We start from the raw sequence: 876,082 nt of genomic DNA, 5'->3' as shown, positions 1-876,082 counted from the left end.
AACAACCACATTTCAAATTAAGCATAAATAATAGCTCAGGCTGCAATCCTAACTCCTGGCCAGCAGTGGTAGAGTTTGATGGAGAAGCACAGCCAGTGGCACATCACCAGCCTACTGCAAAGAGGCTACAATCAGGCCTGTTGCTCTCATGCGATTCCCCCTCCTATTATCAGCTACCACTATGACAAGTGGGGGGAAGCTTTGACCCTCCAGATGTTGTCGAACTCCAGCCAGTCCCAGCCACAATAGTCAATGGTCAGAGATAATGAGAGTTCCAGGCCAACAATATTCAGAAGTAAAAAAATTCCTTCCTGTAGCACCTTAAAGACCAACTAAGTTAGTTCTTGGTATAAGCTTTCGTGTGCATGCACACTTCTTCTTCTACTGTGTATCTGAAGAAGTGTGCATGCACACAAAAGCTTATACCAAGAACTAACTTAGTTGGTCTTTAAGGTGCTACAGGAGGGAATTTTTTTACTTCGACTATGGCAGACCAACACGGCTACCCATCTGTAACTGGAAATATTCAGAAGGTCAGGCTTCCCACCCTTATACAGTGGTACCTTGGTAGTCTCCTGCAGCCAATCGGTAGCTGCGCCTTGGTTTTCAAATGGTTTTGAGAGTCGAACAGACTCCCAGAACAGATTAAGTTTGAGAACCAAGGTACCACTGTATTACAATATCCCACCTTTCCTCGTTGTAGGAAGGCAGCTTACATAGTTTCCAGGCTGTCCCCTATCCATCACTAACCAGAACTGAGCTGCTAAATTTCAATAAGGATGCTGTGTCATGTGCCTTCAAGCTATGTCCTTTTGATATGCGTACTTTATGAGTTTTCACTGTTGAGCTTTAATATGTCATTCATAAACTTGAAAATAAATAGCCAAGTTCTAGTCACGCTTTTTGTTAACATATTCTGCTAAAATGCAAACGCCTGCTGTTTTCTTTCTGTCTAGCTATTTTAATGCTATGGCCCGTGGAGAGAATCCTCCTGTAAGAGAACGACCAGATAGAGTCCCTTTATCAAACTGTGCAGAGCTTACACCAGAGCTCTTGAAGGTCTTACACCAGAGAGTAAGAAACATCTCCTTTCCATTTTGGGGCAAGTACATAAGAGGCTTGAGTGTTTGTACTCTACTATTTCATATTGGTTTTGGACACGGTTCCAGTAATTGCCTCCAGTCTTATATCTGCTACTTTTTGTTCACATTGTAAGATGCATACAGACAGAATATAACTATTACAAGATGTCAAGGTTATAAGACTTCTGCCAAAGTACGAAGACTATTTAAAAGATTATTGCTCTTCATAATTCCTTTACTTTTATTACATTCAAGCCTAGTTCCAAAACCATCCTGATACACATAGGGAAGCAATAATTTGTGCACGCTCTAATTTTAAACACTGACTTCATTTGCACCTCATGATAAACAACAATTCATGTATTACTCTGAATGTGCCAATCTGAGCTGCTTTGCTACTCCCTGGGAAGAAATAAACCATAGCTTAACATTACATGCAAACCAGAGATCATGGTTTGTTTTGTTCCAAGCAAACCACAGTCTGCAACCAAAGTTTGTACTTAGCATATTGATTATGGTTTGTTTGGAGCACTACAAACCACAACCCTGGTTTGGACATAATGATAAGCCAGGAATTGTGGTTTGTTTCCCTTGCGTGCCAGGGAGAAGCAAAGCAACCCAGATGGTCATGTTTATAGTAAGTCATCAGTTATAGTTCACCACCCTGTGAGAACTCAAACAATGAATAAAGATGACAACTTACAAAGTAGTAACTTGCTTGTCACTCTCTGCATGCAACCACATAAGAAGCAAGCCATCTATACTAGGACTTGGGGATTTCTATCTGGCCCTCAGGTTTCTCCACAGGCCACTCCACCCACTTTTGCATTGGTCCTGCCCACTGCTAGCATGTGGCCCTCAGAAGATTGCCTAAAAGGGAATTGAAAAGGGTTCCCTACCCATTATCTATACCATCCTCTCAAATGTTCTCATCCCCTTGTTACACAGAAGAAAATGGAGAATCAGCATGACAAAGTTCTCTTCAGCAGCATGACCAGCTTCTTTCTGTAACTGTAAGCACAATGCAATACAATCAATTACTCCAATGTTTAGTTCATCAATACCCAGTTATATCCTGGCATAGAAGCCAACTCCAGGGGACTGTGGGTGCTTGGGCACCCACATTAATATAATTGTGGGGGCTGAGCACCCACAAAGTCAATGAGCAAAGCTGGAGACAGGCAGCCAGCTAGCCTCTGTGGTGCTGCCTCAGAGAGAGAAGCAGTTCAGCTCCACCCTGCACAGTCAGCAAGTGAGGCACCCTTTTCCAGTGTGGGGGTTCGGACGTGGAGGCAGTCTCTCTGCTTCTGAGTCCATGCCCCTCCCTGCAGAAAAGGAGGAAGAGAAGCAGCCGATGCTGCAACATGGACGTGCAACATCATATACACATGCTTGCACGTGGTGCATGTGATGTCACACACACAACATGCAATGTCGTGTTCATTTTTGGAGGAGCCCACATTACAGTGATGGGCATCCACAATCCTGAGGGTGAGATGCCGCCCCTGTAGCCCAAGTATTATTTCTACAAATTAGCTGAAAAAATGCACAACTGGGCTTTATGATTAGAACATGCACATCTTTTCATATGTACTCCGAATCAATATCTGTAGCTTTTCATGCAAAATTTTAATACCACCAGCAGCATGGCAAGCTTTGAATTTCTTCACAAAAATACTAACCAACCATAACTGCTCAATTATTGTACCAATATGGGTTAAATGGATCCCATTTTTGTGTTTTTAAGCCTTTCATTTTGAGCAGAGAACAGATGGAAGAGGATGTATTATTTAGGAAGACAGCGGGTATACACCACCACAGGATTTAGGATCCAGTTAGTGATGCACAGTGCTTCTGTGCTAGTACTGTTTCTCCATTTTCTCCCACAATATATTTACACAAGATAAGTTCCTTACTCCAGAAACAACAACTTGAATTTTAGGTTGTTAGTATCTTCACATCAGCACAGCACTGACACCTGCACATTTGATGTTGGCTCCTATTCACTGGAATTTGATTTCAGTCCTAATAAACTACGGGTCATTTTCAACTAGGTTGTTGGGCCAGCAGGGTGCACCACAATGAGTCCCACTAGCACAATGGGACTTACTCCCCCTCTTCCCCCTGCACCCTCCTCGAATCCCTAGAACAGTGTGCAGGGTGGGGGATGAGATGGGAGATGATTTTGTTTGGCCAGCAGAAATGCTTGTGGTGATGGAAAGATCATTTTAGCACTACCTATAATATTTTATAGCCCTGGAGTACACTTTAGAGTGGCTGAGAAATATACAGCAGTTTATTAATTCAAGTGGCAGATTCGAAGTCATGAAGATTCTACAGGTGTCTGTGATTGACAACCTGCAGCTCAAATAATCCCTAGAAACTTTAGTACTTGTGTGCCCATGAGAAATCAGGCTCCAAAAGCAGACGTGCATCCCAAATGCAGGTGCTCACTCAAATGTATAACCAAATGTGCACTCCTCTGAAAACTATGGTGTGCAGAGATATTGCTTCTCCATTCAAGCACACGCCTATCTTACCCCCAGTTACCAATCTGGGAAGCACCCTGCTTACCTTTGCTTTGTGCTTCCTAGGTACAAGTCTGGGCTTTCCAAGTCTGTGTTCAAGTGGTTACTTATTTATTATTTTCGGCCCTGATGCTTTCCCCAGAAAAACCCATATTTTAGCACTGGATTGGAACAAACGGCAAGCAGGTTTTCTGCAGATTGCTGTTTGTTCTGATTCAGTGGTAAAACAAGGGTTTTCCTGGGGAAAGCCCAGGGACAAAAAACACTCAGATATGAACCTGAAAAGCCCAGAAAGCACAAAGCAACTGGAAGTGTGGATAAACCCTGAAAGGACAAATGCCACCTGACAATTCAAAGGATCTAGAAAAGGGGAAGTGACCTGGGAGATTTGTACACATTTAAACACATTTCAGGCCTCCAGTTGAAAGACAACTGCTTGCTTCCCTTCAGCTGACTCTAGAGAGCTGAGAGCTATCACTAGTGCCCTGCTTTCTGCTCCAACATGAATAGACAGCATGTGGATAGCACACATGTGCATCCCTGTGTTCTTTCTTGTTCTGGGGTACAAAGGTCTTTTTCAAAATATATTGTTGTTTAGTTGTTTAGTCGTGTCCAACTCTTTGTGACCCCATGGACCAGAGCACGCCAGGTACCACTCCCGCAGTTTGGTCAAACTCATGTTGGTAGCTTCGAGAACAAAATATATACTCCTGCATATCTAGGGCATTCTCCCCTGTGTGTATGAATTCATTCCTATATTCTTCTTGTGCCCACAATGACACTCAAAAGCAGACACAGCATACCAACTTCATTAACTGGGTGGGTGATAATATCCCCAAAATAGACATCCCCAGTGTTAGTGGCATCATTTATTCCCAAGTGGACAGCGGCAACATATTGTTCCAAAGCCCCTGCCTGCTTTTCTACATTGAATTCAGGCCCATTCAAGATCCACATGACCCTCATCTGCCTGGTCCTCTTCTTTGGGACACTTAATACATAAGGAAAACCTAGAATTGCTTCTACAGATTGCACAGCCTGCACAAGAAACAGAGAGCTATAGATGCACAAGCCCAACATCATAATTAAACCTTTTCCAGAAATACTACTTCCCAATGTTATGGTTGTATACTAAGGCTGTAATCCTAAATATGCTTACTCAGAAGTAGAGCTTACGTTTGAGTAAACATGTTCAGGACAGTGCTGCACAACTCGCAGTGAAGGGTTTAAAACAACACACTGAAGGGCAGTAGACCTGCTGTGGACACCTCTTAAAAATGTGCCATGTCATTAATTTTTCAACAGCTGCATATTGAATATTAAAACAGCAAAATGGTGGAATAATCTCAAAGCACACGGACAATCAGTGCAGTCTCACAAACTTATTTCTTAAATATTTGCTACTATGAGTTCAAGCACCATCTACTAAATTTGGAATGAACACAGCGAGTGAGACCCCTTGCAGCTTTTGAGAGAAAGGCTGGAATATAAATCTAATCAATCAATCAATCAATCAATCAATCAGATATGGAAGCATTAGCATATTATCCAGCAGTGGGGTCCTAAGATATAAGATATAGTTTTCCCCTGCCAAAAAAAGGGGACTGGGTAAGTCCATTTTCTCCTTCTTGCACAGTAGGAACCTGCAGTAAAAGCAGCAGCCCTGTACTTGTTTTTGCAAGTTTAGAATCAAAGAATGTATATGTTATATAGTATATATATGTATGTATATAGTATATGGTGTAGCCATATACTAGACTAGAAGCAGAAGGTGAATTAGTTCTTGGTGCAGCTGCACCACCCCAGTACCTGCACCCTCAGCGTTTTCCAGCCTAGTAGATGTCAAGTCAGTATAACAGCAGTTTGAATGTCACCTGGTCCATTTTCAAAAGATCTACATTAGGTTTGTGTATGTCACCTCATAATTAAGGCTCAGTCTCGGTACCAGACATTTATGTATTAATATATTGATAAACTGGCATTTACAAATATGCAAGGATACACTGCCTCATCACAGAACTGAGAAGATGCAGACATGATTACATCCTACTTATTTTTTGGGAGGAGTACAACAAGATATCATGGTGCAAAGCAGAACCACAGTTAATACAAACTCAGCACAACATTTTCTAAAACAAGTTAGTACATGCCTGTGGCATTTCTATCTCATTCTTTGCCTGGACACTTAAAGTAAAAAATATCAAAGCAGCAACATACTCCTTCTTACAAAGAACAGAGCAAGGATTCAACCAACATCCCAATCTCCTTAGCTGTATCTTAGTTCTGTGATCTCATACATTTTTATTTATTTTTACTGATTCTACAAAGCAAACAGAATGCTTACCATCTCTGAAATTTGTACGATTAGGAAGGAATTCCTGGCACTAAAGCAGGTGGCAAGATCTAGAGAAAAACAAAAAACCTACAGTCATTTATTCACTTATGATAGATATTGCCAATATTTCTTTCCAGGTGGGCGGGAGGCTGATAATCCACGTAGATGAGCTAGCCCAGATGTGGAAGGTGCTCAATCTTCCTACAGACCTATTTGACAGTATTATGAACGTTGGACACTTTACTGAAGAAATTGAATGGCTCAAGTTTTTAGCCCTGGCCTGCAGCTCTCTTGGAGTTGTAAGTTCCTTTTCTTTTGAATTTCCAATATGTTTAGATTCCTTAAATAATTAGTATTTACTTTTAGTGGGTCTATGTCATGTGGATTATTATTAAGAGCTCGTAGTTTCACTCAGGAAGCAGTGAATGGCAGAACCAGCTGCTACCTAATGGGCCTTACTGTAGCAGCCTCCCTTCCTGTATTTTTTGCAGCACCAGAACAGAAGGAAAGCGAGAACAACAACCACAACTTATTGGACTGTTGTATGAAGGTATTGCCTGGGTTAATGGCTGCCCATTTGTTCCTAATATGGCCTTCCAGGTCTGCTTGTACACACAGAGCAGAAAGAGCTGGGAAAGAGGCTATAGATTTCAGAAGTGGTAGTAGATGGGTACCATTTCAGGTGTAGGGGGAATCACTTTTTAACAAATATTCTGCTGCGAGTTTTTAAAAATACAAGTTGAAAAGTAGCACAGCAAGGAGCAGGCCACTAAAGTACTTTGGTCCTCAGAGTCCTAATTTCTTCTTACTGTGAATGGCAATTCTAAACATCAATTTGAATTGATACAATCCACTGTACAATCCCCCCAAGCTTGGATTCTACCACTGTATTCTGCTGTGTGTGAAGAATTAAAAGGGCAGAGGACATTTTCACATTGCAGTAAATCTGGTGCTGTTGGGAGGGTTGCCATTAGTGGCCGAGTTGTCCTATTCCCTACACTGTACCTAATTTCTGTTCTCTTCCTACCATGAGGAAACCCACATCATATAAGCTTTGTAAAAGCCCTTCTGCCTTAAGATAGTTCACCAGCTAACAGCTACAGTCTCCACCCTTTCTCCCCCTCTTTTCCATGGCAACTGCACAGTTTCAATACTGGATTTTGTTACACCATATTTGTCTGGTGGGCTCTCTTTTGGATGAATCACAAGTAATACCTATCTCCCTTAATAGCCTAGATTTAAAAAACAACAACAACCCAATCTTTACTTTTGCAATCTGAATTATTAAATTGGACCAACATAAGATAATATTGTGTGGATATTTAGGCCTCTCCCTCATTCATGAACTTAAACATATTCCACAGATATTGCTTTTACATGTAACAAAGGGAGGTTGCAAATTTACAAGGAATAAAGCTGGATTGATATAACATCCAGCTAATCATGGGTTGCCACATTCTCACAACATGGTAGAAGCCCTAAGAATCCCACTGTTGCAGCTGTCCTGATGGCAGCTATTATCTGCGGAAGTGCATCTAATGCTATAAAGACGCTTAGCAGTGTGGGTTAACATTACTCTTCATATGACCACTGATTGTATTAATATAGGCTGATTAATGTATCTCTCGGAATGAACTGTTGTCATCTTGCATCCAAAACTTTATCATAATCCATTGTATTTTCTGTTTCTCTCTCCTGCCCTTTAGCCTGTTTTACTAGGGGCACCATTTATGAATCTGGCTTTTTGTGTTTGTGAATTTGTCTGTTCCTGCAGTCTTCTTCCTCACCTGAAGTCATAATCTTATATTTATAACATTACAGTTAGCAGCTGTGGAGATAATTCTGATTTCAGAGAAGATTTTGACTTCAGGTGAGCAAAAGATAAAAAGCAGACAGAGCTAAGAGATATTGTTTTTTTTGTTCATCAGGAAACAGCCATTTACCAAAACAGAGCAACTCAAACATCAACTTTCCTAGAGAATATCTCCTTATGTACAATGTTGTGCATTAATGTATTACTGTTATTGTTACTATAAAGTGCCAATATATATAATTTTTAAGAGAGTATATAAAGCCGAATGTATATAGTAATTGGCTGCACTTTAACGGATATTAAAGTGTGCTTAATCTCACTGAAATCATTAGTATCACAGTAACTCTGCCCTGTGGCCACTGTTCTTTGATACATCTTAGCACATTAAAACTAAACTGCATTTTTGGTGTGGCTTTCCATCATAATAGAGATGTTTATCAAGAAACACCTACCTTAAAAATTTAGGCTTCACATGATTTGTACAAGGCCCTCCACTCCCTTATTATCCTCCTCACAATAACCCTGTGAGGTAAGACTAGGCCAGGAAATCATGATGGCCCAAACTCACCTCAGAGCTTCATAATTGTGTGGAGATTTGAACCTGGCATTCCCCTATTCTAATCACTACACCATAAACCACCACAGCATAGTGGTTTTATCTAGAACTATACTTACCACCTAACTATAATTCTCAGGACTTCTGGCAAAGAAGCTGTGACTGTTTAGTTGAGTCACATAAATAAACAGTTGCTCACTCTTCTGTTTATGGCAGGGGTAACCAATGGGGGCCCCCCCAGACATTTGGCCAGCAACTCTCACCATCCCTGAACATTTCCCAACTGAGCAGGGCTGAAGGGAGTTGGGTCACAGCATCTGGAGGACACCATAATAGCTATCCCTGCTTTATGGCTTTATAGCCAGACACTGAGCTATTTCTTTTTTAGTATTTCTAGAAATGCATAATAACTAGTTGCTTTATTATGAATGGCAAACTTAGATACTAATTCTTCTTATCTTTTTAATAGACTATTGCAAAAACTCTGAAGATAATATGTGAGGTTTTATCCAATGAGAATGACAGTGGACCCGCCCGTATCCCCTTCAGCACTTTCCAGTTTCTCTACACTTACATCGCTGAAGTAGATGGGGAGATTTCAGCATCTCATGTTAGTCGAATGCTGAATTATATTGAGCAGGAGATGTAAGTAACCACAGTATATCTAATACATACAGCTAACGTAAATGTCAAGGCGTGTGGCTATTTGCATCATAGGTTTTACCCTCTTATATGGTATTGAAGTGCAGTAGTTTTTACCGCTATAGGGACAGATATTGCTAAGTTCTAGGGCCAGTTTGTTCACAGGACAGGACATCCTCACATTAAACAGAATAATCAGGACTGGAAAAAATCCCAGTTTGATATACCATGTCTCTAAAAACTTGGGATTGTGTCCAGTTGGAAGCCCCATCAAGGAATTCAAGCTGGTATACATGTTTCTCCCCCTCCCCATTTTATCCTCACAACTCTGTGAGGCAATGACTGACCCAAGGTCACCCAATGAGCTTCATGACTTGAGTGGGGATTTGAATCCTGGTCCACCATGCCCCAGTCCACCACTCTAGCCACTATACCTGTTGACTCTGATACTTAAGAATTTAAAATATTTTTCCATGCCCAGTGTGGTTGCGGGGTCTCTTTAGAAATCTTTTGATCATAATCCCTGATTTATTATAGTTAACACTACTGTCATGGCCACTGATAGCAAGAATTGCTTATTTACGCATACATTTTAAATCCCAACTTTCCTATCCCCTTTGGCTCTATCTTGGGAAAAGTGTTTTGCGTCATAGCATCATGTATTTCAAACTATATATGGTTGCTGCCACCTTGTGGCATTCCTTGATTCACAGACTAATTTGGACTATGCTGCCTGCACTCAGTGCAGTTCTTTTAAATGTGCTTCACTGAGGTAGAAGGAAGACTGGCATCTGGAAAAGATGGTGCTACAATTATTTTTTGTGAGATAAAAGTTTAGAATGTTTCATAAAGATCAAGTATTGCTGGGTGAGCAAACCTCTAATTTTATTTTTTATTTTTATGTTCCCTACACAGCATTGGGCCAGACGGCTTGATCAAGGTGAATGATTTTACCCAGAATCCGCGGGTCAGGTTGGAGTAGTTCTCAGTACATCATACACTGCTATGTTGATAGGAAGAAGACGAAACAGAGGACAGAATAAGAATTACAAATAGGCCAACCTCTCAGTCTCTTTTTTCCCTTTGTGTCCGTTAATAAACAGTTTGGCAAAGCAACAAATAAGAAAGATGGAAACATAGATTGAGAAGGTGCCACTGGAGTAGAATACAGTCTACTGTTAAACTTTCTGGTGCTATGATATACACACGTCCATCCAAATAAATATCATAGACTAACAAATAGTATAAACCTATTATATTAAATATATATTGAGGTCCACCCTTCTCCCCTCTTTTTGCATTTCAAAATATCCGGCACTGCCATGTGAAACTGGAGGGAATTTCAGATGCCTTCATCTGCAGGGGAAAACTTCAGAATTGTTTCCATTATTTCCCTGGGAACAAAAAGGAGGCCTTCAAGTTTGCTTTCCATTAGTGATTGTTGTGCATTTATTCAGATATAGTGCACCCCTCATATTTCAAAAGAACTAGTCTGGGGTTCACTTTCTGTGGTATGATTGATAAATTATAATTGATAAATGATACAAGCAGACAAAAGTGTGAATGTTGAAAAAGTGAAATAAGGTACCCAAGTCTCAATACAGCTAACAGAGTGACTCTAAAAACACATTGTAATATTTGACTCTCTGGCTCTATAAGCAGATTTATAAAAGATGTTTAACACTGGTGTTTGTGAATGTTCGGAGTGATAAATAACAACTTTTTGGATCAGTGAAGACCTGGAAATTTAGAGCTGCTTCCTTGAATACAAAACAAATATGCACCATGTGGGGGAGTTTAAAAGTGCATGTACATTCATTCATTCCTTCATTTAGCATCTGTTACTTTAAAACATATATCATACAAAAGAGAGACACAATCCATTGTTTGCTACACCCTCTAGTAATTGCAGTGGAAATCTGTTTGCCTTTCTAATTACTGCTGGTGTGGGATATGGAAGATCCAGACACTTTATTTTCTTCAATTTCTTTTTTTTAAAAAAAACAGAAAATGGGGAACGTGTGGTCCTCCAAATGTTGTTGGATTCCAGTTTCATCATCCCCAGCAGCCAGTGGAGCTAGAGGTCGGAGACTGTGGATGTTGCAGTCCAGCAACATATGGAGGGCCAGAGGGTTCCTACCTATGTAAAATGTAGACTTAATAAATGCTTCCTTAAGCATTTTTATATATATTTACACCTTTTAAACACTTTTATAATGAGAGTATCATACCTGAACTTTACATGATTTTTTTTTTGGGGGGGGGGGGACCTGATGAATTCCAACTCCCAGGCCTTCAACCCACTGTTACTGTGAGTTCAGCAAGCTACATCTCTGTAGCCCATAAAATCAGTAGGTGGTCAACACTAATTGGAAGCCTCTTTCAAACTAGAAATTTCCCTAGAAAGTACTCATAGCTTGCACAATAAGGATACCAAATTTTAAAGAATGCTTAAAAGACTCTTACAAAAAAGCACATGACAGAAGTTCATTCCAGGGGTGGACTTTGGTCTTTCAAATTTCAGTGGTGCAAGGCCAAAATTTGTCACCCCTCTACCTCTTGCCTTCCGTTCTGCATGGGCACTACATCATACAGTAGTTGTGACATCCTGTGGCACCCAGTGCTGCAGAAGTGCCCTAAATCCATATTTGCCCAGGAACCTGAGCACACAGATTGATAAGGCACCTAACTGGTAGCTGCAAGAAGGGCTTAGGTTGAATGTCTGGTAGCAAGATTGCTCTTTTAAAGACCACTAAATGTAAACAACTGGAAGCAGTTTTACTTTTAAGGAAACAAAAGACAACGACACCTACTGCAAAATAAGTTGCGGGAGATGGAAGGGAGAAGCCAAGGATGGTTTTAGACAACGGGTCAAAAATGCTTGATATCAGAGCAGGTACTAGACCAGATGATCGCAACAGTGAACAGTCTCTCAATGTGGACAATGTGTGGTAGGGTTTTAGCCCTGATTGCATTTGGGTGCCAGAAAGACAGGAATCCCGTTGCTCTGGAGTAGGGGTGGCAACCCTGTGGGCTCCATCAGGCCCACAAAGCTGCTTCCTGTGACTGACCAGCCAGTCCTCTGCCAAAAGGTGCTGTTTATTTTCCTCTTGACCTCCACTAATCCTACAAAGGCATTTCTTCTCCCTCTTGGGCAACGCTGTTCCTAGGTGTTAACTCTAAGGGAATAGTCCTTCCTCTTTGCTAAGCACTAATGCCACCTTAGAGGAACAAGAGACAACTTTGCAAGGTAATTGGAAAGCTTTCTTCCCCATTGCAGTGATGGGCTGGGGGCAGGGGGAGGTTCCGATAACTGAAGAGGAAGGACTATTCTTCCTCCCCATTGCCATGCTGGCCTAGGAGGAATGGAACGTCTCCCAGCCCAATGTAGTGATGAGAAGTCGACAGAAGAGTGAATGTGTATTGGGGAAACTGTATGAACATGTGTATGTGTGTACATCTGCCTGCCTAACTACTTATCTGAATGTGTGTTGGTGTTGTATGTGTGTTGAATGTTTGTGTGAATGTCTGTTGGTCATACCTACTTTGGCCATGCCCACTACTGCATCAGCCACTCGAGGGTTAACCAACTTTTTTTTAATGTCTCCTGGGCCAAAAACTCCTACTCAGAAGCATTCAGCACAGAGGACAGGACACTTCCATTTACACTTCAGTGAAGTGTGGATCCACTGTATGGGCCTTCAAGCACCACTATACTTATCTGTTAGCCCTGGCTCACTTGACAACTACAAACAGGCAAAATGGACATACATAGGAGCTGTAAAAGACTCTCGGCACTCAAGACCTGAGCACTAGCTACCCTTTGGTGTAGAAGGTGCCAAATAACTAGGGTAAAACCAGCCCTGCACAGCAGATGCTGCCACCACTCCTGTTAGTCCACTCAACCTGAGCCAGGAGAATCCTGGGGTGTACACTGAACAGTGTGCAAGAGCTAGATAGGAAAGCAAGAGAGAAACAACCAGAACACTGCCTCTTGAGCAACAAGTCCACATTACTCAGTAGCAGTTTGACCAAGCAGGATTCAGAGCTAAAGTTTAACCCCAAGAAAACACACAAGGTTCATAGAGGTCGAGTAATTAATAATTATAAAAATAGCAGCATACAAATATGAACCCATTACCAGTTAAAATAAGAAAGGAAACTAATGTGTGAGAATACATTTGGAAATCAGAGTACAAGACAAAAAGCAATAAAAGCTAGTTTGCCTGTCTCTAATACTTAACCGCTAGAATGCTAACCGCACTGAAATCCAGCAAGCAGCACCTCAATTCTGGAACTCTCTTTGGGGAAATATCACTGTCTCCCTCCCTCCCTCCTTTTAGTCAACAACTGAAAATGAATCATTTTCACCCAGGCATTTCAGGGGAAATTGTAGGCATGATATGGCTTTGCTTTGTGTTGGCACCAGCTGTTTGAATGTGGTAACAGAAATTGGAGACCAAGCACCACAAAAGTTTCAGATGGGTGGTGGTAAGAATCTACCTCTTAATTGTATGTTGTGGGTGGAGAGTATGAGTGGGTAGGAAGCATGAGAATGAGGTTTATGATTTGGGGGGGTGCCCGAAAGTTGGGGTGCAGAGAAGAGGCTCCCCCTGCGAAGGTGGAGAAGGATGTTGAGGAGCTGGACACAGTGTGTTTCTCAGCCTGAGGCGAACAATAACATCAGTATCTCTCTGTACCTCTTTCAGGCTCGGTAGGGGGCCAGGGAGTGGGTTGCCAGTCTGCTCCCACTGACACCAAGCAACAGCCACTTATTGAAGTGTCTTCCCGGACCCGGGCTGATCCTAAACTGGACTTGGGTGTCTGGAAGCTTGTTTGTTGTTGCCTCTTTCCCCTCTGCTCTGAGGAGTACAAGGTGGCACACCAAAAGGATAAAGAATAATTCCTTAATAATTTGTCTGACACCTTTAAGTTTACTTTCATATGTTGGCACTATTATTATTATTAATAATAATTTGAATACCACCCTTCATCCAAAGATCACAGGGCATTTGACAACAAAATGATAAGACAAAATACGTACATAAAACAAGAACAAATCAATAACTCCTGCAAAAGTAGGTTGATGTTAAGTGGATTTTTAAAATTAACAATATGTATATGCTGCCCAATAACAAAGCTGACTGCGTTGAATTGTTGGAAAAATGACCAGTACCTGTAGGATGTCACAGGAAGGAGCACTGTATGTTGAAACAAATGCTGTGGCGACACAGAAGGTGATTTATTTTATAAAAGAACCACAAGGCTGATTGGGTATCTCCTTAGGCCAGTGGTTTTTAACCAGTGTGCCATGGCACCTTGGGGTGCCTTGAATGATGGTCGGGGTACCACGGGCAACACTGGCCTCTGCCCCTTTTTCTTTCCCTCCCTTCTCTGATGCCTTCTTGCATCTCTGCCTCCCCAAGGCTTGCACATCTGTTTGTTGCAGCAGCCTTGGCTACAAGTTCCCCAGGCGAAGGATGCCTCTGGGGCTGGCCAGTGGGTGCTTCCCAGGCCCCTGTGGGCAGGGGACGCAGCTCGTGGACCAGGGGTGGCGGCAGAAGCAGCAGCTGCCCAGAGGACTCCCAAGAAGAGGGGGAAAGAAAGGAGGCTCTCCACCCACAAGGGAGGGTGTTCGAAAAAGGGTGAGAGGATGCCAGCTCTGCAGGCAAAGGGTGACCCATAACTGGGCTCCTGAGCCCCACAGGAGTGCTGCAAAAAGAATGCAGCTGGTCAAGGGAGCCGTGGACTCAAAAAGGTTGGAAACCTCTGCCTTAGGCTAACACACTGACCGCAGGATGAGCTTCCCGAGCCAAAAGCAAGGGCCCATTCCCTTCTCCCAGCAGCAAAAAAAATCTGTCCTGTTTCAGTGGGGATTTCCCACTCATTTCAATGGCTCCCAGAGGAACGCGTGCAGGACGCCTAATAAACACCGGTCCCACCCTCCGAGGGTTGACTAAGGGACAAACGGGCTAAGCCACGCCTCTCTCACGCTCCGCTTCCTCTATTGGTCCGACTTAGGAACGGCTCTAACCAATAGAATAAACTAGACCGCCGGGCTCTTATTTATTTCCCTCCTACCTCTTCCTTTCCCGCTCGGTCTGCCGCCGCCGCCGCCGCCTCAATGAGAGCAAATAGGGGGCGGGGCTTGAGACAGGCTCTGCCCCGTGAGTAACCGTTGGGCCCGTCAGTCAGCTTGGAGGAAGAGGCAGCCTCTTGGCTGGAAGGAGATGGCGAGGCCGGGCTCCGTAAGGCACAAGGTAAATGCGGGCGGGAGAGGGGGAGCAAACGCGCCCTCCCTTGCCATTAAGTTCGGGCTCTTCGCCCTGAGTTCCCCCTCGTAACCTCAGGGCTCTGCATTCCCCATAACCATGCATGATGCCTGTATGCTTACCGACTCAAGGCTGCAGTTCATGCACCTGATGATGGAAGTGGAGTGGGATCCGCGAACGCCTCTGTTATCGATGCATCTTATTTAGTTCTTAAGGTGCCGCGGGACTCTGCTGCTTTTACCAACAGAGTAGGTAACAAGCCCACCCTTCTAGAATTCGTAAAAGCAGAAGATCTTTAAGCTGATCCCTATTGCTCTTGCTCCTGGAGCACACACGCAAAATGTGATGGTGTGAAGTGTGATTGTTTCTGAAATACCAGATTGTACAAAAATAGTATGAGTTTAACTACTTAAGCATAACCTCTCCTGGTTTGCAGTGGTTTTATTTATTATTAATAGTTATAGAACACATTACCAAATGGTTGAAGTTATAAAGGCTCTTAGTTGGACACCAGTGTTTTCCTTGTTGAAATGGCCAGTTAATAGTCATGCTTGTGCAGGGAATCTGAATTTCAAAATGTGAAGTATTCTGTTCTTGATATTTGCAAATATGGTTTAGTTGATCGATTGAAATCAATTCACAGAGGCCTACATGTTCCCAATGGTTATTTATTCTTTAAAAAGACTCTTAATTGGCTTACATACAAAGTATAGGTCAGACATGCTTCACTACTGTAGATCGCTTTTCACTCTTGAAGTAGAATGAAATTTTTCTGTTATCAGTTCTATGCTCTTATAAGCATTTTTAAAATAAAACATCACTTGCATGCAGGCTTTCCTGTAGAAGATGTAGTCTCTCTCTCTCTCTCTCTCTCTCTCTCTCTCGTAAGCCTGAGGTGTGTTTTCTGTTACACTTATTCTGGAAAACTAATACCAAATATTGAGTGCTTGTTTGTGCAACCAACAGGTACTGTCATCAGGAAGGTTGACAGGATCAGCTAAATTAGCAAGCGGAGGAAAACAGTAAGGATATCCTCATATCTTCTATATTTGTGCAGGTTTGAGCAGTAGCATATTGTTAAAACTGCCCTAAATGTTGTGCTTTTTGCTGGCTAGTTGGGACCAATGCTTGTCTTTAGAAATGAAGATTATAGAATCATCTTAAATTCCTTATCAAATATTACATATAATGCCTTCAAACCTAAGTTGCTTTTTTGATGTAGTTGGTTTTAGAGTTTCTGATACTGTGTTTTAGCATTTCTCCTTTCCTAGATATCAAAGTCCAAGTGTTGTTTTGCATGTATGCTAGAGAGAGAGTTAACACAGCGTTTCTGTGTTTCAGGAATGCTTTAAGAAAAGTGGCACGTCCTGATGCTGATTTTGGCTACTCCCTGTATTCCACAGATTCTGAAGATCAGGTAATGACAGACTATAATGCAAAATCTGAGCAAAGTTTTTTATTTATGCATATTAAATATTGCTACGAAAAGCCACTAGCCCTGGTCACTGTCATCATGTTTCACATTTTCAATTAATCGGGAGAACAGGGCCTTGTCAGAAAGTTATATGGAAGAGGGTAATCTTTTAAGCAGAAGTAAGGAGAAGGGGATGACAGAGGACGAGATGGTTAGATAGTGTCTTCGAAGCTACCAGCATGAGTTTGACCAAACTGCGGGACGCAGTAGAAGACAGAAGTGCCTGGCGTGCTCTGGTCCATGGGGTCACGAAGAGTCGGACACGACTAAACGACTAAACAACAACAACAAAAGGAACCTTTTCTGGATGGATGGCTTCCCATCTGTTAATCACTTAATGCCATTGTGATGTCAGCTCATGTTGCGCTTTGAAGCCCCGATTGTTGGGATTTCAAAGTGCAGTACTATTTAAAATCCATTTTCCTGTTTGCAAAGGACTTTCAGACAGCTCATGTTTGAGTCTCTGGTTTTGTAGGCTCAAACTAGGCCTGGGAGATATATCAATATATTGCCCAGAACCAGTATGAAGAGCAGACCGTGATGTCGGTTTCATTAAGCGGTATATCACTGGTGAAACAGCTACCGCTCCTGAATCCCTGTGCTAGCAGCGTGCGCTGGGGGGAGTCAAATGCTTCTTCTTCCAGTGGGCACTGCTAGCAGAGGGACTCGGGAACAGCGGCGGTTTCACCAGCAATACATAGTGAAACCACCATCCCACTGCCTTCATATGACGCGGAGGGAGAAACAAGCTGTACCGGCGAGGTGCCGATACAGCCTGTTCCTCCCTCTGAATCTTTAAACTGCTCACCTGAGGAGCGTGCAGGTGCCCTTGCCTCAGTCTAGCAATTAAAGGAGCCCCAATACTCCTGCTGCTCACGTGTGAGCAGCAAAAGCACCGGGGATGACTCAGCTGGGGAAGGGAAATGTTCCCTCCCCCCAGCTAAGCTGCACGAACAAGCTGCATTGTCCCAGCCTGCAACCCTGGGTGAAATCGCCTCAGCTCTCAAGGTGAGAGCTGGGGCAGTTTCACCTGGTGTCTCACAGGCAGAGGCCAACGCATCTTGTTTTTCAACATCGCGGTAGATCGCCAAACTGTGGTGTTTGGCTGGCAATACACCACAATGTTGAAAGCCTAATATTGCTTAAACAGAAATGCTTGATCACTTGACTTGAGCAATATTTAACTCATTTGCTACATAGGCCTGTGCCTTGCTGGGAACAATCACATGCAGCCACTGCAGGATTTAACCCAATTATGGCAGCTGACAGGCAGGTAGACATGGTTGGAGGGAAAGGACCTCATAGGTCAAGATTAGCCTGCAGGCCCAAGGTTGCCCCCCCCCCCCCGCTGTTAAGATATGCAGGTCCCAAGCCACCAAGGATTGTAATGAGTATCTTGAATTGAGCCTGGAAACAAACCAGCAGCCAGGGCAAATCATACAATGCCTAGCACTCACGGGCATCCTAGCAGCAGCATTCAGTATTGGTTGTAGTTTCCAACATACACTTTGGAACATTTACTAGCTCACAGAATAAGGAAAGTTTAATAATGAGCCATTTTCTGTGAATGAAAACTGTTTGCATTCTCTTTCATATCCTTTCTACAGGTTGCAACCATTCATCATGGCCTGGATCGCTGTGCGTCTTTACTAAAGGACATTTTGCAAAATGAATCTGAAGGTAGTATTCTTTTTAACTACTTGAATTCAGTTTTCATTCTGCGAGTAACTTACTTTGTTGCTAAATGATATTATTTCAAATGGTGCTAGGGATGGAGAACCTCTGTCAAAAGGCAGGTAAAGCAGCTTTTGTCAGAACAGCTTCAAGACCTTTACTCAGTAAAGTCAATGGTTCAAAGAAGAGGGGTCAAAAGAAAAAAAATATTTCTGCAAATGTGCGTAAAGGAATGGGTAAGATGTTTTTCTTCAACTTTATTTTTAAGTTAATTCTTTATTTTATTATATCCTTTCAGTGTTTCATTACAGAATATCTATAAGAAAATGATAAAACACAATTTATACATTATTCTTTAAAAGATCTGATTTTTTAAAAATAGCCTTACTCTACCATAAATGTTCAGTAGATTTCACCTGCACTAGTAGATCAATTTTTGCTTCATGGAGGTCTAAGTTTTTTGTTGTATTCATCAATAGGACTAAATTACATGTTTCACTGTACAGTCTTTGGTCAAGTACAGGCCACCATGAGTCTGTGAACAATGCAGAACTATATTCTTGAACTATTAGAAAATAGTTTAGACTTTGAGGAATGCTTAAGAATATAACTTACATATTTTTACTTTTATCTTACATAATGTAACATAAAACATAATCAAGACTACAAGCGTATGGCAATGCTTCAAGAGCAGAATTCCAAAACTCAAAAGGTTACTGCTACATCTTTGTTGTTTTAGAATATAACTTAACAGAGTTAAAGGTTATCCTTTTTGCTTTTTGTAGTGCCTATGCCAAATAAGCCAGCATCAGTGAATGCTGCAGTTGTTGAAAAAGACACAACTCCTGTAAGTACAGGGCAACCTTCTCCTCTTCAACCAATTCATATACCTTGCACTCAGCACTCTCCTGTGATGCATCAGAAACTGTGTGAGCATGTGCAAACCCAGATGTCTCTGCTAAACACCCAACCACTGCAAAAATCCAGTGGCATTCCTGAAGTTCCATGTTCCATCGTTCCTGAACACAGTGAGTGGGAATGGCATGATTTGATTTGACAGACGTTGTGGGATGGATATATTTAATCTTAACATTGACAATTTTGTTCTTTATACCTCAATCGATAGCAACATATCAGCCTGTAACAGCATTCAACTCCCGTTTGCCTACCTCTACACCAGCTCTGTCCCCACAGTATGCAGCTAATCCTTCGTTTGTTCAGCCTGTAAGTACTCTCTTAAATTTTGGATTGCCACGTTTTGTTCTGTGCATACTATTGATAAATTTCTACTGTTTTGCCTTCCTTAAAAGTTTCCTTAATACATGTTAAAATGGGGGCTTCTAAAGTCTAATGCAATTCAACAAGTGTTGGTGTAGATGTAGATAACTGGTCATTTTTTCCATTTTTTTTATTTATGGTTGTCAAAGAGGAGGAACCATGATATAATTTCAATTTCCCCTTGGGTATTTGACGACATAAGAGGATGGAGGGGACAACAGGAATGTAAGACTCTGTTAAGGTCAGCAGCTTGTGCCAAAGTACGGCAGATCACATTCAGGAAAGCACTCTATTTTTCACATCACATGACACTTCTTAAAAACATACCTCTTTGCTTAAGCCTTTTCTGGCATTTAATGTTGAGAAATAATAGTGCCCTTTGGATTATCAGCTGCATTTTTTTATATTTTACTGTGATTTATTGCTAGATTTTATCACCTTGTACACCGTCTTGAGGCTTAAGTAGAATTTGCTTGTCACCCATTCTTCTAAAAAAATTTTTAATATCTTTATTGTCATTGCCCCCTTCGGGGACAACGAAATTACTTGACTGCTCCATAAAAACACTAATTAATCAATACAGTATAATACAGCAAGGGAGATTAGATGACTTTCAAAGTCCGGGCTTCCCATTCAGGGCCGAGATCGCTCTGGAGAAGAAGCTGTTCTTAAGACGGCTTGTTCTTGTCTTCATCGTCCTGTATCTCCGTCCCGACGGCAAGAGCTCAAAGAGACAGTGACCAGGATGCAATGGATCTTTTACTATGTCCAGTGCCTTCCTATGGCACCTTGTGGCATAAATCTGCTCTAAGGTAGAGAGTGGGCAGCCAACAATGCTCTCTGCTGCCTTAACAACCCTGCACAACCCCATCCTGTCCTGGGTAGTACAGTAAATACTACATTGGGCGAGCACAATACAGCACAACTGCAACAAATTAATTCTGCAAGCCGAAAGGGGAAAAGAAAGAAAAAAATGTTAAAACAAATCCAACTTCACCTGCTTCAAAGTGAAGCTGTTTTGAAGAACACCAGTACTAAAGCAACCTTTAATTCTGCATATATTTTGAAACACCTGCCATAGATTACCCCATCAGGTTCAACTAATTACTAATACAATATAGGCAATCTCTCTTTGTCTCTCTTTGTGTTGGATAACAATCAAATGGCATAATAGCTTATTGTTAAATAAGCCTTTAAGACAGGGTGTATCAACTGCTGTGCCTTTGAAAGTATGCTTAAGAAGTGGGGAAAGAGATCCTTCATGGTGTCATAGAAAATATAATATTTACCGTATTTTTTGCTTTATAAGACACACTTTTTCCCTCCTAAAAAGTAAGGGGAAATGTGTGTGTGTCTTATGGAGCGAATGCAGGTTGCACAGCTATCTCTGAATCCAGAACAGCTGCGCAGCGATCCCTCTTGCTGTTCTGACTTCTGGGATAGCCACGCAAAGCCTCTTCAGAGCAACGGGAGGAACGCTCCCCCTGCCCTGAAGAGGCTTGGTGCGGCTATCCCAGAACAGCAAGAGGGATCGCTGCTTTCGCTGCGCAGCGATTCCTCTTGCTGTTCTGATTTCGCTTTGCTGGAGAGGCGCTGTGCAGAGAGGGAGAGCTGCACAGTGCCCCTTCAGTGAAGCGGGAGGAGAAACGGAGCCCCTTCCGTTTCTCCTCCCGCTTTGCTGAAGAGGCGCTGTGCAGATTCAGAATATTTTTTTCTTGTTTTCCTCCTCTAAAACTAGGTGCGTCTTATGGTCAGGTGCGTCAAATACGGTACCTAGCGTAATATTTACCTTTATAGTAGAAGGCTACACATCTAAACACTATTTTTTATTGCAACCTACTCATAACTAAGCGTGCAGTATTAACATTTCAGTGTAGAATAAATTATTCATATGCTCTTTTTATAGGGTGCTGTCATTGAGAGCTGCACTCAGTGTGCATCACAGATGGGACTTCTCTTGCCAGAAGGCCACAGTGGCTCCACTTCTAGTGCCCAAGGGCAGACTGTTGCTTCATGTTCTGCCCTGCCCCACATGATCCAGTCTGCTCCAAACAAACCTACGCCACCCACAGTACTTGCTCCAGCTAGTACCATAGAAACTGTGCCCGATCAAGGAAACCACGAACAGCAGATTAAAGAGGCAGACCTAATAAGATGTATTCAAGCACATCTGGCTCTGTTGCAAGCACATGAAAAGGAGAATGGGAAGGTTGATGGAAAGTACCAGGATGTTGACCAAATTCAGACCAAGCCCTTGATTTCTAGAGAAGACACTGCTGAAGAATATAGTGAGGGTACTCTAAGCGAAGAGGAAAACTTGGATGGAGTTGATATGGCACCAGTGAGAGATACAAGCTGTCAGACGAGCTTTGACAAGGACATTTTAAAACCTAAAAAGACAAGCCTTCAAAAAACAGCTCAGAAAGTGAAAACCGTGAAGTATCTTTTGGGAGAACTTAAGGCCTTGCTCACTGATCAGGGTAATATGAGATTTCTGCTTACAATATACCGTATTTTTCGCACTATTGGACGCACCGGTCCATAGGACGCACCTAGATTTGGGGGGGGAAATAAAGGCAAAAAAATTTATTCCCCCCCCCCGCCAGGCGCGGGGCTGGGGCGGGGGAAGCCCGAGCTTCCCCCTCCCCCAGAACGGGACCCAGAGCCATGCCGAAGCTGCGCGCAGCTTTGGCATCGCTCTGGGAGCTTGCGGGGCTGGGGGAGGAGGAAGCCCTCCGCCAGCCTCCAAACCATGTCGGGAGACAGCGGGATGGCGCGCTGCGCCTCTCCCGCTGTCCCCCGAGTTTGCGGGGCTGGCGACGGGGAGGAGCAGGCATCTCCCCCCGCCAGCCTTCTAGCCAAGTCGGGGGACAGCGGGAAAGGCGCGCTGCGCCCCTGCCGCTGTCTCCCGAGTTTGCGGGGCTGGCGACGGGGAGGAGCAGGCTTCTCCCCCCGCCAGCCTTCTAGCCAAGTCGGGGGACAGCGGGAAGGGCGCGCTGCGCCTCTCCCACTTTCTCCCGAGTTTGCGGGGCTGGCGACGGGGAGGAGCAGGCTTCTCCCCCCCGCCAGCCTGCTAGCCAAGTCGGGGGACAGTGGGAAGGGCGCGCTGTGCCTCTCCCGCTGTCTCCCGAGTTTGCGGGGCTGGCGACGGGGAGGAGCAGGCTTCTCCCCCCCGCCAGCCTTCTAGCCAAGTCGGGGGACAGCGGGAAGGGCGCGCTGCGCCCCTGCCGCTGTCTCCCGAGTTTGCGGGGCTGGCGACGGGGAGGAGCAGGCTTCTCCCCCCGCCAGCCTTCTAGCCAAGTCGGGGGACAGCGGGAAGGGCGCGCTGCGCCCCTGCCGCTGTCTCCCGAGTTTGCGGGGCTGGCGACGGGGAGGAGCAGGCTTCTCCCCCCGCCAGCCTTCTAGCCAAGTCGGGGGACAGCGGGAAGGGCGCGCTGCGCCTCTCCCACTTTCTCCCGAGTTTGCGGGGCTGGCGACGGGGAGGAGCAGGCTTCTCCCCCCCGCCAGCCTGCTAGCCAAGTCGGGGGACAGCGGGAAGGGCGCGCTGCGCCTCTCCCGCTGTCTCCCGAGTTTGCGGGGCTGGCGACGGGGAGGAGCAGGCTTCTCCCCCCCGCCAGCCTTCTAGCCAAGTCGGGGGACAGCGGGAAGGGCGCGCTGCGCCTCTCCCGCTGTCTCCCGAGTTTGCGGGGCTGGCGACGGGGAGGAGCAGGCTCCCCCCCCGCCAGCCTTCTAACCAAGTCGGGGGACAGCGGGAAGGGCGCGCTGCGCCTCTCCCGCTGTCCCCCGAGCTTGTGGGGCTCTCCTGAAGCCTGGAGAGCGAGAGGGGTCGGTGCACACCGACCCCTCTCGCTCTCCAGGCTTCAGCGAAAGCCTGCATTCGCACCATAGGACGCACACACATTTCCCCTTCATTTTTGGAGGGGAAAAAGTGCGTCCTATAGTGCGAAAAATACGGTAATTGATTTATACTTCTGTAAGGTTTACTTAATTGAATACCAACATGACAAAACCACATTTGTTTCTACTAATTTTGTCTTTCTTTCTACTAAGGTTTCATATTTTAGTATTTTGTTCCTTTTATCTGTTAGTAGTATGCAATAAAAGGGACGTGGGTGGCCCTGTGGGTTAAATCTCAGAGCCGATCAGAAGGTTGCAGTTCGAATCCCTGCGACGGGGTGAGCTCCCGTTGCTTGGTCCCTGCTTCTGCCAACTTAGCAGTTCGAAAGCACAAAAGTACAAGTAGATAAATAGGTACCGCTCTGGCGGGAAGGTAAACGGCGTTTCCATGCGCTGCTCTGGTTCGCCAGAAGCGGCTTAGTCATGCTGACCACATGGCCCGGAAGCTGTACACCAGCTCTCTCGGCCAGTAAAGTGAGATGAGCGCCGCAACCCCAGAGTCGTCTGCGACTGGACCTAACGGTCAGGGGTCCCTTTACGTTTAGTAGGCAATAAAGAACAGAGACTCCTTTCTGCACAAGGGAGAGTGTTCACATTCTCAATATGGCTGAGTGGTGCTTTTTGTTTTGTAAGAAATCTGAAGTCAAATGTAAAAAAAAAAAATCAGATCTCTTCCCCTTCATTTTCCTAATCACATCTGCTTCATGTATTGAAAACCAGTGATTTACAACGCATTGCTATTCTTATTAAAATATTTTTGGATACTTTCTTGATTAAGGAATCATGTTCCAGATCAGTACAGCATAAAAGCTTCCAATGGAGTTTGATTTGTAGTGGAGCTGAATGTGAGACATCTTTAAAAAAAAAAAAATCTGATGAGTATAGAAAGCAAATATAAGCAAATATAACTATCTGCCTTGCCCTACCTAATATGAATAGGTTATAAAATGTTTCTTGAGGATTCCCATATTAATGTAAGTCTTATTAGATGGGGAAACACCCATGGTGGAATTCTTATTATTTCCGCTTTGTGAGCTGGCAAGTACTGTTCATCCTGGGCAGCAGGTAAGTAAGCAAGCAAGCTTATATGGAAGTAAAGGAAGCTTCTGGAATAATTAGCTGTAAGCAGATGTGTTTAGGGTCATGTTGCCAACATTACACCAGGGACAATAAGGTTAATATATATATACAAGGGTTCTTACTATTCTCAGGGTAAAGTGCTGTTTTTTTCTTTTAGCAACATGCACTGCAAAAACATTAATGAAATTTGTTCCCTTCCTTTGGAAAGGGACATATTGAAGACGGAGCTCTGTCTTAAATCTATTGTAGCGTATAGCAGATGTAAAAGTACTTGGTATCTTTCTTAGGATTGTGAATTTTTATTCTTCCACAACATGTTTTGAGGAGTGCATTTGATTACTCAACAGATTCTTCCTTTCCCCATTATAGATGATTCAGAAATTTTGAGGTTGCTAGGTGAAGTGGAAGACACTGTATCACTCTTGCCTGCAGTTGTTGGAAATGCAAATGTACAGGCTGAAATAGCACTTGCTGTTCAACCTCTCAGAAGTGAAAATGCCCAATTGCGCAGGTCAGTAATACATGTATGGAGGATCAGCAATGGTAATTCACCAGATCTCAGTTTAGAACAGTTAACAAAAGGGTGAATGTGCACTTAAAACAAAAGCATTTTACAGCAAGATTACAATTCTGTCCTTTTTTAAAGGAGTAGATGCATAGATTATGTATACATATAAATTAAGTCTGTTATCTATAAAACAGAAATACTGTATAATAAATTAACATGTCGAAACATTTTTGCGAAACAATCTAAAACTTGTTTATCAATGTTCAACTAAAATGAGTAAGATGCATTTGGGAGTTGAAACATCAGCAGACTATCTTGATATAAAAGTTGGCGCAATCCTTGTTCTCCACCCAATTTTCACTTTCTTGTAGAGTTCATTGTGGAAGAAGAGGGGTCTGCCGGGGGAACTGCAAAAGGCAGTTCACTGCCACATAATGGTTATCCACGTAATGGAACAAAATAGTTCCGTTATCGTGTATAATAACAGTTGGTAATGCTAGTGATAACAACTGTGATCAGTTTGTGTATACAGTGGTACCTCGGGTTAAGTACTTAATTCGTTCCGGAGGTCCGTACATAACCTGAAACTGTTCTTAACCTGAAGCACCACTTTAGCTAATGGGGCCTCCGGCTGCTGCCGCGCTGCCGGAGCACGATTTCTGTTCTCATTCTGAAGCAAAGTTCTTAACCTGAAGCACTATTTCTGGGTTAGCGGAGTCTGTAACCTGAAGCGTATGTAACCTGAAGCATATGTAATCCGAGGTACCACTGTACAGGTTGATAGGACTGTGGTTCAGCCACAGCAAACCTCTCTGCTGACTTTATCAGATCAGCACTGGTAACCTCAGCTGATTGGAAGCTCATCTCAGTTGTAGTCAGGGTTCAACTGTATAATACGCAAGCTGCTGTGGGAACATTCTTGGATTTTCTTTTTGTGTATTGGCATTGTTTTAAAGCTGTGGTGCAATTGTCCCAAGCAGAAGAGGATCTAGCAGAGAATGAGGGGTTGTCAGAATGGATAAAGTTAACTTAAAAGCTGAGGAAGATAGTTTTGTCCCCTCACTTTTTATCAAAACCATTGCCATAGAAAATAGTTGTTAAATGCAAACTTTCCCACCCCCCAATACAAATGAAGACGACTAAGAATATTGAATCAACAGCTGAAGAACCAAGAGAGAGCAGAAAAAGAATGCAATCCGGATAGCAACTATGAATGTAAGTAACAAAGTGTAAAGATTTGAATGTATTTTAAAAGCACTTAAAACAGAATTTGAGGTGTATTCACAGTCTCTGCTGGTTACTCACACTTCTAACAGTTCTGGAAGCAATGCTGTTTTCGTCTAATGAAGTACTTGAATAGCGTACTATATTTACTTTATATAAAGCCCTTCATGTAATAGTAAGCCATAGTTAATGGTTTACCACAAATGCACAAATTATACCTGCTTTCCCTTGCTTAATTCTGTCCAAACTGGAAATAAAGGTTTGTTTTGCTCCAATAACAAATGAAGGATCGTGGTTTCTTTCTCCTGCCCACTAGTAAGAGCAAAGTGTGCATGATTGGCACATTCACAATTAACTATTAGCTATGTTTTTTCATTCTTGTCTACTAAACTGCAGCAGATTTCTGGCTCTAAAGGTTTTCAGTTATGCTGCTGCTTCTCCTAGCCGTTATTCAGACCTATGTCACTCTGTTATTCCATGGTTTGTTTTATGCCAATGATTTTTTATAATGTGTTGTACCCAAAGCTAAATACATTTTCTAAATATGTTAATAATAGATTTGCAGTACATATGAAAGCAGAAACTAGTTAGCTGAAGATTTCCTAGCACGTTCACGTGCTCTTGCGAATTAGCTGCATGTGTGAGCAGAAGATTGGTTCACATTTTGGCTTATTAAGATGTGAGATGCTAATCAAAACATTACCACTGTCTCATTACCTCTCATACGGTTTCACATGAAACAATGCCATTGTATCGTACAACTTTATTCAGGAATGGCTTATTGACTTGATTGTGGAAGTGGTTACATGCATGGTTTCTCTTACAGTTTGAATATTAAAGTCTGTATAGTTGGGTCATACTATGAATTTCTACCATGTACATTATTGTATAGAGAAAAGTAGGTGAACCAGTTAGTGCAGGCAGCGAGTTGGCTGTATCTTCATGATTGCAGCTCCAACCAGTAAGTAAGACATCTTCAGTTTGGCCTAGAAGGAAATAGAAAAACTCATTACAGCTACAGCAGAACAGTTCATATATATTCATCTAAGGACGTGTTGCAACATTCTCTACTGATTAAAATTTCTAGACAGTCTCCAAAGGAAGCCTCGGGCAAAATATATTGCTGTTAAAAATCCTAGAGATTACAAGGGCATGCCACCTATTTATATTTTAGCAGTTATAAATATTTGTTGGAGTTGAACTTGTCTTTTAAAACAACTATATGCTTCTTCCCATAGTCTCGCTCCAGTCTTTGAATATCACATTGCAGAGTCAGTTGAATGAATATATGAAAAGCAATGAGTTGCTGCGGAATAAAAATGAAGAGATCATTAAAATGTTAGAAAGCCAAAAAGAGGAAAATAGAAGGCTGACCAGAATAATTCACGAGAGGGACCAAGAGCTTCATGAAAAGCAACAGCAATATGATATTTTCTCAACAAAGCTCAAAATTGGTGTGTACACTGAGGCACTTTCTGGGTTCATATTTGTTTAATGTAAAAATTACAATTTACACTTCTTCAATGTGTTTCAGAAGCAGACGATATACTGAACAGCACAAAGAGCTTGCAGTACAAGTTGGAAGTTGCTGAGAAAGAAAACCAGATTTTAGGCATAACATTGCGTCAGAAAGATGCAGAAGTGAATAGGTTACATGAATTGACTCGGTAACTATCTTAATTTGCTTGTTAAATATGTATCTCACCTTTTAATCAAATGGTGCAAATAACTAATGTTCAGTAACATTGCCCTTGTCTAACTTCCTTCTTTTAACTTCAGTCCTATGCAGTTAGCAAAATTTTAGGCCCAACACATTTAGAATGAAAAGCTGAAAATTGCATGTATGTTGATCTGAAAGCTATGATAAACTTATTGAAGACTGGGAGAAGTCGCCATATTGGAAAATGGTGGATTCTTTTCAGTTTAAAAGCACCAATATCTCAGAAAATAATAGCCAAATTGAACATTCTCCAAAGATTTTGCAGAATAATTTCAGGTAGGATTTTCAAACTTCAGATTTGGGAGGGGGAACATGCCATATGTTTAGCATGGCAAAGGAACAATATTCAGCTTTTTATTTTAAAAGTTTGGGTCAAGCACTAGTTTCACTGGAAACTAATATTACAACTAGTATTCATTAACTATATAAATTGGCAAAATATTATAGTAGAAACCCATTTCTGTCACTTTATTAGGGAAGAATGTATTGCTCTTGTGACTTTGTTTCAATAATTAGTTGCTCTTTGAAAACTGTATAATGCAAGTAATCCTGACAGTTAGCTGAACTTGAGTGTGCTACACTAGTTCCTGAAACTTGATTGGCTTACGGCTGACATTGAGGTGGTCGTGCTCAGTCTTCTTGGGACTTGATTCATTCACTATAGAATGCCACCCAGAGGGAGAGTCCAAAGGATGTACAGAAGTTCAGAAAATAAAGATAAATTGTCCTTTGTTTTTCTACAGTTAATGGGTTTGAATAATCTCTCTTTCTATCAAGAATCCAATTTATTTAAGACTTCTTTTGAGGTACATTAAGTATGAAAAGATATTGTGTAGAAACAGACAAAGAGAAACAAATCTGCTTAGTCAAGTCTATTTACTTACCTCCAGCTGTTCCGTCTCTCCTTATTTCACTTGAGCTACTTGTTTAATAGAATATTGTTTGAAGAGGGCATAATTTATCCTGTGAACTGCCCTGAGACCTATGGGTATAGGGCAGTATACAAATTTAAACAATAAAAACAACTGCTTCTGGAGCAGGTAGTCTTGCACAAGACCTTTGTTGAAGTTTAACTGATAGTTCTGTCACATATATTTAGTGTTATATCAAGTCTTGCACTGTGGGTGTAGTACTTAGCCACCAGATGGTGTCAGAGATTCATGGACTAAGTTGAAACCTGTCTTGCTAGAAAGGGGGGGGGGGGGAATGACCCTTTACAATTGCCAGGGTGAATAAAAGTTGTCACATTCTGGTTTTTAGCTCTTGTTTTCTCTTGTTGCTTCACCGAATCCAGTTGGGCACCATTACCACACGTTACAGGTAGATTTTTCAGACTGTAGCTCAAACAAGATGGGGGTTGTTTGTGCAACCTGTGTGCATACTTTTGTCTCCTGTTTAATAGGTTGGAACTGAACTATTGAGACTATTCAAAAAGCTTAAATTTTTACCCCTTCAGCTATTCAGGACAGTGGGGAGCAGAACACGTGCCAGGACTCCTCCACCCCACAAACAGCTAATCCTCAGACTGTTTTATTTTTTTAAAAGAACCGTGGGTGCAGCCACAACAGTTTCATGGGCAGCACTTTTGAGTTCAGTTTTTAATGTTTTTGGAATTTTCCTTGAATGTTCCAGGAGAGAGTGATGCAGCATTTAATCAATTTATTTTTTCAAGTGGCAAGCATTCCATTCATAACAATGGGCAAAGGGAGGGGTTCTCCCGCTCTTCCCCAGACACCCATTGCAATGGGTTATGGGAAGCGTGTCTCTTAGTAAAGACTTCCGATTGCAGCATTAGTTCTTCCTTTAAGGCTGAATGGTGGCCGTTTGGCTTTTATTTATAAAAATATTTCTATGTCACTATAACATGAAATATCAGGACATTGCGCAACATTAGAACACAACACAATTAAATTAAACTAAATTATTATTATTACAGTGGTACCTCGGTTTAAGAACTTAATTCGTTCTGGAGGTCCGATCTTAACCTGAAACTGTTCTTAACCTGAAGCACCACTTTAGCTAATGGGGCCTCCCGCTGTCACCACGCGATTTCTGTTCTCATCCTGAAGCAAAGTTCTTAACCCGAGGTACTATTTCTGTGTTAGCGGAGTCTGTAACCTGAAGCGTCTGTAACCCAAGGTACCACTGTATTAATATCAACAACAACAACACATATACCCGGGCATGTTAGGGAGACAAGCCACCATTGATCACTAGTTTTGGGGGAAGGGGCAGCGCTTTTCCTCCTAGCAGTGTTTGTAACTGTGGCCAACTTGGTTTTGGCCCGTGTGACTTGTTGGAAGGCATTGACAGCTGGGTGTATGGTTGTATTTACATGGCCCCATTTCTAGAGACCCCCCTTCACTTAGCCTCTCTCACTTGGCATCCTCTCTCCCACACGGTTATGACATTTACTTACATACACATACACACACACACACACACACACACACACACACAAAATGTTCAGTTTTCTTTTTCTTTTATTTTCAGTGAAAGTTTAAATGTGTTTGCCTCTTTACAAAACTAATAGATAATGTTCTACTTCAATACAATGGTCGTTTGGAAGATAAACTTAAGACAGACCACCAAAAAAGCCCAACCTGCAGTCATAGTTTTTAAGTTTTGCTTAAAAGCTCAGTATAGGTATGACAGTATTACTAACTTCTGTATTGTCTCAAGGTGGACTGTATGCTGAAAGAGGTACAGTATACGATATCTATACCCACAGGCAAGTGGGGATAAAACTACAACCAGAGCCTAACTGCTTGAGACAAATTCAGGATCTTGGATTTTGTCATATTCCTTGTCCTAATTAAAATTAAACTACTGAATTGTTCTCAACAGGGCTCTGCAGGGCAGTATGTCCAAACTTCTCTCAGACCTCACTGTGGACACTGCCAAACCAAAACAGGAAAGAAGTCTGTCAAAAGCACTCTTGGAAATTCATGAGAAACAGCTGCAGGCCGACGCATACCCTCTAAGTGATTCTGTAATGAGCTACCTTAAAAAGTTAGAAACCAGTCCTATTCTGGCAGAGCCTGTCTTACCAAAAAGTAAGATGAAGGTACCAGGTGAAGGATATGACATGAGGGCAACTGAAGACCCTCCTCAAAACAGCCCTATTGCAGGGGAAATAGCGGCTCCAAAAAGCTTTGCCTTTCTAAAGCCTGAAGTTGAAGCAGCCAGCAATTCAAGTACTTTGGTAGAAGGGCATGGGCCGGATGAGACTATTTACATTCCATTGAGTAGCAGTCCATCTCAGAGACCAGCTGCAGCAGCTGAAAGGACAGATACACAGTGTCAAGTTCCCCCAAAACGGGACTGTAACTTTGGGTTGGCCAATTCCAAGCAACCAATTAGGTTTGAGATGCCGGGCAACAATGCAAAGGCCGCTGATAAATTGTATGGTAGCTTTAGTCCCAAAAAGACTGCGGAAAATAAGTCTGAAAGTAAGGGGAAGACAGCAAAGCTGGAGGGAGACAGATGCCAAATGCAGCCAAAAGAAATAACAAATGAAGCTGTTAAAATGATTTCGGACGATCCAGATGGACTTCAGCCTGATAAATTCTTTTATGCTTCTATTCCACATCAGAAAGGAAACACGCAGAAAAAAGGCCCTGGTATTTCTGTTCCTGACTCCAGTTTCTCAACTTTTGACTGGATGTCTGGAAAATCTGAATGGACTATATCTTCCTTTTCAACATTCACTTCTAGAGATGAAGAAGACTTCAAAAATGGTCTAGCAGCCTTGGATGCAAACATAGCTAGACTGCAAAAGACTTTGCAGAATAGTTTGAAAAAAACAGCAAGTCTTTAATGCACCATTTCAGAAGAAGCTAGAGAAATGCTTTCCTTGAAATCTGGTTATTTTATAGCATGTTTGTACTTGTATAACTTTTGAATTGTTGCTGTAACACTTTTTTTTTACTGACAAGACGAAGAGCTGTTTTACTGGCAAAAAATTATTCATTACTTAAATAAAGATTAAATCTGAAATATTCCTGTAAATTTTAATTTTAAAATGTAAATAAATGTAAGTTTTCTAATAAATTATTAATTATTTGTTAATAAATTGATTGAATCTACTGTTTTTCTGTGGGCTTTATTTACCATTAATTTTTCATCTAAACACCACCTCAAGCTTGATTTTGTACTTCAGAAAGTGGTGGACTCTCCTTCCTTGGAAGTTTTTAAACAAATTGGATAGCCATCCATCAGGGATTCTTTAAGCTGTGATTCCTGCATTGCAGGGGGTTAGACTAGACGACCTTTGGATTTCCACACACAATTCAACACTGGAGGCAATTGCCTTCGTTTTTTTCCTTGTTCCCACCAGCCTTTCCTTTCTTTGTTCCCACCATCAACAGACACCCTTTTCACGCATCTGAATATAGAGAGGGAGGAATGAGGGAGCAGCTTTGTTTATATACTTGACCTCCATATATTCACCACAAAGGCCTGAGCAACCTTTGGGCAAAAACTGAACAGGATCCCTCAGAATATAGAAAGCAGCATGGGGAGGTGGGGGGGGGGAATGTTTGCTCAGGTCTTGTAATGAACATGGAGGTTCTTGACACATTCAAAGGACATCTGAAAAGCAATTGAAACCTACCACTCGAAGAGCTTTAAACCACAGCTGGGTAAAAATATGGCATTTAGCCTATATTGAAATGCATTAAAGGATTTTGAAGTTAATTACATTTGAAATAGTGATGCCACCGTGTAGCTGAGGTACTCTAATGTCAGAGAGGTAGCCTGGTTTACTGAGAACCCAGTTTACAGAAACAGTAGAATATTAGCTTATCAGGACTAAATCTTTCAGTGCAGCACTGTAAGGTTTTAATCATACAGAAGTTCATAAGGTGGTGGGTGAGAAAAGATTAAACAGCCTTCCCCTTTAGGGAACATTGAGCTTGATGAAATCAAAAGCTTGCATCACAATTCAGAATCCGATCGAAATCAAAGCAGTATTGTACTATTCCTGTGCAAAAGATGACAGCTTGCGTTTTAGCCCCAATCTTTATGATTCCCATTTCCACACAATTTTTCATTATCTCGGATTTGATTACCATTGTCCCAGCCATCAAACTAACTGAGGCGATGTCTTGTCAGTTCCCATTACCAAGACTGCTGTAATTCAAAAACTGCAAGGTACTAAAATGACTTAACATCATTTTCCAGGTGTAGTTACATAGTTATTTCTGAAAGGGGACGAGAGAGAGGAGGAGGAGGAAAGGAAACTTCCAAAGCCACTGCCTTCATTTCTCAGAACAACTTGTATAAGTTATTCATTATACTAGAATGAGCTTATAAATAGAAGCTTTGTTGTTGAAGCTAGAAAACTTCTACATAGTTAAGTTTTTAATTATAAACAGTTATCCTTGTTAAGTTGTCTGCGGAGAACAGCTGTATTACCAGTACCTCACAGTGAGGGGTGGCTCAAGATACTTGGTTGCTTGAGGGGAATAAGGTCAAGACAAGACTCTGCCCTTCCACCGGTCATCTTTCCATGTGCAGGAGCCAGCTGGACTGGCAGTTGGGACAGGGTCTTCCATTGCCCCTAAAAGCAACAGAATAGGTTCAAGCCAGAGGCACCTAGCTCATTTTATTTCATGGTAGAGCTGCTCCTGTACGTACACCCCCCCCCACTTCCTCTAAGCAGGGCATATCATATAACCTTTCATGGAAAAAAAATGATCAGTGCTTATCAAACTGGGGAATTAGCAGTGGGCCTCAGGGCCACAGCCTGCCTGCTGCCTCCTCCCTCACCTGACTGCCAGCAGAACCCCACCAGCACATGGCATCATCACATATGGAAGTGGAAGTAGGTTAGAAGGCAAGGTGGTAGGACAGAAAAGCAGAGGAAATAAGGGAAATGGACAATTGGATGGATGGACTGGCTGGCCAAGTGTGGAGGAAGGAGGATAGGGATGATTGGGCGGGGAGGGGGGAGGACAGGAAAACAAGCCGTGATTATGATGCTGACGAACCTTCTGACCACACACACACACACACACACACACACACAGCCCCCTAAATCTTCCTTCCCACCTGGTGTCCAGCTGAGCCAGAAAGCTTCTACTGCCCAGCTCCAAGGTAGCAGCTACCTTCTTTTTCTTTGGCAATCACTCGTAGCTGAGTAAGATTGTCTTCCATAAACACGGTTTTAACAATGAGTTCATACCTCATAAGGACAAGCAAGCATTGGGCAGTTTTGCTGAGAAGTCAACAGTAGTGTATACATACCAAATAAAGATGGTTGGGAGATGGGGAACTACACACACACACACCCCAAAATAGGAAAGAAGCAGAGAAGAGAGGAAAACTTATTAAGAGAAAGAAATAGAAGTAAAAAAAAGGAGCACGAAGGAAGAATGAAAGAAACTGGTAGCTTGGGGTAGGTCCAGAGGGCATGTGCTAAGAATGGAAGGAAGAGTGGAGAAGAAAGCATAGGAGCTGCATAAAGACACCAAGAGGCAATGGGTGGGGTGAGTGGGTGAGGACCTATACAACAGCAGCACCTCTGCATAAAATTCTGCCTGAAATGGGGGGGGGGGGGGGTCATAATATCTCCAGAGCCACTATCTCTGTCCTGTGAAAAGCTGAATTGTGGCAGGAAGTTCCATAGAAGGAACTCACAAATAACTTTTTTAGCAATTTGCAAAGAGGGATCAGACATCGAGAGAAAGTGATGCAACAGAAATGGTGCTTCCATCCACAGCCATTTTTTGAGCAGTAGGTCTCAATTTGTATAGCCATTTGAAATGGGCCATGGAATGGTAGAAAGTTTGAGAACTACCACACTGGAGTGATGCAAGTATTTTATTTATGCACTACACAACAAGCAGGACCCCCAAAAGTGCAGCACTGTTAAATGTTTTCTTCCAATCCCAACTGCAGAATTCACATCAGCTTCTTGAAACTTATTCAATATGTTCATAATTTTCTCTTAGCGTTCTCAGCAGCAGATAGCAAAATGGAATCCCAAATAGCTAGAAAGAAAGCACAGAACATACAGAAATTTTAGGATTGGGTATTTGGGTACTTAAAACACAAAGAAGGAAGACACAATAGCTAGACAGTAATCAGAACTATTTTGCTTTAGATATATTTTTATATATACACTGGGGCAACCACTTGGCTCACTGCTTCCAATGTGAATTATAAGGATTGTCACCTTACATTAGAAAAAAACATTTTTAGAAAACCCAAATGCATCTGGCTGGTCCTTATTTCTAAATTTCAAAAGCCTGGCTCTCACATTTGTCAACATCAACATCAAATAGCACCCATCTATAGTATTTAAATCTAGATCTACTTGATAGACCAGTCTAACACTTCAGTTTAACACTTCATGCTTACCTGTGCAACTCCAGCAAAAATCCCAACCCCTCCAAGCATAGCAATGTGCTCTTCAACCCAATTATTCAGTTTTAGAACACACCCCTGGAGAAAGAAAGAGAAAAACCTGATATTTTAATTGCTGCAAGGGGCACCTTTAAAATCAAAGGCAGAGCTTTTTAAATAAATGAAAATCTAAGTTTCACATTGTGATTAAGATTCACACACACACACACACACACACACACACGGGGAGAGAGAGAGAGAGAGAGAGAGAGAGAGAGAGAGTCTTCAGAGGCTCCAGTTCTTTTTATTCCTGCTGTCAAATTATGAGAGAAAGTAGTGACGCCCATTAAATCCAAAGGCACCATTCCTCGACTCCCAACTCCCGCCAGTGTTAGCTAAATCATATCCCCATATCTTCCTAAAGGCAGCAGGTAAGGGGACCATCACAAGAGGCAAAAAAGCTGATCTCCTCTACCCTCCTCCCCAAAATGGTTGATAGATGGGAAAGTCAGCAGTCATTGCTTTTCGTTGCATGGGAAACAGATGGGGAAGCCTCCAAGGGTTAAACAACAAGAACGAGAACCTCTAGCTACAAATGAATTAATGCCTCCCCCTCTTCACGAAAAAGAATCAAGGTGGAATGCAATGTCCAAGCCAGCTTGGAAGGTCTGGAGGTTTTGCAACATTAAGACTCATTTATCAAGCACCAGATCAGGGCTTAGACACAACTATATATGCAGTCTAAAACAATGTAGATCATTGTCTTTTAGAAGTTTTTATCTGGAGAGCCCAGCCATGCCACATTCCTAACCTGGTCCTTCATTTAAGAGCACTTCTGGAGGCTGCTACCAAGAGTGCTGGGACCAAAGTCCCAAATCAGTTTGTGATTTTCAAACACTCAGTGAAATCCAAAAGTTACTGCAACAGAAACAAACCTGGCATGCGAAGAAAGCCTTAGCAAAGAAGTCACTTTAAAATGAACCAGCCCAGAAATGGCTAATGGTGAGAGATTATCAGCAGATATTTCCTTTACGTGAGCCATGCTTCCCTGAATGGGCAACCTCCTTCCTGTCTGGAAGATGGGAGTATAAGTTCTTCAGCATCAGCATTTAGAATCTGGGCAGAGTAAGATCACTGGGAGTTCAGTGGGAGTTTCAGGAAACTCCTACATGATTAGTGATTGTGCTGCTAGCTTCAGTGCACTATGCTTGCATTAATGTTACAGGAATACAATGGAAGTCCCTAGTGCGTACTCTCTCATCACAAGGAGACAAACCTTGTGTAGGGGTATACCACTGAACATCCTGCTATTTAGGTAAATAGGATTGGTTTCTTTTCCCATTCATAACAGTACATGGAGTTTTGCTTCGTCGTATCTGAACACCAAACCAAAGTGTTGGAATTCCAAACGTTCCCCATCAACTTAGAACTCAGGACAGATCTAAAGGATGAGGGTGGTAGCCTGATGTTTTTCCTGCATATTAAGTATTCCAAGATGTGCTGGACACACTGAGAAATAAGATGTCACACCAAATTTGGTTGGGCTCACTCTGGTGTGTGTGGTGGGGTGTACACATTATAGACAGCTACATTAAGAGACAGACGATTTAATGTGTTCTCTGTACGTGCAACAGCTCTTCCTGTTCAGATGCACCGATGTAAAATGTGCACTCTATTTACTCATTTCATTTAACAAAATGTACCCACTGCTTGTGATTTACAAACAGCAATCCAAAACACTCATTTTAAAATACCAGTGAAAGCAAACCTTAGAAATAAATTGTCAAAATATAAAATCGGCTATTTTAAAACACATACTGCCGCATTGAAGGATCATTTGCTTGCAAGTGCTGAATGGAAATTATGTTGCACCTGTAAAAATGCAAGTTCCGTAGGCTGAAATGGTAGAGTGGATATATATTGCGATCCTTTAAGTAAACTGGTCCCAAGCTGTTAAGGGTTTTATATAGTAATAGTGACACCTTAAATTTGGCCTGGTAACAAACTGGCAGCCAGTGCAGATCTCAGTGCAGGTGTTATATGCTGATAAAGTCTCCCTCCTGTCAGCAATTGTGCTTCATCATTCTAGTTTCTAGACCAAGCACAACAGGAGCAACACATCAAGTTCATTGCAGTAATTCAGTATTTACATGTGCTTGGACTACTTCTGGTTAAGCTATACCAGTCCAGGAGCAGCTGCAGCTGCCACACAGAGTTGAAAAAATGTGCTCCTACCTAGGTCTCCAGACACACAGCTGACTCCAAAATCACCCCCAGAATGCAAGTCTGCTCCTTCAGAGGGAGTACCTAGAGATGGGAATTGGCCAATTTCTCAGAGGCGGGAACCACTCACTCAGAGCACCTCTATCTTGCTAAGACAGAGTTTATTTTCCCTTATCTGGTCCACCACTACATCTAGGCACCAGTCTGGGGCTCACAAGGCCTCTCCCAGTTCAGATTTTATGGAGACATAGATGAATGACATCAGCATACTGATGGCATCTTGCCCCAAATCTCCTAATTTCACTCTCAACAGCTCCATATAGATTGTTATAGCACTGGGAATAAAATAGCACCCTGTAGTCCTCTGTAGCAGAACTCCAAGGGAGACAAAAAACACACTCCCAATGTTACTCTCAACTATGCCTTAGTCGGGGGGGGGGGGGTCAAGAGGACACATGGTTGGGCATATAGCCACAAGCAAATAATAACAATTTATTATTTGTACCCTGCTCATCTGTTTGGGTTGCTCCAGCCACTCTGGGTTGCTTTGAGCTTATAGAAATACCTTAATAAAACATTAAACCTTAAAAAACCTCCCTATACAGATGTCCACATCATCAGGTCACATAATCTGAAATCAGTTCCACAACATGTCACAGACTATAGAATTGGATGCTTCCACTGAAGCTGCAGTCAAGTTAATTCAGAAGTAGGGTGACTTTATCCTCACAATGTACAGCCAGTTGTTCACAGCAGGCCCTCAAAGGCTCCAGCGGGTCCTTCCTCCACAATGGGAATCAGCAATCTCTGGACCACCTTAAATAACTCTGCTGGTTGGCTACTGGAGGCTGCAATGCTGGCTGCAAAATGTGCCCATATCACAGACCACACTGCCACTTGGTAGACATGATTATGTGCACTAATCTGTGTTTGGTTGACTTTAGAGGGAGACTTGCACTCTGGTTTTCGCCTGGCTCTAGCCCATTTTATTTGCTAGCACATCCCTAACTGGTTGCCCACTTTGAAGGATATTAGTTTCAAACACACATTTCCCTTAAGAGACAAGACATGCAAGATGTGGTTTTTGACACTATGACGTTTACCTGCTGGTTAATGCCTGCTGTGTTTTTGCTTAGATCTGTGATGCAGTTTTCCACAGGTACTCTGCAACAGCTTATTGGGACAGATGAAGAGAGAGATCCAAATGTTGTGTTCAGCCAATCGGTATAGTTCTCTGCACCACAGCATTGGAACTAGAGTGGAAGGGAAAGGAATTTAGGTTGGTAAGCAGTGGAACAGATAGTGTGGTTGTTGATGAAAGCCTAACAACTCTTCTTGACAACAACAAAAAGTATGAAAAAAGATTCTACTTATACTAATATGCTATTCTGCTAAACAGGTAATCTGAAGGCGCTATGACAATTTGTCACAGCCATAGGGTGAACACTAAATTCTTTTATTCCCATTGTCAGACAGGTTTTGCAAGGGTTTTATTTTAAGCCCTACAAAGTCTTTTTCAACCAAAGAAAATGGTGGGACAGAAAATCTCAAAAAGCAATCATTTTATCATGCCATCTTCAAAGTTGTGCCTCCTTGACTTAGAGGGATTCTTCCTTTTTCTTTCCAGAACCAGTGGGTTTTCTGGTCTAATCCGATAGCCTTTAGATGGCAGCATAGAAAGACTGAAAAAATATATTGTTATTCACGCTTGAGCTTCTTAAATGTTACCAGAATACTGGGCTTCACCATTAGTTCTCTGCTCTTTATAATTGAAAAGAAAGTTTGCTTACCTCTGTCTGTAAAGAGTCCACACCTTTGGTGATCTGCACTTCTTCATTATATTTGTCCAATGTCTTCAAGGTATCGCTCAACAAAGTCTGATGCAACTGCATTAACACACACAGGGTTTTCCAAAGGCAGGAGAAAATAATTTGCATGGAGGGGGGGTAGAGCTAAGGAGAACCATTTCTTTTTATGAAAGGAAAGGACTTCAAGCACACAAGTGGAAGTTGTGTCTTAATCAATCAATTGGACTCTTACTGAGTGGGCCCTTTCCCTCCACTTAGCTTGGCTCCCACAATTCTGCCCGTGAAAGTTTAGGCAAGAACAGCATTTTGTACGCTAGAAGGATCCATCTAAAATAATCACTTAAATTAGGACTACACAATATTATCTTTTCTGTGTAGCAGGTAAGGAAAGAAATGGGAATTCAAACATCTGAGAGACACTGGCACATTCAACAGGTGGATCATTAACAAGTTACAAAGTTCCAAGCATAATTACTAGACTGCATACTACTTTACTGCTTCCAAGCTAACACCCCTTTTGTACATCTACTTGCAACACATAGGGTCTCACTCAAGGCAGAAGCAGGAATGGAAATCCATTTACATATTTTGGTTAAGGAAGCACTTCTTACACTAGCTCTGGAGAAAAAATGGGGACCATCTGTGGTATAGTCTAACATTGTGCAGAAGTCTTTCCCTATTTTCTCTCTGGTGTTTCAGTTTAGTGGCAAACCCTATGAAGACATGACTGGCACTAATGTTTCTTGCAAGGCTTCTGGTTTAACTCATTTGCTTTCTGAGGTCTGTCCACCTTACCAACTGGGAAATGTAGCCAAGACAAATTATTTTCATACTTTCTCCCTCAGCCTTTCTATTCTATATTTATTGAGCACATTGTAGGCAGTTAAAAGCTTACACACAGTTAAATATCCCAAGAAAACTCAATTCAATGCTGAAGATTTAATTAAAAATGGAATGATATGTTATGAAGCATTTATAAAGCAAATATAAAAGAACCACATCAGGACCACCCTCTTAAATTAGAGGAATAACTGGAAGGCCTCCTGTAGGTAGAGACCAACTAGCAAAGAGGATAACCAGGGAAGACTTGCCCCACCAGATTCAATCCTACTTCTATCAACTGAGGCAAATAGTATGTGCTTCAGACTGAGAACATGGGCTTCAGGACTGGAAAGATCTCTTCATTCCACACCAGTTTTGAACAACAGGCCTGTTCCAGTTACATGAATTAGTAGACCACAGCTGGTTTTCAGGCTATTTTGCAGGTGGGATTCAATCACATATTGGCAAATTCAGATTGGAGTAGTCTTCTAAACCTGCTGCCCAAAAGTAAGACACATGGGCAGGTAGGCTATGTGACTGAGGGGACAATTCAGCAGTAATAATAATAATAATAATAATAATAATAATAATTTTATTATTTGTACCTCACCCATCTGGCTGGGTTGCTCCTTTGGGCAGCTTCCAGCAAATACAAAAACTTAATAAAACATTAAACATCAAAAACTTCCCTATACAGGGCTGCCTCCAGATGTCTTCTAAAGGTTGTATAGTTGACATCTGATGGGAGGGCATTCCACAGGGAGGGCACCACTACTGAGAAGGCCCTCTGCCTGGTTCCCTGTAACCTCACTTCTCACAGTGAGGGAACTGCCAGAAGGCCCTTGGAGGTGGTTCTCAGTGTCCGGGTTGAAAGCTGGGGGTGGAGACGCTCCTTCAGGTATACAGAGCCGAGGCTGCAAGCACAAGCTATTGGATTGGGAACCTTTATTTTAAAAGGTTTTTGTTTTATTGGAGGGGGACAGAGAAGGAAAGAAATACCTCCTTGCTGTGGAAGGTGGTAAGCACAGGAGTGTAATGCATCGGTTTGAAATAATAAAATATGTGCCCATCCCACTTACTGCAATTGCCCACTTCTCTTTGAGAATATTGACTTTAGGTAAGACTCTAGTTCTACATCTTTCCAACATCACCCAAAAACTATTTAAGGTGGTGCCTTGTTTTAGCACAAAACTTACCTTATGTCTGTAAGTGTAGGCGGCAGCACCAGCTGTGATTTCAAGTACCAACAGTGCCAACAAAATGCCTATGAACTAGAAACGAAGAGTTGCTTTCAGCTTAAAGGTCATTTTCTTAACAACAACAACAACAACAACAAACATCAGGATTGCGCTAAGTGGTTTTTTAAAAAAAATACTTGCAGAAAATTGCATTGGTGCCCTCATTTTTTTCTTATTTATCTACCCAGGTCTCCCACATCCCCTAGTCTAATTTTAATTTATCTGAGATGCCAAGTTGATTGTATGATGCCTACAGAGCCAAATTCAACATTTTGTCCATTATCACTGGCACCAATATAGATTAAGAGATGAAGTCACACTTAGGAATAGTCAAAATCAAATGGTTGATCATATCCAAGTTCAGTCTTCAGGTCCATACATGGTAAATTAACCTGCTGTGGTTAAAGTGTATACCACTGTTTATATGTTCTATTCTAAAACAACATATTTTGGGGCATGTGTTCAGTATTAAAAGCCAACAGGCACACACTTGGATGGAGTAGTTTTCCCAGCTGAACAAGAGAACAGGGTTTGAGATGAAGAACAGTTACCTACATAGGGAGGATTTTTTTACTTATCACAAAGTATACTCAAAAACTCCTTCATATAAGATATGTACACATTAGCAGCTTAAAACACAATGCATTTGCACATTGCTAAGTACACCAGAGAGGTGGCAGGGATACCTGTTTGGTACCCCCTCCAATTCCCATTCATGAAGTTGTCATCCGCACACACGCTGCCATCTGTGAATTTGCAATGGATGTCTCAAAGTTACACACCTCAGCTTGTCTGCGAATGGAATGTGGTTTAATTTGCCTTTTGGATTGAAGCTGGTTTGAGGGAAATCACATCAAACAGCAGTTTTTCCTCAATAAACCATAGGATAGCTCTGCATTGTGGGTAATGTGGTGTATTCCCAGGAATGGGAATACAAGAGAGGCAGAATAATGGCTAATGTGTACAATGGTACCTCGGGTTACATATGCTTCAGGTTACATATGCTTCAGGTTACAGACTCCGCTAACCCAGAAATAGTGCTTCAGGTTAAGAACTTTGTTTCAGGATGAGAACAGAAATCGTGCTCCGGCAGCGCAGCAGCAGCAGGAGGCTCATTAGCTAAAGTGGTGCTTCAGGTTAAGAACAGTTTCAGGTTAAGTACGGACCTCCGGAACGAATTAAGTACTTAACCCGAGGTTCCACTGTACATGGCCTATGGTCTTCAGAAGGTTTTTACTTGCTCTAAAGACGGGTCATTATACCGTTTGCTCTGAACCTAATCTGTTTTGAGTGAGGGTGGGGAAATCAATTGTGCAAGATTACTAGTTTATTTCTTGCCTATTTCTTATGCTTAGGCAACAATACATTTATTATTTGTGGTTGTCAGGACGGTTGCCTAGCATAGTTCTTCCTGTGGGTATTACAAGGAATTAAAAGAATGGGTGAGAGACCTAAGCGCACCTCCCCATTGAATTACACAACCCAGATAAGAAAGCACTGCAACTTAAAAAAAAATATCAATTATACTATGGCATCTCTTGACCCAGCCCTCCTCTGTGCCTTCAGAAGGGTAGAGGTTAAGATTCAGCTAAATTTAAAGGCCTACTCATGCTTTGGATCCGACTTAGAAATCTGGGTATCATTACTTACCAATTTGATCAAGTTAGGACTGTGTTTTAGTAGAGCAACTTTCCCAAAGGCTGACGAAAGGACGACAAGTGTGCCAATAACTGTTATGATCACAGGGACTTCTGAAGCAGCATCATTTATCACTACATAGATATCACGGAGCTTCACCTGAACAGATACTCCAATGCACATTAACACAACTCCAGAGACCTAGAATGTTAAGAGTCAATAAAAGAAGCTGTGAAAGCTTACTCTTGAGGAAACATGCATATTAGTCACACAGTTTATAATAATAATTTAAAAAATGACAAACAAGCATTGTGTAACTTGTTAAATTGCCCCCTAGTCTCTGCATTAAGGACTGCTTTAATTTCCCCATTGTAAATCTGATTGCAAATGATCAAGCCTTGGTGTATCATCCTGCGTGGGCTGGCTGTTCCTATGTAGAATATAAAAGCTAATTTATATCAGTGCCGTACTCTTTCAGGCTTTGTTTTTTTACCAGTTCTAAGTTGCATCATGGAGGGCCTGGACTTGTACTGCCTTTCCATTTCACCCATACCACCTCTTTATCTCAATAGAAATGCAATCAGTTTTGTATTCATCCTTTTTCTTAAGTTTTGTGTTGCATAAGCACTTCTTTTTAGGAAGGAGGCCAATAGGAAAGTCTGACTTTCTCATTATGTCTCAATACAAGGGGAGCCAGTGTGGTTAAAATGTTGGACTAGGACCTTGGAGACCAGGGTTCAAATCTCCAGTTTGCCATGAAGCTCGCTGGGTGATCTTAGTCTAGTCACCGCCTCTCAGACTAACCTACCTCACAGGGTTGTTATGAGGATTAAATGAGTTGGGGAAGAGCCACGTATGCTACTTTGAACTCCTTGAAAAATGGTGGGATATAAATGCAATAAATATAATAAAAATAAAAAGAAGAAGAATGATGCCTACTAAGAACCCAGTCCTATTGAACACAATGGGTTTTACTCATTGGGGTTAGGATTACAGCCTTATTTTCTCAAAAACTGGGAGTGTATATTTTTTGTTAAACAACACTGGATGACCAAGCAGATTTTAATAGAACTATTTTAACTTGTTAAAAGAGGCTATGTTCATTAACACTGTACAACTTGAAAGGTTGCTAGAGAATTATCTAGAGTACTTTTTACACAGAAACCTTACAGTGACATCTTAAGACTTCTAACCTATAGCAGTTACAAATCTATACAATTATTGGCAAGCACAGCAGTAGAACAACTAAAACAAAACCAGAAGCTGATTGCACACAAACACAATTCAATTTGTAAGCACAAAGAATGTTTCACTCAACAACAAAAAAGTTATGTAATAGATTATACAGCTTCTATTCAAATCACTACATTTCAACACAAAACCTAAATATGCCACTAAAAGTAACTTACCCAATAAAAGAAGATAGCCAGCCAAAAACAAATTTTAACAAATCTTTCAAAATTACTAATCCCTTTTTCATTCATCTTGCTTACTAACTTCTGTCTTACACCTCCTGAATAACCAGTAGTGATGATAGATATACTAACTCTAATGTGCATTCAATTGTTGCACTTGTCACCAATTTCAAGTTAATTATCCTTTTAATGGAAAATGTCAAGTGCTTTATAGAGAGGAACAGGTTTGCTAAAAGTCCTAAATCACTTATTCTGGAGTGGTGTGGTAAAGCAAACTAAATCAGCTGTGGTCACATAATGCATTGCTCCTGAAACAACTTGTTCCAGACTTCTATATGTTGAATTACCAGTCACTATGTAGGGATAGAGATCACTCCTCATGCCTTCTAATTATCAATACCAACATCCATAAATAAATGAAGTAAGACACTTGTGCATAGTCATTAGCTGTGTACAAAAAATAAAAAAAGCAATCTAGATGACAAAAAGTAAAGGGAGTTGTGTTGGCTCTTCAGAGAAATTCAACTTACAAAATAATTGAAAAGCTTTAAAGAGTTCTGAAGTATCAGAAAATTTGTTTACTACTTTCTCTGGTCCTAAGAAAAATATTGTCCTATTGTTGATTTTTCAATCTGAATGGTGATACACTGCAGAATAAATATAGGAAGGAAGCTATCATAAAACCCTGATATTTTAATGGCTGTTATTCTGAAAGCACCTGGGCTTTATCATGGAAGCTGTTGCAGAATCTGAAATACTGAAAAGTTCAGGAATGTTTTAAAAATAGAATAAAGGGTCTAGTTCTCATGGTTGTGGTGAAATGCTTAGAAAACAAGCTTTGCCTACTGATGTAAAATACTGCTTCCATATGCCATTGCAAGGAGACCATGCAGTCCAGGTCCAACCAGTCATTAGTAGTATTCTCGAAGCTTTTCAGAGACAAGAACACCTAATTGTGACTTGCTCTGCAATAGATGCACCAACAGACCATTAAAGCCAGAACTCAAACATTTTTTCTCATCATTGACTTGTCTTAAATAAATGAAGCTAACTTATTAGATATTGTTGTTGAAAGGTGATGCTAATTAGTGTTGTTATCTGCAACCGCAATTGCAGATACAGTATTGACTATTTTTTTAACTAATAAATTAAAGAAAGAAACCAGGCCATGTTCCTGCTTGACCAGAGGGGGGATTCTTGAGTCTGTGCTTTGCTTTTTTAAAAAAATTAGTAGAACTCAGGACTCAAAAGTATCACCGTTTAGCAACCGTCTCTTTCCAGCAAACAACAGCTTGTATTGGCGTGGAATCAAAGCTGGGTGCAAGAACAGCCATGTCTGCACCTGCATGGAAAAATTAGTAGAACTTTCTTGCCAGTGTACATTAATATTAACAGTCTGTTTTTCACTCTCCCCCCCCCCCCGCCCAAGTATGAACCAGCTCCCAGCATTTTACCACTGTGTCCCAGACCATGTCTCGGCTTTTATGCATATGAACAAAGCAATAATAATGGCCAAACGCAGAACCTGGCAGTCCTGCTCTTGGCAGGAGAAAGTCTGTGGGGATGTTATTATTATTATTTAAGCCTACAGAGCTCCAGCCAGTGCAAGTGTTGAAGTTCAGCATTTTTGTGGCTTGCAGGCATTAGAAAGTTAGGCATTCCCAGCAAGCTAGCACCCCCCCCCCCCACACACACACACCGTCCAGCACTCTAGGCATGAGAGTCTAAAGAATATTTTTGGGAGGTTGTACCGTAGTCAACATTCCAGATATCATTGAACTGCAACTCCCATCAGCCTTACCCAGTATGGCCAATAATCAGGGATGATGGGAGTTGTAATTCACAACATTGGCTACCCCTGTTTGTAACCTCTGGCTCCCTTGCTAGGTTTCTGAAAATATTGTTGAAGCTTTAACAGAATGAATCTCTCCCCTCTCCAGGTCTATCTTTCTGTCTTTCATTGCACTCGTGCTGGCAAAGCAAAGAGAGCAACTGAGTAGATAAGAGTCTCAAGCGTGATGCTGATATGCCGTGTGTGGCAATATGAAACAGAGTCTTTTCAGTGGTGGCACCTAATCCACCTTTCCAGGAAATATTCACCTGACTCATGCTTGGGTTGACAGGCTAAGGCTCTGCAAATTCAGAGGGCCTTAGGTTCAGACGACAACTAGCCGTCCTTATTCCTTATCTGGGTATGCTGTGCTCTTTTACTGCTGCTGTTTCGTTTTGTTTGAAATAGCTTTGTTTTTATACGGTTCAGCAAGGCAGCTCAATAGATTCTGAAGGATAATTATATAAGATGGATTCTAAACATTTTTAATTAAATGCATTTAATATAAGTGAATATTAACAGAAAGGGGTCCTAAGCACTTTAAATGTAAGCAATGTGTGAATTGCTCCTGGAGATCTGAGTATTCCAGGTTTCTTTGCTTTTAGTGGATTAAATGTAGAATGCCTAGAATAATATTCTTTGACCCTGATTGTAGTTGATCTCTTCATTACCAGTCAAGCATTTTACATGCAAATCCAGGAATGTCACTATTCCATTGTTCACATTTTCAACTCCAGCTGCTTAGATAATTGACTTCATTTGCGATTAAAGTGTTTCCATAATAAACAAAAGGTTGTACATGCAGTGCCATTTCAGAACCTTTTTACTGCTAGTAAGCTAGAGGAAGAGGCTCTCCTCTGTAGTTCTGAAATGTCTTCAGATTTTGTGAGGCCAAATTGCAGGTGTGCTCCAGCATGACACATGACAAAAAGAAACATTTTGAGTCTAAAAAAATAGAAGAGATATACAAGTTTAGGGCATGAGCCAGTGAAAGTAAACTCCTTACCAGCACATTCCTATGGAGATCTATTCAGAAGTAGCTCCCATTTAATTTGATTGGGCTTTCTCCATGGGCGTAGCAAGGATTTGTTTTAGAGGGGGGCAGAACCAAGTTATTTGCAATGCAGTTGGTCAGTTAGTTAGGTACGTATTTTTATTTATTTACTTGACTGAGGGGGCAGATGCCTCCCTGCCACCCCCATGGCTATGTCCATGGCTTTCTCCCAACTAAACGTGCATAGTCTAAATCCTGTTTACTCCAATGTGAGAATTAAGCAGGTATAAGAGATAGAATTGTAGAGTTGAAAAGGGCCATGAGGGTCATCTAGTCCAACCCCCAGCAATTCAGAAATCTTTTCCCCAATGTAGGGCTCAAACCCACAACCCTGAGATTAAGAGTCTCGTGCTCTACCAGCTGAGCTATTCTTCAATAACACACAAGACAATACATATGCCAAACAGAACAAAATATAATAGGACAGAACACAAGCAAACATTAGATAATGTATTCTCCACAACACAAGCACCACACAGGACACAACAGAATGCAATGCAATGCAGCACACACAAAGAATGTGCAAAATTGTCACACGTGCCATACACTGTATGGCATTATATCCTACAGGGCTGCTCATCGGCGGAGGTATAAACACCTTTAGTAATGGAAATGCTCACACATGTACCAGAACAGTTAGCAACGGCCTTGGTGCTTAGTTGGGTATATATGCACAGAAGTTAACAACACTGGGTGGTATTGTCATGTGTAACCAGGGTTGCCACCCGTCCCTAGAAAAACGTGATCATTTGTTTGAGAAAAGTGTCACCTATCCTGTTTCAACGCCTTTTTCATGTATTCAGTCTCTTCTTCCTCCTTCCCCAAACTATGCAGGCAGAGGGTGGGTCTGGTGGGAGGAGGAGAGTGAGAACCTGAGTGGGGGTTTGTGCGGGCAGAGAGTGGGTCCATGAGGAGGAGAGCTGAGAGCTGAGAGTGAGAGATGGCTGTGTCAAAGAAGTCTTAAATCTACATTGCTCTTGCAACTGTAGTTAAAGGACCCTGCATAAACATCTTCAATTCACATCCACACCACTCCATATCCTGTGGAATGTTATTATTACTAGAGCAGTCATTTTCCTGTTACCTAGAATGGACCCATAGGGGAATGTGGCTCCAGACAAGGGAGACAGGGAGGATGTCCTGTGTGTGATCAGGGAGATGGGCATGACCCTAGCTGACCAGATAAAAGGGCTGGCCACGCAACCATCTCCCCCTTACTCTTGGACTCTTGCTCTCCTGGCTCTTAGCCAGCGCATGGCTCAACCTTCACATGCGATGGAACCCACAAGCAAAAAGTCTGAGATGTAGCTCAGACTTCTTTTCACTGAAACCACAAGATAAAGCCTGCCTTCAGATTACTGCTGTAAGCTGAGTGTGAGTAAAACTTTGTTCTTACTTTTAAAGAAGACTGTGTTGTGTTATTATTATGTTAAGAGGGAAATAAAGAGGAAACGTACCAGGGACAAGCCAGGCTGGATTGCTTAATTAAAGGATTCTAATGAATCATCAGCTTGCTTCCAAAAAGTTGCAAAGGGAATGTGCTCTGCTGTTTACTCACTGGCGTGAGTATTAGTAAGGAGGGATAATATCAAAACAATATATCCTCTCCTACTTCCTTAACATTCTCGCATATCCATTGCTCGATTTTACTGTAACTCATTTTAGGCATCTCTGTTCCTAATCTTCTGATAATCATCTCTGAACTGCAGTATTTACAGTTCAGCTTCAATCATCTGCTTCCCTAAACGCATCCACTCAGTAACTTTATCCTGCTTTTTGTTTCATACAGAAGCCGCTTGAAAACTCTCCTTGGGGTCTGTAGTCTATAAGCTTGGAAAATTGCAAGTACAGTGGTACCTCGGGTTACAGAAGCTTCAGGTTACAGATGCTTCAGGTTACAGACTCCGCTAACCCAAAAATAGTACCTTGGGTTAAGAACTTTGCTTCAGGATGAGAACAGAAATTGTGCAGCAGTGGGGCACAGTGGCAGCAGGAGGCCCCATTAGCTAAAGTGGTGCTTCAGGTTAAGAACAGTTTCAGGTTAAGAACAGACCTCCAGAACAAATTAAGTTCTTAACCCGAGGTACCACTGTATCACCATCAGGCCAAAGAATGTGCCTTAACAAGGCATAAGCCCATCAGGACTTTGCTTCCTAAACATGCCTCTGTAGCAGCTGTCTGAAAAATGTTTATAGCTTTCAAAACAATAAGTGACCAGTTAGGAGCAACATAATATATTAAGGGTCCACAGCCAGGACCCACATCCTGTGCCTTCAATACTGTACTTCCACAATGAGTAAACAACAGAGTCCTGTGGCAGTTTCAGGACTAACAGATTTATTATAGCATAAAGTTTTTGTGTGGAAACTACTTTCTCAAATGCATGTGGTTAGTTTTTAAGCAAGATTCCATTAAACACTTTTTTGTGTGTGTTTGCTTCTGCAAACACAACAACCCTGAAATTGGAGGGTGAGGGGAGCTGAATCATTACAATAAAAACATTTTTTTAAAAACAACTCCAAACGTAATTAACTGACTAACTAGGGTAGTTCCAACTATATACTCTTCCACCTCTATCCCAGTTATGTGACTAGGTAGTTTGTTGGCTCAAACAATGAGCCAGCCTAGGCTGTCTAAGCCTTCTACTGTTGTTGTTGTTGTTTAGTCGTTTAGTCGTGTCCGACTCTTCATGACCCCCATGGACCAGAGCATGCCAGGCACTCCTGTCTTCCACTGCCTCCCGCAGTTTGGTCAAACGCATGTTAGTAGCTTTGAGAACACTGTCCAACCATCTCATCCTCTGTTGTCCCCTTCTCCTTGTGCCCTCAAGCTTTCCCAACATCAGGATCTTTTCCAAGCAGTCTTCTCTTCTCATGAGGTGGCCAGAGTATTGGAGCCTCAGCTTCACGATCTGTCCTTCCAGTGAGCACTCAGGGCTGATTTCCTTAAGAATGCATAGGTTTGATCTTCTTGCAGTCCATGGGACTCCCAAGAGTCTCCTCCAGCACCATAATTCAAAAGCATCAATTCTTCGGCTATCAGCCTTCTTTATGGTCCAGCTCTCACTTCCATACATCAGTACTGGGAAAACCGTAGCTTTAACTATACAGACCTTTGTTGAGGATCACCGCCTTGTCATGGTGAAGGGGCTTGAATAACTAACAGAAGCTATGAGCTATGCCGTGCAGGGCCACCCAAGACGGACAGGTCATAGTGGAGAGTTCTGACTAAACGTAATCTACCTGGACCAGGAACCGGCAAGCCACTCTAGTATCCCAGCCAAGAAAACTCCATGGACAAAAGCCTTCTACTATTCCAACCCAATTCCTCTTTATCTTTCAGGTTCAGAGTTGCTCTTCCGTTCTGCTCTTCAGCCTCAGAACCTGCATAGGTGGGTATGAAATTCTTAACACAAGAACATAAGAAGAGCCCGCTGGATCAGGCCAATGACCCATCTAGTACAGCATCCCGTTCTCAGAGTGGCCGACCTGATGCCTGTGGGGAAATCTGCAAGCAGGACCTGAGCAGTTTCCAGCAATTCCGAAGCATTTCTGCCTTTGACAGTGGAGGCAGAGCACAGCCATTGTGGTTTGTAGCCTTTGGTAGCCTTACACTCCATGAATATGATCCTCTTTTAAAGCCATTGAAGCTGGTGAACATCACTGTCTCCTGTGGAAGCGACTTACCATCCGCTTATCAACTGCACAGCATACTTCCCCCTAACCTTGGGGGGCACTTGGGCAGCTGCCAAAGGTTTCCTTGTGGCTGGGTGTGGAATCTGAATGCAGGAAGGGGGGATCACCTCACCAGATAAAATCCCAGCAATCAAATTATTTGGATCATTTCTGCAGAAAATATACTGGTTTCAGTTTATTGCCTCATCTGCCCCCGCGTTCAAATTCCCTGACAAAAGTGGGTGGAGGGAAGGAATACAGCACTGATACTTTTAGCAGGAAGCTTGGTTTAACGTGTGTGAGGGACATGACAATTCAGATTCAGTTCATTTTCAGTACCGTATGGTACCTGGTGATAAAAGTAGCATGTTCTTCCATCAAAACCCCTTTAGAAGAAGAAGAAGAGTTTGGATTTGATATCCCGCTTTATCACTACCCGAAGGAGTCTCAAAGCGGCTAACATTCTCCTTTCCCTTCCTCCCCCACAACAAGCACTCTGTGAGGTGAGTGGGGCTGAGAGACTTCAGAGAAGTGTGACTAATCCAAGGTCACCCAGCAGCTGCATGTGGAGGAGCGGAGACGCGAACCCGGTTCCCCAGATTACGAGTCTACCGCTCTTAACCACTACACCACACTGGCTCTTTACCCACAAAACCATATGGAACAAATATGGCTGGGTCTAGAGCTTCTCTTCCAAAGTTGCCCTTGGCTCACATGTGAATGATGTCATGAGTTAAAAGAGCGAAGGACAAATATTCAACGCCTGGCCTTATGTACACAAACAAAAGTTATAGCATGAGTGGAATATTTCTAGAGGCTTATCTCCTGTTTGTAGTGTTTACACATCTAACTGCTTTTACAACATGCTCAAGCAAACTTTGCAGTAATGCAAATAAGGAGGTGGGGATTCTTTCCTTTCCTTTCACCTATAGTGATCAGCCAAATGCCCAATACAAATGATAAATGATGAGGCGTGTAGGAGCTGTAGGCAAGGTAATCTCTCAGTGTCTGGTAATCATCATGGTGTAGTGGTCAGTGCTGGACTTGGACGAGGGAGACTCATGTTTACAAACCCATTCATCTATGAAACTGACCAGTCATGTATCTCAACCTAACCTATGCCAGACGACTGATATGGAGAGGAAAACACTGGGGTGGTGAAGAACCTTGCATTGACTGAGCCCTTGGGACAGGAATGTGGAACCTCAGGGCCAGGGACCAAATGTGGCCCTCCAAGCCTCTCTCTCTGGCCCTTGGGACTCTCCCCAGCTACACCCCTCAGGGGCCCTGCCTTGCACTCTCCTTGAGTGCCAATGTGTCCTTGAACTTCTTGCCTGCCTGGATGGGCAACAGAGAGGAATATGTGAGAGTATGTAGAAACCAGCCTACAGTGAAAACAAGATTTTTCCCTAAGCTTACTTTTTTCCTCTATTATTCTCTTATGATTTGGATTAAGTCCAAGCAACTGCAATCCTTGCAGGCAATTAAATTATATTATTTTTATGAGTAAACGTCCTAGGATAAGAGGAAAGCAGCTATATCTCCCCTTGAGAGAGGGGGTGGAGGGACTTCCTAATGTAGAACTTTATTATCTTGCCCATCAAATAAGGCATATTGTTCCTTTTATTTTAGAAGAAGATACCAAACACTGAGTTCAAATAGAAAGGGAAGTAGCAGATGGTCTCCCAGTATCGGTGTTCCTTTTTTTTTTAAACAAGGATTTAGAACCAGTCTAAAGGTGGATAATAGATTTACTCCAACTATGTTTAACTCCCAGAAGGCAAAAGCAGAAGTGTTGGAACCAGCTTAATCACCTTTTATTTCCCTGGTTTTCCGCCCACTTTTTATAATAGGAATTGTAGGTATGATGGGGATGGGGGATGGAGGGACAGGGAACTATATTGTGCATATCAGTTCTATGATAATGGTGTTCCACTGACTCCCATGAGAGGTGGTGTGTGGAATCTAATTTATTGGAAGCTTTTAAGCAGAAGTTGGATGGCCATCTGCCATGCATGATCTAGTTGTGATTCTACATTGGAGGGGGTTGGACTAAGTGACCCCCGCGATCCCTTCCAATTTTACAGTTCTATGAACTGGTTGATGCTTTGCCAGATCTGATCATTTTTAGTAAGAGAGGAGCATTTTGCCAAAATAGTGGGGGTGGATGTGTTATCCTACATTTTCCTTGGGGTGGGGCTCACCCCCCCCAAAGGCAATAGTATAGCTCCTTCTTACTTAACCTAAGGGTGATTTATCTTTTTGTTTCTGCTGCTGCAAGTGGCAGAAGCGGCAACTTGTATTAGTAGCCTAGCCACCATTTTGCAGTGTCCAAATTGCCTTAGCACTGTTGTTCTCTAGCTTTTTTTATTTAGAAAATGGTGGTTACCACTCATAAATAACAAACAAATAAACAAAAATGGAGTGGAGAAAATTCAGAGAAAATTCATCAAAGTGTCCTTTTTCTAAGGTAGTGAGAAAAAGAAAAATCCAGGAAACTTTATCAGAAAAAAATATGAGAAATCTTGGCTCAGCTATAGTTAGAAAAGATGCACTCATTATTTTTTTGGTAATGACTCCTTTCTTGCATTAGCAATAGTCATCCACCCAAATAATGCGAAGGACGCTTCTTTGGTCTTTTTATGTTTTGAGGGGATTCCACCTGTGACAACGACAGCGGAGTCTGTCATTCACAACAGCGCGCGAATGAGCTGCTCCACGCTTTCAAAAGGTGCGCACGCCCCTCGGCTTTCTTTCAGGTCTGAGGCGACGCTGCCTGCGTTATGGATCACTAGTTGTTAGCGGCGTGATCTTCTGTGTCTCTCTCACGCCGCGCCGGTCTGCTCTCCGCTCTGCACCTCCAGCCTTTCCTATCGCATCCCCGCCTCGTCTCCCCCTCCCACTGGCTGCAGGTCACCAACGCTTGTTGTCAAAACTGCGAGCAGTCCGTGCAGAAGGGCTGCTGGCTGCTGCCGCCTCTGATTACCTCCTCCGCCCCCCACCCCGCTTTCAGCCACATGCACACGCACAAAAACCGATGTCCCGCCTGCTCCCAACTCCTGCAAACATTTCCTAATAAGGCTCCCCAGGCATTAAACAGCCCACGTTTTCGAAAGGGGCAGCCTTGGGGAGTTAAAAGGGAGCCGTCCGGACCGTGTCGCTGAGAAACTGAGCAAGCGGGGACGGAGCGAGAGCGCGGGGGACTGAGATCCGGCGGGAGTTTCTAACTTGACTGGCGGCGGCAGCAACCAAAGCGATCGCGGTGAGTCTCTCCCTCCCTCTTCTCCATTGCCTCAGATGATGCGGGTCTCTTTTCCCCGATTCTGGTCACCTTAGGCTAAATGCAGGCGAAGAGAGATTTAACAATAATAATGGCTAGAGAGCGGTAGTGAATATGATGCGCCTCTTTCCACGTTGAAACGTGGGCTTTGGTTTTTTAGCCATCCTCCCTCAGTGCGTTTGCTTAGTAACTGAGGCTGCAGTCCTTCCTAACCAATCCTTTGTAATCCTAAAGCTGCAGATCTGCCGTGGGAGCAAATCCCGTTTACCACAGGGGGAGTTTCCTCCAGCCGCACCCCCTGTAAATCTGTATGAAACAGTGCTGCAATCCTTCTAAAGCCTTAGCCCTGCTTGGCTTACTGGGATTTACTTCCGAGGAGACGTGCTTTTGACTCGCGCTTGCGCGTTTAGTTTAACAGATCTCCCCCACCTTTGTGGACCTTTCAAAGAGGGGTGGGGTGGCGGGCAGAGAGTGTCCCGCGGCTGCAGCAGCAGCTCCCCATTCACAAAGATGTTTTCTCTCGCACCTAATTGAAAAATCCCAGCAGCCGTCTGGTGGTGGAGAATGAATGCAAAGGGGGCGGGGAGAGAGAGGCGGCTTGGGCTGGTGCAGCTATAGCTCTGGCCGGGCGTGCGAGGCACAAAGCCTCTTGGCGTTTGCTTTGGTTTGTCGCTGGCTTGGTGTTGGAAGTGACTGTCTGTGTGTGAAACGTGCAGGTTGCCTTGGAGCAGTGACTTCCTCTTAATTAATAATGGCGCGAGGGGGATTGCTAGAGCGTCTCTGTGGAGGGAGCGTTTGAAGGGAATCGCTGAGGTGACGAGGAGGGATCTTGGTTGGCGCGCAGCTTGGGAAGAAACTTCTCCGGTTTGTTACTTGAAGCCTCTGGCTTTTATTTATTTATTTCCATAATCTGTGCAGCGAAGGTCACCATTACTCCTCACCCTCTGCCTGAAATGTACAACTTATGCTGCTGTTCCCCTTTTCAACTTTCTGAAAGTATCACCCTGTAGGAGCCTCGATGTGTGGGAACAATCTGAACTGACTCATTCAATTGTTACTTCTGTCTCAAGTGAAATACTAAGCCAGAAGTCTGTTTGAAAACAACTCCTCACATGACCTGAAGGGCCACATTCTCCCACCCAACACATGCCCAGAACCAGGCACCATCCTTCCTCCCCCCTCTGTACAAATCCCATCAATTGTTCTGAATCATTTTGATGAACACCAGTTCCCCAACTTCTTTTTCCTGGTGTCTATGATCAACAGCAGCTGTTTTGCTTCCTGAATATCCCACTATAATAGGTTTTAAAGAGGATTCACTATCTGGGACTAATGAAAAATCTGATGTATTTCAGTCACAAATTCACATAGCAAAGAATATTGACTTTTGTGCATGCTTGACTTGAACACATAAGGAATTATTCTGGGCAATTCTGGTCATACTTACATGGGGATAAGTCCCATTGAGCCCTGAATTGATGGTTTTATGGGATTTACCTAGGAAAAGACATGCATAGAATTATACTTGCAAGTGCAATAGCCTGCTCTTTGTGCCTTTGTAATATTGTATTGTATGGAGTGTTGTTAGGTGTTGTGTAGGCTGCATTGGAACCAGCAGAAGTCCTGATAAAGTCCTGACGAACACGAAGCTTTCTTTGGTGACAATAGTCACTTGTACAGAATACCAACACCTCTTTTTTTTGCTGCCCATGACCTCCGTTTTGTGCTGACACCCATGGCACAAAATATATGAGTACTTTCACCTTTTTTTTTAATAAAAAAACAAGGTGCAAGTACTCATATATAGGTGTGTGTGTGTGTGTATATATGTATATATGTGTGTGTGTGTGTGTGTGTGTGTGTGTGAACACTGCACAAACCTGCTTTACATAGCAAGGAATAAAAGGAACTAAGAACCAATGTCCTCTCAATCCAGTAACCTTGACTGAGTGATATGGAAGAGATGGGGAGCAAAAATACCACCTTCAGCTGAAGTCTGTTGAGATACAACATGTTTCCAGGGAGCAGGAGCTATGTGTACTTGTGCATGTAATGAGAGTGGAATGCTACGGCCCTTTCAAATAGTATACTTTTTTGCCATGCAAGTGGTGCCTACTAAGCAAGGACTCCTGAAGCAAAACATAATGTGCGAGCCAGAAGTACATAGTAATCACTCTTGGGTGCACTGGCTGGGGAAAGTGCTGCATTACTTTCAGGAATTGCTGCTAGCTGTACTTGCCATTAACTGCAGTATATCTTACATTTCTTCAAATGAGCATGTGCCTGAAGTTGGTGGTAGGTATGGAGAAAAAGTTCTTGGGTAATGGTCCACTTACATGCATTTTAAGGGGACTGCAGGGTCTCTGTGCAGGGTCTGTGTGTATCTCCCCGCCTTTGCCTCACCATTTTCATTTCTTTCAAGTTACTAGTGAATAATTTGCAGTAGGACTACTGTAGCCCTGGGATGCGGGTTGCGCTGTGGGTTAAACCACAGAGCCTAGGATTTGCCGATCAGAAGGTTGGCGGTTCAAATCCCTGTGACGGGGTGAGCTTCCGTTCCTTGGTTTCTGCTCCTGCCAACCTAGCAGTTCGAAAGCATGTTAAAGTTCAAGTAGATAAATAGGTACCGCTCCGGCGGGAAGGTAAACGGCGTTTCCGTGCACTGCTCTGGTTCGCCAGAAGCGGCTTAGTCATGCTGGCCACATGACCCGGAAGCTGTATGCCGGCTCCCTCAGCCGGTAAAGTGAGATGAGCACCACAACCCCAGAGTCAGTTACGACTGGACCTAATGGTCAGGGGTCTCTTTACCTTACTGTAGCCCTACCATTAGGTAGAGTAAGACAGCCTCCTCCAGCAGTGTACGCAGCACCCCCTGCCACCAATTCCCCCTGAGATAACTTACAAAGCACCCTCTAAGTTTCTCTGTTGTGTGTGGGAGGTCTCTGTCCTTCTGCTGGTGTAAGACTTAGCTGCCAGTCTGGCTGGATTCTGTATGTGGAATGGCTTAAGTGCTGTCTTGTCTTTTGCTTCAGGCATGATTATGTCTTCTGTCTATTGCAAGGCATAGAGGGGCAGGCTGGATGTAGCTAGGGGAGGTCTGTTGAACCCTATCAGAATCCTCCGTGCACAGGAATAGTTTTCTGCCTGTTCAACTGTTATCGTGCATGGAATTATTTCTGTGGGTGCAAAAGTGAAAATTTTATGTTGCAATACGTTCACGCTGCTTGTTCATGGATGATGCCATGAGATGGATTTTAAATGGATCCTGCTCATATAATCATCCTGGCCGGAGGGAAGAGGAAGGAATATAATAGATAATACTGTATAACAGTATTTCGTCAGCTGTATACATCCAGGATGAACCCATATTCTATAGGTGCAAAATAGAATTGGCACTTCGGTCTTTTAAAAAAGTGATTTTCACTATCTGTATGACACTAAACACTGCCACTGCCTGTTGGAGGAATTCAGTATTGTGCTAAGGGGATCATTCCACCAGTGCAAGCTTTCTGGCTTGCAAGATGGAATGATTCCCCTTTCCTCCTCTAGTGTGCTGTTCCAGGGGTTCTCCCAGCCCCCCAGCCAGTTTTGGGGGTGGGGAGGAGAGAGGGAAAAGCCCCACTACACAGGTGGAAGTCATTGTGCAGGGCTTCCACTGAAGGGGCCTCATTAGTTGAATCCCACTCAATATCTCTTACCTCCTCACCAAAGTTGGCCCTACCATTAGGCAGAGTGAAGCAATTGCCCTAGGTAGAAGATGCTGTGGGGCAGCAGTAACACCCTTTCTAGCTGCTGCTGCTGCTGCTGCTGCTGCTGCTGCTGAGCTCCCAGACCATTCCCAACTGTTTAAGATCAGACCCATGTGTGCCACACAGGCTTCCATGTACCCCTTAAAATAGCCTCCTGCTCTCAGGTGCACTGGAGGTCACTGCCCTGTTGCCAGTGTTGAAGTCCAGTCAGCTTCTGCACATGGAAGGAAAGGCACTCGACTTTGCCCTTTGTCTCAGGCAGCAAAACAGCTTGGGTCAGTGCTGGTTCTCATCTTTCTTTCTCATTGTACTCGGCATACGGCTGTTGAGAAACCTGTGAACACCCAGATGTGTAGCAGTTCACTTAAACTGACTGAAACAAGCGCTGATCCTCGATTCCTCACTCGCTAGGATGATGCACAAGAAGCTATGCTGTAGAGTACCTGCTATTGACTTTTTGGGTAGACTTGCAGCATTTCTCAACCTTGGGTCCCCAAATGTTGTTGAACTACAACTCCCATAATCCCTAGCTAGCAAGGCCAGAGCTCAGGGATGATGGGAGTTGTAGTCCAACAAAATCTGGGGACCCAAGGTTGAGAAACACTGGAGAGCCTTTAATAATTTTACTCAGGTTCTCTTTATTTCTTCTGCCACAGGACAACTCTTCTTTGGTTGATGGTTTCATTGTACAGTCATACCTCGGGTTGAATACGCTTCAGGTTGAGCGCTTTTGCGTTGTGCTCCGCGGTGAACTGAAAGTAATGGAGCATGTTACTTCTGGGTTTTGCCGCTTGCACGTGCACAGACGGTCAGAATGACGTCACGCGCATGTGCAGAAGTGGCGAATCACGACCTGCGCATGTGCAGTCGCGGATCCCGTTCGCATCCTGAGGTACCACTGTATAGTTTCAGAGACACTAAACATAAATATTTTAAACAAGGTTGCTTCTGTGCTATTTACAGCAGTTCAACCTACCGAAATCAGTAGATAAAACAACAGAGTCTTAACAGATTTAGTTTGCTCTTTGATGACCCGCTTTTTGAACATACATTCAGATCAGTTTGCAGGGTTGTTATACAACAGTCATTGTTTATTGAGCCTTTATTCTGATTTTTGTGTGTGGCTTTTTCATCTTATCATCAATTGTTATCTGACACTTTCCCATCACTTTCCTTACTACAAGAAGTTCATTGAGGTGGGTGGGGAGAGAGAAGAAGGCAAGAGTGCCAAATCTGCTTTAATTGTGGGATCTGGATTTGTTGGTATGTGATTGAACAACCATAAAATAGTAAGAGTCGGAATGCAGCATTATTATCACCAAAACTGTGCTTTTTCTATATGCTTCTGGGGTTGATATTGCCAATTCACCACCCCTGGATGGTTGTTTCTCTCTGTGGAATTGCTGCCAGTTCCTGGACATTGGGGGTATCATGGCAGTGTTTTGGGAGTGAAGGTGAGAAATTTAGGGTTCTATAATCCACAATATTTATTTATTTAAGAGAAGCATACACTGTCCAGGGCAGTGTGCATGAAAATAAAAACACCCATCAGAAAGTGAAAATCATGATAAAAAAACTATAGCAGAATCTACATGCAGTTTCTACCTACCCAATACTGAAAATAGAAGAATGTGGGTTGCTAGGCAAGTCTCCTTGGGAAGGGAATTTCACAAACAGGGCACCACTGCTAAAAAGGCATTTTCTAGGGTTTGCTGCTTGCCCTCTCCTCAGGTGATAGGGCATCTAAAGGAATGCCTCTGCTGAAGGAAATCTCAGTACATGAGCAGGGTGATATGAGAGTAGCCATTATACAAGAAGAAGAAAACTCTAGAACGTCAATTTCAACAAGAGAACTGGGTAGGGTGTTTTATATGGAGTAGAGCGCCTTTAAAAAATTGTGACTACAAATAATAAGTTAACTTTTTTTAGTTTTTTAACCACTATTGTACAATACGCTGTAGCTAGCAAGCCATGGTCACTGCCCAGTGTTGATTTGCTGACATTCCAGTCCTATTATTCTATAACTGCTTTGCAAGCCCCTTTCATTTCTAGCCAGATCCAACTTTTTCAGTTTGGTTGGTGTGATGGGTAAAGGGATGTTGATGAGAAAGCTGCTGTGAAAACAGATGCTATTCTGATGCCCTATTCAAACATGTACTTACCTTGGTTGGATTTAAAAAAATAATTACATCAAGTACATCTGCTGGCACTAGATTACTAGGAAGCGAAACTGATGTACATTCCATTGTGAAATGTTTACTGTGAAACAAGCATCCTGCAAATCGTGGGGAAAAGAAACAAATAGTCCTAGATAAAAAAAATTAAGACTATTTTAAAGTTATTAAAAGTTAATTTGCATCTTTCAGTTCAATAGTTCTCCCTTATATAACAAGTAGGAGTGGGGGGAAATGGATTCAGCGCAAGTATACATTGAGTTTCCAAAACTTAAAACATTGTGAATAATTATTTTCAAGTGATTTATGCCATATCAAAATTTACATGTAAAAGTCCATAGAAGTTTTTCCTGTCTGTTGTTATAGCAGAGCTAAAGAAAATTTGGAAGTTTTGATTTTGATGAATTCCAGTGGCGTCCACTGGATGCAAATCCCTTCCAAAAAAACTTTAGTAAGGAAAATATTCTTGTCTGCTCGTGAATTCATGCAGATTTTGGCTGCTTAGTAAAAAATAAAAAATCCTTTCTATCATGCAGTGTATAGGAATTAAGATCTGATTTTTTTCCAATCCAGATGTTCAGCCTTGTGAACTGATTTAGCTGACAGAAGCACACAGGCCCTTTGCAATACGTTTTAATTATTGTTTCATCTTTTTGAAATGTTATTGTCACCCATCAGCTATCTTAAAGTCTTAATTTAGAATTACTTTTGCATTTTATTTATTCAAAACTAATTGTCATTAGCAAAAGAATTCAGTCATGCAAAAGAATTCAGTCAGAACATGTCATGCAAATCCAATTTTGCCAGCTTTATCTTACTTTGTCAAACACATATTGATTTCAGTGTAAGCCCCATGGTTTCAGATGAATCTACTTAGTTCCAACTAAATATGTTTAGTATTATATCTTGCACAAAGCTGTGCAGCCATTCTATTCTCCCTCCACTTGACAAATGTTTGTCACCTGAGGAGGAATCTTTTTTGATTTATGATTTAGGAAAATTCCATGAATCCCAAAGGGATGTGAACACTGCTATCTGCCTGATAAATGTTACCAATTTGCTGTTCTAGTTCCTTTACTGGTAAGAAATTACAACTCCTGTTATCATTGGGGGGTTTTTAAAAATAAAAAAGCAAAACAACTGTAGCGCTCAATGCAGAGCTAATTGTGGCTGTGAGGCATGATGTGAAAACAGGTGTCCTTGAGGTCATAGATTCTTGTTTCTTGTGCTCATTGGGCCAGATGTTGCACTGATTCGTCACCCATAAAGCCACATATTTTAACTGTAAATGAATAGTAAATTGTTAACCAATAGTGCGGTAGGAGAGCTGAAAAAAATTCACTTCTGCCAACTAATGTGCCCCTTTGGTTTCAGATAGTACATGGGTAGACGAGTCTAAAAAGCCCGGAACACAATTTTTCACAGCTCATTCGAAGCGTTTACTTAGCTGAGAATCGAGTATACCCTTCCAGAGTGCATGCTAAATACATTATTTCTGGTAAATGATCCACCCTAGCTGCTAGAGGGCTGTGAAAATTTCTGTCCCAGGCTTTTTAGATTTTTCTACCCATGTACTATCAGAAACCAAAGGAGCATATTGGTTGACAGATGTGAAATATATGGGCATTATTTTCAGCTCTCCTACCCCACAACAAGGGCCAAACTATAAAGTATGTTATTCACACTTTTTAAAAGCTTGAAGTGGCCATTTTAATTTTGTCAAAGAAGCAAACATGGGACCCTGATCCAGATCAGATCCCCTCTTTGGTTCCATCTGAGAATTGCCCCTTCCTGTATGCAATTTGATCCCAGCGTTGCTGTTTATGAGTACGGAGGGACCAATTTTAACTGGAAAACATGGTGAGAGGGCTTCATATCTGGATCAGGATCCCATGATTACTTTTTCTTCAGAATAAATGTATTCATTTTCCTTCTCTCTGGACAAGGAGTTGCTAGCATTGAAAGCTGAGAGCTGTGGGACAGTCTTGCCTCCCCATGGAGTGAAGATTGGGTATGAAGAGTTCCAAATTGTGCAAGAAACCTATGTGCCAACAGGAGGCTGCGTCTTTACCCCCATGCATGGGCTGAACCAGGGTTGGGCCAGTGAATGTGGTCCTGTGCTCCCAATCCATGCAATTATTAATTGCGTGAACTGAATGCCTGAGTAGGGCTTCTCTTGCAGTCCAATCCTATGCAGACTTAGTCAGGCGTAAGCCCATTGATTCCATTGAGTTCTACTAGAAGCTGAAAGCTGCAGTGTTTCTCAAGAGAAATGTGGGAGAGGACAGGCAAAGGGAAAGTTGTGTACATTCCCAAACACATCCTGCTTAGAGCAGTAGTGGACAGCTTGGTGAGGTTCTGCAGCTCATCTGACTTCTGGTCAGTTGCATTGTTGCTGCTCCCTGGGAGGTAGGAAATATCAGTGAGTTCTCTACAAATGTACTAGTGCTAGATTGGTTCCACTGGTGCATTTGCAGCAGGGCAGCTGACTGAAGGCCAGGGGAGTGGCACCACCCCACCATGCTGTGCACTACTAGGCAGAACTTCAAAATGTCCCTCAACTCATTTGCTGTTTGCCGGTTCTTGCCAATTACTGACAGTCATAGATACAGTCATTAATTCCTGATTACAGCTCCATGATATCCATACTTAGTAGAGAGGGAGGAATCAAACTCTTTTCACAGCCTTCAAATCATGCCAGCGCTATGTACTTTACCAAAGTTTCTGGGTGTTCTGCCATTTCCACAGGAGATTATTCATTCTGAGGTCACGCAGATCAGAACATCCTTCGAGAAATGGGATTTGTTGACCAGTTAAGGTTCAAGGTCTCCTACAAGCTCTTATCTTGTGTTTTTATCTGTGATTTCAAAACTATGGTGTGTTGGATCTCCTATAGGAATGTGTGAAGACATGAACAAACAAAGTGATTGCCCAGTATCCTCAGTAAGGGGGGTGGGGTAGAGATACATTTGTTTTGGAGGAGGTGCGGGAACGGCTTAACTCTGAGCTCTTGGCTTTGTAATGTCATGCACATAAATGCTTAGGAAGAAGTTTCTATCTTTCCCTCACAGCTGTGGAAGCCTCTCAGACTCTGAGAAGCTTCTTTTTTTGGTACTGTCCATATTTATACAGCACACAAATGTATATGCCACTGTGTAATACGGGATAACAGAGATTTGTACTGAAACCTTACCATGGAGAAAATAATATAACAAAGGATGTGCCATTTCATTCTTTCCTTCCCCTACAAGAATTCATATTGCCATGCACATTAATTGCTTCTATTTGAAGTGGTGAATTAAACCTACATGCTATAAGCCAAGTTGGGAGTCATATGTCTCATTTTAAATGAAAGCAGACTCTCGGGACTGATCCTGATTACTCATTATTTTACCCAGGCCTTTCTTCCTCTCTTTTCTTCTCCTTGAGGATGCCTACAGCCTTAAAATACTGATGACAACTTGATTAATGTGCAGGAGCGCGTGTGCCACTGCCTGTACAGTGTAGCAGTGATATAATATCCAGGTCTTTTTGGCAGGCAGACTGGCTGTGTGGGATGTAGCTTTGGTGGGAGGGTGAAGGGTTAATAAAGTGGCTTTCTTTTAAGCTAGTCACAGCAAATCAATACCACTCATTGCAGTTGCCATGCTAAAAACCAGTAGCTTTGCGGTAACTTTAACTTCTGTGGAAGGCCAGTATGTATTGGAAGACTGTGCAGTGGCATGACTTTATATCACAAATGAAAGCTCTCTTAATCCTTAGAAAACCAAGACGTAATACCTCATCATCTTTCAGCAGGCCTAGTGGATATTTACCTTCTCACTGGCTTCTGTAGACCATGTGCTTGCGGAATGGAAATACGCCAGTTTTTCCAATTGTTTTTTTTTTTAAACCACAGATCAGAAATGATTATGGGGTTGTTGTTTTAAGTCTCAAGTTGCCAGATTTATGATGAAAATGGGAAAAAATCTCAGCTTTCACTTAAATGTATAGGAAAGATTTCTAGTTTTCTTTTTTTTCTTTTGGAGAAAAATGTAAGACGCTCAACCACTTATGGGCTGAAGTAGGGGGACAGGCAGCTTTGGAGTGGGGAAGAACACATGATACAGGGATGTAGTGAACTTGCCTGTTGCGCAAAATTATCTAGCATCCGCATGAATGTGATGGCAGCTGCTAAGCCAGGCTTTACAGTGAGCATGTTGCTCTTAGTCAAATTAACCAACTATTTTGAAATTATTATCTCTGGATGTGAAACACCTTTAGTCCACTCCTTAAAAAGAGAAGAAGAGATATGGGGAGCTTTGCAAGCATTTTTTGACTAAGAGTAAGCCCCACTAAATTCAGCTGGGCATACATAGAAAGGTGTACATCTAATTGTATCCTTGGTCTTAACGAAAGTAAGATTGCTATCTTTCCATTTGCTTGTCCTATGGTTTCTAAGCCTTTTAGCATGTTTTGCTTATTGCTATTATGATCTGAGTGTCCTTTCCTCTGCAATTAAGAGGACCTGAAACTAGAGTTACCAGCTCCCCACCAGGGTAATGCTGCCATGCCTTTAACAGCTACATGACAGATAGAAATTCAACAGATGCTCTCTTTTTTTAGGACAAAGGTACAGTGACAAGAAAAGCTTTCCCTATTAAAATTCCCACATGTTACGAAGCTGTTAAAAACAGAGGAGCCCTGCTGTGGGGGGTGGGGAGGTTAAAAGACCAACCAAAACTTTTTTTAAAAAAAGTAAATTGGGAAATTTGGTAATTCAATGAGAACTGGATGAGACAAGGCTACCCAATGTATTCAGTTTGCTTACTCTACACAGCAGTTATATAATGTCCATTCATACTGTCAAACATAAAAATTACACAACCAACAATTCAGAGCCCATGTACAAGCTAAATTGTGTATTTTGACTTTAGGAAGACAACCATCAGTTGCTTGAACCTTCTTGCTGGCAAACCTTGTACATTCCTGCTACATTCCAGAAAGCTGATATAATTATTCATGTGTCCTTATTTAAAATGGCCATGTCTGCTAACAGCTGCTTCAGCAAACTCTATGACTTACAAGAGATAATTCATTCTAACTATGGTTAATTTTTCAGTCAAGGTACACTTCAGTCTCTGTAACTGGAAAAGAATGAATAAAAGAGTTAAATATATAATTTCAGTTGTATATAAGCTCTGAAAAGATACAAGATTTTTTTTAAAAAAAAAACATATTTGTGGAATAGCTGTTAGAGTAATAAATTGACATGATATACAAACCCTGCCACCTAGGGTTACATGGTGCAGAATTCCAGCTGGTATTAATGGATACAGTAGTTTAATGTTGTCGTTTAGTTGTTTAGTCGTGTCCGACTCTTTGTGACCCCATGGACCAGAGCATGCCAGGCACTCCTGTCTTCCACTGCCTCCCGCAGTTTGGTCAGACTCATGTTAGTAACTTCGAGAACACTGTCCAACCATCTCGTCCTCTGTCGTCCCCTTCTCCTTGTGCCCTCCATCTTTCCCAACATCAGGGTCTTTTCCAGGGAGTCTTCTCTTGTCATGAGGCGGCCAAAGTCTTAGAGCCTCAGCTTCACGATCTGTCCTTCCAGTGAGCACTCAGGGCTGATTTCCTTAAGAATGGATATGTTTGATCTTCTTGCAGTCCATGGGACTCTCAAGAGTCTCCTCCAGCACCATAATTCAAAAGCATCAATTCTTCGGCGATCAGCCTTCTTTATGGTCCAGCTCTCACTTCCATACATCACTACTGGGAAAACCATGGCTTTAACTATACGGACCTTTGTTGGCAAGGTGGTTTGCAACAGTAGTTTAATAGGGGGTGGGAATTCTATTCATTCTTTCAATATTGCATTTCTTCCCCTCCCTTCCTCTCAAAGGAGCCCAAAGTATAAGCAGCTCCCAAAGCAATCGGTGGAACTGTTATTTCCATTTGTACTAAAAGCTTGCATCTGATTGGCTGGTTAGTTCAAATCAGTATTTTGTCACGAAGCCCTCCTGTATTGCCCACTTGCAATGCTGCAATGACAAAAGAAGTCACAAATGGCAGAATTATCTGTGGGGTATACCTAGCAGTCGATTCCTTAAGCCCTCTGTCTCTTGCCTTGAGCACTGATTTGGCTTCTAAGTATATATACCTATTGCCTACCTGTTACCTCCATAGTATGCAGACCCTCTTGACCATTAGGAAATTTTTTACATTGTTCTATATCTGATTAGTTCCTCCTTGCCTCAGTTACCTAACTCTCTTCTCCGTTTCCTCAAGCCACCTACCCTTACCTCTGGTTTCTTTTTTGCAGCCCATTTATTACTATGTACATTTCCTTCTGTCTCTTGCCCCTGGGTGTGTACACATCAGTGGCTTAAAAAATGTCAAGGTAGTTTCCCCACACCTGCTGCATTTCAAGTCACATTTGCACCTTGTTGTATACACCTGACAGTGGGCAGGGATGTCTTTACCTGATGTGCATTATCTGCTTGGTTTCCCTCCCCTATAAACACCCCCCCCAATTGATGAGGCTATCACCTATGCATGCACAATGACTGTCTCAAATGTGCATACCTCAGGTTAATTGCAAAGTAAATGTGGCTTGTGTTTTCCTTGCAGATTTAAGCTAGTTGATGATCTGAGCCAGAGTCCACTCCAGGTCTTGTTTTTGCTGACTGTATAGAGCTTCTCCATCTTTGACTGCAGAGAATATAATCAATCTGATTTCGATGCTGCCCATCTGGTGATGTCCATGTGTAGAGTTGTCTCTTGTGTTGTTGGAAAAGAGTGTTTGTGATGACCAGCTTGTTCTCTAGGCAGAACTCTATTAGCCTTTGCCCTGCTTCGTTTTGAACTCCCACGGCCAAACATGCCAGTTGTTCCTTTTATCTCTTGAATCCCTACTTTAGCATTCCAATCCCCTATAATGAAAAGAACATCCTTCTTTGGTGTCATTTCTAGAAGGTGTTGTAAGTCTTCATAGAACTGGTCAATTTCAGTTTCTTCAGCACCAGTGGTTGTTGCATAAACTTGGATTACTGTGATGTTCAAAGGTCTGCCTTGGATTCGTATCGAGATCATTCTGTCATTTTTGAGATTGCATCCCAGTACAGCTTTCGCCACTCTTTTGTTGACTATGAGGGCCACTCCATTTCTTTTACGGGATTCTTGCCCACAGTAGTAGATACGATGGTCATCCAAACTGAATTCACCCATTCCCGTCCATTTTAGTTCACTGATGCCCAGGATGTCAATATTTATTCTTGCCATCTCATTTTTGACCACATCCAGCTTACCAAGGTTTATGGTTCTTACATTCCAGGTTCCTAAGCAATATTTTTCTTTACAGCATTGGACTTTCCTTTCACGTCCAGGCATATCCACAACTGAGCGACTATTCGGCTTTGGCCTAGCCGCTTCATCAGCTGTGAATCTACTTATACTTGTTCTCCGCTCTTCCTCAGTAGCATGTTGGACACCTTCCAACTTGAGGGGTTCATCTTCCAGCATCATAACTTTTATATGCCTGTTGTCTTTGTCCATGGAGTTTTCTTGGCAGGTATACTGGAGTGGCTTGCCGGTTCCTGTTCCAGGTGGATCACGTTTGGTTAAAACTCTCCACTATGACCTGTCCATCTTGGGTGGCCCTGCACGGCATAGCTCATAGCTTCTCTGAGTTATTCACACCCCTTCGCCACGACAAGGCAGTGCACCGATTCAAAAGCCAGCTGTGGGAGCACACTAGGACAAGAGAAAATTATAATGTGTATACAGGCTCAGTGTGTCAAGACTTCATCCCAGTCATCAGCCTGGCTCTTTGACGTTTTAATGCCAAGCAAATGGACATATTTTCTTTCCCTCACAGAATCTGGACTGTCAACTGTTTAGCTCCCTGAGCAAGTCAACATTCCATTCCATCGTATCAGCTGAGCTAATCATTGTCAGAAATTTCAACATCCCAAGCACAATACAATGTGATTTTATATTGAGTAAGGAAACCTGTGATTGAACAATAAAAGCAGCTTGCTTATCAGCCATAAATCTTAGAAAAGTATAGTTGTACACAGGTCATTGGTGCAAAATAGTTTCTAGCCTTTTGGAAAATAAAAATTCAAAGGTTAGCTTTTGAAAAGGTGCAGTTTAAATCAAAATAATTCCACTTTTGGTTGTGTAGTAGTGAACAGAGCACTAAAGATAGTGAGCTAGCATGCAAGGAATCGGGTTGTGTCAGAACTCTAGGACTGATGGTGGGAAAGTATCTTTTGAAGGCAGAGAGCGGGAAGAGAGAATCCGAACAGAATCTTAGATTAGTTAAGGTTCACTGAATGGCTTTGTTGAAAATTCAAGAAGAGCATTTAAATACAGAAGTGCTGATGAAGGTGCAGGGCATCACAGATCTGTTTCCATAGTGATGTTGTTCAAACAGAAGCTTAGAAGTGCATTGAATATATCTTCTATAGAAAATGGCAATCTTGGGGAGGCACTGACATTATTCGTTAGGTCTCCGTGACTGGATGGATTGTAAGGGACCATCTACACTTTCGTTTGTCCTATGATCTCAAGTCACGGGTCTGATAGGGTTGGGGGTTTTTTGTCCTGGGAAACCTGCTGTTTACTGCTCAATTGGAACAAACATCAATCCACAAAAAACCCAGTTTAGATTTGTTCTGATTCATCAGTAAACAGCAAGTTTTCCAGGGAAACTGGTGGGTCAAAAAGCCCCCTCTTGAACCCTTGACTTGAAATCACAGAATGAAAGAAAGTGTGGATGGGCCCTTGTGCAGTGTTCCCTCAGTCTTCTCTCTTCTCCCCTCTCCTTGGAAGTACTCTGGGCAGCAGCACTGCCACTCCTGGTCTCTGAGCTGATGCCCCCCCCCCGCCCCAAAGAGAGGTGCCTCCTCCCTCTGCCCACAGGGGCCTGGAAATCACCCACTGGCCAGCCCCAGAGGCACCATTTGCCTGCGGAGCTTGTAGCCAGGGCTGCTGCAACAAACAGCTGTGCACACCTTTGGGAGGCAGAGATGCAAGAAGGCATCAGAGAAGGGAGGGAAGAAAAGATGGACAGAGGCTAGTGTTGCCTGTGGCACCCCTGACCATCATTCAAGGCACCCCAGGGTGCCATGGCACACTGGTTGAAAACCACTGCCTTAAGCAATTCCAGACTGGGAAAGATACTTGCTTAAAAGGTTTGTTGAAAGAGGAAGGTCTTCAGTAGGTGCCAAAGACCCAACAGAGATGGTGCCTTTCTGATATTCAAGAAGAGGGAATTCCAAACGGCAGGTGCAACAACACTAAAGGCCCGATTCCTACATTGTCTAGAATAGACTCCTGATTAAGATGGTATCTGCAGGAGGCTCTCGACCTGCAGAGCACAGGTGATTTATCTTCTCCTTCTCTCCCTCCCTTGCAAAATGCTCAAACTAGGAAACTTATTTTGTAAAAAAATCGAAATCAGTTTAGGAAACCTTTGAAATATTTGGTTGCTTAAACTTGTCTGAGGTGCTATTCTAATATTACAAAGTGGTTGTTAACAAAACCCAACACTACTGAATGTAAAATAAAATAAAATAATCAGTTACAAGCAGCAGAAGTGCAATAATTTGTTAACGTCCACTCTTCTGGAGAGCTGTGGATCGCTTCCCATGCGGCAGTAGCCCCTTCCTCACTGGCAAATCAACTTAGACTCCCGTTTCTGTTGTTGTAGTCAATAGGAAAGTGGCTTGCTTATGTTCTTGTGCCAATCACAGAGGTTTCAGCTTTACTCACTTCTCCATGATACACTATTTGGGCCCTTCCAATAATGCCTTGATCAGGCTTCCCCATTGCCAACGTTCCCCAATGTGTGGCTTGCCCTCATACAAGCAAGACTATGCTTTTCCTCTCATGTTACATTAATTGTGTGAGGCAATAACACCCAAATACCAAATAAGGCTGTCGTACCTCCCAAAATCCCCTCTTCCACAATAGCCACTGCTCTAAATGTTGAATTTGATTTATGGGGTTCTGGACTAAATTTAGCTTCTGCGCCAAAGGCAATAACTCCTCGATTCTGTTTCTTAAATTACCTTATAGTTACTTCAGAAGGCAGCTACACTGATGCTTTGGTAATGTGCACAAATATTTTTTTATATACAGTGGTGCCCCGCAAGACGAATGCCTCGCAAGACGGAAAACCCGCTAGACGAAAGGGTTTTCCGTTTTGGAGGTGCTTCGCAGGACGAATTTCCTATGTGCTTGCTTCGCAAGACGAAAATGTCTTGCGAGTTCCTGCGGGGTTTTTTTCCTTTCTCCCCCCCTTTTCCCAAGCCGCTAAACCGCTTATCAGCTGATGGCTAAGCCGCTTAACAGCTGATGCTAAGCCGCTTATCAGCTGATCGTTAAGCCGCTTATCAGCTTATCCTTAAGCCGCTTATCAGCTTATCGTTAAGCCGCTTATCAGCTGATCCACTAAGCCCACTAAGCCGCTAATACTGTAGCACTAATCCGCTAAACCGCTAATGGGCTTGCTTCGCAAGACGAAAAAACCCGCAAGACGAAGAGACTCGCGGAACGGATTCTTTTCGTCTTGCGAGGCACCACTGTATAAGTTAGGTGATTCATTGCCTAAACATTTTGTAAACCATCAACAACCTTGCTTATAGCCTAAACAAAAGGAGATCTCAGGATTTTGCAATGTGGGTCACATCATCACTGAAACAGGGGAGTTGGGTTCTGAAGCACATTGCTGCCGATCAGTTACTCAGGCTGTTGTTGTGGTGCAGGAAGAGGGAGGCATGAGCTGTAGTAGCCAAAACAGGAATGGGGGATAGGAAGGGGCAACTGGATCAGAACAAAGTTCTATCTAGTTCAGGGATGGGTAAATGGTGGCCCTCCAGACACTGTTGGGCTCTGGCTCCCATCAACCCTGCCTTCATGAGAATAGAACTCAACAACATCTAGCACCCCAACCCTTATCTAGTATATTGTTTCCTGTTCTACAAAATAGCCAGCAAGACGATTATGGGAAGCCCATAATCATGGCATGAAAGCCTTTGCCCTTCCTGCTTCTGAACATGGAGATTGCATTTACCGTATTTTTCGCTCCATTGGACGCACCAGACCATAGGACGCACCGGACCATAGGAGGGGGAGAACAGGGAAATTTTTTTTTTCTTGTTCTCCCCCTCTAAAACAAGGTGCGTTCAAGGTACATTCACCAGAGCTTGTGGGGCTGGCGGTGGGGGGAAGCGCTGCTTTCCCCCACCGCCAGCCTCAAAGATCTCTGAAGCCTTTGGAGCGCAGCGCCCCGCTGCCCTGCAGAGGTTTGCACGCAGCCATCCCCAAGCTAGAACAGTGAGACGGAGCCCTCCGTCTCGCTGTTCTGGCTTGGGAACAGCCTTGCTAGCTTCTGCAGGACAGCGGGGTGAAGGCACCCCGCTGCCCTGGAGAGGCTGTGCGCGCAGCCGTCCCCAAGCTAGAACAGCAAGACGGAGCCCTCCGTCTCGCTGTTCTGGCTTGGGAACAGCCTTGCTAGCCTCTGCAGGACAGCAGGGTGAAGGCACCCCGCTGCCCTGGAGAGGCTTTGCGCGCAACCATCCCCAAGCTAGAGCAGCGAGACGGAGCCCTCCGTCTCGCTGTTCTGGCTTGGGAACAGCCTTGCTAGCTTCTGCAGGACAGCAGTGTGAAGGCACCCCGCTGCCCTGGAGAGGCTGTGCGCGCAGCCATCCCCAAGCTAGAACAGCGAGATGGAGCACTCCGCAGTGCTCCGTCTTCCTGTTCTGACTTTGGGCTTAGCGGCGCAGCCTGCATTCGCTCTATAGGACGCACACACATTTCCCCTTAATTTTTGGAGGGGAAAATGTGCGTCCTATAGAACGAAAAATACGGTAGCTATTACAGCCAGTAAATGCTAATAATTCGATTTTCCATGGAATTGCTGGAATCATTCTAAGGCTGTGGTCACCACCACATATATGGCAGCAACTTCCCTATTTTAATTGTGCATTGATGGGAAAATATATATGGGGAGGGATCTTTCTTGAATATGTTGTCTATCTATTTCCTTGGGTGCCCCTGAACTCAAGTATTATGGGAGAGGGAGAACGTGTTTATTTATTTATTTAAATGCTGCACCTTCCAATACAAAATAACCAAGGAGTTCTGTCTATTCACTTTCTCCACACCACATTGGTCAGTGTAGGAACTGGCTGTATAAAGGAAGAAATGGCTGAAGGAGTGGAGGATCCATGTGGGTATATTCTCTCATTGAGATGTTTAGACTGGAAGGAACATAGGCACTCTTGTAAGTTTATTAGGGCACTTTATTTCATAAAGTTTAGAGAAGCAATGCCCTAGCTGTTTTACAAAATCATATGGGGGCAACCTAGACATTTGGCAGAGACCTAAGTCTGGGAATGTGGTTTCTGCCCACAAACATCTAAAAGACAATGGGGGGGGGGCAGAGAGAGTTGCAATTCTGGGAGTAGAAACAGTGAGTGCCCACATCTGTTCCCCTGCACTGCCCTTCTCATGCTGCGTTCAAGAGTCCTAAGTGCTTCTGTTATGAAGTTGTAGGGATTCACTATGCAGAGGAAAAACACATGGGTGGTACCATAAAGGTTTTGGGATGTGAGGAGGTGTTAGCTGCTTCCTGTCAGATTATAGGCTAGTGGCTGCATTCTCTTCACATCTGTGCCTGCGCGCTCTGCCTATCGGTGGATGCTCAGAGGATATGATCTGTCAGTATCAGGAAATAGAGTTAGGTTGCTTTGTTGCAAAACAACAGCTCCCCAATAAAACTGTTTAAACATAAACACTTAAAAAGAAAATAGACTTGGAGCAGATTAATGCACACAGCAGAAGTGAATGTCTAGGGAATGAATGTGGCTTAAGATGAGTTTGACCCTAAATGTTCACGAATGAATAATTTGCATCTGTACTGGATAGAGCATAGCCCATGGTATTAGTTCAGGGAGGGCAATCACCCCACCGGGGGGTGGGGAGGGATGGGGGGAGTGGGGCTAGTGGCGTAGAACTTTGATTAAATGTTTCTACTTGAGTCAGTCATACATCTCCCACTGGTCCACTTTATACTTTCAAACTCCTGGACGCTGTGTCTAATGCATTCTTTTGTATACTTAAGTTTTGTCTTCTTGCCCAGATTTGGCACTGGCACCACAGGCAGACGGCAGGAAGAGAGAGTGAATATATTTTTTCATTTGAAGTGAAGCCACACCAGAAGATGTTATGTTTAGTCTCTGAGCCTCATCAGTGCACTGGAGAAGTTTTCTTCTGTTAGCAAAACACTAGAGATATGAACCACAGTGGAAAGGCTGAGAGGTCAAGCAAATGTTCTCATCCCTGCTTTCTTCATTCACTCAGAGGGTAGCTGCTGCTGCCACTGCTAGATTAGTTCTTCAATGACTGAAGTTAAAAAGGATCATTCTTTTCAGCCATTCAGCCTGGTTCTTCAGGGTGATGGGAAGCTAATCAAAAGTCTAGACCTCCCAAAAGTTTTGTGGTAGAATACTAGAATGTAGGTAAATGGCAGGACAGCTTGAAGCAGGGGGCGGATGAAAATCTTCTCCTGAGATAAAAAGAGCACTTCAGGTGTAAGACGTATTCATCATACTAGTTAGAGATTAAAAGCAATAATTTTTTTGAGTTTACTAATAAAACCCACAACCCACTTGAACAGTCTTAGCAACTCACTTCCTGATCATGATCAGGATCAGATTGGGAATCGCCGATATAAAGTGTGCATACATTTATGTCCTGCCTTGTTGCCTGTTAGACAACAGGAAAATGAAGTGTAAACAAAATAATACTGAGAGCACAACAAAAAATTGGTGCAGTTGCAAAAGAAAACCAAAGTAACATGATCCAAATAGTCAGAAAACATCTAGAACAATGCTCAATTATCACTTATCCCTAAGCTCTCTGAAAAAAGTGTCTTCACTACCCTTCTGAACCTAAGCAGTAAGGAAAGCCTGGGTGCCACTACTACGAAGGACCTGCATCATGTACACACCTTACTTCATTTGGCAGAGGAAAACCGAGCAGGTCATCTGATGCTGACATGTTGCATCTTGCACATTGCCTGTGCACAGAGGAAGAGCTTCTTTGGCATTGCAGCACTCACATAAGTAGCCGTGTATGTGGATTAGAACAAATATTTATGCCCATTTTTATCTATGTGCTACCTCTTAATCTTGGATTATCCAGATCAGGGGATCTGTGGACATCCAGATGTTGTTGGACAACCATTTCCACCACCCCTGACAATTGCTCATACTAGGTGGCGCTGTTGGGAGTTGGATTCCAACAGCATCTGGAGGACCACAGATTCCCTGCTCCTAATCCAGATAATAGAAGCAGAATAATAATATGCAGGTGGTGCCTATAGGATATCTCATGTCACATGCTATAACTAAAAGACACACTGATGTCCCGTGTCACATGCTATAACTAATGGACACACAAACATTGATTTTTGTGGGCTTAAATGTGCCTGACATCTGATTATTTGTGATGATATTCTTGAGGTGGCACTGTATTTTGATTGAGAGAGCATTTGTTTATTTTTTTGCTAGTTAAATACACTAATCTAGTGCCAGCAGTAAAATGCTTTTTGATTAAACTGAAGGGACTGGTTATGCTTATTTATTTGTTTTAATCCTCTGTAAAAATCTTAAGTGAGCTACCCTTTTGATGTGTCTGGAATTACAGTAATTGAAGGAATCTGTCAGGGGTCCTGTTTCATGCTATTACAGACCTCTAAATTACTATCTTGAAAGATTGCTGCAGCCTAGGAGTTTTCATTCCTTCAAACCAAGCAGCTAGCTTCAGACCTCAATCATTCTAATTACAGACAAGTAATGGCTTGAGATTATTTGTAATAACCCTAAATTGCTCTGCATTTCTTTAGAAGACTCCACTATTTTATAATATATGTATATTTTGCAGGACAACTGGTTGGTAATTGTGTTAGGCTTGAATTCAGTTAAGTGACCGTGCACTGTAATAGTTTGAATGGTCTGGGCCAGTTCCAACATTGTTTTTCCTCTACTCAAGGCTCAGGAAGTGAGGAACAAATGGACGGATACACCACTTTCCCAATGCCAAAATGGGCATACACAAAGTCTGACTCTACATTTCTTTCTAGGCTTCTTCCAAGGTATTAGTTTTATTATCATTAGGGATTCTGAGAAGACAACCAATTTCTCTCTGTCTCTCTCTGTGTTTTTAAGAACTAGGTATAATTGAACTAAGGGACACGGGTGGCGCTGTGGGTTAAACCACAGAGCCTAGGACTTGCCGATCAGAAGGTTGGCGGTTCGAATCCCCGCGACGGGGTGAGCTCCTGTTACTCAGTCCATGCTCCTGCCAACCTAGCAGTTCGAAAGCAGGCCAGTGCAAGTAGATAAATAGGTACCGCTCCGGCGGGAAGGTAAACGGCGTTTCCATGCACTGCTCTGGTTTGCCAGAAGCGGCTTAGTCATGCTGGCCACATGACCCGGAAGCTGTACGCCGGCTCCCTCGGCCAGTAAAGCGAGATGAGTGCCGCAACCCCAGAGTCGGTCACGACTGGACCTAATGGTCAGGGGTCCCTTTACCTTTTTATAATTGAACTGCTTTGCTCCTGTATTGTCATGAGTCCTGTAGAAGTGTCATAAATGGGATGGTTGGATCCTGAGGACGAATGGGTGGAACTTGAAGAGTTGGAGCTGAAGGACCCTGTGGGGTGGGATCTTAGTGGGGTCTGTAAGCTGCCTTGAGTGCGGTCAGGGGAAAAGGTGGGGTATTAATATACGGTCCCCCACGGTCCGTTTCCTTTCTCTTTGCAGCCCCAGACACCTGCTTCTGTTTTCTTTTCTGGAGTAGAGACAAGTGTGGTGTCAGCTCCCTAAAAAAGGTTGACAACTCTGGGGAACCTTTCCTAAAAAAAAAAGATCAACAACTTTGGGGAACCGGGGGGTGCACTGGGCAGATCTTTGTACCCTGGCGCCGCATATGCTTAAGACAGCCCTGTGCACAGCAGTGCATGTGGCAAGTTGTGTGTGGGCTTTGCATTCTAGCCGTTATTTAAATATACAGCAAAACCAGGAAAAGTATGTAGCAGTAGTCATATCCAACAATTTATCCAGAAAATTAAATATGTTTGAATGCCTGCCTAAGAAGGAAAGATCTCACCTGTCTTCTGCCTGGCAGGCTTCCTTGAGAAGGGAATTTCACAGTTGTGGTTTCATGATAAAAGGTCTAATTGTAAAGCTTAAGCACTAGGGGCACGTCTTTCCCTATACACCTCAATGGTTAAGGGTAGGGGCAGGGGCATTTTGAAGAATTGGTTTTAAGGTAAGATTTATGCATCGTGGTGGTGAATGTCCACAAGATCATTTTCAGGCAGAACGAAAAGGTTTCAGTGTTATTTGTGCTGTGCAGCTGCAGGTCTACTGCTTTTACAACCCAAGTATTCTAAAATGTGTTCTCAATTACCTTGTGCATATTTTAAAAGAATTAAATTTCCATCAAAGGGTTTTACATACTGTTTGATGTTACTGTGTCTAAAGATCCTGATCAGAATAAAGATAATTTTGACTGTGTTCATATTGTTCCATTCCAAAATATAAGCTTCCTTTTGTCTGGATTGTGGCTTTCAAAGGAGGTTGGTTGGTCTTTTTCATGTTGTGACCTCTGACATCTCCAGTGGATGTGAACTGAAGATCTAGGTCTGAAACAACATGACTGTGGTGTGGCTTGTGTGGGGTCTGCAGATGCTTTGTGTATCTTGGTGTTCTGCAAGTTTTATAGCTCTGGAGTTCAAGAGAAAATATTGCCTCAGCAAGTGGAATTGCTTTGGATCTCTAAACTTCCCTCAAAGAGGTTTCTTAGCACCATAAGCCGTACTGGCCACCCTTGGTGGGTGTGATGTACATGTCAGAAGCTTCTCTACAAGGCAGAAATGCACCTGCCTATGAATGGCTTGAGATAGGCAGCCTTCATTGAGCTTAGTTGTATAACTGACACCCAGGGGCTTCTCACATGACAAGTTAGTGTGGAAAGGCCTCCCTGGAATGTTTGAGAACTTTTGCACTAGTGCAAGCAGCCAACACTTATGGCACTTAAAACATTTCGTGCTCCACTTCCTAGAATACCCCCATTGTGGGCTTGATCTGACGTTTCTCTTAAATATATGATTGTTAAACACCAGGAATCACGAAGATGCACATCGTTTGCTGAGTTCTTAAAATATCTTCATACATGTTTGGCTGGGCTATTAGAATTTTTCTTCTCAGAATGTGAATGACCCATAGGACATTAGTTAGGTGAGATGTGGGCTGATTCTGAACTCTCCTGCAGTCTGTTTTTGTGTGTGTCCTAGGAAGAAATGGAACCTGTGGATCGATTCTTACAAGCTTTGGTTTCTTTTGGAATAATCTTTGTTGAGTTTTAAAGGTAACAAGACAGAGGAAAAATATTAGAACAAAACAGAAATCATTGGAGAACAAAAATTAGGCATAGGTTTCAAATAAAGTGTTGCTTCCTTTGATGACTCAGTAGGTTTTGGGCAGAGATCTTTCCTACCAAATGCCAAGAATTGAATCTGCTAAGTATGAGCTATGGCCCCTTCCCAACTATGTTTTTTTGGTTCCATCAATTTCTTGACAGGAAGTAGAATCATTGTTGATATACCAATGCTTTTTTGTAAAAACTTTGTAATAGTTGTACATATGAACACTTATGACCCTTGTTATTTATTTCATATGTGAGCTTGGCTTATATGAGACCCAAATGGTGTTATTTGTGTGTGCTGCAGCTACACCCACAAATCCCATACGAAATTTGAATTAATCTTACTATCCATTTTTTAAAGAACAACAACAGTACATAAAGAATGTAGAACTCAGTGGTTTTTGCCTTGGGAAAATCCAGTTTATGCCAATTTTACCCATTCTGTTGTGATATGGTGACATTCCACTATTATACTTATGTCTAAGAAATACTATAGTCATAGGGTCAAGGTAGATGATAATTAAAATTAAAGAGGATTCTGAGTGCACATTAAGGGTCAAGTAAGATTACTACCTGTCAAGGGAGTTAAAGAATATGATTCAGCCATCTGTTAAAGAACCAGTCTATTCCAGAGTTTCCAGGCAAGTGGTACTTCACGAGGCCATTTTATTACAATACAGAAATCAACATTCAGTGAAACATAGAGTTGATTTTCTCTTGTTCTTGTTACAAAATTAAGACTTATTCCCAGGTAAGTGTGTATAAGATTGGCATCTCAGTCAGAACTGAAAAAAACTTAGGGATCACACACAGATCTCAAATTTAGTATAGTGACACTCATACAAAAGCTAGTTTCAACCCCTAAGAATCTCACACATTTGGTGTTATCAGTGTTATTTTCTGTCCCTATTTCAGCTGTCTTTTTGTATTTACTAGACATACACACATTATGAAAGCAGGTTTCCCTCTTCTGTGCCAACCCATCGCCCATTTTTGTAATTTTATCAAAAGGGCCTCTAAAGTGATTTCCACATGAAGAAAGGTAATGCAAATAAAGGTTTGGACTGCAGCCTAGCACACTTACCAAGGGAGTAAACCCACTGAATTCAGTGGAACTGAATTGACATGGATAGGATTGGGGTATTATGCAGGAATAACAGGCCTAGTTCGTTTACCAGTCCTATTTTATTTATTTATTTAAGGGAACCAGAGTTTACATAGCATTAAAGAGACAAGTGCTATAAAAACCGTGGGTCAATGCGTCTAGTTGTTAACTAGAAGGTAGGTGGTTTGAGGCCACCCAGGGACAGTTGTAGGGTCCCTTCCAGGGGGACCACTTTCAGGGTTCCTTCCAACGCTACAATTCTATGATTCTGTGAAAACCTGAAGGCTCATTTAATAATAATGCAAAAAACAAACCTACTGTAAGGAAAGTGCCTAAATGAATATGCAAAAGAAACTCAAACTCAAGTACATATACTTATTCCACTATATATACTGGTAATGCGCCTTGCTTTGCCTCAGAAAGTAGATCAGATTCATTAAAGCTTATGAGTACTGTATTCTGAAACTTCTCTGATTTTCTGTCACTTTGCTGAAGACATTCCTTGTTTACATATGAAGCAGTTAAGCCACAGGAAAACTGTTTGGGTGAAAATAGTAGTTTCCATTTTGGGGCAAATTGCCATTTCAGGGGAACAAATTTTATGGAGGAAATGGCATGGCTTTCTCTGTGTGTTTGTATGTAAGGATTAACTCCCCTCCCCTCCCCTCCCCAGTCCAGATCAGGACTCTCTAGTTGTGGGTTTGTTTTTTAAAAAAATAAGGCTATAAGGTAATAGAAATACAACCACAGCTTTTCCAGAATAGAGTTTCATGCTGTCTGTTAAAGTACACATAAAGTACAAATCAGATTTAAGGAAGGTGCATGTACGTTAATTTCTCAGCAACATAGCCTACTGTAGGTGCCTATCTCAGATTATGGTGGTTACGGTCTTCTTCCTCCTCCTCCTCCTCCTGCTGCTGCTGCTGCTGCTGCTGTAGTAGTAGTAGCAGCAGCAGCCTTCAGTATGATTTGATGGAGGGAGTGATTTGCCAGACACCCTTTGCTGGAAAAGTAATCTACAATGTTGGCAACCAGCTGTATTTCTCAAGCAATTACAGGTGCTCCTATTGGCTTTCTTGTGGCTGGGATTATAGTACTATGCAGTTCTTAAAATATTGGAGGAGAAAAATCAGTTTTGAAGATTTTAAGCAAATAATTTTCCACTGGGTCCCATGCTGTTGGCAGGTTGCCCAGCTCTAAGCTAGCTAAGGCAGGGAGAAGAAACTGCTCTATCAGTTATACCCATCTGCCACCAACAGAATAATGCTGACTTGCACTGGCTTGGCCAGTCTCTTGCGTTCTTGGTAATTGCTGGGTGGGAGGATAGGGAGCTAGTAAAAAACAACTCTAGGAAGATGTGAAGAGGGCAGTTGGGTAGCCACTTGTGTTCTACACAAAAAAAATGCAAATACATAAAAAATGCAAATGCATAAAATTTGCTTATGTTAATTTACATGCATAGATGCAAATTTGGCAATGACAACTATAACTAAAATAGAAATATAATACATCTCACCATAATGGGAGATACTGTGAATAGGTGACCAGTATCCTTGCTCAGTCTGCTATCCAGAGCCACCTGTCGATCGGCAACTTCAATATCCCTGCCCTATCTCGGATTGACCAGCCCTTCAAATAGAGGACTCATTGCACGTCCACCCTCAAAGGAAGCTTGGTTAGCCAGCCCCAGAAGGAAAAGTGTATGTATGTATGTGTGCTTCCTGCTTCAAATGACACACCCATGCTTTCTCTGATTGGGCAGGGAGAAAGACTGAAGGAGGCAGCAATTTGAGTTACAGAGTCTCCTGTCCCCATAGCAGAAAGGCAGCTGAAGTGGGAAAGCATCGTGGTACAAGCCAGGCAGAACTTCAGCATGGTACTCTAGATGTAAAGAGAGAAACTAGAGCCAGTGAGTAAAGTACTGTAACTCCAGAACTCTACTCTTCCTCTCTTACTTTTATTTTCTGTTTTATTTGCCCTTCATTAAAGAAGCCCCACTCCATGTACAGGGAGAGAAATAAGTCACCAACACATGAATGCTGCCAATCCTAAAGCAATTCATGGGCTCTTTCCAAGACTCCAGGCATATCTGATTATTTTATGACTTCACAACATCATGGTATAAGCTTCCTGAATGCATTTTATTACAATCCTGGCAATACGTGTGCAACCTTTTCTTTTGTAATCTGACCTGTCTGTTTTCAAAATGAAGGCTTTATGTGCAACTCTAGTTGCTCAGCAATTGTATGTTTGTTGACCACTTTAACCTCTAGCATGTGGACGTACGTGTAAAAGGAACTGGTATAGTTCAAAACTCGAATATTAATATTCATTTTCCATCTCATAGGATGATGTCATTTTAGGCACACTGTAGGATACTAATAGTGCTGGAGAGGTTAGGGTTCCAAGAAATAGAAAGATCTGTGAATGTATTGCATAGTTCCAAGAACTTGATGTATTTTTTCCCAGTATTCAAAATCATTAGCACTTTTCTCCTTTGGAGATTATGGGATGTCAGCCATAGTACCAAATAACAGCAAGATTTAGTGGGATGTGTACCTTTTTTTACAGGGTTCTTTTAGCTATGTTGTTACATTTTGAGCCCTGATTTCAAAAGGCTTCTGAGACAGGCTTCTATGGTTCCCAATGGAGAAATGCAACATTTTCATTTCATTTGAGGAAACACAAAATCCACCCCTCAACCAAGACTGATAGTTCCTTCTTTATTAACTTCCTGAAGCCTAAATTATACCTGCAGCCAGGCAGGCAGATGCGTAGCTGCTTCTATTACACCTGTATGAGGTCAGCTTTGTGGGCTAAGCTGTTTATGCGAAGCGGCTTCTGACACCGCTCTGGTGATTTCAGGTATGCCACCGTAACCAAGGGTTTGGTTAGTGTGGTTAAGATTGTTGCAGACACAAACAGCTTGCCAAATGAAGTTGTCTGTAATGTGGTTATGTACCAATCAGCAACCCACATAGGCGAGCTGCCTGTTTGCACCAGGCCTTACAACCACCAGGTATTAAGGAAAAATTTACTTCCATAGGCCCTGATGTGAGTCTGGATTAAAGACTCATATCATCTCTAAAAGAAACAATACAGTACTAGAAAACATAATACCTGAAACCTGAGCATAAAATGTTGCTTTTTATTGATCGGGTCCCTGCTACATCTACCCTAGTATTAGATGCTCTGTAGGGCAGTAACTCTGCAGGGCCATCAGACAAGGGGCTTTTCCAGCCTTGCTGTCTGATCTCATTTCAACTGGAAACTGAACCCAGGACCTTGTGGATGTAAAGCATGTGCTCTACCATCGTTCTGTGATTCCTCCCGTTGCTCCATGTTCTGAGGCAGTATATGCTACTAAATATCAATTGCTGGTGAAAAACAGCATTAAGGGAGGGGGAGAGGTTACCCTAAAGAGGCATATTAATAGGAACGCAGCCTGCCTCACTAGGAGTTAGGAGTGGTAAATCTGCCTCAAATTTTAAATTTTCTACTCAGTATTTATTGACATAATGGCTTTATAAAATTGAGATAAACAGCTACAGTTTGTATTTGAAGCTGTCTATTTTTATTATGGGTGAATAGCACTTTAACTTATGAAATTCTTTAAAAAAGCTAGAGAGCAATTTCTGTTTAGTTAACATTAAAAAAACACACACACACAACAGCAACACCTTTTTAAGGACTTGGCATTCCTGGCAAACATGTGGTCAAAATTACGCCCGTGTCTGTATCTCGGAAACTTGTATTTTATTTAGTGCATAGTTTCAAAATGACCTGCGTCAAGTTCAGAGGAAGATGTAACGTGAACAATATGCAAGTAGATTCTTTATGCATGTGGGATAACAGATGTGTTTCTCCTGGAGATATTTGAAGGGTTTCTTGGCTTGTCTCATTTGATCTGTTGAAATAAACGCCGATTTGTCTGGTGAATGACATGTTCTATCTTAAGTATATCGTGCAGAGTTCTTCTGGCATCCTCTCTGGTTCCTGACCCCTTTTGAATGTGTTGCTCAATTTGTTGGGGGCTGGTGTAGTGTATCATAAGAAAAGTCAAGGAAAACAATCCCTTTAATTGTATGCTTATACAGTACTGCAAAATGTTTAATTCAAACTTTTAACAGTAAGGATTACCTGCCCTTAGAGAACACCCCCCCTCCCCGGGTTGCAACAGGAAACCACCTTTAAGGATTATCTGCTTCATTTCTGTATCAAGAGTGACTAAGTCCTATTTGAGTATTATCCCCCTCTCCCTAACAGAGCTCTTGGGTAAAATGGCTTCGTAGTTTGAAATTGAAATGATGAGAGTTTGCAAAGCTTTTGGTCAAAACATATTCAGTGGAAGGGAAACACTTTCCAAAAAGTGTCTAATTTCCACAGATGTGGAAAGTATTATTATGGCTAGTGCCTAACGGTAGAATCTCACAACACACATACTTAACAATCCTTGCCAAGGCTCTGATCTAAAGGCAATCTAAGGCCAATGGGGATTGTTCCCATTGGCTTTGTCGCCATTTAGCTGTGATTTTGGCAAGGCAGCCGGGTACTGTTTGGCAAAGTATTGAGGTAGCTGTGGCTAATATAATCAGTACTGAGCAACACGTCCTTGGCCATCATATGCTTTTAGAAAAGGTCTATCGATACACAAAATAGCAAGGTTACAATGTTTGTAGAAAGCGTTATAGAAAGTGAGGTGAGTGTGATCACCACCTTGCTTAGAATTTCTCACTCTGCATGGTTTATCATGCACATCTATGCTTATTGATAGCACCTATATTTATATAAATATATCTACAGAAATGCCTTTATATAAATACGTAATTGTACCTCTTACTGGTGTTCTTACATCATATTGGTAAACAATAAGATGATTTTTACTGCAAATTGGCCTCTCAGGGTAACTTTATAGCAATTTGTACTACATCGGTTTAAGCAGGAAACATTAGTAAAGGAAAACAGCCATGCAGTGTAGAAGGAGGGGAAAAACTTGCGGTAATGGACAAGAAACCAATTTCCCACTGTACTAGCCCTTTGATAAATGAATTGCATGAACATCCCTACCATAATGATGTCAGCATGCATACCTGTCTCGGTTCTTATTCTAACCTGTTGACCTAAGTGATCAAAATTAGGAATGTATGACCTTCTTTAGCTCATTTAAACGGGTTTGTCTGGCACTTATACTGCAAGGTATTAAGAGTCCACGGGTCTTGCTATTTTGTGTATCTTCTCTTTCTACTGTCAAGATACAAACATTTCTTATGCAATTATCTTTCTCTCAACTATAGTGCAGTTGGTAGGTGGGCAGGCCTTTTTCACTGGGATTCATAGTAACTTTCATTGATTTTTTTCATACTTTCCCAGGAGTTGGTCACCTCCATGAAGTATGAGCAGTTAATGATTAATTAGCACAACCAATAGATTAGGTAATGGCTTTGAGGGGGGGGAATAAATATTTGGCTGCGACCTTAAACACACTTAGTAGGGAGTAAAACTCATTGACTTTGCTGGATAAAACATGCATAGGATTGTGCTGTTCATTGATCTAAAAGTTAAAATTGTCATATGACATGACAAGGTGGTTCTCTAGTAAATATGCATCTTGATATTTATTTTAAAATATTTTTCTATTAAAAGGTAACATAATTTCAATGCAAGTTATATAATATTGAAGACATATTCTGTAGTTTTACTTTCACTATATATTTCAGTATCCTATCAAGCCGGATTTTATTTGATAACTAGACAAATTAAAACTAGGCATCACAATTGACAAATGGGAAAGAATTCAGTGGAGACCCAGAGGAATGACAAGCAGTCTTCTCCAACCTGATGCCCTCAAGGTGTTTTGAACTACAGCTGTCACCATCCCTGACCATTGGCCATGTTGGCAGGGGCTGATGGGAGCTGGAGTCCAACAACATCTGGAGTGGGCACCAGGTTGAAGAAGACGTGTCTAGAGGGCAAGTGGGGAGGAGTTGCAGGAAGCGTGGAGCTTTTGCTACGACCAAAAAGATTGAATGGAAATGTTGACAGTTATCTAACATGAAAAAGGGTGTTAGGAAGAAGAGGGGAAAGCTTTTGTTTACTCTTTCTGCTATGGAAAAGGCAACAAGCAAATTGGCTTAAGCTGCGGGACAAAAGGCTCACAGTGGATATTAAACATCTACTTGTCATAAGAGCAGTTTAGTTGTGTGAAAAACAGCCTGAGATAGTTGTAGAATCTTTCACCTTCGAAACTTCAAGGAAGAGCAGGAAGCGACTTAGTGTGTGTCCAGACTCTGCTCACCGTGTCTGTATGTCCAGAGTCTAGTTTATTTATTTAGCAAGATTTATATACCACTTGACTGTTAAAAAAACCTCTAAGTAGTTTACAAAAAGAATGTAACATTAAAATTAGCAATAAAAACAATTAAAAACAAGAATAAAAAAATTCAAAAGAAAATAAAAATCAGCAATAAGTCAAAAAGGGGTTAAAACGCATGTGAACTTTTTTTGCTGCTGCATCACACTGTTTAGGCATGTGGTCTACAAAGAGCCCTAGAGCCTTTTCACATGTACTGCTGGCAAGCCAGATGCCCCCATCTTATATTTATGCAGCTGTTTCTTTCTGCCTAAGTGTAGAACCTTACATTTATCCCAACTGAAATTCATTTTGTTAGTTTTGGCCCAGTTCTCCAATCTGTTAAGGTCATCTTGAATCCCACCTCTGGCATTAGCTTATGGCATTATTGGCCAGTAGGGCAATAGGGCATTGCAAACTTTCCCCTCGTCTGTTAGTATTCCCTGTGTGTGTCTCCAATTATCTCTGCCTCCTTGCTACCTACCCTGCCTTGCAAATAATTCTGGAATATATATGAAAGTCAAAATTACTGCTGTTGCTAAATAAATAAGCAAAAATGAAATATTCTAACAATGCATAACAATGAGCATAACTTTGTTCTGATTGTGGAAACTGGGTTTCTGGGATACAGAATTTTGATTTGGGAGTGAAATGTAGTGAAAATCTAATTGAATAAAGTGAAACAATCCCATTTAAATTGGTTTCACAATCCCAAAAACTCAGACTAGCACTTGTAACCCATCTTTCTGCAGTGGAGTGCGGAAAACCACAGTCACGATTATTTTGTAAAATGTTAAATTTCATCAGTATCAGGGACTTAACTCTGTTCAGCAGCTGTCTAGAAAAGCTTCAGATTGCAAAACCCAAGCATTCCAAATCTATTCCTTGCACTCTTTTATCATCCTTATGTATCTGTATCCCCCACTTTATCAGAACAAAGCTCATCTTATGTGTTGTCTGTCACGTCCAGAATCCAAAATTCAAAAGAACAGAAGAGGCCCTGTTAATGTTGCTTCTGAACAATCTGCCCTGCTACATCTAACCTATGGCTTTACTGGAAACATCTGGACATCGCTTTTGTTGTTTAAAGCCTTTGAGAAGCCCTGCCTTACTTGAATGGTGACCCTTTGGTGAAAAGAATGCATTGGGCCCACAGAATGAAGGAAGGATATAAAACAGATTCAAAACTCTTTGGGGGCCAACCTTGCTAGTTACTTACAACTTGTGAAGTTAAAACCTATTGTACTAACATATATGGAGTTCTTAATTAGACAGGTGTATTCTTGGCAAAACAGATAACAAATTAACTGAAGCAGAGATGAATTAGGGTGGGTTGATATGGGAGCTTTCAATCTCTGTCCATAGCCAGAAATTGTGTGCTGTTGCTGGTGAACTTGGGTTGAGAAGTCCCTTAAACCCAGCAGGATGGGGATGGGGAGCCCAGTGATAAAAGGATGTAGTATGTGCATCTAGGGGCAGAACCTATGCCTTAATCCAAGGCAGGTTCTTGGGACTACCTGGGCCACCTCCCTCACTGGCTTGCTCCATGCCCTCTTTGTTTGCCTGCAGAGATGTATTGCCCTGGCCCACCCCAGCTACGGAAGGCATATGTCTGATAGTTAAGTCTTTACTGACAAAAGAAGCACTTGCAGCAACTCTTGCGGTGGTTTTAGGGTTAGGGTGGGGAGATTGTCTTATAGAAGGCAAGCTGGCTTACTGTGGGACAGCTGCAAGGGTAATTCTGGCTATACACAATTTACACCTATAAGCACAACTCTTGGAACCAAGCCCTCATGTTATGATGCGAGTTGCCTGTACTGTATACATGTTTATGTGGAGAAACTTGTCCTTGTGAATTGTCTGTCAAACTTGGCAGCATCGTAAGTGCAACTATTCTAGTGGAGAATGACACTTGGTAGGTGGGTAGCCAGTAGTCACAACCTAGTATGCTTTCTAATATGGAAACTGGTTACGATGACTTATTTGAAAGGAGGTGAGGGTGGGAGCCTTGCCTTGGGCAAAAAAGGTGATGATGACCTTGAGCAATTGGTCTTAGATACTATTTCAGTGCTGTGACCCAGTCTCCTGACCTGGTTACCTGCATATAGCTATCAGATGAGCATGACATACCTTAGGCTTAGTTCCAGTGAGATCAGATATAGGTAGAAATGCACTGCCAGCCTTCCAGACGTTGCTCCAGAATGTGTCCATGGACATCTCAAATTGGTTCCATGTAATCTCTTAAGTCCTATAGAGCAAACGGAAACATCTTTTTGCACAAAGGAACAGATATATGTACCTAAAGGCTATCAACACAGTTAAAGATGCCTTCATTTTTACTTGGGTACCCTAGTGTGATGCTAGAGCTCAGCTTGCCCATGGTTTCCATATCTTTGAAATGCAGGTTGCAATGCCTTCCCCCTGCATGCTTTCAACTGGCATTGAGAGGTTTAATCCATTATTGTGTGTAAAGGGCTTTAAGGCCCTGGGTTGGGTAGAAAGTGCTATTTAAGAGCTTAGTGGTGCTATTATTAAAGCAGTTTATGGAGCTTACAGTCATTGACTACAAGGCTGAAAACAAGTCTATACTCAGTGGCAAATTTCAGTTTGTTCAAGAAAGACTGGTCCTCCTGCTGTGCTGTTATCTGCCTGGCATTGACTTGTTTTGAATATATGTACCTTACAAGAACTGTTGGAAATGAAATTAGCTCTTTAAACACAGGGAACTTCAAGTTTCTTCAGGAAGCCTCCCCTTTTCTTAAATATAGCTGAGATCACACAATATCCTGACAAAGAATCTTTTCCCAAGATGAACTGGGTAATGGCACATGGAGGTAAGTGCAAGTAGTCATATTGGGTGAATTACAGAATTGCTGTAAGGCTCCAAACTCCAAGCAAAAGATCCTGTGTTGAGGGTTAGTTCTCTAAAATCAGATATTCAGACAACATGCAACTGACATTTACGGTAAAATAATTGTTGATTTTTTAAGGAGTTGGATTATATTTTCTAGGTGGATGCCTTTATAATAAGGAGATTTAGCAAAACTTAGGTTGTTCCTGCTTTGTGAGTTTTCTCTACAATAATGAAAAATCGCAGTGAGATGCTTGCAGTTGCAGACATTACATGTCTGTACACAACAACTGGGCTTAACATAGTGTAGTTGGAATTTAAATGTTCTCAGTTTGCACCCCAGCTGTCAGGACAGAACTATATGGGAAGGCAACAAATCTGAGCATTAGACATTAATATATCCCAATCCTTGGAGGGAGAAGAAGCAGGAGATGCATTTTTTAAAGCAACATGGGTGAGGAGAGTAGAATCCTCCCTGCAATATTTCACACACAGCTTTAGTACAAGAAGTGTTTTTGGTTGGGGAGAAAAGAGAGAGTGCCTGTGGAGAGGTAAAGAATCTGTGGGTTAGTTTTACCCGTTTCACTCCTATCCTTTATTGCACCTGCATGTGTACTCACTGTGAAACCAGCTGGCCTGTCCACTGGAGAATTTGGTTTGTCACATCCTTTGGGACTCATGCAGCCCTGCAAAGTCCATTCTGTCTAGGGAAGGCAGCTGATGAAGAGACAGGATCCCTGCACCTTTAACAGTGGTTGTGCAAGCTACACCTGCTGAAATGGCAGCATATTAGTTAACAGTGCAGGAGTGCTGACCTCTTTTTCATTTGGCCACCCTAAGTGTCTACAACACATAGCATTATTTTTGAGCCAAAGAGCCTTAAGTTCACTTATTTTGTTTAGCGAGGCTTCTTTTTTGTTGTTGTTGTTGCTTTCTTCAAAGGGACTTCCAGAGGTGTGATTTCCTTAGTAATCTCAGTGCTTTTTTCTTTTAACCAATATGTTGAGACACATGCTAGGCATCCAAAGCATATCTGCACAAGAGACTAAAGCTAGTTTCATAGTCATTCCCTTGTCCTAGGAAACTTCGCATTTCACTCAACTAACAATTTCCAGTAGACTTTGGGAGAGACTCTGATGGTTAAAGAGATATAAAACTGGTGTTTGATGGCTTTATATGCCTGAACAAGTCAGGTCAACTGTGCTGCTTGCTTTTAGTTCATTTCTACCATTCTAGCAATAGCTCCCAAACTGCTGTCATGACAGGTACTATTTCTTTAAGATATTGCCTATTTTACTACCAGGTTTTCAGCTACTATGCTGAGGAACCTATGGCTCAATTCTCCGCACATTTACTTGGAATAGGTTCTCCAGGGCTTACTTCAAAATAAGTGTGAGTGGAATTGCCACAGAAAACATGTACCTGATGGAGGAGAAATTCAATTTGTTTCCACTCAAAGGCAAGGCTAACCTAATTCATACTCTGAAACACAGCCATCTTTTGAAATTCACACTTCTTTGAATTTTGCAATGCAGTTCTCCAGCGAAGGAATATGTACAGAAATGCTTATAATCGCCGTAAGGTGTTCATATATTAGTGGAAATAATATACAAAATTGCATTAAATTAGGGGAAATTGCTTTGCAAAAATGTGATATCAGGGCAAATTGCATAGAAAAATGTGTATTAGGGGAAACTCACACTAAAATGCTGATAAATTTTCGTGAGGATTTTTTTTTTTAATGCAAAGACTGGAAAATGAGATAACCTGAAATTGAGATTCTCCCACTCTCCCTTTATAGTTAATCACACTGATCTCTGTGGCCTTACTTTTGAGAAATCATGCACCTTGCTTAGTCCAGAAGCACCCTAAACCTCAGTTTCTGGTCTGTAAAAATGAGAATGACAGTAATCTACCATAATGGTAGCAAGATAGCTGCTGTAACCAACAAGCAGAAATTAATGCACTGAAGGAATGTTGCCTATTTTCCATCCCATCTCAAATGACATCTAACTTTGTGGTGAGACAAAAGGAACCAATGCAAAGTTTCCCATGAAACTCAGGTGTTTGCTTGGGAAAGACTGCATGAAGGGAGGCAGTCTGGAACTGGTAAATGGTATTGGGAGAAGGAGGACTGAAGCTACACAGAACCAAAACCAGCAGTGTGTATTCAATGGGTCTTTCCTTAGTTAAGAATAAATTCTATGTGTTATAAGATGGGACATCCGGCATAATCACTAAGACTTAAATTGCCCTGTAACATCTCCAGATTGTTTCCTCCTTCTGTCATGGTGTAGAATCATAACATATGTTTCTGATGCAGCTGGAGTATTTGCCACCACAAATGCCTACGATTCCCTCCTCACTTTCCTCTGGATTCTCATGTTCTGCTTACCATATGGATCTCCCACTTGTTTCAATTTCCATTCTGCTTTTATAAAATAGCTCTTGAGTATAGAAGATTGCCTTAAAAATGTGCTGTGTGCTTCACATTTTATCTGCTCTTTTAAAAATTATTTTAAAGCTTACAGCTGTACTTTTTTCCTCCTCTTTGGTCAATACTTGATTTGCTACTTCCTAATCTGCTGTTTCAGATTAGGCATGCAAGGATGTCCTGGTTTAAAATTCATTTACAGCTAAAGGCTCACCCCCACTTCCTTTTTGCCCTGTGCTTCCCAGGCACAGGCCCACACTTTCCCAGTCCTTGTCCAAGAGCTTTTTCTTTTTCTTTTTGCCCTGCCACTTTCCCCAGGAAACCCAATCTGCACCACTGAATTGGAGCAAACAGCCATTCAGGTTTTCTTTGACTTGCTGTTTGCTTTCATGGGGGAAGTGGCAGGGAAAAGAAAAGCGCTTGGACACGGACATGGAAAGCCCAGACCTGTGCCTAGAAACATGGAGCAAAGTGTGGATGAGCCCTAAGTGTTATTTGGAATAGACCCATTGAAATGAATGAACATGACTAAGTAGGCCCAATAATTTCAGTGGACCTACTTTGCCCTATATGTAGAACTCAGTGGTTTAATCAACATTAATACATCCATGTAATTTGCACTTAAAAATCCAGCAATATCTTAACCTCTTCAGGCTTGGCAGAGAGATATTAATAGTGGAGTTCTTATGCATGTCATTGTCTACTCAGAAGTAAGTCCTTGAATTCAATAAAACTTACTCCCAGGGAATACAATTACAACATAAGATTGAGCAAGAAAATACGTTCTTTAGGAAGCCATGGGCAGTGTAGCCATACCCGCCACGGTTTCCAATTAGAAACACAAAGAATGCGTTCTGTTGCTCTTCAGCCCTATTGGGTATAACCACCTTTGTTTACCTACATTTATTTTCTTTTTTAAAAAAAGTCTGTGCATGTGCAGCCATGTTAAAAAATGGTATCTAAAATTGAAAATTGGAGATGAAAAGAGTGGTGGCGCCTGATAGACTTGGCACAAGGCTACTTTTAAAATCAGCTGTGTCTCTGCCAAAGCACGGAATTGACAGGTATGTATAGCTGCATTCCTAGACTACAACTCTGCTCTCTGAAGAGTGATGGGGTCTGTGCACGAGACCACTATATTCTTAGAAAGATTATAATACAGTGCATACATCTGTATGTATAATGGTCGATTCCTAACAAGGGCCCTGAAATTGCACCAAAGACTACTTAACTTGCTTCATTCTGAGTTTTTACAAACATGGATGAAAACATGCTTTCAAGGCCCTTCCTACAACTTTTATTATTACTTGTCAGCTATATAATTCCTTTATTTTTTTTGAAAAATAAATAAATATGTATTTCCACAAGGCTGTCACCCTAACACTGGCAGGATGTGTTATGGCGTTGCACCTTCCTTACAGACATGTTACTCGAAAGCAAGTTGTAAATTCTTCTGCTATAGCTCCATAAAAACCTCTGAAGTGGTTAATAGTGTTGCAACTTGGAGATTCTTCCTATCCCTCTAAATCTATGTATGAATCTGGCATGTTGAAGAGCTGAGGAAAAATAATTGAGAGATTGTTGTGTCCCTTGATTCAGCAGCAGTTTTATAGATAAAAGACAAATCTCCAGGTTATAGCTAGCAACTCTAGTAGTAAATGTTCTTAATGACATTTTATATTGCAGTCCAGAGGGAGGGAAAGAAGGTGGCTTTCTTGAGGTTGCACTGTAATAAACCACACAAGTTTTGCGAGGGGAGCCTTTCCTTGTTACTAATCCTAGTAGAGCTGTACAAAATAGAGCTTAGGCGGACAATGCACCAGGTGGCAGTCATTTGACCTTACCTAAAGTAGTGCAACACTTAATTGTTTGGCTGATTAGCATAAAGAAGTGTGCTAAGAAGGGATTGCGGCAGAGAGAAGATGGGCGTTTGGTATGCCTCAAAAGAGAGCCTGGAATCATTTACAATGTGTAGTATCGGGGTACTTTTTATGAGGCAAATGTTTAAAAGTGCATCTTTTAAGAATGATATATTTACTGGCAAGCCTAATTGGGGAACGGATGCTTCTTTAAGAGTCAGAGGGTGGAGTCAGATTAGTAGAGATGGCACACACATAAGGCAGGATGAAGTGCCCACCTCAGATGGCAGAAGTGCAAAGGCATCGCTCCACCACCAAGGGGGAGATGTGCGGTGTTGCCGTTCGTCTCCCCTACCCATGGGCAGAGAAGCCTAGTGGGCAGCAGTGCTCTGAGGGGCACCCTGACTCCCATGCAAGCTCAGCAAGAACTGGGGTGTGACTGTCAGAAGTGGGGGGATACAGTGGGGGAGCAGAAGGCAGCATTTCCTGTTTTGCCTTTGGTAGCTAAATGGGATGGGCCACCCCTCCAGATATCTTCTAATCTCAGAGCACTTGATTCCTTTGTGCTCTGCAGCTGAGCAGATTACGCTGGCTCTCTCAATAAGCCAAGGCAAGCTAAGGCTCCTCCTGTACCCTTACAGTTGTGTGGAAGTGGGAAATTTCTGAAAGCTGCATGCAGCTTGTCATACAGAGGTGAGTGAAGCTAAATCAGCTGAAATGCTTTTGTCTTTCCCATTGTTAAAGGTAGAGGTATTCTTGTCCCTTTTGCAACTAGTCGTCCTACCTTGTGGGTGTAAAGGAACCAGGATAATAAAATTTCTAGCAACATTTTTGCCAAGTTTTCTAATATATGTTTGGGCCAAGCAGGGACTTACTGGATTTTGTTATCAACATTTTAAAATGTGAAATACAGTAGTTACATATATACAAGCAACAACCAGTGTGCTTTTCTTTCCCATTATTAAGGAACAATACAAAACAGCAGCAAAAATCCACATTGCAGTGCTGTGGAATGAAGTATAATAATAATAATAATAATAATAATAATAATAATAATGATGATGATGATGATAATAATAATAATAATAAAAATAAATAAATAAATAATATAAATTTAAGCTGTAAACACTGGCTGCATCTAAGTTCTGTCTTTCACCTCTTTTTCTGACTGGGGCAAAGGAAACCTAATGTAATCAAACAGCTATGTAGGAAGCCGACAGTACATATTTACCTCCTGCCACAAATTTATGGTGAGAGCAGCTAGTTATGACTTAATCTTTTCGTTTCCTTCCTTTATTTCTGCATGTAGAGAGGCCGAAAGTGAGGGGAGGGTGTGAAGGCAGTGGGGCTGGGCTGCAGTTTCCTGACAGAAAATGCTTGAAATGTTTTCAGCTTGTCTCGGTATTAGAAAGATTATGGCTCATAGTGTGAGAATTTGTAAGGATCTGTGTTCTTTTTAGAAAGGATTATGTTGTGCATCTGTATTTTTTATCTTTTTGTGTGGATGTTGTGCCATATTCAGCAATGTAATTATAGTTAATGTAGTTTTTGCTTGAAGACAGGGTTATCTAAAGAGCTGCTGTGAGGGAATAATCTGCTATTTAAAGAATGTCTAGTTCAGGGGTTGTCAGTCTGTTTGGAACAGTGGGCGTATTATGAATTTTGTGAAGGTGGGAGCGTTTGTCCCAAAATAGCTGCTTTGGGGTGGGAGTTATGGCCACAACAAACAAACAACACCCGCAACAACTGTATGCTTGTGATGGTCTCTCATCCTGGAGACCATTAACCAAATTATGACAGGCAGGAGAAACGGCCAACCAGGGAAGAATGTGGATGGCAAATAGAAAATTGGAAGTTTTGCTAGCAGATAGGGCCTGACTACGGAAGTAGCTAGGTACGCTTAGAGATTTGGTAGGCAGGATAAATCTGTTTAATTTCCTGAGGAAAAGGTCCCCAAAAGGGGATAGAGGTGCTTTTACAGGAAGAGTAAAAGTGGAAAGCCCCATTCTAGGAGGAGATAATTTTGATAGAAACACTTCTGTTGTGGATAATTAAAAGTAAAGTTCTTCTTTCAACCCGAAACAGCATTTTTGACAGAAAATAAGTACTGTGCCTTTAATTGTGTCACTTCCATGCTTTTTATCCCTCTTTGAGTGCTACTTAATAAAAGTACAGTTTTCATTTCCATCATGCCCCAGCTTTAATTTACACCTAGATGAGGGAATAAGTCGTCACAGGGAGCTTCACTATCAAGAGTCCTTGTGGGTTTATATTTTACCTTAACACATGTAGAGAATCCCTGAATTCTTTGTTGTTTTAGGCAGGGAATGGCCAAGATTAAATCAAACCAGTCATGTTGCCCTGCTCCCATCTTCACTGAGTGTGTCACAAGGCTTACTATGGGACATCAGCTACATTTTTCTTTCTGGTCCTGATTGTGGATATCATACAGTGTTGATTTTACACATCTACACCCATTTATGTTGTTGCTTCTAATGGCAATAGGGAACATTTCTCAATACCAGGAAAAATATACAAGGTGGTCACACCACACTCACTCTCGTTTCACAGAAATTGCTTATATTGCCCTGTAACTTCCTTTCTAGCAGGCCCTGGGTCTTGCTTTCAACAAAAATGGTTTAAGAGTGCCAATTGTGGATTCATAATTAAATTTTGAGCAAGTCCACCACATATGTAAATCTGTGCCAGGGATTAAGCAACCTCTCTAGCATAATGGTGGAGTAATGTACTGATGGTACATTATGCGTACAGGCATAATGTACCATCAGTGTTAGAAATTGAGATATGAAAGCTAGAAGCTAAATGGCACCTTAAATGTAAGTTATGGGCACTGCAACCAAGTATCTAAACACACTTTTTATAAAAAGAATACAAAGCTGAAAATGAATGAACTGCAGCTAAAATGTTTGTTAATTTTTCACAAGGTCTAATCCTCATCTGAAGACTACAAAACTGCGGCTGGAAGTGGGGAGCCAGAAAAATGTACTCCTTTCCTTCCAGCAGTGCCAGTTTTAATCTGAAATCTTAGGCATAGTACTGCACCCAGAGCTCAGAAACTGCTCACATTAATGAAATTCCCTGCCTAAAAGAATGGGAGTTTCGAACGTTGTGTATCATCTGTAGACAACCTTTATCATACCTTCTTGAATTTGTTTAGATGCTGTAGTGATTATAGGTTTATTCCAGTAAGCTTTCCAAACATCATCTTCAAACTCTATGTTCAAATCAGTTTTCCATACCTGTTGGAGGTTAAACATACTTTCTCCATCCATATCAAATACCGAGTAGATAGGGGGTCAGATGCTTTTAAACTAGATTTTCTGAAGCAGTTTACTCTTGGATTTTCTTTATTTTAAAGGCTAGTACCCATGTTACATTTCCCATTTTATGACGCTTCCACGTTAGAACTCCAGGTGACCCTTCATGGGGTCCCAGCTAAGTTGTTCAGACTGCTTAGCTTCACTATGACTGCAGCATCATGTGCCTTGGACATGCATTAAGAGACTGTGCCCTGGTTTTAGTAACTCTGCTGTGTCTACTGCAAATATGAATGTTCTGGACTGGTGATGTACATTTAAAGTTTCCCTTAAGAATTACTTCAGTACAGTGGTACCTCGGGTTAAGTACTTAATTCGTTCCAGAGGTCTGTACTTAACCTGAAACTGTTCTTAACCTGAAGCACCACTTTAGCTAATGGGGCCTCCTGCTGCCGCCGTGCTGCCGGAGCATGATTTCTGTTCTCATCCTGAAGCAAAATTCTTAACCCGAGGTACTATTTCTGGGTTAGTGAAGTCTGTAACCTGAAGCATATGTAACCCGAGGTACCACTGTAGCACATTTGAATACCTTATTTGGGATTTCTGACACCTTTTCCCTTACCAAAAGCAGCCGTAGCAGAGGAGATCTAACTCTTCCGCCCCATACCATTTTCTTTCTGAAAATAAACCCCTCACTCAGCTGCTGTTTATATCATTATTAAAATAACATCTATTTTGGCCAATGAGGAGTAATTGTTCCTGATTTAAATAGGAATAGTAGGAATAATAGCATAGTATAGAACTGTGGGGTCTCTTCAATTAATAAAGAAAACAGATTAGCATTCCTTAAAAAGAAAAGAGGAACTGGAATACGAGACATGAGGCCTTTGGCAAGTCTCCATCTCACTTTACATCCGCCGTGATGGATATGCTGTCATGAAAGTGACTGCATTACATATTTGGGGATGGCTAAACCTTGGAATATGATTTATTAAGAAAAACAGACATGGCAGAGTGGAAGACTGGAATATAAGCCTTCTCATGTGAAGTTCCACTCACCCTCTTACTTTAAAATTATGGACATGAGTATGCATTACAGAAGACTCCAGAGTTTTTATCCACTAAAAGAGACCTTTATGTTGTATTACTGATATTTCATCCATTGAAGGTCCTATGCTTATAGGGTACAGGTAGGCTTATGGATAGGGACGCAGGTGGTGCTGTGGGTTAAACCACAGAGCCTGGGACTTGCCAATTGGAAGGTTGGCAGTTTGAATCCCCGCGGCGGGGTGAGCTCCCGTTGCTCGGTCCCTGCTCCTGCCAACCTAGCAGTTCAAAAGCACGAAGTGCAAGTAGATAAATAGGTACTGCTCTGGCGGGAAGGTGAACGGTGTTTCCGTGTGCTGCTCTGGTTTGCCAGAAGCGGCTTAGTCATGCTGGCCACATGACCTGGAAGCTCCCTCGGCCAATAAAGCGAGATGAGCACCGCAACCCCAGAGTTGGCCACAACTGGACCTAATGGTCAGGGGTCCCTTTACCTTTAGGCTTATGGATGAAAATATTTTTCTTTCTCAGGTGTGGGTAATGCACTGAATTTTTCAGTTAGCAGCTGGTGGGTGGAGGGTAGCAATCTTTTACCTAGATTTCAGAGCGCTCATGGAGAACTTGAAAATGGAATCCAGGTGCCTTTATGCATTCCTTCCTGTAAGCCAGATTCTATCCCATTCCGGCATTCCAGCCTTTAGCATGCTTGTCCTCACCCTAGTGTCACCTCTGTAATAACTTAGCATTAACAACCTGTGGTTGTGGAGCCCCTGGCATTCCTCATGACAAGGCATGCGATAGCTTGGAGAAAAGCATTGGAGCTATAGTTGTGTGTGTGCACATTCAGATAGGTTCTCTAGGTTTTGTGACTGCACAGGGCAGAATAGACTAGGTAATGTTTAGTAATTGTACTGTGACTTTTGAAAACAATTATATGTGTGAAAAAATCAAAGTGGATTGTCTACTTTTCTTGGGACAGTCTCATGAATGGGATCCAAATGTGATCTCAGACTTTTATTTTACTGGAAAAACAAGAAGGGAAATTAATTTCTTGACTTAAGGTCCACATTTTTCCTCCCTGTGAACTAGTGCTTTTGTCCTTTCCCTAATAAATTGATAATTGCCTAAAACTGCACAAAGTTGTTGATGATTATTTTTTGTGTTCGTGGCTATTGCCTTATAAATGTCAGCAGATGAGGACAGATGTGTCGCTTCCTGTTTCACATACATTTCTGAAAGTATTGCACATGTAACATGCCAGAGACCCCCACCTTTTCTTTTAATCGTTACATAAGTCTTGTTCATTAAAAATTCATCACTTACCCTTTTTAATGACGTTGTACAGTATTGAGGTAGAAAACAGTTTTCAGCTCGAGGTTCCCATTCCCTTGTGGGAAACCTTCAAAGGGCCAAAACTGGCAAAATTGGATGAAGCAATGAACATAAATGTTAAATTTGTGCAGTAAGCTAATCTGTATACTCTCACACATCTTCTAACTTCCAAGCAAGCAAGCAAGCAGAATTATCAAAGTTCAAGGACACATTTGAGTTAGGCAAAAACACACTGGAACAAGGCAGGGCTTGAGAGGGTGGTAGCCTTGGGAGAGCTCTGAGGGCTAGGTAGAGAGGCCTCAGGGGGCTGGATTTGGCCCGCATCCTTGATGTTGACATTCAGTACACCCAGTGTCACCTGGAGAAGGCCACATTCACACACCATATATTTAAAACACTGATCCCATTTTTAAAAAGTTATGGTTTCCACCAAAGAATTCTGGGAACTGAAGTTTGTTAATGGTGCTGCGGCCCCTATCCCCCTCACAGAGCTACAGTTCCCAGATTCCTTGTGAAGAGGGAGTGATCGTTAATCCACTATGAGAATCATGAAAGAAGTTGCTAGAGGCACTTGGGGCAGTGGCCATTACATACCTGAATAAAAAAGGGTGTCTGCTTTGCTGGCAGGTAGATATCCAGCTGCTTAGTTACCCAGGTGGCCAAAAAGCTTAATTTGTGTGGTATTGCATGTTTTAAACATTTTAACCTCTGTTTTCCTTTTTTAAAAGAGATTCCTCCTGCTCTTACTGTGGAGAAAATCTTCATCAAAAAATATTTTAGCAGCCTTTCTTCTAGTAGGCCTAGATTCCCCTGCTTGCAAAAGGCAAGAGAGCCTTGAAGTCAGTGCAGAATTTAAGAATTGCATTACTAAAATTTGGAAATAGCTGTTGCAAGACACTTGAGGGACCAACAAGTAGATGTAGGGACTGAATGAGACTGAGAGCAACAAGAATAAAAAGCAAGTCAGAGCAAGGTTCAGTGGGGTCTAGAATTCATATTGTTGACGAGTAGTGCCACAGCAAGGCAAAAGCTGTATTTGATTGTGTGGAGATTTATAAGGGGATTCAGTGGTTGGTATGGGATCACTATGACTTTGACCTAGCAGACATTAAAAATCACAGAGAAAAAATAATCTGCAGCTTTCCAAATGCAGCTGCATAGTTGTTTCTGAAACTCCTTTGCTGATGATTTGCCATCACATTTTGTGAAATCAGTTTGTATAATCAGTGAGAAGAAAAGGCACAACTACTGTAGGCATAATTCTTGGCTTTTGGTTCATTTCCCTTCCCCATTGTGAGGCTTGCTGTTGCAAAATTGTTTATAGTACAGTTAATTCTTGTCTGTCCTGTCCTGGAAAAGCCATATAAATGGAGACAGTCCATCTTTAAAACCACACTTTTCGTCTAGACGATTGTATTTATTTATTACTGATGCAAGTAGTTTTCAGGTTGCTGGATTCCCCTCCACCCCTTTCCCATTAAGCTCTTGTGGTTATTATTTCATAGTTGCTTTAGCTTGGTTATTCCTCCAGTTTTTCACACACAAGGAGGGATCAATTATTTTATGTGTTCGGTTTCTTTTTTAAAAAATTCTCATTGGTCTTGCAGCCAAGGGGTTTCCAGAGCAATGGTGTCCTTTTTCCTATAGGTTTAATGTCTTCTTATTGGGCATAATACTGCAAAAGTTGAGCACGTTTAATTTGCACTGATTTGGATGAAAGAGATTTAACACTTCAGTGTTCTGAGAAACAATTGCCTGTTTTCAGCTTTTATCCTACTTCCTTCTCCCTCTGAAATAAATAAGACTTGGGTATTTAATTTAATTTTCTCTGTGGTTTGACAGTGCCCCTATAGAAGTAATAACTGGCATTTGTACTTCCTTGTTTTTCATCTGCTTTTAAAGCTCTTAACATGGGGGATGTGAAACTGGTAACGACTACTAGGATCTCCAAAGCCACCTTGACCCTGGACCACTCCTCTCTAAAGTCTCCTGCTCCAACAGAAGCACCGGCGTTTACTTTACCTCCAAGGAATATCCGGGTGCCACTTGGAAGCACTGCCAGGTTTGAAGGAAAGGTAAGGCAAGCTTTCTGGGTGGGTGCTTGGGGCAAAGGGGGACAAGAAAGTATCCCAAGTTGAACTCAGGAACATAGAGGGACATGTTCACAGCAGGAAAAAAGTACTCAGCAGGAGTACTATTCACCAGTGTTGTGCACTTGAGAAATTGGAAAACAGCCATTCTGAATTAATCATTTACCTGGCAAGAGCCTTTGGTGCACAATCTGAAATGACCTAAAGGTGTCTCTTCCTTGAATTAAATATATGTGTAAAAAATAATACGATTGTCTACAATCTGTTATGAGCAGCTCAAAATGAGCCCCACCAGTATGTGAAATAGTAGGCTGTTCACTATATGGTACTTTAATATTTACGTTTGTATCCCATCCTTCTTCCATTGAGCTCGAGGTGGCATCCACAAATGTGCATTACCTACACCTACACTGTAATAAGCATTTGAGTTAGGCTAGGCTCAGATAGGGTATTCCTAGCTAGAGTCCAGAGTGATAACTACTACACTACTGTTTGCCCACGTGTGACTATCAGCTGATCCCAACACTGAGTATTATGCTTTGCATTCCTGTTCTTCGGAAATATATGTACCAACATATTTTGCCATATGAGGGTTTGTCATCATGGGTAATTTACTACTATACAAGTTTAATTCTCTTCTTTTGTAGACTGAAAACATGTAGGTTCAGACCGTGGCTGGTCCAGTGTCATCCAGTGAACTTCATGGCTAATCAGAGGCCAACTTAAATTTGTTTTAAAATACCTGTCTGAAACTACTAGCAATGCAGCTTTTCCCACTGATGATATTCCCCATAAAAGTTACACAACCTTTCCATGATACGTACAGATGGAGTCATTATTTTACATTTTGGATTTTTTTGTTTTAGTAGGTTTTGCAATCACACCTTTGTATCCTAAATTGTCCAAGACATAACATTGTGTATGTGCTGTTCAAAACAACATCTCTTTCAATATTGCAGCAGCAACAACAGAGAAGTCCCTTTTAATAACTGGCTGCGGACCACATGAATGGGGAATTTTTAAAAAAACATAACTTGCTCTCTGTATGCTATTTGCTTACTCTGCCTGTATGGAAAGACCAGGTGTGACTATGTCTAAGGTGGGATTTTGACTTGGGATTGCCACATTTGACCAAGTTTGTTTTTTATTTGATTGATAGCATTTACCGAAGTGCAGCTGTTACAGTACCTATAACTATATAAAGTTTTCTATCAGAAAAATAAGGAGCAGATGCTTTGATGGATGGTTACTGATACTTGGCTTAATCACACAATATAAATATTAAACTCTACTTGGGCTAAAACAAAAATGGCTAGACAGGAGATTTTCTTCAAAGAACTCTTCCGTACTGGAATTTATGTTATCAGAAAGAACAAACATTTTGAGACTCCAAGGCAGGATATAAAGTTGATATTGTAAAGATCTTATATTCTCATTTTAAAAAACCTGATGATAAAAATCCCACAGAATCAGATCTCTGTTATTTTTCCCAGTGTACAGTATATGACAAAATAATTTGCATGGAAGCAGAACTTGAAAGAGAAGAAAAATGCAGAAGAAAGTGACCTCATAAATCCAGGGCAACTGAAGTAGAGGTGAAGAACAAAATACTGTATATCTTTTTTAAAAAAGCAAAAACCTACAATCTTTCTGATAACATGGATAGTTTCTTTTTAAAGCAAGATGTGTAGTGTGTCTTTTTTTTCTTTAAGAAATTTCTCTATGAATTTACTAACAATAAAAGGAAATGTTTTGTGTTATTCCATGTAGAACATGATGTTGTCTCTCCCTAAATCCTGGCCCCTGGGGGGGGGGGAGTTACTGTTTTCATTTGTTCCTATGTTATTTTTGTGTTTCTATATTGTAAACCGCCCTGTGATCCTAGGATGCAGGGCAGTATAGAAATTTAATAAATCATAATAATATGCTTCTGAGCTCTTTGTAACTGTGCAGAATAAGGAAGGGGGGAGCTCATGACCCTGAGGCTCATGCATGTAATGCTAAACCACAGTTTAGTGTTACATACAAATTAGATCAGTGCATATGAAAGTGCAAAAATGACTTCCACAAGAGACACAAGGTTTTTAGCTATGGCCCGTCTGCTTCCTTGATATTGGGAAATTCTTATTGCTGATATTTTAGATGACAGAACCATGGTAAGTTGCCTTATGGAAGTCCAGTACAGTGGTACCTTGGTTTACAAACTTAATCCGTTCCGGAAGTCCGTTCTTAAACCAAAGTGTTCTTAAACCAAGGTGTGCTTTCCCATAGCAGCGGGGGACTCAGTTTACAAATGGAAAACACTCAACAGGAAACGGAACATGTTCTGCCTCCAAGGCAAAGTTCACGAACCAAAACACCTACTTCCGGGTTTGCAGCATTCTTAATCCAAGTTGTTCATAAACTAAGCTGTTCTTAAACCAAGGTACCACTGTATCATCTTCTTTAAACTACTGTTGCCAGTAATAAGTTTGGCTTTATAAAAGCAGAAATAAGGAAGGAGCATTAAATAAATGTGAAGGTGTGCATGTAGGGATGCCAGCTAGCCACTGTTTTACTGGTTCAGCTACCTCACAATGACAGGTACTTTTTAAAAGGACTGGTTGCATACATCTCAAAAAAAAATAAAAATAAAAATAAAAAAAAATCTGACTGCTTGTTTCCAGCTTTGAGTGGGCAGCAGACCAATTCCCAATAGAAATTACAACTCTAGTGGATTTTTAAAAGATTACTGTATAAACAATGTGCATTCTGTCCAAGGAAAGAGAAATTTAAACTTTGTAGTTTCAAGGGAAGTACTGGGGGGGGGGGGGGAGGAGCCAAAAAAATGACCACTAGTCCATAGTGTCTAGAAGCGAGAGCTGGGTCTGACTATATTCCAGGTAAAGCATTTTGGAAGAGTCTTTAAATCAGCAGAAGAAAATTTTGTGTGTGTGTGTAATATCGCTTTAGAATGGACCTGTGAAAAGGCACCAGTCTTTAGAATTTACAAGTGCAGCCTGCTACAAAGCTTTCTATTTTCTCCCTTAATGATCCATCGGTGTTCTGTTCCCAGTCATCACCACTTGGCGAAGTGAGATCACTATTAGCTATTTTTCCTAAAGGTTTTTGTACTTTTGAAAACCTTGATGTGCCCTGAAGCTTGACGGTACCTTCTTCTTGCTTGTGGGTTGTGTTTTGTTGGCTACACAAACAACAGCACACGCAGCTGAACATTGGAAATAGAGGCATGCTGATCTATGTTTGTGCTCTCTGGCATGGCTGATAGCTTTAACTCCCTCTAAATCAGTAGGCTGTTGAGAACTTGATGCTAACCAGAACAAAGCTATCTTTGCAATACAGGCATTCTTTTGAAGTGTATCAGGAAATGGGAAACCTTACACTGCTCTGAACCTGTGCCTGATATTAGGGCTGCATGTTGTCTCTGCCATGTCTCAGGAGAAAAACAGTAGCCTGGCTGTATGAGAAGGTATGAAGATGATGAACATGGTTCTTTTTTCCAGTCTAAAATTCATTCGGCATTCATTTATTTATTAGTTTGCTTAGTTTAATTATAATTTTCTGGAGAGGGGGTACTTTAAGGAACCATTGTCTCATTTATGCAACTGTGAGACGTTTTTGATTCCTGCATAGGAAAAACAGAAAAATTCTAATGAGTACAAAATCTGGTATATAGCCCTTGCTGTCAAATAAGTAGTGTGCCTGTCTGGGCTGCACAAATGCAAAAAGCTGGGTTACCAGAAGCCACTAGTACCGATAAATGATTTCTCAGTGCACTTAAAACATACTGCAATCCTCACCTTAATGTTCTTATAGGACACCAACAGATGTTGCAAGAGAACCAGTATTATGGCACAGGCTTATAGCAGGTCCTCTATAGGGACCCACTAAACACTTTGAGAGAAGACATGCTTCAGCTGTGATTTAAATGCAACCTGTGTACAACAGCATTTCCCAAACTTTTAAAGTCACGGAGTTGTTAGTTGATGTTTTATCATATAGCAAAATTTTGATCCAAACTTATTTTCCCCCATTGAAAGTCATTAAAAATGGAAGTTAAATACTGTTTTCTCAAAACAGCACATACATATCTCTGGCATAAGGACAATATTTTCACCTAGCACCTACATAGGCACTGAACCGAATGACAGTAGTATTGATGATGGAGGGTACTTTTAAGCATTTGGGCATGTTAAACATCAAGTTTCACTTCATTCAAAATGCTACTTTCCCCACTAATTTCAGAGAACTTACTTAACTATGTAAGCAAAAAACAATAACAAAAAAACATAGAGTAAGGCAAAACATTTGAGAACAAATTCAAAGCAGGTATTGTAAGTCAACAGTATATTACATACATACATACATACATATGCTAGTTAGAACTTTTTTTTACAGTTGCAAAACCAAAAATGTCACCTGGCATCGAAAAAGAACGATAAAGTATAGCTTGGGAACTTAGATTCTAATGAGTGGTATGGGACTGTTTTGATTTGCACAATGTGGCTATCACTGGTTAAATTTGGGACAGCTGCAACCAAATATCTGGCTCTGCATTGAGGCGTGATCTGTAGTTTGTTTTAGTAGCTACATAGGCAGAGAACCCTGATTGTACAATAACAGCCCCTCTTTGGACGACTCTTCAATATGCACCCTCATTGGTTGCGATGCAGCAGGTGGCTATGAGGTGCATAACTTCAGTGATGGCACCCTGGCTGTGGAATACTCTCCCTAGAGAGGATCATTGGTGTGAATCTTGCTGTTATTTGGTTCCAGGCAAAGGCCTATTTATTTCCCTAGGTCTTTTATTATGTCTTAGCTTTAAGTCGTTTTTATGCACTGCAAATGCTGTATACATGCTTTTATTGTTGTAAAACATTACCTTTCTTGTTCTGAGCCACCCTGAGAGTTGCCTGTAAATACCCTGGGTTGCCTGTAAATACTAAACTGCCTGTAAATACTAAATTGCCAACCTCACGTCACAGACTAAGAGATGACAGCTTATCAAAAGCCACCAGCAGAGTCCATGGCAAGATGAGATTTAACTGGGGAAACCTTCGATTCATATAGCAGTCTTAGCCACCATGTTACACTAGGAGCTCAAGATCTTTATGCCTACTGAAGAACTTCGTAAAGCTTGAAATCTTGCAAAATTTATTTGATCTTTAGTAAAGATATTTTTAAAATTTAAACCTAACAACATTTCAACAGGAACATTGTGATTAAACTATCCATTCCGAAAAGGGACAGAGGAACCCCAATTTTACAGCATAACAGAACAGCTTATTAGTTTCTTTCTTGAGTTGCTTCTGGTGATTTTTTATTTATTTTTTTGTCCTAGTGGGTTTTGCAACACAAACCTGCTGTTGTTTTTCAATAATCTCTCTTCCTGTGCCAGAGGCTTTTCCTGAAATGAATACTTGAGCATATCATAATTTTCCGGACAGATTCCTGAACTGATTTGATAAGCACTGAAAGTAGTTCCTGGATTATTTGCTGTGCTGATGCTTGGAAATAGCTTGTACTGAAGGACCTAACCTGCAAACATTCTTTTAGAAATTTCATAGAAAATATGTGTGGAAAATTGCAGGTGCCCTGGGCAGCTCCTCAAGTTTCACTTGGAACTAATGCTATTTTATTTCACAAATTTAAATATGTCATGAGATAGTGCAGGCATGCAATTTTTGTCATCCACATTTAAGCATTATAAATTTCTAATGCCTGGTATATATTCTCCAGTAATTCACAGGTTAATTTTGGTTAAAGGCATTCTTAGTCTAATGTCTGACAGCTTTGCCCTTCTCTGAATGGGCAAAGTATTCCAATATGTGTTCCCATAGACAATTGACATAGCTAGTCAACAACTCTCATGACCTGGTATCACGTGATGTTGCACAACAGTTTGCACAATTGCTTTTTAATGGGGGAGAATCCAGCAGCTAGCTGGAAACACAAAGTGGGAAATGCTGCAGAAATATAGGCACAGATTTTGCTCAGCCCTACTTGCTTTTCAGGGTTGGTCAAAGGAGGGTATAAAAGTTCCACCTGTTCAAAGGATTGCATAAATAAAGGACATACTGCCGAGAGCTCTGTAATGCTTAAAAAGGAAGATAGATGTTGCCTGCAGCGTAATGATTTATCATGACAATTTACTAAAAAGTAACCTTTTGCTATAATTCTGTCTGAGACTTGTGCTAAAAACACCAAAGAGCGTTTTTTAATGTCTTGCATCTATGTGTCCATTATGAAGAAATGCATTTCCCTCCAACAACCTTCTTGCAACTCAATTCTGAAAAATCTGGTATTCTGAAGGGACACAATTCTGAGATAAAGACCAAGCAAGCGCTATTTGGGAACAATTGAAGTCCTGTGCCTTTTAATATTATATATAACACTTGATTCTACAACAATCACTGTGCAGGATAACTGTAGAAATGTGATAACATGAGAGGTAAAAAGATCCTATACACCTTTGGAAAAAATAGGATTTCTCTTATTTGCCTTCTGTTTCAGGAAATTGAAACTTTTTGCCCTTCCATATAAAATAAAACAAGTGTTTTTAATTTGCAGGGCACAATTGTATGAGAAGTATTTTTAAAGTGGTACCTGAGTGCTTTAATATCTAAAACTGCACACCTCTCAAGTGGAGTGTCATGAGTTGTCTTACATCAGTAGTGACATTGAACAGCAAGATTTATTTCTTTTATCAGATTTGTACCCTATTTTTCCAGCAAGCAGACAAGTTGACGTGCCTGGGGAGAGTATCTCATTTTAACTTCATTATAGCCTGTGAGGTAAGTTAGGTTGAGGTAATGGTGACTTGCCCAAGATTACCCAGTGAGCTTCATGACAAAGCAGGCATTTGATCCTAGATCTTCCTGGTTCAGTAAACAAACTTGGCTCACCTATCTAATCACAACATTAGTTGCATTAGATGGACAGGGAATTAGGCATTCCCAGCAGCAACGACAAGTTGCAGCAGAGGTATAACCAGGATGGAAAAGGCATGTGTTCCTTGAAGTTGAAGGATTGCAAGTGTGCAATCTGTACAGTTAACCTCTGTACAAATTCACAGATCTTTGTTCCATATGCAGGTTTAGGGTTACATGTGTATGTCTTAAATTGGCACTGACACATTGGTGGTATGCAAGTGCAGATGAAACGTTTGCACAGTTAAGGACTTAATTTGAATATTTTTCCATCTCAAGGTGTTCCAGCCTAATCTCTAAATATACATAGTGGAAGCTTAGTTAGCTACACCTCAACATCTTGATGTTGCTATCCTTATTTGAGACTAATTCAGCATTGCAATATGGTGATCTTTCCATCAGGGCAAGCATTTGGGTTTGCCAAATGGAACGATCCCTCCTCTCCGTCCCCTGTGTGCTGCTCTGGGGGTTCTCTGGAACCACCCAAGATAACTTTTCGCAGAAGGAAACGGGAAGACAGTAGTGCAAGCAGACGTCCTGGGGCAGGGCTTCTGATGGGACTCATTAGTGGAATCCCACACATCTATTCATGCATATTCATTCCAGTTTTGCTAAATAGCACTTATGTAATACTGTATATTTAGTTGAGTCAATATATCACATCTGACTCCTACTTGCATGCGGTGATGACACATGACTTTGGGCCCTGAAACCATTGGGTGCATCCTCCTCTGAGGCAAAGCCCAGACAAGCATTGTGGCCAATGTATTGTATTTTTATTGTATTTGTATGCAACCAATAGCTGACTGTAAAGCAGCCAGGGGAGGAAAGTTGGAGGAAGTAGGAAGTAGAAAATTGAAGTGTGGAGGAAGGAGTGGCCAAGGCAAATGCATCTGTGGTAGGGTCAGCTGCTGAGCCAAGTAAAGAAGGCAAGAAAAGAAAGGTGATGAAAGCCTAAGGAAGGTGTTGGATGAGATGATGTTGGCAATGGAAAGTGGGATTGTGTACCTGGAAGACAATATAGAGAACAATGGAGCAAAGCTAATTGTGAACAGGAAAAGGATGTCAGAAGCAGCACTTGTTTGGAGACTTGAGCTTTGCCGATCATCATAGCTATGTTTTCTTGTACATACTTACCATTTGTTAAGAATCTCTTTCTAATTGCTGAATAATATAAGAGAATCTGGATTACACCAATTCCAAATCTCCAGCTAACTCCATTGTAATTATGATCCTATGCATACATTTTCCGGAACATTTTTGCTGTCTCCTTTATTTGCGAGGACAGAAAAGTACTATAGTTCTAAAATGTCGTTTTGTCTTAGGACAAACAATTCAAAGCATGTGCAGCCACTTTTAATAGAATACTGGAATAGATGTTTTTGCTGTGTTCAGATTAATGTGCCATGGTGACTAATGGTAGAATCAACTTTTGTGCAAGAGCCCTACCAGTTTCTTGTAAGGAAACCTGCAAAACAATAAGATGATTGTCAACAATATGATTTGCAGCTGCTGTCTGCTTTTCTGCTAACAGACCATGTCTTTTGTAGATAGCTCATAAATACTTCACTGTTGGGAGTACTATAAATGTTGGCTTAGTTGGAGCTTCTCCACTCATCCTTGGAGTAATTTTTGTATTTATTGGAAAAGCCACAGCTTCCACAGTGGTGGTTCATTGCTTTGGCTTCAGGGGCTTTCCAAACAGACCTATTTTTCCTCTGCTGTTGCCATTCTCCTGCATTTTGTCAGTTCATTCATCTGTTACCTTAGTTAATGATGTGGAGTTTCTGTTACTTTATATGAGATGAGAGTGAAAAGCCATGAGGTGAGAGCATAGGATGTTCCCTTCACATTAAGTTACTTGAATAAGGTACTGCAGTAGATGAGCCAGGTAAAATAGAGCACGAGGGGACCAGTAATTAAGATTATAAAAGTCATTTGAGGCTATCCCAGAGAGTTTGTCCTGTCTCTGTTTCCTGCAGTGGAACTAGCCAGACTCCCTGTGGGTAGACTAAGGTTTTTAGCAGAGGGCTCTTCTGGGTAATGCATTGCCCCTAAGCATATTTCAGAGCAATTATGTTTTGATAAGTACACAAATTGTGACCTGGCCTGACTAGCCTTCCTGATTGCCATTGAAGGCTATGGTTTTTGTTCTATTGTGTGATCAGGCCGGGAGCAACAAGAGGCAGAGCCTTCTTGATGGCTGATTTGAAAATCAGTTGCATTTTTAGATGGTGGTTGAAAACTTTTTAAAATATATGATCTGTGGGTTTTTTAAAAAAATACTTAAGGCCCATGGTTTTAAAATCTAAATTGTTAAAAATATTGTTTATGAGTTATGATTGAGATGAAATGCCCTCCTACTTTGCTGCTCCACCTGTGGGCGGTGAAATGGGAGACATCCCTCCACAAACAGCTGCCATTTGTTCCTCTAAAGGTTCATCAGGGTGACACTACATGATGATATGGTGTTTCTGTTAGAAAGATTTCTGTGTACCCATGTCATCATTCAGGGGCTGGGTGGGTTGGGTGAGATAGTGGCTGCCAGTAAGAGTTGTGGTGGCAAAGGTATGCCTCCTGAGCTTGTTCTTTCAGGTTTCAGACAAGCAACCCCTAAACATGGGTGTTCCAAATAGCCATTGTGGCTAATAGATCTGTTTTCCATGACTGTTCCTAGCCTATGGACTCATTACCTAAAATAGATGGATAAATCAGTGCAGCAAAATTTACTTCCATTTGCAATGAAAGGGAAACAGAGCTAAGAGTTCCATGGGATGAAGTCCTAAAGCACACAGTTAAAGATGAGGTAGAGTCAGGCTACTTAGATACAGTGTTGACTAATAATTCAATAATGTTCTGATTTTGAGGGCTTTTGTTAAAGACATTGCTGAAATTTTTCCTCTGCTACTTTGGATTGCTTGGGGGAAGATCTCAGTACTGTAGTGGCATTCTTCAAATGTGAACTCCCAAAGCAGTGATTTATTAGCACTGCTTACATATGGAATAAGAAACTTAAGCAATGCCAGATGTTGAGACAAAATATGACAGCTTATGCTGCAAGTTGAAGCATGCATTTGATCCTCTCTCTTTCAATGCATGGATGATTTTGAATGAGATAGAGTTAATTCCCCTTTTGAGTTGAATGATGATGTTAATCTAAGCCATCTAGGATTCTAGACCAGGCATTGTTAAGCACTGGGAGCCATGTTAGAACATAGGTAAATAGCCCTTTACCATATTTTGCTGCTATCAAGCATGCTGTGATTTTATTGTGTGCCATTTCTGGTGTCATATTGAATTTGGAATTTGATTGAAAACTTTAATGGCTACTTAAGACTCGTTGATGACAGTGTGTGTTTGCAATAATTTGTGTGGTTTCCAAACATTGAGCAATGAACATAACTATTGAATGAAGACATTTATTATTTTGTAAGAAGAGTCCTAGGTGTTACTAGTCCCAATTGGGCAAGTTTTCAGATTCATGGGTTAAGGTAGGAAATTCCAAGAACTGAAAACCACAATAGGTTAGAGGCAATTCACGTGTCATCTGGGACACTGCCTCTAAAGATTAAGTTTATATCCATGGTAGATTTCTTTATTTATCGTTATTAATATGTAGCTTCATAAAAAATATAAGCAGCTTACACAAAATGATACAAGATATTCATTAAAATGCCAATAAAAGCAGTCCTTAAAAGGGTTGACAACTGAATTTTTTAGTGTAACCATGTGATTATAAAGTCAGCATTGCAAGCAAGACAAAAACTCTCATGCACTTGGGGATATATATTTTGTAAACCTTTGGAAACTCGTTCTTGATTAGAGCTTGAGAAGGGTAATAAAAAGGATCATGGTGTTCAGAATGGAAGAAACTCACCTTCTTATGACATTGCATGTTGTACTGGTAATGGTACAGCATGTCTTGTTACTCTTCATTGGGCTTCTGAGCAGAAATTCACTGCAGGAGTTCAAGGTCTATGTCATTTAAATAGGTCTTGAAATATTGTAACTAGCTTATATGTGTTTAGTCTACTTCTGGTTTCAGGTTAGACCAGAAACAGTTTGTTGTGGATGTGGGTTGAAAATATATCAAGATTCTTCCATTATCTGAAGTCTGTACAAACCAAGGCATTGATGCTGTCATTTATTGAAGAAGAAAGAACAGTTGCAAAATATTCATAGAAAGCCCTAGTAGCTTTTTGAGGGGACTTTTTAATGTTCTGTGGAACTTTCACTCAAGTTTCCAATGCTCACTGAATTCAGGGCCAATTCAGACATTACGTGGCTGGCTGGATGTTCTACATATCCACAATGTGTTTCCTGCTGAACCCCTTAATACCAAAAAGGATATGAGTATCTGTAAACCTATTAATATTACAGTGGTACCTCAGGTTAAGTACTTAATTCATTCCGGAGGTCCGTTCTTAACCTGAAACTGTTCTTAACCTGAAGCACCACTTTAGCTAATGGGGCCTGCTGCTGCCGCCGTGCCGCTGAAGCACGATTTCTGATCTCATCCTGAAGCAAAGTTCTTAACCTGAAGCAATATTTCTGGGTTAGTAGAGTCTGTAACCTGAAGCGTATGTAACCTGAGGTACCACTGTACTACAATTTATTAAGGTCCCAGAGCAGGCTACAACAGTTAAAACGCAAGAGTCCATACAATTGGGACGCTGCAGTTGGCTATAACTCAGTCCCTGTCACATACGCATTATGTGTTTACACACATAGGGCCTTACCGCACTTACTAGTGGAGACAGGTTAGACAATCAGCATGCAATGTGAATTGGTCCTTACTTGGAAGTAAGCTGCATTTCAATCTTTGTTCCTTTCTTTTGGGTGAAAGCAATCCTCCACCCCTTTACTCTTAGGAATCTGTAGGGCCCTTGTAAGGAGTAGACAGGGCTATAAATAAGGGCTATAGCCTTAAGCTGCAGAGCATTAGATAAGTGGATAAGTCCTCACCCATTGTGGATGTGTTATTAAATGCAGATGTTTCTGCAGAGCCTGAAAGAGTTACCAGAAAAATAATTTTTTTATTTATAGAAAAACCTGCTGCAGTTCTGGAATTGGTCCACCATCGGCATCAAACTGAGGTAACTGGCAGCTTGTTTTAGAATCGCCAGACATTTTTATGGCAGGAATACATCTTTTCAGTGCAGGGGTTAGTTCCATATGAAATGTGTTTCAAACTCTAGCTTGAAATGTAAATCCTCACAAACAGAATAATTCGCCACTTGCTGCTTCTCCTTATTCTCCTTTCCCCCCCAAGTACTGTATCAACTGATGCAGCTGCAAGGCAGTGTGGGCTAACGAAGCTCACAAAAACGAAGCCCTTTGTGCATCAATCAGCCTCTCTCTGATTTTCTTAGGAAGAACTCTCTCATCCTTTTGGATGCATGTGCCCCTCCTGCTGTTATTCCTCAAATTGGAGGCTTGATGTTTGCAAAATAAAAACACATGGAAAAAATTGAAATGTAGCTTATGTATGAGGGAGAGCCAAAAGATGGTCAAAGAAGCCTGTGAAACTAACCGTAAGTGAAGAATTGGATAGGAATGACATAGTATGGTCCAATTGGAGCTAAGGGAAATTAGAGTGATATGTTCTATCATGAGGGAAAACTAATAATTTGGTATAGCATCCAGAAGGAGAAAGGCGCAATACTTTGTGGCCTGTGTTATTTGAAATTGGACTGGATGATAGGAAGAGATTATAATATTTTCCAGGGAGGAATCTACCATCTATTTGTTTTGTTAAATCAATTCCTTCTCCTGCAAGCACTTCTGACATTGGTGCCTGCTTTTATCCAAACCCCTCACTGCTTTTGACACGCTGTAATCTAGAGAATATGCTTGGATCTGCTTTATTGTGACATTATTAGATTAATACCAATGGCAGTGCCAGAGAAACCTGAGTTATGCCTTAGTTCATTCAGTCTGCTGTTAACTGCCACTTCAGAAAATCTTTAGTTTTCTTTTATTTTACACCAGATGATGATAAACTGCGTGATTGCTTGTGTGAACATCAGGAAGCTAAGTTTCTCATTAGTAAATTAGCAGAGGAGAGGACAGTGATTCCTAATTCTGGGTTGTTACCTTCTAGTGGATTACCAGATCATTGTAGGTCTGCTCCACCCTTCCTATGGTGTGAGGAATGTTTGCCAGTCTTCACAAAGATTATTGTTATAGTATAGTATTTTCCCCTAGTTGCAGAAGGAAATAGCTAAGACTGCAGCTGGACATTGTATTGTTATGCTTGTCCTTGGAGTTTAACATTCTGTGGAAACTTCTCCATGAGGATCGCTGCTCATGCTTCAAATGTACTGCATCCCCATTTACAGATGCATTCCCATGTTAGCTGTTTTCTACCATGGACAGCCCTGGAACCCTTTTTTTGACTCCTCCTTCCAGTTGATTTTTTGTGTGTTCTTTTCAGTTTTCTTTACAATAAATGAAATTAAAACACACACACCATATTTGTTTATTGTGGGGAACAACGTATTGTTAATTGGTGTTGGTATTTGTTACTTTGTGAGAACTTTGTAACTGCCAAGGACACCACCTGGTGAATAATTTTTTTTATCCTGTTTATGTCGTAGCTCAAAATAACTGTGTAAATGCATTGAGTGCGATGGACTATATGTGAAAAGTTTATATCATTTCCTGGACTACATGTGATAAGCTTGTATAATTTCCCAGGCTAAATCTGCTGGTTGAAGAATTGCTTGATAAAATGCCATGATGACCCATTGACACTGGTCAGTAGGTAACTTTGCATGGTCTTGATGGTGACAGTTCCACATCTTCACATTATTAAGGGGTATCTGCTGTTTAGAAATTGAATAGCAACATGCAGGAGAAAAAGTGCGTTAAAAAATCAGATGTTCCACTAACTTCCAACCTTACTGATTGCTTAACTAAATTTACAGTTTTCAGCTCTAGTTAAGAATGTTAGGCACTCCTCTTGATTTATTCTGTTGGAACGAAATATATGGTCCAGTGAATATTTGAAATTCTGAATGTTGTCATTCGGAATGTAAATGTTGGATTTATTATTTTGTATAAAATACTTATGTCTTGTATCCTATTTGGATTTTAAGGAAGTGTAACAATCAAAATGTGTATCATAATATGGACTGAAATAAAACAGAAAATAAAGCTCATTCAAAGCAGAAATAGAAATAACAACAATTTTTAAATGTCTGAATGAATCAACTTGTTTTTTGCTTCGTGCAAAACAAAATGTAAATCAGGCACTCTCTTTAAGGAGGGCATTCTGTAACTAGAGTGCAACCGTTGAAAAAGTCTTCTCCTTTGTGACTGAGTAATGTAGCTTAGATAAAGGCGACACCCTGGAGAAGACCCTCAGCAGAAGATCTTAATTCATGGACAGGTTGGTATGGAAATAAGTACTTCTTCAGGTGTTTGCCCCCCAAAATTGGGAGAAATAGCTACTTTTGGATATTCATGAAATTCATTTTGGGGAAAGTTCAGCTTTTATGTGTGATAAAATGTTAACCAAATTTTGCACACACACAGTGTTACACATGCACACTTAACACTCAAAAGACACAACCAGGTTTATTTTTCCATGGGTGGTATTTGACTCTTTCTAAAGAGGCTGATGAACATTGCTTCTTCTAAATGCCTCTCATAGTGAATGCATCTGATAATGAGGCTTGCAAATGTCATGCTACAATAAATCTGTTAGTCTAGACAGCTGTTTGACAGTAGAATATGCTCTAATAATTTTGGCTCATGATTCTGCTTCTCAGAATTTCTCATTTCTGGCTTTAAAATTTCAAAAGACAGAAAAAAGCTTTGTCTGGGTAGCTGCCTGCTGGATGCACCCAATAGTTTCTTTTCTTTTTCTTCAGGTTTTTGCCATTTGGCTCAAAACAGTTTGTATGTGTTTAACAGATATGGCTTTAGAAAATACTTTCCACTGGCTTATGAAGTGTTCTGCATTTCTTCCAGATAAAGTCACCTTCTGTGTTTGTTTCTCTCTCCCCCCCCTTCTCACTCCCCACACCACCCCCAATCTTTCTGCACCCAATCTTTCTAGGTCAGAGGCATCCCAGAACCCCAAGTCACATGGTACAAGAATGGGCAACTTCTGACAGAGGGAGAGCGCTGTGTAGTGGACCGTAGCATTCGAGGGCTTTTCAGCTTAATTATAAAAGGGGTGCAGGAGGAAGATGGTGGGCCATACACCTGTGAGGCCCGGAATGCTGGTGGCGTTCGTCAGGTGACAGTAGAATTAACAGTGGAAGGTAAGGGTCTTTCCATTCTGTTGCATGTTATGTATAGCATGCTTTACCCTGGTAGCAAATGAACGGAGAAGTAGATTGAAAATACAGTGGTACCTCGTGTTACATACGCTTCAGGTTACATACATTTCAGGTTACAGACTCTGCTAACCCAGAAATAGTACCTCGGGTTAAGAACTTTGCTTCAGGATGAGAACAGAAATTGTGCTCCGGCGGCGCGGCGGCAGCAGGAGGCTCCATTAGCTAAAGTGGTGCTACAGGTTAAGAACGGACCTCTGGAACAAATTAAGTACTGAACCCGAGGTACCACTGTAAGCAGGAAAAGCTTATAAAAATGATAAGGCTTTTAGTAAGGCAGAAAATGAAACGCTGGCTATTCCTATGCCTTCCCACCCAAGGAGAAGGAGAACATAGGCACCAAAGCTAAAGTCATTCCACATTGATAGTACAGTGGTACCTCCGGTTAAGTACTTAATTCATTCCGGAGGTCCGTTCTTAACCTGAAACTGTTCTTAACCTGAAGCACCACTTTAGCTAATGGGGCCTCCTGCTGCTGCTGCGCTGCCGAAGCACAATTTCTGTTCTCATCCTGAAGCAAAGTTCTTAACCCGAGGTAATATTTCTGGGTTAGTGGAGTCGTAACCTGAAGCATATGTAACCTTAAGCATATGTAACCTGAGGTACCACTGTATCAGCTCTCTGCAACGGCTGCCACTAAGAACAGTGCTTGTGGAATGTTGGGGATCCACTTTAAGGCTATGTTTAGCTGCTGCGAATGCAGATGACCCCAGTTCCTGATGGTGTGGCCTTCTGTTGAGTAGCAGGACTGGATGATTGGCCTGATCCTCTTCCTCCTCCAGTCTGGCCTGTTTCAGCAGTATCTGTTTTGCTTTTCTTTGCAAATATTTATAATACTAATACTGAGGTTTCTGTTCGTGTTTTGTGTGTGGCTTATTTGTGTAATAAATCATCCAGATGCAGCGCCTTAGAGTGTTCAAAGTGGTTCATGCTGATTATCTCAGTAATTCTTAACAATAACCCTATCAGGGAGGTCAGTGCTACTATTGTGATATTATCATGATATTTTCAGGTCTTCTTGAGGGGGCAATGAGGGGAAGTGTGGGCATATGCTAGCTATCATTGGCTCCTCCACTGCATGCCTGTGATAAGCTTGCAAGCGAATGCTTTACTCATGGAGGCTCTCCACGTAATTTAGAACCCCGGAGATACTATAGAGAATGCAGAACTAACTGGTGCATCTCTGCTCTGCGCCACATCAGGTGATAAGGAGGCCTGGGTAAGGCTGTAGTGGCTTGCCTTTGGCTTCCTGGTGAGATCACCTAGTGCAGGTGAGATTTGAGCTGGAGGCAATCACAGCTCATTCTTTACCACTGTGCTTTTTTATTTATTTTGTGCTTGAATAAGAAGATATTATTATTTATGGAAGCTTTTTTTGCTCAGGCTTCCTAGGTCAGTTCATACTACAGTACTGTTCTGCCAAAAGGGGGGGGGGCGTATTCACCATTTAGTTATGTTGGCTTGGGATAATCCTGCCCATGTCCAGTAGATGGTGCTAAACATACAGTTAATAATACATTCCTCATATCTTGACTCTTGTATAAAACAGTTTTCTTGTCTTTATGGAGAGAAATAAAAGGTAACAAATTTAGATAGGTGAGCTTAAATCAAAATGGACTACTTTTGGAAGTAAATATAAATGCACTATTGAAAAGTAGTAATTTTAAAAATGGCAAAGGACATTTCACAGCTTGGTAAAGTTATCTCTTTGTATATGTGGAGAAATGTTAGTGAAGAGTAAGATAGCTTTTTGTTTTTATATATGGGACTCAGTTTTGGACTCCTGTTTCGTTGGTTGAAAAGCACACCACACCAAATGGCTCATCCGTTACTACTGGGATCCAAGGCGTTGTGGCTTCTCCACCTCTAGAGTATAAATATATAATATATATAAACAGCAAATATATAAACAGCAAAACACACATACATGCAAGACATGGAACTTAAATGCTTCCCCCATTTGCCGCAGAGGGAAAACATATATTTATTTTTTGCCACCTTGTATCATATATTTTACTAGAAATTGATGGAAGGATAGCTTTTTAATTTTTAATTTTCTAAATCTATAGCCAGTGTCCCTAAATCTGAAAGAAATTGCAGCCCTGATTAGTATTTTTATTGTATTTCTTTCTTTCTATTTTCTGCTTCCAGGATCTGTTTTGAAGAAGTACAGTCTGCCTTCTGGTGCCAAAAGTTCTGGGTAAGAATTCCAGTGGTTTTCACATTTCTAGAGCGGAAGAATACTGATAGCTTTTGGAATATGCACACATTTTGAAATACTTCCCCCTCCACGCTTTATTGAGCAACATTGACCCTTGCTATTAGCAATATCAATTTTGCTCAAAACATTCCTTGCAACTAGGACAGACTTACAGAAAATTGCAGTACATTTACCAGCCCCTTGAGGCTTCTCAGCTAACAGATTATTCTCTCTTTCCACCTGTCTACCTTTAAGGCCAACTAGATACCAGCTGAAATGTATGAATGCATGTCATGTACCTTTTTAAATTGTAAATAGTAGTGTGTGGTTGCGGGGGGGGGGGGCAGGCAATAGCATCATGTCTCTCTGCAAACTGCTGTGGGCATGACAGGAATTTGTGTGTGTGTGTGCCAGCGAACACTTTCCTCCTGTGGCTAATAGCAGTTTCAGGGGTGATTTTCCCCACATGCTGTGCTCCTGAGCAATGTATTAAGTGTATTGTTGCTGAGTCTAAGTAGCCCACTATTCTTTTCTTTTTTCAAGTTAAAAGTGAAGGCAAGGCAAGTGAGGCTCATAGCAATTGTTTTTCAACTCATGCGATTTCTGAGACCATCTGTATTTCTAGTTGCCTACAAAAATCTTCACCATGACCTTATTTTATTCAGAATTATCAAGTTGCCCCCAAATTGTCGTCTTTACATTGATGTGACTGCTCCTTGGGCTGAGGCCATATGTGGTTTTTCTTAGTGTTCTGATACGTTGTGGAAGCAGAAAGAGATGGGCACAACTTGTTGGCTTATGGGTAAGCTGTTGTGTGAAATGCACATGGCCCAAGAACGTTTGTTTCGTTTGCTTGCCTGAAAACCACAGCTTCAACTTCATCACCCTTGATTATCTCCTGCTAATGTGTGGTTGTGTATTTGCTGTTGAAATAGGCCTTGTCCTATTTGCATGGGTTTGGGTCATGCTATAGTACTGGCTCATATTTCAAGGCTGTTTATGAATGAGAGCGGCCAGCTCAGTTGACTTGGTATTGATGATTTCATCACTGAAGTAGCTTGTTCTTTGAGTTTGAGCACAGATGGGCCAACACTATAAAGATGTTTTAATGCTGGTCATTTAACTCTGCACCTTAAATGTAGTAGCAGGCGGCTGGAAGGCCACTTCCAGCTTTTGGTTTAGAGTTGCTTTTGTAAACATGTTAATGGCTGAATTTTCAGAATTGCAGGTTCTATGAATTTTGATTCTTAAATCTTGGGGGTCTGGGGCGGAATTTAAAAGATTATGGTGTAAAACAAACCTCATCCATCAACTAGGTGTCCTCAAATCACAGAATTCTTCACCTTGTAATTTTTTTGTAAAAGAGGGTGTCTCTTGGGTTTTAAGATTTGGAGGGATTACTAGTAGATCACATGGCTGCACCAGTTGACACTGAAAGACTCTGTAGGCAAAAGGGGGGCATATCCTACGTTTCTGATGTGCCAGGATTTCAAATTGATTCCAAAATCCAGCCAAGCCAAAGAGTGAAAGAGGCATGGCACCTGCAATTGCTACAGAATAAATTCCATGTATGCCTGCACCATAACTTGCCATTGAACTCCTTTGTAGGTGCCTGTGTTAAATTTTTACAGAAAGTATGCATGCAAGCTTTGCTGCCGCATAGAACTTCCATTGTGGTTCTTGATGCTGAAGGACTGGCCCATCTCTGTTCTAAATGCACTTGTTTATATGCTCTGCCAAACAATGATTGGATTTTCTGCAAAACTATGTCTGACTTGGGCCCCTTTGTAAAGAGTATGACTACCCGCTTTTGGATGAATTGGCCAGAGGCATCTAAATTGTTACAGAAGTCCAGTTAAGTTAGGGTGCTATTTATTAGAGAGTTAGGGGGTCTGTATTAGTTCCTTTAGTTCCTATTTTATTCTAAACGAAGTTGGGCAATTTCTTAGATAACTGAAGGAGAATGTTGAGAAGATCACCCAGTTCTGCTGGAGGATTGTTACGGAAAGATAGACAGTTTTATCAGATGTTGGATAGTGGTGATTCTGCTACGTAGTGGAATATTCATGGACATCTGTCCAGTAAGAGAACGTCTATTGTATGTGGCAATTAGACTGTTCATTGTTACTTATGAACAACCAGAGCTGTCAAAGAGCATGCTTGTATGTGTTGTGTGCATATTAAATGAAGGCATCTGGCAAAATGGTGTTCCATTTTGGGAGGAACTTATGGCAATGATCATTATGTAAGCAGCTACCCTGCATTCCTTTTGTAAGGGCACTCGTGACCTATCAATCAGCATTGTTCCATACTTTTCCATATATCCAGTTGTTTACTTTATATCTTGTACGTAGGTATGGATAAAGTGCAAAATGCAATTTCTGATTGTGTCTGGTCTGAAGGGAATTAATATACAAAATGTGGTACATGTTCCTTTCAAGTAGTCAAAAGGGGTGGCTGGCAAAGTTCAAGTCTTCTTCCTAGTATTTTCATATGACATATGCCCTCTTCAAACTTGATGAGAGGTACATGCGTTATGTAACTGTACCTTAGAATTTTTTTAAAAGTGCAAATAGGTTCTCAAAAAGGACACCATATTGTCTACCCGCAGGGGTGGGGAACAAGTGCCCCTGCAGCTATTGCTGAACTCAACTCCCACCATCCTCAGCCATCATGGCCAATGCCTAGGAATGATGGAAATTGTAGTTTAACAACATTGGGGGCCACAGGTTCCCTACTCCAGTCTACTGCCTTCATTGTTTTAATCACCTGAACACTGTTCCTAAATCACATTTAAGTAGCACAATTTAAGAAGTAACAATCTCTTTAAATATAGCGATATTAATTACTGAGCTCTGATAAGACTGTTTCCTTTCCAGTGGTAGAGTTACTGTTCCATCGGTAGAGCAACGACCAAGCATCTGGGGCGAATGCCCACCCAAGTTTGCTACAAAACCCAATCGGGTCATAGTGCGAGAGGGACAGACTGGTAAATTCTCCTGTAAGATAACAGGACGACCTCAGCCTCAAGTCACTTGGTTTAAGGTACAATTACTTGAGAGGATTTCCAAATTCACCTTTCCTAAAGGGAATGAAACCCAAAGCCTTGTTTATTTGAACTTGTGTACTTTGAAGTATCTTTAGCCACAGTTTTGCTTGGCCAGATTTTTTTAAGGAAAGTATTGCAATAACATTTTAATTAATCATAAATTTATAAACCTTTATATACTGAGAACTCAGAAATGGCAACTATACTGCAAAATACATGATGGAATTCAACATTGCAATCTTTCAGTCAGTGCAAGCATTTTTGCTTGCCACACGGAACAATCTCACATCTCCCCTCGTGTGTTGTTCTGTGAGTTCTTCTGACCTTACCTTCCAGAGGAGATTTGGGGGAGGACAAGGGGGGGGGACCCCATTGTGCTAGTGGGAGTCCTTGTACTGGCTTCTGCTAGCATACCTGGTTAGTTGAATCCAGACCATTGTAATTGAGACTGAATTTAGTTTGCAAACTATTTTGCAAGGGGTAGGTTTTCAGGCTGCGGATGAATGGGTGGCCAGAGCATAAAATTGAGGAATTAATACTCACCTAGATTGTGGCATCTAGAACAAGATGCTGAACCATGTGCAGGAATTCGAGTCAGACTCTCTAATCTGGCAAATATGTCTTTTGACTGAAGAATTCACAAAGTTCTGGCTTTGGGTTATGTCAACTGAGCCTTAAAATGTCCATATTCTGAGTGTGTCTTATCCGTGGTGTAAATCAGATTATCTGGAATGCCTGAGGTCTGGTCGCTTGGGAGTATTCTAGTAGTATATAAACATGCCACAGAGAGCAGTGGGCTGAATTGTAAAAGCAGAAAAATAGCAAAGGATGAGGTGTTAATCTGCCAGGCATTGATTCCCACCCCCTCTACCATTAATGAATGTATCTGTTCACCTTTGGTATTTTTCATGATGCATGCAGGGTGAAATTCAGGTGCAGAAAAGTGATCGTTTCAACATGTTTGAGAAAGCAGGCATCCAGTTTTTGGAGATCCAGAATGCTCAGCTGGTCGATGCTGGAATTTACACTTGCACTGTGATGAATAGTGCTGGGAAGGCTTCTGTGTCTGCAGAGCTCATGGTTCAAGGTATGGTTAAAATAGACTAAAAGGGAAAGAATGCAGGCATGCCAGCTAAAAGTTTTCCGAGAGTTGAGCCAATTCCTCCCCATCAGTCCTCTTCTCCCTCCTCCTCCTCCTGCTTTCTTGAATGATATTTAAAACGAGGTCCACACTTGCAGTTCAGCATTTAGATTTTTTAGAAAAGCCTTGTATTTTAATCTAGCGGAAATGAGCTGCTGAAAGATCCAGCATGTTTAATCTTCATTTATTCATCTTGGAAATCCTGAATGCACTTAATTACAGCAAGTGAAAATTATATTTATTTTAAGTGAAATTTTGGCCCCATGCGTGTGTTTCTTTCTTTCCCCACCTCTAAATAAACTGGAAAGCTAAACAAGCATGTTATTTTCTAGAAGCTTTACTAGCTTCTCAGACCTGAGAATTGATAGGTTGGTGAAGGTATAGAGGGAGGAGAGGGAGGTTTCTATTCTGCCAGTTCTCAAAGGACTTCTCAGGCAGCATGCATGCTTCTCACCATTTTTATCCTCACAATGATTAGCTTCAATAACGAGTGGGAATATGAACCCAAGTCCTTTCTAACACTCTTAACCATTACGCTACCACTAACCCCACGTGTTTAACAGGTGGCTGTGGGAAAAAGTACAACTGGAGAATGGTGTTCTGCGTGTTGTAATTCTGCCTGGTGTTCTGCCTTCTGGCTGTATGAGAATTTGGGTCCAGGTATTACCAGCCCATTTCCAATATTTCCATTCACTACACAGCTCTGAAACTGGTGTCTGTGTGTTCAGCTACCCTGGCTATCTTTCTCTTCTATTTCTAAATACTGGTCGGCTTCCCACTTTCAGAGGGTTGTTGTTAGAGTCATTCAGACCCCCTAGACTTTGATTACAAAGAGAGCATTATATATTTAGCATACTTGTCTTTATCAACTCATTTTACAACTTCAAGCCCTCATTTGTAGTCCTTTTCATTACCCCACAGAATCAGATAATAACATAAACTGTTACACAATTGGAATTATTGTTATTTTAAGCAAAACCATGTAGACCTCTTGTATAGATAAGCTCTTTCCAAGCTCCCCCCGCAACCTTATTTTTCCACTGGGAAGGGGAGTAAACGGCCTCTTAAGTTGATTGGATCATAAAGTGCTGCTTCATCTGTAGTGACAGCTGAGTGTTTTCAAAACTTCTCTAGATTATCTGATCATTTTTCAGCTATAGTGAAATTCTCTTGTTCTTTCTTCCTCTCTCTCTCTCCAAAAAAATAATTCCACAGTAATATTTTTTTCCTAGACTGGGATGCACCCAAAGATGCTGTAGATCTTTTTGAATCTGGGACATTTGAAGAAATCCCCCCCCCATTATGTAGTGTTGTTGTTGACTAGTACATTTATATGCTGTTTACTACATAAAATGTCTCAAAGTGAATTACAGTTGCAATAAACATGCAGATACAAAGATTTTAAACAACATAAAAGAATTAAGCAACGTTATTTACTAAAAGTACTCCTGCCCTACCCTACCCTACTAAAGGTTGAACACTAAAACAGGCTAGGGTACCATAATGCCATATGATCCCAATTAAGAATCAATGCCTGGATAAACTGGAATGCCTTTACCTGACACCCAAATGTTGATAATGATGGCACCAGGCACACTTCCCTGGGGAGAGCATTCCATAGCTGGGGAGCCACCACTGAAAAGGCCTCTTCTTGTGTTGCCTTCCTGTGCTCTGAGTTCTAGTTTATTCCCTTGACGAATATTGAATTAAATCATGGAGGATCAGAAAACCTATTAAACTCAACACCACTTGTGGTTGTATTCTGGGAATGTCAGATTCTGCTCCATTATCCCTTAGCTTAGATGTTTTAGAATTATACAGCTGCCTAAGGTACACACACTTCCTGTGGATATTTTATATATTTATTGCATTGATAAACCGACCTTTTCTCCAAGGAGCTCAAGGTGGTGTACATGGTTCTCCTCTCTCCTCGTTTAATCTGCACAGCAACCCTGTGAGGTCACAGGCTGAGAGGCAGTGACTGGCCAAGGTCACCCAGTGAGTTTCATTACTGAGTAGGGATTCGAACCCTGGTCTCTGAGGTCTAACCACTACACCACACTGTCCCTGATCCCAACTGAGCACTGTAATTTAATGGGGGGAGGTTGTATGAGGTTTGCAGCATGAGGCAGAAAGGCCTAGGTAAGCGGTTGGTCAGGTTTTCCTGAGGGCACACACAGCAGTAGCCTTTTGCTTTCTGGAGCACAGGATTTAAAATGTGACCTGGTTTCAAAATGGTTCGTGGTTATTCAACATCACCTATATAATCTTGTCTCTGAATTTTCTGGAAAACACAGTTGCAACCAAGGCCAGTCCCAAGTTTGAGTGGAGGGCCCCCTTCTCTGTCAGTAGGCCCTGCTGCGCTTAGCTGGCTACAGTGGCAGCACTGCAAGCAGTGGGCCTAGTTTCATCATTTAACTGTCCCACAGTGCCCCAGAGCAGTGCTTCTTCGTGGGCACAGGGGGAAATGACAAATGTGGCTAGATCTTGTCACCTGGTGGTACAGAACAGAAAATGAAATTAAGAGGGTAGAGTGCAGGCATATGCTGTGAGCTCAAGTAGCGCCCTGAGGAGGCCAGATGCTGATGCTGATCCTAGCCAGAGCAGCAGAAAAAGATGAATCCCTGCTTAGGTCTTGTGGTCTGAAGGCAGGATACCAGTCAAGTAAGTGACAATTAATTAAAATGTGAAACAGAAGGTGGAAAGAAGCCAGTACAGAGGTACAGCTTCATCCCTGTTTGAGGTAGGGATGAAAACACCAAAATATTCATATTGTGACCATAAAAGGCCTTGAATCGTGATCATGTTAGAGGCAGTGAGTTTGTGCTTTTCAAATCTAATCAAAACCAAGAAGGCAATCCATGGCCACGGGGGATAAAACTTGAGGATGGAAGTCAGCACTCAAGCAAAGGGCAGTATACAGCTCCAAAGCACAGTACAGGCATAAACCTACACCAGCGCATATGAAATGACATTCCTCCTCTCAATAGTTAATGTTGCACATAGCTACATTTCTGCAAAGGTCCACTGCAATGGGGGTGGGATGTTTCTCAGCAATTTTTCTAAGTTTCAGTTGGTGATCTCTTGCTGAGTCAAGGATAATTGCGTTTGTGATATTGTATGCAATTTGGATATGGCTGTCATTCAAAACCTCATTTTAAATATGCCCAGAAACCATTTTCCGCAACTATTTAAAAACTGAAGAAGGAAAAAAGACTTAGTTTGGGATGGTGATAAATCCCACCAGTATTTAAATTCAACACTTGGCTTCTAGATGAGGACGAGATGTTTTCTTTTTTCTACATCACTGTGCACTCATTCTGGAAATAGAACAGAAGAGGCGCTGAAGATATCTCCAGTCTGATTGTTATGAGCCCTGAGGAAATGCCTTGGAGAAGCTGGTCAAACCAGGATGAGGGGTGGGATGAGCTCAAGCAGTTAGAGGATGATGATCCTAGGAGGGGTGGGGTGGGGGAGACCCAGTGAGCCTGGATGGGCTGTGTCAGGACCTGCAAGGTATCAGAGTAGTCAAGGGAGGTCATGGCAGGTGGTGAGTCTGAGGATTGACCTGTCACCAGGCTGGCCCACAACAGCTCAACCTGAAGCCCCTTCTCTGCCTCCTGCATTGCTGAGCTTTCCTCTCTACTTCCAAGCTTTCAGAGGTGACATCAGGTGACAAGTCTGGATCCTAGCCAGGACTGTCTCCACCGCCACAAGAGGTGCCCAGCCCACAAGAAGGATGTTTCATTTGCTTGCCAAGCCTAAATATGCTTTCTCACCCTTTATAATGGGAACCCAGAAGGGTGTGTGAACTGTTGGATCAATGTTATAGCTTGCTTAGCTATGACTTATACCTGCGGTGCCTTTAATGCTTCTCTTGCCCTTTGTATGGTACTGATTTGAGCACCCAAGTTTAATAATAATAATAATAATAATAATTTATGATTTTCAGTTATATACATTTCAATTGTTTCACAGTCATTTTAACATTTCAAAACTCTACTTCCTCCTCTTTCTGCAGTTCCTTAAATTTATTTTTTTATCATTTCCTGCATATTCTAAATTAACTTATTATTTTATTCATCTACTTTAATTAAATACTCTTATGAAACTGCAGGTTATTACAATAATCCTGCCAATGTCCTTAGCCCTGAAATAAATCATTTGTATATGGCCTTTCTGAAAGTCCCAGTCTAACAAGGGTTTAATCTCCAGGGGCTTTTTTCTTCCCAGTCCCAGAAATAATTTGGTTGTGGTCACCTTATCATTTAAGTTAGGCAGGCAAATATTTGTGTGGCTGGAAGTGAATTGTGTTTTGCTGACTCAGGGACAAGTGAATATAATGTAGGGCCACCATGAATTCTCAGTAATATCAGATCTTGTGTCTTGAAAACAAACTGTAACATATATCCTCTCCTTAACATTCCAATATCATATTTTTATAATATCTTTTAATGCTTCATCATTTCAGGTTCTATTAAGAAAGACGTGCACACTCATCCTCCTTGGTATGTTTTTCAACTCCCTCTACCCACATTTTGATTTTATCCTTTTAAGAAAATAAACAGTAGCCTATCTTTGTATGTCACAAGTCTTTCGCATTGTTGAGTCCATATAGCCTAAAAATTGTTTACAAATTCCATAGGATCCCTCTTCTAATCTGGATATTCCACATGTGAGAAAGAGAATTTGGAGATAAATGCTTAATGGGGCTTCTGCTTCGGTTTGTGTAGGTCCCTTATGCAATGTAGAATCCTGATTTTCCAAGGTTCTGAGTCTCATGTGGGGACCCAACATAAGTACAGGAGGCTCCCTTCTTCAGACAATCACCCTTTATGGAGGGTGATGGAAGGAGGGGTGGAACTAGCATGCTCCTCCCCACAGTCCTCACCTCTCAGGTGGACTATCCTATACTAGAAGAATGCCTGAATAAGGCTAGGATTTTCTATGGTGGGCTTCCTGACTCCTTGTGGATGCAGGTCATATAAGAAGTTTAGTAGAACCACAAGGGGTAGGGCTCTTTGGGTGGAATTTGCTCTGCCTGGCCTCCCTGCATCTGCCTGAATGTGTTTTGATATGAAATGCAAAGATACTGTGTTGGGTGCCCAGGGTTCAATCCCATGGATGCTACTCCCAAGGTAAGGAGAGCAGAGAGAAAAGCAGGGAAACTCCCTTTGTTCCTGACCGCAGTGAGAAGGCTGGACTGTTTGTTGGAAGACTGACCAGCCACAGCTGCAGTATGATGTTGGAGGCCAAGGATCTGTTAGTAGCCATGAACGCTTGGATTGCCAGTCTTCCAACAAGCAGCACCACAGTGAGTTGATGCCTCTTGGGCCTACTCACTGTGAGTATATGGCACATACTTTAAAAGTCAGGGTAGCAGGGCTGATTAGGACTGTGGCTGTGCCTTTAGTGGCAGCAGATAATAGGATAGAGGAGATTTGGGGTGCTGTTCCTCCCTTTCTGTTCTATATATGAGGCCCTGAGACTTTAACAGTGGGGGTGTGAGTTATTACTAGCTGAGTGGTCAAAATGTACGGTTTAATAGTAGGCTTTGATTTGCTTCCCATTACCACAAACCTTCACACCATGGGCTCATGAAAGAACTGAATATTTCATAGTAGGTTCTTAATAAATAAATAAAAAGAATTAAAAACCCACAGCTTAGAATATTTTAAAACTCCATGAATCATCCATTTGGCCACGTGCTGTGAAGCTTATAATTATTATAGTTACTATTGATTACTGATAAAGTGCCTAAAATTGCAAGGTGCTGTGAAAAAATTACACCAGAAGGTGTACATTTTAAAGCTTTTTAGTTACAGAAGAACAGCAGATAAATGGTGCAGCAAATCAAGTGCCTATTCAAGGTTTTATTTCATTAATGGATTTCTGTGCCACCTTCAGCAAAAATCCCAGAGCTAAAACCAGTGACCCAAGGCACAAGAGGCCTATAAAGTTGCCTTACACTGAGTCAGTCCTTTGGTCCACCCTAGTTCAGAGCTGTCTACTCTGACTGGCAGCTGCTCTCCAAAGTCTAGGGCAGGGGTAGACAGCATGGTGCCCTTCAGACTACAAAATGTATCATACCTGACCATTGGCCATGCTGCCTGGGATTGATTGGAGTTGGAGTCCAATAAATCTGGAGAGTATCACACTGCCTATTCTGGTTTAAGACATAGGTCTCCATTTTGAAATCATTAAAGTGTAGGTGCTGAGGATTGAACCTTGGAACCTTCTGCACTTTAAGCTATGGTTTCTCCTATCCCTTGTAATGGATTAGTTGGTCTTGTAATAGATGGCCTATTTCATTCATGTGGTAGGTGCAGGATTGAGTGCCTGAATGTTGTCCCTGCACATACAAGTAGCATGTCAGGAAGAAGGTTCGCACACTTTATATAGACTACAGCTCCTAATTTTCTTTCTTTCTTTCTTTCTTTCTTTCTTTCTTTCTTTCTTTCTTTCTTTCTGCACATGATACATATAGCCTGCTTTAAAAAAGATTAGTAAGCCATTTTAAAGAGATTTGAAGAAATGCATGCAAACATGATGTGAATTGTTCTGTGTACTTAATAAACTTCCCTCCTCTCCTTAGCATGCCAACAAAATGCAGTACCTTTACAAAACCCACCATCACAACCAAAGCTATTGAAATGTCAGAGTTCAGAAAGGCCACTAGCAATGGAATTGCTAAAGAACTCAAATCCACTACCACAGAACTTTTGCTTGAACCCAAAGAAAGGCCAGCCGCAAAGAAAGAGATCCCTCTCACTTCATCCAAAGAAGCCAAACAGAATCAACTGGAACAGGTGAAGGAACCCCATATAGAGCCGCGTAAAGAGGAAGGGAAAGGTTGCAGAGTCCTGCAAAAAACATCAAGCACCATAACTCTACAGTCTGTTAAAGTACAAACTGGACCAAAGGCACAAGTGAAGGCAGCTTCCTCTGGGCAGGAAGATGATGGGAAAAAGCCAAAGCAACCACTCACAACAGGCGGGCAGGCTGCCCCGTCTATCAGGCCAAGTGGTTTGAGGACTAAGGAATTAGATGACCGTGTTGGATTAAAGAAAAGCATAACTGATGTAAAGAGGGAGACTCAAGGGATCGCTCCCCAGTTTGAGTGTCGCCCACAAAGCCAAGAAGCACTCGAAGGAGAAGTGGTTACATTCAGATGCAAAGGTAAATAGGAGAAAGGCTTTGCCCACAGTTGCAACAGCAGCATTAGGTGGTAAAATATTGAGGCTAGTAGAAGGATCTGTACAACTTTGCAATGCAGGAGGGGCATCAGATTTGTGAATGCTTCTCCATGATGATAAAAACGAAAATGCATAAAACACCTCCCTCCAAGAAGAAAACTAGCAATATAGGGAACAAGCTGGACTAGTCCCCCCTGATCCTGCTCAATTTGGGGGGGGGTATTCAGAACTCCTATCTCCAACCTGCTGGCAGAGGAGGGAGAAGGGAGTGCATGTATGTGGTTTCTCTGTCTGTGAGTGGTTTCACTGCGTGTGTGCATGTGGTTGTGGTATGTGTGTGGTGCTAATTCAGGCATAGGCAAACTTGGCCCTCCAGGTGTTTTGGGACTACAACTCCCATCATCCCTAGCTAACAGGACCCAGTGGTCAGGGATGATGGGAATTGTAGTCCCAAAACATCTGAAGGGCCGAGTTTGCCTATGCCTGTGCTAATTACATCTTCTTTAAATTGGAAATGTACCCACAGGTCCCCAAAATGTTGGGGACCTGTGAACTGGATGTCCCATTGGATAGTTTCCATCATAATTTTCTATTGTTGCCTTAAGAATTTTCAAAACTAGCTTTTCTCCAAACAAAGTGTCGTGTCATGTGTCTTCCTGCTAAGAACACAACAACCCATTTCATTCTGCTCACTATATTCCAGCCTGATGAACTTTTTAGTTTGCTTAATGATGGGTGACCTCTGTGCTTTTCAGTAACTAGAAGGTGGCTGGCTTCTATTTAAAGCACAAGTAGCTGTACTTTCTGGCCTTCACCCTTCTGGACCAGCGGTGGATATGGCCAAAAGTGGGTGAGGCTACCCCACACTTTCATACCCATAGACACTCTTTCATGCACTCAACATATATATGTAACATTAATATATTTTAGTAATAATGCACCTGTGATGAACTAGTTTCAGGGAAACCCAAGGCAAATGTTGAATGGTTCAAAGAAGGATGCCAAATGGAAGCAGGAGATGAAGTCCAAATATACGAAGAGGATGGAATCCATTGTTTGTGTCTGAAAAAAACTCAGTTGGAAAACAGTGGGTCTTACCGCTGTACAGCCTCCAATGCTCAAGGCCAGGCTTCAACCAGGTGGATATTAACAGTAAAAAGTAAGTACATTTTTGGCGCATGATTAGCACAGATGATTGTTTCATGACTTTGTGTCAGGGTGAGTGGGGAAAGGTTAAAGCAGTTTTATTTAAATATAATAATTACAAAAACCTATGAAGCAAGTCATCCATAAGGGCCCACATGATACAGATTGTTACGCAATTATTATGAGTTGGGTAAGATTTCTTGGAGACCTTGACTTAATACATAACATGAGTGATTGTTTCTTGATCTGGGAGTTTGGGCTGTGGGAATGTGCTGATTTGACCAGACCACTCAAGCGTTTGGGCCCTGCATATTTAAGAAATAAAAAGAGTGCTTCTTTATAACAATGCCAAGCAGTCATAGCTGCTCCACATTTAAAAATAACCTGGTAGGAGATAGCACTTATTTTAAAGTTTGTAGTGAAAACTCTGTAATACACTTTTGGCTCTCAGAGCAGTTAGTCAAAAGCTAGGCTTTCTATAAGCAAGGAAAAATCAATATGTCCAGGGAAAAGAATGTGGATGATGGGAATAGACAGGGAGCAGAGTGTCAGGGAAGAAAGAGGTTAACAAGGGAAGCATTAAGCATCATCTCCCTCTTGCTGACGCCAGCTTTTCTTTGTTGCAAAGCAACCCTCCTGAGGACACTTTGCAACAGAGGGCTCATGCAGACTTCCACTTGTACTGCCACTTTCCCCTGGGAAAACCCAATTTTTGCTGCTGAATTGAAGCAAACCTCCATCATGTTTTCTTCAGATTGACATTTGCTTCGATTCAGCACTAACAAGCGGATTTTCCCAGGGAAAGCGGCAGAGCAAACAGAAAACTGCTCAGACCCATTTTTTCTAGGCATGGGACAAGCTAAAGTGTGGACGAACACAGAGAAGGGGCTGTTGGGCTAATGGTATCCATGAAGCCTGCATTGTGACCTGTCATTTGGTGTTTATACGTAATAGACTGCAACACTTTATGAAGTCTTTAACCAATGTGACCTGACATTTTGACAATGAAACTTTTAATTATGTATAGCTGGTAAAACACTTACTGTTTTGCTGTCTATTGTGGGAATTGCTTTTCCATTCTGAAACAGGTTACTGGTGCTGGATTTTGCAAACCAGTGTTTCTAGTGTATCTTCCTTTGCTTTGATTTGTAGGGCCCAAAGTGAAGGATGTCGCTCCTCATTTTTCCACCATTTTGAAGTCATGCAGTGTGAGTGAAGGACAGGATTTTGTGCTTCACTGCTTAGTTGAGGGTACCCCTGTGCCTGAGATCACTTGGCTCCTCAATGGTAAGTCTTGGTCAGAAAGAAATGGCAGCCCTACTGTCTGTTTCTTGTAACATTGCTAACACTTTGGTTACCAGCATCTACATACGAATTGGGGCAGTCAGTCAGTGAGGGGGTAGCCAGGGGACTTTGATCGGAACATAGGAAGCAACCTTAAACTGACTTAGATCATTTTCCCATTTAGCTAAGTATTGCCTGCACTGACTGGCAGCAGCTTTCTGGCATCTGAGATCACGAAGCGCTGCCACCAGTTGGTGTACAGAGCTAGATGGACCAATGGTTTGACTTGCTTTAAGGCATCTTTCTGCTTTCTTATCAATGGAAGGTACGCACAAGCTGTCTGAGATTAGCAGAGCAGTTCAGGGCAGATTTTTCTAAAAAGGCTGCTATCCCATCACAGTTGCCTAAAATATGTGGCACAACTAAGATCTGGCAAGGCGTTCTGGAGCGAGGAAAGAAAACATATTTGCTGCTGTTTTGAAGTTTGTCCAGTAGAGGGTGTTTTGTGACAAGGCTGCATTTTTGTTGTTTGCTTGTATGGCCATGAGCTTTATTGCAACAGAATGCAGATTTTAGGAAATGAGACTGAATGTTTCCTTAGTATGTAAATAAGATTTACAAAAATATAAAACAATAAAATCAATAAAAACATACAAAAGTTAAAATACTAAAAACAAATTAAGGTTACCTAAATTTTCTAAGCGTCGGGTTAAGCTTGCCTTAACAGGAATGTTTTTAGCAGGCACTGAAAAGAATACAACAAAGGCACATTCTTGATCTCAATAGGCAGGTAGTTCCAAAGTTCTTGTGGTTGATTATCAAGAAAAGTGAATATAGTACCGTATCTTCTCATTTCCTCCATTTCCGGTATAAATCTTTGGTTAAAAGGTATGTTCTTAATTACCAGAAGAAGCACCCTGCAGTCAGTGCTGACTACTATCCAGGGGAAGATCATACCCTCACTGTATGCAGCACTGTGGAGAAAGCCCCTTCTCTGCTGGGCTTCTGCAGGCCATGATACAGTTAACAGGGCCTCCTATTGCTGGTTGCAGTAATCTGGCTGGTTTTGTAGGTACACATATTGATCTAAAGTTGTTATCATAGGGTCAGCAAATCTTCTTAGCTATGATCTTATTTAGCTTTGCTTTAATGGAGAGAATGCATCTTATCTTCAGTGAGTGCCCTGCTGCATCTACACATCTGACGGCAGAGGTGTTTCACTGAATATTTTGATTCTTATCCCTTTTGTGAGAAGGAGCAGCTCAGTGGTAGAATGCAGGAAATCCCAGGTTCAATTCCCAGCCTCTCCAGGTAGGTCTGGGAAAATTCCCCACCTAAAATCCTGAAGAGCCACTGCCAGTCAGTGTAGACAGTGCTGAGCTAGATGGAGCAAGTGTCTGACTCAGTAATTGTGGACTGTCTTTAGTTTATATGCATTTATTCAAATCTGTAGGTTTTCTGGTCACAGAATTCCAGACAATTTCTTTGTAAACATTGAGGAAGTGGCTCCCTGAAAATAAAGCCCACTGAGTCCAGTTGCTGTCTTTCTTAAGTAGTCCTATTCTTAAGGAATACAATTAGCTGCCTAGAACTGCCACTTGCTGCCTTGCATCCCTACACAGAGGCTGTATTCAGACATAACACAGCTTTGCAAATCATGGTTTGTGAGTGGCTGCCAAAACAGGATGTAAAGCCATGATTTGAAGCTGGTTTGCACAGTTTGTTTTAACTGTAGATATGTCTGAACTCATACATTGTTCACACGTCATAATTAAGGCTGGTGCACCACAGAGGTGAGAATGAACTGAATGAATACTTAGCAGAAGGAAAACAAACCAGACAATAAATTCTGCAACATGGTTTCTTTGCTCTGCGTGTTCGGATGTTCAAATGATAGGGTCAGTTCTTGACTATGATTCGCACAAAGCATAGTTTTGTGTGATGTCTGAATTGAAGCAGAGGTAGTTTGTTCTGAGAGTGGTGCATTGCAAACTTTTAGAGTTCATGAAAGTCCTATCACTTGGCCATTGTGGCCTTGTGGGGTTAGCACCTTGGAAGGCAAAGCTTCTGCTCTGATCAATGACCTTCATTTATACTAGTTATAATAACTATATATTATGTCCCATATCGCAGACAGCATTTTGCTCTTGTCCTGCTTGTAGGCTTTCTGTAGGCATCTGGTTGACCACTGAGAGGACAGAATTCAGAACTAGATGGATGTGTGGTCTGATTCACCTTGGCTTTTCTTGTTCTTACATTTTTGATGTAGACCTACGTAGACCTACCCTACAATGGATGCACCCCTCAGCTGCCCTCCAAATTTATTTTGTACAATAATTTGTGTCTTTAGTCTTCCACATATTCTGTACTATGCTTGTTGAGAAGGTCTAATGGGGAGAAGGAGAGTTATTTGAGTAACTAGCTTTCGAACCATTTAGGGCTTTGGAAGCTACAGATTAAAACCTTAACCCCAATTGTAAGCCAGCAGGCGGTGATGGCTTTCAGCAACAGAAGTTTAAGAAACATGGAAATGTGAAGTGAAAACAGGGACATTATGTATTATCTGAAAGACATAAACATGTTACTTCCATTCCCAACTCCCAGAACTTGCCAGTAATTCTCATCTCTCTCACTTCTGATCTTGATACATAACTGTTTATACATCACTTGGAAACAGACATGGGCTAGCTTATAAACTGTAGTTAAACTCTGGGATTTCTTGCAGCTTTTCAGCATATACCTTCTAGAAAATAATTTTGCTTAAGGATTAAGTTGGCTAATTGTAATATCCTCATGAATGCAAACAATCTGCTTCTCTCTGTCATGGAAGGATACATTGCAGGAAAGGATAGCTGTCCATAACCAAATAAAGGAGAAAGTTGCATTCCTTGTCCATCACTGTTAGTTCCAGGCATGCTTAATGGTGCTCATGGTGAAATGGTGAGCAGTACAGTTGCAGTAGTAAGCTTGGTGTTTGGAATTTCCAAATTACATTTGACTCTGATCCAGTGGTCATTTAGATTGGATAAACGTCAGTTTATTTTAAAGAAGGGTCCATAATGCACAGAAGGCACTTGCCTGCTGGGCCAAAGAGGTTCCCCACCATTGCCCTAAAGCCTGGGCAAAGAAGTCTATCTTGATCTGATGCTGAAAACAACAGTGGTACAAGGCACGCCTTGGAGGGAAGGACATTCAAACACAAGCCACAACAGAGAAGGTCCTTCTGCATCTTCGTTACATCTAGGTTGGCTTACTGCAGCTTCCTCTAAATGGTGGTACCTTTGGAATGTCTTTGGAAGCTTGACTTGGTCCAAAATGTAGTTGCAAAGATGCTGGTGGATGTTTGTCCATATGATCATGTTACACCCACCCTACAATAGCTGCTGTGGTTCCAGTCTGCTTTCATGCACAATTGAAAGTGTTGGTGAGCACTTCCAAAGCTCTCCCTGGCTTAGGCCCAACATACAGTAAAGAATTACCTCCTCCCATATCATCCTGCCCACTCTCTAGAATTAGAAGGTGAGGCCCATCTTCGTACCCTTCCTAGAGTAGAAGCACAGCTGTATGAAACAAGAGAGAGGGACTTCTTGGTGGCAGCATCCAGATTATGGAACGTACTGCCCATGAAGTATGCTTGGCTGCCTCCCTAACTGTTAGCCACTGGCTACTGAAGACCTCTGTATTTCAGCAGGCTTTTTTGACGTGGCAGATAAGCTTATACTATTTTAAACTGCTAAGTTTGTCTCTCTTTGTAAATGTTACACACCCACACCCACACCACACAATTCTTGCATGTTATAATGTATATTTATGCTAGAAGGGGGATGTAAATGTGCTACAAACATACATCTACATCAAAAAGTTGCCATGAGGCTAACATGCCACCCTGAGTTATTTGGAGGAAGGCCAGAAAACAAGTGTTACTAGTGAAACAAGATTTCATGTTAAGGAGACAGAGGGCTGTGTACGAATCTCTGCATGTTTACATATGTATGTAAAATCTCTGCTTGGTGTGGACTTTACGCATAATAATTCACAGTGGGTATTTCTATAAGTTATTTAACAAAATGGTACAAAGAGTTGAAGTTAGCTAAAGGACTGATCCTATTGGAAACTTCTTTTGCATTTCAAATCTGTATAAATGGATCCCTGTGTGACTGAGAAGCATTTAATCCTTGACTCTAATGAAATGGTAAGGCAATGCGATGAGCTTAAAGCTAGCACCTGGCAATTTACGAAGTATGGGTTGGTAACTGGGATGTTCAACAATTTCTTGATTCTCTCTCTCTCTCCCCCCCCACCCCACTTCTCTAGATTGGCCTATTCAGTATGCACATTCTGCCTTTGAAGATGGACTTGCAAAACTGACTGTTCAAGATGCCTTACCAGAAGATGATGGGGTGTATACTTGTTTGGCAGAAAATAGTGCTGGAAGGGCATCCTGCAGTGCTCAAGTTACTGTCAAAGGTGAGTGCCCATCTTACTTACAGCTTAGAAGAAGCAAATATGGATTAAATTGAAAGCAGTAGCTTTGGCCTTTTTTTATTGGTAAGAGATTGCATGGTGTAATTGATGATGCGGTGTGGTGATCAGAGAGAATCCTGTTGTATCTTGGGAGTCTGGCTGATACATCTTCATACTTCTTGGGCCACTTATGAAATTGACAGCATATTTTGAACCAATAAAAAACGATTTCTGTATGCTTACTGATTGAAAAGCCCTTAGCTACATATTGACCTTATTAACAGCTCTCAGTCAACTTGATAAATTTTCATTGCTGAAACAGGCAACCTTGGGCATCTTTGATTGGAATTGCCTTTTTACAGATCATTTTTTTCTTTGCAGGTTTTATTCTCAGCGCTACTTAAAAGTTGGAATTATAATGCAGGGAAGAGTGTGATCAGCAATGATAATTTGAGAAAGAATGACTCAGCCCTGATGGTAGAGGCTAGAATAGTTTCTCTTGCACTCCATTTTTAAAAATTCTTTTATATTTTGTAGGTTGAAATTAGAATGTTTAAGTTTTATATCTTAGTCCTATTTCGGAGCTCTCATGAACTCTCCCATCCAGACAGACCACATTCTTAGTTTTATAACTAAGAAGGGAACGTAACCAGAGATACTACTGGCATTTTATTTGTATGCCGCCTTTCCAAACCATGCTCAAGGCAACTTACAACATGAAAAAATACATAATTACAACATAGAAAAGTAGTTATAATAAATAAAACATCAAAAAATACACAGCCAAATTGAACACTTGCCAAATAAATCCTAATACGATTTAAAATAAAGAAACAAAAAAATTAATATCAATAACAGCAACACACACCCCAGCAACCCCCCGCCAACAATACCCCCAACCCAAGAGTCTGTTCAGCAGCCTCAGCTCTTGCAGCTGTAGTCAGTAAGGCCCCACCCTCCCAGGCCAGGTGGGAAAAGTCCTGCAAGGCAAGGAACAGGTTTTCTAGGGCTCACAACCAAGATCATGTGTTCTCAAATTACTCTGGTTGGTCTTCCATTCATGTGTTGCTGTTTTGAGTGAATCAGCACTGTTCATGTGCCACCACTTGGGGGGAAACCAACACACACTTCCCAACCACATTATGGTCAGCCAGTCATACAATTAAGCAAACCAATGCAGTTAAACAGAACTTAATCTAATCTAATGAGGACCTCCTAGACCACCTAAGGCTATCCAGGGCTTTTTTTCACACAGAGCTCACCAGAGGTCAGCTCCAGCACCTCTCAGGTGGATGCCATTGCCATTCTAAGAGAACAAGTTAATGGTGAACTTGGGCACCTCTTTTTCTAGAAAAATAGCACTGGATGTCAAAGAATGTAGTTTGGCCTAAACCTCCCACCCACCTGTCAGTCACCTGCCATCATATGGCTTCAGGCACAGGACATGTAAACCTGCAGGGCCAAACTGAAATGAGCTCCCGATTCTTCCTTTTCAACCACTAGTAGAATTCAGAACGTGAAAATTTGGCACCTTCTCCTGTCATCTTGCGGTGACCAAAAAAAGCACCAAATTTAAAAAGCGCTGAACTATAGCTGGAAAAGAAGAAATAGTTCACTTAAGGGTATGTTCCCAGTGTTTCCTTTGCTGCCATTGCCCCAGTTGCATTCAGCCTATGGCTACAAAGGAAGAATCAGGAGCATACTTAGATTGTGCTCCTCATTCACCCTTTACAAGCTGTGAATCACCTGGTCATGTGATGTTGTGTGATTGACAGCCTTGCTCACCAGTCAGTGTTCCATGGAAAGTTAGCTGGATCCAGTCCTTCACCCCTGGTATAAGTCATCTGTATGTTTCAGTTGACCCTACCCAAATTTACCTGGTTCTGTTCTGAGTAGAGTTTGTTTCCTGGATTTTTGGTGTGCTTTTTATGTCATTCTACTTATAGGGATACGTAGACTAAATGGAGAATATTTTTTACAGTAATAGACTTAAGTACTTTAAATGTATTGAGAGCCATATGTTTAATATTTTAACAGATTTAGGGCATCCTGTTAAAACCTTATTAGTTTGCATTTGGGTTTTATTTTTGCTGCCTCAGATTGAGATAAACATGGATTTTTGTGCTGAAAATAGGCTTGAAACTGGAATTGAAGCTTCAAAAATCTGTGCACATATTCCTCCCATATCTTTAAAGCTCCCTAAAGAGTACTTGTGGTGTAACACTGTATAATATACAATGTGCTGCTGCTCAGGGCTTTGGCTTCCAAGGGTTGGGGAATAAGCACCCACAAATCAGAACACAGATACTATAAAGGGATAATATACTTGAAGTGTTTCTCTACTATATGACACATTTCTGTCCCACAAATAGCATTCCCATGTCCAATGAAATATCCCATTTGTTGGGGTCACAGAGAGCTGGAATTGATATTTTTGCCCCAGCACTTTTTGCCATGTTTTAATTTTCGTAAGAGGCAGAAGAGAAATAATGAGTAAACCTTTGGTGTTAGAATTTGATGATAAAGATTTGCATAAGACTAGTATTTTAATCCCTTCATGGATCACTGCCTTGCCGTGGCGAAGGGGCTTGAATAACTCAGAGAAGCTATGAGCTATGCCGTGCAGGGCCACCCAAGATGGACAGGTCATAGTGGAGAGTTTTGACCAAACGTGATCCACCTGGAGCAGGAACCGGCAAGCCACTCCAGTATCCCTGCCACGAAAACTCCATGGACAAAGGCAACAGGCATATAAAAGTTATGACGCTGGAAGATGAGCCCCTCAGGTCAGAAGGCGTCCAACATCCTACTGAGGAAGAGCGGAGGACAAGTACAAGTAGATTCAGAGCTGATGAAGCGGCTGGGCCAAAGCCGAAAGGATGCTCAGTTGCGGATATGCCTGGAAGCAAAAGGAAAGTCCAATGCTGTAAAGAAAAATATTGCATAGGAACCTGGAATGTAAGAACCATGAACCTTGGTAAGTTGGATGTGGTCAAAAATGAGATGGCAAGAATAAATATTGACATCCTGGGCATCAGTGAACTAAAATGGACGGGAATGGGCGAATTCAGTTCGGATGACCATCATATCTACTACTGTGGGCAAGAAACCCGCAAAAGAAATGGAGTGGCCCTCATAGTCAACAAAAGAGTGGCGAAAGCTGTATTGGGATGCAATCTCAAAAATGATAGAATGATCTTGATACGAATCCAAGGCAGACCTTTTAACATCACAGTAATCCAAGTTTATGCACCAATCACTGATGCTGAAGAAACTGAAATTGACCAGTTCTATGAAGACTTACAACACCTTATAGAAATGACACCAAAGAAGGATGTTCTTCTCATTATAGGGGATTGGAATGCTAAAGTAGGGAGTCAAGAGATAAAAGGAACAACTGGCAAGTTTGGCCTTGGAGTTCAAAACGAAGCAGGGCAAAGGCTAATAGAGTCCTGCCAAGAGAACAAGCTGGTCATCACAAACACTCTTTTCCAATAACACAAGAGACAACTCTACACATGGACATCACCAGATGGGCAGCATCGAAATCAGATTGATTATATTCTCTGCAGTCAAAGATGGAGAAGCTCTATACAGTCAGCAAAAACAAGACCTGGAGCTGACTGTGGCTCAGATCATCAGCTTCTTATAGCAAAATTCAAGCTTAAACTGAAGAAAGTAGGAAAAACCACTGGGCCGGTAAGATACAGTCTAAGTCAAATCCCTTATGAATACACAGTGGAAGTGAGGAACAGGTTTAAGGATTTAGATTTGGTGGACAGAGTGCCTGAAGAACTATGGATGGAGGCTCGTAACATTATACAGGAGGCAGCAACTAAAATCATCCCAATGAAAAGGAAATGCAAGAAAGCAAAGTGGCTATCCAACGAGGCCTTACAAATAGCGGGGGAGAGAAGGCAAGCAAAATGCGAGGGAGATAGTGAAAGATACAGGAAATTGAATGCAGATTTCCAAAAAATAGCAAGGAGAGACAAGAAGGCCTTCTTAAACGAGCAATGCAAAGAAATAGAAGAAAACAATAGAATGGGAAAAACCAGAGATCTGTTCAAGAAAATTGGAGATATGAAAGGAACATTTCGTACAAAGATCACCATAATAAAAGACAAAAGTGGAAAGGACCTAACAGAAGCAGAAGACATCAAGAAGAGGTGGCAAGAATACACAGAGGAGTTATATCAGAAAGAAATGGATGTCTCGTACACCCCAGGTAGTGTGGTTGCTGACCCTGAGCCAGACATCCTGGAGAGTGAAGTCAAATGGGCCTTAGAAAGCACTGCTAATAACAAGGCCAGTGGAAGTGATGGTATCCCAGCTGAACTATTTAAAATTTTAAAAGATGATGCTGTTAAGGTGCTACACTCAATATGCCAGCAAGTTTGGAAAACTCAGCAGTGGCCAGAGGATTGGAGAAGGTCAGTCTACATCCCAATTCCAAAGAAGAGCAGTGCCAAAGAATGCTCCAACTACCGCACAATTGCACTCATTTCACACGCTAGCAAGGATATGCTTAAAATTCTACAAGGCAGGCTCAAGCAGTATGTGGACCGAGAACTCCCAGAAGTGCAAGCTGGATTTCGAAGGGGCAGAGGAACCAGAGACCAAATTGCAAACATGCGCTGGATTATGGAGAAAGCTAGAGAGTTCCAGAAAGACATCTACTTCTGCTTCATTGGCAAACTATGGCAAGTTCTTAAAGAAGTGGGAGTGCCTGATCACCTCATCTGTCTCCTGAGAAATCTCTATGTGGGACAAGAAGCTACAGTTAGAACTGGATATGGAACAACTGATTGGTTCAAAATTGGGAAAGGAGTATGGCAAGGCTGTATATTGTCTCCCGGGTTATTTAACTTATATGCAGAATTCATCATGTGAAAGGCTGGACTGGATGAATCCCAAGCCGGAATTAAGATCGCCGGAAGAAATATCAACAACCTCAGATGACACAACCTTGATGGCAGAAAGTGAAGAGGAATTAAAGAACCTTTTAATGAGGGTGAAAGAGGAGAGCACAAAATATGCTCAACATCAAAAAAACGAAGATCATGGCCACTGGGCCCATCACCTCCTGGCAAATAGAAGGGGAAGAAATGGAGGCAGTGAGAGATTTTACTTTCTTGGGCTCCATGATCACTGCAGATGGTGACAGCAGTCATGAAATTAAAAGACGCCTGCTCCTTGGGAGAAAGGCGATGGCAAACCTAGACAGCATCTTAAAAAGCAGAGACATCACCTTGCCAACAAAGGTCCGTATAGTTAAAGCCATGGTTTTCCCAGTAGTGATGTATGGATGTGAGAGCTGGACCATAAAGAAGGCTGATCGCCGAAGAATTGATGCTTTTGAATTATGGTGCTGGAGGAGACTCTTGAGAGTCCCATGGACTGCAAGAAGATCAAACGCATCCATTCTTAAGGAAATTAGCCCTGAGTGTTCACTTGAAGGACAGATCGTGAGGTGAGGCTCCAATACTTTGGCCACCTCATGAGAAGAGAAGACTCACTGGAAAAGACCCTGATGCTGGGAAAGATGGAGGGCACAAGGAGAAGGGGACGACAGAGAACGAGATGGTTGGACAGTGTTCTTGAAGCTACAAACATGAGTCTGACCAAACTGCGGGAGGCAGTGGAAGACAGGAGTGCCTGGCGTGCACTGGTCCATGGGGTCAAGAAGAGTCGGACATGACTAAACGACTAAACAACAACAACAGTATTTTAATCTTAATGAAGAAAGTATTAAGCAAATTCCTATCAAAGAGCATTACAGTATATTCACCCATTACACTTTTAGATGTATTCACCTAATTTCAAAAGTCACAAGACAGTTGGGGTCTGGCTAAGACTGAGGTTTGTGGTTATGTAATGTGTGAAGTACTATCAAATTATCTTATGATACTGCAGAACCTTTATCATTTGAAATTTGGTATCAGAATCCTTGTATCTGAATTCGTTGTGCCCTTTCTCCTGTGTTATATCCGTCTGAACAGCATTTGTGTCTGCCAGATGTCTTCTTTGATCCTTTTGGATATGCATTGCTTAAATTAAGTATGTCTGTGTTTGATATTATCCCACAGAGCTTGTGATCTCAGCCACCCAAGAGATTAATATTTTATCACCATCCAAGAGATTAATATTTTTGCTCATCAACTCTCCTGACCACCACCACTCTACCCAAATCTTCCTTCCAGGTCACATTTTTTAAGCAAACACAAAGTGGGGAATCCATGTTTGCTAGTGCAATGCATAATAACTCTGCCCTGAAGGAGATTATATAGTGACTGCTTTTTCTTTTTAATTTTACAGTTACAATGGCTTTAGAGTACCTGTTGCTTTTTCACAGCTGCTGCTTTATTTCTGTTACATTACCTTTTTGTCATTTAATTCAAAGCGGTGTGCATAGGGTTCCCAGGCAATCTCCCACTCAGTCATTGACCAGCCCCAGACCTGCTTAACTTCAGTAAGGTGTCTGCTTCAGACTATGCCCTGGGACTTTAATGTATAAATCATTTTGCTTTCAGACACCTTGGTGATGAATAAGTCGTAGCAGCAGCATCTGCTGACAGGTTTGGGGGAAGTTTACCTGCTGCTAAGTGTCTTTAAAGTGGCCCACACATTTTCCCCCTGCAGAAATCTTTCAGAGCTTTCCTTGTTCTTTTATTATTATAAAAGAGAACAAGAACTACTGAACTAAACCAAGGGTTTTGACATTAACTGTCTTGTAAAAGGCCCATATAAGCAGCTTGTAAACGAAATGGAAAATAACATAAAGAAAAGAAAGCATGCCTTTATAAATTCCATGGGATTATGGGATCAAGTTCTAAAACTGAAAGCATATTATCAGCACAAAAGGAGATGTTCTGTCAAATGGATGTAAAAATAGCTTGTGTGTAAAGTGCTATCTTTACCGATCTTCCTGCTACCAGGAGTATGACCATCCCTACACTGCATGTCCATGTTACATTGTGTTTTTGGAGGTGTTACATACACCCTGGTTAGCAGTTGTGTTGCCCAGATCTGGGTCATTTTATGCTATAGTATGCTATAGATTAGGGTCTCATCCAATGGGGAGCCCTTATTCTGAAGTAGTGCATGAATGGCAGCTACATATACTGTGTTCCTTTTCAGTTTCCTGCAGCTCACAACATGATGCATTATATCTCTACATACGACAAGTTAGTAGGGCTTTGTTTATAGTTGTGGCCTGCATGAGAGCAGAAGCTTGGCCTAGAGTATAATTTTTACTTGCCCCACAGCAGATGTCATATATGATGTTAGGTCTGCTGCAGCTCGGCCTGACATCACCGAAATGGTCCTATGGGCCACATGGGGAGCCTCATTACGCCTGAGGTTGGGGCAGCATGACCAGTTCTGCTGCACTGAGCACCAAGCCTGGGTGCACAACATGGCATCATGTAGTGAACTGAGCAGAATGGAAGGTGAGAGGTGGTGGGGGTACCAAATTTTGCCATTGCACAGGGCACCATTGAAATTTGAAAAACCAAAGCCCTGCCCTGCCAGAGGGTCAGAGGTTCCTCACTGCTGGAGTAGATGATGGCTGGAAAAGAAGATAATTTCATTGTATGTGTGGATTTGTTTGTGCACCTTTGTGCCCAAATATTGCATTTATACAAGAAGGCTTGGTGTTGTGACCTAGGGTTCACCCCATTAATTCTCACAATGATTCTTTTAGGAAATAAGGCTGGGAGATGGTTTCTTTCTCAGTGAAAGAATTCAGCAAAGAATTGAATTATTGTATCCCTTATCCAAGATTCTAATTCTTATCTCCCTCACCACACTGGGTCTCTGTGGAAAGATCTCATGGGTCTCTGGAAGGATACTGCTCCACAATGGGGGCTCTGTCTCCATTTATATGGCCTTTCTCCTTGACATAATGCATGTTGTGCATAATTACCTGTTGTGCTTTAAGTACCGTATTTTTCCTCCCATAGGACGCTCCGTCCCATAGGACGCACCTAGTTTTTTTTGGGGGGGGGGGAAATAAAGGGGAAAAAATTTCCCTTTATTTCCCCCCCAAAACCAGGTCGGGGAACAGCGGTATGGCAGCGCTGCGCCTCCCCGCTGTCCCCTGAGCTTGTGGGGCTGGCAGATGTCTGCCCGGCACGAGGGGCGCTCTGCTTCAGGGCGCGCCAGGTGGCAGGCTGCTATCCACAGCGTGGGGAGCCCTGCGGGAACTCCCGCAGGGCTCCCCACGCTGCGGATGTCTGCCCGCCGCGCTGGGCGGTCGGCTTCAGGGCGCCCCACGCGCCGGGCGACAGGCTGCTATCCGCAGCCTAGGGAGCCATGCAGGAACTCCCGCGGGCTCCCCAGGCTTGCTGATAGCTTCCTGAAGCCTGGAGAGCGAGAGGTTGGTGCGCACCGACCCCTCTTGCTCTCCAAGCTTCAGTGAAAGCCTGTATTCGCCCCATAGGACGCACACAGATTTCCCCTTCATTTTTGGAGGGGAAAAAGTGCGTCCTTTTGGGCGAAAAATACGGTATATTTTTTTACTCATTCATGCAATCAAGGGTGCAATGTGCATGGTTCAAACGCAACAAAATATGAAGTGATACAATGATTTTATTCTCATCAAATGAGACTTGCTCTTATTGATGGGATAGGATTCACACGCTACATTGAGCAGTTTGCATTTTTGTCATAGTTATAGATTTATTTATTTTTGTTACTGCTTTTCATCTGGTAGCAGTTGCCCCTGGGCGAGGAGCCAAGTAGCACAGATCACATCCCCAGGCTTGCAAGGATGCCATTGTAGTCTCCAACACTTTCCTGATGAGGGAAAGATATACACCATGAGGGATGATGTTTGCACTGCACTTTCTTCTTCTTACCTTCTTTACCTTCAAGGCTAGAAGCCAGGGAGTAGCCACAGATATTTATATAGTCTACCCGCATTAAATGTTTGTGTTGGGTAGCCATAGTCCTCATAATCTGATTATAGCAACCATTCATTGACCAGCAGGCAAGCAGATTAGAGTCACCTGAAAGCTTTTCCCCTGAGAGGCTGCTGTGACCAGTTTATCACAGCAAGAGAGGAGAGAGACATTGCTTGCAAAACCTGTTTCAGGAGCAAAATACAACTTGGTGTTTTCAGGTAGGCTTCCCTTCTGGATGTCTTGGAGAAGTGGGTTTATTCTTGTGTTCGTTTATAGCACTGTAAAAGCATGTTGCTTTCTTGAGTGGCATGCTAAATCAAAATGCTGTGTATATATGTTGTAAATTAATGTGCACTGATTTTTAAAGCAACTCTTTTGAATATGTTTAGAGTTTAAGAGATAGCATGTGTGCTTGAGTGTCACACCTATTATGTAGGAGGGGGATTATTGGTTTGTTTTTGTTTTATTATGTATTTTGTGTTGTCATATTGTCTTTTTTGTTGTGAACCACCTTGTGAGCTTCAGGTGAAGGACAGTTTGCAAATAATACAAATATTATTATTATTATTATTTATTAGTTTCTGTCATCTGCCAGTGTTCCAGGACCATCCAGAATGCAAAACATTATGTTGCATGTTACTTTGTGAAGTAATGCTATTTATGGAGAACACTGAGCTTTAATCTGTCCATTCATGGGAGCACTTGACAGTCTGCCTTACAGTAATTGCACTAATAATAATAATGATGATGATAATAATGATAATGATGATGATGATAATAATAATAATAATAATAATAATAATAATAATAATAATAATAATAATTTATTATTTATACCCTGCCCATCTGGCTGGGTTTCCCCAGCTACTCCTGTTGCTTCACCTTACAACCAAACAATGTAAGGAGGTGCATTTGATCATACTCAACACTAAAGCATGATAGCAGACCCTGTAGTTGTAGCCTTCATTCATACAAGAACTCGAGTGACCTGTGTAATTATCACATGGAAAATGGCAACTTGCTGTTACGTAAACTGTGCAAACATGTTTGAGGCTGCATTTTGTTTTCTCTATGTATGAGTGAGTAACAGCCATATGTCGACACACATTTGTCAAAAGGCTTTGTTGTATATTGACAATGCTCTGTTGGAAAGCAGCTTCTTAGATTTATTTAATGTGCACGTCTAAGCATGATGTGAGAATAAGTTGTGTAATGAAGCACTGTGGCATATAGATATGGGAGTTGTATATAAGAATACACCCTTCGTTTCAGACAATGAATTTTCTATTCTATGTTTGTGGGGAAGGTGTGTGCATGTGTACAAATATACATTGAAATAGTACCGTAGTTGCACTATTGTTGCTTCTGTTTGCTTTTCCCCTCCATTGAAGTGGGCCCAGATACTCACTGTGATAAAGAGAAATGCACATACATTCTAATGCTGGTTTAGTTATCAGTCTTGCCTGTCCTCCAGTCTTTGGAGGAGCTGCTTTGCCTTGTTTATTTTTTGAAGCATTGATTCACTTGAACATTTCTTTCCTTAAAAAAGAAGTTGCAAAACTGTTCCAAGGATTATGGTAGGTGAGGTGGTTCATGATGTCCAAAGGCTTGCTAGTCAATGTTATTCCCAGCTGAAGTGCCTGGCACACTGCAAAAACTGGCTTTCCTTGAGCTTAACCTGGGACATGAAGTTGCATCTTTTGATGAATGCACTTCCAGAATTGCTCCACTGCTCAAATTTTGTTTTACTTGTATTTACCTTTAGCGTGTATAACTTTCATAAAGTGAGCAAAGTAGCCATATAGAACTTGCACACACCTATGAAGGACCATATAATGGATGCTTCTAACCCTATAAATACAGTGGAAGCTTGGAAGTAGAATCAGACTAGCAGTACTAATATGCTTCTTTGTAAATCTTAGTAAATCTCTTTCCATTATCATATTCCAACATTCATATGTTTTACTGGCAGCTGTGTGTAATTTTATTAGCTGAAAGACAGTACAGTACAAACTTTGAAATTGTTACAAAATGGCTGAGGTCCTAGCTGAAAGCCTCAGGCCTTAGAGATGGGACACCAGGTTCCTTTGCGTAGATCAAGAACACAACATGCAAGAGGGCCTAAAATACATTTGTTATATAAAAAAAACTTGAGAGAAGCCTGCTAAAGCTAGTGTCGTGGTTCTGTGGGGTTTTGTATGATTTGTTGTTGCTTGTTTTTAGTGAAACATCAGGTTGTCTGAAAAGGAAAGTGAACAGGAGAACTTGTGGCATGAAGCTGAGAAGCGGTGTTAAGTAAAAGCAGGTCCTTGTAACTAAATTTTGAGAAGAGAAACTGTCTTGCTCTAATGGGGAGGGGGAGTAAATGTGACTGGACAGTATGATGTTGGCTTCATGTCCGCTAGATCCACACATTCACATGTCTTATTTACCTTATTGCATGGTTTGACATGTCAGCTTTAGAACCAAGAGTAGAAACTGAAATTGTTTGTTTTTTAACTTGAACTAAACATAAATCATGGTGAAGTTTTATCAAACCAAACCTACAGTGACTTGTTTTACATTGACTTTCTGCTTCACACTTCCTATGTTAGTTTGATTTTTGTGATCATTCTGTGACGTGGGGCGTGGCAGGGTGGGGCGTATTCTTTTTTAACATTGTAAACTGAACACCTTACTTATTACAATGGTACCTCGGGTTACATATGCTTCAGGTTACATATGCTTCAGGTTACAGACTCCGCTAACCTAGAAATAGTGCTTCAGGTTAAGAACTTTGCTTCAGGATGAGAACAGAAATTGTGCTCCGGCAGCGCGGCAGCAGCCGGAGGCCCCATTAGCTAAAGTGGTGCTTCAAGTTAAGAACAGTTTCAGCTTAAGTACGGACCTCCGGAACGAATTAAGTACTTAACCCGAGGTACCACTGTACATGGTAGTAATCCACAACCTAATTGAGAACTGGATCACTTTGACTGTACAATCATTTTCAAACTCACAGGGAGGAGGATGTGAGGATAGAAATATTCTTGGCATCCTTTCCTGACCAGGTTCAGTGTGAGCAGACATGCTTCCCCTTTGTGCATCCACTCCAAACCTGTGCAGAGAACAGAGAACGCAAGAGAGGATGAAGTTTCAGGGGCACTTGTGCCATCAGTGAAACTGATTCCTAAGAGAAAGCCAGAGCATGTCTGTGTTGTTGCCTTCCTTTTGAATTTCATTTCTAGTGGAGCACAATTAAAGGTTGAGGGGGTTGGACAAAATTGCTTTGCAGAATTAATGGTGGTGGGGTACCACTTGGCCATTTGTGATCTATGAAATGAGTTAATATGATGAGGTGGAGTACAGGGATCTGCCCTATACTGCAGATTTTGAACAAAATTTGGAGTTGAAGTATTGGCTCCTGCTGTTTCCTTCCTTCAAACTCAGTTTTGTATATGTCTCATTTGGTTTAAGAAGCATAATAATTTTCTATGTATTTCTTCTGGCTACAACTGAACACTCCTGTCCTTCCCCAACCAGCTTTTTTTGATTCACTAAGAGACAATTTGCAGTTCTGATAGTCCCATGAGTATTTCCTATGTTTACATCCATGCTTATTTATTTGTAAGATACTTATAAATCAATGTCACATAAAAATGTCATTATGGCACACAATAAAATAATTAAAACTTCATAAGATTATAAAATCATAAAATACAGAAGAAATGACCAACAGTGAATCAAATTAATTCTCTAAAAATGCTTGGCGAAACAAAAATGTTTTTGCTGCCTTTCACATGGAACAACTCAAAGCAGCTTCAAGTTTATTAAGGCTATGTTGTTTAGAGGTACCTTCCTTTAACAGGAGGCATTGCAAGATAAATATAGCATGGTCCTATATCGCAACTAAAATCCTGTCTAGTGCACCAGCCTACTTTGGGTAAAGGCAGTCTTTGTTATTGCCACTGCCTGTTCATGCATTGACAAAAACCATATTCTAGATACAGCAATATTTTTTTTTGACTCTTGCAGGCATGGCCAAACTCAGCCCCCCAGATGTTTTGGAACTACAACTCCCATCATCCCTAGCTAACAGGACCAGTGGTCAGGGATGATGGGAATTGTAGTCCCAAAACATCTGGAGGGCCAAGTTTGGCCATGCCTGCTTTAGGGGAACCTTTTTGACTTTGGGAGCCAGGTCTTTATCTGGCACCACCCCACAGGCTAACCTCCTGTTAGACATGACGTCATTATGAAGTCACATGATTGACAGGAGGGTTGTTTTGCCCCTGCCTCTATATCCCTTGCTCAGGATTCCCAAACTTTTAACAGCCAGCTAGCTGTCATGTACTTTAGAATCACAGCTCAAGGGCTGTTCCCAGCCTTTTGCTTGGCGCTTTGGGAAGTGCTGAAAATGGGCCTGGCAAAGCATTTCTTTCTCCCCTCCCAATCAAGAAAGAAGGAGCACAGATGAAGGAGGAATGTCCAAATTTCCCCATCAGTGTAGCAGTCAAATCGAACTCACTGAATATTGGACTGCCTTTAAAGAGACAGATCCTTCTAAAATAAGCTCAACTCAGTGCTAAAGAGTATTTTTTATACATTCTTTAAATGCTATCACATAGTTTTGCAAGGACTACAGCCATGGGGGGAAATGTTTTAAGTTGGAAGAGGCTGGTGCAATTAACATGACAATTTCTGGGCTGCTTGCATTTCTCTTGATTTAAGCCAGTGGATGGCAGGTTGAATGACACAACTATGCAGCTCCTGCTCAGTTGTTGGTTGTCTTGTATATATTTATGAATTGGGGAGAAGATTCTCTGTCTAAAAGGTATATCATGTAATGCAACAAGAAGAAGTAGCTAATTAATAGAAATCTGGATGAGTTTGCATGTGTACCCTACTACACTTTATTTCAGAAATTGCCTCCAGATTTATTGTTTGTATCTGTAAAATTGAAAGCTGAAAGGAGGGTATTCATGAAAGAAAGAAATCTTATCAGTGCATGTTGATTATAATAAGACTTCTATATTTTGCAACTTAAAAATAATAATCAGATAAATTTTATATTCTTGTTCCGTGAAGCTGTTTTTTCTTTTTATGGAGCTGACAGTATTAAAGCATTAAAGCACTGTTAAAAAGTGGAGATTGGATGTCAACCAGAATGGAGATGAACGCTGTGAAGTATATAATCTTATTTGGAAGCTGTTCTGTGACTACTTGGCTGTGTATAATTGTGTTTGATTTCTCCTCTGTGAGCTTAGCAAACCAGCACTTTGTGAGTTAAGTCTTTTTCTGCAGTTCAGTTGATTTATTGGACTCAGAGCCAACACAATATTTTAATCACCATAAATGGTCAATGTTGCTGAGCATGTGTGTCTGCAAAGGATTCAAGCTAGGCATTATTTGGCTGCATTATTGTATGGCTCTGGCAAACAGATTCTTCTGGTATAATTAGATCTTTTCCAGAAACTAAACACTACAGAAGATTATTCACATTATACTCACTTTAGACTCAGTTAAATACGATGAGAATTTACTGACAAATAAATAAGATTGCTGTTTGGCTACTTTTGAACCAGTCTGCTCTTGTTGTTTGTAGGGCTGGTTGTTAGCCTCATGCTATTCGGTGGTATCAGTTCATTTGAATGTAAATATGCAAATAGGCAATCCCAGCTTAAAAGTGTCCAACCTAGAAATAAATGTGAATTATAGTTTGAATCGAGTGTTAAAGTATTATGAGCAGCATGCATTTCCCTCCCCCTTGCTTTTCCTTGTTTCAGTAATGAGCTACAGTGGTGTCAGCAAAAGTTCAGTCCCCCTCAACTTTCAAGAAAAAGCTTGAAGCTGGACCAGTTTCTCAGAGTTTCTGTGTTTGCTAGATATGCTGGTGGTAGTGATATTCACAGGAGATTTAAGAGCTAAGAATATAAATGTTGCCATTCTTGGCCACAAGAGTGGCCCATGGCAGTTCTCAGAACTAAGAAAAACTACTGAAGCTGTTGAGATAAATCAGTACAGTGATTATGTTATCTTTTGTTCCGTGGATAAAATAGAGGGCATGGGGAAGGGTAGCTGTACAAAACAACAACAACAAACAGTCCTTCCCCATACAGTTTGGATACCATTTGAGTGTACTTAATAATGACTATAAGAGAATGACGAGTTACTACTGTCAATGGAGATATGCCCATAAACCATGTGTTGCCAATATGCACCCCAAAGTTACAGGAACAGATTTTGTGAAACCATAGAAGTTGCAAGTCAGAGAACAGCACTTCTCTAGATATGGGCTAAGGGATGGTCTCATGTAATTGAATGCTTACCTACTAAGTTAACCATCATCAGCACAGACTGGTAGATGGAACAGAAGGGGCTATGCAGTCATCTGGTAGGCTAAGCATGCAAGGGCCCTTTGAAGGGCTTTTGTGGAAATATGTGAGATGAACTTTGTACAGTGATGATAATTAGGATTTATAAGAATTCCTAAGAACATAAGAAGAATATGTCTGGATTAGGCCAAGGGCCCATCTAGTCCAGGTTTCTTGTTCTCACAGTGGTCAACCAGGTGGCCATGGGAAGCCTTCAAGGAGGACCTGAGTGCAACAGCAACTCTCCCTACTGGTGAGTTCAAAACATCTAGGCAGCTTCTTGGTGTCGCTTCTTGGACTATGGTAGTGGAAAGAATGGGTTGCATCTACTGTTGGTCCTATTCAGAGTAGACCAATTGAAAATAAAGGACATGAATGAGCTTGGTTCGTTGATTTCAGAGGGTCTACTCTGAATATAACATAGTTGAATAGAGCCCATTTCCTCTGCCACCCACCCTGTAAACAGAAAGTCCATCATCAGTAGGTTCTGTGGGTAGATTAACCATTTAGTTAATCATGACAACAGCAATGTTTTGTGGATTGGCTACTAGTTAAATGTGTGATATGTGGGTGATTTGCACTTTGACTCAGAGTGCTAATTACACCATGAAATGCCCTTCAAAAGTAAAATAAATACCAGAAAATTGAATAGTTTCTCCCCTCCCCCCCATAAGTTTATTGTTTTATTTTTACTCTTCTACTGTGAAAAATGCACACTGTAAGTGTTAGGCTAAGTAAAAAAAGGTGTATTTACACTGGATATTTGAATGGGGAGGAAGGCTGTGTGGTCATGTTCATGCATTCCTTTTTGTTTTGATTCCCAGAGGGATTTTGTTGTTGTTGTTTAGTATAGACCACGGGAATCTTGGAGTTAGCACATGAGTCAGTTTCCTTTCAGCTGGGCATTTTCTTGGTGATACTACTTACACTTCTGGTTTTGTAGCAAACATCAAACTGAAGGTCCTGGGAAACTTTAGTGTAAGTCATGCTGTTAGGTCAATTAAGATTGAATGCAGGCTGCTTTTTCTGTGCATGATGAGCCTCACTTCCAAACGTGGAAACCTGTTTTTAGGAGGAAGCACTTGAAAACTTTAATCTCTGTGGAGCTCATCCGTGAAGCATAGTTTGTCTGACTTGCAGTGATAATGCCCACAAATGAAGTGCTGGACCTCTTCATTCAGATCCAAGTTACTGCATTATATAAAATGAAATGTTGTGTGGAAATTAATTGTGAATGTGTGCCTTTATTATTTTTTTTAAAAAGGATATGGGATTTTAGAATTTCCTTTTTTCTCTTTTCTAATCTCTCAAGCTAAGCATGGCTCTTTTTAGACCAGTAATTGGAAGTGCTGCTTCTCATTTCCCCCATTTGAAATCTGAATCTTGTGTCATTGCAGCTTTTGAAAGATCTGAAGGGATAGGATTAAAACCAGAAGGAAGACATGCATGTACAAATCATTGAGTTTTTTTGTGTCAGTAAGAATATACCAACTGCATGATGTGGAATTTAATAAAAGCCAATGGGAGCTTTTTCTACTAGTCTTTTGGCGTTGGTTACATAATTTTACCAAGTTCTGTGTATGTTTAGAGCTTTGGAAGTGTTTTATACATGTCTGAAGTTAGTGGTGCTTACACCCAGGAAACTGGGTTTGGGTTTGCTGTCCCTCAACTCAGAGTAGCTGATGTTAAGTAGTCCTTCAGTTTTCTGTTCTTTGAAACCTAGATTGTGTTACAGTGAGATTAAGATTCTGTTACTGATCTAGAGATTTGGATCAAATCTTCTTGCTGGCCCTTCATATAACCATGTCTAGATATGAATAAGAGGATAATTTAATCCTCAAAGCATTTTTGATGGCATGTATCCCACTTAATTAAAAAGAGAAAGTTATGGACATATCCATTAATGAGAAGAGTTTCATACAGGGCATAGTTGGGAAACTGCTAGTAGGAATATTCCCATGTTAATACATCCGAGACAGACTAAGGAATAATGACAAATGGTTAGTGGAAACATACTTTTTTCATAAATCAGAGAGGATCTTTGTTTTGGTAGCAGAAGAGACGACTAAGAGCCTTGTAGTATCTTTAATGACTATATATTGTGGCATTAGGTGTATGAAATAGTTGCCTGAATGGGGTAGGTATATAGATTCTGAATAAATAAGAAAGAGGTAAAATGTGTTATTGCATTAAGTGATCTCAAAATGTTAAGAAGTTGTGCAGAAGTTGTGTTTTCCCTTTTGTTCAGTACAATAAGACTGAATAACCTATGGTACAGGTGTTTTATCTGTCAATCAGCTTAAAGCTGTTCATTATAAAATTGTCTTAAGTAAGTTGCATTATTGCATGTATGTTTATAATAGCACTCATTGAGTACATATCTGTTAACATGCTCTTATCAGAAGCTTTTAAAAGCCTCATTTTTCATGTTTCGTTACTTTCTTTTCAAGTAGACCATGTCTGGAATTCATATTTTTTCAACCTTAACATCAGTTAAAGATTAGAACCAAATTGACCTAATAATGCAATTTAGCTCTTCTGATTGGGAATTTTAAACCTCCTGTCAGGGAACTGCCATCGGAAGGAAGGGAAGTGAAAGGGCTCACACAGGTTGGGAGAGACTCAGCAGCTGAAGAGGGAACCAGTAGGGGGAGAGGAGCTGAGCTGAGGGAAAGGGAGCTGGAGGGATGGCTCAGAGACACTTCCAGCGAAAACAGTGGGGAGGTTTCAGGACCTCCTGTAGGGACACCCACTCCTCGCCGGAAACTGTCACGCAGAGAGTCCAGAAGACGTGTTTCCGTTAAGGAGCTTTTATGTTGGAAGCGATTCCGAAAGCAACCACTGTCGGAATCTGCCAGCGACTGACGGAGCCATGTTTAAGGGGCTCCGTTACAGACAGAGGTTGGCAAACTTGACCAAACTCTGAGGGACTAGGATTTTACACACAAGCAGCTCATCGTCCCATCACACCTCCCTCCCCCTCATAATGTGAATATAGTTAGTGTTAAGGAAGAGTATTATGCAATCAAGGAAACATTTTCTTAAGTATTTGTGGGGCTTGCTATTGCTCTATGTAGGATTGTGTTCTAAAGGCTGTAGATTTGGGTTAGCCCTCCACTTCCCTCCTTCCTGTTACTACAAAATAAAAAGGAGCTGGCGAAAGCATTCGATTTCAGCCAGAGACCACAGGCAACCTTGCTTCCTGAACGGGATTTGCATGATCATGCTGGTGTGGGTGGGTGTCCCATCCTGTCCCACCCCCCACCCGCCATGCCACAGCAATCATGACTATTGTAGTTTTCTGAGAGCAACTTTCTTTGTTGTGGCTGTTCATATTATAAGTACATACTCACAAGGCACAATCCTATGATTCCTGAGTGATTGTCTCAGGGGGAAACAGGATATTTCAGGTCTCTCCTAGCTGAAGGTGGCGAGAGAGGTCCTTCCTTGAAAAGGGAACTCTAACCTTGGAATCCTCCTACCTGCGGCTTCCAAAAGGTCTGCAGCTAGTGCTTCTCCTACTTTGAGATGACAAAAACTAGATGTGCTGGGGATTTGCTAGGAATGTCCTGGAAGAGGTTGTGGATCCACAGAATCCAAATCATTTTGTTTCACTGATGTGCCCCTGGAGCAGTGGTATTGTATATTTCCCTCCTATACTTCTCAATGGAAGTAAAAAGCTTTGGTAAATAAAACTGTTGTAAAAGGCCTAATAAAAAGGGAAAAGCTACACCCTCTTTAAAAAAATCCTCCCACCCTCCCGTTTTCTCTCTCTCTTTCCCACATTATTCGAATTTAAGGCAAAAAAATTAAGTATGAGAGAAATAGATACACAGCTTTAGTCAAGATTGCATTTTTTTAAAAAATCAACAAAGAATTTTCAACAGAAAAATATGTTAGGGGGCTGTTTTCTGTTTCAGAAAGAAAACCCTCTGTTTCATAAAACTGCCTCTTGCTGCTGAATCAACAATAGCAATGGACTTTTTTTCATTGGAAATGGTCCCTGTCCCATTCCGTTTTTGTTCCAGTTAAAAAGCAGTTTATTACTTTGTACAAGTCTTTCCTAATTTGAACTGTTGTCTTGTTTGTTCAAGCAGAAAAGAAGAGCAGAAATAAACCTCAAAGAGCACATCCTGCCCCAGTCAACAAAACCTTCCCTCCAATCTTCCTAAAAGGCCTAAGTGACCTCAAGGTGATGGATGGAAGCCAAGTGATTATGACAGTAGAAGTTTCGGGTAAGAGCCAGTGCTTATTAATGGATCATAGTCACCTGTTTTGAGGTTTGACAAGGCTACTTTAACCCAGCAGTTTCTCCTCTTGGTTTCTAGGCACTTTTTTATATCCCAGTTTTTCCTTCTAACGTTTGGAAAGTCAACATTTAGGGAGGCTTGTCCTGGTCAGGAAATTTCATGCATATCTTCAAGAAATTTGCTTATTTTAAACATATTTTGCTCTTAACCCATCCTAAGACTTCAAAGATTAGGCAGACAATAGGGTCCTTTCAGACAATATGTTTTGTGTGGCTGGGGTTTTAATTTTAGTTTGCACTGGGGCATTATCTGCCACATATGGTATGTTTTAAGGCCAGTGCTGTAACCCACCCACAGCCCAGTGGAAAGTACAAAAAAAATCCGTATAAACCCTTCTTCCATCTGCATGGAACAGATAGAGTTTAAAGAAAGTGCAGTGGATGGTATTTCCAGCCACTGTCTGCGGAGTGGGGAAGAGTCATTTAAAATGTGTAAAAAGGAGGCTATAGAGAAATCTTTATCTGGAATTTATTACATCTGGTGTGCTTTGGAAAACCAGAATTGTGGATGTCTTTATGTAGGTGCATGTGCGACTGCAGAGGAAGTGGAAGGGTTTTTTTTTGGTGGGGGGAATATCATTGTTTACCATGGGGCTGTAAAGTAGGCTAGAATCTGACAATTCCATAGTGAGGAAAGCACAAAAAAGAGACTACATGCTACTTCTGCATATGCTATTATATAGATTTTGCTGCGGACATTTCCATAAGAAGGGCAGGACTGCAATATGTGCATCACCCCTTCTGAAGGACAGATTTGCATAAGATTTGCATAAATTAATGTACATGGATAGATGCAAATTTAGAAATAAATATTATAATGTAAATAAAAATAACAATACAGAGGGACGGAGAATCTGTTGTCAGGTGAGCTGTGTGCCTGCTCAGCCTGCTGTCTGGATGCAGACTGAGAATGGACTACTTCAGGGCTCCTCCCTTCATGGGATTCTTTATCGATACTCAGCAGCTGGACTGGACAACCCTTCAAATAGAGGACACCATCAAATAGTGGACTGTCCTCTCACTGATCTTTCAATAGAGGACTGCCTCCTGTAAAGAAGTACACATGGCCATCCTAGTATGGGGAAAGTAGAGCCGAGGATAAGAGATGAAAGATGGTGCAGAGACTTGTGGCTCCAGGATTCACAGGAAAGCATAGGCCAGCAGGAGGGTGGTTAAATAGCTAAACCTAAGTGCCATTATATGCAATATGCCCTCAGTGTAATTTTGAGCTACCTGAATGTAGCTGAGAATAGGTCTATTTTAAAAACCTATGCAAAAGGAAGTCAAAGTGAGTTGTTTGTTCCTCCTTATCTCATGACTGCAGTTGGCCTAGTAGAATAGCTCGCACGCTTCCGTTGTTGCTTATGGTTTATCTCAAAGCCTTGTGTTTTGTTGTGGCTCAGCTAACCCGCCTCCTGAAATAATTTGGCTGCACAATGGGAAAGAAATCCAGGAAACGGAGGATTTTCATTTTGAGAAGAAGGGGAATGAATATAGCCTGTATATCCAGGAGGTATTCCCTGAGGATACTGGAAAGTACACCTGTGAGGCTTGGAATGACTTAGGAGAAATTCAGACTGAAGCAACACTAACTGTACAAGGTAATCATTCTTTTCTGTCCTTCTCAGCATTATTTAGCATTTGTGACAGCGACACAGGAAAGCATTCTGCTGTACCCGATGAATGACAGTTTCAAAGAGAGAGGAGAGAATTCAAACTTTCCCCTTGTGGTTTCATTTTCTGCATAACTTTCTCAAGAATTCTGCGTATTTAAAAATCTACTCTAATCTCCAAACCAGGAAAAGTATAGCAGAGTATAAAATCAGAATATAAGGATGTATGTAAAGGTTGTAGATTGCGTCTGCAAAAATTTTGGAAAGCTAGGCACATGAGTGTCAATAATAAGCCAGGGATAAGACAATAAATGACTGTTATCTTCAGTACCAGAGACTGCATACCTCTGAATTTCATTTGCTGGGGAGCATGAGGAGAAAATTGCTATTATGCTTGTGTCCTGCCTGTGGTAGGCCACTGTGAGAACAGGATGATGGACTAGATGTGCCCTTGGTCTGATCCAGCCACACTTTTCTTACACTTCAAGAAACTTAGCAGACTGTCAATAATTAATATGGCATTTTAAGATCAAGTTACAGTCTGCATTCATCTGTATCACTGTTATGTCTCTACCTTGTGGATCCTCTCCTTTGTGGATAAAGTAACAATATAGATAGATGGATGGATGGATAGATGATAGGGTGGGGAGTAACACAGTATTATTGGAGGTGTTCAATTTCACCATGGTTGACAGGATCAAGTATTTCTTTAGGCTTTAAAGTTTAAAATTTCTGGAAATCTGCTTGGCCCAGCTTATACCGAAACAGCCTTGATATTATCGTAAGTGAGCATGAGGAACTAATCCAAAAGGGAAGTGTAGCCAAGCCACTAAGGAGCACAATGAGTGATTGCCATGAATTTTTTGTGGACAGAAAAATGCAGATAGGGAAACCAAAGCAATCTCTACATCAGTATCAGAGGGGAAAGAAGAGTTAAAAGGAGTGCTCGGTAAGGTAACTGCACGGATGATGCTTGTTGGAAATAATTTATTTATAAAAATATTTATAGACCACTATATCACCATACTATATTTTTGTAAGGAAAAATGTCGTCACATTGCAGTTCATGTGGCTGCTGATACATGGCCATGGCGACTGCACCATGAGGACAGAACAGCAGGCAGGAGGTGGAGGCAGATAGGTGAGCAAGCAGGGACAAGCGGAAGGTAACTGGAGGCAGGCAGATGAGTGTGGCTCACACTTTACAAGCCTTCCTGCTCTCCTCCAGGGGCTGCCACTGGTTGGTTTGGAAGCTAGTGTGCGAATGAGCAGGTGAGCAGAGTGAGTGGGGTAGGCCACCACCAACAGAAAGAAGTGTGCTTTTCTCCTCTTCTTTCCCAACCCCCTTGCCCGTGGCATCAGTGAAAGGGGGTCTTGGGGCAAGCTATGAGAAGAGTTGGGAGCTTGGGGTAAACGATGGGAGGATGAGGATTAGCAGTGCCTTTGTTGTATTCATATTGTCACCTGCTTGAAACATTTTAATTTAGTCATTTTTTTTTTATGCAAACAGGTTATCTGTGTTTTAACTTTTTTTTTAGCTACTGCCATTTTTTAACATTTTCTGAACATCTTTAAATTTTCTGAACATCTTTAAATATGTTTTTACTGTTTTATTTCATATTTTTGTAAATCACTTAGAGGATTTTTTTTACAATCAAGTAGTATGTAAATTTTCTTAGACACAATGGAAATAAAAATTGGTCTAAAGGCGAATATATTGTTCTTTACTGTCCCTATACTAGAGGCCATGCAATAATTCTGTTAAATGGCACTTAAATTCATGTTGTTTTTCTTCCTAACTTAAACTTTGGACCCTTGGAAAACTTGTTCAGAAGCCAGACATTCTTCTGGCTTTTATTGCCAGGATCATAAAAATAGTGGATATCTGCAAATACAAACAAGCCCTTAAAAGAAGGCTGATTCTCTCTAGATAAATCTCCCTGTTATGGCTGTACTCACTAGTAGAAGAAAGGGAGATACCCTTAGCTAAGGCCCCAAGCTTTATTTCCCTCCATTGACTTAATTATGTGTAATCCCAAATAGTTTTTGCTTCAGTGTTGTGAGTTGCTGTTCAGAACTTAAGGTGCCTATGTTTGATTTTCATAACATTTCAGATGTTGACTTTTCCCATTCCTTAGTTCCTCTGAATATAAGAAAGGAACCAGCAACCTGAAGATTAACAGTATTAAGATTCTGAAATGGAGAGTTTAACCCTTTGGATATTCCCAAGATGGTAGTGGAAAGTAATTCAAATGAGGATAGCAATTCTGGTCTTTTGACATAGGTGTTCTCTACTGGTGGTCAACCTTTGAAAGCACAGACAAGAAGGCAGAATTTCTAAATGAATTATTTACTACAATTAAAGTCAATCTGCTCAAATCCATGGTGGCTGTCAAATCTAAGACATGTTCACCTACTTTCACTATTCTTATGGTGACACTTTTCTCTCCATTCAGAGTCAGATTAATTTTATACAACCACTGTGGTCATGGCCAGCAGGTGGGTCCATCTCCTTTGCCTGAAAGGAAGAAAAAATGGAGAAAGGAAGAAAAAGGAAAGAAGGAAATGTTCATGTGCATAAGAATTTCTATTTTTTTTTTTTTTTACTGAACTCATTGTGTTTCTACCTTAGTAATTCTAACAGGTGCACTCCTGAACAACTAGTTTCAGTCATGGCCCAATATGATGTTCTGCAATAGTGTGAGAGAGTCAAATTGGTGTTCAAATGCTGATGAGACTTTGCTGAGCCAGATGGATCCTGGTCTCAGATCCATCAAGGCTTAATGTTGTTTGGGTTAGAATGGCTACCAGAGTTTCCAATGTTGGTTTGGGAGGGGAAGAACTTTGATTCTGGACTTGCACTACCAGCACATGCTAGGTTGGATGTGCTAGACTATGACTTTATGCACATAGGATAGCTCTCTCTCTGGATGATGAAGCACCTGTGCTGTGTACAAAAGAAGAAATGATGTAAATTAATGTGATGTAAATACAGTAAATTAATGTGAATCCTAAGATAGTAACTTCAGGTTGAATTAATCCACTTAGCTGTTTATATTTTGAATCACACCCACCTCTATTACCGTATTTTTTGCACCATAACACTCACTTTTTTCCTCCTAAAAAGTAAGGGGAAATGTCTGTGCATGTTATGGAGGGAATGCCTACGGGTGGCATGCCTACGGATTTTCCTCCTCTAAAAACTACGTGCGTGTTATGGTCGGGTGTGTGTTATAGAGTGAAAAATACGGTACTTCTTTCAGCTTTTTCTTTTTTCTTTATTTTTTTTATAAGACATTTATTAGGATTTTTTAAAATATTACAATAAAAAATGAAAAAGAAAAAACATACAAAATAAAAATGATTAAAAACACTCAGATTTTCCATTGCTTATTTTTCTTTAGCTTGTTTCCCGGACCTCCTCATACCTCCCTTTTTTGTATTCCAGTTCAATTTGTTGGTTCAGCAAATCCTTACCCTCTTTATTTATCCTAATCTTTGGTCTTAAAATAATAACATTAAATTTTTACCTCTTAATAACCCCTTTTTCATATTCCCTTAAAGCATTACAGCTAGAAACCACTTAATTTCTATCCAACATCATTCTAACATTCATTAATTTTACAGTATTTCTGTAGATAATCTTTGAACTTCTTCCAATCTTCTTCCACCGACTCTTTTCCCTGGTCTCGGATTCTGCCAGTCATTTCTGCCAGTTCCATATAATCCATCAGCTTCATCTTTTTTCTTTATTTTTCTTCCAGAGCCTCAGGATGGCATTCAGCCATGGTTCATTAGCAAGCCAAGATCAGTGATAGCAGAAGCTGGGCAGAATGTCCTTATTTCCTGTGCCATTGCTGGAGATCCTTTCCCCATGGTTCATTGGTTCAAAGATGGGCAGGAAGTGATGCCAGGAGCAGGATGTGAATTCCTGCAAAATGAAGACATCTTCACATTGATTATAAGGAATGTACAGCCTTCTCATATTGGGCAGTACGAAATACAACTCAGGTACGTCAAGTGCAAAGTTATACGGTGCTAAACAGATTTATTTATGCATGCATGCCATTTCTAGGCCACTTAAGGTAAAGGTAAAGGGACCCCTGACCATTAGGTCCAGTCGTGACCGACTCTGGGGTTGCGGCGCTCATCTCGCTTTATTGACCGAGGGAGCCGGCGTACAGTTTCCGGGTGATGTGGCCAGCATAACTAAGCTGCTTCTGGCAAACCAGAGCAGCGCACGGAAACGCCGTTTACCTTCCCGCTGTAGCGGTACCTAATAATAATAATAATAATAATAATAATAATAATAATTTATTATTTGTGGTTTCCCCAGCCACTCTGGGCGGCTTCCATAGAAACCAAAAATACACTAAAATATCACACATTAAAAACTTCCCTGAACAGGGCTGCCTTAAGATGTCTTCTGAATGTCAAATGCCAGGTAGTTATTTATCGCTTTGACATCTGATGGGAGGGCGTTCCACAGGGCGGGTGCCACTACCGAGAAGGCCCTCTGCCTGGTTCCCTGTAGCTTTGCTTCTTGCAATGAGGGAACCGCCAGAAGGCCCTCGGCGCTGGACCTCAGCGTCCGGGCAGAACGATGGGGGTGGAGACGCTCCTTCAGGTATACTGGGCCGAGGCCGTTTAGGGCTTTAAAGGTCAACACCAGCACTTTGAATTGTTCTCGGAAACGTACTGGGAGCCAATGTAGGTCTTTCAAGACCGGTGTTATGTGGTCTCGGCGGCTGCCCCCAGTCACCAGTCTAGCTGCCGCATTCTGGATTAGTTGTAGTTTCTGAGTCACCTTCAAAGGTAGCCCCACATAGAGCGCATTGCAGTAGTCCAAGCGGGAGATAACTAGAGCATGCACCACTCTGGCGAGACAGTCCGCGGGCAGGTAGGGTCTCAGCCTGCGTACCAGGTGGAGTTGGTAGACAGCTGCCCTGGATACAGAATTGACCTGCGCCTCCATGGACAGCTGTGAGTCCAAAATGACTCCCAGGCTGTGCACCTGGTCCTTCAGGGGCACAGTTACCCTATTCAGGACCAGGGAGTTCTCCACACCAGCCCGCCTCCTGTCCCCCAAAAACAGTACTTCTGTCTTGTCAGGATTCAACTTCAATCCATTAGCCGCCATCCATCCTCCAACCGCCTCCAGGCACTCACACAGGACCTTCACCGCCTTCACTGGTTCTGATTTGAAAGAAAGGTAGAGCTGGGTATCATCCACATATTGATGAACACCCAGCCCAAACCTCCTGATGATCTCTCCCAGCAGCTTCATGTAGATGTTAAAAAGCATGGGGGAGAGGACGGAACCCTGAGACACCCCACAAGTGAGGGCCCAGGGGTCTGAACACTCATCCCCCACTACCACTTTCTGAACACGGCCCAGGAGGAAGGAGCGAAACCACTGTATAACAGTGCCCCCAGCTCCCAGCCCCTCTAGACGGTCCAGAAGGATGTTAAGGTCGATTGTATCAAAGGCCGCTGAGAGATCCAGCAGAACTAGGAAACAACTCTCACCTTTGTCCCTAGCTCGCCGGAGATCATCAACCAGCGCGACCAAGGCAGTTTCAGTCCCATGATGAGGCCTGAATCCCGATTGGAAGGGATCCAAATGGTCCGCATCCTCCAGGCATGCCTGGAGTTGTTCAGCAACCATGCGCTCAATCACCTTGCCCAAGAATGGAAGATTTGAGACTGGGCGATAGTTGGCCATACTGGCCGGGTCTAAAGATGGTTTTTTAAGAAGCGGTTTAATGACCACCTCTTTCAGCGGATCTGGGAATGTTCCCTCACAGAGGGAAGCATTCACCACCCCGCAGAGCCCATCGCCCAGCCCTTCCTGGCTTGCTTTTATTAGCCAGGATGGGCAACGATCAAGGAGACAGGTGGTTGGTTTCACACGTCCAAGCAGCCTGTCCACACCCTCGGGGGTAACGGATTGCAATTGATTCCATGCAACTTGACCAGACAGAGCTCTGGCACTCTCCTGCCCCAGCCCTGCTCCCATGGTGGTGTCTAGCTCCTTCCGAATATGAGTGATTTTATCTGCAAAAAACTTTGCAAAATCGTTGCAGGAGATCTTGGGGTCTTTACAAGGCCCCGGTGGTAAAGGTGGTTCCATTAAATTGCGAACCACCTGAAAGAGTCTCCTGCTACTATTTTCTGCAGATGCAATAGAGGCGGTGAAGAAAGTCTTCTTTGCCGTCGCTATCGCCACTTGGTAGGCTCGACGTTGAGCTCTAACCTGTGTCCGGTCAGATTCGGAGTGAGTTTTCTGCCACCGACGCTCTAGCCGTCTCAGCGATTGTTTCATCGCCCTCAGCTCCAAAGAAAACCACAGGGCTGTCCGGGCTCCATGCAATTGGAGAGGGCGCTTCGGAGCCAGACAGTCGATAGCCCTGGTTAACTCCGCATTCCAGCGGGTCACCAGGGAATCAGCTGAAAGGCCATCAACATGGGATAAAGCATCCCCTACCACTCTCTGGAAACCATTTGGATCCATTAAGTGGCGGGGGCGGACCATCCGAATTGGTCCCACCTCCCTGCAGAGGGGAAGGGTCGCAGAGAAGTCCAGTTGCACCAGGAAGTGATCTGACCATGGCACTTCTTTTGTTTCACTTTTATTTAGTGTCAGATCACCCACGTCACTAGAGGTGAACACCAGGTCTAAGGCATGTCCATGACTATCAGTTGGGCCAAACTTATTCAGGGACAGCCCCATGGAGGCCATGCTTTCCACGAAGTCCCGAGCAGCCCCTTGTAAGGTCGTGTCGGCATGGATGTTAAAATCCCCTAGGACAACCAAACTAGGTGATTCCAGGAGAAAATCTGCCATGACCTGAAGCAGCTTGGGCAGGGAATCCTTGGTGCAGCGGGGAGGTCGGTACACCAAAAGGAATCCTGTACTGCCCCTATTGCCCAACTTCCAGAACATGCACTCAGAAAACTGGATCTTCCCAGTAGGACGCCTGGTGCAAGCTAGTGACTTCCTAAAAATCACAGCAACCCCCCCTCCCCGCCCACATGACCTGGGTTGCTGTGCGTAAGAGAAACCTGGTGGGCAAGCAGCGGCAAGGACAGGCCCATCTGCTTCCTCCAACCAGGTCTCTGTCACACATGCCAGGTCAAATCCTCCATCCACAATCAGGTCGTGGATGGCAGTGGTTTTATTCATCATTGACCTGGCATTACACAGCAACACCTTCAGGTCATGTGGGTTTCCCCTGTTGATTCCAGTATCCATCCGGTCAAGGCCAGACCCGGAGGTAGGGATAGTCTTCAAACAACGACTAAACCTGCCTCCTCGGTAATGACATGGTTATCTACTTGGACTTTGACATCCTTTCATACTGCTAGGTTGGCAGGAGCAGGGACCGAGCAACGGGAGCTCACCCCGTCGCGGGGATTCGAACAGCCGACCTTCTGATCGGCAAGTCCTAGGCTCTGTTGTTTAACCCACAGCGCCACCCGCGTCATTCACATTTATAAGTTGTGTACATGAAATGTAGTCCTAAATGTGAACTATAATACATTTTAATAATTTATTAATGAATGGTTATTTTCACCTTCCCAGAGCATGCATAAGTAGTCATGGAAATTGACATTGTGGGCATTATGTTTATATTTGTAGCAGCCATTGGGATGTTTAGCCCAGGCTTGCTATGTTGCAAGCATTTCGCAGTTGCTGCCTTTTCATACCCTGCTTTTCACATTGGCCTGCTTTCAGTGGATCTTTAAGGCTCAAACTACACAGAATGTGGGGTTATTTGTTTTTATTCTTCTGCTCCCCATTCCTTTATTACAAATGAAAATCAGGCAGTCATTTTTTTCTGGTGAGAGTAACTTTCCAAAGTGGCATTTTAACCCTCAGTGACAGAAATACAGGTAAAGATGTGATCTCTTGCCTTCCCCCCTGCAGGTGAAAAACCTTTGGGTAGGAGATTTTGTCTTGAAAATAAGAAGCGAGGAAAGGGTTAAATGGCTGTGTGTGCTCCCCCCCCCCCCTTAATTCTGCTCTGGCTTGCAGACTGTCTAGGCTGATTTTATTTTATTTTTTAAACTCAGGGTAGGGGGAAAGCCATGCATAACATTGTTGTGCGTGATAGTAGGTGGCTCAAACTGGGCATTCTGCCCTGGTAATTTCCCATAATACAAACAGGGGGATTCGCTGCTTCACAAAATTGTTTGAAATGTTTATGGACTGCAGGTCAAAAATTTGTTTTTATATACTTCTTTTGGCATGGACAGACTTTAGGCTTGCAGACCTGGCTTCATTTTTTTTTTAAACTGGAACCCTGACGTTCACCAACCAGTGCCATGAGCAGAGTAGTGGATCAAGGAGCAGAGCCAGTTATTTACCACTCTTCATGAGCCATTCCCTGGGATGACTTGAATATATAACTGCAAATCTACATCTGAGTTAGAATCCTTGAACTGTAGTAACAGCCTGTCCTTTTGTGGGGAGGGGGAAAGCAGTTTTTGTTGTTGCTGTTGTTAAAGTTTGAGAGTCAGAAATCTTTGAAAAGCTACTGCAAATCATCTAGAAATCTAATAGATCCCAGTCTGCCTTCTGACCACCCCTAATTCATTGGTATAGCGTGGAAAGAACTCTGTCCTGTTTGCAAAAGCCTATCAAAGCAGTTTATAGTATTTACAGCATTTATTTGCCCACATATGGATCCACTCACCACTTTTGTAGGATTTGAATTTAGGTATGTTCTTTAAACATTGTGTCAACTTAAATGTTTTTGACTGGGGGAAAAACAACTCATGTTCAGATTCTTTTTCCTCCAGGCAAGGCTGATCAAATGCTAAAATATATTCCCTGGTATGGTCTTAAGAAAAGCAGTGGTACAGCTTCATACTGATAATATCATTACACGCTATTTACTGTGCTTAGATGTATTGCCTTATTCGGTTAATATTTTTGATTTTGTTTAACCTACGTGACTTTTTTTGGCCTGGGATAACTTTTAAACAAACTGTCTTGTGCTACCTATTTAGTTTTAGTTAAATCCAAAAGTTTCCTGTGCAGCCCAGTCCTATTCATGGAACTCACTAGGAAGTAAGTTCTACTGTGGGGGCTTTACTTTCAGGGAAGTATTGTAGTCTTAGGGTTACATCTTAAATTTTACTGCCCCAATTCAGTGTTCTGTGGGTACAAGTTTTTGGTTTTCATTTGCTTGTTTTTTTGAAGTTTCCACCTTACATATTCAGTATGGAATGTCTAGGAAGAGGAGGTGGGACTGCAGTTAGTGGGCTGGTGGGATTCTGTTGTGTTTGCTGGATTTAGAATAGAAAGTGAAGCTGTGTTGTAGAGATTTAAAACTGAATCTAATTAAGCTTTGAAGGTTCATAGAACTTGTTAAAACAGTTTTTGTAACTCTAGGGAAGGCGACAATGGTCAGTTGGGATTGGGAAAACATTGGGGCTTTTCTTCTCTGCCTGCAATTTTTAATGCCCCCCCCCCCATTTCCTCCAAGGAAGGAGAGTTCACCACGTCCCGAAGGAGTCTGTCCCACTGTTGAACAGCTCTTAACATCAGAAAGTTCTTCCTGATGTTTAGTCAAAATCTCCTTTCTTGTAACTTGAAGCCATTGGTTTGAGTCCTACCCTCTGGAGCAGGAGAAAACAAGCTTGCTCTGTCTTCCATGTGATAACACTTTAGATATTTGAAGATGGCTATCTTCTCAGTCTCTTCATCACCAGGCTAAACATACCCAATTCCCTCAGCTTTTCCTCATAAGGCTTGGTTTCTAGACCACTGCACACATTCCAGCTTGTCAATACCCTCCTTAAAGTGGTGCCCAGAACTGTACTCTTGTTGTGATCTAACCAAGGCAGAATAGAGTGGTACTATAACTTCCCTTGATTGGGCGCTGTTGATGCAGCCTAGAACAGCATTAGCTTTATTTGCTGCTGCATCACACTGTTGACTCATGTGAAACTTGTGGTCTACTAAGACCCCTAGATCCCTTTCTTATGCACTACTAACAAGCCAAGTGTCCCACGTCTTATATTTGTGCAACTATGTTTGTTCCTGTTACTTTGGGCCCAGTTCTCCAAACCATTAAGGTCATCTTGAATCCTGAATCTGTCTTCCCTGGGCATTAGCTACCCCTTCCAAATTGATGTCATCTGCTTCACAAAAAAGGGGATAGATTTGCATTAAAATTGTGTACATGGACATGCAAATTTAGAAAGAAATGGTACAATTTAACTAAAAATACTATACATCTCACCACAGTGAGGAAAGCTGAGACCAGGTTGCTGTCCAGGTACTACTTATAAATGGGCAGCTTCAGGGTTCCTGCTTTCCCATAATAGTGATCTTTATCTGTAGAGCAGATGATCAGGCACCAAATGGGTTGCAAATGACCAAAGTATTTTGTGTAAACACGTTGGTGTGTTCTGTGTTGAGCTTGAGTTTGCATTCCAAATTGCCTAGCTGTAAACATGCCATCAGTGTGATTTAAAATGACTTGAATCTAGTTCTGAATAGACCTATTTGCAGCCTGTGAGCTTCCAGATGACATTGCTTCCAATTCCCAACTGCCCTCACAGCCCCAGCCAGTGTGGCCAATAGTCAGACATGATCGGAGCTGGACTTAAAAGGACCACAGGTTCTCCATCCCTGGTTTCGATCGTATGGTCTAAGCCGATTATGTGGGTGTAGAAGATAGTGGCTTGATTCACATTTAAAATAAAATGTTCAGCAGGTTGATTTTAGTCATATGTCTCTGTTCTGAAGGTTCTGCTAAATCCCATTCATTTTGAAAACATAATGGGATTTGGTTAAAAAAGAATACTCCAGGAGTTTCTCATGTTCCTATTTCTACATCCAGTGCCTTGAGAATGTTTCCAGAGAGATAAATCTTTCAGATAATATTAATTAAAAGAAAAACTTCCAGGCTAGTCATGGGGTTGGGCTTATAGTGGGAAACCCTTAAAAATCCACCCTCTGATAAAATATCTCCTCCTTCTTTTAACTGTTGGCAAAGGGCCAGTCCATCTTTCTTTTCTTTTAAATGAATGCAGTAGCATTGTTTATAGAGTTGCCTGAAGCCATAAAATCTGTGTTGCTTCCCCCCTCCCCCACTTGGCATCTCTTGGGGGAGATGAGCCATTTTGAAGATGTATCTTCTGTGAAGCATAAAATGGGGGGGGGGGGTTGGGAAAAGGGGAAAGTATTTTAATGACTTCTTTAATGGGAGTCATTTCCAACAGGCATCTCTGGCATTCCTCTGCAAAAGGAAGAATAAGTGCTCAGCACCATATATGGTGACACTTTTATTTTTTTTATTTTTTTAATATAAACATGCACAGACTGAAACAATCTGCAAGGGAAGGAGAAGAGGGGGTGGGGAAGGGAAGAGGGGTCCCTGCTTTTAATATCTTAGTGTTAGGAAAGTTAAAAGTTTGGTATTGTATAAACAAACACAGGGACAAGGCTTGGAGAACTTTTTAAGCATTGCAAAACAGTGCTTTTCCCTTGCTTGGAGTTCACAACTTTTGATATTTATTTTCCTTCAGGTTGCTTGTTTTGGAGGTAAAACACACACACCCCAGCCTTTATTTTGAAGCTCATTAGCAATGGCTCAGTGTGCCTTTCAAGCAGGGAGAAAAGTTCCAGGGGTGGGGAATATTGTTTGTTTTTAGACAGTGATAGCAACTTGGATGTTTACTGGGATAGTGGGCTGGGTGCGGGGTGAAACCAAGCATAGTGAGGGTTGGGTTTGGGTGGTTTGGGTATGTGGTTTGCTCAGTTTACTTTCTGATTTTAACTTTTTCAGAAACCAAGTTGGAGAATGCAGCTGTCAGGTGTCTTTGATGCTGAAAGAAACTTCCACAGGAGAAATACACAGAGAGTAAGTGCAATTCCCAGGGACTTACATGGGTGGGTTCTATTTTTTGCTTTGCTAATTCTCTTACCTTTTAGACTCAAGCTGGCTGCTGTTCAGCCTAATCCCCAAATGTGACCCAACAAATTGTTTTCATCACACAGCTGAAGCAAACTGTACCAAGCCAGTGTGGAGCACTTTTTTATTTTATTATTTTTTTGCATGTGTGTAGCCTTATATGGTTCCTGAAGTCATCAGTGATGCAGTTAACTAATGGAGCAAGTTCTTCTAATCAGCCTTCTCTTCTATAAACATATTTTGTCCTGGCTCTAAGGTGGTTCCTTGATATTTTAAACCAACTCTTTGCTTGCCCTTTTTCTCTTCTCCCTCCCCTTCTCCCTCCCCCTTCCCTGCAACCCTTCTCTGCTTGCAGTGGGAGGCAGACGGAACAGAGAGATGCTGATAATCATGATGCACTGACATTTGGAAGCACTGGAGACTTCAGAAAGAGTACTGGTGAAGTCCAGCAAGTTGAGGAAGAGCAGGAGGACGTTCGGGGTGTGCTCAAGAGGCGAGTAGAAACCCGGGAGAGTACAGAGGAGAAGCTTAGGCAGCAGGAGGCTGAACAGATTGACTTCCGCGACATTTTGGCAAAGAAAGTCAACACCAAAAGTTTTTCTGAGGAGGAGCTGAAAGAAATTCCAGCCGAACAGATGGACTTCCGTGCTAACCTGCAGCGGCAAGTCAAGCCCAAGACCTTGTCGGAAGAGGAAAGGAAAGTCCATGCTCCTCAACAGGTAGACTTCCGTGCGGTGTTGGCAAAAAAGGGTGCCCCCAAACCTTCATTTCCAGAGAAGGCACCTGCCCCAAAGCCAGCTACCCCAGATTTTAGGTCTGTGCTTGGCGCTAAGAAAAAAGCACCCACTGAGAATGGTGACCCTGGTGCTCAAGCCCAAAATGCTAACGCTGTCCCGGATGTGCAGAAACCCAGCACCCACCCCAAAGTGGCCGATGCAAGTGCCAACTCCAAAAACCCACCGGTATCCAAGGCACTGGACACCCAGAATGCCAGCTCTAAAATACCATATGCTAACACTGTTTCAGAAGCCAAGGATGCTAGCCCCACATCTAAAACACAGAATGCTAGCATTAACTCTGAAGCCCAGCTTGCCAGAACCAACTCTGAATTGCCACATACCAAACTGAAGGAGAAAGAGGATAAGAATGACAACAACTGCAAAGGTGGTTGCCCACCGGTAGTCGATGGAGGAATAATTGAAGAGAAAGTAGAGGATAACAAAAAAGAGCAGCCAAAGGGAACAGCACCATCATTTACCGAAAAGCTACAGGATACTCATGTTGTAGAAGGTGACAAATTAATCTTGCAGTGTCAGGTTTCCTCAGATCCACCTGCTGCTGTCACTTGGACTCTGGATGGGAAAGTCATCAAATCGTCGAAGTTCATTGTCGTCTCTCAAGAAGGTAAAAGGATGCAAACAGCAAGGCAGCCGTGTGGCTTACTGCTGTTATAGCCTACTTCTTTCATTTTTGTTAAGTAATTTTTGCTCTTTTTAACTTGTTATGTATATCACTATTTTACTGCTAGCCCTGTAATTGATTCCAGATGTGTTTGTTGCTGGCGTGCTGGGGACAAGGAATAGTCTTATTAAACATGTTTCCGGCAGATCAGCATCTAACAACTTGCAGATGCAAGCTGAATCGTCTTCCGTTCTTGTTTAAGTTATATTTAAATGTGGTTTTAGGATTCTGAAATCCAGTATCTACTTAATGAGTATTTAATTGGAAACTGGTCTATAGCAAGGGGATCATATCAATTTCAGTATCTAAATTCAGATATGATTCTCCTATTACGTGAACATTTTTGCATGACTCTTGCTGAGTCGTGGGAACTTTGGAAGGAAAATAAATGAGTTTGGGGTAGAATTATACTTTAAAACATGTTCTGGAAATGAAGCCTGGAAAGGAATCCTCTGAAATAAGAGTGCAAGTGACTTGACTCTTAGTATGTTCAACATAGATGTTTTAAATAATTTTGATACTAGTTGACAAATACAATAGTAGCATACCAGAATTCAGGAAATGCTTTATTGAACAGAACATCCTGTTTTCGTACTGTTTTTAGGGTCAGTGGTGACACAAAAGTTCTCTAGTCCAATTCTCTGCATAAGAGTTAGGAATGCTTAGCGCAAAGGATTCTAACAATTTATCCCACACTGTGTATATGCTGATGTTTCACAGAGGGAGGGAGGGAGATTGATATGGCAATTGCCACAGATACCTGGAACATGCAGAGTGGATTTAACCAATCAAAATTGTTCAGGTGCCCAAGTCACAAAGCACCATTACAGGTTAATGTTTTAAATTGGAACTATCTTGAGGCCTCATTTCACCTGAACTTTATAAGGGCTTGGTCCTGCAACCACCCTTTTTAATACAATTGTTAATCACTGGAACAAGTTGGGTTGTGGGGAGTAGGAAAATTGGTACACATTTAAAACAACAGCAGTAATAAAGTTGAGTTTCTAAGGAGTGCATGCATAGTGCCTTTTCCTCACAATAGCTAAGGTCAGTCAGGCTTTTAATGTGGGCCCTCTTTCTGTGGGGCCTCATCCTCCCCATTGCCATAGCTGCTGCTGCTGCTGCTGCTGCTACTTGTTGGTCAGGTAGAAGGTTGGTGATTGAACAAGCAGGTAGCAGCTACTCTTCGTGTTAACTTGGTGCTTTGCAATCGTAAGACCCCAGGTTCCATCCCCAGCATCTCTAAGAAAGACTGGGAATTTCCTGGTCTGAAACCCTGGAAATCCTCAAGCAAGGTGGACCAGTGGTCTACCTCCACATTCCTGTGTCTGTGTTTGCCATTGCTATTGCTACTGAGCTGCTCATACCAAAGAGTGGGGGTGCAAGGGAACAGGTGGTAACAGGAAGGAACAGGAGCAACATAGCTGCGGTTTTTTGAGGTGGGCCCTCTAGTGGGCTATATGGCTGGGAAGATGCCAAACTGTCCCTGGATGGTAGCTGCACATCGGTTGGGATGCAGAGTGAAAGAATGCAGGCTTTGCCCTGGAATTAACCAAGAGAATTATATCTTTGCTGTTCTGCACAGGCCTTGGCAAAACAACTGTCTTGTCATGTTGTGTGATGGAATAACAAGAGGAATGCTATGTATTACTGAATTTGATGAGACCCAGTTTTGATGTTCTGGCAAGAAGTGATGTGTTTTTCCTCGTTGCTGAACTGCTGTTGTGCTACACTTAGGCAAAAGAAGCCAGACACATTGCCTAAGTGAACTTGTAGTAATAAATGGTAGTATTCAGTGCTAGTCCTGTGCAAAGTAGACTTATTGAAGCTAATATTCAAGATTCACTTAATTCCATTAAGTCCTACTCTGAGTAGGACTTAATTGACGGAAACCCGAACTCTTCCTTCACTTTACCACATTATTATATTTTGATAGCCACAAATCACCTAAAAGTTTAGTTCTCTGAAAAGTGCAGTAATTTGTCAGAGAAATACAACAACCAGGTCATTGTGGAGGTGGTGATAGTTACTCCGACGTAACCATAATGAGCGGAATCCAATTGGTCTTCCTAGTGCAGTTGCTCCAGTGTAAGTTTCTGCTCACAGAAGAAGCAGGGGGGACTTATTCTTTGATTCCTCCTCTTCCCCTGCTGCTGCATCGCCCCCCCAATTCTGTTCTAGAGGGTTGGGGTATTCTCCAGGAAAGATGTTCAGGGGGTGCTGAGGGAAATGCCAAAAATCCTCTTCCCTCTTCTGTTAGTAGAAACCTCCCACTGAATTAAAAGCCCTTGTGCTTGCCACAAGGGCACTAGTTGGAAACAGACTACCGTAATATTTATTTATAAAAATATATATTTTTATGAATAACAATTAATTCTAACAATAATGTTTTATTTTAAGTCTCCTTTTTTAAATCACAGTGTCCCTACATCTCAATGAGGTGGTAAATCTGTACCTGGGCTGTGCCACTTCAGGTGCCAATTCGGTCAAACACATGCATATAGAAAACTAGATATCTGGGAGGCTAAGCTAGAATCCTTACTGTATTTTATGTTGAAGGAAGAAAATGTGTATGGAAGAGCTTTCCATCAAGTGAGCCCCTGCAGGCAATCTGTGATGGTACAGCCCAGGCGTAGGCTTATCACCTTAGTAAGAACTAGGTGTTAAGCTCAGTGTCCTTGTACCTGAGGGTGCAGTGGTTTGAGAGGAACAATGTATCATTAGACAACTCAGTGCTGATAACTGTTCAGGCCGGTATGTGCATCAAGTTGCCAGGCACTTGTGAAATTGCTTCTTCCATTTGCAGTTGCTTTGCAGTGCTCCCCCCCCCCCCCCCCCGTGCTCAGGACAGGCTAATGCTCAGAGTGGGTTAACTGGATGTTACATATGAGCCCAGCTGTGGGTTTGAGATACAGCCTCAGTTCCTGGCAACAGAATGACATGGAAATAATGGTTATAAATAGCAATTTTTTTGTTTATAATTGTATCCTGAATTTTCCAATGTGTAGTTCATAGGTTACTGTCCTAAAGGTAAACATTCCATTAGCTATTTTATCTGACTTACAGTGCAAGGTTCAACTCACATCTGATGAGATGGATAATATACATCAGTTAATCCTTAGCCTGATAATTGTATTCATCATAAAATCAAGATGGTGTGTTCCTTTCACTGTGAGTTTGTCATGGAGCATCTACGTCAGGCATAGGCAAACTCGGCCCTCCAGATGTTTTGGGACTACAACTCCCATGTTCCCTAGTTAACAGGACCAGTGGTCAGAGATGGTGGGAATTGTGGTCCCAAAACATCTGGAGGGCCGAGTTTGCCTATGCCTGATCTACATGGTGAACGGTATAATCTGTCCACATTTTTAAAAATTCTGTTGAAAAATGGCAAAGTTGTCACAGTTCTAAATTTTTGGCAATTTATATAGAACCCGTCACTTCTAATGAATGTCATTCTCTGAAATGACAGCTTATAGGGAAAGCAGAGGGTCGTTTTATTTAGAGTTTTGCAGCTACGTGGCCACCCATCTTATAGTGGCCTGAGTTTCATTATCCTCTGACATCCAGAAGAAACATCCCAAAAGTATGGTTGAATGAAAGCTAATTTGTAACCTAGCACAAATAAAGGCATCTGCATCAGCTAAAGTGAGCTCCTTAACTTGAACATTTGAGGAGTGAAGTTGTCAGCACTTTAACTTTTCCTTTAAACCAAAGTTTTATTGATTCTAGAATAAAAGAGAGAACAAATAAGCATGCATTGAAAAGTGGGACATCAATATAATTTTATTTCAGAAAGGTGTCAACCTTTCTTCAATCTCTCTGTTTATTCAAAACAAGAGTTATGGCTATTATACTTCACATTCCAAGTTCTTTGTGGTCGAGGAGAGAAATTTGAATCTTTCTGGAGGCATCAATGGAAAAATGTTCAGCATATTAATTACTTTGTGAAATCTTTTTTGTGGTCACTTTGATTTGTGCTTATTCTTTAGTGCCTTGCTTAGAAAAAATAGGGTTAGTGATGCCAATATCGCTTATGGAAGCTGCCTTGTTCCTGGTCAGACTACATCTGGCCCAGTATTGTCTCATTTGACTGGCTGTGCAGGGTCTACCCTTAGTGCAGTCAGAAACAATATAATTCTCATCCTTGAGTCTTTTGGCATCTTGCTGATTCAGTGGACCTCACTGGCATACTTTCTTTCATTACAATAGTCTTTTTTGGTATGGCTTTATTGTACTTCTCTTTGGCTCCCCTTTTCACCAGCCTTACATATGTATACATTAGGATAATTTATTTTCACTATGATTTTCCCCACTGAAATGTAATCCTTTCTTCGATCTTTTTTTTTTTTTTTTTTGCATCTAACTCTTGCATATCCTACTCTATTTGTCTGTGAGTTTCACAGTTTAGCTACCTCATGGAGACTAGCAGGCAAATCCTCCTGGAAAGCTGCTTACCCAATAAGCAGGAAAGTTGAATCTGAGTTGCAAAAGTTTGGATCTGTCTATCTATCTGTCTATTGAAAAGTTTGATCTTGTGGTACAGGAGAGAAGAAAAAGCTGGGCCAGGAAAAGGAAAAGCAACTCCGTAATTCTTCAGCCAGCTTAAATCCTTAAACTTTGCTGTAATAGTACAGGAGATGTCAATCTACAGGTAGGAGTGATCAACTGCATCACTGAAAGGCCAGCCTTATGTAGCCTTTCCTATTGTATTCTAGCTGAACTACCCTATCTCAGAAGCTTTAAGTTTACCTCTAATTAGGGAAGGTGGGGGTGAGTTTTGATTGTTTACTTTTAAAAGTGCACCTGTCTAACTCACACTTCCTGGAACAATTTGAGAATCAAAACACAGTCATCCTTCAACATTTGCACTTCTCTGAATTTTGCAGTGCAGTTGTCCAGCCAACAAAAATGCACTGCAATGCATATAATAGGGTAAAGAGTTCACATATATATATATACACACACACACACACACACACACACACACACACACACCATTATCCCACAGACCTTGTGGGGGGCCGGACTATTTTTTTTTTTTTTTAATGAACGAATTCTTGTGCCCCACAAATAACCCAGAGATGCATTTTAAATAAAAGCACACATTCTACTCATGTAAAAACATGCTGATTCCCAGCCCATCCGTGGGCCGGATTTAGAAGGCAATTGGGCCGGATCCGGCCCCCAGGCCTTAGTTTGCCTACCCATGGTACAGAGAAATCTATACTAAAATGCTGGTGAATTTTGCTGATGAGGACTTCTTTAAAATAATTCACAAACTAATTCGGAAATGTGGAGATTGCAACGCAAGATTGGAAAAAACAGAAACTGAAGGAAATCAAAATGGGCAGATTCACTCATCCTACCTCTAGTGACCAGGGATTCCTTGCACATGGCAATATATACATCACTCACACACTCTCTTACGCACCCTTTTTATAATGAACTACTGTGATTAATCATAACATAAAGCACATAGTACATCATGATCCAAACACAACTGTAGGCATCACTGTATCCATGCCCACTTGCTTATCCTGGAATTTGGTGAGGTGAAAGGGAAACCTACTTAGTCTTCGTGCCTTGTACAGCTATTGTTTTAGCCAATCTAAGAGCAACTTTTAATAATCTTTGAAGATAATCTGCCTGTTCATCCTCTGCTAAAAAAAAGGTTGGTGCAGTAGGGAGAAGACTAGTTAATGCTGCTTGGGGTTAACTCACCTTAATGGATTTAATTCTTACAGAGCTATTTTGGAGCTGTCAGTGTATTCTTTGTGCCCAATGTCCTCTGTAGAAAAATATTCTTCAGAATCAGGCTTTAGGCTTGTCGTTGATGCTCTCATCCCAACCTTTCATTTTTTATTTTTTATTGGTTCTAATTAACACTGCTTTGTAACAGTGGGATTAGTTGGCCAATTAATTGATTACTCCACTAACATATATGGTTAAAGAAATCATAGTTGGCTGAGCAGATGACAGCACAAATTTTAACAGGCAACAATTACGCATTAATCTAACCTTAAGTGGCCAACCTAGTGCCTTCCAGGTGTTGTTGGAATACAAATCCCATGACCCCTTTTTGCTGGCCGTGCTGGCTGTGGCTAATGGGAGGTGGAGTCCAATATATGGAGGGTGCCTTGTTGGATCTGTGTATACAGCATAGGTGGACTATAAATGCTACACTCTTGATGGATTGACAGTGGAAAGTGCCATAGCTGTCTTATTGAAGATAATGATATTGTTATAGACTACTACACATTCTGATATGCAAGTGATTACTTTGAAACATTGGCTGGCTGTTGTGATTGTATACAATTCATTCTAATAATTCTGCTTACATTTATATATGATTTCTTAGCAGGAGAGGTTTCTGTGCGACCTTGGTTTTTTTTCATTTCTTTGATGTTCTCAGTTTTCCTGAGCAGATGTTATTCTCCTTGATCTTAAGTACTTTGGAAATCAGCAGAAGGATAATACACCTGCCCCCAAACCTTAAGTGGGTGGATAGATTTAGGAATACTTCTTGTTGATAGGCTGCTTTTGGGAATGCTTCCTATGATATAGTACAGGCATCCCCAAACTCGGCCCTCCAGATGTTTTGGGACTACAATTCCAATCATCCCTGACCAGTGGTCCTGTTAGCTAGGGATGATGGGAGTTGTCGTCCCAAAACATCTGGAGGGCTGATGTTTGGGGATGCCTGATATAGTAGAAATGAGTTCATGGAATAAATATAAGCTGTTTCCCCTATAATGATTGCTAGGGTTCAATCTGGAGAACATGCACTTAACCTTTTCCAGATTCACCATTAAGGTAGGAACTGGGGTAGCCATAGTTTCTGCTACTTGTTCATCTCCTGACCTTTCATCTGCCTGTCTCTGGCACTGAGCAAGACTCCATGTTTTCCCTACTGCAGGCAAGAAAGAAGGATGGATGAAAACATCAGTAGAGGAAAAAGAGGAAGCACCTATGGTTACTTCAGCTTCCACCTAACTGTTGCGTTTCAAACTCAACATGTTTTATCTGTTGTTGCAGTCTGGATCTGGCACCCCTACCAGTAATAAATACACATTTTTCATCATGTGTCCATTATGAAGATTCATCCTCATAACAGAGGGATTCACCCTAGTTCTGGTCTCAGAGTGTACATAAGTTAACACAACGGTATGCAGCTGAACCCTATGTTACATGGTAGAAATTAATGCATGCTACATTTTAACATGGGCATGTTTCAGCAATAAAGTGTAAACTGGCCCTAAAGCAGTAAAGATGTCTAAGCTGAAATCCACAAAGTTGTTTACTTCTTCGCCCCAGACTTAATTGACTTCCAGATTTCAGCATCCTTTTTGGCATCCGCTGCCTTTTAAAAACTGCTCAGGGTACACGAACTAAGTTATTGCAGCTGGAACAGAGGGAAATATGTTTTGCTGACAAAGATAGGAAAGTAAAATATAGGAGCTATCCTTGTTTTGAGGCTCTGCATATTTGTTTTGAAGTTCACTGGCTATCATGCGGCAAGAACCATAAATATTTTGCCAAGTTTGTGCTATTTTGGTTAAACCAAACATCTCCACATAAGCCCCAAACTCCAGGGAGAGTGTCTTAAAGTGTTTAAGCCTCTGAACTCTCCAGACAATTGGCTCCTTCCCACAGTATTGCCATGGATATTCCAACAAGTTTCCAATTATAGGCATTTTGAACACGTTTTTTGTGTCTAATACACAAGTGTATCTAACTCTATGCATTGCAGTGCTTTCTTCACATAGACATGTAAACTTTATGACACACAGTTGGCTGACAGCTATATAAACAGTTTGGGGGCGGGGAGAGGTCAACATTTACAGCGATCTTGTTATTTTCCCTCCTGGGATTTCATTTTGTAAGGTGCCAAAAATTCAGAATTCCCAGTGGAAGTCACCAGACAGAGCCTTCCTCAGAACTATGAGAAAAGAATCTCATCTCTGGAGGTCAGTGGAGGCTTTTGTAGAGGAAATACCAAATGCTTCATTGAGAGACATTTGGCCTCCCATCTCAGGGAATGAAGCAGTTGCCTATGTCACAGAAAGCAAAACCCTCTTTGGAAAGTTTCATGTCTCTAGTAAATATATCCGACTTGCTTTTTGTTTGTATATCTAGTTAAGAGGAATACTTGTGCATGATTCAAGACAGATTTCAAACACATGTCCAAAGATAACATTCTACCTCATCATTCTTTTATTACATGTGCACTGTGGCGTACAATCAACACTCTCTTGGCTTCATTAGCCTTTAAAGTTCATAAATTGGCGGTAGGTTTGTTGTAACAAAACACAATTGTTCTAGAGCAGGGAGTGAGGAAGCTAGGGCCCTACAGAGGTTGTTGGACTCCATCTCCCATCAGCTCCAGCCAGCATGGGACTGTTGGGTTTGATGAAGGAAGTTGTAGTTCAATAAAAGGTTTTCTATCCCTGCTTTGAAGGTCATGACTTGAGAAGAAGGAGCATAGAGTTTCAGTGCATAGACAAAATGGGATTGGGAATAGGATTGAACCATTATGTGTAAAGCAGAAAGGAGCAATATATCAGTCTCTACCACAGTTTATTGTTCTTCTGGACCTCTAATGTTCTTAAATAAAAACAATCTGAAACAATAGAGTCATTTTAAAAAATAAAAATGGCTTCATTCTTAAAATATGTACAGTACAGCCATACAGTTCCGAAATTCACTCACTACAGAGGTGTGTGTGGCATCTTCATTATGTAGTTTTTGTTATATGCTGAAGATGTACCTCTTTACCCTGGCACTTGACACCATACCCAAAATGTCTAAGCTTTTAAAAAGTACATTCTGTTCTATGACTGATTACAGACAGCATTTGTTCAGAGAAGGTAGATGATGGCCCACCGGCACATGTCTTAATTGTTTTGGTTCCACTGTGGTTTCTGGTTGAACATTTTTTTGCAATTGCTGTTCGACTTAAGACAATAATAGTACATAAAATATACATATGGACCCCCAACCTCAGTGAAAGTGGCTGAATGAAGTCACTTTCGATTTCTGTAAAATATGTGTGCACAAGTGAGACTGGTCTTTGTTTGCAGAAAATGTCTGTGAAGTTCTGTAGTTTTTCTGCTAACACTTTGGTTTATGTAAATTTGACTTAGATGATTGTTTTGGTCTCATCAACACTTCTTTGAGTACAGTTCATTTTATTGTGGATTGTAAAATCACTTGGCAAGGTGGCAGAGAACATAGCTTGGCAAGGTGACAGAGAGTATAGCCTTGATTAACCTCCTAAAAACTCATATTAAACATCATACACCTGCATGTATCTTATGCTTGAAACGTTCAATATATAGGAACTAACATGGTGCTATTAATAAGCAACCTCACCATGTGGCTGGTCTTCAGTTTGATGCAATTATCACTGCTCCAGTGATGTTTGCAACTTCTGGAGCATTGCTGGGACTGTCAAAGGTATCCCGCTAAAGCATCCAACTGGCACAAGGATTTCCACTTGCACAACAGAAAATCCCTACTTTCTCTTCCCCCTCCCTGTGAGACCCTTAAATCTGTGTGACCTTTAAATCTGTCCCCCAACCCCACAGAGCAGATTTGAAGAGGGCATGCACAGAAGTGGGAGGAGGTGGGAGAGTTGCATTGCACAAATGTAAAATCTTGTGGTGGTTGGACTCATTAGTTGGATACTGCACACCACACTATTACTTGATTTGCAAATTATCTCATCAGCCTTCTCCATGTCTCCTGGTATGTTGGAATCCCAGTTCACACAACAGTTTTCAAGGTACTGAAGAAGTCATCACACTGTGATATTCCCACTTCATTTTCTCAATGATTTTTTTGGTGGGTTTTTTGGTTGTTGTTGTTAAAGTACCTTTTGGGGCAAACTTGAAAGGCATCTGGTTTTAACCTGCTTTCTTTGTCTGTTCTGTACATTTCGTCTCATGAAAATGAAGTAGCTAAGATTTTGAGAAATAAACACATTGCTGAATATGCGTGACTGTGCTGGAAGGCAAAAATGCCACTAAAGATTCCTGCTTCACAACCAGGAGGCTAATGTGTTGATGCTCTTGCTGAAGTGGACCAAATCAGAGAGCTAGTGGGACCACATGTTTCAGTGCTCACCCATATTGGGAGGCAATTAGCAAGAATCCTTTTTCATGATATATGAACTTTTTCTGTGTTCACAGAGCTGTTGTAAGAAGAAGCACTAGAATGTGTGAATTTCCAGCATAGGAAGCTACCTTACACTGAGTCAGAGCATTCTGTGTTGCTCAGTGTTGTCCACGCCACTTTTCTTCAACCTTGGGTCCCCAGACGTTCTTTGCTTACAACTCCTTGACCATTGGCTGGGGATGGTGAGATCTGTAATCCAACATCTGGTGACTTAAGGTTGAAACAACTGGCAGTAGTTTTCCAGAGTTTCAGACAGAAATCTTTTTCAAGCTCTGTCTTGAGATGTTGTGGATTGAATCAGGAACCTTTTGCTTGCATATGCCCTGCTACAGAGCCATGGCCCTTTGCCGCCCTTCATAACAATACATCTGGATGTAGGGTGAGGAAGGAAGAAAATATTTATCTTAAGACTGCTTTGCCTATGAATATGGAATGTACCAAGATAAGTCTTAAGATATATTCCTCTGTATTATTTCAGTTAGCGTAACACTAAATAAAGTTGTAATGTTAACAGTGCTGTATTTCCATAGGCATATTTCAAAGGACCTACAGAGCTGGGGGGAAAAGACTTTATTCACTATTGCAAATAATTTATTAACTGTCATTTTTTTCCCTACAAATGTATCTGGTATTCGCTAGACTGATTGTGGGGTTTTATTGTTTTATTATCTGAATAATAAATAAAAATTTACCAGAAACAAACAGTGCTGTGCTTTTGTCATAAACAATGCTCGGTGGCCCCTCCTAACCTCTGTTTCCTGCCCATTAGGATCACTGTGCTCACTAACCATTGACAAGGCCTTCCCTGAAGATGAGGGCCAGTACAAATGTATAGCTGAGAATACAGCAGGAAAATCAGAGTGTGCTTGCAACGTGTCGGTGGAAGGTAAGTAGACTTTCCCCTCCTTATCCCACCTCAATTTCTGCTATCCTCACCCTGTTTAATCTGATTCTGATTTGTAAAACCACGAAAAGGTAGCTTTTTCTGCTTCTTTCTCTTCTACACTCCTTCCATGAAAATGTTACAATTTTTAATATCTAAAACCAACAGTGAATGAGCCACATGGAGCTAAACAGTGTCCACACCATTGTGTGTCAACTCCACATTCAGGCTGCCAAAACTGTGCGTCTGAATTGACTTTAAAATCCTCTCTGCATACATTTAAGTTCACTTATGATAGTTTCTGTGGCATTTTGAAACCATATCTAAAAAGCTGCCTTGTAAGCAATGGTGTGTGCTTTTGAGGCAAAATTAAATAAATAAAACTAATATTTAACTTGCTCTTGTTCTGGTACTCTTATCGCCAAATGGAAACCGTGGTGAAATTTTTACCAAAGATGGTAGCAGAAAGAGCTCCATGCTGTTGTTGTACCTACCACATTGCAGTCAACAGCCTGCGCTAATGCTCACTTTCACTATGCAAACAGACAGGAAAGCAAACAGCAAAGACTTGTCTTGAAGCAAACGTGGCTTCTGGGGGTCACTTGAGCTGAAAACAGAACATACGTTCCTCGTACAGTGTTACCTCTGGTTACGAACTTAATTCGTTCCAGAGGTCCGTTTTTAACCTGAAACCGTTCTTAACATGTGGTTCTAATGGGGCCTCTCACTGCCCCCGCGCCACCACCGCACAATTTCTGTTCTCATCCTGAAGCAAAGTTCTTAACCTGAGGTACTACTTCTGGGTTAGCAGAGTCTGTAACTCGAAGTGTTTGTAGCCCGAGGTGTTTGTAACCTGAGGTACCACTGTAAAATGATATGTGGGCAAACCCAGATTCTCTAAGCCCTTTATTTATTCACTTCATTACTCTTATTACATTTAGGTCCCACCCTTTGTTCATGTTGCTCAGGCCAGTATATTTGGCCATTTCCCCCGCCTCCCGCTTTATTCTCATAACAACCTTGTGGTTAGGTATAGAGAGATTATATGACGGGCCCAGTGAGCTTCATGGCTGAATGAGGATTTGAGCCTTTGCCTCCACAATCCTTATCTTACACTTTAACTGCTATGACTGCCATTGGCCTGATCCAGCAGGCTCTTCTTATGTTATTAAGACAGAATTGATTCTCTGATTCATAGGCTTGGAGTTGCTTCACTCAAAATTTCATCTGTTGTCTTATAAATTCTGGCAGTCCCTTCTTTTTTTGTTATGGGACAGTGAGCAGTTATGTGCTGAATTCCAAGGCATTGATGGTATGTCACTTGTTGGTGTCCGGTTAAACATCAGGGGAATTAAGTACTTCTGGGCTTGCTCTACTGTGTTCTCTTGCCGAGACTTGTCTCCCTATTATGTAGCCGTTCAGCCATTTGCAGATAATTGCCAAGGAGGTGAAATCTTGGCAAAGGGCATTAGACAAGATCCTGGCTGTTGCAAAATGGGCTACCAAATCCTTAAAGTCCAAATAAGGCAGACACATCATTAGAACAAATCAGCTCCTTCAGCTACTTAAACACCCTTCTTTGAATGTGTATTTTACATCAGCTGTCTAAAGAAACTTGAGTAAGGCAATAAACTCTGCTCATAGTGATACCAGGATAGTGCCTGGGTCACTTTTATTGTTCCATTGGGTTGTTGTGAAGACTTCCTGGAAGTATCTAGGACATCATTCATCTTCACAAAGGCAAGAAACTCTGCATTTCTGTATCTAACCAATATTATGAAATTTTGCAGTTGCAGAAATTCTACATTACTCATTACAGTTGCTTCCTTGTTGTGATATTCTCCCTGGGTCCATCTTTTCTATAATATTCAATTTACTGAGTTCAGAGATTAACAAAAGTTAATACTTAATATAACAGCATTTTTGCTTTGGATTTGCTAATCTGGTATAACATCCTACTGCCTTTGGGGGGAGGGGATGGTATGTTTTTAAAAAGAAGAAATGGCAGCAATATATATTGAAAATGATGCCCCATCAGTTCTGTTCTACAAATGCTGGTACCATGATCAATATAAGGAAGAGAATATTTGCTCTGTGGCTGAAGACTTCACAGGTTGAACAGGAAGGATGGAATGGATATGAATGATTTTTGCTATAATACGTTGTCTTAACGTGGTGCACATTTTGTTCGCCCCATTGCTGTTCCTGGTTAAGAAGTTTTTTAAATGATACAAAAGCTTACAGATTTTGTTTACCAACTGAGTGTACATTCCATGCGCAGTAATATCTCTTTCAGACTATATTTAACTTTCTGGAAACACTACTGTCTGCTCCCAGGCTTGGTTTCTATCTTTATTGTAACAGCCTGCTACCTAGCCTTGCTATATTTTTGAACTGAAATTTGATTAATCTTTCAACTTCAGCATAGTGATCTTATTTTATCCCTTCACTCTAAACCCTCTTTGGTCGATCCCTGTGTTTTTAAAATAGGGAGGCCTCTAGTTGGGGCTTAATCAGAGTAACTTCATTGGAAAGTTGCATCCTACTAAATTGTTAAGATTAGCCATTGATGTTTAATGGAGTTTTGCGCAGAACATCTATTGGACAGCAGATGCAGCTATTTTTATTCAGAATGTAGCCTTTCCAAACCACTGTGTGCAATAAGTCTTGTTTAAACATCACAAAAGCTAACAATTTCCATCTGCTTTCCACCTCAATCAGAATAAAATTAAAAGAAGGAGAGGTCTGTTTCTCTTGCAATCATTGCTCTTTAGTTCTAAATGCTTGTTGTTGTTTTAATTGTTAATTGTCCTTTTTCTTTCCCTCTGCTTATAGAGTCTTCAAAGCCAACTGAAAAGAAGAGCAAAAAGCCAAAGAGTTCACTCTCTCCTATGCTTGCAACAGAGAGTAAGTTGTTCTGCTTTGTTTCCTTTCGGCTGAATTTGAACAGGTACTTTAGAAAGTAGTTGGTTCCGAAGATGATTGTCTTTATTGTGACTGAAGCTAGGGGCATACAGAAAGAGGGCAGCAGCATCAATAATGAAAATCTGGTCCTCCATTTACATATTTGTATGGGTGGTTGATGTCACCTCCTGCAGTGATCATGATAAGCCTTCTGCCCAGGTGAATCTTCTTGATATCATGTTTGTATGATACACAAGCAGCAAATTCCCCAATTTCTGCATTATATAAACTCATTGTTATGGAGCCACATGAGCAGAAATCTTAGGCGTACTTGGGTCATCATGAGGGTGGTATTCCTCATACAGTGCATACAAAAGTATCTTAAGTAATAAAAGCCAAGAGGTGGAAAAATGGTTTTAATAAGGGTGCACCAAGCCAAATCCTTGTGTATTTAGAACTGATTTTTTTTTTTTAATGGAATTGCTTTGTAGTTGGTGAATGCAAAAGCAGTTCGTTGTTCATACTGGATATGTTGTCTCCAAAACTGGCTCAGGTGTTTTGTTTTAAAGATATATATAAAACCCATCCCTAAATTTTGGCATTGTTTCCCCCTTTTCCGCTCCATATTGTCAGATATCCACAAACTGTCTTGTATACCCTTGCTTTTTGGAACATCTGAGTATTATATTTATATCTCACCTTTCCTCCAAGGGACTCAAGGTGACCTACAAGCTCCTCCTCTGCTCTATTTTTATCCTCACAACAACCCTTTGAGGCTGGCTAGGCTGAGAGATAATGACTGGCTCAAGGTCATCCAATAACCTTCACTGCTAAGCAAAGTTTTTAATCCTGATCTCCCAGGTCCTAGTCCAGCACTCTAACCACTATACCACACTGGCTCTTTCAGCATGTGAATAGGTCTACTTTGCCCTCTTTTAGGGTAGTTATTTGTAGGTTTCATCTTAAAGGAATAGCAGGCTGATCATTCACAACTTTTGGTGGTGAACAGAACACTTCCTTCCTATTAATGATGGCTGCAGCCCTAGGATTGTTGCCGGGAATCAGAGTTAAAAACTTGGTATGAATCAGTCAAAGGTGATGTATTTTAGTTGGAATAACAAGACTAAATCAAACTCTTGAACCAACTCCAGATTCCATGGCTGTGTAAACAAGACCTCTATAGCAACATTCTTTTACCAAATCCAGTTAAGATCAAGGGAAGAGTTTTTATTCAATTTAACATCAAAGGGAAAATAGTAACATTATACCTGTGTCTGAATAATGGAGAGAGAGAGAGAAATCACTGTTAGCTACTGCATATATTCTTAATTCTTGGTGCTATGACTACAACTGCTGCTGTTGAAGGTCTCGTCTCTCCCGCCACCCAATATTTTATTTGAGATTATAACAGAAAGACAGTTAAAGTTCTCTTAGACATCTTGCATTTTGTTGAGAATGGCTGTCCTCTTAGTCACTATTTCACTGTGTAGCGTAATTGTCAAACTCTGCTGAGAATGAGCAGGGGGTACAATGAAGCTGTCATCTTTCGGCTCCTCAGAAGGAAAAGGGGAATCTCCTAAAATGATTATTAAATTAACAATGTCCATCTATTCTGATGTCACAAAATGAAGAAATATAATATCGGTAAATGAATGACTCGCAAATTCATTCGTGTAAGCTGTAGCCACTTAGATGCTGCCATGTTATATAAAGGTTACCTTTTGCTAGAAAGTGCAGTACAATGCTCAGATGTGGCCGGATTATTATAATAAAGAATGCACAATGTAGAGAAAGGTAGTCTTGACATTTGTAGATTTGAGTGCACCCTGGGTAGCCAGTAATCTAGTCAGGAGAATCAGTGGTGCTTGGTGCATATTTGATACTGAAATAGTTGAATTTCACCGTTCAAAACTAAATCCCACCTTTTCCCCATTGCTGCCTCCTCTACCCCACCCCAATCTAGTCTCTAAGAGGGTATTTTTCAGAACATCCAAAGAATCTGGAATCCTTTTGCACACAGACAACAGAGCAGCTTAGTGTAGGAATGGTGTTTGTCAGGAGAGGTCTTTACAAAATCTCCTCACAGGTTCAGCAAATGCAGGATAGGAACAATGGAATCATGCCTGCTGGACAGCCCCTCCATTTCTAAGGCACCTGCTGGCCATGACCCCTGGCAGCCAAGCATTTGGCATTGGTGAGAAAAGGGCCATACATATATACAGCTCCTTCCCCAGTTCATGAACTCTGGCTAGTCAGGGTTCCCAAATGGATGGTGCACCTTATATATGTACAGTTTATATGCTATATTCAGTGATGGCTGGTGCCCCTTGGGACTGTTAGGGCAGAAATCTGAGATGTCAGTAGTAGGTAGAGCCGGAGCCAATGCTAAGCAGAGCCAATGAATTCTAGTTTTGTCCCCATCCTTCCTGTTGGGCCACCCCATGGAATGGTTGTAAGAAAGAAAGCAGCCATGTGGGGGCTGGCTGAGGGCAGACTGAGGTTGGTGGGGCAGTGCCCTAATGGATCAGACTTCACTGCTTATATGCGCATTTGGGCCGCTTTCTCACTAAAGCCACAAGTATAGCTATCTAAGTCAATCTTGCATCACTAAGGGGTTGAGTCCTTCAGAAGTTCTAGTTACCATCCATGGAAATTAAAATATAGGGACAGTGTTAGATCATAGACTCATAGAATCTTAGAGCTGGAAGGGACCCAAGGATCATCTAGACCCAAGGATCATCATCTACCCCCTACAATGTAGCTATTAATCTTGTAATTAAATTAACCTTGATGTAAATTATTGCTACTCAAGCCTACTTATTGTCATTTTGTTCTCATCTTATGGTGTTTGTGTTGGCTTTGTGATGACTAATGGGAAGAACTGTTCTAAGTAAAAACGGCCAGAGTAACCAATTTTATGGGTGTTCATATTTGAACTGAAATAAACAGTATTAAATTGTTACTCTTTAGGTTTATATGTGATGAAGAATTTCACACTGAGATGGATTCAATAATGTTTATGCCATCTCACTACTAAAAACTCAGAAGTTATGTCTTCCTTTGATTGGTATAAACATAAAACCTCATTTTGCAGCCTGCTTTCTCCATATTTTTTCATACAGTCCATGTTCTTGTATGAAAGGTTCTTTATGATTCTCTCAGCAAAAACCAGATAAAGGCGGTAAAGGTTTATTCAAACATTAATATTCAGAATAGAGCTTAGCAGGTATAAGGCACTGGGAGAGCAAAGGTGTTTTATAAGTCTCCCTCAGCCACACTCTGCTTCTGAATCGCTGCACTACAGCAAGTTTCAGAGAAAATAACCCTTAAGGCTTCAAGTAATTGTGTAGTCCACCCTACCCCAACCTGGTGTCCTCTTGATGTTTTAGACTACAACCTCCATCAGCCCCAACTACCATGGCCAATTGTCAAAGATGATGGGAGTTGTGGTACAAAACATTATTATTATTAACAGTAATAATAAAATTTTGAATTGCCTTTTACATATGATTCAAGGTGATTTACAAACACCATAAAAAAGCTGCTACTGTTTTTTTAAAAAAAAAAAAACAGTAAGAAAACAATTGAAGATAGGTTTTAAAATAATACAAAATGAACACCTTGGCAAAGACCTTTTCATTTCACTGTCAAAACAAAAGTGTCTTCAATTTCCAGGAAGTACAGGCAGTGGGTGCCTGCTGCCATATCTCAACAGGGACAGCCGCCCTACTGAGTTACTACAGAGTGGGCTTCTGGAGAATGCCAGGTTGGAAAGTGCTGATGTTGTGTGAACTAGCCTGCAGGATGCCACTCAAAGGAGCTTTCAAGTCTTGGAAGTGAGCAAGACTGCTACACAGTCCCTAAATTTGTATAACCAGTCCTCAGGAAGATGGGCTGTACAAATGTTTAGGCAGTTCCCTTTTATATACTTTCTGTAAGTCCTCTTATCTCCAGCCTAGCCCATAGGACTCTTAAGCAGATGCAGGGATAACATGGAAAAGTTATCAGTGACATAAGCTTACTGTGGGAGAGAGCTTACAGCAACTAAACAAACTGTGCCTCAGATTTATCGCAGTTTTGTAAGGATGACTTTCTAGACTTTGCTGATCTAGACTTACTCCTCATCAGGGAGTAAGCCAGGGGTAGGCAACCTAAGGCCCGGGGGCCGGATGCTGCCCAATCGCCTTCTCAATCTGGCCCACGGACGGTCCGGGAATCAGCGTGTTTTTACATGAGTAGAATGTGTCCTTTTATTTAAAATGCATCTCTGGGTTATTTGTGGGGCATAGGAATTCTTTCATCCCCCCCCCAAAAAAATATAGTCCACCCCACCACATGATCTGAGGGATGGTGGACCAGCCCCCTGCTGAAAAACGTTGCTGACCCCTGGAGTAATCAAATGATCCCTGAGCAATATGCCATCTATAGCCCAAAGACTGCATAGTTCCCTGAAGTCTTATTTTAAAAAACAGTCTTTTGGGATTTTTGTCCATCTCTGAGTGAGTAATGATTAGGCTACTATGCAGAATTTTCTCCAAATATTTTGCACCACTTTTGGGGTAGCTGTCATTTTCCTTTCCGTGCTTCCTTACAGAGGCAGGGTACAGGGTATTGTGGAGGATATATGCCCAAACTTCATAAGGTGAAAGAACCACCAAGAGGGCCCCCTCTGCCAATCTTAACCCTCAAGAGAGTCTGGAGGGGAGAGAGTATTTCAGATATTTGGGGCCTGAGTCATTTAGGGTGTTAAATACTAATGTGAGCACCTTGACCTGGACTCAGAAATGAACTGGCAACCAGTGCAGCTGTTTTCAAACATGAGTTACATGAGATCTAAATGGAACTTTAGCCAGTAATCTGACCGTTGCCTTTTGGACCAACTGAAGTTTCCGAGTTGCCTTCAAGGGCACATTGCAGTGACTCAGTCTGGAAGTTACCAGAGCATAGAGTACAATGGCCAAGCCATTTCTGTCCAAAAGGGGGAGTAGCTGGCAAACAAACCATAGATCGGAAAAGGTACTCCTAGCCACCAAGCCCACCTTAGCCTCTAGTAGCACGGATGAGTCCAGGAACACCCCCAAGGTATGGACCTACTCCATCCAAGGGAGCACAACTCCATCCAGGACAGATCACCTTCTGGACATGAGGACTTGGAACACATAACAGCTATGTCTTTTCAGAATTTATTCTCAATTTATTGGTTCATCATGGCCTCCCAGCAGCTGTCTAACTCCTCAATTGTGTCTCCCAATTCATTTTAGGGCATATATTTTTAAAAAAACCTTAAAATCTTAAGTCCCAGAGGATGCACTCCCCTTTTTGTGTTCATTGGGGGGGAAATTATCCCAACTGTTTAAAACAGTTCACTGTGTAATGTTATTTCTTTTTTTCTGTCTGTCTTCCAGCAATCAAAAGAACGATGCTTGGGGGTATCTCATATCCTTAAGTTAATAAATCTTCATGCTGACTACTGCATAAAATCTGTCCGATTTTATTTCAAACAAAAGTATTGGCTAGGTTATTCTGTGCTCCTGCAGAGAGTTGTTAATATACATCACCACTGACACTGTCCAGAACAAAACCTAGGGAAATCTCCATTGTTATTTCTTAGACCTGATATCCTGGCTAGTGCTGGACTGAATAATTCAAGCTAACAAGTCTCTGTACTTTTGCTGGGTAGGGCAAATGCAGGATTAATCTTTGGGTGGGCTTGAAATAGTGACCTTGGGCCAGTCACTGTCTCTTAGCTCAACCTACCTCACAGGATTGTTGTGGGGATTAAATGAGGAGGAGAACCATGTAAGCCACCTTGAGCTCCATGAAGAAAAAGGAGGGATATAAATGCAATCAATCAATCGAAGAGCTTTTTGGTGTGTGTTTTTAATGAGCGGGGGGACGACGACTTTGGGACAGGCTTAATTAGTGCATTAGCTTCCCTCTGCAGCTCAGTGATATTTCCTGTGAAACTTAAGAGAGAATCCACTATAGGACTGCATCCCAAACACTGTCAAAGGAGAGACCATCAGGTTGCTAAGGCATATCCAACCAGCTGCTTGAAGCAGCGGCAAAGCTTTTATTTAAAAACAAAAAACAGCCAATTAATCATTAAAGGTAAGCCTGCCCAATCCAAATATCCTTTTGTGTTGCCTGCCCCCCCAACTTGCTGATATCCCCTCCCCACTTTCAAGAGGAGAAATGGTGAAACTGGTAGTGGGGTAGAGCTTGAGTCCTAGCAATGTTCCATTGTTCTTGAATTATTAGACAGACGTTTGCAGTGCCAGTGTACAAGGATGTCATCAGTGTAAACATGTCAAAAGTTCCTCCTCATTTTCATGAGCTCCACAGTGGAAAATATATATCAAGCACTTACTTTAACTGGCCGGGATTAGCTCTCAGTAGCCAGAATGATCAAAGCCCTAGTCTGTTGCTTGCCCTTCAGAAACAAAGCAAAATCTTACCCAGGTGGAGGAGTGGAGTTTACAGGTGTCATTTTAGGCAAATGTCTTTGCAACCTAATCACAAAAATGTTTTGATTTAATTTCCATTTCCTATTTCTTAGGGATAGAACCAGTAGTTCTTCCAAGCTCCAATTATAAAAGCATTAAACATGTCTGCGGCCATAGTTGATAGCCAACGTGCTGCCTCTGACCACTTCCTATTGTGGACAGGGCTTAGAGGTGTGTGCCCAATCACTTTTTAGTAATGGAGTCTTCAGCACAGCATCACCACTTTCTCCCAGAGTTCTAGAACCTGCTGCTTCCCACACTTGCCTTTTCCCAGCTCGGCATCAATATGTTTAAGAGGATGGCAGCAAAAGTTCCATCGTTGCTCTTTCTTTTTTATTTCATTAGCCTGCAACTTTATACTCTGTAATAAAATATAGTTGCTATAAAAATGTAGAAATAAAGTAACAGCTTCAAGTAGGACCACCACCACCCCTTGCATAAAAACAAAATGCCACTGTGTTCAAGCTCCTAAACATTTAAAATACGTTTTCCATGTTTGAAAAGTCATTGGAGTGGAATGGTAGTATTGTCGTTGTAACTTCTGAGAATGAACATGTGCAACATGAGGAAATGAACAGTTTTAAGGCTGAGATCTTGCTTTCTAGGCCCTGCACTTATTGTGACAATTTGTGCTTCTTGATAATTATGTAGATAGTGACAGGCAAATTACACTGCAGAGAACTGTAATGCAGAAATGGAGTTTGCTGTCACATTTGTCCCAGAGAACAAAATATAGAGTATGTTCCACTATTCAGAGAGCTTGTGAAATTTCCACTTTGAATAAGATTTCTCACAGACCCAGGAAAATTCAGAGAAGTGATTTAAACAGAATATGGTTTTAATAAACAACTTTGGTATCAACAGGTACTTAGAGTGAGACCTATCATGACCAAGTCTTCTGTTTGGGGGAGGGGGATGAACCTGAGTTGGAACTGCTCTAGATTCTGGTATGTTGGAACTGCTAGAAGAAACATGGAACAGACTTGTATCTAAACTGTATCCAATGCTGCACAGAACTCAGGCAAATCAATAGTGTGAGAACTCATTTTACAAATAATCTTCAAAGTGGGAAAAATAACAATTCTCAAGTGTTGGTCCCTCTGTCTGAATTAGTTCTACAGTGGTTTGTCCATTTTATTTTCTTATGGGTTAGATCATTGGTGGGAGACTTCTGGCCTGTGGGCCAAATTAGGCCCACTGGCTTCCTAGTTTACCCAAACAACACGTATGATGTCAGGCAGAAAAGTGCACACCAAGCTCATTCATGGTCATTCATTCCCTTCTGCTGGGGAAATGGTGTGCTCTTTGAATTACAGCTAGAAACGCAGGATCTCTTTTGAACTCAAGCTGGGGCTTCAAAGGAGGAAAGGAAAGCTGAGAGCACACTTAGAATGTGTTCCAGCTTCTTGCTTTGAAGTAGAATCATTTGATGTCATGTGATTAACAGGTGGGCCACCCCACCCACCTGTCAAAGCAGCCTGTAGAGGGTGGGGGAGTTTTGGATCTGCCTTGCAAGTTAGATTAAACTCCTGGATTAAATCTGCAGATCTCAGTGACACTTGGAAGTTGATAAAATAGAAAATATTTCCTCTTACCCACCACGTTTTGCATCATAACTGAACCAGGTTGCTTTTCCTCAAATAAAAATTATTGTGATTGGACTTCCTATCTAGTTTCAGGGGGAGTATACAGGAAAGTTTCTGTAATGGGCTTCTTTCTTTCTTTCTTTCTTTCTTTCTTTCTTTCTTTCTTTCTTTCTGATAAACAGCACCTGGTCTAGAATTCCTTGAGGCTATTTTCATTGTGAGATGAGCATCAGTGTGGCAAACACCACATTTTAAGGCATTTTGAACATATGCCTGGCTTATTTGGTCACTTGAAACAAAGAAAAAGGGTCAAACACTGATGAGATAGTGGGGATGGTAGCCCAACAACATCTGGAGCACCAGGGGTTTTCCATCCTTGCTCTAAACCAGTAAGGAAAATGTTCTGGTTGAGCATGCCATTCCTCCTTGGCAAGTATTTAAGTTTATGCCAGGTATGTTACTTGAATCTCCGCCAGCTTATTATGCTTTATAGTTTATGCCATTATGACAAGCTGTGACTGAGTTAATACTGGCAAAGAGCAGGATTTTCCATGAGGGCTTTATTTACATTGCATTCTGCATAGTTATCTGGGGACAGGCAGAAGAGAAGGGTGGTTGTTATTGATCGCCACATATAGAAGTTGATCGTGACATCTTTTCTCTGTGTTACACAACCCACATGGCACAGTGAAAATTGCCTTTTATTTCCCCCACTCCTGAAATGTTCTTTTCTTGTCTGTAAATGTACAAACTATGCTGAATTGCCCATGTCATCTCAGTGAAGGTCAGCCTAGAGATCCTTCTAAAATGTGTTGTGGTTTTCTTTCAGCAGCAGGCATTCCTCAAACATGGTTAACCCATTTTAATCAGATTAGATGTTTTGCTTTGCATCTAGTTCTTTATATAGGCAGGAATTGCTTCATACAATCTTATTTCCCTTTTCTTTCCATTCTGTTGCTGCACTCTTAATATGGGCCTAAAGTTCCACTTAGAATTATCAGTGCATGCACTTGGTATCTTCTCCCCAACCAATACCCCCCTCTCTTTTTTATATAGTTCATGTGTATGAAGCATATGATAACAATAGGATTCACACCATTTCCCAAGAAGATAGTAGAGAAATCGAAGGTCAATGAACAAAACAGCTTTAGATCCACCTGGCCAAAATCTGAGAATTACTAAGAGTGGGAGCAGATTGTTTATGGCAGAGTTTTCTCCTATTAGTCCAGTATTCCCCACCATTTTGAACTTCACACAGTGCCCCAGAGCTCCTAAAAGCATTGTTCTTGGTTGCAGTGGAAAATTAAAAATGGTGTGTGATTCTTAGACACAGTTGCTTAAGAACACAGGGAACTGCCTTATATGGAGTCCATCCCACTCTGTATTTTCTACAATTACTGGCAGCGGCTCTTCCTTAACTGGAGATGCTGGTGATTGAACCTGGGCCATTCTTCATGCAAAGCAAGATCCTGTACTGCTGAACTCTGCCCACCCAAATAGCAGGGGTGGGAAAGAAGGCGGATTGCATCATGACATGCCCATTTCCCAAAAGGCCAGGATGCTAATTTAATCATGAAAAGAGTCTTACTAGATCACTAACTCAGTTGCAGACTCTGGAAGTTCTCTCAGTAGGATTTTGCTCAGGAGATGCTTGCACTGGTGAAAGGGGAGGAGGTGATTTTCACCAAATACTCCTGCCCTTGTAGCTCCCATGCACACCACACCACAACTGCGCTGATGAGTTACAGCACCTTCTGGAATAGTGTGTTTGACTGGCCTTCAAAACTGAAGGGGAAATCAGTGACAATAGTCTCCTCTTTCTTGCTTGTTCAAAGCTCATTCCGCAAATGGAAGGAGCCTTTCATTTACATAATGCAAGTCTAGACCCAGCTGTCTGAAAGGTAGATACAGTTTTATGTTGTCATATTGGGAGAACTGGGCAGGAGAGGAAAGGCAATATGGATGCTAGAAATGCCCTCAGAAAACTTGGTTGGAAGGTTTTGGTAAAAGATAATAATGTAAAAGGCTCCATTATACCAAGGAAAGGCCACTAGGGGTTCATCAGTGGACTCATACTGCCCAGCCCTCACTGTTGCCCTGCCCTGCCCACCCCTACCCCACTCTGGTACGCAGCAGCAATTCTGGTACCAGAAAGCCCAGATCCTCGTGCTGCTCCTCCCTGACCACTATTCCTACTTATACCAATGTAACTCAGTATTGCATACCCTGATTGGCAGTGGCTCTCCAATATTTCAGACAGACATTCCCAACATGCTGGGTTTTGAACAAGGGACTTTCTGTATGCAAACCAGATGCTCTACCACTGAGCTATTGTTTCTTCAGCTTCCCACCATACAAATAGACTGGAGTATTCCGGGAGCAGAGGCTATTGTTGGAATGTATGGCAAAGTGGAGAGGAAGCCGCATGGGACATGAGAAATCTTGGCTAATGATAGTTGAGGATTTTGAGAGACCTTGATCTGACTCTAAGGATGTCACAGCAGTGACTAATACAGAGTGGGCACGGGTGTTAAATGGCCCATGGTGTGCAAAGGCATCTATAATATGAACAGTACTTTTTCCCCTCTGGAAATTAAAGCTATAGCTTCAGGTAAATTTCCTTGAAATTTCCTTGAATTCTTTATTCCTTGAATAAAGAAGGGCTTTATGTCTCAGAAAGTATGGGCTGTCCTGTGAGTGCAGCTGAAGTTTGAGCTGCTAAATGGCTAGCATTTTAAAATATCAAGCTGCTTATTAAAGAGCCTAAGTGTGGAGATTTAGAAGCTTAGCTATAAGCTTTTGTTTTGAAAAGCTTTGCAGTGGCGTTATTGTGCAGGGGGGAGGAGGATGGACCACTGCTGAAGTCATTAAAAATTTCTGGTTGTTTGGAAGTAACCTCTCAGGTTTATAGAAGCGAAGCTAGGGAAAGTACAGGAGAATAAGCTATCCCTTGTGCTTGACCACATTGGTAAAATTTCTAGTGGAAGCAGGCATTGGTAGATACTGAAAGGACAATGGGGCAGAAGCCTATGACACAAATAAGCATAATATTTACATATGCTAATATATATAAAGAGAGAGAGAGAGAGAGAGAGAGAGATGACGCTGGGAAATTAAGATGGTGGTGGGTATCTGAGGTCTCACCAGCAGTGCACTTTGCACTGTGCTTAGCTATAAGTAAGGATGGACAAATCTGTCAATTTGATTATTTTTATCAAACATCTGTACCTGATTTGTGGTGGAGTTCTCCTACAGCTTGGCAGTGTGACAAAGCAGGAGGCCATGGTTTCTCTAGGTGAGAGGACTCTCCCTGAGGTAGTTTGACAGAGAACATATAGACAGCCAATCTACAAAATAAACTCTCCCCCCCCCTTTTTTTTGCACCAAACCTCCCTGAAATCTTTTTCCATCTTGTGGGTGCTTAGAATGCAACTTGGCAGCATCAAAAGATAGACAAGCTCTTTAAATGTGAAGTGGATGGTTGGCTGGATGGTTGGTTGGAAATTGTTTTGAATTGTCTTGCACAAGAAGAAGCAGCTAACAAGTTTAATAAACTAATCATCATCATCATCTGCACATCCCCAAATCTACTTTGGAGGACCTTCAGCAGAGTGTGGGGGACAACAGTGTTGTGCAAGAAATCCTTGCGTTGATGGAACCTTAGCCTTAGCACTGCATTGAATGCAACTCATAATGACAGGAAGACTTGTGGATACAGGTTTTGCCCAGATAGTCTCCAGCCTTTACTGCAGTTATATGAGATTTTTCCACTTGATCATTTTTGTGTGGCTCAGACAGTGCAGTGAGTGATTTCCTGGGAAGGAAGGAGCAGTTGGGAGTTTCGTGTTACTATTTTTAGTAAAATGCCTGAAAAGGGAAACGAGAGGGAGATCGGGACAGACACAAACACAGACGCTTCTGAGCATCTCTACTTATGGGACTAGTATTTGCACCATTTGCAAAATGTTCCATAGCTGCAAACCCATTTAAAAGGAGCCTTTCCCCACAGTAGGTGTGATTTTCTCATGCCTAAAATTATTCTGCTTCAATATCAGCCTTTTAATGCTTTGAAAATCTCACCCCTTAAAAACAAACGTACAGGTGATTAGTTACATAGCCGCATTATAGGAGTATTTGTCCCCCTTTGCTCTCAGTCCTACTCTCGACAGGAAACAAATGCATTCTGGGGAGGCTGCACCCATTTCCTCTCAGGGCAAAACTACACTCATTGCATTGGTACTTTGTGTGTATGGAGCTGCCAATATAATTTTATTTTTTGTAAAAGCAACAGTGGGGGGCCCCTGCTTTGGATTGGAGCCATGACGTGGGGGAGGGGAATTGGATGCTTTCTCCTCATGCCGCAGGGGACCTGAAACCAGAGTTGCCTCTGCACCATTTGCTATTAGCTATGTTGGTACTTTTTTTTTTTAAGTGCACAAGTTTCTACCCCTGGCTGGTAGGAATAGCAGGGAGTTGATCTGGTTAGATCTCATAATCCTAATCCAACAAAGGGATTCCCAGTGACTTTTTTACAAAAGTAAAATGATGTTGGGAGATCCTGACATTTGTTACAGTGCCATGTTTACACAGTTCCCTTTTGCAAACAGGCAGCTTCTACTTGTATAGTGAATTCACATATTTTGTTGTGCTCATCACAAAGTTCATCTACAAACCCCTCTCTTTGTTTAATTAGGTGAGGCAACAGTGAAGAAAAAACCAGCTCCCAAGACTTCACCCAAAGCAGGTATTGGAATATTGCTATTAATACAGACAAGAGAACAGTAAACAAATGCAGAAAAATTACCATGCAACACACTTTAAACAACCTTGTTAGTTGTACCCATTTGAGTTTGATAGCTTGACAGTTCAGGACAATGTTTCTCAGTTACCTGTCTTCTTTTGTAGGTCTATCAGGTGTGTGTTTGTATCAGTGTAATACAATATGTTGTTTTAAGGCTTAGACACACAGCATTTTCAAGAGATTGTGCAGTTCTGTCAGACCGGAAGTCTTAAACTCCCTCTCATTAGACCTCCCCAAGTTAAAAGTAAAAACCAATTATAACTGAATAAAGTGACTTTAGTTCAAAGACTAACCAAATTCTTATCCCAAATCAGATTTTTCCCCCCTGTGCTGATGGATAGATTTCTGCCCCATACATGCCCTTACTCACACTGAACCAGACCTGGAGAATTCATAACCCATCAAGTCAAATGCTGTTCATCAACTATAAATTAGGGCTAATGATTCGTGCTTAATGAGTGTTTTTGCAGTGCCAGGCAGCTAAAAAAAGCAAGAGGCTTAATGGACGTCTGGTGGCCCACAAAAAATGCCTGGTTAGCTGCATTCAATTTGGGACTAGAGATGGGTGAGCTGTCCCATAGCTCCCTCAAATTAACTCAGAAATTATCTGAGATCTTCCTCCCTATAGGTCTGGGAAAAAATCATACACATCCTTTTTAGCTTGCATCATCTGTAGAGGGAGATTTGAGTGACTACATAGACCAAAACCAAGGGAGGAAGTCCAACCCCCTTCATTACGGACACTTTAGGCAAGAGTGCCCTCCATGGAACCCTTGTTTGTTTTTACCATAGGAAGCTATCTTTATATGCACGACTTATCTACACTTCCCTTTCTTCCATGCTTTCCAGGCACAGTCTAATGCTTCACAGTCTAATGCTTTAAAGCTATGTGTCCAAGTGCTCTCTTTTATTTTCCCTTTCTTTTTTGCTCCAGTGCTTTCCCCATTAAAATCAACTCTTTTAAAGCTGAATCCATGGAAAACTCTAATTTCTGGTTGTTGCGCTTCAGCTTTAAAGAGCATGTTTTCATGGGGAAAGGGGAAAAAAGAAGAGCACTTGGACACAGAGCTTTAAAGTGTGGACCTGTGCCTGGAAAGAGCAAGGCAAAAGGTAAGTGTGAATAAGCCCAGTCATATCATTAGTCTGTCTAGCTCAGTGCTACCTACGCGGAAAGGCTCGCCAGGGTTTCAGGAAAGGTTCTCTCCCAGTCCTAACATGGAGATGGCAAGCACTGATCCAGTTGCTCTACCACTGAGCTGCAGCTCTTCCTCATTTGTCAGCTCAGTCTTGTCTCTAGAGACCTCTATAGGGCATCTCCAAGACTGAGCTGAAATTGCTGCCTTGTTATCCTGTAATCCTGGTAGAGCTGTTGGTGTGCTTTACTTCTAACCCCCCATCCCTGGCTTCACTCAGCCAGGAGACTGGGCTCCTTTTTGCTGGGCTCTTTTCACAGGTGAAGCTTTGAAAGAATGGTTAGATAAATGGGAATAGGTTAACTTACCCATCTGGATGCATTGACATGATAACTTTGAAAAGTCTGTCCGTCAGCCCAAGAAGCAGCCCTGCATCAGTGAAAAATGGAGGAAAGCAGAGCCGCATAGATGTAGGCACACTTTTAATGCCTTAATTGTTAGCTTCCTAAACTCAGGGCCAAGAACTTACCCCAGTGAGAACCCTACCTCTAAATAAATCCTCCCTTTTTGCCAGCTCTTCCCCCCCAGATTGTTCAGTTCCCAGAAGACCAAAAAGTTCGGGCTGGTGAATCGGTGGAGCTGTTGTGCAAAGTTGCAGGAACTCTGCCCTTAACCTGTACCTGGATGAAATTTCGGAAGCAGGTAACACTATCTTTGTTGCTGTTCTTTTGTTCATAGGTTGCATGATAGAAGGTGGTATCTGAGAATAATGTTTGCATATATGGAGTATTCATGTTCACCCAGAATCATATGTTGCACATGGAACCGAATGTCATCTATTTTCCTACACAGCAACTTGCATCTACATCAGCTGGAGCAAGAAGCTTTTTATCCTATGAAATATCCTAGTAATGATAACTCTGTGGCACGTTTGTCCATGCTGAATATTACTGAAAAGTCCTAACTAAATGTGGTGGTAAAACAGACACCAGGGCAAAGGTGTAGTTCAATAATGACTTGCTGTTTCCTTGAAAGTAAGGGCTAAGCTACACACAGTGCTAAATGCATCACTTAAGGTAGTGATTCTTTTTTAAATGGTCAGTGGTAGGTAGCTCCCCCTCTTTGCCCCCCTCCACATGAAGATTAGGGCCATCGTTTGCTAGGAGAGGAGATTGAACCTCCACTGTCCTGTAGTTTCAGTCCCAGCAAAAACATTCTCCTCCCATGCTGCTATTAGTTTAGGAAGAAAGTTACTACAATGGGAACTTCTTTCCTGGAACAGCGAGCAGGTTTTGTGTGTCTGATTTTGTTGGGACTACAGCTACCAAGGAGAGTGGGTGGTTAAATCCCCTCTCCCAGCACAATACAGTCCTGATCACACACTATGCATGCCATTTAATATTTCATAAGCATTCATGAAATTATAAGTGATGCATTTAGCAAAGTAATTGCTTGTGGATGGCGTTTGCCTCCGTGAGGCAAACATAGCAGTAATCGTATGTTATCTTATGCAAATAAATAAATTCTACTGATCTTCTCCTCCCTACGCTGCTCTTGAGAGATCCCCCAGATATGCTTTTTTGTCCCATCACAGCTTGTGTGGAGGCAGCCAAATATAGTATTCAGATCTTGGCTTACGGATAACTGTTGCTTTGCCTCAGGGTGCTGACTGAAAAGCCAGGGATATGATTAGACTCGTTATTATTTCACTTTTAGGATCAGAGAGAGATGTCTGCTACACTCTGAGGTTTTCTTGTCATTAACCTCTCTCACTCTTACATTTTTGTAGTTTCATTGCTCTGTGTTTTTCTTACGAATTCCATTATTTTCAACAAATACGTCTTCATTTCCTTCTTCTGCCCCATTCCTTAGTACCATTTTGGAATCTAGAAAAATCCCTTGTAATTGCCTTGGAGGGGTTATACATTATTATTTTTAGATCAGTGTTAATCCAGTTGCTCCCACATGCTTGTGCCATTTGAGCGGAAGGGTAAGTGCTTGGATTTTAGCTACACTTTTGTACCACTGCATAACTTGTGTTCTATGGGAAAAGCTTGTATACTTTTTTTTTTACTTTCTGGAGATCACACATAAACTGAGTTTAGTCAGAGGTAGGAGTAATACAAATGGTTTCTGGACACCTTTTGGGGTCTCTTTCCTTTATTTTTATCCCATTTTACAGCCAAGTATTGGTTGAGCTAAGAAGCTCAAAAGTAAAGAGAGAGAGAGAGAGAGAGAGAGAGAGAGACTCTGCCTTCAGTCTTAACAAACTAAACAAAGCACACAAGGGAAGGGGAATGGAAGAAAAGGTAGAAGAGAGAGATCAGTCCATCAAGGCCAGAATGATGTGGCAAGCTGTATCAAGTTTGAGCCAGGCTGGTGTTTCTGCTTGGACAGTGGTTGGTGGCTTTTGTTCCCTTTGGCTGACGGATGGAGCCAGAGTGTCCTTTTCGCTTGTTTCTGCAGTCCCAGGGCAACAGACAGCTGGAGCTGAGTGTTCTTTCTGGCAGGGACATTTTATGATGATGATTTACTTGATTCTCATTTGTTAGCTTTTAAAATCTGTTTTATGAATGCCGTTTTAAATTTTTGTTTCTTAGCCACCTTCAGTTGTTCAGTTATTAACTAGAAAGGCAGGATATAAATATTCACAATCGAGAAATAGCTCTAAGTCCCTTCTATAAAAGAGGATGGCCGTTTGTCCTACTTTACAGAGAGCAGTCCTCTATTTGAATAGCTGTCTGGTCCAATGTCAGTTTAAAGGTTAAAACAAACAACAGTGATAAGAAGTAAGAGAAGGAACCTTGAAATTGCTCATAACAGCATGTGGACAACAGATTATGCAGGAACAGAGGTTTTTGCTGAGCCTCTTTTGGCCATTTTGACTCATGTCCACAGCTGGCTCATGTCCACAGCTGACCACTGAGCTGACAGTATGATCAGGAAGCTGCTTTGCCAGCAGCTCCTGACACAGGTATTTATGAATTTGCATACATATGAATATGCAAATATGAACAGCTCTGCCATCTTTTGTTTTAATTTTTGTTGAAGCATTGCCTTTTCTTTTGGTAATGCATATGTGGCCAGCCTAGTGCCAATTCCTGGGCAGCAATAAACCAAGAGGCCTGCTGCTTGGGGATATTTCATATTGAGACCTAGGACTTCAGTGGCAGACAGTTGTACCAATCTATCGTTTCTGGTATGGTCTATGTAACCATAATGCTTCTGTTAGGCTTGATACCCCAATAATCTGTTCTGTTAAGTGGAATGATCACCACATTGAATTCCTGGCTCACTCAATACCTTTTCAAGATTTTCTAAGTTTTGCTGATCATACCAGATGTAGCTAAATTCCATAGATGACTATGTCCATACTACAATCACATGGACCGAGGGAATCCATTGGTGACAAGTTCATCACATAAAAAAAAATTATCTAGATTGTATCTAGATAATATCTTGATAACAATTTCAAGAATGGTGTGTGATTCACATGTTTACATTTCTTCCATTGCACAGAACTAAAGGAGTCTGAGCTTCACGTTAAGGTTTGCTGAACACTAGTAAAAAAATGTGATAAAGACAAAACAAAGCCTGTTGAGAACTGAAATCCTCTTGAGATCTTGTGAATTTATTACTACTCCTACAGGATCAGCTACAGGAAGCTAGTTTTTGCAGTCTTTTGCCAGAATAGACTTTGTTACTAAGACCTTCATGATTTTTTTGTTGTCTCAAAATGTACAGCAGGACATGCCAAACTAAATAGCCTTCATTTTTAATGAAACTCTGGATGAGCTGGAGCAACTCTTATCTAACAGGAAGTGGAGGGGAGGACGCTGATGCTATTATCTATTCTCATATTTAGAACAGACTGTGCTGCTTAAAAAAAAAATAAGTATCTAACCTCTTGCTTGCCCTTATTTTCTAAACTTCATGAAAATCAAGTTCTAAGTATTCTTGACATTTTTGACCATGATTCTCATCTTAGCTTCATAGAATTGTAGAGTTGGAGGAGATCCTGAGGGTCATCTAGTCCAACCCCCTGCTATGCAGGGATCTCAACTAAAGCATCCATGACAGACAGCTATACAATCTCTGTTTAAAAACCTCCAATGGGAGCTCATTCCATTGTAGAACAGCTCTTACTGTCAGAAAGTTCTTCCTGGTGTTTAGTTGGACTCTCTGTTCTTGTAACTTGAATCCATTGGTTCAGGTCTTAGCCTCCAGAGCAGAAGAAACCAAGCTTGCTCCGTCTTCCATGTGATAGTCCTTTAGAGTTTTGAAGAAATTCATGGCCAGTCTTGCTGTTTGTTAGTTATAATTCATTTCTGTAAAGTGGGTACAATGTTTTGAATGTACCCAGTTTGATGACTGAAATAACTATTTTACACAATAAATAATTTTGCCCAGTTTTATTACTTAAAACATACAGTATTATAGGAACTGCTTGACTGGTGACCTAGGCAACTAGAAAGGGGTCTAAGAGAGCAAACTGAAGGGTGATATCAAGGGATACGACAGATTGATGAGTCCTGCCAAACATACGAGTCCCACTTCTTTAGTGTTTGGCAATTCCTTAAATTGACTTTAAATTATATTTTCAAAATACCTGCCTTAACCTATCTCTTTAATTTGGCAGATCCAAGAGAGTGAACACATCAAAATTGAGAATGCTGAGAACAGCAGTAAGCTAACTATCTCCTCCACTAAGCAGGAACATTGTGGATGTTATACTTTAGTAGTAGAAAACAAACTGGGCAGCAGACAAGCCCAGGTTAACCTCACCATAGTAGGTAAGTAAACTGGATTATTATTTTTGTAGTTAATGTTGATAAGTGACCTGGGCTCCTCAAACTTGAACCAATGCAATTAATTATGGAGGAGAACAATGAATGATTATTTTCCATATTTTTGGAATCAGTTTATGCCCTAGTTTGTGTCCTTTTTTGGATGGAGAGCTGCATCACAGAATTGAGAGAAGTGTAAATATTGTGAGATAACTGTATTTCAGTTTGCGCGTTTCAAGAAATGTGAATTGGGCAGGTTTGTATTAAAATGTGAACTGAACAAAATTTATCCCCTATTCTCAATGGTGAAAATGAGAACAAATGTATTCTTCCTTCAATAATTTCTAAAGGTCACTTATAATTGAGTAATATAAATTGTAATCTTGATAATTAATGATTGATAGCACTAGGTCTGATATTGTAAAGACATTTGTCTAGTTAAAGGCTCTGATTTTTACCTCATTCTTGGCAGTCGAAACCCTCCTCTGGAAAGGGTCATAAATGTGAGTTGTTTTCAGGATATATTTTCCATACCCACTAGGATCTAAATGCATGTCACCTGGGTTTTTTAACCTAAAAATTAGCAGTATGAGAGCTACATATAGGTATAGTGGAAAGTCCTTCTGTTGGGGAAAGAGATTCATTTAGCATGCCAGGGAAAGTTCAAGCCTTCGTTTAGAATCAGTAGACCATCTAACTGTTATATAAGAAGTAATAATACACTGTTGAATCTGTGCATGAGATCATTCTTATTAGGGAATCCCTGCCTTAAAAGACTAAATGTAAGCAATTGCTGTGATCAGGCAATCGCCTAAGCAGTCACCTTGAGAGAAGACCAGTTAACATCATCTCATAATATTAGGTGCTTCGCTTTCCAATGCACACCAAATACTTTGAAGGTCTAATAATATGGGATGACTCGGGATATTACCAGTTCTTAATTACCAGTTTTTACTGTGGTAACAAACACAGGTGGGTTAAATAGCCTCGAATTAACTTTTATCTCTGTGCCTGCATAGATGAAGATATGTTAACCAAATCCTCACCAGTGCTACAGCTAACATATGTATGTCTTTCAACTGACATTAAAAAACCTAATTTGCCGCTTGGAACAGACCAATAGATATAATTGCATAGCTAAAAAAAGCCCAATTCTGCCTAATGAATTTGACCTGATGATAGATACTGGAACTAGAAAAAGAAAGATACCAGTGATAAAGGCTGACCACCACACTATTAATTGTTATCTAATCATCTATAGTTTTTAAAGTGTTACTGGTGGTTTTGAAAGCCTTAACTCAGGGGTCTGCAACCTTTTTCAGCCGTGGGCCTGTCCACCATCCCTCAGACCATGTAGTGGGCCAGACTATATTTTTTTTTGGGGGGGGGGGGATGGAACGAATCCCTATGCCCCACAAATAACCCAGAGATGCACTTTAAATAAAAGCACACATTCTACTCATGTAAAAACACCAGGCAAGCCCCACAAATAACCCAGAGATGCATTTTAATTAAAAGGACACATTCTACTCATGTAAAAGCACACTGATTCCCGGACCATTCCCGGGCCGGATTGAGAAGGCGATTGGGCTGCATCCGGCCCATGGGCCTTAGGTTGCCTACTCCTACCTTAACTGATACATGTATGGCCAAATCACAATTAGGGTCTTAATGTATTTTACTCATAAGTGCTACTTCCCCCCTCCCCCATAAAGGCAGATATACACACCACAGCCTTATACAGAACCCAGAAGGCAATTAGCATATACAATCCCAAAAATATAAGCTTCTATATAAAAAGATGACGTCTATAGCGCTCATTGTTGTGCAGAAGAGCTTATGGGCACAATCTACTCCTGGTTGTGGGAAAAAGCAGAGCCTGTAAGTTTTAGAAGCAACAACACAAGCAGCACGATCACTGTGGTGTATTGAAATGACACACAGAAGCTCTCATGGAGGATTAAAAGTGGAAGTTCATTGACGTCAGTATATTGAGAGAAACTGTTGTTTTATGAGGGGAAAGTTCTTTTCACTGAAGAACCTGATAGCTATGTAAAGATGGATCTTAAGTCCTTTTTTTAAAAAAAGAGAGTTGCCCTTTCCCCCTTCCCATGTTTATGCTAAAGATAGAATTCATCAACATCTATACAGAATAATGCTTTTAAATTACAGCCCATTTCCCCCCTTGGTAATATAAGCTGCATGGTACTTTTTTTTCTAATGAAAGCAGAGCAGTTTACAGTCACACACACACACACACACACACACACACACACACATGCCCTGAGAGCGGTAACATAGAGTTCAGTTATGGCCTTTTATGGTTTCATTTTTCTCTCGCAGATGAATCTCAAGTGCAGTCTTTGCCAGCAATGTCGGCATGGACATCATCCAGCAGGCTTTAGCAGTATATTAAATACCTTCTGTGGCTAAATAGCCTAGCCCATGGAAAGGAATTAATTGTTGCTTTATGTCTGCTCTTCATCTGGCAGGCAAATATCACAATAGCTAATAATAGTGTGGAATGGTAATATGATAACTCAAATTAAAGTAGCCAAGGTATCTAAAGAGGACTACCTTGAGCGTGGTGCTTCCTTTCTGAAGCAAAACTTACCTCCTGATAAGTCCCCGAGTGGAAGACACCCAGTCAGCAATCATGGCAGTTGGGACTTGGGAAGCTGTAAGCCAAAGAAGCAATAGCTTCTAAGTTAAAAAGTGAAGATATAGGAAAGAAGTCCCACTAGCTGTATTATTAAATAACTTGTATGTCTCCCCTCTCCCAAACCGTACCTAAGGATCCCTGTAAGAAGCATTTCATTTTATCTGAGCCAGTGTAAGCATGCAAAGAAGCATTCAGTACAGCACTCATGAGACTTGCACATATATGCTTTGAAAGTGCCCTCTGATCCAATGGTCCCTGCACATGTGAAACTGGTACATCAGAGAGAGAGAGAAAGAGTGTGTTCACACCTAGTCTTTTCCACCTCAATAATAATTTATAATAATCATCACAATAATTTGTTATTTATACCCCGCCCATCTGGCTGGGTTTCCCCAGCCACTCTGGGCAGCTTCCAACAGAATATTAAAACACAATACAGTATCAAACATTAAAAACTTCCCCAAACAGGGCCGCCTTCAGATGCCTTTTAAAAGTAAGATAGTTGCTTATTGCCTTGACATCTGCTGGGAGGGTGTTCCACATGGCAAGGCTCCACTACCAAGAAGGCCCTCTGCCGGATTGCCTGTAACCTCACTTCTCACAGTGAGGGAACGGCCAGAAGGCCCTCGGCGCTGGACCTCAGTGTCCGGGCTGAACGATGGGGGTGGAGACGCTCCTTCAGGTATACAGGACCAAGGCCGTTTGGGGCTTTAAACACCAAGTTCCATGTGTTATACAAGACTACAGTGAAAGGCCTGTGCATGTATACACTACACACACACACACACACACACACACACACCTGCCTCACAGTTCTATAAAGAAAAACATCTTAAAAACATTTTATCATCTGTATCTGGATAATTTTACTTGGTGCTGAGGCTTTGTGCTCTATATTAAAGAGAGGTAACAATGTGGTGCATATTAATAGGACAGTGCAAGACTACTTAAATATAGCTTTAAATTCAAAAGTTGATTTTGGATCTTAGTCCTCCATATCTAATCAGTTCATACCGAAGAATAAGTAAACATCCGTTCTCTTTCAGCAGAAGGCAGAGATCCACTGGTTGTTTCAAGTCTGTTAGTACTCAACCGCAATACAAATTAGTCACAATAATAGCGGCCATAATACATCCATTTGCTTGCAGTGTTTCCAGATGTAATGATTTGTCCCTGTACTTGAAGTTGTTATGAAATGTGATTGCAGGAATAGTTAGTGGGACATACATTATTTTTGGTCAAAATCACAATGCCCTCTCTCAACTGCTTTTTAGATTGTCAAGAGGGAGCCAGGTTCCCACATACAAGTCTCTGCTGAAGGCCTACACTTTGGCCTACAGTCAGTAAGACTGATGTTGCCCTCCCTGCTCAGATGCTGAGAAAGAGACTTTGAAAGACTCTGCATGTTGAAAATGAAAAGTTGGACCATAAGGTTCTAAGCAAATACGAAATTATCCATGAGATCAAAGATGTATCAGATTTTATCCAAAACAAAATTTCCATTGTTGTTACTATTAAAATTAAATTATATCTACATAAACAACATTTACTTAAATCAAAAACCTACCCCAAAATAGGTTTTTGTATAATATTTACAGAGTTTCTTGTTACAAAATCAAATAAACAAATACCACTTTAGATTGCACATGTTCAGTCTCTGGACTCAGCTACATTCAGGCAATTACCGGTATTTTGTTATAACTGTGTTATAAACATGCAACACCAGATGGTGCTGTTTGAGCCTTCGTCAATTTGATTTTCCATTATGAGCTTAAGAATGCGTTTTCCTGTAATGCTTTTTTTAATGTGTCTAGATCCAACCTCTGTCTTTCTTTTACTTAACAGTAACATAACTTGTCTGTTTTGACATCAATATGCACCAGCTGTATTTGGAGCCAGTTCCACTGACGTCATAAGAGCACAATAGCCAGAGTGCTGGATCAAACAAATGGGTCATCAAGTCTAGCATTCTGCTTCCCACAGTGGCACAAGCAGGTTACAAAACCCACAAGCAGGCTATAAAGTCAGTAGCTCTGCATTGTTGTTGCTCCCAACAGCTGGTGTTACATAATGAGGTGTTCTCAAAGTAAAGGAAGGATTGAACTCTGATTAATAAGAATACACACAGAGACTTGAACCAGCAAGACTTTGGGAAGGGTGCGTATAATAGTCTCTCTCTCCCTCCAGCCCCTCAGCCCAGGTCGTTTTATTCACAAAAGAACTTTTTACAGAGTGTTCATAAGAACCAATCAGATTTCTTCTAAGCATTTCAACAAACCCCACGTGGGGAGAAAGTTAAACTACCAAAACTAATTAAGCACGCAGATTTCTGGGGTAAGCAAAGAACAGAACTACAAAGGAGAGCATTTGGCAGCCCTGGAGGTGATAAACAAGCAATATACATGATAAGAAGGATGGCCAGGAGGACAGCGATCATTATCACCTTCATGTGAGATCTGTTTCCTGGCCCCATGATTAACATCCTGGGATTAACCACCACCGACAGAACAAGAACAAACACTTGGTGCAGTTGGAGGTAAAGCAAAGTAATAACATCATGGCTCTGCAACTACTAAGTTGGAATTGTAATGGCCTCAACTCCCCTCGGAAAAGGAAAAGTGTTTTTCATTTATTAAAAAAGGAACAATTGGACTTGATTTGCTTACAGGAAACACACGTGATAAGTCTACATAGGAAAGTATTGATTAATAAAAGATTGGGACAGGAGTTTATATCATCTGACAAAGTTAAAAAAAGAGAAGTAGTGATCTATGCAAAGGAGAGACTATCACCGAAATTCATTTTTAAAGACGATCAAGGAAGATTTGTGGCAATTGAAATTCAAGTTCAAGGAGAGAAATTTTTGATAGTAGGAGTTTATGCACCGAATGAGGGGAAATCTGAATTCTTTAAAAAGTTGCATGAGACCTTAATGGATTATTTGGACTACAATCTGATCTTGATGGGGGATATGAATGGAGTACTATCTACAAATATGGATAAGGCACAAAGACAGGTAGTCTGGATTAACATACCAGAAAAGCTACATCAAAGAAACTGCCCACTGTCTTTGATGACCCAGGATGCCTGCCTGTCTAAGTGGGTACGTGACTTGTGAAGAAAAAGAAATGGAACAGGGATGCAGAGGTGTGGATTGATCAAAAATCATATCCAAATAGTTTAAACCCAGTCAGCGCAATGGTTTCATTGCTGACACAGATGGCTTACTCTATATTTGTTATAATTCCTCATAGCAATCCCACCTGATCACTACACATAAGAACATAGTATCATAGAATTATAAAGTTGGAAGGGATCCCAAGGGTCAACTAGTCCAACCCCGTGGCCATCCAACCTCTGCTTAAAATCTCACAAGGAAGGAGAGTCCACCTCTATTCAATTCTGCTTTGTGATATACTGCTTCTGAACTTGGGCATTGCCATCACTAGTAGACATAAATAAACCTCTACCACATGTTTAGTAATCCTATATTGGTTTGGCCTGCTTGCTGCTATCCACTGAGCTGAGCAGCTGCTGCATTTTCTTTCTTTTCTTTTAAGCAGAATTACCTTTGCTAGTAAAGCTGTAAGGTTGTGGTGATGTTCAAAAAACTGATGTGTTTATAGCATGCAGCCAGCAGCAGCTAGCTTCTACACAGCCATTTCAACACATAACAATGCAGTTACAAGTCCAATTAAAAAGAATAACTGCTGCTATTGGCTCAAGAGACTGTGCAACTGAGCCATTACTTAGTAAATATGTTTAGGATTGTTGTGTTCAGCACTAGTGAAATAGAGGCTTTCTCACAAATATGCAAACATCTTTTTCTGTTTTTGGAAAAAACTCTTAGTTGTTGTTTTTCCAAAAAGGAAGTTTGGCATCATGATAGGTTGCCCTTCCATCTCTGGGTGATCTTTACTGCTCACATACTTGACTAATGGATATGTCCTGATCTTAAATTATTTTTCCTGTGTTTGCCTCATTACTTTCCAGTGTGCATCTGTCTACTACTTCAGTTTTTATCCCCCTTCAGAGTTACTGTCTATATTCTCTCCTTTTACCTTTCTTCATTGTTTTTACTTTGTCTTTCAACCTTATAATTATTGTTGTCCCTTTGATTCAGTCATAAATGGTTTATTTCATTGAACTCAATGGACTGTGTGGCAAGCAGTGGATTCTGACCCTTATTTTTTAAGATCAGTTCTGAGAAAAGATTCTTCTGAGCATATAGCATCCATATGCAACGTTAGAATTAGTTTTGAATTCACCAACTCGGTGCCCTCAAGATGTGCTGATTGGGGCTGATGGGAGATGTATGAAGTTGAAGGGCACCAGGTTGGCAAAGTCTGGTTTAGAGAAAAGCCAAATATACCTTTTTGTACCTCAGGAGAAACAAGACAATCTATAAGTGAATTATTCTAGAGTATTCCCATTAAACTTATTAAATGTGTTCCAGTGTAGGTGAGTTGTGAATTACAGTAATCATTGAAGAGTAAACTATTGTTCCAAGACCTTAGGTGTCTGAGTACCTAGGCTCCTAAAAACATAATACTGGCATTATTTCAGCTCTGTTGTACAATGTTGGCTCCTGCTCTTGGGGTGAGACCTTTGTATAGCAACAACAACTCTGTTTAGCTAACGTATTCATGGTTGCCTGTATGGTCTGCTGTGGGGAAAAGCTTTTGCCTAGCAATCTTAAATCTCTGTACCTTTACACACAGAAGTTGGCACTGGCTAGGCTAGAAAAGCCAGACTTAAAGCAACATAGTGTGGCATGATCTCTGTATGCAGCATATATATTAATGTTCTGTACCCAGGAAGACAAAACACTCTTGCTGCCTTCTAAACCAGGATGACCAACGAGAAGTGCCAGGTAGCAAATAGTCCTGTTGGATCCATGGTTCAAATTAGTGATGGGTGAAGGATTAGGCTAACAAGGCTATAATTTTCAGGTCCAGCTATAAATTCTTAACCCATACCATACATACCCTGGTGTTTGTTGCACTATATGATGGCTGCAAGATGTGTACAAAGCAGGGGTGGGGAAGCTGTGGTCCTCCAGATTGTTGGTAGGGGAGCATGCCTCCCATGTTGACTGAGGCTTGTGGGAATCAGAGTTCAACAACATTTGGAGGGCCACAGCTTTCCCATCTCTCACATAGAGCATGTGAAGCAGGGTAATCAGCAGGAGTTCTCAGAGTCCACTTGCAGAGTCAGTGCCTGTCTGTAAGAGAGAGAAATGGGAGCATGTCTTTGTCGGCATATAACACATTTTTATGTGTGTCCCCCCCGCATCTGTAGATAAACCTGATCCTCCAGCAGGAACACCTTGTGCTTCAGACATAAGGAGTTCTTCCCTCACCCTCTCATGGTATGGTTCTTCATACGATGGTGGAAGCGCAGTGCAGTCCTACACTGTGGAAATCTGGAATACAGCGGACAAGAAATGGACTGATCTCACTACATGCCGCAGCACTTCTTACAACGTCCAGGACCTGCTGGCTGACAGGGAGTACAAATTCAGGGTGCGAGCTGCTAACGTGTATGGGATAAGTGAGCCAAGTCATGAATCTGAGCTAGTAAAAGTGGGAGACAAGCAAGAAGGTAAGTTTGTTGTCACTTGAAATTTATGTTTAATTACGATAGTATATACCATTTGGTTTTTACTTTGGCAGCTTTTATGCGTAGATCACCTTTTTCTTCTTAATCTGGGGACTGGGTGCCAGACTGGATAGTACACACAAGAAAACTGAGTATTTATGCTCTTGCATCTCCCCATGGTCCAGTTGGTTAGAAGATCTGGGTGGCTTTATAAAACGTAGGATTCAAAGAATTGAAAAAGTGAGTGTGCATGCATATGTATGAGAATATTTCATAATCAGCTTCGGCGTTTTGGAAAAACTGTTTACCAAAAAGAGGAAAAAAGCTTGCAGGCCAGATTTACCAGTTCTTGTGGTAGTGGAAGCCAGTGCAACGAGTCCTTTTAGTATAACAGGACTTCCCCTCCCTCCTCCCCCACATGCCCTATCCAGATCTGCTTGGGAGGGTCAGGAAAACCCTCAGAACAGCACACAGGGTGGGGCAGGGGGAGGAAAAGGGAGATAGTTCTATCTGACAAGCAGCAATGTTTCGCACAACATTGAATTCCACTCTGTCTTGGAGTTATGTATTCTAATTGAATCCCAGTTTCTGACATCCTATTGTTGCTGTAGTGGTGTAGTACAGAAGGGCAGGTGAACCATGAACTGTGACCTGGAAATTCCTGGTTCAGATCCTAGCTCAGCCACAAGCTCCACATGTAGCTTGGAGTGGGGGCATAGTGACTGAGCCAGGCATGTTTCTCTTGTGAGGCTGTTCTGTAATTCTGGTACCCTTTTATCCTTACAACCATCATGTAAAGGTGAGTCATAATTATTATCTCCTGTTGCAGATGGGGCTCTAAGGCTGATCGGCCACACATTAAAAATCATTGTGGCGCAAGCTTTTCTAGGCCATTTCATCATTGTCTCTGGTTCCCAGAAGCTTGTGGTACAATAAAACGATAGCTTTTAAGGTGTCAGAAATCACAGCAAAGAATCAACTGCAACAGGCTAACATGGCTACCAATCTAGAGGCTGTGTGCACACTATACCCTCAAAATAAATTTGAAGCACATTCTTTCCCTCAAAGAATTCTGGACTCTTTGGTTTGGCAAGGGTTTCCGGGAAATGTAACTCTATGAGGGGTTAACTACAGTGACCAGAATTATTTGAGGGAAAGAAAGGATATCGTGTGCATGCTATGAGTTGTTTTATTCAGTACTCATGCTGCCCTTTACAATAACAGATTAACACTAGTAGGGCTACCTCTTCCTTCAACTGTCCTACAAGCCATTTTAACAGGCCTTCCTATTCGCCCCTCCTTTTCTGGAGGTTCTTGCTCTTGCCTTCCTGAGCACAGATTGCTGGACTAGTTAAAAAAGGAGGGGAAATGAACCACAAGTCTCTCTTTCACTGCACCCCTGCTTCACATGTCTCCATTAGTGAGGAAGAAAGCATGGTGCTGCTACAGATGCCAAATTGTGGGGAGGGGAAGTCCTTTCCTCATACAGAAATGCCCTGAAGGCGAGAAAGTTACTATATGTATTATTTTGCCCTAATGTTTTCCATTCCGAAAGACAACCTCTGTAAAAGAGAGGCCAAATATAGCACAAGTCATATCCCAGACGTCCACATGTTCCAAGAGTGGAATTAAAGGGGGGTCTTGTGAATTTCTTGCTACTGATGTATAGGGTTTTTCCTAAGAGCCATGTGTGGCATTGGAAGGTTCAGCTTCAGTTTTTAAAAGAGAGATAGTTGAGAGTTAGGTGACAGCCCTTCCCCCAGTTTTCTTGCATTCAGTCCATGAAGAATGGATTATGTGTTCCAATTCCCTCTTCCTGTTTTTAAGTATGTTCTATATATAGTACTTTGTAGGTTTAATTTACTTCGGCATAACCACAAAGAGTTCATAATATTATTCTAGAGTAAAATAATAGAATAAAATAACAATGCAATTGTTGAGAGCTATATGATACTATTAACGTCAGCTCCTAAGCACATAGGATTTATCCAGCTTCTGTTCATTGAGGATTTCAATGGAGGGACATCACACTGATCATCAGAATTCTCCTCTCTTATATGCACTCAATATAAGTAGAGATTTTCCCTCAAAGAGAGAATGGAGCAGAAAATCTGGAAAGTGGCAGCTGGGTGGCAGTACCCATTTCCCTATGCTGTGATGGCCCCTCTCTTTCACTGGAGGAAGAATGTCCATTTAAGCCTCCCTAATTCTGTATTTTGCAGTGGCACATATACATGAAAGGAAACACAGTTATAATAAATTTAAATAAACTAAAGGAGCAGGACATGATTCAACAATGGGCCTTGGCAGTTGCCCATGCATGCCAGTTGCTGATGTCATCCCTGTAGCCTTGTCGAGAGACGAGGAACTCACATACAGAATTCAACTTTTAATCCTTAAAGGGGGGAATAAAGATGGTATGAGAAGGCATTCTTTATAGACATATACATTTATATTTGGTTATAGGTCCCAAAGAAGAAGAAGAAGAAGCTGAAGGATCTGATGATGGTAAGAAATTGCTCTTTCACCATACTATGTTTGCAGTGCGTGGGCCTCCTCGTAATCAGATGTGTTTTTTCCCTGCCAACTTCTAGAAGAGAAGGAAACAGAATTTGACTATCGGACAGTGACTATCAATACAGAACAAAAAGTTTCAGACTCCTACAATGTTGAAGAAAGACTGGGATCGTAAGTGTAGCAATATGCATTTTCTTCTAAGCATGTTTTCTTGACAGTTAACTTCCATCAAAATCAATGTGGCTGCGCTTCAGAGAAAATACGTTTAGGATGGGAGTGTTAATGTGAAACATACCATGAGTTCTTTCTGAGAAATGTATCACACGGGGCATAGCTTGTCCATGCCCCCACCCCAGAAATACCAATTGGCTATTCTAAACCCCACCCCACTCCAGTTTTTTTTTCCTGGTTCCACCACTGGTGGTTCCTTCTACAGTGGTACCTCAAGTTACAGATGCTTCAGGTTACAGATGCTTCAGGTTACAGACTCTGCTAATCCAGAAATAGTACCTTGGATGTCAGGGAACTGACATTGGAGCAAGAGGCGAAGGGGAGGCTCCTAGATGATGCTGGCGAAGGACCCAGCAGCAGGGGGAGAAACAGCTCAGTAGAGGGGGAAGCATTTAAGCGCAACACCAGGGATAAAGGGGGGCAGATGGGGGAATCGGAGAGAGGGCTCCAGGACTCTTCACTGGAACTCAGTGAGGAGGGGACAGGTCCTCCGCTACCCACGCCCTCCCTGCGCAGAAGACTCCCGCGCAGTGAGAGGAGGAGGAGACTGGGTGTCAAACAACTTTTATGTTGGAAGAGGTTCAAGAAACGCCCACTGACGGATTCTGCCAGCGACTGAGGCAGTCACCATGAGAAAGGGCTGTGCAGTCAGAAAGGTTTAACAAGGCAAATTAGCCTAGAGAGGCACCAGTTTACGCACGAGTAACTCATACTCATTACATTGGGTTAAGAACTTTGCTTCAGGATGAGAACAGAAATAGCGCGGTGGCGGCAGGAGGCCCCATTAGCTAAAGTGGTACCTCAGGTTAAGAATAATTTCCGGTTAAGAACGGACCTCCAGAACGAATTAAGTTCTTAACCCGAGGTATAGTCTAACCTTGTGAATGAGTTTCTTCCTTTCTTTCACGGTTCCTAGATGGTTTCAAAATTGCCTGTGTTGAAGAGAGTACTCAAGGCTTACAAATATATAAAACCAATTTAATTTGTGTTTGACTGAACAGCACTGTGCAATTTTTATGGTTTCGTTATAACTACTAGAGATTACGAGATTCAGCCTTTTGCCTTGCCTTTAGGAGAGATTCCTTGCTGCTAGTGGCTATAATCCCCAAAATATATGAGCTATGATGATACTGCTCAGTGAAGGCCAGTTGTAAATCACTGAAAATTGCCTCCTTCCAAGGCCCTTCCATTTGCAGAAGTGCAACTTTGGATCTAACCCATTAAAATAAAACACTGTAAGACAAAACTAGCCCACTTCCCTATACACATCTGAAACAGAACAACCATAGTTAGTGCGCCAAATTAAGGAGCTTCAGAGCTGGGGTACAATACTTGTGAATGTTTTGTCCCGTATATCAATCCTCTTAACTTGATATGGAGCAGGACCTCAGTTGACTTTCTAAGAGCATAGGTAGGTCCATACAAGAGAAGGTGGTCTCTAAAAGTAATGAGATCCCAGGTGTATCTCATTTGGCATCTTATAAACTAGGTGCAGGAAACCTTTGGCCTGCCATATGTTTCTGAACTACAGTTCCCTTCAGTACCAGCAAACATTACCAGTAGCCAGGGGGTGATGGGAGTTATAGTCCAGCAACATATTGGGGGGGGTTATGGAGGGCCAGAGGTTCCCCACATCTGTTCTAATGCTTTCTCCAGACATAGCCCAATGCAAGTAAATAAATAAAATAGATTTCCCACAGAATCAAACCAACATATGAATTAGAATTAGTTTTGCTAATATGGGGAGGGACCATTGCTCAGTGGGAGACCACATGCTTTGCTTGCTGAATGTCCCAGATTCAGTCCCTAGTGTTTCAGTTAGAATGAGCAGGGAGCAGGTGATTGGGAAGATCTTTCCTGAGACCTTGGTGAGCTGCTGCAAGAGTAGATAAGACAGAGCTGCAGAGTTACTGGTACGGAGTCTCAGTGATGACTCCTGTCCATTGGGGCTAGTGGGACAGAAGGCAGGGAGCCCAAACATGGAGCCAGAGCCAAAGAAAGGTGGAGCCAACTATTTCTACTTTTGTCCACAACATTCTGCTCCACTAAGTTTTACAAGGGTAGCACTAACAAGCAGTGCCACTCCCTTGACTGGTTGTAAAAAAAGCAGGCAGGCAGGTGGAGGCTGGCTGAGGGCAGACTGAGTTTAGTGGGGCAGTGCACCATTTCTCCTAATGGACCAGCCACCACTTCTTTGTATAAGGCAGCTTCCTATGTTCCTCTGTATTGCACCATACACCCTAAAATATGTGTTTGTGTGTGACTCAGGGCATATGGTCTAAAACACAGCAAGTCCTATCTTCTGAGTTCAAGGTCACATTAATCATTCCAGGACATCAAAAAAGCATGTTCTAATGCTTTCAGCCTGTGTTGTGTGCTGACCCTCAGACGCTGAAATAGCTTAATGTGGATTCCTCTGTATTTTGCAGGGGAAAATTTGGACAAGTCTTCAGACTTGTTGAGAAGAAAACTGGAAAAGTTTGGGCAGGAAAGTTTTTTAAAGCATATTCAGCTAAGGATAAAGAAAACATAAGGCAAGAAATCAGCATTATGAACTGTTTGCACCATCCAAAACTCGTTCAGTGTGTAGATGCCTTCGAAGAGAAAGCAAACATTGTCATGGTCTTGGAACTGTGAGTATAAATTAGACTATTGTTACTTTCCCATAACAATGTTATTTTTAAAAAATCTAATGAAGGCCTCCTAGGTCTCTTAACATATCTACAAGTTCTTCTTCCTTTGTTCTTCACAGTTTTCTCATTACAGTGATACCTCGGGTTACAGAAACTTCAGGTTACAGACACCGCTAACCCAGAAATAGTACCTCAGGTTAAGAACTTTGCTTCAGGATGAGAACAGAAATCATGCGGCTGCAGTTCAACGGCAGTGGGAGGCCTCATTAGCTAAAGTGGTACCTCAAGTTAAGAACAGTTTCAGGTTAAGAACGAATTAAGTTCTTAACCCGAGGTACCACTGTAGTCAGATATTGCATTCTTCACTGATACACCCTTTAAAAATCAGATAAACTTGAATTTGCTAAGAACCACCACTAGGAATACTTATGTCCTGCATTTTGCCGAAGTATGGCTGCATATCAGTGGTGATCAATATGGTAAGAAGATGGCAGGAGTTAATTCCCTCTGGAACCACACATGCACCCTCAACAACCAGGAAGAATTCACACTAGAGGGGGAGATGGTATTATACTGGAAGCTCTCCTTATCCTTGCAATCTCCTTTCTATAGGCAGTCTACAAATACTTTCTCTGCCAAATCTGAAAGTTAAGGAGGTTTTTGCCTTGGCAATGTTTTTCTGGCTTCTTTTTCAACTACTTCCCATACTCACTCTCCTTACTGCCTCCAGCTAGCATGAATCCATTTGTCCTAGCCGGAAGCAGCGGAAGTAACAAGGATAATTAAAGATGATCATTTGAAATGTTGCATGTCTACAGGACAGATCTGTCGCAAGTAGATTAGGGATGTCGCTAGGGTACAACTCCCATTTTCCCTTACCATTGGCCATGCTGGCTGGGGCTAATGGGAGCAGAAGTCCAACATCCTCTGCAGTGCAGAATTACTGCTGCTAAATGATACCCCAGCATTTTCCATTTTCTGCTAATCCTCTACATTATGGGCCTCTTTGGATCAGAGTTTTTATGTCACAGCCTTTTTAGGCTGCATAACTTGATATCCACATGTTTCTCATTAGATCACCTTTTTTCTTGTGACAGTAGTATTTGGGAGGAGGTGATTCAGCTTGTTAATTTTCCAAAATGTTGGACCAGAAGGATCCACTGCTGTTGTTTCTTTTACTCTGTTAACAAGGGGAGGACGTTGTACATACTTTTGTAAACCAAGAAATCTTTAATAAAAAATACATTAAAAAAAAATCAATGGAGCAAACTGTTAAAATAATTTTAAGCAAAAGGGTGCACACAATTCCCTTCCCTTTGTTGCCATATGTACAGGGTGCATAAAAATACAGCCCAAAAAGACATGAATCAGAGTTGGAATCCTTATTATGCAATTTCATTGCTTGAACAGAAGATGGTTGTTTATTTTTAGATTTAAACCTTGACCAAGTTGGTGATAGTGGGTAAAATAAATTATACAGTATAGGGTAAGAAAATAAAAGAAACAATCCTACTTAGCATGGAACTGGGAACTGGCAGTGCTAATGGAAAATAGGGAGAATGTATGAAGTTTGCTGGACTGCGTACAGCTTTGCACAACATTAATTTATTTTGCCTCCTGAATCTTTCCCCTTCAAAAAGAAATTAGAATAAAGTACATGATTATAAAGAATAATATGCAGTTTAGCATTAGCTTCTCACGCACTGCAGTTTCAAAGCCGTAGAATATTCCTATACCTTTGAATCTCCATATGTAAAAGGTAAAGGTAAAGGACCCCTGGACAGCTGAGTCCAGTCAAAGGCAACTATGGGGTTGTGGCGCTCATCTCACTTTCAGGCTGAGGGAGCCTTTTCTTCTGCTACAGTAGGAAATCTAAAGTAGGGGTATAACTAATTGATTGTATTAATCCATTTAGAAAAATTTAATCAACTGAAGAGGTGTAGTGATTAATCAGGCATCCTATTACTTTTCTAAAAGTATCTGTTTTTAATATGTGCTTATAAAAACTGGAGGTGGTAAGCATCATTTTAAGAGGCAATCCCACACTTAAAATGCCTGTTGTGACACTTGTGTGCACCATCTAATAGCAAAGGCAATATAATTCCTAAATTAGAAATACTGTGTTTTCCCATATACAAGTCTATGCTCATTTACTTAACTTACTGTTCAATTAATCTATTAAGATGAGTTTAGAATTTATTTTAAATTATATCCGGTTTCAAATGCCATCTGATGTGGATGGTCATGTACAGAGAGCATTTTTTGTTCAGCAAACCCAGTTCTAGTCAGAATCCAATTTCTCTCTCAAGAAAAAAGAACTTGTGTATGTTTATATAAAATGATTTCATAGAATAATAGAAGTGTAGAGTTGGAATAGACTACAAGGACCATCTACTCCAACCCCATGCAATGCATGGAACTTGAACCCACAACTCTGAGATTAAGAGTCTCATTCTCTACCGACTGAGCTATCCCAGCTTGATATGTTTTGCTTGAAAGAGTTGGAAGTTTTGATAAATGTTTTGATAAGGAATAACTGAATAATGGCTCAGGAAACTGGAGAAAGATTAACAATGGGGGAGGTCCTTGAGGAGCTGCGGGGGAGAAATAGGAAAGAGGTGAGAGATCAACTGCTGTTTCCTGAAATCAGCTGAGCAGGGCAAATTTCAGGGCCCTGTGGAAGTCACAGTGAAGTACCTGTGCCACCTTTTTTTTATTTGCTCTAGTGCACAGAGGGATTGCATCTTACTGGGCTCCCAGAAAAAGGACCCAATAATGTGATGTTTGAGAGTAGGGGGGAAGACTGGGTGAATGTTGGGGGACATATTAATGGTTCTGCATTAAACCACTCTACTGGTTCATACCCCACCAACTGTATTTTCATCCTCCAGAATAAACCACATGCAAACTGTCTTCATGTGGAATTTTACCAAACAATAATGTTAATTTAAAAACTTTTCTCTTTTGAATTATATTTTAGCGTTTCTGGAGGCGAACTCTTTGAGAGAATCATTGATGAGGACTTTGAGCTAACAGAGAGAGAGTGCATTAAATACATGAAACAGATCTCAGAAGGAGTACAGTATATTCATAAGCAGGGCATTGTTCATTTGGATTTGAAGCCCGAAAATATTATGTGTGTCAACAAGACTGGTACAAGAATCAAGCTGATTGACTTTGGGCTTGCACGAAGGCTAGGTAAAAACTCTTGAAACTGTTTTAATAACTAAGACCTATTTGATAGGTATTTGATTGTGTGTAGATGTCACAAGACCCAAGCATTGTATTTAATTCAGAACTTGTTATCTTCCCATATTCCGTATGGTGTGAGGCAGCCTTGGAGCCAAGTCTGCAATGATGGGCACTTCGTATGTACATTTCCTTTCCCCAGGCACACAGTGATCATATCCCAGAGGTTCCAAAAAGTTGGAAGAGCCCATGTGAAAGCCTTAGTCCACAACTGTGGAGTATTTGCTATTGTTTTGCTAAGTATGGTTCATTAAATATGGAAACTGGAACCCCTTTTATACATTTCCCAGCCTACCCTCCTCTTACATCCCATAGGACAATAACTGAGAGAAGCCTGTCAGCCTTTGCTCTCTGATTTTAAAGCTTTATGTGCCTTTTCATTGTATTTTCACCAATTAAAAAAAGGAGGGGGGAAACCAGTGCAGCTAAGCTTCTATGCTTTGATGTCATTTAAATGAGTTAAGATCAGTGATCCTTTTGCGGTCAATTTCTACAGAGAATTAGTTGTCCTGTTTTGCCAGGACATGCCAAAGATATAGCAGGATATTTTTCCTGACCTTTTTTGGTATGTTTAGAACTTGTATGTGGGGGTTGTGATGCTTTCGCCTCATGTGGGGTGTCTTCTTCAAGCATTTCTTTTTAAAAAAGCATTTTCAGAAATTGATTTGTTCTGCACAGTGCGCTGAAAGGGCCAGGGCCCTTTACCAATTCTACCATATGCAGATGGTAATAAAATACATGGCTCTGTCTTGGTCACCAGCCAATTTACATTGCCAATCAAGTCCTGGGCAAAAAATGTGGGACACTAGCCCTCATAATAAAACAGTTCAGCATAAATAAGTGTCAGTTTTTGTTTCACTGTCCACAGAATTCTGAAGCAGAATACCTCCTGCTTGAGGAATTCTCCTGGTTATTATTATTTTTTATTATTTGTTAAATTTGTATACTATCCTATACCTGCAAATCTCAGGGCAGTTCACAGATTAGTTATTTTGAGAAGCAAGATGATGGTCCAGATGAATATTTGGCCTAATCCAGTAATGTTCTTCTTAGCATTATTAGAAACTGGAATATTTTTTGGTATGACGGCCGCATTTGAGGCTATCTTGTTCTGACTTTACTCAAGAAAAACACATGAGGCCCTACGTGCACCACTACCACATAGTCCTGTATTAGCAGCTATGTCCATTCACTTTCCACCTCAGTGGATTGGAAATTATTTGTATAGTAGGAATCGTGAGTTTTAACTCCACTGCCTCTTTAGAAAAACAGTTTATCCCATTCCCCACCTAAAAGTATTGATGAGCAAAATGGTGTTAGAGCCCAGTGTATTGAGTTTGGACATGGGCAATCAAGTTCATATCCCAGCTTGGCCTTCTAGCTCACTGGGTTGCCTTGGACAAGTTGCAGTCTCTCCACCTAATTTCCCTCCAAACATTATTGGAAGGAGGGTAAACGCTGCTTTGATCACAAACAGCTGCTTGGACTGATACAGGGCATGTTCAAGTCTGAAAGTATTTCTCATTTTGGAAGATAGGAGGTATAGTTTTTTTCCATGCTATATATATGTATAACATTTTTTCCCTATTTCACAGAAAGTGCAGGTTCTCTTAAAGTCCTCTTTGGGACACCAGAGTTTGTGGCTCCAGAAGTGATAAACTATGAGCCTATTGGGTATGCTACAGACATGTGGAGCATAGGAGTCATCTGCTACATCTTGTGAGTACTTGCTGCTGGGCCAAATCTTGACCATTTCTCAGTCTCACTGATACTTATCTCCTATGTTTGTTACCTGCATTCCCATGCCTATATGCTGCAACAGAGCCAGACATTTCCAGTAGGGTTATTTGATTCTAGAGTATTTTCCCCAACCCACCCTTGCTCTTTCTTCAGAGTCACCTATTGGTGTGTTAATACTCTAGCTACGTTATGGGAATGTTATATATTCTCTTAATTATGCTAATGGTTTTTCAACTTATTCCACAGATATATTCATTAACAAATTTCACAGTTGCTTCCTGGAATTCAGCTACCAGTAGCTGCAATTGACCACTGTGAGATTTTTGTAAAAATATTGTATAGTAATAATAAAAGAATAAAGTAATAAAAATCCCTAGCAATCCAATAGCCAAATTACTTTGTCCAGTGTCATTTAGACAAGTACTTTTCTTGATTCATCTTACCACTGCATTGTAAAAATATATCACAGTAATTTTTACAACAATATAAAAACATAAAACCAAAGGAGAAAGTCATAAAAGGTTAAAAACCAGTTAAAAGCAAAAATAAATTAAAAACAAACATCAAGAGACCATTGTGTCAGGCAGCAAAATGTCTTGGGCTTGCCATGCACACTCTCTTGGTTTCCTGCTTACCTACAGAGCCAATGTTAGGGCAGTGAATCATGGAATTGTAGAATTGGAAGGGACCCCAAGAGTCATCTAATCCAGCCCCCTGCAATGCAGGAATCCTGTCCACAGCTGTCCCTGGGTAGGCTTGAACCTCCCACCTTCTGGTTAACAGCCAGCTGCAGTGAAAAACATCTTTTTGGGGTTGCTGCAATCCTAATGCTAGAGTAGCTTATTCAGATTTACCGTAGTATTTTTGAAAGGGAAACACAGCTTTGTTCTGGCCCTGGATGCTTCTAGAAACTTAACTATGCCTAAGGTTACGTTGCCAAGAAGATGCCTGATCTAAGTAGCTGGAAAAAATCTTTCCAGTAAACATCTCAGTGTTAGTTGTAATAGTAACTGTATAGCTTCAACCCCAAATAATTTCTCCGAAGCAGACACAGCTCATCTTTGTCACTCTGACTTCAGTACTGCAGAAAGGAAATTGTTTCCATAATTTGTCAAAGTTTTGTTCCATTATTGCTTTACATGGCTATTATTTAAAGCTGAGATCAGAGCACTGGGGCATGAAGATCTGTGATAAAGATGAAAATGTTTTAGGGATAAACTTCATTAAAAGTTCCAGCAATCTCCCCTCATGCACTTCCTGTTCTTCCACTTCCCAATTAGAGAAATAAATACTTGCTTTTCCTGGAAGTATTTTTAAACCAGTTTTGGATTTCATATTTCCTGAGACCCACATAACACACCACAGCATTTGAAACCACCTTAAATGTTGACAGTCAGGTTTGTATCATCACAAGACAGAATCAGCATTGATGTGCTTTGATCGTGGATGAACACTAATCCTCAGAATATGCGTTGGCTTGCCACAGGAATGTCTCATGATGGATTGGCTACCTTAATGCACTTAATGTACTCCATTCACTCTGGCACTCATCACGGTCCCCCGTGTGCCAGAAGAAGTTTAGTCATGCTGGCCACATGACCCAGAAAGCTGTCTGTGGACAAATGCCGGCTCCCTCAGCCTGAAAAGTGAGATGAGCACCACACCGCATAGTCGCCTTTGACTGGACTTAACCGTCCAGGGCTTCTTTACCTTTACCTTTTTTCTGTGTCAGTTTTGCTGGTGCTCAATCATAGGCCCATTCTGTTCCATTCTTTGCAGACTTCATATATAAAAAGCATGAAAAATCCACATGTAAGTTGTATGCATTTATTGTAAAATACACATTGCTCAATGCAGTTCAATGAATTTCCCCCTAAAATTCTGACACAACTGTACAATACATGTTTTTGTTGAAAAGCTTTGGGGGCCAAAACCATAGTACTAAATATGAAGAAGCACATAATCCAACTGATAGTTTTAAGCAAATTTGGGAATGTTGAATTGAGTTGGTCTGGAGCAAATAAATTCCCCCTTCATCGCTAGTAATGACGTACATTGCTTTTGTGTATGCTCTTAGTAAGTACTTTCTGTTGAGGGAAAACATCCACAACTAAAAAAAGAGACCATCATAGTTTTTTGGTTCCCTCTAGTGGGTGAAAAATAGAATTATTATTTTTGTTCAGCAGTTGACAGATTTCAAACCCAACACTGACTAGCAGGGGACACATCACATTATGATGTTTTTCCTGCAGCTTGCCTACAGGGAGATTTTGGAAGCATTGTGTTTACCTTTGTGTACATACAACTGTTGGATGTATAGATTTGCAGATAATAAATATGTGTGTTCCTCATAGGGTTTTAAACTCAAAACTTCGATAATTTTGAAATGCTCTTGTTCTTTTAAACCTCAGGGTCAGTGGACTTTCCCCTTTCATGGGAGACAATGACAATGAAACTTTAGCCAATGTTACCTCAGCCACCTGGGATTTTGATGACGAAGCTTTTGATGAGATCTCAGATGATGCCAAGGATTTTATCAGCAGCCTTCTAAAGAAAGATATGAAGTAAAGATACCTTATGTGCAATTCCTTTCATGTTGCTTTGTTGACATGATTGCCTCTCATGAACTTGTGGGGATAATTGCATAGAAGCCTCAATATTATAACAGTTCTGCTATCTGTATGTTCCTATGCTGAAGAACCATCATTGAATCAATGTTGACAAAATTTGTGGAAGAGCTACACTTGAGTGCTTGTCTAGTCTTTTCTCTTTATCCGTGCCAAAGTTGATATACTAGTAATCCAATAGGCAAAATATGTACTATATATGCTTTTGGGAGAGGTACTGTATGCCATTTTCATATTTAAACAAATTCAAGCCCCAAATTCTGCAAAAGTATATATGAATGGCTACTGTGAAACCACATTTTAAAATATAAAGTTACAGTGGCTTTAAATAATCTCCTATAAATAGTAATAATCCATGTTGCCAATTTACTAGCATATAAAGTTTACAGAGATAATCAAGTTTATCCGAAGGAGTGTGTTATATGCAATATAATGAGCACTGCTGCTCTGTCACTAAAGAAGAACATGTATGTTTGTGTAATTGAATACATCTATTCATGTTGCTAATTCATCAGAATTTCTATTTCAATAAGCGTACTGTTTATGTGCATACTATTTTAAGGCAACCATTAGGTCATGTGTGAATGATACCTAAGTTATTCTTGATGGTTTTAGTGCAACTTACTCCTTATACTGTTAGATGAATGTGCCCACTCCGGCAAGAAAATGCTGATCCCAGTGTGTGATGGGAGTATCTTTCTCTCTCTCTTTCTTTCTTTCTTTCTTTCTTTTATTGATTTATTAATTGCCTTCTAAACAACCATCTCACAGCAATTTACACTAAAGGTGATTAAAAACATGAGTTGCAAACACAATAGACTATCAAATACATTTAAAGACTAAAACCATACTCATGGTAAATGCCATTGGGAAAGCCTGTGGAACAAACGTTTTCAGCTGTTTCTGGAAAGTGCAGATAGTGAGCGCCTGTCTTATCTCACCAGGTATGCTATTCCACAGAAGGGGCATCCACACTAAAAGCCCTGCTCTGAGTGACTTCAGTGTGGGCTTCTGTGATCTTTGGAACTTTCAGGAGAAACTCTCCTGCTATCTGCTATGTGTATAAGGTCTCTCAAGTAACCTGGCTCTGAGCTGTATGGGGCCTTATATGCAGGTACCCAGTGGCAGATTGGCAGCCAGTGTGAATTTCGCAAGCAGAGTGCTATATGCTGTTGGTAGTTTTCCCCCACAAACAATCTAGCCTACAGGTAAAAAGGTAAAGGGACCCCTGACCATTAGGTCCAGTCGTGGCTGACTCTGGGGTTGCGGCGCTCATCTCGCTTTATTGGCCAAGGGAGCCGGCGTACAGCTTCCGGGTCATGTGGCCAGCATGACTAAGCCGCTTCTGGCAAACCAGAGCAGAGCACGGAAACGCCGTTTACCTTCCCGCCAGGGCGGTACCTATTTATCTACTTGCACTTTGATGTGCTTTCGAACTGCTAGGTTGGCAGGAGCAGGGACCGAGCAACGGGAGCTCACCTGTCATGGGGATTCGAACCACCGACCTTCTGATCAGCAAGTCCTAGGCTCTGTGGTTTAACCCACAGCGCTACCCGCATCCCTAGCCTACAGGTATCCATAGGTTAAATGTGATTTTTATGCCAAATGTTTCTGCAATTGGTACTTCTGGATAAGTGTGCCTTCATCCTCTTGACAGTATGTGTCAGTCTCAACAGAGAAGGGTGTTGAAAGGATGATACACCTGGTAGTACGCTGTGTCCATGAACAATGAGTTCCAGTTTGTTCTAAAAGTACAGAGTCACACAGCTGAGCAAGAATAATTCCTTCATCCAGGGATTTGACTCCTGGGTCAAGGACTGATCAAGCTAGGGTAGGAAAGAGTGAGCAATCAATCAGGCACTCACATGAGTAACAAACAACCCAAGCTAATTTAAGGGAAGATTGTTTTCTCATCAATGAAGGTATGCCTAACAGAGGCACTATCTCGCCCTCAGGATTGTGGGTGCCTGCCACCGTAATGCGGGCTTCTCCAAAAATGGACGCGACATTGTACATGGTGCGTTTGATGTCATATCCACCACATGCAGGCATGCGCAAGTGATGTCACACATTTGCACTGTGGTGGCGGCCACTCCTCTTCGTTGTCCTCCTCTCCGCAGCCAGCGAGACACCCTTTTTCGCGGGGAGGGGCTTGGACTCAGAGGCAACTACTTATAGGAGATAATCGAATGATCCACGCTGTTCATGGAAAAAATATAGAGAGCTCAATTGTATGTTAATACAATAGCAAGTTCATTGCAACCCTGACTTTGTTTTCTCTAACAGGGACCGGTTAGATTGCTCCCAATGCCTTCAGCATCCTTGGCTGCAAAAGGACACCAAAACCATGGAAGCCAAAAAACTATCAAAAGATAGAATGAAAAAGTACATGGCTAGAAGAAAATGGCAGGTAATATAGTGGAGAGAAAAGTGGGCTGCAGGTCCCCCATACCTTCCATTTCTAAAGTTCGTGATGTGGGGAACGATGTGGGAATAAAGGGCCTTTTGTTATGAAGAACATACATATTTTGCAGGAAACATGTTGGAAGATGGGAGAGGTAGATTTTCAGTTACCCTTTTCCTAACCCATGTCCTGCAAAGCACATAATCACTGAGTTCAAATGCATATCCTGTACAGAGCTTGTGGGAAACGTCTCCTGAGATAATAATAGGAAAATTCTCTCTGAGTCCTCATTTTGGGGCAATTGAAAAAGACTGAAAACTGCTCAATGCTTTTATTGGAAATAGCAGCAAAGAAGACAGGGAAGGTGGGGATCGATGTTCATACCCTTCAGAAATGTGGGTGAAAAGTTTTTCTATGAGGTTTTTCTGTTGACTCCATACCTGTTCATTTCTATTTCTCCTTCTGTTCTCGTTCCTTAAATGGAAACTTTCCAGCTGCTTCAGTAATGCTCTGGCTTCCTGACTCAGCAAGCTGCCCAATACTGGCTGTGGAAATCTTTGCTAGGTATCTTTGTCTCCTGATACTCATCAAATGGCCTGACACAATTGTGTGGTTTCTTCACTATGTAGTTTATAAACATTTGGGGATCAGTAATCACAAGAATGGATTCACTAAGCATTTCTGGGTTAAATTTCAGAAAACAGGGAATGCGGTTCGTGCAATAGGAAGACTATCATCTATGGCAATGATATCTGGCCTGAGTGGGAGGAAGTCATCTTCAAGCTCACCAACAAGTCCTGTTAATGCAGAAAAGACAGAAGCTGAAGGTACGAAAATGTTGATGTGGTCTGAACACATACTTATGTGTCCTATATGACTTCCAAGATTTGAGCAGATATTTTAAATCCATAGTAAACAGTATGTACAGCCCTCGGGCCCAATATTGCATGTGATATTGTTTGATGTTTTGCTTATAATTTAAGTAGAACTTGTAATTAGTAACCGGAATATATTACAACACTAATTATGAATGTGTGTAAGAACGAAGTTTATGTAAGTTTGAAGTCTTTAAATTAGTGTTTGTGTAAAGACTGTGTGTGGGACATTGAGAAAATAATCAAGATCTGTGTGAAACGAAATGAGCAACAGCAAATAGTACATGAAGGACTTACTTTAATCCTAACCAGTAAACAAGTGTTGATGAAGCCAGGTGAACTGCTTTGTTAGAGGGGAGGGAATAAGCATTACTACGTACTTCAAAGCATCAAAAGAGCATTAGAAGGCAAATGATTAAAGGAGGCTTAGTTTTTATGAACAGAATAATTAGGACAGGTGCCTTGGACTCAAGTGCTGCACTGCTATGGGAAACAAGCCCCTCTTGGAGATGACCAGGCTGTAAGATCTGGACTCCATCTAAACTCAGGTGTAAATATGAGAATAAATCATATTTCTTAAAGCTACAACAGTCTCTGGTGAATCTTGATTCTCAATGAAACACAAACCCTGGGTGAGCCTGGAACCTCCTGGAATCTTGCTACCACTCGGCAGAGAGTTGGGATAGAGCCCAACTTTTGTTACCATATACAGTACTGTATGTTCAGCACAATTGCCATGCAGATCCTCCTGAATAATGAAAAATTACCAGGACATGTTCCTGGAGGTTGCTTTACAGTGGTACCTCAGGTTACATACGCTTCAGGTTACAGACACCGCTAACCCAGAAATATTGCTTCAGGTTAAGAACTTTGCTTCAGGATGAGAACAGAAATTGTTCTCCTGTAGCGCGGCAGCAGCAGGAGGCCCCATTAGCTAAAGTGGTGCTTCAGGTTAAGAACAGTTTCAGGTTAAGTACAGACCTCCAGAACAAATTAAGTACTTAACCCGAGGTACCACTGTATTGGTATTTAAGATCTCAGTGTAACCTGGGAAGATCATCAGTAGACTGCTACAGCCATGACAAGATGCTGTACAGATGGGACACATATACGTATCCGACACACTGGCTTTATTGTCTTTGTGGTGCCTGTTGAAGACCTTCCTTTTTCAACAAACTTTTAATTGGAATTTTTTATCCCTGTCTGTATCTGGATTGGGAATTTATATATGAAATTGTTTGTTTTTGTTTTTATTGATAAATTGCTTCAAGTAGTTTTATTGGAAGCAATTCATAAATGAACATATAGATTGATATTGAGCCCTTTAAAAATAACTCTCATATGCTTCCTTTATGTAAAAAAGAAAAGTAATGTGGCATATAAACAACAATAAACAATCTTAAACAGCAGTCTTATTATTAATATCAGTGTTCTGAAAACACTTATTGAAATAGTTTCAACAACTTACAATGTGATGTGATGTACATGTTTTAAATTGCAATTACCTTAAGCCACAGCCAGCATAGCCAGTGATCAAGGATGATTAGAGTTGTAGTTCAAAACATATGAAGATCATCAGGTTGGAGAAGGATGAGTGTGTAGTGATCCATTCTGTGACTGCCCTTGAAAGGCCATAAGCTAAGATATCCCCCATATGACATCATGATATCACTACACAGCTAACAGAATAGTTGCTATGATGGATCATCATTAATGCTAATAAAATATTTTTGTTTGCACAAGCACGGAGTAATATTTACTGGGAAGTGTCCCAAGGAGCTCACACTTTTTTCCATGTAAATTTGTTTATGATTGAACTGTGAGAATGCTGCTCAAATGAAATTATGACCTTATGCTACTGAAAAATAGCTCCACCATTAAAGACTATCATGATGTGCACACAAAGCAGACTTCCATGAACTTCTGCACTGTTGCTGAAAGTAAAGGAAGACTTTGATGGTGATGATTAGGCCACTAAAACAAAGATCCTTCGCCAGAGAAACTTCTATATAGGTTTAATGGATCTTTGTTTACTTTGTCTAGATGAAGCTGCTAGTGCTCTCCTGGAAGCAGTTGATGAAGAAAGGTCCCATGTGAAGCCATATTTCTCTAAAACAATTCAAGATATAGAAGTTGTGGAAGGCAGTGCTGCTAGGTTTGACTGCAAAATTGAAGGTACTCATCATAAATTTGGATTACTATTTTCTGCTATCAACATACCATCTATCTCTGTGTTGCTTCATCAGTGTTTTTCACACTAGTATTTTATCTACCCATAAGCCACTTTATTTTACTCTTCAGGTACATCTGGATGCTCCACTAAATGGAATCACGTATTAATAAACAGTTATGCCCAGCTAACCAGAGACAGAGGACACAGGCTGTGTATTTGAGAGAGTTTCAATTGGAATTATTATTATTATTATTATTATTATTATTATTATTATCATCATCATCATTATTTCTATCCTGCCCATCTGGCTGGGTTTCCCCAGCCACTCTGAGCAACTTATAGAATATATAAAAGCGTAATAAAACATCAAACATTAAAAAACAAAGTATCTTATACAGACTATAACCAATAAATCTATAGAAACATAAACATTAAAAAAATCCGTTTACATTTATACCCAAATTAAAATAAGTGCCAACCCCAACTAAATATTTAACCAACCCCAACCCAACAAAAACAAAACAGTGGAACCAAAATTAAAACCGTTCTAAACCATTTTTGCCAGTTGTTCTAGCAATATCCTTCTGGCCTCCCAGGAGTCTCTTTTAGCTGTTCATGGTGAGTCTGGGCCCTGCCCCCTAGGCCAGGTCCTTGCAGAAGGGAGTGGTCTTCCTTCTAGCACACTCAGCAGCCGCAATGAAAAGCTGTTCTGGAAAAGAAGGCAAGCTCCTTCACAGAATGTGCTGTGATTGGTCATGCTCAAGTTGTTGAGTGTCTAAAAATGGCTTCAAAGTGCAGAGACATAATACATAATCCTATGTTGTTCCATGCTGATTGTTTTAAGAGATTGTCATGTGAAGTGAGACTCAATCTTTACACTCGATCTTTACACATTCAGCTAGACGTGTATGTTCCAAATTCACTGTTATCTCCAAGTGATTTGCAATATGTGAGTATAAACATAGACATGGACTAGGCAAAGAGAACTAGCTGCCACTTTGGCACGTCTTATTGTAATATATATGTGTGTGTGTTGTGCTGCAGTTTGAGTGACTGCCAGTAGGCGCAAGCTGCAGGATACCAACAGCAGGTTGGAGCGAATGGGCAGGCAGGTAGCCCAGGCAGGCATTTCCAAGTTACCCCTGCCATAATTGTTGCTGTCACTGCCATAAACTGCCTACCCTCTTGCTTGCTCACATGTGTACAAAACAGCGCAAGGGAAGCCTACGGTCTGAGCAGGTAGCCTGGCTGAGAAAGTGCAGAGAGCAAGCAGACAGCCAGGTAGGTGAACAGCCGAGGCAGGATGGGCCGTTGAGCAACATGAGTAGAAGCAACAGTTCCTAGTGTCAACCAAAATTATGTTAACAGATGCACATGTGCACACATATCCCTTCCCAATATTACAGTGTATCAGCCCCTTAACATGAACCAGTCTTTTAAGGATAAGCATGCAAAAATAGTTTTAAGTTGCTTGACTTGTTGCACCTGCTGTTCTTACAGGTTACCCTGATCCAGAGGTGATTTGGTACAAAGATGACCAATCTATCAAGGAGTCCAGGCACTTCCAGATAGACTATGATGAGGATGGCAATTGCTCTTTGACTATTTCTGAAGTCTGTGGGGACGATGATGCCAAATATACCTGCAAGGCAGTTAACAGTCTTGGAGAAATAACTTGTACTGCAGAACTCATTGTGGAAACAATGGGGAAAGAAGGGGAAGAAGAAGAGGAGGAGGAAGAAGAATGAAATCAGGATGGGGTAGAGATACGGAAAATTATCCAGTAAAAGACTGTTTTTAAGGCTTACACAGTGTAACATTAGGTCATTTTTTCCTGTTTTTTCAGCACAGTCAGCTGATAACATGTTTGTTTTATTTATGGGCATTAACTTGAATTCGCAAGCTTCAGTTTAGTTTAAGTTAAGGCATCAGTTGCATTGCCCAAGCAATCAATGTGAACAACACCATATGAAATGCTAATCTGCAATTTTAACCAGAGTCCACAATTTATTTGTTGAACATGCTGATCAGGAGAGGGGGACTGAACAATTGCGCTAATTGTTCCATCAACCAATACGACAGCTATGGAGAACTTGGAATACTTCAGAGCCAATCCTCCCAATCATGTCTGCACGTAAGTCTCCTAGCATCAGTGGATCTTATATGAATGTATTTTGAGAACACTGAGCACAATCTAGCAGAAGGCTTACCTGCAAAGGGCCACTAAAAGAATGAGAGCTGCACAGAATAACTTGTCAAGCATATACACAACACAGTTATTTGCCATCATCCCGTAGAATGTTTGCAGCATATTTATAAGTGAAGACTCCACCACAGCAGCATTTCAATTTCTGTATCTTCTTTAGTTCTTCCTCTGAACATTATCATTCATAACTGTAATTCAGAATAACTAAATTTATGCAATATCATTGGAAGAGAATGAATTAAGCTTAAATCTAAGCATTTCAGCTTAAATGTAGTGTAGTTTTCCTCCTCTGAACACTAAATGAACATTTCCCCATTAATTTGTTGTTGCCAGTTGAGCAGTAGATCTTCTCCTCAGTTACTCTTTCTCCAGACGTGCCAGTTGTTACCATGACATTAGTAAAAGCAAGAATAAGCTGGTTTATGGCAATTTCCAACCATAACAGCTGGTACACTCAAGATTTGGTACTCAACCACAAACTATCCAAAATGTTGTGTAAGCATTGGTGTGACAGCTTCTCTTGACTGCCTTACCTGTAGGTTATATAGTAATTGACTGGCTTTCTCCCCACAGCTGCCAAACAGAAATGGTAACCAAAAGCAGTCCTAGGTTACCTTACATGGTGGCAGATTACCGTGTGGGCAACCAAGATAAATACAGTACTTCGCTTATTGAACTGAAAAGACATATGCTGCTGCAAAGCAATATGTTGTGTAAAGTCAATGATCGTGTGCCTGTGTGGTGCAACTCTGGTTTGAAACCAACTTCCAAAGCCATGTTTTAGCAGTATCTGTGAGGCTAATGACTTAAAATTGAAAATCAGCACAATCAATAATAAAATGTGATTCTTCCTCAAACTGATTAACACATTTAGATTTACTGACATTGCTTTTCTTTCACAGTTAGTTGCAGTCCAGAGGCCATGAAAAGTTACATTTAATCAATATGCCCACTGTAAGCACATCATTCCAGTTGTGTGGCTTTTCCCTCCCTCACTTTATTTGTAAGATGCAAACATTTTAAGTGTAACAGTGACTTCTTTTTTTCTTAAAAAAAGTATACAATGAAGCTTACTTTAGCTTACTAAGGGAGAGGGGAGAAATTAAGTGTACTTTAATACAGATGTATACGGTATCATCTTTTGATTGTTTGATATTGCCTAATGTTATGTGTTCTATATTATTTGCTCATCTGCCTGTTGGAATGCAACATTCTATATATGAGGCTCACTCACTATTGCTGTGAGTTTTTATAACTGCTTTTGCTGTTTCTTGCTAGGAGGAGGTTACCATCGTGTCTTCTTTTTGAATGGATAAAGAACTTTTATTATAGTAAACACAATAATTGCCAGTTTGCCACACATTCTTATAAGGTTTTTAGTATTATTTAGTGCATACAGAGCGTTTTGTCACATTTTCAATGTGTTAAGAAAACAATGGGGTGTATTTTTTGTATACCATAATTAAAAATATGCCAATGATTTCTTAAACCAAAAGAGTTGCAAGATATGAGAACACTACAGCTGTAGTTACTCACAATTTCTCAATAAAGAAATACCACAAAGCATGCTACCATTTGCTCATTTGTTTAATCTTATACCCAGAACTTTTATTGCAACATGGTTCTCAACTTTCTATGATCGTTGCTCTTGATTACACATCACCTAATTTTCATAAATCCTACTTACTAATAATATTTCCCATTTGTCAAGCAAGTGTAGTAAGTTATTTTCTGGACCCTCTTCTGTCCAGACACGTCTCCTTCATCAGTAGGTGAGGTAGTTCATATGAAACTCCATAAGGGACACTAAAAATATCTATTTATGCTAGAAAAAAATCCCATAGAAGCAACTTTTATAATCACAATAATTTTAATGAACAGAAGTCCTGGATGCTTTAGTTGACATTCCTAATTGCAGGGGGTTGGACTAGATGACTCTCAGAGTACCTTCTAACTCAACAATTCCATGCTTCTACAGTGGTACCTCGGGTTAAGTACTTAATTTGTTCTGGAGGTCTGTACTTAACCTGAAACTGTTCTTAACCTGAAGCACCACTTTAGCTAATGGGGCCTCCTGCTGCTGCTGCGCCGCCGGAGCACAATTTCTGTTCTCATCCTGAAGCAAAGTTCTTAGCCTGAAGCAATTATTTCTGGGTTAGCGGAGTCTGTAACCTGAAGCGTATGAGCGTATGTAACCTGAAGCATATGTAACCTGAGGAACCACTGTATAAGGTTAGACATGATGCAATTTTCCCATAGGATTGCTTCACACATTACAAAATTTATTGTTGTATTGGAAATTTGTGTGGAAATTATAGGAAGGTTTAGATATTATGTTTATCTATCAGTATTATATTTGTATATCAACATTTTTCATTTGCAGTAAATATACTGCAATTAAGGCTGCTAACCAAATAAACAATATTTGTTTTAGTTAAATAGCAACACACACAAAATCTGTATATTACTCAAAGGCCAAAACTTTAACACAAAAGGCTGACTGAGATACTAAAAAGAATGTGAAACAGCATGCAATTAATGTTACCTATTCTGTCCTGAGACCTCTCTCAATCATGCTAGTTTTCAACAGAACTCCACAAACCTCTCATACATAGATTTATTGAAGAGAATCAAGGCACATGTAGAAATATTACTCACATTCCAATAGGCTGTTCTTTATAGAGTTCATGGAGTTATAGAAGAAGGAAGGAATTCTAGGAGGAAGGGAGATTTCTTCCCTCTGGGCAGAGCCAATGGAAGGGAGGTATTTTTCTGCTTAAAGGTTTTAATTAATCAATTTACCAGTAAAAACTTGCAGATTCTAACTACTATTATTGATTTTATTTTTACAATTTTACAAAAACAAAATATCAAGCAACATTCAACTAGAGCATAGAGGATTGGGGTGACAATGCTGTTTAATATGCTGTTGTCTTTAGAGAGTACACATAGTGAATACTCCATGCAAGTTCGTAATTGTAAGAGCCACTTATGTGTTGTTTGGTAGCTGCACCATTGTTAGACCCATGTAAATGGATAAAGTGTGAAAGGTAAGAAGGTAAAGGACCCCTGAACAGTTATGTCAAGTCAAATTTGACTATGGGGTGCATGTGGCGCTCATCTCTGCTTTCAGGCCGAGCATTTGTCCACAGACAGCTTTTCCAGCTCATGTGGCCAGCATGACTAAACCGCTTCTGGTGCAAAAGAAAACCATTCGGTAAGGCTCAGGCCACAGTGCCACCCAAGTCCCCTTATGAAATGTGATGCTGTAGTTCAGAAGGCTTTAACCTCTTCAGACCAAGCACATACATGCAGACTCAATGTTTATTTGATTGGCACCCATCTGTCCCAGGGATACAAGGTTACAGGGCGACTATGCTGCACCTCAGATCGGGCTACAATCCAATTGCCTCAAAGCTGGCTGGGTGCCCCTGGTGTGGAGGTAGGCATTATTTCACAGCTATGCAACCTTCACAGGGTGGCTGCAAATCTAAAACTGGATGGTCACCATCTAGACCACTTAAACGTCCTTAGGAGGAGAATGGCACATAAATCCTGATAAACGGGTGCTTATAGGCTTAATTCTGTGAACAGCGTTGGGGATTTCGACAGCTGGCCCAACAGCAAACGCAAGTAGTACGCAAGTGGAATACAAACCTAACCAGTACACGCCTTTGCATTGCAATTACCTGGTAGCGGCAGGTATACATTTATGCCACGGTAGGTTTATGCTGCGCTTGCTGGTTTCCTAAACGCCCCAGCCCGGCTCTCTGCCACAGGGACAAAAACAAAACATCCTGTGCCAGCCGCCCGCGGCGCTGGACTCTGACCATGGCGTCACTTCGCCCTGCCAGGTGGAAGGAGGGGCAGCGGCCTCACACCCGCCCCGGAGTAGGCGGAGCGCGTCAGCCGCAGGGATAGGCCCGGCAGACCCCGCTCCTCGCCGCTTCCCTTCGCCGGCGCTTTCTTCTCAGCGCCGCCTCTTTCCCCTGCCAAGTGGAAGTAGACACGGGGGAGGGGGCAAAGGCAAAGCCGCAGTCGCACCGGGTCGCTGGAGGAGAAGGAGGAGCGCTGCCGAAGAGAAAGGAAGTGCAATGGCGGCCTTCGGTGGCGGCGGCGGCGGCAGCCGTCGAGCGGATAATGGCTACGGGATCAGTGGGCAGCAGCAGGCGGGCTCCCGGCGGCGGAAAGGCCCCGGAGCCTTGGCCACGGCCTACCTGGTCATTTACAACGTGGTCATGACAGCCGGGTGAGCGAGCGCCGGTGCGGTGGGTGTGGGTGTGACAGAGAGGATCTTTCCCCTTCGTCTGAACGGAACCAAGAAGGCCTCCTTCCCTCCCGCTCCCTATATATATATACCCTCGCCTCAGCCTGCTTGCTCCCTTCTCTCCTAGGGTGACGGGGGTGGGGGGCTGGCCTAGTGCTGACCTTGGCCTCTGACAGAGCAAGGCAGGTCTTCTGTAGCGTTCTTGGCTGGTATTGGAATAATAGCAGCTTCTGTCCCTTTTGAGCCCCTCTTTTAACTGAGGAACATTAATGGTACTTTTCACACACACCCCACACACTTTCAACAAGAATAGACAATTATTGTAATAATGTGTTGGTGTATAATAATACTGTAATAAAAATGTATACAGTACAGTGATAAAGTGGCTGAGGCAACCCGGCCAGATTGGCAAGGTAATAATAATACAGTAATAATAATGTGTGCCATACTAAATGACTTGGAATGGTCACTGGAATGCAATGCGTATCCAGATAGTCATAGCGCAACACAAATACTTGCTCTAGGCTAAGGAGTCAAGATTGGCTGCTGTTCTTCGTTGATTGTGACAGTTATGCTTTGTACCCATTGAAATGTGTGAAGCCGGCCTGGGTGTGTCAGTTCCTGATACCTTGTGTACAGCCCATACCTTAGTCTGCAATATGCCTATATATGATTTTAAATTGGTAGTGATATTTGAGCATTTCAGTAATTCTAGGGAAGTGAAAGTTTTGTTAATTCCTAATAAACTCCCACCAATCATCTTCATAGTAATGTGTATAGTAAAAAAATTGTTAAACTTATATTGCTCATAAATGCATTCATGTTTTTCTGTGTTGGGCATCTTTTCAGAATAATTATTTGAGGTTGTGTACTTTAGTAACAGAGTACATGTACAAACAAAATGTATTTTTAGCCATCTCCTGAAAAGACAAGGTTTGCCCTGGTTTAGTGCAAAGGTATGTTTAAAAGCTGCAGTGAAAAGCATATCTGCATATTAACTGGGTACATCAAATGAAAAAACTACATATGCAGTTTGGAAAAGAAATGTTTTACAGTTGTTTTACAGTATGTAGTAATGCAGAAGATAGCATCCTCTAATATCCATCCATCATAAAAGGTTGCTTAATTTGATTTTGCAACTAACACTATCATTTTTAATCATTATACTTACATCTAATTGCACCAGATATAACTGCTTCTTTTTAATCATTGCTTGGTACTGGTAAAGAGGAGAATAAAAACTTAAAAATCATTGCTTTATGAGCCTTTATTTTTCTGATAATGCAATGTTACTACATTGTATGAATTTCATCTCCTGTTCTTAGAATGTAACTAGATGTGAAAAAGCACAGCCAACTCATTAAATGTGGGTCTACCCAACCATACATAAAGTGGGTGCCCACCACTACCTGCAGCCTACAACAGCCCAGCTGAGAGGAAAGTGACAGTGAGGGGTAGGTTTCAGGGAGGCTAAGTACAGCCATAGCAAAGGTTTAGGACTAACCTGCCTGAATGCCTTTTTGCTCTTAAAACCAGTCTGTTAACATCTGCTTTATAGGTCACTGGGCATACCATAATTTTTTAAAAAGAGGATGAGTAAACAAACAGCAGAGGTGGAACAGGACTTACTGCCACTGCCTGATTGTTCACTGTCTCTTTGCAAGGTGTAGCAAAGCTAAGGAAGAGAAGCAACCTAGCAACTGTCAGTAGTGATGGTGAGGGGGTAGGCTCCCTGAGGAATTGGCATCCAATGAAGGTGTCTTGCCCAAAGGCCTATTAAAAACCTAGAGCGGCACTAGTTCCTGCTTTCAGTCAGAAGATCCTTAGTTGTTTTTCAATAGGCATTAACAAAGCATTTGCAATCTCTCCTTTTTTCTTCTAGGTGGCTTGTTATAGCAGTTGGTTTAGTCAGAGCATACCTCACCAAGGGTAGCTACCACAATCTTTATTATTCAATAGAAAAACCTTTGAAGTTCTTCCAAACTGGAGCTTTGGTTGAGGTATGTGTACCAGGGAACATGCCCTTCTAATTGCAGTGAAATAAAGTTTTGTCTTTCCTATGCATTTCATTCATTAACTTGCTCCTGCATTGAATTCTATCCCTTTTGATAGATAGACCACTGGTAAGTATTGGTTTCCTTCATTACATCAGAAGTGAAATCTGAAACATGAAAACAATAGCATCAAAGAGAATTTGACATTATGCAGTGAAACTATTATTTTCAAGTTAATTTATTTTCTGAAGTTCTACTCTCTGGTGATTGCCCCTCTGCAACCATTCTTAAATAGCATAATTTTAATTGAAAAATAGGTTTAATTACTTTACATAAATGTTGAAATTTTCAGCACTAAAGACCATTGCCTAGTGCCTTTGTTCCCTTTACTATAAAACCAAGAGAGCTTTGTAGTTTTACAGAAAAGAAAGAAAAATAGTGGCTGATGGTTGTGGTTTTAGACATTCCAAGAAAGGCAAACAAATGTCTCCCCATAAGGTTCCATGAGTCGATAGAACCAAAATCAATAAAAGGATGCCATATGCATATGGTATAGAATGTGCGAGTTTCCTCGTCCCCAGATCAATATTCCTTTTGTGAAATTGTTAATTTGTCTATAAGCACAATGTCCCATACTTCTGAAAATTTTCTCACTTTTTGCAATCACTAATCAACTCTTCTAGTTGCAGTTAATACATGGGGAATAAAGTATTTATTGGTTGTGTTCTTTTTTCTTTTTTTCTTTTTTAAATTTATTTTTATTAAATATTTTCTTGGTTTACAAAAGTACATGCCTTGTCTCTTTTTTCAGGTTGTACAGTATTTCTTACAAATCAGTTACATTTGTTGTGAAACATTAGTGTTGAGTACAGTATAAGGTTGGGGAAGAAGAGGGGGGAGAGGAGGGGTGGTGAGGCTTATATTCTTTTGTATAGTGTACATGTGGGGTTCTGTGTCAGCATCAACTGGGTAGGTTCTCTTTCTATTTGTTTATTACATTTGCTTGGTAGTGAGAGGTATTGTGGGGCAGGGTGTGGTTAGTTATCTGTGGTTGGCTGCAGTGGGATTTGCTTGCATTTGTGAGGGGGGGAGGGCTTGTTGGTCAGGTAAGCCAGATTGATTTGTATGCTGCTGTCAGTGGATTCTTGTTGTTGTCTTGTTGGGCTGTGCATGTGATAAAGCCATACCGGGGTGAAGGCATCCTCTTCTATTTGTCCCCATGTCAGTTTCAGTTTATTGGTTAAGGCCATTTCCCATACAATTTGATACCATTGGTCCAGGCTTCCTCAACCTCGGCCCTTCAGATGTTTTGACACTACAATTCCCATCATCCCTGACCACTGGTCCTGCTAGCTAGGGCTCATGGGAGTTGTAGGCCAAAAACATCTGGAGGGCCGAGCTTGAGGAAGCCTGCATTGGTTCATGTTTACTCTCTGAGAGTACGTGGGTTATAAGCTCTTTATAATGTGAGTGGTTGTTATGATCTTGGAAGATGTTTAGTAGGGCCAGTTCTGGAGTGTTTTCTAATACCTTTAGTTATTTTGCATATCTTTTGTAGGACCGCTGCCAGAAGGGTTGGAATTTAGGGCATTCCACATACCACATGTGGAGCTATGTGCCTGTGGAGGTGCAGCCTCTCCAACATCTTGGTGAGGTTCTTAGGCGTATCAATGCCAGTTTCTGTGGTGAGTTTCAGAGGGAGTTCCCTTTTGGCTGATATGGTCTTAAAGGGAGGTTTAGACCACATTCTAGTCCATTGGGTGGGGTTAATTTCATAGCCTGTGTCGTGCTCCCATTGTTCTTTGATTGCATCAAGGGGGTTTGTGGGATTATGGAGCAGTATTTTGTATATTGTGGATACCATCCCTTTGCTGTGTCCCTCTGCTATCAGGAGAAGGTTTTTGAAGATGGTCAAGGGCCTAGTGGCTGCTGATTTTACTGCTGGATTGTTTAAGAAGACATGTAGTTGATGGTGTGTTAGTCAAGGTATTTGGGTGTTCCTTAGTTTGTCTTGTATTTCTTGTTTTGATATTGGTTTGTTGTTTTTGTAGAAGTCTTTTAGACAGTGTAGGTCTTTGGCTTGCCGGGTTTTTATCTGGAGGTTTTGAGCTGCATGTTGGAATAGTGAGTGATAGGCCAGAGGGGTTAGTGGGGATGGGGATTTTCCATTCTGTGTGAGCCTGTTCAGTGTTGTGGGGATTTTCTTTAGTTTGTTTTGAAGAAATGGGTATGCTTCTTTTGGGAATGTTTTCGATGGTGTCTCTCTCCAAGTGAACCCATTGTCTTGTCTTTTCTTCTAGAATATACGGGATTATGTGGCGTACTTGGTTGGCGATGTAATATGATTCTGTGTTGGGGCTTCCCCATCCTCCTTCTGAGGATGGGAAGTGCAGGTATTTGGGGCTTATTCTTGGCTATTTGTGTGAGAAAATAAATGAGTGTAGTTTTTTTCTGGGGGAATCCAGATAGGGAGGGTTTGGAATAAATAGTTACAGATGGGTAGCCGTGTTGGTCTGCCATAGTCGAAATAAAAAAATTCCTTCCTGTAGCACCTTAAAGACCAACTAAGTTAGTTCTTGGTATAAGCTTTCGTGTGCATGCACACTTCTTCAGATACACTGAAACAGAAGTTGCCAGATCCTTCTATATATTGAGAAGGTGGGGAGGGGTATTACTTAGAAGGGTGGTGGGAATCGGAGATTGGCAGATAGCTGAGATGAGCCTGTTGACGACTCTTAACGACTGTAATAGGTCTTACAGGAAAAGGCAAGGGGTGAGAAGGTGAGAAATGGCTTAGTCATGTATAATGAGATAAGAATCCGATGTCTCTGTTCAGACCAGGTCTCTCCATTGTTTTAAGTTTGGTAATGAGTTGTAATTCAGCAGCTTCTCTTTCCAGTCTATTTCTGAAATTCCTTTGCAGTAAAACAGCTACAGGATCTGGCAACTTCTGTTTCAGTGTATCTGAAGAAGTGTGCATGCACACGAAAGCTTATACCAAGAACTAACTTAGTTGGTCTTTAAGGTGCTACAGGAAGGAATTTTTTTATTTGGAATAAATAGGTTAGTTGTGGGAGGGTGATCATTTTGATCATGGCTATTTTGTCTGAGAGGGTGAAGTTGGTGTTGTTCCATTTCCTCAAGTCTCTGTTGATTTGTCGCCACCTGGGCTTGTAATTGTAGAGGCATAGTTTATTGAGGTTTCTGGATATTTGAACCCCTAGGTACCTGAATTTGGTGCTGCAGAGTTTTATCTTTGTGATGTTGGTGAATTCCTTTTGGGTATGCAGGCAGAGGGGGAGAGTGTTGAAGGACATAGCCTCAGATTTTGCAAAGTTTACTTGTAGGCCCGACCCCATTGCAAATGTGTTGAGTTCTTTAGTTAGGGTGGTTGTTGTGTTTATGGCGTCTGGTGTTGTGAACATCAGGTCATCTGCAAAGAGCCCTAGTTTGTATGTTTTACCTTTTATTTCCACACCCTTGATATCTGGGGCTGCTTGGAGTCAGATTGCTAGGGATTCCAGGGCCAAGATGACTAGGACGGGAGACAGTGGGCATCCTTGTTTTGTGCCTCTTTGTATTGCTTTGGTATTGGAGTCCATATTGTTAATTCTGCATTTTGCTAAGGCTTGGGAGTAAATTTGTTTGAGGGTTTGTAGGAAGTTGGGGCCAAATTTCATGTTAGTTAATACTGCAAATAGATAATTCTAAGCAATCAAAGGCTTTAAATATGTCTAGGCACATGATCGTCAGTGGGAGTTTGGTCATTTTGCTGTATTCTATCAGATCCAGCAGTTTCCTAATGGGGGTCTGTTACGTTGCGACCAGGGGTAAAGCCTGCCTGGTCCAGGTTGTGTAGGAAGATTTTAAGTGATTAGCCAGGATTGATGTGAATATCTTGTAACCTTGGTTTATCAATTAGATTAAGTGGTATGATTCTATTTTGAGGCTATCTTTGAGTAGTTTTGGGAGAGAGACTATTTTGGAAGACGTCCAGGTTTGGAGATGGGGGCCCCTTTTATGATGTCGTTAAATAGGTGGGTCATGTAAGGAATCAGGGGTTCTTTGAATCTTTTGTAGAATTCTGCTGTATAGCCGTCTAGGTTGGGGGCTTTGTGTAGTTTCAGGATTTTGAATACTGTCTCTATTTCCTCAGGGGTGATAGGGCTGTCCATGAATTCTTGTTCCTCTGCAGTTAAGGTTGGCATGGTCAGCCCTGTTAGGAATCTTCTGATTTCCTGTTCAGGTGGTGTTGTGGGAGATGTATAGTTTGGCGTAAAAAATCAGCAAATTCTGAAGTTATTTCTTCTTATTTTTTAGTGACACAGTATATTCTTGTTTTGAGGAATTTTTCCCTGCATCTGTTTGCTCATAGTCTGGAGTTCTTACCTCCATATTCATAAAAGCATTGTTTTTATTATTTTTATTAATAAATGAAAACTAATGGTATTAATGAAAAGGTGGTTGTGTATATAATTAAAAAATGTATTGGTGGTAATTTTGATTCACAGGAAGTTTTAATTTCACTGCAGGGCCCATGAGGCCTGGATATTGGGTTCCTGGGTTAGGGCTAAGGCGGCAGTCCCCAGAAGTGACCTTCAATGGTTCAGGCCTCCTGCATGGACGCCATTACAGTTCTTCAAAGAAAATAACAATAAAAAATAAAATATATTTCAAAAATCAAATAAAATAAATAAGTTAATTGATTAATTAATTTCCAGTGGGGAGGTCCCGCGTTGCGTTTTTTTCCTGGGGTGGTCTCCGGTGCATGGTACCCCCCCCCCGCCCTCAGCCTGCACTTTTCATGCCAGGCACCGGGGAGGTAGGCTCATGGTTGGGCCTGGGCTAGGCTGCGTGATTCCTCATGGCCTCCCTGGCCTTTCCAGTACCCTCCTACTTCTCTCCCTTGGTGGGGGTGGCAGCAGTGGCTACGGCAAGCTGGTGTTCGGCCGGGGGGGGGGTGCTTTTTGCTTATTGTTTTCTGTTCACCTCTGGAGGCCTCCAGGCCTTGGAGCTCTGCTGGGCCGTTGAGGGGGTGTTTTTGGTCCCGGTGGGGCCATGGCTACTGGGGGGGCTGGGGGCTCTGTGCAGCCTTGGTTATGTTCTTAATCTGAGGAGTAAAGTAAGATAGTAGGGCTAATTCTGGTTTGTAGCAATTGTCCCATCATTTGATTAATTTTTTGAAAAACTTCCCAAAAGAAAAGCAGACCACCGCATGTGTACTAGAGAACCAGGTAAATTGTATTACCACCAGCAAAGGTTGGATGTGTTATGATTAATTCTTTACAATCTGGCTGGGCACATGTACCAGCGATGTGCTATCATTAAAGCATTTTCTTGAGTTCTAACTGAGATGGAGCTAAATGGTAGTTTATTCCAAATTTGTTCCTAGAGTTGTTCCTCTAATTCTTCTCCATATATATATATCATTTTAGTCTTAATGAAGTGAGAGGAAGGGCAGCCAATTGTTTGAGGATCTAATATAGTTGGGAGATTATTCCCTCTCCCAGTTGGTTGAGTGGAGTAGTTAGTTGCTCAAAACTAATTGAGTTGTGTAATGCTTGAGTCCTTGGCTGATTAAATGCTTGGCTGATTAAAAGTCTTTGTTTTTGTTGACTTTATATGTTCTTTTTGTTCTAGATTCTGCATTGCGCAATAGGTAAGTTACTGGATTCATGTAGCTTATTCACTTTATTCTTTTTTTAAAAAATAATAGCAAAAATATAAAGCATGATATACATTTCTAATTTCACACTTTTTCTTCTTCCTAATGCCTATTCTAAGGAGGATTCCAAACCCCACTTACAGTGTACAGGAGGGAGCGGAGCTGTACCTCTGATTAGCTTTTCTGGCCAAGGTAGCCTCTTGTCATTGCCAGCCTCCCTGTTCTGCCTGTAAAATGTGCTGAAGGTGGGAGAGCAAAAGGCAGGATACCCACTGGCAGTACCCAGAAGAAGCACCCTAAATGGGGTGTTCTGAATATGTGGCAGGGCTGAGCCAGTCCAGGAGCCATTGGAGCCTGAGCTATTTCAGTGCCATCCCATGAAAGCATTGGGCCCAATCACTGTACCAGCTCCATGCTGCCACAACAGTCTATCTCCTGCCTGATGATGTGGCAATGGCCTGACCACTCTGTAGAACATCAGGGTAGGGTGGGGGAGGTTTGAATTGCATAATGAGTGTGTCAATATATGACTCCAAAGTAACTTGCAAATTCAGGATGTAATACAGGTTGTTACTACATATCAGAGTGCTCTGTATCACCCATCTATATTTGTTATTGTTCCTGTACTATCTTTGGAAATTTCTGCTTAACAAAACAAGGCTTGGTTTTGAGCAAAAAATGATGTGTAACAATGCCATTCTTGTAAGGATACAAGAATTGCCTTGCCGGATCAAGCCATAGGTTATTTTGTTCTGTTCTTGGCACCAACAGCAGGCAGAAAGATACATCTGGGAATCTCACAAATAAGCCATGATGGAGATCGCTGATCCCTGTTGTTTGTCCCCAATATCAGATGTTTAAAAAGAAACAGACTCTGAAGAGGTCTGTTCTCCTTTAGGTTTTCTAACCCTTTTAAAAAAGAAAAAGGGGTGCCCACAAGATGGACATAATGTTTGGTGTCTCTCAGACCCCAGTTTTATAAAAAAAATCCTTCCAGTAGCACCTTTAAGACCAACTAAGTTAGTTCTTGGTATGAGCTTTCGTGTGCAAGCACACTTCTTCAGATACACGCCATGGTTCCAGTTACAGATAGGTAGCCGTGTTGGTCTGCCATAGTCAAAATAAAAAAAATCCTTCCAGTAGCACCTTTAAGACCAACTAAGTTAGTTCTTGGTATGAGCTTTCGTGTGCAAGCACACTTCTTCAGATACACACGAATCTGAAGAAGTGTGCTTGCACACGAAAGCTCATACCAAGAACTAACTTAGTTGGTCTTAAAGGTGCTACTGGAAGGATTTTTTTTATTTTGACTATGGCAGACCAACACGGCTACCTATCTGTAACTGGAACCCAGTTTTATAATTAGGCTTGCCACTGACCCCAACAGCACCATGAGGATTTCAAGCTAAGCCCCCAGAGAAGATATGCTGGCATCAGCACAATGAGGTAAGGCAGGGAACCTTATGAATTATTTCAGACCCAAAGAAAAAGCAACAACTTTCTTCCCCTTACAGCAAATAGGGCCCTCTATAATTGCATTTGAGACTCTAGCCTTTGAGACTCTAGGCACCAACACAGGAGATAAAAAATAAAAACAAAGACCTTGCTACACAGTGAAAAAGGCTGAAATATGAGTTAATGAATGACTTGGGAAGAACTGCCAAAACAGAAACTTACTGACTGGAATAAACAACAGCCTCTGAAGCTTTAGACTTGTCAGTCAACAACAAAATGATTAGAAAGCTATTTTTAAAAAGGCAGTGCAGAGTGTAAAGAAACATCTAGAGAAGATGAAATATTCAAGATGTGTGAATGTACATGGAATTATAGAGGAAATATGTGGACATTAGACCCTCCATTATTAACTTCTTTAACATATTGTGTCTTGACCTGAAACTGGAAGTTAATAGTCTGGAGCGAGCTCACAGAGCTGTCAGACCGAGACCCAAGGATTCTTGATAAAAATAGTAGTAACAACAAGTTTCTTGTACCCCACCCATTTGACTATAAGAGCTTCCTGAAACAGGACTGCCTTCAGATGTCTGCAAAAAGTCATATACAATCATACCTTGGTTGATGAACGCCTTGTGACTTGAATGTTTTGGCTCACGAACGCCATAAACCTGGAAATGGGTGTTCCGGTTTGTGAATGTTTTTTGGAACCCGAACGTCCGAAGCGACTTCCGCGGCTTCCGATTGGCTGCAGGAGCTTCCTTGGTTTCCGAACATTTTGGAAGTTGAACAGACTTCCAGAACGGATTCTGTTCGTCTTCCAAGGTACAACTGTAATTGCTTATCTCTTTGACATCTGACATCTTTCCCAAGAGACATTTGTCAGGTACCTATTTGTCAGGTACTCAAAAAAAAAAAAAGAAGAAGAAGAAATCTAACGCAAAAAGTGAGAACCTTACAAAACCTACAATATAATAGTTTATTATTGTTTTACAAGATCTGGCACTTGAAACATCTAAAGAAAATACGTGAACTGTGCCCCTTCGCACTAAAGATGTGGAATGCATGTTAACAATGGTATATTGTAAAAATCATTTTCGGAACATGTGATTAAGATGAAGGTTTCTAGAGCAACAGGGATCACCTGAACCTTAATATCCCAGCTCAGTCACTGATATCATCAGCAGGAGTGTTGTTGGTTATTCCCTGAGTGGGTAAGGCTCATTTTAAAACAACTTGAAATAGAGCCTTTAGCATCATCACTATGGTTTTTTGGATACCAGAGATAGAGATTCAGCAGGTGCCTTCTGTTGCAACTTTTAAACACCTGTTGAATCTATTATATTCTACCAGGCCTATGTAGGCAGTTGAGAATACACCTTTCCACAATGGTTCTTTGACTCCTGATTTTAATGTTTTATATTGTTTTTACTGTATGTTTTTATGTCCTTTCATTGTAAACTATTTTGTTATATTTCATGAAATAATGGTTTATAAATATTTATATAAATCGAATAAACTGAGGATATAGACCAATATAAACTTTCTTTTCAGGAATTGTTCCCTCTTCTGTTGTGCTAACTACTTTCCAGGTGATGTCAAGAGTTTTTCTGACATGGGCTGTAACACATAGTGTAAAAGAGGTAAGTTAAAAGAGAGCAAGAAAAAGATCCATTTCTTCCCTAGAACTAAATATTTGTACTCTTTTGTATATTTCCTGTTCCTTTTACTGGGTCCACTGTGTGTGTTTTTGGTGGACACCTCAGGATCAGCTGTTTTTGTGAGATGTGTTTCCAGAACTCTTAATTGTAACATCTGTGCTGGCTCCTTGCCCACTGATGCAGTTGTATCTTCCCACCTACCGTGCAGATAAGGTAGTGTGGAAAGAAGCATGCAGGTGGGTGGGGAATGGAAATGGAAATCATGTAAAACAAATTAACTAGTGAACTTCTTTTCAAAACTTTGGACTTAAAACTTGGTTTAAGTTGCCTGTCTTTGCCATTTTCAGATAGCTATTTAGTATACGTGAAACAAGATTCACAGTTTTCTAAGAGTTGGAAATTATATATGTAGGTCTGGTTTAACTATTCATTGTTTGGAAAGGGACAGTGCATCAAAAGTTCCCACTTTCATGTCAATCTCTACACTTTGGTTAACTGGGCTGTTACTTCCTGTAATTTTATTTACATGGCTAATATAGAAACACTATTAAAAAATAAAAAGTATCCATTTGTGAGAGACACCCTCACTGAATATAGGTGCTGGGTATCATGACCAATATTATGGGTGCATTAACAGATAAAACTCCCCCTGTTTTCACAGTAGAGGTCTATGATTAACTGCTTATGGTAGCTTTCTAAAATTTCACAGCTGCGAGGTGTTTTATTTTTGTGGCAGCTGCCCAGTGTCCACTCTCCCCAACCAAGGATTCAGAGTGAGGCAGCACTTCTGGAACAAAACTGTATGTTTATTTAATTATACTTTAGGGAAGTTTAACGCTTGGTGGTTTCATAAGGCACACAAGCTTGGTTTAAAATACACACTCCTTTCAGAGAAACTTTTTAAGCAGCAGTCTCCTACAAATCAAGTCTCAGGTAGACTTTTCACCTAAAAAGGCTATCAAGTTCTAAGCAGCAGCATCCACCCACTCAGCCCCTTCTAGGATTTAACTTCCTGTCAGGAAATAAAAACTGAGTTGCACTGTGTAGCTAACCCCACTCAGTGTGGACAGTTTAGGTTTTGAACCATCTGACAGTCCCTCTCCCACTGAGAGTCAAATCCCTATCTGACTGTTAAACTGGCAGCAGCTCACTTAAAGGCCACGTTTTCCTGATTGGCGTTTGCTTTTTGCTGTTGTACAAGCAGCATGTTGTAGCCCCACTTGACTCAAAGGAAGTGTAACTGTAGGACAGAGGAAGTGAACATACTTTCCAAATATCCAATATGCAGCATTTTATATGTGCAAATAGAATCCAGATTATTTCTAACAGGTTAGAAAACAGTTCGAGTAATTTGGCAATAAAAATAGTCAAAACTGTATTGTACTCTATCAGGTTCCCAAGTATCTCAGATGAAGAGTTAGTTGACAGGTTCACATTAGCATTCCTTTCCTTGTGAGATGAGTGTTAACTACATTCTTAATAAACAAAAAACAAAAAAACTTTTGCTTCCCCCCCTCCCCCTGAAGGAATACCTACATACCTGAGCTCCCTGAACAAGTTCAGCTATTACGGATTTTGTAAGATGATATGTGGATGCATGAATAATGTGTGGTTTTTTTGGTTAAATTCTTCTTAGGTTCTTGAATGAGAAACTTTTAATGTTTTGCTTGCTTTCTCACATATCTAACTCTTTCTTGAAGAAGAAGTCTTACATTATTTCTGATCAAGCCTAATCAAATGGTGTTCCGGAATCTGAAACATGCATTTTGTTGTTTACATGTTATTCCTTCTGGATTCTTTGTTCCTAATATTTAATAGTAATTGCATGGGGCAGTTCAGTAATGTTTGAAGGATGTGCTTGCTCTTATTCCTGGAATGGTCAAGTTGTTAGCTATTTCTTTGCATGTTGTAGCCTTTCTGCTACTTGATATCTGAAATCTCAGGCAAGTTCACTAAGCATCAATCTGAATGCTGCTCATGCTTATTAAGAGAAAAGTGGAAAATAATCTAGAGCAGGCATCCCCAAACTCGGCCTGCCAGACTACAATTCCCATCATCCCTGACCACTGGTCCTGTTAGCTAGGGATGATGGCCAAGTTTGGGGATGTCTGATCTAGAGCATAGTTGAGAAATCAAAAACAAGTTAGTGAGGAAAACTGTCAAAATAAGACCATATCCTGTGCACTTTATTTTATTCTTGCCTAAATCTGTATTGGCAAGAAGAATAAACTGTGAAAAGTATTCTGTTCATGGAATGCTAATACAGCCAACACAGTCAATTAAGAAATAATAAAGCACACACATTTGCTGGCTGGCAGAGCAGACCAGGCAAGTACCAGGATGGTGCAAAGCCAGCCCCTCCCTGTTTCTCTTGAGTCTTATATAGGAAGCTTGCGAAGCACAGGGTACTGTGTAATTCTGAAGTTGGAAATTGTTGGCTATAGGGTTTTCTAGGAAATGATTTTGTGTGACGAGTATGTAATGTCATGTTTGCATGGGATGATGCATCAAGCTTAGTTACTTTGTATTACCAAATGATGTCCTATTTATACCTTCATACAGAAACATTATATACATCATGAACTCTGGTGAAATTAGACATTATGTCAGCTGTTATGCCTTTGTTTATTTTTCATTTAAAAAGCAGGCCAATGGTAAATGGTTTTAAAAATATACTCCGTAATCATACTATGAAGCAACTTAAGGTAACTTTCTCAGATTTTTATGTTGTGTCATTTCTGAGCAACACTTAATTTATGTGTATGCACAGGCATTCTAACCTTGAAATTACAAAGGAGAAGGCAAATTACATAGAAGAGTATTATCCCCCCCCCAATAAATATTTCTGCTTTCCTGTGGACCTGAATTACAAAGTTTGAAAAGGTAGCTTTAAAAGCTTGTCATTTTAGAAAGTTTATAATTTATTTTCAACTTACAGCAACTGTATTTTTCTTTAATAGGTACAAAATGAAGACTGCATCCTCCTTTTTGTTGTTGCCTGGACAATCACAGAGATCGTCCGTTATTCCTTTTATACTTTCAACTTATTGAACCACCTTCCTTACTTCATCAAATGGGCCAGGTAAGGGCATTAAGCACTTCATGATTATGAGCCTGAGAAACTATACATCAGTGGGCATATTTCCCTAATAATTGCAAAACAGAAATATCAGTCCTAGAAAATAAAGAGAATGTTGACATATTTATTTTATTCAAAAATTAATAATCTTCATTTTCATAAAATATATCAAGGAGTCTTACAGCATATAAAATACAATAAAACCAATCTATCAATATATATAAAACACAGTGTAAAACATCTGTAAATACTGGTTGAATAAAGCAAAAATGCACATTATGAAGGCCTGTCTAAACAGGACAATTTCAGAAGACATCTGAAAGAAGGTAGGGGTGGCTCCTGCTGAACCTCTAGTTCTGGAGTTCTACAAGACAGGACCTGTTGCACTAAAGGTTTGGTCCTTTATGAAGGCCAACTGAACCTCAGGGGTATAGGGAACCATCAGATGTCCATCAGAAGATCCCAGTGATAGAGGTGGAGTATAAATGATTAGATGGTCTTCAAGGTACTTCGGGATCAAGTAATTGAGGGCTTTGTGAATTAACACAAGAACATTGAACCTGACCAACTAGCAAATCGGCAATCAGTGCAGCTGTCTTAACATCAGAGTAACATGTTCCTAGTATTCTCTTTCTGTGAGCAGTCTGGCCACTGTATACTGCACTAGTAGCAGCCAGAACCACTGTATACTGCACTAGTAGCACTGTATACTGCACTAGTAGCAACCAGAACCACTGTATACTGCACTAGTAGCACTGTATACTGCACTAGTAGCAGCCAGAACCAAAGGCAGCACCAAATAAAGTGCATTACAATAATTAAGTCTTGAGGTTACCAATGCAATACAAGTTCACAAACTTGGTGTCATGAACTGGCTGGATGCAAATAATGGTGGGATGAACCAGCTGGGGAAGTCCCAAGGGAAGAAGGCTCAGAGCCCAGGGATTGGTGGTGGGACAGTGGTGAGTGATCAGAGGGAGAAGACTGGGAGGAAGTGTTGGAAGCTAAGTGGTAGCAGGGCTTAGTGAGCTGGGAGAGTCTAAGTCCAGAATCAGAGGCAGAAGCTGAAGCTGAAGCAGGGGAGGAGGGATGCCAAGAGGCAAAGATGAGTCTGGCTGATGAAGAGGCATAGGTGTCTCCTTCTCCTGCTGCAACAAGTTCCCCTCTACCTTTATCTCCCAGAACCAGAAGAGTAATGAAAAGGGTGGAGGAGAGGTTGGTTGCACGTAGGTGCAGTCTCTTAATTGCTTGGGAAAAGCCATGGAGAAAAGGTAACTTAAGACAACTGTGGGGAGGTGGGGACTTTTAGTCTCAACAACTGATCTATGGGGCAAGACCTTTCGGGGATGAACTGCTGTGCTCATTAGGCTTGACACTCTGCCAAGTCTGTGCAGATGCATTATTGCTAATAAAGAGTTAGCTTCAACTTGAATGGTGTGACTTTGGTTCAGGACCAAAAGTATTTGCTTATGTTCTACACATTGTTAACATTTTCTTGTATAAAATAATATTTTGTACTTTGGAATACACTTGAAATATAGTTGAATTAATGAAAATATATCTTTATTGAATAAAAGTCCTAACTAAGCAAAAGCTAGTGATCCTCCAAGTTTTATTAGTTTGGACAATCAGGGACAACTACAGAACTGGTTTGCATAATGCTCATCTATAGTTTTGAGCTACATCAGGGGTGGGGAACCTGAGACCCTCCAGATGTTGTTGGGCTATAGGTCTCATAATCTCTGACCACTGGGTATACTGGTTGGGGCTGATCGGAGTTGGGATATATATACTGAGGAACAGGTGCTGCATCTCTGCTATGTGCAGCAGCTAGAATAAGCTTGAGTGAAGTTAGAGGAGTTTAGTTTAATTTCTAAAGAATCCTGTCTAAACAAACTAACTTCAAACTATGGGATAGAAAGTGGAGTTGTTGTTTTCTAAATCACTCTCTCTGAAGGTACTATTTGGCATGAGAGACAAGCTTCCATGGGCACCAGTGGGATCTTCCTTCAGGTGCGAAATAGCAGGGCTCCAGTGCAGGAGCAAATAGTTAAATTTCCTTCCCTGTTCACAGTGGCCCCATTCTTGATGAATGACCCCCCAGCATCTGTTATTTGCACTAATATATATAATGTCATATAGAAAATATTACGTTGCATTGTATTAGCAACCTTTTCATACTCCTAGTCTCATGTACTCTGCAGTTCCATTGAACGTAGTGGATCTTACTTCTGAGTGAACATGTGAAGCATGCACACAAAAGCTCATACCAATAACAAACTTAGTTGGTCTCTAAGGTGCTATAGGGGACGCGGGTGGCGCTGTGGGTAAAACCTCAGCGCCTAGGGCTTGCTGATCGCATGGTCGGCGGTTCGAATCCCCGCGGCGGGGTGATCTCCCGTCTTTCGGTCCCAGCTCCTGCCCACCTAGCAGTTCGAAAGCACCCCTAAGTGCAAGTAGATAAATAGGGACCGCTTTATAGCGGGAAGGTAAACGGCGTTTCCGTGTCCTGCGCTGGTGCCGGCTCGCCAGAGCAGCTTCGTCACGCTGGCCACGTGACCCGGAAGTGTCTCCGGACAGCGCTGGCCCCCGGCCTCTTAAGTGAGATGGGTGCACAACCCTAGAGTCGGACACGACTGGCCCGTACGGGCAGGGGTACCTTTACCTTTACCTTTAAGGTGCTACTGGAAGGAATTTTTAAATTTTGTTTTGACCACGGCAGACCAACACGGCTACCTTCTTGTAACTTTGCATATCTGTGTTTTTGTTTGTTTGTTTTAGGTACACGTTGTTCTTCGTACTGTATCCAATGGGAGTTTTAGGAGAATTGCTCACAATATATGCTGCTCTGCCCTATGTCAGACGGTCCGACTTGTTTTCAATTAGTTTACCTAACAAATACAATTTCTCCTTTGACTACTATACATTCCTGATCTTGACTATGCTATCTTATATTCCACGTAAGTATAGCACTAAGTTAAATGCTTCCACCCTTGAGATCTGTAGCTGTTAGACTAAAAGCAGTTTAAAATGCCTGGAAACCTATTTTAGCTGTACATGTTTCAGTGTTCTAGAATGAGCAAGTATTATAAAAGGTGGGTTTTCAACAGTGAAAAATAGCAGTAAATTTAAATGCACATATCCTGCATCACTGAGGCATAGAACAAAAGCAAGTTTTTGAACTATGTTTTAATTCTACAGCTGATTTCCCTCTGGCACTTGTGGAATTCTTGTTTCTCTTTATTTTACCTATAGCCATCTTTTTCTATTTATTCTCTCCCTCTTCTTATAGCCAAATTAGGGGATGAAAGCAAAAGAGAATATATATTTGTTTCAAGAATGCTAGTTGCAACTGATCTTTTTTTTTCAATATCATGTGCAGATATTTTTATCATAGTTATCACCTATTAAAACTCAAAAACTGTCATGACCACATGACAAATGTACACATTGCAAAACGTACAAAAGCCCTTAGATGAGGCTCTCTTTCGTGCATTTCATTCTAGTGGTTTCCTAAGGTCAGCTTGAGCGCACAAGCTTCACATTGTGAAATAGAACTGCAAAAATAATTGGGTACATAGAGTGACCAGTGAAAGTTGCAAATTTTATTGGGCTTTCAAGGAAAGATGATACATTGCTGTATTTGTGCATGTATCTTACCAAATCAATATTTTCTCACAGCAAGATCCAGTGTCATTTGAGCAGAAAATTAATGCATCTGTTTGTTTCACAGAGCTATCTCAGCTTCTGTGTTTGTGTAAAAAATATTCATTTTTGTTTTAACCAAGTTCTGGTATAGAATAGAGAGGTATACAAATGAATATTATATTATAGAATTGACTAGCTGGCTAAGTGGTGAGCAACAGAGACACTCTGACTGTGTCTAAAGGTAGAGCAATGAGTGTTACTTGAATAGAACTTTGTAGAAATCACCTTGCCATTAAGTTGAGCATTGTCATGTACAATGTTTCATACATTATATCTTGCAATTAAAGATGGACAGAAGGGAAATGGCTTCATGGTCCCTTGGTTGACAAGTAAACAATCTTTTATTTTTTTGGGGGGGGGTTCCCTCCACTTCATTAAAAGAGAGCAGAAAGTATATGTTTGGCTTTGGGGGCACTGATATACATGTGAAAGCCCTTGAATACATGATATTAAATTGTGTGTAAGTTAAAAAAATACTAACTTTTATTTACATAATTCTTTTCTGTTTTTCAGTCTTCCCTCAGCTGTATTTTCATATGATACATCAGAGAAGAAAAGTACTTTCCCTTCCTGAAGAACACAAGAAATCCGAGTAATTACAGCTTTTGTTCACAGCTGTGCATATAGATTTACATGTTTCAAATGTTTATAAATAATACAGAGTATTAAAATGAGTTTTCAAAACAAAAAAGTTTGATAACCTACTAAGGATATCTTTCCACACTGATATTTATTTTAATTTTTAATTTTTAAAACATTGCTCTGTGAAACTGCATTTTTGGCATGTATCTTACCAAATCAGTGAAACACTTATTCTTTTATTTTACCTTTTAATTTATTTATTAAAAACTTGCATTATAATGTCCTTATATTGATGGTATGAGTGATAACAATAATTGTGGTGCCTGAATTAGGATTCCTTTATTCCTTAAAAAAAAATTGCATGCTAGATACTTACGTGTATTGTTGTAAATAGAATGCTTTTGACAGTTTTCTAGAACTGCCATGGGCAGACTAATGAAGTCCCACAAAAGACTTTTCTGACTCTAGGTCTGGATGAGGTGATAATCCTAGCAATTCAGGGCACAAACTTAGAGAGAGAGAGCTGCATTACAATGATTGCAGCAGTAACTCATGTAATTGCACAACTGATTTTTTCCCCTCCAGAGTGGGGCCTTAAAAATAGTGCAGTGTTGCACAAGAGCATGTGTTCTATATGTGCAACTTAATCTTATTACCTCAAGCTGGGATGTTTCCTGCTGTTCCTGAATGCTCTTTTTACTTGTTTTCTTGAAAAGGAAGGCCCAGTTTTATTGAAATACTCAAAATATAACTAATTTGTAATTGACCTGGATGCTACTTGAGAACTTTTTATGGCTTTGAATTAGCTGTCCAAATACATCAAGTAGCATTTGGCAAGCATAAGCAGATATATTTTCAGCATCTTGACAAGTTATCTAAAAAGCCTTTTCTTAAAATGAGCTTGTTTTTAAAGTTTTAAATGTTTTCAAAAGCATCATTAATTTTGTGTCCGAAAAGTGATATTAATGCTAGTAAATTCAGCTTACTTTAGAGCTTATTTAGAGAATGGCTTTTTTATAAAGGAACCAGGTGAACATTTTTTATTAAATAACTTGGACACTCTGGGACAAAATGCAGCTTGTTCTTTATGCACTTCTTGTTTCCTAGTTATACTGGAAAAACATTAAAAAATTCACCAGTTCTTAAAATGACCTAGGATTCCTTCTCTTTAAAGATAGCTAAACTTTAACCTTTAGCTCAGCTGGTACCAAAAGAAAATAAATGATTCATCATTTTATTGTTGTGTCTTTGGGATCCTATGAAGAATATCAGTGCACCAAAGTTGTTCATGCTTCCTGCAGAGTGAATCATAGAAACTGTTATGGTCTAACTTAGATATTCACTATTTAACTTTATTCCTATCCTATAACTAAGAGTGGTATCCAGGATTTTTCACATTCATTCAATAAGTCCAATTCATTTCACATCACACTATCACATGCTTTTGTTCTGCTGCATTTAGAAAGACAAAAAAAGAGAATTGACTCATTTCACTACTTTGGCATTCCTATTAATCATCTTGAGTTAAGATGCACTCCTCTTGCAGTCAGCTCTGTTATTTCCTTCCATTCTGATATCCACTGCCATTGTGTTGTTAAAAGAGGTTTCTCATGAGCCAGCTCAGCCCACCGGTTCCATCGACCAACACGTAGCTTGGATCCTGCAATTGCCCACAGCAGTTTGAAACCTGTGGGTGCTGCCTGGCTTTTTTTTTTTTTTTTTTTTTTTTAAGGTTTCTCATAGTAAAATCTATAACAGCTTAGCATTAAGCAGCAGCTTATAGTCAATGGTTAGAGCTTACATTGTAGAGAAAGTGTGAGGACACCTCCATGATATAGTTTTGAGGGAGGACAAGGGTTTCACATTAACCCATTTATTGTACATGCCCTTATATGAATTTTCCCACAGAACACTACCATTCTAGGCTATGATGGTTGCAGGTTGAGTATGAGCCTTGCAAGTATAATTGGGCAAAGAATCTTAATGTTCCCCATGTAAGTAACTTTGCATATGGTATCCTAGGAAAAAGTAAAAGCTATGATATATAACTGCATTATAGGAGCCCAGCAGGACAAAGCAGCAACGCTCCTATAATTATAAGGGCTTTAGGTACACAGAGAGTGGTTGTCTCTTGCTTGTGCTCAGCATTCATCTTCCTGGCAGGGAGGGAATCGAAACGAACTACAGAGTTCTTTACCACTAGCCAGATGCTGCTTCTGGTCAAGTAATGTCCATCAGTACAACTTAGTTCTGCCAAAATCAGCTTCTAACCTTGGCTGCAGCACTTAAGGGCTGCTTTACATTGTCTGTGGCAACAAATTTGATTTATTTGTGATTCACATCTGAAGTCTGTCCTGCCTTCCAAACACATATACTCACTATCACAGTCATGTGGCTGAATGCACACTGTTATCACATGCACAAATTTAACTGTAAACCACAGAGCCTAGGACTTGCCGATCAGAAGGTCGGTGGTTCAAATCCCCGCGATGGGGTGAGCTCCCATTGCTTGGTCCCAGCTCCTGCCAACCTAGCAGTTTGAAAGCACGTCAAAGTGCAAGTAGATAAATAGGTACCGCTCCGGTGGGAAGCTAAACGGTGTTTCTGTGCACTGCTCTGGTTTGCCAGAAGTGGCTTAGTCATGCTGGCCACATGACCCGGCTCCCTCGGCCAGTAAAGCAAGATGAGCGCCGCAACCCCAGATTCGGCCACGACTGGACCTAATGGTCAGGGGTCCCTTTACCTTAACTTTCTTCCAGGTGAAACAGTTTCTCAGGTCACTGCAGTAGTCCTTTGTCCAGTTAAATATTTGTGAATTTGTGTAGAATCAGTTGTGAGCATATTTTGTAAGCTGCTTTGAAAGCCTCTCGGGGACCATAACGTAGGTTATAATTTTTAAAATAAATCTGACTATAGCTTGATAAGACATACTTTTTGGCATTTATGTGAAGTTCTGCCCCAAGTTGCATAGCTCTTTGTTATTAATTTATGCTGGTCCAAATTCTATATTCTTGGAGGGTTCTGGGCACACGTTCCTTTTCAAGCACTCATTTGACCAGAGCCTCTTAAAACTTTTGGCTCTGTAGCCGTTACTTTTCCATTCCACTTCATTCTGTCAATAGTCTGCTGTGTCCTAGTTTTTCTGTGCTTTCCCAAGATACAAAGGCCATTTGATCTTCTACTGGTAAAACTCTGCTTTTGAGGCTTATTGTTATTATCACACACAACAACCTATGTCTAGTAAAGCACAAGAATTGCCATCCAGTTCACATGACCAGTCTCAACTTACACATCTTTTTACCCTTAGACAATTTGACAGTGAAAACTATTTTTGTAATGGGATATAAATCTGATCCTCAGTATATCTTTTTTCATAAAATGTTGGCTGTTATTAAATGTGTGAATGAGACATTTTCTATATTGCCACATCACCACAGCTTCATCCTGCACCTACAGTACTATTGTAGCATTTAAAGGCCTAGTTCCCAATAATACTTTCTGTGCAGTCATTTACCTAGACACAATCATGGCTGAAGATCAGATAGTAAGAAACTGTACATTCAGCCCAATTTATATGATGCCAAGCCTTTAAATATTACAGCAATGCTGTGTGATGAAGCCATGGAAAAAGAACTTTTCTCTGCTGTAACCTTTTGGGCGTCATATTTCTGTAAAACAGGAATGTGAAACATTGCTCGCTGTTAGGTTTACCTGTTGCTATACCCAAGGCCTTGCTAGTCAGCTTGATGTGTACTTGTAACAGTTTTGTATTTTAATATCTATTACTTCCCCTCCCAAAATGGATTGCTCACTTGGTATTTACTTCACTCAGTCTGTTCAATTTCCTATCCTTAGTGTGGCCTCTCCTCTGTGATACACCTTAATTGTAGAAGAGTTAATCTGATACCTTTTTACGCCACTCATTAGCAACACTGTGAATTGGGAAGAGTTTGAGCACAACCTCCAGACAATTTGTGAAGGCCAGAAAAGTTGATGTGGCTGGATGTAGATTCTGATATGTGGGTGTAGGGAGAGAGAGATGCTTGAGGCAATATAGCTTTTTGATAGCTTGCAGATGTAGTAAAAGCTAGAGAATTCAACAAGCTTTATCCTGAGAATTTGAGATAGAATTGGAAATTTGAAGTGAAAGTGGCCACAGGGTGAGAAATCTAATAGATAAATAACGTGACATTTAAATAATGTTTAAATTAAATTTAAGGTTTTCTGTAAGCTTTAATAATTTACACAAAACTAGGCTTTTTGGAAAACTAGGCTTCTAGAACAACTAGTTGCTGCTAAAACGATCAGACATGCCCCTTTTGAAACTATGTTGTGGGCGAAGCCCAGTTACTGCTGCCGACTGCTTCACTGACTCAGGATGGGATATTTAAGCCATACTCTTTCCATACTGCTACATTCAGAACTGGCACTGTGGCAGAGAGAGTTCTGAGGTAGAATTGGTCGTGTCAAGCTCACTCTAAAATGGTGGACAATCAATTTCAAATTAGAAGTTTATTTGTGGAGTACATATTATACAGTCCTCCAGTTTGTGGAGTACATATTATACAGTCCTCCAGTTCTTACCGTTAGCTGTCAAACTCACTTCCTCAAGGTACTGCTGTGGAAAGCTCCTCTGCATAAGGGGAAGGAATTGCAACACTCATTTTCTGACATCTATTGGTTGGGCTTCTCACTGGACTATTCTCACAGACTTTTCAATCCTGGCACAAATAGATGAATAGGAAAAAGGGGGTATACCCAGCCAGTTAAATGGAAAACAAATGACTAATCAATGGAAAACTTGTACCAGCAGTCAAATATGAAAATTAACCAGAAGCAGTACTAAAAAGGAAGTGGGATCTCTAAGATGAGACCAATAAATTGAAGAGTAGAATTATTAGACCTCTACTGTTTATGAGGTGGCATTTGCAGTTTCTGTGCACCAGGTCCACCTGCCTGGGTTGTTGCACATGTGTTCCAGTAATTCAGGGATAGATGCTGCCAGCTGATATGGTTTGTAGCTGAGTTTTTACAGAATGTTACTGAAGAATCAGCAAATTACTCCTACTTTATTCTAAAGCTGCCTTCTCAAAATGCATGTAATGTTCTGATGAGTATTTTTAATTAAAAGCATCCTCAGGAGGCAATTGGAACAGGGGAATGGTATGCGGGAAGACAGCATTTAACCTATGCCTTGCAGACTATTTTGCGACTAAGAATTGCTCCCCTCAATTTCCCTTTCCACTTTAGGATGAAAATATGCAGTTACCAGTTTTTTCACAGATTGGATGAGGAGGCAGGGGGAAGCAGCAAGGGGAGAAAATTAATAAACCTTTTGTGAAAGGGTTAAGGAGGAAAACATTTGTTAATGACTACAAGGTGTACTTAGGTTTCCAACTCAGACTTGTTACCAGGACTTGAATTATTTACGTGCTAAGTCAAAAATAGTTTTCCAGTGCCTTAGACTATCACAGAAGGTAGAGCAGTGTAGTAAACAAAATAGAAGACTGAAATTGCTGCTGTTGCACTACAGCCTCTCAATCAGGCTGAGCAAACAATGATAACTCGTGGGTGCACGTGGATTGTTCCCCAGCTCATTGATTGAAAAGGCAAGCTGGTGGACTTAGGTCTCTATAGGCATGTCATATCGTTGTAGAGTGCCTAGGGCATGATCAGTGTGATTCTGAGACTACCTTACAAATGGCTTATTTAGGTTATCTGTATTCCATGTACTGTATGTTTCTCTGAAGATAAAAATCCATGGTAATTAATAGATCCACTTCTGTAAATAAGCTCCCTTTAAAAAAGAAAGGAAACATAACATGAACAGTCCCTAAAGTGAGTTTTGTCTCTAGTTTGAAAGTCTGCATAATGTTTATTTGAGTTGACAATGTAACTATTAAGATTACTTGCCTTATTCTTAATTCCTGTAAAGACAATCTTTAGAATGTGAATTAGGACAGAAGTATTGACATTTTAATACACTTATTACTTCGTTCATAATGCAAGTTCAAAATTCCCTGCCCCCCTTTGATTAGAAATGAACACTTAACTTTGAAGTATATATTTTCAGATGTACTTTACCAAGTTGTTCATGGAGCTGTGTGTGGAGGGGGTGTCAGCCTTTTTTATATAGCATAGAAAAATCCTCACATTGTGGTTATAAATTTCTCTTATGCATGTATGGCAAAACCACAGCATATTTGCTCACACCACGGTGGTCTGTGTGATGTACATAATATCTACTTAAACAAGGTATCTAGTAGCTTTTATGTGTTAACTTTTAGTTCCTTCAAAGTCTGGAATTACATTTGAAGAGACTACAGTATTCCTTACCACAAGATAAAAATTTATTGAGAAATCCTGTTGCAAAATAAATTGCACATATGACACATAGTTCTATTAAATAATTTCATTTCACAAAAGAGGTTGGCATTTGTGTGGGTCAGTTTACAAAGTTATTGTTAAGTTTCAGATAATTCATTGATACATTACTGGGTTTTTATGCATTGTCATGGAATTTGATAAAATGTAATCTTTTGTACTTTTTCTATGTTGTGAAAAATACTATTGTTATTTTATAAGTAATTTACAATGTACATGTTTTCACGTGTTTTGAAATTTAATATTACTGGGGGCTCTGAGAGAACTTTTTATGCATGTTTAAAAGATATTCCTACCTTATATGTAGAGAAATGGTTTCTATGTATATTGTATTTGTGCAACCTCTCCTCCCCCCAACTATTGCATTATGAAATAAATTAGTTGTGTCTTCTTACACATAGAGTACTGACAGTTGATATTTAAGCACTGTAGTCTAAAATATTCTGAATACTCAGACTAAAAATGTGGTATGGTAATAATTTTCTATATCCATTAAAGGCAGAGTATTTATGTCATTTTGTCAATTGTGGGGTCCTCATGTGAAATGTTGAAACCAATACTTCAAAGGCCTTATAGTTTGTAATAGAAATTATTCATCCTAGTAAGCAAACTGAAGCTAGGATGTTTACCATGAGCCCTTCTTGGTGTACGATGGTGATGATTCTGCTTATTTGTAGAAGTGGCTTCTTTTAGCCTCCAAATAAAAGCTCTATGTGCCAAAATGCTTAGATAAAAATAAGGCACTTCTACACAGCAGTTTATTGGGGACTTGGTGCTACTCATGAATGGAGGTTTTGTACAGTATCCACATGATTACTATTATCAAATGAGCAGCCTATACTTTTTTGCCATTTAACCCAGTTTTCACCCTACCGTGGACTATCTTTTAGTATAAAAAAACTTATTCATCTGCAGTCTCTGCTGGTGTGGAAGCTCCTTAAGGTCTGTTTGGTTTTTGGTAGGTGGTTTATCTTGCATGTGATGTTTTATTAAGTGTTCTGTATCTCCACAACCCCTAACTGTTGCCACTTCCTCTTTTCTGACAATGATTGTTCCCATGATATAGTCAAATTCTTAAAATTGGGGGATGTCCACCCTTAAGAAGGGTTGCCACTTCTTACGCAGCAAAAAGGAATCAGCTGCAAAAATCTGGGTATGGTCTGCACATGCATGAGGCTACCACGTTGCCAAAGCCTAGCTGGTCTGGTTTTCATCCATGCCTGAATGAGAGGCCACTTGAGAACCACAAGTACACTAGACTGGGTTCTGTGATGTCAGGAAAAAACAACAACAAGCTGCATGCATTTTCCATGAATATAATCTTCTAGAATCATCATAAATATTACACAGATAGAGACTCTTACATTTTTCATGTAGACGAGGCAGACTCAGTTACACCTGACCAACTGTTCACTCCCAAATGTTGGTAGTATATTCCTTCCCTTCAACTGCTGCAACATGGCTAGAGACAAAAAGAGTGTGTGCCAGGGGCAGATCGGGCCAAGATTGCCCATTCTCCCATGCTGTGAAATGCTTTTCCATGACAGATTTGGCAAGTATCTTCTCTGCCAATCTCTATAAGATTTTTTGTTTGTGTTAACAGGCATATTCAGTGGTTTAAACTTTTTAAGATGAGCCAGTGATTCTTGCAATTATTCTGTATTTTTATGGGATTTTATGCTTCTGGAAATTTTGTTATACACCACCCTGATATTTATGTGAGAGGCAGTTTATAATCTGTTTTATATATAAAAATGAAAAAAACCCTAACAACTCATTTCCAATGATAGGAAATTGTAAAAAGAAAGACCTGGAGAAGGGGGTGGAAGAAAAAAGGAAATATATCATTGCTCTCTTTTTTTCTGCCCCATGACTCACTGCACACCTTCAGATCCTATACTTTTGTTTCTTCCCATTCCCGTCCTGTTCCCCCACTACTCTGTCAATTAAATTTGCAGATAAGACAACCGTTCTGAAGCAGAAAGTACATTTTCTTTGCTTTTTAGGTGATTCATGCATGTGTTGTAGGAGGCATTGTCTTGGAAAAGTCATTTTCTCTTGTGAAATGTAATTTTTAAAAGTAGTAAAATATAATACATTATAAAATTGCTGCCTGATTAATTGGTCATATTTTAATTGGTCAGCATGTTAAAGATATTAATATAAACATGAGAACATTCCATGTATGCTTAAACAGCTGATGCAAGAACTTAATTAGTATAAATAAAAGAGACAAATAGCTAAAGCCACATTTACTGCGGTTTTACTTTGCAAAATGTATATCCTCTTCTAGGTGCTGCAGTAATGTCTTAGGATGCAATCCTAACCACTGTCACTATGTGGAATGGAGTGGTGGGGCCTCTGCTACATCTGCAGCCATGCAGAAGGTGGGAGGGAAAGGGGGAGCAGGTAGATTCCTACACTGGCCTGGATTTTAACCTGGATTTCATCATTCCTAGTCTGACACTTTTAACACTTCACTACTCTTATCTCTTCCAGGTGTTTGGTTAACTTTTGTGGAAAGGGGCAGGTAAAGAAAATGCTATTTATCAGAATGCTGACAATACTACTAATTAGGATGATGGCATTCCTTATTAGCTGACACTTCTCAGTTTACTGTATCATTTTTTTTTGCTATGAAACTCCTTGCCTTCCTCAGTGACAATGTGACCCATTTCCATTGCCACCATTCTCTTAGAATACCTTTAAAGCCTTGCAGTTTGGTATAATAGGTCCAGATGTGTGATAGGCACAAACATTGGAGAAAGGATGAAAGATTAAGCATAATTATTTAAGGGAAATTATGTACAGAAGAGAATACTGATATTTACATTGGAGTCTTTAATGTTTTTAAATGTAGCTGACTATACCATCTAAGTGGCTTTTACCTCAGGCCAAATTCCCTAAACCTCCCAAGCTAAATTCCCTCACACACTGGTCCAGCTACTTGATATAATCCACTTCTGACTGACCCAAAATCTCATCCATTTTTACTCCTGGGAGCTTGGACAGTTTTGCTGACTTTAAAAAATAACAACACTTGTGTCATCTTCAGATAGGACCTGTATATACAAGGCTGCATTTTAGCCTAAACACTTGTGATAAATAGCTTAAAACTCAGGCCTCCATAATCCACGTTCACTTCAGTTTTCTCTGCCTCTCACTTCCCTCTTCAGCTGTCTTCCCACACTGCCTTTCGCAATTGACATTCCTCACTGAAAATCATCTGATTGACAGTTAACTGTCCAGAACCTCCAACCATTCAGAGTGTGTTGTCTCCCAGACAAATCAGAATTAATTTATCTTATCCAAGCCTTGTCTAAAAATATTAAAAGCAATCATCGTATTTTTCTTTCACCAAGCAGGTTCCGCTAAACAGACCTTAAATGGGAGCATAAGCCCAAGGCCTCAAACTTTGATAATAACCATATTTTTTGCTCTATAAGACTCACTTTTTCCCTCCTAAAAAGTAAGGGGAAATGTGTGTGCGTCTTATGGAGCGAATGCAGGCTGTGCAGCTATCACAGAAGCCAGAACAGCAAGAGGGATTGCTGTTTTCACTGTGCAGCGATCCCTCTTGCTGTTCTGGCTTCTGAGATTCAGAATATATTTTTTTTCTTTCCTCCTCCAAAAACTAGGTGCGTCTTGTGGTCTGGTGCGTCTTATAGAGCGAAAAATACGGTAACGGTATACTCTGACATCAACAGAGCTCACTGAAATATTTTTTCAAAGCACAAAACATAAGCAGACAATCCTATCCAAATAATTTATCCACATGCCCTAAATGTTGTAACTCTTCTTCTTCTTCTTCTTATTATTATTATGAGTTGTGGGTGCCAGGATTTGTGGGTGCCAAGTTCTAAATTCTTGAGTCTTGGTGTTAGAATTTATCCAATGTTAGAGTGTTAAAACTTGTGGTCAGACGCTGGATTTACCAAATTGTTAAAATACAGGCCAAATCACTTTCCTGTGTTCAGGAAATTGCCTGAGAGAATGGGCAATTCACAAAGCAAAGACTCGGGGCCTGACAGTAGATGGGTATGAGCCACTCTTTCATCTGGGAAAGAGTTTGCAGAGACAGAGCAGGGTTGAGTTTTAGGATTACAGTTGGCTGGGAAGAAAGTTGGAAGCAGAGAAGGCGAGCCATGGCTGGTGTCACTTGAATCCAAAGCTGTGGGGGCTATGGAATAAGCAGGACTCTCTTAGGGTGTGAATGCTGTGAGCCCCTCCATGGTAGGCTCAGGTTGTATATACAGTATGTGTAAATAAAACATACATCATAGAGACACCCCAGTCTCAGCTGTGCCTCATTTCCAAAAGGAAATAGGAACCCTGGGTAAGTGCCTGAAACCCCTGGATTCACACCACTTGGATATTGGGGTAGCAGTTAGCAATAATAATAATAATAATAATAATAATAATAATAATAATAATAATAAACAAAGCTAAATGGTAGATGATGCTGGGGATGCTTGATGCAAATTTATTTCCCTGTCTCTATATGGGACTGGCCAAATCTTGAAAGAGATTTGAAGTTTGACCAGAACAAACAACTCCTCTGGCTCTCCAGCTAAAAAAAACAAAACCACGAGGTAGCACCAAAATGCCCAAGAACCGCAGCTGGCAGTCAGAGTAGGCAATACTGGGCTAGTGGTCTGACTCAGTAAAAGGGAACTTCGTATGTTTCTCCACGCAGGTTGCTCCTCATTCAGTCTAGGTGGGTATTCTAGCTGTGCTTACAAGCACAGAAATAATACAATCAGCGTAGAAACAGTCCTTAGGCGGGTGATTCCTATTCCGCCCTGCTGTGATGAGGACGCTTTCCTCTAGATCAGGCTAAGCGTCAACGCCCCCGAAGGAGTTAAAACTACACCAGAGGAGGGCCCCTCCCCCCCATCCCAGCTCCTCGCGCGCGCGGGAGGCGGCCATTCTTTAATTATTTATCTGACTCTGATTTTTTTTGCAGATGCCAGCTGCAGCCGCGGCTTCCAACATTCCCCGCCCTCCTCCCTCCTAACTGGGCAACCTATTGGAAGGGAAGCCGATTCGGCCGCCCAGCTCCCCGGAGCCCGCGCTGTTAGCGGAAAGCGGCGGCTGGTCGCCAGCCAATCGGGCCGAGCGTGAGGCGGAGCCATGCCGGCCAGTAGCTTCTGTGGAAGAGGGGCCGTACAAAGCCTGGTTTTGAAAGGGGCGGGTTGCCTCTCTCCTGCAAAGAGGAGCGTGTGAGGGAGCGAGCGCGCGCCGGGCCGGGCCGGGTGAGGCAGCCGCCGCCGCTGCAGCTTCGCTGAGGGGAGCCGGTCCTGTTATCTGCTAGGAGAGGCCGAGGCGGCGGCGGCTCTTCGCGGGAGGTGCCGTTTCTCTTTGCAATGAGCTGAGGACCACTCTTCTGGCTGGCTGCAAGGGGGACAGAAGGCTGCCCCCTCCCTAGCCCTCCACACCGCACGCCGATACATTGAGAGCCAGTAGAAGCAGCAGCAGGAGGAGGAGGTGGTGGCGGCGGCTGGTGGAGTGTGCATAAGCAGTACGGAGTCAGCCTCGGCGGGTCTTTTTCCATCCCCTCCCCTCGTTGTGGAAAAATTTGTGTGGTGCTGTGGGGTTCCCCCCACCCCGCTTTGTTTTTGTATTTTGCATCGCTGTTTCGGCGAGAGCGAGCCGTGCTGCTTGTTGCTAGCCCCTGCAGTGGAGACAGCGCATCCTCGCATTGAGGCAGCAGTGCAACGTCGGCTTTTTGGCGGAGGACTCCATGGATCTGTTCGCTGGAGAGATGATATAGACGCAGGAATCTCTCCTCTTCTGATCACCCACCTGCGCCTCTTCTTCCCCTCCCCCACCTCTTCCCCGCCGTCCTTGATTTGAATCACCCCGTAGATCTTGTTTATTTTTATACATTCCCCCCCTCCCATGTGCCATCCCAAGGGCAAGCAGCACTGCCGTCCCAGCAGCCTCAGCAATCCCACCCATTTGGTTCATTCGAGCAGGGAAAAGGATGATGCCTCCGGCACTCCAGTCTCCGATTTGAGTCGAGAGCTTGCAATAAATACATTTAACTCAAGGCTTCGAGGGCTTCTGCTGTATGCCACTCCTTCCCCATTGCAGCAATGTCGTGTTCGCCTTGAGAAGGAAGAGCCGGGAAAGAGGGGTGTCTGGGAGGCTTGCTTGCTTGTGGTTCTCCAAGCCAATTTGTAGGGCCACCTTCCTTAAATAGGAGGGATCAAACAATGACCCAGCCGGCTTCCCAACGCCTCCAGCGCTGCTGCTGTGGCTGCCCTCTGCACCACCTCTCTAGATGACCAACAAATAAGCAGTTGCCCGCGGGGCAAAATTAAGAATGACGGTACTGGGTCGTTTTGCTCCGCTTCCTGGAGAGCGTTATCAGCGACTGAAATATGCAGCCTCTTTAGGACCTTTCTGACCAGCAGGTCCCTTTTGCGGCGGCAGGATCGCCTTGACCTCACACTGAGAGAGGAATTATCGTGGTGGCTTTTTCCCTGATGATGCATTTCGACTGGAAGGTGGTCTTTGCTTAAGGTGCGGGAGAAAACAAAACCCCAGCTGCCTCCATCACATTTGCTTTTCTATGCATGGAAGTCGTGTTTCAACAAATGGCCAAAGCACTGGGGACTTGTGAAAATGACAGAGTGGGAATCCTCACCAGAGTTCCGTAGGTAGGGGAACTTGCCTCCCAGCTCTCAGTGGATCTCTTTAAATTCTGGTTGAAATTTTTTTTCTATTCCCAGCAGCCTCTGGAGGGAAGGGGAATTCAACTGGCTGGCGAACCAGTCACCTTAAGGGTTTGAATTCCTTTATCACTGAGAACTTTGTTTTATTTGGACTCGGCCAGGACTCACACTCACACACACACACACACACACACATGTCTTTCCTCTGCTGCACCTTCCACCATCGGGTGAGAGAAACTGCTCAGAAGTGTTGGTTCTTCCTTGCTATGAGTGGAATTCCTTGTGATTTTATTTCTCTCCCTCCTACTCCTTTATAACTTGCCCCCACAATCCCTCCCCTTCTCTTCTGCCTTGGCAGGGCATGTCCCGCTCCAACAGTGTGAGCCCTCCGGGGTTTGCAGCTTCTGCTGTGCCCAGGGGTGGAGGTGCGGAACAGCATCGTTCTGCCTGGGGAGAGGCTGACTCCAGAGCCAATGGCTATTCCTATCCTCTTTCTACCAGGGCCTCAGTAAAAAAAGCTTCCCGTATGGAAAGCAGGTGGAGAAGTGATGAAGACTACGAGTCACCGAGCAGCAGGAACCACGGGGTGAGTGGCTGCAGGATGATGAGCTTCAGGTCCAAGTCTGCCTGGCAGGATCATGGGGTTGACAAGCGCCAGCACTCTCGCCGTGCAGGAGATCCATCGCTTGCCATGAGTCCTAGACGCTATGGTGTGGAGCAGGGTGAGGTGCATCCACGCTGTGTGGAACTGGGGCTAGAGGAGAAGCGGATCAAAGCCAAGATTGATGAGTTGGAGGAGGAGGAAGAACTGGATGGCGAAGGGCGGTCTGAGATGGTCTTCTCCATGGGCAGCTGCTGTGGTAGCTTGCTGCAGATCTTCAGGTCGAAAAAGTTTCAGTCGGAGAAACTGGAGCACCTCTACCAGCGCTACTTTTTCCGTCTTAATCAGAGCAGCCTGACCATGCTGATGGCAGTGTTGGTTTTAGTGTGCCTGGTCATGCTGCTCTTCCACACCGTTCACGGCTACTACCAGGTGCCCTATGTGGTGGTGCTGTCCTTGGCCATCCTGCTTATGGTGGCTCTGGGTGCTATCTGCAATCGCAATGATTTCCACCAGGACCACATGTGGCTCATGTGCTACTCTGTCATTCTGGTGGTGTTGGCCGTTCAAGTGGTTGGCTGCTTGCTGATGCAGCCCCGAAGTGCCTCGGAGGGCATCTGGTGGACTATCTTTTTCATCTACAGCATCTACACCTTGCTGCCAGTCAGGATGAGGGCTGCGGTCATCAGTGGTGTGGTGCTGTCTGCCATCCATCTGGCCATTTCTCTCAAAGTCAATGCAGAAGACAAGTTCTTATTGAAACAGGTAAGGCTGGGTTTTTGGATGCTTTCACAGCTTCTGGTTGCTAGTACAAATTTGGACTTGGTTCAGTTTGAGAAATAGTTGTTTTCCCAGGAATTATGCAGCTACCAGCTATTATTGTGGGGACTTGATTTATTGATTGCCCTGAAGTGTGATGCAGTTATTAATGATGACGATCCATGTAATCACCTGAGTTTCATTCCCAGCGTTTTTCATGGCTTCACACTGAATGATATTGTTTGCCTTGAAAATACAAATGTTAAAAATATGTTTACTGTTATGTGCCTGAAATTCAGGACTGATTTCACTAGAAATCACAGAGAAGTAGAAATAAGGATTTCCTAACTTGCTGCAAAATTTAGCTTCTTATTGCTGAAGATATAGATTAGAATAGTCTAGCTACTTATCTGCTTTGTAGCAATTAAAGCGGCATGGGAAGGTATCCTTACTATTTACTATGGGTGGTATAGAGTCAAAAAAATTACATTTCAATGCACCATTGTCAGAAATGACATTTTTTGGATAATGCATTTTTGCATTGAACCTGAAATTCCTGCCTCTGCAGTGCTTGGAAAAGAAAGAAAAACTTCTGTTTAAATATGCTGCATACCAAAGCTTCAGAGATGTTTTTTTCAGCAACCAAGTATACCAGGGTTGTCTTTCTGTTTAGTAAAAATAGCAGTTTCTGTGTGGAAGTGCGTGTGCACATGTGGGTTGCTTATAGCTTTAAGAATACCGTTTCCACTTTAAAAGTTGTGTGCTGTTCTGATGGGTAGGCATTCACTTCATAAAGTTAGGAAGCAGGTGTTAAGATTACCCTGTTGCAGTATTGACTCTCCACACACAACTACAAAAGGACATGTGAGTTAATATTTAAAATACTCAGTAATACATTGGTTGGATGCATTGTACATAGCTCTTTATGTCCTGAGGAGGTAACATTTGAAATCTGCATACCAGGACCTGCATACATATTTACTGCCTTGGGTGCAAAAAATTCAAAGTATCCTGTGAGAAATTTCTCCTTAAACATGACTAGATTATATTTTGCTGAATACTGCTTTATTTGCAAAGTATTCATTCACCTATGATTGATTAGCATTCAACCACAATTGTATAGATAAAGTAACTAGTTTACAAATACTTTGGTAAGAACCATCCATGGGGAAGCGGGGGAGAATCTCTTTGGGTAGAAAATTGGAAGTCCCTTGTGCCTGCATTGTATGAGGAACCCAACGAAGACATGTGCTGTGTGTTTATATATCCATTACTTTAGGAATTGCTGGCTTAAGCAATTTGGGATTGTTTTATTTTGCCTCCATCACCTAAAGAGAACACCTAAAGAGAATCTTCCCATACCTATTATTCATGGACATTGAACAGGCACATCCAGATTTCTTACAAGCTCATAGCTAAAAGCAGCAGCTGCAAGCCATCAAATCCTTGGTTCAAATCTCACCTCAGTTATGAACTCATTATGAAACTTTAAACAAGCTGCTAAATCTCACAGCTGTGGCCCTCACCCATCAGCAATATAAGAATTATAATACTGGACTACCTCATAGGATTGTTGTAAAGTTCCTGGATAATTGGCTCTCATTTATTTACTTCCCCATTTAGTACAAACATAGTTCGTACTAACATATAAAGTGGTAAACTATGGTGACCTTCTGAACCAGAGTAAGAAACCATAGTCTGATGGATGTAATGGTGAACTGTTCTGAATAGGAGGAAAATAAGTTTATCTAAATGAATAAAGCAGTAGTGAAGGAAAGGAGGGGCCCAGGGGGATCGCTGGGCAGCACGGGGGTGGGGCTGTAGGGAGACATGGCCTTTGGTGGGTGTCTCAGGCACTGCAGGGGGGCAAAGCCACTGCCCGTCCCTCAAAACATCAGGTATGGAAGGTTTGGTGATTTATTCCAAAAAAAGCTCAAAAATGGTGGCGGCTCCCCAACTGGGGTTGCTATGCCACTGCATAAAGAGAAGGGACAAGGGACTGTGTAAGCCAAGACTGACCTTTTAAATGACATACTACATTTTGATGTTACCTGTGAACCTGCCGAATGTATGTGAAGTATGTGAAATGCTTGAAACTTGCTTTGTGAAAAATAAGTGTTGCTAGCGAGCAATAACCTGCAGCTTCTAGCTATGAAAATGTGAGCCATCTGTGCTATCATTTAGTGAACTTTTTATTAGCCAGGTTCATGCTATGGAACAGGTCTTCAAATCTAAGTCTATTTTTTCCACACACAAAAAAAGGTTTGTAGCGATATCTATTGTGCGTTAAGGCTGTAGGCAAGAGCTTATATTTAGAGCCATCTGATACTAAAAAATCCATATTGGCAACTGCCTCACAACTGTTAGCAGGCATTTTTGTTACCTAGGCTGTAGCTTGTTACCATGGAAATCTAATTTTTCTTTGACACTGCCCCACTGATGCATACATTTCCTTTCGTTTTCTTTCTGGTTTGTGGATTTTAAAAAGCGTGGAGATGAATAAAAGCTAAGTAAATCAAATTATTTTCATGCCTTTCAGCTGTTGCTATTTTTGGTCTTCAGTTCATTCTTTCCTAATGAAATCCTTATCGATAAGTTGCTTGTTGAGGGGTTATATTGCTATTGATCAGTAGTGAAACTAATGGCTGATGCTGCAATCCTTTTCACACGGTAAGGCCCGTTGAAATCAATGGGAAGACATGCATAGGATTGCACTGTGAGCAGCTAATAGCTGTGGCTTTATTCGAATCAATGGTTATATCTAGAACAGGTAGGTGTGTGTGCCCCTTCTTTTAAGATCCTCTAATTACACAACAGTTACAAAGACCTCTAAAGTTAGAAACATTTGCATCAAGCATTTTATTCTTCACTTGCTTTATTATCTAAATCTACCATGTCCCCAAGAATCTAGTGTGTCATTGTAATAACATAAATATAAGGAGGGAAACTCTGACAAGATTCATTAGTCTTTATCATAACTCTTTTTTTCTTTCTTTCTTCAAAATTCCTTGCATGTTTTTATTTCAGGAAGAATCTCCAGGTTCACGTCAAAGTTCACTTTAGGTGAAAGCTCAGTAGCAGCACTAAACATTTCATCTTTTTCTATCTTCTCACCGTTTGCTGCTCCACAGAATTCTACTGGAATACGATGGGTGGTAACCAACCCCATTTACATTAATGGTCCTAAGTCAGTCACGGTCATTAATTTCTATGGGTCTATTTTTGAATATGACTGGATTGTATTCCATGTTAATGTGTATGAGGCAGATTCAGAGCTTAACAGGCTCTTGTACTGTTAGTTCTTTTTATGGCAAGATTATGTTTGGTGCAGTGCTGAAGTATCTAGGCATGCATCTTGAAGGATGGTGCCAATATATAGTTCACTGAAAATTAAAATGCACCACACACATCACTTTGTTCCAGGGTAAAAGCAAAATATGAAGGCACTACTTGCTTGCATGTAAGTTTCTGTGTTAGGGCCATATGCTTTTTTTGTGCGATATAGGAATTAACATTAACCTAATATTAGTCGTTGGTGACCTAGAATAAGGTGTAGTTAGAGAGTCATAGCAACTGTACTTTTGCTTCTTCCCTGCCCTTTGCGTTCTTATTCTAGCCCTTTTTCTTTTCCAGCAGAGTCCTGATAACATAGTTTTCAAACAGCTGCACCATCATGTGTCTTTGTTTTATAATTATTCTCTGATCCAAGCTAGGCTCCCAGCTGTTTAGACCTTTTAACAACAGCTGTGTCACAACAATACTCTATTTTAACGCTCTCTGACCTTGAAGTCTGAGAACAAGCTACATGTGGTGTCTCTTCACCCTACAGGCTTGCATTAATTAAACATATTTGATCCAATAGTATGCTGAGTAGCTTTACTATGGGTGTAATAATAGCCTGCTTGTCCCTTTGTGAATGGATGGAAGCATGCATGTGAGTTCACATGTGCCACATGCAATCTGTAAGTGGTACATCATTCACACATACAACTCCCTCCAAGAAAGCTTGTCTCTGTTTTGGGAAAGAGTGAAGCTGCCTGTTCTTTCCAGTGAAACATCAACTGACATTCCAGATAACCATCTCATCAAGGTGCTGCTTGTTGAGTAAGATCTAATTGGATTGTAGTGTTGCAGAATAGCCTTAATAGTAACACAGCCATGATTCATGGACACTTCCTACTGCCTGTCTATTTTTGCTGATTAGGAATCAAAAATCTGGTTTTTGTCTCACTTGAATTGTCTTTTTATGCTGTAGGCCAGAGGTTGCCAACCTTTTTGGGCTAGAGGGCACATGTGGACTTTTGAGAGAGTGCAATGGGTGCCAGTCCTAAAATGGCATAATACGAAATGACTGCCACACCTAAAAGAGCAGAAAAAGACAAAGTATGCTGTGAGCATCTGTTGCCCCGTCTATGCATCGGGAGGGTGGGTGGGGGGATATCTATATTGCCACTGTTACACCTGCTCACAGAGAAAAACTCTTCGCACCTCTCCGCTGTTCATAATGGATGGCAAGGTGGGCCATCCAATATCCTGGCACCCAATAAAATGTGGTATGTTTAAGGGGACATATTCAATGCAGAAGAGGCTGAGGTAGTGTAAACAGGAACTGAGCAGGAAAAGCATTTCTTGTGGCTTTTTGAACCAATATTTACTTAGGACTTTTGTGAGTGTCTTAAGAAGTACCGGTGAGCACACTGGTGCCCTTGGGCACCGTATTGGCAATCTGCATGCCAGAATTGAAGTTCCTGTCTTAAAAAGATGTGTGTCAGGGAGGGGAGGGACAGTCTGTGATGCTATGTAACAGAAATAGAAGTGTCATGGTGTGCCTTATTTTAGAAATGTTGAACTGAACTTAATTTACTGCCTACTATTAACTGTGGCAAGAAAAGCTCTAGAGTTGGCATTCAGCAGACCATCTGAATATTGTCAGTTAATCACCTATTTGTCTCTGGTTAAATACAGAGAAGCCAAGATTATCCTTCTGCAGGAAGCAAGCAGCCTGTCTTTTTAATTGGATTGTGGTTTTATCAGATAGGAACGAGGGCTTCCTTCTATCTGGTGGTCTACACATATTCTTCATTGTGATCCCTTGCTCGGTAGTAAAACCCACAACCACATTTAATAGCTGATCTTTGTCTTCTAAACTTTTTTATAGTTTAAAACAAAAATTGCAGTTGTGCAACCTGGGTTTTCTTCCCCCAGGACAGTGTCTCTGCTGCGTCTCTCTGCTATCCCCAGCAATGTCTCTGTGTCTCTGTATGCGAAGTGTTTATCTGTCCCCTATCTGCGGAATGTGTGCCTCCATGAGTGTATGCACGTTTTTGTCATGTGATCGGTGGAGGAATAGCCAGCCCTTAATGGAGCCCTGAGAGAGGTTAGCCACCTCTGCTTTAGAACATATTAATTTCATTATTTCACAACTGTTGATTAACCTTTGCAGTTAGCACGTCTTTCACTCTCTGTTAGCATTTTGCTAAGTTAATTCTTTAAATACTTGGTAATGATATTGTCCTTTGCAACCAGCCTTCCCCCACCCCCCCGGCCAAGCGAACATGCTCACTGAAAACTGACCCAAATTAATTGAGACACTGAGGCATTGTTTACTTGCCAAGTCTTTAAAAGGGAACATCATTCTATATCTGAATGGATAAATGATATCTTAAAAATCTGTTTATAAAGGGCAATTACGGTATAGATACAAAAGTCATATGAATGTCATTCTCACCATCACATAAAATGAGCTCGTTTCTGCAAGCTCACTACAGAATAGCTTGTGCTCTTTGAATTTGATGACTAGGGCACAGATCATAGAACCAAAGAGTTGGGAGGGACCCCAGCTGTCATCTAGTCCAACCTCCTGCAATGCAGGAATACTGCCCACTGCCATACCTGGGTGGACACAAACCACCAACCTTTTGATCAACTGCCAGATGCGTAGCAACGGTAAAATGCATTCTAGATCATCCCAGAATCTGACACTGAAAAAGATGGCACATCTAGAATGGGTGACATTGGTTGAGATGTTACGGTAAATCATAGTTCAATATTATGCATGTGAGCTTGTGTCCTTCCTCCTCCTCTAGTATAGCCATCTCCATTTTCAAATAATTGCCGTTTGTCACTTTGTTCAGACCATGAGCTACAGTTCGTGTTTTAACTATGCCTTATCTGAACAATTCATGATTATTAACCACGGCACAAAGTTGGTGTAATAAGAAAAGGGGTTGCTCGTGCGTAAGTTGCCGCCACTCCTGGCTAGGTTGCCTGGTTAAACCTTTCCTGTCCGGACAACCTTTCACTTCATGGCTGTCTCAGTCGCTAGCAGAATCCGTCAGTGGGCGTCTCTTAAACCTTTTCCAGCATAAAAGCTGTTTGACGCCAAGTCTCCTCCTACTCCCTGCGCGGAAGTCTTCTGCGCAGGGAGGGTGTGGGTAGCGGAGGACCCGTGCTCTCCCCGCTGGTCTCCGGCGAGGAGTCCTGGAGCCCCCTTGCCGATTCCCCCATCTGCCCCCCTTTATCCCTGGTGTTACGCTGATTTCCTTCCCCAGCTGATGAGCTGCCTCTCTCCCTGCTGGGCCCTTCTCCAGCATCACTTGGGAGCCTAGCCTCCGCCTCTGGCTCCGATGTCAGTTCCCTGACAGTTGGCTTGTTTGGTTTATTTACAGTTTAGATTGATTAGTTTATCTGTATTCATACATAATTCCAAATCACAGTTAATTGAGAATGGAAGTATATGCTTCTGATCTCTTCTTTATAGCTGTGTGGGACAGGGAATACACAAGCCCAATGTTTCCTGCATATAACATAAAACATTGGTTTAGCTTTGCATGCAAACACAAAAACATGTGAGCTTCATTGTCCAAATGGACACTCTTGACGGGTAATGGTGTTTTTTTTTTGGTGTTTTTTTGCATAAGTAAGTGAAACATAAGCCGTATCTGTTAAGATCTCTTTGGCCTCTATTTTTCTCATTATTACATCTTATTTTTCCAATTTCTTACTGTTTCTGCATTGAACTGTTAAGCTGTGGATTTAGGTTACCTTTTAAAATGTTTTGCATGGTGCCTAGTTTTTTTAGTTCCATGGGAGTAATAAATAAATGCAGTAGCAGTAAAAAAATAAGTTATTGTAGAGTTCAAACTTCATTTGCAAGAAAGTTATTGTCTATTATTTATTAGCAATTTACTGTAAACTTTAATAATTGGTTTATTGCTGCATCACAAACAAGGCTATTTTTTCTTGAACCTGTATTAGGTTTAGTTAGCTCTTCAAGCAGTAATAGAGAAAATTATAGCTGGGATAAGAGTACCAAGGGCGGAGGGAAGCAATACAGTGGTACCTCGGGTTAAGAACTTAATTTGTTCCGGAGGTCCGTTCTTAACCTGAAACTGTTCTTAACCTGAAGCACCACTTTAGCTAATGTGGCCTCCAGTTGCCGCCGCGCCGCCGGAGCACAGTTTCTGTTCTCATCCTGAAGCAAAGTTCTTAACCCGAGGTACTATTTCTGGGCTAGTGGAGTCTGTAACCTGAAGCGTGTGTAACCCAAGGTACCACTGTACAACTGTTTGGGGAATGTGTACTTCGGTCATCAGGGCATTGCTTAAATGAGTTAAGCTAACAAGTATAATTTGCCTTCTTATTTTACTTTGTAAATTGGGAGTGACTTTAAACTTGTTATCGTTTGTAGCTTGTCTGGGTCTTTTTATAAAGCTGGAACATTTCTGGAATGTTTTTTTTTCTTGCCTTGGTCAGTTCAACAACGGTTTCTTGAGTGCCTGCCATTAACTGAGCTTGGCATGCAATTAACGCAGGAGATTTTATTTGAACATTGTAGACTAGACCAGTTATCAAACAATTGGACTTCTTGGTTGCAGTACTGATGACGTGCTAAAACTGGTCTGTGTTAACAAGTTCATGAGAATCTAGGCAAGAGACAGGACTGCTTGTCTTCTGTGGTGTCATGTCTTGTATCTGCATCTGCAAAGTGTTTGCGTAAGAATGTTGGTCACTTAATGGCTGCAGCATCAAGTGGTGACATGTGTGAATGTGCCAGGAGCCTCTGCATGTATATGAACAAGTTAATCCATTGAGAAGTGGCATATTATGAGATTCTATAGAATCATTCAGCTATAGTCAAAGAATTAAGCCTTTTTTTAAAAAGGAGAAAATAAATGGTTATAACTGCACAGATTCCCTTTATAAGTAAGTGATAGTTCATTTTTTTATAATCTTAAAAAATGCAAGACTTCATATTTTCCATATAGGCAACTGTGTGCGATTTGTGACCCACCAAGCCAAATGCAGCCCATCAGTTATATACGGCAATTCCCCAGGGCATTACAGATGCCCTACTTTTGCTGACTGCAACTGCAGAACCTGAAGGGAATGATTCAGACCCTGGCTCTCCACAATGCATTGTGAAAAATATTTTTTTTAATTCAGTCTGTATTAATTTGCTGCATTGGGAATATGGACAGTGACCAAAAGCCAGAGCCACAACTAAGAGAGTTTAACATTTCTTAAATACAGTGCTTTTTTTCTGGAGGGACACAGGGGTACTCATTCCTCTAAACATTTTGTGAATCTAAGTTTGGCCTCATTGAGGGGCAGTATTTCAATATGAGTAGGAAAATGAAAGTACCCCCTAAATATAATGGACAAGTGGTGAAATATTGTAGATACCTATTTAAAACAGTGAAAGTATGATTCAAAATAAACAGTGCATTAGATTAAAATGATTATAATACAACAGATGAAATTACTACATTGAGGCTATAGCTATTAGCTGCTTAAGGTAGATCACAGACGAAAAGTGAAATATAAGAAAGCAAACATCATTTTAACACCTTCCCTGCAGTCCAGCTAATTTATGAGCAAGAACAGTGAGAATGTTTCACTACATCAGGGACGGCCAACTCCTATGAGACAGCGATCTACTCACAGAATAAAAACCTGGCAGTGATCTACCCCGGGGGGGGGGGGTTTCAGGGCAAAGCTGTTAAGTTTTGTTTTTTTTAGGGAGGAAAGTCCCGTTTTTGGGGGGGGGGGGGTTGAGGCAAAGTTGTTGAGCTTTTTTAGGCAGAAAGGGGAAAAGTTGCTCACCTAATTGTCACTGATGAAACAATCAGCCTCACTTCAAAAACTCCTTCAGTTCTGCAGATCATGGGGCAAGGGGGCAGGGCAGGATTCTATTTTAACACCTCTAAGGAAAGGGAGCCAGCGATCGACCACAGTCTACCAAAACCTGTTGGACATCCCTGCACTAGATTATAGAGGCAGAAAAGCATATTGAAAGAAGACAGGAAAAGTTACTTGAGTGTATATATTCCCTTTACGTTGAGAGAGACTTGGGATCTTTGGTGAGTAATGAGTTTAAAAAGATTGTAAATTTGTAAAATATTAACCCAAGGTATCAGAATTGTGGTGGCTTGTCCATGACGATTGGAAGAAACAAAAAGATAGGCTACATTTTTCTTATATTGTTGCTATGTGAGCCTATTTGTAGCCTATTTAAGGCCTCTCCTGGAAGCAGACAAGCTTGCCTGATGAAATGCAAAAAGCACAGACCCACTCTCCATCTTCCAAAAACACTAAGCCACAATAATAGAACGTGTGACCCAAGAGCCACATGCAGCCCTCGAGGCCTCTTTCCGTGGCCCTCAGAAACACTTGGTGCTCCCCCCCCCCCGCCAGCCCTTGTGCTGCCTTTCCAAAGCCAACTAAGCAAAGTGCTGGGTTTGAGGGCTCTCACAGTGTCCTTTCCAAAATCTAGTTAGCACTTTCCCAGCTTTGAGGAGGAGGTGAGAGGGTTCTAGGACCTGCCAGAGTCTCAGGCCTGCTTCCTAAAGCCCTGCGCCTTGCTTAGCAGGCTCTTGCAGTCCATTTGGTATATAAAGCTGGATCACCCTGCACTTCAGGGAAGGTGCTGGTGGGACAGGAAGTAAAATAACCATGGAGGAAAGCCAATGTCAGCTAAAGGTTGTATGAAAGATCAGGAGAGCAAAAATGTGGGCTCTCCCAAACGTTATTTGTAAAATAGGTCCAAAAATCTAGGAAGCCATTACTCTTCATCTGCCCCTTCATGCATGGTCAGTTTATAATAACATTCAGATCAAATCTTTTTCCTATAGGAGGAAAGAGAACAACTCATGCTGGCAGGTTCACATCTTTTTCTAGACTTCTTTTTAGACGTCAGCCTCTGCAAAACGTTAAAATGCACATGGGAAGGCAGTGTACAGGTCTACAGAGAACTCTTTATGTTGAATGGCTGATTAATGCTGGTGCACGGATATTGTTTAGGAGTTATGGGTGGGGTTGTTTATTACGGTTTAAGAATTGATGCCTGAGTTTGATCCCCCCTCCCCCCCCCCGTTCCCTTTCCCTTGCATGTTGTGGGGCTTTTTTGTTTTTGTTGTTAACTGTATGATATGGGCAAGAGCTGCCTTCTTTTAAATGACACTATGAAATCCAGTATGGGAGCCTTTTTGCAGGGAAGAAATGCTCTAAATAAATAACTGATTTCTTTATTTATAAATATATGATGTAATCCACCCTGACGTTTCAAGTGAAGGCAGGTAAAATATATAAATAAATGCAATATGTCACAAGCTCCACAGGACTGAGTGCTGATAATACGTATGACCATTTATTTTTCATTTTAAGATTAATGTAAAGTCTGTGTCTTTCAGGTTATTGCTGTAATTCAGAGGAAGTAGTAATAAAACAGCCTGTGACACTGTCTTTGTTTGTTTTGGAGTAACTAGTCAAAAGTTCAGTGCTTGTACAGTGCGCTGTATTGCAGAAATTACTAGTTCTCTTTGGTGGTTTTTCCAAAATAGTATTTGCTATTATTTTAGCTTTTATTTTTGGACAGATCTTACCTTACAGTAATCTAGTGAACCCCTTAAATCAGTATTTAAGCAATGATCTACCCACTGAATAAATCCCAGAAACATTAACTGATCCAAAATGCCATGCTCATCTATTGTTGGGTAGAAGTTTCAATAGGCAGTATATGATCAGCTTAAAGTGGCTTTATTGGTTACCATTTTCTTCCCTGACTCAACTTTTAAGGTGTGGGTTTTTCCCTTAAAGCAGGAATGGGAATCTGTGGCCCTTTGGCAGTTGTTGGTCTAAAACACCATCATCCATGGCCATTTTGGCCCTGCTGGTTGGGCCTGATGGGAGTTGTAGTTCAAACATTGGAGAAGGGGGGAAATTAAAATTCTTGCAATCTGGGTTCTGAGTATCTTGTCATAGTTTCCCCCTAGGATTCGCTTGTGCATTGTTGTTGTTGTTTAGCCGTGTCCGACTCTTCATGACCTCATGGACCAGAGCACGCCAGGCACTCCTGTCTTCCACTGCCTCCTGCAGTTTGGTCAAACTCCTGTGCATTAATAGCAGCTAATGCTCTGCTTCGAATACCAGTGATTGTTAATATTATAGATTTTGGGGTGGACACCCCTGAACCCTAGAAATTGGTAGGATTTTGATTATTTGAAGTATTGATGGGAAGATTGGAGGTCAGTGGAAAAGTATAGGCTAAGTTTTCTTTCCAAGCCCAGGGCTTCACCTGGGATAGAGGCATTAACTTAACAAAAGGGATTGATGGCCCATCTGAGAGGCTGGGTCTGGGCAGACAGAGGCTGCCATGGTGATGGGGTGTGGGTTGGAAGTGTCAGGAAAAGAAAGTCTTTAGCAAGGTGTGTTGGGAAGAAGGGGGGGAGGAGTGGGATCCATCTTGGGTAGGCTGGCTGAGAGAGATGTCATTGACTGCAGGGCACTGGTGAAGGAATGGGGAGGTGGGGGAGAGCACTGCCCCCAGCACCATGAGGGGGTACCATCGCAGCTGCCACCCAGATATGCGCCATGCACCCCCCACAGTGCCGGGTGCCATGCCCCCGCAAACAGCGCACCGCGACCCTGTGGGTGGCATGCCACGCCCTCAGGACGCACGCCATGCCTCCGCCCCCTCTCTGCCCTCGGTGCCAGAGCATGCAGCTTTGCCACTGCTCCAGGGTTGCACTGCTGTGGGGGACAAGCCCCACTGAAATGACCATGCTGTAAGATCTGGACTCCCTCCATTCAGAATGAAGGTGGGGGAAAAACATACTGCTACAACACTCTTCACTGTGTCTCAATTCTCCAAAGGGACACAGACCCTGGGTGAATGCCTGGACCCCCACGGAGTCTTGCAGAGAGTGGGGGTGGCACCCAACTTTTGTAACAATATTCTATATTGTCTTCAAGGAGCAAGGCAGTTTTTACTAAAGTAATTTCCCCCTCCGTTTAATTTTTATTTTATTTTTTGCCACCCTTGCAGATCTGTCTGCCATGGTTTTTAGTTGACACATGACTTCTTTCTTTTTGCAACAGACAATGGGAATTCTTTGACTCACCCCACAAACTTCTGAAACCTCCAAGAGTGCCTGAAGTCATAGAGAAGTGTTGACCTGCTCTGTAATGTAAAATTTGAAGTGCATTAGTCTGATGAGACAAAAACAGTGATAATTGAAGAGGGGAAATGAACATTCCCTATTTAAAACAGATATCCTGTTCCTAATGAAGGCAGCTGGACAAATGATTTGTCCATCTTGCCTGTTGTTAGTATTCTCTATCTGCGATGTCATGTCTAGGAAGCGATAGAGAAGAGTCTCTGACAATGTTACATGAACTTTGTGTAACAGGTTTTTTTCAGCTGCCACACCTAAAGAACCAGAACTGGAGAGGTGAGATAAGCTTTCTTGTCTTCATCTTTGGAATAATGTATGCATGTATGTATTACATATGCATGCTTTCTTCCTTTGATTAAGCATTTCCTAGATTGCTATTTGTTTTGTCATCTCAGGATGACAACTATGGAATTGGCTATTATCCAGCTTTTGCAACACTCCAGAAGACAATACATATATATATATATATATACATATATATATATATATATATATATAAAACACTGTAATCTGGGAGGAAAGGGAGGGATTTCAAAGGTTGCATAATCTGTTGTGCTATTGCTTGTCTAAGATCGCTGCCTTATAAAACAGAGTGCTGCTAAAGCAAATAGAAGCATAGCTCAGTTGGAAAGCAGAAATGACTGAAGTGTTGGGTAGTTCTGTATCTCTCAGATAATGCAAGCAGCAGGTTGTTAACCTGCTACCAGAGTAGCCTCTATGCTTCCATGAAACCAGTCACTTCTCAGAAATATTGAAGAGAGCAATGTCTACAGGACTGAGAAAATGGTTTCATCTACAGAGGTATTCGGCTACTTCAGCTGGCTTAATAGTCATTCCCGCAATTAAGTGGGGGGTGGGGAGACAGAGGATGCACCAGGGATCTTTGATGGATAATTATTCAACACCAGAATATGACTACATACAATAATTCAACAAGCAAGAGAAACATCTCAGGTGGCTATATCTAAACTAGGGATGGGCACACTTGCAAATGCAGGATCTACTTTTCTTTTTACTTAGAACCCTGAGATCTACTAGAAAAGAGAGAGGATGAAGTGCTGAGTTACTGAGGAGCGAGTGAATTACGGATGAGTGATTAATTTCTCATATCTGTCTCTGGCTATTTTGTTCTCGGCTACGATGCAGCTCAGGCCTCTTGGCTAGGGAGCTGCTGCTGGAATGAAGGAAAACACTGCTCTCTTCCACTGTTGTTTTTATCCTATCACTTTCATCTCCCCACTATTCTATTTCCTTTTTCTAAATCTGCTTAGTTATTTGTTTGATGGTTGGGGGAGGGGGAGCAACACCATTAGGGAAGGGAGGATTTTTTTTTTGAAAATTTGGTGGTGGCAGTTTTTATCCTAATTTTAGACAAGGTGACTGAGGGTTCCACTTCCCTTTTTCCAGCTTTTAGTGGCTCCAAGACACTACAAGGCCCTCAACATCCTCCCTGCCACATCCTTCTTGCCATGTTTCCAGGTTCAGAATGTCTTTGGGCAATGCCTCTTGACATTGCATGTCTTTCCCATGGGCGCTCCCAGAAACTGAAGACTGCAGAGAAGCTCATGAGCCATGGAACTGTTTTTTAAACTGTAAACCCATTTTATTGTTTCAAATACCTTTTCTGTGTCTTTGTCTAGTGAGACGCTTTGCAACCTCCCACCTTCCCACAATGCCTGGTATTCAAAGGCATGCTACTCCTGAACATTTTGCTATTATGGCTAAAGGGAGGTGTTTCCTTGTGATGGAGCAGATAGGAGTGGCTCTCTGTTGAAGTTGAGGCAATATGCAATTGGTATAAATTGGTGCAGGATAGGTTAGCATCCTCATTTCTTGAAGGTACAAGCCATCCTTGCCTGGTGTTTGCTGCCTGTTTGACTGCTGGATGGCTTTGGAGCAGCAATCCCATGTTGTTTATTTAGCAATTATATTATGTACGCCAAAATCGGTAAGGTTTCTTTTGTTTACAAAAGTGAATTTAGTTAGATGCCCTTGATTATAATTGTACTGCGCACTTCTTTCTGACCTGGCATTAGATTTGTCAGAACTTTAATTTGTGTTTCTACCTTTACACCCTGTAGTCTCTGCCTGGCTTATAATTAAATCCTTCTGTCAAAACCAGGCAGTCAGAGATATTACACGGCTTGTTTCATTATTTCTCCCCGGGTGCCCAAAGCTTGCCTCAGGGTTTGGGGATTTTGTGAGAAGACAGAGCAATAATGAGTTCCATGTTTAAATGAGCAGCAGCTTTTAAGGGGAAGTCCACCTCTCTGTTATTTTCTTTTTTCCAGAGTGTTGCTGTTGTGTGTGGAAGGTAGACTCTGGCCTTCCCACTCTATGTAGCACTCCCTTTTAATATATTAATCAACACTGAATATTAATGGGTAGCTCTTGTTTACTGATCCAGCTGTAGCTCAGCACTTTAAAATCCTGCTGACTTAAGTGCAAAGAGATTCAAGCACATGTTTGTTTACAGACTGATACATTTGTGTATTGCCCTTTGACATCAGTTTCCAGATAAAATAACCATCTAAAAAATAAAATGACAGGGACCACAATTAAAAGTGGGACCAAGAAGCTTAAGCCTGGAATAATGGAAAAGGACTTTGCCTGGTGCCAAAAGGATAACTGCATAGGTGCCAAACAAGCTTCCCAATGCAAAGAATTCCCAATGCAAAGAGTCCCACAATAAAAAATGTCCAGTCCCTGGTTGCCCCCTCCAGGTTAGATAGGAGGAGGAGGATGTCATGGGCAGGTGACGGGTCCATGTGTAGGTTGATTCAGGAGAGGATTTCCTTGGAGGTACATTGTTCCTAAACCATGTAGGCCTTCATAGGTGAGTACCAGCACCTTGTATTGAGCCCTGAAATGGATCATGAGCCTGTGGAGTTCTCTCCGACTACATGAGATTTGAAAATACTTAATTTTTTATTAGCTTTAGTATCTATGTATCTTACAATGTTGTTGCCTTGGTTTTTTTCTGAGAAAGACATCTTAAATCACCATAGTGTGTGTGTGCTTACAGTTAAAGCTGTCTTATTCATATGGCTTTTGATCTATCCAGAATGATGTGGCTGAACTGGACAAGTAAAACGATCCAATTCATAAATGTAATGCAAGACTGAAGAATCCCTTGAACATCAACCTTGACTTTCTAGTAAACATAATGTGAGGCTGCCACAGTGGGAACCTGTGCAGTGTAGACCGACTTTGCTCTGTCACACACGTTTTGGAGATCCAGATTCAGGCACTATTTCCCTATTTCACAAGGTTGTTGTGAAGTCAAAATTTGGGTGTGAGTGTGTGGAAATGCTTGTAACATAAGTTGATATGCCACACTTACATCATTGCATAATTAGGAGTATATAAATAATATCAGTTATCAATTGGGGTCATCTCATGCATGGGTGTTATAGATTTGGGTTTAGTTTGTGTAAGAGATTCTTTTTAGACAGTATCTTGGCATTATCTTGCCAGGTGGAGAGTGGAATCTAAGCAAGTAGGGGAGTCTTAAATTTATTGCCACTCCTTGGCAAGGCACTATGGTAGTTAATAAATGTTGTTTGTATCCATTCTGTCTATTGAATATAGTTTTTAAACAGTTGGCCGATTCCTTCATCTAGTGCAGGCACGTCCAACTCCCAAGAGACTGTGATCTACTCCCAGTATAAAAACACTGGCAGTGATCTACCCATGGAGGGGGGAAAGGGGGAGCAAAACCAAAGTTGTTAACCTTTTTTGGGGGACGGGACAAAACTAGTTATGATAATTAAGGGAGGGGGGAATCACTCACTGAAAACTGCGACACTGCGATTTAGCCAGCTTCCGTATCAGATCTTGCTGCTGCTGGAAAAAAAAAAAAGAGAGAGAGAAACAGAGAAAATGCCAGGGTGCAGACATTAAATGCATTGCATTTGGAGAGCAATTGCTAGGGAGCACGCAATTGACAGCAGACATCCGGGGATCGACCTGTCGATCGTGATTGACTGGTTAGACATCCCTGATCTAGTGCAATATTGCCTACACTGCCTCGCAGTGGCTCTCCCGGGTTTTAGATTAGAGTCTGCCCCTGCCCTACCTGGAGATGCAGGTGATTGGACCTGTAATCTTTTCCATGCAAAGTGTATGCCATGGGTAGGCAAACTAAGGCCCAGGGGCCGGATCCGGCCCAATCACCTTCTAAATCTGGCCTGCGGACAGTCCGGGAATCAGTGTGTTTTTACATGAGTAGAATGTGTCCTTTTATTTAAAATGCATCCCCGGATTATTTGTGGGGCCTGCCTGGTGTTTTAACATGAGTAGAATGTGTGCTTTTATTTAAAATGCATCTCTGGGTTATTTGTTGGGCATAGGAATTCGTTTGCGGTTTTTTCCAAAATATAGTCCGGCCCCCCACAAGGTCTGAGGGACAGTGGACCGGCCCCCTGCTGAAAAAGTTTGCTGATCCCTGTATGCTGTACAACTGAGCTATTGCTCTTCCCTTATTTCTCTCTAGGTGGACTGCAGAACAGCAGTGTTTTGCAGCACAGTTTAGCCAGCAAGACCTGCATTCTGAACTGTTTGGTAAAATTAGAAATGCCAGTGTCATGAGACTGGACTGTCAACACTTGTTCAACTTTCTACATAGAGTAACAGTAATTCCAGGTTTCTCTTGTGGTGCACTTAAGAGCTATTTATTATCCCAGTCTGGCAATTAGTAAAGCAAGTGCAAACAACCCAGGTGTATTCTGGTTTCTTAATGTCTGTCTCTTCTTATCTCTAAATGAGTATAATTGAAGGAGGGTCTCAAAGGAGGGAGCTATTTTGAATATACTAATTTAATTTACCTAACACTTTATGTGATGCTGCCATCTGTTTTGCTGCTACTCAAGGAAGCTGGCTGTTTTGTTGAAGTGATTTAAAACGAAAACATTGTGGGGCTCACCTAATGGCAGGAAAGTTGTGGCTGGATCACTGGTTTGATTAGATATCCAGGAAAAGTATGTTTTAGAATCATAGAATTCTGCAGGGTCATCTAGAGCTCTAATTTTGTCACACTTGTTTCTGACCTAGCCTCTAAAGAGCTGGTGTGGTGACCTTAACATTTGGCTGGTGCCCTTAAGAAAAGATGGTACCACTGTTTATTATTTGTATTCCTCCTATTTTGCCTCTTTTAAGTTGGCAAACTCTGGAATACTCTCGGGGACAGGCAGCTATTTTAAGATATGAGTTACTGAGGACTGCATGTTACTGAATGCTAATGTTGTGTTGATAGCTTTAGTAGAATACGTGAGTATTGTCCATCTATACTCATGAGTGTACACGCCATCCTGCAGATCACAGTGAAGGCCTTTAACAAAACTACATTCTATGAGACACAATGAAACATTGTCTACAAGGCCAAGAAATCTCTTTTGGCACTTCTTCCCAGATCTGTGTTAAACTGGATCATGCTTATTGTTTCCATGGCCACTGAGGGCATAAGCAAGGTCTCCTTTTAGAATTTCCTCTATAAAGTCACCTACTTACCTGAATTCTAGCTAGGTATGTTTTTGCTCATCAGCAATATTAAATTTGCACTTAAAGAAAACAACAACAACAACAAAAAGCACTCAACTCTTTAAAATCTGGGAATAAAATTCCCTGTATTTGACAAGTCAGTCCTTTGTCTGTGGATATGGTAAGAGTCCAAATAGGGAAGGGCCAAGTTTCTTTGCTTTGCAGTTGCAGTATTGGGATGGATGGGGCGTGTTCAATCCTCACCACCTTCCTCCCAAAGTAGTTGTGGCTGAGTGATGCACATCTCATGCTACCATTTTGCCCCCTTAGAAGAGAGGTCTGCCAAGTGCAGTGTCTCAACTGACTAGGCTGGAAGTTAGCCTTAAGGGAGTTGTCTGGCTTTAATGCTTGCCGCCCTTCAGCCTGGGTTTTAAAGTAGGAAAATTGGGCTTGGATCAGACCTGCATTTAGATGTGCTTCTACCAAGTCCCCCACCTACCCAGAAAGGATAATTTAAACTACAAGAGGCAGTGCCCCTTTATGATTTAAACCATCACAGGAGGGACTGATTGGCTTTTCTCCAAGCCAGATTTTTACCTCCTGATCCTGGGATAATGGGGCACAACAGAGGCTATGGTGTCTTTATGATACATGGTTTATTTATACATAAAGGTAAAGGGACCCCTGACCATTAGGTCCAGTTGTGACCGACTCTGGGGTTGCGGCACTCATCTCGCTTTATTGGCCGAGGGAGCCGGCGTACAGCTTCTGGGTCATGTGGCCAGCATGACTAAGCCGCTTCTGGCGAACCAGAGCAGCGTACGGAAACGCCATTTACCTTCCCGCCGGAGCGGTACCTATTTATTTACTTGCACTTTGACGTGTTTTCGAACTGCTAGGTTGGCAGGAGCAGGGACCGAGCAACTGGAGCTCACCCCGTCGCGGGGATTTGAACCGCTGACCTTCTGATCGGCAAGTCCTAGGCTCTGTGGTTTAACCCACTGCGCCACCCATGTCCCTTTATTTATACATACATACAACCTAAACTTAGATGAAGGGATTGCAGAGCATTCACATTGTAAGTGGCCCCAGCCCCCCTCGATAAGCGCAGCATTTAGAAGTGTGTCTCTTTGTTACAGCTTTTTCCAGTCAGCCCATATTGTGTTCCGCCCCTTGCTTCTCTGCTTGTCAAGCTGCTGGCAAAACTGACACTTTTTTTCCTGTTCACTTACACCACCCACCCTGAAATCCTACACCCCTTAGGCCTCTGCCCCCCAATGCACAGCTGGGCAAGTGACTCTTCTCCTTTTCTGGCTGTGTTCTTTCTTTCTTGATGGTTTCTTGTGTTTTCTGCTTTATTCCTTGCAATAGTGTCACTTTGTTCCATTTGACTCTGGCAACTCAGGTATTTTTAAAAGTAATTATGTCATGTTGTTTATGATTACAGTGGTGCCTCGCAAGACGAAATTAATCCGTTCCACGAGTGTCTTCGTCCAGCGGTTTTTTCGTCTTGCGAAGCAACCCTATTAGCGGCTTAGCGGATTAGCGCTATTAGCGGTTTAGCGGCTATTAAAGGCTTAGCGGCTTAGCGGCTTAGCTGCTAAAAGGCTATTAGCGGCTTAGCGGCTTAGAAAAAGGGGGGGGAGCGGAAAAAAAATCTCAAGACTCGCAAGACATTTTCGTCTTGCGAAGCAAGCCCATAGGGAAATTCGTCCTGCGAAGCAACTCAAAAATGGAAAACCCTTTCGTCTAGCGGGTTTTCCGTCTTGCGAGGCATTCGTCTTGCGGGGCACCACTGTATGTTAATCATGTAAGGTACACTGCTAGCATTGACAATCCTGTGGGTTCCCACATTCAATCAGATTAAAGGGAGATGACAAATTGCTGTGAGTTGCCAGATCCAATTAGATTAAAGGGAGATGAGGACAAATAAGGGCAAGGAAGGGAAGGGCAAAGAATGGTGTTGAAAAGCACAGTATTAAAATAATGTGGGTGTGTTTGCAATGAGAGCTAAACGTTGCTGAAAATGGAAAACATTTTTCTACACATCGAGAAAACAAAACGAGGCAATAGCAGTCCTATTGTAGACTAGCTACAAAAGAATAAGATGTCAACACATTATTGCTGAACCAAAAGTTTTATCATTAGCTAAAGTGGTACCTCAGGTTAAGAACAGCTTCAGGTTAAGAACGGACCTCCGTAACGAATTAAGTACGTAACCTGAGGTACCACTGTACCACCTTGCTACAGGATGTTACTATGCACACAGTATCAGCAGCTGTTTTGGGTTTTCAAAATACAGTGGTACCTCTGGTTACATACGTTTCAGGTTACAGACGCTTCAGGTTACAGACTCCGCTAACCCAGAAATAGTACCTCGGGTTAAGAACTTTGCTTCAGGATGAGAACAGAAATCGTGCTCCGGCGGCGTGGCAGCAGCAGGAGGCCCCATTAGCTAAAGTGGTGCTTCAGGTTAAGAACAATTTCAGGTTAAGAACTGTTAGAGTTAAAATAGTTTGGGAGGAGAAAAACTTCAGCAGCAATTGCCTGTTTTCTCCTCTGGTATCTGCCCTCTTAAGGACATAATTGAATATCATTGCTTTAAAGTTCTGTCAAAAAGGATGTTGGTTTTGAGTTTCAGCAGGCTTGAGATGATCTGACCTTACTGTTTGCAGTATGCCTGTACAGTGATCAAAATATTTTTTCCTCCAGCACAACCACAATTAAGAGAAACAAGAAAGGCTGCTACAAATTGTGGAGTTAGCACAGTGAGATCATTTCTGTCAGAACTTTGAGATATACATACCCTTCCGGGTTTAATCATTCATTATCCTTTCCCTAATTGAGGCCTTGACCCAGTTTGTGGCTTAGCTTGGGCCCTCTTGTGAATTCTAAATGGCAGTAGGCTGTGTGTCAGGAGATAACGCATTCGGGCTCTAACCTCTCTGTCATACGAGTGATGAGAAAATTAAGTTCAGTAAATACAATCTGCATTATATTATGCATTCAGTTACTCTGAGTGAAGCAACCATTTGAGGATTGGGAGAGAGAATAGCACAGTAATGGGACATGGGAAGGAAACACAACATGATGCCACTATCTCCTGTCTGTGTCCTTTAATTGAGCAGATTTAAATGACAAGGCTGTTCTGAATTCCCTCTTTTTACGAGGCTTCAGGCAGTTCCCATTTATTAGTGATTAATATCTGTCTCTAAAGATTGTACTGTTGATACAGTTGTGTAACAGACACCTAGGCATTGTGAAAATAATTGCATCTCATTACACAACAGATGCATTGTGTAAAGGAGCAAGGCCCTATAAGAGCCTGCCTCAGGGATTCCTTCATATTGGGCTTTATTGGGTCTTGCTTGGCTTTCCCAGTACAGGCCTTAGGTTTGTCTGTACTTTCATTTACATGCTAAGTTCATGAGTTCATGAATTTTGTTATTCATGTGCAAATCACCTGGATATTCTCCCGCCACACTCACCACACAAAGGAAATACATCACTGAAAAAAGGACAAAAGAGGAAAACACAGATTTGTATAAAACTTGTATGAGCTAATTTATGCATATAGAAACGAATTAAGAAATAGTTGCTATAATTTACATAGAACAATTTCACTGTACTGCAATAGACTGTGATCAAGTGACCTGCATGTCTGTTAATTGTACTGTCTAGGTGCTCACTGTTAATGCTGATTTTGCTTTGACAGCTTCCTTTGTTTCTTTCTTTTTTTACAATCAAGCGGTATATAAATTTTACATAATAAATACCGTTCTGTTGCTAAAGTCAAATTACGTTTTCCATATCCTTGGATTACACAGAAAAAGTGGCCTTTAATATATCTGTTCTGCTTTGGGCTCTGCTGAAAACAGTTGCAGAATTCCTGATGCAAAGCAAAATATTTAGAGTTTATTATTTCCCCAGAAGATTGGGATGTAAGGGCTGAGCTGTCTGTCATTCAGAAGATTATGAACAGTAGGGTAGCCAGTCCGATCTTCTCATGAGGTGGTTCTAACCAAAGGAAAAAGCAGTTCACTTAACTTTCAGTTACAGAATAAGACCAACTTTTGATTTTTCGAGAAAACATGTTTATGATGTGGTCAGGGACAACAGACACAATCTTCCCCACGTGACTAAATCTCTGCTTAGACCACTACACAAGTTAAATAGCAACTGCATTGTTAGCAATGATCAGAATCAGCCTAGGTGGGCAGCTTTGCAAGCTTTTTAGAGATACAGTGGTACCTCGGGTTAAGTACTTAATTCGTTCCAGAGGTCCGTTCTTAACCTGAAACTGTTCTTAACCTGAAGCACCACTTTAGCTAATGGGGCCACCGTGCCACCAGAGCACGATTTCTGTTCTCATCCTGAAGCAAAGTTCTTAACCCGAGGTACTATTTCTGGGTTAGCGGAGTCTGTAACCTGAAGCGTATGTAACCCGAGGTACCACTGAAATAATAGTAATAATACAGTAATAGTCTTCCTTCCAGCACTCAAGGCAGCAGCAATCTCCCTCCAGCCTCCCGGGAGCCTCTTTTAGTTGTTCAGGGTGAGTCTGGGCCCCGCCCTGGTTAGGTGGAAATGGGCCTTGTGGCAGGGAGATCTGTGTAGCTTTCCTCTTAGAATGTTTATTAGACAAAGTGATTGGTATGGCTCAGCTTGAAGTGCTGATAGGGATCAGTCCCATCTCTGAAACTCCCTATGAGACTCTCCGTTGCCCAGATTTGCTAGAAATGAGTACTCGGTATTTTGACTGGCCCTAGATTATTTTTTCAAGTGAATTGTGTCCTTTCAAACTGACTCTGTCTGATCTAATGCTGAAAATAGGCAAAACATTTATCTCTGCTTTTCATTTGCCTTTTGGCTATTAAATATGAGATTTGTGTGACCAACCATGTCGCTGAAGGAAATGAAGGGAAAATCCATTGACAAGATTTGTAAATGTTGTGTCCTAGTCAGTGGAAATTCAGGCTCTGTTTTTAAGTGCTTATTACCTGAGATGTTGTGCACCTCTTGTATCATTTGGAGGAAACTGGTACCTGAATTGCTTATATGAGAGTGTGTTGTATGGGTATGATGGCTTTTTACATTTGAAAGTAAGAATTATTCAGCTTTCTCATGAGAAAAAACAAGAACCTAGTACATTCTAGCCAGGAGATGTCAGTCCCTGAATAATAAATTAATGACGGCAAAAAAGGCAAGGCAAATGCGTTGCTTGCTTTGCTCTTGCACCTGTATTGATATTGTCACAGCTGCCCATTTTAAACATTGCTGCTTCGATGAGATTTTAGCTGTGGTTTATGACAGCCTCCTGAGATGACTAATTAGGATTAAAGTCTCCATAGGCCAGTGAGTGTGGGAAACATTTCTTGGTCGCAGATGTGAGCCTTGTTATCACAGAGATGTATAATAAAATAATAATCAAAGCCACAGGGGATGAGAACACAGTGCCTAGGCAAAGGGAAATTAAGAAGTGAACAGTGAAACAGATGTTGTGATTTCTTTGTAGGAGTGGAAAACTGCCCAAAATACAGCCCTGGAACTTATTTAGTATAAGCAGCTGCAGCATACAGTCCAGTTCAGATATTACAGTTGCAGTTCATTAAAACAAACCAGGATTAAACAGTTTTCTGATAGCTTGACTAATCATAATTGGAACGAACCACAGTTACACAAGTTTTGAGACATTACAAGGAACTGTAGCTAGTTTAAAAGCAAAAGCTTTTGACCTGTGCAACTAAGGAGATGGGCAGGTGTATGAGTCTGAGGCTTATTAATGTTTCACCCGTGCTTGTTGTAATGCAAAAATGTCTTCATAATGGGGGAAAAACATATTTCCTTTCAAATATATTTCCTTTCAAACTACTGCAGTTACTCTTGCTTCAGATGTGTGCAGGGCTGTAGCTAGGTGGTTGTAAGGTGGGCCCCCGCCAGGGGTGCAGGGAATGGGGGGGAGGGCAAAATCAGCTTAAAATATGTCCATAAATATTAATATTGATTATTGCCTTGTAAGAAATGGTTTTAAATAGAGGGTGAATTGAATGGGTAAAAAGGGGAGGAGGGTTGGAGGAGAGGCGGAAAGAAGAGCTAATTTGTCCGTGGCTAGGGTGCGCAATCTGGACGGTTCTGCCAGGGGCGCAAGGTTACCTAGCTATGGCTCTGGATGTGTGGAATCATTCAGTTATGCACCACCTATTGCTGGGGAGGGAAACAAATGTAGACTAAAAGAGAAACAGAGCAATTTGATTATTCATTGTGTTTTACACCCACCAACCAACACTCAACAATCATTGCATTTTACACTCACCAACAGCGGATTGTATAAGAAGAGGGCATGGTCAACTGTGCCTGTGAACATGTGCCCTGTGCTTCCTAAGTTTTTGGAAGTATGTACCTAAAATGTAATATTTCTTTTGGCATACATTTAGTTGCCCATCTGGGTAAGAGTTCTAGAAGGGTCCTAAGTTCATAGGTCAACATAGAAGTTGGTTTTCATCTTCCTGCTATAACAGTCCTTTTTTTCTTTAAAAAATTGTTTAGGGGCACTCTCATTTTCCTACCCATATTGAAATAGTGCCCCTCAATGAGGCCAAACTTAAATTCACAAAATGTTTAGGGGTATGCGTCCCCCAGAAAATATTTATATATAGCACTGCTGCTATATATAAATGGAGGCAATGGATACCTGAAAGCAATTTGGAGTGAATCCCTTCTTTCTCATCCCGCCCTGCCCCCGCCCCCGCGCCCGGAAAGTGACTTCTGAAAGGTGGGAGAAGTAGAGTTTGAGCATGTGACCCTAACTTGTAGACGAGGAGTTGGGAACCAGTGTGACTGGGCTACAACTCTCATCAGCTAGGGCTGATAGGAAATATCCAGCAATATCTAGAAGGCCACAAGTTTCCCATCCCTGCTAATATATACAGGGGATGAAATGCCCCATCTTTTTAGTGTGTGTTTACTTGGTCAAATATTGAATACCACCAAACCAAAAGTTGCCATCTACATTTTGTAAATGTTAATATGAGAGCAGTGGCAAGGTAGTTGAGCCAGTTTGACATCCGCACATGTATGAGCACTATTTGTTGCATTACCCTGACAGCTTAGAGAGCTTATTGATATGTGAATAGCAGAGTTTTGAAGATTCGACCATCCCAGTTCAATCTCTTTATTTTTTGAACGAAAAAGGGACTTCAGTTATGTTTCGTGGTTTCATTTTTCTGTGGCAGCAATCTTTAAATAATGGAAGTCTTAACCACAGTCTTTATGCTACAAATCATGTAGCATAAGGACTCTAGTTAGAGAAATTACATTTTGTTGTTCTGCTTATCAGCCAGTGATGGATGTGACTTGATTTATGGTGGTAACCTAAGTTGTTTGGAAATGATGCCACCATGAGATTCTGTATGCCTGCCAAAGTCCTCTGAATTATGAGTATCATAAAACAAATCTCTTCAGTCACTGGAAGAAACAATTGAGAATGGAAAAGGTCAAAGCTATACTGTGAAACCTGCGTACCTTAAATAACTTTTGTGTGTCCTTTGGTAGGAGTGGCTGTTTTCATGTTTGCTTAGAAGCCATAAAACAAAATTACTGCTGCCCATTGCCTGTAATTCAGAAAGCAGCTAGCATTTGCCTGATGATCTTGGAAAACCTAGTGAGAGAAAACTGTTATATAATGAGGTTTTGCTATATGTATATTTATGCCTTTTCTGATTCTGTTGGTGCTGTAAATGAAAAATATGGATGATTTAAGTTTAATGGTTTGGAAATGTTATTTCTTTTTGCTCCACTTTGTGCCCTTTTGAATCTCTTTGCATCCTCAAGATATTGCCCTGGAGATTTAGAGTATGGTATGATAATGGAGGTGTGTACAACCTCAAAAAATTAACATATATTTTAGTGGTTGGAAGACTGATTGCAATATGTGGCACAGTGATGAATCAAGCTGTGATAAGGCCATGAATTTCATACCCATAGCCAAGGCTACTTGTTCACCCTAACCGGTTATTGTGATCAGTCTAGACGTCGCCTTTTGTAGTGTTAATTTCTGGAAAGGTATTTGGATACATAGGGTAGAATCTCACATTACCAACAACATTTCCAGATCACCTGTATTGATGTTCAAAGTAATTGAATCATAGTTTAGAAATACGATCTTTTGCTCCTGAGTTTTCTAAAGCTTTCCTGAGCTTTGCCATCACATTTCAGGGCCTCTGTAACCCTCAGGCTATTTTTTTTTTGTTCATTGAAAGCTGAAAGATTTTAAGAACCCTAAAGAGAGCCCAAAGGGTTGCACACAAAAATGCTTTAAGAGCTGCATGCAACTCATTTGTTGACAGGTTGTTAGTCTGCACAATGGCTGATCGGTCTATAGTTTGACTTCATATACAGCAGGCATGTTGATCTACTCCCACTATAAAAAAAACTGGCAGTGATCTACCCATTGGATTGACTTTTGTTGTTGAGCTTTTTTGGGAGCCGATCAATAAGGATCACGTGATCGACCAGGGATGCCCCACGATTGACCGGTAGATTGCGAACGACAGGTTGGACATGCCTGCTTTATAGCAACAGATTTACAGCGTAGTCCTATTTATGTTTACTTTGAGCTTTGTCTCACTTCAGGTGTTCAGTTTGCACATGTAAAGGGGCAAGTAGATACGTTGGGGAGCCAGCACCACTCCCTTGATAATGCGGAACCCGCTAAGCACACTTCCCAGTCAGTCAGGGTGCCTATCCTTTTGCTGAAAACTGCTAAACTTGCGTAGAACAGTACTCTTCAGACAATGCTGATTATTCATTGGCCAAGGAGAATGCAATAGAACACAACTCTGTAGGGGCCCTTAGTTACCCCCAGTTGGCAAATGAGAGAGAGACCCTATTTATTTTGGATCCCTGTTTCAGTTTAGGATTGGCCCCTTGATTGGAGGTGTATGTGAAATGGAAATCTCAAACCAGATGCTGGCGTTTTGGCTCATTACATCTGTTTCCGAAAACAGCATTGTCTTCCCCCCTGCAAATTATCAGCTGTTTTCAAAAGTGCTTGTCAGTGTATCAAACTGTGTACAGTCTCACATTCCTTGCTGCTGTGATTATGACAGTACTTTCAGGCCTGGCAGGCATTGTCATCCGTTCATGGATGTAAGGATAGTGTAAGAATATGAGGCAGCAACGGCTATACCTGTCCATGGGGCAGCACACCCAAGACAGGAGAACAGAAGTTATTATGGGGCTCGTTGTGGCGTCAGACAAATGCAGCCCTGCATATAAATAGTGAACTTGTAGAAACATGTTGCCTCATTTAAAATGTAAACGACTTGGATAGCTGGAAATAGAAAAGTTAATTCAGATTCTCTTTAATAATATGTTACTGTTTGCAAGATGTTTTTGTTTGTTATTGAATTCTTTTGTTTTTACTATTATTATTTTTTATTAATAAACAAAAGAAACCAAAGATAAATAACATAAAGAAATACTGTTATAGCAGGTGGACTACAGCATAAGATTGGACGTTATCACTGAATTCTTGTTATACATGTATCAAAGCAAATCTTTGTTATACCTTGTTTATTTGTTAATGTTTGCACTCAATTATTCAGAGTTGCATCCTAAGAGGTACTGCTATTATAAAATATAATTGGGGGGAATCTAAAAATATTACTAGTCCACCCCCCAGAATACTAAAATCCTCTTTGCAGACATATTTATGTTGGCCCCTACTGTTCTGAGAAGGAGCAAAACAACCCAAGTTTATAAAACTTCTGTGTTCAGTCACCTAGAGACAAATCTTACCCTGCCACAGGCAATCATTACAAGCTATTAAAAGCCTGGTACAAGCATTTAACTGAGAACGAGAATGTAAACCTGCTGATGTGGGGGAGTAAAACAACATTTTCAAAAGGGATTCTATACATTTAATTTAACTTTGAAATATACTTTTGAATATGTCTGTTCTGCACATGTAATGGATTGCATACTTGCCACATTGGCTCAGGGTTCTGCACTATGAGAGGATGTTAATTGCATGGGGGGAAATGCCCCCAAATAGCTTTGAGTTTTTATTAATTTTTTGCACTAGTCCTGCACAACTTGAGGAAGAAATTACTATGATTCCTCTGCATTTTTGTTCTAAGTAACCTTTCTCCAGTTATTATTTTTTACATAACTGTTTCAAATGGAAAGAGTGTGTGTAGGCTGTGCAAAAAGTAGATTGCCTGTGTGTATTTCAGAGGAAACCAACATATTGTATATTGTATTGCATGGTAACGGGGATGACGTGATGCATACAGGGAGCAGTATGAACTTTCACATAAGCAGTTCTGTAACAGTCTCAGTGGGGGAGCAATACAATTTGTCTTTGGTTTGAGCCTTTTAGCTGTATCTTGTGCTTCTTTTAATTAATGGGACATAAGAACTGTCAGGGTAAAAACAAATGACTAATCTAGCATAATATCGTGTCTCTACTGGTCTTGGGATCAGATAGATGAGTATGCAGGAATGTAACAGTTGTAATCCATCTCTGCTGGTGATTCCTTGCTTCAAATGAAGAACAACTTGTTTAGTGTTGTTCACTGTGTCTCTGGTGGAAATGGCTGTGCCACTGTTAATGGGTGCTGGTGGCTTAAATGACTTGTGGCATTCTTGTGTATGCATGGAGTTGGGTATGTCTAGAAAAGAGGAGTCTGAGAGGAGATATGATAGCCATCTTCAGATATCTAAAGGGCTGTCACATGGAAGGTGGAGCAAGCTTGCTCCAGGGGCTTGCTCCAGGGGCTAGGACCCAAACCAATGGATTCAAGTTGCAAGAAAGGAGATTCCAACTAAACATCAGGAACAACTTTCCGAAAGTAAGAGCCATTCGACAGTGGAGTGGACTCCTTCAGAAGGTTGTGGACTCTCCTTCATTGGGGTTTTTAAATCAGAGGTTGGATGGCTATCTGTCATGGAGATTCCTACATTGCATGGGGTTAGAGTAGATGACCCTTGGGTCCCTACCAACTCTATGTCTTGTGAACCTTCTCTGCTTCTTCTCAATGGCACCAAGCAGTGTGACCTTCCCTGTCTGCTCCCCACCCCAGCAAGTGTTTATACAGCTTTACTTGAGAGCATCCTGCTTGCTCAGGGCCTGGAGAAGAAGTGGACAGATAGATGTTCATAAAGTAAGCACAGAAATATGTGTCCTTGACTTGAGTGACCTGACCATGTTCAAGTATGTTTAGAATGGCTTACCCAGAAGGGAGAGTGGGTCATAATGAAGATCTGCTACAGTTACTTTGCATTGCGCCCTCTACATAGGGTTCAAGCCAGAAGCTTAGATTTCTGATAGATCTGAGTATTATCAGCCTTCTTATGCATCATTTGCCTCACAAACACTGGTGCACATCAAACATTAACTTCAATGCTTGAGCAGAAGGTGAGAGAACCCTTGTGGTGTGTTTATGGGAGTTTCAAATGTTAAAAACACACACACACTATATGTAGTTCTTTACATGTCATGTCCTCAAAGAAAAACTTGATTGATTCATCTTTTGAACTATAAAGGTCATGAACACAAACTCATCTCAGATGCTTGCCAGTACCCCTTTTATCTGTTAGGAAAGATATCAGAAGTAAGTCTTTCAGTTTAGTAGGAGTATGTGATTTTAACTATAGAAGAGTTTTGTTTGTGACTAGAAAGACTTAAAATATGTTTAAAGGTGGCTATATAAAAGCGTAATATCTGACTTCCATCAGTATCCCTGTTGTTTGTAAAGTAGAACACATTACCAAACCTTTATCCCACCGGAAGTGTTCCTGGCTTTTAATAAGACATAGAGGTTAGGTATTCACACACACTTTAGTCTCAGACCTCCAAGCTACCTCTAAAGGGGAAAACCTAATGGTGCAGAATCAAGTGAAAACAGACAGGGGACGCATCAACAGGCAGACAACCCAGGTAAAAAAACAGCAGTACATAACCAGCTACTGGCACCTCCAATGAACAAAGAAATGGTAGACTAGCTACTTTCTAATTCATAGGAGTATTGCAGTCATGAAAGACAACACTTTACATTGGTGTGTGAGCACAATTTTTCTTCCATTCATGGAATGACTGGGTTGGATTCCACCCATTGTGCTTTTTGTGATGTTATGTGATTTGAAAGTCCTCTCTATGCTGTTAATCTGTAATGGCCAAGTTGCACATGTAAATCATGTGTGAACCAGACTCTTTCTCTTCCCCGCCCCCTCTTTTTCTAGCTGCAGACAAATATGGCTCATGTTCTGCAAAATTTCTGTATGTAAATGAAATTCTGCTTTGGTTTAAAAAATCTCACTATCTACTTATGTTGGATGTGCCCCAAGCTCTTTGGGAAAACAGGATTGTATTCTGTATAGCTAACCTAACACAACCTCACATTTTCCAGTTAAATGAGAATATATAAATAAAGCAAGTTTAAAAATGCATACAGCTATTTATGTCTTCCCTGTGCATACTATGCTAAATATTTCTGCAATTGCTTCGTTAAATCTTACCAAATACAATACTGTATAGATATAGCATTTCCCCACCCCCACCCTTCCCTGCTGAAACAGTTTCATTTTAATTAGCTGTTGACATCACACGGATTTGTTCCATCTCAAGATGTGTAAGACCTGTAAGCTCTGCTCGCTGTTGAACAAAATCTGATGAAACTTGTAATTTTAAAGAGGGAGTACTTTCCAAGGTCAGAGTTGTGCATATTGGAAAAATGTATTGCATATGTGGGCAGTATTAAATGGTTGGTGTTGGACAGTGCTTACTATGTTGAGTTTTTAGTATTGCAGTGTCCCTGTGTAAGGGGCCTGCTTGAGAGAGAGAGAAACTGGGAGACAAACGAGGTTTGTCAATGACAAACCTTGACTTCTGTGAGTACTAGTTTGCACGTAACATTAAACCAAACTATATGGGTTTTTTCCTCTTGGCTCCAGGCAGGGAAGAGCAAAATGGAGGTGATTCGATAGTGGGTATCAGCACGTTGCTTGTTCATGTTAAGCCACAATTTATTTCTTACTGCGAATCTGTGTGTGAACTGTATGAATCCAAATTCTTTACAACTTCATCCAGGAGAAGATTCAGTAATATTGAAGGTGTAATTAAAATATTATTGGGGGGGGGGCAGGGAGAAACAATATATATATATATATATATATATATATATATATATATATATATGAAGTGCCCAACACTGCCCAGGAATTCAAAGAAACATACAAACATTGTGGTTTTAAAATGGATAGGGTACCATATTTGTTCGAGTCTGATGTCCCATCAAATCTAATGTGCACCTCACTTTTCAGAACCTTGAAACCAAATAAAGTATTTGCTGGTGAATGTAAATGTGCCATCAAATCTAATGTGCACCTTATCTTTCACAGCGTAATTTGGCAAAAAAAGCTGGGCATTAGATTCAAGTAAATAAGGTAATTTGCATGCACATTCACACATACCTCTCAACCCAGGTGCAACATGACCAACAAATGGGCAAAATCACACTAAAGTAACTTTGGGGTCTACCATTTTGATTCAAAATGATGCCTGGTGTCCCAACATCAATGAATATCACTACTCCCACCTCATGCCAAGTTTGGTGACAATATCTCAAGAGGTTTCTGAACCTATAAATAAAATATAAAGCGGATAATATCAACAGTAGCACATGCTAACTGCCTAGTTCTGTCTCTAATGGTCCTGATAGAAGTGACCACACAACTGGATATAATCAAATCCACAGAAGGTGTATTGAGCAGGAGGGAAGCATGTCACACTCTTACTTAGTAGTAAGGTTAAACATTCAAATGCTAGTCTCTATTTCTTGTGAAATAATTAGATGATTTGAATGGGCTTCCAAGGTTAGGCTATAATTATTGTCTGATGGACTGAACTGCTGGAAATAGGTTTTGAGTCTTAGTCAAAAAACCTACTCCATAGGTGGAATTAACATATAACCATTCTAATTAGAATAGGCTCTGTCCTCCAAAGGATGCCTGCTAGGCAAACTTAATTATTCTCATTGCAACTTGCACAAGAGCCAAAGCAATTTCTACCTGTTTCTTCAAGCATCAGGGATGGTCCAACAGCCAGAAAGCAAATACTGTACAGATTTCTTGCTCCCTGTACTAATAGTATGGAGCTCCCCCAGCTGTTTTTTATTTCCTATAGTGCAGGCATAGGCAAACTTGGCCCTCCAGATTTTTGGGACTACAACTCCCATCATCCCTGACCACTGGTGGAAAGTGGTGGGAAGGTTAGACACTGAAAAGTAAAACTCATAAAACATTGCCATTCTCTGTGTCTGAGATAGTAATGTCAGCTGCAGGAATCATCTTGTCCATTTGTCATTTCACAAGGTAATATTAATTACAATTTATAACAGATTCCAATGTGCTGCTCTCTCTCATGATTTTACATTGTGCTTTGGAATAGCATGGGAAATGAGAGGGCACCCAGCCCTCAATTTATTTCTGTGTCAAACCCAACAAAACCAGAAGTGTTTGTGTACAAAACAGAAGAAATTCTTTGCTAAGAATAGAGAGTATGTTGCCCTGTTCACATCTTTCAGGAGTCTATTTTTAGTCTCCTATGGAAGATTCAAGACCTGGCACTATTTTGGAAACAAGAGAGAGTTAATTTCACTTTTATGGGCACAAACATGTCAGAACTAGATGAGTTCCCGTCTTTGCTGGTTATTGACAGTGGTATTATCTCCCTCACTTGTCCTTGATGTTCCACCTAGACAATTGACAGCGGGCCAAACTTGACATTACCTTGCCAAATGCATTTTCCTCCAAAAGCATTTTATTTTAAAAATCCTATTTAAATAAAAAAACCCCTGGCCTTTTTGATTATTTTTTTTTTTAAAAAAACCATTGATTTTTATCCACCCTGGACTCTATCATGGATGTGGAGCCCTAATTTCTGTAAAAGCAGGTTGAGTTAATTGCAGCAACTTCTCTTAGCCAGCTGTACCTGTACCTAGAGTGATTTGAGCTTCATTCCTTTCTCAGCAGTAAATACTTTTGGACTTTTTGCAGACAACTGCTGAAAGGCAGTGCCTTAGGACATACCACCTTAGGTATTTGGAGTGAGTTCTGGAGGCTTGCTTTTAGAGCAATGCATTGCTAAAGAGGGCTCTGGAAGCCCTGTGCTTTTGTTTAGGTTTAGAGGGGTTGCTATTTATTTTGACTTAGTTTTTAATTGCTTGGGTATATAGTCCTTCCCTGTGTGCCCAGAGGGCTCCCCTTTTGATTTAGTGGTTATTTTCTGAACCAAAAACACACACAGGTAACTTTCCAGGGTACAGAGATGACTAGGAAGTCTGTTTGTTGTTCCTATATCTCCTTAAAGCTTGTGCTCCTTCACTCAGTCAAGTTACAGGAGCTCTGTAGCTCCATAATGTGATCAAGTGGAGGCAAACTGCTGGATGGGTGTATGGGAGATTTGGCCAGACCTCCCTTTTCCCATAATGCAGTGTTTTGCTGCCAGCACATCCTGAGAGGTCAAGAGTAGAAAAGCAGGGCTCTTTTGAGCCCTGTGGGGATCCTCCATATGCAATGTAGTATACTAGATGTTTAATTATTTGCAAGTGTTTAACTTTCTGAGCACTAGAGGACTTAATGTTCTATTTGTGTTGAAATATTATGGATGCTATTGGCATAAGCACTCTTTGGCAGTTTAAAAATGGCTCTGAAAGCTTTTAGTGTTTATATTTCAAGAGTAAAGAAATCTTCTCAAGAAGCAAGGCAGGTTTTAAAATTTATTAGAGCTGGTTCTGTTGTACAGGCAATGAACTAAAACCCCTTGTACTCAGCCTCTGAATCCTTGCTCTGTGTCTTTCCCACCTTTTGGAAGTGTGCTTGGTGTGGTGGGGTCAAGAACAGGCCCTGAGTGCTTTTCTGTGCATTCTCAACCTGCAGTTTTGTCCTTCACTACCATTTTACAGAACATGTAGAGGGAAGCATGCAACTCCCAGTGAATCCTGTGTGGAACTTGTCCACACCTTCCACACCTATGAAGCAGTCAGTGAGTCCATAATATAGGCTTCCATCACTGTTCTGTTTCTTCCCGTTCTAAGCACCCATAATGTTGGTTAGTCTGGGGCCTGTGCACCTTCCCTTAATGTAATCCTAATGGACAATGCTGGTTGCCACAGCCTTGTCCATCAACAATATAACAGCTGGGAAAGTTACACAGACCCAACTCCTTCCTTCAATATAGGTAAGTTGTACCCACCCCCCCCCCCCCAAGACCTATTTTGTGATTCTTATGGTTCTTTAGTTTTCCTTGCCTAATGTCTTTGTCATTTATGGTACAGAAATTTGTCTTTCTATTTGATCTGCCTACTTTGAGACTTGAGACAAGAGTTGCTAATATTTGTGTTCAAAAACTCTTAGCTCTGAACAGTTCTTTGTTGATTAACACAGTTTAACAACAGATTTTGTGTAATGCCCATAGTTGCAGTAGTTAATGAATAATGGTTAAACAGTGCTTTCAAAGCTGTAATTGCAGTTCTCATTACGAGGAACCTGGGGTATAGTTAGCTTAGGGCTGTAATCGTAAACACAAGTACTAGGTAGGAAGTACATAGTCCCATCAGTGGTACTTACTTTTGAGTAGGCAGATTTTGGATTGAGCTGCAAATGAATACAGAATAACATAATCATGTTTCTTAATACATTCTCTATTTTGCTTTAAGTAAGTTTGGAGAGAATAAATAATGTTTTCCTTTACATGAGTTGGGGAGAATAAATAATGTACCTCTAAAACAGACTAAAACTGTTATATATGGGTTTCCCTGGCCCACTACAAAAGCATCCTGCCACTTCCAGTTCATAATCTAGATTCTTCTTAGTGAAATTCAGTCACCTAACAGTCAGTTATATCACCATTTTTGGATTTCAGCCAATACATTTCCTCTGTGTGTATGTTTTAAGTTGTTTACTTATAAGAAGAGCAAGCTAAGCTTATTAATTGGTCATATACTTTTCCAGATGGTGATAAAAGTATACATTGCTGGCCAAGATTGGCTTTGGGTCTTTTACTACCCCACCTTCCAAACCCATGGGATTTCAGGTAAACATGTTGAAATCATCTTGCAAGTTAGACAATAACAGTAGAGCAGGAGAAACTGTTGCCTGGCAACCAAAGGAGATGCTACCCAAAGACTTAAGCTGAACAGTTTTGTGTTTTGTACACACTGTGGTGCTGGTGGTGGTGCAACTTTTTAAAGGCAAGGAGGACAGAAAGGGAGTATGATTCATTGTGATTAAATGGAAATGTCTTACTTTGTGCTGCTTCAACTTGAGCAAAACAAAGAGGTGTGTATACTGTGTGCTTTGTGCACCTGCTCTTGCACTGAAATACAAATTTATTTTATTTATAAATTATTCCTTTTTTACAGATCTTCAAAATATGCTCATTTTTACTTACACATTTTCCAAACTCAGACTATCAGTTCCAATATACATGTGTGTGTGTGTGCGCGCGCGCGCGCGTGTGAGCGCTCTAATGTGAGCTGGAAAATGCACAATGTGACCTCTTATTCTGAGTTAGCCATTTAATACTTTCATGAGCAGAGCAAACTGACCCTGATATTTTGCCATGTCAGTACTTAATGCATTTAAACAGCCTTTTTAAACATTAGGGGGAAAATGAAATGATTGTTCGAAGTAGCTGGTTAATTACAGATTTTACAATGGGTTTCTACAATCTTAAGATTTAAGGGCGCTTTTCCTTTCTCAGTGGTAATGTTTGGAAGCACCAGCCCCCCCAAAAAAATCAAAATCAAATTATTTGATGTCTTCAGAAAACTCTGAGCCTAGGAACAGTCAAAATTTGAATGTACGCTTGTTAATGTTTCTATTGAAATTGCCTCCTTTCATCATAAGGGCAGGAGCCCTGAAGGTATCACCTTAAATATATTCAGACCACAAGCTTTCTTATTTTACAAATAATGCCTTTAAAATGAAATATGTTGTTCCAATGTTTTGCTATACTTTATAAGCATTTGGAGAACCGAAAAGGGAGAGAATTGTAAATTCATTGTTCATAGGGGGAAAGTGTTTAGAAACACAGCTAGGTCATAAAAAATACGACTTTCCCAAGTTGTTGATTCCAAAGCCCCAAGGCAAATACTGTACAATGATTTTTTTAAAAACAGAAAAAGTGTTTTTAATTTAATTTTTACTTTTATAACACACTTCACATTATTTCCTTGAAATTTGCTTGTCAGAAGCCATACTTCTGCTTGAGATGTGAAAGGTTTGTTTTTTTAAAATAATGTAGCAATTTATAATGCAGCACTTTGCAATGTGCGTTGGAGAGATTATAAGTGGGCAACAGAGAACTTTCTTTTAAAAAATAAAACTTGCTAGTTCTAAAATAACTTAACATTTAGTATGGCAGTGTCTTTTGAAAAGCTGTCCGCCCACTTGAATCAAAACTTTTCCCGGATATCTTGTGAAAAAACAGGAGAGAGATTATCTGCATATCAATTAGGTTGCTTCTTACTCATCCAAACAATAACTTCCATGCGCTGAAATGTATATTAAGATGATATCAAAGTTTAAAAGCAGGAATGTTGGGGTGGTGCCATGGAGCCACCCTCCTTAGCAATGGTGTTGCTGCCTCTTAGTGGGATGGAGGCAGGGCGGGGAAACATGGTGCAGTTCTCCTGTGCCGTGTTCATGCTGTTATTCCTCTCCCTTAGTTCCCCCATTTTTTTCTTTGTACCCATGCCCTTTCATCATCAGGGTTTTTGCTCACTTATTTTTATTCCCTAAAGCTTCTTTTTGTACTTCTGCAACCACAGGGTTTCCTGAGGATGCTGATACTTCTCCCCTCATAGTTCAGAAAGAGCAGTACTCGGAGAAATCTATTTGCAGTTTCGTTTAATCCATTTTGTAGCCCGGTCTGTTAAGCCCTACCATACGGGAGCAATAGATACAGTGGGCAGCTCTAAGTGCTGGTGCAAGGAGGTGTCTTGCTTTGTCTTTGCAATCAGTGGCACTGCTTTGAGGAAGCACATAAACAGCATAGCTTTGCCTCCTGCGATACATTTGCCTCATGGTGCAAGGTTGGTTATGTGTTGGCCTGCATATTTGAAGAGCTGGCATAGCAGCTAGTTCTTTTCCAACTACTAGTGCTTTAATTCACTATCAAGGGGTTAGTCAGTTGTATTTAAAGAGCTATCATAAAGTTGGATAATGCTAGTGCACTTGTCATACAAAGGGTGTTGCTTTGGTTGATATGTAGGCTTCTATTAATCTATGGTAACAAAATATTGCAATAGGATCAGGTTACCTATCTCATTTATAACCAGAGACACACACTATTATGTGTAGTATTTCATTTGCTGCTCAATAGCAGTGTTATTTGGATGGCATACAAAAATAAATATTAAAATGCAATTGTCAACAAAACAATGAAAAGCAGAATTCAATTGTCCGTGGCAGTGTGTAAAACTGTTTAATAAGGTGCACATCATCACTAAAAATATAGTTCAGATTGCTAATGTTCCATGGATTAAAAGTGCATAGATTTGAAAAGATTAGGAAAATTAAGGGCTTATCTGGTACTGAAAAGTGTATAGAGAAAGTGTCAGCCATGTATCTCTAGAGATGGCATCCCATAACCGAGATGCCACCACCGATACCTTCTCCCCAATAGCCACCAGTCATGCCCTACTTGGTGAGGTCACCTAGGGAAGGGCGTCTGAAGATGATATTGTACAAAGAGCTGATTCCTCAAGTAACCTGGTCCCAAGCCTTTATGAATTCCTCCTTATGTTGAATCTGTTTCATGTTACTGTTATAAAGCTTTGCCAGTCTCATTTTATCCCACTATCACAGTCATGGTGGGAAGGACAACAAAGTGCTGTCAAACAATTTCCTGTGGCTTTCTTTTGCTTTTGTAATATTCTGTTTGACTTTGGATTTTTGTTTGAATGTAATAATTTATCTTCACTCTCTGTGTACATATAATCAGTTTTCACACTTGACATGTACAGATATTTATGTTTGCCTTTGGAGGCAGGTGTTCCTCTGGCCACTAATTCATTACTGCAGCAACTCCCAAACGTTTCCTGTGGGAACCACTCTTTCTCCTTTGCAGTGTTTTGAGCACTGCTGTCTTGTAAATGGCCTGAGATGCACTCGCATAAAACACGCTGTAGGAACATGAAGTATAGGTATGCCTTGCCTTTAAAGCAGAAACAATTCATGGTTCTCTGGCTACTGTATCTTGCTATTTATTTATTTGAGAAAATTATATACCGCCTTTCATGGCAAAGCCATTCAAACATGGCTTACAGGCATAATTAAAACAATTTTAACATTGCCAAACAGTTTTACTCTTCTGCAAATGAATGTGATTGAAGTACATACAGCAGTAGTGTAGCAGGACACTGCAGGATTAGAATAAGTGTAAAATAGCATCACATGGCCAAAGGAAAGTGCTTTTTTGTATTGCTCTTTGTCCCTCCACAGCTCTCTGTATTCTCACTTGATTGCCTTGCAACCCTGAAATAGAAATTTTGTCTCCCTTTTCAGTCCTACTTTAGCTGATCTGTTGTGAGCACGCACAAGTTTTACTTTCACAGTAACTTCCAATTTAATATTAAATATTATATGAAATTGCCAGAATAGAGTTGGCTTTTATCTTGGCATATTCCTTGTCATGCCATTACGCTTTTGGGACATAGCCGCTGTCCTTTGTTTCCATACTTCTATAAAGTGTTATTTGAAGTATCTTATCTTCAACATGTTTCTCTCTTTTAAAACACTAAAATACCAGCCCTAGTGTTACACCAAGAAATTCCAAACATGCAGAATCATAAAATACCATTTCTACTATCTCTCTTGAGTGGTGGAAAATATTACACAACAGAACAGTATTTCCCTGGGAGAGCCATAATCACAGCATCAGAGCAAAAGAAAGAAACACCTTTTGGGAATTATTTCCCTTGTAGATGTATGGTTGCTACATCTTTATGGCCAACAGTCCTGTGGCAAATCAGAGTTCCACTTAAGTGTAATCCAGTGGCCTCCTAGTGGATAAGTTGCATATTGGTTATGATGGGCCCATTCCTTAAGCTGGCAAGAAATTCAGACACTCACTGCAGTGGGCTTACTCATTTCAGAACTGCTGGAGCAGCAGAATAAAGTAGAATGGCCCACCAGGAAGCCAAAACATGTCCAGCCAGTTGAGGAGTTGATTGTCAAATAAAAGTTAGTTCTCAAGGAAATGAAGGCCTTGGGAAGGATGGGAAACAAACAAACAAACAAACAAACAAACAAACAAACTCAAAAGTAAGTCCTATTGAGTTTGGTGAGACAACTCCTAGGAAAGTGGGGTTTAGCCTTACAGGGTTCCTGAGCCTTGTTTTATTTTTATATTCTAATGGTTTTTACACTACTGTGCATAATAGTTTTTGGGTTTCCCCCCTCATTTATATCTGTAAGTGTTCTTAGTTAGTTGCTTTGAAGGACTCTTGGTGGAAGACCAGGATGTGGGTGGCACTGTGGTCTAAACCACAGAGCCTAGGGCTTGCTCATCAGAAGGTCGGTGGTTCGAATCCCCATGACGGGGTGAGCTCCCGTTGTTCGGTCCCAGCTCCTGCCCACCTAGCAGTTCGAAAGCACGTCAAGTGCAAGTAGATAAATAGGTACCGCTCCAGTGGGAAGGTAAACGGCGTTTTTGTGTGCTGCTCTGGTTCGCCAGAAGCGGCTTAGTCATGCTGGCCACATGTCTGCCGACAAACACCAGCTCCCTCCTATAGAGGGAGATGAGCGTGCAACCCCAGAGTTGTCCGCGACTGGACCTAACGGTCAGGGGTACCTTTACCTTTACTGGTGGAAAACCAGCCTAGAGATTTACTACATATTTTAGAAAGTTGTTTGCTGTGCATTTGCACACCTCTTTAGATGTTGTAGCCAAATTTGTATGATGGTTCCTCAAATCATGAAGCAGGTTTTCATATACGGTATGTTTGGATACAATACAGTTGGGTGCAAGTTTAAATCAAGAATGTGGACTGACCATTTCAAAATGATTTCCCTTCTGGATAGTTGATCAATTTTCGACATGTATTCATGCTTAGGAGACAGTGTGTAGTGCTGGCCTCCACATGCAAAATTTGAAATGGATGCCATGGCACCAACTCAGCCTGTCTCTCTTGTATTGTAAGGTAGCAAACAGTTGCAAGCCAAAGAAGAGCCAACCTAGCTGATGGAGCTAGAATTGGTGACATAAGAGAGCGTGAGAGACATGTTACTTGACTTCTGTTGTGTGTGAGATAGAAAGTGTGTGTGATATGGGGGGTGTTGGATTAGTTTGTAAAAATAGGTATTTTCTGGATGCTTAATATATTGGCAATGCAGTGCATTTGTGTAGGTTGATAGTTGCCCTGAAAGTGAGTTCTCTGCAATGGATTCACTGGTTTCCTTAGAACTAGCCTCACCCTTGGTGTTCCCCATTAGTAAAATGGATTTTTAGGATTATGCATTCTGGACCTCACAATGGAGGTCTTTGATTATTATTTTTAACCTGTAAGAGTAAATTTCACTTTACTCTATGTGTGAAATTGATAACTGTGCCACAGCCAGAAGTCATGAAACAAGATATCTGTGGAGTCTGCATATAATGACCTTATTTGCACAGCACACTAAACCAAACCAAACTCTGGGAGAAGAGATTGTGGCCATGACCGCTGCACTCCATCCTAGTTCCTTTTGCTCCTGTGCTGTGTTATGGTTTAGCTGAGAATATTCTCCAAACCCAGGCTCATGGTTTATCTCTTCCAGACCAAACCATGAACTCTAACCAAGGTTAGTTCTTGGGTTTACAGCTAGTGGTTTGCCTGAAGGATAAGGGGGGAGACATACCATAATATTTGGTTTCGATGATTCACTAAGCCCAAACCATGGCTCAGTTCATGGCAGCTCAGCCAGCAGCAGGAAGATTGGCCACAGTCTCTTCTCTGGGAACCTAAGCCATGATTTGGCTTAGTGTTACATTCAAACTAGCCCAAGTTGACATTGCTTAGCCTTAGATTATGAGCCTTACAGACCAGAGTATTATAAGCATGCATTGCCATGCCCTTTAGACTATGTACAGTGTATTTGTGTGGCTCTGCTATAAAACAGGTTCTGGATTATTGAAATTAATTTATATGCAGATTTACCATGGTAGGCTATGCCCAAAGTGCCTCAGAGTAAACAATCAAAGAAGTATAAAAACACTGCAGCAATTTGAAAAACAATTAGTTAGAAAACTTCTCAAACAATTAGGATAAAGTCAACAATCTGATGAGCATGATACAGCATAAAGTCCATATTATAGTGAAGCAGTGTCAGTCAAACTTTATAAATATCAGGTACAAAATCAAGATAAATCTTAAAACAGGGGGAAAGTAACCCATAAGTTGCTGCACTCTAAGCAGGCAATGCAGGCTGGCTTAAATGCAGTTGGCATCCTGTGGGTGGGGTCTAGATCAGGGGTCAGCAACCGTTTTCAGCCATGGGCCGGTTCACCATCCCTCAGACCATGTGGGGGATGGACTATATTTTGGGGGGGAAATATGAACGAATTCCTATGCCCCACAAACAACCCAGAGATGCATTTTAAATAAAAGGACACATTCTACTCATGTAAAAACATGCTGATTCCCGGACCGTCTGCAGGCCGGATTGAGAAGGCGATTGGGCCGCATCTGGCCCCCGGGCCTTAGGTTGCCTACCCCTGGTCTAGATAGTTCTTTGCATGCTTCGTTGTCTCTCCTCCAGTGCAACAGCAATGGGGAAAAGCTGGAGAGAGAGATGGCAAGTCCTCTTTCCCAATCATCCCAAGTTTTCTGGCTGCTGGGTACTGTAGTCTTGGAGCTTTCCAAGGGGTTACAGTAGCCTAGCAGGAGAGTTGTTGCTCAAAGCAGGAGGAGGGCACTGAGCTGTGGAAGGCTGCACCAATGGCAATGTTTTTCATTTATGTATTTTTTAAATACTAAGACATTTAACATGGAAAATGCTTTGTTCCCCGTGACCCTAAGCAAAAGAGAGATTGATTTTAAATTGTTTTAAAGAAAACTGCATGCTATTTCGTTTTTTAAAAGATAATAGCAAAAAAGTGGCATGCAAGAGATAGTTCTGTTTCAGCAGCAGCACCTATTTTTCCACTGGCAAAGCAGTTGGTGTGGCCTCTAGGCTTTCTGAGGGAAGTATATCACTATTAGGTGCTTAAAAAGGTAAAGGGACCCCTGACCATTAGGTCCAGTCGTGACCGACTCTGGGGTTGCGGCACTCATCTCGCTTTATTGGCCAAGGGAGTCGGAGTATAGCTTCCGGGTCATGTGGCCAGCATGACTAAGCCGCTTCTGGCGAACCAGAGCAGCGCACGGAAACGCCGTTTACCTTCCCACCAGAGCGGTACCTATTTATCTACTTGCACTTTGACATGCTTTCGAACTGCTAGGTTGGCAGGAGCAGGGACCGAGCAACGGGAGCTCACCCCGTCGCAGGGATTCGAACCGCCGACCTTCTGATCAGCAAGTCCTAGGCTCTGTGGTTTAACCCACAGTGCCAGCTGTGTCCCAATTAGGTGCTTAGCACCAAGCAAATATTAACTTTCACAGTCTAGTGAACCTCTGTCAGTGCTTTTGATAATTGTTCTTTATTAAGAGGTGTTGTTAGACATTTGTGCAGTAAATAATAAGTGTAATGCCAACCATTAGGAGCAAACCAATGCACCCAGTCAACAAATCCACCACACCCAAAATGGTTGTGTAGCATCCCATTAAACGCGGGAACTCACTTCTATAGGATTTGATAATGACCTGTGATATAACTAATTCCACAAACAGGATTTGATGAACTTATGTAGTGTATCTTCTAATGAGGTTAGGGCACCTATCTTTTAACTGAGGATTGATGCCTTCAGGCATTATGCGAGGGCCTTTAATTCTAAAAGCAAAGTGTGGTCAAAGTGGTTTGGAAACACATTATTTCAAAACAGAAGTGCCGGGGAACGCAACAAATGCATGTTTGTTCAAAAAACTTCCACCACAATTTAGAATATCTGTTTTTACATTCATAGTATACCCCCCCCCCCCTTTTAACCTTTCTCTTGTTATGTTTAGTTCTGCCTATTATAGATTGATTGAACTTCATTCTTGGCAGTGTGATCATTGGTAATCTATACAGTGGTACCTTGGGTTACAAACAACTCGGGTTACAAACGCTTTGGGTTACAAACTCCGCTAACCCGGAAGTAGTACCTCGAGTTACAAACTTTTCCCCAGGATGAGAACGGAAATTGTGTGCCAGTGGCGCAGCGGCAGCGGGAGGCCCCATTAGTGAAAGCGCGCCTCAGGTTAAGAACGGTTTCGGGTTAAGAACGGACCTCCGGAACGAATTAAGTTCGTAACCTGAGGTATCACTGTACTATCTTGCAGATTCAATCCTATGTACTCTTACCTAGGAATAAGCGCCACTGAATTTGGTTGGGTTTTATTTCTGAGTAGATATGCATAAGATCACATCATAAATCTCAAAGGAAGAATCTGAATACCTACATAATGCATTTAAAACACATTCCTTTTAAATGTCCCCCTTTAGATTATTGTCCAAACTAAGAGAGTGAAGTTCTCCCATCTGGTGTGCCTTGGGGGCAGTGTTTGAAATTAGCTGGGCACATTTTGCTACTGGCGTGGGTCAAATTTCGACCACATGGAGATCTCTGGGTGCCAGGTTGGCAGCTGACATCTCCTTCTGGCTGGCTCCTCCTGCTTTTTTAAGCAGGTAAGCAGGATAACTTTCTCTCTCTCTCTCTCTGAGTACATGGTTTACCCCCTCCCCAGTTAATCCCCACAACAACCCTGGGAGGTAGATTAAGAGGCTATGACTGGCCCAAGGTCACTCAGTGAGCTTCATCACTGAGTGGGGATTTGAACCCTGGTCTCCCTGGTCCTAGTCCAACACTAACCACTACACCACACTGGTTTTCCAGACGACTTCTGCTATGGGGCAGCTACATAAATTAAGCAGGGTAAATTAATATGGGGAAAGCAAAATGTCACATAGAGAAGGATCTGAAATACTTTCCTTCAAGCTTTAATTTGTTTTATTCTGGATTGTTTTATTTGTTGTTTTAATGTGTTGTAAACCACTTTAAAAAAAAAAAGTGGTACAGAAATGAAATGAAAGATAATAAATCTCAGGGGGGGGGGTGCACCTAGATAGTCCATTGTGGCTACCGTAACCTAGGTTTAAGGTGCCACTTGGAAATTAACTTACATATATGAGTTTCTAACATTGCTTGGGGGAGTCCTTCTTCACTCTATCCAGGCGCAGAGTTATTACTAATAAAATAAGAGGACTTCTCTGTTGTAGTCTGGAAGGCAAGTGAGCCATCATTACACAAATAATTCAGCCCTTGATAGGAGGTGACAGTTATTCAGCATCTTTGCACTCAGGGGATGAAAGTAAAATTGATGAATGCATGACTAAATCTAAGACATGCCTTTTAATTTTGCCACAATAGAGAGTAGGGGAAAAGTCAATTAGGAAGTACAAGAGAGGATGTAGCTGGCAGGCAGTCTTCCCTTCTACCTAGTCCCAGCTATTCTCAGGAACAGCAAGCCTAAGACAAATATAGAAACTCTGAAAACCACTTATTGTATTTTTCTGGAGAAGCATTTAGGTAAAATGGGAATTAATTTATTTCCTGGACTTGGATTGCAAAGAGAGGAAAGGAGGGGAAAATCTGAGAATATATATATAGATGGGAACCAGCACTACTGGCCGTGCATTTTTAAAAATAGCATATTGGGTAGTGAATCCCTAGAGGAATGTGTTTTGTCCATGGCTCTTACTAATTGCCTTCATGATGAATTTCCTGGTTGGATGCTATCAGGGTATTTCCACAAAGACACTATGGATTTTAATGTAAACCCTACAGAAAATAATTTTACAAGAAATGGCTAAGTGAATATAGTCTCCTGGCAGTCAAGAGTCATCTAAAGGGTCGAGGAAGTGGGGGGTCTGACCACCTTTATCTCACTGGATTTAGCTGGGGAAATCAGCATTGTGGCTAAGTGAATACCACATACATTACACTTTACCTTGCCCCAGGACCCTGGAGTTGAAATGCAGCTGCTGTGTCCCATCTGTTCTGAAGGGTCTTCCTAACTCTCCACAGTTGGATATCATCTTATATATGCTCACAGGTGTACTAATTTATATTTCCAAAATTTGTGGCTTTATGTAAATCCAACTTGTTCTTGCATTACTGATTTTTTTAAAAAATCATCATGTTTGGCTTTTAAAAAGCAATAAAGATAAAAGCACTCTCCTTCCTTTTCACCCCAAGCAATCCAGTATCCTTGCATTTCTTTCTTTCTTTGGGTTTCTTTTTCCCCACTGGTCAATTCTGCAAGTCAGTACTATGTCTGAAAGCAAGGATTTGATTTTCATACTGTGTAAGTTCAAAAAGCTTCCCAAAAAACCATTAAATTGACCAAACTAGAAGATTGCCTGGGCTGATTTCACAATGGCCAAACTTTTCATTCAGGTATGGTTTATTATTTAACATGAATAAGCCTGGGTGAGCCTCAGATGGCCCCAGTAGTATGGCAGCCAGGCAATTTGGAAGTTTTCACTTCCATTTTCAGTCACATTTTTGTGTTACTTGTGAATACTAAGCTATGGTTTATTGAAACAAGCCATACTTAGAAATGAAGGTTTGAAGTTGGTGTGCTTCAGCAAACCCTATTTAAAATTAACTGCAGCTCATCTATGTTTGGGCATAACACTCAACTTAAATGAAAGCAAATGCTGCCAGTCGTATCCTCATAAATACACTGTCCCCCTTTCCCCAGGCTCATCCACATTATGTTTAACAAGACCAGTAAATGAAACTGGTGATAAGTTGGTGGCTGGATTGCAAACACTGAATTTCTTTGTAACAGTATTCAAATAAACCAACCTTTAAAGTGGCATTATCTTGTCCTATAGTTAGCATATTCTGGCTGCAGGTTCGGTTTCTTTAGGAACTGCCTAACAAGTGCCTTTTCCCCCCAAGGAGGCTATGACTGTTCCCACTCTCAAAGAGGAATTTACCAACCCTTGGGCATCCAGAAATCTTCCTATTTCTTGCAGTAAGACAAGATGGGCAAAGGTCCAGCACACAAATAGTTGGCTGAACCTGCCCAAGCACCTCATCCACACCCTTGGGCCTCACTGACTGAAACTGATCCAACAATGCTGGATCAGACAGTATTCTGGACACCTAGTGGAACTGCACTAAATATGAAGTCTAAATCATGACAGATGCGAGGGACTTTATCTTCAAAATGTCCTGCAGAAAGTTTACAGATACATGCTTGGGGCGAAACAAACTAATAAACAAAACCACTGTCACAAATTTCACCATTACAAGTGGTAATAGTTCTTGGATGTGGTCTGAATTGTGTTTTCTCCTTGCACCAATGTCAACAACAGGTCACACGAGGAAAATGCTGTTCTGGAATGGTTTGAGTCCTACTCCTCTTATATTTCCTTTTCTTGAGGGAAGGGAGTTTATTCCTGAGGGAAGGGAGTTTATTCAGATTTATTATTAGTGCAGGAATTTGAACCCAATAATTTTTGTGCTTTCCAGTTTTGAGTCTAGGTAATTGTATTATATGTAACAGTATTATTTCTAAGCCAATTTCAAAATGTTCCTGATGATGGAAAGCCAATATTTGTAACCAAACCCTAAGAATAATGTAATGCACATTAATGAAGTAATGTGTTTTTAAACTTAAATGTTTTTAAATTAATGAAGTGATCTTTTTAAAACTTGTAAATCTTCCCTGCCCCCTTTGGACAGTTGAAAATTATTTACTTACCTTTGCTGGTAAATGTTAATCCATTTCCTTTTGTCTGATAGTTTGGGCAACGGAGTTAGAGATTTAGGAGAGTGAGTTATTGAATCGAGCTATTGGTAGGCATTTGAATATTGCTTTTATCTGAAACACTTATGGTTCTAACAAAAGGGGCGTGTCCAGTGTTCGAAACTCCCATTGTTCTAGGCGCATTTTGCAACAGGTAATTTCATTAGCGCGAGCAGTTTCTGAGCTCTGGGCTCAGTACTGCGCCTAAGATTTCAGATTTAAACTGCAGAGTGGAAGGAAAGGAGGACTTTTTTCTGTCTCCCCACTTCCAGCTACTCTCTGAAGACTGGAGAAGAATATTCTTAAGAATATTAGGGGGGTGGGCAGGGGAAGGAGTAGACCATGTGAAAAATGAACATAATATTTTAGCTGCAGTTCATTCATTTTCAGCTTTGTATTTTTGTTATTAAAAAAAACATGCCTAGACATTGTTGTGCCCATGACCTAGGTTTAAGGTGCCGTTTAACTCCTAGTTTTCATATCTCAGTTTCTAACGCTGGGCGTGTCCTGTTTTCCACTTGAGGCACAATAGGAAGTGCTGTCTTTCTGCCACTACCTACCTGCTCTTGCTGCCACTGTGTTCCTTGCCACCACAACATGCCCCACTGCATCTGCCGCTGGTGGAGAAGCATTGCCGCTGCCATCAGCACCAATATCAGGCAAGACCACAACTCTTCCAAAATGGACGCAATCTTACCCAAAATCTGCACCAGTGGTGGCAGTGCTTCTTTGCCTCAGACAGAGGTAGTGGGCAGGCAGGGCTCCTGTGGATGTGCTGCCTGAGGGGCTTCTGAAGCCCCACCCTGTCTAATGGCTGGGCTGGCTCTGGGTTTTAGGTTATTCCTGCTAAATGAGTAAATCTGCGAACTGAAGTGCAATTGAGAACATCATTACTACATGAAAACTCTCTAACAATTTAATAAAAATATAGAATTTTGCTGCAATGGCCAAAAATGTTCGGGGGGGGGGGGCAGGACATAAAATATTGACATTATTTGGTTCATCCCAATGATTCCCCTCCCCAAAGAACAGTGGCCTTAAAATGGCCTCAATCAAGAAAATTATAAAGAGATTTGCAAATGACCAATGTATGCAATTCAATCACATTCAAATATAAGAACTCTGCTTCTGTTTATCAGCCAGCTGTTTCTATTTCTCATTAGATGTGTTGTTTGTTTGTGCTGAATTTGTATTTCATAATGGAGTTTATTTGCTAACTCTAGTCTAATACTGTTGTCTTATTGTGGAACTCTCAATCTCTTTCCAAATGTCAGGTTCAAGATTTTTTTTATATAAAAGGGGGAAATACAGGAATTGGAAAAAATGGACTTGTCTGCCATGTAGCAATTAAAATATTTTAACCCAGTCAATTACAGGTGCATCAGTATGTTCCTCATACACCTTTGAAGTATGTGTGCATGTGAATGAGAGTGCACACAGGTAATCACACCAGGCCATTTTGAGTACCTTCCATATTCCTGCCCATCCCACCCTCTCTGCTTAAACCCATTTACCAATGGAACATCACAGCCAACTTAATGATGCCCCCAAAATGTCTTCCATGTTTTCATATAAAGAACACGTAGCCTACCATGGATGTTACGGAACATTTGCAACTGGGTCTTGGCTGATTTTCTAATCAGTAGATGTTGGCATTTACCAAGTTTCTAGCATCAGCTATCATATATTATATACATATATCTGTTTATGTGTTGAAACATATATATTAACCTAATGGAAGTTGAATTTCTTGGAAGTATCTAATGTATCTCTGAAAAACAAAATAAAAATAAAATAGTAGTAGTGGTGGGAATAACAATAATAAATAATGATGATGACGACAACAACAACAACAACAACAAGAAGTTCTAGAGCTTGGGGGGGGGCTAGGTTATGGGGTTGCTCTGGTTTGTAATTTTTTTTACTGAGTCCTACCGAGTTGACACAGACTCTTAAGAACCTTAGGCTTTGCTGTATATCAGAGGGAGAAAAAGAAAGGTTTGAAAGTGTACCACTTGGATTGTGCTCATTACTTGCAGAGATATGCTATATAGCCTAAGGAAGAGGCTTCACCCTCTACTAGCTGCTAATTTCTGTAAACATATTAAGGAGCACACACTGGGGTGCAGAAGAAAAAAGGCAAGGACAACAAATGCAGCATGGGGCTGGCGAAGCCTTCGGGGGTTTTGTTCTCCCCTTTCCTACTCTGAGTTAGGCTTTTAATAGACCTACTGTCTAAGTGGGAAATATACTTTCCCTGGCATGGAACACAGGCATGTAAACCGCTTTCTAATTGAATTTTTCCTTTTTGTTGGTGAGATAAAATGCCCTACATACATCAAAGGGATGTCTTGGTTGCCTAGCTGCTATGTCACCCAGTGGCAAAAGCTGAATGCAACACAATCTGTGTACATAAAGCTTCGTTTTTCCTGACCGTTTCTGCCATGCATTGCTGGAATGCCATTGTTTCCTTATATGTTCATCTGATGCTCTAAATGAGTGCATGAAAGGGAAAAAGTACATTACCCTCAGGGTTTGGGGCTGCCATGTGCAAGATCTGTTTGCATTCTCACTTCCACCAGAGCAAGCTTAAAGCTACATTTTCAGTGGCTATGAAATGCTGCAGGCAAGTTTTTAGTCTACTGCTTTTGGCTCTCTCTCTGAATCCTAATGAGTTTCTTGGTCACTTCATTTGCTGGAACTTAATTTACAGGAGCTCTTATTTATTTCCTTTTTGTGGCCAAGCTCAGAGAGGTCTCTAAAGGTTATATTGCCAAGTCCTTCCTTCCCACTTCCCATGTATTTTACCTACAGAGATGAACAGATGCCCCAAAGGACAATAACAGAAAATTCCATATTTTACTATCTAGATTTATTTGTTGGTGTTTAACACATGCTCATCTGAATGAAGTTTATTAAAATGGTTCTCATCAGTGTCAGACGTGTGTGGCCAAGATGATGCACATATCTGGCTTATTTGGCGTGCCTGCCTTGACATTTTCTGGGAATAGTTTCAGTACACCTCCACTTTGGTGGCTTGATCCAGCATTCCTAAGCAAATTTTGCTGGCCCTCATTGATTTTGACGGTGAGAGCAAAAAGGAAATAAAAACAGATACAGTACAGGGGTGGGTGGAGCCCCACTAGTAGTACAAGTATAAATCAGATGGATAATTTTATGAGACGTGATGTGGTGAGCTCCCCCTACTCAGTTGGATCTGCATGGTCAGAGAGGGGGGGGGGCTGTGTGGGGGTAGCCATACCAACTGCTGGCATGTGCCACTCCCCCCGAAAGGTATTCCAGAGGGGAATGCAGTCCTTAAGCCATAAAAGGTTACCCAGTCTCCTGCAATATAAAATTTATTGAATGGTCATTTATGTGATACCTATAGATCCCATAGTTATGTTAGGATGCAGGCAATGCCCAACTTATGTTGGGGTTATGTCCCAAGGCACCACACACTTAAATGAAATAATGCATATTTGAAATACCATTGAGAAAGCATGCAAACACCTTGTTTTTCCTCTGCCCCATTCCATCCCTTTTAGTAATGTTTTCAGGTCACTTCTAAGGACAGTAGCAGTGCATGTCTGACTCTGTCACTGGTGGTGCACCTGTGGCCCCCCAAAACCTTCCTGCCCTGCACCTGCCTGATAAACTGTAGGAATTTCGTTGTTGGGAGATTGGATTCCGGCCCACTGGATGCTTACTCTAAGAGGGATTATTCTGAGTAAACTGCAGTTGACCTGAAGGGCATTCATTAACCTGCATTTCTTCTTGTCAGAAAACTGGAGCTTCTTCCCACCTCTTCCGCTCTCCCTCCATGCCTTGCCACATTTATAGCAGCTTGTGTTGCAAGAGACTGTGGCAAAGTTGTGGCTATCCTTGTAGCTTCTGCTATCGCTTTATTTGTAAACTAGTGAGATCTTTTGAATGGATGTAGTTTATGCAGATTTCATCATGCCGTTTAGAGAGACCAGCTTTCTATTTTAGGATTTTACACTTTCATTCGACAGCATGGTAAAATCAATAATGAAATGTGAAATCAGTAACAACTGTGAAGTGTGTCAGTGTCTCACTCTGTAGTGCTGAATAATCTCTCTTGTAGCTGCTGGTGTCATGCAGAGAAAGGGACTTGTTTATAAACGATTAGTCCACAGGGTTAGGGCCAAGAATTAATTTGCATGGAAGTTCTCTACATCCTCACATGTGAGAACCTTTATATCGCTTAGTGCATTGCATCTGGTTAGCCATTGATCAGTGTTAGCCAGGACAGTGTATCTTATTTTGGTGCTATGCTCAGATAAACTAACAGACAAAACCTTCCTTTTGATGAAGTAAGGAATTTTCCTTTGGAAGAAGAAGAGGAGTTTGGATTTGATATCCCGAGTATTTCTGGTATAGTCTGTTGAATTCCAAGGGACAACTACAAGGGATGTTGGAGGCAGGGTAGGCACAGCTGGTAAGTGTAAGGGCATCGTTTAGCTTCCCCTGCTGCACATAGAGGAGAGGTAAGGGAATCACCCCTTAGATATTTTGTACATCTCATGCAGATTTTCAGCAAAAGTGCAGCTACAGTAATGCCCTCCAGTTTATGTTGGCAGCTCTCCTGACATTTATTTTAAAACAGTGATGTTAAGAGATCTTGGTGGTAAATCAATGCTACCCACAAATTTAATTTTCCACCTAAAATTATAGAGTGCAAGCCATACTCTCTTGAAGTTAGGGTGAACACCATGAAGTAGTGCTCAGCGGTAGAGCATCTGCTCTGCATGCAGGTTCAATTCCCAGCATCTCCAGGTAGTGTTGGGAGAGTTCTTGTCTGTAAAACTGTAGAGCTTCTGCCAGGCAATACTGAACTAGATGGCCCAATTCAGTATAATGTAGCTCCCTATGTCTTGTGAACTTCTTGATATTTCCAGGTGATCTGTGCCCTGTATTCTAAATCAGGGATTCCTCACTCTCTTGGGAACTTTAAACCAGCATTTTGGGGTCTGGCTTTGCACATGAAAATTTGGCTCTATTATTCCCCTCCCCAAAAGGTTAGGTGAGACTATTTATAATTAAGTGTATTATTACATATGTTATATGTGTGCCTAGCCCAAAATTGTTCCACCCATTCCTGGCTTTTAGGGGGTGGGGTGGCATAACTGGGGTTTACTTGCACAGAAATTTACATGAACCTTATTCAAATATTATATCCATTCATGGACGTCTGATTTATCTGAGCTGAGACAGGCATATCTAGTGAAAGGATGGGGGCACATTTTCTTGCTCTCTGATTGATTATGGTAAAAAGGTAAAGCAGGGTCTCACCCAAACCAGGGCAGTCAAATTTACCTTAATGTTGTTGCCAAACTGCATTGTAAATGTGGACTTTGAAATTATCTAAGGGGACACTTAATTCAAAGTGCTATACTTTCCCAATCTTTAACTGTCATCAGAAAGGTTTGCATATATATTAAGCGATGCCAGGCATGCTTATTCCAAGCAACAATTTGGAATTGCATTGGGGTTGGGGTTACTTGTGTCTCATCAGTGTCAGGAACCTAGTTTGGATATCAGATCAGTTTCAAGACCCTGTAACTTGTGTGTCTTTCATTTGCTAAAGATCGAAGCAATTCAGTTGTGAGACCATGGGGGGAGGAATTACCCAAGGTATGTGTGGTCCATGTTTTGAGACAGTATCCATGCCCTCTTTCCCAAGGGCATCTTGCTATCCACTCTTGGAGGCAGCTGCTGGGCTGAATTGGCCTTGTGCGTTCCAGCAAGTCATTTCTTAGTATTTGTATTATTAGATAAGCTGCACTGCAGTTCTCCCAAATCAGATGGTGGCAGCTGTTGCTGCTTCTTCATTTAATTTAATAATTGTCAGCACTTAGTCATGGGTTGCCTAGAAACTATTATCCTGTCTTTAACTATCTCGAAATGTTTCAGTGGTAGATATATCTGTCATGCAAATTCTCTCGCAGCATGCCTTCTAGTTAATTTTAAAATGAAACGGCTTGGTCAGGCACACTGCAGGATTGCATAATGTGTCCTCAGACCATGCTTATGGATTTCCCACATTAAGTCTGATTTAGCCTTGGAAGTGGTCCTGAAGAGTAATCACTAATCAGTCACAAATGCAGAGGATGTACAGATGGTGCCCATACGTGGTCCCCTGGGCTTATGTAAAATAGAGATCACTATCTCCTATGTTTCTCTGTGAATCTAAAGATAAATGGAGAACATGTTTTAATGAAAGTATTAAGAGAGAAAATGCGTAAGTTGGGTACATTAAGAGGTATTGCTGTTGGCTGATTTATAAGTGTTTATCTCTCTTCCTACTAGGTACAAGCCTTCTGATCCCCAATCCTTGCAGAATTAAGTACCTTTCATTGACTAGGTGTGCAAACTGTTCCGAGGTTCTGAGGGCCAGGGAAGGAGAGCTAGCTAAGCAGAAAAGACAAAAGTATAGCTAATAGAAAAATAGACTTCCAGGAAAGTGCCCGAACCCATGTTGGGAGCAACCAGAGTTTCGTCTAGGAGAGGAATAGGAACCTGGGTCATAAGAAACAATGCAGAAGTCGAAAGCAGACAATGAGGAAAACTGTGTCAGGGTCACAGGAAATACAGAGCCGGGACACAAGGCCACACGAACCTCCCCCCACTCCAATAACATTTTGTAGGCCACCAAGTCACCTTGACACAGCAGGTCTTTTTAGGACAAGACAATTGCAGCCCTAACTTTGTTGGCGATTGGAGAGGGACCACTGAGAAACTTTCTTTTTCCCTGACCCCTATCTCTAGGCTCCTGGGTGGGGAGGTTGGGGGGAGAGAACCAGAAGACTCAGAAAAGCGTAGCCACTGAGAAAGATTACTAAATATGAGTGGAAGCTATGCAGCCTGGTGTCAATATTGTCTCCCATTTGGAATGGAGGAGTAAAATAGATGTCTATGAACTGTAAGAGTGCTTTTGTCAGGGCTGGCACAAGACATTTTAGCACCTGAGGCAGACCCAAAAATGCACCCCCCCCCAAAAAAATTTGATTGATTCAAAGATTTAGAGGCCATCTTTCAGGTGGAAAGCAGTGAATGCTTTCCAAATTAAATATTCTTGAAATAGTTCTTGAATTTAGTTAATACATTTGGAAATGGGGTATATAAATTAAATTAGGACACCTGAGAAAATAACAACTACAAAAACAACACCAACACCGCTGTCCTATTAAAAATGGCTGAACACAATAATTTCAGTAATGGCAATAAAAATAACTAGTTTAAGGTAACTGATACAACAAAAGACCCAATGAAATAAAAGTAAAATAGAGTAGATATACCTACACTCGGTGCAATAAATGTATCTGAAGGAGTGGTGCTCAAGTTAAAGGCCTGATAGCATTTGGCTACCTGACAGATGATGGCAGGGGCCATCAAAACCAGAGGTCAACAAAAACAGAAAGGGTATACAGTGGTACCTCGGGTTAAGTACTTAATTCATTCCTGAGGTCCATACTTAACCTGAAACTGTTCTTAACCTGAAGCACCACTTTAGCTAATGGGGCCTCCTGCTGCCGCCGTGCCGCCACCACACGATTTCTGTTCTCATCCTGAAGCAAAGTTCTTAACCCGAGGTACTATTTCCGGGTTAGCGGAGTCTGTAACCTGAAGCGTATGTAACCTGAAGTGTATGTAACCCAAGGTACCACTGTAAGCTCAATAGTTTGTGAAGTTTCTTGAAGTAGCTGGGAAAAGTGAGGAGCTATGTCATAATCATGTTAACCAATAGGGGGCATTTTCAGTCACTCTTGATGTTTGTAATTTTATGAAAACTTTCAGAGCTAGAGCATATTATTACATACATATTGCGTCTCTCAGTGTGTATGTTTATGTCTTAATAATTGTTGATAACATACTGAATTATGAAATTTAGATGAAATCTGCTATTGCTGAATGAAAAATCTGGGAAGAAATTTGACAGGAAATAATTTTATAAGCACACCTTATTTGAATGTGGATTATGACTTTCAGATCATTCCAAATTCATGATACACCAGGAGAACCTGGAAATCAGGATGTATTTTGTAATGGTAACATGTGAAGACCAATCATGAAGGTTTATCTTATTACTCGTCCACTTCCCACATCTATAGCCAGTGAGGTTAATTACAGGATTGGCCTTGTACACATTATTCAGGGCAATGACTGCATGTCAAGTGAGTTTTTGAATCCTCTGTGCTCAAGGAATGCTGCATTTCATAATATTTAGGGGTGTGCCTTCTCTCCCATTTAACCATAACTGAGCTAGGGTTGAAAATTTTGCCCCATCTGCTAACATCTGTTTCACAATTCTCTGCCTGAATCTTAGACAAGACTCCACAAGAAGGGGAGAAATACTTCTCCATTAGCTAATTGGCAAACATGAGATTCAATCCAGTGCTAAAGGAACAAACTGCACTTTCCAGACAGATAACAAATATATTTTCCTGGGAGTTTTAGAGGACATTATCCTAAAAACCCAACTGTCAGCTATTTTCTTCCACCTCACCCTGCTTCTACTGCCTCCTTTTTTAATGTATCATCTTAGGTCTATTCAGATATAACTAGAGTCCTACACCGCTAGCACTGCACACTACATATTCAAACTTCATGTGCTAATTATACATTAATCTGTTTCACTGTATGTACAAATGTAAGGGAAGCTACAACAGACTGTGGCCTCTTAGCATGTGGATATACATTGAAAAAGATACACGTACAGTCATCACGTGGTTTGCACAGGGATGAAACACATCCCATTTGAATGTGCCCATATTTCATTCGCATAACTTTTTGTTTCACACACCTCTGTTTTAGCATATGCAGTTTGCATATAGAACTGCTATCAACTGATTACATAATCTTAAAAATGAAGTATGTGCTAAAGTATGCTAGCAATCTGGTAACGTGCTAGATCACATCATAGTGTGTGAAAGACAGCAGTATGCCGTTTAGCAAACATCCCAGCAAAGGTAATGCATTTTACAGGCTTGAAAAACAATACTTTTGCTTGAGGCAGCATTCTGTTCTGGACTATTTAAACTGGGGATTTGAGTTGTCTGTGCTAAATGTGCAAAATGTATCAATTTTTTATTTATTTCTGCAGTTCTGCATTGTCAACGTAGTCTTCAAGCTGAACTATTGTAATGCTCTTAAATGTTTCGTTAATCCTATTTTGAGGACGAAATGAACTGACTTAGCAAAATTGAAAGCTCTTGTAATTTAAGAGTGAATATTCAGAAAATACACAAATTGTATCCCATTACTTCAGAAGGTACATCAGAATAATCTTTATTTGCATCAGCCACTAGCCATAGCAATAAAGTAAAATAAAATGTACTGAAGATAGAGGTAAAAACTTAACTATACAAAATACACTATGGAGGTTTACATCAGTAATCAAATAATAGATCTTATTCTAATTGTCCCTGCTAAAATTTTTGCAGTTTTTGCTGTTACCTGATTATCTTGATCTCCTAGAAGAAAGGACACAGTAGCAACAGTTGAGCAACCTGGTATGGATAGTAAAGAAGGTAAAGGGACCCCTGACCATTAGGTCCAACCATTAGATCCAGTTGCGGATGACTCAGTAGAGGGGTAGGAACCTCACTCCTCCAAACCTTTATAAAGAGTGCAAGCTGGAAGCACATGAGCTACTGATGCAATACTTCCATCTATACATGGACATTACTGCTTTTTCAGCGGAATTTTTTTGAAATCGACCCTTAAGTACAGCTGAGGGCAGTATATTTAACCTTTCACAAGTGAAAGCACATCTGTATTTTGGAATTGTTAAATTCCAAAATAGGATGCCAAAGTGTCAAAATGACTAGGTGGAAAATAACCATATCATGGACAAAATTTCCTTATCGTGGCCAAATTATTCTGTCGCTCAGTATCATATAGGTGCTGTCTAATTAAATTAGTTGCTTTAGTGAAGCTCAGTGTTAATAACTACTGTGGTGATAAACCAGAAAAGTAAAGCTTTTGGTTGACAATTTTAGTCCAAGCGTGCTCATGACAATCTTGTAATACTAAGGGTAGTAGACCAGTGGGGTTTAAATTTAGCCAAAGCCAATAATTAAATGTCCTACCTAGACCGAATCTGTAATTCAACAAAGGAGAGATTAGCCTCCAGGCGCAATGAAACATTTGGAACACAGGATGAAACAGAATTTTTTTTGCCTTAGGAACTTAGATTGAACAGTATCTTTAGATCCAAGGTGAGCATCTGTCCAAATCTGCCCCATATAATAACTCTGCTAGGGGTTTAGCTTTAAACACTTCAAACGCTGATGGTATGTGATTGCCATCTTTTGTATGGAAGAAGCATGTCATAATTTTGGTGCTTTAAGATGCTTTTTCCTTTGCATGTTTCTGATGTGCTCCCCATGACCCTGTTGACTGAAAAATAAGGCCAAGGTATTTAAAGACTTAAATTGTTCAGTCAGCTGATTATCCATATACCATCTATGGGCCCTATAGTTTATTGAAAACACCGTGACTTTAGTTTTCTTGTAATTCACAACCAGCTGTGTTGTATCCCATTATGAGATCTTTTGGACAAGGGTCAAGTTTCATCAGGACAAAAAACAATTTCTAGTAATTAATGAATTACTAATTTCATTATACAATCCATCCTTTATTTGTTGAACTTTTGAAGAACACTGTGTATAGTTCAGCTAACTTCTAGAATTGTTTACACAATTATTCAATCCAGAGGATGATTAAAGTGTCAAGTGGAATGTCATATATATGCAGGGCTTTCCCCCACCCCCAGCAGGTTGGCACTATTGACATTATAAAAGAACAAAGGAGGTGTTCATGGTGAGTTCTGGCACCTTTCTTTCTAGAAAAATAGCTGTGTATATATGTATAATTAACTTTTCTCTCAACATGATTTCTTAAGGAGCATCACTTTGGCAATCCAGTGCAGTTCGCTTGGGGTGTGATTCATGTTATCTCCCAAAGCAACATAGATGGAATGAGGATACCTGTTCTTATCCCTGTTTGCAATTTGTCTATTTCAGTGTAGGAAGTAGGTGATGAGCTCTACAAAGTGTACATGTCTCATTACTATAGGAGAGGTTGAATTAATATTCTAAGATTCTTGCTATCTTCTGCTCTCATTTCTTTCATGAGATGGCCATACATACTTTCAAATCCATTGTTTATCAAATGAATCTGATGAAGTAGGTTGTTGCCCACAAAAGCTTATGCAACAATGTGTTAAGACTTGAAGGTCCTACAAGATTCTTTGTTGTTTTGCAGCAACAGACTAATGTGGTTATTCATCTCTTGTGTTCCCCATGTGAATGACTGTGCACCCACCACACAATTAAAGTACACCCCCACCCCAATGTGCAACTATACTTTATTAAAGCTGCTGAGAATTGTAGCTCTGTGAGGGGTAGAGTACAGCTCCACGTTTCTTTTGGGCGTGAGTGTACGCAGTGTAAATGTATTGTGCATGCACAGTTCAAATTTACCTCCCTAGAGGAAAATGTTACATTGGTAGGGTAAGAAATCCCTCATGTGATATTATCAGCCTTAACAGTTGCATTTGGATGTATTTTTTTTCCCCAGTTTCCCCACATCACCTGGTACAGGTGATGACCATTTAAGGCATCTCCAATTGATGCATGATCCAATTGATGCACAGGTCCTTTTGGACCCAGAAGAGGGCGGAATGGGGCAGAGGCACTTATGTGCACTCCGCTGACACATGCAAGGGGTGGGAATGGAACCCCCATGTGAAATGGTCGCCACATGTATTAATTAACCTGAGAGGAATATTTATTTATTGTTGCATTTATATTATACATTTCCACCAAGAACCTCAAGCATGGTTCTGCTGCTTCCCCATTCCCCCCCAGCAATAGCCCTGTGAGGTGGGTTAACCTAAGAAGCTCCGACTGCTCCAGAGAGCTTCCTGAATGAGTGGGGATTTGAACTCTGGTCCCAGTCCAGCACTCTAACAAGTGTACGGCGCTGGTTTTCTATACAGAGAGCATATTTTTTTACAAGTCTTGCCCTGCCATTATTTCATTAGCTATTTTTACAAGGCTAGTCAGTGAATTCAAAGAAGTAGCAATAGAAGAAATGGCACGTGGCTCTAGCGCTCGGTGTAACTTAAGAAGAGAGAGACTCACTTCCCTCCTGGGTTTATCCATAAGCCTCCAAAGCTGCTTTGGATGCATGTGAATTGGCTCTTTAGTCTAACCTATATCTTGTCAACTAAAGCATGCCTTTTGATTAATCGCCGTTCCCATCTTTTCCCTCCTGTAGCATGCATTTGACATGCTGACATATTTCTTCATGGGAGCTTAAATGTTTAGACATTTCACAGTAGGTACAAAAGCCTTGTAGGTAAAACCAGCCTCTGAGATACTTAAAAAAAAAACCATTAAAAGTTCAAGCAAGAACAGAAGCTGTGGTTCCCTTTTCTGCTTTAATTATTCCTACTTGTTGACTCATTTGCGCTTTGTACTTGCACTTGGCAGGAGCGTGGGTGAATAATGCCTCTCTTTAACTTACTTGTGTGAGTGCTTGCTTCAGTGTGAAATGGGGTTACAGTGGAACTATTGGCCTGGAAGGAAAGTTTGAGAATGTAACAATTCTTTGCCACTGTGACATAGTAGCTGGGGTTGATGGGAGTTGGAGTCCAACATCTGGAGGGCATCACCTTGGCCATTCCTGTGCTGTGGACATAGTTTATGATAAAGAAATTCCATACCCCATTTTATAAAATCGCTTGCATCCACCGGCATCTTGACTCTGCTGTTATAGCAAATGAATCTCAAGGGGGGTTCGGAGCATAGTCTAGTCCTGTTGTGTTGGATGAGTTTTCGTTGGTAAGGATTGAGGATGTGGACCAGGATGCCTGGATCGGTCAGGCCAACCACTTGCGCTCAGAACCCTTGCCCCTATTTACAAATAATAATGTAGATTAATATCCTTCTTTAGGGGCTATCCAGTTTACACATGCCTATTTACACTATAATGCTGTGTTTTGTCTTTGAGACTCCTGAGGGAAACTTTAGAGAGAAGCAGAAACTTGACTGGGGGGGGGGATCGGTGCCTCTCCACATGTTCCTGGACTACCTTTCCCATCATCCATGCTGACTGGAACTAATGGCATTTGGTAGTCCTGTTAAGTAATTGCACTACTATAAAATCATGGTTGCTGCTGGTTTCCTCCCCAGGTAGGAAAGGCAGCAAGAAGGGTATGTATCAAGAAATTGGGGGTGGGTGGGTCAGAACCACAATATCCGCAGGGTCAGTGTTCAAGCTTTTGTTCCAGAATGACTAGTAGCTAGTACACTGCTTGTCCACAGTGACAAACTTCATGAACTTCAGCACCTGTTGATAAACAGAGTCAGAATAAATTCATATGCTGCACCTGTCCCATCTGCCTTTAAAAAAATCTGCCACATTTTCTAGATGTGCATTGTTTAAAAAATAGTTTGACAGAGAGGTTTATTCACAGTAATTATTTAGGCAACCAAAACAGATGGGACAGGTGTGGCAATGAGGAAAAGAACATTTCAAGATATGTTTATTGATTGTACAAGGTTAAGAAAATGTACTTGTCTCTAGACTCTTGACTCTAAACAGGTTTTGCACATGCTTAAAACTAAGCTTATGTTGGGTATTTAAAATAACAGAAGATACTAGAAAAGTACAAGGTTTTTGAGAGTTTATCAAACCAAGGAAGATGCATATTTTGGTATGTATGTGCACATACAGAGATATATAAAAAAATCAAAATACTCAAACTTGATTTTTTATTTTTAATACTTGTATATGCACATTAGCAGCAAACAAACAAAAACACTAAGCCAACAATAAATGAGAACTTATATAGGACACAATCCATGACACAAGGCTCCATAGCGATGGTTCTGCTGATTGAGTTCTGTAATTATTTTATTATTATTTATTAAATTTGTGTGCCACCCGTCAACTCTAGATATCAGGGCAGCTCAGAACATAAAAATACAATATAAAAAAATACAAAATGAACTCCATTTTATTCCTGTAGCAAATATATTTAATAGGCGGAACTGTCTATTGAATTCAAATTCACACTAATCTGAGCAATATGTATATAATAAAAAGAGCTTTACTCTTAAGAGAGAGTCATTACAGAGCTGACCAGATGTTTACACCATTGGGTATTAATCTCTATGGACACTGTTGCTCTGCTCAGTGAACTGAGCTGCAGCAATTGCTTAGTATTAGATGTGGAAACATGAGAACAGGAACAAGGTAGGGTAAGCCAGACACGCTGGTTCAACACTTGTCCTTGTTCAGCCTGGTTGGCACAGAAGGAAGACATGAATATGGGCCGGATCCACATTGAATCACATCCATGTCACAAAGAATGAATTGTGCAGCTGTAGACCAAGTTCAGCCACATATGTTGTCAGCATTGTACCGATAGTGTTTCCAGTTCTCCTGGGAAGATAATGAGGGAGGTGTTTGGTAACTGTGAGCTTGCTGAATAGAAGTGACACAAGACTTTTTGGTACCTGAGGCAGAAAAAGTGAAGTAGTGCTCCTACAGTGTTAAAAATGTCTTAAACTTTCTGTACTTGGATGGTACATCAGATTTTGTCACCTGATGTGATACCAGTGATTTCATTTCCCACCCCTTATTTGTAACTGCTTTTAACATAAGAGGATGGGGTTTTTGGGGGGGTGTTTGTTTTTGCTGATTTACCCCTCCCCAGTGAAGCCCCCCCATTCCCTAAAATTGTGTTTTAGAGAGATTGGGATGCAAGAATACAACATTTTCTGTCTGGTGTAGTTGGGTAGATTGAGCAAATGTAGGCAGATTTGTTTAGTTTGCATAATACTATATAATCTGTACAAGTCACAGAATGTATTTAGCAATCCCCCCGCTGGGCTCAATTTGGAATCAGGCTTGTTAAGAAGAGGTTGTTTTTTTTTCTGTTCCCCCCACCACTCCTGTTCTTATGCTGCTTGAAATCTATTTTGAGGTGGAATAGAAATTTACAAAGGAAAGCTGTGTGCTGACTATTTAGAAAGATTGTTAAGGAAAACTGAGATCCAAGTTCTGCAATAACAAATGGGACTAATTTGCTTCTCTTGCCTCTAATGCATCTACCTTTTGTCTAGCTAATATCAGTGCTTTTTGAAACTGGTAATTGGGATGAGTTGGTATAAGGGATTCATTCAAACAAAGCAATAATTTCAGAATGTTTTATTTCAGCACATTCCATGAAGCTTCTCACTGTGAGGGAAGATAAACTTATATAAGTACGAAAGTTTTATTTAGCCAGAGTTTGCTATAATAATAAGCAGTTATATTGACATTCCTAACCCCTCACACTCACACACATGGTTCCCTCCCCTTTCATTCTTCAAGAAATAAAATTGATTTAATTTGACAGCTCTAGACATTTTTTGCCCCTATAAGGAAGTTCAATTCATTTCAACAGAAAGTTCCACCCCTTCCCATCTGAATGATAGCTTGACTGGGTGAGCCCTACTGACTTTAGCTTCCACTCAGGAATTCAACATACCACTGTTTGTTTGAAAGACAGTGTTGCTGGTTCTTTGCTGATACAGCTGCAGTATATAGTTTGATTTGCAAATGTGAGAAAAATCCTGCCCTCCTCCAAAAAAATAAGAAAAGGAGTCAGGGAATAAATAGATTGGTTTATTCTTTCCCGAATTATGAGTTAAATTGGATCCATATTACATCACCAGAAGTGTGATGGGATCCAACCCTTCCACATATACCTCCAAATCCTCTCCCAAGCACCCACCTGCTAATATTGAAATTGAGATTATAATTCTTACATTCATATTGGTAAACACTTTGAGCTGCCAAAATTCATAAATCGGGTCTTTGGAACTACAACTTTTGATGTCATTTCTAGTTTAGTTAGAAAGGATTTATTCTGAACATTCAGCTCATAAAAACTATGGGGTGTTATTTGCCATACCTAACAATCAAGCTTTGCACTAAATGAAACCATGGCTTAGCATTAATGCAAACATATGTGGGATCAAAGAGAGAAGATTGCGTCCACTTTCCTCCTCCCTGATAGCTGTACTGCTGTGCATCACTGAGCTATGCCATGTTCGGCTTATCAGATTGTCCAGACTAGGTTTCATGGTTTACCTTTTTGGGGCAAACAGTCTGTACGCTTGTGCTTATCTGTGGTTTGGCTTAAAATGATGTGTGAAGCAAGCTACTAGGTATATACAGAAGACGAAACTACATTGCAAATGAGTATGCATTACACAGCCAATGAGGGTGAAAATGGGTATGTATTACACAGCCATCAGCTGCAGTTGTGTAGGTAAAATGTGTGTGAATTGTGTGGGCTTGCAGAGTGCAGTGAGATAGCAATTCTAGATAAGGTGGTAGTTTGAACACACACACACACACACACACACACACACACACGTATACCAGTAGGAGAGGAAGGAAAACTGGTACTATTCCCTGGTTGTGGTGACAAGAGACTATGCTCTCCTGGACATTTTCCTTTTTCTCTTGTCTAGAATATGGCAAGTGATTTATGGTGCTACAAAATCTCAGTTCAGTTTTTTTCAAATTAAGTCCATCTCTCATAGTTTTTGTCTCCCACCACAACTCTGGAACAAATTGCGTAGCAAATCCTTCCAGGCCATCTCATTAGTAGAATTTAGGCTCTGAGAAAATACCCTATTAATTTATTGTGCACCATAGGCACCAACTCCTTGGGGCCAAGGCACTTGGAGGAGCCCCAAATGTTGTTTTTTTGAGAGGGCAGGCCCCCCCAATGTTCAGAGGGCGGTGAAGGGCGAATGTGGAGCCAGGTGCAGCTTAAGTGGTTGGCAACTCCTCCTCCTGCCATGTACAAGCGGGACGGGGAAAGCAGCCCCCCGCCAGTGGCACAGCAGGAGGAGGAAGAGGAGGCCAGTACTGGAGCTGAGCACAGCATGGCGTGGCTCAGTGGTTGGCAGCTCCTCCAGTTGCTGCTGTTGCTGCCAGCACTAACCAGGGATAGCTTCCCTTGTCTTTCCCTTGCGCAGCAGGGGGAGAGGGAGGAGTGGAGCCTTGCTGCTGTCATGTTCAACTCTGGTTCCTGACACCTTGCAATGTCACACTTGTAACATCAGGATGTTGCATTGGGCCCCCACAATCTTTTTCTGAAGTTGGGGCCTCTGTTCTGCACTTTAACGTGGTTGTAATTGCGTTCCTGTCTTTTGCACTGGTTCTATTATTCTTTTAGTTGTTTGAATTAATTTGTTTTTATTGGCTTGTTCTATATCATTATTGAGTGCCTTCTTGGCAGAAAACTGCTTAATAAATTTTATGCATACATACATACATACATACATACATAAATGGGGGGGGCATTTTAATATGAGAGCAATGGCCATAAAGAATTTGTCAGAAGTGAGCTTAGCAGGTCTTCCATCATGTGTTTAGGAATTTCTGTCCCTTGTATAGCTCTGTGTAAGTGTAGTCTTGTCCAAACTGCCCCCGCCTTCCCCATGCCATTTTGCTTTGCTTTGTAGCTGACAATCTAGAAATTTTATTTTTTAAGAAAATCAGTAAATGTTGCAGATATTGCTATAAGAATGTACTTGATTAAAGTTAATATGATTTGCTTATTTGGTATAATATTGCTTCATCACTTCTCTCTTTGTGCATATTGCAGTGCAGAAAGCGTTTTACAAACCTTACTTACCCTCACAACAGTTCTGTGTGATAGAACTATAGGATGAGTAACTTGGTAATATGATATGCACCTGGTGTCCTATATGACCTTCCTAGTATTGGAATTGAACTTGGTTCAGCTCCCACATCCTATCTTAGTACTTTTGCTAGTATACCTCAGTAACGTACCGAGTTACCGTATTTTTCGCTCTATAAGACGCACCAGACCATAAGACGCACCTAGTTTTTGGAGGAGGAAAACAAGAAAAAATATTCTGAATCCCAGAAGCCAGAACAGCAAGAGGGATCACTGCGCAGCAAAAGCAGCGATCCCTCTTGCTGTTCTGGCTTCTGGGATAGCTGTGCAGCCTGCATTCACTCCATAAGACACACACACATTTCCCCTTACTTTTTAGGAGGGAAAAAGTGAGTCTTATAGAGCAAAAAATACGGTATGTACCGTACTTGTTTTCTCAATGTAGAATTTTGTTGAGGACACCTGTATGAGTCCTCTCCCCAGTCCGTTCCAGAACATGTGTGATACCAACTATAATGTGATACCTGTCATAAGTTGTTCGACTGCAACTTGCACCATCCCTGACCATTTGGCAAAGCTGGCTGGAGCCAACGAGAGTTGTAGTCTGATATCTAGAGGGCATCATGTTAGCCACATCATGTCTTATGGCAATTATGGTAGCCTCAACCTTTCAATACCATCTGCTGCTAGTTGCTTAGCTGCTCTTCTATCCACACTAGTCCTTTTCAGTCCGTATCTATCCTCAGCCCCATAGAGTTGTACCTATGTCTCCAGCCATGCACTATGTTATTTCTGTTTAATGTATAGTGCCTAGAACCCCTGCTGTCAATAGGAGCAGTAGATAGAAATGGATGTCCAAGGCATTGCATCTTCTCCAGCCACATCATCATGGACATCCCAGCTTAAGTGAAAAATCAGATATGGGGCAGTGAATATCAGAACAGCAGCCTTACTTCTTTCACCAGCCTTTCAAAAGCTTGCTCAGTTCTTTTTTCTTTCACTTCTGGTTTATTATTGGAATTGTTATTAAAAGAAGCCATGATTCATGTACGGAAATATTAAAGAACATGTTTTAACTGAAGGCATTGTTTTATATTCCCTAAAAATATTTAATCAGCACATACAAAATTTCCATCTGGCATTTCTCTATTTGAAAGCTTGTCTGTCACAGTGGGAATTAAATGACTTTTGAAAAGGCCAGTTGTATCCTGGGTGTGCACAGTAGTTCTCTTTCCAAATAGTTCTAAAACAGCAAAGCAAAAGCTGATTGCAGTGCTAGAATGATATAATTTGTCGGAAGCAGCCTGTAGAAACTAGAAATGTAGCTTCAGCTGTATACTGTATGGGCAAAGTATTTTGCAACTGCAGCAAAAAGTGTTGGCCTCAACACTGGCATTAAGGGTTGAAATAAATGCAGAATGAGCCGTTAGGATTCAAAATCACATACGTAAAGCCCTCAATGCGATTAACGCACACAAAAATTACCGTAGATTCTGGCGTATTAGGCGACTGGGCGTATTAGACGACCCCCCAAATTAGCAGCTGCAATTTGGGGATTTGTCTTATAAGCCCAGTCGCCTAATACGCTGGGCAGCTCCGCGTCAGGAGAAAGCCGCCAAGCGTGGAGCTGAGCCTGCCGCTCGCTGCTGCTGCTTCGGAGCCGCCGCCGCAGCAGCGGGGGGGGGGGGCTCCGCTCCGTTCCACCCATACCCGGTGTATAAGGCGACCCCCGACTTGTTAACCTCTTTTCCGGGGTTAAAAAGTCGCCTTATATGCCGGAATCTATGGTATTAATGTGAGTATATTCGTTAGGAAAAAATGTGTACCTTGCAGAGCATGTGTTTATTTGCTTCCATCATTTGCACATATGGCATATACCTTTTTCTACAGGGTTTTAATGCTCAAGTCAAATAAAGGCTACACTGCACATTTATGTTTAACATTCAGTGTTAAGCTATCTCTCCCCTTTTACTACAGTGGTACCTTGGTTTACGAACTTAATCCATTCGTAAACCAAAACCGTTCTTAAACCAAGATGCACTTTCCCTAATGAGGTCTCCCGCCTTCGGTGCCCTTCCACCGTTCGGATTCCATTCTTAGACCAAGGTAAAGTTCTCAAACCAGGACACTATTTCCGGTTTTGTGGAGTTTATAAACCAGATCTTTCTTAAACCGGACTGTTCTTAAACCGAGGTACCAGTGTATTACATGTTGTGCAGGGATCAGTTCATTCTGAAAATGCAGAGAGCCGGGAGTGGAGCCTTATCTCTTACTTTTCCAGTGCATCAGAATTAAACCCTACCCTCTTTTCTCAGTGGCTAGAAGGCCAATGGGATGCGCCCCCTCCCCCCAGAAAACACTCTTGACATGAATTTTTGTGGCCTGTGGGCACATTTGGGATTTTGGGACATTGTCATAAGCCTTAACCCCTCTTGGTTCCTGTCCTATCACTCACTGAACAGAGAAAGCAGAGTATGTGATTTCCCGTGAGGTCTGTATAAAGTCAGATTCAGTAGAATTAAAATGGATCCTCTTGAATTTGCCTGATTTCACACACTATAGAATATCTCACTTCACCTCTGTGCAGAATGTACCTAGAACAGAAATTTATTCTTTCATTTGTAGTAAAAGGTGGTTGACACTTCTGCACAATACTGAGACATCGTTATCACCTTGGATAGTGTTGTGAGAAGGAAAACCAAGGAGTGAGATTTTGATTTCTTTGTCCTGTTAGAAAAATACTTTTTTCCAAGGCTCATGAGTTAGTTTGAGCACAGGACTGATGAAATTTAATTAACCATGCTTTTCTTGAAGCTAGGTCCTGTGAGCATCAGCTGAATCAGATTATGTAATTCCAAATATAGTTGATATTTGACCACACTGAGTACTTAAGATGAGTCTTTGCCTTGAGGTATTTTGAGGTATTTCCAGGTTTTATAGTAGGGGACCTAGAAGAGGAAAAGGAAATGAATATTTCTTCTAAAGAGTTGTCTCTCTTGGTTATGTTATGAAAAAATAATATAGGTATTGTGCTACTGGAATGTAAACTTCTATTGATACTATTGGGGCTTGGCTTTTGAGAATTTTGAAAAAGTGCCAAGGTTGCCAATCACAAATGATTGCAGCCAGGGATATAACATAACTGCCACCTCCAGTGGACCAAGAAAAGGTACGGGAATATAAAATGGTGCAAAAATGAGGGGAAATCTGCTTTGCTTTACTTTACTTTTCTTTGTTAACAAATTGTTTGAAAACCTTTTTTCTTTTCCAGACAGTGTTAAGACTTGGCTGCTATGTTGTCTGTTGCTGGTGCTCTGGTGTAGATAGGAGCTAGAAAATGAAAGCGAACTGTATCCAGGAATAATATTTGAATCACTACGGACAGCCATACACATGCATAGTCAAACATAAAAAGACATACAGTACTTAATGCCGGATGGCAAGTATTTTCTTTTTCTATCTTAATGGAATAGAAAAGAATAGAAATGCTGGGAAAATACACAGAAAATACATAAGACAACTCACTAGAGCAGTAGTTGAACCCTCATGTGGCTCTGAAGGGTAGGACTCGAACTAATGGCTTCAAGTTACAAGAAAGGAGATTCTGACTAAACATTCGAAAAAAACTTTCTGACAGTAAGAGCTGTTTGGCAGTGGAACAGACTCCTACAAGAGGTGGTAGACTCTCCTTCCTTAAAGGTTTCTAAGCAGAGATTGGATGGCCATCTGTCATGGATGCTTTAGCTGAGATTCCTGCATTGCAGGGGGTTGGACTAGATGACCCTTGAGTCCCTTCCAGCTCTAAGATTCTATGATTCTATGTAAGATGTGAGTTACCTGTACTTATCTGAAAGTAAGTAAATAAAATATTGCACTTCATGTACAATATAGCGAAGCACAGTTAAAATGAACCCGATTCTTTAAAAAATAGAAATGGAATATGAAAGTTCAAAACTGTTTTAGATTTGGCACACACCATGAAGAGTCGGACATGACTAAACAACAACAACATAGTTAAAAATGGGCTTTGGGGTCTAGATTTATTGCAATTACTGTTAGCTGATTAATCTGGTGACCTTGCTGCTAAGAGGCAGATAAAAAAAATAGCAGTGATTAAAAAAAATAGCAAAAGGGTTTCTAGGTGAAATTGAGTATTTAATGTGTTAATTGTGTAGTTAGGGAAAAATGAGATGGCAGACGTTAATGGATGGAAATAAATTGCTTAGATTAGTCCACATCTGCATCTTTGAGGGGCATCGCCTTCCTTTTTGGTCTACTGAAGAATATGGTAATTCCCTTAGTTGAGTAGATCAAAATAACCCAGCATTGTAGCTGCAACAGTGGCCAGCGAAGCTTCCAAGGTCATGACTCCCATTGCATTTTTGTGTTAGTTTTGTTCCACAGGCATCTATTACAGTTACCAGTGGTAAACCATTTGATTGTTAGCTATCAAGTCTAATAACTATTTCTATACCTAATTGTCATGATTTTGAAGAATTTACCTACTAGCTGTTGTTATATTGTGGAGCAGTGGAACAATTTATTTATTTCGTATGTTTAGGACAGTGGTGTCCAAACTTTTTTCAAAGAGGGCCAGATTTGATGAAGTGAAGGGTCGTGAGGGCCAACCAAGTTGTTGACTTTTTTTTAGGATTGAAGAGGGGTTTTTTAAGGATTTTACCCCAGGAAATAAACTGCCACAGGGGCCGGATTAAACTGACTGGTGGGCCATATTAAGCCCCCGAAATGGACTTTGGACATGCCTGGTTTAGGAGGATTTTTATCCTGCCATTTCAGGATGTAGAAACAGAGAGGGGAACTGCAAGTCAAGCTTCTGAATATTTGTTGTCCTGCATTTTTTTCTCTGGTTACAAAGTTGATTGTTTTACAACCTGAAGCAATCAGCAGTCGTAGAGAAGAGAATCTGGGAACAAGATTAAATTAAATCCATTTATCAGAAGCTGAGGTCTGTGTATTTAGGTATAAATAAATAAAAACAGCAAATAAATATGTCACTTTATGAAATGAAAGTAACAAGCGAAGCCCTTGTAAGAGGAGGAAGAGAGAATAATAATTACTAGTAAAACATATTGTGAATGTTTCGCACTGGCCTGCTGGGCTGAGTTGAGAGTGGGAACTATTTCATTAAAATCTTCTCAGAATGGAAAGACACAACTCTTCTTCCAGCTTTCGCAGGGGATGTGTGTAGGTTGTTGAAGCAAGACAAGATTGTGAAAATGTTCACAATGAGATCCCCAATTGACTGGAATCACTGTGTGTCTTATATAAGAAGGATTTCCCTCACACTAAATGGGCTTTATTTGCCATTAGTTATATCAAACAGCAACAATAAATAGCATTGGGATGTGATTACACCCAGTACATGACCCCTGATTGGCTGGGAGTATTTGAGGATGAATGTTGTACGTGTGCTGTTTAAATATTATATAGGACATGGTTGGAGAATCTGTGGCCTTCCAGATACACAGTGGTACCTCGGGTTAAGTACTTAATTCATTCCGGAGGTCTGTTCTTAACCTGAAACTGTTCTTAACCTGAAGCACCACTTTAGCTAATGGGGCCTCTTGCTGCTGCTGCGCTGCCGCTGCACAATTTCTGTTCTCATCCTGAAGCAAAGTTCTTAACCCGAGGTACTATTTCTGGGTTAGCGGAGTCTGTAATCTGAAGCGTATGTAACCTGAAGCGTATGTAACCCGAGGTACCACTGTAGTTAGATTGCCATTTCCATCAGCTCCAACCAGTATGGCCCATATATCTCCTTTTCCAGGTATAGGGTTATTTGATGCAGTGTTGGCAGGGGTTCTAATCTGTACCATGTGTATAAGTGGTGCTGTTTCCCATGCAGATGTGAGAAAAGCTGCATCTGCCAAAAAACACACATACCTGCCCTCCTTTCCACGAATATTAAAGGTATTGGAGCATTGTTGCCTTGTCTTCTTTTAATCTTTTGCACCACTTGCCAAGATGTTCATAGCCTGCCCAAGTTTAACTTGATCATGCTGCTCCTGGCATGGTTTCTTTTGTCTCTGTTTGTGATAGTTGATTCTTTCTTCAGCTCAGTTTCCTTTTTGGTTTCTGGTTTTCATCCATCACTATTTCCTCACCAGAGCTTTGCCTTGTCAGGGTCAAATAGGCACATGTGGAAGCAGCATTTCCCAGTGGACCAGTCAGGGTTAGTGTGGTCATTGGTTTGCCTTTGTAGCTTGCAGACACTGAGGCCAGACTGTGTTAAAATAAACTATGATGGTATGTTCAGATTTTGGTAACTATGGTCCTTTTATTGGCTGCACACCATCCATTACCTATCAGCTATTTTGCCCATTGTAAAAAATTGAAACCAGACCCCATTTACCTAATCTTTGTCATTGACTTTACCTCATATCCTGACAGCTGTTTTTTCATCTGCTTTGGATGAATAATAAGAGTATAGTCAGGCCTATTTTTGGTAGCAAACCTTAATTTCAGATCCCCAAATAAGGCACAGGTGTGGCTATTTGTCCTTTCTCAAGACCTCCCAACACAACTGAGGTATTCCAAAAAGTTAATTTTGATTGCATTAATTTAACACACAGTTCTCCAATTGATCGAATTTTAAATAATATTTTAGAACTGAGCTACCTGATTAGCAGAATAAGATATGATAGCTCTTGTGAGACTTTGCCACTTTAGATTATAGAGGGGACACATGTTTTAATGATGTTCCCATATGTTAGAGGTACCTGCTTACTGTCCTTCTGCTTGTGTCCTGCATGAGGTGGGAGTAGCAGGAGACTGATAAATCCCTCAGCTGTATGACTAGATGGTGATCTGGCTGGGCTGCTAACTAGGTACACCATGGTCCAGATCCCATTCCAGGAACCAATCAGTGATGCTGGCTGGTCTTCAGAGAGTGGGGCCACAGAACACAGCAGAGGAAGAACCTCTTCTTTCTGATCTGTTCCTGCGATAGAAACTGGGGATCTGGCCCAGGTTTCAGCACTGTTAATCACTAATTTCTCTCCCACAGTGTACTTATCACTTTGCTATGGACAGAGATTAAGACAGCTGATGTGGCTAGGAAAGAATTTCATCTATGTTCATGAATGGCTTCAGCGATGCAAGACTTTTGCCATCCTCATAGCAATATACTTTGTGATTTTAAAATTATGTCCATAGTACCACCACAACTTTCCAGCAGGCCCTGAGGTAATTAGTCAAGATTCATAATTGGGGTAGGTGTGGGTGCCCCCCCCCCCATTCCTCCATGGGGACTCTCTTCAGGGATCTTAAAGGAATGCCTGTGACACACAGAGATTGAAAGTGACAGTCCACAAAATATCAGTCCACGCCAAGGTGGGCCCAAGTTTGCCTTCTTCACACTAATGTTTCCCAGCTTCTGGACTGGGTGGTTGTGTCGGTTTGCAATTGGGTTGTTGGGTGTTTGGATCCCTACCATATGCTGCACCAAACTGTAAGATCTAACCAATAATTTTGTGTTCAGGTAGGTAGCCGTGTTGGTCTGATGCAGTTGAAATAAATAGAAAAAAATTGTCCAGTAGCACCTTAGAGACCAACTAAGTTTGTTCTGGGTGTAAGCTTTCGTGTGTATGCACACTTCTTCAAATACACTGAAACAGAAGTCACCAAACCCTTATATATAGTGGGAAGGTGGGGTGGGGTTTTTCTCAGAACGGTGGTAGGAGATAATAAAAAATATAATAATTTATTATTATTATTATTATTATTATTATCCACAAAATATCCACACAAAATAATTTTGTGGAGTTAGATAATTATTGCTCTGCCAGACTGTTTCTCCCCTTCTTGCTGTGGGTACATTAAAACTCTGCTTAGAGATAACTAGTACGCCAGGGAGGTGGCTAAGCTACCACAATTTCCTTAGGCATGCTACTTTTCCAAATGTAGGGAGTTTTTCTTTTCTAAAATAAAGGGAAACGTGTCTTTCACTCAACTGCACAGTTTGTGCGATTCTGCTGATGGGGTTGATTTTACTCTTAATTTCAAACCACTGCAACACAGCTCAAGAGTAGTGAGTAAAGAAGGTGCAGTCCTATTTTCACAAGTAACTGGATATGATCTGTTTTCCCCAGATAAATCAGTGCTGTTTGTGTAGCTGCTTTGGGAATGTGGGATTGTAAAGCTAAAAAATTCAGTATTGTGGCAAACGTCAGCCTTCATGCCATTTAGGATAAGGATTTTCAAGCCTGTTCTGTACCAGACCTTAATTAAGTTATTCTGAATGTAAACAAACGTTTGTTTGAGTTCTAGTTTTAGCTCAGTCACAAGAGAAATAATACTCCTTAAAGGCAAGTTGTTTGTTTTTGTGAACCATCCTAAGTGCTCTGCTGAAGGGTGGTTATAGAAATGTTTTCAGTCAAATAAAATAGAGGACAGGACAGGGCAACCCGAGACAGTTGTTACCTGAAATATTAGGGAAACTTAGTTGTGAATTGAGATGTCAAATAATGTTCTCCGTCTTAAGTCATCTGGAATCCCTGCGATCTCTTCCCAAAACACTGAGAGGATTATTTGGGAAGTTTTACAGTTGCTCAGAATCTCTATAAATATTACCCTGCATGAAATTTTACATATATGTTCCTACCTTCATAGTTCTGTCTTTTCTTGAAGATAAGCCCTGTCCTTTGAATCTAGCCTCCCTATTTCCAGATAGAGAGATGGATGTCCAAGACTTGGTGCAGATCAGTGTTTTTTGCAACATAGGATTCTGAGTGCATATGCAGGGGTTTGATAGCACCAAACCTCTAAACAGAGGTGTTTTCTTCCTCAACAAGGATCATAGCTTTTAGATTTCTCTTCCTTCCCCCAGCTTGCATGTCTCTATGCAATTTACAGACAGTACTGCTGAAATATTAAATTCAATATTAAGGGGTTGGGTTGTCGAGCGTTTTTTGTTTTTAAATAAGAATGCTTTTTTAATGTGTTTGTTTATAAAGCTAAGTCTAGGAATGAACTACATCCATGTTTTAGCATTTGAGATCCAACCTTTTTGTTTCTTCCTCTCTCAAGCATGCCAACTCCCTTGCTTTGTTCTAAAGACCCTGGCACTGGGATTGTTTCTGTTCTCTGCAGGAACCAGATGAGGCCCAGTACAGCTGATGGGTTCAGAACACACAGGGTGAGACCTGAAAGTCATTTTGATTGTTTATGCTTTGCAGGAACAACACAACAAACGAAACGTCCTGGAATGCCTTGTTCTGTGCAGATTCCATTATAGAATGGAATCTACCCAGTAATAAAGTTCTTATCTGCTTCCATGATTGATATTTGGGCACTGGCCACTTTGCTTTCAACTTTGAGTGCCTGCCTATTAATATGAATGTCATCTACTTTTATTAACCAATTCATGAATTTCTGTATCCCCCAAGCAATGTGTAATGTAGGAAATGGATGCCTCATGTTTGGATTCACTCACCTAATTTAGACAGCAGCATAAACTGATTGCGTAGTTGTGTTGCTTTGCTTGTAATTGAACCCACACTTAAAGCTGTGGTGAGAGTTGGCAGGAGTGGGCTTATCAATATAAGTTAGGGTGCAAATTGGGCAGGTTCGCATGACCACTTGAGTTTGGGGCAAACAGTTCTATTCAAGTGACATTAACAATTCTATACACTGTGTACCAGATATTCTCAATTTTTCTGCCCCTGTGGCCCTTGGGAGGATTGAAAATTACAGAAGTCCTCCAACCACAAAGTGACAGGGCAGGGTGAGTGGTGAGTGGAGGCAGAGTTTACATAATCAGCTGACAATTACCAACATAATTTTCTGTTGACATATGATCATTCTTTGGAAGTTCTCTAAATTCTTTGAGACAGCAATTTCCATGTCTTATCTATCTATCGTCTATCTATCATCTATCATCTCCCCTGCAGAGGACAAGCCTCTGTTGTGAAACACAGCAGTGCAGTCCTACCATTAAGTCCTGCTGAATTCAATGGGATTTCCAGGTAATGGAGGTTAGTTAACATTTGCTTTTATGTTCTTCTTGTGTGCTTTTCTGGGGGAAATGCTTTGACACCCCCAGATGTTTAGCAGTGCAGGACAGAGGAAGGAGTGGTTAAGAGGTGCATGCCATTGCTTAGTTCCACCTTCTCTCTTGGACCCCATCCCATCCCCTGTGATCACATATCCACCCTGCCTTTCTTGTTTCTGGTACCCAATGTCAGGTTGCTCTTCTGTGATGGAGCAGGGAGCTATTGCACCTGGACTCAGCCAGCAGGAGACCAGAATGGAAAGAGTAGTGGGTTGTGAGAGTGGGAGTGAGTATGTGAATCAAAGGTGTTAGAAGACACAGCAGATGTCCCAGGCCACTGCGTGAATGGTGGCCTCCATCCTGCTCTTTAAATATGGAGCAGGGCAGGAGTGTCAAATGTTGGGACAGTGTATTTGCTTATCCTAGTCATGTATCTTAGAACTCTCCTTATAGACCTATGAACTGTGTATCCTGCGACCGTGTGCTGATTTCTTAAATAAAGGTTTCTGAGTACTATGTCTGAGGTTGGGAACCAGGGCACTCTTTTAGTCAGCTACTTGATCTATCCATCAAAAGGTCCATATATTTCATTCCCCCACCCCCTCCAACTTCACATGCTCTCTAACCAAATCCCACTGTCATGAATGTGGCTAGCTGTTGGTGCTGGCACTGGTCCAACCAAAAGCCTATGTTATATGAACGGGGCATTGCAGGTAAGTGAGGAGGCACTGGGTGGAGGAGGCTCACTAATGGCCCATGGCCTACCATTTGAGAAAGCTGCCATATGCAGTTTCCATAGCAGCAGCCAGGTAGTATCAGTGGCTGGGACAGATTTGACACTTGCTCCCTGTAAAAAACAATTGATCACTCCAGAGGCAACTTCTGGAATGTGTGTTAGTTCTCAGTGCAAATTTTCTCCAAATTGTGATTAAGCAGCTCTTTGGTGTCACCTTTAACTGCAGTGAAAGTTAACCTCCATTTCAAACTGGCAAAGTTTGAAATAGGTTTTAGATCCTGTTTTAAGGGGAGCAGTGATCAACAGATGAACTGCTAAATGGAATTTGAGGAGGAAGGGGAGGGTGGAATTTGCTCTGGAGAGATGAGGGGCTATGAGGAAGGAACATGTGTTCCACAGGCTGGGTGGTTTATGATAATAGTGGGTTAGCAAGGGGCCAACATTTCATCTACACTGGCCTTTTAAACCTGGACCATGTTGTTCTTTTGCTTTATGTTAAGGGTACATTTCTGGATTCACTTACTCGTTTTATTTTATTTTTAAGAACAAAAGTGTTGCCCGTTACATGCATAAAATGCTGTTGAATTTTGCATGATTTATATGAATACATAACTGGATTATAGCCAGAATCTTGAGAGCTCCAACCTAGCTTTAAAACATTCAGTTTGACTATAAGCTGGAACTTTGTACTATCCAGACTTCTCTGTACAGCCTTTGCTATGTTTGAAGGAATGCAGTCTTTCTCCTTGAAAAAAAAAATAGATTGCTCTTCATGCAGTTTTTCACAGCTGTAAGGCAAAACATGGCTCACTTTTGCTCTTTTTTTCTTAAGTTGATATTCTTGTTCTCCCCTCCCGACAAAGCCATATAAACATTATTGCTTCTAAAAGATAACAAAGTTTTGATTTGTCACTGTACAAAGCTTAGAGATTTCAGATTTATCCATAAAATTAATTTTTCAACAACTGTCCCCCCCCCCCCCACTCTCTCTCATATAGTAAACTAGTACTGAGGCTGACTGAAGATGATTCATTGGTGGAGACCAATTTTAGTCGCTGGGTCTGTGTGAGTTTCATCTGCACTGGCCTTTAGGGCACAATTGCTTATTTTTAGAGGCTATTTTTAGTTCCACTGTGTTACTGTAAAAGGCAATAAAAAATACCAAATGTTAAAGATGGCCATCCTTTGTAGCTTTAGTTTATAGAAGTATATGTCGTCTTGGATGCCCTTCAGAATGTCAAAAGGAAAGATGGGCTGAGGTGTTTTGTCACATGCAAATTTATTAAATGTATTAAATAAATTTAATTGGTTAAAGGGCAGACGATAAGACTTTTGGCATTTTGCACTGTATGACTACATACATCAATCCAGATTTACACTTGCTGTCCTTTTCCACTTCAGTCTGTAATCAATGGAAATGTAGACACTATCATCAAAGATGAAAGATGCCTCTATCACTCACTTTCACTATGAGATTGTAAACGTCTATGGGTTATATCCAGTGAAGTTGTCCCATTAGCTCAAGAACTTTGGTTTGTGCAATGGAACTTCCTTTCCCTCTCCTCACCTTGTGTGTTTCCCTAATTATTCTCTGGAGGGTAGGGGGAACTTCCAGAACAGATTTGCTGGGGTTCATGGAGGTGAGGAGAAGGAGGGGGAAGCTTCATAGCACAAGCCAAAGTCCTTGCAAATGGAACAACTTGGTTGGATACAACTCCAGATTTTCATCTCTATCTTTAACATGGGGAATTAAGTTACAGATGAGTAGCCGTGTTGGTCTGCCATAGTCGAAATAAAAAAATTCCTTCCTGTAGCACCTTAAAGACCAACTAAGTTAGTTCTTGGTATAAGCTTTCGTGTGCATGCACACTTCTTCAGATACACTGAAACAGAAGTTGCCAGATCCTTCTATATATTGAGAAGGTGGGGAGGGGTATTACTTAGAAGGGTGGTGGGAATCGGAGATTGGCAGATAGCTGAGATGAGCCTGTTGACGACTCTTAACGACTGTAATAGGTCTTACAGGAAAAGGCAAGGGGTGAGAAGGTGAGAAATGGCTTAGTCATGTATAATGAGATAAGAATCCGATGTCTCTGTTCAGACCAGGTCTCTCCATTGTTTTAAGTTTGGTAATGAGTTGTAATTCAGCAGCTTCTCTTTCCAGTCTATTTCTGAAATTCCTTTGTAGTAAAACAGCTACTTTGAGATCTTGTATAGAATGTCCTGGGAGATTGAAGTGTTCTCCTACTGGTTTCTCTGTTTTGTGATTCTTGATGTCAGATTTATGTCCGTTTATTCTTTGGCGTAAGGTTTGGCCTGTTTGTCCAATATAGAGAGCTGAAGGACACTGTTGGCATTTGATGGCATACACAATGTTAGACGCTGAGCAATTAAATAGTCCCGAGATGGTATGTGTGATGTTGTTGGGGCCAGTAATGGAGTTGTCCGGGTGTATGTGGCAGCAAAGTTGGCATCTGGGTTTATTGCAGGCTCTGGTGCCAGTGTCCGTGTTAAGTCTGGTTGTAGTATTATTGTGGGTTAGGAGTTGTTTAAGATTGGGTGGCTGTCTGTAGGCAATGAAAGGTCTTCCTCCCAGAGCTTGAGAAAGAGAACTGTCATTGTCCAGGAGAGGTTGTAGATCTCTGATGATGCGTTGAACTGTTTTAACTTGGGAGCTGTATGTGATGACTAGTGGTGTTCTGTTATTTTCTTTTTTGGGTCTGTCTTGCAGCAAGTTCTCTCTGGGTATCAGTCTGGCTCTGTTGATCTGTTGTCTAACTTCATCTGCTGGGTATTTTAGTTCTGAGAAGGTTTGCTGTAGATCTCTTAGGTGAGAGTCTCTGTCTGTAGAATTGGAACAGATGCGGCTGTAACGTAGTGCCTGGCTATATACAATGGACTGTTTGGTATGTTTGGGATGGTAGCTAGAGGCATGTAGATATGTTTGTCGGTCAGTTGGTTTACGGTATAAGGTGGTGTCTATGCGTCCATCCTGTATTTTTATAGTAGTGTCCAAAAAATGTATTTCTTGCATAGATTGATTCATTGTAAGGTTGATTGTGGGGTGAAAATCATTGAATTTCTGGTGAAAGGTGTCCAGGGTCTGTTGACCATGTGTCCAGATGATAAAAATATCGTCAATGTATCGCAGGTACAAGAGAGGTTTGAGTGGGTAGGAGTTTAGGAAACGTTGTTCTAAATCTGCCATGAAGATGTTGGCATACTGTGGGGCCATGCGGGTGCCCATTGCTGTGCCGCTGATCTGAAGGAACAGGTCATCACCGAATTTGAAGTTGTTGTGGGTAAGGACAAATTGGCAGAGTTTGGTGGCAAGGTCCGCTGTGGTTTTATCTGAAATGGTGTTCCTTATAGCTTGTAAAGCATCGTTGTGTGGGATGTTGGTATACAGAGATTCCACGTCCATAGTAGCTAGTATAGTATTGGGAATTAAAAGTTCTTTCCTTCAAAGTACCGTAGGTACAGATAAATAATTATTGAATGTTACAATCCAGACACTAAAACAGGGGTATCCAATGTAGTGCCTTCCATATTTTTTGAACTACAACTCCCATAATACCTAATCATTGGCTTTGCTGGCTGGGGATGATGAAAGTTGTAGTCCGGGAACAGAAAGGCTATCACTGCACTAAAGCAACAGTCAGTTTGCTTGGTTCTTGGTTGTTCATGTCTTTCTTAATATCTGTTGTGCATGGACACTTAACATCCTGACCATTTGCTAATCTCTAAACCATGAGTTAGTAACCTGTGACCCAAGGATGAGAGGATAGGAAAATTCCTTATACTAAGTCAGACCACTACGGTGACTGCAGCATCTCTTCATGGTTTCATTTTCCCAACCCTGCCTGGAGATGCTAGGGATTGAGCCTGGACCTTCTGTATGAAAAACAGATGTTCTGCTACTGAGCTATAACTTTATCTTTGGTCTAATTTCATGAAGCGTGGCAAGGGGGGGGGGTGGAGGGCAAGCAGGTGGCAAAGGGAGAGAGAAGTGCCTTTTCATTTTGACCCTGCCCAGTGACTTTGGCCTTGTCCACCACTAGATGGATTCACATTTAACTGTTTTGGGGTGGTTCTTTTACTCCTTAATTTCTCCCCTAACATTTTGCTGTTCTGCAAACTTTACCCAGGCCTGCTGATACCACCCTCTTGTGTGTGTGGGGGGGGGGGTGATAACAAGTTTGTTGGTGTGTGAGGGAGGGAGGGAGGGAGGGATGGGATGATATCCTTTTCCCATCCCTGTAGCTTGGAAGAGAGTAGCCTACAGTGGAATCCCAGCTGCAGCAGAAGCCTGAGCTAGGTTCCTGCATATACAAGAGGCGTATGATACTTTAATAGTAGCTGTCAGATAACATTAGGACATTGTTGTCACAAATAAATCGAGCAAGAGCTACGAGCTACAAGAAGCCAACTGAGCAGATACAAAAGGGCAAGTTTGTCCATTGGTATTCACTAAGGCTACAGAGAGAGCTGCCTGCTCAGCTGATTGCTGATTTTACTGTTTGAGGTTTCAGAGCATGAACTGGTAGAATCACATTTATCTACCAATTCATTTTCTTTTCTAAATTGTCATAAGCTCAGTTAATGATTTTTAAAAGTGAGAGTATGTTTGCTCAGCTCGTGTAACTACTGGGCATGTATCTGAAACAAGCCACTCAAATAGACTTTCCTTTATAGAATCTGACCTTAGAAACCCTTCCTGCTTTCCCTATTTAATGGGCACAGTATTCTCAACCCAGCATAGAATTGGATGCTTTGGGAGGAATGGAAGACCACACTTAGGCAAACTTTTTGGCATGTCAGACTCCCCTCCTTCAGTCTTACCATAGTTTCCTAGACAAAAGGGGTTTGGAGGCAGGGTGCTAGGGTGATGCTAAAAAATGGCAGTGAGGCTGAGCAGTTTGGTAACACACTATAGGAGAGTCTCAGTCATTACCGACCTTCGAGTTGCAGACCGGTTTCTTTAGTTTTAGACTTCTTGTTTTTTGAAAATGGAAGTATTTGTGAAAAATGATCACAGTGGCTATCTTTAGAAACAATTAATCTGATATATTTAGTTCAGGTAAAAGATTCATTTTGCTTTATTATCCCACTGGTAGAAATTCACATTTAGAATCAAACATTCATAGAGTTAAAGTTTGCAAATACAAAGCTTAAAAGTAGAAGCTATTTTGCACTCTAGACTTGCAGAAATACCAGCACTTCAGCATTTAGCATTTTGAAGTCTATAGTACAAAACTTCAGATTGCAGAATTGAGGCTTCAGAATGTTATTGCAGAATTGACATAACTATAAGCTATTTGTACAATCCTAAATGGAATATGACACCCTGAATTCAGAGACTGCATCTAATTCAGAATTCCCTTTACATTTTTGTTTCAACTGCAAAGGAAAAGTAGACAGTTAAATTCACATTGTTTATGAACATCTCTTAGTGACTTTTACTCTTTTAGTACAAAAAAGTTAGAATGTTATACCCAGTTTGAGTTTTTGCAAGTAGTCTCCCTTTAAAATTCATCTAATTTACGATGACTGACACATTCCTTATATTCCTCATCTGACAACTCTTTTGTGTCATGTTCAACTGCTAAAAGATTTATTGTGCATAATTTGACAGGCTAACGACCAAATAGGAAATCATGTGACTGTTAACACTGTTCATGAGATAAAATTGACTTTCTAGCTCTGTCGGTTAAAATATGGGAAAATTTATGCTTTTGAAAATCTTTTAGAATTTTAAACAATGTTTTCAGTCTCAGTAGTGATAGCACCTCATGTTAGACTCAAAATGCACGAGGCAGATGTAATTTCTAAAGACATTCTTTTTATGCTCACAGTGTTCACACAGATCATTCTTTCCTGATGGGGACCACCTGATCTGTTTTGTTGACACAGTGAATGTGGGATACTCTTAAAAGTTGAGGCCCCAACTGATCAGCTGCCTGGATTTAATGTCACAATACTCTGTGACATCAAAGGGTATGAAGTCAATAATCCTTTGTCTGCCTTTGTCACAGCTGTCCTGATGCAAGAGAGGAGTATTAGTGCCTAGAACATTGATGGCCAAACTTGGCCCTCCAGCTGTTTTGGGACTACAACTCCCATCATCCCTAGCTAACAGGACCAGTGGTCAGGGATGATGGGAATTGTAGTCCCAAAACGGCTGGAGGGCCAAGTTTGGCCATCACTGACCCTAGAAGAAGACAGGTGAGTATTTTAAGGGCAATGAGAAACTTTTTGACTCCTAATTCCAGCGCCATGAGCATCTTTCCCTAGTTTAAGTAATCTATTCACAATACTAGTTGTGGGTTCTGTTGTATTCAGCTCACAGTAGACCCTTTGAAATTAATGGACCTAACATACTCATGGGACATGTGTGGCACTATGGTCTAAACCACAGAGCCTAGGGCTTGCCGATCGAAAGGTTGGCAGTTCGAATCCCCATGACGGGGTGAGCTCCCGTTGTTCAGTCCCTGCTCCTGCTAACCTAGCAGTTCAGAAGCACGTCAAAGTGCAAGTAGATAAATAGGTACTGCTCCGGCAGGAAGGTAAACGGCGTTTCCGTGCTCTGCTCTGGTTCACCAGAAGCGGCTTAGTCATGCTGGCCACATGACCCGGAAGCTGTATGCTGGCTACCTCGGCCAATAAAGCAAGATGAGCGCTGCAACCCCAGAGTCATCTACAACTGGACCTAATGGTCAGGGGTACCTTTATCTTTAACATACTCATACTAATTTCAGTATGCAATTTCCAGACACTGGATAGACCTTTAAGTCCTTTCTGGCACAACAATAGACAATAGGTACAAAACAGTTCAAGAAATAGCCATCTTTGAGAGATTAACAAATAAACTATGCTAATAGAACTGGTTACCTAGCGCTACATTGGGTACAGCACCAAGACTCTGGGAGCAGCTATAGGCTACCACTAACATGATGAGAAGGCATGTGACTGCCACCTTCGGCTACACTAAGGTCTGGACTAGACAAATAGCATATCACATGGTAAACTCATTCTTAGACTACTTCATATAGTAGATGTGGGCACTCAGAAAACATAGGCAATTGGCATGTCAGGGACGTGTTTAAGTTACTCTGAAGGCATGTGAGGCCTTGGTCCTCAGGGCTTAGACGAGAGACCACCTGGGAATCACATGTATACCCTGTGTTCCATAACAGAAGAAAGGTGGGATATTAATGTAAATAAAGAATACATCTCCATGGCATCTGGTTTCCTCTCTGCACGGATTTGTTTATTTTAATTGGGGAGGGGCATTCAAACATATTGCTCCCCACCAAGTGTCTACAGTGGTGCATGTTGGACAGTTTGAATAGACTACCTATGTTTATAAGAGTAAATGTCATAAAAACATAGTTATTGTGCACTTATCCCCTAATCTTTGCGTGTATTTGTCTGCTCGGTATCATTCTTCATTAATCAAAAAATAAAATCTGCACGTATTTGAGTATGTAAAGTTCTGTCTTTATTGCTTAATTAGCTCTGCTATGCATGCCTCCTCATTATCACTGTTGGAAATAGAACCAGGTCTGGTGTATCTGGTGAGCATCAGCTGTCGAAACAGAGTTGAAAGCCCGCAGAAACAGCTAATGTCAAAAGTGTTTGAACTACGACACGATTCTTGGCATGTCTTACACATGTCCTAATATGCCTTGATTTGGCAAGGGGCCTGAATATGTTGTGTCCAGCCAACCATGCAAAACTGCATCACTTTTTGGAAATTATATCCTTTCTCTTGCTTCCAACTCTTCCACTTGCTGCTAGAATCTTATCTGTTGTCTTTTTAAAAGCCACTAATGAGCTCTCAGTTTCTTTGCTTCCCCCGTAACCCTCCTCACCTCAAGTCAATTAGTTCTTGCAAGAACACTGCTGTGGAAAAATAATAGTTTCCCATAAGTATAGTTATACAATATAATACATCTACCGAGGGGGGTTTATGTAGCCAGCTTGCATTGTAATCAAGTATCGAGGTTACATGGGGCGGGGGTGGTGATGGAATGGATAGAAGAAGAAGAGGAGTTTGGATTTCATATCCTGCCTTTCACTCCCCTTCAGGAGTCTCAAAGCGGCTAACATTCTCCTTTCCCTTCCTCCCCCACAACAAACACTGTGAGGTGAGTGGGGCTGAGGGACTTCAGAGAAGTGTGACTAGCCCAAGATCACCCAGCAGCTGCATGTGGAGGAGTGGAGACGCGAACCCGGTTCCCCAGATTACGAGACTACCGCTCTTAACCACTACACCACACTGGCTCCAGGATATTCCTAGATCTCGGGAATATTCAGGACCCTGGGAGCCTAGATTCTTAACAGTTACAGGTGTACCTAATCCTTTCACCAGCCATCAGTATCTTAGTCTTACCTAGATATGGAATGAAACGGCTTCCTCACACATCTATGCACCAACAAGAAACTATGTAAGGAGGAATAACTGTGAAGTGAGGGACTCCTTTCAAGGAAAGGTGGGTGTGGATGTCATCACCACTCTGATGGAAACCTATTCCACATCCCAAATATCGCTCCACATGAGGGTGATTGGAATGAGAGTTGGCACTGTAGGCAGAGAAGGAATCCTGAAGCTCAGGCTCTAAAAGATGTGTATTCCCCCCTGCCGTCACATCCCCAGCTTTCTCCTTTCTCTGCAGATAATCATAGTGAGAAAAAAATGACTTCTTGTATGTCCTTTCCTTTATAAGAATTGTGTCGAAAGGGGGTTTGGGTGGGAAATGGATGTAAGGCAGCTGCGTGAGAAGGAGAGAGGCTGTACCTTTAAAGCAGTATCATACCACTTTAAACAGTCACAGAGCTATAGTTCGTAGAGTGGTTTCACAGGCAATCCCTCTTCCTAAGGAACTCTGAGAACTGTAGCTCTGTGGAGGGAATAGGGGTCTCCCCCATAACAACTCTCAGCACCTCTAACAAAACTACAGTTCCCAGATTCTTTGGAGGTGGCACAGCTGTTTAAAGTGGCATGATGCTGTAAATGGCATAGTCCGCAGCTGAGGCCTAAGATTATAGAATAAACTTCAGGGTGAGGCAGGAAGTTGACAGCGGCACTCCCTTATAAGACACAGCAGCCTGATCAGCCTGGAACAAGCTTTGATTTTGAATTACCTTTCATGTTGAGGCCTCACCAGTTTAATTGCTGTAAGATGTTCTATATATTCTGACAGCTCCTCTCTGAAGATGATTTGTTTCACTGTATGCTTCTGTGATCATTACAACACTTGCAGCCCTCACTTTTTTAATCTGTTTGTCTCTGGCATGCTTGGTTTGGGGTGGGGTAGGTATGTAGTGATAAGAGGACAAATGCCCAATTAAACATAAAATTGTTTCTGATGTATGTAGTCCATGATGATAATTAGTTTCAGCCGCTTTCAAATATAAGGTGGCAAATAATGTAAAGAAAATGAATAACTATAAATAAAACAATACAGTGCAATAAAATAGTCAAGTAAGTGAATCTTTATAAAAAGAATGAATGTATCATGAACAGAATGGAATTTTCTTCATAGAATTTTTTTTTTTAATTAAGGCTACACTGCTTGCTTGTTGTCGCACAAACTGTGAGTAGGGTGATAGTCAAAGAGAATGATTTGTCCATTTGTTATCTATGGAGTTTTGTACCTGAATTTGGGTTTCCAACATGGACCATCCACTTTCAGACCAAACAGGCCATTTTCAAGTGCTGTGGTCAAACTTTTCAAAACTTTGGGCCCGATTCAACTAATGGGTCCTACCGGGGAAACCTGTGCAAAGACTGTGGGGTTTCCCCTTGTTGCCCTGCCCCGAACAGTGCATTAGGAGAGGAGAGGGGAGATCATTCCAGCAGGTACGTAGAAGTACTTTTACTGATGGACTGATCTAGAGCACTGCATTGACTTCGTCTCACAGTTTATTTGCTCAGTTGAAATAAATGAGGCATCATAATGCAGGGTGTTTAAACACATCCCATTATTGGAAATATCTCCCCACTCCCCCCTTTTTTTTAGTTTATGTTGGTGGTACTTGAAAAAGCATTTTTTGCTGAGAATGAGACAAAAGAAATGAATATATATGTCACAGGCATTTACGCCTCCATCCTACCCTATCTACTTCCTCTTAAAAACCACCTTTAGCCTCCAGCTTTACAGAAGGAAGCTGTCCCAGTGTAAAGTGCATTATCTTTGAGACAATCAGAGCAGTAGCAGTTTATGCAGGCCTGTGCAGAACTTGTCCAAGGCCCGGGGCTCGAGTCATGTTAGAATAAAGTTATAAACTCAAACAAAAAAGCAGCCGGTCCCTGGCAGGGCCTCCCAGATGATTTAACCCTCCAAGGTCTGGGACAAGTGTACCCGGCTACCCCACCCATTGCACTGGCCTGAGTTGATGTCACTTTTAGAGCTCCTTAAAAGGGATTTTTGTAGAACATCTTGTGCAAGAAAGTCAGATGAGAAACAGCTCGTCTTATTATGTTTTGTCTGATTCAGAGCTCAGATGCTTTCTGTGGAACATAAGAATAGCTGTTCTAATTTGGTCCTCATTAGTGTATTTTGTGTTTGTGTACTTGGAACACTTGTATTATAATAGTAAAAGCATAATTTCCCAAGAAATTGCAGGGCAAGAGAGGTCAGGGACTTGATGCTGTCATCCATTGCATCCTTGTTCAGGCAGGATTTTCCCTTTTTGAAGACTTCCTGCTGGGTTTTATTCTCTATTTATAAACGTTGAAAATTAAACTGTCAAGTACAAGAGATCTGCTAAGAAAATATTATTTTTTTAAAGTAGATTCCTGAAGGACCTTTATCAGTTACTGTCAGGGCTGGCCCAAATTATTTTGCTGCTTAAGGCAGAATTGCATGTGTCAACCTCCTCTCCCCATCTTCCCCTTCCTCTCCTCCCATATACGCAGCTTCAAAACCTGTTCTGCACGGTTAGGGGACCCCCTCCCCAGAACAGATTTTGGAGCGGCACGGAGAGCTCTCATTGTGCAAGTGGAAGTCTACTTGCATGGCATTATTTCACCCAATAACAACAAATTAAAAAGCAACAATTTGCTGAACTTTCACATTGCCTAAAATCAGATGCCTGGGGCATCCACCTCATTCTGTCTACGGATAGTAATGCCCTACAACGAAAGTATGTTGTACATATCAAGAGTTCTTCTTCCTGAAGTCCTGGGCTCCTTTGGGAGGAAGGGCAGGAGATAAATTTACTAAATAAACAAGAGGGTGATCAGTAGCAAAGCTGTGGTCAGATGAAGTTGATTAATACTACTGGGGAGGGGTTGGTGAAACACTCATTACGATTTCTGGCAAGATATGGATATGGAAAATAAGTGAAAGCAGTGCATAAAACTTCAAGACCTTTGCATTGGTATCACATCTTCAACCATACCCCTGAATTTTCTGGCTTTCATAACAGCATTCAGTTCCCTTCAGTCTTGCCATTGGTAGCTGCTGATCTTAAATTACTTTTGCAAGTACTCTTTTGTAAGTAAATGCCAAACTAGATGAGATGTTGGCCCTTTTTGATTTCATCTCCCTCCGTCCCTCTCTTTAAAGCAACAAAGGAAGGTGGGCTTGGATTGAATCTGTATCGTAGGATGATCAACTTTCCCCCTATTTTCATGCTGTAAATTCTACTACTAATATACTATTTGTTCTTTTAGGGGAAACTATGGGTAGAAGAGTGTTCCTATCATGGCAAAACTATCTGTGTGTGATTAAATTAGGAAAGTGGCATGGAGTAAAATCATTAACCTTCTCCCGCACTATGGTCTTGATAAGAGTCAGGGTCTCAGCTGCTGCTTTTAAAAGGAATTAAAAGAGATAGATGATACAATTACAGATCGCCAATGTCTCATCTAGTTTGACTCTAAATTTGTGCCAAAAGTTAAATATCATTTAACTTGTTTCATAATTTCTCCTGGTGCTCCTATATATTGATCAATGTGTTAGGGTCAGTGCAAGACCTCTTGTAATTTTCTTGGTGATGTATTAATCAATTTTCTACTCAATGAAAAAGTGTGTCATTAGCCCACTAATATGGTAAAGCTGCCTGCAAAAGACATACAGTGGTACCTTGGGTTAAGAACTTAATTTGCTCTGGATGTCCGTTCTTAACCTGAAACTGTTCTTAACCTGAGGTACCACTTTAGCTAATGGGGCCACCGCTGCACAACTTCTCTTCTCATCCTGAAGCAAAGTTCTTAACTCAAGGTACTATTTCTGGGTTAGCGGAGTCTTTAACCTGAAGTGTTTGCAACCCAAGGTACCACTGTATATCTGACGTGTATTTGTTTAAATTGTCAAAAAATTACTTTGATATTTTCATAATTGGTATTTATCCGCTAGAATTAGTACAAATCAATTTTAATTTGCAGATTATTTGCACATGTGCTATATCTCTAGTAACTGTGTCTTCACAGTTTTAAGTAGGTTGGAAATGGTAAAGTTGGAGTAGGACTTTATCTGTAGAGTATCAGTAACTTCAGGTTCATTACCATCTCCCCAACTTTCTCATTGCTATTGGTAAGAGCTGGAAGTGCGGAAGAGTGTGTTTAGAGGTAGAGCCTGCAGGAAAGTAAGAGATTAGTGGGGAGAGGCCACTGCAGCTCAGTGTTACAGCACATAGTTTCGCACACAAAAGGTCCGGGGGTCAGCCCTTGGTATTTCTGTTGGAGCTGCTACCAATCAGAGTATAATCTGTTAGATTGGCCATTGGTCTCATTCTGTTCAGTAACATGTCCAGCTGCCCCTTAATGTTGTGATCGCAGTGGAAGGGCAAGGCATACGTTTTCTTAAAATAATAAATAAACAAACTGGGGTCTTCTACATGTGAAACAACCACCCTGTCTGTTCACAGTCCACTAAAGTTCTCCTTCTTGAAAGAGTAATGCCACATGGATTACTGTCTCCAGACACTAGCCATTTGGAGACTGCTTTATGTAAGATGTATCATCCATCTGCTGCAAGTGTTTTCAATGTACTTTTTCACTCAAAAGAAAATGCAAGTGGGAGTACATATTCCTATCACAAACCAATTAATGCATCACCAGGGAAATTAGAAGGAGTCTTACACTGACCCCGATACATTACTCAATATGCAAGAGCACTAAGAACATTTTATGAAATGTGGAGAGACATTTAGCATAAATTGGGTGTACAAATGAGTGTTTGGAAAATGGACTTAAGTTAAGATAAAGGAGAGATGTTGCAAGTGGCAAGCCAAAGAAAGAAACTGAGTGACCTTAGCAAGTACCATCCCTGACTTATTGGCCATGCTGGCTGTGTTTGATTGGACCTTGAGTTTCAAAGCCATGAAGTTGTGCAGAACCATAGCAAGTTAAGGGTGAGAATGTATATTTTTTTTCAGGTGATCATTGCCTTTTCTTCCCCTGCTGCTCTCAAAGAACTTTATTTTTCAGATATGTGAGTTGTTTGCTTTGGGTTGTCTTAATGAATAGCATTCATGCTGTGACACACCATTTCTTCTTATAATTTGCTCCTTTTTATTAGGCAATTATGTAACTGATTACATGCCTGTGTTGTAGAGTGCCTTGGGTAAACTCATTTGATTTGAAGTGAGCACAGGTTTTTTTGTTTTAATCTAACAAACTGTTTGAACTCCTGTCAATAAGGCATCAAGGCATTTACATGATTTCTTTCCATGAGCCCAGCTGGCCTTTTTAAATCAGCAAAAACAGTTGTAGTCCATAGCTATCAATGTTTCCCTTTTTTAAAGGGAAATTCCCTTATTCCGAATAAGATTCCTCGCAAGAAAAGGGAAAAGTTGAAAGTTATGTTGCAGTCAGGTCCTTCCTGAAAGATTCCAGAGCTTTGTGGGCGGCAGAACAAACTTACACAGAATTCTAGTGACAGAGAATCTGTAATCCTCCTGAAGTTTTTGAACTCCAGCTAGTCCCAGCAACATGGCAAAAGGGCAGGGATGCTGAGAGATGGAGTCATCAAAGTCTGCAGGGCTACAGGTTCCCCATTCCTGTTATAATTGCTTCTAGGATTGTGATTCTGTTCAGTGGCATTGCAACTTCTCAGACCACCTTTCTTCCCACTGTTACAAAATTCCAAAATCCATATTAGGAAAATACGTTTATTAGGCCAAACAATATATCACAAAATAGGGTTCAAGCCTTTGGGTTCTCCAGAACTCATCAGACTAGATGATAAACCGGGGTGGGGGTGGCACGGACTTAAATTCAGTGAATCATTGCTGTAGCTGATTCCGCTGGGAACAAAGTGTAAGTAGCATGTTCTGGATCCAACACTTTTGTCTGTTCTTCTATCTATATGACATATGTAAAATCTTTATTTAAAAATGATAGGGCATTTTGTAGAAAATTGTCTAGGTAGAAAAGAGTTATCTACAAAGTGTTTTTTCTATAATTGTAACTATGTTGAAAAGTCTCCTGGCTTAAAAAGTGCCAGGATCCTTGCTGTTTATTAATTAGAGAGGTTGATTATGGCTGAGGAATGTGGAGGTACTCTGTAGTGCATGAGTCAGTGAAAGCATCTCTTAGACAGCTGTTTCCCTACACTGCAAAAGGAGAACATGCAGAGTTCATAATTGCAGGAGACAGCCAGCTAATGAAAGTCCTCAAGAACATGGGATTTGTACAAACTACTATTTCAAAGCAATCTGTATGAATCTTTGTTGGCGATGTCATCTGAGATGATTACTTTGAATAGTCTCTGCGCATCCGGCTCTCTAGAAGTAAAGTGCTTTGAGGCATATTCATAATTAGTTGCTTTGTATCATGACTATCTAATGACTTCAGCAACATCAACAAGCAATACAGAGCAATGACAAAATGCTAAGTGTGCATGAATTTCACTGGAGCTGTTTTGTGGATTTTTTCTATAATTTTTCATACACAATTCTTCTGGGTATATAGAAACTACAGTCACAAAAGCCGTATTAAGAATTAAGTGTGCACAGGGAGGTCCTGGGGATCAGTCCACTAGTTCTTCCTCCTGTTGTCATTCGGTGTTGTGAATCAGGGAGCCTCCTGTACTTGTAGAATGTGGATTCTAAAATGTTCAGAGAGACTCCATGAGTACGGGAGGCTCCCTGCCTCACAGGGTCACCCTCCAACAGGAATGGTGATGGGTTTGTGGACTTAGCATGCTCCCTGTGTTGTGTGTTTGCTTCACTCTAATACTGAATGCCTGAAGAGGCATTATGTGATGCTCTCCAAGGTCTTTTGTTGGATTCCACATTATTGACTTGGTGTTTATTGGTACTTCCTGTACATATTTTTACTTTTCCATCACGTTACATGAAGTCTGTGAGGTTCAAGTGTTAGCTGGGCTTTCCAGTATAGTATGAATATTGACTTTCCATGTCTGCAAAGACCCATTCCTGTATGCCAGAAATTCTTAAGGGGAAATTGTCTGGTATTAAGAGGAAAATTGTCTTCAGCCAGGCTGTAGATCCTGGAATTTCTCAGGAGTCGCAATAAGAGAGAGAGGTCAACCATGTGCAGGCAGCCTGCTAGTTTACTCCACTGGTAGATAGGCTTCATATCAGCTGTACCTCTAGAGAACTGTTATCAGGGAAAGATATTGAAAGCAGAACTGGTTGTCAAGAGAAATCTATTAGAAGTACAAGAAATGAATAATGGGAGAGCCTTGAATCCTTTCAAAGTTGTCAGCCACAATGCTGTATCTCTCCATGACAATGTTACCTTGCACACTGGCAAGAAATCAGTTTCCTCATCTTTCCACACTAATCCTGGATAGTGGACAGCACTGTATAATATGGAGTAGAACATTATTTTAGAAGACTACAGGGTCTAAAACCTCAGGCAACCAATAGAAGGGAAAATTCTTTTCAATAGGAAATTTTCCTTGCTGTAAAAATTTATAATTATTTCCATGTATATATATTGTTAAACTAAAGGGGGCAGCAGTAATGCAATGGAGCATTCAATATTTTTTCTATTTTATTTTGCAGCTGATTCCGTTGCTAAATTCACTGACTAAGCTTCAGGTCCATGGTCCGTATTTGGTATCATGTCCCTTCGATCCAACTGCCGACTTTTCTAGAAGACTTGACCACTTAACATGTGTCTGTAATGAGGATGTTCCAAAATTGCAGTCCTTAACTTCTGCATAACAAGGCCCTGAAATGGAAACGGATCAAAAATAAAACTGCCAATATCAAAATTCCTTTATGCAAATCCATGCTGCAACCAGAGCTTGGAACACTATGTATAGTTCTGGTCCCTATATCTCAAAAGTATATTGTTGTGTTGGGGAAAGGTGCAGTTTGAAAAAGGCAACCAAAATGATCAAGTGGCTGGACTTCCGGGGTGGCGCCATCGGCAATGGCGGACTCCTTCTGAACTGGAGGGACTAGCTCCGCGCGAAACGGGTCTTTTCCGCTACGGCGAAGTGGGGACCCTTTTAAAAATCACAGGCGGATGAAGCCTGTGACCATGGGACTCGGCGGGCACCCTTAGCGCCCCCCCCAACCTGCAAAGGAACTCACTAACGGGCTCCGAAGCGAAGGGGGGAAGTGGCGCGGTGCTGTGAGTCAACTGCTATTTCCGTGGAGCGAAGCCGCATAGCTGTTGCCGGAGAGCGCTGCCTTTTTCCTGGGACAATTTGGCTTCTAAAATAAGCACCCGTGAGTACTTAAACTTTGAACAATTGGACTTTAAATAAGGACTTGCGAGCAGAAAGGAATTGGATTTAAAAATTTACTTCAATTTGGTACTGAAACGGGAAGGTCTAAACAGGAAGTCAGCCTTCCGTTTCTTTGTAGACAGAACAAAGCAAAGACAACGTAACTAGAGCTCAGAAAATCGCTTCTAAAGGATCGGCTTTCATCATTTAAAATCCTCGAACCCCCCTTCGGCAGCAGGAGAAGAAGGGGGATCTTTTTCGGACTGTTTAAACCTGCAGAAGTGAGTTTAAAGTAAAGTAACTTTCCACCGTCCTGATCCTGGAGCGGGGTGTCAGGACTGACGTTTGAAGCTCATTGACCAGAGACAAACGTTTTTGACAGATAGCTAAAAGAAGAGAAACATAGTGATTCCACTGTTTCCTTTCGCATTTTAAAGGAACAAATATTGACAAAATATCTCAAAAAAGAAACTTTGTTGCAAGAACAATTAGAAGTTTTCCCCCTAGAGGGAGACTGGGAAACTGTAACTAATTCCAGGGAGCTTGCAGCTGCCACAGATTACAATCGTGGGAAAAGGCTTGTGACCTTGTAGGACAATGTATTCAGAAGCTCTGTTGTGTGCTCTCTGCAAAATAAATGCTCTACTGGAACAGTTAACTGAGAAGACGGATTTGATGACTAATGCGGTCAGAATTTTTGAACAGGCAGTGGGAAACTATATGGAGCCCACCCAGGAATTAAATCAGGAGTGTGCCCTGACAGAACAGATGAGAGAAGAGGATGTTGCGGAATCTTGGGCGCCAGAGATGGAGGGAGCTGCGGCCCAGCAGGAACATGAGCTTTTGGATTTGACAAATGAACTTGGGAAAAGCCAGATTAGGAAAGATAAAGTTTGGACTGATTTGGAAATGGGGGGTTGGATAGACCCCCCTATGCAGGGATGTTTGGACTTTCCGAGTCTGGCAATGGGCCGTGAGATGTCTGGAGCTGTGGGGGCTCTCAATTTTGGAGGGATTCTGAAACATGTTTTTAAATACTACATGGAGTTTACTCTGGACTATGGAAAAGGGGCTGATTTGTTGAAAAGGGTCAAAAACATTACCAAGCTGGAGTTCCCACGAGTGAAAGGTGAATATGAAGAAGAGCTGCGGAAGGGACATGGAAGGGACTTAAGGGCCTTGGATATAAGGTTACCAGGTTAATGCGCTAGATCGATGGGATAAAAAGGACTGACAAAACCCGGGACCAGGAGGAAGGGACGCTGGATGAAAATTGGATTGTTTCTATTTCTTTCTTTTTTTTATCACTAGGATTGTTTTATAAAATTGATGACTGTTAGAAAAATGTTGGAATGAAATTACTTGGCTCTAGCAAAAATGTTTAAAGAATTAGGCAAGAATATTATGGTTATGAGAAGTGGGTAAAAATAAGATTTAAGTTTTAAGGTTTTTTATAAGATAAGATGAAAATAGATTAAGGTAATGTAATGACAGAATATTATGAAATATGGAAAGGATTTGCTGCAATAATTATTAACTGGGATACAAAAAAAGGGAGGAGGAGGAGGTCAAAGAAAGAAGGTAATGAAAGTTGAAGATTTGAGAATATTGGTTTTATTTTTATCTGTTTGTGGTGTATTTTTGTTTTTTGAATTTGTATTGTTGGATGTGGTTTGTTTCCCCCCCTTTTTTGTTTTTTTTCTTTTTTCTTTCTCTGCTTTGTCTTTTTCTGTAATTTTAAAAATTTTCAATAAATATTTAAAAAAAAACCCAAAATGATCAAGTGGCTGAAGCAGTTTGCCTATGCGGAAGGGTTACAACCTTTGGGGCTTTTTAATCTAGACAAAAAATAATGTTTGGACTTTGTGCAGGTGTATAAAATGGTGCACAGTGTAGAGAAAGTGGGTAGTCATAATACTGGAATCCATAACCATCCAATGAATCTGAACAGTGGAAAATACATCTGCTTGCTCCTGCACCAGTTTCTGCAGCTTAATAACTTGCATTGTTATTCATGTCACAGGTAAGAAAATAACAGAGCTTATCTTGACACCATCTCTCTTTTAAGCATATTTTCTGCCTATAATTGTCTGTTGAATGGCATCTGGTGTTTGAATAATCAAATACAAATGTAGCAGAGTGGTGCAGCATATTGACACAAGATGGTGTTTCGCTCTGTTTGTGGTGACTGTACAGTACCAGGCTTTTTTCCTCTGAATTACTACATAATAGGGTTACTCTACCTATTCATTTCAGTTTTTAAAGCAACAGGATGAAACTGATGAAAGAGTTCTATCTTTTGAAATGAAGAAAGTATCTTTGGAGAAAAAATAAAGCAAATTAGATACAAATGTAATTTGGCAAAATCTTTCCTTTTTATCCAGGCTTTTTGCCCTTAATTTGAAGAGTTTCGTGTATTTTCAGGTTCTTTTATGGGATAGGACCTAAGACCTGTCCTTTATCTTTGTAGTAGTGTTTTCGGGTTTTATTGATTGGTTGTCATACTTGTTTTTAGAGTTTCAGTGTTTCTGTAAGTCGCCTTGAGTCATTTGTGTGAGCAAAGTAACAACACCAACAAAAATGTTTGCTTCAAAAACACAGCCATGAATTTCACTGGTTTATGTCATATTCTGTCAGCCTAACTTGCCTCACAGGATTGTTGTGAAGATACAAATTGGGAGTGAGATTAGTCATGTATGTTGCCCTGGGCTCCCTGGAGAAAGGATAGGAATAAAAATTTAACAAATAATCTATAAACTACCCGTGTTGATGTCAGGTGTGTTGGCCCCTTGCTGAACTTTCATTCAGGGTCTGCAGTCTCTGCTTCTGGTTCAGAGGTTGTTATCATATGGGTGCTGGGGGTTCCCAGTTCAGTGGTGGTGCTAAGGGCTTCCATTTGGTAACAATGGTCCTTCAGTCTCTGAATCTGGGTCCAGGTCACTGCTGGCCTCTCTGATCACAGCAGCTACCTTTTTTTATGCATGATACCTCTTCATATGATTCATGCACGAAAGGAACTTCTGTAAAATGAGGACTAGTACATACATTTATCCCAACTGGCAGAGAAGGGATATCAGATGTTTTCGTTGGTGGGATTGTAAAAATAATGCCCTGTGTTTCTCTGCTGTGTTTTTTGAAAATGTTTCTTTAAGCACCTTGTTTCAAATGAATACAATACCTTCTCAGACCCAGGCAGAGAGACTCCATATGCTTTTGTTGCCCTGCTTGACCTCAGTCATGCGGATTTTATTCTGAAAACAAAATAATCATGTGAAAAGAGAAAAGGAGTGCAATAGCTGCATCAGAAGAATCGGATCATGACAGTATGGCATAATTTACGATCCCATGTAATAATATGGCCCAGTGTTTATTATGCTTTAAGCTTTGGAAATGGGCAGCATGTTGGGAAGTTACCACAGTTTTAGAAACATTGGTCTATGGCAGTGGCTTTCAACCAGTGTGCCATGGCACCCTGGGGTGACTTGAGGAACATGCAGGGGAACCCTGTCAGGGCATTCTTTCATATCTTCCAGTCCATATCTTTGCAGTCCATATCTTCCTGAATTATCTGTCTCTCTCTTTCTCTCCAAGGAACATTCAAGGGAGCCAGTAGCTTTAACTTGCAGCCCATTATCTTCCTGCATCTCTCCCCCACCATGTTTATCTTCTTAAAATCACCCCCTCCCCCCCAAAAATCCTCCCTGGCTTCAGTAACTAACAGTTCCTTAATTTTACACCAAGGGCTTGAGAAATGCAATAAAAATAGCAGAGTAGCTTGATGGTGTGTGTGCTCTGTATGGAGGGATTTAAAAATAACCATGAGAGTGAGGAGTGTCTTCTGGGTTTCTCTCTCCTTCTACCCCAACATCCCTCCCCACTATTTTCTCTACCTCTCTCCACAGGCAACACTCCCCCCCCCTTAACAGTCACCCAGCTTTATGGGGAAAGGGAGAATGTTGCAGAAAAGAACCATGTCTCCATGTGTGTCCTGCGCTGCGTTTCTCGCTTTCATTCTCCACAATAACAAAACGTTTCTGCTTCTGATCTTAATCTTGTTTTGCCTTCTCCTCCCCATGTGCACACTAATTTCAGGAAAGGCAGGCTGGGGCTGCCATGTGGAGTATGTCAGCTCAGCCCTGCAAAGCAGCAGTGTTGCTTGGGTTCCCATTGGCATGTGTTCTCCCACTTAGGCACTTGCCAAAAACATCACCCAAAAGAAGGCAGGGTGAAACGGGGGAATTCCCCCTTACACACAATGGAACCTGAATGTAAGTGGCTCCCACAGGTTAGCCGCAGAAAGAATGTGGTTGGCCAAGGGAGCCGTGGACTCAGGAAGGTTGAAAACCACTGGTCTAGGGGATTATTCCAAAGAACTTGGGAAAGGTGAGTTTTGAGGAAACACTGGAAGGAAGAAAAGTAGGTAGGTAATTAAATACCTGGGGTACCTGTTCAGGGATGTAGTTATAGGCATAAGGTACAGCAAAGAGAGAAAGGCCAGAGTCCTTTTAGGGAGCGGGAAAACTTCAGACATTGTAGGGTTGTGACTGGCCAAGTGAAGATTGCAGGGAGATCACCTTTATGTACAGCTAAATTGTACAGCTGTTGTGTGAATAACATGACTACCAGTGCACTCTCAGTAATTTTTTGACAAAAAGTCTTGTGTTCTTAAAAATCCTTTGGTGCCCCTATCTTTTCTAGTTCAGGTGCAGTTCCTGTATTTCACTCGCAGCTAATCTTGAGCAATGTTTTTAGTTATAGGTACGTTAGAAATGAGTCAGATTCCATTTAATTCCCTTAGGAATCTCAGCTTCGGTTTCCTAATTGAATTTCATCCCTTTACGATGATGAGAATTAGTATTGTTTGCTCTCAGGGGAGGGGGGGCAGAAAGCTCATTTATAAGACTTTCAGCTCTTGTCTCACTTTAGTCAAGTGTTGCATGAAACACACACATATACTGTTTCAAGAATGGCTACTTCAAACTGTTTTTGGGTGCTTTGCCACCTTGACTTTGCAGAGAATTACAGTAGAGTGATTTGTATAATCACTGTTCTTAGTGGTGTGTAAAAGGCACTAGAGACATGGAGGGTAGTTTTTCAATAATGCTGTGTGCCTTGAGTAACTCATTATAATTAACTGCTGTGTTGATGGGAAGACTTGCCAATGCCTTCCCATGTTATGGGTCTTTGATTGCTTGAATATATGGGCTCTAGGGGGGAAATTCATAGCATGTGAAAGCTATAAACAAAGCAGGGTGGTATTGGGTTTAATTCAGCGTAAATAGATACTGTAGGGCAATGAATTACCATATTGTCAGTTTTACACATTTAAAGATGTATGCAGATGTATAAAGATGTATGCAATCTGCTACACATAACTGCACAAGGAAAGGAGAACAGTCTGCAACACATCCTGTAATCTGCTGTGCTGTTGCTCACTTCTTGCTTACTAGTTTTTAGAGTTCTCTGTGAAATTGTTATTCCTCATTAAACAGTTTGCAAAGTTTGTACTAAGAAGCTACATATTTTCAGTGGCTGTCCTACACAAGAGTTAAAATCCATTCTGCTGTGTGAATTTTGTTAGCAAATATGTAAATGTGTGAATATTCAATAAATATTTGATATTCAGAATCAGCTGCCAACATTTTACAGCATCTTACATATAACAACCAGCATTTAACGGATTCTCGCAGCTGATACACAGTCAAGTCCATATTTGACAGCATCTGACAGCTAATGCAATAGCATTTAATAATCTTGTACTCGCTTTATTTATTCCTGGCAATCAGTCAGAAAATCTCTCACATTAAATAGGCTGCTTTTTTCTGTTTTTAGGATGTTTGATTTGATCCATTACTGTTGCTTATGAATATTTTTAATACTGTTTTACGTTTATTATTATACAAAAAGAATAAAAAGATAAAACATCTTTGTGAGGCGAAAAACCCCACCCTTATATGACATTGATTCTATGATTTTTCTCTTCCTATAATTAGTAAAAGGATGCTACTCTATAGTAATTTTTATTTGTGCTGACTTCTCTTCTTTAAGCTTATGTTTTTGTTTGCTTAGGCAACTGAGCTTCAGTAATTGCCAAATTTCTTTACATATAGATGGTTTAGTATTTCTCTCTCTTTGCCATTACAAATATTGAAGCAAATAAAAGGTTTGAAATGAATGGGTGGTGTGTTTTTGATATGATCTGCTGAGTGAATTTTAGTACATTATTTTAGCATCTAGCAATATTTTGTTATTGATCATTCTCTTACTAACCATCTTAACTTTCATCCAGAATTTACATATTAGGTGGAACATCAACACCTAATATGTAAATAATTTACTTAAGGTAAATTGTATCACCAGAAAACAATTTTTTTGTTTTTTTAGATGTTAGTCAATTTATTTGGCTTAGAATATCAGCACTGTTGTATATAATAATAAATAATAATAATAATGATATGTATACAAAGAAGATGATATTCATTTAAGTCAAACTCAAATCACTGGATTAAAATCAAAATCACTGGATATACCTTGGTTTGAATAGATGTATCCCATGCTGAGCATGAGATCATTTCCTGTCATGCTTTAAAATTATTCCCACTCTTTAAATCTTGTCTGCAGACAGTTTTTCCGGGTCAGGTGGCCAGCTTCTGGCAAACCAAAGCAGTGCACGGAAACGCCGTTTACCTTCCCGCCGGTGCGGTACCTATTTATCTACTTGCACTTTTTGTCGTGCTTTCGAACTGCTAGGTTGGCAGGAGCTGGGACCGACCAACAGGAGCTCACCCCGTCGCGGGGAATCGAATCGCCGACCTTCCGATCGGCAAGCCCAAGGCTCAGTGGTTTACACCACAGTGCCACCCGCGTCCCTATTATATTGTTACATTACTGAAATAGCATAAATTAATTTTAAACTACAGTATTAACAATTTTAAAAATAAGCTGCTTTCTTTGCTTTGTAATATTCAAATCTATCCATCCATACAATTCTACCTTTACATCTTGGATTTTATAAAATTCAGAAAGATAATGGCTTGGATCCTAATATATGGAAATTCCCAGAAGGAAAGTTCCCTGTCCCCTCCTCTCTCCTGCAGCCACTTGCACATCTGAAAAGCCTCCGGAACAAACTCTCTCCAGACTAACTATGAGCTGTGATCTGGGTTTAAACAACACACTAAGCAAAACTTTGGCTTACTGTGCAAAAACCTTGGTTTGTAGCAAAAAGACTTATGGAGAAGCAAAGCAGTTCTTCTCTAGGAGTCCACTTACTCACATAGGCCTGCTAAACCGTGGTTTGGCTTAGTGTGACATGTATTCTCAGTCTTTAAGTCTTGCAATGATTACAGCTAAAGTTCCTTAACTTAAGACAGATAATTGGTCAGACATAAAATGGGCATGAAATTTGTGTATTTATTCCTAATTTCCCCTTCATATCTTTATATATTGTTTTAATGTACTTTGAAATATTGCCTTTGAGTTTCTGTTTCTGTAAAATGCAGAACAAATGTAGCTATTCTAAGTAACCAACTGATTTATACTGTTTTAGTGATATATGTGAGCCACTTTGAAGATCAAATTTGTGAATAGATGGGATATAAATTCCATAGCTCATTTGCCTGGAAATAATATTTTGCTGTGATCTAACAGCTGAATCTCATCAAGAAAGCATGTTTCTGGGAGTGGGAGTATTTGGAATGAAATTAAAAGCCTTTCTGTCAAAGAAGTTGAAGCGCGACTTTGAAATACGAGGGAAGGAAAAAGAAAGGCTATCCTATTTTCAGCTCTCATGCCATATATGCAAATATCAGTAAGTGCTAATAATTATAGTCATCCATCATATATTTTATAAAATTCTGAGCTCATCGCAGATTCCATGAATGTTGAAACATTTATGCAGTCGGGCACAATAATTGAAGGCATCTGAATGTTAGCAGGCCAAGATTAAAGTGTTCTAATGAAGTGCCAATGCAGTAATGGCATTCTAAAGAAATACATGTCTAAGGATATGTTAAAAGGGCAACTCGGTAGGTTGAATGTCCTTCTAAGGTTCTGCCAAGGAACATTGAACTAAAACACTTTTAAGCAGAGGCACTTTGCCTTCAAGAAACTAGTCTATGTTAAACATAGTGCAATAAGTAGAAGACCACAATCAAAATTTCAGAATCTGAGAAAGGAGTTTGGAAGTCTACACAAACCCCTTTGTTAAAACAATTTTGATTGAAGGAAGGAATAATTTTCTCTAGCATAAAATGCCCTTAACAAGTCGGTATCATTTCTGGTAAAATGAAATAACACTGTGGTCCTTTCCCCCAGCTTAGTTCCTTGAGGGCCGCCCCTCTTACAACCATTCTGTCCCTTGTCACTGCGTTTTTCTGCATCTACCTGTAACAGCCACAGCCAGAACTTGAATGCAGGCTCCCTCAACAGGTGTACTGCTTCACAAACTCAAAACAACACTTTCTTCCTCAACAGCCCACCATTCTCTTCTCCTTTTCTGGCCCAACTGCCCCCACCCCCCAACTGTCACTTTCCCATTGTTCCATATTCCCTTATAAGTGATTTCCAGGACTCCCCAGAACTGCCTAACTAGCTACATTTTACTTACAGTACCCCCATTTTCCCTAGTCAACTTGCTGTATGAGGTATACAGTACTACCTCGGGTTACATACGCTTCAGGTTACATACACTTCAGGTTACAGACTCTGCTAACCCAGAAATAGTACCTTGGGTTAAGAACTTTGCTTCAGGATGAGAACAGAAATCGTGCTCCGGCGGCAGCAGGAGGCCCCATTGGCTAAAGTGGTGCTTCAGGTTAAGAACAGTTTCAGGTTAAGAACAAACTTCCAGAACAAATTAAGTACTTAACCTGAGGTAAAAAGGTAAAGTGACCCCTGATCATTAGGTCCAGTTGTGACCGACTCTGGGGTTGCGGCGCTCATCTCGCTTTATTGGCCGAGGGAGCCAGCGTACAGCTTCCGGGTCATGTGGCCAGCATGACTAAGCTGCTTCTGGCAAACCAGAGCAGCGCACGGAAACACTGTTAACCTTCCTGCCGTAGCGGTACCTATTTATCTACTTGTACTTTGTCGTGCTTTCGAACTTCTAGGTTGGCAGGAGCAGGGACTGAGCAACGGGAGCTCACCCCATCGCGGGGATTTGAACCGCCGACCTTCTGATCGGCAAGTCCTAGGCTCTGTGGTTTAACCCAGAGCGCCACCCGCGTCCCAGTAACCCGAGGTACCGCTGTATTAAAAACCAAAACAGAAGCATTAAAAAAAACCTCATTGCAAAACCACATGATTATACACACATCATCTGCCACATAGCACCCCCTAAACCTGCTCTAGGTTCCATCCCCGCAATCCTCTAGAGCAGATTTGTGGGCAGAGGAGAGGGCAGGAAAATTATATTGCAGAGCTACAAGTTGTTGCCTGAGCCTGAGATCTGACCTTTAAAAGCAAAAATGGTATGCAGGAGCCGAATCTGCTTGCTTTTCCCTATCTTAACTACCTGCAGCCCTATATGCAAACACTTTTCTGTCATCTGGAGCCACTTTTGGTTTCAAGTCTTTGCAGATGTGCAAAGAGGGCAGTCAAACATCACAACTGATTTACTAGTTAATGTGCTGGCTGTCAGGCTGTAAACCAGTTTTGGGGAAAATATTATTGAAGTACCGGCAACTTGGGGAAGAGACACCTGCTGCTCTACTTTTAAAGAAAGGAGTTGATGAGAATTGGAATCCAACAGCATCTGGAAGGTTCCTCATTACTGTTCTTAACATACTAGCCCCTTTAAATTACTTAAACTTTGCCTAAACATCTCATTGGGTTTGGAGAGGTAGGGGATAAGTGATACAACAACTCCCAAGGATTTTTGAGATATGTGTGCAAGAATCACCATGGTCTGCTCATCAGAAACCAATCAGTTCCTCCAAACTGTCACACTAGCTTTATTTTTCCCTGATTTTTCTTCAGGCTTAGATTAGACATTAAGTATAGACTATGGCATCAGATTGTAGTGTACAGTGGTACCTCGGGTTACATATGCTTCAGGTTACATACACTTTAGGTTACAGACTCCGCTAACCCAGAAATAGTACCTTCAGTTAAGAACTTTGCTTCAGGATGAGAACAGAAATCGTGCTCCTACGGTGTGGCGGCAGCAGGAGGCCCCATTAGCTAAGGTGGTGCTTCAGGTTAAGAACAGTTTCAGGTTAAGAACTGACCTCCAGAACGAATTAAGTACTTAACCCGAGGTACCACTGTAGTTATATATGTGTGCCTGATAGTAGACTAGGTTAGGGCCGGGCAGAAAAAAAGATATAAATCTTACGTTAGATCTCTGAGTGATTTGCAGTAGATTGGCAAGGGTTTTGGACTCCAAAACAACAGCTGCAGAAAATGATCCCTGTACCTGTCACTACCTTAAATTACATTACTGAAATGAGGTGTGATTAGAGTAATCAAAAGTGGACTTCTTTGTGGAAAGACTGGGATATTTGCCCATCTCTGAGTTAGGTGCTTATTCATCTCCCTAATGGGATTCTTTAAAACTTTCCAGAACTCAGATGCTGATGGCTATTGCCGTGTGTATGACCATATTTTAAAGCAAAGCAAGAGGTTTCTTCAAATCTGTTAACCAAAACAGCAGGAAAATATACTGTGTCTGGCTGCCTATGTGACCTCTTCTGTAAGCAGGACCAGAGGATAAATATTGTTACTCTTTCTGCAGCTATTGACTTCCATAAAGATAATTTGCTTAGAGCAGAAGACAGTGATTACATACATGGTTCAGAAGAGGGCATTCTGGCCTTGGATCTGGTGCTATTCTTACCCTGGTTTCTGGACTGTAACCAGTTCTGTCTTTCTCTCCTTCCACTATCTCTTATGCAGCTGGTGTCCAACATCCTCATCTTCATCTGCACGAACATTGTAGGTGTGTGTACACACTATCCAGCTGAGGTGTCCCAGAGACAGGCATTTCAAGAGACCAGGGAATGCATTCAAGCTCGTCTACATTCTCAGAGAGAAAACCAGCAACAGGTAAAAGAAAAATGATGGTGATAATACATTCAAGGATGAGGGGTTTTTTAGCTTGATTATCTTATTTTATTTTATATATTTTTGTGGTGAACAAATTTCTGGGCTTTTTGTGTGGCAATATGGGTCTTGCATAGGAAGAATACAGAATGTTCAAGTAATTCTGATTGAAGTTGTGATTTGATAGAGACCTGGCTTTTGCTGCCATTTGTGGCTGCAGGAGAAAAGTTCCCAGGACTATAATGATGTTCTCCAAGGTTCAGCTGTGATCATTGCTTAGGCAAAGCCCAAGTCTGACCCAAAAGCTTTAATATATCTATCAGGTTAGGAGAAATCAGTAGGTGGTCTGTGGGGTGAGGGAGGTAACCATCATGAATTGGGGAAATATCCTACTCCTGAGAACATTTTGATTTGCAGCACTGAGTAGTTTGCCAAAACTGTGTTCCTGGTTCCGGTGTTATCACAGAACATTAATTTACTTCATCAGCTTTAATTAGTAGCATCCTTCTGTGAGTGTGGTTCATGGTAGAGTGTCTGTGAGCTATCTATTTAATTTGAGAGCATCTTTAAGATGCATGTAGAGAATTGTCAATGATCTAAAGAGGACTGATGATACATCTATAGACAGAAATTAAGTCTGATTCCACCCACATTGCACAGATGCATGTTTTGTTATCCTGTACCCAGCTGCCCAACTCCATCTAATGTAAATAGATAAAAGGAACTTGGAGATGCATCTAATCCTAGTCCTACTTAAAGTAGACCCATTGAAGTCAATGAACATGACTTATTTAGATTCACTAATTTCAATGGGTCCACTCTGAATAGAATTTAGTTGGCTACAAGCCTTTGGAATTCACTTTTAGAGACTCACAAGTATGTAATAATTACTTCTGAAACTGAGGTATCAGTGATTCATATGTCACCTTTTGAACCCTTTTGGTTCTAATGTACACAATAAAGATTTTAGTGCTTTTTTAATATCCTGAGAAAAATGTGTTACTTTGCTATCTTTCTGCTCTGGTTGTTTTGGTCTCATACAGGGACTGAGAAAATGCACTACTGAGAATATGAAACTGGTGTTTTCCATAGCAAACGGTTAAAATGTGAAAGTCATCTATGCATGTTTATGCATCTTTAAACACATGTACTTTGGGCCCATAAAATTTCCCAGGTGCAACCTTTATGAACAATTGTTGTGTAGTGCAATGGAGAAGATTATCTTGTTGTCATGTGCAAAGCAGCAAAGTACACAACTTTCCAGTAGCGAGATGGTGCTTCTTATATTATTTGGCCACAATTCTCTATCTAGCTAAGAGGCAGACTCAGAGTGAAAGATAATGTGGGTTTACTGGACTTCTTCATCACAGAGGACACTAGTTCTTTCTTCACTGCCTCCAAGCCATAGGAGCCAGCAGTTACAGAACAGGGCAATGGTCCTTAAAAGAATACACAGCACCTCAGGGATGACTGGACTAATAGGAGTCTTCAGAAGGCTTCAGCCTGTTGCTGAGACAACAGCTCTTCCTAAGTGAGTCCTCGCAAGCATTGGCTGGTGTGAGCTCTCCAGGGTGCTGACAAATTACCCAGCCCATAATCTGGCTGGATTTGACTGGACATCCCTTGCTGTGACCCTGCTTTTTAGAATATGGCTTCTTTCTTATCAGCATTAACCTGACCTCCACTGGGACTGTAAGCCAGAAGAAGGCAGGACAATGCTCATGCATTTCAGTATCAGTAGAGAGTTCTGATCTTCAACCTTCACATTTGACACAAGAAATACAAAATACAAAAGTCATTTGTTGTCATTTCTTCATAGTTACTGAAGCCATAAACGTGTATTAGAAATTGGATTTGCTGCTACATAACAAATAAATGAAGCCAAATTTCATGAATGATATTTTGTCCTATGGCCTACAGAGCCCGTGGAATGGCCACAAACAATGCATAGTCAACATGTATTCTGTGCACCACCAACTCCGTTAAAACAGCTACCTTTTGATGTTGCTAACATTGGAGAGTCTAACTTCTATGAATGGAAGTTAAATTGGAACTGGAGAGAAATCTGATGGATTATGACTTGCTTAATTACTGAGTAGAATAGGATCTTACATAAAGGCTGGCTTTATGGAAAATATCCATGATTCTGCCCATTCACAGCAGAACTGATAGCTTCATTTTGTTTATATGAGATTAGAAGAGATGTGTGTTTGTGTTGTTAAATAGAGAGCAGGCATGTTAATTGGCTCATCTGTCTAACACCACAGGAGCGCCTCCTGCTCTCCGTACTTCCTCGCCATGTTGCCATGGAGATGAAAGCTGACATTAATGCCAAAAAAGAAGATATGATGTTTCATAAAATTTACATACAGAAGCATGACAATGTCAGGTAAGTGCAACGGTAAAGGCGTGGAATGAACCCATAACACGGTAGCATGTTTTAAAAAGAAACGAAACTAAAGCAAACAATATGTATGTCTGAGAGGTAAGCATAAATGGAATTTCTTTGTTTGCCATTTTTAGCAGCAGAACTACAAATCACAGATATATCTTTAAGGGAGAGAGGGAAACAAAATTCAAAGCATCTCCAAACAGACTTCAGGCCTTGGTGTGAGTTTAAGGATGACTTATTTAGTCTTTTCCTGCCTTCCCTTCCCTTCTATAAAGTTTGTATATGAGAGTAGAGAGTGAGAGACTAATCTTTGCTGGTGTCACATGTAGGGAAAACCATGCACATAGGAGGTAAAACAGATTTGATTTGTCTTTACGTCTTGTTGTTTAATCATTATAGAAATAATTTGACGTTCTTATCTCAAATGTCCATGGAAAGTGAAGTTTCATTTTGAAAGTAATACTTTATCTGCCTAAGTCATATGCTGAGTAGACCTATTGAAATTAATGAACATAACTAATTTAAGTCATTTGGTTTCAATGGGTGTACTCTTGAGTCAGATACAATCCTATGTCATCTTCTTCTTCTTTTTTAAAGCCTTTTGAGTCCTAAGACTCATAGGTTATTTGAAAAATACTCTAATAATATTTTCTAGCCTAGGCAGCAAGTGATTTCATGCACTGATAATCTGATTATCTTAATTTGCACTAAAAACTGTGTGTTTGCCTTTAAAATGACTTGGTCCCAGTGAGTCAAATTAAACCAGTGCACCAATACTCAAACTATTTAAGCAGAAATTCTTGGACTGACTTAATTAATCATATCAAATTAATTGAAAATTAATCAGCTGAAATCAAAGCAGTACAGCATAACTGATCTATGCATTTCAATCTGTGCTCTTTAATTAGAAGAAACTTGCCTTAATTGGCCTTGTTGACTCCAGCATTATATACATTTGACACTTTTCTGTGGTATTTGAAATGAGACTTTCAAGATCAGAGTCCCCATCCAGCATCCTCACTGGATTTAAACCTTATTTATTAATGTCATCTAAACAAACAACTAGTTTTAAAAGGAGGCCAATTTGCTGAGATGAAGAGAGAACAATTAAAGATGAGAGAATGGTCACAAGCTGGAGGAGGTTTGAAAAAAGATAGCTCAGAAAGGGAACATAATTATGTGCGTCTTAAGATAAACAGATGAAAATGTTTGCTGTATTTAGCTAATTGTGCCAACACATAAAATTGCGAGTTTTATAGTATCCTTATATCTTAAATATTGTGTAACTTCTCCAAAAGGTAGAGATTTATAACTGAGGAGGGTGAATATATGCTTTCACATGGTTTTCTTATCTGAGTTCACATAGTTAACTGCTGACTTGTAAGTAGCCATTTTCCTGGTGTCCAAGTTTTTTTCTCCCTCTGCCCTTCTCAAGACATCAAAATGTCACAACTAAAACAGGCTATTTAAAATTTCCTGAGGCCAGTAATTTCTGTGGCCTTCATTACAAGGATAGGTGTACATAGGAGACTTGTAAAAAAATCAGTTTACTGTATCTAATAGAAACAAAATTGTTGTTGTTATTTTATTTGTACCCGGCTCATCTGATTGGGTTGCCCAAGCGACTCTGGGCAAATATAAATATATAAGCAATAACCCTAGACACATAGTTATCCTAGTTATGTTTGGTATGTCCAGTTTGCCTTTAATAAAAACAAGGCTCTAGACTTGTAATCAGAAAACAGGTTAGACATGTTTGGGTAGTCACTAGCAACAGTTCAGAAACCAGATATGGACCTAGGCAAATGTTGAGAGGCCAAGTCTATCTAGTTCCAATACCAATATCTGACCTGCCTGTCTCAGCATTACCATTTCTTTGAAACTCAGCGTCTCGGTAGCATAACAAATGGCCCAACCCAGGTATAGTTGTTATACTACTGGAGTCAGCCTCTCTGTGGTGAGTAATCCTGGTCCATGACATGTATAGGACTTACTTACTGCATGGAAGTTGGATAATTTCACATTGAACTCCACAGTCCTGCTCCGTATTTTTTTGTGGAGAGCTATAGTGACAGCTATAGACAGCTATAGTGACATGCTGGCCACATGACCCAGAAGCGGCTCCCTTGGCCAATAAAGCGAGATAAGTGCAGTAAGTAGGGCTTTAAATAACAAAAAAAAACAACATGTCACACAGAAGGAGGAGGCAGTTTTCAGAAGTATCCACTGATAGACACTATGACCTGTGCTCTGGCCAATGTGTATCTGAAGTTGTATTGGCAGTGTGTGGTGAATAGGAACAGATGGGGAGTGGGGGAAGCAACTGAGCAGGTAACAACAACAAACAATTAATGACTAGAAAGATTCAGCACTAGCTCCCCCCTCCCCCAAGAACAAAAGTAGCCCTACTTTTTTCTTTTTTGAGTTTGTAAATTTTATTTTCAGTTTTTGAAAATTTACAAATATACACCTTACAATCACATACCTCCAATACATATTAGACTTCCATCTCCCGTTTTGTGGTTTCTTATTTAAATTTTTAACACTGCATTTTCCACTTTGCTCCATTTTTAAATTATTATACAGTTAATCTTGATAATACTCTTAACTGCTTGATTTAAGTTAACCCTACTTACTAATGCACTTACTTGCATGCCGCGATTTTTGAAATATACCACAAATGCTCCCCACTCTTTAATAAATTAGCTTTCCTCTTGGTTTCTTACCACACCTGTTAATTTTGCCATTTCGACATAATCCATCAATTTAATCAGCCATTCTTCCTTGGTTGGAACAGCATCCTCTTTCCATCTCCGAGCAAATACCATTCTGACTGTGGTTGTAGCATACACAAATTTCGAAGGTCCTTCGGAATTTCTGTATTAACTATCCCTAAAAGAAAAGCTTCTGGTTTTAAAAGTATCCCTACTTCAGCCTGATATAAACGTATACAGTATCTCTCCGGTTGCTTCAAATCCACCTTAAAGGTTGCTCAGCTAATGAACACTGAACTGGGTGCAGTCCACCTTTCATGTATGGTGGTCCTCCAGGAACTGAACAAACCTGTTTTTTCTGTCTTCTAGGACTGCAAAATAGCAGGCTTGTTAGCTATTAGGTCGCTTACAGTCCATGCTTGGGGCATTGCCTTTGGCTTATTGGGCCACATTGTGAAGGCTTGCCCTAAATTCATGCTTCAGCAAGGCCAAGCTTTTGTACCTAAAATATACTTTGAGCAATCACTTATTTCTGGTTCCATACCTTCACCTGCAATTTTCTATAATTAGCTACAGGTTCTCTAATGCATAAATGTAGGTTCCTTGCACTTATAATCTGCACACAGGGACCAGCTCCATATTTACACAAGGTCCTCTGAGCTGGCCTGCTTAATCCACCTTTTTCACACAGTACATCGTTAATCAATAGAACTCACTTCCACAGGAGGGTGTGATGGCCACCAACCAGATGGCTTTAGAAGTAGATTTGACTGATTCATGGAGGAGCGGACTACTGATAGCTACCACCCACGATAACTCTGCTCTGCTTCCACAGCTGGAGGCAGCTATGCACCTGAATACTAGTTGCTGGAAAATCCAGGAGGGGAGAGCACTCTTGTGCTCAGCTGCTGCTTGTGGGCTTCCATTTGAGACACCTGGTTGGCGACTGTGAGAACTAGATGGTGGACTAGATGTGTGGCCTGAGCCAACTGGCTCTTCTTATGATCTCGTGGTACTCTGCTGGTGCTCCATAAATGCTAGCCAGTGCTTTGGGCTGGCAGAAGGTGGGCGCCTCAGTTGAACAGGGTTTTGTGTCTCCTCTAGAGATGTCTCTTGCAGAAGGTTCCCTGCAAGTGTTTGCTGGTGGTGGTGGGAATGGGACCAGGAGGTGGCATTGGTTAAGTTACACAGCAGAGAGCAACCAGAAGACAACGGCTCCCTGTGACCTTGGCTGGTTTAGAAACCATGCCATGCAAGGGAAACATCAGGTTGGGAAAGTCCTGCATTCTTACGCATCTGTGAAAGCCACAGATCCACGTGTGCACACAAAAAAGGGCACCCTCTCCAACCTCTCCAGTTGTAATGCACACATCTCCTGGCTAATCCATCTCTGAAGCGTCTGCGGAACACCAGTCACATCTGGCAAAGCACACAAATGCTCTAGTTAATCCAGGGTGTGTGCAAGGAGCAGTTCTGGACACCTAAGTTTTTTCTCGTATGACAAGTGGATACCAGGGAACAGTCTAGAGGTTCAGCTAGGCCCATCACTGCTTACCTTTCAGCAGGCAGCTTCAACTTACCCTTTTTCAGCGTGCATTTTTTGCTGTTGTCTTTTACACTGGGTCTCTGACTGCTAATGTATCAAGATTGTGGTTTTTACTGTTGATGATTTTGGCTTTATTGTTTCTAATTTTGTTGTTTCTAATTTATTAGCTAGCTTGAGTATAATTTTATAAAAATAGAGAGATAGAAACATTGAACATAAATGCATAAAATAAACAAACTCAGGAATGCGGCAATGAGAATTACAGTTCTAGGGGTAATTTACCCAGGATTTCCTGTCATGCCTGCTCATAAAATATTTTAATCTAGTTGCTGTTACAGTGTTGCGTAAGTAGAAGTTAGTGATGATGTGAAATCTATCTCAGGCTCATATAGTCACTTGTGATGTGAATTATGACTATACAGTATATTGACATTTCATGGGGAAGCAAACATTCCCACTCTCAGAAAGTTAAAATGTGAGAAACTGCTTTAACACAAAAACAGTCTTGCAGCAGAAATTGATCTTTGCCTACATCTGTTTGTGAAAAATAATGGTCACTGTCAAAAAAATTAAAATGGGATTTCCAGGAGCTCTCAATTCACTTTTTAAAGTAAATAACACAAACTGCACTGTTAAAGCAGTCCTTTTTTTCCATCTTGGACTAGTTTCTGGCAGACATAAAAGCACTAAGATATGCATAGGTTGTTTTTACCTCGTGGTTTTCAGATGGTATCCCATTGCCACAATAACCCCTTAATGGTATCTGGAATTTGCCAAATCTAGTCATCCTGGTACTATGAAAAGAGGTGTCAAGCTCAATAACAAAAATTGCTCACCATTTATATGCCTCTAAATTTTTCTCACCAATGTGTTCTTTTTAGAGGTTGTACCCAGATGCAATGAGAATGACAATTTCTGTTAAGGGGTGTTGAAATATACTTTGATTAAGGAGAAGCAGTTGTTGTCACTGTCAGTTAATTAGAATGGCTTGAAAGGTGGAAGTTAAACCAGCATTTGCTGGAATACAGCAGTGGACTTGTCAGCTCTGTAAATAAAATACACGTTTAGCTTTCTAATGTGGTTTGCTTAATGTACCAAAACATACCAATTTGTTGCTTCATTTATCGCTGTTTAAATCCTTCTAACAATGTAGTAGTAAGCAGTGCAATCTGCTTCAGAATCAGTTTTTCTGGCTTCCAACCATGGTTTTTTGTTTTTTTGTTAAATCATTTTTATTAATTTTCCAATAAAAAAAAATCCAATTAACATATCAAATCATAGTCCAATTAAAATAAAAAACTAAAATTAAAAAAGACCATGGTTTTTGACTTATATTCTCAATGCAGTTATAGAGCAGTATGGAAATTTAATAAATAATAGTAATAATAAAGTCTGTCTGTAGAATGGTTTTTATTAAATTTGTGTGTAATTATACTGGGTGTCCTTTGTTAAAGATTAATAAAGTTTGAGCGCAAGGGGGGGGGAGTGTTACTTGTATACCATATCTAAAGTGTCAGTAAGGTAAAGGTAAAGGGACCCCTGACCATTAGGTCCAGTCGTGACCGACTCTGGGGTTGCGGCGCTCATCTTGCTTTATTGGCCAAGGGAGCCGGCGTACAGCAAACCAGAGCAGCGCACGGAAACGCCGTTTACCTACCCGCTGGAGCGGTACCTATTTATCTACTTGCACTTTGACGTGCTTTCGAACTGCTAGGTTGTCAGTATAAAACAGCAATAAAACAAAAATGTGTAGTAGCCAAACACAATCCATGACAACATTAAAAACTAAAAAGAGTAGACGGTAAAACATAAAAACAGCATTGAAGACTTAAAGAACCAAAAGGTCTTCACATCTGACCTGAGCAGTAAAAGAGTTGCTACTGCTAGGGATCTATCCATTTTGGTTTCTCTCTTTTCCCCTATTTTAATTTCAGTTCACCACTTTTCCCCATCAGTTTGCAATTTCTTAAAAAAACTTCTCAGCATTTCTTTAACATTTTCAGCATTTTCATGCACATTTCTCCTAATCTACACACTTTTGTATGCAATTTTTCATAATAGAATGCTGTTTTGTACATTATTTTCAGTAACAGATGCACTTTTATCCACTGCTTTACCCAAGATACAAATTTTGTGCACCTTATTTGGTGAGACAAATGCATAGCAAAATTTGGAGAGGTGTCTTGTTTGGAGAAGCACAAATGAGGTGCCATATTTTTTACTCTATAAGACGCACCTAGTTTTTAGAGGAGGAAAACAAGAAACAAGAAAGCAACACAAAGCCTCCTGAGCGAAGAGGGAGTAGCTCTCCCGCGGCACTCAAGAGGCTTTGCGTGGCTATCCCTGAAGCCAGGAGAGCAAGAGGGATCGATGCGCACCTATCCCTCTTGCTCTTCTGGCTTCAGCGATAGCTGCGCAGCCTGCATTGGCTCCATAACACACACACACATTTCGCCTTACTTTTTAGGAGGGGAAAAGTGCATCTTATAGAGCGAACAATATGGTAGGTTCACATTAAAATGCATACTAAACCAAATTCCCTCCATCCCTAGGTACCACTGATTACATTTGCTTGATAATGGTGTTCTGCTGCTGAGGGCTCTCCCAAATATCCTGTCTGTTGGCCATTCATTCTAGGCTAGGCTCATTCATGGCTAGGCTCTCTCTGGTCTTGATTAAGCATTTATTCTGATTCCATTGCTGGGAGGTTATACAACAATGATAATTCATCCCAATTGACTTACTGGGTATTTATATATCTTCTGTTGATCATTCATTCCATCCTTTTCAGTACAGTTCCCCATAATAGCAAATAAAAAAATCAATAATCAGTTTTTTAGAGCAGTTGTTTTGTTGCACTAGGGTGTCAGAATGATTTAAAGTTAAAGGGAATTATTTCCCAGCAAGGCAGGTGCCTTAACATTTTTCGGATGATGATAATTGTTTGGAAGCTCCCTGTTAAGCCTGGAAGTGCAGCGGAGGCCTCACACTTGCTGTCTGTAGCCTGCTTATTACTCATTGCTTGAATCACTGGCCCCGCTCCTTATTTCCCCAGATAGAGGGATACAATCTTTCATGCTTATACCAGACTGTGAAAAAGGTACCCGCACCTAGCAGCAGTCATTACAATAAATTGAAACCAGCTTCAAAGGTATATTATAGCAGAATGAGCAGCTACCGGGTATCAAAGGAAACACTTTCAAAGTAGTGCTGGTGCCAGATTACTCCCTCCTGGAGATACGTGACATTATAGAAAGCACTTATAAGAACAAACACTATTTGTTAAATCATCAAATGTCCTTCAAATCCAGAACTGCACACTATTGATCATTTTACAATAGAAAGACATTGTGACCTGACATCTGGAAAGGGTGTCCATTGATGGCACTTGCAGTAGGTGAGGTGGAAGAATGCCTTGCCTAAGAGCATGCTTTGTTGCTTCAAATATAGACATTTCACAGCCCCACCAAGGAAATGAGGCTCTGCTGTGCCTTTGTTATCAACAGGGAGCATCAAACTTGTGCTCCAATTGAGACTGGATGGGGCTGTCTGGACTTCAAAACCAGAAGAACATACCAACTGTTATACTCGGCCCACCACAACTGCTTTCACACTGAGTGCATATTCAGCAAGAACAGCTTCTTTTATGAATTTTCTCCTTGATTGTTCAGTGTGGCTGGTTGAGAATTGAGCTCAGTTGGTGCTGACCAATGTTGTGGGCAGCACAGCGGTGCTTATGGTTATTTATTTATTTGAAATGTATGTGCTGTGTTTTCAACATGGGATCAAAATGGCTCACTAGAGAGAAAGATTAAAAACTACGTTAGTAATATAATTTTTAGAAAGATAAACTAAATGGCTATATGGACTGATTGAGGCAGATATTATCTGGTTAAAAACATCCCAGTGGCATTCCATTGTGTCAAAAGCTGCTATGGGGCCAGTATATTGACTATTAATTCACATTGACTAATAATCACTTGTTTCACATTCAAGCACCTTTAACTAAAACTAATTCATCCAAGAAGATGGATGGTTTTTCTTTGGGATGCTTCCACACTAGCGTACTATTCTGGAATTGCCATTATTTGTTCCTTCTTTACTGCTTTCTCTTCTTTTTGCCAATCTAATTTAGGCATTGTGTGTGTGTGTGTGTGTGTGTGTGTGTGTTGTAAATAAATAAATGTGCTCAGTGCTTTTTTCAGGGGCACTGAAGGGTATGCAGTACCGGCACCTCTTTTGTTGTTGTTGTTATAAAGTGTTGCACTTACTGTAAGAACTTCATAGCACCTATTTTTCTAGGAGGGAAAGCACTGCATGTGCTTATGTGCAAATAATTATGTGCAAACAATATTCATTGTTATTACACTGTTATACGAATAAACAGTTGAATGCAGTGATTAGAAAACTGCCTCTTAGGATTCTATGTAAATGTAGGGGGAAAACTGCCTGATTTGTTCATTTGGTGTTGTGTGGAATCATAAAGTTCAAATAGGAATTCATGCTGTGCAGACTCTTCAAGCATCTCTATCTTACAGATCATTAACAGAAAGTATGCTGAGAACCTTGGTGGTGCTTTTAATTTCATAAGCTGTGAAGGGCAACTAAAATATTAATAGAAAAATTGCAGTTAACAGAAAAATTGTCAAGATAGTAGCTCTGCAGCAATGGTCAGCATTTTGGTCTTTCCCAGCATCTTGTTGAAGCTACTATTGCTGGGAAAGACAGCTGGCCTCAGAGCCCCTGAGAAAGAAAGAGCTATAAACTCCAGATCAGAAATAGCTATTTTGATAATATTTTCTACTTGAAAGATGGCTCCAGTTGAGAGACTGTGTGAACATTTATGCCTGTTAGAAAGTTGTGAATAAAAACCAGACAACTAACTACATCTTGACTTTGAGAACTTCATTGGAGTATTGGACTAAATCATTCATTCCCAACGTGGTGCCCTCTGGGTGTTTTGGACTACAAATCCCATCAGCTACTTGGAGCATAACCAGTGTTCAAGAGTGTGGGGAACTGTAATCCAAGACACCTGGAGGGTATCAATTTGAGGAAGGCTGGGCTGAACTTCCTGTAGCCAATCAGAAGCCGCACTTTGGTTTCCGAACGTTTTGGAAGTCTGAAGTTCTGGAAGTTGGAAGTTCTGAAACGGATTCCGTTTGACTTCCAAGGTATGACTGTACAAATCAGTTGGAACTCCAAGTGATTATTTAATACAGCTCCTGGTATATAGACTGCAATAGCTAAGTCAAAACTGATTTAGTTCACTACTTCCACCATAGACAATTTACATATAATAAAAGAAAGGGGGGAGAACTTGAGTATAAACATCTCCATTTGCTTGTTTTTCATCGCTCAACTATTGCTTATTATTCTCTGAAAAACTCACTGGGTTAAAACAGCTTAACTTTAAAAGAAAAGAATAGAATAGAATAGAATAGAATAGAATAGATACACGGTTTTAAAAGTATTATACGTGAATATACCATAAGCACAAATGTCTGTAATAAACATTAATGTACTAGGTTGCAAAATACACAGTTGACCCTAGTGCTTCTGCTAACTAGGGTTGACAGTTTACTAAAATAATATTTAGAGATACAAGATGCATTTTAATTGTGATGATGCATGCCTTCAGATAGTTCAGGCAACCCACTTTGGAACCCTGACCAGTTCTTAAAAGTCTTTTTCAATTACATGGAATAGATTTTTTCTTTTAATAAAAACTGCTGACATATTAAGACCAGGAATAAGAAAGTTGTACAATGCTTCCGGAGCACTCTGCTTCTTAGTCAAGGCTTGAATTTTGTTGTTCTGTGGCACTATAAATAAAGATATTAGCATCAGTATGTAAATAGGCTTCTATTTTTGTTCAGTGCATTGTTTAGGAAAACTAGGCCAGTTATTCAGTACGAAATGTTTGCTGTGCAGCACTGAGCCTTACCCGTTTTTTCCAGCTTCTTGCTTGTAGGCTTCTTGCTTTTCTGCAAGATATCTCAATTGTGCTTTATTTAAAATGGGGCTGGCTGTGGTAGGCAAATCTAGATTTCCGGAGACTTTGATGATCCTTTGAAACAAAGAACCAGCTCTTCTTAACTGAGCTTTTGTGAGGGCCAGGGTGGTCCAGTCAGTCAGTGCTTGACAGTGCTGTTTGCTCAAACGCCAAAAGCAAGTCTTTACCGCTTATTTTCAGTCTTTAGTCTGTAAAAGGCAAATAATAAGACTTGGCCAGCAGGGGTGTTGCAAAGAGGAACAAGAGCTTAACTGATAAATGACAACGTTTAAAATATTGTGATAGAGAGGTGACACACTCGAGCTGGCCTTCTGGGTTGATACAAAAATCTCTTTGTTTGGAAACATCAGAACACTATCATTACGCCAGGAGTGGGCCCAGAGACTTCTTAGAAGGCAATTGATGCAGTTCTGCTCTTTAAGTTAGGAGGGCATGGCCATATACGTTGCTTGTGTATAGGGTGCCAATGTGTCCTACACTACAGAGGACAGCCTTTTATTTGAAGAGCTGTCCATTCCAAGTCCAGTTCAAAGATAAAGATCCACATGAAGGGATAGCAAGGCCCAGAAGTTGCCCAACAGCTGTTACAGTAGAACCTGGCAAAATGAACAGGCATAAAAGTCACCTGATTGTAGTCTGCTCCCCATTGTGGTGAGATAGACTGTATTTCTATTTAAAGAACAGCATTTGCTTCCCCCCCTCTAAATTTGCACCTATACATATAAATTAGCTTTTAGAATTTTTAAGCAAATCTCTGTCCTCTTTTGTCCACACACACAGCATTACCAAAAAAAGAGAACACCTAGGAAGTCGTGTTGGCGTTTCACTGAGCTCCTTAAAGGAAAAGTGACATATAACTAGAATAAAGGAAGGCAGGCAGGCAGGTGGTGGTGGTGTGTGTGTGTGTGTGTGTGTGTGTAAATTATTGTGTTACAGTGCAGTCATAACCCTATCTACTGGGGCGTGCTATTGAATTCAGCTTGAGATTTCATAACAAGTAATGCAAGAAACAGTAAACGGAACTCCTAGACCCACTCTATAAGGTACAAAAATAACTTTTTCATGAATTGAAATCATAATGTCCAACTCATCAATGTGAGATGTATAGATGCTCTATTTATATACTGTTTATATGTGTCGGGGGGTGTTGGGCATGTGACCAGATCAGCAGAAAGTTGGCTTTTTGTTTTGGAAAGCACAGTGGGAAACCAAAACTAGGAAAGACATTATATAAAGCTTGTTTTATTCTTTCGCTCAGTAACATTGTGTTGAACTAAATTGTTCCATCGATATCCAGCTGTCTTGTCATTGTGATGGGAACACTAAGGACCTCAGTGATGACAAATAGTGTTTGTGTATCTTCTCCTTTTATATAACTTCAGGTCTTTCTCTTGCACTCAAAGGACTATTTTCAGATCTGCTTTTATATAGTTTATTTTCTTTAAGATTTCTGGCTTCCTAAGTGGTCATTTGATTTCATGAAGAAACAATCCAGCATTTTATCTTTATTTTCTGGTATAGCTTTTATTTATCTTCCTGGGTCTGCAAATTTAACACCAGCAGGTAGCTTTCCAAGCACAAGTTAGTAGAAGAAGTGATTCCCCTAAATTATCCATTATTCTCTGAAAGGCCACCATAGGATATCTTTAACAGAACTATACTGTGCTTAGTTTAAGCTTCTGTAAGTTTCTCCCAAACCATTCAGTGATTTTCTGGTAACGTTTTGCTAACTGTAGCTACAATTATTTATTGTATGCAATAAAGTTGGAGATCAAAACTTTTTTTGATAATTAAACAACTTTTTAGAATAATTAGGTCAATAACGTCCTTAGGAGGACAACCAAATTTAAGCACAAATTCGACCCACAGCTGTGAGGCATTTGCGAGCTTTTTTGCGGAGAAAGTCCTGTTGCTCCGCCGTGACCTCCCTGCCAATTTAGATACAGTGACTGAACTGGAGGCCCCTCGACTGACTTCAGGTCCAGTGTTGGACCATTTCAATCGGATACTCCCTGCTGATGTGGATAGATTCCTCCAAGTTGGTAGGCCCACCACCTGCCTCCTCGATCCGTGCCCATCTTGGCTGATTAGGGAGTGTCCAGATGTTGCGCGGATCCCCCTGGTTGAAATTATCAATTTGTCCCTTGACACGGGGACATTCCCAGGGGAACTGAAGGAAGCAGTAGTGTGTCCACTCTTAAAGAAAACTTCATTAGATCCCTTAGACCTATCCAATTACCGCCCAGTTTCAAATCTTCCATATCTGGGTAAGGTAATTGAGAGAGCAGTTGCTGAACAGCTTGGTAGGTTTCTGGAGGAAACATCGGCTTTAGATCCATTTCTGTCCGTTTTCCGTCCTGGTTTTGGGACCGAGACGGCTCTGGTTGCCCTAACAGATGATCTCCGTAGACAACTGGATCGAGGCGGGTCAGGACTTCTGATCCTTTTAGATTTGTCAGCAGCCTTTGACATGGTCGATCATGATCTTCTGGACCACCGCCTCGCAGATGTAGGGATACAGGGCATAGCCCGTAACTGGCTGTGCTCTTTTATCTCTGGTCGGGGACAGAGGGTGGCACTAGGGAGGGAAATGTCGCGCCATTCCTTGGTGTGTGGAATGCCGCAGGGCGCAATTCTCTCCCCGATGCTTTTTAACATCTTTATGCGCTCCCTTGCCCAGATTATCCGGAGCTTTGGGCTGGGCTGTCACCAATATGCTGATGACACTCAGCTCTATCTGCTGATGGATGGCCACACCGACTCGGCCCCGAACACACTGACCAGATGCTTTGAAGTTGTGGCTGGATGGTTTTGTGGGAGCCGATTGAAACTAAATCCTTCGAAGACAGAGGTCCTATGGCTGGGTCGGGATGGCATGGGGATGAGGGACCAACTCCCTTCTCTTGCGGGGGCCCAATTAGTGCCATTGCCTTCCGTTAAAAGTTTGGGTGTAATCCTTGATGCCTCCCTTTCCATGGAGGCGCAAGTTACAGCAACAGCCAAGGTGACATTTTTCCACCTTCGCCGCATCAAGCAGTTGGTCCCTTACCTTTCCCGCCCTGACATGGCCACAGTGATCCATGTGACGGTCATCTCCAGGCTTGACTACTGTAATTCGCTCTACGCGGGGCTGCCCTTGAAGCTGACCCAGAAACTCCAGAGGGTGCAGAATGCTGCAGCGAGGCTCTTCACGGGGTCTCTGCCATGGGAGCATATTCACCCAGTGCTTTTCAAACTGCACTGGCTCCCGGTAGAGTACAGGGTCAGATTTAAGGTGCTGCTTTTGACCTTTAAAGCCCTTCACGGGCTAGGACCCTCGTACCTACAGGACCGCCTCTCCCGGTATCCCCACGGAGAGCCTCAAGGTCCTAAACCCTAGTGGTCCTGGGCCCTAAGGAAGTTAGATTGGCTTCAACCAGAGCCAGGGCCTTTTCAACTCTGGCTCCGGCCTGGTGGAACGCTCTGCCTCATGAGACCAGGGCCCTGCAGGATCTGATTTCTTTCTGCAGGGCCTGTAAGACAGAGTTGTTCCGCCTGGCCTTTGGCTTGGAGCCAATTTGATTCCCTCCCTCTCTTTCTTTTTTCCTTTCCTTCTCCTCCTGCGATGAGGCTACATTTTAATATTTTAATGTTTCAATATTTTAATGTTGTATTTTAATTTTGTTTTTAAGTTGTAATCATTCAACTTGTTTTTATTATTGCTTGTAAGCCGCTCTGAGCCCGGCCTTGGCTGGGGAGGGCGGGGTATAAATAAAAATTATTATTATTATTATTAAAAGTAGTTTAGAAGAAAGGGATTTTCCTGAGACTGAAAAATTAGCACTAAATAATAACTAGTTCTTCTAAACATAATTCCTTGTAACTTCATTGATAGTTTTCTAATTCTTTTGCTAATGTAAATTAAGTTGTATGTGACTGAGGTGTCTAGGCCAGGGGTCAGCAAACTTTTTCAGCAGGGGGCTGGCCCATTGTCCCTCAGACCTTGTGGGGGGCCGGACTATAATTTGGGTGGGGGGAAATGAACGAATTCCTATGCCCCACAAATAACCCAGAGATGCATTTTAAATAAAAGCACCCATTCTACTCATGTAAAAACACGCTGATTCCCGGGCCATCCGTGGGCCAGATTTAGAAGGCAATTGGGCTGGATCCAGCCCCCGGGCCTTAGTTTGCCTACCCATGGTCTAGGCACTGCCATAAGAAAATATATATAGTTTTTTTTTCTTATGGCATTGGAAATTTTTAAGCATGTATTGGATGGTCATCTGTCACAGATGCTTTAGTTGAGATTTCTGCATTGCAGGAGATGGACTAGATGACCCTCAGAATCCCTTTCACCTCTACAAATCTATGATTCCCTAGTATGGAATTTGCCTTTTTCCACTCCTGTCGTACACTGGGTTGACAACTTATTCAAGCTATCTACTGTGACCCCAAGGCCTCATTCCTAGTGTGTCACCCTCAGTTCAGACCCCATGAGCATATATGTGAAATTAAGATTGAGTGGGACCAGATAGACCTCAGGATCCCTTCCAACACTACAATTTTATGATTCTGTTAATTCTGTGAAGTGCAACTGCTATATTTATTTTACAAGGTTAGAATCATACAGTTAAAATAGAAAGGCTTTTTCTAAAGAGTGGTATTCTTTTTGTGAGCATTCATTGTCATGATACTTAAATGGGCACATTTGAAGTTTCAGTTAGCCGAGGCAGATGAAATTTGTACTCATGATCATCAGGCAGAAGCAAGAAACCTCTAGCTCTGTTTGTGGAGGCAAAGACATAAGCTGGTGTAGTTATTTTGCACATGAACTTCCTTGTGATATGTCAACATGGATATCTTGGGAGGTGGTAGAATCCTGGGCCAAAGAGTACTGCTCTTCCTTTCCACAAATAACTTTTCTTCCAGAGAGGAATTTTGCACACTCACATATTTTCTGCAGAAAATCTATAGGTGAATTCCAATGGAAGACAACTAAAGCAATTCAGTTTTACTGTGTCAACATATAAATAGACCATTGCATATGTAGTCATATGCAAGGTCAGATCATTGCTGGAAAATCTCTGAAGCTATCACCTGCTGTCTGTCTGGATGATGCTGAAGCATGCTTGTTTTAATGTATTGCAATTTCTGTGATGTGCCATGGAAAAAATTTATATACCCATTATTATGGAACTGTTCTGGTATTAGAAATACCCCCCCCCCCCGAAGTCCATGTTTCAGATCTCATTTCAGCCACACATTGGTCTTAAGGCAAGCCACTGTTTCTCAACCTCAGCAACAGGACTCAGCAGTACTGATCTGCTTTAGAAAATGCCACTAATTAAGTGGACTCTAGCCCACTAAAGCTTAATCTGTAATTAACTGGTTACTCTTTAAGGTGCTATGAGTTAAGTACTCCAAACACTCTAAAATGCTCTTTGAATAATTGGTGCCTGTTTCCGCCCTGTACCTTTTCTCTTGTGTGTTGTGTCTTTTCAATTGCAAGCCCGCATAATTGTATGAAAGCCACCCTGAGAGCCTTTTTGGCTGAAGAGCAAGGGTACAAATGCTCTAGATAAGATCAGAAAATAAATAAAGATTGAAATGTAAAATGGAGGGAGCTAGTCTTGACCCATTCTTGGCTTTAATCAGATCAATAAATAATTACATTAGGGTTTTCTTTGGCTATCACTCGTAGCCAAGTAATATTGTCTTCCATGAACATGATCTTCACTTACAGTGAGTCCGTAAGTGACTATGGAGGCCAATTCTGGATCCACACGTCCTTCCACATAGAAAACATAGGGTTCCAAACAGAAGTTGATCATGTGAGGGTTTACCAAACTCTTAGCACGTTTCTCCCTTTCGTCCTGAGTTTGAGCGTCTTCAAAGTCCATGACACTTTTGGTAAAGTCTGTTCTCCAACTGAGTGCTCGCAGGCCAGTGTTTCCCAACTGTCGGTGTTTATACAACATTTTTAAAGATTTGCCTTGAGAGAGTCTTTAAACCTATTTTGTTGACTACCAGCATTATGCCTTTCATTTTTAATTTCGGAATAATAGTTCCTTTGGAAGGTGGCTTCCGGGGTGGTGCCATCGGCAATGGCGGACTCCCTCTGAACTGGAGGGACTAGCTCCGCGCGAAACGGGTCTTTTCCGCTACAGCGAAGCGGGGACCCTTTCAAAAATCACAGGCGGATGAAGCCTGTGACCATGGGACTCGGCGGGCACCTTTAGCGCCCCCCCAACTCGCAAAGGAACCCACAAACGGGTTCCAAAGTGAAGAGGGGGAAGTGGCGCGGTGCTGTGAGTCAACTGCTATTTCCGTGGAGCGAAGCCGCATAGCCGTTGCCGGAGAGCGCTGCCTTTTTCCTGGGACAATTTGGACTCTAAAATAAGCACCCGTGAGTACTTAGACTTTGAACAACTGGACATTAGATGGGGACTTGCGAGCAGAAAGGAATTGGATTTTAAAAATCTATTTCAATTTGGTACGGAACGGGAAGGTCTAAACAGGAAGTCAGCCTTCCGTTCTTCTGTAGACAGAATAAAGCAAAGACAACGTAAACTAGAGCTCAGAAAATCGCTTTGAAAGGATTGGATTACATCATTTAAAATTGTGGAACCCCCCTTCAACAGCAGGAGAAGAAGGGGGATCTTTTTTGGACTGTTTAAAGTGAGCTTAAAGTAAAGCAACTTTCCTCCGTCCTGATCCTGGAGCGGGGTGTCAGGACTGACGTTTGAAGTTCATTGACCAGAGACAAACGTTTTTGACAGATAGCTAAAAGAAGAGAAACATAGTGATTCCACTGTTTCCCTTCGCATTTCAAAGGAACAAATATTGACAAAGTATCTCAAAAAGGGAAACTTTGTTGCAAGATCAAATAGAAGTTTTCCCCCTAGAGGGAGACTGTGAAACTGTAACCAACTCCAGGGAGCCGGCAGCTGTTTACAGATTACAATCGTGGGAATAGGCATTTGACCTTGCAGGACAATGTATTCAGAAGCTTTGTTGTGTGCTTTCTACAAAACAAATGCCCTACTGGAACAGTTACATGAGAAGGTGAATTTGATGACGACTTCGACTAGAAATTTTGAACAGGCAGTGGGAAATTTTGAACAGACAGTGGGAAAATATGTGGAGCCCACCCAGGAATTAAATCAGGAGTGTGTCCTGACAGAACAGGCCCAACAGGAATATGAGTTTTCGGATTTGACAAATGAACTTGGAAAAAGCCAGATTTGGAAAGAAAAAGTTTGGTTTGGCTTGGAAATGGGGGGCTGGATTGACCCCCCTATGCTGGGATGTTTGGACTTTTCAAATCTGGCAATGGGCCGTGAGATGTTTGGGATTGTGGGGGCTCTTAATTTTGGAGGGTCTTTGAAACATGCTTTTAAATACCATATGGAATTCAGTGCTGAATATGCAAAAGGGGCTGATCTGTCGAGAAGGGTTAAAAATATTGCCAAGCTGGAGTTACTACGAGCAGGAGACAAGGGAAAATACAGTTACAAATATGAAGAAGAGCTGCGAAAGGGACATGGAAGAGACTTGAGGGCCTCAGATATAAGGTTGCCAGGTTAATGGGCCAGATCAATGGGATAATAAGGACTGACAAAACCCGGAACCAGGAGGAAGGGACGTTGGATGAAGATTGGATCTGTTTGTATTTCTTTTTTCTACCATTAGAACTGTTTTATTAAATTGATGAATGTCAGAAAAATGTTGGAATGAAATTACTCGGCTTTAGTAAAGATGTTTAAAGAATTATGAAAGAATATTATGGTTATGAGAAGTTGGTAAGGATAAGATTTAAGTTTTAAGCTTTAAGGTTTATTTTCTTATAGAAAGATAAGATCAAAACTGTTTAGGGTAATGTAATGACAGAATATTATGAAATATGGAAAGGATTTGCTGGGATAATTAATAACTAGGATACAAAGAAAGGGAGGAGGAGGAGGTCAAAGAAAGAAGGTAATGACAGTTGAGGATTCGAGAATAATGAATTTGTTTTTAAATGTTCTTAAATTGTATTTTTGTTTTTTTTCCTGTCTTTTTTTTCTTATTTTTGAATTTGTATTTGTATGGTTGGAAGGGGTTTGTTTTTTTTTCCTTTTCTACTTTGCTAACTATTTTTATTTTGTATTTTCTTCTGCTTTTATTTTATGTTGTAACACTTTGAAAATTTCAATAAATATTTTATATTAAAAAAAAATAGTTCCTTTGGAAGACAATATTCAGGCATCAAACAACATGACTAGTCCAACGAAGTTGATGTTGAAGAATCATTGCTTCAACACTGGTCATCTTTGCTTCTTCCTGTACACTGGCATTAGTTCACCTGTCTTCCCAAGTGATATGTAACAAATTTTGGAGTCACCATTGATGGAATCTTTCGAGGAGTTGGAGATGGCATGGTCCATTTTTCAGTAGTACAATAGCTTTGTAAACAAGCATTTTGGTTTCCCTGCAAATGTCCCGGTCCTCAAACACTCTGCACTTCAATCGGGAGAAAGCTGCACTCGTAGAGCTCAGGTGATGCTGGATTTCAGCATCAATGTCAGCCCTTGTGGAAAGATAACTGCCCAGGTAGGAGAAGTGATCAACACTTTCCAATGTTACACCATTGCGTTAGATTTGTGGCACTGCAGAGGGGTTGTTTTGTGCTAGTTGGTGCAGCACTTTGTTTTTTGGGATGTTGTGCAATAGGCTAAGCTTTTCGTATGCGTCTGTGAATATATTTAGGATGGTTTGGAGGTCATCCTCTAAGTGTGTACACACTACGTTGTCATCAGCATACTGAAGCTCTATGACAGAAGTTATGGTGACCTTTTTCTTTGCTTTCAGCCTGCTCAGATTAAAGAGCTTTCCATCTGTTCAAAAAATGATTTCTACTCCAGTATGGAGTTTCCCTTCGACAAAGTGTAGGATCATGGTGATGAATATAATAAAGTTGGGGCGATAACACAACCCTGTTTAACACCTGATTCCACTGTGAATAGTTCACTTTGAGAGTCACTGTTATCTGCAATTGTTGCTGTCATATTATCATGGAGGAGCCAAAGGATATTCACAAATTTATCTGGGCAGCCGATTTTGAGAAGGACAGTCCCCAGGGCATTACGATTTACAGTGTTGAAGGCCTTTGTCAGGTCAATAAACACCATATACAGGGGTTGGTTTTGCTTTCTGCATTTTTCTTGAAGCTGTTGAGTGGTGAACATCATGTCCACTGTCCCCCTAGAAGGTCGAAAACCATTTTGGGATTCAGGAAGGGTAGCCTCAGATATTGTTAGGAGATGTTTTGCTAAGATCCTTGTAAGAATTTTGCCAGCCGCAGCTAATAGAGATGCCTTGATAGTTTCCGCAATCCATTCTATCACCTTTTTAAAAGAGATTGGTAATTTTGGCATCCCTGAAGTCTCCTGGGATCTCCTCATTAGAGTCATTGAGCTTGGTTTATCTTTTGAACATCATTTTGGTGTTGCGGTATGCTGTTGAAGCTAAATAATGTTAGTTTGCAAGGTCATGTATAAAAAGCAATGCAACTTGGAAACATACTGTGAGCCTTATTATTTCCTCCTGTGGATTATGTAGTACAGTGAATATTATAAATTTTTTTATAAGAAAAATAAATCAAAGGTAAGGAGCATAAAGAAATACTATTACAGCAGCTTGTAAGCAGCATAAGCAGGTTGGACATTATTATTGAACTTGTTCCAAAACATTACCCAAAAAACCACCAATATTTTCTTAAACCTGTTAAGATGATTGACATGTATTGTTTTGTAATCAGTTACAATGGTCCAAATTTCTCAGTTGATTTCAATATAGTAAGAGAGATGTTTTGCCTCTCAATTTTTAGCTGTTATAATCTTAGCAGCAATTATAATGTTGGACATTATTTCTTCCAAGAGAACAGAAGAGGTGGTTCAGCACCACCCTACCCTTGTCTAGTTGACTGTGCTGTGAGAGTCATTGCCTCTAAAGCGATCTCTCTCTGTGTCCATTGTCAAAGAGGGAGATACAATAAATTGCCCCTGGGATGCCCTTCTAGGGACCATAGGAGTGCAGCGCCTCTCTCTCTCTCTCTCTCTCTCTCTCTGTGTGTGTGTGTGTGTGTACACCCACACCATCCTTCTGTTGTGAAAAGAAAGTTCATGGTGATTCACAACATATTAAAAATAAACAAAAGCGGTTTCACAGAACGCGTAACAGTGGCATCTAAAATATGGAGGTGATCAGATGACCATACACAGTACATTTCAAATTACTATTAATCCTCAATAATTATAAACGATCAATAATAAATTCAGGTGGAAAGTAGTAGAGCAGGAGTTGAAAGGTCCTCTGGTTTCTACCTACCCAGTGAAGTAATTTCACAGGCCTGTGAGGCAGGGATTAGTCTTTTGGAGGCAGGGCTTTCCTCACTTGGTTTAACAGCTATTCTTGATTCTGCTATAATCATTATTATTAACTTGTGAGTATCTTAACCTGTTAATATGATGAGCTTAAGCAATGCTTCACATTTCTGACTCAGCATAAGTGGAAAGGGATGGGGAGCACCTAGTAATGGTCAGCTGAGTCACTGAAACAAAAGTACAAAGCAGTGTAAGTACAAGTATGCAACCTTTATTTTTTTAATGTTAATTTAGTGGAATCAAATGAGGTGTATACTAGTATACTGGTCATCTATAAATGTAGGTAAAGTTGACCATGTTTTTATTATATGCATTTTAGTATTTTGTGTAAAAATGTATTATAGCCTTGTAATGAAAAAATATGTGTGGGTGGGTGGGTGTTGTGCATCCCATTGACAACGACAATGTTGATAAATTTATATACCACTTGGTATAAACTTGAATCACTATATCATTTGTTAAAATTTAAACTTATCCCAGAATGGCATAGAGAGCTATTAAACTGAGCATATTTAAAGTACTGATTTGTGGAATGTAAAGCAGATATAAACTATGCATTGGTCCGAATTGTCTTGTGCTATATCTTCAGTCACTTGGTCTTCTTTGTGGTCATACGACCCCTTTCATGTTAAAACTCAGAGCACAAATAGCAAAGAAGAAAACTAAGAGCCATGCAATATATGCAGTTTAGCTAGCACAGTCAACCCATTGAGCTCTTACACACAGAGCTTTTTTTTGTTTTTATTGCTACCTGGTCAGAGATATTTGAGACTGTATCTGAGAAACAGTATATAGCCTCTCTCTTGTCGGGCTGCCCTGATAAATTCATCAAAAGAGGATGAATTATAGGATGTCTCAAAGAAGAAAAAATTACACAATGGAAAAACATATATTAAGAGTTTTAGGGATTCTCACCTATACTGAAACTGATTTCTCAATGGTATTTTAAGGAGTCCAACATAGGGGCATGCTCTTAGGGATAAGGAAAGTTCTGCATAACTTTGTAGATGGCAGAATGAATGAGAAACATTTATTTACCAATACCTGTGTTTTCCACTGTTTTCTTTCCCCTTTACTATCCTTGCAGCATTCTCTTTGCCGACATTGAGGGCTTTACCAGCCTGGCCTCCCAGTGTACTGCCCAGGAGCTGGTGATGACGCTGAACGAACTCTTTGCCAGATTTGATAAACTTGCAGCTGTAAGTTTTCTCTTCCTTCTGCTTCCCCAAATGTATTATAATGGTGCCTTTCGCATGATGTTGCTTTAGACTTTTGCAAAAAATTTCATTGCCTTAAGCGGCAAACTGTTAACATCCTGAAGTAAAAGTGTTTATTTTTCTTCTTATTGTTTTGCAGGAGAATCATTGTTTACGTATAAAAATCCTAGGCGATTGCTATTACTGTGTGTCTGGGTTACCCGAGGCAAGAGCAGACCACGCGCACTGCTGTGTTGAAATGGGAATGGATATGATAGAGGCTATCTCGTAAGTACCAAGCACCACAGGGAGGGGCAGTGGATAAATAACAAATATATATTGTATGTGTGTGTGCTTCCAATTAATTTTATATCTTGTAAATCATTGTGACTGTTTCATACCAGCAAGTCAAAGTCTAGCTCCGACCAAATGTTTGGGTGGAATAGGAGAGAGAAAGCTTCTGGTACTGGGGGAAAGCCCCAGATACAAGTGCAATAAAGAAGACTGGGTGGGGGGGAGGACATTGTTCCACTTGCAGCAGCTGTGGTATGACCCACTGAGTACTTGTCATCCCTGCACTATACATGCAGCAAAGTACTTGTGCAGCTCTTCAGCACAGGGAAACACAACACTAGAGAATATTTACTTGATTTGTCAAGTGCAAAAAAGAAGGAAACAAATGTATGAAGCAAATGTCCCCGAAGAAGAGTGTATGCTTGAAATATCAATATGATGAATGTTTAAGGAATTTAAATATACTGGAATTGGAGGGGGGGACCTTGCATTGTCCCTCCCCTTTTGTAGTTCTACTTCCTTCATGTTGGTTTTTCAAGAAGTCACTTACTATTGTTTGGAGTCAGTAAAGCAACAAACTGACCATGGTGAAGTTTTTGGTAGCAAATCCTCAGTGCTAATTTACAAGTATCTTATTAACAGCGGCCTATGGAAGTGCCAAACCTGTAGAATGGAAGAAGCATATTTGGGTCATGGGTTCCTATTAGGGCAAAGTGGTGGTACAAACGGTGTGTTGTCACCATTTTCCAAGACTGCATACAGTGGTGCCCCGCAAGACGAATGCCTCGGAAGACGAAAAACTCGCAAGACGAAAGGGTTTTGCGGTTTTTGAGGTGCTTCGTAAGACGAATTTCCCTATGGGCTTGCTTCGCAAGACGAAACGTCTTGCGAGTTTGTTTCCTTTTGAAGCGGGAACTGGGCTGGCAGGGAGCGAGCGAGGGAGCGACCTACCTTTTCCAGAGGGATCCTCTTCTGAAGAGGGCACAGAGGAGGCAGGTGGGCTGGGATCCAGCGGATCTGGCTGGGTCTCTGTGCCGCCGCCACCTCTGTCTCTCTTTCTCTCTCCCCCTCCCCACGTGGCTGCTCCATTTTGCCCTAACTGCGCGAAGGCAGGAGGAGGCGGGACAAAGGAGGAGGAGGAGGAGGAGGCATCCACTGCGCTTGGGCCGCCGCGAAGGCGCCTTTGCGGGGGTGGGAAGAAGCCGGGAGCAGCTGCCGAGACTGTGGGGAGCCCGGCGGCGTGGCGCAAGGTAACTGGGGGAGCAAGGGAGAGTCCGCACCGGGCGCTTCGTGCGTCCACCCTCGGTTCCTGGGCTCGAACTTCCTTTGGCACCTCGTGGAGAGAGAGGGAGAGGAGCGGGCTGGGGCTTTGATGTGGGACGCGGTTTGGCGGAGCGAAGACGCGGCAAGGCTTGGCGACAGAGGAAGGGGGGCTGTTTTCGTGGGGAGGTGGGAGGGGGTGCCTTTGCCTCTTCCCAGCAACAGACCCTCCAGGCTGGGGAAACTCCTCCTGCTGGGGAGCGACCCGCTTTGTGCTTTGCCCGCTATCCCATTATAATACAGTACCAGGGTGCATCCGTGCTTCGCAAGATGAAAAAATCCGCAAGACGAAGAAACTCGCAGAATGGATTAATTTCGTCTTGCGAGGCACCACTGTATTCTGGCATACATGTCCAACAGCCATGCTTGCACGATGGTGCAGCTGGTTCCTGTCATGCAGATAGCAACTATGCAGGGCCCTGATCCAAACTGGGATCAAAGTGGGGCAAAGCTGGTTCCTGTCATGCCATGGACTGGATGCAAATTCCCCTCCCGAGTCTAGGTAAAAAATATTCTCACCAAAGTGCTCAGCACTTTGCTGAGCTCTTTAGCTTAGCTTGGCTTGTGCAGATGCTCCTTGTGTCTAGATGGCTGCTGGTGTTACAACTGGAATAGCTGCAGTTAAAGTTCTCTTTGATCGTCTGCTTCATGCTGAAGGGCAGCTTGGGCAACTAGATTAGGCAATTAGATTGGGCAACTAGATTGGTGAGCATGGCAGTGACCCAGCTAATGTCCCCAAACAGCTGTGTGCTAAGATGCCAAACCTGAAAAAGTAAGGACATTATGATCTCTTTTGTTTTATGTTGAACTTCTTTGCCTGAAGAAGAGTCTGTGGGTGGTCAAAAACTTGATATTTCACACGATTAAAGGCTCTGTTAAAGATACTGAGCAAAATCCCAACAAAGTTAGGGGCACCTTGAACTTGCATATGCAAGCAGTTGATTGTCATCTTAAATCATATAGATTTCTGTATGACATAGAGCAGCAACTTTTCTTTGGATTGCACCTATTCTTTCAACCAGTACTTGACATCTCCATTTCAAGGTAAACAATCTGCTTCTTAGTTATCCTTTCAGCTCTTTACATGAGACCTCCGAGTATAGGCCGGTATATAAATTCAATAAATAATAATAATAATTTCCACGAAATAGATGCTGAAAAGCTACGAAAGCAAAATAGTGCTGTGTTAATGTTTCAGAAGCATAAAGAGGATCCTAAAAGGACCAGCAGTTTTAGTGCTTGCCATTCCAGCATTCTGATTTTTATTACCTTCGCTTGTCTGAGAAGCATTCTCTTTTCATCAGAGAATATGGAGGAGGCAGTGAGAACAAAAAGTCTCTCACTCCAGATTTAGCAAAGAGATAAGATTGTTGAATCCTTTTCATCCCACACAAAGTGGGAACCAGGTTTTTCAAAGCTGACAGGGAACAATTTGTAAACAAAAATGGAGTGCCCTTCAGTGCCTGTATCGGTGCTTTATATAAAACACACTGCTGCTCTGTGGAAATGCCACAGAGCCTTGCTTGCAGCCCCAGTGAATTAGAAAAAGCACCACATTGTATCAGGGCCAAATTAGAAAAGATTCATAGTGGGATGGGGAGGAATTCTGTGGGATTTAGGCACCTCAGGTGCATTCATATATACTCCCTTTGAAGTAAGTCCCATTGAAGTCAGTAGGGCCTACTTTTGAGTAGATATGAACAGGTTTGCACTGAATGTTGTCAAGGACAGTTTTGAGAAATGCAACAATTGCTTGGCCTGATGTGAGCAGCACTAAAATAAACAAGGACCACAGCTTAGATTCTGCCCTCAACAACCAAGGCTTGATTCACATACTTTGTTTTGCTGTATGCACAAACAATCCTAGCTATCCTCAGGTACACAGCTATGTGGAACACCATAGGATGAAGATGAAAGCAACCTGTTTGGAAGTGTTCTCACTGCATTCATTTTATCAGTATATTCCTTGTGAGGTAAAAGTTGTGAAAAAATGATGGTGCAAATTTTTAGCAGAATTCGGCATGCACTGTGCACATCACTGATAGACCAACATCAACGATGTCATCAAGAAGCCAGTGTGGTGTAGTGGTTAAGAGCGGTAGTCTCGTAATCTGGTGAACCGGGTTCGCATCTCCGCTCCTCCACATGCAGCTGCTGGGTGACCTTGGGCCAGTCACACTTCTTTGAAGTCTCTCAGCCCCACTCACCTCACAGAGTGTTTGTTGTGGGGGAGGAAGGGAAAGGAGAATGTTAGCCACTTTGAGACTCCTTAGGGTAGTGATAAAGCGCGATATCAAATCCAAACTCCTCCTCCTCTTCTTCTTCTTCTTCTTCTTCTCCTCCTCCTCCTCCTCCTCCTCCTCCTCCTCCTCCTCCTCCTCTCACATCTCTGCAGCATTTTTGCTCTCAAAAAGAAGTTTGTCTTTATTATTAATAAAGCAACTAATCAATGAATAACCATACATGTGCCTTTTTTTAAAGTGACAGGGTATCTGCAGCATGAAGGAAGGGGCAACACTATAACTGAGCCAGTGTTTGTTTCATACAAATGCTGTCATACAAATTGTGAAGCTAGGAGAAAGTGAAGGTTACAAGGAGCTCCTCTGATTGCACATTATGTTTGAGGGGAAATGTGCAGCCAATGGTTACACTTTGGCTGATAGACCTCCTGTGAATTATGTTTTTATGTTGCATTTGTCTTCACACCTAATGTTCAGTATGAGGTTCACAGGGAAAATAAATGTCTGATGTTATCTGATGCCTGGAGAACACTGGTGATCTAAGATCATAGCGTCCACTAAGGGCCAACCCCAGCCCCTGGAACGGATTTCCTAGAATTTGATCTACGCCTGTTCACCACAAGCCCTAAATTCCTCCCCCTGTTGGTTCCTGTCTGTTTCCCAGTTTCCCCAAAGCTTGGAGCAGGAGAGCTTAGATCATGCAAATGATAGAAAAGAAAATTTGAAAACCACTTCTGAGCTCCATGACCCCATTCTGAACGGGGGCCTGACAGCTGTAAAACTTCATGGGAGAGCTGATCACAGATCTCCTGGTGTCACATGTGGTTTGTTCTTAATACAGTTGCATAGAAAGCATGTCAAGTATTCTGACTGCTGCACACAGCACTATATCAGAACTCCCATGAGTTGTGTTAGCAGTATGATCCTCTCATTACAGATGTGCATAGGGGTTGGGGGAGAGGCACTGAAGCAGGAAGAATAGAGCTTGATACAACCTTACGGGCAGCTAAGGCAAGAGGCTTGACCGAAGAACCACTCAACTCGCTCTGCACTAGGTCTATTAAATTGGTAGCTGATCTGAAATGCCACCTTCCCATGTCTGCCAAACCTTTCCACCAGTAAAGTTGCATTCTGCAAAGAAAAGGCAGAATTGGGGGAAGCAGAGAACAAAATGCAGTTTCTGTCTACAATGCGGTCATGCTTGATTCATTAGACAATCCGACCCATGACATCTTCTCATTCCACTGAAGTTCACTGTTACTCTCTGTACAGCACAACCATCCTGGAAGTGGCTGAGCTGTGGCGGCTCCCCACAGCAGCCATAACATGTCCAGTGACAGCAATCACGAGCAAGCATTTAAGGTCTTTCAAGGCCAAGAGTCGCCTCAGTGGTTTCCTCCCTAATCCCTAGATATAATTTCATTGCAAATTGCTGTGTTCTTCCAAGTAAACTTTTGCCCTAAAAGGCAAAACCCCACAAAGGATTCCAGTGATAATTTTGGGAGCAAGCTTTGTACATCTGAGAGCTCATTAGCATTGGAGCCTGTTGGGAGTAACTGAAGAAGACAGACCTGTCTGCTCTGCTGCTGCAGCAGCTCAGTATGTCTTGCTACAGTGAATAATTCACATATGTATTATGTTTCATCTCTGGAACATTTGATGCCTGGTACTCTGTGAATAAATTGAGAGCTCTGGAATCTTGTTCTTTTTCTCTTCACAACATGGCTATTATGTTTAATGAGGCTCTGAAAGCTGGCAAGTTATGTCCAGCTTTGGTGTGGAAATCAGAGGCCAGAGCTCTTTGCAGTGCCCCAGATATCCCCCCCCCCCCACAAAAAAACCCTGTGCTTTGAACTGAAAGCAAATTGACATCCTTGGCTAACTCCTCCATCCAGTGATTTGTGTTGCTGGTCTAGCCAACCTTCACAGTGTGGTTTCTGCCTTACCTAGTGAAATATAGCATTTAAGCAACACTGTATGTGTGTGTTTACATTATTTTTTTAAAAAACTGAGGACAGTCTCTTAGGTTCAAATTTGTGCCCTCTTCAATGTCTTTCATTCCCCCCCCCCTCCTGCATCCTTCTTCAGATTAGTGCGGGAGGTGACAGGTGTCAACGTGAACATGCGAGTTGGGATCCACAGCGGGAGAGTTCATTGTGGAGTCTTGGGCCTCAGGAAATGGCAATTTGATGTGTGGTCAAATGATGTCACATTAGCTAATCACATGGAAGCAGGCGGCAAAGCGGGGTAAGAGAGTCCTACCTTTGAAGTCTACTGTTCTGTTTGATTTTGCTCCAGTAACTTCTCTGCAGCCTCACATTAATACATTTACCCTTTAATTATATTCTTGGATACAGGAAGTATGGACGAGCAGTTCTACCTAGATTCGGGCAAATTACTAACTTTTGATGTTGCGCTCTCTGTACAAAAGGAGAGATGGGAAGTACAGCGTGTCCAAATTAAAACTTCGGATGCCATTTCTTTGCTTCTTCCTGTTCATGTCTGTTACCAAAAAGTGGACTTTAAAATCCTGATCTGGCTTATAGAAATGGTATAGCACAAATGGTGCAAAACTAACTCCTCTTTCTCTGGGTCTGATCTGCCCATGTAGCACAATGCCAGCCTCAGGAGGTGGTGTATTCTACACAGGGAAAGGATTGCTAAAATTATGAAATTTAGAGCTGTGCTGAATGTTCACATGCAAACAATGTAACAAAAAAAAGTCTGGTTTGGCATGACACACTAAACCAGGGGTTGTCAACCTGGTCCCTACCGCCCACTAATGGGCGTTTCAGGGTTCTAGGTGGGCGGTAGGGGGTTCTATGGCACAAGCTGAATCCTCCTTCCATCGAGCACTGGTGGGCGGTAAGGAAATTTTACCATCAAGAAAAATGCATTAGTGGGCAGTAGGTATAAAAAGGTTGACTACCCCAGCACTAAACCAAATGGTTGCACAGTCTGACTAAAACAATGCGACCATGAGGGTTCTTGGAGAGGCCACGTTTTGCTCTTCCTGAGTCTTATTTGCTGCTGTGTCATGCTAAGTCAAGGATGTTGTGCTTGTTGTGCAAAGCTGGGCCATTGTTTTCTGCTTTCACCTGGAAACAGAACCTAAATAGGCATGTACCTGAAAAAAATGCAAAAAGAGGGGATGCATCCCCTCTTTTTGCAAAGTGTGAAAGTATTAATAAAAAGCACTTGCACACACCATTGCAGCTTAGCCCTAATGAAACTACAAATCATGGTCACCAACACAAGTTGCTCCAATATTTTATTCCATTTTTATTCCATTTAAAATGTTTTTGCTCTGCTTTTATCTCCCTGGAAATTGAAACAGTTAACTACAATACAAGCATCAGTAAAATATGCATGTGTGTGTGTGTGTGTGTGTGTGTGTGTGTGTGTGTGACTAATAGAACCCCCCACTGTAGCCTCATTAAATTTTCAGTATGTATATGTCCCCTAAAAATTGTTTAAAAAGAGACGTATCTACCCTTTTCTTGAAAATCTGAAGTCAGGTGAAGGGCCTCTTTGTAAATGAGCCAAGAAGCCTTGATCCTAGCTCTCATGGGATGTCTCTTGACCATATCAAAGAGAAGAGGGATAGTTAGGAGTGGCAGTGAACCATTGCCTGTTATTGGTGAGCTGGGGTGGCATAGGTTGAATGGTTGAACAAATAAAATAACAGTTTAGTCAAGGGATACTTATAAGCACAGGAAAACATAGGCATAACGTTTGTTTTTATGTTATTGACCTCTATGTTAAGCACAAAACTGTGGAACGATTATAGTGGCAGGGTAGGATTTCAGTACAACTTGACCATTCCATTGCATGTAATAGTTTTCTCTTCCAGACCGCTTCTTTCTCAGTTCATTCAATGATTTTTATTATTTGGTTGCCTTTTGTCTTCATCCAAGGCGAATCCACATAACAAAAGCTACACTGAACTACCTGAACGGTGACTATGAAGTTGAGCTTGGTTTTGGAGGAGAACGTAATGCTTACCTCAAAGAGCATAGTATTGAGACTTTCCTCATTGTACGATGCAGCCAAAAAAGGGTAAGAGTTAGCCAAAAGTTATAATAGGTTAATAGTCCAGCTGTGCCATATAAAAAGATGGTACCATAGCTACATACCCATGACAACCTGCTAAGCAGGAAGTGGAAGAGTCCATGGTGTAAGATGGTTCATATTGAGTTCATGTTGCTCTCACTATTTAGAGGATTAGATGCTCTCCTTTCTTTTGAGGAGTTTGCACAAAACCTGTATCCATTTATCTTTTGTCATCCAATTATTTTGCCTTGGTACTATTATTTCAACCTAACTCCCTGGTGAGTCAATCAATGAACATTCTGGTTCCTCGTGATCTCACTAACAATGTTAAGCACAGAGAAATCAGCTGCAACTGTATGAGATCAAGGCAGGAGGTCTGTTTCCTATGGTTGTTCACTTTCGCCAAACCCATCTTTGGTTCACTCCTGAACACAAAATGGAGGCTAACAGTGAAAACTTTATAACATCACCCTATGTAGAGATATTTTATGGGCAAACAAACAAACAAATGTCCTTCAAATACCTCTCTATAGGCTGTATCTGGATTGTGTCCTACTAAACTTGGGTACAGGTTGCTTGGGGTTTTTTTTTCTAAAAATGCAGCAATAATGTAATCGAACAAAAATGTTGAAAGTGATGTTTAGAGCAGAAATAGTTCCATCAACTCCTAGGAGTGCAAGTCAATTGTTCTCCAAGTGGTGTTCTAGAAATCCACCCAGCTGAACAAACAGAATGATTTCTGAGATGACTTTCATGTGATCCTAATGCAGCAAGATAATCAGATAATCTTAATATCTCAGACTTTATGAATTTCAGCCAAGTTTGAGTCCAGTTCATATAAATTTACTCTGTTACAATGTTGCTGTTGGAAAAACAAATCAGTCTAGAAAGCACCACTTAGATGGATTAGAATGATGAAGCCTACATTGCTTTGGGCAAAGTAGCTCAGAGGGTGTCATATATGCATGAACATGAACTGAGTGGCATGTCCACAATTTACACAGCAGAATAGAGAGCTTTAATTGAAATGAAGAAGAATGTGGAACAGAAAGAAGCATAATCAGAGACAGAAAGATGTTAATTTTGTCTTTTATCTCAGCTTAGCACAAAGAACAGTCTTCAGAGCTAACAGCAATGCCTCCTTCTGTACCTTTCCCTATCTGAACCCTGCAGGCAGTCTTTCCCTATGCTGTGCTTGCAGTGGAATAAATAGCTTTACATCTGTTCTTTGCTCCAATTTGAGGAATCTCCCATACGCATAGCTGAAAGAGGCTGATGTTGGTCCATGGTAACACTTAACATTTGAAAGTACAAAAGAGCTAATGACAAGGAACAAAGCGTTTCTAAGACTGCAATCTTGAGTTTCCTTACCATAAGAGGCTTGGATACTTATGAATTGTCCTTGTAAATCATTCAGAGTTTTGGGAGAAACCTTTCCCTTTGTGTAAAGGGGAAAAAACAAACTGTCTGAACATAGCGACCTTTATAAATATTTCAGCATTAAATTAGGGAAGCTCAGATTTTAATCTCAGAAGGTTCTTAAAGTAGATTGTTCTTCAGATACTTAAAAATAAATATGGCGCACTCCATTTTGTATCCAGAGCTACAAATCCAGGCAATGACAAAAAATGCTACCAATCATTTCCAGACAAATAACAGTGAGTTGTACCCTGAGCTTCAGGACACTATTAAGACAGATGGCCTCATTTTTAGGAATGGAGCATGTATGTCTACAGTTTCAATTTTATATGAGCTGCTAGAAGTTTATTGCATTTTTCAAGAGAATGGTGACTGTGTTTGTCAGCACTCGAAGTGAATGACTTCATTTGCATAAACTTTTTACAATTAGCAGCAAAGTTGGCAGGTTTGCAAAATGTGCTTTATTTAGCACAAGTAGCTTAGCCTGCAGAAGCTGTAGGCTTCTCTCCCCTACTGTGTTTTATCTGGTGGGAACTGCAACACACCTAAGACAATTTGTGGCCCATTGCAAGAGTTCCTTTTATTGACTTGGAGGGCTATTACATCACTTTGTTATAGCCATAGATAAGTGTTTTCCTTTTATCTGTTCTTAGCTATACCCCACAGTAGAACTGCCAATAAAAACACCCTCGCTCCTGCCCCAGTACCACCCTGGACCCTGTGGTTGTAGCTCACAGTAAATCTGGAAAGAGCTCAACCACAAGTCTGAATTCAGACAACATCCTAAATCAAAATGCTAAATCAAACCTTTCCTTAGCTTGCATGCTGTGCTATGGGAGTTCATTGTTCCCCCTAAGGCCAAGGCCTGGCGTAGTGTGGCATGTGGACCAGGCCTTTGTCTAATGTCCTTTGTCTAATGTCTTTTAACTGGTGCTAAGAGTTGTGGGCTTGTTTGGTCGGTCCCTCCCCCATTACTGTTATAGACAGAATAATATTAAAACAACACAAACAGAATATAAAAAGAATACCCTCCAAAACAGAAATGTGAATTAACAGTGCAATTGTGTTTACTGAGTTGCAGCTTCGGGACAGGATTCAAACAATGGTTCCTGCTAGCAGAAGCCCATGCAAGGACTTCCGCTAGCATAGCTGGACTTTCCCCTTCTGTCCTTCCTCCAAGCCTGCAGAATTGGCTGGGGTGGCGAATGCCTGGAAGAACCCCCAGAACAGTGTGGAGGGGGAGGAGAGCAGGGGTTATTCCGTCTGGCAAGCTGAAAAGCTTACACTCACAGAATGATTGCCATTGTGCTAGGTGGAAAGTCTCTCTTTGTTTTAAATAAACAAATGGCTGCACTGGTTTCATTTGATGTCCCAGAATATATCAGATTAGCCTTTATAAGAGTGGTAGCTGTCCTAACTAAGGCATGTCAGAATGGGTACCGAGGGAAATATGCTATCCGTGCTCAGCTGGGCTGGTCTTCCATCTGTCTGCACTGTCCCAGCGATAAGACCAAGAGACCCAGTCCACTCTGAATGTTCTCCTGAGCTGGATTGTTATTGGTATTAGAAAGTAAGGAGAGATTAAAAAAAAAATTGCTCCTCCATTTTCTCCCACATCCTGCTCCACTGAAGTTAGGACTGCAGGATGTACTGGCAAACCCTGAAATGAAGAAACCTCTTGAAATAATACAAAGTGTCTTTCCTAAGTGCTCAAAGCATTTAATACACATTGTTCTCAGTAAGTCAGAAATATGATTGTTAGAGAAAGTTCATGATATGACAGCTCTTATCTGTGAATAGGAGGGTTTTATAATGTAATGAAACAGTTTTAAAGAAAGATAAAGGCTTGGTTTTATGGCAGCTTTTTAGATAACTACTAGTTGCAAAACCCCTAGCTGAGCTATAATAAAATGTACAGGCAATGTCATTTGTTCATGCCATGCAATAAATATTTAGCTGCAGATTACTGATTTGCTCTTTCTTCCTTTTTTGGCATCTAATGAGATATATTTTTAAAATCTGTAGATGTAAAATCAGTTTCAGCTGGAAGGCAGAAATAGACAGACTAGGAATGTAAAATAAATCATTGTGGCTATTTCTGAAAGGAAAAAAGCCAGCTAAATACATAACTAAGTGAATTCATAGTATTATATATTTAGAAGCACTTGAACCTCACTTTCGGTCATAATGCAGCATTCTGGCACTAGACATCTGTAGTTGGAGCTCTTCTACATTAAACAGCACTTTTTGGATGCAGAAAAGAGAAGGCATGATTATCATGGGGTTCAATTCTCCTTTGCTGATCTTTCTGTGATTTGCCATTTATGACTTTTTTGTTTAATGCGGCCATGTTCAAATTCTTCTAACAAATTTTAACCCTAAATGTCTCAGGCTCCATATATTTGAAATACTACCTCCTTCCCTATAGACCCTTTTGGGTGCTACAATGGGTGGAGGGTGCCATCTTGGGATGGCGGCCTGGAGAGGCCATTATCCGTGACAGTTCCTAAGTGGTGGAGCTCCTTTCCCACACCTTCATCATACAGCTTTCAGCGAGTGCTGAAAATCCACCTCTCCTTTACCATGGCTTTTGACACCTTATTTCTGTAACTTTTGTTATTTTAAACAAGCTGTTTTTAATATTGTGTGATACTGTGTTTTAATATTAATATTATGCTTTATTTGTTGTAACCTGCCAGGGGACCATAGGGTGAAGGGAGTGTAATATAGTGAGTAACATGAGAAGAATACTTATCACAGCCATCCAGTCTTAAAGATTTTGGTTAATATGCTGGTTGAGGATTATAAAGAAGTTAAGACAGGGTTTAGGATGACATATAGCCACTGAAATGTTTCAAAATATAATCTCTTTACTATGTTCTTCTTTCTAGAAAGATGAGAAAGCGACAATAGCCAAGATGAATCGTCAGCGCACTAATTCCATTGGCCACAACCCGCCACACTGGGGAGTAGATCGTTCCTTTTACAACCATCTTGGCAGCAACCAAGTTTCCAAGGAGATGAAAAGAATGGTAACGCTGTTCAGTTTTATGCAGCATGTGTTGCTGTTGTGTGTGAAGTGTGTGTGTGTGTGTGTGTGTGTGTGTGTGTGTATGTAAATATATATTCCTATATTTAGTCTATGGTGGCTGTGGCATTACTATGTTAGGGAGCAATTGGGGTACAAATCAAACCAGATACAACATGCTCTGTAAACCCCGAGCTCATAAACAGTGCAGTGGTTCAAACTTTAAACAACAACAACAAACAACCCCCAAGTAATACTGTTTCTAAAAAATAGTGTCCTTCACGTAGACTGTGAGGACCAGCCAGAGGGTTGGATTGTATCTCATCAGTATCTGCTGCTTGGCTCAGGACTGACTGAAGGCAGCAGTAGGAAAAGACTGGTACAACCCGAGTTGCATCAAACATCTGCTGCTAACACTTACCCTAGACAAGGCCATTCCTACTACACAGTCTGAAAGGTAAAGTAAACTGTATACTTTACCTTGCATTTTCAGGGGGGGGAAGTCTCACAAACAGCACTGTCTAAAAGGGAATGCGGAATGGCTTACTAAAACCCATTATGTTTCTTGCAAAGCAGTCTACGTTGGGTCTACCCTGTCTAATCTGTTTTTAATTTATTTCTGTTGTTGTTGATCTCCCTCCTCCCCCAGTTAGATTAAGCAAGGGTTTCTCACACAATGATGATGAGGCAGAAGATGAAATGCAGAGCTCTTCCAGATGACCTGTTTATTGAGCATTCATCTTGATTTGCTTGGACAAATCTTAGGGAGAGGTTAGACCATGTCTGGTCTTTGTTGAAAATTCATTCTGATTAGTTTGCAAGGCGGTTATTTGAAAATGAGCATTCATACTGATTTGTTTGTGTGGCAGTCATACTTCCCATTAATCATTCATTCATCCCTGTCATTTTCCTAACCATGAGAAGTCCACTTTTAAAGTGGGTGTGTTGCATCAGGGCAACTTTAATCCAGTTTAATTGTGCAAACCTAATTTTCCAGTATGTGCTTGAATCCTTTTGGCAAAATACTGGCAGTCTGGAGGCAGCCTCAGCACAGACAACAATTAAAGGGAAAGTTTCACATTAAAGAATAATGAGTACTTTCACCAACGGCCCAAAGTTCAGTGTTAAAATTCAAAAATGTACTGTGAAAGTGGCTTGTGGGCTTGACTACTGGGGAAAACACAGTACTTGCTTCAGCTGTATAATCTGCTGGTCAGACATGAAGCAGGAGCCCCTCACCCATCTTCAATAGAGGTATTATTGCTTAGCTGGGCAATGCGTTTAGGAGCCTAAGGACTGCCAAGAGTGGCACTGTCATTCAAAGCTCAGCCCAGCCCCTTTTAGAAATGAGAGACACCACATTCCTGGGTGTAACCCACCACTAGATAAGAACATAAGAAGAGCCTACTGGATCAGGCTAATGACCCATCTAGTCTAGCATCATGTTGCCACAGTGGCCTACCAGATGCCTGTGGGAAACAGAATATTCAGCAGAATTGACTTGAACTCTGTGAGTTCTTCTTAGTGTGTCCTGTGGATGGTCCATAAACCCTTCCCCATTGGGTTGGAGGAGTCAAACAGATATGGAACTTGTTCTTTTGTTTGCCACAGAACACCAGGTGTTTCTACGGTACAGTGTCCAAAACCAACTTAAAGTGCGGTCCCATGAATATTTACTTGGAAGTGACAACACTGTTGTTCAGTAGGACTTACTCACAAGTAATTGGACCCAATTTTGACTGGATAAGTTGCCATTATGGGATGCGGGTGGCGCTGTGGTCTAAACCACTCAGCCTAGGGCTTGCTGATCGGAAGGTTGGCGGTTCGAATCCCCGCAGCGTGGTCAGCGCCCATTGTTTGGTTCCAGCTCCTGCCAACCTAGCAGTTTGAAAGCACATCAAAGTGCAAGTAGATAAATAGGTACCTCTCCGGCGGGAAGGTAAACGGCATTTCCGTGTGCTGTTCTGGTTTTGCCAGAAGCGGCTTAGTCATGCTGGCCACATGACCCGGAAAAACTGTCTGTGGACAAACGTTGGCTCCCTCGGCCAGTAAAGCGAGATGAGCGCCGCAACCCCAGAGTCATTTGCGACTGGACTTAACTGTCAGGGGTCCTTTACCTTTACCTTTAAGTTGCCATTATAGGAAGTAAGTAAGTAAGTGGTGATAGAGTGTATGTGTGTGTGTGTTGCCGTATCTAATCAAGACGGGAGCAAGCTGCTTTCTTAGAAGGTTTATATACTATATTTATTCATAGTTTAGTGCTGAGCAGCTTGAATACCCTCTTGGTAGTCATATTGGGAAATTCACTGGACATATCTTAGCTGTGAAATACACATTCTCTTTACATGCTATTTATATATTTTGCTCTCATGTTACGTTATGATAGATTTATGGAAATTATTGACATAAAAATGTAACATTAGAAACAACATTAGAGCAACTCGCAACCAAATTTCTTGCAACACCCTGGTTTAGAGGATGTAGGCTTATCATTCTGCATGCATCAGGAAGACAAACAAGGTAATAAATCCTCAAATTACTTACTGCATAGTAGTACTATTGAAAATAAGTAGGCTTATTAACAGAAATGTACCCTGAGGAAAACAAAATATTGAAAAAGCAATATCAGATTCACCAGTGCTTTTTTTTCTAGAAAAAGAGCTTTTTTTAGGGGGATCACCAGCAGTGCTACAAAGAGTTGCCGGAATGCACCAAAAAGGTGAAGGAGCTCTGTTCTGGTGAGTTCCAGCTGGGAAAAAAAGCACTGAGATTCACTTCTATTTTAGTATTCTTATTATCATACCCACTTGTTTCACATAATGTTCTTTCAAATACCTGTCCCTGAAGTTTCACATATTAACTGTGAATTAACAGAAGGCTTTACCCAATAAATCTATTTCCTTTTTTAAATAATGGTACTTTCGAAGATAAAGATACATCTACATTGCACACTGACTAGAACATGTCTCATATTAAAACCAACTCCACAGCATGTGGGGGAATGAAAATTATGTAATTAACTTCATCCAGGTATGCAATCCTGCATATCCAAATTAAGAGCATGCTTTTGAACCTGCATCTCTTTCAGAATATGGCATGAGACATAATTACCTGTAATGCTGATTCTGTTTAAAATAAGATGGAAAAAGCAGAGATTTCTACTGGCTGTAATTGAGTTGATCATATAGCACTGTATGTTTTTGCAAACATATTGCTATGAGTAATTGTACATTCACTATTATGCAGTTTAACCAGCTTGGATATATTTGGTAATATGGCTTAAAAATGAATGTTGCTGGTGTTTTCCTCCTCCTTTCTTATTATTTTGCTTTTATGCTCATGCTTTTCATATGCAGTTTTGTCAAGTAGGAGTAGCATAATATCAGTGCAGCTGCAGCCTTTGTTCACGTAAAACCTCTCTTGGCTTTTTGGTCATGCAAACTCACAAAGCATGATGTGATTAAGAGATTCTAATCAAGCTAGCATGTAATTATAATTAGATGTTTCTTTCAGTTGGCATTAGAAGGGTGCTTGCATCATCCTATTCATAGAAAAAGGGTAGTTGTGCCAAGAGGTGTTGTGCATCATGTTGTTAATTAGAGTTTGCTATGTCTAGCTGGTGATTCAGAGGGAAAACATTATTATTTATTGTAATATCAAACTGCGATTTTTTTAAAAAAACCCATACCCTCCACTTTGTACATGGTATGAGTAGAAGACATCTTTGAAATGTGAAGATGGAGCAACTTTTCTCTCTTTAACTTAGTTACGAATGGATATTTTGTGGGAATTGCATGTTTCTGCATCATAGCATTAGCTCTGGAGAATCTGACACACAAATAACATGCGTGATTTGTGTTTCTTACAGTGAAAAATGTGGGGATTTGTGTACTGAGTATGGGCTCAGTGTTGTGCTAACATTGTACTGATACAAAGAAGAGTTTATTGGTTTCCTTTGGCTGACAGCATTTCAAATATGCATGTTGTGACTAGTAATTATGCAAGCTGGAGGGAGTATGATAGGCTGGAGAAACGGTTAAAACAATTAAGGATGATATCATTCTCCCCCTATTTTAGTGATTTTCAAATATAACAAAACTAAAAGCAACAGCAATTACATTATTTCCCAACCCATCCTTCTCCCAGAAGTATAGAGATAGTGTTAAATTATAATTAAAATCCAAGACTTAAAGTGATGCCTATAACAAGAATGAATCAAACAAATGTATCATTCAACAATGTCCCATGACAAGCTGGTAGAGGGTAGCCATGGGCAATAGATTGTGCATATTTGATAAAATCAAAGGTAATTTAATAGATGCAGTTGTTATCCTTGGTATCCATATTCATTTCCCTTGCCTACTGTTTTAAAATACTTTTCCCCCTTGTTTTTAAAGCATCAAAAAAGCTTGCAAAGTGTGTTTACCAGAGATGATACTGGAATGAGAATGCACATTGCAGGGAACAATGCTTCTATTATTCCACCTTCAACTTTCTGAAAAAATTATCTCTGTTTCCAGCCATTGTTGTCTTTCTTTGTAGAATATCGTTTATTTCTTAACAGTTCTCTCTTTGCTCTTGGAATAGTGAAGACCTGTGTTTTATGATTAATTTGCTTCTTGATAGCTCCACTAACTACAAACCTGCAAATCTCTATGCCCCACTCCTACTTCCCCCAAAAAACCTATGCCAAAGCTGGTACTGTTTCATGTTACAAAACCCAAGTTAGGAGTTTATAATTAATCAAACTTTTCTTAATTATGCTTCCATGCAATTGTGCAATGCACTAGAAAAACCAATAGTATCCATCACAGAAAATTACCGTATTTTTTGCACCATAACACTCACTTTTTTCCTCCTAGAAAGTAAGGGGAAATGCCTGTGCATGTTATGGAGGGAATGCCTACGGGTGGCGGGGGGGGGGATCTGTTGCAGTCGTGAGCAGAGGATCCATGGTTCCCCTTCCTTCCCTCCTCCGTGGCTCGCTTTGAAACAGCAAAGCGGGAGAAGAGCCGCTGAGTGGGGAGGAGAGAGGGACAGAGCGCCTGCTTCTTTAAAGGAGCAAAGCGGGAGAGGAGAGGAGCCGCTTACACGAGTGTAAGCGGCCCCTGTCCGGTTGGTTCCTTTAAAGCAAGCAGGCTCTCTGTCCCTCTCTCCTCCCCACCCAGCTCGCTACATAGCAGCAAAGTTTTTCACCTCGCTAAGCCGGGGAGGAGCGGGGAGGAGGAAGAAAAGCAGAGCCTGCTTGCTTTAAAGGAGCAAAGTGGAAGAGGAGAGGAGCCTTCTCCCCTTATACCCCTCTTCTTCATTATTAGCAGCATCCTTCTCCACCCACCCCATGTGTGCTCCTTGTCCCTTGAGCGCTTTTCCTTCCCTCCCCACTTAAAACGTGGTTACAAAGCACGGATCCACATGGATCCTCAAGATTTTTGCACTGGGTCACCCCAAATTCACCATCAGATCACATAGCATGTCCATGGCTACATCTTGCACCAAAGAAATCACGCACCCACTGTTGCCTGGGGCCGCAGTGGTGCAAAAACGTGGTTATAAAGCATGGAGCCACATGGATCCTCAGGATTTTTGCATTGGGTTACTCCAAACTCACTGTCAGATCACATGTCTGTGGCCACAGCATGAACCACAAAAATCATACATCCACTGTTTCGTTTAGAAATTTTTTTTCTTGTTTTCCTCCTCTAAAAACTATGTGCGTGTTATGGTTGGGTGCGTGTTATAGAGCGAAAAATACGGTACATACCAAATAAGTCATAAAACAGAAGTTACTTAGCCTACAGTGCAAAGCAAACATTGCTAAAGTAGCAGTTTATCACACTGGGTTAAATAAAAGAGTCTGAGGTCATGAACACGCACCATCTGCAGGTATATGAGTAAAATAACTTGCTCAGCACTCTCAGTGCTGTTTTCCAACACCGTGGTTATGTTTGGGCACAGTGTTACGCCAAAAACCATGGTAAAACATATTAGTTCACAAACAGTTCTAACCCTTTCCCTATGGAATCACCTTGTGGGGCTGCATGGGATTTGAGGCAGCTGAAGCTGGCTGGTGATCAGCCCCAGGTTTCACAGCACCTCCTGGGCCCCATGTGTGGTTTTATATTACCTCCCTAGAACAAACCTTCACTTGTTCAGATATAATGCTAACACAGTTGCTCCATGACTTGTTTTCCCGCTGGAGGAAGACAGGAGTAAAATACTTCACTGTCTCTTGTTGCTTGAATTGGTGGGGCAGGTTGCCCCATGTGTGAGAGAGAATCAAGAGTTTCATAGTTGTTGTCTCTTACGTTTTTAATGTAAGGAAACTGCTTATTAAGTTAAAAGGAAATACGACCTTTCACATGAGATACTGTTCTTATCTCTTTCCCTTGTAATTTTACATCTTCATGCTGTTCATCAGACCACAGGTAGCTGGCCTACCTGGAGCATCTTCTGGTTCTTTCTCCCTTTTAAGCATTGCTTCATGTCTCTGTTTCTAATTTGTAGCTTGGCTTGCCCCCTCATCCGAAATCATCTGTTGTTCCATTCTCCTGAACTTGGCATTGATTTGCAGCTGTCACTAACCAGCCAAGACTGGACAGCTCACCTACTTTGTTTCCATTACTTTGTTTCCAAATCATGATCTTACTGTCCAAGATTATGTTAAAGTGTGTACTTCCACAAATCCACAGGCCCGATTTTGTTTGTATCCGTGTGTGTGTGTGTGTGTGTGTGTGTGTGTGTGAGTAAAGGTGACAATTTGAAAATTGGCTTGAATAAAGAAGCTTTATATCAGGGGTGGGAAACTCTCCCCCTGTGAGCCAATCAGAAGTTATTTCCAGGCACCTCTGAGCCGAGCTTAATGGGTGGGAACGGCTGCTTAATTGTCAATCACCTGACGTTATGATGATGTCAGGTGACCCATTTTTACCTGCATGATTTGAAATTGAACCATACAGGCAAAAAAACTGTGCTGCAGCACTTCCCACACACTGACAATCAGCTGTTATTTGGAGCTTGGAAAGTACTGCACACATGACTTCAGCACTGCCAACACTCAGCTGATAGTTGGCACGTAAGAAGCACTGTACAGACTCCGCTGATCCATGGTGCTGGCAAAGTTCCTATTGTCCAAATTCTGCCTTTACGTTTCCAGTACCTGATATGACATCATAGAATCATAGAGTTGGAAGAGACCACAAGGGCCATCGAGTCCAACCCCCTGCCAAGCAGGAAACACCATCAGAGCACTCCTGACATATGGTTGTCAAGCCTCTGCTTAAAGACCTCCAAAGAAGGAGACTCCACCACACTCCTTGGCAGCAAATTCCACTGTCGAACAGCTCTTACTGTCAGGAAGTTCTTCCTAATGTTTAGGTGGAATCATCTTTCTTGTAGTTTGGATCCATTGCTCCGTGTCCGCTTCTCTGGAGCAGCAGAAAACAACCTTTCTCCCTCCTCTATGTGACATCCTTTTATATATTTGAACATGGCTATCATATCACCCCTTAACCTCCTCTTCTCCAGGCTAAACATGCCCAGCTCTCTTAGCCGTTCCTCATAAGGCATCGTTTCCAGGCCTTTGACCATTTTGGTTGCCCTCCTCTGGACACGTTCCAGTTTGTCAATGTCCTTCTTGAACTGTGGTGCCCAGAACTGGACACAATACTCCAGGTGAGGTCTGACCAGAGCAGAATACAGAATATCAGATGTGGGGCAAGTGAGTGTGACTTGACCGAAACAGTCTGGCAGGCCAAATGGGTTGGAGGTTCCCTACCCCTGTTTTATGTGAACAGCCTTTCTCAATTTTTATGGGTTGCTTTTCATACATAGGTTATATATGTGGAGGGAGAGCAGTGGCAGGCCACATGCTTTGCACACAAAAGATCCCATGTTCAAGTCAACAGTATCTCCAGGTAGGGCTGGGAATTTCCCCTTGGAAATTCTGAAAAGATGCTTCATCATCGTAGACAGTACTGTTCTAGATGGGCCACCGCCCATGTTTCTTCTTATGTCAATGGCACCTCCAGTATGGGTTTTCCTAAGGAGAAATGCTGTTGTTCCCCTTAAAAAGCAACAAATGGAGAGTGTCCTCAGTTGTGAAAGATTCTTCTCTCTTGTAGCAATGTTTGTTGCCATGGTTTCCTTGATGGTGGTGTTGTGGAGTGGGTAATTCTTTTTCCAGGAGTCTCGGCACAGAGCAATTGAGGAGCTGTCTCCTGAGCATTAGCTAGCCAAAGTGGAAGAGATCTGGAAGTGATTGACATAGAGATTGTGTGCCAAACATGAGTGTGGCCAGTGTCTACCATCAGCTTTAGGAAAACCTCTGCTCTGAAATGCCTTCACTGTTTGTTGCTTTAAGGGTTCCTTTTCCCAGTCCAAACAAAACAAAGTAGACCCAGGACAAGCTAATATTTACCAAGTAGCCAAGAATCATATTTTTGGCATATATCTGTGAGATATACAGAGGAGTTTAGTTCCCACTCTTTTTTGGGGGGGGGGAGGTTGGGAGAGTGCTCTTTCCCCCTTTTTATGCTAGTGTCATGTTTCTGAACATAATCAGGGAGATATTTTTGCAGCAAGATCTTTGCAGAGATGAGCAGTTGCTGTTCTGTTCCCAAGGTAACTCAGAAATTGTTGGCAATTTTGAATATTTCAAGAAGGGGGCCACTGAAGGACTGGTTTGCCCAAGCTTCTTTCTTTCTTTCTTTCTTTCTTTCTTTCTTTCTTTCTTTCTTTCTTTCTTTCTATACCTGGTATCTGAAGAAGTGTGCATGCACATGAAAGCTTATACCCAGAACTAACTTAGTTGGTCTCTAAGGTGCTACTGAATCAATTATTGTTATTTTTTACTTATATTGATTGTTTGAATTAATATAAACAAGTTTGATTGAGTTAATTAATCATTCAGAATGCACTGGCTGGTATCAGTGATGATTTCAGTTTTTTACAAGGTAAACATCCAGATCGATCTACCAGTCAGTCACTATTTTAATACATCATTTGTAAGGACACATAGTAAAAAAAATGAACCACAGTGCATTGTGGAAGAGTTTTAGATAGAACAATATGATGTTTACATCAGCTGGTGTATGGCACATAAGTTTAAGTGACCAACTTTATAGCCTTTATGTTGAACTTTACAAAACATTTCTATTCTTTGACTCATAACTGATAATGTTGCCTTCTTTTGGCATGACTGTTATCACCGTGATATGGACAAATGGAAGTATTTAGTAGGGTAATGGTTCAGAATTCTTCATTGTACTTGAGCTCATTCTGCTAGCTAATTTGTATATATTTTTTTTTCTTTTCAGGGTTTTGAAGATCCAAAAGACAAGTAAGAGAAAAAATATAATTGATTCCTCTTTATTATAATGTGAAATTTTTCAAGCTGGCCATCTACAAATTGTGGAGAGGACCTTCTCGTTATAATACATCACCTTAAGTCACAATTTTCCTCATTCAATGTTTATTAGGTTTTGGAACTTATAAAGCCCATGTGATGAATACATACATTACACCATCCTGCCACTGGCATTATCTTTTGTTCTTTAGGGAAGCTTTGATGAGCCATATTTTTAAAAAGGTTGCACGTGTAGAAAGGCTCTTAAACTGGGTGTCACCAGTATGAGAAATTCAAGAATAAGCAGCTACGGAGGAGGGGGGGTTAACTAAAAAGAAAGTGAGAGGGAAAAGAAGAGGAACTAACTCTCAGCCTTACCTAACTCACAGGGTCATTGTGATGATTAACTACAGCAACCCTGCATTCCTGTACAACTCTGTTTCAAGATGGACACCAAGCACTGTTTGGTTTCATTCTCTGTGACACATCTAAAGTATTATTTGGAGCACTCCAAACATTTTTTTCACATGGCACAAAGGGAAAATGGAGGAGAAAGTTAATAGGTGGGGCAAGTGTAGAACTCTATTAGCTCTTTTCTGCATAACCTCAGAAGTTCAGGGATGCCACAGATTAACTGCTGATTGTCGCCTACAAGAGCCCTGCAGAGATTGCCTGATGTAAAGTCCTGTAAGGCTACTTCATGTTAAAGGAGGGGAGCACTTGTAGTTCTCTGACTATGAAGGATGTGACTTCATTGCCAATTTGCCAGAAAGGATATGCTTCTTGATTAGTCAAAACATAAGCCCTGCTGCTGCTGCTGCTGCTGCTGCTGCTGCTGCTGCTGCTTGTATTGTTGCTGTGTAGCTCCTGATCCAAAGATGGGAAGTGGAGGAGGTAGTGACTTAATTATTGATCTCCAGCTTTTGTATCTATGTGCGCGTGAGAATAAAAGTAATAAAGAAGGATAAGGTAATAGCTGGATGCCCCATTACTTTCAAAGTGTATAAAGGAATGACGAAATAGGAAGGAATCATCTCTATCACACCTAAAAAGAAAAATGTTGGAAAAACCAAGAGTCCTTTTTAAAGTGTTGAATTCAGGATCTGTATAACTCCTTCTTCCCATTTAGTCTACTTTCAACAAATCTTTGAGATTTAAAAAAATATTATTTCCCCCCTCTCTCACAATTCTTAATTGCTTTCATAAGACTAAAAGCTCTATAAAATAACTGTGGTAAGAGCCATTATACAAAGCTTAATTAAGAATCATTTTCCAGGAAATATGCCCTTCTTTTGCAAATTTATTAACATGGGTAATTCCCACTAAATGTCTGGGCCTTCTTAGGATCTTTAACCAGTTTCTTTCTTTGTTTGTTTGTTTATCTAAATCTTTTACCAGATCAGACTGCCTCAAATTAGTAATAATCTTTTGTGTTTGAATGAAAGTGCTTTTTATATCATACCGTCTTTCCCCGAAAGTAAGACATCCCCCGAAAATAAGACCTACTTCCAGTTTTGCCTCTCATTCTAATATAAGGCATCCCCCGAAAATAAGACCTCCCCAATAATAAGGCCTCCCCGGAATATAAGGCCCCTGAAGCTACCATAAGGTGTCTGACCCCTCTGGACCGTAGCGGCGGGCGCCACCACGCAGCTCACTGATTGGCTGCAGCGCAGCTGGAGCTGTTCAGGCAGTGCGAGGTCTCTTTAAATCAGAGAGCCCGCGCTGCTGCCTGCTGCTCTCTCTGCCCTGATGGAGTCTGGCTGACTCACAATTAGACAATAAATGTGTACCGTATTCTTCTTCATGGAAAAATAAGACAACCCCTGAAAATAAGACCTAGCGCATCTTTGGGAGCAAAAATTAATATAAGACACTGTCTTATTTTCGGGAAAACAGGGTAGATCTTTCTTGTGATATGAAAATCACATATGAAAAAATAACTTCAATTTAAAGTTTTTTGTCTAATGAATGCCCTAAATTCTGCTATTGTTATCAGGAAAAGTTTATACCGGGGATTATAGTACATCTCTATAAACATATTTTATCTAGATTCGTGAACAATAAAACTGGCTTTAATAAGCATACCCTATCTAATACTTAGGTTGCTGCTGTCTGTAACCCCAGTATACAAATTAGATTTGTAATGGCATCTGAGGAATTTCAGATATGAGTTATATAAGGCAGGAGTGGGATGGGAGGCAGAGAACTCCAAATTTATCACCAGTTGCCTAATTAAGGGTGTTTGTTAAAGCAGCATTTTTATTAGAGATGCCAGAGAAGACCAAGTGAAGTTTGTTTGGTTATGAAAATCTGAGGTGAATAATACAAGATCTAGGCTGTGCAGTTGTTTGCTGCCATTTTATTAAAACATGGCTTGTGCTAAATGAGAACATTCATGGCACGGAGGTAAAATGGCTTTGAAGTCTCTGCAAAGGATGTGAGGTAGAATGTTATAGGTTCTCTTCCATGTGATGTGGGTGAGATTTTTAATGTCACCCCCGCCTCCAAATCAATGGGTGATATAAAGCACCCTACCACCTATAGATATTGATAGTTCCCCTGCTGTCAGGAAGAATGAAGGTGTTGGGGAAGGGAAGGAGAACAGTGTCTTGAGGTAGCGGGAAACATTCCCTTAGAAGGGATCCATTCCTTGGGGGACAAACAGCTATCTTCTTGTGCAGCCCCCCAGGGCACCAACTTAGATGGATTTAAAAGAGAATTAGACAAATTCATGGAGGGTAGGGCTATTGATGGCTGCTAGCCATGGTGACTATGCTCTGCCTCCACAGTTGGAGGTAGTAACGCTTCTGAATGCCAGTTACTGGGAGCCACAGAAGAGGAGAGTGCTCTTGTGCGAGAATCTTGCTTGTGGGTTTCCCGCAGGCATCCGGTTGGCCGCTGTGAGACCAGGATGGTAGACTAGATGGTCCATCAGTCTGATCCAGTTTGTTCTTCTTATGTTCTTTGAAACAGAGGTAGTTTTAAAAATGTAGAGATCCCTAACTAGATTGCTCATTCATTTCTTAATAAAAGAACTTTAATTTTCTTAAGACAAATTTCAATGATATTTTTAACATGGTTAACTCACTACCCAATGCTTTATACTATTTCAGTTTTCCCATAGCAAATATTAGATTTTGACTGTGAAAAGAGCTGGAATTCTTTACTCTGGGTGCGATAAATCGTGATAGCATAATACATTTGGTCTTATTATTTGACCTATGAATTATGAACATAAAATCATCAACAAGTTCAAAAAGAATTGATACTACCTACCATTCATAAGAGGTATACAGCAGCCTTGAAGTAAAACTGATTTTGTTTCCTTTGAGATGGAGCTTGATGAAACTCTTCTGCTCTGCTGAACAAGGTGGCAAAATAGAACCTTTTTCCTCACAGGGTTTACAGGGCATTGTTTCTTATCAGATGTGCAAAGATCCCTTGAACATATTCTGTAGTTATGAGTGTGGCTTCTAAAGAGGTCAGTAATACTATTTCTCAAGGCAGGCAGGTTAATATCGTAGCTTCCCTCTGTAGTTCAAGAGGCTGACAAAAGAAACCTAGGTGTTTTGTCTTCATTATGATCTCTGTGTTGCTACAGTCGGGTTGACTTCTTTCATATGAAGTCATCAAAGCAGCAGCACTGAGAAAGCAATGTGGTCCCTGCATGCTTGGGTGAGCCCTGCAGTATACAGAAGGACCATTTTTGCAGCTTAGAGAATTCTGAAGGATGTGTTTCTGGGCCACTGCTGTTAGCAGGTGAGGATACACTGCAAGGTACCACTTGTAAATTTCCTGATAGCAAATAACAGTAAAGGGAGATGCTTACTGCAATTCATGAAACGCAAAAGACTGCAGTTTCATAAGTTGTCACTGGGTTCTCCTTTAGGGTCAGCATAATGTGAAGGCTTATAGGGCACTGATGAAGCTTGGAAAGGCAGCCTTACGTAGAATTACAAATGCCGCCTACATTGCTGCAGAATAAATTCATGTTTCCAAAATGACAGTAGAATTCTTCCTTCAGACTGTCAGTAGAAACCCAGCGTAGGCTTGCAATAGGCAAAAGTGACGAACTGATTCATCCTTTGGGTGACACATTGTTGAAGGCTCTTCTGGTGTAAATACCCAGGCTGACTGGTCTCTGCTTTATAGGAATATCCAGGAAAGCATGAATCCGGAAGATGAAGTGGATGAGTTTCTAGGCCGCGCCATTGATGCAAGGAGTATTGACCGCTTACGTTCTGAACACGTTCGCAAGTTTCTCTTAACATTCAGGGAACTTGACTTGGAGAAGAAGGTAATATTCCTCAAGAAGAGGTGTGTCTGTGGAGGTCACTTAAGAACGAAACCAGACAGATGATGGTGACAAATCTGTATCTTTACAGTTGTAAAATCTGAATCGGTGCAAATCATTTGTAAAGCAAGGGGCATGGTTTAAAGCTCAAGAGAGGCATGTGAATCAGATGCATAGACCCACCCCCAAAAAACCACCATCTCTCTGAAAGCTGCTTTCCCCCCTCAGCTCTTTCATTTCCAGTATTGGAGCCCATTGGGGAGAGTGGGTAAAAATTCCCTTTGGTATTCAACTGAGGTAGAGAGGTTCACAGTCCTCTCCCCACACACCTTTTTTTTAAAAAGCTTTAAATTGCAACCCCCAGTCCCCACTTCTCACACAATTTGTGAAGACTTTTTAATGATTTCAGTCTGCCACTGTCATTTGTATTTCGGCCCTCAATAATCTTCTTTTTTTCCTTCTTCTTCCCCAGTCTAAACATCGATACTTAATGAATTTATATTTCCCTACTAAAGAACTTTGGCCTCTTATTACATACCAATGCTTCTCAGGTGTCTCCTAGATAGCAAAAAGCATGTTGTCAGATATGGTGTATTCGGAGACAGTATTTGTACATTAATTTCAGCTGCTTTTCCAGTTGTTTTATTGCATTTGGTCCTGGGCCATGAGCATATTTGAACAGGTGAGGAAGAACAGATGAGCTGCTTTTCTTGAAACTTTGCATATATCTACAATGCTACATGATATCTCAGAATTCATCATTCCTAATAAGATTGCTTCTACACATTTTTTCATAGTTTTTCCCTTTTAGTTTCCAAGTTTGTTAAAAAAATTGCCTGCAAGCAGCCCTTTTTCCTTGTTATTCACTAAGAGAGGCCCTAGTGAAGGAAACCTTCAGCAGATGTTTGAAGAAGGTGATCGTGGCACTGGGTATTTTGTGTGAGAGATATGTGTCCTCCTATCGAATATATGAATTTGTAGTAATTGCCTATAAAGGTAGTATCAGCTTATTTCCATTTTATAGTCCCCTGTACCACTGTCAAGCTAACACAGCAATAAGGGCAGAGGCAAATCTGTTAAGAAATGCAAGATTCAGAATGGGGGTATACCATGAGAATTCACTATCTAATACATGATTCCTTTCCTTGCAGTACTCCAAACAGGTGGACGATCGATTTGGTGCATATGTGGCTTGTGCCTCCATAGTCTTTCTCTTCATTTGCTTTGTTCAAATCACAATTGTGCCACAGTGAGTAGATCTTTATATCTTTCCTTGCACAATCCATCTTACTTTTTACTATCCCTGGCTTCTTTGCACTAAAGTGAAGTAAAATTCTTTCCCATAATGTGTGCCTGTGTGGCAAACTGCAGTGCTCATTGTTGACATTCATTTACTTTGGTATTGTGATGTAATATTGGTTGTTACTAATATTATAGCTTATGTCTACTTATTTCTGCCTTTGAGAAATATGATTTAGTCTATTTTCACATAAATATCACAGGAAAAGACCCTCTGGGTGCTTATCTAGGGTACTGCGCTTTGCAACATTGTACTCTATGCGCAGGTTGAAAACTCAACACCTGCATTCAAAATGAATCATGAACATAAATAACATGCATTCAGCTTTGACCATAACGCCTAAACTTGCTCAACACAGAATACATAATCAAAATAAAAACAGAAACAACCAAATAACTCCCCCTCATGATGTATAGCATAAAATATTCTTATAGTGATATATCCTTTTCATCAATGAGGTCTGGCTATACCATTGTGGTATTGACTCTGAGTAGTTTATACATTTTGGATACTATTTCCCTTACTTGCAAGTGTTATAAGTATCTATATCAATTGTTCGAATTCTGTTATTGATCCAATTGCTTCAGTTTTAACCAAGATTGAAACTAAAATGTGTTATTTGATGCTTTTGAAACAAATCACTTTTATGTTTACCAATGTGTTTTTTTAATAAATTATTTCCTGCTTTGCTGTTTGTCCTTTGGTACAAATGTTTTAGTCCATGAAGTTTCTCTTTCCACTCATGGTATTATTTGTCATCTTCTGGATCTTAAAATATTGATGGAGAAATGGTATGAGTGGAGTGGTTTTTTATGCAAGTTTTTTGGACTACACCTTGGAGTTTTGCATTATCAGCAGTAAAGGTGGCTGCAATTCCACCAAGAAGCTGGGTTCAGGAGAGTGACAGGGAAGCAATGTGAGGTGAGGTAAGGGAGTGTGGAGATGAAAAGGATGGGAAAGTTAGTGGCAGGAAACAGGGTGTGGCTGAAGTCACTGTGTCCCCCCACCCCCCACATATGAAACTTCTTAGGCCTTTTACTGCTGCTTTTATCATCCTGGCTTGTTCTTCTTCGAGGCAAAAGAAAAAGCACTGTGCAAGGAGAGGCAGAAAATCAGTTCCACAAAGCAGCAGGAACCAAAAACATGTAATCTAAAATTTAGACGGCTCCATCTAGGAAAACTGAAGAGAAATCAAAAAGAGGCTTGCAGCTAAATTTAGGTCGATCTCTTCACTTTAATGTGTGATTAAAAGCTACTAAATTTATTCTTTCTGGCTTAGCTCAGCATCTCTGAGGCTTTAGATCAGAGGTCTGTGATTTCCATTATTCTTCAGTAATCACTACTGTTACAGGATTTGTGCCTTTTCTGAGCTTTTACAGAAATGGCCCAGTAATCACAGGAATAGGGACCTTTGCCATGTTCCTTGAAGGTGCAACACACCCATCCTATGTAATGTTGGGAAAGCATCTATTGCTGAGGCAAGGTCTGCATTGCTGTTGGCTTTTTTTACAGATGAGGCAGACTTTCCAGTTTTCCTTTCTGACCAAGAAACAAATTTTTTTTTGAAGCTATTTTTACTTTGGAATGACTTTCCATTATGTGCTACATGTGTCTTCAGGTGCCAGGACTTAGTGGATCCTAGGATTACACCCCTAGAGCAGCACATAGGGTGGGGAGAAGGGAAATTGTTCTGTATGGCAAGCAGAAATTATTGTTCTGACTGAATAATTGTAATTGTTCAACATTGATTTCCACCCACTGCCTAAAGATTCAGTGTAACATATTACACATTGCATAACTATATATATATATATATATATATATATATATACATACATAATCATTTCTAGTTGTCTTAGCTAAGTAACAAATATGGCAGAAGTTGGGCTGGCTCCAGAGTTTGCTTTTAAGAAAGATCTCAAGCAACAACCATATACTGGGTCATTCCCACAGGCAAGTGATCTGCCTACACACCCCTTGCAATGAGCACCTGCAGATTTCATCACTTTGATAATTCTTAGTACCCTTCACTTCTTGTCTCCCAAACGCCATAAGAGCAACAAGAAAGGTAAGGCAGGGAATTGTGCTGTAACGGTGTAAGCAGTATATTCTCTCAAGGAATGGGGACTGCTGCCAGGACAGTGGAAAATTGTATGCAAGCAGCAAGACCCTCTCCCTCCCAAGTATGTGTCTGTTTGCATCAATGATATGATGCTGTTTCCCTGATGGTCTCTGTAGTGACAGGAGAAAAAGAAAGTGGATTAGATTTGAGCCGGATCCAGGGCTCATCTTGGCAAAGCCCTCAAGCATCATGTGCTTCAGGCATGGTAGTTTGTCTGGATGTTGCTAAGGCAATCCAGAACAACATGATCTTGGAAGCTGCCTGATGATAAGACTTCGGTTATATTGGAGAATGCAAAGATAGCCACAAAAATGAAGCAATGTAAACTAAGGTATTATTTGCTGAAACTGGAAATCCCAGGCACATCTTACTGTAATTCAGTTCACAGGGTTGTAGACTGTGAAGCAGGACTCTAGTTATAATTTTACCCATAATAAAACTGTGGTGTAAAAAGGCCAGCTTTCTACTTAGTGGTGGTTCAAAATAGCAGAGGTGTTGACAGTAGTTTGGCAGCCATGTCTAGAGTCCGGAATCAAAATACACACTGCAAAAAACGATTAGCAGCTAATTTTCACTTTTGCTCTAACAGCTTTGTGGGGAAAGTGAAAGCCATCAAGTCTGAGCTTCAGGGCAAATCCTTGGGGAGGTCATTTTCCCAGCTAAACTTACCCTGCAAACTTACTTTGACTTTAAAGCAATAATGCTGTCATTACTTCCACTGCTGGAGAATTCTAGGAATTGTGGTTTGTTGAGGACACTCACAATTTTCTTTTAGACAGCCACTAACTCTTTCTCACAGGACCACTTGGAGATTGGGGTGGCATGCAACAATATTAGACTGATTTATCTGCACCCTTTTTGGTTATCCAGAACTCCAGAACTCTTCATCAGGCAATATGCCACACAAAACTGGGGTGAGGGGTGGGGTGAAACACAGGGAAAATTAAGAAGTAAAAAATTTAGACTGGATGTTGACAAAGCTTTCTAGTTAGGCAGAGAGCAAGAAATAAAGACAAACACTGCAGTCTTTATATCGGCAAAATCAAAAATAGGAAGCAGCCCTTGAGTCTTTATCCCAGAATCCTGGGTGTGTAGCCTGATAACTGTAACACCTAGCAGAGACTTGATCAAGGAACTAAATATAAAAAATTACCTTATGGCTGCACTATCCAACCTGATTATTGTACAATTCCCCCTCCCCCGTGCTTTGTGTAACTTTTTACGTGATTAAATGTTCTGGAGAACTCAAAAGTTTGCCATTATTTTGTGGCATTTTAATTGATCTTAATACAGTGGTGCCTCGCAAGACGAAATTAATCCGTTCCGCGAGTCTCTTCGTCTTGCGGTTTTTTCGTCTTGCGGTTTTTTTGTCTTGCGAAGCACGGCTATTAGCGGCTTAGCGGCTATTAATGGCTTAGTGGCTTAGCGGCTATTAACGGCTTAGCGGCTTTAAGAAAAAGGAAACAAACTCGCAAGAACTCGCAAGACGTTTCGTCTTGCGAAGCAAGCCCATAGGGAAATTCGTCTTGTGGAACGACTCAAAAAACGGAAAACTCTTTCGTCTTGCGAGGCATTCGTCTTGCGGGGCACCACTGTAAAGGTATTGCTCAGCTGTGTATTTTAGAGGTTCATAACTTCATTTGCTTTTTATTTGTAGTGTACATATTTGTCTGTAGTGCAGACATTCTCTAAGAACTGCTGGGACAACCAAATTATACATATAAAATGGCTCAATTCAGACATAACCATCTTGGTCTTGTAAACCATAGTTTATCAGACAAAGAATGAGGCTTATGCCCACATGCTTCCTCTTCTCTCCTCTCTTTGCATGTCTGGTTTCAAGGAAGACTTCTGCTTTGTAAGCAGCACTTAAACAACAGTTTCCTGGTTCACACTTCACAGAAAACTAGTTTAAGAAAACTTCATTGAAATTAGGTACTCAAGGAGAGATCATTCTTGGCCCCCAAACCATGGATTATCGGACTGAAATCATTATGTCTGAACCGGTTCAATGTTTGTGATATTGTGTGGCAATGGATATATGTGCGTTGAGCACTGTAAATGTCCATGAGATACTGACCAAAAGCATGGAGAGGTTCAGAAATGAAAACTCTCAGCAAAATGGCAGTGATAAATTTATTACAATCAGCAGGAAAGCCACAAAAGCCTGATGAATATATTAGCAAGTGGAAATGCTCTTTGTAGTCAGGGAAGAGCATGAAACCCAGCTGGCTTTCATGTGGTTAGCCTTAATGTTACCGTGCGTGATAATCATTGTTGTTGAATTATGGATGAGGTTGAGCAATAGGAAGAGAAGGGTGAGCCGGTTTTGTTTGTTTGTTTGTTTGTTGTTTTTAATAATAAGGTAACATGGAAATGTTTCACTCATAAATGCTATGCTAAAACATGGCAATGACATTCTGAATTTAAGTGGAGGTATTACTCTGAATAAGCCCATATAACCTGGATTCTATATGGTAGCTGGGAAACCAATCTACCCAATACATAGGTATCAGTACTGGCACAAGAGAAAATATTTCCTCCCTGCTCTGGCACTACCAGGTCCTGGCCCCACCTTCTGTGCTGAGGTGGCAAAAGTCACTGTCATTGCTGTGCCACTCACTGTTCAGTTAAAATATTCTAACCAATGCAACTGGGCCACACACTGGACCTTTTTTCAAAATTGGAAGGGTGCAAGAAGGGGAGATGAAGGAAGAGACAGAACTGTCTGATTTTACCTAGTGTTCTGTGCACCATTGAAACAGTTCCCTTCCACTAATGTGACATACCAGCCAGGTTTCATACCTCTACTACACTTAATGCAAACATAAGAAGAACCTACTGAATCAGGCCAATAGCCCATCATAGTGCAGCACCCTGTTTTCACAGTGGCCAGCCAGATTCCTCTGGGAAGCCCACAAGCAGGTCACAAGTGCAACAGCATTTTGCCTGTCTGTAATTCCTATCAACTGGCTTTCAGAGGCATAATGCATCTTGACGGTGGAGGTAGAATTTATTGCAACATGCAAGCTCCCCTCCATTTAAAACACGTATAAAAATTCCAAGGACTTCACAAAAAAATGGAATGCTACATGATTTGATGATCAATTAGCTTGGATAGCAGTAAAACAACATGTAAACACTTTTTTTAGTTATACTCAATAGTCATAATTAATTTATAGATGCAAGTTGGTACAATAGTCACTCACACATCTAAGGGCCAAAGTAGACCTGGTGCTGGGGGATCCAGAATCCAATCCCTTTTATTTTATATTCTATACAGCTACACAAGGCAGAGAGGCCAAATTAGACTGGGGAAATAGCTATAGGGTGGTGGTGTGTAGAAACGAAATTCTGCTTTCCCCCACTCCCAATTTGAAGCTACTGCTTGCCCCTCAGGAGAAATGTAATCTCCACAAGGAAGATTTGTTCTTGAGTAAAACCAACAACAATCCATGATCCAGATGCAATGCTCAGGTAAATATTGTGGTTTGCTGCTCCTGCTCTCACACTATGAAAGGAACATAGTAGAGTGATCTGTGCACTCACAGCAAGTTGTTAATTGTGGCTTACTGTGGTGTATGAACTGGGTTATTGATGCAAAGGAAGTGGCCAGAATTTGTTTGGGTATTTGCTCTGTTTTTCATTTTTCTGTTGTTGTTTTTCAAGTGCTTGACAAATAATGCATCTTTAGATGTTTTAGATCATTTTAAATAGAACCAATGAGAATGAAAATTGTATCCGGATTTTGGAATATAATGTAAAATTCTGATTAAGAACAGTGTGAAATGATTACAGTGGGTTGCAAATATTTCTTGCTCAAATTTACTAAGCTGCCATCCAGTTTTGTTGTTCACTACCAACTTATGGATTGACCTACTCTTAATCATAAACCTTTTCTTTTTTCACTGTTGGAGCTGTTATCTCAGGAGGGTGGTGCTTCCTCCTATATTTCTTAGCTAACATAAAGAGAATAGTGATATTGTGGTTTTCTATCCTCTATTCCTGCATCTTCCAATGACTCTACTATGCCTCCTTTCATTTGTTACACTCATCTCACATGGCTGTGTTTTCTGGTTTCAGCTCTGTGTTTATGCTGGCATTCTACCTGACCTGTTTTGTGATCCTCACCACAGTAATATTTGTTTCAGTCATCTACTCCTGCGTAAAGGTGAGTGGTAGTAATTTGATGGTATGTGTCTACTCAGAAGTAAGCCCCATTTAGTTCAATGGGATTTATTCTCCGGCAAGTGGGTGGTGATTTGCTCACTATTTTGTGGCAATTTGATTAGTCTTCATAAAGACATTGCCCTGCTGTGGATATTGGATCTCTTACCTGTCCTTCCCCATAAGGTCCCAGATTACAACAATATAAAAATACAACATTAAATCCAGTAAAAACAATTTTCAATCAGAGGAATAGGATGGATTGTGTGTGTGTGTGTGTGTGTGTGTGTGACCAAGTAATACATACAGCATACAGTGATAGCTATACCATGATGATGCTAGACACCTCTGTGGGAAGGGAATTCCACAGTTTAAGGGCTGACACAGAGAAAGCCCTCTCTTGGGTTATCATTCTGTGTACTTCTGTCAAAACTGCCAGAACGGCCTCCTCTGCTCATCTTAACATCTGACAGTCTGTAGGTAAGGAGCCAATAAGATAATTGGCTCCTACATCATTTTAGAGCTCTAAACAACAAAGTGAATAGAAACTAACTATTAACCAGCATAGTTGTTCTAGGGGCTTGAATGGAGCCTCAGCCAGTAATTGGCTGTTGCATTTTGTACCAGTTGAAGTTTCAGGATTGAAGGTACCCAAGCATGGAGTTCAGGGGCTGAGTCACGAAGGACCAAGGCCAGAGCTGGTGAACCAGTCAGAGCTGGAAACAGGCCTTCTAGTCACTAAGGCCACTTGAGTTTCAAGTAACAATGTTGGAATCAAGAGAACCCCCAAGTTGCGAGCTCCCTCCTTCCAGAGGAGTGTAACCCTTTTGAGAAGAGGCCATCTCTCCCCCCCCCTTGAACCAGAGAACTTAGAACACATAATACTTCTGTCTTATTGGGATTTTGCTTCAATTTATTGGCCCACACCCAGCCCATCACCACTTGCAATCACTGGTCTAGCACCTGAACTGCCTCTCCTGATTCAGATGGAATGAAGAAATAGAGCTGGGGATCATCAGCATATTAATAACACCTTGCTCCAAATTTCCTGAAATAGCATGGCTGAGCAACAGCCTCCCTTAAGTAGGAGCAGAACCACTATTACACAGAGTCCTTTGCCTTTTTGTACTCTATAAAGAAAGCATTGTCAGTACTTGGAATGCTGTTTGAATTTCTTTCCAGTAAGAAAAAAAAAACCAGCTAATGGAAAAGTGACTAGTAGTGACTCATGAAATACCTAGTGACAAATCATACAGCTATAGTTATAACCTTTATTTTGCCTTGGTTTGCTGATTTCAGTGCTTAGGCTCTGAACTATTGCCCTAGCATCCAAAAGTATTTTATTGCTGTCAGTACTGAACTTCTTGATGACCCATTCTGACTCAGCTTCCACATTTCTGAGATAGGCTGCTATTTGTAGGAAATTAGCTTCTATTTCAAATACAGTCTGGTTTGCTAATTGAAAACATACTCTTTAAAGGTGTCATAAAGAGAATAACTAGGTTTTGTGCTTAGACTATGCTTATTCTTAAGAGATTTAACCAGTTTGTTGGTGTCTCAGAGAGCCAGTGTGGTGTAGTGGTTGAGAGTGGTGGACTCGTAATCTAGGGAACCGGGTTTGCGTCTCCGCTCCTCCACATGCAGCTGCTGGGTGACCTTGGGCCAGTCACACTTCTCTGAAGTCTCTCAGCCTCACTCACCTCACAGAGTATTTGTTGTGGGGGAGGAAGGGAAAGGAGAATGTTAGCTGCTTTGAGACTCCTTAAAGGAAGTGAAAGGCGAGATATCAAATCCAAACAACTCTTCTTCTTCTTCTTCTTCTTCTTCTTCTTCTTCTTCTTCTTCTTCTTCTTCTTCTCTTGTCCAGTTTAAGAACATGCTTAGGTGATCAGTGATAGGGAGGGCAGCCTGCTTGAGCATAGTAGTTGGCTTGCATATAATTCTAAGCCATGGTTTGTTTGATCATTCAAATACTGTCCAGTGATCTAGCTTTGGTTTGTTTACTGCCGACAATCCATGATCTGAAGCCATTTTTTTTTTGTTTACTCACAAACTTTGACTTGCTTTAACTATGACTTGGTATTATATGCATATCCAGCACTCTTTCTTAACCATAGTTTGTTTGGCTACTTCATCTTAGAGGCTCACCAACCTACAAAGGCCTGAGGCAAGAACATCTGAAAAACAAAACAAGTTTACACAGAACAAGTCATGGGACAACTTGTGGTTCATTCATGGCTTGTTAAACACCAATAGCTTATTGTTATGTGTGAACCAAGCTAGAGTGTGACAGTTAGGAATTTTATACCTTCTATATTGATTCATTTTTGTTTGCCCCCTGCTGCTGCATGATTTGGGTGTCCTGTGTAAATTTCAACAAAGGTGATAACTAGATTGCAAGGCCTGTCCTGCAGGGTTCATTGCTTGTTACCATCATGACTCTACTTATTTCATTTCTATAACAATATCAGTCATTGATTCTTGTCATTTGCTTCTTAGAGTTTCCATTGCTGGATTTTTAAAAATATCGGCCTTCTGTGGGTAGGGCCAGGTAAGAACTTTGCAGGTTAATATCTAAGGAGAATTGAACACCCTGCACATCAGCTGATGTGCATGCAGGAAGTACCCTGCAAAGTAGCTGAACCCGTGGGATTGAACTCCTTGTGCATCACATGATGTGTGGGGAGTTCTGTCCTGCTTTCTGCAGTTGATCCACTTGTGACTCTACCTGCCCCACAACTGACATCACATATGATATCAGGTGTGAGGCAGGTGTGCCTGGTTTGGGAAAAACAGCCTCATGGGCAAAATGGAGAGGCTTGGCAGGTCAGACCTGGTCCACACGCTGGAGCTTTTCCATCCTTGACTAGTGGTTTATGACCTCAGATTTTGTATTCCACATTCCAGAGCAATGAAAGGTAAATGTTAATGGGCAAATGGTTTTTCATACATTGCATAACATATTCTTTGCCAACAAATCTGGGTTTTTCTACTTCAGCTAGACCATTTTGAAAAATGGTTTCCAGATAGTCAAATAACGAGCAGTTAGGTTGTCAAATAGAAGAAAGCAGTTCAAATGCTGACATTTTCCAAATCTGGGATTTGATGAATTTCTGGATTACATAAATATGTAAAATTCTAAATACGTAATTAGCCAGTCCTTGCTTCAGAGCTTGATGGGAGTCTGATTAGGCTGAAAATCCTTACAGTACTCTAAAAAAAAAAATTGTGCAGGCAGAGGTAGTATGAAAAGCCTGCACCTCATGCTGCACATAATTTAAACTTTCTCCTTGTCTGTGTAGAATAGGGTTTGACTGTGATTCATCTGCCGCATTGAGAACTACTTACAAGCTTGATTTAACCACTTGGAAGAACATTGCTAGATTTTTATTATCATCTTACAGTTTATTGCTATCTTTTATTATGTCAGTGCCTGGTATGATAGATGATCTCCCCCCTCCCCACCCCAACCAAAGAAAAAATCTGGTCCAGTGATTTTAGATAGTTCTGTAATGGACACAGGTGAAGGCAGCAGCTTAAAAGAGGCACAGGATTGTCACAAGTTGTATCTGTCTCCTTTTGTAATAGGCACCAGCTAATCAACCCTCCTGTTCATCAAACAGCTTCATAATTGTGCTTGTGTAGGAAGGAAAATGCAACCCTTCTAACCGTGCAATAAAAAAAGGGGGGGGGAGCAAAAAGGGAGAGGTTGGCGTGGTTAGTCATTGCTAAAAAAGCAATACACAAGCCATTTCTCACTGTCTTCTTTTAAAAAAGAAACCACTTAGAAGCCTAGTTGGTGCGATGATAATGATGCATATTTGAGCTGCTATTTGTCTGTGTCTCAGATTTCTCTCTAGGGATTGAATTGGGGAGCATTTTGATGAGGTGAAATTAACAGCAGGGAAGCCTTTTAGTTTTACAGAACTCAGATATCTGAATTCTAGAAATGTATCCTTGTTATCTCCTTGCATGTGAGATTTGAGTGCTGTGGTGGGGTGAGCCACAAACAAAAACCTATTGGAAGAAGATGTGCAGGAAGCAAGTGAAGGAAAATATGCTCCCCTGAACTCACCAGGTCAAAACTTAATATCGGAAGATAATCTCCAAGATCCCAAACTCACTGGTTAGCCAAATACCATTTAGAGTTAATTTAGTTGAAGTTGATGATTCCTGAACAGCTCCTGTAGAGTAGATAAATGTAAGTAGATCCCAGAGGGTCACAAGATTCAGTACAAGCCAAACTCTGATGGCTTCAAAAGGTGATTAGACAAATTCATGGAGGAGGAGAGTATCCATGAATACTAGTCATGATTACTATGCATTACGTCCAGTATCAGAGGCAGTAACAGTTGCTGGGGAATCAAGAGCAGGAGAGTGCTGTTTAGCTTGTGTCCTGCGTATGAGTTTTCCATAGGCATTGTGAACACAGAATGGTGGACTAGATAGGTCTTTGATCTGATGCTTTAATGTTCAAATCTCTGGTGCCTTTGGACGTTTGAAGACATTTGCCAGTGTTATTGACTACTGTACAATTCACTGCTGCAGTTGTACCTATTGTCCATCTAAACATAGTAAGAGGTGACATGAAGATAAAACTCAATTCTAGCTAGAATATTGGAAGCAAAACAGGTTATTTCAAAATGCATGTTTATATATCCATTTATTCTGAGATCAGAATCGGATGTTTTGTTTTGTTTTGCACACCATTCTTTCTGGTTCTAATTTAGAAACCATTATTTTAATCAGGGAGCAGCAAGTCAGTATGACAAGTTAGCCAAGCAATTATGCATTTAGCCTTTCTGCTCCGAAAATTACCTAGAGGAAGACAGATGTTCAGTGATCTGGCATGTCAGCTTTTGTACTTTCTAATGTGTATTGTTCTTTAGTGTGCAAGATATTTATCCAGAATCATGATTTCAAACATTTTGCTTTCTCTTTTTTGACCAGCTTTTTCCAGCTCCACTCCAGACTCTCTCAAGGAAGATTGTTCAGTCCAGGACCAACAACACCATAGTTGGGGTCTTTAGCATTGTATTGGTTTTCCTCTCAGCCTTTGCCAACATGGTATGTTACACTGGTTGTTACTTTTATTTAGCATCACTGACCTATCAGTGCCCAGAAGCTGTAGGGTACAACAGAAAGCTTAGCTCCTTGTGTATGTGTGACCAATAAAATAAAAGTAGGCGTGGGCTCAGTAATTTTCCTAATCCTTCTAACCAGTCATGGTTACAACTTAATGTCTCCAGTGCGTTGGCCAATATTATGTCTTTAAAATAGACAGGATCAAAGCAACGCTAATTGTTTCACCTGCAAATGGAGCACTTTCTGGAAATTCCCAGTGCCAGTTTCATGGTATATTAATTAGATGGGTTAGACGATACTTGGGATGTGGGAAAAGGTAGATGATGTTTTGCATACCTGCTAAGCTGTCATTACAGCCGCCACTATTTAACTGGTGGTTTATATTGTCAGGCCCAAGAGCCATCTGTGCTGGACCACTTTGCCATTGTGCAGAGAAGCATCTTTTAATGCATCTCTGCCCTGAGTACTTTCCATTGTAGTTAGCTGTTTTCTCTTTTCCTTGCCTTTCTTTTTGTTAATCTCTTCCTTTCTGCCAGTTCACTTGCAGCACTGTGGATCTCCGTGATTGTGTGGCTGCAGAGTATAACATCACCCCACGTGAGGTGAACATGTGCCATATTAGCTACTCTCCCTCCAATTACAGCCTGGGGACAGTACAAGGATTATGTGCCAGCTCCCAGCCAAGCTGCAATTTCCCAGAGGTGGGTGTGTTTAAGTTTTAAAATTCGTACAAACTATAAGTGGCCCTGTTTTATTCTGAATGAGACAGTTAAAGACTTAGCCCACTGTTATCTGTTTCAGCTGTTTTCAGCTCCTCTCCATTGTCTTCAGGTAGAGAACTTTTTCCAGGTAGAGGTTCTTTCTAGCCCAGCTACTTAAAGGTAACGGGTAAAGGGACCCCTGACCATTAGGTGCAGTAGCGGACGACTCTGGGGTTGCAGCACTCATCTTGCTCTATAGGCCGAGGGAGCAGGCGTTTGTCCGCAGACAGCTTCCGGGTCATGTGGCCAGCATGACTAAGCCGCTTCTGGTGAACTAGAGCAGCGCACGGAAACGCCATTTACCTTCCCGCCGGAGCGGTACCTATTTATCTACTTGCACTTTCATGTGCTTTCGAACTGCTAGGTTCACAGGAGCTGGGACCGAGCAACGGGAGCTCACCCCGTCGCAAGGATTTGAACCGCTGACCTTCTGATCGGCAAGTCCTAGGCTCTGTGGTTTAACCCACAGCGCCACCCGCATCCCTTAGCCCAGCTACTTAGGATCCTTTAAATGAGAGATTACAGGTTTCAGACCTAGGGCCTTTTGCATACAATATTCTTTTGCCACTGATAATGTGTCAAACCAATTCTACACTGAATTCTCAGCTTTACCACTCCAGACGATAGGTGGGATAGTGTTATTATTCAATGCTGCTACACACCAGGTTTAATGTAGCTGCAGTTTTATACACACTTACCTTGGGGGTTGGTCCCACTGAGGTCAATGACACTTGCTTCTGAGTAGACATGTAAAGAATCACACTGTTCTGATGCGCTCCTTTATAATTAAATACCTAAACAAACTTTTAAAAACTGGGATCAGGGAGTGGCATTTGAAAAATATAAGTCTTGATCTGAGGTGGTTTCTATGAGTTCGCAATGCCACCTTCATTATGCATCTTACGTAGAATTGACTTTGGAGCAGCTGACAGCTGTCACACAAAATTACAAGTTAATGAAAACAAAGATGCATTAAACACGTATGCATATATGATGTGTGTACATTCAAATAGGCTTGCATGCACACATCTTACAGAATAAAAGGTGGACTTTATAGTAGTAATGGAGGACTTCAATTACCCGGATATTTGTTGGATGTCAAACTCAGCCAAGAGCATAAGGTCAAACAGATTCCTCACTGGCCTTGCAGACAACTTCATTGTCCAGAAAGTGGGAGAAGCAACAAGAGGAACAGCCATTTTAGATCTGGTCCTAACCAATGTTGATGACCTGGTTAGTGGTGAGATCCTATGGACAGTAATACTAAAAGGAAAGGGAGCTCATGATGGCTGGGAGTTTGTTAAGAGGGAGATAGTAAAAGCACAACTTCAGGCAATACCAATGAGATGGAAACATGGAAGGTGCCTAAAGAAGCCAGGGTGGCTATCTAAAGAACTTTTAACTGAGTTAAGATTAAAAAAGGATGTGTACAAAAAATGGAAAAGGGGGGAAACCACCAAAGAGGAATTCAAACAAATAGCCAGCACGTGTAGACACAAAGTCAGAAAAGCTAAAGCACAGAATGAACTCAGGCTTGCTAAAGAGGTTAAAAGCAACAAAAAAGGCTTTTATGGGTATGTTCGTAGCAAAAGGAAGAACAAAGAAACAGTGGGGTCACTCAGAGGAGAAGATGGTGAAATGCAAACAGGGGACACAGAAAGGGCTGAACTCCTCAATGCCTTCTTTGCCTCAGTCTTCTCCGATAAAGAAAACAATGCCCGACCTGAAGAATTTGGAGCAAATGATTCAGCAGAGGAAACACAGCCCAGAATAACTAAGGAGATAGTACAAGAATACTTGGCTAGTTTAGATGTATTCAAGTTTCCAGGGCCAGATGAACTGCATCCAAGAGTATTAAAAGAACTGGCAGATGTGATCTCAGAACCACTGGCAGTCATCTTTGAGAATTCCTGGAGAACAGGCGAAGTCCCGGCAGACTGGAGGAGGGCAAATGTTGTCCCTATTTTCAAAAAGGGGAAAAGAGAGGATCCAAATAATTACCGCCCAGTCAGACTGACATCAATACCAGGGAAGATTCTGGAGCAGATCATTAATCAAACAGTCTGTGAGCACCTAGAAAGGAATGCTGTGATCACCAATAGTCAGCATGGATTTCTGAAAAATAAGTCATGTCAGACTAATCTGATCTCGTTTTTTGACAGAATTACAAGCCTGGTAGATGAAGGGAACGCAGTGGATGTAGCCTACCTTGATTTCAGCAAGGCATTTGACAAGGTGCCCCATGATATTCTTGTAAAGAAGCTGGTAAAATGCGGTCTTGACTATGCTACCACTCAGTGGATTTGTAACTGGCTGACTGACCGAACCCAAAGGGTGCTCATCAATGGTTCCTCTTCATCCTGGAGAAGAGTGACTAGTGGGGTGCCACAGGGTTCTGTCTTGGGCCCGGTCTTATTCAACATCTTTATCAACGACTTGGATGATGGACTCAAGGGCATCCTGATCAAATTTGCAGATGACACCAAACTGGGAGGGGTGGCTAACACCCCAGAGGACAGGATCACACTTCAAAACGACCTTGACAGATTAGAGAACTGGGCCAAAACAAACAAGATGAATTTTAACAGGGAGAAATGTAAAGTATTGCACTTGGGCAAAAAAAATGAGAGGCACAAATACAAGATGGGGGACACTTGGCTTGAGAGCAGTACATGTGAAAAGGATCTAGGAGTCTTGGTTGACCACAAACTTGACATGAGCCAACTGTGTGACACGGCAGCTAAAAAAGCCAATGCAATTCTGGGCTGCATCAATAGGAGTATAGTATCTAGATCAAGGGAAGTAATAGTGCCACTGTATTCTGCTCTGGTCAGACCTCACCTGGAGTACTGTGTCCAGTTCTGGGCACCACAGTTCAAGAAGGACACTGACAAACTGGAACGTGTCCAGAGGAGGGCAACCAAAATGGTCAAAGGCCTGGACTTCCGGGGTGGCGCCATCAATAATGGCGGATTCCCTCTGATCCGGAGGGACTGGCTCCACGGGAAACGGGTCTGTTCCACTACGGCGAAGCGGGGACCCTTTAAAAAATCACAGGCGGATGAAGCCTGTGACCATGGGACTCGGCGGGCACCTTGTGCGCTCCCCCAATTCGCAAAGGAACTCAATTACGGGCTCCGGAGCGAAGAGGGGTTTGTGGCGCGGTGCTGAGAGTCAGCTGCTTCTTCCGTGGAGCGAAGCCGCACAGCCGTTGCCGGAGAGCGCTACCCTTTTCCTGCGACAATTTGGCTACAAAAACAACTACCCGTGAGCAGATCAAATTTGGACAATTGGACTTTAAACAACGATCTGTGAGTAGAACGGAAAATTGGATTAAGAAATTCCTCTTAATTTGGCACTGAAACGGGAAGGTATAAACAGGAAGTCAGCCTTCCGTTCCTTGTAGATAGATTAAAGCAAAGACATGGCAAACTAGAGTATAGAAAATCGTTTGTAAAGGATCAACTTTCATCATCTAAAATTACTGAACCCCCTTCGGAAGCAGGAGAAGAGGGGTTTTTTTCCGGATTGTTTAAACCTGCAGAAGAGAGTGTAAGAAAAGTAATTTTCCACCGTCTTGAACCTGGGAGCGGGGTGTCAGGACAGACGTTTTTGGGAAGTTCATTGACTATAGACAAATGTTTTTGACAGATAGTTAAAAGAAGAGAAACATAGTGATTCCATTGTCCTCTTTCGCACTTTAAAGGAACAAATATTGACAAAATATCTGAAAAAGGAAACTTTGTTGTTAGATCTGCTTTAAAAAAAAAAGAAAAAGAGTTGGATACAAATAGAAGTTCTTCCCCTAGAGGGAGCTTGTGAAATTGTTATTAAACTTGAACTGGGGAGCTTCGCAGCTGCAACAGATTAAGACCGTGGGAATAGACTTCTGACCTTGTATAACAATGTACTCAGAGGCTCTGGTGCGTGTTTTCTGCAAAACAAGTGCTTTATTGGAACAGTTACATGAGAAGACGGATTTGATGACTGTTGCGATCAGAAATTTTGAACAGGTAGTGGGTACCTATATAGAACCCACTCAGGAATCAATTCAGGAGTGTGCTCTGACAGATCAGATGAAGGAGGAGGTTGTGGCTGGACCCCGGGAGGCAGAGATGGAGGAAACCGTGGCCCAGAAGGAACATGAGTGGTTGGACCTGACGAATGAACCTGGAAAAAGCCAGATTTGGAGAGATAGAGTCTTGATTGGTTTGGAGATGGGGGGCTGGATAGACCCCCCCTATGCAGGGATGTTTTGACTTTTCAAGTCTGGCGTTGGGCCGGGAGGAGTTTGGAGTTGTGGGGGTCCTCAATTTTGGAGGGACTTTGAAACATGTTTTTAAATACCACATGGAGTTTAGTGTGGACTATGGAAAAGGGGCTGATCTGTCGAGAAGGGACAAAAATACTGTCAAGCTGGAGTCTCCACAAGTGAAAGGAGCAGAAGACAAAGTAAAGTACAGGTATAAATATGAAGAAGATCTGCGGAAGGGACATGGAAGAGACTTAAGGGCCTCGGACATAAGGTTACCAGGTTAATGAACTAGATGGATGGGGTAGAAAGGACTGACAAAACCCGAGACCAGGAGGAAGAGACGTTGGAGAAGATTGGAGAAAGTTTCAAAAATTTTATTGAGGAATGTTTTCTAAAATTAATGAGTATTAGAAAAATGTTGGAACGAAATTATTTGGCTTTAGCAGAAATGTTAAAAAGAACTATGCAAGAATATGTTATGGTTATGAGAAATTGGTATAGATAAGACTCAAGTTTCAAGTTTTAGGGTTTTTTATAGCAAGATAAGGTTAAAATAGATTAAGGTAATTTAATGACAGAATATTATGAAAAATGGGAAGGATTTGCTGTGATAATAACTAGAATACAAAAAAGGGAGGGGTGAGGAGGTCGATGAAATAAGGTAATGACAGTTAAGGATCTGGGAACACTGGAACTGTTTTTAAACTTTTGTGGTTTATTCTTGTTTTTTTATTTTGATTGATTTGTTATGTGTTTTGTTTTTTGCTTTTTGCTTTTGATTTCTATCGACTTGTATTGTTTGATTGTTGTTTGTTTTTTCCTTGTTTTTTTCCTTTTTTTCTTTTTATCTTTTCTGTAATCTTAAAATTCTTAATAAATATCATTTTTTTAAAAAACAACAAAATGGTCAAAGGCCTGGAAACGATGCCTTATGAGGAACGGCTAAGGGAGCTGGGCATGTTTAGCCTGGAGAAGAGGAGGTTAAGGGGTGATATGATAGCCATGTTCAAATATATAAAAGGATGTCACATAGAGGAGGGAGAAAGGTTGTTTTCTGCTGCTCCAGAGAAGCGGACACGGAGCAATGGATCCAAACTACAAGAAAGAAGATTCCACCTAAACATTAGGAAGAACTTCCTGACAGTAAGAGCTGTTCGACAGTGGAATTTGCTGCCAAGGAGTGTGGTGGAGTCTCCTTCTTTGGAGGTCTTTAAGCAGAGGCTTGACAACCATATGTCAGGAGTGCTCTGATGATGTTTCCTGCTTGGCAGGGGGTTGGACTCGATGGCCCTTGTGGTCTCTTCCAACTCTATGATTCTATGACTTTTAACTGCCAGAGGACTTAACTGCTGCTGAGGCTTGGTGGGTCAGGCATTGTGTGGGCCTGCTGGAAGCCCAGCTAGACAAATGTGCCAGTCCCAGTATAAGGATCCATTGAAGGATGTTCAGTGGCACGCTGGACCTAAGGTACCCTCAACCAAAGTTGTTCAGAACCTTATATTAATTGACATGTGACATAGCAAAAGAAGAATAATTAAAATAAGTTGATGTGTAACCTCATTCTTGCAGCACTGCTTAATTGATGTTTGCTGTCCTTTACTGATTTGACTCCCGTTTGTTCTCTCTTCCTCCCTCCACTCCATTTTTTTTCTCCTTTTCCGCTTCCCAATCCCTCCTCTCGCAGTATTTTACCTACAGTGTCTTACTGAGCCTCCTGGCCTGCTCTGTGTTCCTTCAGATCAGTTGCATTGGGAAACTCATTTTGATGTTGATTATTGAATTTACATATGTCCTTATTGTGGAAGTGCCAGGGCTTACCCTCTTCGATAATGCAGATCTTCTGGTCACAGCCAATGCCATGTAAGTTACCCTTAAACCTTTGTAAGTTGTTTTTATATATATAAACCTAGAGAAAGGTCACCAAGTTCAAGTTTTAGTAAAGCAGGTGAGGAAGTAGACTGTTTCTGGACTATACCATTTCGGAGTACCAGTAGGTTCTCACATGACTGAACACACTTTCGTTTAAAAAAGTAAAACTTGCACATAGGAGTTTAAGAAGTCAAGGGTTTTTGCCTAGCCAGTTTTTTATGTGAACGGTTTTATTGTTTTATGGGAGGGGCATTCAGTCATGTGAGGCCCCTACCCAGGGTCTAGAGTGGAATAGTCCAGAAACAGGTTCACCGCATCATTTGCTGCTTGGGAAAACCAAGTCAATGAGTCCATGAAAACAATTTTATGTAAACAGAAAGAGTGTGCAGCATCAACAAGTGAGATAACACTGGAAGTCATTTGAGAACCCTCTATTAGTTCTTGCTCTTGGTTCTATTTTGCTGGTATCTACAATTTGAATGTCATAATCTGCATGACTGTTGCGCTCTCAGATAAGGGCCAAACATGTATATTTTGCATCAAGTAGGAGGCTAGTGCCTTAGTTGTGTTGAATGCTAACACATATCTTCCTTTTTAAACATATTTACTCATTAAACATTTTTCATTGTAGGACTTTGGCTTGTTCACTAATAAGCAACACTACTTTTATTGGCATTATTTGTATGCCTTATGATTTCCTTAATTCCCTTAAAACATACCAAACAACCAATTGGATGAGATCTTTTCTTAAGCTAATAAAACAACACAAGAAAGAAAGAAAAAAAGGCCATTCTGGTTGAACCACAGCTGTGCCCTTCTCCATTTTGGATTGCTTAATTCTGATTAATCCACTCAGGTGTGATTTCTGCCCTTCATATAAAAAAGAAAATTGATAGCAAATTAGGGGCAGTCATTTGAAGGGATAATCTCAAAACAAAACATCCTTTAGGCATTTTATACTGCATGGAATTTTGATAAGCCAGGAGCAGACTGAATTAGTGCACTTAAAAGCAATTATTTGCATCACCTCACAATCAAGATGTCAGTAAAAAGGTGGAGTAAATAAGCATCTTTTTCCCAGAAATAAATTTAGGAGCTGCAGTCTTACCACTCATTAAATTAGCTTTGCTTGCTCTGAAAGCTCCATTTATTGTTAGTCTTACTGTGTGGTGAACCACTTACGGCTCATGGGAAGTATTTAGTACATATGCAGCCGCCACAGTCTAGGTGCAGATCTCTTCCAGATGCAGGGAATATTATCCTATATTAAATTAACTGGGCATCTGTCTGATCCATCTAATTATTCTGTATATGACATGCACACTAATTAGCAAGATGCACAGATGCTTCTTTTCTCACACCCCTATACAAATTTACCGAAAACATAAGACAAGAAAAGGCTGGTGGTAAAACTTAGAGTGCTCCTGCCAGCCAAAATGAATTGCAACCATGCAAACAGGCCTGGTGTCAAACTTCAGGGGGCCCTCAGCATAGTCCATCTGAGGCCCCTGTTCCTGTCACACTGGAGCTCCTAGAGCTCTCATCCTCCTCCTTGTGGCAGCAGCTATGCCGCCAGTCCCTTTCCTCCTCTTCCTTAAAAACACACAATACAGTCATACCTTTGTTTTCGAACAGCTTGGTTCTCGAACGTTTCGGCTCCCAAACACCACAAACCTGAAAGTGAGTGTTCTGGTTTATGAATTATTTTTGGAAGCCAAACCTCCGACGGGGCTTCGAATTGCAATCAGAAGCCGTGCCTTGGTTTCCAAACGTTTTGGAAGTCTAATGGATTCCATTCAACTTCCAAGGTATGACTGTAGTGGCTAATTCAGTGGTAGCTTCTCGCCACCTTGGGATGAAGAAGAGTCCTTGAGAGCCAGGAATTCTGGGTAAGCTGATTGTGCTGCTGCTGTGGTTTGCCATGGCATCTAGGAAAACTTTTTTTTTTTTTAGAATTTTTTTTTTAATCTAAATTTGAAAGGCCTTTTTTAGCAAACTGCAGCAACAGCACTGGCATTTTCCAGGTCACCTTTCTCAGAGTTCAAGAGAGGCAGCAGGCTATGCAGTTACCATGGATGGGAGCCAAGTTGGTCCCCAAGAAGTGTCTGCATATATCCGCCTGGATCTCATGTTAAGACCCATGATGGGCCTTTCGAAGCCCTGGGGCCATCAACCAGTGCCCAGCTAGGCTAACTGCTGGCGCCAGGCCTTCCTGCAGCAGCCATGTGGGGTCTGAATTTCAGCTGGAAGACGACAGCTGCTTTTAAGCAAGTTCTACTGACTCAGTGAGTCAGTAAGTAAGATAGATATAACAGAGTTAACGTGGAAAAGCAGTTTTTGAATTGTCACTGTCGGATTTTATGGTCTGTTTTTACTTTGTTTCTTTTCTAGAGAATACTTTGTTAGGTGACTCATAAACTGAACAAAATAAAAAATAAATTTAAAACGAAAGGGCAGAAGAACTGGAACAGGAGCTATGTTAATTGGATTATAAAGTATCTGGTTCTGCTGGAGTGATCTGGTGATACGACTTGGATAAAAAATTCTGACAAAATACAAGAAAAAAATGTTCAGTGAATAAATATGAAGGAACTAGATTTCAAGGCACTCCCTGCTTCTCCAGTACCATCTAGAATGAGACAGTAAATTTGCAAACAAAGGGTAGAATCCAGCTTTGTGGGGGCAGATTCCAACTTATCACGTTTTATCTCCTCTTTTCTGCAGTCTCACTGCAGAATTCCCTAAGTGCAGAATTCCCTGCACTTGAATCCCCTAATTCAAGTTAGGGAATGAATTCTTAGGAATTCATTCCCTAACTTGTCCAGGCAGCTTTGTTTTATAACATCCTATCTAATGTGCCAACTTTCCTTGACTCCTCACTTCAACGATAATCAAGCTCAAAGTCAAAAAGCGATCCTCTTTCATTGTAGCGAAAGGAAAGTAGAAGAAAATTTTAGGAAGTGGTTATGGCTCCACATAGTGTTCAAAGTGAAAAATAGTAGCACTGATTTTGTGGAGCAGTTGATTATTACACTCAATCCTAAATGTCTTTATTTTAAAATATGTGGCACCCTGGATTCCGTGGAACTCTGTGTAGGTGTAAGAACTTTTTAAAAAAGAATGGTGATCTTAACCATGTTTGGAAACATGTTCCATTGAAATTGCAGCAGGACCTGCAATAAAGTGAATGCTTTGAGGCTTTGATTCTAGTGTCACAAGGGGCATTAGGGATCCCTCCTGTTGCTGCAATCCATCATGCATTTCAGAACAATGAACACAGAGACATATAAAACAACTTCCCTGTAATTTAAATGGAGTACTTTGCACACATGTTCATTTGATTAACATCAGGCAAGTGATCCAGAAGAGACATGGACCTTTGAACTGGCTGAAGTATTAGAGAGGCACTTTTGTTTGGATAGCATTGGAGCAGTGAAATGTACACCTTGATTTTAATCCAAAGTCAGCAGTTCCTTGCCAGCTGGGAAGAATACTGAAAAATTAAAAAGGCAGCTTGTGCAACAAATAAGGGAAACAGCATAATCATAATAGTAATGAGGAGGAGGAAAATTTTTATATCATATCTCATTAGTGTTCAGACTTCTTCACATATATTATTTCAGTATTCTTTAGAAGATGATTGCTTGATAAGGCAATCTGAGCTCTGAACCAGGGTGTTCCTGGCTCATTGCTTATACTCCTAGCGGTATAAAAGTAAAGGTAAAGGGACCCCTGACCATTAGGTCCAGTCGTGACCGACTCTGGGGTTGCGGCGCTCATCTCGCTTTATTGGCCGAGGGAGCTGGCGTACAGCTTCCGGGTCATGTGGCCAGCATGACTAATCCGCTTCTGGTGAACCAGAGCAGCGCACAGAAACGCTGTTTACCTTCCCGCCAGAGCGGTACCTATTTATCTACTTGCACTTTGACGTGCTTTCGGACTGCTAAGTTGGCAGGAGCAGGGATTGAGCAACAGGAGCTCACCCCATCACGGGGATTCGAACCACCAACCTTCTGATTGGCAAATCCTAGGCGCTATGGTTTAACCCACAGCGGGAAGGCACTAAATGTGGAATTGGGAAGAAAGCAATGGCGTCAGTGATTTATAAATATAGCATAGCAATCTATGTACATTGTCTAAAACCTATCTCTTGCTATTTCAGAGTATTTTCCAATGGGACTGAGAATGGAACATGGTGAGTTACTGAGGGGGCAGGTAGCCTGAGGTTGCTTTAAAAAATATTAAGTGGATTCAGCCATTGGTGGGTTTGGGTTGTTGCAGACATAATGTGGCTCATCCTTTAATGGTGCTTAAGGGATATGGGATGGGCACACCCCTCTCTTCTCAAACACAAGTCCCCTCCCTTGCTGTCTGAAGCACTGTTAACCATTTTGAATGCTTGCCAGAGTTTGAATTTGAAACAAACTTTAAATGCAAATTAACGTCAACCACAGTTAGTAGCACTGCTACCTAGCCTTCGTTGTATTCAAGGGTAGGAAAAATTTGACCTCATAAAGGCAGGGAGAGTGTGAGAAAAGAATAGAATCTAGTGGTCTCTCACAAATCCCCTATGATTTAGTAATGGAATGCATTGACTCTGCTGTGGCCCTTTGTTTCCCTTCCTTGCCTAAGAGGCAGTTTTGATACAGTGTGCCTCACTTCTAGAGCCATTGAAGCACACAAAAAAGATTGCTGGGGCAGCCTCGTGCAAAGTAAAAGATGGCCACCTGGACTTTGCTGTTCACGCTGCATCAAAAGCAAAAACTAAATGATTCAGAGTTGCACAGAATAAAATAGTCAGTGGATTTTATTGGTCAGCAGCTAGAGCCCACCCCTTGCTCAGCCTGTTGCTACACAAAGAGGTCAAGAAATTGCTTGCTTTGAATTGTACGTACTCCTCCAGTTTAGCAACTGGCATCCTAGAACATCCAGAGATTTATATATTTTCTTTTCCTGCATAGTCCTCCAAGTGTGTCCAGGGTGGCCTTGAAGATTGTGACTCCCGTAGTTATCACTGTTTTTGTCTTGGCGGTGTATCTTCATGCGCAGCAAGTGGAATCCACAGCAAGACTTGATTTCCTCTGGAAGCTTCAGGTGTGTGTTTTTGAGTGTAATTTTAAAATGCCATTTATAATCAGCAAACAGTTGCTATTCACGCTGTTAATGCGTTATCGTACTGTGCTCATAAATTATATCGAGCTAGAAGCACTGGCACAAAGGAAACTCCTATGGTATCAATTTTAGCTGAGGATCACAAGGATTGTGCTCTTAGTTTTGTTTTATATTGTATTGTAAAGAATACTGTCCATGCATGTGTGTATCCATCCCATGCATATAGTTTGGACGGAGGCACCCTTAGTGTGCGCAAAATCACATTCTGTTGCTAGCATGTATTGATGGGTTACATCTTAGACCTTATACCAGTGGTTCCCAGCTTCTTCTTGGCCATGCACCACCTAAGCAACTCTAAAATCCTGATGCCCTCCCCCATGACATATAATTATGGTATTGTTCAAAAAGTGAACTCCTATTCATGAGGAGGAAGCCTAAAAGACCATTAACTGTTAATAACCCATTCTTGAATTACCCCCCCCCAAATTAAATTGCCCCCCTAAGCAACTCTAAAATCCTGATGCCCTCCCCCATGACATATAATTACGGTATTGTTCAAAAAGTGAACTCCTATTCATGAGGAGGAAGCCTAAAACGCCATTAACTGTTAATAACTCATTCTCGAATTATTAACAGTTAATGGCCTTTTAGGCTTCCTTAAAAATCTTAAAAATCAAATTGCCCCCCTGTGGGGCATGTGCCCCATGTTGGGAACCACAGCCTTATACAATAGATGCACAACTTACGCAAGAGTTATTTTCCAGGGATAGCAAACAAAGCCAAAATTGCATAGTCAAAACAACCCTTTAAAAACAATTAAAGTCTATCCAGCCACCTCTGCTCTGTCTCCAAAAGCTGCACACATACTCTCAAGGCCACTACACCTTGCACCAGGGTTAATGCAATGGCGGGTGTGATTGCTGACATTTCCCCCCTGCTCTCCCACCCCCTTATGGTATCTCCCCTTGCCCCTTTTTTCCAGTCAAGTCCATAGAGCTGCAACCGCTCAAGCTAAACACGCAAAAGTTGTGTGTCCACTGTTTATGCTTCCAGTCCATTTGCCACATAAATGAACCTGAGTTGCAGGCTGCATCTTTTTCTCTCTCCTCCTCTCCCCCTTTTCAGGCTACTGAAGAAAAGGAGGAAATGGAGGAATTGCAGGCCTACAACAGACGCCTTCTCCATAACATCTTGCCAAAGGATGTGGCAGCCCACTTCCTTGCACAGGAACGGAGGAATGATGAGCTGTATTACCAGTCATGCGAGTGTGTGGCTGTCATGTTTGCTTCCATCAGCAACTTCTCAGAATTCTATGTAGAGTTAGAGGCCAACAATGAAGGAGTGGAATGCTTGAGGCTTCTCAATGAAATCATTGCTGACTTTGATGAGGTGAGCAAGTTTTCTTTTTTTTAAAAAAAGAGTTAAACCTCAGTGTGGTCTAGTTCATGCTTAACTGATTCCTGCATTGCAGGGGGTTGGACCAGATGGCCTTTGGAGTCCCTTCCAACTCTACAATGCTGTGAATCTATGACTGACCCTTTTGTATTGTCCTGATGCACACAACACCAGTCGTCTCTGACACTTGTGTTTTCTGTGCTAGATTTCTTTTATATGCCAGAGGTATCAATAGAAATACAGTACTACACTTTTCTTTCCTAGAAGTACTATATACTGAAAGGTGCTGCTGAGCCTTTGCAATACACTCCTAAATAGACTCTTCATCCATGGCTATGGGTAGGACCCAGAAAGCTACCTGGCTTGCAAGCCTTCCTCAGCTCATAGATCTAGTTTCCTAGTTCTTGGTATCCTGGTCTTTTGACTTAATTTCCTGGTCAACAGCTGTTTTAATCACCTCATGCTCTGCTCCCATGGATCTGTGTAAGTGCAGCAGTCGAAACAATAATTTGTCCAGGTCAGCTGAAATGGTCTCATGCTTGTGCAGAGGCTCCTAGGAAAGTTCTACCTCCTCTATGATTACCAGTTACAGTGGCACTGGCCACTGTTGCTTTTATTACTCAGAAAGCTATGATTAAAAGTGCAAATGGTCCTAACTCAGTTACCTGACAGCAAGTACTGATACACTCATGCCAGGACGTGATGTAGATCCAAACTGAAAGGGCATTGCATCCCATGACCTGACATCCTAGTGCAAATCTTATTTTTCTTTCCTTATCAATTTGAAGAAGCAAAAATAGGGTCTAAGACACCATCATGTCTATGTGCAGGATCAAAACAGTTCATGAACTTTCTTTTCATATGGGAAGCACATTAGAACATGTGTTATGCAAGCTACAGTGTGCATGATCATATCTGGGTCTTATACAGATCACTCAAACAGTGTATATTGATTTACACGTGTCCTTTTCAATAACTTCGTTCCTTTGTTGCCTCTGCAGATTATAAGCGAAGACCAGTTCCGACAGCTGGAAAAGATCAAAACTATAGGCAGCACATATATGGCTGCTTCAGGCCTCAATGATTCCACCTATGACAAAGTGGGCAAGTCACACATCAAGGCCCTGGCTGACTTTGCAATGAGGTTAATGGATCAAATGAAATACATCAATGAGCATTCGTTCAACAACTTCCAGATGAAAATAGGTAAATGCCTTTGTTACGGTGTTATGGTGTTATGCTTCTGGAGTATTTCCTCTGTGGTTAAAAGTGCAAATGCCACGTGTTAATTGGTGCTGCCTCTACTGAATTAAATTAGCACTTAATGGAGTATTCTTGATCTGCAGTGTTGGTTGTGTTTCCTGCAGAAATTTGACCCCATTACATAACATTCCCAACTGGAGGTTAGTAGCCAATTGAACATGGGAAGATCTAAAGCCAAACAAAATTAACTTTCTGCCCACATTAGTGCTTTAGAAAGGACATGGCTGTTAGAACTGTTTTGTTGTGTAGAACACTGGAAAACTGTTTTTCCTATTTGAATCTGAAATGGATAAATGCACACACACTTGAAGTGGAGGCAGAGCAAGAGCTCTTTCAACCTGATCCTGTAAGGCCAATCCGCATGCATGCAGGTGCTTGACACTGGGTTCCTTCATTCTTACTGGATTCCTAGAGCCATCACCATTGTTTGGGATGAACTGAGTCGAGCACCCGTACTTCCTTCCACTCAGTCAAAACCGACAAGGCCAGCCATCTTGCATTCAGGCCCCTTTTTTGAAGCTGGCCACTGTGAGAACAGTATGCTGGACTACATGGGCCTTTGGGCCTGATCCAGCAAGTCTCTTCTTATATGCTACATTTTTATCTCTTTCACTGGGAATGCCTCAGGTTCAGTCAGTTGATTCACAAGGATGTCTGGAGTGAGGCTTCTTACTCCAGGTATGCTCCACTCTCCACAGACCAACTAAGCTTAGAATGTAATGTGTAAATTGAGAACGTCTGCCAAAGAAGCACATTTTATAACATTTTTTATAGATCATTTATTTTGAGTGTAGAGCATGAGTGTTCTTGGCGCACTGTTACTCATCTTCATAATTCTGGATATCAAGATACAGTATACTGATATCAAGTAAAAAATAAGCTCTAGTGAGTTTTCTGAGAAGCAGTTAGATAGTGTAGGACAGGGGTTCCCAAACTGTGGTCCCCAAGCTTCATTCAGATTGTCTGAGGTGTGCCTGTGAAGAACACTTGCTGTATGACTTCTATGGAATTCAAATTGTAATACAATAAAATTATATATATATGCAATAAAAATGCAATAAAAATCCTACAGCATCTAGCGTGGTGCATTGCAATTGCTACAACAGGCAGAGAAATCATCAGTGTAGGATATTTATATGCAGATATCACAAATTTCAAAGCCCACAAATCTTTGATATCACAGATTTCAAAGACCAGGGTAGGTAGCACTGGATGAATTTACCTCACTCTCAACTGGTAATGTTTCAAAGTCTTAGAAGTGCTACACACATTACAGCCACCATATGGAGTCTGCTTTAAAACTTTGTTCATTTATAATAATACCTGATCATAGAATCATGGCACGTTTTGTCATATAGCCCTCAAAAGGTTGGCCATTCAAAAATTAGCTATGGTCAATTTATGCCTGGGGAGGAATCAGATAGTTGCAGTTCTCCTGCATATGTGATCTGGTAGTGATAACTTATAAGATGTACTTTATACACTCATGTCTAATTCCATACTATTTCTTTGCTAGGGCTCAATATTGGCCCAGTAGTAGCTGGGGTCATAGGCGCACGTAAGCCCCAGTATGATATTTGGGGGAATACTGTGAATGTAGCCAGCCGAATGGACAGCACAGGAGTGCCCGACAGGATTCAGGTGAGTCTTCTTGGCACCTCTCCTCCTCCCTAAAACTTTTTTTCTCTCTTATGAGTATTTACACAAGCCACTAGTAGAAGTGAGAAGTAATCTATATGTACATTTTATGTATTCTACTTGGGGGTAGATATTTACCACCCCAAGCAAAAACTTTTAACCAAGCATACAAAATATGGCAGCTGACACATGAAGTCACTTCAGATCCATGTAACTTGTCCTCCTTTCTTACTTTACATATTTCATGTTTTATCCAGCTTAGTGATTCATCTCTGTGTTGGGGGTAGGGGGTGAAATATGAAGGAATCTATGTTATCATGTAATATGGAGTCCAGAACAGAGCTCCTTGTGAACCTCTGCATCTGTTTCTTCTTTTGTAAACCCCCCCCCCGAGTATTTTCATGTTGTTCTTGCTGAGCAATAACCAGAAGATGGGATAATTCACCTTGCTCTGATCCAGAGATACATACCTATGTGATACTGTGCTTTGAACACTTAGCCACCTAGTACGTTATTCACGCAGTTATAGTCCACACTGTTTATTATCTCTTTGAGAGAGATGGCCCAATTTCAAGCTAACATGGATCATGCTCACAGGGTGGGAAGAGAATGGGAAACTTGATCCAGTCTCTTGTCCTCTACAACAGGTGATTGGCATTGTCAAAGCTGAAAAACAAGATACTGAGAGAAACCAAAATTGATAGATTCACCTATTCCTTCTCCTTACTCACATGTCTCTGACTTGCCATTGTCCTTTTAGGAGCCCAAGGGGACGTGTGAATACTATGAGTCTTTCTCTGAAATGATCTGAAATTCACTTTTAATGTCATCAGCCCTTTTTCTTATGGGTGCAATCATAGTAATTTTTAGTGAAATGACAGTGCTTCTTCCATCAGCGCTGCTTGAGAATACCAGACTTGTGTTGAATTGTGTCAATTGCAATTTATTCAACTCTTTTCTGATCCATTCTTTTTAAAACTCCACAGGTGACCACAGACATGTACCAAGTTTTAACAGTCAACAACTATCAACTAGAATGCCGAGGGGTTGTTAAGGTCAAAGGTAAAGGAGAAATGACCACCTACTTCCTAAACGAAGGCCCCCCACTGGCAAGTTAACAGCAGTGGGCAAGAATGACTCAAGAATGGCTCAGTTTGATTTAAATACAACGAGTTGGTAAAAAAAATCTGCTGCTGCTTAGCAGCGAATCTAATACCAAGGCACAGTTGAGTATTTCATATGATGCCTTCCTAGCAGGAGTGTGTGCAAGAAGTGGGGGAGGGGGGGACACAGTTTGGGCTATGTGGCACACCATTCGGAAGTTACCTAGCACTGCTGTGGATTTTTTCTAGGTTGAGTGTAAATGAATTGACCAAAGATTTTTTGCTGAATGGAATTCGAAATGAAGACGTGGATTTGAGATCTTCAGTGAGGCTGCTACACAGGACTTAAGATATTTAAGTATTTATTTGAAGCAACACAATGTTTTTTACTTGGTTGAAGGAAAGTTTGATTCATTGCAACAAACGGACAAAAAGGAACAGCATTACTCTGGAAAGGCTGTGCAGTCCCATAGTATTTCTGGTCTATGCTGTTAACTCCTTGAAGTGTGCCACTGTTCTCTTATTAGCTGTTTGAGTGGACTTTTGAAATTAAAAACACCACCCACGATTGCTCTACAAAAAGGGCCTTTTTTAATGACATCACCAGTAATGGTTTTTTAATGGAAAAGATGCCTTGTTATGTACTCTTGCCATCCCTACCCTTACACAGATAGGAGGTTCCTTCTTTTTACCAGAACTGATATACTGAAAGCGAAAGGAGAGAAATAGTTCTTAAGGTGAGGGGGAAATGATGCTTCAAGCATATTTATTAAATGAGGAGGCCTTCTCACTTCTGTTCAGCATATTTTGGTTTACACATGAAAGACTAGCTGCCAACGTGAAACACATGGAGAAACACAGGGAGATTTCTCTGAAATGTGTAGGGTTGTTGGTTTTGAGGTGCAGTTTTTTGTATTTTTTAATATGGAAGATTATGAGATCTAAGAAACACACCAAAATTCTATATTTTGAACGTTCTGTGTATTAAACAGTTGCCCCAATGGAGCAACAGCGATCTATGTGTAGCTCTGTTGTAGTGAAGTTCACAGAACAGCTGTTTGAAGGAGACTCATATCCAGAACTGAGCACCCAGCAAAGCACCTGTCAACTGTTAGGCAGGACAAGAGCAGGGGCACCTTGACACAATCCTGAATCCCTTATCAGGCAGTCAGCTCTTGACACAGAAGCTGATAGTCACAGTTAGGAAGAAGGGAACGAGCACCCAGGCTGAGTTCAAGCACTGTCGGAAGGTTGATCAGGGCTATGGGATGTTTCTGCCCTGCAGCTCTGTTTGTCTCCATGAGTCCAGCAATGGGTGTGAAGTCTTCTGCTGAGCTCACAGTTCTTTGGATCGGACGCCAGGTACATTGGGAGGTGTACATAAGCTATAGAATTGTGTGATATTCTTTTCATTATCTCTGAGTTGCAGACTTGGCAGTTTTCAAATAAATATTGTACAGTCCAGCAAACAAGCTGAAGTAATAATAATAATGCAGGGGCTCAAGTTTGATTTTTTAAAGAGGAAATAAAGTGAGGAAAACCTACAGTTAGACAGAGATGAAATAGGAAGAATGAGAACAGCTGTGCTCATTCCTAACGTCAGAGGGAGCTGAATGCAATAGGTAAATTGTGTATTCAAAATTCTGAAAGTTATTTGACCAAGGGTATTAAGCCTGAAGCCACTTCAAGTGTGCCTCTGGACAGTAGCATAAGAGGAACAACAATCAAATCAAGAATTTCTTTTTGAAAGAATGTTTACAGTTTATGTAACAACTGCCTGTACAAGTAAGTGCCGCTGAATATTACCTAGAAATTTTACTCTTCTGGATTGATATTGTGGGAGCTGAATTCCATTTCATATATTATGAATTTCAGTTTGAAGACTTTGGCAAGTTTTTTTTCCATAATAAAACATACGTATTGATTGATTCTCTAAAGATATTGATGTGGCCTATTCTCCTGAACAATACTTATTTTTTTAAAAAGAGGGGGACTGTTAATAAATGTATAAGTGAGTTAAATACATTTTCAACTTTTAAAATCAAGGTCCCCTTCATATTTTATTAAAAAGTATAAAAGCATAAAAACCTATATTTTTATATTTCAGTAGGGGAAAACTTTTGATATTGAATTTGGCAATTTCAAAAATGACTCAAACATTTTGACACATACTTTTTCCACTCTTCTCAGGGCAGAATTTCCATTACCTAATGATTACCCAGCACTGGCAATTATGACATTGGCGAGGGGGCGGGGGTTAGTGTCACCTTTGACCAAAAAATAAGGTAAAATCCATGGTCTCAGTGATATGTGTAATATTGCTATTAAACTGTTTCAGACTAGAGTGTCAGTAGCATCCCACTTTCCTTTCATCCCCTCCCTTTCTACTAGGGCACACCCTTGGATAGTATAGTTGCCGGATTCCTAGAAAACTGCCAAGTCTGTCCTTGTACTATATTTTTGAACCTTTTCAAGAAATGCCATTTGATTTGCAAAGGTCTTTATTTACACAGTACTGCAGCTTGTTCTTCATCACCTTCCACCCTTCATTCTTACCGTCATTTACCACTTCCAAATTTTAATTAATAGCACAATATAGGATCATTTTGTTTTAGGTTTGCCTCCTGCTTTGAAATGTGCATTCTTAACATTTGAGCAGACCACCTTGCGCAATTGTGTTGTCAATTCAGTTTTCAGTTACCTGTATCTCTGACTGTGATTGATGACTGTGTCAGGATCATTTCAAGGGGTATGCAGTCTTTTTTCTGGCTCTTGCAAAAGGTGATACAGTTATGATTTCCCATGGAAATTGCAATCTGTTTAAGTAATTTAACAATTATATTAAAACACTGTTTCACTTGTGAATGTTTCTATTTATTCATTAGAGTCTGGTTTGTTTTTTAAAAGCTACAAAAGTAGGAATGTAATTTAATGTTTTGTGGCGGGAGTGACAATAGAATTTTGTGCATCACAACGGTATGATTCATCAGTTCAGTAAGGGCAGCTCCAGACTTGTGTAACTTGTCCCAACAAATAGTCCTGCTCACGTATGAATTTCTGGATGATATTTTGTGCCTGCTGCATCACAGAAAGAAGAGAAAGGACTTTGTACAATGGTTTCTCTTCACTTCTCTGCAACTGGATGAAAAATGGTAAAATATTCAGATGAATACAGCGAAGGTGGTTATTAATCTCAGCCCCTCGGTTCTAAATGAAGGAGCTGATTGGGATATTTCATTTGTATGTCAGATTCAACAAAACTGTATTTTAGGGAGAACTTTGGCAGCTGGAAGCAGTAGGCTGTGGTCTAGTCCTACTCAACTAATTGAGCTAGTAGTTTTGTGTGTGTGCACAGGAGCATAGCCATCTGCATTTAAATACAGGTCTGGGAAATTTAGTACAGATGAGCAACGTGGTGCAGAATTGGATTTACGTAGAAGTGCCCAATTCAATCTATGTTACCTGTGCATGTAAAGGAGCCTTCACCCACATATGGATCTCCTTCACTGGAATGGTAAGTCTCTTCTGTTTGAAATTATGGTGCTTGGCTGTATATTGTTAGGATAAAATATTCTGAAATCAACTGGTTATATTTTCCGATCACTGTAACATGTTTTCTTCTGTTTTAAGATAATAACACAGGTGCCCAATATCTCTGAAGGTAGTCTCTAGATATTGGGAGGGAAGGTTGCTGGCTCAACAATAAGGGAGAAACTCATCCTGAACTCATATTGAAGTCATCAGTGGGGTCCCTGCATGCTGCTTTTCCTTGTGCTAGTCCCTGTTAAGATGAGTGGGGAAAGCAGACAGGCAAATTGCCCTTAGTTGTTAATTTTGCAAGCACAGTGGTGGTCTCCAGCACAGATGAGGAACATTTTAGATGTTCCATGCGAGCTAAGAGTATGGTCATGAGCGCGATGTGCACTTAGAAAGCATGGGAGCCATTACATAACACAACATTAGGGGGATTGCTAGATATAGATCTTTTCAGTTAGGATAATTAAATCATTTGGTATTGCATAACTCTCAGCATCTTTCCTAATTCCGCGCCCCCCCCCCCCCCCCCATTGGGCTACAGTCCAGCACGGTCACTTAATGGGACTTACGATAGATAACACTGTGTTCTGTGATGGGATTTTTTTTAATCCTTAAACAAATTCTGCTAGCTTTTCACCCTTGGATTGCGTGCCTGCAATATGCATCTGTAAGCATGTCAGTGCTTCTAGTCACATGTATGAAATCCAAGATGAAGGCTTACTACTTTTTGGAGAAGTCAGAGCCTCAGCAAAGTTGCATGCCCTGAACATCTTCATGCTCAGGCCTTGGGTATGACTCTTTACAGACATGAAAGTATTTAGGGCAGGCTCCAATTGCCTATAGTGCTAGCTGTATCCACCACCCCACAGTATATATCATTAATGTCCCAATCTTGAAGTGTTGGCTGTGATAAACACCTTCATTTAAAAAAATCCACAAAGACCCCCGTGTAAGTTGCAGTGACCTCACTTCAGAAGTCTTGACCATCTTATAGCTGCTTCTGCATTTATTTATACAGCACTTTTATTCTACAAAGCACTTTACATTTTCATTGAAATGATCAATATTCCCATTTTGCAGCTAAGAAACTGATGCCCAAAGTCATCATACGCAGTGTCCCATGGCAACCAGAGTGAGTCTTTCCCTCATTTGGCAGGAGGAGTTCCTTTACTTGTATTTTAAATTATCATGAAGGTAAAGAAAACATAACATACAAGAACAGCAACTAGACTAGGGCAACTGGAAGACCCAGTTTAGGACTCTTTGTATGCCTATCATGATAAATGAACAATTTGTGTGTATCGTTATTAACGTTTGGGTCTACAACAAATATACTTGGGCTACTTCACACATTACTTGCATGTGGTTTCAAAATAATGTCTGAACTCCAGATCTAGGGCCTGATCTGCCTCTACCCACACCCCCAATAAGCTTCATCCATTTTGGCAGCAGTGGCAGAAAGAAAAAAATAGACCTATTACTACAGTGGGTAGAGCTCACCACTCTGATGTGGGTGCAAATCTCCCTAGAAATCATTTGATGAGCAGGGAGAGGGTGATTAACCCTTCCTCTGCTGATCTATGTAGATGATGGAGCGCTTATGTGTACATGCAATGGTTTTGGGTGGCCACTGTCCAGAGGTTAGTCAAGGGTGAAAATTGCCGCTGGGACAAAAACATTCAGCCACTTCTGGGGTACAGCATCTAATTCGAGGGCAGGGGTGTTCCAAGTAGTGCGGGAGTATACCGATTGGGTAGTCTCTGCCCACTCAGTATTGTCCTATAAAATAATGCTTTAGAAGTTATTGTAGTGCGTAAAGCAGCTTAGGATTCATAGTAAAACTAAGACTAGACAATATTGTTGCCTACAGAAAAAAACTACCACTTTTATGTAGGTGACATCTTACAATTAAAGACTAGGAGGATCATAAAACATTAGAGATGTGGTAGGTAGGACAATATAACTTCAGTCTGGCATCATCGCTTTCTTGCTAGAATCTCTACAGAAAGTTTTCACACTGAAAGCTTGGGGCCTAGATCAGTGGGAGTAGATTGTAGAGTTTATTAAATGCAAGCATAAACATAGAACAGGCTTCTCTTGAATCTTAAGTTTGTCTCTGAACCCCCAGCTGCTAAAATCCGCACAAACCCTGAACGACTTTTATCTGGACATGAGGAAACTTCTGCAACTACCTTCATTGCGAAGGCATTTTGTTCTCATGGCTGCTACTTAACATACAGGATGCAATGCAATCCAGCAGGTTTACTTTTCTCATTAAGGTGAGATTAGTAGGGTTGTATCCAGTCATAATCCTCAAAATGAGGAAGGCTCATTGAGTCAGCAAAGGTGGCCACCAATGGAATAGGGAAGGAAACATGGGGTCCCCCCCCCAATCTCCCTCGCTGCAGCTAACCCAAAATCTGCTCCAGAGGGTTAGAGGAGGGTGGAAATGAATAACCATCACCCTCCCTCATTGGTCTGCTGATGGCAGGCTATTTTGGTCCACTGTAGGATTCTGTCAGGTTGCTCACCTCTTCTACAATAGATCTGTTGTCCACAACCAGTACTTTTAATTTCCTTTGTTCCCAGAACAGTTTTCTTAGACAATTAAATTGAAATTAGTAGAAGTTAGGCTCTTTCCTAGATGAGGCTAGTCAACTTCTTTTCATCCTTCAAGCATTAGAGAAAAGCATTAGAGATTGCTATTGGGGCTGCAGAAGAGAGAGGTCACTTTCCAAATTTCTTTCAAAGCAAATTACACAGAAAAAGTTGGGGAGGGGTAGAAACAAAGCAATTCAGAATGAGCACTGCACTAGATGGTAGGCCTTTGGGGCCCAGGAACTAATCCCCATGAACAGATGGTTCTGGGTTAGATTTTAATTAAGGAAAATGCAGACACACACCATTAAACTCATGTGCATCCAATAATCTCGCATTTAGAAATTCATTCATATTGAACAGTTTGTTAATATGCAACACCATCCTTTTATTTCAGCCTTTTCTACTATCTCACAAAGGCAAACCTGGTATGGGACTGAAGGAATCACTTGATATGCAGAACAAGCTCCTTGCCATTTTCATACTTCTGGATGTGGAATTTTCATGCTGCCCCTCCAAACTTCTCACGTTGCCCTTGAGGTACATTCTCCTGCACAGGGTTTTCATTTGTCCCGCAACAGGGTCCTGAACCATTTCCAGCTCTTCTTTGAAGAAGAATTTCTCTGTCATTAATGCCCTAAACTATGGGAAGCGTCTATCTTGCAGAAAAGTGTTTCATTCCTGAGAGGAATACTGCTTGGATCAAGTTTGCCTTGAGACTTGCTGGAGGACAACCATCACACATTGTAATCAGGGGCCTTCCCTTGTGGCTGCCTCAGTCGGATCTGTAACGTTGAAAAAGCGCTCACAGTCACATGAAAAAAGATCTGCCAGAGGTTGCGTAGTTCATAGAGATACATGTTGCATAGGCAGATTAAGCCAAAACTTAGGAAGGATTTGATGTTCCGCCAGCCTGTGCAATACACAAACAGATAGCACTGCAAAGGGAAAAAAAGTCACAAGGATGTAAGTAACCTGTTGAATTTTCTCATATTTCTATAGCAAGCGGCATCCAGCTAATGTGCCAAGAGACTTCTTTCATACCTTTCCACTCAACAAAGGTAAGAAGGGGAGTGCAAGTGTTACCTCCACAGTATGAGCTCCCGTGACAAAAGCTATGGCTTTCAATTTAAATCTACTATTTGCTGTGGCATTTTAATATCTTATCAAATTACCGTTGCCCAAAATTTGTGCAATCTAGTACAACCCTACCATAGGTGGAGGTATGATCCAATTTCTGAACATCTGTCCCGGCCCCCTGCATCTTGGAGATGCAGTTGAAGTCTACACAAGAGTCTTCTATGAGCCATATGAATCTTGTATAACCTCTTAAAAATAATAATAAATATTTAAAATAAATAAAATACCACAGCAGCTGAAAGTAAGCTGCCTGTTACCAGCTATTTTGATTAAATATTACCTGAAGCAACAAATATCTCCACTAAGAAGATACAATATGCTCTCGCAGGAAAGTTAGCATAAGCAGCTTACCTGCTTACTGCATGGCCATAAAATCATTAATGAAAATACAGAAATTTTCAGCAGGCCTGTGCAGAGGGTGTGGGTGACCAGGTACACTGAGCCTCAGGGTCTTAGCCAGGGGCCTCCACCAAGGACCAGGTGCTTTTTTGTTTGAGTTTATAACTTGATTCTAACAATACTCGGACCCTGGGCCTCAGACAAGCTCTGCATGCTAAGAAATCTTAACCAAAACATGCAGGCAACAATCTGTCATTCTGTCCCATAAATTCCAAAATAAAAGCCCAGTTTGACTTAAGTTATGCCTCATCAAGGACTAGTTTGTGTGATATTATGAGATAGCATCTGTGGGGAGGGGCAGAAGACGTTTCATATGCAGAAATTGCCAGATAGGGCTCAGATAGACCCTGGAAAAGCAGGGCCAATCTGTGGATACACTAACAGCTCCACAATAGGCCCAACCACCTTCAGTTTTCCCTGCCCAAAATTCAGATACTTATCTATTGTGACAATGTGGGGGAGTCAAGCCTCTGTTGCAATCCACCAGCTACGTACTTTGTAGACTTCAATGCAAATGCCTACAAAGGTTAAACGAGTTGCAGTACAGTTCACCCACTACCAACTGAACTCAGAAGGAAACTTTGAAATAAATCTATTCACACTCAACTAATTTTGGAAGGTATGAAAGAACATACCCTAAGTCAGAAAGGGATTACAACTTTTAAAAAATCATTCAGACTTGTAAGAGGAAGATCCTACCTGATATAAACAAGCTGCTGTGCCAAGGAAAAAGGCAATAACATAGCTGAGGTCCTCTCTGTCGCTCTGGGGGGAAAAATGGTCTCCTTATTTAGTAACCAAAGTGTCAGCCAAACAGCCAGCACTTAGGTCATGATAAATGCAAGGCAGTAAAACACATTTAACTGCATTGCTTAAGTAATAATAGCTAAATAGGTATGTCTACATTCATTTAGCAAAAATCAAGTGAGTATTGCCATCTGTTCACCATCAAATTAATGTTATTTTGCATTTACTGAAATTGGTATCTGAAATATTCCCACTAGACCACTTTTTCCCCAATGTACAACAGCTATCATTGGGGGAAAACTCTTCCTCTCTTTAAATGCAGATCAGCAGAGATCTCATTTTAAGACCAAATGGGGTACATGCGTGACAAGTGCTAAACTCCTCCCCCCCCCATCCATTTTTTATCTCCCTGCAGCCTGTCCCCGCCAATCTTGATTTTTCTCTAGCCAGACTAAGTAGAAACACTTGGAAATAAAAATTCAGGAGACAGACTATGAAGAGGAAAGCTAATGTAGGGCCTTAGCATCTCTCACAAATGTGCCCCTTTTTCTCTTAAAACAAGCATAATGTCCAGCCCATTTTCAGCGATTGCCACAGATCAACATTTAAAGAGACTGATCTGCTGCCATCACATGCATCCACTAGATGGTGCTCAGCTCCTGCAAAGTAAAAAATAAACGGGTAATGAAGAAAACCCACAAAGAAGTATTTACACAGATGGCGGCTAAATATTATACAATATACTTTTTCCTTAAGTTGTAATATCTAACAGTTGTATGAGCAGGAGCTTTGGATCTGGGAGATAAGGATTTTGGTTTGTTTCTCACATTACAGAAAACCTGACTTACCAGAACATGTGTGCACATAACAAAAGCAATTGTTACACACAAGCAACTATTTCTTAACTGAAATATGAGTTCCTTATGAGAAAATGAAAAGACAACAATGGCTGTTGAAGACCACTTTCAAAAGGAAGAACAATAAAGACTAGAATTGCATGCAAATCAGAAGGTTCTTCAATGATAATGGGAAAGGTGTAATTTCTAACTGTAATCTGTGGGCAATTATAGAGTACAAGTCAATATAACTTTATGTTACATGCTTAGTGGAATATTGAAAAATGAAATAAGACCTCAAGGACATCTCATTTGTTATAACCGTTGCATGGGTAGTAATAACATTCATATATTACTTTCGTATTATATTATAATTTAGTATCCTGAGCCAGAAGAGAAACCCAGAATAGTCTGTGTATAGTTCAAAATGACTTTTCGAAAGTGTATTTTAAATTTCACTGAAAATATTTACATTTTAATTGAAAAGAAAAAGTGATGCAATTCATCTGAAATGGGACTGGAACTCACACCTGCCATTTAGCTCAGCTGGTTAGAACATGGAACTGATAACTTCATAAGGGCCAGCTGCAAATTCCTGCATTGCAGGGGGTTGGCCTAGAATCCTCTGAGTCCCTTCCAAATCTATGATTCTAGGAGCTCCCAATGTGTAGTGCAGTCCTCCAAAACATTTTCCCAGAGTGGAGAACATAGGAAAGAACAGTTCTAACTAGTGCGTCCAGAGCTTTAGCTTGGATTGCTGTAAGTGAACAGTAGAACTTCCCAGATCCTTCTCTCATCATCTTTCTATGATCCTCTCAATACAGAATGTATTTGCAGCAATCCTGTGTTCTAAAGCGATTCACTGAGAGAAGGTACTCCATCATGGATTTCCCTGATGCAAGAGAACAGTTCACTGGCCATGTGGATCAACATCCCCACAGAAAGCTGCTTGTCCCCAAACAACCTGTCACATGATTCAGTGCTATCACACTGAGAGCTTTCTCCACCACCAGCAATGAATGTCGTTGACATCCACGGCAGGCAGGCAAACTCACCATGTAAACGGCCCAGAAATGATGGGGTGGTCAGAAACACACCAGAGAAAACCTACTTCTGTTGTAAAGTTTAATAGCTAGACCAACTCAAAGAATCTTATTAAAGTCTACATGTAAAACATTCTGGACTTCTCTACTGGCTCAGCTTCCCTACAAAAAAAAGCTAGTGACACAGGTCTGAAACATGTCAGTAACAGAAAGATATATTGCTCCACCAGCTGAGATGTCAAACAGCTTAGCTCAGAAGGACAAACCCAGCCTGCAGGCCATAGTTGCCAGCCCTCTGTGGGAAAAGAGGAGTTTCTCCTTATCCAAACAATATTCAGAGAGTGATTTAACTCTACCACTTATTGCAAGAGCATTTTTAAAAAAGAAATTGATAGGTAAGTCTTCCAAGACTGGGCTTTTGTTTTCCCCTGCTACAAAGTCATAAACATTGCTACAGTACCTGCAGAAGACTCTCTATGGCATGAAAACCACGAATTAAATTCAAAGCCCCACATAAAAGGCTGAGTAGAAAGGAAACAATCCCTGACAGAGTCACAGGTTCCAGTCGCTGGTGAGGGGCTGGAAGGCAGAGGGGAAAAAACACTTATCAATATTTAAAGATGTGTTCCTTAATGTTTGAGCAAAAAATGTTAATGCTATTTTTCAGTGTCTTCCTGCTCAAGATTCTGTAACTTAAACGAGAAAATACTCATAAGCTTAAGAGACTCCTCCATTTTGAACTGAGTACGTGCTTAGAGAATATATAACAGCAAGCTGAAGAAGCATAACTTCACAGAGCACATTGGAAAAAATATATTTTGCAAGAGCAAAAACTGAAACTCTCCAAAGCCTGGTTAAAAATAAGTTTTGAACTAATGCACCCAAGTTCTTCAGTATTAGGCTTAGATTGTGGGAGCACAGCTGTAAATTTCCAAAATGCAGAACGAGCTGGTGAATTTAGTCTTCAATTAGCCACTGAGTAGTTAAGTCTCACCCTTGAAATAGGGCTCTCAGAGTTTGCTTTTCTGCTCTACTAATGCATAAGTTACAGCTCTTAAAGAATGATTTATAGCAGACCCTAAACATGCTTACTCAGAAGTAGGGGCTCAATGGTACTTACGTGCAAGTAAGTAAGTGCACAGAAGTTGACAGCCTGGTCCTTTTCCATATTTTTAAATGACAGCAATGTGGAATATTACAAAAAAATGAAAAGTAATATACCCATAATTGGTATTCTAGGAGGCAATGAATGGAGTCCATTCATCTCCTAAAAGTCTTCCAAAAACTATTGTCAGTTTAGCCTTCTCCAGCACTTTTAGCCCCTTAATCAGACACTCCTTTGTTTCTCACAAGGAAGTCCAATTGATCCTAATGGACTTCCTCCCAAGTAAATGTACATAGGCATAGTGCCTTAGTGTATTTGCTAAATGGGCACTGTGAAGCAGAAGGAGAGGTAGGCTAAGTATGAAAACTTCTAGCTTCACTGGCAGATCCACAGAGGGGCCCACTGCACAATTCTCTTACAAACTATATTGACGCTAAAAGATGCGGAGGAGGTGGCTGAAAGTAAGCATTTATGCAGACATTCAAAGGTGCTACTGGAGAGCCAACGGTACACACAAATGTCTGCCAATTCATAGTGAATGTGTGTACAAGCAGTTACTGTGCTATTCCGCAACAAGTGACAGAAAATGAATATGAAAAAACAGGGCAAAATCCACAGTAGTCTAGGCAACACAGAGAGAGTGACAATGAGGTTACTGAACCATATTTAAATCATTCTGTTTAAATCAGTGAAGTGTAAAGGTGCCAACAATGAAGTTAATGAGCTGGAACATTAATATTGAGAGGGGTGTCATTCCATGTTGTTTGCATTGAACAGCTGCAGCAGAAAAAGGCTCTCCAAAGCAGTTCATAAAGTCAGAGAAAGCACAGCAGCGACAAAGGGAATTTCTCCAGAAGAAGAAAACTAGACTGTGTGAGCATCATTGTTTCCAAACTCTGGAAGGAACACACTAATCTGCGCACAGCTTAGCTGTTGTTTGGAAGAAACATGTTTTTTAAAAAATACAGATTTCTATTCTGCATGTATTTTACTCTAAAACAAACATGTCGGAATAAACAGATTATATGAAATAACAATTTCCATCAAACCTCAGTGAGCTTCATAGTTAGAGACTGGCTTCCTCCCTACATTCACGTCCATCGTTCTAATCCAGAATCACATATTCTAGAGACAAGTGAAATTTTGCAGTGGCTTTTTACTTATATTCACAAATTCAAGCTTGTTGATTGTTACAAGAGTGGAATAATATGGTGGAGCCATTAGCAAGACCTCAGATTTAGCAAAATTTTAGGATCAAATTAGATATGTCATTTGACCTTGAGGGAAACAATGGGACCTTTCCTCCCACTGCAAACTGAAGGTGCTGTGTTGTGGGTGGGAGAGATTCTAATCAGGAAAGCAGCAGGGGCAAAGGGTTAAAGTAGTCTCTCCATGCCACAGTCCTGATCCAGAATAGGCCCATTGCAATGCCCATTTATTTTATTTTAAGACAGGCTAAACAACAAGAATGACATCTAGTTTGGTCCCAAGATTTACAAGACTGGTATAAGCAAATTGCTCCAGTTTTGAACCTTCCAAGCAAAATTATGTTTAAGGAAACAAACTCACCTGTAGATATTTTCCCAGTACCTTTGTATTCTGGAAGAGGTACATGTGGATACCCATTGGCTGAACCCAATTCAGACAAGGAAATTTGATAAGGTGGTCTCAGCCTGATTTCCGTCTGCATGTCAGCAAGGTTTATCTTTGTCGACAGAGACCGTGGGTTGTTATATCTCTGCTTGGTTCTCTGAATGAAATTATCTGTGTAAAATTAAAACAAAACCCCCTTAGACATATGTTAATAAAATCATCTGAGACCCCATGGCTTTATGGGCAATATAAGTCTCTGAGACACATTTAAATTCATTATTTGGAATTCTTACATCCATTGTGGAAGGTTTTAATATTGTTGCTACTTTCTAACTAATATATCATGGGCTAATTAATTTTGCAGCACCAAAAAATTAAGCACTAGGAATCTAATTATAAATAAACTAATGACTCATGCACTGACAAGCCTGAAAGTAGGGCTAATATAATTAATGAATTGCATTTTGTTTAGCTTTTCATGCAATTCAGAATATATTCTTACAAAATAAAACAATAGCTTGTTCTGAAAACAAGCCTGTTTTACTTCGACACACATGAGAATTAACAGCATCCATAATGATGAACTTTCTTTCCCAACAAAAGCATACGACTATACATACGTAAGAGCAAAATACGTGCTTAAAGGGGAAAGCCTACAGGCTTCTTCATTTTCGACATATTCTTAGGGCATCTGGAATCTAACAAATTGGGGGAATCCCCAGCACAGCACACAGGGGGAGGAGAGGAGGGACTGTTGCATCTGGCAAGCTGAAATGCTTGCATACAGAACATATCTCATACATAACACAACAATGAATTCCACCCTGTGATTCCACAAAAAAATAATAATATCCTTCCTGGTTGTGGCATCACCTCTGCCTCCCTTCCTAGGAAGACCTACCTAAACCCACCGCTTCAAAATGTCATTAAACAGGTGAAAGCTCTCTTTTGTTTTTGTAAGGTGCTAGAAGAATGGGCTATATATCACAGTAAAGGTTTGTGGCTAAAACAGTGGTTATGTTTAGATTTTAACTGCTAATTTTATTGTGTCAGCTGAGTAATAATAATAAAAATGCTTTTTGTAAGCCACCTTGAACACTTTGGGGTGGAAAGATATGTTACAGTTATATATATATATAAGATCTAAAACAAGTCCATCATTAAAGAAAGTGGTGAATCCTCTTTACCGAACTCAATGAAACAGTATGGTCTAACAGCTGTATTTGTCTTCATCATGTTGTATGTGGTGATGAACTCCTTTTGAAGCTCATCCAGGAAACAGAAGGCCAGGACACTGGGGTAATTTTCAGTGCAGAGCATCATGTAACTCACTCCCAAGGAACTAATAAAACTACAAAACAAAACAAAACATTTTAAAATGTGTTTAATGTTTCAGAATTAAATTCATGCATCTACAGCTTGACTAGAGCAGCTCTCTGTGCTGTAAGAACAAGAAAAATGGCTCTGAGTGTAATGAAAGCATCATTATTCATGAGAAATTGTAACATTGTTTTCAAGAGGAAAGGGTCCCGGGTGTGTCCCACCACAAGTAAAAAGTAGAAGAGTACAAGGATTTTTCCTCTCTAAAGTGGGAAGAAGGAAACAGATCAAAGAGGGCAGGTGGCTTTCCCCTCTTTAACCTCTGAATGTTTTAATTATTGGTTGTGCATAAAAGGACATCTTCATTCCAAAACCCAAAACGAAAAAGCTCTTCAGAATTATTTTTATGAGCCAGAGAATGAAATCCTGCCCTAGCAATGATGCTTCTTCGTCAGTATTCTGTGATGGCATTACAGGAAATCATCAGAAGCTGGAAAACTCCCCAGATCTAATTGAAATTCTGGCATATGCTTACACTCTTTATTTATTAAACATTCTGTTAAAGCACTGCATTAGTTCATCATTCCTTGTGCAATTCAAAACAATAATTCTAGGACAATTTTAGGTGCATACTGTACATCTGACACTTTAAAAATAATTAGACTGATATACTGATATACTAAACACCAGAGATTTATCAAGAGTACTTAGGGAAGTTTGTTTATAAAGGTCAGTGCCAGAAATGTACACATCAGATAATAATACGAATTATCTAATTTTGAACTGTGAATATTGATTCTCTCCCCAACTCCATTTGCATCTACTTACAAATAATTCATTCCCCATTTGGTCTAGGGCCCACTTAATTATTAAGATCATGAAACACACAAACTGTAGCGCGCACACAAACTCATTTCAAATAAACCATTCCAAAGTATGGTTTTGGTACAAGAAAAATGAAGGCAATGAGAAAGGCTTGAAATTTATGTTTTCAGCTTAAAGATACACATGGTTTTATGGCTGCTGTACACTGCTGTAATTTAATCCAGATAAACATAGTCCATCTAGGTGAGCATAAGGCATGCTGGGTTTTTCTATAACCTACTGGACAAAAAGAAAGCACTGCCAACAAACTCATGGTCTTAGACAGAAAATATATTGAAGTCTGTAGGAAAATGAAAGAAAAACTATAGGCAGGAGTGACCCAACACTCAGCAGGTGAAGTCCCAACTGATATGCTTCAAAAACTAAAGGTAAACAACCAATGGAACAAAATGGCATAATGTGCTATGACATCACACTACTGCTCCCACCATGTGTTCACAGCATATTTTGTCCCATTAGATTCATTTCATAAACACTTCAAAGGAAAAGCATATCTGTTTCCAGAAGGGTAGTCCAAGGCTTGGCTGCCTATGATATACTAGGGTTTATGTCAGGCCACTATATCAAGATAATCACTTGATTTGCCTTCTGATTAGTCTGCCGTTATATGCCTTATACATCCACCCACATGGTTCAGCCTGGACACTGAGATCCAGCACCGAGGGCCTTCTGGCAGTTCTCTCACTGCAAGAAGTGAAGCAACAGGGAACTAGGCAGAGGGCCTTCTCGGTAGTGGCTCCCACCCTGTGAAATGCCCTCCCACCAGATGTCAAGAAGATGAGTAATTATATATCTTTTAGGAGACATCTGAAGGCAGCTCTTTTCCTATGTTTTTATATGTGCTGGAAGCCACCCAGAGGGGCTGGGACAACCCAGTAAGATAGGCAGGATGCAAATTATTGTTATTATTATTATTATTATTATTAAGCAATACTGAAACAATATTTATTTTACTGTATTTATAACAATTAAAATTTCATTACAATTAAAAACTGGGGAGCATTGAAGAGCTACATAAAACAGATTCTCCTCTCCCCACAAAAATGGGGATCCGAACAGACAAATTTAAAATAACTAGAAGACTGGCAGAAGAAAAATGTCTTAACCTCTTGTTTTAAAGATATCAGAGATGGGGCCAGTCTAACCTTCTTTGGGAGGGAGTTCCACAGTTGAGATGCTGCCACTGGCTCTGGCTCATGGCAGTGGAATGCAAAACAGGATCTCTGAGGATTACTACAATTTATGTGCGTACATATATGAGGAATGAAGCAGTTGTACAAATGCCTTCATATTTAAGATTTATGAAAATACATCATCATTTAAAGCTAACCTAGTTTCCCCCCCCCAAAAGCAAATAGTTGTTTCACTCCCTATTATAGCAGCCAACAGTTGTATGTGAAACAAGATAAAGTCCCAAATAAAACTTACTTTAGGTTATACAGTCCTGCATGAAGTGTGCATCTATCAGGAAGCTGAGAAAGTCTCTTTGCAATAGTTTTGAAGTATTTTTGGCAGTCCTGCACACCAACGTTTTGCTCATAATCAGTAGAAGCAGATAGAGGGAGTCCATCTCTCACACGGACCACCGAGGCAGACAGGATCATGGACATTGCCAGCAGGCACAAGGAAAATCTGAAACAGAACATACATATAGAGTTTGATTTACCTTTGCTTTCATTCACTACATTTCCAGTAAGTGTATTTCAGGGTTCTAGTAAAATCCCTGGTTCAACCTCTGAGAATATCCCATCTGAAACTCTGGAGTGCCACAACCAGACAGTGTACTATACACAAAACTGAGCTAGTTGGATCTGACTTCCTATGCACCTAATCCTATTTCTTATATTCATATGGCATTTAGCAAACCATCACAAAAGTAATTCTGTCTCCACAACTGGGGGAAGAAGAGCAATCACAAATTGTTCCAACCACAAAACTGCATCACCACTGAAATATATATAAGTGGGCCCTGCAACAAAATGTTGTAAAGTGTTTCTGTACAATATTCCAGCCAGCCATAGCCTCATCCAGGCTGCTCTATTCTGTTTCACCCACTTTTCCATTCACTCACTCACTCACTCACTCAATGAGTGACCACTAAGCATACTCAGCCTTAACTGAACTGTTTTGTGGAGACTGAATGTTCCCTAAGAATTTTTTGCTAAAGACTTTTGTATGTCTGCAAACATTGGGGTTCTCCTGAACATGCTGGTGCCTCCCCTCCTGTTTCACAGTGTCCTTTGCTTTGGCTGTCATCCTGCTTGCATTCATTTATAACTCCTGCAACAAATATTGCAGTGTGGAGTGCTCGTTCTAGCCAGCCAATCAATCATGGCCTATTCCAGAACAGTCCATTCCACTTCCCCTCCGCACTAGTTTGCATTCCCCAACTCCAGCCGTCAACCAGCATCGCATGGTACACTGAGCTGACTTAGCCTCCCTCCTTTAAACACAGAGCCTGCCAATACCTTCCTCTTTTGCTTTTGGGGCTACATAAGTTGGAGAATGAGTTTGCTCTTAGCATATGGGATTTGCTCCTAGCTGGATATTATTCCTAGCTGTGAGATATATGATACTTCATAATATGTGGAAAACAGGAAGAGCTTATTAAAACATTCATAATGCAGAAGGTATCTCTAGTAATAACTCATAGCAGGCATTTAAAATGCCTACTAGGCAGTCTTTTTGTAAAATATCCCAAACTGTAATTAAGAAACATTCAAGTTTCTCTTTAAAGTACTCATAAAACTAGGAGAGCATTGTGAAACTTACCAAACAGAATGCTTTTGGTATCTACAGACTCCCACAATTCCACTTGGGCACTACCCTAAAGTCGGTCAACCTGGAGAGCTGGGCAAGGATTATCACAGTTTGTGAATTGTCATCTGCACTGCTTCCCAGCTCCAGGGTTGCATGCTGTTCCCTGAAGATGCTGCAAGTACATTAAAGCAGCAGCACTCAAGTACACTCAACCGCATGTACATTTCTCTTTTCCCTTGGGAAAGGCCAGTGGGTGGAAGACGGATGTCAGCTGGAAAGAAGGTGGCAGGAGAATGATAGGCAGGGAGTGGGCAACTAAATTTTTTGACATAGCTGCCAAGCCAGCCCAAAATTGTAGATCAGATGCAAATATGTCACTTATTCACTGAATACCATAGTCTGCCTGCCCAATTTCTTATGCATAGTGGTACAAAACACTGCCCTGAGAATGAATAGTAGCAAGTTACTTTTAAATGCCATTAATGGAACAAAGCCACGTTTAGCTCAAACCACAGCTCATGAACCCACTTTTAACAATGGTTCGTGCCAAGCCAGTTTGCAACCATGGTTAGAAACATATTTGCAAATTGCAGTATGATACAGTACAGATGTAACATGGGTTAGCTTTGAAAATGAAAGGGAGAGGAAAATTCACATCCAAGAGGAGAAAGTTGTGTCTGAACCTATGGGGCACGCATGAATTCTTAAACCATTATGAATGATTAAGAAGGATTATGAATGCGCCAGCCAAAGTGTTTAACACAAAGCTATTTTTGTCAGCTTTTTTAAAGAAAACAATGGTTGCGCATGGAGACAGATGCAACTGGAAGTACCAGTGTATCCGTTCCTCGAAAACAAACTAAAGAAAATCCTCACAACACTAAACAGGTTCACACAATCCATGCTTAAAGTATGGAAGGAGAAAGCAGGTAAAGTGCCCCCAACCCGATTAATCCCCCTGGCCACCACCCACTATTCCACCATGCAGCCCACAGCTTCCAAACAAAAACATGGCAAGTCAAAGGTTTACACAGCCTAACATACTTCTACAAAAATGACAAACCCATACTAACACAAAAAATAAAAGACAAACTAGGGGAAACTAGGTGTCCCCTAGTTTGTATACCCTAGCTGACCCAACACCAACTGCACACCTTAAATAACCCAGCAGTCAAAGGACTCTGAACACCTTCGATAAACTTCTAACAACATAGGGACATAGCAAGGGGATGAAATCCACAATATACAAACTACTACTCAAGACGCTACAAAACTGTGTTCAAAACTCTGTTTAAACTATGGTCTAAACCACCTTTTAAGTCCATCTCAACCAAAAGAAGAGAACTGACTTTGAAACTAATTTATAGCTGGTACCTAACCTTGGGATGCGGGTGGCGCTGTGGGTTAAACCACAGAGCCTAGGGCTTGCTGATCAGAAGGTCAGCGGTTCGAATCCCCGCGACGGGGTGAGCTCTCGTTGTTCGGTCCCTACCGGTAAATGCTGGAGAGACTGCACCACTACAGGCACATACCTCTGAAAACAGAGACGTTGCATGTACCCTTGTTAACTAAGAAAATCCTTTAATAAAAACAAATTTTAAAAGGCAATGTAATGGTGTGTTCTGTAAGACACTAGAACTAGACTAGTTTTGTTCATGAGGCTAAAATAGTTTAACTGCACATCTGTCAGTATGAATGGCCTGTAATTCACAGATGCAACATGTGTTCCAACAGTTCACTTACAAGATTGCATACTGTATAAACAAATTTCCTACAATAAAAAAGTCCATGAGTTCAGTCTTAATACTATTCTACCTAGAAAGAGATTTTTCCTCCTATCCTTATCCAAATTTCCATAAATCAAAATTAATCTTACCTGTGAAAACAAAGTATAATTCTGGTGACCTTATTATATAATGCAATTTCTGTTATTTTGAAACAATTCTGCAACGTATAAAGCTAGTACAGAATCTCCTTTTCTCTCAGTAGGTTTTTGTATTTTAGGACCAGAGATACAAAACAAAACAAAATCCCAAATACTAGGGAACTGGAGGTAGTCCTTCACAGGACTAGATCTATTTTACAAAATCTTCCCTAAATCCTGGATAAACAGCATTCATTTCCTTTGAACTCCTATTTATGCAAAGGCAAATTAGTCACTCTTCCAAAAGATAAGCCTCCCTAAAACCGGCAAGCTGTTTTCCATGCATTACCAGATGATAGTAGCACAAAGCTGTATTTAGCTACAGCCCTATCTCATATCATTAGTCAAAGGGGTTCTAAGTGAAACCGTGCTCATACCTCATTGCATGATATAAAATGTGCTTGTGGATTAAATTCGCCTGTGAGCTGCTCCTCTATTATGTATATCATTTGAGAATGCTATTATCCTGTTATCTCCATCCTTACATCTTGCACTTTTAGAAATACTCTGGTTGCTTCCAGATGAACTGTTTATTGAGCATTTATCCTTATTAATATGCACAAAGATCGTGGGGAGGTTAGAAGATGTTGGCTACTTATCGAGCATTCATTTTGATTAATATACGGGGAAGTTACATGACATCAAGCAATCATCATTCTCCACTTTCCGGTGCATCAAATCACTTTCCTTATTGTGAAATGTCTGATTTGGGGGAAAGAGTGGGTTTGTCGTGCAAGAGTCCTCATCAACTTGAATTGCATAACTTGGATTTGCCAGTGTGTGAAATAATAGCAACAGTTTAAAAAGCTCCATAAGACTACCATATGCGCTGCTACCCACAAGTAGAGCTCCTACGAGTATAATCATCCCCATTGTTTTCTGTGGGGAAGACAGCTCCACTCAAGAGAGTGAGGACATCTTCGCAGGCTGCAGCACTCCATATTTGCTTTGGAGCACCACTCCTCAATCACATGGTCAGTTTCCTTGGCATTACACCTCCAAATGTGTGGCTAAATTGGCCTCTGCTCAGGGATAAACTATGCAATGTTAAATGTGTGTCTGACTTAAACTCCTCTTAAAATGTACTAACCATCCACTGGGGAGGGGACTGAAAATCACTGGGATCACAGCAGATGTGGAGCATTCTCCAGGTGTGCTCTCTGCATTAAGGGAAAGCTCCCAAAGTGCTGATGGGAACTTTACAGGTTTTCACGAAATTATTTCCATTGTAACTGCAAGGCAGAAAATGGGTAAAGTCTCCCTCCACATCTCCTCCATCCCAATATTTATCAGCCATCCAGACAGCTGCTAATAGCATTTTTTAAAAAATCTGTATGTTAAAGGCAAAGACTGCCATATCTAGTTTGCCCCTCAGAAAATGAAACATGCACAGCAAAGTGTTGAAGAAGCATTGCAAGTTGGTTCAGAGTAAGGGTGGCTTACATATCGGGATAGAAGAGGGTCCGGATATATATATATATATATATATATATATATATATATATATATATGAGTGATGGGAGACCCTAAAAGTTAAGCTGTCAGTAATCTTACAGAAATATATTTGGGTGAAAATATTTAGTACTCAGACAATTTCTATAAATTACTATCACAGTGTTGTCTAATGGTAGCGAAATAAGTTCAAAGCAAGATGAAAGAAAGGTGGCTTTTGCAGACTGTTGGGGGACATGTTTGTAAGAACAAAAAACTTATTGGTCACATATTCTGCTAATAATATAACAATATACTTAAGCTCATATTTCTCCAAACCAAAAATTAAGTTTAATAACACATTGTGTTCAGTGGGGCCTACTCCCTTGTGAGTGTGTTTAGGATTATGCCTAAAGGTTTTCTGAAACAACTATTCCTGAAAGAAAAGGGCACTGTTACAGCTATACTTCTATTTGCAACATACTGTACTGGAAAACTAAGGAGACAATTTCTTTTTCCATCTCTGAAAGAATGGTATAGAAAATTATGGGGCAAAGAAATCATGAATAAAATTACATAATGTATTTTTGTGTTAGAGAAGAGAAACAAAATTGATGTGTTTGGAGAAGAATGGAAATGGCTTAGAAACTGCGGGAATGCTGAACGAAGTATTATTAAGCAAAATCCTTTCCCTTATTATAAGGTTTCTCCTTTAGTGTCCTTATGTTTGTGTTTTAATGATTGTTTTCCTATTTAAATTTGAGATGTGTATGAATACATCCTTTTAGAAAACTTTTGGCTTTCTCAGAAACATAATAAATAAAGTAATGGGATGCATGACAATTGCTTTTAAAATAATACTGTGGATAGACAGCCTGTATTATGGTACATAGTGATACACAGAAGGCAGTAAATCATGTGCCAATACTGGCAGATATTACAGTTGTCTGGCTAACATTTTATTATGTTGTTCTTCATAAGCCCACATAGGCAAGTATAATGGCTGAAATCTGTTATTTAATAATGTGTTCAATTGTGTTGACTGGCAGTCCTTTCAGCAACCTAAAAGGGGCTTGCATTAACAACGGACTGTTATTTTATTTTTCATTATTTACAATAAAATAGGCTTGTAGTCAGCCACTTGCCTATTTGTCTCATGGTGACTAACGGTTGACTCCAAGGTCCCAGCTGAATCTTCATTGCTTTGAAGTTATAACCACAAATACAGCTGCCATAGCTCTTAACCATATTTTCACTAGGCTATGCTCACGTTTCCAGTCTCAATACCTGTATCTTGAAAGGTAGAAGACAGCCCCATATTTTAAGGCAAGGATAGGGAACCTGTAACTTACTATCCAGATGTTGATGGACTAGAACTACAGTTGTCCCTGACTGGCTGAGGCTCATGGGAGCTGGTATTCAACAGCATATGGAGGGCTATAGGTTCCCTATCTCTGAGAAACACCAAAGCTAAGATCATATGCACACTTACCTATGAGCAAGTCCCACCTAGAAGTCAGTCATTGTATTGCCAATACAGTGGTACCTCGGGTTACATACGCTTCAGGTTACATACGCTTCAGCTTACAGACTCCACTAACCCAGAAATATTACCTCGGGTTAAGAACTTTGCTTCAGGGTGAGAACAGAAATCGCGCAGCGGCAGGCCCCATTAGCTAAAGTGGTGCTTCAGGTTAAGAACAGTTTTAGGTTAACAACGGACCTCCGGAACGAATTAAGTATGTAACCAGAGGTAGCACTGTACAAGTTGGAGCCTGGATATCTGAAGGAGCATTTGCTTCCATACATACCTACTTGTTTGTTAAGATCATCAAAGGAGGCTCTCCTAATGGTGTCGCCACTGGCTGTGGCACAGAATGCGGCAACCTAAGCAAGGGCCTTTCTTGTGGTTGTATCCGGTCCACAGAACTCCCTCTGCCTTGAAATATGCTTGATGCAGATTGTGCTGGATTTCAACACCTGCTTCAGACTTAGCTCTTTACCTCAACCTTTGCTATTATTATTATTATTATTTCATTTTAATAACTGCTTGCTACGTAAGGACTTCCTAAGCAACTTGCAAAATTTTAAGAGCATAAACATAAAGCAGAGCATAAAATAAGGAAAAGTAACAATACATAACAATTAAAGAACCCTATATTCCATAAATCAGACCCAGCTTGAAATAGTATTTATTGCTGGCTGCAGTGGGTATAATTTTATAATGGTTTTAATATGTATTTTATCCTATTGTATTTTGTGAACCGCTCTGGTTTTACTTAGCTGAAGACCAATATATAAATAGCTTTAAATAAACTAACTCATTCTTTGGGACTTCCTTCTGAGTACATATACACAGGATTGCACTTAAAATCAAACTACGGTACATTTATCAATCCCACTGACAGTCAATAAAAATTTCAGAAGAGTCAAATGAAAAGTTTTTTATAGGACAAGATAACAATGAATCTCATGTAAACCACTGAAGGAGGAAAATTATTTCACTTTAACACCATTTTTAACACTGCAGCACCATTTATTTGCAACAACATGTAAGAAATAGAGTGATGTCTCCTTGATTGAACAACTTCCTCTTAGCAAACTAAGAGGAATACACTTGTAGCTTTTTGAGTTTACACTATAGAATAATGTTACCATTTGAAGAGAGTTGCATTAATGTAACCTCAGGGATACACATCTCAGAGTACCATATGGCCAAATCAGTAATTACCACAGTATTATTACATTCATTAAGCAATAACAGCATGCTCAAGAAGCTGAGGCCTAACCCACAGTGGTAAGGAAGAACTTCCTGGCATGTACTCCCTCAGGATGTGGTGGACTCTCCTTCATTTCAGGTTTTTCAACAGGCTGGATGGCCATCCATTAGGGATTCTTTAGTTGTGATTCCTGCATTGCAGGGGGTTGGACTAAATGACCCTTGGGGTCCCTTCCAACTCTTCAGTTCTATAATTCTATGATTATACTGTACCTTTGGGACACGGGTGGCGCTGTGGGTTAAACCACAGAGCCTAGGGCTTGCTGATCAGAAGGTCGGCGGTTTGAATCCCCGCAATGAGGGGATGAGCTCCCGTTGCTCGGTCCCTGCTCCTGCCCACCTAGCAGTTCGAAAGCACGTCAAAGTGCAAGTAGATAAATAGGTACCTCTCCAGCGGGAAGGTAAATGGCGTTTCCGTGCGCTGCTCTGGTTTGCCAGAAGCGGCTTAGTCATGCTGGCCACATGACCCAGAAGCTGTCTGCGGACAAACACCAGCTCCCTCGGCCAATAAAGCGAGATGAGCGCTGCAACCCCAGAGTCAGCCACGACTGGACCTAATGGTCAGGGGTCCCTTTACCTTTACTAACCACTTAATAACTTTCCACAGCCATACCTACAACAATTGCCCTAAAACGTCACAGCATTCCCCCCCCCCCAGTATTATATTAGGAAGGCTGAGGGAAGGATTCCCTCACCCCCTTTTATTTCAATAAATCATAAAGCAACAAACAAATAGTCTCATTAAATCCTCCACTAGAAGCACCCTGCATGGAAGGGCAAGGGGGGAAAACCAAAGGGCACCCTTCTTTTCCACAACTACCAAGAGGCCTTGCACTCAGAAATGCAGTTTTTAGTGGTAGGCCTAAAATCCTAAATACACATCCCTTCCCAAAGCTCATTATGCGAGAGCGCTTCATTCTCCAAATCCTCCCTAATACGCCTTTTGCCAAAACCCTAAAGGGGGGTATGCGAATCACAAACACACACCCAGCTACATTAGCTCAGGTATTTAAGGGCAGAGTCACTCCCTCTCCCCTCGCCCCCGCCTTGCCCTCTGGCACAGTTACAGCGCCTTGAATTGCTGCATGGCGGGCAAAACATCCAACAGCTGCAGCGTTTCCCTCCCACCCCTAGAGAGAAAACTTCCCCTGGTGAACTTCCACCTGGTCAAGGGGCTCTTGAGGCACAGAAACGCCACAAGGGAAGACCAAGCAGCAGCAACTGGAGGCCGCAGAGGTCCCCTCCCAGGTCTCGAGGGCCGTGCCAAAGGGCGCAGCAGTGGGGACGTCCCTGGGGAGGGAACCCTATGCCTGCTCCCTCCTCCACAGGAAGGGCGCACCTTCGCCCAGGCCCACAAAGACAGGGCCCGCGCTCCTACGGGCAAGCTGGCTCAGTTGCTAGGCAACCACTCGGGGCTGCAGCGAGCGCGCGGAGAGGGAATCGGAATTACCTTCCTTAATCGACCCGGCAGCATCCGTAGCCGGACCGCGGCTCCACAGCCTCGCGCATAGCGTTCTTGGGCGTCTTGACACGTCACACTCAGCAGCGCTCGCTTGTAGAATGCGACGTCACATGACGCCGCGTAAAAGTCGCCATTGCTCTGCGGGGGTAAGGAGGAGGAAGGCGTTGCTTAAGCCGCCATTGCTTTGTGGGGATATATGGCTGCGGGAGCAGCCATTGGTCTACGCAGTCGCGGGTGTGGTCTGAATCTGCCTATGGGAATAATGGTGGAACGGCGCAATACTGCTCAGAGGTAAAGACCTACTGAATTGCGCCCAAGTAAGTGGTGCCGCTGGCTAATTAAATTGCCGAATACCTTAAAAAAAAAAACCCGCCCGAGAATTTGTATAATCCAAACCATGATTTTGGGAGGTTGAAATAAAAACGGTACATTTGGATTTGAAACTAGGAGGGATATTAATTGGTTATAATCGTATTGTCTTTATTAGGGACTAGCGCCTTTTGAGATTTCGGGGTTTACATGGCAATTGTAAATCGAAAGATCCCAAAAGAAATAAATAAACTACTGTATACAGTTAACTGGATATTGATTAGTACTTTCTAAAACAGTAAAATATAATTTGAGGTGTTGCACAGTAGTATATGGATTTTTTTTTAAAAAAAAAATAATTGTAATTGACCTAGCATACGAGCAGATAATGTCATTTTAATAAACTTTCATGCCCACACAAAAATGCTTTTAAACCAAGAGCTAAATCCTTAACATCTTAATTATCTTTGAATAATCAACACTGGTGGAAATGAACCAAGATGGTTCCGTTCATAAACTTCCTGCAATATATGTAATGACATGTCTTCCTCCAACACTGTGTTCTCAAAATATTGTCTGTGGCCTTTAAAGGTATGCTCGGATCCCAACCTGAACTGAAGAATGCACATCTACAGTATTCCTTCATTCTAAGTGTGTGGAGACAGGAAAGGAAAGGTATTCTGTATATGTCCAGAATTACTCACTATATTTATATCTGTGGCTATACATGGACGAGTCTGAGAGCTAAGGCTATGGGGCCAAAGCCAATACTATCTGCAAGAAATTATTTCCCCCTACACCACTGCAATGATAGTCCTTTCAGTACTGTTTGATAGTTATTATATTAGCTTTATGATTGCTGAGCCTAATATATAAACCACAGGCACAATTTTATTTTATTTTTAAAACATGACTTAGAAACTTTTCTTTATTAAATCCGAGTGGTCTCTCCACAAATCTAAAAGCCTAACAGTCTGGTTAAGGGTTTATGGAGAGCATTAGGATGCCTAAAGGCATAGTAAAAAACTGGTGTCATAGCAAATATTTCCCATTGGGGTGTGTCTGCTTTCTTTTTATGTTGGGATGCTATGGACAGACATAAAGGTAAAGGTAAAGGGACCCCTGAACATTAGGTCTAGTCGCGGATGGGTTGCGGCACTCATCGCACTTTATTGGCTGAGGGAGCCGGTGTACAGCTTCCAGGTCATGTGGCCAGCATGACTAAGCCGCTTCTGGCGAACCAGAGCAATGCACAGAAACACCATTTACCTTCCCGCCGGAGTGGTACCTGTTTATCTACTTGCACTTTGATGTGACTCTTCACTTGCTTTTTTTGTTTTTTGTAAAGCCACTCTTTTTTTAAAAAGCTGAAAAATTTAAAAGGGGAATAAGTGGCCTCACAATGTTGTAAGCAGCTAGCCAACCCAACACAGCCAGGTTCAGCTACAAACAGGATGGTTTTTCCTTAAGGAAAAGGTGAACAAAAACTGATGAATACTCATCCACAGTGGACTCACAACTCAAGTTACAGGTATCTGGATGCACACTTAGGCTGCAATCCTAAATGCACTTCAGTCCCACTGAACATTCTAGGACTTACTTCCAAGTAAGCATCAATAGGGATGTCAGTAGATGACCCATTCCCACCTGCTTTTTATCCTTTTTGTGATAATTTCCGAAGTAAAATTCAAAGACAGTGGTAGGATTTCCCTATATAATACACTGGGAGAACAGAAAAACCTAAGGATGAGATGTATGACAATACTTTTATTCAAATATTTTCAATATGTACCTGTTTGTTTTGATTTTCTGTACATGTTTGTATTGCTTTCAAAGCACCAAGGTTGATGTGTGCTGTGGCTCACCAAGAAGAAGAGTGTACAACCTGCAGAAAAATTGACAAACTGTCAGGTTCCTGTTGGGGAGGAGGAAGGGGCAGCCTTGCCAGCATTTGCCATCTTTTAAGAATAAAAACTACATATGTGCTGCTATGATAAGAGTGATATAGTAGGTGAGTGCTCAACATTATACTACAAAAGTCCCCCTGAAAGAAAGAGAATCTTTAATATGCATGTGTAGCTAAGGCAATTAGCTCATGTAAACACATCATCATGTATGTCGTGATTTTGTACGTCTTTTAAAAGTCGAAAAGCATAAAATTATGCTAAATTGTGTTTCTGCTGTTTAAACATGCTTTTTATATATAACAAGTATGTTTAAAGTAATATTCCTCCAAAATGTCTGCAACATAATTTTGCATACAGAAGAGGAACCACAAGAAAATATTCAGTCCATTGATATCTATATTTTTTTAAGTATCATGACAAACTCGTTATTTTATGGTGTATAATCTGTTATTGTCAAACATTGAAACTGCTGCTCAGCACCACTGAAGTCAGTGGGAAATTTGCCAGCAGCATCAATGTATAGCAGCTTCTATATAACCCAAGCAACCAGATATTTTAGGGTGTTAAATGTGCCAAATATATCCAGAATTAATTATTTGGCAACAGCCTCACAGGTGAACTATGCAGACATTTTTATTCTGAATGGAACAGATCTGACCAAAGATCACAGTTAAAATGGAAACTGTTTTACCACCAATTATGATTGTTGTGAATTCCTCATCTCTAATATGGAGCTATTTGCTTGTTTGTAAATGCCTAGAATAATTTTTCTTTAAACATTATATAAACTTCATATATAATCATCTTTGGAAGAGAAGTCTGAGAATCTGTACTAATTACAGTGGTGTTTTTTCTTATACAGGCAGTTGTCCTTGGGGAGTGGAGCTCGACCACCTAATACATCTCACAAAGGCCGACAAACAATCTTCAGATCTCAGTAACTCCCCATCATAACTGAGCTGCACTAGATTTGAACTGACAACTTTGAAGAAGGATTCTCCATATCCAATTAGCCAGGTCCCTGATGAGCTCAATGTTTATCTGAAAGCTCTGCCTTCTGAAGTGTGATGAGAGGATTCTTCCCTCCCATCTGCAGCTGGGTTGCAACTTGCCTGCACTCCCTTCTATCAAATAAAACTTTTATTCCATTACTCCTCATCTCATTTCTGGCCTTCTTGTTCTCACAGGAGACCGTTGCCTGCTTAATTTCTCCCTCCATCTAAATCAGTGTTTGGCCATGTAATTGAATATATTTAATTGTAGAAGGAATTTTGGCTATTTGCTGATTATATTAAAAGGACTGAGAGCTACATTCAGCTCATCAAGCTAGGCTGAGCTAGAGTTGAACCCTGGGGACCCCCTAATGGCTGTCAACAACACAGAAAAAGCCCTTCAAGGTTCTGCTTCCTGCCCTGTTACGAAAGAGGAAGGCAGCTGACATTAGGCTGGACTGGCAGGGAAACAAGTCTCAATGGGCTGGCTTTCCTCCCTCAAGGGCTGGCAGCAGGAATGGAGGGAAAAGGCCAGTCACATGTCCATAGAAGAATGGAATAAAACTCCCTGTTACTAAGCTATTGAGGCTCTCTTCCCTTCTTCCTCACAAGTCTCCTGCCTTCACCTAGAGCCAATGTAGTGCCCTCCAGGTGTTGTCAGATTCTAGCCCCATCACTCTGAACCATTAGGCTGTGCTGTCTAAGGCTGATGTGAGTTGCAGTTCATAGGGCTACAACAGGCATAGGTAAACTTGGCCCTCCAGATGATTTGGGACTATAACTCCCATCATCCCTAGCTAACAGGACCAGAGAACTCAGACCTTCTATTCCCCTTTCAGCACCCTTAACACTTCCCAGGATCCTTTGGGAAAAGCCATGACTGCTTAAAGAGGTACAATACTATTTTCTATATATGGTGTGGATGTGGCCCTAGAGTCTCACAGTAATGAGAGAAGACAGGCATTTTGATTGTAAAATAATTATAATTTTTAAAAATGAAACACTGACAGGTAAACTTTCATAGCACGTGACAAAGAAAACAGGAAAGGCCAGGGGTGAAATTCAACACTGAGCTCTTCCAAGCGTTCAATTTGTCCAAGCATTTCAGCTTGCCAAACAGAACAATACCCCTTTGTCCCATGTTCTGCTTTGGGAGCTTTCCTGATGCCCTACAAGCTAATTTTGGGGGGTGCAGGTGGGGTGCAAGGGAGGAAAGGGAAGGCCCGGCTGAGCAAGTGGGTGTTCTCATGCAAAGCTTCTACTATTTACAGGACTGGTGAGGTGAATCCCACCCATGGTCTCTTTTTATTTCCTTTTAGAAAAGTGGTACTATTTTATTACCCACTCAGACTTAAAGATTAAGATTAAGATAAATTTATTTATTGTCATTGTCCGTATATACACAGTATACACAACAACGAAAATCAAACACCCACCCAAAGACCGGGTTCACATACACATTTGCACGTATCTCCAACACTCTCATCCTATTCAGACATAATCTATAAAAACATATCATACTCCAGAATGTAACATAACCTATTAAAAGCATAACATAACCTAAAAACCTGTCTCATTCCTTCCTACTCCCTGCTTGCTATTTCTTGCAACTGGCCCTGAGATCATTATTTAGTGCAATCAGAGCTCTTGGATAGAAACTATTCAGAAGGCGTGTGGTTCGTGTTTTCATTGTCCTATATCTTCTGCCCGAAGGCAACAGTTCAAAGAAGTTGTGAGCAGGATGGGTGGGATCTCTCAGGATATTGTGTGACTTCTTCAAAGTGCGAGACGTGAAGATCTCATCCAGGGTTGGTAGTTGGAGCCCAATAACATTCTGGGCAATTTTAATTATTCTCTGTAAAGCTTTTTTATCCGTTTCAGAGCTGCTCCCATACCACGATAATATACTATAGGTTAAGACACTCTCGATGGTACTGTGATAATAGGACAGAAGTAGGTGCTGAGATAGATTCAGTCCCCTGAGCATTCTCAGGAAATACAACCTCCCCTGCACCTTCCTCACAACCATATTAATATTTGCAGTCCATGAGAGGTCCTCAGAGATGTAAATGCCCAGGTATTTAAAACTACCAACCCTCTCCACCTCCTCGCCATTTATGTGCAATAGTAAAAAAAAAAAAAGTTTTAAAAAAATACAAAATCATTTATGCACATAGGATCTTTGTCAAATGAGAAAGGGAGAAGAGGAATAGCTAAAAAGAAACTGGACAAATGATGGAACTAGTTCCTTGAACTAGAGAGAGTAGGAGTGGGGAAAGAGTACCCAAATCTAATAAACAAATTTAAGTGTCCTTTGAATCTCCTCACCTTTAGTCCCTTCTTCAAAACCATTTGGCTGAGCTAATGATATCTACCCCCAAGGGTCTTCCCTTCTGAGTGCATTTCAAAAATTTGTTATAAGGTTAAATACAGTTGTAGAGTGCAATAATAACTATGATGGAGAAAGAAACTAAGAAGTGCTGGCAAGGGAGAAAAATTGTTTTCACATGAGACTGGAAATGAGATAGAGAGTTGATGAGGCGGAGAAGTGGCCACCACAGATGATAAGAATGTCAGCTGTGGTGAGACTGTGTGAAGGAGACTCTGTAGCAAATGAACTCTGGGAGTAAACAGAAGTGAAGTCTATGGTAGTGGAGAATATAGAATTAAGCCCTGTAATAAATCTGAGAACCTTGCAGCTGGTTTAGAGAAAGCTGACATCCAGCCTTTCATTTTCCTCTTGTGCAATGTAAGGGCTAGGCAAAAGATAATTTTCCTATAAATTAATACAATAAAATGACCTACATTCATCAACAGTCCCATTTATGCTTATGACTTTACTTCTTTCAGTGCATATGAATGTGTGTGAATAAAAAGACTCGTCAGGGGAAACCATTCCTATTATAGATAAAATTATGTAAGCTGGGTTGTGTGTATTCCATTCTTGCAAACTTCAAATTCTGCTGAAAGGTAATCCAAATTCTGCACTAACAGCATGATCTGCATCCTCTCTATACATGAAGCAAATTCACCCATTTTTCTCATTTTGTGCAGCTTATATTCCCCATAAAAGTGCCAAAGTGCAAAAATCTGGCACTTTCCCATGAAATATTTCATGCTGCTGCCACCACCCCTCCATTCCTGCCATGTCTCCATCTTCGGTATCAACAAATACTCAAGTAAGCCTACGTACCCAAATGCCCCATAGCAAATGAAATTATGCTGTTTCATGACAGGTGACATGCTGATATTTTCAAACATTAATAATTAAACCATATGACATTAACCAGCCATGGAAAGTGACACCAATGCTACCCTGTGCCTACATACAGGCGAAAAATGTACAATGTTTCAACCGGGGTTCCAATATATGTATGTGTGCCATGAGCATCTGCTTACCAATTGGCTGCTCATTGTGTCTCCCAAACGTGCTGTACTGTGTATTTGCAATCTCTGATTTAGCATCAATGTCGTAACAACACATCTCTATGTATTTATCAGGAATGCATGTGGTAGTGTGGAATGGTGAACCATGGCAATTGAACATTTTTACTTGAAATGCTGAATTTTACTTTTACTTTAATGTATTAACATGATTTTAAATTTTCATCAAATGTACCTGTAATTTTGTTTTACTACTTAATAATGACACGCAAGACAATAATCACAATATGAGCAACCTGCAGATGAATCACAATTGCCTAAGAACCAACCAGGGGTGCCAACTTCAATAAAATATTGGGCGGGGCTAGGTTAGCCCCGCCCTGCATTATTGATCACAAGCACACCATTTGAAGGGCAGTGCCCATCAACTTTGAGGGGCCCAGACCCCTCAAATATTTTATTGGGGAGGGGGCGGAGGGACCTCAGCCCCTAGGAGTTGGTTCCTATGCTAAGCACAAATACTGTGAAGCTATGAAGAAAGATGTCTGCACTGTAAATACATAGCAGCAACATAGTTACTGAACCAAATACTGCAGAAAGACACTATATATCCTCATTGGTTTTCAAATAATTAAAGACCACTGTCTACCCATTATTTCCACTCACAATTTCCAATTTATTTCCATCGTGATTTCTTTTCATGACTGTCAGCCTTGTTACTATTAGAATTGCTGGCTGGCAGGTTTTTAAACACTCAGTCCCTGATGATTTTAAATGGACTATTCCTTAGAGCCAATAATTTTTAAAAGACAGTAATCCTTGTTATAGTGTTTAGGAATAATATTCTCCACATCAAAGCACCAGGTAGGACCTGAGAACATCCAATGACCCTTTCAATTGTATGAATCTGTTAAGGAGTTGATGTCACTCCCTGGAAAAGTGGAGATGACAGGAAGAGTCACTGGATAGCAACTGAACAGGGGTTGGTTAGAATGACATTTTTATTACTACAGTTTTATCCTGTTCTTCCTCTAAGGAAATTCAGACAGCATGCAGGGTCAGCACCTCACCACCAAGGCAGGTCACCAGGTCAGCTTCAAGGCCAAGTGGGACTTTGAATTAACTACTGCACCACACTGACTCTTATTGTAAACACTTGGTTCTTTAGTGTATCAGCAGAAAAATAAGGATATCTCGATTCTTCCCAATGACAGGGGACAAGCAGTGGTCCAACAAACCTGCTACCATTTTTCTTTTCACATCTAAGTGCTCAACAGAGAATAGTAAGGGAGCTTATGACCGATGTCATGAAGTACTGTAGATACTTGGGGTTCTAGCACTTGCAGATTTAGGTTCAAAACAACCTGCCCCCCTGCAATGCTTTCAATCATTACCTGCATTTCTTAACGAAGATTTCAGTGGGTTGCAGAAGGCTGCAGAAAACAGACCCATTTCAAATGAATAGCCACTTAGGGGCTAATCACATATGACTTTCTGAATCTGGAAAAAGAGGGATCAAGTCTTGCTAGTGAAGCTGCTAAAATTGAAAAATATGGGGCCCATAAGGCAAATTGACCCATCTCAAAATACACAAATGCATTTCAAGGTGAGGTCCCTCACCCCTAAAAATGGCCTCCTACTCATAATTTACATGAAGAATATTACACATTTATGTACCTATTTGCTGCCTATTGTAGTTTCCAGTCCACAGTCCAGGCATTCAGAAAGGCAGCTGCCAGCTGCTGTGTTGGCACATGTTTGTTGATAGCTGAAATTGACTTGGATGTTATAGAACAATATCCTGACTCCTGAGTCCTTTTGACTGCAGCAATCAATCTACTCGCAAATTTCCAAGTCAGAAGAACTCACATACACCCCAAGGGCAGGGCATGCATCATGCAAATGTGACCTTTAAAAATGCAAATCATGAGTCCAGACTGTTGAAGGGGAAAATTCTCTCATAAACAACAAGCCAATCAACCAATTTGCAGGTTGGGGGGGGAGTGGGGGGCATGGCTGGCTGCCAAAGAGTCCCTGGACCAAAAGAGAGAGCAGATAGCAAGGTTCAAGGAAATCTGGGATAGACATGAATGCAGTATTCATGAATGCAGCTGGAGGAGAAGTGAGCAGAGGCTGGAGAAAAGGACAGTGAGTGAAGGGGTGTCATTTTCTCACCCACATGGACCCCCCAGGAAGCTCACCAAGTCTGCTGTACCTGTGTGAAGACGGCAGATGACTGATGAATAGGACACAGCTGTGGGCAGCCTGAGCTTGTTTCATGCACCTGCGGGCCTGCTCATAAAAAGCAAGCCTAAAGTAAAAGACTAGGGTGATATCAGCTGTTTGGTAGAATCATTATTCCTTGTTAAATTTTGTGGGAGAGTTGGAACTGATATTGATTTATATGCATTAGTAATGATGTACTAATGCAACATTTCCCCCCCCCCCATGTAACTGTTCATTTTTGTAAAAATTTCTTGTTGTCTAATGTGACCTTAGTTTTCCATGCACCACTTAGAGATAATTTAATATATTAAGTAGTCTAAAACGGTCTAAGTAAAGAAATGAATAATATTCTGCTAAGGTGGGTGCAGATTGGTTACTTGGCTAGGAACCAGTGTTTAGTATGTAGGATCTGGAAAAGGAAATGGGAAGTGAGGGTCTAGGGAAGGATGAGGTGTTTCCTGACTTCTTATACATTTATAATTTATTTGCTACACTTATATCCCTCCCTTTTTATGATGCAACTTGGGGCAGCCAGCACAGAGTTCCCAGGCGACCTCCTACCCAGGCACTGACCAGACCCAGAACTGCTGCTTCATATGACTTTAAGACCATACGTTATCTTCCAGACCAGACTATTCGTGGTGGCGGGTGAGGATCTGGAACTAAAAACAAATCTTTGTCTGCAAAGCCGGTTGAAGAGGTGAGAGAACTGTACCTTAAAGGCCCTTGTGGTGGTCAACCTTGGGATGGGGTATAGAGTGTGTGAAGCAACCTTATTCCCACACAGACTATTTTGTCCTCTTAAGGGCTTGGGGGTTGAATAAGAACGGAGCTAGAAAACATTGCAAGGAAGAGGAGGGTGCAGTGCACAAGCTGAGTTACTATCTGAATCAAGTGACGAGAGAAAGAAGACTTACTAGACCCGCCATTTTCACAAATAAATCTGGACAGTGGTGCACTTGGGTAATTTCAGACCCCCCCCCCCTATTTTCCAGGGATGTCTATGATTTAGAGAATCCGTCCCAGTTTCCATTTTGTACCCAAAATGTCCCCCTTTTCCTCAGGATATCAATTTTTTCATTGGAGAAATGTTGGAGGCTATGGAGTTATCCGACCCCCGAGCTGTCTAAGGCAATCCTATATAGGCAAGGTTTTTTAAAAAATGTTTAATGTTTTATTATGTTTTTATATGTGTTGGAAGCTGCCCAGAGTGGCTGGGGCAACCCAGTAAGATGTGTGGAGTATAAATTGTAAGATTATCATTATGGAATGGGACGTCTCTATTTCATCAAAGAAGTGTTGGAAGGTATGTAATTTCACCCTCTGGGCTTAGTATTCTCACAGGGAAGCGGGTGGGCTCTTCAGATGGCAATGGGATTATAGCTACGTGGCATATACAGTCGTGTGTAAATAAATAAACCAGCATGTATTATATTCAAATTGCACTACGCCCACCCTCTGATCATCCCACTGGGTGGTGGCCCTAAACTCTATATTCCTGCCCTAACTGCACCACACAATTCAGAGAGGAAACCCATCTCTGCTTGTAGAAGCAGTAGCTGCATTTTATGGAAAGACTCTTACCGCAGTGTGGCTCTGAATCCTTGTGCATGGCAAAGGCAGTCTTTCCTCACAGTGCATCTCTCTTAGCTTGCAAAGCAACAAGCTTCCGTTAGGGTGATATATTATTAGTATCGTTTCATTTTCAGGGTCACAGGCACTCTGGCTGTTACACAAATAAAGCAGGTCTGTTTTCTTTTGGTGATCATGTAACGGGGCCGATCCAATCACAGAGGACTCTCTTTGGGTCTTTCCACCCACCACTTGCTTTCTTCCTTCTCTGGGAATGAAATTGAATCCGAAAACCACATTAATACACTCCTAGCTCATACAGTCCCTTTAGATTTCCTGCTACTGTAATGGAACACATTGACAGATTTTGTTTACATTCAGATATTTTTGGAGAGAGAAAAACTCATTCCAACCTGATTGTTTCATGTATCATTCTTCCCCACCAAACTTAATTAGATTTCATTTAAACAATTAAAGTAAATGAGAAAAGCATTCATTGTAAATAAGATTGCCCCATAAACAATTTATAGTCAAACAGCTTCATATCCCTAAGGCCAGTAAAAATAATACCTGCAGCAAGCAATGCACAAGCAGGAAGGGGAAAATAGCTTAGGAATCCAAGGATAGAAGAAAATTGCTCAACTGTATTTTTTAAAAGGGTTTCTATCCCTCATGCAAATTCATCAGAACTTGCTAAGGTGACTGGTGACCAGGATATTGGACTTTTATCTCCTTGCATATCTTATGACCTCTCCACAAACTCAAGTGCTTTCCCATTTGCCACCATATATGCCCATACCCACGCTACTCCTCTCATATTATAATTTTTGATATATAAAATCACTCATTCTCTCATTTTTATTTTTCTTCTACAAAAAAGCAAACAAAATAAATGCACAACATCCAAGTATATATATATTAAAAACGTGGAATCAATATTCCAGATTCACCCTTGTGAAAAACAGTAAGGTAAAAAGATAAGTTCTTCCATGAATTTAGTGTTGGATGAGTCAAGCTAAAACTGCATTGCCCAAGCATTCTAATAGGTGCATTTTGCAGTTTTAGCAGTTTACTGATATCTTTACCCTTTTCTTCTGTATAGCAGATAACTAGTCTGAAGCCTGTTCCATTTCCGAAAGAAAAAGAAAAGAAGTCTGAGTTGGTGGGTGATGGCTTGTCTTCTAAAGGCTGCACATAATTAATAATTCAGAAATATAATTCATATTTATTTATTTTTCCATCAGAAAGAGGCAAGCAAATTAAACAAACCTAGGAGAAAAATGAAAACTGAGTAGATGTACACAGACACTTTGCTATAAGGGTCCTTGACTACCTTTAACTCTGCCAACAAAGCAGAATTCAAGGTTTTGTGCAAACAGTGTATCCTGCTTATCTTGCACACCCTGTCATAAAAAGGCACAGGCAAGCTGCTCTGTTTGAGACAAAATAATGTTTTGCAGACCCTTGCCCTTTTTGTGTCCTCCCCCTTTTTACAGTTGTTCAGCTGTGCTCCCCTCTGCTTTACTTTTACCAAGCTTGCCTCCAAAATAAAAGTTTCCCCAAATAAAAGTTGGCATCTTCCAAGAATGCAATTGCCATGTCACCACCCTCTCGATCAACGCCCTGCAAAATGGGGTATTTGTAAGTGGTCGGTAGCTGTCATAGACTAGCACTATGCCAGTGGCTCTTTAAAAGACGAGGGGGGACTACATCACTGGCACAAAGATGCATTAACCACCCACTACACCAAAGCATCCAGGCTCTGCTAGCTAGATTTGATGAATCACAATGGGCAGGGATTGAGAGGGCATATAGCCAGTCATAGGTATGCCTGCAGCAATGGGGTTATCACATGTGGACTGGAAAACAGAGGAGGAAGGTGCCCCTTATTGGCAGGAAAGCTTTCAAAGCCCTTGGCTGCTACTATGTGGTGTTTCAGCCAATCAAATGTGACTCTATGAACTGGGCAAAGGCAGAATAAATTTCTTTCTAATAAGGCACAGGAGTTGTAGCTACAAGCCATTTCCTCGTGTGAAATTTCTACCTACTGCCAGGTATGGTTATTATTTATATAACATCATCAGAGTGCACAGTACTGTACACAGTACTACTGGCGCTAGCGAAAGGTCCCTGCTCACAAGGAGCTTACAATCCAGGCAGTGAGAAAAATGCAGAAGCAGGGGGAATAGAAGGTGAGTGAGTTGTGTTACACATATTTAAAGTGTGCTGAAGTGGGTTTTGAGGAGGGATTTGATGGATGAGAGAGAGCGAAGTAGAAATATGTTCTTGAGTTCCATTATGAGTGTGCACATAAAGAGAAGAAGAAGGGGCACACAGAAAATTGTGAGGTATATCCAATACATATGACATTGAACTAGAATTGCATGGATAAATTGAGCTTTACTGTAATAGGCATTCGAGTGAGAGCCCCAACTTCATTAACATGTGCAATTCTGCATGATGATCTGATTAGCTATTACAGATCATTTAGCAGCAAATGTATAAAGGCACCACATCCCACATACCAAATATGTACACAGTTAAATTGAAGAAAAGCAAGAGAAAGTGTAATGATAGTCTGGTTTATTTGCAAACAGAGGTCTATAATCCCAAGCAACAGAGGGTAATTTATTTCCATCTGTGACATCTCTGAACAGTTTCTGATAGACAGGCTGAATCCCTCTAATGATAGAGCTGATCTGTAGGTTTTTGGGCCTCATAGTGCTTCACAAAATTAGAACACCCAAAATTTCAATATTCACTGACGGAGGTAGAATTTTCAAGAGAAACGTGTAGTTGGTTCTCGAGGAGCCACTAGGGGCGCATCGGAAGATGGCTGACAATAACATCTCTCTGACCCACAGGGGGTAATTAGGAGGCTGTGATGGGAGTAAATAGCCTCCCTACCCCCCCAGGATTATGGGGGGGGGGCTGCCCGTGCCTGCTATGCCCTATACCACGCCCGAATTTGAGGGGATGGGGGCACTAGGCAGAATGCCCCCCTGTGGATCTCGGTGCTCCTGGACGCCGTCCCTGATCCGCGCCGCTAGCTGCAAGAACTTCAAAAGGAACAATTAGGAAGAAGCGAATGCACATATTTCAAGGAAGGAGGGGGAGTAAAGACTGCTAACTGAAGAGTTCTCTGATATGCAAGACGAGTCGGAAGAATAAGAATCAATCATGAGAAGACAGCTAAGACTTGGTATGGCAAAGGGACTGATGGGGAGGGGGAAAAAACCTTTCTTTCTTTCCTCTATGTGATAAAACAAGAACCCCCCCCCCACAAGTCAGAAATGCCGCTTTAATGACTTAAGCTGTGGATTTACGTCTGTGTGGAGATAATATTTCTAACCAAAGCATGTTTTAAGAAGAGCGTGGAAAGTTTAAGAGCTCTGGAATGACGCAGTTAAAAATACCGTTGCCATATTGGTAAGCTCTGTCGGAGGACTTGAGTCTGGGAGGAGGAAAAGAGCTGTTTTTATACTGTGGGTGAGACTCCTCAGTGGGACTCAAAAACGACAGATCCTGAGATTAATGATGGAAAGAGCGATGTTATTTATGAAAGTGATGATATATGGAAACCATCACGATATGAGGATTGGTCGAACGGAAAAATCCACACAGGATATAATTGGTGTTTATCTGCTTAAGGAGATTATCAGAAGAGATCATAAAGAAAAAGAAAAATGTACGAATAAGATGAGATGTGGAAACAGCAAGATAAGACTGGATAGAATTATGAACTTTATTTGGACTGATTTGGATATGAACGCAGTAGCAAGAAGATGATCGGAATCCCCCTTTGAAACTTGAAATATGGGTCCCCTCAACAAAAATTTAAAATTCAGCTTTGTAATTCGGAATTTATGTGATGTGATTTGATTTGATTTGATTGGTCGGTTAATAAAAATTTAAAAATAAATAAATAAATAAATACATAGTTAGTTCTCTGCCCTATGTTTTGCTCATAACACAAATGCAGAGAACACTTGTAGAGGAGAAACACATAGTCCATCTCCTGCCTACCAATTCTCCCATGCAAATACTTTCCCACAGTTGTTTTTAAAGCTTTCCCCTCCACACCCCTTGCTCTGAATTAGTAATTCAAATTGTGAAATTAGCAAATGTTTTCAGCGGAGAATAAGTGGGCATGGAGAAGGGTTTTCCTTCCAATTTCCAAATTACCTCAGCAGACGCAGATCTCAAAACACACCCTTGGCGTGATACCATGTAGCTCAGCCCTTTGCAGTGGGCAGTCATGAATGAGCAGCAACTGCCATTGAGAAATCTTTTATATGTGATTAAATTATTCCAGCTCAAATGATCAGGGATAATTTTATCCCATGTAAATTCAATAAGCACATTATGGAATGTTGTTTATTTAGTGATTTACCCTCATGAACCAATGTGATCTAGTGGCCAGAGTGCTGGACCTTGACCCCGGAGAGTAACATTAAAATATTTGTCCAGGCAAGAAGCTCACCATATAATGCTGGATCAGTCCATCTTCATCAGTCTAATCTACCTGATATGGTTCTTGGTAGTCTATGCTGAAAGAAGCAAAGTATGGATACATGGGTTATGTAACTCTACCCCCGTGAAATAATGCCTATGTATGCCACTACCTGGTGGAAGAAGAGCCAGCATTATACTGTACCAGCCAATTTCTCATAGCTTGGATATTATTTATCCCAGAACAAATCTTTGAACATTTCATGTTCACCCATGTTTGTGTTGTGGGAAAATACAGTTATGTAAGGTGGCAGCAAAACCCACAAGTGCCTCCCCCCTCTGGTAGTAAAATAATAATAAAGTAAATAACAGACTTCCGGGTTGGCGCCATCGCCGAATGGCGGACTCCCTCCGAGCTCCGGAGGGAGCCTGCTCGGCAGGGGCTGGGTCCTACCGCACCGGCGATGCGGGGACCCTTAAAAACCACGGCCACGGAGGCCGTGGACATGGAGACTCGGCTGGCACCGCTAGCGCCCTCCCGACTCGTGAAGGAGCCTTTTTAAAGGCTACGGATCGGGTGCCGGGGAGAAGCGTGGTGCTTTGAGTCCTCTGCTATCCCTGCCGAGCGCAGCCGCATGCCATCCGGCGGAGAGCGCTGACTTCTTCCATTGAAAATTCGGACTTCTTAACAACAACCCGTGAGTAATTTGGAAACCGGGTTCAAAAGGAGAAAAAAAAGAATTTTTTTTTTCCGGATTGGACACGAGCGGGGGGGGATCCAAAAAGGAAGTCAGTCCCCCTCCCTACTGTAAACCTTCCAAAACAAGGATGGGGAAACCAAGGTCCAAAAAGATTTGTATTGCTGACAAAAACTAAGAATTCCACGATGGGGAACTACAAGAACTGTGCTGGAGGAAGAATTGAGGGAGAAGAAACGTAACCCCCCCCCCTGGGAACCGGGGTGATTGAAGAGAGAGCCTGGTGAAAAGAGTCGGAGATTTTGACAGCTGTCAAAGTAGCTGTCAAAGTCGGAAAGTAGAGAGGATTTTATTATGAGAACTTTGCTGGTTAAATTTGTTACAATTTGCTATAACTCGTTAAAACTTGGATACAAAATGGCGAAAACATGGATAACAATCGGACTTTTGGACTAGAGAAAACAAAGTTACAACAATCCCCCTAGAGGAGTTTCGGGACATTACAAAGATGGTCGTAAGTGGAAAAATACCATTGGAATTTTACAGGACTGGTTATCTTCTGGGAAAGCTGCAAAACGGAAATAATATTTTGTCTACAGGGTGTTCAGCTAAAGGAGACAATAGAATTTTCTATTGAAGAAAGGAAGGGACTGAACGCAAGTTTTTGTTCCTGAATAACAATAATCCCTGCAGAGTTACTAAGCTTCTGAATTAGAACGTTTCAGCAGCGGAACAAGAGGAAATTGGACTACAACTTGGAAAGAACAATGGGGGGAGTTTTATTAAAGATTTGAAGTTAAGTGTTTTAAAAAATAACTATAAAAAGAAAAAGCCAGCAAGGAGTTGGGGGAAATAGGTGATTTATGGACTTTAAGAATTCCAGGCGGATAACATGGTTTGGTGGTCAGGGGGAAATTAAACCGGGGACAGGGGGGGGAGAACTAAAATCCAAAGGCTTGTCAACTTCTTTTTTCTGAATTGGCTCTTTTTCATCTATTATATTTTTTATTTCTTATTTCTTATATTTCTATTGTGTGGGGTGTCCTTATCATTAAAAAAAGGGAAATTGTGGAATGAAAATGGGGTGGGCCCTGGGAGAGAACTTTTGTCTTTTATTAAGGGTATTGATGAGGAGTGTATAAATTTTAAATTCGAATAATGGTCTAAACAAATTAAGTTTCAATTAGAACTGAGAGCTTGTGGAGCCAACAATATGAAAGGGGAATATGGTAGGGGTGGGGGAAGGGGGGAGTCCCGGAAAGTGGATGTATGAAAATAAGGCTTTGAATGTACTTTAATCCTTACTTTCTGTATTTTTGAAAATCTTAATAAATATCATTTAAAAAAAAATAATAATAATAAAGTAAATAACAATTGGCTGTCCTTTCATGACACCTAAAATCAGCTGCTGCACCCTCATGATTGTAGGGCTTGTTGTAGCCTATATAGCAGAAACAAACTTTTTTGGTATGAGCAAATCTATTGGGATGTTTGATCACAGAAAACCTGCCCCAAGGTAGGTTGTCCTGGGCATCTACAAAATCCCTGTGCTTTTAAAACCCAAATTCGATGAGAGAGTTAAAAGGCTTGCAAGACTTGAAAATATTTCAGAAACATTTACATAATGTCTCGGAGGTTGGTATAGACATTTTCTAGTTCCTTACAGGTATCTGTCCCTTGCATTATTAAAAGGTGACACACAATTATTACTCTATGTGCTACTGAAATGTAAAAACTCATATTGGCAAGTTTCTTATGTTATTTTAATAAATACATGCACACATAATGGCTTCGTTCTCTTCCATTGATCTGGTTCTAAGGAATATTAAGATGAATGCCAGTAACCTACATATAGATAGTGAAATATATATTTCATGAAAATTTTTATTTGGAAATGCTACTAAGGTCAAAACCTGTAAAATCAGCCATGGTTTGGCAGAATACCTTGCATATCGTACTGAGAAGAGAAAGCTATGCTGTCTTTACAGTTGTGCAAAACCATTAATATGTTATCTATATAAATTCATGCATGGATGTACGTGTGCATACATCTATGTATACCATATACTAGCTAAGGGCCCATCAATCATGAAGTGGTGGGTAAGGTCGGCCCTTTTCCTATGCTTATGCACCACTTCTAACTAAATCCTTTACTACTCCATTCCCACTCACTACTACCCCCTATTTTCTGAGCAGAGAAGCAGGTAAGGGGTTGTTGGTTGTGGGAATGAATTAAGAAAGCCAGCCTGCTTTTCTAGACCAGAGTCTATTCTGACAAATTCACCAGATGCTTAGGGGGTGGCTTGTGGGGAAAATCAGATGCAGAGCAGACACTCTGCCTCAAATTGGGCAGGCCATCATGAAAAGAACAAGGATTTTTACACTACCTCAAAAGACTAACACGTTTGTTACAGCAGAAGCTTTCCGGTATTGAAGTACCCATCATCAGTTGCATGGAGCGTTTTTCTCAGTTGGCAGGCATATAGGTGCAAAGAAAGAAAGGTCAGAGGGAAATTAAATGGGGGGAAAAATCAAAGTGTGACAATTATGTCAAAGCTTAGATGTATGTACAGTGAACTCAATGTCCTTTCAAAATGCACATTTTATTCTCTTGAACAAACACAGCCCCGGTATCCAGGCCAGGTCTTTTGTTTTAAACTAGCCTTTGAAATATAATAGTTGCCCTGATCTCTGCTTTTAAGAAATCAGCTCACCAACAGTGTTTACATTTGAAATAGGAAGGACTTTGGCTTTGATCAGCACAGGAAGAACAAAAGTACAATTAGTCCTAAACTGAGGCATCGATTGTAGCTTTTTCCCACCTCCACCAACCCCTCTTTTCGTCTACAATAAACAGACATCGTCTGTGGATTCCAGTGCCATTGGCTGTGTCTATATTTGTATTAATTGCTGAGAACTGCAGACATTTATTAAAAAAAAAAATTTTGGAACTTGCCAATGGTGACTTCATCTCTTGGGATTGCTCCGAATCACAGGCTTTAGTGCATGTCTAGGACAATTGCTCACTGTGCTTTAGATAAGTAATTCTTTTCAACTGGTTACTCCACAATGACATGAAAATTGTGGAATCCAATTTTCCCATTGGGATATTGTAATGGAGTCTATTGGCCTTGGAAGATCTCCCTTCCTTCCCCTGTTTCAGTTAACGTGCAAATATAATTTACATCCTATTTATAGTTTCATGACCCATTTCATTCTCAGCCAAGATGTCTTTTGAGTGAGATGATTTTAAACGAGATGAACAATTAAACTCTAATGGCCTGCAAAAGCTTTAGGCACTACAAACCACTGTGCATCAACTTGAACTCCTTAGCTGTTTAATTAGAAAAGGCTAGGCCAAAATCCGATGTGAAATCCACCAAGTTTGGGGTGGTGGTGGGGGGGGCTAAGTGAAGAGAGTTTGGCTTACAAAGTTTAATCTGCTCTACTCTTTATTAAAAACTTGGGAAGTAACTTTAAAAAGAAATTAAATGCAAACTAGTACAGTGGTACCTCGGGTTACATACGCTTCAGGTTACAGACGCTTCAGGTTACAGACTCCGCTAACCCAAAAATAGTACCTCAGGTTAAGAACTTTGCTTCAGGATGAGAACAGAATACGTGCTCTGGCGGTGCAGCAGCAGCAGGAGGCCCCATTAGCTAAAGTGGTGCTTCAGGTTAAGAACAGTTTCAGGTTAAGAACGGACCTCCGGAACGAATTAAGTACTTAACCTGAGGTACCACTGTATTTGTATCCTTTCATACAAAACAATTTCCAGTGCTTGCTCCTTAAATACATACATACATAACTACCTACCTACCTACCTATAATCTATCTATCTCCTGGTACTTCCATCTGACTGCCTCTCAACACATGCACAAGTTTTTCCTAAAGGGAACTTTTTTTCTCTTTAAAGGACTATGTGCCTTTTGTCTTCTGTCAGATTTGTAGGAAGCTTCCCCCCTACCCTGCCTGAAGAAATTCATTTTAAGGAGTATGTCTTCATGTATATGCAAAATATTTCCTACAAGAGTGTCTTATTTGTTTGAAGGAAGGGAGGAAGGAAGCGACTACAATGAAACCACTGGGCTTATTCAGTTTGATCCAAACCAACCATGAACAGAGTTGTGCTCATGTCCACATGCTGAAGGGGAGGAAGGTGAATTGTGCAGATTCCCCCTGTTTGTAAACCCCCAGGAAAGCTGCTGTGGATGACTGGGGGACCCTCCATGTGGGAGGTGACATGGGGACTCTTTTGGGAGGAAGTGCAGAACAGAAATTTAATAAAGAAACCAACAAATAAAAAACAGATAATGCTGGGGCAAATTACCTCCATCCCTCTTGTGGTGGGGGCCTCCACTGCATCTCAGTCATTTGTGCAAATGGAAGGAACCATTCCATTTGTAGGTGAACACATCTTGATTCAACCATAGTTATTTTCTGCCTTCCACTCTGGCAACTGGCAAGGAAGATTAAATGCTCACTCAGCCAGTGAAATGTTGGCCAGCTGTCAGTCCTACTTTATGGCTCCCACGGGCCAATATCATCAAGCCACAAAGAGAAGGATTTGTTGCTGCTATACCACAGAAGTGGAACTCCCTTGAAACTTAAATACCACAAGTAGGGATCATTGTGCATTTTGTTCAGTCCCCATTTTAAATCAAACAATCCTAACAGCACTTCCCAAACTAATATATGGATCACAACAGCTTTCTCTGATTTTTGTGTTGCAGTTCTCAGTTGGGAAAAGTACCAAAATACATTTTAAAATGTGCATTTTAGGTTAAAGGAGTAATTTTTGGATATATACTTTACATAAAGTGCAGATTTTTCATGTGGTTTAAAAATGGAAATATAGTGTGGAAACATGTCTGAACGGACTTACGGACATAGGAATGAACACGTGTGAAACTGTCCCAGACTGGAAATAATGATCTGTCCATCTCTACTCACAACTACATCAGCCTAAGAACAACAGAAAGGAAAAATGAAGATAGTACTAAGTGGTAAGGACAGGTTCTATAGAGAAAAGAAGGGTGGGGGGAGAAACACCATTCATTTTCCAGACAGCTAATTGTCTGGCTAATAGGAAAGTTCATGCGGAGTCTAATAAAAGAACCTGTTTGGCATGGAACCATTGCTTAGATTTATGTTATGGTTAACAAGCTTACTACCACACAAGGCAAATCACCCTATCATCATTCACTGATTACATAGCAGGGGCTCCAGCAGATTAATGAGTGCCAAATACATAGAAGCAATAATTGGGCCAGAGAAAAAGCAGGAAGTGCATTGAGAATGAAAAGCGGAGTGGGAACTCCTGTGAGGTCTCCTCCCACAGTCTCCCTCAGCAGCACAAAAGCACACTGTTTTGAGAGTTAGTGTTTCACTAACAGAGCGAAGGCCAGGAGAAAATCACATATGATTTTAAAGTCTGGCAAAGCACACACACACACACACACACACACACACACACACATATACAGAACAATCAAACTAAAATTAAGCATTATTCCCATTGAGTTTAATTGAATATATTCAAGGAACCATGATGGGAATGTTGCAGCTCCACTGTTGGGCGGTAGGATGCTTCCAAATACTATTTGCTAGGAATCACACATGGAGATGATGCTGTTGCCCTCAGGTCCTGCTTGCAGGCTTACTGTAGGCATCTGGTTGGCTACTGTAAGAACAGGACTCTGGGCTCATGGGCTTGGGCCCTGATCCAGCAGGGCTCTGATGTTCTTGATGTCAGCAGCACTTAAAACACATAACTTTGCTAAATGTCCAGGTGGGAAGGATGCCCCCCCCACGCTTCCCCTCCCAGCTGTAGATCACCTGAATGACAACTGTGCTTTACAGCAGGTCATTAATGCAGACCTCCCTGCTGGCTAGCATTCAAAGGAACACATAAGAGGAAAACCAGGCCACTGGTAGCTTGTTAAAAAGTGAGAATCCACACCAGAGAAAATGTGGAGCCCGAACAAGAGTGAAAAGAAGTAAGATCAAGCAGACAGTGAGTAGAGATTGTTTCTCCACTGAGAATACTCCAGTGACACTCTCGGCTTCATACATGCCGTTTTACGCATACTACATTCAAAAGTGACAGTGTATGTGGGTCATATCTGTACCACTACTGCCCCCTTTCTATGCATGAATCCTATAAGTATTCCAGCAAGTTTGTTAGAGTTGCTAGATCCAACTTTCATTGCTAAGGGACACCCCAGATTGATGATGTGAAGTAAGGGAATTTTTATCTCCTTTGATGGAGCTGAGACTATTATGAAGGAAGGAACATTCCTTTAAAACCCTGATCTTTCTATAGGTGATCCTCAAGCAGAACCCATCTCACAGAACCTCTTCAGGTGACCTACAGTGCCTCTGCTTGCACTTGAGAAGTTTCTACAAGGTTGTAAGGAAGAACACCAGATTTCAGTTAACCAATGGGCTCTAATCACTTCCCATGCACCTATGCACTCTTCTACAGCTTGTTATTTCCTGCAGGATAGCTTGGTTGGTAGAGCATGAGACTCTTAATCTCAGTGTTGTGGGGCTCAGCTCCATGTTGGGCAAAAATATTCCTGCATTGCAGGGGGTTGGACTAGATGACCCTTGTATTCCCTTCCAACTTTACAATTCTGCAGATCTGTGTACTGGCAAGAAGCAGCCCAGGTAGAGAGGCTGTGGGTTTTATTTCATTACAGATTTCCCGAATTTATCTGCATCTTCCACCAGATGGAGCAGAGGAGTCAAGAGAAACAGCTTTACAAAGACTCTTTTGTTATTTGTAACTTGCCTTAACAATTAGGCAAGACAGTGGCAAGGAGACTTTTGTTCTTCCCCCACAGGGACTTTGAAAACATGGAAGAGGAGACTGGAGACCTTTCCGGTGTGGCTAGCGAGAACGGCTAGCAGAAATGGTTTTTAGTCACCAGCACAGCAGCTTCAGGCAATCTGGCCTACAAAATGTTGAATAAAGGCAGCAATTAGAGCATATTTTCAATCTTTTATTCTTTTTGATCAATTTGGAAATCACAAAAAAATATAATAAATCCCATGGAGACACAATGTCCAGATCACCCTCACCTCACAGAATCTGCACATAATTACGGACTTTTAAAAGCTAGTTCTAGTAATGCTGTTATTTTCTTACATCACTGACAGGGGCTAAACAATTTTTTTTTTTAAGCACAACTTGCTTCTATAGAATTCTAAAAAAAGTATACTTTCCTTTTGTAGTTAACTCACATAGACAAGCCTTTGGAACGTAAACAAGTATTGTTGCATGATGTTTCTTCATATCAAAAATATCAGTGCCTCTGTCAACAGTCAAATGGAATGCTTAGCAAATACGCAGTTCCTATGGTCAGATCATAAATTAAGTAGAACCTTATTTATACCTGCACTACACCACTCCTATGCTTACAGGAGCATTGGACAACGTGAGAGCAAACACATACACTGAGAGACATCCGGTGCTTGATATGTGCCGAATGCAGAGACATTTGTTTGAAATAACCCACACATTCTATAAAGATATGTAAACAGTACGGCAGATTAAAAAAACAAAAACAAAACAAAAACCACCACTACAGTCAATTAAGATCTGAAATGGCCAATCAATGCTTCTTCATTATTTCCCTATTATCCCTGAGCACCTTAAAAATTGCCCCCCCCCCAATCTCTCTAGGAAGGAAGTGTAACCTAGCAAGACCGCAAGAGTATGTCCCAGTCACAACTAGTCGTCTTACCAGTTTGGCACTGCTGAGCACAACTAGAAATGCACACACACTGTTCCTGGAAAAGGCCCCACTTACAAGATGCTTGCGTGATAATTGTGGCAGATCTGTCATTCAGACTCCACACACTACCCTGTTCTGGCAGATGTCCCATTAGCCATGCAGAGTGGGAGTGAGCAGTGCAGGCTGATGTCTGCTTAGTACGTGGACTATAAGGACTGAAAGTGCACTTAATCACACCTGGTTCCTGAAATAAGTGCTGTGCACACAAGCGCTATAACTGCACCTGAAGAGGCTTGGGGCAGAGTCCACTGGGACCACAAAGCTCTGTCTGTTTCCATGGAACTTGCTCCTGATGGATCCATTGCACCTTCCTTTCATCCTCACCCTCCAATTTTTAAAAGCCATTTCACATATAATATTCTTCAAAAATTAAAAAAAATGCAGAAATCACCTTGTCAGGAAAAATCACTATCAAACCTACAGATTACAAAAAAGATTGCATAGGAGTATCAAATGGGCACAGGTGCATCAAATGGAGAGAAAACGCTCTTCTTTTCGTTTTCCATAACAGAATATGGCAACAATGATGTCATTTATTTTTTTCCTTTTAAAAATCAAATGATCTCACTTTATTTCAAAATTGTACAAAATGGCAAATGGCTGTTTGTAAAAAAAAACCCAAAGTCTCTCTTTTTAAAAAGATGTGGAATCCCAGGCATTGTACCAGTGGCCCTGAGACCATTCACAGTGCAGTGGAAATCATCGTGTGAGGCAGAAATTACAACTCATCTTTCCTCTTCCCTATCTTTTCATGGTCTCGTTCTCTGAGCGTCCGCATGAAAGTCGAGAATCCAGACTCCTAGAATGTGAGAGGAAAGAAAGGCATTGGTTGCATAGTGAAACTGGAACACAGGACTCCAACTCATCTTCTACAGGCAAATGAACATGCAGTAGCGCAGGGAGAGGTAAAAGGAGCAGGTAAGGCAGGTCCTTGTATGACAAGTGACCATTTGGTCAGAAACTGAACACTTCCCTTAAGTAAAAGCAACACTCTACAGCATCATGGTTGCTCTGAATGGATGGATGGAGTCAGAGTGGGAGTTAAGTGCTTCATCACTCTTCCAGAATCCTATGTGAAGGATGCATGGTGCGCACTGCTGCTGCTGCCTTCCTCTCCCCTGGCTCACTCTTGCCACACAACTTTCCCCAATTCTAGTCTGCTAACACCCGCTCCTGGTCTTGGCTCACTATTTTCAAAAGCCTCCTGCCTCCACCACTAGAAACTGTATAATCTTCCTTCCTCAGAGTGGTAATCTCACAGTTTCAGTCCCCACCCTGCCCACACCTGATCATATGTCCTTCATTATCTCAGTCCCCTCTTAAAAGCTTCCTCTGCTGCCGAGCCATTTTTGAGATGGAATAATCACTACAAGGAAAAGCTTCCAGCTAAACTCATCAGATGATTAAACCGCCTTGTGAAGGCTCCCCAATGTGAAAATACTTGAAAGGCGTAACCACATTCTGAAACAAGTCATTATTAAAAATGAACATGAAATTTGCAGGGCAGGGGAGTTCTGCTGTTATTCTGCCATGTCTGTGAGAATTCTGCAGCAAAGAACTATGCCTTTAATCTGCAGCATATTGTCTCTTTGTAAGTGATCAAAATAATGAGGTCATGCTCCCAAAACAGTGAGAGTTTGAGCCAAACTACCACAGAAGTCTGTAAGCTTTTCCATTAATTTCCAAGGGCTTTAGATTAGACCTGACAACTCATCTGATCTATTTGGGCACATGATGCAGAGGGAATGGAACCACTGCTATTCTGTCGGCTGCATCTGTCAATTTTAATTCAGAATGTTCCGCATCACTAGTTGCGAAATTTGAGATCCTAGTAAACACCCCAAAGAACTAGCTTTTGATTAGCAATGTACCTGCTATTACCAGTGTTATCCGAAACACATTATCCAGCCCAGTGAAGCTGTGTGTGATGTTTCTTTCTCCATTTCTAACAAAATGTCCAATACCCAAGTAACTGTTGAAAAGGATATATAACTACAATTAAAATAAGCTCCCCCACTCTTTTTTAGTGCTCCACTTCAAGATGTGTTTAGCAGGTCCTGTTTTCAACACAGCAACATTGCATTGGTCTGTTATCTGCCTTTCTCCAGGCTCACTGCAGTGTAGAAGCAGTCTGGGATCCAAAGAAGTTTAGGTGCATGGATTTATTGAACAGCAGCCACCATCACATGGTCAATTATTACTTTTAAAACTGAAGGGACCATTAATACTGCTGTACGATATGGGGCCTGTGGTTCAAAGACTGGGGGTGGTATCTAGTGGTGACTGAGAGAAGGAATTCATCAGCAAAACAACCAGGAATGTAATTTTCTGCGATTTCCCCTTCCTCCTACATCTATCTTAAATCTATTCTGAATGGTTGAAAGACCTCAGATAAATATTCTACTGGGCATGCCCTGTGCCTAAAGCAAGATACCTCTTTGGAGCCCTGTAAGACAGATGAGCCAAAGTAAGTGCCATGAGTCCCACTGAGACTTCACAGGGAACGTTCTCTTACACTGCATATGAGAAGCCCAGACTACTTTTTTAAAATAAGAGCTAGTAAGAGATTCTATCCTTATTTGCAATGTAATAAATACAGCCTTGCAACATATGAGTACAATGACAGTATATTAGCAATTTGCTGCTGTACCAAAGATGCACTGCTAGAGTTACTCTCAACAGGGATAACACTACCTAACATAAGCTGAAATGTTGGCCTAGGAGGGAAGAGACTGGGGGGAGGGCAAGTTGCTCATCACCACAAATGGAAATATTTTTAAACTAACGGAAGGATTTAACAAAATCTCCAATTTCCCAGTAAGCACTTGGCAGTTACAGTCTCCTCTGAGCACATAGGTTCCAGCTGGGTAGAGGGTGGCAGCCCTCTGCTAGTAATTGCGAGAATGAAGATGGAGAGGCACTCTGTACTAACTCAGATGTTAAGAAACGAAAAGGACAATTAAACACTAGGACAACTAGCCAGATTCCCCACCCCCAAAGTGTGATTTTGAAAGAGCAAGTGTACACTTGTTTTTTTCTTCCTTAGCCAAACAAAAAAGATCTGTTGGTTTTCATAAATCCCTTTACTTTTGTAAGCGCATTTATAAAGCCAAAGAGATGTTGTGGCTTAAACTCAATTCCCTGTTATTTATATTTAGGCGGATAAAGCTTCATTCTAAAAGCAAAGCACAACACTTGATCCATGACAAAGTTTACAGAATGGCTTAGTTCATTAAGGATCAAATTGTGGAGGTGTTATCCTGACAGAATTCCCACATGAACAACCTGTAAAAAGCCTCAATGAAGACCCACAGGATCGTACCACAAATCCTCTCTTTCTATATATCTACAGATTTTTGGTACCAGCAGCAATAATATTGCAGCCAAATGCTTCTCAACAGTGTTTACTGGCCATATTAATATACAAAACAATCTTTCACATTAGGTCCCCATCTTCTCCAGGCAATTGTTAACAACCTAGCTACGGACCTTTAAACTGAGCAATCTCGAGTAGCTGGTAAACTTTTATCTCCTCCATTTCAAGATACAAGTGAACTGCTAATAATATATCTCTGCAAAACCTGAAATGTAAGGAGACATCAAGGTCACAAGCTAAAGGTGCCCAGTGCAAACTGCCCAGAAAATGTGGGTTTTGGTCACAAAACAAAACCAACAAACAATCTATTATCATTTGGCTGTGTGTAGTGAATTTCCAAATGTGTACAGGGCAACCAGAGGCTTAGATTCCTAATGAATATGGAGAGCCCATTGGAACAGCTTCTGCACTACATTGGCTAGGAGTTGATGTGGAATTGGCAGGCGTTCAATTTTTGCATTTTCATTAGTGCTAAATTTTTAATAAATTACAAGAGTCAAAATAAAAGCCTCCAAATTTTTCTACTGAGTTAATTCCAGATGCTAAATGCATGCATTATGTGTGGAATAAGGTGACACAGTCATGAGGAATTCATAATGGAAGCATTAAACTCATTGGCAAAATAACTGGCTCTGTATTGCGTCCCTGTTGTTGCTGCTGGTGATTTTACTGTTTGCTGATGAAACCACTTAAAAAAGATACTCCCTCCCCACACCAGTACATCTTTTAGAACAGCACCATGTACTTACCCCTCTGTCTCCATTATATTTTTCTATAAATTTTCCATAGTTGTAGTAGTTAAAGGTTGGGTAACCATCCACACCTTCCTGCTTACACAGGTCGTGGTTCTGTTCTTTGGCACAGTCCACTGCAGCATAGGCAATCTAGCACAGGAAGGAAAAGCAGATCAGCTGTCACCAAGTGTGATCCCATTCTATGGCGCTCAGATACTTTAAAAATGAAACATGCAGTTTCACATAAACTAAGATATGGGAAATATTTCCAAAAGCTAAGCACTACCAGAATCAGAATTCTGTGTTCTTGTTTTGCCAATTCCTGAGCATAGGTGCTCAGGGCAGATCCAGCACCTTACCCCCCTGTGCATTAGTGGAAAATCCTTCCACTTGCACACAAAGGGATGATACAAAGCCACTATTTGGTTGAGCGAAATCACACAAACATGTGGGCTCCTGGACATGAAGTTTCCTGCTGCGGCACACTAAGCTGTAACCAAGGTTTGTTCTGAAAGGATCCTGACCCTTAAACTACAGCAATTCTTTAAGCGCATGAAGAGCAATGTCACTGCATCTCATAGAACAACTAGATATCTATCTACATACTGTACTTAGTTTCATTGATCTCCTGCTCTACATCCAAACATTCTCTGGGCAGGCAACAATGATATTCAATAAGACAAAGTAATCTCATTTAAAGTCACAGCAAAGCACAATAAAAACAGGACGTGAACAGTTTCACATTAAGCAGGCCAAAGCTCCAAACAAACAGACAGATTAAACAGTGGACGGGAAGGCATTCCAGAGCAGGGATGCTGCCAGGGGAAAGGATTGCTTACGTGTAATTCCCAAGGTTAGGACATTAAGGAGAGCCTCCATAGAGGATCTGAACTCCCTGGACTGCCACATACCAGAAGAGGATTTCCCTCATGCAAGTAATCCAGGGCTTTTTATGCCATTTGTAAAACCTTGAATTCAGAGTGGAAATGGATTGGAAACAACTGCAAATATTTAAGAACTGGAGAAAGATTAATCTGACTGGAGACTCTGCTCAAGAGATGAACCACCACATTTTGCACCAGCCGCAATTTCCAAGCGGTCTTCAAGGGCAGCCCTGCATAGTATGTATGGCAGGAATAAAAATGAAAGGTTATCAGAGCATGGATTACTGAGGCCAAGCTACTCCTGTAGCTTCATCATATGCCTTCTTCAGTTGCTACATTTTACCTCCACCTTGCCTCCAGCTGAGTTCAAGCTGGCATAAATGAGATGTTCTCATTTCATCCTTTAACGTAAGGCCGAGAGGTGGTGAAATCCAACTAGTGCCTTTGCATGAAAGAAGAGCTTTGGCTCAAGGCATCAGCTAATGAAAAGGGTGAGGGGATTTCTGTTGATTCCACTGTCCTCATGTAGACTTCCATACTACTTTCCACCCTGTTCTGGAGGGTCCCCCAACAATCTGGAACAGATTTTCAGAGGGCACTTTTGTCTGCAGGTAGCAGGGGGAGGGGAATTGCCTGCTTTCCTCTTTTGCTGGTGGACACACCTCTGCTAAATCAAGAGCTCTTCTGTGAGCGCATGAGGAACAGATGGATTCCACCCAGTGATATGCAACCCAAAGAGCTTTGTGGATGAGTGGAGACTGAACTCCAGGTCTCCCCAGTCCAAGTCCAACCCACAACCCTCACTATTCCTAAACCATCAATGGAATAGTCAGAATCCAAATGACAGGGATAGGATGGGGAAACATCAACACTGAACCAACATACAGAAATAATGTAACTGGTTCAGGAGCATGCGTTCAGTTCCTAGAGGCTGGCTATAAAATGGGCTGGATGCAGATTACTCAGAACCCAAGGCAAAGTCCTAACACACAGGTATTATATGCTTGGCTACATGACTGGGTTCTAGCATGTGAGTATGAGACAGTGGCTAAGAATGTGATCAAATCCTACCTGAGCCACAAATTTACCGCATACCCTTAGCCACTATTCTGTCAGGTCAGCTTACCTTCTAAAACAGGGGCATAAAACTGGCCTATCTTCCAAGGCCACCAAAGGATTACTGAGATTACATTAAGCTCCTTTGAACACATTTTTAAATAAAAAAAGATACACTTGAAATATACATTTGAAAGGTAATGCAAAGTATTATCATATGCTGCCTCAACAGACTTCATTAGAGCTGCTACATTATGTCTCAGGAAAAGGCCTGGCAAATGTTAATTCCTAAGAATTATCCTGCAATGCTCTGCTCTCTCACTAGGGCTCTCTAGATGATTCTTCTGCCTTTAGCGGACACTGATAGGTCAACACTACCGCAACAGCACTTTCTAAGACTATACTGCTATTAATACACATTTGCTTCACTACATCTGCCAGGCTCATTCCTGTAGAAAAGTCATTTGTTCAGTTTTAATCCCGTTTAAATACAGATATGGGAACCTTCTACTTTAATTTTATTGTGACTGCTGGCTAGAATCTATTGAAGGGAAATTTAATGCAGTTTTAAAATTTAAGATTCCATTACACTGCTTCTTTTAGACTATCTGCTCATAATACCCCACTCTTGCCTTCCGGGCTGTTATTGAGCCGCAGTCCCATAATTAAATGTCATTTAATATTCCATTATGACCTCTAACTTCCTGGTGATATGCAGTAAACGTTACACATGCACCTACAGCGGCATTCTTACTAGTTATTAACAGCTCTGGACAAGTCATTGTCTTTCTATTCCATTTGTTCACTCTGTGCTCCACCTAATTACTCCCTTGCTTGAATTGTTGCTGCCTTTGACTCTTCTTTTGCTCTTGAGCCATCTACTGCTGGGCAGTGAGCAAGTGTTGCTTACTTGTCAATGCAAACTCATCTGCTGGGTTAGGCAAGCTGGCCAGTATCTTGGCTGGCAGCAGCAAAGCCAGTTCACTTCCTTTAGGCATACCTAGCTGGCATGTGACAGTTAAAGTTATTTCCACTTAGGATTGTCATTTCCACTCAAAGTGTACGTTCTCAATGGGATTGTCCCAACACAGCTGACTGGCCCTTTGGAATTCTTTGTAAATGTTTAACTGACAAATGCTCCTTCTCTGTGGATAATGAAGCGGTGCAGTCCCTGAGCCAAAATAAGAGAGAGAGAGAGAGAGAGAGAGAGAGAGAGAGAGAGAGAACACGCAAATGCTCAGAGAAGCGTGCAACCCAACTGAGGAAAAGCTCAGTCAGTCTCCTTATACACTCTTTGTAAACCCTTCCTCAGCCCATCTCTTAATTTTCCCAGCTGCATTATAACCCCTTAGTGTCTCTCAATAACCAGCTTATGAACAACTAGCAGAATTATTTAGGCTGAGTCCATACTTGTTATTATTTCCCATAGTAGGGCTAGGTAGTGTGATGTCCTCCAACTGTTGTTGTCCCATCAGCCTCAGTCAGCATGTCCAACAACATCAAGAGGAAAGATGTTGTGCACTCTTATCCTACACCTTTCTCTATGAAGGGAAGATTCATATTAGAAGGAAAAATAAAATGAGATCTGGTGAAGGGCTGGCAGCAGCAGGAGAAGATAGGTGGTGGCACTTTTTGTTTTGCCTCAAGCAAAGAAACAGGAGGCAACATCTCCAGACCAGAAACCTAACAAATCAAGCAAGAGAAAGTGCACTAATAACACTACCAGCTGATGAAATAGCTACTGTATGTTCTACTACTATTAAGAAGTAGAATTGCTGGTGAAGTCCTGGAAGGTGCTGCATGCTCAAGATTTCTTGAAGCCTGAGGTCAAGGCACTTCCTTAGCCATTCATGTGAATCATCTGAACTGTGGAGGCTGTGGAAACCTTTGTAGCAAACCTTTGCTAGCCTGGCAAGGATTGTCCTAGATTGTTCATGTCTGCCTGTCCAAAGATTCATGCAGCCAGCAGTGACCTCTCATGGCAGTACAATCAGAGTCTTTGACAGTCAGAATCTATGAAGACATGCATGCTTTCCTGGCTGCCAAAGGCTTTCACTACTGTCTGCACAAACAATCTGTACTGTCTGCACAAATGGTAGCCACCAATAGGAAGAAATTATGGAGGCTTGCAAGGCCCCTCAGTACTTGGTTGTGAATATTTCCTGTGTCCAGGAAAGTCCTCTTCTTTTTGGATATCAGAGGGTGGGAGCAGTAATGGATTAAAATTTGGCATGGCAGGGAAGTCAGCCAATACATGTTAAAATATATTTTGCATGGAAATGGCTTGTTTTTGAGCCACAAGGTAGCTTTGCCCATCTCCACTTACCAACAGTAGCAGACCAAATAATCCCAGTGACAGAAATGTACAAGCCACCAACTATCATTTGAGTGTTAACATTAAGACGAATGCTAGCACATGGCATGTCCCCAGACTTAAGAAATATTATTTACACAACAAAGATAAGCTCACTCAAACTGAACTTATATAAGCATGTGCCCAAGAGATCAGAAGCAACCAGCAATTACCATCATTCTTAAATAGCTGCCTTTCTCTCTCTCTCTCTTTTTTTAAAAAAGCCACTATAGGGAAGGCTGCTACTTATCTAATTAACACTGTAGCTCTTAAGATATCCAGTTGGTGTATAGTTAAATCTTGCTCAGCCTCTTGTTGATTTGAGCAAACACACAAAGTGTGTTTTTTTATCATTGGGACCAAGAAATCCTTTTATAATGTTTAAGATTACTGTAATCAGTCCTTTTTTCTGGGGGTTCTCAAGGGTACACAGTACCAGCACCTTCACACACACCCCACCTCCACAAATGTTAAAAGTGTGGCACTTATTATAACAACTTTATGGTGAGTTCCAGCACCATTTTTCTATTAAAAAAAGAAAGGAAAGATCACTGACTGTAATTCACATCATTAGGTCCCGTTTTTTTAAAAGCCAATCTAGGTTTGTACTTCACATGCATTGAAGCTGGCCTTGGAATTCTAGGCTGCATCACTGAAAACAACAACTCAATTTTAATCTATTTCTATTTCACACAGCACTTCATGGTGGATCCAAACATCATTTAACACCCATTTAGCAACTTTCCACATAGAAAAGTCAACCCAGTTTTGCTAAACTCCCACAACAGGGAAGCAGTGATGCTGGGTTTCATGTAACCAGATGTGACAAATAATTGCATTTCATCATGCAATTAGAGCCATCATCCAGCAATTTTTAAGTGGCCACTGCTGACTTTACTGTCACTTGAATCCACCCTTGGCCATCTCACAGGTAACACAGATGTGTGAGTAAGCAAAAATACCCAAGTCAAAATTTAGAAGTGGTGCAGCCGAGATTTATTGCACAAATATTAAAACCCAGAAGTGAGCTTTGCATTAAAAAAGAGACTCCTAGTGTTTCTGAGCCATTGCATCATTTCCTCAAAATAGTTATTTGCTTCTTTATGTTACGATTTAATGCTTAAGATTCTCACTCTCTTTTAATTTGAGAAAAGTTTGTAAGCTATATACTGCCTAAATTTATATACTGCTTGATTGTAAAGAACACCCTCAAAAAAACACAAGGTGGTTTACAAAAAGAATGCAATTATCAGTAGAAACAGCTATTTTAAAATTCAAATAAAATTAAAATCAGTGAGAAGCTAAAAACAGATTAAAACACATGCAAACATTCTACTTATCTGGGTAATGTTTTTAGCAAGCACTGGAAAAAAATACAATGACGGTGCCTGTCTGGTGTCAATAGGCAGGGCATTCCACACTAAAAGACTGATTGTGGAATGAATATTATGCAGCACCTGTAACCGTGCCAGTTCTGCTGATCGAGTAGACCTATATGGGGCAAGGCGATCTAAATATCATTTATTTAGTTCATTTTCTATTCTATTCCTTCTCAAGGTCCTTGAGCAGGTATCAGCAGCTAAAAAGGAAAAGAGGAGTATATTGACAAAATACCCAATTACGTTTTATCAGATGCCTGTTCAACCCTAGATGTTGAACGCCAACCTGAAAAGAATTTTTTACAGTTCTTCTGGAAAGCATTCAGCCCTGGAATTTCACAGACCTCTAGGGAAAGAGTTTTCCGTCTTGCTCTTCAAACTAAACACACGAATGATACCGTCAGAAAGCTGTTCTTGGTTAATTGCACGATGGTACAAAAGGAGAGCAAGTGGTCTAAGGTATGTAGCAATGAATGAAGTACTCATTAATGCATGATTTTACCATACAGATGCTTCTGAATTTACCCCCTGGTTAATCAGGTAGCAGCAGTGGCTAGGGATATTTTGTGACGTGCCCTGGCTCAAATGAAATCTTCTTTTTTTGCCTGTTGGTTAGAACACTTTGTTCTTTATAGAAAAAGGTGTTTTGGACAATGAATAGCTAAATTGAATTGGGGGGGGGGGAGGAAAATGGCATGAAATGGGAAACAAATTTCACATTTTAAACGTTTTTGTGTGTTTAGTTTTTTTCCGGCAATGGACATATAAGTGTAAACAATTATTAATAATTACTTTTCATTAGAACTTCTGATAACTTGCATTCATGCCATATATTTTTATATGTATATTTTTCTTGATGCTCAAGTTCCTAGCTTTATCACAGTGGTGATTAGAGGTTTTATCAGGAGATGATTTTCTGGCTGTTTAGCAGGGTTTTTTATTATAATTTCACAACTCCCCTGAAAAAGAACGTAAATTTGAAACACACTCGGATTTCAATAAGGCTTTTGTAACACTGGTTACAAAAATAAAAACATTATCTGCACTGCCTCTAGTCTTTATTGTCTAAATGAGAAGTTTCTTTGAAATGTGTTATTATTATTATTATTATTATTATTATTATTATTATTATTTAGTATTATTATTATTATTATTATTATTATTATTATTATTATTATTACCATAGGAAAAATAATAAATTCCTCTCTAGCAACGTCCTTGGGAAGAAATGTTCTGCTAACTTTTCATAAAAATCAAGGGTGAGATGCAAAAGAGAAGGAAGTATGCACCTCCAAGACCTGTGAATTTTGCCACTCTGAGATCTTGTATTGTACAAGTGCATAGTCTGGTTGTGATGATGTTAAAGTGGCCTGAAAACATCAAACCATTTATTTGTATAGGGACTTTGCTGATCTTACTCCAACTGCTTTGCTATTCCCTTGATAATTGGGAGGTGTTAATCAACAGCAGCAAAGCGTCACCATATTAAGTGGATTAAAATCATTTGATTTACATACTACATTAGCAGCTTTTGTTTCCACTGCTCCCTACGCCCCCAACTGAATATATATTAAATAGAAAATGAATAAATATTTTTCACAATCTGTATCCCAGAAGGCCAATGGAAAGAGGAACTGGCTGCAAATATATACACATTTGTTTGCCTCCAAGGCAGTCAGATGTCAGCAATATTTCCACAGAAGTAGGTTTCTTTTGAGTTACCTATTCAGGGGTGAAACAGAAATAAATGGAAGAATAAATGATCAAGTGAGCAGTAAACAAATTCAGCAAAAAAATTAAAAAAGACTTTTTAAAGGGGGGGGATGACATTGGAAAATGAAAAGAAGCAACTCCTACCAGCACTTTATTTGTAAAACTAGGGCTCCCATATGTCTGGGATTACCAGAACAATACCGGGATTTCAAAAGCGGAAGTGACGTCGGGGGGGGGGGCATTTCTGGAAGGCATTGGTTTGTCATGGCTCCCAAGTCAAGTAAACTGAAAATTTTGGGGTTTTCTGGAGTTTTTTTTTTTGGGGGGGGAAGCTCAACAACTTTCAGATTTTCCTGAGAAGCAGCTTGGGGTGTCCTGGTTTTTACTCTTTGAAATATGGCAATCCTACCTTATTCACCAAGCCTATATTTAGAGTATGCAATGTCTGAGAGAGCAAGTCAAACCATTGCCTCATGTCCAGTATGAATCTGGACTCTTAAAACTTTGCACAACAAATAGGGATTTATGCAGCTTCTGCCCTGCCCCTGCCGAAAAGTCCCCTTGTGTAGGAAATGTATACTTTTTGTGCCTTCCACAATTTCCAGTTTTAATTTAAATAATATGAAGCACTCAGGAAAGACATGGGTTGTGATATAGGACCATCAGTGGGATGGGGGAATTGGTGCAAATCAGGGACGAGCACCTTGTATGAATAAAGCTGTCACGGGAGAAGTGACAAGTATACTTTTTCTTTTTTGTGGAACTCTTAAGTGGAAATAAACTAACTGAAGAGCACTGAAAATTTAAGACTACTACTTTTATTCACAGAAAGTGCTCCATTCATTTCCAACACTGAATACACTATACATGTGTAATGACAGTGAAGAGACTGGGGAATCGCCTCCCTACGTGTGTGTGTGTGTGTGTGTGTGTGTGTGTGTAAACATTGTATATACCTGGGCCTTGGATTAGAACCGATGGCTGATATAATTTGAACAGTAGCTGCTGTGGTAAGAATTAAAGCAAACCAGCTATGCTGCTGTTGTTTTTTTAAAAAATAAATTCAAAAAGATTACCCACTTCTTTGTGTTCAAAATAGATGGTTTATTGTAGCTTCTAAAAAAAAACCCCATCGTCATTCACGTTGTTAGATTCAAAAGGAGATGTTGAGTTTCTTGAAATGTGAACATTAAACTGTCAGTTCCTCAGTGCCTTATCTGAAAATTGCAGCTAGTAAGTCCCTGCCTCTGTGGGATTTGCAAGAATAAGTTGGAGAACCATTTTCAGCACTATTCATATCATGACTTCTTCAAGCGAAACATATTCCAGGAGAGCAGTAAAACACAGCTTTCTGTTCTAGAGTGATTTATAGATGCAACTGTGAGACGTCTTTGGCCCGCGTTGTTATAGTATCTGAGTGCTTCATATTATTTAAATGCACTTGTATCTACATGATCCCTTGTATCACTGACAGCTGATATAACTGGTGGTTAAAACACTCAATCTGTATTCCAAGTGGCAATATATGTTTGAGTCTGAGGCCAGAACTAGCTATTTTATTACATTTATGTCTTCTGTCAAAAGCAGCCGCTTTATACCCCCAATTTCTCTGATAATATAAGCCTGATTTGGGTGCTGAATCCCCTCACTTGCAAACAAGCATGTGAAGAGAAATTAGGTGTTCTGCCAAGCCCCACCCTCTCTGGCATGTCAACTCTACACAGGTGTGAGGGCAAGGGCCTGAGGGAGGCAGCCTCTTGTACTCATGGACCTTGGCCACAAGATTAAGAATCCTGATTGTTCAGGGTTCAAAATAGTGGGGGGAGCATCAAGTAGACATTTCTCCTCATGTCAAACCTTTGTCTTCATACTTGTGGAAGGCTCAAAACTATTGAGAGAGTGGGTTAGTCTTGGCAACACATCAACCCTTACTCTCATGTTTTGTTTTACACACAAGACTGGGTCCCTGAATAGGGCTCTAGTAATTGTATGATGTGACATGGTCATAATCCATCTTTCCTTAACCCTGAAAACAGCCATCAATGAAGTGGAATGGGGGTGAGGCCTCATAGTTGCCAAAACCATTCAGTTCTGGCCTTACTGCAACTCTATGGTCATCACCTGCTTGATACATCATAATAAGGCAAGTTAAAGCGGTCAGATCCGGCAACACGCTGCAATTATTCCCTCCCTTTTTAAGGAATCCTTATGAAATCCTTGTCTGTCAGATTCTCCTCCAGATTTTAGCATTCAGTTTTATAGTTTGACCATCCCACAGCCAACTATGTATAAATCAATTATCTTCTGAAGGTGTGTTGGAGTAAAAATGTGGAGGAGCGTGGAATGAAATGATAAAAAAGGTAAATACAAAATTTAAAAGTGATTTTGGGTGTGTTAGAAATTACAAATAAATATAGACTAGCTTTAGGGTTGTTTTTTAACTTCAACACTCCTGTGCAGTGCTATTTTCTTTTCCTTTTCAGAATTGTTCAACAGAACACCTGGAGTATTTTTTTGAAAGAGGGAAATTGCACACGGTACCTATCCATGGGTGGTGGCCTCTGTCATGAAGTCAGAATTGGGTAGTAGCCAGGAGTCTAATGGGGTCATGTGTGATCTCAGAAATGGGTCAGTGTGTTATTACAACGGCTTGTCAATCCTGAGGAGTACTCATCTTCAGCACTTTAAAACAGAGATATTATACAGTACAGTATAATCAATATTTCTTTTTGTCTTACATCTTTAGTCGCAGGGTTTTACACCTCGACTCTTCAACCAGATTTCCTTCCTGGTCTAGCAATTCGAGCAAGCCTCTGCTAGTGATTATTCGAACTCATATAAGCAAACGGCAAAGAATTAACTACATACTCAGCTTCACTTCGCTTAAATGACTCCATTACATGCAGACTTCAGGGCCAAAGTTCAGGCCCCCACGGTCCCTGTACTTGGGTGGGTAGCTAAGCAAAATAACATGCTATGCTCTCCACTCCCCAGACGAAACTATAAAGTGAGGAGCAGTTGATTGTGGGCAGGGGAGGAAGCTGCACTGTGCCTTATGAAGCAAATCACTGTGCAACCCAGGTTCCAGTAGCTCATCAACTTCCAGCTGCAAATGGCAGGCTGCTGGAAGTTCAGCCAGTAAAGTGATGCACGGCACTAGCCACTTGGTTGGTCAAAAAGGTTTTTTAAGAAAGCACAAGCGGAGTAGCAGCAGCAGTGGAGGCAGGAGAGAGGAAATAAGAATGTCCCTGCTGACCAAAAGGTTTAAAATGTGAGGCAGCAGAAAGGGGGACACCATCATAGAAGTGGAGGTAGGAGAAAGCAGTGGGCCAGGACAACAGTGGTGGAAAAATGACCGGAGCAGTGTGGGCCCTTTCGCAGAGGACCCCTGGCTCGGTGCATTCTCAAACCTTGAAGTGCCTCTGGTTTACACCCATACCCACACTCACCCACCTCTGTCCAGCCTTTCCCCCCCTCTTTTCACAGACTGCCTTTCTAGCTACCACAGGAGCCTGTAATAATAGAAGTCTCCTGCAGGAGCACTTGGCCTTTCTCCCATTAAAATATGTACCACCACACATCAGCTTATTGATTCAAGGAAATAAATCTCTGCAGGAGCAAATATTGACTTTTGTTATGAAAATGGAAGTGAATAACTAACTGAACATTGATTTTGGAAAGGAATGAAAAAGGGCAGGTTTTTAATTTCTCCCCCCTTCCTAAGTGTTCTTTTAAAAAGGATAACATTTCAGTCGGGAAAAGAATAGCTTAGAAAGTAGTCAACTAAAGATGACAAATCTCTGCTTACACAGAAAAGGATGTTGTTGCCAAATGACTTAAAGGTTGGGTTCTGCATGAGGCGTATTGCAAATCTTCTATTCCCTGACAATGACTGTTCTGTTGCTTTATTTCTGTTAAGTATTATACATCATAAATACAGCGCTTCTTGGCCAAGCTAACCGTGGAGCCTCGAGACATCTTGGGATTTGCAGGGGCCTGGTAGAAGGCACAAGGGGATTTCCAGGAGATCAACCTACACTTGACTGTGAGGGCTGTTTAATATATAACATGGCTGTGACAAAACTCATGGTTGTCACCAATTTCAGGGAACCAAACCTAATTCAGTCTCGCTGGAGAGTACTATGACGTATGATCTGTACTATGATGGCCCACTGGACCTGTAAAGCCAAAGACAGGGAAACCAAGTAGTAGGTGGCGTCAGAGCCAGTGGCAGGCAGAGACACCCCATGACTGGTTTTAAGAAAGAAAGAAAGCTGCTCGAGGGTACATGAAGGTTAACAGGGCAGTGGCCATTCACCCTAATGAGCCAGCTTCTTCTGCATCTGTATAAGACATGCATCTTGCCAACACATGCTTATGTACACGGCGGTACCTCTGGTTACAAACGCTTCGGGTTATGCATGCTTCAGGTTACGAGCTCTGCTAACCCAGAAGTAGTTGCTCCTGGTTGCAAACTTTGCCCCAGGATGAGAGCAGAAGTTGCGTGCCAGAGGCACCATTAGCAAAAGCGTGCCTCAGGATAAGAACAGTTTCAGCTTAAGAACGGACCTCCGGAACGAATTATGTTCGTAACCAGAGGTACCACTGTATACAGAAAACATTTTACAATGGCATCTTGAGTTTGGAACACTTAGAACTAATTCAAATTTTTGGTTGTTAAAATTAATAAATAATAAAGAGCATGAATTTGCCAAGTCCTGTACACACTGACAGTCCCTTCCCACAGGATAACGATTTAGAAGACATGTTGCAAAAAGGGATGTAGGGGTGGGAGCAGCAAACAAGCCCAAATTATCAAAGCTACATGGCAGTTCTTAATAATGATCAGCTTGGATGGAAACAGTTAAGGGAGGGAAAGAGCCAAATGATAGCTGATTGCTCAAAGAATCCAGCAAGTTTGGGGCACGGTTCCATCTTGCCTTCTGCAGGAACAGAATTGATTTCATCACTAGATAATCCTTATGCAAAATGCCTCCACTAAAATGCATTCTCTACTGATGTGAGTGATATGAAAATTCTGACCTGGTGTCATCATTTGAAACCATAAATAGGAAAGCATTCTTAGATAGAAAAAAAAAACTTCCTCTGAAATACTGCAGGAAGAGAAAAAGTTCACAGATATGGAATATCAAAGAAAACAAGCTACTGAAAGTCTAGCCTTTTGTTCTTCTTTTAAATTAAACCTTACTGGGTTTTAGAGCAGTTATTTTGGAGCCCTGTTCATTTTCTCTGTAGTGAACTGCAGAGCAACCAGTCCACAAAGACACTTGTGTAAACTTTACAAAAGAATTGTTAAAAAAAGAAGTAGCTGCAAAGAAATTATCTAGCACTTGCATTCCTGTGCTGTGCTACAGCCTCTGTAAATTATCCATTAAGGACATTAGCAGACCACAAGAAGTACTTCAGCAGAATTGGATTGTGTGTGATTGAAGGAGGAGTCCAAAATTATCAATCTCTACCACCTTGAAAAGTCAAGAGGGGGAAAAACAAAGCTGTTTTTCCTGTGTGCCTGGCCTTGAGGAACCCCCACCAAACTCAATATTCTCAATTTGAACTTTGGTTCCACCTCATTAAATTTTATACCACGGCACTTTAGCTGTTAACTACCACTGGCTGAAATAAGGGTTCCATCCATCAATCATCATCTCGAGGGCTAAAAGACCCTCTCTCAATCTTCAGCAGTTTTTGAACAATCAGACATTTTACCCAACGGAAGGATTGAGCATGTGGAATTTCACCCATCTGTTTAGCAGCATTCTTTGATATTAAGCACACAGACATCCTGGCAGGGATCTCATTGGTTGATAATGACCCACATAGTTCCCTCTCCCCAAGTTTGTGGTATTCACACACAAACACACATAGCAGCCATGGGGGAAATAGCATCTCATGTGTGGAAGGCTTTATTTGAAGGAATAAATGGTTTTGTTTATTTAGAAATTGCTTCAAGGTGATGCATAGGAAAGGATTCCCTCATTCATTAATAAAGGTGCAGTAGATGCATTGCTTAGCACTGATGGTGTGGGCAGGGGGAAGCTGGGTGCACACTAAAAGGGTCAGGACCTTATTCGTTTATTCATTCTACAGTATCTTAGTCAAGAAGCAGACCCACAAAGTAAATATCAGCCAATCAAAACATTCTTTAAAAAGTAAGACAGCCATGTTTCATTTTTTCAATATATCAATTAACACAATCCGTTTTCTCCCTCTCTCTTCCCCTCCTCAGATAGTAAAGAGCCTTTCACAGGAGTCCAATCCATCCATCCACCCATCTATCCAAATGTTCTCTTTGGGTTCATAAACTTAACACTTGACTCCCCAGGCAGAGGAAATCATTTCCAGGTGCACCCCACCCACCATTATTTGTGTGAGGAGGTGTTGGCTCCGCAGCACAACTAGGAAGCATGCCTTCTGAGGCACAGCCCATAGACAGGGAGTTGCATCTTGGGAGCAGCTTTTCTCCTCCTAAAAAACCTCATGAAAAGTAGGAGAGAAGTGGATTCACTGCAACTTGTTCTTTGCGTTTCTTGCTACTGAAGGGGTAAGCTGTGATGTCCAGTTCCTTCTCTCAGCCTATATTGCTGCAGTTACGAGTCCTGCTCTAGTTCAGCTCCTATCTCTGGTAGCAAAATGCTATGCATCTAATCTGCATTTAATATAAAGTCTTGGGGGAGGAAAGTGTACCTGCTAGAGTACTTCCTCGCAATCTTTTTTTGTTCCTTTTAAACAATTCCTGCCCTTTTAAACAACTCTTTGCAAAGTTTGCCTGAGTGGGGTTTTTGGTTTTTTTTACTGGCCTCAGTAAAACTTCTAGTTACGTGATCAACAAACAAAGTTGTTACTACCCTATAAGGTAGTAAAAGAATAGCTAAAAACTAAAATTAGAGGGCTTAATAGAAGGCATATAAGCAGCTGCTCAGTCAGGATGGGGAGCATCCACAATCTTGATCAGGGGAATCTACAGTTATCTGAGCTCTAAAATGAACGCCTGGAGGCCTTTTACCTCTCTCTCGAAACTTAAGTTAGCAGGGCCACTGAATAAGGCACTGAATTATGTGCTAGAAGACAGGGGGTTTTTTGGGTGGAGAGTGAGATTCCCCCCATCCTGAAGAGTTATCTGAGAAAGCCTGTACATATTGAGCCAATTCTGCATCAAGCCATGGAAGGTCCACTGATTAATAAGGACAACCTGAAAAGCAGGTGGTCTCTTTCAGCAGCAGGATCAGCTGCACTAACAGCAGGAAGCGAAGCTCCAGAGTTTCTCAGGTGTCGTATTTCCCTTCTTTGAATCTTGGCCTTTGAGTTTGAAATGAACTGTATGTCTCAAGTTGAGACTGAAGAGAGAGAGAGAAAGTAGTATATCATGGGAGAGTAACATGAACTAAACCACATTTATTTAAACAACAAATTAGGAGAAATGAGTGGAATTTGTTAGCTTACTGCAGGGATGGGGAACCTATGGCCCTCCAGATGTTGCTGGATGATAACTCCCATCATCCCTGACCACTGCATATTTTGGCTAGGGCTGATGGAAGTTGGAGCCCATCAACATCTGGAGGGCCACAGGTTATCCACCCCTGGCTCACTGCCTTCACTTTAGATGATAGATTAATGTATTCAGTTGTTTTGTCACTGCTTTAAAGCACAAGCCCAGCATTTCACCATTTTAAAATCTGGATAAAAGTTGTTAGCAGAAAAGGATGGCTGTGATGTTCTACATAACACCTTAGAAACAATCCAAAATGGGATTACCTTTCGATCTTCTTTAAATAGTTCTGCAGCTGTTGTGAAATGGGGGATGGAGTTTTTACAGTGTGGGCACCCTGTAGATTAAGAGGAAAAACAACATTAATCATCAAATTAGTTTAGATATTCTTAGATATTCAGTCTAGCTGCACATGGTGGCAAGTGAGGCTTTGGGAGTGTGCAAATCTGATTCCACTTGAGTGGGCATCACCACTGGGTCATGTGTTCATACACGCGTTATCTTACACTGGGGTGGAAGGATCACCGATAACAGCCCACACATTGCATATTTTCATGGTCTCAGCTTGCACATACCTGGAACTGTGGTCTCCACCCCACTACATTAAGGATATTACCATTCAGCTAAATGTATGAAGCTGGCCCAAAACACAAAGCCACCAAGTGTGCAATTTCACATCATTTTAATTCACTGAAATATCCTAGGGTTATTTCATCAGCATTGCCTAGTAGTACCAACCTATGAACTGTACATTACATTTGTTATAGAAGATGTGAGGGGTAAAGTGAGAAGTTTGGGAAATCTGGCACACGCTTCCCCTTGGTGCTTGGGAAAGATGGCGATGCCCGTGCAATCTTCCTACCCACATTGCAATATCTTCTAGACTGGAGGTAATTGCCTTGTCCTATTGTACTTGCCCCATGTGCTGGAGTTTATGACCATCTGTTCCTAGCTTCTCTACAATCATCAACCTTTTGTTTTTATCACAGCTATCTTGAATTTGAACAGTCAATCATACCACAGAACCAAAGGACACCACACAAGTACGTCAGATTCTATTTACAAAAAAATAAATAGAAACCTAAGGCTGGAAACAAAGAGGAAACCACAGCCATTGCTTTTGAGTGAGAGAAATGTGAATTGAAAACCAAATAGTTCTTCTTTAAAGGAGGGCTGTGCCCTCTTCTTCAGTCTCCTAATTCAAAGGCTTTGCATCACATTTATTCTAAGCAACTTTCACATAAGTAGACTACAGCAGTTGTCCCTCTTGCCAGTGCTTCTCCTTCCTTGACTAGGTTCCCTACAGCTTTCACTGCTACAGCTTCTCCTCCTTTGCTGCTTTAAAATCTCCCTGTTTCTATCAGCTAGACCTATACAAGTGTCTTTGCATCCTTCTCCTGGCAGCCCTTGATCTCTGTGTACAGAAGGTAAAACGTCTGGTACGTAAGGTACCACTTCTATTTCATTTTGCTTCTATACACTCTCTAAAACTGGCTCAGGAGCCAAACATCAATTAAGACCCACCTCTCTATAATGAAAGAACTTGCTGCCCAACTGAGTGCCTCCCCAGCTTAACAGCAGCGGATTGTGAAATGTTGCTTTTACTGTTGTTAGCTGTGCCACATGCACATATAGGTGGCACTCTTCCCCTCTCGGTCAGCACAGAACAAAACAGGCCTGATCAGACAGAAACTGAACAGTAGACTATGTTTATGGAGACTAGTTTTACCTATTCGCAGATGGACAATGAGTGACACAAAAAAGGCTTCTCGTCTTTTCAAGCCCTTCTCTTTGAACAGTAATTGTGCACTGAGGTGACACCCAGTAAGAGGCAGCACTATTTCAATTAATTCATTTCACTCTCCTTAATGGTTCTGCTAGGGCATTAATATACTAAAGAAGGTGAAACAAGCGTGAATTGACAGAACTCCTCTCAGAAGTCACATAATAAAGGAAAATGACAGCTGAAGCGAGTCTTTATCAATGCTTAGACATTGGAACCTAAACAGCAAAACCCCTGAATTCTTGAGCAGTAGGGCTGGGAAGCAGGCTAGACTGCCAGGAAGCTGCTTCACAGATTAGCCAAAGGGAAAAAGGCTCTTTTGCACATTATAATATATAGCAGAAAATTGGATGCTCAACTGACAGAGCCATTCTATGAGCTCTGGTATGTAGACTTGAGGTGGTAGAATTTGATACTTTATCACTTGCAGCCTGAAGTGAAGGACTGTGTTCCTGAATGCTCTTCCATGTAAAACACTCACTTCAGAGGAACCAGGGAGCATTCAAAAATACCAAAATTTTACCACCTCTAGATTTTCAGTACATATACCATTTGATCTGAAAAGGGATGTTTTCCTTGTTTGTATGAGGTGACATGCCACAAATTAAATTTATAGGCTCCTGGGCACAAAGGCTTAACCATAAGCTAGCTTTCATATGGCGAGAGGAACTATTACGCTAGTTCAGGCTACTCAATAATGCTTCAGAAATACTCATTTATAAATAATCTTCATAGGTTTTAACTGTTTAGACCTCATGGTGTATTATGAAGCAAAGCAAATTACAACCATGCTCACTAGAAGAATAACATTTAAAGAAGCAACTTGCACATTTTAATGCACAAAGATTCAACTGCTAGGTGTTTTGCTATTGTGAGATTTTCTGAACATCTTACTGAAAATCCAATCTGAAAATCCAATACCAATCAATGTGTAGAATTGCTTGATGATCCTACCATGTTTACCTGCTATATGTTTCACGCTGTGCAATATTCTGACTCATCACAGACATCTCCAAAAGATGACATTGATTCAAAATAACTATGAACAGAAGTTCAGACAACAGTAATTTGTTTCTGTTTTCCTAGTGACAGACAAACATTTTGCAGGAGCTGTCTCTATAATGTAGAATGAATGACTAAGGTTGGTGACAGACAATAGATTCTAGGAAAGACAAAGGAAGGATGCTAGATGCATTACTGTACTTGGTATATACATGTACTTCTTATATCCCATAGAACAACTACTGCAGATTTTTGAGACTGAAGCATGTTTATCAGAGCTAAGAATGAATATACATACTTATGCCATGGCACCTTCAACTTCTTGAAGTGGAAAAAAAAAACATGTCTCCAGCCATTGTTTTCATACACAGCAGTCATCTTTTATTTTATTTTTTTTAATGATATTTATTAAAGTTTCAAAGAAAAAACATTACATAGATAAAAAGAAAAGGAAAAATACAAAAAATACAAAATACAAAATACAGAAAAAAAGATAAAAAACACTTAAAAAAAAAACACATCGATCTTTCCATAATTTACATTTCATTTCCTTACTTCCCTGGCTTCCTCACACCTCCCTTTTTTGTATTCCAGTTCTATTAGTTAATTCAGCAATTCCTTTCCCTCTTTGTTTTTATCTTAATCCTTTAACTTAACATATTATAACTTTAGATTCTCATCTGTTAACACCATTTGTACATACACCTTTATAACATTGTTGCTAAGACCACTTAATTTCATTCTGACATCATTCTAACATTCATTAATTTTGCAGTATTTCTGTAAATAGTCTTTAAATTTCTTCCAATCTTCTTCCACCGACTCTTCTCCCTCTTTCTAGTATTCTTGACTCTTCTCCAGCTTCTTTCTGCAGGTCTTCTCCGTGATCTCTCAAAAATCTTTCTTTGTCGTCCTCTGATCTTATTTTTATCTTTCTTCCTTTGAAACTAAAGGAAAGGCCTTGGGGGAATTCCCACCTAAAGATAATTTTGTTGCTTCTCAGCAGGGCAGCCAAATCTCTATATTTGGATCTAAGGTCCAAAAGATATTTCGGAATGTCCTTAAATATCTCCACCTTTGACTGATGTATTTCCAAAGTCTTCTGAAAGTGCAGACTCAAGATTTTGTCTCTCTCCTCTTTTGTTCGGAGGGTGATCAAACAGTCTCTCACCCTGTTCTTCTTCCCTCCTCTTCCAAGCCTAAAAGCGCTCACTATCTTAAAGTTGTCCTTTTCCAAGTCTGAATTCCAAAAGTCTGCAAATTCCTGGGTAAGAAAGTCAGCCAAGTAGTCTTTCTCAAGTTCAGGTACGGCCCTGATCCTCAAATTCATTTGTTTCTCCTTCAATTCAATCGTAGACAATATTAACCAGTGGTCTTCAAGTTGCTTGTGTATCGGTGGTATCCTTTCTTCTACAGCAATTGCTATTTCCTTTGCTTCTTCAACTGTCTTTCAGGTCGAAGTAGATTCCTGTAGTAATTTCTCAATGGTTTCTGTGTTAGTATTTACCTTCTGTCCCAAATTGTTAATACTTGTGGTGTTTTGGTCAATTTTAACTGATGCTTCAGCTACTTGTTTACTTATTTTTTCCAGAGATTCATTAATTTTACCCAGTGCCTGAGCTAAAACATCTTCGGATGCCATTCCTTTGGGTTTAGTTTGTGCCAATACAGCCCCTGTTGGTAAGCTAGAAGGGCCAGAAGGGCCAGATGTTGATGCTCTTCGCTGCAGCCCAACGTCTGGGCGAAATGATCTACCAGACCTCGTTGTTCTTTCCTGAAGCAACTCTATTTTCTCCTTTCCATTTGCCATAACAGTCTAGATAGAGTCCAAGGTCAGTCCCACGATCAGGATTTGTTTTGAAGTGGAAAATTCCCCTGGCCCAGTTATTATTGTAACAGTTTCAAACTTCCTCTAAGGGGACACAATAGCAGTCCGAAATTGTTACCTTAAAGTAAATAACCTTTTTTCATTTAATCCCCGCAGTTCATAAAATAGACGACAGTTTCAATTTTCAGTTATTTTCCAGTTACTTTGAAACCAGGAGAAGCCAGCCAGAAATATTGTATCTCACTTGTATCTCACTTGCAGAGTTAGCTGTCAGAAAGTACTTTCACCAATAGCGCATTTCACAGTACGGCATTCTTACTGTTCATTGGCAGCCCGTTCCCAGGGCTTAAGCGGTGGATTTTAGCTTCCTTTTCTCTCTTTTTGCAGGGAAATACAGTTCAAACCTTTCCCCCCTCCTCTCCTGCAATCAAGGGGGGAAATTGCTTGTTTTGATGATAGAATTATAGTCCTTTACAATCGTCTTTCAAGGTTTTAGCTTGCCAGTTCATTGCTTTACTCTATTTACAAAGAGCGGAAGGCAGACTTCCTGTTTATGCCTCTCCGCTTCGGTATCAAATTACTTCTTTATTCTTTGTTCTCCTTTAATTCCCAAATTAGCCTACTCACGGATCGTTGTTTTGTAGCCAAATTGTCACAGGAAAAAGGTAGCGCTCTCCGGTAACGGCTGTGCGGCTTCGCTCCACGGAAGAAGCAGTTGACTCACAGCACCGCGCCGCTTCCCTGCTTCACTCCGGAACCCGTAATCGGGCTCCTTTGCAAATTGGGGGGGCGCAAAAGATGCCCGCCGAGTCCCACGGTCACAGGCTTCACCCGCCTGTGATTTTTAAAGGGTCTCCACTTCGCCGTAGCGGTACAGACCCGATTTCCGCAGAGCCGGTCCCCTCCGAGTCAGAGGGAATCCGCCATTACCGACGGCGCCACCCCGGAAGTCCGACAGCAGTCATCTTTTAACAGCCACTTCTGCAATGCTACACCCTTTTCTTCCCCTCATATGTTAAAATTGTGCTAATTTATTCAAGTGCAACAGGATCTATCTTTACAATAACTATACCTTTAGCCAAAGGTATTTTTTCCACTTTACCACATCATCCGAATGTGAAGTCAAAATGTCAACATATGAGTTTTTATGTACCCACACAACTTCTATGCCCAATGGGGCATTTTTACTGGGCTTTCAACCTCTCTCCAAACAGAACAGATGTGAATCCTGTGTTGAATTCTCAAGGAATTAAGAAGTCATCAGAAAAAAAAGATATGGGAAGAAGCTCATTGAATGGAACAGTAGAACTTCATCTGTTACAACTGACAAGGGTTGCCAAGTCCAGAAAACTGGATAAAACCCAATTCAGACTTTAATTCTATTTAAAAGACAGGCAGGCTGACAAGAGGATTAGGGATTAAATTTTCACATCCTCATTTTCTCCACACCCACGTCACGCCCACTATCACATTTTTAATCTATTAATACATTTGCAAAGATTTTAATTTCCAAAAGAGAAATGCTCTGTAACAGGAGTGGACAGGCCATGCTTGTGGGACCTACTGGGGGGGGGGGGAGAAGCTTGAACCCTGAGATTTACCAATCAGAGCAAGGTGCAAAATACCATACAACCACTTGGCTAAGCACATGCTCAGCCCAGGAATTTGTGATCAGTTTCAGAACAAGCTCATAAATCCTTCCACACAAAAATCTACTCCTGGTTTTCCCCCAAGCCTTTCTTTCAGCAACCAGAGTGGGAGAGAAGAAGCCCTTTTGTGTTGCTACTGATAGGCAGGGAGTTGAAAGCCCTTGTCAATCCATTACAAATCACTCAAGAGATCTACTAATAAACTCCAATCCAGCTTCTACTCTACAAGTAATGTGCCCAAGTACAGGGATGTCTTTAAAGATAGCTTGGAAGACTTCAGAACATGTATAATGCAGCTGTCCAGTTGCTTGTGGGATCAGGCGATCAGAGCCACCCTTTTTTGTTTAATTTAACATTTATATATCTCTTTATTGTAGTAAAACATAAACAGTTTACAAGAAATAATAAAAACAGTTAAAATTAATAACTAAAATTAACAGTACAAGAAATGAAAACATGTAAAAAACTACATTTTTGGACAGAATTATAGATTACGTATGATAGAAAAATCTAAAATATAAACAAGTGAACATCTGGAGTGCCCATTTGGCTTGATATAAGCATTGACATAAAGGAGGCCTGGATATTATGAAGACTTTCATGTAAGTTTCAAGGGCAGGGCCCTGTGTGGTACGCTAGCAATGTTCATGGCTGGTTTGCAGTAAGCACTAGACAACTGGATTTGATATAGCCAAGAGAGGCTCCCCTCATTAAAATGACAGGTTTAAAATTTACATGGAAGATGATTAATTATAGGCTGAAGGACGAATTTAAGAAGTACAAATCTGGAGTAGGGGCTGTTTAAGATCAGGATATAAAAGCACAGATGGTTTGCATATTTTAAGAAGGCCAACCAAAAACGTCAAAAAGGAAGAGTACAGTACAAGGGTTTAAAAGGAGGCAAAAGGAAGTGCCTTTTGAAACCAAGAATACTCTCTGAACAGGAAGCAGATGGGAGTAAAAGAAACCTATGTTGTGCAAATTGCTAAGGAAAAAAAATAGATGGGGAAGAATAAATAAGGAGGACCATACTTCAAAAGATTAGTCTGCATACCAACAGGTTGCATACCCTACTTGCAGTGAGATGGCATTCTACAGCTGAGATCCTTTTTTCCTGCTATAGTACAGCCTACAGCACATGGCAGTTCTGTGGCTGCAGACAAATTGAACTACATTAAATGCCCAAATGTATTTTTTCAAATAGCAAGTCTACCCAAACAATGTTGTGAAGTCATCTCATTGAACAATGCAGATGAGGATTGCTTCTGCAAATGGACAGGGCCATGCTTTTGTTATCGTTCCCAAGTAGCAAAAGAATCACTGTTTGGTATGTCAGGAGAGCTATAGCCAGCTGCTTCCCTAAACTCACCCCTCACACAACTGTAATTTATCTTGCCACAGTGTATCCCCCCCCCCCCCAGGTTTATTGCTGCATTCTAGAACACTGATGCACAAATATTACTCTGAAGCTTAGGACATTTTGCATTTACTCTCTTGAAACAGTAATGTCAGCAGCAAAACACTTAATTTCCATACTGTCTGCACTACCACTGTAGGAGCGAAGTGCGGCTGTCCCTAACCTATAAAAGGATTTCTCACAAAGCTGCTTCCAGTCAGGTACAAACTCTACAAGAATGGAGGCAGACCCAGCAGCAATCCAGAGGTAAACTTCCTTTGTGAACACACTCACAGCTCCATGTAGCTTTTAAAATTAACTTTTTAGCACCACTTTGCATAGGAGTCACTTACATGAACCATCCAACATGAATTCCAAAGGTAGATTGAGACGCATTGATTCTAAGAACATAACAAGAACGCTGCTGGATCGGATCAAAGGCTCAGCTACTCCATCATTTTGTTCTCTCAGTTCCTAACCAGATGCCTTGGGAAGTCATGGCCAACTGCAGGGCATTATCATCAGTCATCTGTATATGCCTTCCTAGTGACTTACATAAATGAGGTTGTACTTGATGTTATATTAAAATGTTACAGAAATTTTCTTCTGAAAAAAAGCAGAAGGGTTTTTTCCTGGAAAAAGCCAAGCATGAGCATCAAAGAAAAGTCTGACTAATTCAGAGACAGTAAATCATTAAGCATCTACCTGCTAGTCAAAGTGTTTACAAGAACTAATAGGTGCTTGCGCCAAAGAGCATTCATTTCACTGATTTTGTAAAATATATGTGGCAGACATGTACTTTGCTGGTAGACATTAAAAAATATTGTGTATATTAGACATGTCTACCAGTAATATACATGTCTGCCACAAGAGGACAAGAATATCACAGCAAACAATAAATATATATTTGAAGGTTGAGAATCTACAACCTAGGAGATGCACTATTAAGGCTCTCTATATTCTATATTAATCAACTTTACCGCAAACATTTAAATAGGAAAAAATCATTATTTTCATCAAATAATATATAAATAAATAAATAAATAAATAAATAAATAAATAAATAAGAGCTTGCCAATTTTATGATTCTGGTTCCATAAAGCTGGTAGAGTTTTGGTGTTTTTTAAAAAAAGGAAGTTCCCCATTTTAAATATATTTATTTTGCAATAATTGGACTTTGCAGTATTGGTGCATTTTCCAAAATCCCATTTGACTATTCTCCTGAGTCAAGCATGATTAGGGGGGAAAAACACTTCCCTTTACTCTATGGAGCAGGGAACTAAAAATTGTGTGGGACAGCATTCTGCCACCCAGCTTTGCTGCCAGTCTCCGTTGCCCCTAGAGGAGGAGAGACACTGGTGACAAAGCTTTGTGGAGCACCTCCCCTCTTGCCAAGTCAGCAAAAGTGGATGTGCTTTGCTGCTGGGCAGGAAGGGTGTTTCAGGAAGGAAGCCCACCCCCACCCCCGGCAGAGCCTTATGCTCCCTCCATCATGGGGGTGGCAGGGGGCATTTTGCTTCTGGTGCTGAAACATTTTGGGCTGCCCCCAGCTCTAAGGTTCTAGGTGGAACTAAATTCTGCTCCACAATGATGACATTAAAAGCAGGTATTGTCGTGGAAGCAATATGCTTTTGTGAGCAAGCCTCAAACCCCATATCATTTAAGGTGAGTCACTAGGGCTCTGTACTCACAACCATGAATCAGAATTTGTATCAATATGCTGAAACCTAACACTTTTAAAATCTAGTGGCCTGATAATTATCTGGCAGCAGGAACATGTTAATGGAGAAGTGAATCATTCAGGGGTAAATGGTGTCCTTCCATTGCTGAATCTAAACTGTCTGCCAAAGAGAGGCATTCATATATTTCAAAGCTTTTTTTTTTTTATAATAATAATATTTATTAAAGTTTAACAATTACAAGAAAGAAATAAAAAGAACAATTAAAGAAATTACGATACTTCAAATATAAAGAAAAAAATAGAGAAAAAAACAAAAACAAGATACAATAAAAAAACAGTACAGCAGCTCAATAAAAAAAGAAAAAGAAAAAGACGTGGGATTCGGCTGGCACCTTTGTGCCCCCCCTACTCGCGGGGAACCCCGGTTTCGGGGATCCGGAGCGACGTGGGGTGAGTGGCGCGGTGCTTCGAATCGACTGCTTCTTTCACGGAGTGAAGCCGCATTGCTGTTGCCGGAGAGCGCTGACTTTTTCCTGTGGACAATTGGATTTTAAATAACTGCCCGTGAGTAGAACGGAAAACTGGATTAAGAAATCTCTTTTAATTTGGCACTGAAGCAGGAAGGTCTAAACAGGAAGTCCGCCTTCCACTTTTGTAGATAGATTAAAGCAAAGACACGGCAAGCTAGAGTTTAGAAAGTTGTCTGTAAAGGATCAATTTTCATCATTTAAAATTACTGACCCCCCTTCGGAAGCAGGAGAAGAGGGGGGATTTTTTCCGGATGGTTTAAACTTGCAGGAGAGAGTGTAAAGAAAAGTAATTTTCCACCGTCTTGAACCTGGGAGCGGGGTGTCAGGACAGACGTCCTCGGGAAGTTCATTGACTATAGACAAACGTTTTTGACAGATAGTTAAAAGAAGAGAAACATATTGATTCCATTGTTCCCCTTCGCATCTAAAAGGAACAAAATATTGACAAAATATCTGAAAAAGGAAACTTTGTTGTTAGATCTGCTTTAAAAAAAAAAAAAAGAGATGGATACAAATAGAAGCTTTTTCCCCTAGAGGGAGCTTGCGAAACTGTTATTAAATCTGAACTGGGGAGCTTTGCAGCTGCAATAGATTAAGATCGTGGGACCAGACTCTGACCTTGTACAAGAATGTACTCGGAGGCTCTGGTGCTTGCCTTCTGCAAGACAAGTGCTTTATTGGAACAGTTACATGAGAAGACGGATTTGATGACTGTTGCGATCAGAAATTTTGGACAGGCAGTGGGTACCTATATAGAACCCACTCAGGAATTAATCCAGGAGTGTGCTCTGACAGATCAGATGAGGGAGGAGGTTGTTGCTGGACCTCGGGAGGCAGAGATGGAGGGAATTGTGGCCCAGCAGGAACATGAGTTGTTGGATTTGACGAATGAACCTGGAAAAATCCAGATTTGGAGAGATAGAGTCTTGTTTGGCTTGGAGATGGGGGGCTGGATAGACCCCCCTATGCAGGGATGTTTTGACCTTTCAAGTCTGGCTTTGGGCCGGGAGGAGTTCGGAGTTGTGGGGGCCCTTAACTTTGGAGGGACCTTGAAACATGCTTTTAAATACCACATGGAGTTCAGTGTTGACTATGGAAAAGGGGCTGATCTGTCGAGAAGGGACAAAAATATTGTCAAGCTGGAGTCTCCACGAGTGAAAGGAGCAGAAGACAAAGTAAAGTACAGGTATAAATATGAAGAAGACCTGCGGAAGGGACATGGAAGAGATTTAAGAGCCTCGGACATAAGGTTACCAGGTTGATGAACTAGATGGATGGGATAGAAAGGACTGACAAAACCCGAGACCAGGAGGAAGAGACGTTGGATGAAGATTGGAAGAAAGTTTTTAAAAAATTATTTAGGAAAGTTTTGTAAAATTAATGAGTATTAGAAAAATGTTGGAACGAAATTATTTGGCTTTAGCAGAAATTTTAAAAAGAATTATGTAAGAATATGTTATGGTTATGAGAAATTGGTATAAATAAGATTTAAGTTTTAAGTTTTAGGGTTTTTTATGGTAAGATAAGGTTAAAATAGATTAAGGTAATTTAATGACAGAATATTATGAAAGATGGAAAGGATTTGCTGAGATAATTAACAACTAGAATACAAAAAAGGGAGGTGTGAGGAGGTCGATGAAATAAGGTAATGACAGTTAAGGATTTGGGAATATTGGATCTGTTTTTAAATTTTTTGTTTATTTTTGCTTTTTGATTTTGATGTATTATGTGTTTTGCTTTTTCTTTTTGACCTTGATTTTTATTGATTTTTATTGTTTAATTGTTACTTGTTTTTTCCTTCTTTTTTCTTTGTTTCTTTGTAATCTTAAAATTCTCAATAAATATCATTTAAAAAAAAAAGAAAAAGCAAAAGCAAAAAACATTTAAAGACAAAAACATTTAAAAAAAAAAAGCTGACGTAGGTGCATACTAAAGGTAATCTCCTTTTAGGTAATTAAATCACATGCAACATTTTAAGGTTATTAAATATTTAAAGCAAAAATCCTGTTGTACAAGAACTAAAAGGTTTTATGAGTGCAAAACCTGACAAATTTATCTTTAGGTTTTAGTGTCACAGTTGCTTTCTAGCCACACTTCTTGCCTTGCTAGTGTGTTCAAGTCTATTAAACTGACTCATAACTTTTGGAGTAGGAGTAATGTTGAAACAAGTATTTTCAAGGGCAGCTCCCCAAGTACTAATTAATATATGTGAGCAAGAAGAACAAGGATTAAATAGTGACTGTACTAGCTGGAAATCATTTCACGGGTCCATCTGTAATGAAAGAAAAAGTGTACCAACTTTTACCAACCTCATGCCCTCCAGATGTGTTTGCTCCATTAAGGACAAACCAATTGTCACTGAAAGCAAATTCTGTCCATCACCAATATCCAAAGAAACAAACTATAGGCAGAGACATCTACAATTGACTCTGTCTTAGATGAAACAGTGAGCAGGCACTCCAACTGCACATGTCCCTCCAGCTCCACCAAACACATAGCTTTTGGTGTGAACCAAGCAGTCCATACAGAGGCCCATACACAGCTACTGATCTGGTTAGACCAGCGGTTTTCAACCAGTGTGCCGTGACACCCTGGGGTGCCTTGAATGATGGTCAGGGGTGCCGCAGGCAACACTGGCCTCTGTCCTTCTTTCCTTCCCTCCCTGTTCTGATGCCCTCTCGCATCTCTGCCTCCCAAAGGTGTGCACAGCTGTTTGTTGCAGCAGTCGTGGCTACAAGCTCCTCCAGTGAATGTTGTTTTCATGGCTGGCCAGGAGCTGCTGGTTGCCAGGAGCTGAGGCAGCCTCGGAATACTTTGGGATAGGAAAAAAAACTATCAATTGGGGAAAGTTGCCCCAAGAGCTTCTGAATGGGACTTGTATTGAGGCACATGACAGCTACTTTGCAATGGTACCAAGGTGTACCTTTATAGCAGCAAGAAAATTACATAAAGAAACAATCAATTTAAAAACCTGAGGCACATTATTCTGCTAACAACACCCCATCACAGTATTCTGAGACTCTCCAGGGGGTCTATGAAAGGTAACAAAAAGCAGAACATTCATATCTTAACATGTCCAATTTTGTAATTTGGAAAAAGAAAGCTTTCTGAAAAGCAGGGAAAGATAATCATTATCTCAGGAACAAACACAGCAGTTGTTTAGCATTAATTGGTTCAATACAAATGCAGCCAACAGAAGGGGAGTAAAGGGGGTAGGTTCTGGTGCCCTCCATCTAGTGCTCATAGATCATGGCTGCAATTATCCTCTTAAAGGGGTTTCATAAGCCAACTATCATTATTTCAAGTTAACTGAAATTTTCTCTTATGATTAATAAAGCGAACTGGATATCAGCTTTGTGCTGCAAATCATCTACAAGAAACATCAATTCCATGCACCCTGTAGAGGTCTGCAAATTGAAGCCATTCAAAAAGTTAATAATATTGGCAATTGCCATCCTTATGCAGCATTTGGATGAAAGGCAAACTTTTGTCTTCTTGTTTCTTTCTTCTTTCTACTAATAGAAAGCACTTTTGTTCTTTGGCTTAAAAAAAATCTAGGGAATATAACTATTATTGTAATTGGAGTAGAGCAGAAATGGGAAACCTGCAATCCCCCCGATGTTTTTGGAGTCCATCTCCCCACAGGCCCTGCTAGCATGTCCAGTGATCAGGGGTGAGCTGCAGTCCAGAAACATATGGTGAACCACAGGCTCCCCACTCCTGGACTACTGCTAATGACTCCTGCTTACAGGATTCCCTGCTTACCCTGTCCTTAAATAAAAGGAAGAATTAAAGAGGTGCAGCTTTTCTTATCCATGTAAGGAGAAGTGGACGCTTTCAGAGTTCTCCCTTCCTCAGAGCTATCAACAGTGCAGAAGCTTTGCTGCTCTCCTTTGCATCTAGTCAATGGCTTGGTTTGTATGTCACAAACCACAACTGAGCTAAATCCATGATTTAAAGGTGAATGAATATGCTGTTGCACAGTGCTACAACTGTGGGTGCTTTGCCCATCCCCTGCTCCTGCTGCACTGGGTGCTAAATTATGGTCTGGCTTAGTGTTTTATTCAAACCAGAGTTATGGTTTGTTCCTCTCCCAACATACCCTGAGGTATAACCAAGGTTTGCAACCATAGCAGCAGGAGGAGCGGGGGAGAAGTGAGGTGCCTGTGATTTCAGCAGTGTGAGCCAGAAGGCTGCGCATTCACCTTTAAACTATGGTTTAATTATGTTTAAAGTAGCATGTGGAAAGGCTATATATCCATAATAAAGACTGGTACATAATTATGTATGGTATCTGACAGTTATTTAAAAACACCATTTTTGTCTCATTAGATAGTCAAGTAACTAACTGAAATCCTTTTCATGCAGGTAACAACAAAATTTAAAAGTAAAACGAAACCTGTATTACTCCTAAGATTATTATTATTATTATTAATAATTTATTTATTCCCCGCCTCAAGGCAGCTTACAGATAAAAACAAGAACTGCTAAAAACATGGGAAAATCAATAATCAAAATACTATTAAACATAGAATTAAAACGATATACATATATAAAATCTGTTTAAAACATACCAATAATTACAATAAAAGGCCTATTGGAATAAGGAAGTATTCACAGTCAGCAGGACAGCAAGGAGGGAGTCAGTCTAACTTCTCTAAGAAGGGAGTTGCAGTGATTCATGCTTACTAATAAGAGTTGGGCCCCTGTCGTAGACAGTTTCTCTTTCTAAATAATAATAATAATAATAATAATAATAATAATAATAATAATGTAGCAGGAAACCCCCCCAATCATTCAGTTTGTACAAACTTCACACACACTCACACTCACACACTACATACGCTACGCTTTCTCTATAAATTCATAGAAAATCAACCATACATCGGATTTGCACTGTTCCACTTTTATTTTACTCCATGAAGGAAGGACTACAAAATGGGGAAGGTTTGATACAGGGCAGCCATAATCCCTTCAGCATACCAGCACATCCACAGGAGCCCTGCCCAGTTGCTATGCCAACCCTGATGGTCCTAGACAGAAGACCATCAAGATCACAAAGAACTTGCATATGGGAGTGGATTCAGCACAGACTGGAACAAAGGACAATAATCAGCTCTTCCCTCTGGGGGCAGGAAACTGCAAACTCCCCTCTGTCACCTGGAAAGTACTCATGGGGAGGGGGAAAGGGGGAACCAGCCAGGTGACAGGACACTCAGGTTACCACCACAACTCCTCCCTCAACCCCTCCTTTCTGTGATGTATGCATGATGTTTCTGGGGGTGGGCTTGATCTACAGGATGGGAATTTCAAAAGTCTTTATAAGACCTTGCACACTATTTTTCTGTGTCCTTCCTCTCTCCTGCAAGTGAGGGGAGCACCCTGTTGCAACAGTTCAATAAAGGCCAAGCCTACAGGCTGCTGTTTTGCTCCAAGTTATCCTGGTTGGTGTCTTTGTTTTTGCCCAAGGGAGCCCTCGGATTTTTCCATTAATAATAATAATAATAATAATAATAATAATAATAAATACTAGAGTGCTGCTTCTTTCTGGTCTTGTTTTCATGCTTCCCATCAGCATCTGATTGGCCACTGTGATAACAAGGTGCTAGGCTAGGTGGGATTTTAGTCTGATCTAGCAAAGCTGCTCTTACATGGTCTTCTGGAAATGAATGCATGCCTCCCTCCCCTCTTATCTTATGGCTTTCACTTCCAATATTCTACTAACTAGAATTACTTGTTTCATCAGAACTTGGGGGAACGCTGGTCGGTTTAAACCATGGTTTGTTAATAAATTAGGATCATAAACCACTGTTTCATCCTATGAGTTCAAATGTAATGAGGAATTCTGGCCATTTTAAAACTGGAAGTGAAAGCCTTCAATCACTTCTTCACAGCCATGTCAGAGGGGAGAGCATATATTTTTGGTGATCATGAGCCCAAGATTCACTGCTGCCCATGTGTTGTGTTGTTCTGGTGTGCTATCATTCATTACATTCTTGATGCAGGCAAGTGCTACTGTTCAAATATGAGATAGAAGAAGAAGAAGAAGAGTTTGGATTTGATATCCCGCCTTTCACTCCCTTTAAGGAGTCTCAAAGCGGCTAACATTCTCCTTTCCCTTCCTCCCCCACAACAAACACTCTGTGAGGTGAGTGGGGCTGAGAGACTTCAAAGAAGTATGACTGGCCCAAGGTCACCCAGCAGCTGCATGTGGAGGAGCGGAGACGCGAACCCGGTTCCCCAGATTACGAGACTACCGCTCTTAACCACTACACCACACTGGAAGTTGGATAGCTCCCCTTTTCGCATACAATGCTAAACCATGGTTTAAATTTGCTTGCATGGGCAGCAGTGAATCTCGGGCTCATGCTCACCAAAAATATATATAATTTGGCATTGAATATTTGGCTTTTTTCATTGTATCATAATTTGGAATGTTTTAATGTGGTTTTAATTGGATTGTTAAAATGGAAAATTTAATAAATATTATTTTTTTCTAAAAACAACAACACAACACATGCTTTGTGATGCTGCATTGGATTAGATGCTGATGATGGTATATGTATCCTGGGCTCTTTTGTGCAGGTGCAACAAGTCTTCCAATTTACATGGATTAAGCACCAACTGGCCAATGCCAGTTGAAGCAAACAAGGGGTAGTGAAGTGCAAGTTCTCTTGCACTGAGAAATGGACTGCACTCTGATGAATGCAGATAAATTGCCCTGTGGTTTTAGGCACGAGGGCAGCTAGAAGTTAAAACTTCAAGTACTATGAAAAAGCCAAATGCAGAAATGGCATTGCAAAGGGAAACAGAGAAGAAATTTGACAGTGTGCCAGTTATATTACCCGACTATTATTTATCATTATCATCATGAGACACACATAGTAAGAGCCCTACTCTATCCTACTTTGTAATCCATTTCACCTTTTTCACCCTTTCTGCTATGGGTAATCTATTCCTCTACTTAGCGTCCTATTTCAGAAGGTTTTCTATTTCATTTCCCCATGTCTGAAATGGGGAATAATAGACAATCGTAGGAGTTCCTAAAGTGACTGAATGGGAAGGTGCAGTTTTATTAAGTAGCCATTGGGATCTTCCATGAGATATCAAATAAAGATGCTATACATTTCAGCAACTATTTGTGGGGATTTGCCAGCTGCAATTATACCTGCACCAACTATTCGCCTAATTAAACCGAAGGCTTCAGAAAGCATCAAAGAGTTCAAGCAGATCGAAAAACAAACCCTAATCACGCAAGGCATTTGCAACTCTTTATTGAACACAGTATGGTGGCCTTGGCTGAGGAGCTTCACTGACCTGGGATATGGCTCTGAATAGGAAAAGAAAATTATTTGCTGGGCCATCTTAGTCGTTCTCCTTCTGCACTAAAATAAGCAAGTTAGTGGTAATTGGTAGGCATAAAAACCCCGAGAGGCTCCGTGATTGAGAAAGAGATAAACAACGATAATCTATCAAATTTAACAGAAGACACATTACCAGTGGAGAAAAGGAACCGTCTCACTACATGTTGATTTGTATTTGTTCGGTTTCCCTAATAAGTATCTCACTGCAAGCAGAGATTTGAAATATTCAGTAGTTACACCATACAGTGCTTGATTAAGAAGAGGCTGTGTGTATATGAGTGCATTATATATCAAAGGTACCACATGCACTCGTACATTTTTCTGAAATAAAACTTAAGAGTCTCAGAGCCTCATGAGCACAGGAAATATTACAGCAGATGTAAATACATTAGTTATAGGATTCATCATAGCATCAAATTAAAGGTATTTCCATTACTAAATTAAGATCTGTAGTGGAGTTTTTATCTCAAAGGTTTTAAGAAACACATCCAACCAACTGCAGCCCACTTTACAGTTCTGAATTATGACAACTCATCTCAAAATTCATTGTCATGTTCATGCCAGACAGTTAAACCATATGTCTTCCTTCAAATAATTCTGGGAACTGTAGTTTACCCCTCACTGAGTATAATTCCCAGAACCGTTAAGCAACAGTTCCTATGATTCTTTGGGAGAAGCTATGTGCTTTAGACACGTGGTGTAGCTGTGACACTGAAGACCATGAAACACTTTCCTCAAAATGGTCCTGCTAGAACTAAGGAAGGACAGACGAGTGTTATGAGTAAATGTACTGGAGAAATAATTTTCAGGGGGAAAGTTGCATACATGACCATCAGCGTTTTTGTGCAATTCAGTGCACTACAGAACTAGCATACATGGAGCACAGCCAAAACCTTCTGAAGTTATTAAAACTACAAAGCTTCAGCAAGCATTTGGGCTTAACCAGATTGTGGATTATGCTCTTCATTGTTTCTAAAAGGCAGCGTTAGAATTTCAACTGCTTGGTAGCATTGCCATAACATTCATTTAGGAATTTTGAAGTTCAGCATATTTCTACATAAAAGCTAAAGTAATTATACTAAATCTTCAGAACACCAATATGTTCTTCTCAGCTACAGAGTGGCTCATGTTGCTGCAGAACAGGCTTCTTACCTGCAGTTTCTTATTTTTCTTTCAAACAAACAAAGGCTACACTCCGAAGAGAGCAACCCTGAGGCCACAGGTTGTATCGAGGAGCCCTCTCTAATGTCAGGGAGACAGTTCTGATGTTGGACCTACCTTTCCAATACAGTTGGCTCCCCCACAGTGCTGGCCCAATCAATATCATGAGGGCCAAATTAGCAGAGAATTGAGACGCATTTCTGAGCATATCTAAAACTCATCCTTTAAATGAGCAATGGACTAATACTTCTCAGAATGCACTCATGTCTAGTTTGGTGTAAAAGCACTGAAAAGTTATTATTCTTTCTGCTGTACTCTATGTACTTGCATGATTAGAGGCAATTCAGATAAGCATCTACTCACATGGAGCATAGAACATCACAAGAGCGTGTTTCTTTTTCTTCAGAGATTCCCTGAAGTCTTCTCCTGCTAGATGGATTACACTTGTTTGCCTTTCTTCCCAAGTTGGTTCAGGTGGAGGCGGCGCCTGTGGACTGAAGATTGAATAAAATAATGTTTTAGCTTTTTTTTTTTTTTTTACTGGTAAGAATAGACGCAAAATGCCAAAGCCTTCTTTGGAAGAACTTTGTCAAACTAAACGTTTTATTAAAAAAGTTACCTGTCTCATTTACTTAGAACTGATTCAGACATCATGATATACCATGGTTTATCAGGGTTGAAATGATTGACAGGAAGCCTTGGAATTTGCACTCTCCTTTCCTTTTCCCATGTGGGTGCAAAGGAGAAGATCAGAAGCTTTGCCCTGCATTTTCAATCTTCATCAGCTTGTCGTTTTATCCAAACCCAATAAAAAAATAACTTCAAACTACCTATTATGATTCAATAAAGCTTAGTTAAGATTAACCACAGCTTGGTGAGTTCAGACATCGTGCTACCATTAGAACCTGATATCCGGAGTTAAACATGTTTCCTACTACACCAAAAGCAACTTAGTTTCTTGCAGCCACTGAATTGTAGCTCTGTGACAGATAAGACATCCTGTGGGAACCATGTCTAGTTGGAGAGTCTCTCACTATTCACCGTATTAGTATTTAAGGTATGTATAGCTGAAACGCTTTCATAAAGCCATAGTGAAGCTAAATTAATTAAACTTACTATAATGATCTTTCAAGAACCACAGATAATAAAAGTGCAAAATACTGTTAATTAAAACTCAGATGCTCAAAAAGTAGAGGGTATATGCCTCAAGGCACATGTTTCCCAATTATATAGTTTAAATTCCAGCACTGCCAAGTAGTTTTCAAAACACTAAAAGGAGTCTTTTTATGCACTCTTAATGCCAACCTGGCAAATTTAAACTTTTTTTCTACAAACCATTAAGAATTCACACACCCTCTCCCCAAAGGACACTTTTGTATTTTCCCCTGTTTTCAACTCATGAATTTACCATTTGATTCAAAATGATGCAATTTGCCCTTGGCTAATTGGCAGCTTTCATAATGAATAAGATCTGTAACCATCAACAAGAATGCCACCACCAGTAAGTCCTGCCTCTTGGAATTACACAGTTTTCAATATGCATTAAGCTTAGGCTCAACACATTTTTCTACATCCATCAAAGTGGTGGGCCTGTTAGGGTTTGGGGCAAAATATGTTATTTCCCCCAAAAGCAAATATTTATCTAGGTACAAAACAAAACAAAAAGCACATGTAATAATGTTTACCTGCTGCTGTCAAACTTTACAAATTCACTTAACAGTCCCTTGTAAAAAAAAAAAAGGAAGACAATTTTTTTCTCTTGGGTAGCTGCACAGTGAAACGCAAGGTACTGGGTTGCTTCAAATATAATGTTTCCAGTCTTCCAAACCAGTGGTGTGGGAGCAGCCCTGTAGCCAGTGTAGGACTCTGCCCCCAAGTTTTTTTTAATTGTCTAATTTTTGACATGCCAGACAATGTCAACCTCCATACAAAGGATGACAACTTTTTTTGTTTTAAGCATATGAGTGGTTTAATAATAGGGGCTTCTGAAAAATTGATACAGGGCAAGCCTCATTTGAAAAAGTAAAACTCACTCAAGAGTTTTACTTAAGTAATAATAGGGTTATTGTGATCATGAAAAATCTACCCTCAGGGAAGGTATTGAGTGGACAGACTTTAGCCTGTAGTAAGCAATAAGAGTTTGTTTATTCTGCAGTTTTTGTGATGAGTAGAGCAGGACTGGGTACTTATTGCTAAATGTAAGGACTATTTTTGTGACAGTACTCAGCAGTAGCAGCACCTCTCTCTCTCTCTCTCTTTGTCCCCATGGCAGCTAAATGGTGCCTCATCAAGCATGGAAGGTAGGCTACAGGGCTGTTTGGGAATCTGTTTTGGCTTTGTGGTCCAGATCCCTGTCAATTCCTAGCCTTGCAGGTCAAACTGATAGATAGGTGAGGCTGCCGAGCTGTCAACTGTCTGACGTCACAATGACATCAAGGGATTGGACACTTTGAAGTTGGGACTTCAAAGCAGAAGCCCACCCTGCATGGTTTAAAATGCCCAGGACTTTGGCTTTACCACCCATCGGCTGGCAAGCGACAGTGACAAAGCCTGTTTCCCTTGCCAGTGCACAATCAGGAACAGCTTTAAAGACTCTTGACTGTGCATTGACAGCTCTGTTTCTATGCTCCCCCCCCCCCCGCATCTTTCACCACATGTGACATGAGGTGTGAGTCAGGTGGTTTGGGGGCAAATGACCTTGTGGGCTAAATCTGAACCCCTGGTGGGCCAAGTTTGGCACAGGGTCTGGAAATTCCCCACCCCTGTTCCAAACCATAGTCTGGAGGATTAGGAATGTGATGTGGGGTTCCTGTTCCTCACAGCTGCTAAGTTTCAGTTTTGGAGGCAATCTATGTTTCGTGCAAACTGCAGGAAACTATTATTTGTAAAACACTATGTTTAAACAAAAACACAACCAGGGTTTTTTGAAACAACCCCAGATCTGAGGGAAGTCGGCCATATCTTCCAAGGCAAAGTAGCAAGGAGGGTGTCTCTGCTCTGTCCCATCATATCCTTGATATGCTTATAAAATATATTGAAAGATTTGCAAAAAAGTACAGAATAGCTAATACATTTCCACTGTGGCAGCAACCTTCCTTCTCCCTCCCATACACCATTCACTTTTGTGTTTGCTGTTCTCAAGCTACCTGAAAGCACAAGCCCATTTAGTTTTGAAAATACTGACAAAACTACCTCCTGGCTAAACATACCCCATGTTTGTTTAGCTTTCTGTGGGACACCACAGTTTGAATTGGGGTGTTTTAAATAAAGGACTTAAATGGAAAGAGATGGAGCTGCTAAAAACTTCTTTTTAAACATCTTTAAAAAGTAACCATCTGTGGCTAGTTGTTAATCTTGATAAATCTTTGGTGCCTACCACTTACTTTTGGAGCCATTCAACAATTTTACTCTTTGTTCGGAGGTGTGGCAAAGTATATTTCTCTTCTCCATCCTGGAAGTACTTGAGTGTTGGAAATCCTGATATATGAAACCTTTCTGCTACAGCTTTGTTGACAGTAGCATCTACTGCTGCCAGGACACCTGGTCTCTGCAATATAAAAAGTAATACCTGTAACTACAAATCACTGGTTGTGAAGCTTAGGAAGAATTCATAGGCCAGTCATTCAGAGCCCAGAATGGGTTTTACAAAGGAAGTGCAAAGCATACATAGAAAGGTGTACTTGAACCTTTCTATCACCACAAACAGCAGAACGGTTTAATCAGTTTTGTTAAGACAAATAATGTTTTTCCATTTTAAGGGTAAATCTTTATAGGAAAATTTCCATCCAATCTACTAAAGCATTATTGCTATATGTTGCAGAAAGGGAGAATAAAAGCTGTGAAACTATTAACTGGCCAACATACATTTATTTCAAAAAATTTATACACCGCTTGATTGTTTAAAAAAGAATCATAAAAGGATAAAACAAAAAAAAAAAAAATCAACACTTGCTGCACATGTGTAATGATGGGATGACCTAGCATGGCCCCGAGCCTTGAATGAAGAGCATTTACCCAGCAAGACTTTCCATTTGTAGCGCAAGACTCCATGATGGTTTTTCCTGGGTTTGCAAAATTCTACCCACCTTTATGTCTAAAGTCCTTCAGCCATTAAACAGCAGGTAAGAACCCCTCCCCCTCCCCCAAATATAAAGATACTCCCAGAACATAGTTAACAAGTGCTCAAATTATGCAGTGAGGTCAGCTCTTGTTGCATGACCTATTAGTGCATGGTTTTAATTATACTAATTATAGCAGTCGTGCCTAACTCTTCTCTGCAATACTGGAATGCACAATAGGTAGGCAGAAAATCAAGTCAAAGTCAGTAACACCTGCTTAAATAGAAGGGGAGAACACCCTTATTAGTTTACAAGTGCACAGCGTTAAATGTAAGCCAATGCTTTCATAGGTTTGTGTTATACATGAAATCTGTAATTAATAGTGGGGACAAAACATTTCTGTGCAGCATTTGGGCTCAATCATGTTATGTACAATGCAAGGCTCTACGGCTGAATATATAAACACCCTGTGAATGTTTTGTTTGTGTTTAAAGACAGAATGTTCTTGCTAACAATTCTGGCAGAGCTCATGCATTACCGATGAGCTTCTACTTTGGAACCATCGCTTTTGCAGCCCCTTGGGAAGATGAGAACAGCTGAAATTCTTGCAGTAAGAAAGGAGAACAATTTTTATGATTTCATTTATTTATTAAGGATAATTTGGAAACAGAGTAAGAAGAGGGAATTAGCTTACATCACTGTCTGCGTGGAGCATCTCAGCGGCGTTCTCATATTCCGGCTTCATTTTCTTACAGTGCCCACACCCTGCCATAAAAAAAAGTTTAACAGAACATTTTTCTTTACAAAGGAAATCGATCCACTACATGTTTCAGAAAAAAATCAGAGAGCTGCCTACAACTAAGTTATCAAAAATCCATTTGCTCATGTAAAACATGTTGATAGTTTATGCATTAATCTCATTTGTCTTCTGCTTTGCAGATTTTAGATTAGCATTTCAATGCTGCATTAAACTTCTGTTTAGTAGTAAGGGTTACAATACATATGCTTAAAAAAACAACAAGCAGTTATTACAAGAAATTGCAAGTTATATTGCAAATTTAGGCAGAGATTATTAAAATGCAGTACTCATTTTGCTTACATTATTGACAGGTAATTCATAGAGCATTTTTCCTCAGCATACAATGCACTTTTTACCAACATTACCTCAGCAATCTCTCCAACACCCCAATAAGGCAGGCCAATTATCATCTAGTTATTACAAGTAGAAATAAGGCTGAAACGTAAGTGTGCTGGAGGGCACTCAATGAGTTCATGACTGCCGTGAAATTTGAAACAGGGATTTGCTGGTCCACAGCTCATTCTATTAAACACTACACCATTCCGGATTTAAGATTTAGAAACCAGTAACTGATACTAGAGTAGGCACTGTGATTAAGATACATCTCTACATCACTAAAGCTTATTGCTTTGAGATGCACTTGGGTGCACACTAGACGGCCAACTTTTAATCCTGGGAACTGTACATTAGTAGTGCCGTCCACTGGAGTGTGACAAGTCGTTGGCTATGGCTACCCTGTTACAGGTATAATTGGCCTCTTGCTTGCAGTCTGCTGGCTCAGAATGGATCCTTCATCTTGTCAGTCGAATTACCTTACACAAAAACTGGCTTTGCCTACGGGGAAAATGATAGCACACGTTCTACTGCCTCCTAATAAATTATAAATTTCATTCTTATACACATACCTCACCTGACACACATATTGCAAGGGCCTTCAGTGATAAAAATAAAAATAAGTTCTGTGTTGGATGGGAGAGCAAAGAGAGCAACATTATCATCCCAAGTGCTTCTTGGACCACATCAGTGATACATCAATAGCACTTCCAATGTCTGCTTCCTTGGTCTGCCCCCCCCCTCTTTTAATTGCAGTGGAGGGCACCCAATGTTGTGCTTCTGGGATCTGTTCATGCTTGTATTCCGCTTCACTTCGCTGTAACACACAGTTTCATTTCGCCCATTATATACGTATCTGAAATTGGGTTTGGTCTGGCTCTTTAAAATATTGAGTAGCTGTAAAATGGAAAAAGTGCTATTCCCTCATACATATAAAGGCTACTAACCCCATCAGGGAGCAAATGGATCATAAAAAAGGCTCATTTACACCCATGTAATTACACCCATGTAAGCTTTTCCCACCACAATCCATGTTTTAACAGATGTGCTGGTCTCTGCACTGATCTATTGACGATGATGATGCCCACAGGCCTAGTTAATGCACAGGAATGTTTGGGTGGGACTAACACTGATGATACAGAAGTTTATTAGATAAAGCAGTAGGAATCAGTTAGTTTCTTCCACCCCACCCCCATCCACCACCAACACAGGACCTGCCCTCAATTATAGACCCTGAGGAGGGTTAACAAGCTGAATAAAACATATCAGCGTACATTTAGGAATTTTAATCTTAAAAGGTTTTCAATTTGTACCATATTTCTCCGCCTGTTTGACCACCAGTTCCAAGAAAATGGGAACTAAAGTAAGCTGTTATAACTTACAATTCACTGGTTGCTAGCTCACCGAGCAAAATTTTATTTTACGAAAGCTGTTTCTTTGAGCCAGCCAATGACTTATGTATTATATATGTGTGGCAAGTGAGCATTTATGGCTATGTATGGCAAGACTGAACACCCAAGACTGGTTCAGTAATAAGTATAGTAAATGGATTTCACAGTTCATGGTTAAAATAAGAATTCAGTACTCTCTTTGGGAAGGGACTGGCAAGTTATTGGTGGTTTAGAAAGGGCTGTAGCTCAATGGGTTGAACATCTGAAGGTCTTGTGTTCAATATCCAGCATCTACAGGTAGGTTTGTGAAAGTCTCCCGTCTAAAACCCTAGAGAGACACTGCCAGGGAGTACAGAGAAAACTGAGATTGGCCGACTCTCTATGGGGCAGCCTCTATGCAACATTACATATAAGCATTCTTGCCACAAAGAAAAGCACGTGGCGGAAAAAACTACATAAATCCAAGTGCCTAACACACTGAAAAGAGAAAACCATGGACTCTGAAATGTGTTCCACAATTAGTAGAAGGGATGGAGATGATTTATTTGTCAGAAACTAATATTTCTGCCTCATTGATGGAATCGAAAGTCTACCTTATACAACAAGACCAAGGCCAAGGCTCCCTTTGGCTGACAGCAATAGCAGGGGACTGACCATCTGTTTCCAGGGCTTATATTGTAAGCAAACAGCTTACCAATGTTCCAGAGCCTGAGGGCAGGTAATAAGCTTACAGTACTACAAGCTGGGAAAATACCCCATCAGCATAATTATTTTTATTTTATTTTAAAAAATTCTATCTCTGTCATCATAGGCAATCTCAGCAGAGAAAATACATGCCATTAAAAGCTACAGTTCATCTCCCACCTGGCGCAGTGCAGTCTACTCGGTGAAAGAAACCTGGAGAACAGCTGGTTCTGATCTTACCAATTTTCTCCGTATTCTCAAGTCAGGAAACTGAACAACTAGGACAAAATTTGTCATATATGCTACTGATTCTTTTCTATAAACAGGGGCACCCTACATTGTCTCTTTGACTGTACAAGCTAGCTAACTCTGATCCAACAGACAATTTTGAGTCCCCCAACCTTGTTAATATTTAACCCTATGCCTTTGTTCCATACCTCCATGTCTAGGCTTTCCAGACTTTTGCCTACCCTTCCTCTCATGGGCTGAGATTCAGATCTCTATGTCTGCAAATAATTTGCCTGCTTGAATCCTGGATGTGCTTTTAGAATATGCAAATTAAATGTATTTCTAAATTGTGCAATTTATCCAGAGTATAAAATTAATATTTCATTTCTACATACTTTTTATAAAAAAACAGCAAGAATTTACGCGATCACAACATTCACTACATATTATCACTGTGAGTAGAAGTCAGGAAGCAAAAGTGGGTGAGGATACAAGAATCCTCAGTTCCTTGCACGATTAAATGAACAAGGAGACTGGGCTTCCCCATTATAACAATGAACATAGCTACCATTGTTTCCCATGGTAGGCATAAAATTTACACTGGAAAACAGTTTTCAAGTAATAGCTTAACGTCACATTTCATTGCAATGAAGAAATGCAAACTGGCTTAGCTATGATTCGCGTGCTATACAGCACAGCCCTTAAAATGTAAAAGCAAAGCATAACTTTTTATGTGGAGGAAACTTTTAAAATTCAACAGCTGCAGCTTAGATTATTATTATTTGGGAGCATAATCATCACCATCACTTGAAGGGTTCTGAAACAGAAATCCCTGCCCTACAGAACAGGTGCTATAGGAAGGCCCTGACAATTCTGAAGTCAGAGGTTAGGTAGGAGTGAAATATGTTTGGTTGCCAGATGGCTGGTATTCTGTCATGCACCTAACTTTTGCTTCAAAGCTCAGCTAGGCATATTGTCAGCAAACATTTTTACAGAACTGATATCCCTTTAATGATTTTTGGGAAAGCCTAGTCAACAGAATATGTCATACCCTGTTAAAAAAAATCAAACGTAACTACTGAACTCTTCTGTACTAAAATAGAAAGATTCACAGGGCTGGACTTGAGATCTGTGTTTGGGAACTCCACTGACATCAGGCACTTTATTATTCAATTTACACCCTATGGAAAACACACACTATTCTGGCTGGAAATTATTACATTATGAAATTTAAGTGTTTTTCTTGCATCAGGGATGGTAATAGGGATAATTGGTCCCAGTTGGGTGGGGAGACAGACTAGATAATCTTGCAATGTCTCATTTCTTCCTATAATTTTCTTATTTTATCATGACGGGTGTTTATCCTCATGGGTGGAACAGGCAGATACACAGAGCCATGGTGAATGGAACTGATATTTTCTCATTAACAGGGAGCCCTAAGGCAAATCCACTCCCCTCATCATCCACTATTCTATGCATGCCTGCTAAAACCTTTCAATTCCCTTGCTACTGCATGCAAACTTAACTCCAGAAAGAATAAAATATCTGTTCAATGTTCTGCTTTGATTGTTCTTGAAAATGCTAAACACTGAATCCTCCCAAACTATGAGAGAGTCACACACAAAAAACACCTAATCCCAAAGTGGTGTACATCCTACCCAACTACTGCTTTATCCATCTCTATACAGATATAGATTCCTTGCTATAAAGCTCCTCTTGCTTTTTTTTTAACAGAACTCTCCAAGCTGCCCTTAACCCAGATGCTGTATAATATGTTGCATAAGGCTTGCTAGGATTGTCCAAGTTTTTATAGCAAAACACCTTTGATGTGCATTATTGAAAGAGATGCCCTTTTTGTTAAGTGAATATTGACATGAATGCAGTAAAAGCCAAAGACCAAGAAAGTGAAGTGACATATTCTGTCCCGGGAGGGGAAGAGAAAGGTCAAAAATCAAGTGCAAGGACACCTTCATGTCAGTTGCAATACACTAACATAACCAGTTCTTCCTCCCAGCTTGCCTGGAATATCCGAGAATATATAAAATAACAGCATAACTGGGAATCAGGATTCCCAGAGTATTATTAGAATTAAATCCTTGTTCAGAGTTGACTGCAAACAAAGACAACCTGTCTCTTGGACAGGTATATATACACAATGCCACATTTAGCCTTTGGCTAGCAATGTTTGCAGTGGTTATATTTATTTATTATTTGCATTTATAAACCTGCAGTGAACTGGCTCTTCCTGCAGGGCAATCTCAGTGTTTAACCACATCATTCTGCTGCAAGTGTATACCAGCCCTCAGATTTACAGGTCTGCAATGCTCTTTGACTTATCACTGGACCACATATGCAAGAGAATGATGTGATAGGATGGACTTTACCTGTTCAGTCTGCAGGTGCATAATCTCTCTCTCTCTTTAAAAGAGCAAGTGTGGTGTAGTGGTTAAGAGCGGTAGTCTCGTAATCTGGTGAACCGGGTTCATGTCTCCGCTCTTCCACATGTAGCTGCTGGGTGACCTTGGGCTAGTTCTTTGAAGTCTCTCAGCCCCACTCACCTCACAGAGTGTTTGTTGTAGGGGAGGAAGGGAAAGGAGAATGTTAGCTGCTTTAAGACTCCTTCGGGTAGTGATAAAGCGGGATATCAAATCCAAACTCCTCCTCCTCTTCTTTATGTAGTTCTATCATCAGGGAATTTGTTATATGGGCGATTATTCAAAATTGGAATCACAACCTGGTTTTGAAGTGGTACAGTTCATTCCACCTCAATTTCTCCTGAATGGGCAGATAAAGCCTAAGGCTAGGTTCTGGGATACCCATGGTTGCATAGCAGTAATCAGCAGCACATTCCATTGCCAAGTTTTGTGGAGCAAGCACTCTCAGTGGCTGCTTAAGTTTGAGGCTGACTTACCTTGTCATCTGTCAAAGCCTGGAAGGCTTCCAGAGGAATGTACTTAAAAAAAAAAAAAGCCCACCTAAGCATTTTGCCATGGATCAGTTAAGTACAAAGTAAAAATAAATAAACAAACTAATTCTGTGAGCCACAAGAGGCCTAATGAAAGATCAATAAAATATAAATAAGATACAGACAATAATTCCTATAGGAAAGGACCAGCAATATGACGAAGGGACCACAGTTCAAGCTGTAGAGCCCATTATTCATACGCAGAAGGTACCAAGTATAATCCTGTTAAAAGGCTCAATTAGCAGGTGGTGGGTAAGACTTCTGCAGAGCCAGAGACACAATATACATTACTGAGCTAGACAGACCAACAGTCTGATCTGCTACAAGGCAGACCTGCATAAAGAGATGCCTATAGCTTTCATATGGACATTGGGCATGCTTTAAACAGGTTTACTTCCTCTTAAAAAGATATATAATAGTGTGTGTGTGTGTGTGTGTGTGTGTGTGTGTGTGTGTGTGGTGTTGTAGCTGCTGCTGCTGCTGGCATTCGTCTGTCTCAAGACAGAATGGAGTGCTCCTTCAGGGTTGAAGTCAAAAACCTGCGTTAGCAACATCGAAGTGTCCTCTCTGGGGCGCAAGTCTGGGCAATTTGTATGGAGGTCTTGTGCTGATTCACGGATGTGATCCAAAGAAAAGCAGAGCAATATGTTTGGCACCAGCCTGGCTGCAGGAGTTGCCAGAAGGAGGTGTACAACTGCCTTAGGGACTCCATTCTGGAATCTGGATATGTGTAGGGTTTGCCTTTTCACCTCCCAAATAGATCCCGCAAGGTGGTGGAGGTTTAGGATCAGAATTTTCCATCTCCTAGATGGGTTACCTTCCCACATTGATGAGCCCCATCTGCTCCTCACTTTCTCTACAGCATGTGCAGAAGCTGTCTTCTTGGCTCTTGGACCCACTGTTGGTCTCCTGTGCTCAATCTACCAAAGCCTGATTTCGCATGCAGGGTATCTATTTGTATCTATCTGGATAATATTGAGAAATATATTTTAATATTTACTTTTTAAAAATTTGTGGCTATTGAACTAAAGTACAAAGTATGCCAACAGCGATTAATGGTTGAAATTAGGACTGAAACCATTAAACTTTATGTACTAGAAAACTGTTTTTCTTCATCTGTCTATCAATTCTTACTATTCTATATGTAGCATTTTCTGATTGTAGAATAGCTAGTCACATTGCTAGTTGTCACATGTACTTGCCACATATACGTCTCTCACATTGAGTGATTATGGATTAAAAAGTGTGTTCACAGACTCCTCATTTAATTTTTGGCACTGCCTCATCCAGGCTATGGCCTGAAGCTAGAAGAATGACACAGACAGGAAATACAGATCACCATCAGTCTCAAAGCAGATGGGAGAAGACAGTATCTCTGACTTCTGTACCCTAGCAACACACTGACTTATGAATGTAGAATCCCAAAACACTGATTATTAAATTTGTTCTATTGACAAGCTACTTGGAAATCGTTAGCATTCATTAGCTTGCTTCCATGTTCTTTGATGGCTGCATGCCACAAATATTTCTGTTAATGGAATGAGAACACAGGTTTAAAATGTGCAATAACCATTTCTCCTGGTCTTACCAAACAGGGAGGAAGGATGTACAGAGTTAAAATGGGTATGGGAGTGGGGCACAAGGCCTCCAATTATATTCCCCACGCAAGTACTAGGCCATGTCCATTGTTCAATACTCTTGTTAAGTATTCCCTACATTTGAGGATCGTTCAGCAATGTTTTTGGAAGCAGCATGAATCCAGAGAGAAAGGAGTGCATGCTTGTTTCAGGCAAATGCACTTCAGGTTCTTATTGCTCAAGGACTAGCTAGGGGAGAGTAATGGGCAGCTCTACAGGCAATGCAGCCTTTGAAGACTGTAAGCCTTTGGAGCCTGATATTTAACAGCTCATACATTTGTATGCATTTCTACAAAATTAAGAGGACTGAACAGTTACATGTTTAACAAACTGAAGCCAAAGAGTAAGCTCCAAATATGGGTTTGTACTTTTTTTTAAAAGATGCTAACCACGTGACTGCACAAAGAGATCTGTGCAGCTTGAGAGTTGTGTGTTAATGGGAATGCACTGAAGATTTTTTCAGCCTCTCTCATTGGTAGAATGAGAGGTTTCCATGGGGATTAGGTCCCCAAAGGGAATTTAAACAGGTTTGAGTATTCCTGCTATACATTCCACGCAAAATAAGTTAGCGACTCACATCTGGCAGCTGTACAAATTACCTGAGTGCTCCTTAAGACCAGGTTCTTTAAAATTCGGTGAGAGAGGGGCTGTAACCATGTTCTAACCTGCAGGAAAACTAAGCACATCAATAGCCTATCCTGTACACATCTAACCACCGGTATGTGCCTACTTCAACACATAAACATAAGGAAGGATGTGCTGCCTAAAACAAGCGGCAGTGTTGGATGGTCAGGGCCAGTGGATTGGGAGGTCAGTTTCTTTACAGATCAGTTTCTTTACAGATTACTTGAAACTTAAGCAGCGGTCAAGCATTAGCTTTTTTTTGCTGCTGCATTACACTGTTGACTCGTGTTAAGCTTGTGGTCCACTAAGACCCCTAGATTTTTTTCATATGTACTACTGGCAACCCAGCAATTCACACATTAGTTCACATTCACATACTACTTGACATAATCCAAATTATTGCATGTTGTAGTGAAAACAGGGGCAAACACCAGCACAAAATCCATGATGCACACTGATGAATATGACCTGAAGAAAATTCCTTCTTGCAAAACAGGAAGCACAATCCTTATCAAGAGAGTTCTCTTTGCTCTCTGTCTGACTAATTTATAGCTAGAGCAATCTCGAACATAAACTTCTCAAGAATCTTCATTTTAAGATGGACCATGAAAGACAGAGGGTATCTTATACGGTCACACAGAACATTAGAGAAGAAAAATGTGCAGTCTTAGGAGCTCAGATAAACCATTAAAACTATACTCTCTTTTCTATCCCATATTCCCACCAATGTTTTTAAAGAGCACAACCAAATTCTGTCATATTAGGAATACAGATAGAGGGATAGAAAAAAGTGAACCTCCAGTTTACAAAGCATTGTTACTGTCCAGATGGGTCTCTTGTTTCTTGACTTGAATGATCCCAACTGGGTCACCAGATTAAAAACTATAAGTATATTTTTCACGTATCCTCCAATTCCATTTGAGTGTATTTCTACCAATGTTCTATACAGGCTGTTGCTGTTTGCTGATCCATTCCTCATATTTGTGCCAGAAACCCTTCCTGCTTTCTCTGTCTCATGCTATGCTCATTACACTCTATGAATACAGCTCTGGCTGAGGTACAATTTTGCACTGCAACAATGAACGCTAGTAAAGCCTTAACGAAAACAAAAAGATACAATTCCTTCACACTTACACAACATCATAAACCATAACAACTACTTCTTTGATGCGTTTAACCTTCTACATTTCAGACTGCCTGGAAATAGCTAGCAATTTCACAATACACCCCACTGGGATTAAAATAAAGTGTACTGAAATGCCAGAAACATTAAACATTTGGATGCACAGGGAAAGCATCCAAATGTCAGGAAAGAAACAGTCTTCCTACCAAAACTGTTCTTCACATGCATATGCTTTAAATACAATGTACAGTAAGCACAAATATCACGTTGCACGTCACATATGACAGAATCTGACCAAAGATTTGCTGGTGAGATGCTGCTTAATGGAAGAGCCAGTTCACTATGATGCAAGACACTGTCTAAGGTTTTATGAATGGAAATAACCATAGCTGTATTTCAAATTAATTGGTATTACACACCAGGCAGGAGAGGAAATTCATTTTCAAAAGGTATAAACATATAGCTGCTTTAATGACACAAAATAGTTTTATTGGTACATCAGTCATTAGAAGCACCTAGGTAAAGGCAATAAAATTGAGCTGCAAGTTTCCTCCAGACTTGCAATGTACAAATGTTAGTTCCCGCAAATGGAGGCCCCCATTTCCAGATTCCGGAGGTAAATGCACACTGATGATTAATTAGTAGAATTTTTCTTCAATTAGCCGTTAACTGGCCTGTTGGGAAGGGTCTATGGGATAATGGAAAGCTTTTTCTTCTTAAGATCTTTGGATTTCCCTTTCTTCTGGGTGAAGACTGCTACAACAGAACATGGGCTAATGAGAACAGTGGAGCATGTGTATTACTGAGTCAAATATTATACTTAAAAATAGACTTAACAAATGGTACTACTGCACAAGGTGTGCTTGGTTCAAAGCAAGATATGAGGGTAATCAGCCAAAACAGGGATAAAGGAAGCCAGAATCACTATCAACAAACTAACTGACTAGGGCAAAACTTCTACTGTCTGAGAACCCCCAAGGTAATTTCATTTGACCCAACCTGATGGTAGATCTATATTACACAGACCAAGACAAATTTCACGTTATTCTTCTACACTAACAATGCAAAGATATGCCAATGTGATGAGTGAGTGATGGGCAGGCTAATCTGACTTAACTGCCTGTATATTTCACTATCCAGTTGTGATCTAAGCATGTGGTTGCTGAGTACTCATGACATGAAATCAGCCAAAATACAACCATGTATTGATTCCATCTGAGGCCTGTGGGCGAAGTGGTTTAAAATGTTAAATATAACTATAAAAGGGTATTACAGTTTTATACAGGATAAAACAAGGCTCTGGGGATCATGCGGAACTGGAGCAGGAACTTATAGAAAAAGGAAAAGCTGAAGGCTCTAAATTCCATACAGTATTGGCAATGGAATGGCAGGGGAAGGAATACAATTTACTAATCATTGCTTCTGATCTGCAACTGCCTGTTCATGTCAGGCACTGAAATATTTTATGACTTGGTTTTTTCTTTCCTAGTGAGAATTTAGAGACAGACAACGAAAACCTCAGCAGATGAAAAAGGGTGTTGCTGGCATTATGGATGGAAAAAAGCAGCTATGCAAATGAAACATGTCCGGGAACATGACTGAAAGAAGATCAGGTAGCATTTCTGTCTTCAGCTGATCCAGATATAATATTAACCAATTCTAAGGAATTGGTTCCTTGACAAGTATTCCTTGACTGTTGAGTCAGCATGGTAGTTAATTTGGGGAAAACATAAGAAAATGTTAATGAAGGCAGAGATCTAAATTAGCACATGCAATCTATCTCCCTAATGCCATATGGTGCAGGTCATGCTGTGGACTACTTTTCTGACAGCCTTTGTTCATTATTCCCTTTTGAGTAATGAGTTTAGCGGGGGAGCCTATGTGAGAAATAAACCTTTTATACCTTTTATACCACACCTTCATGTGTGTATAGAGATAGGTAAGACCTTATGGATTCTGTTTTGCACACTGGGGCAAAAGATGCAGCAGTCCCTACCGTATCTGAAAATAGTTACAGAAAGATGCAGAACCCAACACTAATGATTATATCACCACCACATTTCGTATTAGAAATGCAGTTCTTTTGCTTGAAAAACGTAGCCCAAAGATAGTAGTACACAAAAATAGTTTAAAATTCCATGTATATTCGGAACATAATTATTCCTTTACAGAATCAGTCAGCATGTGGAATGCTGGTCAGAAACTTGCATTGCCAGCACAACAGGGGGCAGAAATGTAATGATAAGCAATGCCCTCTCTCCCAATCTCTTTTCAAGAGACTCCCTAACAGATCTAATAATTGAGGTGTGTGAATTACCACTGTACACACAGGTGTGGGTGGCTTTTGTGGCATTAATGAGCATTAACTGATCATACATCCACACTCCTTATCTACAAAGAATGCATATTTTAAAGGGAATGAGGACGCTTAGTTACTTTTGACTGCAGTCTGGAATGAGTGATTAGCAAAACAAACAAAAATATATTTGCATGTGCTGCAAAATGATGACATGAAAGCATTTGATCCAGTTTAAATACATTTCTGAGTGATGAAATTGATGATTTCAGAAATTGATGCATTATGGAAAGGACACAAGAAAGGAAGCTTCTGGGCTGAGTATTTAAGAAAATACTAGGCACATTCTGTACCAACAGTGCCTTGTTCACACAGCTTATTCTTCAGTTCAACTATGCATGCAGGCCAAATAGTCTAGATCATGGCTACTGCACTTTGGTTTTTGCTAAAGAACTTATAAAGCTGCTTTAGATCAAGTCAGACCATTGGTCTTCTAACCTGTGCTATCTACTCTGACCTTTAGCAGCTTCCCATGAATTCAAGCAAACATGTTCCTAGTTGAACTAGAGATCCTTTTAGGGGGAAATGCCAGAGACTGAACCTCAGACCGTAGCATACTCACTAAACAACAGCACATCCCTCATTTATATCCAAGTATCATAATTTGCTGAACCTAAAATATTTTGTACTCAACAGGTCCACATCCTCAAGCCATAGCACCTGTAATTCATCTAACAAAACAGGACTAGACCTCTTGAGATTCACCTTTTCTAATAGGAGATCATCCACTGAGTCCCTTCTTCATGTGCCTCCTCCATAAGAGGTCCAGAGGGCGGCAGACATGAGAACAGGCCTTTACTGCAGTGGCTCCTTGCTTGTGGAATGCTCTCCTCAGAGATGTTTGGCTGGCACCTTCACTATACACCTTTAAACAGGTCTTTGGCTGATGGACATCGACGCCCTTTTAAATGTGGAAGGGAGGAATTATTGCTTTGCTTTTGTTCTTACTTTTATTATGTATTTTTTAATATATTGTAATTTTATGTTGTGAACCACCCTGTGATCTATGGGTATAGGGTGGCATACAAATAGAAGAAGAGGAGGAAGAGGAGGAGGAGGAGGAGCAGGAGGAGTTAAGGTCCTGGTGGAGATAAGCAATTTCATCCTCAAACAGCTTTATGAACAAGCAGGCCACCATCAGTTCCATCCTGCTCTTAGGTTCAGGCTGTACTAGTTAGAAACGCACCTCCACATGTGAATCAAATGGACGAGGGAGAGCTTACTGAAAAGTGACCTGGTGTTCAGCTGCAGCATCAACAGGCCAGAAGGCTGGCTGATAGCACACTCTAATTCTTCTGTGTAGAGAAGGGGCTAGCATGCAAAACATCCACAAACTGCCTGTGTTGCATCCCCTGCATCTGGCTTGCCCCTCCTCTCTTACCTCAAGCTCTCCCCAAGTGATATTATCCCAGGCACATGCCAGCAGTTTGTCTCTATATGTCTCCTCAGAGAAAATGTAAAGTTCCCAGGTGAGGCCCATATCAGCTGGGAAAGATATGGCCCCCAATCCGCAGCATTTGAACCCAGGTAGGGTTGTCAATCAGCTAGCAGAGGTGAAGCAGGCTTCTCTGCTGGCCTATGGTGGGAAAGGGCCAGCATCTTCATGACCAGGGAGTGCAAGCAGCTGTTGAGCAGAGCTGTCTGGATCAGCACTTAAAAATGGAAGTTGCTTCAATAATTTAAAATGGGGAATGTGGTGCACTGTCCAAAGTAATAATGCAATATGCCCAAGGTATCATGCACAATATTCAGTGTCATATAATCAATAATATCACGAAGGAAGCATGGAAGCATGGAGACATTTACACTCCACAGAATTAAATCTTCAGGTGCCCACAACTCTAGTAAAAAAAAGTGACACTCATGTTCTCATTCTTCATCCAGCATAGCTGCTCGGTCCTGAAAGCACTCTGTTTATCCAGACCTAATACTTCCACTGCTTTAGGTTATATGACTCTTAGAAGTTATGGATTAAGGGAGATAATAAACCATTTTTATCACCCTCATAGATTTGATTAGGTAACCCATCAAGTTTTACTGCATAACTCAGTTGTTCAGATTTTTATTATGTTCATACCTTATTTACATGATCTTTTGCTATAAATGTGCATTGATTTTTTTCCCCAGATGACAATCCTCACCTAAGTCTTTCAAGAGCTGAAGCAGACAAGGGCACTGCCTTATAGTCCAAGTTATTACTTATACACTATGGGAAGGATGTTGCTGCTGGTGAACTGTGAACAACACTTGTACACAAAGTGTGAAACACTGGGTTGGAGTCAGAGTTACAATGCAATCCTAACCATGTCTGCTCAGGAGTAAGTCCTACTGAATTCAGTGGGGCTTACTCCCAGGTAAATGAGGCTAGGATTGCAGGCTCCCACTCATACAAGTGGCCCTACACCAAATATGATTAAGTCTGGAACCAATCCATTTTGTTGGAACTAGTTTCTCAAACTATACCTCTGGGACTGATCCATAAAAAGTATACTAGACTTTAGTTGAGGTTTTTCTTGTGAAATGAATTGCAAAACAGTTCTAACCTTTCCACCTATATGAAAGTACTTTAAAAAATCACTTCAGATTATCTCAGAACCCATAAATCCTCAGACTTGGAGCTTCCTTGAGCAACTTCAAGGTTGTTAGACATACACAAAGGTGTTTGCTTTGAGCCTATATTTAAGTCTTTACTGTACGTGACTGGTGAAAAGGGACCTAAGTTACTGGGATCAAAGGACTATGGGCCAGACCCAGTAATATCGTTTTTTTGTAATTACAGGTAATTACAGATGATGGAAGAATGGGCTGTAGATGGACAATCCACATCACAATGGGATTGTATTAACATTTCTACAGTTTACTCTTGCCTGAGGGTTACAATTCTGCTGAAAATATGCAAAATGTGCTCAATTACAGTATGCTGAATTATTTGCAAAATACAAAGCTTATTACATACAAAGCTTTTAACAAGATGGACAACAGGGAACACATTTGCCAAAAATGATATTACTACCGGGGCCCCCTTGCCCATGCTAACTAGCTATCTTATATAGCTGAACTGTTTTTAGTTTGTGACTGTTACTGTGGTAGAAAAATGCCTTTGTGCCTTTGCTCTGTGATTCAGTCTTTAATTAAGCTTTGGCATTTGCTCGCTTTGAGTATTTCACTTAGCAACCTTGGTGCTCTCTTTCAAACAAGAGTACTTGCAAATGGAATGCCTTGTGTTAACCAACCCACTGTGTAACCATCATTCCTATGCATTAAAACAACAACAAAGAGAAACTTGTATTATTTTAATCTAGAAGAACCTGGCACAGTTGAATTTTGCATGAGAGTGCAAGTGCTTTAAAATAACCTTTTCAGGTTATGAACTAAGTAAGAATGCTTCCTCTCCATAACTATGTGGACTTTATCATTATCTGATTAGTCCAGACAATCGGCAATATCCAATTAACTAGTTCTGTCAGGATTTCCACTTGCGCAACTCTGCCCAATTTCTGCTTCCTTTAGACCTCCCTTCCCACCCTGGTGACAGAAGAGAGGCCTGACCAGAGAAAAAAAGAGGTATATCACATAAAAAGGGCCACACATCCTGAGGTAAAGCTGGAATAGAATCCTGTCTAAAATCCTGCAGAGCCACTGCCATTCCGTCTAGAAAATACAGGGTTAGATGGAATAATGGTAGGAATTGGTTTAAGGCAGCTTCCTACATCCCTAAAACAATGGAGAAATCCAGGACACAGCAGGGTGTCAACAAGAGATAGCCCAGGAAAATGAAGCAGCAAAGGCAGGACCATCTAATGCCACCAACATTATACAGTGGTACCTCAGGTTACATATGCTTCAGGTTACAGACGCTTCAGGTTACAGACTCCGCTAACCCAGAAATAGTGCTTCAGGTTAAGAACTTTGCTTCAGGATGAGAACAGAAATCGTGCTCCGGCGGCATGGCAGCAGCGGGAGGCCCCATTAGCTAAAGTGGTGCTTCAGGTTAAGAACAGTTTCAAGTTAAGAACGGACCTCCGGAACGAATTCAGTATTTAACCTGAGGTACCACTGTATAAGTTCTGGGAACTAATAGGTCTTTGTTGGGCTATTTTTTGTTGGGTCCATTGTTGTTGTTGTCTTCAGATCTGATTGACATTCAGCTTCTTAACTTTGCTATTACAGGGAATGGCAAATAAAATACTGACACATCTTTGAAAATGTCTGCAATAACTACAGAACATATAAGGCTTTGAATCAAGCCTGAAATATATTATCACTAGATTATTAGTATGGCGTTTATATTTGCAACAGGTATACATGGTATGTCTGGTACTGTGAGTAAACATAAGATACAGAAGCTCAGCACCTAGATAAATCTACATTCAATGCCATCCAGTAAGCCCACAGCTCAAAATCTTTTCAACTTGCTGATGGGAGCCCTGCCAACTTCGTTAATGCTCCTGCTGGTGGAAATACATGGGGGTTTGAGCTCCACATAGCTTATGCAGGATGAACAGCACACTGACAAACCTCTTGTGGACCAGCCACTAGATGGGGAGAAAGGCACACTTGATTTCCACAACTTAAAATGCATCCCTTTATTATTTCACCAAATGAATTGTTTGCATTTAATAACAGATTATGCACTTACAAGCTCTGTTGCTAACTACCTTCCTACCCACAATTTCATCACCGGATGTATAAAGGGTCACCTCTCTCCCTGTGACACCTATCCTCTTACATATGTGTGGTGGGCGTTGGGGGTGGGGAGCGTGTGGAGAAATGTAATAATGTAGGCCTGATTTGTGGCAGAGAGTAGGGTTGAAAGCAACCCTGTGGCCTTTGCATGGCTGGTTTGTCCAATATGCTGGGTACCATGAAAATTACTGGGCCTGATCTACCCAGAAGGCTTTGCAGATCTTTGAGTCATCACCCTGTGCAAGATGGACCCTGGATGCCTCCATACCTACAATGCCCTTCCCAGTATGTTATGACTTGTTTTCTCTTTTGAATCATACTGCATTGTGTGTGTGCAAGCAGAGCCGCCTTTCCCATTGGTCTTAGTGGTTTGTTGCGCCAGGGCGCCGGCCTCTCAGGGGCACCCTAGCGAGTAGGCGAGCTGCGCGGCTTTGCCGGCGGCCTCCCCTTTCCCTGCACGCCTGCCAGCTGCGCCCCGCCAACTATATGGCTGGCGGGGGTGCAGCTTCCTTCCTAAGCCTGCGCAAGAGCAGAGCGATCCCCACAGAGGCTCAGCTTCCCTCCCAAGCCTCTGCATTTGCTAAAGAAGGCCCTGCTCCCAGTCGTTGTCTTCCTCCGGCTTCCTGGCGAAAGGCGGCGTGCAGCCTTCCTGGGCTGCCTTCTCGGACACCCCAATGCTGGAGAGCATGTCTGCCAGCACGTTTTCCTGCTTGATCGCCACCACCATGCTGGGGATCGGGACAGTGGGGGAGGCAGAGGACATTTTCCACCGCCCCCTCCCTTGGAGTTGTTGGGGGGGCACCAGAAGGATCTTTGCACCACGGCACCGGATATGCTTAAGACGGCCCTGTGTGCAAGTGAAGACAAGCACATGTTACTCTTGCATTGTGTTTGTTATCAGATATTCTGAGTTGTGGTGTGTGTGTTAAACTACCTCCTATGGAACCCACACTCGATGTACAAGGCTCTAGCCTGATGAGTCAAAGCCCATCAGACTCTTGCCATATCCACCAAAATTCAACTGGTTCCATCTCTGACCTGCCAAACACTCACGAGGTCCTACACCTAGCAATCAAAACCCATCAGTTATTCACCCTAGCTTAATCTACTGGCCATGAAAAATTTAAAAATACATTAGTGATTTTTAAAAAGTAAAGAACTGTTTAGGGTGGAAATAGTAAACATACAACAAGCCCATACAGAACTTGATGTTTATTTGCCCACCTCTCAGGTAAGAATGCTATAAGGTTTTTCAGTCTGTCCCTACAATACAGGTAAGTAAATGGCAGCAGCGCATGAAAGAAGCAGCAAAGCTCAAAAGGCAAGGAGCATAATATTCACAAGGCATGTCAGTTGAAGGCTTGAATTGGGCTTAGAGTGAGCCAGAACCAATGATCAATGCTGAAATACATCAGTGGAATATGTAGCAAAGAGCTTCTGAGTATGTGCAGAGAGTATCTCCAGCTGGAACTGGAGTCCAATAACGCCTGATGGACCAAAGGTCCCCCCCCCCCATTGTGAATGATCATAATCTACCCTCACACTCTAGGATCGGAGGATAAGGGTTTTCAGGTCTATGCTCTGGCATTCTTCACAAGTTAACCAGTGGGGGTTAAGCAGGCACATATGAACCAAGACATTTCTGTGCCTAAGGCTGGGGAGAGAATCAACGATTTATTTTTTTTACCCCTGTGGGGGTAAAAACCAGTCACAGAATGAATTGATTTGTCAAATTGAAAGAGAAGGGTGGCAGTGGTGGAGAGAAGAGCCCAAGCAGTTCAATTTGAATCCCCTTAGCACCCTTAAGCGCCGCTTCCCATTTTAACACAGCAATTGCGGCAAATTGCATTGTCCATAGCTATGCTGAGGAGAGACAATTTCATAGGGGAATTTATGTTATCTAAACAACCAATATTCAAAGAAGCTTGCAAATGCTAAAATGTCCCACCGCATGCTATGCTTGAGAGCTGTGAAGTGCAGTTTATGTAACCAGATCTAAGCAAGAAATTCTTTTGTGTAAATGCAGATGCACCTTGGGAATGCCTGCTGACAAGCAGTTAATAGCTCTGGATATGCACCTGTGATTTACCTCAGGGCAAGATATTCCATCTTTTCTCTACAGGATAACATCTCACACATGTTTTAAGCTTTCCCCACTGAAGTAAAACATTTCCAAGGCATTTTAAAAAGATCACTACTATTTATAGACTCTCAGATAGTAGATTTGAAACACGCTTGTTTTTCCTTGGTAAAAATGAGGAAGTGCTCCTGACATGGATTTAGGGAGAGTAGAGATCCATGTAAGAAAGAAAAAAAGATTTAGTAAAGTCTTGCATTTTAGGGTCGGACCCTAGTGTTGTTGGTTGTTTTTGTCTGGAACCATCTTAGGACATGCTTCTGCTTACTGAATTTCTGTGCAGCGATACTGTAATGGACTCGGGGTCACTGGGAGAAGTTTGCTTATTTGTTTGTTTACTTAATAACATTTATATTGACTGTAATAAAACAAAAACCCTCAAAGCCGTTAATCAATCAAAGCAACTTTCTCCTGGATCAAAATGGGTGACCTTAAGACCTACAAGTGGTTCAGGTACTACTGGCATTGCACCAATTATTACTTATATCTGAACAATAATCCAGTTGTAATTCCTCCTTGGCCTTGGAACCAGAATGTGCCTGTTGTTAGTCACTGTGCGAAACCACGACAAGCTTCACTGACCTGGTAACTGGTGACTTTAGGACAGTACAGCATCTGAATTTGTACTACTGCCCCTTGGCCAGGGTGACCAAAACTAAACTAATGGTCAATGCACCACTGAAGTTCACATGCTATGCCTTGCCACCTCAGTTGCCTGATCTGCTTGTTCTACCTCAGGCAACTTTATTTACAGCCATATTAACTTGGCCAGATAGATTATGGTTACTAGGCTCGGAAGTGTAAATCTCTTAGCCCTGTTAGCTTGTCACAAATGCTTCCTCCCCCCACAACCATCACGTAGGGAATGAAATACAGCCGAGTGCTCCTTTTGCTGAAGAGATCGCCAGAGGACTGGGGAAACTGGGTCAGACACAGCACACCCTTTGATGTGCTGCCTCTCAATCAAATCCCCACCCCCACAAATACACAATCGTCTTAGAAACAAGAGCTGAACCTTCCTTTCACTACTGTAGTGTTTGCGGTGGGTACAGACTGAGCTCAAAGGAACATATGTGAGCACAATTCTGCAACACACACAATATAATATGCTCTGGGGGGGGGGAGCACAAAAGGTACCTTAAAAAAATATTCCCAAGAGGAAGAATTGAGGGAATTGTGTATGTTTAGCCTGGTAAAGATGAGACTGAGAGGAGATGAGCTAAAAGGTAAAGGGACCCCTGACCATTAGGCCCAGTCGTGACCCACTCTGGGGTTGCGGGGCTCATCTCGCTTTATTAGCTGAGGGAGCCAGCATACAGCTTCCGGGTCATGTGGCCAGCATGACTAAGCCACTTCTGGCGAACCAGAGCAGCGCACGGAAACGCCGTTTACCTTCCTGCTGGAGCAGTTCCTATTTATCTACTTGCACTGTGACATGCTTTCGAACTGCTAGGTTGGCAGGAGCAGAGACCGAGCAACGGGAGCTCACCCCGTCGCGGGGATTCGAACCACCAACCTTCTGATCGGCAAGTCCTAGGCTCTGTGGTTTAACCCACAGTGCCACCCGCGTCCCTAGGAGATAAGATAGCCATCTCCAAATATCGAAAGGGCTGTCACATGGAAGATGGAGCAAGCTTCTTTTCCTCTGCTCCACAGAGCACAACCCAAACCAGTGGATTCAAGTTACATGAAAGGAGATTCCGATTAAACATCAGGAGGAACTTTCTGACAGTAAGAGCTGCTTGACAGTGAAACAGACTCCCATGAGAGATGACAGACTCTTCTTCCTTGGAAGTTTTAAAGCAGAGGTTATATGGTCATCTGTCATGTATGCTTTAGTTGAGATCCCTGCATTGCAAGGGGTTGGACTAGACGACCCTTGGGTCTCTTCCAACTCTACAATTCTACAAAGTGGGCACATTAGGACACCGGTGTATATGTAGCCCCTGGTTTACTGTTTAAAGCTTCACAAACAGGTAAAATGTCAGCTTCATTCCTCCCTACTTCTGCTGGGAAAAACAAACCACAGTCTCTGACCTAGCATTATGGTCAAACCAGGGATCATGGTATGTTGCTCTCCAAACAAGCTACAATTCATAAGCCAAGAACAAACCTTGGCTACAGAAAGTAATGGTAAGCCAAGGATGCAAACCATAAGTTACGGTTTACTGTGATGTGCAAATGCTACCAGTGGAATTCTATAGAATTTAAATGGTAATAAAATACAATATAAGAAATAAAAGCAACAATAAAAATACAATTAAAAATCACACAGTATTTTGCACAGCACATTACAATTGCCCAAAGAGGTAGAAAATCATTAAAGGATCCACCAAGTCCCTCAACAATCTTGCAAAGGTCCATTGGTGGAAAAAAGGTTTGGGAATCACTGTTCGAGGGTATGACATGAAAATCAAGTTGTGTGGAAAAATAATGGCAGCATCTAATCAAACCACCAAGGCACCATCAACTTAAAGTATGTGAAGAATCTTACCACTGGAGAAATCCTCCATGTGCCATGAAGTATATATCATTTCAGAAAATGGCCCTGCTTTACCATTAAGTCAAGGTGAGTTACCCCAAATCTGTTCCCTGAGCTGGGCAAACATTCAAGGACAGTCAATAGCACACTACACAGTGTATTATGGTATCTTTTACCACCAGGGGAGTCATTCTAATTTTCTTCCTCTGCTACCAAAATGTGTTGGACCTATGCTAAGGACAGTTTGCTCTGATGTGTGTCAACGAATTGTATTGCACTAATGGACCCTTAATATTCTGCCCATCTTACAACTTTGTAATCAAGTTACCACCACAATTCTGTCTCCTCTCCAAAAGAACACTCTATGAACGTAAGATCTGTAGTGTATAAACACAATGCAACTGTATACTAGTTTTATCGCCAGGTTACTAACTCCAAGTCAGTGCTGCAAATCTCGTATCAAAATTCCCATTAAAAGAAACAAATTAGGTGCACACTTCAGTGTACATGAAGCACTCTTGGCTTTGGTTTGATTTTTGCTGTTCTCGAGCTAGTAAGTTTGCAACCTTTCAGGTGTCCCAAGGATGAAAGAAATATGAATAAGCTCATTGTCTTTGCTGCATTGCTTTCAAGGAAGAATCTTATCTACTTATATTTGTAAGGTGACTCCATTAGTAAATATAAAAAGTGTCTGGAGAAGATCTTTTAATCATGGAGATAACTGTTTATGATAGCTGTCTTCTGTTAATTAACTTGCATATTCACCTTCACTTAATGTTGCCTGCAGGGGATTCCTAGTAGAAAAGTGCTTCTGCATCCTGGCAGCAGTGAAATCTGCCTGTTTAGTAATCACTAGCTATTATCCTTGCCATCAGCAAAAAAATGTTCTAAATGTGTGTTTTTTTAAAAGGAAGACATTGGATTGAATCCAGACCTGCTGTTCTGCAAATGGCAGGGCTCCTTCCGTTCATGGCTCAGAACAAGCAGCAGGAGGAGATAGCTGCCAGTTTCCCCTGCAGACCACAACACCTCCCATGCTGTTCCAGAGAGCCCTCCAACCCTCTGGAGCAAATATTTTTGTGGGGCCAGGGGCTGAAAAAGGGAAGGGGGAATCTCTCTTTGGTCCACAGGAGTAATCCATTCAGTGGAATTTTGTTCTCTGCAACTCAGAAGCTACAATGGTTAGTGTCCAAAGTTCCATAAAAGCTTTTTAGTGTGCTGTACTGCATAAAAGAACTGGATTTGCCACAGGCAGTCTGAGCTGAAATCCTGATTCATAAACAAGCATTCTGGCTGAGTGGGCTTGCAAAGTCATGATGAGCCTAGGCCCCCTCTCATCTGTAAAATGGGATCACTATGAAATACGATAACCTCCACAGGGTCGTCCTCCATCCTTATGTCATAAGGATGACATAATTGGACATAAAATACATGTAATAATTCAATGAATCTATATCTAGTTTAAAAGGGGGTATTAACATAGCACAGCAAAGTTTAAGTAATCATTTAGACAATCATTTAGTGAAACCTGAATGAACTGAAAACCATTTTATCTATTCAGTAGGATCAAGTGCTAATCCTTTATTTGGTCTGTAGCACTTCAGGGGATGGTGTATTTGAATGTTCTCCTGTATATAAAAATATACCCTAAACATATGGATGCAAATCTAGCATAACAGAGAGAAACCGAATTAATTTGCTTGACACCTTCAAGCTGTTTGACAAAATAAACTGGGTTCTGAATTGAGTGGTTTGTTTTCCAGCTCCAGTGCTAAAATATTTAACGTCTACATCTTTCCTTTTTTCATTCGTAGACACATGGGAAACATTAGTACAGAATGCTTGCGGTTTGTCCCGTCATAGGGCCAAACCATAGAATCTATTGCATGGATACTGTCCTGAACATTCATAGCAGGATTGGGAAACTATAGTTTCTAAGGTTCCTAGCAACCCTGGATTCAGTCACCAGGAAACCCTGTTGGATCAGGCAAATGGCTCATCTGGTTCGGCATCCTATTCTCCCAGGGGCCAACCTGTGAGAACCTGCCTATGGGAAAACTGCATGCAGGACCCAAGCACAAGAACATGCTCCCCCTCCTGGGGTTTCCAGCAACTGGTATTCAGAAGCATACTGCATCCGACCATGGAGGCAGATCATAGCCATCATGGCTCGCAGTCACTGGTAGACTTGTCTTCCATGAATTTGTCTAATCCTCTTTGAAAGCCATCCGAGTTAGTGGCCATCACTGCCTCCTGTGGGAACGAGTTCCGTGGTTTAACTATGTGTTGCATAAATAGCTACTTTCTTTTGTCTGCCCTGAATCTTCCAACATTCAGCTTCATTGGATGTCCATGAGTTCTAATGTTATCAGAGGCGGAGACAAAAAAAACCTCTCTCTATCCACTTTCTCTATGCCAGGCATAATTTTACAAACTTTTATCATGCCACCTCTTACTTACCTTTTCTCAAAAGTAAAAAAATAAATAAATCCCAAATGCTGCGACCTTTCTTCATAGAGGAGTTACTCCGACCCCTTGATCATTTTGGTTGCCGTTTTCAGAACCTTTTCCAACTCTACCACTGTCCATTTATTCCTGCTCTATGCTCCCCGCAACTTAACCAATTCCTGATCCACAAGAGGTCCCCTCCTCTTATTCCATGACATCTAAGCTTACTCAAGAGTCTAAGTACACTATGTGAACCAGATCATCTCTCAATATATTGGTGAACAATAAACAAACAAAAAGATGCAGACTCACATGGTGCATAGAACATCACTAAAACAGAAGGATGCTCCTTGGTGAACTTGTCAAAGTCATCATCTGTTAGGTGGTAAACAGCATTATCTTCTTCTGACCAGGGAGTCTCTGGGGTCTGTGGCTTAGGTGGCTGAGGACTAGAAACAAACAGGTAAAATTTAGAAGATGCTACAAGGAGAAAAATAGCAGCTGCCTTCGCAAACTGGATCTTAAGAAATTAAAAAGATTTTGTATGTGCTAACTTGATGAAGAGGTTACCTATTCTAAGAGGGTAGCCACTCCCCATGCCCACCCACCCTGATGGCAGAACAGTTTGCGGGGGTGGGTGAGAGGAAAGGGGAGATTGCTATGTCTGGTGAGGCGAAATGCTTGCATTGAAGGAATAATAACAACAGTGGAATGATGGATTCCCACCATTTCCCCACCCTTGATGCTATGATCTTAAATTTATGATGAGTTGTAACAAAAGGAACAAATACTGAAGGTTTTGCATAACCCAATTAAGGTTAAAGATAATGAAATGAAATTAAGGTACAAGACAACACTGCTTGCTTTGTCAATATAAAAAAATAATAATGGGTGTTTGAATATTAAATACCATTGAAGAGTTTTATCCTACCAGTGTAGTAACACCAAAATTAAAGACATCAAATGGAGTACCCTCCAGCTTACACTCAAACTACGGTACTTATTTTGCCCCCAAGTTCTAGAACTCTGATGAGTCACAAAGATGCCTCTCCCTTTAAACACTTGGGGGGGAAAGTGTTTACTCAGTATTGTTTACTTCCACCTTCTGTCTCTTACAGTAAAATACTAAGCACATGGAGTACCTACTACTCAATGTGGCTAGTGGACTTCACGTTATTATCAGAGCTGCTGCTGCTTTCTGAGTTGGATTTCCAAAACTTTCCTGGCAATTCAATTTCATGTTTTCAGCCAGAACCGCAGCATCCTTGGCAATTTTAGGATTCCAATTGTGCACAAGTGGTTTGGGCCGTTTACAATAAAATTGTTCAAAGAGTATTAGTTCCTTCAAATCACTAGAAGTACTTTAAGAAGGCAGGGACTGTCCCCTCTCGCAAGGAGTCATTAATTCTTCTGATTAAGCTATATATAGATCTTGTTATACAAAACAAATAAAATGAGGTAAAGCAGCCTTGGAGCAGCCTTTTCTCCTTTCTCTTTATATCTGTCCCCAAGGAAGGGTGCTTTTTGGAGACAGAAAAAATGCAGCTGGACTTGAAAAGTATGCAGGAAGACAACAGAAACCTGCGGTGTTAGGCCGCCCCCCACCCCCTGCCAATCCCGAATGTATTTTGAATTCAGGAATTTCATATCTTCAGCTTTCTTGCAAAAGGGAAATCAGTTATCTGTCTACCTTTTGCACCCTCAGAGCACAAACATCACAAATTCTTGGTTTTTCACGCCACTCACATGCAGTAATAAGGCAGGTGCCCCAATGAAATAAACAGAGATTCTGTGTTCACAAGTCCTTTGAGAATCAGGGCTGATAAAAGCGTTATTAAAAAAAAGAACCACCCCTCCCCCCCCACTATCAGCCTCTAACAGAAGGCTGAATTAATTGGAAATGTTATTTGTTCCTGTTGTTCTTTTTAATTAGGTTTATTATTTCCCATATAGTGCCTACATATGTTGTCCCATTATTCAATTACACTTTCCAGGCCTTCTTGAGTCACTGCCACAGAGCACTGGACTACCCCATATTACAGACTCCGTTGAGTAATTCATTACTATGCCTATGTGCAGGTCTTACACTGTATACAAATTATAACTGCAACCTCAATTATGGACAGCTTCCAACTAAAGCACGGCTTCTGAATAAGAATTCCTCTCCCCACCCCCACCCCCCACAGCATATTGATTTCTTTTAGGGGAGGGAAGAAAAGCGGCTGCATCACTTTGCCTTCTGGGAAATTATTAAGTGTGCATTGGAAATTAATTGAGGACAAACAGCTGTCTTTAGCTCTGGACGACTGAAATATCAGCCAAAGCCCAGAGTGGCTTGTTAGCAGAGATTATCACTGGGAAGAGTCCGCAGCTGTTCTGCTTTGCCTTCAGTAGCTGTCGCAGCACTGATATAAAAGCACTGCATATTGCAGGGATTATCAGACTATAATGTAGGCAGATTGGAGGGAAGAAAAGGGGAGGGGGGCTCCAGACACTTCTAATGTTTCACATGTGGTAGCCAAGAGATAAGGGCCTCCATGCAGAGCCAAAAAGCAAAGAGAAAAGGTACAGGTGATGAAGGCACACATCATTGCGAAGGGGCGGTAGAAGAAATGCTATCTCTCTTCCGCTCACGGGTGCTGCTTTCTTAACAGACCAAGAGCGACATTAATTCTAAGGGCAAAATTTCCTTCCTTGATCCACACAGTAGGTACTCAATGTGCTGAGTATTCTACTGTAAGAGACAGCAGCCATACAATGTCACTGAACCATGACGCCTCCAGCTCTGTTAAACACCTGCCTCATCCCATCTACAAAGCTCTTTAGCCAAACAATTGGTTATTGGACACATACCCCCTACCCTGCGCTCCCAGTATCCTAGGATGTGCAGTCTCCACAGGCACAATAATCACTTTTCCCACTGATAATTTAGCAACCTATTTACATGGATTCAACGGCTACATAAGTTTGTTCCTTCGTGGATATACCTAGAAGTGCACAAGGCAAGACTGTAAACACCTAGGGATGCCCATGTACATTTCCGCAAAATGAGAGGCGGAAAAGCAAAAGATGAGAGCATGATTAAATTAGGAAAGATTCCACAACTGTCCACCCAATGATTTGTGAGGGATCAAAAGATTGTGATGCTGCCGAAACATTACAACATAACAGTTAAGAACATGTGCTATGAACTAGATGTGTCCATGCAAACAGGAACTCTTGGAGTTGCCTAAGTCAACTTCACTGTCTTCTCAATCTCACCTCTACTCTCCAGTCTCTAGTTTGGGAATAGCAACAACAGCCTCTACTGCAGGACATTATTAAGATGAGCAAAAGGATGCATATGAAGAGCTCTGAGTACTTTATATAAATTCCTATTCTAAGTAGTGGCATTACCATCGTCCAACACCCCCATCCCTACCCCACCACAGCAGATCTGCTTACACAGTCCAGATCACAATGCACTATTCTCCATGAGCCTGCAGAGCAAACAGTCCCAAAGAAAGACAGGAAACCAAATATGTAGACATGTCAAGGCACAGGAGCTGCAAGTGCAGGCAGTATACAAAAGCCCATCGATGGACTTCAGTGGCTCATAGCTTGTGGAGCAAAGCACACAATGAAACACAACACACACAGCATTATAATAAAGAAAGATGCTTTATACAGAGTCAGAGCATTGGGTACATGTAGCTCGGTACTGTTGACACGGATTGCCAGTGGCACTCCATGGTTTCAGACATTCTCTCCTGGGGACTGAACCTGAGAACTTCAGCATGCAAAGCAGATAATCTAGCACTAAGCTATGGCTCTTCCTCAAAGGCTGCCATGAAATGGTGTGAACAAGCCCATAGGTTCTTGCATGCTTTCTGTAACTTATGCTTTATTTTCAGTCCAACACCAAATTATAATTTTCCTCCGATAAATATCAAACAGCTTCACTAACGATGCTCAAGACCTTGCCACAAGGTCCCAGTGTCAATCAACTCTGCTTAGGTCAGATTTTTCTATCTCAATCAAGCATCAAACTTGCCAAACCTATAAATATATGCCAGTGTTTGCTGCATTTTGTTTCGTAATCAAAAACTAAAATGTCCTTCTGGCTATGCTGAACACAACATTAGATACTAAAAGCAAAAACTCTAGTGTCATCCTATGAATCCTGTCTTGCCTCTCAATTTGGATTATCGTTCCTACACACCACTGAGTCCGTCTCCTTTCCCTGGTAAAAGATACTGGAACAAAAGATTCACAATCTCTCAGTCAGAGCCATTTCAAATTGTCTGATAACGGAGGTGTTCACAACAAGGGAATGGAAATTTTAAAGTCTGAGGTTTAAAAAATGAAGGTTTTGACACAGATCAATGGCATCCTTCCGATGTCCAGAAAAGATAATAGGAGAATTGCAACTGGGAAGATACTGCAAGTATGAAATAGAAAGCATGGAAACTGAAGCAAACAACCCAGGTTCATCTTTAATAGTTCAGTGTGATGCTTTTATTTGCCTTTGGAGTAGCGATGAAGATGCTGCTATTTGCAAGGTGTGATACTGTTTATTCAAAATGCAGTTCTCAAAGATGTAGGAGATACATTTCAGACACTTACTCTTTCAGCCATTCAATGATGTCCTTTGCTGTAGCACCATAGTTCTCAAAGTTGAACAGGAATTTGCCCTTTCTATAAATGCAACAAAACAAGGTTTGAAATATAGGAAAATGAACAAAATACATGATTGGTATTGCCATTATCTACATGCAGAATAAGCAGAGACATACTCAAAGTAGCAAATGGTTGGGTATCCCCGGACATTGTATTCTTCTTTTATTTTTTCAAATTCAGCTGAGTAGACATTCATCCCTGCAAGTACCTGTAATGACAGAACCAGAAGAGTCTTACACCAGAAGCAGAAGGATCTTTTGAAGCTGTATTTTATTGCAGTACCGATTATATTTTATAGGAATCTCTGCTTGCTAATAAAGCCACAGAAAAGTTTAACACTTGAAAGCCAATAAAACCATGGTGGCGGTTCTCACCACCATGGGCTCATCAGGGCAAGAATTGATAGGTCTTAAAAAAAAACCCTAAAATGAAGTATCTCATGCTTTGCCATGTGTGCTGGGGCTTACCATTCTCCGTTACAGCAGAGAATGAATTGTGCGCTCATATAGGATTTGCAGGCAGGAAAAGTTGGGGATTCTTTTTGATTTAAGCCATAAATCACTTACATAGATTATACAGTAGGGATGGGGAACCTGCTGCCCTCTAGATATTGCTGTACTACAACTCCCATCACTCAACTACTGGCCATGCTGAATGGGGGTGGTAGGAGTTGGACTCCTACAATGTCAGGAGGATCACAGATTTTTTTATTCCTGCCATGGCAGTTAACATGGAGCTTCCTTCTCATGTAGAAGCTTGGGAATAGAGAAGGGGGAAACAGTTTGCAGTGGGGGGGAGGGAGCATAGACATACATGGCTCATTGATGTCTAGAATCAGAGGCCCAGGGATCATTTTTAAGTGGTCTGAAATGCACTGGCTACTTCGAGAGCCCTTGTCTTTCAGCTGCTCACCTCTCTTCCACGTGTACTGTAAGTGTCCATTAACAAAGATGCTCTCTTTTTCTCTCATAAGAGACAGTGCGAACATCTCACAGATGACCTCAAGAGAAAATACTTATTTCAAAAGCCTATTATATATTAGCCTGTTAATGGATTCCTTTGTATTATTAATCAGGAACACCAAAGGAAACCCCATGTGAAGTTCACTGTGCCATTAACATGGCAAAATAGAAGGGGAAATGGGCCCTGCTTAGGAAACACTGATGGTCTTTTCACATATTATGCAGGGGGGTGGCGGAAACTTTTTTGTTACTTGAGTGTCCAGTTCCAGCTCTTTTATTTGTACCTGTATGATACATGTATTTGCAATTACGAATTTCTAATGTTCAGACCTCATTTTTCTTGATGTACACAAAAAAAAGTAACGCTTGTAAAGATCCTCAGAATCGGAGTGGTTTAGTGGGCAGAGTATTGGGCTTGGACCGAGGAAGTCAAGAGTCAAACCTCTGTTCAGCTATGAAGCAATCTGGGTGGTAATAAATTGCTACCTCTCAGCCTAAGATACCCCAGGGGACTACTGCAAAGAGTCAGTGTGGTGTAGCAGTTCAAGTATCGACCTAAGACTGAGGAAACCAAGATTCAACAATAACTCCACACAGTCATGAAACTTACTGGGTGATCTTGGGCCAGCTACTATCGCTCATTCTAACCTACCTCCATGCATATAAAATTTGATCACCCAAGAGGAAGTTCACCATTACAAACACTCCAGCCAGGGGAATGAGCAGACCTTCTTGAGCTTGCTCATTTTTCATACCTGCTGGAAACACTACTGCTAGAATATACTTTGGAGCCTTGCCTACAGCCACAGCTCTTTAATTTATCTTCACAGCTGCAGGCCTGGTGCCAGGCTCATCTTTTACTGAAAAGGGAGCAGACTTTTGCCCTGAAGGATGAGGAATACTAGAAAAAGGCATTTGGATACAGAGCTTGTGACTTGCCATCCTCTGCTCAGAACAATAAACTACCAACTCTGCTCCTCCAAAGCCCCAAGCACTTTTAAAATGAAACTACTCAGAGGATTGGACTGCCTCTCTCTGGGTCTAAGATTTAGACGCAAGTCATCTTGTAGCTATATTCCTCAATGGCCAGTTGCTGAAGATACAACTGGAAGATTAACTCTTGATTAATAACACTGAAGGCTTAAATCCCTTTAGCAGCACAGTGTTAATCTAACTGCACCCACTTCACCCTCCCCATCCAAAAGCAGGATTTTTCTTTCACATAAAATGCTGCTCAGACCAAATGTGCTTGGAGGTAGTGTGAAATAAATCTTAAAGCAGACCGTTCGCTTCAGAAGGTCAGCTGTTGCTCAGAAAGCATTAGGGTTTTTTTTATATATATATATACATAAATAACAAAAGCAAACCTACACACAGAGTCTTGGTCTTTCCCCAACCCTTATCCACCATTCTGAGACATCAACACCTACTTTGAACATCATCAAACAGATTAACGGGGAAACCCTTACATCAGCAACCTCTGCATTACAGATTCATGAGGCTGCTTTTACCAACTAAGCAATTCCCTGCTTCTACTCAAGAGCTTTCAGTCTTGTGTTGTGTATATAATTCCTATCAGAGAAGAGTGCTAAGAAAGAGGGGGCAGCCCCTCTCCACACACACCCCGCCCCAGTTTTATGCATCATGCAAAAAGGGGCAAGACTGCAGGGCAACGTCTTGAGATTTTGTTCATTTTACAACATAGAGCTGGCAAGGCATCAACTTGCCTAGGTGGGGGGGATAACCCTTCCCCCATGAAATCTACAGTAAACACAGTCCTAAAAGCCTCACCGCTTGTATTCATTCCCCAGTCTCCTATCATCATGTGGGGAAAGGAGCTCTCCCCAACCTCCATCAGGAATATGGACTATAGATATGATGATGCAACTAGAGTGCGTATGGGCACTGCACCTCTCCCAATAGGTAAAGGTAAAGGTACCCCTGACCGTTAGGTCCAGTCGCGGACGACTCTGGGGTTGTGTGCTCATCTCACTTTACTGGCCGAGGGAGCTGGCACTTGTCCGCAGACAGCTTCCGGGTCATGTGGCCAGCATGACTAAGCCGCTTCTGGCGAACTAGAGCAGCGCATGGAAACGCCGTTTACCTTCCAGCCGGAGTGTTAACTATTTATCTACTTGCACTTTGACGTGCTTTCAAACTGCTAAGTGGGCAGGAGCTGGGACTGAACAACGGGAGCTCACCCCGTCGCAGATATTTGAACCGCTGACCTTCCAATCAGCAAGCCCTAGGCTCAGTGGTTTAGACCGCCACGCCACCCGTGTTCCCATCTCTGCCAATATTTAGCTACAATTAACTGTCAGTGGCAAGCACCATGTGGACAGAGGGCATGAAAACAATATTAGGTACTGATCAATATTCATTACCCAACAGTACAACTACCAAAGTGAATACTGTCTCTTGGATTATGATTCTTTGAAGGTTTTTCATGACTATGTTTTGTATTGTCAGTTTCTTTGACTTCTTTGAAGGAAAAAATGGGATGCCATTTAAAAACTAAATATGGTAAGATCTGTTTGCATGTTGCAATAGTTGTACAGAAAGGACAGAAAACACCCACACACATGAAGCTGCACAGAAACAAAAACAAAACACCAGAACATTCATTAGTCTTGCAACTCCTCTCACTTACATACATGCCTTTAACTTCTGTGGATGCTTGCTGGAAAGATGGCATCATTCTTTTGCAAACACCACACCCTAATATATGAGAGAGAGAGAGAGAGAGAATGAGAATTAATGACACCATTAAATGCATCTGCATGGACATCAAATGAAAAATGCCCCTACATTTCCTATCATTTCCACTGAGTTGGAACTAGGGAACTTACAACTTAAAACACACAGAATTATTCTTGACTTGCCAAGGTCCAGATTTTAGGCATCTCCCATTGGCCCTATATTCTAAAGCCTTGTACACCTGAGACGGACCCCAAAATGGTGCCCCTCTCCTCTCCAGGGAAGAAGGGGTGATGGAAGATCTACATCAGGAAAAGTGGGGGGAGATAGATTGACATTGGGATTTGCTGCCCCAGTGGATCCTGCCACCTGAGGCAGTAGCTTCACCTTGTCTTGTGGGTGGGCTGGCTCCAAGTATGTCTCTTTGATGGCTTGTTCTAACTGCAATTTGCTTTTTGTTTTTATAAATGCCATACAGCCGTGCTGCATCATTTAAACCATAGCATTCTGATTGGTATCTCAAATGCTGTATCTAGTTCCCCACTTCACAATACTCTCCACATCATGTTTGAAGTGGTATATGCAAATCTCTTATATCAGCTCCAATTTCCTTCCAGTGAGAAAGCAAAAACTAGCCTTTGTAACTGAAATGTCTAGTGTTGAAATGATGACAGTATTGGGGAAGATAAAAACTGGACAAGTACGAATCTCTCTCCTACCCAATATAAAAAAGAGTTAAGTTATAGAATTCTTGGGGAGTAACAAGAGTACTTTCATCTCAAAGCAGATGCCCAGTACAGGTATGAATATTCTCAAACTAGCTGAGGAAGAGGAGGAGAAGTTGGTTGGTTCAGTTTTGAAACTTGCAAGAATCCAGCTATTTCAATTTTGTACACTGAAGAAGAATCCTTTGGAGCTTGCCAAGCAACAACAAAACCAGGCCAGAGTCTCTATTAACCAAATATGTCCTAATTCTACCTAAGACCCATTGTGGCAAGAAGAATATAGGACTTAAGGGAGCCTATTCTGGAATGATACAGTTAGCCGAGCCTACACATGTCTAGTGATAGGGACAGAATCCATAAAACTTGACTTACTGGAATCAAAGTAGAACTCAGAAATCTTCAAAAAGGACTCTGTAACCTAAGTTAAGTTAGGTCCTTAGAGATATATAAACCCTTATTTTCATAGCCATTATTTTATATCAACCTTGTTTTATCCTGTTTTTAATTCACTATTGATCTGTTTGCAGTGGTTTAGTCATCTTGTTAAATCCATTTTGCTTTATTTGGCTGAGTAACTGCTTTGCTTATTGTGCACGGGTTCAATTCCGACCTCGAGGCCTCCAAAGCAACCCAGGGTACGCTAATAGGCTCTACCGGCTTAATTTAGACGAGACAAGCCATAGGAATTTAACTGAAGCACCTTTCATCAAATTAAGCACACAGAGATAAAAAAACAAGCAATGGCAATGTTGGCATGATTACTAAGAATAGTGGTAATTCAAAGAGCCACCTTCATTAGGACCCAGAAGCTTATGATGCCAGACTTTGAAGACTTGTCAGTAAAAGAGAGAATGCAGCCAAGTCATCATCTGGCTGTGGAATGCTAGAAACTACATGCATACAATGCTGAACAAATCAAAATCACCTTGCAAACTGGCACTTTCTTCTAATACTAAACAGAACACTGTGGGAGTAGGAAGCAGAAGTTCTTACACAAAGGATGGATACTGACTAAATTGAGTGACTTCTTGGACCATATAGCCTAGCAGCCTGCATCTGCTGCTCAGTATAGAAGGCAAGCCAGAAAATCAGCCTTCACAGTCTGAATAGCCTAAAATAGACCAATCCCACACAATACGTTTTTGTTAACATTATTGGCTTATTCTAGAACAGGTAAAGGAAGGTCCTCAGCCTTGACCTGTCCTAATTGTTGTCTGTAGGACATTCAAATATTCCTGATCTTTTCACCACTGTCTTGTGACCTCTCCTTTCTATAAATCTTAAAACAAAACAAAACAAGGTTCTTGGATACTGCTTGAATCCTAAGCAGTCCACTTCTCCCTCCCGGTACACTTTTATACACATACACACACTTAAAAGACATGCAACAAAATAAAACAAAACATTACAAAAAAACCAAATAACCCTATACCTTTGTCATTGCTAGCAGTCAACATTTACATTCTCATAAGTTTGCACAGCATTTCCTAATTGGCATGTTTTGTTGGCACACATCTTTCCAAAGGCCTTTGTGTTTGAGGTGCTCATCTCTGATTATCCTGATTGCTTATGTGCCTACTAAAACTATCCCATACCACATTAAAAAGTGTCATGATTTCTGTTACCTCATAAAGCCACACTGAAACATGCTATTTTTCCAGCTAATACTATACCCCACGTGATTTAATACCATAACTCGTAGTAACACACCTGCATTTTTCGCCATTCCAAGTCTAGATGTTACTAATGGGATAGTGATTAGACCCTTGGTCATTAGATTTTTATTTGGCCTGACAAACAAATGACATAAAGCTACTTATGGGTCTAGGTGGACACCACTTGTTCTATGATGACAGTTCTTACACTCCCTTAGTCACTCTGAAGAACTGGCTCCAGTGGTTTTAGATTCTCACTTCTTTTCTGGATGAGTTGCCTATAGATCTTAGTACTAACTGTTTCTTTATGTATTAGATCTAATCTCATGATTATAGTAGTCAGCCTCTCACTCACTGCATTTCTAACCTTTAAATACACTATGTTTCTCTTGTAGCCATTTTCACTGAATTGCAGACCATTGTACAGGAAAGCCCTGAGAACAAGTCTTTCTCAAAGAATTTCCTCACTTAATTTGTTCACAAACCTCTCCTGTTGCAACAGTGGGGTATTTAGAATCCACGCTGGATTTTTGTGTGGCTTATCTTCAGCAATTCTCATTATTATGTTGCACTTTTCATCTGAAAGAAGAGGAGGCCCTTCCTGAAAGCCGTCATCTTGGCTGGAACCAGCTCAGCCCCACCTTCCACCCCCACTTTCAAGTACTTCTCCACAAACAAGATCAGGCAAATCAGAACCCAACAATATATAAATACATTTGTAAGGGGAGACCTTTGTAAGCATCTTTAGTTTACTAGACTTCAATTAGTGGTTTAATTTTTGTCTTGAGTATACCCAGAACACCAGCAGATCAAACTGTCTATACTAAAAGTTATAAAATTGAATGAAAACTGGGGAGGGAGAGAAATTTTTTAAAAGCTACTAAAATAGTAATTCGGCTCCTCCACAGCCATCTAGAAACAAGGAAAATATTGCTGCCTCAAATGTTTTCCTGCTTCAAAGGAAAGAAAACTGGAAGGAGGCAGAAAAGCAGTGTGTCTGGGGGGGATAGTTCAAACCAACTGAAGGGTCAGATGATGTACGTTGAAGGAAAATACTTTGTTGTTAAAAAAAAAAGTTACTTGCTAGAGAGTAATAGTATGAAAGTGTTCTGATGCTATGGACTCTCCCTGAATGAATGATTTACAGGCCTAAAGCAGGCTTGAGAGCTTCAAACCGATATAAAACAGCAGGCGGTTGCATTACATCCTGCGAGCCAGAAAACAGCGGCCATTCAGAGATAATCCAAAAATTCTGCCGTGTTTGCAGAAGTTAGTAGGCTTGTTAAGAGTAAATCTGCATAGTTGAAAAACATGCCATCACATATAATTGTCTGGGAGCCACAGGCAACAGCAGCCTTAATAATAAAGGGAACCAGCATTATAGAGAACACTCACCCAAGGAACAAACTGGAGATTGTGAAACATCAGTCTGAGCAAAAGCAAAAACTGGAAGGGATAAGCCATGTACTGCAACACCAATTCCATATGCAACAAGCACAGGATGGTTTCCTTTCTACAACTTTAGAAATTTACTCTCTTTGGTGATCAGTGGCTAAAATGCAGTAGTATTCAGCCTTGAAAAGGTGAAAACAATACTAGCAGCTATTCTACATGTCATCTGAAAGAGCCATAAAACAGCAATAGACAGAGGGAGGATACATACATATCCTCATGAGGATGAGCAGTAGTAGTAGTAGTAATACCTGGCCCATCTGATTGAGTTGCCCCAGCCTCTCTGTGCGGCTTCTAAAAGAATCAGCAGCCCCGACCCACCTCGCTCCAACTGCCTGCAGAGATCATATGTTAGGGTGTCCAGAGCCATCTCGGTCCCATGACCAGAGCAGAAGCCGGACTGGAATGGATCCAGAGCCTATATTTCATCCAGAAATCCACCAGATATACTCTTATTTAGCCATATTTACCATATCCTATACTTAATTGTTCCAACTTGCCCTTTTTAACAAAAAGTAATAGGCATGCACTGGTATAAGTAGGAAAAGCCTTTGAATATGGAATGATATAAATATTACTATGAGCCACTTTACACATCAGCTGTGTTTGCCAAGGAAACACCAGTGCTTCTCACAATCCATGTATAATGGATGAATTGAGGTGTTTTTAGGTCTATACCAGTGGCTCTCAAACTTTTTTATCTGGGCCACTTTCAGAATGAAAATTTGCTCACACTACACCAATTTTTTTTTACTGATAATAAATTGGAAAACAAAAACAAAACAACTCCTAGCAGTGCTTGATTTGTAACATAGAACTAGAGTTGCCATACGTCTGGATTTCCTAGATATTGCCGGGATTTCAAAAGTGGAAGTGGCATCTGGGGGGAATTTCCGGAAGGTGGCGGTTTGTCCTGGAATTTAGGCAAGCAAACCGAAAAATCGCTTTTTTGTGTGTTGCAACAATTTTGGGGTCCTCCTAAGAAAAGCTCCTGGTTTTTACTTTTTGAAATATGGCAACCCTAATAGAACACAACTACTTTATAACATGATAATGGGACAGCCATAAAGTATTAAACAATGCAGCTACGTAAGAACATGAATCACTATCAAAATGAAATTGTATACAAGTTTCTTTGATTGTTGTTGAATCTTCCCACCACACTAGATATCCTCTCCCGTCACACCAGTGTGGTGCACCACACCCTTTGAGGACCACTGGTCTATTGCATTCAATATAATGAAGAGATTCTATTTCTCATGTTCAATACAGTCTCTATCTCATTTAACAAGGTTTCAAATGACAAAAGCAATTATGTTCATATCTACCCACCCCACGACAATAGCCAGTAGTGGAAGAGAAATGTAGGTGCAAACTGAATAGCAATAGGCAAAACAACAAGCCACTAACATTCTGCCAGATGATAGATGGAAGTAGATCCTGCAGTAGATGAATAATGAACAAGTTCAAGATTGTACCTCAAAGGCATGTCTTTTTAGATGGGCAGTTTGGACATATTCACAGCTAATAAATTAAGCCTCTAGATTCCAGTTCAGACCCTTAGGTTCTGAGTAGTAGATGGGAAGAGAAAAGTACTTGTGACATGCAAGTCTTTCTTAATAAAGATAATGAGTCCAGTTATCTGTGAGCCTGCAATGGCATGCGTTCATATCTAAAGCGATGGTTGCATCTGACCTGCACATGAACTTCCTGTTGGGATTCAGGCCCTCAATGATTCTAATGGTGATCCATCTGATATTGACCTCAAGCTTCCCCTACATCCTCCTTTACTGGTTGATTACTTTGAGCCAGCAACATCTGCCCAGGAATATTTAAACCCACCAGAAAAGGGAAATTGGAGAGGCAGAAGGGAAACTCCCTATTAATCTATCTGAGGAAGGTGAATAACTAGACTGTAGATCTTGGACTGACAGCTCAGATATCTCTGTTGAGAATCTGTATCAACCCAACCACCACCCAAAGCTGTCCATTCCCTTAGAGGGTTCAGTGCAAGGTCATTCACAGTGTACAACTGAAATCAGAGCATTGTCTCTATATTGATTGCAACTTCACTGGTAGGGTTCTTGTAGACATCAGTCTCTAATAAAGTTTGAAAGCTAAGGAACCAACAGCTGCTGTCACTGGGAGCTATCCAAGGTCCTGTGCCACTTAATTCTAGCGAGCTCCCTGCTAATCAAGATCAGCTTCTTCTGACTTCGTCCAGCAACTTGCAAACTCAGCCAGGCTGGAACAGTACAGCTCCCTTTGTGTGGTCAGTCTATTTGTTATAATGGTGGGTCAATATGAATTCACATCCATTCATTTTTCAGATGGATTAAGGCTGGAGCAAAGAATGTTTTGGATCTGGTACCTCAGGCTTCCTAAACTCAGTTTTTAGAACTGAGAGTACAAATATGAACTATAACGGCAAGTCCAGCCAAGTGTTTTTCCTCTCTCAATAATTTAAGGAGATTGCTCCTAGAGAAAGCAAATATCTGAAATATTCTTGTGCTATACTGTCAGCATTTACACTGAAATTTGGAGAACTGAGCTAGGAAGAATGTGAAGTGGAAAAAATCATCTGCTAATTGATAACCATATGGCAATCACATACACATGAAATTGAATTTAACAGACAGTCCAGACTGTTTTACTGGACCAAAGGATGAAAAAAAAAGAAAAAAGAAGGATTTGAGATCTTGCATATTAGATTACTTCCAGGGGGCACAGAACATCAGCATATTAATTACTTACAGGGGGCATAGAACATCAGCAGCAGAGGCCTATCTTCCTTCTTCAAAAGTCTTTTCAGTTCCTTAAAACCCAAAGAGATAAACATGCTATAATTAGAACCCTGAATTTAAGAAACAATATATCCCCACAGATTTCAGGTAAAATTTTCAAGCACATATAGTCTGGATTACATGTGTCAATATATGGAGTAAGGATTGGTCTGTATTAGGGGCTTGAATAACAGAATTTACTGTGCCAAATTTAAGGCCAACAGGTTGATGAATTGGAGGAATTTGCTGCATTTAGGTGATAATCCAAGTAGGAGTGTTGATAAGGCCCTGGGTGTTTTACACCAGGTCCCTTCTCTTTTTTTTCAAAAAAAATGCAAAACTTTTTAAAACTTGCTTACAGGAAGTGTAATGGGTTTATGCCTTTTAAGAACATAGTAAATACCTCCATATCCAAGGTTTCAAACCCATGTTTTATGAGCAATCGAACATGGCCACTATTCACTATTAACATACATTTATGAGGCCAAGATGGGTCTCTTGTTTTTAAGCCAAGACATGGCACAAATGAACTATGGCTTAGATTTATTTTTACTATTGAGAGAAATGCATTATCTCACAAACAAACCATTTATCTTTAATATGTTGCTTTCAGTTATTTTAAAGACAACAGTGTGAGCCTGCTAGAAGCAGATGTTTGCAACCCCACAGTAACTACAACACAACTCCGTATAAGTGGAATATTTCCACAGATTTACAAATGAAGCAAACACATTGTTTTCCTGCTGATATGTTTTCATAAATGCAGATAATCCAAAATAAATTAATGGGGCAAGCTTCCAGTGGGATTTACTCAAAAGGGGTTTATTCAGAACATTTAAGATATATCTCATCTGTGCTGATGGATTTATGAGCAACTTTACACCCATATTGGATTTTTGTTCTTTGTGTATTCTCATCACTGTATTTTACCCTATTTATAGTGTTGCATTGTGACTTTTTTGTTGCTGTAGTTATAAGATTCCTAGAATATTCTTTAGGGAACCCATCAAATTTGGTTGTTTTCTTCACCCCTTTCTCAGCTTTATAGCCAAGAGAATATGGAGCTGAAGGGTATTTAAAAGTAGATACAAACATAATTTTCTCCTCCAACTTTCTAGCTCAGCTAACTCACAAAAAAGCTAACCAAGGCCCACTTCAGATGTAATAGGAAACCATGATTTCCTGCTAAGTGGATGAACTGCAGCTAGCCTCTCACTCCCGCAAACCCCTTTTCTCCTTTGTGTTCAAAATGGAGAAGACTGGAAGCAACTGCTTCTAGATTCAAATTAATCACAATTCCCTGTGACATCAGGATTTAGGGAGCTACAATTTGTTTGAACTGTATCTGTGGTGTTTTTTTTTAATGTAAATACAAGTCAGAGTCTGAAACCACAGTTTCATCCTGACTTTGCCCCACTAAATCACTGTTTAAATGAACTACAGCCACCCAAGTTTCAACATCACAGGGAACCATAGCTTGTTTAAAATTGAAAACAGAAGGTTTCACTTTCCCTCTCATGAGCACAAAAGGGGAAGCATGTGAGCCTAGGTTTCACCAGGGCTTGTGCAAATATCAGGAAACTGTATCTAAATTGGGCTGGGAAAATAAAGATGTTGTTCTCACAGGAGCTACCAGGGGAAGCCTATGTGGTACCCTCCATGTGTTGCTGGACTACAATTCCCATTAGCCCCAACCATCATGTCCAGTGGTCAATGGTGATGGGAGTTGTAGTTCAACAACAGCTGGAAGGCACCATGTTGTCTACCCTTACAGTACTTTCTATCCAGAAACTGCCAAGTAACTGTCAAAAAATAGACAAGTATTATAAATTAGATGAGGTATGCACCTCTGGTTGATTACCCCAGAACCACAGGACTGTTTTCTTCAATGAAACAGGCACCCCACTTTTATTAAGGACAGAAAAATCTGCTTGTTTCCTTTCAACACAAACCAATCCAGGGCTATGAGGGACTATAGGGATGGATTTTTCAGAGCCAGTATGATTAGAAAGGCAAGATGAAAATTTTAAATTGAAAATGACCCCAGGAGAGATTGTAATAGAGAACAGAAAGGTGAACATTAAAAATTAATCTTCTTACAAAAACTGAATGCCAAAGTAACTGTTCCTAATACCAGAATGAAAGCTAAGAAACTGAAATGACTCTATGAAATACCAGCCAGAGACCAATCAATTAAAATTTAAAATCAATAGGGTGGGTGGGAGGGAATACAACACACATTGCTCAGAGTTTACCAAGAAAGAGGAGGAAGTAGAATGATGAAACTAAATTTCTGCAACAAAAGTAGGTGTATGATTTAGGACTGTTCTCTGCTTTTATGAATTAGCTGCTATTAAATCAAAATAATTTGATGGCTAGGGAAGCCTTGCTGGGCTTAAACAGCCTCTATCTGCTGCATGTGAGATCTCAGGTAACCTCACTATCCCTTGCCATAGTCCTCATTTGCCCACATTAAGACTGAACACACCATCATACATAGTTTTCCTATTGGTCTTATAGTGTCCTGCAACTCAAAGAGCTTTATCATGACCCTTAAATATCTGCCAGTGATTCAAACCTGTAAGCCATCAAATGCATCTAAATTTTGGTTACCATGCCAGTCCCTCCACAGCTTTTAAAAAGGATGGCACGAGAGCACTCTGGGGAGTAGTCATTTTCCTATTCTGTCACTTAGGCCAATTAGTACCTTGCCAAAAAAGCTAATTCTGCTCCAGATAAAATATTAATTGTGGATTCTATATTTTACCTCAACATGTTACAATCCAAAATGTTCCAACCAACCCCTGCGGTATGACTCAGAACCCATTTCCCATGGGATAATCCAAACAGAGGAATATTCCCATGTTTAAGATGTTTGATCCATTTTAATTCACGTTCTGTTGTATCCTAAGGATTTGCTGGTTACATATACCAATTTTGAACTTCATATATAAAAAAATTAAAAGTGCATTTGCATCCTTAAACAATTCACCATTTGAACCATCAGTTCTATAAAGGTCAGGGTGATAGTCAGTAGTCCATCTGTAGGAGCACAGCACACTGCCTTCAATGAAATCAGCCTGCACTCCACCACTAAGCAACAACCCTTTGCTTTTCACCCATTCCTCATTCTATCTCCATTTAAACTGGATCATATCACCCATTTAATCACAGCCTTCAATGATTAATATGCTCATTTTGCTCAGCCTTGATGCTGGGTTCAATTCAAAACTGTAACCTGTTGTAAAAACCTACAGGGTTATCATACTACTTATACCATAAAGATTTATAACGATGCCAGAACCAACAGGTGTGCCGAGCATAAACAAATTAATGAAGTAATAGAAGTCTGAGGGCTTTGCTTATGTGATACCCACGTGATACCCAGCCATTTATCACAACTGTTCCATGTTGCAAATATTAGTGCAACTACCCCACAAGCCAACTAGAAAACTGTAAAGTTCAAGGAACTATCAGCTGGGAGAGCACAAGTTATATTTGGTGCCTAGAGTGGCTGATGCAGTTAAGGCATGCTGCAAGGGGGTATGCACAACATGCAATTGCAAAGCATCTCTCTCATGTCCTGTGCAACTTCTTTGGTGCCCTTAAAGCATATTAGCTTACAGAACAGAGTAACAACATTTCCCTGATTTTCTCAAGCCCATGTGAGTGCAAAGGGTTCTGCATTCATTACATGCAGGAGTTAATTTTGTGGAAGAACTTTGTTTTGTTCCAAGCACTTCACAATTCTGGTTAACATACCTTTTCACTGTCGATGTGGACAATGTCTTTGGCTTCAGGATCTTCCTCCCACAATGGAGCTCCTTCTGGATCCTTTAGAAAGGCCACCATTGACTGTACAGAAATGGAAAGACAAAAGTTTTTAACCCCACAACAGAACTATCACCAATCCTTGGAATGCTGACTTTTCCATTCTACTTCCAGTAACAACATTCATTGGTTCACCCTTGCACTTCAGACTTCTTTAAAAAATAAAAAGAAACCCAAGCAGCAAAGTTTTTTAAACAGATTCCAGAAACCTTTGGCATAAGGATTTTTTAAAAAACAACACTTTTTTAAAAAAACAACAACAGGTGAATATTGTTCTGGAAAGCACTAGTGTGCTATAAAGGACAGAAGCCTACCAAATTGCTCTCAGATGTTTGGGATGGGGGAAATTTATTTTCCCCAAACCATACAAACAATTTTTTTAAAAAATCATATAAAGTGCTGCTGGCCCTCCCAATTGTTCTGAAACCAAATAAAAAAGATAGGGAAACAGTTTTTAAATCTACGAAAAATAAGGAGGAAATTAGTAGGAAGGAATTAACTCTGATATGGATTGGACAAATGGGGTGTGAGATGCATAAAATGAGGTGTTGGCTGCAAGTTGCCCACCTGTGATCTATGTTATCCCACTGCTGTTAATAGCTTCTAAATATCTCTCATGTAAAACAACAATACTATGTCTGCTGTGTTCTAATGTAGGGTTGCCATATTTTAAAAAGTGAAAATCTGGACACAAAATGGGTATGTCCAACAAATTACGGACATAACTGGACCAAAGAGAAGAGGACCAAAGGGAGCAGAGATAATGTCTTCTTCAAATTCCATGGAAGTCTAAAGGTACAGTTCGTAACTTTTTAATGAAAAGCTGGGTCCACAAGCAAGAGGACCCCAGGCAATCTTCCCTAACAACCCAGCTTTCAATATTTTTGTTTCCTTCTATTTTCAGTAGGTGATCAGCACAGTCCTATGCAAGTTTATTCTTAAGACCTATTGTATTCAGTAGAGCTTTCTGTCAAGTTTGCATAGCATTACACCCTTAGACTTAGTGTGTGCTCCCTCACCAGTTAAGGGTGCTGGGAAAGTATTCCAGACACCAGAGAGATATCAGGCTTGTTTCTCTTCTGCCCAGCGTAGGAACCCTGTGTGTTTTAGTGTGCAGTTGAGCCTCACACCCCTGTTAAATGAAACAAACAAACAGTTTGTTTGTTTCAACTAGCTTAGTAAATTCCTAGCATATTTAGCAGGTGTTTGAACAGCACTGGCTTTCTCTTTTTATCTAACTGCCAAAACTAACACAAGCTACTACACATGAAGAAAAACAAACAGGAAACATTGATTGCAACGCACACCAGAATGTCAAACACGAAACAGTGTGCTGCCATATATGTGGTCTTGCCAGCGCTGAACTTTCCAGTGACAGACAGCAACAGTCTAAGTGGATAAATATGCTCCACTTTGCATCAAATTAGGTCCACAAATCCAGGAGCTGGACATTTGTGTATATAGCAGGCCTACAACTTACGCAGGGTTTACGTTCCAGGGATTGTGTCTAAAGCCAAAATCACATATGGTCAAAACCTACTGGGTTCAATGGCGGGTGGGATTGCCAAAGTCATTTCCCCCCAGAACCTCACCTCCTTTGTAATTCCCCCCCCACCTGCGTAAAACTGAATGCACACAAGTTAAATGTGTGCAAGTTGTGGGCTCATTGTACATCACACCTCTTGATTCTTTTTCCTAACAGAGGTTCAGAATGAAGCTTGAGGTACTATTCTCAAAACCTGGAATTGAGTTTGCAGTCGAGGCCCTTCAAACATTGATGGGCTACAACTATCACCATCCACGACTATTGGCCAGGCTGGCTGGGGCTGATGTTAGTTGTAGTTCAACAACATCTGGAGAACCACAGAAAAGTTCCCCAACCCTGGTTTTCAAACTAGTTTGTGATGCTGTTGGAGAAGGGAGGGGTGGAGGGAGGGAGAAATTCCAAAGCTCTGCTTGCACATATGAAAGGGTTTCTGTGTGCTTAAGAGGGCTCTTTGGATTGCAGCCCAGGAAAGAAAGAGTGCTGGGAGCAGCGTGGCAGCCTCATTAGAACAGCACACCCCACCTTACTGCCAAATGCATTTTCATATTGTCTTAAAATGTAACACAGCAGATCTAGAGAGCTTTGTTCGCTATTACTGATGTACTGCAAAACGAAGTGTTAAGTTAAATCTGTTAACAGTTTTTAAAATCTACACACACTTGAAGCAGCAGGGTCACAGAAAACAGGAATACCCGATTAAAAACAAAACATGTTCTGAGATACACATACCTAAATATAAAACAATATTAAATAATCTGCTATTTTCATGTGTTCTAAGCCTTCTCGGCATTACTGAACAGACTGCTTCTGTTTCCTTCGCTACCCATCGTATTGTACTAGTTAATTTTTAATTTAGGGATTAGGGAGCCAGATTTTTTTCAAAAAAATATATTGCATAAGCAACTAGTTATTTTAGGCACTTTATGAATAAAACGGAATATGATGATGAGTGTCTTTTTAATGTCTATTCTCCAACGCAGCAACATTTCCTGTGGCCTAATTGTATAGTGAAAAAGGTTCCTAAGGACTGATCCACACTTACCTTTCTTCCGCGCTTTCCAGGAACTTTAAAGCTCCATGTTTGATTGAGCACCCCCCCTCTTTTTTTTGTTCCAGGGCTTTTCCTGTGAAAACCCATGCTTTAAAGCTATTCGAGTTTACTGAGGATTGCCATTTGCTCCAATTCAGCTTTAAAGAGCACCACCTTTAAAGCCACCTTTAAAGCCACCTCAAATGGCTTTACAGGGGGTCTAGGCAAGTTACTAGATGAGAAGTCTATCAATCAGTGTTAGCTGACTAGGACTTTGGCAGTATGCCACTGAATACCAGTTGCTGGGAAGCAGCAGCAGCAACAACAACAACAACAACAGGGAAGAGCAGTTGCCCACAACAACAGGGAAGGGCAGTTGCCTTCATTCCCTCCTAGTGGGCTTTCAGGACGTTTATGGTTGGTCATTTTAGGAAGCAAGGTCACCAACAAGATGGACCTTGGTTTCATCCAATAGGAATCTCTCTATGGGCAACAACTGCCACTCGGGTTTCCATTTTAGCCTCTATTATTGCTGCGTAAACACAAACTACATCTATTTCCATAAGAATAATTCCACCTTTTGATCGATTTTATATTCATAATTTTATTGGAGGGATTTAATAACTGAATGGCTTTTTTTATTGTGGTCTGCCCAGTGAGCATTTATTGATTAAAAGGTGCTATAGGCATTTGAAAAAATAATTTGACTAAAAGGGAGGGGAAACAGCCCAAATGCTTGACCATAACCTTTTATGATAACTTCTGGAAGCAGTCGGGTTCACAAGCATGTTAACCAGATCTTGTCATTGTTCAAGACTCATGCATCAAGCTCTTCTGCATGCTTATTTTAAAGATGCCTCCTATTAGTTTGACATGTCATATTTTTTCATCATATTCTCCCCTGAGAAGAAGACAACAGCTATCTTTGGGGGAAAGCCCTACTTCTGGGCATGGAGTCAGATTCTAAACTTTATCTTCAGAGAAGGAGGAGAGGGGCCTTGTACAAGCCTGTTTCCATCATTTTAAAAAATGGAAACAAAAAAGGAAGAGGGAGACAGTCGGTAGATAACACACCAGATGGGAAATATCAATCCCAGTGGCAGCCAATGAAAGCAACTCCTGAGGGAAGGCAGAAACACACACACTCTCTGCTCTTTTCTGCTTGGCAGAAGCCAGCCAGAGGCTGCCAGGAGTGCTTGGGCTGATGCTGTACAGGCACCTGCCTAAGAGCACCTAGCTCCAACAATGCCTAGAGCAGCTTTCCCTCCAAACAGGGCAGCTGAGGAGAATGCAGGTACCGTCCCTCTGGAACAGGGAAGAGACTTTCACTGCTTCTAAACCCCATAAGGAATGTGTAGTGTGCGAACACTTTCCAACCAACTGATTAATAACACACATACACTCAATAATTAGAACAACTTATGGAGTCATTTTACACATCACTTGGGAAGACAGGCTAATGACAAACTAATATCAGTGTATTGGAAAAGCAAAAATCACTAGTGTTGAAGCAATGATTCTTCAACATCAGCTTCATTGGACTGGTCATGTTGTGCGGATGCCTGATGATCGTCTTCCAAAGCAACTACTCTATTCCGAACTTAAAAATGGAAAGCGTAATGCTGGTGGTCAACAAAAGCGGTTTAAAGACTGTCTAAAAAATGTAGAATAAACACTGACAACTGGGAAACACTAGTCTGTGAGCACTCCAGTTGGAGAACAGCCTTTACCAAAGGTGTCATGGGCTTTGAAGACACCCAAACTCAGGAAATGTGCTAAGAGGAAGGCACGCTTGGCAAATCCACACCATGATCAACTCCCGCCCGGAAATCAATGTCCCCACTGTGGAAGAATGTGTGGATCCAGAACTGGCCTCCACAGTCACTTACGGACTCATTGTTAAACCGTGTTTATGGACGACAATCTTACTCGGCTACGAGTGATCGCCAAAGAAGAAGAAATCTATTAATGAAGTACAATCTGCAAAATGTGGTAGCAGTCGCAAAACTAAGTCTCCTCTAATAAGGCAGGAGGAATCAGTGTTGAGACCTGGCAGTTGCCACTAGCTTCAATAATGGTGCTCAAATTTCGTTACTGCCACCATACTGTGAACTATGAGCAAGCCAGGGTCTGTGCAGATAAATTTATCTGTTTTGTTCTGTTATAAAGGCCAGAAAGAGAGAAATTTACGCAAAGCTTCACAATTTATTCACTTTGTATAATGTCTGGGTTATGCACTGCTGGCTCCCCTCCCCTATAATGTTTCCTCTTAGTAATTCTTCCTAAGGCAAACAGCGCCAAACACTTCAGCCTCCTCTTATAGGGAAGGTTCCCAAATACTTCCAAAACTAAACAGAACTCATTTTTGTTGAATCTATTCTGTCGTTTTGAGTCCCTCCAATGACTTTTGGGGAAATCCTCTAAGTGCTGGAGAAGGTTGAAGGAAACACACCAGGTGAATTCAGGTGAGTATCTTCCGATTTGTCAATTTTTTTGAGGCTCTTCTGGAGTTTAAAAACGCCTCCTACAATCATTTCAGGAACAGAGCCAAGACCTCCTGAGCTACTTTTGTGAACAAAGCTTTTTCTTAAGCCACCATGAGGAAAGGCCTCCTATTCTAGGAGTATTCTCTGGTGTTCTCTAGGATACCCCTTTTCTCTGAAAGCTGCTTCAAAGGGCACTTCTCCTTTTGCTCTGTTCAGTCTATTATGGCCGTGCAACAAAAGGAAAGGAGGCCAGTTTGCCCATGCTATGTGCTGGGCATCTACCTAGGACTTTAGTCCATGGTTGCAACCATATCTGAGAAAAGGCCACTTCCTCTCTTTTCCAAGCTCATCTCATGGCAGATGAAATAGAAGGGGAGAGCATTTTCCCAATCACTGCCAGGGTAATGCTATTAGATACAAGCTGGCACCAAAAGGGATCTTGCAGCAAGACAAAAATAATTTACAACACACATACTAAATAAAAACCCCCCTTTATTTGTTAGCAGATTGCAACGAAGTTCACAATTTATACTGCAATTTAACAGTGTCTCTATCTAGTTAATCACACACAGCTTTGCAGGATGTTTGCCTGGCAGATGTGCAGGAGATATGAGAATGGAGAGAAACCCTTTAGGTCACCCAAACAGCTGTTCCTGAAATGTATGGGGGGGAAACCATCCAAATATAAAGCTGTAAGCATTAACATCTGTTCTACACCCAAACACATCTCCCTGTTCAGAAGATTTCAAACTACTGTAAATTTACCTTCAGTGTGAGTGCTCTGTTATATTCAGTGTGAAATGCGCCATCCCTGTCAAGAAACAGTATGGGGAAAAACAGCAATTAATTTTAGGAGTGCTATTAGAAAATCATGCAGCTGTTTCCTCTGGTCTGGATAAATTAAGTTTTCCTCAGCTTGCAGGGCTGTGGAAAACACAGCCATCAAAAACAAGTTCTTGAAGCAACCAGGTCTCTAATGGGCAATCACTTCCACAAAGCCTTAATGAGAGCATTTAGCACAGGCTAGACTTGGGGAGTGGCAGTTTCAGGGGGCAATTTCTATTTGCAACAATGCACTGCTATATTTATGCATGTTGGTTCCTGAAGAACAAAAAACAATCACATGCTAAAATCTCCTGAAATCAGTCAGCTAGGAAACCAACCTCCAACTGATTTAGGTAACACAGGTAGGGATTGTCTCATTAAAAAGAATTATGACGGAATACTGGAAGAGGAGACAATGCTTTCTTTAAGTATGGGTGTAATTTTTCAGGGGGTAATTTCTTCCCCAAACTCATCTGCATTAAAAATACCCCTACTGATCCCTAATAATAATGTGACGAGTTTTTCTATTTCTCTCAGGCCAGGCAGATGGGGAAGGGTTAATTTTCAACTCTTAATGCTGACCCAGACTACTAATATTAATAACAGTGTATTATGCAATCACACACACATTTTTATTCGGGGAACTCTCCTGAGTATGTAACATGCTCTTTGATATTCACAACAAAACTAACATTATCTATGTATGCACCAGTAGATACAGTGCAATTATGTCTAGGAGTTTACAACTTTATTTGCCACTTTTGTGGCTCAGAAAGCCTCTTGGGTAAGTTCTAGGCTTACTTCAAAGCTTGAAGCTGTGAGGGGGAAGGGGATGACCCTGCTCCTCCTTGCCTCCACAGTTCAGAGGAGGCTTGGGATGTGTTTTGGATCCAGCTCCAAGCTAGAAGGAGAGGCATGTTTCTTGACATCTGCATTTGACAGGCGCTTCAACTGCCTAGCAAACATACAGACAAAGCAAGCCTGCCCGCTTCCCTCCAACTCTAAACTGGAGGGGGTTGAAGGCTTGCTTTCCCATTGCACGGAACTCTGAACCCTCCTCCAGGTTTGGGATTGGGACAGAAATTGTCTCAGACCTTGTGCTGCATTTCAGATGTATGGTGCAAGGTCAGAAAAAAAACCCAACTGTTGAGGAAGGTGCATGGTTCCGGCAACTGCAAGAGATAAACAAAAGCATTTAATATTCTTAAATATTAGCAAGCACTAAGATCTTAGTGGGACAGAGTGCACCAACAGAAATTAGCTTTCAGCCACCAGCTCATCATAGCCAACCAATACCATGTTGCCTGTCCATTAAATGTCCATTAGCAGCCCAATTTTGGAATGCAGTACATATGAAAATTATTATCTCTGCCTTATGAGCTTTTGTTCTTTTTGCATAGCCACTCTGGGCTGTATGGGGAGGGGTAGCTCCTTCTGGGGCAGTTTGTCCACCTTTGGTCCCCACTCTGCACTCAGCTCTCACCTGTGGCTCCTAGAAGCTGTCAGCGTGCAACAGCAGCTACACCCTGGGAAATGGCTTTGACTGGCTGGCTAAACCAGGTGAGGGTAGCCGATGGGCCTCAAACCCTCGTTGATTTAGGGACTTGTCCTGCATACAAAGACAGGCTCCGGTGGATTGAGCAGACAAGACCAATAGTGGGTCCAATAGCCAAGAAGGCGGTTCCTGCACATGCTGTAGAGGGAAGTGAGAGACAGATGGGATCATCAACCTGGGAAGGTAGCCCATCTTGGAAAAGGAAAGCACTGATACTAAACCTCTGCTGCCTTGCAGGGTACCTTTAGGAGAAGATAAAGCCAATGGCAGCACAGCCACTCTCAACACATTATGTTGCATTCCTTGACAATCTTAGATAGGATTGTAATTAAGCAGTATATAAATTGTCTCAAGAAATAAAATAAAAACCCGTTCTTGCACGTACTTGTAATGCAATAACTCTACCCCTTTCTCCTTCAAACTAGGGTCAACTTTCATCTTCTTGCATAGTTTTCTGCTCTCTGAATCACTGCAAGAAAAGCAAACAAAAGCATTTGATATATTTTTTAAAATATTAGCATTAAATTACACAACATTAACTACATGTGAACAATTCTAGTTTAGCACCTCTGCCGTAATTACTGATAATTTAACCTAGGACACAAGCAGCAGCATGGGACTGCAACATTCAGGGATGCTTTAGTTGGATTCCTGCACTGCAGGAGGTAAAACCAGATGACCCTTGGGGTCCCTCCCAACTACAGTTCTATAATTCTATGATGCAATCCTAAACACACTTAGTAAGCTGCACTGAGCAGAGTGGGACTTACTTCCAAGTCAATATTCAGTGTTAGAATAGCTGGGTGCAGTCCTGATAGCACTTCTTTCTGACAGCCTTCTCCCCAATGATTCGGTTGCTAAGAGTTACAGCCAAAGGCAGCCCCGTCCCACACTTCCAAATCATAGCACAAGGCAAGAGGGGTGGACAGACTTGCTCAGCAACACCAACCCACAGTTTTCTGTAGCAACCAAGCCCATGTCAACCTTCCCATCCCAGAATGTGCCCCACAACATGAAGATAAAAAGAATGCAACACAGCCACAAATCTGCAGAATGATTTAAACGCGAAAAGCTCTGAAATTGGCTTCTCTGGGAAACAGGCAAGATTAACATCTAAAAGGACACCATAAAACGGCTGGAATGCCATGAATGAAATCCCGGGGAACATTTTACACATTTCCCAATACATAAATTTGTCACAAAGTTAATTGAGCAAGTAAGAGCTGCAACAGGCTAATGAAGGAGCAGAGAAATGCACTCACACAGGAATCTTTCTCATGCTACTGCACCATGTCTCTTTATCTCATGGCAGCAGTTGGTGGCACAGGTGATTGCAGTATGATTCAACTGCTCTTTCTGTTTCTGTCTCTTTAAATCTATGGGTGACATTTATTATTTAGTTTTACTACTTGCCTCAAAAAAAATATCTCCAGGTGATGTTCAAGTTTAATATATATATATGGGTAAAAACAAGGTCCACTTTTCCTCTCCTGCTAAATCTGCTCTGGAGGGTTAGATGAGTCCTAAGGACAGGTTTAGGGGGCACATGGCAGGAGGAGGTGGAAGTTCTGTTGTGTCAGTGGATCTCATTTCCTGTATTCATATACCCCAGTTTGTGCTATGTTGAATTCCACCCAATACAGTGGTACCTCGGGTTAAGAACTTAATTTGTTCTGTTCTTAACCTGAAACTGTTCTTAACCTGAGGTACCACTTTAGCTAATGGGGCCTCCCGCTGCTGCCACACGATTTCTGTTCTCATCCTGAAGCAAAGTTCTTAACCCGAGGTACTATTTCTGGGTTAGCGGAGTCTGTAACCTGAAGCGTCTGTAACCCAAGGTACCACTGTACAGTAGAATTGAACTTTAGAATCCTAAACAACCCTTCAAATCCAAGTCTGGAAGAAGAAAAAGAAGACAGGAAAATCATTTCACACATGGAAACAGCCAAAAATACACCATACACTGGGGGTGTTAAAAGTGGGGGGGGGGGGGGACCTCCCATTCTGCCAGTACAAATCTTTGCACTGACGGCACAGTTACGTAGCACTGCACTGGCTACAAGCCAAAGTTAATTAAAGGGTCACTTATATCTGTAAGGACACTGATGGATACAAGACCACCCCCAAGCTATGAATTTGATCATTTAGAAGAAGTGCAATCCCATCCAGAGCAGGCTGAACCCTGCTCATCTGGAGAGAGGAAGTACTTATTCACAGAGCTAACCTCAGCTTGTTATTCTCATCTTGTCCTTTACCCTAGCCTAGCACATTCAGCACTTCAAGTGGTTTTAATGAAAAGTTGTGTGTCACCCACATGCTGGCAACAACTCACTTCAAATCCCCAAATGACTATGCTCAGCAGTTTCATGTAGATGTTAAAAAGAATGGGAGATACGATAGACCCTGCAGGACCCTGTGGCACAAACACCACTGAGTTAAGGAGAAATCCCCCATCACCACCTTCTGGAAATGGTCATCCAGATACAAGCAGAGCCACTGCAACACATTACCACCCAGCTCCACGGAAAATGTATAACCATTTCTAGCTTTCACACCCGGCCTGAAGTACTAGGAAACTGCCTATAATATTGATGTATATTTGCTGAAAATGCCTATATTGTCAGAAGTATTCTTGGTAGCATCCCTGAAACTACTCAAAGAATATACAAATATCAGATAAATAGTCACAACCTGTACAAGGAGCTTAACAATAGGTCAGTAGGTAAATGAATCGTAGGAGGCAACAAGAAGAAATGATGTACAGTATGAAGGTGTTGAAGAAGCCAGTAGTGGCATCGCGTAGACATCACAAACACCCTGCATTTGCCTGAGAACACAGACACATGCAATTATATTTGTACATGTGTGAAGGGTATGCGACACCAGGGAAAATAAACTAAAATAGAATGAACTGAAGAAGTAACATATAAAGAAATACAGATATATATGGGGGGGGGGTAGGCACAAAGTATAACCAGACAGTAAACAATATCAAATGCAGATCCTAACCTACTTGTTCACTAAGGCTTAATTTCTAGAATCTAGATGGTATGCTGAGCGTTCCTGGAGGCCAATACAGAACAAGAGCCATGAAGATCTCTCCTTTGGGTGGGTGTCGGGGGCATGAGGGCTAATGATTATAATCGGTAATGATGAAGTTCCACCCAGTCTATTCTTATGGGATACTGGGAGAAAGTGGGGTGGGAGTGCTGGCTTTCTTCTAAAGAACACCACCACTCATATATTCTACATGAGATATATAAAGACCAGAGAGGATGTGCCTCTATTGGAATTAGAACCCACCTCATCAGTTTTCCCACACTAATGCTCCTAAGCATTCTCAGCAGAGACCACACAGTCTCACAGAACATGTGGACAAACTGAGGGCAAAAAGGATCTGTGCTTTAATGCCCATATAAGATTAAACTTATTTGGGCTCTGCTTCAGGCAGCAAAATGTCTTGGGCCGGAACTGCTTTAATCTCCACTGACTTTGCGGATAACAGCTGGTTATGGATAAATCCTGGCTAATACCAAATCCTTGTTAAGGTTGGTCCTGACATAAGGCCAGTAGAAGAAAATATGGGATAATTTGCCCAAGAGGCAGGTATAATCCTGCAGCCTAGCCTGGAAGTATTATGTCTTAGACTGGCACAAAGTGGCAGGATGAAGAGCATTAATAGCAGGGCCAAAGACGGAAGAGGCATCTTCAAAGATTCTTGGATCGAGTCAAACTGAAAGGCACAGAGCAACATGCATCTGCGCACCAATGTGCCAGCATGGACTGAAATTGCTGAGCACACATTCAACACTTGAGAAATGAGGAACTGATTAGGGCCATTCCCTACACGAAGTGCTGCTTTTGCGGTTGCTGGCATTCCTGTTAATTCTCTCGACATTTTCAAGCTGTCTTTACGGAAAATGTGAAGAATGAACAATAAATAAATTAGCACTATGTTGCAGATAAGACGGGAGAGAGCTTGGGTGAGAAGAGTTCAGCACATACCCTGCAGATGGTAGTTAGTCTGAGCAGGAAGACTGTAGCATATAGAAATGCATGATAATCAGCTGTCTGGCATGCACTGACATTAGCATTTTAAAGCACTAGCTAGCAAAACTAAGACACTAAGACAGACTTCCTCACTTAAAGGTGAACGCTTTCACCCATTGAAGCAAAGCTTGCAATCTTGCCAAGGCAATGGCTTCTCACATATAGTGCATGCCAGACCACACGGTCATCAGAAAGTAACAGCTGACACTGGCTAAAACACCATCCTGTCCAACACAGACCTCCACGAATTTTGCAGTGTTGTACACACTGTGATGGTGGCCCATCACAAACTTCCACCTTTTTCTTAGATCTGCTAGGGCACCAGGTGATTCCTTAAGCAGCAGATGTTACCACCAGTACTAAAGTCAGCTTTATGAGGCTGATCTCATTATCATCTTAAAATGTGGAAACAAGGAGGAAACCGTGTAGTTCCAGTACACTGTGCAAATCGTCTCTTTAAAGCCCCCCAATTAAATACTACACACACAGCTAAAGTTAACTTTTCACCAGTGTAATTTAAAATACACAGAAACTCACTCACACCAGGGTTGAGAGACTGTGAGCAAGTGGGGGGAACAGGGGAGAAGAAGAGCTGTTTAACCCTTTCTTTCTTGGCACTTTATTTTCCTGCTCAAAATCACCACCTCCCCCAAAGCATGATTTATGCTTTTCCTCTATAGACAGGGAACAGAAGTTGAGAGAATTTAAGTGCCAGTGGAAAGTGCTAAGCAGCTTCGTCCCTACCATTATTCTGCTTAAACACAGTTGCCTGACACTTCTTGATTTTTTAAGCTGGTAGTGGGGTGATAAAACACATGGCTGCACATACTAACTAGTTTCCGTCTAAGATCAGTCTTGCAGACCCAATGGGGGTGTACTTTGTACTGAAGGAGTACGGTAGATCATGGGAGAAGCCATTTTGTCCCCTCTCTCATCTAACGCCTTATGAGACTGTCCCAGTGCCATCTTTGAATGTGGTGGATCAGCAGTAATGCATGGCTACTGGGCAGCCACCCAAAGCATCTTTTATCATTTTCAATTACATCCCAGAATGAGACAAGTCATTCAATATTTCCAATCACTGGGTTAGTTCCAAAGGTTTCCTTCGACATGTGGGAGCTTCTTTCCATCCTCAGAAGGGCTGTTTTACAACTTGTACTAGAGCACTACATGAGAAAACCAAAATCAAATATATTATTTTACTTGATGCAAACGGAAGCAAAACAACTGCTATAGAACCTAGCCAATTTTAGCACTACACAAATAATTCCATCAGCACCTGTGCAAGTGTTTGCTAAACAGTGCAAGCAGCTATTTTCCTGTATCTTTGAATCCTACTCCTTTAATTTGAAAAGAAGTCACAGCTGTGCTGACTTTAGCTGCTAAATATATAGCAATTTAGCGCCCACAGAAGCAGTTGAGGCCCAAATCAATGCCTAATTTCCCATTCTGATCTTTTACCTGCATTCTAACAATGGTTTGACTGTCCCACGGATGGTGATTGAGAAAGATTATGCAGTGGAAGAAAGCAGGTTATTCATATCCTTTGAACCACATCCTTCCAGAGGCTGTTGACGGGTACTCATAAGTGTCATAACTCACATTTATTATTATTTTTATTCAATTTCTACACAGTCCCCTAGAACTGCCCTTGAAACCACTTACAAAGCATAAAGCACAACAGAAAAATACATAAAATGCATCAATACAATTTAAAACAAGATCACAATCCTTCATCACAAAATCCTTGTTAAACAGCCCTCAGGCAGGAAAAGTTTTTTCTGGACAGAGGCAACAGGCCTTTTTGCCCTCTGGATTCAACCTCACCTTGAGAAAAGCATCTTTTGAAATCTCATAGTCTATATACATTTCAGGGGAGGATAAGGAAGCACGAGTGTGGTTTGTATCTGATCTAGACTTAACACAATGCAAGCGAGTATCCCATCAGGTGAACAGAGGCAGGGCTGTTCCAACAGTACATGAGACACTTACATTTAAACCTGCCAGTATGGATTGGCTATGGACAGAATGACACAAACCGAAAGCCTGTTCAGACACTCAGTCTCCTCTTACCTCCGCATAGATTCTTCCTACCTAATTATATCACAAGGTCAGAAAGAGAGCTTTCAGATAATATGTGTACAACTTCTCAGTACACATATTACCTTCCTATATGCAAAGAAACCAAAAGTGCAGCTCAGTCTCACCACATACTGCACCTTGAGCACATTTTGACTGAAATGGCCATTTTGACCTCCCTCCCTCCTGTCTTCCGTCCCCTTTCCACAGATGCCAGAAAATAAACTACCTTACCAAGCATCTGCTTCAGGAAACCCTTTCTGACAGCATTTGGTTAATGCCCTCCTTTATTCTGAATAACAATGTAATAGAAAAGCAGAATCAGTTTTCTGCTCTGAGGAGAATGTCTTTGGATTTTCGCCAACATCCTCTTAAGGAAAAACACCTCACCTCTAGTGTGGAAAAGGGTAATTAGGACAACAGCTCTTGTGATGGAAGAATGTGTATGTGAGAGAAGGAAGAAGGGAAGTCCTTAATAGAGTTTGTAACTCTCTTGATCTCAACACCCCTCCCTTTTACCTATAGTTCAATGCAGTAGAAAAATGCAGGTAGGCTTGGCAGAGACATCAAAATTGTGCTCTTGTAAAGAAGGAGGTCAAACAACTTTTTTTTAAAAAAAAACCCACATTACCTTCAATTCACTTACACTCAGTTATATATTTCCTAAGGTAGTAATTCTAGCACCATATATTGATATTAAGAAATACAAAACTCATACCTTTAAACATAATATATTCTATAACCCAGTTCAATCTGAAAAAAGCACAACTAGTGTATTGGTGTCTATTTTTTGCAGCCATAACTAGGAATTTTATAATAGTGGAAACTGTTAACAGTGTGGCTCCTTCTTAAACATCTGCTGTTAATAATAGTTGAGCCATGTGATCCTTAGATCTAAGCACAATTGGAAGTGCCACAGATAATCATTACGCCTTCAAGTAACAACTAGAGGTCATTATGGCAAAGCTTCTATAAATGTACAACAGAACACAGCAGCCTTGGTTGAATACCATTCATCTAATTCAGAGCAGCATCTGTAAATACAGAAGGCGGCTGCCCTCATGTGATTAATCCCCAACCTTGAAACCACAACAGAGTTGCCAAAGGACAGTGAGAAACTATCCATTTGGAAAGAATTAGCTAAATATTCATGCTTTTATCTCAGAATGCTGTTCCTAAAATAAAAACAGAACTCTTTGTGGTACCAATTCATATATTACAAATTTCTGCATAAGTTTAATCACTGTGTGGCAAAGCAACAAGTATTTAATAGTGTATCAAGTTAGATGTGAAGGTTTGTGTTGCTGCTGTAGCCATGTTTCTTGGGCGGGGACTTGTTATTAAGTTATTAGAACTTCAGACTGAGTGACAATAACTGCCTTTCTGGAATAGACAAATACATCATCTAACAAGCTCGCAGTCTATATTGTTCAAAGGAAGTCAATTTAACAGCATGGTAAAAGCAGAAACCTTATTGCATAAAGACTATCACCCCCAAAATAGTTGGGATATGTTTTAGTGATGCCAAACTTTGTACTTTCCTTGCTCAGAACACAAACTCTGAAGACTTGTAAAGTTTGTCTCCAATCCAAAGTGAGCACTACAATCTTCTCTGGCTTGGACTGTAATGAAACCAGAGAATATCTTCTCTCTTACTCTCCCAGTGACTGCAACCGAGGTGCACCTCGCTACCTCCATTTTAATATGTAGTTTACTGAAAGTGCCTAACCTCCTTTGACACCAAAAGTCATGGAAATTATGTGACCCAGAATCATGTTTCCTAAAGAACACTTCTATGCCAGAATTCTAGCAGATGACCAAGTGATTGAAGTCCTCAAGTAAGGCCTCGTTGCTAGAATAGGCAAGTGGAATGGGGGAGTGGGAGATGCGGGTGAGATCCTTGAATGCTACTTCAGTCCCAGTGATATCATCAGAAATACAACAAGGTCCAAACTGGACCTGGAACAAAAAGAGCCATTTTCAGATTTGTTTAAATTAAATTTGCTGGATGCAATTCTGAATCAAGATTGTGTTTGCTTATCACTAGTGTTGTTTTTCAAACTTTGAAGCCATGACTAGAAGGAGATTCATTGGGAATTTGGACTCAATACACTTGGCTCCCCCCCCCCATCACTTCCCTGCTTTCTAGTAAACTAGCAATTTAACTGAAAATATAATTAGCAGTGTGTTGAACAAACCCTCTCATTGTGCTGTGGAAGAGGAGGAGGAGGAGAGTGCTATGTAGATCCTTCAAATGCAACCCCTTCCCAAGCAAAACTCGACAATCCTACATATGTCTACACATCAGCTAGATTGGGCTGGCACTGTGGTGTCTGAAAGCACATACAGAGGATGTCGTCAAAGGGTCCATGTACTTTTCCCTGTGTCTCAGATTTAAGATCCTCTGCCAGAAAAGGCTCTTTGAAAAGATCCAACACATTATTATTTTCTCCATATTCTCAAAGCAGCAGTGGTGGCGGTATGCTTTATGAAAGAGAAGCTAGGGAATTGTGCTAGGAAAATGAAAAACATATTGGCTTCTGCTCCAGCTTCAGGGACTCTTTTGGTGTCCCTATTATTGCTTCTTCCTAATTCTGTGGTAGTAGTGGAACCAGTAATAGCAATTCATATTTATATGGATCCTCATGGATTAATGATATTAGGCCTTTCTGTTTCAGTCCTTTATGACGGGGAGGGAGCACCACAAAGGAAGTGTCAAAATAAAGACTGCAAGAGCTCTTCCTTGAAAAAGGAGAGAGAAAGAGAGAGAGAGAGAGAAGCAACCCCTGTATGATAATGGTCTCTTGCTTCCACACATGGACAAAAACAAGAGAACCCTCCCAGACTGAAATAGAAAGACCCAAACAGGCAGATAAAGAAATGCCAGCCTGAAGTCTATGACTCATCTCTATGCCTCCGAGACACAGAATCCAACAACTGAAGATTTCAATACAGCTGTATGCAGCTCATGTCAAAATGATTTGAAAAGGAAGCACTGATGGGCAAAACAATTATATTGGGTGTGGCGGGGGATGGGGTGGAGAAAAGTAAAGAGAAAAGACCAGGGAGATGTGAGTGACAGAAAAAAGAGCTCTCTTTTCCAGATTTCTTTTTAAGGAAATGAAGAAATGCCCTACTGTAACTCAGCCTGCAACTAAGCTTGAGCAGGTACAGATGAAACAACTGAACATTCCTTCCCTGTTTATCCCTGCCTCCACTTTCCTGTCCTACTTCCTCTGTTGTCATCCCCCACCCCAATCAAATATTAGATTGTAATTTCCTTGAGACAGGGACCTGTCCTGTTGTACTCTGTACAACGCCATGTATACTGATGGCACACAGTAATCATAATCCTAAATTTATGAATGAATGAATATGGGCACAATTCAGAGAAAAATGGGCATGCTTAAAAGTTACTGAATTCAATGTAACTTAAATGTGTGATAGACAAACCTGTTTGGAAAGCAAATAATAGGATAATGAGGTTAGGGAAGCCAAGCATCAAAGTAATTTTGGTCTCAATGTGAAGATTCTACAGGTATCAGTGGTATTTACTTTGGTGCAAGTCTGAACAAGACTTCACCCCTCATTAGCAAACAATTATGTTAGCAAAAATTATGCTCAAGGAAACTCCTCAGATTAAATCATCTCCTGCTGAGAAAAATCATCTCAAATGCATTGCCTGAGACAGTTTACAATCTTGCCATCAGCACTGCAGCTTTCCCCGTGGAAACTGCTGTGATAAGAATACCATTTGAAGATCCACATTAGTAATCTATGGCTAATTAATTCATCATACCAGTTAATGACTTTGGCACTGAATGAGGACACTTCTTCGCTTTGCAATACCAAGAGCTGTTTCAACTCAAAGACAACAGACTAGCAAGTCAAACACGAGGCAGGTGTCTTTGGATGTCAACCATAAGGAATGGAGAGTACAACTCAACAGCATAGCATTCCAGCTGTGCAGAAACCAGCGTGCTATAACAAATGGCATTTTCCAAGGAGAGGCATGTTAATAAGTGAATCTCTCTTGAAATCGACACCACTGCACAGAAATAAGCAGTAGGTTAAGGAGAAGTGCCAAACACAGCACAGGATCTCCTGGTGAAGAAAGACAGAGGGACTTTCATCATTTTAAAAAGAAAGAAAAGCTCTTTCATCATAGCCTTTTAAAACAGCTGACAATCCAATTCTCAAGCATCTTGACAGAAGGAGCTCTGCTGGCTTCAGTGATCCTCTCACTTGCCAAAGTACTTTGAGGATCAGCTTGGTAAGAGAATGGTCCTGTCATTCAATAAACTTGCACATATGTCTGGCTATGTGTGAGAAGGGACAGGAAGATGCACATATTTAAATGCAAACATTTTTGATGTCCTTTTGAGTTCTAGCTTTTCATATATAGTGGGTCGGATCCAGGCTTTACATAAGTTCCACTGACAGGATGCTTCGCTGAAAGATATGGGGTGGACAAAGGTTGTTTTCTCTTATTCCTCTTCCAACCTGCAGTCCACTGTTCCCTCAGAAAAGCTGCTTCCGAGGCTTGGGGCGGGGGGGGTGCCTTCTTGAACAGGATGGGAGCAAGGGCACACTTTGGTATTTCAAATTTCAGTGGCACCCTGTTCTGCTCAATTCACTACGTCCTACTTATGGTGCCCCCTAGTCTTGGCGCTGAGTGCAGTGGAAATGATCGTGCTGCCGTAAATCCACCTCTGATTGGAGGTGGGACTGCACTAACAGTCCCTGGGATACAATCCAATTTTCACACGCCTTACATGGGGCACATGTACTAGAAAGAAATGTGAAAACTGGAAGAAACCATGGAAGAATCAACTTCCAACACCATCACCGCCACAGTGGTAGATTCCACAAAATGTGTAACTAGACTCCAGGACAGCACAGAAAAGCTGCAAGGAACACAGGTTGCCCTGAACTTAATTATACAACATCATTCAAGGGCTTTAAAGAAAAGGCACAGTGGGGAACGCTTGATAGCCAAACTTTTAATTAAAAAAGAATAGTCCTGAAAATTCAGTCAATGAAACTTTAGGGAAGAATTAAAAGGAAAAAGTCTAAAGCAGTGCAGCACAGAGGAATATGAGGTGAGGACTCCTCAGATATGCATAAGGATGAGGTGACCTGGGCATCACTGACTAACTGACTCAATGGCTGCAGCACATGTTCTTATTCGTGCTATGGAATCAGTCTGGAGCAAAGTAATAACACTGATATCAATACAGGTCCTATAAACCAGTTATACCTGCTATGCAATTTTCCTCTCCTTTAAAAAATGGGCGCAGTTTCCATAAAAAAAGAATCTATATCCCTTTTACTAGAGGCTGTTAAGACCATGTACTGCAGAGAAATGGAAAGACCTCAGCCTTCCTACACTAAAAATTTGGTACTTTAAAATATGGAGCATAATAATGATTGAGAATTTATTCAATCAACGGCAACTCTTAGGGAAAAGGCAAAAAATGGAGGGGGGGCAAGTATTTAGATATATGGATTCAATTTCTGACATGCCAAAAAAAAACCAAGTCAGTAGATAGCAAACCTGAATCCTTAAGATGCTTCTGGGAATATTAGCATAGGCAAAACATAAGAGATTCTGTACACCCCATGCGATTTATGACAGAAAGCCAGAACATTTAATTCTGTCTCCTTTTTCGTTTCTCCTCTGTATAAAATTTCAATACATTATAGTGGAACAATGAATGCAACATCAGTGATGTATTTGTATGTGTTTGGGGATGTTTCAAACACTGCCTAAACATTAAAAGCTTCTCTCCGCATTGCCTCAAACCCATTTTGCAGTGCGATTCTAGATATTGTTATGAGTTTGGGAAGGGGGGGGGAGGAGAGGCTGTATGCAGAGAGCCTTCTGACCCCTGGAACCAGCCACTCTAGCTTCTTGATGAGGTGATCTTCTAGGTGATGGATCGTTAGGAGAACAAAGGAAAGGGTCTCTGTGTGAGATGACAATTGGGTGGAACCCCCTCCCTTAACTCAAAATTTGTTAGAAGGAAAAGCCAGAATTGAGTAGCAGTGATGTAAGCTAAATCAGCGTTTCCCAACCTGGTACCATCCGGATGTTGTTAGGGTTCAATTTCCATCATCCCTGACCATTACCCATGCTGGCTAGGGCTGATTAGAGTCGGAGTACAACATCTAAAAGGCACCAGGTTGGTGAAGGCTGTACTAAGTGTTGTTCTCTCTTTGCCAGTATAAAATTTTACATTGCCCACTCAAGTCTTTACTAATGGAGTAGAGAATCATCCTACTAGCTGCCCTAACTCTTTTCTCTTTCCCCCCAAATCCTTAGTTATTCAATGAGTTCAATTTTAAATGGCTATGAATTCAGTATGTTAAGCACAAACAATATTAGTTTTTAGAATTTTCCATATGCTTTGACTGAGTTAACAGCAACTATTATCCATTTCAACACAACAAAGCTTTTATTTAAAAAATGCTTAAACACATAATACTAAGGAAAACTTTCAGCACATGCTGTTTGACATAGCCTGCATGAGCAGGAACAACCAGTGAGCCTTGGACTTGAACACACTCTCCTCCCTCTCCTCCTCCAGTGTGTGCCTGCAAGGAAGAGTATGAAAATTTGTTCTTGGTTAACCACAGTTTGCCAGGTTGTCCAGGCCTAAAATTGTGGTTCACCTTCAAAACGGTTAGCACAATGTGTGAATGGGACCGATTAATGCATTGCCTGCCCCTTGGTCACTGCATTGGAAGAATGCCACTCTGCCTAGACGACCTCATTCAGAAGTCTACCTCTGGGTCAGAGAAGAGCCCATTTGGTATTATGTGCACATCCTGGCACACTGACTGCAGTGCTTAAACATTTACCGAACTGCAATGACGAACTGCACCTCCAGCCCTAGTGGTTAGCCTTTTATTTCTAATCTAGATCTAATGCACTGGATTTTCCACAGTATAATGGGAACATTCTGCTTAAAACTGACAAGCAACAAAAAGTAGATATCATGCGTACACTGTGAAATCTCACCAGACATTATTAATTCAATATTCCAATGTCTCCTCCTCTGCAAATCATTCAAACATCAGACACCTTGGGCAAGGACTCTTTAATTAAAACATGGGAAGGCTACAATAAGTATTTCTGTCACATCATTTGTGGGCCTTGCATCCTTAGTTGAACATGCTCTGTGTGGATTATGCAGAGAGCAACACGTGGAATGAAATGATGGGTGGTTCAGATTTAAACCTATCATTAAATCGTATTACTGTCCTATAGGAGATAGTATGAGGAACCTCTGGTCCTCCAACGCTATGAGACTCCAATTCCCATCAGTACCAAGCATCATGGCCAATGGTCAGGATGATGTGAGTTGCAGTTCAGCAAGATCGGGGGGAGGGGGCCACAGGCTTCCCACCCCTGTTGGCTGGGATGCTCGAGGAATTTATTCTGTGAATTCCAAAGTGAACTGACCTAACCCCCACAGGCTAATGTGTGGATTGAGCTTCTTCAGGTTCTGCACTTCTCCCAAAATTGTTATATAGCTCTAGACTGAAAAACACACCAAAATGAGTTACAGAATGGTTATTTTAGGATACAAAAGGTTTTGAAATGCATACACTGAGATAAAATATTTAAATATATTAATGTAAAAACAGGAAATAGCATTACTATGAATAAATACATGCAAAATTGATGCTGACTGGTAACAGACTGATTCATCCACCCCTAGATGAGGGTATACCAAGTATAGCTACATTTATAATTAAGGCTTCCAAATTGAAACTGCCTTTTAGAGGGTTCACCAGAAACATTTGCTGTTGTGCACAAGGGAGATGTTCACTGAACACAACGTCAAGTGCCCTTGTGGGTTTGAAGTTAAAAGCCCTGCATGCATGGGGACCTAGAACATGGACAGAGTGCCACGTGAAATATCCCAAAACTTTTTGAAACAAAAGGGATTGGGGTGGGGGGTGGGAATCAGCATCTGTAGTAGCAGATAGCCTGACCCAATCTGCAACTATACAGAAGTGTAAGAAAATAAGAATCCTACTGGATCAGATTGAAGGCTCCCCTCAAGTGTGGGTTGGGGTTCATTATCAATACTAGGCAAACTGTTACACTTTAACACAGTGACTAAGGGACAGGCAATGCATTAGCTGGCCCCTTTCAGACACTGCACTAACCACAGTTAATGTGTATCATAATTCTATGCCAGGACAACACGGCAAACTGTGGTTAACCAAAAACATGGCAAACTGTGGCTAACCAAAAACAGAAGATTCCAAACTCCACAGAAGGAGAGGGGAGCAGAGCGTGTGTGAAAACAAGGCTTGCTGTGGCTGTTTCTGGTTGTGGTATGCAAACTGGACCAATGTATAGCTTACCTTTTGTCCCACAAAGCCTTTATGGCAGGTTCCACTATTGCCACAGTACAAGCCTTTCAAGTGAAAAGCAGTGATGAGAGGGACATAGTGGCCTTTGTGGACTAGATACATTGCCTGTGCTTGTTTTAACTTGAAAACCTAAGCAGTGGTGGGACTGTTCCACCTTCCAAAACACATAGGAATCCCAAGAATTACACCCATAAATATTTTCTAATGAACACACAAGGAAGAAGTAGTGCCACAATTTAATTTACTTCAGGATGAACAACAAGACTGCACAATAAAGAAGCAGTTTTGAGAATAGCTCCGTGGACAATGCTGGGATCAACAAAGAGATAATAAAATGATGTCGCCTGATAATAGCTGGGGCAGCATCTTCCTTTCTCCCAAGTCAAGAGTAAAACAGTAGCTATAAGAAACAAAACACAGCCAATTTCATAAAAGGCAGAGCTGTCATCGCTGCAGGGAGAGCAGAAGGCAGCAGCCACACAGCACAGCATGCCTGCCAGCCTTGCCAACACACATACACACACAATGTTTCTTTCTTCCCCTGTTCAGAAAACTCGCTATACTGTGTGATATGAGAAGCAAAGCCAAAAAAATAAATAAATCTGTGCTACTGGGAAAGGAAAACATAGCAGCCAAACAAACCGCTCCTTGTCAATATTTATCAAACAAACTGGGCATACACAGTAAATACCCCCCAACATCTGTGTAATTTGCTCCTTCAGCCTTGAGATCCTTGAGAAGGAGTTGCAACATGTGTTTGAAATGGGAGGGTCTCTCTGTCTCTCTCCTCAGGCACCTCCCTGAAGCAATTCTTGTTAAGACTTGTGGTTTCAAAGTGCCTGCAAAAAAAGCTACCGTATTTTTCGGACCATAGGACGCACTTTTTCCCCTCCAAAAATGAAGGGGAAATGTGTGTGCGTCCTATGGAGCGAATGCAGACTCCTCGGCTTCAGCGATAGCAATGCGAAGCCTCCGAAGCCTGCGCTCCGGAGGCTTCGCGTTGCTTCCGCTGAAGCCAGGAGAGTCTGCTCTTTGAGGCTGGCGGTGGGGGAAAGCAGCGCTTCCCCCATCGCCAGCCCCAGAGGATGGGGGGCAGCGAGAAGGCGCGCGACGCCTTGCCGCTACCCTCCAACCCGGCTTCGAGGCTGGCAGTGGGGAAAGCAGCGCTTCCCCCATCGCCAGCCCCAGAGGATGGGGGGCAGCGGGAAGGCGCGCGACGCCTTGCCGCTACCCTCCAACCCGGCTTCGAGGCTGGCGGTGGGGAAAGCAGCGCTTCCCCCATCGCCAGCCCCAGAGGATGGGGGGCAGCGGGAAGGCGCGCGACGCCTTGCCGCTACCCTCCAACCCGGCTTCGAGGCTGGCGGTGGGGAAAGCAGCGCTTCCCCCATCGCCAGCCCCAGAGGATGGGGGGCAGCGAGAAGGCGCGCGACGCCTTGCCGCTACCCTCCAACCCGGCTTCGAGGCTGGCGGTGGGGAAAGCAGCGCTTCCCCCATCGCCAGCCCCAGAGGATGGGGGGCAGCGGGAAGGCGCGCGACGCCTTGCCGCTACCCTCCAACCCGGCTTCGAGGCTGGCGGTGGGGAAAGCAGCGCTTCCCCCATCGCCAGCCCCAGAGGATGGGGGGCAGCGGGAAGGCGCGCGACGCCCTCCCGCTACTCTCCAACCCTCCTTTGGGCTTTTGCGGGAGATGGGGGAATTCCCCCACCTCCCGCAAAAGCAGGCAAAAGCCGCGCGCTCTTTAAAGGGGCTCCGCGGCTTTTCTAGGAGGTGGGGGAATTCCCCCACCTCCTAGAAAAGCCCGCAGGAGCCGCACACCCTTTAAAGAGCAAGCGGCTCTTGGGGGCTTTTCCCCAAGGAGGGAGAAGGGACTGACTGGCCGAGTCAGTCCCTTCTCCCTCCTTTGGGCTTTTGCGGGAGATGGGGGAATTCCCCCACCTCCCGCAAAAGCAGGCAAAAGCCGCGCGCTCTTTAAAGGGGCTCCGCGGCTTTTCTAGGAGGTGGGGGAATTCCCCCACCTCCTAGAAAAGCCCGCAGGAGCCGCACACCCTTTAAAGAGCAAGCGGCTCTTGGGGGCTTTTCCCCAAGGAGGGAGAAGGGACTGACTGGCCGAGTCAGTCCCTTCTCCCTCCTTTGGGCTTTTGCGGGAGATGGGGGAATTCCCCCACCTCCCGCAAAAGCCCGCAAAAGCCTCATGCTCTTTAAAGGGGCTCCGCGGCTTCTGCTGGCTTTTCTACGAGGGGGGGAATTCCCCCACCTCCTAGAAAAGCCTGCAGGAGCCGCACACCCTTTAAAGAGCGCGCCGCTCTTGGGGGCTTTTCCCCGAGGAGGGAGAAGGGACTGACTGGCCGTTTCAGTCCCTTCTCCCTCCTGATCGAAAACCCGCAGGAGTCGCGCGGGGCTCCTGTGGGCTTTTGCGGGAGGTGGGGGAATTCCGCCACCTCCCGCAAAAGCAGGGAGAAGGTCTTGGAGTAGCGGACAGGCTGCGTGCAGCCTGTCCGCTGCTCCCAGAGCTGCGGGGGGGGAAATAATATTTTTTTCCCTTGATTTCCCCCCCTGAAAACTAGGTGCGTCCTATGGGCCGGTGCGTCCTATAGTCCGAAAAATACGGTAAGTCATTGGGGGCTGATGACAGAAAGACACACCAAGGCATTTCCATATTGTGGGAACTCTCGCAAAGTTAACAACTAAGTAAACAAACCAACATAGAACTTTCTTTCCAATAATGCCATGAGAAACAATAAAAAATGCAGAAAATGAACCCTGCCCAAGGCAAAACACTGACACAAGCTTAAATCATTGTTTGATTTGCAACACATTTCTCCCAGTTACTATTCAGATCCAGCTTCTTACTTAAACACAAACACACACTGAATCTTTTAAAAGATTTAGCAGTTTCTGCTAGGACACATACAATTGTAGTGTTGGAAGGGACCACAAGGGTCATCTAGTCCAACCCCCTGCAATGCAGAAATCTTTCACCTGACGTGGGGCTCATGATGCAAGACAGCCAACAAATTGAAGCACAAAAGTATATTATGGGAAAGCATTAGTGTTTCCCGAGACATATCAACAGCCCCCCTAAAGGTTTGACTCCAAAGTTACATGCAAGAATATAAGACAGTGATTTTGCTGAAGGGCATGTAGTGACATTTAGTTAGTGGCACAACATTGTCAGACGCTACATAGAACAGAGAAGCAATGTGGTTCCTGCCAAGAAGGCTCATGATCTAAGTTCAATAGGACAAAAGTGAAGGAGAGGACATGACCTGAAGATGGAACAGTGAGGCTTGGGGAGGGTCAAAGTGATACCAGAGGTTTTAAGGAAAGCAGTTGTGTGAGAAGCAATTTAAGCATGGCAGCTAAGGTCATGTTCACTTGAACAGTTATTACAGTTCGAAGAAGTCCACAATGGAAGTAAAATCATTGAAGGAAAGGAAGGATCCACTAAAGGGATCTCACTCTAGAAAGAACAGCAGAGGAACTCCTGGGATAGGGGATACTTTAGCAGAGTAGCTTCTAAAATTCTGAATGGGGGAACAATGTGAATCAATTGTGAATCCAAATTCATTTTTTGATACGGCGAGCAGAAACTGGAACCAATTACTTTTTTAAAATGAACTTGCCAGGCACTGATCAGACTATTTTTAAACAAGATAGTTTGGACTTTGGAGTCAGTGCAAGACCCAACACATCCTCAGTGCTACTCTCAAATCTGCTTTGCGAATGAAACAATCCTGGAGCCATTCCAAGAAAAGTACTTTTGCAGTTCATACAAGTGGCATGCAGCAAAATTCATTAAGATGGGGATGGCTAACCTGTGGCCCTCCAGTTGGTGTTGGACTCCCATCAGTCCCAGCCCATCAGCCCCAGTCAGAAGGGCCAGTGGTCAGGGACGGATGGAAGTAATAGTAATAGTACAGCAGCATCTGGTTAGCCAATCCTACATTAACGCAGTATCTGTAAAGCACACTTAAAGGCTCGGGAGATCCCAACTATATTATGAATTATATTTAATAATCAGCTAAAAGAGATTCTCAAATAAATTCCAACCACGTAATAGAAGCATAGGAAATTCTCCACAAGCAAAGTAAAGGCGTAACAGAACGTTCAGTGCCTTACCACTGCCTATCCTCCTCTCTCAAGGATATGCTGAACATATACAAAGATGTACTTAAAGATGATGCTTCTCCCCTTAAAATGGTACCCTAGAAGGTGCTAGAAGCACACCAAAAGCTTATATGCACTGAAATCCTCCATACTCCTCTGACAGAGGGAGAAACAAATAACTTAAAGATTACTTGAATGCAGGGAGAAAGAACCTGTGCCCCTCCCAAGTGCTGTTGTACTACAACCCACACAATCCCTGATAATTGGCCATGCCGGCTGGGGCCGATAGGACTCCCAGGAACATCTGGAGGGTCATAAACTTATCAACGGCATGTGATCTAAATCTCCCAGGACGAACGATACCTCTCGGTCAGAACATTGCAGGTTTTATCCCTTTGTACGGTTGTTCTCCCTAAAGCGAGGGGTACCGGGAAGACCACATAAAGCAGCAGACCAGCGTGTAGGGGACAGAGGATGATAATACTGCCTGAATGAATGGAGCCAAGGAGGAATGTGGTAGTTACAGAGTGCTGCACAGAATGGCAGCAGGTGGCTCTGCCTGTGTGATATTAGTGTCAAAACCTGCGGATGCTGAAGTTAGGCATGTTAGAAACAATATAGCAGGCAGGCCCAATAGGTAGATTGTGACGTCTGTGGTAGATCACAGACTCCTCTAAAAAAAGCTTTGACCTGAACCCTAAAAAGGGGGTAGATCACTCCGTTAGTAGATCGCAGTCTCTTGGGAGTTGGCCACCCCTACAATACAGTGGTACCTCGGGTTAAGAAGTTAATTCGTTCTGGAGGTCCGTTCTTAACCTGAAACCACTTTAACTAATGGGGCCTCCCGCTGCCACCGCCGCGCGATTTCTGTTCTCATCCTGAAGCAAAGTTCTTAACCTGAGGTACTATTTCTGGGGTAGCGGAGTCTGTAACCTGAAGCATCTGTAACCCGAGGTACCACTGTATAGGAAGCCGTGGGGAACAAAGGACAATGCTTTCTCCTTGCCACATAAAGCACACAACGGCAGCAAAATCTTGCTTGTTTAGACATGGGCAATTCACCAGGTGGGAGAAGGGAGGGCACCATATTGGGCAGGACATTACATACCCGCAATCTATCCATGATATAGTACCTCGGCCTTTCACCGCTTGGGCTACATCAGATAATAACCTGAGTGAAGTGTCAGCAGCAGCCGCTGGAAAAAAGAGCAAAATAAACAAACAAACAAATAAATAAATAAATGTACTGTATGTATTGAAACAATAATTAATATCCAGTGCAACTCTGCAAAATTCTTTGCTGAAACACTTTCACTAAGTTCTCCCTGCCAGAAAACAAACAGTTGCCAGAGGCAGCATAGGCTTTTCCCTCAACATTTTACTAAGGGCTGGGATCCAAAGAGCCACTTTAGATATGCCCAAGAATTTGAGCGTGCTCAGTAGGATTTTAGATTCTTCCTTCTTTGGAGACTCTGCTCCATACCACACACTGTTTCTGGATGTCAGTTTCAAGTGTGGTTTACCATCTGTCATGGATGTTGTTGAAATGTCACAAGCCCAAAACCTCCTTAGGTACGTGGTACAAATTACATTCACTTTAGGTCAATGAATACAGTAAGGCAGATGTGATGAACCTTTGGCCCTCCAGATGTTGCTGAACTACAGATCCCATCATCCCTGGCCTTGCTTGCTGGGGCTGATGGGAGTTGTAATACAGCAACAATTGGAGGGCCCTATCTGCAGTAAGGAAACTATGTTTGCCTACCTTTCATCATGCTGATCTTCATGGCTAAGCAATTTCCTCTCTAGCTTTTAGCTTCCCCAAGCAAGTATGTCCCTGCTCCCATTCGTTTCCCCTTCCATGTGCTTGGGCAAGTTTCGACACTGACAAGTAAGTTTTTGTTTTAGTCAGTCCATACCAGGACACCAAGAACAGAGTCAGCACAGGTTCTAAGTAGAGGCCAGTATGAGATGCCTCCGTGTTTATTTGGCAGCATGAGACAGTCTCCCACCCCTGAGCTGTACTTGGGAAGATACAGCCAGAACCAACCGATGTTCTGAATCAGGACCCTGCTGGTGTTCAAGAATAGCAAGAGTCAAATACGAAGCTGCTCAATGTGCATCTAGTTGTTGTCCCACCACACCATGCCCATCTCTCAAGTCCCATTAACTGGACAGCTCTCCTACTATTCTAGAAACCTTATATCTGATTCATTGGACAAGCTCACCATCCTCAATGGCAAGATTGAAATCTGAGCCATGGTGATGAGAACAGGGCAAACAGTAAGATATCTTCAGACATATAAAATATATTTTCTAGGGAGGGAAAGTTGAACTCGGAGAAGACTGTCCCCTTTCCTTGCAATTTTTACTCAAGTAGAGTTTTGCATAACATTAGTTAATATTTTTACCACAACTGCATTTAGCTATATCGTTAAGTGTGAATATTTTACATATGTAAATCTCCTCCATGTATTTAGAGAGCTAATCTTAGCTTCTTTTCCATTGCTTAATGTGAAAAATCTGATAGATTGTTTTTAACAGTCAGATTCAGCTCCGATATGTGTCATGCATCAGATATGAGGCACATATTTTTTAAATAAAAAAATGATAGTAAGATAACGTTTACAGAAATCTTTTAGGAAATATTCATGTCCTCCTATTCTGTATGTTTGGATATGCTGTTAGATACTCCACTTGAGAGCAAAAAAACAAGACACATAGGCTAGCATTGCTTTAAAATCCTTTTTCAAATTCAGAGAATGAAGTTAGAAACCATGTTGCAAATTGAACTTTAAGAGTTAGTACAGAAAGACAAGAGCAGAAAATGAGCTTGCTATTCTACCTTATGCTACCAATAACATAAATATTTTAACAGCAATTAGGTCACACGAGCATCCATTAAAAGCTATTTCACTTTCCAGAGAAATTGAGGAAAAGTTTATCCTTCTGCTACAAGTGCCTTATCTGAATTTTAAAGAAAATCTTACAGTAGAGAGGTAGGTGAAGAGGAACAGCATTTTCACTCTTCTCCCCTGCTACTATCAAACCCACTGTTTTAGAATGCATGGATAGAGAGAATCTGATACACCGTCATAGTGCTGTGAGGAGAGGAAGACTCCCAAATACCCTTCAGGAACAACCAGCAGGAGACTCCAGGGGCTCAGACTCCTACACGGTCATGTGGTTCCAAAACAGGTGAGAGGCAGCTCACACACAGTATGAATTGAGGACGTTCCTTCTCAAACATAAAAAGTGAACGTTATGGGAAAATTGTAAAGGCAGACTGACAGATGTGAAGAGGAATTCTAATTAGCACCTACATAATCCCTTCATTTAAGATAGTTCTTTTCCACAAACAACTTCTACTGCAGAGAAAGGTAACTTGGTTTACATTATATTAAGAAAAGAGGTAGCAATATCCCAACTCTGAAAGATAATTCCACTCTACAGATTTGTTGAGCTATTCCTTGTCGATGACAATGTGCATTGTTTTGCTGATAATTAGCAATCCACATTATCTTGCAAGTTATATATTTACTTTTAAAATATAATTATTAATTAGTGGGTATACTGTATGATATAGTTCTGGATTTCTAAATGCTCAATGGCCTTTCTAGATCAGATTGTTCCCATGTGGTGTCCCGATTTTTTTGAAAATCTTACTAGCACTGTGGGCCTTTTTTATTATATGCAATGCACAAATGAAATTAATTATATTCTCTGATAACCAACAGCCATAGCAGACCATAATGTTTCTGCTTTCTACTTGTGGCATGCTGCAAATAGTATGATATACATCATTCTGTATTATCAATAAAATGTACTTATTATTTAATTATTCACTGCTATCAATGTGCATTGTGCTTTACAGTGTACATAAGGTCAGGTCCTTGCCTCCCAAATCTGAATTTGACATAGGAAATTATACTGGACACAGTGGGTTTAAATTCTGCATAAGAATGCATGGGGCCACTATTAGTTACCTCTTCTGGAAGAGCCATAAAGACCAAAAAACAAACAAACCCCACATCAACAGGAGCAGACAAATGTATATGCTCCTGGACGGCACTCTAACAAGATAAAAAAGTATTTAAATATCAGTGACGTGTATAAAGAGATGAGCAATGAAAACTACTCTCTGGGAAGACTACCCTCTGTCAGAGGCACCATCTCCCCAATATCACATATGCTAGCTTATGTGTGCAAAATCCCACCTGACATTTATTAAAGGGGAGTGAGAGAAAGGGATGGGTGTAGTAACAGATGACAAATGGAGCTATGCAGTCCCTTAGTGGTGGAGAGGCCATTTCTAAGTGTTGTTCACCACTGGTCCTTCCCTAGTAACTCTGAAGAAGTTTTTTCATTGGAACAAGTGTTTCAGGACACTTTATAGCTGAGTCCTGTTGAATTATTTTGACTTTGATATTAGCACAGACATTACTCCAAACCATGGTTTGTATTTAGAATCTGAACCATGTACTGAACTTCCAAACTCACAGGCAAATCATGCATTATTTCCACTTGTTTGCTTTCATTTTCTGACAGCTGAGCAATCCAGGCTCTGGGGGGAACTGTGGACATAACTATTGTTTGTCAACTCCGACAGCACTCGAAATCACAAACCCACTTTAAACCATGGCTGCAGCTTCTGGTCTGCTGGCCAATCTTCTTAATCATAGTTTTGGAAGGTGGCTTAATCAAGCATCTGTTCCCTTTCCTGTCCCCTCCATTATCTAATTAATCAATAGAAATTAGTAAAAGAGTCCTGCCTTAGTAGCAAGAAGAGATGAACCTCAGTCACTTAAGATTCCATAAAATTCTGCCCTTTAATCTAATTATGTTGCAGTCAATGTAATATATTCTAAAATCAGATAAGTTAAAAAAAAACCTAATTCTTGAATAAGCTTCCCCAAACAAGCTACTTGGGAGAAGCAGCTCTCCCCCTTTCAGAATAAGCAACAAGGGGGCTTAAGCCTAAGAGCAACTGAAAACTGTGTAATAAAATTTAAAAACCAACATCTCTTGGCTAGTTCCTCTTCCTCACCCAAAGGGGGGGCTCAAAGAGGGAATAAAAAAGCATTAAAGAGACCAATTTGATCTAATTTCCAAGCTAATGTGCAGATCATACATCTCCTGGCCAAGTAAATATCACAGCCATGAAATATTAGGCGTAATTAGCCTTTCTGCACACAGTGCCCTAAATGGACCAAGCTCTTGCAAATAATCTTGCCAAGAGCAGCTCACAATCCAGTACAGACAATTAAAAAGAGAGAGAAAGAAAGCAGAAGAAAAGCTGTACTATAGAATCAGGGATGGAGGCAGAAGGAGGAAACCAGCAGAGAAAAGAAGTTGATTGTAACTGAAAGAGACAGCAAGTGGGTGGCTAGCAGACAAGAAGTTAAGAAGGGTATTTCAAGCGGAGGTGAAGCATAAGAAGATGCAAACGGAACAGACCAAAGGCGGGGGGGGGGGGGGAGAGAGAGAGGGAGAGAGAGAGAGAGAGAGAGAGAGAGGAAACAGAAGGATAAACACAAATGCTGGTGACACCAACTTGGTGTGTGGGGATGCTTGTATAACTAGGCGTAGAGGAAGGAAAATTGCTCTTTTTCACACACAGTGTTTATATATTATATATATATATGATAAAGGGCAAATAAAACTATTGCTGAGAACATCCTTGATGTGTGTTAAGAGAATAAAGGGAAAAGAAATGGTATGAAGAGTGCCTCAAGGCAAAAGAGTGGAATGACTTGTGTGATGTTAAGCCGAAAAGCTCACCAGATCTGCCTCCATCTGCGCTTCTCGTTATAGGACTGCTCTTACAAAACAGAAGCGATACATCATTTTATTTATAAAAGTTATAAAATTTAAAAAAACTTATTTTGTTCGGTGTAAGGACAGGAAGGAAAATAGCAAGAGAGAAATGAATTCATTCCTGGGGGGGGGGGGGAATCCAAAGTTTTATCAGCAAATGCTTATATCAGTCTGCAAAACAGTCTGCTGTTTATCAGATATACAGTATATAAGGTCTGAAATCAAAATTTAACTTTTAAAAAATAATAATAATCCTAAACCTTTGCTTGTTTTTTAATGAGCAGCACTCACAAGATTTGGAATATAGCACCAACACATTGTTCCGTGTTCTCAGGAGCTTCTTGAAGTCCTTCTGATCACTAATTTTCTCTATCAATGGGGACATCTTTGCTGATAATAGGCAGGCTGGAAAGATGGTCTGCAATGGAAAGACAAAGAGAAAAACAAACAGGCACATTACTATTACGACACAACCTGTTTGCATGACAGGGCGCAGCAGAGCCAAAGGGGGCTGAATACAAAACAGGCAGCAATAAAACATGCGACATAAGTATGGGGTTAAACAGGCCACAGCTGTATTGATTACAGATGTCAGCAGGTTTTGGCATAGGGAATGGGTATGTATCCTTAAATCAACCAGCCCACCTGCGAGTTGTGGATCAGCAGGGTTGATCAAGGTTACAGGTCACCCTATGACATGAATCAATTCCAGGAAACCTCCATAACCACCATTTGGGGGTGCTGTGGCCCGTCAGTCCCCAAGTTGAGTGTCCGGACAAGTAGCTCCTCCCCAAGCTCTATAACCAGTGGAAGAACAAAGTGGCAGTAACTTTTCCTGCCAACTACCCACACTCTTGCACACTCCTAGGGTGAACCTACACACAGGAAAAAAACGCTATAAATAAGCCAGAAATTAAATCATTATAACAAAAGGGGGGAACTACGTAAGATCACATAGAAAAGTTTTCTGCTCTACAGCGCCATCTGGTGTTGCATGTTTATAACACATTCAAAACACTGTTTTTTGACTAATGTAGCCGAGTCCCTATTTAACCATGGTTTGGTATAGCATCACATGTGAACTGGACCACTGGTTCTTAGTCCACAACCTGCCACATGCCTTCCCAGACACAAAGACCTACCTGAAGTCTAAAAAATGCAGATATGAGACAAATGTATCCCTAAACAGGTAAGCAAGTGAAAGACCCACTGTAGGGTAGGGGTGGGAAAGAAAGCAATGCCCAAATTTCAAACCACTATGAGTCATAGGACTAGAAAGCCATCTCATAGCAAGGCAGAACACTGGTTGACCTTGCTCAGTTTAGTCTACACAAACTGGCAAAGGCTCTCCAGGGTTTCAGACGGGACAATCCCAGTCTTACCTTGACACAAAACATGTGCTCTCCCAATGACCTATGTCCCTTCCTCTGCTTGATGCAACAAGCAATCCTGGGACACCAATGGAAACAGACCCCAAAGAGGTCATGGAGAAACTAAAAGGGTTTACAACGGGGGTACAACAATCCCTCACACCATCCAGCAAGGTAGTGGCATTGGTTTCCATTAGAACTGCATGGTAAATATATATTAGACACAATTAAAAGGCCTAATGGGGGCACTCAAAACAGGTTCCTATCAACCATTAGGGAACCCAGCAGAAACAATGCTATGCATGGCCACAGCTTCTACACATTCCTGGAACAGGTATCACTGACCAAAAATAGACATCACCTGTATTCATCATCTTCAGAACAAAAGGGTTAGCGAGAAAGAGTATGCAGTAGCAAAGGATGATTTTTCAGGGATCAATATGAACGCCAAAAAATCCCACTTTATTTTCATGGCAATCAACATTGCTGTTGGAGGCTATAAGGGATATTGCAATTATTGCATTGTCTGCCTCCCAATGTCTGTAGGCAAGCTGTTATTGAGTCTAACTCTTGAACAAGAGACATACATTCTAGCCCTGTAGTCTATTAAAACACTGTGTTTCTCCTGCAGCCTCTTCACTTCCCCATTCAATGCTATTACTTAGTGAAAGCCTCCCCCTCCCCAACTATGTGTTTTTAATATCCGCTGCACCGGTTTGGAGCTATGAAGAGTGAAAAACTGAAGAAAGTTTGAATTCAAACACCTCACACAAAGAGGTGATCAAATAAGACGAACAGTAAATGTGTAACTTTGAAATGCAGCCCTGCATGCACTGATATGATGGTAATACACCAGGGATGCTGAACTGAGGGCAGCATTCCCTGTGACTTACTCCTCAGGGAGTCACATACCAGGAGCGGAGTTGGTAGTGGCCAGGGATAAAAGTGGGCAGGGCAACCCCTTTTCTCCCCAATATCCCTCTTCTCTCTCTCTCTCTCCCTCCCTGCCCCCCATTCTGCTGTCCCAAGTTGTCCCTCACCACATGTGACAGTAGTCTCTCATTACACACAACCTGCTCAGACAGAATATATGTGACCTGCTGCGCTGCCTAAACCCCTTTGCCGTTCATGTGATTTCTCAGGGGAAGTGTGCATTTTTGGAGGCCAGAAAAATGTGCTGCAGCACACTCATTTCTTTAATGTGTGATTACAGGAACAGTTCTGAGAATTAACATGCCGTGTCTGTAATTAATGCTTGTTCCCTTCTTTTAGCTATGAGGGGGTGTCCAGTATTACTTTCTGCCTGCTGAGTCTAAAAGCTGGAGTTACTTACTTTAAAATGCAGTGCTTACCTGCTCAAAGCTTCCAATACACTGCGGGAAGTCATGTGTCTCCGGAGAGTAAATAGCACACTATGTAAATTAGGATTTTAATACAATCAAATGGATTTTAACCAAGTCTCACCATCACCAGATTCTGTAGCAAAATCCAGGTGGCCTTATTAAAAGAGATGCTTATTGAGGCAGCTTGGAATTACTCCTCCCAAAAATGGAAATGAGGCAGTGCAAGTTTCAGTAGAGTTTTGCTGCAGCATCATACACCCCCTGGGGGAAACACAATCTTAGGCACTACATGTCTCCACACACTTGTGTCTTCTGTGTCACTTCTGTTGTATGACACAGCTTGCAAACATTAATTCCTGTCAAACAGTGTTTAAAACATGAATTTATATCCCAAAAGCAAATTCTGCCTTATGTTATACCCCCAAATGATTCATGCAGTAACGGAGAGTTTCCTCAGTTTCTGCTCTGAACCATAGGCACAGGTGCCATGCCATTTCCCTTGTATGGCGGGCCTCCAAGTATCCCACTGGCACTTGCTGAATAAATCACCACCATTTCCTCTGTATTAAGATTAATGTTTTGCCCTGTCGAGGCCACAGAACCTAAATGTTCACTGCAAGTGTTCTGTGCTGGCAGGTGGAATATGGAAATCTGCATATTCATGCTTAGGCCTCTGCATCAGATATTCAGTAGGTGATCGAGGGCATCCCAAGAACTCGTCACCTTGAGATAAGCACTGTGGACTACATGACATTTGCAAGTTGATAAGAGTTAAAAAGTCGGATAATGCAATTCTCTTTTCAGAAGCAGCTCCGTGCATTAATTCAGACATCAGGCCACACTCCTCTAAGCAAGACACTGGGCTTCCTCTGTAAACAGCTGCTAGGAGTTGTCATTAACTCACCTGGGACTCCATGCAGTTGTAATGTCTCTCTCACGTGAATGAGGAACAGGAAGCATAATCTACTTAAATCTTTTCCCAGAGGTGTGAGGGGATCCATCTTAATAACTCTGGAGTATGACAAGGGTGATAGGTGTTATTTTTGACCAATGGCTTTTTTAGACATCCTTCTTCTGGGCCTTGAGAATGTCATGAGACCAAATGCTCTAATATTCCTCTTCTCCCCTTCCCACCCCTCATTGGTTAGGTTTTTTATGTCAGTTAGTAGGGAGTGCCTGCCAAAATATTGTGATTTTTAAGTGGATTGTGTGTTTTGTGAGCTTGGGCCACTCACATAAAATACTGGGCAATTCAAAATGACGTCTTCATTCAAAGTGGAACCTGGTATCCAGACATTGATGAAGGCTGCTACCACAATCTCAGGAACCCTCATGCTGTGTGTGGCAATGGTATCTTAAGAGGTGGCCAAATCTATGCCAAAAAAACCATTGACATCACACCAAAGTCAAATTTCAAGTCCACCATCTTGATTCAAAATGGCACCTGGCACCCAAACATCAACTTATACCCCCCCACCTGCAACTCAGGAACCCTCACGCCAAGTTCAGCAAAACTATCTTGAGAGGTGGCCAAGACTATGCAAAAAAAAAATAGCATAGTCACCAAAGTCATGTTTTAGTCTGCCATCTTGATTCAAAATGGTAACCTTCACCTAAATGTCAATGAGGAATGCCATCTCTACCTCAGGGATAATAATAATTTATTTATACCCCGCCCATCTGGCTGGGCTAAAAGATATTATTTTCTTTAAATGGACAGTGTAATTTGAGAGTATCACACTAAGAATCAGGTTAAGTCATGCCAAAGTCACATTTTAGTCTGCCTTCCTGACTGAAAATGGTGCCTAGAATCTCAATGCTGACAAAGACCACAGCTCCCACCTTGAGCACCCTTGTGCTAAGTTCGGAGATACCAATAAAATGAGCACAGTCATGACAAAGTCACATTTCAGTTTGCCATCTTGATTTAATATGGTGCCTGGCATCCAAATATCAATACAGACCCCACCTCACAAACTGTCTTCTGCACCTGACTCTGGTTCGTAGGTATTGAGGCTCTAGCAAAAAACAAAGTACACCCAACAAGCCTGAATTCTATGTTAGGCTTTCAGGGAGCTTGTATTTTTCAAGTCCCAGGTAGGAACATTTGTATCTCCATATATAGCTTTTCTCCATGAAAAAGTGTGAAGGTAAGAATCTAGTTCACTGTCAGCTTACAGAACAAGTAAGCCTAGTTCCACCGAAAGCTCTCTGACCACTGGTATTGGTCAAGGAGAGCAATTTACTCCATACATTCTGTTTTTGATCACTACATTACAATGCAGATCAACTGCTAGGACTGGCATTTGCAACCGTTAACCCTATGGATGGAATATACACCGTATTTTTTCGTGTATAAGTCGCCCCATGTATAAGGCGACCCCTATTTTTTTAACCCAAAATTAAGAAAATGCACTATGCTTTATCTGTGTATAAGACGTCCCCTTATTTTAAACGTCAAAAAATTAGGAAAAAATATAGTCTTATACATGGAAAAATATGGTACTTTTCACTGCCATTTACTTTCATTAAAAAACCCTGCAAATTCCTCTAACATTAAATCCAGGAATTTCAAGTAAGTTAGATACAATTTTAACGTTAAACTGAATAATGAGTATATTATTTTTTTGTCATTTTAAAAGACCCAGACAGAAAGAGCAAAGAGGAAAAAGCAAAAACCTCTGGCCAAATACATCAAGACTAGTATGCTACCAAAGGAACACACTTTATGAATGCTGGGATATGACTCAAGGGATAGAGTCACACTACATTGTTTGCAAAAAGACTTCACAGAAGGTGCTACAAGCCAGTCTAGGCAATAAAAAAAAACCCTCTATTCATTTGTTTTACACCCAAGGTCACAGAAACGGATGAGCACATGTTACGAGGTCAGGAAAGTTGACACACATTTCTGGAAAGGAAATCTGTCTGCTTCTCCTGTGAAGCTCATAACAAGAAATAAGAATCGGACACAGCTACTGAAGCTTGCCGTTCGACATGTGCAAGAGCACACATCCACAACCTGTAAAGTCAAAAATTAATTTTGTTGAAGGCATCAACGCAATTGCAGCTTTGGAATCCAGTTTCTGAATTACTGAAAAACAGTGCTTTTAAGAGCATTATTACAATTGTTAACATTTGTTAGATAAACAGGATCACATCAAGCCGGAAATGATCTGATGTGGGTTCCAGCTGAAGAGGGCATCAATTATTCTTGTAGGTATACAGGAGATAAAAGTGAACAAGCTGTTAAAAGGACTGCAGTGGCAGTAATGGCTTTCCTCCCGTCATCATGTGCATATGCACTGTTGCTGAGAGCTGCTCTGAGCGATGAAACATTTTCTGTCTCTGCAGTCTTAGTCTCTCAGCCCACTTCTGCAATGCCCCTGTGAAGGAACTCATCAACATTTTGTGTATGAATGAAGGAACATTTTTCCACCTCTGGTGGACTTGCCCTAAAGTGAAGGCGTTCTGGGAAATGATTTATAATGAACTGAAAAAGGTATTTAAATATACCTTCACTAAGAAACCAGAGGCCTTTCTTTTGGGTATTGTCGGCCAAGGGGTGGTAAAGAAGGACCAGACACTTTTTATGTATGCAACAACAGCAGCAAGGATACTACTCGCAAAGCATTGGAAAGCTCAAGATCTACCTACACTGGAAGAATGGCAGATGCAACTGATAGACTACATGGAACTGGCTGAGATGACCGGCAGAATTCGCGACCTGGGAGAAGAGAGGACTGAGGAGGATTGGAAGAAATTTAAGAATTATTTACAAAAACATTGCAACTTGAGTGAATGCTAAACAGGATGCTAGATCAAAATAACTGAGCACCACTAATTTAGATGATTTTAAGAAAATAAGTGAGATTGAGAAAATATAACTCTTTTTGAGAACTAGAAGATTATGAAATTTAGAAGGGATATAAGAATGCAAATAAGATAATAAATTGCTGACAAAATGTTATAACGATGAAAGTGGGAGCGGGAGATGTGAGGAAGTCCAAAGAAAATGTGAAATTATGTTAAGATATATGTTACATTGTTTATTATGTGTATTTCAATTGTAAAACCCAATAAATATTTTTTTAAAAATAAAATAAAAAAACAAAACATGTATTAAGGAGGGCCCTGAAATCTTCCAATACTTGCTGCTACAGGAAGGGCTTCAAAAATTAATATGATTTAAGTTGGGAGCTGTATAAACCTCAGAGGCAGTGCATATATTTATATGTGATTATCTGTTCCCATATTAAAATTTTATCTGGAGATGGTTAAAAACAAACAAACAAACAAACAAACAAACATTTTGTGTATGAAATTGTTCACATCTAACACAATTTATCTTACTGTTGAAGCAGAATGCAAGCCAGAGGTGTCACTAGTACTACCTTGTTCTGTTTGCTTGGATAAGTTTCACACCGTTTCCTTCTCCAATGGTAACAGAAGGCTTGAGGAAGTGCGTACAATCATATTTCTTTTGGATCCTTGCCGATCATGGATGGTTCCGACTGAATGAGAAAAGAACTGGCCCTATGCAGAAGAGTATAAATGTGCCCTTAAGAGAGAAAGGTGCCATCATCTCTTAAGGAAGTAGCAATCAGGCTCATTTTGGATGCATTGCCCCACAATCAGTGGGGCAGCTACGCATAGCTGCATTCAAATATCATACAAATAACAGTTTGTTTATTCATCCAAACCAGACTACTCAAACACAATGGGTATCAAACCATGGTTTGAAGCTGGTTTGCAAAATGCAGATTATGCTAACCATGGTTCACCATTGTGTCAAAAATCACAAGCCATTGATAGTCCACAGTTAAGATTATTACACAACCTCAAGAAACTGCTGCCCCATGGAGACAAGAGATGAAGTAAATTGATGAGCAGTTGTGAGAGGAACACACAACCAGGGTGTGCCTGCTATACATCTGAAAGCTCAAACTATGGTGTGATTCTGGGTGGCACAAACCTTAGTTTTGCACAATATCTGGATTGACATGGCAAAATAAGAAGGGACTTCAAAGCACTTTAAACTATGTGCCAGCCATACTTACTATCCCTAAACTCAAGAATCAAAACTCATTTATACCCGACTTGGTACATATAATCAGATTCTGCAGTTACAAATTATTCACTTTGTAAAGGCCTGAGGGAACATAAGCTCTGGGATTCATGTACTATATTCAGATTGAATGACTCTGGGGTGTTAAAACCAATGTGCAAGAAATTACAAGACTACCACTTTTATCTAAAGTGTTTTTCTCTCTCTCCTCTTCTTTCCCTGATCTTCAGAGCTGAATAATTATCAGGTTTTTTTAGATTTTCCATTTAGCCTTCAGGGCAATATTTATTAGTGAGATAGTCCCTTGAGTTCTTCCATTAAATTTTCCAGCAATCTCTGTAAATTGTAGAATTGTTGCTCATGTAGGCATTGAAAGACCTGCACTTGCCTGCATTCCAGATAAACATGAGAACTATTTGACGTTGGTTAAAAAGATGCAGGGCTTGTGTAAGGGTGCATTTTTCAAATTTTAAAAGCTGCAAAACTGGCTTACACTTGACCAGGGCAGCAGTGTCTACACAAAATCTAGCTCACTTTTACAAGCACCTGAAAAGCTCACCTTATGACATGACTATTGTAATTAATTTATCTTGATTTTCAACCATTCACAACCTGTTCTGGAGGTTTCACACAGTAACTGTGATGCCCAGAGAGCTGTTTCACTCACTGTAAAACGCTAGCGTGCCCAGCAGGTTTCCCACATCAAGCTGGTGACTTTCCACCATATGCAGGGTTATAGCATTGTTGGACTTAAGCTACAAGGCCTTGAACTCACATCACTGTCTAGTCATGAAGCTAATTGGATGGTCTTGGGCAAATCACTCTTTCACAGCCACTTTATTTTCTCCTTCTTTCAGGTCATACTGGGCATTCAGCTAAATGCTGAACTCTGCAAAAAGTGAGAGCTAGAAACCAAAGGGTGGTACCCTCCATTATTAGGAATGTATATGTTTTTGGAGCTGCTCTGATCACAAGAAGGGATTGCCACGACATTTTTCTTGGTTCCCCAATTACACAATACACTGCTTAACATGAACAGGCTATGGTCACGTGTCAACAAAGTGGGAAATGAGTAGCCAGTTACAAACACAGAAACATTCTGCTCCCTATTGCTGCAACCATCTTGAGCCTACTGCCTTGCTGTTTTCCAGCTAGGAACAGACCAGGTGTTCCAAATGACCCACAGCCCTCAGATTCCCTGTACAGCTCACTCTCAGCTAGTGATTTTGTCTTATCCGCTTCACTGATAATGTGTGTAAGAATCAGCTTGACCCAACTTGGGCCCTGATGGGGTTTTGTATGCTAAGTCAAGCTCCTGACCCATAGATTGTAAACTATACACAGAGACAGGAAGCAATTACACTACTAGAACAGAATTCTCTGATGAGCCACACTTAAGCACGTGAAGTGCAAGATGTTTGTAACCTTGTTGGCCCTGCAGACTGACACACATTTTAAGATGTAGCAAGCTTTTCTGAAGCAGCAGAGTTTTCCTTCAGGCACTCTAGACACCAGCACTTTACAGTAATAAAATGTGAAAGCTTAACTCTGTATGCAGATAGATGTAACATTTCTGCAGCAGTGGGAGACACTGCCCTGGAAACACTACTGGGGGTACAAGACAACCCCATTTTGACAGCTAAGTATTGTTTCTGCTTTACCATCAATGCCACAGAGTAAGCTCAATAATGAGGTCTCATCCGTGTAGTAAACCAACCTGCTGCGTATCTGCAAGCTCAAATCTTTTTCTCAGCTATCAGCATTCCATGCTCTTGACTGGCAATGACTACCCAGGATCTTAGATATCTTCTACATCACCGGCTACCTGGTGCCAAGGAGTGGGCTAGGCTAGAGACACTTCTGCACATGAAGCTTGTGTTCCACCATTGAGCTATAGCCCCTCCCTTCAGTTTTATATAAACTCAATTAACATGCAGCTCCTTGAACACTGTCAGAAGAGAAGGGTTTACCCTCCACATCCCACTCATTCTCAATGAAGTGGTCTTTGCAAGTTGACTTGGTTTTTTTTCCTTCCTCCCATACAAATTTTTCTTTTTCCTATTCAATACCCACACTTTTAAAATGCAATTGTTGGCAAACCAAAAATTCTCCATGCCAAGGCAATCTTGGCATCATTTTAAAGCTCAAAGCACAGATTTGGGACAATCTAAATCATTATGTTAATATGCACAAAAGCTAGGATACATATTAAAATACCTGAATGACTGGAGCACCTAAATCATATTTTCAGTCAAAGTAATTTGCCTTGGTCATATAAGTTCTAAGGTCAATATATCAGATATACTCATTTTGGATTAGAATACTGTGAGATGCAATATTGGTAAGTTGCTTCTAGACTGGAGAGAAGTAGCATACTTGGGAACAGATGCAGGTATCTGTGGCTTACCTATTTTGTGTCACTTCCTTGAATAACAAACTGAGAGACTAGACTGAACAGAGAGAGGGAGACGATAATGTTTCCTTGTGAAGACTATGCAGAGCAAAATAGTGCCACCATCAACTGCTAAGTCATTTTGATGGAAGTACTGAAGGTAGCGACCACAGACAAGGGGAACAAAAGAGGAGGGAGAATGTACAAAATGGCGTAAGCCACTTACAGGTCATTGAGAGAGCCCAATAAACCACCAGCAAAAGGCACTCAAAGACATAAGTATAGTAGCACCCCATTCTTTTGATCAATCAACTTCAAATTGCATATCATGTTACACTGAGTGACATAACAGAACCCCACCTGTACATTTTTGTACATGCTTCAATGGATGTCACATGCAACAAAGCACCACAGCCTAAGACAGATTCTTAAAAGTGAGCAACAGAAGTATCCCCAAACCAAGCACATTTAATTTAAATCTTCACACAAATAACTACCTACAGCTCTGCCATTGTAGGCTGACCTAAAGTCATTTCTCCCCAAATCAAGATAGAGAAGGACAGAGAACACACTAGGATTTGATGGCATGCTTTTCTGTCCTTTTGCTCATCATGCAAACTACTCCTGACCTTGTGCAATAATTGCTTCCTTTCCCATCACAAACGCTCCCTTCCATTGCTATTTACATTCTGAGCTGCAATCACCTTGATCACTCAACCATCAGTAACAAATGTCTCCCGAGACATAAAGCGATTAGTAGAACAATCCCCAGTTTTTGTTCATGATTAATAGCTAACACTGTCTGAGAATTCTCCAGACAAAATCACCCATGGAGAAACAGGAGTAGCGCCACAACCCCCGCCCTAGGAGATGCAACCATTGAAAGTAAGGGTGGAACTTCTAAATATGGGGTTCTAAAATTCTATTCTAAAATCTCCTGATTAAGCCAAAAATTATTGCATTTTAGACAGTTTTATTCCACCATTCATCTGACTTCAGGGTGACCATGTGTTATCCTCACTGCTAGGTAGAAACTTTTTCTACGATCTATTCCGGCAACCTTCCAAACCATGGTTTAGAGCAGGCATGTCCAACCGGTCGAACGCAATCTAGTGGTTGATCTACCCGGAAAAAAGTAAAGCTCCACAACTTTGGCTTTCCAAAAAAAGCTCAACAATTTTGGTCAATTTATAATGGGAGTAGATTGCAGTCTCTTGTAAATTGGACATGCCTAGTTTAGAGGATTGAAAATGAGCCATATATTCACACTGCCTTCACATCCATTACTTCTCTCTCAGTTTTCCACCACAGTTTGAAGTGGGTTTCTGATTTTAGGTTTATAAGCATTAACCGACTTCCGGGGTGGCGCCATCGCCGAATGGCGGACTCCCTCCGAGCTCCGGAGGGAGCCTGCTCGGCAGGGGCTGGGTCCTACCGCACCGGCGATGCGGGGACCCTTAAAAACCACGGCCACGAGGGCCGTGGACATGGAGACTCGGCTGGCACCGTCAGCGCCCTCCCGACTCGTGAAGGAGCCTTTTTAAAGGCTACGGATCGGGTGCCGGGGAGAAGCGTGGTGCTTTGAGTCCTCTGCTATCCCTGCCGAGCGCAGCCGCATGCCATCCGGCGGAGAGCGCTGACTTCTTCTATTGAAAATTCGGACTTTTTAACAACAACCCGTGAGTAATTTGGAAACTGGGTTTAAAAGGAGGAAAAAAAGAATTTCCTTTTGATTTGGACACGAGCGGGGGGGGATCCAAAAAGGAAGTCAGTCCCCCCCCCTATTGTAAACCTTCTAAGACAAGGACGGGGAAACCAAGGTCCAAAAAGATTTGTATTGCTGATAAAAACTAAGAATTCCACGATGGGAAATTATAAGAACTGTGCTGGAGGACGAATTGAGGGAGAAGAAACGTAACCCCCCCCCCCTGGGAACCGGGGTGATTGAAGAGAGAGCCTGGTGAAAAGAGTCGGAGATTTTGACAGCTGTCAAAGTAGCTGTCAAAGTCGGAAAGCAGAGAGGATTTTATTATGAGAACTTTGCTGGCTAAATTTGTTATAATTTGCTACAATTTTTTAAAACCTGGATACAAACTGGCGAAAACATGGATAACAATCGGACTTTTGGACTAGAGAAAACAAAGTTACAACAATCCCCCTAGAGGAGTTTCGGGACATTACAAAGATGGTCGTAAGTGGAAAAATACCATTGGAATTTTATAGAACTGGTTATCTTCTGGGAAAGCTGCAAAACGGAAATAATATTTTGTCTACAGGGTGTACAGCTAAAGGAGACAATAGAATTTTCTATTGAAGAAAGGAAGGGACTGAACGCAAGTTTTTGTTCCTGAATAACAATAATCCCTGCAGACTTACTAAGCTTCTGAATTAGAACGTTTCAGCAGCGGAACAAGAGGAAACTGGACTACAATTTGGAAAGAACAATGGGGGGAGCTTTATTAAAGATCTGAAGTTAAGTGTTTTAAAAAATAATTATGAAAGGAAAAAAACAAAAAAAAAAAAACCAGCAAGGAGTTGGGGGAAAATAGGCGATTTATGGATTGTAAGAATTCCAGGCGGATAACATGGTTTGGTGGTTAGGGGGAAATTAAACCGGGGACAGAGGGGGAGAACTAAAATCCAAAGGCTTGTTAATTTCTTTTTTTGAACTGGTTTTGTTTCATCTATTATATCTTTTATTTCTTATTTCTGATATTTCTATTATGTGGGGTGTCTTTATTATTAAAAAAAAAAGGGAAATTGTGGAATAAAAATGGGGTGGGCCCTGGGAAAGAAATCTTTGGCTTTTTATCAAGGGTATTGATGAGGAGTGTAGAAATTTTAAATTCGAACAATGGTCTAAACAAATTAAGTTTTTAATCAGAATTGAGAGCTTGTGGAGCCAACAATATGAAACAGGAATATGATAGGGGTGGGGGAAGGGGGGAGTCCCAGAAAGTGGATATATGAAAATAAGGTTCTGAATGTATTTTAACTTTTTACTTTCTGTATTTTTGAAAATTTTAATAAACATTATTTAAAAAAAAAAATATAAGCATTAACCACACTTGGCTTATTTGGACATCAAAGCAAGCTATGTTCAGTGCTGAACCAAAAACTGAGAGGCAAGCCTCACACAAGAGGAGAATAGTCAAGCACAATTTACAGTTCTACACACTATAGCTTGGATAACTGCTTGGCTAATAATATTAATAATATTTTGCTACTTACACCCTGCACATCTGACTGGGTTGACCCAGCCACTCTAAGCAGCTTCCAACGGAATATAAAAAACACAGTGAAACATCAAACATTAAAAACTTTCCTATACAGGGCTGCCTTCAGATGTCTTCAGAAAGTTGTATATGGTAATTGTTTATCTCTTTGACATCTGATAGGAAGGTGTTCCACTCACTGGCCCAGTATCACTCAGTGTGTTTCATAGCTGAATGAAACTCCTCAGTCCAAAACCCTAATCCAAAGTACTACTATGACCTCACTAGTGAATGTTTTGCTAAGAGACATCCCTCCAGGGAGTGGAACAGTAGCTCCTGAGGGCACCCACTGAAAGTTGAGATGACTGTCATCATCCCCTACCACGGACCATTCCAGCTGGGGCTGATGGCAACCGCAGTCCAACAGCAACTGTAGGGCCACACAGACATCACTAATGTAGAGAGCTGACAAGTATTTATTGAATACTAATGGTAAAACATGAATGTGGATGAAATGAAAGAGACTGAGAACAAACGAAGAAACTCAAAGCATGCAGAAGTCCTGCTCCTAACCATGGAAAGTTCTGAAACACACCATGAAGGCCAACTTAGCTACCACCTTTTTATAGGAAGGTGGAGAGTCTCAGGATTCTCTTTAACCGAGACATCCAGATTCTGTGTTGTCTATTGTGATCAAAAGGCATATACATTTTGAGACGCCATGTCTACCAGGTATGTTACATCAAACAGCACACTTCAAATAAGAATCTCAGCTTTTTATCTAGCAAAGATGATGTCTAGCTTTGATATAACTCAGTTCTTGCTAAGTTTCACTGTAGAACTCTCTGTAAGTCAAAATCTCTTAGTACTGGGGAGCAAAAAGCCCTCCCTAAAAAAGCCCATCCCTTTATTGGGTCTCATCTCAAGGCAGTTCACTTCATTATTAAAGCACACAATACAAAATCACAATTAAAAAACGTCAATTCTAAAATGGAAACAATCTCGTGCAAACATGGAGCCAAGCTTAGCAGCGCTAAATCTGATTGGAAAATCCTGTTGGAACAAAAATGCATATTTGTCTAAAGTCATCCAAGGATGGGTATGTGGGAAAGCCACAACTTGGACTGCTACAGAAAATATTATGGGTCAACATTTGATGAAAAAGAAGTTTTAGGTTGGTAAAGAACAATAAATTAGGAGTCATTTACCCTGCTCATGCTGGTTGCCATTATACTAAACGAACCAGTTAAGTTATTGGCTTCTTGTTTTCTGTGAGGCACCCTTGCATGGTCTGCCAACGATTAAAGATACAAATACCTTGTCAAAAGCCTCCATGTTCCTGACAAAGGCTACTTATCTCATTCTGGTCTTAGAAACATTAGCAAAAGAAAAAGCTATCCAGAGCATACATGCCATATGCTTCTCAGTCATTTCTAAGTTGTCCCAGGGGTCATGGAATGGTTGCTAAGCAACTGCCCTTGTGGTCCCTTGTAGCTCTATCCTTACCATTCTGTCAGGGTTATGAAAAGAGCCTCTCGGATGGTTGCATCCAATGCTCTGCAACTCCACTCATGCAACAAGGCTCCTCTCCTCCACCAACATGCTCCCAAAATCTGCTCCCAAGATCGCCCAACTTTCTGGAGGGTGTACAGAGGACTACTACAAGGTTGAGGAGGAAAGAGTTATGTTCTGCAAGTCTCTTGTGCTAGTAAAACAGGAAAATTGGGTACTGTCCTGAAATTTCATGACTACATAGTACATGTTAGAAGTAACAGAGAAGCATATGGCATCTATGTTCTAAAGAGGCTAATCCCCCTTTCCTGCTGCCAGAATAAGACTGTAGTTCCTGACAGAAAAAAAGACATTTGATAGGGTTCCCAAGGCATCTTTCAGTGGTAGCAAGCTGGGCAACAAGAGGCCAGTCACTGATACTACATGGCATAACAACGATCACTTCATTCAGATGTTACACCAAACCATAGTTTTATTTTTATGACTGAACCTGTATCAGATCACAAACCATGACTTGTGAGAAACTGGCAAACAAAGACACCAAACCACAGTTTGAAACTGGTTTGCAAACCATAAGCGAGCTGACTGTGGCTTGCTTTTTTTGTCTAAATTGACAAACCATTAACAAACCAGTGATAGTCATTGCTGTGAACCAAAAGGCTGCTGCTCACTTCATAAGAAGTGAACTTATGAAGCCAAGTGCTGAGCAACTGGAAAACAAAACTACAAAAGTAGCTCTAACCATGACTTGTCTTTCCTGTATTTTGGAGGTCAAATGACAGTGTGGATCCTTAGCTATGGTTAGTATAAACTATGTTTTGGCACAATATCTGAATGAATCCAGTTTCTAGTGACCAGTTGAGTATAATCAAACTATTTGGTTGATGGTGTACAGAAGCAGTAAGTCTAAGAGCTGTTTACTGCACTATAAAGTAACATAAATGAAGTACAATTTACTTTACACACACACACAAACACACACACAAAGCACCATGAATGCTAGCAAATAATTGTTGCTGCAAATTATGTGAGAAGGGTACCTTTTTTCCTGATGCTTTGCTGGCAGAGGTGTGGGGACAAAGGTTCTTCTAAAACAGGCTTGGCCAAACTTGGCCCTCCAGCTGTTTTGGGACTACAACTCCCATCATCCCTAGCTAACAGGACCAGTGGTCAGGGATGATGGGAATTGTAGTCCCAAAAAATAGCTGGAGGGCCAAGTTTGGTCATGCCTGTTCTAAAATATATGTGGTGGACCTGCACCCAGGTCCACATTTTGGCTATTGGAAAAATATCTAAAATTACTAACCAACCAACCAACCAACCAACCAACCAAAAAGGGCCCTAGAAGTAGCTCTGATAAGCTTGTTTATGGGGGAGGATGCAGAACTGCTAAATAAAAATATGATAGGATACCTTTTGGTTGCGATACAAACAACCGTTGCTAACTTCTGGAATGACCTAAAGGGGTCTACTTTGGTCCTGGTATAGTACCAAATAGCTGTAATTGAAAAACTTACATACAAGTTACAGGCACACTAGAAGGAAAAACACAAAGGTGCATTACTGGCTGTATTACTTCTTATTACTTTTACAAATAAATATGAAAATGGGAAGGTTCCTAAGGAGTTCGCTACTTTATGGAATTTGTAAACCCCAGTTCATATTAGACAGGCCCCATTCCTGGATAATTTTAAGCAGGCCTTAAAAACTCACTTCCATATTCTGGCCTAGTAATTTGGCCTCAGATGTAGGCCAATATTGTGGGTTGGGGTCTGGTGGCGGTACTTGCTGTATTATGCTGGATGATTTGGGGGCTTGCTGATTTTAACAATGTTGATTAATTATACTATATTGAAATGATTATAGTGTTTTAAATGTTTTACTGTATTTTCTATTCTATTTTGACTGTCAGACTGTAAACCACCATAGGAAGAATTACTGAAAGGCGGCAAATGAGTGTATTTAATAAATAATGTGTGCAATGTGGAGGACAAACAGCAAAGATATTCTATTTAAAGTGGCATTTCCAGTAGTCACCCATTTGTAATAGAAGGATAATGCAACTACAGGGCCACTGAGTCACTGAATAGAGTTTACCCATGAATACACAGTAGTTAAATGCTGAAAGGCGTTTTTTTTGGGGGGGGGCTGTTTAGGAAACATGTCTAACCATAGTATCTGTTGCTACAAGTTCTTTCAAGGCTCTGGGTAGCCAATTAATTATGCTGCATATTGCCAATTTTAAAATGCTTAGTGAAGGAAAGCCAGCACAACTATTTACTAATTAACAAATTATTGTAATATGGTCAATTACCTGCACTGACTAAATTTTCCCTCTATGTATGCGGAATTCAGTTCCACATCAAACTCAACACAATATTATTTCATTAGCACTCTGGTTAATATTTGTTCCAGATACCATTTGTAAAAAGAATATATTTGTATAATTTTAACAATTAGGGACAGTCAGAGGGAAAAAAGAGAGCGCATATGCCACATTATTATGTTAGAAATTAGTTTCCATGGAAGCCTAGAGCTACTCGATGAGCATATTAACACACTAATGGGAGTCAGTGATGGGAACAAATTACCCCTAATAATACTTAGCACATATACAGGAAGCAATGTCTTCAAATGCAGCACCAATATTAACTAATTAACCCATATAACTCCCCTTCCAGGTTGATCAGAATTACCAATATTTAACAGGAAGAGTAATGAGCAGCCAAGCTAGCCACAAAAGCCAACTGGTTGCCATCTTGAGGCAGATTCATAATGGAGTGTTATCATGCGGTGGCCTATGCTGACTGTTGGGAAGGTTACAGCCACAACTACAGCCAATCCTCAGCCTGACTAACTAAAATGTATCTCCATAACTGGTCATTTTTCAAAATCCAGCACTGAAGAGCATAGAAGTAGAATCTGATAAGGGGGCACAAATGTATCCTGGAAGCACAGAGTTCCACTTCCAGGTTTCACAGCATGAAAATTAGTACCCAGTTAAAAGAATGTGAGATTTCAAGCAATGTCCTGCATGGTTTGTCTAAATAACACACACACACACACACACACACACCCTACTGGGACCAATGCCAGTGGTTGGAGCTTGTGTACTTAAGCTTCTGTTGTTCCACAGTGAACAGGCTGCTATGTAGCTGATCCATGTTTCCATCCAGGAGCAGAATAGCCTGGCAGCAACAGAAGTTCCAAGTCCATAGGAGACCGGAAGCTCTGGGGCAAAAATTAAAGCTACAAATCTATAAACATTTATCTAGATGCCCCAATGACTTCAGTGGTACTTCCAAGTAGACATGTATAGGATTGTACTGTAAGAGCCCAATAGTAGCAGCTTTTCCGTGCAGGCCAGAGGCAGATACCTGGCAACATAAATCCATAACACTTAGACAAGTTTCTCTTAAGTCCCCACACATTTTTCCTCAAGGCACTCCAGCAGTTCTTGGGAGTCAAAGATGTATGTGTGCATAGCTTTATTCAAGCCCCAAAGAACAGCTGATAGTCCTGAAAGGAGGGGATCTGTAGGCCAAGAAGCAATGGGAGGATATTATAGAGAGACAAAATATAACGTGTCAAGGGCTGTGCCAGACAAGAGAAGCAGATGCAGTGCACGCAGCACTGAATGTTCCGTTGCTTGTACTTCAACATGCACCAGTGATGTACCAACCACGGTGGTCAGACACGGAACTAATACGTTACAACCAAGATGAGACTTCCACAAATTAAGACCCCCAAACACATTTCTTGTGGCAAGAGCTTTTGCAATGCTCTCATTTATGAAAAGTCTTGGCTTGCAGGCGTCTCAATCAAATCAGGAGCCTTGTGGCACCTTAAATGTTAACCATTCATTGTGGTGCCTCAGGAATTTGTAAGATCTATGAAGCCATATCTTTAGTTGGCAGACAGCATAACAGGGCTTGAAGACCATGACACAAGGGAGACCTTTTGTGTTATTTCTAAACCCAGTTAAAAGGTATATAAGATACCGATGACTGTACCCAGTAGTGATAATTACTGCTAATACAATCTTCCTAGGGCTGCTTGATAATTTAACACATTGGGAGAGAAATACCTGCTCTTAATTAAGTTCTAAATTAATAGAATCAAACTTGCCAATATATTCTAGTTCAATCATTTCAGGCTGAAGTCTCCCCAACAGGCAGAAGTCAAGAAATTGGAGAAAACACACAAGGTCATAAAACTAAGAACAGCTTTAGGAACAGCACTGCAATATTCTTTGTTTTGCTGGTGCATTTCAAACAAGTTGTTTCTACTTTGCTGCACTGATTTTAATAGCAGATAGGGCTTGTTGAACATTACCAATTTGCACTTATCTACACTGTGCTTCTCATCTCTGAAAAATGGATTAAACTGGTATGTCAACAGAAAGTCCTTCTAATTCAACAAGAATATGCTACAAATAGCAGTCACAGTAAACACTTTTTATTGTTATTTTTTTGATCTTGACACTGTATTATTAGCACTGTTGCTTATGGTTCTTCAAAAGTCTTCATCATCACAATAATGATAGTCACTGCAAGAGAACTACAGGACTCAATGCATTTAACACCAGGGACAAGGAAGTGGGTGACAAGCACCTGAACACCCAATAAGACAGTGCCACTGAAATTATGCAGCCTGTGATACTGACTGCTATAGAGGCCCAGTCCAGATTTCCAAAAAAAAAAATGGAAACCAATTCTTTTTGGATTTCTTACATGAAGAATGCATGATAGGGACATAGCTGTCAACTTACAGATTTGAAAATAAGGGACCAGCAGCCTTGAAAATAAGGGACCAGCAGCCAAAATAAGGGATCTGCAGCCTCACCTGTTCCAGGCACTCCAGTCTTCCTGTCCTCCTGCAGTCTGGTCAAACTCATGCTGGTAGCTTCGAGAACACTGTCCAACCAACTTTGTAACCAGAGGTTCAACTGAATAGAATCTGAATCACATGCACCACAAGGCCTATGCAGCCTCAAATTAAGATGGCTCCCCGGCCTGGCTTTGCACTGCAAAGTTTGCAGCAGCACGTGCACCAAAATGGCGTCCAGCATTCAAAAAACCCCTCAGCTTGCATTAACTAGCCACACACAAGGCATGCAAGCTCCACCCCCCCCAGTCGTTCTTAGACTTCTTATTGGGTGAGCAACACAGCCAAGCAACACAGTTGGAGCCTCCCTCCTCCCTGGCCGTCAGGGAGGGAGGGAGAGGAGCTGCTTCCTTTGAAATTTAAGGGACATCATTTAAGGGACATTTAAGGGACATCCATCAATAAGGGACAGCAGCGGGACATGGCGCTGGAATAAGGGACTGTCCCTTCAAATAAGGGACACTTGACAGCTATGGATAGGGACTGTCATTCAACTGAAAGTGTTAACTTGGGCATCTGACTTTTCATTGACGGATTGCTTGATTAAATTTAAATGCACTTACAAAATGCGAAGCCAACAAAGGTATTCTTGATTAATCATGAATGAAGATGACACTTCCGTGATAAAACTTGCAAGACAAGTTACCACTTTGTGTTGAAAGGCCAACTTAATGAATTCCTTGTTCGTCAAATTGGGAACATGAAATGCTCTTGCATTAAAACATCAGTGGCAAAAGGGCTTCCAAGACAAAAACAAACAACTTCAGGGCAGAACCAAGTACTGCAAAGGATCCTGATTTAAAGGAAATATTAACATCGATTTCAGCTGAGAACTGTCAGCCTCAGTTGCTTCTGCCACCTGAAAAGCGAACTCTCTGCTTAGTTTTGTATATAAATGGAAAGAAAAGGGCTCTTGGGGTTAAGTCTCTTATGAACAACAGGTATATGTCGTAAAGAAAGAAGGAAAAGAGTAATGATAATCCTTTGAAAAACCATCTGAGGTGGAAATGGGAAGAGTGTCCTTATGAATACTACTGGCACTGAGGGAATCACCATGTATTTACAGCTGCAAACTTTCATCTATTCAGTTGGCATGATCAACCAACCAAAGTAAGGCTTCCCTCCCACATCAATTAATTCAGGGAGCCGAGTACATCATTGAGGAAAACACACATACACACACACACCTGCACAGATCCTAACTTTGAAGAAGCAGCTAAAACAGGCACGCAAATGAGTCCTCAGAAGTCACTAGCTCACCTGCCAACATACCACGGTACTTTATTGTTTATTTGCAGAACCAGTTCTCTGCCTTTGGACAGGTGGCCTCATGGGGGCTTCCAAAACAAATACAAATAAGAGGATCAACATATCAAATTAAAACTATGAAAGAATGAGAAAGGCAACACACACAAAAACAACAATTTGGGTGGGTGCTAAAACTAGGAGAAGGATCCAATAAAAGCCTGTGAAACCTGGGTGGGCTTTGCCTAGCACCTAAATGTGCACAATGGAGATGCCAGGCAAGCACAAGAGAATTCAAGAATTTGGAAGCCACCACAGAAAAGGCCATCTCTCATGTAGCCAGCTGCCAAACACTTTGAAACAAACTGGAAGCCAGTGAAGTTAATGACAGAGTAATATGCTACTGGTATAAAGTCAAATTTAGCTTAAAGGAATAGAACTACCAGCTTGTGTATACCTTTCCCACTTGAAAGTGCTCCTTACTTACCACATGTAGATCAGTCAGGTTGTTATTTGCCAGCCTGAATTAGAAATGATCGTTGTTTTTAATTGTTAGTTTGTTAGGGTTTATTAAAATCTTCACATTTTTACAATCATATTCATTGCTCACTTATGCCACCTTTTCATAGTTAAACCATGCTCAAGGTGGCTTACACCATGAAGATTTATTTAATTTCAAAAATATAACAAAAGTACTCCTAAGCAATAAATAAATAATCAGGAAGTACGGTCTATCATCAAACATACAAAAAATTAAATAGCAAATAACAGCAGAAATTAAGCATCTCCAAAATGAAAACTTGACACCCCCAATAAAACCCTAAAAAATACTGCAACTCTAGGCACCCTAGGAATGGGTGTAGCTGTGGAGGCAGGGGGGCAGCTACCCCCTCCAGATCAAGTAAAACAATAGAAATACTTAACTAACTGACCAATCACATCGGTTCTGCCCCTCTAACAAGGTCCTCCCCACCCCCCAACAAAAATCCTGGCTGCACCCATGGCAACAGGAACTGCAGGGCTCACAGCAAAGATGGCCTCTAGCTTCTCCATCAGCCTTGGCTTTTGTAGCTGGAGTCAGTCAGGGCCCTGTCCTCCCAGGCAGGTGGAAAAAGGCTAGCAAGGCAGGAAATGATTCTTGCAGGACTGACAGCAGTGACATAGTTCTGTCTCCCCCTCCCCACCAAGACTCTGCCATTTGTGATCCCATTATTCAGTGAACTGAAAAGCTCATTTTTTTCTGTAAATAAAGTCAGGTTAGATGAATTTGCAGCTCCTGTGCCCTTGAGAATGCAGTCCTATACTCATCACCCAGGGAGTAAACCCTGCTGAGCTCAACAGCACTTGCTTCTGAGTAAATATAAATAGAATTGAACTATGATAATTGTACTGTTAGAATCAATTTGTAAATCATCAAAGGAGTGGGACCCTCACGTTTCTGAAATCTAACCTGCATCTACCAACAACTTCCATATCATCTTAGTCAAGTGTTTCACAATCTCCAAAATAAAAATCCTAACACTGCATCACACATCCATGATGCAACAGTTAGCCAATATCAAAATACTATGGAGAACTCTGGATTACAGTTGAAAAATTAACTCATCTGCTCCTATCACTGGATGCACCATAACATTCCTTGCTGGTTATGTAACTTTCCACATAGCATTCTCCGCTAGCTTTCAAAGCTTGGAGGAATCTTTTAAGGTCAAATCCACCTCTGTGCTCCTACACAAAGCCAATAACCGTTTCTGACATTTTTGATAATGTTGAGAGCTATTGTTGACAATATTCATTCTCCTTAAGCAGTTAGCTTATTTCACTGCCTGTCTATTCTTAGATACTCTTCAGGATGCATAACCTAAATCTTTCCTTTATCTAGAACTTATCCCTGACACACCTGGGTTCAAATTCTAATTAAGTAAAAAATTTGCTTTGTGCCTTGAGCTTGTTACTACTTTACAGCCACTGTGGCTTTATTAGAAAATGTGATTTAGGGTGCTATCCTATATATACTTACCTGAGAATCGCCTTCACTGAACTCAGTGAAGCATACTTCCAAGAAGGCATGCACAGAATTGCACTGTACAAGTGACCTACTTCGTAGGCAAGCACACCACTTTACAAATTACGGAGAATAACTATGGTAACAGCACAGTTTTTCCTACACTTTTAACTCACAGGATCTATTAATGGAATTCTGTTTTTCTTCCTTACTTCTTAGTCTGGGGATGAGGAACTGTGGTCTTCCAGGTGTTGTTTGACTCCAAATCCCAGCAGCCCCAGACAGCATAGTCAACAGTCGGTAATCGTAGTTCAACAAGCTATGGAGGGCCACAAGGTTTCCATTCTTCTCTTGCCCCATTAACCTAGGCATTCTAGTTAGTCTGCCTCAGCTCCTGACCATTATTACCTTAAACCCACAACTTGAAAAGGTGGTGATCTACACAAAATCTTTAAATAGCCCAGCATCTGACAGTCACTGCTATGACAACCATTCATACAAATCAAAGTTATTATTCACCTTCACCCTCATGATGTCCACCTCCTGATGAAAAATGTGTTCTCCAGCTTATGGCCACACTCTGCTAAATACAGTCTGACTTTTACTGAAAGCCAGAAAACTAAGTCTTCCATTTATTACAGCAGGAAAAGGGAAATCTATAAATTAAATCACAACTTTCTGGTTGCATCAAGGTAACCCATGAAAGGTTTATGAAGAAATCGACAATAAAATATTTTAATTGTACTATTATCACAATTTGTCAAAACCCTTTATTAGTTACCCAGTCATTAGTGTTGAAAGCTTGCTTAATACTTTTAACAGATATACATTGACTAATACAATGGTTTTTAGCCCACATTTTAAACCAGACCATTCTTGTAAAGGGGTTATTAAGGTGGAAGGCATTGTCGTAAACTGTGTTCACTTCTCAATTTACCATATTTTCCCATGTATAAGGCGATATTTCCCCCCAAAATTTTTAAGTTTAAAATTGGGGGTCATCTTATAGAAGGAATGTTGCAATTAAATATATAAATAAATACATGCCGTCATCCATATTCTTTCCCCCCAGCCTCCCCTCACTATTGGCCTCACAACGAACCCTGGACTGGTACTCCCCCCCCCAGCAGCCCCCACTCCGGACATTGTCCCTTCTACCCAGTTCCCTCAGCCGCCCCCTGGCTACCCAGACCCCCCCCCCATTCCCCAAGCACACTCACTCAGGCAGCTCTGGCAGTGTTCGCATCTGCCACCGCTCATGGAGTAAACAGGGTACAGACCGTAAATACTGAGACAAAGGTGCAACACACAGGCGGGAGAGCAGGAGCTGCAGCTACAGTGGAGTTACACTGAGCTGACAGGAGCAGCTGCCATTACACAGCTTGCCTCACTGTTTGATGTTTAAATATACAGTACTAAAAATACCGGTGTTTTGAATATTTAATAAAATATCAAAGTTGTTCTGTGTTTAAAATATTTATTTCTTAATTTGGGGCTCAGAAAATAGAGGTCGACTTATACATGGGGGTGTCTTATACACAGAAAAATACGGTAGTATCTTTTAATGTTTTCCTAACCATGGCTGCTTTGTACTTTTTTACTTAATGGGAAAGTGGTCATTAGATAGTCTCCCTATATCTTCTGTATGAAGAGGCTACCATACAAGCTCTAAGTCAGTCACTCAAGAAGACTGGCACTGCCACTGGAATCCGTCTGTAGCCAATGATATCAACTTGCACGTAAGAGTGTTTCACGTTCAAAATGTAACGCTTCTTTTAAAATAGTTGTGATAGTTTACAGAACTTTAGGTTCTTCCAGGCCAGAACCTGCCGCTCTATCATTCACTTTGTTTTTCAGCTTTGAGTCTCAGGAGTCAACTTCCTCCTAGCGCTCAGTCAGCTTTCCAAAAGTGTGTTCATAGTTCTGAGATTCAGTGGGTAAGTTCACATGACCATTTCAAGATGGCAGCTGAAATGTTTGAAGCCATTACCTACGACTGCTCCAGCAAATCTCAAAACATGTCAACATCACAATCACTACTTGGAAAATCTCAGAAACATACACAAGGAGGCAAGCAATTTATCACCTTGCAGAACATGTCAAAGTTTGGGGGAACACTCTCCCCACACACCCAGCAATTGTAATAGCTTCATTACATCAGCCATCATCTCAAATGGCTGTATGAATCCACTCAAATAGAAAAGTAAGGAAATTGTGGGCACAGGAATACCATCACTCCTCTTGGCGTTTAAAGAGAAGCAAACATCAACTTCTTACCTCTTTTGCATTGTGCCATGCCATTTTTTCTTTCTTGTCTGTACTACTCAGCTGCTTTTATTTCTTCAGCGAGGGAAGTTTGGTTGCCTGTGTATTCCTGTGAAGTTTCTGTACTTTGCTTCTGTGTTTATCTTTGGTGAGTGGCCTGTAGGGTTGAGGGGAAAACTCTACTCTCTCCCCTCACTTTTGAGAGACAAAGCAACTACGTCAGAGGAATCTAATAAGAGCACAGCAGAACCTCAAGAGAACACCCTCAGTTCCTTTACAGATGTTCTGCCAAATCAGGGGCTCAAGAAGGAAGACAACAAGTTGCTGTTCAATTGGTGAGGTGGGAGATTATCATCACTGAGGGAGGAGGGGAGTCTGCTGGAATAATGGATGCAAGCAAGCTATGACATTAAACTAAAGTTGAAAGGTTCTTCAGGAGTCATTTTAGCTAACTCTTATGTACTGGAAGGATGTCAGTAGATATAAACCATCCTGACATACACACAGACTCATGTTCCAGGATTCCAGATTCTACTTTCCTTGGAACCATTCCACTCCTCAGTTTATTTTCTACTGAGATACTTCAAGAACTTAAAACTAAAATCTGCTGTGCTGCAACCAGGACTTACTGTGTTTTGTCATCCTCAGAGAGAGGTTAAAAAAACCTTTGAATAAACATTTCAAAACAAAGCTCTCCCCCCCCTGCTGAAAAATTCATAACTGTCAAGTTCTACTTCAAGTACATTCTGTTTTTGAAGAAGAAGCCAAGAATAAGAAGGTTGCAGTTTAGTGTCTTCTTCTTTTTAAAGCATTTTATTCCCTACATCGGACAAATAGCCGAAAGCTTAATTGACAGAAGGTGTCCTCCAGCATGAAACAACTTCAAGGCCTGACTCCAAGCAGGAGAACACACAATAATTATGGAAGTGACTGAGTTCTGCTGGATCTCTCAGCGGCGTTTGATACCATCGACCATAACATCCTTCTGGACCGTCTTAGGGGGCTGGGAGCTGGGGGCACTGTCATACAGTGGTTCCGCTCCTTCCTCCTGGGCCGTGTTCAGAAAGTGGTGGTGGGGGATGAGTGTTCAGACCCCTGGGCCCCTCACTTGTGGGGTGCCTCAGGGTTCCGTCCTCTCCCCCATGCTTTTTAACATCTATATGAAGCTGCTGGGAGAGATCATCAGGGGGTTTGGACTGGGTGTCCATCAATATGCAGATGATACCCAGCTCTACCTCTCTTTCAAATCAGAACCAGTGAAGGTGGTGATGGTCCTGTGTGAGTGCCTGGAGGCGGTTGGAGGATGGATGGCGGCTAATGGATTGAAGTTGAATCCTGACAAGACAGAAGTACTGTTTTGGGGGGACAGGGGGCGGGCTGTGGAGGACTCCCTGGTCCTGAATAGGGTAACTGTGCCCCTGAAGGACCAGGTGCGCAGCCTGGGAGTCATTTTGGACTCACAGCTGTCCATGGAGGCGCAGGTCAATTCTGTATCCAGGGCAGCTGTCTACCAACTCCACCTGGTACGCAGGCTGAGACCCTACCTGCCCGCGGACTGTCTCGCCAGAGTGGTGCATGCTCTAGTTATCTCCCGCTTGGACTACTGCAATGCGCTCTACGTGGGGCTACCTTTGAAGGTGACGCGGAAACTACAACTAATCCAGAATGCGGCAGCTAGACTGGTGACTGGGGGCGGCCGCCGAGACCACATAACACCGGTCTTGAAAGACCTACATTGGCTCCCAGTATGTTTCTGACCACAATTCAAAGTGCTGGTGTTGACCTTTAAAGCCCTGAACGGCCTCGGCCCAGTATACCTGAAGGAGCGTCTCCACCCCCATCGTTCTGCCCGGACGCTGAGGTCCAGCGCCGAGGGCCTTCTGGCGGTTCCCTCATTGCGAGAAGCAAAGCTACAGGGAACCAGGCAGAGGGCCTTCTCGGTAGTGGCGCCTGCCCTGTGGAATGCCCTCCCATCAGATGTCAAAGCGATAAACAATTACCTGACATTCAGAAGACATCTTAAGGCAGCCCTGTTCAGGGAAGTTTTTAATGTGTGATATTTTAGTGTATTTTTGGTTTCTATGGAAGCCGCCCAGAGTGGCTGGGGAAACCCAGCCAGATGGGCGGGGTACGAATAATAAATTATTATTATTATTATTATTATGAGCACTAAGGCTCCTCAAAGTCAGATTCTAAGCTTTTGGGTTAAATATTTTTTCCTGTAGAGAAGTGGCAGTCATATTCAGCGGTTCAATTAGCTACTCGAACTACACGATCTCAAGCCAAGAACACAGTAGGATAATGCCCTTTTAGTGAGACTATATGCAAACACTCAACACATACTTCCACATGGTGAAAACAAAAGACCAACAAAAGCAAGAAGCAATAAAGGGGGAAAGAATCCTGTGCATAAATAACATGCTACTTTAAGCTAAAGCTGCAATCCTAAGCAAACTTGGAAAGCAAACTCCATGGCCTGGTTCACATGACATGCTAACCCAAACCTTGGCTTAGCAAGACTGCACAAGCCTTGGAAAAACCTAGCCATTATGTTTTTGCGCCTTGAACCCAGGTTCCAGGAGCCATGTGGCAAATATCTCAGTTTCTAACACTGCTTCCAATGTTACAATTCTATGATCTTAACTATGTTGACTGACTGTAGCTTGCCCTTATAAGTCACTTGTGCCAGTATGCAAGGAGAAAGACACACAGTGAAAATGGAAATGGTATTAACCATAGACTAAGGCAGAGTTGTTTAAACTGTGGTCACCAACCTGGTGCCCGAAGATCTCCATGTAATAGCAATTGGACCCGTGCCAGTAGCAAAACACACCTGAGGAATTTCGAACACTCGCTACAATGTCCTCCCTAGGAGCTTGAACACTTGTGTGGCATAGCTTAGCCTAGGAGGGTCTAGGTAGAAGAAGAAGAAGAGTTTGGATTTGATATCCCGCCTTTCACTCCCTTTAAGGAGTCTCAAAGCAGCTAACATTCTCCTTTCCCTTCCTCCCCCACAACAAACACTCTGTGAGGTGAGTGGGGCTGAGAGACTTCAAGGAAGTGTGACTGGCCCAAGGTCACCCAGCAGCTGCATGTGGAGGAGCGGAGACACGAACCCGGTTCCCCAGATTACAAGACTACCACTCTCAACCACTACACCACACTGGCTCTCTGTAAGTAGCCATACAGACAGGACTGTACTATAAGTAACTCAATGCTTGTCTAGTTGCAGATCACCCACTTGAGCACATGGCAATAAGTGATAGTTTCCCCCACCCATGCCACAATTTTTTGTTGGACAAGAAGAGGGGAGAATAATTGTTCCAGATCATTTCCTAAATTGCCAGTTGTAATCCTCAGAACCTGCAAGAATTTGGGGTAGGGAGGGGGAAAGACTTGAATATACTTAATATTGCACTCAGTGTGCAGTCCTGTAAATGAAAAGTTACAAACACATACACATATTTGAGGATTTTTTTTATAGCAACAATTTTATTTGTTTTACTGCCTTGCAAACAGGACCTGCACCACTGTACAAGATGCAGCAAGAGTATCAAATATGTATTAAATTATAAAAAGCTAAATCTGTTACAAAATGATGCCAAGCTAATACAGGTATATAAATTCAAAACAGTACAATTTAGAAGTAGCATTTAATTGTATACATTGTTGGAGCGAAATTGGCTGAACCAACCTAAGCTCAGCATAAGAGTAGCAAAGGAAATCTGGGGCTAGACAAAGAAGATAGAGAATAATAAGGATAATCTGCAATAGCATCGTGTAATTTAACCTTATCATGTAATATTCACCTCATTTCAGAAAGGGCAAGACTGCAATAAAAGGGTTCTGAGAAGAGCGACAGGACTTGCATGTCTGAGAACAGATCTTGAACAAGCCTAAAAACAAAAGGCCACAGTGGGAATTTTGCACATGGAAAAGGTAAGAAGATGTTCCCTTTCAAGAAGAGGGATCAGTAGCAAATATTAATATTGGGATAGGGTATTGATTCCTGGTTCAGAGTACAGGAGAATCTTTTTAACAAAAACTGCAGAACCTGGCAGGCATTGAAACATACAGGATGAAAGAGCAGCATGGAGGACTGTAAAATAGCCATTACAGAAGACTATCTGAGTCATACAGATGATAGTGGACGCCCTATGTTGAAAAACAGCACCATTCCATCATGCATCAAGTAGCTCCACTTTCGCCAACCTTTTAAAAAAAATAGTTCTGCCAGAATTTGATGGAAGGAACTGAAAGTCCAGATTAATCCAACTCCTATCCTACATAGTAATAGGATCCAACCCATCAATCACCCCCCACCCCAAAATACCAAACTGACCCATATCCAGAAGTTGGAAACTGGAGGAGCAAACTTACATCATTCTGACTCTTTCAAGAAGGCTTAACCCACCTTCTCTCAAAACCAGACTATACTAGTACTATATTCTACACGCAAAAGTGACTCTTTTCTTGGGGGGGGGGGGGAATCCAGTTGGGTAACAAAATGTTCAGATCTATGTAGTTATGTTTTTATAAGGAAAAATAAACCTTTATTTTATTATTAGTTCTACCACCATACAAATAGGGCAACCTGTCTGCACTTGGGAGATCTAGAACAAGAAAATCAGTTCCCACATGCAATAGGAAAAGGAGAGTCGGGAATCAGTAATAAGGCTAAACAGTAGAATCCAGGTCCAGGAGGCACATCAAACTGTGATACTAAAAGAGGGTGGGAAGTAAATACCAACCACTTGGAAATGATTAAACAAAATCCTTTTTCAAATAAGACTTTCTGCAAAGCTCTGGAAGCTGACTGGAAGAGTGTGTACTCTTAGCAGGAAACCAAAATTCATATAACATTTCCTGTTGGACATATGCACATTTGTGTTAAGTTAACCTAATAAAGTAACATTGCAAGCAATAACCACAGGCTCTTTCTTTGCCCAAAAGTTTCAGTCTTTCTCTGTTGAAATTAATTTAGCATTATCCCAAACAGCAGATGAGATAGTAAAGCTGTATCTAGACTGTGCCACTTCAGAATAGATACTCCTCCCTACACATACACAGTTTGAGCCTTCTCCCCAAATTTCTAGTTTTCTATCTACAGGACTCCTATTAAGGGACCCTTCCATCATGAAATCCCCCACCTGTGTGCGAGGGCATTGTTGCTTGAGTTTTTGTTTTTCCTTCAAAGCCAATAAAAGTGTGTCAGAAGCAAGAGGTCAGTGAAAACCAACCACCCAACTCTTTTTCCATGAATGGCACAGCATTTGTGTCCATCACACCAAGACAGTTGAGTGGGGGTTGCAAATAAGGATTGGTGGGGAAGGGAGCGGGGGGAAACGGCAACACAACCATAATTATACATTTTGTTTGTTGCAGGCAAATTAATGCACTGCTATCCTGTCACTCTGTTTCAGAAGTCCACATCTGACTGACTGAGCAGGTGTAAGAAAATTAAGAACTTACCTAGGTTATGATTATTTGTCAGGGGAAAGAAGAAAGTCTAATTTCACAGGGTAAATGAAAAGAAGTATTTATGCAAGCATTCATGTTAAACAACCTTCTGACTTATTCATGTTAAGCCTCTTTAAAGAATCAATTAAGAGTTGTAAAAGCTTTTTTCCCACCACAGAAAAAAGCTCCACTTTAGCAGCTAGTGTTATTAAACCATTTGTGGTACTGCATCCATTTAAATTATACCATACCTAGATATTTCTGAATGTGCTGTCATAAAGCTTTCCCACTCAATGCCCAAAACTTCAAGGTTTCCTCTCTCTTTTTTCTCTCAGCACATTCAAGGAGAACTCATATTGTGCAAAGTGTACCTATGCATACAGAGATCTGAGAATTCTCAAGCTCATGATTTTAATGCCACCCAGTCATATCCATATAATCATCCTCTATAAGGAATCCAAGTTACATGTCACCATGAACGGATGAAGTCTGAGTTTAAACCATTTACTGCAAAACCTAAAATAATCTGGTATGTCAGACTAATGTGGATAGCCCAAACCCTGTCTTCCAAGCACTAAAAATGGAAATGATTTATTATTGACAACAGACAGTTCAGATTCTTCTCTGGGATAACAGTAGGCATTTGAGAGTTGAGAGGAGCCATAAGGGAAGTCTGCAAAATTCCAGTGGAAAAAAAAAACACTTTTAAAAAAATGTTTCTGTTTTGAAACGGTGGTAGGAAAAACACAAGAGAATTAAGGGAAGTGGAAAGCAAACAATGATAAGTGCATTGCACGGCAAGCAAGGTCACAGGAATTTGAGCACCCATGTGAGCCTTAAGTGTCAACCCTCCATCCTTCCTCAACCCACCTCTGAAAAGGAAATATTTATACATTACTGAGCTATATATACACACATCTCTCAAGTCATCTTATCTCCTAACTCTGTGACTTTTATTCTTTTCACAAAAATGAAGGCTGCAATCCTAAACACAATGACTAGGGAATGAGTCCCAATTTACTCAGCAAGACACACTTCAGAATAGCCACACCTAGAATTGCAAGATGTATAAGGTAGCAACCCAGCCTGTATGCACTTGGGAGAGAGTCCCAGTGGGGTTTATCCTTTGAGTAAACATGCAGAGGACCTGTCTGTGCTCATTTCACTCTTGAACCCATTTTCTGAGAGCAGGTTGTTCAGCAAACAGTATTTAGGCTGCTGTCCTTCCCTGGGAGCAAGTCTCCCTGAACTCAACGGACTTGCTTTGGAGTAGAATAGGATTACACAGTTACATTCTATTTACCCCTGAAATATTGAACTACAGAAGAAGTCTTGTTTCACCACGGCACATTCAGTTCGTTGCTTTTATTTCTATTTAAAAAAGAAAAGGGGAAAGGAAATAGGTCGATTGATATTCTGCACAAAAATTTAGTTCAGAGCTAACCATTTGAATTAACCCAATCATTGTCGCCAACACTTCTCTCTCCTTCCTCACAGAGTAGGGGAATGACTTACACCTACCTACTGTAGAATCTCAAGAGAGACAGAGAGAGAAATAGTAACAGTGCTGCTCTACAGGACATATTGTATAATCATCCCAGAAACAGCAATGTAAAACATGCAGCCGGAGAACCTGAGCTCGGGACTGATTAAGGACCCGAGCGTTAAGTGGCAGTGGAGGCATAAATCAGCCGGCAACTAGCCTGCCTTGGAGCAGCCGGGTTTCCTCCAACTCACCAACAACCGGCCACGGGGTTCTCGCAAGCGTGGCAGGCAGGAAAGGAAAGGAAAGCAGCGCGAGCCTTTGCAAGCAGCGGCTCCTCTCGTGAGGTATTTGCACACACGCACATACACAAACCCCGCCTGCCCGCCCGCCCGCTTTCCAAAGGCCGAAGAAGTTTTAACTTCTGCCACCTAAGCAATGTGAGCCTGCCGCTTTCACTTTGACAGGCGAGCTGTGTGCAAACACACAAGCACACACACAGCCCGGCGCCTCCAGAATCACCAGTTCTCACCACCACCACCACCAGTGTACCAGCCCAAGTGCCCCGGACAGCTCGCCCCCGCCCTCCGCCGCCCCGCGCGTCCTTCACGAAACGCCCCTCGGCAGCAGAAGCCGCTTCCCAGCAACAGCCACTTACCAAGAGGGCCAGCAGCAACATCCTCCCTGCGAAGCACTTCGTCCTCCCAAAGCTGCGCCCCGCCAGACCCATCACCGACTGCCGCTCGCGCTGGCAGAACGAGGAGCTGCTGGCTCCGGCGGCTGCGGCTGCTGCTGCTGCTGCTGCCACGTCTGGCTAGGCATGCGCAATCCACAGGGAAAATCCTGCTACACTGGAGCGGAGCGCGGAGCGGCCGAGGTGCATGCTGGGAAGCGTAGTCTCTCCGGCGGCTCAGGTCGTTGGGTAACGGGCGTGGAAACAGGTGCGAAGAAGTATCGGATTAACACGTCTGCTGCAGGGTATAGTCTAATCCGAATTGGCATAGGAAGGGGGCGGGCGGCGGGCGTCCTCCGTGGGGTAGCAGTAGATGCTTCCTCTGCAGAGACTAAGAGCCTGAGGTCTGAGCAGAGCAATCGCTGCTTCAAATCTCATTCTGACTGGTAATCGTCTCAAAATAACCGGGGTGAGCAAAGTAGAGGGGGGATGTAGATGCTTGGTTAAGATTTTGTTAGCATACCTGGAAGGGGCCAGGGCTTTTTCTTCATGTTTTGTAAATAAACACTGGGGGTGGGCATGCAAACTGCTTGTTGGTTTAATATGTCTATGGACATATCTCAGCTTATCATTTATATTTATTTTTTCTAGAAACTCTTCTAATCGTGAACATTACAAAAAACGAAAACAGCAGCAGTTTCTTGGTAATTTACACTGAAATCCTGGCCATGTGTACTCAGCAGTAAATCCTTTTTAATTCAATTAAGCTTATTCCCTGGTAAAAGGAGTTTAGGACTGCATCCGTTATTTTGTGTAAACATTACTGGTTTAAAACACAGCTAGATTGTTCTTTTCCTCAAGTCGGGCTGAAGGTAGTTTGTGGGGAAAGTGTATTGAAATGCAGTATTTCATAAGGAATAATAATAATACTCTGGGCGGCTCCCAAGAGAATATTAAAAACATGATAAGGAAAACAACAGGGCAGATATGGATTGTGGCAAACGTCATGTGTACACTGCTTCCCAAGCCACTGTTGGGAGCACACTGGGTGCAGAGTAAACAAGGGTGTGTACCCAGCCGTCATTTCCCAGTGTTACAGTTAGACCAGCCTACCTGACTGGCACATGTACAGCTTTAAGAACCCCACTATAAAATCGCAGGCACCTTGCAGATTTGTTTTGAAAAGCATCTCTGTCGCACACATGGTGCCTCTCACATCTCCATAAAAGAGCTTCTAAGCCCCACAGAACAAGCGGCCTCTCACAGAATTGTATACAACAAGGCACCCCACTGCTCCATGGCAGTAAAAACAAAAGAACACCCAAGTGCCAGACGCTATCAAACACCTCAAAATGCTTCTAGCATAGCCATGCCTAGGATGGATATTCCCTGCAATATCATAGTTCTGTAAAACATTACCTTCTACATATATCCCATTGCACAAATACCCCTAAAATGGCAGAAGCACTTTACAACCTGCATTATAGCATGCCATTAAATTGAGTACAGTCTCTTCTAATTGGCAACAACTCTCTTCCGAGGTCTCAAGCACACACAGTCTTTTCTAGCCTTGCTACCTCAAGTCCTTGAACAAGTAGCTCCAGGTATTGAACCTGGGAACTTATACATATCAGCCCCAGCCAGCATGACCCGTGGTCAGGGATGTTGGAAGCAATAGCAAAATCTTGAAGGTACCAAGTTAGCTACCCTGTATGCCAGGAATAGAGAACCTGTGACCTTCCAAATGTTGTTGGACTCCAACTCCCATCTGCCCCTGCCAGCATGGCCAACGGACAGGGATGATGGGAGAGAGAGTTAGGGTTGCCACCCGTCCCTAGAAATATGTGATTGTCCTTTTGGGGGAGAAAAGTGCCCCCTGCCCTGTTTGGACAGGATGCCTTTTTTCATGCATTCAAGCTCGTTCTCATCCTCAAAACTGTGCTAGCAGAGGGTGGGTCCGATGGGAGGAGGAGAGGAAGAGCCTGAGCAGGAGTTTGTATGGGGAGGGTGGGTCCATGAGATTGAGAATAAGAGCAAGGTTATTGTGGGATGGTGAGCAGAGAGTGGGGTGGGGCCAGGAGGAGGAGTTTGAGAGAGAGGGTTTTTGTGCAGGCAGAGTGTAAGTCCTGGAGAAAGAGGGGTGTTGCTCGGGCCTGGTCTGTCTGTCCACCCAGTGGAGAGCAGGGGGGATTGGGAAGGAGTTTATGCACAGACAGAGGCAGGTAGATCAGAGAGTGAGTGCTTTTGTTGTCGTTTTCATTGAATAAACCACTGGAACTCCCATGTGCCATTGTAATGGATTGCTTTGAAGTCATTTCTGCACCCAGTGAAGTAATTTTTAGCCCCTCAATCCCTTCCCCCGCCCTGTCCTGTCCTGTATTTTGCCCGACCTGTTCTTATTTTGCCTGACCAACGGTGGCAACCCTAGCTGGAGTCCAAAGGCACCTGTAGGGCCACATGTTTCCCAAACTTGCCATATACGCATATAAAATGAAAGAGATTGTGAGAATGTGCTTTGGCTGCTCTGTTAATGACAGGGGAACAGTGTTAGGCATCCCAGATCCATAGTCCAGATACAGGCACAGGAATGTTCTGATTTGCAGGTACTTAAAAACTAGGGCTGCCATATGTCCGGATTTTCCCAGACATTACCAGGATTTCAAAGGCGGAAGTGACATCTGGGTGGCGGTTTGTCCTGGATCTTCGGCAAATAGACCAAAAAACATGGGGTTTTTTGTGTTTTAATAAAAAGACAGCTCAACAACTTTTGGGTTTTCCTTTAGAAGCTCAACAATTTCGGTGGTTTCCTAAAAAACTCAACAACTTCTGGGGTGTCCTGGTTTTTACCTTTTGAAATATGGCAACCCTAAAACAGGCTTAACTAGCACCTCGTCAGGGAAATTTAGGAGAGTTAGCTGTATTCAGCTAAGTCATACTCGGACATTACAATAACTTGGGACTATTGATCTCATTGATCTCCAAGTACGACTGGATGCAACCCAGAATGTTCAACCCAACAGAAGTGTGTTGAAATGGGAAAAGGCAACAATCAAGCTCCCCAATTTTGTACATAGAATCACTAAGAAAATTTGAGTTGTGTAATGCAAAATTCAGAAATGAGTAAATATAGAACCAAGGAAAACTTCTAGAAAGTCATTATTATTACATTCACTATGCATCCACTTTTAAAAGACATTATTTTGATTGCTAGCCCACCCAAAAATGAGGGCTAGGGACCAGTTGCAATTCTTCAAAGTAAAAGCATATAAATTATTCAAATAAAAATACAAGCCACACAAATAAGGTTTTAAAGAAATAATATTAGTGTCTGAGAGCCTAAGGGCAGGAGTTCTGCAGCATGCGGCAGCCATCAAGGATTTGTGTCTATATAACTTGGCATAATTGACATACTAGAAACACATCCATGAAATGTTAATGGGGTGCTTTCATTTGTTCAGACACCCAGATTAACACATTTACTTAGAATGAAGTTCCACCAATTTAAATACAACTTTATTTTCAAGTATGACTGCTGGCCTAGGTTTCTTACTCAGAACTACGTACAACTGAATTCAGTGGGGTTTACTTATGAAGAAACATTGTTAGGATCATATTGTTAAGATGCTTAAGAATGCACCTTAAGATCCTGCTAAGTCACACACAAGCTCCACTAAATTCTAAGGGATTTAACTCCCAAATAAGCATGCTTCAGATTGCTTCAATATTGTGGTATGAAACAGGGAAATACTTGTGCCATTGGGTTCCACCATTAGCAGCTTTGTTGGTTAAAAAGTATATGGCAGCAAGGCGATTGTGCTTTTAATGCTATTAGTGATGTCTCACCAGCCTGGTATACATTTCCACTGTAGCTCACAGTGCCAAATACATAGTCCAACACGATCATAGCTTTTTGCCATTTTTTCTAGTCCTTGGGCAGGCTTGGAGAAGGAAGATACCCTCAGTACAACCTGTGTCAGTTCTGCTGGTGTGTGAGAAGTGGTTTCATTTCAGCCTTGATTATGTATTGGGAACTCTTCAAAACTTCAAGTAAACAAATGAAGCACAGCCTGTCCAGAATCAATTTGTGTAACCTTCATTTTGATCATTATATTTGAATGATCATCTCATCCCAGATAACTAATTGGTACACTTCCCAAATCATAGGCATGCAGAGAGCAAGTAATGTCTGGCATGGCCAGTAAGCCTTGCTAGGAATACTAATGCCTAGGTAAGTAATTGAGTGTATAATGTAATTGGTCACTGCATAATCAGGAAATTTCTTAACCTACAGCCAAACAGTGTGTGAAATAAGGGTAGGGAACTTGCAGACATAGAGATGTTGCTGGTTGGAGTCCAACTCCCAATGGTCAGGGATGATGGGAGATGCAGTCCAATCACATCTGGGTGATCACAGGTTCTGTACTCCTGTTGCAAAGTGTCAACAGTATAGATTTGTTAACCTGTCACTGTAATACCCTTTAGATCTTATGAAAGTGAAGAAAGTGAAGCCATTACGAGTAATACTATTGGTACATGGCTCTTGGTTGCATTCTATGTTAACTTGACTTGTGTATGTTTATTGTCTCAAATCACTAAATATTTTCTTTTTGTTAATGGTGCCCGCAAATGTGGTGAAGCAACAACACTGCTAGCACATTTGCAAAGCTAAGCAGGGTCTGGTATGGTTTCAAATTGGATGGGGAAACGTGTTGAGATTCCAGCATTGCAGGGGGTTGGATGAGACGATCCTCAGGGGTCCCTTCCAACTCTAGAGTTTTATGATTCTATGAAATCAAGCCTACCTTGTGTGACATTATAAAGGCCAGTTCGAACATTACCATCTGCACTCACAAACTGCTTTCTATGCTCACATGGAAGACTTCCAACCATTTTTGTATTACTAAGCTCATTGTTCATATAAGCATCATACAATGTGTGCTAAGAAAGCACACAGACTTTAACATTTTGGAATCTTTGAGACCATGGTATAGCAGAAGTCTATAGACTCTCCGCTGACATGTTATGCCCACCTCACAACTATAGATGCTGGCAAGTATAAAAGTGGTGCAACATCTGAATCAGCCCCCGCCCCCAAACCAGGTATAATTCAGTGTGATCCTTAGAAATATTGGTTACCTGAGCATAAAAACTGCATGCAACCTCAACTGTACTGGTAGAAAACTGTCCATAATTCTTGCTGGAAGAGAAGAGGAAGCAGATAATAACTGCTGTTAATTCTCACTCACACATACACACGTAATTAAAAATAATACACCTCTCCGCCGCTCAATATATAATATTGGAAATGCAAGTAGAGAAATTCCTTGCTATCTACATAAGTGACTCCTTTTACACAAACCAAAAAAATAAAATAGATTCACCTGGTAACTCCCAGACACTTTTAAACAGATTTCCATTTGTATTATACAGACACAATTATCCCAGCCTGTGTGCACTCTTCTGGTTTCCCATGGATTTCTGAACCTTCAATGATTATCATAACTTCTCTTTGATTCCTTTGTGCCAAAAAATGCTTACATCTTCAGATGCTCTATAGCACAGTCGCTGCTCTTAAAGAATGCAAAAGCAACCTCAGTATGAAAAATTTGCCAAGCTAGGTTGGCAGGACGGCTTTTATCAGACCGGAAAGCAGAAATGCTCCCTGCAATAGCAAAAAGAGAGAGAGGGGAGAGAGCATCTTTCAACACAAGAGTGGCTTACTTTACACGGCAATTCAAGGAGACTGCATCTGCAACAGGGAACAAAATCACATCATGTTTTGACAATTTCCAGCTGTAATAGCACCTAGCTTTTACACAGTCATTTCCAACCAGAGGCTTCAAAAACTATTCAGATAGGATATAATTGTCTTTATAATACTTGTGCAGGTTGGAAAGTGGACCAACGACAGCAATTCACACAAACTACGCAGCAAGTCAATAGATAAGGCAGCTTCATTGAATTACAGCCCTGGATCAATCTGTACTAACATGTTGCCTTTATTTTTGATGTCTTGCTTTGGTTGTTTCCTCTCATAATCACTTAGTTTGTTTTGTGTGCTTCCATTATTCCACTTTGCCTTTGTTCTCGTATGCGAAGTCTGTTATTGTCGAAGTTCCCTTCCCTGTTTTGTCAGTTTTCTATGGATTTCAAACCCAGTCTTAGATTTGGCACAGTCTTTCACAACAAACTAGAAAAATGCCCTCCAAATGGTTGGCATCTGTATGGAAATATTGCCATAAATAATGGTTTGCAGCTGAGTGGATGGGTGATGCCCTATTTATGACCAGTTCCTCATGGGGCCTGCTTCCTACCATTCACATCCACACCAACAGCTCTCTTATACCATTTAAACTGTAATGTGCTCCCCCCCCCCACACACATCATGCCAGGAACTATAATTTGTTACAGGTGCTGGGAATTGTACTTCTATCTCCTAACAACTTTGAGCACCCTTAACAATATAGAGTTCTCCATATTCACATTCACTTTAACAGCCATGTGGGGTCTAAGAGGCTTGGATGTGGATGTGATTGCTCCCTTGGACATGCTTGCCTTGATCTGCTGCCTAATCAGCAGGGCTGGCCCATCCATAAGGTAGGCTGAAGCAGTTGCCTTGGGCAACAGAAGTCCAAGAGATGGTGTCCCATGGGCTCACCACCAGCTGCACTGCCTCCACTGTGATCTCACTGGAGTCAGGTGATTGTTGGAAATGTAATGATATGGAATGAACTTTCTATCATATGTGATGGACCTGTAGAATAGCTAAGGAATATGGTTTATCTTAGTATTACCTCCCAACATAGGTTCATGACTCATTGGACACCTTGGCTGACACTGTCACAAGAGCAGCATCTTCATCACTGCAGAGCCAAGCAACTTTATCCTGGAAGTGCTAAGTCAACCAGTTCCAGCTAGACACTGTGTACTGCAGAGATCTGGCCCCTGTCAGGAGTGACCAACCTCCAGATCACATAGAAGAACTCCACTGGGTGGCTACTCAAAGATACAATGGAAACCATTGCTGTATTTCTTTATTTCTTGGTATAATTATTATTTGAACTAGAGAAAATTGGTTCACATTAATTATTCACAAACTTTATTCCAACTAAGCCCACAGGATTCCCATAGACAAAGATTATACGTACACCAACAATGCATAAATGCCTAACAAGATTTTCAACATAGCCAATATTAAATTAGTCAGTAATGTGAACACAACAACCAGTTCATAACTACTATTAAAATGCCATACAAACCTGTGTCTCTTATAAGGTACAACCATGACTGAAACCTTAAAATGTACTCTCTGTGTACCCTGTGCTTCCCCTCTCCATTACTATCAGGCATTATTTCTAGAATATGTTTACACAATTATCCATTGTGATCGTCAACCAAACAAATTTCATCAGATGCCGTTTAATGTAGGAGAAGGGGGTCCTGCTTTTCCTGAGCCTCCCAAAAGCAGCACAATAGACCTGATCAGTGTGTAGGCATCTCAAATAATTATCCTGATCCCGCCCCCACCTGTAGAAAGCTCCCACAAGATAGGAAGAGCAAACAAACAGCTTACTCAAACAAAGGGTGGAGGTGAGTTTCTCCATTCAGTCTGCACCACCAGAGCTCCATCTCCTGCCTGAAGAATGTGAATCGGGGCAACCCCTTAGCATGGGATAGAGCACATTAGGCAAAAGCTTCCTGCATTACATAGGCTTTGACTAGATGACCCTCGTGGTCGCTCCCAACTCTACAATTCTGTGATTGAATCTATGAAGGAGAGTGCCTCTTCTCTTTTCTGTAGTCTCCAGACTGGTATGGTCACTGTGTTATTGAGTAGGTCTGGTGGTCAAGGAGGTGACTTCTCAGGCTAAATGGATTTTGAAGAAGGCATCCATGACAGCCCTAGCTTAGGTTCCCTGGGCACTGGAGCATTTGCTTGAGGATCAGGCACCCAGTTAAGTTGTCCAGCAGAACACAGCCAGCTTATCCTCCTCTGACTCTTAACTCAGGAACAGGGCTGTGACAGCAATGTCCTCTACAGCCACTTCTTATTAAAGCGCTGGTGCAAGAGGACAACTAATTAAATTCTTCTCATACATATTAACTGTTGGATTTGCTTTTAATGTTTTAATCATGACCTAGATGCCCGGTTTCTTAAACGTAAATAATGGAAGGTACTTAATCAAGAATCTCTGTGTTATTTTGAGGTTGAGGAATGTGTGCTGAAGGTTTGCAGTTTGCTTATTTCTTTATGTATGAATCACTTCCATAAAACAACTTAAAGTAATTTAACAATAAAAGCACACATAACAACAATTTCAAGTCTAGTACACCTACAGAGTGGGATAAGAAATCTTGTCTTAAAAGGCTTGTTGGAAAAGAATGGTCTTCAATAGGTGCCAAAGACTTTTCTAGAGACAGTTTGACATATGCTTATTTTTGTTGATATTTTTCTTATGGCTTACTACAATTGCAAAGACAGAATAAGTTGTAATGTGGGTTTGGGAGGGAGAGTGAAAGAGATATTATGTACCTGTTAAATTCTGTTCTTTAAAACAATTCCTCAGCACAGAATTATATTTATTACTTAAGAACAAGACGCTGGGAGTTACTTTATAATGAGTCAGGCTATTAGCCTATCTACTCCATTGTTCTGTGGCCTGCACAAGCTTCCCAGGGTCTGAAGTAGGGGCCTTTCTTTATCATTAGCAATACCAAATAATGAATGATCTACATGAAAGTGTGCTCTCTCTACTACTGAGCTATCGATCTCTCATGTAGGTTGTTAAGACTAACAAGGGAAAAGAGAGAGGAACTGGTGTTGAAGAGAGTGCATGATCCTATGTTCTGGCTCACAAATTGCAGAAATTTGTTTGCAAGGAGCCAGCACTACATATGAAGAGGGATTGCCCTTTGTATACAGTTCTATCTATTTGTGCATGACCAGCATCTGGCATGGAAGCTGTAAATTAATGAGCTCAAAAGGGAATACAGGAATAACCCAGAAAAGGTTCAGAGGAGATTCTTCTATAGTCATTGGCATGTCTCTTTCTACCTGGGCCTTTGCTAGGTTGTATCTTACAACTGGGTCTTCTCCCCCTCCTGCGTAGACGCCTGGTAAGAAAACTGTCCAGCAATCAAACAGGTACTCCTGTGACTCTTCCACCTTCACTTCTGTGTTCTGAGGTGATGTGGTAGAACTGGGGAATGAGGCAAGGTTTGAGATGTGGGAGGAGAGGTGCTTGGGGGACCCAGGTGAAAAATTATTGAGATGGAGCTCTTCAGGCTGCCTTTGGACTACTGCAGATTCATTCAAGCCCTCAGTTGGAGGGGAGATCTCCACAGAGCTCTAAGTGTCTTCCCAGAGTCTTGGTTGGATGGTCCTGCTACTACTGTGTTCTTTGTTAATTCTGGAATTATTTTCAGGAATATCGAAAAGGTTAAGAATTAAAAAGTCTTAATTCCATCACCCTTTGATGGAATTGCCATTCATGGAAATGGAGGGAACCATCTATGTTACTCTAATTTCTAGTCAAAACAAAAAAATTCCTTCCAGTAGCACCTTAAAGACCAACTAAGTTAGTTCTTGGTATGAGCTTTCGTGTGCAAGCACACTTCTTCAGATACACTGAAACAGAAGTTGCCAGACCCTTCTATATAGTGAGAAGGTGGGGAGGGGTATTACTCAGAAGGGTGGTGGGAATGGGTGATTGGCAGATAGCTGAGATGAGCCTGTTGACGACTCTTAACGACTGCAATAGGTCTTACAGGAAAAAGCAAGGGGTGAGAAGGTGAGAAATGGCTTTGTCATGTATAATGAGATAAGAATCCAATGTCTCGTTAAGAGTCGTCAACAGGCTCATCTCAGCTATCTGCCAATCACCCATTCCCACCACCCTTCTGAGTAATACCCCTCCCCACCTTCTCACTATATAGAAGGGTCTGGCAACTTCTGTTTCAGTGTATCTGAAGAAGTGTGCTTGCACACGAAAGCTCATACCAAGAACTAACTTAGTTGGTCTTTAAGGTGCTACTGGAAGGAATTTTTTTGTTTTGACTATGGCAGACCAACACGGCTATCTAATTTCTAGGTTACTAAAATAGTTCTAGACTGGCCTCTTTGAAATCTTGCCCTAATTCAACATTATATAGATGGCTTACATGAGCACAGTCCTTATGGGGTACTTAACCCTACGAAATTGTCAGCACTGTGATTTTCAAAATGAAGCATTCAGTCCTGTATTTAACAGGGAAAGTTTATTTATTATTTGCATCTTGGTTTTCTTTTCTTTTCTAGTACTCACCTAAGTAATTAAGAACCCCATAAAGTATATTCATGTAGCTGAGCAGTTCTCTGACTAATGAAAGGGCAGTCAGTCCAGTTTGGTATTCAATACTGGTATGCCTAAATGTTGTTATTGCCTTATTTTTGGCAGTAACACTGGATATTTGCCTCATTCCTTAACAATGCGTCATTTCTCTCCAGAATGAAGCTGTATTGTGGTTACTGCCATCATGTAGCCAGTCTCTGCCCTTTGCATTTCAGATGTGCTAATTATTTTGATATTCTGGTGTGCTGCCAACCGCTATTGCAAGCATTCAGTATTCCCTTGGCTTTATTGTCAGTTCCTGACTTGGTGGCAAGCAGCTATACAGCAGCGTATATTTTGCTTTCACTAGTTTACCAGAGGGAGCAATAGGGATACACACATTCATCATTCCCAAGACGTCAACTTATAGGACACTATACATACAGTTCTATAGGAATGTGATGCACCCTCAGGTTCTTTATGCAAAACACATGCACCCTGTCTGAAGTGAGACAAAAATAGCTGCATGCATATCAACAAACTCTACCAAAGCTCTTTTGTTTGTCATCTTAACTACAGGGAAGAGTATTGCATTCCTCCAGCATTCTTTGCAGAAGCACAATGCAAGCGATCCTTCCCCGTCTCTGAAGGAGTAACACATTTAGAAAAGTGCTCATAAGGCTATCATGAGAAGGGCAGGATAAGTTGGACGTTCTATATGAATTTTCACCAGACTACTCAATCGTGTGAATATTGAGAAAGAAAGTGACCTTGCAATGCCTCACACACGTGAAATAGGATCACATAGATCAGGCCATTGCCATAACCTTTCTTAGCTTCATGGCAAGTCCTACTATTAGGTAGAGTAAGGCGGAAGATGCTGCAGGGTGGGGAGCAGCAGGGTGTTACAGGAGGATGGAGAATATGGCCTAGTAGGTTGCCTGAACCCTCCTTGCCAATGTTGAAATAAGATCCAGTTTGGTCAATGTTTGAGTGTGGAAATGTGGGGCGGGTGCCATCTTGCCTTTTGCCTTAGGCAACAAAAAGTATTGGGCTGCTCTTGACCATCTTATTTGGAATGTAGTAAGAACTTGAATTTAAAGTGCCATTCTCTGTGCGCATGTATGCTTTGTCAGTGTCTTAGCAATTTTTCTCCATGTTGTTGTCACCATCTCTCCTGGTATCTACTAACTACTCCTTGCCTGGCCTCAGTAGGAAACTAGCTGCCTTCTTCTTGGTAGGCTTATCCTGCACATTCACTGTACAACAGACACTATGGGCAGATCTACACACATGGTTTATAACGTTAAGATGGACACATTGTGTTTTGCTTGTAATGTTAATATTGTAGTGCATTATGACAATGTGATGCCAGAGGGTGCTGCAGAGCAATCAAGAACCGGCAGTAGCGAAACTGTGTTTGGACAAACAAAAGGTAAGGAACGTTTTGAATTTACCAGTATGCCCTGTGACATTTTAGAATGATATATCTAATATCATGCTTATAATATTTAAAAGGTCGGTGAAGATCCAGCCTATTTCATTTAACTTTAAGGTGCCTGGGATGGATTAGAACATGCAGAGCTTCCGAAGCTCCTACACTGTTCCAGTCAATTTTTTTCTCAGACTGTCAGTACTCTGACTGTCAGAACTCCTTATTAAATTCTGCTAATGACAAGATAGTAAAACCTCAGCAGTATTTGGGAGTAAACCTGGTAACATGGACCCAGAGTGTCAGGGATAGACAGTATCTGAAAGCCCCAAAGTCACAGTATGGAGTTAAAAGGATACACTGGATTTATTTATAGAAATCAAAATTGGCAGGGCATTGAAAGGAAAAGGAAGAAAAGGAACACCCAATTTATAGAAGGGGAAAAGAGAAAAATGGGTGACCTGTTTATAGAATTGTATCCCTTCACAACAGGGGTTTTAAATGTACCCTTGAGTACTCCCACTTGGTGTGTGTTTGTTTGTTTTTTTGAAGTTAGGTTTGCAGAAATAGCTAATATTTTAAATGAAAAGGTAAACGCTACAAAAAACCCAAACACACACCTATGTACATGTCTGTGTCTTGGGGGGGGGGGATCTATTTCTTAGTGAGGAAGACAGAGCAGAACAGAAAGAAAACTGGAAAGGAAAAAAGGAATACCTTCCTATCAATGGAGGATGTCGTGGAATGGATGGATGGATGCAGAGGAGTGGTGGAAACAAAACAGCTCAGGCCTAGTGATCACAGCAATTACTCCCAGTAGGTCTTGCCCCAGTGAGGCAGTTGAGAGGAGAGAAGGGCCTCTGCCTCCTGGCCCCCTTCCTCCCCAGCCTCCGCTTTAGCCTCGGGACCTCTCTGAGCTGATCGCCTAGTAAGCTGGGCTGTGGTGTCTTGCCTGCCTCAGTCTCTTAAAGTGCACTTCCCACTATTCTCAATGCCTTGGAGCCCGCCTTTTTCATGGTGACGGGGGCACCTTTGGTTCTGGTGATGTGGGCACTCCCCCTGGCTCCTGTGAACTGGCAGCTGCCCCTTCAACATCCTCTGATGTCCCTTGAATCCTTCCTAAGTCCCCAACCTCCCCTTCCCCATCTTCAGCTTGTCCTGGTATGTACCAGTTGTAGCCACACCCTTCCTCTTCACCAGTATCCTGCCAGCTCATGACAGTCTTGCTTATTATGATTGTCTTTCCTGGAGCTTACACAGCTCTCCATGAAACCAAAACTCATGCACTGCACATACACATAGAGATCATCATCTTCAGCAGAGTCCCAGGTGGAATCTATACACATATAAAAACCGTTCTGAAAATGCTTTTTAAAAAACATTTTTAAAAATACATCGAATTTCCCATAAGTCTCACTATCACCATCTAGCGTCACATTGTATATTGCACTTAAAACACAAAACGTTTTATTTGCAGCTGTATAGCTGAGTCCCCAGGGACGCGGGTGGCGCTGTGGTCTAAACCACAGAGCCTAGGGCTTGCCAATTGGAAGGTCGGCGGTTCGAATCCCCGTGACGGGGTGACCTCCTGTTGCTCGGTCCCTGCTCCTGCCAACCTAGCAGTTCGAAAGCACGTCAAAGTGCAAGTAGATAAATAGATACTGCTCCGGCAGGAAGGTAAACAACGTTTCCATGCACTGCTCTGGTTCGCCAGAAGCGGCTTAGTCATGCTGGCCACATGACCCGGAAGCTGTCTGCGGACAAACACTGGTTCCCTTGGCCTATAGAGCGAGATGAGCGCCGCAACCCCAGAGTCATCCGCGACTGAACCTAATGGTCAGGGGTACCTTTACCTTTAGCCGAGTCCCCAGTGCCACAAATGTGTTTTTTGAGGTCCACACAATCCTTAGAGCCCCTTCTCATCCCAGTACCATAAACTGGCCTATTTGCTGTAGCATAATAATCCATAACTAAAGCCTCTCATTTGTGTGCGTGTAGTTTTTTCTGATTCACTTTTCTTGCTCTGCAGCCTGTCCTTGGTCAATAAATCTCTCAAATTCCATCCATTGTCTACCTTTCTAGGTCCCAGAGATGTTTCTCCACTGTTGCTGTGTCCTTCTTTTTATGCAGATGCAGGGAGCGTCTAGGGAGTCTTCCAGAATCACTACCATCCTCTCATATCTTGTCATTTCCAACCTACCCACAACTTTATCTGCACAGTCCAGGAAAGAGGGCACACAGAAAGCAACAGCAGCCCCCACATCCTCCAGGTGCCTAGTTTTGTGTCTAAGCATCCTTTGAATCCACCCTTCTCTGTTCTTTGGACCAAACTGCCACCTACCACTCATTCATTTTGAGTGGTGTGCATTGATTCCAAGCCCATATTATGGTTTTGGTCAGCCCTGGGCAGTGCCGTCTGGCTTGCCTGGGGAGTCCAAGTTTGCTCTGTCTTGAAAACCCATTGCTATACAATAAGGGATTTTTAGTAGCTCCTGCCTGTGCTCTTCTAGCACCAGAATCCACGGTGCGTGGAACAAGGGTCAGAATGTTTCATGGACCACTTCCAAATGACTCTGGAGTTATCAGACTTTTCTGTGAATATAAACGTGCTGAAAAACATTATTATCCCATGTTCTTCCAATTTTACTTATTTAATTGTACAGTACCTGTGTGTGTAGGATTTTGTGTGCACATTCACATGCTGAGGCCTCTTTGGAAACTTACCATGCGTATCATGTCTACACCACTGAGTGCATGGCCCTCAATTGAAAAAAGAGGAGGAGGGACAGCTAAGTGACGAAGACAAGCAATGAAGCTAGTATGTGTAGGCATAGTGTTCTGGGAGATATAAACTGGGAATAACCCTGAGACACTAATAAAACACAGGCCAGCAGAACTCTTACAGAGCAACAGAATGGAGTGCAGATGTAACCAAGTGGGTCATTGGAATGAGTTCAATTGCTCCATGTGTGACAGAGATAAAGCAAGCTACTTTAACAAAATAAATGCTTCAAGTGGAGAGCTGTATTTAAAAAAATAAAAATAAAAACAAAGCGATGGGGGGGCCTGGATACATTCTTAATTTATCTATGGACAAAGGGTAATTGGCAGTGCTTAAAAATGCATGAGTGTGCAGCAAATGTTCAGCCTTCTGAAACAGAGGTTGACAGTGAACAATGCTGTGGTTGTAGAAGTTTACATGCACCTTTGTCTATATCAGGGGTGCAGAAACCGTGGCCCTACAGATGTGGTTGGTTGGACTTCAGCTTCTATCAGTCCCAACCAGCATGGCCAATGGCCAAGAATGATGGGAGCTGCAATCCAGCAATATCTGTAGAGCAACAGGCTCCTGCCCACATTGATATAGCCAGGGACAGGTTTATATACATGGTTACTTTAAGGGAAACTGGTATTTTGTAAGGCATGCCAAGAGATGGCACAGTCTCACAATAATGAAAACTACCAATCATGGGTTAATTAAACTGGACGAGGTTAAAATTGCCAAACACTAGCAAATTTATGTGAAATTAATGAAAAGATGTGTTGCATTTATGCTGACTGCAGGAAGGAAAGAATTCCCAGCTGAGAAGGAAAGAGCCCAAAGTGGGTACATATGTGGGGTTTGTGGGTGGGCCACATGTCCACCCATGTTCTTAACTGGGCAATCATGTTTAGCTGCTCAGTCTTACTTAATAGTGTTCCCTGTTTTCCGAGCAGTGGAGATTTCCAGGGCAGCTCTGCAGGGTCAATTTCCTTCAAATGAGAGAGCTCTGGAGACGGATAGCGTTTTGTAATACCTGTTTCTGTACAAATGTACAACTGAGAATTGAGCAGGTGGCAAGAAAGCAGGTACAAAGCCGCATTCGTGTCAAAGCAACATCAGCATCTCTGGGGCTTCAATTTTTCTGCCAGCCAGCTCCAAATCCTCACTACTGTTTTTTATTTCTCTGGATAAATATAAACTGCACAAAGTGAGCCTTTCAGTCTCCACACAGGCAGGTGGGTGAGCTCCGAATAGTGACTGTCCATCAGGGAAGATGAATTAGGACCCTATTGTTCACTGGGGTGGAGGGGTGCAATGTACAAAGCAGAGAAGTGACATGGCACCCCTGCCCTGAGACCTTTAAATCAGTCAGATATGACAAAGGTAGGTGGCGTGAAGAAGGGGAGGATTTACCGGTAGCAGAAAATTCTGAAGCTGTGAGACTGCAGAAGTATGGTTTGAAGAATATAAAGTAACTGAGAAAGAGAACTTGTTGAAGGATGATAGAGAGAGACATAAGAAACAGTATAGAATCATAGAATTGTAGAGTTGGAAGGGATCCCGAGGGTCACCTAGTCCAACCCCCTGCAATGCAGGAATCTTTTGCCCAACGTGGGGCTTGAACCCACAACCCTGAGATGAAGAGCCTCCTGCTCTACCAACAGAGCTATGGGGGCATTCAGCCACTGGGTAACTTTGGGCCAGTCATTATCTCCCAGCTGAACCTACCTCACAGGGCTGCTGGGAGGATAAAATGGAGATGGGGAGAGCCAGGTATGCCATCTTGATCGTTTTAGAGGAAACCTGGAATTTGAATGTAATAAATAAATATGGTATTAGGCCACCAATTTGAACAGCTTTGCAGGGAATTAGTCAAATTCATGGAGGATAAGGGTATCAGCAGCTACTAGTCAGAATGCTACCTCCAGGATCAGATGACTTCTGCCACTGAATACCAATTGTTGGGGGAAAGCAGTGGGAGATGGCTCATGCCTTCTTGTTCTGCTTATGGAGTTCCTGTAGGCAACTGTATGACCATTGTGGGTCACAGGATGCTGGACGAGATGAACCTTTAGTCTGTTCCAGCAGGGCTCCTCTTGGGTTCTCAGATCTGGGTTGGAAGTCCTTATCCAAATGACAGACTTTAAACCAGCCTCTAACACTGGACAGTGAAAACCCATGCTTGGGGGGGGGGGGTTCTACTGAGTTCCAAGGGGCTTATTCCCAAGTACAGTGGTGCCCCGCAAGACGAATGCCTTGCAAGACGGAAAACCCGCTAGACGAAAGGGTTTTCCGTTTTTGAGTTGCTTCGCAGGACGAATTTCCCTATGGGCTTGCTTCGCAAGACGAAAATGTCTTGCGAGTCTAGAGATTTTTTTTTCGCTTCCCCCCCCCCTTTATCTAATCTGCTAAGCCTTTAATAGCCTTTAATAGCCTTTTAGCAGCTAATCCCCTAAGCCTTTAAGCCTTTAATAGCTGCTAAACCGCTAATAGCGCTAATCCGTTAAGCCGCTAATAGGGTTGCTTCGCAAGACGAAAAAACCGCTAGACGAAGACTCTCGCGGAACGGATTAATTTCGTCTTGCGAGGCACCACTGTAACTATACATAGGAATTCAGCTTGAAACACTTTCGTCTTATTCCCTTGGAGAGTAGAAGAGGCCTCCAGGAATGTATGTGCCTTTGCAATCTGAGCATTGTCTTTGTAGGTATATTGACTTTTTTCTGTTTATGGGGGTCACAGGAGGTATAGTGGAGGCCTCTTGCACCTAAATGGTGAAAGAACATCTGTGAACAATCTTGGAGAATAAAACCTTAAGAAAAGTATAGTGACATCTGATCCCATTTTTCATATATATATATATATATGCCAATTTTTAATTATATAATCCAGATACAGAATGAATGGCAGTTGGGGAAAAGCGAGTATGCTAGGTATAGGATGGTGGCCAACAGGGTGGGGAGAAGGAGGGTGGATTTTGCAAAGATTTATCATAATCTCCAAGGAACTGGGGGAGGCTGAAACATACAGGAAATTAAAACCATTAATAGTTGGCAAGAACTGCAGGGCAGAAGGTTTACATGTGAGTCAGGGCAACTTTATGAAAGGAGAGCCCTGCTCAGTAATAATAATAAAACTTAGGAAGTGATGTACAGGGATCTAGCGTGGGGAGTAAATGTTGAGTAAAAGGCTTGCTCTGCTGTTAATCAGCATAGTACATTGACGAAATTACTTTGTTTTTATATTTGCTGTGTGGCATCATCATCCTCATCATACTAATAATAATGAGTTACTTCATTCTCTCAAAGCTATGGTGAGAATGAGTTAACTTTTACAAAATACTTCAGACATTATTACAGAAAGGAAATAAAAAACATATAAGGGAATGATGGATGGACACCAAGTCAGGTGACTGAAGCTTTTATAAGAGCTGAACACACTTAACTGATAACAAATGAAACAAATGTAACATTAGTGACTTTGAACCAATGCAGCTACATCCCGCAGGAAATATGGATGACTGGCAAAAATGTTATTGCTTCCACTAATTAATGTGGGTTTCCCGTCCCATGTTCTGTTTCTTGCCCTTTGGTCCTCTCTTCAGTTTTCGTTCTTTAACACTAGTGTGTACAGGATCCAAAGAATAATGGATGAAATAAGATCTTAGGAACCGGATCACACGACTTGTTTCCTGGTGCATATGCATGGTATTTCCCACAGTGTCCAACAGGATGCTCATAATCAGGGCTTTGAGATGTTGCTGAATGACAATTCCCATCACCCTTGACCGTTGGGGTTGGAGAGTGATGGAGTCCAACAGAAATTAAGAGACCACACCACGGCATCCTGGCCCTTCCCATCCAACAAATAACTTTTACACACAACTCAGTTTATGCCAAAAGCTTTAATATGTAGATCAGATTAGTTTAAAAGGCAGGTTATAGGTTACAGAACTAAGCAGAGTCACAAGAGGCTAAATGCATGGGATGTTGGTCCAACAAGTGACATGCTTCCTGCACCTTCCTTTTGAAGAGTGGGGAGACACAGCTTTACTGCTGGAGCCTGAAATTCAGCAAGTAAACAAGCGGTCTTTCAAGGGAGATGTAGTTCTGTGAAGTTTGCTTGTGCCAGCACTGGCAGGAGGAGGTGCCAAAGGCGGCTGTTCAACAGAAGGCAGTAGACCAGGAGGGACAGGAGTGTAACAATCTTCTGGTAGCCCACTTGAGCCTTCAGCAATATCTAATTCTCCACACACCCACACCTGGCCACTGGGTCTCTCCCTGGGATCAGATACCTCTTGAGGCTCAGGTAACCTGCGACCCACTGAGTCCCTACCCAGGATCTTCCAACACAATCTCTTCAAGCTTCTCCTACTCCTCTGGCTCTGACCAACCTCTCCGTGATGCTTTTGTAGGACTCAAGACACATGGGTTCATAATCCCTGGTTTTAAGGCAACAGCCTTCTCTGCCGTTGCTTCCTATTTCTATTCATCATGTGCAGCCTAACCTTCATCATATGGTCCCAGGGTGGAAACGCATCCAATAAATATAATAAAATAAATAACAAACACTATACAACTGCACAAGAATGCCCTAGCAACTAGGATTAGGAGCACACTGCCTCTGTCCATGGTTTGGAACATAGTGCCATGACTAACAGCCAATAAAACAGTTCCTTCCATTAATTTGTCTAATCCTGTTTAATGTCATCTAACATATTAGCCATCACATCTTATTGCAAGGAATTATATAGATTAATTAGGCACTGTGTGCAAAAAAAAAAAAGTGTTTTATTTTCTCCGTGCTGAATTTGCTGCTGTTCAGTTTCATAGCACAGTCCATGATATAGCAGCAGCCTTGGCTGAAGATAAGCAGGTCAGTGCCTGGATGGGAGACCAGCAGGGAACCCTTGAACTTCAAGATATAAAAAGACAAGTGAATAATGCAGTGAATAATGAGTTTATCTGAAGCCTAACTCAGGACTGACTCAGTTTGGTACCCCATCCCCACAATGCATGTTTGCGTACATACACATACATACATACAAAAAACCAACACTTACGCACACCTCAACACATTTATTCATAAAGGGCATAAAAAGTAGACAATATATCATTTGAATACAAAGGAATCCTAATAAGTATTATGACTGTATGACCAAAGGAGAAATGAACATCCATTCCAGTAAAAGCAAATTGTCAAAAGTAGAACTTCCATGTGCAGCAATTGTCTATCTGAGGTCAGGTTTTGAATTGGATTTATTTGGTCACAAGATCATTAAAAGACTGCATTTCCATAAGATCAGCTAGAACTGTTTTATCCAGAGACCAGCATCCCTGAAACCCAAGGATATGGCGCTGCCATCCTCAGACTTGGAGGACTCCAAGACCCAGTGAATTCAGAGGCTTTGACACCATAGGAAGCTACTTGAGTGGGCTGGGCCTCTTTAATTAAAAAGGCATCTTCTAGAGCAAGTGGGGCTAACAGTTGAGATTTAGCTGCTTTTACTACACAAGACTCAAGTCTCCAGAGCTCTAAAGCAGGCTTCCTCAACCTCGGCCCTCCAGATGTTTTTGGCCTGCAACTCCCATGATCCCTAGCTAGCAGGACCAGTGGTCAGGGATGATGGGAATTGTAGTCTCAAAACATCTGGAGGGCCGAGGTTGAAGAAGCCTGCTCTAAAGCAACATCAGAGCCCTAGAACTCTATACTCAGTGAGTCTTACCTCCAGCTTGACCACTAGTTTGCCTCTTTTCAGACCAGACAAGGCACTGCCTCAGCAGGTGATTTTGTGTGTTATTAAAGGGCACCAAGTCAGCAGGTTTCTTTAAAGCCTATTTGTTGTTTTTGCATTTTTGTTATAAGCAAGGTGTGGGAAAGAAATGTTTATGGGATTTTTTTTTTGCCTCAGGTGCTGAAAAAAACTTGGCCAGCCTTGGGTGTTTTGGAAAGTATGGGATATCATGTGCTGTTTCACCTCAGTCAGCAAAATATATTGGGCAGCTCTCAGTGAGAGGGGATCAATTGTGCCTTTTTAGCATTAAAAAACCAACAAAAAGGATTTGGATGTGGTAGTCTGAGAAAGTCTGCTGGGGTTTGGCATTGGAGCAATATACTGTTATATCAGAGGATTAAGGGAATGTGTCTAGCTGATCAAAGATCTAAACCTGATGAGTTGCTTTTAAGACAAGACAGTATTTCAACAGTGAGTGTGTTTTACAGGCTCTTAAGAGCCAGGTCTCAGCTGAATTTAGCTCCAGGGCCTGTTTTATATGTTAGATTGCAACCATTGGTAATTTTAAGCAATCCTAATAATGGATGGCTTCTGGCATATGCAGAGTGCCTTTCACCACTGAATAAACTGAAATCTATGTATTAGGCAACAGAGGAAAGGTTTCTGGGTCACCAGGTCACTCAGGGTGTTACTTGCAAGAACCAGTATGAAGTGGCTGCCACAGACTGCTGTTCTTGAAGCAGGGAAGTCAGCTCCCGCTTTTGGGGGGGCTGCTTTGCGGGCGGGAATTTGGGTCCTTTCAGCGACTTGGCAGTGGGTGGAGGAATGCAGCCCACGTCAGGAGGCGGCCCAGCCGTGTCACGCCCCCCGGCCAGCCAATCAGGTTTGCCTGGAGGCGTGGCTATGACTGTTTAAATTGTGGTGTGGCCAGGGAAGCAGCCTCCTTTTGCCTCCATTCTTTGGATCTCCCAGCCCACCCACCCTCCTTTATTGCGTGGATTGACTTTGGCCGTGCTGTGTCGGTTGCCTGGTCGTTGGAGCCGGGTAGGAATTTTTCCACTTGGCAAAATTGGCACTAGCCATTTGGTTTTCACCTACCTAGTAGCAATCGTCACAACTTTGTAAGGTTAGGCATTGGGTAAGCCTCATTATGGGAAGGGAGGTTGTTGCCTCCACCTGCCCCTCCTCGTTAAGGGTATCCCATTAAAGGGATCCTGGGTTTGGTTCCTGTCCAAGGCCTGGGCCTGGGCTAGGGTGACCCCATCGATGACTCTGGGGGTGCTCTTAATTGATGTATATCATAGGGCTCCTCCTTCCAGTGGTTGACCCTTATGAGACTTCCTGCAGACAGGCGGGAATCAGAATATAGTCTTGCTTCACCCAATTGCCTTAGCCAAACTGCTCACATCTGTAACCAATAAAGTTGTGGCCTTATTTATCCCATTAACCCGATATACTTGTGTTTGTGTATTTATTTCGGAGGGGGCTGCGGGGCCCGGGGCCTCGCTACACAAATGTATTCAGTTGTGAAACTCACTGGAATACTGTGGCCATTGCTATCACTCAGTCTAACCTATCTCACAGTGTTGATGTGAAAGAAAACTTGATCGTCTGAGATAATTGAAAGAAAGGATAGTGAAAGAAAGAATTGACTTAAGCCTCAGAATCTTTCATTTTAGACATCAAAGACTGTCCTTGGCCATGGGCAAAGTCAGGGGGGACTGCCCCCCTAAATAATAAAAATCAACAAAAATCAATGCAAATCTGAGGTTCTGTCCCCCAATAAAAGCCTGACCCCCCAAAAAATCCTGGTTATGCCCATGTCCTGGGCCAATGTGTTATGTGGAAGTAAATTTCAGGGAATTATTTATTTGTGTATATTTACTGCGCACCACAGTTTCGAAATAAAGCATCTATGAGACTTGTGGGAGTCATAAAGCCACGGCAAAGGCTTGTAATATTGCAGGGTGCCCCCTGACCTCGGCTGACCAGCACTCTGAGCTTTACAATGTATTGGAATGTATTGACCTTAAATGGAGTTGTATTTCCTCTGGGCAGTGATGACCTTATATGGTTTGTGGGTGGGTTAAAGCCATGACCGGATGAGGTAACGTGAGACATTGAAAAACGGCCATGCGGCTGGAAAGAGACAAAGGATAATAAAAAAGCTACGGGAGGAGAGAGAAGTTCGAAAGGAGCTGCTCATATCATCCTGAAAATATTGCTGGCTCTCTGTGTCTTTATTTTATGCTAAACTGCGCCATTTGTAACGGCTGGCTCCGACAGAGACTATCACCTGTTAATCACTCAACTGTTCTGATTTTGGGAGATGCCCTAGTTCAGGGATAATGAATACTTTTTTGATTGTACTGGTACTATGGAAATCTGAGTTTGTGAACTGGCACCAAAACAGTAAAGCATGATCTTTGTTCTGGCTAGAATAGATGTATAGCACCTGAGACTGTTCTGGTGATACAAAGGTCACTGCTGCAAAGGTCATGGGCTACTTTGGAGAAAGTGGTTGAAATGGATTATACAAGTTAAAGAATTAGGCTGCTTAGAGCGAGACCTGAGAAGACAAATTGCAGCTTCACTGCTTATAACGTCTTATAACGTTTAAGAAACACCTCCCAATTTCAGTGAGTTTGGTAACACAGAGATCTTGATTACATTGTGTTCAAAGTGCTTCTTGCTCAAAATTCCTGTAATTCACTCAGAGTGTTCGATTGTTCATTGACATTGCAAGGCAGTGTATTAAGGAACAATGCCCTGCTCTTGAAAGGCAGAACTCCTGAATTGTATTTTTTTAAAAAGAAAAAAAGAGGCCACTGGAAAGCTGCAGGTTGCCCTTTTTTAATAGGGTGTCCAACAGACAGGATAAAGTGCCTTTTTGTCTTTAAACCATGTGCTGTGATGTCTATGCTGAATTGAGAACATGATGCTGTGCTGGGAAGGTTTGCATGTTATTAATCACTGAATGTTACAGCAGGAAACCACTCTGTTCCTGCATGAATTTCACTCTTTGCTGCAATCATTTTTCTTTATCTGTGGCTCAGATCACAGGATACTGCATGCAAGGAGGAAGCTGGGACACTTTGTTAAGATTATGTATAGTATATGGCATTCTACCTCATTTTTAGGTAATGTAATAGGTTCTAGTGTCATGCAGGTGTTTTGTTGAGTTACCCTGACAGAATAATAATCAAACCCCTTATTTCCCCCCCTACCATTCCCACAAATGAGACTGAGATTTCTTCATAAAACGATTCCATCATCTTCCCTGTGCAGCTGTAGTTGTTCTCTGCTCATAATTGTGTGTTTGTGTCTGTGTGAGTGAGAGAATGGTGGAGGCATGAAGGAAAAAATACAAGAATGGTTGAACCACACTCACTTTCCCCTGCAGCTTTAAAGGTCAGTTTTCCATATGGCCTTTCCTGTAATTGCCTTCGTACACATCTTGGCTGACAAAAGCTGAGGATGAATGCCAGTGAATGGAGCACTATAGTATTCCTGAATGTTCTCCTCTAGCGTTGACCAAGATATGGTTTGGACAATATCTGGATCTGACTTGGCAAATGCAGATTCCTTATTGGATGACTTCAACATCAAGTGATGAGCTGCCTTTATGAAATTGGCATAACAAATTAAACACCACAGAGGTTTTGTAGAACAATTCTTCCCCACACATATTTAGAAGAAGAAGAAGAAGAAGAAGAAGAAGAAGAAGAAGAAGAAGAGGAGGAGGAGGAGGAGGAGGAGGAGGAGGAGGAGTTTGGATTTGATATCCCGCTTTATCACTACCCTAAGGAGTCTCAAAGCGGCTAACATTCTCTTTTCCCTTCCTCCCCCACAACACACACTCTATGAGGTGAGTGGGGCTGAGAGACTTCAGAGAAGTGTGACTAGCCCAAGATCACCCAGCAGCTGCAAGTGGAGGAGTGGGGAAGTGAACCCGGTTCACCAGATTACGAGTCCACAGCTCTTAACCACTACACTCTTCTGGCTCCCATCAAGGCACCTATCTGCAACTAGGAATAGCACTTCATGCATCTGATGAAGTGGGCTGCAATCCATTAAATCTTATGTCATAATATTTTTTCCCCCACAATCCAAAATAAATTTTATTTAAGATTCGGCAATAACAATAAATCAATAATAACTAATACATCAATTCATTACAGTTGACCATCTTTAACAATAGTTAACAATCTACAAAACATCACTTTGAGTTAGTCAACTTTTCATATTTAGCTTTATCTCTTTCTTAGCAAATGTGCTGGTCCAGGGGGGAGATTACTGTGGGGCGAGGTCCAGGACCTGAGCTGAGGGTCGGCAGACAGTCCTCCATGGGCGAAGTGGGGTCCACAGCGAGAAGCTGGGCAAGGACAGGAACTCTGGGGGAACAGGACTGGATGCTGGCCGAAACAGCTCTTCAACGACGTTGCTCCCGCAACCTGGGACCGGGCTGACCGGCCTTTATCTTCTCTGAGGCCAGGGGCTGTCCCGGCCCCCAGGAGACCCGCCTCTCCTGGCCTTAAGGTGAGCACTCCTCCTGGGAGAAACCAGTTCCCTTCGCCTCTCTGCCCTGAGCCTCTGCAGTTCAGGAGAGGCTGAAGTGTTACTGGACCCAGGGGGAGACTCACCTGTAGGCACTGAGTCCTCAACCACCTCCGGAGCCAGAGTGGATTCACCTGGTGCCTGCTCCTGAGGATCCAGCACAGGTGCAGGTGCTTCAGAATCAAGGCCCTGCCCCAGCTCAGCTGGCCCTGGAGGCGGGGACTCCTGTGCAGGCTGGGATTCCTCTGGTTCAGCCTCTGAATCGGATTCCCAGGCCATCACAGCAAATCAGAAAGGAGACCAAAAGAAGAAAGCGAGAAGAAAGAAAGAAAACCAAAGGAGGAAAAAGGGGAGGGGGGGAAAGGGGGGGGGGAGAAGGAAAAAATATTAATAAAAAAAATTACAGAAAGAATAAACACATTTAACTTCCAATTAGACTCATTGTATTATTATTTCGAGGGTGGCGCTGTGGGTAAAACCTCCGTGCCTAGGGCTTGCCGATCGCATTGTCGGCGGTTCAAAACCCCGCGGCGGGGTGAGCTCCCGTCTTTCGGTCCCAGCTCCTGCCCACCTAGCAGTTCGAAAGCACCCCTAAGTGCAAGTAGATAAATAGGTACCGCTTTATAGCGGGAAGGTAAACGGCATTTCCGTGTGTTGCGCTGGTGCTGGCTCGCCAGAGCAGCTTCGTCACGCTGGCCACGTGACCCGGAAGTGTCTCCGGACAGCGCTGGCCCCCGGCCTCTTAAGTGAGATGGGTGCACAACCCTAGAGTCGGACACGACTGGCCCATATGGGCAGGGGTACCTTTACCTTTACCTTATTATTATTTCTATTGTTCTGTCACACACAGTTCCAAATTACTGTATTACCTTTTTTCTTTTTATCAGATACCAAAAACATTATGTTTCTTATTTTACAAGAATCATTCTAGTTCTGCCAGGAGATGTTTATTATTACAATAGCTTTCTAGATATTCTTTAATATTTTCCATTCTTTCTGTACTTTCTGTTTTGGTTAACCTCTGACTCTCCCTGTCATCATGGCCAACTGCAGATATTCTATCATTTGGACCTGCCACTCATTTATTGTAGGTGTTTTATCACTTTTCCAGTTTCTTGCAATTAAGATCCTGGCTGCTACTGGCATGTACATAAAAAGTGGTCTAACATCTTTTTTTAATTTCTGGTGACACTATACCTAGGAGGAAGGTTTCAGTTTTTTTCTTAAATGAGAACTTAAATAACTTTTTAAATTCATTATAGATGTTATTCCAAAATTCCTTAATGGCTGTGCATTCCCACCAGATGTGCGTATATGACCCTATACTGTCTTTACACCTCCAGCAAGTTGGTGATCGATTTTTATACATCTTCACAAGTTTTGCTGGAGTGTGGTGTCATCTGTATTGCATTTTCATAATATTTTCTCTGAGATTGTAGCATGCCGTAAATTTAATACCCTCCCTCCATAATTTCTCCCATTGATCCATATAGATGTTATACCCTAGGTCTTGCACCCATTTCACTATTGTCCCTTTCACCAATTCTTCTTTCACCTCCCATTCTAAGAGGAGATTATATATTCTTGAAATTTATTTTCCTTTATATTGAATTAATTCTTTTTCAAATCTAGATGTTTCTTTTGCAAGACCTTCTTTTTTATCTAAGCTCAATCTTTCATTTATCTGAAAATATTGTAGCCAGTCTGTCAAATGTCTCCTAATTTCTTCAAATTATTTCAGTTTGAAGTTATCATTAATTTCTTCTATTAGCACTCTGTATGTGGCCCAGTCTCCTTGCATATTTTTCTTTTTAACAGCCAATTGTGACAGCTGAGATATAAGACACAGGGAGATGACACATCACAAGCAGTGTCAGCTGTCAGTAACACTGTTCTTATTATACGTTATCCTCCTTTTCAATAAGAGAATTCTACATCTTTTTTTTTTATCCAGAAGATGTATTTCATAACATCTACCTGCCAGAAGTTATGCTTGTCCTTCAATATTTCCAAGTAAAGTTAGAGCCTAAGGCCTGTAAACCCTGAGCTTTTACTTTTGAGAAAAGTGATCCAGACAAGAGCAGCAACTTACCGTACTTGTTGTCTTGGAAACCAATGCAGTTGCATAAGTTGTGCTAGTTTAGCCTAAAATGACCTCTGCTACTCTTTTGCCACATGAATAGCTTTAAGATGATGGGCAAGAAAATATAAATAAATAAATAAATTAGGCAACTTGTCCCCGGGCATTTTGGGTAAACACTTTCAATTTGTTTGTCTCATAAGAAAAGTGGGTTGCTCTTGTTTTCAAGCACCAGTTCTCTTCCTCTGTGGCAAAATTATAATTAAATCTTATTGCTGTTATGGTTGTCTAAAAACAATTCCCTGCATACTAATGGATGTTTTATAGAATAGTGCCCCTAGGGCTCACATTTTTACACTATATCACCAGCATTTTAATTCTGAGATCCAAACCTATCACAAACCTTTAAGATGATGCCTATTCTGTATGATATCCAGATAGGGACATAGAAAATAGAATTAGCGGCCCACCTGATCACTCAGGAGAGCTTACCCTGAACATATTTTGAGTGAACATCTAAATGCAGCACCTAAAGCTATTTTTGGTAAGCAATGAAGTATTGCTTCATTAACAGGGAAAGATAAGAAAGCCAGACTCCTCCTATTTATGCTAGTCCAGAGGCTTCTTACAGCATGCTGTAGTTGCATTCCCTTTTGTGCCTCAAGAAGGTTGTATGGCCTGAGCACAGGCAGTTCCAGGAAATTCATAGGTCACTGAGGGAAGTTTGTAGTGATTCTATGTGTAGCATGATGACCACACTTGATTCCTTTTGGCTAATCTATCACATCCTTCTGGTGGTGACATTCCTTGTCCGCAGCTGCTTATTTGCCAAACTCTCTGTTTATCTTGTTTCTCGCTTCCATTGGAAGCCATACCAGTATTCACTGTCTTATGAATACACTAGATAGGACAGCTTAGCCGCAGGATCAACAGACTCCCATTTGATATGCAACTTGCTAAAATGTTAACCATGTTGCACAACACTTATTTTTTATTTTTTTTTAAGAGTATGGTGTTTACTCAATGCCTCCATGTTGGGGCATTTACCCCAAAAGACTTATCATATGTCCTGATTGATGTTGCTTTTTGAGTTAAGATGCCTCTCTAAGCAAAGACTTACCTGAAGATCTCTGAGGAAAGGGAACTTTTGTGAAGGTAGCATGGAGTCCATGGCTGAAACGCTGGCAGCCACCAGGAGCAGCAGGTGTGTAAAACAGGTGATGGTCCTGGGGTTGCATGTTGTGAATGGGCATCACCCCCAAAATTTTAACTAACTGGCTGAAAATGACAAGAGTGTACTGCCAGATCCAACCTGCATCCCTGTAGGGTGGACATATGCAGCACAGTGACTGCCAATAGATCCTCAGTGCTGTGATATAAATATATTTCGATTTCAGTGAATGAGTAGATTATTCCAGCACTAAGCAGGTACAAAGTAACCATTCTTCAGCCACTTACAGTAGTTGAATCGGGTAATGAACAATGCTTTCTGAATAAATATTTATGGTTGCTTTGTTAATTTTCATCTTCTAGCACGGCAGAACTGAGGGGGTTTATTGGAATGATTGTACATGACACCTGGAGAGGGGAAGAGCTTAGTTAAAATGGCACCAGTTGTCAATCCCTATAGATTTGTAATTGTCTAAATGTAGAGACCCCCTCTCAAGGAATGTTCTCCTTTCTTTTTCATCCATCAAACCTGTGTGTAATGCTACAGCTGGTTGCAGGAGAAAGCATTTCTCTTCTTATCACTGTGTGGATCCAGTGGCATGAACTACTGCTGGCTAGTGAATTATAGATTTTGGCCTGGTGGGGAGAAGCACTGGCTTTACAAACTACAAGTGATTTGCAGGTTCTCATAAACCTGGGATGATTTCTGTTAATCAAATGGAGCATTTTGCAACATCTTGCCCCCTACCCTCTGTCCCCAGTCTGAGATGAGGTTCAGGGGGGAAGCCCCATCAGTCTTTTATTCCTGCTTGTTGGAGAGTTGATGTGCAAGGATGCAGATTGTTTTTCTTTGGTTCAGAGTCTCCTGTGAAAGATCCTGTAAGGCAGGGGTCAGCAACCTTTTTCAGCCGTGGGCTGGTCCACCATCCCTCAGACCATGTGGTGGGCCGGACTATATTTTGAAGGGGGGGGGAGAACAAATTCCTATGTCCCACAAATAATCCAGAGATGCATTTTAAATAAAAGGACACATTCTACTCATGTAAAAACACACTGATTTCTGGACTGTCCACGGGCCAGATTGAGAAGGCGATTGGGCCACATCTGGCCCCTGGGCCTTAAGTTGGCTACCCCTGCTGTAAGGCCATGATGTGGTTGTCCTCGTGTCGCAGGGAGGTTAATTTATTGCGTCTGTTTCAGATTTTTTTTTCCTGTAGAAGACAAAGCATACAATGATAGCCCATGGGTGTGTGTGTGCCAGCTTTCAGGATGGGTTTCAGAGCCCTGTGTGCTCTTTCCAGGTTCTCCACATTGAGTGGCAGGTCTGGGAACAGGGTTTTCAGCCATTGCACGACAAAACTTGTTTGGTCTATTTTCTCCACTTTTTCAAGAAAGCTGTGAATGTGAATGTTGCAGCATCCATTGAGATTTTTGACGTCAGCTAGTTTGTTTCTCATGTCTGTGTTTTCCTTCTGGCAGTGGTGAATTTGTTTCTCTTGTATCTGAGTCTTCTTCTCCAAGGTGGTAAAGGTGCTGGTAGAGTCTCAAATTTGGAGTTCAGTTATTTGATCTGCTGCTCCAGTGGGGTCATTAAATCCCTCCAGGTTTGGCACAGCGAGTCCATTACGGAGGTTTGGATAGCTTCTGTTATTTTCTATTCAAGTTCCTTCAGGTCTGGTTGTGGTGGTGTGCGATTGCTGTGTGAAGTCGCTGCCGTTTCTTTAATTTCCACCTTCTCCTTGATCATTTCTTCGTTGTCCCTGAACTTGACCGTGTGTGGTTTTGCTTTGGGGTTAGGGGTATAGTGTTGGTCTGTTTCACTTTGCATCGTGGGTTCCCCTTTCATTCCCCCGAGGGGCTGGGTGTTTCGGTGGGGTTCTCAAAACTCTGGGGTCAAGCGACCATGATTGTCATGTTTGAGCTGGAAGTACAATACTTTTTATTTGCTGATATTAGTTTTAACTAGCCTCTCTTCTCTCTGACTTCTGCTTTATCTAAGCACCTCCAAAGATAGCTTTCTCCCTAGAACAGGCTGGCTGATTTAAGAGCCTCTCTCAAACAATAGCAGTAAAAAGTCGGGGGGGGGGGGGAACTACCACCACAAATTCTTTTAAATCCTGCATCCTTGTTGTTGGTGTTTTTTTAAAATTGTCCCTCCTCCTCTTCCTCTTTCTTTCTTTGCTTTGTCTGCCTACCTGCCTCTCCCTTTCCCCTTCTCTCTCTTGCTTCCCCCCCCTTCCTTCCTGAAGTGTGTGTGAAAGTTCAGCAGCCCCATGCTACCTGAGTCCTCTCTGTTTCCGCAAGTGACAGCTGGGGAGTTTGCAGTGCCTGGAGCGAGCTTGTGATTCTATTTTACTTTTAAATAAAACAAAATATTTAGAAGAAGTCTCTTTTAAAAACAGAAGGAATGAACAAAACCGAAGATGGAACTGCTGCTCACCTGTGCAGTGGTTTAAACCATAGCTGTCAACGCTTCCCTTTTTTAAAGGGAAATTACCTTATTCCAAATAGGATTCCTCGCAAGAAAAGGGAAAAGTTGACAGCTATGGTTTAAACTGCGTCAGAAGACCTGTGGGACTTGAGGGCCGGGGAGAGAAGAGTGCCTCAGGGAGAAGCCACATGGGAAACAGGGGCAAGTCAGGCTTCCCTTCTCCTGGGCACTGCCATCTTCTTCTTCAGTGGCTGTTTTTTGAATATGTGGACTGTTGAGCCTCCACTCATGACCAGTGCCCACTTGCTGGTGGAGGAAGAAGTTTGCGCAACATGCGTCAAGCCATTGGCTGAGCCTCACTGCACAGCTGCCCAGTTCCCTGGGGCTTCTAGTCCCAGCAGGCTGCCAGCAAAATCAGTCTTGAAACTGATCCTGCACATAAATATGTGTTGTCACGCAGTTCCTCCAGCTCTCCTGGTTTCCCTTCGGCAGCAGCAGCGACAGTGCAGTGGCAACACAAATGGCCTTGCTGTTGCTCTTCTTATTATTTATTATTTTCTTACTGAGCTCATGGAGGCTGCCATATTGCTGCTGTTAACCCCAAATCTATATGTTCAGCTTCTGACTATTAAATAAAAAAATGTAACTACATTGTATATGAAGTACTGAAAACAGTAACTTCCAAGGAAATGCATCCTATCTGAAACAAGGATTTTTTAAAAGTTGGAATGCAGGTTTAAAGCTTTTTTTGTGGGTGAGGAAACTATCACAACTTTATGACTTTAAGCCTCTATATTACTTGTAGTGTGGCCTGTAGAATGAAAGTAAGGCCTTCAAATATATAATGTTTATATGCCCATTATATGGGGGATCCAACAGATTCATTGTGCTTCTCTGACCGTGCGGAAGGCAGGCCAGTAGCATCCATAACAAAATAGTCTCCCTCCCCCGCCCTGCATTGAAAGGCTGCATAAGAACACATGTACTCCACCTAGTGGTTAAAAAACGAATCTAACATTTATTTGTGCTTGCATGAACTCTGCAGGAATTTGGGCTCTAGCAGACAGACCTGTTTGCAGAGCATTGTCTTGTTTGGGCTGTTGGAAATAAGGATACAGTGTAAAATATAGGACATGTTGTCGAGGAAACCGTGTAATTTAAAAAAGAAAGAAGAGTGGAGAAATTAACAAAAAAAGGAATGGAATGGTTGGAATTCAAAAGAAAAATGAATGCGTCAAAATCTATTCTGAAGTGAAACTAAGGGATGCAAAAGCAGATCCATGTTGACTGTGATATGTGCAATTAGCATTCCTACAACCTGTTCAGCATATGATACAGTCAACAAAGCAATTTCTTCCAAACCACTGGCAACCAAGCACTGAATGTGTTATGGGATTGCCCATTATGTGGTGAAAATACAAGTTGTTAATATTTTTAAATTGCTTCTGCAAAGGAAATGCTTAGGAAGCAAATGGTTCTGCAAATGTCTCTGCAAATTTGTGCATGGGGGGGGGCACAGTAAGGTGCCTTATACTGAGTCAGACTCTTGGTCCATCTAGCTCAACACTGACTGGCAGCAGTGCTTCATGTTTTTAGTCGGAGATCTGCCCCAGCTCTGCCTGGAGATTAAACCTGGGACCTTCTGCTTGCCAAGCAAACTGGTTTAGCAATTTTATTGTGTTGTGCACCAATTCAGGTGCCATTTTCACAGCAGATAATGAAATATATGCAGGGGCAAACTTTGGTAATATGGTGCCCGGAGCAAGGCTCAGTTCCCTGTGCAGAGGAACTGCCTGCACCACCCTAAATCTGGTGGTTTTCCCCCAAATAAGTACAGACCCCTGCAGTTTATCAGATTGAATCAAGTTGTGCGGTTCTTAGAATACTGTTGCATATTTTAATTTGTAAAATTGTGAATTTCCTTTGTCACAGCTCATGTATATTACATGATAAAGGGTTGGTGACTCTAGTTATTAGAACAACAGTGTTTTGCTTTGCCCAGTTAATGAAATTGAGCTAGAATTGACCGAGAAGTCAGTGAAATCCAGTCCAATGCCCAAATGCCAGTCATGTCGGTGACAGAAGACCTCCTCTGGTGTAATTGCTGTGATGGTGATGAGTTGCATGGCTGCAGGTGCCAAAGCAGCTGTGTGGAATATTGTAAGAAATGGCATTATTGAGTGTTCCTTCATGGCATAGCTGTGGAGTTCACTCCAATTGGTCCACCCCTGCCATGCCATGCCTCACAGTCCCCATGGCCCTCATCTTTATGCTGCTGCCTGGTCCTGGAAAGTGGGCATTCCTGCATGTTCCTCCACATGAAGCATGGAGTTGTAGAAGGTGGGTGTGTCATGAATGGGAATCTTATGGTGAACTCCCGTGTTCATTCTCCTGTTAGAAAGTTGATATCTCAGCTGGGATATCTCAGCTGGGATATCTTCTCCACTGGGAGAAGAACTGGACCATGGAGTACTCTTTGCTCCTCTATGCCATCCTGGCACAGGTCCTACTTTAAGGCCTTGTAGCTGGGGGCTGTGGAGCTCCTGATCAGGGTTGGCATGTGTGGTTCTGGGTCTGTGGTGTAATGACTTCACAGGGGCACCCACAGCCTCTGAGTTGTGGAGCAGGCAATGGGCTTCTGCCATTGCCAGGCATTTTCTGAGTCTGTGGGGCTGTGGCTTCCTGAGGGCACCCCCATAGTGAAGTGTTTAGTCGTGCCTCTCCAGGCCTGTCTGGTTCTGTGTTTCTTCTGAGTTTGGGGAGTGTGATGTTGCAACAGAGATTTCCTGGTTTAGCCTGCATGATTTGACTTCCTCTGTGTGTGGGAACATAGGTGTCCTTGCTAGCAGAGTCTCTGACTGGGGTGGCATCAGCAGTGTATCCAAAGTGTCTGGGAGTGTGCTTATGGGATCAGATTAGTATCTGGAACCATGACAGATCATGTTTGATATCCAAGAGCCGCATAAATGTGGCATTTGCTAGAGGGATTGGCATTTCACATGGTGTATCACCCCCTCCATGTTTAGAACAAGAATGGGAAACCTATGGCTCTCCAGATATTGCTGGACCATCAGCCCCAAGCAGCGCAGCCAAAGGTTATGGGAACTGTGGCAACATCTGGAGCAACATCTGGATCACCACAGTTTAGCCATCCTGCATTACACATTAAGCTTTATTACTACTATTTGAGAAAAGGTGTGCTATTTTAGGATATTTGCTTATGAAATAACCTTTAATTTTTCATGGCTTCAAGAAAAAGCCCTGCCAAATACCAGTGAATTAAATAGCCAAAAAACAAATGCATAAGAATCCTGAATTCATATTAGTGCCTTTTAAATGGCAACGCTTGAAGAAACTGTTAAAAATAACACATAGCAAATTGATTACAGCACAGTGCACTCATTTTGCTTTATTATTTGCACTTGTTATCCAGGTTGTAATAGGGTTTTTAATTGCCTGCTTCAAGCAGCGTTAGGAAGGTACAGATAACAGCTTAAGAACACAGCAAAAATATACTTCACTGATTTGAGGGTGCATAGTTAATGAAGCTGAGTTGATTGTTTTATTGTGCAGAATTAACTGGGACAAAGTGATCAATAAGCAAAATTATGGGTGAAATCCCCCAATTCAGCAGGTTTAAAGTTTTGTGATTATTAAACTTAAATGGATTATTTTTAAACATTTTGATTCCTGGACACATAAATATAAGTGAATAAAGAATAAAAATGGGTCAGAGACTTTAAAAAAATGTACTAGTACGTCACATTCTAGCACAGGGGATGGGTAAGCTCACCGAGACTGCAGTCCTTTACCCACATACATGGAAGTAAGCCGCATTGAACCTATTAGGGATTACTTCTGAGTAGGCATCATGAGCGTAGCTAGGGGGGTAGGGAGGGGCAACATCAATAAAATTCAGTAAAATACATAAAAAACTGAGGTTCTGCCCCCCCGTAACAAAAGGCCTGCCCCCATAACAAAAATCCTGGCTATGCCCATGGTAGGCATGCCCAAGATCAGGCACCCCCAAACTTGGCCCTCCAGATGTTTTGGAACTGCAACTCCCATCATCCCTAGCTAACAGGATCAGTGGTCAGGGATGATGGGAATTGCAGTCCCAAAACATCTGGAGGGCTGTTTGGCCATGCCTGCCCAAGATTGTACCATGAAACAATCCTATGCATGCTTACTTTGAAGCAAATTCAAAGGGTCTTACTTCCTAGTTAAGTGTGTTTAGGATTGTTACCTAAATGGCTTAAATGCACATAACTCTCTGCTGGATTGGAGCCAGGGGTCATATGTAAACTTCATAGCCAAGGCACCACATGAAGGTCACTATTATTCCAAACTTATGGAGAAACTGAGGCAGTGGCATTTGCAAACAAGTGGGTGAGAAAGAAGTGTACCCCCACAACCCATTTGAGGAAAAACCAAATAAGAGTGGCATTCAGCTTTCCTTCCCAGGGGTGGGAAACTGTACGCCTGAGGAAGAAATGTGTCTTCCAGGCATCTCTATTTGGTCGCCAGAAGTCTCCCCTTGCTTCTGCACCCTGAATGTTTTTTGTCTGGCTGGAAGGTGTCGTTGAACTCTCACTCTGTCTCTTGCTTCTACTGGATGGAGAACAGGGAGCAGCGTGTGAGTAGAAGCATAAGAGGTGAGATTTACGTTTGCTGTTCCCGCCACTTTTGCCTTTGGCTCCGCCCACCGCTAGCATGGCGCCCTCGGTGGTTCCTCGGAAGGGGAGGCTGATCTCCGGCTGGAAAAGGTCTTTCCGCCCTCCTCCCCCCAGTTTAAACAGTGGACCATTTTACTGTGACTAGGGTCCCCCCTGCCGCAAATGGACCTTTATAATGCGAATGTTTTCCATTCGATATCTCTGGAATGTGTGGGGCGCAACAAACTGTACTCCTCCATTCTCTTCTATGCGCTGTAGGGCGGCTTGTTTTCAAAAGGTGGCAGCAGCAGCAGAGAGGCTGGCTTTGCTCCTCAAGGCTCCCTCAGAGATGCGTTATATTCGGATGGGTCCGTATGCAAGCAATGCAGGCTTATGTAGCACCAAGGGCTGAAACGACGGGAGAGGATTTGCAAGCCAAATCAAGCGTGCCTGGGATTACAGCTTTAAAAATGTGCACAACTGTGAGACTCAGGTGGGGAGCGTTGCCCTAGATGAGCCTCGGGGTCCCTTCCAACTCTATAATGGTATGATTCTGTTCGGAAGTAAAACCCCGTTGAGTTCCCCGGGGGGGGGGGTGGGCTTACTCTCGCGTAAGTGTTCGCAGAATTGTAGCCATCAAAACACGTTAAAAAATTGGAAGCGAGTTTCTCTGAAACCAACACAATTGACTTCCAAGTGGAAATGATTTCGGGATCTGTTCGCACATTGTCCGGGAGGGGCGGCGACAGGAGCCTGTTTTCTTCGCTGCTTCCCAAGCGCCCCCTAGGCACGATGCCCAGAGCAAGGTACACAGTTTTTTCTGTGCTGCAAATATATATTTTCTCCGTTGCAAATGGGCGTTTTTTTTGTTTTACTTATCGATGCTTTTTGTGTGCGCGCGCTTGGGTGTTCTTCCTATGGATTTTCTAATCGTTCCATTAAAGGGGTTGACTCGTCTCTCTAATACCGCACCTCCAAATCTGACCTAAGAGGTAGGGGTGGGCTGAGGCGTCTCTTTAATTAGCCCCTTACTGCCCTCTACGGTCCACGTTTCTGCTGCAAGCCGAGCTCTTCAGCGCTTTCTGCTATCCGTGGGATTGCAACACTGCCCCACCTGCCCATACACTGAAGGGTGGGGGAAAGAGTGTGGATAGCTCCGGGGCAGCGTTTGCTGTTGCTTTTAAGGCGATCACAGGGCAAAGATCTTCTGTTTATTTTACAAGGGCTCAAGTTTCCACTCGCTGGAAGTTCCTTGCTCTTTCAAGCCGCCTTCTCACAGTCTCCAAACGCTTCTCCCCCGCCATCTCAGTCCGGTTTCTCCCCGGGAAGCAGCAGCAGCAGCAGCAGCAGCAGTTCTCTCCCTAGCTATATCAGTTCTGATTTCGAATAATACCCCACGCTTAAGGAATTAAAAGAAAATGCACATTTCGTAGCCTGCTTCTTCCCGCCCCCCCCCCGCTTCCCTTTGTATTTCTGTCCTTGGTCATTTGCCCTTTTGTAAATCACCCAGCACAGAACATCCATGCATTTGCAAGGCAACTCGTACTGTCGGGCTTGCCATACAGGCAAGGCAGGCGCGGGAACGGGGGTGGGGTAGTAACAGCGGCAAACCACGCGGTCGGTAAATCAGATTCGGTATAAGCGATCGTTCTGGGATGTAAACGGGGTGAGAAAAACTGATGAAAATCTCATGCACTCAAAACAGAGTTCAAAAAGATCCCCAAACGTTATTTCCCAAAGAGGCGCTGGCCGGATTTCTTTAAGAGCCATTATCAAGCTTCGGCATATATCTTAATTCCCACGACCAGGGTTGTTGGTGGGGAGCTGCGCGTAAATAAGTGCCCTGTTAACTCTTGAATTGGTTAGTTGACATCAGCGCAGAGTGAGAGCTGGCAGCCCCTTTTGCTCCCTCCCTCCTCCCCTCCCCAGCGTCTCCGTCTCCTCCCCTCCTGATGGAAAAGGGTTGAAGCGTTTCTGATAGGAGCCTGGACTGCTCCTGGCTGGAAGGGAGAGGGGGACAGAAAGAGAGAAGGGAAACAAGGAGGGTGGACTCAAGCCGAAACTCCGAGGCGGCTGCAGTTCGCAGCGGACCCTACTTGCTTGGCGGTCATCGGGACTCAGGAGGCCCCCACGGCAGCTTGTAGGATTCGCTGGGCTTCCTCGAGGGCTGTTGTTTTCCTGGGATCTTCTGCGCGACCCCCCCCCCCACCGTATTACGTCTGCAGCCGCGGTAATTTCCTTCAGTGTAAAGATGTGCGTGTGAACGTTTGCAAAAGCTCTATCGCCCTGGAGACCTCAAACAAAGGGTAAGTCGAACCGCGTCCACTGTGTGAGTGGTGGCATGCACGCGAGGGGGGAGAATATTTTAAAACATGCTACCCACCCTCCGCATTCGACGTGCATGAAGAAGTTGCAAAGTTTAGGAACTTGGAGTTGTGGGGGGTAGGGGGGAGGAGTCCGGGGAGGGAGGGAGGTGTAGTTGCCTCGGCAGAAGGATGGAGACGCAAAGCCTTTTTGTTTGAAGAGCGAGTTTGAAAGAAAAGCTTTGCTTCATTGCGTGGCCTCGTCTGTTTTAGTCCCCTTTAGCAGCAAAAGCACAAGGGGAATGGAGCCGGGCTGGCCGTGGTGGTCTGTTGTTTGTTGTCTTAATGGCTTCTGGGGTGCATTGTAGTCTTGAACGTGCAGTGTACCAGGTTAAGGGGTCCCCTGACGTCCCTCTGTTCTCCGCGCACTCCCTGCCCCCCCCCCGGCTTTAGCGGCGGTTGTGGAAACCAGGGGTGGTCTCCAAGCAGTTGAGACGCTGAAGAGGAAATTAACTAAAAGCTCGGTTAGTGTTGCCTGATTCCGTCTAAATCTCTCCCCCCCTTCCCATTCCATTCGTGGGGGTTGTAAGCAATAAGATAGCTTGGGGGTTACATTGCAGGGTGGGATGCCTGGGAGCGAAGGGTCTGTCGAGAAGAAAAATATATTATTTTTTTCTTTTCTTTCTGTTTTTGTTCACGTGGTAATTTGCCTTTGTGGTAGGGGTGGCCCATTAACTTTCTGCTCACGTCCTGATGAAGATCAAAAGCGGAGGGGAGAGAGGGAAGCCGAGAAGCTTGCAGGGCTCTCTGGTTTTATGCATTGTTGGAAATAAGAGGAAGGGGAGCGGATAGAAGGAGGGGAAAATCCTAAGTCCAAACAGATCTTAGTAGATGCAAGACATGCACCCTCTTTCCCTTGTCACTTTTATTTTTATTTAAAGTTGCTGATTTAGATCTCTTAACTGTTCCTTCCACTTGCTGCATTGGTGTGCTACTTCATTCAGAATGTTTCTACTAAAAAGCAGGAGGGGGTGAGTTGTAAGAGAACATTTAAGAGCCTGACAGCTCTCTCCTGCAGCAAATTCTTGACGCCTGCTTGTTTGGGACAGGAGTGGAGGTGGGAGGGAGGCAAAGTGTGAAGATCCATATCTGCACAGGTTTATACCATGCAACTTTGAATTTAGAAATCCATCCTTGCACTTTAAAACAAAATCCATCCCATCCTCACTCTGCTCAGTTTCCAGGCATGTGGACTTTCAGCACTTGGTTTCTCTGTGGATTTTGTTGGGGAGGGGGGGGGACAGGACGGGACAAAATGGTGTAATGAAGCCTCCGTTCCAAAATCATGCTTATTTTTTTTTTTTTTTAATTCCCCACAAGATCATGTTCTGACTGGAAGGCAAAGTTTGTTTCTGCCCCCCTCCCTCAATTAATTCCTCTTTTTCATGGCATTGATTGAACTGCAGGCAGAAAAGGCATCCAGTTGAATGAGATTGAAGTCTGGCTATCATGTCTTTCCCTCCCTCCCCATCTCTTTCTAAATATTTGGTTATTGAATGGAAGGGTGTGGGGTGCCTTGGAAGAAAAAGGGTTCTAGCTAGTTCTTGATATTTTAGGGGAAGGGAATCTATAGAATTGGTGAGTTGTGCCCATCACAGAACTGCTTGTGGAGGAGTTAAACTTCCTTCATATGTCTGATCTACAAGGCAAGAAGAGTATTCTAGTTGGCAACTGCAGAGAGACTGGGGTGGGAGGTGAATAATTCTGCTGATATTTAAGCAAGTTACTCAGGGTTTTTAAATAGCTGCTTCTTTTTTCAACCTCCTCTTGAATCACATGTTTCTTTCCTTCTGACTGAAACTTTCCCCTCCTCTTTCAGATTGGATTGTATGATTAATAGACTCTGCAGAGTACAGTGGTACCTCAGGTTAAGTACTTAATTCATTCCGGAGGTCCGTTCTTAACCTGAAACTGTTCTTAACCTGAAGCACCACTTTAGCTAATGGGGCCTCCTGCTGCTGCCGCACCACCGGAGCACGATTTCTGTTCTTATCCTGAAGCAAAGTTCTTAACCTGAAGCACTATTTCTGGGTTAGCAGAGTCTGTAACCTGAAGTGTATGTAACCCGAGGTACCACTGTAAAACAGATCAGGCAGGGGAGCGTATGCGTTTAAAGCCTTGAGTGTTGGATCAGTCAGCAGCGGTGGTATTATTCTTATTATGATAATCATTCCAGATGTATTTGTTGTTTGTTGTCCTGACATTCCTTGTTGGGTTGGGGTATAACTTGGTAGTACCATCAGATGTTGTGCAAAAATGCTTTCAACAAGTTCTGGTGGCTTTAGTTTCGAGAACAATTTATTCCGTTGTTGAAGTTTGCATTAAGAATTGCCAGGCTGCTCATACTTAACACACTGTTGTGTTCAGGGATTGCTCCTTATTCCCATATATGACAGGCTGCTGATTCTAGAACATAAGGTGTGGCCTTGTTTTTCAGAGTTACTGTGGTCTTTGGCACTCAAGCAGAATGAACACTGTGGAGTCCCATATCCTTGAATTTCTGCTACCATCTGTCGTCAGGTGTGTGTATTATGAGTGCATCACCAGCTCGCACTTCTGCAAAGCTTGATAAATGCGTGACAAACTTTGTCTGGAGATCTGTTGGGGTTTCATCATTTTCCTTGAACACGTTTTGCTGTGAAAAAGATATACCGACTGTGAAAAGTTTTAGTGGAAATCTAGGCTGTTGACTTTGCTTGGCAAAAGGGGGCAGCATCAAACAGCACCTTTACCATCTTTTGAGTGTCTGTGTATGTATTCCATCTTAAACATTGAATAACACGTGCAGATCCTATTATTGGCTTATGATTTTTGGATGATCTCACTTGGCCCATGTTTTTTATTTTAATAGTACTGCTCATCTGTGTAAAAAGTTATACAATGAAGACATTAGTTTGTTTTGTAAGGGAGAAATTACTGCTGATTACAGAAATGGAAAAGCTAAAAACAGCAGCAAATAAAATCAATATGTTCAGCAGCAGCAGAATCAAAAGCTTGTTTAAAAATGGGATTTTTGCTAGTGAAGCTCACTCTTTATGTTCCCACTTGATTCTTTCAGTCTGTGGAACAGACACTTCTACAAGTGCCATGCGATGTCCATTATGCACATGCAAGTAATTGATCTTTTAGTGTGGTAGCCCCCTGCCTATTGACATTAGGAAATAGGCAGGCACCACCACTATATTCATCTTGATACCTGTATTTTGACAAAAAATACATCAGGTTGATGTAATTTGACAAAAAATACATCAGGTTGTTTTTAATGTTTGCTTTTATTGGTATTTTTAATCATTTTAATCTAGGGGTCAGCAAACTTTTTCAGCAGGGGGCCGGTCCACTGTCTCTCAGACCTTGTGGGGGGCTGGACTACATTTTTTGTGGAGGGGAATGAACGAATTCCTATGCCCCACAAATAACCCAGATATATATTTTAAATAAAAGCACACATTCTACTCATGTAAAAACACGCTGATTCCTGGACCAGCCGCAGGCCGGATTTAGAATGTGATTGGGCCGGATCCGGCCCCCGGGCCTTAGTTTGCCTACTCATGTAGTAATCAAATGCATAAGAGTTTTTCTGTTGAGTAAGCAGTAGATATATTTTGTTAAATAAAAGGGAAGGTAACCTAAGCACTGGGGGTAGAGAGTTTTCCACATACAGTACAGTATGAGTTGCCACCATAGAAAAAGTATTTTTGTAGGTAGTCATGGACTTAGACTGCAATCCTACATCTCTTATCTGGGAGTAAACACCACTGAAGGCAAGAGGGTTTGTGTGTTGAGTAAATATGCATTAAAAATTCACGATAAACTCATTTAAATCCTTGGTTAAAATGCTGTGTGGACTGGGTTGCAAGAACGCAGAACAAAACCCTCAATTTAGTCTGTTCATAAATTATCTTCCACATAATTTCTATCATTTCTTTTCACATTAGAAAGAGAAATGAATGTTTTGTTCTTTTGTCCTTAGCATCTTTTGAGAACTCATTTAATTTCAGCCTAGCAGGATGTTATTGATCAAGCACTACTGATCTATCTCCCTCCCCTACAAACCTTAAAGTGCATTTAAATGTTTAACTCCCTCTTTACCAACAGAGTAACAATAACAATTATTCTTATTATGCAAGCAAATATTTCACAAATCTGTGGTACAAACAGCTTGGAAAATTGAAAGTGTATTGGTGTATGTGTGTGTAAAAATAAATCTGTTTGCTAGTCTTATTTTGAATGCTGAACTTTGGCAAACTCCAGGCTTTCTTCATCAGACACAGTGTTTTATTAAATGCAATTCACTTGCCCAACTTTACAGGATTAGTTTTTGGATTTCACATCCTGAGAGGGCCTTGTCAAAACCTTGGGACTGCTTTCATTGTTTACTTTTAGTGTATCTTCAGCTTTTCTATAATATTTACTCTGAGATGCTCTACACAAGCCTGATCCAAAGTGCATTGAAGTCAGGGTAGGTATCCTCATTGTTTTCCCCCACAGGATTTACAGGATTTATGATCAGACCATAAGGACATATGCATAAAGAAGGCCTCCTCTGTTTCTTGGGTTTTGTAATGGTGGCCATGTTGATTCTGGTTTTGCTTTAGGTTGGTTTTTTACTAGTTCATTTGTTCTAGAAGGCTGTTAGTGGCTGTCTCATTCTTCCTCCTGGGTCTCTGTTCTCTTTGCTAAGCCCAGGGGTCAACATATTTTTGGACCAGTAGGCATCTACACTACTGAATTATGAGAGAGTACTGTGGGAGCCAGTCACAAAATGGTTGCTATGAGGGCATAGCATAACACAACATGGCTGCTGTGTGGAACATGGCATAAAACAAAATTAGACTACAATCATGGTGAAACTTTTCCATATTAGAAAACACTAAGCCTGTTTAATTTCTGCCTGCCATACAGTCTGTTAAGGGCAAAAGTGCCCAGTTTTGCCCAATGCCAACCCTAAACCAAAACCTAGGCTGCCATTCTGTACTCCCTGTGTTTTGCATTAGCCTTTTTGAGGGAATACTGATTGTGGAGCTGTATTGGCAAAAAAATAACTTATAAGCAAACCCACCACAGAAAAGATGCATCCTGGTTGCTAGGGGAGAAGAGACGACAAACTATGGAGATCCCAAGGACTAGATGATAAGAAAGAAGCAGGAAAAGTGCAGTAAAGGCGAAGAGGAAACTGCAGATATTTAGGACTCCAGGGATTCCTGTTGCTTGGTGTCCAAGCAACTCACTTATCAATCATAGCTCTGATGCCACTCTTAGAAAGGTTTCTGCACACATTTCTTCATAACTTGCTATCTGGGGTGGGTAGAGACTTAACTCTTTAAAAAAGGAAGATGAAAGCTTGAAGTCTGGAGTCTCTGCCTGGGGGTGCCAGTGAAGGCCATCCCATATGCCATGGTGCCCCTGGGTGCTGTGTTGGTGACTCTTGCGTAGAGCATGCCATGGACTAGCAGTGAACAGTATGAGAGAGTGAAACAGGATCTGGAAATATCCTGATGCAGAATCCAGTGACTCCACTTTAAAAATTCTGGAATGAATGGAGGAACCTACTCCTAGGTGAATGCATAAAGGGTAATAAAGAATATAGTGCACACTCTCTTCGACTTGGGTTGATCTACATACACAGAGACTGTAATTTCAAAGAATTTACTGGTCAGACGTTTGAAATCTGAGCTGAGTAAACATATGTCTAACAGGAAAGAAAAGTTATTTCCCACAGATAAGCAGCTTTTTTATAGTCGGATTTAATTTTAATATACCAAACTGAGAACTTGGAATTCTCCATATATTCAAAGCTCATTTTGGCATTTTCAGCAAAAATTACATCATGGATGTAATTGAAGTTAGAACTGTCTTGATGACATTACAGGGGAAATTTAATAAGTTGCTATCAGACTGTCACAACATGGGGTCCAGCTTTTTGCTTTTGTTCCCGCTACGGTCAGGTTAGGTGCCCATGGGAAACCCAGAAGCGCAATAGTTCTCTTGCTGCAGAGGAACAGGAATTTCAGAGACTCGTGCTTTCTATTTCTACAAAATAGAACATCTGAAGTCACTGAGCTTGTATGTAATTATTAATTCATGCGTTCATTTTTCATATTTATGACCTTGTAACACCCAAGGCGACATACAGGAAAGAAAACAACTGTTCTCACACTAGCCTGAATTCTCAGGACTGTTGGCTATAGATTGCTTTCTCACCAAGCGATATATTTTGCATCACACTAGCATCCTTCCAGTAAGTTTCAATTTAGTGTTCTCAGTTGTTTTCTCCCCCTGCTGATGGAGCTTAAGCTTCTTCCATGGAAATGTGTGAATTTCCCCCCTTTTGCGTGGGACCTAGAGGCATGGAAAGAGGATGTTTGTGTCATTTGCACAACCCCTGTCGCTGCTTTCACATGACATAGATAAGCAGTGGCCTCTTGTTATCATTCATAGCCTTTATAGCAACTTCACAGAGCAAAGTGACTTACAGTCTCTATGCCTGGTTTCTCGGGGTGACGTCTATGAATATTATTATTTTGCAAATGGGCAGCCAAGACTTGAGAGGGAAGGACTTGCCCAATGCCAAACAATGAGCCAAATGGGGGTTTGAATCTGGTCTTCCTGTGTCTACCTTTCAGCCCAACAGAATGCGCTATCCCCTGATAGACCTCCTTGTCAAGGAATGGTGATAAAGCAAGCTACTACCTGGATATCTTAAGTGTGCATTTTTACTGAACAGCTGGAGTCTGCCTGTTCTGGCTTGTGGGAGGTAGTGGGGGGGGGGTGAGGACTTTAGCAGCACACAGGGGCTCTGCCCATGCATGGGTCAGAAGCTGCAGCCGTCTAATTTTCATTATCCTGATTTACTACCTGAGTGCCTCTCAAAGGTATTGCAGTGTGGTACAGCTGCCCTTGCGCTTATCATTTATCATGCCTGGAAGGGTTGCACTCTGCTCTTGCAATGTCTAGCTGGAATTTCAAACACAGTACGTACCTGTTGTTAATTTGTTTCCCGTCCCTCTAAGTAAGCAGAGAGGGATCAACTCTGCAAAAAGCAAGCCTCTGATTCTGTCCTGTCCTGGTCAGTGCAAGCTTTACTGCTGGAATGCAAGAGGCTCAGCATTCCTTCCTTTCCAAGAATTGTACTCTTCTTCACAGTGAATAGATAATTATTCTAAATAACACCTTACAACAATATTCCAAGTTAGTTCCCAGCCTTTTTGCTTTCTACAATTGACTATTCCCTAAATGAACTGCAAAGGTAGCTGCGGCAAAAGTTAGTTTTTATGATATTTATCTAGTTCAGATGTACTCTGCATCTCCCCTGGTTTCTTGTGGTGGTGGTGGGGGACTTGTAAGCAGTTGTATGAACTTCAGGATTTCCCCATTCATATTTTCATTTACCAATGCATATACTTCATTTCTGAATCACCCTTCCTCCCAATGGAGCCTAGGGTGATGCACAGTATAATAGAACAGCAAAGTACATCCAATAAATAAAACACATAAATATCTATAAAATATCATAACCATGAAAATGCAATAACCAGCTGCAGCTGTTGGGCGAAAAGGCAATCAGCAACACATGTGGTTTTGCATTGCTTAAATTCTCTTGTCCTTCGATTGCTGCTTTACTATGCCACTATCTCAAGGATGGGAAGCAACACCCATCATTCTTGATATTGACTATGCTGGGCTTATGGGAGTCGGAGTCAACAACTGGAGGGCCATAGGTAGTCTATCTTGCATATAGATATTTTCCTTTGCTTTGTCTGCAGATATGCAATGATAAGCAGTCACCTGACAAGGTGTCCTTGTTTGATGTACAGGGGAGGTGAGAACCATTCAGTTAAGTAACCCTCCATTTACAATCTAAAGAGATGTAGTTGTCCCGCATGATCATCTGTTCATATACAGTGGGCCACAGAAGTAGAAGAGCAAGTTGTGCTTCCTCTTTATCTTTCCCTTCCTTGTGGTTATATCTGATCAGATATGGCTTGGCTTATGCAGTTGCTGGCAAGCTCTGACCTCCAAATTGACTTAGGTACATACTTGAATTAACACTTAATTTAGGGATGAGACGTGGTGTGCCTTTTTGCTTACGTTACTGAAGAAAATTAGAGGGTAGGGTTTAAAGTGGTAATGTGGGATAATTTTATTGTGGCATTTTTTTTCATAGTCCCCAAAAGGCTTTGCAAAAGTTGGCAAATTCATTTTACAGATGGCTTGGGTGGTTCTTGATCTGTATAAAAGTGGCTGATACAGTGGTACCTCAAGTTACGAACTTAATTCGTTCTGGAGGTCCGTTCTTAACCTGAAACTGTTCTTAACCTGAGGTACCACTTTAGCTAATGGGGTCTCCTGCTGCCGCTGCGCCACCGCCACGCGATTTCTGTTCTCATCCTGAAGCAACGTTCTTAACCCGAGGTACTATTTCTGGGTTAGCAGAGTCTGTAACCTGAAGCGTCTGTAACCCGAGTTACCACTGTATATTATTACATTCCAGCATTTGGGCTCATAACAAATATAGTATTTTCCCTTGAAGAGTAACTTGCTAGCTGTATGGTGTGGTTCAGCACCAGGAAAATACAACATAGTATTTTAATTGGTGTTTGCTTTCTCTAATATGTCTTTGAAATACTGAAACGTCTTAGATTTGGAATGAGCGGTTCAAACCTACTTATCTTGGAGTTGCCTTGTACGGCTAGGCTTCGCTGCATTGCCTTTGAGAATTATGAGTTCATTATACTACTGCAATGTTAATGGCACTTTGTTTTCTTTAAATTTCTTCTTCATATTTATTTATTGATTCTTCATTTGGACACAATTTCCCAGGTAATGATGGCACTGAATAGATGGAGCAAGTTAATTTGTAGAGGCCCGGCAATAGTGTGCTGCCTTCCGTTTCTGTCTGAGAACAATTACGGTGGTAGAGTTCAAATTCAGAGGCACCCAGAACTCTAAAATACTCCAAAGAACAATAGGACAAAAAAGTCAGGTTGCCATTTTGGTTCTTGGAGCATATTACTAGGGCTCCATTTTCACTCTTCCTGTGCTTCCTCCAACCTGATCCTTTCCTCATAGCACTCCGCTGCATACACATTCATGGTCATTTTCCTTCTCAGTTCTGTGGCGTCATGATTTCCATGTTCTCCTTCTCCACCCTTCAGCCAGTCTCTCTCTCTCCCTGAACTTCATTGCCTTCCACTGCACTTCCCACTACTCTGCCATGTTTCTCTTGGTGATGAGCCACCCTCTTGTTCACCTAGAGCCTGCCACGTGTGTGGGACCCGTTCTAAAAGCCCAGCAGAGAAAGAAGTGGAACTCAATGTACTGATGCTTCCCCACAAGCCTGCAGTGTATTATGGGACACCAGGGTCTGTAAAAGTCCTATCCCATCTCATGTATTGGCGCTGTCAGGTTGTATTATCATCCAAATTAAATCTCTACAGAACAAGATGATCGTAACCAGCAGGACTATGCATCAGGAGCAAAGGGTATCTGCTGCTGCCAACAATGGCTAAGTTCTGAATAGAGGACGAAAAGCTTGAACCCAAGGGACTGCTCTTTACACATAATTTCCCGCCATTTTATTGAATATGCACTGCCCGGTCCTGGATGTAGTCTTCTGATGTATGGAAGTGCTATTAAAGCACTATATTTTATATTGTTGCAAGTTTCCCTGGTGAAGGATGGGTGATAATTACTGCTACTGTAAAGATAACTATCTTATTCTTCATATTGTTGGAAAGGTTTTTATTTTAGCAGAAGGGTGGATAAAATAAGCAAGTATAATTTATAAATGAGGGTGACATTTGCCACCTGATATTGTAAATTATTATATTATTATATATTCATAATTTTAAAATATAATCCTGTGCAATTTTCATGTTCACTGTACTTCCCTATGCACTTGGTGATGAGAGGATGGAAAAGTAGCTTACTTTAAAAAGATGAAAGTGGTTTGACTGAGGCATCACTTACAATATGACCAATACACATTTAATTGTCCCATTGTTGTGTCTGTTGAACCTGGTTTTGCAGGTTTTTGGATTAGCCGAAAACCTGCAAAACCTAATTATTAGAGGCTTCTTATTTTTAAACTATCTTTAATTCTCTGAAAAACTACCGTCTGTCTCTGCAGCCTAACCTGAGCTATATTGGATCCATACTTGGTTCTGGTGGACTAATAAACAAATACTAGCGAGCTGGCCACTTTAGATATAATTTCCATTTTTACATCTAAGCATGCAGCCAGCCAGCATCTGTTTAAAATGTACTGAAGTAATTTAGGCATCTTCTGTTTATTTCCAATGGCAAAGCTAACACACCGCTTGGTTATGCTGGGTTGAGAGACATAATTAAAAGCCAATAGATCGTGAAAAATTGCAGGCTTATCGGAGCAGCCGAGCCAGATGAAAAGCAAGTTGAGCCATGGCATGTTTGCCATTGAGGTGTAGCAGAAAGTGCATTTGGAAGAACGCTTCATATGCTGCTTCGAAATGGTGCTTTCCTCATGACCAGCTTCTGGAACAGATTATCATGATTGTAGGAAGCACTTCAAAGCAGATTGATGTGGTAGGATATTTCACTCAAAACTTTGCCTTTCACAGAACAGAAACTGCAGATGCATTCGCAAGCTGCACAGGTCCAATAACAACACTTATTTGTGTTTTTTAAAAAAGGACCACTGCAGATTCACACTATGCAAAACATAATTTTAGATTTGCCAGGAAGGAAGAGAAGAAGCTGTCTTAGAATATGAGGTCGGTCTATTTGCCCTACTCTCTGCAGGGGTTTGGACAGAGGCCTTTCATAATACCAGCCATTTGGACCTTTTAACTCCATACGATTGAGCATGGGACCTTCTGCTTGCAACGCATTTGTTCTTCCACTGAGCTACAGTTCCTCCCTCTGGTGGGAGGGCTAGTGTTGCCGAGTCTAGTTGTTGTTGAGTTTGTGCTTAACTTGTGCCTGTGCTGCTCTGCGGTGTGGCGTGGTGCAGCCATGATGTAAGGCAAGGGAAGGTTCAGGCAGGACACCAGGTAGAGCCTAAGCAGGACTCTGGGAGAGGCAGAAATCACTCTTAAAGGAACAAGTTGAAACTGAGCCCTTGTATAGTAATGGCAACAGGTGCAGCCTGATGGTCAGCACAAATTGTGCTGCAAGATTCGGCCCAGCCAGTGTTAGAAACTGAGATGTGAAACTAGGAGCTAAATGGCACCTTAACCCTAGTTTGTGGGTGCAACAGCAGAATAATAATGTTATTTTTCACATGGTCTAGTCCTTCCCCTGCCCAACCCCCCTAATATTCTTAAGACGGTCTCTTCCCAGTCTTCAGAGAGTAGCTGGAAGTGAAGAGGCAGAAAAAGGTCCTTTCCTTCCACTCTACAGTTTTAATTGAAAATCTTAGGCATAGTACTGCGCCCAGAGCTCAGATACTGCTTGTGCTCATGAGATTCCCTGTCGTAAAATGCACCTAGAACAATGGGAGTTTCAGACACTGGGCCCAGCCTTCTCTAGTAGTCTCCTACTGCAGTGGAGGCTCAGGTCTTCCAGGGTATGCTGCAGTGGAATCCGAGGATGGCAGTGCCTCATCCTCAGGCCAGGCAGGGGGTACTAACCCCACATGTTCTTTGGGTTAGCAGCACCTATAGGCTCCTATAGCACCTATAGGCTCCATGCCCTTCAGGTTTGGAGTCCTCATCTCTATCTGATGAAGAGGACTCCACCTTCCAGTCCCTGACCTGGTCTGGATTGTGCCATTTCACAGTTGAAGTTGGGACCATATGGGTGAAAGTTCCTCCATGTGAATTATCTCCCCAACACCTAGAAAGTGAGCATGTAGGGGAGAAGGCTATTCGTCCGGTTAGTAGTTTTGCCACTTTGAAAAGGGCCTGGGAGCCAAAAAATGAAGGAGCTCAATCTCTGCTCTACACATCAAAAGGAAAATGTGGGTTTGCTATAGACACAAAGCCAGGCTGTGTTGGGTTGTTCAGGATACTGGTGTCTGCTGGTAAATAACCAGTGAGGAATGCTTGACTTGGCTGCTGCAACCTTTGCCAAGGAAAGTAAGGCAAGTGCAAAGAGCAGAGATGTAAGCTTCTTTAAAGGTGGCTGGTGGTTCATCTCAGTCCCAACTTAACTTTCTGTTGCAGTGTTCAAAGCGAGGATGACAGAAACTTTTTTATATATACAAATTCCTGTGGTGCCATGTCTGAGTTCTCTTGCCTAAATGAAATATGCTTTCGGCTGTTTTTGCTCAAGCTGTTTGCTGACATTAGTTAAATCCCCCTAGGACTAATGTTTACAGATGGGAAAAGTAGGGGAAGTAATAGCAGCTTAAGTGATTTGCTCAAGGCTGCCCATGGATCAGTGGCGGAGGATTAACAGAGGCCTGGTTTCAGTCAACTGTGGAAAGGAATCGTGCCTTTTTAGTTTGGTGGAACAATATAACTGGAGTTATTTTCTGTTCAGGTGAATCTGTGTTGTTTACGATAGCAAATGCACTGTTAATTCAGCATAGACATATATCCATCCATCCATCTACCTACCTACCTACCTACCTACCTACCTATCTCCAAAGAACGGTAGTAATGTGCCTCGTTACTAGATAGACGAGCTATCATACGCTTTGGTAATTTTTAAAAATATATGAATAAGGCCTTTAATTGTCTCTTTCAAAAGTTGCAGTTTTGTTCAGTTGCATGTCATGCTGGTAAATCACCCTTAGTTCTCTTTAAAACCAAGCTACAAATATTTTTCCACAATTTAATTATTTTAACATTTACTGCGCATGCTTATGCACAGTGGGCTCTGCCTTGATTATTAATAACCATGCTGTGCTCTTCTGTACAGCTGAGAGACCCCTAGTGGTTGATTTATTTCACTTCAACTAATAGTATACCATTGCTATTTCTGTTCCCATGTGGCTGCATCCTATCATAGAATCATAGAGTTGAAAGGGACCATGAGGGTCAACTAGCCCAATCCCCTATTGTTGTATGTCGCATACTTAATTCCTTATTATTTTTCCAAGGGCGCTTCTGCTTATACAGTAGTGGGGGAGAGGGGCTGACTGGTTTGGACAACTTCATCAGGGACTTCTTACTATTCATATTCCAGGATGCTTTGGGAGAAATCATGACAACTAGACTGGTATCAGACCAATCTAAATTTGTAGTCTAGATATGCCTTTGGTGTTTCAAACTGCTTTCTCTTGTTCTACTGCCTCCAAATAGCCATCAGCCAAAGGTTTCTCAAACGTTGGTCTCCAGCTGTTGTTGGACTACAACTCCCATCATCCCTAGCTAGCAGGACCAGTTTTGTTCTACTTGGTTTCTTCACATATACAAGCACAAGTTGCATATTGAGGGAGAGGCAAAACACTTCCACTGGGTAGCAGATCTCCTGCCTCAGATTGGCTCTTCGTAGAGAGGCACTTGGCCCCCTAAGCTGCTCTCAGCTCTTGACTCCAAGCTCGCTTTTACTTCTACCTCAAACTGCTGCTTCTGTTTTTATTATTCTACTTAAAATCTAATTGTACATTCATATATACCTCTCTGTAAACTTGTACAGACATGTACATTCATGTAAAAAGTAAGCTAGCAGGCTAATAAAAGGGGAAAAGAGGGGAGAGAGTGAATTTGTAATGAAGAGGAGGAAGTTTATGTTTGAATATTACACTGGTAATAGCTGTTGCAAGACATGGTAAATGAAAGCCACCTTTTGATGAACCTGTTTATGTGGTGTTTATAGTCTGTCTCCCATAGTAATGTTAGATAAAATTGTGATGTTTCATCAAGCTGCTCTTTCCAGGCTTCACACTTCCCCAAATTAGTGCCCTCCTGTTGTTGCTGGACTACAGCTCCTGACCTCTGGCCATGCTGGCAGGGGCTGATGGGAGTTGGAATCACCCAGTTGGAGAACGCTGCTGCGCACCCACAGATAGCTTACATCAACTCCTCTTCCATTAGCTTGGGGTAGGGGATTTGGAGATTGAAGAGAAGGTTCCAAGTTCTGGTGAGTTTCCCATTCTGGAGAAATTCTGTATACCAAGAAACCATCTCCTTAGCAAAGTTTACTTTAAGGAACATCCACTAACTATCACACCCTCCACACTTAACCCAGGCTGCTAAGAAATCTTAATGTTGCTTTTTTGAAAAAGCTGAAGCTGTGGTCAGTTCTTTCCTTAAAACAACTTGTTGTGAAAGACTCGACCTCATCTTTATCACATGCTTCTGAAAACATGGAGATACAGTGGCGGAGCTTCATGCTTCGGCACTGGGGGGGGCAGAGAGCAGGAGGGGTGGGGCACGGTGCCCGCAGGGGAGTGGGGCGCGTCCTGGGGCGGAGCGTGCCGCCTTTGGGGGCATGCCGCCCAGTGTGTGTGTGTGGGGGGGGCACCTGCAATGGCACCCTGCCGGAACTGCGCTGCCGGGGGCGGTGCACTCCCCGCGCAGTCCTCTTCCTCTGCCAGTGTAGAGATACAGTGCTGAGATAGGGAAGGTTTGCCTGCTGAATATGTGCCGTGCAGGTATTTTAAGTTGCAAAACTTGCATTACTGAAAAGGTAGTCCCCCTGCCTGTTTTATTTGTTGCACTGTACCTGGAGTGGTCAGGTTCTGTTTACATTAGTTGCCCTCTCTGTCTTTTTGTTGAGCGCATGTTCATCCTGACGTTTGTGGTGCAGTGGTTATAGTATTGGATTAGGACCTTGGAGACCAGAGTTCATAATGAAGCTCATTGGGTGACCTTGAGCCAGTCACTGCCTCTTAGCCAGGCCTACCTCACAGGGTTGTTGTGAGGATAAAATGGGTGGCGGGACGGACGGACCATATTTGCTACATTGAGCTCCTGGAGTAAAGGTGGGAGCTAAATAAAACAAATGAATGAATGTAGATGCTCCCTTCCTCTCCAATATCATACCTGACTAGTTGCTTGGATAATAGATATTTCCACTCCAGCTCCTTCCTGACCTTGCCACTAGTTTAAAACCCTGCTTGGAACTAGTTTTCTTTAGCACACGTATATCCTTCAGCAAGTGCAATGTAATCTACTGAATATGTAGCATTTGTGTTGATCCATAATTCATATTTGTTCTCAGAGTCAGTGGATTCCTCTGGTGTAACCTGATTTCCTAGTATTTGTTTGTTTAATAAACAGCAGAATAAACAAGTTGGTGGGGAGCAGCAGTTGTTAGGGTTTGTTGTCTTCTTTGAGGGTTAGATAATAAGCACACAGAGTGAAGGCTGTCATTTTTTCCTCTTGTTGCCAAATAATGGACTGCACTAATGCATTCACAGTCTGAGGATCTCCAAGCAGTGTTTAAAAACACTTTAAGTTGTTATTCAAAGAGGGACAATAGCATCCTATAAACTGATGAGGAAGCACGATTCACATCATGGGCCTCCTGAGGCTTTTTTGTGCTGCCTGAGTGTTCATTGCCTCTCTGGGCTCTTTCAGGATGAAGGGTGGGATATACGGTAAATGGAATGAATGAATGAATGAATGAATGATGCAGTATATTTCTCTTCTCATGCACCCCCGGCTTATACCTTTTCTGTGGTTTGCCATGTGTTCATTGTCTACTTTGGAACCATTTTGAAAAAAATTATTGGTGGCTCCCTGACATAATCCCAGCCAATCGGGGTTCAGATTAGGCAGTGAAATTCAGTCACATTGGCTGCATTACATTTTATTTACTTATATTTTAATTATTTTTTATATATTTATAACCTGCCTTTTTACCTGATGGGACTCAAGGCAGCTTACAAATGTAAAAAGAGTAACTAAAAAAGTAGAAAATAATAATAATTAAAAAGCAATTAAACATTAATAGAATTAAAGCTATATGCATATAACAAATGTGTTTAAAACATTCCAATAATTACAATAAAAACAGCACCACTTTATTGGTTATGAGGCAAAGCTGGATCCAGGGTAAAGACAGAATTGGCTGCACACTATTGTAAGGAAGCTGTCAAGATTGGGTTGCATTGTGGTGTCAGAGAACCAAATTGGTGTGCGAGCGATCCTTACCCTAATTTGAATGGATAGACCTTTTTGCCCATCTGTGAACAGTTTCTTAAATGGAGGGTGAATTTTTTTTGGTGTGATTTTTGAACAACTCTACATAATTCTGGAAACTTTGACATTTGGCATCCAGGGATTTCATATGGAAGTCATAACTGAGCAATGCGAATTGCAGAGGCTCTTTGTCACTGTGAATTGTGCCGCTTCCTTTCTCATAAGTAAAAGGTAGAAACCAAAATGCTACTAAGATGTCCAGTGCTGTGCTTCAAAGTACAGTGGTAGCCGTAGCTCTTTTCTCCAATCCACTTACTATAATCAAGTTAGTAGGGCTGCCAACAGACCTCCTCTTTGGCCTTCAGCATCACCCAATTCTGCAGTGATCGGCAGGCAGAAAGCTGTGGTTAAGAATACATCTTTCCACAATAGTTATTTGATGCCTGTTTTCAACTTTTTACATAGGATTTTTACTGTCTGGTTTTATGTAAACCACTTTTTCTTTGAAATTGTATTATAGTAATATTTTAACAAAGAATAACAGTGCTGAAGCACTGTTGCATGTGTTGGGTCAAACATTGGCAACCCTACTAGGCAAGAAATTGCAGCAAGCTAGGCAGACTGATCTTGGGCCCAGGGGTGGGAGAAGAGGAAACAAATGTCACCCTTCCTTATCCACTTACACTTCACATTTAGGGCTTGCGAGGTTCTGAGATGCAGTCTGTGCTTTAGAGGCGCATCCAGAGTATACATCACTGCAGCGGCTATTTCTTTGTATAAAAGAAATGCATACAAAAGCCTTTGAAGCAATAACAACAGTGAACTGGAATGCACTCACACAGAAAGTGTTCCATTACAGTAAATTCTGTCTGTCTGTGTGTGTGTGTGTGTGTTTTGTGTGTGTTATAAGAGATTCTGGGTCAGGGTAAAGAGTAACAGAGCATGCTGCACATTTGCAGAAGCAGCTATTACCACTTTGTGACAGGTGGAATTGATTTTGCAGTTAGGTAAGAATGATTCCAGTGTGGCTTTATTGAGCTCATTGGCACCTGTTACTAGCAATGTTAAAAAGGTTAAATGCTTTGCTTGTTAAAGCCGGACATGGCCAACAAATGGGAGTAGGCTAGAAGAACAAAAGGAACTGTCTGTAATAATCTTTCTGGAATGAGTTGCAGGAGCAGAGGACCTGGCTGATGTATTAGAGATGTTTGGTGATGCTGTCTCGGTTCAGGGGCTGGACTGTGTGACCCCTGACACCTAGCCAACTATGAGCAGTTATGTTCTGTCGCTTGGCATTTTCAGCGCAGTTCCAGTTAAATATTGGCTGTCAAATAGTGTACTGTGGTATTCACAGACGTTAATTCCCATAGTGGGTTAGTGCTGCTGCCCTGCAACCTGGACACTGGAATGTGCACTTTGAAATACCCTGATTCACTGACCAGATAGTCAGGAGTCACCTTGTCTGTTTCCTGTCCTATCCCTTGTCTGCTGTGGTGCATTGTGCAGCGACTGAAGGAGGATAATAGATGACAGGACTGTGGGCGGAATGAGCTTTTCATACCTTGTTTTTAACATAGCACCAAATTAAATTGAAATGCATTTGACGTCTCTCTGCGTTGCAAACTGGAAAGGGCTACCTTGGATTCTACCCAGCATGCACTGCTCCTTTTTCACGTTTACCTTTTTCTGGGTGACGCTGCATTAGAAAAACCTCTCTAGATTTGGCTATACTTTTTTCTGATTATTGCTCTGTGGTGCTATGTACAATAAGAGACAGCAAAATTGGAAGGGTTATTGATAAGCATTCCAGCTTTGCTGTTCTGTGATCTGCACGTATGTGGCCATTCCAATCCTCCTAGTCCTTAAGGTTAAAAATCAGAGTGACACCTGCATTTCCCATATGAGAGTGACGACCAGAACCATTAGCAACTTCACATATCTTTGGCTACCTCGGGCCCACTCTTCCAAGCTGAACAAAAGCCACCAATACCAGCACTTTCCTAACACTTGTTTCTAGCAATTGAACATTTTATGGATGCCTTCAGTCTGAAGATCAATTGCCTTTGCACACAGCTTTGACAGACTCACATTGCAACCTTGCCAAAGGTAAGGGGGTCTATGTCTGCACCTGTCTGGGAGGTTACTGTGAATCCTATGTACGTTTTTGAGTTCATGCGGAGAGGGAAAGGGAAAAGTCAGTATAACAGAAGCCTGACAGCGGGATAATGTGCACAACGTCCCTCCCAAAAATGGTTGATGTGGCTTGCCATGTGTATCTTTGTGAACCAGAAACAAGTGGTCAACTTCTGTAGCTACTGCTGGCCACAGGCCTCAAGCTCACAGCTATTGAAACCGGGAGCGTGTGAGCTCTCAAGTCCCTTCTCTCTGTGCTGTACCATTTCCCAGATCCAAGGGACTATAAAAGTCTTGCCAAGTCTTCGGTTTTCAATGGCTCCATGTAACTCTGATTCCCTGAATGTGTCTTAGCATTGAAGTCACTCACCACAGTGACGTCTCCCATTCACTGCTTTACAAGCACTCGCCACAAAACTCTTCACTGTTCTGTGACCTTTTGATAGTTCCGTCTTTGCTTTGAGGTGGACAGCTAATCACTGTAGCCGTCAGTACACATGATGTGTCCAGGAGGTCTAAAATGCTATGTCCTACCTCTCTGCTACCACAGGTATGCAACCAGACTATTTTATTTTATTTATTTCTGTCCCACCCTTCCAAAGGAACTTGGGATGCCAAGCAACAAACCAGCAAAAACTAAATTTAAAAATCAAATGAAAAATAAAAAAATTAAAACACATGAAAGCTGTTCTCAGATTTGTTCACAGTATTAAAGCTACATCTCACCTTGGAATTGCTTCATGTTTCTTCTCCACCCACCACTCTCTCTCCAAGACTGTTGATTGTTTTCAAGGCTGATCTATATGGCTACAATGTATGATTGATATGAGTGATATCACAATAGCAGAACAAGTGAAAGGGCCCTAATTCAATTTTTTAGAAAAAACAAGCTTGTAAAAGTTACCGTATGGGGAACTCCCGCAGGGCTGCCTAGGCTGCGGATGTGTTCCCGAAGCGCCGGGCGCTCTGCTTTCAGCGCGCCCGGCGCTCCGGGAAGCTGGCTGCTATCCGCAGCCTAGACAGCCTTCCTCTCACTCTCCAAACTTCAGCGAAAGCCTGCATTCGCCCCATAGGACGCACCCAGATTTCCCCTTCATTTTTGGAGGGGAAAAAGTGCGTCCTATGGGGCGAAAAATACGGTACATTGCTGTATGGTGAACTCGCAACTTGTGTTTGAGTAACATTCCAGGGATAGTGTGTATACGCAAAAACATGTACAGTCATACCTCGGGATGAATACGCTTCAGGTTAAGTATTTTCGGGTTGCGCTCCGCGGCGACCCGGAAGTAACGGAATGCGTTACTTCCATGTTTCGCCGCTTGTGCATGTGCAGACGCTCAAAATGACATCACGCGTATGCGCGGAAGCGGTGAAACGCGACCTGCACAGTTGCGTGTTACGTTCGCTTCAGGATGTGAACAGGGATCTGCAACGGATCCCATTCGCATCCAGAGGTACCACTGTATAGTCAACCACCCCTTTGAACCGAACCTTCTGGAGCTGCCACTCCAAATGTGTCTTACCCTCCAAGCAGTGAAGAGTGCTTTTAAACTCTTTGCCTTGCTTACTGGGCTCTGGGAGGTTCTTACGAGATCTTGTGGGGCTGTCCAAGTTCCTGCAAGATCTTGTGAGAGCCTTTCAGAGCCCAGCAAGCAAGTCTGAGAACTTAAAAGCTATTTCCATGCCAGGAAAACCCGGTGAAAAAAACAGCTTTTAAACTCTCCACCTTCCTTGCATCCATTTAATTTGTGTGATTTCAACCGGCCTGTCTTCAGCCACAAAACGTTTCAATTGAATGTGTTAAACGTGCATAAGTTGCGTGTTACCTGTATTATCAGAGCTGTTGTGAACAATCTCCCCAATTCCCTGTTTTTAAAGATGATTTTTTTCCCATTGCTTACTGCTTTTTTTGTTTTGTTTTTGACATGGCAACACTTTGTGCTAAGTTTTGACATTCTTATTTCCTCATAGAATATAAGAAGCTGCCTTAGGTTGATCAATATAACCTTTTATTCTCTGCCCTGACTTGCAGTTACCCATCTGGGTTTAGGCAGAGGAATTTCCCAGATGTTCAGAGCACATCTGCTGAACTATGGTCCTTCCCCGTTTTTTCTTAGCCTGTACAATGCGAGCAAAAGTGCAAATCTCATTCCTTCTCCAAATAAACCTAGGTAACCAATATGGGCATACCTTGTTTACCCTCTGCTCTCTCTGTTGCCTCCCCTGTATTGAATTTATGATGGTTAACTCCGCAGGTTAGGGGCCTGTCTGTAAATTGGGAGTAGGGAACCCCTTTGAATCCAAGGGCTGAAGTTCTCAATTTGCAACCTTTCAGGTGCTGCCTGCTGCTGATGGGCAGGACTAGACAAAGGTGGGTAAATCAAGGAATGAAAGTCTTGATTTTGGCACAGTAGACTAACTGTCATGCCATGCAAAAATCACAGGTTTGCTATCTTCTTGCCCCCACCCTCTCCATCCAGGCCAGCAGAAGGCATTATCACAGTTCAGGGACATATACCAGGCAGGCAGAAGCATTGAGGAGGGCTGGGGAGAGTCTCATGGCTAGATACAGTGGCCTGGGAGGCCACATTTGACCCATGGACTCAAGGTTCCTTATCCTGCAGTGAATAAGCCACATAAATCACATTGGTGGTGCAACATAAATAATATAGGGAGGAAACAAGGTTAAGTATGTAATCTTTATAAGGCAACATAATAGTCGGAGTTGGGAATTCCTTCCTACGAAGACAAATTTTTGAATTCCTTCCATGTGTTTGACCATTGCACTTCATTGATTCCACTCCCTCGCTGTAAACCCTTGGTTTGCTGCCTTCCTCTTTGTTCTAAGGCTATTACTTGCATTCTGCTTCAGGAAAGAAAATAAGACATTTCTGCCATGAATGGAAGTGCCAGTGCATTACTGTAATTAGAATTGTAGAACTGTAGAGTCATCTAGGAATCACAACTAATTTTGGCTTGTATTGTTTTATTGTTATGTAAATTTTATGCATTGTAAGACACTTTGGAACACAAATTCTTGAGGGGAAGCAGGATATAAATCAAGATAAGGATGAGGAAGAAGAAACAGCAACAGTATACAGTACAAATCTTCCTTATAAGAATAGCCTTTTCACTTTTATGTTCTTGTGACATGTAAACAGCATGTTGCTATCCATTGTGGTACTTGGAATCTTCAGCTATTGAGATTGTTTTGCAACTTCAGGTGGTCTGTATTATAGATATTATACAGCTTAAATCTGGAATTGATCACACGACGTAGCACTCAGTGTGCAATTTCAACAATGTGGTTCTGTATTCAACTGACTGGGATCCATCCATCTGCTCTGAAGCAGCTGGACCACACTCGGTTAAGGGCAGGATGTGTCTCTTTCTCTGTCTCTCTCCAGGGGGTAGGCGTGCTGCTTTTGGTGTTCTCCATCTGCAAATGAGCATTTTGGCTGGCTGCGCTAAACCTCACTTAATGAGTGGAAAAATGCATATTGGGCAGTCATCAAGGGTCTACAAATGCGGTCACCGTGGTGACTCCTCCTCCCTCCCCTCTGGCAATCATCCTTTTCTACATCTGACTCCACACTGCACTTCAGAGACACATAGACGCTCCAAAACACAATGTGTTTGACCTTGGCCTTTTAATCCCAAGCCTGGACTTGCACGATATGTGTGTTTGTGTGGCTTCCCAGTGTGTGCCAGATGACGGAGGGTGATGTGTGGGACAGAGCCCATGATAACCGTGCAGAATGCCTGGCTATACAAGGCCAGCTAACACATGGACTTGAGTTGTTTGATACCTTTGTGAGAATTGTAGGATTTGTTGGCATGATACATGATCTGTGATAGAGCAGCTGTTCTGGCATGAATATATATATATATATATATATATATATATATATATATGGTGTCTCCCATCAGGTTTGAATGCTGTTACATTTGTATGTGCACATTCTTCTAATGCAGGGGTCAGCAAACTTTTTCAGCAGGGGGGCGGTCCACTGTCCCTCAGACCTTGTGGGTGGCTGGACTATATTTTGGGGAAAAAATAAAAATGAACGAATTCCTATGTGCCACAAATAACCCCGAGGTGCATTTTAAATAAAAGCACACATTCTACTCATGTAAAAACACCAGGCAGGCCCCACAAATAACCCAGAGATGCATTTTAAATAAAAGGACACATTCTACTCATGCTGATTCCTGGACCATCCGCGGGCCAGATTTAGAAGGCAATTGGGCTGGATCCGGCCCCCGGGCCTTAGTTTGCCTACCCAGGTTCTAATGCATTGTCAGATCTGCTTCTGTGTATCCTGTGTTGTTTTTGAAAGCTGGCATCACAACACAGTTGTTATCACTAGGTTTCATTTTACAGTGGTGCCCCGCAAGACGAATGCCTCGCAAGACGGAAAACCCGCTAGACGAAAGGGTTTTCCGTTTTGGAGGTGCTTCGCAAAACGAATTTCCTATGTGCTTGCTTCGCAAGACAAAAATGTCTTGCGAGTTCCTGCGGGGTTTTTTCCTTTCCCCTCCCTTTTTCCCAAGCCGCTAAACCGCTTATCAGCTGATGGCTAAGCCGCTTAACAGCTGATTGCTAAGCCGCTTATCAGCTGATCGTTAAGCCGCTTATCAGCTGATCTTTAAGCCGCTTAACAGCTGATCGCTAAGCCGCTTATCAGCTGATCCGCTAAGCCCGCTAAGCCGCTAATACTGTAGCGCTAATCCGCTAAACCGCTAATGGGCTTGCTTCGCAAGACGAAAAAACCCGCAAGACGAAGAGACTCGCGGAACGGATTCTTTTCGTCTTGCGAGGCACCACTGTATCCTTTTACATCTGGGTTTTGCAACCCTGTATCTTTTTTGAAGTAACGTAGTCAGAGAGTCACTGAGTGTCTTCCATAAAACTGTTGTTCTTTGCAGATAGTTTGGAGGGGCATATTATTTAGGGTGCATGTTCAGTCCATGCTGGGTGCTGGCCAGTCCTGTTGGTTCTCACTGTTTCCCTGCTTGAACTGAGAGTAGGACCACAGACATAGCCAATGCTATCCTGAAGCTGTACATTTGGGCTGGCATTTGTGGTGATTTAATGTACTTCTGTTACAATGAGCAGAGGAAACACAATAACATAGGAATTAGCCTTATAATGAATTGACCTTGGGATCATAAGCCTGTAAGCAAGATGAATTCTGTTGCTGCTGAGCTATGGCCCTTCCCTAAGATGCCTCTTTTCATTTTAAAGAGGCTTAAACACATGTTGTGTTTTGTGCATTGTTCCAGTTGGTAGGCTTCCATTGGCCACTTCTCTTTTTGTAGCAGTAACTGGCATCCCACATGAGAAGGAGCCATTGTTATCCCAGTTTTTTTTGCATGTTTATTGTAAAATAAATCATACATCAGAAATACGTATGTGAACCTTTGCTACATAAAATATTAATTGTGCCTGTGGAATCCACTCTGTTCAGCTGAAAGTAGATTGAGTTTTTTCAGAAAGAAAGCAAATGTTGGAATTTAAGTAAAGTATTGATATATCTGACATCCTTCTCATAATGGAGTCTTGAATCAATTTCCTTTCTTCTTTTAGTGCTTTGACGCTAAAAGCACAGTTTCTTACTTGGAGGAGTATGACTGATTTCCTATCCAAGAACTTGTTCAGATAGGATGCCTTACTGTACAATATCCCTATAGGGGAATGTAGGCACCAATATGGTTCTGTTTCCTATATTGCGTGCTAGGGCCTTCTTGTAAGTACACGTTCACTGATGCGTGTTGCTCCCTCATGGTTTGCATCATTAATTTTTGATTTGAATATGAAACACCTATTGTGGATCAAATACAGAGCTTTCATGTTGGCTGATATTTCCTCACATTTAAAACTGTTCATTTGAGGCAGATCACAGATTCAGCTGAGAGTTAATAAGTGGTGAGATAGATATTAAGGGATGTACATGCATTTGGGGGGAGTTGAGCATTGAATAAGAAGATATGCCTTGGGAAACCTGAGTTAAGCTAGCAACCATTGTATTATTTAAGGACCTACTTTTAATTTTTGAACATTTTGAGAGTTTTGGTAGCGCCTGCTAATGAGATGGTTTGCCATTAGATGCAGGGATGCATTAATCTGAAACTGTTTAGCCCAGTTTTCATAAGTGAGATTATATGCACAGCACACACCATTTTCTCTAAAAGTGATATACTGGGAAAGATAACTTTTAGGAACCAAGTCAATAGGGTAGTGCAGCATTCTTTCATATGAAAAATAATAATATCACATCTTGCCAACATAGGATTCCTTTAAAAAATCCTCTCATTTATATCCTCCCCTGCCTCTTGTGAAGTTTTACCCATTTTATCCTCTCCTAACACCATGAGGTAAGTTAGGATGAAAGACCGTGGCTGGTCCAAGGTTACCCTGTGAGCTTTATCCTGCCAAGTAGAGGATTTGAATCTGGGAGCTGTCTTTTGCACAGTTTGGTGGAAATATGGAATACAAATGCGACAAATAATAATAAAAAAGTAGGACTTTGTCAAGTGCTTAAGAGTCAACAGTTTCGTCTTACTTCAATAATACCCCTCACCCTGTTCACTGTTCTTCACTGCCCCGCTCATTAGCTGTTTTGACACCATTAGAAAACTAACAACCTTGTTATAATATTGGTTTGTCCCAACCAATCATGGATGTAACCAGCATGATTTTTAAAGCTATTTTCCCCCAGTTTAAAAATACTGTTTTTTACCTGTCCTTCATTAGAGGCCCCAGGGCAGGTTACAACAATAAAACATACAATTATAAAAACAAATAAATCATTGCAATGATAAAACACATAAAACTAATCAAAAAGAGGCACTGTTAAACTAGTCCAACTGGATAGATAGTGTTACGTGACAGCATCTTAAAGCCCAAAGCAAGGGAACTACTTCCTGTCTTCATTATGAATTAGTGAAGACTTTAAGTCTGCTAGTGCATGAAGATTTGAGTTCCTCTTGTTGCCAAATGCAAGGTTATATTTGTTGCACGCTCAACCAAATAACCAAAGCAGTTTCATGGCTGGTAGTCTAGACCAGGCACCCCCAAACTCGGCTCCCCAGATGTTTTGGGACTGCAATTCCCATCATCCCTGACCACTGGTCCTGTTAGATGATGGGAGTTGTAGTCCCAAAACATCTGGAGGGCCGAGTTTGGGGGTGCCTGGTCTAGACTCTCAAGTGAGGGATGAATGGATAGATGGGGGCTGTACAAGAAAAGCTGTGTACGGACACCTGAGTGAAGAAACTGGAGCGGAGCCATGACAGAATCAGAAACTTTGTAAAAACAGACTCCATTGGCTGCTTGCGTCACTTCGTCCCTGTTGAATTTTCAGACTCAGGACCCACTTTTAACCCAAACATGCATTTGGGGAACCATTTCCTAATCCTTTACCATTTATTTGCATGGTAGTAGTGCTACTGTTGTGACTCACCTGGGATCAGACTGTGACCCATAGTGGGTCCTCGCCCCACAGTTGAAGACCAGTGCTCTAACACGTGTCCCTTGCACTCACAAAACAGGAACGTTCTGCCCCACTCATTTTCTTGGTGCCAGATGTTAGCACATCATATTTGCACACACTTCGTTTAAACTTGCCAGTGGTTTCTTTTTTAGTCTGAAATAACAGGAATCAACAAATGAAAAAATGCTAAGTTGCTGTATATTAGTCAACCAAGTGATTAACATTACGGTACATGCAAGTTAATATATAGATACCAGACAAGTCACTTTATAATCTTTGAAAAATCATCTCGCTTCCTTGGCTTTAGATGCAGAGAATTGTTTACAGCAATTTAGTTAACATTGAACAGTGTACCGAGGCAGACAGCTTTTGACTTAAAATCTGATTAAAAACACCTTATTCAGTCAGTGATTAATTGAGTAATGTCTCTCACTCTAATCTAAATGTTTTATAACTACAATTCTGGTCTTCCAGGAAAAGGAGCAGTAGATAGACTTGGCAAAATGCATAGCTGCATTTAACATTTTGTTCTGTCATTCTGAGAAAACCAGCAAAGTGGGTTCTGACAGTTGATGAGCAAAAGGGACTTTGCTAGGGAGCAGTTCTATTAAAAGTGCATCTAAGTGACTTGCCTGAATGATATCACTGGAATGGCAAGTGATGTTGTTTTATATTTGAGACTATACCACCAGTTTACTGCAGCCGAGCAGTCTATGGCAGTGGCAAGTACTCTGACACTGCAATCTTATGAACGTCTACTCAGGAGTAAGCTCCACTCAGTTTAATGGAATAGGGCATAGTCCCAGCTGAGTGAGTAAGCTGATTTCAGATAGAGTAAAACTCATTCCCTTCATTCTTGATTTCAAAACTGCACAAAATAAAGTGTGAAAAAGCCACAGTGAGAATGTGGTTTACTTTGGGTGGGAAACTGATATATTTCCCCATTCAGAAGGAAGCCTGCATTTTTCTACCTGCTAATGGATTATGAACCAGTGAAAAAAACACAAAAAAGATGCTCAGATGTAATTACTGTACATTTTATACAAGTCCTGAAAGCATCCGTTAGAAGCAGAGATCGTACATTTTCAGCCCATCAACCTAGTGGTCTGTTAGCATCAGCTCAGAGCTTTCTGAGTTGGCAAGCAGATGGTGTCTTTTGCATTCCTCCAGCGTCCTAGCACTGCCAGTTGGATCTTTGAAAGGCTCATTAATTTTACTCACTGTTTGGCAGTAAGACCTTGCTTGTTCTTCTCTCTGTTCCTGTTTTCTGAAACCTGGATAGTTGTGGTTTTGTATGTTTGTTTTCCCCCAGTTGTAGTTTACTTGTTGCTTTGATATAACATAGCATTATTGGTCTTGCTGGGAAGCCAGAATGGAAAGTGGGGCTGAGCAAAGAGACAGTGGTTTGCATTCACTAGATTCAGAGTTATTCAACCTGCACAGTGGGGGGGGGGGGGGACAAGAGTTAAATATGGTGTGGGTGCATTTTACTTTTCGCTACAGGTGAATGGCTGATTCAATGGCTGTGGGATATGACACTTTTCTGAAGTGGAAATGCTGGAATGAAATATGTGGAAATAATGGAAAGGCATTGTTATTGGTTGGATTGCCAAGCGTATAGAACATGTCTTGCTGCAGCAGAACCAGCATGACTTTTGCAAGAATAAGTCCTGTCCCGCTAACCTATTAAGGATTATTTGAGTCAGCCCACTATGTACTTGAGTAAACTTAACAGTCATGGAATAAAAGCAGAGGTCCTCTTATGGATCAGTAACTGGTTAAGGAATAGGAAGTAGAGTAGTGATAGCTGGGCATTGTGAGGAAGCTCAAAAAGCCTCTCCAAACAGAATGAATGAGCAGTAAAAATGGCAAATACAATTCAGTGTAAACAAGAGTAAAATGATGTACATTGAGGCAAAAAAATAATAATCCGAATTTCACACATATGATATGGTACAGTCCACTCAGCCTTCTCAAGGTTCTAACATTTTGCAGTGTGTTTAGACGAGGCATGTACTTGGATTTACTTAATGTTCTTCTTGCATATGTGTATAACAAAGCCCATGCTTTAAGATACTTGCAAATATTATTTTTCGTACATTTGCATCCCTTACTTCCTCGGTTATGGAGCCCAATGAGGTGTACGCCATGCCCAGAGGTCACCCATCCAGACACATGGTGGTAGTCAGCAATTATCACTCAGAGTAGACCCACAGAAACTAATGGAGCTAAGTTAATAATGTCCATTGACTTCAATGGGTTTGCTCTGAATACCACTCATGAACTGGACTCAGGCTTCCTTAGTTTCAGCAAAGTGATATCCTCATATGCCTTCAGACCATACACTGGGAAACACCACTGAAGGATTGTTGTTTGCCTACCTATTTAACTGCTAAGATATGCATTTGGAAAAATTGCAGAAGTCTTGTTCGCCACCTCAGCAGTTCAACAGATGATAAATCACACTCCTGGTGGGTTATTTTTTAATAGTTTAAGATAGTTTTTAAAGGTGTTTTTCTGTGCAAGGCAAGGTTGGAATGTGCACTAATAAATGCGTGCATAAATCTTCCCCACATTATAGTTTTACTTTGGGAGCAGTTCTTTAAGTAAATATGTTAGCCTTGGACACAGCCCTAAGGCTACTATTGATTCAGTTGTACAGTCCAGCGCTTATAAAAATGGAACTTCTGCCAATGTGTTGAGTATGAAAGGAGGGCACTGTGTGTTGAAAGAACAGCGGTTCTTTGTTTCACTGACCTAAAGTTGACTGGATAAAACTTACTTCACATGTTGAGGCAAAATCGCTTTCACAGAATCTACAAAGAAGCTGGGAAGGCATTTATCTTAGTTTAATTTTCTTGAGGGCACAGAGTAGGAGTCCAGGTGAAAATGGGGCTCATCCTTCTCTCTTTAAAGTAGGATCGTGAGCACAATCACTTCTGATCAAAGAAGTGCCTGTTGAAGAAATTGACTATGCTTCTTGCATTAACACAGTTTTATGGTGGCTGTCATCTCCTACCTTTTGTCAGTGCAACTTCATTCACTCCTCTATCTCTCTTTCTCTCTTTCTTTCCCTCTTCTCTCTCTCTCTTTTAATGTGTCTCACAAATCAAGGTGAGATGGCTGAACAATTTTGTCATGTCCTTTGCTCAGACTTAAAAGAACGCTGTCAGCTATCAGTGAAAGGAAATTGGGTGGTTCTGGAGTTTTTGCGGACCACCTGTGCCCTGATTGCATAACGAGAGCATTGCTCATTATCTTGAGCAGAGTTGGTGTGACCAATGTCCCCAAGGCTGTTTCCTCAGGCTATTAGCTAGTGATACCCAGAACATTGCCACTTTCACAAAAAACAAAATGAAATCAGGTGTGATAAGCTTTTAGAGGCAAGGTGCCGCTGTTTGTAAGACTAGATATACAGTATACTTGGCTAAATTTTGTGAGGCCATCATAGGGCATCCCTGAATTTCCCATTTCCGTAATGTTTTAGAAGGAAGCTGTGTTAGTACTATTTGATCTTCTCAGCCACCATCCTCATACTGGGCTGGTGTTGCTGACATTATATCAGGCTGTAGCAGAGGAATAGTAGAATCATAGAATTGTAGTGTTAGAAGGGACCACGAGGGTCATCTAGTCCAAACCCCTTCAGTGCAGAAATCTTTAGCCCAAGAAGAGGTGTTCTGCGCCTTTTCAGTTCTGTGTGGCTTAGCAGCTAGGCTTACGAGGAATAATTTTCATCAGCTAGAATTGGGGTCCTGAGATGTTCATCTAGGGTTCTGAAGGCCAAGATGGACCTGGATGATGAATGCAAAACAGGTGGGTAGACTACTTTGATGCCGAGTCAGTGCACTTAATTTGGTTCTGTGCTGCTGGGTTTTGTTGCTTTTTCGTGAGCTTCTGTGCCTGCTTCTTGAGGGTTCAGAACATTTCAATTAAAGATGTTCAGCTAAACGTTTTGTGGTTTGCAGAGTAATAGGAACATTAACAGTAATTGGAACATTAACTTTGCGGTCCATATGTATTCCTCTTCACACCACACTACTCAATTCTTAATATAATTTACTGTTATTAAAAGCCAAGCACATTTGGAAGATGTCATTCTGGAAAATGAAAGATTACCTTGGTATCTGGGTTTTTGCTGTCCATGTCAGCTGAATATTTCTCGTGTAGACTTCTCAGGAAACAATGAGTCCATCTCTTTACAACCTTCTGCTTCTCTGGCCAGTTGCTTTCCCAGCTATCTATAACGCAGTTGACAAAGTATTTGGATTTAAGTCTACAGTCATACCTCATGTTGCGTCTGCTTCAGGTTGTGTTTTTTCAGGTTGCGGACTGCTGAAATCCGGAAGTACTGGAACGGGTTACTTCTGGGTTTCGGCAGTCGTGCATGCGCAGAAGCGCTAAATCCTGCACGGATCACATTCGCAACCTGAGCACAACCTGAAGACTGTATTTGTCTTCTTCTGCAGCCACCACATTTCCTGTGGGTGAACTGGTGCTTCATTGTGGTACACACTTTCAAGAAGGGGCGGGAAACCTCTACGGCACTGCAGATGATGTTGGAATCCAATTCTCATCAGCCCTAGCCAGAACTGTCAATTGACATGAATGTTGGAAGTTGTAGTCCAATAACAGTTGGACAACAACGGCTTCCCCATCCCTGACTTAAATGTACATATTCTGTTGGCATGCACCAGATTCTGTGGGCAATAGCTGCCTCCTGACTGTTTGGAGACATCTCTCTTCTATTTTACTTACGATGTTGAGAACATACAAAACTGGAACATGCCTTCCAACCAACACACAATTTTCAACATAATTCATCACTGGATCTAGTTTTAGTTGAAACATTTTCTCAGTGACTTTTAACTTTGTCTTCCTGTATCTGGCTGCCTTTTTTCTTCTTCACACATCTACTCCAAATGGTAATATACTCAGCACCTTCCTTCTTCTTCGTTATAGGCCTTCCACATTTTCCAAGGTGGTAAGTACCATTGCATACTAATCTTAAAGCAGTTTCCCCAGTACAGTGGTATCTTGGTTTACAACCATAATCTGTTCCGGAGGTCCGTTTGTAAACCAAAACAGGTTCTAACCCAAGGCGAGCTTTCACCAGTGGAGCCTCAAAAAAAAAAAAAAAAAAAAAAAAAAAAAAAAAAAAAAAGGCTCGTAATCCAAAAAAAGGTTGCAAACCGGGACACGCACTTTCAGGTTTGACATGTTTGTAATCCAAAACGTATGCAAACCAGAGTGTTTGCAAACCAAGGTACCACTGTATTGCAGTGTTATTGTGAAACAAAAACCACTGATAAATATAAACTTCCATGCTTCATCTGGGACTTCCATCTTTAAATCTCTATCCCACTTCCTCACATGCACTTCCCCATCTAGTTTCCGAGTATTCAGTAATACCCCATATATTTAACTTATTTTTCTCACTTGCTCCTGTTACTTCAAATTCTGTTAGTTCTTGGTTAAACACATTTTTTTCATTCTGTTTCATCAAAAACAATTTTACTTCTGTATATTGAAAAGATAGCAGTCTTAGTGCATTAACGCACACACCTGGCTCATATGCTACTACATTATTGTTTCGTACCAAATCTTAGCATCTGTCTATATTTTTCTGCTGCCATAATTTGAATTTCCATAGGTATCCACCTGGGTTTAAGCTTTCATACCTGATTACAGAACCAATTGGTGAGATGTTAGGTGCTAGTTAGGACCTAAATTTATCTCATGCTTCCAAATAGGTATTGATTATATAGTCCTCTCCTTTAAACATCATGCTCGCAACAGAAAACACTGGAAATAACCACTTGCTGACATAAATAAAAATAAAAAAGTTAAAATAGCGGTCAACTCCACAGGGATTCGGATATGTAATTTGGCACATTTTACTAGAGAATCTTCTGATATTCTATTTTATGCAACAAACAATCTTAGTAGTTGTGACCGTGGTTTATATTGTATGTGTGGTGCCTGATGATTTTTATGGTTATTGCTGTTTTTCCTTTTGTTATTTTTCTGAATGATGCCATGGCCTATGGCTAGCTCAATAAAAGTCTGTGATGATGATGATGGTGATAAATAAAAAAGCACCTCTTGTCTGAAATTGTGTTTTTTCAATGGAAGCCTTCACTGATGCAAGCTACCGAAAGGTGATAACTTGCTGGGACCATGACATGGAGAGAAAACGTTTAATATTCCCCTTCCCTGTGTCTGCTTCCCACCCCATGGTCCTGAGGTTGCTCGGGCTTCCCACAGTTGCTTATTTACTTAGCAAAAAACATGCATGTTGATTGCTTTCATGTAATGGCAGCTTCATTTAGTTTGGCCATTAATTCCAAGAACTGAAGGAACTATTCTTACCTCTGTGAGTGTTGGAGTGCTGTTTGTGGTCACACACCATTCCGATATGTTGAGTAAAGGAGGCTTGCTTAGCTAGGACTCTGTTGCTCCATATTGTGGGTGGGAGGGAGGGATGAATAGACATTCTGTGGCTGTAGGTATTTGAGGGCTCTGCATACACATTGCTTTCCTCCAATGGAGATTCAGGAGTCATGCTGTGAGGCATGGTCTCTTCCTCTGTAGTGAACGCTGTAGGAGTGCTTGTCCTGGCAGTGATGGTGGTGAAGATGCCCAGTTGAGATGGACTATGTCAGGAAGAAGTGTAAGCGATATGCCCTCCTTGTGTCTGCTGTTAGTGCAAAGTACACAAAACCCACATGCCCAATTGCCTTCTCCCCAGTTAGACATCAGGGCAGAGCTGTAGCTCCATGCTTCTCATCTTGAGCTATGAACACTATACTCACCCATAGTCCTGGTTACTTGCTTTGGTTGGCTGGCACTTGTAGTGACCTCCAGTGTAGGGTAGTAATGCCATGCTATTATTAAGGGTGAGACTCAGTGACCACAGGAATCCACCTAAGCTCCATAACCTAGCTACCCATTGTGCTGGCCATGTACTACTGACATAACGGTTGTTGCATAACACCTGTGCCACAGTAACACCATTCTGATATAATCATTGTAGCGCTGGCATAAGTTTGATCTGATCTTTGCCCAGCAGATGCAATCTGAGGATTGTACTGCAGACCATTGTTGCAATCTACCTTGAATATGGTTGTATTTGATTGACAGAAAATGTGATGATGGCTTAGTGGAAGTAGCATGTAAAACACATTGGTGGTATGATAATAACAATAAACATTATCCTCCTAGGAAAAATAACTACACATTACTTTCATTAAACAGTGGTGTTCTATTTTCTCCTTTCCATTTGTACAGATTTCAACATAGCTTCTTGAAATAGCTCTTTAAAGTGTCTATTCTCACCCCCACTCTGCTTTTTACGTATTGGAATATAATTGAACTGAATGAAATCTATGCAGGCACGAAGCAGCAATTACTCAGCCGTGCTTTTTTTTTTAATTCACAGAAGTAGTTTAATCCCCACCTCCCTGCTTGAACTCTAAACGCCAGTTGGTAGTTTGAAAGTATAGATCATTAAACTAATTAGGGGCTTTTGGAGTAATGTCGAGCAGTTTGACAACCTGCAGAAATACACAGATGCCGAATGGTGTTAAGAAGCACTATGAGAGTATAGAATGTACAAATGTAACATTATTTGAAAAGTGAAGCCCCTTTGTAAGTTCACTCAACGTGCTTTGTTCAAAAGAAACATTTTCTCTCCAGAACCAAGTTTGCCAAAATGTGTCTTGAGTTTGCAATGGAGCATGGCTGCGTGCAGTGATTGGCTGGCACATGGGATGTCACAAATTTTATCTTCTCCTACCCACCAGTATAAAAGGGAGATTTCTCAAGTATTTTTAATGAAACAATGTATGTGGGGTTTTTTCATATAAATAAGATGAAATTCATACAAATAACAGATAGCTCCTAGGGAGAAACACCACCTGCTGAGCTATAGAGCTATAGAGGTCCCTGTGCTGCTGAGACCACTGTCGCCATCACCAGCTGCAAAAGGAGAGTCCAGAAAGACCAGAAGAGCCATGAAGGAACACGCCCCCTGGCCAATTTTGGTCCCATAAGCCATTTCTGAAGACAGTCCTGGCCATGGGGAGTAGTGCAGCCACCCAGCAAGGCTTGCCTTGCAATGGAGTGGGGATGGCATGGACCTGCCCCCCAGCCTTGCATCTTCCATCCGGAATGGAACCGTTTCTAAAATAAAGATCTAAAATAAAGATACAAAAAGTTATATCAATAACAGCAACAACCCGCCCTCATAAAATGCCCTAGCATCTGTTCAGCAGCCTCAGTTTTTATAGCTGGAGTTGGCCAGGACCCCACCCTCCCAGGCCAGGTGGAAAAAGGGCTTGCAAGGCAGGAAGCAGGTCTTCCAGGACTCAGTCAAGACTCTGTGGAGGTGTTTGGCAGGCTAGGAGTACAGTGGTACCTCGGGTTAATAACTTAATTCATTCTGGAGGTCCGTTCTTAACCTGAAACTGTTCTTAACCTGAGGTACCACTTTAGCTAATGGGGTTTCCCACTGCCGCCACGTGATTTCCATTCTCATCCTGAGGTACTACTTCCGGGTTAGCGGAGTCTGTAACCTGATGTCTGTAATCCAAGGTGTCTGTAACCAGAGGTACCATTGCAATAGCAATGGGCAGTCTGTCTTTGAAGACAGGTTGCCTTCTGTTTCATGAATGCCAGGGCTTATGTGCTCTCACAGTTCACCCATTGTTGGGAATTTTTCTTTTTAGGTGAAAGCACATGAGCATGTTTACTGAAGAGCAAACATGAGGCTGTTTATTTAAAAAAAGAATTTCCCATAGAATTGAAATTGGGTAGAAATAGAAGCTGCAATCTTGTCTAGTTATTTTCTCCCACTTCATTGACTTAGATTGGAGATGGAGAAGCAGTTGCAATTAAGAAAATGGTACAAATGGAATTTCCTCCTGCAGTGAAGCTCCTCCCCTGTCCATTAGATTTGAGCAATTAAAAAAACTATTGAAGCTATAGATTACAGCTGGTACTGTAGTAATGTAGTAAGCGAAAAGCTGCTTCATGGATACCCAGTTTAAGGAACATGTAGATATTCTAAATCTGATGTCTTTGAGCCCAAATCTGGATTTTGGAGGCTTGGATTTGGGGTGTTTATACTCGAAAAATCTGATGTAATAAATTCAGGAGTTCAACAGCAATAATGAATTTGTTTCATAATGTGAGATTTGTGTATGTATTTGTTTTCTCCAAACATGGGTAGTACTGGGGCATAACTTCAAACTAAGCTACTTCAAACGAAGCACCTTGGTGTAAGAAGAGGGAGAAAATACCAGGCTAGGAATAGCGCCATGTGGTCCTTTGTGTAAAATTGTTTTGGAAATGCTAAGAGAAATCCAGATCCACTGGAAATCAATGGCAAAACTCCACCAGATTTTGTTCTTAAAGCCTTAGACTCGCACCCTCAATGTGTAATTTTCAGTGAGGTTATTCTATTCACAATCACATGAAGAAAGCCTCTTCATGAAGTCCAGCTTTGTTAGTAACCAGTCAGAATGATCTATTTCCAGGGCGTATAAAAAATAAATAAAATAAATTCTTGTGTGGTCTTTTTCTTTAAAACCCTAACAAAGCAACAGTTCTCCATACAAATGATAGCCTGCTGGTGTAAATAACTGCTAACAAAAGGGTACTCTTCTGTTGTTGTTGTTGTTGTTGTTGGTTGTTCCCTGGAGTTCTTGCAAGTTATTAGCAGGAATGTAGTACATAATGGCTGTTCCTCAGCAAGGTGTCACTGAATTCCTCTGGAGCTGATTTCACAGGTGAGATGGCAGGTGCTAATTCATGAGGTGCACAGTGCCTCTCGTCCTCTTCAAGCAGGCACCCAACAGATGCCAGGGCAAAGGACCAGAGCCCCAAGAGACCTGGCTGCTTCCATTGCTTCTGTGTTAGCTTTGTGCATTTCGGCCATGCCAACTTTGAGGGAGGCTCTGGTCCAGTTTGAGCTCTGGGGTGAAGCCAGCTGTGTCTGCAGGCTTTTCCTGTGTTTGTGGTGATGTCAGTTTGGCCCAGGGTAGTTAAACTTCTGACAATATTTCAACTAAGACCCTCTTTTATTCAGGGGCTTAGAAGCTTGCCATAAAAGTGTACTCCATGCTGGTGTTTAGGCACACAGCAGCCCCTCAATAAAGTGTCTGGGAGCAAGGTTTCTCTCCCTGGCCTCAGTATTGTTCTTGTCTTGCAGCCTGTTTGGAGGGAGATGAATTTTAAAACATCCTGGATTTAAAATAGAGTGAATTCTTTTTTTTTTTTTAAGGTACCCACCTGCATGTCTGATATTAGCACCTTCTAACATTTGCGTCACATCAGACTGATGCATTAGGCGTAATAAAGGAAATTTGCTTCTAGGGAAGTTTTTGGTGTCCTGCTGTATTACTTGCCATTGGTGTATGATTCATGTTAATTGTGAGCTGGTATTCTTATATGGTTGCTCGCTAATTGAGACAGTGTTTGAAACTGGAGAATTCCTTGGCATTGTGTGTGGCTGGCTGCACCTGCTGTTCAGGATTTTAACCCTAGTGTACGCACATAAAGAATGGCTGAGTTCAGATAATTCTCTCGCTACTTAATAAGCAAGAGGACATCTCATCACGTTCCTCTGAAAAGCATTGAGGGATCTTCTAGAACGGCAGAGAATGTGGTGTGGGGATGGCAGCAAGACAAGGGAGTTGGCAAGATTTGGAAGGAGCATACTTTGCAAAAAGGGGAGTGCTAATTGCTTGTGCAAGTCACTTTGTGGACTCAAGCCAGTGATATCAAACATACATACATACATATTTTGATTTCTATGCCGCCTCTCCATAGTTAAAAGAACGCTCAAGGCAGCTTACAATGTGAAAAAAGACACACAATTACAAGCATAACAAAACACCAACCAAATCAAACAAGTGTACAACCAAATCAAACAATTTCCACATAAATAATAAGATCTGAAACAAAGATAGAAAAATTAGTACCAATAACAGTAACAACCTCCCGCCCCGCCCCCCGCCACCAACAAACTCCCCAATAAACAACCCCCAAACAATTCCCGGACCCAATAGTTCTTTCTTCCTTAATCTCTGAAGAAAATTTTATGTAGGCTCACCTGTCATTTGCTGACATGTATTTTAAGGTTACAACTTTTATTTCTCTTAAATATATAGTGAAAATGAAATGACAAGTCATGGTTGTTGGGATTCAAGTACAGTATTGTGCTAAAGAAAAACCCAATAGACTGAATTTTGCCTAACATCCATTAAGTCACACTTTAGGAGATGTTTTTTTGTGTGTTTTAGTTATTCACTGATTGATTTTTGTCCTATCTTGATTCAAGAATGAAGGCACTAGAAACAGAAAACTAATGAAACTGAGAGGGGGGAAATGACACTTCTACACAGTGTAAATTTATTGAAAATGAAATCATGCACCATAAATAATTCCTCGTAAATGAAACTCTGCTCTATCTATCTTGTCTTGTAGGCACATTTTACACTGACTGTTAGATCTAAAGAAGCAAACTCTACCAAAGAAGATACATTTTATAATTAAATTTCTCATTAAGAGTTACCACAGCAGAGTTGGGTTAAAACATACAAACATTGGCTCTCTGTAGAGTCCCTGCATGTCTGCTCAAAGTTAGTTTCACTGATTTCAGTGGTACTTACACATGGATAAGTGTGCATAGGATCACTGTCTTGGTATTTGAGAGCCTGGGGATTTTGCATGCCAGCGCTCTTACTGGGAACATTTTTATTTGAAAGAAAATGTTTATTCTCAGGACTGATGCCCTAAGTATAGCTCAGTTGGCAGAGCATGAAACTCTTAATTTCAGGGCTGTGAGTTTGAGTCCCATGTTGGGTGAAATATTCCTGTATTGCAGAGGATCCTTGTGGTCCCTTTCAACTCTACAAATCTATGATTTTATGATTCTGTGACCATTTAGGTGTGGTGTAGCCATGGAAGCAGAGGCAATGTGTGGACTGATTGCGTATCTTCAAGTAGGAGTTGTTCTGGTTTAAACAGAATGCACTGTGGGAGCTGCGCACAGTTACTTCTGTGAGTGGGGTTTTCCAGAAAAAAAATGGATTTTGATTCCCAACCCCCTGCGTCTATGGCAGTTTACATCAGGCAGTTTTCTAATGCCCTAGTGCAGAGCTTTCCAAACGGTGTTTCGCCTGCAGTGTGTAGGTGTGTTGTGTGAACGCTCCCCGCAGTCCTCCTGGGGCTGCAAAGGGGTTAGTTTAACCTTCAGTTTTCTAGTAAAACTGAATTAATGTGTCGTGAAATGATGCATGTCTAAAAAGTGTGTCACCAACATGAAAAGTTTGGAAAGCTGTATCCTAGTGAGGGATCTGATTGGGTATGTTTCTTTTCCTTGCATTTAGTAAAGGCTAAACAATGGAAAACTGCTAAGCTTGCTGAATATTGTCCATTCATTGTTACTAATTAACTTATAAAATAGAAAAATAAAGTACTGGAAACGTTCAGTTTGGGGAAATTATCTGTTCCATATTACTGTTAGATCTTTAGAATCGTCATTCTTTGTCAGTTTGGAGCCTGAATATGGCAAATTTTCTCCTATGTATTTTACCTGCTAAGAAGTCATTGGATTTGGCAGTCATCTGTCCTGGGATGGATTTAGTTTATCCTGATTTAGATTGTAAATGACCCCTCGGGCATAAGAAGAGACAAAGGGGTTAGCCTGCTGCATGCAGGCAAGAGCATGTCTTGCGTAGGCAAGGGTGTGCTTCATTAAATGGCTGAAGTTGTGGTGACTTGTTGCACCTTCAGCAACCGAGTTCATTACTAACCCCAAATTGAACTCAGGTTTCCCGTGTCCCAGCCCATCACTCTGCCTGCTTGACCATGCTTGTGCTCTTCAGGATTTTACAAAAGTGATGCCAGTAAATTCTTCTTTTGGGCAGATTTCCATAACTTCAGAACAGGTGTGTTGGATGCAGTTTATTAGATGCATAATTCATCCACTTTCCTGAATGGGTGTCTAATAAGCAAACCAGGAGCACTTGGAACATTTGGAAAGTCATTCTCCCTCATTTGTTTTTTCAACCTGTTTTGCTCTCTCGGCTCTTCCTACCTTGACCTCTGCCACATGAAGGGATTGTGTCTGTCATGGAACAAATTGTATCTGCATTCCATAGGTGAGTTCCATTTATGGGGAGGCACATGCTGGAAGAAAAGGAAGTATTTCATTTGTTATCTGCAGCTTTGCTTCCAGTGGAGTTCGATCCCCCCACCCCAATTTGGAGGAGTTTCCATTCTTGTCATTTCCACCCTCCATCCACCCCCACCCTCTGATCAATAACTTCGTTCATTTCACTTATTTGTGTTTTAAAACCTATTACTTTCTCTTGTAGCGGAAGGGGGGGGAGGAGAGATGTTTTATCATTCTGAACCTCCTTTATGCTCCACAGCTTACATGTTATCAGGATGTTATTTATTTTTGTGTCACCAACAGGAGTCTTACCCTCCCCCTCACGGTAGAACTGCAATTGCATGAATATTATAAAGAGCAAAAATGGTAGAAAAGCTAAGCAAATCACATTTTCTTTCTGAGGGTGTTGGTGGGGAAAGAAATAGGCTGTTTGCACCAGAAAGTATGTTCATGCCTTTCTGGTTGCTTTTAAACATAAATGGAAACTGCAGGTGTGCGCAGAGGGAAGAGGGAAGCTAACCCCATAATTGCAGTTGCTGTTTAGTGCAGAGGCTTCTAGTTTCAGAACTTCTTGCAGGTGTCCAGGACTAGAATGATTGGATTTTTGTGCCCGTGTGCTGATTTCCTTCTCTGCCTTGTATTTGGAAGCAGTGATTTGAGATGCATATTCTGCATTTAAAGCTTATCCGACCCTTTATATATCTGTCTTCAATGTAGTTGTGTATACCGTATTTTTCCGTGTATAACACGCCCCCATGTATTAGACGTCCCCTATTTTTGGGGATGCAAACTGAAGAAAATGGCTCCCCCTGGTTCGTTCCCCCTCTTCTTGCTGTCCTTGTTTCCCGCAGGCAGACAGCAATGTAACCCAGCAGAGCCTGAGGCAAGGAGGAGGAGGAGGGACGCCATTGCGTTGCTATGAGGTAACTCCCATCCTTCATACGCTCCTCCCCCTCCAGCCACGGACTGACTCGCTCTGCCTGCCTGCCTGCCTTCCTCACCAGTGATGGGCGGCTCACGTGCTTTCTTATTTATTGATGGAAGTGGGGGAGGGGTCCAGGGAGAAGAACATGAAGGTGGCAGGCAACGGGCAGTAGCAGCAGCAGCAGCAGCAGCAGCAGCTGAGGTGAAGTAAGGCGGTGAAGGCAAAGGACAAAGAGGGCAGTGAGCACAGATCATCTCCTCCTTTTCGTTATTATTATCCTTCAGTTCCCCACAGAGGGAATGGCTCATGCTGGGCCTCGGGAAGCGACGAACCCTTGCTGGGCACCTCCGGCTGCAGAGACGGCGACAAAGGCTGGTCTCTGGTGGCAGCACTGGTGACGCGGGATGCGCTGTGTCTGGAGATCACTCACCTGTCCGATCTGCGCTGTTGCGCGTGCGCACAAAACCCGCCTATCAGCTGTTCCCTTGCAGCCAGAAGCCGCAGCAACAGCAAATCCACACCAGCTCTTGTCTCAGCCACCAATAACACTGCTGACTATCTCAGGCTAGCAGAAGCAACAAATCCCATGACACCAAAATGCCCTGACCATGGATAAGACGCCCCCCACCCCCATTATTTGACATTTGTTTTGAGGGGGGAAACCTCATCTAATACACGGAAAAGTACGGTACCTATTGCAAAATAAAGCTAGAGCATTAAAAACACAGATTTTCAGCAAATAAAAATTCCCTGTTGGTACATAGGAGCTATAGGGACGCGGGTGGCGCTGTGGGTTAAACCACAGAGCCTAGGACTTGCAGATCAGAAGGTTGGCGGTTCGAATAACCCACGACGGGGTGAGCTCCCGTTGCTCGGTCCCTGCTCCTGCCAACCTAGCAGTTTGAAAGCATGTCAAAGTGCAAGTAGATAAATAGGTACCACTCTGGCAGGAAGGTAAACGGCGTTTCCGTGTGCTGCTCTGGTTTGCCAGAAGCGGCTTAGTCATGCTGGCCAAATGACCCGGAAGCTGTACGCCGGCTCTCTCGGCCAATAAAGCGAGATGAGCGCCGCAACCCCAGAGTTGGCCACGACTGGACCTAATGGTCAGGGGTCCCTTTACCTTTACATAGGAGCTATGGAGATAGAGGGTAACGTCTTAACATTTTCCAGAGTGGGTAGCCATGTTAATTGCTTGCACAAAAACAAGAAAACAAAAGGAAAACAAATATCGTGGAAACTTAATAACTAACAGATTTGTTGTGGACTCCAGAATGCCATCAGGTACAAGAGGCATTGCCTAAGTTGCCAGATACACAAGTTTCTGAGCCCACAGACGTTGTAAACAGTGGGGCAGAATAATTATGAAATGGAGGAGGAGCTGTATGTGAATTTGTACCTCCTGCAATTTGGTTGACATTTTGCCATTTACAATGTTTTTATCTCTACCCAGGTGTGTGCCTGTACCTTAGGGTTAATGCCTAGATCCCGAAGCGTTGGGCCAGGCTTCCTTGATGGGAATGAGGTATCAGATGTGCCAGAAGAGAGAGGAGATTGTAAGCTTACCCCTCCCTGTGAAGTCCACAGAGTTTTGTAGTGTATCAGATACTTGGAGGTAAATTGAACTCTGGCTTCTGATGGGTTTTTATGTTTCTTGATTCAAGGAAATGTGGCTTGATTTTAAACAAGGCCTTTTCAATACCCATCTTCGTTGGATCTAGCCAGGACAAAGAACTTCAGTAAGCACCCTTGTAGTTATGACTATAAACTCTGAGAACGTCCTTCTCCCACAATGAATTTATTTATCCTTTGCCCATTTCAGCGGTATGGCCAAGGCAGATAGAATCCTTCCCTAAAGGGTTGCCTGCTCTCTTTATTTTAATGGTCTCCTTGGAGATCCAAGACACAAATGTGCAAAGCACTGTCAACATTAGATAAGAGCTACCTGTTTTACACATGTTTGTTCATCTATTCCTTGAGGGAAGCTTGTTTTCCTGTTACAACTGTGTGAAATGCTCAGCATATTTTACACACGTGAATGTGAGAAAACATGGAGTTGTTTCTTGGTTTATTTACTGAAATAACTTTAAATGCTGCTTCAACGGTTTTGGCAGAACCACAGGCAAATGGTTTAATTCAGGTGACAAGGAAAGGAGTCCTGAAAAAGTTTGACTTTAACAGAACATTCTGTAAATCATATGTTTGATGGGGATTTCAACCAAGCCCTTTAAATAAATTTCCATGGCATCTTACAAAAAAAAAGGCAACCCAATAAAAACAGTTAAAACCACACAGTACTAAAAGCATCAAATCTAAAAAGATCAGTGTAAAAGCAGTAGCAGTGATACAACAGATTGGATTAATAGACAAGTCATGGAAACGATCTCAGAATTGGCAAGAGGCAAAGTTTCCGGAACAAAAGCATTCTACAGTTGGACACCACCACCAATAGCTCCTCCAGTGGCAGAGGTGCATGAGAACAACCTCTACAGAAGATCTTGGTGTATTTTGGTGTTCCAGGTGTGGTTACAGGCAGTTCATATGCTACCTGAAACATGTCGAGCAAGATGGAATGATCTCTCTCTTCACCTTGAAGCTGTCCGTAGCATGAGAAGCATTTTGTTCAATGATTTGGCATACAGTTGGTGCCTTTCAACTCATGGAAAGGCTTTTAATCCAGCAAATGTATTTGCATCTGTGAAAGAAGAAAAGAGAAGTTTTTTTTGGGAGGAGTGCAATTTCCTCTCTCAGCATTCCCTAAAGTCAGCCTCAGAGAATTGGGGGACCCTCCAGAACAGGATAAAAAGCAGGGGACTGCAGGGAGAAGGGTGAATCGCCAAATATTTCTCTCTCCCCCCCCCCCTTTGTTAGTGGAGTTGTCTTTTGGATCAAAAGCCCTTTGTGAGTTCAAGGGCTCCAACTGGATTCCATTGATACCTACAAGGGAGTGGGGCTCGTAGCTCTGGTAGCGCATGTGCTTTGTATGAAGAAACTCCCAGGCTCAATTGCTGGTATCTCCAGGTAGAGCCTGGGAGAGACCCCTGCCTAAAACCCTTGAGAGTTGCTACTAGTTAGTGTAGACAGTATTGAGCTTAGATGGCCACGTGGTCTGATTTGGTATTGGGCAACTTCCTATGTTCCTGATTGGGTTTGTGTTCCTTTCTTACTCACTGGGCAGGTTGCCTTTTAAAGTCAGTTCATTGCTCTGAAGCACAAACTCTGTTTTCCCTCGGTTTACTTGCTCTTTGGACTTCAGTTCAAATTCTTGTTCCCTCATTGGGCTACAGGGAGATTCATTACCTAAAAGAATTTACATTTGCATTACAGTTCAAACACACCATGAATTCCGTTGGCATATTGTGTGTGTTGTTTACGCCTTTGTGTATGACAATCTCAAATACACTCAGTGTCTCAAACACTTGAAAACCATGCCACTGAAATAAATGGGAATATTGTGGGGTACATGATTTGAAGATTGAGGTGTGAACATAGTTGTGGCTGTCTTTCTGTACAAACCACCATGTAGTTCTCAAATGTATCTTGCACCTTTCTTTTTAACTTTTTATTATGTGAATAATTAGTTTGGTTTTCTCCTTGTAAAATTGAAGTTCTGTGATTTTGTGACAAATAAATGCACATTCTCTGCTTACTTTTCAAACTCTGGTTCAAGATGGAGAAGGTGGTTTGATCTTGCAAAGAAAGAAAGAAAGAAAGAAAGAAAGAAAGAAAGAAGAAATATAATAAACCAAGGCAACTTTTGACAAAAACCAGACTTCTTTGTATACTCTCCCAACTGGTCCTGGAGAGGTTTAACTTTTTGTGTTGTAGTCCAAGGAAAGGAAAGAAACATGTTGAAGCTTTTCCGCAATCTTCTGCCACTTGATTGGAGACAAATAGCATTTTGTAAGCAAACTGGAGAGGCTTGCTTGATGCTTTCTTGCCAAACATTCAGGAGTCTCAAGAATTCACTGTGTCAGTGGAATACAATTCTTTGAACCACTGTGTTAGTTAAGAATGCTTCCCACCCCCTCTCACATCCTTGTTCCTTTACTTCTCCTCTCTTGGTGAGCTGCATATTCCTTTTTAATCCGGAGGAATGTAGCAACATCAAAATTCATTCGCCCACAAATGATTTGTCTTTTGTGAGATTAAACAATATCCCCATTGATGGCTGGGTGAATGAAATGGAAAAAGCCACAGTAGTGTTAGGATGGGAAGCGTTCTATAGAATAACTCTGTGTTTGTGTGTGTTTTAAAGCGGCAGAGAATGAACAATGCAAAGCCCATTGTTAGAAGTCCAGGAACATAAAGCTATGCCATGTTTTTTAAAAGAAAAAGAATCCACTAGGGTCAGACGTTTAATTTAAATTCCTGTCTTGGAGCTTTGTAGGACCTTTCGGTATAGACAAATAAAAAAACCTGGGCTTTGACAGAGCAATATATTCAAGCTTGGTTACACTGACCTTTTCTAATAAGAATCCTTTATCCAAATGTTGGAGGTTTCAGGACACATAAGATGAGGTACTTCACACAGTGCATAGTCAAACTATGGAATTTGTTCCTGTAAGATGTAAGTGATGGCCACCTCCAACTTGGATAGCTTTAAAAGAGGATTAGACAAATTTGTACAGGCTACTGCTACCTCCAGTGTCAGAGGCAGCATATATCTTAATACCACCTGCTGGAAATCATAAGTGGAGAGAGTGCTGTTGAGGGCGTTGACTGACCATTGTGAAAATGGGATTCTAGACTAGATGGGTCTTTGATCTGATCAGGTCTCCTCTTGTGTTCTCCTCAAATTTTCCAGTGTACAATATGCTGCCTTCTGTTCCATGTTTGAAAGCTGATGTCACACTTACTAACATGGGCTCCTATCTAATATAGATGTAATACCTCACAAACGTCCTGTTCCTGAATAGTTTATATATGTTGAAAACTGTTTGTGTGCACAGTAAAGGGACCTGATGCTTTAAAGTTTAGGTTTGTTATTCCGAATGGGCTACTCTTCCTCAGGCTCATTTGACATTGTTGCTCAGAGCCCTGAGGTATAATAAACTGAGCGGAAGACCCGCGTTGAATTTCTCTCAGCAGAGAGTCAATACTTTCCCCAGCTCCCTGTCCACCTCAGTTACTGTCTGCACTATTATTATTTTGTGCACGGTTAGCTTAAGATGACATTTGATGCCTAGAGCTCTTTCCTTTAATGTTCACTTTGCTCAGATTTGTCCATCGGTTGTGTCAACAAACACAAAGTTGAAATCCATTAAGATCTTATCGTTGCCGCATAAGTGATAATGTAAGCAAGCCCTGAGGTTAATATGCTCATTTCAATTGACTTGGGTTACTGAAGGATTAGACCCAGTTGTAAATCTAAGAGGAAATTATTGGTATGTGTTTCTGTAATTGAAATCCAGAGACAACGTTGGCTTGAAAGTAAGTCTGTATGAGTCAAATTAAAAGGTTTAATGGAACCAGCTCTGTAGAACTGATAGTGAAAAGCCATAAAAGATTCACAAGTCAGAGGTCCATACAGTCTTGAAAAACCCTCCAGAATTAGCTCAGTTTCTTTAATCTGCTTCCACCACTGCACCACACCTGTAATATAAACTACACGTGTGGTCTCCTTTTGATAGAGGAGCATGCCTGGTCAGGTAGACCATTATATCTGCCACTCAGTTATTAAACAAGAGTTCTATTGCTCTGCAATGCTAAATATAAAGCTGTCTCATTTTTATGCTTCCTTGCATATTTCCAAACTTCAGTGACTAATGTAGTTATTAAAAAACCTCCAGTAAGCAACCTCTACCCCTTCTATTTTTTAGACGCACATAATATTAATTAATAGCTTTTGCTGCCTACAAGTATGTTCACCTTTTAGCTGTTGCATTTAAAAAAATGCTTTTGTCTGCTAGATTAAGCCATGAGATATCTTTTTTCTTGCATGCATACTTTAGACTGCCACTTCTTAACCCTCTGTTTGATAAGTTGCAGTAATGAAGCCGGCTTGTTTTTAGACAAAACTGACTTAACCACTCCTTCGATAAGCTAAATTGAGCTCTTTAAAGCTTCCTTGCAAATACTGTATTGCCATCCTGCTCTTCGTGTGATTTCCTGAATTTGCTAATGGGATACAACCTAGTTTTGTTGTCTCAAGCAGCCTCATGGATGTCAGTCAACCAGCTCCAAAGCCATCTAACTGTAACCTCATCCAGCCTACATTTCGCCAGCTTGTCTACAAGAACACCATGGGGGACTTTGTCAAAAGCCTCAGTGTGTCTTGATTTCAGTATGTCCACAGCATTCACCTGATCCACCAAGCTTGTAACTCTATCACAAACAAATGAGATTTGCCTGGCATGACACATTTTTGAGAAACCTATACTTGGATCTTAATAATCACAGCATACTTTCCAAGTGCTAACAGACCAACTGCTTAATTATCTATTCTAGGACCTTTCGTGGTATTGATGTCAAGCTCACCGGTTAGTAGTTACCTAGCCTTATTTCCCCCCCTTTTTGAATATGGGGACATTTGCCTGCCTCCAGTCTGCAGGGATCTCACCTGTTCTCCAAGAATTCTCAAAGACTGTAGACAGAGGCTCTGATATTACATCCACAAGTTATTTTAGTACCATTGGGTACAACTCATCAGACCCTGAGGATTTGAATTAGTTTAAAGTTCACCCTCCTGACCTCCCTGCAACTGCTGGCTACTTGTGTATACTCTTCCTTTGTTATATTCCCTTTCTTCCATTGTCCTTCTTAAATATCAGCTCATCTTGAAGCTTCTGGTTTCTCTAGCTTACCACTTTTCTTTCTAGTTAGAATTGTCTGCATTTGTGCCTTAGATATTTCACCTTTAGGAAACTCCCACCCATCTTGGACTTCCTTCTCTTTGAGTGTATTTCTGACCATGGGATCTCACTCAGTAGTTCCTTAAGGTTTGTGAAATCAGACTTCTTAAAGTCTAAAGTGTGTGTCCGATTACAGTCAGCTTTCCCCTGCCTCTGTATCACGAAACCCAAGAGGACATTATCTCTGCCTCCCAAGGCTCCCTGTACTTCCACTTCGTCGATCAGTTCCTCCCTGTTGGTGAGGACCAGTTCCAAGATAGATGATTCCCTTGGTGCTTCTTCCACCTTCTATGTTTGAAGCACCCAATGTCTTCCCTCTCCCTTTGACATGGTGGGTCGGAGGTTCTGATGTGGATTGGGCCATGATAACAAGGGAGGCTGATTAAGCCATTGCTCCTGCACCCCAGCCCTAATCCAAATTACTGCCTTCTCAGAAAGAAAAAGACATTGGGAGTTCTAGACATGGAGCTCCCACATCATGCCTAGTTTTACCCTAGCTAGCTCTTTCATCTCCATGGAGCATGGAAAAACTTGATGGAAATGTTCTATAAAAAGAAGCTTGACATTGTACCATGTGCTTGAGATTTATTTTGTTTCTCTTTTCTGAGCCTGTTTTGAGGAAGGCTTGCTGAAATCCCCCCCCCCCCCGCATTTTGAGATGAACAGTGCCAGTTGCAAGACACTGTACAGAGGATGCAACTTGTCAGCCAGCTGCAGCTTGACATCCATATGCCTCCTCCATTAAAAGAATACGCAGATGGTGCTAACTATACATAACTAAATCATGCAGATTAACTGCTGGCTGTTCGTTGGTAAAACCTCTTAGTATATCTTTACTTAAAGTATTGATTTCTTGAAAGCTGATATTTATTTGAATAAGGAACTTTTGGCTTATGGCATCAGACTTTATTTGAAGCAGATGAGGACGATGACATATCAAATAGGGTTCAGCCTTTTGCCCTAAAAGCATTTACTGTGAGCTCCTTGTCCTCTACTTGGGTCTGCTTATGTTTCAGATAAGCTACCTGATACAAGATACCACAGCAGGATGCAACCTAAGGTGTGTACGTGTGGGACGGGGGGAAGGGGGTGGGGTATCAGCCTTGTATTGTATGCTGTAGTTATTGTGCTTTGTTTGCTCTTTGTGCATTCAGGTTATTAAAATTACACCTGGTGTATAGCTATATTGCATGATTTGGTAGCTGGAACGCAGATAACACTTGGATTATTGGGTGTGACGTATTTACATTATCCATTCAGCAAGATCAGATATCTGATGTGAATTTTTGTGCAAGTGTCTGAGTGGATTTTGTAAGCCGAGAATAAGTTTCTCTGCCAGTGGCGGCTCCTATGTAATCAGGGTGAATGTGTGCTGCTTACCTTTTGCTTTATCACGGTGCGCTCCACTGGAGCGTAATGAGCATGTATATTGGAAATTGCTCATTGCATGTACAATAGGAGGAAAGAGATAACTGCGGATGGAATCAGGAGCCGAAGAGCGACAAAACTTGGTGATCTTAGTTCCTTTCTATGATACATTTTAAAACGGACCTTTTATTTTATTTTGATTATGCATGGCAGAGATACTTATTTGGGATGTTGGGGAAAGGGCCTCGGATCTCTTGGTTTCATATCGATATGTTCTCTTCAGTAAATGTCACCGTTCTATTTTAAAGCAGACAGTTCTCTATTTGAAGCATTGCCTTTTCCAAGTCTGCTTTAAAAATAAGGAATCCTAGGAATGGAGAGCAAGGACCCTAAAGTGGCAAACCAGCAGTTAAACACCCTGGACAGCAGACTCAGCAGGGAAACAGATCACCTGGACGTGGAATCATAGAATTGTAGAGTTGGAAGGGACCTCAAAGGGTCATCTAGTCCAACCCCTCAGAATGCAGAAATTTTCTCACAGCCACCCCTGGGTAGGCTCGAACCCCCAACCTTCTGGTTAACAGTCAGATGCACTGACCCATTGTACCACATGATCTTTCCTACTATGGTGAAATATATTTCATTTCCATCTACATTATAATTACAAATCCATTGCATTATGCCTATGAATTGGCACCTGCATATTTGATGTAAAACTTTTGCCTCCTTTTGGTTATTCATAAATGACCATGCTATATCACATCTATTTGTTTGGGCTTGGATGCAGGGAAAAGTTGAATGAGTTAAGTTTGATAATGCAGCAGGAGAAAAATAGTTAAAGGTGGTGATATGAGTTGGGGACATATAATAATAATAATAATAATAATAATAATAATAATAAACCTTTATTGTTACCACCACCTGTGTGCAGTGAAATTAAACGAGCCCCCCCCCATACACTCAGTCTTGTTCGCGCTCTGTGTGCTTGTCAGAAGTCAATTACAGCACTATTTTTTTCCATTCAGCAGCCCAACAGCCACGGATAAAAACTGTTGTTTAACCTTTTGGTGCGGCTGACTATACTTCTGTATCTCCTGCCCGAAGGTAGGAGATTTAAAAGGTGCTGGCCAGGGTGTGAGTCGTCCCTAAGAATTTTCCTCGCTCTCCTGAGGCAGCGGTTATCTAGCGAACTCCGAGGACGGCCCATGATGTCATGTGCTGTATTCGCCACCCTCTGTAGGGACTTCCTGTCTGTGGCTGTCAAACCAGCGTACCACACTGTTATACAGTATGAAGGGACACTTTCTATTGTGGCCCGGTAGAATGAGATCATCAATTTTTGTTTGATATTGTTCTTTCGCAAGACCCTGAGGAAATGGAGTCTCTGTTGGGCCTTCCTAACCACCTGGGTTGTATTGATTTTCCAAGTGAGGTCTTCACTAAGGTAAACTCCCAGGAATTTAAAGGAAGAGACTCTTTCCAAACACACACACACACACACACACACACACACACACACACCCCTGATATACAACGGGACTACGTAGTTCCTCTCTCTTCCTCTGAAAGTCCCAACACCATCTCCTTTGTCTTGCTGATATTTAGATGCAAGTTGTTCTCTAGGCACCATGTGTAGACTTTTTGAACCTCCTCCCTATACGCTGATACATCTCCACCTGTAATTATACCCATTATGGTGGTATCATCTGCAAACTTAATAATTGCAGTGGATTGGTCAGATGAAATGCAGTCATATGTATACAATGAGTACCGGTAGGGACTCAGCACGCATCCCTGTGGGGTGCCAGTGCTGAGCTTCAGAATGGTAGATATAACAGGCCCAATCCTCACTATCTGTGTGCGATCCCTCAGAAAGTCTTTAATCCAATCGCAGATGGTAGGGGAAAGTCCAGGTCCATCAGCTTTTTAATAAGAATGTCTGGAAAGATGGTATTAAAAGCTGAGCTATAATCAATAAACAGCATTCTGACATAATTTCCCGGTCTCTCCAGATGACTCGCTGCAAGGTGAAAAGCTGTGGCTATGGCATCATCTGTTGACCTATTTATCCTGTAAGCGAGCTGATGTTCATCAAAATCCAGTGTAAAACATGTCCTAAGGTGTTGAAGAACCAATCTCTCGAAGCATTTCATCACTACAGATGTTGATGCAATGGGTCTGTAGTCATTTAGGCAGTTAATTGCTGTTTTCTTTGGGACTGGGACAATGGTGGCTGCTTTTAAACATGGTGGTACACTAGCAGTCTGCAGGGAGATGTTAAAAATCCTTGTCAGGACCCCTGCTAGTTGATCAGCGCAGTTTTTTACCACTGTCCCCAGCACCCCATCCGGACCAGCCGCTGTTGGCAAATAGATGAATGGCTGCCTTGAAGGAAGGAAAAGGAAGGAAGGCTGCCTTGAAGGAAGGAAAAGAACAGCAAATTTGGCAAGATCATTGAAGAAATTACAAGGGCCAGTGGTTCCAAGACGAATCAGAGTGGATTTCATTTGGACATCAGGATTATTTTTCTTGATAGGAAGGACAATTTAAGAATGGGAAAAGGTACTTGGCAAGATAGCGAGGCTTGCTTTTGCTGGTGTGTGTTTTTCTTCTTAAGGTGATTGAATGGATATCTAGCAGTGATGAAATTTGGAGTAGGCACTGTTTCCTGTGAAACCTTTGCTACCATATGTTGAAATGTATTTATTTTTAAAACTATTTATATACTGCTATTTCATTAAAAATATCAAATATTTGTGATTTTGGTCTCCTGAGAAGTAGAGATTCCTGCTTCTAAAATATCAAAGCTGAGACTTAATTTTATTTATACAGTAAATATTCTACCCGTTGCCTTGCAAGACTAAGGAGTGAACCCCCCACAAATCCAGAGTGGAGTGCCTAAGATGGTTGAATGTCACCTTGTAAGCCTCTTTCCAGTGACACCTGCAGCCAAGCTGGTGCCAAATGTATTTCCTTTGAACCACATCAGTGAGGCTGAGAGGGGGGTCTTACTGTTTGGGCAGCCCAGGACCTCCGTACACACTGCCTAGGCTTGTGCCCCAGGGAGGTCACTTTTGTGTTGCTAATGCATCAAAAACAACCGAGGAGGTAGCAGTTTATGAGTTACCAGTCTCTGCAGCCACGGCAGGCGCTGTGATTCTTCAGCTGTTTGACTTCACCCCGGGAGGTACACTCCATTGTCTCTTGAGACAGGTGGATTCCAACAATTTCTACCCTTCCTCCAAGAAGCTCAGGGTGGTGTACAGGTTTTCCAAATTCCACCTGAGGAGAGGAGAGGAGAGGAGAGGAGAGGAGAGGAGAGACTGGCCCATGGTCACACAGTGCTTTAGTGGGAATTTAAACTTTGATCTCCTTCACTGGCTCTCTACATTTCATGGGGTAACAAGAGCCCCTCCTCCAGAGTTCCACTTTTCTTAAGCTGCCCACTTCTTGTGCTGCTTTAGTTGTGCTAGCTCAGGGACATCCAACTCCCAATAGACTGGAATCTACTCACAATATAAAAAAAACTGGCAGTGATCTACCCAAAGTTGTTAAGCTTTTAAGTTGTTGAGCTTTGTTTTTGTGTGTGGTTTTTTTGTTTTTTTTTTGTAAGGAGATTGCTGAGCCAGAGATCGACCGGGATCTACCAGGAACACCCCGCGATCTACCTGTTGGACATGCCTGTGCTAGTCAAATGTTTTTGCCTGGATGACCTTTTCAGTTCATTCTGTTTGGGTTCAATCACTCTGCCACGGTTGACTCAGTAGAATTTGTTTGACCAGTTAACTTGGTGGGTAATCCTGCAAAGCCTGTTTAAGTACTTTTGATACCATGGGCAGGGTTGTAGCCTGTGAGATTTTCCATTGAAAATGATTTTACCCACAGATGCATTCTTGTACAATTCTGTCCACAGTTTTAGAGAAGGGAACAGAGGATCCAAACTTGGGAGGTATGGAATATAAACCAGTACAGTTATACCTCGTACCTCAGGTTACAGACGCTTCAGGTTGCGTTTTTTCGGCTTGCGGACCGCCGAAACCCGGAAGTACCAGGATGGGTTGCTTCCGGGTTTTGGCAGTTGTGCATGTGCAGAAGCGCCAAATCGCAACGAGTGCTTGCGCAGACACAGGTTGCGGGTTGCAGACGCTGCAGGTTGCGAACATGCATCCCACACGGATCACGTTCACAACCCGAGCGCCCACTGTACTGAAATACATACCATGAGAGGTGTTGCTTGGGGAAGAACATGATATGGCTAAATAAATAATTTCTTGAGGATTTCTAAAATACAGTGGATAGTTAATACTATGCACATGAAAGACCACATGGTAATTGCCTAAACTACCTTCTAAACAGGGTATTTCAAGGCTCTCTTGGAAAAACGGTAGACGACTGCAGAAATTTTTATCTTTGGTATACACAAAAGGACCCCATGCTGAATCCCCCCCCCTTGCCTTTAACTAAGTTATAAGGTTAAACTTCAAACACCCTTGGCATTTATTAAGCCAATAAAAGGAGTGATTAACCTATCACCTTGTGCGAGAGATTGATAAAGCAAATCAGAAAAATTGCATATCCATTAGCGACATTGACTATCTACACAGAATTTTATTTTCTTCGTTTGCAACAATATTTTCATTGGTAAGCCATTATATTCTGCTCGTGTTCAGTGACAGACCCTCCAACATCCTTGCTGCTGTTTGACAACGGAGTAATTGTTTAATTGGGGAAAAAATTATCTCTTCATCTCCATTCATTCGTGGCATTGATGGAATTGCACAAACAAGGGTTGCAAGTGCCTGAAAGTGCCTACTCAGTTGACTGTTGTTTCAGCTTCTACATCTGTGGCTCAAAGTGATATTGTGCCTTGGTTATCAGACAGTGGGTGAAGCTTCCATTTAAAACCTGATACATGTAATCAGAAAGGCATAAAGCTCTTCTGCCTATCCCACTCACGATCATCTCCTGTCTATTCCTGCCCCCGCTCCACACTTTCCGTATGTCATCTGTTTACCCATCATTTCCTCTTTCCTTGTTTGTGCTGGGGATGGGAGAGCAAAAGACAGATCTTAGTTTCTGCCAGAAATCACTGAAGCTGAGCCCTGACATTGTTTTCAAGGCCAGGGCTTGACCTTGGACCATTAAAAATATGAATTGCCCCAGAATGGATGTTGGGTACATTCATTTTCTTCTATTATGACCGAGTAACTGCAGAGAAAAGCCTTGTGTGCTGGGGAATGGTGTGGGGGCTTCCAGGTCAGAGGGTGTGTTTCCACATAAACATTAGCTCCTTTTTTCTTCTTTTCTCCCACCCTAGAACTTTAAAAGAGACTGATAGTGCAGGACTGATACCCAGTCCAAGGTAGATGCCTTCAAATGTCTTCTAAAAGTCAGATAGTTGTTTATTTCCATGACAACTGATGGGAGGGTGTTTCACAGATGTGGTCATCTCTCTCTCTCTCTGGGGAGAGAATTCCATAGGTCTGGGGCCACTGCTAGAAGGATCTTGTCTCTGATACCCACCAACTTTTGATGAACCTTTCTGAATCTGAGACACGTCCCTAAGCCTGGGTGTGCTTACATGGGTGTGTAGGCTATACTTTGAAAGGGCAGACAGGCAGACTCTGAAGCAGCTAGGCTAGGGACCACACAGAAAGGATACAGGAAGCCCAAGGCATGAGAGTGGCATAAGCAAGACTGGAATCTGGCTAAGGGAAGGGCTGTAGCTCAGTGGCAGAGCATCTGCTTTGCATTCACCCCCTGGCTTCTCCAGCTAAGGGTAGGAATGTCTCATGCCTGAAACCTTGGAGAGCTGCTGCCAGTCAGTGTTGACAATACTGAGATGGCTCAGTGGTCTGACTCAGCATAACACAACGTGCTGTGTTCCTCTTTTCCTGTGTTCCAAGCAGAGAGAGAGGAACCTGTTTAGGAGAGGAACCAAGACTGGAATGAACAAAGTCATGCTTTTGTCCTATCTTATGCAACTTTGAATGCCTTACCTCAAAAGGGACTAGCGTGCAGATAAGGTGGCTTTCGGTTCAAGTTCTGGCTTTTTCTGCTGATACTTAAATCAAGTGAGCATTTAAACATGGCACAGTCCAGTTATACTTAAAGCATGGGATGAGGTGTATTTATAGACTAAATGCGGTGTGCAACGGACATTACAACAACAATAGTTTTGACACGTTGCATTTCTGTAGCATGATCAAGACTGTAATTTGAAGGATAATTTTCAGGCCAGAATCTGACTCTTGCCCACACAAGATGTATGTTATTTTATATCAAAGATGAGAATTATTTAAATTAGCTGCTATCACCAGAGTCAATTTTTTTCTTTGTAGATAGGCCTTGTATGAGGCATGAGCTTTTATGTGTGTATATGTGTGTGTACGCAGACACACTCTCTCTTGTAAATTGATGTTTTGCAACAGAGGGAGAAAATGTAGCCTTTGAAAAAAAATACGTCAATTTGACTTTGCAGTGATTGATTTCAGATAGTTGCTTGTTTAATTAGCATGTCCTTGAGGAATCAGACTTGCCGCAAAGGAAGCTGTATTACGCGTTCAGAGACTTGACATAAAAACTACCAGCAATCCGCTTTTGACTCAGTCCATGTCCAATGGGGCTTGGATTTAATATCCTATAAATTTTACAAATTTTAATTATTTGTGTGACGAGTAACACAGCAGGGTGTTAAAATTAATCGACTTCAAGGAACTTGCTTTCCATCGTTGATGCGTTTCAGACCTGGCTCAATAAATAATTCCCGATCAGTGCAATTCTTAACATATGTGCAAACCTGCTTATTTTCATTTTTATTTTTAACGGCCTTATCAGCTTAAGCTCTGCTCTAGCAAACGGTAACAAATGCCAACAGGACCAGACGTATGTTTAATAGCCTCATAGAGCATCCAATTCCTCCCCTGTAGGCCAGGGCAATGGCAGCTTTACCTAGAGGTATATCATGAGTGAAATCGCTGCTGCTCCTGAGCCCTTCTGCCACCAGTGCCCAGTGCGCCAAGGGAGAAACAAGCTGCAGTGATATACTGCTGGGTGAAACGGTCATCTCGCTCTGGCCCTCATACCTCCCTTGGCTGCCCATGTGGGCAGGTATCCCACTTCTCCGTTGAGAGGCACACAGCTGCCCACCCCTCAGCAGAGTAGCACCAGGTGGGGGGGCAAGCTGCCTCGTCCTGCCATGAAGCGCTGGGGTGAAACCACCTCAGTTTCGAGCAATAAAAGAAATGAATGTTTAATTGTTGTGTTTGGCGATATCATTATTTTGTTCCAGTTCTGAAACAGGGAAGGCCAACATGTGCTAGAGAAAGGAGCAAACTAAAGGTAGGTTATCTGTGTTGATCCTGGTCCAACTGCACTGGCTACCAATCAGTTTTTGGGCCCAATTCAAAGTGCTGGTTTTGAGCTATAAAGCCGTCAATAGCTCAAGACCGCAGTACCTCAAGGACCACCTCTTTCAATATGAACCTACCTGGACCCTTCAGATGCCCTTCTTTGTGTGTCTCCTCCATAAGAGGTCCAGAAGGTGGCAACATGAGAAGGGGCCTTCTCTGCAGTGGCTGCCCGTTTGTGGAATGCTCTCCCCAGGTGTATGAGATATACCTTCATTATACGTATACCTTTAGGCATCAGGCAAAAACGTTCTTTAACCAATTCACTTTAAAAATGTGTGGGTGGGGGCTTGTTACTGGGTTGCTTTGTTTTTATTTTGATTATGTATTTTGTGTATTTATATTGTGGCTTTATCCTATGAACCACCCTGAGACCTGTGGGTGTAGGGTGGTATACATATTTAATCAATCAGTCAATCAATCTGTTTGATGGTGACAAAACTTGCTCTCGTTTTCCTCCCTCCTATACCTGTAACGGACGCGGGTGGTGCTGTGGGTTAAACCACAGTGCCTAAGACTTCCGATCAGAAGGTCAGCGGTTCGAATCCCCGTGACGGGGTGAGCTCCCGTTGCTCGGTCCCTGCTCCTGCCAACCTAGCAGTTCGAAAGCACGTCAAAGTGCAAGTGCAAAAGCACATCAAAGTGCTCTGGTTCGCCAGAAGCGGCTTAGTCATGCTGGCCACATGACCTGGAAGCTGTACGCCGGCTCCCTTGGCCAATAAAGCGAGATGAGAGCCACAACCCCTGAGTTGGTCACAACTGGACCTAATGGTCAGGGGTCCCTTTACCTTTACCTTATACCTTGTAACATACTTTTTAAATCCTAATGGCTATATGCTTATTGAGCCGTTTGTGTGTGTGTGTATACTCTGAAATCCCCGTTTAATGTGGGGGGTTCCTGTGGGCTTCCCATAGGCATCTGGTTGGCCACTGTGAGAACAGGATGCTTCACTTGATGGGTCTTTGTTCTTGAACCAGCAGGACCACTCTTACATTTTCCGGAACACTCAAGAGAGTGTACTTTTGCAGAATAAGAGAAGTTCCATTCCCTATTCTTAGGGTTGCATGTAAAATTTGGGGAAGCTGGAGTAACCTGTGGTTGAGCATAGAAAAGAAGTATGAGGTGTCTCTCACCCTGAACAAAATGAGCACACAAAACGGTGAATTGCATCCAGACAGAGTGAATCCTTTCAGGCAGGGAGTTGTGATTTACTGATTCACTGCCTGAATACCAAATGCAAGAGTGTGATAGCAAAGAGGCTTTGTTCCACTGGGTGCGATAGTGAAACTGATCCAGGAGGGAAGCAATAATAATTTGGTACCATTTGAGGCAGAGTCTCATTTCATTTACACCACTGAAACACTGCTTGTAATTTACTGGCTCCTGGAGTTTTGAATAAGCGGAAGAGGTGTAAAGAGTGTAATGAGCATTTTAAAGTATGTATCTGCTTGTTTAGATTTCTAACACGGTGCCAGTGCATGAGGACTGCTTCAGTGATAGCGGGAGAGCACAATACAGAAAGGCCTTATCAGTCAGCAACATAAAATGTAGCCTGCAAAATTGGCCAATTCTTAAACTTGGAGAGAGTTGAAACTTCTCACTAAATCCTCTGATGTAGATCACCTGGAGTTTTCTTTCTTTTTTTGCTGCAGTTAAGGTGTAAAAAAAACAAAAACCCATAGTGTTCTGACATGCCCTGTAGGGCTTGCCAACCCTTTGGGGTTGATACATGTGGAATTTTGAGAGTGCCATGGGCGCCAGCCACAAAATGGCTGCTGTGAGTACATGTCATAACCCAAAATGGTTGTTGCATCCAAAAGGGCAGCAAAGGGGGCAGGACCACAAGATGGTGAAGGCAAAGTTCCCCCCACCTGAACTGTCCCTCCTTCACTGGAGGAGGAAGCCACCACATCAGCCGCCATTGTGGTTGCTCACAGAGAGAAGCTCTTAGTATCTCTCATGTGTCCAGAACAGAAGGAAGGATAGATGTGCAAACTTGACAACCAGTGAAACAAGGATATCTGTAAGGCATTTTACTAAATGCAGGACAGACCAAGTGATTGCAAACAGTCACTTGTGCATTGTGGATTTTTGAGAATATGTTTACAGTGACCTTTAATGGGGTCCATAGGGAGGTCCTGGGGTGTGTACTGGCACCCATGGGTGCTGCTTGAACACACACACACCCCATCCCACGTACACTTATATATCAGGGAAGAGGACTGCTGTCCATTGCTGTATTTACCACTTTTATTTGTTAAAGTAGGGTAGGACCGCACAGGAACTGACTATCAGCCCATTCTTATGATACACAGGGGTGATAGTAATAATGTGTGCAGCCTTTTTAGCCTGCAGAGTGCTTTACAGTCCTCATCTGTTTCATTATGACAGCAGTCTGATTGCAGGCATACATTGTGGCTGAGGACATGAGTGTCTCCATGCTGCAGATGAGACCGAAATTAATCATTAACCTGAGCTTCAAACTCTGTTCTTCCACATCCAAACCCAGTTCTCAAATCTTTTGGACCAAAACTGGATTTCTGTTACTGGTGCTATATCACTGGGGTTGAAGCTGCCACTTAGGCTTCTCCCTCATCCATCATGCTGCATGTTCAGGTGGATTTTGTCAAAACTACAGACCACTGGTTAGATTTGAAATAGTTCAGTTCCAAATAGCGTTGTTGCCGTCAAGACTGAAAAAGCAAGCCTCTGACGGTGTAACATTTGGCTTGTCTACTCGGAAGTCAGTCCCATGGATTTCAGTGAGGCTCATTGAAAGTGGGTATAAGATTGCGTCCTTAGATGTATTTTTAATGGGGCAATTTATCCTGCCCTTGCAGAAGCAAGCAGTGTGCTTGATGAGTAGTGTCAGTTGGTGTGATGTGCCCCTGCTGTAATCTTTTCCACATCTGAGTTTTGGGAGCTCACTGTAGTGTGATAGTATGAAAGTTTTCAGGGTAATTAACCGGGTGCATGACCTAAGGGCCCATTCCACTTAATCTCTCCATTGACTTTGGTAGGTGTGGGGGTCAGACCAAGTCATAATGCAGTTCACTTGTTCATTAACTTGCACGTTAAATGTAGTGCCCTCCCCCTTTCCCATACTGATGTTATTTAGGGTAAGGTGACCAATCATGATAACAGATTGATTAAGGTTAACTGGATAAAGTCATCTCAGTCATATTTACTACTAAACTAACTGTCCAGGGAGGTGAATTAATGATCTTTACAGAAACCTTTTAATGGTTATTTGGCCACAAGGTGTGATCTGATTTGATCTTTTATGCAACATAAATCAGTTTAACGGTTAAGTCCGTGCAGCAAAGCCGTGGAATTTTAAATGAGGCCTCATCAAACGAAGGATGATTGCAACCTCCCCCCCCCCGCCCCCTCCACACAGAGATGTAGAAGAAATAGGGCAGGGGTACATTGCAATTAAATGGAGGGAGCTATAATTAGATAATGCTGGGTTTGTAAAACAGGCTCAGCGCGGAGATTCATAGCAAAAGCTGAGAATCCGCTATTATTAATTCACAATATTGTGGAAGGGGGGAAAGTGTAAATGGTCACTGGTCAGGTCAATTCCATATGGGAAAGGAAGGTAGTTGCAACATAGGTTTTGCTTGTATCTATTAGCCTGGCTATTTTAAAATCCAATTTAAATTGCAAGTGAATACGGCTTAAGTTTGGGGAGACCAAAACCATTATTTAAAGCATTGTTGCTGAGCCAGCAGGGAGGAGAGGAGGAAGTGTATTTCCCCAGGACCCAGAAGTGGGATGGGGAACCATGTGGCTTTCCAGATGTTGTTGGACTCCCAGCAGCCCCAGTAGCCTGGTGAATGGCGAGGGATTTGGGAAGGAGGAGAAATCCTTCTTAAATGAGAGGCGGAGTTAGGCTACTCTAAAATGGATTAGAAAACCCACACAAAGAGAGCACACTCAAGCCTGTTAGGCATTTTGTTGCTAACAAATAATGCTAAATACAGGTCATGGTGTCTTCTACTTTTCACAGTTCACATTTGCAATGGTTAGCTGCAGATATGAAGCCATAGAGTTGACAGAGAAATTGGTGGTGAAGGCCAATGCATGTCCAGGGTAGGCTGAATCTATGCAGAATTCAAGTTAAAGGTTTGGCTAGGTGAGTTTTTTGCCCTGTCAGTGAAATGTTTATTGTACAAGGTCCATTAACATGAGCAGAAATATACATTTTCTGATACTGGACCAGGCTGTACTAACCAGCTGTTAAAGGTTTTGCAGCTCCCTGATGAGTTTCCTCCTCAGGGCCCCTTTTATGACTGACTGAATAGTTGTATAACCTTCTGATGGGCTCTGAAGGGGGCCTAGTCTAGGTGGAACAGCTCTGCGTGTTAAGTTGCAAGGCTTTTAGGGCAGAGGGGTGTGCAGGTCTGTTTATGCAATGTGCAAAAGCTCCTAATAAGATTCCAGTGAGCCCTCTGGCAATAGGTCTGTAGGAGGCTGCCAGGTAGAATAAGGAAATGATTTGTCTGAGGGTTATTTGGAGTGTAAAGCACTCGCTGTTTCACTTTCTGACCCTCAAAATGAGAGTGGCTGGATCTTTTGGTGCAGAAGAAATCATAAGAGACCATAGGCCTCAAGTTTCTTGCCAAGGGAATTGGAGATAGACGTATGTACACACACACACACACTGTTGTGTGTGCTGAAAGTGCCCGCCTCTCCTGTTCAACCATTTGAAAGTACTGAAGAGGGATACTGAACCAGAGGACTCTGCATCTATATGGTAGACTTTTGTTATGCCCATGAACAAACAAAATCTTAAGACAATTGCTCTGATTAAATACCAATTTATTTCGAAATACTTGACATTTATTACTTTATTTCTTTGGGTGCCTTTCTCTTTCCCCTGATTGGCTGTTTCAGGGACATTCAATCTTGCTCTGTTGTGGTTTCCCACAACTCCTCCTTTGACCTATAAAACTTACAAAGTGGTCAGTTCCATCCTTTCCCCTCTCTTGCCTGGCCAAAGCAATGGTCCAGTCATATTTAGCTTTATCTCATGTTCACTTCTATTTGTTTTGCAAATCAATAATTTTTTTTTTTTTTAAAAAGTGCATCTGCTGTGACTGAGTTCTCAGATAAATTCTGGTGTGTGTCATGTGGCTGGGCCAGGGCTAAAAGTGTGGCACTTCTTCTGAGTGAACGTGGCACTGTCCTGCCTGTGAGTAATGCACACACACAATTTCTATTGCCCTATACTTCGGAAAGGGACGCGGGTAGCGCTGTGGGTTAAACCACAGAGCCTAGGACTTGCCGATCAGAAGGTCGGCGGTTCGAATCCCCGCGACTGGGTGAGCTCTCATTACTTGGTTCCTGTTCCTGCCAACCTAGCAGTTCGAAAGCAAGTCAAAATGCAAGTAGATAAATAGGTACTGCTCTGGCGGGAAGGTAAACGGCGTTTTTGTGCGCTGTTCTGGTTCGCCAGAAGCGGCTTAGTCATGCTGGCCTCATAACCTGGAAGCTGTACGCCGGCTCTCTCGGCCAATAAAGCGAGATGAGAGCTGCAACCCCAGAGTCGGCCACGACTGGACCTAATGGTCACGGGTCCCTTTACCTTTATACTTCAGAAGCATTGTGAGTGACTCTAAATTACAACGCAAGACAAGATGGCCAAAGTGACGGTCCCCAGCTCTTTTGGGCTACAACACCCACCAGCCCCAGCCAGCATAGCCAGTAGTCAAGGATGAAGGAAGTTGTAGTCCATAATTATCTGGAGGGCACCATGCTAGCTACCCCTGATTCAAGATCTCTGATGATCCTTCTCTGACTTGAAGCTTAAGAAGGGGGTGGGGAGCGTTGCCCATGCTGTGGGTGAATGACTGAATCTCTGTCCTCTCCAAGACGTGGAGAAGTGCAAATCCTCATCATACTCGCCAGAGATGGAAGGAATGTTTGCAATGGAATTTGTGGAGCCCTCCTTACTTGGCAGTAAGCCCTATTGAACTCAAGGTAAACAGGCATAGGTTTGAGAGTTTGTTTAGACTTTAACACTGTGCACTTTGAAATCCTTACTACTGGGGGGGGGGGGGGGCTTCCCTGTATGCCAGGTTGTTTGTGCTTATGAAGATCCACCAGGTTCAATGTGCCTTTTGGAAATCATTCCCTTTGGTTTTCCGTAATAGTGTGAAAACTGTCAGTGAATAGGTTGTCTGTGTGGATTGCAAGTGGCCCTTGTGTGTCTGCTTATTTGTGTAAATTAGGCCTTGATGGAGAGGGTTATGAGATGAATAAATCTAGAGATTCAGCAGGGTAACTTCTAAAATTCAAGCACTTTCAGGTCCTTGAGCCACCAGAACTGCTTGAGAGGAAACAATTGCTTACTATTTCCGAGCTGATGTTTATCAGCAGAGCACTCAGTTCAGTCTGAGGTACAGGCATTTCTTGGCCTGAGGCTGTTTCTGAATTTGATTATGTGTAGCAGAATCAAACCATGGTTGGACATGGAGTAATATTTCAATTTTTATCAAGGGACATATCTTTTATTCTGGCTTTTTGTCATTCTGGGAATATGAAGAAAAAGCAAATTAGCTCATTCTTTCAAGGTAATTAACCAGTTATGTATTCTCATTTGGTTTAGGAATATCTTTTTTCCCCCCTTCCCCAAGGTCAACCTTAGGACATTTTCCACAAGTTATGCCAAAAATCATTTTTTAAATTTCACACATCTCCATGATAATGTTATGGAAAGCTCCATAAAATTGCTGAAAAGAAGGGATTTGGAGAGGTGGTATCAGTAGGCCAATGACACCCTTGGCTCTGTTATTCTTTTACACTGGATTCTAAATTGGGTTCTGAATCAGTGTCTGAGAATAGGAATAGATTGTTTGAAGGCTAGTAAACTAAAGCTAATTTTTCACATGGTGGAAGTGTTTCAGGTTCAGTGTCTGTGGATGCCATGGATGCAGCTTTGTCACTGGGGAACCAGTTGGCAACTATGTCATGCAGTGACTTTCGTTGGCTTAGGTCGTTTCACTGGCTACAACTCCCTCTATAACTGTAACCTATAGTTATAGGTGCCCTGGGAGCCTCCAGATCACATTATTGAAATGGGTTGTTCCTGGGGCTGACCCTGAAGACTTCTCTGAAACTTGAGTACAGTGGTACCTCGGGTTACAGATGCTTCAGGTTACAGACTCCGCTAACCCAGAAATAGTACCTTGGGTTAAGAACTTTGCTTCAGGATGAGAACAGAAACTGCACGGCAGCGGTGCAGCGGCAGCGGGAGGCCCCATTAGCTAAAGTGGTACCTCAGGTTAAGAACAGTTTCAGGTTAAGAACGGACCTCCAGAATGAATTAAGTACTTAACCCGAGGTACCACTGTAAATGCAAACTACCACTGCTAGGATACTTGTTGAGGTCACCTGAAATGACTGTATCTCACTAGTTCTAAAACAGTCATGCTGGTGCTTACCATTTAAAGCCCTTAATCGTACATGAGTCGGTCCAAATGTTGCGCCTTTTCTTTGCATTGCTCTGGGGTAGGTGGTGACTGGAGACAGGGCATCTTTAGTCATGGCTCCCTGCATGTAGAGAGCTTTCCCCCACAGATGCCTGACTGGCGCTGAATTTGATGCCTTTTCAGCTTCAGGTGAAGTCTTTTTCTATTTGTCCAGCATGACAATATGTTGCTTAAACTGTTTTAATCAACATTTATACCTGTATACCTGTATACCTGAAGGAGCATCTCCACCCCCATTGTCCAGCCTGGACACTGAGGTCCAGCGCCAAGGACCTTCTGGCAGTTCCCAGTGCAAGAAGTGAGGTTACAGGGTACCAGGCAGAGGGCCTTCTCAGTAGTGGCACGTGCCCTGTGGACTGCCCTCCCAGCAGATGTCAAGGCAATAAGCAACTATTTTACTTTTAAAAGACAACTGAAGGCATCTTCAGGGCCCTGTTTAGGAAAGTTGTTAATGTTTGATGCTATATTATTTTTAATATCTGGGGAAACCCAGCCAGATGGGCGGGGTATAAATAATATATTATTATTAATAATATTAATAATAAATAATAAATTATAATAAATTATTATTATTATTAGGTTCATAGAAGTTATTAGCTTTGCTGCTCTGGTGGGTTTTCAAGCTATTTGTTATTAGCTGCCCTGGGAGGGTTGTAAGAAATGAAAGGTGGCATACAAATGTCTTTAAATAAATCCATCATGGAACTCAAGGAATGGTACATGTGGTCATCTGTCAGAACACTGAACCGACCTCCTTAGCTTCAGCAAGGTGTTGACCTCATGTGCCTTCAGACTATATCCTGATACCTGCAAACTCCAGATTGTTAAAGAGCAATGATCCTAATGCAGAGTCTTACAAGACTCCATTTCTCAATTTCTATTCTTCCCTCTGCTGTGTATATTTTTACCAGCTAGTCTTCTGGAAGAGGACCTGTTCTCTTCTCCTTTGGCAATGAAGTTAGTTGAGAATCCTTTGCTGATGGCCTTTGTCAAATCCAAGGAGCTTCTGCTGCTCTGAGATTAGGGAAGCAGTTGTTCTTTTGTGCCTGTCAGACACACTCTCACTTCACCTGCTTGCTTTGCCTGCCTTCTGAGTTTCTACCTACTTGATTGTTTTTTATTGCCCTATCTACCGCTGCCTTGCTGGATCCTGGATAATTTAATGTACTGAGTACCTTTGACACGTGTGTGTGTGTGTAGCTAATTCAGTAAGTGAAAAAAATCGAATTTGTCTCTCTGTGTTCATGCCCCTGGTGTGTAGTGCATTTGGGAAAACACTGAACCCAGCAATGTTGTCAGTCCCCTTAGGACATCTTATTATTAAATATGTATCCTGCTTTTCAAGAGATGTTCTCAAAGCAGCTTACAGGGAATATAAAATACAGTAATACCAACTGGGCATTAAAAAACTCACTCTTAAAATCAGTAACACCAAAGTACTATAAAATGGAGTAGTTTTTCGGTTTTGACTTCCAGCATCCTACAGATCAAATGCCTGGAATGGAGTGGGGGGGACCAAAGCGTTTCCCATGACCCCCTTTAAAAGGGGTCACTCAGAATTGAGTTGGATTCTCTCCTGTGGAGCAAATTCCACTAACAAAGAACCACCACTGCTAAGCTTGTTTTTAACCTTGGAAATTAATGGCCACTGTTGCAGAAGGGCCTGACTGATCTTTCAGTTTCAATTCACAACATAATCACTTCTTGCATTATGTTTTCCTAAACAGGTATATACTAATATAGGAAATTAATGTGTGTGCATAGCTATCATACTTGTTTTACTGTAGGTATAAGCATCGGGAAGCTTTAATTGGCTGTAGGTTTGCACATAGCAAAATAGGCACACACATAAACTTTGCTGTTTTCTCTCCCCTAGCCAGTAGTGTGATGATAATTGTCATCATTATTGTTGATTCAATTTCTTAACTGCCTTTCACTCCAGGATATCAGGATGGGTTACAGCAATTTAAAAATACAATATTAATAACAGGTAAAAGAAACAGAATTAAAAGAATATGGTGGGTCCTAAATATCTATCTATTTATCTATCTCATATGCCAGAGGCCAGGGTAAAGAGATCTTTTTGGTTAACCATAATGCACTGTCCATAAAATGAGTGTGCAACAACCAGATTCATCTAAATAATTAAAATAGCCTCCCCCAACCTGCTCCCCTCCATATGTTGTTAGACTCCAGATCCCATCAGCCCCAACCAGCATGACTAGCAGACAGGGATGAAGGGAGTTGTAGTCCCAATATCTGGAAAATGCTGAGTTGAAGATGGCTGACCTAGAACAATCTGCCTTATGCTTTGTGGTTTGCTGTAGAAAAAGAAGGCTAGAAGTGAGTCTGACCGCAAAACAAAATGAATTATTCTGCAATGATCATGAACACTTACGCATCACCATTTTGTATCTGTTGGTTGGTAAACAGCATGTGATAACGTCCAAAGCTCTATTTAGGATGGCAGCCTTTGCTCTGGCTCGGGTGTCAGTTGTCATCTTGTTAAAATAGCCTGTGAGCTGACCTGTCCCCACCAAATACTTCTCTGAACATCTAGTAATCTCCATTTCATTTGCTCTTTTATCACAGCTCTTCTTTCCAACTTCTTCATAATGTCTACCGGTTTTGACTTCATTTTTTCCAAGCCTCTCCCCTGAGGAGTCTCTGCACATACTGATATATGAAAAATTGATCATTTTTCTCTCTTCTGTGAGTTTTTGTTGGAGGAATGTGTACACCTCCTCTTCCCCTCAAGAGACATACACTTTGCATTTCATTTATATTCTGTGCCTTTAAAGTCATGTCTTCCACCACCTTCGTTTTGTCATATCTCTGCTTGTTTATTCCTTTTCCAGGCCTGGTTCCATCACCCCCTAATAAATTAAAGGCTTGGAGAAAACTGTGGCTCACATTATACCCCATCATTCTGAAACAGTAAAATAGCCAATTTTAATGGCGGGGGGCGGGGGATCTCTCCATAGAATGATGTAAGATGATTTCTCATAACCGTCGTATTACCGTATATACTCGAGTATAAGCCGACCCAAATCTAAGCCGAGGCACCTAATTTTAGGACAAAAAACTGGGAAAACTTATTGACTTGAGTATAAGCTGGTTCACCACACCACAAACCTGGTGGTGGCGGCAGCGGATGAGGAAGAACAAGCAGGGCTGCTTTTGGGCTGCTCGCTCCTCCTCCGCTGTTGACAGTGGGAGAAGTGGAGGAGGAGGAGAAAGGAGCAGCCCGAAAGGAGCAGCCCGAAAAGGTGGCGGAAGAGGAAGGAGAAGCCGCTCGTCCCTCCGCCTCTGCCGCTCGCAAGAGAAGGCATAGGAGTCCAGTTGGGAGAGGCACAGTGCAGCGCCTCTCCCAGCCGCGGCTCCTGTGCCTGCCTTTGCTTCTTTCTCACCGCTTGTCCCTCTGCAGCCGCCCGCCTCACTCGAGTATAAGCCGAGGCAGGCTTTTTCAGCATAAAAAATATGCTGAAAAAGTCGGCTTATATTCAAGTATATACGGTATGTACATTTTTACAAAAAGATTTCTCAAAACTATTGCAATTAAATAAGAAGTCTTAACTTGGTTCACCTGTTAAGTGCTATAGTGTCTCTTCTCACCCCCTCATGCCTGAATGTCTGTGCTAAAAGAAGAAAAATCAGTGACATTTCTTTTCACCTTCGAAGATTTTGCAAGTATTAAAATCCTTGCAACTTTACTAGGGAAATGAGTAGGCGTCATCGTTTCTGCTTCACAAGTGGGAACTCTTGAGTCCGGAAGTGACTTGGCAAGGTCACTAAAAGTGAGTGTTGCAAAGCATTCTTGAGTTCCAGATTACTCTCTAGTGGAAGGCTTGAGTAAGCCCTTGCCGATAAATTCATAGGGTTCAACTACTTTGGGAACCATGAGGTGTCCCTATTTTTTCTTTTTTGCTAAGCCTTTACAAATGTTAGTTTGGAAAAGGTTTTAAGGGGTTCATTTCCCTACATTTCTTTTCTTGTGGTCTGTGTCGCTACAATGGGAGTTTGGATGTTGCCAAGCATTAAATTGTGTTTGGGCAATCTTAGCTCTGCTCAGTAAGCTGAATTACATGCTTGCACATACAACTCTATTGTGAGCAAACATCATGAGCAAAACAAGGGAGTATGGTAACAGCTTAGAAACAAGCCAGGATAGTGAACCATAGCCTGAAGTTGCTTTAATATCCTGGCATGTTCCAAAGTCAGTAATCTTTTTTTTTCCAGTTTGGAAGAAATTTGAAACAATGGTTAATTAGTGGCTACCAGCTTTAGTTGAGGCTTTCATGAAGAGAGGGACATAATGGTTGTATGCTTGGGGGAAAGGTTATTCACATCTCACTTATTGCTCCAAGATATGGTTGACTGAACCAGCCCATTGTCTTAACCCCCTGTATCCATGGATAGACAAATCAGTCTGTTTCTAGACAGTGCCACTTTCTCATGTACTCATTCATAAGTCTTCTCTGTCCTGTTTTCACTTTAATATCCTTTTTAAAAAAAACCCATCAAGTTTTATCACAATAAAATAAGAATTTTGTTCCCATGAATGCATGTATCAATGTTACTCTCAAATATGCAAATTTTAAAACATTTTGGTATGTTTTATGAGCTGAGAACTGTATTACTAAATTCTTGGAAATTCAAAGGCTGATTATATTCAGATGGATGTAATAGTCCAGGAGCTGCAAATTAGGTCACTTCACTCAAAAACAAGAATCAAACAAAATGCTCTTCCACCCTTAGTTGGATGTTTTGCATTGCTATGTTTCTAGTGCTTCAGAGAGTTTTATCAGTTTTATTTAAGCCAGGAAGAGTAACAAGGACTACAAAGTCCTAAATGCACAGTAAGAACTTATGGAATACATAATATTAAAATGAATGAACTATACATTTGTTTGGGTGAGAATTTTGAGCAACATTTTTTATGGTTTTCTGTACCCATGATGATTTTATCCATTGTCCCTGTGTTTAGCCCAAGAGCATTAATTGCTTATCACATCAGCTTATTTTTATATATTTAGAACCATAATGATTCATTTGTGGCCATGCATGCTTATCTAAAAGACTATAGTACCCTGATTCTGAGCTTACAACAGTCTCCCTCAATGGGTTCCGAGTGACTGGTGTTGAAAAGTTATTGGGGGAAATCACTTGCCTTGAGAGTCATGGACTGTAACAGAAAGTTGGATAAGGTGAGACTGTAAGAGGGCCAGTAATTGCACACGAGAGACCACTGTGACTTTTCTGAATCTTGATCTATTGTCAAGAATGCTGAGAAGGTAGACCAACATGTTTGAATGCTCTTAGATTGAAGGCTGTGGGTAAGTGAAGACACAAATGTCGCTTTCTTTTCTTTTTCTTTTTAGTCTATTTGTGGAAACAAGGGATTTTGAGTGAGTTTGGGTATGGTAGGGCTAGACTTTCAAGCTTCATTTATGAGTCATTGGAGGTTATATGAAGGTTATGCGGAGTCTACTGTGGAATTCAAGGACCAAAATCAAGGCTGTACTATTCACTGCCTCTGTACTTCTCATTTCCTTCCTTTTGAATCTTTGAATGTAATTGCCACCCATTGCCTATTATCAGTGGGCTCAAAGCTTTACTTAGTTACACTATGCTTGCAAGTGTCATACTGACTTGCTGCTACATGAAAAATGTCAAATCTTGCAGCATCTTCATGCTAGATTTTGTCTGCTTTGGAGTCAGATGCCATCATCTTCTCAAAGGGAAAAACATGACTGGAATACAAGCTTGCTTTAAACAGATACTTGGAAGTCTTGAATGGGTTGGATTTAAGTTCCTATGGGGTAAAGGCTTCATCTTGCCTGGATACTGACTTTTCTATAGGCTGGTTTATGCATTAGTGAAACTGATTGTTCTATACCCAGACATCACACCACTGTTCCTGTGCTGTGACATGTTATATCTATTGCCATGATCCTTATATATAAACATAGGAGTGGGAGGTTTATGCAGCATCTGTGCATACCTCCATATATATTTACTGCCCACATCACAGATTATTTTACACCAGCAGTAGTGGGTGTGGACTCTTGCACTGCTGGGTATGTAATATTCCTGGATCTGGAACTGGTACATGACCTGCTACATAACTCTCTTCCTTTTTGGGTTTCAGTCTTGTCCCCTGGCTGGAACTGCTGGTTGAGATAGAACATAAACACTCCCAAGCCCCATTAAGTGCATTAGGAAGTTTAAACACGACCCTCTGTTATTTAAGATACTCATCTTTAAATTAGTGGGATCTAAAAGTGCTGCATTCTTCCCATATTATGGTAGGATAATTTAAGTTGCCTCCCTGTGGAATTCGGTATAGTACATGTCAAGAACTATACGTGTACAGTTCCCAGAATTAGTATATGGTTTTCTTCCTAATGGTAAACTCACAATAACAAATCCTGATGTCTGATTGCTGAGCAAACTTCAAAAGGGATAGTGTTGGCTGATAGCCCCGCAGTACTGCTTTTCGTTTACTCTGCTGTTGCTAAATGAGCAATGAAGTATAATATCTTGCTGTACACATTCACTGAGCAGATTTCTTTGTAATGTAGTAAGTGAAACCTTATGTATTGTGTCGTTTGACCACTGTCATATTTTCAGTTTCCATTTTTGTTGTTATTTTGACATTATCAGGGACCTTGTTCTATTTCCGTGGGAATCATAGTTGTTGAATAAGATCATTCGGTCTTTGGCTAAGCTGATTTTTCCTGCCAGCCTCCAGGATACTGGGACAGTGTGTTTTCCCACTGGAAAAGTACCCATTTATTTTCAGAGCCTGCAGCTGTCTCAGCTGGACAGTGAAAGAGGCATAGATTGGCTGGGATTTGACATTTTACCAATGTCTCTATTTACATTTAGGGTTAATCTCCCCAAACCTGGTTCATTTTTTAAAAAGAGGCTTTCAAGATCAGAACATCTAGTATACTGTTCCCATGAATGCTTTGTACTGTGAATGTGTTTTTATGCAGGGTTTACAAGATTACTCACTGGGAATATTTGTTCATTTTGACCTTCCAAGAATCTTGGCTGAAGCAGTACATCAAATGTGAGGATTCATATCTTCTCCATCTTGGCCAATAGCCATTAATAATATTATTTTCATGCACTTCAGACTACTTGCACTGTTTGGTGTGAATATAGCTATATAAACTTTGATAAAACTGATTCTGTTTATATTGTTCTAGTGAGTTTGCCTGAAAAAAGAGTTTCAATGTTATGGCAACATTGGGGGGCTATACTTTGACAGAAAGCATCAGTTTAGCATCATAAATCTTGTACCCTCCAGCTGTTTGGTACTACAACTTTAACTTGGTTGAGGCTGATGGGTGCTGTAGTGTAAAACATCTGGAGGGCACTGGGGTTGGGGAGTCTTCCTTAGTTGACTGATAGGTCTGACCTTATAATTAAGTCTTGATTGGTTGTTAAGGTTTCATATGTGAAATTCTTAAGTAATAATTGAATTGTGTTCCTTTTGCAAAACAACTCATATTGAATATGTTGCAACAAAAATAAAAAATGTATACACAAACAACATTAAATTAGAAAATTAAACGAGAAGAATTATTCAGACCCAGTTTAGTAGCTACATCTATTCCCCAAGGTGGATTTTTAATTGGATTTTACTCAAAGCTGTCTCATGTGAAGAGCTTTTGCTGTCAGTTGTATCATTATGAACAATAAAAGCACATCATTTTCAGACTGTCCAACTGTGCCTTTTTAATACATGTTTTTATATCATTATGTGCATATTCCTCGTTTGTACTGAATATGTACCTGATTTTTGAATTTATGTGCCACTTGTGCTTATTTGGAATGGCCTGCTTTCCTTGGGACAGTACTGAATTTTGAAATCTTGAAACCAAGTGTTTTGAATTTTGCAGCTCAGTAGAAGTAGGATATCTAAGGACAAGAATTTGCTTCCTCCTGTATGTGAGAAAATGCATATTTTAAAATTATTATTTCTACTTTTCAATTAGACCTATATTTGACTTGTGCATTGTCACAGCAAGCAGTACTGGTCTACTTGATGTAAATAAAAGTTTCTTATGTACTGAGTAGCAAGGTAATGATTCAGGTAGCTGGGTGCCTGTACAAAATATTGTAAGAATCAGTGCTTAGTCTGAATACAATTTTATCAGATCTAGAAGTTGATTACGGGAGAATCCCCACTTATGCAGGGGTTCCATTCCCAGCCACTGCGCACATCGGCAAGATGCATGCCACTCCGTTCTGCCCCCCCCTTTGGCACTGAAAATGGCATGCATGTCAGCGGTCACACGCATGCTGACCGCAAACAAATGGGGAGGTGCTTGTATATTATAATGCAACCACCTTAATATAAATAGTTGTTAATTGTTTTGTACAACGTAATCAACATTAAAGATCGGTAGATACAAATATAAAACAGTATACAAGAAATAACAATGGAATAATAAGGAATGGCAATCTCGCAGCTATTTGCATGAGTAATTCGGTCCTAAAATGCTTTTTAAGGAGACATATCCCACTTCTCTATCTCTCACTCTCCCCAGTGAACAGTTCACTTCTAAATATCTTTCAGGGGTTATATGTCACTGAAAAGGAAGTTTACTCTTAAAAACATACATTTTATAATGAAAGTATGATTTATAACCACCTTTGATCTTCTGAGAAGGAGCTGCAAATTACAGGGCCTTTAAGACCCTAGATGTTAATGGGAAAATGAACGGGAAAGAGGAACAAATAAACTTCATGACCTTTTAGAGCTTTCTCTCCCTATCCAGCTATATTCACAATCAAGTGGTCCATGTCAAAAAGTGTAGTTAATAGTTGCAAGCAAAGTGTGTTTTGGGGAATAGGAACTCTACAGTGTCATCGTGTTTCCTAGAGTAGCTTATCTTACCTAGAATTCTTGAAGATTAAAATCTCCTGTCACCACATTGATTAAAGAGAGGCTGTTTTTGGAATGGTTTTTTTGAGTTAACATCTTGTTCAGATTAGGCAGGTTTACACAATTTATCAGCCACCATGCTCACGGAAGCCCACCAGCCATGTTGTCTAGCCCTCTAGGGACTTGATAGATCTTCCTGGGTTTTTTGGGTGGGTGGGGTGTGGGTGGGCAGGCAGGGAGGTCTGACCATGCCTGAAAAAACGAGGTTGACAACACCTAGCAGACTTCTTAGGTATTTGAAATGCAGTTAATGTAGTTTATGCAAGATATCATTTATGTGGAGCTGAAGGGATAGGTGCTTGTCGAAGCCCACGGCACTGATTATTAAGTGTGTTGGATCCAACACTTTGGTATTGCCTGTCAGGCCTTCTCCAAACGAGATTTTGAGTAGGAAACCTGAGTACAGTTGACTCGCGACTTGTGTGAGGGTTATGTTCAAGGGATGACATATAAAGCTGAATTTGTGTATAGTCAAAACAGCCCTGGAACTGCTCCCACGCAGGCACCCCTACCTTTCCAAAGCTGGTGCACAGGGTGGGTCTTGACCGCCACACAAGCCAGAGAGCTTTTAAGCTGTTTGCTTCCTTATCAGACTCTGGGAAGTGTGGTGCCCCAGCTGCTGCCTTTGCTTCGGCACCATTGTGTGCTGGAAACTTTGAAAGCAATCACCCCAAAAAAGCTCAACAACTTTCCGCCACCGCTGATTGTCCGGACTTTCACTTCTTATTTAGAGATTTGTTTTCTTAATTTTGGGTTAAAAACAAAACAGGGGTCGTCTTATACATGGGGGTGTCTTATATATGGAAAAATACAGTATTTCTGTGCCAGGTTTCCTCACAGTGAAAAGAGCTTTTAGGCTTTCCTCCGTGTGTGTGTTTAATTTGCGCAGTGCCAGTCCACTGGCTGTCAAGTTTGTAAAGCTGCAATCACACAGGTTAAATGTGCACAAGATGTGAGTTAACTGTACAAATAAATGGGATGAGCATCTTCATTTGTAATTGCACACTTGTGGTTTTAGTTATTTTAAAAGATATCTGAACCGGGCTCATTCCTTTTCACAATAGAGTGTATTTTAAAGAGTCAAAGCTGAATAAATTTACATGTATGTACCTAGAGGAGGCACTATCATGAACAGTTTGACAACTCCATTCTGAAGTACAAACACACCACACACCAGCCCTCATTTGCAGCAGCCCAATTTGTCCATGAACCATCTGCTTCTTATTTAGTATTTAAATTGATCACCACTAGAGATTTAATACAGTGGTAGCATCTATTTGTTCATCCTTTTGTTTTTGTAAACAATTATTCTGTAGTGTTTAATCAAGGATGGATTTTGTTTGATATGTTATGAAATTGAGTTATATCTTGTGCCCTCTAAAGTTGATGATGATTTTTGGGAATCCTGTGCAGCATTTGTCCTATTCTCCAAAGTTATGCAGAAGTGCTGGGTATTTCTTTGATCAAGAATGTCCTTTAAAGCTTCCAGCTTTATAGGCAGTTGACTAATTGTAGACTGAGAAACAACAGATTTTCAGAACTCCCATGTGTGAACAAGTGTTCTTTTAGAGGAGAATTTTTGTCCAGTGAGTATGCCCTAGAGACAGTCTTGGACTTTGTGAACAGCAGCAAACTGTCTTCATGCTGCTCATCAAACCCTGGGGTAAAAAAATGAGACCAAATTGTTTTAAAGACTTGCCAGGAATTTTGTCAAGGGTAAAACAAGATATCACCAGGCAATTAAGTCTAATATTTCTTTGATGTACTGTGTCTCCCTAAACAAATGCTGGAGCTATAGTTCTTCTATATAGCTATAGCTAATATTCATCCCTTACGATACTACCTGCGAATTATAATTCCAGGTGTTGGCCTTCACCCAACACCATGAAGTGGTGCTTTAGGAGAAAATGACATCCTTTGTTAAATTTGGACAGGGAACTTTGGCTCTTCTGTCTGGGTGGATGGTAGAGGAAGAAGATCCGCTTCACCCAACAATTCAGGAATCTAGAATGTGGCACAGGTCTTTGGCACTTCCTTTTCAGAGGTTCTGCTGTGTCACAGCTGGCATTTAGCAAAGCCAGTACCAAGTGCTTTCCCCTATGGCAACATAGTCCATCTTAGAAAAGTTGTAGTGCTGGGTGAATGGGCCAGGGACACTCTTGAGACCCCAACCTGCATTGTTCCATTTGTTTATTGCACCATGATTTCCCATTTTTGCTATGAGAAGTAGCTTGTAAGTCTCACATTGAGGTGTTGACCAAGCATGAGGCCTGCAAAGCTTTTTAACAATATACCATAATAGCATCAAATTATCTGAGCTCATTTTCTGCAGGCCCTTCTGAGTTCTGTATGAGTTCTGTACCTGTGCAGAGCAGCATCTCAAAACCTTCTTTAACCTGGAGTTAAAGAGCAAGGGTAGGGGTGAAATCTCTGCGGTTTCATGGACACAGCACAGGGGCTTCCCAATGGAGTGATGAATGCTCTCTTCTTTTTTCTTCAGCTCTAGGAGGTTCCAAGATTTGTTTGGCTCAAGACCCAATAAGTGTGTCTCCAAGATGACTATTTGAAGAACATCAGCTACAGTAAGCAGTCTGTCTTTGGATATATTTGCTAAAGGTAGCACCACATACACAGGATGTTGCTGTAAGAAGGAGCTTCACTGTACCATCTCCAAAATATGCCCCAGCTTCAGCTATGTGTTTCTTTTGGAAAAAATAGACTATACTCACAGTAGAGCAAAGTTGCTATTCTGAGTGCAAGCTGAACAGTACTAAATAGGGATGATTGTGTGTGTGTGTGTGTGTGTGTGTGTGTGTGTGTGGTTGAAAACTACAAAATGACTAATCATTGAAGTATTCTACAATTAAGTTCAGTTTCATGTCCTGGCCTGTATATTAACAGCTAGATGAGTTCACAATAAGATGTCAGACCAGCAAATGAGTTTGATGTTAAGGTCATGTAGATTTTCCAAATAATAATTGTGTCAATGAAATGGTTGAGAGTTACAGAATGTCACAGGCATCTGTGCAGCCCTGGATATACATATATTATGGGTTAGTTTATTTATAAATTTGTATACCACCCTTCATCTGTAGCTTACAGGGCGGTTCAAAATATAAAAGCAAAGATAAATGCACAAAATGCACAATAAAAACAGGAACAACACACACACACACACACACACACACATTTCCCCATTCTTTCTCCCAACAGAGGTCATCATACAAAGTGTCCAAAGCAGTTTCTGGGCCCAAACTGGGCCCAAATCCCGACAGAAATTCAGTTTCCTCCAAGAGCTCCTGGATCTGGTCCATGAACACAGCTCAGTAATCTTGCTCAAGAAGGGGAGGTTGGCCTTTGGCCAGTAATTGCTTAGATTTTCTTAATCCAGAGAGGGTTTCTTGAGGAGTGGTTTTACCACTGCCTCATTTAAGCAGGCAGGGACCCTCTTTCACATGGAGACATTAATTACCTTCCTGGCCCAGCCAGCTGTCCACTAGCCAATAGGGGTAATTAAAGGGTAATTATAAATCTCCTAAATCATACTAAAAAAACATTGCAGCAGTGTGCACTAAAAAGTACAATGGAAATCATTAAAACATCATAAAATGCAGGACAAATTGACCAACTATGAACAGGATTCTCTAGAATGCTTGATGAAACAAAAATGCTTCTCAACAGGTGGAGAAACTTCAGCACTCCAGTTGCTTGGCTAATTTCAATAGGAATAATGTTCCAAGGTATTCTTTGGAAAGCCAGGTGCTGAACGGGCTCCAGAGTGTTGGAGAGGGTGCTCAGGAGTGATTATGTTGATATTTCACCTTATCCTGCCATTGTGAGACTAGAGCATTGACAGGATCTATCCCTGGAAAATCTCCCAGAATATTCAGTCGCTGAGGGCAGATGGTCTGAATAGACCTCCACGGCTGCAGTGTGGGCTGCAACTCCAAACTTCACCTTAGACAAGTATTTTGCCACTGTACTGAGCCAACCACACAGGTCCATTGTGAACTGCTCTTTCAGATCTATGGGCAGTCTGAAGAGTGTTTGGGGAGTTGGAAATACAGTATGCTAAGTTGGTGGAAGGGCTCCTAGCTGTTTTATGAGGAACAACAGCTTTCTTGGTGCGTTGAACTTATCACTGTTGCAGTCAGTGCTGGACTAAACAGACTTCTGACAATCTTTATGTTCACCAGGGCAGAGGGCCAAATGGCAGATTGCTTCCTGCATTCATTTAGCATTCCAGAAGTTGAATTCCCATCCCTGTCATGCAATAATTCTTGTGCTGTGGATTGTTTTAGTTTCAAACCCTATGGGGATTGCCTATTTTTAAATTATTTTGGCAGTGATGCAAAGATCTGCAGTGGGGCTCTGGATTCTTCCCTATCCCAACCCCCTGCTCCAGAGACCAGCACCCCACATTGATTGACTGACTGCTCTCAATAGGAAAACATTTCAAAAGTTGTTTGTCAGTGGGTGAACTGCCATGGAACGGGCAGGAGGGCGTCAAAAGTTCTGTGGGGTTGTTTTACCTGTAATTAATCACTCAGCAGAAAGAAACCCATATAGGTTATGTGTGTACACTTCAAATAATTTTCTGTCTGTCTCCATCCAGGCCTGTAGCCTTTCTAGAAAGTTGTGGGAATGACAACAACAACAAAAAGTAGGGGGCAGTTTATCTAGTTCACAGGCCTTTTAAAGACAAAATCACAAACTTTTTTATTTAACTCTCATTTTTACAGCCATACTACAACGTCAAAAGTTTTTACTAAGCAACTTCAGCAGGTTTCTTCTTAAAACAACACATACTGTCAAATATGTGTTGTCAAAACATTTCTTCATCTCAGGTATAGCCTCAATTGCATGTACATTTTGATAATTGCATGTACCAAGTAGAGTTGGTGATTAAAGCAATTCAGGAACAAAGTTTTTCACATAAGTTCTTTAGAGATTAGAGCTTGAAAACCAGCTGATAAACCTTTTATGACAGATCTCCATCATATGATTGGGCAATTAGTTTGTCATAATTTGACTGTAAGCCAGTCAATGTTGACAAAATTTCAGATGTTATATTTTAAGCACTTTGTGAACAAAGCTCGTAAATTGCAACACATATTTCTGTCGGCTTCATGCTTGCAAGTTATAGGCAATGGCCAATTAAATATGCGTTCAAATGATGCATGATTGCACACACGCGCATGGCGCCGAACCCGGAGGTGAACCGAAAACATCCCTAAACACGCTGCTAAAAGAGTGGAATAGGGCCACGGTGTGCTTATGTGCACTACGCCAATGCACTTGGGGGTTGGGAACAGAACAAAATGGTTGTTGACTGTAATCAGAGAGCATTGCTATATTTACAATACTGTGGTACCTTGGTTCCCGAACTCAGTCCATTCGACTTCCAAAATGTTCACAAACCAAGGCGCGGCTTCTGATTGGCTGATTGGCCCCAGAAACAATACCGACAGCCAAAATGGATGTTTGGCTTCCAAAAAACGTTCGCAAACTGGAATACTTACTTTTGCGACATCCGGGAGCCGATTTGTTCGGGAGCCAAGCTGTTCGGGAACCAAAGTACCACTTTACATTGTTTGTCCCTAATCTCATAAGCTAGCAATTTTACACAAGTACTTTAATTAATTTGCTTCATAATAATTTCTAGAATTATTTTAGTCATGATGTGGATTACTTCGTATTGGATTTCAGTGCTGACGTGTTTAGCATTTGCAAGAATTGTTATCACAATTCCTAGCAATTTTTGATCTTTTTTCATAGAAAATGCAAATAACTGTAAAAAGAGCCAGCTTGCCTCTACTCCTAATTGTTCACACCCTGAATCACCCCGAAAGACAATTGATTGACATCTAAAAATTGAATTACTTCAACAATACACTTCACATAATATTGGCTATTTTTAATCACTTGTTACACATTTTTTTCTGAATTGTTTCTTTTGTTATCCAGAGAATTATCCATCATACTTTTATGGGCTATTGTATATTTAAGGAGAGAAACAAAGGCCTTCTTATTCTTATTTATTCTTATTCTCATTATTAATTAAATTTGCATATTGACCTACCCTGTACCCGTAGATCCCAGGGTGGTTCACAGCTCAAAACTACAATATAAAAAATACAAAATATATAATAAAAATAAAAGCATATATAACCCCCCTTCCACAACACATTTAAAGGGGCATCAGATGTTGTCTTTCTAAAAATTATGCTAGAAATGTAATTATTATTATTTTCTTAAATGGGGAGGGATTTTTTTTTTGGGGGGGTAGTCTCCCATTTATCCCTCACTACATAGAAATCCCACCAGCTGCTATTTGCATCTAAACAAGAGAGACCAGCACCAAATACCATTTAAAACTAAAGCTAGCGATCAAGTCAGCTGGAAATGAAAGAAGCATCACATTTCGGCTGGTACTCAGTTCACATCCTGTGCATATGCACAGTTGTTGAGGGGGATGTGTCACACACACCTTCCGTAGATTAACTTGGCACCTCTGACAATGGCTATTCTTAGCATCACAATTCCACCACTGTTATGCTTTTAAATCTCCCAGATAAGTACTGCATGTACAAGACAGCACCGAACAACACAACTGCCTTAGCGATGAGTTAAGGGCGGAAGGAACAGCACAGTGGTGGTGCTACTTACATAGACCAGACCAGGTTACATGAATGTTTTTTGTTTGTATGTTCTCAGCTTGCATACTGCTGAATCCACTTACCTTTTGAGCAATCTAGGACTATTGATTGTAGGATGGTATCAGGGAGTCCACAGTTCATAGTACACATTAGGACATGCAGGTGGATCCTGCACATGTCTGAGAAAGGATGAGTTAAAGGGAGATAACGACAGAGGTGTATTGTTTTATAAAAGGTGTGTAGAAAGTAGATAGGAAGCAGTGTCTGATCCGTCTCTCATAATACCCAAACTGGTTATCCAGTCACGCTCCAGAAACTCAGGACAAGACAAAAGGAAGTCCCCCTTCGTACAATACACAATCCAACTATGGGTTCCACTCATGCAGGATTTAGCAATGGTCACCAGCAGGGACTGCTTTAAAATGAGGTCAGACAAATTCCTGGAGAATAAGGCCATCGATGGCTACTACAGATACTATGGTAACTGTATACTACCCCAAAGATCAGAGGAGCCTTGCTTCTGAAAACCAGTTTGCTGAGAAACATGGCACTCGAGTTTTGCCCTGCTTGTGGGCTTCCCACATGCGTCTTTTTCATGAATATGAGAACAGGATGCTGGACTAGAAAAGAATCAGAAAGATTGGATACCCTGTCCCCCCTTTTTTTGTTTTTGTTTTTTCCAGGCCTTCCCATCTTTAGTCTGGACCATATGGACCTTTGGTGTGATGCAGCATTGCTCTTAGGTTCTTTCTCAAAAGTCCCACAGTAGGAGTTACTCCAAATTTTCCTAGCCTGCTGTCCAGCAGGTGTTTGGGACTCTTAATTCCCACCTGCCCCTGCCAGCACGTCCAGTGGTTAGGAATTATGGTAATTGTAGTCCAAAACATCAGGATGGTGCCAAGCTGGGGAAGTTTTACTCCTAATTGACTACAGGGTTGCATTCTTCACTGCTTTGTATTACTTTTCTATATTTGTTGTTGTTGTTTAGTCGTTTAGTTGTGTCTGACTCTTCGTGACCCCATGGACCAGAGCATGCCAGGCACTCCTGTCTTCCATTGCCTCCCGCAGTTTGGTCAAACTCATGCTGGTAGCTTCGAGAACACTATCCAACCATCTTGTCCTCTGTCGTCCCCTTCTCCTTGTGCCCTCCATCTTTCCCAACATCAGGGTGTTTTCCAGGGAGTCTTCTCTACTCATGAGGTGGCCAAAATATTGGAGCCTCAGCTTCACGATCTGTCCTTCCAGTGAGCACTCAGGGCTGATTTCCTTCAGAATGGATACGTTTGATCTTCTTGCAGTCCATGGGACTCTCAAGAGTCTCCTCCAGCACCATAATTCAAAAGCATCAATTCTTCGGCGATCAGCCTTCTTTATGGTCAACTTTTCTATATATCTTCCTCATATTGCAGGCTATACACACCTGCTTCTTAATAAATGATGCTATTTACATGCACTTTGTGCTTGGGTTTCCAAGTAAATGCACAAAGCTACCCTGAGTGGAGCACACAGTGAGAGGGAAAAGTGTCACAGACATTAAGAAGTGCCATCAAAGCCCCTTAGGAGCACAGTTCAAATGAAGTGTATCAATCTTTCTGCCTTTCTCACAAACACACACTTTGATGCAGTTTGCTTCTAAAGCATAAATATTGGATCTGGGTGTGAATTTCGTGGTGTGGTTTTTTGAATTGATTTATAGGAGTGGTGCTGAACAATAAAATCTGGAGTGCTTGCTCTAACCTTTTTTGCCTAAAGCTTCTGCATGCTTGTAAAATTATTGGGTTCTTTTGAGCTCCTGTTTTTGAAACCACAATAAACAAGCGCTAGTGAGAATTAGAAGGGATCTGCCTAGATTTATTTATTTTTAATTTGTGTTTATTAAATTGCCATGAATGCTGATTAACCAATTTTCCTCACACAGTGTTTATTTTTTGTTTCAGCTCTTTGCGTGCAAATGAGACCAGCCAGAGTGTTTTTGATAGATTGTGTGAGAATCTGGCAGAGACCATAGCACGAAATGAATGACCCTTTATGGCCTGAGTGAAATGTTGCTTTTGTAAGGCCTAATTGTAAATTTTGACCATTTCCTATTATGATGTTCTTTCCCCTTCTCCCTGCTAGCTCCTTCCTTGTCCTATTCATTTTATTTATTTTACTGCAACCCATTAACCAGGTCAGCCTCCAAACAGCAATAGCTATTTTCTCCTACAGTTTTGCTTTTGTCCTCTGCAAAACACTACCATACCTATAATAATATAAGATGTTATTCCATAGATAACCCTGTTGAAGGAGGATATTAGAGATGCCTGATTTTCTCTACTGACATCCTCCAAGCAATATTTACTATCACAGTTTATTGATTTACTGCTGTGCAGCTTTCAATCCTTTCTTCTTCTTTTTAATAGAGTTGATAGCTTTTTTTTGCTTTTTTTCGTTTTTATACAGCCATGACATACACTTGCACCTCTCCATCAGGATTTTATGTGCCAGCTGATTTTTAATAACTGCATGGTTGCTGCTAAGATTAATCCCTCTTTACAACAGTGCCTCTTTCCTAAAGAGCCTTCACAGCTGATTAGGGCCACAAATAACTCGTCAAAACAAAGTTGGCAGTGTTCGATGTGCTGTGAGCTTGCAGTTATTGCCCTTTTAATGATGCAGTGGTGTGCACTTCCAGCTGTGCAGCAGCAGTGCATGGTCCCTGGCAGCTGTTAGATAGCTCATCAAATAGCTGTTGAGCATCATCCCCTATTTGTCATAAAACTAAATGTGCCACCAGGGTTAGGAGGCTATTGACAACTGCTCCTCTCTTGCTTTACCATAGCTACCTTCTGACATGGTAATTAAGGAGGAGTTATTGTTGGCTTATAGCAGTTTTTGTTTCTTCCCCTTTCTTTAAAAAGGAGCTGCTGTCAAATTATCTCTACCAGGAGATGTGAAACTTGAAATTTACTAAGCTAGCCTTTGCCCAACCAGTCATGTGATCTGTATAGCTTGTGGCCACCAAATCAAACACAGCCCACCAATCATGTATTGCTATCCACCAGGGGCACAATAAACTCCCATGTTTTGGCTACCTGACAAGTCTTTGGCAGCCCTTTCCATTTTTACGGTCCCTTGAAAGGAAGTTAAAACAGCCTATTGTGCCTTTGCTGGGACACCAGAGATGGTTGGTCAGCCGAGTTTGACTTTGTTGGCTAATGTAGCTCCAGTAGGAAAGGGCTTAAAGGTCTTTGTGTCAACTATCATGAACAAATTTGGAAACGACTGCAGTTTAGACTCCTGTCTAAAGCAGTCTGACTCGTGGGTTCCTATGTACCCTGCCATAAGCCTGCTTTTGCCCTTTTATCCTGCGTCCACATTGGTTCATTGATCTGACCTGATCACTTGGCTTTAAGCTTTGCTCCAGTTTTCCAGTTTCTGCTTTTGGGTTTCTGTCAAGGCTGATGCGTCTAGTTTAGGACTTCATGCTTTGTGTTGCTGCCTCAATCCCAGATTGTCCCTTGGTTGTGGTTTAGATTCTGATCTATTGACTCTGATCCCATTATGATTGCCACAGATGGACCACAGATTCCCTCTCTTTGACTCCAGGAAATATTCCTCAAATTTTGCTATGCCACTTGTAGCCTGTGGGATTATACCGTATTTTTCGCCCCATAGGACGCACCGGCCCATAGGACGCACCAAGTTTTTTTGGGGGGAAATAAAGGGGGGGAAAATTATTTCCCCCCCTGGCGCTTGTGGGTCCGGCAGTGGGGAGAAGCGCTCTTCTCCCCGCCGCCAGCCTTCAGACCAGGTCCGGGGACAGCGGGAAGACGCGCTGCGCCTCCCCGCTGTCCCCGGAGCTTGCAGGGCTGGCAGCGGGGAGAAGGGCTCTTCTCCCCACCGCCAGCCTTCAGACCAGGTCCAGGGACAGCGGGAAGGCGCGCTGCACCTCCCCGCTGTCCCCCGAGCTTGCGGGGCTGGCGGCGGGGAGAAGCACGCGTCTCCCCGCCGTCAGCCTCCAAACCACATCGGGAGACAGCGGGATGGCGGCGTTCCGCCTCCCCGCTGTCCCCCGACCTTGTGGGGCTGGCGCTGGGGCTCTCCTGAAGCCTGGAGAGCGAGGGGGGTCGGTGCGCACCGACTCCTCTCGCTCTCCAGGCTTCAGCGAAAGCCTGCATTCGCCCCATAGGACGCACACACATTTCCCCTTCATTTTTGGAGGGGAAAAAGTGCGTCCTATAGGGCGAAAAATACGGTAATTCTGTATTGGTGGCCTGCCTTCTCATGTCATAAATAAATAATAGATTTTAAGTCTCCACAGTTCTGATTGTTTTCTGCTGTTTCTATGGGAGTGTATTCTTGGCCATAAAAATAGATTTTAGAGTAGGCTTGAACTAGTACTATTGACTTTAAAAACTTATACTGCTTATTATTGGTTTTGGAGGTATTTTCTTTCTTGTAACCATGCTTGGGAACAGGAAGAAAAATGTGTGTGTGCATATATTAATTATAAATTTCCCTTTAAGTAGTACACATATTTGTATGCATTTGGTCAGTTAATTTGTTTTAAGAATTTTATTTCTTTCCCTGAAGTATGCTAAGAGTGTGATGTCGTGGTTAGGGTGTTGGATGCAGGTGGCACTGTGGTCTAAACCACTGAGCCTCTTGGGCTTGCCGATCAGAAGGTCGGCGGTTTGAATCCCTACGACGAGGTGAAGTCCTGTTGCTCTCTCCCAGCTCCTGTCAACCTAGCAGTCCGAAAGCACACCAGTGCAAGTAAATTAATAGGTACCACTGCGATGGGAAGGTAAACGGCATTTCCGGGCGCTCTGGTTTCCTTCACAGTGTTTTGGTTTAGTCATGCTGGCCACATGACCCGGAAAACTGTCTGTGGACAAACACTGGCTCCCTCGGCCTGAAAGTGAGATGAGCGCCACACCCCACAGTTGCCTTTGACTGGACTTAACAGTCCAGGGGTCCTTTACCTTTACCTTTTACCTTAGGGTGTTGGATTTAAAATCTGGGCACAGCCAATTCAAATACCTGTCCAGCCACAAAGTAGAATGGGTAACCTTGGCCACAGTGCCCATCTCTCAGCACAGCCTATCACATAAAGTTGTTACAAGGGTAAAAGGAACTTCTTGGAGAAAAGGCACGGTAAAAATGTAACCACAAAAATGAGAATAAAATGTAATAATAAATAAGAAGCTGTGAAACAGAGAAGATTTTTGGGTGCTGGCATTGGCAGGAAGCTTGCACTTAAAAGCACCACATCTCATTTGACTGAAAAACCATCTACCTCTGCCCACTCCTTCATAAGCAGCTGCCCACATTTGCTATTGCATCCTGTTAGCAGCAACGCAGAAGAGTTTGGGTGACAACTCTCATTAAGTTGGCATGCCCGGTGAAAATGTCTTTGCCACTTAGGCTTCCTACTTGCAACGTGTGCTGTTTCTGTCGGGCTCTGCTGTTATTTATAGGGCACCTGTCACAATCGTGTTTAGAGAGAAGCCTTGTCTGCGTTTTATGCAAGTTCCCTGCTTTTTTGGGGATGGAGGAGGCAGGATTCTGCCTGAACAGGGAATGCATTATGCAGCAAATCTTATTTTATTTTGTGGGAACACACATTCAAATATGGAGCACATGTTGCGTCTTGTAACATTTCCTCCCGTTTGTAGAACATATGTATTTATTGCCCATTGCCTAGAAGTGGATAGGATGTGTGCTGGTTTAATGTTCTGCAAATTTTTATCTTCAGTACTACAGACCAATGAAAGCATGATTATTGCTACTTGAGCTCGTTTATAGTATATTTCATTTTCATTGGTGAAGTGCCAGTGTGAGATGGCAGATTGACATTCTGAGTTGCTCTGTGCTTTATGTTAAATCTCTTGCTATAGTGTGCCAGAGCTTAATTTATTTAAATATTTGAATCATTCACACCCCCTTCCTACCCTGCCCCCCCCTTTGGAGGACTGAGTCTAAGTTTCGCTGCAAATGTTGTGGCTCCATCTTTTAACTATTTCAGGTGCGTCATCTTAAAACCCAAAGGTGTTCTTCAGAGAACTGAAAGTGATTTGAAATCAAATTGCTACTCATAGTGGCCTGGCTCGGATGATCATTCCAGGCTCCATCAACCACAGTGTATGAAGCTATGAAAGAGTCTTTGTGCTGAGTGCTTCTTCCACGTCCCACCCCTTCATATGCTGTCTTCACTTCACAGATTCTGATTTACGTTCACCTAGAGTTTCTTGTTATTATTAGTTAGTTTCTTGTACTAATAGGAAAACCTGGCCTTAATGTTGGTTAGCAAATCAGACAGGTTAATAGGCATTTCAATATTTTTGTATTGTCTCAAAGCAAAATCCACATGACCATTGTCCGTAGCGGGTCAAATGATAATAGATATGCACACTATGAAAAACTAAACTTGTCTCAAATCACTTTCAGTTCATTAAATCCCCCCCGCCCCCAACTTAAATCTCTTGAGTTTAGGCTGACCAAATTAGGAATGGATTTTTAGAGATTAGACCCCAAATCATATAAGCTAGATATTATTTATGTATTTGTTTCTATGTTACCCTTCATCTGAGGTTTACGCGGTTTACGATATAACAGCTTGTGCCCCATTTTAAACCTGTTCACCTCATTTTTATCCATGTGAGTTGAGAAAGTAAGTGGAGTAATATGTCAAGTTACCCAAGTCAGACGTTATTTCTATTAACCTTAAAGACATTTCTCGAAGTGCCTTCATTAGCTAGTATTTGGAGCCTATATTTAACTGGGCACAGTGCAGAAATGCTTAGACTGCACAGTCTTTGTACAATTCTGCTTTGTCTTGGCTTGACACTAGCTCTTGGCTCAGTTTGCCAAATATGATTCTGCAGCACCCAAAACCCAGCCTAAAAGCCCTGATTAGATTTCAGGTAGAACTGGGTCAGGCAGTAATGTATTGCCATAGTAGCAGCATTTTCAGGAGTGGGTGCATATTCAAGGGCAGCAAAACACTCAAGGATACAGCTAAGTGAAGGTGAAAATAAACAATCAATTAAACTGTGGTTGCTGAGGGGGAAATGTCTCCACTGCTGGTTCTCATTGTGACTAGCCAGGTAAAGAGCACGCTGTTCTGTAGGTTCTAGCTCATTTTTGATAGCCACGTTGATGCATAAGGTAGCTTCTTCGGGGCGCAATGAGGGCAAGAATATGCATGGCCTGTCTTAATGTGATATTGGCAGAATAATGTACACCTGAAAGGTGTATGTCAACACTTTAATTTGTCCAATGTCTAGAAAGTGCAGGTGTGGACAGTTTTCAGTTTGCCCCGCTGCTTTTCCTGGGAAATCTCCCTCTTTCCTGCTGAATCATAGCAAATGTTAATCTGGAGGAAACCCAGTTGATGTTTGCTTTGATTTAGCAGTAAAGACGGAGTTTTCCTGAGGGAAAGCAGCAGGCCCAAGCAGTAGTGTGGATGAGCCATTACTGTGGCAAGGAGCAGGAAGAGAGGAAACTGTACTATCTGACCTGCTTTCCTTTTAGTCTTAATCTGGTGTCTCTGAAGTCCACAATATTTCTGGTGGATGCCATTAAAGTAAGGCCACTCTAGAGTATTTATTTATTTTTTATTTGTTGGTTTGCATTTTTGCCTGTTTAATGTACTCTGTATATAAACTGAAATGGCTGGCAGTGGATGCAAATATCTATTGATACCTTTTCCTTTAGCTTTGTTTTATTTTAAGACAAACGGGGCAACTTCTCCTTCCTCTTCACTTTATTTTGTAAGAAGCCTCTACTTAGGTGTGTATACTTCGATATACCCGTATCATACTGACTGGGAAATGCAAACAGTTAATCAGAGAGATGCAGTGCTAATGCTACACCGTCAGTATCTTCCTTTGGGAAGTGACAGCTTTGAAAATCGCCTTAGTGAGACATGCGGTGACCTTGAACATGCCTTACTTCTTTACAGTGTGCACAACACAAAATAAATACTCAGTTCCTTTTTGAGATTTGTCTCCTTTATAATTTTGACTTTTGGGTTGGCAGTATACTCCGTAGTGCATTTTTGTATGCAAGGATTACATCACCTTTAAGCCTCTCTTGTGTTGTTTATGTTTACATCTTATAATGGTGAAAATGAAGAGGAAGAAGTGGAGGAGAGTCATTTATAATATGAGTGGGCATATTAGCCAACACTACTTTTACACTTTTTCATCACAAGCCCAATTGAAGCAAGAGCTGGAATGCTGTTTAGCAAATATTTTTCAAATAAATAAACAACCAACCAACCAACCAACCAACCTCTGGAAGTAAGAGGAGAGTTTGCTACAATAGATTTTAAACAGCTTTATGACTCTGCTGGTAAATATGTGTTTAGGGAGATATTAAAATGCAGATCATCAATCGGATAAGGCATAACATCATATTCAGAGTTATTAAGGTGTATTGGCTGAATGAATTTGCAGTCCCTACAGGAGTGGATGTAGTAAAAGTCTGCGTGAAATGGTACCAGGTGCAGAGGAAGCATCTTTAATTGAGGTGCATGAGTTAGAGTCCCAACAACATCTGGTGGGCCAGACATTCACCACTCGTCCTGCAGCAAGTTATCCAAGCTGGTTTCAACTTTCTGTGGGCTCCTCTGTGATTCCTGTGGTGCCTCCTCTTTGCAGCTTCTTTCTCTGTTTCTCAATCTCTTACCCCTCTGTTCTGTGGAAGTCTGCTGTTGGTTGATGGGTGGGGCTTCCCTGCTCACAGCAATGGGGGAGAGAGGAGGGCAAGGTAACACCATCCATGTGATGTTGTGAGTGGAGAAGAGGAAAGGGGAGCAGTGAGGAGACTGCATAACTTCTGCTGCTGACCTGCACGCTGCACTTCACATGTGGTCCTCCAGATGTTTCTGGCTGACAACTCCCAACCCCAGGATGATGGGACTAAATATGGAAGACCACAGGGTCCCCATGCCTTCTGGAAGCTTCCTATGTATGCTGTTTGGAAATGACGTCTGGTATTGGGTGGAGGGAACATAGCTGACTACCAGCTTGTTCTAGGCACAGTTCTAAGGTAAAGGAACCCCTGACCATTAGGTCCAGTCGCGGACAACTCTGGGGTTGCGGCACTCATCTTGCTTTATTGGCCGAGGGAGCCGGTGTACAGCTTCCAGGTCATGTGGCCAGCATGACTAAGCCACTTCGGGCGAACCAGAGCAGCGCACAGAAATGCCATTTACCTTCTCGCCGGAGCGGTACCTATTTATCTACTTGCACTTTGACGTGCTTTCGAACTGCTAGGTTGGCAGGAGCAGGGACCGAGCAACGGGAGCTCACCCCATCTTGGGGATTCGAACCACCGTCCTTCTGATCAGCAAGCCCTAGGCTCTGTGGTTTAGACCACAGCGCCACTTGCATCCCACTAGGCACAGTTCTAACTGCTGGTTTTGAGGTCTAAATTCATAACAGTTCAGTATCTGAACTATCTTCCAATTGGATATCTATATCTATCTATCTATCTATCTATCTATCTATCTATCTATCCATCATCTATCATTTATATTCCACCCTTCTTCTAAGGAGCTCAAGGTGACATACCTGGTTCTCTTCCTCTCAATTTTATCCTCACAACACCCCTGTGAAGTAGGTTAGGCTAAGATATTGATTGGCCCAAGTTTACCCAGTGAGTTTCATGTTTGAGCATTTGAACCCTGGTCTCCCAGGCTGTAGTCCAAAGCTGTAGTCACTACACCACTTTTTGCATAATATTAAGGCTTTTGTTGTAGACCCAGCTCTGAACTTTCCTGCCTTCTGACGTGAGGGACCTGATTATCAGTGTCAGGGCCTTATTGTTAGTGGTGCCCTGTTTATGGAACTTCCTCTCCATGACCATTCGCTTAGCACCTTTCTTTAGTGATTTTGGCAAATACATCTCTTCATACAGGCATTTAGTTCTGCCTGAACTTTAAAGGTCTTTGCTTGGATTAATTTTGTTGCTGCTTTATTGCATGTAATTATGCCTTAATATTGGTGAACTGTTTTTGTTTTTCAAAAGTTAGGACGGGAAGGAAGGTAAGAAAATTTGACCTCAGATTGGGAATTGGAGAGATCCTTGGAGCAGGCATTCTGGATGCCTTGGTATGCTTAACAGCTTGTGGTGAGACAGAAGACAAACAGGGACTTTGTATGTACATTCCATGCCAACACGAATGTTCTGCCACAAATGTCAGGTAGACTTTCCAAGTGTTGACATGGTGTGTTGTACATATAAAGTCCCTGTTTGTCTTCTGTCTCACCACAAGCTGTTAGGCATATTAAGGCATCCCAGAATACCTGCTCCAAGGATAAGCTACTTAGCATCCACCGAAGATCCTGATATTGTGTCACTTTATAGGAGGTTGGTGTGGCTCAGGTAGTTTGCCATTGCTCTGATTCTTCAAGTTAATGTCATCTTTCCCCCTCCATTATCTACCTCCAGTAGATTGTCTAATATATTATATAAATATATTGTACATTTTACAAGAAAAAACACCAAATCTTTGGGAGAGCTGCTTAATTTTTTGAAACGAGGGTGGGAGGGAGAGAGTACAGTGGTACCTTGGGTTAAGAACTTAATTCGTTCTGGAGGTCCGTTCTTAACCTGAAACTGTTCTTAACCTGAGGTACCACTTTAGTTAATGGGGCCTCCCGCTGCCGCCGTGCCGCCAGAGCACAATTTCTGTTCTCATCCTGAAGCAAAGTTCTTAACCCGAGGTACTATTTCTGGGTTAGCGGAGTCTGTAACCTGAAGCGTCTGTAACCTGAGGTACCACTGTATTAAAAATGTTAATCTGTTTCTTCCTGTGACCCCTTGGAATGTCAGTTTGTAACCACTATCTTCACCTCCTAGCATCTTTCTTTGGTACCAATTTACCATTGGCTTGGAATAGTCCCTGTAAATTCTCCAACTTTTTGTGCTTTATTTTGGTAAGATTATTTACAGCTGCCTTGCTTTGTCTCCAGTCTTTCAAAATGTGTGCATCTTTTCCAGAGGATGTGCTAGGCTAGTGCAGCTTGTGCAGAATGAAGTGAGAATCAGTGACTTGTAAGTGTACTCACTGAAGGCTTGTCTGAGAGCCAGACTGATGCCCTCCACGATAAGCTGCCAAAGTGACTCTCAGAAGGCTCTGGAGGGAATGCAGATTCGTTTGAATCATTTCCCTTAAACTCAGATAGGGAAATGTTCTTTCCCATTAAGATCAAACACCCACAGTTCTCTTGTTTCAAGAAAACACCTTCTGAAGTTCAAACCCTGAAGATCTTACGATGATTTTCTTAATTAGACTCTTGCTTAACGAAAGAATTCAATATGTTCGTGGGAGGACTTTTGCTGTTTCCCACCACCCGCACCCTGAAGATACCGGGTATGCAAAAGAAGGAAGAGTGTTAAAAGAGAACTGGTTTAAAAGACCAGCACTGTAAAATTGAAACAGTAGGATTCGGCAAATGATGGTGCATAGGAGTGATGGTGGCAAAGTTGACACCAGCTATTGTTGTTTAAATACTTAGAAGTATAACCACGTACTGACTAAGATATGCTTAAACAAATAAAGAGAAAAATAAGACTGAAAATGAAGCAGTCTGGTTAAGATTTCTTTTAAAATATAGGCTTTTCACCATTTTCTGTTGATGAATAAAATTGAGGCGGTGATGAGCTTGGCCAAACAAGGAGCTTCAACTTTATTATTGCTTTAACCAGAATAGACTGCCTGCAATTCTTTGAAGAAGAATATAATTGTTGCAGGGATAATGTTCCACAAGGGGACAGAAGGAGGAAGATCCCTAAAGGTTACTAAATCTGCCTCTTTTGTGTCTGACTTTGATGCATGACTTTCCTTTTCTCCTCTCTCTCAATCTCCTATCCTTTTCCTTGGGAACTTCAGTATTTGTGTTGGAACTGTCTGTGACTTCTCCTGCCTGAATGCCAGTCTCTTTGCGGCGTCTTTCCAGCACCTGCAAGTTCTCTCCTTGGTTTTTACAGCAACCTTCTCCAACCTACCTCTTTCCGTATGTTTTGTGTCGGGATGATGTAGTCCAGCAGCATTTGAGGACGTAAAGTTAGGGGAGAGTACACACTCTGGCCATCTCTCATGTGACCATCTTCCCCTTTCTATTCTCAAACCTGACCATATTTGACCATGGTGTGGAAAGGAAAGGGAAAAGCAAGTCCTCTCCTACAAATCCAAAATATCAGTACAAGGCTTCTATTGCAGGCTAGCTGGAGCCTTGAACATGAGTGACAACTCCTGCCAGGGGCTAGGATGCACTTTTGATTAAAGTTTCCCCCGTGTCTAGTAGGTATTAAGAGTAATATAAGTAAAATGTGGCTACAATGCAGGAAAACTTGTTACAGTCAAACCTCGGTTCTTGAACAGCTACGTTTTCGAATGTTTTGGCTCCCGAACAACAAAAAAACGGAAGTGAATGCTCTGGTTTTCGAATGTTTTCCGGAACCTGAACATCCGACATAGCTTCCGTTTTGAGTTTCCCTATTGAATTGAGGCTTCCGCTTTCAGTTTTTGAATGTTTTGAAAGTCGAACGGTCTTCCGGAACAGATTACATTCGAAAACTGAGGTTCCACTGTACTGAAAATTAGAATAGAGCAAGTGGCAGTTGACCAGAACCTGCGGACAAGTAAACCAAAATCAGATTATCATATCCTTGCTTAATTAAGCAATTCCAGCCACATAGGTCATAAACAGGGATACACCTGCATTTCCTGGTAGGACTGGCAGAGACCACTGTTAGAAATCTTGGAGAGCCATTGCCAATCAGTGTCAGCAATCATCTGATTCAGTATAAGGCAGCAGTCTATGTTCCTGAGTGAAAGTCTCATGCTTGCCTTCTGTGCTCATTAGTGAACGTATAGTAGTGTATATTTTGCTAAGGATGCTGTGAAAGGTTAAGAATCTTGTCTCTCTTCAGCAGTTGAAAGCAGAAGAGGAAGAGCTGTAAGAGAGACTCCTGGAACTACAACTGTGCTGTGGTTTCAGAGTAAAAGCACTTAATAGTTTTTTCAGGTTGGTGTTTGAAAAGCTTGACACTCCCAACAGGGTGTATTTATGCAAAACATGGTTACATTGCGAGGTGTGCAAAATTCCAGTGGGTAGGTTAATTCATTTTGTAAGGATTTACTAAATACCTTCCCAGAAATTTTTTTGATGACAGCTGCTTTGATTAGTTTCACAAAGTATGTGTGGCAGTCTTCATGACAGTAATACTTATACACATGTTTATAAGTAGGGAGCAAGTTCCATGTGAGTGCAGTAAGGCTTCCTTTTGCTTGAGTAGAAAGTCAACAAAAATATTTACTCTAGCTTTCCTTTTTTGAATATAGGATGCGTTCAGTATAGGATGACAGAATCATAGTGATGGGTGAACTGCCTTCTTTTCTATGTGGAAACAGGTAATAGAATTGGAAGGGACCTGAGGCTCATCCAGTCTTACGCCCTGCAATGCAGGAATATACAGCTGTCCTTTTATGGGAATCAAACCTGCAACCTTGGTATTATCAGCACCATGCTCTTACAAACTGGAAAAGAGCCCCTTTAGGTGCATTTCTCCAGTTCTGTTTGTATATCTCAAATGTAAGGCTCCAAGTACAATCAGTTGATATTGCACCCAATTGTTATGCACTTGGCACATTCACTGCTGAATTTAATTATTTTAAAAACATTGTTAATTCTTTTTAAACCGCTTTTTATTGATGATGTCAAATATTTATTGTAAACTGCTTAGAGATTTTTTTTACATTCAAGCGAGATATATATATATATATATATATATATATATATATATAGATATATATATAGATATATATATAGATATATTTTGAAGCATGTAATTATGAGTTTGGGTAACATTGCTACAGAATACTATTTTTATTCTGTGAAAGTTTCATGGAACAAGACAAAAGCAGTCTTATTTTAAAGATACAGTACATTTTCCCAGTCTTCTTAGTTCTACACAGCTTTGGGTACACAGACTAGTTGCCTCTCCTGCCCCCAGTTTTGTATCCCAGAGGTTCCCAAACTGTGATGCATAGACCAGAAGTGGTCCATGAACTTCATACAGGTGGTCCACAGCCCTGTCTTGCTTCGACTATTCATATTGATTTTTAATTGTATCTTTGTTGCTCCTTTTATTTCTTAAATAGCATTATATGGAATGCTAATTGTAGCAGACTAAAAAAAATAAGAAAAATAAAGCAATAAAAAAATACAATTAAAACCATACAGCTTCTGTAGGGCATTACAATTACTGCAATAGGCAGAAAAATCATTAAGGGGTCTGCCAAGACCATCAGCAATTTTCAAGTAGGCGTGTGGGGGGGGGGGGGACTTTGGGAAGCACAGTTGTATATGAATTTCACTTTCTCTTGAGTCCGTGTAAATTGAATAATTTCCCCTTTACTGATTTGGAGTGTGCTTTCAGGCCAAGTTCAGTTTATGGGATGAATTTTATCCCAAGTGTAAATTTAGCTGTTTTATTGTGTAAATATCAAAGCCACTGATGTTGCACAAGGGCAGATATGGACCAATAATTTTACTGACGTTAACAAAACCATGAGCAAAGCAAAACAGATTTATTCCTTTGTGGCATAATTATCCAGTTTATGTTGCTTCCTTCTTTTTAAATACAAGGAGTCTCCCAACACATGCAATTAATGAGATTTCATGAGGATACAATTGGACTGCTGTGCCTGCCAAATGTTTTTTCTTCTTCTGAAGGAGTTAATGCATTCTTTTTTTAGGATTGGAAAATATTGTTTTTTAAATATTAACTCTTTTGAGTAGACATGTGCAGGATTGCACTCTCAGGTGTCACTTTACTGTGAGAGGAATACATCATGCAGTATGTTTCATTTAATCAATGAGCTCTGTAAAATAGGTATTCATTATTCTAATCTGATGGCTGCAAAAAGACTCAGAGGGGCACTGATATCAGTGTGTAGACAATGATAAACAAAGTTCAAAGCTTCAAATATAGTGAAAATGGCCTCTCACTGTTTCGACACGGGAGCACCTGAGGCAATTTTCCTGAAACATAAATTCAATTAAAAACTAGGAAAATGTAAGGAAATATTAAGCAAATATTCACCTATTCACCTCTTGATTGCCATCATGTCCCCTGTTCAGAATTGAAGCACACCATGATGATCACCATTTATGACCCCATCTTGGACCAGTCTAGAACCAGTCTTGAATGCATGAGAAGAGCATATTGCCAAACATTGCTGCACTCTTTTGGGCTAATGCCACCCATGCATTAAATGCAAAGAAGTTAGTTTGGCACCTCCATCAATACAGGGTCCACTTGGGCACTCTTTAACTGACAGGCTTTATCTCCTTAAAAGGTGGGGAGCATTCACATGACAAAGGCCCATCTGGTTGAACCATCTTATACGACCCTCCCCTTGTTCCATTAGAGTTGTTTTGACAAACCAGAATACACTCACTACGTATATAAGTTGGGCACCTGTTATAAACAAAAAGAAAATGTGTGAAGAACATGAAGTAAAAAAGAAAAAACCCACAGAGTTCCACATTCAGTGTTATATTTAGAGTAGACCAACTGAAATTAATGGGTCCGTATAGTTAAAGCTATGGTTTTCCCAGTAGTGATGTATGGAAGCGAGAGCTGGACCCTAAAGAAGGCTGATCGCCGAAGAATTGATGCTTTTGAATTATGGTGCTGGAGGAGACTCTTGAGAGTCCCATGGACTGCAAGAAGATCAAACGTATCCATTCTGAAGGAAATCAGCCCTGAGTGCTCACTGGAAGGACAGATCCTGAAGCTGAGGCTCCAATACTTTGGCCACTTCATGAGAAGAGAAGACTCCCTGGAAAAGACCCTGATGTTGGGAAAGATGGAGGGAACAAGGAGAAGGGGACGGCAGAGGACGAGATGGTTGGACAGTGTTCTCGAAGCTACCAGCATGAGTTTGACCAAACTGCGGGAGGCAGTGGAAGACAGGAGTGCCTGGCATGCTCTGGTCCATGGGGTCACGAAGAGTTGGACATGACTAAACAACCACCACCACCACCACCACCACCTTATGGCTTAGCCTGGATATCACCCTCATTGATTTGCAACTTTCTAAATTAAAATTCACACTTGCACAGAGTCAGTGCCTACTCTGTTGCAATATACCATTTAACTGCTGCAGTCTTCTTTCCAGTACAGTGGTACCTCGGTCTAAGAACAGTCCTGTTTAAGAATGATTCGGTTTATGAACTCTGCAAAACCGGAAGTAGTGTTCCAGTTTGCAAACTTTACCTCGGTCTAAGAACGGAATCCAAACGGTGGAAGGGCACCAGCGGTGGGAGGCCTCATTAAGGAAAGCGTGCCTCGGTTTAAGAACGGTTTCGGTTTAAGAACGGACTTACGGAACGGATTAAGTTTGTAAACTGAGGTACCACTGTATTTCTTTTTAGGAAGTGTCAGGAGTCTTTTTTGTTCAGATACAATCGACTTGCCTGCTGCAAAGTGCTGGAGGAAAGAGAAGCCTTTTTCTAAAAGTGCTTCCTTCTTTGACACCTCTTATCTTGTTGGCCACTGGAAGATCCTCCATCCACACTGGCCCATTTAAGTCCCTGAACCATGGTTTAGCATTACATGAATGACCAAGTATGAGCTGGAAAGGACAAACTGTGGCTAGCTCAGGCTATGGTTTGAACAAGGTAGAATTGTAACAAGCTAGGAGTATAAACCATGCTTTAAACAGTAATTTAACCCACAGCTTGCCCTTCTTGTTAACTGAGATAATGAAAAATGAGATGCAGACACTTCTCAACTTCTCTTCGGGTGAGGCGTGGAGCACATCAGCCCAAGACTCCTATCACACAGTACTAAACTATGGTTAAGTGATAGGCTGAAAACGTGTCATTATGTTGGTCTCCCAATATTTTTTAAAAAGAATGATGTTTAGCTGTGCTGAAGCATATTAGAATTGTATCATACGGGTGGCTCCCTGGGTTGGTCAGTCAATATGCTTCCCATGTTAGAACATCAGTAGAATTTCTCTATCAGACTTGTCTAACTCAGTGCCAGGTCTCTTGAGCATTGTAAGGGTTAGAAAGGATGTGTCTTAGGAGCTGTTAAGATTAGAACTAGGGGCTTTTGGCTTTTGCGCATCTCCCCTGTGTGGTGGTCTATTTGAACTTGGGAGTGTGTTCCTAGCACGACTTCTGCCTACTCAAGCTGGCATTGTTGTTTCCTTGACAGGAAGGGCTATGTAAAATTGGCTTGTTGGCCTGGGATCTTGCCTTAGCACCTCCTGGTTCTGATGGATTTCTGTGTGTTCCTTGGCTCTTGGCTCACTTCTAATAATTGTGCATTGCTCATAGTATTTTTACAGAATTAGAGGGCATGTTATTTTATTTTTTAATCATTCTGGATGTAGAAAGGCAAATCTGCATGACTGCTCTGACTTGAGAAAACGTTAGGAATGATAAAAAAAAATAATTGGCAAAACCAGGAACAAACTCAAAGGTTTCTGCTGCCTGTCTTCTGGAAAGAGATTAGCCTTTCTTAGAGCATCAAGATTTCTTAGAGCATAAGCATCATTTGAAAGATCACAGATCTAAAGATGTGGCTATGGATATGTAACTCTGATGTAGAGATATCAATAACTGAATGAAAGAAAAGGATTTGACCTGAAATAACATGAAAGAGTAGTTCTCACTTTCAGCTCTGCTGATGTCAAAGCAAAGTAGCTCTGTCTTCCTCATATTTTCTCCAGGGATCCGAATTTTCATCCTAAACTTCTAAATTACTCCAGCAGCTGTTTGGAAATTGTTTTCTATTCTAGCTGTCAGTCATTCCTGTACTCATCTTGATTATATTCTGTTCAGGCATCTGAGAATACTGCATAATCTTTCTTGATGGTACCCAGAGAAAACAATGTGAGCAGGGGTGTATTTGGTAGTCTGACGGGTACTCTGACGGGCATTTTGGCTAGAGACACCAATCTGGCTAAAGACACGCATCATGCAGGAATTACTTTTATTTTCATGCTACTTCCAAGCGACAAAACTCTTTTGGGGGGATATGCACAGTATGTTCATCTCCCAGGGCACATCTCCATCCCTCATTAGCATTAAAAATGTTAGTCTTCCATGAGCCGAAAGGAAAATGCCTCTCAGCCACAGAAAACGCACTTGCTCCACAATGGAGTTCTCTGTATGATTCAGTCCTTTTTACAAAGGAGTGGAATTCCAAATAACTGAGCTCAAGGGAAGTGAAATTTGCTAGGACAAAGGCTGCTATTTGTGGATTGTTTAACTCATGTTTATAAAGTCCCTCTCATAGTAACTGACCCACGGCTGATATTTTGTTGCAACAGTAGAGAAACCTTAGGTGCTCCCGATGGCTGCAAAAGTTCTTCGGATATGGTCTGATTTTACTTTTATTATTTTATGGCACTGGAATGAGTAGTTATGAGGCAGAACCTCCATTTTGCACAGCTGCCTCTCCTTCATGGGGCTTCTAGTTGTGTCCCATTTTTCTATAATGCATTTTTTCTTTTGCTGCTTGACCTTTGAGAATAAGTATTTCACATTTTGCAGAAATCCAAATGCTGCAATCAGAATAAAGCACGCAAATCCCAAACAGCTTGTGGCAGAATGCATGTATTATTAATTGAAGGTGCAAAAGGAAGTCTGTTTTCAAGAGATGACAGAACTCCTGCCTTCTCAAACTATTCTTCCATCTAATTGAATCAACTTTATCTTGTAAGTTGGACAAACTTGGATCGCTTTAGGAAAGGAAATGAAAAAGCTTGGGCTCCAGGGAGGAGGGCTTCTTGTAACTCTTGATTTAGTGTTACAGTGCATTTAAACTCTATTGCAGATTAATCTAACCAATAGAATCTGAAGCCAGGCAACTGTCCCTGCAGAATTCTGGCTTGGAGTCCTGAAAGGTAAACCTATCAAGAGCACAAAATGTAGGTCCAGTGCTGCAAATCCTCAGTCTTGTCTAAATAGTCCCACTGAAATTGTCACAGGATTCCTCACACTTCAAACCTTCTTGGCTTTCATTTTCTTTCTTCTCCACAACTTTGTGTGTGAAATATCATTCTTCCTCCTCCCCCCCTTCCTTTGAAAAGCAAGCTTTAGCTTTGCTCAGCATAAAGTAAGGGCCCTCCTTGATGGTTATCCAAATACACTAATATCTTTATTGAGAGGGATTCGTTTTGCCTGTCAAGTTCAGTTTATTATTATTACTATCTCTGACTTACGAGTTGGCATCTTGGGGAAAACATGGTGCAAAGCAGAGTTTCTAAAACTTCCGGCAGCTGAGCTACACTCTCCCACCCTGGAGTTAAAATTGGTCTTTGTATGAAGCATCTAAGTCACATTGTGTGTGTGTGTGTGTGTGTGTGTGTGTGTGTGTGTGTGTGTGTGATAAGGGAGGCATAGGTGCCTCCTGTTCTACCAGTCTTGGTAAGCCTATGAACTGGGATTTTGGTTCTTTGTCTTAGTGCCTCATCTCTTATGAGCATAATAATTATTTTGCTCACCGTGTAGCACCATGGATAGCCTTAGTCCTCTTTGAAGACATAATGCATGTGTCTTCCCCCATCCCCTTATTGTTCAAAGCAGGCAGTGAATGACTAAAGCTGCTCCACAGTTATGTATTTCCACTTAAATATACAGAACTGCTGGGGCCTGGATAGATCTGATATTTGGTCTCATGGTAGCTTAGTGGAAGAGTAACTGGTTTGTATGCAATGGTCCTTGGTTCAGCCCCTGGCATCTCCAAGTAGATCTGGGAGAGAAGTCTGTCTGAAAGCTTGGAGAAGTGCTGCCAGTCAGTGTAGTAGACAATGCTGAGTGTTCTGCCTTGGTATAAGGCAGATTCTTACGTTGCCTGGTATTTCTACAGGATGTTTCATACATTATACGGCTGCCAATATGAATCTGACTACCAGTATACACTCAACAGAAAGTTGTAGCCAGTCCTGGTTCCTTAATGAGTGCAACTACACAAGATGTTTTTGTGCTTGCTCTTTTTGAATCCACACTTTAATGTTACTAAATGTACAACATGAGATATGATGCTTGAAGTGACTCATTTTCTTTTGAATCCTATTGTTTTCATGCAAGCACAAGGAGAGCAATTTGCCATGTAGGTTATTTTGTATTGACCCCTATTCTCACTTTCAGAACTACCTTGAAGTATTTTTTTTTAAGAAAAACAGCCTAACAAACATTCATCCCTAGTAATGAATTACCATATGGATACATCTTGTAAAGAGATTATCTTCATTCATTTCTTCTTATAAAGTTCTCAGAAGGGAAAGCATCGTCCCAATGCACAGAAGCAATTTTTCTTTTCAATGGATCCTGTGACTCAAATCTAAAGACCTCTGCTCTCTGAGGAATGCTTTCCAAATGTTTACTTACTTCTTGATTCCTGATAGACAGTTTTTGTTTTCAAAAAAAATCAGGTGAGCTGCTGCTTTTGAAAGTTATACTGCTTTATATTGTTTGAAAGATGGGTAGCACTGATTAACCTAACAGCCTGCATTTTCTCTGCAGGATTAATATTGTTTCACCTTTTCTTCTTCAGATTTTCAGCCCTACCAATAGGCAAAGTAAGGCAGCTACATGAGGTGGCAATATGCTGGGTAGGCATGTGCTGGGGTAGGGAGTGGTGGGTCATTCCACGTCATGTCAACATGGTCATGTCACCCACCGTCTCAGATTTTGATGAAATTTAGTATACACCCTTCCCCTATGGTTGAAAGAAACCCTCTTAAATTCTTCCCCTCTGTCTCAAATGGTTTTAATTTTATAGCACTCCAAAGTTTCGTGAAATCTGTATTGCCTGTCCCTCTTAAGACCCTTGGCACATGTACATTTTATTTTATTTTCTCCATAACCGAGTAAGAGATCTCTTTGAAATTTTACACAGAGCTCAATAAGAGGATGACGATTTCAGGAAAAAATACACCAGCACTCAAAAGATTTTATAAATGCCTATTTTGTTTTTATAAATGTACTTTTTGGGTGGAAAACATAGGTTTAGAAAACCTCAATTTTCAGGGTGTGGGTATGATGGAATCCAAAGTTTTTGATGTTGATAATTATTGCAAAGACATGCTCTTTCTCGACAAAGAATGAAATTTATGGGTTTTTTATTCCTTGTAATGAAAATGTTACGTTTTTTGGACATTGGAGGGGGGGAATGGCTACTCGGTACAACTTTCCTACAATCCATAGGTGTAATAAAAAAAATTAATGAAACAAAGTTGTTCTTCATAAAAATTAACATAATATTGGTTATTATAAGTTTTTTCCAAAACACCTTTCCCTTCACAGTAAGACATAATATCTAAGTGGGTAGAATGGAGCGTGTTCCTGCCTCCCCCCCGCCCCTTTAAAAGAAAGCAAACGTGTTGGCTGTGAAATGATTCAAGGACTGGGGGTTTTAGGCAAGACTGCTGGCAAGATGGAACCATGACCACCAAGCACCTTGGCACCTGACATTCTACATTCTAAAATATGCCCTGGCTGAGCTTTTTGAGTAGATTAGCCAGCTAGCTGACTGGTTGCTAGTTTCTCCCAGGAGGAGTAGGACAACCAGGTTATTGGAATTATAGTGAATGCCCATGGAAGGTATTGATTTGGAAAGATGAAGGTTGTCCCTTTTAGAACAGGAAAAAGGGTCTTAGGATGATATTTGTAGCGAATGGGTCTGATGGAGGAGCAAGCCCTCTCCCCATTTCAGCTCTGCCCTAGGCACAAATAAAAGAACCTGGTTTATGAGCGTGAGGTAAAATAAATCTTACCAAAAACTTAACTAGTGACTGGGGTGAGTTTTCTGATCAGGCACAGCATTTATTGTCTTCTGTGATGTTTTTATTGTGCCCTTGCTTCTAATTGGATGTGGGGGGATTGGTTTTTACACAGCATCCTCTTGCATAACTTGGCTACATGCTGCATAGCCTCCCTTGTGAAACTGTGTTCCTCAAAAATGGCCAAAAAAATCTTATCAGTTGTGTTTCACATTAATAAAAGAATTGTTTTGGTTGTGCGATTCCTTTTCATCGCTCTTTCGCACAGATTAGCCATGTTTAGTAGTATGAAATTGTCACTTAATCAGTTCATCAGGGAGTTCTCTACTGCAGAAGTGACAGAATCAACGTGGAACTGTTTGACAGGGGGAAGGTTCCTAATGAGAGAAGAAGGTGGGGGGTAAAGGAGTTCTCTGACACTTATATTTTGAAATATAACTAAGCGTGATTTATCTCCCTTTGCCAGTGTCTGCTACCAATGTTCAATTTACATTAATAGCTGTGGAAATGACAGTTTTTACTGTCGTATGCATTGGCTTGTTATTACGGCTATGCCTGATTTGACAGGACAATTTTTCTATTATTGTTATTACTCATAATACACACACACACACACACATTTTACACATCAACTGCCTCATCTGATCACCTTTGGCATGTCAGACTAGTTAATTTACGCATAATCATATTTTGGGTTTTAATTCTCACAACATCAAACACCCACAAGGAGAAACAAATTAACATTTAACCAAGGATGCATTTAAGAAAAGGCAAAGCAAGAGAGAGAAAGAGAGAGAGAGAAATTATCATTTTAGAACTGGGTGTCTGCTTGCATTCCTATTTTTGTGGATGAGTTATTTATTTATTTCAGAGCTGCTGGCAGATTGTATTTGCTCTCCAAATAGGTTTGCCTCAGTGGTATTTTTATTGTTCCCGTAATTGAGTGTGCTGAAGAAAAGGGCTCTCCCCAAGTTTACCACATCCGTTCTAGCCAAGTATAACATGAGTGTGATTTATGGGAAGACAACAACCTTGGATCTCATTCAATCATATCATCAGTTTTAAGCTGCCTGCCTAATAAGTAGCAGGCTTTCTCTCTCCCTCCCTTCACCCCCCTGGCCCCCTTATATGACTTTGTCTCCAGATGGTTTGGCGTGTTACCCAGCACGACGACAATATTTTTTCCATTTCTCATCACTTTTGTTGCAAAAGCGTCTTTCTTGCTTTGTGTAAAAGTGTTACATAGAAAGGGGTTTGGGGAGCCCTGTCTTTGGGCTTTCACTGGTATCTAAGGAACCGTCTCAGATACGCGGGCTAGAAAGCAAGGCCTTGTGTCAACTTATGTTTTATGCAAAGATGCCCATCCAATTCATGAAAAGTGCCGTAGAGTTCATAAGGAAGGTGACTTAGCTCCCAGTGTAAAATGGAACATTACTGCTTTGGTGGGGAGGGGGAGGGGAAATAACACCGACTTATTTGCATATTTATTTATCTTTGTGATTTTTCTCCCACCGCATAGCTTCAAAGAGGTGACAAAAAAGCCATAAAAGGAAATTCAAAAGATCAAATAACATATACAACTCATTAGAAAAGCGTCTATAACAATTGATGGCACAAAAGCAGCAAAACAGGTCCAGTAATGTTTTGGTGGTGCTTGAGAAAAATTAATAGGTTTTCCAGATGCTTGCCAGGATTTGCTGGTTGTTACCAGTTGCTTAAATATTAATACAACATGGCCTATGAAGCCTTTCTGGTTGAAGGCACACGTCAGAAAGTTTTTCCTGATGTTTGGTCGGAATCTGCTTTCTTGTAACTTGAAGCCATTGATTTGGGTCCTAGTCTCCAGAACAGGAGAAAAGAAGCTTGCTCAGCCCTTCATGTGACAGACCTTTAGGATATCTCCTCTTTTCCAAGTTAAACATACTCAATTCCTTCGAGCATTCCTCATAAGGCTTGGTTTCCAGACGCTTGGTCGTCTTGGTTGCCCTCGTCTGCACACATTCCAGCTTGTCAATATCATCCTTAAATTGTGGCGTCTAGAACTGGACACAGGACTCAGGTGTGGTGTCACCAAGGCAAAATAGAGTGGTACTATTCCTTCCCTTGATCTGGACTCTACACTTCTGTTGATGCAGCCTAAAATATCATTAGCTTTTTTGCAGCTTCATCACACTGGCTGATGTTAAACTTGTGGTCTACTAAGACCCCTGGATCTTTTTCACATATACTACTGGCAAGCCAGGTCCCACCCCCCATCTTATATTTGTGCACCTGGTTATTCTTGCCTAGATGCAGAACTTTACATTAGTCCTTATATGATTTTGGGAGTTAGGGCCCAGTTCTCCAATCTGTTAAAGTCATCTTGAATCACGATTCTGTCTTCGATGACATTGCCCACCCTTCCCCGTTGGGTATCATCTGCAAATTTGAAGAGCATCCCCTCAATACCTTCATCTAAGTCATTGATAAAGATGTTGAACACCTGCTGGCCCAGGTCAGAACTCTGTGGTCCCCCATGTGTCACTTTTTCCAGAATGATGAGGAACTGTTAGTAAGCATTCTCACTGGTTCTCACTGGCATTCTCAGCTGGTTCAGTCAACCAACTACAAATCCACCTAAGTGACCTTGTCCAGCCCACATTTTACTAGCTTCTCTGCAAGAATATATTGGGGGACATGGTCAAAAGCCTTACTGAAATCAAGATACACTATGTGCAAGGATTCCATTGATCCACCAAGCTGGTAGCTCCATGAAGAAATGAAATGAGATTCATCTTTGAAGCACCCATGAGTGTATGGCTGCAAAACATACCCATTAGAGAGAGTGCTCTAACTAGAGCTATGTTGCCAAAATAGCCATGGTCTTTCTCTGCACAAGTGTTCTCTTTGAGATGGACATAAAAACCAGACATATAAAACCACTCTGAATTGCGCTTTTTCTTGAAAGCAGTGCACTTTTTCCTGTTTCTGGGGCCTTAGTTTGCTTTAGGGGTGGGCAGAGATCACGACTGAGATTTTCGGAGCCATATGTTGCCATAGTTTTTTTTACTTGTTTTTTGCTTGAAGCTTCTCCTTTTCTCTAACCAGAAAGCAAAAAGTCACCGAGCCAGATGATGTTCTTGCATTCAGTGGCACTTCACGATTATTCAGTATTCAAATAGTAACAGTGAGAAGCTATGCGTGGGGTAAGGGATTATTCTACTTTAGTAGGAGTGTTACAATCTGTTACTTTGGAAATAGTTCATTGCTGTTCGCCTAAATGTTGTGTCCCAAACCAATTAATGCTAAACCATTGAATAATTTCAGTGAATTCATCCCTTGTTTCTTTCTCATCCTCTACTTATCCTTTTCTTATCTGATATGTCTTTTGATGTTTCAAGCCAGAAACTGTCACATTTAAGTAAAATAATTTACTTAGTTGGCATAGTACTAGGAGAAGTAGGAGTAGGATGTATGACTGTTGGGGAATTTCCATATTATAAATGTTTAATAATAATACATCAGAGTCTCAGTGTCTCTTGTCTGTCTGTCTTCTATAGCTGTTAGTTTGTAGAGCTTTCAAAAGAAAAGACCCAGAACCTATGGAAGACTCTGGTGCACACGTGTGTTTCAACAGGGGCTTTCAGCACCTACCTTCAACACTTTGTATATCACCTGACACACTGAGCTACATTTCTCAAAGGTGCTGCTTGGCTGTAATCCAAGTATTGCTGTTTGACTGAGCTATTCATGGGTCCATGGGCCAATTAATTCCACCAGGCCTTAATCAGAGGAGGAAAATTTGTGGTCTCCAGATGTTCTGGACTTCATCTCTCATCTATCCCAGGCAAGGATGGCAGGAGTTACACTTATGTGATATCTGGAGGGCCACAAGTAAACAATATATGAGGGTCACCTTGTAGCCTATTTTATGAGCAACTTCTCTTAATTTGAGATGTTCCTGCCAGAGTAAGCTTCTGCCCTCTTTCCATGCACATTTGGAATGTGACCTCATGTTCATCTTGGATTCCTCTACCTGCTTCTTCTGGACTTCTTGAACTTCGATCATTGCTTTTGGAACTTTACTTTCTGCCTGCCTTGGATTACGCTATGTTCCTTTGGCTGCTTTGCCCTGGGCTAACCCGGTCCAGAGGAGGACCTTCAGTAATCCCAGCTTTCCTGAAGACACCCTAGAAAAATGCTGAAAGTGGGCATGTTGTTGTTGGTTGCTGTTAGCATCTGTGTGCCTCAAGAGACAATGGACCTGCTGTGGATCCAGAGTCTGGTAACTCATACTGCTGCCTCCCACATTGTTTTTGCTGAGTTAGCAACACCAAAGGGAGGTCTCTGGGGTGCAAACCTGGGGTGTGTATATGGAGGCCCTGGGCTGCTCAGAGGACAAGATCTCCCTCTTGGCCTCGTTGATATGATCCAAAGTAAAGCAGAGGAATGCATTTGGCAGCGGCTTGGCTGCAGGAGTTGCTGGAAGGAGGTGTATGGTTTCAAAATTAAAAGTAGGTTGTATGTTGCAGACTCTGGTTGGAAGGTAGACATTGACTCTGCAAAGACTGAAGGCTCCAGGATTTATTAATGTCTTGTATTCCACACAGGGCTATGTTTGAAAACTGATGTGAAGCTTAAACTGCTGCAGAAATGAACAAGAAACATTTTTTGGGGAGAAAAATGGTCCATAAAAGTAATGCTCATTAACAGACACATTTTTGCTGTCAAGCGTAATTCAAGGTGATTAAAGTTCAAATTGCCTGTGTACAAAGTGGTCCTTCTCCCTGCTTTGGGGGATCTGTGGATGGAGGAGTTGCCCAAGATACATTTGCTATCCTAATTCTTCAATTTTTGTTCTCAGGAAGCTTACATACGCCCATATGTGCTACTAGACATCAGCTAAGACATTTTATTTAAATTGCCCTTTGGACAATGATGAATCCTACTCTGTTTCATCTGCTTTGTATATGAATTATTTTAACTGCAAGTTTGTTTTGTTCACATTGTACAGTTCTATTGATGTGAGCACCTTGTGGTAGGTAAACTGCCTGAGAGATCAAGCACAATTATAGACTCACAGAAAATTACAGCAGCTTCTCTGCACTTCAGGCTTGTATCTATATCAAAGAGTCAGCAGAATCATGTGATGCTTAAAGTGCAGGTGGAAAATTTTACATTCTAAAAGTTCCCCTGTGTAAAGAAAACCAAAACAAAACCTGTTCATAGAAAAATAGCACACTGGAGACCAGCCTAGGCTAGAACCTTTCTTTTCCTAAAGCAAGCTTTCTGTGGGCAGGGAATTTTTGGTGTGGGGCAACATTCAGATGTACTATCACACCCCAACCTGGATTCTAATACTCTGTTCTCCAAGTACAATCTCATTTGAAAAATTGGAGGCCCTTGGTAAACTGAGCTGCAATGCAGGCTGTGTTTGCTCCTTGAATGGTCATCAGAGAGTTTCACATTTTTCTCATATTTGTTTATTCCTTAAGATTATTTGCCAAGTGCTTTGAATCACCGTTGAGAACGCGATGAAATTCTAAATGAGCTGTGTTTGGTTGAGTTGGATACAATACAAAGGTCACATATGTTTCTGTTTCCTGTGTGGAGGAAGATAACTCTCTAAGAATGAGATGTTGAGAATGAATGTGCATGTTAACTAATTTGTATTTTTCTGCAGAACAAACCACGGCATGTAACCACAGTTTGATGTGTGCTAGAAACTTTCCAGCGAGTAACATGTTGGCCAAAAGCTAGAACAGCAAGCTTCCAAATGAATTGAGCTTATTTCTTACAGTCTGTTCTGCACAGTCCTTCAGATAAGAATCCCAGAACTCACATTTTATCTGGGCTGGGGGAGCCAGTGGCCCTCTATATGATGTTGGCTTCTCAACTCCCTTTAGCCCCACCAACAATGGCCATAAAATGGGGGTGGTTTGAGATGTAACCGCCCCGTAACATCTGGAAGGCCACAGGGTCCCCACCTTTGATTTATTTGTTCAAACAACAGTCTGCAGTGTGTGATATAAAGTCTCTTGCACCCTAGGAAATTTAGTATGTAGGGTTGTGGATTTTATAGTTCCATACTGAAACACAGTGACCCAAGGTCTGCAAGAGTTCTTATAGGCAGGGATCATTATCTCATGGTAACTATCTCTGTTGAACCCTTAAAGAGGAGAAGGAAGAACATAGACACAGTGATAGAGGAAGTTCTACCGTATTTTCCCTAGTCTGTGAAGTTGCCTAGTGTTGGATGTGTCTGAAGTCAAAGCAAAATTAATGTAGGATTGGAAATGCGTGTCTGGAAATACTTTACTGGAGAAAGGGAAACTTCCTAGAAACTCACAGAGTTTTATTGTGTATCTGTGATTTATAAATTCCAAGACATTCCCCCTGTTTACTAGGAACCTAGTATTTTCCAATACTTGTCTCTGGTACAAAAGAAATTTGCTTTTGAGGTTTTTTTTGAGGGGGGGTGCCTTATTAAAAACATGTTGTTGTGTGCATTTTTTGCAGTAGAGTTGTCATTTTCCCAAGTTCCAGCTTCATCCGCTCTGAGATTAAACTTGTGCGTCAAAGGTGGAGACATCTTGGCTGTAGACGGTTTGGCATGCTTCAGCGCCAAGACACCATGCGACACACCATCAGGAAGAGACAGTTGATTGAAGAATGGCTAAGCTTTCAGAATAGAATTGTGTCTCTTTTTCCATTTGCTAAATGTTGGAGGAGAATGACATAACATCCATTACATTTTTACTCTGTTCTGCTATTTTTAGCATTCTTTATTTTCGTTGTGCTTTTCTTTTCTTGCAGGTTGCAACAGGATTACAAGAGAGCACGGACCTCGAAATGACATGCTAGTGATGCAAAGACAGTGAGTATTTTGAGAAAACCAGTTTTCTATTTTTAAAACTGTAATGACACCCTTTCTAGATTTGGACTTTTGTTTCCAAATCCTTTGACTTAGGCTCTGTCTAGATGGTAGTTTCTTCCACAGATGGTTTGCTGTTACAGCAAGAAACCTGAAGCAGTGGAGAAGAACCCAAAAAAGAGCATCTCATTCATGGGGGGTGGCTGGGGGGGGGGAGAGTAAAGTTTGTGCTTTTGTATTGTCATTCATAAACACATCCTCCTAGGTCTGCTATTGTGTGAAGTGGGAGGGATTAGCACAGAAATCTCTTTGGTTTCAGTTTAGCTGTAGATGTCTCATATGCTTCATTGTAAGGGCTGCCTGAGGCAGACAAGATCTCTTCTCTCTCTCCACCCCCACTGTCCTAATATTCCACATATAGAAGTTGCTTAGATTGGCTATTGTATCTGAGGACAGCAGGTTAATTATGGGGGTGTAGATCAGGTTGTGTTGTACATATAGCTGTATCCTCCCAAAGAAAGGAACACATGCTGTCTCTCAGCATTTGCCACCTGAAGCAGTCTCCTTATTGCTTAATTGTAGGGCTGGCCCTGTTCGTTGTGTCTCACACCTTCCTACTTACTCTCTGGCACAATCTTGCATACAATTAAAAGGCTCTGTTTGGAACCAGTGATAGGCACTGAAATTTTTGGATGACCACATGATATCTAGCGGTAAAGGGCATAGTCATGTGATCAATGTATCCAAATGACTAACTCTTCCCAAGGTTCATGCACAGTTATTAAAGGGATGATGAGGACCCAAATCATGGATTGTATGTGAACAGAGTATCAGGCATGTTCTTTCTTCAGTTTCATCCCTTTTAAATCGGAACCAGTGATGGCAGTGAAGGTCCTGTGTGAGTGTCTGGAGGTGGTTGGAGGATGGATGGTGGCTAACAGATTAAGGTTGAATCCTGACAAGACAGAAGTACTGTTTTTGGGGGACAGTGGGTGGGCAGGTGTGGAGAACTCCCTGGTCCTCAATGGAGTAACTGTGCCCCTGAAGGACCAGGTACACAGCCTGGGAGTCATTCGGGACTCACAGCTGTCCATGGAGACACAGGTCAGTTCTGTTTCCAGGGCAGCTGTCTACCAGCTTCATCTTGTACGCAGGCTGAGACCCTACCTGCCCGTGGACTGCTCACCAGAGTGGTGCATGCCCTAGTTATCTCCCACTTGGAGTCCTGCAGTGTACTCTACGTGGGGCTACCTTTGAAGGTGACTCGGAAACTACAACTAATCCATAATGCGGCAGCTAGACTGGTGACTGGGAGTGGCCACCGAGACCACATAACACTGGTCCTGAAAGACCTAAGTTTTTAATGTTTGATGTATTTATCGTGGTTTTAGTATTCTATTGGGAGCCACCCAGAGTGGCTGGGGAAACCCAGCCAGATGGGCGGGGTACTAATAATAATAATAATAATAATAAACATAATAATAATAAACATAATAATAAACAATTGGATGGGGTATTATCATCATCATCATCTCATCTCTGACTCCACCCATTTCTCAGCTTCCTTCAATATTCTCTGTCTCTGACATTCCTCTTATGCCACTTGTTTTTCTGCTCACTCTTTCTCTCTTTCCACATGTTACCAAGGCAGCAGAGCCTGGGGATTAGAACCAATGATATTCACCTCTTCTGGTTCTTTGACACCAGTGTACACCAGTGACTACAATGGGATGCATTCCCACCCACCTGCCCAGGTTGTTTGTGATTTCAGAAAAATTGAGTTGCAGCAAGATGCCTCACCACTACATTATAGAAATTGAGTAGGATTTAATTAATGCTGCCATTTATAGCAAGTGCCTCATTAAGTCAGGTAGGGTCAAGAATACTTACATGGCTGCTCAGTGATATCTAAGGGCTGTCCTTTGAGTTTTATGTAATCCAAAGCTTGGATATATATTAAGACTTTGATATTTGGTTTAGTTTTGAATGTAGTTTGGGTTTCTCATTGGTTTGTTAAATTTTAATTGAATGTGACATGTTTAATTTGTCGTTACCTACTCTTGGCTTTTGGAATGTAGGTGGGGCTATCCGTTTAGATAACCAATTAATAAATCACCACCTCTCCAATTAATATGCATGAATTAAGTGGTTGATTATATATTTTAGTCAGTTTATCCCCCAGTGTGTTTTACTGTGCTGCTTACTTAATGTACTCATTGGATCTCTATTTAGTTCACTCAGGAACTCAGTACAGTCAATATCTTGTAATGAAAAACCCATCGATTCCACCTTTTATTTCAGTCCCAGTTGATGGCTTTCATCAGGAGCTATCAGATAACTCAATCACTGGCCCATTGAAAATTGTGCTTTAATCAATGGGTGAGACTATTTTGCTTAAGGGAGACTTTGGGAAAAGTCACAAGGAAAGAACACAATAGGGGGAGAACTGGAAATACAAATAATGCTGTAATTGAATCCTTTTGCCAGCATTTCAGACCTTGTGTTGATTTTTATTGTCTCCCCAGAGTAATACACTAATTCCTCAGCCACTTCCACAGTTAAGTAGAAACTGAAGTCATGAACTTGCAGATGCTTCACTTGTAAGAGTGCCTATTGTCTACATCCAGGGAAGAAGTGATTTTTTATGTCTTGATCGCTTCAGACGCCATGTGCGTGGGAAGATTGGGCTTATTTTGTAGTCACTCTCAGCACACAGTAATTTGGCTGCTCCTGTCTGAATCAGTATCTTACACCATATGACGCACATTCATCTTGACTCTATGATATTCAATGTTAATTATACCCACTCATTGGAGTCAATGAAGTTATGTCCTTTGAGTTCAATGCATCTATCCTGAGTATTACTTAGTTGGATACTCAGTTTCTTCAGTTATTGGAGATTACAATAATTTTGAAAGAAGAAAAAGCGTAATTCTCAATGACAGTGTCGCAGCTGTGGAAATCCTTCACTACTGAGATCAGACTATCCCCCACATTATATCTGTCCAGATGGCAACTCAGTACTATTTGTTCAAACAGGCCTATGGAGCACAATAAGAGTGACATCATTTGTATTTTTCTTTGGACTTGTATTTAATGCTCACTTCTGATGTACTTTTATTTTGTTTTTAATACTGTGTCTTTGCTGTTAGCTGCTCTGGGTTCTCCTGAGAGTAATGATGAGATATAAGGAATAACAGAATTACTTGCATGTAGAACATTTTCAGTGGTGGGGCTAAAAGCAACTTCGTGTTGGCATGGACATGAGTCTGTGGCCAACAAGGGCAGGATTTTGCAAGTCAAGCTTACAGTGACATTTTAAAATGTTGTGATATTGGTACTCCCAAACTTTGTTTCTTTTCCAAGTGTAGAGATCTAAAGATGGTTTTGTATTGATAAACACTGCTTTCCAGACATTAGTTATCCATATTTATGCCCCACATATCTCCATGTCCATGGAAACACATAAAATACAGGGTTGGTCTTTTTTGTTTTTTTTTGATAAACAGAGGTGGCTGCAGTGTTTTGAACGTTTCACAGAACACTGAGATATAGAAAACTCTGCTGTATAATGGAATAGCAGAAGGAGCTAAGAATTTAGGGTTTTATCCAATGGTATTTGTCTAGTGATGGAAAACCCTTCAGTTCAATGTGACTTCCATCATTGGATCCAGGAAGGAAGGTGACGTTTTGCATATTCATTCTACACCTGCACCTCCCCACCTTCAGCCTGTACTTGAGGGTTGTGGCACAGCATGGAAAGTGGTGTGGTAGGCTTCCAATGCAGAGGTGAATTGGCTAAAATAGTCTCCCTCCCGGTTCTGCTGATGGGAGCCTCTGCTAGATCAAAGAGTTTTTCACCAGCAGAAGGACACCACTGAATACAACTCATCGTATATGCACAGAATTTGATCCACAATCATCATTCTCTGACACCTACTTCCTAAATAAAATAACAACTGAGGTAATTACAACATTTGCTAAATTGATATCTACTGTTCCATCTGTATCACAATTATCTTTTAATCTGTATGTGTGATTACTTAAACAAAATACAAGCTTCTAAATGAATATTCATTAAACACACCCTATGGCTCATTTCCCTGATGGGTATTTTAAAGATTATGCACTCAAAACATTTTTAAAAGCACAAAAATTACTTGCCCCGTGGAATCAAAACAAGTTTGGGCCTTTTTCTTGCAGAAACCCATTTCTGGTTTTCAGTACCACATTTTATGGGAAAAAATTATTAATAAAATAGTAGACTTGGTTGTGGTTTATTCATGTAAAGGAGGAATAGGAATGAAATGGTAGGGATCACAATATCATATGTTGCTGTTTTTGGAAAGTATGTTTTCCTCCATCAGGTAAATTTGTACCAGAAACTACAGATTAGATCAGAATTACATTGGCGTGGCTAACATAAAAATCTAAAGGTAAAGGACCCCTGACAGTTAAGTTCCGTTGCAAACGACTCTGGGGTTGCGGTTCTCATCTCGCTTTATTGGCTGAGGGAGCCGGCGTACAGCTTCCGGGTCATTTGGCCAGCATGACTAAGCCACTTCTGGCGAACCAGAGCAGTGCACGGAAACGCCGTTTACCTTCCTGCCGGAGCGGTACCTATTTATCTACTTGCACTTTGACGTGCTTTCGAACTGCTAGGTTGGCAGGAGCTGGGACCGAACAACAGGAGCTCACCCCGTTGCAGTGATTCGAACCGCCAACCTTCTGATCAGCAAGCCCAAGGCTCAGTGGTTTACACCACAGCGCCACCCGCGTCCCATACGGCTAACATAGATAGAACTATATGGGAACCAGTGCCATAGAAATAACTCTAGTTGATCTTTGAAACTGTAGAGCAGCTATTTTGAGGGGTTTTTTGTGCCATAATATCCCCATCCTATAAATTGAATGTGTGAATTGGCCATTAGTTCACTAACATCTGCTGAGTTGTAACTGACCTATAACAGCCCATCAGAACACTTTTTATACTACCAGTAAGAATTCTTAAAATATATTTATTTGAAAGGTCAACTCTATGCCATTTATTAGAAGAGTAATTGGATAATATTTTATGAGGTTCTAAAGATTTGGAGGAATTGAACACTACTCATTATTTTCCAAGATGTATTTTTAAAGCAAGAATCAAGGAAATCCTATCCTATCCTAAACATTTCAGTGTTTATTTGAGATGTGTCGTACATAGGTTTGAACTACATCTTCAGTGAGTTGTGTAGCTATACATTTACACACACACAGTGGGAATAGATGATAAACCCTGATGATAAAATTATGATTCTTAAGAAAAGAAATAGTGCAAAACTTGTTTATTGGAAAGAAAATGCTGTTGCAATTCACAGATGTTTAGTTTTTAAGGGAGCTTTTTTTTGAGAGAGAGGCAATTGCTGGAGCCAAATCACATCCCTGTATTTTTAGGCACTGTCCTATTGTCTCAGAAGAATCAAAGTTGTGGAAAAATGACTTTTTCTGATATTGATGAAGCTTTAGAAGGATCTGGCAATCACTGCAGTCAGAACTACACAAGATAAAATAAAGCAGTCTGCAGTGCAGGTGTTGCTGGCTGTTGTGGACAAAAGTCAGTAATAGGCTCTTGAACTAAACAGGGATGTAGGTGACATCAAGTATTCTCCCTCCCCCTTAAGTTATGCAGCTGAGGGCTGAGCCAAAATGGGGGGGGGGGTACTTTAAAAAAAATACTTCGCCCTTTGTGAGGAAACTGTGGGAAGTTGTCGTGAAACACAAGTAGCAAGCTTAGGGCTAGTTAATGCATGAAGGGGTTAAGAGCATAGAATTGTATTCTTAGACTCAGCTAGGTCATGCCGCTCACCTAGAAGGAAGGAAGTTAAGTTTTCTCCTTTGTTCATTTTCTTTCACCATGTGATGTGCTTGCTTGCTTTTAGCTCAGACTTCATACTTGGAGGTATTTCACTATATTTTGTATCCCAAGTTTTTTGCCCGTGTTTGCTTTCTGTTGCATGGATAAATGCTTGAAGCTGACCTTTGGAACATTGTAAGTAAAACATTTTAAACTTACTAAGGTGTGTGGTCTGTTCAGTGCTAAGAAGGGTAGGATCAGGGAAGCTCTGGTAATGGGCTAAATGTGATATTAAAAGCTTTAATAGCCTAAATCACACTGCTCCCTGCTTTTGTGACTTTTTAACTCTGCTGGGGGTTCTCCCTTGCTGGAGTGTGTGTTCAGCCCCACACTTTGGCTCTAGGGATCCATCCAATTCTTTTATTAATTACCCCATATGTGTGATCTATCTATCTATCATCTATCTATCTATCTATCTATCATCTATCTATCTATCTATCATCTATCTATCCACTCCACAGAAAAACGCTTTCCCTCATTTTGGTAATCTTTTAGGGATCACACAAATAAGTGAAAATTTTCACATCTGGAGTACTTTTATATAAAGTCCTAAGTTTTAATTATGTTGTGGTCTGCCGTTATGTGATATTTGATCATTAGAGTACGGTGAATTCACACCTGCATGTTTAGTCTTTGATTACTGCTACATCAAATGCTGATTTTTCTTTCTCTTCAACTACGGTTGCAGAGCAAACCCAGCTAGAGCTTCTATATCATTTGACATCAGCACAGATAGCATAATGCTTTTCTGTGGAGAAAATTCACACTTCAGATGCAAGTTGAATTATGTACATGAATGTGTGAATCAGCTTTTAGTAGCCTTGTTACTCTGTGACTCTGCTATTAAATTCTAATTTTTAGTCACTTTTATGCACCATCCCAGGACACAGATTTTTCCTGCTGTCTGTTTTCAGATGCAACAGGCCATACAAGGTTTGTGTACCATTAAACCACTCAAGATTTTGTTTTTCCTGATCCGTGCGTAGTAACATCATTAACACAGGCAAATTACCACACTTCATTGTACTGTCTCCATGGTACATTAAAAGCCTTTCCTCATTGGTAAAATTGGCCTATTCTTCTGTAAAATGAGGTGTCCATTGGCAGTTCTTTGGCAAGTTGCACAGACTGTTAAATGAAAGGGAAAGTGACTTAATGTGGGAAAAGAAATTAAATGTGACAAGTGCAAAGGAAGATATCAGAGAACTGATGACTAAAGTCTCCACTTATTCCTGTGAGTGTGTGCAGGCATGCGCTCTCTCTCTCTCTCTCTCTCTCTCTCTCTCTCTCTCTCTCTCACACACACACACACACACAGAGTATATTTGTTTTATTGATGATATTTCTATTGGGAATAATTAATGCATTTGCCAGACATTTGGGGAGAAATGTTTATATGAACTAAGCATTCTTTTAATTTCTAGATGTGGTCTCCCACCCCCCCCCCCTGGTAGCTAGCTGTTTATTTTTATAGCCCTGTAAATAGCCACCTTAGCTTTGTGCTTAGGGACTGGCCCAGCCCTGGAAAGTGTTGCTGCATTTTACAAATAGTTTTTCAATATCCTGGGATATTGGTCTCCATCCATGAGCTAAAAGAAATGTGGTCCCCCCCCCCCCCGCTACACTTTAGCTGCAGATATTTTGAGAACTGCTGGGTGAAAAGTGATAACTCAGCCCATCACCTGTGAGCCCCGAGTGATTTCATGGAGAAATTGGCAAGAGAAGGCTTTCCAAGTTAATCAGCAATGTCACACATACAGGTGTGAGCAAGCAATCACTGCAAAAAGATCTAAGTAGGAGAAAGTTTTGAGTAGTTTAGTGACAATTGAAGGCTTCTTAGAAAAGATAGCTGAATGCTCCCTGATCTGGCTGTGGGCCATATGCATGTGTATGCAGGCTTCTTCTTGTGTACCCCAAAGCTGGATGGGGAATCGGTCTCACCATGTGCGATTCCTCAACCCAGCCCAGCAGCAAGGGTTGTGCACACAGCCCTGTTTGAGAAGTGGAACTCTTGCCAATTGGCTCTTTGGAAGGGTGTGTTGTGTGTGCGCAACAGCTGGTTGAGGGTTTCTCGCCTTAAAGTTATCCTCCAGAGTTCCCTGAATGCTCTCCTGTTCCTATTTTTTGGTCTTAATTCATGTTTGAGGGGGAACCAGTAGTAGGAGTTTAAAACAACAATGAAGAAACAAAACCTTTAATTGTGAGAGGCTTTACCTTTTTAAATCCTGCCGACTTCTATATTTGCACCAACTGTTGCTGCCTCTCCGTTGGCTTTTCCTTCTAATTACTACGTTCTCTTTCTGTATTAGTTATGCGGGTGCTCCCTGTGAAATTAGGACTCATGCAGTAAGTGGGATGACAACATGATGCTGCACAACCATTCATGTTTGTTTGTGCTGAGTTCAGTGAGGGTAAATTAAGCCAATAGAGAGAGGTGAGTGAAACACAGAAGGGGGCTGCCCAAAATCCTGATGATGAATATTGCTGCTCGTGCAAAACCCTGGCTGATCCACATGCATTTTGTTGAATTTGAAGTTTCGGCAGGAACCATGCAGTGAGTGTAAAGGGAAGAAAAGAGGTATAGTACTTTCACCCCCCCTCCCCTGGAGCCCCCCCAACTGAATTTTTCCATAAACATATTGTGCTCTTATTTGAGAAAAAGATGAGATATTTTGGTTGAATGTTTTCATATATTTTTTAAAAAAAACACTATAGTTTCTGCTAGAGATTCTTAATACAGTATTAGAAATAGAGGAAACTGCCCTATATCAAGGCAGACCATTGGTGCACTTAGCTCATTATTGTCAACACTGACAGGCAGGGAATATTTTCCAGCCTTAATTGGAGATGCTGGGGATTGAACCTTAGACCTTCTGCATGCAAAGCAGATGCTCTACCACTCAGCTATGACCCTCCCCCAAGAGACTGCAGTGTCCCATGTTCCTGTGAGAATAGTCTCAAAAGAAACTACTCTGTTTAAAGGTTTGCCAAGATGTTTCGGTTCTTCCTTTTCATGCTAGCGAATGTACATGCAGACTAGCTGCTTGGCTTTGAGGAGATACAGCTTATCTGCAGAATCTGCAGCTGGCAGGGACTTCCATAAATAATTTAGGGTGATGTTATGTATCCAGTGAGATCCCACAGTTGAAACGTTGTGATGTTAATTACTGATGCATGGCTTAATTACATCACGGACATGTGGCAAGCGATGTAGCATGGGCCTGGACGGCAAATCAGGGAATGTGCAGATGATTACACCACTGGGTTGCATGCACTAATTTGAAACAAATTGGAAAACCTCTTGCCACCCTCCCACCCATTTTGTAATTGACCAAAATCAACATGAATGTGGGTAAACAACTTGGGGCAGGCCCCCTGATGGTGTAGCTTTGATGGAGAGGCTGTTTGGACTTCAAATCCTATAATTAACAAGCTTGGGCCAGTGACTCCTCCATTGGCCTGGGTACTGCTGTTTAAAACTCCAATTGCATCCCATAATCTAAGATGATTTAATTCTATGGACATGTTTTCAGTAATTCTATGGACATATTTTCATCAGCTTTCAAAAGTGTGTTTTATATTTCCATAATACAAGGGGCTTCTTTTAATGCTCCGGTTTTCAGACGCTGTTTCAAATAATATGATCTTTTCTTAGAGCAATGCCATAAACAATAGGAATAGTTCTTCCTTGTACAAGTAAAAGTAGGCTATTTCAGCTGTGGCGCGGTACTGACATTAAAACTCTGCTGCATTGTGAGTCAGCTTGACGTAGTTTATGAATATATTACCATTCCTCCTCCACATAAGGGAGCTGGATTTAAGAAGAGCCCCGTGAGTGTTAAGCAGCTGTGGGTTTGTAAGTCCAGGAATGCACATTTTCAGCAGATACATCTTTATGAAAGTTTCAGAATATTCTACTCTGCTTCTCCCTGAAAACTTACACTGGACCAACTTTGTCTGCGTACACACAGCATACATCTAAAGCACATGGCTTTCCCCAGAGAATCCTGGGAGCTGTAGCTTGTTATGGGTGCTGGGAATTGTAGTTCTGTGAGGGGGCAAACTACAGTTCCCAGACTTATTTTAGGGAAGCCATATGCTTTAGATGTATGCTGTGTGTGCAGCCTAAATCAAAACAGAAGCCTATCCAAGTTTACTGTTTTGAGTTTGCCTTGAGATTGCCTCTGCCAAGCCTTTCCATCTTGTACAGATGGTGCCATTAAAATACACCAAATACCATACAGTGGTACCTCGGGTTAAGTACTTAATTCGTTCCAGAGGTCTGTTCTTAACCTGAAACTGTTCTTGACCTGAAGCACCACTTTAGCTAATGGGGCCTCCTGCTGCCGCTGCTGCACAATTTCTGTTCTTATCCTAAAGCAAAGTTCTTAACCTGAAGCACTATTTCTGGGTTAGCGGAGTGTGTAATCTGAAGCATATGTAACCCGAGGTACCACTGGGCCTACCTTAAAAAGTTTGCTTTTTCTCTCTCTCGTGATGCAATTTTAATATGCTGCTCTGACACAGAAAGAGATTCTGTGTTAATTACTATTTTTGCAGGGGACTCTAATATCTGCTGTTGGTGGCTTGACCACCCCCTGTTAGGGAATTACTAGCTTTCTGTACTTTGCACTTTAATGACCTTTTCTTCTCCCACTGAATTAAATGGTTAAGGGAATGGTAATGTCTTACTGAACCAAGTGCTTATTGACACAATGCATACTGTGTGATGGTTACATGGTGAAGCAGCCACATGTTGATGGGGGGGGGGAGTGATGATGTCTCAAGGTCATGGGTTACCTCCTCCTGTGTGGACAATTTTCTGAAGTATGGGACATGCGAAAACTCACAAGACAGTTGAACGTGGCAAAAATGAAATGAAATGTGGTGGTTTCATAATGTATGCCGTGTAAAAGTTATAATGCGAATTGGCCCAGTGTGGGAAGACACAGAATAAGATATTATTGCAGACACGTGCATGAACTACTTGCTCTCATTTCCCTTCTTGCTTATTTTCTGTATCCTACAAATATGGTACTGATATTTCAAGACACTCTCTCTCTCTCTCTCTCTCTCTCTCTCTCTGTGTGTGTGTGTGTGTGTGTGTAAGATTCCTCTTACTGATACAAAAATAAAACTTCATTATAGTCAATACTGCCCTGCATTTTTGTTTTGTTTTGTTTTTTAACTGCCCAGGAGACCACGGCTAGTACTAACTTGAGGGTAATAACACCGTCTCTGGGTTTTGTCACAGAAATTCAATTAAGAGGGATTATAAACACAGTTGTAGGCCTGTTTCATTTACAGTTGCAAATGAAACACAGGCCACACACTGTTAGTTTATAGAGAAAGGGGGTGGGGTGTAATTTTGTGTGACTCTGAGTCGAATTACCTGAATGTTCCTTTGTATTGTAAGGCTTTTCACTGGGGGTGGGGGTGGCAGACCTGGGGGAATGAAGGAATAGGTAGTGGAAGGGCGGGAAACAGAGTAAGAGGAAGAAAGCTGTTCCCTACTGTTATTCAGTAGGAGGCACACTTCTCATGTACACATAATAAACTCCCTGCAGAGGTTCATTCCTCCTTAGAAGCATCTCCCAACAGGAAAGATTGAGGAGTTAGTTATTCTTTTCCTAACAAAGAGCTTATTCTGTTTCCTAGCCCTGAGTTGCATTCAGCTTCCAGATCCTGAGTGAGAGAGGGAGGGAGACACAAAATTACTTTATCCCAGGCTGTGCAAGCCAACTTCCCTCTTTTCCTTTTAGCTTTTTATTCTTCTCTACCAGCAGCTAATTCCCCTGATAATGTAGGGAAGAGGATGAGTAGAAGCAGGGGTCACTTCCACAGCTAGAGCCAAAACATATTGACAACTGGAGACAATGCCTGTCCCTTGATGGAAGCCCTTCTCTGAAATCATGAAAAGACTTTGGGTAGCAAAGAACAAGGTTTGCTGCCGTGCGACAAAAATGTGTTTGCATCTGCGGAAAAAAAATGAAACGCAAACTTCTTCCCCCTGCCAGCCCCTCCTAAAAAGTTTGGCAATTGCAGAGTGGAAGCCCAGACCAAATTCTCTTCCAGCTTCAGAAACACAGAAAACAGTTCTACCCATATCCTTCTATAACAAAGATGAGGTTGGACTGAATGATACTCCTTTAATTTGTCATCAAGTGTTGCCTTGACAGATAATTCTTAGATTGTTCCCAGTTATATAAGAGTTTGTAGCTAAGGCTGAGAAACTTGTACAGTACGAGCCGTATTGACAGTATAGAGTGTATGTGGCGGTTCACAGTTCGTTATGCACATGTTTGCTAATGTTTTTGGGAAATACTACAATTGAACATTTGGAAATTCTAGCAAATCCTTGCTGTTCAAGGAGGAATTGACTAGCATGACCAGTGGACAAGGGATCATGGGAGCTGTAGTCTAGCAACATTAGGAATGCACCATATTGGCTATCCCTGATATTTAAACTAAAAAAAACAACTACACATGAAATAGAAAGCAGGGATTTTCAGAATTACTGGTCTGAATGGCAGTGACAAATGTTGATCATGGTCATAAGAGCATCATGTCGGATGTGCAGTTCACCATATTGGTGGCTATGCTACAGGGATTAGTTGCATAAAATTAAAACAGTTGCTGCAGTTTCATTTTACAGCAAAAGGTTGAGAGTTAAGGCTACTAGGAAGGGAGTTGGGCTGGTGCAGCAATAAAACTGCTAGCACATTTGCAAAGCTAAGCAGGGGGCTGGACTAGATGACCCTTGGGATACCTTCCAACTCTATGATTCTGTGAGTCTATATAGTCTCCCTTAGAACCTCTTATTAAAGCTCATTTTGAGAACCATTTATTTAACAACTGCTTCTTTCTGGCTTTTCATTCTTTTTACAGTGTGGTTATTTTGTTGATATTTGTAAAGCAGAGTTTTAATTTCAGTTATAGACATCCTCAAGCCTTTTTCATTAATTACATCTTCAAGATCCACTACAGCTCTTTCAGGAATACAGCCTGGACCATACCATCAATTAAAACATCCTTTTTGCAACAGCATTTGGGCCAGATGCATATTTAATTTCTGAAAGGCCCAGGATGATCAATGTTGAGATAATCTCATTGCTTCCCAAAATACAGTTCCTTTATAGCATCGCTACATGTAAAGCACTGTACTTGATTTAGACATCACACAAAATTGTGATAAAGGAAATTTAGCTGCCATTTTGTTCCTTGACTGAATTAATGAACTATAGTTTGTTATTAACCAACAAACCAGAATTTTAAACCATAGTTTAAAGTGGTTTTGCATATTACAGTTGGTGCTGTATCTAAATAGACATACAATAGTGATTGCTGTTGCTGCACCTAAGGAGAGCATTGTACCTGCAGGCTAGAAGAGTGTGAAGCAGACAAAATGAATACTATATTCATAAGCTCAGACTAGATTGTAAGCTATAACTTCATTGAGACATGCTTGCCAGCTACCCCCTGCTTTCTGCTCCTCCAGGGCAGAAGAGAGATCTGAAGCTTTCACTTGATTCATTGATCCACCCCTCGTGTGGAATCAGAAACTTCCAATCCCATATTGTTACAAATTGTAGTTCGCCACTTCATCTGAGTAGACAAACTGGTTTGCAGACAGTCACAAATTGTAGTTGGCTCTGATGAATCAACAAACTGTAGCTCACTCCTAACCAGGACTGGAAGTTTCTAATTGCCATGTAAGTAGAATGTCAGGAGTTGCTGCGGCTGGCTTGCAAGGGAGCCTGTAGTATATGACCCACATACAGACCTAATATCTGGCTATGCCAGGCATAGGCAAACTCGGCCCTCTAGATGTTTTAGGACTACAACTCCCATCATCCCTGACCACTGGTCCTGTTAGCTAGGGATGATGGGAGTTGTAGTCCTAAAACATCTAGAGGGCCGAGTTTGCCTATGCCTGGGCTATGCACTTTAACATCCTTAGGTCCTAGACTGACTCCGCCTTCCCAGGTTATTGGGTCCCCCGTGACAGGAAGGACTGTAAGAGAGGCTTCTGGTCCAGTTAAGTTTTAAAACAAGGTCTTTCTGAGCTCTAGAGTGTTCACTGGTTTGACATCTAGCAAAATTAGAGCATGCTTGAAATGCATTTATCTGTATAAAAAAAGTGACACTTCTGAAGTCTGGATGAGTAAAAGAACGTTTCATTCTTGAAACTGTTGAAGGCACAGTGAGATGTTAATGACCCATCCTCATGTCTTTTTCGCCCTATGCTCAGAGTGGATATCGTGCCTGATGGCAGAAGACTTACATAATTAAATGTAGTGCTTAGGGTCGTGATTTATAATATAAATTTATTTATCCTTTCTTTAATCCCATTTTTAATGTAATTCTTTTACATGCAAGGGACAAAGAATAGAGGATAGTAACCTGCCTGAAGACCTCAGCTGAACTGGCATTTATGCCCAAATCCACCCATTTGTCTGGAAATATTGATCTCTTCCCCCTGCCCTTTTCTGTCAAATTTGTTACATACTTGAGGCCAGCCTTGAGTTATTCTTGGGATAAATTCCCTAAAAGTATTAATGAACGTATCTCTCTGTGATCAGCTTGTGCCACCTCTTTTGCATCTTCCGCCTAGAAGCTTCTGTGCCTAAGACCCTGAAGAGCAGTTGTAGGAGTAACCAACACTGGGCCAGATGATCTGATTTCCCCTTATGTGAAATTCTTCAAGTTCAGTAGAATGAAATAGACCTTCAGTCCATTCCAACACTGACTGAATGGCCTTCCTGTTATCACCTCATTTTGTGGCTTCAGAAGCAGTGATTTAGCCTGACCAGACCACCATGGGTCCTAGTCAAAGAGAAGGTGCATCCCAATAAAGAATTGACCTCAAGGCAGATATATCCAGATAACAAGCCCAGTCACAGGCTACAAGCAGATTTGATGGTGCATCCCACCCATGGGTGGCCCATTAGTTGGACCCAAATCATATTCGCCTAGATCCCCAGTACCAGCATAATGTTTCACCTTGAATTTATGTATCTTCCATTAATCTCATTTGTTTTCTTCCATTCCTCCAAAGTGACCAGAGTGACACACAGAGTGTTTTCCCCTTTTATCACCAGTAAGCTTTGGGGGAAAGAGTATCCTAAGAGGATAGTGATTTGCCCAGTGCCACAGAGTAAGATTTATGTCTAAGTTGGTATTGGAAACCAGGTTCCCCCTTGCTCCAAGTCCATCATTCTATCTTCTTTGGCACATAGACTCTTGCTGGCTCTGGGCTGTATGTGTTGTGAGCCTTTGGCCATATCCATGACTGCAACTGCTTGAAAGATCACAAAGGTGCCAGGCCACTCCTTGTGACTCCTCCTCCACTGTTCTCCACATGGTCAAATTCTTTAATACTGGCCCAAAAATGCAGACTAGCACCTCATCTGCATGTCTGAATTGAAGGTAATTAATGGTGTGAATGTGACCCTTTGCAGATGTGGTCTGGACATACCCCCAGTGTATTTGCATTCAGCAGACAGTGGAGCAGCATATACATATTGAAGCATCTGAAAAGAGGGATGGGGGACAGTTTGTTTTGAGGGGATTATATATATTTATATAAAATGTATTATTAGCATGCCTGGCATGAAATACAATTTTTTATCAAACTGCTGGGAAACTTGTAAACTGGGGGATGTATTTAAGGTCCATGTACTCCTCATGCGATTATCTGTGGTGTCTACAATAGGCTCTTAATGATGTCTGGCAGCATTGCTTTCTGAAACCCTTTAGTCGAGGAGTAATCCTCTGCAATCGGATGGGGGGATCAGCATTGAGATGCCTTTTGAGCTGAGTTTCAGAATCATTTTGAGCTCTTCTTATTCGGGGCTAACCGGTTTAGCACAAGCAGGCACCAGTTCAGCACTTTATCAGGAGCTTGCTGCCTGCGTCTTCTTGGAGCACAGTTTGTTTACACAGCAGAATTGGTGGAAAAAATAGAAATTGAGCCATAAAGCTATATAAAGTGCAGCAAGTATGCCTTGGATTGGGACTCCCTATTTCCAGCCAAATAAATAATGATGATGTAGCTAAGAGGGAGAGGAATTTTGTTAATATGAGAATAGATAACTCTCTGAAGCTGTCCTGCTTAAACAGCTGCAAGGAAGAAGGGCAGCACAAAATACCCAGATGTGTTTAATTTCACAAAGCCTAAGGGAAAATGTGAATTGTTTCCTACACCCAGCTTTTAAAGACACCATATTTTTAAGGAAGGATTGTTCTAAAGGAACTGAAAAGAATGTATGAACTGCAATCCTATGACTATTTATGAATGATAAGCCCTGTTTATGTCAGTAGTATATACTAAACTATTGTTCAGTTAATATATATGAAGTCTGCTACTATCCCAAGAGTCCTAGTGTGGTTGCATAAGGGTTTGTTGATGGGCACCCCTCTCAAAATGACTTGGAATAAGCCAGTGATCCCCCTCCCCCGATATACAGAGGTACCTCGGGTTAAGAACTTAATTAATTCTGGAGGTCTGTTCTTAACCTGAAACTGTTCTTAACCTGAGGTACCACTTTAGCTAATGGGGCCTTCCGCTGCCGCTGTGCGATTTCTGTTCTCATCCTGAAGCAAAGTTCTTAACCTGAGGTACTACTTCTGGGTTAGCGGAGTCTGTAACCTGAAGCGTCTGTAACCTGAGGTACAACTGTATCTGCTTATTCCTAGTCAATTTAACTAAATTTTAACTTGGTTGGGCTCTTTAGTTTTAGAGGCATGAAAAGTTTACTCCCCCCCTCCAAAACTCAGAGGAGCCTTTTGTACTGCCTCTTTAGCCTCCAAGCCTCTCTGTCATCCATGAGTTTCCAATGTGGTCATAGAAAGGAAGGAGGCCTTTCTGTACTTTTCCCCTGGTCATTTGCTGCTGATATGGCAGCAAATGAGATGCAGGGATGGGGGCGGGGAGAGTTCTTCATTCCATTTTTCACAGTGGACTCACCCAATCTGGCACTCCCAAGCTTGTTTACAGGTCAGAACGCAACTCCCAAAGTGTACACTTTTCCAGATTTTGTAATACATTTTTTGGTGCACAGAAAATGTAGCAAACCACAAAATGCACCCTGCAAAAAAGCACTGAAAAAGCACATAAAAAGTGCACACAAAATGTATCCAACAGGATGGAGCAGAATTCAAACAGATGGAATGGACTAATGATTGAATACTAGTGAGGCTAGAATTGGGCAGAATTAGCTGCACAGCTCATTACTAGCTAAGGGCAGAAATGAGATGGTCTCCAGTCTACCCTCTCTCCTAGTGCTACCACCAGAACACCAGCAATGTGTGTTTGAACTCAGGAGTGGATGGGAGGAGCTGGTTGAGTGTGGTGGTGGTGCTTGCTTTGTATTAGAGATGATGAACATCGCAAGTCTACAAATTTTTATATTCCAAGCTGGGAATTGAAGAAGATTGGTGGCCTTTATACAAGGGTCAGGCATCTCATTGAATATCTCCACCTCCTTCAGTGCTAATGCACTGGTGATTTCACTCTAGAGTTGACCCTACATTTTTGCTTCATATGACACAATCTCTTGAGGTAGGGAGATGTCTCTTCTTAATGTGCCAACATGTGTTTTTCCTGGATGCATCTGACTTATTTCCTTTAAGGAGGTATTTTTCCACCTGGGAAGTGGGTATAAAAGAGTTGCTAAAGACAAGGTGGGGATTGATATAATAGCTGCTACCTGAATAATATGGACATCTGAGCAGTATTTCTATAGTTCCTCGAGGCAAGAGGGAGTTTCTCAAACGAAGCAGGTTGCAGGCAGATCTAGCTCAAACTATTAAATCCTCACCCCTTGAACATGTTGGAGGTTCTTCTTATCCAAGCTGGGGAACTGATTCCAGATAAGAAAGTGGACAGGGGCCAGAGGCAGACTTTGAAATGTGAAATACTAGGTAGCTGGAATGATAAATAGATAGATTTCTGGGTGTCACTCTGGTGGCAGTCTCATGGCAAAATAAAAAGTGCCGTGTGAAGAACTGATTAGGAGAGAAGAAAGAAAGAGGCATGTTGGTTGTCTGCTTGCTTTAGGTGTTGAGAGACTTTTTAATCTGTAACATACAGCAAGCCTGATTTCTCCTCCATCCATCATATTTTGTCTACACATGAATATGATGGCTTGGTCGAGTTCTGACCTTGGATGGGGAACTTGAATTTGTTGCTGTAGGTTTATGTGAGCAGAGAAAAAAGGAGTCAGAATGCTAATGTGGATTGAAACCTCTGGAACATACAGAATCAGAAGCAAACAGAAACAGTCCATTTTAATAGAATTAAAGACCAGCAGCATCCATCTCCTTATCACATAAATAGCTCTAATGGAATAGCATATGCCTTCATAGTCAGTTTTGTACGGCTTGCTCTATTTCATATTTATGAAAGTAGCCTTCATTTCTTTCTTTTTTTGAAAATTCCCTAGTATGCTGCCAGTCAAACTGCTAATTTAGATTATTCTAAATGTTAAACATATGAAAGGAAGCTGAGGCCTGCGATGCTCCATTACTGGAGAAGTGGAATTGCTATGCAAACGGAGTCCTGAAGTTCACAGAATGTGCTTTCCAGGGAGACAAATCGCAAATCAGCTTAATAACAAATCTCTGACTTGTAAGATGACAACCTGTGTGGAAGTGTGACCGCAGGTCTTCGCCGTAGCATGAATCTCATGCTTTTACTCCTAGCAGGATTTATTATAACAAATCACTAGAGAGGAAAACTTTCTGGGTTATATGACATCCTTGTGATGAATGATTCTCTCTTTCATGAATCAGAACACCAACACACACACACACACACACACACACACACACACACTTTCACACAAACAATGCTGTGGGGTGTCATAGGGCCTCTGAGGGGGAAATGCAGACATTTCCCTTGTCTGAAAACAAATTTGAAGCACAAGAGGGGCAGCACCCATAACAGCAGCACAACAATTTAGTAGGGCAAAATGTAGAAAAGCTGATTCCCAAACATAGAATTTTATGGCCGTATCTGTCCTTGCTGTGCTTTGCTGTTGCATAGTCTCTGCTTCATGGGGCTAGAGCGAAGGCAAAGTGCCTCAGGGTCACAGAACCACAATAAAGCCAGAGTTTCCTCACTGCTGCACATGACTGCTCATTCTCCCTCACTATCCCTTGAAACCAAGGTCTGGAGACGTTCCTGCTTTTGGTAAAGATGGGGTCTTCAAGCTGTGCTCATGCAACATGTTGTTATTGTTATTGTTAGCATTAATAACAACCCCAAAGTGCAGTAGCAGGGTGTTAAATCACACCATATCCCAAACCAGGAAACACTAAATAATTAGGAAAAAGAAATGGCGACATATCTGTATAAATCGAAACATCCATATTTCCTGAGCTGCCTTAGATGCTGATCTAAGCCCAAAGCATAGGAAATAAAATCCCACCAGATGACACAAAAATGTTCTGGATCTTCCATCCCCCTGAAAGCATGCAGCTAATGTGTAATTCTTTTTAGCAAAAGCCATAGTCCATAAGTTATTATGCTACACAGTTAAATTCAGATTTTTCAAAGTTATCCATCGCTGGGCTATTGAAATCCTAGTTGCAGCTAATATCAGTGTCAAAAGCTCTTTAGAGTGACAGGCTTTCATGTTGTCCATCCACATATTCAGTAATGACAGTTGTGGGGATTTCATTATTTTGGATATTTATTGATATAGCTGGGACCAGAATTATGAAGCCTAAAGGCATTCCCATCAGAGATGGAAGAACGTCCCTTGGAGCCCATAGCATAGTTAGCATGTATGTTATGTAATATGAGACATCTGCACAGGTGTACAATGTCTCATGCAACATTTTCTACTATGTTGGAGGAGTCCGTCCATGGCTCAGTGATTGAATGCCACCTTTGCCATGTATCAGGTCCCTGGTTTCATCCCTGGCTAAAGTAGCAAAGGCTCGAAAATCCATGTGGGTCCTGAGGTATTTCTAGGGAAATGAAAGTGATGATGATTACATTTATTAATCACTTTCATCAGCAGGTCCCAGCGTAGCTTACAATTTAAAATTCAGAATTAAAAACAGTTAAAACCAATTACAGTCAAAGGAATAGGAAGGGTCTTAAAAATACATTTTTCAGGTGTCAGAAGCCAGGGTAAAGATGGCAGGTAGTTGGATCCTCAGCTGGCCCTGTGATTTGCTTTACAGTGCACTGCGTCTTGTTGCTGGCTTTCTAGTGTTCACTGTGCGACCAGTTAGTGTAAATAACAAACTATTGGTTGTCTTTGTTGGTTTAATGTTAGTGCTTCTGAAATATTTGACCACTATTTAGCCAGCCTCTTGCCCAACCCAACTCACCCTAGTCTGCCAAATACTGCTCCTCTGACCTTCCAGATTCTTCTGGGCATTTCCTGTGACTGGCCAGGTTCTGTTCTAGGGTTCTAGTCAACTTAGTCATTGTGTGAGATTGATATCTACCACTCACAAGATCGAATTTTCCCTCCCTCCCCTATATTCCAGAGGTTACCCCAACGCTTTGTAGGAGATTTGGTGGTGGTGTGGAGGGTGTAGAGCAGGGGTCAGCAACCTTTTTCAGCCATGGGCCAGTCCACTGTCCCTCAAACCATGTGGTGGGCCAGACTATATTTTTTGGGGGGGGGGGATGAGCTAATTCCTATGCACCACAAATAACCCAGACATGCATTTTAAATAAAAGCACACATTCTGCTCATGTAAAAACACGCTGATTCCCAGACCGTCCACAGTCTGGATTGAGAAGGCGATTGGGCCGCATCTGGCCCCCGGGCCTTAGGTTGCTTACGCCTGGTGTAGAGAGAAGGGAAATTCTTTTGTGGAAGTGTAAGTTATTCTGCTCATGCAGTGATGGAGTTAGATTCAACCTCTAGATCTGAGTTTCCGGTGTCAGTCCCTGGTCCCACCTGAGGGAATGAGTCAGTTTTTGAAACTAAAAAGGGTAAGAACTCTTTCCCCCATGCCCACTCATTCGTATTCTTTATTCTTCCTTTCTTTTGCATCTTTTCATCCTCTTATTATACCCATTCTCTGGGAATTAATTTCTATTATTTTGTACCATAATTTTATGCCTGTTGAATTAAATGTTGTTGTAAGTTAAAGTGTGGCCAAAGTTTGATGCTGAGGTTACAAAGGCACCTTACAAGGTTTTCAAAGGCTCCCTAGAACTGTATTTACATGGTTTGTACCATATTCTGGTAGCCAAATATTACTCCTGGCATATTTATGAGTTTCCATTGACATTTCCTTTGTGTTCTCATTAGCAGAAACACTAATGATAAACTGAGTTGCTAACAGGTAATCATTTTTACCAATAGGAGATGTTACCAACAAACGATGAAATATTTGAAAGTGGACCCCCCCCCTTTAAGCATTGCCTGCAATTGTCTCACTTATAGTTACTTTTGGCACAATTTTCAAGAATAAATCCCTATGATCTTTTATTTAATTTATTTCCTCAAAGCCTATTATCCTGGCAAGATTTTTTTTAATACAGTAGCACAGTGTATATGTTGGCATGCATACTATCAAGCTGTATTTTTTAATGGCCAAGTGTAAGCTGAATGTGCATAAGTTAAATGTGTGTAAGTTGCAGATGCACTGTATTATTTATTGAATTTGTTAAGTTACTTTATCTTGCTCAGGGCAACTCAGAGCAACTTAGAACCAACCCTACATGATCTTGGTGAACCCATGTGACTATGTTATTATTTATAAAAACATTGAAGATTACAAATACAGATGCTATGTAGGATGCTAACCATGAGAAACCAATAAGAATATTGCTTTGGTAGTGAATGAATTAAGCCAGAGTTATTACCATTGCAATGAGAATTGCCATGGTTTTGCTTCAAGGAAATAATATCAGAGAGAAATATAATATTTGTTGTCCACATATGAAGGTTTGTGTAGAGAGGTTGAAAGGCTATTCCTATGGGAAAGATTCTTAGTACTCCTCCTTCTTCCTCATCTGGATTTATCTCCTGCTTTCCCACAAGAATTTGTGTCCAAAGTGTCTCACAATGCATAAAATATACAACAAACAATAAAACAATACATACCAAACGTAGATAGAAACTTTCCAGTAAGCATTTCATTGTAATACACAATGTCAACCTAACACCACACAGGGTACATTTGGGTGTCCCAGCTGCCTAATCCTTCCCAGTCCTAGAAATTGTCCTCCATTTTCTAACTGAAGTCAATTAAAAACATGGAGCGATCGAGTTGCAATGATCTTATGGCACTGTGTACTTCAGCTGCTTTTTGTGCATGCAATTATCTTATTACCTCCCTACTGCCCAGTGTTTTGTTAAATTGTTAGGCAATTCTCAGCAGGCTGATGAAATGTTCTGGCTATATTATTGAAGCAATTATCATCTGAGATTCTCCGGAGGGCTCTTGTTATATTGTTAATAGAAGGTACTTGACATTGGCAAGAAAGGATTTTAGTGGCAAGGCATAACATTGGTCACCCTGGGTTGAATTTATGGCTTAGGTTCAATGCAGCATGTTGCGCATTGCAGATGTTGACATCCCTAATGTGGGGTGTTAAATAAACAGGTGTGGCCTACGTTGTTAAAAAGAGACATGCAAGATTCACAGGAAGTAGGACTGGTTTCGGCTGCTAACCAAAAGCAAACTAAATGCAGTCCTTGAATGTTAATGCCCCTACGTAGCTTCCTCCTATTCCTGGTGTTCATTGATGAGACATCATGGAATGCTATTACCTTCAGTATGTGTACACATGTTTTGTGGAACCCAACCCTTGAAATGATAATCTTGTTACTTATGGTCCCACATCACTTTGAAACACTAATGAAATACGTGTTAATTTGTGTTCCCATTTTGCATTACCTTTCATATGCCCTTCCTTCTACAGCTGTGGTGGGGAACCTGTTGCCCTCCAGATGTTGCTGGACTACAGATGCCATCCAATTATTGGACGTGATGGGTGGGGCTGATGGGAGTTGGCGTCCAACATAATCTGAACACAGATTACCCATTCCCGTTTTACAGCTCCTTTGATGACTTATCCATGCCAGTGGTGTGAGCACCCTTTGCCAATAGTAAACATTTCTCTGTAAAACATATTTCTTCTGCAAATTGAGTTCTCTGTCTCCCTGATCAGAGTCCCTTCCTGATGCTTAAATGAAGAGCATGCTTGCCTGAAGCTAGCTGATTCCATTTGGAGAGCCTCAAAATGGCTTGACACCAAAGGAATTTTAGGAACCATGCAGGTTTGGGAAACCCTGCTTGATACCCCCATTTCCCCATGCAGTGGAGAAAGTCATTTGCCTGAATTTTTTTTGTCCCCCCCCTTTTTTTTATGCTTATTGTCAACTTCAGAAGTACACCCCTCTCTGTACTCTGTAAAATTTACAGTATGGAATCTGATTTCCTGATTTATTTATAAATTAATACAAGGATCAACACTATTCAGATGATGTTCCAAAGTGATATGCAACATGATTAAGACATCAAAACAAAACAAATCAGAATATACAGGCAAGTTACATAATAAGAGTGACTGAGCTAGCAGTCAGCAATCCACAGATATTTGGGTGAACAGGAATATGTTTAACTGCAGGCAGAGGCATGTTACTGAGGGTGCCAGTCAGCTCTCCAAGGGGAGACTTCCACAATGCTGGTGCCACTGCAGAGAAAGTCCCTTTTCCTGATTGATGCCAGATACATCATGACACCACCAGAAGGGGCTCCTCTGGAGAGCTTAGTGCTCAGGCAGGCTCGTGTGCAAAAAGGCGTTATGTAGGATAACTGAACCTCAAATTGGCCTTACAAGTCAATAAGAGAACATTAAACTTTAGTCAGTAGCAAATTGGCAGCCTGTACAATTTCCTCAGGAGAGGCATTACATGGGATGTGGTAAGAAGCCTAGCTGCAACATTCTGCATTAGTTGCAGCTTCCGAACCAAGTCTAGAGGCAGCCCCATGTAGAGTGCATCGCAGCAGTCCAGCCTTGAAGTTACCAACCTGTGGGTCACTGTGGCCAAGTTTATCCCAAAACAGTTACAGCTGTAGTTGGTATACCAGTTGAAGTTCATAAAAGGTGCTCCTAGCAACTGCAGCTGCCTGGATCTCTGGTGAGGGCTTCAGGAGCACCTCCAGACGACAAGCCTGTTGTTTTAGGTGTGATCCGTCCAGAACAGGCAATGCACCTAATTCTTGGATTTGAGAATTGCTCACCTACAGGGACTCTATCTTGTCAGGATCCAACTTCAGTTAAACAAAGGAGGGGGAACCTGTGGCTCTTCCATGTGTGGTTGGGCTCCCAACTCCCATCAGCCCCAGCCAGCACAGCCAGTGATCAGGGTTGATGTGACTTGTAATCCAACAACATCTGAAGGACCATCAGCACCCCACCCTTGCTTTCAACCACTGCATTACTGACATTGCATAAGGATTCTCCTTCCTTCCTGTTTCTGTGATTTTGCAGTATTATCAAGGACTACTTCCTCTGTAGCCTCTGCCAAAAGGCGTAATATTTAGCATAGCTAATGTCTGAATCAATTTTGCTCTTGTGTTTGTAGATTTTATGGGGCGATTCTGAGTTTTTAACTAAAGCGACTCAGCATTTCCATTGTCATCATCACTTTTAATTTGTATACCGTCTTTCTATCTTAGAATACCCAAGGTGGTTTACAAGCTGAAGAAACAAAGAATGTACACCTTATAACAATCTAATGCAATACAGAAATGTGTTACCTACATCAAATAAAGGACTGGAGGGTGGAGCAAGGCAGGTGGAAGAAGGCCTTGCCTGATGAAGTCTCTCCCCTCACCATTATGTGTAGCAGCAATCCTTAACCTGGTGTCCTCTAGGTATTTAGGACTATACCTCCCATCAGCCATAACCAGCATGGCCACGGGTGGGTGAGCTCCAGTAATTCTGATCCCCAAGCAGTGTCAACTTGTTTATTGTTGTAAGTTAGACTGCACTGGCTGTAGAATTATAATGAGTGAGAGTTTGTTTTTTCTCTTCATTCTTTCTTTAGTCATGGCATCAAGTCTATCATTTCTGCTTGGGCTGCCAAGTAATCTTTTTAGAGAGCTGGCCTGTCTTGATGCAGAGCTTCCTGGTGTTTTAAACTGTGTCAAATCCCCCAGGTAATTGGTTTCAGCTGCTAAAACATCTCACCTTGTTTCTAATCCAGACTTTCCCCTTTTCATCTCCTCCTTACTGGATCTTGTTATGTTTGGGCTTATGTACACACTGGGACTGCAAGTTGAAGTTGTATCTGGGAAGCTGCATCTTCTGAAATAGTCACACAATACTGTTACACCCCCACCCACCCACCCACGATTTGCGTTCCAAATGGAGATGGGATTATATGTCCATCTCTAGGAAATAAAAGCTCTGTTCAGGTGTTGAAAGCTTCACACAATTGGAATAACATGAGGGAAGAGTGGGAAAGAGCTTCATGTTGAAAAGTGAAAGTTTGCAGCATAATCTGCTCTATGTGTGTGGGCTCTGCTCATGGTTTAGTCCAGGGGTAGTCCTGGGAAAGATGGAGGGCACAAGGAGAAGGGGACGACAGAGGACGAGATGGTTGGACAGTGTTCTCAAAGCTACAAACATGAGTCTGACCAAACTGCGGGAGGCAGTGGAAGACAGGAGTGCCTGGTGTGCTCTGGTCCATGGGGTCATGAAGAGTCGGGCACGACTAAACGACTAAACAACAACAACAAGGCAACCTAAGGCCCGTGGGCCAGATGTGGCCCAATCACCTTCTCAATCCGGCCCGCGGACGGTTCAGGAATCAGCATGTTTTTACATGAGTAGAATGTGTGCTTTTATTTAAAATGCATCTCTGGGTTATTTGTGGGGCATAGGAATTTGTACATTCCCCCCCCCCTTCAAAATATAATCTGGCCCACCACATGGTCTGAGGGATGGTGGACCGGCCCATGGCTGAAAAAGGTTGCTGACCTCTGGGTTTAGTCCGCTGATTGTGCAGTGGGGAGCCCACAAAAACAAAGCAGGCTTTGCGTTGTAGAAGTTTGCTTCCAGTGCTTGGAAGCCTGTGGAACTGGGTGATGGGATTACAGGCCGTGAGTGAGGGGTCTGGGCCAGTTAGTGTGTCTGTGCTTTACCTCTCATTGGCTGAGACCTTGAACAGCCTGACAGGGCTGAAGTGTCTCTCTTTTCCAGGTTTTGTTCAGTCTAGGGATGTATGCCGATAGTCAGGAAATACTTAATACAACTGTGTAAATTGCACTTCCTGTGCCTCTCTACCTGGAGGTGTCTGGGTATGAATTTGTAACTGCTGAGTTTATTTCCCTTCCAATCTCCCAACATACATAAGCCTTTTGTATGCATAGGACTCAAAAGACCATGAGGACCCATTGGGATTTAACTCTTCTTGCATCCTTAAAGTAGAACTTGACTATTGTCTTATTTGAGTTTCAGCTGAAATGAAGTGAAGACTATTATTATTACTTCCTTGAGGAGGAAGCTTGTTTGGCAAGAGGAAAGAAAGTAGGGGGTTTTTTTAGCTGAAGAAGAAGAAAGTTGTGTTGTTTGCTCTTTGTAGCAGTTTTTAGCATGTCACCAGCCTTCAGATAATGCTGAAATGGCGTTTCCCTTGTAGGTAAAGTATCTGCAGCTGTTCTTCATTTATGCTGTGCACTGTTGGTGTGTTTGGAGTTACTTGCAGACATGCTTTGAGATAGGACATATTGCATACCTGTTTAATTCAGATAGCATAGAAGGCTATTCACCTTCTAATACTAAACAGGCAAGAATCTGTAGTAAAATAAGCAACAAATTTGTTTAGTGTCCTCTTAACCCAATTCAGCTGTCTTTACTGGAATGCGTTCTGTTGTTGCACTTTTGGAAGATTTATTTATTTTTGGGATTTATATCCTGGCTTTTCGTGTATGTCTTAAGACAGCTACAAAAATCACATCATAATAAAAAACAAAAGCAGAACATTAAAACCACTAACAAATTACAAGATAAATCAGCAGATTATAGAAATACCAGTAACAGTGAGCTGATGACTAAAAATCCATAAAAAGGCAGCCAGCCCATTAGAAAGGAAATAAACAATTTCTAAGCTCTTGAGTGCATTGAGAAGTGTGACATCTATTTATTTAACATATTTCTTAACCGCCCTTCATCTAAAGATTCCAGGGTACTGTACAAAAGTGTGAATAAAATTAACTCACACAACAGAGGAATACAATGTAAAACAACAATAAGCATAAAAAAATTTAAAAAGCTAAAAACAGATAAAAAATAAATTTCAATGATCTTTTGCAGTAAAAAATGTCCGGAGAAATAGAAAGGCCTGGTGCCAAAAAGCTTATAATACCAGTACCAGACATGCATCATTAGGGAGGACATTCCAAAGTCAAGGTGCCACAACAAAATACCATCTCCTTTGTAGAAGTATTGCTTCCACTGCTAATGAGTGGGTGTCTGCAGAAGATCTTGACACAAACAATGGGAACAAGCATCTTCAGATGTTTGGATTCTAAGCTGTTTACAGCTTTAATTTATGAACGAGCACTTGAATTAATCTCAGAAGAAAATAGGCAAGCAACATAGATCTTTCAAAGTAGATGTAACGTGAATATGAACCTGTGAAAAAATTAGCGCCAGTCTTTTAGGGCAGCCCCCATGTATAACATACTACAGTAGTCCAGCCAGAAGATTATCAGTGCATCGCTGAGGGCCTTCTGGCGGTTCCCTCACTGCGAGAAGCCAAATTACAGGGAACCAGGCAGAGGGCCTTCTTGGTAGTGGCACCTGCCCTGTGGAACACCCTCCCATCAGATGTCAAAGAGAACAACAACTACCAAACTTTTAGAAGACATCTGAAGGCAGCCCTGTTTAGGGAAGCTTTTAATGTTTGATGTATTACTGTATTTTAATATTTGGTTGGAAGCCGCCCAGAGTGGCTGGGGAAACCCAGCCAGATGGGTGGGGTATAAATAATAAAGTATTATTATTATTATTATTATTATTATTATTATTATTATCTAGAGACAGTCACAGCTAGTGAACCAGAAAACCTTTGGGCTTGCATCTGTGAATGTATGTATGTCTTTTGTATGTATGCATTACAAGCCACAAGTATCTCTTCAGAAAGTCATACCAGCCTAGTGCTTGTATATATTCTCTCTATCTCCCACTGTCTGTCTAATCATAGGGTACAGGGTACAGGGAAGTAGTTCTCTGGGCATTTCCAGCCACAGCCAAGGGTGACTGTTCATGAGTTTGACTGTTTGTCTTTTGTTTGGGCCACTTTGGCTTCATTTAGCCATCAATGGTCATCTAGACATCTCTGGCCTTGTGTCCACTTCCTCCTTCTCTTCCTCCTGCTTCATTGTGTGTTAAATTGTATACTATGTTCTTCATCTGTGTGTGTGTATGTGTGTGTTAACCATACTTCTAGCTTTATTGGTGAGTTGTACTAGATAGCTTTTTAAAAAAACAACAGCCACATGGTTTTGTTGTAAGGTACACTGCAGACCATTGTTACTGTGTTTTTAAAGGCATCATTGAACACTGATTAGTAGTCCATAAAATCCTTGGTTTCTTTTTTAGTCACTTTCCATTTTTGCTTGTAAAAGTTTTTTAAATTTGGAAAAGTGAGGCTACGGCTTGTTTTTGTGTCATTTCACTATCTTCTTAGAGTAGCTAAATTTGGAATCAAGACAATAACAACAAAAAGAAGAAGATAGTGTACTTGGAAACGTTTCTGTGCTGTCCTGACACCTAACAGAAAAGTGATGGGGTGTGGAGTGCGAAAACTCAGCACTGGGAAAGTCTTGATGACTGACCAGCATTCTTCTCACAGCCATCATGACCGCACATACATTCCTGAGCCGTTGCTTCATTACTAGCGCTCGCTTGACAAGTGCAGAACATGCTGAGGATCCAGCCAACTTCAAAACTCTTCCACTTACAGCTGATGTCAGGCAATGCCCTTTAATCCACTCCAGCTTTTCTCTGTCCATTCAGTTATCTTGTAGATCATGAATAATAAGGAATAGTTTGTTTTTCCCCTCCATGTGGAAATGAAGAGAATTATCATATTGTTGCTGGGAAGGTAAAATCCACTTTACCAAGCTGTTTTCTCCCCCATGCTTGGAAGTATTCACTAGTTTCCCAAACAGCAGTCAGCAGATTTGCTCATCTTCCCCCTTATTCCTTCATACAGCTTGCTATGTTCAAGACAGTCCCAGGCTACCTAAGGAGAAAGCAGTTGCCATGTACCAGTTGCAAAGTAGTGACTGGCCCAACAAGCCAGGTTATGGATTGTAGCTACTGGCTAGGTACCGGGTGTTGGTTTCTGCTTTCCTTCACTGTGCAGCGAAAGGGCTTGTCACGAGACAGGTGTTTACATTCCACAGTCTGTACTGTTGGAGTTTCTCACGGGAAAGGGAGGCTGGATGTGACGTACACTGGTTTCCTGTTTTTTCACTGTGTGATTCTCTCCGAGCTGTTGAGGAGAGAGGATGCATTTTTCTGCTCCAGCAGAGGCAAGATGTCTTTCTGTAATATACCAGCTTTGAACTATAAATAAAGCAACCATGAGTATGCAGCACGTACTCCTCATCCTTCCGCTGGGCACGGGACTCTGCTTTAAATCAACACGTGGTTATGGGCCCAGAAGTCGAATCGGAGTGCCGGCAAAGGATCGGAATGCAGAGGGACAGGTCGGATCGGAATCTGCTCTGCGCGTAAAAGTGATTGATGAGGTATGTGCTACTGCTCCGGGCAGCCTGCCAGCTTCTAGTTAATGGCTTTATGGCTTTATGGCTGGACTTTGAACTTTTAAAGCCGTTTTGCCGGGAAAAGGCAAAAGGCTCCCAGGCACAAGTTACTATGCTGGGGAAATCGAAAGTAACTTTTAAGTGCGCTTTTGGAATAAGGCAGCTGCAGCAGTGATGCAGCAAGATTTAAAGCAGCATATATGATGCTGAAGGCTAATGCCAGAGTCATGATGGCCCTTCAGGATGCTTGTGGGATTCCTAAGCTCAACAAGAAAAATTACGCGGACTGGGTTCTGTATGCAGAGGCAATTCTGCGGAAAGAGGGTTTGTTTGAGGTGATTACAGAAACCCCCCCAGTTCCAGTTACAGATGCATGGGAAGCTAAGGATTCCAAAGCAAGGGGAACTCTTACATTGATAGTATCCCCAGAAGAGCTCTGTCTATTGCGTGATAAGACCTCAGCCAGAGAAATTTGGGACTCTTTGAGAGAAGCTCACTTAAGGACAGAAGCTGGATCCACTATGTTTTACTTTAACAAGCTGCATAATATGGCTCTTGCTGAAGGTGGAGATGTGCGTTTACATCTGATGGAGATGCAAAATCTGAGACATGAGCTGCAACAGAGAGGACTCAACTTTCCAGAGGCTGTGTATTCTTTCATGATACTACAATCTTTGGGTTCAGGTTGGGAGTCTGTTGCAACCCAGATTGCTGTGCAACCAACTGCTCAGCTGACAGTGGACTTTGTTACTGCCGTGATTTTAAATGAAGCAGATCGCCGGGGTGCTAGCTGCATGGGCAAGGGGGAGTCTTCACAGACGTCATCCCATAGTGCAGTGGAACCACCAGATGGCGCCAAAGCTTTGAAGGCAGTGAAATGCTACTCGTGTGGACGTCTAGGCCATATGAAGAGGGAATGCAGATATCCCAGGGCCAAGACAGAGCAGCGCAGCGAAAGCTCATCGCGCGGAAAAGGCCGAGGCAAAGGCAAAGGTCCGGTGTCTAAGACAACGCAGCACAAGGCTATGGTTTCACGCTTCACTCCAAAGGTTGCAGAGGTCCAGAAGACATCTAGATCTTTCTTCGTTGTTGATTCAGCGGCAACCCACCACATGTGCAACGATAAGAGACTGTTTGTGTCTTTTACACCGCAGGAAGGTGCGATTCACCAGGCGGATGACCACACTATTCCCAGTAAAGGCTACGGAACTGTTGTTCTTCACAGTTTGGACTTATCGATACAGAATGTGCTTTACGTGCCAGACGCCAAACATAATCTGCTCAGCGTTGGACAGCTGAATGAGCGGAACATTGACGTTTCCTTCAAGAACAAGAAGTGCATCATCACAAAGAAAAATGATTATGTATTGCATGCAGAATATGTTGATCGTTTGTTTGTTTTGTATTATGATGATGTTGAAAAGGATGACACTTGTTGCATTGCAGGTTCTAACAAAAGTTTGCATGCAGAATGTATTCATGATTTTCACCGAAAATTTGGTCATTTGCATTTTGAGGCAGTATCTAAAATGCCTGCCTTGGTTGAAGGTATGACTATTAAACCCTGCAGGTACCACATGAAGTGCAAAGCATGCGCAGCAAACAAGGTGAAAATGGCTGCGAAAGGTAAGGTGTCTAGTAGGCAAGCTACAGAACCATACCAGGTTGTTCATGCTGATTTGGTTGGACCACTAGCGCCCTCTTTGGGTGGAAATAGGTACTTCATGGTTCTCATTGATGCATTTTCCAGATATATTTTTGTGTACAATCTCAAGCAGAAATCAGAGGCTTTTCCTAGGTTCAAGGAATTCTGTGCTTGGTTGGAAAATGTGCACGGTAAGAAGATAAAGACTCTTTTCACTGATCGCGGGGGGGAATTCACTTCTCAGCAGTTTGAAGCTTTTCTGACTGAGAAAGGAATTCAACACGATTTGTCTAGTCCTCGCTCGCCATGGCAGAATGGACTTGCGGAAAGGGCAAATCAGACATTGCTTCAAGGGTTAAAAACCTTGCTGCATGATGCCAATCTTCCAGAGAGTTATTGGGCCGAATCTCTCTCGTGTTTTGTTTACAGTTACAATCGCAGGTTATCTTCAGCGATTGGTTGTACCCCCTATGAGAAGATGTTTGGCAAGAAGCCATACATCAAACACATGAAAATATTTGGTTCTGACATGTGGATTCACTCACCACAAAATTCCAAGTTAGACAAGCGTGGATTGCATGGTATCTTTCTAGGTTATCAGAAAGGGTCTTACAGAATAATGATGACTGACTCTAAGACAATTAAGCTCACGAGAAGTGTTGAGTACAATGCAAAGTGGGGGGAGAATGTGGGAATTTTCCAATGTTATCCTGATGACGGTGATGAGACTGAGGATAGTCAAAAGCAACCACAACAACCCACTGATGAAGGTTCTGAGTCTGAATCTGAAACTGAATCGGGTGATTCAGAGGATTTCAAGAGTGCGAAAGCCTCTATGCGACCCTCTGAAAGCTCTGATCAAGAATTGGAGGAACCATTGTTCACAGTAGGTCGTTTTTCTCCTAAGAAGGAAGAGGAGAGTGTTGAAGACTTAAGGCTAATTCGTAGGTCACAGAGAGCCACAAAAGGCAGACCTCCAAAGAGATTTGCTGATGAGTTTGCTACGATAGCAGTAACAGCTGTTAAAAGCTCCAAGAAGGTATTTGAACCTTCAAGTTTCCAAGACATCCAGGGTTTGGATTCAAAGGAAGCTGAGCCATGGTTAAATGCCATGAAGGCTGAGCTTGATTCCTTAGAAAGGAACAAAACATGGGAGCTAGTTCCAGTAGTTCCAGGAATGAAACTGCTTGGAAGCAAATGGGTCTTCAAAGCGAAGACAGATCAAAATGGCAAGATAGTCAGACACAAAGCCAGATTGGTAGCCAGAGGTTTTGCACAGGTACCAGGTGAAGACTATCACGAGACCTACTCACCCACAGTGAGATATGAAAGCATTAGGCTTATGCTCAAGCTAGCTGCAGAGGAAAATCTACACATTAGTCACCATGATATTAACACAGCTTTTCTGTACGGATCTCTAGATGAATCACTTTATATGCTTCCACCTGATGGCGTACAGGTAAAACAGGGATTTGTTTGTGCTCTGAAGAAATCCCTTTATGGTCTCAAACAAAGTGCACGGTGTTGGCACACAAAACTCACTGAAGTATTGTTTTCTCTAGGTTTTCAGCAAGGGAAAGCTGATCCATGTGTATTTGTCAAAGAGGAGGGGCAAAAGAAACTGTACTGTTTGTTTTATGTTGATGATTTATTATTCTTTTGGAAAGATGTCGCAATGTACAATAACGCCCTAGCTCAACTGAAAGAGCACTTTGACATGAAAGATCTTGGTGAGGTAAACAACTACCTATCTCTGGAAATAGAGAGAGATCAAGATGGTAACATTCTAGTACACCAATCACGGAAAATTGCTGATGTGTTAAGCAAACTAAATCTGATGGATGCTAACCCTGTAGACACACCAATGACAACAGGTTATCAGGTAGATGACACTGAAGAAGCATTTTCTGACACTACACTGTACAGAAGTGTGCTAGGCAAGCTAAACTTCATTGCCAGATGTTCAAGACCAGACATTGCTGTTAGCTGTAATTTGCTAAGCAGACAAGTCAACAATCCTAGTGTCAAGGATTGGAAAGCTCTGAAATGCATAGCGCGGTATTTGAAAGGCACTATGCATTACAGACTGAGATTTAACAATCAGAAGTCTGGTGGTCTTGAGATATTTGCAGATGCAAGTTTTGGAAGTGACACTACAGACAGGAAAAGTACGTCTGGAGTTTGCTACATGTACAATCAAGGTCTGTTTGATTGGTCATGCAAGAAGCAAACAACAGTTAGCTTAAGTACTTGTGAAGCCGAACTGAATGCACTGTCTTATTCACTTAAGGATTGTGAATGGTTAGTACAATTGTGCAAAGATATGAAAATTCCTGTCAAATGTCCAATCCAGGTTTACCAGGACAACAAAGCATGTTTGGCTTTGCTGAAGTCTGAAGGTTGTAAGCAAAGCACGAAGCACTTGCAATTAAAGTTGCAGCATACTAGGGAATGTATTCAGAAGGGACTCGTAACGGTGTCCTATATGCCAGGTAATGAAATTCCTGCTGATGTATTGTCCAAGATTGTATCAAGGGATCAACACTGTACCTATGTGCAGAAGTTGGGTTTGTACTGATATTGTACGAACACGCTGCCCAGTGATGTTCACAGAAAGGGGGAGGATGTTGGTTTCTGCTTTCCTTCACTGTGCAGCGAAAGGGCTTGTCACGAGACAGGTGTTTACATTCCACAGTCTGTACTGTTGGAGTTTCTCACGGGAAAGGGAGGCTGGATGTGACGTACACTGGTTTCCTGTTTTTTCACTGTGTGATTCTCTCCGAGCTGTTGAGGAGAGAGGATGCATTTTTCTGCTCCAGCAGAGGCAAGATGTCTTTCTGTAATATACCAGCTTTGAACTATAAATAAAGCAACCATGAGTATGCAGCACGTACTCCTCATCCTTCCGCTGGGCACGGGACTCTGCTTTAAATCAACACCGGGTACTAGTTGTAATCACCCCAGAAGGGTTATTCTGTTAAGTTGTGTGGAGGGAGAGGGATGTCTTAGATCCCTAGGTATAGCTGGGATTTGCTGGGGCAGATGTGCCCAGAAATGTTATAAGACAAAGTTGTGGCTCAAGGCCATGGATTCTATTGCTGTTTGCTAATTCTGGCCTGACATCTTGCTAGCTTTTGACCATTAAGTGGCTATTGCCATTTCTTTTCTCATGTACAACATGACAGTACAGCTAAGAAGTCATTGAGAAAAATAACACACAAATCTTTATTTTTAACACAGGGTTAAAACTTTCAGTATTCATTGGCTCACCTTCCTTTTCCTTTTCCTTTTCCTTTCTTTTATCTTTCCCATAGTTGCTTATGTTCTGTGTCATGTACTTTGATATTTTTTGTAGTTTCCCCCCCTCATTACTATTAAGGAATTTTCCTTTGTAATGTTGGTTGTCTATATTTAATTTATATGTACCTGTTTATATGTACCTGCTTAAAGCAAAATAAAAGTTAAAAAAAAAACTTTCAATTTTCAGTTGAGCGGTAATTTAAAATGCTTCTTAAGGATGGGCTATTTACATTTCACTGTCTGTTAAGAGTTAAGAGTGCTGCCCAAATCTTAAAACATTCACTTGGTTGTATCATTTGTACCAGAGAGTGTCCATACAATGCCAGCAGAACACTATTGTTTCTGATGCTGTCATAACACAGGTAGCATGTCCCATTCTATGGGTAGTATTCATTTTAGTTTTCCTCAGAGTAGACCCATTGTAATTATGGGTCCATTAGGTCCATTAATTTGAGTCAAACTAAGCTGAATATCACCTTAAGTATTCATTAGTTTCCACATTGCTTGGAGTTAGGTTTGTTAGAGGACTACTGTTTCAGTGCTGAGAAACCATCTGCTATTGTCATGTAGGAATTGGAAAATTGTCTGCTTCCGATTGTAGCCTAGGCCCACTTGAAGCATCAGGTGAGTTGATCAGATGGCTGGTAAAATGGTTGTTTCCTTGTTTCCAACAGGGATAGGCCATATGGCCTACTCTGGGTGGTACGAGACATGGGATTTCCGCTTCAGGCTCACCCAATATAAATGCCAAATTTGTTCCATAAAAAGAGAAAAGAAGATACATTATTTTTCTTTTTTTATTGTTACTGCTGAGTCCAGGAGACCATAAGGCAGCCTCCCTGGTCCTGTGGAGAAAAATGCTATAAATATTGCAGTTATAGCCTTTGATACCTTTGGGATAAATAGTATAATAAAAATTAGTCAATGTCCTGCTGCTCAAATAATCCCCCCCCCTCCAGGTTTCAGAAGAAAGAAAACTCTTGTGCTTCAGAGAAAGAAGCTGACCAGCCAACCAACCAGTCTCCTAACTGCCTCACATTCAAAATGAGAGTGTTCCTATTGACAGATGGACTTGTGAATGGCTGACATTTTAGCTGCTGTTCCTAACTCGTTGATCCTTATATACCTTGTTGGCCATATTTTTCATTGAGCAGAGGCTGAAGGATCAGAAATATTCTGTCCACTTCCTCAGTGCTGTATAACGGCAATATACAGGTAAAAGTCTTCTTATGCTTTCTCCTTTGAGTGATCAGGTTTCTGTCTATTTTAAACCATGTAGCTGTCTGATTCTTTTTGCATGTGGGCTGATTGGGACAACATCTTCCAGCAGATCTGGTCCTCTCTGTGGAGCAGTCCACGAGCAGTTGTGTTCTCCCAGCCTTTGCCTTCCGAATGTGGATGTTGTGTTCAAAATCAGCTTACATCTGAAGGTCTAAGTTGAATGGTTGATTTCCCAGAAAATATGGGGGAATCAATTGAATAACTGAGGCTTGCACATGTTAGATTTGCCTGCATAGGCTGACTAGATGGTAGAGGCAGGGAAGGTCAGGCATATCCAGCGGCAGAGGAAGCCTCTTGGGTGCCTGGGGTGGCGCGCCCAGGGGCGGGGGGGACTGGGTGAGAGCAGGGCAAGCCACCCATAGAGGCGCGTTATGCTGCAGGGCCTCTGGAGCTTGCCTCCTCCCACTCAGCCGCCCTACAGCTGGGGGGGGGAGGCAGTGGGCTGACCGTTTGGGCATCGTGGAGTCTGCATGTGCCCAAGCCACCACGTCTCTCCCAGGAGAGACTCGTGGCTCAAGCACACTGCAGGCCCTGCGGTGAGTGCCGATCAGCATTTTGTCACCCCCCTCAGTGGTGACACCCGGGGCAGTCCGCATCCACCGCACCCCTCTTCCTCCACCCCTGGGCATATCCCCATTCTGTTGCATGCAGATATATTGTTGGAACTAGCCTGACACCTTGGTTTGTGCTGATGAGTGATGCATATGGGGTTCTGGCAGATCCTCTGTTGCCCTTCATATTTTTTTTTGGGGGGGGGGCAACACAGACAACCTTGGGTGGCTCTTCTGGAAGGAACTGCACGTTACGTCCAACATGAGAATAATATCACTGTGCTTAAGTTCTTCATCATAACATTTAGGCTCACTCACTTGGTGTCATTTCATCTCCATGTTTTGTATTTTCTTACACCCCACTTCACATCGTTGGCTTTCTGTGTTGAGAGTGACAAAATGCTCAATATAATGATGGTGCAACAAGAGATAAATGATTGTACTGGGCGAGGTAGAGAACTCAACATGGTGTGCTGTTTTCACCTTAATAATGGTTAGTTCCACTCTGGGTCTCAGCTTCCTGCAGAAGAAAATGTCTTCTATATGTAATGGAGATGGGTGGGATTCGGATTGGGAGCTCTCCCATGTGGAATAATAGAGTGCTCTCAAGTAGGGACCCTATTGAGCCTGTTTCATAGAGCCTTGATAGATGCTTCAAACACATCTGTTTCCTTATAATGGTAGTATACTCATGTATAGAAATTCACCTTCGGATATTTTAAAGAAGCGGCATTGGCATCAGCAAGGTGCCAAAAAGATGTGTGCTTGTTTAGTCTAAACGCATGCAGGCACCCCACATTACAGGCAAGCGCGGTTACCAACCTGCATTTAGGGAAACTGTCACGTTTGCTTCAGCCTCTAAGTGAAAAGCTGTGCAAGTAATTGGTAGAGGAGGCAGGTGCGTGCTTGGGGGCACGGTGAGCTAATGGGAGACTGTTTAGGAGTGAAGGTGGAAGGGAGCTGCGAATGGAAAAAGGAGTTCAGGCAAGGGAAGACCCTTCAGAGTCCTGAAACACTTAGGAGCTTAAAAACTGACCTTCTATCCCTGAAGCATTGGTAACTCAAACTGTGCCGTAACTGCAGTTCTCTGAGAATGATCTTGGTGATGTGTCTGCCGCTAAACTTGGCTCTAGAACTAGGAATTAAATATGACTTTCAGGTTTGTCTCTCTTTTTGCCTGTGAATTATATACAACTCCGGGGTGGTCCCCCCCTGCCTTTCCCCCCTTTTCTGTTTTAGTAATAATAAAATTCATCATTAGTGTAGTTCTTAGAAGATGCTTAGGTGCTAACAGGGCATGCTATTGGCAATTCTTTTTCCAGCCTAAGCTTGCCAGATCTAGTGAAAGCAACTCCAAAACACAAACATCTCCCATGCATGGAACCAGTGGTGTCACAATGGGGGGTGAGGGTGGGGCGGAAGCCCTGGGTTCCATGTTTGCGGGGGTGACAAGAAGTCACCCCGCGGGGGCTCGCGGCGGCGTGAGCAGCCATCATGCCGCCGCCGCCACCTTTGGAGGAGCTGCGAGCAGAGGATCCCGGCGCCGGCAGCAATCCGCAGTGTCATGTGCATGCACTGTACGTAGCGATGCTGCACATGCACTGTATAGCGGCTTGCTGCCAGCGCCACTCCAGCGCCGTATGGACAGTGCTGGGATTCTCCGTTCGTGGCTGCAGCAGCGATGGCGGGATCCCGGCACCGTCCGCACGGCGCTGGAGTGGTGCCGGCGGCAAACCGCTATACAGCACATGTGCGGTGTCACTACATACAGCGCATGCGCCATATGTATTGACGCGACACATGCGCCCTACGTCGTGACGCCCGCCCCCGCCTTCCTTCGCCCCTGCATGGAACCTCAATATCCACTTCAGGTGTCTTAATGGTTGTTCACACAGAGGTGCCTGTGTAACAGTACAGACTGTAACTTAAAATTAAAAAGGCAAGGGGAGGGGGACAGACCACCATAATCATGGGGTGCATTCACAGCCGAGACAAGGACATAAAATACTGCCTTGGCTTCTGTTTTTATTAATGTCTGTATGCACCTGCACCCTTGGTAGACTTTCAGGTCCCACCCCCCAAGATACCCACTTTTTGGGTTTCCTGTTGCAATTGCATGAGCACAAACAAGCCGTTTCTTTAAATTAAAAAAAGTTTGTCCACTTTCTCTCCACTTGCTTATCTTCTTACGTGGTAGGCCATCTAACAGTGGTTATTTCTTTCTGTTGTTTTACAAATACAACTTGGATCCTTTATTCCCCCCCACCCAAAAAAAAATTCTATGGTGTCAGGGTAGTAGCTGGCTACAAGCAGCTCCCCCCGCCCCCGTTTTCTGATCCCTAGCTTACTTCCCATTTACTGCTTTTATGCAAAATCCAGTTCCTGGAGGCCTAATATGGAAACCATTTAGTATGTTACGACTTCACTGTGGTGCTGATGTAGCTAGGGGTTATTTTCAGGTGTGTTCCTGCTTGCAAATCACAACCCTTAAACAAATATCTGTTCTATGCTTGGAGGCCAGGTCAGAAAAGGTACTTGATCACTCTGGCTTCAGAACTAGGATTTGGAGAACATAATTTAAATAATAATTCAAAGTCCTGTAATGTTTCTTTTCTTTCTTTTAAAAGTACAGTAATAAAAAAAGAATTTGTGATTCAAATGAAGATTTCAGGTTATTAAAATAGGCTTTAGAGGCTGTTAATAAATGAGAGGTTTTTAATAAATGATGAATGTAGATTATAATATGATGGAAAAGAGAGAGAATCTTTATTAATTTTGACACATTCCACATCCCCCCCCTCCAAGTGTTTTTGTGCTTTTTTGTAGCTGGAATAGTGGGGGGAAATGTGACACTGTGCTGTTGGAATAGAGTTTTAGTTGGGCACATCACTGGAATGAATTTTGTGGCCCAGTTACCAACTAAGATAGAGGTAGGAAACTCATGGTCCTCCAGAAGTTGGTGGGAATCAGTGCTCATCAAACCCAGCCAACATGACCAATGGTCAGGGATGATGAGAGCTGTAGAGTTTCAGGTTCTCCATCCTTCGTCTGTGCAAAAAAACATTCAGCATCTGGGCTGCTTTTAATGAGCCTAAGAACTACTAAGAAAGAAGAGTGAAAATGGGCAAGAATGAGTGGAGGAATACCGAGGGTCCCAAGGGTAGCCATGGCAAATCAGAAGGCACCTAAGGAATATACTTACCTGGGCAACTAATTTACATTAAGCCCATGATGGGGGGAAAGCCAACAGGAGAAAGGTCAAGTTAAAAATGAATTTTGGTCAACTTGCTGTGCTTGTGTTTTTTGGCTATTCTTGCTGACCTACAGAGAAGCAGGGTGGTGGTGGTGCAGAATGACACCCCCACCTTTTCATTAGATATATCACTTTTTGTTACGCTCTAACATGAATGTTGCTGGGATGGCACCAGGCTTGAAGGCACTGCTGAAGTGGGTACCTAGCAGTGGGGGCAATTTCCTTGCCACCTCTCTGATTTAAAACACAGACATGGGAAAGTAATTTATTCTGCTGCTCTTTATTATACCTGATTGATGACTGCAGGCACTCATTAGAGAGTGGACTGAGGAAAATATAATGCGCTTCGCCGTTTTATGTACGTGCAGTTCCATCCTTCAAAAGGCACGCTAGCCCTACCTCATTTCTCTGACTTATGGGCACCATGGGCTTTCTGTTTGGAGGATTTACTTGGGCAGATGTTAAAGAGAGCTCCTGAGTTATAGAACTGGGAGATGCAACAGCCTGGTACTGATTTCAGCTTTCAGCTTTTAGCATCCTCATTGGAATCCACTACAGCAGGTTCTGATGTCAGATGCCCGTATAATACAGTGTTTGATTTCCATTACAAAATGCTGATTGTTGATGTTCAAAGGCAGGGGCATCGAACCCTTAAACCGCCTTAAAAATAGAATTTGGATTTTAACTGAAATTTGTTATGTTAGCTTGGAAGCTGTCAGCCATATGTGGAGCGTAATCTCTGCCAAGATTTCGTCCCCTGCAATGGACAAGATACTCGTGTGTTGAGGCAATTATAAACCCATAAACGAACAACCGTTGTGCTCAACACACAGTGGTTTTGTTCCTCCCTTTTGCACAATAAAACGAACAAGCCAGGAAGTCTTCAGTTAATTACAGTTTCTCGGTTGATTAATGGCTTCAGGACAACTTCAAGACCTGACTTCATATCCTGACTTATTCCAGAGTTGTTAACCATAGTTTCCCTACTTGGATGAAGCAGGCCACTACATTGACATGAAGCCTTCCTGGCTTGCTTGCTGGGGGCACAAGGTTCATTCATATCTAAGCTTATTAAATGGAGGTATCATTGTCCAAATGCAACAGCTTGCCTTTCCTTATACATTGTATTGATTCATCCACCACTGAATTGACTTTTGACAATTGTAGTTACATATTGGGAAAATTGCTTCAGACAAATACGCTTTTGAAAGCTTGAGGAGCTTATCGGTGTGCCCTCATAAAGTGAAATTAGAAATGCCTCAAATAGGCTTCCTGTTTCCTGTGTGTCAGGGGATGGACGCCTCTCCCAACACCGCAGAGAGAGACAGATGGAGATAATCAATAAATGATGGGGAAACTGCATTTTCTGCATTCCTCTTTGGTTGGAAGAGGAATCTGGCTCTCACCTGCAGTTTTCCTGGTGGTCTGACACTCACTTTGCCATGGAATGTGAGGGCAGGCAAAGGCACTGGGTGCATAGAGTACTCCAGCTGCCCCGACCCCCCCCCCCCCAATTACATTCCTGGAAACACAGGTTATCCTGCTAATTGGGTTTTTTTAATTGGAGTAAACTACAGGCGCGTGCTAGAGGTGATGAGATAAGAAATTGTGAAAATGAACCCAGCTACAAGGATTTAAAAGGTTTGGATTGGGAAGGGATTTCATTTGGTGAAAGGGTTTGCATATGTCAAAGTTATATACAAGCAGGAAAGAATAAGGATTACAGTTAGAGTTCCACACTTGAAACTTTATAAATAATCTAATACACCAACACGAATGAAATCACAAGATGGTAGCTATTATATAAGGCATTATTATATCCGAATGGAATGGAAATTATCAAGGTTTTGGAACACAGAACCAATGTAGAAGAATGAAGTCATCAAATCTATCACACAGTGAGGCCCGTTTGATTTGAAATTGGAACAATTGGCATAAATAATTGTATTAATTGGATAAAATTGGTATTGTTATAATGAGGCTGCTATTGGAACGATATTGGAAAATCAATAAAAACATATTAAAAAAAGAAATTTCTCAAATAAATAAATACTATGCTCTCCCTTATTGCAAGGTGGGAAATGGGAAGCTTTATTCCGATTTTCCTGCAACTGAAAACAGAAAAGATGGCAAGGTTTTGCTGTACTTCCATCTTTTTGTTCTTGTCCATGTTCTTGTCATCTCAGTTCTCTTGCTGCCCTTTCTTCTGCCCTCCCTCCCTCCCTCCCTGATCCTGGTCAGGAAATGTGTTGCTTATAAGCAAGTCCCAAATGTCAATGTTGTCTTCTCAATGCCCTCCTTTCAAGACTTCAGCCTTTCAGATTCTGCTGCAGAATCTCCATCTTGATAGAAATGATTTTTCAGAATATTTGGACAAATGACCTAGAAGAACTTTGTGCAAATCACCTGAACCATTCAACCCCTTTAAAATATTAATAAAATATAGGCTATTTTCCAGGTCCCTAGTAACTGATGGGATTCATTACACCTTAATATACCTGCTTTTCTTTAATCTGATCTGTAATTACTGTCGTGTTGCAGTAGCAAAGCTGTAATGAAAATTGAAATGGCTTCCTCTTTAGACCTCTATTTTTGGCTGCTTTTAGATAAATTATTTTTTCTCTGAGATAAAGCACTTGGAGCAAGAGAAGATTGGCTTCTAGCGATTTGGATAGGAATCTTATTGCTAGATTTTATGATTGTGAAAAATAGAAAGCAACCTGCCTTGAACTTCTTCTCCCCTCCTAGTGCCTTTTTATAATACTCATTTTCTGTTTTAAAATGCAGACAGCTGATGGAATTTCACATTGCCAATCCCTCATTGGAGACTGCTGTTTCCTTCTTACTCCTTTGATCCTTGGACTTGTTTTTCCTGTATCCTCCTCAACTTTTTTCTGTCTAACCTAGCCTTCCTCCTCCCAATCTTGCCAAGTCCTCTTATTCTGCCCCTGTAGGTACTGAGTGGTTTTCAATTAGACATTGGGTGGCATTCAACTTACATGCCCTGTCAGTTCAAGGACTTCCACATCCACAATGGGACTTTCCCTCCCTTGTGCTCTGCACGCTCCCCAGTTCTGCTTTAGAGGGCTGGAGAAACCCAGATAACATATTTAGGGGGTGTGCAGGAGAAGGAGAGAACATCCTGTCACACAAAGTAGATATCTTTTCTCTGGTTTACTCAGTGCTATGTTGGATACAGCCCATTCTCTTCACAGACTTGTTCATGGCACATCTCCAGTGCCAAATACTTTTTGTTGACATCTAAAGGCCCAGAGGTAGATGGCATGATTGTGGACAGGTTAAGGGTCAGGTTGAGAGGCCAAAAATAGAAGACATGATAATGGGCAGGGCTGGCAATCAGATAATCAGATCAGGCTAATGAAGTGAGGAAAAGAAAAGAAAAGGAAGAGGGAAGTTTTGCATTGTTACTCAATTTGACATACTGCTTAGACTGAAGAGCCAGACCTAGAGCATTAGGCAGCCCAGGCAGAGTTGGGGGCAGTTGGGTACACCTGCCCCCAGCCTTGGAAGGTTAAGCTGGCCAGAGGGCCCTGCCAAGGACTGCCTGCATTTTTGTTTGAGTGTATAACTTTATCCTAACAAGACTCCTGTGCTGGGCTTCAGACAAGTTCTCGACGGGATGGCAGCCCTTGTCTGTATGGAAAATCTCACCATAATACTCAAGAGCTGTAAGACTCAGACAACTAGTACCCAACACTTCAGTGTAGGTAAATATATATATATATATATATATATATATATATATATATATGAATCCACTTTAGCACATTCTCTGCTAGTGTCTCTCTGAGGATTTTCTGTTATTAAATAGAAATGCTGTCTGGAGAGCCTGATGCTGCCCAAGAGAGGACGTGTTGCTAAGTAAAAAAGGATTCCAGTAGGAACACTTAATTGAAATCCTATCTGTCTTTTTAGGAGGACTGGGCATGTGGGGCAAGAGGCTCCCTGACTGTGAATAATTTTGAAAGCTGCATGGGCAGGACCTGTGCCTTCTCACTTTAATTCAGAATAGCTGCCACTCAGAGCATCCCAATTTCCTAACATGGTTTAGAATCACAGAAAGAAGAGAAGAAAGCCAGCATTTAGCACTGATTGCATTAATTTTAGATGTTAAAATATATTAACAGTGCTATCTTATACATGACTACTTAAAAGAAGTATAATTGAATTAAGTGGGATTTATTCCCTGTTGAATGCCTATAGGATTGGAACCTAAAGCTTTTTCATTTGTGATGCTTACCCTTAATAATAACATTTATCATGTATATCGTGTATTTCGGATACTTAGTGTTTCACATGTAGTTTCAGAAATCCTTACATCCATCCTGAAAGGTTTTCCTTGGGATGAAGAATTTTACTTTCCTCCTAAATAAACTTTTGATGGTTTTAAAATCAAATGTTTACATTATTATTCCACCTAAACTTGCTTTAATAATATGAACTGCAACTTAGTTTATAATATATAAAATGGTACTCTCTATGGCATATTTTAAAAATATCTGAGAATAAAAGCCTGGGTTTTATCCAAACAATCATTATAACTGTAGCTGCCTAAATCTATCCTAGCTTTGGGCATTTGGGAGAATATGGGGGGGGGGTGGATGTTGAAAATAGAAATCATCAACATTGTAGTAAACAAAGGAATGTTTTATTATCTGGGCTTAGAAAAGACCTCAGTGTTATCATGCAGAAACAAAACAAAAACAAAAAACATTCATGCATAAATTCAGAGAATACTTGTAAAAAAAAAAAATCCAACAAAGTAAGAGTAGCAATGCATTCAGATAGTTACTTATACTATATAATAGAGTGATATCCAATTGTGGCATTGTACTTCTGCAAATGAGACTCCATGACCTTCCTCTGGTGGATTGGCATGAAGGTTGCAAATGAAAAGAAAGGAAGGAAGGGGAAGACCTGTTGTATCTGGTAGTGTGACACTGGACTCCCCATAGAACTTCCTCTGTTGGTAATTGCCTGCAGATACAAGGGTTTTATTAAATCTTTCTCACTAGCTTGGTGATTTCTTCTGCTGGCAAAGGCAGGCGGAGGAGCAACATTGTCATGTCTGAGACATGATATATTGAAGACAGGGTCGTCCTGTGTGTTTTTATGTGTGTGTGTTTCGGAACTAGTCAGTGTTCAGATCCTTATGAGATTTCTTTGGAGGAAGAAGAGGATCCATCTAATGGGGAAGCGCATGCTACTGCTGCCTGGGGTGCGTCCCCAAGGGGCAGCAGCACAAGAACAGGCCTTTTCTGCAGTGCCTCCCTGCTTGTGGAATGCTCTCCCCAGGAAGGTTTACCAGGCGCCTTCATTACGAATAATTAGGCCCAAGGCAAAAACATTCCTCTTCTCCCAGGCCTTTGTGGTTAATTAACCAATCTATGGCATTTTAAACTGTGGGCTATTGTTTTGTTTGTTTTTATGTTACGTATTTTTGTGTTTTAATATTGTAAACTGCCCTGTGATCCTTGGATGAAGGGCAGTATAGAAATTTAATAAATAAATAAAGATAAATATGGCTAAGCTGGTAGATCTTAATAAGAAACAGTAGAATGACATAGATGTGTTTAGTTGGTTTTTTAAAGACTTGAACTGAATATTTGCTTCTTCCAAAGCTGTACCTAGGATAGGATGAACAAGTTAAACCTTGCTTGGTTCTAACCCCCTTGGAATTCAGGGGCATTCCAGTCCTCTGAAGCTCACTCCTCCATCTCTGTTATTATTTCAGTTTTGAAAATCTTTGAGAGAGAGTAGCCAGTGGCATCCTTAAGAACTTTGCTTACTTCAGGGATGGGAAACTTTGGACCTTTGGATCTCGCTGGGTTGTTGTTGGACTCCAACTCCCATGAGCCTGAAGCAGCATAGCTAGTGGTCAGAGATGATGGGAGCTGCACTCCAGCAACAGCTAGTGAGCCACAGGGTCTCCCATCCCTGCTTTACTGTTTCACTGTCTGGGTAGATATCTTGCAGCTTCAATATTGCCATCTGTTACATTACATCACTGGCATTCGTTTTCAATCACATTGCCCAGGTACTAGAAATATTAGGACTGCAGCATCAGACATGTTTGGGGAGCACATTGGGACTCATTTTTGGGTAAACATTCGTTGGATTGCAGTGTGGAAGAGATTGCTGTCTTGAACCTGTTTATATATTTATAGATTCTGTATAACTGCCCTTGGCTGGTGCTGGGTTTTGCCTGTAACAGAAGTAGTTATATGCTGAAGACTGGCACCTCCAAAAGGTTTTTTCAAAGCATATTTCAGCAATTCAGTTTAGGCTGTTCAGGGGTTTGGGTTTTTCTTTAGACTTTTCATTTTATGTATTTTCCAGCAGCTGCTGCCCTTTAATATTTGCCCGTTGTACTGAAATCAACAGCTTGGCCCCCTTACTGGATGTAAGCTTTTTCCATTATACTATTCCTGTCCTAGGGGAGACAAATTGATTTCCAATAAAGTGGCAGAATGATTTTTAAGATCCCAGCACTTGCCTGTTTGTTTGATGTTTTGGTTTTTCATTTAACAGGTTGCTCTTCACATATTGCCTCTTCCAAATGACTTCTGCCTGCTCTGTGTGCAGTGACTGCAGTTTCACTAACTGTAGGTTGTTGCGTACTTGACATGATGGAATTTAAGCTCTCAAAGCTAGCAGTAAGAGAGAATGTCAAGAGTCGCCATTTCTTTTGTTTTTATCTCCAACTTCTGGAGGTTCTTTCCCTTTCATACTTGCTTCTAATTTCTTTGAATTTTACATATTTTAAAAACTTTAAGGTGCCACAAGTTTTTTTCTCTCCATTCTGGAGCAGTGTTAACTTCCAACAATCTGTTTTGGCTGTAATAATCATAATAGTGCAGTCTAGGTTAATGCATTGACCCCTCCCCCCAAATACACTTTCTTCTGCATTTCTGTACACATCAAAACGTATATCATCAATGCCATACAGTGGTACCTCAGGTTACTTACGCTTCAGGTTACATACACTTCAGGTTACAGACTCCGCTAACCCAGAAATAGTGCTTCAGGTTAAGAATTTTGCTTCAGGATGAGAACAGAAATCATGCTGTGGTGGCGCGGCAGCAGCAGGAGGCCCCATTAGCTAAAGTGGTGCTTCAGGTTAAGAACAGTTTCAGGTTAAGTACGGACCTCTGGAACGAATTAAGTACTTAACCTGAGGTACCACTGTATTAATTTTCAACAGAGATTTATCTTCTTCCTCAGTCTTTTCCTGTCTGGCAGCCAGACTCCACCTGGTCCATCCAAAGATTCTAGAAGCAAAAAATGAGCTGGCAGTTCTCCTTGTAAATGGTTGGGTGTAATGCTCAGTCGAACACAATCTGTTCCGTCAGAGTTACATTAGCTTGACAACGCATCAACACTAAAAATGTGTTAGTAAGCGCACATATGATTGGAGTTGGAAAGACTGTGACAGAAGTAGCATTACATCTTTCATCGTTTCCGCTTCTAATCGTTCCCTTCACAATCTCACCTTTCTAATGCTTCTGAAATGCCCAAGGCATCTAACAATGACAAAATTTGAAAACTATAACAATTCAAATTAATGCAAGAGATTGGGAAGTGTAATCATCAATAGTGCCGGAGCCAGGAAAAGTTAAATTCAAATTTTGGTGAAGTCAGATGCCTGCCCAAACTCCCAATTTTAAGCTGGAGGCTCCTGGGGTGGAGACTGTCTCAGACCGATTGCTGCAACATTGCTTTCATGTGCTCCCATCAAACCACATCTCCTATAGCAATGAATGTACAAAAGACTTCTCTAATTGACCCAAGTGGATTGGCACAATTATATTTGAGGTCCTGAAGTCTATGGTCCAATAAGTATCCTGATCCCAGCTTGTTTAGGGATCTAAATGCAATAACCAACCATTTCAGCTTGGAGACTGGCAGACTTAGTCTTCTATAATTATTTTACAGTACTTGCAACTTCCTTGGTACTTGAAGTCTGGACAATCATAACAAGTGAGTTATTACTTTCAATATCATAATCTGTAGCTTCTTATGAAAGGCTTTACGTTCTAAGGGTAAAAGCTTACATCCGGCAAATAATAAAAGGATTGTTGAGAACACTGCAGTTTCTATGGACTTTTATTACGTTGCATGAAACCAGTAAAGGGAAAGTGTGTGTGCTTTGTCTTTCAAAAATAAATAAATAAAAATGTTTAGAGAAGAAGTGTGATCTTGGAAATACACATCTATGTTACTATGGTTCTTTGTGGCTTTGTTATTTTTCAGGACCACATGCTTCACAGAAAGGTACAAGGAATCCTGACAGAAGGGATTTCAATGACAGGAGGGATTTTGTCTTCATAATACCGTTGAGTGGCCCATGTCCAGAAGCTAATAGTTTACTGTGAATACACTGATTTATGCTGTTTTGCTCCCTATACTACTGTGTGGTAGCAACAAACCAGGATTCCTAATTTAGCATTACAGTGGTACCTCGGGTTAAGAACTTAATTTGTTCTGGAGGTCTGTTCTTAACCTGAAACTGTTCTTAACCTGAAGCACCACTTTAGCTAACTGGGCCTCCCGCTGCTGCTGCGCCGCCATGCGATTTCTGTTCTCATCCTGAGGCAACGTTCTTAACCCGAGGTACTATTTCTGGGAGTCTGCAACCTGAAGCGTCTGTAACCTGAAGAGTCTGTAACTCGAGGTACCACTGTATGTCTGAACCAGCTATCATGGTTTGTTTTGCTCAGACAAACCATAATAACCATAATAACAAACCAAGAACAAACCTTGGCTACGTATGTGGTTTGTACATAACATAAAGATGGGAATTATCTCATGCAGTTAAAGCAGTCCAGATTGGTGCATTAATTATAAGCCATTATCTATGGCTTACCATTATGTGCAAATGAGGCCTATATATCTGCCTTCCAGTTCAGAGCATTGAGGTTCTCCCCCTTTTTCCATTCACTTAGAAAAGTCATGATTTGAAACTGGCCAAAACAAATAAAAATATCTGATATTCTGACCAGCCAATTAAAGTACGAGGCAAATATCCTGTCAAGAATTCTGTCAATTATTCAGTTGCCTTGGGTCTCCAACATAATATCTTCCTTGGACTGGGTGGCTGTTCTACTTCATTCTGCTAAGCAATGTATAGCTAATATACCGTATTTTTCACTCTATAACACGCACCCGACCATAACACGCACGTAGTTTTTAGAGGAGGAAAATCCATAGGCATGCCACCCGTAGGCATTCCCTCCATAACACGCACAGACATTTCCCCTTACTTTCTAGGAGGAAAAAAGTGAGTGTTATGATGCAAAAAATACGTAATTCTTTTTATTCGTGTCATTTTACCACTCTGTGCTATATATTAAGTTTTGGTTTATAGGTCCTGTGGGTTCAGCAAGTTGTTTCAATAGAACCCTTGGAGAATTCAGGCTTGGCTAGCAAGTAATATTTGACTAAAATGCCCAATTAAGTCTGTTCCTTCCAGATTAAGGTCCTATTTCTTAAACACCCAGAATACAAGAGTTGTGATAGTTATATTTCTTCACATCTCATTGGTAAACTTTGTATGTCAGGTTGTCATAATAAAGCCTGATCTGTTGTTTTCCTTGAAGGTAACAAAGTGACCATTCAATTGTGGTTAGTGTGTGATATGTTTATTATATGTCACCTTGTCTCTTATCAGTGGACTTAATATATGAAAGCAGTTATGGCTGAGTCCATCCTAGCAAAGGATATTCTATAGCCAGTCCATCTGGACCTTTGTAAGGTAAGACTATAGACAACAAGGCAAAGTACAGTGGCAGCTTGGAAATGGCAAAATATGGTAGGCAAGGCTTTTGGAGAGTGTTTTGGCTGCAGATTGAGGAGCTGCAATAAAGTCAGATAAAATGCCATGTGAATGGCCAGATGAAAGTGTTTAGTTCTTTCCAAATTTTGAGTGTACTCTAGAACTCTGAGGTTCTGCTGGCTGTCTCTCACTTTGTAGTTAACTTAAGTTTTAAATAGAAGTGCAGTGTAATAATATGAAGTTTGGACAACACTTCAGATGATAATACATTTGAGTTTCTCACAGGGTGGCTATTTTGATAAATCAGGATGGGGTGGTGGTGAAGATTCAGGCCTAGTTCAGATATTAGCAGCTACAATCTGATTAATCAAGGTTTATTGGACCAGGGACAAAACATGAAATCACATATTCCCTCCTTTCCTTCTCTCCTTACATGCATTACTTTGGCAAATATATGTTGGTTCCTTAAACCACAGTTACCCACAATGTTTAAACTCGGAAGCTGTGGTTTAAGGACTTTCTAAAAATCAGCTTATGAAACTAGGATCTGAAGCTGCTATCACACCATGGCTTGATGGTAGCCCTTAAACCACAGTTTTCTGCTTGAATGTCATATGGTTCACTGAAGTTGGACACATGAATGGAGAAATCTCATGGGTATATTTGGCTGAGTCCTAGATTGTTTTGTCTGAACTGGATCATAATGTAGAACTCTCACTTTGTGTAGAACAGTTCCTAGAGGTTTGTGTGTGTTATACTTCCAGACCTGGTTGTTTGGAAGGGACTTGATTGAACTTTATAAAAGTGTAAAACGTTTATCTTCTCCATTCTGCCAACTCTTGATCAGAAGTGAATTGTAAAAGATAATCCTGATTATCTGCTTTCTTCAATAAACATTGTTTCCCATCAATTTTACTATTATTTTTTAAAAATACCCAAACAATAGTGACTGAACTAGTGTATTTAAAATATGTGTAAGGTCCAGACTGTTGTAAAATATCCTGTTTGGACAGTATAATATATGAGAACAGCCAATTATTTTAGCTATTGAGGTGGATTGCAGTACTCTAATAGGAATCATAGTGCATGTGTTTGGACCAGGGTTTGGACTGCATTGTGAGATGAATTATATAGAAGAAGTCCTTTCATTTGTTACAGTAGCATCTAAGGAGTACTTCTTCATAGTTTCTTCCTATTCTACTTTGGAAACCTTTGTATCTCTCGAGCCATGTAGGTGGGGCCAGTTTTGTCTTTCCTTCTCACGTGATTGTTTCTAGGCAATGTTTGGGTGAGAAGTACCTGCACAGTTCACCTGTGCACATGTTCTGGGCAGCCAAATGACCTATTTGTGTATGAAGAGAAGCTCCCTTTGGTGCCAGTGGGGATGCACCTTGATATGCATATAGCAGCTTCCAAGAGGCAATTTCTTGTTGAGAGAGTGAGAGAGAGAGAGAGAGAGAGAGAGAGAGAGAAGGAGGGAGTTAAATTCCCCCTTCCTGCCCCCCATGTTCACGAGACTGTTCTGGCTTCCCCAGGGTTGCTATTTCTGAAACAAAAAATATGCACATTAATTGCATTTGTGTAATTAATGCTGTGGCTAGTTTGGCCCTTAACATTCTGCAAAGTTTGTGATTATTTACAACATTACTCTTTATACCACGATGACTACTGGGTAACATTCTTCCTTGTCATGGTTATTCAATGAATTGTGGAGCTGATGAGTGTGTGGTGTTTGACTGTTATCTTAGTAGGTGTCTAAAATGCATTCTGTGATGTCAGGAAGCAATGTTTCATGTATAGGTGAAATTATTGGTTGGGAACCTGCTGCTATACCATTCACTACCAGATTAATGGAACATCTGAACAGCTGCCACACAAAAAAATGGATGACATTCCTGAATCATTCCCAGGGGGATTTAGTAAGGATCCTGTCTAAATATATAGAAAAAGAGGAATACTTCTTGTCAGTTCTAAGGAGGAAAGAAAATGAAAGAGATGGAAAATGAAATGCAAATTGTCCCTTTTCAGGGGCTGGGTCTTACAAAACCTTTAGCATCTTTCTGTTTGCTGTTCCTTCCAGATTGTTAATGTTACTGCTGAAGTCTTCTTCCCTTTGCAATTTATAGGCCATAATTGTTTTCAACCTTCTTACTTGACTAGAGGGAAGTAATGAGGAGAAGGTAAAGCATTAAAAGTGGATGAGGGACAAAACCCCAAACCACAGTAGTTCAGGATAAAATAAAAAGTGAAGCCAGAAAGTGGTTAGGCACCAGCTGCTAAAAACACTTTGCTGATCATCTTACTGTTTTCTAACTGAAGATGCAGCATCTCTCTTGACCCTTGTCAGCTAGCCAAGCAGAGTCAATATGCAGACCTGGAAGCAATGCAAAATCCTCATCATTGAGCTTTTTCAATAGGATTAAAGTTGAAAGAGACCAAAGCCAGAAACCTGAAATTAGAATGCTTTACTCAAACCAAGGAATTTTGCATAGATTTGCTGAATTGGTACACTTCTACTTGTGTTCCCACCCCCTCCAGTTTTAATATTTCTGTATAGGAATTAAATATGAGTATGAGCATTTATGGAGAAATAAGTGGATGCAGGACATCCTCCTCCCCCCCAAAAATGGTAATTTCACATTCTTTATAGGTTAAATTAGACTTGTAACTCTAATTATGAACCATGGTTACAGATTCTAGACCCTGGCATATATTGTATTCCATTCCAATATATAAAGTTGCCATTATATCAGGTTAGAAGATTTGTCCTTCTATTCCAGTATTATCTGCTCTGACTGTTAGCAGCTCTCCAGGGTCTCATGTAGGACTTCCTCCCTCATTGACTATGCAAAGTGCTTTGTAAAGTTTCATGTGCTGGGGATTGCCCCTGCAGTTTTCTATGTTCAAACTATGTGTTGTGCTACTGAGCTATGGCACTTCCAAAATCCTTTAATTCAGCTCACTTGCAGCTTGGTTCCTGAATAAGCACAACCTCCATGACTGCAGAACATGGAACATATTTGGAACATCCCTACCAAAACTGAGGACCATTTAAGATCAGATCCATAAAAATCCTGCTTGATCTGGAAGTCCTGGCATGGCTGCATTGTACCCAGCTGTAACTAAAAGTGTAAAGTGGCACAGATCCAAGAGAGCCTACTTTCCCTTCTTAAAAGAGAAGCTTGGAGATGTGACTGTGAACCAGTGGCAGTGTTCTAGCTTTCAGAAAAAGTAGTCCGTGGACTACTCATTTAAGACTATCTGAGATCCTGGCTACCACCACAAGGAAGTCACCTATAATTTGTTTCCAGCTGGCTTTTACCATCTATTTTGGGCATGGATCCAATTTACAGTTGGCCATCCACATCCCTATAAGTGCTATTTCTGTCCAATGGTAGACAATAGCTGTTAGTCAGAATAAGAGCCTAGATGTGCCATACCCTAAAATAACTGTTGCCCATTCAAGAAAGAGATAAGCAATTCCCCTCTTAAATCAGGAAAATTTAGGAAGGTAGAAAATTTATCAGCATTTAGCATGGAAGGGAATTCTGGTGGACGACAGAATCTTCATAGCAGGGGGAAAATATTTCTTTTGCAACTTTTCTCAACAAGGGTAGGGATCCTTCACTGTTCCCTTTTCTGCAGTATTCACCTCAAGGTTATTTTGTCAACAATAGATGGGTGTGTGTCTGTGTTACTGAAGTGTGGGGAAAGGATTTCAGAGAGTGGCTATGTCAAACTAAGCCATCAACAAACAAAGTAAGGATCCTTATGACGTAGCTGTATCTTAAGGTTTTCAGAACCCTGTAGACTCTATAAAGCTCCAAAGTTGATTACTATAACTTGTCTTTTAGCATTCAACTTGTTTTAGACATATGACCATATACCCCTGGAAAAAACCTGAAGGATGAATTATTACAATGGTAGTGTGCTGATATTATTAGTAATAAAAGCAGCTGTCTCTAACTAATTAAAAATCATGTCTTCATAGTGTGTTCCTTTGCATGTTTTCTCTCAAGTAGGTGACTCTGTGTTCAAAGGGGTTTACTCATAAGATTATGGAGTTAAGGTGTGTCACACCTGAAATATTGGACCCAAAATTGACCCCTTACTTTAATATAAGCATCTAAGATGTTTTCCTTTAAGAAGCTGGTTTTAGAATTAGAATTGGTCTGAGACCAATATATTCTATGTTTTTTTTAAAAAAAACTGTCGTGCTAATGGATAAAAAGTTTTTTTCTTTATAGCACCTGTATTTTGATTTTTCCATGGAAGCCATAAGGGCTGGAAACCTGCTTCCCCCCCCAAATAAAACTTTCTGAGGTTCTGCCTAATAATTCTACTGGATAGCATTCTGCAACGCAGCCATTGTTGTAACAATTTTTAAATATCTAAACTTAGTGCCTTTTTATCAGGGTAAAACAATCATTCTTAAATGACTTTGAAGTTTCAATTACATATGTATCCCAGGGGGACACAGTGGTGACATTGTGCTGATGCATTCATAATGAGGTTCTTTGACAGGAAAGGTGGGATTAATAACAATTGGTGTAAGACATGCTTGCTTTCTTGGGAGGGGAGGGAAATGACAGGTTTTTTAGCACCTTCTGCTTCATTCTTGTATGTCCTCCTTCAAACACATTGAAATAATCACAGAGAGATTACTGTTGCTCCAAATAGGCAGTGTGTTCCCCCTCTCTTTCTTTCTGCTTTCCCAGCAATCTGCATTAGAAATAAACCTATTACTGACAATAACAAAGCTGTTCTAGCAATCTTCAAGGTAGGGAGCACCTTACTCTAGAGGTTGGTTGCTTGCCATCATGTGAAAACTTATTTTCTCCAAATGGTCGTAAGAATGATTTAAGATGGTAGAGAAAGAAAAGTAAATGGGTGCCTGGGGATGCTTGTAGGTTTCAATTTTCCAGCTTCATCAGAAAATTGTCACTTTCGCACTGCCTTTAGAGTTTTCTGTATTTAAGTGGGACACACTGGGGATTATTCCTCTCTGTGTATAATGGATATCTGGGTTGGAAACTTTGTACCTCCACCAATTAGCCATCTGAACCAGTTGTTCCAGGGTGCTTCAGAATCACAACAGGGATTTGAGGAGTAAGTTACTGTGAGGGTGTGGAAGCATCTAACATTAAGGGCATCTGCATGATCCTAAAGTTAAAACCATCTTTATTGGGAATCTTGTATTTACTTTAGAAGCCATAAAAAAATTCTATTCCCCTATCCCCATTTTTAAGGGGTCTTCCATTCCTTAGTGTGGTAAATTCAGGAACTCTGCATGACAGGCCTCATGCACCCACTTATGGAGAGTCCAAAATTGAAGACAGGTGTGCCGATCCATTGTATACATACACTTATGCACACCCCCTAAGAGAACATAGTATAATACCCAGTTTATTAGGATCAGCAATTGCTACAGCCTTATGACTTCCCTAGGAGTAAGTCAGTGGTGCTTACTTCTGATTTTCTAGGTCAAGGTTTCCCAAACTTGGGTCTCCAGCTGTTTTTGGGCTACAATTCCCACCATCCATGGTCACTGGTCCTGCTAGCTAGGGATGATGGGAGCTGTGGCCCCAAAACAGGTGGAGACCCAAGTTTGGGAAACCGTACCCTAGGTTTATCTTGAAAAACACATTTAGTTCTTCAGCAATCTGAAATTCACTGTTCACCTTCTCATTAGTATTCAAACGATCTCCCCCTCCCCCCAAAAAAGCATTACCATTAAGCTGTTCACATGAAGTAGGAAGCTCATCAAAGAAAAGAAATGTCTGGCTTGTACTTGGTTATTTTCCTCATTCTCTGATCTTCTCTGTGCCAGCCTGTCACAAACAAATTTGAAAGTCCTCATTCAGTTGTCCAAGCAAGGAAAGCCTATCAATTACCCTGATGCTCCAGCAAATGATGTCATCACTTAGGCTCTGAAAACTAGGTCCCAGAGCTGTGCACCTACTCTGCTGTACCACTAATTAAATTATAGGAAATGCAGAGAGGGAGAGAGACTAGGGGGAGCCTCTGAGGTAATCTTAGAATAATTTTTGAAGGATATTAGTTAATATTTCATACAAGAAACTCAGGTAGATGTCAGTGCCATCAACATTAGTATAGTTGTCTGGGTCTCTGTTTCTAGCTAATCTGTAAATTTGTCCCCCGGGGTCCTGTTGTCTGAAGAGTGGCAAGGGAATTCAGTGGGGTTGTCTTGAAAGAATGGAGTAAGAGAGATTACTGTATGAGCCAAGAAAGCCCTTGGGAGGAACTGTAAGTGGGGTGGTGAAAAGACAGCATGCTTAAATTAAGGAAATTTGTAAGAGTGATGGCTTTCATCTGCTGTTAAATTATTCTCCGAGAGGCATTTCATTTTTCTTTCCCTTTCACCATCAGGTTTCGCCAGCACAGGAACATAGCCTTTGCTCTGACCACCGGCCCATCTAGTTCAGTAGCAGCTGCACTGGCTATCAAGAGTTTCAAGATAGGAGTCCTTTCTAGCCATACCTGGAGATTGAACTTCAGGCTAAGCTACCAATGAGCTACAGTACTGAACAGTCAATGGGTAGCCATTTCCAAAAGAGGTATCGGCATAGAGGCAAATGGTTTTTTAGAGTGGATGACAGGATTTTGACCCGGTCTTGTTTGCTGTTCAAATCAGTGGTTTGTCCCAATGTACATAATAAGATCATGTAAAAAATTTCACTTAGGAATGTATAAGCTTGATGTGAACAAGTAGTTTGGCAGCGGCTGTCCTTTTTGAAACAAGCTCTATTTATATCTTTTGTTCAACAGTGTTTGTTAAGTGATCTTCTCTTTGGTTCGGTATAAAGTACTAATCTTAAAGTTGTGTGACAAGCGAAGAGTCGAGAACGCTAACATTTCCCAGGATTTCAAATATTTCCCCATTATATTAGTGAGATAAAGGAACCCTTCCTGCCTTTTTTTAAAAAATCATAACGCATCCTATTTGAAACCTGTGTGACACATTTGACAGCTGGGTGGTGGCAAGTAACACACTTAATAGATGTAGTTGGCATGTTGGTGTTTCAGTTCTGCTCTCCAGCTAGACAGATGGTTTTTGGTTTATAGGGCTGAGGGTGAAAATTCTGCACAGTTGCAAGGCGACTTGGCCACGTCCACTGTTACTAATTATAATAGTCCTTGGTAATTAGCTGCCAGAGGCTTATAGACAGATCTTCACTGTTGGTGTTACCGTTTTTGGTTTTTCCTACACAAGCGCAGAGCAGATTGTTTGGGTTGGAGTTTGATGATCATAGGTGTCTAGCATCTGTTCGGTGCTTTAGCTTGTGAGATCTGCGAGATTGCTCTCTTAACAGTTTGTTCAGAATGTCACAAGGAGGAGATGAAAGAGGAAGGACAAGAGGCCCCTTTGCAGCTGACTTTACTGAAGTCTTTGCTTAGGGATGGCACCCCAATTTTAACTCGAATGTGTGAATAATAGGTACCGGCCTTGGCTGTTCCCCTGCAAAATTGCTCCAAATATATGTACTGCCAATAAACACAAGCAGCTTGACATGTGTTGGCTGTCACCATAGGGAGCAATTTAAGGCCTTGCTAGGCAAACATTTTGTAGTTCAACAAATCTGGAGTTGTTGCTTATTTCTTAGCGGGGATTTAGGTGATGGGAAAGTAAGTGTGGATTGTGCTGAAGGATATGCATGACATTAAGTATTGCATTGGCTGAGTTGGGTATATCTCTGCCCAGGTCAACTCAGATGTATTCAGACCACATCAGTGACCCAAGCAATGATAATGTGAATTTGACTTTATGGTAGTAGTTAAATATGTGGGGTCACATTTGCTACCAATGTAATTTACCTTGTGTCCCCATATGTTGTTGGACTACAATTTCCATCATCCCCAACCATTGGCTATGCTGGATCGAACAGCAATTGAGTTACAGTGATGTAAAAGGGAGGGTTTGTGCTCCTTGATTAATACTGAGTTTGCAAAGAAAGAGCATCTGAGCTTGAAGTCCTGAATTGTGTGGGTAGCTTTTGATTGCTGTCTTAGGCAGGTAGCAACTGACAGTGGAAAACCTGTGCGTAGGAGTTAGCTAGAAGAATTTGGGCACCCACTTAATTTTCCAGTGTGAATTTGGTGAAGAGAACAACTTTTAAACATGAAAAACCAACATATTCATTACTTTTGTCTGATGTCAAAATGCAAGTCAGCCGCCAGAAGGAGTTGCTTAAAGTAATCTGTGGTTGCAGTGCCTAACCAGATCTTTCAGATACGACAATGTTTGTGAAATATACTCGGAGTTGGGAGGGGATTTCATGCTCTTTATTCAGCTCATAGTGGTGAGGAGGAATGGAAGTTCCCCCAGAATGCCTTCTTTATATACATTATTTACACAATGGGCCCCACGTGATTGGCTCTTCTGGGATTCTCCTGTAGGCCAATCAGGTTGCGGATTCACTTCCACCTGGAGCTGGATTGGGTGGCTCCTGTGGACCAATCAGACTGCTGAATTCTGAATCCTATTGTTCTAGGACCAATCAGACTTCTGCATTCTGAATCCTAGGACCAATCAGACTGCTGCCTTTTGGATCCTACATAACACCTTGTCTTCTTCCTGCTCTGTGTGAGGTGATTATAACATCCACTCACATCCACAGGATTCAGTCATTTCTACCTCCACCCAAAGCTAAAATAAGATGTATTCCCTAAATTTGATCTTTACTGGGGAAGACAAGAACTGACTTCTTATTTTTTGAGGGGGGCAAGGAGGAGGTTTTGCGTTCAGGATAAGCTCTTCTGATTCATACCATTTGTCATTAAAAAAGCTGCAAGGGAATCCATACCCTGTGCACTGCTACAATCTGTTTGATGCCAGGTTAAGAATCAGGCCTTTTAAAGGGGTTGCATTTGTTTGCCATTTTCTCAGTTGCTTTTGTTGTTGTTTTATGATGGGTCTATGATGGATTAGGCTTTTATTTTATTTTTGCTGTTGTCATTGCCCAGTGCCCTGGAAGCTAACTGAGTGAACGGCACTCTCCCTTTGTCCCAAACTGTATGGGGCTTTGTACACTCATATCAGCACCTGGTAGCTAATCAGCAGCCAGTGCAATTCTGTCGGCTGCGACATAACTTAATGGCAATAGTCTGCCCAAGTGAGCAGCTGAGCTGCTGCAATTAGCAATAGCTGCAGCATCCTAGCCAACCTCAGGGGCAGGTTCAAATCAACTTTCAAGATGACTGGGACCACTCCCTCTTGCAAGGATCCACTTAGTCATCCCCTCATTAATAAGCCAAGAGGGACCATTTTCTTTTGGTTACAAATTCCTTTGGAGAGCAATGGAACTTCCATCAAGTCACTCCCAAGGAGACTTGCTCTGTTTTATTCAAAGTATATAGTGGCAAGAAGCACTAGCTGCTCCAGGCTGTGAGCTTTGCAAAAGGATTCTTCTTTAAACAAAATAGACAGAGGAAATGCTGTAGCCCTGAGACTGACCTGTAAGTACTTTGATTTCTACTTTGATTTATTTTTAAGTACATTTGCATTTCTGCATGGATTTGAAAGGGTTTTCCCTTTAAAATCTGCATGGAAATGGGACAGACTCAGTTCCTTCCTCAAGTAGAACTGGGGTGGATTGGACTGTAATGGGTCTGTTCATCCCTATACTCTGTGCTTGTACGTCAGAAACAATGATAAAACTTGAAGTCTCAATTTAGCCTCATTCACCTGCCAGATCATAGAGGCTCCATTAGTTGCCTTGGTACCCTAATAGATAATGTTGTCCGTCATTTTGTGAAACCAGAGCTAAATTCACTCGTCTCCAGTCACCCACCTAGTACGCCACTGCTCAGAGGGTATTCCCAGTCTTCCAAACCATGGTTTGTAGAATCAGCTAGTGTGACATTTGAATTCAGCTATTCCATTAGATCAAGGGTGAGGAGCCCCCTTCCAGATGTTCAACATCTTCCATAATCCCTGATTCTAGGCCATGCTGGACAGGAGTTCAATTCCACCATCAGGAGGGCCACAGTTGCTGAGAATCCCACCTCTAGGTCGCTTTTTTGTTTTCTCAGTAGGTTTGAATAAAAAGGTGGGGGGTGACATGGCAGGCCCATATCATAAAGTCCTTGTGTGTGCTACCTGTCAGCTTTGGGCTGCTTGAAGCCACTGCTAAGCCAGGAAGTGAAAAGGAATTTACATAGAAAGAAAGGAAAATCCATATCCAGTTTGCTTAAAACTCAAACCAAACAAAAGGACAAAGCTCTGTACCTCAATCTTAGCCTTGTGTTTAAAGGAGCTGTAGCGACTTTGTGGAATGGCTGCAGCAAGTTGTGAATAATGCATGAAAGAGAGAAAGCGGGGGGGGGGGGGGTTAGAATTGCCTCCCTGGGCCTAGGGAGAATACAAACAGCTGTGCTGTTTAGCTCTGCTCTGTATACACAGCTACACAATACTCACCGGGGAGAGAAAGCGTATCAAATCCAAAGATTCCCCCATGACTTCCTTGCCTACTTTGATACTAGCCTGGAAAACGGGAGATGATATATTTTTGGTCACACACAGCCTCTTATTTTTGACGCTGCTTTATTTCCTTTTTTTCTTTTCTGTTCCCCCAGGCAGCCTGCCAACCAGAGGTAGAGAGAATTAGAGTCTTACACGAGTGACCCAAAATTTCATTCTCATATTCTCTTTCATATATATATATATATATATATATATATATATATATATGACGTTGATGATTCATTTTCTCCCCCAGCCATCTCCTTTCTTAATATTTGAGGTGTCCTTAACACACATGAAAGAATAGCATTAGCCGCTTGGCAGTTGTTCAGATACAGGCTATGAAATGGATTATTATCTTCATTTCATCTGTGCAAATCGGGAATTCTTCCACTTATTTCAGTGCAATGGTTCCAGGTTGAGGAGGAGATCGATATAAACAGTCGCTTCACTGGCTCCCTCTACCCTTTCCACACCTACCTCCTTTCTCATTTTGATCATCTCAACAGCAGAATGATGATTGTGCCAGGATTTGCAGGTGGCTTGGGAAATTGGACTATGTAACATGTTCAGCAGGGACTGAGCTGTGGAGGACACAGAGGTGTTTTGGTGGACAGGTCTTCCAGGCTACTCTCACCATCTCTTCCCTTCACTTCATATGTATCTTGCAAAAACCTATGCAGGGCTGTTTTTTCAGCCAGAACTCACCGGAACACAGTTCTGGCACCTCTCAGGTGGGTACCTTGACGTTCTAAGAGAACAAGGGAGGTGTTCATGGTGAGTTTTGGCGCCTATTTTTCTGGGAAAATATCCCTGGGCCTATGTAAGGTAGATTTCTCCAGGCGGTGATAAACTAATGAACCTTTGATTTCCTTTAAAATTTTCAAATATTAATTTAAGTAAGATGAATTAAAAATGAAGTAGAACTGAGATGTTCTCAGGTTTCATGCTTACAGCCAAGTGAGAAACTCGAGACCAATTGGAGCAAGCAAATGCTTTTTAAAAAAATGTTGTTACGTTTTGCTGGGTTTCAGTCTTTACTTTTATATGGAGCACCAGGCAGTGCTTTCTTTATTTAATTAATCAACACATTTATATTATGCTGTTCCTCCAGGGGCTTCAGGGTAGTATACATGGTGCCTTTTTTATTCTCACAACAACCCTGTGAGGTAGGCTAGGCTAAGAGGTGGCGACTAGCCTGAGGTTATTCTGTTAGCTTTGTGGTGGCATGTGGATTTGATCTGTGCTCTTCCCATCTTCTCGTTTCTAACCACTACCCCACACTGGCACTCATATAAATTAACAATACATGATAAGGCATGCAAATAGCTATAGGCTAAGATGTAGTTTGTTTGTTTGTTTGTTTGTTTTTAAATCCAAAGCCTTCACCAATAAAATCTACAATTGACATTCAGATTAAAGTTTGTAAAATCAATTTAGATTTCAACATTTGGGTTTTCATAGCATGTGGCATGAGTTAGCAAAAGCTTTTATGATAGAGAATAAAAGTGGAAATTTGTGAGCTGAAGATATGCTTATGGACCAAAAAAAATTCATAGCAACAGAATGGGGTATTCTGAGAACAAACACACACACATCTCTCATGGTGAAAGTTGCTACCATGGTGTCAAAGTGAATTAGTTGGAAAGTCCTTAGTTCAAATGTCATCTCAGCCATAAACTTACTAAGATAACATAATATGCTTTGAATATTCACAAACAATATTATGTACTATTGTTACATTTTAGAGGAAACTTGTGCAAGTAAAGTCCAGTGACTACTTACTGTAGTCTGTTATACACATTGCGGGGGGGGGGGGCACAGGCTGCCCAATTTAGTGTTGTATATTGTGTGTTCATTGTGGCTATTTCTTCATAGTGTAAAGTGGGAATCACTTTGCCAAATTTGTGTAATTTGATGATATCCATGGACATGCCAGATAAAGTCAACACGTTTTCCCTTGGCATGAACAGACAGACCTTCACTCCCTAGTCTGCAAAGTCCTGTCTGAACAGGAAAGCCCTAGCCTGCCAGCGGAAAGATAACAAAGATGGAGTGAATCTAACCTCTGACCTCTCTCTCAGTTGGGTTGCCCTGCATAATAACATTGCCCTTGTTTTTGGAAGTCCAGAGGAGGGGAATTATTTCTTCCAGTTTACCGTTCAATTGTTGTGCTGGCATTGGGAGATCTGTCTTAAAGTTCAGTCACTTGTCTGCACTGTATCTATACCAAAAATACACAACCAAGGGTTACACACTCCCACAGACATCTGCCAAAAGGATATTTTGTGGTTTTGATTTCAGAAAAAAGAACCTATGAGATTGAATGTGTCTCTAAATATTTTCTCTGCTCTCTGTAGGGATGTAGGAAGTTCTACGTTGGTGTAATTTAGGCTCCAGCACAGGATATTTATGTACCATCTCTTGGGAACACTTCTGATTAGTGTAGGAGTGACCTTATTGGAAACCAACAAGCAGGTCTGCAGTTAATTAGAAATAATACTGAACTCATTTGCAGGGCCCGAACAAAGGTGTTTCTTTTCCTTCTCCTCCCCACCCCCCTGTCAGTAGATGATGTTGTGTATTTTTATTTAACAGTTTAAATTAAGAAGGAGAAGGCAGATGGCGTACCTTTTTGCTGCCCTTTTGAGAATGCCCACAGAGCCACACATATTAACTTAGAGGGGCCAGGTCAGGATTAATGGTTTAAGAGCAGACAGTCTGGGATGGGTAATTAACAGCTGAAAGAAATAATGAACAGGTCAGGCAAGGTCAGCAACAGGTGACATTGGGTCCCAAATAAGGGGCAGATGGCGTGTGGGAAAGGGGAGAAAAATATGTTTGTCCATGTCTTTCAGAGGTTTGAATAAACTGATTTTTGAGATTTCATTGTGGTTTTCTTCTCTGACACAAATAGGTAGCACAAAACAATTCCAGCACGATTCAAGACATGGCCCACGTATTCTGCATATGATTTGAGTATATAAGCATTTCTTTTTTGCAACGTTCATAAACTACTCTTGAAATCTTGTATTATGTCTTGTCATGCTAATTCACATGAAGATGCTTCTCTGGAGACTTACGGGAAAATTATTATTTCACAATTTCATACATCAGGAATAATTATGTTAAATTAGGCAGAAGGTGAAGCCCTAAACAAGGGGAGGAAGCTATTCAACCATGAATTAACTGCAACAGCAATAAAAGCCCAAGTAGAAATCGGTGGAAATAATCTGACAACAGTTTGTCCTGTGAACTCTGTACCACCCTTGGTTAAGTTGCCATTAGGAAGGGGACACTGAAGAATAAACAGATGATGCTTGACATTTAATCAGTCAGTGCCGTCCCAAACTTGATTTACTTTAAACCATTCCTCCAAATTGGTTTTCGTTCTGTAAAAGACTGCGAAGAAGTTTCCCCAAGTGGTTAGTTATGGAGAGAACTACAGTTTATTATTTGGAGTTTTGTCTTAGCTGAAATGCAGTCAGCATTAATCACACCCTTTGCCGTGTCTGATTGGGAATTGCTTAAGTTTTGGAAATGCTGATAGGACTTTATTCTTTGAAGCTGCTGTTAAAAGTGGAGCCTGGGGATTTTTTCTTTCTTTCTTTCTGTTATTATTCCACTTGGAATGACATTTTTATTCAGGTAATGGCCAATTAGTGGATAAACCTGGAAATGACGCTCTACCAGCCTCTTTTTGCCCTTTAAACCCAGTGAGGCAAGGGTTTCGTTTCCAAGGCATGCAGGAGTAGTTGCCAGCTCATCTCTGACATTCTGTGAGCTTCCAGATGAAGACGGCCAATTTGCCACCTATATTTGGCCCAATCAGTTCAGAAGGTGGAAGGCATCTTAAAAACACATATACTCCAGTGTGACTTTGAGCCAGTCTGATGGATACACGTGTGTGTGATCTTCCTATTTTTTATTTGCCTTTAAGAGTGAAACAGCATGGAATTTTGTGAAGAGGGTTGAGAAGGTTGGGGAGGGGGCAAACATGAACGAGAACAACCTACACAGGATACTGCATAGGTGGGTGTGAATCAAGGAGATGGGAGCATGAAAGGACTGTGGCGGAGATTTCCCCTCTGTATCTGTACCTGCTGAACGTGCATAATATTTTGTGCAAGTGGATCAAATGTCCATGCATGGGGAAACTGGCTGTTTTGCTAAAAGCCCTGCAAACTTTCCTCACTATGTGTGCAGTTTCTGAGACACTCCTGTCATTGATTTTAGAAGAAATATGCATACATTTACAGTCTTGTCTAAAACATGTGAAGGGAAAATGTAAATGGGAAAGGAAGTAACAGATATATGTGGTAGTGACTATTGAGCATACTTTTGGGTTTTATTTTATGTTGTATTTTATTTATTACATATACTGCCCTTTATCTGAAGACCCCAGGGCAGTTCACAACAGGTTGATGCCCTGAACATGCCTTTTGGGGGGGTGTAGCTTAGGTTATATTGTCGCGACTGAACTTTTGCTGGACTGTCCCATTTCAAACTCAGGTTGGACGCTTACATGTTTGAATTTGTTAGAATAAGTCATGTGCATGTAGAAAACTAGCATATCAAGGGGCCTGTAGCTGCTGCCAGGAATGCAAACAGGGTGAGCTCCTACCCTGTTTTCCCGAAAATAAGACAGTGTCTTATATTAATTTTTGCTCCCAAAGATGTGCTAGGTCTTATTTTCAGGGGATGTCTTATTTTTACATGAAGAAGAATATGGTACACATTTATTGTTGAACAAAAAAAGGGAAATTTATTACCTGTATACAGTATAACACCTTAAGGTATAAGGCTTTGGGGGCCTTATATTCCGGGGTGGCCTTATTATCGGGGAGGCCTTATATTTGGGGGAGGCCTTATATTATAGCAAGGGGCAAAACTGGAAGTAGGTCTTATTTTCGGGGAATGTCTTATTTTCGGGGAAACAGGGTAGTCATGTGCGAGGGAAGTCATTTGTTTCATTCAAGTTGATTAATAATAGTCCAGAGAGCTTCAATTTTTAAACTTTCCATTAAGTTGAGGTGTCAGGGTAGGATGGAGCAGAGAACAGAAAGATGCAGAAAAATCCACTAGCAGAAAATCTAAAACATGATTATATTTTCCATTTAAATAATAATAATAAACGAGATGAAAAAACAACAACCACAATTCTGTAAAATTTGTTTACCAATCTTAATAGTTTGAAATCCAAACTTTGCTCCTGGTTCAGTCACATGAGATTACATGGCACCGACTAGAAAAACTCAGTACTGCTCCAAAGACCTTTCTGGAAAGGGAGCAAGCAAAGAAGAAATGCACCTACTTCTCCAGTTTCAATTAAAATCACACTATAGTAAATTGTAGTTCAATTTATAACTTCACTACCACAAACGATACACAATTCACATACGGAATGTCATTAAATCTTCCTTCCAAAGTAGCTGAGGGGGAAAAGTGAATTAACAGAAATGCTTTTCTATGTTTTGTAACCAATAATGACCTTGGGTAATTAAGCACAGCCTCCTTGTGGATCCCAAGCAACCCCCACATGTAACGAAGAAACATTTTTCTGGACAGATTTGTGTGAATCAATTCATCATGTGGTTTGGACTGCTGTCAGCAAAAGCAACAGAAAAACCAGAATCACAGAAACCATGGTTTATAAGTCCGTGTGGCTGTGTTATGGAAGAACAAGTCTTTAAACTGGAATTTTCCCATATGGAAAAAAATAAATCAAGAGTTGCATAAACCAGAATTTTACACACACACAAACACACACACACACACAGAGAGAGAGAGAGAGAGAGAGAGAGAGAGCACATCATCCTATTTATCAGAGCAACTCTATGTTGATTTTAGTGTGACTTACTCTTAAGTTAATATGCAGGGTTTTGCAATTTTCATTTGCCATGGTACTGTTTTATTATTGCAGGTTATAAACTAGATGGTTCTTCTAAGAAAGAAGTTACTTATGCCTTCCTGGCTGATTCCACCCTTTTCTATTTAAAAGGGGGAAAATGTGGGGGGGAGGCTTCCACTTTTAGGATTTCTATTATTTAAAAATTGTAGAGCACTTCAGGACCTCAGAGCGAAAACAATACAAACAAAACACTCTTTTCATATTGGTTGGCTTTATTATTTTTTATTTTTAAAAGTTCTGCTCCTTCGCATCTCCATGGGAAGCTATGTTATATATTCATTGTATCACCGGATATTCTGGCAGCAGTTTGGAAACTTTGAAGCTTTGTCGCTTTTGCTGTTTCTGTGGACGTGGCAGGCTCTGGACAATGCCCACTTTTTAACTTACTTTAAGGGAAAAGCCCTTCCATCTACATAAATAGTCTCACACAGAAAGTGCTTTATCTTCACCAGTTAGTGAGTCAGTTTGAGCAGGGAGGGGGGAGCATTCTGTTGGTGAAAGCTTTCAGAGAAATAATGCATGGTAAATTAATGAAGGCCGTCTGAGGTATTATTTGTCTGTGAATGCACATGCCATTAGAATCAATGGCTGGCTGAAAAAAGTTAACGGTCATTAAGTGACTATTAAAAAGGGCCAGTGGACAGGGATTTTCTCACTTCCAGGGTTCTGGTTGGATTAGGTAAAGACGGAGGTTGTTTGCCAGTAGGCCATAGGACCATCCAGCCATAATACTTTTGTCTTTGCCAACTTCTGCTGACTCCTTTCTGCTACTGGCAGATTTACAAGAGTCTGAGGCACACAGAGACCATCTTCAGCCCAGGTAAAAATCCTCCTCTCTCTCTCTCCCCTCCTCTCTCTCACCACTTCTGAAAGGGGAATCTTTTCAAGAATCTGGCGCTTCTCAAGGTTTATCGGAAATGCATGTGTGTTTTATACTGAGAGGATTAATTCCATGAGAACAAAGTTTGGGTGTAGGTATTTCACTTTTGCGCAAGAACAGGGCACCTCGCTTGAATTCTGTGTGTAAAGTAGCATACATTACCAAAGCTTTGTGGGAAACAGATCAAACTTGTCTATGATGCAGAGTGGGGGGATTAATAACTTTTTTTGACAAAAATGTTTTGTTTTGGCACCTCGTCTAGTAGGCAACAGGCAAGCCTTTGGAAAAGGAACATATGGGATAGATAAGCTTTAATATTCCTTAGTGCTCTACCTCACCTCAATTTGGAATGTTCTCCCCCCCCTCCCCGAAACTAGCAGGAGATGAAAAAACAAACATTATTTCCCTCAAGAAGGTGCTTTCACCTTTCTTTCAAATGGAAGATAAACTACCGTATCCAGGATACTGGAACTCATGTCTTTGTATTGGTGGTGGTCAGAGACACCCGGGGACCTTGTGTCATTATGTTTACAACTGCCTAGGACAATGTATTTCCTGTTTTAATAAATTGTCAGAATGAGGCTAAGTCATAGAGCTATCTGATTTGAAATGAAATAGTTAGATGGGAGGGAAATTTGTGACTTGATACCTTCTAAAGGCTGCTGGTGAGAGCAAAATGCAAAGGTTTTTGATCGAAGGATCTTTTGAACGTGAGCCTGACCAATTGCTGATGAGTTTGCTGTGTAGGAACATAATTAATATTGTTATGAGTTTGTTTGGGGGTAGGTGGGAATAGACTGTATGCCGAGACTCTTCTAATCCCTGGATCCAGGAATATAAACAAGGATTCAGAATCCTGGTGAGGTGATAGCCTAGGGCCATAAAGGGAACAAAGTACCAAGTGGATCTGTGCAAGACAACAAGTGGGTGGGCCCCTGCCTCAGCTGACTGGTAGTCAGAAAGAAAAATGCAAGAGTTGAGGGAGCTGGGTGATGTGAGCTAGAAGCTAGAAAAAAGGAGCAGAAGCCAGAGAGAGAGAGAGAGAGAGAGAGAGAGAGAATGAGAGAGAGAGAGAGAGAGGGAGGGAGAGAGAGAGAGAGAGAGATGTTTGATTTCTGTTTGAATCCCTCCATCATAGGCTCAGGTTGTATTTATGTGTAAAGAAACAATGTATCATAAAGATACCACAGTCTCTGCTGTACCTAAGTGCCTGGAACCCCTGGAATCTTGCACTGCTCAGAGATTGGGATGGCATGCAATAGTATTGATCTGCATTCAGTTTTATGACTCAGAAAAAAGGCTCTTTTAAGAACTGTCTTTTGTATTCTGTTGTCCCCTGTGTCCAGTTATTTATATAATATGCTTCTTGGGCAAAATGCAAGAAAGAAAAATGGCTAGTTTGCTTGAAATTAACATATACCAATTTACTAATTTTTGAAGACAGTTTCTCTGCAGTCTCCTTCTCTGTCCCACAGAGATTACCCTAGACAGCTGCTGCTACTCACCGTTATTTATATAAAGATGGGTAATGTATTTTGTACTTGGGAGCTTGTCTGTAACAGCGCCTACACCATTTCAGATACTACAGACTGGCAGGAATTGCTGTGAATAATGACTTTCCTGTGACAGCTTTATCCTGCCAGTAATATGTCATTGTGTATGACTTTCCATTAATCATGAAACAACAAAAACATTGCTCCTGGTGACAATAGCAGATCCATTAATAGCAGAGAAAGTCTTGGCTTTATGAACACACACACTGTCTCAGACTCTTGGCTATACAGGCACTTTAATCAGTAAGTTCCAATATAGGGCACATTCGCTTCTCCCCACCCCCACCCCCAATTCTCCCCCTGCTTATTGGTTACTGCTGTGATCTATTGTACCGCAATTACACAACATCTTCCATCTCTATAGTAGTCTGACGTTGTGAGGTTTTTAAATGATCTTATAAATTTGACTTAGAGTTACTCTACGTTGACCTTGCTGTAATCAAGAATGCTCTACAACCCCAGCCACCACACACGATTCATATTGTGGAAGGTGAGCTGGTTTCAGATGGTATTTTGTATGGGTTGTGTCATGTTAAGCCGGACAGGGCAGTCAGCATTATTGGAAGATCACTAATAATGGGAACTTGAGGGCCATGCTCTGATGTGTAAGGCAGTAGAGTGATTTGGTGATATTGGCTTTACTTGTCTTCATGAATCCTTGTTGTCCAGGGCCGTTTCATACTTGGCTAGAGCCGATGCACAAGTGTTTAATTGGATGTGTTGCTGAGTAAGCCATTAGTGGCATTTTAGCCGCATTTTAATCTGACCAAGAATTCATGTGTTGCATCTCCAGAGCACATAAATAGATTACTGGCTTTACACTGTCTCTGTGTTAGATTTAATAGGAAAAAAAAATCTTATTTTTCATCTACTAATCATGGCAGGCAATTATTTTGATAGGTCATTTTATTGATAAGGCTTTTCATTATTTATGGTGGCGTTTTATCCACTATGAAAGAAATATTCCAGTGGAATGTGACACTTCTAAAACTCTAAAATGACAGGTTCTGACCAGAGTGCTATCATGGGCTTGACCTTCATTGATATTTTGGATTTTTGAGTCCTTTACTTAGGAGGAAGCAAGCTGGAGTGGCTGTAATTTTAGACCTCTAATGCCTTCTAATGAACATATTGGTAGATCTCCATGTGCTGATATATTGGAAGTGATTTGGTGAAGCTGGGTGCATCCAGATGTTAAAATCCTGGCTTAATAAACCAGAATTAATAGCATGCAGCCCCTTTGGAAACCAATCTTTAAAATCAGCAGTTTATAGTACAGTCCTAACCATGTCTACTCAGAAGAAAGCCACATTGGGGCTTACTATCAGGGAAGTGGTGTTTGGGCTGCAGCCACTGTCTGCTAATTTTTCCTGTGAGGTCTGGCAAAAGGTTAGAGGGGAGGGGAGACCCCCTTCCTACCCTTTTGGAGTAAAAGTGACAATTTCCACTTAGGGGTAATATAAAGCAGGGCTCTCAAAATATGTGCCATGCCACACTGGCGTGGCAGCAGAGCATGGTAAGTGTGGTGGGAAGAAACAAAGAAACATTTAAGCATTTCAGTATAGTATAGTATAGTATAGTATAGTATAGTATAGTATAGTACAGGCTTCCTCAACCTCGGCCCTCCAGATGTTTTGAGACTACAATTCCCATCATCCCTGACCACTGGTCCTGCTAGTTAGGGATCATGGGAGTTGTAGGCCAAAAACGTCTGGAGGGCCGAGGTTGAGGAAGCCTGGTATAGTATAACATTAAAATAATCTTTTGTACATACAACCAGAAACAGTATCCACGCCTCTCTTCAAGAACATTGGCTATTCTTCTACAGTTCTCCATGATGCATTGTCATGGGATTTTCAAATAGGACAGATCGGAAAAGAGAAAGGCTTGTTTGTGATGATAAGGATATGTACCGGTAAGTTTGTCTCAAATTAGGCCAGATATAAATGAGATTACCTGGCAAAAGCAAGCTCACACCTCTCATTGACTTTGTATATATACTTAAGGTATATATGTATGTTAGAGGCTCATTTATAATTATATTTTGAAAATGATTAATGTTCTTATGTAGCGGCATTGTTTTATACTTTTTGGATGTCCCATGATCACATTATAAAGTAGTTGTGTTCTGTGTTATAAAGCAGTGGTAGGAGTTATTTCTGTTGGCTTTTTAATGTATTTCTTATCAATTAAAAAAAAAAATGGTGTGTCACGAGAAAATTATAATTCTGAAAGTGTGGCCCATAGGAAAAAGAGAACCATTGATATAAAGGAATGGGAATGAGAGGGATTTAAATGATGTTGGTTGACACTTATATTTTTTTAAAAAAACAGAAGGAATGCCTTTGCAATTGCCAATTCTTAAAGTCAGATCACACGGGGAACTGCTTCTGGGAATTAGGCATGGGGTTTCTTTAGAGAAACTCAATGCCATCATTCTCTACTATGTTGTATGAAGTGACCCTTGAATCAGGAAATATTGTATAGCTCAGAAACAGTGTATGAGCTCCGAGATGCCATGAATAATACAAGTGCTTTGGTGTCCCTTGGCGTATTTGTAATATTAATGTTGGTTAATGATATTAGTTCATTTTACCATTAATAAAATTCTATTGCTTCAAATTATGCATAATGTTTCATTTAAAAGCTTACCCATGACTTCAATAGCTTGCAGCAGCAATGATCAACTTGTGGCCTGTAGCAGCCTGAAGCAATTTTATCTGACACTGGCGGCCCTGCCAAAAATATTTTTGAGTTGTAAGAAATAAAGTTACTCCACTTTAATGTTACAGCTCTCTGGTATTCTCTGTATATAGAATGTGCACGTAGGTATGTGAGCATTAATGTGCGTACTGTGCTCCTCGAGCAAATGTGCTCCACCACTGCAAAGCCCTTATTGCTGAGAGGTTACCTTTCTTGGCCCCTACACTGCTATATATCTCTTGACATCAAGCAGCCCTTCTCAGATTATGAAAGTTAGCTGGTCTGGGTAATTGAAAAGTTGCTTTTTAAAAACCTTATTCATATTTTATTTGATCACGCTGACTTCCAAGGCTGACTGAAAGCCCACCTGATCTGAGTTATGACCCTCTCTGTTGTGTTTCTTGGGGGAACGTCTTTTTCTTGTGACATTATGCAAAAAGGTCGCATTTCCAGAAAGCTGGAATCTCTTCCAGTCCTTTCCTGAATTTGTGATCATCATCTCTTGCTTTTTAACATGAGGCTCATGATCTACAGGCACCCCAGGTGGACATGTTTAAATTAATCTCGTAATAATTGATTCAAAAGAGATTTGGAGGACAGAATTTGCATAAAAGCCATAATGAGGAGAAATCCTCTTGAGGCCTGACTGAACAGCTAAGCCCCTGAATAACTTACATCTTCTGAACCAATTTGGTTTCCATGTGCAGTTGGGAAGGATCAGGCAGGGGAAGTGTGGTGAAAGGTACCAGCCTAAGACATTTTGCTGCCTGAGGCAGAGCAGCCTATTATGCCGCACTCAAAGTAGAGGTGCACAGTACCCAAGACTGGGCAAGGTGTTTCGGTAGAAAATCCCTCAAATGGCTCTTTTCCTCCCTGGCAGTAAAAATACAATACAATACCAATAAAAATAATTTGATGAACAAATTGCTGCCATTTTATGATACCTCAATCAGTTGTCTGAGGCAGCCACCTCACTCTTTTTAATTAGTTGTGCCAGCCCTGGTGGCGAATGGAAACCTATCAGCCAGAAACACTGTAAACTCACTTTTCATATTTTACGATTCAGGCAGTTTGTGTTATAAGCAAGTTATTAAGTGAGACATGTGTATCTAGACAGATTTTAAGAAAGTGTCTGTAGAACCTGGAACACTGTAAAAAAAAAGACTTGTAGTCATTGTTTAGAGCAGCAGATATCAGATGGTGGATTCTGTATCCAGTGCCGTTGTTTTGGTTGGACAATGCAGTGTATTAAGAAATTCTCCAGAGGTTCCCGGAGTGCAGTCCTGGTACTTTTAGGCAGACTTGGCATGGGGCACCATGCAGCTCAGTGCAGTTCAGTGCCAGCACAATGGCAGCCAGCACTGCAACATGACAAAATGCTTGGTTACACAGTTGGGAAGTGGATCTGGGATCCCAGAGTTATCTCGCCAGCTTACATATTGGGGTGCCATCATTTTGTGAGAGATTGCAGTCAAATACAATTGGCAAGCATAGGACTAATTCAGGCATAGGCAAACTCGGCCCTCCAGATATTTTTGGGACTACAACTCCCATCATCCCTAGCTAACAGGACCAGTGGTCAGGGATGATGGGAGTTGTAGTCCCAAAACACCTGGAGGGCTGAGTTTGCATATGCCTGGACTAATTAGTGCATGAAGGGGTTAAAACAATATAACTGTGTCCCTTGACTCAGTTAGGTCATGACACCCCCACCCCCACACACATGGGTCACAAGGATTCATATTTTCCTCCCAGATATTTTTGGTGAGGCCGTTGAGAAAGTTCTGGTGGAAACACAGAACAAGCAGAAAGCCATGAAAGATCACTGCAGACAGAAGTAGTTGCAGGCCCTTTGGGCCTGCAGATCATACAACAGGAAGTGGTTTGTGGGAGGCTGCAAATCATGCTGGAGTAGGTAAGACACAATACTAGGTGCAACTTTCTCATGCTTCCAGCCATCTTGCAGCTATCAGTCTTGCAACAAGTTCCAGAAGGGAGCCAAGAAGCAACAGTGCATGTCTCCAGGACCCAGGCCATGTGGGTGGGGCATTGGAGGCAGGCAGGTTTAAGTGCTTCACCCAGGAATGCCACATCAGACAAGTAGGACCTCAAAATGGCTTCTCTAGATACTCCTTGGAGTTTTTCTGGTGACCAAGGGAGAATTTCACTGCTACTTCATGTTCCAGGAAGCTAGACAAAACAGCAGGTTTTCTACAAGGCCATCGTTCATCTTCTGACCATCCAAGCAGTAGAAGTTGTTCTGCAGCAGGAGAGGAAGGAAAAAGAAGAAAAAGAACAGACTTTTAGGCCATCCTCAGCCTCAAGTGGCTGAGTAAGAAGGATAGCCTACAAGGAGTTCCTGGATTCTCAAGTTATTCTCCGAATCTATTAACCAAAATAACTGGATGGCATCCGTTGAGCTCTCAGACGCTTATCCCCACATTCCCATCAAATCAGAAGTATAGAAAACATACTTGCTTCTGCTACGGATACCATCACTATTGCTGCCCAAGAGAAGAGTTTGTCCCAAGTATATTGCCACATTTATTTTTGACATGGTGTGATTTCTTGGGCAACGTCCGGTTTTTTTACATTTGTGTGTGTGAACTATTAATTATTACAATTAGTGCACTGGCAGCACTGCATGGGGCAGGCTAGATGGCAAGAGTGTTGTGTTTCAAAAGCTCTGCTAGAGAAGCCAGTTGTGTATGTTTCCTTATTTCTTCACAAATGTTGCAGCAATATGAGGTAGGTGTGTGTGTGTGGTGTGTTATTCTATCGATTTTTGGAATTTTTCAATTTACTAAGGCGTTTGGGTGGGAAGGGGGATTCTTTTCATCTCCCATTGACAGCTTTATGTGGAGAAGCTCTGTGCTGTTTGTAGTGGAAGCAAATTTGATTTACATATTTACTAGCTGCCTATTTCTCTGTAGTGACATTGTACAACTGCCTGCCTTTCGGAGGAACACGCTTCCCTCTAAAATAACATCCGTCCAGAGCGCAGTAGCTGGAGCTGTGGAAAGTAGCCCCATTGGCTTGTCAATGGGAGAAGTTAATGTAGCACAGCAGCTGCCTGCTGCTGAAGGATGTATACAATAAAGTCGGAGTGCTGGGCACAACCAGTGGGAGGGGAAGGAAATCTGTTTGTTTTGTTCCAAAGCTGAAACATTTATGGGCTCTTTGGATGCCTTTTGGCTCAGAGCTTGTTTGTAAAAGGTGATGCTGTGAAATCTTGAGAGGGTACGGTCATGTGTTCAAACTCATGTCTGAGGGCCTGCTGGATTTAACACAGATTAGCTAAGCCTTGGCTGCGAAGTGATGCTCGCTCCACGTCCTCCCTTTGTAAATCTAAAACACATCAAGGGGACCATGGCGGTTTCCAGTTGAAATAAAATTAAAATGCAGTAGAATATAAGAGCAAAGCTGGCCAACTTCCTTGTGCATACAGTCACACTGAATTATTAACACTCATGGCACAATTCAAGAGCGAGCAGGGAGAAGCATCGTGCCCAGCTAGAGGTATTTTGGAAGCTTTTAAATCGGATAATTAACTGATGAAACAGGTAAAAGGGTTTCAGATAGTTCCGGTTGCAGATTTGGCTTGACAAAGATGTTCAAAATGCTGCCAGTTGTGCGTTAGTTTCTACTGTGGCCCTGCTAAAATTGTTTTGGATTGGGGTCCAAATTTTCAGCTTGTTCTTAATTTTCAAGAGAGTTGCTTCAAACACGGCAATGTTCCTTTAAAATATTGCTTTTTAATTTTCAGGAAATAACATGTATGTCCTAGGTTGTTCCCTACCCCCTCCCAGTTTCTGGTTTCTCCAGTTCTCTAAACTTCTTCAGAACTTGAATTAGCAAGTATGTTTCAGCACGTTGTGTTGGGAAATATTCTAAAGTCCTCATAATGGCAAGAAGAAGCCCCTTAGATTGAGCTTTGTAAGTTGACACAAAGTGAAACCATTTGCTTCAGCTGAAAATCACGATATAGGTTTATTGAAAACTTTTAAATTTAGCATTATACATTTCTGCTTCAGATAATTAAACCAAATTGACAAAATATCACCCGAATCGCTAATTAATTAGAAAAAACCTCTCTCTTTCTCTCCCTCTCCCTATCTTTTTAAAAAGTCAAGTTACTATGGAACTAATGTACTTTTAGATCTGAGTTCTCTGCAGTACAGGGATCAGCCAAGGCAGCAGGGGAATGCAGGCATAGCTGTTGTATTTCGTATAGATCATAAACTACACCAAATATGAAAGGGTAGCAGCTGCAAGTGGTACGGCAGCTTCAGGGCCTCCACTTCTTTGCTGCTGGTGTGCAGATACTGCAGACTTTGTGGATGATGCATACCCATAGCCACTTGGGGCTAGGGAGAGCTCTGAGAGTCATGTCTCCCTCACAAATATTCCATGATCCTTCCCTGCATGTAAGCGGGTGTTCCTGCTGGCTGTTGCTGACAGGAGGACACAAGGTTGGCCAAGGCAGATCAAGGCCTTTTCCTTACATTGATGTAAGCAGGAAAGTGGACCCAGCATGACACAAACTAGTTCCTACAATTTTTGGATTCTGCTAGGAGGAGGATTGAAAATAATTTGGCACATTTTTAATTTTTTTTAAACAATTTAGTGTTATTTTACTAACATAATTTAATACATAACTCATTTAACTCATGTTGGACTATTTGTATTTAAGTTTTTACTGCTTCGCATCAACATTAGTTACTTCTCTCTGACATGTCCTTTGGTCCAGATATATTCATATTCTTCAGGGGGTGGTAGGATATCCTAGAACTTTCATAAACTCTTAAGAAGTTTTGAGATGATAGCCATACCTTTAAATATGAAGTGATCAAAGGTTGGTCTGTCCACCTGTCTTTAGTTAAGAATGAGAACAGCCATCTTTTCCCTCCCAATAATCTGTTATGTTCACAGGACATTCTGTCCCAACTCCTGAAGCAGGCAGTACAGCCACAAGTCCTACATCTGGGTTTGAAAGAAATTGGTCGCAGCCGAAGGATGCCTCAGTTTTAGTCAACTGCAAGTAAAAGCTCTCATCTTGGACTCAAATTGAATCTTGCTACAGATTGTTTATTTGCCTTCGCCAGTAGTTCATGAGTGTCATCTTCCTTTCAAAGACTGAGAGAGAGATTTCCAGCAGTCAAGAATCTTTAATATCTGTGTGGTTTTTTGCTTATGTCCCTGATCATTCATCAGTGGATCAGGGATGAGGAACATGGCTTTACAGAGCTTGTTGGAGATACAGATATGTGCCCATTATCTGTACCTCCCAGAAACAATCGAAGACGTTTTTATTTCGACAAGCTTTTCCAATGGAATGAAAATGTCACTGCCTTAGGCCTTCATTTTGTATTGCTTTTAAACCTATATTTAGTTATTGCACTATTTTTAAAACCATTTTAGCTGTTTTTATGTTATGTTTGCAAATTACCTTGAGATACATGCAAATGGTGATTAATGAGATACCAATTAATGGTATTGGTCAATTAATTGAGATACCAATTAATGAGATTAACCAATACCAAGATGAAGTTCCCCCAGGCTTGCGTGTTGAGCATGCTGCTTTGTGGAAGTGATTGTGAACAACTTAAGACTGTCAGGTGCGATGTCTCATGCCTTCCACAGGCATTGCATCAGGATACTAAAAAAGGATCAGATCCACATGATGCTTTTGTTTCTGCTGCCACCTGACCTTTACTTTTGCGCAGTCTTGCCAAGGGCATGCACACTCCAGAGCGCTGAGCATCTTCGAGCTGTAAGGAGGGTTAGTGCTCCTGCCCCGCCCCTCAAGGAAGATTGCAACATTAAGGGTCTATAGCAGGCTTCCTTAGCCTCAGCCCTCCAGATGTTTTTGGCCTACAGCTCCCATGATCCCTAGCTGACAGGACCAGTGGTCAGGGATGATGGGAATTGTAGTCTCAAAACATCTGGAGGGCCGAGTTTGAGGAAGCCTGGTCTATCGGGATTGATGGTGTAATGCTCTTCCTACCTCATGGTCTCAAGCACACTTGAATTCACATGATCAGCCTTGAGAGGAAACTTCAACTAGCCAGTCACATGCCAAAGAGCATGGACATCAATTCTTGGCTTCTCTATAACACAGTGTTTAAGGAGACTATGATCTTAAGAGAGAAATTTAGCAATTCTAGTATGTCTTGTAGGGAAACAAGGCACTTCCATGTCCCAGCTGAAGACGTGACATTATAAACATGATTGATTGGTCTGGTAAATAATGCAATGTAATTGTACTGCATTGCTCTGTGTTGTAAGACAAATCTACTATTCATGGAATAAACATAGTTATGGGTAAATTGCAGTCTCTTTCCAGAGCTGGAGCGCAAATGTTCCCTCCTCTGCCTTTGTTTTGCAACATGATGTTTTGAAAAGGTCAGACAGGAGGGCATCTTGACTGGTGATGGATGGGTGTAAGCAAAAGTGTAGGGGCTCACTTTTATTATAAGAGGATTCCGATTTTTTTAAAAAAAGCAACTATTCTCTCTCTCTCCCCCCCACCCAATGTAATGTTCACTGGACCAGTCTGTCACTTCTGCATGGCACAGCTGTCGGGTTTTATAACATTTATATTTCTTTGTGTTTATCCAGCCAATGAGGTTTTTGAATTTTCTTCTCTTCATTTGATTCTACCCGCTGCTCCTGGTGTGAATTTAGCCAACCATAAAAGTGCTACAGTTTTTCCCTTCTTTATTTCCTTCCTTATTAAAACGTACAGGCAATCTCTCTCTCTCTCTCTCTCTCTCTCTCTCTCTCTCTCTCTCTCTCTCACACACACACATACACACACACACGTCAGAATGGAAAATCTCCCTCTACTTTTGCACTACAGTAAAGCATTTTTCTCCCATTCCATCATTTTATTTCTATCATGATTGCTAAATAGATGTGGTTAAAATAAAATTGGTGGCTATGCCCCCCAAACTACAGGGGATTATCAGAGTTTATCCATACTTGCCTTTTGCCCTGCTCATTTTAAGGCACAGGACCACACTTTAAAGCTGGTGTCCAAGTGCCCTTTTCTGCCCTGAAGCTTTCCCCACAAAAACTTGCTCTTTAAAGCTTAAACACAATTCGGGTTTTCAGAGGTTTGCCATATGCGCCAATTCAGCTTCAAACAGCAGGCTTTCATGGGGAAAGCTCTGGTGCAAAAATTAAAAATAAGATTGCTCAGACACGGAGCTTTTAAAGCATGGACTGTGCAAGGCAAGGTAAGCGTGGATAAGCCCTCAGTGTTGTGTATGAAGTTGTTCCCATTTACAGCTTTGAGAGAAATTAGCTGGATTAGGGGTTTTCTTTTGGCTATTTTTCTCTTCATGTAACGATCATTTATTTATTTTGTAAAATATATACACCGCTTGATTCTTTAAAAACTTCAAAAGTGGTTTGCAAAAATATAAAACAATAAAATCAAAAGGGGGGGGATCACAACAGTTGTTTGAAACATACAAAAGTCAAAATGCTAAAACAGATTAAAACTACCTCAACTTTCTAAGCATCTTGTTAGGCTTGTCTAAATGAGAATGTTTCAGCAAGCTCTAAAAAGATTACCATGAAGGCACCTGCTAGATCTCAGTAGGTTCTTAATACAGCATAGAATCTATATTACAGATTCCCAAATGCTTTCCCTGTGTTAATTCCACCAAATAGAATTGCTCTCCTCAAGAACTTTGTATATGTTCTTGTGTGGATACTAAATTCTGCTTCGTGTAGACAGCACCATTCATTTCGATGGAAGCAGAGGTTTTGTGCATGTAAAGAAAAATGCATGTAGATTGACTTCCTCTGTTTAAATGAATGGGGCAGCCCTTGTAGTTTGGGTAAGCCTGTGCAGAAAGTGAAGTTCCTCTGTTCATAAGAAATCATTTGATTGCAGTGACCAGAGTTTCAATCCATGTAGATTTGTGTAAGGACTTTCTGGAATTGTTGGCATGTGTTGGATAGCATATGGAAGCCTAATCATCCTGGGTCTCGCCAGTGCCTGGATGGGAGGCAGACTTGAAATCTGGTGTGAAAGACTGCTTTGGGTTATATAATGGAACAAAGGTGGGATACAGCAGTGCAGCATAAGCTCATGCCACCCAAGGTGTGTGTGTAGAGCACGCCCCTAAGGAAGATGGGGTGCAGAGGGAGCTTGCGCACACCATAGCCTCTCTCCGCTCCCAGGATGGAGCTGCTGCTGGATATGCACACGCTGCAGCCCAGGAGAGTTGGGTGGCAATGTTGCCACCCACTCTCCTCTCTCCGCCTCGGGGTCAGGCTCGACCAGGGAATGGAGCTGTGGCTGGTGGAGTTGGGTGCAAGAAAGCTGCCTGTCTTTCCGGCTCCCTTGTGCACCAGAGCCAGGCTCTGATTAGAGAGCCTGTTGTGGAGGCGCCTAGTCATGCCCCCTTAGAAAAACACGCCCAGGGCCACGGCCTGCTCATCCCGCCTCCACACTATGCTGCTGCTAGGATATAAATCAGCGTATGTAACAAATAAATAATCTTGTTGCCTTAATGCTTGTTGTCTGAAATCTCATTAGGGTTAGGCTTCAGGGAGCCATGTTCCGGGACCTAGGTTGCTGGCTGCCTGTCTATGTAGGCCAGATCAGGTGTAGGATCTAAAATGGGCACGGTCAACTTCCAGAGGACATGGCGAGGAACAAGCAGCAAGTGGGTTGTTGAAATTGGGCAAAATCAAGGTCCAGAGTGGCAAGCAGGAACTCAGTAGAACCACAGGCTAGAGAAATGAATTGCAAGGACTAAACACTTTCAGATGTAAGGATTGGGATTGGCCTTTGGAATCAGTTTACTGGATGCATAGTTAAGCTATTACTGCACCCTTGAGGTCCTTGGCTTTGTCATTTAGTTTTCCTGGTTTGCAGTAGGATTAGAGTGTTGATGGCACAGGAAACAAAGCACTGAAGCCTGAAAACCGGAAATCCCAGTTTAATATTGGTAAATATTATGTAGGTCCTGTCTGTACAGGAAGATGGGAACAGATACTGTCTCCTTAACAACAATAATAATAACCACTACATTACATTTAAGCACTTCTTCTCTGTGTCCTGAGTGCTCTGCGATGGTGCTTGAATGTCTCAAAGCCTTTTCTGGAGTGTATTGAAGCAGCTAAAGAGTCTATATAGCAATGCCATTTGCAAGGCTCCTTGTATCAGAGTTGACTAAATGAGTGTAATACGAATTTCAGGTCTTGTTGCTTTTAGCAGGTTGCTATACTTTGATATCCTCCTGCCAACCTAGCAGTTCGAAAGCACATCAAAGTGCAAGTAGATAAAGAGGTACTGCTCCGGCATTTCCATGCGCTGCTCTGGTAAATGGCATTTCTGTGTGCTGCTCTGGTTTGCCAGAAGTGGCTTAGTCATATTGGCCACATGGCCTGGAAGCTGTACCCTGGCTCCCTCGGCCAGTAAAGCGAGATGAGGGCCACAACCCCAGAGTCGGTCACGACTGGACCTAATGGTCAGGGGTCCCTTTACCTTTATACTTTTATATCAATAAGAGGCTCAGCCATTGTTAATTATAACAGCATTGGCTGCTCAATATTAATAAAAATAGTTTTTTTGCTTCAGGGTGGTTCTTGGCAACTTCTTGAAAAGCAGTTGACCTAACATTTTTCTTGAGGGGCTGACATCCCAATGGCCAATTCACTCTTCACCTATAGCTAGTTGTGCATAATTAGCAGCTCATGTGAGCAGTCTGTATGAGAAGGGGACATACCGTATTTTTCGCCCTATAGGACGCACCTAGTTTTTTTTTTTGGGGGGGGGAAATAAAGAAAAAAAATTATTCCCCCCCCAAGCCGCGGGGGAAGCCCGAGCTTTTAAAAACGACCTACCGTAGTTTTTAGAGGGGAAAAGGATATCTGCCCGATGCGCGGGGCGCTCTGCTTCAGCACGCCCCGCGCTCCAGGCAGCAGGCTGCTATCCGCCTGAACAGCAACCTCAGGACAGCAGTAGAGAAAATACAGATAGGGGTCTTGGCGGCGGCTCACCTTCGCACCCCCTCAAGAACCCCCAATTTGTCCTGTGCCTCCTAAATGGCTGCCCTGAGCTGATCCCTAAAAAATCCCTTCAAAAACACCCTACATGTAACCCCCCAAACCATGCCTCTGATCTCTCATTTCCCCCCCAGACCC

At 41.4% G+C, this 876,082-nt stretch overlaps 10 protein-coding genes and 6 long non-coding RNA genes across 51 annotated transcripts in view; 9 read left to right on the top strand and 7 right to left on the bottom strand.

Moving 5' to 3' along the window:
• ROPN1 (rhophilin associated tail protein 1) overlaps window positions 1-10,018 on the top strand; it is a 12,538-nt gene extending 2,520 nt beyond the window's left edge. Inside the window, exons 3-6 of the mRNA XM_081009228.1 lie at window positions 957-1,074; window positions 6,083-6,244; window positions 8,784-8,959; window positions 9,872-10,018. Coding sequence (XP_080865354.1) covers window positions 957-1,074; window positions 6,083-6,244; window positions 8,784-8,959; window positions 9,872-9,938 — 523 coding nt within the window. The 3' untranslated portion in view covers window positions 9,939-10,018. The remainder of the gene's footprint in view (window positions 1-956; window positions 1,075-6,082; window positions 6,245-8,783; window positions 8,960-9,871) is intronic.
• LOC308479574 lies at window positions 1,092-8,777 on the bottom strand. Its single transcript, XR_013987735.1, has 3 exons — window positions 8,434-8,777; window positions 5,955-6,013; window positions 1,092-2,093 (listed from the first exon to the last, which is right to left on the bottom strand). It is a non-coding gene; the product is annotated as an uncharacterized lncRNA (long non-coding RNA).
• A 5,056-nt stretch (window positions 10,019-15,074) lies between the features above and the next one.
• On the top strand, window positions 15,075-32,172 carry CCDC14 (coiled-coil domain containing 14). Of its 3 annotated transcripts, none has more exons than XM_081006447.1 (13): window positions 15,075-15,216; window positions 16,195-16,250; window positions 16,570-16,645; window positions 18,310-18,382; window positions 18,472-18,612; window positions 19,162-19,404; window positions 19,503-19,600; window positions 21,561-22,134; window positions 25,001-25,142; window positions 26,275-26,354; window positions 27,602-27,817; window positions 27,901-28,030; window positions 30,931-32,172. In XM_081006447.1, the coding sequence occupies exons 1-13, from the start codon at window positions 15,187-15,189 to the stop codon at window positions 31,901-31,903; spliced, it is 2,832 nt and encodes a 943-aa protein (XP_080862573.1). In that variant the 5' UTR covers window positions 15,075-15,186; the 3' UTR covers window positions 31,904-32,172. The 3 variants fall into 3 exon arrangements, with proteins under 3 accessions (XP_080862573.1, XP_080862572.1, XP_080862574.1); XM_081006446.1 differs by having other exon boundaries at window positions 15,076-15,216; window positions 27,898-28,030; XM_081006448.1 differs by lacking the exons at window positions 15,075-15,216; window positions 16,195-16,250; window positions 16,570-16,645; window positions 18,310-18,382 and having other exon boundaries at window positions 18,483-18,596; window positions 27,898-28,030.
• Window positions 32,173-34,890: 2,718 nt separating this feature from the next.
• LOC308478893 (CD151 antigen-like) lies at window positions 34,891-55,274 on the bottom strand. Of its 4 annotated transcripts, none has more exons than XM_081009034.1 (7): window positions 54,468-55,274; window positions 43,175-43,363; window positions 41,483-41,557; window positions 39,447-39,542; window positions 38,760-38,909; window positions 35,449-35,532; window positions 34,891-35,078 (listed from the first exon to the last, which is right to left on the bottom strand). In XM_081009034.1, the coding sequence occupies exons 2-7, from the start codon at window positions 43,343-43,345 to the stop codon at window positions 35,010-35,012; spliced, it is 645 nt and encodes a 214-aa protein (XP_080865160.1). In that variant the 5' UTR covers window positions 43,346-43,363; window positions 54,468-55,274; the 3' UTR covers window positions 34,891-35,009. The 4 variants fall into 4 exon arrangements, with proteins under 4 accessions (XP_080865160.1, XP_080865158.1, XP_080865159.1 ...); XM_081009032.1 differs by lacking the exon at window positions 54,468-55,274 and adding an exon at window positions 53,744-53,969; XM_081009033.1 differs by lacking the exon at window positions 54,468-55,274 and adding an exon at window positions 53,799-53,969.
• Window positions 54,263-233,754, top strand: MYLK (myosin light chain kinase). Of its 9 annotated transcripts, none has more exons than XM_081005126.1 (32): window positions 54,263-54,398; window positions 99,978-100,150; window positions 115,160-115,367; window positions 117,594-117,642; window positions 120,522-120,687; window positions 121,613-121,778; window positions 126,304-126,340; window positions 128,428-129,011; window positions 129,984-130,187; window positions 131,327-131,461; window positions 135,773-135,925; window positions 155,273-155,413; window positions 156,891-157,088; window positions 160,865-161,111; window positions 168,905-168,979; window positions 169,386-170,434; window positions 181,440-181,556; window positions 184,389-184,460; window positions 197,243-197,293; window positions 199,058-199,185; window positions 203,123-203,276; window positions 211,234-211,536; window positions 214,000-214,041; window positions 214,128-214,221; window positions 216,711-216,914; window positions 219,895-220,112; window positions 221,759-221,882; window positions 224,315-224,467; window positions 226,817-226,940; window positions 227,632-227,761; window positions 229,853-229,984; window positions 231,483-233,754. In XM_081005126.1, the coding sequence occupies exons 2-32, from the start codon at window positions 99,986-99,988 to the stop codon at window positions 231,728-231,730; spliced, it is 5,871 nt and encodes a 1,956-aa protein (XP_080861252.1). In that variant the 5' UTR covers window positions 54,263-54,398; window positions 99,978-99,985; the 3' UTR covers window positions 231,731-233,754. The 9 variants fall into 9 exon arrangements, with proteins under 9 accessions (XP_080861252.1, XP_080861253.1, XP_080861250.1 ...); XM_081005127.1 differs by lacking the exon at window positions 54,263-54,398 and adding an exon at window positions 92,974-93,114; XM_081005124.1 differs by lacking the exon at window positions 54,263-54,398 and having other exon boundaries at window positions 155,276-155,413.
• On the bottom strand, window positions 82,505-94,888 carry LOC308479312. 3 transcript variants are annotated; one of them, XR_013987601.1, is made up of 3 exons: window positions 94,700-94,888; window positions 87,408-87,525; window positions 82,505-82,962 (listed from the first exon to the last, which is right to left on the bottom strand). It is a non-coding gene; the product is annotated as an uncharacterized lncRNA (long non-coding RNA). The 3 variants fall into 3 exon arrangements; XR_013987602.1 differs by lacking the exon at window positions 94,700-94,888 and adding an exon at window positions 93,653-93,786; XR_013987603.1 differs by lacking the exon at window positions 94,700-94,888 and adding an exon at window positions 92,700-92,871.
• LOC308463276 (uncharacterized protein) lies at window positions 161,153-164,025 on the bottom strand (the record flags this gene model as incomplete). Its single annotated transcript, XM_080981525.1, has 3 exons — window positions 162,630-164,025; window positions 161,542-162,296; window positions 161,153-161,179 (listed from the first exon to the last, which is right to left on the bottom strand). The coding sequence occupies exons 1-3, from the start codon at window positions 163,945-163,947 to the stop codon at window positions 161,153-161,155; spliced, it is 2,100 nt and encodes a 699-aa protein (XP_080837651.1). The 5' UTR covers window positions 163,948-164,025.
• A 2,372-nt stretch (window positions 233,755-236,126) lies between the features above and the next one.
• HACD2 (3-hydroxyacyl-CoA dehydratase 2) lies at window positions 236,127-256,313 on the top strand. The gene is made up of 7 exons (XM_081009104.1): window positions 236,127-236,437; window positions 238,338-238,455; window positions 244,090-244,108; window positions 247,121-247,209; window positions 250,188-250,309; window positions 253,088-253,266; window positions 254,528-256,313. Exons 1-7 carry the CDS (start codon window positions 236,283-236,285, stop codon window positions 254,608-254,610), a joined length of 765 nt encoding a protein of 254 aa, XP_080865230.1. The 5' UTR covers window positions 236,127-236,282; the 3' UTR covers window positions 254,611-256,313.
• A 3,973-nt stretch (window positions 256,314-260,286) lies between these two features.
• On the bottom strand, window positions 260,287-264,381 carry LOC308479497. The gene is made up of 2 exons (XR_013987714.1): window positions 264,123-264,381; window positions 260,287-262,246 (listed from the first exon to the last, which is right to left on the bottom strand). It is a non-coding gene; the product is annotated as an uncharacterized lncRNA (long non-coding RNA).
• A 1,772-nt stretch (window positions 264,382-266,153) lies between these two features.
• Window positions 266,154-456,827, top strand: ADCY5 (adenylate cyclase 5). Of its 6 annotated transcripts, none has more exons than XM_081005709.1 (23): window positions 266,154-269,026; window positions 371,948-372,097; window positions 374,362-374,483; window positions 396,256-396,367; window positions 396,525-396,652; window positions 402,307-402,465; window positions 404,136-404,277; window positions 408,582-408,722; window positions 418,033-418,055; window positions 422,217-422,361; window positions 423,510-423,607; window positions 429,864-429,951; window positions 434,898-435,014; window positions 435,569-435,733; window positions 441,733-441,908; window positions 446,080-446,112; window positions 446,879-447,011; window positions 448,155-448,418; window positions 449,426-449,630; window positions 451,204-451,328; window positions 452,312-452,387; window positions 455,812-455,942; window positions 456,059-456,827. In XM_081005709.1, exons 1-23 carry the CDS (start codon window positions 268,022-268,024, stop codon window positions 456,098-456,100), a joined length of 3,780 nt encoding a protein of 1,259 aa, XP_080861835.1. In that variant the 5' UTR covers window positions 266,154-268,021; the 3' UTR covers window positions 456,101-456,827. The 6 variants fall into 6 exon arrangements, with proteins under 6 accessions (XP_080861835.1, XP_080861834.1, XP_080861838.1 ...); XM_081005712.1 differs by having other exon boundaries at window positions 266,155-267,508; window positions 268,162-269,026; window positions 455,812-456,827; XM_081005710.1 differs by having other exon boundaries at window positions 266,155-267,645; window positions 268,162-269,026; window positions 455,812-456,827.
• A 2,099-nt stretch (window positions 456,828-458,926) lies between these two features.
• On the bottom strand, window positions 458,927-478,113 carry SEC22A (SEC22 homolog A, vesicle trafficking protein). Of its 3 annotated transcripts, none has more exons than XM_081008891.1 (7): window positions 477,976-478,113; window positions 469,060-469,263; window positions 466,614-466,777; window positions 465,403-465,597; window positions 463,189-463,307; window positions 460,802-460,867; window positions 458,927-459,501 (listed from the first exon to the last, which is right to left on the bottom strand). In XM_081008891.1, exons 2-7 carry the CDS (start codon window positions 469,239-469,241, stop codon window positions 459,301-459,303), a joined length of 927 nt encoding a protein of 308 aa, XP_080865017.1. In that variant the 5' UTR covers window positions 469,242-469,263; window positions 477,976-478,113; the 3' UTR covers window positions 458,927-459,300. The 3 variants fall into 3 exon arrangements, with proteins under 3 accessions (XP_080865017.1, XP_080865019.1, XP_080865018.1); XM_081008893.1 differs by having other exon boundaries at window positions 458,927-459,348; XM_081008892.1 differs by lacking the exon at window positions 477,976-478,113 and adding an exon at window positions 477,689-477,842.
• Window positions 459,510-462,727, top strand: LOC308479546. Its single transcript, XR_013987723.1, has 2 exons — window positions 459,510-459,624; window positions 461,684-462,727. It is a non-coding gene; the product is annotated as an uncharacterized lncRNA (long non-coding RNA).
• Window positions 478,114-478,137: 24 nt separating the features above from the next.
• Window positions 478,138-481,354, top strand: LOC308479249. The gene is made up of 3 exons (XR_013987578.1): window positions 478,138-478,278; window positions 480,133-480,307; window positions 481,066-481,354. It is a non-coding gene; the product is annotated as an uncharacterized lncRNA (long non-coding RNA).
• Window positions 481,355-500,514: 19,160 nt separating this feature from the next.
• Window positions 500,515-650,363, bottom strand: PDIA5 (protein disulfide isomerase family A member 5). Of its 3 annotated transcripts, none has more exons than XM_081007550.1 (17): window positions 650,230-650,363; window positions 617,618-617,744; window positions 612,618-612,705; window positions 593,269-593,352; window positions 591,269-591,314; window positions 585,373-585,465; window positions 581,582-581,642; window positions 574,949-575,016; window positions 571,453-571,544; window positions 571,283-571,354; window positions 566,990-567,126; window positions 543,479-543,549; window positions 542,110-542,273; window positions 539,090-539,220; window positions 520,599-520,669; window positions 505,456-505,590; window positions 500,515-502,129 (listed from the first exon to the last, which is right to left on the bottom strand). In XM_081007550.1, the coding sequence occupies exons 1-17, from the start codon at window positions 650,299-650,301 to the stop codon at window positions 502,049-502,051; spliced, it is 1,593 nt and encodes a 530-aa protein (XP_080863676.1). In that variant the 5' UTR covers window positions 650,302-650,363; the 3' UTR covers window positions 500,515-502,048. The 3 variants fall into 3 exon arrangements, with proteins under 3 accessions (XP_080863676.1, XP_080863675.1, XP_080863677.1); XM_081007549.1 differs by lacking the exon at window positions 650,230-650,363 and adding an exon at window positions 635,303-635,413; XM_081007551.1 differs by lacking the exon at window positions 650,230-650,363 and adding an exon at window positions 634,923-635,059.
• A 38-nt stretch (window positions 650,364-650,401) lies between these two features.
• On the top strand, window positions 650,402-665,003 carry LOC308479434. 3 transcript variants are annotated; one of them, XR_013987671.1, is made up of 4 exons: window positions 650,496-650,713; window positions 650,896-650,948; window positions 661,906-661,989; window positions 664,069-665,003. It is a non-coding gene; the product is annotated as an uncharacterized lncRNA (long non-coding RNA). The 3 variants fall into 3 exon arrangements; XR_013987672.1 differs by lacking the exons at window positions 661,906-661,989; window positions 664,069-665,003 and having other exon boundaries at window positions 650,402-650,512; window positions 650,896-651,006; XR_013987673.1 differs by lacking the exons at window positions 661,906-661,989; window positions 664,069-665,003 and having other exon boundaries at window positions 650,896-651,006.
• A 19,898-nt stretch (window positions 665,004-684,901) lies between these two features.
• The window catches only part of SEMA5B (semaphorin 5B), a 355,160-nt gene continuing 163,979 nt past the window's right edge, over window positions 684,902-876,082 (top strand). For 3 of the 10 annotated variants that reach the window (XM_081006118.1, XM_081006111.1, XM_081006119.1), the window contains exons 1-3: window positions 687,327-687,683; window positions 762,075-762,156; window positions 794,837-794,897. The gene's annotated coding sequence lies outside the window, so the exon portion shown is untranslated. Of the gene's footprint in view, window positions 685,536-685,918; window positions 686,184-687,326; window positions 687,684-687,922; window positions 688,205-762,074; window positions 762,157-773,785; window positions 773,804-794,836; window positions 794,898-876,082 lie in introns of those variants that run through there. The other 7 variants (XM_081006115.1, XM_081006112.1, XM_081006113.1 and 4 more) reach the window with 7 other exon arrangements.

This window comes from Podarcis pityusensis (genome assembly GCF_964106645.2).
Source record: "Podarcis pityusensis genome assembly, chromosome: 1".
Taxonomy (NCBI): domain Eukaryota; kingdom Metazoa; phylum Chordata; class Lepidosauria; order Squamata; family Lacertidae; genus Podarcis; species Podarcis pityusensis.
The sequence above is the reverse complement of the archived record's forward strand: the minus strand, read 5'-3'. Positions and strand labels throughout refer to the sequence as shown.

What these genes read in the sequence shown, in the direction of transcription:
- CCDC14 (XM_081006446.1), top strand. Translation starts at nt 15,187, where the DNA reads ATGGCGAGGCCGGGCTCCGTAAGGCACAAG. An exon ending in TTTGCAAAATGAATCTGAAG is followed by an intron (nt 18,383 to 18,471) that starts GTAGTATTCTTT and finishes AAATGGTGCTAG; the next exon opens with GGATGGAGAACCTCTGTCAA. An exon ending in ATCCTTCGTTTGTTCAGCCT is followed by an intron (nt 19,601 to 21,560) that starts GTAAGTACTCTC and finishes CTCTTTTTATAG; the next exon opens with GGTGCTGTCATTGAGAGCTG.
- LOC308478893 (XM_081009031.1), bottom strand. Translation starts at nt 44,721, where the DNA reads ATGCACATTAGAGTTAGTATATCTATCATCACTACTGGTTATTCAGGA. An exon ending in TGGCTATCTTCTTTTATTGG is followed by an intron (nt 43,364 to 44,571) that starts GTAAGTTACTTT and finishes TTAACATTCTAG; the next exon opens with GTCTCTGGAGTTGTGTTAAT. An exon ending in CAGCAGGCATTAACCAGCAG is followed by an intron (nt 35,533 to 38,759) that starts GTAAACGTCATA and finishes TTCTTTCTCCAG; the next exon opens with GGGTGTGTTCTAAAACTGAA.
- MYLK (XM_081005126.1), top strand. Translation starts at nt 99,986, where the DNA reads ATGGGGGATGTGAAACTGGTAACGACTACTAGGATCTCCAAAGCCACC. An exon ending in CTGCCAGGTTTGAAGGAAAG is followed by an intron (nt 100,151 to 115,159) that starts GTAAGGCAAGCT and finishes CAATCTTTCTAG; the next exon opens with GTCAGAGGCATCCCAGAACC. An exon ending in GTGCACACTCATCCTCCTTG is followed by an intron (nt 126,341 to 128,427) that starts GTATGTTTTTCA and finishes TCCTCTCCTTAG; the next exon opens with CATGCCAACAAAATGCAGTA.
- HACD2 (XM_081009104.1), top strand. Translation starts at nt 236,283, where the DNA reads ATGGCGGCCTTCGGTGGCGGCGGCGGCGGCAGCCGTCGAGCGGATAAT. An exon ending in AACGTGGTCATGACAGCCGG is followed by an intron (nt 236,438 to 238,337) that starts GTGAGCGAGCGC and finishes TTTTTCTTCTAG; the next exon opens with GTGGCTTGTTATAGCAGTTG. An exon ending in TAACACATAGTGTAAAAGAG is followed by an intron (nt 247,210 to 250,187) that starts GTAAGTTAAAAG and finishes TTTCTTTAATAG; the next exon opens with GTACAAAATGAAGACTGCAT.
- ADCY5 (XM_081005708.1), top strand. Translation starts at nt 268,022, where the DNA reads ATGTCCCGCTCCAACAGTGTGAGCCCTCCGGGGTTTGCAGCTTCTGCT. An exon ending in AGAGAGAAAACCAGCAACAG is followed by an intron (nt 372,098 to 374,361) that starts GTAAAAGAAAAA and finishes CTAACACCACAG; the next exon opens with GAGCGCCTCCTGCTCTCCGT. An exon ending in CAACTTCCAGATGAAAATAG is followed by an intron (nt 449,631 to 451,203) that starts GTAAATGCCTTT and finishes TTTCTTTGCTAG; the next exon opens with GGCTCAATATTGGCCCAGTA.
- SEC22A (XM_081008891.1), bottom strand. Translation starts at nt 469,241, where the DNA reads ATGTCCATGATCCTGTCTGCCTCGGTGGTCCGTGTGAGAGATGGACTC. An exon ending in ATACTGTTTCATTGAGTTCG is followed by an intron (nt 465,598 to 466,613) that starts GTAAAGAGGATT and finishes AATTTTACACAG; the next exon opens with ATAATTTCATTCAGAGAACC. An exon ending in TACTGGGAAAATATCTACAG is followed by an intron (nt 463,308 to 465,402) that starts GTGAGTTTGTTT and finishes TCTGCCTTCCAG; the next exon opens with CCCCTCACCAGCGACTGGAA.
- PDIA5 (XM_081007549.1), bottom strand. Translation starts at nt 635,398, where the DNA reads ATGGAAACATGGATCAGCTACATAGCAGCCTGTTCACTGTGGAACAAC. An exon ending in TCCACATCGACAGTGAAAAG is followed by an intron (nt 581,643 to 585,372) that starts GTATGTTAACCA and finishes TTGGGTTTTAAG; the next exon opens with GAACTGAAAAGACTTTTGAA. An exon ending in TGTGATGTTCTATGCTCCAT is followed by an intron (nt 520,670 to 539,089) that starts GTGAGTAGATGC and finishes CTTAATCTACAG; the next exon opens with GGTGCCCACACTGTAAAAAC.